The sequence below is a fragment of the Nycticebus coucang genome, chromosome 7 (assembly GCF_027406575.1).
Source record: "Nycticebus coucang isolate mNycCou1 chromosome 7, mNycCou1.pri, whole genome shotgun sequence".
Taxonomy (NCBI): domain Eukaryota; kingdom Metazoa; phylum Chordata; class Mammalia; order Primates; family Lorisidae; genus Nycticebus; species Nycticebus coucang.
The window spans coordinates 53,300,253-54,453,685 of NC_069786.1; the positions used below are offsets into that span (position 1 = coordinate 53,300,253).

At 40.6% G+C, this 1,153,433-nt stretch overlaps 6 protein-coding genes and 6 pseudogenes across 22 annotated transcripts; 6 read left to right on the top strand and 6 right to left on the bottom strand.

Annotated features, from left to right (window-relative positions):
• Positions 1–394: 394 nt before the first annotated feature.
• Positions 395–121,672, bottom strand: ACVR1 (activin A receptor type 1). Its single transcript, XM_053597429.1, has 10 exons — positions 121,505–121,672; positions 58,948–59,021; positions 38,847–39,110; positions 36,329–36,540; positions 32,384–32,483; positions 28,620–28,766; positions 24,178–24,453; positions 19,945–20,142; positions 2,366–2,496; positions 395–1,610 (listed from the first exon to the last, which is right to left on the bottom strand). The coding sequence occupies exons 1-10, from the start codon at positions 121,507–121,509 to the stop codon at positions 1,476–1,478; spliced, it is 1,542 nt and encodes a 513-aa protein (XP_053453404.1). The 5' UTR covers positions 121,510–121,672; the 3' UTR covers positions 395–1,475.
• Positions 121,406–121,538, bottom strand: LOC128590901 (uncharacterized; annotated as a pseudogene).
• A 9,026-nt stretch (positions 121,673–130,698) lies between the features above and the next one.
• Positions 130,699–133,394, bottom strand: LOC128590183 (basic proline-rich protein-like). Its single transcript, XM_053597430.1, has 2 exons — positions 132,443–133,394; positions 130,699–130,790 (listed from the first exon to the last, which is right to left on the bottom strand). The coding sequence occupies exons 1-2, from the start codon at positions 133,076–133,078 to the stop codon at positions 130,764–130,766; spliced, it is 663 nt and encodes a 220-aa protein (XP_053453405.1). The 5' UTR covers positions 133,079–133,394; the 3' UTR covers positions 130,699–130,763.
• Positions 133,395–282,925: 149,531 nt separating this feature from the next.
• LOC128590345 (TAR DNA-binding protein 43-like) lies at positions 282,926–284,855 on the top strand (annotated as a pseudogene).
• A 66,519-nt stretch (positions 284,856–351,374) lies between these two features.
• On the top strand, positions 351,375–385,242 carry UPP2 (uridine phosphorylase 2). 2 transcript variants are annotated; one of them, XM_053596446.1, is made up of 8 exons: positions 351,375–351,695; positions 356,781–356,898; positions 364,692–364,850; positions 367,381–367,495; positions 370,547–370,756; positions 372,778–372,924; positions 381,405–381,467; positions 383,912–384,048. In XM_053596446.1, exons 1-7 carry the CDS (start codon positions 351,634–351,636, stop codon positions 381,431–381,433), a joined length of 840 nt encoding a protein of 279 aa, XP_053452421.1. In that variant the 5' UTR covers positions 351,375–351,633; the 3' UTR covers positions 381,434–381,467; positions 383,912–384,048. The 2 variants fall into 2 exon arrangements, with proteins under 2 accessions (XP_053452421.1, XP_053452420.1); XM_053596445.1 differs by lacking the exon at positions 381,405–381,467 and having other exon boundaries at positions 351,380–351,695; positions 383,912–385,242.
• Positions 385,243–426,823: 41,581 nt separating this feature from the next.
• Positions 426,824–708,033, bottom strand: CCDC148 (coiled-coil domain containing 148). 2 transcript variants are annotated; one of them, XM_053596443.1, is made up of 14 exons: positions 707,756–708,033; positions 613,735–613,856; positions 605,054–605,157; positions 599,415–599,497; positions 599,055–599,206; positions 597,742–597,837; positions 597,192–597,373; positions 562,304–562,442; positions 561,103–561,309; positions 504,516–504,656; positions 484,522–484,640; positions 434,946–435,063; positions 432,093–432,233; positions 426,824–427,118 (listed from the first exon to the last, which is right to left on the bottom strand). In XM_053596443.1, the coding sequence occupies exons 1-14, from the start codon at positions 707,790–707,792 to the stop codon at positions 426,972–426,974; spliced, it is 1,788 nt and encodes a 595-aa protein (XP_053452418.1). In that variant the 5' UTR covers positions 707,793–708,033; the 3' UTR covers positions 426,824–426,971. The 2 variants fall into 2 exon arrangements, with proteins under 2 accessions (XP_053452418.1, XP_053452419.1); XM_053596444.1 differs by lacking the exon at positions 613,735–613,856.
• On the top strand, positions 570,892–577,195 carry LOC128590391 (60S acidic ribosomal protein P0-like; annotated as a pseudogene).
• On the bottom strand, positions 693,232–695,628 carry LOC128590393 (mitogen-activated protein kinase kinase kinase 3-like; annotated as a pseudogene). Its single transcript, XR_008381268.1, has one exon. The product of XR_008381268.1 is annotated as a mitogen-activated protein kinase kinase kinase 3-like (transcript).
• Positions 708,034–708,220: 187 nt separating the features above from the next.
• PKP4 (plakophilin 4) lies at positions 708,221–967,860 on the top strand. 13 transcript variants are annotated; one of them, XM_053596431.1, is made up of 23 exons: positions 708,221–708,553; positions 758,834–758,919; positions 788,312–788,448; positions 857,143–857,255; positions 887,750–887,784; positions 906,237–906,368; positions 906,478–906,668; positions 909,504–910,053; positions 917,962–918,150; positions 920,479–920,702; positions 927,782–927,910; positions 929,044–929,257; positions 943,820–944,003; positions 947,014–947,131; positions 948,453–948,644; positions 948,814–948,987; positions 951,157–951,307; positions 954,773–954,968; positions 960,107–960,191; positions 960,312–960,429; positions 963,166–963,294; positions 965,036–965,109; positions 966,851–967,860. In XM_053596431.1, exons 3-23 carry the CDS (start codon positions 788,317–788,319, stop codon positions 967,097–967,099), a joined length of 3,579 nt encoding a protein of 1,192 aa, XP_053452406.1. In that variant the 5' UTR covers positions 708,221–708,553; positions 758,834–758,919; positions 788,312–788,316; the 3' UTR covers positions 967,100–967,860. The 13 variants fall into 13 exon arrangements, with proteins under 13 accessions (XP_053452406.1, XP_053452404.1, XP_053452409.1 ...); XM_053596432.1 differs by lacking the exon at positions 708,221–708,553 and adding an exon at positions 709,489–709,659; XM_053596429.1 differs by lacking the exon at positions 758,834–758,919.
• LOC128590394 (Golgi-associated PDZ and coiled-coil motif-containing protein-like) lies at positions 873,321–876,582 on the bottom strand (annotated as a pseudogene).
• A 111,226-nt stretch (positions 967,861–1,079,086) lies between the features above and the next one.
• Positions 1,079,087–1,104,587, top strand: DAPL1 (death associated protein like 1). Its single transcript, XM_053597455.1, has 4 exons — positions 1,079,087–1,079,200; positions 1,093,205–1,093,292; positions 1,095,641–1,095,701; positions 1,104,322–1,104,587. Exons 1-4 carry the CDS (start codon positions 1,079,143–1,079,145, stop codon positions 1,104,436–1,104,438), a joined length of 324 nt encoding a protein of 107 aa, XP_053453430.1. The 5' UTR covers positions 1,079,087–1,079,142; the 3' UTR covers positions 1,104,439–1,104,587.
• Positions 1,104,588–1,139,701: 35,114 nt separating this feature from the next.
• Positions 1,139,702–1,142,706, top strand: LOC128589709 (elongation factor 2-like; annotated as a pseudogene). Its single transcript, XR_008381121.1, has one exon. The product of XR_008381121.1 is annotated as an elongation factor 2-like (transcript).
• The last annotated feature ends 10,727 nt before the right edge of the window (positions 1,142,707–1,153,433 follow it).

Below are 1,153,433 nucleotides of genomic sequence, written 5' to 3' on the forward strand. Positions count from 1 at the left end.
AACATTAGGAAAAACTATTAAGAATGGACTCTCCCAAGCAGCGATGTGGGATGCTTTACAGTCACATAAGTCATTATACCAAACAATGCCACGATAGACTTTGTCCCACTTATACTTAACCTCCTCCCCTCAGTGAGAAAAGTGGGTCAGAGAGATCTGTCACTTTAAAGTTGAGGAAACTGAGAAAAAAAATCACAACCAAAAGAAGAAACAAAGCTCAAGTTTCCTGATATCAAATTTAAGCTGTAAGACATCCTCATAGTACCCTCAAGTTCATTACTAGACTTTAAAAGTGAATTCAATTTACAAATTTGTTTTGTGCTTTTATTGCTCCCATAAGAAAATGCTTAATATTGCATAGATCTTTTTTAGACACTGAAAAACAATTTCATTGTTTGACTTGAAAACAGTTTATTTAATTTATACAAATAACTACTAAATACAAAAAGTAGATTAAAACAAAATAGTTATTTTTTTTCTGGCAGAGTTTAAATGCACATAATGGATAATTCTGAAGAAAATGCATTTTCCCCACAGCGTTCAGGACTAAAATTCTACTGAAATCTTTGCTTCTAAATCAGTAATATATTCGGTGGTGTCACATGGGTAATGGCTAAATATGTTCTGCATATGAACTGAAAAAAAGTTACAGTCTACACACATACAAATGTGAAGCACTTAAAATGTGAATTTAACTGATAATAAAAGAAAATGTCCATTTCAGAGTATAGTGTTAAAAACATTTCGGTAATAAAATCATAAGACCACATAAAAATAAGCTTTAACACATGCACGAAGCAGTTTTGTAAAAACTGCTAAGTGCACAAGTAATAAATAATTTGCAAAGTTGTGTATAAACAATTCCTAATGTTCGGCATCATTGTAAACATCAGCACATGTGTAAAATGCAGCAAAGTCTGACATTATGTTTTGTTTTGCCAAATTGAATTCCTATTATTCAAAGACAGACCAGTGGAGTAAGCAACCAACATTTTGGCAAGTTGGGTTTTTAAAATTAAGAGTAACAGTGCAAGTAAGGAATGCAAAGAATTCCTAGTGCAATAAAGAAGAGAAGCACAGGCAATATTGCTGATTAAAAATTCGCCACCTCCTTGAGTTTCCCGTGGGGAGTGTCTAGGAGACTTGTGAAAGATATGCAAAGCCATTGTCTTAATGCCCAGATCTCTTTTAGGATTCTCTGTGTTCCTCCAGTTCCCTACCTTTGCAACAGTGTCTGTCCAACATTAGTCTCTGCAGTGTGAACAGTTCGTGAAATGCCCAGTTCACAGTCATTGAGAGAGGTTAGGGTGGTTTTCGTGTCTCCCCAACACATGGCTGGGTAAGATGTCTGCCGTATTGATGCAGCCACTGGGGGAAGGAGACAGATGGATTCTGTTCTGACAAACAGGCCAGCATTAGGTCCCAGCTGGACAACAACAACAACGTCAATCTTCCTTCCTGACACCATGAAAATGTCAACAGTCAGTTTTCAATTTGTCTAGGGAATTATCAATTTTGGTCAAAGTCTTTTTGATGCGCAGAGCTGTGAGTCTTGCTGATGGGTTCTGATACCAGCATTCTTTCATGAGCTTGGCCAGAGAGGTTAATGTCTGAAGAGAGAAAGAAGGAAGGACACAATGACATAGTGACTTTTCAGGAGCCCCGCAAGCTAGGCTGATGTCTCGTGACTGTTTTGAAGAGCTCTGCAGGTCTTTTGAAGTTAAAGTGATGTTACTGTCATCTCCTCTGAACAAATAATCAAGGCCTTAACTACTGATGAAGAAGCCACTCTCATAGAGTTTTATGAACACTGTCCTTTGGACTTCAGATCCAAATAAATTACATAGGCCAGATTGAACCCCTTGATGATTTTATAGGTGTTAAAAGCAGTAATACTAACCTAGAGATAACACTAACATTTCCAAACAGGGTCATTTCTCAATGTCTCAGACCTCACTTGTGAGTAGCAACACAGGATTTTCAGCAGTCGGGAGCTGTGTTTGAGATTTCAGACATGCAGAGGTGGAAAGGAGATTAAAAGCATCAAAGTCTCTCAGTTTAAACATGACACTGCAGTTCTAGAGCTAGGAGCAGCAGTAACAAGTCACCCATTCCTGGAGCCGGTCAGTCATAGACATTTTTGTGAATGCTGTCACTTACTATCAAGATCTATCAGATATGGCTGCTGCAAGAACTTTTCTGAACCTACTCAAGTATGTCTAAGACCCTTCTATGTAAAACAGGGAAGGAAAAACAACAGATACGCAGGGCAGATCACTCGCATACTATGCCAGTTAAAACAGAAGGGCGAACAAGGAGGGAACAAACAGGGATTGCTCTAAAATGGAGAAACCAGCTCTCTTACCGGGTCTGAGAACCATCTGTTGGGTATGTTTGGCCTCTGCTGATCCACACAGACCACTTTCCTCATGTCTTCAAAACTTGGGTCGTTGGGAACCACATCGTAGAATGGCGGCTTGTAATCCTCCACTATCCCTGCACATAGGACAAGAATGGGGTTGGGTCAGCAAGGGAACAGAGATGCCTCCCAGATTTTACTGGTGAGGGTCACAGGTTTACAATGTGACAGAAAAAGGACTCATCAACTTCCTCATGCCTCCTGGCAGCTCTGGGAGCCACAGGTAGGTTCTAAAATACGTGGAGAACAAGGCAATAAGAATATACTCAGTTGGTAATCAGAGGAAGAATAATTATTAGAAGAAAATGTGAAAACTTCTCAGGTAACCACATAATAGTTATATTAGTAGCTCTGTCATGCACAATTGGGGTACTGGAGACCCAGGATAAAAATTCCCTTGGTGATTAAAAAAGATACAAGACACCTAAAGAAAGTTCATGAATTTGGTGGTTTCAAACCACAAATACAAACAAAAAGTCATCCACAAATTAGTGTTAGAGGCAAATTAATGAATCAGGACTATCATCAAAATTCCAGATTTTGTTATGAAATTGTATTGTCAAAAACATCATTGTTACAAAAGAATCCCTCCCATTAAGAGGAATACAAATAATGTAATACGATTTCCTCATTCACTCATTGTATGTGATATATACTCAGTAGCCTCTGTCAGACACAGCTTTCTGTTTGAGAACTCTACTATTTACTCTCAGATTGTTGGCACAAAATAAAATGTAGAGAGGGTGGCCACTTGGGAGGGCAAAGGAATAGTAACGATGGAAAAATTGTTCCCTTACCCCAGGGCAAATATAAAAGTGGCTAATTTCAGCTTCTGTCCCTGCATAATTTCTAAAAGCTTAGAAACCTTTCCCCCACCCCAGAAAATGTATATCAATTCCTTATTTTAAGTCAAAAACATTAAAACTTCATCATTTGGGATTAGATAATTGATACTTTCCCTTGTAGAGACAAAACCAAAATAGCTATGATTTCCTTTCCCTCTTCAAAGGCTTTAACAATGAGGACAGTAGATAACTTGCTTTATCATCCTCCTTCTTTCCTCCATGCAATGTTTTTCTATTCCTAAATACCTACGAGGTTGTTGGGGAAGACAGAAGGATGTGAAAAAAATTATCATTTAGGTTTTTCTAGTGCCCACAAGCCACCTGAAAAGCTTCAATCCCTTTTTCTTTTGTCATAAAAATTACTTGCCAGTGAGAAACCATTCCCGCAAATCCTATATAAATACAAACCATTTATGCAAAGATTAGATATGATAAGGAGCATCTGTTCAAGAAATACTACAGATTTTTTTAAAACTTCATAAATTTAACTAAATAAGAGTTTATTTTAAAAATGGAAAGTGGTCTATATTTTAAAAAATTCTAGTTAACATTCTTTCTTAATTCTAAATAACTTATCCACATTGTGTAACTGTATTTGTAATGTGTAGCAGGCAGTGGATTAAAACCTTTCCTGCAAATCATGAACCCCTCATATTTATTGGGTATCAACAGCTGCTTTCAGAAGACTTAGAATACCTTATCACAGAGGCCTTGCCTACTTCTCCTGAAAGGATCCCAGAAACCATTCAAACAAAAATGTTTTAGTTCTTTTCAGTACTAAGAAACAACACCTAGGCCCAGCTCAGTGGCTCACGCCTGTAATCCTAGCACTCTCAGAGGCAGAGGTGGTAGATTGCCTGAGCTCACAAGTTCGAGACCAGCCTGAGGCAGAGCAAGACTCCTGTTTCTAAATGCAGCCGGGGGTTGTAGCAGGTGCCTATAGTCCCAGCTACTTGGAAGGTGAGGCAGGAGGACTGCTTGAGCCCAAGTGGTTGAGGTTGCTATGAGCTGCGATACCAAGGCACTCTACCAAAGGCAACAAAGTAAGACTCTGTCTCTAAAAAAAAAATAAAGAAAAGAAAGGAAAGAAAGAAAGAAAAGAAACAACACCTAAAACATAACCGAACATGGACCCAGAGAGGTAACTTATATCCTTTCGAAACCCAAATAAATTTATAGAAAACAGTAAGGGGAGAGCCCTTCACTATCTCCCAATTTTTCTGAGAGAAAACACATTTAATAGAGTAGCTTAAATGTTAAAAAAAAAAAAACAAAATCAAGCATATTAGCTAAATATTTGGGGTTAAGATGCCTGTTGAGAAGGGTCATATGAATTTGAACAGTAATACAAAGTTGGAGTTTTCTATACATGCAAAAGAAAATAAAGCATGGCTGCATTACTAAAATGTGGGATCTAGCGATATCCAACAATGAATTTCACTATATGAACTGAAGTTTTCTCTTGTTTCTATTTCCTGTATTTTAATCTTGTTTTAACAAAAGGACTTAAGTTTTAAAAGACCATTGAACTGATTATGCCTGGAGTTTGGTCAAACCTTTATTCAACTATTGGCCAGTTATTGACTGTTTCCATCTTACACTGGCCCTCCTTCTCCAAAATAACTAAAGCTGGGATTAAACTCTAGCAGGCACCTGAACTCCCTCTGATCAAGGGAAGCATGATTTCAATCAGTTGAAAGTACATCATGTATCTACTATGTACAAAATGCATATTGAATGTCAAGGGTGATGGAAGCATAAGACATGCTCTTGTTTTTCAAAGAAATCAAAAGCTAGTGGAAGAGCAAAAGAAGTCCTTCTCTTTTTTCCCTGGACAATGGAAATCTTGTCAACAAGAACCTCACATTTATATTAGAAGGACAAATGTAGATTAGAAATTCCCATTCTGTTTTCACTTGTTAGCTCTCAAGTTGACTCCATAACCATTTTGATTCCTTCACCTGTGTGTGCCTGAGATCGTGTTGGGCAGGAAAGATACAAAAGTAAAAAAGATGTGGTGCCGGTGACTTGAAGCAGAATAATGGGAAGCATGGTTGGAAAAAATAAAAAATAACAGACGAGCATGAGAAGTAGCAGAAGAGGATGGGTGGGACTGTGGTACTTAGCAGGACTCAGAAGGAGCAGCTGTGTAGCTTACTAAGCACCTTGGATGAACACTGAGTGCCGTGGAAGCACAAACAAGCTTTCAGACAGAAAGGGAAGAATTTACAAGGCAGAAACAGGACAGAGGAGAGTAAGTACCAAGGAGACAGTGCAGTCCAGGCAGAGGGAAGGTATGAGGCCAAGACAAGAACTTAGAAAGAATCCTCAGGTGGTGCAGAGACAGAAGTTCCTCGCGACCCACGTGGGGCACACACGGTGGTGGGAGAGAGGGAGGAGAAGCCAGGGTGGGTGGGAGATGAGGCCAGCCTGTCTGGTGACAAGTGTGTCAAGGTAGGAAGTGACTGACTTACAACTGTGCCTTATTTATGCCAGAAATTGACAAACAAACAGGGCAGCCAGGCAAAAAAAGTGAACTTCAAGTCCTTTAAAAGCAGTACCCAACCAGCAGCTAGCTGCCAAATCGTGAGCCAGCAAAGAGGACAGCATGAATTCAGGAAAGTCACTAAAAATACACGGTACTTCAAGTGCCAAATGAGTGGTATGAACAACAAATGATACAGGAATGCAGGGGAAGAGGAACTCTTAAATAGTGGTCAAGGAAGGAACAGACTGAGCCAGGCCTTGCCTTCATGTAAGGCGGCTGGTGTGACTCAAAGGGGCCACGAGAAAGGAATCATTATTCATAACCTACTCCCCCACAACCTTTAGGCATGTGTATCTGATTTATACGATTGTTTTTTCCTGGGCATATGTCTAAATGAACGTTTTTTTCTTCTGCAGGGCAAGCCTAGCTTCACCAACCAATATCCCTACCATTAATCTGTAAACCCCTCAGCTGCCAGGCCTTGGTTTTCCACCACCTTTGAAGTGCACACAAAGGTGCTGACATGCAGAGCAACAAGAATGCCCTAGAAAGTGCTTCGAATAGCAAGTCTCTATAAAATTCAGGGGTCCAGAATCAGTCCTTCCTACAGAGCTTGCCCACCAACCACTTGGACCAGATAATCCTCTTTTCCCCTTTGACGGCTGCATGTGGGACCCGCAGGTCCCCCTGCTCAGTCCTCCCCTGCCAGCCCTCCACCATATCCCTCTGTGTCCAGCAAGATCTTTAGGAAAACTGAGGCAAGAGCTCCTGTGCCCCAGCTCTGCATGCACCCATCAGTGCTGTCCATGGAGCGAGCTCCTTCTCCACTGAAGTCCATGCCCACCACTGTCCTTATGTACGTGGGCATCACTGCACCTCAATTACTTGCAGTCCAATCAGCAGGCTATCTTTATGAATTCCTTCAGCTCTCCTTTCTGGCTGGCATAGCACTCTTCATCCATTACCTGATTTTATTTCTCATTCCTAAATGCACCTCACATCCCCCATCTTGTCCAACTGAGCTCCTTATGCTTCCTGTCCACTGAGAACACCCCCTCCATCCCTAGTTCCACAGCGTGGGGACCTTGACAAAGCTCAGTGCCCACCCTACACTCAGCCACCTCACAGTGTACCTCAACCACAGTGGCTTGATCTAGTGATTTATAATTTGACCGTTCAGTGAAAATGTGAACATCTTTAAATTGGATTATTTGGGGTTTTGTTTCTTTTTTTTTGGTCAACTTCTTCCCCAGAGCCTAACACAATACCTAGAATATTATAGACACTAAATACACATTGACTAATATTAGTCAAGTGAGTGCTGTTTATATATAAATGTCTACAATCCTTTAACCAAAATTGCTGCGGTTAGATGTGTTTGCAGAATTTCACAAAGGTAACAGGAGGCGTACCCTATGTTACCGGAGTTTGAGGAGCAGCCTGTGAGCAAATACAATTCTTCAGCAAAATACATAAATAGTCACACTAAATGGAATAAATAATGGGCTATAAATAGATTGAGGTCCACTTGATTATCACACGAGTTCTGGTCAGATGTTCTGACAAGTTAAGTTATGAAAAAGCTTTAGAGTTTCAAAGCTTTGGGGACTTCTCAGCTGCAGATAAGTAATTGTGGACCCAGCTACATGTTGAATAATCCAAAGGTGAGGTGAAGGGGCATTGATGGGATGTGTCCAGCATCAGTATAGATCGCAACTTTCTTTTTCTTAAGAAGAAAGTGAGGACCACACTGGGGAAAGTACCTGTTCAAGTTCACAGCTAATTAATGACAAAGTTAAACTAGAATCCAATTCTGTTTCTATTCTAGTATTCTCCCCAACAAGCCAACCGTGGGATAATGACAAGCACCACTCTTCACACAACTCTCCTGCCACAGCCTCCTGGCTTCCTGTTTCGTTGTCTCTCCTCACTCTCCCTTTGGGGTAGTGACATCTGACATCCAGGGTAAGGGCAGAGTCCCTGGCATCTGTTTGCATACAGAGAGCTAATGTTAACAGTTAACTCCTATGCAAATACTGAAATCCAAAAAAAAAAAAAACAAATACTGAAATCCTTCACAGACTAGGACATTAGAAGTAAAACCATTTTAGAGAGAAAAAAATAGAATAGTGCATATTTAGCTTCTGAGAGGATTGTAAGTTAATACAGTGTTTCCTTCAGGGGTGGCACAGTGAGAAAATCGGATGTGGTTCATGGACAAAGATTTTCATCTTAATTTCACATTTATTTTCATAGTTACCTCCCATTTTATCCCATGTGATACCGGATTTCCATTTCCAGCAGTAGTATTAATTCCCTTTCAAAACAAAATTAAGTTTGAAAAGAATTAGCCAGTTTGAAGGAAAAGAGTGTATGGATAATGGTATAGGTAGCATTTGGATGGGGGGGGGGACCATGAAGGTAGTATGCGCATGAATGAGACAGGCATTCTTCCTGGTGAGATGAGACTCAGAAAGGTATTTGCAGTATTTGTTGTGTTAATTCACCTCATAAGGGGACTTAAAAAATATTTCTCACGCCACGACACACATAGAAAATGACTTGCAGAGAGGCAGAGAGGATGGCAGACCAGAGGTCTGGCTCCCTGGCCCTGCCTCCTTGCCAGAGGGAGTTAAGAGAATCAATACCTCAGGCATTCCCGATAGCTGTGGCAGGCTCTCCTTTCTGAAAGCAGGAGTTGGAAGGATAGCCCTGCCCCCTGCTAGGTCAAGTATATGCTGTGACAGCTGTGTCTGCCCCCGAAGCCCCCCTGCCATTTACTGGCATATGGAACCATATACATTACCCAAAGTGAAAACTAACTGTATTCTTGAGAATCTATGCTAACATTATAAAATTATTTTCTATTACTAAAATTCTCATCGATGTAACCTAGCAAAAGTAAACAGTTCATACATGACTGTGTAGTCGGGTCCTACTAGAAGTGTTTTGTTGATAGGTATATTACCATTAAGTTTTCAGAGGAGAGAGCAAAAAGCCTAGGAGAGAGGCACGGCCATTCTCTGAGTTAAACTATGAACTAGATGCCTGACAGCCTGCACACAACCAAATCCCAGAAAGAGAGAAGCAATGCAAACGTGGTGGCTGTGAGGGAAGACCCTGGAGAAGGTGATTCCATTCCCTGAGGGACGGGGCTGTGATAAGGTGTAAGACATTTATAGACCTGGTGGAGGACAGCTCTTAGAGGTATGTCGAGGCAGAGAGATGACTCATCAGTAAGCAGCCGCCAGGGAAGTCCTGTGAGCTTCTGGTTTTGTCATGAGGTCAGTTGACTACCCTCCTTCTATTCTGGATCTCTAAATCAGGGACACAAAATTCTAGGAAATCACGGTGGAAAAATTCTTCCCTCTAACCCAACCTCTGTATTCCTGCCCAGGCCCGTAAGTCAACTTACCTAAAGGCTAAAACAAACAAACTAGTGAAATTGCTTTAGTGAATATGAAAAATTTTCCCTAATATGACTCATCTTTTTATTCAAACCATAATGTACTCTAAAGTAATGAATTGAAATCATGAGACAGGTTGGGTATTAAGTTGCAGAAGAAAATAAAAGTTATAGAAGTTGTCATGGTTGCTGTACACAAGCTCACTGTGCTCAGAAAGAGGAGTACATGGCGTTCCCTGGCTGGTTCAAGGATTAATTATAAGAGTTTTGTTCCAAAGTATGAGAGCCAAACATAAGCTTCTTCCAACATGTATTTCCTAGTCCTTACCTCATAAGAAGTACAGGTTGGCCAGCAAGAATTTTTCTACAAGGTAGTGTTTGACACATTTTTACACTAGATGCCATTACGAAATGATCAGAGCCAATAATAGTAAATAAGAAGGTGTCCACAGAGCCTTCCTGCGGTCAGTGAAGAGGGGAAATAATGCGGTATCAGGGCCAAGTGGTGGCATTACAAGAGGCAGGACACAGCAGCTAAGATCGGCAAGCCCACAGGTGGCCGTCACCACCTGTTCCCAATGAAAAGGCAATACCAAAGCACTTACCACATGCCAGATACCTGCTAATAAATAAATGTAAAATTCCAATACAAATATAAAATGTAACACAGTTTTATGTTTGTGGATCACTTGAGGATCATATTGCTAGATGCTTTATATGCACGATTTCATTAAATTACCCTAACTTTTTAAATGAAATTATTATTATCAGTGACATAAGCGTCATCATGTTCTGATGATGTCAGAGCATGATGTCAGAGCCTGGAATGTTACCAGTTCCATCTTGCTACCTCCATGGGCCCAGGACAGGCACCGCACAGCTCCAGGGTTGGTATTCACACAGGCTTCTTCTGTGTGCAGTGCTATGGCCTTGAGAGAACCATAGCAAGGGAAGACAGAAGCACATCATGGTAGGGTGTCTAACAAACAGGTATTTGGTCTTCTACCAGTGTCTGTCTACACAACCTACACTGCCTTTTCAAAAGTCCTAATGTATGTTTGGATGGGAACCCTGGTGTCAAACGTTCTAACCACAGAACTACCATATCAGAAATTCGGGGGTTGAGGCCTAGCCTGTGTGATGTCTTAACCAAGCGCTCTTGGTCAACCTGACGAATACTCCAGTTTAACTATTGATCCACACAACCCCCTGCCTTAAGTTCATATAGAAAATTCACACAAGAAAGCTGAGAAAACCATTTTCTTTCCTACCAATTCCAAGTTCCGTGTCAAATTAAACACCGAATGTAAATTCTAAAAGATACTACTAAGAAATTTTCGGGTATGAAAATGGACTTAACTCTCATTTCCTGTACAGAAACAGCATGAAGTGTATTATTAGTGGCAAATAAATGTAAAATTCCAATAAAAATATAAAATGTAACATATTTTTATGCTTATAGATCACTTGAGGATTATACTGCTTCAAGAGAACTATCTGGTCATCAATTTTCATAATAGACTCAGAAACCCAAAGGATACATAATTATAATGACTTTCTTAATATAAGATATTCATATATTTAAATGAGGAGCATCTTATATGCAATAATTTCAAAAATATATGTTCTTTTAATGACAGTTCCTAAAGCTGGTAAGAAAGTGAAACAAGTACATCACACCTTGGGGTAAGGGGGATGTTGTAAATTAGCACAGCTCTTATGGAAAGCAACTTGGCAGTATGTGTCAAGCCATAAAAACATCCACACTTTTGGGCGGCACCTGTGGCTCAAGGAATAGGGTGCCGGCCCCATATATCAGAGGTGGTGGGTTCAAACCCAGCCGCGGCCAAAAACCGCAAGAACAACAACAACAACAACAACAAAATCCATACTCTTTGACCTATTAAATCTACTTCTTTTCAGATTAAGAATCAATTCTCCAAATGAAAGTCAAAGGAACAAAAAAGCTTACTACAAACCCCAAATGGAGAATACAGATGTCTGATAACATGGAAATGGTAAAATTACTAAAACATCATGTGACCATTTAAAATAAAATCAAAGACTATTAAATGACATAGAAAAAAACACACAAAAATGAAACAGATGATACAGAATTGAACCTATTTTATAAATACTACAAAGTTTTAAAAATGGATGTATAGAGGAATAGAAGGAAAAAAACATGAAAATTTGATGGCAAAAATTCTCTTATTTTCTACTCATTTTTTTCTGTTTGGGGGTACTAATAATTAAATATTAGTGTTAGTAAAATAGGTTTGCAGGCACCATTAAACACTTTCAAGTTTAAGTTTAAAGTGATTTGTGGGTGGGTGTGTGTACATGTGTTCATAGGACAAGAGGGACTAAAGAAAAGGGGAAAATATCAAATTAGTCATTGTCAAAGGATAGTAGTGGATTTAAAATGAGACATGAGTACCCTTATCTCCCTGCTAAAAATCAACACAGAACAGAAGTTCAACCCACAAAATTTTAGGAACGAGCTAACATTCTGAATGATGATGTAAGAGAGGGAGCAATAAATCAAAAAAAAAACCCAAACATTCTCCCTTCCTCTGCCCTCTGTGATTTTTTTTTTTCTAAAATAAAGCTAAATACAGGAACCAGCAAACAAGCTACCATTTGTTGAGCTAAATTTTAAACTGATGACTCTTAACTTCAAACTGACTACTATTAATCACAGCTTAGCTTTAAAAGCCATTTGGGTATATGCCTACGACACAGAGAGTAGGTTTGCAACATGAGTTCTTACAAAGCTTGAATCCCAAGTTCAGCGGGCCTGCTTGGCTGTGGTCGGCCCACCCACAGCTGGAAATGCTGTGTCCTGGCTCTGGAATGCCAACTTCCTCTTCATCTGGGGCAATGCTTCTCTAACTTGCCTGTCAAGATAAACTAATCAGGTTTGATTAGCTTTGTATATTCAAAGGTGCTAAAGTATGGTTGGGGAGGGGCTGAGGAAATGAACTCAATGTGCAATTGCAGGCAAAGTTCAGAACTTTATAAATCAGCAAAACAATCTCTCTGTTGCAAACAATTCTCGAGGGGCTTCAAGGGCACAAACTGCAAGCCAGTAGCTCCCAACGATTGAGAAACAATTACCAAGAAAATGTTTATGACTCCATTAAAAAAAAAAAACTTTAAAAGAACTGTCAAGTTACAATCGATACAGGTTTAATCTGAAATACTTGCTTTCATACCCTCAAAGAATTTACTCAAACCAGACATGCTCTGCTGTTAGAAAAGAGGCTACCATAAAAGCATACCAGTTTTAATTACTGTACACCAAACTTTATTAAATTACCCTAATTCCACTTCCCTCACAAAACTTCCTAATGCCTGGCTATATTATTCACAAAAATTATGACTGTCCCACAAATCTTAATCCTTTGGATAAGGAAGGTGGGATCGTGCACAGATGTTAGAAACTTCTTCACACGTTATCTCTTCAAATACTTCAAATCCAAGATTCCAATGGGTCATAGGAGGGTAAAATGAAAAGTATCTTTTGGAAATGAACAATGATCTAAATATATGGCACTTTCTTCTGTTTTCCTGGAACAATTTCAGACACATGCTCTGTGAAATAAGATTTTTAGTTGTGAAGATATGAAGAGGTTCATCCAGTTGAGTCAAAGGATTTTGCTAAAAAAACTACTTTGTGGGTAGTTGGGGCATACCCAATTTGAAAGAGTATACTTAGTACTTTCAGAATACAATGTACTTAAAGTAAAGTTCAACAATATATTTGTGGCTGACTTGAGAACACAAAAGACAAGAGTGAGAGTGCATGGTAGGGGGCACAGGTTAAAAGTGATTGATAAATGCTTCCATCACTGATAAGGCAACACCTTTTCATAAAACTACTTAAAAATGATCAACATAAGCCACCTATACAGGGTTTCCTAGATTTAAATTTGACTCGTTCAGAAGGTATAGCCTGCTTATTATAAAGAAGTGACTTCTGAGTATACAAACTGAGGCTTTCCTCAATAATCCAAATTTAAGAAGTAAAAATAACTAAAATTGTAGAAATCACCCTTACATTTACTTGATCACTTTCCTCAAGTTAAACCTACCTTTTGAGACGAGTAAAGAAGGAGGGAGGGTGGGAAGACTGGCAAAATACAAAGATGGAGGAAGAATGGAACGAAATATGGACCAGTCAGTCTTCTATTGCTGGCACCTGCAGGCATCAAGGGAGAGCCTGACAATAGGCCTGCCCTACCCATTGCTGGTGCCTGCATGTGCCACTGGGAGCCTGAAGACAAGGTCTGCCCTGCCCTGCCCAGTACCACCCCTATCAGTAGCCATGTGCATCATCTGGGGACCTGAGGACTGACCTGCCCAGCCTGCTGTAACTGGTACCCATGCACATGTTCTAGGAGCCTGTGAATGGGTCTGCTCTAGTTGGTAGCCACATACATGATCCAGCAGCCTAGGGACTGACCTGCTCCATGTGCCAGTGTCAGGGCCTAACAGAAACCTGAAGATGGTCCTTCCCAGCCTGATGCCACAATCAGGCACCCATCAGCACATATCACCTAGGAGCCTATGGACCAGCCCACTCATGCATGCCACCTGGGAGCACAAGGGTAGGCCTACCAACACTACTGCCATCATTGAAGTCATGCCTGCTACCCAAGGATCTGCCTGTCCAGACCCACAACCACCAGTGCCCATATATAATACCCAGAGGCCCAAGAACTAGCAGGACTACCTGCTGCTGACACCACTGGGTGCCTGAGGACCAGCATAACCAGCATCCCTCTCCCCAGCAAAGCCTCCCCACAGCCTTCACCAACAATTGTGGCCTAAGCCATACACACCGCTGACACTGACTACAGCTGAAGAAATCATACAGAGACTATGCTACTGAACCCATCTGGAATCTAAGACAAAGCACTCTACTTACCCAGCACTATAAAGACACCTATAGAAAAAAAGTCTTCACTACAAAAGCCAATCCATAAACTTGAAAGAAGTGATATTATACAGAATATGGAGATATCAATGTAAAGACAGAAGAAACACACAAAGGAAACATGACACTTCCAAAGGAACACAGTGATTCTCCAGCAACAGATTCCAACAAAAGAGAAATCTATGAAATAGCAGAAAAAGAATTCAAGATAATGATACTAAAGAAGTTCAGTGAGATACAAGAGAACACAGAGTAAAAAATACAAAGAAACCAGAAAAACAATTCAAGAGCTAAATGAGAAATTCAGCAAAAGACAGACATCACAAAAAAGAACCAAACAGAAATCCTGGAATGGAAGAATTCAATGAATGAAATAAAAAACACAATTGAGAGGTTCAACAATAGACTAGATCAAGCAGAAGAAAGAATTTCTGAACTTAAAAACAGGTCTTTTAAAATAACCCAGTCAGATAAAAATAAGCAAAAAGAACAAAAAAGAATGAAGAAAGCCTGTGTGACATATGGGACACCATAAACCAACCAAATATTCAAATTTTGGGTTTTCCAGAAGGAGAAAAAATGGGCAAAGGCATAGAAAACTTATTTAACAAGATAAAAGCTGAAAACTTTCCAAGTCCTGCAAAAGATATAGACATTCAGATACAGGACGCTTAACAATCCCCAAATAGATTCAACCCAAACTAGCCTTCTCCAAAGCACACTGTAGTGAAACTGTTAAAAGTCAAAGAGAAAGAGAGAACTCTAAAAACAGCAAGGGAAAATCATAAAGTCACCTCCATTCAACAGTGGATTTCAGAAGAAATCTCATAAACCAAGAGACAATGGGATGATATATTCACAATGCTGGAGGGAGGGGAAAAAAAAATCCTGCCAGTCAAAAAAACTATATCCAGGGAAGCTATTCTTCATGAATAAAGGAGAAATAAAGTCTTTCCCAGACAAGCAAAAACTGAGGGATTCATCACTATTAGAATGCCCCTATAAAAAAACGCTTAAGGGAATCCTGTATCTGGAAGTAAAAGGATGATATCTACCATCACGGAAACATATGTCAGGATAAAATTCACTGTTAAAGCACACATAAATGAGAAAGAGAAAGGATTCAATGTTACCACTACAGAAAACCTCTATGCTGCAAATGTAAGCGATAAGAGAAGAAGAAAGGAGCAAAGGAACAAAACAACCAGAAAATAATGAACAAAAACACAGGAATAGGTCTTCCCTTACCAATAACAACTTTGAAAATAAATGAATTACATTTCCACTTAAAAGACATAGAGTGGCTAAATGAATAAAAAACAAGGCACAACTATACACCACTTATAAGAAACTCACTTCTCCTATAAAGACCCACATAGACTGAAAGTGAAAAGTTGGAAAAACATGTTCCATGCAAATGGGGGGGAAAAAGTGAGCAGGAGCAGCTATACTACCAGCAGATAAAACAGACTTTAAGTCAAACACTGTAAGAGACAAAGAAAGTGATTATACAGTAGTTCTTCAGTATATGCAGGAGTTGATTTCAGAACCCACTATGTATACCAAAATATGTGCATACTCAAGTCCCATAGTCAGCCCTGCAGGGCCCGTGTGTATGAAAAGTTGGTGTTCCACATACACAGGTTTCACCTCCCATGAATGCTGTCTTTTCAGTTTGTGTTTGGTTGAAAAATATCCATACATAAATAGACCCACATAGATCAAATCCATGTTGCTCAAGGATCAACTTGTATAGTGATAAAGGCATCATGTCAGCAAATGGGAATGGGTATAGCAATTCTAAATGTACATATATGTGACCAGTACCAGAACACCTTAGATATATAAAGCAAATATTATTGATGTGGAGGGAGAAATAGAGTCCATACAACAACTGTTGGGGATTTCGGCACATCATCTAGAAAGAAAATCCACAAATACTAGATTTAAACCACACTTTAGATCAAATGGACCAAACAAAACATTTACAGAACATTTTGTCCAACAGCTGCAGAACACACATTTTTCTCATCAGCACATGGAATATTCTTGAGGACACACCATATGTTAAGCAACAAAAACAAGTCTCAACAAATTTTTAAAAAATCAAAATCTAATCAAGTGTCTTCTCAGATCACAATGGAATAAAACTAGGTATCAATCACAAGGTGAATTCTGGAAACTTAAACAAGGAATTTAAAGAAGATGCTTCTAAACAACCATTGGGTCAACCAAGAAATTGAGAAGGAAATAAAAAACATTTGAAACAAATGAAAATGGAAACACAACATGCCAAAATCTATGGGATTTGCAAAAGCAATGATAACATGGAAGTTTATAGCAATAAATACATACATCAAAAAAGAAGAAAGATTTCAAATAAACACTATACTAATGCATCTCAAGGACTAGAATAGCAAGAAAAAACCAAACCCAAAATTGGTAGAAGGAAAGAAATAAGAAAGATCAGAGGATAACCAAATGAAATAGAAACAAAACCATTATCATCATCATCAATGAAACAAAGAGTTGGTTTTGAAAAGATAAACAAAAATCTAAGTATTAAGTATGCAAAGCAATACAAAAAGAGAAAGACACAAGTAAATAAAATCAGAAACAAAGAAGACAACATTACAACTGATACCACAGAAATATAAAGGACCCTCAGAAACTATTATAAACAATTATATGCTGACAAATTAGAAAATCTAGATGAAATAAATAAATTCCTGGCCACACGTAACCTATCAAGCTTGGACCAGAAAGAAACAAAAAACATCTTGAAAAGAAAAATAATGAGAAATAAGGTTGAATCACAAATAAAAAGTCTTCCAACAAAGAAAAGCCCAGAACAGGATAGCTTTACTGCTGAATTATACCAAACTAATAAAGAATAACTAGTATCAGTTCTTCCTAACTCATTCTACAGGGCCAGCATTACCCAATACCAAACTAGACAAGGATATAGCAAAAAAAGAAAACTATAAGTCAATAACTGCGATGAACACAGATGCAAAAATCCTTACCAAAATACTAGCAAATCAAATCCAACAATACATCAAAAAGATAATATACCATCCATAATCAGGTGAGATTTATCCCAGGAAAGGAAAGACATATGCAGATTAATACATATGATTCACCCATCAACAGAATGAAAGACAAAAAAACATGATCATCTCAATACATACTACAAATTAGGTACCTAAGGAATATATGTCAACATAATAAAAGCCACATATGACAAACTCACAGTAAACATTAACCTGAATGGAGAAAAGCCAAAAACCTTTCCTCCAAGAATTGCAACAAGACAAGGACACCTACTTTCACCACTCTTATTCAACATGCTATTGCAAGTCCTAGCCAGAGCAATCTGGTAAGGGAAAGAAATAAAAGGCATCTAAAATAAAAAACAGGAAGTCGAATTGTCCCTTTTTTGCAGATGACAAAATCTTACATCTTGAAAACCCCAAACACTCTACTAAAAAACTCCTAGAACTGATAAAAAAACATTCAGTAGAGTTGTAGGATACAAAATCAACATTAAAAAAATCAGTAGTATTTCCATGCACCAATAAAAAACTAGCTGGAAAAGAAATCAAGAAAGCAATCACATTTACAACAGCTACAAAAAATAATAATGATGATGGGCAGCGTCTGTGGCTCAAGGAGTGGGGCGCCGGTCCCATATACCAGGGGTGGCAGATTCAAGCCCAGCCTCAGCAGAAACTGCAAAAATAATAATAATAATGATATAACTAGGAATAAATTTAACCAAGGAGGTAAAAGACCCTGTACAAGTAAAACTAAAAAACATTGATGAAAGAAACTGAAGAACATAAAAACAAAGATAACCTATACGTAGATTAGAATAATTACTTTTTTTAATGACCACACTACCCAAAGCAATCTACAGATTCAAAGCAATCCCTATCAAAATACCAGTAACATTCTTCATAGAAATAGAGAAAACAATCCTAAAATTTGTTTGAAACCATGAAAGACCCCAAACAGTCAAAACAATACTGAGTAAAAAGAATAAAGTTACAGGCATTACAATTTCATTGGTATATGTTTTGTTTTTATACCAACACCATACTTCTCTGGTTACTACAGTATAGCTTTATAAATGGTTTGAATTCATATATTGTAATGCCTGTAACAGAGAACAACCCAAGAAATAAATTCGTATAATTACCGCCAAATGATTTTTAATAAAGGGATATCCTCTACAATAACTGAGAAATGCTGGGAAAACTGGATATCCATATGCAGAAGAAAGAAACAACCCCTACTTCTTATCACATATAAAAATCAATTCAAAATGTATTAAAGACTTAAACATAGGAGCTGAAACAATCAAACGGTAAAAGAAAACAGAGGGTAAATACTCCATGACGTTGGTGTAGACAAAGATCTATGGCTAAGACCTCTAAAGGACAAACAACAAAAACAAAAATAGACAAATGGGACTATATTAAACTAAAAAACTTCTACATAGCAAAGGAGACAATAAACAGTGAAGAGAAAACCTTTAGGATGGAGAAAAGATCTGCAAATTATTCATCTGACAAGTGACTAACATCCAGAACATACAAGAAACTCAAACCACTCAAGACTCATTAAAAAGTAGGCAAATGATCTGAACAAATACTTCTCAAAGACACGCAAGTGGTTAACGAGTATATATGAAAAAAGTTCTAAACATCACTAAACAGCAGGGAAATGCAAACCAGAACCACAATAAGTTATCATCCCAATTAGAATGACCACTATCAAAAAGACAAAAAATGGTAAATGCTGTCAAGGGTATGAAGAAAAGAGAACTCTTATACACTGCTGGTGGGAATATAAATTAATATAGCCACACTGGAAAACAGTACGGAAATCTCAAAAAACTAAAACTAGAGCTACCATGTAATCCACCAAGCCCACTGCTAGATATTTATCCAAAGGAAAGGAAATCCATACATCAAAGGAAATCCATACATCATACATACACCCCCATGGTTACTGCAGCCCTACTCACAATAACCAAGATACAGAACCAACCTGATTGCCAACAGATGAATGGATAAAGAAAATGTGGCATGTAAACACAATGGAATATTATTCAGCCGTAAAAAAGAACAGAAATCCTCAGGTGTAGCAATGTGGATAAAACTGGATCACTGTGTTAAATAAAACAAGCCAGGCGCGGAAAGACAAATATCAATTGTTCTCACTCATATGTGAGAGCTAAAGTAATTGATCTCATGGAGGTAGAGAGCCAAATAACACTTACCAGAGGTTGGGAAGGGTGAGGGGGGATGAAGAGAAGTGAGTTAATGGATACAAACATATAGTTAGAAGGAATAAGCTCTAGTGCTTGATGGCACAGAAGGGTGAATATATTAATAGTTAACAATAGATTGTATATTTCAAAATAGCCAAAAGATTCGAAATGTTCCCTACACAAAGAAATGATAAATGTTTGAGGTGATGGATATCCTAAATACCCTGACTTGATCACTACACATTGCATACATGTATCAAAACACAACATGTACCCCCTAAATATGTGCAATATAATAGTGACATAAATAAAAAATTTAGATCAATCTTCCGAAAAAACAAGGAATGGCTAGTCTCTTCCAAAAACATCATTTTTAGCCATCATTTGCAATAGTGTATTTCAAACTCAAAAGCCACTATATTCCATGTACCATTATTTCAAATATAAATGTCTATAACTTGATTCAAGGAACAATGTAGGCTTTAATACCCTCCTTTGCCCTTTTAAAGGTATCAGGATTAAGAGAACTTGGACAAAGACAATATTATGTTAGATCAGATACCTACCATTGCTCACCATCCGTCGGGCCACTTCCCACAATACAAGTCCAAAGGCCCAAATATCGACCCTCTTGTAAGAATCAAAACAATCCACCTGGATAGTTTCATCTAGAACTTCCGGGGCCATGTAGCGCTTGGTGCCCACACGGGGGTTGTTCCCCACGTCAAGTTGATTGGTGCTCTGGGAGTGCATGACCGCCAGGCCTAAAAGGAAGAAGATGACAATGGAAATCAGCTCCTTTCCTTTCTCATAAGGGGCCGCTGAAGGACTTTAAAACAGCCCCAATCAAACGCGCCCTCTTGTGGTGTCCATGGTCACTGTTGCACTACACCCATAATAATCCATGGAATGTCCTTTGTGGTGACTTCCAGAGTGAGAGCAGAGAAAGGGACTAATGCCAGAAACATTCTGAAGCTATTAAGCTAATATATGAATCTCGAAAAGATAAAAAGTTTTAGGTAAATGGTAGACCAATGTACTAAAAACAGTCTGAGGCCAGTGTCTGAAGACCACAGGAAAACAGGCCACATGATACATGTGAGCTTCAAAGTAGCTTAACAAGAAGCAAATTAAGCTCTCAAGCTCCACCACTGCTCCCACCAGTCTCCAAACACAAAGTATTTGAAATAATTTATCACTACATAAAGGGCAGCTGCTGTAAGGACTGCTCCATCCCAAAAGGAAGAGCTACTTATCTGCACAATAACACCAATTAGACCCGCAGGCCTTTCTCTAAAATCATGAGCACAACTCCCAGCTTAAATGGCTTTGAAACACTTCCTTAAACCATGACTCACTTTAGAATTCCTCAATTAGGGAGATCTGGCCTTACACACTGGTCAGTGGGGACAGACAAATACAGGCAAGATTTACTTGAAAATGAAATTATTGATGCATATGCAAACCGGCTGAAAATGATGACTGTAACACTCAACATAAGGAAGAGTAAGCAGGGCCTGTAAAGCTTCGCAATCCTGAGATCCCTCAGGGATCTCGTAAGCCATCTATAGAGAATGCTTCTCCTTTCACTCCATGGCTTTGACTGTGTGGGACAATGACTCCACATAATGTCAGGAAGCTAGCACATATTACCTCATTCTTAACGATCAATGAAATAATGGCAACTGCATTCAGCTAAAGCAGCCAGGTTCTTCCCCCTATTTTTATCATCAACCTCAAGATTTCAATTCTGTGGACACTATGAGTATTTCCCAATCACATACATCAGCCCCCCCTCCTTATCCACAGTTTCAGTTACCCATGGTCAACCGCAGCCAAAGACAGGTGAGTACAGAATAAGATATTTTGAGGGAGAGAGACAGGAGAGAACGTGCATGCACAAGCACACTCACGTAACTTCTATTGCAGCATGTTACTGTTATAATGGTTCTATCTTATTGTTAGTTATTGTTGTTAATCTCTTACTGTGCCTACTTTAGAAATTAAATTTTATCATAAGTATGTATGTACAGGAAAAAATATATATGTATTTTTTCAATATATATGCATATAATATATAAGTATATATATTTAGAATCCAATACTATCTACACTTTCAAGCATCTGCTTGAGTATGGGAACAGTTTACTCTCCTGGTTCTCTCATGGTTTACTCGCCACGTTATGAAGACACTCAAGTGGCCCTATGGCGAGGTCCACATGGCAAGGAACTGAGGCCTGCTGTCATAGCCACTTGAGTGTACATCATGGCAATGGATCCTCCAGCCCCAATCAGGCCTTCAGATAACTGCACTGACCAACAGCTGGGTTGTATGTATCCGTGAGATCAGTCCAAGACTCCTGACCCTCGGGGACTATATGAGATAATATATCTGAGTTGTCTCAGACTGCTAAATGTGACAAATAATTTGTTTTCTAGTAATAGATAATGATAACACTAAAGAGACAAAAACAACCAAATGCGTCATGTGAACCTGACTGAATTCTTGTTTGAAAAAACTGGAAATACTTGGAAGTGTATATTAAATGATACTAGAGAACTATCAATAATCTTTAGGTGTTACAGACTTAATTACACAGGAGATGCATTTTGAAGTATTTTTAGGGAATAAATTTTTAAGTGTCGAAGAATAAAATCTGATGTCTGTAACAACTTTTATCTAGCAAAAATATACATACAAACATACAGATAAAGAGAATATGGCAAAGTTTTAACTGTTTTTGAATCCAGGTGTTGAGGATTTAAGTGATCATTATAATGGTCTTTCAACTCCCTATATGTTTGAATTTTTAAATAAAAAGTAGAAAAATGAATGGAATATTGGTCTTTTTGCAGTATTAATAATAAAATACTATTTCTAATGAGTGTTACTTAATTACTGGGTATAACATAAAAAACTGTTTACAAATTATGGTCTTACAGGAGCTACTTTCTATACTGTGGTAATAATCATACTCTGAATAATGAGTCTTTAACATAGATTTTTACACCTTCCTATGTATCTAACTGTAAGGCTGCAAGCCACAAGAAATGTAGTTTAAGAATTAATTAGCTGGACTTACTCCAGAACTCTCCCTAGTCCCTCCCCACCAAGTCCCATAAACCAAAGCCAAGAGCTTCCTCAATTTGTCCACTCTTCCCAGACCTCTGGATTACCACAGCAGGATTACCATTTGAATCCTCATTATTTTCCAGGGGTTTAGAAAAATTTCTGAATCTTATCAGAGTCCTGAGAAGTGGCCTTAATTGTTTTTTCGCTACACAAGTAATAACTACTGTGAAGGTTTTTTAGTTACACGAGTAATAACTACTGTGAAGGTTTTTTAGTTACACAAGTAATAACTATTGTGAAGGTTTTAAACAATGCAGAAGCCAGTGCTTGGCGTTGGCGTTAAACACACAGGCGTCTCTCTTGGCTAAGGCCCTCCCCATACCTCTCACTTAGTGTAATCAGCACTTGGGCCAGGTAAACAGATGTGTGCATAGACCTGCACAAAAATACAGTGAGTAACTCGGAAAAGCAGAATTCAAACCCAAATCACCCAGGCTCGAAGAACTGTGGAATAAGCCAAAAAAGGCTTCTACACCCAAACTAAAAAAAACTGCCTGTAAAAAACTGTAGGGCCAGGTTCTTTCAATGCTTACCCTAAATATTTTTCTTCTTGCACTTAGGAAACATTTAAAATAATTTCTCAGCCTAAAAACAAGACTTTAAAGGGATTCAAAGGAAGTTAATTTTCCTAACATGTCAAATCCCTTGTGTTTAAAAACAAACAAAAATTAACTTTATTATTTATACAATTAAAGCTATTTTTGTCTACATCATTATCAGTCTGACAATAATAGTTATGATATGAATATAATATAAACCATTTTTTAGCGAAGTAGTGTAAAGTCTCTCTATAGCACACTGGAATGAATATGGTATTACAATTCAGTTCTCATTAGCACAATTATTCAGCCAATATTCCAGGAGTCTGGGATGAATATAATTTTATATAAAATGCTAGGATAAATAAAAATAATCTTATTTATAATGCAATTATAGCTACACTGAGCGTTACCCTAACACCATAAAAATGAGATACGCCAGGAAGGCAAAGGGTGAATTGGTTTGGGAATTATTTTCCCCCTTCTCAACTTAAGAATTGTACCTGGGTTGCAGAAGAATGATTTTAGAAACTACTTTTCAGATAAACTCATCCCATAATCTAATTGTGCCCCTCCTTCCTATGAAGGTTTGTGAAATCCGAATGCATGACATTGGTTACCTCTGAGGTTACTGAAAGGGCCCTAGGTGACTTTCTAAAGTAATGGGAACGTCTGTACCTTGATAGGGATTTGGGTTCTATGGCATTTGTCAAAACTCTGAAAAGGTACTCAAGACTTGGGTTTTTCACAGTAAATTTATCTAAAAAGAAAAATAAAAACAAATAAATAAAGCCCTCTAGTTAATGATTTAGTCGTGTACATGCTGAAATTGTCAGAGGGAAGGATTCTTCTGCCTGCAATTTACTTTGCAATGTATCAAAGGTTAAGAAAGGATGGAGGATGAAGAGATGGATAAATAATAAATATAAAATGCTATATTAGGAAAATGTTAATTTAATGGGAGAATTGAGATGGTGGGGATATAGTTTTATTCACTATAAACTTCTTTCAACTTGTCTGCATGTTTGAAATTTTTCCTAATAATAGGGAAAAAGAGATGCTTATCAGCTAAACATTGGGTAGCACAGAAGTAAAATGGTAATGAAAAAGTATTTTTAAAACTTTACCCAAATCTGCTATGCAGCACTGTCCATTCTTCTTAACCAGGATATTTTTGCTCTTTAAATCTCGATGGGCAATGGCTGGTTTCCCTTGGGTCCCAAATATCTCTATGTGCAAATGTGCAAGACCACTAGCTATGGACAGCACTATTCGAAGACAGCTAACTGTATCCAGAGTAGTAAGCTGAAGATAGTCATACAACGATCCCATTTCATGGTAATGAGTAATTAACCATAACTGGGTACTGGAGTGCCTTGATGTCATGTCTGAAGCAATAAAACCTGGAGAGAGCAAGAACAAAATTAATACACAAGTGAAAAGTCTATATAGTACTTATAGTATTTAGAAATAGTGACCTACACATTAAACATGATCTATAATAAAAATAGTTGAACTAACCAACTGTCATAAGAGGTTTACAAAAGTATCAACAGAAAAAAATAGTAATATTCATTTCTTAAAAGGGCACTGCTAATAAATAGGAAAGTCTCACATCCATTTCCATTGTTAAGTAATCCTTTAAAAATTTTTTCACATCGCATTAAGATTCAAATAGCAGTATCTTTGTGCTCACTAAAAATCAAAGTGCCAGATTCTTCATCATGTTGATATTTTAAGCACAAATCATTCACCCATCACCCCAAAAGAACACCAACCCTAAAACCTGGATATCCATATTCTAGTCTTGACTCCTGTGATTTGCTGTTTAATACTGGTCCACTCAATTAGGCTCTCTGTTCTACGTCTGTTGAGATGTGAAATAAAGTGGGTGAGTTAATATTATTTAATATTGACTAATTCATCAAATAAGAAAAGCAACTAATCAAATATAGTAAGCATTCATGATGTTTGTGTCATTCGCTGAGAAATACCAAAATGATGATGTTTGCTGGCTAGAAAAGAAGACAGGGGAAAAAAGACAAGAATTCCAATAAAACATGAAAAGTACTATAACATCTGTCTGCAAAGAGCAACATGAGCTCAGAGTAGGGAATCACAGTAATTCAGACTAGATGTTGTAATAGGCATCAATCAGGAAGATACAACTAAACTGGTCCTGAAGAGAAGTGAAAATATTGATACATGTGGATAAAGAGGGAGGAAGAAGGAAGGAACTCCAGAAGACAGAGGCTCTCCCTCACCTATGAGATAAATGTGCGCTTATCTTTTCAGCTCTAGAGGTACCTGCCCAGCATTAGTCTTACACACGTGAAACACAGTCATGGACAGTGAAGTTTGGGACTTATAAAAAGGAGAAAACTTTTTTTTTTAAAACAAAGGACAGATATAGCTTGAGGAATAGTTAAATGACTTGTAAAAATGTAAAAAAAAATACATAAAAAATGCTTTGCACTTGCATAGTGCTTTATAGAAAATTTATGTCAGTTTCACATTTTCTCCTAAGATTTTTCTCAACAGGCCAGTGAGACAGATGTCATGATACTCATTTTACAGATGATAAAGTTGATCCTTAGAGACGTCAAGGATCACACAGCTATTAAGTTGCTAGCAACTCCAAATCTAGTGCCGGCTGTTCCGAAACCATGTACAGGAATGCCCTGTAAGCCGAGAAAGGTCCTCAACAACCTTTATCATTATCATCAACAACCACAACAACAGAAGCAGCTAATAATTACTGAGTGCCAACCATGTACCTGGTACTTATATGCAATCCTCCAACAACCACATGAAGTCGGTAGAGCACACCACTGGTATTAGTTCAGTAATGGTCCCTGCAGGTCTGGCTCCAGAACCCAGACTCTCATAGTCTACCACAGAACTCCAAACAAGCTGAATTCTACTCATAGAAAACTAATTTGACATTCGCAACTATGGGACATCTAAAAAGAGAACTATGTAACATTTCGGCACCTATACCCCTGAGCCAGTTCCCATGGCCAGCTCTGAGTCCCCTATGCTTTCCCTGACTACAGTCTGTCTGTGTCTCCCACAACTGCTTCTCCTGGGCCCTTGGCTGGCCATAATAAGAATCAAAATGTGTTCTTGAATATTACTTATTCTTAATAAGGAAACAGCCCAGCTTTAATGATTTTAATGATTTAACCAAATGATATTAATCTTTAATGATTCTTCTCGAAAACAAATACCCTAAACTATAAAGCACCACTCAAAAGAAATTACATCACTGTGGCGTATTTGTATAGTTTCCCCCAAAGGAAGAGAAGCTTCCAATTAAATAAAGCAATCAACACATAAATTTTTACTCTCTCACCTTCCCTAACCCCCCTTGGTCTTGGAGAAAGATTTTGTCTGCTCCATTAATTATGCTCTAGACCTGTGGTCCCCAACCCCTAGGCCACAGACCAGTACTGGTCAGTGACCTGTTAGGACCTGAGCCACAGAGCATCGCCACCTGAACTCTGCATCTTGTCACATCCCTACCCCTCCCTAGCCCTGTCTTTGGAAAAATTGTCTTCCATGAAACCCAGCCCTGGTGCCAAAAAGGTTCCAGTTCATGGCCTGTTAGGACCCGGGCTGCACAGCAGGAGGTGAGCAATGGGCAAGCCAGCAAAGACGTGAAGCTTTATCTGCATTCACAGACGCTCCGCACTGCTCATATCATGGTCTGAGCACTGCCTCCTGTCTCATTCTCCTCCCCCACCACTGTCCATGGAAAAACTATCTTCCATGAAACCAGTCCTGATATCCAAAAAGTTGTAGACTGCTGTTCTAGACCTTTACTAAAAATGACCTTTAAATAAGCTGGATCTGTTTTAACTATTCCTCTCTCAAGTGTGAATTAGTCTGTTTCACAAGCCAAGAGCGCTGTTACTGGATGTTTGTGTTTTGAATACAGAACAGTGACTCCAGGTCAGCCTGTCCAGTGGAATTCCCACCTCCACTATTTAACCTCTCTGTACATCAACTTCCTCATCCGTTAAAACCAGGACAATAAGGGCACCTACCCTCTGGTAGTCATAGCAGAGATTAAAGAAGAAAAGGCACAGAAAGCACTTAGAGCAGCGGTTCCTGCCTCGTACCGCCATTACCCTGCCTGCCACCGTAACTGCTGTCGTTACTGTTGTCACACACAGACAGCAAGCTACAACACAAGGTGGTGTGTGATGTGAGTTAAGGCCGTGGTGCAAAGTGAGGGCGTGCAGAGACGCACAGTCAACCCCACTGGAGGAAACAGAAAGCGGCTGAGAAGTGGTGATGGAAGAAGGGGCAGTGGGACAGGGGGAAGAGAATAGCAACAGCTCAAGAGCTAGAGGCCTAAAGGTTTGTGGCAATCCCAGGAAACGGCAAATACTGGGAGTAGCTGAATGTGGGCATATTTGTAGGTGAAGGTGAAGAGACCCCTGGGAGCCCTCAAACAGGGAGTCTGAAATGCCACTCACAAATGTTGCCGGCAATGTGGGAGCCATCAAAGACACTTTGAGCAGAATTATCTCTGGTCCCCAGCAGAAGATAACTGGGTGTAGACGGATGGACTGAAAAGGGGGAGCCGACAATTGAGGTGAGGAGGATTAAACAATGGTCAAGGCCCAAGAGGCAAAGGAAAGTGAGAAATTAAGAGCAGGAACAAACAATTCTGAGATGGAACATCACCACCATACTGTTAAAGAAAAGCCTTGGACAAGTGTCAAACCATTATTCGCAGACGTTTTGAGTCAGATTTAAATATTAAATTGGCAGCAATAGAATAGAAATAAATTCTGGCAATGGCCTTTCTACAAGCCAGACCTATCCAACTGCCATAAAGTGGCCAACTCTACCTTACACAGAGTTAAATTCTGTCTAAATGTCATATCCACTAAAGAAGCACTCCAGGCCCCATTCACCAAACAAGTACTAATACAAACACATTTAGAAACTTGTCAAAAATACATAAGTCAATAGGCCCAGGGAGTATGCTCACCCTTTATACTGCCATAGCAGCACTGCAACGGGCACTTTACATATTTCACAAGTGTTGCTAAGCTTTCGCTTCCAAATTAAAATGTATGCTGAATCCCTCTGTAAATCTGAGCTTTAAAAATGATGCCTAGTTTGAGGGAATGTGCATTTAATTATGATATCCCTGGGAGCTGTGAATCTCTAGGAAATAGTCCAAAGATCTTTCTTAGTTTGATTTAAGTAATAAATATTCAAAAAGGGTGGGGTAAGTACAACAATCAATGAAGCCTTGAAGTGAACAATGTGGGGCAAATTTTTGTTGTTTAAAATAACTATCTGCAGATGTAGGGAGAAGAATTAGCAATACCGAATTTCATTTTCATCATCCAGAGAATCTTAAAACTTATTTGCAAATTTAAACAAGAAACTGGTGTTAAAAGAAAATTAAACCATATATAAATGCTCCGGATCCCTGTATTGCTTTCCAGGAGCGTCTCAAATTCACAATCACTGGAACAGAAAGGGCAAAGGCAGGCAATAATTTCTGTCTAGATACAATTAAGGAGGGGATCATCCTTGTGCTTACCTAAAATGTTTTCATGCCTCAGCATCACAGTGTTGTACAGTTCTGTTTCCCTGAACCACGACTTCTCATCCCGGGAGGAGAAGATCTTCACGGCAACGTTCTCTCCTTGCCAGCTGCCTCTCCACACTTCACCATACCTGCCTTTACCTGGGGAAAGCAAAGGACAGGTGACACTGAACGGGAAGCACACAGAAACGTACCGCCAGCAACTCTCAGTCCCTCCCGCTGCTCAGTAGAGAAACTCCGTTGGGAGATACAAATATCACAACTTTTGCCCCTAAAGATATAAAAAAATAAGGTAGAAACTGCCCTTCCCATCCCTCCTATTGTGATAACAAATTAAACTGCTAAGCATTCCATTTACATTGAAGTTCCTTGATTGAAAGGAGTAAAATGTGTATAACTTTCATTTATTTTTATTTGAGACAGTCTTACTATGTCGCCCTCGGTAGACTGCTGTGACGTCACAGCTCACAGCAACCTCAAACTCTTGGGCTAAAGCGGTTCTCTCACCTCAGCCTCCCAAGTAGCTGGGACTACAGGGGCTTGCCACAATGCCCGGCTATTTTTTTGTTGTAGTTGTCACTGTTGTTTAGCAGGCCCGAGCCCAGTTTGAACCGCCAACCACAGTGTATGTGGTCGGCACCGTACCCACTGAGCTACGTATGTCACTAGGCTGAGTGGCCTGTTTCCATGCCATGGACCCATGTGGGCACTTCCGAAGTTGTCTACATTTCTGAATTTACATTTACATTGTTTTCACAAAGGAGACAATTAAGTTTAAGCTATGTGTTCTAAGGATTAAAAAACAAACAAACAGAAAAAAACCCACAAGGCTGTGGAAAGGCAGCCACTGCCAACCCTAAAGGATTTCTTGGCAGAAGACATAATTCAAAAGAGGCTTTGCAAAGTCTTTAAACCCGCAATCCCAGAACAGTTCTGATTTCTGACATTGGTCATGGGTATTAGTTAGACAGCGTGTGATGCCACAGGTGGGCCACGCTGAAGAGTCCACTGCGATTTGAGAAACATGGTGACTTTAACTGTGATCCGATCTGTTGGGGGCTTGGCCTCCTCATGCAGCATCAACACACTCCTCAGCCTATCAACTCCACCCTCCCTCTTCATTCTTCTCTTTAATTATAGGTAGGGATGATCAGGGAGGCTGGGAGGAGGAGGCAATCACCGTGAGACTCAGGGCATCCAGAAGGGATATAATCAGTGCAGATAACAGCGCAGCAGGAGATGCAACTCAAGGGCAGTCAGTTTCTGCCCAGGTGAGTGGCTGCAGGGACCACACAGCTCCCAACAAGCACCTGTGCACCACCTGCACACACAGGAGTACAGCTCCTTGTGGGAACACTAAAGCCACTGAAAACCCAAACGGGGGGGGGGAGAAGCGGGTCCGTCCCAGCAACACACGGGAAACATAATCAAAACCACTAAATCTAGATTCCCTGGCAAGAAACCACGTCTTTATTAAATACCACTGACTAATCCACAAGGCTGTTAAATGTGGTCAGTGAGTGCGCATGTGGGCCACTGATGTGTCACACGAGTACTACTTAGTACGGGAGTCTTTCTACTCGTCACAGCAACTGCCTGGCCTCTGTAGCTCAAGATGAGGGCTAGTGCTTACTTACCACAAAACTGGTTACTAGAAAATGATATGCTAACCTTTCCCTGCCTTTGGTTCCATTTTGTGTCATTCTTCCCTTTGTCCTCTTTTTCTCATTATGAAAGAGAGAAAAATAGCCCAAGGAACTGTGGACATAAAGTTACCTCAAATCGCCACCCCCCTTTTCTTTTAAAGAAAACGATAGATGGATGGCAAGGTAGATACATAGAATTACAATAGAAATCTCTTCCTTCAAATGCTTTTAGGTTGTCAAATGCTTTTTGCGAATGCAATGCTACACGGAAGTCCCCAAGACAAGAGCCGCCCAAAGCCTCAGCCGTGGAACTCCACAAATTGTGGTTTTCAATAATCATTATCTGGATATGACTCACCTAGTCCAACTTCCCATGATTTTGAACCAAAATGATAATGTACTACTATCCATACAACTTATCACATATATTTTTATTCAGAGCTGTACCACATAAGCATACTAACCACAAGCTCCTGAAAAGGCAGTGATTTTATTAAAGTGTTTAGTGCTAACTCCACAAAATGTAATAATTATAATTACATTATATAAAATAATACTGAAGGGCAGCTACAGAACAAGAAATAGTAAATATGTTAAAGGTGTACTATCAGTTTGTCCTTTGGACTTTAGAGCCCATCTCTGGGGACTGGTGTTGCAGAAGCACACTGCTCTGGGAATGGTGAGTGGTTACGGGAGGCGAGGGGTGGAGTGAAGAGAGGAGGGGCAAGGAGGGGAGAGAAGGGGCAAGGAGGGGAGAGAAGGGGAGAGAAGAGGAGAGGAGGGGAGAGTAGGGGAGGAGAAGGGAGGTAGGAGGGAGAAATGTGCCCCTCTTGGCCCTCCTGCCACTACCCAGATAACCTTGTTCATAATCAGACAGGATACTAGTTGGTACAAGAGGGCAATTCTGGTTGTGCATAATGAGCACATTTGAGGCTTTTTAATCTTTGTTTTCTCTATTCACGATCTGCTGTGGAGACGCAGGAAGGAGGGTCTGTCACAGTCACAGCCGCTGCAGACCAAGAAAAAGGCAAAGCCCTTCCTGGTTGCCTGGCATCCCCCTTTCTACTACTGAATTTGGGGGTATCCCTCTTTCCATGAAAACAAGAAAAAAATTCAGATGGTAATAGCCAAGAGGTAGAAGCAGCTTATGATGGCTTGTTACCTCCCCAAAGCAAAAGACTGTACATAAAGAGAGTCCCCCAAATCCACGAGCACCAGAGGGTAGAAGTACCATCCACCCATCCCTGCCTGGCATCTGAAGGAGAAATTCACAAAAACTATCATAGGACTTGCAAAAATACTTGCTACACGAAAGTAAAACTAATAAAGGTAAGGACTCTTAAAAATGCATTTTACACTGTCTTTCTGGAGAGCAATTAAGCAGTGAATCAAATAAGCCATAAAAAATTCACAAATTAGGAACTCCCAATTCTGGGAATTTATTCTGAGAACTCGAAAGACGCAATGTCTGCAATACCTATAAGTGAAACTACCATCCAATAAACTCTTACATAATCTTTTAAAAGACTTGTAATGCGTACATGAGAGGCACGTAAGCTTAAAGCTGAAGGAAAGGTACCAACTTTATATAGAGATGATGATTACAACTACATATAAATATGTTCATCTATGGGGAAAATATGAGAGGACTCAAAAACATATACAGCTCTTGTTTAAATAAAGGAGTTATAAAGATACCTTTACATTAATTACTTTTAAAGGAAAGGGAATAGTGAAAGGGATTCAAGAATTGCAATAAACAACTTCATTGTCCCAAAGCCTACTTACCTCAAGTCATAAAAACCTATAGTAAGGAGCAGCCATATCATTCACTTCTCAAGTACTCTCATTACCCCAAAGAGTTCACTCGCAAGTGAAAGCTTTTGTCTACTCATTCTCTAATCAGTCACAGGCTCCTTTGACAAGAGCTTCTATAAGTTCAGGTGCTCAAATATGAGTCATAGAGAATAGAGACCACATGGCTAACTCTCATCTTAAAGTGTTTTTGAAAAAGCAATAGGCAAGAAGAAGGAGATTTCCCCCATTCCATCCTCCTTCTGAAACCACAGCTAACATTGCATATCACCCACAAAGAAGGGGAAAAAGAATTACCGACACACTCCAAGAGTGTAATCTGGCGAGCCACTGTTCTCTGTACCAGAAAGGGAAGACCAGAGCCACTTCCTGACGTACACGAATGATCCAGTAAATCCTGAGGTTTAAGAAAAGGAGAAAGAAACCATTAGCTTCCAGTGTGGAGTGTTAGCGTGCGTGTCATCATAACAGTCCTGGACATGTGGCCCATTAGCCGGCATGGACAGCTCCATTAGAAAAAGGATTGGTTTTATTCTTGGGAAAACTAGAAGCTAGCCCTTCCTCTCATCTATAACACGTCTTCCTGAGGGATAAGTATCTTTTCCTGTACCCAGACTTCTGGAATAAAATACATAATGAAAGAAGATGAGCAGACGGAGCAGGCAAAGTTTAAGCTGCAAATTAGGAAGTCCAAGAAGCAGGACTGAGCACAAGAGAAGCAGGAGAAAGAATGGCAGGGGGAACTTACAGAGGAGTAGGGGAGGCTTTCTTTTTTTTTTGTAGAGACAGGGTCTCACTTTATGGCCCTCTGTAGAGTGCCGTGGCCTCACACAGCTCACAGCAACCTCCAACTCCTGGGCTTAAGCGATTCTCCTGCCTCAGCCTCCCGAGTAGCTGGGACTACAGGCGCCCGCCACAACACCCGGCTATTTTTTGGTTGCAGTTTGGCCGGGGCTGGGTTTGAACCCGCCACCCTCGGTATATGGGGCCGGCGCCTTACTGACTGAGCCACGGGGAGGCTTTCAATTCACCATATTCTGCTATGAAATCATTAAATATCTATCAAATGATTCACGCTATTTGCCATACCAACTAAGGCACTCTAATTAGGAACAAACAAATCAGGATTAAGGAGCAAACAATTCTAACGTTGTTTGTAATGAAAAGACTCTTAATAACCAGTTGGATCATTAAATTGGTCCCTCGGACAGAGAAGGGCTCCCTGGACAAAGACTTCCTTTTAGGTGGGTGAAAAACAAAAGAGGCGTCACTAAATTATTAGTAATACCTCCACGTTATTTCTTGATATAAATCACTCACAAATCAGAGAAAAAAACAAAGTGTTCATTAAAAAATATCAAACCAGGGGCGGCGCCTTTGGCTCAAAGGGGTAGGGTGCCGGCCCCATATGCCGGAGGTGGCGGGTTCAAACCCAGCCCAGACCAAAAACCACACACACAAAAAAAAATATATAGCAAACCAGTGTCCTAATCAACTTCTACAAATGCATGCATTGGCAAAAAGATTCCCATTAGTTCATTCATAAAGTTTTCCTTCTTACTTTCAGCATAAGCCAGAAGCAGAAGTCTTCTGGTATCAGGTATGGATTACCTGTTATAACCAACATTGGACCCATAGTGATAGAGGTGGGGCTGCAGTAATGCTGAATTAGTATTCCCCAAATCTCATCCTTTCCCAAACATTTTAACTGGTCTATTAAAGCAATAAATTGACTTATGTGAACTGCATCTTCTTACACTTAATCTGAGCACTAGTGTGAAGTACTGTTGATCAGCAAAATTAACAAAAGCTGAACATCCAACAGAAGAAATTTAAAACCCTTAAAAACCACAAAAGAGATAATCAACAAGAAAATGAGTAGAGTTTCACATCTCCTAACCATTTTCTCTTGTCTCTTTTTCTCTTTATTTGTTTGATTTCTTTTTTTGGTAGAATAATTCTAAAAATTAAACTATTGTGTAGTTTTTTTCATAGTGCATGATCCTGCTTCTAAACCCAGCTCATGGATTTAAGGGGGTAAAAATATATATATATTCAACCTAAGACTAATAAACATGTTCCTTACCTCCCAGATCCCAAGGATTCTTTTTCAATACAGGCAAGTGGTTTAGTAAGGGTATGTTTTTGTTGAAACATACTAATGTGTGTACCACTTAAATAAGCAATTGTGTAGACCCATAATGACAACTTGTTTTAAATAGCATTCTTTGCTGTGTTATGATATCGTGATACGTGTATACCGTCATCTGACATAACTGAGTTTAGAAGACTATTTTGGCATATACTCTAGTCCTCTTTCAACATTCTCAAAGCTATTTAAATGGTAATTTACACCAGATATTCCTATTATTGCCCTTGGTAATTAGTTAGCAGCTCTAAGGAATGAAGTTCTAACTAGTCTATTTTAGAATCTTGCTTTGCTGAAGCTTTGTCAGGATTCATCCTCACATCTTCTTGCTACTAACTCGATAAACTAATTTAATTTTCCTTAAAGCTTGAAATAGACATCTAAGTATATTTCTAACAAAAAAAAAATTATATTTCTCTTCTTTTCAAAATGGAATGTCCTTATCCGTGTACCGTACTGAATGTATTTTCTTTCCCTAGAGCTCCTGCCCCTCAGTTTAAGAAGTAGATCAAAGGAAGCTACACAAACCACAAGTATCCTTGACTTCCAGACCCGTGATGGGGTAGGCTAACAGGATGGGATATTTCCCAGGCTGTATCAGCCAGCACTCAGTGTTTTGATGACTTGCCATGGGTGGGTGCTGCAGCTGTCCAGGAGTAGTGCCTGCATGCTACTAAAATGCCCAATGATGAGGGGAAGTCTTCTCCAGCAAAACCAAAACTGCAGGGCAAGCTTAGCTACAAAACTACCAAGAACTTTTAAGCTTAGCATCCAACAGAACACAATTTATTCCAAGATGAGTTTGGACAATATATAGGAATGGTATTAAATGATACTGAGTCACATTAGAAAGTTATTACCTTGATCGTTTTCAATTCATTAGATTGTGACAAGGAGAGAATCTCAATTTGGTACTGGCATGTCTCTCACACCTCTCTAACACCCACAAGTGTCAAAAAGTTTTTAGAGTAGGTATTACACCCAGCTAGAGTATCCATGTGGACTTTTATTCCTTTTGTGTTTTATGTTAACTTCTATTGATAGCAAGTAATATCCTTTTCCCACTTAAAGCTTACAGGTTCTTTACAATCAAAGTTTGACAAACAACTTTAAAAAGTAAGTAAGACGGTCACTTTGTAATGTGATTTTATCATTTCAAAATATGCAAAAGAGCAATTTTAAAACGTATGAATATAATGGTTTCTAACCCTATGCGGTTTGATAGGATGGTCACTAGGCAAATGTTGCCTCTTAGCAAGTTAACTGTTGGTGGTCTGAAGTGAAGTATGTGGTAGGTATAAAACACATAAAGATTTTGAAAACTTAGTTTAGAAAAGAATATAAAACATCTCATTAACAACTTTGTATTAATTATATAATGATAAAAATTGTACATATTGGGTTAAATGTATTGTTAAAATTAATTTCACCTGTTTGGTATTTTTTTTCTTTTTTCTTTTCCTTGTTTTTGTTTTTACTTTTACTTTCTTGAAGGTGGACACTTGAAATTTAAAATTACAAACATAGCACACCTATTTCTATTGGACAGCACCAGTTTAACCAGGTGACTGCACTCCACAAGGGGGCAGCACAGGAGCACAAAAAATGGAATAGTTACTTTTTTGGATGGTCACGTTTTAAAGTCTTAATTACAAGGCGTTGAAATAATCAACAAGGGAAATTGATCTTTAATATTAAAAGGTTCTTTTTTTTTTTTTAAAAAAAAAGCACTTTTATGGCTAAGAATAGAGGAATAAAGCAGATGAAGACCACAAACATCAAGTACTCCAAAATTGTATTTTCCTCCGTCCTCCCAGGGTCTCTTTTCCCTTACTCTGAAAAGAAAAGTAACTATGTAGAACCTACTAAAATAAATCGCCTCCCTTATTTAAATGTCTGCCTAGAGAAGTTGTTCTAATGTAAGGTGGACTAACTAGGTGCCAGCAAACATCTGCTTAGGATACAGGTGACCAAGAGCATGTTGTGTAAACCATCCAGTCACCCCTTACTGGTTAGGGTTTCACACTTGAAATTAGAAAGTATCTTCACCAGCTTTCTTATACTTGGGATTGCCTGCAGGGCTGCAAACTCACAGCTAAAGTGCTGTCTCCAACATTGGTGGTGATGAGCCCTTCGATGGTGCCATACTCAACATCTCGGGGATTGAGGCGTTCTTGGTTGCGCCTTTTAAATTTTCGGAGAGCCACTCCCAGAAGGCAGGCTAGAAGGCATACTGCAAACACTACAGAGAGAATGATGAGGCCGACCTCCAAGTGGAAATTCTGTGTTCCAGGAAAGGACTTCCCTAGAGATGGGTGAGAGAGGAGAAATTGGCTGTAAGCATCACTGTTCACTTATTATTCAGCATAACCAATAATATCCTAACACACCACTCCTAAGTCCTCACCACACAATCTTACATGTCACAAAGAATTAAAACTAAAATACTTCCTAATACCTGGCCAATGGCCCGGCAATGCTAACCATCATTCTATTAGACACAACTGGAAGTTGAGAAACATTCCACTGAGGATCAACTGTATTAATGCAAGTATATGAAAGTACTTTTAAAATACAAAGTACAGTATAGATCTTTCATATTACTCTTACTAATTTGGGTTTGTTATACTTTAGCATTAAGCCCTTACAGCAGACACTATACTGTAATATTCCTATGTGGAAGTGCTGAATTAAAACCAAGTTATATAATCCATGGTCTCTCTCTTCCACATATCATGGAAGTCTACTGCTGAATTCTCACTGATCTTTTGACCTCATGACTTCTGCCCAGGAAACTATTCATTCCTCTATTTATTTACTCATTTGCTCCAACATTCATTCCGGGATTCACTCCCTTGTTCAGGCATTATTATATGACCTATGCAAATGCTGGTACATTCACTCAAAATACTTCACATTATCACTTGAGCAAATATTCACAAAGGCTTTCTACTTGGCGAGTGGGTTAGATCCAGACTTCTTAGTTGGACACTGAAGGTCCATAATTAAAGAGTCCCAAAACAATAACCATGTCTGGATTCCAGACCCCTGCGTGACATCATGTCACTAGGCCTTGTTCTTCCTTACACATGCCTTGTTTCCACGTTCCTGGTCCCTTTAGCAATCCAATCTCAAGCCTAATTTCCTTTCTATTTTCCTTAACTTTCCGCGCCCAAATAGTTAACGACTCAGCACACATGATACTCCCTAGTGCACATCATTTGTATGATAAAGTGTAAAACTAATGAAATACAATATTAAATTGCAAATATTGTGACCTCCCTAATTAAATTAGAAATTCCTTAAATAGAGAAAATCATTTTCTTTTTTTTCATTTTATTTTATTTTTTTTTAATTGTTAGGGATTCATTGAGGGTACAATAAGCCAGGTTACACTGATTGCAATTGTTAGGTAAAGTCCCTCTTGCAATCATGTCTTGCCCCCATAAAGAAAATCATTTTCTATGAAAACTCAGGGTCCAAGAGAGTGTTGCACAGATTAGGAACTTCATACTGTTGATACTGTTGATACTATTGTGTGAGTGCAGACATTTCTTGAATGTCCATCCACTCGATTCATAAGAATTTAACTTCCACAACATGTAAAAGTAAAGCTCACACCATTAAAGAATCGTTTAGTTCTAACAATTTAAATAGTTGATCTCTCTTTCTAAAGCCTTCTTTTATTATTCAACCTATTTTCTGGTCAGAATTTAACCTTTTCAACGTGGCTTTAAAGTCATTTCTTTACCCTCAAAATTGCTACAATATGATCTTTGTTCCTCTGTCTCTTCCTTTGCTGGCTGACATCTCTGGTAGGGTATACTCCCAGTAGTACTTCTAGCTCCACATTTTGGGGTTGTTTCTTCTTGGGTAAGTACAAAATTAAATGATTATACCTATTAAAATACAGGATCAATATATATTAAGAAAATTAATTTGGCTTGGGGTGAGTCTATATTAACATTTGCAGGGACGATTGCATTTTATAAGGAAACAGGTTCAGAGGAGTGTTGATTTCCGCAGGATATGAAATCCACATTAAATATAATACGAAGAAGATTCCACATAAACTATGGGGTTCATGAGAAAGCTCAATCTGCTTCAAGTTTCAGGGATGGGTCACTGGGCATCAGTTATGAGAGAAAAGAGCCTTCCTGTGTCTCCTTCCTCATACAGGAAAGGCATTCCACCCAGGTACCAGGCTTATATTCCATTTCCCTCCTTACATATTTGACATGAAGAGGAGTATTTATTAAGCAGAAACACTTCAGAAATTATGACTAACATCACAGCTCCTTCACAGAAAAGGGTATCAAGAGCTGTTTACCTATTTGCAGCAACCAAAAGAGAAATGATCAGCCAATCAACCTGTCCTCAAGGTAGACATCACCTTGCCCACATTCCCCAAAATGCCTATGCTCCTTTTAGATGCCCAAAGGCCATGCCTTTCTCTTCCTCACCTAGAGCTACATTTCTGGTCACCCAATCACTTCTGGTTCAGAGAGTAAGAAGAAAGCCTATGTATAGCTCCTTAGATCTGTAACTGATGCAGACTTAGGAAAATATGATGAAACTCTTTGATCTAGAAACAGAAAAGTCCATGGTAACCTTTAGTGGGCAGCTGGGCTGTGATGTTCCTGTTACACCAGTCCCCTTGGCAGCACTCCACAGCTTGGCCAGGGGAGGGTGGGGTCTTACAAGTCATCTTCCCCTGCTCATAGACCTGGAAGCAGCCTTTCTGGTAGACATGGAAGCCATCATTGATGCTTAGTGAGGAAAAGCACTGCTGGCCTTCACAGTGGTCCTCACTACCGCAGGAGAGGCCTTCACACACACACATGTAAAGTTTGGGGGCGACCTTGGGCTTCTCATCTGCAAGGGAGAAAGGAAGGGAAAAAAAAATCACTGTGTAAGTTTTAACCCCACTGGGCAATGACCATTCCAAACACCTTCACCAAACAGAAAGTCAATGTAGGCATTACCACTGGCCGTGATGAGCATATTCTGTGATCTTGTCACTTGACCAATCACCAAATAACAATCACCTCTCAACATAAGAATGCATTTATATAAGCTTTACACTCTTTCAGAACACACAAAGTCAAAGACTGGTTATCTTCTGTCCATAGACTTCTGAAAATCATCTTCTTACGCTACAATTTTCCTGTTACCTTTAGTTAAATGGATTCGTACTCATATTCCAATTCTTTTTAAAATTTCTTTTATTTATTTATTTATAGATAGGATGTCACTCTGTCATTCAGACTTGAGTGCAGGGACATGATCATTGCTCACCGGAACCTCAAACTTCTGGGCCAAGTGATCCTCTCACCTCAGCCTCCCAAGTACCTGGAACTAACTATAAGTACATGCTACCATGTCCAGCAAATTTATTTTCTGTAGAGATGATATCCTGCTATTTTTCCCAGGCTGCTGGCAAACTCCTGGGCTCAAGCAATCCTCCTGTGTCAGCCTCCCAAAGTGCTGGGATTATAAACGTGAGCCACCACACCCACTTATATCTCAATTATTATAACAAAATAAAAGTTTTACTGGAATATAATATTCAACACCTTTATGTTATACATAAAATGGCTCCTAAATATATAGTGGCTATCAATACCAGTTCCTGTTTACTCTGTTCAAACCTCCATCAACTCATAAAACAAGGAATGCTAACATTTCTTTTTTTTCTTTTTTTATTGTTGGGATTCATTGAGGGTACAATAAGCCAGGTTACACTGATTGCAATTGTTAGATAAAGTCCCTCTTGCAATCATGACTTGCCCAAGGAATGCTAACATTTCTATAGTTAACTGACTCCTGAGGAAATATACTACAAGTTGAGTAGCCATTATCTGAAATACTTGGGAGAAGTGTTTTGGATTTGGATTTGGGGAGCATGGATTTGGAATATCATCTATACCAGTTGAACATCACAAATCTGAAAATCCAAACTCCAAAATATTTCAGTGAGCATCTCCTTTGAGTATAATGTCGGCTCTCAAAAGACTTCACATTTTGAAACACTGATTTCAGATGCTCAACTTGTAATATTTAATAAGAATTTGTAGGGATGCACATTCTATAATTAAAAAATCCATATTATCAAGGGGTATTTGCGAAACTTGGTAAATGTAGAATGTAAATGTTTTGGCACAGTAACTGAGATAACGCCGGAAAGGCTATGTTAACCACTGTGATAAAAATGTGTCAAATGGTATATGAAGCGAGTGTATGATGCCCCATAATCATATCATTGTATACAGTTATGATTTAATAAAAAAATTAAAAAAAAAATAAAAAAAAATAAAAAATCCATATTATCAATATTTCCAGCTAGATACCTAGACTAACTTTTCAATAGTAGCAATACTGAAGTTTTTACATTGGTTATAATGAGAATTAATAGCTACTTAAAATCTTCAACCAGCAGAAAAAAATTTGGCACTAACTATTAAGGAAGAAGGCATCACAGGGAGACAAAGGGACAGAACAATGTCTGAAGAGTAAGGTGACAGATAGGACCAAAGGAAGAACCCACACCTGGCAGTCCAGGGTGTGATGGAAAGAGAGACAGGATGTATCAGGAAAGCAAACACAACCACACCTCTTAACTATCCCTCTCAGAGAAATAACTTATTCACAGTCTAATTTTCACATCACTCTTTTCTTCTCCCTTGTTGGAATGAGTAGTCTAGACTTGCTGGTCCTGACAGTTTCCACTAGTAGGGAAAGAAAGTGAAGATAGAATGTAAACAGGAAGGTCCGGGAGGCCTCTTATTAGCCTAAGCCACGTTCACCAAAGCACTATTCACATGCAGAAACTCAGCTTTCAGAGCTCCCACTGCAGAGGTCTGCGGCACAGGGAGGGTGCTTTCTAATCCTTGAACCCGCAGTAGTGGGTCTGTGAGATAACTGCTTCTTTCTTAAAATAACAGGTCGGGTGGCTGTGCTTTCCAGAGGAGACCTTAAGGTAAGATCTTTGAAAATGTCAAGCTCATTTACACAGATTTGTGTGGGTGTGTGTAGAGATGTGGGTTATCGCAAAAAAAGAGAAACGCGTTCTTAATCTTTCTTCTTCCCTCTTCAAAGAAGTGGAAAAATAGTTCACTGCCCACTGTAATGTGGGTGCCTCGTCCCACAGAGTAAGTGCATGCAGACACACAGACACAAGCCTGCTATTTATAATTGACTTGCTAGTTCTTTTGAAAACCACAAGGGGCTCATCCGAAAGCAAAGACATGCCTGAAAGCAGCAAATCCAAAATAGCCGCTGACAGCCTATGTATGTCACCAGCCTCACCCCGGAGAATCAAGAGCCCTCAGACGTTTTTAATGAGTGAAAATTGTAATGAGCAAAGAGATGGCCTTTATTTTCCCTGCCTAGAGAAATCCAAAAGAAATCCCAGCACTAGGCTATTTCTATGAGGATGAGGAACATACATATCTGTTGACATAATCCAGCAAAAAGTTTACACTTGCCAAAAGAGAGCTGAAAGATAATATTTCCAGGGAGTCTAGACATGCTCGCCACTCTTGAATGGCACAAAGCTGGGCTGAGGGCTGCCAACTATGCTGCCAACAGGTGACGACTCCCCACAGGGAAGCGGATGGGTGGGGCAGGCGCAGAGTTAATGGTGTCAGACTTATTTGTGGTAGACAGCAGAAAACTGAAGACTATATACTCCAAACCGTGAAATAACGCAGTTTATGTAAATTTGAAACATAAACCTGTATTTTAAAGCTCTAAATACGCTTAAAAGATGGTAGATATCCAAGGATATATACCTAACACAATGAAGAGTATGGGCCCACTTGGCCTTACATTGGGGATGAGGGGTCAGTGTGGGATAAAGGGGAAGAACGAAAATGAAGTGACCAAATCAACTCACTGCACGTAGGGTCTCACTCATTCCTACAGAAACGGATCAATATTGGTCCCAGGGAACCAAAGAGTGAATGATGCTTTGGGGTTCTAATAAAAATGTCTAGATTAACACAATAATAATTTCTCTAACACTCTCTCAGAATGAACTGTTTTTAAATGTCCAGCCCATCCTAGCACTCTGGGAGGCTGAGGCGGGTGGACTGCCTGAGCTCACAGGTTTGAGACCAGCCTGAGCCAGATCGAGACCTCGTCTCTAAAAATAGCTGGGCATTGTGACGAGTGCCTGGAGTCCCAGCTACCTGGGAGGCTGAGGCAAGAGAATGGCTTGAGCCCAAGAGTCTGAGGTTGCTGTGAGCTGTGACACACTCTACCGAGGGTGACAAAGTGAAACTCTGTCTCAAAAAAATAAAAAATAAATAAATTTCTAGCCCGAACTAAATACTAAGTCCGCTTATCAAAAAACAAAAAAAACACTGCTTTTCTAAGTTCTCTAGGGTTTTTTTGTTTTTGCTGTTATTTGTTTTGTTTTTTGTTAGTGACAATTTCTTCTATTGAAATGGAAACTATACTATTTATACTCAATGATCTAGATTAACAAGCCAGGCTTCATGAAGTTATAGCCTTGGGTACAATCAGGATAATTGGTGGTCTGCATAGTATAGTCCTATCTGGAGGAAAAAGCTACGATCAGATAGATCTCTTAGCCCTTCTTCCTTATTTCTTCTGTAAGAAATACCTGCAGGAATCAGAGTATAGATTTCCCCAACATTCTTCTCAGACTAAACTCTTTGTCTCAATATAAGTAAAAATATCATAGCGTTCAGGAAATGTAGCTGAGGTGTCCACGGTGTGATGTGGACAATCCCAACCTTATCATAAGTGTCTGACTTTGTCATGGCTTGAGTCTGTATTTCATCTGAATTAATCAACCAAGGACATAACATTTGGGAAAGTATTCTGTCAACTATGAAGTTATCTGCAAATGATGGTAATAGGGATTTTTAAAAACCTAATATTAGTATGTACAACAAACTACTGTATACACTGAGAGCAGATGTTAAGATGTACGAGTAATAACCCCTTGCTCCAAGTGTTAACAATCTCACATAAAAACCCAATTGTTCATGAAAATAAATTACGTGTATCGCAAGCTCTCTAGGTTTTGACAGGATATGCAGACAGTCCTATGCAGACATTGACAGGGTATGGATGTCCAGACTAAAACCTAAAGAACTTTGCCAGAACTGAGCAGCCTCAAGTAAATAACATCTTTAGTAAAATTCAATTCACTATATCTAGCTCTACAGCGAACAGTCATAATTGGGTATTGACCCTGATCAGATTTTAATCCTGCAGGGTCATGAGCTAAGTCTAAGGAATTCATTTGTTTATTAGATACAGTCCTTAAATCCTTCATATCTTTTCAGTAGTTGCATATAAACAACCAGGGGTGAACTCCCTTAAGTTGTTGCTTCTTTTTAGTAAGATGTCAAAAACCAGGGTTCTCATATCCTACCGTCCACAATCAGGAAAATGGAAAAACACAGAGAAAAACAGTTGTTAATGACAACATAATCATTAATTCAATTTCTGATATGCAGGAACCATGAGCTGAGTCCAACAGTTAGCTAATGGTAAAGCAATGATTTTCAATCCGTATGCTGCGAAAACGTTTAAAGATCATTAATTAAATTATTTTCAAAAGAAGTTCAAAGCACAGGAAGTGTATTCTTTTCTTTACTCTTTTTTTTGATCGACCTAATTTAAGTGTGCCGTAGAAGTCTAATAGGTTCAAGCGAGTCGTAAGGTAAAAAAAAGTTGAAAAACACTGTGGGAACGTATGAAACCTTCACCAACTTCTCTTTCCTATTACTTCTCACCTAACTTTTAATCATATTAACTTATATAATCCCATATAACTGATTAGCAGAGCCCCTCATGCACTCATTTTTCACATATACTCAAATATAAACTTGACCGCAAGTTCGTAAGAATGACTGCACAGCCGTGTGTGTGCACATACATCCCTGTTGGTTTAGTGCCATTTCGCCTGACAGAATAGAGAAATTTGAAGAGATAAGCAGAAGGATTTTCTGAGCTAGGATTACTAAATTAACAAAGGAGGTTAAAAGCAAGGTAGTAGCATTCTCAGAACTTAATATCCACAATTCTAAAAAACACAAGCAGGCCTCAAAACGCCTGTGACTCACTTTTTCAGTCTTGCCAAATTTAGGAATAACCATAACCTGTGTAGGCCTGCGATATTTAATTTGGGATAGGTCTGGAGTGGGAGCAAGGGTTTGAGAATGATTACGAAACCCCTTTCAGGGTCACAGGTAAGGGTGTGTGGACCCCTAATTTCTCAGGCTGTGATATAAATACAGTGCACATCCAAGAACACCAAGAAGCAAATAATCATGTTCTGTGGCTGGTTTTCAACAGCGCAGACAGGAAGTGCCACATCTGATGTGAAGTATTGTATACTTGCCTGTACAAATAACCAGGAAGTACCCTGGCAGAAGGCAGCAAGTCTACTCCACCTAATTGACATTCATTTGAATAATTCAGTAATTTAAATGTCAAGCCAGAGGTATTCCCTCTCTGCGAAGCTCACCCACATTGTTTGTTCTAGAAGGCACCTCCTGGCATTACTCAGTGTTATGGCTGGCACTGTGTGCCCTTTGTATCACCAGCACCAGGGCCGTGTGAAAACACTTACAGCCTGGGCTGGCTGGGAACAGCAGGGAGTTCTGACCACAAATGGAGACAGCCTGGAAGAGACCGACGCTGCCGGGGGAGGATCCAGGCTGGCTCTGCACACCAGAGGCGCAGGCTGAGAATCCCAGGAGTTCACCACGGCCAAATCTTTAAAAAGATTTTTCTTGTTCTGGGCAATACTCAGCTCACCATCTGGACACACCTACTCTAACGCTAAGCTGGCAGAGAAAAAGGCAGAGCAAAGAGCATCGTGGACTTTTTAAAACTGTCCACAGTTTGGAATAATCTTGTACTTCATAGTACAAGTATTCACATTCATGTTTAAGTGGGAATTTAGTAATCTAGCTAGGCACAACACTAGCTATCCCCACCTGCCCAGTCAAGCGCTCTATAATGCTTTAAGACGTTTAAACTTATTACCATTCTAAACAGCGCACAAAACTCCACGTTTCCCACTAAGATCTTTGACACAAAAGACAAATGAGGAAATGCTCCAGGAAAGCCGGTCTAGAGCTGTGATCCATCCTGAGGGTCAGCAAAAGGAACAGGCTCACCTCTGAGTAGCACAAATGATAATATGGCAATTAGACTATAATTATAAAAGACCAATAGCTCAGAATTTGTATAAGCTAAAAAAGGAATTCAAATATCCCTGGACTCCTTCCAAGAGTCTGAACGATTCATTCATTTGAAATGGCAGCTTATATTAGGTTTATAGATTATGGGAGTCCTTCCATCGTCTTCTAATCTGAGAGCAGTTTGGCACCTCTCCAGAATCTGAAAGCACTTGAGATCTCTGGCATTAAACAAAGGCTTAAGGAAGGATTTTGCAATGCTAGGTATCACTGCCAGCAAGCCTGCTCCTCAGACAGAAGCACAAAGGTCCACCCGGAATGCCTCGTGAAGGGCATTTGATCCTCTGGCAAGAAGGCAGGTTCACGGATAAAATAAATCAAGTGCCCAAATGCTCTCTCTTTATAAAACACTCATTTAAGGAGCTCATGTCATTTTTTTTTAATCAAAGAGATTGGTAAGTTTGCAAATTCAGGCAGAAATTGTACTCTAGGAGTTATCAGAGGGAACAGAGGAAAATAAATGAGATCACATATATATGAACATCAGATTAACACCAGTAACCAAAATCTCCAAGAGTTTGAACTCCAGCTATGCTCTTCCTTGGGTGTTCCCTAACTCAGCAAATGGCATCACCATTCATTCTGGTGTGTTAAGTCCAATTCTCTCAGGCTTCCATGACTCTCAAAAATAGAGATCACAGTCATTGACCTGGCCCACAAATCCTGGTTGACCTGATCCCTGTAGACTTTGCAGCCTCGTCCTTGGTTCTTGGACAGTCTCCTCTTCTTGCTTTGGGATTTCAGATGCTTTATCAGGCGTCCTCAAACTTTTTAAACAGGGGGCCAGTTCACTGTCCCTCAGACCGTTGGAGGGCCGGACTATAGTTTAAAAAAAAAAAAAACTATGAACAAATTCCTATGCACACTGCACATATCTTATTTTGAAGTAAAAAAACAAAACAGGAACAAATACAATCACACCGCCTCATGTGACCCACGGGCCGCAGTTTGAGGACCCCTGCTTTCGGTATACAGTTCTCTCCAGTCTGAATACTCAGCTCCCTCCTTACCAACACCACATTCACCTACCCTGTTTTCCCGAAAATAAGACAGTGTCTTATTTTAAGGTGTACTCCCAAAGATGTGCTAGGTCTTATTTTCAGGGGATGTCTTATCTTTCCTGTAAGTAGGTCTTATTTTCAGAGGATGTCTTATTTTCGGGGAAACAGGGTAGTGAGTACCTGTCTCCCATGTAAATCTTACCTTATACGCTATTTCCTCAGAGAAGCCTTTGTTCATGCACCCAAATTTAAAGTAGGAACTCCCTTTAGATACTCTGTATGGCTGCCGAATGTCCACCAAGCCTCTCCTCAAAGGCTGTAAGCACAGTGAGGGTGAGAACTGTGTCTACTTTTATGCACCATTACATATCCCACAGCAGCCTCAATACTTGGCAGGAGTAGACGCCTGATAAATATTTGCTGCGGAATGAATTTTCCCTTCACAGAAAGGATTTAGAGGTGGAAAGAGACCTGATGCTGGTTTTCAGAGGAGACTGAGCCCATAAAGTCTTTAAATGTCAGCACAGATCTTAGGCAGGGCTTAGTCACAGAGCCGGCATGTCCGTGCAAACCACTTCTTCCTAAAGGAGCTTGCTGTATGGTCACATCTGTTCACCTACTCAGGTTCACAAATGTAGAAAATTAGTACATTCTGTGGTGTGGTAGATTTTCTGTTTGTTTAGAAGAAATAGGTAAAATACAAGACTTCTAAAAGAAGGAACTATTTAATACATTAATAGAACAGCTGGGCTTCCGTGGGGGGTCCCTGTTTGGATGGCTGATTTGAGGACTTGGGGCTACTATGATGATGCTCTGGTGATCAAGATCATCAAAACACGGTAAGTGGCTTCAACTCCGCTTCAACTCCAGTCGGCTTAGAGGGGTCAACGCAGCACTTTGCTACTTAGCAGGGTAAAAGCTGCCTCTGGTCTTTGCTGCCATTTTCCCCCTCATCAGTGAAATAATGGCACTTTCAGCAGGGAGTGGGGAAGAGTGAATTACATCATTTTCCCCTGCTTGCTTTGCTGAAGGTGATAAGGATTCCTAAGTCATCCTGCATTTGAACTGCTGAAGCTGAGAAAAAAAATAGTGCCATCTGTTTATTTTGTGTCTGGGCTGACTCGTTGTCTCTGAAATAATCCCTGTAAATTAAGCCTATTGCAGCAGCCACACCTTCCATTTCAAAGCCAAAAACTCAGCCTGTGTTCAAGTGACTAACAAATTAAAGAACGCTGTGGGGTAATGACCTAAGACAATATTGGTCTGTCTTTTCCATGCTTTTTATGATTCTCTGAATGTAATGAAGACTTGGCTTTAACAAATGTGCCAATATCATAAGCAGCTCCTTAATATGGGAGAAAATAATGACCCTTTTCTTCATTTTTGTCTTCAAACTTCTTGAATCTCTATTTCAAAGAAACCGTTACAAGGGAATTATCTATTGTTAATTAGATACTTTTAGAAACCAGAAAATACTCTGTCCATATCTACCAATTCCCTGCAAGGCTGCTCCTAAGACAGAAACACAAAAGTTCACCTGAAATGAAGGGCACGTGAGCCTCTGGCAAAGCTCCAGTGACAGGGAGAGTAACAGAGAGTACCATAGGCTGAAGGAAAAGGGGAAAAGTTCATCCTCGTGGACTGTAAACATTTCAGAAGTCATTCCTTGTTTAGCCTCAGTAGACAGCCAGGGACATGGTTCTGTCTATTGTGAGTCTCTGGCTAGAAGCTCTGCTCACAGTACAGGAAGACGTGCTAGTCTGGGTTGTTTTCTCCACCTCCTTGGGCTAACCAGGGAGGGTATGGCATTCCAGTGGGGGTTTCTACCTGGGCTCTATTTGACAATTCTGGTTTTACAATCTTACGAGAATCCCTTATCTCTTGATGGGATAGAAAATGGAGAAGAAATCAGCAGGCAGCCTCAGCACCTGGCCTTCCTCTGCATCCTACTCCCCCTTCCCTCGGGGATTCTGGGACCAGGTCTCCTCCACAGGGGCTGGGTCTTGGCTCCAGCTACCTTCTGCAAGCTTCCACCACACCCCACACCCTTTCTGGAAGCTTTCAAACCACACAGACAAACACTTCAAAAACTGGGCAGGGCTCCAATTTGTTTAACAACAGTCTTGGAATGCAGCCTCCAGGCATTGTGGCACCCAAAGCTAAAGGTGAAAATGGCCTGCATTAGTTCTATTCCCCTTCCCTAGCTCCCTACCCTATCCTACCCTACAGAAAAAGCACAGGGGGAAAGTCTAGACTACAGCAGCCACTTCCCACCTCCATCCCTGGTTTCACTTTCCACAGTTTCATTCACTTTCCACACTTTCATCAACCATAATCCAAAAATACTAAATGAAAAATTATAGAAATAAACAATTCCAAAGTTTTAAATTTTGTGTTGTTCTGAGTAATGTGATGAAATCTCACATTGTCCAGCTCCGTCCAGCCTGGGACATGAATCATCCCTTTGTCCTGTGTTTCCACACTGCAGACACTACCTGCCCATTAAGTCACCAAGTAGCTGTCTCGGTCACGGGCTGACTACATCATAGTGCTTGTGTTCAAGTCACTTCTTATTTTCCTAAATAATGGCCCCGATGCACAGGAGTAGTAATGCTGGCATTTTGTTATAATTGTTCTGTTTTATTATTAACCATTGTTATCTCTTACTGTGCCTAATTCATAAATCAAGTTTTATCATAGGTATGGCTATAGAGGGAAAAACATAGTACACAGAGGGTTCTGTACTATGTGAGGTTTCAGGTATCCACTGTAGGTGTTGAACAAGTGCCCTGCAGATAAGGGGAGGACTACTGTACTTTCTTGCCATCCAAGATGAAGCCAGAGATTTAAAAATAATAAGCGTAAAAAATTGAGGCGGAGTTGCTACTTTCCTGTTCCCCAATTTCCCAGTTCATTTCCCGAGGCCCTACGAGGCCCAACGAGGTCCATAATGTCACAACAGGTTCCGTACTATGTCTTCAACCCCATGTCTCCAGGCCTTGTGCATCTATATGCCAGCCTTTATAACTGGATCTTTGCTTTGCATATCTTCTCCCATCAGTCTAATTAACACAGCCCAAAAGAACTCATTAACTCCCAAATTCAGCACACCTGAAGCAGAATAAAGATCCTACAGTCACCTTGAGAAGGCTGTGCTTGGGTCCTTTTGAGCATATTCTTTTCTCACCTGAGCTCACAGAAAAGCTCCAGGTGCCTACACTCCACGTAGAAACAGAAAGCATCTCTTTTGAGTGCTGTGAACCAGAACTGCCTTTTCAAACCAGAACAATCCCTTCCCTTCAAACTCTGTGCCATGGCAAACCATTCCCAATGTCCACAATAATCTCGGACCTTGGCAGGAGAGAGCCAGATAAATCTGAGATGTGTCACGAGGCCACTGGCTAGGGAGCAAGAGTATCTAAACACAAACCCAGGCGTGCACAACAAGCAAGAGTTTCTGCAGATTCCCTCTGGCTCCTGGAGCTACAGCTTGCTGCCGGCCTAAAGATAACCCAAGGCTGGATGAAGGGTCACTTTTAAATAGTAGCTTTAATACCACCAGTCATTTCAGAAGTATTTCCTTCCAGAGCCTGCTTCCATCCCTGCTGGCGTGCCAAGCCTGTCCAACAATGGCAAGCCCACTAAAGAGATGAAAGCCCAGAGGAGATGGAAGGAGTCCCAGAGGGGAACAGACAGCTCCTAACATGCTAGAATTCTCTTCTGTGATTCTACATGTGCTCACGTTCAGACTACTAAGAAATAACCCAGCAAAGAGACAGCTTGGAGATCTACTGACAATCACTGTGGATGAAAGGGCACACATAAAAATGAAACAAAATCATGTAATTCAATGTCTCCCCTTTCCAAAGCTGAGGCAGCATAAACTGTGGGTGGCTACCATCCAGGAGTTTTTTAAGAAAGGCTTTCTCTCCAAAAGAAAACTCATGCCTCTCCATCTATGAACAAGGAGAACTATAAGGAGTCTTCAGCACATACTGTACATACATAGCCACCGTGGCCACCCACTAACCACACAAGTGCCAAGTGGAACACCTCAGAAGCCTGCTGCTTTTCTCTCCCTTTTAAGTAGGGCCAAAGTTCCCAAGATCTTCCTAAGAACCATTTAGATCTGCTCAGCACCTCACCTGTCCACCACCGAAAGAATCCTCCTTGTCCTAACATGGCAGTTGGCTGGGGGCTGGTGCATAAGGGACAGGTGCTCAGTGGGCTATTTTCAGTTGCTATCAGCTCCATCAGGAGCTGCACATGCTCCGAAGGCAGGCAAGTTTTGGTTCTGTTTCAAACTCCAGGCAGCCAAGAGACATACACCTTTCACAGCTGCCAGAGCAACCAGCTGCCCAGTGCTCCTCCCAAGACAAGAGCCATAAGAAAACAGTGTAACCTGGCCAGCCAGCATGCCAGCGAGCAAGCTGTACCTCTCATGTCACTGCCTGGGTTATTCTGAGCTGGGCTTATTGACACTCCATGGCAACACAGGAACAAAGGGCCAGCTAGAGGGATTTAAGTGTCTTGCAAAAGTTGTTAGAAAAGTCACCAGCTCCGGGCTTCTGTTTTCATAATAAAACCAGCAGTGGAATTATTATTAGATTATTTTTGTTTGCCACTGCTGTTATTATGTGTGAGCTACCTGTAATAAAGTTCCACTCTTTCAACTAAGGTTTTGCTTGGCTTTGTTTTTTTTTTCTTTTTTGCCACCATTTGGGTAGTATAGTTGGGGTGCCTTTAAAAACGCAGCACATGGGTCTGCCTACTCCCAAACTGCAGGAGGATGAGTGTTGTTCATCCATTCATCTGCCACACTCTCTGGTGCACTTCACCACTCTTTGAACATGCACGTATTGCCTTTGGGAGAGACATAAGACAAATGCCCTAGTCCAGGTGTGTCCACGCTGCAGGCCACACATGGATTACTTGAGGACTGTTCGGCTTACCTGTGGTGTCCGGTATCTTGAAAAGTAAGTTTGGACGTTTTCTTTTGCTCATCAGCTTTCATTAGCATTTGTATATTTAATGTACGGCCCGAGACAACTCTTATTCTTCCATATGGCAGAAAAGGAAAAAGGTTGGGCACCCCTGCCCTCATCGCTAGCCTGTGCTTCCTGTGTGAAGGCCTCAGCTTTCCAGCCTCCTCTCCTCCCATGACTTCGTGTCCCCGTATTGTCACTTCTCCGGGCTCCCTCCTTTTGCTGGCAACATCATTCTTTTTTTCTTCGTTTACTGGTCCAACGCCTGTTCATCCTTCCAAGCTCAGTCGCCCTGAGTGCTGTCTCCCATCCCAGCCGGGTGGAGGCTGAAGCCTGTCCTGTCCATGCTCTTCACACTAGGTGACAAACTTTTGCCTTATTGGGCTGGATGGTGACTCCCAGACAGCAAGAACCCCATCTTACTTGCGTTCGCATCACCAGTGTCCCCCAGTGCTGCCAACTGGTGCACATGCTAATTTATCCATTGAGAGGATGTCAGACTGTTTTTATAACTGATTCTCTTTTCCCAAACTCAGAATAGTTTTTCTGAAAGGGCATGTATGCTATCTTATTGTCACCTCAGCCCAGATCAGTCCCTCTGTCCCTTATCATATCATCTCTTATATATGTACCACAATAATTATTACTGTAGCTGACACTACTTATTCATTTGTCAAATATCTCAAAGATTTATTGAGCACCAACTACGTACCAGGCAGTGTCTCAGACACTAGGGATAGCACAGTGAACACCATCAAGTTCTGGCCTCTCACACGCTAGGGCTTGCTAGGCACCAGAGGCTTTCCATGGAGTCCTGCCGACCCAGGCAAGCCGGGTACTTCCCTATCACCAGCACACTACGTACCAAGAGGCAGAGGGATGAAGTGTCATATGCACAGACCTAGTGGAAAAGAGAACACTGCCTCCTTCCCGAGAAAGGCTTCGTTCCAACGCACGGTCAAAAGCCTTCCCTTCAGAAGACAATTCTTTGACCAACACCAACTGACAGTCAGAAATTATCCTAACCCTTGGCAAAACGGAAATTGTGACACATATGAGCTAGGACATGAAATGAAAAATAAATAGAAGTCATGACTGGAACTCTACAGGGAATTTTGCAGCATTTTATATACACAGTGTGTGTGTCTGTGTGTAGACACGTATAAATAATATACACAGGGCACACAGGGCGGCCATAAAATTCAATGTGATTTTAATTTGCATACTATTTTAAACTGCCCATGAATTTTATGGCCACCGTGTGTGTGTGTGTGTGTGTGTGGAATAGGAGTCAAATCCTGAACTACCAGACTGTGATACTTTTTCCTATCCTTTTAATTTTCCTGAACGAATGTCTGGTTTTCTGGGTACTTTTTTTTTTTTTTCAGTTGAAACTGTCTTGATGTAGGTACCAAACTTTAGAAGGCAAAACAAGTGCCACAAAAAAATAAGAGGAAGAGGCTATCCCCACCCCCTAAAAACCACCAGGTGAGGGCGGCACCTGTGGCTCAGTGGACAGGGCGCCGGACCCATATATCGAGGGTGGTGGGTTCAAACCATCAGCCAAACTGCAACAACAACAACAAAAAACAAACAAACAAGGAAACAAACTCATCCACCTGCAGAGTTCAGCTTAGTTCACTCAACAGTTAACCAATGAGCCAGGCTCACATCTGTAATCCTAACACTCTGGGAGGCCGAGGCGGATGGATCGCTTGAACTCACAAGTTCGAGTCCAGCCTGGGCAAGAGCGAGACCCCCGTCCCTACTAAAAATAGAAAAATTAGCCAGGTGTTGTGGTGGCTGCTTGTAGTCCGAGCTACTTGGGAAGCTGAGGCAAGAGGGTTACTGTGAGCTATGACACCAGGCACTCTACCCCGGGTAACAGAGACTCTGTCTGAAAAAAAAAGAAAATCACCAAGTGAATAGAAAAATACAGGCAGATGATTTTTTAAGGTGAATGTCACCCACACCTCTACAAAAGGAATTTCTCTCCTTCTTCTTTTTCCTTCCCTCCTTCCCACATTCCCCAAATGGACACATCCTCAGGCAGGTCCCTGTTCTGTTCTACCCATAAGAAAGAATTAAGCACAGCGTTATTGAGGCTCTAGCAGAAGCCCTGCTTGCGTGGCTCAGGTTCAGCTGATCAGAGTCTGTCAGCAGCTGTTCAGGTGCTGTCACCAAGGCAGAGAAGGTACAAACGCAAACTTCCCTCCTCCTGCCAGATCACCAGCTTGGAGAGAGGATGGCCAGGCTGTGTGAAGTTGTGAAAAAATAAAAGGTTCTAGGCCAGCTTTGTTGGAGAAGATACCACATGACCTATGGTCAGGTGTCAGAGCTTTCACCTGGGCCAGCAGGAACTTCTAGGCAATGAAGTCTTGGGAGCAGACTGTTGCTGTCTTTTTTTAAACTATGGGTTATGACCCATTAGTGAGTAGTGAAATAAATTCAAAGGTTTTTGTCTGTCCTTTCAAGTGAAATAAAACTGAAAAGAATAAAAAGAAAAGAAAAGAAATAGGAGCACATCAAACATAGTAAGAGTAATTATTGTTTCATGAAATTTTCATTTCAGATGTGTGTGGGCCCCATATAGGCACTGGGTCCCCACTCTAAAATGCTCGCTGTGAGTCACAGTCAACAGTTTAAATGCCACCCCACCTGTGTCTTACACTATCTTCAAATGACATGAGTTCTGAGGCACTATGGCTATTAGGAATAATCATTATCTATGGAAGCTTGCCTGAGGTCATCCTGGGCTGTAGAGGAAAGTTCCAGAAAATAGCTTGCAGTGTTTTAAGAGTTGCAGATTAATTTTTAAGTGTACTTTGTTTTCCCTGGCATTTTCTTTTTCAAGACTGAAAGTTGCATGCATAACATTCCTATAAACCCCTTCATTTACTCAGTTTTCCATACAGAGTTGAAGGCCCCAATCTTCTCATTCTTGAGACTTATCTTTCTAAGAGAAAGCTTAGAAGCTTTTGCGCTGTACAACTGACTGTTGACCACAAATAAATCATTTCATGAGACTGGCTATTGGACTTGTTTTTCCATCTGTTCAATATTTGACTTTATTTGATTGAATTTTTAGAGTCCTCCCACACTCCACTGCTACCCACACCCCTTTTATACCATCCACTTAAAAAAAAAAAAAAAAATGGATGTGGCTCCACTACCCACGACTGAAACAAACATTTCCCAGGAAGGAAAAGCTAATAGGAAGCTTCATCACAGCTCACCTGGCATCAACTAATACAGGCTCATTTTGTTACATAGGAAAATTTGACAATAAAGAAACAATGTCTTAAAAATGTGCAACTTCATCAGATGTTTACATTCTAGGTCCTAGCCCTGGTAAACAGTTCAGTATATCTCGTCTAGCTCTGTCTCTAAAAAGTCTCTTATTTGGGCGGCGCCTGTGGCTCAAAGGAGTAGGGCACCAGCCCCATATACCAGAGGTGGCAGGTTCAAACCCAGCCCCAGCCAAAAACTGAAGAAAAAAAAAAGTCTCTTATTTGATGATATAGCAAAGAAAAAGATAATTATTCTGAACAAAAGGGATTAACTTACAGTAATGAGAAATGACAGCACAAAATAATACTAAGACATTTCTATTACATTCAATCACCCCTTTAAGAACTGCGTGAATCATTAATAATGAGAAATTCAGAGACAGGCTTATTCTATTCCTACCCCCAGTGGCAAAGAGGGGCACCTTTGTGGACCCTAACAAAAAGTCCACTGAAGTTACCCGTTCCTTCCCTCATTGGCTAATTGGGCTGGAAAGTCTGAGTGATGAGGGCTTTGGAAATACTAACATGAAGTCAACTCAGAAAATAATTTAGTACCTACCTATCTTCTCCAGAACAGGCAAAATCTCTTGCAGCAAAACTGCCTAAGTCCGGCCTCCCTTACTATAATAAAATCAAACTGTCACTTGCAAATTTAATAAAATGTGGGTTGTCTTAGCTTTGAAGGCTTTCCAAAGAAGTAATATTCCATTTTAAGTATTGGTGTCATAGTCTTCACCTGCAAATGTGTCCAGAGACGAAAGAAAAGCCAAACGTGGAGATTCTACCTCCACCCTGGTGGAATAATGGTGGTATTAGAGCATGATTAGTCTTATTAATGAGAAGGAAAGGGAAGGCTACACAGGTAATTAGGACTTAAGTGCTCTTCTCTATGAGAGCAAATAAAACTCTTCCTGCAGCTAGAGTTGTATATATAATGAACATGAGAAATTATTACTGGTAGGAGAGACGAGAGAAGCAAGAAACCTAACCCCAGATGAAGGGGCCGCATCATTTGCTGTTACGAGCTCTCTCCTCACTCTCTCTGATAGACTGGGGGGTTGAGATGGATTCTAGCAGGCACCAGACAGTATACGTATGTGGATGTAGCTAATTTAGAGCACACAGACAAAAGAGCAAAATTTGGAAGAGGATTGGTAATCACTGAATTCTTGGACAAGATTCCTCAAAGTCTATCATGCCTTTTGTGGGCTGAGTAACCTTGAGCAAGAGCTTTATCCACTCCCAAAGCACATCCAGAAAAACCTGTCTCATTAGGGTAATTGTGAAGATTATATGAAATAATGCATAAAAGCAGTTACCCCAACACCTGGCACATATTACATACTGTTAAATATTACCTGTAATCATCAAAGAGGCAGTTATGACAGGCAGGATTTTCCTAACTTATTTAGCAAAAAAATCTTTTTTTTTTTTTTTTGTCCAGGGCATTTCAAGGCTCCGCAGAACTTGAGAAGGGTTCTGAAGTACACTCAAACTCTACCTGTTTGAATCACTGTTTTGAACCTATTATTTTAAATGCTAGCACAATTTCTAATAAATCTTTGAGAGACATTTGGGAGACAAAAGCGTAAAAGCTGTTGGCTTTTATGATAGACTAAGAAGAGTACACTACCAAATAAAATATCTTAAAACAAAATCTCTATGACTCTCTTATTTATGCCCCAAGAATGAGATCCACAATTAATAAGATGCCCTAGCTGCTTCGTAAACATAAAATAGGGGTCTCTTTCCTTTTAAATCTGGTGATCCAAAAATCTGCCCCAGACAAGCGATACTGTCATTATCTGACCTGTTATTCACCTGTTTTGTTAAATATTTGTACTTCACATTTACTTTATAACTAACGTTGACTATATTAGAGTGTATAATGTTGAGTGTATTAGAAACAAATACAGTTTCTCGGTGGGTTTCTGAATTCGCAGTAAATATATAAAAACCACATGCCTTCCATAGAATGTTTATACATGTATATATGCATGCAGGTGTGTGTGTGTGTGTGTGTGTGTGCCTTTTTTATTAAATCAGGGAGCTGAGTGACAGAGGGCAGACAGCACTAATGCAACTGCTGTTATGGTCAGAGCACTGTAGGTTGCAGCACTCACTGGATATTCTATTTTTTTAAAAATACCAATTGTAACAAAGGACGCCGTGGTCTCTTCCACACTTACAAACATGCTGTGTGGTGGTATATCAAATAGTAAAATTTTGGTGGCAATTCATTTCCATTTTAGCCCAAACTAACTGGTTTCATGATGTGTTTTCACTGTAGCATTAAGAGGTCATTGCTGGATCCTTGGACGGCTTACGAGCTAAAAGCAGGAGCACACAGCCAATGGCATGGTTGTCAACACTGACCACAGACAACTTTTTATCCTCTCTTCTTCCCATTCTTTCTCCACCTCCTTCTCTCTTCATACTATATTTCTATTTCTAATTCTCTTCCAAGCTCTTTTATTTTCTATCTTGCCTACACCACTGGTCCACTCATGATACCAACAGAAACCCAAAGGAACTACTTAATACCACATAGAACTTATATGGTACCTAGGGGAAAGAGTACAAAATTTGGACTGTAGTCCTCAATGATCTTAATATTTTCAAATACTTACATTGTTTAATAATTTAAAAGAAGGGGACAGTCCTAGAATTTACGTATTATAAATGGCTCCAGAAATTTTCAAGTGTCTCCTGGGAGGTAAAATCAGCCCCAATTGAAAAAACCATCATTAATTCATCAAATCCTTCCAGCTTTAATAAAAACCTATTTCCTCTTATTAATTCCTTCAACACTGCCACACAGGATCCCTCTTCCACACCTTCCTGTCACTAACTGACACAACTGCCGTATTATCGGTGTATCTTTAACAATATTGCTTAGAGCAGAATCTAGAGCCTACCTAGACTCTAGATATAATAAAAATAAAATGGATACCACCAAACGCAATTCTAAAAGAAAGAGGTGAAATTTACATTTGTAAAATTTTCAAAATTGTTTTCAAAATCCAATTTGTACTTTATACTTAGAGAATATTTCAAACTCTTGATTAGCCACATTGCAAATGCTAAATGTGACTAGTGGCTAGGACAATGGAGATGTGTATAATTTATGTAAATAAATATGGAAAGGAAGTAAAAAGAGATCAAATATTATAAACCTTATAGATAATTAGATTCCTAGTAATTTAAGCACTGGTTTTTCCATAGTATTAATGATTCTAACTTGTCAAATCATATGCATCCTTGGAAACTCATTCCTTATACAAGGTAAACCATTTATACCCCAAAGAGCCTGAAACAGGGACATTCGTCTTACTGTTAAATCTGATCATAACAAGGTTGACATTCACACCATAAGCACCACCCTTCATGCAGGAACCCTCGTAAAATAAAGTTGGCATTACTCATTATATAATAGCAATGAGACATATATGTTTTATATGCCTAGAAAAATACATACCAACATGTCAAAAGCACTTCCTACACATAAGTACAGGTAATCATGAGTAACTTTTATTACCTTTCCCCACAAGTTTTGACTGCCCCACTGAGCATCCATTTACACATATAATCTCTGTATAATTAATCGAATCTAGTGTCTAGGGCTATCATACATAAAAACATGAAGTATGCCTCATACTGTCTTTTTTTTTTTAATACTATCTTAATTATATTACATTTTTCAAAAATATAACTAGTATATAAATCAAGGGCCAATAGTTCTCTGTTTTCTTGAGATTAACCAAGAAAATTTGTTCACCAATTCAGAAAATGCACTCACTGAAGGTAAGACTATGGTGACAATTAAGCCACCAATATCTGTTTTTGAAGATGTCAGAGTATTACCTATATAGTGCAAATGTGTACTACTTCATGCCTGAGTGAATGTATCACATTTATTTACATATATTTTTATTGTTAATTATAAAATTTTATCTTTATTTCTCCTTTATATTTTTCAGGTAGGAAATTACACTGAATTTTCTAAAAATATAATGTAAAAATTAAAACAAAGTATGTAGAAGATTTTTACTTTAAAATAGTCAAGGGGATTACCCAATATTTATTATGAAAAGTATGTGTTCAATCTGATATAATTAAGAACTAGTTTACACTAAGCCAAACAATACATACTATAATTATCCTAACCCAAGTAGCTGTGAGTCACTTACCTTCCATACTTGGGGAAGGGAAAGCAATCACCATTAGCATGGGAAGAATCATTACTCCATCTACCATTGTACAACTGTGGAATGAAAAGAAGAGATGTAAGTGAAACAAAAAAATCTAACCGCAGGATGACAAATTAAATTAAGCGTACCATCTTCACACTGCCATTCTAGGCCCTCCTTACAAACGCTCCCCAACCCGTACACTGCCTTCTTTATTATTTACTTCATTTAACACGTATCCTTTTTATGAATCTAAACATATCATCACTGACAGGTAGCCACTTTAAGTCTACTTTTTCAGAATCTACTCTTGTGAAGAACTCAATAAGAAAATGAAAAACTTTTACTTTTAAGTCTAGGCACTCCTAAAAGGTTTGAAGTTTGAATTTATTTTATTCTATTGAATGAACAACTGGCACTGAATTAAAAACCCTGAGAAACATCAATAGACTGTTTAACAGGATGTTGGAGATTAAATGATTGAATGTATTTGAGCCTTACTTCTCCTTTAAAAGGGTTAGACGTGGAGCAACCTATATCCTCATACAGCTCCAAGACAAAAAAAGAACAAGAAATAAATACAAAAAAGAAAAGGTATACCTCATCTATGGCAAAGCAAAACATTTCTACATTAACCTCAAATTTAACAATGGATAGATACAACTAAGACAGGAAGACTTGTAAAATAAGAAATCGTGTAAATCTATAGAATATGAAACTATCACTTAGAGAAAATAAGATATTTGATCTAAATTTTAAGTGGGAATTGGCCTAAAACTACATTGGTAGAAGTTCAATTTTCTGAGTTAAAGTGGAAATAATAAAGAACTTTTCCATTTGAATAATTTCTGCAAAATATAAAGAATATAATGGGAGTTTAGTTTGTTGCAATTTTCTGGATGGTAAAATAAAGTGGTAAAGTGCAGTTTTAAAACAAAGAGCAAAAGCCCAATGCTATCTAACTTGTTTGGAGTATTCATTTTCTAACTTTTCTTCTCAAAATCAATTTTGCGTTGGTGTTCTGTTTACTACTCCCATCCCCATCACGTCTCACTACTCCCATCCCCATCACGTCTCACTACCCATCATTCAACTTATTTCTCCTATTTCCATAGTTACATTTCAGCTTATCCGTCCTGTAATAGCAATATACCTTCTTTTCATATTTTTAAAAGTATATGAAACTTAGCCAGTGGAGGTGGCTCACGCCTGTAATCCTAGGACTCTGGGAAGCCAAGGTGGGTAGATTGCCTGAGCTCAGGGGTTCGAGACCAGCCTGAGCCAGAGAAAGACGCCATCTCTACTAAAAATAGAAAAACTGGCTGGGCATTGAGACAGGTGCCTATAGTCCCAGCTACGTGGCAGGCTGAGGTAAGAGGATCGCTTGAGCCCAAGAGTTGCAGGTTGCTGTGAACTATGACGCCATAACACTCAACCCCGGGGTAACTGAGAATCTATCTCAAAAAAAGAAAAAAAAGTGTATGAAACTTGAGCGATCCCCTTTTACGGGTGTTGTTGTTATTATTGTTACCACATCAACATAGATCTTTTCTACAGTGGACTATTGTGGGGACATACAAATCCCTCATCATGGTGCGTCTCGACCAGAGCCCGCCTCCTCCAACACATCTCTGGGCCTTTCAGCATAGCTGTGCAGTTAGTTCCCCTCTGCTTCAACTGCCCGGGCCTCGACTCCACCCCTCTGCTACCCCATGTCCTACTCCTTTCATGCAGGATCTAGCTGGAAGCCAGCACTTGGTGAAACACATCTCCATGAGCAGTGACTTCAGCCCCCCAGCACTGGTCTACACCACTCTGAATCATAACCATGTGTCTACAGTAGTCTCAAGCACTAGCCCACTCATCTCCAAAACTGATAGGCACTTCCAAGGGTCACGTAAGGGTCATTCATTGAGCTGTGGAATCAAAGTATCAAAATTTCTTTTTCATGAATATGTTTCAATATAATAAAGTAGTAAATAATTTGAGCCTTACTTTTGCCTCTCTGTTCCTTATGATAGTCTATTGACTATCGGTCAGAAAGAGTAGGAAAGGGTAGATGTGATTAGAATATGGACATGTACGTAGTTCTGGGGGCCCATTTGGCTAGTTATAATGAAATAAGCCTTCCCCAAATGACACGTGTTCTAAAACCATTAAAGAAATTAGGGCTCAAATATGTTATTAAGGCAGGCACCAGAGAAGAGTCAGAAATGACAGGCCTGACCCTACCTAGTCTAGTGGTTCTACATTTATCACTTTACTAAAGAAAAGTAATAATACTCAGTTCAATCTGACATGACGCAGTCTCTTCAAATTCAAAATTTAAAAATATCTGAAAAATTTGCATCTACTGTTTATATAATAAACATCATCCTGAGTGCCTAGAGATTTTCACTAATAATACGATGCTATCACCATTAGCAATAGTGCAAAATGAAATATTTTGCCTTTCATTTTTTAATTTTTAATTATTAAAATTAAAATTTTTATTTTTAATCATTTTATGTGTGTCTTATAATATGTACTTTTTATTTTATATAAAACACATAACCAACTTTTATGTTGAGGGTACACCAAAAAACTTAATTGATATGTCAACAAAAGCCATTGAAACTAAACTATTTCTCATCTGAGTCTTTTACCTTTGAACTCCCAGTCTTTCATTCATTAATTTATTCATCCATTCAAAATCCACTGAGAGCCTACTATGTATTATACATTAGAAACCTAAAATGATGAAGACATATAAATGTTGTCTTTGCCATCATGGAGCTTACAAATAATCAAAGAATCATCCAAAAATGTGCATGAATAAAAACTGAATTAAGTATTCGCAAGGAACATAGTGAAAACAACTGTTAACGAAACAACATGAAGTTTTCTGGAGGACGAGGGAGGGTCCGTAGGGAGGTAACATCTGAAAAGGAACCAGGAAACCAAAGGATTTATAGGAGGAACTAGGGAAAGGTGCACGCAGGACACAAGACATGGACATTCAACGGAAAAGGCGTAATTTTTCAGCTTGTTTAGAGGCTCTGTGCCCAGGGCAAGCAGGGTGTGTAATAAGGCCTAACCACATACCGCACAATCAAAAAAACACCAGCATGGCCAGGACACAGAGAGCCTGGAAGAGTTTTAAGAAATTGGGGAATACTCCAGAAGCTTGGGGGGTAGAGGGTGGGGGGACAGGGCACTCTATGCCCACTACTCAGCTATCTCCACTCCCATGAAGCCCCCTTGGTTCTCACCACTATCTCTTAGTTCCTTTAGACGTCACCGTCCATTCTTCCAGTGACTGGAACCAGCCTACTCCCTGTCTACCTCCAGACCTTCCTGCATGAAGTCCCCTGCGATGGGCCTTTCCTTCCAGAAGCTTGACTAAACCCTTAAATCCTCGTTTCTCACTCTCATATCTCACTTTGCTAAGGATTACTCATAGAAATAATCATGATTAATAATCATACATGTATATTCATACCTGTGTATGCTTTTGAACATCTGTCTCTCTCACTAGACTGTAAACTCCATGGTAGCAAAATCTATAGTCTATCTTGTTCATCACTGCCTGAGCCAAGTAGGTGCACATTTAATATCTGTTTAGTTAGATTTCCCCTGAATTAATCAGCTCAATTTATGTATAAATTCTAAAGAATTAGCCGCCCTCCCTCACCTTCCCACCACATACACACCCGCAAAGGAATGGCAAGATGAAAAGATTTTTACCACCTCCATAACTTTAATCTGTAATGTAGTTCACTTAATAGCAAAAGCTATCAGTCAACAAGCTTTAAAATCAAGAATGCTGTAATTATTAATAAAAGAATCTAAAAAACAATCAACACTGACCTATTTGCCACATCTCCAAGCCAGAAAAAGCCCATGCCCCAAATACCAATTAACAATAGTTTATCACTGTGCAAGCAAAATTAAAACACCCATTCAGGCTCATCAATAAAAACAGAAAAAGAATTATAAATTCAGTCCCCTGAGCTAATCTCCTTAAAGATAGCTCAAAAGCTGCCAATAATCTTTGGGAAAAATGTCACTGTCACTTACTGCCTGCCATCTTGTTCAAGGTATGAACAATTAATTGACCAGTAAATTCAGCTATTAAAAATAGCACTCCCAAGGGCGGCGCCTGTGGCTCAAGGAGTAGGGCGCCGGTCCCATATGCCGGAGGTGGCAGGTTCAAACCCAGCCCCGGCCAAAAAAAACACACACACACACACAAAAAAAAAATAGCACTCCCAGGGTGGCGCCTGTGGCTCAGCGAGCAGGGCGCCGGCCCCATATACCGAGGGTGGCGGGTTCAAACCCGGCCTGGCCAAACTGCAAAAAAATAGCCGGGCGTTGTGGCGGGCGCCTGTAGTCCCAGCTGCTCGGGAGGCTGAGGCAGGAGAATCGCCTAAGCCCGGGAGTTGGAGGTTGCTGTGAGCTGTGTGACGCCACGGCACTCTACCGAGGGCGATAAAGTGAAACTCTGTCTCTACAAAAAAAAAAAAAAAACAGCACTCCCAAGGGCGGCGCCTGTGGCTCAAGGAGTAGGGCGCCGGTCCCATATGCCGGAGGTGGCAGGTTCAAACCCAGCCCTGGCCAAAAAAAACACACACACACAAAAAAAAATTAGCACTCCCAGGGTGGCGCCTGTGGTTCAGTGAGTAGGGCACCGGCCCCATATACCAAGGGTGGTGGGTCAAACCTGGCCCTGGACCAACTGCAACAACAACAGCAACAACAAAAAGCCGGGCATTGTGGGGGCGCCTGTAGTCCCAGCTACTGGGAAGGCTGAGGCAAGAGAACCACCTAAGCCCAAGAGCTGGAGGTTGCTGTGAGCTGTGACGCTACAGCACTCTCTTGAGGGTGACAAAGTGAGACTCTGTCTCAAAAAAAAAAAAAAAATAGCACTCTCAAAGGAAAGAAAAAAAATGTAGAAAGGAGAATGTTTTGAAATTTCTTGCTCATATTTTAATGATAAGAAACATCAGTATGCTAAAGAATCAACCTGAAGCCCAGAGGACCTATTTAAAATTTTTAAATATATTAAAAAAAAATTGTTTTCAAAAGTAAATTTTCGGGGCGGCGCCTGTGGCTCAGCGGGTAGGGCGCCGGTCCCATATGCCAGAGGTGGCGGGTTCAAACCCAGCCCCGGCCAAATTAAAAAAAAAAAAAAAAAAAATCAAAAGTAAATTTTCAACTTGCCTGTTCTGAAGTATTATTGGCTAAGGAGTTTTCAGATGTTACTTGGCAGAAAAAAAGACTGGTAGTAAAAAATGGGAGGGGCACTCATTTCAATTATTCAAGGATACCTTACTCCAGCAGTTTTCCAACTTTTTAGTCTCGGGATCTCTTTCTTCTCTTGGAAATTACTAGGGAGCTTACCTACTGATATTTACTGTATTAGAAAATAAAACAGATTTTTTAAATAGTGTATTCTTATTAAATTAATAAAAAATATGACCCTATTATTAAAAATTTTTTAAAGAATTACATCTTAAAAAAACATACTGGGAAAATTACCTTGTTTTGCATTTTTGTAAATCTCTATGTTTGGCTTAGTAGAAGACAGTTGGATTCTCATCTATGATTCTACATTCAATCTGTTACGACATATTGTATTGCTTGAAGTATATATATAGAAAATCGAGCCTTGTACATGTCACTGGAAGATGGAGGACCTTGCAGAAACCCTGAGAAAATACTTGGAACCCCAGGAGTTCTCGGACCACTCCCTTCCTCCTTAAACGCTCAGTCCTTCTATTATACCAGATAACCAAATGATACTAGATACTTTAACCTGATCACTTACCCAATGCCTAACAAAAATGCTGTTGTACAGTTTTAACCTCACTAACATCAAGGAAGTCAACAAGTCTAACAGTCAAGGAAGAACACATTAGATTTTTTTTATTATTAAATCATAGCTGTGTACATTTATGCAATCATGGGACATCATACACTAGTTTTATATACAATTGGACATATTTTCATGAAACTGGTTAACATAGCCTTCCTGGCATTTTCTTAGTTATTGTGTTAAGACATTTATATTCTATATTTAGTAAGTTTCACATGTACCCTTGTAAGATGCACCATAGGAAAAATAATTTGTGTGTTCACTAGTTTTTAAATAAGATGTACACTTGTAAGAAGAGATACTCACAACTGTTTGTCTCATTTAGGTTCAACTAAATCCTATGCAATGTCCTAATGCCAAAATCTCTAACTGAAAAATCATAGGTTACTGAGAATTGCAAAAATATTATCAGAAGCACTCAGAGTATGAATTTTTGCCTCCAGTGTATATACATCTCCTGTCTGTTCTTGGATAAGACACTTTCTCCCTGGTAACTAATATTAACACTTCAGACACAGAAAGATATTCAGAACATGGTTGGAGACGTCCTGCCTTAACTAAGGTAACCTCTTTAAATCAGTACCATCTCTTACAATGTTCTCAGGCCTACCCTCTTGGGAGACAGAGAATTTCCCATGATACTCTACTAAAAATAGACACAATGCCAGGGTAGAAAAGAACCACCTTCCAAATCCCATGGTGCTTTTCAAACTCCATTTATAGGTCAGACTGATACCCAGTTAAGGAGCTAGGGTTTAGCTCAATTTGTAACATGTGTGGGCTTGAGATCAAGTTTGGCACGTCTTTCACTCACCAACAACTTTACAGCTGGATAAAGCCTGAGGTACACTGCAATACACTTACCTTCCCCACCCCCATAAAAATCATCTTGATGTTGGTCACAGAATAACTGAGTATAATGAACTTCCATATTCAACATTTACGTGGTAGAATCCAAATAAAGTAGTCTAGTTGATAATCTACCATATGGCAATAGAGGATATTTCTGAAACCTAGACCTATAAGCAGCATACAATTTGTTATTCAAGATATTAAGGATGAGGGGAAAGTTGTAAAATGAAACCTAAGGTTCTTTCCCATCAGAAAATTCAACAAAATGTCCATTTGTCTGGCCAGGTAGCCTAAACTCATTTAGTCTAGCCATTTGTTCAATACATAATTTGCTGAGTACCCACTTAACTCATTCAATAGGGGCATTTTTAATGCTCTTCTCAACTCAATTTTTAACAATCTCTGATCTAGGAATAATCTTGAAAGACAGGTCATACACCCCAACCTGTCTCTACCTTGAATGATTTTTACATTGTCCATATGAAGGCACTCTGTAGCCCACACCTGCTTGCCATTAGTAAAGGCTTGTTCTACTATCCCACTCAAGTTTGTTTTTTTTTTATATCTGTTTATGCAGTCTGTGCTATGCCTTCTACAAGGAAAAAAAATCATCTTCTTTAATATAACTGGCAGAGGCAAAGCAGAAAAAGAAGTTGAGTAATCCAGCTTTCTCTTAGTCATCTGTCAACATTATGTCATTATCACCGTAACAGTTAGTGGCACTTACTAATAAGCCATGCACTGTGCATGAGGAACAAAATGCATTATGTCATTCAATCTCTCCTCAAGATACTCTAAGATAAATACTCATATTAATTCCATTTTATAGATAAGAAAATGGATGGGTAGAAGTAACTTTCCAAAGACACAAGGTCAAACCCAAGTCCACCCAACCAGGTGGTCTTAATAACTTTCACTTAACTAGCCAGCCATGGTTTAGCAATCTTGTTTTGTTCTCCTTAACATTTTATCCAAACCTCAAATCATTCTGAGCTTCAATAATTGTGATTTTCCTCCTAGAGAATATTCTACACTCCTGGTTATCTGGGCCACCTTTTAATCATGCCCTCTTTATACTTCTCTAGCTGAAAATTAATTGCATATACTCTCTAACCTCCAGTTTCCTCTTCCCTTCTCCTGTCCCCCTGAAAGAAAAAAAAAGTAATCTCAAAGAAAAAATAAGCCTCCTTCAGAGTGTGTCAGTGGTTTCTAGCTCCCACCCCCCTCTGCACTCCACAGTTCTCTGGTAACTCACACCTCAAAATAAAAAGGGAAATTAGTGTAAGGAACATGTGGCGGGCCAAGGTACAGCCAGTAAAATAAATTCTAGACATGAAACGTTGAAGGAAGATAGATCTACATGAACCACCACTGAGTGCAGCAAAAATCTCTGTAACTGTTAGATAATGTGAGCACACAAACGTCTCTTCTCAATAGACAAGGAGCAAACCCATAGATAGCTGCTAGCTCCAAGCCACCTGGGCCTTTGGAAGGGGTGAAAAGAGACTTGGGCTGTCAGTAAAAGCTGCAAAGAAAGGCTAAGCAGAAGCCATCATACCATGTAAGTTAAGTCAGGGTCTTTTCAACAGTTCAAAAATGACCTGTTAAATATTTTTAACACCACACTCCAGCTGAATGGTGATGTGCAAATTGCCAAGGCTTGGTTTTATATAGACTTCACTGCTGCGGGAGGGTCTCTGGTGGGGTGGTGTTACTTACAGAATATTAGCATGTAATTTGATCTTTCATGACAGAGGAATACAAATAGCTTCTTGGACAAATCCTATAGAACTGAAAACCAGGCGCTGGATCAGTTTATCCTGTAGTTAGAGGAAATAATTATAGATTATTTCAGGAAAGAAAGGGTTTTGACTGAGTTGCGCTACAAACATTCCAGCTGTGACAGAGGGACCCAAGATAGGGTTTGGGAAGGAAAGGAAGCAAACAACATGATCTGTGAAATGATAAAGGGAAAAAACGATAAGGCTTATTGAATGGAAAATAAGGGAAAATTTTAGCTTAAACTACTGTGTAAGAATCAAAGAATCTCTGGTAAATTTACTTTAATTGCACATAGAATGAAATGGACTTTGCTACATAACACCCATACCATACGTACAAATAATAACCAAGGTAAGCTTCTGAGAATACAATGTTTTGATCACTCAATACATGCTTTAGCGACACCTAAAAACTGGAGTTATTTTTTTTATTTCAACATGTTTGACTTCCTGGAGACTGTCTCGCATTTTTCACTTCATTCTCTCAAATAGCCACAGTGCTCCTGCTTTGTTTCAACTGATGGGACCTCATCAGCTCCCAGCTACTTTGTTAGATTCCCTGAGATAGCTCACAGCCCACTACCTCTACCTCCGTTTTACAAAATGTGACTGGAATAATTTTTTCACCTATCGGTAGGAAGTCCCTATTCTTCCTCCCCATAAAACTCATTCAGATAACGTAACTTTAGAGAGCATTTAAATCCTGCTTCTTCCCAAAAGTCCTCAGGCAGACCCGTCTCAGCCCTCCTGTCTCATTTCTAACCATACCTAACCTCAAGATTGCTCTTTAACCTAATAAATTAGACCTTTCTATTCCTCCCCTTCCTGGGCAAATGACAGTGGAAGCACCTAGCATCTGACATGGCTGACTGCCCCGATTCTAAGGCTAACATGATAAACCTGTAACTTCAGGGGGGGAGCATGTAAGATGAAAGAGATGTGAGAGCCAGGGAAATATATCCCTTCCGTCCCCCCAGTGGGAGGCACTAGAACATACTTCTGTGGAGGAGGGAAAAACCCACCCTTTATTCCCTGGCCTGACCACAGCCTTCCCTTCACCCTGCACTTCAAGTCCATTCCTGTCTCAGACCTTCTCACCCATCTGATGCTCTATACTACCCTGCCCTATCTTCCTCATATCACTTAACACTGGCTGAAATTTGTCACTTACTTATTAGTTTATTTTTATTATTTCCTCCTCTCCTACCCCACTCCACACACCAAAATGTAATAAGCAATGTGAGAGAAAGAACTCAGGCTCATGGCTACGACCCATACCTGGCACGCAGTGGGCACTCAATATAAAGCAGAACACACCCTTAGTCTAGGCTGTGGTTTGGGTGGGGAGAGGAAGGTGTAATTTAAGTTTTATATGGCCTGACGAAGAAATGATGGGGGTCAGGGGCAGTGAGGGGAGGGGGGATTGTTCCATGTCCTCAATTTAATATAGTAGCAACTGGGCATTTGAGACAAATTAAAAGATAACATTTGTTACTTGGGTTCCAGTTTTCAAGGGTGTCATCCAAGAGAAGTAGCCAAAGAAAAAGACGACTGGCAGGCTCTGGTCCACCAGACAACTCCCTGGTAGACAATATCCCATTTGGAAAGGACTGCTCGGGTCTCCAACTGCAGACACCAGCTGATATGCCAGGAGCCATCCCCAGTGACCTCTGAAACAGCTTCTGCAGCTTGAAAATACATCACCTCCAAGTCAGAAATTGACATATTATCTCCCCTGAAGTCTTCTAATATTTATTGACGCTATTCGGAAAGCCAGCCTTCCATGCCTATTAATAACCTTCAGAAAGAACCCCAAGGAAATATCAAGAGAAAAATAGATCCATCGGATGGAAGCCAAAGACTCCACCAGAAGTTCCAGTTAGCAGTTAGTACATTGGGGGCAGGGGAGCGTTTTCACATCTTATTATACATTAGATATTATTTTTTTTAGGAGGTTTAAACAAAATGCTTAGTCAATGAATTCAAAGAATGTTGAGTCAAGAGCCCTGGTCTTTATAGTTAGCACCAGCACTAACTTTAAATGCACATGAATTATTCCAGGAAATTTTGCCTACAAGGCTAACGTCATAAAATCTCTTACAGTATTTACACCTCTGTAAAGTTTCTCTAAGTGACACATTACATTGCAACCAGATCAACCTACTCTAAATAATGGAATCACTAATTAATTAACATTAATCTTTAAAAAAAAAAACATTTCTTAGTGGTCTTTCTCCTCTCCCCTCCCCCGAATAGAATGTGATTAATGGAATTCTCTCACAATTTAGCTTGAAATATGCTTTTGCCAATCGAGCAGCTAAAGCAGAATCAGATAATTGTGGTATGACTCAACAAACCCACAGCTGTTCATTTAAATATATCCATCAAAAGTATAAATATGATCATGAGAAAGAAAACGAGCCACGTACCAGGGTCAGTGCACAAGTTGAACGGGTTAGCATCCAAGTAACCACAACAGAAAACAAGGAGGAGACGGAGGATGAGGCAGGGAGAGGTTCTGGGTGGATACAGGGTGGACAGAAACGAGAAAACAAATATAACCCAAAAGCCACCCTCCCAACCAAAAACACTCACTGGTCTAAATAGAAAAACAATGTTAAAAGTAAAAAAAAAAAAAAAATACACTGTATGAAGTGGGGTAAAAGAAAGAAAAACTTAAAAACAGATGATGCTCCCAAGTATACAGAGGTAGAAAACCTGTAAGCTAGAAAATGGTAAACCTGCTCTGTTTTTAAAAATAAAACAAAACAAAGACACCCCCCCCCCCCAGTCAGGGGAAAACAGGAGGAAGAAGATTCTCACCTCCCGTCCTCGCCCACAGCTTTCCAATACTATGATTATGAAATCACTGTGGAAATGCAGGAATCCCGCCAATACTCCCAAATAACTGAAAAACACCACTGCGGACCCGGGGATGCCTTTTGGAGGGTATACATGTGTAAGACTGCCATTTAACAAGAGGCAAGGGAAGGACGAGAACCAGGAGAACATGGTGCTTGGGGAGGGTGCATGTATCCAGGACTTCACACCCACTTCCTTCCTCCCTCCTCAGGCATGGGCCATAGGTCCAAAACCAACTTGAGAAGCAGAGCCACCAAAAAGACTTTGACACTTCTCCTCTTTTACATGTAATTCACAATAAACATACAAATGAACACCAAATCCATTTTGACTCCCAAGTTTTCCATCAAAAATCTTTGTTTCCAAACAGATAATCTCTCTGGTGGTCCAATCATCCTGCACTGAGAACCATTCGCACTCTCCCCACTTATAAGCAACCTCTCCAGTATCATCATAAGCATCAATTCCTTCAACAATCACCACCTCCACCAGCCCAAGGCCTCCCATCTACCCTCTTCATCCTTTCACAGAGAACTTTCTAGAAGAGTAACCCACACAGACTCCCTCCATTCAGTCCTCAATCCAGTGTTCTGCACCAGTTGACTCACTGCAACACCCCTTGCTCAGGCTCTACCTCATCCTAGTCCTCCTTTGATCCTTCAGATTCAGAGAGCCTTCTTAAAACATGGACTCCCCACCCTCACCCCTAGTGACATTGATCTGTGATGAAGTCTAATAGTCTGCCCCTCCCCAGGCAATTCGGAAAAGGCTCAGAATGGTAAGAGGGGTTTCACCCATCTACTCTCAGGACGGTGGTGTCAATGGGTTCTTGCCTAGCTGAGGTTAATAGACACCACTCTCTGGTGTCTCTACTTTTATACTTTGGTCTTTCTCAGCTTCCTTAGTGGGAAGATTCTTCTTCTGCTATTCATCCCTTCTGTCTTGGTTTCCCACACCTCAGCTTTCTCTTCTTTTCACTCTAAACATTATCCATTTTCCTAGATCCAGGAACCATTTTAAGTCACCAGGCTAGACCACCAGGTTGAGAATGGAATCACTCATTTTTTAGTTATTTCCCCCGTCCCTGTCTCTTCCTTCCTTATTACTTTCTTCCCCATATGTTCTTGCTGTTTCACTGTTGATGAAATTAATGTTTAAATTTATTATAAATATTTAAAGTTACAAAGAAACTGAAAGTATGCCACACCTTCTTTTGAAACCTTCAAGTTACAAAAATAAGCAACATCCTACCCCCTCTGTCAAAAATAAGCAATCTCATTTCCTCTATTCCCATTTCTTCCTGGGATATTTTAATGAGAATCACAGATGTCACATCATATCACCCACAAATTCTCTAACAGATAAGGACTTTTTCTAAACATAACTACAAATCCAACATTTTACCTAACAAAGTTAAAATTACTCCTGCAAATGTCATCTAAGAGCTAATCAGTGTTTAAATCAGCCCAATTTTCAACTATAAATACCCCCAAGAAATAAAAATAAAAAGGAGAATGGGGATAGCATACAAAAAAGAAATTTTATTCGGTTCTCAGTTATTATAACCAGTGGCACCATGTTAGTATTGTGGCAGTATTGAGAATACTGTGTGTGTAATATCAAAGAAAGCAAATGAAGGCTGCATGCGATTGTTCATGCCTATAATCCTAGCACTCTGGGAGGATGAGGCAGGTGGATTGCTTGAGGTCAGGAGTTCGAGACCAACCTAACAAGAGCAAGACCTAATCTCTACTAAAAAAAATAGAAAAACTGAGGCAAGAGGATCATTTGACCCCAAGAGTCTGAGGTTGCTATGAGCAATGATGATGCCACAGCACTCTATACAAAGTGAGGCTCTGTTTCAAAAAAAAAAAGCTGATCAGTAACTATGTGCTTAATTCCATCTTCCCCTGTTGTTTTTGAGAATCAGAATTATCTGTGTAGAATAAAGGAGATATAGATGTAATATAGAAATGGTTAAGTGAAAAACTTATAAGTTGAATTTGAACTAGAACTATCAGCATAAACTCGTAAAGTATTTTTTATATATTTAATTCCTGGCTCTGTCTACTAAAAAGACCTAGAAATAATGGCTCCCCCTGTAGCAACAGCCATCCCTGGTGCCCAGATTGTGGTGTTAATATAGCATTTGTTACTGCAAGAAAGCGAATTCAATTGAACCATGAGGATCCAATCACCAAAAGCCAGTCAGTAAGAAGCTAGAAGTCCAGTGACTGGGTTCTTCAACTTCGAAACTCAAAGGTAAGTAAAGAACCAGAGGGTGAAATGCAAGAGTTAAGGGGTTCAAAAGACTCTAAATGATGTGCAAGGCTAACTTGTGGTACTCGGTATGAATGCTTGGGTGACAGACCACAAAGAGAGGCAAGGAAACCATTACTACAGTGTATAGACTTCATCCCATACTATTTCTTGTGTCCTGATCACAAAAAATACTGACTTTGTAATAATTAACCAAGCTCTGTACATCATGAGTAAATCTGTTTTATTTTACATTTAAATAGGTGAAAAGGAAAAGACAAAAGCTGAGTAGGCATTGTTAGACACACGTACAACACACAAACACAAAAGAAGTAACAAGGACTGTGCTTCTCACATATATGGAAAGATCAGCCCAGGTTTGTATCTTACAGATAAGTTAATATAATAAACTTACCTGAAATATCAATCCTTCCTTATCTTCAAACTGGGGAAAATGGTTTTTACAAGTTCCAAGTTTATTTTTAGAAGAATAGAGAAATAACGGTTTCCTAGTCATAATCAGAAATCATGTACGAAAATAAAATTATAACAACACTGCGTAAGTTTGTCCTTCCTCTCACTTACTTCCGTTAACTAAGTCTCCTGGCTGAAAGAATATAGAAGGAGACTATCCCTACGAAAAAGAAAGAAAAAAAAAAAAAAAGCACACTAGGCTTCCAAAGTTCAAACAGTGTGATTCTGGATCAAGGAAACGAAAGGGACAGCCCTGAAATAAACCAACATGTATACGGGAATTCATACTAGATAAGAAATCAAAGGAGAAAAGTTGAGACTATTTGGCAAAATTGAGATGACTAGTCAATGTAACAGAGACTGCTAATTTTCTGTCTTCTAAATTTCTTCTAAAATCCCTTCCTCTCTTCTTGGGCACAGACTTCATTTCCCAGCCTAACTGGTGGCTAGATGTGCCTCTATGACCAAGTTCTCACCAATGCACATTGCAGTGAATCTGCTACTGCAAGTGCCCTAGACTTTCTCCTTTGCCCTTCGCACTGAGGGGACCCTGATATGGCAGCAACTGAGCTCTGACCATGCCGATAACCACAGTGACAATTATTGGAGCAACAGGACAGAAGGCACTCGAGCTCCTGAATGATCAGTGGATTTAGGCTGCTCTGACGACCTGTTTTACTCACTCTGGGACTGTTAAATGAGGAAAAAATAATCTTCTGTGTTCTTTGAACCATAGCATATTTCATTCCCTTGGTTACACCTCAGCCTTCTCTAATTAATAAAGAACTTAGAGAAAAATTAAGTTGAATTCATACCTACCATTCCAGATAAATCAAAGATTTTAATCTAAAAACCCCCCTTGACACTAAAAGAAACCAGGAGATAGGTTTTGAAATCTAGAATTCAAAAGGTCTTTTGACTGTAATACAAAACCCCCCAAGCCACAAAAAGATTGTTTATTTATTTCCATAAATCCATTTGATCATCTTTTATTGACTATCTCCTCCAATATAAGAATGAATGTAAGTTCTATAGAATAAGAAGTTGGGTCTATTTTATTCACTACTGTATAGCCTGATATCTAGAACAAGCTCCTAATACGTAAGAGACATTCAATAAATATTTATTGACTAAACAAATTGGTAAGCTTAACTCTATAAAATTGTTAGTAATCTATGCCACAAAATAATTATTTTTATTCAAATGGCCGACTGATGAAAAATATAAATAGCACATATCACAAGGAGAAAAAAGAGCTATGAACTGATAATAACAATATGTTGATAAGAAGTCAATATTTTGATAATAAAAGTCAACAATCCAATAGGAAAACAGACACAAGCACAGAGGAAACAGAACTGGAAATAAAAATGGCTTTTAAACTTGTGCAAAGATGCTCAACGTCAATCAAAATTTTTAAATGCAAATTAAAGTTACATTAAACTGCCACTTTTCACCCGTCGATTTGGCAAAGAGAAAAACCAATCAGTTTGGCAATCCTATGGTGATTGGCAAGGATATGAGCAAGCAGTGTTCTCACCCATTGCTAGGGAAACCTAAAACTTGTCAAGGTCTATGAACAGAGCAACTTGGCAATAAATTTCTACAGAAATTAAAATGTGTATAGCCTTTGACCCAGCAATTCGAGTAGAAATGGATTGTACGGATACATTTATTCACATGTGTGTGAAATGATAGATGTACAAGATTATTCCCCACAGCCTTGTTCATGATAATAAAAACTGGAAATGATCTATACACCCATCAATACAGTACTGTTTAAATAAATCACCGCGCATTGACCACTAAAAACGAATGCAGAGTCAATATGGAAGAACTTCCACGAAATATTATTTTGATGATAAAAAGGCACATAACTGTGTGTATTGCTACCATGTGCATTAAAAACAGGGAAAAATATGTAGTAATCTATAGGTTATATGTCTGTACATTATATGTGCTCTGAAATCTCTGAAAGAATACACAAGAAATTGGTAGCAGTGGTGCTCTCTAGGAAGGTAACTGGACTTGGAGGACAGAGAGAAGAGGGAGCCTTACTTTTTACCCTCCACTCTTTCGTGTCTTTTTAATCTTACATATGTTGATTATGTTGCCTTTCCAAAAATTAATACTTTCTATTTATCTATCCAAAAATTAACTATTTCATAAAAATAATATTTATTTCCAACACCAGATTATCTGAAAACTCCTCTGTTAACCACATTGGGAAACTAGCGAGCTGAACAATTTTAACCCTGTTTCATAATTAAAAATCACAGGGTTAGCAATTAACTTTAGCCATCATGTCCTCCCTTAAATCAATATATACGAAAAATAAAATTATTATATTCATGCTATCCCTGTTATTCATTACTTCCTCTCAAAACTAATTCAACATCACACCACCTTAAAGGGCATGAAGGTATCTCAAAATGCTCAAAGGATATAGTAGCCAGAACAAGTATGCTAATATATTAACACAGCCTCCAGAAAATAAAAATCTGACATAACTGAGGCCGTGGCAAAAGCTTCAAACAGCACATCATCTGCCTTGGAAATTAAAAACTAACATCCTTAAGGACTAAAAATCTAATGTCAACAGTCATGGACTTGGATTTGTCCCTCACATGAATGGTCTCCCCCACTCCCCTTTAAATTATAGACTCACCTGAGGACAGGTTAGTACCATGTTACAGCCACATAAGGAACACTAAGCGGGCATTACTTAGCCTGAGATTAAATTTTGCTCTAATAAAGTCCCCGATAAATCAAGTTGTAAAGTAAGATATGCGGTCATGTTCTACCAATTTTTAAACATAAACAATATGCATATTTTGTTAGCGTACAAAAATGTCTGCATGTGAAAAGGTATGTACATGGGTAAGTCTGTGTTCCAATCTATTAGCCAAAGGTGAAACAGAGAAAAATGGCGAGAACTTTCATCTTTATATATGACTGTATTTTATACTGTTGTACTATTTGAAATTAAATTAACAAAAATAAACTTTTACATAAGGAAAGTTTTTTTTTTTTAAATGAGAAATTAGGCTTTCTTTTTATAAAGAAAGCACCAACAGCTATCAGAGACCTTCTTCAGAAGTGATAAATCTGTGACTCAGGAAGTTGAGGCAGAAGGCATGCTGGAGGCCAGGAGTTCAAGACTAGCCTGGGCAACATAGCCAGATCCTATCCCTAAAAATAATAATAAAAAGTAAATTATTCGGGGGGTGGGGCCTTAGTGTGTGTCACACTTTATGGGGGCAAGACATGATTGCAAGAGGGACTTTACCTAACAATTGCAATCAGTATAACTGGCTTATTGTACCCTCAATGAATCCCCAACAATAAAAAAAAAAAAAAAAAAGTAAATTATTCTTGAAAAGTGTTAAATCCAAGGAGGCTCTACAGACCAACTCTAGGAGGTTTTAATCTTGAGTTCCTTACTTCTGTCTCTAAACACAAGATTCAAACCGTATCTGAGCAATCTAGACATTAAATTCAAACTCATACATCAACATTTTGTACTTCAGGTCTCCCCTTATAAAAATATCTTACTAACTCTATTCCAAATAGATATTCACAATATCCCCACAGCTTGTCACAACCTTAATAGTACTTTGTGCTTCATAGAGATTTCAAAATATTCCAAAGGAAACTTATTACTAAAATGTAGTTCTAAAAGAGGTAAAAGGCTCAGCGCCTGCGGCTCAAGCAGCTAAGGCGCCAGCCACATACACCTGAGCTGGCGGCTAGTGGGTTTGAATTCAGCCCGGGGCCCGCCAAACAACAATGATGGCTGCAACCAAAAAAAAAAAGAGGTAAAAGTATGGACACAGTAAAAGCCCAATGGTTGCCAGGGGCTAGTGAGAAAAGGGAAACAAACAAGCAGAGCACAGAGGACTTTTAGGGCACTGAAACTACTCTGTACAATAGTATAATTGTAGGTGCATGTCCTTACAATTCGTCTACACTTACAGAATATATAACACTAAGAGCTATCCCCAAGGTGAGCTATGGACATTGGGTAGTAATGACATGGCAATGTAGATTCACAGATTGTAATAAGTGTACCACTCTGGTGGGATATTGATAGGAGGGGGCATTTGGGAATTTTCTGTACTTTCTGCCCAATTTGCTCAACCTAAAACTGCTCTAAAAATTAAAATCTATTTAAAAGGAAAAAAATAAATATAATGTCCCTGTAAGGTGAAAAACATGGCAGAAGCACTTGATAGGTAGGGAAATATTGGTAGTATTTAAACAACTTGCCTGAAGTTAATAGCTGTGCAGATGAACCCAACAAAGAGGTAGTATTTAAACAACTTGCCCGAAGTTAATAGCTATGCAGATGAACCCAACAAAGACTAACATCAAGGCAATGCAAAAAGTAAGAACTATTAAGGCTGGTCCTAACTTTCTTTTATTAGATTAATATAAAGCAACAAAACAATCATTTGTGGCAAAGCTCTTACCCCACCAAATAGCATTAAAAGGGAAAATTTGCTGAAATGGCTGCACAGCCAACTCTGGCAACACAACAGAGCTCCTGGGTAAACTTGAGTCAGCTACCTTCAAGCTAGTTCCCAGTCACATCTGCCCTCAGTCCTTTGAGCAATGTGCCTTCATTCAGAGCTTCTCTCTGTTTCCTGGGGAGCCTGCGGCGTAGAAGAGGTGCTTGTGGAATGACAAGTTTTCCAGCAGCTCTCACTATGGCAATGCAATGTTCATAGAGCTCAGGGCTCCACAGGGAAAGAAGAAAAGAAACCAGTAAACAGAAGAAAATTCTGAAGTTGTGGATATGCTGGCTAAAGGAAGTGCACACTTGACCCGCCTTTCAATTGGGCCCATAAAACAAAGCCAATTTATTTATAAATGCAGCAAGTATGGAATACTTTGAAAACATGAATAGGCAATGTGTGGAGATCGGATCTATACTAATATTTAGATTATTTTCTTCAGCAACACAAAACCCGGTTAAGACTTGTAGTTGGTATATTTCAAAATCAAGTTCCTTTAAAGCTCACATAACATGCACTCTAGACCATTCTCCCTCACACACACACACAAAAAAAAACAATGACTTTGCATATATCAATTATTCTCCCTTCCCAGATCTCTAGCCCCTCTGAAAGCCATCTAGAATAACCAATTTCTTATTTATTCACTCAGAAGTACCTGGTTTGTATCCATTTTCAAACAACAGTCTTGGGATTACATAGATCAAGTTCAAAGACTCATAAAACAATGGTGGAGAAAGAGCACCATGTGGAAAGGAAAGGAAGGGGAGTTTGAGATAACAAACAGAAAACAAAAAGCTACCCAAGTTCCCTTTTCCTTTAGGAAGACTTGAAAAACATCAACATTTGCCAGAGGAAAAGGAAATTTTTATTAAAACCAAACTTTCCCATTCAAATCGTTAAGTAACACAAAGCATTGAAGAACTTACATTTTTGGAAAGCAATATCTTTTTTTTTTTTTTAACCCCAAAGAACATTTGGCCAACAAAACTTTCGTGTAAATCAATCTAAGCAGAAAACAAGCCCCAGAGACCACATTCCTAAGTAATTATATGGAAAAGAAAATCTTCCATCCAACTTGCAAATCGAGGGAAATGTCTCACAGATACCATTAAGCCAGTCTTCAGTTCAAACTAAGGTTCACAATTTATGTGAAAAGAAAATCTAGATATGTAAAAGGCACACTAAAAATAAGACACATAAAAATATCCCCCACCCTCACCTCTGTAGAGAGGTCAACTAGAAATGTGCCATTTTCCATAATGGTTTAGCCAAGTTAACAAGTCCATTCCTGAAGTGGGCACCCCTGAAAACAAACTTATCAGCTGAGCAGTACCCACAAACCCTTGAGTTTCGGAACAAACTGTTAAAATACTGGTATTTTCCAAGATGCTGGGGCCAGGGAAATTTGGCAGGTTCACACTGAAGTTTCTTTCCCCTCTGCCAAAGATCAACTGCATTTGAAGAAGAGGTGGGCGCTAAGCTGTCTGGCCTCGGGTCAATACATGTAGGTACTAAGTTATACATGTAGGTACTATGTAGGTGAGACGTTTAGATAAGCAAGAAAATAAAGATTGGTACCTACTTTCCTAATTCTCATTTTAAAAATCAGAGATCATCCTGTTTTGTTTTGTTTTGTTTTTTTTAATTACAAAGGTTCTTCTCACTTCCCTTCCTTCTGATCCTCCAAGACAGTGTTTGGGTTGTCCTGCCTGTATTCAGCCTTTTCTAGAGATTGCTGTTATTTTCCAGACCTTTCCATTCAAATTCTTCTTGTATTTATATTCTTTGTGACTCAACTTGGCACTTAATTCTCTGCAGGAACTGGGTTTGTCTCAAAGCCAGTTTACCACGAGGTAAAGATCACATGTTACTATTCTATTCCAACCCTCCTTTACAGCAGTTAACATGCGGTTAGTACTCAAGAGTTATCAGCTAAAAATCAAATCTCCAAATTAAATATATCTTAACATTTGTTTAAAAATTCATTGGGCTCTCAAATAACCCATAAAAACCTGTGGTATATACCACAAGAAAGAACAGGTTGGAGTTCAAGTGTTGAACAAATTCTGGGTATTTAACTCTACAAATGTGCTACTCAGGATCCATCTCCCCACAAATATCCTTCATGTCAATAAGCAAGCTTCAAAGGTAGTGGAAAGGAGTTGTGTCCAAAACCCCAAGAGTGATTTAAGAAAATAAATAAATAAAATAAAAAACGAATTAAAAAAAAAAATGAGGGGTGGCACCTATGGCCCAAAGGAGTAGGGCACTAGCCCCATATGCTGGAGGTAGTGGGTTCAAACACAGCCCTGGCCAAAAAAAAAACTGGAAAAAAAAAAAAAGTAACATGGCCTACACTAGAAATAAAAAAAAAGTTTAAAAAAAAAATTACATACACAATAATTGAAATCAGCAAAATGAAACAAATATGGATATAACAAACTGTAGCCACTTGCCACAAAACTTTTATTGAGGGCGGTGCCTGTGGCTCAGTGAGTAGGGCACCAGCCCCATAAACCGTGGGTGGCAGGTTCAAACCCAGCCCCAGCCACACTGCAACAAAAAATAGCAGAGTGTCGTGGCAGGCACCTGTAATCCCAGCTACTCGGGAGGCTGAGGCAAGAGAATCACCTAAACCCAAGAGCTGGAGGTTGTTGTGAGCTGTGACACCACACTCTACCGAGAGCAACAAAGTGAAACTCTGTCTCTTAAAAAAAAAAAAAAAAAAAAAACTTTCATCGAGCTGAGTTTTTTCCTACAAATTAATCAACTTATTTAACTATAGAGTTTTAATTATTGGCAGCTCATCAAGCTGTGTAAAACCTGACTGTAAAGGTCCAAGGCATGTTCCTGTGAAGGAATTTGGAGGGCAACCATTAAGAAGGGGTAAAGGGGATATCATGTCAAGTTTTCTAATACTAATTTGGGCGTTAAACAGGGTAGTACATTTTTCTTTAATCTCAATTAAAAGAACATGCATAGTTTCTGAAAAGTCATTGTAATATGATGGGACAGGCGAGCATAAAAACACTTAAAATCAAACGAGTTCTTGGCAGTCAACACAGGATCTAAGCAACAAGGAAGAAAAAACAGGACAAGTTTTCTCAATTTTTTAGTTATACTTGTATCCTTGCCTACTAGAAATTGCGGCTTCCAAATATTACAAATCCCTGCCCTTTGAAGAACCACTCATATCTTCCCTGTGTTCCATCCAGGCCCATAACCCAAAGAAACCACAGGGGATCTTACTGCGGCATTACCATTAATCAAAACCACTTTAGGAAGAAGAATATTGTAACAAGAACATGGGCTTAAGAAGCAGCCAGTTTTCCAACCTAATAAATGTGACCTCCACAAACCATTCGACCTCTGGTGAATATCACTTTCCTTTTCCATAAGATGGGGTAAATATTTCCCATTTGAAGAGTTACTGGCCAGGCGTGGTGACTCATACCTGTAATCCTAGCACTCTGGAAGGCCAAGGCAGGTGGCTTGCTTAAGCTCAGCAGTTCAAGACCAGCCTGAACAAGAGACCCTGTCTCTACTAAAAATAAAGACCCCATCTCTACTAAAAATAGAAAATTTAGATGTGTGTTGTGGCAGACACCTGTAGTCCTAGCTACTTGGGAGGCTGGAGAAGGATTGCTGGAGCCCAGGAGTTTGAGGCTGCTATAAGCTAGACTGATGTCAGGGTACTCTAGCCTGGGGCAACAGAGTGAGACGCTATCTCAAAAAAAAAAAAAAAAAAGAAAGTTACTAATAATACCAGCTATCATTTGGTGAACCCCTAGTTCTAGAACTATGCAAACTACCATACTTGAATTGTCTGACTTAATCCTAATAATAACAAGATAGACAGGAAATGATATTCTCATGTTATACATAAAAGAGTAAGAATGAAAAATGGAAATTTCCAGAAATTTCTCCAGAATTACCAGAAATATATTATTCTTAAAATATTTCTAAATATTCTTCACTCATTATTTTGGATATCTAAAAACACTGTTAAATGGGAAATATCACGTTTAGTACTTACAAAAAAGTGTAGCCTACAGCAAATATTAAAATCCTGGAAAATGCCGAGGAACATTATTGAATGATATTCTAATAGTGGGCAAAATCTAGCCCATAGTCTGTTTTTGTAAATAAAACTTTATTGGAACAGGCACACTTGTTCATTTTATAGTCTATGGCTGCTTTCACACTGAAATAGCAGAGTTGATGGTTGTGACAAAGTTTGTATGGCTTGCAAAGTCTAAAGTATTTCCTATCTGGCTCTTTAAAAAAAAAAAGTTTGTTGACCCTTACAAATAACCTACATTCAGATCTACACACAAGCTAACAGAACTAACAGAATCACATGTTGAAACTACCAATTTAAACTCTTGTTTTACTTCTGAAACTTATTTCTGGGAATACCATGCACAGGATTTGTATATAGTATGCTATGCCTATAAACTTGTTTTATTTGCAAGGATGGTGCACTTGGTAATAGCAGACTGGACCACAAACACACATTTATAACCTAGCAACAGCTACAAGCAGTTATGACCAATTCTCTCCTACATGCTCTTATCCTGATCTGGCTCTAAGAAAAGTCAATCACCACAGGTCAGCTTTTCCTGCTCTTGCTTTCCACCCGACATCAGTAGACTCCTTCTATCTACTCATGTCTCTATCTAGACTCACGAGAGAATTAAAGTGTTTTTCGCATTTATCTCATAACTGATTTTTTTCCCCCAGATGTGGAAAAACACATAAATTTCCCAAGAAATCCTGGGAAGGGATTCTGCCATAGAAAAGACTATTCTCTCTAGATGTATATCTGCATACAAAACTGAGATTAAATTTACCAGACTTTTAAACAATGAAGGAAAAAAAAAGAGTTGTAGAGGGAAGGAAGGGCATAAGGAAGGACAAAATTTCTAGAATGTTTTATGGAAAAGATTAAGGTCTGTCCCATGGCCTAAAGAGAAGATTGGCTGTGAAGATACAATGAAGATGGCCTTTCCTAACATTCTATCCCCAGTGATGGATTTAGGGTCCAAATATCAGAGCACTTTCTCCTCCAGAATTTCAAGTACAATTTAGCTGATTGGAGAGGGACCCACTGTAGATTACTTAATTACTGACTGCAATTAAGTATAGACTGCACTTCTGAAGACAACCCGCTTACACTTTGTAACCTCGTAACTCTCAACTGCAGTGATTTGGTGGTCCACTGAAATCTCTTTCATCTGTCCAGCTAAAGACTCATTTATCTGCACCAGAAATATAAAGTAAGAGGATGGAAGATAAATCTTGAGGGAACAAAGGCACTGGGCTACGCAAAGAGAGTCCAGGCTTGAAACAAGGAATCCCAGCCCTGCCAATCACTCACCATGTAATCTGAGGCCAACTGCCCTAGCCACTGTCTCCCACCAACAAAATGGGCATCATGCCTTCCTTTCAGAGTTACCACATGTGAAGCACATGGCATAGAGTGGGCGCTAAATAAGTGGTAGCTATTATTATAAACTTAATATCTAAGGAGTGGCTGTAACAAGAGAATGACAGTAACTAGGGCTGAATTACTAGGTTGAATCCCATGAAACTGCTGAGACTTGACCATTTTGACTCATCCAAATACAATTTTTAAATAAATATGATAAAGGGTTCCACAAAGATGCCTAAAAAGAGGGAACATGAAAGACTAATAGCCCCATACTCATTCCTCCATTGGTGGTGACTGAGAAGAAATCCAGACACCAAATAGGAAGACTAGTGACTAAAATAGAATACCCCTTAGACAACTCCTCACTAGATAGGAGGTGAGAAGAACAGATTCCACAAAGACACACACACATACACACACCTTACTCATAGGCAACCCATTACTACTTACTCCTTTCTCTCTCTTTCTTCCCCATTCCTGCTCTCTCACTTGCTTGTCCTTATTTTTCTCCCCTATACAAGTCCCACTGGAGTCTTCTGTTAACTAGACTGGGAAAAAATACATAGCATTTCTGGTCAATGACATAGCAGGCCTTTTAGAGCAGCGGGTAGCTCAATAAAGAAATCCAACAGAGCCATCACACGTTCCCCCTTATATTTCCATCTGGACTTCACTATTTTTTTTTTAACCCTACCAGTTCTCATCCAATCCACAGATCAATCATTGATCCTTAGAGTCAGGTCAATTCCTGCACAAGAAGTTGAATTTAGGGACATCCCTCTAGCCTAAACCCAAGTCGCTCTCTTCTATATATATCTACATCTCTAAAAGTTTCTGAGTGAGGAATTAGAGCACCTTGAGTAGATGGGAATTAAGATTTCAGATTGTATATGAAACCAGCGCATTGTACCCCTTGATTGCACTAATGTACACAGCTATGAGTTAATAATAATAAAAAAAAAGAACAGGCAGAAGGAAGAAGGGAAGAACTGGTCACTTCTTCCATTCTCCCAACCCACCACTCCTACACAGAAGCAGACTTCACAGGAAATCGGATGGCCTCCCCCATGTGCATGTCCCATTACGGCAGCACGGCAGCACTCCCCACTGCCATAAGACAGCCATGCTGCAGCTGTCATCTCACAGGAGTGTGGTAATCCTTGATGACTATCCTCACACTAGGACTACACAGGCTCTCATCAGCTCAAGATCTCAAAGCACTTTTACAAGAGTTGGCCAGGGCTACCACCCACTGGGCCAGGACCAGATTTTCTGGTTCTCTAATGGGATGTCTGGTGTTTTGTTTCTCCTAACCTTCACCTGGTGTTCCTGTGTCTACCTTCACTAGACAGATACAATGGAGCCTCTGATTGACCACCCAATCAGGGTGTATGTAACAAATCGGTCAACATACGGAGGTGGTCAACATAAGGACCTAAGCCTACTGTCCTGACATGCACATGGGGTGCACATTTGGTCTATGAAAATTAGGTCAACTTAAGGAGGTGGTCAATGTAAGGAGGTGGTCAACTATGGAGGTTCTACTGTGTGGAGCAAAGCTTCAATGAGGAACCTCTTGAAAGTAGGGACTCTGTGTATTCAAAGTGCTACTGTATCTTTAATGCCTGGTCTATCATTTATACCAAACTGATCTAAATATTTGTGGAGTGAATGAAGTCTACAATTATAGAAAAACCAAAGGCATTAACAATTTCAAGGTAATTAACTTAGTAAGAAAACTTCTCTACATGGCTAACTGTCCATTCTGGGCTTAAATGCAAAGCCAGAGCAGTAAGACCAAATACCCTTATGCCCTCTTGCAAATATTTATGTCAGTTACCAACTTAAACACAATTTTCACCAGATCACACAACCTAATTAAAGTTCAACAGGAATAAGCTGAATAAAAGAAAATCAACATTCTTTTTCTAATTGTTTGGTTTAATTTATTATTTGCCCACAGGCATATAGATACTTCCAAGGCTAGTCAAGAAACTGCTCGCCCCCTGTGCAGAAAGAACAAGATAACAAGTCAAAAAAAAAAGATCAAGTTAAAAGAAAAGAACAATGTTTTGCTGTTTTGAATGGCCTTATTTTCTCCTTGTGTATGTACAAGGGCTGTCTGGAAAGTATCTAGTCTTGTAATACGAAAATAGAGACATACGTGGCTGGATATTTTCCAGACAGCACTCATATATACACACTAGATACCCATAATTATGTCAGACAAGCTGTGTATTTTATAAGTAGTTGCCAGTCCTGTAAATAAGTTATCTGCAAAACTAACCTGCCAGCTCCTTGAAGGAAAAATAGCCTCTTATTTATCTTCGAGTTGTATAATAAATTAGGTAGTATCTATTCCACACTAGATAGTCAACAAATCCTCATTGACCGATGAACAATGAGTTACTTTAAAGTAAGATTAAGGTCAAGAATTTAGGTAACTTTGGGTCCACCACTGATGGAGTACTCTTGAACATTATAGTTCTTCAAACTCTGCTGTATCATCTCTATGGACCTACACAGGAAGTTATCAAGGTCCCACAGAGAAAACACAGACCTGAGAAGCCAGCCGTGTCCTGTACCACTGCAAAAATACAACATACAAACTAACCGTATATGTCCAACCATAGCTTCCTACTGACTTACATTTGCAAATAAAGAGGTATTCCCTACTCCAACATTTACAGGGATATCCAACCTTTTTTCTTCTATGCCACGCCCTGGAAGAATAAGAGTTGTAGAGTAACAATGATTGGGCCACACATTAAATACACAAACACTAATGAAAGCTAATGAGCAAAAAGAAAGGTCTGTGCATAATTTCACACTATCTGATGCCACAGATAAGCAAAGCAGTCTTCATATAATCTGCATGTGGTTCTTGGGACACAGGTTAGACACCTCTGCTAGAACATAATAATCTTTTTACTAAATTTTATATGTTTGCACACATACATTAATAAACACAGAAAAGTAACTTGAGAGCAACACTTAAACACCACACTAGCAATGCAGTATTACTGGAAACTAAGATATTGTGAGTACAATATAAGAAGGGAGATGAAGGGAGATCCTTCATCTTATAAGCAAAATGTCACTTTTCTTCCTGAAAATTATTCCTGAGATGGTCACTTAGAGCCAGGCCCCCATCATACAGTTTGCACAGTTGGGCTCTCACTGGCTGGCCTCCTTCCAGATATTGTCGTCAAGGTGAAGAGAGAGGCTGAGGTAAGAAAAGGATGAGTTCTTCTGCTCACCAAGACAATGCCATCTTCTTAATGGTTTTTCTCCATCCCACCACCCATTTAGACACTTTTCGAGCCCCAACCTGTGCATACATGCAACCCAAAGTGGGAAGAAAAGAACAAACAACATTAATTGCTCCGTAATGTTCCTTAACTATTATAACAAGCGTGAAAAAGGTAACAGAAAGGAAGCTGTGACCAAAGTTGATGGTTAAAGAAAAGAGTAGGAAGATCCAAGGAATAAACTTGCCTGTTATTAGCATTTGCTGGATGGCATCACTTTAAGTTGACACATGAAATCACTCAATGTGTGAGTCATTTCAAATCATAACTCCATTGAATCATTTCATGTATTCAAGCTAACCTGTGATGAAAATGACCTGGAAGTCTTAAGATGAAGACGATTCTCCAAGCAAAATAATGAGGGTGGCAGACAGAGTTTAGAAAAATCAAAAAACATAAATATGGGCCTAGAAAAAAAATTATGTCCTATTGTTTTTATAATACAATGAATAGAGTGAAGTGAGATTGGTGAATTCATCGAAATTGGGAATGAGTTTTTAAAATAAAGTTGAGAATTCACTGCTCTGGAGCTTTCTGTGAAAGCAACCCTAGTGTTTCACTCTGTGCCTATGACGGTTTGGGCCAGGAACTTGGTTTCTACCTTCCCTCAGGTTACAGGATGACTGACAGGCTAATCCTTGGCTTCTATGCCAATGATTGTAGCTTTAAAACCAGTCTCACATGCTAATGGTTGATTTTTCAGGGTGGTGAATACATTCTAACATTAGATTTAGCAGTGTTGGTTGCCCAAATCTGTGGCTATACCCAAACCCACTGAATGGTGCACCAATAAAAAAGCAAACATTTTGGAATATGAACTAATTCAATAAAATCATTATTTTAAAAAAAAAAAAAAGCAGTCTGAAAACTCTTAAAGCCTTTTCTGTGTATCTTAGACATGGAGTGTGTGCTGTGCAGTACTAGTTAACTACTAGACATACTCTGTCTCCCAATAATTTTTGTACAATGAGCTGAACGGCTGGAATCATACAGCTTAGAAACTAAAACTAGGCCTGTTACTTCCTGGGCACCATGATCTTGACCACATTACTCTGAGCCTGTGTCCCCGTCTATAAAAGAGGCAGATACCACCTACCTATCTGATGAGAACCACAGAGAACCTGCAAACCATCCAACTACATACTGATACTCAGTAAATGGCAGAGAATTAAAATGAAACAGGCTTTGACAGATGACATGTGAGGTATTAGAAGAAAATAAAAGGGAAGACAAAAAATAGGAAGGATTATGGCATCTTCTTTGGGGTTCCAATGATACTTTGGAGTAGGGATGACATGGAGTGGGCAGGTGATTAGGTGCTTACTCTTGGAATTATGTGCTATTATCAAGACTACATTATCTATGATACTTAAATCTCTGAATTCCTTAACTCAAGTTACTCATGAGTAACCATAAAACAATTTTCTATACATTAATCTGCTAGAGCATCATTAAACATTTGAACCACTAATGGAATTACAGCCTCTTGATTCTGGTTAGTATTAATTAGAACACAGGATTCATTTTTTTATAAATTAATTCCATAAAATAAAACATGCCTAGGCGGCGCCTGTGGCTTAGTTGGTAAGGCGCCAGCCCCATATACCGAGGGTGGTGGGTTCAAACCCAGCCCCGGCTGAACTGCAACAAAAAAATGGCCGGGCGTTGTGGCGGGCGCCTGTGGTCCCAGCTACTCGGGAGGCTGAGGCAAGAGAATGGCTTAAGCCCAGGAGTTGGAGGTTGCTGTGAGCTGTGTGATGCCACGATACTCTACTGAGGGCCATAAAATGAGACTCTGTCTCTACAAAAAAAAAAAAAAAAATGCCTAAAGTTGATTGTGTTAGCAGTCTTTTCATCGCAAGCCTCGAGATTCCACACCTGTGATTAATTTACATCAGCACAAGTTGAAACATCAGCTTTTTGATCATTTGCGATATGGCAACTTTTAAGAAGCAACTTACCTCACAATTAATATGAACAATCTATATATACCAACAATAACCCAAATTCCCAACTGGGCCAAAATTTCTCATATGAAATTAATTCTTCAGAGTGGCCTTAATTAACACCCTTCTCATTTGAAATGTGCTCTATTTGTCCAAGCACCAATTAAAGGAGGAAAAAAAACTCAAAAAAAAAGTGTATACATATGTGTGTGTATGTGTGTGTGTGTGTGTGTATATATATATATATACCTTATGCTACACATTTCTACCCTTAAAAAGCAATTCAAGAACAGCTAGAGATTAGCAAACTGTCAGCCCCATCCTCCCTCAGAAAGAGGCAACATCACAGCCAGCTGAATTCTCTCACTACAAGTTTCTCCAGAGACCAACAGGTTAATTAACTAGTCTCTGTATGGCAGAGGCTGGCTTCCTGTACCCCTGCATCCCGACCTCCAGCATATGTAAACTCAGTGTGCAGATAAAGGAAGGACAGGCAAGGAAGACCTCAAACACTAGGGCTGAAAGACAGAATGAGCTCAGCTGTTCTCACCCTCAGCTGCACATTAAAAGTGCCTGGAGAATGGCTCGGCACCTATAGCTCAGTGGCTAGGGCGCCAGCCACATATACCGGAGCTGGCGGGTTCGAACCCAGCCTGGGCCTGCCAAACAACAATGACAACTACAACAACAACAACAAAAAATAGCTGGGTGTTGTAGCGGGCTCCTATAGTCCCAGCTACTTGGGAGGCTGAGGCAAGAGAATCGCTTAAGCCCAAAAGTTTGAGGTTGCTGTGAGCTGTGTGACGCCACTGCACACTACCAAGGGCAACGTAGTGAGACTCTGTCTCAAAAAAAAAAAACTGCCTGGCGACTGCACCTCCTAACTCTCCGGGTGACTCAAACGAACAACCAGAGAGTTGGGTATCACTGAGACAGACACAGTAAGGATTGCTACAATGAGAAGACGGGACATAAAAGCACAACATGAATATAAAAAGGAAATAAAAACATTAGCAATGACCTATGTTTGCCATTCACACTGTCAACAATTCTGAGAAAAATTCTACCGAGTTTCAGGTCACTAAACCCTAGTCCATGTCATAAACATCTGTCTTGTTGATTCTGCTGCTTTACTTCATAAATCCAGGAGGGAAATGATAATCTTCTGTAAGTTTTAGAATGGCTTATTTTCTAAAATCGTCAGGATAAGGCTATCCTTATCGAAGGATAAGGCTAGCTTGTGTTAGTTTTAATTTTTAATGCATTAAGTATGGGGGTGGGAAAAGACTCTTAGATAATAGCTCTTTAAAAATTAAAAAAAAAATTTTAGTTGTTTCATCTGAGGCATTTTTGTTGAATCTGCCAGCACCGCTGTTCAGTCAGGCTTATTTTAAGACAACACACACTAGCAGAAATTCAACTGAGTCTCTTAAAACTTTGAACCAAATTTAGTGTGGTTTAACACAACTGTGAGGTGTTCTATTGTTTTTTACTTTGCACATAAAAAGAGCAGGCTGTCTGTCTATATACTCTACTAACGGAAATAAATGGTACTAGGTAGAAATTAGAGCAAGTTTTGATTCTTTAGTTAGAAGAAAACTTGTGTTTTTTCTGAGAAATAAATTGAAATCGGAAAAACAAAGAAAAACCAGGCAAATACAAGATATCTTACTTCAAGCATAATTTCAGAAGAACTTTCCTAGAGCACATATACACACAAAAATGCTTTCACTACTACTTCTGAGTTACAGTCAACTTCTAATGGCAAAGACAAGACCCAATGTGTAAGGTAATGTTTGGTTTTTCTTCTTTTTTTTTGAGTCAGAGTCTCACTAGGTCGCCCTCGGTAGAGTGCCGTGGTATCACAGCTCACGGCAACCTCAAACTCCTGGGCTTAAGCGATTCTCTTGCCTTGGCCTCCCCAACAACTGGGACTACAAGCGCCCGCCACAATGCCCGGCTATTTTTGTTGTTGTTGCAGTTGTCATTGTTGTTTACCTGGCCTGGGCTGGGTTCGAACTCACCAGCCTCAGTGTATGTGACTGACGCCATAACCACCGTCCTATGAGCACCAAGCCAATGTTTGTTTTTTCTTACAGGCAAATAAATATGAATACTCCACAGAAGTAAGGGCATGCCAGGGTTGGGAATAGTTTCTGTGGCTTTCATATGTGAATCTGTTCTCTATCCAGAGGTAGATAAGTGGTTCCCAACTGTGGGGTTTACTGTACACCAAATAGCAAGAATGGTAAGGGAGCCACGTATCTCACATCCACACCTACTGGGATTTTTCAAATACAGTATTAATTCATGGAAACATATATATGTTATATATGTATACATACATAGTAATTTGTATTTACATACATATGTACAAGCGCTAACATAATGTGACTCATTTCCTTCACCTGCAAAATGTATATATATATATATTCTTTTCAGTCTATGCTGTAGTCTGAATGTTTGTGTCCCACCAAAACTTATTTATCTAAATCGAATCTTCAATGTGATGAGGAGGTAGGGCCTTTAGGAAGTTATTAGATTGTGAGAGCAGAGCCATATGGAGTTAGTGCCCTTGTAGAATTAGTCTTCCTATAAAAAGACCCCAGAGAACTACCCTGTCCCTTCCACCACATGAGGTCACAGCAAAAAGACACCACCTATGAACCTACCCTGTTTCCCCGAAAATAAGACAGTGTCTTATTTTAAGGTGTGCTCCCAAAGATGCGCTAGGTCTTATTTTCAGGGGACATCTTATCTTTTCTGTAAGTAGGTCTTATTTTCGGAGGATGTCTTATTTTCGGGGAAACAGGGTAGAAGCCCTTGACAAATCTGCCAGTTCCTTGATCTCGAACTTCCCAGTCTCCAAAACTAAAATAAATTTCTGTTGTTTATAAACTACTCAACCTCTGGGATTTTATTATAGCAGCCCAAATGGATATGACAATTGGTAGACACTAAAAATGCAACTAAAACCTTTAGCAGGTACCCTAATGTTACTTTTTTAGGAAACTGCCAGCGCTCCACACCCCATCCCACCCATGTGTCCTAGTAACTATCCCCCACTTCCTCCAATGCACTGTGGTTAAACCCCAGAACTGAGTCAGAATAGTTGAGTTAGAATCCTGGCCCTGCCATTTCCTACCTTTAAAGCTGTAAGCACTAACAGAATGTGCCTCATTTCCTTCCCCTGCAAAATTTAGGTAAAAAATTGTATCTACTTACAAAATTATTTCAAGAATTTAGGTGAGTTAACGTATATAAAGCACTCAAAACAGAATCTGATATAATCACTACTAAAGGGTAATTACTGCTACTGTTGACGGTCTTACAACCATAATCCTGACTCTTCTGACACTTATTTCCTCCCTTTTCTTAATAGTATTTTTCTTTTACCAACTAAAAGTAACAGTAGTTACTTTGACTTGTCTTTGAATTCCCTTTTCTTACTTTGAAAGAATGCATGGGAGGGAATGATGCTCGGTTAGCTCTAACCTTATGTCAAAAGTCAATAAATGAATAATTCATTACCTAGCAATGCTCACAATGGACAACAGTCCAGCTCTGCCCCATCGCAGGGCTAAAAACCAATGGTAAAACCAGGCATCCCTCAACCTATAGAGTTATGTGACAGCATAAAGGGAATCCTTCAGATTGATAACCAGTATGCAGATTCTACCCTCTAGGTGTCATCTGTTGAACAGAAAATGGAAAGCAAGTCACTGCCAACCAATCAGCCAAAGCCTTTAATATACACACTGCTCTTCATCACTATGGACACAGACATCTGTCAAGAACACTGTGGAGCCATTTAAGCTACTATAAAATGTAAAAATGAAAACCAAAGTGTCACACCTGGAATTCACCAAAGTCCTTTAAACATACATTAAATAAATTTAACACAGTGATAGCTTGACATTTAGAGAAGGATGAGCTGATTTGTTAAAGGCTGTTCTATATCTAATATTAATCACTGAGGAGTCATATTTTCTCAGAATAGTCTCCCTAGTTTGCCATGTAAATTAAAACTATACCAGGAGAGGCCAAATACTGTTTTTAAAAATGTCTAACATAAAGTCTTTACCTAAAAGAATAATTTTCCCATAACCTTATTTTGCCATCTTTAGTCCCAAGAGAGAAGAAACCATGGTTGAGATACTATGGGCCACTGGCCACTTGATGTGGCCTGGGAGTGGCCTGAGAATGAGAGGTCCACAGCCTCATTGAGATGAGTGATTGAGATGGCTCACAATCCACATGTGGTTTCCAAAACGGAAGCCCAGGTTCACCTCAAAGCATTGCTTACTGCTACTCTCCTGCACGTTTTATCCACCGCCTTCACTCTGCCCTCAAAAGTCCATTTCAGGAGGGTCCCATGGACAAGCCTCACTCCCAGCTAAGCTCATCACCAGGGACAGCATCAAAATTCACTTCCCCCATGGCACTTAGATACCCATCCTGTTCTCCTCTTCCATGGCTTTGCCCACCAAAAATGATCACCACCCTCTGATAGGTGAAGGCCTTTGTTCTCTTCAGCTCTGAGTCCTCGGTCCCTGGCTGGGTACCTGACACAGGGTGTACACTCAAGTGAGTGTGCTAAGAAACGCGTAGATGTCTCTACTCCCCTGTGAAGACTTCCATAATTTAAGTCTTCCAGGATTTAAAAGCAACCTATGCCTCTACCCTGGGCTACCAGCATCCTGAAGAGCCTGGAAATCAAGAACACCTTGCTTCCTCCTCTGGATGTCCACTGCAATTATGCGCAATAGATACCAGACTGGTGGTTCATGTTATGACAGCTGCACCCACCAACAGGAGGAACAGACTCTGCAGCTTTGAGTGAGTGAGCTCCTTAAGGATTATATTTCTTTTGCCTGTATAGTGAGGCAACGGATATCAGCTTCCTAATATATATAAAGTCTGCAGCACAGGACGTGCCACAAAAAAAACACTCAAATATCTGTTCCCTCCCCCTTGTCTATTCCAAATAAAAGTCAAAGTAACTTAGATTTTAAAGTCACAGGTAACACAGACAGAGCAAGGTGACTGGATCACCTCTTCTTTGAATTTACAAGGATGCTTTTCTGCATCACTCTAATAGCACTTATTCCCTCCATTCTTTGCTGATCTAAGGGCTTGCCTGACCATGAAACAGTAAACTCCCAAAGTCAGGTCTCCTCCGCATACAGCCTAACTGGGCTCAGAGCCGAAGAAGAGGGCTTCGCTCAGGGCAGGGGCTCAGGAAGTACACGCAGAGTGAACGCTGACCGAGCCGTGGCCATTCTGCTCTCTTTTATTATAAAATGAGACGCTTTTTAAAAAACTAGCCTTTTGCTACTAATTTTGCACAAGTAAATTCAAAGGTACTTGGGAGAGAAAATACAGCCTTCTATCTGTGGTAAGTGACTATTCTATCAAACTTAAAGGACTATGACCTTTGGATATACTTTTATATAAATTAACAATGTCTATCGTCACAAACTCAAACTAACCCAAACAAATAGGCTTGGAAACTACCAGTCAACTTCATTCTGTGAGTAACCATTAAGTTTTAATCAGATGTGGTTCAATTTCTAGAAGAGTGAACATTAAGAGGGGCTCATGAAGGAAAATGGGGGAGGTAGGCTGGGCTGGGGGGGGAGGGAACCACCGTCCCCCAAGCCAGTCATCTCCACGGACTCTTGCCTGGAATACCTCTGCCCTCTGTGCAGCTGTTGTCTCCTGCAGTTGGCACGAACTGCTGCCAGTCTGGGACCGGCTTCCAGTGAGGACAGCATTGTTTTATTGGCTACTTAGGCAGTGCACACAACATTAATGGAGTTTTTATCTCTCCATTTTCCTGTCAGTACAGAACCAGCCAGTCTGACTCTGTTATTATCATTAAGAAAGCTTTTTCCCCCCTCCCCACACATACTCTTTAATCTAAACAACATCTGGTCAGCCTCTATCATGTAAAAGGGAAACAGATTTAGAGGGGAAGGGTGGTAAGTACCATTCCAGCCACCCTGAACCAACACCAAATTCCAACAGGCAAGCTCATCTTGAGCCACCCGTTATCTCTGAAATGTCTTTCACTTCAAAAAGGCAAGGAACTTCCCACAGCAGTGCTTTAAACCTCCACTAGACTCCAGCTATCACGAGAAGAAAAAAAAGATCCCATTTTGATATGCAATTTTTTATTTTTACAAAAAAGAAAAACAAAATTTTTGTGCTGTTTTCCTAGATGGGCAATCCAGTTGAGAAAATAAAAGAGTAATATTTACAAGGTGATTTCTTAAAGAGTGCTTTTATTTTCCAAAAAAGAAAAAAAAAATAAATAAAGACCCTTTATGAGCTATCACTGTTGAGTACAGCTCTAGTACACAAACAAATAGAAAAAAAATGTGGCGCCATGAAACCCAGAAAGTATGTCCTCCTGTAACGGACAGCTGTCTCCCCTGTAGTTAAGTGTGCTTTCTGCTTAGCTCATGCTCCGTGAGTCATGGAATCTATACAGCAAGCACACAGAGCCAGCCCCACTGCAGATTCAGGCAGGAGGTTTAAGCTACAAAGCTCCTCTGTCCTCTCCTCCCACTGGCTGCCTGCATCTTCCCAGTGCCTGCATCTGGGGAAAATGAACAGCCTGGTTTCTAATTCATGCTTGAACATGCCTCATAATGTTGGCCCTTTCTATGTGCTTTTAAGGTAGGAAGAAACTAACAGATTACAGCCCTCCAACACGCAGGTGTCAAGCCAGCCATCCTGCCCCACACCCCCACCTCTTTCTGAGTTTTCTACAATAGGCCGATAACAACTTGACTTAGGTTAGAAGGGGTTTCCTTCCCCAGAAATGCACATCATCCAGTAGAATATGCAATCAGAGCTGAACATGAGTGTCAGCAAAGGTTAATGGTTTATTTTTAATTTATTTATTTTTATTATATTCAGCAAAAAGGTGGGGGTGGGGGGGTCATTAACTATCTGAGCCATGGGCTCCTGCTCACTGGAAGCTGACCAGAGCCCCTAGCAGCCTTTTGTCAATGACAGTCTTGGTAACCTGATTCGCTCACAGTGGGAGGCTGGAGTAAGCGCTGGCCTCTCTGGGGTCGCCTTTCCATTGTCCCACCCTGCAGGGCCAGCTGTTTCTGACAGCCAAATTGCTGCGTGCTAAGCAATGAATGCTGTCAGAGAAGGAATTTTCATTTCTATAATGCATAGGCCTCCATGGACAAATTATACAGCTTATGGTGCTGGCTGCAGGATGCTGCTCCAGGCTTGAAGCACTGCCAAAACTGAAGCCTGTCCTCTCCCCCAAGCCTAAGCTGACAAGACAGTCACCCGAAATGAATCTGAATGGCCAGAGAAAAATGGAACACGTGTTTTCAGGGACAAACAAAACATACATGGAGAACAGCTATCCAGCTACAATCTTTGATGTGATGTAATGCCATACAGAGAAAGCTAATTGATCTAATGACACACCATACTGCTACCTAGCCTGGCATCCATTACCACCTACTGTGATTTGACACTCTGCAGTGAGCACCCCAGGGGCATCAGCAAAATTGCTAGCTCCCTGTCTGGGGATGCCAGACTTACTCAGACACCACACCAAGAACTTACTACTTTTTGAAAACCAAGCAACTGTCTAGGAGCCTCAAGATAATAAAGCCCCCCAATACGTACTTCGTGCAGTCACTCTGCAGCAACTGTTCGCTTCCCCAGCTGTTCCCCACCCCTTTCCAGCCACAAGCCCTGGACTTGGTCTGGTATATACTCAATCCTATTCTGAGACCACACTGAGGTGAGAGAAGAAGGAAGACGGTAATCAGTGCACCACCTTCGATGCTGGGGTGGGACATAATCTAAGATAATCCAATTAGAGTGACTCCATTTAATAGCAACTACCAGAAAGTTTGATTTTCTCATTATACATGAATGTTGGAGAATGTACTGTAGTGATTTTGCTACCATGATGGGAGAACCTGCCTGTGAATGGAGCCTACAAATGCAGAAGGATTAGAGGGAAAATAACTGCATCTCGGGGACACCGCCCTGGCCCACCCCAGATCTGAAACCTGCCTGTACCCTGGACTCCCCAGAATGGCATGCTCATCTTACTCAGCTAGTGTGGACTGTTTCTTGCAAATGCAAACGAACACATAAACCATCACTCTACCTTCAAAGCACCAAAGGATCAACACAAACGCACATATATACTACATGAACACGCACATATATACTACATGAACAAGAAAAAATTGCATTTTTGGTTAGTTCCTGTGAGAATTTATTCTTTTTTTTTTTGCGACAGAGTCTTACTTTGTCACCTTCGGTAGAGTGCTATGGTGTCATAGCTCATAGCAACCTCAAACTCTTGTGCTCAAGTGATTCTCTTGCCTCAGCCTCCCAAGTAGCTGGGACTATGGGAGTCCACCACAGCATCAGCTATTTTTAGAAATGGGGTGTCTCGCTCTTGCTCAGGCTGGTCTCAAATCCATGAGCTCAGGCAATCCATCTGCCATGGCCTCCCAGGATGCTAGCATTACAGGCAAGAGCCACCATGCTCAAGGATTTATTCTTCCACTTTTTCCTTCCAGTCTTTATACCTTAAAAGTGAGCTAAAATGTGCAAAATTGTCACCTAATTTTTGGCTCTTTTTTGCAAGGCTGGTCTAAATGTCTGGCCTGAATTCAAACAGAGATAAAGAAGCTAAATTCATGACCTGCATTTTCCTTCAGTGTCACAAATTTTAACCAGACATTGCGTGTGTGGTAAAAAGAAAATGGACTCTGGTAAACGAGTGGTCCATCAGCTCCATGCCTGTGAAGTCAGATCAGGGAAGGCCAGGAAATCACTGCATTGCAGACCTGAGTGGGGAATGGGGATCCCTGCCTGTGGCTGGGTGTTCAGGTCAGCCAAAGCACAAGCACCTGCAGGCTGTGAGCCACCAAGGCCATCATGCACCACTTCCTGCAGCCAGCCACTTTATCATTAACTACTGTCTGGCCAACAAGGGCAGGGTCCAGTTCAAGAACACCAGGAATTTTTTTTTTTTTTTTATCGTTGGGGATTCATTGAGGGTACAATAAGCCAGGTTACACTGATTGCAATTGTTAGGTAAAGTCCCTCTTGCAATCATGTCTTGCCCCCATAAAGTGTGACACACACCAAGGCCCCAACCCCTCCCTCCGTCCCTCTTTCTGCTCCCCCCCCATAACCTTAATTGTCATTAATTGTCCTCATATCAAAATTGAGTACATAGGATTCATGCTTCTCCATTCTTGTGATGCTTTACTAAGAATAATGTCTTCCACGTCCATCCAGGTTAACACAAAGGATGTAAAGTCTCCATTTTTTTTAATGGCTGAATAGTATTCCATGGTGTACATATACCACAGCTTGTTAATCCATTCCTGGGTTGGTGGGCATTTAGGCTGTTTCCACATTTTGGGGATTGTAAATTGAGCTGCAATAAACAGTCTAGTACAAGTGTCCTTATGATAAAAGGATTTTTTTCCTTCTGGGTAGATGCCCAATAATGGGATTGCAGGATCAAATGGGAGGTCTAGCTTGAGTGCTTTGAGGTTTCTCCAGACTTCCTTCCAGAAAGGTTGTACTAGTTTGCAGTCCCACCAGCAGGAACACCAGGAATTTTGAGGCAGGAGGCATACCCAGAACTGCAGTGGGCTCACAGCCGCCCACTGAGAACTATAAACACCCTCCTGGCTATGGTCCCAACAGCAACTTCAATTCCTGTTCCCATTAGTAATAGAACTTTTCCCTAAGATTCAGCACAACCCACCAGGTATGACAAAAAGTGTGAAATTTACATAGGAGTTTAGTGAATGCCCTGGGGCAAGCCTTGTTTCCCATTTTCCTCTTGTCCATACTTGGCTTCTGATCCTCAAAGATAAAAAAGAGGAGATGGGCCAGACATGGCAGATCATGCTTGTAATCCTAGCCTTCTGGGGACTAAGGCAGGAGGATTGCTTGAGCTTGGAAGTTCAAGAACGGCCTCAGCAAAAGCAAGAACTTGGCTCTAAAAATAATAGTTACAACTATTTAAATTGCACACAAACTTTATGGCTACCTTGTGAATAAATTAATTAATTAAAACAAATAAATATAAAGGAGATGTTAAAGTTGGAAAAGATAAAAATGCGATCTCAATTTGATGCTGAGAACAAAGCTATACAACACACAGGCTTAAAACTGCAATAGGAAGGCAGTGAGGAAAACAGGAAGACCAACTCACTCCAAACCAGTGGTTCTCAACCTGTGGGTTGCGACCCCTTTGGGGGTCAAACTACCCTTTCACAGGGGTCGCCTAAATACATCCTACATATATTTACATTATGATTCATAACAGTAGCAAAATTACAGTTATGGTGTAGCAACAAAAATAATTTTATGGTTGGGGGTCACCACAACACGGGGAACTGTATTAAAGGGTCGTAGCATTAGGAAAGTTGAAAACCACAGCTCTAACCCCTTCTCCTTCAAGACAATCATAGGAATTTCAAACCCTTATTTCATTCTTTTATCCTAAGTTATAAGGGGATGAAATTAGAGGAAGTGGATCTGCCCAGACTCCCAGCTTGGTGCGGAGGGAAAAGAAGCAAAAAAGAGGCCACTAAGGCTGCTTAGACAAGAAAATCATGAATTTAAATGGCCACATTTACTGAGCTGCTTCTCAGGGTCAATAAAATGACCAAAACTGTCAGGACTGACTTAGGTTTAACCCAGAGCCAGGCATGGAACATGGCTGCAGAACCACTAGGGAGGATAAGGCCAGAGGATCACTTTTGAGTCTAGGAACTCAAGGCGGGTGGCTGCAGGGTGCAGTGTGTTATGACCACACCTGTGAACAGCCACTGTAGTCCAGCCTGGGTCACATAGTGAGACCCTGTCCCTTTAAAAAAAAAAAAAAAATCCACCCAATCCCCTGAACCCAGAGATCATTCTGCTATTTAAGAGAGGCTATTCTAGGGAAATATCCCTTATGGCAACCACTGTTTAAAAAAGAAAAGCTGAACCCCCAACAATTCAATACTGTAGGTGACACTGGAGAAGGACTTTGTACCCCCTCATGTCTAGCACCTGGCACAGTGCACACACACAGCTGGTATTCCAACACGTGGAAGGGACCTCTCTTCCAACCAACTTCCTGACCCTTAGCAAAAGCCAAGCCAGAAATAAACTGCACAGAGTACAGAGAATGTTCTGAACCCCAGCAAGTTCACTGCCTTTCCTCTCCAGATTCATTCATGTCCTCAGCCAGGATGTGCTGAGCACCTACACTGAGCCAGGCCCTGACTTAGACACAGGAGGTCTAATAGCAAATGCAACCAAGTTCACACCTTCATAGTTTACATTCAGGCAGAAGACTCCACATGGGAAGTTCTTTCATGCATCTAAGCCTTTATCTTCTGCTGTTAAGATTCCAAATCTGAGAAGATTTCCTCCATGTCAGAACACATGCCCCTATATAAGTAATTCTTCAACTCATGAACCAATGAACTCTGGCAAAGTCTTCAATACCCAGTCACAATATCAATGTTCAAGGGCAGATAATGATGCAATTGTCTCAATTTCTAGCACTTTTTGCCCCAAGTCTTCTACCCGCCACCCCCAGAAAAGCTCAGAAAATACACCGAGAGGCTTAAGCAAAGTAATTTTAATCTAAAATATTAACTCTGGGGCGGGGGAGTGTTCTAAGGCTCATCCACTATGATATTTTTTCTTTGATCCGAAAACCAGAGAAGCAATGTAGAAATTCAAGGCTTCTTAGTACAAAGAACAAAATATTTAATCATATCTCTATTCTAAAAACCACATGATAGAGAATAAACCTCTCAGACTTTAAGAGTCACAAAATTATTCTTTAAAAAAAGAATTAACACTAATTATTAAACCATACTCTAAATTCTATCCTGCCATTGAGTGTAGAAGTAGAAACTTTGAACCAAGGGGAAGTATAACGTTACACAGCTAGCATGATAAATGCTTCAAATCAGTAAGAAAGTCAATAGGCATGCTTTGATTCATGTCATTTGTCTATCTGTCTGCAAACTAACCAAATAAATAACCATAGAGCCAGATTTTAATAACTAACTTATGCAATACTGAATTACTCAACACAATCATGGCCTGTTTTCTAAATCCCACAAGTTAGACTCTTACTGTCGGTGACTTGGAAATATTGCCCAATTACCACCAGTGCCTCGGTTTTCCCTACAAAGTAACAATAGCAATCAGAATTTTTTCAACACTTCCAAGGTACTAGACACTATTATGACAGAGATTTGCCTGCATAGGATCACAACTTAATCCCCTCACCACACATAAGGTTACAATAGCAATTAGCATCTTTATTTTATGGAGGATAAACCGAAGCTCAGAGGGGTGATGTGAGTTCCCTAAAGTCACAATGCTAAAAAAGTGTCCAAGTGAGATTCAAATCCACACTTGTCTAACACCATAAGCCATGCTTACCCACCATGTTATAGTCTCTGTGTTCTTCTCCAGCCTCTCCCTTCTCCCAACAGAGGATTAACACACACCTTACGGATCAACCTTGCTACAGAATGTTGTCACTATTAAGTAATGGTTATATTCATTTCACAGACTTGAGGCGTTACATTAGGATTCATGGATATAATAAAACTCCAAATGAAGGTAATCATTGAATACCTGCTTGAAAACACCAAAAAAGCTGAAAATCAGGCACCTTCAAATGCTTAGTACAAAAAAGATCACAGCACCACTTGAACTTTAATTGGGTTAGACTGCTAGCATCCTTTCAGAGTTAGACTGAGACAAAAGAAAAAGAAGACATTAGCAGATAACTCTGAAGTTAAGCCAAATAAAGAAAAGAGAATAACTGGGAAAAAACGGCCTAAGACTTGTGCCCATTGGTAAGCTTCAAAGACCAGCTGGGCTTTCAGGGCAGGCAAAGGAGATCGTGCCGGACAGATGCAGAGTAAAACCATCTCCTTAGGGAAAGCAAGGCTGGAGGCTGCCCTCACCCTGCCTGCCAGAGTGTCTTCCAGGTTGTAACACCCACTGCAGAGGATTCCAGAGAAGATAAAGAGTTCCGAGAGACCAGGCAGACATATTCCCAAGTAACAGTGACAGGTCTGCCAACAGGTCTCCAAACTTTATCTGGCTGACCTCCAAACCCACTCAGTTCGACTAGTCCAACATCAGCTCTTTCCCCTCCAAACTACTCACCTGTGCTTCTGGGGAAATAAAAAGGACTTAGTTACTTCTCCCAAAAATCCCAAAAAGTGAAGCACGAAAAATTAACAAAAAAACTGGCAGTGAGAAAAATCACCTATATTTCAAAAGACTCTCCTCAAATGAAAGACTTGCTACCTTTCATTTTAGTCATAAAAAATGTTGATCATGTGATAACCATTGAAGGACCACATAGCTAAGGAGCCTGCTAGGAGCTGAAAGTTACAGAGCAAATGAAGCCTTCTTCACCTCAAGTGCTGCTATGGTGGGAATGTTGATGCCCCTCCACCACCACAGTTCATGTTACAACCTAATATTCAATGTAACAGTGTTAAGAAGCAAAGCCTTCAGGAAGTGATTAAGTCAGGAGGGCTCTACCCTCATGAATGGGATTAAAAGGCTTGAAGGCCCAGCACAATAGCTCATGCAGCCTATCATCCTAGCATTCTGGGAGGCTAAGGCAGGAGGATTGTTTGAGCTCAGGAGTCTGAGACCAACCTGAGCAAAAGTGAGATTCCATCTCTACTAAAAATAGAAAAAGTATCTAGGAGACTGGCGTGGGTGGATTGCCTGAGCTCACGTATTCAACACCAGCCTGAGCTGGGGCAAAACTCCGTCTCTAAAAATGGCCAAGTGTGTGATGGGCGCCTGTAGTCCTACCTACTCCAGTGACTGAGCAAGAGGATGGCTTGTGCCCAGGAGTTTGAGATTGCTGTGAGCTATGATGCCACAGCATTCTACCGAGGGTGACAAAATAAAACTTTGTAAAGGAAGTAGAGGGGAGGGGAAGGAAGGGGAGAGGAGAGGAGGGAAGGGAAATTAACCATGGGTGATGGTGGTGGGTGCCTGTAGTCCCTGCTACTCTGGAACCTGAGGCAGGAGGATCTCTTGAGCTCAGGAGTTTGAGGTTGCTGTGAACAGGACTAATGCCAGGGCACTTTAACCTGGGCAACAGAGTGAGACTCTGTCTCAAAAAAAAAAAAAAAAAAAGCAAATCAAAAAGCTCTGTTTCGAAAAAAAAAAAAAATGGAAGAAAAGATTGAGGGAGCCCCCCTCCCCTTTTGCCTTGTGAGGATGCAGCAGAAAGGCATTGTGTTTTAGGCAGAGATGGAGTCCTCACCGGACACCAAATCTTATGGCACCATGATCTTCAACTCAATCTCCAAAACAGTGAATAACAAATAGATTTCAACTGTTTACAGCTGGGTGGAATGGCACTCACCTGTAGTGCCAGCTGCTTGAGAAGCTGAGGCGGGAAGACTGCTTGAGCCCAGGGGTTCAAAGCTGTAAAGTGCTAGAATCTCCTCTGTGAAGAGCCACTGCAAGGGTCCAACACGGTGGCTCACACCTGTATTCCCAGCACTCTGGGAGACCAAGGCGGTGGACTACCTGAACTCACAAGTTTGAGACCAGCCTGAGCAATAGCAAGACCCCCATCTCTAAAAAAAAAAAAAAAAAAATAGCTGGGCATTGTGGCAGGCACCTGTAGTCCCAGCTACTTGGGAGACTGTGGCAAGAGAATCACTTGAGTCCAAGAGTTTGAGGTTGCTGTGAGCTATGACGCCATGGTATTCTACCTAGCATGACATACTGAGACTCTGTCTTTAAAAAAAAAAGGGAGGCACTGCACTCCTCCAGCCTGGGCAATATAATATACCCTGTTTCCCCGAAAATAAGACATCCTCCGAAAATAAGACCTACTTACAGGAAAGATGAGGCATCCCCTGAAAATAAGACCTAGTGCATCTTTGGGAGCACACCTTAAAATAAGACACTGTCTTGGGCGGCGCCTGTGGCTCAAGGAGTAGGGCGCCAGTCCCATATGCCGGAGGTAGCAGGTTCAAACCTAGCCCTGGCCAAAAACCACAAAAAAAAAAGACACTGTCTTATTTTCGGGGAAACAGGGTAGCAAGACTCCATCTCTAAGTGAATTAGTAAATGAATGAAAAGAGATTTTTCTATTGTTTATAAACTACCCAGCCTAAAGTATTTTGTTGTATCAGCCCAAGGGACTAAGCACAGTCTGGCAATGAGGCAAGAATTATTCAAAAACAGTAGGATAGAGATGATGGGGTCCAAGAGATGATGTATAAGCATGCCAGTATGTCAAGAGGTTCAAAGAAATAAACTATGACTGCGGGCTGAAGTGGTGGAGTGTGTTGAATAGTGGCCCCAAAGAAAATATATCTGTGTCCCAACACCAGAACCTATGCAATACTGGAAAAAAGGGTCTTAACAGATTTAAATAAGAATCTCCACATGAGACCATCCCGCGTAAATCCAATGACAAGTATCTTTATAAGAGATGCAGGGAGGGACCCTGAGAGAAGGTCACGTGAAGATAAGAGGTGACAGTTACGCTGCCACAAGCGCAGAAAATACGTGTAGGCACCAGGAGCTGGACAAAGAAAGGAAAGGTTCCCCCGCTAGAGCCGTCAGAGAGAGTGGCCCTATTGGCCCCTTGGTGTCGGACTTTGGGCCCCCACAATCACAAGAGACAACGTTTCTGCTGTTTTAAGCCAAGTTTGTGGCAATTTCTAATGGTAGGCTTAGGAACAAATACAGATGGTAAGGAAAATGCTGCTGGGGCGGAAAGACCTTGAAGGCTGGAGAAGGGCCCCACAGGCACGAGGAAGAGTCAGGGAAGAGAGAGAAGCCGGGCACGGAAGCAACAGAAGGAGATGTGCAGAGACGAAAAGAGGAAAAAAGCCTGGCGGGGAACTGGAGGTTAAACAGCAACCTGAACGTCATTCTAGGCCCTGTTAATTTTATTAGCCAATGAGGACTCACCAAAGGTGTTCGAGCAAGGAAATAAAATATACAACGTGCTGTGTTAGGAAAATTAATCTAGGATTAAAAAGGAGAATGAACTGGAAGCAAACATCTAACAGATCCTTCCTTTGTGAAGAAAGATCCTTGAAAAACAAAAACCACGTGCCCGTGTTCTAATCCCTAGAACCTAAGAATGTTACCTTATATGACAAAGGGACTTTGCAGATGTAATTAAATTAAGGATTTTGAGATGAGTCAATTATCCTGGATTATCTGGGTGGGTTCTAAATACAATGACGAGTGTCCTTAAAGAGGAAGACAGCAGGAGACTTAACTTCAGAGAGCGGGAAAGGGATTCAAATAAGGTGCTTTGATGATGGAGGAGGGGACACAAGCCAAAGGAAGTGGATCCTCAGAGCCTCCAAAACTGTTAAGAAAATAAATTTGTGTTGTTTCGAAATACTAAATTTGTCATGATTTGGTACAGTGGCAATGGCAATCTAAGTTTTCTGTTTTCTCCTCTGAAATTCTGACAAAACTTTTCTTCCCCTGAATTCTTCCTGGAATGATTCTTTCTTGCTTTTCCCCTTGGCTCACCCAAGCTAGTCCTATTTAATTCTTTCACAGCTCACTTTCAACATCCCATCTCTCTCTATTTTAACTCTTCCACAATTGTTTCAGACCTCTGCACCCTTCAAAACTAAACAGCATTACCAGCATATGCCATATAAAGGAGTCAGACAGAATCTGCTAATTTACTCGCACACCCACCTGTTCCAGGATTTAAGAATAAGCTGCTTCCCTCAAGAGTAACGCAAGTATGTTTTATAGCTTCATCTGCACTGATGCTTACATGGATGAATACAGATGCAAAAATTCAATGAGCTGTAGGCTTAGACTTATAACACTTTACTACATGGGTTTGAAACTTCAGTAAAAACAGAAAAGATAATAAGCTGATTCCACTTCCTGAGGGCACGACAGTGGGGTTTAAAGTCTCCAAAGGAGAGGAGAGTGAGCAGCACAGGTCAAACTGGAACACTGACGCTAACTAAAAAAGAGGCTAGATGGGTAAAGATTGAGCACTAAAGGACAGGTGTGTATGGTCCCCAGAAGGCATCCACATGTAAGCCCCTAGAAAGGACACCAAAAGAAATAAGCTGGGCGGCGCCTGTGGCTCAATGAGTAAGGCGCCGGCCCCATATGCCGAGGGTGGCGGGTTCAAACCCAGCCCCGGCCAAACTAACAAAAAAATAGCCGGGCGTTGTGGCGGGCGCCTGTAGTCCCAACTGCTCAGGAGGCTGAGGCAAGAGAATCGCGTAAGCCCAAGAGTAGAGGTTGCTGTGAGCCGTGTAACGCCACGGCACTCTACCCAAGGGCGGTACAGTGAGACTCTGTCTCTACAAAAAAAAAAAAAAGAAATAAGCATAAAAAACAAAAGCAAAAGAAATGAACTAGAATATCAAGAGTATAGATGAGGTTACTTAGGTGAGTACCTTTCAAAATTGTTTGATCCCTAACTATAAAAAAATATAATCAGGACTGGAGACTCACACCTATAATCCCAGCACTCTAGGAAGCCAAGGAAGGTGGACTGAGGTTGCTGTGGGTTGTGACACCATGGCACTCTACCCAGGAAACAGAGTGAGACTCTGTCTCAAATATATATATGTACACATATATATATTTTTTTTCATTTCAACACATTACACACATCCTCATATAAACCTAAAATAAAGATTTCATGAAACAATTCTTACCCTGGCAACTTGTGAGTTTTTATTCAAAACATCAATTGCCATTTATTTCTAATCTCATGTGTGACTAAATTGATCCAGTAATGGATTGAGACCTACAGTCTGCAAAATCACTAAGACATGAGTATCAGGGATTGACCTAGGCAAAAGATGCTGATAACATTAAAATGAAAATAAATAAAAATAAAAAGCTACTCTCTTCTAGCTTTATACGTATGGGGAAAAGGTTTAGAAGTTTTACTTTACAACAGAAAGCCAATTTAAAAAGCTTTAAAATTGAGCATCTGTTTTTAAGGTAAATTTTTAACTTTCTTATTATAATCATCTACTTAACTACTGTTAAGTCCCAACCATCTGGGTCCCAAATCTTAGACTCAGTTTGATATAAAATGTTCAGTTCCAGGAACCTATCTGCTGTTGAGATACGCAATCTATCTGCTATTTGATTTTTGCCTTCAAATAGTTCATAACCTACCAAGGAGGTTAAGTACTGAAAAATAACTACAGAAGAATAAAGACATGCGTGAGAACATAGAAAAGGGAGAAACTGACTTTGGTCAGGTGATAAGATACAACCTGCACAAAAAAGAGATGGCATTTGAACTGGGCAGGGAGACAGGGAATGAAATAAGAAAGCAGTTGACAAGGGACTTACCACAGAAGAGTACAGAGGAAGTCTGGAGAACAGTTGGCTATGGCAGTTTTAAAGCATGGCTTCAGAATTCTTTGGCTGTCTTCTCATGAAGAGGTTAGATCTATATCCCTCTCCCCTTGAATCAGGCACTGTAACAGCTTACCAAGTAGAATATGGTAGAAGTGACACTGTAAGGGTTCCTAGAACCAGGACTTAAGAAACTATTAGCAGAAGAAAAAGTATCCAATGTACTCAGCCCTACTATGAAACTAATATTTGGCTTTCATATGAAAGCTATAACCCATTTATAACCTAAGAATTTGGGGAATGGGGGGAGGGAGGGGAGGGAAGGGGAGAGGATGGGCGGAGGGAGGGTGATTGGTGGGATTACACCTGCGGTGCACCTTACAAGGGTACGTGTGAAACTTAGTAAATGTACAATATAACTGTCTTAACACAATAACTAAGAAAATGCCAGGAAGGTTATATTAACCAGTGTGATGAAAATGTGTCAACTGTTTATAAAACCAATGTGTGGTGCCCCATGATCGCATTAATGTACACAGCTATGATTTAAAATTAATAAAAAAAAAAAAAGAAAGAAAGAAACTGTTAGCTTCCACATCCTGTATCTTGAGACATTTACTCTTGGAACTCCACTGCCATGCTCTGAGGAAGCTCAAAAGCCCACGCAGAGAGACCACATGTAGGTCTTTCAGCTGACGACCCTAGCTGAGCTCCCAGCCAACAGGCAGCATCAACCACCAGACATGTGAGTAAAGGAGCCTTCAGACGACTCCAGGCCCCAATCTTCAATCATTCCCAGCAGAGGCTCCAGATGTTATGGGACAGAGACAAGCTGTCTGGGCTGTTCCAAATCCCTGACTAATGAACTGTGAGCATAATAAAATGGTGGTTGTTTCATGTCATCGTGTTTGGGCTGGTCTGTTATGCAGCATAGTAGGGAATCTTTATATTCTCAAGAATATAAAGGACATGGTAGAAGATAATCATGGAGAAGAATCTGAAAGAAGAGGTACTTGATATTTTAAAAGTCAGAGCCTTAGAAGTTTAAAATCTCTGCCACCTACAATGGTGGGCAGCTAATGGGTTGAAGGGAAACGGAATTCTATGACTGGATGAGGAAGATGCTATTAGCAGTATTGTACATTTACTGCTGAGAGATTTCCGTCATGCTCATAGAAACATTTGACACAGCTACACCAATCTTAGTGTGGCTCTCATAACTATACCCATTTTACAAGTGAAGCACTTGAGAGGGAAATATAATCGCCAATAATCTGACATCTAATCCAGTAGGAAATCCCTTTGGCTCTATTAACAAAGTATATTTCTAGTCATAATTCCATGCCTTGTCCAAGCAATCACTAATTCTCACCTAAACCAGTGCTGATCCAAATAAATTATCATCTGTAATGAACAAATACCTTTATAAAACACTTTGTTCAGTGAGTTCAGTCTGTTGGCCACATGTTCATTCATGGCAATGTAAAATTGCCATAACAGTTTCTGAACTCTAAGTTTCAATTTCCATACCTATCATATTTCTTGGGACAAGAATTGTAACTATAGATTATTGTTGTCAAATTCTCTGTAGATAACAAATCTTCAGGATTTTGAAACAACTAGAATTCCTAGGAATTCCTAAAATCATAAGTTACTTTAAGAATACTTCCAATATTCTTTACTATTATGAATATATTTTTAAAATTGTTTCATAAAAAAGAAATGTTAAGGCTCGGCACCCATAGCACAGTGGTGACGGGCCAGCCACATACACGGAAGTTTGGCGGGTTCGAACCCAGGCCAGCCCAGCTAAAACCAACAATGACAACTGCAACAAAAAATAGCCCAGTGTTGTGGTGGGCACTTGTAGTCCCAGCTACTTGGGAGGCTGAGGCAAGAGAATTGCTTAAAGCCCAAGAGTTGGAGGTTGCTTTGAGCTGTGATGCCACAGTACTCTACCAAGGACGACATAGTAAAACTCCGTCTCAAAAAAAGGAAAAAAAAGAAATATTAAGTTTAGTAGTATTTACAAACACTGCAGCTTAAAGAAAATATTCAAACACTGAAAAATGTCTACAATCATTATTGGATAATACTCGAATAACTTAGCAAGGTTAGGGGCACCACACAGACTCATGTGTCAAAACTACCAATGTAAGGACTTATTTTGCTTCTCAAACTCATTATCTCCTGGCATACTACTGATAGGATTTTTTTCTTTTTTTGAGGCAGAGTTTTACTATGTTGCCCTCAGTAGAGTGCTGTGACATCACAGCTCATAGCAACCTCAAACTCTTGGGCTTAAGAGATTCTCTTGCCTCAGGCTCCCAAGTAGCTGAGACTATAGGCACCTGCCACAACGCCTGGCTATTTTTTTGTTGCAGTTGTTTAGCTGGCCGGGGCCAGGTTTGAACCTGCCATCCTCGGTGTATGTGGCTGGTGCCGTAACCACTGTTATATGGGCACGGAGCCTACTTGTAGGATTTTATAAAAAAAAATACTCTATACATAAATTTAGTAATATTTACTTTATTTGCAAGAATGATTCATTATTAGCAGCAGACGGGCTTGAAAGCAAGTCCAACTGGTTAAATCGTGACCACTTCTCTCTCATACTCCTCTCTTGATTCCCAGAATAGTCGACCTTAACCTTCTACTGCATGTGTCAGCATTTCCTGCTCTGGCTTTCAACTTGAAGGCAATAGATTCCTTAGAGCCAGTAACATCTGTGTTGTTTGTGGCTAGTGGCTACCTTATCAGACAATGCAGGTATAGAGAATCTTAGAAGGCAACGATTGGGAGAGAGGAAAAGCAAAGCCAGAAAATTCAAAGTTCTATGAAAAGGAAGTCAGCAAAGAACCACATCAGAATGGATCAAATGATCAATAGATGCTTCAGAAAATCAAAATGAGGGAAAAAACACCAACAGACTATAAAGACACAGACCAAAGTCCTAGGCAAAATTTGAGAACGGACTTAAAACATCAAGAAAGTGGTAATTCCTAGGAACCTCAATTGTAAGAGCAAGTCAGTTTCCTTTTCCATTAAGATTCCTTGCTAGGTGGAGTGGCTCACCCCTATAATCCCAGCATCTAGGGAGGCTGAGGTGGGAGGAGTTTGAGACCAGCCTGGGCAATATAGCAAGACCCCATCTCTACAAAAACAGTTTTTTTTAATTTAAAAATTTGCCCAGTATGATTGGGCACACCTGTAGTCCCAGATACTCAGGAGGCCAGAAATTCAAAGTTGCAGTGAGCTGTAATCATGCCATTATTTACTTCATCCTTGTTGACAGGCCAATACCCTGACTCTAAAAAAAATTAAATAAAATCAATGTCCTAAGTCAGCAGTCCAAGGGAACATACACCTCTAGATTTTAACAAAGCATTTGAAAAAAAAAATTCTTATGACATATTTGTGGTCAAAATGAATAAAAAGTTAAACAAATGTATCTGTTAAGTTACTACATTCAAGGCCAGTATGGTGGCTCACACCTGTAATCCTAGCATTCAGGGAGGCTGAAGTGGGTGGACGGCTTAAGCTCTGGAGTTTGAGACCAGCCTAAGCAAGCGCGAGACCCCATCTCTACTAAAAATAGAACAACTTGCCAGGCAGGCATGTGTAGTCCCAGGTATTTAGGAAGCTGAGGCAAGAGGATCACCTGAGTCCAGGGGTATGAGGTTGCTGGGAGGTATGACTTTATGGTGCTCCACCCAGGGTGACAGAGTGAGACTCAAAAGAAAAATTGCTACATTCAAAGTGTGCTGTTTAGAAAAAACTCACATCTTCCCTAAAATGATGGAATAAAATTTAATCAAGGTAAATTTAAGGTTCTTCATGTAGCAAAGGGAATAAAAGACAAGGGTACAAGCAGACGCAGAAGGTGAGGGAAACTGGACTCGGCAGCAGCCTCTAGGAAAGCACTGGGGTTTCTGTTGGCGATCAGCTCTGCACGCAGGACCATACGCAGCACTGGCCGCGTATACAAGCATGGAAGTAAAAAACATCTGAGAGAGGAGAAAACCCAGTCAGGAATATTGCAATCAACTCTGGATATTGATTTTTAAAGACTTTCAATCCAACAGAAGGGTGAGCAGGATGGTGATTACCACTTAGGAGCTCTGGAGTTACTCTGCTAAGAAAGAATAAGAGAGGTGAATGTGACAGCTCCAAAGACGTAAAAACCATTACACTCCACTCTGTGCAGCTGAAAAGAGAAGATCTATAACCAAAGGATGAACAGACGCTACATTTACTACAGACCCCCAAAAAAGACCTTCTGGCCAGAGCCAACCAAAGGCAGAGTGGGCTCTTCATAGACGCGGCTTCCCCCAGCTCGGCAGAATTTCAGTGCGGGCTGGGGGTGCGCTCAGAGGGCACAGCAGGGAGTAACTGCAGACACTTGACGGATGATCCAAATACCTTCTCCCGATCTTGTGACCCGAGCAGAGTCCCCTGGGTAACTCATGAACACCACTGAGACAGATGCTCACAGGCACGTCCGTCCAGTCCTCGAATTCCGTAGGCACTTCAGAAACATTTAACATACGGGAGCAACTTCAGAAGAGTATTATTAGGAGATAAAGAATGTTAGGTTCTGAAGAAGACCAGAGGTTGAAGACGCAGCAGTAATGAACGTGGACTCTTTTCTGAAATGCTCCCTAATAAAATGGCTTATGAAAGGTATAAGGGTTAAAGCACTTTTTTTTAATAATAGGGAAGACTTAAGCCTCTTTCTAAGCTCAAGGGAAAAAGCCAAAAGGACGACCAATTGGAGGGAGTTGAGGGAAAATTAAAAGCAGGACCTTGGAAACAGAAAAGGAAGCCTAGACTCAACCTCAAAATATTAAGCACAGAGTAAGTGCTAGATAAGATGCCTAAGTCACGTTTTCACATGTACAAATAAAACTATTTAAAAATATTCCCTTCTAAATCTGCCATAGAACCATGATCCTCTGAAGGATATTAGTTCTCATGGAATTCCTACAACTATACACAGAAGATTCCTTTAAAACAGTATAAACATCACAGTAGCAAAATTAGAAGCAGCAGAGGACTAGATAACAGATTTAACCCTCAGGCATTAGGTATCAGGTACTAATAATTGAGCTGTACTAACCTGCTGCATGAAAGACAATAAAAAGACCCAAGGCTTCTGCAGTACACGGCATTAGTGGATTACTTTAATAAAAGGTAAGATGTTGAGTTGTTTAAAGGAGAAAGTTTTCCAATAAAACTTACACCGTAGCTAGTGATATCCTAACAGTAACACCTCAAAACTAGATTTTTTTGTGCTCACTTTGGCAGCATATATATGTACTAAAACTAGATTTTAAATTAAAATAAATCGTTCCATGCTCAAATATTTTAAAAACAGAATAGAACAGTATAACATCTTTTCTGTTCCTGGTTTCACAATTACCCAAATAATAAACAGACTGCATTGGTCTGCTCAGCTGCCATAACAAAACACATTAAACTGGGAGGCTTAAATAACAGAAATTTATTTTCTCAGTTCTAGAGGCTGGAAGTCTGAGATCAGGAAGCCAGCATGGTCAGGTTCTGGAGAAGGCTCTCTTCCAGCTTTTAGAGGGCAGCCTTCTCCCTGTGTCCCCACGGAGTGGAGAGAAATAAATGAAATTCTCCACTGTCTCTTCCTATAAAGGCACTAATCCCATCAGGAGGGCCCTATGCTCATGACCTCATCTAAACCTAATTACCACCCAAAGGCCCCATCTCTGAATACCCTCACACTGGGGTTAGAACTTCAACACTTGAGAGTCCACAGCATAAATGGATAGATAAAATTTCAAACAATCACCCTTAAAATTGCTGCCAGCTGGGCGCTGTGGCTCACGCCTGTAATCCTAGCAGTCTGGGAGGCAGAGGTGGCAGATGCACTGACTGAGCTCACAGGTCTGAAACCAGTCTGAGCCAGAACAAGACCTTCTCTCCAAAAGTAGCTGGACGTTGTGGCAGGCGCCTGTAGTCCCGGCTGCTTGGGAGGCTGAGGCCAGAGAACTGCTTGAGTCAAAGAGTTGGAGGTTGCTGTGAGCTATGATGTCTACCGAGGGCGACAAAGTGAGACTCTATCTCAACAACAACAACAAAAAAACTGCTGCCAATGCTATTACAAAATCTAAATCTAACCAGATCCCTTTCCTGCATAAAATTCCCCAACAGCTAGTACAGTCTAGGAATAAGACCTGAATCATTCAGCACACAGTACGTAACCTTCACGGCGCAGACTCCACCCACCTCTCCCACCTTCTGTCACATCAGTGCCTACCAGTACCCTAAGCTACAGTTCAACTAAGCAACCTGGGGTTTCCAGCATACACCACACTCTTTTCTATCTCTCTCTTTTTTTTTTTTTTGAGACAGAGTCTCCTTCTGTTCTCCCAGCCTGGAGAGCCCTGGCCTCAGCCTAGCTCACAGCACCCTCAAACTCCTGGGTTCAAGGGCTGCCCCTGCCTCAGTCTCCTGAGCAACTGAGAATTCAAACAATTCTCCTGCCTCAGCCTCCCAAAGGGCTAGGATTACAGGTGTGAGCCACCTCGCCCAGCCGACCATGTTCCTTTTTATGCCTTCTACCTTTACAGGGAATGTTACCTGTCCTAGAATTCTCTTCCCCTAAAGTGCCAGGCTAACTTCCACTTATTCTTAAAGTATGCACTTAATATCTTCTAGGGTCAGAACCTTCCCTATAGTCTTCCCCACCAAAAGAGGACAGGTGGGGAAGACTATCACTGCGACATGTTCTGCACACCTTCTGCATTTGCCAAGCCGTACTGTAACTCCAAGTCACATGTTGCCCTTACTAAGCCATGAGCTCTCCCAAAGCCAGGAGTAGCAACTTTGGTCCCCGTATCATCAGCACAGAAACCAACACATAATCGGTATTTAAAAAAATAAGAAAAATTAATCAAATAGACCCTAAAAGAGTACTTCTTAATTATAGAAGCACTTTTTTTTCCTTACATTTCATACCCATTATCCTATGGACATATTTCTGGTTAATTATCTTCCCCTTGATTTGCACAAATATTTGGTGATTACCTCAATCCCAAGCAAAATGGAACACAATATAAAAATCTCTGAAAACCAAGAGCACAGACGGAGAGAATGATGGTGCTCTGCTGTAGGACTGGCAAATTCAAAATGCACAGAAGAGTGTCTGTCTTTATCCATAAAACAAACTTTACACTCTCCCAATGTTACAGGCTAGTTTACCACCTTTTAGCATTTTCCATAAATGCCAATGATGGGCTCCCTGATGGATTCTCACAAAGGAAAATTCTGTCCCATGCAGACTCACAGATGACACTTTTAGGTTTTAAATCAATCAAGGCACCTTCCTAAAAGAACAAGTCACCTGTGCTCCCCTGCATCAGAAGTGCCAATTTTATATACAACAGTCAGAGCAACTGTGTCTTGAAGGAAAAGCCTTATAAACTACAAATGTCAGTGTTCATTAATGTCTGAATTATACTTGCAAGGTTGCTGGTCCTTCTGTGAGGGTGGATAAATCAAGTATAGGGAAATGACTTTATGTTTTGTCTGACTCGTATTTTGCCTTTTTTTCCTCCCAAGAGAAACATATTCCTCATGCTACACTTTCTGATGACCAAACATTAACTCATCATCCTAAATCTCTTCAATGACTAAAAGTTCCTTGCTTCATCATGAACCGGCAGCTTGAAATTTTAATGTAAATATAAGAAAAGCAGTCGGGTATTTTGTTGTTGTTGTTGTTTGGTGAGACAGGGTCTTGCTCTGTTGCCCAGGCTGGAGTGCGGGAGTATGATCATAGCTCACCGCTCACGGTCTCAAGTGATCCTCCTGCTTCAGCCTCCCAAGTAGCTAGGACTACAGGTGCACCCCACCATGCCTGGCTGTCTTTCTTTCTTTCTTTTTTTTTTTTTAATAGAGATGGGGGTCTCACTATGTTGCCTAAACTACATTTCAAACACATAGGTTCAAGCTGTCTTCCCAAAGTGCTGGGGATTCAGGTATGAGCCACCAAGGCAGGCCAGGAGTCACATGTTTATTTATTTTCCTCAATCTGTGACATCCTAAAAAATAAATTTCAATATAATCTGATGTACAGATTCTTTGACATGAATCTACAAAAGAGATCACATCCTACCAGCCCTTACTAGAGGTAGAATAAAAGTGCAATCATGTGCTTTTGTCCTATGGTTATAATTAAGGTTGAAAAAAAAAAGCCCTATGGGGAAAGGGCCAAGGAAGGGAAAGGGAGGGGGGAGGTTTTGGTGGAGGGAGGGTAATGGGTGGGGCCACATCTATGGTGCATCCTAGAATGGGTACAGGCGATTGCACTAATGTACACAGCTATGATTTAACAATAAAAAAAAAAAAAAGAAAAGGAAAAAATACAGTTAATTAATTAAAAAAAAGCCTTCTGTTTTTCCCTCTAAGATATCACCAGATTTGAATCACTCCCATCCTCAAATCCCTCTGGGGTGCTCTTTTAAATGTACCTCCACATATTTCCACTTTCCCCTGAGTAACTCCTCCCTGCTTTCAACTACTCACCACTCACAACCTCTCATCTCTTGTCCTAAAACTTGCTGATCACGTTTCTGTATTCTCTTTCATCATTCTCCTTCCCCAAATCCTAACTAACACTGTATCTTTACAGTGACTCGGATAATTTCAAAAATTTAAATATTGACAGTGGCCCACTGTGATAAAATGGACTGCGTATAACACAAAATGACACCTCCCTCAATTCAAAATTGCAAGTATTTGCTGAGTGTCCATCATGTGCTGCCTAGTGGTTACAAAACAAGACCAGCTTTACTGGACTTCAGCTTTGCAAGAGGGGCTGTATATTTACATACATCTAATATATAAATATAATACATGTGTGTGTATCTCCACACACATACACAGAAGGAAGGGCCTCTCTGAAGTCCAGAGAGGTTGAGGCCTCTTCCACTATAGTTAATTTCTGTTATAAATTATTTCTTAAAATGCTGAAATAGGGTGGTAAACACTGTACATCTTTAAATATTTACAAAACATGCCAGACAATACTATTAGGCTGGTCTGAACATAATTATATGGTCCAGGAGGAAGACACAGTTGAAAGTTATATGATTTAGACGACTTTCTTTCAATCCTGTTAGTGTGTTTCTGGGATCATTCAAAGGTAGTCAAGATTAATGTGAAGCCCTTTGTGCAAGGGAAGCCAGGGCCAAAGGACCCTCCTACCCACTACCACCCAAAGTTTCAGCATGGTTTCTGCCGTCAAGGAACTTAGAAACTGGAAGAAAAATGAAGACACCCTCCCCCTCAATATAATGGAAGAAATAACTATGCCAGAGGCCAGGAGGCCATCCTGGATCCATTGCTAAACTATTAATTATCCTCAAGTTCTCCTTAATATATTTAAACTTCAAAGGTTTCTCCCCCCACCCCCATAAAATAAAGTGATACTATTCTCTGTCCTGACTCCTGCCTGAAGTTGTTAAGAAGGTCACCTAAGATGTGCTGTTGCTTTAGTAAACAATAAAACCCTCCACAAATGTGAGCTAGAAAGGAACAGAAATCAACCGCCCAAGCACATGCGGTCTTATCATGGCCACTACAAAGTCCTTAATGACACCTATAATTCAGAAACTGAAATTGCGCTGTCCAGGATATAGCAAGGGAAGCTTCAGGAAAGAAGGAGAGAAAAGCTGAGGGAATATGATTTGAAAGTAAAGGTATTCCACAAAGCCCAAAGGTCTCTGGCACTTTTTCTGTGAATATCTGAATATTCCTTTTCAGTTTTTTTTTCCCTTGTTGAAATAACTTCCATGAGTAACCCAGAAGATGACTACTCCCCAAACAAACCCGGATTTATTCCCTAAGATCCCGTTTCTATGCCAGACTTTTTCTTCAGTTAAAAACTCGAGAGAAAGTCACTGCGCTAGCCGTCTCCTCCCTCTCAACCCACCACAATCCAGTTTCCTCCCTCGTGCTAAACTTCCACAGACATTACTAAAGACGATTACCAACACAAGCTGCCCACCTGAGCTCTTCCCCCACTTGCTTTACAGGAGTACCTGGAGGGAGTCCTGCCTTCCTCTGCAGTGACAGCAGCCTCTTTCTGTGTCCTCCTCCCTCCCAAGCTGTCCCCACTCTTCTTTCAAGGTCCTCCCACATGCACTCACCCCTTGGACTAAAGGGGCAGATCCACCCTCTGCCTTCCTCCAGGAGATTCTGATCCTCCCTTAAACTTCCCACCTCCTGAACCAGAAGGGAGAAGCTTTCATCTGTCTCCAGTCCAGCCCTTTCCTCTCAAGCTATTAGTTCTTTTGCTTCTGACTACCACTGGACGATTCTACCTAACCTCCTCTCTGGAAAGTAATGAGACAGTATTTTCCAGCATTTCTGGCATTGCCCACTCTGCTGCTATTCTGTTCAGTGATCACCACCTACCCACCAGGTAGCCTGCAATCACGAGAGTCTCCTTTTCTTACCTGATCACACCCTACAGATCACATCAGTCAACTCACCACAGCTCCTCAGCTCAGCCTCCATGACAGCACTGAAGTCTCCAACGTCCTCTCCAGCCACCCTGGCCAACAGTGAGCTCTAGACTGCTATTCCCCTCCCTGTCCCCCAAAGTGTGGAACATGTACCACAATTGGGTATGTATAATTAAGGTTTCAAGAAAAAAATTCTGGCTCAGCACCCATAGCACAGTGGTTACAGCGCCAGCCACATGCACCAAGGATGGTGGGTTCAAACCCAGCCTGAACCAGCTAAACAACTGCAAAAAAAAAAAAAAAAAAAAATAGCTGGGCATTGTGGCAGTGCCTGTAGTCCCAGCTACTTGGGAGGCAAAGGCAAGAGAATCGCTTTAGCCCTAGAGTTTGAGGTTTGCTGTGAGCTGTGACACCACAGCACTCTACTGAGGGCGACATAGTGAGACTCTATCTCAAAAAAAAAGAAAAGAAAAGAAAGAAAAACAAGCCCTATATGTACTTTCGGACATTTTCAGAAAACACCCATCTGATAATGTTACTTCTCCGTTATCTAACCCTGTTCACAGCTCACCCATTTTTTATTCCTTCCTGTGTAGGAGTCCAATGTTTCTCACACTTTTAGAAAAATCCAAATCACCTGGAGATACTGTTGCAAAGCTGATTCTGATTCAGTTGGCCTGAGACTACATTTCTTTTTTTTTCTTTTTTTTTTTTTTGGCCAGGGCTGGGTTTGAACCCACCACCTCTGGTATATGGGGCTGGCGCCCTCCTCCTTTGAGCCACAGGCGCCACCCTTTTTTGACACACTTTGAATAGCAATGTTCTGGCCATATTCAATTTTAAAGTATGCTGTCATTACTGTAAGCCTCCTGGCCTGGAAGACCTTTTTCCCACCTATAACTGCCTACTCAACCTTCAAGATATTCAAGAACATCATTTCCTTGAGAAGAGGATCTTTCCTGCCTTCCCCAACAGAACTGCTCATCTCTGCTACACGGTCAGAGCTCCAGTCTGGTACTTCCTTTTGTTGTATGTTGGCCATTTATTTTTCTACCTCTGCCAAGCTGAGCTCTCGGACAGCCTTTCTGTCTTTACAGTCAGTGCCCGGCACATAAAAGCTACTCAATAAATCTGTACAGAAGGAAAGCCACAAAAAGGAGATAATACATAAACTTTCAGGGAGATGTTTAGAAAATAAGGCTGTTAGGCAACATCAAGTCTGTCAGTTTGAAGGTACGTGGTTGGAAACCTTCAGCTGGAAAAATAAGGAGAATTTACACTAGCATTGCAGAGTCACACTGCAAAAGAACAGCACCATGCATTTTTTTTTTTTTACACTGTATAAGAAAATAAAATTCCCTGGTTTTTTGACATGAAAACTAAATCTAGAAAATCTTCTGTTTAACATTTAACAGACCCAAACTCAACAAGCACAGTGAGAAACGAACTACCATTTCACCTCTAAATCTGTGTTCATCTATTTTATGAAGAATCCTTCTGACAATTCTAAGTTTAAACAAACCTTTGTGAAGAGAGTACTCCAGCAGGTTTAATGCAGTCACAGCTGTCAAAATCATGGGCAATGCATCACACTTGAGAGCATTTGAAAATGTGTCAATAATTATAATTAGACACTTGTACCAGATCTAATATACTTTCACTACCCTTTAAATTCAACTGATGGGAAATTAAAACCAGTTTCTTAAAAGTGCAACTCTCAGATCATAATTTAATCCTCAAGTAGATATAAAACCTGTCACACTACAGAGATACAGAACATTTTACTCAGGAGAGAAAAGGCCATGGTATTGTAATGCATCATTTTAGGTCAGGTGACCACCTTTAAGACTGGAAGAGTAAAATACATTATTGAGGTGACATAATCTTCTAATATTTACTTCACTCATTTGTATTTCAAGATTGTCTCTTCAAAATTATGCATGACCTACAGCACAGAGGTAACTGTTAATGTTTTGCTTTATTTCCTACCAATCTTCTTTTCTTATACATCCATATGTATATAACAAATATGAAACTGTACTGTTTTATGTTTATATTTATGGAACTGTACTATGCTACTGTACGTAATTTATAAGAATGGAATCCCACTGTGTTTTAAGTGTCCTGATTTTTCTATGTAATGTCACTCTATACTCTCCATGATCTTTCATTCATTCATTGCAAAAATTTCTCCATGTCTACTGTGGATAAGGCAGAATACTAGGCAAAAGGTACAGTCACTCTACCAAACAGACATACACTATCAGTACTGGTAGTATATACACTTAAAGTATATAGGTTAGTGTATGCAAGGTATAGAAAAGAAGGAAGGCAAAACAAAAAAAAAAAAAAAAAAAAGAAAAGAAGGAAGGATGGAAGAGCCAACAAAAGCTTCTTTGAGAAGACAGATTTAAAGTGAAAACTGTCAGGCGCAGTGGCTCACACCTGTAATCCCAGCACTCTGGGAGGCCAAGGCGGGGTGTACTGCCTGAGCTCAGGAGTTCAAGACCAGCCTGAGCAAGAGTGAGGCCCCATCTCTAAAAACAGCTGGTGTGGTGGGGGTGCCTATAGCCCAAGCTACTCAGGAAGCTGAGCCAACAGAATTGCTTGAACCCAGGAGTTTGAGGTTGCTGTGAACCATGACACCATGGCATTCTACCCAGGGTGACATAGTAAGACTCTGCCTCAAAAAAAAAAAAAAAAAAAGTGAGAACTGTCCCTATAAATTTATCTAAAATAGTCTTTTTAGTGATTACATAAGATTCTATTTTGTGAATATATATATAAATCAAACCTGTATTATATAACATTTAAGTTATTTTCATTTTCTTTTGCGGCTCTACAGCTAAATGAATAAATTTGTATATTTACAGAGATCTAATAAGAGGTTCTTTTAAACTAGTAAATAAAGTCTCAAAAATACTCCAGAAAAATTACATTTATATTAAAAAGTCAAAATTTCCAAGTCTTTCAACCTGGAATCGAAATACACTATTTGCTTTGGGGGAGGCAATGATAAAGAAAAAAATGCAGTAAAGGGAATATACACGAATTTTATCTTAAATTTTATTTACTGGGGCTTTAATTTTTAAGTATGTCCAGTTGACTAACCACCAGGAAACCCGATCATCATATGAAACAATACTGATTACCTATCTCAAAATTTCAATAATCCCTATTTTACCTTCTTTATATCACAAACTACTTCAGAAGATCAAAAGCTGTCTCTTCTGGTACGTTCCAAAATCATTAATAAAATTTTGCTGTTTTTTTTTTTGAAGATTGTCATATGCTTATTACCTTTTTTAAAGTATTATAAAAATAAAACTTTTTCCCTAACTCTAAAAGTCCTTTGCTGCTATTCCTGATCAATAATAAAAGGCTGACTATATGAGTTTTTTGGTCCCTAAATGCCTATTTACCATTCACTGTATTTTAAAAAAAGACAAAGAAAAAGATAATCAGGGCGGCGCCTGTGGCTCAGTGGGTAAGACGCTGGCCCATATACCGAGGGTGGCTGGTTCAAACCCCGCCCCCACCAAACTGCAACCAAAAAATAGCCGGGCGTTGTGGCAGGCGCCTGTAGTCCCAGCTGCTCGGGAGGCTGAGGCAAGAGAATCGCTTAAGCCCAGGAGTTGGAGGTTGCTGTGAGCTGTGTGAGGCCACAGCACTCTACCGAGGGCCATAAAGTGAGACTCTGTCTCTACAAAAAAAAAAAAAAAAAAGAAAAAGATAATCAGCCACAGAAGCTCTGTTTTTAACATAAAGCACAAACCAGATGAGGTCCTTTTTTTTTTTTTCTGAGACAGAGTCTCACTTTATCACCCTGGGTAGAGTGCCAGCCGTGGTGTCGCAGCTCACAGCAACCTTCAACTCTTGGACTTAGATGATTCTCTTGCCTCAGCCTCCTGAACAGCTGGGACTACAGATGCCCACCACAACGTTTGGCTATTTTTCTGTTGCAGTTTGGCCGGGGCCAGTTCGAACCTGCCACCTCGGTATAGGGGGCCTGGGGCCGGCACCCTACTCACTGAGCCACAGGCACCACCCTAAACGCAGTGCTTTAAAACAATCGAAGTAAAACTGTGGTTAGCCAGGCTTCCAAAGCCCAGAGTTCTTCACGGATTCAAACTTACAAAGGAAAATAAAAAAGCCAAGCTCCATTTACTAAAAGAAACAAAGAGACTGAAAGAGCATCAGCAAATTATTAAGCTTTAGAAATAACTCAGTCCACGTCCTTTTTTATTGGCTCCATAGAAGCTATCAAAAATTGCTAATGCTGACTTATACTGCAGGACAGGGTATTGGAAAAAGTTTTCAATTAGCAATAATCGCTCCTTGGACAAACCTCATTGGCCAGGAGGCTGCCGCTGTGCAAAGCTGTGCAAAGCTGTCCGTGCCCTTCTTGACAGATGAGAAAAGGAAAACACCTCGAAGACAAAGGTTGGGAAACAGTCACAGAACTGTTTGACACCCGAGACCAGACTAGCAAGTCTTGAGTCTCAGGAGCTGTATCTCCTTCTCACCATGCCACAAATACAAAACCAAAACCAAATTCATGGCACAACCTACACTGAAATTGAAAATGCAAATAGCCTCTGATTCCGCAACTTCAACCTTTGGTATTTATCTCCACGCATACAAGAGATAGGTAGATAGGTACAGAGAGCGAAAGCTGTGTCTGTGGATGTGAGACCCCAGTGGATGCCTGAAATCTTACATAGTACCAAGCCTTATATGTACAGACCGTCCTGGGTGTACATCCTTCCTTTATGTCAACTCGTGTATTGTGTGCACGGATTCCTTTTATAACATAAACAGTATCAAAAATATAAAACATCTTAATAAAATTATTTAATTTCTAAGACAAAGTGTATAAGAACCCATATTCGTGTGCTACCTAGGAACTAAATAAAAATACCAATTTGAATTTAAAAGAAAAGAAAAGTCACCGTTGTCTGACCCCAAAAGGACACGAATCTCTGGGAACAAAAGAAATGCCCTCCAGGAAGAAGTCGAGGCATGGCACCCTCCTCTGAGATGGATTCACCCCATCTTCACCCCAAACAATAGGACTTCTCCGGATCAAAGGGGAACAAAGTAGCAGAAGGGAGAGAGCTGAGGTGAACCCAGCAGATAGGCGGCGCCTGTGGCTCAGTCGGTAAGGCGCCAGCCCCATATACTGAGGGTGACGGGTTCAAACCCAGCCCCGGCCAAACTGCAACCAAAAAATAGCCGGGCGTTGTGGCGGGCGCCTGTAGTCCCAACTACTCGGGAGGCTGAGGCAAGAGAATCGCTTAAGCCCAGGAGTTGGAGGTTGCTGTGAGCTGTGTGAGGCCACGGCACTCTACCGAGGGCCATAAAGTGAAACTCTGTCTCTACAAAAAAAAAAAAAAAGAAACAATGACTTGGAGGGAATCCTAAGCAAACAAACTGAGGGGGAAAAAAAACTCATCTGAATTTGAAAAGGACATTCCATTCTAAACTGGCTAAAAGCAATAGTAATCTCAAGCTGAGTCTTTCTTCCCTAGCATTTATTTCCCAGGTCAGGGCTCCAGCAACCTCCTCTTCACCTTTTGTATCACCTGTGATCCAAAAAAAAGGGCTGTGTCAGAATCACTTTCACCCAAATAAAGTTCAGCAACATAGACAGGAGTTACAGGTGTCACCTACCAACAGCCTATCTGCCTTTTGTTCTACAGACAGAGCTGTTTATCAGTTCCCATGTTCAAAAGTTGAAGACTATGATTCTACTCCTTAATTGGAATAAACATTTGATTTATTTGCAAGATAAGGCACTTGACCCAAAAAGTCAATAAGAGACTCTGAACTGTTTGTAGCTCGCTCTTCCTGATCAATAATAAAAAGCTTTTTCCCATTTCCAAAGGGGAGCTGTCCTCCAAAGCATTGAGATCCTCTCATCAGTCCCCACATAGATCCATGATGAACCAGCACAAAGCCAACGCCCCAGACCCTTATTTCCAGGTCCCAGTACCATTTTCTTAAATTCTCCCAGAACTTTGATCAGCCTTCTTCTATGTTCTTGTTCCAGCACAACCTCCACAACACCACATTCCATCTCAAACCAGCTCCTCTGGCCAACTTTTTATTTTCTTTAAATATCTTTTCCATTCTCCCAGTCATCTAGGTTCCAGAAGTCAAGTATTGTCCACCTCCTATCCTCTTTTCATCACAATGGTAATTTATTTGCCAAGCCCTATGGCTTCTCTAGCCCAAGGGCAAATCAATAGCTCCATCTACTCTCCTTTCTTCCCAACTTCTGGGCATGCCCCCCTCTGCCCTCAAACCAATCATTCTTGGCCAACAGAAAGCTACATATGACGGCAGCTTAAAAGCATACACCTATAGGGCCAATACGGTTAGCACACGGAAAGGATGTAGGCTAGGAGTTAAAAGAAAAAGAAAGAAAGACACCCACCAGCATAAGAATAAACAATAAATAGCAACTAATGCTGGGCCTGAGCGTCTGGGAGAAAACAGGATGAGCAGGGACTGCTGCAAATACAGTGCACATGTCCCCTCAGCCTGACACAATCACAAGAAGCTCCGGCAAGTTCCTGCAGGAATACAGTCCTGACGCTGCCAGTTTTCAATGTTGCAGGAGCAGCGGGAAATCTGACCTTCTTTAATGGGAAATCTCCCCATTTTTAAATGTTGGCAACTATTTCCGAAACAAAAAAAAAATGTTCTCAACATGACATCAAACAGGGCACAAATGTGAAGTGTACTCAGCTCAGGGGCCACTAGTTTTCAACCTCTGCTACAGAGGGGTTAAAGTCCAGATGTGTGACCTCAAACATGCTGTATCACCTCTCTGGGTCTCAGGTTTCTCCTTCTGTAAAACAGGGATAATAGAGTAGGCCCCTGGGGAGGAGTGTAAGCATTAAATGAGACACTGCAAGGACCCTGATCAAGGCCCATCACGCATGTGTCATCTTTTTTTTTTTTTTTTTTATTGTTGGGGATTCATTGAGGGTACAGTAAGCCAGGTTACACTGATTGCAATTGTTAGGCAGAGTCCCTCTTGCAATCATGTCTTGCCCCCATAAAGTGTGACACACACCAAGGTCCCATCTTAACCTTCATCGGACCATTCCAAATAAACCAGACTGGGACTCCCAATCTCCCTTTCTAAGCTTGTATCTATGATACTCACCTTACTGTACTTTATACAGTCAAGTTGTATCACGAAGCACTTTTAACTATGAACTTGATCTTCTTTCCTGTTGTCTCAGGTCTTGCATATCGCCCCAACAAGCTGCATCTTGGGACACTGAGTCTGACTGAATGAGGTGTAACTATGTTTTGAGTTCCTTTTTGGTTTGGTTTTGTTTGTTTTCGAGACTGTCTCACTCTGTTGCCCCAGGCTAGAGTGCCTTGGCTTCTGTGAGCCTAGCTCACAACAACCTCAAACTCTTGGGCTCAAGGGATTCTCTTGCCAAGTAGCTGGGACACAGGCATCCTCCACAACACCCGGCTATATTTAACAGCAAGGTCTCACTCTAGCTCAGGCTGGTATCAAACCTGTGAGCTCAGGCAATCCACCCACATCAGCCTCCCAGAGTGCTGGGATCACAGGCATGAGCCACCACACCCACCTGCAACTATTTTGCACAACAAAAACAACCACCTTGTATTCCTTGACCTAATCCCTCTTTCTGGAATGTTGTCTTTTGCTACATAGATACCACTGAAAATGATAACATCAAACTGGTGCTTCTTTCAAAGGCAGCCCAACAGCCACTTCCTCAAAGGTGTTGGTTGATCCCTCTGTATTTTGTGACCAAGACACTTGGTGTTCTGCCATTTATAGTTGATGTGTAGTCTTCACTCTCCGACTCAAGTCTACGTTAAGATCAGCATGGCTTTACTGAGCTTCCTTTGCCCAGCCCTAGATACAGGAAGACTTGATAAATGCTCAGTAGAAGAAGGGCAACGAAGAGAAAAGACGAAGAAGCAGGAAAACAAAGATTTTAATGATGAGCTCAATGACAACAAGGGTGAGGGCTGCCACCAATTATGCTCCGTCTTTAACTGCAAAGAGCTGTCCCTCCTAACAAGGTACAGGGTCATCTCTGCCACTTCCCTGTCAACCTTTGCTGCATGTGATGACCCCAGTAGGTACCCCTGCTTTCCCCTTAGTACTGGACGTCCTCGTCCTATTCCAATAGAATCTAAATAAACAGGGAACTAAGTGGCTCCCTCCACCAGTTTAGATGAAGCAGCCCCACCTTTGATGCTGACTGGGATCAAGATCAGGATGATGCACTCTTAGAGACGATCCAACCACGTATCACCCACCTTCACCTGAAGCAAGGACCCCTACAAAGAGAAAATAATATGGCGGGGAAGAGAGTATAGAATAGGAGTGTGGACTTTCTATAGAATAATTGAAATCCATATCCAAAAAACTCCAAATTTGCATCCAGACCAGCAAATATTCAGTAAACAAAGTAAGACTAACTTCCACAATACCTAGAACAGTTTTATTCTAACTGCTTATTAGGGCCCATTAGCAAGTAGTGAATTTAATAGAGACCAGAATAGAAACTAAAAAAAAAAAAAAAAATTACAGTATTGTTTTTATAAAACTTGCAATCCAGCTTTATTTTTTAACTGTGTGCATGCGTACTAGGTCATGATGTGAAATGCATTGCTGAGAGTCAAAAATGTTTTTAAAAACACTGAAATAGAACATTTATGTTTATATAAAGTAATCTCTGCTGACTGAGCTTTTCCATTTTTTACTAGGCCATAATTGTAAGATATTTGTTCTTGCCACCTGTTGTTCACAACAGTTCAGGTTCTTCAAGTTCAAAAACAGCATATGAAAAATATCGTTTGGCATACTTGCCTCTTACCATTCTCCTTTCTATTGAAAAGGAAGATAAGGGGCACTCTAGATATCCACCTACACTTTTTGTTCCATGACATCAAGACAAGAGAGATTAGTCCAAACGCTCCAGCTTTCATGGTCATGTTTGGCTCATAAACCCACCACTTAAGGAAAGCAGTAAAGCACATTTTATTTGCACCCCAAGTATAGCACCTCTCATCAACAGCTGCAACAATGGAAGATTCAGAACTTGGTTTAAAATATCACTTCAACCCAGGCCTTTATTCCAGGATATTTTTTCTTAAGTTCTTTTTGTTGCACGTTCTTCTCGGTATTCACTCTCCAAACTCCAAGTATCATCCTACCTCTAATACACATCTTTCTCTGATCTAAAACCCCACCTTCCTTATCCCCTCTGTACATTTCTTATCAAACTCAGGGTTATTTTTTAGAGGTTCACTCAAGAGTTGTTCTATAACTGACTAAAGAAAAACCCACAACACTAAAGAAATCTTACTTCTTAATGGCATCTATGTTGTATAGGGATCCTCAATGGCCAATTTTGCCTTTCACCAATAAGCAAATGTACACAAGCCACAAAGTCCTATGTGGTGTGTCCACTCAAGTCAGCCCTTAAAACCTATCAATAGGGGAGTGTAGTTTGGGTTCCACCCATTTTCCAAAGAGGTCCTACACACTCCTCTGCCTCTCACAGAAGTACTGCCTACAACCCTGTGTCTCCTCCGGTCTACTGTTTGGGATCATATGCAACAGGAAAAAGTCAAAGTGAAGAAGTCAATTCACTGAGCGTTTGGGTCCCTGCCATGTACACATTTATGCAGGATTCCTTGCTCTGTGGAATATAAAATATTAATTGAAATATTCTTCCCCAAAATGGAGACACATCACCTTTAAATACAGAAACAAACAAAAAAGGAAACATACGCTGAAAGTAACATATTTGTTGAACTGAACTACAACAAGTTACAACAGCAAGTATAGAGGAGTTATCAAAAACAGTTCCTTCTACCTAGAGCATCTTTTGTCCCTGCTTCCCAAACTTCATCCTTAAGGACCACAGTTGACTGGCTTTGCCTTCTATGAGATTTCCCTAATTTCTTAGAGGGCTGGGTGCCTTTGCTCCCCTTAATGTGCAACCATCCTTTCATTCTCTCAGCAATTAAAAAAGGAAATCTACTCTGTGGTCTGGACCAGGCATTAGGTTAGGTGCAAAAAATACACAAAAGATGAATAAGTCTCAGTCCTTGCCTTCAAGGAGCCCAGCAAGAGAATTTGAAAGGTTTGACTCTGTGAAGAAGAATGAATAATGTCAAAAAAATAAAGAAAGAAATGGAGAAGGCCTGGTGTGGTGGCCTACCACTGAGGGAGGCCAAGGCAGCTGGATCACTTGAGCTGAGGAGTTAAGAGACCTGCCTGAGCCAGAGCGAGACCCCACCTCTAAAAATAGCCAGGTGTTGTGGCTAATGCCTGTAATCCCAGCTACCTGGGAGGCTGAGGCAAGAGGATCGCATGAACCCAAGAGTCTGAGGTTGCTGTGAGGTATGACTCCATGGCATTCTACCAAGGGCATTAAAGTAAGACTCTGTCTCAAAAAAAAAAATAAAGAAAGAATGATGGAGAAATGTATAACTTTAAGTCCTTGTCCTCAAAGAGATCAATCAAGTCCCAGAATGAGAAGTGAGGATGATAAAATGCTGGGAGACTGTCAAACCAGCAAAATGGTACAATCCAGGAAGCATTCTTATTTGCAATAAGATTACAGCCCTGTAGGATTTGGCTCTCCCCAAAAGAAAGGGGGAAGGGCAATGCAGAATGCCAAAACAGCCAAGGCTTGGCCTTAGAATGAAGGAGAGCTGACCACCTGCAGACCCATCAGAACACCTGTGCTAAATGCCGCCCCTTCACCTCACCCCATTCCTCCCAAACAATCACCACCTACTGCATGAACGTCCACAAAATACGGAAAGGCTGAAACTTAAAGTCACCTTCCCAGTCACAGAAATAAAGGCCAAATACCCAGAATCAACAATGAAGCAACCCTAATGGGCAAAGTGGAATGTTGGTCAGAGAGTGAAACCCAAAAATCAAACAACTGAGTAGTGGCGGGTCTGGAACACAAAGCCCTCGTGGATCACATAAGAGCCTTTGGACACATAAACAAGCTCAGATTTCCAGAATCGCCTAGAAGAGCACTCGAATATCATTCAACTGTGCAGTTGGTTTGAATATGAATATTGGGAGCAGGAGGTCTATTTTGTTTTAACTCTGAAAAGGAAGCTTCTGGATCTCTTATTAGTTGATTTTGGGTGTTAGTTCAGGCAAAACTACCTCCCATCTGAACCAAAGGCTGTGATGTGCCAACCACACCAACTTGCTGTAGTTCTTTCAAAAGGAGTCTTTTCACTTGAATGTCCTTTCCCGCAGACAAATCCTGGTTTGGAATTTCTGATTCTTAAACTAGCATGGCAAGCAGGCGCCAACTATGGCCAACCACTAAAAAATGGGAAAAAAAAAAAAAAAAGAGGTAAACCTTCCGTTTGGTTCTTCTGAGAGCTGGAATTGGCCACAGAAAGAAACACTTTTCACTCCAAAAGATCAAAGAGTGTGTTTTGTACCAGGAAACTCAATTCCAAATCCTCATTTCCAGGAATAAAGCCACAGTGCCCAATACTTGCTTGGGAAAATAAAACAGGAGATTCTGTGGATTCTAATTAAAATCTCCAATGGCTTTATTTCCCAGCCTCACCAATTTAATGCTGTTAACATTTTACCTAGGCATTGCTTTAACTTAAACACCACTCCCAGATCTCAATGGTCACATGTTACCACTGGGTAAAAATGAAAGCATTTTAACACTTCACAACAGCAGTCTCTGCCCCATCCCAAATAACAGATACTGTATAAGACAAGGGGATGTTGAAAAATGCCAGCTTAAGTCCAGCCATTTCTCCCATAACTGCAGTCAGGCAAAAAAACCTCATGGGAGCCCATGCTATTATTTTCATCATAATACTGGAAATCAGAATAAAAGCAGGACAAAATAGCGAGGGTGAGGAGGAGTGGGGGGACATAGGGCAACCTTACTCAATTATAACAATCAGCTTGCTTTAAAATTATGACCAGTGGTCTTGTCAATCAGCCAATAGTTCTTTTGTACCCACTTTACAAGTGTAGTAAAATATTCCCCCAGTAATCACTGTTAATGGTTATATGTTTAATTTTATCATTTTACAAAAAAAAGTATGTATCATTTATGTAGGTTATAAAGTCTAAAACTAAAATCAGCACCTATGAATCCATCATCTAAACCAAAAACCAGAACATCACCAACACTGCACTACGTATCACCTACCTACCTCCTCCGTCCTTATTCCAAGTTCCTAGAACACACACACACACACACACACACACGCACATGTGCAGGAACACACACACACCCCCTAGGTAACCACTATCCTGAACCTGGGGTTTCAGTACAAGTATGAATTCACCTTTATGACGACCTCCTATTCCTAACAGGTAAGTTGGTTTTCCAAATAGGGCAATGATACATTATTTCCTCTTAAAAGATGTTGCCCTTTTTTTTTTTCTACGTGAAGCGCCGCTTTAAAGAAAAATATTAAAGAATAGACTAAATGAGACTTAGCCATGGTAAACTCACAAAGACCCCATGAATGAAGTTTGGCAAATACTGGCAAAAGTGGCTAAGAACATGGGTTTTGAGGTCTTAAAGACCTCTAGTTGAAATCCTCACTCTACCACTCAAATTTTCCAACCCCTACTTTCTTAAGGTAAAAGGATAAAACATATGGTCCCTATATGGTGGTTGTGAAAATGTAATGAAAAAACACATGTAAAGAGCTAAGCACAGTGCCTGGCACGTATCCAGCACCCCCCAAATCACCCCATCATTAAAATCCCCAAACATATCAAAGGGTCTTGTCATCATCAATGGTTTTACTTCTGCAGAATTCCTAACGAGTTGGGCATGAGATCTCTTCACATAAAAATAAATCAAAGTGCAGGGATCCAACAGCCAAACAAGCCACAGCGGACAGCTTCCAGTCCCAGCATTGATTCCATCTTCACCTCATGACCTTGAAGAGCAGGATCATTTTTCAAATCCATTTCTGTCCTGTTCCCCTCCCTCCCCCAGAAGGCTGGAATACTCAATCCAGCCCTGAGAATTACCTAGAAGGCTGCCACAATCATCTCAAGATTAATTCAGTCTGATTTAGGGTATGATAGAAGCATAACCTCTATTTACTGATTCAATCACTGTTATCTCTTCCCTGGATGCATGAAGAAAATTTGGTAAATCACTATTTGAAAAAAGAAAAAAAAATCATTATCATACTATCCTTCAACCTAAGTCCCTCATTTCTGAAATTAATTACTGAATATGGCACCTTCACTCTACATCCTTAGTATTCTTTTAAATTACTTAGAAACAGCAAGAAATCTATTTGGATTCAAATAATCACTCTCTTCCAAGGTATGAAAGTTGTAAGACTACTACCTATATCAAGTATAGGATATACTTGGGTGGCGCCTGTGGCTCAAGCAGTAGAGTGCCAGCCCCATATGCTGGAGGTGGTGGGTTCAAACCCAGCCCCAGCCACAAAAAAAAAAAAAAAAAAACCCTCTCTGTTTCAAGTAAAACTCACCAATATAGCTGGAAAAGGAGAGCATGAATTCAGTCTGTACCCATCTCAATCCTCAATTCATCTCAACACCATTCACCACCTTTGAGTATCTGCATGAGGGGTGAGAATAAAGATGCTATTATCCAAAACACAGTTACATCAACTTAAGGTCTACATTCCAGCTTCACAACTGCTGTTTCTTAACACTAAGACAGAAAATAAAAACAAATAAATCTCAAAGTAAGCGATTTGATCTTAGAAGACAGTGATCCAGGTCCCATCCAGGTCTAGGATAACCTCCTGACCCATGTCCCCACCAGTAAAAGGGATGAGGCCCATTTCATACTTAAGCAGTCTGCACGCTGTAAAGCTGCATGGCAAGGCGGTGTCTGAGGTCAGCACAAGTCTAGTGTCTGCTGGCTGCCCAAGCCCGGGCGCCCGGCCAGCAACCCACCTCCAGAGACAAGTGCCAGGACATACTATAGTGTTTCCATTTAAGGCCCGCCACTTGGATCAGCCCATCTCTGAAATTTCTTAACACCACCTTTCCAGGAAGAATTTTTTTGGGGGAAAAGGGAGGTGGTGTCTATTTTTTGCCACCGCCTTCCCTTGGGCTGTCAGAGCAATCTGCATCTCTGGGACAGGATTCTTTAAAACCACTGGGTTATGTCTCAATTCAAGGGTCTCTTTTCAAAAATATATAAAACATGTAAGATGTTCCTTTTCCCATCATCTAACTCCCATACACGCGTCAAACAAGAAAGAAAAGCCCAATAAAATTAACAAGTCCGTGTATCACCTCGCTACCTCTCTCCAAACGCCAAATTATTGACAACTTTTTAACCAAGACTTTTCTTCTACTACTAAGCGGAATGTTTTCTTCCCTAAGTAGCTTCCCTCCCCTGCGGGGAGCATTCGAACCTCCAGGAGAAAGGGGAGGTGGGGAGGGGGTGGGAGACCTATCTGGCACAAACTGGACAGAGCTGAGCCCGTCTAGAACCCGACGGAAGTTACTGAATCTATCGGTCCCAGAGGACCCTATCTCTTCCCAGCGCGCCCAAGGTTCTAGCCTCACTGTTTTGGTTACAGTGTTGAAGGAAGGGTTTTAAACTTGGCAAAGTACCGTGCAACATCTGTAACCACATTTGCCTTCTGGGGATCGGAAGATGAATCCCACATTCCTGGCTTTGAAGCTTTTTGAAACTGCAGCTAGGAAGAACGGAGGGAGGGCGGGAGTTGAGCAGAGTTTATTGGCTGTCTCTCCAGCAGAAAATTCCTCTTGGAAGAGACGAATATTTTGAGGGTGGGGGTGATTCGCCCATCTCTTTACTCTCCACCAAGCTCGGCTAGGAAGGTGAGCCCCGTGGCCCGGCGGCCAGATCGATTTACAAGTCAGAGGCGCACACCCTGAAGGAGTTGGCTACACACACACACACACACACACACACACACACACATACACACATACACGCGCGCACACACACCAGTGCGCACCGCGACCACCGCTCCACGCCTCTGCCCTCCCCAAATCCCACCAGCAGTTCAGGCCCCGAGCAAGACAGTTTTGTTCCGCGGCTGCTTCCCCCACCGAGAGGAGATCAGGCTTGGGGGAGAAAAGAATGAAAGCGAGGGGGAGGCACGGCAGACGCCCACCCTCCCGCCGCCAAACCCTGCCTCTCCTGCTCAGCTCCCTCTTCTGCTCAGCTCCCTCCTCCCTCTGTCCTCCCGGCTCCTGCAGGCGCGGCCGGCGACCTGCCCTCACCTCTGGTCCCGCCGTGGCCTGGGGCAGAGCCGGGGGAGGCGGAGTGCGAGGCAGCCGGGTGTTGCAGGTCGGCGCGGCGCGGCGCGGCGCGGGGCGGGGCGGGGCGGCGCAGCCGGCTAGGGAGCCCGGAACTCTGCGGGGCCGGGAGCCGGGGGCCGGCCCGGGCGGCGGCGGCAGCTGCAGCGGAGCGGTGCGTGGGGCCGCGGGCTTCCCGGCCCTCGGGTCGGCACGGCTGGCCGAGGAGCAGGCTGGCAGCGGCAGCGGCAGCAGCGGCAGCCACCCGGGGGAAAGAGCCGGGGGAGGGAGGGGAGGCGGGGTGAGGAGGAGGAGGAAGGGGAGGAGGGCGGGCGGAATAAACTTCCCGAGGCGCAGGGGCTCGGGCTGGGAGCGCGGCCGCGGGCGGGGCGGCGGGGCGGCGGGGCAGGCCGGGGGCCGGCCCCCGGGGGCGGCGGGGCGACGGTCACAGAGAGTAGAAAAGTTCCCCCAGCGCCGAGGGGGAGGATGCGGCGGCGGCAGCGGCTGCAAAGAGCAGGAGCCGGAGCGGGAGGAGCGGGAGGAGGAGGAGGAGGAAGTGGCTGCGGCGCGCTCGGCCAATGAGTGTCTGGAGCTGTGATTAACCAGGCAGCAACACATCATTTCCTCCCGGCGCGGATCCAGGGAGCCGGGAGGGAGAGGGAAGGCGGCGGGGCGGGGCCGTCCCCGCGCCCCCTGCAGGCGCCCGGCCGAGGGCGAGCCCGCCGAACCCCGCCGAGCCTGCCCGCGCCGCCCCCGGGCGCCCGGCGCTGTCTGGCCGCTCGGTGGGTGCACCGGCGGCCGGCCGGCCGGGTGGATGCCACGAGCGCGCGGCCCGCGGGGCTCCTCGCAGGCGGGGAGGCGGCGGGGCAGGCCCGAGCCGGGCTCCCGCGGCCGGGGTGGGAGGAGGAGAGGCCGCGCGGCGCGGGTGAGTGCCCAGGTAGGCGAGGGCGGGGCCGTCTGGACAGCTCCCGGGGGCGCGCGGGGCTGGCGGGCGGACGGCGGGTGGGCGGGCTGCCTCCTGGGCCCCGGACTGCGGGCGGGGTGCAGCCCGAATGCTCCTTGTCAGACTTGGGCCGCATTCTCCGAGAGAAGCCTCGGCATTCTCAATCCAGGCCATCTCTGACCTGCCTTCAAATCCCCTTCCACTTTGCTCCTTTCCTCGCAAGGTCTGGGGTTATGCAAGAGCTTGCCATTTTCTCAGTGGTCTTCCTTAGTAATAAAAATAAGCACGGAGGGGACTTGTGCGGTAATCTCGCCCAGTCCTAGGCTCCATGGCAGCCTACAGTGGAAACGAAGGGACATTTTTCGCCGCAGAGAGGCTGACAACCTCGATTCTCAGATGCGCAAAAACACCCCAGTGTGCTAATATTATCCAGAGCATCAAAAAGTCATGCAAGGATCAAATTTTGCATGGTGCTTGCTGAGTGTAAAGGACAGCACTAAGCCATTTTCTCTGCCCTCCAGAAGCTTATAATGTACAGTCCCATTACAAAGCAGAATAAAAGCATGAAACCAATAAAAGGGAATACCATAAAGTGTTTTTATCTCTACAGGTTCATTCAGGCAGAGGGCATTTATTGGGTGGCTGCAGCACTGCAAAAGGTTGCAAAGGAAATAGAAGATCTGATCCCTGCAGGTTGAGAGTTTACAGTTTAATTAGCAACACAAGGCATATGTACATGAAACAACTAGAAAATAAGCCCCAGGTGTTATATAAGCATGAGGATGGAGTAGGTGGGGATATTTTTTCACCAGAAGAGTTTTGTGTACCTGTCTGATTGGTGGGGATCAGGAGAGGAAATTCCAGGACCAGTCGTGGCAAGAGTGACTGTATGTGTCCTTACTCTATGGAGATATAATCGGAACTCAGTGTCACTTACAAACTTTTGACCTTGGACACATTATTAACCTAAAAAGTGAATAAAGACTGCCTGGTGGCTGAGTAGCAATTCAAATGAGATTACACACATGTAAAAAGCTTGTCGAGCTCAACCATGGACATTTACGGAGTCCTTATGGTATAAACTGTCCTCTTGTTGGTCTCCTTCCTTAGAGTCCCCTCTAGGCTGTAAACTCCATGAGGGCAGGGACTAAGTCTGCTTCACCCATGCCTGGCAGAATGGTACATGACCCTGCTCAACAAAGGTATGCTGAATAAGTGACTAAATGAACTAATTAATTCTGTTATGTTTGAACCATTCCTGTTATCTTTTCCTTCAAAAGTTCCTTTGGTAGTGGTCTAAATATGTGGCTGGCTCAATGCAAAACCCTCCAACTCAACCTTCCTGTGACTAGCTTGTCTTCCAGGAGATTATCTGATAGCATTCTCAGTGCTATTATGACCTTGTAACATAAATTTTGTGTGTGTGTAAAGCAAGAGGATACTCTAGCATCTAGCCCTCTACACAAGCATATGCCCTCAAGGGTACAGCATGGACATCTTAGAGTTTCTCAACCTTGGGACCATTGACATTTATGGCTGGATAATTGTTGTGGATGCTATCCTATATATTGTAACATATTTAGGAGCCTCTACCCCCTCCATGCCAGTAGGACACCCTTCCCCCACAGTTGTGACAATCAAAATCGTTCCAGACTTTGCCAACTGGGGGGAGGGGGCAAAATCACCCCCCCTTGAGAACCACCTTACTTTAAGATCTAGTCCTTTCATTTATCTGGTGGACAATCACACCAGTAAAGTTACTTGGAGGAAATACATCTTCTGTTATTCTGAGATTCTCAGATCTCCGAGGAAGGAGCGCGACTCTTGTTAATTAATTGCCTGCTGCATTGTGAATTGGCATCTGCATAGCCTCCTCCTTTATGCCCAGATCAACATGTTCATTTCTAAAAGTCAACAGCTTTCAAAAACTGTTAGGAAACAAGGTCTTGAGCAACCTAAGAGTCCTGTACATTATTTTCCTCTAAAATTTGAAGTATTTATTTCATAAAATTTTGCAGACAGCTTCTCCATTGCAGTTAAGCCCTGAGACTTACAAACAATAACCACATCCTCTCTGCACTCAGGTTGTAAGCGACACAGGATTTAAAACATCTTAAAAATTATTTTACTTAACATATTTAAATAACTACATTGAGTGATTTTCTGTCATATTGAAGCCATTTCTTTTTGGTTTCAGAGAAAGTTTTCATTTCATAATGAATAAGAATATGTTTTATTTATAAAGCAAAACTCAGCAGAGTTATCAACTTCCAAAAGCAAATTCTTCAGACTATTGCTGGGATGTTCAAGAGCTGGAGGTGTGGATGAAAATCCTGATTGACTGATGTGCTGCCATTCTAAAGATTCCTTGAAGAAATAAAGAAAACGGTTGAATTAATGAACAAATTCAGATAAGCCTGTTTGCTAAAGTATGGGTATGTGGAACCAAAAAAGCTCCTGTTAGGAGCAGATAATAGTACCAAGTTTGTGATGTAAGCAGACATTTTTGTTCAGCAAAACAATAGCATCTGTCTTGTTAAATAAGGTTATTTGAAGCATTGGTTTTATAGTTTTGTTCATATTTAGTTTTGGTTTCATAGTTGTGTAATGGTTACAAGCATATGCAAATCAGTTTATATCTAGTTAGTGATTATTCAAATTTAAGTTGAGCATTGAAAACTGGGTAGGCATCCAAACAGCTTAGAGGCTTAGAAAAATGGCAGAGTGCGAGAGTTGAATGCGGTTTACAGTAAAGTGATCCTCCAATTTCTGTTTTGTTAGACTAGAACCAGGATTGGAGGCGGGGGGCGTCTCCACATTCTCTATCAATCTTGAAATTTGTGCTTTTACCTTAATTATAATATTTTTTAAAGAATCAAAGTCATATTAAAGAAATCAAGATCATACATATTCTGAATCACATGAGTCTCTATCATGCAGCCCCGACCCTACTGCCTTTTTTCCATCTACCTATGAGGACATGCAGTTTATTTAAATGATACTTTGATAAAAATAACTTAAGGCATCAGTGAAGGCCCATGGTAATTTTTTTAGAGGTATGTACATTACTCAAGTATGAGAAATACTACCCCAGCTGCATCATAACTATTTTTTGGAGAATGATGAATTAAAAGTCCTATAAAATCTGAAATTGAGTTCTAAACCAGAGGCCCTAAGAAACCAATATTATATTCTAAAACTCTAAGTGACTAGGTCAGATTAGTGGAGAGTAGAAGAGAAAATAAAAAGCTGAAAGTGACACTAAAAATTCTGTCAGGTTTGCCATCTATTTCCCAAAAGGTAAACATTTAAACCAGTCAGGACAGACATTTGTTTATCTTCAAGTTAAATTTTCCCAAGTGTATCAACGACTCATTAGTTGTGCATTTCATATAAGAGTTTATTGGCCATCTACCATCTTCAGGGAAGTGTGGGAGCTAGGCAGGGAATCCTCCAGCTGCCTATGGTTTTTGGTTTTGTTTTTTTTTTTTGAGACCGAGTCTCATTTTGTCACCCTGGGGAGGGTGCCATAGCATCATCATAACTCACAAAAACCTCAATCTCTTGGGCTCAAGAGATTCTCTTGCGAGCAGTGCCTGTGGCTCAAGGAGTAGGGCGCCGGTCCCATATGCCAGAGGTGGTGGGTTCAAACCCAGCCCCGGCCAAAAAAAGAGATTCTCTTGCCTCAGCCTCCCAATAGTTAGGACTACAAGTATGCATTCACCACGCCCAGCTAATTTTTCTATTTTTAGTAGAGACAGGGTCTCCCTCTTGCTCAGGCTGGTCTGGAACTCCTGAGCTCAAGCAATCCACCGGCCTTGCCCTCCCAGAGTGCTAGGATTACAGGGTGAACCACAGCTGCCAATAGTTTAAATAAGAAGTTGGTACAGTTTTTCCTGGCACAGCAGGTTACATGCAAACCAGTGTGTGACTATGGGCCTACCACGTGATAAAAGAGGCATCACAAAGTTGTGCAAATGATTCATTCAACAATATTTTTTTTTTGGTAGAGACATAGTCTCACTGTACCGCCCTCGGGTAGAGTGCCGTGGCGTCACACGGCTCACAGCAACCTCTAACTCTTGGGCCTACGCGATTCTCTTGCCTCAGCCTCCCGAGCAGCTGGGACTACAGGCGCCCGCCACAACGCCTGGCCATTTTTTTGTTGTTGTTGTTGTTGCAGTTTGGCCGGTGCTGGGTTTGAACCCGCCACCCGTCGGCATATGGGGCAGGCGCCCTACTTACTGAGCCACAGGCACCGCCCTCATTCAACAATATTGAGGCACTTGGCAAAAATTATGTTAATGCCTCCCCTCACACCATTTCTGAAAATATTTCCAAAAAGAATAAAGTGTTAAATATATTTTTTAAAAAATCATAATACATATCTTTAGATTGGAAGAGGACGATGGAAGATAGAAAGAGTCATTGGTCTACTATATTAAAAAAATCAAACAGGGGCGGCGCCTGTGGCTCAGTGAGTAGGGCGCCGGCCCCATATGCTGAGGGTGGCGAGTTCAAACCCAGCCCAGGCCAAACCGCAACAAAAAAATAGCCAGGCGTTGTGGCGGGCGCCTGTAGTACCAGGTGCTCGAGAGGCTGAGGCAAGAGAATCGCGTAAGCCCAGGAGTTAGAGGTTGCTGTGAGCTGTGTGAGGCCACAGCACTCTACCCGAGGGCAGTACAGTGAGACTCTGTCTCTACAAAAAAAAAAAATCAAACAAATCAGAGATGAAAGGGGAAATAAATGAAGAAGCAAAACTACTTATATTTTACAACATATGCTCAAAGGGTTAAAATCTTTAATATGTAAAAATGTCTTCAAATCAACAAAAATTCACCCTCTATAGAAACTTAAGCAAATATGAATAGACAAGAAAAATCGATTACACACAAGAATTAGAGAAAAATTTTTATCTGTACAACTGAAGAAGAAAAAGTAATGCAAATAAAACTGAGATAAAAGCTGGGCGAGGTGGCTCACGCCTATAATCTTAGCACTCTGGGAGGCTAGGGCAGATGGATTGCTTGAGCTCAGGAGTTCAAGACCAGCCTGAGCAAGAGTGAAATCCAGTCATGGAGAATAGCCAGGCATTGTGGTGGGTACCTGTAGTCCCAGTTACTAACTAGGGTGACTGAGGCAAGAAGATCTTTTGAGCCCAAGGGTTTGAGGTTGCTATGAGCTATGATACCATGGCACTCTACCCAGGGTGACAGAGTGAGACTATGTCTCAAAAAAAAAAACAAAAAACTGAGATAAAATGTTTCACACAGTTTGTCAGCAATTGGGGATGTTGTCTATTGGTAGCACTGACTTTATAAAGGACACAGTTGCTGTGGAGAATATAAATTAGAAAGGAATGTATAATAGATAATTAGGTGATATGTATCAAACATTATAAAAATATGTATAACCTTTGATACTTTAATCCCATTTATGCTGTGAAAATAATCATCAGTCACCTGTGAGGCCAACACTGGTGGATTTCCTGAGCTCAGGAGTTTGAGACCAGCCCGAGCAAGAGCAAGAGCGCATCTCTAAAAATAGCCAAGGTGTAGGGCAGGGTGCCTGTAGTCTCAGCTACTGGGGAGGCTGAGGCCAGAGGATCGCTTGAGCTCAAGAGTTTGCAGTTACTGTGAGCTATGATGCCACAGCACTCTACCCATGACACAGGGTGAGATTCTTTTTTTTTTTTTTTTTTTTTTTTTTTGTAGAGACAGAGTCTCACTTTATCACCCTCGGTAGAGTGCCGTGGCATCACACAGCTCACAGCAATCTCTAACTCTTGGGCTTAGGCGATTCTCTTGCCTCAGCCTCCTGAGCAGCTGGGACTACAGGCGCCCGCCACAACGCCCGGCTATTTTTTTGTTGCAGTTTGGCCGGGGCTGGGCTTGAACCCACCACCCTCGGCATATGGGGCCAGTGCCTTACTCACTGAGCCACAGGCGCCGCCCCAGAGTGAGATTCTTAAAAAAAAAAATCAGTTACACAAAAACGTATGTAAAAGAATGATCATCATCTAGTAACTTTGGAACTGACAACAATAAAGTATAAGTAGAAAAAATAGAACACAAAGGTAATATTCTAATTATCTACCCCTTATAGGCACACTTACTGTTCAAACTAACATAAAACAAAAGAAAAAGACTAGAAGGAAATATTCCAGAATGTTCAGTTCCGATCACAGATAATGGCTGACTTTCTTTTTACATGCGTCTGTGTTCCAATTTTTCTATAACATGACTTTTTTTTTGTAGAGACAGAGTCTCACTTTCTGGCCCTCGGTAGAGTGCGGTGGCCTCACACAGCTCACGGCAACCTCCAACTCCTGGGCTTAAGCGATTCTCTTGCCTCAGCCTCCTGAGTAGCTGGGACTACAGGCGCCCACCACAATGCCCGGCTATTTTTTGGCTGCAGTTTGGCCAGGGCTGGGTTTGAACCCGCCACCCTCGGTATATGGGGCCGGCGCCTTACCGACTGAGCCACAGGCGCGGCCCTATAACGTGACTTTTATAAGCAGAAATAATAAAGTAGAAGTGCACATATTTTTAAAGGATGTGACAGGCATGGATTATCGTCTCACTAGTGAGACATGCATATCGATGTGTATTTGTAAAGTGGGAGGTGCGCTGTTGGGAATGGAATTCAAATTTGACATTTTTGTGCTCGACTGGTCGGTCCATTTCTTTCAGAAGAAAATCTCCCAGAGGACTAAGCTATGATCTGCACCCTTTGCTTGCATCATGGAGTCTTTGTGACCCACTTCCTTGCAGCCTGGAGGGATAGATGGCCATCAGGACTTTCCACAGTCTTGCTCACTTTCTGTGGTTTCTTGACTGCAGTTTATTACTTACATACGCTTAATTTAGCCACATTGTTTAAATGTGGATTTTATTTTATTTTATTTTTGAGACAAGAGTCTCAGTTGCCCTGGGGTTAAATGTCATGATGTCATAGTTCACAGCAAACTCAAATTCTTGGACTCACGGGATCCTCTTGCCTCAGCCTCCCCAGTAGCTATTCTTAGAGGTGGGGTCTCATGCTTGCTTAGGCTGGTCTGGAACTCCTGAGCTCAGGCAATCTACCCAGAGTGCTGGGATTAGAGGTGTGAGCCACCAGGCCTGGCCTTAAATGTGGATTTTAAAAGGTAGTTCACTGGATAAATGCCCTCAGGAAGATCAGATTAATTTCTTCCTCAAATTAAACAAATATATTTCAAATATAACTGTGTGGTACTTGGTAGAATCCAGCCTCACAGCTTCCTTCCTGTTTTAGAAAGGAAACATTCGGGCGGCGCCTGTGGCTCAAGGAGTAGGGCGCCGGTCCCATATGCCAGAGGTGGCAGGTTCAAACCTAGCCCTGGCCAAAATAAAAAAAAAAAAAAAAAAAAGGAAACATTCTTGGGTGGCACCTGTGGTTCAAGGAGTAGGGTGCCGGTCCCATATGCTGGAGGTGGTGGGTTCAAACCCAGCCCCGGCCAAAAAAAAAAAAAGAAAGGAAACATTCTTCTTCCTGATTGGTCCCTCTGAGCGTTGCCATCATGAAGATGATTTCGAATGTAGCCCCATTCTACGAATATCTAAAATCCAAAGGCTTCCATTTTATTAACCTACTTTTGTTTAATGAAACTCAAGAGAACAGCCACTGAGGTTAATTACATATATGTAGTGGAGAACTAGCTGTGTGACCTTAGGTAAATAACTTCAGATTTCAGTTTTTCCTCAGGTATAGAGTGACTTGTACCCTATTAGAGGTCTTTGAATTTTGAACTTCCTCAACTTGAGCTGGAATTCCTAAGAAGCTAATTATCTGAGGTTGCTAATGTAGCATTTGACATTTCTGGGGACAAAGAACTTGAGATTTTTAGGAACTTACAGAAGGCCAGAAAGGAGTGAAGTGACCACCTGGCCAAGGAGCCATGGAGAAGGACTAAGGTGACCTGGCCAAATTGTGCAGGTCTCACAAGTCACTGAGAAGGAGAAGTGATTAAAGGGATTTAAACAAGGAAGAGACGATGAGTTTGCTTTACATTTGTCACTATACCAGAGACATCCATATTCCGCTGTTAGTTAGGTATTTTCCTAATTTTTATTTTATTATTTTTTAAAAGATACAAAGTACACAAATAGAAAAGGATATATTTTATTGTGAAAAGTAAATTCCAGAACTACCATTGTTTCCCAGCCACCCAGATCCCTCTCATTCACGCCAGCTTCCTTGGATCCTTAAAGAAATGTTCTACACTCAGTAAAGTATCCATGTATTCTCTTTGGCCTTAACACAAGCCAAAAACATGAGGTTGAGTAACATGCTATACTCACCCTTCTATCCTTTGCTTTTTTAATTAACATAATAATTCATCTCACAGATTACCAGTCTCCTATTCATAAACAGTTTTTCATATTACCACGAAGTGTTTGTTTGTTCGTTTTTTGAGACAGAGTCCTACTATGTTGCCCTCAGTAGAGTGCTGTGGAGTCACAGCTCACAGCAACCTCAAACTCTTGGGCTTAAGCGATTCTCTTGCCTCAGCCTCCCAGTAGCTGGGACTACAGGCGTCCACCACAATGCCTGGCTATTTTGTTGTTGTTGTTGCCATTGTTGTTTGGCTGGCCAGGTCCAGGTTCGAAGGAACCAGCCTTAATGTATGTGGCTGGCTCTGTAACCACTCTGCTACAGGCCCCAAACCAAAGGTTTTTTTTTTGTTTTGTTTTGTTTTTTTTAGAGAGCAGTGCAATCAGAATAGTAAAAACTTGGATTAAAAACTTTGGTTTGTTGCAAACCCAGCCCCAGCCAAACTGCAACAAACCAAAGTTTTTAATCCAAGTTTTTATATTCTGATTGCGCTGCCCCTTTGGGGAAGCACAGGACTCTGGACTTGGAAGGGACCAGAGCCCAAGAGTTTGAGGTTGCTGTGAGCTGTGACGCCAGCCTACCCTTTAAACTAGAAAAAGTTTGTCCCTGAAAAGCCCTGGGACTCTTCAAGGTCTCTAGCTAGTTCAAGCAACGCTGGAATGAGAACTTGGTTCTTCTAACCACCCTTCTGTTTAATTTTACTTTTTGATTTTGAAGTTATACCTGTTATAATTAAAAATACTTTTTAAATGGTACGCATGGTATAATCCAATTTTTGCTCTTTAAACAAGCATGTGTGATGCATTGAAATGAGTTTGGAAGGCGACACACCAAGGTCCTGACAGTCCTAATCTCCGGATGGTGGCAGTGCTGGTTATCATTATGCTTTTTTTTAATTTTTGATAGCAACTTTATTGAGATATAATTCACATACCATACAATTCACGCATTTAAAAGTATATGATACAGTGATTTTTTTAGTATGTCACAGTTATGAAACCATTGATGAAGTCAATTTTAAAACTTTTTTTTTTTTTTTTAGGACACATTAAAATTTGCTTTAATACTTCTTGGGGGGGGGGAACCACACTTGTAGTGAATGAACAAGAAACATTTTTGTGCTATTATTTGTATCTACCATGCCATGAATTCATAGGGGAAAAGGTTCCAGCAGCTCAGGGAGGCAGGCACCTTACCATTTAATGTGACAAAGTGTTGATTGACTTTTGAATTCGTGGGAAATAGGTCCCAGCACCTTGTATCACTGTTACATGGGGACTATTGGTTATCCTGTGTGCTGTGCTATACACATATTATGCCATGAGCTCATGGGGAATAAATAGGTTCTTGCTCCTAAAAACATGGGTCCACTGGTACTCCTGTGTGCTATGTTATATGCCTATTATGCCATGAATTCATAGGGAATGGGTTCCAGGAGCTCAGGCTCCTTTCCGTTAGTTCTCACAAAGTGGGCTTCTCTGGGTGGCGCAGGCTGGCGCTTCAGTTGAACCCAGGTACCTTTCTCTTTGGCTTCCTTCTTTTTCTGATCATTTTCCTTCACACGTTTCAGGAAGCTATCTCGGCTCTTAGAGTGCTTAATAAGCTCAATAAGACATGCACATGGCTGGCGCCGTGCCCACTGTGCTACAGGCAAGAAGCCTTCCTCTTTCCTGTCTTTGCTCATGTAATAAAAGTTCATTATTCCAAAAAAAAAAAAAAAAAGAACATTAATCCTCTTCGCGAGGATCTTGCCCTTAACTTCTTTGTTTACAACAATGCCAACAGCATGCTGGGTAACATTGTAGACTCTTCCAGTTTTGCCATGGTAACACCTGTGTGGCATGCCTTTTTGAACAGTACCCATTCCCTTGATGTCTACAATATCACCTTTCTTGTAGATTCGCATATATGTGGCCAAAGGAACAACTCCATGTTTTCTAAAAGGCCTAGAGACCATGTATCAGGTGCCTCTCCTCTTTCCCTTTGTGTTTGTCATTTTGATGAATTACTGGAAGATGGCGTCTCCGGCCGAAAGGGCCAATTTTAAAACATTTTTATTAGCCCAGAAAGAACCATTAGTAATTTCTCACCATACTTAACACTTTTCGTTCTTATGTTTCATTTCCTAAAAATGTTGCCATAATTGTTACTTTTATGATAAAAATGAACAAATTAGTTAGAAATAAAGTTGAAATAATAAGATATATGCTATAAAACATACAGAGAAAATAAAGTATTTCAAAGAAGGTAGAAAAACTATTAATTGTGCTGTTCAATGTAAATAGATTTAATATTTTGGATATTCACATATACAAGGACACATAGTTTCCTCTTTTTTCATATGTTCTATGAGAATATTATTTCTTGACCAATTAAAACCTATGAATGAGGCCGGGCGTGGTGGCTCATGCCTGTAATCCTAGCACTCTGGGAGGCTGAGGCAGGTGGATTGTCTGAGCTCACAGGTTCAAGACCAGCCTGAGCCAGAGCGAGACCCCATTTCTAAAAATAGCCGGGCATTGTGGCTGTGCCTGTGTAGTCCCAGCTACTCGGGACGACACAAGGGAATCGCTTGAGCCCAAGAGTTTGAGGTTGCTGTAAGCTGTGACGTCACAGCACTCTACCAAGGTGACAAGTGAGACTGCTTCAAAAAAATAAATAAATAAAAATACCTATGGCTATATCACAACTTTTGATAGAATCTCATTCTTTTTGGATAAATTTCTAAAAATAAGAATGCAGATCATATATGTCCAATTGCTAAGTAATTTAGACTTTTCATTGTTTTGTCCACCTTACCATACACTTTGTTATCTTTGTCACCCACCCTATTTTATGTTTGCTAATTTGGAAATTTAAAAAGTTATCTGTTTGTATTTAAATAAATTAAATTTGCTTGTATTTTATTGATAAGGAAGTTATACTGTGCTCATAAATATGCTATTTTTGTATATTTCTTTCTTTTCTTTTCAGTTAATGCCCTTTGCCTATTGTTCTTTTGGAACATTAGTGTTATTTTTATTGATAAGAATATAAAGAGGGGGTGGGGTTTTTTGTTTGTTTGTTTTTTTACTTTCCGGCTTAGGACTGACCAAGTAGTAATTATAATCCATAAACAACTTTTAAAGATTAACCTGGTTTTCATTTACTATTTTCTATATCTTTGCAGAGAGATTTGGCCACCTTTCTTTTGGGGATTCTTTTCATTTCTGTTGTACCAAAGTAATCACTAGAGATGAGGGAAAGAATGGTCTGAGCAGAAGTTTTTTATATTTTGATAAAACAGTTGGTTTGGTTATCCTAGTCAGATACACTGTGTCAGACCAAATTCATCCATTTTACTTTTTTTTTTCAACTGTTGCCATGCTATAATTTTACAGTATCTATGATTTTACTGTCACGGGAGTTCTGAAAACATTAGAAACATTTATAACTCTCCTTCCATGTTTATTTATAGTAAGAATTCCTAGTATTTTTCAACCGTTTGTCAGGACTTAAAATTTGCAGCTTGCCCATTGAAGTTACTCTATCAATATTGCTTTCTGAAAATATACCAAAATTGATTGAAAAACTCATTTTCAAAAACCCCAAATAAATAAACCTCTGAGTAAATAAGTGAAAAGTGCCAGTGGTTTCACTCAGAGTTTGAAGCAAAATGACACGAGCAAAGATTATGCAAATACACATATATCAAAAGTTAAGATTAAGCATTAAAAACTTCGAGAACCTCAAAACCAAATGAAAGGTTCCACTGACTCAGGTCATATAGTTACCTGTTGGTGATACAAGTGCGTGAAGTTCGGTCCCCAGGAAGTTATAATGGTAGGGAGGACACAGGGGCATTGGGAACAGAGAAGATATCCTTCCTCAGCCATTTCTTTAAGTCGCCAGAAAAAAATAGAGAGAAACAAAAAAAATTCATTTCAGTGGCTCCAGCTTTGGTCTTTTTAATATTAATAAAGTTAACCAACAACTCATTTTTTTAAAAAAATAGTCTTAGCTAACAAAGCCTTTTATTTGCATATGCTCTATTTATAAAAGAAAGTCTGTGTTTTAGAGTTCTGATTAACAATTGTTGCTTTTGAACATCATAACTTCCCCATGTAAAAATGAAAAATTCTTGGCCTCATTTTCCCCCTCAGTCCTTATATAAGGCTGTTAAACCAGGGATCCTACCACTCCCTGCTGTTTATTTATTTCAATCCTCAGATATATGGTAAGAGATTTAAAAATATTATTTGCTACTAGGGAGTAGTTAAGATATTCTGTATAGTTGCTGCTGAATGCTGAATCTTTTCTTTTTAAGAAGAAAAACCACATTGTTTTGAGAAACATGTTTTTAAAATAATTTTATAGATTGCAGATTTTGTAAATGATCTTGTTAATTGTTGGGAGGGGGTTCCCAACCTCGTTAATGTCCCCTTAGCATTAGGCTTTTGTTCCCCAGCCTTGAATATGTCATTTTCTCCCACAGACTGCATTTCTAGGGGTATAATTGCTGTCTCCATGTAAAAGACAACTCATGTGCATAAATTTCCACTCACTGAAACGAGACTTTGCCTCCTCTCATTTTAATGCAGATGTGATCCAGGGGATAGAGTTACACTTACTTCCCTAAGCAAATGAAACAGATTACACATTAAATATTGTCTTTGGAACCAGGTGCACAGAAACAACCAATTACCTAGACAGCTCATCAAGGCCTGATATGTTTACCACATTGTTTTTGTTTTCTCTTTAAATATTTGGCGTATTATTCTGAGGCTTTCATTTCTCTAGAATGAACAGAATATGCTTATTAATAAAGGACCCTTTTGTGTGATTCACTAACAGTTGACTCACAAAAGCCTTTAAAGCCATGTTTGAAAGTTTCTGAACTGAACTTGAGTTCCTGTGAAGACAAAAGCCTTATTACTACAAAGAGGATACTGCTTCTGGTGCTTCTTGGCTAAATAATTGATATCGAAAATGACTTAAAGGCAGAGGGTCATGAATTTGTGAAGAAGGCAGAGGGGGATGTGTATCTTCCTCCTTTAGACATTTTTTGATTCTTCCTTAAAAGACATTATCCAGATAAATTTATCAGGTTTTGGTCACTGCCTACCTTAACATTTTGAATTTTTATGCATATCATTGTTTCTTTGTGATTTTTAATTGGCTTAAAATGCAGATGAACTAAATAGGTCTTTCAAGACTGTTATTCCAAGAGACTTTTGCCACTTCCTGAGGAGGGGGGGACTATTTTAGATTTTAAAAAAATTGTTAACCTTCCAAAGAATGTGAAGAATAAATAAAGTGGCGGGGCTCCAAACTTGTAACTGGGGCGAACTATCAGGAAGGGTGGAGGCAGGGGGCTTTGTGGTGGGGATGCCTGACAGTCAGTTGATAGGAGAGAAAATGGGGGACAGGGAGCGGGGGCAGTTACTGCAAACGCAGCAGGAAGGCTCTGTGGTAAAAGGCGTGGAGATCAACTACCAGCTGGTCAAGTGGTTAAGGAGGATTGACTTGCTGAGAGTATCCCCAGCCCTAATACTATTTAGCCTTGGAGCTTCCTTTGGAAGATATGGGGAGCTCTAAGCAAAGTAGGTAAAAAGGCATAACAGAAAAAAAAATGTATATGTGTGCATGGAAGGTGGGCAGGAGACAGAAACTGTTTTGTTTTTCTCTCAGTAAAGCAATGTAAAACATTTTAGAGAAGGTGAAACTTTAAAATGTGGAAGGACTTGAAATTATGGATAATGCTGCTTTTACTTTCATACATTATGTGCAAAGCAGAAGTTGATACAGGGTCTGTGGAGGGCAATTTGACATTCTCTTGCAAAAGTATAAATATACATACACTGTCACCTTGCAATTTCATTCTAAGAATATTTCCTACAGGTCACCTCACCCGATTGTGAAAAGATGGATGTAGAAGGGTGTCATTGCAGCGCTCTATATAAAAGCAAAAGACGGAAACAACCTAAATGTCCATCAGTAGGGATTGTAAATCATGATGCATGCTTTCATTGGAGCACTGAAGTTTCCGAATGTATTGATATGAGCTGAGCTGCTCAGTATAGTAAGTGAAAGAAGAGAAAGAACTCTGCATGGTTCACGAAAATGCATCATATACTACCCTACACTACCATTTGAGTAAGAAAGAAAGGAGGGCCATACATCTTTCTTGGCTAGTATAATTGAACACACATTCTCAGAGATGGGATAGGGCCTGGAACACCGGGAGAAGAGAAACAATAGAGCAAGATGTTTCACTAATTTTGAACAGAACAAAAGACCCTATTAATCAATTGCCTATTCAAAAATTGAGAAGGAGAAAAAGTTTCTGGGTCTAGAGTAAGGCAGTCCTGGTTCTATGTACTGCTTCTAGCACTTTCTGACCCTATAATCTTAGTGCCCTTTTCTGTAAAGTGGATTAGATAATACTAACCTGCCTCCTGTGGGAGCTTAGGATGTCAATAAGGGCACACCGATAGCGCTCAGTGGAGGTAGTACAGTGCCTAGGATGTATTCAGTAGACAACATGGTTCTCGCTCTTCTGATTAATATTATCACCATCCTTTTCATACTGACTGGGTGTTTGGACAACAAGGTGGACAATGATGATGGGAGTTATATAAGTGATTACTAAAAGATGTTCAGCTCCAAAGGGCTCTGTTGAAGGAAACAATATCATCATAATGATTCATAGGACCCCTGTCTGCACCTGGCACTCTTCACAGAGTAACAAACAAGGACCCCCCCCCACCCCCCGCCCGGAGTTTCATAGCATGCACTTCTGGTGGCTCTTACACGTAAGACATTGTTGGAATGGGAAGGAGCAGATCCCAAGGGATGAGGAGGTGCGCTAGGCAAACACAAGTTCCAACTGCAGACATTTTTGTAGTATTCCTGTTTTTAAACAATGAGAGCAGGAAGGTAGGCAGTAGAGTGGATATTCTCTGTACTAGATAATACTATGATCACGGGCATCAGACTGGGCAATCCTTGGACTTGCCCAGTGAGAGAAGGTGATGTCCCTTGCAGAAGAAACGGGAGGTGTGGTTTGGTGAGATTTGACAGCTCTTGCCCATAAAACCAGCACTTTGGGAGGCTGCAGCAGGAGGATTGCTTGAGACCAGAAGTTCAAGACCACCTTGGATGACAGCAAGACCCCATCTCCACAAAATTTTTTTTTAAAACATCAGCTGGGCATGGTGGCACATGCTTATAGTCCCAGCTATTTGGGGAGCTAAAGTAGGAAGATCCCTTAAGCCCAGGAGTTCAAGGCTGTGGTGAGTAATGTTCATGTCCCTGTGCTCTCGCCAGGGAAACAGAGGGAAACCCTGTCTCTTAAAAAAAAAAAAAAGAAAGAAAGAAAGAAAAAGGAGGTGTGGCATAAAGTCCAACTGCTGACCTATAAACTCAAGAAAGCAGAGAAGTAAATGGACACAATTTGGCTGTGCCTGTATCTCTAGGAGTCTACAGATACACCCCAAATGGTAAAAACCCAGAAATCCTATGTAAATTCATTTGTATATGGGAATATACTTTTACCAGGGAAGTCTATAAACTTTCATCAGATTTTCAAAGAGCACTATTATGTAAAAAGGATTGTAAGCCCCTGCTGGACCAGTGATGATAGTCTGCCCTGACCCAAGCCTTATGACTAATCCAGCACTGGAACTTGAGGCCCACACAAGAAAGCTTTCCAAAAACATAAAAGGCCTGAAAGAACCACTGCTCTGAGGTAGGTGCTTTTTAAGCAGCCACTCTTTTGCTCTGTTTTTGTTTTACCATATTCACTTTTATTTACTCAATATTCCTCGTTAAATTTGTTTACTTTTTAAACTTTAATGCTAGTTTAGTCTCCGCCTAAGCAAAAAAAAAAGAGGAAGTGGAATCAAGCATATTTTGTGTTATTGCCAGATTTTTTTTTCTAATGTATATTGGAAGAAATTTATTACTATTAAAATTTAAAGACATTTGTATCATTTCCAAAATCACTCAGTATGCGCACAGAGGTGGGTTTATGGCACTTGAGAAAAATTGTCTCTAAGTATCCTAAAATTCACAGCAGGTATCCATTTTATAGAGAAAGAGCCTTAAGCCTGAGACAATTAATGTAACTTATTAGAGATTCTAAGCAAATGTGGAAAAACTTAAAAGTCAGGTATTGGGCAACACCGTCCCTGCTAATGGCTCAGCCCTGCTACCTATCTGATTGCTATGCAGACAGTTTAAAGAGATGTTTAAATGCTCTCACATTTCCCCACTACCTCATAAAGAGAACCTAATAGACCAGAGTAAAAACTTAATTGATTTAATGCTCTGGTAGTGATCCCAGCAACTGAGGAAGGGGTGGGGAAGAAGCCAGTGAGTTTCTTTCTACTCAAATTCCATCTCATTTTTATTTTCTCTTAATGTTTTTTTCAATCCCAAGTTCTAAAACCTGTCCCCTATTATGCAGTGCAAACGAGAACAGATGGGGAAAAGTTATGTTGGAAAGGGCTTTGGAGGGCCACAGAGAAGAGAAATATGACTACTCAATGTGTCACACACCAACTTGCAGCTGCCACCAGCCCTTCCACGGGATGAGCTGCGTGTGGCACCAGCCCGTGGTGCTCAGAAGGAGCAGGCTTACTGCAGGAAGGGAGTGCAATTGGAGAGTGCTGACTGTACTCGTGTTTCCTGGAAAATACGAATAAAGAGCGTGGCAGCAGTACAGCCAACAAAAGAAATAAATCAAAGGCTAGCCTGAAAAGTGGTTAGCTGTTACCTCGAAGTTTCCCAAATGTTAACCGATTTTGGCTTATTCAGCCTTTTTATATCAAAAAAATTGCTTTAGCATGCCTCAAAGCCACCATTCTGGTCCTATGTCTAAGAATGAGTAGTCTCGAAAGGGTGTACAGGCTAACGTGTGCTGTGGACTTCCAGCTAGTATTTTTCAGTGTTCACAGGGTGCTGGTGAGTTCATTAAATATTTCAAGTGTGAGACAGCTGACCTGGTTTCAAATTACAACTCTGCTGGTGACTACTGTGAGGCTTCAGGAAAGTCACCTAACTTCTCTGAGCCTGTGATCTCCTTATCATGGATAAAACAAACTTACGTATGATGGTCTTTGTATTCAAAGTGATATATGTAAATGCCTAACACATGCATTATTCAATATATGGCAACCATTATTACTGTGATTATCAGAAAGCATAGAAAATGTTCTTTTCTTTGAATACAAAAGTACTAAGAATAAATATAATGGCATATATATAAATATAAACACATGCGTGCACACACACACATATGTCTGGCTTAGAATCCCAAAAATCGATGTGGAAGGTAATTATAATGGTTTAAATTATTTGATTCAAGTAGTGGCTCTGGACATACAGACAATAATCTATGAACACATCTTAACATTGTAAACTATTCTGTTGTTGAGTCCTGCAGGGACTTCCTCTGAAACTGGGCCTGTTTTTGTGGAATGAGTACGTAAAGATTTCATGCCATAAAATACTGTTTTTCTTCCCAAGGTAATTGAAAAATTACCTAGATCAAAATCTTTATAGGAGCATGTTAATATGCAGTTTCTTGGACCTACCTCGGACTATATTTTCAGCACCTCTATGATAAAGAGTTCAGGGATCTGCATTTTATTTAAAAATGACCGGTGATTCTTAAGCACACTGAAAGATAAGCACTACTTCATAAGAAGTGGGGATAATGATAATTCTGAGTGATTTTCAACTACCTTCCCTTTTTCGCCACACACACTCAGAACCAGAAACGCGATAATTGCCAGTGAGGCAAAAGCTATTAGAATCTGGTAGATGTAGCTTCTCTTCCCCACAACTTTGCTCTCCTGTTTTACATAATGTTTAGTTAACCGGGGCTAGTCACATCCTCCTAGTCCATAGGAGAAACTAGCTTGGCTATATCTTGTTCTAGGAGGGTGGCCATACATCCCAGTATGCCCAGCATAATTACATGTATTAATAGAACTCAAAAGTGTCCTTAGTTTGGATGATAGAGTATATCATTACCCTAGGCCTTGAGGAAATTTGCTTAGCACACATAGGACACGAATGAGGCCTGGAAAAATTTCTAAGACATGTTATTCACTAGTGTAGGGAAGATATATCTAAATAGCATTGACAACAAGAAGAAGGTGCTTTGGGAAGTGACATAGGAATGATCAAGAAAATTATACTCTTTGATATTACTCCATACATTGTTGCTAAGAAAAGCAGGGCGTGGAAAAACCAGGAAATCTAGACTGGTTTATATCTCCTTTCTCACCAAGTAGGTGAGAAAAAAAAATGGATCTTGGCACCATACAGAGTTAGTTATTTTCCTCTTTTCTGCTTACTGGCTATATTGGGCAAGTTATTCCAATATCTCTAAATCTCACTTTTACTCATGGGCAATAAAGGTAAGAAGGCTTACTTCAGTTGTGGGAGTTAATACCACATGTGTATAAACCACTTGGCACCATGGTTAGATGCTCAATAATGGTGCCCTGCCATTACTTTTCTATCATGGTCACTCTGCACTATAGTTTCACCAAAGTCCCATTCCTTTTGAAATAAAGCATTCTTACCAGAGGAGACATAGACATGAGGATGCTATGAAAATGGGAATAAATTCTGGGGTCTGAAGAGTCTCTCTCTCTCTTCCCCTCCCCCGCAAAGTCATAAACTCTGGTGAATGGAAAAGAAAGTGAACAGCTAACATAGTAAGAAGTGCAAGAAGTAACTGAAGACTGATCAGAAAAGGCAGAATTATATCCTCAATGAGGAAAAAGGAGGGAAAAAAGAAAGAGAAAAGGAAAGGGAAGGAAAACAGTCGATAAGCTGTGATCTCTAGTCAACAAAACCTCACTAGAATGTGACCTGAGAACTTCTGTGAGGGGTCCTGCTGGTATTTTGAGGGCTGTGGGTGGGCTGAGAGTCCATCTTAAGGAAATGATACCACTGTTCATCTAACTATTGCCTCTCAGCCATCTAGACTGCTGTTTGGGTGGGCGGGATGAAGAAATACTATTCTGTTCAAACTAAGAGCTTTGAAGTGGAGGCAAACACAGTCTGGTAGTATTACAGAGGCATTATTCACCCTGATGACTCACACTCTGGCTCTCACACAGGAGAGGCAAGAAGGAACATTAGTGACCTTGAAGATGCTGGCCAAGTACAGACCCAGCCTTAAGACCTGATTTTTCAAATGAACACGTTGGTAGGGGGATAAGGTATGGGCATCATGTTAAAGAGTAAGAATATATGATGAACAACACTAAAAAATTATTAAAAAATTAATATTTAAACAGCTAACTCAAATAACCTAAGGAAATAATCATTGTGTGAACATGTCTTAGTTGAAAGCTAATGTAGTTCAAGGTGGGAACATTTGAAATCATCATTCTTAGGTAGGAGGTAAACATGGAATTCAGTCCCTGATTCTGGGCTCAGATCTCTCTCATCATTTCCATTCATCATGACTCTTTATAAATCCAGTTTGCTGAGAGTAATGTTTTCTGTGTTCTTAACCACACACTGCTCTGTGTTTGGAGTTGAACAGACAAAATTCAAACCGATGCAGTCCCAGGTCTTTGACAACGTGCAATGGGAAGCAGACAACGATACAAGGACCCATCAGAATCTACAGATGTGCAGGCAGCCGCACGAATGGCAAACAGTTGTGGCCGCAAACCAGATGGCCCCTGTGGTCCTGGGAAAATGTACCAACGTGGAACCCAGCCAGTTTCAGGTAGATGGAGGTAATTAGGGCTTGGAATTATATATGGAGAACTCAAAGAAAAATAAAAGCAAAACTCTAAAGTCATTTGAAACTGGTTAGAAAAAGAGAGAACTTCAGGAGTTATGTTCTGAACACCTAGAAGACAAAGGTTTTCCAGTTACCGAGTTTGCCACTAAGCTGGCCAAACCAGGGATAGTATTGAAGCACAGTATTAAAAACCTTCATAAGGCCAGGCATGATGGCTCACGCCTATAATCCTAGCACTCTGGGAGGCCCAGGCGGGTGAATTGCCTGAGCTCACAGGTTTGAGACCAGCCTGAGCCAGAGCAAGACCCCGTCTCTAGAAAATAGCCAGGCATTGTGGTGGGTGCTGTAGTTCTAGCTACTTGGGAGGCTGAGACAAGAGGATCACTTAAGCCCAAGAGTTTGAGGTTGCTGTGAGCTGTGACTCCACGGCACTTACCCAAGGCAACAAAGTAAGACTCTGTCTCAAAAAAAAAATAAATGAAATAAATAAAAGCCTTCAAGAATCTCTGAGGCAATATGTTTGTATGGACAAAGAGGATTGGATTAGGAAAGGCTGACAAGGGTGATTTAAAGGTAGACTTGAGACGACGGGGCTTCTATAGTTTGTTCCTCACGGAAGTTTGCAAAGATTTTACGCTTATGTTTTGGTTTATATTTGTCCCTGAGTGTTTCTACTTTATTTAAAGGGTCTACTTTTCATGGGTGTACATAATAGTTGTAGGAAGTAAGGTGTGGTTTGCTCGGAATTCATAGTTATAATTAAAAACAAAACAAAAACACACTCTTGGGATCTTTTCTCTGCAATTAACAGGAGCCCAACTCAAAATAGCCTAAAGAGAAATGAGACTTTATTATAAGAAAATCCATGTGTTTCCCAGACTCCGAGAACCGGAATGTATTATACGTGGGTCTCAAAACAACTGGAACCACACTCGAAGACCTCAGGCCCTGTGTCTGTTGTCTGCTTTGCCAGCCCGTCTGCTTCACTGTTCCTTGTGGACAGCTTGCCTGCTCTGGTGCACCTGGGAAACGTAACTGCTCATGTTTCTGCTATCCCAATCAGCTGCAAGACTGATGCAAATCTTAGTCCAATTCCAAATTCCTGGGAAAGGATTGAGATCAGTCCAGTTTAGGTCAAGCACCTACCCATGAATGAATGAATAGCAGCTTCATGGTCACAACGTATTAACCTAGCTCTCATCACAACCATGTCTGTCTATGGACAGAGAGAACTGTTCTTGGAAAGAAGAATATTGTCCAGACCAGTCATTTTCAACTGGTGTGCTATAAAAATTTTTAAAAATCATTAATTAAATTATTTTTGAAAGAAATTCAAAGCACGGTAAGTATATATATATATTTTTGCTTTTTTTTTTTTTTTTTGAGACAGAGCCTCAAGCTGTCGCCCTGGGTAGAGGGCTGTGGTGTCACAGCTCACAGCAACCTCCAACTCTTGGGCTTAAGCGATTCTCCTGCCTCTGCCTCCAAAATAGCTGGGACTACAGGTGCCCACCACAACGCCAGGCTATTTTTTGGTCACGGCTGTCCGTCATTGTTGTTTGGCGGGCCCCAGGCTGGATTCGAACCTGCCAGCTCAGGTGTATGTGGCTGGTGCCTTAGCTGTTGGAGCCACACTTGCCAAGCCATTTGCTTTTTTTTTTTTAAGACAGAGTCTCACTCTGTCACCATGGGTAGACTCTTGCGGTGTCATAGCTCACAGCAACCTCAAATTCCTGGATTCTAACAATCCTCTTGCCTCAGCCTCTCAAGTAGCTGGGACTACAGGAGCCTGCCACAACACCCAGCTATTTTTTCCTATTTTTAGTATAGAAAGGTCTCATTCTTTCTTGGGCTGGTCTCAAACTCCTGAGCTTAAGCAATCCACCCACCTCAGCCTCTCAGAAAGCTAAGATCACAGTGGTGAGCCTCCATGTCTGGTCTTTACTTCTTTTTTTTGATCAACATAATTTAAGTGTCCCGTGGAAGTTTAAGTATCGGTTCAAGTGTGCCATGAAATAGAAAAGATTGAAAAACACGGTCTGCACAAATATTTGTGTATCAAAATACTTTGGCTACAAGTAATAGTACATTTATTATCTCACATAACAAAAAGTCTTGCCTGAAATTTGGTGAGTCTGAGATTCACATCATTTCAATGTGGCCAATATCTATTGAGCACCTACTGTGTGCCAGGCACTGTTCTAGGTGCTAGCAATATATGAGTGAATAAAGCAGACAATAATCTCTGCCTTCAGGGACCTTATATTCTATAGTTGGTTAACTCAGTAACTCAATAGCATTAACAAGTTCCCACGTTTTGTTTCTAACTCTACCACCCCTGGCATATTGGCTATAATAATCTCTGACAAGAGGAATCAAACTGAGACACAACAGTCTTAGGAACTTATATAAGGTCACATGAGTACTAAATGCAGATTCGTGAACTCAGACTCTGAATCACTATTTTGTGCTGCTTTTTGCCCCAGGGCTAGACAGGGGCCCAGCTTCAAGAGGCACGGAAACAAAATCAGGGGTCTGTGACTCAGGAATGGTTGGGGATGGCCTCTGGAGAGGGAATTAACGTGACTTGCACACACTGTTGCATGGGGACTTTGGGGGTCAAATCTATCTCCAGATCTGATATTTGACTGAGTTGATAAAATCACTTTCTTTTTTTTTTTAGAGACAGAGTCTCATTTTGTCGCCCTCGGTAGAGTGCTGTGGCATCACAGCTCACAGCAACCTCCAGCTCTTGGGCTTAGGTGATTCTCTTGCCTCAGCCTCCCGAGTAGCTAGAACTATAGGCATCCGCCACAATGCCCAGCTATTTGTTGTTGTTGTTGTTGGCCAGGTTTTGAACCCGCCACCTTTGGTATATGGGGCCAGCGCCCTACTCCTTTGAGCCACAGGCGCTGTCCTCGCCCAGATATTTTTTATGCAGTTTGGCCGGGGCCGGGTTTGAACCTGGCACCCTCAGTGTATGGGGCTGGCACCCTACTCACTGAGCCACAGGTGCCACCTGGTAAAACCACTTTCTTTATAGTCCTGTTAGAAGCTCTCCCAAGATCATGTGTAGATGATCAGGACAGGACCAGGGTTGCACACTGAATCCGGGTGCCTGGAAATCAAGTTTCTGTTTGTAAACGTATTGATCAGCATAGGTGGGATGGGGCTAATGTCCACATCAAGGGGCAGTTTTCTAGACTGCAGAAAAGCCAGTTTGATGTGGCAGAAAAGTATGCAAAAGCTGGAATGTAAAGGTGTTGGGGATCAATCCCTATACATAGTAATGTAACAGCCAGAAAATTCCTAAGGTATGTTGGGGTATCGTCTTTGTAGAGGTTGAGGACAATGATCTTCATTTGACTTCAGCCAAGAAAGGTACTTTGGAATTTCAAGTTGCCATCTGAGGTATATGTGACCACTGTTCATTGGTGAAACCTAGGAACTTCTGGAAAGAAAAAGCATACATTTAAACAGAATTTAGATAAATTTGAATAATATAGAAGGAAAAGGAGAAGAAATCGTAGCTATTACTAATTACTTTCATAAAATACAAACTTTTGTGATGAGATGTAACATCATACGTAAAGAGAACAACCATAAATCTACACATTGAGAGAAAAGAAAGTCATCGAGGCAGTTCATAAACACACAGAGAGGACTTTGCCTGTATTTGCAATGTTTTATTTCATTTACAAGTGGTGGATTCATGAGTATGTCTTTTATTATTCTCTATGTCTTTTTTTCCCCTGAAATATTTCATTAAAAAAAATCTTGGAATCATTTTGCTTTTTTGGAATCTGCTTGTAATTTGATAAATTGTCATTAGTGAGTTGGGGGTGGTGCAGAAAATCTGAGTGCTGAGGTCTTCTTCCTTCCAGAGGGAAGGACCCAATCTCAGGTCCCTGATCTTAGATCACCAGCAATATTCCTCATATCCTCTTTGTGGTCACGGTGCCACCCTCCCCTCCCTTTCTCCCACCCACTTGCGATTTTTTCCCTTTACATTTGGGAACTCAGTTGCATCCTATAATTTGCCACTGCCCCAGTTGCACCAAGGAGTGGGTGTAGGAGAAATTCAATATCCACTGGTATGTGTCATTGTTCCTGAGTCAACTATGCTTTTCAAAAACACAATATGTTATTAAACAAAATCTTTCCTCTGCTCTGAACAACAGACTAGCAGTTGGGTTTTTTAATATATATTTAAGAAAAGAGTATACATGCTTAGTCCACTCAAAGGCTAATCACCTGCCAGGGTTTATTGGGAGTTGCTAGGGTGGGTTCCCCCCACCCTTTCGTACCAATTCTTGAGTCACATAATGGCAACATTTTGCTATAAAAATGCTAACTTCTCTTCTGTTGTACTTCTGCTGTTATTCAAAAAGAGCCAAATGGATGTTATTGAAATCCGGTCCCAAAAAAGGTTGAAATTGCTCCCCAGCTGGGCCTGAGACCCTGTGTGCCAAATTTCAGCCTAAAGAGAATTCTTATATTTGAGTCACTGTGAGCAGCTGAAAATATGAGGTTTGGGGTGGAAATGCTAACAGACTCTTAACTATCATTTTGCAAACCATGTGATTATAGCACAATGCAAACCTCCTCTGGAGCAACTCTTTGGCAAAAGCAGCAGACACAAGACGTCTGGGCCCCAAAGTTCTGCCTTTACAAGCTTCTGCTGGGCTCACAGCAGGCAGGGGAAGCCATCGGCAGATCTCTGCTAAATAACATGAATGTGCGCAGTTCATTCCTTCACAGGGCTCCTTGGAACATGAGTTTATGGTCACCCTTGCTTGTTCTGGAAGTGTTGTCACCAACACAGAGCTTGATTCCAACCAGACACGAATTGTTTGCCACCTCTAGTCCCATTGGCTTAGTCACACTTGCTCCCAATCCAACTTGGCAAAAATGCCTACACCGTTTGGCCACTTCCTTCTATCATCTGGCGCTTAAATGTGGGCTGAATCTCTCCTGAGTAACATCCAGGGCCACAGAGATACTTGGGTTCCGGAATGCAAATACATGCTGCAGATGCGGGTGGAGTTCCCACAGGCCGGTCCATTCCTGGAGCCTTCACACGATGGAGGAGCAACCAGGGCTTCTTGAAGGTTGTCTCCAGAGCACTGTGTTGAGCACCCTTACCACACCTATCATAACACTCAGCTCTCTAGGGCTATGATAGAAAGCAAACTGCTCCTAAGGCTCAGACTGTGGCCAATCTATTTCTGCCACTTACCAGCAGTTTACTTTGGCCAAGATTACCCATGCTGAGTCTCAGTTGCCTTATCTATAAAATAGGGACAGTATATGCCTTCTATCCAGTTGTAAAGATCATAGAATATGACATTATTTTCTAAATTTCAATGTGCTATACATGTTTTGAGTCATGTTACCTCCAGAATCTCATTATAACTTCAACATTGTAATTTGAGTTAAAACTGCAGTTGAAAGTCAATAGAAATGGATTTTTAAAAATCTGTAGGTTACAGGTTGAGAAGCAGTAAGTATTTATTGGATGTCTGATAACTGCTCAGTTCTCTGTTAAGGACTGTGAAAGATACACAGTAAGTGAAGATATGATCCCTACTTTTTTTTTGAGATATGGTCTCACTATGTTGTCCAGGCTGACTTTGATCTTCTGGGCTCCAGTCATCCTCCTGCCTCAGCCTTCTGAGTAGTTGGGATGATCCCTGATTTTAAGATTAAGATTTAGCATAAAACACAATATCTTTGATAATTAAATGAGAGAGGTATAACTACAGTAGCAACTCAGAAGTAAAGAGGCGATTGGGGTTTTGCTATGCCTAGGGGGAAAGGCAGGGTCTTCTCGGCAAGTATAGCTACTTTTAATGAAGGTGTAGGGTTGAGAATGAACCTGGTACATTTGGGGAATCTGAGAAAATCACCCAAATGAAGCAATTCTGAAAGAGATAAGTTGGGAATAAATACAATAGATTGATTATTAAGGGAGAGGACAGTCTGAGAGTTTCTTCAAACTAGATAATAGTCAAGGTTTGATTAGGAGGAAACAAAGAATTTTTTAAAATAAAATAAAGCAGGGCTGGGCGCAGTAGCTCTTGCCTATAATCTTAGCATTCTGGGAGGCCAAGGCAGGAAGATCTCTCAAGCTCAGAAGTTCAAGACCAGCCTGAGCACAAGTGAGATTCTGTCTGTACAAAAAATTAAAAAAAAAATAATAGCTGGGTATGGGTGGCATATGCCTGTAGTCCCAGCTACTCAGGAGGCTGAGGCAGGAGGATCACTGGATCCAGGAGTTTGAGGTTGCAGTGAGCTGTGATGACACCATTGTGCTATAGCCAGACCAACAGAACAAGGTTTTATTTCCAAAAAATAAAAATAGCTCGGTGCCCGTAGCTGAGTGATTAGGGTACCAACCAATACACTGGGGCTGGCGGGTTCAAACCTGGCCCAGGCCTGCTAAACAACAATGACAACAACAACAAAATAATAGCCGGGCATATGGCGGGCACCTGTCATCCCAGCTACTTGGGAGGCTGAGGCAAGAGAATTGCTTAAGCCCAAGAGTTTGAGGTTGCTGTGAGCTGTGATGCCATGACACTCTACCAAGGGCAATATAGTGAGACTCTGTCTCATCTCAAAAACAAAACAAAACAAAAGTAAAATAAACAAAAAATAAAAATAAAAATAAAAAATTTTTAAAGGAAAACCGCATATGTTTAAAGGCAAAATTTAAAAATTCTTTTGTATTAGTCTGCTCAGACTGCCATGAAAAAATGTCATAGACTGAGTGATTTAAACAAGTGACATTTATTTTCTCATTTAGTTCTGGAGGCTAGAAATCCAAGATCATGGTGCTGGCAAATTCAATTTCTGAGGGCTCCCTTGCTGGCTTGCAGATGGCCACCTTCTCACTGTGTCCTCATGTGGCCTTTTCTTTCTGCACATGCTGGGGGCAGCTCTGGTGTTTCTTGCTCTTTTATGTATAAGGACACACCCTTATGACCTCATTTAACTTTAATTACTTCCGTATAGGCCCTGTCACCAAAAATACAGTGACATGGGGAGTTAAGTCTTATCATATAAGTTTGGGGTAGGCGCAATTCAGTTTATAACATCTGCCAAAGCTAAGAACAAGGGAAAATGAACATTAATGGGAACACATGCACAGCTAGAGGGAAGGTAAATCATCATAGATACTTAGGAGAAAAATCTGGCAAGATCTAGTTACGTAGAAAAACATGGAAATCCAAGACTCATCCACTCCTCTCTGTTTTTGGAAAGTCTTTTGCACTTGTGCATCATGAAGTACATTCAAAAATTACTTTTACAGCATTCTTTTTTTTTGAGACAGAGTCTCACTTTGTTGCCCTCAGTAGAGTGCCATGGCATGATAGCTCACAGCAACTTCAAACGCCTGGACTCAAGCCTCCCGAGTAGCTGGGTCTACGGGCACCTGCCACAACACCCGGCTATTTTTAGAGATACGGTCTCGCTTTTGCTCAGGCTGGTCTCAAACTCCTGAGCTCAAGCCATCCACCTACCTCCACCTCCCAGAGTGCTAGGATTATAGGCGTGAGCCACCATGCCCAGGCAGCATTATTTTTAAGAACCAAAAAATTGGAAGCAACCCAAATATCCATCAAAAAAAAAATGTAAAATAAATGTTAGTGCATCATACAATCAACCCTATAAATCAGTAGAAGTGAAAAAACAAAAACCTAGAAACATGTATATCAACATGAATAAATATCACATGTAATAATATTGAGTGAAAAAATCAAGTTATTGAAGAACAGAGAGCATATCAAATCGGTGGCGCGCTGGAGCTGGCTCACAAGTATTGGGCTCTTTTCTTCCCAACTCCTGGTTCACTGGCTTTATGTAGTCACTTGAAACTGGCCATGATGGGAATATTTACACTAAGGAAATTGACAGATGCTTTAAAGTAGATTTTTCCCCCTCCCTGGAGAGCCAGTTGTTAAACATTCACCAGGATATCACTGAATAACATTTTTTATAAATATTAAAACAACACAGCTTATCTGAAGATAAGTATTTGGTATAATAAGCACCACATTCAGGATAGTGATTACTTCTTAAGAGGAAGAGAAGGAATGTAATTAGGGAGTGATTGAGAAGAGCGTCAATTGAATTTGTAATGTTTTATTTCTTAAGCTGAAGATCAGGTACTTATTAGTTATTGTTTACTCTGTACTTTGTGTTTTTATAAAATATTTAGAAAATCAGTGAAACATGGAAGCCGGTTTTCCCATACAGTGCAGAGTTACATGGGCGAAGCAGGCGGTAGGCACAGTCTCCCTCCTGAGCCGTCCTGCCAGCTCAGCCAGAAGAGGCTAGCACTGGGGCTCCCTTTGGCGTCTGGGAGGACCAGACGAATTTCCAGTATCTCCAGGGCTCTGTGAAGATGCCACACTTGGTTCTGAGGTTCGCCAAGTAAAGAAGAACACAATGGAGAGGCAAGAGGATCTAAGGAGAATCTCTCAGGTGATCAGTAGGATTACTTCAGGATGATCCTTCAGCTCTAACTGTCCTTTATGGGCTGCCCAGAAGGTGGTGAAATACTTGGTCACAGGCAGCTATATAACAGAGCATATGTTATATAGATGCCTATTTCTAGTCAACTTGGATCTTAAAAAAAAAAACTCAGGTTCTCCTAGAAAGCAGTGGAAGTAAGAAATGTTAAAGGCAGAGCCATAGCTAATACGCTAGGAGACGATGACCTGGCTCGTAAGGGAAAGATATTTTAGCCATTCTGCTGGGGTTTCTGCCATGTTTCCATTCCTAGGAAAGGTGGCCTAAAGTATCCTATTTTAGTTATATTCCCCTGGCTCTTGAAAGCAAGTTCATAAGGCATTTATAGGCTGGTCTGGATTTCGTTCCTCTCCCTAACCTCCCTCCTCCCCTTCCTGTTAGAGATACTGAACAGTGTGCTGAACTCATCATCCTGTTTGGCACAGGCAGTTCTCTGAGTCTGAATCCTCTGCCCCTCCAAGTCCTTCTCGTTCTTGAAGCTCTTCCTGCGTGACAATTTCCCTCCCACCCTTTCACACAAGGGGAGGGCGTCTCTGTCTCCTCTGGGTCCCCCATCCCAGGACATGGCTTCATCCTTTCTCCTTACACCCAGCATGATGGTTACTGCTCACATGGCCATCTCCCCGCAGCAGTAGTGAGCCCCTTGGAGACGAGGAGCCCATGTCATTTAACTTTGCAGCCGGGGCCTAGCATAACCCCCCGCACAGATGCTGAGTAAGTGGTTAGTAGAGGGAAAAGAGGAGAAGAAAGAGCAGACAAAAAGAACCTGTCCCTCCTCTTCTTTTGACATCACCTCTTTTGCTTTATCTTTCCTCTTTAAAACTATCTAACACCGCTGCAGAATTCAGATGTAGAAAGAGAAGCAAGGCAAGACGTGTGGCGTAACCCAGAGGTGAGGAAACCGACACTAGTGGACACAAAAGGCATGATTCTGCCCCTTTGTGGAAGTTCATCGTACCTAGTGCAGTTTGTGGGAAATAAACCACCCAGGATACAAAGGCTTGAGAGGCCTGGAGGGCAGGGGCAGGGATAATAGCAAAGCTCGGGTACTTCTGTCTCCTGTCACGGTCATCCTCTTCTGCTCCTTTTTGTGTGTCTCCTGGCCTGGTCCAGAATCTCCTGAATTGTTGTCAATAGCTAGCGATTTCATGTGTGTTGTGCCCTGAATTCTATTCCGAACGCAACTACAGTAGGTTCCACTAATTAATTAAATTGTACTTCATAGACTTGGAGTCAGGTCTCTTGAATACAAGATGCAAATTTATGCAACATATGCAAATCACTCATGTTCTCAAATTCCATGAACAAAATCTGGTAGCCTTGAGATAAAAAAGCCCCTGCCAAGCATCATCTCTCCTAATTATTGCTTAATTCCCCCCCACCCCCTCCTTTAACATTGAACTAACACTTTCAGGCTTGGCAGAAACTGGAAGAAATACAATGAGAGCTGGTTAATAAACAGGAAGTTCCTCAGGGGCAAAGACCCTGTAATCTATTTTATGTTCTCCAGTGGCTCTTAATGTACTACTGAGCACACACGGTCTTGGAGAGAGTACACTGCCAGTCCTGACTACTAAATTATGAATATTTCAGACGAACAAATGGCGGGAGCCCTGAAAGCTTTGCAAAATGTGGCATTTAAGGCCAGAAACAGGAACATAATGACCTAAATGTATGTTACGTGTGGCTATTTATTAATTTAACTTAAAAATTAAATTGTTAGACTAGACACATTTCAAGCATCTACTAGCTAGCTATGCCTAGTGACTTTCTCACTGGGTAGCACAGATATAGAACATTTCCATTATCACAGAAAGATCTACCAGGTATCACGGATTTAGACACTTGCTATTCAAAGTCTGGTCCCTGGACTAACAGTATCCCCTCACAGAAGAGTTTACTGGACATGCAGAGTCTCAGGCCCTACTCCAGATTCACAGAATCAGAATCTGCATTTCAACAAAATCCCTGTTTCATTCACATGCATGCAAATGTAAGAGAAACACTGGTGTCTAGATCTAGAATAGAAATCAATGGTTCTCAAATTTTAGGATGCCTTACAATCATCTAGAGTACTTTTTTTTTTTTTGTGAGACTGAGTCTCACTCTGTCACCCTGGGTAGAGTGCCCATCACTCTAGCTCACAGCAACCTCAAACTTCAGGGTTCAAGTGATCCTCTTGCCTCAGCCTCCCAAGTAGCTGGGACTATGGGCATGTGCCACTACGTCCAGTTAGTTTTTTCTATTTTTGGTAGAGACAGAGTCTCATTCTTGCTCAGGCTGGTCTTGAACTCTTAAGCTCAAAGAATCTCCCTGCCTCGGCCTCTCAGAGTGCTACGATTACAGACGTGAGCCACTATCCCCAGCCATCTAGAGAGTATTTATTTATTTATTGTTGGGGATTCATTGAGGGTACAATAAACCAAGTTACACTGATTGCATTTGTTAGGTGAAGTCCCTCTTGCAATCGTGTCTTGCCCCTAAAAGTTGTGGCACACACCAAGGCCCCACCCCACTCCCGCATTCCCTCTCTCTGCTCTTCCTTTCCCCAACCCTCCCTCCTTCTTTCTCTCTCTGCTCTCCCCTTCTCCCACCCCCACCATGACCTTAATTGTCATTAATTGTCCTCATATCAAAATTGAGTACATAGGATTCATGCTTCTCCATTCTTGTGATGCTTTACTAAGAATAATGTCTTCCACGTCCATCCAGGTTAATACAAAGGATGTAAAGTCTCCATTTTTTTTTTTTTTTTATTGTTGGGGATTCATTGAGGGTACAATAAGCCAGGTTACACTGATTGCAATTGTTAGGTAAAGTCCCTCTTGCAATCATGTCTTGCCCCCATAGAATGTGACACACACCAAGGCCCCACCCCCCTCCCTCTGTCCTTCTTTCTGCTTCCCCCCCCAATAACCTTAATTGTCATTAATTGTCCTCATATCAAAATTGAGTACATAGGATTCATGCTTCTCCATTCTTGTGATGCTTTACTAAGAATAATGTCTTCCACTTCCATCCAGGTTAATACAAAGGATGTAAAGTCTCCATTTTTTTTAATGGCTGAATAGTATCCCATGGTGTAAATATACCACAGCTTGTTAATTCATTCCTGGGTTGGTGGGCATTTAGGCTGTTTCCACATTTTGGCGATTGTAAATTGAGCTGCGATAAACAGTCTAGTGCAAGTATCCTTATGATAAAAGAATCTTTTTCCTTCTGGGAAGATGCCCAGTAATGGGATTACAGGATCAAATGGGAGGTCTAGCTTGAGTGCTTTAAGGTTTCTCCACACTTCCTTCCAAAAAGGTTGTACTAGTTTGCAGTCCCACCAGCAGTGTAAAAGTGTTCCCTTCTCTCCACATCCACGCCAGCATCTGCAGTTTTGAGATTTTGTGATGTGGGCCATTCTCACTGGGGTTAGATGGTATCTCAGGGTGGTTTTGATTTGCATGTCTCTAATAGATAGGGATGATGAATATTTTTTCATATGTTTGTTAGCCTGAAGAGGTCCTCAAACTTTTTAAGCAGGGGGCCAATTTATTGTCCCTCAGACCATTGGAGGGCCGGACTATAGTTTAAAAAAAAACAAACTATGAACAAATTCCTATGCACACTGCACATATCTTATTTTGAAGTAAAAAAACAAAATGGGAACAAATACAATCACACCACCTCATGTGGCCCGCAGGCCGTAGTTTGAGGACCCCTGGTAGAGAGTATTTATTAAATACAGATTGCTGGGCCCCCAAATGTGAGCTTCTGATTCAGTAGATGTATTAATTTCCTAGGGCTCCATAAGAAATTATTAAAAGGTACATGGTTTAAAAGAAGAGATATGTATTCTCTCCCATTTCCAGAAGCTAAAAGTTTGAAATTGAAGTATCAGGGGCGGCGCCTGTGGCTCAGTGAGTAGGGCGCCGGCCCCATATGCCGAGGGTGGCGGGTTCAAAACCCAGCCCCGGCCAAACTGCAACAAAAAAATAGCCGGGCGTTGTGGCGGGCGCCTGTAGTCCCATCTGCTCAGGAGGCTGAGGCAAGAGAATCGCGTCTAAGCCCAAGAGTTAGAGGTTGCTGTGAGCCGTGTGACGCCACAGCACTCTACCCGAGGGTGGTACAGTGAAACTCTGTCTCTACAAAAAAAAAAAAAAAAGAAAGAAATTGAAGTATCAACAGGGCCATGCTCCCTCTGAAACTTGTAGGGAAGATCCTTCCTTGCCTCTTCTTAGTTTCCGGTAGTTTGCTGGCAATCTTTTGTGCTCCTCGGTGCACGCTCTCTGCCTCTACCATCTTGCAGAGGTCTCCTCTGATGTATCTCTGTCTCTGTCTCTGTCACCTCTTATAATGACACCAGGGATATAGGATTAAAAGCTCACCCTTCTCCAGTATGACCTTATCTTTTTTTTTTTTTTGGCGAGGGCTGGGTTTGAACCCACCACCTCCGGCATATGGGACTGGCGCCCTATTCCTTGAGCCACAGGCACCGCCCCAGTATGACCTTATCTTAACTAATTGCGTCTGCAATGACCCTATTTCCAAATAAGGTTACATTCTGAGATAGCTGATGTAAGGAGTTCAACATTTCTTTTGCAGGACAAAATTCAACTCATCATAGGAGGGCTAGGGTGGGATTTGATAATCTGCATTTCTGAAACGGTACCAGCTAATGTTGATGCTGCTCCAAGGACCACACTTTGAAAGCCACAGGCCAAACAATCAATAACACAGGAATATGTAGGGACCGAGGCCTTGGTCCCCTAAAGATTTGCTGAAAAATCACTGACATGAAGCAGATTGAAATTAGTAACAGAACAGGCAAAATTTATTCAACATGATACACAAGAAGCTTCAGAATGAAGACACAAAGATATAGGAGAAATTGTGCATTTTTATGCTTAGATTCCACAAAGTATGGACAGCTATGTAGAAATATGTTTGGGGGAAAAGGGTATAAACCAATGATAACAGACTGAGTGGAGAAACCCAGCAAGGCCCCTCTACCTAGAAGCCCCTTGGCGTCTCTGAGTACACACTCCTGCCTTCTAGCATGAGACAGGATTTTCACTGAAAATTTCCCTTAGGACCTACAGTTAAATAAGGTAGGTCAGATAATTTTTTTATGGCTAGTTCTTTTTTTTTTTTTTTTTATTGTTGGGGATTCATTGAGGGTACAATAAGCCAGGTTACACTGATTGCAATTGTTATGGCTAGTTCTTACATAGAATAATTTTAGGTTTTATGGTGGCTTTGGGGAAAAGGGGTTCTGGTTTTTATGACTTGTCTGGGGAAGAGGGAGTCCTGTTTTTAATGCTACCTCAAGGGAGAAGAAGACTGAGAGGCAGGAGGACAGAGGAAAGTCAGAGAAAAACTTTTGCTTCTGAAAATGCTTCTAAGGCCTTATCCTGGGGTAATGTTTTCTGAACTCCAAGAATTACATAGAACCAAAAGTTGAATTATACCATTATACCGTAGAAATAACTATGCCCATCCTCCAAAAAGTGCAGAATTCCATTTTAAAGCATCCTGGAGAGATGGCCATCCAATTGGTGTGTGAATACTTCCAAAGACAAGCTTCTCAATATGGGCAGAGCTGCCTTCTCTACAGCTGTGCCCTGGAAATGTCATGGTCTCTGGACTTTCTGATGTGTCTAGCTTGCTGATGGCAGCAGAAAGTCTCAATACTGAATTCGGCATTTCCTCTGTGTGACAGAGTTCTTAGAATCCTTTAGATTCTGGTTTGTACCTGTAGGCATGCTTGAAGTGATCATCATGTCCTCCACTGGTTATGATTTAATTAGAAACATGCACAAGCATCCTACATCCTACGGATGAAGATGAAATGGTCAAACTTATGTCCAGTAAACATAGATTTGAGAGTAGAATTTGGACCTTGATCACAACCAGCCTTCTTATTAACCCCTAACCTAATTGAATTTACCTGACGCAGTCCCATGCAGAGAAGCAGGACAACCGAGTCTACACCATTGTGCAATGTTTTGAGGGTAGGAGTTACAGCTATTACCACATGCTGGAAAGTAGCAGCCCTGAGAGAGGTCAGGTTCTCCTGGAAGAGAAAAAGGAAAGCCCACCCATCCAAGAAGGCTTTTTGCTTCTCCTGAGATTTCTTACTTATCCCTCATTCCCACGTCCTCCTCCTTTCAGACACAACCTTGATATTATTTACAAAAGCCCTCTTTCTTTCATGCTGCTCAAATATCTAAACTGACCCTGTCCTCAACTCAAGCAAATCATAGTAACTATAACCCCTTTGCAAATGGTTAGTTCCAGAATTTAGGCTTCAGCCAATCAGTGCATGACATTTCAGAGACTGCTGTTAGGCCGGGGTCTAGCCTGTGATACAGACTAGCCTAAGCAGGCTGAAGGTGTCTGTTCAAAGGTGGGAAGAAAGATTTTCTAATGAGGAAGAGTGTTATTCCAGTCACCAAGAAGAACCAGTCTGAAGAAAACCCTCCACTTAGAAGGTGGAAGAGCTCAAGAAAGGGCAGAGAAATACCATATTTTGCCATGAATAATACACACTTTCAGGGGAAAAAAATCTTACTTTATTATTATTATTATTTTTACTTAACACTTTATTTTTTAATTAGCAGCCACATCAGGACTCAACAAGGACAGAGACTCAAAAAATAGATTTTTTGTTTGTTTGTTTTAAGGCATCAGGCTAGCACAGAGTTTAAACCAAACCAGAACCACACCAGCTCAGGCTACAACTGAATCTCTACGTGTTGGCCACAGCCATGTCAGTTGGAAACTGGCTTCATTACGTCCAAGAACAGAGGCGGAGGGCACTCCTGGCTTCCTCAAGTTTAAGAATCTCTCTGCCACAGCTGCTCAGCCAAGCCCTGGGGAATCCACTTGGTGCACACTTTGTACAAGTGGGAGCCGTAAATCACAGTCTCTGTGAGGTCCACAGATTCCAAAGCTTTTGGCTCTAGCATGGCTTTGCCCACCAAATACAGGTTCTAGCAGCCATGTCTGCACCTGGCCTCTGGGCCTTTTCGGTCTTTGGAACTTTCACCCGGCGTGGGGTATCTTTACGTCCCAGGAGTGTTCCCATCTGAGACCCCCGAAGCCAATCTTCCCTCAGAATCTGAGCCCCTCTGTGCCCCAGCAGGCACTGTAAGGTCTCAAAATCTTATGTTTTAATTTTTTTAATTCAAATATTTATTTGTTTATATGTAAGTACTTGTTTTTTGTATGAGAAAGAATGCTTAGCATTTATTTTTTAACATAATATGGTACAAGAAATTGTATATAAAAAGTAATTACAAAACGCATAAACAGATACAAAGTACAAGAAATTTTATGTACCAGTATCAAAAAAGTACTACCCAAGCATAGTATGCCTCCATATTTTTTCCTCAAAAATTTGGGCAAAAAGCGCACATTATATACAGCAAAATAGATAGATCCCTGGCCCCAGTTATAATATGTTTGCTCTACCTTTACATTTTGTTGTTGTTATTATCAAAGATACTAATTTTCCTATTGTTTGAGTTAGTTATGCCAATGTCTCTGTCGTTTCCAGCTAAAATAATTCCTACCAATGAAATATTCAGATACTGTCTCTATAGGTTAATAGCCTTGCCTCATGGAAACCTGAAGAAATAAGACTATGTCTCCACCCACTAATGTTCCAATTTAATTCATTAGTGATGCTCTTAAAGTATATTCCTTTAATTGGGCAGATAACTCCAGACACTCTGGTGTCATGGATTCCCAGGGGCCAGCATAGGACCTGCCTTGGAGAATACATGCTAAGCCCTCATTTATTAAACAAATGCATGGGCGGTGCCTGTGGCTCAGTCAGTAAGACGCCGACCCCATATACCAAGGGTGGTGGGTTCAAACCCAGCCCGGCCGAACTGCAACCAAAAAATAGCTGGGCGTTGTGGCGGGTGCCTGTAGTCCCAGCTACTCGGGAGGCTGAGGCAGGAGAATCGCTTAAGCCCAGGAGTTGGAGGTTGCTGTGAGCTGTGTGAGGCCACGGCACTCTACCGAGGGCCATAAAGTGAGACTCTGTCTCTACAAAAAAAAAAAAAAAACAAATGCAGCTGGGAACTGCACTAACATTTTTAGCAAATGCCTAGTAGTTGTCTTATATTCAGTTCAGGTGAACTAAAACCTTTAGAACATATTTTATACAAGTTGATGCCAAAGCTGCTGTTCTCTACTTTGTATCTGAGCAATCGCATGGTGTACAGTATTCCTTTTTAATTTTTTTAACCTAAAGAAAGGCCTCGACATTTATTCCTGTTTAACTGTGTCTAGGAGATCCCCCCCTAGGTTGTACTCAGTTGAGATAATTTAATTGTGATTCCATCATTTGTTATGTCAGTTATTCTTCCTAGTTTTGTACCAACTTCAAAAAAGATATATTTTCCTTTTACATCTCCACATGCATCAAATAGCAAAACGTTGACTGTAACAGCAGCAAGAAGAGAGGACGCTAGGTCACCGCATTATTTGCCAGAAGGAAGCGCTCTATTCCTGTCCTCCACCATTTCTAGTTCACTCCCGCATCTCCAGCTGTGCTACACCAGGGAATTTTGGAGAAGGAACTGACAACACCTGAACAATCTTCTCTGCGCTCTTTCTTGAAGCACAAACGTTACCTTGCTGCCCCAATCACTGAGCTGCCACCCAGGGGCAGTGGAAGGTGGTCCAGCTGTGTCTATGACTGGAGAGGGAAGTTAAACTGTGTGAGAGTTGGAATATTAGCGAGTATTAGGGGCCAGATTGTGGACACATAACAAGCCGTATTCTCCCATCAGTTTTACCAAAAACAAAGGTGAAGGTTTTTTTCTCCATCTGGTTGACACCTGTGTTTATTTATCCATCACTTCAAACTTAGACAGGAAAGAATAATTTGTTATTAATTAACTGTTCCGAAAGCTCAATCTTTATCAACACCCTAAGTTTAATTGTTCAACAGCTTCAAGTCCGTCAAAACATGTTATTACTGAGGCCTCCAACGTATTCCAGATAGTGTCGTCTATCATATTCCCTCAACCTGACCATTTCATAATCTGATAAAACGGAAAGGAAATGATCTGGACTCATTTTGGCTCAAAAGTGTGACTTGTTTGAAGCAAACTCACACTATGAAGAGATTATTAAGTTTCTTTTTTAAAAAAAATAGTCTATTAATTAGCAAAATCTAGGTGAATATTAAAAAGAGTTGGCCTTAATTTTATACACTTCTAGTTTCTGTCATTCCCACTTTTTCTTCTTTTAAAAATCAGACTACTTCTTCATTTCTTGCCTTTTTTATTTTTTAATTATTTTTTTAGGGTCTTCCTCTGTCTCCCAGGCTGGAGTGCAATGGTGTTATCCTAACTCACAGCAAACTCAAACTCCTGGGCTCAACCAATCCTCCCGCCTCAGTATTTCTCGGCTTGTGACGCCACTCCCATGAGCCACAGCTCCTCTGAGATTGCCCACTGTGCTGGTTAAAAGGTCCTTAAATTTCCTTCAGCCCCATGGAGTGTAATTGCCAAGGTCTAAGCAGGGGTCCTCAAACTTTTTAAACAGGGAGCCAGTTCCCTGTCCCTCAGACCATTGGAGGGCTGGACTACACTTTAAAAAAAAAAAAAAACTATGAACAAATTCCTATCCACACTGCACATATCTTAGTTTGAAGTAAAAAAACAAAAGAGAAACAAATACAATCACACCACCACATGTGGCCCGTGGGCCGTAGTTTGAGGACCCCTGAAAAACCACTGGGTGAATCCTTAACAAATCTTTTGGGTTAAATTAAAACAAATGAGGCAACTATCTCTCAAAGTTTTCAACTCTTTACAAGAGATTCAGAGATATGTTGTGGGTAGAAATTTGTTATTTTGCCAAGGCATTTTATGCATTTGACTCTGGCACACTGTCATAGTTTTCAGCAGCATCACCTTGTCAGCTACTGTCTGAGCCTAGCCAACTGCCTAGGCTGAGCATGCCCATCTCAACTGTGTGCTTTTGTTATTACTCTTTTTTTAGAGATGGGATTTCACTCTGTCTCCCAGGTTGGAGGGTGGTGGTGCAATTGTAGCTCAATGCAGCCTCTAACTCCTTGGGTCAACTGATCCTCCTGCCTAAGCCTTCAGAGTAGCTAGCACTACAGGTTCATCCACCATGCCTAGCTAACTTTTTTTTCGTGATTTTTAGAGACAGGTGTCACTGTGCTGCCCAGGCTGGGCTCAAACTCTTGGGCTCAGGTCATCATCCCATCTCCACTTCCCAAGTAGGTGGGATTATGGGTATAAGCCACTGTAGCCAGCTTGCCTTCTTACTCTTTATCTCATTACAGTGATTATAAATTTTCTGTCTTTATGAAAATGATGCAGAAACGAAATATGTCACCTATTTTGATAAAAGTAAAAAATAGTGCTAAAAAAGACGGCATTCCTGAATTTGGAAGTTTGTGGTGGTCTTGAGTCAAATGCTTCATGAACTTCAGGGAGTTCATGTACTTTGGTAGCACGATGATTTACTGAAGTGTTAATTTGTGTTGTGCTGTCTTTATTTTTCTCCTTCCTTTATTCCAGGAAAGCGATTGGGTCCTTGTTCTGTTGAAGATCAAGTGGTTTTTTGGTAGCCTTGGTGCTCATCTTCTGAGAAAGACTAAACTTGTTTGTTTGAGATTCATTGAGGGTGTAAAGAATTAGGTTACACTGATGACATTTGTTAGGTAAAGTCCCTCTTATAATTGTGTCCCACCCACCCCCAGAGGTGTGCCATACACTGTGACCCCCAACCCTATCCCTCCTTCCCTCTGCCCACTCCCTCATTCCCCTACCCCACCCCTTCTATTAGCTCATCTATTGCCTTCATATTAGAACTGAGTACATTGGATTCTTGCTTCTCCATTCTTGTGATGCTTTACTAAGAAGAATGTGTTCCACCTCCATCCAGGCTAATACAAAAGATGTAAAGTCTCCATCTTTTTTAATGGCTGAATAGTATTCCATGGTATACATACACTATAGCTTATTAATCCATTCCTGGGTTGGTGGTAATTTAAGTTGTTTCCACATTTTGGCAATTATAAATTTTCCTCTGGGTAGATGCCCAGTAATAGGATTGCAGGATCAAATGGGCGGTCTAGTTTGAGTTCTTTGAGGATTGTCCATACTTCCTTCCAAAAAGGTTTATTGGTTTGCAGGCTGAGAAAGACTAAACTTGTTGAAAAGTTATATTAGGAGTCCCAGAGGAAGAGAGAAGGGGGCTTTAGAGGAGACAGAAAGAGATTTTTCCCTGGAAGGTAAGGGTTAGGGTTTGACCGGTCCATGATACCCTCCAAGAGAAGCGGTCCGATCACAGCAGGCATGGTTTCTAGCTTACTGAGAAGCAGAGAGCAGCAGGCTAATATGGACCATGTGGGGCGAACAGAGAGAATTATTAAAAAAGAGAGAAGGAAGAAGGAAAAGAAAGGAAAACAACCACATATAATGTGAAAATTAGATACTTTAAGAGAGACTGTTAAATTTCATCAATAGGCATTTCTCTTTTACTGGGTACACAGTTAAATTCTGTTTCTCTGTCAGGTCCCTTGGGTCTACATGAAGGCAAGTGACTGAATCTAACTGATTAAATGTGGGTAAAGTAATGGATGCATCTTTGGGACTTGACCCTCAAAGATATCCACATATCCTCATGATCTCTCTATCTCTACTTCCCATTCTTTTCCAATCTGAGTAACAGGAATCAAAAGATTCCAAAGCCCAGATGATGACAGAGCCCTGCGATGGAAGGGGCTTGGATCCTGAGTGACTGCTTGGTGGAGAGCTGCCTGGGGTGGCTTTTTGACCATGAATGTGCAACATTGGATTTTGTGTGAACAAGGAATGAAATTTCTATCTTAAGACAATGGGATTTGGAATTTTTAGCATATAACCGGCTTCAGTTACCCTGCTTATGTTTTACCCCTCTTTCCTATGCAACACACATGCCTTCCAGATGTTCCTATTTGGAAGGAGGGGAGGAAACTCAAATAATAGCCGAGATCGAATTTCTCCCTGGCTCACTGGGACTCTGAGAAAATACAAATAAATTCCTTGGAAGCGAGGCTTGACATTAGTCTCACCTTATCTCTCCATCTGAACTCCTTTTTCTTTATGGAAAAGACACAAATTGAGCAATTTCGTTCTCTCTGAAGTATCAGCTTTCTGACCACTGTCCTCCCATCCTCTTCCTCTCAGGCCTGCCCAGTTCTTCCTCAGTGTGGCCACAAATTTAGAGGTCTGGTTAGCAAAGAGTTAAGCCTTTCCTTCAGGTCTTTTGCTCCTTTGGTCAATTAATTAGATTGAAATTTCAACTTCAAGCTGCTCTGCTGGTCTCTAGCTAATGCTGTCACCTGAAATACTGCCCACCACACATGAGCTTTTGACAGCAAGAGCCACTCAAAAGCCTCTCCATGTCTCTATTCCAGGAATAACCCAAGGAAAGGGTTGATATCTATGAAAGCTGAGTGCTGAAGCCCGCTCTGTCCACCGCTTCAAAAGAATAACTACCATCGGTCTGCCTTTATTCTGTATTATAGCTCTTCTTTGTCAATGAAAAGTCCCTGCTCTCTATTCATTATAAAGAATAAAGAGCTTTTCAAGTGTGAGTTGCTAAACCCAGAAGGGAACAGAGCTATTTTTAAGAGGGTTTCAACTCTGAGCTGTTACATTGGCCAGCCTGCCAGCAGCAGAGGTCTTCCAGGGAGGCCGAAGGCAAGCACAGTTTCTCTTCAGGAGGGAATCTCAGGAAGGAAGCTCCTGGGGCTGAAATGTTCTAGCACTTTGGCCCACAGACAACCCTGGTGGCTTCACCTGGCTCCTCTAGACAGAACTTGCAAGGGATCGGGAGAGTGGTTGTTATTCTTACCCATTTGAGGTTTGCCTGCTGCCGTAGGTTTCGCACATCCACTTCTTCCACGTAGGAAACAATCTGCTTGATTCTCATCCGGGGGCACAGGGAGGAGGGGGGTGTCTTTATGTCCTCTCCTATCTTCGTCAAGCCATATGCAACTGGCAGCCACCACGCTTCTCTCTGTGGGAAGAGGATAATCAGAGCTGGATTCCCGAATGAAAGAAGGAACATGCAGAGCTGCCTGCCTCCTGTCCAATAGGAGTGAAATCCTCTCGGCCTGGGCTGTCCAGAGCTCTTCTGAGGCTTTGCTATTTAGCAGCAGGGATGGGCTCCAGACTGAGAGTTAGAGGGTCTAGGTTAGAGTCTCGTCTTTCTGAGTCTCTGTTTCCTTAGGTAGAATGAGGACAAAACACAATACTCATTACAAAATTTTATGAAGAGGTTGCCAACAGGTAGAGTATATATTGTAAATTTATTCTGTAAAATTTTGCAATGAATGTTTTGTAAATTATAGTACATTTAGTTGCAATTTCCATTTTCCCTATGTGTGGTGACTTTGGGGACACCTTGTAGTAGTATCCTCATTCTACCTAAGGCAACAGCGTGTATAAAAAGGCCACAGACACTGAGTGTCATAGAGGTGATGGGTGATCATTGCTCTGAGAGTTGGTGACACGTGTGCTCTAATACCCTTTAAGATAGAAAATGACCCCACTGACTGAACACGGTGGCTCACAGCTCTATCTTAGCACTCTGGGAGGCTGAGACAGGCAGATTGCTTGAGCTCAGGAGTTCAAGACCAGCCTGAGTAAGAGTGAGATCCCATCTCTACTAAAAATAGAAAAATTAGCTGAGCGTTGTGGTGGGCACCTCTAGTTCCAGTTACTTGGGAAGCTGAGGCATGAGGATCACTTGAGCGCAGGAGCATGAAGTTGATGTGAGCGACAATGATGCCAAGGCACTCAATCCCAGGGCGACAGATTGAGATTCTGTCTCTAAAAAGAAAAAGAAAGAAAGAAAACAAAGAAAGAAAAATGGTGCTACTGGATGACAGAGAAGATATTGAAAATTTGATCAAAACTACTAATGATTCAGGAAAACTTAGATTATGTTTCCCATCCTCCCTTTTCATCCAGCTTCTGCACCAGAGAAAAGGGGCAGGGAAAACTATTCCATTGGTCTGGCAGCTTTTGGAAGTAAAAGATGTGCATGCGTACTGACATGGTGAGAGGGAACCAAAATGACCAACTAATTTCAGACAAAGAGTAGGTAAAAGAAATACAGACTTCTTGATAATAATACATCTTGCACTGCAGAGGATTTATGAAAGCTTACAGAGAAGATACAATTTCATAAGTTTTAAATTTTTATTTATTTTTATTTTTGTATTTTACTGATACATTATAAGCAGACTTATTTTAGGTGTGCATGTGATAATTTGATACATTCATATAATCAAATCATCACATTGGAATAACTGAGATATCCATTACCTTAAATATTTATCTTTTCTTTATGCTAGGAACATTTGGATTATCCTCTTCAAGCTATTTTGAAATGCATAATAGATTAATGTTAACTATAGACTATCTACTGATCTATTAAATGTCAGCTTTTTTTCTATCTAACAGTATTTTTGAAATGATTAATCAACTTCCTTTCATCTCCCCACCCTCTACCCTTCCTCGCCTGTAATAACCACCATTCTACTCTCTATCTTTATGAGATCCACCAGCAAAATTTTTAAAAGGAAATATTATAGCCAGGCAAACTGTAGGCAAAAATATGATGATTAGATCCAAGGAAAACAATAATACACATATATGCAGGTGACAGGGTTCTAGTGTTGTGTATAAAAAAATGGAGCCATCAATTAGGCTCTGAGCTCCCAGGAGGCCAAAGCAAAAAGGGAAATATGATCTGTCACCAAATTCACATCTTTCTTGAGGAAACCCCCACCACTACCGATTTCTCATCCTTTTTTGTCATAAGACTCATAAGCGTGGATATTTATCTTTGAGAAGAGAATACTTAGGAAGTTTCATTATGGCCTTCTTCAAGTATTTGATGGGCTTCCAAGTACAAAAAAGAAAGATTGCTTTGGGTAATTCCAGACCACAGAACTAGAATCAATGAGTGTAAGTTAAGGGGAACAGATTTTGGTTAAAAATAAAGAACTTTCTAACAATTAGAGTTGTCCATAAATGGAATGAGCTGTCTGGCAAAGAAGTGAGCTCCCTGTTACTGGAAGTGATCAAACAGAGGCTGGCTAACCATCTGTTAAGGATAAGAAGGATTTGTGCATAATGAGGGAATTATGCAACAACATAATACAAGGCTCTTCATGACAGTTTTATTTATAATAGTAGGGGAAAAAATAGACTTAACCTAAATGTCCAACAGAAAGGGTGTAGGTAGGTTATTTATGGTACTTTCCTATGATTTATTTTTTTATAGATTTTATAAATATTGACCATCAGTAAAACAATGACATGGGAAAAAGCTGTTGATCTATTACTAAGTTAAAAAAGACTACTAAAATAGCATATGTATTGTGATACCATTTTGTAAGGAAAAGATAAATAATATTTTTCATCTTGTAATTTTTTGTTTGTTTTGCAAAGAAAGATGAGTACATACATGAAAGCATTAATAGTGATATCAGTAGTGTTTGAATTATGGGTGATTTTTCTCCTCTGGACTTCTCAGGGACACCAAGATTTCTATTTAGAGTGCTTACCACTTACATATATAATTAAAAGGTGAAAAGAAAAACACCCAAAAGAGACTTCATTAGTCTGTAGTTTTAACTAGATGTTTCCCGTAGGTTTTTTTCCAACATAACATTTTATGATTCTTATTTTAAACTTAGGTTGTATTTTTTCCTCTTATAAAACAATGTGTTTATCAAAAAGATTTCAATCAAATATAAATTCTTCGCCAACAAAGAAGTGGTGGCTTAAATTATGAGATTTAGATATAATCTTACGCATTTCTGATTGTTAGAGCCATTTTCATCTGACATCTCTTTTGGAAATTTGTAGAATATAGATATAAAAGTCTGCAAAATAGAATAGAGAAAGCTTGAGAATTAGAATCAGACACCCTGGGGTCTCAGATTTTGGCTTCACGGCATATCAACTTTAATTTCCTCAAGTTTAATATGGGACAATAATGATAGCTAACATTTGCAGAAGATTTTGTATATGCCAAGCACTGTTGAAGTTCTTTACATGCAATGGAATCCTCAAAACAATCCTCTAAGGTGAATTCTGTTATTCTTATTTTCCAGATGATAAAATTAAGCACAAAGAATTTTAATATTTTGCCAAGTTCATGCAGCTAGAAAATGATGGAGTATAAATTTAACCTCAGGCAGTTTAAAGATCCATGGTGATAACTGTTACACTATAGTGCCTTACAGAGTTGTGGGAGGATTAAGTCAACATACATAAAGACTTGCAGAAATGAGGGCAGTCGGTATGTTAGCCTTCTCCCTAAAGTTTTCCATAGCTATTTAGCCGTAGAAAGATTTTTGATTACCTTCCCCAAGACTGTATTCAATCAACACACTGGGGACACATGGCTCTGTAGTAGGTAGTTTTACAACAAATTCATTATCAATGGTACTCATGTCAAACTCGGGGATATTAGAAATCATATCCCACAAGACTCCCTTCTGGGACTGATCCTTTAATATTTCATCAATGATTTACATGGCTAGAACAGAAAATAAGCTCCTAGAGCTGACAGATGATAGCATGCTGTTAGCAGATGACACCCATCGTCAGTTAGGAAGGCGAGCATCCAGGACAGGATTAGAATTCCAAATGGTCTGGCAAGATGGAGAAGAGGTGGAGGCAAGAAGAATGAACTTCATTAGCAATGATCACAGAGCAATACGTTTATTAAGGGGGAAAACAGATGATACCAGCATAGCAAGTGCAGTGACTAACAGTGAATGATTGCTGGGACCAAGAGCTAGTGGTGGAAGTTGCTGATAACTGGAAATGAGACGGAAAGTCATGTATGATGCTGGAAATGTACTGACAAATAAGAGTATGTTGGGGTAAACCAATTTTCCCATTACATACAGTATTTTTAAAATCCTTGTTTGAGTGCTGTTTTCCCCCCCACTTCAATGTTGTTCTTGAACATCTTGGAAGACACATACAGAAAGCAAAAGAAATCTTTCAGCTGAAAAGTGTAATCTGAGAGCATGGTGAAGGAAATGATATCCTTTAATTGAAGAAGATGGGTTCAAAATGATTTGTTGAACATCTTTGTGGGCTGGGAGACATGTAGACCCAAGACCTCATTCTGTCTTTGAGGAAGTCAGATACAAGAGGATAACCACTTTTAAGCTCATAAAGACTGATGATTTTAAACAGGAGAATGCTGATGTTTGTGCCATTTGTGGCCAACTCCTATGATTTCTTTCTCATCTCTTCCTCCTTTCTTTTGTCTCCTTCCTCTTCTTTTCTCTTTCCTTCCCCTTACCTTGTCTTTAGATCTGTGATTGGAAGCCACTAGCATGGCAGGTTAGCCAGATGTGTTCAATGGAGTCCCATCTGAGACTTTGCCAGGGAGGCTACTGAGCACCTCTCTTCCTGCATTTCAAGGTATTTCTGTAAAATTAGCTTTCACGCTTCACATAATCCAGTAACACTGCAGGCAATGAAGCAAGTCTTGGAGTGAGAAGAGTAGGTTTTCAGGATGCTCAATAGATCAGTCCAGCTGGAGAGAATGCTACAGCATACGTATTATGAATTGTGTAATATGTAGTATTAAGGAATTTGAACTTGATCTTGTAGCTGACAGAAAGTCAATGAAGATTTATAAGAAAGGGAGTGACACGATCAATTTAGGTTGTAGGAAGAGTAACATTCTTGTGGTAGACAGAATATGTTGTTAGGGGACAGACTGAAAGCAAGTCACCGTAAAGAGGTGACTACTAAGCTATCAAAACATAAGGGTCAGAGTTAGGCAGTAGCAGTTAGAAGAGGCAGCAGGTGTGGAAGTGAGAGACACTGTCGAAGAAAAATCAATGAGATTTTCTGTCTACATGAAGAGGAGCATTAAAGGAGGGAAAAGAATTGGAAACCCATGTCTTAGACACAGAGTTTGGAAAATGAAAATACCATTAGCCAAAATGGGTCAGTGGGAAGGTGAAGGTGGTTTGTAGCAAAAGAACCATGATAGGTTCAGGGATAGACAGGTTGTCTCTGTGGTGATGGGATATATAAATAAAAGCCACATATCCAACAGGGAGCTAGGAATAGACTTCCCAGCAGCTCATCCTCACAGAGGTAATGGAGTGTTTGGGGCTTCTCCACCTGTAAATCCCACTGACACATCACATTCGACATGCCTAAGATGGAACTTCACTGTCATTCAGAAGCAGGAAGCTTAATTTGCATTTCTCTTCAGGTTAATCATGCTTTTAAGTACCCAGGCCACCAAACTCAGAGTCATCTCTGGCATCTTTATCTCCCACTTGCCCCCTTCCCACAAGTAACTAGTCCCCAAAACAATGGATTCTAACAGCAGAATAGATTGTGTATCGATTGCTATTGCTGCAATTAATACTTCCGTGATTTCTCCCCTTGGTTATCACAACACTTTTATAACAGGTGCTCTTGCCACCTAAGTATATTTTTTCCACCATTTAGAGAATGGAATGCAGAATCTTCTTGGAATGGACATACCTGTCCAGCTTAATCCCTGACAATCTGTATACATACCCAACAGGAAAACCCACCAGCTCCTTGTCCTCCTTTCATGATGCCAGGCTTTTCCGAGCCTGGGGAGACTCTATTGATGTTGTTCTCTTATTTTAGAATACCTTTTTCTACTTAAGGAGAGTATCTTTCAAGTTCTGGGCCACATGCTAGACACATTGTGAGTGTTTCTCTGACCTCCTATTGCTTGTCTCTCTTCCCCTGTGTTATCCTTTTTCTTTTTTTTTTTTTTTAAAGCAAGAGCCTGAAACAGGGAGGTAGAAGTAAGCATGGGAAGAAGCCAAGATGTAATAATACAAATCTAAGTGAAGGATTGTGGGGCACAGAGAAGGAAGATGTCAAAAGAAAATCATAACAGCCTTGGCTTGCCCTGGTTCACTGTGAAGAACTATAAGGCTTCCCTCCCACAAAGCAGGAACAGAACAAACATGAACTGGGTTCTGAGCATGCGCTGAGATACCAGCAATGACCATAAATTGAGCGAACTGATAATTGAAAAGTTCTACAGAAGTGAAAAGGGTGGTTAAGGACAGAGAAAAGTATTTGAAAATCATATGTAAAGAGGTGATAACAGATGTGTGGGAGCTGTAGGAAGAGAGATTTCCAAAGAGGAGCATCCTGGGTCCAAGGGCAGAGGTGTAGACATGTTCTCAATCTCACAGACAGACGAGAGGGGGAGTCCCACCAGCACAGGAGCCAGGAAGAGACTAGCCACTGCGGTGACAGTACATATTTTTTAGTTTTCCTGAAGGCAATGTGTATGTGTTCCAAAGTTTGAGGGAGTATATTCCAAATTGTATATGGTAGTAGGGCTTCTGTATTGGCTTCTGTATTGGCCTGTGAATTATATAAGTTATTTTTACAATAAATATATTTCTAAGCTTTTATTTCAATAAAGTTTCTATAAAAACAACAAAGAATCCCAGTGCTAAGCAGAAGTTCTTTCGAAAGGTGTGGTTTCATCGAATTGAATCCATTTTTAAAGAGATCATGTGAAAAAAATAGCTCCTGCGAACCAACTCCTCCCTGAACTTTATGACCTAATTTTTGGTGGTGGTTGGTTTGGGTGGTTTTTTTATTGTTATTAAATCATAGCTGTGTACATTCATGCAATTATGAGGTACAATGTGCTGATTTTATATATAATTTGAAATACTTTTATCAAACTGGTTAACATAGTCTTCACCGCACTTTCTTAATTATTGTGTTAAGACATTTATACTCTATTTTTTTTTTTTTTAAGACAGAGTCTCACTATGTTGCCCTTGGTAGAGTACGGTGGTGTTACAGCTCATAGCAACCTCATATTCTTGGGCTTAAGTGATTCTCTTGCCTCAGCCTCCCAAGTAGCTGGCATTACAGGCTCCTGCCACAACGCCTGGCAACTTTTTTGTTGCAGTTGTCATTATTGTTTGGCAGGCCCGGGACAGGTTTGAACCCTCCAGCCCCGGTGTATGTGGCCAGCACCATAACCACTGAGCTACGGCCCCCGAGCCTGGTGTGTTCTTTTTCTTACAAAATTTTAGTAACAAACACTCACATAAGAAGGGGATACTGTTTTAAAAAAAAAAAGCAAAAAAAACTAATTTGCACACCACTAATTATTAAGATTTATAATCAAAATGAACCTGATTTGAGCAGGGACTCTGCAATTTCCTCAAATTAGAAGCACAGCATCTCAGAAACTAGAATTTTCCTACAAAAGGAGAAAGACAAAAATTATATATATACAATTTGGAATATACCCTTTCAGAATTTGGAATACAAACACAATTATATGTGCATGTATTTTTCCAGAAGTGACTTGCCCAAATTCCACCATCCAATTTCATATTTCCCCTAAAAATAATAAGCAATAGCAATTAACAATGACACTAATAAAGGTTACATGATTAACTGGGAGTTGCAGTGGGCACCCATAATCCCAGCTGCTGGGGAGGCTAAGGCAAGGGGATTGCTTAAACCCAGGTTGCTTTGAGCTAGGCTGATGCCACAGTGAGACTCTGTCTCAAAAAAATAAATAAAATAAAAACTAAAGGTTACATGTAGATAGTACATTCAGACACATGGCATTTCACATGCATTACAGGTTGAATACAACTTATTTGAAATGCTTGGGACCAGAAATGTTTCAGATTTTGGATTTTTTTGAGGTTTAGAATATTTATATGTACATAATAATGTATCTTGGGGATGGGACCCACGTCTAAACACAAAATTCATTTGTGTTTTCCATATACCTTGGGTATAGTCCAAAGATAATTTTATACAATATGCTTAATAATTTTGTGCAGGAAACAAAGTTTGTGTATGTAGAACCATCAGAATGCAAAGTTGTCTCCATCTTACACACCCATGTAGACGATCTATGGTTGTTTGTCATCACCATCATTCCTGACTCTGAATTTATGTGCTAGCAGTAAGCAATCATTTTCTTACACATATTCACACTCAAGTACTTCACAGTAAAAAGTATGACATGCCATTAATACAGTGATAAAATACCGTGTTCAGGGTAACTAAGCATCACGGTAGCATCATCAACTCTGATGTTCGGAAGTAGATAAGGATGGGGCGGCGCCTGTGGCTCAAAGAAGTAAGGCGCTGGCCCCATATGCTGGAGGTGGCGGGTGGCGGGTTCAAACCCAGCCCCATCCAAAAAAAAAAAAAAAAAAGAAGTACATAGGGTGGGATTACCGGCTTCATTTTAAAGAGGATATCATTTGCCCAAACGCTCATAGCTGCTTGTGCTGAAGAAGTTGCCACTGGACTCAAGTCCTCCGTACTGAATGCTGAGCTTATATCTTACATGACTGTTTCCCACAGGGGGGTTTCCACAACCAGGTCTCCCAGCCTCTGCTAAGGTATCCTACAGAGTGGGTCAGCCCAACACTTGGAGCGGGAGACAACTGAACCTCGCTGGGCAGCTGCCTTGTGGCTTTCTTTTGTTGAGAAAAAGGTGAGCTTCTCACCTCGATCTGTCAAAGATCTGACCGCATCTTGAAGTGACAAGGGAAGGTACAATACAAACTCTACAGAGCCGCGTGACTGGACACATAGATGTCTCCATATGTACTTCAGTTAACAAATAATGCTGGAAATAGGCTCTTGGAGAAAGTGCTAATGAGGAGAAATTTAGGGGGAAGATATAAGCTATAGTGTGGTGGAAAGAGCACCATTTCTGAGATATACCGTGTTCCCCACATTTTTATACTCAGAAATAGGCATTCACTTTGTAAATTCTTAAGTCTTTGATTTGGTAAAAAGCTGTCTACGAAAACTCATTAAAATCTTTTTTCTTTTTAGAGACAGGGTCTAGCCCTGTCACCCAGGCTGGAGTGCCGGAGTGTAGTCATGCCCCCACCCACCCCACCCCTGCAGCCTCAAATTCCTGCGCTCAGATAACCGGCCTTCCTCTGCTTCCTGAGTAGCTGAGACTACAGGTGTGGGCTACTACGCCTGATGAATTTTCTTTTTTTAAGAGAGAGAGTCTCAGTATGTTGTCCAGACTTGTGTTGAACACGTGGTCTCACATAATCTTCCCAAAGTGCTGGGATTATAGGCATGAGTCACTGTGCCTGGCCAAAACCACCTTCTTGTCTCAAGTCTTACAGGTCGTCATCTTGGGCAGGTCATTTAACCTCCCAGCCCTGTGAACATGAGGACGCATATGTGAAGCTCACTCCAGGCGCCACAGGAGGCGCTCTTAATAATAACTAACATTTATTGAGAGTTTACCCCATCTCAGTGACTGTTCTTAACACAAGAGGATTTTTTCATTTAATCCTCACAGTGAAACTCTTAGGAAAGTTCTATAAATATCTCAGTTTTATAGATGAGCAAAGTTGTTAGGTAGTTAGCTAGAAATCTGGCTCTCCTGGGAAGGAGGACAGAGTGGGAGCCCCAATGCTGCCATCTTGCTGCCGCCCGCCTTATTGTGTCCCAAGTGATTGCCCACGCCTGGGGAGGAGGGACCACCCTGCCACTCCAGCAATCAGAGCCTAGAGTGCCAACTGGAAAGGATGTAGAAGACTCTCCCGTCTAGCAACAGGTACAGTAGAGTCTCGAAGGTGACCCGGAACAGCCTTAAGACTAATTACAATGTCATTAGCTTTAATCTACATTGTGACCACACTCCCCCATGGGCTTTCAGAGAGGCTCCTGGGAGGTCCACATGCTCAGTAAGACTGGCTCCACCATGACCTCTGAACCACGAAGTAGGCCTGACACCGGTAATATAAAAGAGAATCACCTCCCATAACACAGACCTCTTGGCCTCTTTGCTTTTTGTTGTAACAGCAGAGGCACATTCAATGTCTATGGTAAACATATCTTGCTTTGTAAACATGTATCTTGCTCTTACTCTGTAAACCTCTTTGTCTTCCTCAATAAACTTTGTTTCAAGGCCAGATTGCTTGAGCTCAGAAGTTCAAGACCAGCCTGAGCAGAGTAAGACACCATCTCCACTAAAAATAGAAAAACTAGCTGGGCTTTGTGGCAGGCACCTGTAATCCCAGATGCTCAGGAGGCTGAGGCAAGAGGATCACCTGAGCCCATGAGTTTGAGGTTGCTGTGAGCTGTGATGACCCACAGCACCCTAGTCAGGGCGACAGAGTAAGATTCTGTATTAAAAAAAGAAAAAACTTTGTTTCATACTTATCTTGCTTTGGGGGTTCTGGTCATTCTTCTCAGACAGCTGCCCCAAATCCCAGCATTTTAGGAGACAGGCAACTGCCTTGAAACCCAACAAAGTGAGATTCAGAATGTCAAATGAAGACAGCAATAGGTAAAAACAAGGTAGGTGGCAAATCTGGGAGTTGAACCAGGTAGGACAGGCCAGAAGTGCCCATGCTCACTCCAGCACTATTACCCTGCTTGCTGCACACTGCTTCACGTCACAGTGTTCCTTCTTCCCTTCCCACTCCTCTGCGGGTGTACTATTTATAAACTCAGATGCCCTCAGGATCATGATTATAGATGGAGACCTGGTAAGGGGGAGGAAACAGTAGGGTCCTCGTCTGGTACAGAGGAGCACACACTCGCCACCCTCAGACTGACCTTGGAACTGCATTTTGCGCAGTGGCAAAAAATTAAACAACAAATCAAATTAAACATTCCCCCCCCCCCCAAAAAAAAAAAAAAACCCTGGATTGGCTCTCTAAAAAGTAAAGAAAAAATATATGTATTTTCTGCAGGTTTTTTTTTTTTTGGCCAGGGCTGGGCTTGAACTTGCCACCTCCGGCATATGGGGCCAGCGCCCTACCCCTCTGAGCCGCCCCAAGAAAAATATTTAAAAAACTAAAAATATGGGAGGCTGAGACAAGAGGATTGCTTGAGCCCAAGAATTTGAGGTTGCTGTGAGCTACGCTGACGCCAGGGCACTCTACCCAGGGGGACAGAGTGAGATTCCGTCAAAAAAAAAAAAAAATTAAAGCAAATTAAATTTATTAAAAAAATCTTGTGATGTACAAAAAAATGTGTTGACTTCAGCTGTCAGTTGGGGGACTTTCTCGCAGTCTCCAGGTAGTATTACATGTTCCAGATGGATTGCAGCAGTATTTGCAAAAACTTTGGTAAAGATGAAGATGATAAAGGGAAGAAGGTAGCCCAGTGGGATCCATAAATTCACAGGAAGGAGGACATTTATCTTGAGCCCCTCCTATCGAATATCAGTACTTTATCTACCATCGTCTCATGCATCTTTCCATTATCTCTGTGGAAAAGGAATCGAAGGTCCCATTTTACAGGTTTCTCAATAAAGGCTTTAGACAGTGAGTCATTCTCCAAGGGCTGCCAAGGTTCAGCCTTTCCAGGATCCTAGGCGGGTGGGAAGGGATGGAGCGGGAATGTATCTTGAACCTGAGGAAGGCAGTCAGGTACCCCAGATCTTTCAAGCCCTGTACCTGTCTGTATCCGTAATGTTCTTTCTTCATTTAGTGAGTTTTCCAAATTGTACAAATGTCATGGCCCCCAAACCAGGACCTACGCTGCCCGTGCGGGAGTCCAAGGCTGTGATGACAGGTGATCTTGAGCAAGTCAACCTCGGGACCTCTGCTCTCTCCCGGCGGCAGAGAATCGCAGGCACACCACGGCCTCTGGCTGGCTTCAGGACTGTGGGATTTTGTACCACCTGTGTTTCATCTAGATGTCTTTCTCATAAATTTAGCTTTTAACTCCCTTATGTTGCCTCATTTCGAAAGAGATGCTTGGAGGGCCATGTTGACTACATTTCTACAGCTTTGGGTTTTAAATTAATTGCGGTTGCCCCTAGTTCGCAGGAAATGAGATGCCAAAAATGAAGGGGAGTGGATCCCTTCCAGACCGCCACTACTCTCCGATTATACTAAACCAGGAGTAAAAACCCTCTTTAGCATTTGAAAGGGAAGGCAATTGTATTACTCAGGCTCACTCCACCGCCTCCAGACTTTTCTCCTCTGAGAACAAAGGGCAAAAAGCAAACACCACTTCACGCCCCTATTCACTGGAGGTTAACAGAGACCTCCCACTAGACAAACATCCTTCTAAAGGTCAGTTTGGGGATGTATTGAGGAGGAGGGCACTGGCCAGGGGAATGAAATGTTTACCTTCACCCTGGGGAGGGCTGCTTCTGTTTTCCTTCAAGCACGTGCGTGGGACACATCTATCAGAATTGGACATTTTCAGCCCTGATTCGCTTACTGGTGGGCAAATTATACTTCCTTGGCCGTTCTGCACTCTTTCCAATTCTTGATCCCAATTGAACTAAGAAATCAGGACCACCCCGAGGCAGTACAGCTCCTAGGGGACAATTATTCATTCATATTTATTAAGCCCACAGACACGGATTGAGCGCCTAATGTGTATCTAGCACCATGGTAGGCGCTGAAAGGATGGAACAAAGCATGGAGCTGACCCGTTGTCTTACAGCTTCCCTTCTGGGAAGACTGGCACTGAGCAATGAAATGCACACTTCATTATTTAAATACAACCGTGATAAATGTTTAAAGGAGCACGGTGTGCAAAGAGAGCTTAACAAGAGTGGCCCATCTCAGCTGGGCTGTGAGAGAGGGGGCTTTTTTGCAGAAGTGAAAGGATAGGAGCTAGCTATCCTTGTGCAGAAGTGAAAGGATAGGAGCTAGCTATCCTTGTGCCAGGGCAGTTGAGATCCTGCAGGGTCTGGGGGTGGGGATAGAGGCAGCCAGAAAGGCCCAGACTCGGGAAAAACATGGCCTGGCACAGGAGTTGGAAGGAGACTAAAGTGGCTGGAGTCCACGGGGCGGGCAAAATGGGGCTGGAGACAAGGCGGGAGAGGAGCTTCCGCAGGGCTTTTGTACTGGGAGGTTTTTGCAATCTGTCTCTAAAGCACTGGGGAGCTAGTTATGGCCTTTAGCGAGGGAAGTGACTTACAAGGTTTGCAATGTAAAAAGGAAGAGTTTTAGGGGGCAAGAGGCTGATTGATGCAGGGAGACTACTTACTAAGTTGTGTTACAGTCAAGGTGAGAAGTGCTTCAATTTTAACAAATTGCCTGGGGATCTTGTTAAAATGCAGATTCTGACTCAGTAGGTCGGGGTGGGGCCAGAGATCCTTCATTTTTAATGAGCTCCCAGGTGCCCATGCTGCTGTACCAGTCCCTGCTACAAACACTTTAGGAACTTAAGTTTTGGATCAAGGTTGCAATGGAGATGAAGAAAAGCAAATTTGCAAGCTATTATGTGGGAAGTGAGTGAAAGTATCAAGATACACATTTTGCTGGTCTCTAACTTGGGCAACTGGGTGGAAGGGGGTGGTGTTCACTGAGACAGTAGGTACCAGAAAAGAAAGAGTAAGTTTGGGTGGGAGGTGAAAAGCTCAGTTTTGGACACATTGACGTTGATGTGTCTTAGGAATATCTAAGTAGGCAATGGTACATATGGATCTGAAGCTCAAGACAGAGGAGGAAGCTGGAGGTACAAATTTAGGAGGCATCAATATGCAGATGGTAATTAAGGCTATGAAAAAGGATACTATAGCCTAGAGAGTATACAGCAGAGGTTAAAAACTCAAATTTGGTCTGTTGGCCATCTGCTGGCTTTCTTTTAAGTACCTTAGAAAGAGAAGAGGCCCAGGACCAAGCAAGAATTAAACAACTGAGTGGGGAAGAGAAACCAGCAAAGATACCAAGTTGCCTTGGCACCCGCAGCTCAATGGTTAGGGTGCCAGCCACATACACGGAGGCAGGCAGGTTCGAATCTGGCCCAGGACTGCTAAACCACAATGACAACTGCAACAACCACAAAAAATAGCCAGGCGTTATAGTGGGTGCCTGTAGTCCCAGCACTTGGGAGTCTGAGGCAAGAGAATCACCTAAGTCCAGGAGTTGGAGGTTGCTGTGAGCTGTGACACCACAGCACTCTACCGAGGGTGACATAGTGAGACTCTGACACCACCCCCCCAAAAAAAGAGAAGACACCAAGTTGGAAGAAAAATCACTTTGGTATCCAAGAGTCATTCGCTTTCTTTCTTACGGACAGAACAGTTTGGATAGCCTGAGATCCAGGAAAGTAGATCCTTCCTGTAGCCCCACTGGCCAAATCATGGTTGATCTAAACCAGATTGGTCCAGTGGGCTCTGTGCTAATTCTGACTGATGAGACAAAACAAAGGAAGCAAGCTGGGATGAGTGGGGATACTTGAAAGAAATTTTTCTCCCTATAGAAAGGATAAGGTTAACAACAGAACTTCATGGTCCCACTGTCTTCCCCTTTTTTCTGCTTGGAACACAGACAGGATGCTGGAGCAATGTCAGCCATCTGAGAGAAGATAAGGAGGAACATTCAACAGCTAATGGTGGTGAAATGAAAAACTAAAGAGCTGCCGACCTGCTCAGCTGTTCCGGAATAACCTCCCTCTAGTCTTTGTTGGTGAGGTGGTAAATGCCTGAACTACGTAAAGTACTGACAGGTAGTTCTTTCACTTACAGCTGAGTATATTTCTAACTGTTAGTGAATATATATCCATCTCACAGTGACATTGTTTAGTGCCGCTCTGGAGTTACACAGACGTGGTTCAGATGGATAAAGGTGTTTAACCTTGGACATTCTGGAGTTACGCAGACATGGTTCACATGGATAAAGGTGTTTAACCTTGGACATTTTGTGTTTCCTCAGTTTCCTCAACTGCAAAATGGAGATAGTAATAGTATCTATCTTAAGAACTGTGATATACTGTTGGTGGGAGTGCAAACGAGCAAAGCTACTTTGAAAAGTAATTTGGCAGGATTTGCTGCTACTGAAAATGCAGATAGCCTGAGGCAATTATATACTTCTAGGTAAATCTTAAAGAGACTCTTGCACAATGCATTGAGAGATGTATACAAGATCATTCATTGAAACTTTATTTTTGTAATAGGAAAGAATTAGAAACAGTTTAAATATCCATCAGGAGAAAATACATAAGTAAGGTATAGTATATTGATATGATGGTAGACAATGGAGCCGTTTAAACAGATGAACTGGCTTTCTCTCTATATATATCAACGTGGAGGACTTTCGGAAACATAATGCTGAGTAAAAAAAGCAAATTGCAGAGTGAGACATACAGTATGATTCATTTATATACATTTTAGAAGCAGACACTATACTACATATTTTTACGGATCTGTAAGTCTATGGAAAGTAGATCGGAAGGACACAGATTAGATACACTTGGGGATGAAGGATGAAGAGGATAAGAAAAAACCAGGGTCATGTCTAGACGGATGATTATATCACGCTAGTAACAGAAACGAGTGATTGATTGAATCAATTCAGTCTGAGCGTCTGTAGCTCAACCTTAGAAACAAGATAAAACAAAACAAAACATAATAGTATTGCTCTTTTAGGATTAAATGACATAATAGCTCAATGTCTGGCACATAGTAAGGGTCACAGGGTGGTCACATCAGTATGATTATGCTCACCTGCTGTGCACTGCCATTTTGCTTTCCATAGGCTCTTTCTAGTACACTAATTTTGGTAAGAGGGGGAGATTTGGTTGGGTACTTCTCTTTGCTCCTAAATTTCCGGTTCTCATTTACTGGCTTGAGGGCTATAAAAGGCTTGGTTTGGGGCCTGGTATTGATGTGCATTGAAGCTACTCTAATGGGTTAAAAAAAAAAAGTGCTACCAGGCACATATCCAATGTCAACCCACTTCAATCCACCAAGTAACCGTAGGAAAGAAACACCTTGCTAGCATAAGCATAAGTCCTTGCATTTTGCATAAGTAGCCCATGTTAATCAAGACTAGACCAAAAAGGGACATTTATTAGTGAATATAAAACTTGGGAAGTTCAAGAAAAATAGCTCACTTCAACTTTCTCAGCTAAATTAGGGAATTCTCACTGGCTCGCATCTACCTAATTCTGCTGCGTCCACAGCAAAGTGCTGTTGCTTGCAGTGTTCATTTCCAGGTATCAATTTCTGAATCAGAACTGTGCAAGCAATTGAAAGAAGCTCTGACTCACCTAGATGGAAAAGGGCATTTCTTGGAAAGATACTATATAGATCACAGAATTAAAGGAAATGCTGAAGGGCCACGTGTTGGGAAGAAAGGGAAGCAGGAAGCTACAGGATCTTTTTTAGAAGTAAACATATCTCTTCCTCAGGTCACACCATGGGAAGAACCCCTTTCCACCCACGTGGAGTCCCTTTGTCATTCTCCCTAGAGAGTCGGATTGACGTAGTTCGGGTCATGTGGGGGACCTTGTGATTGACAAGCCTATTGAGAATAAATAGAATCGGTTAAATAGTATTCCATGGTATACATATACCACAATATATTAATCCACTCATGTGTTGAAGAAACATGAAGATACTGTATCTTTTGTAACAACCTGGGTGGATTTGAAGAACCTTCTCCTAAGTGAAATGTCACAAGAATGAAGAAGCAAGCATCACACATACTCAGTAATAAATTGGAAGCAGGAGATTAACAACTATAGGCTCACATGAGAGAAAAGCTCAATTAAATTCAAGTGGGGGGAGCAGGAGAGTTTGAGTAAGTTCCCACCCAACAGGTACAATGCATGGGTATATGGTACAACAACCATGACTCAAACTTTAACCTTACAAAAAGCCAGTGACACAAGCTAATGGTATGTACCCTCATATTAATCTGAAATTTAAAAAATATACATATTGGGCCAGGCAAGGTGGCTCATGCCTGTAATCTTAGCATTCTGGGAGGCTGAGGCAGGTAGATTGCTTAAGCCCAGGAGTTGAAGACCAGCCTGAGCAGATTGAGAGCCCATTTCTAAAAAATAGCCCAGGACACTGTGACAGGCACCTGTAGTTCCAGCTACTTGGGAAGCTGAGGCAAGAGAATCACTTGAGTCTAAGAGTTTGCGGTTGCTGTGAGCCATGACATCACTGCACTCAACCCCAGGGTGACTGAGTGAGACTCTGTCTCAAAAAAGAAAAAAAAATTGTTGGTAACCTTTTAAGGTAAAAAAAGGAAGTCCTCACAAAATGAGTCTTCAGGTCATGGGTCACAGATTGGACACTCCTGCCATAAACCTTGAATAACACAAGATTCATACGAAGTGTCACTTAGTGATGTTGGAAGTACTACCAAGAAGCAGAGAAAGTTCATGACATTACAAGAAAACCTTGACTTGCTTGATATGAGGTCTATAGCTGTGGTTGCCACCATTTCAGGAGACTCATCTTGTAAACAAACGATGTAAACTTTCAGTATCAATAAAGACAGCACAGTACTGTAAATGTATTTTCTCTTCTTTGTGATTTTTTAAATTATGTTTTCTTTCCTCTAGCTTATTTTATTATAATAATATGGTATATAATACATACCATGTTTTACCATGTATAGTGCACACTTTTTTGCCAAAAATTTTAGGGGAAAATAAGGATTTGCATTATACATGGGTAGTACTATTTGTTTCCAGTACATAAAATTTCTTGAATTCTATCTGTTCTTGTTTTGTAACTATTCGTTATGTAAAATTTCTTGTATCATAATAGTTAAAAAATAAACGCTGGGGCGGTGCCTGTGGCTCAAAGGTGTAGGACACCGGCCCCATATGCCTGAGGTGGCGGGTTCAAACCCAGCCCTGGCCAAAAAAAACTGCAAAAAAATTAAAAAAAAAATGCTAAAATTCCTTCATAATACAACCCCCCCAAATACCTAAATGTTAAAATTTTGAATTAAAAAACTGAAAAAAGATAAATACGGGCACAATGTGGTTCACCCTGTAATCCTAGCACTCTGGGAGGCCAAGGCAGGTGGAGTACTTGAGCTCATGAATTTGAGACTAATCTGGGCAAGAAAGAGACCCCTGTCTTTAAAAATAGCCCGGCCCTGGGTGGCGTCTGTGGCTCAAAGGGGTAGGGCGCCAGCCAAAAACTGCAAAAAAAAAAAAAAAAAATAGCCAGGCATTGTGGCAGGCGTCTGCAGTCTCAGCTACTCAGGAGGCTGAGGCAAGAGAATCACTTGAGCCCAAGAGTTTGAGTTGTTATGAGTTATGAAGCCATGGCACTCTACCTACGGTGACAAGGTGAGATTTTTGTCTCCAAACTATAAATAAATAAAAATAAAATAAAATAAATAAAATTGAAAAGGGATGACATCCCAAAAGAAAGCTGTTTCCAAAACAAGGGAAAAGGATGCTGGTTATTTAACTTGGCTTGAGCTGCCACAACAAAGTACCATAAGAGGTCAGACAAGATTTTGAACTCATCCTAGAACAAGTGGTACATACCTCTTTGCTGAATATCACTATAGTCACCTTTAAGGTGCTGCCCTTGGGAAGCTATGCACTGATGCCTGCACCTCGTCTACCCTTCAAAGCAATTTTGGAACCCCTTTTCTGGAATGGCCATTACAGCTGTTATCACACAAGATCTGATAATTCAGTTTGTGAACTTGTCATAAAAGAAGTGCTATATACCTCACTGCTGAAGATCACTAGGGTCACCCGATGGCCAAGGGGAAAACCTCAAAGATGACCTCCTGGACTGCGTAATTGAAACCACAGACTTTCCCCTCAATTCTGGAGGTTGGAAATCTAAGATCAGGGTGCCAGTATGGTTGGGTTCTGGTGAGGGCTTTCTCCTTGGCCTGTAGCTAGCCATCATGTCTCTGTGTCCTCACGGAGGGAGGAGAGAAATGGGGAAATCTGGGGAGAAGGAGAGAGAGAACGGACAAGTTCTGGTGTCTCTTCCATTTATAAGGGCACTAATCCCATCAAGAGGGCTCCACCCTGATGACCTCCTCATCCAAACCTTATTATCTCCCAGTGGCCATATCTCCAAATACCATCACATTGGTGCTTAGGTGAATTTGGGGACAGACACAATTTTGTTCATAGCACTGGCCTAGCAAACACATCAGATGTCTACTACACAGCTAAACATAGTGAGTTCCAAAGATTACAGATTGAAAGCTACAGCTTCACTATCAGCTTGTTTAGTGACTTGGGGAATTTAACTTCGCAATTCTTTTTTTGCAAAACAAAACAGGATTTGTGAAACATTAAGTCCTTCTTATGTCACCAAATGTAAGGGTCAATTAATGAACAGTAACTCAGAGCCAGAAAGGATCTCAATCTCTTAAGGGAGTAATTTTTAACCTTGCCCTGGCTACACATTAAAAACCGGAGACAATGTTTACAAATACCGAGACCTCCTGATTTAATTGGTCTGTGAGGGAGAGCTTGGGCATCAGTATTTTTTTTTTGAGACAGAGTCTCATTCTGTTGCCTTGTGGTAGAGTGCCTTGGTGTCATAGCTCATAGCAACCTCAAACTCCTGGGTTCAAGTGATTCTCTTGCCTCAGCCTTCTGAGTAGCTGTGACTATAGGTGCCTCCACAAGACCTGCTTAGTTTTTTTATTTGTAGTAGAGACAGGGTCTCAATCTTGCTCAGGCTTGTCTCAAACTCCAGAGCTCAGGGAATCCACCCGCCTCAGGCTCCCAGAGTGCTGGGATTATAGCCTCCTCCATGTCTGGCCCGGCATCAGTATTTTTACAAAGTTCCTCTGGTGACTGTAACGCACGGGGCATGTTGAAACGTCACGGTTTAGGGGTGGTTTGCTCTCACTCCACTTTCCTCCTGCTGAAAGCCCTTTTGCTGCTATGCAAAATGGCTGTCAGCTCTGTGTTAATGATTCCAGGGAAGGGAGGAGCTCAGTCTGCTCTGGCTACTGTAACAAAATATCATAGACTGAGTAACTTAAATAATAGAAATTTATTTTCTCACAGTTCTGGAAGCTAGAATGTCCAAGAACAAGGTTCCCATGGGGCTGGTTTCTTGGTGAAGGTTCTTTCCTGGCTTGCAGACAGCAGCCTTCTCTCTGGGTCATCATATAGGGCAGAGAGGAGGAAAGAAGAGAGAGACAGTTCTCTGGCACCTCTTCTTAATGGATACAAATCCCCTTAGATCAGCGCTCCACCCCATGACCTCATGTAACCTTAACTGCCTCCATGAAATACTTTCATTCTGGCTGGGCTAGGTGGCTCATGCCTGTAATCCCTGCACTCTGGGAGACACAGGCGGTGGATTACCTGAGCTCACAGGTTCGAGACCAGCCTGAGGAAGAGCAAGACCTCGTCTCTAAAAATAGCTGGGCATTGTGGTGGGCGTCAGCTACGTGGGAGGCTGAGGCAAGAGGATCACTTGAGCCCAAGAGTTTGAGGTTGCTGTGAGCTATGATGCCATGGCATTCTACCAAAGGTACAAAGTGAGATCTGTCTTAAAAAAAAAAAAAACAAATACTTTGATTTTGAGGGTTAGGGTTTCAACTTGTACATTTTAGGGGAACACAAACATTCAGTCTAAAGCAGAGAATTCACAGCTCAATGAATGGTGGAGGGCCTCAAATTGTTACACAGTTCTTCATATTAAGCCCAAACTTCTCTCTTCCTAAATTCTACATGTTTCTCAATCTTACAGAAAGTGTTAAGAGAAATGGGAGGCAACTAACAGCTATTTTGCTAGATTATTTTCATATATTGTCTCTTTCAAGCCTCAGGGGAATACTGTGAAGAAGACATCACCATCCCCATCTACAGATCAGAAGACCAACCCCAGACACCAGGCAGGATGAGCAATCTGCCTAAATTCACAAAGCCAGTAGGCGGCAAAATGCGAATTCAAACCCGGGCCTTTCTGCATCCTAAGGCCCTGCTCTTCCCACAACTGTGCTGCAGAAAACTGTCTTCTACACACAACTCCTCAGATTGCTGAGGATGAAGTTGCCTCACAAGCTTGACAGTTCTCACTCCGAGCAATATGCCTTGTCTGCCCGGTGCTGCTTCCGCTGCTGCTTGTGTTTTCGCTTTTCTTTCTTTCTCTTTCTCTTCTTTATTTCATTCTTTTCTTATCTACTCTTCACCCTAGCTTTGATTTATTTCTGTCACTTCCAAACCTTACTTTGCCCCAGTGTCCTTCCTGAAATCACTTTCACGCTGTAGACTCTAGTGTAGGCCAAACGTTAGCGTGCGTAGGAATCAGACGCACAGATTCTGATTCACTTCGTGAGGTGGGGCCCAGGATTTTGCATTTCAGACAAGCTCTCAGGTGAGGATGCAGCAGGTGGTTGGTCGATCACATCCCGAATGCACTAGCACCCGGAGACAGGCTCCTGAGACTTTCGAACAAGCTGACCTGTGCAAGGCATTTCATGCTTTTCTACCTTCCCCCCTAGAGGGAAGATCAGAGTGCACTTCCTGTACCCGTGGGTATGACTGGACAGACGGAAAAGGTTTTGAGAAGGTGAACTCTCTAGGTCATCAGAGTAGACATCTGTGTTTTATATAATCTGAATTTTTTTTCCCTCTGCTTACTATCTTTTCCTCCTTTTTCTGGATAGTACTGCTTTATTTTGGCGGTGTGTGGTCATAGTCTGTCAGTCGAATTGACTTATTCCCCACTTATTCCATCATAGCATGGGCCCTGGAATCAGGAGAGCCAGTCAGAATGTGTACAACCTTTGGGACTGGTCTGTCTGGTCGGCCCAGCACCAGACTATGAAGTCAGAGTCCTTTTAAAGAATTGCCATGAATGCTGGGAGGAAGCCTTGTCTCATCTTCGCTGTTCCTAGCTGTGGGATGACGCAGGCCTGGTGATGCCAATTACTACCTTTTCCTTCACAGGGAGGGTGCCTTCCTGGAATGAAACTCAAACAGAGAGAAATAGAACCTAGAGAGAGGGAAGGAGGGAGCGAGAGAGAGAGAATTCTGATGACATTGCATTCAGCTTTGCTGAAGCCTGTCTTTCCCTTAGAGTGCCCATTGCCTTGAGTCAATAATAACTCTTTGCTTTAAGCTCTTTGCTGCTTCTCACAACCACACATGAGCAGTGAGATGTGTCCCTCTTGTTCAGCAGGGCATCCCCAGAGCTGGCACTCAATGCCTGTTTGGAATGAACAGAAAGGATTCTCACTGTACAGATACTTTTCTGGGTCTCAAAATCCAACAAAATACCCCAGCTCTTCCCTGCACTTTCAGGGGGAAAATGCTTCACAATTTGTCCTTTTTGCTCATAGCAAATACTGGGAATAGAATACAGGCTCTGCATTGGGCAGAATTGGGTTCAAATTGTGCCTTTGCAACTTGATAACAAGTTATAAATTCTCTGAGACTCAGTTTTTTCCATTTGTAAAATTAAGATAATAACACTGTTTGTGAGGCAATTATCACTTTTGCCGACCCCATTGCTCTTTCTCATTCTTTTTTTTTTTCTTTTATAACTGAACCTGCTGCCCTTCCCCAAGATGGGCCTTTGTCCCAGCCAAGCCAACGACAGCACCTTTGTCCCAACAGGATCAGATTAATTCTGCTTGGGATTCAAACCGAGTGAAAACTCACAGAAGTGGAAGGCTGTGTAGACAGTTATGCAATGACAGTGCCACAGACTGAGAAAAGCACCAACAGCCGTGCCTGGGTTCCCGGAACTGAGCTGCTCTTGTCTCCTCCTTCCTGACCCCGTCTGTGTGGCTCTTCTGATTTGTGAGTCAGCCCAGAGGCCTTCCAATAAATCTTTTTCGTTTGTCTGTGTAGGATACCACCAGAGTATCAAGCCTACTTTGAGAATTAAATAAGATATGTGAGGTAATGAGCTCATCCCGGGAATAAAATCAACGCCCCCAAAATGTTAGTTAGCACAATTTGATTTCCTACTCCATCAATTCCGCATGGTTTAACAAATAAATCCCGGTTGATTACCGAGAAGTCCGCAATACGGAGTTGCCTATGTAAGAAGCAGCTCGACTGTGAATGCAGCCTACACGTCAGTGTGCACCCATGCCTTGGTGAAGGTGAGAGGCAGAGTTAGTAGGCTGGGGTGGGTGGGCAGAGCCCAAGTTGAAGCCATCAGTTTTCTCTAGTTGTGGTGTCTTAATATATGGTGGTTGTCCTCCGATTAGCAGATATGTGGGACTTCTACTGTTCTCACTTTGGGGTTCTCTAGAAGCAGAGTCTGCTTTTTTTGTTTTTATAGTTTTGTTTTTTTTGTTTTGAACCCTCCACCTCCAGCATATGGGGCCGGTGCCCTACTCCTTTGAGCCACAGGCACCACCCCTCTGCTCTTTGTTTTTTTTTTTTTTTTTTTTTTTGTGGTTTTTGGCCGGAGCTGGGTTTGAACCCGCCACCTCCGGCATATGGGACCAGCGCCCTACTCCTTGAGCCACAGGCACCGCCCCCTCTGCTCTTTGAAAAGCTAGAATTCCCAAAGTTGATTTCATGTGTGTTACACATTTTATTTTATTATATTGAACCACCACACCCTGCAATGTTACATATTTTAAATCAGTACATCTGCAGTCATCTGAATAATGACCTCCAAACATGTCAGGTCAAGGCAGGGAACATGTAAATGTTAACTTATAAGGATAAAGAGTTTTTGCTAGTGTGATTAAATTAAAGATCTTGAGACGATCTCTGGCATTATCTGGGTGGGTTCTAAAAGTAATCACAAGGGCTGACCACATTGGCTCACACCTGAAATCCTAGCACTTTGGGAGGCCCTGGTGGGTGGATTGCCTGAGCTCAGGAGTTTGTGCAAGATGGAGACTCCATCTCTAAAAAATAGTTGGGCATTGTGACGGGAGCCTGTAGTCCTAGCTACTCAGGAGGCTGAAACAAGAGGATCTCTTGAGTCCAAGAGTTTGAGGTTTCTGTGAGCTTCAGTGCCATGACACTCTACCAAGGGCAATAAAGTGAGACTCTGTCTCAGAATAAATAAATAAATAAAAGTAATCACAGGGAAAAGTGGCAGGGAAAAGGAAATTTTTCTTTTTTTTTTTTGTAAGACAGAGTCTCACTTCATAGCCCCTGGTAGACTGCTGTGGCGTCACAGCTCACAGAAACATCAAACTCTTGGGCTCAAGCGATTCTCTTGCCTTAGCCTCCTGAGTAGCTGGGACACAAGTGCCCGCCACAATGCCTGGCTATTTTTTAGAGATGAGGTCTTGCTCTGCCTCAGGCTGGTCTTAAACTCATGAGCTCAGGTGATCCACCTACCTTGGCCTCCCACAGTGCTAGGATTATAGGCGTCAACCACCACACATGGTTGGGAAATTTTATTTATGTTTATATGCAGAGAAGATGATGCGAAGACAGGGGTAGAACTGGGATAATATGGTCACAAGTCAAGACAGCCACCAGAAGGAATGAATCAAGGAATAGATTCTGAGAGCCTCCAGAGGAAGCACAGCCCTGCCAAAACCTTGATGTCTGTGTTGGGCAACTGATTCAGGATTTCTGTCCTCCAGAACTGTGAGAGAATAAATAAATGTTGTGTGAAGCCATCAGGTTTATGGTAATTTGTTACTACATTGGCTACAGGAAACGAATACATTATTCTAAATTTCAGATATATTGGAAGTCTGTCTAATCATTTTAACAGACAGAAACTTAATTTTATTTATATAGATTATTTGGTTCTTTCTTACTTTGCTGATGTTCCTAAAACCAACTACCCTTAGTTAAATCACTGTAATGGGCACCCAGGTTCCATTGCCCCTGGATCAGAGCTGCAATCTCAAAATCCATAGGCCTCCTCTGAAGGAGGAATAGAATAAGGCTGACTACAGATAGCAAGCCCCCTTCCCTCCATTCTCGCCTTCTTCAGGGGCAGGGGAACAGCTCTTTGCACAAGCCCTCCCTCTGGCCCTCACCGATTCCTTCTCTCCCCTTGGGATGGGACAAGCGAGATTTAACCTCTTAGGAGAGAATAAAAGACATCGTTAAAGTTTTCTTCCTTCTCTAGTTCTCTGCCTCAAAGCAATTATCTTTTTACTTTTCTTAATATTTTTAAATGTTATACAATTTTTTTTTTTTTGAGACAGAGTCTCACTTTGTTGCCCTTCGTAGAGTTGCTGTGGTGTCATAGCTCACAGCAACTTCAAACTCCTGGGCTCAAGCGATTCTCTTACCTCAGCCTCCTGCATAGCTGGGACTATAGGTGCTCACCACAATGCCCTGCTATTTTTAGAGATGAGGTCTCACTCTTGTTCTGGCTGGTCTTGAACCCATGAGCTCAGGCAATCCACCTGCCTCGGCCTCCCAGAGTGCTAGGATTACAGGCGTGAGCCACTGTGCCTGGCAAAAATGTTATACAAATATTTGTAAGAAATATTTAGACATTGGAAAATGAAGAGTAAATAATGCAAGTTCCTTTTTCTATATCTCTCCATTTTACTCCCTCCCATGTATTTTTTTGAGCCCTTGCATGTATTTAAACAGTGTTAAAAGTTTGATATTTCCTCCTAGAAATTCTTTAAGTTCATGAGGATGTCATTGTATGTATATGCATGTATGTGCACTTTTTTGTCTTAATAACAATAAAGGGAAAAGATTAAATGCTGAACCAAAGCAACTCTGTTTTGCCAAGATTAGGGCCAAGTTTAAGAAATATCCCCTTGAGCTAGGAACATTTGGGTGGATGTAATTTAAGATTTTGAACCCCTAGGCTTCTCCCAATCTTCTGGTCTGCAGAAGTGCCCAGCTCTCTCCAAGAGCCAGCACACCCTCCTTGCTTGAAGACAATGAAGAGGCCTTTCCCTCTAGGGCCTCCTGTGCCTCCCTCATGTTCTTCCATTTCCCTCCTGAACACTAGAACTATTACTAGGGTTAGTTCTAGTGCCACACAACTAAGGACATGCTGGGCCTGGTAAGGAAGGAAAGAAGCTCTACATAAGGAGTGGTAAGGCCCAAACAGAACACATCGGTAGGGGTAGGAGAGCGTTATTGGGGCTTGATCCGGAGGGCGCTGCATTAAGCATGCTAGAACTATATATTAGTTTACTGATTTGGGACACTCTCCTAAAATATAATATTTAACACCCCATCAAGGATCCAGGGAGATGGTATGAACTTACTACTAGTATGAATTCTAGAAGCATGGAAAAAAAATAACAGCTCATACTAAATAAAGTTGAAATGTCAGAATTGCTATGATGGGAAGTAGAGGAAAGGATTAAAAGGCTTAGAGAAATGGGCATGCTGAAGTGGATATCTGCTGAAAACTCACCAGATCATTATGTTGGACACATCATTAGCAAGGACATAAGTAATGCACTGGTAAATTTGAGACTGGCGTAGGTGACAGTGCAAGATTCTATCTCCACAAAACAGATTTTAAAATTAGCCAGGTGTGGTGCTGCACACCTGTAGTCCCAGTTACTAGGGAGGCTGAGGCAGGAGGATTGCTTGAGCACAGGAGTTTGAGGCTACAGTGAGCTACGATTGCATCACTATACTCCAGTCTGAAAAACAGTGAGATCTTGTATCTAAAAAAATATAAAAAACATAATATACTGGTGAGAGGGCTACCAATACCACTAAAAGGTTTAGTGGTGGATCTCCTTTATAAGACAGGGTTAATAATAGGAGAGGCCAGTATGGAATTAAGCTCAATGATGGCAACAGGGAGGTTAGGAATCTAAAACAGTAGAGGGTGGGTAATGGTACGGAATTGCCAGAAGCCAGGCAGACGTAATTATTATTATTATTATTTTTTTTGTTTTTTGAGACAGTCTCACTGCTACCCTTGGTAGAGTGCTATGGCATCACAGCTCACAGCAATCTCAAGCTCTTGGGCTTAAATGATTCTCTTGCCTCAGCCTCCAAGTAGCTGGGATTACAGGTTCCTGCCACAACACACAGCTATTTTTAGAGATGGGGTCTCACTCTGGCTCAGACTAGTCTGGAACTTGTAAGCTCAGGCAATCCACCCACCTTGGCTTCCCGGAGTGCTAGGATTACAGGTGTGAGCCACTGCGCCCAGCCAGATGTGGTTCAATCAAGGGGGCTTGATCTGCAGAGAATAACGGAGATGGATAATGGAACACAGTATCCCTAGAGGCAAAATATGTGGGCAAGAACAAGGATGCAACTCACCTTACACTATCAGAAGAGATTGAAGCAGGTGACAACTAGATTGAGGGCAATTACCCAAATTAAAGGTCATGATTTCTTGCTGAGCTCCTGGATCTAAATTAGTTTTCAAGTACAGAACCCCTTGACTGACGAGGGGGCCAGGTTTCCAGAAAGAAGGCCCGTAATCTCATGACAAAAGGGACCAATGCCCACTTACATATGTATCCCAAACATTTTGGAGACTATGGGACACAAAGGTCTGAGTGAATCGTGGTATCTAGAGACCCAAAGTAACATCATTAGAATGCGGGCTTATGGAGTTACGATCAAAGTCCTGCTTACAGTGCACCCTACTGGATTTGTTTACTCAGCTAGTAGTCATTTCCCTGGTCTCTAAATGTGTAATTAACCTGGTCCTACATTATAGTTGGGAAGACCCTAACTTTGGATTTTTGGCTTATGGGAAATACCAAGTGGAGGCCTCTACAATGCCCCATCATCCCCTCAATCCTGTTTGATATGGTCTAAATTAGTCTCCTCAAATCCACATGTTGAAACCTAATGGTCAATGTGATAGTATTAAGAGGGTTCGGGGGGGACTTGAGTAAATTATGAAAGAGAGCAATCCTAGATGGGATAAGAGCCCTTATAAAAGGGCAAAAGGGTTTAAGGGAGAAGGCTTATTTCCTTTCACTGTGTCTGTCATCTGGGGACACAGTGTTTGTCCCTTTTGCCATTCTGCTTTCTTCCACGTGAGGACACAGCAACAAGGTACCTTCTGAAACCAGAGAATAGGCCCTCACCAGATGCCAGTCCTGCCTGTGCCTTAATCTTGGACTTCCAGCCCCCAGAGCTATTAGAAAATAAATTTCTATTCTTTTTTTTTTTTTTTTTTTTTTTTTGCGGTTTTTGGCCAGGGTTGGGTTTGAACCCACCACCTCCAGTATATGACGCTGGCACCCTACTCCTTCGAGCCACAGGTGCCACCCAATTTCTATTCTTTATAAATTAACCAGCTGGTGTATTTGGTTGGAGCAGCACAAATAAACTAAGACATCATCATCCAAGGACCAAAAACAATATAATGACCCCAGAGTGGGGGATTTGGCAGAAATTAGTGGCACCTTTAAGGATTTAAAGAATACAGGGATGAAGGACTATGTTATATCTCCATTTAATTCACCAGTTTGGTCCCATAAGAAACCAGATCAATGCTGGAAAACAACAGTTTACTACAAACCGAAGTTATCCTCTAATTGCAGCCACAGAACTAGATATGATTAATATCTTTGTTAGAGGAGATTAACATAGTTTTGTGTATATAGTACATGACCACTGACTTAGAAAAAATATTATTTTATACCCTGATCCTTTGTCCCAAAACTGTACCAATTCTTCTGCTTCCTATAATAATATAGTACAAAAAAATCTTTACCATCTGGACATCCCATAGAACTTCACAATGACATACTTTGGCTACATCAATGATATTATGTTAATTGAGGCTAATGAATAAAAAGTGGCTAGCACACTAGAAAACTTAGTAAGATGCACATGGTCCTTAGGACCTGAGATAAACCCTATAAAGAACCAAGGCCTTGACATATAAGCAAATTTTAGAAATCCTATAGTCAAGAGTGCCCAGGGCATGCCTTTCAAAATAAAGGACAAATCATTACATCATGTAACCTCCCACTACGAAGAAGGAATCCTTGTCCTTGATAGGGTGCCCTCAGTTCCGGAGACAGTATATTCCACACTAGGGAATATTTCTCCACTTCATATACCAGGTGGAAAGAAATATCACCAGCTTCAAGAAGTTCTCAGTGTGGAAAAGAGTTCTGTGCTAACTCCAAGCTGCAGCACAAGCAGCCCTACTTCTTGGGCCTTGAGATCCTGCAGACCCCTTGGTATCAGAGATACCAGTGGCAGAAAAAGATGCAATGTGGCAATGGGGCCATGGAAAGCCCCAGTGAGAGAATAACAGTGCAGGCTCTGAGATGCTGGAGCTTGGAGAATCACACATTTAAAAACCAAATAAATCAGCCAGGCATTGCGGTAGGTGTCTGTAGTCCCAGTTACTTGGGAGGCGGAAGCAGAAGAATCTCTTGAACCCAAAAGTATGACGTTGCTGTGCACTAGACTGATGCCACAGCACTCTACCCTGGGCAGCACTGAAACTCTATGCCAAAAACAAACAAAAAGCACAACTCCTCATACATTGCTTGGGCATCAGTAGAGATGGAGTGCCTGACCGTGAGACCCCCAATGACCAGGCCTCCAGCACTGCTGGGCTCACACAGAGGCCCCATGTCACAAGGTTGCTTGAGGCAGTTTATCATAAGAAAAGCACGAGCTGCAGCATAAGAAGGGGCAGAGAGCAGAGCACAGGCGGCACGGTCAGTAGTCCAGACTCCTGACTTTCACCCCTGCACACCAGGGTCTTTCCCAAACCTCACTGTGAACATACGGGGCTCTCTTATGACCAGCTAATGGAAGAATAAAAGTTCCAGGCTTAGTTTACAATGAACACCTTAGAATGTGGGCGCTTGAAAATGGAAGCAACTGAACTGCAGCTTATTTCTGAAATGGCTTTAACAGCTAGCAGTGAGAGAAAACGCTCCTCCTGGGCAGTTGGGGTGATTCATCTGCGCATCCACTTTGTGTAAAAGGTGAAGTGGCCTGATACTACAATACTTCCAGACTCATGTGCAGGACTCCATGAAAGAGCAAGACTGAAAGAATGAGACAAAGAGGCAGTTGAATAAACGGGAGTTGGAATGAAGGGAGACTATCTTTGTGTGATATATTAATCCCACCAGAAAGCATCAATCATAAAGGAAGATTTAAATAGCCAGATAGACAAGATTGGTCCACCAGTCTCTACCAGCAGCTACCCCAGTGCTGGCTCGATGGGCAGATGAATGGAATGGCCATGGCAGATGCCATGGGTCCAGTAGCCTCAGTTGCCACTTACCAAGGCTGATTTAGCTGTTGCTGCCATCAAACACCTGCCTTGACATCAACATACACACATGCTGAGCACCTGATATTGTCCCATTCCTCAAGGAGACAAGTCAATGGCAAGTTAGCTACACTGAGTTCTTTCCCATCTGGAAAGTCCAGAGGCAGCAAAAGTACAATATGGTCAAAAAACATGTTCTAGAAAGCCAGTGTTTTTAAGAATTACGGTTGGTCAGAAAGTTTACTCTATTTGCAAGCCAATAAGTTAGCCCTCCCTGATTTCACTGATGTCCACAGAAGACATGGAACTCCTGGGACAGATGTACAGCACGTTATTACTCACGGCACAGCAAGAAGCAGGAGCTTCCTGCTGGTATCAGCTTCCTCGGGCTCCCTCCACTCCCCTTGATCATGCCACAGAGGGGAAGTTGATAGTGCAATAAGATTGCATCAGAGCCGACGAATCCTGAACAGAGGGAAGCTGAACTTTTATAATGAGCAGTAAGCAACCTGCCTCACCTCTGCTCTGGAGGGAATTACAATCTCTGCCTTGCAAAGCTCTTTGCTATTCAAATATCCTTGAAAATATGACCTAGAACAAAAGAACAGTAGCATTTCTGCTTGCAGGATGTGCAGAAACATAAAAGATCTGTGGAAGAGAATCTCCTAGCGTGCTCAAAGAATGTTAAAGACATGTCAGAAGGACACAGAAGCCAGCGTAGAGCGGTGCTCGCTGGCCAAGGGAGGGAAACTTGGAGCATGAAAATACTAAGTATAAAGAATTATAATCCACTGAATAAAATAGGAAGCTATGAGTCCATCCCTGTATAAATTATTTGTCTCTGTCTTGTAGATACTCTTTTCGTTGTTGTTGTTGTTGCAGTTTTTGGCCGGGGCTGGGCTTGAACCACCACCTCTGGCATATGGGACCGGTGCCCTACTCTTTTGAGCCACAGGCGCTGCCCGATACATTTTTTTTTTTTAATTTTTTAAAATCTCATGCTTTAATTAATTCATTTATTTGCAGTTTTTTGGCCAGGGCCAGGCTTGAACGTGCCACCTCCAGCATATGGGGCCTGCACCCTACTCCTTGAGCCATAGGCACCAACCGATACTCTTTTTTTTTGTTTGTTTGTTTAATTCATTTTACCTCTTTCCTGTCCCATGATTTGAACTCCTTAATAAGGCAATCGCCCAAAATCCTTGGCCTTAGGCTCTACTTCGTAGGAAGCCACACTGTGACGATATTCATTGTCCAATTTTCCACTGAGCTTTTACATTTTATTCATAATCATTCCTTATCTATACTACAGATCTATCCCCTATCAGTTTCAGAGTTCTTTTTTTTTTTTTTGAGACAAAGTTCTTTTTTTTCTTTTCTTATTTTTTTTATTAAATCATAGCTGTGTACATTGATATGATCGTGGGGCATCATTCACAGACCGTTTACCAAGTTTCACATATAACCTTGTAAGATGCACCGCTGGTGTAATCCCACCAATCCCCTTCCCTCTAACACCTCCCCACCCCCTCCCCTCCCTTTCCCCCTTCCCCCTATTCTTAGGCCGTAACTGGGTTATAGCTTTCATGTGAAAACCCTAAATTAGTTTCATAGTAGGGCTGAGTACATTGGGTACTTTTTCTTCCATTCTTGAGATACTTTACTAAGAAGAATATGTTCCAGCTCCATCCATGCAAACATGAAAGAGGTAAAGTCTCCATCTTTCTTTAAGGCTGCATAATCTTCCATGGTGTACGTGTACCACAATTTATTAATCCATTCATGGATCGATGGGCACTTGGGCTTCTTCCATGACTTAGCAATTATGAATTGGGCTGCAATAAACATTCTGGTACAAATATCTTTGTTATGATGTGTTTTTTGGTCTTCTGGGTATACGCCCAGTAGAGGAATTACAGGATTGAATGGCAGATCTATTTTTAGATCTCTAAGTGTTCTCCATATCTCTTTCCAAAAGGAATGTATTAATTTGCATTCCCACCAGCAGTGCAAAAGTGTTCCCTTTTCTCCACATCCGTGCCAACATCTCTGGTCTTGGGATTTTGTGATGTAGGCTACTCTCACTGGAGTTAGATGGTATCTCAAAGTAGTTTTGATTTGCATTTCTCTGATGATTAAAGATGATGAGCATTTTTTCATATGCTGTCTTCTTCAGAGAAGTTTCTCTTCAAATCCCTTGCCCAGCCTGCGATGGGATCCCTTGTTCTATTCTTGCTAATGCGTTTGAGTTCTCTGTGGATTCTGGTTATTAAACCTTTGTAGGAGACATAACCTGCAAATATCTTCTCCCATTCTGAGGGCTGTTGGCTTGCTTTACTTACTGTGTTTTTGGCTGTTTATAAGCATTTTAGTTTGATCAAGTCCCAGTAGTGTATTTTTGAAGCAGCTTCAATTGCCTGGGTGGGGGGTCCTCCTCATAAAATACTCACCCAGCCCAATTTCTTCAAGGGTTTTCCCTGCACTCTCCTCTACTATTTTTATAGTTTCATGTCTTAAGTTTAAATCTTTGATCCAGTGAGAGTCTATCTTAGTTAATGGTGAAAGGTGTGGTCCACTTTCAGTCTTTTACAGGTTGCCAGCCAGTTCACCCAGCACCATTTGTTAAATAGGGAATCTTTTCCCCACTGAATGTTTTTTTTTTTTTTTTTGTAGAGACAGAGTCTCACTTTATGGCCCTCGGTAGAGTGCCGTGGCCTCACACAGCTCACAGCAACCTCCAACTCCTGGGCTTAAACGATTCTCTTGCCTCAGCCTCCCGAGTAGCTGGGACTACAGGTGCCCGCCACAACGCCCGGCTATTTTTTTTTTTTGGTTGCAGTTTGGCCGGGGCCGGGTTTGAACCCGCCACCCTTGGTATATGGGGCCAGCGCCTTACCGACTGAGCCACAGGCGCTGCCCCCCCACTGAATGTTTTTAATTGGCTTGTCAAAGATTGAATAACGGTAAGTAGCTGGATTCATCTCTTGGTTCTTTATTCTGTTCCAGACATCTACTTCTCTATTTTTGTGCCAATACCATGCTTTTTTGATCACTACTGATTTGTAGTATATAGTCTGAGGTCTGGTAGCGTAATTCCTCCTGCTTTGTTTTTATTTCTGAGTAATGTCTTGGTTATTCGAGGATTTTTCTGATTCCATATAAAATGAAGTATTGTTTTTTCCAGATCTTTAAAGTATGACAGTGGAGCTTTAATAGGGATTGCATTGAAATTATATATTGCTTTCAGTAGTATAGACATTTTAACTATGTTGATTCTTCCCAGCCATGAGCATGATATGTTTTTCCATTTGTTAATATTTTCAGCTATTTCTTTTCTTAGAGTTTCATAGTTCTCTTTATAGAGATCTTTCACGTCCTTTGTTAGATAAACTCCCAAATATTTCATCTTCTTTGGCACTACTGTGAATGGGATAGAGTCCTTAACTGTTTTTTCAACTTGACTGTTGTTGGTATATATAAAGGCTACCGATTTATGAATGTTGATTTTGTAACCTGAGACGCTGCTGTATTCCTTGATCACTTCTACGAGTTTTGTAGTAGAGTCCCTAGTGTTTTCCAGATATACAATCATATCATCTGCGAAGAGCGAAAGTTTGATCTCTTCTGACCCTATATGGATACTCTTGATTGCCTTTTCTTCCCTAATTGCTGTGGCTAAAACTTCCATTACAATGTTAAAAAGCAATGGAGACAATGGGCAGCCTTGTCTGGTTCCTGATCTGAGTGGAAATGATTCCATTCAATATGATATTGGCTGTGGGTTTGCTGTAGATGGTCTCTATCAGTTTAAGAAATGTCCCTTCTATACCGATTTTCTTAGTGTTCTGATCATGAAGGGATGCTGGATATTATCAAAAGCTTTTTCTGCATCAATTGAGAGAATCATATGGTCTTTGTTTTTTAATTTGTTTATGTGCTGGATTACATTTATAGATTTACATATATTGAACCAGCCTTGAGATCCTGGGATAAAACCAACTTGGTTATGATGTATAATTTGTTTGATGTGTTGCTGGATTCTGTTTGTTAGGATCTTGTTGAATATTTTTGCATCTATATTCATTAGTGATATCGGTCTATAATTTTCTTTTCTTGTTGGGTCTTTTCCTGGTTTGGGGATCAGGGTGATGTTTGCTTCATACAACGTGTTGGGTAGTCTTCCTTCTTTTTCTACCTTTTGGAACAGGTTGAGTAATATAGGTACTAATTCCTCTTTAAAGGTTTGGTAGAATTCAGACGTGAAACCATCTGGTCCTAGGCTTTTCTTTTTAGGGAGGTTTTGTATGGTTGATGCTATTTCCAAACTTGCTATGGGCCTGTTCAACATTTCCACTTGATTCTGGCTAAGTCTTGGAAGGTGACGTGCTTCTAAGTATTGATCAATTTCCTTCAGATTTTCATATTTCTGAGAATAAAGTTTCTTGTAATATTCATTAAGGATTTTTTTGATTTCTGAGGACTCTGTTGTTATTTCGTTTTTGTTGTTTCTGATTGATGAGATTATAGATTTTACTCTTTTTTTCCTGATTAGGTTGGCCAAAGGTTTATTCATTTTATTGACCTTTTCAAAAAACCAGCTTTTTGATTTATTGATCTGTTGTATTATTCTTTTGTTTTCAATTTCATTTAATTCTGCTCTAATTTTGGTTATTTCTTTTCTTCTACTGGGTTTGGGGTTGAAATATTCTTCCTTTTCCAGTTGCTTGAGATGTCCCATTAAGTTGTCAACTTCCTCTCTTTCCGTTCTCTTGAGGAAGGCTTGCTTATAAATTTCCCTCTTAGAACTGCCTTTGCGGTGTCCCAGAGGTTCTGATAGTTCGTGTCTTCATTGTTGTTTTGTTCCAAAAAATTGGCGATTTCTTTCTTAATCTCATCTCTGACCCAGCTATCATTCAGCATAAGGTTATTTAACTTCCATGTTTTTGTATGAGTATGCAGATTCCTGTTGTTACTCAGCTCAAGTTTTATTCCATGGTGGTCTGAGAAGATGCATGGAATAATTTCTATTCCTTTAAATTTACTGAGGTTAGACTTGTGACCTAAGATGTGATCAATTTTGGAGTAAGTTCCACGGGCTGAGGAGAAGTATGTGTATTCAGTTTTGTTGGGATAAAATGTTCTGTAGATGTCTGCTAAATCCAAATGTTGGATGGTTAGGTTTAAATCTAAGATTTCTTTGCTCAGCTTCTTGTTGGAGGATTGATCCAACACTGCCAAAGGAGTGTTGAAATCTCTGACTATTATGGAGCTGGAAGAAATCAAGTTGCTCATGTCTGTTAGAGTTTCTCTTATAAATTGAGGTGCATTCTGGTTGGGTGCATAGATATAATAATTGAGATCTCATCATATTGAGTATTACCCTTAACAAATGTGAAGTGACCATTCTTGTCCTTCCTTACTTTTGTTGGTTTAAAGCCTATTGTATCTGCAAATAAAATTGCAACACCTGCTTTTTTCTGATTACCATTTGCCTGAAATATGGATGACCATCCTTTCACCCTGAGTCTGTATTTGTCTTTTAGGTTAAGATGTGACTCTTGTATGCAACAGATATCTGGCCTGAGTTTTTGTATCCAGTCAGCTAACCTATGCCTCTTTAGAGGACAGTTTAAGCCGTTCACATTAATGGAGAATATTGATAAGTCTGGTGACGTTTTGGGTATCGAGTTTTTCAAAAGTCCAGTGGGCATTTTTAATCCTTTCGCCAGTGTGGAAATTGGAGTTTGATCCGAAGTTTCTGAGTGAGTTTACTTTTATGGTATAGGATTGGGTTGGTCTATGGAGGATAGGTCTGAGAATATCCTGAAGAGCTGGTTTGGTTATGGCAAATTTCTTCAACATATGAATGTCATTAAAGTGTTTAATTTCTCCATCATAAATGAAACTCAGTTTAGCTGGATAAAAGATCCGGGGTTGAAATTATTTTGCTTTAGGAGATTAAAAGTCAGTGACCACCCTCTTCTGGCTTGAAAAGTTTCAGCAGAGAGATCTGCAGTCATTCTAATATTCTTCCCTTTGAAGGTAATGGTTTTCTTTCTCCTGGCAGCTTTGAGGATTTTCTCCTTCATATTAACTTTAGTGAAGTTAATTATGATATGCCTGGGGGATGTCTTATTGGGGTTGGGTCGTGCTGGGTTTCTGAAGCTGTCCGCTGTCTGAATTTCAGAATCTCTAGGCATGTCTGGAAAATTCTCTTTCATAATTTCATGCAGAAGGCCCTCTGTGCCCAGCGAGGCCACTTCATCTGTTTCTGGAACTCCTATGATTCAGATATTCGCCTGCTTTGAATTATCCCAGAGTTCTCTGAGAGAGTGATCCGTTTTTACTCTCCATTTCTCTTCCTCTTTGAGAGTTTGGGAGCGTTCAAAGGCTTTATCTTTGATGTCAGAAATCCTTTCTTCTGCTTGCTCCATTCTGTTGCTGAGGGATTCTACTGTATTTTTCATATCTTTGATGGCTGCAAATTCTTGCCTCAGTGTGTCTAAGTCTTTGGTGGTTTTGTCTTTAAATTTGTTAAATTCTTGAGAATTGAATTTCTCCTCGAATTCCTAATTCCACTTTGTTAATCTTGTCTGCAATCCAAATTCTGAATTTGATTTCTGACATCTCAGCCAGTTGTTTATGAATGGGATCTTCAATTGCATCTGCCATATCTTTCCTTGGGGGGGTTGATCTATTCTGGTTATTCATGTTACCAGAGTTTTTCCGCTGATTCCGCCCTATGGTTGTTTCACTCCCTCTTATTTTTTCCCCTAGGGCTTTGTCGAGGCCCTGTACAGTGTTGTGGCCTGAGAAACTGGGGCCCTGTCTGGTGTGGTGGGGCTAAGTGGTTCTGTCTTGTTTTCAGCTGGTTTCTGTTCCACCCTAGTAAAACAGATACTTTGGATTGAAGTGTCAGCTGTGGAGAAATATCAGCAATTAAGTCACCCCGCCCCCCACTGGTAAACAATCGGAAAAGAACAATCAAACCTTCCTACCACCATGCACCCAGGGCACCACCTGATTTGTCCTCAGGCAATTGGTTCAGTTCAAAAAGTCCAAATCAGTTGTCTCAGTCTGCACCTGTCTCGGGTGAGAGAGTTTAAGAGGACTCTGGGAACTGGATCACAGAGGTCTGGTGACTACTCTGGTGTGGCTTGCTCCAGTTCTGCGTGGAGTCAGGAGGAGCTACCCAACCAATAGATCAGTCTGGGAAGGTTGCTGCCTCCTTCCCCACCTTGCACCACTGTCACACCCAGTCACTGATAGCCCTGCAGTTGGCTGACTCAGTTGCCTGTAGTGAATCGGTACTCCAGGAGTTTGTACCTGCCTGAATCACAAAGAAGTCTGCCAGGCCGCTGGGCTCTGCCTCTCTCCAGCAGGAGGAGGTGAGGCCTGACAACCTCGGGTGCTTGATGAAGGTTGATGGTTTTCACTCAGGTCCAGTCTCGCCCCTGATTAATGTTACTGACAGAACAGAACAGAACAGAACAACTCTGCAGTTCCCCTGCAGAAGAGAAGCTGAATTGAGTTCCAAATCAGCATGTCTTTGCTCTTGTATTGTCTATAGGCTGATGATCCCCTGAGGGCCGGGTGCATCTTAGGTTTAGTAAAGCAGACCTCTGGGTCAGCCCCGCCCTGGGAGTTTCCCTGGTTTGCAAGTTGGAGTTGCCTCAGGCAAACTCAAAGTCTCTGGTAGCCCCAGGAGACTGGGGGTGTGGCTTCAGAATATTCGGTAGTGAACCGTATTGCCAGTAAAAGAGGGCTGCTGCCTTATGGCTCAGGCAACCATTGCTCCGGTGTAGCTCCGCTCTGGCCAACCGTCCTCTCTCCACTCCCGTACCTCAGAGTCTACACCGACTGGCTGCAGCCCAGCACTGTCTACACCCCTCGAGCAATTGCCCAAGAGTCTGGACCCCTTGGGGACAGGCCTCCAGACCTTGGAGTAAGAGCAGAGGGGAGCGCAGGGAGTGCTTGAAGCCTGGGGTTGCGGGCAGAGAACACACACAGCTTTACACAGTTCTATGCCTGGCCGTATTGTCACCAAAAGACAGCTCTCGCACTGTGCCTCAGGGAAATGCCACTCCGGTGCAGTCCCCTCTCCGCTGACTGACCGGGACTGGCCTCCAGACCCTAGTGTGAGCGAAGGGGAGCGCTGGGAGCTCAGAATTCCAGGTAAAGACTATATACAGTTTATATAGTTTTATGCCTGGCAGGAGGACACCATGGCACCCTAGTAGAGGAGGTAGGTCCAGTTTGTAGGTCCAGTTTTTAGAGGGTCTCTCCCATGGAGTGTAGTGGGGAACTCTACCTGGTTGTTTGTGGGGCACTCTGAGCCGTTCTCATCGGGGAGGGAACTCCTGTCCACTTGGTGATGGATTTTGTACCTTTTGTTTGTATCCTTGTGGTCGCAGCTCGCCTCAGCGGGGTTGACGTGCGTTCTACAACCTTCTGTCTTAGTGCAGCTCAAATCCACCAGGTTACTTGCTGAATTTTTGTCCTTTAACTCTCCTTCTGGATGGGAGCCTCTGTGGAAAGCTGTCTTCGGTCAGCCATCTTGTCTCCTCCTTTTTTTTTTTTTTTTGAGGTTTTTTTTGAAGCTACATGATTAATGTAGCTTCTCGATAGAGTGCTGTGGAGTCACAGCTCACAGTACCCTCAAACTCTTGGGCTCCAGTGATTCTCTTGCCTCAGCCTCCCAAGTAGCTGGGACTACAGGTGACCACCACAACGCCCAGCTATTTTGTTGTTGTTGTTTTTGCAGTTGTCATTGCTGTTTAGGTGGCTCAGGCTGAGTTCAAACCCTCCAGCCTTGGTGCTTGTGGCCGGCGCCATAACCACTGTGCTATGGGTGCCAAGCCGATTTCAAAGTTCTTACTTGGTATTGCTTGTCGGCCTTTTGGCTAAGATCAAGTGTTGTATCAAAGTTCTTACTTGTAAAAAAAAGAAAAAAGTTTGCACTTGGTCATCTTTCTACTGACTTGTCCAAAGTATTCTTTGTTCAACAGAAAACCTCAGTTTAAATATAATCAAATTAATTTACTTTTTTCTTTTTGGTTAAGCTTGTACTTCTGAAGTTTTTTTTTTTTTTAATTTTATTTTTACATACACATGTGTTTATTAGGTTTCCATTTTTTGCCTTCACAAAATTAAAGAGGCTTAAAATTTAACAACAATAACAATGTTTAAGATAAGGACTAGAAACAAAAACCTCGTAAAGAATGAACGAGCATAAATACATTCAGAAAAGAAATCAGAGAGTTGCTGCATTGAAATATTAAACAATAATAATAATGATAATGCAAAGAAAGTAACATTCACATTGTCAAATAAGAGTACGTCTATTATAGAATGCTTTGACTCTGAGATTCAGTATGGAGTCATCAGTGAACTTATTATTTTTTTTAAATCTCAAATAATAGACAAATAATATTCACAAATAAAAGTAAAAGATAATTTCAAAAAACAGATCATGCCAAATCTTAGAGACAATAGAAAAAGAAGAAATACTTCAAAATCATTCTACTTAATCTGAGTACACCTGATATTAAAATTGGAGAGACTATACCCTGTTTTCCCGAAAATAAGACATCCTCTGAAAATAAGACCTACTTACAGGAAAGATAAGACGTCCCCTGAAAATAAGACCTAGCACATCTTTGGGAGCACACCTTAAAATAAGACACTGTTTTAAGGAAACAGGGTATTATTATAAAGGTGAGATTACAAACATATTCCACTTATAAATGAGGATGTAATATCCTAACCAACATATTAACAAGTTGAATTAAAAATTAATGTTTAAGTAATGTACTTTGGTCAAAATTAAATCCAATTCATGTGAGAATTAGTCACTATTTTCTTTTCTTATCTTTTTTTTTTTTCTTCTTTTCCTTTTCCTCACTCACTACCTCCTGCTCTGTCTGGTCTCCCCTTCCCCCATGCCACATCATGTCATTAATTGTCCTCATATCAAAATTGAATACATAGGATTCATACTTCACTCCTGTGATGCTTCACTAAGAATAATGTGTTCCACCTCCATCCAGGTTAGTACAAATGCTGCAAAGTCTCCATTTTTTTATAGCTGAATAATATTTCATGGTATACATATACCACAGCTTACCAATCCATTCCTGGCTTGAAGGCATTTAGATTGTTTCCACATTTTAGCAATTGTAAATTGGGCTGCGATAAACAGTCTAGTACAAGTGTCTTTATAATAAAAGTTCTTTTTTTTCCTGGATAGATGCCCAGTAATGGGATTGCAGGATCAAACAGGAGGTCTAGGTTGAGTTCTTTGAAGTTTCTCCATACTTCCTTGTACTTCTGAAGATTTTTTTGTTGTTGTTTGTTTGTTTTGCAGTTTTTGGCCAGGGCTGGGTTTGAACCTGCCGCCTCTGGTATATGGGGGTGGAGCCCTACTCCTTTGAGCCACAGGCGCCACCCCACTTCTGAAGTTTTGTGTAAGTAATTTTTCCCCACCCTTAAGTGGCAAAGATGTTTTTCCATATTTTATTAATTTATAGTTGTAACTTTCATATTTATTCTAAACTGTAATCTGGAATCCGTCTTCTTTTGTTGTGTTATATAAGGATAGCAAGTCTTCCTTTAGTGTCTATTAAGTTCGCATGTGAACATTCCTTCTGTTCCTTTTCGTCTATGTTTGTTCTTGAACTAAACCAAAGGTATAATACTGTAGTGGCTTTGAACTGTGTTGGATTAGCTATGCTGGAATTGTGTTTTCTATAATTATCCTTTCTTATGGTTCTCAGTTTTGACATTTGGAGTGATATTCGAAAGGTGGTGAGTGAAGGGCCGGCCATTTATGTATTTCTGCATGTATGTAGGTATGTAGGCATGCATTTCTCTAAATGCTCTGAGGATTGGCGGAAAGTGCCAGGTACAGTGACATCTTGCACACATTATCACTGATGTGCCAACTTGTTTTTTTTTTTGGAGACAGAGTCTCACTATTTTGCCCTCAGTAGAGTGCTGTGGTAGCACAACTCATAGCAACCTCTAACTCTGGGGCTTAAGAGATTCTTTTGCCTCAGCCTCCCAGTAGCTGGGAATACAGGCACCCGCCACAATGCCTGGCCATTTTTTTTGTTGCAGTTGTCATTGTTGTTTAAGTGGCCCGGGGGTTGGGGGGGGCTCGAACCTGCCAGCCTCAGGGCATGTGGCTGGCACCGTAACCACTGTGTTACAGGTGCTGAGCCTGATCTGTCAACTTTTATTGGGTCAACTCAGACATTCAGCTCCTGTCAAATCTCCTCCAGTTTCTCCACCTTCTGCCCAAATATGTGGGCAAGTCCACGGTGAGTGTCCCAACTTCTGCTGGTCACCCCTAGCAGTGAGGGCGGAAATGGTGAGAAACATGTATTGGTACTACATTGTCCCATGGGTCCTAGTTTGTCTTCACTGGTCCCAGATCGGCCAACCACTCTCTCAGCCACATTTAGCTTTCTTCCTGTTTGCTGGTCTGTCTGACCTCCAGGTAGAAATACTTTAAGTTCAACACTAGACGCAGATGCAGCCTCTTAAATAGACTCTTCTTCCAGCTCCCATAATGACAAAAGATCTAACACTGTGGTAAGTCCACTATTCTACACCTCTACCAGAGGTTCTGCTTTTCTTTTTTTTTTTTTTTTTTTTGGTTTTTTTTTTTTTTGTAGAGACAGAGTCTCACTTTATGGCCCTCGGTAGAGTGCTGTGGCCTCACACAGCTCACAGCAACCTCCAACTCTTGGGCTTAAGCGATTCTCCTGCCTCAGCCTCCCGAGTAGCTGGGACTACAGGCGCCCACCACAACGCCCGGCTATTTTTTGGTTGTAGTTTGGCCGGGGGCAGGTTTGAACCCGCCACCCTCGGTATATGGGGCCGGCACCTTACCAACTGAGCCACAGGCGCCGCCCGAGGTTCTGCTTTTCAATTCCTCATCCTTATACACACCATCCTGCTCCTTATTACTATTGTTTATGTGTCAATATCCAAGGAATCATTCTATTTTTTTAAACCACATTAGTTATATAAGTTTTACAGCATAAATTTCCTCACAAAATTCAGCTGGGATTTTAACTAATTGCATTCAATCTATTGATCAACTTATGGAAAATTCAATGTTTAAAATATAAAGTTTGAGAGCATAAAATCTTTTTGTGTATTAAAATAATATCAGGGCAGTGCCTGTGGCTCAGTGGGTAGGTGCTAGCATAATATACCGAGGGTGGTGGGTTCGAACCTGGCCCCAGCCAAAGTGCAACAAAAAGATAGCCGGGCATTGTGGCAGGCTCCTATAATCCCAGCTACTCGGGAGGCTGAGGCAAGAGAATCGCCTAAGCCCAGGAGTTGGAGGTTGCTGTGAACTGTGACGCCACGACACTCTACCAAAGTGAGACTCGGTCTCCAATAATGATAATAATAATAATAATATCTATGCCCTCAATTAATATTTAAAAATTTCCCCACAGATGTTTTGTGTGCTCTTGGTCAATTGGTTAATGTTAGCAAAGTATATTAAGAGGTCTTAACTTAAGACCTTTGTTTTTGTTTCAAAAATGAATGACATCATTTAAAAAATGTTTGTGTTTGGTTATTGAGACTAAAGGCAACCAAGTTTCAGTATAGACTTATGTCTGTCACTCTTACCTAAATTCCTCATTAATTCCGATAGTTTGTTGATTCTCTGTGTGCGTTTGTGCGTAGATGATCACATTGTCTACAGAAATGACAGGTTTTTTTCTCCTTTGGAAATCCTACATCTCTTACCTTACATTTGTTGTTCTTTATATACCTGCCCAGTACAATGTTAAACCGTAATGGTGCATATAAAGCATGCTGTCACCCTTACAGTTTAACATTGTACTGGGCAGGTATATTAGGTACATCTGGGTACTTGCGTACTAGAGGTATTGCGAGAGCTCCAGAAGTTGGTGTGACTAAAGTACAGCACATAAGGTGACGGTCACTGCTACCGTGCAGCGTTAACCATGCACTATGCTTTTTCAAGCCTTGCATCTTTGAACACACCATGCTTTCTTTCTGCCTAGAGTTTCTTTCCACTTTTCTTGCTTTGGCTGATATGAATCACCTTCAAGACTCAGCTCAGGGGTCATTTCTTTCAGGAAGTTTGCTGGCACGTTCTTCTTCTGGTGCACGTGCCTCTATCTCGGCTCCTGGTCTTCCCTGTTAGACTGTAAACTGCCTATTACTGATCTTTGTACTCCTGGTGTTAAGTCTACTGCTCAAATCATAGTAGTTACTATTTAATATTTTTTGGACACATTTGAATTGAACTGAACCAATAAAGGAATCGTGATTGCTACAAACCATGGGTAAATTACCCAGTTTATCCAGGAAGCATGATCTGGGAGAGCAGTGCCCACGTTGGGCAATTGCCCACCAGTTAGGAAATGGCTACATAAACAATGGCACGTTCCTACTATAGAATACTCTACAATAGTAAAAAAAAAGAAGAAAGAAGAAAGAAAGGGCTCTGTATGTACAGAAACAACAACAAAAGTCTATAAAATATATTGAGTTTTTTTAAAAAGAACATTACAACAAAGGTAACCCAACATGTAAGAAAACCCTATATTTAGAATGAAAATTTCGTGGAACTCGCCTAAAGTGGAATAAGGGATTGCTGCTTGCCCTCCTCGGGATAAGGGTAGCCCTTTAGAAACAGGCTCACATGAAGCCCGTAGGAAATTGTTTATCAGACACTCTTCCTAACACCCTGAGGCAGGTACTCTGTTGCCCCTTCTCCCACAGATAAGGAAGGGTAAAATTGATGGTGGGGATGTAACAGAGAATCACTTGGGGACAAAAAGGGTAAAAATGTTTTTGTTTCTTCAAAACACACTTACCCTTTTTCTTTTTTAGAACCAAAACCAGCATCCCTGCCTCGGGCCAGTAGTCAGGAGGGGCAGGTGAATGTTCTTTGTGCCACAGGAGGTAGCTCAAGGGAATCATCTGGGTGGAGGTCACAAGATTGTTTTAGCCAAAGATAAGATGAATCCCGGCAGAGGATACAAGGTTGTTTTAGCCCAAAATGGGATTATGGGATTAATCAGTACCTTTAAAACTGGGCTTCTGTTCAGAGAAGGGGACACAGGTTTTTGTTTTTGTTTTTTGCCATGGGACACAGGTATTTTTTTATACAGAAGTCTGCCAGCTTCCCCATTTGCTGGCAAATTAATAAACTTCTCTTTCTATCTCCTCAAAAATAAATAAATAAATAAAAAGAACGTTGAGATTGAGGGTAATATTTATATAAAATGAGTACTATTACATATGTACTTACATGTCTGTGCGTGTGTATCTATGTGTGTGGTGTGTATCTGTGTGTACAGTGTGTATCTGTGTGTGTGTGTGTGTGTGTGTGTGTTTGTGTGGGAGACTCTGATGTTCGCATATTGATTGGCCGTTCTATCTTCTCTCTTATAGTAATAAGTCTGATCCCAGGGCATGAATTAAGGTAAACATGGCGGCAATCCCATTTCTCTTTGACTGGGATAGGTCTAAGGTCTGCCACCAAGTTCTGTTCTGCTGAGTGTTTTAGCAAAACATTGTCCCTTAGATAAGTGAAAGGTCTGCAATGAGAAAGTCCCTTTTTGCCCGTTCTGACTTCCATCCTGCTTAGGTATTGACAGTAGCTGCTGGGTGAGGATTTTGTGCTAGGAGTTCTTCAGCCACATTATGACCACAATGGAAAATTTGGTTGACATGCTGAAGATAGTCTACCAAAAAGGTGGGAAAAGCCTGGGCCGTTGATTACACCACGAGTTTCCAAAGCTGCTAGGGATCATGTACTTCTAGACTGCTGAAAATGAACTTCCCTAATGGGTAAGTCATCACTGATTGAGTTTTCTGTCATTTATAACTAAAATTATCCTATTTGATACAGTGGCAGTGTAGTTCACAGCAATACTACCTGAGCATTCTCCTTGATGTTCTTTTTCCTTTAAAAAAAAAAAAATTACTTATTTTTAATAATGGAGACTAGTGATGTTGCCCAGGCTGACCTCAAATTCCAGGGCTCAAAGGATTCTCCTCCAGCGTAGCTGGAACCACCATCACACTCGACTCCCCTTTACATCCTTAATTATAAAATACATGCTACATATATTATGGTTCTTTTTTCCATTCCCTACCTTTTTGCCTTGCAGTTCACCTCCACACCCTCTACAAGTTTTCTCACTTTAGCTTTGGACTGACTACTCCCACACGCAAAATAAGAAAAAATTCACATCACCGAAGCCTGGTTGGATTCTCAGTAGAATCAGATCTGCCTCTTTGCCTCCACTTGAAACTGCAGGCGGTTTAACTTTTAAACCTCATTTAATATCTGGGATATTATAACCCTGTTGTGCATATTTATGAAGTGACATGAAACTATAATGAACTGGGGGATGGGGAGCATCAGACATTTGCCCAAGTCTTCGATTAGTCCCAGTGCCACATTGCCTTTGAAATCTCTCATCTGATTCTGATAAGTCACTTAAAAGGAATTTGTTTGGTAGAGCCAAATGGAAAGATCTCAGTATGAGAGGACAGAAATTGCCATGTACCCAAGAAGAAAGATGAGGGTGCACAAATGGGGAGCGGTAGCAGAAGCAGAGGAGACCAGGATACTTAGGGTATCCTGGTACTGAGGACATTTAAACCCATGGTAAGAGATAGACATTCACTCCTTTTATAAATACTTTGCTATATTAAAGAAGCTTGGCCAGAACTTCAGGAAGCTGAGCCCCCACCTTGTCAACTAATAATTCTGTGACTTTTGCAATTTTCTTTCCTTCACTCTCCTCATTTATAAAATGGGATAATAGGATTGTTGTGAGGCTCAAAGGCACTTCTGCAAGTAAAATTACATTTAGTCCTCCATATCTTTGCATATTGCATCCAATGAGCCAATCAACCTCAGCCAAAAACATTCGGGGGGAAAAAACCCATTAAAAAATAAAAATATAAAAAGAACAAATAATACAGACAAAAATTACACAATATTACAGCTATTTATGTACCATTTGTCCTTTATTGGATATTATTAATAATCTAGAGAAGATTTAAAGTATAAAGGAGGATATGTATAGGTTATATGCAAATATTGTGCTATTTTATGTAAGGGACTTGAACACCCATGGATTTTGGTATCCTGGAATCAGTTCCTGAGAATACTGAGGGACAAGTGTACTTAGAAAAAAAAGATTCAATGGGAGAAGCAGAAGCCACCTTTTATATCCTTCTCTTGTTTTAATTGACAGAAATTATATATATTTATGTTATGCAATATGATGTTTTGATATATGTATACATTGCAGAATGGCTAAATCAAGCTAATTAACATACACATTACCTCACTTATCTTTTTGTGTGTGCAGTGAGGACATTTAAAATCTATTCTCTTAGCAATTTTCAAGTATACAATATATTGTTATTAACCATAATCACTGCAATGTACCATTAGATCTTGTGAATGTATTCCTCCTGTCTGACTAAAGTTTTGTGTCCTGTGACTAACATCCGTCTTCCCAGTCTGCCATCTCTCCTAGCCCCTGGTAAACACCATTTCACTTTCGGCTTCTAGGAATTCAGCTTTCTTAGATCCCACATATAAGTGCGATCATGTGGATATTTGTCTTTTTGTGCCCGGCTTATTTCATATAATGTGATGTCCTCCAGGATTACCTATGTTGTTACAAATGACAGGATTTCCTTCTTTTTTGTGGCTGAATTGTATTCCATTGTGTAGATTCCACAGTTTCTTTATCAGTTCATCTGTTGACTGGCACTTAGGTTGATGCCATAGCTTGGCTATTTTTTTTTTTTTTTAGTTTGTTTGTCTTTTGGAGACAGACTCTTAGCTCTGTCACCCCAGCTAGAGGGCAGTGGTGTGATCATAGCTTGCTGGGCTCAAGCCATCCTCCTGACTCAATCTCCCAAAGGGCTGGGACTATAGGTGTATGCCACCATACTTGGCTAATTTTTCTATTTTTTTAGTAGAGACAGGATCTTGCTCTTGCTCAGACTGGTCTTGAACTCTAGGATTACAAGAGCACTAGGATTATGGTGGTGAACCTCTGGTGCAATTAACAATGGACTGCAATATATCCTTCATGTCCTGATTTCATATCATTTCGATATATACCCCCAGAAGTGGGATTGATGGACCATGTGATAGTTCTATTTTTAATTTTATTTTTTTGAGACAAGATCTCACTGTCTTCCCCAGGCTAGAGTACAGAGGTGTCAACACAGCTCACTGCAACCTCAGACTCTAGGACTCAAGTGATCCTCCTGCTTCAGCCTCCACAGTAGCTGGGACTACAGGAATGCACTACTACACCCAGTTCATTTTTATAGTTTTTGTAAAGAATAGGGTCTCACTATGTTGTCCAAGCTGGTCACAAACTCTTGTCCTCAAGTGACCCTCCTGCCTCGGCCTCTCATAGTACTGGGATTACAAGCGTGAGCCATTGCACCAAGTCTATTTTTAATTTTTTGAGGAACCTCCATACTGGATCCCACCTGACTGTACTAATTTACATTCCCATTAAAAATTTACAAGCGTTCCCTTTTCCGCATATCCTCATCAAGACAAGTTATCTTTTGTCTTCTTGATAGTAGCCATTCAAACAGGCAGGAGGCGATATTTCACTGTGGTTTTAATTTTCATTTCCCTGATTATTAGTGATATTGGGCATTTTTTCCCCATATACTTCTTGGCCATTTGTATGACCTTTCAGGTAAATATCTATTCATGTTATTTGCCCATTTTAAAATCAGGTTATTTATTTTCTTACTATTGAGTTAAGGAGTTCCTTATATATTTTGGAAACTAACCTCTTCTCAGATATACAATTTGCAAATATTTTCTCCTGTTGTGTAGGTTATCTCTTTTCTCTGTTGATTGTTTCTTTTGCTGTGCGGAAACTTTTTAGTGTGATGTAATCCCGTTTGTCTATTTTTGCTTTTGTTGCCTGTGGTGAGCCATCTTTTTAAAGTCATTAAGCTTTAAGAGGTGAGAAATTTTTCTGACCACACACAGATATTCTCATTTTTTCTTTTTCAAAATAGAAAATATACACTAACTGTGTTAAACCTTATTTAGCCCCAGGATTCAGAAAATTTGGATTTGAATTCTAGCATTTATTTATTTATTTTTTGAGATAGAGTCTTACCATGTCGCCCTCGGTAGAGTGCCATGGCGTCACAGCTCACAGCAACCTCAACTTGGGCTTAGTAATTCTCTTGCCTCAGCCTCTCAAGTAGCTGGGACTCCAGGCTGAATTCTAGCATTTAACACTCACTACTTTCTGCATTATCTCAGATGAGTTGTGCTTTTTCCTGCCATTCCTTCCCCATCTGTAAGTCAGTTGGTCCTCCTCACTCGTGTTCTCTCTTTCAAGGGGAATGATGTCCAAGTTCTTGGAAACCTAAGTTCTTCAAACCTCTCCCCAGAAGAGGAACGTCTGCCCAGTGGAGCTAAATGGGATCTGAGTCAAACAGCCATAAAAGATAAACTCAGATATTTAAAATCCATAGGCAAGGAATTCTTGCTTAGGGTCAATCTTTCCAAACAACGAGGGATTTTTCTTTGCCTTTAGACATTTTCTTGTCATCTTGAATAAAAAATACAAAATACTAGCTAACAATTTCTTAAAGAAACGAGGTTACTATTAAAACCAGTGATTTTTTAACTCTACAAAGCCCAGCTCCCCTTTTTATAAGATATTTTATAAGACCTGCTTTAATTCTGACATTAACAGCTTACAAATGAGCATAATTTTTAGAAAGCAATATAACGCTTAGTTATAATATAAAGAGGTAATTCAAAACAAAGACATTTATAATGAAGTAGCATGTATTTTATTAGGTAGACATCTAGATGTGGCCAATAGACGTAATAGCATAGTTGGCTGCTTGCACTTATCTGCAGAATCAGTGTAAATGATACAGCTGTGAACACCTGATACAGGTGTGTTATATTGCAAACTCCAAAACCATATGCAGTATTGGTACTGGTGATATGATTTTCTTAAATGTTGAACAACTTATGGTAAATTTCTAACAAAGTATTCCCATAAAACTTGGATCTATTAAATATGTGAAGAAAATACTTGGTATTTATTTGCAAAATGGAGTTAAGTTCTAAGTTCGGATCACTAAAAGTACCCTTTCAGCTAAATGTATGTCTTTGGTAGACATTGAAAAGAATTCAGGATATGGGACAATTCCTACTGCATGGGACAGTCCTGTACATTTTAAGAAATAATGTACTTCCACTATCGACCCACCAAATACCAGTAGACCCCAGTTATTGTGTTGTTATAAAAACCTTCCCACAAATATTTACAGTGCAAACTAATAGTAATACCATCCCTGCTGAGAAACTCTGCTGTCAACAGTACCTGGCACTTGGCGTGTGTTTAATACATGCTTACTGATTGGATGGATGAGTGACTGCGAAATAGTAAATCCCTAAAAATAACCTTAACCTTTGTCTATAAATAACAGGAAACTCAACTAACAGTAGCTTTTTGTTTTTTGGGTTTTTTTTTTTTTTTTCTGTAAGAAGTTTGGAGTTAGGCTACCGAGGGTTGGTCTTGCATTTCCAGAAGTGGTCAGTATCTATAGTTCCTATTTCATTTCAATTTTGCCATCCTTGCAAATCTGTTATTTCATCACCTCAAAAATTAGGCATGGCTGCTCCATCTCTGGGTATTACATTTGCATTCAAAGCAAAAAAGAGGAAGGAAGGGGAAAGGATCATTGCCAGCAGATGACTTCCTCTTCCTCTTTTTGGCCAGAACTGTGCCACAAGGTGAGTGCTGGCTACAAGGGAAGCTATAATTCTTCCCCTCAAAGCAATAGAAACCAGAATTTCGTCTTCAGTAGGTTCTTGGTCTCGGTGATTCAAAGAATGAATCCACAGACCACAGATCAGTGGTAAGACAGGATTTATTTTATAGAAAAGAATACAAAAAACACCAAAGCTCCTGGCAGAGAGAAACAACCCAAGTCGGGGGCAGGGGAAGTGATCTTTCTCTCCTCTTCTCTGGGTGCTTTGTCTAGGGGTATATGCAGTGGCCTGGGTCCTGTGTAGTTACATTTGGCCAGGACTCGGTAACAGATGAATAGATAGTCCCTTCTGCTGGGGCAAGGTGAATGAATGCATTAATGAATGGATGCAATCACTTTCTTTCTCAGGCCTAGGAAACTTACATGAAATTGACCAGGCCTCAGAAATGGGGGGGGGGGTCCCTGTTCAGCCACAAGTGCAAGGGGAGGGAGACACCAAGGCACTGGTGTCTCCCCAGCAGTGGTCTGGCCCCTGGCTACTGGAGCCTCCTGCGGACCCCCCTCCCCCATCCTCCAACTTGCTGGTTCTCCTCTACCCCCTGCACCAAGACTGCAGGAGCAGAGGCTGCAGTTCCGTCCTCAGCTCCATGGAGCTCGCTGGGGCAGCACCTGTTCTGTATCACAATAATACTGCCATAGAAAGTGAAAAAAATAGAAGAAGAAGAAAGAGAAAGAAAAGAAACAAAACCCTTCAAACACAGTATTGAGCTACTGAGCTGCCAACAAGAAGCTAAAAGTACAGTGAACAAAGAACTACTAGAAGTTGAGGAAAGTGCTGAGGCCTTTGCCTTGGGAATACATGTGATAACTCTGGTGATCTTGGGGTGTCATTTATAACAGCCTTGTAGGAAGTGAGGAGGCCTGCCAAGGGTGTGAAGTCTAATAGAAGATCTTAACTCAAAGTTGGAAAAAAAAAAATGGCAATCCACAGACTGGAAAATATTCACAAAGACTTGTATTCAGAAAGTATTAAAACACCTACAAATTCATATCAAAAAGAAAAACCAATTTTTAAAAAGAGACAAAATTCTTGAAAAGACTTTTAAAAAAAGATATATAATAGCCAATAAATTCGTGTAAAGATACTCAACATCATTAATCATTAGGAAAGTGCAAATCAAAATCACAATGAGATACTATTATACATCCATTATAAGGGTTAAAATTAAAAAGACTAAGCAAATCAGAGAGGTAGTTGGAGGCAAGAAAAACCTAAACTTTCTTTCTTTTTTTTTTTTTGAGACACAGCCTCAAGCTATTGCCCTGGGTAGAGTACTATGGCGTCACAGCTCACAGCAACCTTTAAATCCTGGGCTTCAGCAATTCTTCTGCCTCAGCCTCCGGAGTAGCTGGGACTACAGGCGCTCACCACAAGGCCCACCTATTTGTTTTTTTGGTTGTAGTTGTTATTGTTGTTTGGCAGGCACGGGCCAGATTCAAACCCACCAGCTCTGGTGTATGTGGCTGGCGCCTTAGCCACTTGAACTACAGGTGCCGAGCCTGAACTTTCATACATTGTTGATAGGAATATAAAATGTACAATCACTTTGGAAATGATTAGCACTTTCTTTCTTTCTTTTTTTTTTTTTTAGAGACAGAGTCTCACTTTGTCACCCATGGTAGGGTGCTGTGGCGTTGTCACAGCTCACAGCAACTTTCAGCTCTTGGGCTTAGGCAATTCTCTTGCCTCAGCCTCTCAAGTAGCTGGGACTACAGGTGCCCACCACAATGCCCAGCTATCTTTGGTTGCAGTTTGGCTGGGGCCAGGTTTGAACCTGCCACCCTCGGTACATGGGGCTGACGCCCTACTCACTGAGCCACAGGTGCTGCCCAGATTCAAGCAATTTCTTACCACATTAAACATATATGTACTATAACCAAGAGAAATGAAAACATGTATACACAAAAGCTTGTACATGAATGTTCATAGCAGCATTAATAACAAAAGCCAAGATGTGGAAACAAGCCAAATGTCAAAATGTGGTATATTCTTATAATGGAATATTATTTAACTATAAAAAGGAATAAAGTGCTGGCACATGCTACAGTGAAATATCACCCTACATGAAACAAGTCAGACACAAAAGCCACGTATCATAATGGTGCCATTTGTATGGTTTGTATCCATAGTAGGCAAATCCACCCGAACAGAAAGTCAGTGGTTGTTAGGAGCTGGAAGAGAGAAGTAGAAAGGGACTTCTAATGGCTAGAGGGTTTCTTTTTGGAGTGATAAAAATATTCTGGAATTAGATAGTGGTGATTCTTACATAACTATACTAAAACCCATTAAGTTATGTACATTACATGGATGACTTATATAGCATATGTGTTATATCTCAATAAAATTGTTGTAAAAAACAAATATAATCTATATATATCACTAGCATTGCCACTACCTCAAGATTGCCACTGCCGGCATCTCGGCACATAGTCCTCCAGACTCATTTCTGTGCAACATATGTACCTGTTTAAAAATTGGGTTTACCATGCATGCCACCTAATTTTTTTTGTTGTTGTTGTTGTGAGACAGAATTTCACTTTCTCCCCCTGGGTAGTGTGCCATGGCATTATCATAGATCACAGCACCCTCAAGCTCTTGGACTTGAGCGATCCTCCTGCCTCAGCCTCCTGAGTAGCTGGGACTACAGATACCTGCCACAACGCCCGGCTAGTTTTTCTATTTTTAGTAGAGACAAGGTCTTGCTCTTGCTCAGGCTGGTCTTGAACTCCTGAGCTCAAGCCATTCACCTGTCTTGGCCTCCCAGGACACTAGGATTAAAGGCATGAGCTACTGCACCAGGCCAAAAAGTATTTTTAATTATAACATATATAGCTTTATGAAGTTATACCAGACTGGAAAGTCATTGTCTTGTTTTTGATCTTAGAAGGAAAACTTTCAGTCTTTTATCATTATGTGATATTATAGGATATTAATTCTGGGGTTTCGTAAATGCCCATTATCAGGATGAGTAAGTTTTCTTCTATTTCTCATTTGCCATCTTTTTTTTCTTTTCTTTTCTTTTTTTTGAGACAGAGTCTCACTTTGTCACCCTCAATGGAGTGCATAGCTCACAGCAAGCTCAAACTCTTAGGCTCAAGTGATTCTCTTGCCTCAGCCTCCCGAGTAGCTGGGACTACAGATGCCCACCATAGCACCTGGCTATTTTCAGAAAGGGGGATTTCATGCTTGCTCAGGCAATCCACTCATGTTGGCCTCCCAGAGTGCTAGGATTACAGGCATGAACAACCATGCCCAGCCTTTTTTTTTTTTTATCATGAAAAGATGTTAGGTATTGCCAAATGCATTTTCAGCATCAATTGACATGATCGTGTGAGTCATGTGAATTCCCCCCCTTATTCTATTAATATACTATATTATATTGATTAATTTTCATAGATTGAGCCAGCCTTGCACTCCTATGATAAATCTTACTTCATCATGGTATAAATCCTTTTATATGTCTTGCCGGATTGAGTTTGCCAGCATTTGGTTGAGGAATGTTGTTTCTATATTCATAAGGATATTGGTCTGTTGTTTTCTCTTCCTGTGATGTCTTTGTCTTGCTTTCATATCAGGGAAGTAATGAGTTAGGAATTGTTCCCTCCTCTTTCCTTATTTGAAAAAGTTTATGAAGAATAAGCATTAATTCTTCCTTAAATGTTTTGTCAAATTGACTAATAAAGCCTTATATTCCTGGGCTTGGCTTTGCTGGTAGTGTTTTGATTACTAATTCAAGGCCTTTACTTGTTTTAGATATTTTCAGATTTTCTATTTCTTCTTCCATTAGCCTTGGTAGTTGTGTGTTCCTGGGAATTTGTCCATTTCACCTAGGCTGTTTACTTTGTTGGCTTATGATTGTTCACTGTATGTCTAATGTCTTAGTATAGCTGCTGTAACAAAATGGCAAAAGATTGAGTGGCTTCAATGGCTGAAATTTGTTTCTTACAGTTCTACAGGTATGAAAGTCCAAGATGAAGGTGTCAGCCAATTTAGTTTCTGGTGAGGGCTCCATTCCTGCCTTGCAGACTGCGCCTTTTTGGTGTCCTCACAAAGCCTTTCCTTGATGCATGCATGTGAAAAGAGAGAAGAAACAGAAATCTTCTCTCTTTCTCTTTTCGTAAGGTCACTAATCCCTTTCATGAAGCTCCCTCCTCATGATCCAGTCTAACCCAATTTACCTTCCAAAGACCCATCTCCAAATGCCATTACTTTGGGAGTTAGGCTTTCAACATGTGAACGTGGTGAAGGCTTTCAACATGTGAATGTTGTGGCGTCATTCAGTCCCTAATACCTTATAATCTTTTTTTCTTTTTTTGCAGTTTTTTTTGGCCAGGGCTGGTTTTGAATCTGCCACCTCCGGCATATGGGGTTGGCACCCTACCCCTTTGAGCCACAGGCACCGCCCCTCCTTATAATCTTTTTTTGAGTTAGACTCTGTTACCCTGGGTAGATTGCCATGGCATCATAGTTCACAGCAACCTCAAACTCCTGAGTTCGAACTATGTTGTCTTGCCTCAGTCTCCTAAGTAACTTGGACCACAGGTGCCTGCCACGCCTGGCTAGTTTTTTTATTTCTTTTCATATTTTTTTTTTCTTATTTTTTTAGTAGAGATGGGATCTCCCTCTTGCTCAGTCTGTTTTTGAACTCCTGAGCTCAGGCAAGCCACCTCTGTTGGGCTCCAAGAGTGTTAGGATTTTAGGCATGAGCCATGGCACTCGGCCCTTACAATCTTTTCTATTTTTTTGTAAACTTGCTACTAATGTCCCCTTTTCATTGCTAATTTTAGCAATTTCAGTCTTTTTTTCTTTGCTTGGTTGGATTAGCTAAAGAGATGTCAATTTTCTTGGTCTTTTTGATGAACGAACTTTTAGTTTTGTTGATTTTCTCTGTGGTTATTCTTTGTTCTACTTTATGTCCACTATAATCTTCATTTTTTTCTTCCTTTGCTTTGGGTTTAGTTGCTCTTTTTTTCTAGACTTCAAGGTAAAGTTTCACTTATTGATTTGAGATCTTTCTTTTTAAAAAATGCAGGCATTTATAACTGTACATTTCCCTTTAGACACTATTTTCACTGCACTCCATATGATTTGGCATACTCTGTTTTTATTTTCATTCATCTCAAAGTATTTTCTAATTTCCTCTATGATTTCCTTTTGACCTCTTTGATTGTTTACAATTATGCTCCATTTCCATGTATTTGTGAATTTTCCAATTTTCCATCTATTTTTAATTTCTAATTTTATTTCCCTATGGTCAGAAAATATAACTTGTATGATTACAATCTTTTAAAATTTATTGAGACTTATTTTATGGCCTAACATATGTTTTATCCTGGTAAATGTTCCATGTGTACTTGAGAAGAATGTGTATTCTGTTGTTGTTGAATATAATGTTGGCTAGGTCTCTGTTAATTTAATTATAGTGTTGTTTAAGTCAACTGTTTCCTTGATGATTTTCTATCTAGTTGTTCTACCCATTATAGAAAATGGGGTAATGAATCTCCAACTATTATTATGGAATTGCCTCTTCTTTAATTCTGTTAGTTTTTGCTTCTTAAATTTGGTTTGTTAAGTGTTTACATATTTATAATTTTTTTTGAGACAGAGTCTCACTTTGTCACCTTCAGTAGAGTGCAGTAGTGTCACAGCTCACAGTAATCTCAAACTCTTGAGCGTTAAGTGATTCTCTTGCCTCAGCCTCCCAAGTAGCTGGGACTACAGGCACCCACCACAATGCTCGGCTATTTTTATTTTTTGGTTGGTATTATGTGTGTATCTGGGTATGTCTGTGAAGGTGTGGCACATTAAAAATAGCTGCAAACTCTTTGCTATTCTCACTATTGGGAAGTAAAATCTATTTTCCTTCCCTTAAATCGGGACTAGATTGGATTTGTATTGACTAATAAAATGTTCTTTAACTTCTGAGACTGGGCAGTTTCTATTTTCACAAGATTGAAACCCAGCTATCATGCTGTGGGAAGCCCAGATGTAGAAAGGCCAGGAGGAGAAGGATTGACTTCCTGAATAAGAGTTAATGTCATCTGCCCAGCACATGAAAGCGCCATAGTGGATGTTACAGCTCGGTCAAGCCTTCAGATGATCACAGCTGTATGCAGAAGAATTGTCCAGCTGAGCCTAGGCAAGCTGCAGAATCACGGCAAATTGTAAACGGTGCCAGCTATTTTAAATGGCGAAGTTTAAATGGGCAGTTTGTTACTTAGCAATCAAAAACCTATTTTATTACTATTTCGTAATGTCTGTAAGAGCAGTAGTCTTGTTCAGGAATTGCAGGTGTAAATTGCCATGAGCTAAAGACTGACTTGAAAGATAGAGATTGGAGGCACCTACTTTAAGAAGTAGACTGTGAAACAGGGAAGGTATTTAGAGTGGTGTTAGAAGTATTTGACAAAGGATGTTTTGTTAGTTTTTATTTTTTTAATTTGTTTGTTTGTTTTTTGTTTTTGAGACAATCTCACTTTGTCACCCTTCGTAAAACACTGTGGCGTCACAGCTTACAGCAACTTCAAACTCCTGGGCTTAATCGATTCTCTTGCTTCAGCCTCCCAAGTAGCTGGGACTTCAGGCACCTGCCACAACACTTGGCTATTTATTTTTTATTTTTTGCAGTTGTCATTGTTGTTTAGCTGGCCTGGGCTGGGTTTGAACCTGCCAGCCTAGGGGTATGTGGCAGGCACCCTACCCACTGAGCTATGAGTGCTGCCAGTTTTGTTAGTTTTTAATGTGAAACGTTTAAAGGTATTCAAGAATGTGCTAGGATAGGCACAAAACATTGAAGATAAAGAAAAGAAATGCGTTAGTTGATGCAGGGAGGTTCCTGAGGAGTTAAGAGAACATGTTACCTTCCTCAGACTCCTCCAGAAAGGGTCTGGCTGATCTCATGAGAAGTGCTCCAACCTGGATCTGTGAGGGGACATGCTCACGTCCTGCCTGTCCGGCGGTCACCCTGTGGACTGCTACCTATGGCTCAGGCACGAATCCTTTTTCTAGCCATTTCTGACTAAGGTATGTAGGCTGTATTTGGGGGTATCTGGGAACTACAGATACAAGAAGACTTATCTCAAAATGCCTAAAACATAACTCTGAAGTTTGAGGGTTGATTAACTTGGCGGCTCAACAGCATCATCAAAGTGCCAGGTTCTTTTTCTCATTCTGCTCTGCCATCCTTAGACTTTTACCTTGTTGTCTTAGGTTGGCTTCTAAGATTGCCTCAAGATGACTGCTATAGTTCCAGGGATCAGATTCAGAAAGTAGCACCGAGGGACAGAAACAAGAAGTTTTTCCCTGAAGTCTTTTTCCTGCAGGGCTTACAGCAGACTTCTCAAATGGCTGGGAATCTTATCGTAAGCGCAGTCAATAGCAAGGGTGAATGTAAGCAGATTATTTAAACTTTCTGAGCTTCTGTTTCCTCATCTGTAAAGAGGGTGTCATGGGACCCATGTCAAGATAATTGTAAGGAATGACAGACAGAGCATTATATTAAATGCACAGCTTAGAGCTTGGCCCACATCTATGCCGTCCTCCATAATGTGTTTACAGTTCATTTCCTATGAAGCCAACTTGAGGTTCTCTCCTCCTATTTAAGCCTCCACAGTTGGCTTAAAATAAAATTATTCATCTTCTTGGTGCTAGAGTTTACTTCCCTGCAAACACTGAGAAGAGAGAAAAAAATAAATGTCTACTAGAAAAGAAAAAAGATGGATGGGCAACTGACAGCGTCTGCTGTATAGGAACACCAGTGTGCAAGGCACGGTTCTGGCTGCCTTGACTCTTGGAGTGTGAGGATTTCTGGGTGCCAGGCAGGAACCGAGATGTCAGAGTTTCCTGTCTGGGGTAAAGGGGGAGATCCAGGGCACAGGGAGGGGATGTGGGGCACAGAAGGAGTACAGGTGCTGATGCGTGTGTTGGGTGACAAAGTAAATGAACATCCAGAGTGATTTATTCTTATTTCAAGTATGTCCCCAACAAGATGGCTCTGGGCTCCCCGGCATCCCCAAGTTTGGGCCAGAATAATAAATCATAAAGTTCCTTGTGCTCCAAAGAGACTATAACATGAATAATGAATAGTATTTGCCTTGTCGTGTAGCTAAGTCAAAAAATACCATGTGTTCTCACATGCAGTGTACTTTCTCTAGAAACAATTATATTTCCCATCTAGATGCTCCCTTTGCTTATCTCAGTAGACACAGTGCCATCTATTGAAAATAAACCACCAATAGCCACGTTACCCTCAGGGATTCCCAGGAGAGCCCCCTCTCTGTGGGCTCCCTATCTCACTCACCCACCTCCCAGATGGACTGGAGGGAGTAGGCGGAATCCACAGGCTGTTCTCCTGTCACAAACTGTAATGCATCTGTTCCCTGGTGCTTTCCGTGAGCAGCAAGAGTAAGACGTTCCTGTAGGGCCCTACGGAGCCTGGCAAGACAGTGTATGGGAAAGCTCTTTCAGGCTACTCTCTTGCTTTCAGCCAGGTAGAAACCTAAGCTGTCCCATTCAGAAGAGGCATATTTCTTATATTAAAACACCACAAGGATGACTGGCATGTCCTTCTTTGAGTACTATGAAATAATCCTTTCCATGCAACAGGGCAGCAATGTATTCAAGTCCATTTATCCTTCTGTGAAAGTTGTACTGGGTACAACAGATAAGAGACTAATAATAGAGTCCTGGACCATTACTAAGGTAGCCATGTCTTTGGGGCACGTGGATAACCCGGGTTGCTGTAAAATTCGCTTGGGCCAAATTCCACATTTTAGTTAATCATGTCCTCTTCAGGTGGCAGTGTCTCTCAGTTTGATGCATGGGAAAATGGAAAAACAAAAGGAAGATTGTTGCTGATCGCCACCATAGTTAATGATAAGACAGAAAATGGAAGCTCTTTAAAATACACAGCCTTCGCACGACATACTCAACTCTTGGCCTAGCCGCTTCTCCTTTACCATTCTTCCTCCCGAGGAATCTTGGCTCAGCCTGTTGAGTAGCCCTTCAGGGACCATTTATAATTTAAAGCTCTGGTTTGAATTGATTCTGATTTGGCTTTTGGTAGTCAGACCTGGCATCCCTTCCATTTGCCCCTTCAAATCTGGCCCCATTTTCTCTATTGCATTTACTGCTCATTCTTTCTGCTTTCTTTTTATTAGATTTTCCAAAGCAAAACTCCCTGCAGTTAAGTCTGTGGTCTGGTAATTTATCACAAATATTCTTGAAATTGCCTCATTAAAAGGGGCATTTGAAGCTGAAACCTAAGCGTCTGTTGCCACGGTAACCACCGACAACTATTTAGCACAGCCTGTTTAAACCAGAGGGGGAAAAGATTGCTATGGGCAGAAGACGGAAAGTAGGCAGCTGAAGATGACTGGGCAGGGGAAAGGCCCATGGATTCTGGTGTGGAATTCTCAACCTCGAGTCAGAGGAAGCACACTCATTCAGACACAGCATTATGTCACCAGGTTGTGAAAATCTCAGCGAGGCAATAAAAGTGAAGCCTTTTTGATAACAAAGTGCTAAAACCCATGTATTGAATCTACAACTGTTTTCTAGAACTTCTTGTGGGATACTATTAGTCAACCTTCTTGTCTCAAAGAAGATAAACAATTTCTCCTATAGAGAATAGTGTCAAATTAACCTTATTCATTGCCCTTTCCAAGCCAGGATTCTTTGTATTTATCGTTATTCACTAGCCTGTAAAGGAACTAACAGTTGCTATTAAGTTTGTCTATGTGCGTCTACACACACATACACACACATATATGTATTTCTTTCTTTTTTCTTTTTTGGATACAGAATCTCACTCTATTGCTACAGGCTAGAGTCCATGGTCTCAGCCTAGCTCACATCAATCTCAAGCTCTTGGTGTTCAAGCAATCCTCCTGTTTCAGCCTCCCAAGTAGCTGGGACTACAGGTCCCCACTCCAATGCCCAGCTAATTATTTTTTTTTCCAGTTTTAATAGAGATGGAGTCTCCTTTTTCCTCAGGTTGGTCTTGAACTCCTGAGCTCAAGTGATCCTCCTGTCTCGGACTCCCAGAGTGCTAGGATTACAGGGCGAGCTACCGTGCTGGCGTTAAGCACGTCTTGAAGTGCTACAAAGATGATTATAAGAAAAGTATATTTGACAAATAATGAAGATTACAAAAAAGTACAAATCACATTCCTTCGTCCTCTGTCTTCTTTGTTTTCCAGTTGCAATTTGGGGTAGAATATTAAAGAGACAATTGATCAGGAGTGCTGAGCATTGTATTAAGATAGAAAAGTCAGGTCAGGCAATACATATGGGAAATGTAGGAAGCTCTACATTTTTAAAGTAGTTATATGCTTGGGAGTATTTTTATGTACTGCTTTTTTTTTGGTAGAAATACAGTGCATTAAATCAACAGGATTAGACAAATATGACAGATGGAGAAACACATCTTGGTGAGCAAAGTATAGAGAGGGATGCAGCTATGATGAAGAAGAAAATCCTGCAGTGTTGACATGCTGTGACCAGAAAAGGGAGGTGCGCACTGGGACGGAGTCTGGGTAGGCATTTTCAGAGAAGGCAGTAATAACAATAGCAAGGATCCCGTGAAAAAGAGGTTGGCTTACGGATATAAGCAGATGCACTAAATCTGCAAGACCAGAGCCTCTTGGGTACTGTGCTCTTTTGTTGTATTTCTAGTAGTACAACTGCCACCAGCGTGAATAATCAACTATCGGGGAATTTTGATGACTCATTCGTGTACCTACATGAGGGAACGGGGTAAGCAGAGCTCATTCTTAGGTGATCATAAATAGGCAGCTTGCTACATAAAATACTCTAAATGTTCTTCTTTTCGCCAAGTGGGTAGAAAGGTCAAAACCTTCCAGAGATAGGTGGGGTGCACGGGCGTTCACAGAATATTGAAATTATCCTGTTCAAATCAGAATGGACTCTCATCAAAGAGATGTCTTGCACATGTTTGGGGGAAAGATGGACAGAATCATTCCACGCAAAACTGCTAGTTTTGTGACCGTTAACCAGAAATCTTCAGAGACATACCTTTGATTGTTTCTGTCTCAGACCCTATAAATCCTGGAATGTGGTTTCAGATTGTCGTGTAAAACCTATAGAGTAACGTGGGTATTGCTGTTAGCTGTAAATACAGTTCATTATTATGGTTGCAGCTTGTTCTCCCTAAAATAAAATTCAGCATGTGCTGAATTTAAGTTTAGCTTGGCTAACTTTTCTGCCAAACAGAATATAAGTATACTGGATATAATACTGTGTTAGCTTTTTTTTCCAAGATCAACCCAAATTTTGAATGTTCTTATCAGTTTATTATTAAACTCTCATGAAAAAAACAAAATGGGAAAACTTAAGGGCATAATCTTTAGCATTAAGTAAACCTATTGAAATATATATTTTTTTATTTTATTTTGTTTTTTTGAAACAGGGTCTTGAAGAAGCTTGCCCAGGCTAGAATGCAGTGGCAACATCATGGTTAACTATGATCTCAAACTCCTGAGCTCAAGCAATCCTCCTGCCCAGTCCTCAGTAGCTGGGGCTATCAGCATGTGCCACCATGGCTAGTTACTTTTAAAATTTATGTAGAAATGGGGTCTCTCTGTTGCCTGAGATGGGCTTGAACTCCTGTCCTCACGTAATCCTCCCACCTTGGCTTCTCAAAGTGCTGAGATTACGGGTGTGAGCCACTGCACCCAGCTCTGTTCAAATCTTAATTATGTCACTTCCTTGATTGCTATTTTTCACTTTTCCTTATCTGTAAAAATTGGAACAATAAAACTGCTTATCTTATATCGTAGCTATGATGTTTAAAGAAAATAATAGACAAAGACTGGTGAGATATCAATACTTGTGTAGCCTCAGTAAATAATATCCACTCTTCCTCCCCAAGTTCTGAACCAATCAAGACATGGATAAGAGTAAGACAGACAGGAGACTATTATCATTGATAAAGCTGACCTTGGAGAGCTCAGACTGCCTGACCCTGAAGAGCAGGAGACTAGCTTAGTACCTGGTAACAGGCAGTCCTGGACCAGAAGTCTTCTCACTGGGCAAAGGTCTTTGCCACACCAAGCTTACAGCATACCTCAGATCAATGATAGCACATGTTCCCTGACATTTTTTACCAAAAGTTAAAGAGGCAAGATTACAAATACCCAGCCCTTGGAGAAAACACCCGGAGTGGAGAATGAGAATTCCTTCCAACAGAAAGGTTAGCACAGTGCCTGATACCAAAAACAAAAACAAAAACCATATATTATATGTCATCTATGCTTACTATAATTACTGACCCTTAAGAAAAAGTACAAATAATCACAAATTACACTTTGGACCTTGGTACATATTGGAGAATGTTAAGTGGTGAATTTTAGAAAGGTGGATAAAATCTGAATACTGAAGTTCCGTATGTGTCATATTATGCAATGAGTAACCAAAAATCATTTTAAATCAGGGAGAGACCATCGAGTTTGCATTTTCAAATATGAACTCTAACTGCAGTGTACAGGATAGAGAAGATGAACAGAGTCCCTATGAGCCAGGTACTATGCTATGCACTTAATATATAATGCTGGCTTTCGATCTTCCAGACAATCTTGAGAATGAGACCATATTCATGTTACTCTCATTTTTTTGAGGACAGAGTTGAAGCTTTGAAAGTTTAAATAACTTCCCTAAGCTTGTAAATGAAAACCTTAGACTTTGATCCTGTGTCTACCTGATTCCAGGACTCAGGCCTAACTGCATGGGCCTGGGACCTGTGCAGTCACACAGAGCCCTACCTGCACTCAGAAGGGCCCTGTTTGGGGGTTAATGTCCTGCTGTTGAAGTCTTGAAATTCTTAATCATTTTAGAACAAGGGGCCTGTGTTCTCATTTTGCACTGCTTCCTTTTTTTAATGATTTACCCAGACCTGCCAAAGCATCTTTTCTTACCATTATACCAGTCACCACTTTTACCAATCTGAAAGATTCTGCACAAATAAAACTCCCCTTTTAACCCAATAGCTATGGAAAATTACTCTAGGGCATATTAATATGTGGATGATTATATATGGATGTTTCTGCATTTATACATACAAATATCAACAATTCAGAGCCCAATCTTCGTCACCAATCTTTTCTCAGATTTTCTTCGGAGTCTAGGGACTTTGTCAGGGCCACTATGCTAGCCCCAGGGTGCAAGTGGGACCCAGGTCAAAAAGTGGTGAGAACAAGGACTGAGGCCTAGTGGGGGAGGAGGGGGAATACTTTTAGGTCTAAGCACATGTGTCTGGTCATATTCCAAGTCCAAGTCCAAATTAATTTAGGATTACCTTGTTGATGTTTTCCATATTACAGCTTCCATAAATTGGCACAAATAATTAAGGGGTGAGGGAACACATCTTGGCACGATTTCCCAACTTGTTTTGCAGCCTGACACACTGAAAGGTGGGCAGCTATGACAGCTGAGGGGGGCGGTATTTTAGAAGGACTTGCTGTGTGAATAGCCCTACACTCAAGCTTCATTTTCAATCACCTTATTTAACCATGAATTCATAACACTATTTGAGGTAGTTAGCTACTTTAAATATCTCTTTAAGAAAAAAACTTAAAAAAAAAACTTAGAAAAAATTTGAAAACACAAAAAGAAAGTTCCTAGAAAAATTATTTTAAGTCTTTCCATATATTTTCCCACGTGCGTGCACACACACACATACACCACAGAGTTACAAAATAGCAAACGATGTGCATGCTGTTCTGTAATCTGGATTTTTTTTTTCCTACTTAGCATACTGAACATTAGTAGTTTTGAAAAAAAACTGATAGTTTTTTGGCCATTTTGATTATTTCCTTTTTTTTCCTATGAAGTCCATAATTATAAAAAAATCTAATCATGGCGGTGCCTGTGGCTCAAGGAGTAGGGCACCGGTCCCATATGCCGGAGGTGGCGGGTTCAAACTCAGCCCCGGCCAAAAAACACACACACAAAAAAAATCTAATCATTTGCTTAAGCTGAAATGAAAAATCCTATTCAAAGGACATATAATGTCTAAGGCCCTTGATCTATCTATCTATCTATCTATCTATCTATCTATCTATCTATCTATCTATCTATCTATCTATATTGCTAAATTGTCCTCCAGGTTGGTTTTATCAATATATAGTCCCAGCTCAGATGGGAATGCTTATTTGCATAAACTTCTTTTTGTAAAACTTTGGGCCTAAATCTACTTGACGTTTCCTTTCTAGCTGCTCATCAAACCAAGGTGCATATTGTGGACCTTAAGGGAGCAGAAAGTGTCCTGCCATCGTGTCACACGCTGTGCCCACATGATTGTAGAGATAACACGGCATCTCTTGTTTGGAGAGAACTGTTCTTGGTTTACCATAGCTTTGGTTGTATCTTTTTACCATACCTTTGATTAGATGTGATTATTGCCTAAACGTACTTTTTTTTTTTTTTGCAGTTTTTGGCTGGGGCTGGGTTTGAACCCACCACCTCCAGCACATGGGGCTGGCGCCCTACTCCTTTGAGCCACAGGTGCTGCCCCTAAACGTACTTTTAAAAACAAACTAGGTTCTGGTTTTTTTCTGAGCTCTTCCTTTTTGATAATTGATATTATTAATTTCTTCTCCCACATATTCTAGAACTTGTTTGCCCCCTATCAAATAAAGGGATGGATTGTTTCCAGTCTGAAGTCAGTATTAGTCACATTGTTACAGGCTGTTGCCTAATTTTGAGTCCCTAAGAATGACTTATGAACAAAAATTAGATCCTGAAGAAAATTCTTCCAACGACTTCTAAAACTTTGATAGTCATTTTTACGCTTTAGTTGTATTTTGTTAGGATTGCCTATGGTGAACAATTTCTTCTGGAACTTTCTAGAACTCAACAGAGAAAAAACACTCTGAAAACCAGCTGTTTGAGTAAGGTCAGATCTTACTCTTAGGAGCTCAGGCATTTTTCCAGCTCTTAGGTTTGCTTTTGGAGAGGGGTGTTGATCAAGCATATTGATTAAGCTTCAATAAGAAGTTTAATAGGGAATTGTGATAAAGAAATCCTCTGTGGCCAGAAATTGAATAAATAATTTTGGAACACTATGACATGCTTGAGTGATAAGCTGGATCCTGCAGACACTTTTTCAGTCATATTAATAAAGTTGCCAATAATTCTTTTCCTTAGTTGCTTCCATCTCAATTAATACTGTTAAGTCAGCTGTAGGAGGACCAACAGAATAACATCAACTTGACCATTAACTCTTAACCTCAACAGCTTGTTCTCACATCATCGCAGTAGCGATGGGCTACACATGTCCAATTTTACAAATTACAACCTCATTGAAGGAAGGGCTGCAGGCACAGACGGATCTTTCCTCGTGTGGTCTCATAACCTTTCTCTGGAATAGAGCCCTAAACTCCAGGGGTAATTCATCTGCCTGTAACATAGGGAACTGCTTGTCTGATGATTAGATCAAATGAGAGGATGAACTAGGGAGCTTAGAAGGAATCCGGAAAGCACATCTAGGGCACCACATAACATTTTGTGTTTGACTCTTCTATTTTTTGTTTTGCTGTCAGCTGCTCTACTGCTCATTTGGGAATCTTTGCTCATTTCTTTTATTATAAGGTTATCATTTTATAACATAATATTGAACATGGTAAAGGTCCCCACATTTGTGGTAGCTAAAATTGGATTTCACGAATTTTTAGAACCATATTGTCTAGAAGTAATAGGGAGAAAGTGGAGCTGGGGAATGGAAATAGTTATTTTTAAATTGTTAGCAAATTTTTCTTTTCTTAGAGGGAAAATTTTGAATTTACTTTTGAGGATGGAATGCTCCTTTACTTCCTCACCTTGATTCCCAGATGCATGTATTTGTGCCACTATATACTGCCACAATAATGAAAGCATGATCTGTGCCCTGTAAGAACTCCAGCCATTCACGCTGTCGTCTCCCAGCTGCTCCATAACTGAGTTCTCAGCCGCCATTCCAGCTTTCTAACAGCCCAGCCATTCCGGAGACATGGGATGTGTGATAAGACATGTAACCCATGGCATTTAAGCCCTTTGCTGGGAAAACCCTCATTTGGGGAAGATGCCTTGAAAGGAAATGTCCATTCTCCTTTCAACCACAATCACCACTATCAGCTCCTCTTACCACTGACCCACAGACAGGGCCAAATCTCAGCGTGTTCCAGGTGGATGTATATACTCTGTGACCTGGGAGGAAATAGTGCTCATGCCGCAAGCATTTTAAAACCTTGCTAATCATAGTGCAGTAACAGAAATGAGAGCCGGTGTGGGAGTGCATTCTAAGAGTGTTTGCCCTAGGAAGATAGAACATCGGATTGGGTTGAATTCACTGATACGCGCGTATTTAGTAGAGATCCTGGATGTAATGTGTTAGCTTGTGCAGCTGGAAGTGACTTTAACATCTTTCTTGGTTGATTGACTAAAACTTGGATTCAGTGGTGGGCTACATTTAATGAGGATGACAAGCCAGAGCTTTGCTGGCATGATGTGGAGAAGGGAATCCATATCTTGGGGAAATAAGAACATAGGGCTGGGGCGGTGCCTGTGGCTCAGTGAGTAGGGCGCCGGCCCCATATGCCGAGGGTGGCGGGTTCGGACCCAGCCCCGGCCAAACTGCAACAGAAAAATAGCCGGGTGTTGTGGCGGGCGCCTGTAGTCCCAGCTACTCGGGAGGCTGAGGCAAGAGAATCGCGTAAGCCCAAGAGTTAGAGGTTGCTGTGAGCCGTGTTCTCCACGGCACTCTACCCGAGGGCGGTACAGTGAGACTCTGTCTCTACAAAAAAAAAAAAAAAAAAAAAGAACATAGGGCTGGATTTATCATGTGCAACCTCATACCTGTTTCCCCACCTGATGTTTCATCAGAAAGCTCAGAAGACATTCCCTTCCCTGAGATAATGAGAAGTATATTAGCAAAGGGCACAGCTGCATCTTTGAAATTCTCTGTGACTGCTTTCCTTTGAAGGGCAGGTTGGCTGTTGGGCATACTGCCCATTAAGATGAGCTCTCTGAATTATGATGAGCCTTAGTGTGGTTTCTTCATCTCTCTCTCTTTCTCTGTCTCTCTCATCCTGTATAGATGGGATCTTGCTATATTGCCCAGGCTGGTCTCAAACTCCTGGCCTCAAGCCTTCCTCCTTCCTCAGTCTTCCAAAGTCCTGAGATATGGCTTTGGGCCACATACGTGTCCACTAATGAACCAAACTATGTATATGGGAGTAGTGTTCTGGCTGTCAAGAACACGGTTACCCCTACTTTGAACCACCGCACCCAGCCCATCCCCCCCTTTTAGGGTTTATTAAGTTTCTTGGATCTATATGTTTATGGTCTTTAACAAATTTGGAAAACTTTCAGCTATTACTTCTTCAAACACTTTGTTTCCTATTCTCCGTCTTCTCCTTGAGGACTGCATTGAAATGAATTGTAAGCCGCTTGATGTCCTACAGCTCACTGATGCCCTGTTGATAATTTTTTTCAGTCATTTTTCTCTCTGGGTTTCCTTTTGAATAGTTTCCATTGATATGCTTTCAAATTCACCTTTTTTTTTTTTTTTTGGCAGTTTTTGGCCGGGGCAGGGTTTGAACCTGCCACTTCTGGCGTATGGGGCTGGCACCCTACTCCTTGAGCCACAGGCGCCGCCCCACTAACGTTTTTATCTGTAATGTTTAATCTGTTTTTAATCACATCCAGTTTATTTCTTACTCACGTATTTTATTTTTCAACTCTAGAAGTTTGATTTGGTTCTTTTTTTATGTCATTATGTATGTCTTTCCCTACCATGCTTATACCTTTCTCTATTTTCTTATTTATTTATTTATTTTTTTATTAAATCATAGCTGTGTACAATAATGTGATCATGGGGCACCATACCCTGGTTTCATAGACCTTTTGACATATTTTCATCACACTGGTTAACATAGACTTCCTGGCATTTTCTTAGTTATTGTGCTAAGACATTTCTATTTTCTTAAACATGGTATGAACCTGTGTTATTTCTTTCTTTTTATTTGAGACAGAATCTCACTTTTCTGCCCTGTGTAGAGTAATGTGGCATCATAGCTCAAAGCATCCTCGAACTCTTGGGCTCAAGCGATCCTTTTGCCTTAGCCTCCCAGGTAGCAGGGACTTCAGGTGCCTGCCACAATGCCTGGCTTTTTTTAGAGATGGAGTCTTGCCCTTGCTCAAGCAATCTACCTGCCTCAGCCTCCCAGAGTGCTAGAATTACAGGCATGAGCCACCATGCCGGGCTCTATAAACCTGTTTTAATGACTATGACTGTAGTTATTGGCCAGATAATGTTTCAGTCAATGACAGACCACCAATATGGTGATGATAGATCTATAGATTATAACGGAGCCGAAAAATTCCTGTTGCCTAGTAACATCTTGATGATCCTGACCCTGTGTAGGCCTAGGCTAATGTGTGTGTTTGTGTCTTAGTTCATAACAAAAAAGTTTAAAAAGTAACTAAAATCCACAATTTAAAAAATCCAAAAATGCTTATGGAATAAGGATACGAAGAAGACTATCTTTGTGCAGCTGTACAACTTGTGTTTTAAGCTAAGTGCTATTACAAAAGAGTCAAAAAAGACAAGGTTTTCCATTTTGATGGAATCAAAAGCTATTTCTGCATCTCTCTGAGCCCTGACGACGATTCCACCTGCTCCTTTGAGTGCTTGTTCTTCCAACCTTGGGTATTGTGCGTGTGCTGCTCGTGGCCCCGCTGATGAATCTCTATAAGTAAGCCCCAATAGATTCCTAGGATTCTTAAAATTATACATGACAGAAACTCAATTTCAATTACGTTAAGTAAAAAACAGCAGTATTTATTAACCCCTAACACTGAAAAACCTAGAAACAGAACTGACCCGAGAGACAGTGGGTACAGGAGCAAATGAGGTGGCCTCTCTCGTGTTCACCCTTGCTCTTTTGTCATCTTTCTGTTGTCTTGGGTTCTCTAGGCCTGATGCTGTAGGATTTCTGGAGATGGCTGGAGATGGCTTCCTCCAAGCAGAGGGACAGGTAGCCTTAAGTAGTGGCAGCTATTATGACCATCCTTCCAGGTCTTTCTGTAGGTCTATATATCAAATCAAATTTTGATATATTGGAGATGGATCAGCTTGTCTGGGCCACATGACACTACTGAACCAAACCATGTGTTCTGGCTGGCAAGAACAGGGTCAGCCCTACTTAAACCAGGCAAAATAAATGAGTTACTTGCAGGAGAGAATGACTTTATTCCTGGAAGAAGATGAAGGAGGGATGTTGGGTAGACAAATAGCAATGATTCGTATACCCAGTTTTCCCATCCATAAAGTGGGTTAAAAAACATAAAATGTCTGAGGCAAGGGGATCACTCGAGCCCAAGAGTTTGAGGTTACTATGAGCTATAACATCACAGCACTCTACTGAGGGTGACAAAGTGAGACTGTCTCAAAAAATAAAAAAAAGGAAAATGTGATAATGTATTTATTAGATGCCTGGCCCAAAAGAGGACAGCAAATGTTATGTTTTATTGAAAAACTGAGCTTAGAACCTCAAGTTATCAATACATTTTGTCCACTTCCTTGAATCATAAATCCTCAGTAAACAAGTTTCTCCTTTGTCATCCTGTGCCAAGAGTTGCTTCAGTTCTTCCTGTGGGCCCCAGTTTCTGGGTAACTAGGTTCCTGACTGCAATTTCTCAAATATACCTGTTTTTCCCTTACCTAAGCAGGGATCTTGTGTAAGCATCAAATTAGCAACAGGAAACAGATGGGCTATTCTAGTTGGGTAATTTGAGTAGAGTTTAATAAAGGGATTATTTATAAAGGTTTTGGCAGGTTATAGGGAGATCACAAGAGGTAGTTTAGTACCTGGGTACTGTCGTTTCACAAGCCCTGATGGGACGAAGGACAGAAAGGAGACTGGAGCTGGAGACAGAGTATCTGCAGAGCTGGGATATTCAGCACATATAGAGTGACCCCACAGGAAGGGAGCCAGTGACTAAATACCCTGACCTCCTGACTTCGCTACCCACCCTCTCTCTGACCTCCAGTGCTCCCCAGGGTCTGAATCCACAGAAAGCTGTAGGGCAAGTGAGCCTGTTATTAGGTCAGCCTCCCACTTGGGAAACAAAGGGAATAGGGTAGACCAGAACAACAAATGGAAAACACGTGGCATGTCCTAGACTTAGGATTTAGTTTGGATGCTTTTTTCCAGGGTGAAACAACTTATTCCTGGTCACAGTCACACAATCTGTGTCTGTTCAGAATTTCCCTGGTCTTGCTGTAAGAAAGCTCAAGTTTCTATAATCCAAAAAGGGGAAGAAGATTGCTAGCCACAGTCTGGTATTTAAGAAAATGCTAGCTATAAGTAGCTGGAAATTTGTGACCTGATTACAGGTTTTGTTCACTCATTCTGTCCCTTGGTTGGATCCTAGATGAAGCCATTCCTTGAAGGAGACAACTTTACTAGTTGACTGGTGACAATTAGCACGGAGAAAGGAGAGTTGTTTCATCTGTGGACTCATGTGGGAGGAGGCAGCTGGGGCTGGCTTTCCAGACTCACCTTTCAGCATCTACTACAGACATAAAATACACCTCATTTTTCAAAGTGCTTAGGGAGGAAGCCAAGGATGTAGGACCCGGGTAATGAAACTTAATAGTAATAATAAATCGGGGATGAGGTAAAAACCAGGTTGCTGGGAAAATAGAAAGTGAAGACAAGGGGACAGGTGAAGTAATGACAAAATGGAAAGTGAGAAGTCCTGAAAATAAACCATCTGCTGGGAGCCACAGGCAGTCCTGCCATTAGAGGGAACAAGCTTTTGCTGTGGCCGATGGACCAGGGGCCAAGCAGGTGGTGATTAACACAGAGGAAAACGCAGACCCGGCCAGCCACCTGCTCTTTATTTTGAATCTACAGTTAGCTCTCTGAAACACCTTGGAAGCCACACTGAGGCAAGTGAGGAGCCAGGAAGCCTGGAGACCTGCGTAACGCAAGTGCTTGGCCAATCATCTGGGATGGGTGGGTGATTTCAGACTGCCCGGCAAGGGATGACCCCAGTGGTGCTTTGAGGATTTTGAGTATGTTACCAAATATCTCCAAAGAAAAATCACAACACAAGGGCCCCTAGCTTAAGTTCATGTTTATTTTCACAGCCTTTGTCTTTCAGAGATCAGCCTTTATTTGCTCTGTTGCTATTGCAAGGACGGAAAAAATAGAACCATTTTAATGTTGTACTGTTTGCATTTCCCGACAGTTCAGAAGCAGCCCATTATTAGCTGGCAACACTATTGTCACATCAGTGGTGACTTAACTGCTTGGGATCTGGCTCATGAAATATCTTCCTCCTTAGTATGATTTTTTTTCTTTTTGCTTTCCTTCCCTGTTTTTTTCCTTTTTCTTTTACCTCTCATGTTTCATTCTAATGCAAGCGACTGGCTAAATAGCCATCCATATTTTTGGTCTAACTGCTGGTGCCTTTAAGAGTGGGGTACCAAGGATGCTACATATTAAGTCTGATGCAGTTTCAAAACTCTGAATCCTCTGAATCCTCTTTCTTATGACTAGCTCTGAATCAGGAGGGGAGCTGTCCCTCCCAGGTTTGGTAGGGAGGTGTAGTGTCAGGGCCTTGGGTGGTCTGGGCAGAGAGGAAGGATGGCCACTGTGGTGGTGAGTCAGAGCCCAAGTAGGGGGTGAGGTTTGGGGGAAGAGGCATGAAAGGGTCTGCTGTAGAGAGCTGGGGACTAGTGGGAGGAGAGACACTGCCAGGGATGAGGACAGTGGAGGCAACAGGAGACTGGTTATATCCAAGAAGATTGATTTACTAAGTAAATACTGAGGACAATTGGAGCTGGTTTCTCATTATCGGAGAGGAGAAACACATATATACAAACAGGAAAAACTGAAACTCCGGTGTAGGAATAGAATTGTAGGTACTGGTGCAATCTCATGGCTTTAAATATATGGAGATATAGAAGTAAGTACGGATGTAAACTACCTTGTGCGTGTGCACACTGCAACAAACTTAGAAGTTCTCTAAGTTCTAGTTTGTTTCAAAATAAAAACTAAAAGATAATTTAATGTGGTGGTGCCAGTACTATTTAAAATGAAGGTCTAACACGGTGTTTTTAAAAGAATTAAATAAGATAATTCATGCATCTGATATAACATAGTGCCCGCCACACGGTAAGCTCTTGGTCACTATTATTCTTATCTCCTGGGAGGAAAGTGTACCATGAATACTGTTCAGTATTTTCCTGTTGTTATTTTCATTAAAAATATATGTCTTAGAAATCTTTGCTTACCAGTATATACTTGCTTTTTTAAATGAATAAATCTTGCTTGTATTCTTTACTATATTACTTTTATGATTTAAAAAACAAAAAACCTCCAATAATCCTGGGGAGATAATCTGCCTCAGTATGTCATCTGCTGATGACTCATAATTTAATTAATTCTCGTTGCTAATGGAAACCTTTGGTTGAATAAGGCATAGTTGTATTTTAATAGCAGTACTTTAGTGGAGAGAATAAGAAAAAAATATCTAATACCCAATCTCTGGACATGTGGATATTCACACTAAATTTTCCTAATTTTGTAAAGCTCTGGATCAAAATCACTGAGTCATGAAAGCAGCTGTCAAACTTGGTTTCTTCAATTTATGAACAAATCCCTCCTTAATATCTTCTGTGACCAGACCATATTCCATGTTCTAGGGGGGCAGCGGTGAACAAGTCAGTCTCTCCCCTCACAGAGCTCTTTTACCCTAGTGGTGGGAAGACAGATAGTAAGCAAACAACCCCCAACTTTATATGCTACATCAGGTGATGACAAATTAAACATTAGATCTGTCCCTTTCCTTCACGAAGAAAGGTAATTTGGTAATTTTTCAAAGTTTGTGCCTTATTAATCATTTGACTTTTAGTAACCTTTTGAGTCTTGGTTTCCATACATCAACAATAGAGATAATAATAATAATTATCTTATAAGGTTGTTGTAATCAACGATGTAAAAAGCCTGGCATGAAGCCAGCCCCTTCACAGGTGCTTGACAAATAGAAGCCATGATTATATGTAAGTTGTACGATTTTTGGTTCCTGTTTTCAAGACTAAGATAAAGATTTGCAGAGAAGCTATTTCCCTCCCTGGGCTGGGTGTGTTACCAATGTATCCCCAGATCTTATCCAGCATGACTCACATTTCCTTCGCTGCCCTATCACAACTCCTGCCAGTAGGAATAGGAAACCCGCTCTTCTACTGGATTCCCTTCCAGAAGGAACCCAAGGCCTCTGTCATGGTCGGTGCCTACCCTACCATAGCCTCTTTGCACTGTCAATACTTGCATTTCCAAGCAGCTCTTCCCAGAGGTCCTCACTGAGCTCTCCTAAGCTCAGAGTCCAGACTCAGCCCTGCAAGCCATGCTGAGTATCTGAATCTTTATTCTGAGAGTACTCAGAAACTGAAAAATTTTAGTCAGGAAAACAACTTGATTTCATTAGTATTTTAAAAGGGATCTTCAAGTTGCGAGAGTTGGGTCAGGAGAGAAATCTGGGAGGGGGGAAGGTACAGGTGGAAAACAGTAGACGCTGAGTCAGGGTAGGAGAGAGGAGGGGCAAACAGGAGCATTGGTTTGAGTTTGCACAAGAGCCCTGGCTTGAGCTTTAGTCTCACTGGAGGCAGAATTGATTGTCCTTGTTGATGGATTCAGTGGACGAATGGGAAGGTACAGGGAGACTTTCAGGCTAAACATTTGGGTGACTTTAGTTGGCTGTGCCACTTACTGAAAATGGGGGGAAACCATGATGTTTCATTAAAACTCTACTAAGACCTAAAGGAATCAAGTCGAGTGCTTGAAATACTAAGGACCGAAGAGTACCCTGGGGCTTACAGGTGGCCCTAAGCAAACTTCAAGCTCTCAGCTCAGCCCCTGAAGGCCTTTGCATGGCCAGCCACAGCTCACATCGCACACGCAGTGAGAGAGGATGCCCAGGAAAAGTCAGATTTGAGAAAACAAAAATCCTCTCACAGAATCACCTATAAAATCCTCTTTGTGGTGACTCAGCACTTAGGAATTTGTAGAAACTTAACTTCTCGGTGGACCTAGAAACTAATGTTTGCTTCCACTTCTGTAAAAGCCAACCCTCGCCTTCTCCAGCTCGATTCAAACTGACCAATGAGAAAGATACCTGTGGACAAAGAACCCTTGACTGTTGATAAAAAGGAAAAGACAGAGCCAGTTGGGAGGGCGGCCATTTTGGACTCCAGTCAGCTGAAATGAAGCCCTTCCTCCACAACTTGGCGTGCAGATGTTCTTTCTCTCCACAGGGCCTCCTCTTCCTGCAACAATAGGACTCCTAGTTCTCTGCAAGCTTTAGTCCATGCCCAACCTAGTAGTCCCCTTTCAGCAAAGAAGTTTCTCTCTTCCTTCCCTATTTTGAGGAATCCTTATCTCTACCTCGGGGTAACTGAGAATGGGAAAAATCATCTCCCTCAACCCACTGGCACCCAGGGAATGGTCCCCTTTACATGGCTCAGCCAACGAGATCTGCAAAATGCCCCAATGTACATTTCCCCAAATCTGGACTCTACAGTTTTAAAGTGTAGTAACTGAGGGAGAGTTTAGTTTAGAAACACCATTTTATGATCCAAAGATTTCTTGAATTCTTGAACAGCATGGTGCAGTTAAAAATGTCTATCAATCTCATTAAGAAGCAGACACTCTGCGTCCGGCTGCCTGCAGCATCTGCACTCAGCTGTGTGGAAGCCTCACCATCCTCCCCAGGAACAAAAGAGAGGTGCTTATTGCACACGTCAACCAATCAAGGGGCCATTCACAAGAGTGAAAAATGCAAAGAACCTTGCAAAAATCAATTATGAATTGTTTTTGCAAACAAGCTAAAATCCTCCAGTGGATGCCTGCTACTACCCAAGGAAGCATTCTCATTCCCACTTTTACACAAATGCACTCCTCAGTTCTGAAGTGACACCAGATTTGCTTTCCAGCGCATTTGCTACAAATGACCCAATTTAGAGCAGACAGGGTAGGGATAGGTGGACATTCCTAGGGGACAGATTGAAACATAGAGGATAAGGTACAGAAAAGCACTCAGCTCTACTCAACGTGTAGTGAGGAGATTCCTCACCATCCCGCCTCCCCCTGCCTTGCTCTCTTGCCTCCCTGACCTTGTCCCCTCTGAGGCTGCTATTTGCTTCCCTCTGCAAGGCAGGTGCTCAGCTTCACTTTGCCAGCCTGTTGGGCAGCAGCGGAAAATAATAATAATGGCTCATAACCTTTGTTAAGCCCTTCCCTTGTACTGATAGGCTAAGAATTTTGCATGCATCACCTTATAACCTTGTAATAATTCTGCAACATGGTAATACCATTATACTTATTTTACACAGGAGAAACATCAAGTCTGAAAGATTAACTTTTTTGCTTGAGGTGACACATTTGCTAAGTGTCAGAGTTAGGTTTCTGTGACTTCAAAGCCAAGCTCTTTCCACTTTGCATTCAGTCTTTTCTTGTGCCCTTTTCTTGTTTCTCCTGGATTGTGCTTCCTGTCACCAGTCTCTCTATTCAGCTAACTTTCCTGCAACTGACTCATCTTGCCCAGTTCTCAGGCGCCCTGAGGGTTCCCTGGCAACCACCTGGTACTGAGTCCTCAGTTCTCCATGTCACTGCAAGGTGCTCTCTGCTGCCCCCACCTGGCAAGCTTTAGCACTGAGTGGTTCCTTAGTATATATTTGCTAAGAGAAGCACTGGGTTTGTCGCTTATTTCTGTTTTAATTAACCAGATGCTTATATGTTAAAATTTAAACTAAAATAAGAGTAATAGGTTTTCAATCTTAGATCTAAGAATTCATTTAAGGCCCTGAAAATTAATTGAAGAAAACTTAAATTTAACTTGTATACACGAGTCCTCAAAGTTAATGGGAAATAAAGTTTTCAAATTAAAAATTTCTTGAAGTTTTTTCTAGAGATGAGAAATTATGATTTTTAAAAATACTTTATCTCTTTAATGTATTTCTTGCTTATATATTTGTTTGTTCATGAAAATTTGCCATTGTGTTTCAGAAATATAAAATGTCTGTAATGTAAATTTACTATTTTGAGGTTATTACTTCTTCACCTAATTAGAAATAAACCAGTGTTATGTTGTAAAAAATAAATAAATAAATATTTAAAATTGAATGTCATAATGTATTATAAAAAATAAAAATAAGAGCGCCGGCCCCATATGCCCAGGGTGGGGGGTTCAAACCCAGCCCCAGCGAAACTGCAACAAAAAAATAGCCGGGTGTTGTGGCGGGCACCTGTGTCCCAGCTGCTTGGGAGGCTGAGTAAGAGAATCGCGTAAGCCCAAGAGTTAGAGGTTGCTGTGAGCCGTGTGACGCCACGGCACTCTACCTGAGGGCGGTACAGTGAGACTCTGTCTCTACAAAAAAAAAAAAAATAAATAAATAAAATAAAAATAAAGAAATAAACCAATGAGAGGCCAGTAATTATCTTGCAGAATGCTACATTATTTACTGTATTTGATTCTCCCTGTGCCGTGGATACAGAAGGTGTTCATTAAATGTTTGATGAATTGTAAAGAGCACCTAAATTGCTTTTTCAAGTTACAGAGCAGAGTGAAAAGGAATGTTATTTGACTTGGGTTAACCCAGGAATTTTTCCTACACACACAGTTGTTTGAAGGCTTTACTCAATAAAATGCTGTATAGCAGAATGAAATGGGAATCCTGTTCCCCCAGAGCTAATGACTTTCTAAAGCACTTGGCTTTCTTACTGTAAGATTAGCACTATTATTTCCAGGCCAATCAATGGGCACAACTCACAGATTAACAGCAATTTGGATCATTATTCTCCTTTCATTACACATTCATTATTTTCTGTTTGAATAAGACCTGTAATCAGTGTTATTTACCAATCTTTAGGTGAAACTTTAAACCACTGATTGTTTCTGTCTTTGCAGGTATTAAATGCCATTTCAAATATCCTTTCAATAATTTTGTAGTTGCTAACAAAGTCCATTTTTCCAGATTTTTCAGACCACTGAAGTAACATTGAACCCCCAAGAGTCTTTAAAAAGTATTTGTTGTTTAATTGGTAGCAGCTGTTCCTTAGAAAGTTACCTAAGTATATAAAAGTGTTTATTCCCTTTTTAATAGCTTTTTATCACAGTTTGAGTTATCCTTGAAATATACACAAAATATATATGAAGGTGCCCTGGAATTCTTTGATACTGAAAGTTTTAAATATTATAACTCTAACACATGCAAAAAATTATAGGATAGTAACCTTTAATTTTGGATTTAATTACTACAACTTAAAAAAATATATTCTCATGGCTCCCTGGATAGATTTCTTCAAGAAAAATTATTAGCTTATTGTAGTTAATTCTAAAGCCAGTACATTCTGTATGACTAGAGTGCAATATCATTTTCTGCTTTATCCTTGAATTCTTTCCAAAAATCATTAAGTATTGGATGCATATAGTGATAGCAGATTTGCTTAAATGTCACTATTAATCCAGTTTATAACCTCTAATGTTTTGTACAAGGAATTTCAGAAAGAAACCCTCACACAGACATCTAATGTCCAGAAAAACCAGAGCCAAACATAATGATTTTACAGTTGAAGGATAGCCAAGAGGCACATTTTCTGAGTGTGGTTTTACTGGGAATCTATGTGCAGATGAAATATGGCTCTTAAGAACATAATCTTCATGGAAAAGGCCTTTCTTGCCACAAAACTGGGCTGACTTTCAAGCCAAGGTCAAAGTACTTTCTGCAGGTCTATTTTTAGGTTTTCCATTTCTCAACAGGACATTCCTAGTTTTGAGTTAGTGCAATTCAGACTGCACCATTCCCTAGAAAAAGCAGAACTGCTGCTCTCTGCGGCCTCCCCGGCATCTCTCTGCAGACTCTGCTTTGTGCAGTAGTACAAGGGTGGATCGGAACGCTCCAGGCTCCAGCTGGCTGCCTCCTGTGGTCACCTTGACCCAGCAAGCAGTGTGGTCTCTAAGAAGGCCAAGACATACTCAGGCTCACTTTCTTCTCACCTCTTTTAGATATTCTGAGTGAGGCCCCCTTATATATCATTATTCATCAAGAATTGTCCAGATCTCTAAACTGTAAAACCAAAGGGAAAAATAGTGAAATGAAAATAATTTAGATTGTGGAGGAAGGCACCAGGAAACAAGAGCACAAATATCACAAATATCAAATGCTATTCATTCATTTTTGAAATATAATACAGAGGAAGTCTGTGAATAAATAAAAATCAATTTCAATTTTATAACATGGCCTCTCATTGAAAGGGATGAAAGAAGATTAAAAAAAAAAACCAGGGAAAAAGATAAATAAACAGTCTTGATGTGGGGAGAACCTCTAAGGGGAAAATAATAATAATAAATAATCGTATATAATTAATATAAACATATAATAACAATTATATATTATTTTGCCCCCAAAGGAGCACTAGATTATTAAAAAGAGTAATCCCTGAACTTGTTATAAGTAGAGCTTTTGTCTTATGAAAAGTTTAGAAGTATATGTGTTCTTAAAAAATTTCTTTCTCTTACTTTTTAGTAAGGAAAGATTTAAATGTTCTACCCTGGGTGCTGGAAAATGTTGCATCTTCTTTCCACCCACAGTTAACTTTTACTTCCCTCACATAACAGCCCCATCTTGTGGTTACTTATAAATATTCCACTAAAGACATGTTGCGTTTTCACAGTTATGGGCACAAGTGGAATTTCCTCAGTAGGCTGAATGAAGTTGGGCAGAAGAGTGGATATGCATCAATCAGTTGAAAGGGTCACAGACTGGTGAGGGGACTCCATGGTAGGTATTTGGTAAATATCGGTTATACCAGTGTTCAGAGATGGCAGGGAAGAGGGCATCCAAGGAGGTGTGCCCAGGGAGAGCTCCCTTAGCTCCCTCATTATTCTTATAAAGCAATGGACCTTGCCCCTCTTTGTGTCACTATGCGTGGGAGGCTTACTACTTAACACAGAGCAGTCACAATACCAAACTCCTGTATTTGGGAGCAGTTTTTATTTTCACATGGCAGAAATACAATAGGAACTAGCTTCAGAAGAATAGAAAGATAATGGTGTATGTAACCAAACAGCCAGAAGGACAGGGGAAGATTGATTCAGGGAGACTTGGCATAGGGATTTGAATGCCAGCAGGACTCTCTCCATTCTGTGTCTCCAAGTATTCTCCCTGTCTATGCAGTTTCAAGGCTCATGTCCAGACTCACGGCTCTGTAACAGGGAGAAGGAGCCCTCCACTCCAACAAAGTTTTGAAAAAGCCAGGAAAGAAGTCTGGTTGGCTTGCTTTGGGCCATGTGGTCACCCTTTTACCAATTGCAATGGCCACGGGAGTAAGCTACGTTGATCTCATCAGCTTGAGTAAGTAATCTCTACACTGTAGAGAACCTGTTACTGTTAATAAGGCTGGGGTGATGTGAAAGAGAAAGTTATCACACAGAACACTTGTCTGAAAAAAGGGAGAGAAGGAATAGTTTCCTTAAAGAAGGCAGAGATGGATAGACACACTTCACCGAAACCAGTGGCCTCCCTCCTTTCTTCTCTGGTCTATGTGTAGCATACCACCCAACAAATGCTTACTTGAGGCCAGCATGGTGGTCACACCTGTAATCCCAGAACTCTAGGAGGCTGAGGCAGGAGGATCTTTTGAGCTCAGGAGTTTGAGACCAGCCTGAGCAAGAGCCAGATCCTGTCTCTACTAAAAATAGAAAAGAAAAAAAAAAACTTGCTGGGCCTTGTGGAGGGTTCCTGTAGTTCCAGCTGCTTGGGAGGCTGAGACAGGAGGATTGCTTGAGCTCAGGAGTTCAAGACCAGCCTGAGCAATAGCCAGACTCTGTCTCTACTAAAAAAGAGAGAAATTAGCCTGGCACTGTGGCGATTGCCTATAAGTTCTAGCTACCTTGGAGGCTGAGGCAGGAAGATCCCTTGAGCGCAACAATTTGAGATTGCTTTGAGCTATGAGGACACCACTGCACTCTACACAGGGCAAAAGAGTGAGATGCTGTCTCAAAAAAAAAAAAAAAAAAGTTTGGTGGGAAAGTGAAAGATTTTCTAGGTCCCATGGTAAGTGTGTTAGTCAGGTGGGAATAGCAATGTATTCTGGAGCTGGAGAAACCACAAGGTTCTTCCCTTCTTAAATTTTTTGTGTTTTTTTCCCCTCCCTGGCTGTGGCCATGTTTTTCGTCTTCCTTAGAGCTTACCTGAAGATGCCAGTTTTTCTCTACTTGACACTGTAAATATCTTCTTGATCTTTTGTCTTCTCAGCTCTACTTTTGAACCCACTCTTGGAGCACCCCTGTACTCTGTGCCTGCATAGACCAGCACATAGAGGCCTTTTAAAAAGGAACTTAATTGCTATTCACTCTGAGGGGGGAACTAAAGAGAATAATTTAAAAATATAATAACAAACGCGAGGTGTAGGGCCCCAGGATGGGATGCAGCCAATGGGATGGACCCAGGATTGGGCCAAGCAGGCACTTGACCCACCCTCACTGCCCCCCAACCCGGTCCCACAGACAAAGGGAGGGAAGGTGTCATCAATTCACACATACAGTTCCTTTTTCTTGACCTGGAGAGACATCTGTATCAGCCTTTAACGAGGCAGATAGGTGCCTCCTTGAGCCAAATTCTCAAGGCCTTTTTATTGGGGTTTTGGAGGCGTGCATATCCAAAGTAAAAAAGAGAAGGTATCTGTCTTGTGTTTCAATTAAACAGGCAGTCTTTTGTTCAAGGAAGAGAGCCATGGGGTGAAGGGTGAAGGACAGTGGAGCGCTAAGCTACAGATCACAGGAAGCCATGGTAGGGTTTTAATGAGGGAAAGATACAGCCCACAGAGTAATTGTCAGTTGCTTTTTGGCTTTATTTATATCCTGTCTTTGCTACTCTGTTGCTCTCGACCCAGACATTTCCCAGACCAGCTTCTCATCTACTCAGTGGGACATTCCCACCACCCCTCACCACCGTAGGTGTGCAGAGCCGCAGTGGCCGAGGCCAGGGGTCTTTTCCCCCTCCAGTCCTCTGGAATGCCAGCCTACACTAGCTTGTCTCCTCAATGAGGAATTTTGAAAGATTCAATAACTTACTGAATTGTTTCCCCTATTAAGATATTTGACAGATACGCACGATCCAAAGAAAGATTTTTCCCCAAAGACCTGGATTTTGTTTAAGTACAGAAGCAACTAAAGGTGCTAAAATAATTTAAATTCACTTTTTGTTTTTCTCTGTAACATTTTGGTTTTGAGTATTTTGTTTTCTTAGGTTTTGAGACTTCTCTTTTGAGCCTTCATAATACTTCATTGTAGTTTTCCCACAACTCATCTATTTGCTGGTGTTGGAATTTGGTTATTTACAATTTTTATTATAAATAAATTTTCCTTTGTAATATTTAGCCACATCTGATTTTTCTTTAAAAGAGATTCCTGGAAATAAGATTATTAGGCATACAAATTCTTTTATTATAAATTTATTTCTTTTCCCTCATTATTATAAGTTTGTTTTTTGAAAATACTAAAAATACCTGTACACAGAAGAGAAGAAATAAAATTTCTTCTATTTTAATATTTCTAATATTACTTTTATTTTATTTCTGAAGTCACTGAACAGAGATATAGAAAGTAACTTATTATTTTATTGGGGTATTTTTCTTTTATTTATACATATACCTTAAAATAGTAATTACAAAGATGCTTCGATCATTATTCACTTTATAAAACTTCTCAAAATAACTTAATATTAATAATATAATTTAAAATGTTAAATGATGCTATCCTACTCTATTATATGAAGGGACATTATGATTAATCAATGCCCCATTGCTGAACACTGATACTGTTTCCAACTTAATGTATTATAATCAACTCTTTTTTTTTTTTTTTTTTGAGATAGAGCCTCAAGCTGTCGCCCTGGGTAGAGAACCGTGGCATCACAGCTCACAACAATCTCCAACTCCTGGGCTCAAGTGATTCTCTTGTCTCAGCCTCCCAAGTAGCTGGGACTACAGGCACCTGCCACAACGCCCGGCTTTTTTTTTTGGTTATAGTTGTCATTGTTGTTTGGCAGGCCCAGGCTGGGTTCAAACCCACCAGCTCTGGTGTATGTGGCTGGTGCCTTAGCTGCTTGAGCTACCGGTGCTGAGCCATTATAATCAACTCTTATCGTAAATCTCAGTACACATATCTAATGCAGACATTAGGTGTCCATGTTTAAAAGGACTTTTTAAAAGGATAAATGTTAGGTATTTAGATGTCTGGGTATCCATTTGTGCTCTTGCTTAGGCTCCCCCTGATGTTAGAGGTTGACCTGGCTGACGAGGCTCAGATACAGTAGAACCTCTCTAATTGGCCACCAAGGGACTTGTCAGCATACAAAACGGTCACCATAGGGAACTTCCATTGAGTACGTGAGGCGCATGTCTGGTTTAGGAAAATCAGGTCAACTAAGGAGGTGGTCAATGTAGGGAGGTGGTCAACTGTGGAGGTTCTACTCTATTTAATTGCAGACCTGGGTAATCCTGGGAAAGGTGACTAGAAACATGAGAAGACAGTACGTCTGTCACTCTTTCTTTCTCTCATTCTGGTAGAAGGTAAACAGAAGCAAAAATCTCAGGTTGGGTACTTTGGCAAATCACTGGAACAGATGTGTTCCACAAAGAAGAGGTGAGATGATAGATACAGGGTCCCTGCATGGCAGCAGGCCCTCAGCAAATAGTTATTCTTCCTGAGAAGGAGAAGGGCCAGGCACCTTTACATATCTGGGTAAAAACACCATTGGCATCAGTGAAAACCTAACGGAAAGACTCCACACCAGCGCATGCGTATGAAGGAAAGCTTTATGCAGCTTCTTTGTGTGAAAGACAAGCCCAAGGGTTTTGTTTTCTGTTGTTTACATAGGAAAATCACAGACAGGGGCTTCCCAAGAGACTGTCTTCTGTTAGCCACTGTCTGCTCCTAACAGCTACAGAGATGCTCTTCCGCCCACAGCTGCGGCAGCGCCTGCTTCCGCAGGGTTTCTGATGGGGAAGAACTGAGCTGTTTAGGCTTGAACTGCCCACCTGCTGTTAAGTAACGTTCTGTCTCTAACACACTCTTTCCACTTAGGAAAATGTGCTGCAGCATTTACTATGCACCTGCTTTACAAGCCTGTACCGCAGCTCCAAGGCCCAACTCCAAACTGGCAAGAGGTCTCTGGAGACTTTGCTGTCGTTAGGAGGGAGACCAGAGTTGGGATGGGTAGAGTTTGCAGCCAGTCTATTAGGGGGTCTCTGGGAATCCATCAGGAAAGTGAAGCAGGGGAGCCCATCAGTGGCTGCTGGCCTCACGTATCTCCCTATGGAGAGGAGGCATCAAGCTGCAGGAGTTCTGTAGCCTGGGCTCTGCTACAGCATTAAGCTGCAAAGTAGTAAGTTTTGGTTATGGGCTTCCTAGAATCCAAGCTCAAGCCACAGTTTCCTTGATGGTTTTCCAACAGCACTTCGACTCTTATTAAAAAGTACAGTTAATCCTGACTCTTTCTTGCCCCAAAATGTCAGAAAAGAAATGTGTTTCTGATAATAAATGCTCCTTTTGCTGCACAGCTATATTTCATCAGGACTGTGGTAAGGAAACTGCTGTTGGACAACATAAAACTAAGCAGCCAGACCAAAGACATGTGTCTTCTATAATTTGCTGCTAATTGACACAGTTATTCTCTATTGCCAAAAAAACACAAAACATCCCCCCTCCAATAGAGATCTCACCAATTTCTACCACATTCAAAAATACAATACAAAATACCAAGTTTCCTAGGGAAATTTGGTTCCAAGTAACTCTTGGATCACAAATTTGTTTTGGAAATGATGCTTGTATCCCCCAAGCATCCTTGGGTTCTATGGTGATGGATTACCTGGAGTGCTCAGTCATGCTGATTTGGAGGAAGCAGAAACTTGGATCCAGCAACAGTGTGGATAATAAAATTACTGGCATTCCTATCCACAAGAGGTCTTCTGAGCATAATCTCATTAATCTTAATTACAGTCATTTAAAAAAGTACCAGATTTTTAAAAATTTATGATTGAGGAAAAACACATAAACTTACTACTGTAACCATTTTAAGTGTACAGTTTAGTAGTGTACATTCATGTATGTATTTTATGTATATATAATATATATGTATACACACATGCAGAGGGTGGAAAATACGTATACACACGTTAGAAAAGGGAAAAAACCTGTGTTAGAATGTAGTATTCAATATATACTGATAACTGTGTTTTAAAAACCTGTTAGCTTTTCAGAAAATAAAACATAGTAACATTTGTTATCAGCATATATTGTTTATCTGGTATGTCTTGTAATGGAAGAAGTCATACCTGACTTGAGTATTACACACACACACACACAGACACACACTGGAGCTACGTGGATCTCCAGAACTTTTTATCTTGCAAAACTCAAACTTTCTACCCATTAAACAACAACGGCCCATTCCCCTGTGTCCCTAACCCTGGTAAGCCACCAGTCTACTTTCTGTTTGTATGAATTTAACTGCTTCAGATTCTGCATATCAGTGGAATCATATAGTATTTGTCCTTTTCATGACTGGCTTGTTTGACTTAACATAAAATCCTCAATGTTGATCCTTGCTGTATCCTGTAATAGGATTTCCTTCCTTTTTAAAGGCCTAATAATAGTCCACTCTAGTATATGCCACCTTTTGCCTACACACTCACCTGTTGGTGGATATTGGGATTGCTGCCATCTCTTGGCTGTTGTGAATGGTGCTTTTAGGAGCATGGGTGGTGTGCCGATATCTGCTGGAGACCTTGCTTTCAACTCTTTTGGATATATACCCGCCAGCAGGATTGCTGGATCATATGACAATTCTATTTTTAATATTTTGAGGAACCACCATACTGTTATTTTACAGCAGTTGAACCATTTTACAGTGCACAAGAGTTCCAATTTCTCCACATCCTCACTAACACTTTTTTATTTTCTGAAAAACTAACAGGTTTTTAAAAAACAGTGAATACCATTTTTTCTAGACGTCAGGTGAGAAAATTACTTAATCAGCCCTTTCCATTAAGACCCTCTTTTAGCGTCCTTGGTATTTATTGATTACTTTGCAGGATTCAAGTTCTTTCTTTTTTTTCTTAATTTCAGAATATTATGGAGGGGATTCAAGTTATTTCATCAAGGGTCCATCTTATGCAGAAGTTTATGGGCGATTTACGTTAGCAGAAATACTCTTGGGAACTAGATAGTGTGGTGAAGTTCTATACGGTTGGTGTGTTTCTGCCATTTTATTTTTTAAAAGGGAGCTCGGAAAACAAATGCTGTGGGTCAGTCTCCATTACTCTAGCCAATCCCTGCTTTCTGTGGAATTTGAACTTGAGACTAGTTCAGGCAACCCTGACGGTTGCTAAGCTTTGTCTCTAATCCTGGAGAGAGATGGAGGATTTCTCAATAATTCTGTGTTGAGATGGTTCCCTTTTTTCCTCACCACAAGCTGAATGAGGTGGCTAATGTTTCAGGCACAGGCCCAATCCTCTTCAGTTTTCCCCTCTGAACAAAAGGGACGGCCAGGGAAGAATGAGTGACTAGACTTTGTAACTGCTCATTACAGGACCATCTATTATGCTTTTTAGTATGCAGTATGTTAATAAGCCAAGATATTATGGCAGAGGGTCCGTGACTAATCTACCGTAATAAATACGAGTGATGGCAGGATACTAGAATTTTCTATGGATGTAATGTGCTGCTTGCAAAGTGTGACATTTTAAATAAACTTTATTCTTCAGGTATTTAAAAAAACATAAAGGCAGTAATGAAATGTAGAGCACAACATTAGTTGACACAGCAATTCCTACCTCCCAAGACCCTGCTAAATAACCAGAGTTTAAATCTTTATCTTAAAATATACAGCTCTTCTATGATTTTAAGTGAGTTGTAAAACTTTTATGGAGTGTGCCCTAACTTTATTTAAAAAATACTCTCCACTTTTACAGCAAAGGTGACCCAGAAGTACCCTGTGGATAATAGAATAACATATTTAGGCTATTAAATTCGCCTCTCTGGACAATACAGAAACCATCCTGGTACTTATATCTCTCTCTAAGATAGAAGTAGGAACAGAGGAGAATCTTGAATTGGCAGTTTACCCAAAACTTACTGATTTTAACTCTGGAAGTAACAGAATTTTAACTCAAATGGGCACACAAAATTTCTGCTACCAAGTTGAAACAAGGATTCAAAAGCTAAAGGTAGCTATTAAGGAAACATAGTCTCACTCTGTTGCTCTGGGCAGAGAGCCTTGGTGTCATCATTGCTCACAGCAACCTCAAACTCTTGGGGTCAAGTGATTCTCTTGCTTCAGCTTCCCAAGTAGCTACAAGCAAAAGCCATGGTATACACCTTGTTTTTCTAATTTTTTTTTTTTTTTTTTTTTTTTTTAAGTAGAAACAGGGTCTTGCTCTTGCTCAGGCTGGTCTCAAACTCCTGAGCTCCAGGGATCTACCTACTTCAGCCTCCTAGAGTGCTAGGTTACAGGTGTGAGCCATCACGCCTGAGCAGAGAAAATCAAATCTTTGTACACTTTAATGTTGAAATCGTGAAAACTCCATACCCTCCAATATCTGGTTTACATAATTCTAAGTTTTGGGGCACCCAACTCCATAAGCTGATTTAGTCCTCTGGGATGAATCCATTCCCATATAAACTAAATTTAAGTCCAAAATGAATTAAGATACTCTAATCCTTTCTACGAGTATTTGTTGCCAAATCCCATCACTGAGTTACAATTCTCTGATCACATCAAACTTCTTCTATACATTTCTCAATGAAGTGTAAAAATTTAGTTTCTACCTTTCTTATTCTTTTTAAGCTTATATATTTTGCATAGTTGTAGTCAATTACATATATATGTTTTAATGTATATTAATATACATGTTTTAAACATATATATAAAAATACACAGTTTGGTCTTTAACTTAAGACAATACATGGAACCTCATTTTAAACCTAATGATAATCAATAATGTTTTTTAAATGAGAAAACAATGGATTAACCTATTTATTTCTTCACTTTCCCCCTGAAGACACTTGGAATTACAAGTTGTATCATGACCAAAGGAAAGCATTCATTAAAGGGCCCCTAATATGAGGTGCCATATTAAGTGCTATTCAAGGACTATTAGTACACTAGTTTTAGTCACTAAATGAAAATTCTACTTCCTGTCAAGTCCTGGGAAATAGCTACACTTCCAAAAATATTTACTAAGAATGCACGTGTTTATAGATTTCAGAGATCTTGTTAAAATTGTTTGGATTCTGCTAATATTCTCGGTTCCAATATTTACAGGGGGTGGTGAAAGTGGCACTGTGTCTTTTTTTTCTCACTAGGAATCCACCAAGCAAGCAATAGCTTTTTTTTTATTTGTACTCAATTATCTTCCTCTCTTCTCTCTCAGGCTCCTACCTCTGTTTCTAAGGGAAGAGGCCCCGGGGAGTAGCCACCAGGTGAGTCTAGAAGAGCCAGTGGAGAGCAGGTGTGCAGCTGCTGCCCTGGGGCCTGTGTGTGGGGGGGAGGGATGGGGTGGGGGGGTTGTGCTGGTCACTGCTCTGCTGGGAAAGCTGGTGTGGAGTGAGGACAGATGCCCTTTGTTTCAGGTGATGTTAGGTGTCTGGTAAGAGTTTGTGCTAGGTAAAATTTTGGAGGGAGAAAGGATATCCTTCTCCCTTTGTCAATAGACTCTTCCATCAGAGGAGACGGAGAAAGATCTGAGAAGAGTGGGAAAGAGAAGGCCAAGGAGGGGTGAGCCAGTGGGATGTGAAGGGGGGCAGGAGAGGGCAAGCTGGAGAGACCCCGGGCTTGGTAGGACAGGTGGTGGAGGGGGAGGAGGCCGGAGGAGGGAGAAGTTCAGATTCCCTGGACCCCTCTCAGTAGGCACCGCCATTATCACACCACCTCCTCTGAGGCCTCCTATCACAATCTGAAAATGGTCATATCACTTAAAAATTTATTGAAAAGGCTCTCCACTGAGAGAGAGAGGGTATTACTTCTTAACTATTTGTATCTTCCAAAAATGGGAAGAAATACAATCCTCTAACATGCACACACAAATTCTATCTTAATAGCATATGAATAAAATGCATAATTTATTTTCCAAATATCCTTGTGGCTTTTAATTTATATGTATGCCACTATAATTTTTTAAAAGCCTATTTCAAGGGGCTAGCATGAAAGAGCTTTTCGGACAAATCTGTATTCCGAAGGTGGCTGCATAAATCTATATAAGTGTTAAAATTTATAGAACTATACACCAAGAGAAAAAGTGTCAATTTCACTGTATTATAATTTTTTAAAAATGAAATAAAACATTCTACTTCTGCAAAAAAAAAGCCCAGTCTCCTTATAGATACAAGGTCTCTTTCACTCTAATTAGCACAAAGGCTTAGGTGAGCGCAGAGTAAAGACTAGATTTACTCAGATGGCCCGGATTTGCCCTACAAAAACATTAATGCGTTAAACAGCGCTTTTTTTTTTTTTTTTAATTGTTGGGGATTCATTGAGGGTACAATAAGCCAGGTTACACTGATTGCATTTGTTAGGTAAGACTTGTTCAAGGCTTGCTGTGAAATTCCCCCAAAGTCACTACCCTCGAGGAGCCAGTGTTTGCAGAGTGTTGGAATGAACTCATATTCAGGCGTGCGTTCCCTTCTGACTTGGCGTTCTCATTTTTTTTGAACATCACTGGTGCTCCTTTGCAAAGCGCGGTTTCGTTCCTCTTCTTTCCTCGGAAGGGCTGGTCTGAGGATCCCTCAGCTGAGATCCGAGCGAGGGTCAGCGTCCTGTGTAAGGGAAAGTCCTGTACGATGCACCCCGCACAACCCACGCGCGCACCGCCCCGGACTGCTCAGCTTAGCTCCGGACACGCTCTCAAGCCCCCTCCAACTAGCCCTCGGCTCCGGGTCCCTGACCCCAGGAAGAAGGATGCACGCGAGTCAGTGCGGCCGGAGCGCCGGAGGAGCTGCTGGAGCCGAAGCGCAGGTGCGGCCGGGCTCGCACGCCCCGCTGGCGCCGCTCCGGGGGGGTGGTCGGGGGGCTCCGCCGCTGGTCAGGGACCGTGAACGCAACCCCTGTGACCAGAGACCGGTGAGAGCGCGGAAATGCTGGGGCAGCCCGCTGTGGGAGTTCCAAGGCCCTATTGGTCCATTTTTCTTTTTCCGATTTTTGGTAGAGACATTACAGGGAAATGTTTCTTGACTCTCGGAAAAGCCCAAGGACAAGGGGAAGTGGACGCAGACCCTCAGAGTCAGAGGCCGTGGGGTAAAGCGGCGGCCGCGACTGGGCTGCAGACCAGGGCTTCCGTGCAGCCTGGTGACTCCCATGGATCCTTTCTTGAGGCAGTGCTTTCAAATAAATGCAATAAAATGCCTAGGAAACTATGCATCGAAGGAAGCTATTGTTACCGAAATACAAGGGTTAAGAGCTATTGTCTCTGTGCAGTACAACGGGTCTTGCACTGCTAAATGTTTTGATTTTCCAAGAAAAGCCAAAAATCCTAACTTTTAAAGAAAGTTATTTTATTTATTTATTATAAATAAATCAATAAATTTATTTATTTATTATAAATAAATAAATTTATTTATTGACTAATGTATTTATCTATTGACTGTGTCACCCTGGCTAGAGTGCAGTGGTATCATCATTAGCTCAGTGCAACCTCAAATTCCTGGGCCCAAGTGAGAAGGCTTAGCCTCCGGAATAGCTGGGACTACAGGCACCCACCTCCGCACTCAGATAATTCTTTTATCTTTTTGTAGAAATGGGTTCTCACTCTTGCCAGGCTGGTCTCAAGTGATCCTGAGCTCAAGCGATCCTCCCACCTTGGCCTTCCCCACTACTAGGATTACAGTCGTGCACTTGGCTTCATTTTCAAGTGTTAGTGTTTTTACTAAGCACATATCTGGGTTGGTGCTGGCAGCTGATCTAATGTTGAAACTCCATATCAAGAGTCCAGGGGAGTCTTAGTACACCAGAAAGTCTGACAATATCATATGGTGGCAACACATAAGACTAGGGACAGTGTCATGCCCTAATCAGGGAAAGCCGATCATATCATTGTCACAGCTATCTACCCAACGCAAGAGGACAAAAACATGCAGAGAAGAAACAAGTATCTTACGTGCTTGAACTCAAGTTCATCACAAAACTACTTATTATTTTCTTTTCTTTAGGATTTTAATTTTAGTATCCCACCTTCTGCTATAATTTCTTATGAAGATATTTAGAGAAAATTATTAAAGTTTTGGCTTTGAAATGTAAAATTTTTAATTTGCTTTCATGACTTCTTAGAAAAGAATTCTTAGAAAATGGCCTTTTCACCTTAGTGGAAAGAGGAGAGAGCTAGTGTTATGCTATCAACCTAGACAGCTAATATGTGGGAAGACATTTAAGAAAAAAAACGAGAGAAAGTCCCCTTTTTGGTGAAATTCTTAATCTCTACAAAGGAGTTTTAACCTGTTCTAAACATAATTGGCATTAGGTAAAATCAGATAATTATTTAAAGTAATTAGAAAAGGGGGAGGGGGTGGGAGGGATAGTAGCGGATAGTAGGGGGACCACAACTATGGAGCACACTGCAAGTACAAGTTGGCTCTATCATGTGTAGACCACAAATGTCCTAATGCTATAATTGGGTAAATGAGGTGAAAGCTATGCTGATTAGTATGATGTAAGCACTCCAATTTGTACAAATAATCAACACATTGAAAAAGCATGAATGTATTTATGACCTATGTACAAAAGACTTAATAAAAAAATAATTAGAAAACATATTGATCTCAAAGTTGTCATAGAATCCACATACATGTATGGGTCCCCACATTCCAGAAAGTAGAACATATGCCATGAGTTCAATCAGTGTAAGCCTTTATTTTTTTTTTTTGAATATTTTTTGGTTCTTTAAAATTTTCAGAATATTATAGGGGTACACAAGTTTTGGTTACCTAATTTAATGATATACATTTCAGGTCAAAATTATAAGTATGCCCTTTCCCCAGAATGTGTGCATTAGATATGAATGAACCCATCACATCCTCCCCTTCCCCCCACTTGAGTTCTTTTGACTTTTGCTTCCATATGTGAACATAAGTGTTGATTGACTAGTTCCGATTAAATACTGAGTACTTGTGGCGTTTGTTTTTCCGTTATTATGGCACTTCACTTAGAAGAATCGTCTCTAGTTTTATCCAGTTACTACAAAAGGTACTAGATCACTGTGTTGTTTATGGCTGAGTAGGACTCGGTGTACCTGCACCACATTTCATTGATCCACCCATGCATTGATGGGCACCTGTTTCCGTATCTTCACAATTGCGAATGTGTGAAGAAGGGTTTAGGGATGACTTTTCCTAGATGAGTAGCTTCTAAATTTTTTGACCACTGTGTACAGTAAAGAAGCATCTTTTAGCACCACAATCCTATATATAACAAAAGTTCCATGAACTATACTTGCTTTTCCTAAGAGCAAGTTTAAAAATGTTAGTCTAAATCCACTAAATTGATTCACAACCCAATAACTGATTTCTGCACTTTGATAAACAATTTCATGAGGAGCCACCATCCTTCCTCTATCCCAGGCACAGGCTTCCTTTTCCAGGTCCTCCCCCAAATGCCCCAGAGTCCAGAGTCTGGCCAGGTCCTTCTTTCCTCATCCAGGCTTGCAGATGTTCTGTACAATAGTCAGCCTACATTCCTTTAATTCCTTGATTTATTCATTTACTCACTTTTTTCATTCTTAGAGTCATTCATTCAAAGAAACATTTACTGAATATTCAATATGTGGCAGCCACAGACATTATATCCAGGGCTACAGGCATAAAAACAGATCATTGCACTTGAGAACTGAGTTGGGTATGCACAGGGGATGATGAGGAGGAGTGGCACTGTGTGGTGGCTGATGGTGACTTTGAAAGGATACCAAGGATGATCTTGGTGATTTCTCCGTCTAGACAACCTCTCGCAGACATCTCAGCACCCTCCCAAAATGAATGCTCCAGCAGGAAGTTTGTCCTGAGGCAAGAGGCCTGGTTGTGGGGAGAGGTTTGTGTGCAGAAATCTTCAGAGGACAGTGGGGCCAGGGTGGGAAGGGTGTGGTGAGGACCTAGAATTGTTGTTAAGGGATATTTGGAGGGCTCTCAGCCCAGTGCTGTTTCACCCCCAACACAGAGAGCTGATGACATTGCCAGATTTGTTGTTTTCGTGTTGACAGAGGATCTCATCTCTCATTGTGGCACTTACTAAGAATTACTCAATACAAACAACAAAGGAGTAAACTTGGAACATGGGACTCTAAAGAATCACTTCTTCCTCTGAAAGCTCAAAATGAGATCACAGTATGTCAGAGTTGAAAAGAAGCTAAGCGATAGTGATCCAGCTGCTGCCCCTGACAGTGAAGACTTCTGTAGCCAATGACCTGCCCAAGTCTCTGTCTAGTTATTCATCCCTTTGTAGACTAAAATGCAGGATTGGTTCTTTTGTTTCTTTGTTTGAGACAGAATCTCTCTCTTTTGCACAGGCTAGAGTGCAATGGTGTTATCATAGCTCACAGCAACCACAAACTCCTGGGCTCAAGAGATCCTCCTGCTTCAGTCTCCCAAGTAGCTGGGACTACAGGTGTGCACAAGCACACCCAAGTTATTTTTTTCTATTTTTCGTAGAGATGGGGTCTAATTCTTCCTCAGGTTGCTCTTGAACTCCTGAGTTTAAGTAATCCTCCAACTTTAGCCTCTCAGAGTTCCAGGATTGCAGGCACAAGTCACCATGCCCAGCCCAAAATACAGCATTGTTAGAACTTTGATGTACATTAAAAAATCACCTGAGACACTGGGCATGGTGGCTCACACCTGCAATCACCTGAGAAACATGTTAAAAGTGTAACTCACAGGATTTATGCCTGTACATTGCAATTCTTAGGTCTTGGTGAGCAAAACCCCAGAAATTTGCATTTAAATATCTTCTTCAGGAATTATTATTTTTTTTTTTTTTGAGACAGAGACTCACTTTGTCACCCTCTATAGAGTGCTGTTGGGTCATAGGTCACAGCAACCTCTAACTCTTGGGCTGAAGAGATTCTCTTGCCTCAGCCTCCCTAGTAGCTGGGACTATAGGCACCTGCCACAACACCTGGCTATTTTTAGAGACAGGGTCTTGCTGTAGCTCAGGCTGGTCTGGAAATCAGGAGCTGAGGTGATCTGCTCACCTTGCCCCCCCGCCCCCAGCCCCCCCGCCGAGTGCTGGGATTACAGGCGTGAGCCTCTGCATTGGCTCTACATTTTTAAAATATAGTAATCAGAACATATTGGGTTTGAATAAGACAAAGACCCGGGCTTCCTGAGAGGTTGTTTCTTCTACTAACTGAAACTTGGCTTAACTAGGGACAATCTTCTGTCAACTAACCGATTGAGGCCATTTAAAATGCCTTCCTTTGCTCCAAGCTTCCAGGAATCACCACAAATTGTCCTGTGGAAGAACAAAACTGGGATGTAAGCTGCTAGAAAAAAGACAATATAGGAAGTTAATTTAATTGGCAGTAGGGCCCCAATCCCTGAGAAAAACTACGTGGCAGTTTCCACAATGACCACAAGGTGGCGGCCTTCCGCGTCAATTTGAAGAAGGCAGAGAGTTCCCGTCAGGTTTAGCTTATTTTCAATATTAACTACGTCATTAGTTTTTAAAGTGAGCATTAATTTTAAAAAGATGCAAGAAGTCGTTTTCACAGAAGAGCCTTCAAATTCTCATTTCAATGAAATATTGATATGCTCTAGACAGAGGAATTTAGGGAGATTTCCACATCAGACCTGTGAAAAAAGATAAAAATCTGAGAAAAAGCCATATGCAGTTTTTGCAAAATGAAAAATGTCACCCGAAAAAGGGTTTTAAAGGTGTTCTGAAAGGTTGACTTTTTGGAGAATGCAAGTATCATCTGGTCATTAAAAAATAGAAAAGGCAACATCTGGTGAAATTTCCTTTTTATTGTTGTATACCAGGATCAGAAAATGAAAGAGAAACAGAGGGAAAATAAAAGCTCCGGATAAACCTAATGACACCAGGGCAGTTGTGGACCAAAAATGATAACAGAGCTGCGGCTTGGCCAGTGCACACCTGAGCCCTTATTCCCAGCAAGTCTCTGTGCTTTGCAGACACAACCCTAATTGCCCTGGAGAGTGGAGGCCACAGGCCTGCAGGGAGGTGAGGGAGGCCAGGCTGGCTGGAGCAGGGTGTGGGAGGCCTTGAGGACTCACCATAACACAATTTCAAGCCAAGCAGTATAGCCTTAGAATTCTGGCAGGCCAAGCCATTGTCAAGGTCACTGCAGGCCTATGACCTCAAGGACAGAGCAGCCAGTGGTTGGGGTTTACGCTGAGGCTGAGGGCACCTTTCCATAGGGATAGTCTGCAGAATATAGCAAAGGGCTCAGACCAGCAGAGAGTGCTAGGGACAGGACTGCTGGTCACTTAGTGGGCCATGTATACATCTGTGTACACTTACTGCAGAAGGCAAGTCCTGCCAGAGCCCTGCACTGTGAGCGCCCCCAATTCATCTGAAGGCAGGAGCAGTGTGCCTAGAGGGTTAGCAGGAAGGGCGTGTAGAGGGGTAAAAATCACATCCTCAGTTTCCAAGGGCACCTGGGGAACTTGGCCTCACATCCCACCCTCTTGTTTCAGCTTCATCTGGGAGGGGAAACACAGGAAGGCGTGCGGACACCATTAAGGGAGGCAGGGGGCCGTCAGGACACGAAAGGTGGGAGGGTGGACGGCAGCGCCCCAGCTGAGATCCGCCTTTCTGCCCTTCCCCGCGGTCGCCCAGCGTGCTCTTTGTCAGGATGGGGAGTGGTAGGAGGGGGCAGGCTCTTGTCAAGAAGAGTGACAAGAGATCTGAGGGGGCCTGGTTTCTTAGTGATGTGGGGAATGTGGGAGAGATTCCTAAGACATTTCTCTTCTTTCTTTTATATTCACAGGACAGCATCTGGGATTGTAAATTCCTGGGGCATTGCCCTTCTTTCTAGAATATGCCTTCCACTGTCAAGGAGAAAATAGGACAGAGTGGGGCTTTAGCAAAGGCTGTTTTAAGGGACAGCTGTCCCTTGGTTGTCCTCTGATCAGGCCAGCTCACTACAGGGATAATAAAACAAGAGCTGGGGCAGAAAGCAGGGCTGACGTTCCCTAGGCAAGAACTGTTCCTCTAGAACCGTATTCCACGGGGACCTTCTCTGTGCTGCTGGGTGGAGGAGACACTTACGTGGGGGAGGAGAAGGGATACTTCAAAGATTTTCCTGTTGGCAAGATCCTTTCTTCATTGCATTACCTGTGAGGCTGCCCGAAGCTGGACCCAAAGAGAGCCCACACTTGCCGACTGTCACATGATTGCTAGATTGTGTTCAACGTAAAATATAGCAGACATGCAGGCAAGCAGCCTAATGTAAAATCATCTTCCCCACCAGATGTGCTAAACACCTTATCTTTAGGATGCATGTCTCACTGACATGGGCTGATTGATTTACGGTTACACAGTATTGTGCGAAGTAGAGGAGGTTAGATTTAAGAAACAATTTTGATGTTTTTGTTTATTTTTACCTTGCATGGTAGATTTCATGTTTGAAGATGAGGTTTCTGATCCAGAGGAGAGAGGTTGGTGGTGAGAGTGGAGTGGGTGTGTGTGGATGTGTCCTGTCTCTGGTTGGGTCCCTGTGTCACCGGCAGCACAGTGATGGCAGTCAGGCCAGTGGGAGGAGTGGGAGGAAGGCAGCAGGCTCATCCAGGGGCCGGTCAGCCCAGCCTCTCAGCTGCCCCACACCCACTGGCCCACCCCCTCCTACTCAGCACAATCACATGCATGAGTATCAATAGGAAAGGAGTTTTACCTTAAGCAAGACATCATTGTAAGTCTAAATGGCTCACCTGTAAAGTAAGTAATAAAGAAAATTTCTCTCTAAATATTTAGGAACATTAAACTCAATATTTAGTTTCAATGAATAATAAACTAAACGTACCATTCTCAGACCAAGCAGCACTTCTTACCTGAGTTACTTGTCATTATATATTTTTTTTAAATAATGATCTCTTAAGAGAATAATGTTTCCTTTGAAACAGATGTTGTGCTGACTGGTGGTCACATTTCCAGAATCTTAGGCTTTTTAGTATCACTGTAGGTAATTAGCTGCATTGCTGTAATTTCCAGCTACTGTGGCTTTGAGTTCATCCAGCTGCCATGGAAATATTGGCCTCATAGGAAACTTGCTGAACAGCCAATGTGTCGGATGCATAGACAAGGCCGCAGAGCTACAGTATGTAGCACACTCCTTGATGGAAGTAGAGGGACCACCTAATTTATTACCTAAATGAGGATACTTTTGTGACTCCAAAGAGGCACTATTAATAATCAATCCAGAAAACATGTAAACTGGGGCAAGATTTTTTCTTCAAAGTTGTTTCACAAAAGGAGGGAGACATGGACATAAAAATAGATACAGATATAAATAGCAATATTATTCCAGTCCTCGTGAAGTTTCTCATATTCTAGGCCATTCCAAGTTCCTTTTTTTTTTAACAACAGCAATAAAATACTCTTTAAAAAAGATACAGTCCCTGAAATGATTCAATCACTGTTAGTTTTACATTATATAGAGGAACCAATGAGAATGAGTTTTTAAAAGGAGACATCAGTACATCCATTTGACAAGATGTACTGATTTGAAACTAGGAGATGAACAACCACAGGCCCACAGAAGAGAAAAACACAATTAAATTCAGGTAGGGGGGAGGAGGGAGAGGTAGAGGGATTGGTAAGTTTCCACCTACAGGGTACAATGTAGGGGTGTGGCACACCTCCTGGTTGAAGGACTCAACTACAACTGGGAGGCTGCCTAACAAGTGTGGGCAATGTAACTCGATCGTTCGTACCCTTATATTAATCTGAAATAAATTTAAGAAAAAGGAAATTTGCAACAGATTTAGCAATTATCCTTAGGGTAGTCTCTCAAACTTTAGGAAAGTGGTTGTGTTGGATCCCGTAGGATGAATGCAACTCTACTGTTATGAAAGTTCATGATTTCTTAAAGTGCTGTGTGTCAACCAACTGAAGAGTGAGGATGCTCCAGACAACTTGATAGAAGATCAAAAACTGGCCACGGTGATGAAAGAGACAATGCAGTTGGGAAATATATTTGGAGAATAAACAGAATAATTCTGAAATATGGGAATGGGAGAACATTTCTAAATTGAGTATTATTTTATGTAGTATGATTTGTAATAGTGACATAATTTAATTGACAAATTAAATATTATGAGCAGACACTTGAATAAATATTTTATTCCTATCTGTAACAGTTTGTATATTCAAAATGTGCCTCAGACCTTTTCCTTTGGATGGTCTCACAGGGAATTACTTTGTAGGTGAGGTCATCTGCTATCCAGGTATGTGTCGTAATCATCATACAGATTTCTGTTCTGTGTGGGTTTGTAGCAGCAAGGTCCCTGTTTTTGGGCTAGGAGAATAAGGGGTCCTCTTAACTTCCTAGATGGGCAGAAAATTAATCAGGACTCCAGGTAACAGAGCAGGGCAGAGCAGTGAGTCTTTGTTAACCTGAGCACAGCTGCTGTCTCTCAAAATATCACCACTTGTGGACTAAGAGCATGAGCAGATCCTAAAGCTTAGGAGGTGACAGACAGGCTCAGTAAATGACCAAGGGGCAGCTCCTTCCATCACGCTTGGTTAAGCAGCCTTTGGTCATAGACCCAAGACCTCGCCTCATTTGATATTCTGTGTACTGAGGTATATTTATTAAAAGAAAGCCACTAGGTGGACCTGGAATGAAGACTCTGTCAGCCTGGTCTCCTTTGACCTCTCAGATGCTCAGCATCTAGTTGGGGTTGTTAACTACACTCCTGTACTAACCAGCACAGCAACTTTACACAAATCCCTTCCACTTTCCAAGGGAGTTGGATGAGTTTCCTTCTAGAGCTGACTATCCTTTTGTCTCCAAAAAGAAAACTAAAAGGAGAGCAAAAGGTGAAAATAAACATTACAGAGAATAAATACCTCAGAATAAAAAGGAAATAAAAGATCAGGGTGGCCTGGAGCGATTAGGGAAATTCTCTATTTCTTTCACTTTCATGACAAAAGGAAACCAGGCATCCCGCCTCCATTAGTTGTGGACTTGCGTTTCATAGATTTTAGGGTGGAAAGCAAACCTCTGGTAAGTGGGGGGATTCATTCACCCCCTAAGGTCAAATGGCTACATAAAAAGACTCCCAGAATCAAAGAATAATCTCCCTAAACCCTAAACCCATGTCGGATCTTACTTGGCATGTTGAGAGGCTTAGTGGTCTTCATCCTAAACTTGGTGACTTCATCCTCTTAATTAGACCCTTTCAAGGCACTACAGAGATTTTGAGGCTTAGGGGTGAGAGGGGAGTACAGAGAGGTATTAGTGCATGCCCAGGACCACTGGGGCCAGTTCTCTCCCAAACCCAGATCTGTGGAGGGGGACAGTGTCAGACTGGGAGGCTTCCAGCTTCAACACCCTTCATTCTCCACCTTGCTGGACTAATCTTTCTGGTCAGGAACATCTGAAAACTGGCTAATTTCTTATGTGGACTTCCTGGCAGAACTCACTCAAACCACTGCTCTACCCTCAGAAGGCTGTGAGATGAAATTGATTCCAGGTCTGCCACAACCCAGGTGGTTCCAATTCTTAAAGTTTTGGTTTTCCTTAAAACTGGAATCCATTGGTTGGGTGAAATACTAACTTTGTTTCCTTGAAAAACAGTTTCCTCTTGTGTTAAGCAATGCTGGTTGTGACCACCACAATTATCACTAAAAGCCCCCCTGGCTGTGGCTGTCTCAGATGCTTGTCTCGGAGTGCGCGCCTTCACACGCGCCTCCACACATGCCTTCACACACGCCTCCACACACTCACCTTCACACGTGCCTCCACATGCGCCTCCACACGTGCACCTTCACACACGCACCTTCACACGCACCTCCACACACGCCTCCACACACACCTCCACACGTGCACTTTCACACGCGCACCTTCACATGCGCCTCCACACGCCCCTCCACACATACCTCCACACGTGCACCTCCACACGCGCACCTCCACACGTGCCTCCACGCGTGCCTTCACACACGCACCTTCACACGCACACCTCCACACACGCCTCCACACACGTACCTTCACACGTGCACCTTCACACGTGTGCCTCCACGCAGCTGAATGTTGTCCTCAGGGTGGTTCATCACCTTCCATGAGAGACTGGAAACCAGAGAGTTCCCAGGAGAGATCTGCCTGGCTGGTACAGGGTCTGGAAACTACAAAACTAGCAAAAGAACCGGGGATCTTTGGTCTAGAGAAGAGAATCCTAACAGAAATTGAGAACTCAAAGCTGAATTGGGGCCAGCTATTGACGATTTTGGCTCGGTAGAAACAAGAACTTGATAAAATGTGGAGTGACTCAATATTGGAGTAGGCGGGGATGTCAGGGACATCCTCTCACCAGATGTGCACACAAAGAGAGCGGGTGGGCATCTCTCAGGGGTGCCGTGCATGGGGCTCCTCTGGAGGCTGACTTGTGAAAGGCTCTGGATGTGAAGTGGGGGTTCAGACAGGTGTGTGACAGCGCGCCTACCCTTGAGGGCCTGCTGTCTTCAGGGAGAAAGGATGTTAGGTAGAAATATATGCAGCAACCTAGAATGGGGGGACACTGAGAGTTGCAGGAGGGGTTGCGGGGAGGTGCTGAGTCATGGCAGGGACTGAGGATGGTGGAGGGGGAGGTGCAAGGGCTGCAGTCAGGGCTACCCTGAACAAAGGATTGTGCTAGAACACTGAGTATGCCTAGCCCAGAGAGGAGGGCGTGTGAGGGGAGGGCTCAGAGGGAGATTACAGGTTACCATAAAGGCCAGATGCTGGAAATCCTTGGTTTTGAGCTGCTGAATAGTACTGCTTTTCATATCTAACAGGCAGCACCGGCTTCTTTGTGCAGGCCCTTGGAGAGGCCAAACGTTAGGTAGAAAGCAAGCAGCACCATGGCACCCCCCAGACCTCATCCATCACTGTGGGCTCTGGGCCTCATGGGCTTTTAGGGACACAGTACATTCCTTTTGGTTTGCCCCGATCAGCCTACCCATCCTGAAAACCTCAAAGGCTGCTGTATAATTTCCTCCAGGAGGCCAGAGGTCATTTAAAACAGCAAGTGTAGGCAACACCCAGCTATTAAAATTCAGACTCCTCCTTAAATCCTGGCCTGAAGCATTTTGGAGATGAGAGGGCCCAAAAGTGGGGGGCCTTCGAGGTCTATATTTCTTGCCTGAAATGAAGGTGTTTGGTTTCTGGGGGTGGCCTGGGCAGGCTGTGTTCCTGCAGAGAGGGGTGTGGCTCACAGGGAGGCTTTCTCTCCATGTGTCACTGGCCACAGGCCACTCTCACCTCTCTGCTTCCACCTCCTGCGAGTGCTTACAGACACATACTTGCTGCCTCTGCCTTGTTCTGCATCTAGCCGGGATCCTCAGGAAGGAACGTGAAATGACCTCAGATGGGGCAGATGGTTCAGACGGGGAGTGCTGAAGATGAGCTGCTCCACAAGAGACCTTCCAGAGAGCCTGAGAGCGGCCAGCCAGAATGTTTCTGGAGGAAAGGAGAGGAGGCTGGGCAGTGAGCAAGCAGGCCAGCACTTGGTCCCCAGCAGGCAGGGCCATTTCTTGAATGAGAAGGCAGCAGTAACCAACTTGCTCTATACAAGATCTGCCTGCAGACAGCTGCCCCCCATGTTATAATGTAAGGGGCCCCCAAAGCTCCTTGTTCCATGTAGCTACCATATCAGCCTATTCTCAGGTTTAAAATGTTAGCATTCGCACAGATTCACTGGATTTTAGCATAGATCTCACCCGAGGTTCTCTTTTAAATGTAACTTCACTGGGATGCAACGGATTAGTTTACCAGCTCATTCTAACCTGCTAAGGGGAACACACTGCCTTGAAAGCATTAAAAATTAGAGAAGGCAGCCATGACAATAAAATGTTTTGAATTGAGAGAGCAAAGAATTCCAGGAGCCACCTTTACTTCTTTTAGGATTTTCCCTGGGCCAACAAAGACCCAGGCAAGCATCATCTCCTGACTCTGGGGATCCAGAGCCCAGGACAGGGTTTCACTCTCTGAAGTGGTTGTTTTTCAAGCCAGTTTTATGTTCAGTCCCTCCAGGAGGTAGAATACAGGACTCTAGGAGTTTGACCATAATCATCAATGCCAACCTTCCAACCTTGAACTGCTTTGCCTGGTGTCCTATATGCATTTTTCCTGGCCTCAGCCTTTGAAGTTGGCTGGTGATTCTCCTATTTTCATTGAGCAGACAGCACCAGAAGGGCAGGAAAACTTCTCTGTTCCTATCCCAGGGCAGAAGCCAATGTCCCGGCTCCCAACTCATGCGTAGAGCAAAGGCTTCTGCTCTGATACTTTCCAGAGAGAGGAAGCCATCCAGCAGGTGTCAGTAGGTTAAGATGTGCAGGGAGCCTACCCTCACTATCCAGGGTGCTCTTTTCTAGTCCAGTTTAGCATTCAAGGGCCACGGAGGGGATGTGACTAACAGGAAAGTTTTGAGTGGTAGACCCTCCAAGAGGAGAGCCAGGAAGGGGAAATTGAAGTCCATTTCCTTCTAGAGAAGGATTGAGATTTGTCATGAGCCTGAAGATTCTAGGAAGTTTGTCCCATACACCCCACCTTAAAATGTATGGTGATTAGATCCACCCAGACTTACGGAAGAGCTGTGCCGGGTCCTGCCTTAGGCACCCACCTGGACCTCCAGAAGAGCTGCCCTGCGACCCACCATCGGCACCCTCCCAGACCTCTGGAAGAGCTGCACCGGGTCCTGCCATCAGCACTCACTTGGACCTCTGGAAGAGCTGCCCCCGGTCCCCCCATCTGCGTCCGCCCAGACCTCTGGAAGACCTGTGCCAGGTCCCACCATTGGCACCCGCCTGGACTTCCATAAGAGCTGCGTCGCCACCCAGGAACAGCACCCTCCCAGACCTCCGGAAGAGCTGCCCTGCGACCTGTGATCGGCACCTGCCCAGACCTCTGGAAGAGCTGCCCCAAAACCTGCAATCGCTGTGCCCGCCAGGACCCTGGCAGGAGCTGCACCGGGATCACTACCCCGCCAGCCGGGCCTCCCCATGCTCTGACCAGGAACTCCGGGAGCCACACAACCCCACGTGCTCCCTCCTGTACAGTTCCTGCATCCACATGGCCCGCTCCTCTGGCCAGGGACTCTAGTAGCCACATGCCCTCTGGAGCCCTCCCTGCCTCTGCGCAGAACCCTTCTCCTGGCCAGAGACTGCTGGAGCCTTGGGCCCTCTGTGCCAAAGTCACTGGGTGCCAGGCACTCCCAGAACTGTGTGCACCACCCCCTGCCCTGTTGCTGGATCCGGGGGTGTCACACTCCAGAGCTGCTCCCACAACCAGAACTCCCTGGCTGGGGAGCCCCAGAAGAGCTACACAGGGTTAGTCCCTACAAAGATCCAGCAACAATAGAGTGATTCCCCCAGGGTCTAATCTCAGAGAGACACCAACCCAACTCTGAGGACTGTCAGAGGCAACAGTGAAAAACAATCACGAGACGAAATCAAAGGGAAAACTATAGCAATATGAATAATCAGAGTAGATCAACTCCCCCAAGGAACAATGGGGCAGACACAACACAAGATCCCATGCACAAACAAATAGCTGAGATGTCAGAAATCGAATTCAGAATCTGGATAGCAAATAAGATCAAACTAGAATTCCAAGCAGTAACCCAAAAGATGTCTCAAGAATTTAACGAATTCAAAGACCAAAGGACCAAAGATTTTGACACATTGAGACAAGAAGTTGCAGCCCTCAAAGATCTGAGAAACAGTAGAATCCCTCAGTAACAGAATGGAGCAAGCAGAAGAAACGATTTCTGACATTGAAGACAAAGCTTTCGAATGCTCCCAAACTCTCAAAGAGGAAGAGAAATGGAGGGCAAAAACAGATCACTCTCTCAGAGAGCTGTGGGATAATTCAAAGAAAACCAATATTCGTCTTATAGGGATCGCCGAAAGCGACAGAGTGGCTTCACAAGGCACAGAGTCTCTTTTCCATGCATTTATGAAAGAGAACTTTCCAGACATGCCAAGACATTCTGAATTTCAGGTAGCTGACAGTTTCAGAACAAAAGCACGACTCAACCCGAATAAGACATACTCCAGACACATCATAATCAATTTCACTAAAGTTAACATGAAGGATAAAATTCTGAAAGCAGCCAGAGGAAAGAAAACCATCACCTACAAGGGCAAGAATATTAGAATAACTGCAGATCTCTCTGCTGAAACCTTCCAAGCTAGAAGAGGATAGTCATCGACTTTTAATTTCCTAAAATAAAATAACTTTCAACCCAGGATCTGTACCCAGCTAAACTGAGTTTCATTTATGATGGAGAAATTAAATACTTTAATGACATTCACATGTTGAAGAAATTTGCCACAACTAAACCAGCTCTCCAGGATATTCGCAGACCCATCCTCCATAAAGACCAGCATAATCCTCCACCAAAAAAGTAAACCCACCCAGAAAATTTTGATCAAATTCCAACTTCCACAGTCGCAAAAGGATTAAAAATGTCCACTGGACTCTCGAAAGACTTATCAATATTCTCAATTAATGTGAATGGTTTAAATTGTCCTCTAAAGAGGCACAGGTTGGCTGACTGGATACAAAAACTCAACCCAGATATCTGCTGCATACAAGAATCTCATCTTACATTAAAAGACAAATATAGACTCAAGGTGAAGGGATGGTCATCTATACTACAGGCAAATGGAAAGCAGAAAAAAGCAGGCATTGCAATCCTATTTGCAGATGCAATAGGCTTTAAATAAACCAAAATAAGGAAGCATAAGGATGGACACATCATATTTGTTAAAGGTAATACTCAATATGATGAGATTTCAATTATCAATATTTATGCACCCAACCAGAACGCACCTCAATTTATAAGAGAGACTCTAACACACATGAGCAACTTGATTTCCTCAAGTTTCATAGTATTTGGAGATTTTAACATCCCTTTAGCAATGCTGGATAGATCCTCCATAAAGAAGCTAAGCAAAGAAATCTTAGATTTAAACTTAACCATTCAACATTGGGACTTAACAGACATCTACAGAACATTTCATCCCAACAAAACAGAATACACATTCATCTCATCAGCCCACGGAACATACTCCAAAATCAACCACAAATCTAACCTCAGCAAATTTTAAAAAATAGAAATTATTCTTTGCATCTTCTCACACCATCATGGAATAAAAGTTTAACTCAATAACAACAGAAATCTGCAAACCCATACAAAAACATGGAAGCTAAATAACCTTGTGGTGAAGGATAGATGGGTTATAGACAAAATTAAGAAGGAAATCACCAAATTTTTGGAATAAAACAACAATGAGGACACGAATTATCAGAACCTCTGGTATACTGCAAAGGCAGTCCTATGAGGGAAATTTATAGCACTGCAAGCCTTCCTCAAGAAAACAGAAAGAGAGGAGGTTAATAACTTAATGGGACATCTCAAGCAACTGGAGAAGGAAGAACATTCCAACCCCAAACCCAGCAGAAGAAAAGAAATAACCAAAATCAGAGCAGAATTAAATGAAATTGAAAACAAAAGAACTATACAACAGATCAATAAATCCAAAAGTCGGTTTTTTGAAAAGGTCAATAAAATAGATAAACCTTTGGCCAACCTAACCAGGAAAAAAAGAGTAAAATCTCTAATTTCATCAATCAGAAATGGTAAAGATGAAATAACAACAGACCCCTCACAAATTAACAAAATCCTTAACGAATATTACAAGAAACTTTACTCTCAGAAATATGAAAATCTGAAAGATATTGACCAATACTTGGAAGTATGCCACCTACCAAGACTTAGCAAGAACAAAGTGGAAATGTTGAACAGGCCTATATCAAGTTCTGAAATAGCATCAACTATACAAAATCTCCCTAAAAAGAAAAGCCCAGGACCAGATAGCTTTACATCAGAATTCTACCAAACCTTTAAAGAAGAACTAGTACCTATATTACTAAACCTCTTCCGAAACATAGAAAAAGAAGGAATACTACCCAACACATTCTACAAAGCAAACATCACCTTGATCCCTAAACCAGGGAAGGACCCAACAAGAAAAGAAAATTATAGACCAATACCACTAATGAATATTGATGCAAAAATACTCAATAAGATCCTAACAAACAGAATCCACAACACATCAAAAAAATTATACACCATGACCAAGTGGGATTTATCCCAGGGTCTCAAGTCTGGTTCAATAAATCTATAAATCTATAAATGTAATTCAGCACATAAACAAACTAAAAAATAAAGACCACATGATTCTCTCAATTGATGCAGAAAAAGCTTTTGATAATATCTAGCATCCCTTCATGATCAGAACACTTAAGAAAACTGGTATAGAAGATACATTTCTTAAACTAACAGAGGCCATCTACAGCAAACTCATAGCCAATATTGTATTGAATGGAGTTAAATTGAAATCATTTCCACTTAGATCAGGAACCAGGCAAGGTTGTCCATTGTCTCCATTGCTCTTTAACATTGTAATGGAAGTTTTAGCCATTGCAATTAGGGAAGAAAAGGCGATCAAGGGTATCCACATAGGGTCAGAAGAGATCAAACTTTCACTCTTTGCAGGTGACATGATCGCATATCTGGAAAACACTAGGGATTCTACTACAAAACTTTTAGAAGTGATCAAGGAATACAGCAATGTCTCAGGCTACAAAATCAACACCCATAAATCTGTAGCCTTTATATATACCAACAATAGCCAAGCCAAAAAAACATTCAAGGACTCTATTCCTTTCACAGTAGTGCCAAAGAAGATGAAATATTTGGGAGTTTATCTAACAAAGGATGTGAAAAATCTCTATAAAGAGAACTATGAAACTTTAAGAAAAGAAATAGCTGAAGAGGTTAACAAATGGAAAAACATACCATGCTCGTGGCTGGAAAGAATCAACATCGTTAAAATGTCTATACTACCCAAAGCAATATATAATTTTAATGCAATTCCTATCAAAGCTCCATTGTCATATTTTAAAGATCTTGAAAAAGTAATACTTCATTTTCTATGAAATCAGAAAAAACCTCGAATAGCCAAAACATTACTCAGAAATAAAAACAAAGCAGGAGGAATCACGGTACCAGACCTGAGACTATACTATAAATCGATAGAGGTCAAAACAGCATGGTACTGGCACAAAAACAGAGAAGTAGATGTCTGGAACAGAATAGAGAACCAAGAGATGAATCCAGATACTTATCGTTATTTGATCTTTGACAAGCCAATTAAAAATATTCAGTGGGGAAAAATTCTATTTAACAAATGGTGCTGGGTGAACTGGCTGGCGATGTGTAAAAGACTGAAACTGGACCCACACCTTTCACCATTAACTAAGATAGACTCTCACAGGATAAAAGATTTAAACTTAAGACATGAAACTATAAAAATACTTGAAGAAAGTGCAGGGAAAACTCTTGAAGGAATTGGCCTTGGTAAATATTTTATGAGGAGGACTCCCCAGGCAATTGAAGCAGTATCAAAAATACATTACTGGGACCTGATCAAACTAAAAAGCTTCTGCACAGACAAGAACATAGTAAGTAAAGCAAGCAGACAGCCCTCAGAATGGGAGAAAATATTTGCAGGTTATACCTCCAATAAAGGTTTAACCAGAATCCACAGAGAACTCAAATGTATTAGCAAAGAAAGAATAAGTGATCCCATCTCAGTGTGGGCAAAGGACTTGAAGAGAAACTTCTTTAAAGAAGACAGACGCATGGCCTACAGACACATGAAAAAAAGCTCATCATCCTCAATCATCAGAGAAATGCAAATCAAAACTACTTTGAGATATCACCTAACCCCAGTAAGAGTAGCCCACATAACAAAATCTCAAAACCAGAGATGTTGGCGTGGATGTGGAGAAAAGGGCACACTTCTACACTGCTGGTGGGAATCCACACTAATACGTTCCTTTTGGAAGGATGTTTGGAGAATACGTAGGGACCTAAAAGTAGACCTGCCATTTGATCCTATAATTCCTTTACTAGGTATATACCCAGAACACCAGAAATCACAATATAACAAAGACATCTGTACCAGAATGTTTATTGCAGCCCAATTCATAATTGCTAAGTCATGGAAGAAGCCCACGTGCCCATCAACCCACAAATGGACTAGCAAATAGTGGTACATGTATACCATGGAATATTATGCAGCCTTAAAGAAAGACGGAGACTTTACCTCTTTCATGTTTACATGGATGGAGCTGGAACATATTCTTCTTAGCAAAGTATCTCAAGAATGGAAGAAAAAGTATTCAATGTACTCAGCCCTCCTATGAAACTAATTCATAGCTTTCACATGAAGGCTATAACCTAAGTATAGCACAAGATTATGGGGAAAGGGCCAAGGAAGGGGAAGGGGGGGGAGGTTAGTGGAGGGAGGGTAATGGGTGGGGCCTCACCTACAGTGCGTCTTAGAATGATTACAGGCGAAACCTACTAAATGCAGAATAGAAATGTCTGCATACAATAACTAAGAAAATGCCATGAAGGCTATGTTGAACAGTTTGATAAGAATATTTCAGATTGTATATGAAACCAGCACATTGTAACCCTTGATTGCACAAATGTACACAGCTATGATTTAACAATAAAAATAAATAAGTAAATAAATAAAAGAAAGATCATTAAAAAAAATGTATGGTGATTAGAGGGACTTTACCTAACAAATGCAATTAGTGTTACCTGGAAAAAAAAAGATGTTGAGATGAAAAGCAATACTTCATGTGAGATCAATACATCATGCTCTCATTACGATGCAAATAACAACAACAAAAAATGTATGGTGATTGACAAGAAAAGATTGTGAGGCTCCATTTTGTGGGAACAAAGCGCTGGCTGGGATGCTTTTGGATTCCTCGCTGCTTCGGTTTCCCTGTTGGGCTTCCTAGCAGCAGCCTAGCGGAAAAATAAGAAAAGATGTCTGAATATATTCAGGTAACTGAAGATGAGAATCACGAGCCCATTGAAATACCATCAGAAGATGATGGGACAGTGCTGCTGTCCACAGTTACAGCCCAATTTCCAGGGGCATGTGGGCTGCACTACAGGAATCCATTATCTCAATGTATGAGAGGTGTGCAGCTGGTGAAGGAATTCTGCATGCCCCTGATGCTAGTTGGGGAAATCTAGTATATGTTGTCAACTATCCCAAAGATAACAAAAGGAAAATGGATGAGACAGATGCTTCCTCAGTAGTGAAAGTGAAAAGAGCAGTCCAGAAAACATCTGATTTAATAGTGCTGGGTCTCCCGTGGAAAACAATAGAACCGGATCTAAAGGAATATTTTTTTTTTTTTTTTTATTGTTGGGGATTCATTGAGGGTACAATAAGCCAGGTTACACTGATTGCAATTGTTAGGTAAAGTCCCTCTTGCAATCATGTCTTGCCCCCATAAAGTGTTCACACACACCAAGGCCCCGCCCCCCTCCCTCCTTCCCTCTTTCTGTTCCCCCCCATAACCATAATTGTCATTAATTGTCCTCATATCAAAATTGAGTACATAGGATTCATGCTTCTCCATTCTTGTGATGCTTTACTAAGAATAATGTTTTCCACGTCCATCCAGGTTAATACGAAGGATGTAAAGTCTCCATTTTTTTTAATGGCTGAATAGTATTCCACGGTATACATATACCACAGCTTGTTAATCCATTCCTGGGTTGCTGGGCATTTAGGCTGTTTCCACATTTTGGCGATTGTAAATTGAGCTGCAATAAACAGTCTAGTACAAGTGTCCTTATGATAAAAGGATTTCTTTCCTTCTGGGTAGATGCCCAGTAATGGGATTGCAGGATCAAATGGGAGGTCTAGCTTGAGCGCTTTGAGGTTTCTCCATACTTCCTTCCAGAAAGGTTGTACTAGTTTGCAGTCCCACCAGCAGTGTAAAAGGAATATTTTAGTACCTTTGGGGAAGTTCTTATGGGGCAGGTCAAGAAAGATATAAAAACTGGTCATTCAAAAGGGTTTGGCTTTGTTCGTTTTATGGAATATGAAACCCAGGTGAAAGTAATGTCGCAGCAACATATGAAAGATGGACGATGGTGTGACTGTACACTTCCTAATTCTAAGCAAAGCCTGGATGAACCTTTGAGAAACAGGAAGGTATTTGTTGGGCGCTGCACAGAGGAAATGACTGATGATGAGTTGCGGCAGTTCTTTTGTCAGTATGGAGAAGTGGTAGATGTCTATTCCCAAACCATTCAGGGCTTTTGCCTTTGTTACGTTTGCAGATGATCAGGTTGCCCAGTCTCTTTTTGCAGAGGACTTGATCATTAAAGGAGTCAGCACACATATATCCAATACCGAACCTAAGCACAATAGCAATAGACAGTTAGAAAGAAGTGGAAGATTTGGTGGTAATCCAGGTGGCTTTGGGAATCAGGGTGGATTTGCTAATAGTAGAGGGGGTGGAGCTGGCTTGAGAAACAATCAAGGTAGTAATATGGGTGGTGGGATGAACTCTGGTGCTTTCAGCATTAATCCAGCAATGATGGCTGCAGCCCAGGCAGCGCTGCAGAGCAGTTGGGGTATGATGGGCATGTTAGCCAGTCAGCAGAACCAGTCAGGTCCATCAGGTAATAACCAAAGCCAACACAACATGCAGAGAGAGCCAAATCAGGCCTTTGGTTGTGGAAATAAGTCTTACAGTGGTTCTAATTCTGGTGCAGCAATTGGTTGGGGGTCAGCATCAAATGCAGCTGTGTTTTTAATGGAGGCTTTAGTTCAAGCATGGATTCTAAGTTTTCTGGCTGGGACATGTAGACTGGGTTATGGCTGGTTGCTGTGGAATGGTGGGAAGTTAAATTTTTCTATGCTCATGGTAAGTACATGGTAAAATACATATGTACTAAGAATTTTCAAAATTGGTTTGTTCAGTGTGGAGTATATTTAGCAGTATTTTTGACATTTTTCTTTAGAAAAAAAGGAAGAGCTAAAGGAATTTTATAAGTTTTGTTACATGAAGGGTTGAAATATTGAGTGGTTGAAAGCGAACTGCTGTTTGCCTGATTGGTAAACCAACACTACAATTGATATCAAACAGTTTCTCCTGTAATAATTTATCCCTGGACACGTCAAGTGAATTCTTTGCATGTTCAAAATGGAAACCATTGATTAGAACTACATTCTTTTTTCCTTGTTTTAATTTGGACCCCACCATATGGATTTTTTTCCTTAAGCAAATCTCCTTTTGGGAGATCATGATGTCACAGTGTTTGGTTCTTTTGTTTTTGTTTTTAACACTTGTCTCCCCTCCTATACAAAAGTACAATATGAAGCCTTCATTTAATCTCTGCAGTTCATCTCATTTCAAATGCTTATGGAAGAAGCACTTCAGTGAAAGTAGTGCTGTAAATATTGTGCCATAGGAATACTTCTGTCTACTTGCTTTCTCATTCAAGAATTCGTCATCACGCATCACAGGCTTCGTCTTTGACGGCGGGTGTCCCATTTTTATCCGCTACTTTATTTCATGGAGTCGTATCAACGCTATGAACGCAAGGCTGTGATATGGAACCAGAAGGCTGTTTGAACTTTTGAAACCTTGTGTGGGATTGATGGTGGTGCCGAGGCATGAAAGGCTAGTATGAGCGAGAAAAGGAGAGCGCGCGCAGAGACTTGGTGGTACATAAGGGATATTTTTTAACTTGGCGAGATGTATCTCTTGATCCTGTGGCTTTGTTGACAGCATGTGCAGAGAGCAATGATAGCAAATAATGTACGAATGTTTTTTGAATTCAAAGGACATCACGTCTGTTGGAAGACTTTGAGTTTTGTTCTTAGATAACCCATCTTAGCTGAATGTGTTAAGTGAAACGATACTTGTATTTCCCCTACCCCTTTTGTCAACTGCTGTCAATGCCGTATGGTGTGTGTTCTCTTCTGTTACTGATCTGTAAGTGTGGTAATGTGAACTGAAGCTGATGGGTTGAGAACATGGACTGAGCTTGTGGAGTGCTTTGCAGGAGAACTTGGAAGCAGAGTTCACCAGTGAGCTCAGGTGTCTCAAAGAAGGGTGGAAGTTCCCATGTCTGTTAGCACCCCATAAGCATGCTGTTTGCTGCAGTTCCATGTCCTGTGCTTGGGTGCTTTTATAAGAGTTGTCGATGTTGGAAATTTTTAAATAAAACTGATTTAAATAAAAAAAAAAAAAAAGATTGTGAGGCTCCAGACAGCCATTCATTATGTTCATTCCCCTGCTGCAGGGTATGATCCAGTCTTTCCCTCATCTTCAGGGCAGCTTGATCAAACCAGCTTTAGGATTCTCTTGCACATTGAATGAGGCCTTCCAGAGGTCCTCACACTTTTTAAATAGGGGGCCAGTTCACTGTCCCTCAGACCACTGGAGGGCTGGACTATAGTTTAAAAAAAACACAACTATGAACAAATTCCTACGCACACTGCACATATCTTATTTTGAAGTAAAAAAACCAAAACAGAACAAATACAATCACACCACCTCATGTGGCCCACAGGCCGCTGTTTGAGGACCCCTGCGAAAGGTAACTGTGGAAAAGTCCAGAGCCACTCCACCTTGGACTGGGAACCCATTCCTGGCATCAGATAGGGTTCTCTAGAAGATGTGAGGCAGCGGAGGGAGATATGCTCTTTACCTTGGTGCCTCCTCTTTGCTTGATCAGAATTTGTTAAAACACTACTATTTTCAGGTGCAGTACTCAAAACTATAGAGAATACATAGGAAAAAAAGGAGATCAGAATCTGGAAATGGGCTCCAATATTTACTCATTGATAAGCAGACCATCCCGACCCTATTGTGCTGGGTCCAATCAGAACTCTGCCCCCATTTGACAGGCCCTTGCCGACTTACCACTTGGCTCCACCTTACTACCATAGGCATGGGTTTAGGACCCAGGCTGGCCAGAGTCTACCCTTGCATTGCTATATGGGTGTTATCAGTTCCTTACAGCCAAAGGAATGAAACTGGTTCATAGATTGGTGATACTTGATCTACCAAACTATTTGACATTGTATAAAAACCAGCATGTAATTTTTTTTTTTTCAGGAAGGGATTGACTGTTTCAAAGATGTTGTTATTTTACATTGGAACTAGTTGTTCAAATACACAAGTGTTCAAAACAGTTTTCCTTGTTAAACAGCTATTATCTTTACCAGCTACTTCAACAGGGATGTTTAGGAAGTCACCTTACACTTACATTAATGAGTTCTAAGGAGCAAGCATTGTGTCAAATTGTTGGCCAAAAGTTACCACACACTTAGAGATGCTGTGCTCTGATTTGTGAGTTTCTTGGGTGGTGGAGGGGTTTTGAATCTAGACCCTAAAAGAAACAAGATTCCCAAGCTTAGAAAGTAGAAGTAGTCATCTAGAAAAGCAAAATGCCAGCTTTACTTTTTTAGTCTATAAAATCAGGTACATTATCATTATAAAAGAGCTAGAAAAAGTGTGTGCTGAGTTTTTTTAAGCCATTCTCCAAGATTCATAGTGTAACACATTCTTTTATTAAAGTCTTTTTTTATGTTTTGCAGTTTTCTTTTTTAAGGTATAAGTTTAAAGCCTTTCCATTTGAGCCTGAAGAGCAAGGTTGGCAAAGACTCAGATCATTCCCTCTATTACTTCCTCGTGTGCGTGGTGGAGATATCATTAATGGATCCCAGCACAGGTGCCTGCTGGGTCCAGGGATGGCCTTGTAATTGACCACAATACAAAGCTGTCAACATCAGCGTCCATCACCCATCCAGTAGTGTTGGTCTGTCATGTGCCAAGAAGGATGAAAGCTATTTTTTGGCATAAACCATAGCTAGTGGTGCCATTTTATGTATAGGCTCCGAGTAGAAATTTTGCTAGCTCTTATCTGTTCATAAACTGGTGTACATCGGGCCCAGAAAAACACACAACTCAAAAATCAATCAACTATAGATTGTGACACCGATGCTGTGAATATAAATGTTTATGGAAAGGCAGATGAAGATAAGACCAGTTACTTTAAGTTCTCAACATGTCAGTTTCCTGTCCCTGTGGGGAGAAGATAAATATTCATTGAATAAATCAAAGAACAGTGAATGGTTGAAATGGGGTGCGGTCAAAACTTCACATTTTCAAATGTGTTTTGCTTCACGCTGACAGGTACCAGACAGACGGTTAAGGAGATCCCAAGGTCTTCGGCACGTTCTTTGAAACAAAGTACTACATCTCTAACAATACACTGGCTCAGTCCGAGGTCTGCACGAGGCTGGGAAAGTTTCCTGTCTTCAAGTTAATTTGTTTCCTGGAATCTCAGATTCATTCTCACCTCAGAGGGCCAACCAGTTTCTAACTCGACATAAAGGATAGGCATGAAACAGTCCTTACAAGCGGAAATATTAGGAGCCTAGGGCTATTGTAATAAAGTAGCATAACTGGGAAGCTCAATTAGAAATGTATTCTTTCATTGTTCTGAAGGCCGGAAGTCCAAAATCAGGGTTGATTCCTTCCGAGGGCTCTAGGGGGAAATCTTTTCCGTGCCTCCCTTTGGTTGCTGGTGGCTGCCAGCTGTCCTTATCTTGGCTGGTAGCCCCTCACTTCAACCTCTGCTGCTATCCTCACATAGTATGCTCTCTGCATGTCTGTCTTTATGTGACCATCTTTTTTAGAAGGACACCAGTCATATTGGATTAAGGACCAATTCTACTCCAGTATGACTTCATCTTCATTTAACTGATCACATCTGTAACAACCCTATTTCCAAACAAGTTTGCATTCGGAGGTACTGAGGGTTAAAACTTGACTTTTTTGTGGGAGGGAGATAGACAAAGGATATGATTTGATCCATAATAGGGGATGAGAAAATATCTTATCTCATCAAATAATGAATGTTGTCAAAGCATATAAAGCAACATTTTATATAGTTTAGATTTATGGTGGCAGGTTCCTGGGGCCTCTGAGAGATACTAAGGCAGGCTGGAAGCGGTGGCTCATGTCTGTAATCCTAGCACTCTGAGAGCCAAGCCAGGAGAATCACCTAAGGCCAAGAGTTCTAGACCAGCCTGAATAAGAGTGAGATCCCCCCACCCCTTATCTCTACAAAAAAATAGAAAAATTACCTGGGTCTAGTGGTGGGCACCTATAGTCCCAGCTACTTGGGAGGCTGAGCCAGGAGGCTCCCGTGAGCCTAGGAGTTTGAGGTTGCTGTGAGCTATGATGATACTACTGCCCTCTAGAGTCAGGTTACAGAGCAGGACCCTGTCTCCAAAAACACAACACAAACAAAACAACATCAAGGCATTCAATAAATGTATCCACAATGGATAGAAGTGTGTCTGCTTTGTTATTTCCATCTCAGCACTGATTAGAATGTCAGCAGTCACCTAAAAGACAAAGGCTCTATATCCCATCATGAATCTCCAGAGCCATTTTGTTTTGAGTTTCCCAAGTTTGAAGATGTGAGGAACACATGATTTAGCTTTTGTCTCAATAACACCAGCTTTCTGTGTTTTATTCAGGTGGCCCCTCTCCTCTCGGCTTTCTATCTACCAGATTTTCAAGATGGCTTCGATACATGCAGAAACAGAAAAAATATTCTACAGAGGTTAAAGTGATGCGAGGTTCTGTCTTTAGAATAAGTGGATACAAAAACAGTTGGTTTCCAAGAGCCAGATTGATAACCCCACTTCAACTGCACCAGTAGGGAGGACAAAGTGAAGATACTTTGCAGTGTGCATTTATTTGCTAGTGTTTTTGTAATTTCTCACTGGGCAGATGCTGAGCAGATGATATATATATTTTTTATTATGCACCAACAGTAGAGAGACAGCTAATATTTTTTTCCAGTTCAGTTATTCATGTCAGCACTGCTGTAGAAAGAAAGTTATTCCATTCTTTTTACTGCAGGGAAAGAAAAGAGTTTGTGTTGCTCTTCATCCTTGAGCTGGAACAGCCTGTGGCTAATGCCCATTTATAAAACCACATTGGGAGAGAATTTTTTACTCTTTCTGCTTTCTGACATCCCAAAAAACATCACTGGTGAATGTGGACATTAAAAACTTTATTGAGGGTTTCTATAAAGGTGGAAAGGAAAAAGGGAGGGCTGTATGTTCCTTGGTTCCATAAACAACCAAGTCCCCAAGACTAGTGTTGTGTATGGACGCAACATACACAACACTAGTGTTGATTATGGATTAAGCATCCATTATCTCCCCCAGGGAGGAAAGGCTTCCCCCCTAAGAGTTCCAGAGATCTGCACACTGCACTGAGGCAATCTAATCCATTTTGGCTGATTCTCTCTGTTCCCAATTAAATCAATTATCTGGGTAATCTTCATAATTAATGGCAGAAGGCTTGAGCTGTCAGGACTGGCTGGAGCAAAAATATTTGGGTGTGTGCTTTAAGCCACAGTTGCTCTGTGGATTTCCAGTGCTGGGGCAGGTGAGGGGGATTAGGTATCCAATGGGGTCAGCTTTCTCAATTAGCAATGGACTCCCAGCTAAGCAGCAGACCCATGGGGTCTAGAAAGGGCTTTCATGTAGAAGTCAGGAGGTTGTGTTTCTGCTCAGCCTCTGGCACTGGCAAGCTGTGTCACACTGAGCAAGATTCTTTGCTTCAGAATGACTTATCTCTTCATCTGTAAAATAAAGCAGTAAAACCAATGGTTTTAGTTAGTATTTATGCAGTGAATGCTGAATACCAGGCACTGTAGCAAGTGCAATTCATTTAATCCCCATAACCAATCTTTTATAAAAATCAAGGCACAGAGAGGTTAAGTAACTTGCCCAAGGTCACACAGCTAGTAATTTTTGAAGACCAGAGGGTCTCTAAGCTCCATCCTGACAATAATTTTAATGGCTACTGCTGAGAATCAAGTGGAAGACTCAGTGTCCCAGCTAAAGTTTAGGTTAATTTAGATTCTTGATACTTCAGATGCATGGATTAACAATGGGGAAATCAACTGCTATCTTTCTGGAAAGGCAGAATCTCAGATCTCACTCTAAATCTGTTAATCAGAATCTGCATTTTTACCCAGATACCCACATGGTTCAAGCGCCTGTAACATTTTGAGAGACGCTGATCTAAGGCCAACCAAAGGCTCGCAGAATTGGACCCACTGCAAAAAAATTGTTTCTTCTCATGTCTGATAAGCTGTGAGGGCCCTAGACTGAGGTGCCAGGGGAAGGGTGCCATGCTTTCCTTCTGGAAGTCAGTTTTATGCCCTTTGACTGGATGAAGGCTCTGCATTGCATCTTTTCATTTCCTGCCCAAGTCATATGTACCTGGTTCTCTGCTCTGCCTCCAAAAGGAAGCCTCCAGTAACCAGAAGTAGAGCGGGAGTTAAAGATGGTCTTGGTGGGCTGACCGCAGGGGCTGGGGGAGGCCATTATGAATGGATTAATGTATATGCAGGATGAAATTCTCCAGTGTCCTGGAGAAATTGCTGTCCTAACTCTCTCCCTGGCTTCCCTCCTTTGTTTAACAATGACTCTACACAAAAGCTTTCTATGGAAAGATAATTGGATTTCTCACTCTATTTGTTGAAAACTCACTTAACATTATAATGGCCCCGGTTATATTGTTTGTATCAACTCAGGAGTAGTAAAGTATCAATTTTGGGATAAATATCTAAATTTTTGTATATACATCTAGCATTACCAAAGCAAGAAGGGGGGGGAAAGCCAGAAATAAAAATCCATTAATAAAAACAGATACCACATATGTATTGCTGCATGAGGCTTAAATGTGCTGGATAAATTTAGGTTTTCAACATCTGAGTGCTATTTTTATCCTACCTATGTATGTATTTGCTTAGTGTTTAATCACTGTGATGCTTTTGGCAAATGGGTCACTGAAGAAGAATATAGCCTGCTGTACTCATGCCTGAAGTGCCAATTTAACTCAGTTGCGAATGAATTAAACAAATGCGTAGTACTTTAATCTAATAGTGATTATGCCTCCCTTTCTCCCAATAGAGGTTGCAATAGAACCCTGCTTCCTGAATCCACTAGAGGTTACTTTGACGTTTTTAGTGCTGAAAACATTGGTTACTTCATGCTTTGCTATTTTTGTCTGGAAAGAAATCTGGTGGATACAGTAGGATAAGCCTTGATTTGAGAACAGAAGGTCTGGGTTGGAATATGACTAATATTACAAGCCATGTGGCTAAAGGTTAGTCATTAAACTTTCTAGAGACATAATTTTCTCACTTAAAAAGTAAGAATAGTTTTCATTGTCTATGTAATTGAAGTTAATTTTTATTGATTTTATAGTGCTGTTCAAATCACCTCCAAGGGCCTCAATTTTCTTACCTGTAAAATGGTGCTAATAGCTGCTTAATCCAACTATTGGGTGGTTGTGAACAGTAGATGAATAATATGTGGGAAATAATAAAGAAACACAGGTGGACCTCATTATTCAAGGGGACTGTATATTTTAAAAAATTAAAACAGAATTGTATAAAACAAAGAAGCAAAAATTCACAATAAATGATATTTTTTAAAGTATCTACTGATTTTTATTATTAAAAATGAAAAGTATAAACCAGGTGCAGTGGCTCACTCCTGTAATTGTAGCATTCTGGGAGGCCAAGGTGGGTGGATTACCTGCGCTCAGGAGTTCCAAACCAGCCTGAGCAGAAGCAACACACTATCTCTAAAAATAAGCTAGGCATTGTGGTGGGCCGGCTACTCGGAGGCTGAAGCAAGAGGATCTCTTAAGCCCAAGAGTTGAGGATACTGTGAGCTATGATGTCATGGCACTTTACCAAGGGTGACAAAGTGAGACTGTCAAGAAAGAAAGAAAGAAAGGAAGGAAGGAAGGAAGAGAAGGGAGGGAGGGAGGGAGGGAGGGAGGAAAAGAAAAGTATAAAAATACGCTAGTATTTAAAGAATCTTACATAATTGCAAAATTGTTTGCTAATTTTAAGGATTAGAAAATGAATCCAGAGAGGCGGAGCAAGATGGCAGCCGAGTAACAGCTTCCTTGCATCTGGGCACCGTGAGTCTGGGGAGATAGGACTTCAGGCATCTCTGGCTGGTGGGATCTGCCTACCATCACTCCTATGAGGATACAGGGAGTCAGCGAGAGACTTCTGGACCCCAAGAGGAGGACTAAAACAGTGGAAAACCGGCAAGTGGTCGCGTGTGTTCAATCCGTCTAAACCCGCCCACAACTGTAAGTTCAGTAGCAGCGAGACTGCAAACCAGAAAGGCCTTACCTGTGAACTGTTTTGATGTCCTTGGACTTGGCACTGAGTTGAACTGCCTTGGGGAAGGCCTGAGCGGGAGGGCGGAGAACTTTGGCCGTTGTCTAGGGCCCCAGTCTGAGCCGCTGAGCCAGATGGAGCTAAAACTGTTTGGCGGTGGGTCACACGGAACCATTGTCAGTGATCTGCCCCGGCAAGCTCCGCCCTCAGAGTCGCAGAGCTAGAAACGGGTGGGAGCTGGTAACCCAGCAACCAAGTAGCCTAAGGGTTGGGTCTGAGCCGCCTTGCAGCCCTAACCCTCAGGGGCAGAGTGAGACCGGTTTTGGCACACTGAGTAAGTGGATAGCCACTTCAGCAGTGATTCCAGCGAGAAAGCTGGGAAAGCTTCTGCTCAGCAAGTTTACAAGTTCAAAGTGCCTTTTAAGTGGGCTGAAGAGAGATTTAGGGTGTCTACCTGCTGAGGTTTGAGAAATCAGCAGCCTCCAGTCGTATCAGAACTGTGACTAACATCTCATACCCCAGAAGACCACGTGTTGCCCAGACAATATTCAATAACATATACAAACTGCTTTGTTTTTGGTTGTGTATTTTTTTCTTTCTTTCTTTCTTTTTTTTTTTTTTTGTTTGGTTGTGTTTTTTTTTGTTTGTTTATTTTGACGTTGTTGATGTTCTTTTGTTTTTTAATTTCAATCTTTTCCATACAGATCCCTTTTTCTTTCTCAATTTTACTGGTTTAATTATAATTTCACATTGCTGCCTTTTTTAATAACTACAACTTCATTTTTGCTAGTGTTTCTACCACTATCACTTGGTTTTTCACCCAATTTTATCCCCGTAAAGTTTTCTGTTTGCTTGTTTTGGTTTGATTTATAGCATTTTTGTCTTTCCTCTCTACTTGGTGGAGGTGGGGTACTGTGTCTGATCAGGTTAGCAAAGAGCTGCTGACCTCAAGGGAACCACCCCACTGGCCACCCCCAGAAGGTGGGGGTTTTTTAAGGTTGTGTCAAAGTACCCTACTATACACCTATATTGCCCTGTCTCCCTCTTTCTGTGCCTCTCTTCTTTTTGTCAATATTCCTTATACCCACCCCCTCTCCTTTCTCTATCTTTCTTTTTTTTTCTTATCACTCGGTTCTCCTTTCTTTCATCCCCTTTTTTGCTCTTCAACCTTCTCACCCTTCTGGTCCTGTAACCCTTAGTCCACAGGCACAAGAACTTAAAGAGCAAGAGGAAGTGAAAGGAAAATTAGGGCAAGGAAACAGATAAAAGAAATCACTCATGAGGAAGAATCAGCAGAAAACTCCAGGCAACATGAAGAACCAGTCCAGAACAACCCCGCCAAGGGACCATGAGGTAGCTACTGCAGAGGATTCCACCTATACAGAAATGTTAGGAATGACAGAAAGGGAATTTAGAATACACATGTTGAAAACAATGAAAGAAATGATGGAAACAATGAAGGAAACTGCTAATAAAGTGGAAAATAACCAAAAGGAAATCCAAAAACAGAATCAAATCAGAGATGAACGATATGAAGAATATAAAAAGGATATAGCAGAGCTGAAGGAAATGAAACAGTCAATCAGGGAACTTAAAGATGCAATGGAAAGTATCAGCAACAGGTTAGACCATGCAGAAGAAAGAATTTCAGAGGTAGAAGACAAAGTTTTTGAGATAACTCAGATAGTAAAAGAGGCAGAAAAGAAGAGAGAGAAAGCAGAACGTTCACTGTCAGAATTATGGGACTTTATGAAGCGTTCCAACATACGAGTTATAGGAATTCCAGAAGGGGAAGAAGAATGCCCCAGAGGAATGGAAGCCATACTAGAGAATATTATAAAAGAAAATTTCCCAAATATCACCAAAGATTCTGACACACTGCTTTCAGAGGGATATCGGACCCCAGGTCGCCTCAACTCTAACCGAGCTTCTCCAAGACACATTGTGATGAACCTGTCCAAAGTCAAGACAAAAGAAAAGATTCTGCAAGCTGCCAGGAGTAAGCGCCAGTTGACCTACAGGGGCAAATCCATCAGAGTGACCGCAGACTTCTCTAATGAAACTTTCCAAGCAAGAAGACAATGGTCATCTACCTTTAATCTACTTAAACAGAACAATTTTCAGCCCAGAATTCTGTACCCTGCCAAGCTAAGCTTAAAAATTGACGGAGAAATCAAATCATTTACGGATATACAAACATTGAGGAAATTCGCCACAACAAGATCAGCTCTACAGGAAATACTTCAACCTGTTCTGCACACTGACCACCACAATGGATCAGCAGCAAAGTAAGAACTCAGAAATCAAAGGACAGAACCTAACCTCCACACTGATGCAAAGGATAAAACTAAGCAATGGAGTCTCACCAAATAAGACGAATAGAATACTACCACACTTATCAATTATCTCCATAAATGTTAATGGCTTGAATTCCCCACTGAAGAGACATAGATTGGCTGACTGGATTAAAAAACACAAGCCATCCATTTGCTGTCTGCAAGAAACACATCTGGCTTCAAAAGACAAATTAAAGCTCCGAGTCAAGGGTTGGAAGACAATTTTTCAGGCAAATGGAATTCAGAAGAAAAGAGGAGTTGCAATCTTATTTTCAGATACATGTGGATTTAAAGCAACTAAAGTCAAAAAAGACAAAGATGGTCACTTTATATTGGTCAAGGGAAAAATACAACAAGAAGACATTTCAATTCTAAATATTTATGCACCCAATTTAAATGCTCCCAGATTCTTGAAGCAGACCTTACTCAGTCTGAGCAATATGATATCTGACAATACCATCATAACAGGGGACTTTAACACACCTCTTACAGAGCTGGACAGATCCTCTAAACAGAAATTAAACAAAGACATAAGAGATTTAAATGAGACCCTAGAACAACTATGCTTGATAGACGCATATAGAACGCTCCACCCCAAAGATAAAGAATATACATTCTTCTCATCACCCCATGGAACATTCTCCAAAATTGATCATATCCTGGGACACAAAACAAATATCAACAGAATCAAAAGAATTGAAATTTTACCTTGTATCTTCTCAGACCATAAGGCACTAAAGGTGGAACTCAACTCTAACAAAAATGCTCGACCCCACCCAAAGGCATGGAAATTAAACAATCTTCTGTTGAATAACAAATGGGTGCAGGAAGAAATAAAACAGGAAATCATTAACTTCCTTGAGCATAACAACAATGAAGACACAAGCTACCAAAACCTGTGGGATACTGCAAAAGCAGTTTTGAGAGGAAAATTCATCGCTTTAGATGCCTACATTCGAAAAACAGAAAGAGAGCACGTCAACAATCTCACAAGAGATCTTATGGAAATGGAAAAAGAAGAACAATCTAAGCCTAAACTCAGTAGAAGAAAAGAAATATCCAAAATCAAATCAGAGATCAATGAAATTGAAAACAAAAGAATCATTCAGAAAATTAATGAAACAAGGAGTTGGTTTTTTGTGAAAAAATAAATAAAATAGATAAACCATTGGCCAGACTAACTAGAAATAGAAAAGTAAAATCTCTAGTAACCTCAATCAGAAACGATAAAGGGGAAATAACAACTGATCCCACAGAGATACAAGAGATCATCTCTGAATACTACCAGAAACTCTATGCCCAGAAATTTGACAATGTGAAGGAAATGGATCAATATTTGGAATCACACCCTCTCCCTAGACTTAGCCAGGAAGAAATAGACCTCCTGAACAGACCAATTTCAAGCACTGAGATCAAAGAAACAATAAAAAAGCTTCCAACCAAAAAATGCCCTGGTCCAGATGGCTTCACTCCAGAATTCTATCAAACCTTCAAGGAAGAGCTTATTCCTGTACTGCAGAAATTATTCCAAAAAACAGAGGAAGAAGGAATCTTCCCCAACACATTCTATGAAGCAAACATCACCCTGATACCAAAACCAGGAAAAGACCCAAACAAAAAGGAGAATTTCAGACCAATCTCACTCATGAATATAGATGGAAAAATTCTCAACAAAATCCTAGCCAATAGATTACAGCTTATCATCAAAAAAGTCATTCATCATGATCAAGTAGGCTTCATCCCAGGGATGCAAGGCTGGTTTAACATACGCAAGTCCATAAACGTTATCCACCATATTAACAGAGGCAAAAATAAAGATCACATGATCCTCTCAATAGATGCAGAAAAAGCATTTGATAAAATCCAGCATCCTTTTCTAATTAGAACACTGAAGAGTATAGGCATAGGTGGCACATTTCTAAAACTGATTGAAGCTATCTATGACAAACCCACAGCCAATATTTTACTGAATGGAGTAAAACTGAAAGCTTTTCCTCTTAGAACTGGAACCAGACAAGGTTGTCCTCTGTCACCTTTACTATTCAACATAGTGCTGGAAGTTCTAGCCAATACAATTAGGCAAGACAAGGAAATAAAGGGAATCCAAATGGGAGCAGAGGAGGTCAAACTCTCCCTCTTTGCTGACGACATGATCTTATACTTAGAGAACCCCAAAGACTCAACCACAAGACTCCTAGAAGTCATCAAAAAATACAGTAATGTTTCAGGATATAAAATCAATGTCCACAAGTCAGTAGCCTTTGTATACACCAATAACAGTCAAGATGAGAAGCTAATTAAGGACACAACTCCCTTCACCATAGTTTCAAAGAAAATGAAATACCTAGGAATATACCTAACGAAGGAGGTAAAGGACCTCTATAAAGAAAACTATGAACTCCTCAGAAAGGAAATAGCAGAGGATTTTAACAAATGGAAGAACATACCATGCTCATGGATGGGAAGAATCAACATTGTTAAAATGTCTATACTTCCCAAAGCAATCTACCTATTCAATGCCATTCCTATCAAAGTACCTACATCGTACTTTCAAGATTTGGAAAAAATGATTCTGCATTTTGTATGGAACCGGAAAAAACCCCGTATAGCAAAGGCAGTTCTTAGTAACAAAAATAAAGCCGGGGGCATCAGCATTCCAGATTTTAGTCTGTACTACAAAGCCATAGTGCTCAAGACAGCATGGTACTGGCACAAAAACAGAGACATAGACACTTGGAATCGAATTGAACACCAAGAACTGAAACTAACATCTTACAACCACCTAATCTTCGATAAACCAAACAAGAACTTACCTTGGGGGAAAGACTCCCTATTCAATAAATGGTGTTGGGAGAATTGGATGTCTACATGTAAAAGACTGAATCTGGACCCACACCTTTCCCCACTCACAAAAATTGATTCAAGATGGATAAAGGACTTAAATTTAAGGCATGAAACAATAAAAATCCTCAAAGAAAGCATAGGAAAAACACTGGAAGATATTGGCCTGGGGGAAGACTTCATGAAGAAGACTGCCATGGCAATTGCAACAACAACAAAAATAAACAAATGGGACTTCATTAAACTGAAAAGCTTCTGTACAGCTAAGGAGACAATAACCAAAGCAAAGAGACAACCCACACAATGGGAAAGGATATTTGCATATTTTCAATCAGACAAAAGCTTGATAACCAGAATCTATAGAGAACTCAAATTAATCCACATGAAAAAAGCCAACAATCCCTTATATCAATGGGCAAGAGACATGAATAGAACTTTCTCTAAAGACGACAGACGAATGGCTAACAAACACATGAAAAAATGTTCATCATCTCTATATATTAGAGAAATGCAAATCAAAACAACCCTGAGATATCATCTAACCCCAGTGAGAATGGCCCACATCACAAAATCTCAAAACTGCAGATGCTGGCGTGGATGTGGAGAGAAGGGAACACTTTTACACTGCTGGTGGGACTGCAAACTCGTACAACCTTTCTGGAAGTAAGTATGGAGAAACCTCAAAGCACTCAAGCTAGACCTCCCATTCAATCCTGCAATCCCATTACTGGGCATCTACCCAGAAGGAAAAAAATCCTTTTATCATAAGGACACTTGTACTAGACTGTTTGTTGCAGCTCAATTTACAATCGCCAAAATGTGGAAACAGCCTAAATGCCCACCAACCCAGGAATGGATTAACAAGCTGTGGTATATGTATACCATGGAATACTATTCAGCTATCAAAAAAAATGGAGACTTTACATCCTTCGTATTAACCTGGATGGAAGTGGAAGACATTATTCTTAGTAAAGCATCACAAGAATGGAGAAGCATGAATCCTATGTACTCAATCTTGATATGAGGACAATTAATGACAATTAAGGTTATGGGGGGGGGAGCAGAAAGAGGGATGGAGGGAGGGGGGTGGGGCCTTAGTGTATGTCACACTTTATGGGGGCAAGACATGATTGCAAGAGGGACTTTACCTAACAATTGCAATCAGTGTAACTGGCTTATTGTACCCTCAATGAATCCCCAACAATAAAAAAAAAAAAAAAGAAAAAAAAAAAGAAAATGAATCCAGTGTTGATTTTTTTAAGACCTCCTTCACTTTACTTTGACTTTTGCTATGGATATTGAGAGGGTTATTTTTGCAAAATACTAAGGGACTTCATTCATTTTCCCAAGAGCCTCTTTTAATTCTCTGATATTCAAATCACTGTCTTTTGAAGCTCACATTATGTCTCCCTTCAAATCAAATGAAAGTCTGTATCTTTTGTAGGGTATGCAATTTCACTTTGTTACAGCCGATTTGCATTTGATTTGCATTGTATTACTGACCTCATGGGAGTGTCCAACAAAGATCTTGATGCCATATGTGAGGGCAGACACCAGCATAAGTGGGAAGTTATGATTACATGGAAACTAATTATATAAGTGGTCAATTAATTAGTGAATCTTTTTCTGTCCTGAGAATTTTTCCTTCCCCACTCAGTCTTAGAACTGCATAAATGTAGTTAATAAGTTCTCTCCCCTCCCCCTATTAAAACTGTATACAGTTCAATTCCCCAGAATTTGATTGGGGACCAAATTCTTAAAAATCAGATGTTATTTCAAATGCTCTTGGATAGGAGATGCTATTTTAAGGCATCCTTTGATGTTTCTCAAGGAAAATGAAAAACCAACCTAATCCCTGACTTAATCTTACTTTTATAAATCTAGATTTCCAGGAACCACATTTCCTTACAGCAGTGAGTCGGGTGTCACGTGACGTTGACTTACCTCTCTCTTTGCACCCAAGGGGCCAGGTCCACAACCATTTTGAAGTAGGCACAGGTGAGCCAGGCAGAGAAATAAGTTCTCTCCCTGCAGGAAAAGACTTAACTCCTACATATGGAGCACCCCTCCCCTTCCTGCTGCTCTGACTGGTTGAGGCCTATGCGATTCTTTCTTCCCAATCTTTTCTGAAGGCAAGAAGTGTTGAGGATTAAAGACAAAAGCAAGCCGAGAAAGAACAATCCCTTTTTCTCCTGAGCACCCCCCATACCCCTAACATTCCCTGACACGTGCAGAAGTGGACGTATCTGATGTTCGGCCTGATCACAACACCACCCTTCCCCCATCTTGAAACAAACTCCACTTTCCCTTCCTGTGGGATTAGCAGTGAACAAGGGCTAAGAACAGACAGTTTCATGGTGTTTTTGTTAGGTTTCCTAAATGGCAGCTGTGGGCAGAAATTTAGACAAACAATAGGGCTTTTAAGGGGATCCTGTCATGTCATCACCAACAGAATTGTTCCCAGTTTCTGTAGCCTCACCCTGGCATGGTAAAACACTTGTGGGCCGAGGACATGGGGAGACCTTTGGGTGTACTTCATTCTCTTTTTCTTCCCAAGGAGAACAGTCAGTGGGAGAGGGAAGCCGGAAGAGAGAGAGATTGGAGACACCATTGTGCTCGCTGGAGAGAAAAGGGAGGCGCCATACTGTTGGTAGCCAGGAGGTCCTGGAAGGAGAGATTTCCACCAGAAGTTCTCTGCAGCAAAGCAGCCCCTGTCAGAGCCGGTCCTGCTGGGCCTGCAACTACAAGGCTCCACGCACCCTCCACAAAGAGCAGAGCCAGACGTGGACAGTCTCACAGCCTCCTTTCACCACATCTTAAGACAGTCCTAATGCCCACAGCTTCTCATTTAGAAAAATCCTCTTGGGAAGATACCCTTTGAAGGCATAAGCTCTAATGTTCAAAATCTCTTCACAAACTATACATTTCTCCGTGTTCTCTGGGGCAGCTGGTTCCTCTCTAGATAAATCACAGGGCTTGGGAGCATTTCAGTGATAGATCTTAGAGTTCTCCTTTCAACATGGTACTAAGAGCCCAGCCCCAGAGGAAATGGCCTGGGAAGATCTCCTGCAGGTTACATTCCTCCTTGTAAACTCCTTTCAGACCGCTGTGTCTGCAAAGTGGATTTAGGAATGTCATAAACCCTGGCATTGCAAAAGGGCATCAAGGCTGGACAGAGCCCCTGGATATCAGTCATCAGGGCTGGCAGGTGGGCAGAGAGAGAAGAGCCTCTGCAAAGGCACCAGGGGCCTCCTACCTCTGGTGGTCAGCACTTGGCCACCAGGAGCTCACAGGCAGTTCACGAGAGGAAAGGGGAGAAATGCAGAACAGAAACTCGAAGGTGTCTGAGCGAACCTTGGATGCAAAGGCCTTGTTGCTCTATCTGAAAACGTGATTCCAGGGAAAGGCCAGTAAGTATCATTCGGGGGTCTATTATGTGCTTTCTTAGGAGGACACAGACAGCACAGAAGTGGTGATCCTGCCCGTATAGGAGCTGACCTTCTAGTCAGGGAAATAAGACAAAGACAGTTAAGTTAGAAGGAGCAATTTCCTAGGGGGAAATATCCTGTATTAACTTCAAGCTGAGCCTCTGGAACTAGATTTCTTGCTGTGGATTCTGGCCCCACCTGCTTCCCAGTTGTATAACCCAGTTGGCAGGAGGCTCAGTTTCCTCATCTCCAGTGGGCATAGACAGCACCGTGCCTACATTGAAGGCTTGGAGTGAGGATCAAATGGGCTACCCTGGTAAAGACTCAGGCCATAAAAAGTGCTCATATGAGCCGCAGACATCACCTTTTTCAAAGGTGGAATATAGTTAAGCTCTAACGTAGCGTGAAATTTCTAAGTCTTCAGAAAAACGGAAAGTAAGTTGGATTGCGGGTGGCTTGGAAAAGTAGGTTGGATTTAGCTTAGCAATGGAGAGGGGCCCAGGCATTTAGGACATCCAGATAATGAGAGATCAGGCGCAGAGGCAGCGTTCCCATCTCCAGGCCAGTCCGTGTGTCAGCCTGCTTAAAGTAGAGGCCTGGCAGGTGTGGCAGGAAATTGGATTCCTTTACGTGGGTGGAATTGTCTAAATGGGAAGAATCTGAAAACTGCCCTGAAGCCTACCCCACTGAATAGGACGGGTGGGAGAGAGAAAAGCAATGAGCAAGGCTCTGGGCAAGAGCGAGAGCTGGGGAGGTGAAGTTCCAGGGAGACAAAAGGGCCAAAGACTGCAGATTCCAGCGAGTAAAGAGAGCCTGATCAGGCCAGACATCTGGGGACCCTGGTGGGGACCTACGGGTGTGGCAACTGGGATGGGGGGGGGGGGAAGGGACGGCTAGAAAGATGTTTAGAGAAATGAAATAGGACTTAGTAGTGACATCCGTATTCACAACACGGGCATCGTGGATGTGAAGATCTTCAGTGAAGTCTTGCCTGTGTTCATTTAGGTGTTCTGGCTTTAAGGAATAGACACACACTCAAGTCAGGTAATGAAAGATTTTTATATAAGCACGAGGACTCAGGAAAAGCTACACAAACTAAATAACAAAGGTGGCTTCGGGGAGACCAGAAGATGTTTGCGTGTTTTATTTTGACGCTCCCCAGTCACAGCCTTAACTAGCTTCACGTGTCTGCGTCACCATTTTTTCACTTCTGTCAAACTCCCTAACCCTTTATAAATATATTTCCTGCTCTCTTTAGTGTACTTGGGAGAATATTTTGTACATATTCAAGTAACATATTTTCTTTTTCCTCTTAAATCATATTCTTTGTAGCTTTCCACCTCAGAGGCTAAGCCATGAAATCCCTTGTCCTGTGAGGAAGTAATAGGTTTGAAAAACCAGGCTCAGATGAGAGAGGGAATTTCTAAATAGTTTTAGAATTTCAAGAAGCAACTTGGAGGAATCAGGGCGTAGGATCCCTCCTGGGGTGCAGAAAGGATACTCTATCAGACATGGCTAAGTCACAAGGGTTAACTCGTGGTGGTGCTGTGATGATAAGGGGCTGCTGAAGTCCCCCCCTTACTCGCTTGAAGACCTGTGTGCAGAAGGAGAGAGATGGAGATGGAAGGAGACATTTTCTCTTCTCTCATCTCCCACTACTGCATCAGGGTCGATTGTAGTGGGCAGCTTTAGGGGTGTCCAGGAGATTGGGGGTGCTTAAGTAGCACGAGAATCCTTCTCAACTCCATACCTGGGGCTCATCACTTCCCATGCTGCTCTCTGCTGCTCTCTGGGACAAGTTCATCGAGGTAAACCTGGTGGTGCCATGTGGTGGAAGGGATAAACTTCCTGGTGTTTCAGGTTTTGGGGCTCTGCTTTTGGTGTTCTAGTAGTGTGGATTCACCGTGGAGGAAACTGTTGGGAGCTCTGTTTCTTAGCAAGGGTGTTTTCATGCCGTGGTGGATGAACGGGAGGCCTGGCCCTCTAGGAAGGGGGATTAGTGTTGGTAGAATGTAGTGAGATCATGTGAACCAGGGAGGACCATCAGCCAATGTCCAAGCCACAAGAGGCCACAACACAAGTGACACCAGCAGTGCAATGCAGCCACAAGTACCAGTGGGGCCAGCTGTGCTGGTGTTCGTGGTCGTGGCCGTGGAGGTGAAGAGACAAAGGATATTGCTTTTCAGCCTCTGTGCCCTCAAAACCACAGGTCACCTAAGCTCCACCTGCCCAGTAGCCACAGACACAATATTAAAACAGAGAATTGAAAGAAATAAGATTTTACAAACTCAGTAATACTTAAAAGAATGTCAAAATTATTATGTCAAATTAAGAATTGGACTAAGGTATTTTGTTTTGTTTTTTATCTTTTGTACTCACCAGTGAGTGTGGGCTTGTGCAAAAGATTTTTTTTTTTTTTTTCTGGAGACAGAGTGTCATGGCCTCAGCCTAGCTCACAGCAACTTCAAACTCCTGGGCTCAAATGATCCTCCTGCCTCAGCTTCCCAAGCAGCTGGGACTACAGATGTCTAGCTAGTTTTTCCCTTTTTATAGAAGTGGGGTCTACCCCTTGCTCAGGCTGGTCTCAAACTCCTGAGCTTAAGGGATCCTTCCTCTTCCCCCACCCCCAGAGTGCTAGGATTACAGGTGTGAGCCACCAATCTCAGCCTGTTTATGCAAGATTAAAGCAGTTACAATAGAGAAATAGAGACGCTGTATTTTTTCTGCACAGTGGAATTCTAATTTAAATAAATTTCTAACTCCACCACCAGAGCTCCTGGTTTCCATGCCCCTGTAACCTCACTTGTATATGGCCCATCATGACTTCCCAGCAAACTTCCCACTTGTTCTCTAAATCATTACCTACAATTTCATTTTTCACTGTTAATTGTCTGACTTTCTCTCTATTTGTCAGTTTAAGGGCTCCCCAGTCAGAGAATCTGCTTACTCGGAATTGTTTTGCTTTTAGTTTTAGTTTTGAGCCTGGTTGTACTGACTGAGATCTGACCTGTGGGTTAGTAAACAGGGAAACAGAGCTATGCGCAGGGGAATTTCCAAGAAAGCTTCTGAGGTGGATAAATTAATAGAATAATCAATTCTTTATTAGTTCACCGATGCTTAAAGTCATGACCAAAGAAGAACCAGGAAAAGAGCCTTGTAGAAATATAAAAATGTTCTATCTTGTTAACACCTTCCTTCCCTATAAGCCTCTCCAATAGACTTATGTTAGAGTGATTGAATTTTTCCACTACCAGAAATAAGCTTCAGGAGTTTTTAAATTTCAGCTCCTTTTCCCATATGGGGAATCAGGAATCAATTAATTCTTCTTATGCAGACTTTCATTTATTTATGTTTTATAAATACCCAGCTATTATAGTTAATAAGATGTAAAATGGAATATGTTTTTTTAAATAATTCAAATATATTAAAACAGAGCAACTGAAACCACACTACATACAATTCTTGTTTGAAGATTGAGAAGATAGTTCAGAATTTTGCAGTCTCTCTGGGCTATAATTATGAAAATCACTATCATTTTTCTTTATATGCACATCCAACAGGGTTTTGGTTAATAGTCTACGTCAGCTTATAATGTGTATCTTATGTTGCATTAATTCCAAGTTTCATTCCATGCAAAAGCAAGGTTGGGGTGTCCTGCAGTGTATTTCCTATCTCATAAACATCTTTGTCAGGAGCTCCACATGTTCACACAGCAGGGATGTTAAGGTTCATTTAAGGGGAATGGATTGTAAAGCCCATTTCAGGTGATCTACATATTAGCACAGGCACAGGCTGGGAGCGCACGGCAGAGCCAAATGGTGTCCTGAGGGATGCTGGGAAACAGAGCTGGCGGCTGGCTCACTCACGTGTCCAACACCAGCGTGCGGTTAAACCTGCCCTTTCCCAAGTCTGCATGGCAGTAGCGGCAGTGGCAGAAGGATATGAGGATTTTGTAGCCGGCTCGGTTTTAAATCTGAGCATTGTGCTCCACTCACAGGCATCACACGGGTTTATCCACAGCCAAAACAAGAGACCAGTGCAAATGGGAAGGCACCAAAGTCTTGTTTTTCTCATTCAATGCCCTCCTTAGTGCAATATGTGAAAAAACTCCCACTTCGATAGGTCAGCTGTAATTGTTGAAAAATGGATCATGATAGAGCCAAATGATAAAGGAATGTGGCTTCAATTATACTTGCAGATAGAAGACAGATTATTATCCTTTATCCTTATTAACAGAGGCTCTTCTATTAATTAATCTTTTTTCCAACAAGTATTTAGTGAACATATACTGTATGCCAGGCTCCTTGTAGATTACTGAGACACAATCTTCCTAACTGGCTTTCCTGAATTCTAGCAGGAGCCTCTCCCACCCCAACCTGACTTATTAGGGCATTTACTTGTCTGTGGGATGGATTCTTGCTCCCAGAACAGCTCAAAATCTAAGGCGAGAAGAGGGATGTAGGGTGACCAGTCTTGAGCAGAGAATTCTGTCAATGGTGGATGAAAGGCTGGGGGCCTCTGAGATGGCCTTGACCAATGTCCAGCCAGAGTAGGATTTAGTGGGGAAGTTTCTGAGCACCTCCCCAGTCGCCTAATCTATAAAGGACACTAAACACAACTGAGCACAGAATAGGTAAGAACACGGGTTTTTGCCAGCACCCTTCTCATGGATTGTGTTCTGTGTGGGTGGAAGAAGCACTTGGACAAGAGGGGTGGACTGGGGTGGGGAGAGCTGGAGACTTCCCATTGGGCAAACTTTGGCGACAGTGAATGTTAAAGCGTGTTCTTCATCTGCCCAGTAGGGCCCACATATGTTGTGGCAAGAGCTGAGCTGCTCAGGAAAGTGACAAGAAACTGAAGGTCCCACACTCATCTTCCTTCCCAGCTCACTCCCCGTGTGGTTCCCGGTCTGTCTTCTCAGTTAAACAAGTAAGTGTTTAAACTGCAGCAGTTCTCAACCTGTGGGTCGCGACCCACGGGAACCTTATTAAAGGCCCGCAGCATTAGGAAGGTTGAGAACCACTGGTTTAAAGACTAGTGGTTTAAAGAGTTGCCAGTTGTTAGCCATCAAAGGGGCTATTCCATGGTTAGCCATCTTCTTGCTTCTCTGGGAATTACCATTTGTATGGCTTAAAAAGGAGAAAGTCAGACATTTCACTCTCACCCAGTCTCTACCCCTCACCTCCCCCAGCTAAGCAGAGCACATATTTGAGAGATGTGACAGAGTTGGTGCACCTTGATGATCTCCCTTTTAAACTAACATCTCCCTCCTTCCAGGCACCGGTGCTACTGGTGTGAGCCCTGACAGTGGAGGGCTCCTCAGTGTGGCTCCAGTCTGCTCGCACACCCTCCACGATCCATTGTCACCTGTTTCATACCCCTAGGGGCTCACTAGGTGATTCTTACTGTGGTCTAAAATAATGGTTGAGTATGGCTCCACATCTCCTTTCTCCAGAGAGACTCGGAGTTTAAAAGCAAAGCCTGAGAGATGGGTAGTCATTTCAAAGGCGTGCATCTGCCATAGTGGGCTCTGAGACAGATGGAGAGAGATCTGTCAGTGGCACTCTCAAAACCACAGCACCTGGGGGGAAACTCCCCATTCCGGCCTCTCTTCCTTTAACCTCATCAGTTAAATGACAAGTTTTTTGGGTGCAGTGTGACCCAGAGGACATCAGGATTTGTTACAGGTTCTTTTTCCATTTGCCTTTTTAAACTTCCTCGTCTGCTTATGGCCCAGCATTTGCTAGCAGCAGAGAATGGTTTTTCAGCATCTTTTCATCTTACGGGGCGATGCATTAGTGAGTCTTTTTCTCTGCTTTGAACAACAGGTGCATAGGCAGGGAGAACAGGCTGTAGCAATCAGACTAATATACTCTGTGGGAAGTAAGAATGCCAAGCACTTTAATTGACTCATGCATTTGGGATGTGGGACCATTTTAAAGATCTTAGTCTGTGGTAGAACAGTCAGCTTTCATTTGGGATTCTAAGATGGACTGGGGAACATTTACCTGGGGAGAAGAATTTTGTAAATGTTTTCTTATGATCACACATTAGAATTCAAACACATTTCTTTAATCCTGTTGACAGTTTTCACTGGGAAAAAACTTGAGCAAAATGACTCTTGTGTGATTTGACTTGAACCAACAGGCCCCATTGCAATTTGAAATAAAAATCCCCTTGGCTCAGAGCTCTTTTCTTCACAGCAGTGATTCATTTTTTATTTCTAATTGTTAATCTCTTTGACTCCTCCAATTTTATTTTACTTTGGTTTTTTTTCTTGAAATACTAAGAATAAAAGGCAATAACAGAGAGCAGGGGGGGTTTATGCTTAATTCTCAACACAAAAATTTAGCAGAGATTATTTGGCTGAAGAGTTTTACAAGAAATCACTAAACATCTTTATGGACTGGGATTTTCCATGAACACATGTCCACAAGAGCGTCTCCTGAGACAGGTAACATACCAGTCTCTTCTGTCTGCATTTTTAAGAAACTGAGAGGCGTTAGTGACTATTTGCTAAAAGCACAGAAGCAAAGACTAAGTGAAGACAGAGAAGTAAACAGCTTGGCTCCAATTTGTTTCTATGGATTATTTGATTTAGTTCCTTTTTTAATGAACTATTTTACCTTGTCCTGATGCTCTAATAATGCAGAAGATGAAAAACTGCATTAAGGCCAACCATAAATTTTCAGTCTGTAATAGAGTCCTTAGACAAAGGAGGATCTGCATTTACCGAGTGGACAAAGAGGAAAAAAATTCTATTATTCAAGGAATTTTAGAAAATGAATTTTCATTTGCTGCTGTCAAATGTGAATATGGAATTTGGAACAGGGTGGAACTTGGAAGCAGATAATCTAACTGATTGTGAAGTATTAAAATTCATCAAGGGGTCCTCTAGGAATATATATGTACATATGTAAAATATCTTTTATTTCATAACAGCCCAATCTGTTGAATTTTGATTTTTTTTCTTATGGAATTTATAAATCAGGGAAAGGATTTTGTATACTTCCAGTTTAAATTAACTTTAATGATCATTTAAATTCCTCAGACAGATCTTGCGGAAGGAAGAGGTTGGAGGGACAAAAGCTGACAGCGTTGTGCTGAGGGCGTATGGAGAAGTAGCTGGCTTTTAGAATCTGAACTACCAGAGGGAAGAACTCGAAGAATGAACAAATTTTACTCGGAGAGAAGATAAACGACTCCTCCCCTTCACCCAACACACTGCTATTCTATTCATACACGATGCTTCACTGAGTCTTCACAAAAGCATGAGAGTAGAATATTCCCGAGCCCATTTCATGGGGTGAAAGCTGGAGGCACGCTGCCCAGCTGCCCAGCTGCCCGGTGCTCATATCCTCTGCAGACTAATCCTTTGCTCTTTTTCTTAACCCAAACAGCCAAGTAAATGCCCTGCTGCTCCACAGTGGATGATTTTTCTAGCTACAAAAATATTGCGGCAGGGGTTAGGTTGCCAGAATCAGCAAATAAAAATACAGGGCACCCTATGTATGCCTCAAATGTTGTATGGGACAGCTTTATATTAAAGAAAATTGTTGTTTATCTGACATTCACATTTAACTGGTCTCCTATATTTTATCTGACAATCCTAGGTTGGGGATAATGGGCACACACTGAAATGGAGGAACTTGAAGGAAACAGTAGATAAGAAATTGAAACCCAACAATGAGTCTAAGTTCTAATGAACAGTGAGTCATCTTCCATAGAAAAAAAAGATGTCCCTTCCCCTACTGTCACATGAAGCTGTAGGAGAAGGTGTGATGGTGGAGATACAAAGATGTGGGTAAATGGGGAAGAAATACTCTTTTTTTTTTGTAGAGACAGAGTCTCACTTTATGGCCCTCAGTAGAGTGCGGTGGCATCACACCGCTCACAGCAACCTCCAACTCCTGGGCTTAAGCGATTCTCCTGCCTCAGCCTCCCGAGTAGCTGTGACTACAGGCACCCGCCACAACACCCGGCTATTTTTTGGTTGCAGTTTGGCCGGGGCCGGGTTTGAACGCGCCACCCTCAGCATATGGGGCCGGCGCCTTACTGACTGAGCCACAGGTGCCGCCCAGGGAAGAAATACTCTTGTTAGTGAACAGGAACAGTATTGAGCTTTTCTTATCTAGAATGGACCCAGTTCTTATTACCTGGAGTGAAGCCTACCATTATATCCCTAATGGCTGTTGCCTTAGACACCAGGAATAGTCACTTGTTATGTATGGGTCAAAGGACTGAATTAAGAGCACGAACTTTGGAGGCATGTTAGTTGCCATTTTTGAGGTCTGTCACTTTGATAAAGTTACTTAACATCTTTGGGCTTCATGGCCTTTATTTGTATGATAGAGTTGATAGTACTGTGTTTTGTTCAATAAATGTCAGAAGTAGTTTATCTTCTTCTTCATTATTATTTATAGTAGGAACTGGTAAGCATTTTCTATAAGTCCCAGAGAGTAAATATTTTAGGTTGGTGGGCCATAATGTCTATGTCCCAGCTATTGAAACGTGCCACTCTAATGCAAGAGCAGACACAAACAACGCATGCAGATGTGGGTGTGGCTGCGTTCCTACAAAATTTTCTTTATAAAAACAATCATTGGGTCAGATTTGGCATGATGGCTGTAGTATGCCAATCCCTGAAAAAGTAGGGCTTTTCAGTCACTTCCCAAATCTCACTGTCCTGGGGAAAGGACAGAGATATGAGGAAGGAAGTACCACTGGAGCTGGTAGCTGAGCGGGAGTGTATTTCTATCAGGATACGGGCAGGAGCCACTTACAGCCAGGGTAGAGAGGAGAAGGTGGTAGGAAAGTAGAGTGTCAACTGGGTGAGGTGAATGACAACTGCCTTTGAGAAGCCCCGAATAAAAATATGCAGTCTCCCTGGCAAAACCCTAAAGGCGATACTGGGTTTTATGTATTGCTATCATAATATCTACCACATATTAGGCGCTTTCTTGTGTGCTAAGCACTTTTAATGCATTATCTCATTTAGTACACTGAAAATTCTCAAAGAAGAGGGGCTATTACCCTCTTCAATTTATAGAAGGGGAAACCGAGATTTGGAAAGGCACACATATTCACTGTTATCCAGAGTTCACTTTCAAACTATGTGACTCCAATATTTGGAGGCTTAACTCCTATACCAGACTGCCAGTTCTTCGATAGGCATGACGCAGGGCATGTGCAGGGCCTGATTCAGGACCACTCTTTAACTCCTTGCAGAATAAGCAAACAAATGAATGAATGAGTAAGGTTTTATTTTTAGGTAAATCCTTATTCATACAGTATATATTTGACTTTTGATAGAATTGTTAGCATGCTCATGAGCGATCTTATGAAGCTACAGATCTGTTTTTCCAGGGTATTTGAAGTATTTTATCTACTGATTTTCCCACTCATTGCCACTACTTAGTTGAAGTGTGAGACATTTATCTTTTACACTTCCCATGTGGAGAGTCGCGTATAGAAAGATTACAGACCTCCCTAATCAGAGGTGGAAATAGATAATGAAAAAATAATGCAGTGTTATTTCAAAAAAGGGGTTTTGTTTATCAGGTTTGATGGGACAATGTAACTATATGGTCACAAGCATTTTCAGTTTCACTGTGACTTACAGCAAAGTATCCTTACCTGTGTTGAGTAAAGGTATGTATTTTGGAAAAGTACAAAAGGGAAATATACAGGTTGATAAATAATTAATAAGAACCTATTTTACTTGTTCATGTTTTTGTTGCTGTTATTTATTTTTCCTTTAAAGAAGAAAACCTTTACAATGTGTAAGGGGGAAGAAGGATGTGAAGAAAACCGAATAATGTATTCCTCTGTGTTCTTTTGGGCAATCATGGGATTAGCATATTGGAAGTCAATTCCCTCTGATGACATGAGATTGTGCTGAATTTGCTGTAGGGGGACATGGGGAAGATGAGACTGTTAAAAAGCATGAAAACTGTCCAAACCCAGTGACTTACGAGAGTCTGGTTGAGTTAGGGGTTCTCTGGGTGATGGGCTTTGCAGCTTTTTCACTGCCTTCTCCAGAAACATCCACTAGTAATTTATTTTATTTATTTATTTATTGCATCTGTTGATTTATTTAATTCTCACATTAACCCCAAATGTAATTACAATTATTATCCCCATTATTTTTTTAATATTTATATCCTTTTCTTTTTTTTATTAAGTCTTTTGCACATAGATCATAAAGACATTTATGCCAATTTCAGTGTGTTGATTATTTGTACAAATTGGAATGTTTCTCAACCCCATATGTGGTCTATGACTTTTATGTTATGTTGGTATAATTAATTTTTTCCAGTAAAACCATTTTGTGGTAAACATACATAAAATGTTTCATGATAAAATACACAAAACATAAAATTTACCATCTCAAGCATTTTTAAGTCTACATACAATTCAGTGGTATTAAGCACATTCCTGTTGTACACTGTCACCACCATCCATCCCCAGAACTTTTCTTACCCTATAAAACCAAAACTCTGTTCCTATTAAAAAATAACTTCCCATTCCTTCCTCTTTCTAACCCCACTCAACCACCACATTACTTGCTGTACTGTCTTACTCCATTTTCTCTTATGACAGAATACCAGAAATCAGGCAATTTATAAATAAGAGGAATTTATTTCTTAATATTCTGGAGGCTGGGAAGTCCAAGGTCAAGGGAGGCACATCTGGTGAGAGCCTCCTTGCTGGTGGGGACTCTCTGCAGAGTCCCAAGGTAGCTCAGGGCATCATATGGTGAGAGACTGAGAGCACTAACATGCTAGCTCTTCCTCTCCTTATAAAACTACCAGTTCCCATCCCAGGATAATCCATTAATCCATGAATGGATTAACCTATTCATGAGGGCAGAGTTCTCATGAACCAGTCACCTCGTGAAGGCCCCACATCTCAATACTGTTATATTGGGGATTAAATTTCAACATGACTTATCCTCTAAATTTTGCAGAAGACATTCCCACCATAGCAGGTGCATCCTCCAAGTGGACTCCCATGACATTTGTCCTTTTATAACTGGCTGGTTCACCTAGCACAATGCACTCAATGATACACTCTCAGAGCTGTCTTCCTTGACTCTCATAACTAAGTGACATCCATCTAAAAGTATTCCCATAGCACTGTAAACTTCTCTTTTATAGAATTTATGGAAATTGAGATTTTATGTTAAAAATGGGTATCTAATAGATCCTATAATTATTATGTCAAAGAAGAGCAGCAATTTCAGGCATAATCTACTGAGGGGTCTCCAACAATGCCCCAGGGCCCCTTTCTCTGCTATCTCCTGTGCTGGCTTCTTTCTCAGCTAAGCTCTCTGCTGCCAGGAAAGCTATGTTAACCATTGTGATGAAAATGTGTCAAATGGTCTATGAAGCGAGTGTATGATGCCCCATGATCATATCAATGTACACAGCTATGATTTAATAAAAAAATTTAAAAAAAAAGATTACATTGTCCTCACAGCCAGCAATCCCAGCTTAAAAGCTCACAGAGTGATTGGATGTTTATTTGTGTGATGTTTCTAATGACTGCCTCCTTCCCTGGATGGCAAGGTCACTTTGTGCCCTATGCAGCTAGCACATTTCCTGGCACAGAATGAGTGAATGAATGGATGACTAGATCTAAAAGATAAATGTACGAGGAGAAAAGAGGTAAGAGGCAAGACTAAATGGAGAGGTATGATGCCATCAATGGCTTTTGGTGGAGAGATTCCCTATCTTTTAAAGTTAAAGACATTTGATATACACTGCATAAAGGCAGACGGTTTCAAAATCAAATCTTAGAGAAATTAAGAGACCCTATTTCAACAATTGATAAAACATTAAAGTTGCTTTTTAAAAATTCTTCTTCTTTATTTGTTTATTTTTAGAGACAGGGTCTCACTCTGTTGCCCAGGCTCAAGTATGGTGATGTGATCATAGCTCACTGTAACTTCCAACTCCTGGCTCAAGCAATCCTCTGGCCTCAGCCTCCTGAGTAGCTGGGACTACAGACACCCACCACCCTGCCTTGCTAATTTTAGTTTTCTATTTTTTTGGAGAAGTGTGGTCTCACTGTGCTATTGCCCAGGCTAGCCTTAAACTTTCGGGCTCAAGCAATCCTCCTGCCTTGGACTCCCAAAGTATGAACCACTGCATCTGGCCAATTCTTAAAGCAGTTTTACTTTGCTCCAAAATAGTTTTGTTTTTTTTTCCTTTATTTTGACAGAGTCTCACTATGTTGCCCTCGGTAAAGTGCCACTGTATCACAGCTCACAGCAACCTCAAACTCTTGGGCTTAAGCGATTCTCTTGCTCCAGCCTCCCAAGTAGCTGGGACTACAGGCACCTGACACAACACCCGGCTATTTTTTGGTTGCAGTTGTCATTGTTGTTTAGCAGTCCTGGGCTAGGCTCAACCCGCCAGCTTCGTGTATGTGGCTGGCACCTACTCACTGAGCTACAGGCACCGAGCCTGCTCCAAAACAGTTGTTAAAAGATTAAGAAGATAGTACAGAGTTCCTAGATATCCCACACCAAGTTTTTCTACTACTGATATGTTACATTACATTATGGTGCATTTGTTATAATTAATGAACTAATATAGGTACTTTATTATTTACTATATTTCACAGTTTAATCTGATTTTTCAATTTTTTACCTAGGTCTTTTTTCTGTTCCAGGATCCTGTATTAGTTTTATATGGCTGCTATTAAAAAAATCCATCAAACTGGGTGGCTTAAAAAAACAGAAATCTATTATCTTACCACTGCATAGACTAAAAGCCTGAAATCAAGGTATCAGTAAGCTCATGCCCCCTCAGAAACATGTAGGGTACGCCCTCCTTTCCCCTTCCTAGCATCTGGTGGTTTGCTGGCAAACCTGGTGCTCGTCAGCTTGCAGCTGCAGAACTCTGAGCCTGGCTTTCATTGTCAAATAGCATTCTCATGTATCTGCACTTGACCATCTTCTCATAAGGGCAGCAGTCACACTGGATTAGGGCCCCACCCTACTCCAGTTTGGCCTCATCTTACCTGAACTAATTATACTGCAAATTACACCTTATTTCCAAATAAGGTCATATTCTCAAGTTCCTGGGGTTAAGATTTCATCTCTTTCTTTTGAAAGGAGACATAATTCAATCCATTACGATCTTATCCAAGAGATTATGTCTAGCTGTCAAGTCTCCTTAGGCTCCTCTTGGCTATGGCAGTTTCTCAGACTTCCCTTGTTTTTTGATGACTTGACAGTTTTGAGGGATACTGGTTAGGTATTTTGTAGGATGCCACACTACTGGAACTTTTCTGATACTTTTCGCATGATAAGACAAGGGTTATGTGTTGTGAGGGAGGCCACAGAGGTAAAATGATATTTTTATCACGTCTTATCAAGAGTACACACTGTCAACAAGATATATCACCGTTGAAGTTGACCTTGACCTTCACCTTGAAGTTGATCCCCTGGCCAAGGTGGTATCTGTCAGTTTCTGCACTGGAAAGTTGCTCTTTTTTCCTCCCTATGCACATTGTACATTTTGGAAGGAAGTTGCTATGCTCAGCCCACATCTAAGGAGTGGGGAGTCATGTACCTGCTCCTTGAGGGTGGAATATATGCATAAATCATTTGGAATCCATCTGCATGAAAGATTTGTCTTTTTTTCCTCACTTTCTAATTTATTCAATCATTTATTTATATCGATGAATTCATGGATGTTTATTTTACACTTTGAGTTATAATCTATTACTACTCTATTTATTTTGTTGCTTAATTTATTCCAGCTTTGCCACTGAAAGTTCCTTCAGCTTACTCCTCTGTCCCTTTCAAATTGCCCCATGTTATGGACTGAATAGTGTCCTCCTGAAATTCTTATGTTGAAGCTCTAAATCCCAATATGATGCATTTGGAGATAGGGCTAAAGGTTAAGTGAGGCCATAAGGGTGGGGCTTTAATCTAGTAGAACTAATGTCTTTATAAGAAGAGAAAAAGGCACAAAGAAAGTGCACGCGTGCCCTGTCTCTTTCTGCTCATGCACAGAGGAAAGGCCAGATGAGGACACAGAAAGAAAGTGGCCTTCCTCAAGCTAGGAAGAGAAGACTCTCCAGAAATCTACCCTGACATTACTTTGATCTTGTACTTCTAAGCTCCTGAACTGTAAGAAAATTCATTTCTGTTACTGTTTTTCTTGCCAGGTGTCCTCACATGAATGACCTGGTCTTTAAATCCTGTGTGGCAATCCCCAATGAACTGCCGTGATGCCCAGGGAAGACGGGGCAACCTGGGAGTCCAACTATGTCCTTAAGATCATCCAATTTGGGGATGATTATCCAAAATGCTTCATTGTGGGAGCAGACAATGTGGGCTCTGAGCAGATGCAGCAGACCCACATGTCCCTTCTAGGCTGTGGTGCTGGTGGGCAAGAGCACCACGATGGGCAGGCCGTCAAGGGCATCTGGAAAACAACCCAGCTCTGGAGAAACTGCCTCATGTTTGGGGGAATGTGGCCTTTGTGTTCACCAAGGAGGACCTCACTACTACAGTTCTCAGGCCAAAGCTCACTTCTGTAAATAAAGCTTTATTGGAACGTGGCCACGCCTGTTCATTTATATACAGCCTATTACTGCTTTCATGCTACAATGATAGTATTGAAAAATTATGATAGAGTGGGTAGAGGGAAGGGGATTGGTGGGATTACACCAGTGGTGCATCCTACAAGGGTATATGTGAAACTTGGTAAACGGTCTGTGAAGCTAGTGAATGATGCCCCATGAATATATCAATGTACACAGCTATGATTTAATAAAAAAAATAAAATAACAAAATAAAAAGAAAAATTATGATAGGGTATTTCTTGTCTATAAAGCCCAAAATATTTATTATCAAGCCCTTTACAGAAAAGGTTTGCTGACCACTGCTGCCCAAAAGAACATTCTGTGACGATGGAAACTCTGTGTCTGTGATGACTACTACAGTAGCCATCAGCTATCTACACATAGTTACTGAGCTCTTGAAATGTGGCTTGGCAACTAAGGAACCAAATTTCAAATTTTGTTTGCTTTGATTACTTTGAATTTTAAGTATCCAGTGTCTCTAGTGAATACCATATTGGGCAGTGTAATTCTAGGGGCCCTGAACAGGCCTTGAGGAGTCTGGAATTCTACCTCGGGCTGTTCCTTCTGGCCACTGTCCTCAACTTCTGCATTATCGCTCTGGGACGTTGTCTGCACATGCAAGCTTTTTAACCAGGAATATGTAGCTTTCCTCAGGCAGAGTAGGGGAAACTTGCTGTTAGTCTTGTGCCCGAGATTCTTCCATTCCTACCAGTACAGTGCACCTTGCTCCAAGATTTGACCTTAGAACAGCATGCCAGAGGAAACGCCACAACAACATTCTTCTCCCAGGGCAGGAGGGTGGATGTTCCCTCCCTTTGCATGTGGCTGGGATTTCTCTTATAAAGTGTTCTGTTCTTTTCCACAGAGATAACATCAGTTCTTCTTTTCCCTTCAGAGGACAATCTGATGGATGGGCACAGAGAAGGGGAGATCCATCACACAGGCATTCCAAATTACACTTCTTGATAGGTTCCCTCCATGAACTCGATTTATGTGAGGTTAAAAGCATGACTGTGATTGGATTTACACACATTTGTTGAGCACCTGTGTTTCAAGCACTCAGTCCATTGCTAGGAAGGTCCCAGTCTGCTCCTCCCCATTTCCCAAACTGACAAATCCACTTTCGCAATCATCCCTTTGGATCTGATTTTAGCAGTTGTAGGGGGACTACTTTACTTGCAATATAAACATAGCCTTTTCTTGAATAATTTACGTATTTTTCTGAAGAGCTATTTCTGGAGAGACGTTCCTGATTTCCTCATTTGGACTCACATCCCTTACACATTCCCTTTCCCTGCCTCATTTTCCCCAGAGAACTCACCACCCTACAAGCTGTATGATTACCCAACGAACTAACTTCCTGTCTCCCCCTTTAGCATATGGCCCCACAACAGCAGGAATCCTCTGTTTGCTTCACTACAGTACAGGCAGTCCCTGAGTTACAAACCCCCAACTTATGTACAACTTGCACTTATGAAGGGGAGGCCATTAGGGTAAGTCCCCAAGTTACAAACATCTGACTGATGTACAACTCACATTTATGAATGGAGGCTGTTTCAGATAATAGGTATATCTACCTGTTCCAGCTTACATACAAATTCAATTCAAGAACAAACCTACAGAACCCATCTTGTTTGTAACCCAGGGACTGCCTGCGTTCGTACTATACAGAGCAGTGACAGAAGGTCAGTACTCAACTGCTTTTGAATGAACAGAAGAATCAGGACAATATCTCACAGTGTAACATCCATGTTCAAAGGCAGATGAAACTTTCTTATGAACATAGAGAAGGACAAATGTGAGAAAGGAAGGAGAGAATCCTTCTTTACTGCTGTTGTGGGAATGGGGAGAGGCAAAAGTTGTAAAGAAATATGGAATCCCACCCACATCACGAATCAAAAAACCCAGACTTTGAGAAACTAAACACCTGTTGCTGGCAGAGGAGATATATAAACCCACATGCCTTGATTCTCAGTTTCCAAGTTTTGGCAATACTCATTTTTTGCTTGATTACAAATATTATGACCCAGAATATTTTCTAAAACCCATTTATTTACCTGAAATTTCAGTAGTTACTAGCTTTCAGAGGTTTATTTGATTTTTAAACAAAATAGTTAGGCTTAAGTTTCCTTTTGGAATGAACCGGAATACTTTCAAATTATTTTTCACTTTTGCAGTCTTAACTTGCAATGTACCTTAAATTAGACTTCTTAGAAAATAAAAGAGGGCTAGCAAATAAAATTTCTGAAGGTTTATTTCAAATGAAATAATATGTACAAAAGCATATCATTAACTATAAATTATTATGCTTAGTAAGGCATTGCTATCATCATAATAAGTAATCCTCCAAAAACTGTGAAATAAAGTTTTCTCTCTCACTTTGCCAAGATGTGAAATTATTTGAGAACTGGAGATGGCCTAATGTCGAGTTACTTAAGGAAAACAGCATAGATTTCCCATTCTGGTGAAGCGATAGAAATCTCTACAACCTCATCAGACAAAAAGTAATGGCTTTGAAAATGCCAGAGAGGGGAGAATAGAGGAATGAATTAAAATGTTTTTGTAATAGTAATTACAGATTGTGAAGTGCTGGTTTTGTTCTAAGGGATTTTAAATGGGATTTTGCATTAAGGCATACTTAATATCAGAGTAGTTAACCCATAGAGAAACCAGCCCTGATAAGCTCCTGGGCAGTGTCCTGCCTAAGAGGATTACCTGAACACATTTCTTCCCACGATCTCCTGATTTTATGTAAATGAGCAAAGTCTATACAATACAAATAGCCCAGATTCAAAGCAAGTATTTGAGAGAAATCAGTGGTAAAGGTAGGTTTATTTATGCCTTCCCCAACACTCCATGCTTTATTTGGCTATGAAAGAAATGGGAATAGGGTCAGAAGTAGCCAGTTGTTTTCGCACAGTGGCAGAGAATGGATAAGAAACAAGACTTTCTGCCTCCAAAGTCAAGGTGTTTCCTCAACTTCTGTAGGGTTCTCTAAACCAGTGATTCTCAGCCCCAACAAAGATTTGAAATCCCCGATTCCATGGCCCTATCCTGGAATGAAATGGATGGATGGTCAAAGGTCACAGACTCAGATGCTTGCAGGGGCCTGGCATGTATTTGTGTGAAGCTTGTCTGCTGGGGGTAAAACAACCAGCATTTATTCAGGGCTGGTGAACTAGAACATGCCACGCCTTTCTTAAAGCAATCATATTCAAAATTTCAAAACTTTTTGCTGCCCACAGAGCCTGGGTCTAGTCAGCAGGCCCCAGGCAGGCTGCCTCTGGAATGAATAATTGCTAAGGTATAATCAGACACAGTCTACGAACTCATATCTTTTCTTTTGAGAAACTGCCTTTTTTTTTTAAGATACAGGTTTCTCTCTGTCATTCATGCTGGAGCGCAGTGGCATGATCATAGCTCACTCCAACTCCTGGACTAAAGTGCTCTTCCAACCTCAGCCTTTCTAACAGCTGGGACTACAGGTATGCACCACGGTGCCCAGCTAATATGTGAATGTGTTTAAGACAAAGGGTCTCACTATGTTGCCCAGGTTAACTGGCAAACTGCTTTTGATGTCCATTTCAGCAAGTTATTGATTTAATACTTCTCGGCACCAAAATTATCCTTATTTGCTCGCTCTGTGAAAATGGAGCAGGGCCCTTTATTTTCTTTTGCCAGTGGATACAAGGCTAAGCTATGCCAGTAGGAGGCGCTGGAGAGAATTTATGAGAGAAAGGAGTTTGCTTCCTGATTCTGGTGAGTTCTCTAGGCAGGCTCCTGCAGCAGGCCAGCTTCTCCAGTGTCACCTCAAGCATTGTGCTCCTGTAGGGCACACAGTTTCCCTAGTGTCCTTCTATTATAGAGTTCGAAACTTCCTCAGCACCCAGCACACAGCCCGGGCGACTTCTTCAGCACCCAGCTCTGTAGCACACACAGCTTCCCCAGTGCCTGGCTCCCTGCAGTGCGCTGTGGCCAGTAGCTTTCCCTGCACTGTGCCGCAGAATATAAACAGCTCTCCCTGACATCCTACACTAGAGGGAGTCTTTTCAGCAGGTTCCACTGGCATGACACCACAGTGACTCCTCGACCATTGCATGTGCCACCACCATGCCTATCAGTGATGGCTTAATCTGTTTGGGCAACTATGACAAAGTGCCATAGACTGGGAGCTTACAAACAGCAGAAGTTGATTTCTCAGAGTCCTGGAGGCTGGACGCCTGAGAGCGGGGTACCCGCCTGGTCGGCTTTTCCACTGCTGACTTCTCGTTGTGTCTTTGAGTGGAGAACTCTCTGGGGTCCCTATGATAAGGGGATTAATCCAAATAATGAGGGCTCCACTTTCATGATTTAATCACTTCCCACACGTCCCATGAAACAAGGTCTGGATCTCAACGTTGAGTGCAGGCAGCTTTTTCCATGGATGGTCTATCTCCATCCTCAGGGTAGTGGCTGATCCTCGTATCCGTGATTTCTGTAGTATTTGGTATTTCTTTTACTTCTTACTAGCCGATCTCTTGTTACTCGAATCTTCTCTCATCATTAGCAACTCTTTATATTCAACTTTACCTTGTTTGAATTATTGTGTGGCTTCTGTCTCATGAATGGACTTTAACTGAACTACCCCGGACCTCTCAGGAGATGCACTGGGTCGTTCAGATAGGACCTCTCTGGCCATCCCAGACAAGCCATGTTTATGTGTCTGTTGCTGAAATTGGACACACCTTACTATATGTTCAAACCACCTGATTTGAGTGAAGTGTTAAATATCCAACCTCATTTAACAGATAACTGAGAATAGGAAAAGTTAAATGGCTTCCTTATGCTCTCACAGCCAGTTAATCACAGGCTGGGACCATAACCCTGGCATCCTGACCCCTAATCTGATGTTCTTTCCTCTCTGCCCTACTGGCATTATTTACCAAAAATGTTAATTAAGCAACTATTTGCATATGGTACCATAAGATACTCAAATTATAAAAAGTTTGAACTTACATATGCTTCTCAGGTAGGAAGAGCAGGCGTTAGGTAGGAGTGTGGAATTCAGGATCAGAGAGATATGGATGGACTATTTGCCTCCTGGGAAATCTGGGGGAAATGGACTAAGATTGTTACAAAACGGAAATATCTACACGATAGGGTTAGAAACAAGATCACAGACACAAAACTCTTATTACCACTAGATGAATTTAGGGGAACTGGACAAATAAAATGGTGACAAAATCATGCCGAACCTATTACCTTTCACTCAACTATTTTCCCTGCTCACATATTTTTCCTACATACATTTTAAGAAAAAAAATTCTAAAAGCCTTTTCCGGTACTTTCTCCCTGACCTGACACTGTTTCTGCTTTCCAACATGAGCAAGTTTCTGGCAGAGTAATGCTGAATGGGTCCGAGTGAGTCAGAGTGGGAAGAGAGGTGAGCCCCCCACTGCCTCAGCCCCTGTGGCTCCACCTAAGCAGTGTGAAGAAATGGTGAGCTAACTGCATTCTGAGACATGCAGCTCGGGAAGCGCTTTGCTGTCTGTCAGGCACTATGTGCACAGAGACAGGCCTGCCATTCAGTGTAATCACCGTTTGTGTTTGAAGTCTGACTGTCTGGGGCAGAGCCTAGCTCAGGTCCAGTCTTAGCCCCTTGGTGCTCCTGGAATCTCCTTTTCAGTGTGCTCTTATTTGATTAAGAGATCCAGCTTCCATGCTCCACAGTTCGTTTCGTGCTTCTTTATTTGCATGTTCCATAATTAAAAAATAAAAAAGATAATAACTGGCATTAAGATAATATTGCCATTCTTTATTAAATACTTATAAACCAGGTATTTAATATATTTTCATTTTATCTCCCCAACACTCCTGCGTGGTAATTCCTACTCTTTCCACTTTACAAGGAAAAAAACAAAACAAACTGAAGTTTGGAAAGATGATGAGCTCACTTGCCCAATGATACATGAGTCCATTTGGTTTTAAGAGGATTATCTTTTCAGCACACCACATTAGTGCTTTAGGTGCAATTTGTTAGTCTACCATTTTGAAACAAAACAGCATCTATATTCTGTGACAGAATTGTGCTTACTGTTTCCTGTTGCTCCCAGAGCCAGGAGAATGGCTTTTCTCCGAATACAATTACTTTCCATTTATCCACATGCTGATTACACTAGAGAACAATGCATCATTTGGTATATTGTTGGCCTATTTTTATAAATCTTGATGCTCTACTCCCTTTATGCTTATTAAAGCCATCGTTATCTTTCCTAGCTAGCTCAGCTCAAATCAACGCTGGCCAAACTTTGGAAATATTTTTTCCATCTTGGAACAGAATGAAGACTTTTGCCAAAAAGCCAGCCTCTGTAATTTGTCCATTGGGCTGTGCCTTCATTAGTGTGGGGATAAAGAAGGGATTAAGGCAGAGCAGGAGAGGATTAGAATTAGTGGGGAACATTTCTGCTCCTCTTCTCCTGACCTTTCTCCCACCCCAACAGGCTCTGGAGAGAGGAGAGGAAAGGTATTCAGAAGCCCAGATTATCCGTTAGAAAGCCACATGTTATAGCATTTTAAAACTATTCATTTAAGGGCATTTATTTAAAAACAAAATTTAATGCTAAAAAAATATAGTGTGTCATGCCTGTGTACTATTCTAAATGTTGATTTGCAGTGTTCTTACACCTCAAATGAGTTACAGACATAAGAATCAGTGTTGCCAGAAAAGTGAAAGAATGGATACATTGCCATAGATGGGATTACAGAATGTAGCAGAATTGTGTGAATCGCTGACTTCAGAAAAACAGGATCATAGGTCCAAATATAGCTTATTTATTGCTTAACAAAGATAGAAGATATTTTTAATGCTCAGCAAAAATCATGGCTATTTTAAAGAAAAGCTTGAGCCCTGGACCATATTCTTTGTACTAAACCATGTTATTCTTTCGCCTGAGGACCAGGTCAGTTCAAATTTTCTCTTTCTAATTTTTTTTTCAGTATTCTTTTTGCTTATTGAATAAAGCACATGCCAGCAACATGGCACCCTGAGTGCCATGGACAACTTTCCTAACGGACACAATAGGAGCATTGTGTAAAGGAGAGCAGGAGTGAGCTATAAGCATGAAAGGCATAACCCCAAGTATCAGGAAGGAAGAATGTCAGCTCACGAGCTGATGCCATTGTGGCCAGAGAGGATCAAAGTTAGAAAAGGCTCTCCTGACAAGGTGCTGGGGGTTTGCGTCTGCAGGAGATGGCAATTGATCCTAAAGCCCCTACATTAAACTAGGACCTTGGAAATTCTGTGAAAAAGCATTAACATCCCAATGAACAGTCTTGAAATGTAAAGGAAGTTTGTGTTAGCAAAAATTGGGTAGAAAAACAGTCTCTGGCGAGACACTGAAGCAAACTGCCACAGTGCTTGTAGAATGACAATTTATGCTACTTACACGGTGCCAACATCCTCAAGATAAGACATTCATGCAAAACTGGTCCTAGACCAGGGACACTCTTGGAGCCTCTGGAAGAAGCGAGCATGAAACTGCTGCTGAGGAACACTTTCCTAAACCTATGTGTGGGTTCCCCTGGCTTCCCAGGGAAAAGCAGGTGCAGGCTCAAAAACAAAAATTGTAGATAAAATGAGAGAAACAATCTCTAATGAGAGAAATCAAATATACAAACAGAAAGATTAGCACCCCCTCCAAGAACTTGGATAATTCAATAATCTGAAAGAAGCTATAACATATCTAGAAATATGTAGAAAGAGTAGGATATTAAAAAAGAACAGGTAAATTTGCAAGAATAACAATTAGCAAGCTTACCAATGGCCAAAACAAAAATCTCAATGGCTGATGTTGCCACATTAATGTGATTACCACAGGTTCTGAGAGGCACACATGAGCTTCCCTAGCTCCTGTGCCTGGGGTCAGCTGGGGCTGGCTAGGTGACCCTGCTGACTGGGCTGGGTTTGCTCACTCCTGGGGGCTCAGCTGGCTGTGGGCTGATCTAGGCTGGCCCCAGCTGGGGTGCCAGGCCTCCCGTTTCTCATCCTCCAGCAGATTAGCCTAGGCGTATTACTATGACGGTGGTAAGGTGTCAGAGCATGAACAACCAGCACCCTGTAATTTCTGCCTCATTTTCTCAACCAAAATAATGGCATGACTGAGCCCGGAGTCAAGGACACCCCATTTATGGTGAAAGGCCATTACATTGCTCTGTGTAGTTATAGGGAATAGGGGATGGATGCAGGGCGCAGTAAAGAACTGAGAACTTTACCACAATTTACGACACATGGCCTACCGAACTGGCTAAGCACATCTGAAGGATGAGTGAAGAGAAATCTGAGAAAATATCTTATTTTGTAGCAGAGATAAAAATAGAATGTATGAAAGGAGTTAAGACATGAAGGGAATGGACTGAGAGGACCTACCATACGTTTAGTAGGCATGCCACAGGAAGATAACATATTCAAGGAAGAAGTAGTAAGAACTTTCTGGAATTGGTAACAGACATGTCTCTCATAATTTGGAAGCACAATAAGCCCTGAGAATAATTTAGTTCACCTAAACATACTTTCATAGAACTTCAGAACATAAAAAGAAAATTTAAAAGCCACTAGAAGAGACAGATTACTTAATAAAATACAAGTACAGAAAACAAACTTTTCATTATCGACAATGGTCCCAGACAACAATGAACTAATACTCATGAGTGCTGAGGGAAAATTGCTATCTATCTAGAACTCTACACCATGCTAAATAGTTACTCAAAGAAGAGGACAAACACACACAGTTTTGAGACAAAGCCCCAGGCTGAAGAACTATTATGGAATGTGCTTTAGAAAGAAAGAAATCAAATCTAGAAGGAAGGAATGATCTCTGATAAGCAATAGTGATCACAAAAATCAGTGGCCAGACATGGTGGCTCATGCCACCTAGCATGTTAGGAGGCTGAAGCAAGTAGATGCTTGAGCTCAGGACTTTGAGACCAACCTGAGCAAAAGCAAGACTCAGTCTCTAAAAAAACAGCCAGGTGTTGTGGTAGATGCCTGTAGTCCCAGATACTTAGGAAGCTGAGGCAAGAGGATCACTTGAGCCCAAGAGTCTCAGGTTGCTGTGAACTGTGACACCATGGTACTATACTCCAGGGTGACAGAGTGAGACTCTGTCTAAAAAAAAAAAAAGAAGAAGAAGACGACGAAAAGAAGAAGAAGAAGAAGAAAAGGCCAGGCCCGGTGGCTCATGCCTGTAATAGTAACACTCTAGGATGCTGAGGCAGGTGGATTGCCTGAGCTCATAGGTTCCAGACCAGCCTGAGCCAGAATGAGATCCGATCTCTAAAAATAACCAGGCATTGCCGTGGGTGCCTGTAGTCCCAGTTACTTGGGAGGCTGAGGCAAGAGAATCACTTGAGCCCAAGAGTCTGAGGTTGCCATGGAACTCTACTGAAGGTGACAAAGTGAGACTCTGACTCCAAAAAAAACAAAACAAATAGAAGAAAAAAAGAAAATCAGCAGACATGGATTCATTAACAGCAAACCGAAATAGTAAGCATAATGGCAAATGGGGCAGCATGAAAACAAGGTAGATTGGGAGAGAGCAAGATGGCGGCCGAGTAACAGCTTCCTTGTATCTGGGCACCATGAGTCCAGGCATCTCTGGCTGGTGGGATCTGCCTATAATCATCCGTTTGAGGATACAGGGAGTCAGCGAGAGACTTCTGGACCCAAGAGGAGGACAAAAATAGTGGAAAACTGGCAAGTAATTGCGTGTGTTCGATCGGTCTAATCCCACCAACAGCTGTAAGTGCAGTAGCAGTGAGACTGCAAACCAGAAAAGCCTTACCTGTGAACGGTTTTGGTGTTTTTGGACTTGGCACTCAGTTGAACTGCCTTGGGGAGAGCTTGACCGTGAGTGCGGAGAACTTGGGCATTGTCTGGGACCCCACACTGAGCCACTGAGCCAGATGGACGGAGCTAATAGTGTTTGGCTGAGGGCTCCAGGGAGCCATTGTGAGAGAACTGCCCCAATAAGGTCCGTGCTAGGGGTTGCAGAGCAAGGATAGGGTGGGACCTAGTAACCTAGTGACTGAGCGGCCTAAAAGGTGGGGTCTGAGCCGCCTTACACCCCTAACCCTCAGGGGTAGAGTGAGACCGGTTTTGGCACACTGGGTAAGTGGATAGCTACTTCAGCAGTGATTCCAGTGACAAACACTTTCCTGGGAAAGCTTCTTCTTAGCAAGTTTAGAAGCTTAAAGTGCTTTTTAAGAGGGCTAAAGAGAGACTTAGGGTGTCTACCCTGTGGGGTTTGAGAAATCAGCAGAGGCCTCCAGACATATCAGCATTGTAATTTACATCTCATACCCCAGAAGACCACCTGTTGCCCAGACAATATTCAACAAGATATATATATTGCTTTGTTTTTGGTTGTTTGTTTGTATGTTTGTTTGTTTGTTGTTTATTTTGATGTTGTTTTATTTTGTTTTTTAATTTCAACCTTTTCCATACAGATTTTCCTTTTCTTTCTCCAGTTTTCTAGTATAAATACAATTTCCCATTGCTGCCTTTTTCAATAACTAGAACTTCATTTTTGCTAGTGTTTCTACCACTATTATTTGGTTTTTCACCCAATTTTATGCCGTAAAGTTTTCTGTTTGCTTGTTTTGGTTTGATTTCTAGCATTTTTGTCTTTCCTCTCTACTTGGTGGAGGTGGGGTACTCTGTCTGATCAGGTTAGCAAAGAGCTGCTGACCTCAAGGGAAGCACCCAACAGGGCACCCTCAGAGGTCGGGGTTTTTTTTAAGGTTGTGTCAAAGTACCCTATATTGCTCTGGCTCCCTCTTTCTGTGCCTCTCTTCTATTTGTCAATATTCCTTTTACCCACCCCCTCTCCTTTCTCTATTTTCTTTTCATTCTTTCCTTCTTTATTTCATCCCTTCTTGCTTTTCAACCTTCTCATCCTTCTGGTCCTATACCAAAATGACTCATCAAAACCTTAGTCCACAGGCACGGGAACTTAAAGACCAAGAGGAAGTGAAAGGAAAATTAGGGCAAGGAAACAGATAAAACAAATCACTCATGAGGAAGAATCAGCAGAAAACTCCAGGCAACATGAAGAACCAGTACAGAACAACCCCTCCCAGGGACCATGAGGTAGCTACTGCAGAGGATTCCACCTACAAAGAAATGTTAGGAATGACAGAAAGGGAATTTAGAATGCACATGTTGAAAACAATGAAGTAAATGATGGAAACAATGAAGGAAACAGCTACTAAAGTGGAAAATAACCAAAAGGAAATCCAAAAACAGAATTAAATAAGAGATGAACAATATGAAGAATATAGAAAGGATATAGCAGAGCTGAAGGAACTGAAGCAGTCAATTACGGAACTTAAAGATGCAATGGAAAGTATCAGCAACAGGTTAGACAATGCAGAAGAAAGAATTTCAGAGGTAGAAGACAAAGTTCTTGAGATAACTCAGGTAGTAAAAGAGGCAGAAAAGAAGAGAGAGAAAGCAGAACGTTCACTGCCAGAATTATGGGACTTTATGAAGCATTCGAACATACGAGTTATAGGAATTCCAGAAGGGGAAGAAGAATGCCCCAGAGGAATGGAAGCCATACTAGAGAATATTAGAAAAGAAAATTTCCCAAATATCACCAAAGATTCTGACACACTGCTTTCAGAGGGATATCGGACCCCAGGTCGCCTCAACTCTAACCGAGCTTCTCCAAGACACATTGTGATGAACCTGTCCAAAGTCAAGACAAAAGAAAAGATTCTGCAAGCTGCCAGGAGTAAGCGCCAGTTGACCTACAGGGGCAAATCCATCAGAGTGACTGCAGACTTCTCTAATGAAACTTTCCAAGCAAGAAGACAATGGTCATCTACCTTTAATCTACTTAAACAGAACAATTTCCAAGCAGAATTCTGTACCCTGCTAAGCTAAGCTTTCAAATTGACGGAGAAATCAAGTCATTTACGGATATACAAACATTGAGGAAATTCGCCACAACAAGACCAGCTCTACAGGAAATACTTCAACCTGTTCTACACACTGACCACCACAATAGATCAGCAGCAAAGTAAGAACTCAGAAATTAAAGGACGGAACCTAACCTCCACACTGAGGCAAAAGATAAAACTAAGCAATGGATTCTCACAAAATAAGATGAATAGAATACTACCACACTTATCAGTTATCTCAATAAATGTTAATGGCTTGAATTCCCCACTGAAGAGACATAGATTGGCTGACTGGATTAAAAAACACAAGCCATCCATTTGCTGTCTGCAAAAAACACACCTGGCTTCAAAAGACAAATTAAAACTCCGAGTCAAGGGTTGGAAGACAATTTTTCAGGCAAATGGAATTCAGAAGAAAAGAGGAGTTGCAATCTTATTTTCAGATACATGTGGATTTAAAGCAACTAAAGTCAAAAAAGACAAAGATGGTCACTTTATATTTGTCAAGGGAAAACTACAACAAGAAGACATTTCAATTCTAAATATTTATGCACACAATTTAAATGCTCCCAGATTCTTGAAGCAGACCTTACTCAGTCTGAGCAAGATGATATCTGATAATACCATCATAACAGGGGACTTTAACACACCTCTTACAGAGCTGGACAGATCCTCTAAACAGAAATTAAACAACAATATAAGAGACTTAAATGAGACCCTAGAACATCTATGCTTGATAGACGCATATAGAAAACTCCACCCCAAAGATAAAGAATATACATTCTTCTCATCACCCCATGGAACATTCTCCAAAATTGATCATATCCTGGGACACAAAACAAATATCAACAGAATCAAAAGAATTGAAATTTTACCTTGTATCTTTTCAGACCATAAGGCACTAAAGGTGGAACTCAACTCTAACAAAAATGCTCGACCCCACCCAAAGGCATGGAAATTAAACAATCTTCTGTTGAATAACAGATGGGTGCAGGAAGAAATAAAACAGGAAATCATTAACTTCCTTGAGCATAACAACAATGAAGACACAAGCTACCAAAACCTGTGGGATACTGCAAAAGCAGTTTTGAGAGGAAAATTCATCGCTTTAGATGCCTACATTCGAAAAACAGAAAGAGAGCACATCAACAATCTCACAAGAGATCTTATGGAATTGGAAAAAGAAGAACAATCTAAGCCTAAACTCAGTAGAAGAAAAGAAATATCCAAAATCAAATCAGAGATCAATGAAATTGAAAACAAAAGAATCATTCAGAAAATTAATGAAACAAGGACTTGGTTTTTTGAAAAAATTAATAAAATAAATAAACCATTGGCCAGACTAACTAGAAATAGAAAAGTAAAATCTCTAGTAACCTCAATCAGAAACGATAAAGGGGAAATAACAACTGATCCCACAGAGGTACAAGAGATCATCTCTGAATACTACCAGAAACTCTATGCCCAGAAATTTGACAATGTGAAGGAAATGGATCAATATTTGGAATCACACCCTCACCTTAGACTTAGCCAGGAAGAAATAGACCTCCTGAACAGACCAATTTCAAGCACTGAGATCAAAGAAACAATAAAAAAGCTTCCAACCAAAAAATGTCCTGGTCCAGATGGCTTCACTCCAGAATTCTATCAAACCTTCAAGGAAGAGCTTATTCCTGTAATGCAGAAATTATTCCAAAAAACTGAGGAAGAAGGAATCTTCCCCAACACATTCTATGAAGAAAACATCACACTGATACCAAAACCAGGAAAAGACCCAACCAAAAAGGAGAATTTCAGACCAATCTCACTCATGAATATAGATGGAAAAATTCTCAACAAAATCCTAGCCAATAGATTACAGCTTATCATCAAAAAAGTCATTCATCATGATCAAGTAGGCTTCATCCCAGGGATGCAAGGCTGGTTTAACATACGCAAGTCCATAAACGATATCCACCATATTAACAGAGGCAAAAATAAAGATCACATGATCCTCTCAATAGATGCAGAAAAAGCATTTGATAAAATCCAGCATCCTTTTCTAATTAGAACACTGAAGAGTATAGGCATAGGTGGCACATTTCTAAAACTGATTGAAGCTATCTATGACAAACCCACAGCCAATATTTTACTGAATGGAGTAAAACTGAAAGCTTTTCCTCTTAGAACTGGAACCAGACAAGGTTGTCCTGTGTCACCTTTACTGTTCAACATAGTGCTGGAAGGTCTGGCCAATACAATTAGGCAAGACAAGGAAATAAAGGGAATCCAAATGGGAGCAGAGGAGGTCAAACTCTCCCTCTTTGCTGATGACATGGTCTTATACTTAGAGAACCCGAAAGACTCAACCACAAGACTCCTAGAAGTCATCAAAAAATACAGTAATGTTTCAGGATAGAAAATCAATGTCCACAAGTCAGTAGCCTTTGTATACACCAATAATAGTGAAGATGAGAAGCTAATTAAGGACGCAACTCCCTTCACCATAGTTTCAAAGAAAATGAAATACCTAGGAATATACCTAACGAAGGAGGTGAAGGACCTCTATAAAGAAAACTATGAAATCCTCAGAAAGGAAATAGCAGAGGATATTAACACATGGAAGAACATACCATGCTCATGGATGGGAAGAATCAACATTGTTAAAATGTCTATACTTCCCAAAGCAATCTACCTATTCAATGCCATTCCAAAGTAACTATATCGTACTTTCAAGATTTGGAAAAAATGATTCTGCGTTTTGTATGGAACTGGAAAAAACCCCGTATAGCTAAGGCAGTTCTTAGTAACAAAAATAAAGCTGGGGGCATCAGCATACCAGATTTTAGTCTGTACTACAAAGCCATAGTGGTCAAGACAGCATGGTACTGGCACAAAAACAGAGACATAGACACTTGGAATCGAATTGAACACCAAGAAATGAAACTAACATCTTACAACCACCTAATCTTCGATAAACCAAACAAGAACTTACCTTGGGGGAAAGACTCCCTATTCAATAAATGGTGTTGGGAGAACTGGATGTCTACATGTAAAAGACTGAAACTGGACCCACACCTTTCCCCACTCTCAAAAATTGATTCAAGATGGATAAAAGACTCAAATTTAAGGCATGAAACAATAAAAATCCTCAAGGAAAGCATAGGAAAAACACTGGAAGATACTGGCCTAGGGGAAGACTTCATGAAGAAGACTGCCATGGCAATTGCAACAACAACAAAAATAAACAAATGGGACTTCATTAAACTGAAAAGCTTCTGTACAGCTAAGGACACAATAACCAAAGCAAAGAGACAACCTACACAATGGGAAAGGATATTTGAATATTTTCAATCAGACAAAAGCTTGATAACTAGGATCTATAGAGAACTCAAATTAATCCACATGAAAAAAGCCAACAATCCCATATATTAATGGGCAAGAGACATGAATAGAACCTTTTGTAAAGAAGACAGACGAATGGCTAACAAACACATGAGAAAATGTTCATCATCTCTATATATTAAGGAAATGCAAATCAAAACAACCCTGAGATATCATCTAACCCCAGTGAGAATGGCCCACATCACAAAATCTCAAAACTGCAGATGCTGGCGTGGATGTGGAGAGAAGGAAACACTTTTACACTGCTGGTGGGACTGCAAACTAGTACAACCTTTCTGGAAGGAAGTATGGAGAAACCTCAAAGCACTCAAGCTAGACCTCCCATTCGATCCTAGAATCCCATTACTGGGCATCTACCCAGAAGGAAAGAAATCCTTTTATCATAAGGACACTTGTACTAGACTGTTTATTGCAGCTCAATTTACAATCGCCAAAATGTGGAAACAGCCTAAATGCCCACCAACCCAGGAATGGATTAACAAGCTGTGGTATATGTATACCATGGAATACTATTCAGCCATTAAAAAAAATGGAGACTGTACATCCTTCGTATTAACCTGGATGGAAGTGGAAGACATTATTCTTAGTAAAGCATCACAAGAATGGAAAAGCACGAATTCTATGTACTCAATCTTGATATGAGGACAATTAATGACAATTAAGGTTATGGGGGGGGAGCAGAAACAGGGATGGAGGGAGGGGGCTCTGGCCTTAGTGTGTGTCACACTTTATGGGGGCAAGACATGATTGCAAGAGGGACTTTACCTAACAATTGCAATCAGTGTAACTGGCTTATTGTACCCTCAATGAATCCCCAACAATAAATAAATAAAAGAAAAAAAATAAGAGATGAACGATATGAAGTATATAGAAAGGATATAGCAGAGCTGAAGGAACTGAAGCAGTCAATTAGGGAACTTAAAGATGCAAGGGAAAGTACCAGCAACAGGTTAGACAATGCAGAAGAAAGAATTTCAGAGGTAGAAGACAAAGTTCTTGAGATAACTCAGATAGTAAAAGAGGCAGAAAAGAAGAGAGAAAGAAAGCAGAACATTCACTGTCAGAGTTATGGGACTTTATGAAGTGTTCCAACATACGAGTTATAGGAATCCCAGAAGGGGAAGAAGAATGCCCCAGGGAAATGGAAGCCATACTAGAGAATATTATAAAGGAAAATTTCCCAAATATCACCAAAGATTCTGACACACTGCTTTCAGAGGGATATCGGACCCCAGGTCGCCTCAACTCTAACCGAGCTTCTCCAAGACACATTGTGATGAACCTGTCCAAAGTCAAGACAAAAGAAAAGATTCTGCAAGCTGCCAGGAGTAAGCGCCAGTTGACCTACAGGGGCAAATCCATCAGAGTGACTGCAACTTCTCTAATGAAACTTTCCAAGCAAGAAGACAATGGTCATCTACCTTTAATCTACTTAAACAGAACAATTTCCAAGCAGAATTCTGTACCCTGCTAAGCTAAGCTTTCAAATTGACGGAGAAATCAAGTCATTTACGGATATACAAACATTGAGGAAATTCGCCACAACAAGACCAGCTCTACAGGAAATACTTCAACCTGTTCTACACACTGACCACCACAATAGATCAGCAGCAAAGTAAGAACTCAGAAATTAAAGGACGGAACCTAACCTCCACACTGAGGCAAAAGATAAAACTAAGCAATGGATTCTCACAAAATAAGATGAATAGAATACTACCACACTTATCAGTTATCTCAATAAATGTTAATGGCTTGAATTCCCCACTGAAGAGACATAGATTGGCTGACTGGATTAAAAAACACAAGCCATCCATTTGCTGTCTGCAAGAAACACACCTGGCTTCAAAAGACAAATTAAAACTCCGAGTCAAGGGTTGGAAGACAATTTTTCAGGCAAATGGAATTCAGAAGAAAAGAGGAGTTGCGATCTTATTTTCAGATACATGTGGATTTAAAGCAACTAAAGTCAAAAAAGACAAAGATGGTCACTTTATATTTGTCAAGGGAAAAATAAAACAAGAAGACATTTCAATTCTAAATATTTATGCACCCAATTTAAATGCTCCCAGATTCTTGAAACAGACCTTACTCAGTCTGAGCAATATGATATCCGATAATACCATAATAACAGGGGACTTTAACAGTCCTCTTACAGAGCTGGACAGATCCTCTAAACAGAAATTAAACAACAATATAAGAGATTTAAATGAGACCCTAGAACAACTGTGCTTGATAGACGCATATAGAACACTCCATCCCAAAGGTAAAGAATATACATTCTTCTTATCACCCCATGGAACATTCTCCAAAATTGATCATATCCTGGGACACAAAACAATTATCAACAGAATAAAAAGAATTGAAATTTTACCTTGTGGGGCGGCGCCTGTGGCTCAGTCGGTGGCGGGTTGAAACCCGGCCCTGGATGAACTGCAACCAAAAAATAGCTGGGCATTGTGGTGGACGCCTGTAATCCCAGGTACTCGGGAGGCTGAGGCAAGAGAATTGCTTAAGCCCGGGAGTTGGAGGTTGCTGTGAGCTGTATGATGCCATGGCACTCTACCGAGGGCCATAAAGTGAGACTCTGTCTCTACCAAAAAAAAAAAAAAAAAAAAATTTTACCTTGTATCATCTCAGACCATAAGGCACTAAAGGTGGAACTCAACTCTAACGAAAACGTTCAACCCCACACAAAGGCATGGAAATTAAACAATCTTCTGTTCAACAACAGATGGGTTCAGGAAGAAATAAAATAGGAGATCTTTAACTTCCTTCAGCATAACAACAATGAAGACACAAGCTACCAAAACCTGTGGGATACTGCAAAAGCAGTTTTGAGAGGAAAATTTATCGCTTTAGATGCCTACATTCGAAAAACAGAAAGACAGCTCATCAACAAACTCACAAGCCATCTTATGGAGTTGGAAAAAGAAGAAAAATCTAAGCCTAATATCAGTAGAAGAAAAGAAATCTCCGAGGAGGAGGAGCAAGATCGCGGCTGAGTAACAGCTTCCTTGCTTCTGGGCACCATGAGTCTGGGGAGATATGACTCCAGGCATCTCTGGCTGGTGGGATCTGCCTATCATCACCCCTGAGAGGATACAGGGAGTCAGCGAGAGACTTCTGGACCCCAAGAGGAGGACTAAAACAGTGGAAAAACAGCAAGTGGTCGCGTGTGTTCAATCCGTCTAAACCCGCCCACAACTGTAAGTTCAGTAGCAGTGAGACTGCAAACCAGAAAGGCCTTACCTGTGAACTGTTTTGGTGTCTTTGGACTTGGCACTCACTTGAACTGCGTTGGGGAGAGCCTGAGCGGGAGTGCGGAGAATTTTGGCCGTTGTCTAGGGCCCCAGTCTGAGCCGCTCAGCCAGACGGAACTAATAGTGTTTGGCTGTGGGTCACAGGGAGCCATTGTGAGCGATCTGCCCCGGCAAGCTCAGCCCTCAGGGTCACAGAGCTAGAATCGGGTGGGAGCTTGTAACCCAGTGACCAAGTAGCCTAAGGGTGGGGTCTGAGCCACCTTGCAGCCCTAACCCTCGGGGACAGAGTTAGACCGGTTTTGGCACACTGGGTAAGTGGATAGCCACTTCAGCAGTGATTCCAGCAACAAGCACTTTCCTGGGAAAGCTTCTGCTCAGCAAGTTTACAAGTTCAAAGTGCCTTTTAAGTGGGCTGAAGAGAGATTTAGGGTGTCTACCTGCTAGGGTTTGAGAAATCAGCAGCCTCCAGTCGTATCAAAACTGTGATTAACATCTCATACCCCAGAAGACTACGTGTTGCCCAGACAATATTCAATAAAATATACATACTGCTTTGTTTTTGGTTGTGTTCTTTTTGTTGTTGTTGTTTTTTTTGGTTGTTTTCTTTTTGTTTATTTTGATGTTGTTTTGTTTTTTAATTTCAACCTTTTCCATACAGATCCCTTTTCTTTCTCAATTTTTCTAGTTTAATTATAATTTCCCATTGCTGCCTTTTTCAACAACTAGAACTTCATTTTTGCTAGTGTTTCTACCACTATTTGGTTTTTCACCCAATTTTATCCCGTAAAGTTTTCTGTTTGCTTGTTTTGGTTTGATTTCTAGCATTTTTGTCTTTTCTCTCTACTTGGTGGAGGTGGGGTACTGTGTCTGATCAGGTTAGCAAAGAGCTGCTGACCTCAAGGGAACCACCCAACAGGGCACCCCCAGAAGGTGGGTTTTTTTTAAGGTTGTGTCAAAGTACCCTACTGTACACCTATATTGCTCTGTCTCCCTCTTTCTGTGCCTCTCTTCTATTTGTCAATATTCCTTTTACCCACCCCATCTCCTTTCTCTATTTTTCTTTGTTTTTCTTATCACTTGGTCCTCCTTTCTTTCATCCCTTTTTTGCTCTTCAACCTTCTCAACCTTCTGTTCCTGTAACCCTTAGTCCACAGGAATGAGAACTTAAAGAGCAAGAGGAAGTGAAAGGAAAATTAGGGCAAGGAAACAGATAAAACAAATCACTCATGAGGAAGAATCAGCAGAAAACTCCAGGCAACATGAAGAACCAGTCCAGAACAACCCCGCCAAGGGATCATGAGGTAGCTACTGCAGAGGATTCCACCTATAAAGAAATGTTAGGAATGACAGAAAGGGAATTTAGAATACACATGTTGAAAACAATGAAAGAAATGATGGAAACAATGAAGGAAACTGCTAATAAAGTGGAAAATAACCAAAAGGAAATCCAAAAACAGAATCAAATAAGAGATGAACGATATGAAGAATATAAAAAGCATATAGCAGAGCTGAAGGAACTGAAACAGTCAATTAGGGAACTTAAAGATGCAATGGAAAGTATCAGCAACAGGTTAGACAATGCAGAAGAAAGAATTTCAGAGGCAGAAGACAAAGTTCTTGAGATAACTCAGATAGTAAAAGAGGCAGAAAAGAAGAGAGAGAAAGCAGAACGTTCACTGCCAGAATTATGGGACTTTATGAAGCATTCGAACATACGAGTTATAGGAATTCCAGAAGGGGAAGAAGAATGCCCCAGAGGAATGGAAGCCATGCTAGAGAATATTAGAAAAGAAAATTTCCCAAATATCACCAAAGATTCTGACACACTGCTTTCAGAGGGATATCGGACCCCAGGTCGCCTCAACTCTAACCGAGCTTCTCCAAGACACATTGTGATGAACCTGTCCAAAGTCAAGACAAAAGAAAAGATTCTGCAAGCTGCCAGGAGTAAGCGCCAGTTGACCTACAGGGGCAAATCCATCAGAGTGACTGCAGACTTCTCTAATGAAACTTTCTAAGCAAGAAGACAATGGTCATCTACCTTTAATCTACTTAAACAGAACAATTTCCAGCCCAGAATTCTGTACCCTGCTAAGCTAAGCTTAAAAATTGACAGAGAAATCAAATCATTTATGGATACACAAACATTGAGGAAATTCGCCACAACAAGACCAGCTCTACAGGAAATACTTCAACCTGTTCTACACACTGACCACCACAATGGATCAGCAGCAAAGTAAGAACTCAGAAATTAAAGGACAGAACCTAACCTCCACACTGATACAAAAGATAAAACTAAGCAATGGACTCTCACAAAATAAGACGAATAGAATACAACCACACTTATCAGTTATCTCAATAAATGTTAATGGCTTGAATTCCCCACTGAAGAGACATAGATTGGCTGACTGGATTAAAAAACACAAGCCATCCATTTGCTGTCTGCAAGAAACACACCTGGCTTCATAAGACAAATTAAAGCTCTGAGTCAAGGGTTGGAAGACAATTTTTCAGGCAAATGGAATTCAGAAGAAAAGAGGAGTTGCAATCTTATTTTCAGATACATGTGGATTTAAAGCAACTAAAGTCAAAAAAGACAAAGATGGTCACTTTATATTGGTCAAGGGAAAAATAAAACAAGAAGACGTTTCAATTCTAAATATTTAAATATTTATTTATTCTAAATATTTAAATGCTCCCAGATTCTTGAAACAGACCTTACTCAGTCTGAGCAATATGATATCCGATAATACCATAATAACAGGGGACTTTAACAGTCCTCTTACAGAGCTGGACAGATCCTCTAAACAGAAATTAAACAAACATATAAGAGATATAAATGAGACCCTAGAACAACTATGCTTGATAGACGCATATAGAATACTCCACCCCAAAGATAAAGAATATATATTCTTCTCATCACCCCATGGAACATTCTCCAAAATTGATCATATCCTGGGACACAAAACAATTATCAACAGAATAAAAAGAATTGAAATTTTACCTTGTATCTTCTCAGACCATAAGGCACTAAAGGTGGAACTCAACTCTAACAAAAATGCTCGACCCCACCCAAAGGCATGGAAATTAAACAATCTTCTGTTGAATAACAGATGGGTGCAAGAAGAAATAAAACAGGAAATCATTAACTTCCTTGACCATAACAACAATGAAGACACAAGCTACCAAAACCTGTGGGATACTGCAAAAGCAGTTTTGAGAGGAAAATTCATCGCTTTAGATGCCTACATTCGAAAAACTGAAAGAGAGCACATCAACAATCTCACAAGAGATCTTATGGAATTGGAAAAAGAAGAACAATCTAAGCCTAAACTCAGTAGAAGAAAAGAAATATCCAAAATCAAATCAGAGATCAATGAAATTGAAAACAAAAGAATCATTCAGAAAATTAATGAAACAAGGACTTGGTTTTTTGAAAAAATTAATAAAATAGATAAACCATTGGCCAGACTAACGAGGAATAGAAAAGTAAAATCTCTAGTAACCTCGATCAGAAATGATAAAGGGGAAATAACAACTGATCCCACAGAGATACAAGAGATCATCTCTGAATACTACCAGAAACTCTATGCCCAGAAATTTGACAATGTGAAGGAAATGGATCAATATTTGGAATCACACCCTCTCCCTAGACTCAGACAGGAAGAAATAGAGCTCCTGAACAGACCAATTTCAAGCACTGAGAACAAAGAAACAATAAAAAAGCTTCCAACCAAAAATGCCCTGGTCCAGATGGCTTCACACCAGAATTGTAACAAACCTTCAAGGAAGAGCTTATTCCTGTACTGCAGAAATTATTCCAAAAAATCGAGGAAGAAGGAATCTTCCCCCAACACATTGTATGAAGCAAACATCACCCTGATACCAAAACCAGGAAAAGACCCAAACAAAAAGGAGAATTTCAGACCAATCTCACTCATGAATATAGATGCAAAAATTCTCAACAAAATCCTAGCCAATAGATTACAGTTTATCACCAAAAAAGTCATACATCATAATCAAGTAGGTTTCATCCCAGGGATGCAAGGCTGGTTTAACATACACAAGTTCATAAAAGTTATCCACCATAATTAACAGAGGCAAAAATAAAGATCATATGATCCTCTCAATAGATGCAGAAAAAGCATTTGATAAAATCCATCATCCTTTACTAATTAGAACGCTGAACAGTATAGGCATAGGTGGCACATTTCTAAAAGTGATTGAAGTTATCTGTGACAAACCCACAGCTAATATTTTACTGAATGGAGTAAAACTGAAAGCTTTTCCTCTTAGAACTGGAACCAGACAAGGTTGTCCTCTGTCACCTTTACTATTCAACATAGTGCTGGAAGGTCTGGCCAATACAATTAGGCAAGACAAGGAAATAAAGGGAATCCAAATGGGAGCAGAGGAGGTCAAACTCTCCCTCTTTGCTGACGACATGATCCTATACTTAGAGAATCCCAAAGACTCAACCACAAGACTCATAGAAGCCATCAAAAAATACAGTAATGTTTCAGGATATAAAATCAATGTCCACAAGTCAGTAGCCTTTGTATACGCCAATAACAGTCAAGATGAGAAGCTAATTAAGGACACAACTCCCTTCACCATAGTCTCAAAGAAAATGAAATACCTAGGAACATACCTAACGAAGGAGGTGAAGGACCTCTATAAAGAAAACTATGAAATCCTCAGAAAGGAAATAGCAGAGGATTTTAACAAATGGAAGAACATACCATGCTCATGGATGGGCAGAAACAACATTGTTAAAATGTCTATACTTCCCAAAGCAATCTACCTATTCAATGCCATTCCTATCAAAATACCAACATCGTACTTTCAAGATTTGGAAAAAATGATTCTACGTTTTGTATGGAACTGGAAAAAACCCTGTATAGCTAAGGCAGTTCTTAGTAATAAAAATAAAGCTGGGGGCATCAGCATACCAGATTTTAGTCTATACTACAAAGCCATAGTGGTCAAGATAGCGTGGTACTGGCACAAAAATAGAGACATAGACACTTGGAATCAAATTGAAAACCAAGAAATGAAACTAACATCTTACAACCACCTAATCTTCAATAAACCAAACAAGAACATACCTTGGGGGAAAGATTCCCTATTCAGTAAATGGTGTTGGGAGAACTGGATATCCACATGTAAAAGACTGAAACTGAACCCACACCTTTCCCCACTCACAAAAATTGATTCAAGATGGATAAAGGACTTAAATTTAAGGCATGAAACAATAAAAATCCTCAAAGAAAGCATAGGAAAAACACTGGAAGATATTGGCCTGGGGAAAGACTTCATGAAGAAGACTGCTATGGCAATTGCAACAACAACAAAAATAAACAAATGGGACTTCATTAAACTGAAAAGCTTCTGTACAGCTAAGGAGACAATAACCAAAGCAAAGAGACAACCTACACAATGGGAAAGGATATTTGCATATTTTCAATCAGACAAAAGCTTGATGACTAGGATCTATAGAGAACTCAAATTAATCCACATGATAAAAACCAACAATCCCATATATCAAGGGGAAGAGACATGAATAGAACCTTTTGTAAAGAAGACAGACGAATGGCTAACAAACACATGAAAAAATGTTCATCGTCCCTATATATTAGAGAAATGCAAATCAAAACCACACTGAGATCTCATCTAACCGCAGTGAGAATGGCCCACATCACAAAATCTCAAAACTGCAGATGCTGACGTGGATGTGGAGAGAAGGGAACACTTTTACACTGCTGGTGGGACTGCAAACTAGTACAACCTTTCTGGAAGGAAGTATGGAGAAACCTCAAAGCACTCAAGCTAGACCTCCCATTTGATCCTGCAATCCCATTACTGGGCATCTACCCAGAAGGAAAAAAATCCTTTCATCATAAGGACACTTGTACTAGACTGTTTATTGCAGCTCAACTTACAATCCCCAAAATGTGGAAACAGCCTAAATGCCCACCAACCCAGGAATGGATTAACAAGCTGTGGTATATGTATACCATGGAATACTATTCAGCTATTTAAAAAAATGGAGACTTTGCATCCTTCATATTAACCTTGGATGAAAGTGGAAGACATTATTCTTAGTAAAGCATCACAAGAATGGAGAAGCATGAATCCTATGTACTCATTTTTGATATGAGGACAATTAATGACAATTAAGGTTATGGGGGGGAAGGAAAAGCAGAGAGAGGGAAGGAGGGAGGGGGGCAGGGCCTTGGTGTGTGCCACACTTTATGGGGGCAAGACATGATTGCAAGAGGGACTTTACCTAACAAACGCAATCAGTGTAACCTGGCTTGTTGTACCCTCAGTGAATCCCTAACAACAACAAAAAAAAAAAAAAAAGAAGAAAAAAATAAGTAAATAAAAAAAAAAAAACAAGGTAGATTGAGTTACTTCCCATGAAAAATGTGAAGCAACAGAGTTGAAGTGTTCAAAGTTCCTCGTGTTATACAGAAGAAGAATATAGGTAATAATTAAACTTAAATTTCATTAAGTCAAATATGCTTATTAAAATGAAAAGGTAACTATTAAAAGAATAGAAATAGAATATGCCTTCCAATGCAAAAGAGGGAAATGGTACCTATAGAGAACCTGACCAGTCTACAGCAGGTAGGAAAGAAGTGAAAAGAAGTGTGTGTGTATAAAAATTATAACCAAAATAAGATAGAAGTATTAAACACAGATAAAAGATTCTTGACAATCCACTTATGTGTTGTTTACCTAATAAAGTTCCCAAACGTAACGGTATGGAAAGTTTGGAAGTAAAGGAGTAGATCCAGGCATAACCAGCAGAGGATTATCATCTATCATGTATAAAAATTCTTTCAAATCAGTAAGATAAAAATGAAAATCTCAAAAGAAAAAGAGGCACAGAATATGAGCAGGCAATTCACAGGAGAAGAACCCGGAATGATCACCAAACATATGCAACTGCCCTCGTCATCAGGGAACCACAAAACAAAGCCAAGAGTCGTTTTATAGATGTCGCATTGGCGGAAAAGTCATATGGCTTATAACACCAGATTTGTTGGTAAGAATATGGGAGAACGGGGTATAAAATACACTGTTGGCACAAGAGTAACTTGGCAAAACATTTTGTAGGGCAGTGTAATAATATCTAGCAAAACTGAATATATACAAACATATTACCACATAGTAGAGCAACTCTCACGTGCGCACATAAGGAGGCACGTATCAGAGTGTTTACAGGGAAAAACTGAAAGCGACATTAAAAAAGCCAGTCGTAAAAGAATATATCATGTAATATATCTTATATAACAATGTTGCATGTAGCTATTTCTGCTCATATAGTTTTAAGTACAGGCTTGTAAGTAAAAGCTTTAAATGTACCCCATTAAGGAAACACTGGAATACCTACCAACTTCCCAACTTCAGGACAGTGGTCACCTTCAGGAAGAAAGTAAAGGTAATCCAGTGCCAGGAAGGTAGGCAGAGTTTAATGTTTCTTGTTAAAAAAAAAAAATTGTCAAATATGGCAAAATGTTAACGATTGTGTGGTAACTAGACAGGCATCGATTATACCCGTACATTTCTTTAATGTTTTAAATGTTTTATAATTAAAGTTTAAAATTGTGTAACTAACACAATGTACTCAGAGACAGAAACGCCAACAATCACCACAAAAACAGCAAATAAAATAGAAAGTCAAGGTAAAGGGTTCAAAAGAGTAACAATTTTGAAGAGTCATGACATTCCTAAGGTGAAGCATTAATAGAAGTGTAAACGTGACCAGGAATATATGCCCAAGGTTTTCTATTTCTTTAGACAAAATTAATGTTTAACTCGTGTGTTGCCCTTGGTAGTGTTGAGTACAGTAAAACAGGTTGTACCCGTCCACGTAGCTAAGCCCAGATTAGAAGCAGTCAGCTTTGAAATTTCATGACTTTCAGAGCCTGGAATTGTCCCCCTCTGCAATATATTAGCATTATTTCCCCATCTGAGCGCTCTTGGGCAGCACCAGTAATACCCAGGGGGTTTTCTTAGAGGTTAGGGCCCAATCCTCCGTGAGTTCCCAGGAACCCCCCCTCTCTCCTTGCAGGGTGGGGTTTGTAAAACTCACAAGGATTCTTGTTCTGTAGAGGCTGATTTCCCGGTGTAGTCACATTCCCGCCGGGCATATCCTGCTCGTGCTGAAAAATAAACACAGGCTTTAATCTCCAAGGCCTGAAGTCACCTAGGAACTGGCCAAGGAGACCAACAGACCAGTGCCTCTGAGCCCTGTGCCTTTTAGCTCCCATGCCCGGACGGCTCAGGCGCAGACAGAACCTGCTGCAGGCAGGGTATTGAACGGGGCCCAGTCCTCTGGTAAAATCATGGTTCTCTGAGGTGAGTCAGATGCGGAGTGAAGTGTATTTGAGGCACATTTTAAAGGTCAGTTTAAAATCTGGCAAAGTGATGATTTTAAAATCTGCTTTAGGACCGGACCATCATTTTGGTACCAGAGCCATTTTGTTCAACAGCATTCCCAGAACACACAGCCACTATGGCTTATCTAAGCCTCCCTTTGCTTTAAATGAGTTAAATCAACAACTCTTGTGACTCACAGGGTGAAATATACAGAGAGATGCTCCTCGTGTCCCAATCCCACTCCACCTTCCAGACCCAGCTCACATTCCCCCTCTTGCTGGCACCCTTCTCCCTGGACTCTGCTCGTCTTCAACAGACTCCAACATTTACCAGCAATGGGGAAGTAGAGAGCTTCCGTGGATTCCTACTAGGCGGCCCTGGACCTGAATGCCAATCTCAGTTTATTCCCTATAGAATCTCAGGCACTTCATTTAACCTCTCGGGGCTTCAGTTTCCTCACCCGAAAATTAGGGAGGTAAAAATATCCAGCTCACAGAGACGTTGTGGGGATTAAAAGAGATTCGCATGGACATCGTGGGCCCTGCTCCATCTGAAGCGTGGCCTGGAGTAATCCTGAATTCATCCCTGTTGTTACTGGCATTCTTCTTGTCATCCTTTCTATTATTATTATTGTTGTTGTTGTTGTTGTTGTTATTGTTATTATTTTGTCCTTCATATCTCTGTTCCAAGTTGAAGGTGGTTATTTTGAACTTAGAGAAAAACTTTAATTTTTCCCCTACTGGTGTTGATTTAAAATGTTTCGCTTTATTTACAATAAAAGAGCTTTCCTTGAGTTACTGTGCCTTACATTTCCGTTTTTCAAACAGCATTAAGAACAAAATAATTCTAAAAATTGAAGTCAGGTATATTCAGGAGTCAAACATTTTCAGTCTTAAGCCCTCTGTTACCCAAGCCACCCAAGCCACTGATGACCTTAGCTGGCTTCCGAGGGCTGTCTGTCGACTCTTTGAGGCACCGGTGTGGAGTTATGGTCAGCTGTTAGGGAGCAGTAGGTGGAAACTTTGGTCACATTGTGGGAGGTGAACTGTTATAGGAAAGGCCACCACAGAAGCCAGGGCAGGGGTAAGTTAAGTTCTTTCCTTTTGGATGTTGCCAGAAGGATGAGCCTGAAGACAAAGAGCATTCTTTTATGTCATTACTCAAATTCAAGCATTAACAAATGTAAGCACATGGTAGGTGCTTAATACTCGCTGAGGGGAAACTGTGACGCCTCTCCTGGGGACTCTCCATTTACCTGGAAACTGACCCATGCTCCAACGATTCACAATAGACAAGTGCTCCCTCCTCTGCCCCTGCCCAAAAGCCTTATAAATAAATGTTCACACACCTTGAAACTTGTTCTTGTATTAATTATTTTAAATTATTATTCAAAGAAAAATGTATTGTTATATATACTTTAAATACGATGCAGCATAATTCTGAAGAAAAATAAATGTAATTTTGTAAATCAAGAAGAATTGTTTTTCTAAGGCACATTTTAGCATATCAAGATTCCAGATGTCAGTACCTCATGGGAAAATGTCATTGTTTGTGTTTCTAAATCTCATACACAATGACTAAAACTTTTATAACGTAACCACAGTGGCTCTGTCATCCCCTGGCACTGAAAACTGGAGGCTGCAAGCCACTGCCAGGATTGGGGGACACTGTCATGGTCCCCAGGATCTCAGCAGGGGTCAGCTGCCACTAACTTAACCCTCAAGAGAATTGTCTCTGGCAAAGGTTTACCTGCTGCCCCACAGCATGGCCCGGCCCATGAGACTCCTGCATTTTGACAGAATGGCAGAGGGCCAATAATTACACAGAACACTGTAGGGCTACGGTGTCCAAGGGATGAAATTCTTGATTGTTTATGATGATTGTTTATAATGGATATAGTGCTATTGAAACATATCACTAATCTCTTTTTTCCTTCTGTGGACATAGCCTTTTTCAAAGTCCACATTCTCATCTACCTGCTGGGGGAGATGCTGGAGGAGACAATGAGGAATCTTTGAAGAGTAATTCTGAGTCTCTAGTGAGGCAACATGAGGAAAAACAAGCATTTTAAATATTCTTATGTGCCCGTTAACATGTTAAACCTAGGTCTGGTGAAATTGAACGTGAAGATTGTTAGAAACCAGAGAGAATTCAGGATGGGATCAAAGGGAAGTTCATATAAGGCAGGGAGAGAAAGCACCAAGCAGATATCACCTTCCAGTTATGAGAGTGAAAGGGAAGAAGAAGTGGGGCATGTAGCAGGCCACGGTCTAGGGTTACCACCTACCCTTCGGGGTGAAATTCAAAGGAGAGGCTTCCAGAGGTCAGCCGGGGGACATGGGAGCCAGAGGCCTGCACAAGAGCTTGCAAGTGTCTAGGGAAGCTCCATGCTCAGCTCAGGCCACAGCCAGCTCGTGTCAGGGGGGGTCAGCATAATGCTCCCCTGGGGCTCAACTGGCTACTGCACCTTTGGGGTGCATTTGGAGATCCATAGACTGTACCTAAGTAGCCACCAATGCCTCACAAAAACATAGTGAACAAAACCTACCCTGCCGCCTCACAGTAGAGCCAAAGGGTGGTACAAGGAACTGAACACATGGGTCTGGGAGCCTTCCTTTTCCTCACTGCACTTCCTTAGCCACCACATTTTGTGTGTATCATCCCAGACGACAGCAGTGGACCCAAGGAGGCAGTTAGATAGACCGAGCCTACACCTGAAAGAAAATGAGTCATTGAAATGAGACTATTGAAACCAAGACACAGAGATGCTGTTAATTGGCAAGTTGAGATTCACTGCACTCTGCCCCAGGACGGTGGGCAGAGTGAGACAGGTTGGCTGGCTAATAGAAAATAAACTACATTTTCTTTACATCTATGTGGAATAATGTTAAACAGCAACACATCTACACCATTACAGAAAGAATTGTGTGTTTCCCCTCCTCCATGAAGGATTTGAGGCAGCTACAATCCATGAATTGGAAAATAAACACTTGAAGAAAGATCAAAAGTCTCAATAAGTCTAAATTATTCAGCATGAAAAGAGAATGCTGAAGATAGACTTACTACGTGCGTTTCAACATACGGAAGTTTAGTTGGAGAGGTGTGGGAACTTGTGTCTTCTCCATTCGTGGAATGTTAGTGGAAGAAATTAAGAGCAGCGAGAACGGTCTTAATAACTCCTTTATTTTTAGCACTCCCTGGACTTCCTGGAGCATAGTGTGTGCTCAGTTAATATTTGTTGAATTAATAAGTGAAGAAATGAACCGCTTGGCATCAGAATAGATAGCTTAAGGCATTTTTGGAGCCCTTTCAAGCTGTTGCTAGTGCTGTGGGTGAAATGAGGGAGGCAGGCGAATCTGGTGAGGCAGGAAGTAGAAAGTAGGGCCCTTTGTTATTGGGTCTCTACCCTACCAGGCCTACCGAAGAAAGAGGCAAAGAAAGGATTAGATGTGAGGAGTTTGCTGTGCACGGTCACCCTGCTCCCCAGGTTCTGAGGCTGGGATATGAGTGAGGGGCCCTGTTTCTGGGGCAAAAATTGGAAAATAAACACTTCAAGAAAGATCAAAAAACTCAATAAGCCTTACTTACTCAGCATGAGAAAGAGAATACTAAAGATACACTTAATACGTGTGTTTCAATATATGGAAGTTGCATATGAGAAGTGTGGGAACGTGTGTCTTCTCCATTCCTGAGAAGTCTCTGGTGATCTGATATAACCTTTGCTGGGCACTCACAGAGGTGAGGGGTCCTAAGAGTCCAGGCTATAGTCCCAGGGCTGGTCCATGAGGAAGAGAAATATCAACTGGGCCAGGCCTCAGGGAAGAAGGCTTTTCCTGGTGGGCCCAGGTGTCCATTTGGCCTAAGATTAAACTTTATATGCATAAAATCACTGATAGAGTTAAAAGAAGAACATTAAAACTTGTGGTCCTATTAAACTTTTTAAATTTGTGATCCCATTAAACTTACAGTGTGTGATGAATTTAGGATTTTTTAAATAAATCCAGCAATATCTTGTGAATAGCACAATTACATTGCATTACAAAAAGGGTTAAAATGCCAATTCTTCAAACATAAACTTTTTTTATTTTTTTTCCCCATGGTCCCCCTTACATTTAAAGTATATTATATTTAGGCTCAGCGCCTATAGCTCAAGCAGCTAAGGCACAAGCCACATATACCAGAGCTGGCGGGTTCAAATCCAGCCTGGGCCTGCCAAACAATAATGACAACTGCAACCAAAAAATAGCCAGGCGTTGTGGTGGACACCTGTAGTCCCAGCTACTTGGGAGGCTGAGGCAAAAGAATCGCTTAAGCCCAGGAGTTGGAGGTTGCTGTGAGCTGTGATGCCATGGCACTCTACCCAGGGCGACAGCTTGAGGCTCTGTCTCAAAAAAAAAAAAAAAAGTATATTATAATTAGCGTACCCTTGTTTTTTTAAATACCAGAAATCTCAAAAACCTGAAAGCCAGCAAGGCCCCATCTGAGATGTTCTGATGCAAATCCCTGGGCATAACACTCACATAGTGCTGCTGATAGTTCCCTAAAGGTGACACTCTTTCCATCATGTCTCTGCATTTTGTACCCTGTTCCCTCTCACATTCACCCCATTCCCAGGCTCAGCAATATTTTTAGGGCTAACTCTTTCCTCCAGACCCCACCCAGGTGTCACGCCCTCCCAGGAAGCTTCTTGTGTCCCTGTCTCATTTGGTGGCTATCCTCTGGGTTTTCATAGTGTCTGTCTTGGCTGGGCACAGTGGCTCATGCCTATAATCCTAGCACTCTAGGAGGCCAAAGAGGGTAGATTGCTTGAGCTCAGGAGGTCAAGACTAACAACCTAAGTAAGAGTGAGACCCTGTCTCTAACAACAACAAAATATATATATAGAAAAAATTAGCCTGGCATTATGGCAGTTGCCGATAGTCCCAGCTCCTCAGGAGGCAGAGGCAAAAGGATCGCTTGAGCCCAGAAGTTTGAAGTTGCTGTGAGCTATGATGCCACCACCACACCCTAGCCTAGGGAACAGAGTGAGACTGTCTTAAAAAAACAGAACAATTGTCACCGTGCCTGTCAGATTCTTTGCCCTTCATCTCTCTTCCCCACTCTAATGTAAATTCTTTTAGAGCCAGTGCCATCCTTCTCATCCTCTGTGCGTTCCCACGGTTTATCATAATGCCTGGTGTGTGGTAGATGTCCTGGCCCTTACAGCAAGGTTCTGTACACCTTACACCACATTTCCAGCTATGCCCCTCCTCAGAGTGAGAGGAGACCTGTTTCACAGGGTGGGTACTGTTCTAAGTCCGGGCTCACTGACTTAGCAGAGAGCACGCCAACAGGAGAGAGATGTTAATACTGTTCATTTGCACGTCAGGACTCCGATTTCTTCCTCCTGTGTTAGAGTTTCAGGGACAAAATTAAGCCAGATAGAAGGTTATCATGGGAGGAAGAATATGGAAATGCTTGCGCTATGGAAAGAGACAGTGAGAAGTGCTTTGTCTCAGGCTGGCTGTGGAGCATGGATTTGCTGGGTCTGATGCCAGCCCTCTGGATCACCAGGCTGTGCTGACTCACCCGGCCCTGCTGGACTCACAGCCTTTGTTTTCATAATGCCCAGTGGCTGGGTCTGAGTTTCCTTGTGCACTTCTGCATGCATGCTTTTCAAAAACAAAACTAAGTGCATGCATGCTTTTTAAAAACAAAACTTTTTTCCCATTCCCATTCAGGTGACTAGCCCCTTTGCAATACAGTAAATTAAAAAAAAAAAAAAATGTTGCATAACAATATACCACAAGAGCAAGACTGAGTCTTGTGAAAAGTGAGAACTGAGGAGGATAATTTGAGACTGCCCAGAAGACATTAATTAGTAGTCTACTTTTGTAGATTCTGCAATAGCATTCTGAACTTCACCCAAATGACAATCACTGGCCTTAATGTCTGAAGGAGTCCTTATGCAGAGTCCATAAATCTCAGCTGGCATTAGCTGGCATTGTGAGGGATTGAGATCATTGGCTGATGGGACCTGCACTGGGAACAGACATGTTAACTAGACCAATTAATTCACTGGGGAAATTAATTATCTAACATTTAGCTAATTAGCTAATGCTTTCACCTGTTAGAGGTAGAGATAAATGTCAGATTGAAATTAAGTGGTCTTCTCCATTTTACCCTAAAAAAAAATTGAGAGATATGGATCAGAATACCAAATAAAGGTCTGCAGGTCCCTGTGGTAGTATGTGGGTATATCCAGTCTCGAAAGTGCCCATGGTTGCTGGGAAAGAGCAGCAGGTACAGCAGCCTGAGGCGGATCATGAGACACCTGTGTAATATTATAAACCAACAACAGGAACAACTGCCCCAACATACAAGGGCAACACGTGTATTCAAGATTATTTTGCCTTGTAGTTGTCATTACCTTTCCCGAGATAAGTGTCCTAGGGGATTTGGGGGTATCTTAGGCAAAGTTATAAATGCATAGTTGGTGGTGGCGATTGCAAGATACAGGCTACACTGACTTCTCAACACACAGTTCCCTATCCTTTCTCCTTCCCATTCTGTAAACTTTGCTGGCTGGCCAAGATGGACCATGGAAGGCCAGCACAAAATTCAAAGAGTTTGCCTAGAGTGACTATCACCAGGAAAAGGAGCGTCTTCTAACTTGTAGACCCCTGTATACCATGGAATACTATTCAGCCATTAAAAAAAATGGAGACTTTACATCCTTCGTATTAACCTGGATGGAAGTGGAAGACATTATTCTTAGTAAAGCATCACAAGAATGGAGAAACATGAATCCTATGTACTCAATTTTGATATGAGGACAATTAATGACAATTAAGGTCATGGGGGGGGGAAGGAAAAGCAGAAAGAGGGACGGAGGGAGAGGGGTGGGGCCCTGGTGTGTGCCACACCTTCTGGGGGCAAGACATGATTGCAAGAGGGACTTTACCTAACAATTGCAATCAGTGTAACCTGGCTTATTGTACCCTCAATGAATCCCCAACAATAAAAAAAAAAAAAGATATGAGTATTTGATTCTCAGCCACTATGTACATTTTTAAAGAGAAATCCAAGTTAAAAAAAAAAAAAAGGTGCCTCATATCTGCTGCAGTTTGGCATTTATAAACATTTTTTCTTCTAATTTGTTTAAAAGCCAGGAGACTAATGTTCTCGAAGCTTTCACCAGCATAGAACTTCATCTAGTTGCCATGGGAGCGGAAGGGAAAAAAAACAGGGTGAAGTTCCTCTAAAAGCCTTCTAGATTTTCCCTCTCAGCCTGGCACAGTGGCACAGTCCCAGCTACTTGGGAGGCTGCAGTAGGAGGATCCCTTGAGCCCAGGAGTTCAAGGCTGCAGTGAGCTATGATAACCTTGTCTCCAAAAATGTCTGTCCCAAAAGTGAAAAGTGAGAAGCATCAGCAGTAGTAGTAAATCCATGGACTTCCCAGCAGAGACTTCTTTTCTGAAAATATCAGGCTATATTTCATTATTCTACGTGGATTGACACCTTGTCCACTGTATTTTGCAGGCAGTCTAGGGTTTTAGTAAAGGAAGCGGCCCCAGTAGACAAATTTTGTTTAATTATCAGTCCTTTGTGTGAACTTGAATGGGCAAAGTTCAGCTAAAGGGGCATTCTGAGGTCCTGACTTTGGGTGTTTTTCTAACTTGTGATCTCAAAGAATGAAAATAAGTTGGTGAGGGGTGGGATGGGGATGGGAAAATGAAATGTTTGAGAACTGAAAGTTCTCCTGTGCACTGGACGTTGGAAGTTCCTGGTGTTGTGGAAACCAAAAGAAGACCTTCCATATACAGTTGTCTCAAAGCAAATAAGTCTGTTTACAACATCAGACCCAAGTTGGGATTAAGGCCAGATATAAGGGGAAGGTGTTCTGGTCAACATTAACAAGCTAACCAACCTGGTTAAAGAGAGAGGACGCCACTCCTTCTGAGGGAGCCTATCTTCTTAGGGAAGGGCTGCTCTGAGAGTTGGGCTGTAGTATAAAAGGCTGTGTCAGGGAGGGGAATTTTGAGTTGACAGTAGTTCAAAATCCTAAAGGAAAAGTTCCATTAGCAATTTAGGAAGAAAACATAAATTTTAAGGGAGGTTTTCATTCTTAGAGCTGAGCTATTATGATAAGATCTATAATTTAAGAGCAAAACACAACATTTCTGTTCCCTGACATAAGCGTAAGAGTGACTGTCCACATAGTGCAAAGTATGGCCTCGGTCCTACCCGCTTCCAAAAGATGCATGAGAGCTGACAGAAAGGCATACGTGGGGTGAGTAATTTTGACTTTATTGTTTTGATCAGACAGATGTTCTTTGGATTTTATATTAAATAATTAGATGATGGGCCTTTTAGACTTCTACAGTTATGCAAACGTATTTAACTTAGATATTATCTAGTTGGAATACAGCTCATAATACAAAACAAAGTAAGAAAAATGCAAATTTTCTTCCTAAGGATATTTTTATTCCTTGGTTTGAGGGTACAGGGAGTTGACTCATCCAACAAAGTGTGGCAAAAGAAGTCACAAAAGGTAACGCAAAAACTAACAGGAGTTACAAATTTGTTTCAGGAGTAAACAAATGCAAAGTTCAGCCTAAGAGTCACTGTGCTTTTCAGTCTTTAATTCCAGAATCATGGGCTCTATTGGAGAAATAATTACAGGGGCTTCTCAGTGCCTAAGGGAAATTTAACTGTGTTGCAGCATATTATGGCATGATTTCATATACTTTGTGATGGACTTTATATGGAATTTACTTCTAAAATATCGGGATGTTATTCATCTCAGAGGTCAACATTAATCTGCCAGAGCTACCTACAAATCTAGCTCCAATTTTTGCCCCAGGTTAATAGTACACAATAGAGCATTAATCTTCATGAGGCATAAGGAATTTTTGTGAGTTCCCTCTGATTTGTTGAGTCTCCATCAAGTCAGCATTTCAGAAACATTCCACTTACCCATCTCAGACAGAGGTAGCCTCCTGGCATGTTCACTTCTGCAGGGAAACCAAGGGGAGAGAGAAAAGAAAAAACTTATGACGAAGATAATGGTAAATGGAAAGACTTCTTCTCAGCCAGCACTTTTCTTTGGTTATCAATATTTAATATTGGCCATGCTAGATAATTGGTCATGATTTGCTAAAAGACTTTATTCCATGTGTTAGGAGAAGGAAAGGAAATGCAAAAAAAAGTTTGAGGAGAAAACAGTACATGCAAGTCTGTTTAGTAAAAATTGTGTATTTTGGAAAGATCAAAGTACTGTAGAACCTCTGTAAGTTGACCACCCAAGGGACTGTAACGAGCTGGTCCACGTACAGAGGTGGTCAACATAAGGAACTAGGCTGCTATACTGAAACGTATATGTGGTGCATATCCGGTCTATGAAAATTCGGTTAACTTAAGGAGGTGATTAATGTAGGGAGGTGGTGAATTGTGGGGGTTCCACTGTATTGCAATAGCCATATTCATACTAGGTGGAAGTTGGCAACAAGCTTACTCTTGGGTCACTGACGGAATGATCACCTTAGAAGTGCTTCTTGAGCTTAATGGGACAGAAATCGTCTATAGACATGCTCATCAATTTTCTATGAAATCATTAGACATGGGAACAGACCATCAAGAAAAACTAAAGAGTATCTCCTAATAAATTAATAGGTGTATTATAACTAATACAAGAGAATATAATTAATGGTTATGCTAGTTTGAGAATTTCTTCTTAAAGATGGAAAAGTTAGAATAGATCAGTGATTTTAAAAACACCAAGGCCCGGGCCTCCCTGACTAACTCAATCAGAATTTCTAGGGCTAGTACTTGTTAAAGTCCTCTGGCAATACAGGCATGTAGCGAGAGTTTAGAATCTCCAGGGTAGATGAATGAGATTCTTTTATGGAGTCATGATTCATAGATTGAGTTGGGAAGAAAGAAAAATCACAGATCATGAAAAGTAGTCTTGGCAGAGTGAAACAAAGTGCAATAGAATTGGGTGGGGGGCGTGGGTGACCGTGTTTCTCAAACTTCAATGTGCATGTGAATCACAGTTAAAACACAGACTTTGATTCAGCAGGATTAAAGTGGAACCTAAGATTTTGCATTTCTTTTTTTTTTTTTCTTTTTTTTTGTAGAGACAGAGTCTCACTTTATGGCCCTCGGTAGAGTGCTGTGGCCTCACACAGCTCGCAGCAACCTCCAACTCCTGGGCTTAAGCGATTCTCTTGCCTCAGCCTCCTGAGTAGCTGGGACTACAGGCGCCCGCCACATCGCCCGGCTATTTTTTGGTTGCAGTTTGGCCGGGGCCGGGTTTGAACTCGCCACCCTCGGTATATGGGGCCGGCGCCTTACCGACTGAGCCACAGGCGCTGCCCGATTTTGCATTTCTAATAAGTTTGCCAGTGTTGCCCACACTTAGTGTCTAACAAGTGACCATGGATAAGTGTCCTCTTGCCTTTCACAGGAGAAGAAAGGAGGTGTCTTGTTGCTTAGAGATTTGGAGGCTTGTTCTGAACTGGTAAAACGTGCTAACACCATGGAATATTTTATTTTTGAAACCGGGTGTAAACTATTAACTAATTAAAAATCTTACTGTAATGGGCAGCGCCTGTGGCTCAAAGGGGTAGGGCACCGGCCCCGGCCAAAAACTACAAAAAAAAAAAAAAAAATCTTACTGTAAATATTTTTGAAGAGGAAATTAAACTGTTCCACTGTATGAACAGTTAAATTTACTTTGATTGTTAAGACTTGGGAATTAAAGAAGAATGTGTAAGGTAGCTTGCATCAGGGAATTCAGAATCTTTCTCAGGAGAAGGAAAATTAATTACATTACAGTGTAAAATGCTATCTGCCAGCATGAAACAAATGCTTTAGGAGTGCAGTGAGGACAAAGGTTAATACTGACCAAGGGGAAAAGATGCTTGAAAAAGTCTTTGTGGGGGAGGGAGGCGATAATCGAAACAGACTCTGAAGAATGAGGAGGATTTTGATAGGTGAGAAATGGAAGGGAAAGGGAATAAAGGAATGTTTTATGTTTGAAACTGGGTGTAAAACAGAGTGAAACAGAAAGGCCCTCAGCAAAGGCCTGAAGCAGGGGTTCTCAAATTTGGCCAGTCATCAGATCATCTGGAAAGATTTACAAAATACTTTCAAAGAGCCTAAATTAGTGGGCACCTGCTCACAGGTGAGTTTTAAGCAAAGTTCTCTGGTGCTTTTAATGAACAAGCCGGCTGTGAGTCCGTGGAGAAAGAAAGATACCAGGCTTGTAAAGATGTTTTGAGGCTTGTGGAGAGAAATGTATATGGAGGAAAATGAAAGGAACAAAGGGCAATGTTCCGGACAGCTCTTGGCAAATGTGTCTTAACTCTCAGTGGTGTGAGGTAGATAATTTGTTATTACTGTGATTAAAGTGATGCGTAATAATGACCACAATAACCAACGGCTGTGGATGATGTGCTTCATAAATATGAATTAAGATCATTCCTACAGCAGCAGGGAACTCACCGTCTTGCCTTTTGTGGTTTTACTGAGAGAGAGGAAGGCTTGGTGGTCTAGCTAGCACTGCTTTGATGAGGCCGGGGCCTGGGCAGCAGCCTCTGGGATGGAAAGGTGGTGGCATACTCAGCATGGCTGGTGGACGCTTGATGGCAGTTCTACTCAAGGTGTGGTCCGCATGCCAGCACATCAGCACCAATGAACTTGTTAGAAGTGCCGATTCTGACACACATGCCCCACCTGCAGTATCAGAATTTCTGGAAAAGGAGCCCATGAAGCGACCAGGGGATTCTTATGTGTGCTGACCTTTGAGAAGCACTGGTCTCGGGAGCTGAAAGACATGGCCAGACTCGGATTACATACACACATACATTCAACACAGACGTACACAGATCCCCATGGAAAGCGGGGAAGGAGGCAAGGAAGTGAGCAGAGACGGTAGAGATAGCAGTGAGGAATGGCCGCTCGGCGGGGCACCCGGGATGGCCTTGGGAGCCCTGGTGCCTGCCCGTGCTGGATGCAGGTCTCCTGCTGTGGAGACATTGCCTGATTGGACGGCGTGGGCCAGGCTGTGGCTGGGACGTCACAACAGGGATAGTGGGAGTGAACGGGCAGCTACTGAACCCCACTGGGTATGGAGTGATGGGCTGACACCGGAGAAGGTTCTGAGGCCTTCTGCAGGGTCCTTTCTCCGTGGCCAGTTCGTCTTTCCCTGGGCTCCTTAGTACTCTCCTACACTCTCTCCCTGCGTCTGGTGGGAGAATGTCGCTGGACAAGCGGAGTTCCTACAGCCAAGTGTCTTAGCATCTGTGTTTAAGTTTTATCTACTTTCATACAATAGTTTTGTAGTCTCTGGTTTCACGTGTTTACTAACCTCAGGTCTTTTGCTTCATCGCTCCCTTTCTTGGCATTCTTTTGCCTCACTTCTTCAATCTTTTCCTTGAGCATCCTCCTCTCCATCATCACTAAATCCTGTTTCTCTAGAACCACGTGCTATTCGTTCTTTCTTCACCCCTAGTGTATCCACCTTCAGTCTCTCTCAGTTCCTGTTCATCTCTCTGCTTCCAGCCATCACCCTGCTGCATCAACTTCTCACGTAAAACAGAGGAAGAAGCTGCCCATCAGGGTCAGCCGGGCGGCACTGAAATGACTGCTTTGTAATCTGAAATGACTGATTGTAAAATCTCCCACCAGTCTCTCAACTTCTGTAAGCCTTGGCTTCTTCATGTGCACAAACAATTATTAATATTACCAGCTAACAAGAGTGTTTTTGGGATTAAGTGAGTTAGTGTATTTATCACATGCAATTTTCATGCCACTCTGCAGTTCTCGTTTTTCTTTTGAGTCTCACTCTGTCATCCCGGCTAGAGAGCAGTGGCGTGGTTGTAATAGCTCCCTGCAATGTCAAACTCCTGGCTGGGCTCAAGCACTCCTCCTGCCTCTGCCTCCCAAGTAGCTTAGACTACATGCCCCTGCCACAACACAAGGTTAATTTTTCGACTTTTAATGGAAACAGGGGTCTCACTCTTTCTCAGGCTGGTCTCCAACTCCTGAGCTCAAGTGATCCTCCTTCCTCGGCCTCCCAGAGTGGCAGGATCGCAGGACTGAGCTACCCTGCCCAACCCATCATGCAGTTTTCATGCTTAGTGCTGTGTGTGACATCTAGGAAGCATACAGCATGTGTTAGCCATCGTTATTGTCATTACGAGACCTCATTGCTTCTCAACTGATCTTTTAACCTTGCAGGAAGGTTTGTGTCCAGTATTTGAGGCAGCAATATTCATAGGTATTGACGGATATCCTTTCTCTTTTGTGGGCTTTCCTCCCAGATTCCTTTATATACTCTTAAGGTGTTTTTGTTTGTTTGTTTTTCCAGAAAAGGTTTTGTTCATGTTAACAATCCTCACCTGGATTCTCTGGATGAAGACATTCTTTATCACCTGGATTTAGGAACTAAAACGCACAACCTACCAGCAATGTTTGGAGATGTAAAGGTAAAAATATGTCTAATTTTAGGAAAAGTGATTGAGTTTTCTCTAATTTTTTTTTCTTACTTTCTCAAAATAAACTTTACAAAGTTTGACTAGAGCAGAGGTTGTCAACCCGTGGGTCACGACCCGTTTGTAACAATGAAAATACATCGTGGCATTAGGAAGGTTGAGAATGCCTGGGCTAGAGAAATGTCAGAGATCCCAGCAGGGACTGAAGCCACACTCGTTCTCTGAAATGATTTAGAGATTTAGAGATTGCCTCATAAACAATCCTTTCTACCCCACAAAGACAGAAAGGTTCCCAAACTCAGTCTAATGCAACCATAATGATTTAGCTATTCTGGTCCAGGTAATAAATACAATTTTATTGACAATACTGCAAGGTATTCAGAATTCATTATATCAGATTTTGTCCACTTAACTACTTTTATAGCTGAGTTGAGTAATTCTTATTTTATTAAATCATAAAATCAACAAAATTAACAATACAATATTATTCCATTTCTTGAAAATAACCATTAGCTGATATTTCATATCAAGATTTTTGTTGCTCAAAGAAATATTTCATGAGACAATTTATGGAATATTGCCAGGAAAATTGTTCATCTGTATCATTTATTTAATCTTATGTATATATTCATTATAAAAACAGTTTGTGTTCATTATTTAAAATTGGGAAAATATAAAAAAAGAACACAATTTTTTAAAAAATACCAGATAGTCCTATCTCCTAAATAGACACCATCAACCAATGTTTTTCTTCCAATGTTTTTAATGAAAGATTTAGAAATAGTTGTAATTCATTCTGTATTTTTTCACTTATCTTTATGTCATTCACATTTTCTTTGAAATCTATAATTTATGGATATTAAGTGGCTGTGCCACACATTACATAGACAATTCTTGACTTTTTTCTTTTTTATGTATTTATTTATTTTTATTAAATCATAGCTGAGTACAATAATGCAATCATGAGATACAATGTGCTGGTTCCATATACAGTCTGAAATATTTTCACCGAACTGGTTAACAGACGATTCTTGACTTTTAAGTGAGTTTTCAATATAAACAAGACTTGGCGAAATATTTTTGTACCTAAAGATTTTTTTGGGTGGCGCCTGTGCCTCAGTCGGTAAGGCGCCGGCCCCATATACTGAGGGTGGCGGGTTCAAACCCAGCCCCAGCCAAACTGCAACCAAAAAAATAGCCGGGCGTTGTGGCGGACGCCTGTAGTCCCAGCTACTCGGGAGGCTGAGGCAAGAGAATCGCTTAAGCCCAGGAGTTGGAGGTTGCTGTGAGCTGTGTGAGGCCACGGCACTCTACCGAGGGCCATAAAGTGAGACTCTGTCTCTACAAAAAAAAAAAAAGATTTTTTTGCATTGAAATCAATTTTTAAGAATGTTTATTTTCTGAAAGGCCTATATCTATAGGCCTATAATGTCTATAGTTCTACCAGTCACATGAAAAAAGTCATGTGACTTTTTTCATTTCTTTAATATTTATAAGAATGAAAAGATTTGCTATCTTGCTAAGTCTTCACATTAGCTCTTTCAGGAGGATTTAGGAGATGTTAACTTCCTGTGCAAAATATAGAAATGGCCTTCAGAGAGGCCAAAAAAGGTTAAAATCACACCATAAAGTGGTAAAACAGAACAAGTTCTTCCAAGTCCAGATTCCAGGGTTCTTGCCCACTGCACTAGTGGGACCTTCTGAGTCCTAGTAACTCAGAACAGTCCATGATCATTTGATCCTAGCTCTTTCACGGACCAGTGGGTGAAGAGAGAGGAGGGGGAGGAGGTTAAAAAGAGGAAGGACAACAGAGTAGGGGAGGAAGAGGGAGGAAAAGGGTGCAAGAAGGGAAGGAAGGAGAGAAGGAAAGAGAAGAAATAAATCCATGTATTCGTTATCAGGAGGTGCTAAGTCACCCCTCTGCCTCCCTTCCCCCTGGGCAGTCAGGCATGAGCCTGTGGAGGGATTTTCTGTCAATGGGAGGATCCCCCTTCCTCACTCACTCCCACCTGCTGCTCCTTGCCTTTGTGTGGCCTTCTCCCAAACTTTAGCTTCATCTTCTTTTTTCCTTTCGAAATCAGAATATTTTTAATTGACATTGTCAACATTGACGAAGTTTGTCTGAAACTATTTCCTTAAAAGCCAGGAGGTACAATAACTTACTTACGCGACCTGTCTTCCTACTGCTGTTTTGGGTAGTCATGTTCCAAGTGTCACAGATCAAGGCCACCTTTAATATTCATTAACCAGATCTGGGCTGAAGCCAACTGTGAGACTGGACATTCACATCTCACGGTGACTTTCCCAGGACCCTTATCTGGGGTCGTCTCTGATTAATTAAAAGACTCATCACAATTAATAAACTAAGGCACACAAACAGTTAATAAGTTAGACAGACTTAGGATATGTATTTGAGACAGAAAGTGGTCTGTTGTCTGGTCTCTCCTCTACCATTTACAGGGTGCTTTCGGTATACCAAACTGCATGGTACATGCAGAAGGTATTCAGACTCAGTCCCCACAGCCACTGAGGGAGTTAGTGATTGTCTCTATTTTATACTTGAGGGAATGAGGCTCAAACGTCCATGCAGTGTTATAACATGAATAAAATATATCTCTGTTTGTCTGTAATAAGCACAACAGAGCTGGTAAGTAGTAGCTGAGTTCAACCTTAGGTTTGTCTGGTGAAAAATGTAATGGCTCTTCCTCAGTTCAAAAAACAAAAGCAAAAAAAAAAAAAACACAACACTACATTTTGATACTCCAAGTGTTAGTTTCTGGGAAATCTCTGGGCTGGACAGCTTCATTTTGGAGATGAAAATGAAAGGACTCACTCATCTCTCCCTCTCCCTCTCTCTCTCTCTCTCACACACACACACACACACACACACGCACGTCTCATCTCTTTTACAATCACAGGCCTTCACCTCTCCATCTGACTGGATTTCCATCAGTGCTTACTCTCACACTCTCTCACAATCCAACCCTATAAACTTATTACCCATCTGGTTGTGGAAACTTCAGTAGATTCTCTTTTGGATAAAAAGACTGCCCTGTTTAGAACCTGTCTTGTCCCACCAGACGGCAACTCTACTGGTAAAGCCATTTTGCTGGAAAGGAAGCAAAAGCATGTGTATGTTGGGTGGGGGGTGGGGGTGGGGGGTGAGGAGGTTTGAGGAGCAGGCACTGTAGTTCTAAATGATCTGAACTGGGCATTTAACCTGAAACAGAATTGTTAAGAGGCAGCAGGTAAAGTCTGATTTATTTTCATATATGCTTTTCTTAGAAACTTGCCTTCCTCCGGCCAAACTCTTATCTTTGAATGAGAATATTCTTTGAATGTTCAGTTTCTTGACTCTTTTAAATCCCAGGGTAGCAATTCTGGCTAAGAAGAGAGGCATAATCCATCAGTACCTGAAAACGCAGTCCTGCTTCCCAAAGATGATAATCATTATCGGTAGCATTATCTTCAAAGGAAATGAGAACTCAGGGTGTGTAAAGTTTAACCCTTTGACTCCAACAATCACTCTTATTTCCTAAATATCCTTACTATGTTTTTGAAGAGTTTCCTAGCTGCTACTGCAAAATCTTAGTGGCTTAACACGATGTAAGTTTACTTCTCACATTAAGTACAAAGTGGATGTTCTTGGTTGATGGATGGCTTTCCTCCAACTGGTTATGCCAGGACCCAGGCTCCTTCCACTTTGTTGCTCTGTCACCTTCAAGGAGTGACTTGCTAAGTTTCTTATCTAGCAGAAGAAAGTAGGTGATATGTAGGATCATCAAAAGATCTTTCTTATAGGATGGGTGATTTCCATGGGCTTGGACTGGAAGTGATACTCAGCACTTCTGCTCACATTCTAAGTAGCTGGAACTCAGGCATATGGCCTCGTCTAATTGGAAAGGAGACTGAGAAGTTAAGTTTAGCTGTATATCCAGAAAGAAAGGAAAACCGTTTAAATAAATGGCTAATCAATCTCTGTCCTACTCACTGAACAGAATCAGATAATTAAAAATATAGTGGAGGATCTTTACAAGTTACCTATTCAAACCCAACACCCAAATATGCCTTCTATTTTGCATTTATTTATTTATTTATTTATTTATTTATTTAGACAGAGTCTCACAGTGTTGCCCTGTATAAAGTGCTATGGCATCATAGCTCACAGCAACTTTAAACTCCTGGGCTCAAGCAACCATCTTGCCTCAGCCTCCTGAGTAGCTGGGACCACAGGTGCCCACCACAACGCCTGGCTAATTTTTCTATACCCTGTAAGGGAGAGGTCTCACTCTTGCTCTGGCTAGTCTCTAATTTCTGAGATCAAGCAATCCACTTGCCTTAGCCTCCCAGAGTGCTAGGATTACAGGTACCCTCCAATCTCTCTCTAGAAATTTCAAGTAACATGAAAAAAATCATTACTTTATAAGATTGTGTGTAATATAGTACATTTTGAAGATGTTTATAGTTTTTGTTAACATAGAAAATACATAAAATGCAATAGTAATAAAATACTATAACATGGCAAATGTAAGTCTTTCAAGATAGTAGGGATATTTGGAATTGCGTTTGATCTGGCAATCATTAAACCAAGTCCCTAACATGTTTTTATAATGTCTCTGACTCCTTCTCAATGGATTTCTAACTTTGCTAAAACCATTTTGCTAAAAGGTCATTTTGTTTGTGACATAAATCACAGTGTCCCTTAAGGTCAATGTTGGTTGGTGGCCTTCAGCCATAATTTATTACTTATTATAGCAGCCGGACTAAAAATTGTGTCTAGAAGTGATGTTTAGTAAGTAAATCTGATTTAAAATAAGTCTTCAAGAATGAAGCTGCTTCTGTTCATGCATATCATCTTTATGTCTCCAGAAATATTCAGAAAGTCCTGTTGATAACAGTAACATCTATAGCTCAAAGAAGAATTCAAACCACATACTATTCTCATGTCTGTTTTGGTTTTATGGTCAATCTGAATAGTTGTAATTTACATTCGCTGGCACCATACAATGAAGTTATTTTCAAACCACTGTATTTTTTTAAAAAAGTTCTTATACTTAGATCTTTAGACAAGTCTTAACTATCCATACTAACAAAGAAGAAAATTCCATAAATAATAATAATAAAACCATGGTGTTACCCTCTTTGCTACCCAACCTTCATGACTGACTTCCATTACAGTTCATTACTAACACAAGTCCCCACTGGAGAAACTCATAAGAAAGCAGAGAAAAGACAATAATGACATCCCATAATTGAGAATGAGTGCAATACAGGAGTTATTGTTAAATGGAAACAGAATGCCCCATGTAATGGACCACCCAACAGTTATGGTGAATCATTTGTGAATGGTAGTGACTACTCTGCTACCTCAACTAGTATTTCCTTAGACAGATGTTCTTTATCCCTGTGGGTACCTCGCCAGTCACCCTGATCCTCTGCCCGATGCTGCCCACATCAACCAGGTACCACCCACTGCCCTTTCCTCACTGGAGGACTTGAACCAGCTTTATTTGTACTACATTCTGCAATAGAGACCCAATTAACCAAGCTCCAAAACAAAGCTCCAAAATAGGGCCAGGAAATTGCTATGTGGCATGAGAAATAATAGTTACTACTTTTGCACTGCAAAAGTGCCTGAATTTGTGTAGAGTCCTTTGCCATATGTGATCCCATTTTCACCTTATGAAACCCTCTAAAAGGTGCTGTGATTTTCCTAATTTGGAGATGGTCTGAAGCACATAGGTTACATCCTTGACAATAAGCAAGTTACTGAATTGTCAATGAGGTTGGGGTTCAAAACCAGGTTTACCTAACCTCAAGGGCAGGCCTCCATTTTGAGGCCTCTTCATGCCGTGTGCGCTCAGAGTCCCGGAGGACTTGGTGCCTTCTGTGGGCTGTGCTTTCTCCTGGGCTTGAGTGTCCATGGCTGCCTCCTGTCCATGCTGACCTCTGGTACCACTCTGCTCCTCTCTCTGGTCCCCACCTCTCCCATCCCTGCTCCCTGTGACTCATGTAGTCCTAACAAGCTGTTGTACATACAACTACCAGACAATTTTATGACCACCTTTTATTAGATTTGACATCCTTAACTGCAATGCCTATCCTAATTTCAAAGATGTTAAAATGTGAATAAAATAAAAACACAAGCACTGGAGTTGATGAAATACTGCAGTGAGATTCCAAATGTAAAGTAAGAAGGTTTCTTCAGGCAGTGCTCATAGCTCAGTGGATAGGGCACCGGCCACATACACCCAGGCTGGTGAGTTTGAGCCCAGCCTGGGCGTGCTAAACAATGACAACTGCAACAAAAAAATAGCCAGGCATTTGTGGAAGGCACCTGTAGTCCCAGCTACTTGGGAGGCTGAGGCAAAAGAATCGCTTAAACCCAAGAGTTTGAAGTTGCTGTGAGCTATGACACTACAGCACTCTACTGAGGGCGACATAATGAAATTTTGTCTCAAAAAAAAAAAGAAGGGTTCTTCCATAAGAATTTTATCTGGATGAGAAATTGGAAAGTTTCGAAATGATCCCTTTAAATCTTTAAGTTAACACGGTGTATTTTACAATAAAAACTTAATGATTGGGTCTGTAGAATCATGGATGTCTAAAGCTGGTAGTTCTCCTTTTCCTTTCATATTACTTAGGTTCCATGGTCTTGATACTTATGAGGTCAGACAATTATGTTTGTGAACTCATCCTAGGAAGAGTAGTGCATACCTCATTGCTGAATACCTGTGAAAATATTAGAGTTCAAAGCTATAATGACCTTGGAAGTGTTACCTTGGGGAAGCTATCTACTGATGCCAGCACTGATTCCATCTTTCAAAGCAATTTTGGGACTGTTTTTGTGGAATGGCCAGCAGAGGTATCATCACCTCAACTTTGTGCCTGGTTACCTTATTTACAGATGAATAATACAAATTAATTCATAAACATAACCCATGACATCTACACACACTCTTAAGTAAATTAACTAAAAAATAAAATGAAAACATTAGCGTTCAAAGTTAGACAATTAAGTTCATGAACTCGTCCTATAAAAAGTGCTTTGAAGGCTGGACAAGGGGCTAGCAGTGTTGTACAGCTTCCCAAAGGGAGGACTTAGAAGGTGACTGCATGATATTCAGCAATGAGGTATGTAGCACATTTTCGAAGATAAGTTTCTAAGTTTAACTGTCTAACTTTGTACATCCTAAGCATAAATCATGTCATGCCCAACACTAGGCTGTCTATATCAATTAAGATGCTGGTTGGTGTTCACCACAAACGAAACGCACCAAGAGCCAAGGCAGGAGGATTGCTTGAGCTCAGGAGTTTGAGATCCACCTGAAGAGGAGCAAGACCCATCTCTACTAAAACTAGAAAAATTAGCAAGACATCATAGTGTTTGCCTGTAGTCCCAGCTACTTGGGAGGCTGAGACAGGAGGGTCGCTTGGATTTGCAGTTTGCAGTGAACTATGATGATGTCATTATACTCTACCTGGGGGTGACAGAGCAAGACTCTGTCTTAACCAAAAAAAAAAAACCAACAGGAAATACGTCCTCAAACAATATCAACACTCACTTTGATTTTGTGCTTTTCTTTACTAATTTGGTACATAAAACTTTGTGCCTGGTTACTTTATTTACAGATGAATGATACAAATTAATTCATAAACATAACCCATGACATCTACACACACTCTTAAGTAAATGAACTAAAAAATAAAATGAAAACATTAGCGTTCATAGCTGACCCTTGATTCTTAGCCCAATTACTATGGCAGGTTCTTATTTTTATTAACAGTTTGTCTGCGTTGGTGGGAGCCCCAACAGAATGAAAGCCTTTGCACTGTTTATGCATAAGGAGCTCGAGTTGGAGGGAAGTGGAGAAGACATAAAAGATGTCTGTGCTGGGACAGACAGATATTGTATGTACAAAACCGGGCCCGTCCTCTCCATCAGTGTAAGTACTCAGCGCTGCATTTCATCTGGTCATCAGGGGCTAGGGAGAAAAGTAAAAGCTTCTGAATAGAGGAGCTCTTTACCCTTCCTGCTTTGCATTCTTACATAATTAAACAAAGTGTCCAGGTACGACATTCATTATTGGGAAAAGTCCTCAGGGCAGAACATAGCAGGCACCAAGGCTTTGGTTTATTAGTTACCACTTAGCTATTCAAGTTAAGGGGAAAATCTTCAAAGCTCACCCCTTTCTCTTTAGTTGGTAATGGATTAACAAACTAAAAACTGCCCCACAGTTTTCTCTCTTCTATCCCTTATCCAGCTTTGGGAACATTGAGCTTTTAGTACACAGAGGCCAATTTTCTTAAGCTTGCTGAAAAGCTGCTAATGTATTTCCATGGAGCTCTTGTGAATTGCTTTCCTGAATTTAAAATATGTTAACAGCTCTGGACACACACAGTGTCCTAAGAGAAAATGAGAGCAGCGTGATTCGTAGTTTTGGGGAATGCGTAGGCCGTTTCCCCTTGGGCTGAGCGTGGGATGCACTTATGAAGGTATATGTCACACATGGCTACCTAGTGAAAATTCCTATGCTCAATCCTCTGCATGGGACTGTATTCTGATGCATTATTAGTTCTGAGTCCAGTCCAGGGCTGGACGCTACAGCCCTCATAAGGGGTGCAGGCAGTCATGCCAGGGGACAGACAGGGTATCCAGGAGCAGAGTTGTAAGTAGCTCCTACACCAGGGAGCAGGCACCATCCATCTATCACCCTGCAGTACCTGGTGATGGAGTGTGAATGATCACGGCTGAAAGCCTGGGGCAAAGAAGGGAAAATCTAAATTGATCTCCTCTCTGGGCCAACAGTGCTTGAAGCCTGCACAAATGGGAGAATTCATTCATTTATTCATGTTTTTATTCAATAAGTAATTAGAGAATAACTGTGTTGGAAGTGAGCTGAATATCTCCCAATCTCAGCAAATCCTTTCCTACTAACATTTGCTGGACGTTCAGATTACAGCTTTTTTCCCTTTTTGCATAGTAAGTGGGTAAGGACAAAAAGATAAGGTTTAGAAAAATGTAAAATTACTATAAATAAGGAGTAAAACGTCAGAATAAGATATGAAAAAGGCCCTAGACTGATCCCACTGTCCTGTTGGGGGAAAGACCCGAAATCTGTATCATGCCAAGGTCAGCCAGGTAGAAATAGGCCTTATTAAGGAGGTGTGGGATTCCCAGTTGTGACCCTTTCTGCGAAAATTGTCCCCCTCCAGTAGTTGCTGAGAGATGTGTGTGTGTGCGTGTGCGTGTGTATATGTGTGTGTGTGTGTGCATGTGAGAGAAAGAGAGAAAGGGTGAGAGCACAAGTCCATTTGTCATTTTATCACCATATCTCATACGAAGTGATAATCATAAACTTATCATATATCTGACTTTTAAGGAATCTAATAGATTAAATAGTAACTCATCCTCTTAATTTGTGCTTGAGGAAAATGATACTTAAACCTCAACCCTGTAAATCTTGAACATACAAATCAACATAGGTTTGATCCTGGCCCCAGGAGGCTTACAAAGCACTTAGTAGCCAGGGCATAGTCAATGGGGAAGCCAGAGGGTCAACGTTTCCGTAGATTAATATTGATGGTGAGAAGCAGCAAGTGAAGGTGAAAATATGGTCACAGCTCCAGCGGTGTTCCAGAGTCTTTGTGTCCAAGAGTAGAGCCCATTGAGGGACACTTAATGGTCTCTGCTGTCACATTAGGAACAAAGTCGCCACTGATTTTGAATTTAGTCTCACGTTCTACAAACTAGTCTGGAGGACCTTTCTGGAGAATTATGAGAGCAGCATAACCAAGTCAATTTTGAATTTAGTCTCACGTTCTACAAACTAGTCTGGAGGACCTTTCTGGAGAATTATGAGAGCAGCATAACCAAGTCACTAAACTCTCCAGCCTGTGTTGACCCCCCATCTGATGAGACTGACTGTACAGTTCTAAATGCTGCAGAAAGCCAGGCTTAAGGTCGATGGGCTTCTAATTGTCAGGAGAATTTCACCCGTGTTTCTCCCCTGGCATCTTTCTGAGTGCTCACAGAATTATCAGTAAACAAAATTAAGGGGAAAGGGGAAAGGACTGGTGACATGGCAGCCAAAATTACATTTCCTGAAATCAAGTCAACCTTGCAAAAAGCCCTTTTACAAAGGTTCATTGTAAAGAGCCTGACGCGGAGGTAAGGGAGGGCACTGCCCTAACAGGCCTGCGCCACTCTGTCCGCGTCTTCTGCTCAGGACCCTGAGGGTGAAGTCAACCATACTGGTGGGGAGATGCCTCCCGCTGATGTGCACAGATGGACACATCCATCAGCCTGTCACGACGGCCTCAGTTGGGGATGACGTACGTCTTCCCCAGCATTGGCGAAGTCTTAATAACTCTGTAAATTTATCTGAGGGCTGTTAACTTGTAATGAAGGAAGAAAATATGTCCCATTCATGTATCAGTTTGCAAGATGGATGTTGACTCTCTCTTTCCCAACAGCACGGTATGGGCATCCCCTCCATTTCTATTATGCTTCACGAACTCATCAAATTACTCCACCACGCACGATGCTGTGATGTCACTATTATCAGAATCGGCACCTCGGGGGGAATAGGTGAGATGGCTTGATAACTTCTTTGTGTTCAGGTAGCTGCCAAAATACAACAGCATGCTCAGAGCTCAGCAGAAACCCAGTCGGCCTAAAAAGAAACCCAGAGGCTGGTCTTGAGGAAATCTATTCATATTACATTTTTCTTATTTTTTTCTTCATGGAAACCTAGAGGGAGAAACCCCACAGCCTACTGCCAGATGGTCTTAGGTGTTTAAAAGAGGAAAAGTAGAAGAATTGCAAGGTAATATGTTTTGAGGGTAAGGGTAAATTTTAATACTTAGGAATTCTGTTAGTGACAGAAATGTGTGTTCAAGTAAAAAAAAAATCATGAAGATTTGCCAGTTTTATCAGCTATGTAAGCAGACTGCATAGGTCTTAGAAAAACATTGCTTTTAACTCACATCAGTTACTACACCCTTTTCTTGGCTGTCTCGTATCAGTACATCAGAAAGAGACCAGGCTAGCCTTTTAGGGAAGGTTAAGGGATACTTCCCAAGATTTTCCCAGAGCCTCCTCACCTCCCTTCTTCCTTGGCTGGACAGGCAGCTGTAAAGAGGCCTTGTTTTTGCTTTCAGAATGTGCTGAAGTGAAGTTTTTAGGAAAACTCTCCTTCTTCAGCCTTTTCTTAAGGAGCAGATCTTGTTAGGGTAACGATTTTACCATATCAAATGCAAATACAGATTGGGCATTGTAAATGGAAAATTTGGTTGACAGTGTGAACTGAATGGACATTATATAAAGAGCTGATATTTTAAGAGAAATGATCTTAGAATTACACATTTTTGGAGCAAGAAGGGACCTCAGAAATCCTGAAAAACTAAAGAAGTAGGCTGTTCAGTATCACAGATCCACAGATGGCTGAGCCAAGCAGCGCCCCTAGAACAGACATGTTCAAAAAGCCTTTCTGCAGTTATGGAGAGGGAATGAAGTCCAACCAAGGTCCTCACACATGGGACAAAGAAGGACATTTATCCAGAGACAGAAGCAATTAGTGTTAGATAAGGCATCGTGTACACTGTAGTTTATACAACATTCAAATAAACAATAGCAGGGACCAATGCATATGGGGATGAATTAGATAACATTGTTTTTTAAGGTTGCTCATGATCCTTGGATTGTGGAATACAAGGATCTAGCTCCATAGACCACATCTATGCTTTGTGCATCTGGCTGATGTGGTTGCCTCTTGACATTGGTAAGTGTCCAGCATGGGCAAGGCACTCTGCTGACCATCAGCTCATGGTCACGGTCTGATGGTTTCATGGCAACCTGATGGTGCAGCGCATGGCTACCACCAATATCACAATGAAGGCCTGTATGAATGGTGGTAAATGAGACCACTGTACTGGTGTGGACACTTTCATCTTGAAGTTTTGTTCTCTTTAAGAACTCTTAGTTTATCCATAACATGTACATGTTTGTGTTGTTTTAAGCAGCATTGCATTTGAGATGAAAGATGTACAACTTAATTACTTTGCTAACATTATCACTTCTTACATGAGCCAGCGCACTTTGACAGTGATAAAGTACTCCGATAAATAGTTATGTTGGTCTTTGAGAGTCTTGAACCATGACATCAGTGCTCTAACAGATCTAAATATTAGGATAGTATGTGAATAACATCATTTTTGATGCATACTTTATTTGGCTTATTTAAAAAGTATTTTGACCCATTAAAGCTCTATCATCAGAAGCCACTTTGGATTGCTAGCTGGATCTTCTACAATGTTTTGTAATTAATTCTACTCTGATCAGTATCAAAATTTATACCACCCAGAAGGATAAACTTAGCTCTATAAAAGAGACTGGCAAATCTTTTCTATAAAGGGCCAGATAGAAAATATTTTAGGCTTTGCAGATCTTGTTTTCCATTGCAACTTCTCAACTCTGCCCCTGTAGCTTGGACACAGCTATTAACAGTATGTAAATGGATGTGTGGGTGGCTGTGTTCCAATAAAACTTTATTTACAAAGGCAAATGGGATTTGGCTTATGGACTATAGTTTGCAGACCTATGTTCCATGGCATCTCTATAGAATCATTCACTTATTCCCCAAATTTTTATTGCGTACCTGTAATGAACGTGGCAGGTGCAGCGCTAGACTAGGGGACTGCAGCAGACAGACGTTGTTCTTGCCTTTATGGAGCTTATGTTCTGTCAGAATGATAGGTAAACAAATGTGGTAATTATAAAAGATGTGACAAATGTTAGGACAGAGAAAGTGTAGGGCCCTATCTTCTCGTATCTTCTTATTCATCCTCCACATAGAAAGCAGACTGAGTTAAAAGCTGGGTCAGAGCTGGGCCTGGGGAAATTTAATGTAACCCATCTGTGTTGCCTTTTCACTTTTGGACTTGTTTGTTTCCCTCCATGGATTTGGACCTTCTGCGGGAGGCGACTTATGCTGACACTTGAAGAATGAGTTGGTGTTAGTCTGATGAAAAGGTGTGGGGGAGGATGAGAGGGCATCCCAGGCAGGGAGGATGACAGCTGGCAGAAAATGGTTTCTTGAGTAAGCCCGAGTCCCTTGAGAAGCCAAACTTCATAGCAATGGAGGGTCAGCCAAGAGGCCTAATTTGCATGGAGTCAGGGAGGGGAGGGAACAAATGTGACAGGAATCAGAAGAAAAAGAGGATAGAGATGCAAAGAAATTATAGTAATCAAGGAGTTGTGGGGAAGATTAAATATTAAGAAGTCACGTCACTTCATGAAAGCTACTTGCTGGCAGTCTCATTTAGTTTATTCCCGACCTAATTTATTCAAATTTGAGCCTGAAGGCTGATACTAATTTGCATGCCCAAGAATCATGTTTGTCTTGAAATTTAAACCCCATCACATTGTAAATGTGAATCTGGAAAGACAACAAATGTAAATGCCTGTTCTGAATGTTACTTAATGGTATTTGGGAAAGAAAATAATTTTAAAGTTGAAGATAGGGGGAATCATTAGCAGCCAGTGTTAATTAATGTTGTCAGAATAGATTGCACACTATGTATCAAAAGTAAACTCTAAATCGTATTCTTCTATAATCGCTTATTTATTCCCACATTGCAGGGATTGTGCCTGGGACTGTAGTAATAACAGATACAGCTGTAGACTCCTTCTTCAAGCCCCGGTTTGAACAGGTGATCTTGGATAACATTGTCACCCGTAGTACGGAACTTGACAAGGATCTGGCTGAAGAACTATTCAGCTGTAGCAAAGAAATCTCCAACTTCCCAACCCTCATTGGACATACAATGTGTACCTATGATTTTTATGAAGGTGAGAATAATTTATAAACTCTGAAGGCAACAGAAAATTGCCAGCAACTCTTTGTTATTCAAACCCATAATTTATATTAAAAACTCCACTTTAGAAAACTAATAATTGTGGATTTAAAAAGGAACTGAAATAGCCTTTTTAACTTACTAAATCATAAGAACATAAGGACATAATAAGCAGCGGAAAGACACCCAGAATGAATTTATACTGAAAGTAGGTTTAACCTCCAGGAACAAATTGAATGCTAAAATGCAATTAGTGATATTTGTGGAATTTTATCTCTGTTTATGCCTCTAAGGGAAATATGCTGATTCTGTTTCCACCACTCACCTGGACCTGACAAGGGACTTGATCCCCAGGAAACAATGGGAACTAAGAAATAAGAAATGTTTGGGGAAACAGATCCCACAGGGATGAGATAGTTTCAGAGTGGCGCATTTATCTCTCAGCCCTGAGTAAAGGGTCCCCAAAAAGTTCAGAGACAAATTGAAGGTGACTTTTAAGTAGGAGCTCTTATACAAATCTTCAAGAACAGACCCTGCTCCTTCCAGAAGAAGAAATCTGCACAGAGTTGGTATCATGCCTTGAGGAGCCTTCTGGAAATCTTGCAGTGTAATTTTGTTCATCTCAAAATCTATATTATTTCATTATAAATTTTATTTTCCCTTTGGATCAAACTTAATTTGTACTATTGAATTTTTAAAAATTATGTACAGAGGTAGGTTACATCATCTGTAAATTATTGTTCAGGATAGTAAACATGGTTTCACTACATATTTGTTATAAAGTAGGAGGGGTATTGGCTCTGACGGGGTTGAGCCCCTCAGTCCCAGGCCGGCCCCCAGGCCCTTCACCTAGAGAGTCGCCCACCCTGTGCTCAAGCGGAGCTTGCAAATGGCAGCCTGTTGGAGTCAGCGTTTTCTTTGGCCTGCACAGTACTTTTTCAAATGCAAATTATTTTGCCCACATTTATAATTTCTGGATATTTCATATGAAAATCCAGATTTCTGACTTTTTGAAATAATGAGGTCTCCATTTGCTGAAGGTACAGTGGGTCTGCTCCTGTCAGACCAGGCAGCCTCCCCTTGACGTGACCTGCTTGGCTTCCGGGACATCTGCGTTCAAAGCAGCTTCAATTTACACTGTTAGCAATATCGGCAGGCAGCTCTAAAGAGCAGAAGGATCAAGGGGAAATAGACTGCCAGGGTGGGAGTAGTGTGAAGGAAATGAAGGAAAAGGAGAAAAAGACAGGAGAGAGCCCCCAAGAGCCTTGTGTGAATAGTGAAGAGTGACAGGGTGTTACCAGCTCACCCGCTCCAACCCCGGCCCTCTCAGGAGTGGCTGGCGGGGGAAGAGGTCGGTTTCTGGGTGCACACAGAGGCCAGGGGAAGTAATGGGGTTAGGGTTTTCTTCCATCCTTCTGTCCCCACTTGTCGATACAAGTGAAGTGATAAATGAACCGGGGGCGGCCAGGAAAGGAGACGTGATCACTAAGGGTGGCCCGCAGCCCGAGGAAAGGCAAGGGGGGAGGTGGACACCACCCTGCTGTCTGTGTGTGGCTGCCACTGTCACCACAGTCATCTGGAGAGCTGCAGTGACCAAACCACCATCCGATCCTCAAGTGGTTCAGGAGCATCACTGAGCCTGGAAGCCTCTCCTGTTCCTCTCTGTACCTGTCCCTGGGCCACCCTGAGTCACTGGAGCAACCCGAGATTCTCCTCAAAGGGCAGTTCTCTCAGCGACCACCAGGTCATGAGGTTCCTGGGCACAGTGCTGGCTGCTGCGGCCTCTCAGTTGGTTACTGGCCCCCGAGCTGGAGCACTCAGCCAGGGACACCCCTTAGCCTTGCTCCACAGCCTCTGACAGAAAGATTCAGACGGGACCGTTTCTCCTGTCCCGGGAGCAGCTCAAGACTTAGAGACAGCCTAGTGTTGGCATTTTAGCTGACCCAGGCCTCCTGGTAATGCCACTGCTCCTGTGGTAGGACATCAACTCACTAAACGTTTTCCATTCTCCTTCAGGTCAAGGTCGTTTAGATGGAGCATTGTGCTCCTTTTCCAGAGAAAAAAAGTTAGATTACTTGAAGAGAGCATATAGAGCTGGCGTCAGGAATATTGAAATGGAGTCGACAGTGTTTGCAGCCATGTGTGGACTTTGTGGTCTAAAAGGTAAGTTTGTCCGGAGTGTGCAGGGTCAAATTCTCCTCTTTCATGAAGGCGTTTTCACTCCTCAGAAGTACAAGTTCAGCTCTGTATTACTTTGAGTTGAATGCATGCTTTATAATTGTTTAAAATATGCGTTATCTTTTGTGAGTTGACAGGACGTTATTCCCATTATGCCAATGAGGAAACCTAGTCTCAAGGGTCAAAAGCAAGTTGCCCAAGGATACCACCTAGTTACTGATGTGGCCAGGACTTAGCAGCAAGCTCAGTTTTCTTTATTCTGGTAGTGGCTGTTATTTTCTATTTACAATTAAATTTATTGAGACAGGATGGAACCAAAATATTCCTAAATGGTCCATCAGCCATAATTTTAATTAGCACGGTCAGGGAAGGTTGGAATGAGGAAGTGCCACGAGGAATGTGGGGGGAAGAGCATTCTGACAAATGCAAACCTGAGGCCACACAGCAAGAGCATGCAGTGTGCTGGTGCAGCTGGAGAGGGTGACAGCAGGGTGGACAATGGTAGGAGAAGATGTGCAGACTGTGGGGTCACTGTGAGACCTGTGACTTTCACAGGTCATGCACTCGATGAAAAGGGGTCTACTCGATGAAAAGTCCTGGCACCCGGAGGAAGCCACTGGAGGCCTTGGGCTAGAGAGGACTGGATCTGCCTGCATTTTAAGAGAATCAGGGAGGCTTCTGAGTTGGGAGGAGCCTAGTGGTGTCCAGGGCAGAAGTGGCGAGGCCCTAGTGGAGGATGCAGCAGCTAGAGATGACACACAGGAGTAGCAGTGCAGATGGTGATAAGTAGTCACACTCTGGGCACACTCTGTAGACAAAGCCTGACCACTGTTGAGAATTTCTGTGAATTTGGGGAGAAAGGCAATGGTTAAATATGACTCCCAGGTTTATGGCCTAAACACAGCTGACAGGATAAGGTTATCATAACTGGGATAGAGAAAATTTAAGCCAAAATTTGGGAGAGTAGGCATCCAAACGGAGGCTAAGAAAGCAGGTAAATTTAGGAATCTGGAGTTTAGGTGAGATGTTTGAATGAGAGAAGTAAAATGATAAATGTTTAGATATAGCTGGTGTTTAAAATCAAGCAGTGGGTGAGATGACAAAGAAAGAGGGTAGACCCAGATGGGGGGACGCCACGGTGAAATGTGGGAAGTGAAGGGAGCTGGGAGGGAGCAAGAAGAGTGGCCAGTGAAGGTGGCAGGGCCCCAGTGTCCTGGCACCCGGAGGAGAAAACTAAGCGGTAGTGAAGAATTACAGGACGATAAAGCTTTGTTTTATCACAGTGGAGTTTTAACTCCAATGTTTGTCTTTATGGTCCATCAATTTTAATCTACACATTATCAACAAAAGTATGTGGCAACATTTGAAGAAAACATTGTAGAAAAAAGTTATAGTTCATAAAAAGCGATAAATTGTAGAACTGCTATTCTTGACGACTCGCGTCTGTCAGAATCCACATCCATGTGAATCCTCGTACAATATGAACGATGAAGAGCAAATGCACCTTGGCATTCTTTACAAGGTCATCATTCTACTCCCTTCCACGGAAACAATAGCAGCTGCTTCTCTCTCTCTACGTTAATGAGAGTGGGCAAGCTTGACCTTGCCTGAGCAGCAGCCAGGTCAGCACACAGCCTGCAGGGACACGTGGACGCAGATATTTCTGCTCCAGGAAATACCTCCTCACATTTCTTTATTATATAACAAGTGATCACCTGAGTCCTGTCTCCACCTAATATGTAAATATGAACCAGAATTTGGCGATCAATTTAGTTAACCATAAAATGCTAAGTGACGGGCACCCTGCCCTGGTGATGACTATCAGTTCTTTCTTAAGAGGCACCATTGGCATCCAGGGAGAGTTCTAGGCTCATGGGCCCTCAGCCCCAGTCTTTCTCTCTTTAGGATGTTACAGAAACCTCTGAGACATTATTCTGCTATGAGCTTTTCTGTCTTTGCTACAGATTTTTGTGACCTTGCTCTCTCTGCCACCTGCAGGTGTCCCTCCTGGACACTTTCCTCTCTACCTTTCTGTAGTTCCCGCCGCCTGCTGCATTTTCTTCTTTCTGCTGCCGGGAACCTGCTGGTAGCTGATTTCAACCTGCAAATAACTCTCTTCCAGACCACTGCTGCAGCCTTTTCATAGGGTAGATCCCTCCTAAGCTTCAATAGTCACACGAAAGGAGGCTTCTGTAACTCTGATTCTGTAATTCTTGGAAGTGTTTCTATCCGGATATATTCCTGGTGACAGGGGTTCTTTATCTCTCCCAGAGACCACTGTTTTAAAAGGTAGATCCCTGGTTTGCTACACCCTAGAAGATCAGCCACCAAGTACATAGACAAAGCCCTCAGGCATGGGATGCTATCACATTCCCTTCTTTCATTACCACTTCATAATGTCCTACCCCTACAGGACTGAAGCTTGGAAGCTGGCACCTGCCACCTTTTGATTTTAAGCCATGTTTATAACCTACTCTGTGTGAGCCAGAAAAGCTTGCTTTGGGGGAAGGGCTGAGAGTGCACTCATAAGCAGCTGTTGAAGCAGAGGAAGTTAGAGTGGATGGAGTGGTGATAAACAACATGGAAAAGAGATTTCACCTGGCAGCAAGAGCTGGGACCCCACAGGCCTATCCCCCACCCCCTGTCACTATTAGTAACACACAACCCATCCTGCCTGACTCTCCAGGCAGCCTTCTGAGATCTTTTCTGTGCCTTCCATACTAGCAGATGATTGGATAACCAACCGAACTCCTACTAAGGGGATGGCCGATGGCTTCATTGTATTAAATAGAAATAACAACTTTTTATATAAACAAAGGTGTTCTAGAGACTCATTGTCCTAGCTCAGAAGAATCACTTATTGAGTTTGGACCACTGCAGAAACAGATCTTTCTGGGTCTACTGGCACAAACAGGTCTTGGGTCCACGTGAATTCCCACTACTCACTGTCTTTGCAATTAGTATCAAATCTCATCATAAATGTCACCTCCGCAGAGAAGGCTTGCAAACGCACTCGTTCAAAACTGTGCCATCCTACTGCACTCGTCTGCATCACATTACCACTGTTGACTATATTTTGACTAACTTATATACTATTTTGTACATTTTTTGAGACCTAGTCTCACTTTGTTGCCCTTGGTAGAGTGCTGTGGCATGATAGCTCACAGCAACTTCAAACCCCTGGGCTAATGTGATCTTCTTGTCTCAGTCTCCTGAGTAGCTGGGACTTACAGGCGCCCACCCCAACACTTGGCTATTTTTAGAGATGGGGGTCTTGCTCTTGCTCAGACTGGTCTCAACCTCCTGAGCTCGGGTAATCCACCCACCTCGGCCTCCCAAAGTGCTAGGATTACACCCAGCTATTTTGTGCCTATTAATGCATGAAGGCATTATTATTTCATCCCATTAGATTATAAGTATCATAAAAATGGGGACCTTATTTGCCATTACTAAATCCATTGGATATAGCAATGTCTTTCCTATGGGCTTTCAGTGAATATCTGCTGAGTGAATGAAGAATGAGAGATTGAGTGAACAGAATGGCTACTACCAACAGATTCTTTCTGGCCATGGCAAACATCCATAGCAAGCTGGATCCTTCACTCCCCAGCTCATTAGTGGCTCAGTATTGCCTAAGAGACGTAAGAGTGCCTCCTAACTGTCCCAACAGAAGGAGGCAGAGCCTTAATGTCAAGACTCCCTGTGCTGTCAGGTCTGTACAAATAATTCTTCTGCTGTGTTTGCAACCCCTTGGTCTCTTGATATATGATAGGTGGATAAACTGCCCAGAATAAAGCCACCAACCCATAAATCACTGTTGCTATGCTGATCCCATCATTCTGGAAGAGAGTATTGGGAACCTAACATTGCTTTAACAAAGATTCAGTCGCAGAGAAATAGTGGAACTCACCACATTATTTCACATCAAAAAGCTGAATCTTTAGAATCACATAAACCTGTACAATGGAAGCCCTCTGTGATGCTGAAAAAAAAATGCATTCATTTATCATTTCATAAGTTGCCCATGTCTGTCCCTCTCTCGAGGCAAAACCTACTTTAATTAAACCCCTAACATTCAGATTAAAGATGATAATCCTTTTGCACTGTGAACTTGCGATAAGTATGTTCAATTTGTATTCGTGTTTTAAAGATGGTGCTGCCTTTTGACACATGTGCGTGGCAGGATATGAAGCCTAGTATTTGTCTAAGTAAGATTAGGTTCTGCTTAAATCCCCTTCTCTTGTCTTTAGCTGTTTGCAGCCCTCACAGTGGCTTTTCTTTAGAGTAAAGGAGGAATTCAGGGTTATTTCCTTAGACAGATACTGGTAACTTCAGGGAAATATTCAGTCTTTATATTACTTTAGTGCAGTTCAGTAAGAGGGAGCAGAATCTTGACTTTAATTCCATTTTATGTTCTTCTGTGCTTCCCAGCCACAAGGGATGTTGAACTGTGGGAACTGCACGGTAATTACTGATAAAGTCAGAAAGGTGTTACAACAAGGATTAAAGATTATATTCAGTTTGGGGCTGGAGTATTTCTTAACCCTAAAATGGAGATAAATCAGGATTTTATGCAAAGCTACAAGGCAACCAGTTGTGGTTCCTTTCACACACACCAGAGAAAACCAAATGGTAGCTCAGAGATTTAGATACATTTCCCACTTCTCATAGTAGCTGAGCAGGAATCTGGACCCAGCTCTGTCTGGCTCAGGCCCCTTTTCAGGCTGTGCTGCTTCTTGCCAGCAGCCTTCTCATGGAGATGTAAGGTTGGTAGTCTCTGCATGGGAGAACCAAAACGTGCACATGGGTAAGAATCAATGCAGGATTTTCTATTTTATTTTATTTTTTCTAATTTTATTCATTTATTTTTAGACAAGTGCTCACTCCGTCACCTAGGCTGGAGTGCAGTGGAGCAATCATAGCTCACTGCAGCCTTGAACTCCTAGGTTCAAAGGATCCTTCTGTCTCAGCTTCCCAAGTAGATGAGACTACAGACACATGCCAACATGCTGGGCTATTGGGTGTACTTTTACAATTTTTTGTAGAGACAGAGTCTGGAGTTATTGCCCAGGCTGGTGTCCAACTCCTGGCCTCAAGCAATGCTCCTGCCTCAGCCTCCCAAAGTGCTGGGGTCACAGATAGGAACCACCATGCCCTGCTGACACGTTATTGATTTATTTTTTATTTCAGATTAACACGAGGGTACAGATAATTAGTTTACATTGTCTGCACTTGTTAGGTAAAGTCCAAGCTGTAGTTGAGCCCTTCACCCAAGAGGTGTACCATAGACCCTTACACTGTGCTATTAGGTGAGAGGTTTTCTATTTTAAATGTTGTGAGCAGGTAGCTGCATGAGCTCAGCAAGCAAACCCTACGGGCCGAGCATATGCCAACTGGGTTAGTGTTGGACTCAACTAAAACATTGAGCAGATACTCATTGAGTAGAATGTGTAACCATTATTTTTCCAAGAAAATCAGTCATTGTATCTGGAAGATTGGATATAAATGGTTAGCATATTAATTCACTTACTATTTTTACAAAGACAAGACCAAAACATAATTTGTTTCCTTTTGCTTTGTAAGCTTTTGCATATTTTTAATCAAGGTCAATGTCTATAGTTTTGGTTGCTGCATGTTAATTCTACTCTCCTGCCCACTATCCCACTCTTCCCTCCCCATTGCTAACACACAGATCAGAGAATCATTTCAGGTCCTTTTGTGTGGCTGGCATCACCTGTGACCCTCCTTTCCCTCACTAGGACCCCAGCACTCAGGCTCTACTCTGCCCACCCTGTGTCTCTCTGACTGGGGGGTGGTAGCCACCAGCAGCTCAAGTCTCTGAGGGTGCAGACAGACCTCCCAGAGACACACCAGGTCCGGGAAATGACAAGTTGATGTGAGGCACACGAGCTGAGGATGTGGACTTGGGAGATGCCTCAAGATCTAACCTGCTCCCTTCTCAGAGAATGAACTGAAGTCTAGAGAGTGTAATTAACCTGCCTGAGGAAATGCAGACAGAAGCAGACAGAGACTAGCTCTGAGATCTCCTGCCCGCCATGGTCTCCACTATTCCCTAAGGTGGAAAAAAGTAATGGTATTTATCCACGCACAGATGACTTGTACTCTCCTCTATTTGAAAAAGCCTTCGGGGCAGCTTTCAATGAAAGAGGAATGCATAATAATGGCATTTAAACAAAGGTAGAAAGAATAAGGGGCATTTATTCAAGGGGGTAAATAGGGCTATAAGGAGCAACAACAGGACCCCTAAATACTCAGGTGTCCTGGAGGCTGAGCTGCAGCCCTCATTACCCAATAATAGGAGGTTTGAGATTTGTCACAAAAACTTTATCCAAATGTTAAACTTCAGTGAAATTATTGCTGCACTATAATGGACGGTGTCTTTAATAACACTTTCATAAAAGGTGCGGGACAATTCTTTCTAGTTACAATGAATTGGTTCTGTCTAATTCAGCATTTCCGTGGGCACCTAAAGAAGTAGGGTCTATGGGTGTACACCACTGTGGTAACTTGACTTGATTCAGAGTTACAGTGTAAAGTCTTCAAAGCAATAGTTTTCAAATATTAACGTACAAACAACTGAACTGGGAGGACTTTTAAAAATCCAGGTTGACTGCCCTCTCCCAACTCCCACCCCCAATTCTGACTTCGTATGTCAAGGGTAGAGCCTAAGAATCCGAATTTTAACCATCTCTGATTCTGATGCAGGTGGCCAGTGGAGCACATTTTGAGAAAAAACAATCTAGAAGAACAAATAGTTTCTATGTCCCTTAGCCTTGACCAGCCCCTTTGAATATAGATTTTTCCATACTTGGTTTTTAATAAGGAGCCAGCAACCTGAGATAAAGGTCTCAGCAAAGATACGGGAAGCGCAAAGGCTCTGAGTCGTTGATTAAAAACAATTCCCAGGCTTGATAGTCCAGGAATATAGGGCATAGAGGTAGCATTTGCTTAATAAACTCGAACACGTGAGGGGCACTGGAGGGCAGAAGAAGAGCAGGAGAAGGTGGAAGAGGAGCAGAGAGAAAGGCCAGGCCGGTCACTCTGCAGCTCACTTTGCAGCTTTGCCATTTCCCCAGGCCGGCCCTGTTTGGCTTCTGCTGTGCCCTTGGGCATTTGTGCGGCCCTGCTGTCTTTTGAGCGCTTTTCATGGGAAAAGTTGCTCTGGAATCAGAGGTGGGGCTAAAGTGGTGCTGCATAGGGGTCCATGGATTCCTAAGGATTACTGAGTGAGTTTGGTGGGCCCCTACCCCTGACATCATGCATGAATATTTTGTGTACAAAAAGGTACCTATTGGGCGGTGCCTGTGGCTCAAGCAGTAGGGCGCTGGTCCCATATGCTGGAGGTGGCGGGTTCAAACCCAGCCCTGGCCAAAAACCACACACACACACAAAAAAAAAGGTACCTATTATGACTTCCAACAGATTCTCAAAGGGGCCATAAATGATCCCAAAGGGTTGAGACTCACTCATGCAGCTCAAGGGACATTAAGCACTGTGTTCAGATCTGTGTGTCCCCACCACGTTCCAGCCTCAGGTCAGTTAGCTGACAACCTCCTTGGTGACAGCCAGGTCACTAAATGTCCCTTTCTCCCCAGGAGTCACCCTCCCTGCCTAATCTGAGGATTATGGCAGCAAAGCTGTCAGGCTTAATTTCAGCAAATTGTTATGGGTAATTAGTCCCTTCTAATTGCTCATGGAAATAGTAATTGTAGGTGACAAGATTATTATATGCTGCTTGTTAGTAGACTCTCCAGGGTCAGGAAAACACCAGTGAGATGGCTACAGCCTGGCATTCCATCTTTGGCATTCTCCTTGATATCCAGAGAACGCGTTTAGTAAAGTCTGCTCCCACTCCTTGAAAAGTACAGAGCACTGATTTCCTTTTATCCTTCTGCCAAGTGAAGGATTAGAGAACTTTCAACTTTTTCTTCCTACTGCCAGCCCATGTCAGGCTTCACAGACCTGCCGATCATTAACTTGAAAAGCTGGGGGAAGTTCCTGGCTCTTCCATTTTCTTGTTTACCTGCTCAGCCAAGTTGCTCTACAGCCAAGTGAGTTTTGAATAAATAGGGTCTTAGGTGAAGAAATATTTGACTCAGCTCACGTTGAATATTTTCACTGCTTTTCACGTCACTGAACAAGGGGGCCGGTTTGACCGATGGGTCAGGGCAGGTTTGCCTCACGGCTCACTGTGTGCCAGCTCAGGGGAGGAGCGGGTAGAGGGTAGAGAACTCACCTCAGTCGTTTCGGAAGCTGGGGCTTGATTGGCTGTCTACTGGCTGCGTCACACTCGGTCCCTTGGTTGACCTCTCTACACCCTCATTTCATCATCTGTCAGAAGGGACAAAAAATAATCCCTTGCTCCTGGCACAGCTGTCGGCATTAAATGATATCATAAATGCTCAGTGTGTAACAATAAATAACCAAACAAAAAATATTTGCAGATTGCAGAAATATTTGGAGAAATACATAGAGACTATATTGGAGAACCATACATCTAATACAAGGTTAGTAACTAAAATACATAAGGAATTTAACTCGATAGTAAGAAAAAAAAAACAATTAAAAAAATGGGCCTGAATAAGCATATTCCAAAAGAAGACACACAGAGGGCCAACAGATATGTGAAAATATACTTGATATCACTAATCATCAGGGAAAGGCGGACTAATCCACGAGGAGACATCACTTCACGCCTCTGAATGTGGCTATTACCAAAAAAGACGAAAGATAACAAGTGGTGTTGAGGATGTGGAGAAAAGGAACCTTTACATGCTGTCGGTAGGAATGTAAATTAGTACATCCACTATGGAAAACAGTAGGGAGGTTACTCAAAAAACTGAAGATAGAAGTACACGTGATTAAAAAAAAAAAAAAAGAAGTACACGTGATTTAGCAATCCTGTCTCTGAGTATGCGGCCTGACAATTAAGTTCATGAACTCACGCTAGAAAAAGTGCTGCATACCTATTGCTGAATATCACTGCAGTCACTTCAAAGTCCTCCCCTTGGCTGTCTGGTGACCATAGTGAAATTCAGCAGTGAGGTGTGTAGCCCTTTTTCTAGGATGAGTTCATGGACTTAATTGTCAGACCTTGTATATATCCAAAGAAACTGAAATCAGTTGTGTTGACACAATATCTGCACTCCCGTGTTCATGCAGCATTATTCACAATAGCCAAGATATAGAATCAACATATAATGGAGTTTTTTAAAAATGTGGTATAGATACATAGAGGAATAATATTCTGCCTTTAAAAAGGAAATCTGATCATTTGAAACAACAGGGATGAACCTACCTAGAGGACATTTTGCTAAGGGAAATAAGCCAGGCACAGATGACAAATAATGCATGATCTCACTGGAATTTATAATCTAAAAAAGTAAAACTCCTAGAATTAGAGAGTGGGATGGTGGTTATCAGAGGGTGGTGGGATGGGAGGGGGGATGGGCAGATGGTACAAAGTTTCAGAGGAATAGGGTTAGAGATCTATTGTATAACATGGTGACTATAGTTAAATATTTTACTATACTATAGTGTAAAATATACGTGTAAAATGACTAGTGTATATGAAAAATACACTATATGATTATAGTGTATATTTTAAAATCTCTAAAAGAGTAGATTTTAATTGTTCTCACCACAAAAAATGACAAGCATGAGATGATAGATAGTTAGCTTGATTTCATCATTTCACAATCTATACATATATTTAAACACTGCAATGTACTCCATAAATGTATACAATTTTCATTTGTCAATTAAAAATAAAATAAAAAGGTAGAATGTGCTATTATAATTACAGTACACTTCTCCTTCCCAAATCTTGATCTTACAAAGAAGTCTGAAGTAGTAGAGAAGTCAAAGAAATAAGTATTATACTCAAGCCCAACCATAACTCTGTGCTCTCAAAGCTCGTTAATATAGACACAGCTACCCCCTATGCACTGAAATCCTTTTTTAAATGATGCACATGAGATGGAGATTATTAAATGCTTAATAATTCAGAGCAGTTGGCACTGATTTCAATGCAGATTACCACATTACCTGAAATCACAGATTTTGTGCAAAACTGACAATAAAGAATTCACGTGAAACTCAGTTTTTCCTCTTTGGCTCTTTCTGATGACACCAAGGACATTCTTTTCATGGGAACTTTTCAAAATGGGAGTTTCATTTTTTAAAACAAGGATTTTTTATTGTTTTTCTCCTGATTTCTTAACTAGCATAAGAATTTATTCAGATTTTTTTGCAGTTTTTGGCCAGGGTTGGGTTTGAACACTCCACCTCTGGCATATGGGGCCGGTGCCCCACTCCTTTGAGCCACAGGTGCTGCCTAGAATTCAGATTCTTTAGAAATTAAATGCTAATACAGTTGCTCTTATACTGAGGTGATACTTAGGTTTAAGCATTTCATTTCATATTTTTCTCTTTGAATTTCATGAGGGTCAGTACTCCCCTTTATTGGCTTCCTGAGGTCAGCGTTCCATATCTCTTCTCTATTTACTTTACTCTTTAGCAAGGGCAGTCAGTAGCAGGCAAAGTTTCAAACATTGCCCTGAGGAATAATGGCTAGTTCTCCAGTTATATCCTCATGTAAGAAAAGCCTTCTCAAAGAACTGGAAATAGGAAAGAAGGCTGGAGGTTGTGCATCTCACATGGCGAAGATCTCTCCTTGTTCAACCTTGAATATAATGCTTTCCTGAGCTCTAATTTAGCTAATTATGGAGGAAAGGGGCAGGAAGAGTATTCATAATAATTTCAAGTAACTTATTTAAATGAAGCAATTGGTGGGGTTCCACAGAAATATGAATCACGTAGAAGAGCAGAGGGTCATCAGGTCATCTGCATTATAGGGAAAGCAAGAGTATTTGTGCTATGGGTTTGGCTAGTGTTTCTACGGAAAAAATAAACCCATTCTTTTCACCAATCGTGTTCTTTGCTCTTCCAGCTGCTGTGGTCTGTGTGACACTTCTTGACAGACTCGACTGTGACCAGATCAACTTGCCCCATGACATTATGTTAGAATACCAGCAACGGCCTCAGCTCCTAATCTCCAAGTTCATCAAACAGCGGCTTGAACTTCATGACCAGACGTCATAAGAAGGTCTCCCAACCCTCCCCTGCAAGTTTATAGCTCAAGTTGTAATGTGAACATCATAACATTTGTGGTATTTACATATAGTTCTCATTCACATGTTAAAATCATAATGGAGAGATTTTATTAAATCCTTTCCTCTTAAAAAAGAAAATTTATTACTCTGGGAGGCCAAGGGGGGCATATTACTTGAGCTCAGGAGTTTGAGACCAGCATGAGTAAGAGTGAGATCCTGTCTCTACTAAAAATAGAAAAACTGAGGCAAGAGGATCTCTTGAGCCCAAGAGTTTGCTATGAGCTATGATGCCATGGCACTCTACCCGGAGTGACAGAGTGAGACAGTCTCAAAAAAAAAAAAAACACTTATTATAAAAGAATTTAATAATCACATTAAATTAAATTCAAATTTCATTTTAGAGTAAGATAACTAAATCAGTCTAATAATTAAAATTTTAAAACTCCTGGATTGTGACATTTGGAGTTTCATATGCAGCATTAATTAAGCTCACATCAAAACAGATCAGCCATTTGTAGATCCAGTTACCACTCTGTTTCTGAAACCAATCCAGAAATTCATGTTAGAAAGTTGTCAGACAGTTCTAGGTATTGGACAAGTGTCAAAAATTGATTATGTACATTCAAAATATTTACAGACATAAGTGTCAGTGTAATGTAGATCTATATGGGAAAGTTGCCCTTAGGGAAATATGAGAATACTTTTTAAAAACTGCACAATTTCAGCACACCACAGAATAGGTCTAGAGGTCTACCTATGCCTATATTTGTGATTTTATCACAGAATATAACAACCCTGGATTACATGTTATTTTTCAGATGAAAACCTTCAGTGATTCAAAGAAAGGTCTTTATTTTTCTTCAGAAGTCACAAGTGACCAAATGGCCTTCTAGCAATTTCTTTCTCTTTTAAAGGAATGTATTTTAAAGGCACTGAAATTTTACTTCATTTCAATGTTAACCAAATGGGCTGAAGAATTAGTAACAATGACATTCAGAGTTGTTAGTCAGAGTTAGTCTTTTTGTGTGACTTTGAGGCAGGTCCTATGCAGACCTGCGGCACCCCCACCTGTCTGCCCCTCTGGGAGGCGCGGGGCACACGCCATCTGTACCATCCTCTCTCTGCATTGATTCTGCCTTGGAGGTTATCAACTTGACATATGTAGGAGTTGGAAAGAGTGGGTGAGGGATAGGGTTATGCCTTACAGACTTGCATAGCATGTAATGTTGTGTACATATATTTATATGGTTGTGGCTCAAATAAAGTTAAATTTCAGCATGATACAGATTATAGACCCTGGAACCATTGTTGCAGACGGCAGAATGGAGGCCTGGGACAGGATCCTCGCTGGCAGTCAACATGCCCGAGGCTGACTCAGTCCGAATCGGCCTGCTCCTGTGTGTGAACAGTTTTCTCTTTTCAGTAGGTGTTTATTATCACAAACAGTTCCCTAAGAGGTATATCATTCTGTGAACTTCCTCTGGCAATAGAGATACCTGCAGTGCAATTTTTAAGGTTTCCTATCAAATATGAAGAAAAATCAGAGCTAAAAGTGAGGTACAATAGCATCACAGTCATTTCTGGTAGAGTTTTTACTTTGTTTCATATTTTTTTAGACCAAGTGGAAATAGCTTCAGAGTACATAAGCCTTCAGTGTCAACTTTTATCTGTGTCCTCATGGAAAATCTTTATTTTCCCTTTTACCAGGAGAAGGGGAGGCCACGAGAGAGAGAGGATGGAGCAGTAACAGCTGGTCGTCCTCGCAGCTCTTCCTGGGACTGTGCTTGTGCTCGTGTGCACACCCCCATATGTGTGTGTTTGTGTCTGTGTTTTCTCACTACTACTTCCTGTCTCAACAAATGGTACCAGAATCCTGGGACTCCCCCGTGAGGATTCTCCTTCATTCCCACATCTGATCAGTCACTAAGTTCTATTAGTTGATTCGCCCGAGAGTGTCCCCAGTACCCTTCCATCTTCTCTGCACCCATCCTCACCTAGGCCACCATCTTCTCTTCTTCAGATCTCTGTGGTAGCGTTAGCCCTGATGGCTTTGACTCCACTCTTGAAGCTTGATTGGGTTATTCTCCTGCTTTAAAGCATTTGCATTGGTCTTAGAAGGAAGAGAACAACCCTCAGCAGAGCCTAGGAGCCCTTGCTTTTCACCACGGGTGAGTCCAGCTCACCTGTGCCCCTTCTTACCCTGGTCTCTGCCTCTCGGCACATCTCCCTGGGTTCCTGGGGCACACATTTACAAAGGTGCCACCCTCTATAAAGGTCTGTCTACAGATCCATCCAATGAGAGCGCTCAGCTGAGGGGACAGCTGGCTGTGTTCTCTGGCTCTGGGCCATACCCACTGAGAGGCTCCTCTTCCTGCTGTACACAGAAGTATCATACAGGACAATGGGCACTCTTACTGCCAATATCCCTTCCCATGTCAGGGCCTTCTGCTGCCCGCCATCCCTAAAGGGGGCCCCCCCATAGCTCATGGCCACAGTTTCAATCGCAATTCAAAGCTCGCTTCCTGATCCTGAACCCAGATTCTTCCAGCCCTGCCTGTGGCTTTCCACAGCGCCTCCCCGACCCCCACCCTGCTCCCACCACCGCCTCTTCAAAGTACTCATCACAGCTCGCAAGTAGGTCTGATTTGGGTCATTATCTAAATAATGCTTAGTGCTTCACCCTTACTCTGCGGGGTTTTGTCCCCGACGTTCCCGACCACTCAGCCGCGTGTGCTCTCTGGCTGGACAGTGGCCGCTCGTCTCCTGCCTGTGCCTCTACTCATTCAATCTGCCTTCCTTGGACACCCTTTAAGAAACAGACAGACGGGCGGCGCCTGTGACTCAAAGGGATAGGGCGCCGGCCCCATATGCCAGAGGTGGTGGGTTTGGACCCCGAACCCGGCCAAAAACTGCAAAAAAAAGAAAGAAAAAAAAGAAACAGGCTCACAAGAACTGTGGTCAGGTTATTTCTCTGTGTGTTTGTTGGTGTGCATTTTTGTGTGTTTTTTCCTTTGTTCATTCATTCATTATAAATACATATCCCCTCTTTCCCCTAAAGAATCAGAGACAGCTTACACAGATAAATAAAAGCACATCAAGATAGTGTAACTTAGAACTAAGTGGGAAAGAAATGAAAAAGGAAGGAGTATCAATTGCATGAAGCCTGAACAAATAGTATTATAAGACTCACCCCATAGAGTCTGTGCCTCAGACAGGGGCTCTCCCTGGCTCTGAGCTGTCATAAAAAGAAAAGAATTTAATGTTTTTAAGATAAAATTGTGCACAGGAGAACAACTAGGCTTGATTCCGAGAGACCACAGCACGTAGAGGTAAGTGTGGGTCCTGAGTGTGGCACGGTGCAGGGGCAGAAGTGAGGATGGCTGGGGGAGGTAGGGAGGTGTAAGGGAACTCACTCCAGGACCCCGCCCGCCCTGGGGTAATCCACACTGGCCCACGCTGAGATCCCCAGGGAAGCCTTTCAAAAACACTGTTTGGGGTTCCACTTCAAACCAGCCAGACTTTCTGGGGGTGGTACTGAGAAGCTCTCTTCTAAAACTGTTCCTTGCTAATGTGTAGGCTGTATTGACAGCCACGGGTTTAGAAGATTAGATGGTCTGTGAATCCCCAGGTGATCTTATGATTGAACTTCTAAATATTTTTAGATGATGTCTCCACTGGAACATATAGAAAGAGCAACTTCTTTTACTTGACTCTCATTCCTTAATTCTAGGAATAGTATCTTAATCATCTAATATTTTAGCAATTTGCACAGTACCTGGCACATAGTAAGACCGAATAGATTTTTATACATATATATACACATATATATCAAATTTATATTGTTTTGTTGTTTTTGGGGGGTTTTTTTGTAGCTTTTGGCCAGGGCTGGGTTTGAATCCGCCACCTCTGGCATATGGGCCCAGCGCCCTACCCCTTTGAGCCACAGGCGCCGCTCCCAAATTTATATTGTTATATCCAATTTATACATATATACATACATCTATATATATCATTATATATTATACATTTTTATAATTTATGTATAATGTATTAATAACTTACATGTAATATGATATATAATTTACATTTAATAATATATAATTCCCTTCAATTTTACTATGTGTGTATATGGATATACACACATACACCTGTACACACATATATTTGTGTGTATAAAATTATATATATGCACAAAACAAGCAAAAAATCAAAGCCTCATAAAAACCCTTCAAACAAAAATGAACAAAACCACAAAAATAAATAAATAAAAGCAGATATGTGACTTACTATCTCTGAGGCTAATTTTATCCAAGTGTTACCACTTGAACAACCTTTGGAGAAATATACAAGGTGAATTAGGAGGTGATTAGTCAGTATAATTTGCCATGCAAGCTCATTAAGACCCATGACTCCCAAATATTAGCACAGTTAACAGTTGAAGTGTAATAATTGCTTAGTAAAACTTAATTTGTGGTCCAAAATACACTAAGTAAATTTTCCTTATTTTTATCCAGTCAAAGGATGTTACTTAATGCTTTGTATCCTGCAGTTGTATCGACTTTAGGAATGTAACAAAGTCAGTTTGAATTTTATTTCCTTCTTTGAAATATACAGCTTTGGACATTTGGGATTCGTTTTGGGAAACTTTAATAAAATCTATGAACTTCTTCAGGAAAAGACACAGTCATCCAGATACTTCCCTAATCTGCATGTAATTTCATGGGTTTGCATACGGTCCTCAGGCTAGGTCGTGGCAGGGCAGCTATGCCCACTACCGGAGGCCACAGTTGCTGCTGGTGGCCCTTGCCATATTGCTGTCCTCCCAAGGCACTGGCAATTGCTCCCCTCTCCAGTCCCCTAGAATCAGGGCTGGTAGCAGCTGTTCCCAGCTGTGCTACCCCTTGTTCCCGAAATCCTGCCCACCCGCTTGAAAGCAGCCCCTTCAGTAAGTTTTGTCAGTTCCCTGTTTAATTTGCCATCTGGTTCCTGCTGGGACCTGGTAATACAGCCTCCAGAATACATCTGGGGACGAAAATCATGTTGAAAAACACTGACTTAAGAAACTGAAGTTAGTATATAAGATCTTTATAATTTTTTTGAAGCAAAACAGAAGTTAGTTCTTTTTTCTTTTTTAACTGGTAGAATACTCTTAAAAAGATAATCTTCTATTCAAGAATGTGTTCTTGTATTTAAAGATTCTCACAAACTCTCCAGGGTGTGAAGCTTGAGAAACCTTGACTCATTTTCCTAGCAGGCTGACTGGCCTCACATGTAGGATAAAATTGAAGAGTTGAGTAAAAGACAGATTAATGGCCTCTATTGCTTGCCTCCCAGCTACAAGTCCTGTCATCCTGCCATGGAAGGAAATTAAAATTGTCTGACACAGACTGAGTTTCATAAAGCCACACTGTTCCACTCCAGGATTCTGGGTGCCTCTAGATGTCTACACCCTAAGGTGGATTTTTTTGAGGATTTGATCTACAATCTTCACCTCAGGGTTGAAACAAAGTAAACCAATATTTAATTGAGAAGGTCTCCCTTTGTCCCTTTTAAAAATAAATGAGCTATGTATTTTTCTCTTTCCTCAGTCCGCTAGGACTTCCTCCATCTTTCAAGACTCTGAAAATAATAGTCAGTGCCTCTGTAGTCCAATATCTCCTAAAATGAATGACTGGAAAAACTTATAGTTTCCAATCTGCTTCACTATTCACTCTTCAATGATTTTCCCCACTTCTGATTTGCTTTTCCGCACCTCCAAAAAACGTGTCATTCAATCTAGAATTGATTTAATATTTGTTTTTCTGAAACTGAGCATTGCAATGTTCATGCAAGAACAACAGCCCACCATAAACCGCGTTTTTTCCTCGGCAACCTTGTATCTGATTTAAATATTTTTTACAAGCATAACCTTGTACTTTGGCAGTTTAGAAGTTCACTAGGCAAACAACCTAAAAACAATATATGTTTTATAGAGGATTGGTCTAGCATTACCATACCAAAAGGTAGGTAATGGGTCTATTGGGATTGGGTCTATTTTTCTAAATTTTTAAAATTTAGGATTGGGTCTATTTTTCTAAATTTTTAAAATTTCTTCTTTTCGTTTCAAGTCACTTTGTTTTTCATTTGAGTTTAAGGTTAAGTTTGCACTTATATTTCCTCCCAATATTACAACCAACAAACAAAAACCAAAGATGAGGCAAAATAAGCCGTCTCTCGGGTCCCACTTGCTCTGGGTGAATGAGCAGCAGGGAGTGCCCACTGCCACCACGGTCTGCTTCGCTCACATCAGGATCCTCTACCCTCAGTGAGAGGATCATGGTCCTCTTCCATCTTCCACAGGGACCTGGGAAGGCTCCAAGTAAACAAATGACAGAACAAATACCTATAAAGAACCTACTTTTCATAACTCACTAGTAGTACTAGGTATTGTGAGAGAGTGACACAGTCCCCCCTTCAGGCAACAAAGAGCCTGATAAGTTTCAGGCAGTATCACACACATGTGAATGACTGTACTTCAAAAGATAATCTCTTAGGCTACAGAAGAGAGGTAAACAAAAGCGTTTTGCAAGGTCATCAAGGGTAAGGATGGCACGGAGCTGAGAGAATTTGAAAGAGTTTCTTGCATTAAGTAGATGCTTGAGATGAGCTTTATTAAGGGCCATAATTTTGATAGAGACTCTAGGGAAGGTGTTATCATCAAAAGGAAAAGCATGACATAAAGGAAAGGAGAAAAACACAGGATATTTGACTAGAATAGTGAAAATCCTAGTTGGCTGAATTTGAAAAAGAATTTGAAGGTCTATTATGTGGGACCCTAGAAGTCAGGCTAAGGAGATTGGACGTTAGTGGCTAGGCAATGGGAAGTTGCTGAAAGCACAAGAGCACTGGTGCTTTTGAGATAGGGACCAGTAACAAGAGGAGCCTGACACTGACGGGCTACCTGCTACAATGTCCAAGGTGGTGAAGGGGCAGAGAGGGAGTCAAGATAAGACAAAGCCTCCGAAGACATGATTTGTTAGATTGGTCAGAGCTCCCTTTTGTGAAGGTCAGTGGTTTCAAAATTTCACCTAAAAAGTCAAGCAGCTTACATATTTCAGAATAAAAATTGCCTTTTCATGTGAAAGATGATGGCCTTCCAAAGTCTTTCTTTCGTTAAAGGGCCCAGGAGAGTTCAAATATGTCAGAGCCACAGCAGTAGCTGTGGGAAAGAGTGACACTGAAAGGGCTGATGAGCAGGAGATGCCAGGAAGGATCTCAGGGTCTGTGCAGATGAAATGGTCTACAGCTTTGTAGCTGGTAACAATGTAGCCTTCCCCCAAAGGAGATCTAAATATATATAAAAAATACAGTTCATTAAAAAGGAGAGTCTCAAGGAAATTCTGATACATGTTACAACATGGATAAAGCTTGAGGATATTATGCTAAGTGGAAAAAAAAAAAAAAAACAGTCACAAAAGACCAATACCAGACGATTGTCCTAAACGCGTGGTATCCTGGGTAGTCCAACTCACGGACAGAGTGGAATAGGGGTTACTCGGGGCTCAGAGAAAGAGGAAGGGGGAGTGATTGTTTAATGAGTACAGAGTTTCCGTTTGGGATGGTGAGAAACTTCTGGAGATGAGTGATGGTGATGATTGTACAATAATATGAATATGCTTAATACTACTGAATTGTACCTGCAAAAAAAGGATTAAAAAGGCAAATGCTATATATATTTTTCTACAATAAAAAATTTAAGGTTCAAAGCGATCTGTTTTGTGGTTTTTCTAATATCAAATTCTAGTTCACTAATGTTTGGAGAGAAAGTTCATGCCATGTGGCCTGATAGATGAGTCACTACAAAAGTTCTCCGGCTGTGGTATGGTCCATATTTCACTCCCAGGAGACACAGCAGACAGCATCCTTTCTGATTCATCTGTGCAATTTGAACTTGCTTGGCTTACCAGTGTTGTAGGGAAGGCTTTATTTATACAAATAAAATCCCTCCATGTGGGATTCTTGGTTTTTGTGTTTCTCAAAACTTTCCCAATGACCTGCGCTCATGCCTATGGGAAGGCATTTCTACATGGGCTTCTCTGATCAACAGGAGGAGGCAAATGACTGTGGAAAGTTTGCTTGGTGAGTGAGGAATTGGAGCCACGGAGTTGGCCTGGTAATGGCCACCAGTGGGGAGAGCGTGCAGCCTGATGGTCTCATGTCCAGTACAGACTCATCTGCACAGGAGTCTGGATCTTTGTACCAGCCATTGCAGGCACTCTCGCACGGGTGGTGAAGCTGGCCAAAGTTATTTTTCAAAGCACATTTCATCAGACTCATGAATGCAGGGAGAAGATATAACTAACACATCAATAGCTATCAGAAAGAATGATTAAATCTAAAATACTGGAAAGAAAATGGAAGACGCCAGGGAATATTTCTACAGGATCAAAGTCTGAGGGCGAAAATGAAATTTTTCTGCTTCAGCATTACCCTTGGTACAAATCCTTTGGTGTCTCTAATAACAGAAGAGCAAGGTAAAGGGGATTTACCTTTCCGATCATCACAGCACCTATGGGACTCTGTAGGGTCAAAATGTGGGCCCAGAGGAGGAAAGAAACTGGCATGAGGTCAAGGAAGATAATTAGAAACAAGTGAAAGGAAATGGTGAGTGTGCAGGGAGGGGAGGAAGGAAGACAGGCACAGACCGATGTTACAAGAAGGAAATGTGCACTGAGGGCTCTGCAAGATGGGGAGCTGTCATACCCCAAAGACTGTAAACATCTATAAAAGCTGCATGAAATATTTTGGGAAGAGCACAAGACTATGGGGAAAGGGCCAAGGAAGGGGAAGGGAGGCGGGAGGTTTTGGTGGAGGGAGGGTAATGGGTGGGGCCACACCTACAGTGCATCTTAGAATGGGTACAGGCGAAACCTACTAAATGCAGAATACAAATGCCTACATACAGTGACTAAGAAAATGCCATGAAGGCTACGTTGAACAGTTTGATGAGAATATTTCAGATTGTATATGAAACCAGCACATTGTACCCCTTGATTGCACTAATGTACACAGCTATGATTTAACAATAAAAAAAAGAAAAAGAAAAAGAAATATTTTGGGAAAAGAATCAAAACATGCTAGAAAAAAAGAGGAAATTTAATGCCAGAGTTTTGACTTGACCTGATCGCTGATATCAAACCTAGATGCTCAGGTTTAAACCTCACGTAGACACAGGCTTCATGTTGGGTGAGGTGGGTGTTGGAACTAAGACCCAATAGAAACACCTGCCCACTCACTAAGAAGAGTTTAGTGAACCTGGTTTTCTCTGCCTGACTATCAGTGGAAAAAAACAAACAATTCCCCCATGAAATCCAAACTCCATGCCCAAGTCAGGCTTGGAGTATGAATTTACAACATAGTTCAGTACAGCCCCCCACATACACCATTTTTAAATATATACAGAACAGGAGGCGGAGCAAGATGGCAGCCGAGTAACAGCTTCCTTGCATCTGGGCACCGTGAGTCTGGGGAGATAGGACTCCAGGCATCTCTGGCTGGTGGGAACTGCCTATCATCACTCCTATGAGGATACAGGGAGTCAGCGAGAGACTTCTGGACCCCAAGAGGAGGACTAAAACAGTGGAAAACCGGCAAGTGGTCGCGTGTGTTCAATCCGTCTAAACCCGCCCACAACTGTAAGTTCAGTAGCAGCGAGACTGCAAACCAGAAAGGCCTTACCTGTGAACTGTTTTGATGTCCTTGGACTTGGCACTGAGTTGAACTGCCCTGGGGAAGGCCTGAGCGGAAGTGCGGAGAACTTTGGCCGTTGTCTAGGGCCCCAGTCTGAGCAGCTGAGCCAGACGGAGCTAATAGTGTTTGGCGGTGGGTCACACGGAACCATTGCCAGTGATCTGCCCCGGCAAGCTCCGCCCTCAGGGTCGCAGAGCTACAAACGGGTGGGAGCTTGTAACCCAGCAACCAAGTAGCCTAAGGGCGGGGTCTGAGCCGCCTTGCAGCCCTAACCCTCAGGGGCAGAGTGAGACCGGTTTTGGCACACTGGGTAAGTGGATAGCCACTTCAGCAGTGATTCCAGCGAGAAAGCTGGGAAAGCTTCTGCTCAGCAAGTTTACAAGTTCAAAGTGCCTTTTAAGTGGGCTGAAGCAAGATTTAGGGTGTCTACCTGCTGGAGTTTGAGAAATCAGCAGCCTCCAGTCATATCAGAACTGTGACTAACATCTCATACCCCAGAAGACCACGTGTTGCCCAGACAATATTCAATAACATATACAAACTGCTTGGTTTTTGGTTGTGTATTTTTTCTTTTTTTTGTTTCTTTGGTTTTTTTTTTGTTTGTTTATTTTGACGTTGTTGATGTTCTTTTGTTTTTTAATTTCAATCTTTTCCATACAGATCCCTTTTTCTTTCTCAATTTTTCTAGTTTAATTATAATTTCCCATTGCTGCCTTTTTTAATAACTACAACTTCATTTTTGCTAGTGTTTCTACCCCTATCATTTGGTTTTTCACCCAATTGTATCACCATAAGGTTTTCTGTTTACTTGTTTTGGTTTGATTTATAGCATTTTTGTCTTTCCTCTCTACTTGGTGGAGGTGGGGTACTATGTCTGATCAGGTTAGCAAAGAGCTGCTGACCTCAAGGGAACCACCCAACTGGGCACCCCCAGAAGGTGGGGTTTTTTAAGGTTGTGTCAAAGTACACTACTGTACACCTATATTGCCCTGTCTCCCTCTTTCTGTACCTCTCTTCTTTTTGTCAATATTCCTTATCCCCACCCCCTCTCCTTTCTCTATCTTTCTTTTTTTTCTTATCACTCGGTCCTCCGTTCTTTCATCCCTTTTTTGCTCCTCAACCTTCTCACCCTTCTGGTCCTGTAACCCTTAGTCCACAGGCACGAGAACTTAAAGAGCAAGAGGAAGTGAAAGGAAAATTAGGGCAAGGAAACAGATAAAAGAAATCATTCAAGAGGAAGAATCAGCAGAAAACTCCAGGCAACATGAAGAACCAGTCCAGAACAACCCCGCCAAGGGACCATGAGGTAGCTACTGCAGAGGATTCCACCTATACAGAAATGTTAGGAATGACAGAAAGGGAATTTAGAATACACATGTTGAAAACAATGAAAGAAATGATGGAAACAATGAAGGAAACTGCTAATAAAGTGGAAAATAACCAAAAGGAAATCCAAAAACAGAATCAAATCAGAGATGAACGATATGAAGAATATAAAAAGGAGCTGAAGGAAATGAAACAGTCAATCAGGGAACTTAAAGATGCAATGGAAAGTATCAGCAACAGGTTAGACCATGCAGAAGAAAGAATTTCAGAGGTAGAAGACAAAGTTCTTGAGATAACTCAGATAGTAAAAGAGGCAGAAAAGAAGAGAGAGAAAGCAGAACGTTCACTGTCAGAATTATGGGACTTTATGAAGCGTTCCAACATACGAGTTATAGGAATTCCAGAAGGGGAAGAAGAATGCCCCAGAGGAATGGAAGCCATACTAGAGAATATTATAAAAGAAAATTTCCCAAACATCACCAAAGATTCGGACACACTGCTTTCAGAGGGATATCGGACCCCAGGTCACCTCAACTCTAACCGAGCTTCTCCAAGACACATTGTGATGAACCTGTCCAAAGTCAAGACAAAAGAAAAGATTCTGCAAGCTGCCAGGAGTAAGCGCCAGTTGACCTACAGGGGCAAATCCATCAGAGTGACCGCAGACTTCTCTAATGAAACTTTCCAAGCAAGAAGACAATGGTCATCTACCTTTAATCTACTTAAACAGAACAATTTCCAGCCCAGAATTCTGTACCCTGCTAAGCTAAGAAGCTTCAAAATTGACGGAGAAATCAAATCATTTACGGATATACAAACATTGAGGAAATTCGCCACAACAAGACCAGCTCTACAGGAAATACTTCAACCTGTTCTGCACACTGACCACCACAATGGATCAGCAGCAAAGTAAGAACTCAGAAATCAAAGGACAGAACCTAACCTCCACACTGATGCAAAAGATAAAACTAAGCAATGGACTCTCACAAAATAAGACGAATAGAATACTACCACACTTATCAATTATCTCCATAAATGTTAATGGCTTGAATTCCCCACTGAAGAGACATAGATTGGCTGACTAAATTAAAAAACACAAGCCATCCATTTGCTGTCTGCAAGAAACACACCTGGCTTCAAAAGACAAATTAAAGCTCCGAGTTAAGGGTTGGAAGACAATTTTTCATGCAAATGGAATTCAGAAGAAAAGAGGAGTTGCAATCTTATTTTCAGATACATGTGGATTTAAAGCAACTAAAGTCAAAAAAGACAAAGATGGTCACTTTATATTGGTCAAGGGAAAACTACAACAAGAAGACATTTCAATTCTAAATATTTATGCACCCAATTTAAATGCTCCCAGATTCTTGAAGCAGACCTTACTCAGTCTGAGCAATATGATATCTGATAATACCATCATAACAGGGGACTTTAACACACCTCTTACAGAGCTGGACAGATCCTCTAAACAGAAATTAAACAAAGATATAAGAGATTTAAATGAGACCCTAGAACAACTATGCTTGATAGACGCATATAGAACACTCCACCCCAAAGACAAAGAATATACATTCTTCTCATCACCCCATGGAACATTCTCCAAAATTGATCATATCCTGGGACACAAAACAAATATCAACAGAATCAAAAGAATTGAAATTTTACCTTGTATCTTCTCAGACCATAAGGCACTAAAGGTGGAACTCAACTCTAACAAAAATGCTCGACCCCACCCAAAGGCATGGAAATTAAACAATCTTCTGTTGAATAACAGATGGGTGAAGGAAGAAATAAAACAGGAAATCATTAACTTCCTTGAGCATAACAACAATGAAGACACAAGCTACCAAAACCTGTGGGATACTGCAAAAGCAGTTTTGAGAGGAAAATTCATCGCTTTAGATGCCTACATTCGAAAAACAGAAAGAGAGCACATCAACAATCTCACAAGAGATCTTATGGAATTGGAAAAAGAAGAACAATCTAAGCCTAAACTCAGTAGAAGAAAAGAAATATCCAGAATCAAATCAGAGATCAATGAAATTGAAAACAAAAGAATCATTCAGAAAATTAATGAAACAAGGAGTTGGTTTTTTGAAAAAATAAATAAAATAGATAAACCATTGGCCAGACTAACTAGAAATAGAAAAGTAAAATCTCTAGTAACCTCAATCAGAAACGATAAAGGGGAAATAACAATTGATCCCACAGAGATATAAGAGATCATCTCTGAATACTACCAGAATCTCTATGCCCAGAAATTTGACAATGTGAAGGAAATGGATCAATATTTGGAATCACACCCTCTCCCTAGACTTAGCCAGGAAGAAATAGAGCTCCTGAACAGACCAATTTCAAGCACTGAGATCAAAGAAACAATAAAAAAGCTTCCAACTAAAAAATGCCCTGGTCCAGATGGCTTCACTCCAGAATTCTATCAAACCTTCAAGGAAGAGCTTATTCCTGTACTGCAGAAATTATTCCAAAAAACTGAGGAAGAAGGAATCTTCCCCAACACATTCTATGAAGCAAACATCACCCTGACACCAAAACCAGGAAAAGACCCAACCAAAAAGGAGAATTTCAGACCAATCTCACTCATGAATATAGATGGAAAAATTCTCAACAAAATCCTAGCCAATAGATTACAGCTTATCATCAAAAAAGTAATTCATCATGATCAAGTAGGCTTCATCCCAGGGATGCAAGGCTGGTTTAACATACGCAAGTCCATAAATGTTATCCACCATATTAACAGAGGCAAAAATAAGGATCACATGATCCTCTCAATAGATGCAGAAAAAGCTTTTGATAAAATCCAGCATCCTTTTCTAATTAGAACACTGAAGAGTATAGGCATAGGTGGCACATTTCTAAAACTGATTGAAGTTATCTATGACAAACCCACAGCCAATATTTTACTGAACGGAGTAAAACTGAAAGCTTTTCCTCTTAGAACTGGAACCAGACAAGGTTGTCCTCTGTCACCTTTATTATTCAACATAGTGCTGGAAGTTCTAGCCAATACAATTAGGCAAGACAAGGAAATAAAGGGAATCCAAGTGGGAGCAGAGGAGGTCAAACTCTCCCTCTTTGCTGACGACATGATCTTATGCTTAGACAACCCCAAAGACTCAACCACAAGACTCCTAGAAGTCATCAAAAAATACAGTAATGTTTCAGGATATAAAATCAATGTCCACAAGTCAGTAGCCTTTGTATACACCAATAACAGTCAAGATGAGAAGCTAATTAAGGACACAACTCCCTTCACCATAGTCTTAAAGAAAATGAAATACCTAGGAATATACCTAACAAAGGAGGTGAAGGACCTCTATAAAGAAATCTATGAAATCCTCAGAAAGGAAATAGCAGAGGATATTAACAAATGGAAGAACATACCATGCTCATGGATGGGAAAAATCAACATTGTTAAAATGTCTATACTTCCCAAAGCAATCTACCTATTCAATGCCATTCCTATCAAAGTACCTACATCGTACTTTCAAGATTTGGAAAAAATGATTCTGCGTTTTGTATGGAACCGGAAAAAACCCCGTATAGCTAAGGCAGTTCTTAGTAACAAAAACAAAGCTGGGGGCATCAGCATACCAGATTTTAGTCTGTACTACAAAGCCATAGTGCTCAAGACAGCATGGTACTGGCACAAAAACAGAGACATAGACACTTGGAATCGAATGGAACACCAAGAAATGAAACTAACATCTTACAACCACCTAATCTTCGATAAACCAAACAAGAACTTACCTTGGGGGAAAGACTCCCTGTTCAATAAATGGTGTTGGGAGAACTGAATGTCTACATGTAAAAGACTGAAACTGGACCCACACCTTTCCCCACTCACAAAAATTAACTCAAGATGGATAAAGGACTTAAATTTAAGGCATGAAACAATGAAAATCCTCAAAGAAAGCATAGGAAAAACACTGGAAGATATTGGCCTGGGGGAAGACTTCATGAAGAAGACTGCCATGGCAATTGCAACAACAACAAAAATAAACAAATGGGACTTCATTAAACTGAAAAGCTTCTGTACAGCTAAGGAGACAATAACCAAAGCAAAGAGACAACCCACACAATGGGAAAGGATATTTGCGTATTTTCAATCAGACAAAAGCTTGATAACCAGGATCTATAGAGAACTCAAATTAATCCACATGAAAAAAGCCAACAATCCCTTATATCAATGGGCAAGAGACATGAATAGAACTTTCTCTAAAGACGACAGACGAATGGCTAACAAACACATGAAAAAATGTTCATCATCTCTATATATTAGAGAAATGCAAATCAAAACATCCCTGAGATATCATCTAACCCCAGTGAGAATGGCCCACATCACAAAATCTCAAAACTGCAGATGCTGGCGTGGATGTGGAGAGAAGGGAACACTTTTACACTGCTGGTGGGACTGCAAACTTGTACAACCCTTCTGGAAGGAAGTATGGAGAAACCTCAAAGCACTCAACCTAGACCTCCCATTCGACCCTGCAATCCCATTACTGGGCATCTACCCAGAAGGAAAAAAATCCTTTTATCATAAGGACACTTGTACTAGACTGTTTATTGCAGCTCAATTTACAATCGCCAAAATGTGGAAAGAGCCTAAATGCCCACCAACCCAGGAATGGATTAACAAGCTGTGGTATATGTATACCATGGAATACTATTCAGCCATTAAAAAAAATGGAGACTTTCCATCCTTCGTATTAACTTGGATGGAAGTGGAAGACATTATTTTTAGTAAAGCATCACAAGAATGGAGAAGCATGAATCCTATGTACTCAATCTTGATATGAGGACAATTAATGACAATTAAGTTTATGGGGGGGGAAGCAGAAAGAGGGACAGAGGGAGGTGGGTAGGGCCTTGGTGTGTGTCACACTTTATGGGGGCAAGACATGATTGCAAGAGGGACTTATACCTAACAATTGTAATCAGTGTAACTGGCTTATTGTACCCTCAATGAATCCCCAACAATAAAAATAAATAAATAAATAAAATAAAAAAAAAAAAGAAATTCCCAATAAATATGGCAGAAGAAAATAATAAAAAAAAAAAAGAAGTGAGGAAAAACAAGGCTGCTGTGAATACTGATGTGGAGGATAATAATAATAGTACAGCGCTGGCCTGTGCTAGGCCCCCTTCTAAATATTTTGCTCATGTTCATTCAACCCTCACAACAACACTACAATATTATTATTGTATGATGAGGTATTATTATTTTTCTATCTTATAGGTGATGAAACTGGAGCATAGAAAGGTCAAGTAACTTGCCTTCAGTCACAGATGTGATAAGTGACAGAGCTGACATTCAGGGCATTCTCTATCCAGAGAACAGAGTCTTAAGCACTATACCAAACCAAGATCCTAATTTTATACCCAAAAGGAAAATTACAAAAATGAAAAAATTATAATTATAAAGAAAACTCAGCAGGTGAATTAAATAGCAGATTTAGGCACAGCTGAAGAAAGAAGTAGTGTCTAATAGTGCCTGGGACTGAAAAATATCTGAGAATGCTTCATGGAAAGAGATGGCAAACATAAAAGCAAATATAAGAAATAAAGAGAACAGAATGAGAAGGTCCACTATATTTCTAAAAGAAGTTCCAGGAGGAAAGAATAGAGAAAACAATAAAGAGGTAATATTCAAAGTGTGATGGCTAAGAAATTTCCAGAACTGGTAAAAGACCAGTTCAAAATATACATATTCAACACAGCACAAATAAAGAGATATCACAAATAGAAACATTGTAATATGTGTAAGGCTATTTAAGAAAACTAAGAGAAATCCTAGCACTCTGGGAAGCTGAGGCAGGCGGGTTGCTTCAGCTCAGGAGTTTGAGACCAGCCTGAGCAGGAGCGAGACTCTGTCTGCCGGGCACACGCCTATAGTCCCAATAACCCAGGAGGCTGAAGCAGGAGGATCACTTAAGTCCAAGCATTAGAGGTTGCTGTTTAGTACGATGATGCCACAGCACCCTACACAGGGTGACTGAGTGAGACTCTATTTCAAAAAAAAAAAGAAAGAAAGAAAGGAAAAAGGAAAAGAAAGACAAGAAAAGAAAACTAAGAGAAAATATTAAAAGGTTAAAATTGAGCAAAAAAGGAAAGAGATATTCCCTACAAAGGGACAGTTAGATAGATAATACACATCTGAACAGTAACCATGGACTCTAGAAGATTCTAGATTATCTAAGAGATAATATATGCAGAATTCTGAGGAAAAATTTGTCAACTTAGAATTCTATGAACAGGTACAATATCGATTGTGAGGACAAAACTTAAAAAATTTTAACAATTAGAGCATTTCCTATACTTAGATTACTGCTGAAAGAAAAACTAACTGAAGGATGTACTTTGGCCAGGAGCGGAGGTGAAGGGGTGTGTGGAAAAGGACTCATGTGAGAATCAATGGTGAGCAAAGGAATTGGTAAACAATGCCTAAGAAATCAATCTGGGGGATTAAAACAAGTATGAGATACTATTATAATGGAGAACAGAAGTGTAACCAGATTCAAAGGTCCTGAGGCCCACCATCACTCAGAAGGGGTATAGAGGTTTAGAATGACGTTAGACTTTATTATTCGTGTGCATTGAAGTCTACCATCAAAAGAATCAAAATGGAATGCTGAATTTCCAAATAGAAGGAGGAGAAAGAAAATACGGGAAATCTTGATTGATGTAATAGAAGGAAGAAAGAGGAAAAAGGAAAAGAACAGACTTGCCCTGGTAAGCAGGAACCAGAACTTAAGTTAACAGAAGTTAAGTTTAAATGTACCGGCAATCACAGTAAATGTAAACTGAGGCCTGTCGTTTAAAAGGCTCTCTACAGCTAGATTCTATTATGGGAGAACTTCTAAAACATAATAACATAGAAAGTTGTTATTAAAGAGATAGAAAAGGTGGCTCAGTGTCTGTGGCTCAGTGGTTAGGGCACCAGCCATATGCACTGGGGCTGGTGAGTTTGAACCCAGCCCGGGCCTGCTAAACAACAATGACAACAATAACAACAACAACAAAATAGCCAGGAGCTGTGGTGGGCACCTGTAGTCCCAGCTACTTGGGAGGCTGAGGCAAGAGAATCACTTAAGCCCAAGAGTTTGAGGATGCTGTGAGCTGTGATGCCACAGCACTCTACTGAGGGTGACATAATGAGACTCTCGAAAAACAGAGATAGAAAAGGGCTCAACTACAATGTGAACTTCACCTTAGAATTGAAAACAATGTAACCTAAACATTTGTATCCTCATATAATCTGCAATAATAAAATAGATAGAAAACGATATACCGTACTTAATTTCTAATAGGATAGTGAGCTAGCTATTACGAAAATCCCTCTACCACCCCCCCCACCCCCAAACACTCAGATCTGACTTAAAAAGTTAGTGGGAAGAATTAAGAAATAGGATACATAACGAAAAGGCCAAAAACACAGAAGCAGACCCCAGAAACGGGTGCTATTCTAGATCAGGGGTCAGCAAGCCATAGCCTGGGAGCCCAGAGGGGAAGATGAATGGGGGCTCCCTCCAAAATGCATAACCTGGGAAATGGCTCATGTTCTGTAAAAGGATGGGTGGCTGGAAAGAGGAATCCAACTTCTTACAAAGGGCACCAAGGAGGAAACCCTGGCCTGTAACCCTGCTGTAGATAAGGAAGTACCCCGAGAAGGCAGCTGTGGCCCGAGCTCACCATAAAAACAGCCCCACTGCCTCAGAGGTCCACTTCAAAGGCATTTTCTCAGCACCCATTCCCGGCTCTCAGCGAGGCCTTACAGCATTTCCTCTCTGTGTCTGTGCATTTTGTATCCACACAGACCAGTGGTCCGGGTTCTCTCCCTAGGTAATAATCACTGTGAACGTCGGTATGCCGATTGCAAAGCTGCCTGTTTACTATGATCTGCCTCTAATCCTAGCGAGCTACCTTTCTTGTTTGCTTGCTTGTTTGATTTCTGTTACTTTCAGAGCACAGTATTACAGAGTGCAGGGGTTCTTCCAGCACCCACATACATCACACCCATTGTTCCTTTTGGTATACCTGAAAGCAGTGGAAACTCCCACATTCAGATGCTTTGGATTAAGATATTCATGTTTCAGTTGGTAATATGTTTGTTTGAGTCTGTTATTTTAGCAAAATGAGAAACGCTAAAAACTTTTTTTTTTCCTAAATCTGTTCGGGTTGCCATACGCCTGAAAATCGCCCTTGTTCCTGGGAGGACCGTATGTCCTTGCCCAGACCTTAGCTTTCAGGAGTCCTGGGGCAGTGACTGAACCACGGCAGGAGTGTACAGAATCAGAAGTTCACTTCCTACTGGGAACCAATTGAAAAATAACGGGTTGGGTTTGGTGCAGCAAAATCTTGGTGTGTCCAACATGGTGTTTTTCAATAAAAAACACAGCTGACCTGTGAACAACATGGGTTTGGACTGTGTGAGTCCTTTATGTGCGGATTTTCTTCTGCCTTTGCCACTCCTGAGACAGCAAAACCAACCCCCTGTCTTTCTCCAATGCAAAGACAAGGATGGAGATCTTTATGATAATCCAATAGTAAATAGTAAATATCTTTTATCTTCTTTATAATTTTCCTAATAGCATTTTCTTTTCTCTAGCTTATTTTATTGTAAGAATACAGTATATACACGTAATACATTTAACATTAAAACTATGTGCTATTTGACTGTTTATGTGATCAGTGAGGTTTCTGGTCAACAGTAGGGTCTTAACAGTTAAGTTGAGGGAGAGACAAATGTTGTATGTGGAGTTTTGACCAACAGGGGGTCAGCAGAGGGTCGGCACCCCTAACCCCCACACTGGTCAAGGGTCAACTGTAATTCTTTAAAGAAATATGTTCTCCTCCTCCTTCTTCAAACTGTGGACAGGCATTTCTATTAAAGGGCATTTCTGTTTTTTATTGACAAAGATGGTATGTATTTATTTCATACAACATGAAGTTTTGATATATGTATACATTGTGGAATAACTAAATCAAACTAATTACCATATCAATTACCTCATATACTTATCATTTTTTGTAGGGTGAGAACATTTAAATACATTGTTATTAACTAAAAAACTATTTCTGATTGCTAGCTTCTAATGGGTACTTGGCAGGTTTAAGATCAACTGTTACCAGAAAGGGATAGATTTTTCATTTTTCCCTGGACCACTCCCCACCACACTCTCTCATAATCCCCTTCTCTAGTCTTTGAGCCTTCAATAAATCTTGTGAATGGTCCTACAGGTTTATCATAGCTATTATTGTGTGGAACTAAGAGAATTTCCTGTTTCCATGCTTGGAGCAAAGCTTGGGGGAGAACAGTGACTGCTTTCGTAAGGCCAAATTATGAGATGCCAGGAAATGACCTGCACGGCCATGCTACTGTGGCTGGAACCAGGACTGTCTAAGGTGACAGGCTCCAACCAGGACACATTTATGTATGCATTGCCAGAAACATGGGAGAAATGGTAAAAATACAGGATGGCACTAAAAAAGGCAGCGAGGCTGTATTTTATAAGCACTAGCAGGAAAAGTATTTAGTGCATAGCTAGGTCTTGGGATCAAAGGTTCTGTAGAATAGAGCTTGGTAACAGTTGCTTAAGGTGACAGCTCTCCTGCAGGACTCACGTGATCATGAGTGATTCACTATTCAAAGGAATTTGACATCTATTCCAGGTAAAGAGAGGTATTTTGGGAGGCCTAGGGGACCTTACCAGGACTTCTTAAATGACACCATTATAATACACGTGATTCCATATCCTCATAAGAGCCCAAAGCAGAGTCACCGCTATACCTGACTGGTGGCTATGTCCCATAAATACCCAATCTTGTTCTAGATATTCGTGATGACAGAAGGTAGCCAGTTTGGCAAACTCAGATCAAGGGCTGTAGGATTCAGAGCTCAGTTACTGAGTTTAAATTCAGGTTCCTACCCTCAGTGTAATCTTGGGCAAGGTGAGTCACCTCCTACACCTTGGCTCCCCAATCCTAAAATGGAGCTGACAATAGTGTACATCTCATAGCATTGCTGTTGACAGTAAAATTACTCCATACTAGCAAAGTGTCTGAAACAGTGTCTGGTATGTATTGGTGCTCTATAACTGTTGGCTTTTACTCTTGGGAATTCAGACAAAGGACTGTGATAGTCAAGAATCTGTTGTCCAAGAGTTTTGATTCAGATATCTGGGTCTGCATACCACACTATCTCAAAATAAAAATTTATGACATTTCTCACCATTCTAGCAGTTGACTGGGATCAGATGGGCTGTTTCTCTGCTGGCCTCACTTGGCATTTCTCCTGTGGCTGCAGTCCCTGAGGTGTGGAGTCACTTGGAAGCCCAGCTGCACGGGACGTCCCAGACGAGCTCTTCCTCCCTCTCTGCCTGGTACTACACTGCTTGGTGCTCCACTGCCTGGCTTCTCTTCACGGAGCACCACCTCCAGGACTGTTTATGTGAACTCCCCTTCAGCCAGGCAGGTGGACTTCTCCATGGTAACTGACTTCTGAGGACACGGAAGCAGAAGCTGCCAGCCCTCTCTCATGCTTAGTAGCAGAACCGGCAGCATCACCTCTGCTCCGGTCTATTGGCCAGTCAGTCACAAGGCCATCCAGGTTCAGGTGGGAGGAGGACACCGCAGAAAAGCATGAGGACGGGAAGAAATGGTTCACTGGGGTGGGGGCAGTACTTGGTGACAGCTACTCTGACTGGCACGTGGAGGGGAGCATGAAGAGTGTGCTACACCCAGAATGAAGAGAGCATAGATAAGGCTTCGTACCCACAACTAATGAACCGAGACCCAGACTGGTGGTGTAGACGGATCCGAGCAAAAGGTGTTGGTGGCAGATGACTGGCAGAACTCCCCTCAAGCAGTGAGTAGCAGAGGTGGGTGGAGGTCGCTACTGCAGGAACTGGAGGCTGTGGTCAGAGAAGGAAATACCTGGGTATTCAAGTACCACAGGCAGAAAACCATCACTAAGGAGCCACCCTGACGTGACCATGGGCAGGACCGGGGCAGCCAACCAGGCAGTGGGCAGCATGGGCATCTCAACCTCTGGAAGCATTCATTGTCTTTGTTTCTGTGCTCAACAGGGATTGAAGTATTTTATGCCATCTAAATGATACAGTTCAAACACCATGGGCTGTCATTCAAGAGTCCATAGCCCTTGTCTGAGAAGGATAAGCAGGGATTAGAGGATAGCAGAAGCGAAACTCGCAGACACCAACAGGAACTGCCCTTTAGCTTTATGAAGCCTCAAAGGACACAAAACAGCATGGACAAAGGAAACACTTCCATGGTGGGAACAGAACCGGAGGTGACAACTGGCCAGCAGCCGGCAGAAGGGAAAAATCTTCCAGCTCTACAGAAAAGTGCTCCCAGAAATCTGTTACCGGCCCTACTGGGGGTGTCTCATCATCACCCAGAGACGATCTCTGGTCGCAGGTAAAGCCACTCAATAAGCCACATCGCTTCCACCACGAGTCGTCCACGGACAGGGTCTGGGTTCTGGGTCCCAGCATTCTTGATGCATCACATTCTACAGCGTTTTCCTCAGTGTCTGCATCAGGGGAAAGGCAGGAAGGTACACCACGTCCTGTATGTATGCCTGTGTAGAGGGTGAGGAGATGACCTGCTTCTCCATGTGGAGATTTGTTGAATTGAATTAAACCATAGATTTGTACTCAAAAAGAGAGGAGAAAAAGAAAATTGTGTAGAAATACAAAATAAACTCTGAGGCTCCCCCGGGCCTCTTAAGCCAATCTTAAGTAACTGTGTTGTTATTGATATAACAGTTGTCAATGGATGAGCAAATGTACTCTTCATATTATCTGGACCTTTTCTTTCCAGATTCCAGGGTCCTGATCCACGTAGACAGAAGCTCATATTGGCTGTACTGGATTTCCTTTAGCAAGTCACTTATTTTCACTTCCAAGTAAAGTTTTATTTCATTTTAGTAGGTTTAAAAATAAATATTCTTTTTAATATTATTCCAAAACTAAATCATCTGTATTTCAATAGTAACAGGGCATTTGTTGTATCATTCTGTTTTAACTATACTGTGACGGTAAACATTTCAGATTAATACGATATTTATAAAATGTCTAAAGAAATGTAAGCAAATTGTTTTTGAAATTGTTTATAAATATTAGGAGTTTTAAGCATATGTGGTGCTAAGTCATATTGACATGTCTGGGAAAATGTGCAAAATAGAAAGAAAACAAGGCAACTCCTCTTTCCCCATACTTATTTCACCATTAGTAAAATAAATCCTCCGAGGAAAAAAGATACTTGATGAAATCAGGGAAGCCTGCAGTGACATGAAAAACATGTATTTAAATACAAACCTAAATAAGGTTAAGCAGTTAAAAAACAAAATGAAACAAAACTAGACCCAAATATTATTGAAGGCATGAAAGAGAAAAAACACGGGCATTTGTTAATGCAAGAAGAGGAATTACTGTAGAGGGTGGGAAATCATCTGTCAGGAGATTTTTAAAAACTATGCTAACAATAGATTTGATACCACAATGGCCCTGAGGATTGAGAGGTACACTGGATTCCATAAAAGGTCATGCAGCTGTGGACTCCGTCCTTATAACGCAGTCACATGCCGAGTCTGAAACATTCACTGCTCCTAAAGGCTCAGTTTCTAACTTCCTCTCCAGGAATCACAGTAATCTATCAAGTGTTCATCCTCAAATGCATCAGCAACCATACCATCATTTTTCCGAACAAATCAATCAGATGTCAGAAATAGTAGAATTCCAGATTTTTTTCTTCTTAGGTCAGACTTTACCATTTCTGAAATTTTAATGAATTGTTAAAAAAAATCAGTGTCTTAAGATTCTCCTCATGACTTCTCCAGACAAATTCCTGGCCTTAACAAGTTTCTATTTTTCCCTAAGTTTCCTTAAACATTTTAGTCATTTTAAGTTTTCAAAATGGCATATTTTACCTCTGTGTCCTGGACTTAAAATCTAGCCATTCCAGATAGATTTTAAGAGATGGGACAGCTACTTTATTGAAGGCAAAATAAAATCCAAGGAAACATAAGTTCACTAAAAAATAACCAAATACATGTCAGATGTAGGAAGCTCCACCCTTTCCATAACTTTTTCAAATACCAAGACCATACAAATAATGGGATTTGGGTATGGAAAAATGGGCTGAGTTTTTTCAAGGGGGAGAAAGTCACTTTGCAATCCAAGCTTTCACAGAGTAGAAATAATTGCCATAAAAAACAGTACTTAGCAATTAATGTGATATTCAAAAGAAATCAAAATGTTTTCTTCTTCCCGTTTTCTGCAGAGAGTGGAAATAATAGTTGAGAGGACAGGTTGAAAAGATAGGGGATTATCTGTACAGAAGAACTGAAAAAAAGCCAGTGCAGGGGTCCTCAAACTGCGGCCAGTGGGCCACATGAGGCGGTGTGATTGTATTTGTTCCTGTTTTGTTTTTTTATTTCAAAATAAGATATATGCAGTGTGCATAGGAATTTGTTCATAGTTTTGTTTTTTTTAACTATAGTCCAGCCCTCCAACAGTCTTAGGGACAGTGAACTGGCCCCCTGTTTATAAAGTTTGAGGACCCCTGAGCCAGTGGATCATTGAAGCCTTAATAGTAAAAAATGAAACCCATTTGAGTTAGTTTAACCAGGAAAGCAATTTTGAAAGGGTGTTAGGTAGTTATTAGAATTTACGGGAGGGTAGAGAGTGAGTGTTGAAGGCTATCCACCCAGGAAAGATTCTTAGCTCTCGCCAGGAGCCTGCTCCACTGCTCTGCGAATCCCACACATCTTTGCTTTTGTCACCTGCTCCGAGAACTAGATACTACAAGTTATGCAACTATTGTCTCCAAAGCTAAAAGTCTCCACTGCCACCCCTGCCGGAAAGTGGATTCTTGCCTCATCATCTACTTCTTTCTATGAACGGAAGTTTCAAATGGGTGCCTCTGAGACTTCAGAGGCAGAGAATAGATTACAAGGGACTGGGGAAATTAAGTCTCTAGCTTCTACTGTGGAAGACAGATCAACGAGGCCTACAGTAGAATGGTTCCAGGGTAGGAGCAAGAAAGTCAATAAGTCTTGGTAGATTAAGTATTGCAGGTGAGAGAAAATAGGCCATCTTGAATGACTCCCAGGTTTCAGGTTTGCACAGTGTGGTGGATGGTGGTAGCATTATTGAGATGGCATGAGCCTGAGGAATGAACATGTTTAGTACAAGAAAGACAATTAGAACCGAGAGTCCAGTTCAGGAGGGTACTGGGAAGAGGAGGGCAGAAGTGGCATAATTTTTTAATCTCCTCAAATCAGCTTATAAAAAGAAACAGAGCAAATAGGACAATAAAGCCAAAACCCAGTGGAGCTCATCTTTAAAAATAGGTGACAGTGTCTTCCCACAGGCAGTCTGTTTGTGTTGCTATTACAAAAATACTGGATCGGCACCCTTCTGGACCTCCAGAAGATCTGCCCAGGGACCTCCGGAAGAGTTGCGCTGGACCCGTGATCGGCACCCTCCCAGACCTCTGGAAGAGCTGCGCCCAGACCTCTGGAAGAGCTGCCCCGGACCTGTGACCGTCACCCTCCTGGACCTCCAGAAGAGCTGCTCCAGGACCTGCGATGGGCACCAGCCCGGACCTCCAGAAGAGCTGAGCTGGGACCAGTGATTGGCACCCTTGGGAATAGCTGCCCCGAGACCTGTGATCAGCACCCTCCCGCCTCTGGAAGAACTGCACTGGTACCCATGATTGGCATGCAATGGGCACTCTCCTGGACCTCCAGAAGAGTGACATCGGGACCATGATCAGCACCCTCTTGGACCTCTGGAAGAGCAGCGCTGGGACCCTTCCAGACCCTGGTAAGAGCTGCGCTGGACCCGCTACCCTGCCCGGCGGGCCTCCCCACGCCCTGACCAGGAACTCTGGGAGCTGTGCAACCCCAGGTCCTCCCTCCACTACCATCCCTGCCTCCACACTGGCCCGTGTGCCCTCTGGAACCCTCCGTGCCTCTGCGTAGAGCCCTTCTCCTGGCCAGAGACTGCTGGAGCTTTGGGCCCTCTGTGCCAAAGGCACTGGATGCCAGCCACTTCCAGAACTGTGTGCACCACTCCCCACCTTGTTGCTGGATCTGGGTGTGTCACATTCCAGAGTTGCTCTCACAATCAGAACTCCCTGGCTGGGGCAGCCCCAGAAGAGCTACACAGGGTCACTCCCTATAAAGATCCACCAACAATAGAGTGATCCCCCTGGGATCTAATCCCGGAGAGACACCAAGCCAACACAGGATGGCCAGAGGCAACGGTGAAAAACAATCATGAGACAAAATCAAAGGAAAAACTCTGGCAATATGAATAATCAGTGTAGATCAACTCCCCCAAGGAAAAATGGGGCAGACACAGCACAAGATCCCATGCACAAACAAATAGCTGACATGTCAGAAATCGAATTCAGAATCTGAATAGCAAATAAGATCAAACTAGAATTCCAAGCAGTAACCCAAAAGATGTCTCAAGAATTCAACAAATTCAAAGACCAAATGGCCAAAGATTTTGACACATTGACACAAGAAGTTGCAGCCTTCAAAGATCTGAGAAACACAGTAGAATCCCTCAGTAACAGAATGGAGCAAGCAGAAGAAAGGATTTTTGACATCAGAGACAAAGCTTTCAAACACTCCCAAACTCTCAAAGAGGAAGAGAAATGGAGAGCAAAAACAGATCACTCTCTCAGAGAGCTCTGGGATAATTTGAAGAAAATCAATATTCACCTTTCAGGGATCCCTGAAAGCGACGAAGTGGCTTCGCAAGGCACAGAGTCTCTTCTCCACAAGATTATGAAAGAGACCTTTCCAGACATGCCAAGAGATTCTTACATTCAGATAGCTGACAGTTTCAGAACTCCAGCATGACTCAACTCGAATAAGACATCCCCCCGACACATCATAATCAATTTCACTAAAGTTAATATGAAGGAGAAAATTCTGAAAGCAGCCAGATGAAAGAAAACCATTACCTACAAGGGCAAGAATATTAGAATAACTGCAGATCTCTCTGCTGAAACCTTTCAAGCTAGAAGAGGATGGTCATCGACTTTTAGTCTCCTAAAACAAAATAACTTTCAACCCAGGATCCTATACCCAGCTAAACTGAGTTTCATTTAGTTTAATTTATGATGGAGAAATTAAATACTTTAATGACATTCACATGTTGAACAAATTTGCCACAACTAAATCAGCTCTCCAGGATATTCTCAGACCCATCCTCCATAAAGACCAGGATAATCCTCCACCACAAAAGTAAACCCACCCAGAAAATTTTGATCAAATTCCAACTTCCACAGTTGCAAAAGGATTAAAAATGTCCACCGGACTCTCAAAAGGCTTATCAATATTCTCAATTAATGTGAATGGTTTAAATTGTCCTCTAAAGAGGCACAGGTTGGCTGACTGGATACAAAAACTCAACCCAGATATCTGCTGCATACAAGAATCTCATCTTACATTACAAGACAAATATAGACTCAAGGTGAAGGGATGGTCATCTATACTACAGGCAAATGGAAAGCAGAAAAAAGCAGGCATTGCAATCCTATTCACAGATGCAATAGGCTTTAAACCAACCAAAATAAGGAAAGATAAAAATGGACACTTCATGTTTGTTAAAGGTAATACTCAATATGATGAGATTTCAATTACTAATATTTATGCACCCAACCAGAACGCATCTCAATTTATAACAGAAACTCTAACAGACATGAGCAACTTGATTTCCTCCAGTTGCATAGTAGTTGGAGATTTTAACACCCCTTTAGCAGTGCTGGATAGAGCCTCTAAAAAGAAGCTAGGCAAAGAAATCTTAGATTTAAACTTAATCATTCAACCTCTGCACTTAACAAACATCTATAGAACATCCCAACAAAACTGAATACACATTCTTCTCATCAGACCACGGAACATACCCCAAAATTGACTACATCCTAGGCCACAAATCTAACCTCAGCAAATTTTAAAAAATAGAAATTATTCCTTGCATCTTCTCAGACCATCATGGAATAAAAGTTTAACTCCAATGAATCCCCAACAATAAAAAAAAAAAAAGAAAAAAAAAAGTTTAACTCAATAACAACAGGAATCTGCATACCCATATAAGAACATGGAAGCTAAATAACCTTATGCTGAAAGACAGATGGGTTATAGACAAGATTAAGAAGGAAATTACCAAATTTTTGGAACAAAACAACAATGAAGACACGAATTATCAGAACCTCTGGGATACTGCAAAGGCAATCCTAAGAGGGAAATTTATAGCACTGCAAGCCTTCCTCAAGAAAATGGAAAGAGAGGAAGTTAATAACTTAATGGGACATCTCAAGAAACTAGAGAAGGAAGAACATTCCAACCCCAAACCCAGCAGAAGAAAAGAAATAACCAAAATCAGAGCAGAATTAAATGAAATTGAAAACAAAAGAACTATACAACAGATCAATAAATCCAAAAGTTGGTTTTTTGAAAAGGTCAATAAAATAGATAAACCTTTGGCCAACCTAACCAGGAAAAAAAGAGTAAAATCTCTAATTTCATCAATCAGAAATGGTAAAGATGAAATAACAACAGACCCCTCACAAATTAACAAAATCCTTAACGAATATTACAAGAAACTTTACTCTCAGAAATATGAAAATCTGAAAGAAATCGACCAATACTTGGAAGTACGCCACCTACCAAGACTTAGCCGGAATGAAGTGGAAATGTTGAACAGGCCTATATCAAGCTCTGAAATAGCATCAACTATGCAAAATCTCCCTAAAAAGAAAAGCCCAGGATCAGAGGGCTTTACATCAGAATTCTACCAAACCTTTAAAGAAGAACTACTAAACCTCTTCCAAAATATAGAAAAAGAAGGAATACTACCCAACACATTCTACAAAGCAAACATCACCTTGATCCCTAAACCAGGGAAAGACCCAACAAGAAAAGAAAATTATAGACCAATACCACTAATGAATATTGATGCAAAAATACTCAATAAAATCCTAACAAACAGAATCCAATAACACATCAAAAAAACTATACACCATGACCAAGTGGGATTTATCCCAGGGTCTCAAGGCTGGTTCAATGTACGTACATCTATAAATGTAATTCAGCACATAAACAAACTAAAAAATAAAGACCATATGATTCTCTCAATTGATGCAGAAAAAGCTTTTGATAATATCCAGCATCCCTTCATGATCAGAACACTTAAGAAAATTGATATAGCAGGGACATTTCTTAAACTAATAGAGGCCATCTACAGCAAACCCACAGCCAATATCGTATTGAATGGAGTTAAATTGAAATCATTTCCACTTAGATCGCCCATTGTCTCCATTGCTCTTTAACATTGTAATGGAAGTTTTAGCCATGGCAATTAGGGAAGAAAAGGCGATCAAGGGTATCCACATAGGGTCAGAAGAGATCAAACTTTCACTCTTTGCAGATGACATGATCGTACATCTGGAAAACACTAGGGATTCTACTACAAAACTTTTAGAAGTGATCAAGGAATACAGCAATGTCTCAGGCTACAAAATCAACACCCATAAATCTGTAGCCTTTATATATACCAACAATAGCCAAGCCGAACAAACAGTCAAGGACTCTATTCCTTTCACAGTAGTGCCAAAGAAGACGAAATATTTGGGAGTTTATCTAACAAAGGATGTGAAAGATCTCTACAAAGAGAACTATGAAACTTTAAGAAAAGAAATAGGTGAAGATGTTAACAAATGGAAAAACATACCATGCTCATGGCTGGGAAGAATCAACATCGTTAAAATATCTATACTACCCAAAGCAATATATAATTTTAATGCAATTTCTATCAAAGCTCCATTGTCATATTTTAAAGATCTTGAAAAAATACTTCCTTGTATATGGAATCAGAAAAAACCTCGAATAGCCAAAACATTACTCAGCAATAAAAACAAAGCAGGAGGAATCACACTACCAGACCTGAGACTGTACTATAAATCCATAGTGATCAAAACAGCATGGTACTGGCACAAAACCAGAGAAGTAGATGTCTGGAACAGAATAGAAAACCAAGAGATGAATCCAGGTACTTACTGTTATTTGATCTTTGACAAGCCAATTAAAAACATTCAGTGGGGAAAAGATTCCCTATTTAACAAATGGTGCTGGGTGAATGGGCTGGCAACCTGTAGAAGATTGAAACTGGACCCACACCTTTCACCATTAACTAAGATAGATTCTCACTGGATAAAAGATTTAAACTTAAGACATGAAACTATAAAAATACTTGAAGAAAGTGCAGGGAAAACTCTTGAAGGGATCAGCCTGGGTGAATATTTTATGAAGAGGACTCCCCAGCAATATCAAAGCAGTATCAAAAATACATTACTGGGACCTGATCAAACTAAAAAGCTTCTGCACAGCCAAGAACATAGTAAGTAAAGCAAGCAGACAGCCCTCAGAACGGGAGAAAATATTTGCAGGTTATACCTCCGATAAACATCTAATAACCAGAATCCACAGAGAACTCAAATGTATTAACAAGAAAAGAACAAGTGATCCCATCTCAGGGTGGGCAAAGGACTTGAAATGAAACTTCTCTAAAAAAGACAGACGCACGATCTACAGACACATGAGAAAAAGTTCATCATCCTCAATCATCAGAGAAATGCAAATCAAAACTACTTTGAGATATCACCTAACCCCAGTAAGAGTAGCCCACATAACAAAATCTCAAAACCAGAGAGTTGGTGTGGATGTGGAGAAAAGGGGCACACTTCTACACTGCTGGTGGGAATGCACACTAATACGTTCCTTTCGGAAGGATGTTTGGAGAATACGTAGGGACCTAAAAATAGACCTGCCATTCGATCCTATAATTCCTTTACCAGGTATATACCCAGAACACCAAAAATCACAATATAACAAAGACATCTGTACCAGAATGTTTATGGCAGCCCAATTCATAATTGCTAAGTCATGGAAGAAGCCCAAGTGCCCATCAACCCACCAATGGACTAGCAAATTGTGGTACATGTATACCATGGAATATTATGCAGCCTTAAAGAAAGACGGAGACTTTACCTCTTTCATGTTTGCATGGATGGAGCTGGAACATATTCTTCTTAGCAAAGTATCTCAAGAATGGAAGAAGAAGTATCCAATGTACTCAGCCCTCCTATGAAACTAATTCATAGCTTTCATATGAAGGCTATAACCCAAGTATAGCACAAGATTATGGGGAAAGGGCCAAGGAAGGGGAAGGGAGGGGGGAGGTTAGTGGAGGGAGGGTAATGGGTGGGGCCACACCTACAGCGCATCTTAGAATGATTACAGGCGGGAAACCTACTAAATGCAGAATAGAAATGTCTGCATACAGTAACTAAGAAAATGCCATGAAGGCTACGTTGAACAGTTTGATAAGAATATTTCAGATTGTATATGAAACCAGCACATTGTACCCCTTGTTGCACAAATGTACACAGCTATGATTTAACAATAAAAATTAATTAATTAACTAATTAGTTAAAAAAATAAAAATTTGAGGGGGTGGATGGTGTGATGTGGGTGACGCCCTGGTCTTTGCTCTTCCAGTGGTTGCCCTTTCCTATGCAAAAGCCATCATTGTCGTCGGCTGGCTGGCTGATCAGTGGGTGACATTGATTAGGGACTGGTATTTGTATAAGAGAAATCTCCCCAACTGACCCAATTCCTGTAATGCATAAAAAAATGACAGAAGTAAAAAAAAAAAAAAAAGAAAGAAAGAAAATACTTAAGTCTAAGTTATTTATAAAGAATAGAGGTTTCTCTGGCTCATGGTTCTGCAGACCGTACAAGAAGTGTGGTGCCATTTTCTGCATCTAGTGAGGCCTTCAGGGGGATTCCAATCAGAGCAGGAGGATGTGTCACATGCAAGAGAAGGAGCAATGAGAGAGAGGCGGAGCCTGCTCCCTTAGACAATCAGCTCTCCTACAAACTAATAAAGCAAGGACTCACCCATTACTGAGGGGAGGGCACCAAGCCATTCATGAGGGACCCACCCTTATGACAAAACACCTTTTACCAGGCCCCACATTCAACACTAGAGATCAAATTTCATCATGAGGTTTGGAGAGGCCAAACATCCAAACCGGATCACCCATACAACACAGAATATGAGCAGGGGAGGAGCAGCCACTGACACCTGTAAGACCTGCCTATGCCAATATCTTTGCAGAAAGAAGGGAAAAAAAGTAAGGGGCATCAGAAGGACTTGAGAACTCTAAAATAGCCTGAAATACTCACCTAACTCCACCAAGATTACCCACATAACAAAGTACCAAAACTGCAGATGCTGGCATGGATATGGAGAGAAGGGAACACTTCTATTCTACACTGCTGGTATGATTGCAAAGTAATACAACATTTACAGAAAGAAGTATGGAGAATTCTCAAAGAACTAAAACTTGGCCTTCCAGTTGATCCCACAATCCTATCACTAGGTATCTACTTAGAAGAATAAAAATCATTTTACCACAAAGACATTTGCACCAAAACGTTTATTGCAACACAATTCATAATTGCCAAGTCATGGAAGCAACCCAAATGCCCACCAACCCTTGAATGGATTACAAACTGTAGCGTATGTATACCATGGAATACTATTCAGCCACAAGAAAAGACGGAGACTTGACCTCTTTTATGTTTACCTGGATGGAGTTGAAACACATTCTTCTTAGTGAAGCATCCCAAGAATGGAGAAAAATTAATCCAATGTACTCAATACTAATATAAAACCAATATATAAACAATTACATGCCCACACCACTGATAAAACACAAATTTAGTCTAGCAAAGGGAAGGTGAGGAGGGAGAGGGGAAGTGGAAGGGGCAGGGGAATTGGCAGGATCTCACCTAACCTGCACAATGTGAGGGTGTTCAGCATGCCCCTGGGTGAAGGGCTCTTCTACAGCTTGAACTTTACCTTGGAAGTGACAACAATGCAACCTAAAAATTTGTACCTTCATAGTAATTTGAAAAAAAAATGGGCAAAGAATTTAAATAAACATTTCTACAAGTAATATATATAACTGACCAAAAAGTGCATGAAAATATTCTTTACATCATTAATCATCAGGGAAATGCAAACCACAAGCACAATAATAACCAATTTATACCTATTGGGATGGCTATTATAAAAAAACATCAAATGGGTTTGGATGGTCATATAATGGACACCGAGATTCTGAAGTGGGGAAGGAAGAAGGAGGATAAGTAATGGAAAATTACCTACTAGGTATAATGTACACTATAATAATGTACATTATTTGAGCGAGTACACTAGAAGCCCAGATTTCACCACTATACATCCAAGTAACAAAAAACCACTTGTACACCCTAAATCTATTGAAATAAAAAATGAATAAATACATTTTTAAAAATTAAAAAAATAAAGAAAGAATACCACACACTAGAAGACAGGTGACAAAATTTTCAGGATAAATACCTGTTATGTTTTCTGTGTTGATATATATACAGGGTGGCCATAGCACGTGCAATCGCACACGAACTTTATGGCCACCCTGTAATTATATATGATATTTATTTCTTTATATATTCAAAATATCCACATTTGTGTGTATGCATGCACATATATATATCTAGATATTTAAAAATTCAAAACAGAAAATAACAAGTGCTGACAAGTAGGTGGAGGAATTGGAACTCTTGTGCATTGCTATTGGAACTGTAAAATGGCAAATCAATTGTGGAAAACTGTTTGGCAGTCCCTCAAAAAATTCAACATAGAATTACTATATTATTCACCAATTTTACTTCTGGTTATATACCCAAAAGAATGGAAATAGAGACTTGATCAGAAATATCAATTTTTTTTTTTTTTCTTTTTGAGACAGAGCCTCAAGCTGTTGCCTTGGGTAGAGTGCTATGGCATCATAGCTCACAGCAACCTCCAAGTCCTGGGCTCAAGTGATTCTCCTGCCTCCGCTTCGCAGGTAGCTGGGACTAAAGGCGCCCACCACAATGCCTGGCTATTTTTTGGTTGCACCTGTCATTGTTGTTTGGCAGGCCCAGGCTGGATTCGAACCCACCAGCTCAGGTGTATGTGGCTGGCGCCTTAGCCACTTGAGCCACAGGGGCCAAGCCAGAAATATCAATCTTAATAGCAGCATTATAATAGCCAAAAGGTGAAAACAACCCAAGTGTCCATCAACAAACAAATGGATAAACAAAACATGGTATATACATACAATGGAATATTTTTAACCTTAAAAAGAAATGAAATTCTGATAGACACTGCAACATAAATAAACCTTGAAAAGATTATGGTAAGTAAAATAAGCCATACACAAAAGGACAAATATTGTATGATTCTACCTCTATGAGCTACCTAGAATAGGCAAATTTTATAGAGAAAGAAACTAAAATAATAATTACCAGGGGCTGAAGGAAGGGAAGACAGGTAGTTTTGTTTAATGAGTACAAAGTTTCAGTATGGGATAATGAAAAAGTTTTAGAGGTGGGTAATAATGATGGTTGCACAATAACATGAATATACTTAATGCCACTTAATTGTAAACTTAGAAATGATTAAAACAGTAAATTTTATGTTATATGTGTCATGATATAAAGTCAATGTCATAAAAGTTTTAAAAAAAGGCTGTAGAAATGAACAAAATTAAAAGAGATTAAAGAGACATGACAACAAAAAGCAATGTCTGATTTTAGATTGGATCTGATAACTAAAAAAGAAAAAATGCTGCTAAGGATTTTTTGTATTTTTTGACTATTACTGGATCAATGAATAAGCTTAGCACATGGAGAGTAGATTGGAGGAAAATATTATCCGTACCTTAAATTTACCGCAGCTTACTCTCCTGTGCTCATGTAAGCTGGTATTCTTACTCTTAACAAACACATACATTGTAGTGACATAAGCAACTTGGTCACAAATGATTCAGAAAAAAAAGTATTTGTGTGTCTGTGTGTAGGGAGAACACACAAAAGATAAGAAAATCAAATAAAATGTTAACAATGAGAGAATCTGGGTGAAAATTATAGAAGTTTTATTCTTACAATTTTTCTGTAGATTTGAAATTATTTCCAAGTAAAATGTCTTAAAATGAGGAAAGTGATCAAAAGTGACAGAATTATAGGCAAAGAAGATCCAAAAAAGCGTAAGGGCATACTAAGAGTCCCCAGTTATACAAATACTAAAAGTTATAATTTACAAAAAAATCCTGGAATAAAATTGAATTTATATAGTGAAAGGAAATACTATTAACCGTGTATGCTGAAGCAGAATGACCAATTCAAAATAAAGTCTGGCAAAATTATGAAGAAAGTAAAAATAAAATAAAATTGGCATAATCAGGCAAATGTCAAGTAGTTATCAGGGAAAGACATCATATTATAATCAGTCTTTTGACATTTTATACTTAGAAAAGAAAAGAAAATATTTTATGTACCGGAAAAACTGACTTTCAAATATAAAGACCACCAATCAATGGTTAACATTCAAAAACTCAGAACATACAGTTTCTGTGAGCAATTCCTAAAGAGTTTTCTAGAAAACAGGCTTCAGACAACATAAATGACAAAAGAACCATTGCTATAAAAGCTGGTGCTATCAATAAATATGTATTTGTTTATAAAATATGATTTACTTAGGGATAAAAGGGAAGGTGCACACTGTTTACGTAATCCCGTACAATACAGATACAGTACAATTGTAACAAAAGGAAAAAGAGCATAACCCCCAACATTTTATTGTTGTTTTTATCATTGATATTTCATTCTAAGATTGTTGTATGTAAAACATGTGGTAATGTACTGTCATATTCTAAGATTCTTGGGTCATTGAGCACCAGAATTCTCAGTGAGGAAAAAAGAAAATACAAATGTAAAATAGATGTCAAGTAAAAATCCTATGGAATTTGAATTAGAAGTAACAAAATAAATTGATTCAGTATTTTATCTTTTATATAATTTATGTATATTGTGGGTTGTTTTGTACACATGTATATATATATGTGTGTGTGTATATATATATAATTTTATATATAAAAAATATATATATATTTCTAGCTATGTTCATTGAAAAGAACTTAGAATAGACGACCAAACTAGTAGCAATGCATATCATCAGCATCCAAATTTTGGTTTTGAAATACCGTTTTCTATTAAAAAGAATCAGAGCTTCTTGGAGAAAAGGCTGGTTCCAGGTCAGAGCAGGAAATGCTCAAAATGAGCGTGAAACATCTTGCCATGCCAGGTAACGACTATGACAGATTTCCAAAGATGCCTTCAAAAATGTCTATCCTTTCACATACTCTTCCACAATGTGACCTTCTCATTGCCACATGCCGTCAATAAGTGGAGCTTTTCCTCAACCCTTTTGAATGTGGGAGGGTCCTCCGATTGATTGCTTTGACAGTAAACTATGGAGGAAGAGCCACGGTGCCAGTTACAGCAGTATATCTTAACTGGCCTGACAGCTCGCACTTTCTGCCTCTTAGAGTGTTTGCTCTTGGAAAATTTCATCTTGGAACCCAGCCAGTGTTCTCTGAAAGGCCCAAGCCATATGGAGAGGTCACGTGTAGGTGGTTCCATTGACAACCTCAGAAGAGCTTTCAGCCAACAACCAGCATCAACTGCCAGGCACATGGGTCCTCTTGGTTATCCAGCCAAGTTGAGCCTTAAGATGGCTATGTACTCAACTAGCAATTGACTACGGGTTTATAATACATCCCACAGTAGACAGAAAAATCCTCTCAAAGATGTCAGAATCTGTGAATATGTTATGTTATATCACAAAGGGTTTTAAGGTTGCTAATCACCTGACCTTAAATAGGGAGACTATGTGCACCGCCCGTGGCTCAAAGGAGTAGGGCGCCGGCCCGTATACCAGAGGTGGCGGGTTCAAACCCAGCCCCGACCAAAAAACTGCAAAGAAAAAAAAATAGGGAGACTATTCTCTTTTTTTTTTTGGCCGGGGCTGGGTTTGAACCCGTCACCTTTAGGCAAATGGGGCTGGCACCCTACCCCTTTGAGCTACAGGCGCCGCCCAAGGGAGACTATTCTCAATTATCAGTGTGGGCTCAGTGTAATCACAAGAATCTCTAACAGTGGAAGAGGAAGGTGGAAGAGGAATTCAGAATGTTAGGATGTGTGCTGTTGCCAGTTTTAAAGACAAAAAAAGGGGCGTTGAGCCAAAAACTAGGACAGCTTCTAGAAGATGGAGAAAGCAAAGAGATTCTTCCCCAGTGCCTTGAGAAACGAATACAGCCCTGTCAACACTTCGATTTTAGCCCAATGAGATTCGATTCTGATTTCTGACCTCTAAAACTATAAGGTAAATATAGTTTATTTAATATTGTCTTAGCCACTGAATTTCTGGTAATTTGTTACAACAGTGATGAGAAATGAATACAGAGCCCAAGCAAGAATTACTCACAGCCCAGTCAACTCATAGAGATATGAGAAATAATAAAAATAAGTTTCATTACACAGCAACAGATAATTGGAATAGCAAGCGACTTGCCAAGTCTATTGGGTTCTTTGAGCTAGAACTCATGAGCCGAACTGAAAAGGCTTCCACTGGGCAAGGAGGGAATAATTTAAGCATCACTAAGGATAATTCTTCAACAGATTAAAAAGATCAAACACATTTAAAATCATGACTTCATAAAGACTCAATAAAAGTGATCACCTTTGAAAGATGTCAAAACAAACTCATTATTTTGAAAACTATTAAGGAAAAAAAAACCCTCAAACACATAGCCTACTTTGCTTACACTATCAAATACCAGAAAAGGAAATCATTTCCTTTATATAAGTTTTCCAGGTAATAAAGGAAGAAGTGATTGAATTAGATGATCTCTATCATGAAATCCATAATTAGTTAATGGTTCTAGGCATAGAGAATTAGTGGCAGCAAACATTTCAAAATCAGGCTCAACCAGACTATGTATGTTTCCTGATGGGAGAACACACCACCACAATGACGTAGTCTCCGGGGGCAAAAACAACCCAACAAACCTGAATCTTACATCTGATGAAGTCTCCGATTCAGCTATAGCAAACACAAAGAAAGAGGATCATACTGAATTACATCAAGAGGAAAAGTCAGAAAAATCCAGCACAGGAAATTCTACATGTAAATTTATTTGTTTTAATAAAACACAAATATAGTCTAGTTGGGGGCAAGGTGGGGGAAGGAGGAGGGAGGACGATTGGCAAAAGGAGGGAGGGCATGTGGCAGAATCTCGCCTAATGTGCACATTGCCAGGGTGTATAACACGTCCCCAGAGTGAGGGGCTCTTTTACAACTGGAACTTTGCCCTGGAAGTGAGAACAATGTAATGTAAATTTTGTACCCTTGTATTAATTTGAAATAAAAAAAAGTATTTGTTTTCTCAATAAATACATTTCAAGGAGGAAAATCAGATGGAGGGGGTGGCCATCGATTAAAATACACTTAAAGGCCGCTGTCTTGGGTGATTCAGCAATAAAGATAGAGCTGAAGGGTCCAGTCTTGGCGCGCTCCAACATCTGAAGATGGATAGAGGTGGGGGAGTCAGCAAAGGAGCTCGAGAGAGAAGCAGGAGACAAGGCCGGAGGCAGAGGAGCCAGGAGCAGCCCAGTGCATGCTCTCAGAGGGGTGCTGTCGGCAGAGTCAAATGTGCCGTGAAGGCAGTGAGACGAAGGCAGAGCAGAGGTCATCAGGTTTCCAATGAGGAGTTCACTGGTGACCTTGCTAAGAGCAGTGTCAGTGAGGGTGAGGACAAAGCTAAATCGGAATGAGTGATGGTGACTGTGAGATGAGAAGGGACATCCGGTATCTATAGGCACTCTCTAAAGAAGTTTGCTTGGGGGCGGTGCCTGTGGCTCAGTCGGTAAGGCACCGGCCCCATATACCGAGGGTGGCAGGTTCAAACCCGGCCCCAGCCAAACTGCAACCAAAAAATAGCCGGGCTTTGTGGTGGGCGCCTGTAGTCCCAGCTACTCGGGAGGCGGAGGCAAGAGAATCGCTTAAGCCCAGGAGTTGGAGGTTGCTGTGAGCTGTGTGAGGCCACGGCACTTTACAGAGGGCCATAAAGTGAGACTCTGTCTCTACAAAAAAAAAAAAAAAAAAAAGTTTGCTTGGGAAGAGGACCAAGGAACAGCCGGGTAAGCTAGAGGACCATAGAGAGTTAAGGGCAATTTCTTCTTACAGTGGAATGTATCCCAGAGTATTTGTATGATGAGGGAGAGCTTTAAGATATAGAGAAGAGATAAAACAAAGAACAGAAATTCTCGTGGAGTTGAGGTGGAACGAAACCCAAAACACATAGGAAGCGCTGGTCTCTGATGGAGGAGAGCTGCTCTCTCTGCCAGAGGACACCAAAGCTAAACGCAGGCTGGGGTGTGTTTGCAGATTTGGTGGTGGAGAAGGAGTACACTCTGTCCTTTCAGTTTGAGACAAGCCCATTATCATCAAGGATGTGGAGCTGAATCAGGATATGCCATTTATTAACCATGGGGGTGAAGGTAGTGGTTTTCAATCATTTTTTGGACCATTACCCACTAAGAAATAACATTTTTCTTATGACCCATGATACACACATGGATAATTGAAATCAAATCTCACAGCGCAGTGCTTCCTTACTCCCATCAGATATGTATTCCTTTCTTTCTTTTTCAGGCCTAGTGGGCAAAAACTAGATTGGCAAGAGTCACCACCTTGTGAAGCAGAGCACAAGGTCAGGAAGGAGAAAAAATAAAGGGATTCTACTCCATGTCAGGGTAAGTATGACTCCTGGGCAGGAACTGAAGGTCTACATACAATAACTAAGAAAAAATACCATGAAGGCTACATTGAACAGTTTGATGAAAATATCTCAGATTGTATATGAAACCAGCACATTGTACCCCTTGATTGCACTAATGTACACAGCTATGATTTAACAATAAATAAATTAATTAATTAAAAAAAGAAATTCAAGTAAGTTAGGGATTCTAAATAGAAACCATCTTAAAAGATTATAAACATTCATATACTAAAACAATTTACGCTTCTCATAATTTATTTTCCTTATTTTTTTTCATTTATTGGGAATTTATAATATTGACATATAATAGTATATAAAACACTTTAAGTATACTTTAAAGAATAATCTGAAACATTATATAACTACTACCCTGGCTTAGCAGTAAAATATTTACGGCAGCATCTGCCTCCCAGTCTCCTGAAGGTAATCATTATCTCAGTTTTGCCTTTAGTCATTTCCTTGTTTTTCTCTGTTATTTTGCCACTTTTGCCTGTACCCCAACATAGGTTAGTTGGCCTGCTTTTGTACTTTAGATTAGGGACACAGTGTGGATGCTTCAGCATCTGGCCCCTTTCACTTGGGAGTCTGTCCACGATGATGTTGTATTCATGTTTATTGCTGCATTCAATTCTGTATATTCACATATTTGAAATTTTTACATTTATTTACTGTTGATGAAGGTTTAGCTTGTTTTTGTTTAGTTTATGTCCCCTCGTGCACACATGCAGGAGCTTCTCATCTAGCAGTAAAACTGTTAGATCAAAGGGTCTGAGCGTGTTCAGTCTCACCAGGTAAGCCCAATTTTCCAGTTTACATGCCCACCACTAGTGCATGCTGCTCATTGGTCTATATCGTCACTACCTCATACTGTTAGATTTATTGATATTATTGCCAATATCATGGGTATGTATTGGGATTTCATTGGGGGCTTTAATTGGTATTTCCATCTTTTCATGTTTTTAGCCATCTAGATTTTGATTTTTGGTTTGTTTTACCGCAGAGTCTTGCCCTGTCATTCAGTCTAGCTTCAAAATCCTAGGCTAAAGAATCTTCTTACCTCAGCCTCCCAAGTAGCTGAAACTACTGTCATACAGGACCATCCCTGGAAAATTTTTATCATTTTTTCTTTTAGAGATGGGGTCTTGCTATGTTGGCCAGGCTGGTCCCGATTTCTTCGTTCTCTTTTATATCATTTGAAAATTGCTGGTCAGAACTTATTAAATTAATAACCCAAGTTTGAAAACAACCAATCTACATCATATTATTGTACCTTTCTGAGGTTATTTCTTCTGTAAAATGTAGATAATGATTTCTCTATCTGTAAAATGTAGATAATGATTTCAAAAAGTTATAGTGGTTAAATGAGATATATGTGAATCACACGTGTGTGTATACTGCTGAGTCCACAGTTTGTCCTCAGTGAATGGTGACTCTTATTAATGCAATTTTTTAAAAGAGAAAATAAACATGGTCTGAGCCTGGGCACAGTCAGCAGCTAGGCTGCTGCCCAAAGCTCAACTAATGGTTTTCATCTATGTATCAATGCTATTGTTCTCAAAATAGTGGTGCTATCTCTGGCTATGCTATAACTAACTCCTAATGTTAACTGTTGGAAAGTGTAAAAGAGATGATAATCAGGTGGAATTGGAACATAGCCCCATGGAGATCACTGTGAGTGATGTTGGGGAGGACCCAAGGACTCTGAGCAGCACCAGCATCTTGCTGCGTAGAGAGGATGGGCTCAGACATGGCAGGGGTTTCATGGGTCTATGGTCTGAGGCTTCACATCAAACAAACTGAGGGCTCATAAAGGAACATTGTGACCCCAGGAGACACCCCCAGGATGACACCAGTGCTCACTACTCTCAGCCTCCTGTTAAAGGCTCCTTTCCTTCTTTTTATAAGATGTTATGATGATGCAGCGGGGAGGTTATTAGAATGAATTTTGGCAAGTAGATAAGAGTTTTGCCCATAGAATCTTTGTAAAAGTTGACTTTGATGGGCTGCATTTCTTGTATTACTTATGCCCATGACACTGGGGACAATCATGAAGCTGAAGAAGATTCCACCAGTTGGACTGGTCATTTTTTGTGTGTTATTCTGATAACTGCATAGACACCGTAACGTCTGGCTGGCGGTGAATGGGAAACGGCAGGGGGCAGCAATAGAGAGAAAAAGGGAGGTGGTTTCTTAACAGTAACAGTGGCAACTTATAACACCACTGACTTACTATTTTGGCTGAATAACTGCTTTTTGGAAGTAGCCAAAAATTTCTGTTGAGTTTTATTTGAAATACTCCTTTTCTATAAAATCATATATTACAAATATTTAATAGATAATTTGGAACTTTTACAGCATTCCAAATACCATAAATTTTTGAAGATACCTTCTAAACAATCACACAAATACATTTTTTCAAACCAAACAGATATTCCCCTGCTTGAAATGCTGTTTCTGATTTATAATTTGTTCTTAAGGGCTAATTTGAGAAATGGAATTGGATGATTGGTTTGCAGTAAACATGGTGTACCAAATTGGTTTCTAAATTTAGAGAAAGGTTGAGTATCCTCTTATAATAATCAAGAAATAATAGAAGTATTCATGATAATGAAGCTTCCGTAATTAAAAAAAGTCAAATTCTGAAATAACAAGCAGAAATGAACGCTAGCAGGGAGCAACCACATAGTTTATAATTCTCACAAACAGTTGTTTTGAGCTCTTCTCGTGTGGTTACACCACCTTCAACATGCAGTTAGCCACGTGATGGTACATGGACCCTATGGACCTTAATGAAGTTCATAAGTGTGGGGGATTTTAGATAAAGACACAGGACATAGTGCATAAAATTCTAAGAATCATAAAAGAAAGGCAAAGTTGTTTTAATAGCTGCTACAATTTCTAGGCCTGATATTTTTTAAAATTTTAGAAAGTAGTAATTATTATCCATATAAATGTTTTCAAAGAAAAAACTTGTTTACATATAGCAAGATTTGAGGATAAGCTCTATAGTTTAAATACAGAAGACTCCATATCCTTTCGTGGAGGTTTTTGAGGACTGATTTTTGGTAACATCTCTCTGGCATAAACTGCTTTATGAAGTCCAGCTTCTCGAAGGGCTAACTCAAAGCGAATTCTAGGGTCAGAAATTATCTGTAGAAATAAAATACAATATAAATAAGCAGCAATTCATTGAATTAAAGGAAACTTTAACATTTAGTTACGCATTTTTCCAAGTTGCCTAATTTGTTTTTGCTGAATAGATAACTAGATGATGATAATAAACTTAGTGAATACAATGACTATGTTCTGATTCCTTTTACTGAAAATGCCCAAACCCGTTTTCATTTTTTTAATTTTTGAGATAGAGTCTTGGGATCTGTTTTCTAGGCTGGAGTGCCGTGGCATCATCACAGCTCACTGCAACTCCAAACTGGCTCAGGTGATCCCTCTGCCCTGCTCAGCCTCCCAGATAACTGGGACTACAGGCACGACCCACCATGCCCAGCTAATTTTTCTATTTTTTGTAAAGACAAGGTCTTGCTATATTGCTCAGACTGATCTCAAACTCCTGGCCCCTCAAGTGATCCTCCCACCTTGGCTTCTCAAAGTTCTAGGATATAGGTGTGAACCTCGGCAGCTGACCACTTAAACTTTTTTGACTTTATGCCTTTCTAGTAGATCAGTGGTTTCCAACATGGGATGTCTATAATATTGTATACTGGATTATTAAAAATAGGATACATTAAAATACATTATTATTTTTTTTTTGTAGAGACAGAGTCTCACTGTACCGCCCTCGGGTAGAGTGCCGTGGCGTCACACGGCTCACAGCAACCTCTAACTCTTGGGCTTACGCGATTCTCTTGCCTCAGCCTCCCGAGCAGCTGGGACTACAGGCTCCCGCCACAACGCCCGGCTATTTTTTTGTTGCAGTTTGGCCGGGGCTAGGTTTGAACCCGCCACCCTTGGCATATGGGGCCGGCGCCCTACTCACTGAGCCACAGGCGCCGCCCTAAAATACATTATTAAAAGATAAGGTAAAAGAAGCTTACTTTGTATACTTATTGCTGGCTTGAATTATAAAATGCAGATAATCATTGATTGAAATAAATCTAAGCCACAACCTTTACATCTGTCTTTAAACAGACATTTAATTTCGCTGTCATTTGGCAATATGTAAATTAAGTTTAAACACATGGCCTCTACTTGAAAAACAAAATCAATACAACCTTTTCTTCCAAGGCTGCTGTTTCAAACAGAACCAGAAAATGCTTCCATCAATCTGATTCTAAATGGGAGTAGACATTTGAGTAGTTCAATTTCTGTTTCAATTTACAGCTGATTGGATCTTATTCCTCTTCCCCTCCTTCTATGAATATTAAATGTCAACAGACAGTATTTGCAATGATAAGAAGGTAGCCACATATGGATTTTACCTAATCAGGCATTTTACACGAACTTGAAGACCCCTTAGAGCAGTGGTTCTCAACCTTCCTAATGCTGCGACCCTTTAATACAGTTCCTCATGTGGTGGTGACCCCAACCATAAGATTATTTTCATTGCTACTTCATAACTGTAATTTTGCAACTGTTATGAATCGTATTGTAAATATTTGATATGCAGGAGACCCCCAGAGGGGTCACGACCCCCAGGTTGAGAACCGCTGCCTTAGAGGATGTGATAATAGGTTAAAGCACTCCCTCCTTCTAAACAAATGGGGGTAATAGAATGTACACAGATAACTAGTTCATGGCGACAGGTGGTCACCCTAAGAGTAATAAAACATGGAGGTACATCTCGTGATGCTGGTAGGATGAGGATAGCCTCGGATAAGGGGGAGCAGTTGAACTAACATTAAATTCCAACTTATTCTTCAAAGCAAAAGGAGGAGGAAGAGAGCTCTAATGAGAAAAGAGAGTCCATAGAAATTACAGGGGAAACAGGTCAATTTGGAATAAGGGTTGTTTGGATGGAGCCCTGGGTACCATTGAGGAACACTGGAAAAGTGTACTTTTCAGTCTGGAACCTGAATTTAAAAGGCTTGCGAGGCCATGCCAAGGAGTCTGAGGAACTCTTGGGGTTCTGTTTCTGTTTTTAGCCTGGAAATATTAATAATGTAATCATTGTGGGGCAGCACTTGTGGCTCAGTGAGTAGGGCACCAGTCCCATATACTGAGGGTGGTGAGTTCAAACCTGGCCCTGGCCAAACTATAACAAAAAAAAGCCCGGTGCCTATAGTCCCAGCTACTCAGGAGGCTGAGGCAAGAGAATCACCTAAGCCCAAGAGCTGGAGGTTGCTGTGAGCTGTGACGCCACAGCACTCTACCGAGGGCGATGAAGTGAAACTCCATCTCTAAAAAAAATAATAATAGTAATATAATCATTGTGTTTGCATAGGAAGATGAACATGATTATAAGTTCAGGATAAATTAAGGTAGCAGGAAAAGAGAGATGGAGGGAAGGAAAGTAGTTAGCAGTTTATTATACTTGTCTAGACATGAAGTAATTAATGCCTGAAGTGACGAAGACGTAACTGTCAGAAACATTATGAAAGGAAGAATCAATAGAACTTGGCAGCTGATCAGATACAGGCCTAGGGGCAATGGTAAGAAAGAAGTCAAGAATAATACAGAGATTTGTGTCCTAGAGGCAATGAGTTTAAGCCTCAGACCTCAGTCTCCACTTCCGCCTCAGTGTATTCCCCCTGGTCACTCTCACCTATTCCCAAGGATTCATGTCCAACCTGCACAGTATTGACTCCCGAGTCATCTCCAGGATTCCACTCTCTCCTTGCTCCAGAGTTGTGAGGTTTAAGATTTTTTTCCATTATTCTGTATGTGACTAGCTAGCAAGTGAAATGGAGACCTCCATCTCCCCAGCTCCCCTCCCTGGATACAGCAAATCAGTTTCTTACAAATGTGCACTAGAGATCTTCACCCTAAACATGACATGAGTAAAATAAATTCTCTCTCTCCCCAAGTCTGTTTTTCCTTCCCTATTCTTATATGGTTAGTGGCAACACCACTGAATGATTATAATTTACTCCTGGGTACCAGGCGATGTTCTAGGCAGTTGACATTTATTATCTCTAATCCTCACAAGGATCTTGCAAATAATTATTTTACAGATGAAGAAAACAGACATAAAGATTTTAATAGCTTACACAAGTGCACCCAGCCAATAAATAGTGGATGTGGATTTGAATCCAAAATGCAGCCTCTCCCCAGTATAACCTGCTATCTGGCTTGAAAATCATCCTCACCTTCTTTGTTCCCTCTCCCTCTCAGCCAGAGCCATTCATGGCCCCAGCGCCACCACTTCTATGAGGAGGGCTCTGCCATCTTAAATGGACCTCACCCCAATCCATGTTTACCTCACCGATTTTCCATTCTGGACACAAGGCTGAAACATAAATCCGATTACAATTATGTGCCACTTAGTGATGGGGATACATTCTGAGAAATGCATCATTAGATGATTCCCACTGCTATGTGAACATCATGGAGTATACCTACCCAAACTTTGATAGTGTAGCTGCACAGGTAGGCTATGTGATACAGCATATGGTTCCCAGGTTACCAACCATATGACGTTTCTGCACTAAATATCAGAGGCAATTGTAACACAGTGATAAGTGTTTGTATCTCTAAACATAGAAAAGGGAATGTCACTAGATGATAGGAATTTTTCAGCTCCATTATAGTCTCCATAAGATATGGGACCACCACTGTATACATGGTCTGTTGCTGACCAAACCTTTATTTGTGCAGGGCATAACCACATGTAATTTGCCTGCTTCAAAGTCTGGCATCCGCTTACAGGATAAATGCCTTAGTAGCAAGACTCGCTATGCTTTCTACAGTCTGACCCTAACTCATGTTTCCAGTCGCATCTCCCAGAACCTGTCACATGCCCTTTGTCATGTACCTCACACTGAAGAAGACACACCAGGAAAGGACTCATCCCACACTCTCCTCGCTCAAACCCTTAATTCCTTTGCCTTGCTACACAAGTCTCTTCCAGCTTCTGACTTCGAATGTCAAGCCCCGGCTTCCCTCCTCACTTTGGCAGCCGGCATCTGGAAGGACCCCCGCATCCTCCTGATTACTCCCTCTCCCTGTTCATGCCTCTAACTCATACCCTTTATCGTAAGTCATCTGGAGGAAATGTTACTACTACTACCAAAAATCCCTGCCTGAGCGAGGGCTCAGAAGTTTCCCCTCTGACACTTCCTGACTTCCCCGGTCAGGGTCAGCCTTTCATTCCCCTCCGCCTGCTGGGGCAGCTCAGACTTGCCCTGTGGGGTTGATCCCACCCCCGTGGCATTATTTCTGTGCATGGAGCTTTTCCCAACAGGCTCCTCTGGTCAGTTCCTCTACACGGGTCAGGCTGTCTTGTTCAGATAGAGCCCAGGTAGCTTGCAGAGAACCAGAATACAGCGTGTGTTCCATAGATACTTAATCAACGAAAAAACAAATAAATTCTTCATCTTTGTATCACCTGGCAAAGTATGCCACACAGAGCAGAGGCACAATGGATTGATTTGGCAGCGGATGAATGAATTCAATCTATTGATTTTTAAATAATTAGACAAGTATTTAGCTTCTCTCCTTAGATTTGTAAAATTAACAACTACTTTTTCCCTTAATTTCAGTGACACTACTTTCCATCTGTCCTCCCTCCCATCCTCCAGCCCTTCAATCCATCCTCTAAAACACCTTTTTAAAAATCCCTTCTCAGTTGCAGGCACAGACTGAAACAAACCCTAAGTTCCGACAAGTGGTTAAAGGGCCCCTTAACACTTTTTCTGCAGAAAATATTTTGTTTTACCATCAGCTCTGATGTAAACTTTATAAAGCTATTTTTTAATTAAAAAGTAATTTTCAATGAGAGATTCATAGCATTTTCAGGCACACTCTTTTGTTCTACAATCACCTATTAACGACTTTATAATATTAAGAACTATGTAGTAATTATGTACTATCACTTAGAAGTAAAAATTATGATAATATGGGTGATTCAAATGTAAATATTGAAAACAGTTTGTAACCCAACACACATTTCTGTACTTCTTCTTATCATCATCTGGTTTTGGCATCAACGGTGCTAATTCTCATAATTACCTGCTGTTCATTGTATGTATTCAAGGTGAAGAGTGGCTTTTGAAGAATAAATTCTTCTTCAGTTTCAATGCCCATCCTAGCTTTCGATGCCTTTGTGTCTGACATCATTCTGACACGATCAAACTGAGCGACGACAGCCACCTGAAAGGAAGACATGGCTACTGGGATGGAGACAAGCTAAAGACTCCTGGACAACATTGCTGGTCTCCCCTGCCCATTAGAGATGAAACCTAAGAGGAATGGACACAAAGAACCATAAAACCAGGCCAGGCCTAGAGATCCGTGAAGGAGCTTTGAAACAAAACAGTAAAAGGCCATGGCATATAATGATTTGCTAATGATTGAATAATTATAATTTTAAATTAATTTCAAGTAATAATCTCTTTCTGATATGAAGTCATAGAAAATCTTATATAGAAGACATACCTACTCAACCACCTTGAAAGTCAGCAGAAGTAAGAAATAAAATAAATGAATAATTTTTAAAAATCATTTTTTAACCACTAGCAATTTATGGTTATGGTAACAATCCCATGAAGTTTTCTAGAAAGTTTAATGTGATTGAGCCAGATCTAAAGCACAATGTCAAAAGGAAAACAGAGTTTTGGGGCCACCCCTCAAGTCCTTTGCAAAAGAGAAGGGAACAGTGTCCTCAGGTACCTGGGAAGAACTGGCTCCAGAGCTCATTCATTAAGGAAGGTCTTTGCTGACTTCCCACAAGCGAGGACACGCAACTTGTACCTGTGTTCAGCACCTAAAACCGAAGCTTATCTGATTCCACCCTATAATGAATCACCAATTGATCTTACAGGTAACAGAACTGGAGACAACACAGAATCAGACATTTTTCCACTTAACAAGGGACATCTACATAATTGATGCTTCCGTCACTCCCTTATTTTGTATAAAATGTAGATTTCTTGGGCCTTTTGAGAATGTAGGCACTTTGTCTCATCAGTGCCCGCCCCCCTCTTCCCCTACCCCGCACACCTACACAAAAACCTTTTTCCTTCTCTTTGGTGTTTTTCTCAGGTACATCCTCAAAATCTTGGCTTTATAAACTTCCATTGATTGAGATCTTTGCCTGGGTCATTGACATGGGTCAACAACATCATTCGTAGGTAAATTGAGTGCGTTGGTGTTACTGAGCAAGATGGGTGGATTTCCATTGCACCAGGCAACTAGATTCCCAGAGACTGCCATAAACTATTGCTCCCCTTCTACTGAAAAACTGCAGTCATTTTAACCCAAATGCCCTTGTCCTTTATAATTGAAACCTGCGTCTTAATGAAAAGAAGCCACTAATTTTGTAAATGATATGCACCATTAATAACACCTGCCTGTTAATTCCCAAAGTCAAGAATTAGCACAAAGAAAATGGCATTTTTAATGCCATTTAGAAACTGTAATAACTGAAGGTTGAACATACTTTAATTATTACAGTTTTCCTAGCTAAAGTATCTCATACTATAGTTCTAAACACTGATTACAGATAACAGGTTCAGCTATTTCCTCTTTCAAAGCATTCACAGGTGGAAAGAATTCTAATTATATAGACCGTAGTTATTAAAGTTATATTTTGAACAAGAATGTGTTTCATAATAGTGACAAGTCTTGTTCCCAGAAGGCCATGGCATATAATCATTTGCTAATGATTGAATCATTTAAATTTTGTAGGCTCTAGGACGACCAAGACTTACCCTTCTATGCTTTGCGTCTATCCCTGTAGCCTACTTTATGAAGGGTGATGGTGCTGTAGGAGTTGCATGCCTTTGCACTGCATCCATTCCACCTCATTTAAACTGGAATTCCTTGTTTTGAATCAGCATGACATTTACTAGCTGTGTGACTTTGGGTAAAACACCTACCCTCGGTGCCTCCTCTGTCTCCTCTTCTGTAAAACTAGGATGTTAATAATACCTACAGCATAGGATTGTAAAGATTAAACAAATGACACCTAGGAGCAGTCCAAAGAGGGCTTTACGCTTAGTAAATACTCAATAAATCTGAACACACGTCACTACAAACCTATAAGCAGGTACCATTATCATTATTCCCATTTCTTCAGACCAGGAAATTAAGGTTAGAGACAAGTAAATGACCTACATTTCCAATGTCAGCGAGTACAGAACTGGTTTGAAGAACAATAGAGGCCAAGTTCTTACCCATGATTCTCAGTGACATAGGAGAGAGACTAGACAGTTGTTTCTTACTAGCTGGGAAATGATGTCAATGAAGATTTTAGAACTTGTTAGCTAAACCAATCACTTCAAGTTCAAAACTCTCAACAATTACCAAGTAAAACAAATTCATCACACTTTCCAACTTCCTAAATTTCTGCTGTTGCCATGTACTGCCTACCTCAAACTACATTTGCCTACTTTCCCTGGGCAAGGCAGTGGGTGAATTTTATTTCTCCACAAAACAGTATTTTTTAAAAAGTGATTTTTTAACATATGTGTTGGCTGTGGAATATTTCCAAACATAGGTTCCTATGCCAGAGAGGATTATCAACTCCACTAGGATCTTTGAAGACAGTAAAACCCTTCAACTAGATGCAGGGTTTGACTGTTGTAACTGGATACTGTTCAACTAATAAACAAGAGGTGATATGGATGCAGTGAAATCTTGGGAGAGCTTTTTAAAAGGTGCTGATAAAGTTCTTTTGATACACTGAGAAACTGGAAATAGTTCAATATAATTGCTCCCAGGAATGAAGATCAGTGTCCCCATTTGGAAAAGTTACATTTTATATAGCAGATGTCATGAACTAAGCCCCAGCAATAATGTTATTAAGTGCACTTAGAATTTTTTTTTTTAAACCACCCATGAAAGTTCCCAAATTAAAAACACCTGTTTCCTAAGGGCTTCCAGCCGCCGCACTCTCTCTTCATCTTCATGCGCTTCTTGAAGGGCTGCTGCGTTTCTCTCCATCAAGCGCTTTTCCAATAATTCTTGTCTATATTTAACCCTTTAAAAATAACACATAGGGAAGTTGGAAACTATCATGGTAATCTTGAAGATGATATGGGTAACAGTATAGGAGTAGAGAGCATTGCAGAGATATCACTATCACAACTTGTTTTTACTTACTTTTGGTTGATTTCTCATGTCTGAACAATAAAAGACTCTATAAAATGCAATTCACAGTAATTCTAATAAAAATCAAACACATGCAGGAAATCATGGGGGTAAAATTCAGTTCCTCTCACTCCTCATTGAAATCACTTTATTAACCCTGAATGACTGTCTGTTGGCTGCCACAGTTGCAGCTAATCTTAAATTGCTTCCTTTAGAACTTCAACTAAACTTTAGATATAGCCACTTATATTGTCACTTTCTTAGTGGGTATGTGTGCATGTTAAGAAACTAAAAATTGCACTTTGACATCTGTAGGTGGCAGCAAAAAACATGACTTTCCCTTAGATTATGTTTCCATCCCCCTTAAAATCATCAGATCTTAAAACAGGGTACGGTTAAGTACCAAGTTCATTTGGCCCCTTCTGCGGCCCTTTTCTGGGAAAGCTATTCTTCTATTATAGAAATGGAAGTCATGTTTTCAGAAGAGAAGGAGCCTGGGTTCTCAGGGGGAGTATTAGCTGGCTGCCTCCCTCTTCCACCGCTGATGGTTCAGATTGAGCTCTTTTCATGACATCAGTCACAATGTCCTTTACCCTGAGGGTGCACACCTGCATTTGCCATGAAGGTACATTCACTAGACCTTTCATATTCTGTATTCTGACATTTACCGAGTGTTCACTGTGTATCAGGTCTTGAGCTGAGTGCTTTATGTTTTAGCTCATTTAGACTTCATAAGAGTCAAACATTTGGGGTACTATTTTTATTCTGTTTTATAGATAAAGGCATAGGCATGCGATGTAACTTGTTCAAAGTTTCGTGCCCAGTAAGTGGGAGAACCAGAATTCAAACCCAGGACAAGTGGCAGCAGAGCCCATACCCACCCCTCCCCCTCCCCACACCACGCAATTAACCATGCCTTCTCCTCCCCTGGATCCCTCTCACTGACTTCGGAATACCTACTGTGTGCTGCACCCAGTGCTAGAGAGTGCGGCACACTGAGCAAAAAACTCTGCCCTCAAGTTTCTAGGTTAACATAGAGGTGACGACATACCTAGGAACTGGAAAAGACATCTTCAGATGCCGTAAGAGAGACACAAATAAGGTCCCTGATATTTGGAGAAAGGAGAGAAGACCACTTGCTGGGCTGTGGGAGGGATGGCTAAAACTCAGTAAAAGCTTCATGAACTAGGTCTCGGGGATAAGTTTTTTGGGGAGCAAGGAGGATGAGGGTGGAGGTGGAGGCTGGTTTTCCAGGCAGAGAGAGCAAGTACAGGGTTGGCTGAGCCTGGCAGTCACAGGGTTTCCTTGGGAAGATAAGGTCCTGGGGAGGAATACACTAATAACAGGTTGGTCATGAGCCGGTGTTAAAGCAGAAGCACAGAGAAAGGGAAGGAGGGAAGTATGCTGTCAACCCGTGTAAAATACAAAATACAAAATGCGATTTAGAAGGAAAATCCTAACTTCCTCCAATGGCCCTGGGTGTCCTGCCCTCCGGTCAGGAGTAAGCACGGTCAGTATGCACAGTTCAGGAGCCCACCGACCAGGATGCTCCCTTTCTCTCACGGAAAGCTCTATTTCTCATTCTCTCCTTTCACAAAGGCATCACACAGCCTCCCTAATGAGGTTCTACTCAATTTAAGCACTGAGTACAAGCTAAGTGAACTACTGTGAAGGTTCAATTAAAAGATACCCTGGGATTTGACAATTACCATATGCTAATTCTCAGAACTTTCGGAAAATTTCCCTTCCTCTGGGATATGTAGGTTGCTTCGTCTGCAACAAAGTTTTTGTCTACTTTGTGGAAAAGTAATAGTAGTTACAGTCAGGGGAGCTTGACTAGTGAGGAAGAAATTGCAAATGAGAGGGAGGTGTTTGTACCTATGTGGTGAGGCAGGCTGACTCACTGTTACTTTGAGGTTCATTCACTCATTTAACAGATAGTTATTGAGCACCTGGATCCATCAAGCACTGTGCTGGGCCCCGGCAGTCCAATATCAACACAGGAGGCATGCTCCTATCCTTGTAGAACCGACAGTCTACTGGGGATACAAAGACCCACACGGCTGTGACACGTGCTCTCGTGGGCCAGTGGTGCTGGGGAGTACCTTTGCCAGACTTGGGGATTTGAGGAAACTACCTGAAAGGAAATGCTGTGAATATCAGATCTGAACAAGGAGAAGAATGCACCAAAAGGAGAGAGAATAGAAAGAATATTCCAGACAGGAAAAAAAAAAGCATATGAAGGCCCAGAGGTGAGAGAGACATTCAGCATGAGCAAAAATGAGTAGTGCAAGGTGGGGAGTGTCCAGAAGTGAGGCTGGAGAAACAGGAGGAGCAGGACTGTGGGGGCTCCGCAAGTCCGAGGGCTTCTGATCAGGACAAATCTCTCCTGTGACCCGGAGATTGTAAGGCGGCTAGCCCAGAGAGGGCACGCCAGATAGGCATGGATGAGCTCCTGACCGGGGGTGCGGGAGAGGCACTGGCAGGAGCGCCCAAGAAGACACAGAGTTAACAATACGTAGAAAGAAAATACATAGAAAGTGAGAGTTTATTTTCTGGGAGAAAGGAAAGAGAGAGATGAAGATTATTTCTGTCTTCAACAGTGAACAAAATATTGTTCCTCCCTAAAACTGGAACTTAAAAGAAAAACAGGGAAGAGAAGGGACTAGGCTCAGTTTGGACACAGACCTGTTTTCACAGAATCTGGGTTGGAGAAATAGACAGGAATCTAATCAATAGAATGGATTTGAAGCCACCAGAGCAATGCTATCTTCCAGGACCACAGTGTAAAGTAAGGTGAGAAGTAGGCCTGGGACAGATTCCCACGGAAACAACAATTAAGAAAGAGACAGAAGAAGAGGGAACTATGTAGGGAATGAGGAGGACAGCTGGTCCTAAGGAGCTAAGGAAGAGGGGATCAACAATGTCAAATGCTACAGAAAGATTAATTATAGTGAAAAATAATTATTGGAATAAACAACAGGGAGTCGTTGGTGATCTTGGCAAGAGCAGTCAGTACATGGTGGCAGAAGAATTAGGGGGAGGTTGGGCAGTGAGCGAGGGACGGAGATGAGCCCGGGAGCAAAGCTGATGCCAGTGAAGCTGGAGGTTGCATGGAACTGACCACAGTTGCTTTGGCTCCAAAGTGATGATCAAGGTCTCTCTGACTGCCTTGAAGATTTGCCATGAGAAAATCCAAGGACATAGGAGACACACTCAAACTCTTCATTTTTCAAGATGCATGGTTTAAACTCAAATAAGTTTTCTCTTGAAGGGGGGAAACTCTCGGCGCTTCTTTCTACAACTCTGGATAGAAAATTTTCTTTGCCTAAAGAGAAATGATGCAGAAAAAACTCTTGGGAGGAAGCCAAATACTCACATATTCATGGGGAAAGAAAATAGCAACACAGTAAAGTCAATCATTTGGAAAATTTTCCACATAAATACTTTTAGCCATTTGAGGTAGCAGATTTTCCCCCAAATTAAACTGTTGCTATGAAAGTCAATGTCAGGAAGTGGCTAAACTCAATAGTTTCTAAGTTGTGCACTGACTTCCCAAACAGGAACGTGGGCTTCATTTCTCAGTCTATTATATGTTCCCTGAGTCTACAAAGGTTGAAACTGCTTCAAAAGAGACATGTTCAACTTCTCCTGGGGAGGAGAAGCATCGTATTGTTCAAAGGCAACAGCTGCTGCAGAATGAGGCACAGCATTAACAATAATCTGAAAGGATTTTATTTAAGCCTCCAGGCCTGAGTGTAGTTGAAGGGACAGTAAGCTTTCATGTAGAAATGGAGAATTTATGTATCATTTATGAGACTTTTTATGTGTGCACTGCACTCTAAGAACTGAGTATACAAATGCAAATGTTTGGAAACACCTTGATCTGTAATAACAACCTCTCGTGACTTCGGTGAGACTTCAGAAGGAACTCGGCAACATAATAAGTACCAAATCTTGACCTCCATCCCATCTGGAGTCATAGGTAACTTCATTCTAAAAAAGCTACAGCAACTGAGGGAGGAAGAAAAGAATTCTGAAGAAGAATGGCCAGTAGTAGCAAGTTCTAGAATTAAACTAAGAACAACGCTGTTGGGAGTCAGGGGTCCCGGTTCCCCAAACCCAGTTGACCTGGTTTGATTACTCAGCTGAGTTAGAAAGTTCAACTAAGGCACAGTGAGAATCAAAAGCAAAAGTGAGTGGAAACTAAAAATAAAAGTGGAGCAGCACAGGCAGTGTGGACAGAAAGCAAAAGTACCCTGCACAAGTTTTAATGTAACCACGAGAAATTTTATTTAGGAAGAACAAAAAGAAAGTTTAGAGCACTTCCAAAGAGAGTTGGAAGTGGGTCCCTCTCATGAAGGAGAAAAAGGTGAGAGAGAGAGACAGCCACGGGCCATGCAGGGATATAAATGTCCTCTCTGTTTGAAATTGGTTGCAAGTCTTTCATTGGCCACTCTGGGCCTCCAGGCTGTATTGCCCTTTCCTATCGGCCATTAATTGTCTCTTTCTATTAGTCATTGATTACCTAGATTACGTCATATACACATTTTTATGGGCCCTCCATTCCTTCTGGTTCAGCAGGCCAGGTTTTCCTCCCCCCTCCAACAAAGTCCCCTTCTTTGTTTCCCTTCTCAACCCCCCAAATCTCCCAAACTCAAACATAAAGATATATCTTAATTGTCTTATATACTCTAACCAGTATTGAACTTCCCCCCTCGATGTTTGAGGGAAGTAATTTGCCCTATTGAATTAAGGTAGCTCATACGCAGACTGGCTGCTTAGTGTCTGAGTCAGGTGGCTTCCTCAACACTGAGCAGGAAGTCTTTAAACAGGCACATGCTGAAGGTGCTATGACTTCCAGGACTGTTTCTGCACCACTGTCAAGGGAACCTGTTTCTGCCTGTTGGGCAAACCATTTTTGGCTCAAATCCCACTCAGAGGTTGCCCTTCCCTGTAAATGGAGGAGACTTCTCCATTAGCCTCAGGGTACCCCAGCAGGGAAGAATGTGCAGATCAAAACAGGTGGGTCAGATGCCAGTACTTCTCAGATAGAGGAGAGAAGCCTGCCCAGAAAAAAATAGAAATCACACCAGCAGACATTCCCTGTCCCCTCTGACTACATGGACAGAGAGACTACTCAGTAGGGATTCTGGCTAAGGGGATAAGCAGAGACCAATTTCTGCAAGTTGTAACATGAATCCTGGCACAAGACAGTGACCTCCTGGTACAGAGCAGCTTGGGGTAAGGACAAAGAGGGCTCTCAGGGAGTCTGCAGGCCAGGAGGGATGAACCCAGGCCAGCACCGACAGAGACTGATTGTTCCAGTTCAGAGAGCTTGCTGATTCCTTTGTGAGGCTATTGGAACCCCTTTCCTTAGTGGATTCAATTAGCAGCATAAGTTATTTAAGTACCTACTATGTGCCAAGCACTGCTGTAGGTGCTCAGGATATAATAGTGGTGGTGGTGGGGGGGAACTTTACTAAACTGTTAAGTTTTACATAATTTGTGGTCTATAATGTTTGCCTAATTAACACTCTAGTAAAATGAACAAAGTTCTCTTTTTTTGCATAAAGTTCTTAATAAATTATTTTTTAATTGATCATAAAATCCTAAATTAGAGTGCCCCTTCCTGGACTCCTATAGAATGATGTTCTCAACTATGGTTGTCATTAAACTCAGAAGAGCATATGAAAAACTTCTGATGCCAGGGCATTTCTCCAGACCAATTTACATGAGAATCTGGTGGTGGGGCCCAAGGACCGGTACTTTGCTGAAAGTTCCACTGACCAATGTAATGAGCTCCCAGGGCTGAGCACCAGTGCTGCAGTGGTTCTCAAGCCAGTTTACATCAGCACATCTGGAGGGCTGGTTAACCCCAGATTGCTCAGCAACCTACAGAGCTTCTAATTCATTCACAGTGAGGTGGTGTTAGGTCCGGCTGGAAATTCCCTGGTGCCCCGACTCCCAGTGTCAGGAATGAGTACTGGGTCAAGCTGATGATGGAGAGTGATTACAGGGACAAAGCAATAACAAACATACACATTATTGCAGCGCAAAAGAAAAGTACAGCAAGAATGCGTCTCAAAGAGTAAGACGGGTCCCCCTCCAGGAGTGGAGAAAAGATCGCCAAGTCTGAGGATACCTGTCTTTGACAAGCTCACCAGTTTGTCCCAGCTACCTTCCCACCCCTTAGCACCCACCCCCACCCCCCACCTGGTAGGATTGGCTGTCGTTTCCTGCCCTTTGGAGTGACTGTAGGGTTATATAACAAACTCCTTATTACACAGACATCTTCTCTAAATCTTGGGGCATCGAGATTTGCAATGTTAATTGTATGGGGCTCCTCACTGTGTGTTCAGAGAAGGGAGCAGTCCCTAGCCACAGTTTTGCTTCCTAGCTACGGTTTGGTTCCTGCTCTCCACCCTTAGCTTTCCCTGCCTCTTGTTTACCTTCTGCCAGACCTAACTGTGGGGCCCCCACAATTTGCAGTTCAAACAAGTTTCCAGGGGAAGTTGATTGTGCTGGTCTGGGGACTACCTTTGAAAACTAAGATATAGGTAAATACACGCATTAGACAGACTCTCCCTGACTATTGTTACCCAGACAAAAGCAGGTACAGATTACTACCTGGATAGGGCTTGTTTCTGTTTTCCCATGCTGCACTATAGTCACATGCCTCGGGACAGATCCACACTGGAACTTCCTGCTTGGTGCTGTTGACTTTCAAGAGCAGGATCTTTCAACCTCATCCTTCCCCATCCCCCTACACAAGTGACAGATTCCCTCACTGAAAGTGACCTTCTCAGGCCGGGATAAGTGCCTGGTGATGGGCACTTGCAACAATGGCTGTTACCGAACCTCTTTCTTTCCCTCTGATGGACAAAACACTGGTGCAACCTGATGACAGTTGAAAACCTCAGGCTACCGGCTGATATTTAAAGGGTCTATTCAGAAAACCAAAGAAGCAGGAAATAACTTAAAGGCATATTGGTATTAAAAAGGAGGCATGAGCCACTTTCTTTGGGAATAATTCTAATAGCTCCAAGGGGGTGTATATTTTATCATAATAGATGTGAAAACCCATAACTGAGAGTGAAGTACATTTCCCTACTGATTGTAATCATCAGTTCTGAGCTAGCTGTCCAAGTTCAGGTGGATTGGAAGTCCAGAAATATAAACAACTATAAACAAGGATTTGAACCTGCGAGTCAAGGTTGAAAGAAAATGGGAAGAGAGAGGCATTGGAAGAATGTTGCAAATATTATATCAGAATTTCTCTAAAATAAGTCTAAAACACCATTTTTGCTGCAACTTGTTTATCTTCTTGTTTTTGAACCATTCCTAATCCTTTTTACCTGTCTAAAATCCTTTAATATCTTCACATGTCCTCAAAATTACTCCTTCCAATGACATTTCAAATAGGGTACATTATCTGCGGAGAATTAAAAGCACTAACAAAACCAACTAAAAGTCTATTTTTTTTTTTAATCACCTTTTAATCACCAAGAAGTCTAACAATGTTAGTTACGAAATACTTCATCCACTGGCCACCCCATTCTTAGTTCCTCCTTTCAGTGGGTTTCCTTAATTGAAAACGGGTGTTCCCAGGTGACACTGCTGTTATTGCAACCAAAATAGAAGGTACCTGCTGAGAGGAGGCTGAATTTTTCTGGCTCCTCAGTGACAATTCCAGTGAAGTTTTACCCACTGACTTTGGAATGTTACCATTCTCACTCTGTGGGAGTTGGAAGTGGGCCATGCATGTTGAGGAAATGAATGCCTAGTGGCCTTCACCTAGTGGCTGCCCAGGTCAGTTCCCAACATGAACTTAGAGTTACCCACACTGATCCTGGGTACTCAGTCAACTCTCACTCTACCTCTGCTCAACACCCTACACCTTATACCAAACTTGGAGGTTGATATCACGTAGGATTGTTCCCCTGCTAAAATCTTAAACTGAGCAGCCCTGTTTTTTGCCCCCTAGGTCCAGGGTCACAGTGTGAACATAGGCTGTCTGTCCCACGGCTCTGGCAGGTGTTACTCACATGGGCTGCCTGCCACCATCCTAAAGCTCTCACTTTTCTTACTCAACCTATGACTGGAGATCAGCAAACTTCCTATTTTTCAACAAGATTTACTAAATGTGACTATGTGCCTAGCACCAGCTCAGCCTTCCCTCCTCAAGTTTACTGTCTTTTTATCTCTGCCTTCTCCTCCAGGCTATGAGAAACAATCAGGGGTTACTCCAGTCTCTCTCCAGCTTTGGATCCCTGGGTCCATTTTCTCCAAGGAATCATCACTGCCATCCTTTAATTATCTTGCTGTCTTTTCTTTGCACATCTGCCCTACCAATTCCCAGTTCTAATTCTTTGTTGAACTTACTACACATGCATGAGGTCAAATCTGAATTGAACATTCAACGCTCCTCCAGAATCATTTTATTTACCTTCATCTGCTTGATGTTCTCCTGGACGTGCTTAATTCATTTCATGCTTAATTCACCCTCTTGACAGAGAACCTCGCCTCCTGCTTCACTGAATGGAGAAGGCCAGTGGGCATTCATTTCCTCAACATGCACAGCCCACTGCCAACCATGAAAGAACTCATCTTCACTCATCTTTGGCTTCATAAACCTGGGCTCATAATCCCATAAACTTAGTTATTGCTAGGATCTTGCTCCAGAAATGAACCTCTTCCTTTCCTGTTCCTTCAGTGTCTCTCTGTCTCTAACCACCCACCCTATACCTTTCCATGGTTCTTTTTCCTTCACACACAAACTTATTCAAGTGGGAGAGATGTATCTCTCAACTCTTACTCCTTTGTCAGACACAATTTTCTTTCTCCCATTCCCTTCACTGCAAAGTGTCTTAATTGAAGAAGCCATACTTTCTCTCTCCAGGTCTTCCTTTCTCATTAAGTCCCACCTCCCTGAAGTCTGGCCTCTGTCCACTCCGCACTCTCCCAGTTATCAGTGACTCTGGATTGTAAACGCAGAGCCTTCTTTCAGAGCTCCCCCAAGGTGGCCTGTCTCAGTGGCTGCTCTGATGACTGCCTCCTTCTGGAAATGTGCTGCCTGTCTCCCTGACTGCTTTCCCTCTGTTATCACCTCCCCCTCATTTGTGCACCCAAGGTTCCAACACAAACCCTCTTCTTTTCTCAAGTCAAAAACTACTGCTGGGAAATCAGACTCCAACTATAATTGATATACAAATATCTGAAAGTCTCCACCTCCCTCAAAGGCTCAGATCATTTTATTTTTCATTTTATGTTTTTTTCTTCTCTTTTCTACTCAAGTGCAGTGGAGAAAACAGGGAAAAGGATAGAACAAGAAGTTTGATCTGTAACTGCCCATGAAAAATCAGTTACCATACTACCTTCCGATCAGCCTATTTTCTTTTTGATTTGTGTAAGTTCAGTGTTATACCCAGACATATCCCTACGTAACTGTGTCACATTGCAGGCTATGACTTTGTTGGTTAAACGCAGAGCTGTTGCTTTAAGGACGTAGAATTGACATCTTCTTATGAAACCTTAGGAACAAACCTAATGAGGACTCTGAACAGAAGGCTGGAAGGCCTCCTCCCATCCTCCTGGAGGTGAGCCACTGTGGTATCACGGCTACCAGACAGGGCCAAGGCTCTGCCTGCCAGGGTGTCCAACTTGCCGCCCACAGGCCGCATGCAGATTATTTGAGGACTATTTATTTTACTTAGCTCTGGTGTCAGATATGGCGAAAATTATGTGTGGACCTTTTCTTTTTTGCTCATCAGCTTTTGCTAGTGTTTGTGTATTTACTGAGTGGCTCAAGACAACTCTTATTCTTCCAATGTGTGACAGAAAAGAGAAAAGGCTGAACACCCCTGCCATCCCCAATATTTTGGGGCTCCCTTCAACCCAAAGGAAGATAATTAAGTTCCCATTGTTTATTACCTCATAAACAGCTCCAACAATTTATTTATTATTACTTTTTTTTATTGTTGGGGATTCATTGACGGTACAAGAAACCAGGTCAGCTGCAACAATTTTAATGTGGATTATTTATAATAGGGTTAGCCATTTTAGCCACTTAAAAACCTAAGGAAAGCACTCAGAATGTACAACATTGAGCAACACAACTTTCTGGGGCCAAGAAAATCTTGTTATATGCTTGAGCAACTGACTGAGGTGATTTGATGTTTAGTATTATTAGCTACATAAACTGCTTTATAAACTGGAATATGTCTTCTAAAAATAATGACTCGATGTTAGAATAGTTGTTTTTATTATATTGCCATTCTAGCAGTAATTGGATGCCAGAGCCAACCTATTACAGCTAAATCAGGATTTTAGTAATTCAACCACCTTGTGGTAGATACCTATTGTTTTTTAAATCCCTGTAGCATCAACCTAGTAACATCAACCACCTATGTCTACAGAACGGCCTCTCCTTGTTCTATGTAGATCTGTTGAAGTCTGTGCTAAAAAAACTCTCCATCCTTCTTGGTATCAGAGATTTATATATGACCAGATATGGTTAATAATAGTACATTGTAGGAGGAGACAAGATGGCTGACTGAAGCCAGCTTTCCACGGAGGCTCCCGTCCAGTAGGAGAGTTAAAGGACAAAAATTCAGCAAGTAACCTGGTAGATTTGAGCTGCACTAAGAGAGAAGGTTGAAGAACGCACGTCAACCCCGCTGAGGCGAGCTGCGACCACAAGGATACAAACAAAAGGTACAAAATCCATCACCAAGTGAACAGGAGTCCCCTCCCCCATGAGGATGGCTCAGAGTGCCCGATAAACAACCGGGCAGAGTTCAAAGGTCCTCCCACTACACACCATGGGAGAGACCCTCTAAAAACTGGACCTACCTCCCCTACTAGGATGCCATGGCGTCCTCCTGCCAGGCATCAAACTGTATAAACTGTATATAGTCTCTACCTGGAATTCTGAGCTCCCAGCACTCCCCTTCACTCACACTGAGGTCTGGAGGCCAGTCCAGGTTGGCAGAGAGGGGACCGCACTGGACTGGCAGTTCCCTGAGGCACAGTGCAACAGCTGTCTTTTGGTGACAATACAGCTGGGCATAAAACTGTGTAAAGCTGTGTGTGTACTCTGCACGCAACCCCAGGCTCCCAGCGCTCCCTGCACTCCCCTCTGCTCTCGCTCCAAGGTCTGGAGGCCTGTCCCCCAAGGGTCCAGACTCTTGGGCGATTGCTTGAGGGGTATAGACAGTGCTGGGCTGCAGCCAGTTGGTGCAGACTCTGGGGTGTGGGAGTGGAGAGAGGACGGTTGGCCAGAAGGGAGCTACACCAGAGCAGCAGTTGCCTGAGCCATAAAACAGCAGCCCTCTTTTGCTAGCAATACGGCTCACTACCGAATATTCTGAAGCCACACCACCTGTCTCCCTGGGCAATCAGAGACTCTCGAGTATAGAATTTGCCTGAGGCAACTCCAACTTGCAAACTGGGGAAACTCCCAGGGCGGAGCTGACCCAGAGGTCCGCTTTACTAAACCTAAGACACACCTGGCCCTCAGGGGATCATCAGCCTATAGACAATACAACAGCAAAGACAAGCTGATTTGGAACTCAATTCAGATTCTCTTCTGCAGGGGAACTGCAGAGTTGTTCTGTTCTGTTCTGTCAGTAACATTAATCAGGGGCGAGATTGGACCTGAGTGAAAACCCCCCCAACCTTCATCAAGCGCCCCAGGTTGTCAGGCCTCACCTCCTCCTGCTAGAGAGAGGCAGAGCGCAGTGGCCTGGCAGACTTCCTTGTGATTCAGGCAGGTGCAAACTCCTGGAGTACCAGTTCACTACAGGCAACTGGGTCAGCCAACTGCACGGCTATCAGTGACTGGGTGTGACAGTTGTGCAAGGTGGGGAAAGAGGAAGCAACCTTCCCAGACTGATCTATTGGTTGGGTGGCTCCTCCTGACTCCATGCAAAACTGGAGCAAGCCACACCAGAGTAGTCACCAGACCCCTGTGATCCAGTTCCCAGAGACCTCTTAAACTCTCTCACCCGAGACAGGTGCAGACTGAGACAACTGATTTGGACTTTTTGAACTGAACCAATCGCCTGAGGACAAATCAGGTGGTGCCCTGGGTGCATGGTGGTAGGAAGGTTTGATTTTTCATTTCCAATTGTTTGCTGGTGGGGGGGTGGGGTGACTTAATTGCTGATATTTCTCCACAGCTGAGACTTCAATCCAGAGTATCTGTTTCACTAGGATGGAACAGAAACCAGCTGAAAACAAGACAGAACCACTTAGCCCCACCACACCAGACAGGGCCCCAGTTTCTCAGGCCACAACACTGTACAGGCCCTCGACAAAGCCCCAGGGGGAAAAATCAAAGGGAGTAAAACAACCATGGGGCAGAATCAGCAGAAAAACTCTGGTAACATGAATAACCAGAATAGATCAACCCCTCCAAGAAAAGATAAGGCAGATGTAATTGAAGATCATGTTCATAAACGACTGGCTGAGATGTCAGAAATCGAATTCAGAATTTGGATTACAGACAAGATTAACAAAGTGGAATTAGGAATTCGAGGAGAAATTCAAAAGTTGTCTCAAGAATTTAACGAATTTAAAGATAAAACCACCAAGACTTAGACACACTGAAGCAAGAATTTGCAGCCCTCAAAGATACGAAAAATACAGTAGAATCCCTCAGCAACAGAATGGAGCAAGCAGAAGAAAGGATTTCTGACATTGAAGATAAAGCCTTTGAACGCTCCCAAATTCTCAAAGAGGAAGAGAAATGGAGAGCAAAAATGGATCATTCTCTCAGAGAGCTCTGGGATAATTCGAAGAAGGTGAATATCCAAATCATTGGAGTTCCAGAAACAGATGAAGTGGCCTCGCTGGGCACAGAGGGCCTTCTGCATGAAATTATGAAAGAGAATTTTCCAGACATGCCTAGAGATTCTGAAATTCAGACAGCGGACAGCTTCAGAACCCCAGCATGACTCAACCCCAATAAGACATCCCCCAGGCATATCATAATTAACTTCACTAAAGTTAATATGAAGGAGAAAATCCTCAAAGCTGCCAGGAGAAAGAAAACCATTACTTTCAAAGCGAAGAATATTAGAATGACTGCAGATCTCTCTGCTGAAACTTTTCAAGCCAGAAGAGGGTGATCACCGACTTTTAATCTCCTAAAGCAAAATAACTTTCAACCCCGGATCTTGTATCCAGCTAAACTGAGTTTCATTTATGATGGAGAAATTAAATACTTTAATGACATTCATATGTTGAAGAAATTTGCCATAACAAAACCAGCTCTTCAGGATATTCTCAGACCTATCCTCCATAATGACCAACCCAATCTTATACGACAAAAGTAAACTCACTCAGAAACTTTGGATCAAACTCCAATTTCCACACTGGCAAAAGGATTAAAAATGCCCACTGGACTTTTGAAAAACTCAATACCCAAAACTTCACCAGACTAATCAATATTCTCCATTAATGTGAACAGCTTAAACTGTCCTCTAAAGAGGCATAGGTTAGCCGACTGGATACAAAAACTCAGGCCAGATATTTGTTGCATCCAAGAGTCACATATTAACTTAAAAGACAAATACAGACTCAGGGCAAAAGGATGGTCATCCATATTTCAGGCAAATGGTAATCAGAAAAAGGCAGGTGTTGCCATTTTATTTGCAGATACAATAGGCTTTAAACCAACAAAAGTAAGGAAGGACAAGAATGGTCGCTTCATATTTGTTAAGGGTAATACTCACTATGATGAGATCTCAGTTATTAATATCTATGCACCCAACCAGAATGCACCTCAATTTATAAGAGAAACTCTAACACACATGAGCAACGTGATTTCCTCCAGCTCCATAATCGTCAGAGATTTCAACACTCCCTTGGCAGTGTTGGATCGAGCCTCTAACAAGAAACTGAGCAAAGAAATCTTAGATTTAAACCTAACCATCCAACATTTGGATTTAGCAGAACATTTCATCCCAACAAAACTGAATACACATACTTCTCATCAGCCCACAGAACATACTCAAAAATTGATCACATCTTAGGTCACAAGTCTAACCTCAGTAAATTTAAAGGAATAGAAATTATTCCATGCATCTTCTCAGACCACCATGGAATAAAACTTGAGCTGAGTAACAACAGGAATCTGCATACTCATACAAAAACATGGAAGTTAAATAACCTTATGCTAAATGATAGCTGGGTCAGAGATGAGATTAAGAAAGAAATTGCCAATTTTTTGGAATAAAACAACAATGAAGACACGAACCATCAGAACCTCTGGGACACTGCAAAGGCAGTTCTAAGAGGGAAATTTATAGCACTGCAAGCCTTCCTCAAGAGAACGGAAAGAGAGGAAGTTAATAACTTAATGGGACATCTCAAGCAACTGGAAAAGGAAGAGCATTCCCACCCCAAACCCAGTAGAAGAAAAGAAATAACCAAAATTAGAGCAGAATTAAATGAAATTGAAAACAAAAGAATAATACAACAGATCAATAAATCAAAAAGCTGGTTTTTCGAAAAGGTCAATAAAATAGATAAACCGTTGGCCAACCTAATCAGGAAAAAATGAGTAAAATCTCTAATCTCATCAATCAGAAACAACAAAGACAAAATAACAACAGACTCCTCAGAAATCCAAAAAAATCCTTAATGAATATTACAAGAAACTGTATTCTCAGAAATATGAAAATCTGAAGGAAATTGACTGATACTTGGAAGTACGTCACCTTCCAAGACTTAGCCAGAATCAAGTGGAAATGTTGAACAGGCCCATATCAAGTTCGGAAATAACATCAACCATACAAAACCTCTCTAAAAAGAAAAGCCCGGGACCAGATGGTTTCATGTCAGAATTCTACCAAACTTTTAAAGAGGAATTAGTACCTATATTACTCAACCTGTTCCAAAAGGTAGAAAAAGAAGGAAGACTACCCAACACGTTCTATGAAGCAAACATCACCCTGAAAACCATCAAACCAGGAAAAGACCCAACAAGAAAAGAAAATTATAGACCGATATCACTAATGAATATAGATGCAAAAATATTCAACAAGATCCTAACAAACAGAATCCAGCAACACATCAAACAAATTATACAACATGACCAAGTTGGTTTTATCCCAGGGTCTGAAGGCTGGTTCAATATATGTAAATATATAAATGTAATCCAGCACATAAACAAATTAAAAAACAAAGACCATATGATTCTCTCAATCGATGCAGAAAAAGCTTTTGATAATATCCAGCATCCCTTCATGATCAGAACACTTAAGAAAATCGGTATAGACGGGACATTTCTTAAACTGATAGAGACCATCTACAGCAAACCCACAGCCAATATCATATTGAATGGAGTTAAATTGGAATCATTTCCACTCAGACCAGGAACCAGACAAGGCTACCCATTGTCTCCATTGCTTTTTAACATTGTAATGGAAGTTTTAGCCACCGTAATTAGGGAAGAAAAGGCAATCAAGGGTATCCATATAGGGTCAGAAGAGTTCAAACTTTTCCTCTTCACAGATATGATAGTATATCTGGAAAACACTAGGGACTCTACTATAAAACTCTTAGAAGTGATCAAGGAATACAGGAGTGTCTCAGGTTATAAAATCAACATTCATAAATCGGTAGCCTTTATATATACCAACAATAGTCAAGCAGAAAAAACAGTTAAGGACTCTATCCCATTCACAGTAGTGCCAAAGAAGATGAAATATTTGGGAATTTATCTAACAAAGGACGTGAAAGATCTCTATAAAGAGAACTATGAAACTCTAAGAAAAGAAATAGCTGAAAATATTAACAAATGGAAAAACATACCATGCTCGTGGCTGGGAAGAATCAACATTGTTAAAATGTCCATACTACCCAAAGCAATATATAATCTCATTGCACTCCCTATTAAAGCTCCACTGTCATACTTTAAAGATCTTGAAAAAACAATGCTACATTTTATATGGAATCAGAAAAAACCTTGAATAGCCAAGACATTGCTCAGAAATAAAAACAAAGGAGGAGGAATTACACTACCAGACCTCAGACTATACTACAAATCGATAGTGATCAAAACAGCATGGTATTGGCACAAAAACGGAGAAGTAGATGTCTGGAACAGAATAGAGAACCAAGAGATGGATCCAGCTACTTACCGTTATTTAATCTTTGACAAGCCAATTAAAAACATTCAGTGGGGAAAAGATTCCCTATTTAACAAATGGTGCTGGGTGAACTGGCTGGCAACCTGTAGAAGACTGAAACTGGACCCACACCTTTCACCATTAACTAAGATAGACTCTCACTGGATCAAAGATTTAAACTTAAGACATGAAACTATAAAAATACTAGAGGAGAGTGCAGGGAAAACCCTTGAGGAAATCAGTCTGGGTGAGTATTTTATGGGGAGGACCCCCCCGGGCAATTGAAGCAGCTTCAAAAATACACTACTGGGACTTGATCAAACTAAAAAACTTCTGCACAGTCAAGAACACACTAAGTAAAGCAAGCAAACAGCCCTCAGAATGGGAGAAGATATTTGCAGGTTATGTCTCCGACAAAGGTTTAATAACCAGAATCTACAGAGAACTCAAACGCATTAGCAAGAATAGAACAAGGGATCCCATTGCAGGCTGGGCAAAGGATTTGAAGAGAAAATTCTCTGAAGTAGACAGGCGTGCAGCCTTCAGACACATGAGAAAATGCTCATCATCTTTAATCATCAGAGAAATGCATATCAAAACTACTTTGAATGGGGCGGCGCCTATGGCTCAGTCGGTAAGGTGCCGGCCCCATATACCGAGGGTGGCGGGTTCAAACCCGGCCCCGGCCAAACTGCAACCAAAAAATAGCCGGGTGTTGTGGCGGGCGCCTGTAGTCCCAGCTGCTCGGGAGGCTGAGGCAAGAGAATCGCTTAAGCCCAGGAGTTGGAGGCTGCTGTGAGCTGTGTGAGGCCAGGGCACTCTACCGAGGGCCATAAAGTGAAACTCTGTCTCTACAAAAAAAAAAAAAAAAAAAACTACTCTGAATGTTTTTTTTTTTGTAAAGACAGAGTCTCACTTTATGGCCCTCGGTAGAGTGCCGTGGCCTCGCACAGCTCACAGCAACCTCCAACTCCTGGGCTTAAGCGATTCTCTTGCCTCAGCCTCCTGAGCAAAACTACTTTGAGATACCATCTAACTCCAGCGAGACTAGCCTATGTCACAAAATCCCAAGACCAGAGATGTTGGCGCGGATGTGGAGAAAAGGGAACACTTTTGCACTGCTGGTGGGAATGCAAAGTAATACATTCCTTTTGGAAAGAGATATGGAGAACACTTAGAGATCTAAAAATAGATCTGCCATTCAATCCTGTAATCCCTCTACTGGGCATATACCCAGAAGACCAAAGATCACATCATAACAAAGATATTTGTACCAGAATGTTTATTGCAGCCAAATTCATAATTGCTAAGTCATGGAAGAAGCCCAGGTGTCCATCGATCCATGAATGGATTAATAGATTGTGGTATATGTACACCATGGAATATTATGCAGCCTTAAAGAAAGATGGAGACTTTACCTCTTTCATGTTTACATGGATGGAGCTGGAACATATTCTTCTTAGTAAAGTATCTCAAGAATGGAAGAAAAAGTACCCAATGTACTCAGCCCTGCTATGAAACTAATTTAGGGTTTTCACATGAAAGCTATAACCCAGTTACAACCTAAGAATAGGGGGAAGGGGGAAAGGGAGGGGAGGGAGGGGGGAGGTGGGTAGAGGGAAGGGGATTGGTGGGATTACACCAGTGGTGCATCTTACAAGGGTATATGTGAAACTTGGTAAATGGTCTGTGAAGCTAGTGAATGATGCCCCACGATCATATCAATGTACACAGCTATGATTTAATAAAAAAAAAATAGTACATTATAAAATATAAATAAATATGACCACTATTTATAATAGTACATTATATAGATAAATACAAATAGTGACTGCCCTGAGTGAACACATGGCTTCACTAAGCCAATCTCTTCCTGGGATTTATATATGGCTACTGAGGAAAAGCTTTCTCTTCTCTCTGAGGTCACTAAAGTATAATGATATAATTAAGCCTGGAGCTGCTTATAGCCATGCCTTCTCTTCTCTCCACCCCCCAGCTCAGACACATAGAGGAAGTTCATATAAACATGCAGACAAGTACTGAGGCAGAAAGAGAGTGAAAGGGAGCTGAAGACACCATTCGAGTCTCCGAGGCAAGGCCTGCTCCTGGATTCCCTTCTCGTAAACAAATCCATTCCCTTTTCCCCTAAGTTAGCTTCAGGTAAGTTTTGTCAATTGCCTCTGAGGAGTCCTGACTAATAGGCTTATCTTCCATGTATAAGGGAAGATATATCTTTTTATCTTCTATAATAGGAGGGTATGTACCTAGCTGCTCCAAATGGTAATCACTTCCTCTCCAAATTGATGGCTCATGGAATGTTGATGTTCCACAGGAGAACATGTGTGCCATGAAAAATGTGTTCAAGTAAGTCTGGGGGAAAACTAAGGCAAACAAAGTGAGACAGATTCCTTTACAGCAAGATCTCTCAGAATATAATAATAAGACAGTGTGCATTATGAATCTCTAAAAGGAGGGCTTAGTGTGCTTACTGCCCAAATTTATCTGACAACAGAGGGTATTTTCAACCAAACCCAGTTTGGGAAATACTACTTGCCTTTCCCTGAGCAAGCAGAAATGTTCAAATAAACAAATTAATGGGCATAACACATACACACTTAACTGGTTTGTATTATAGTTATTTGTTTTCATGTCTTTTTTTTTTTTTTGTAGAGACAGAGTCTCACTGTACGGCCCTCGGGTAGAGTGCCATGACTTCACACGGCTCACAGCAACCTCCAACTCCTGGGCTTATGCGATTCTCTTGCCTCAGCCTCCCAAGCAGCTGGGACTACAGGCACCTGCTACAACACCCGGCTATTTTTTTTTGTTGTTGTTGCAGTTTGGCCGGGGCTGGGTTTGAACCCGCCACCCTCGGCATATGGGGCCAGCACTCTACTCACTGAGCCACAGGCACTGCCCCTGTTTTCATGTCTTGCTTCTCTGCTAACCTAGGGTTTCCTGAGCACAGTGGCCATGATTTAATCTCCTTTGTATCACCAACAACTAGCAAAGAGTCTAAAACTTAGAGGATATGTGCCAATAAACGAAAGAAAAAAATGAATGATGAGAGAAACTAAAAAGTGATTATTGAGTATCCTAAGCTGAAGGTAAATAACAGGATGGAGAAGTTGACAAAATAAAAATTTGAAAATAAATTAATTACACACTCTTTTATTAAGCCTGTTGAACTAGTCAGTGAATATTATTTTGCAAGATATTTAAAGGAAGTTAAAAGGGAAGCTGAATTACTGGAGTAGAAACCTGGCCTCCAGGTCCTTTGGAGAATGAAGGATCATGAATGAATGGCAAAAGCCAAGCTCTGATATGATGTCTTCAGTGATGTACCCTGTTTCCCCGAAAGGTGTGCTCCCAAAGATGCACTAGGTCTTATTTTCAGGGGACATCTTATCTTTCCTGTAAGTAGGCCTTATTTTCGGAGAAATGTCTTATTTTCGGGGAAACAGGGTAGACGTGCTAGGATTACGGTTCTGCAGGTGCAGCACAGGCAGGAATGCCGTGTTAGTTTTCAGGAATTATTTATTATAGACTGAAATAGAAGAGGCCACTCAGTCATGTCAGCATTTATTTGCCTAATTGCCTCTATACATTCATTTATTTAACATATTTATTTGAAGTGCCATATATGTGAATGTTAATCATATTTATGCAAAAGAAACCAAAAATCCAGAGCAATCAGCAACACCTATCAAGTAGGCAAAAGCAGAGCCTAGATCTGGATTTTGAGAGTTCCCTAAGAAAAGACATCTGCTGTTTGATACCAATTGGGTAATTTGCACAGTGACTCTTGAAGTCACAAATGGTTTAAGGTAGGTACAGATTAACTTCACAATTAATATGCACTTCATTCTTAAAATCTTTAAGATGCTATATAATCACTTTATCGGTTACATAAGAAAGGCACTTCCATTGAGGGTTTACCTCACAACATTAAACACTTTCTTTAAATTCTTATCCCCCTTTAGTTTGTAGAGGAGAAAAATGCTTTTAAAGGGTTAGAAAATAGTAAGCATGGGTGATTTGTTTTATTGGACTTTTTTTCTTGAAGAATTTTCATAAGATACATGTGATTTCTTTCTTTCTTTTTTTTTTTTTTTGTAGAGACAGAGTCTCACTGTACAGCCCTCGGGTAGAGTGCCGTGGCCTCACCCAGCTCACAGCAACCTTCAACTCCTGGGCTTAAGCGATTCTCTTGCCTCAGCCTCCCGAGCAGCTGGGACTACAGGCGCCCGCCACAACGCCCGGCTATTTTTTGGTTGCAGTTTGGCCAGGGCTGGGTTTGAACCCGCCACCCTTGGTATATGGGGCCGGCGCCTTACCGACTGAGCCACAGGCGCTGCACGATACATGTGATTTCTAATGCCCAAATTTTAGTAAGTGTGTTTTTAGACTCACAGATACTGAAAGAAGCATTGCTTCAGGATGTGGATTTTGAAACCCATGCTGATAAATACACCATGATACTGTATCAGAATAGTTCAGCCCGATTTGGTGTCTTTTTAACTTCTGCTACTTTTTATGAGAACTGATTCTAACTGCTCCTTGTTTTTTCCAGGGAGAGACATCTGTATTGTTCTGATGGGACTGGCTTCTCTCCTTCCGCAGCAGTGCTGGATGGGACAGCAATGAAGCAACGAAAGCAACAGAAGAAATACCTCAATAAATGGTGGATGTCTTTATCGATCTGATGCATCAACTATAGAGAATTAGAAGACAACTTTCAGGAAGACAGACTACAACTGTAGGATTTAGCAATAGTTAAACAAAGAAGGGAGAGGACAAATGGAGTCCTTAACTGAAATAGGATGGAAGATGACTTGTAGGACCCCAAAAGTAACAGTAGCAAGACATCCTTGGTGATAGTACTGTATAAATGCGTGCATGGATGACAAGATGTATACTCTAATTTTACAAAATGTGTGGAAACTCATTGGGATTGCAGTCATAGTTCACTTGCAGCCCATGAACGAAGATCTTAAATCACTAAAACAAAAGGGCTTCAGAATGAGATTCTGTCTCAAAATAATAATAACAATAAATAAATATTTAAAAGTTTTAAAAAATGCTTCAGAGCAAACGAACCATATTTCTGTGATATAGGAGCTTCTTTATTTATATGCAACCTTATCAAACCAGAGAGAAACATGATGTTTGAGCTCAAACCAGTGTTTGAGCTTAAACAGCTCCCATCCTCCTCAGAATCAATAGGCACAATGTAGGCTGCGTAGCACAGTGAACTACTAATCTTCCCCTTTAAACCACCTCCCCACCAGCAAGGCAGAAGGTTGAGTTCACTTGTTCTGTGACTTACTAGTTGGGTGATCTTACCTCAAGCCTTTGTAGGGCCTTACTCTTCCATAAAATGAAACTAATAATATATTTATTTGAATGCTGGAAGATAACCCCCCAGAGTGCTAGGATTACAGGTGTGAGCCAATGAACCCAGCCTATACCTAATACTTTTTTTTTTGCAGTTTCTGGCCGGGGCTGGGTTTGAACCTGCCACCTCCGGCATATGGGGCCAGCGCCCTACTCCTTTGAGCCACAGGCGCCACCCATATACCTAATATTTCTAATCCATGACATGAACTCTGACTAATTCTGCAACTTCATTTCCCACTGCTCCCTAATTTATCTTATATGTATTTGATCTCAAAAGTTGGCAAACTGTAGCCTTTAGGCAAAGTCTGATCTGTTATCTGATTTTGTGTGGCCTGCAAGCTAAGAATGCTTTTTAAATTTTTTTAAATGGTTGAAAAAATTAAAAGATGATATGTGAAATATATATTAAATTCAACATCCCGTGCACGTAAATAATTTTTTATTTGAACACACACACACACACACACACACAAAAGAAAAGAAATCCCTCTCCTTCCGACAAGGGATTTAAGGAAAAATCCCCCTTACATTCTCTTCCTTCCTTCCCAGGTCTCTCAGAACTTGTGGAGACAGAACACATCAAAAGGACCAAAGATTTTTATAGTGATTCAGATGCCCACAGCAAGGAAGTTACCCTGATTTTCTTTCAGCCTTGGAAATGATCAGCAAAGAGGCTTCACAAACAGCCTATTTAACATTTGAGGTTAAAATAAATCAGTATAGCAGAACAATTACTTTCATAAACACCTCTGCCTGCCCGCCTTCCTTCCTTCCTTCCTCCTCCCCTCCTCCCTCCTTCCCTTTCTTCCTTTCTTTCTTCCTGTAACCACTCTAACCAACCCCCTGAAAACATTATAAATTATATGCTTTTTTTTTTTTTAATTTCAGGTTATTGCAAGGTTACAAACAACCAGGTCACAATATTTGAATTTGCTAGGTAGTGTCCCTCTTGTAGTTGTGTCCTGCACCCAAAAGGTGCACCATACACCCCTACCATAAAGGGGGGTGGGGCCTTGGTGTGTGTCACACTTTATGGGGGCAAGACATGATTGCAAGAGGGACTTTACCTAACAATTGCAATCAGTGTAACCTGGCTTATTGTACCCTCAATGAATCCCCAACAATAAAAAAAAATAAAGTATTTTCTTTAGCAAAAATATTTGGTTAGGCATTTTAAATATGTTTTAAAAAACAAATGATAAAATATATTTATGTGCTGGGTGTGACTTCACCAGTGCTTTATTCCCCTTGGCTCTCTCGAACGCTGCCTTCCTCCTGCTACAACAATTGGAGTTTTGACTAGACACGTCCGTGACTCTGCCAAGTTGCTCCTTCCTTAGCAGGGTCTTCTCTTAGTATCTAAGAATTCAGCCTTTGGGATTGAGCTCAGGAATCATTGTTCCTTTTTTCATTACAGAGAGACATCTCCACAAAGGAATGTACCCTAAAGTCCCATCAAGTGAACCCTGGAGTTTGGATCTCGGGGAAGAGAGTCCATGCCCAGTGCCTGTCCACACTGCAGTTGTTTTCAGGTGAGATACTAAAGCCGACATTCAAGAAAGGCCGAGAGAGAGATGTGTGGCTTTCTTCCACACCTAAGCAGATCAAAAAAGTTAAATGGTATGATTGATTAAATGGATGGGGAACTAACTTTGTTGGAAAAGATAAAACAATAAATTGAACCGAGATAAAGAAAATTTAATGAATAATACATAGGTCACTGTCCATCTGCTCCTCCTTTAAAAGATAAATAGAAATATATGTATAATACTTATGTATAAGAGATATATGTATCTTCTTTCCAACATTATTCAAGTATGAACAGAAATAAGCCTCCAGAAACCCTGGACTTCCCTTTCTCATTGAACTAGAGATATCCACACCCATATTCCATAGGACTTCTCTTTGGATACCTCTCAAAAGAAATGGAGAAATTCCTAGAGGAGGGTCATGATCTAGAGGAGTAGAATAAAACACAATTGTAAACTTCATTAGTATGTTTGAATTACAATTAAATCTCAAACTTGGGGAGCAGCTGGGGGTAGGGTGGACAGGTTGAAAAAGAAGTTGAACAGTTTCCTAAGCAAGTCGATGGTGTAGATGGAACAAATCATTAACTTTTATACAGTTTTATTTTAATAAGTGTAATAATGGCAAAGTGCTGGCCTATCTAGACAGAGCTTGCAAAGAACACCAAGTGGAGGGTTGCATTTCTGTTCACATTCTTCACAGAGGATAAAGCAACAACATGAGAGTCTGCTTAGGAAAAAGGAATTCTCTCCCTTCATGATGACCCCACAGTAATCAAGCTTGGAAAATAAACAGACCTGGCTCTCCCTTGTGACCTACCCATGACCCTTTCCCCCCAGAAAACCAGTAAACCCACAGGAAAATCCATCTAGTTCAAGTTCACCTGATGAAAGGGTTATTAATATTGCCCCTCAAAGGTCGGTTATTTACTCTAACCCCAGCTGCAGGGTAATCTCATGGCCTAGACAGCAAAAAAGGCTATTTTATTTTCTCCAAAAGCTATAAGCTAATGTCCACAAGATTCTAATTTCTTAGCGATATAGCCAACCTTGTCATATATATGAAAGGCAACTCACATTTTCTAAGTGTCTCTAAATTTTAATCTTTATTGGCCTATCCCCAGATGTCACAACTCCTATCTGCCAGATTCACTGTTATTTCCAGAGACAAGAATATTCCTTAAGGCTTCCTTTTGAATCTACATCTTGCTGATATCACGTCTCTGGTTTCCCCGAAGACTGTCACAGCAACAAATCTATCTTCAGCCTGGATCCATGGCTTTGAAAATAATTTTATCACTTTAACCAGGCACAGCCAACATTTTTCTCTTATATGCATTCTTCAATTCAAGCAGAACGTCTTGTCTGGACTATCCCAATTCTATACATAAAAATGCTCAGATGCAGAAATTGGCATAATTGTGGACAGACACAAGCTTTCTGCAAATAGAGAAAGTGCCAAACATGAACCACAGAAAGGCCTTACTCTGACCCTGCTCCAACATAAAATTAGTTTTGGAAGCTCTAGCAAAGTATGGTTTATGGAGCAACCCTCTGATTAGCTTGCACCAAAAGCTCCCAGTATTTTTTTTTTAAACATCAAAAAGCCTTGCACTTTTAGAAAAGTTTAGAGCTTTCAAGCCCACACACACTCAGAAAGTAATGATAATCCCTTTTCTGTTGTGGGATTTGGAAGCGCTACAAAGAATAAAAAGCCACAATATTTTGACAAAGTGATGTATTCTTCTCCAGGTGTATTTGATGGAAATTTTGGACTTCCCCCTTCAATTAATAATATAAAGACTTTATAGGGATATAATAGATGAATGCACGTACTTACTGGGTATCTAGAAAGTACCTTATATTTTTTAAATCATCTACAGTATTTGAATAAAACTTTCAAGTTTAAAGGTACTCTCTCATATATTATCAAGACAGAATCAGTATAAAAATAATTTATTACAGCAGCACTCACTTTCTTCACTTCTGATTAAATGGGAAAGGATATCAACAATTTAAAAAAAAATTTTTTTTATAGTTGGGGATTCATTGAGGGTACAAGAAACCAGGTTACACTGATTGCACTTGTTAGGTAAAGTCCCTCTTACAATTGTGTCTTGCCCCCAAAAGGTGTGTCACACACCAAGACCCCACCCCTCCCTCTCTCTGCTCTTCCTTTCTACCACCCCCTCCCTCTTTCTCTCTCTCTGCTCTCCCCTTCCCCCACCTCCACCATGTCATTAATTGTCATTAATTGTCCTCACATCAAAATTGAATACATAGGATTCATATGTCTCCCTTCTTAAATTGAATTAGAATTTATATCCCACCTGTTTCCAAATACTAGAAATTATATATGGTTTTAAATGCAAGGTAAAACAGCAACATTGAAAATCAAAGATGATACAAACCAGGTAAAAGAAGTAGATGTTTCCAAGCAACTGTAATAATTATCACAGTTGAGCCATGAATTTGCCTCTCCCAGGAGTCAGCATTTGCTCACCAGATGGGACTGCGGGAACTCTGTGCCTATTTAACAGGGCGTTTCCACACTCCTGTCTCACCAGCAGAGGCCCTGGATTAATCATACTGTTGTATTTCTCAGAAAGTGGTTGGTAAACTAACTGCATTGGAATCTTCGATGGTGCCTGTTTTTAAAATGCAGATCCCTGGGCCTTCCTAGGCCCGCCGGTGGTAAGGTTTGGAAATCATACTCTGCAGATAATGGTTTTACTCTCTGAAGTTTAGAAACCACTGCCTTGCTAACACTGGTGCCTGCTGCATGGGAACTATAGAAACTCCAGCATGGAGGAGAAATTGTTTCTGTGACCAGTCCCTTGGATATGCTCCGTGCCTTACTATTTCTGTCCTGTGCTGATAATACTTTCAAATGCCTGGTCGGCAGCCCACTTGATTTTGTGCTTTGGATGGTCCTATGTGTTTGACTCCTCTGACTATAATGTTCTTCTCTTTCCAGCAGTCCATGCCTGGCCTGCTCAACCACTCATTTTTAGTTTCTGCAACAGACCCCTGACAGTTGTGCTGTAAGATGCCATTACCTGCTGGTCACTCCTCAGCTCACTTGACAGGTCCACACATCCTGCAATCTCCCCTTGTCTCGCTTGGTATCAATTTTCTCCACTGCTGGTCATGGCCCCATGTGAGACCCTCTCTTCCCAGCTTCTACTCATCAGTGCCCAGTTACAGACCCTCGTAGGTGATGAATTTACTTGGCTTCCACGACAATGTGTTAGTAAGAAGGCAAGATGGAAATACCACCTCCACACCCAGCTCCTTATCTTCTACTCAAGCCCTCTATGTTACCAGTCACCACCTATTTTTCTTCAAATTGACTATATAAGCCCGGACAAGTGTCTGGTGGGTATAATGAAGCTTAGGATTTTACTTCTGGATCTGGAGAAAGTTTACCATAGGAGGAAGCACAGCTGATATCATATCAGGGCTGCACACAGGCAATTCCATAGCAACACACTGGGAATCAAATTATCTCCTCATGGGACTTAATCACACAATTTCTTCCATCTGCTGAGGTGCCTATAAACTCCAGTCATGTGCCAGACCACCTCACACCAGCTGGAGGGAGCCAATTGTTCAATTTTAGAACTTTTGCAAGGTAGCCATTAAACATCAGATGATATCTACTTAGAATGAAATCAATTATATTAAAAATAAAGGTAAATACTCAAAACTTACCACTTCCTAACTATCTTACTATGTCTTGCTATTATCTATACTTCTGAGCCTGTTTATTGCATCTGCACAGTAGAAATAATATACAATGGTGTGCAACTGCACATCTCTTCCCAACTCTGTGTTCTGTGAAATCAAATTAGTATTTGAAATAGGCTATGATAAGGGTATTTACAACATAAACCAGCACATGCCACAACCCAAGACTTAACCTAGTCCCCTCCTCCCACTCCCACCACTTAGTTATTAAATATTAACCAATGCATTATTGACTAAAAATTCACTTAGCATTAAGATGGAATGCACAAAAGCACACTAAAGGTATGGGTCAGATTTCCCATCTTTTCTTCAAACTTTCTCATTCCCCTCAACTGTTTTCCTTTTAATATGCTAGCCTAACGTGCCTCAAACCAAGGTGAAGTTTAGCCTACACCAAATCCCTGACCTGAAAATGTATGTACTGAGTTGTTCATTTACTGGCCCTCCTCTCTAACACGAGGTCAGAAATTCTCTTACATAAATGTTATATCTAATTTTTCTCTGTTCAGATTCTCTGCTCTCCTACCCACATTGTCTCTTAGACCCTACTCGGAGTGTTTGTGTCTATGAGTTTGTATCTGTGTTTGTGTGTTAATATCTGTTTGCACTATATAATAGCTGTGTGGCTACTGCTGATTGGCTAACTTTAACTTAAAATAACTATAATTTAAGCCCAGTTTTCTGTCTACTAAAACACTAGAAAGGAGGATGATTAAATGTCTTAGAATCAATACTTGAATTCTTAAGAGAGAATTCAAAGGATGGACTGTAAACATTATTAAGAGATCAGACTCAGGAAAATTTAGAAAAAGTAGGACTCCTCATGTAGCAAGGATAAAGCTAATGGGAAACTGAAAGTGATCTTGGAGAATGACTGGGAATTTTATACAGAGGAGTTATTGTTCTCTGTTTCCACTCAAGATAAGTCAAAAGGGATTCAACTTACAGCACTTCATCCAAACAACTTTAGAGGAATTCAATAAGAGAAAATTATCTTCAAGTTTCTTTCTCCTTTTAAGTTATTCTTAATCAACCATTTTAATCAATGATCCTATAGAAGCTTAATTTGAAGGTAGAGAGTCTTATTACTAAAAAGTCCTAAGAAGATGGATGTCTGCATTTTCCTACAAACAGATATGGAATCTGACTTTCTAAAAATTATTCAAGGTTCTAAGCTCAATTGAAGATCACATATACTAAAGCTACCCCAAATAGAGGATATGTGTGATTAAAGGATAAGGATATAACTACCTAAGACACATGATACTGAATCTAGCCAAAAAAAAAAGCCTGTCTAAAATTCTGTTTCTGATAAATGCAGTGAGGTTCTTTTGTTGGAGAGACTATGCCGCCCTCAAATGAACCACTTCCCCTAATAACTCATGTGGTTCATTTGTGCTTCTAATCCCATTTAAAACACATTATATATTAATATGTGCAACCTCCTACAATAATTACTTCTCTACTTTTTCGTACCACTCCAACGATAAATATAGTTTCTATGCAAGGTCCCTCTATCATCCCGGAATGTGTTAAGTCTTCATGCACATATTAAATTTGGGGAGTATAAAGAGTATAAACCACTAAATGCCTTCATTAATTGGTTAATGCAATTAATCAAATAACTAAAGCAGTCAGAGTTAACCCTCTTCAAACCCTACAAGATTTGAGAACTCCAAGGACTTCTGTGATTTGGCCTCTAACTGTTCATCTCTTTTCTTACCACAACCCTTTAGCCAACCCACTCCAAATTTTATGTTTCAACTATGCTCAATTACTTTCAGTTCCTTAAAAGTGCCATGGACTTGACAGGAGGATATTTACCATTCCTAGCAGGCCTTTTCCCTCTACCATGAAGACTTCTGACTCACTCTGCCATACCATACCTGGGGTAAGTGCCTCCCCATGTGCTCTCAGGACACTTTGTGCTTTGCCCTCACCAAGAATATTTGCATATCCCTCTATGCTTTCATCTTTTTGAAAAACAAGGACTGTGTCTTTTTTTCTCTATCACAGTATCCCAAGATAGTCGGCATTCATTATATTAAACTTATAAATTAAATAGGTTGATAGATTTCAAATATCATCACCGTATCCCCATACTAGAGGACATCCTATCAACTGTGCACTTTCACAAAAAAGGGCCCAACTCCATGGCCATTATGCTCGGCATTTTCCTAATCATGAAGTCCCCCAAGTGCAAATTCATGATGATTTTACACGCGTCAGTTCATGCCTTTGATTTCTTTCCTAGGGGTCCCTGGGATTTCATTGGATTTTTCAGCTAATATCTTCAGGTAATACTTGTAATGGCTGCAAGATCTCTTTTTCTAGGTTGGAAATGATCATTTAGTACTATCATCCTGTCAGCATGGTGTGTAGGATAGACAAACCAGAAACAGTGAGCTGAGTTTAAATTTATCTTAAGTTTGATTCTGTATGTTACCAGCAGCACAAATTCCATCCCTTTGTTAAACATAACTAAAAAGGCACTGTGAAGTTCAAGACGTCTCCCCTAAGGAACAAAAGCAGGAGAAAACGTCTCTTGTAATGAATAAAATCAAACAAATCTTGATTCTAAAACAGCCTTTTTTCCTCACAAAGATGACTTCTTAAGGGAGGAGACCAAAAATAAAAGTGAAAAGCCAGAAGCAGGAACCTTGGGGTCAGTAAAGATTAGTTGAGTGTAAAGAGGTCTCCTCTAAAGTTCTGTGTAGGTTCATTGTAAGAACAGAAGACTAGCATGACCGTACAATGTAAATCAAGAAAAATACGTCTTGGTTTACTCTGTAAGATACTTTCTTGGTCTTATTTGTTTCTCCTAAAGCAAATGATACTTTAACTTTAGAAAGTAATTTTCTTGTGAATAGTTTTAATTAAGACATATTTTGATATTAATTTAAAACAAATTTTCAACTAATATGTTATTTGAGATTATTCCTCTATAACAGAACTTAGATGCTTCTAGATGATAGCTTCTGAAATATACTGAAATTTTGACTCAAGTCCTGTTTCATAGGAAATTATACTGAAGATCACTTCATGACAATTATTAGTAAAACTATAGTTATCTGCTTAGATTGTTACAGGGGAAAGCAAGTTCTTTTCCTTTTGGAAAGAAAGGGGTCAAATAATAGAAACTTTCCACTTGTGACTGATGGTAACTAAAGATTGATGATTGACATACAGGCGCCTTGTCTCTGTCCCTCTCTTTTCATAAACGTGCTTTCTTGATGATTTTAATAATAATATAAAGTTCAGAGAAAAATAGCATTGATCTTACATCATGAGGCTTTGGGAAGCAGTTCAAGAGGGTAGAGATGTTCTCAAACCAGTCATCCTGGTAGTGATGGATGGAGAGGATAATGGAAAGATTCTTCACTTTGGTCCAAAAAATTCAGCCACACAGAACGGGTGGGAAAACAGAGTTTAAAGATTCGTATATGAAAAAAGATGATCATTATCTAGGTTCATGCACTATACCAGTTTTTATGTTTATTTTAGACTGAACAATCCCGTTTTTTCCCCATGACATTGAGTTTTTAAACACATTTAAAGAATGCGTTTTAATTTTAAGTCTTGTAGGATGTCCCTTATTTTGGATTTGTCTGATTAATACCTCTTGGTGTCCAATTATTTACTTTGGTTAGTCTTTCTCCAGAATTTTCTGTAAATAGTAAGTAAGGTCTTAAACAGGGTTTGACAAGCTACAGTCTTGGAACCAAATCCAATCCACTGCCATGTTTGTTAAATGACATTTTATTGAAACACAGCCGCACCCATTTGACTACTTACTGCGTATGTCTGCTTGTGTGCTGCAATTGCAGAGTTGAGTTGTTGTGACAGAGAGTATAGGCTACACAAAGCCAAAAATGATTATGATCTATCTCTTTCCAAATAAAATTTGCTAAATTGTAAACTAGAAATTGATGAGATTCTAGTAAAATATTTTGGCACAAGGGCAGTACACTTCACATTGTACCATTTCATGGCACAATATCAGGTTGTCCCACTATTAGTGATGCTAAATTTGTACACTTGGTTAAGGTGGTGATATAACTAGATCTCTCCAGTTGAAAGGTACATTTCCCCCTTTTCATTTAGTAATTCATGGAGTGATACATCATTCTGTATAAATATCCTTTTCCAAAAAAATCCTTTATCTAAAGATCTTACCATCCAATGATGATCTTTATTAATCATTAGGAATGTTAAAATGTAATTTTCTAAATCTATTGTTTCTTCAACATTTACTAGCTGGCACAAGAAAATAGCCTAAGATCACCTTATAATTTCCCTGCTCTAAACCTGGTATCCACCATGTTCTTTTCCAGCTAGCCTTGGTTTCTTTAGCTGGAAAATGATATTTAGTTATCAATATCTAGATACTATATATGCTTATTTTCACTGAGGTGTCATTATTTTTAGTCTTTTATAGTGATGCTCTCTCTAGAGAGAAAAGCTTATTTAAAAAAAGAAAAGAATTTATAAATTCCTATTGATATTTTCATTTTATATTTCATATAACAGTTTAAATTTTTTTAATTTAATATTGGTATCTTTTCTTTTACAGAGTCCTAGTCCTATTAATATCAATATGTTCATTTATGTTTCAGCCTACTACAAATGTAAAATATTTCAAAGTCTCAATATCAGGGTCCCCATTAATAATAACCTAATGAGGAAAGTTTGTATTTTTTCCCAATACTTTTTCCTCTCAGATTTCATCCAAATAAGATTTATAGAGTACTGTTTTCAAAAGTTACTTGAAATGAATTTTTCTCAAGTGATTATATTATCTTAGTTGGGAATGGTTATAAAAACATTCTTATGACAATTAGGGAAATTTAAATGTGGATACATGATATTAGGGAATTACCACTCATTTTCTTAGGTATCATAATGATATGGCTAAGTAGATGATTATCCTTTTTCTTAGATAATTCATGTCAAAGTGGCAATGAAGTGTCATGCTGTCTGCAACTTCTTTCAAATGGTATAACAAAACAAAGTGAGTGTGTGTGTGTGTGTGTGTGTAGATAGGACAAGAGAGTGAGAACACAAATGGTGAAGGAAATGGGGAAAAATATTAGAAAACAGTAAATCTGTTTAGAAATTTTTTGTACCATTTTTAAGAACCCTTCTTTAGGCTTAAAATATTGTCAAAATTAATATTTAGAGAAAAGGGATGGGAGTGGTCCATATACACATGCACAAATACTTTGCCATTTGGGGCAAAATTAATGTATGTATCTTGGAGGACAAAGCTTATAATTTTGCTTTGTTTTGGAAGAATCGGACAATATACATTGAGATCTGGATGCTTTATTTGGAAAGAAATAGACCAAAGGGAATGCAATCAGATGAGAATGGTACATTAAATTTAACAGAATGTCTAGCTTTCCCAGCTTCCTTCATTCTAGTTTGGTTTATTTAAAGCCTAGATAGAACTCAAGTAAGAATATTTTGCTTTTAGTGAGACCCCAACTCATAAAAAAAATAAATAAAATAAAAAGCAGCTGGGCGCTGCAGCCAGCTCCTATAATCCCAGTGGCTTCCAGAGGCTGAGGCAGCAGGATGTCCATAGCCTGAGTCTGAGGTTGCAGTGAGCTATGACACCATTGCACTCTGCTCAGGGCACAGGGTGGGACTCTGTCTCAACAACAACAACAACAACAACAACAACAAAATAATAAAAAGCAGCCAGAGACAAATAAGCATGGCTCTGTTCCAATAAAACTTTACTTACAGACACAGAAATTTTAATTTCATAAAAATTTTAAGTAACCCAAATTCTTCTTATCTTCTTTTGTCAACCATTTGAAAATGTAAAAAAAAAAAACCAACACATCATTAGCTTGCAGGCAATACAAAAATAAAGGCAGAGGGCAGATATGGCCCAACCTAGAGAACAAAAGGGGAAACTTACAACTGAATCTTTGTGGTGCTGCCTTGTAGCTTCTGCACTTGACTTTGGTGAAGGATAGGAGCTCCTTTGGTGGGTGTAACATGTCTGAGCAGCCCTATGCTCTTAAGCCACTGAGCAGGCAGTAGGGATGTTGCCGAAGACCTCTGAGATTAAAGAAGTCTATGATCTGCCCTAAAGAGGGAGCCGTGCTATAAATTTGTAATCAGTGTGATTGGAAGGAGTCATAATGCATAATAACTAGAACCTTAGTTGATTATCCCAGCATCTACTGAGAGTTGGAGAGAGATGTTTCACTTTCTCCTTCTGCAAGTGAAGCCACCTTACCCACTGTCTGTACTTTGGGCATTTGCCTTGACAGATCAATCTCATGTTAATACCTTTGTGCAATAAAATTGGTTTGATTTTAGATATGAATTTGTCTTATTTAAATAAATGTAGGTTAGATGCTGATATAAATAACTTTCTAAGCAATAAGTTTTATTTGCAACAATTTATATCCTTTTTAAAAAATCTCAAAATATCAAGGTGGTACAAATGTTTCTGGTTACATGGATTGCTTTTATAATGCTGAGTCACAGCCATAGGTATGCCCATACCCAAACAGTGTTCATTGTACCCATAAGGTAGGTTTTTGTCTCTCCCTTGCGCTTGATTTCTACAGAGTTTTATGATACTTCTTTCTGTGCACGCATGTGCGCATCAGGTAGTTCCAATTTAATAGTGAGCACATGTGGTGTTTGTTTTTCCATTATTGAGATTCTTCACTTAGAATAATGATCTCCATTTCTACCCAAATTATTGGAAAAGGCATTGACTTATCCTTTTTGTTTTTTAATGCCTGAGTAGTACTCTATAGTGTCCATATACCACATTTTGTTAATCCACTCACAAACTGATGGGCACTTGGGTTTGGCTCCACATCTTTGCAATTGTGAAATGTGCTGCAATAAACATTTGAGTACAGGTGTCTTTTTGATAAAAATGACTTCTTTTCTTTGGGTAGATACCCAATAGTGGGATTGCTGGATCAAATTGTAGCTCTACTTTTAGTTCCCTGAGGGATCTTCAAACTGTTTTCCACAGAGGCTGTACTAATTTGCAGTCTCACCAACAGTGTATAAGCAGTCCCTTCTCTCTGAATCCATGCCAGCATCTATTGCTTTTGGACGTTTCATTAAAAGCCATTCAAATTGTGGTAACGTGATTATCTCGTTGTGGTTTTAATCTGCATTTCCCTGATGATTAGTGACATTGAACTTTTGTCATATGTTTATTGGCCATTTGGGGGTTTATCTTCTTTTGAAAAGTTTCTGTTCATGTCTTTTGCCCACTTTTTAATGGGGCTGTTTGTTTTTTTTTTTTCTTGCTGGTGGGCTTTGCAGATTCTGTTTATTAGCCTTTTATTAGATATATAGCATACAAATATTTTCTCCCATTCTGTAGGTTGTCCATTTTCTTTTCTTCTTCTTCTTTTTTTTTTTTGAGACAGAGCCTCAAGCTGTCACCCTGGTTAAAGTGCCATGGTATTACAGTTCACAGCAACCTCCAACTCCTGGGCTCAGGAGATTCTCTTGCCTCCACCTCCCAAGTAGCTGGGATTACAAGTGCCCGCCACAACGCCCGGCAGCTGTCGTTGTTTGGTGGGCCTGGGCTGGATTCGAACCCGCCAGCTCAGGTGTATCTGGCTGGCACCTTAGCTGCTTGAGCCACAGATTCAAGCAGGTTGAACCAGGTTGTCCATTTTCTCTGGTGATTGTTTCTTTAGCTGTGCAGAAGCTCTTTAGTTTAATGAAATCTGATTTATTTATTTTTGTTGTTGCAACAATACTTCCCCTATTTGATACTACTTCTGAACCATGACATGTATGCATCACCATGATGGGCTCTTTTGGCCAATGAGTATTTTCCTTCTAAATCCTTTTCCACTATAAATGGTAAATGTTAAAAACATACTCCCCCACAAAAGAGATTACAATGGAAAGGCTTATGGTGTGGAGATAGATCTGGTGAAAAAGAAATGTATAACTATCCTCAATATTCAAATTGTTGTCAAGGAAAAGAAGGTTTACATTTATTTCACATGATCTCCGGCAATAAAAGGAGGATCAATATGTGAAAGCTACTGGAGATAGATCTGGGCTTACCATCAAAAAATAAAGAAAAGAACAAAAAATGAAAGGTGAAATGTACTATCCTGGAAGATAGAGAATTCAACATCAGATGATGTATATTCACTTAGGATGTATGAACACTTAGTGGCAAAGTAGAAGAAATTTAAACATTAAAACCATTGAATTAGCTGACTTTTAAGATTTAAGATCTTTAATGATTAGCCTTGACAATTTTGAAATGGCATTGCTTTCTTTGTTGAAAATAAAAAGCTAAACATAAATAACCAAAAGAATGAGGCAATTCTTATTCCTCTAGTTTAACTAGAATTAAGACAAGTGTGGCTCATTCAACTACAACAAATTAAGGCCCTACCATTTTCCTAGTGGCAATTTACCCTAGCTTTATTATCCCTCTTAATGAATATTTATTGAGATTGAGTTGCCTACACTACCAGATCTGAGGGCATGTATGGTAGCAAAGACAGATTCAAATTTCACTTCCACTGAATTTACTGTAGTTTACTGGAAAAGATAAAAATGTAACAAGTTATTGCAATAAAAAAATGAGTGCTCAGATTGCTCAGGTAAAGGGTATTGTGATAATTTTCAAATATAATCATAGATTCTTTGAGTCTCTTACTGAGAGCTGGGTCTAAATTCCCTCCACTTGAATCTAGATGGGGCTTATAACTACTTTGACTAATAGATAAAATGGAAGTAACTGAAAAGTCATAATTTCTTCTGCCTTCTTTGTTGGAAATTGAGCTTCTGGAGCCTGGAGGCATCATTTAGGAAGTACAGCTCCCCTGTGGCCCACCATGCCTTGAAGAAGCCATGGAGAGACTATGGAGCTTTATTTTATCTGTTGATTGTTTCTTTCTCCATGGAGCTTCATGGAGAGACTATGCATAGTCCCAGTTGATAGTTCCCAGCCATGCGTTGCTTTCTAATCATCTCAGCCCAAATGAAAGAAGTCATCAGATTATTCCCATTCAAGTCTTTCTAGCTGAAACTCCAGACATTATGGAGCACAGACCAACTATCTTCTTCATGCCCTATCCAAATTCCTGACCTAGTGAATCCATGAACATAATAATAACACCATTGCTGACTTATGCCAATAAATTATGGAGTGGTTTGTTTGTGACAACAGTTCATTTCAACAGGCACCATGAAAACATAAATTAAGAAGACCTAACGATATTGGGAAAACTGGGTAACTGTATAAAGAATAATAAAACTAGACCCCCTGTCTGTCTCCATACACAAAAATCAAATAAAAATAGTTTAAATATGTGAATAAAATATCTGAAACTATAAAACTACTAGAAGAAAACATTGGAAAAATTCTCCAAAACATTGGTCTGGGCAAACATTTTTTTGTGTAAGAGCTACCTCAAAAGCATGGGAAACCAAAGCAAAAATAGGCAACTGGGATTGAATCAAGCTAACGAGATTCCGCAAGGCAAAGGAAGCGATCAACAAAGTGACGAGACAACCCACAGAATAAAGGAAAACATTTGCAAACTACCCATCTGACAAAGGATTGAAAACCAGAATATATAATATGCTCAAACAACTGAAGAGCCAAACAAAAGAAAAACAAACACAAAAACCACACAAATACTCCAATTTAAAACTGGGCAAAAGATCTGAATAGGCATTTTGCAAAAGAAGACATACAAATGGCCATAAGTATATGAAAAATGGTCAACATCAGGAGTCATCAGAGAAATGCAGATCAAAACTACAATGTGATATCAGCCTGGTTAAATGGCTTTTATCAAAAAGACAGGCGATAATGAATACTGGCAAATAACATGTAGGAAGGGGAACTTTCTCACACTGTCGGTGGGAATGTAAAGTAGTATAACTACTGTGGAGAACAATATGGAGGTTCCTAAAAAAACTAAAAACAGAACCATCATGTGATCCAACAATTCCACTACTGTGTATATATATATCCAAAAGAAAGGAAATCAATATATCAAAGAGATATCTCCACTCCCATTTTTATTACAGCAGTATTCATAGAGGCCAAAAATGTAGAATCAACCTATATGGCCATCAGTGAATACATGGATAAAGAAAATATGGCATATAGTGTACAAAATGGAATATTATTCAGCCATAAAAAATGAAATCCTGTCATTTGCAGCAACATGGATGGAACCGAAGGCAGTCATGTTAAGAGAAATAAGCCAAGCACACAAAGACAAATATGTTCTCACTCGTATGTGGAAATTATAAAAGTGGATCTCATCAAGTTAGAGAGCAGATCAGTAGTTACTAGAGGCTGGGGAATGGGAGAGGGAGGGAAGTACGGGGGTAAAAAATAATGTAAATGTAATTATTACCACTGAGCCCTATACTTAAAAATGATAAAGATGATAAATTATAGATGTATAATTTGCATCAATAAAAAATAAATTTAAAAAAAGAAATAAGACCTAAGTTTGCCAAATGGCCAAGGGATACATGTTTGAGGAAGCCACATGTGAGCAGAGACATGAAGAAGGAGTAGCAGTGGCCACAGGAGAGCTCCCGGGAGAAGAGACACGACGGCCCTGTGGAGGCAGGGAAATCCCGAGGCCCGGGCAGAGCACAGCAGTCTGTGGGGTGGGTGGGCAGGAGTCAGTGAGAAACTAAAGAGCTAAGCAGGGTCTGACCAGGCTTGTCCCGTAAGCAACATGGAGGCAACTGAACTTTACCCAAAGTGTGCGGAAAAACCATCAAAGGGTTTTTGGTTTCAGAATAATGTGACTGGATGTGTTTGCACTGGAGGCAAGGCTGAAGGAGGGAAAAGCTAGCTGTGCTTCAGGCAGGAGAGGAGGGGGGCCCACCAGGGTGCTAGCACAGAGGATCAATATTTCAAAGGTAAAGCTGTAGGATTTAATAAGCCTTTGGCTGTAGGAGCGAGTAGTGAGAAAGGGAGGCATCACCTAGGCTTCTGACAGGGCAGCAAGTTGAGCAAGCGCTGGTGTCATTAGTGGAAAGGACACACTGGCGGAAGAACAGGTTGGGGGAGCACTTAACAGCCCCACCTGTGGCATTGAGAACATGAAGTTCCAGAGAGACAGAGCCTTGGAGGCAGCTGGCTAGACATCACAGATGAGGAGGGTACAGGGAGAAATTACATCACCACGTGTCTTCTACTCTAGGCATTTATGTATGCTGTTTCCTTTAATTCTGATGACAGCCATGTGGGAGTGTTCAGGGAAAATGGGTTAAATTGACCAAGGTCATATGAGGTAGAGGTAGAAAGTGGTAAGGTAGGGATTTCTACCCAGATCTTCCTACTCCATGTCACAACACATTGCCCCCCTTTCATGTTAAAAAAAAATATCACAATGCCACACGACCATCTTTAGATGTGGAAGGTGGCAAAAATCAACATTTGGGAATGCCTCTCCAATCAGGTGGGTGATCGGAACAGCTAATGGTTTTGAATAGAGTAACTAATAGAAAGCTGCCCAGCTAGTCCAAGCTATGGTACAGAGAGCAGTGCCACTTGGCCCTATGACATAGTGGGTTCACTGGTGCCCTGGTATATTATGGACAACTAGACTGTTGTATAGAGCATGTTCTGTATAGTACATTGTAGATTCTTGTATAGCACAGACCCTTTGAGTTCTGCAGCATGTTCATGCCTTCTTGGTAAGATACAATTTTTCTTCTAAGATAGAGCTTTTGCATAACTCTTGGGCCCTGGGAACCACTGTGCTAACTATCATTTGTCAAGGAAGTACAGCATGATAGGCATTGTCGTAAGTGCTCCCATGTTTTTTTTTTTTGTAGAGACAGAGTCTCACTGTACCGCCCGAGGGTAGAGTGCCATGGCATCACACGGCTCACAGCAACCTCCAGCTCTTGGGCTTACGCGATTCTCCTGCCTCAGCCTCCCGAGCAGCTGGGACTACAGGCGCCCGCCACAACGCCCGGCTATTTTTTTGTTGCTGTTTGGCCAGGGCTGGGCTTGAACCCATCACCCTCGGTATATGGGGCCGGCGCCCTACTCACTGAGTCACAGGCGCCACCCCCATGTTTTAATGTATTTATTCTTTACAACAACCATATGAGGTAGGTATTATTTTTTTACCTCCATTTTATAGACAAGGGTTGGACTCCTGACTATAACACACCAGGTGACAATGAGACTCTATCTATTCACAAGGAGTTGGGCGTCAATGAGCTACCTGGCCATAAATCTATCTGGGAGTGCCTAGCAGTACTGACGCATGAAATCAAAGTGGACTGGGCCTGAAAACACAGGTAGTTTGCACAAATAGGGGGCTAACACCCCCAGCATGCCACTTCTGTCACACCAACATCCCTCCGCTACCCTATACTGATGGCCTATAGGGCATCTCGATGACTAGCTGCCTGGGGAAGGGAAGGATGAGCCAGTTTTACAGCTGGGTCTACACATATGCTGGCCCCAGACAGAAGTAGCCTGCTGTGATTGATAGATGTGCTGCTCAGAACTGCCCCTGAAAGCGGGTGGAGAAGGGAAATTTTCCATGTGGGTCTAATTATCTCAATGTTCACTTTACATGAAATGAAGGATTAGTGACTGGAACATATTAGGTACTTGATAAATCTTGTTAAGCAAATGAATAAATGATGGATTAATAACACTTCATGGGAAACAGCTAAAGGAATAACACTGGTGAATTTGTGACAAAAATACTCAGAAAGATTATATGAAGGGGTCTGTTGGAACTGGCCCAGAGTGTACAAATACTATATGGAGGTGGTTTTAAAGAGTCTGGTGGAAGAGATGAGCTTCTTCCCCAGTGTAGAGAGTGGGCTGTGAGACAGCAGAGCCCTCACAGCCTGGGGAACACTCAGAGAACAAACACCCAACTGCTTCTCCTCCGTTCCGAAACAGCCATTTTCCTTTCTTCCTGCTCCCTCTGCCAAAGTCACATAGCCCTTTTTTTCTATAGTTAACTATGCAGAGATCCTTGCCATCTCTCCCTTCTTTCACCTTGTCATATGCTAACAAAGTTGAGTAGTAACCACTAAGTCACACAGTTTTTCCTTTGTTTTGTTAACTAGGCTGAGATCCTCATGAAGTTGAGCAGAAGGCATGGACAAGATGATTTGTCTTTATTAAAGTCATTTACACTTTTATATTGTACTGTAAGACCACAACTATGTCTTTCGTTTATGCTACTTCCCCATTTTGTCTATGTTACTTCCCCCTGAACAACCCTGTAAAGATACTATAAAATAAAGCTGATTTTGTGCTTTGGTGCTGGCTGTAGCTATCAACTCAGTCAGTCCTCCCAATCCTTTGTTTTCTTCTCTTCTCTTATGCTGTATTTTTCTCAGTGCCCGCCAATTCCACTCTGGTTCACTCCCCTTCGCCACACTGGTTCGCGACACCCCAGCAACCAGGCACTTGCTCCCTGAGCTCATGATAAAATGCTGCTACTAGAGGGAAGAGAAGCTGTGCATTGCTCAACTACACAGATTGCCCTTAAGGCTAATCTGGCTATCGACACTGAACCCTTGGCCTGGTATAATACCTCAAGAGAATTAGCCAGCGTTTGCCAGTTACAATCTTATCTTGCATCCTTCCTATATCATGGGAAAGGCAGAAAGAGAATTTAGATTTTCTTTCCTTACACCCCATGTTTGTGCAACTGTGCACTCCTAGAATCTCACAGGACAGGGCTTCTTCCTAAGGAAGTTCCTTTACTGCATAAGAAGTAATGATCTGAAGCACAGGGATTCATGACATCACCCAGAGTCGCTGTCCTCAGAAAGCAGTGGAATGACTTGAACTGAAGACCCAGTCACAGCATGAGTTAGGAGACATTTTATGAGGTTGAGTGCTGCCTTACAGGAGGCGGTTTTGCCCTGATTAGTGAACAATATATGGTCCTGTTCTCATAAAGCCAGAATACACACATAGATGGACAAATAAGTGGGAATGGTGCTTTTCATAATTAAACCTAATGACCCATTTACAAAATCTCTGTTTCTCATCCTTGCAACTCTAGGCTCTGCTGGTTTTTAGCTTCTAATGCTTCCACCAAGAGGAAAACAGTGGTTACACTGAATTAAGATCTGATGCGGGTGTTTGCCTTTTGGGATTTATCATACCACTAAGCAAACAGGCAGAAAAGAGGATTACGGTGTTGGCTGGAGCAATTGATCTATCAAAGAGAAATAGAACTGCTGTTACTTAATAGAGGCAGGGAAAAGCAGACGACACCCAAGGGATTTCTAGGACACCTACAATTGCATGCCCAGTAACAGAAGTCACCCTATACAAGCAAGTCCTTCAGACATTAAGGTAGGAGTCGACCAATTGTGTAAAGAACCTCTCAGCCAAGATATTGACTGACTACAAAGGACATATGACAAAATATTATAAATGTGAATTATGATCTTGACTATTTACCAAAGCACAAACCATTTACAGAAAGGTGTTCATCTTTGATCTGCTGCCACACACACATACACACACACACAAACCCACACAAATTTTCTGTGTACCTCCTTTACCTCTTTTTCTTGCTATTTTATATGAGCTATTGTTATTGGCAGCAAACTTTGAAATGTAGTTCATAGGTCATGGACTATTGAGATGGATCATGAGAAGACCAGAGGACTAAAGGACAAAAAGATATCACCTCGAATCTTGGATTTGGAGCTGGAGGCTGTAACAAATGAGACTTTCAGTTGATTCCCTTTGGGAAAAGGAGTGAACCTTGTTTTGGGTTGTACAAGATAAACTTACACAATATTAGGCGAAAGGGAACTTTCTGGTGGTTGAAGTTTAGAAAGAAGGGTACATGTTGATTTTTTCAACTGAAGTTCTGAACTGTAGGAGGCAGTCCCTTTCTTTTTCTTTCTTTTTTTCTCAGTTTCTTAGTGCCCTTCTTCTTTAAGAAATCCCCACCATTAGGTGGTGCTCAATGCTTGCTCCTAGCCTCCCTTGCAGCTAGAGCATGAGCGTGTGACTTGAGGTCAGCCCAGCAGATGCTTTCCTTGGGAGTCAAGGATGAAAAAAAAATAGGGCCTATGCAGGAACATGAACAAAGACAGCTCTGCCAGCAGAGAAGCCCAGAGTAGCATGATAGCAGAAAGGAGGGAAGCCACGGCACCTAGCTGTCAGTGGTTGGACTTGACCAGATAATTCTGTGGAAGGAGCTACATTCCAGTCCTGACTCATTTCTGTCATCTCAACCTCCCTTACTCTCAATTGTTCTCTAAATTTGGGTCTGCAGCCTTATTGATGATTCTGTAAGCTACTCAAATATTTCAGTGAAATCTTTTCATTGAAAATTTAATTAGAAATTATTTCTTCTGTTTAAAAATGAGGTGCTTTCTAAGATTTCTCCCAACTTAAAATTATAGGACAATATAAAATTCATATTCAAATATATAAAGAAAATAATCTATATTCCAAATAGGTTCCATTCAGTAATTTTTAAATTCTTATTTAATATTAATATCACCAGATAGCTTTGTATGTGTGTGTATGTGTGTATTTTTTCTTTCAGGGGTAGTTCCAGACAAAAGATAAGCATCAAGTGCTTGCAACTCCATTGTTTCTATCATAGCAGTGGATTTTGTAAAAACTACTATTACATTTCGCCCAATGGCTTTATACTGCTTCCTTTATTTAACCACACCCCCTAGGTTTCTCCCTCCCTAGCCCTGCAGCTTTGTAAAATCCTTGTAAAGTTTAAGTCTGAAAGGTCAGTATTTCATTACCTAAAAGTGCTTAGTAAAACTCCCTAGCTAAGAGGTTAGTAATAAAGAATATGATGGCTGCCTCCCCTTCACTCACAAATACTGTATGAGGCGCTGGAGGACACGGCGTCCCTTTGTTGCTTAGGAAGCCCAGTTACCTCTACTACATGTAGGTATAACGTAGAACAAGAGCAAGGGAATGTGGTTTCAAAACAACATACTGCCCAAAGAGAAACTTCCAAATACTGTAGCACTAATTATGGACTCATTTAAAAGTCTGTACCACTGGAGAAGAGAATTTGAGATTATTGATTCTGAAAAAGACCGTAGCATCTAGATGTCGCATTTGGAATTATAGCATCTGTGGTCACTTTACTGGTGCATATGTGTGAAAGAAAAATAATGATAAGCACTAAAGAGATATAATCATTCTCATTTTACGTAAAAGTACATTCGAAAGGGTTTCTGGATGTTCTCCAACCTCTTCCAAGCACATACCTGCTGAATTCCATTTTTTAACCTGAACAAGCAACCGCAACAGGTCAAACATACAGCACAAAATTAGAAGGTTTTTTAATGAGACAAGATTTAACATACAGCACAAAACCAGTAGCTTTTTTAATGAGCAAAGATTTCTAAAATCAAAGTTGTAAACAATAAAGTAAAAGTAGACCAAACTACTAAACAAAAGGCATGCTTCGATTGCCCATGGCTTGAAAGGGCCCATGGATGTGCAGCCAACTTACTACATCAGGAGCTAAATCATCATCCAAGACCTCTGGAATGACCCTCAGCTGTGTCTCGTCTCTACCCAGCTGGTGCTCCGTCTGCCCACTGGCACAAGCTTGTTTGTTCATTTTCACATCAAAAGGGCTATACATTGTTTTGTCCATAAATTTCTTTGCATTGCTCTGTCAATCTGCTTGCTCAGCTAAGCTCCATTCAAGAACTACCACAATCATATCCAAACACAGCCCTCCCCCCACATTTATGTTATAATAATGAGCAGGTTATAAGTGTTATTATTATTATTTTAGACAAAGTTACCTCAATGAGTTGGAAGACAGAATGTTGGCCACGAATGAGATTCCTTTCAGTCTTTTAAATTAATGCTAATTTACAAAGCATTTCTAATATACATATCAAACACAAAACAGACAGTACCTACTTAAACTATATTTGTTTTTATGGCTCACAGTGGTCTACATCATTTGGCATATCCACTTGGAAGGAGATTTAGTCGATAGAGATTTAATGAACAAGAGCATTCCCACAATTTTGAGAAATCTCATGCTGAGAGGCAAAAATATAACAAATGTTTATGAAATTAAGTCACTTTACTAAACATATTCTTTAAAACTCTCAGATGTTAGACTGTGAACCCACTTTAAGATGTCCTTAACATCTTCCAATACAACTGCAGAAATTTGCACATTGTTAAGAAATGACATGGAAAATAGTAACATCTGGTTTTGCTACTTAGAAAATGTAGTAACTGTCAATTCCCCGACATTGGCAAGCACCCCAAAACCCACACTAGACTAGCAAAGCCAATTTAGTGTTAGGAAGACAGCTGGCTTTATTTGTTTTCTTCCCAAATGGTATCAACATCTTAAACTTCAAATGTTTACCATTTTATAGTACAGAAAAATGCTGTTTTGGGGGGGTGGGGGGGTGGGTTAGGGATTACTAAAAACTAGAGTTTTTACTATAAAAAACAATGTTTTCTCCACTAAATTTGCCCAACTGAGTGCTTAAAGAAAAATATGCATAATTTTGCTTGACAAGCATTTTTAGAATTGATAAACTCCTCTGTGAATGTAAAGTTTCAACTACATGACTTCTCTGGACCATTTCAGTAAGGGTGCAACATTGAGAAAAGAGAAATTATGGGCATTTGTACAAAAACTGGGATCTTCTCAAGAACCCAATAGGTTATTTGGGACCCATACTTTAGAAAGTGTAGCAAAAATTCAGTATAATGTTGCTCAAGCTTTGCTGTACTTGAGTATCCCTGAGAATTTTCAGAAAATGCTGGTGTCAGGTTCCCACCCTAGAAACTGATTTAATTGGTCTGGGGTCAAGCCTGAGCATCAGGACTTGCAAAAGCTCCCCAGGTGATTCTAATGTAGCAAAGACTAGAAGAACAACTGCCCTGGTATTACCATTAGCATGGTCTGATAATGTTCTTAGAATCCTTACCATCATTTGTTGCTTGTACCCAGCTTCCTCTTGATACTCTTATAGTTTGATTAGCATATTAACTTTTACAGACATTTTGCATTACTTTCTAATTTGCCCATTGAGTTGAAGCCCACAGCTAGACAGTCAGTGAAACTGAAAACGTAACCTTTAGTAAGTACCCCAGTATCAATCAATTTGTTGTTAGGACATCAAACATGAAATGAAAACTACTAGAAATTAGGTAATAAAAACACGATATTTCAAACCTTGGAGAATGTGGCCAAAGATCAACAGGAAAAATAACTATAGCTAAATGAATTCATTCAAAAATAAAAGAAATTGCAGAAAAGCTAACTAAAGCTTTCAACCCAAGAGGCCAAAGACAGGTCAATAATATTCAAGGCCATGCTTCTTTCTTTGTCTTCCCTCAGTCTTCCTCCCTAATACAGGAGTCACCAAATCTAACTAATTTAAATACTTCATAAACACCTGTCAGCTTTTGTACCACCCCTTCATCCCACTGCCACTTCCTTAGTTCAGATACTTCTCACAGAGCTTACTGAAGGAAACTTAAAACTGGTTTCTTGGTCATCTATTTCTATCCATTCCAAAGTAACTTCACCAGAAAAAAACTATGAAATTTTCTAAAAGACTTAAGAGAAGTCTAGAATTCCCGAAGCATGATCCTAGGTTGGCGTTAACAGCTCTCCTTGACAAAATTTCAATAAAAAAGAAATTAACAGAATTTTTAGGTGAAATTTGACATAAGAATAGCTAAGATATTTTTGAAAAGAACAATTGTTCTACTAGATAGCAAAACAAGATAATTAAAACAGCATGGTATTGATGCAGAAATATAAATATAGATCAGTTTTTGTTTAATCTAATCAAGAGTCCATATGTATATTAAAGCATAATTAGAAATATAACATATAATAAAGGTGACATTTTAAGTCAGTGGGTAAGGATGAATCATTAAATAATTGGTGTTGAGATAGCTGGCTATCAATTTAGAACAATTTAGTTCATATCATTCATGAAAATAAGTTCCAGATGGTTAAAAAACTAAATTTTAGAAGAAACAGGAATAATATATAATGTTTTAAAAGAACTAGGTATTTGTATTTGCAGGGTACCATGTAGCATTTTGAAGTTCATGCTTTACAAAATGATGCCTAATTAGGGATACAACTGGGGTATGACATTCAGCTTTGTCTCTGCTTGTTAAGCTGAGTGCCATGGTTCAGAAGAGGAGCCTTTTTCAAATTTGTCCACTTATTGTAGGAGCTCTATGCACTCTGCCACCAGAAGGGAGCACCTTTTTCTAACTGGCACAAAGACCTTATACCCTAGCAGCATATCAGTAGTAGTTAATAGTAAGCAGGCAATTTATACATACATAAATACCTTTTTTTACATAACAGCTATTATAGACCACATGTTTCCCCCCAAATTCACATGTTAAAGACCATTGAATGCCATGTGATGGCATTTGGAGATGCAGCCTTTGAAAGTGGGGTTCTCATGATGGGACTATTGCCCTAAAAAGAAGAGATCCTAGAGAACTTGTCTCTCTTTCCACCATGTGAAGACAATACGGGAAGGCCAGGAAGAGAGTCTCCACCAGAACCTAACCATGCTGGCACCTTGATCTTGGGTTCTAGCCTCCAAACTGTGAAAAAGTAAATCTCTGTTGTTCAAGTCATACAGTCCATAGGATTTCGTTATGGTAGCTGAAACCAACTGATATGATGACGTCATACTGTTAAATGTACTGGACATTTTGTTGCTGTTGTTCTTAACCCTGGTTTTCACGTACATGCATATGTAGACAATATGTGTGTATATGTGTTAAACATCAGATAACAACGAGGACTTCCAAGAAGGAGATTGCATGAGGGTATTGGGAAAGGGACACTTTTGCTTTAAGTTATTATTCTTTTTTTTTTTTTGTCAGAATTTCCTAATGATTACACATTTTATTTAAAATATTTAAAATGATTGGCTGGGCACGGTGACTCATGCCCGTAATCCTAGCACTCTGGGAGGCCGAGGCAGGTGGATTGCTTTAGGTCAGGAGTTCAAGATAAGCCTGAGTAAGAGCAAGACCCCATCTCTATTAAAAATAGAAAAACTTAGGCAAGAGGATTGCTTAAACTCAAGAGTTGGAGGTTGCTGTGAGATATAAAGACGTCATGACACCGTACCCAGGCTGATAGCATGAGACTATCTCAGGACAAAAATAAATAAATAAAATGATTGAATATTTTGAGAATAAATTATGTTATAGAGTGTCTCATGTTGTGAAAAGTCAATTGATAGGTGTCACTTATATTTGATGGATATTACTATGTTCCAGGCAGTCAGTGTATTACATTCAGTATTTAATTTGGTCCTGAAACAATCCTAAGGAATAGATACTATTTATATGTTTATTGTACAGATGAGAAAACTGAAGCATAGCGAAGTAAAATGACTTATCCTAAAGTTAACTGGCTCTTAAGGACAGAGTCAGGATCTAATGTCAACAACCTGACTCTAGAGGCTACCCTCTTAACTGCAATGGCATGTTGAGAAATGAAAACAGGCAAATAGGAGGTTAGTGAAAACTCTGGCAAAACGATTTCAATAAAATGAAGGAAGCAAAAGACATATTGTAATAGATTGAGAGTGGAAATGTAATCAATAAGTAAAACCAATTGCCATATCTTATTATGTCGAACTGCATGAAATTGCAAATACTCAATTATCTTTGACCTAAAAAGTATAATTTTCATATGGCTCATTCTAATGTATCAGTTTACTGATGAAGGTTGTTTGCAAGAAACATCAACTTAAAAAAGGAAGCAAATGACAGAAGTTTTTAAACCCTCAGGGTTATGTGTGTGTGTGAAGACAAATCTGGAAACTGTTTCAAGCCTTCTTAGTCTGACATGAATAAATACACCTAAAGTTAACATATCAAACACAAGGTTTGTGAGTTGTACTTCAGTAATACAGAAAAATTTTTAACCCATCGACCAAATTTCTTAGCACCATATATAATAGTTAAAAAAGAACCCAATGTCTGGTTACTGTCAAAAGCAAAAGTTAACAGTAATTTTTACATATTGAAGTCCGTCTTCCTAAGTATTTCTATCTACAAATATCACCAAGAGCTTTGTCAAGGTTAAATGACAGATTTTCCCAGGGTCTATTCAAAGAAGAGTTAAGACTACACTTGGTTTCCTGGCTCTCTGTCCTTTTGTACTCTTTTTGCTATCTTGTAATAAGCCTATTTTTTCCCCTGTTATGTAATGCAGATTAATCTGATTTTTCTTTTCTTTTTTCCAATTCAAGTTCTGAGTCAGCTAATCTTGGTAATTACTGAGACAGGAAGCAAAAGACTGAAATGACTCTGTAAGCAAAGAAGCTCCCTGGCTGTGAGGGGTGATTTTATTGGAAGAGTGTCTTCTAATGCAGAGACTACACATCTGTTCTGTTTGTCGCATTCCTTTTAACTCCTATGACTCTCTTTTGTTCTGCTGGGATAGCTATAGACTATCTAATGACCCTTTTGGCCACTGCCTTCACCTCCCCCTTATTTAGTTGTTTGGGAGTTTTGTCTACATCCTTGGTTTAGACCCATGGCCTGTCTTCTCGTGTCCACTTACGTCTTGGTCTGTGCTTGTTCACCGGGGTTCTCATTAGCTGCTTTGCCTCCTAACCACAACCCCTGGCTTTGCTATATTCTTATTTTTCTCAGTGATTATATTCAATTCTCAAATCCTGAGCTACATGAAAAATAATGTGCATTTCACCCAGAAAATTCTTAGGAATGCATAGCATCTATCTGGAACTCCAGATTTACTCAGTGGCCTTGCTGACTGGATTTTGAGATGACTGTCATATGGGTCACAAAGGAAGCTTCATGGGTCCAAGTGACCCTTGTTGTATAAATTGATCATGTCTTCTAAACCATGTTGGTGTTTCCAGGTTAATTCCTAATACAGTAACTTTGGGAAAATAACTTTAATGTCCTTGTGTACTCATACAAAAAACGAGGAGACTGGGCTACTTGATCTCAAATCTTTTCAGTTTTAAAATTATATAATTCTAGGAAATTCTGGGGGTTTTTATGTATGGAGCATACCCTAATTCTGATTTTCTTTTATATTTGGAGCATACCCTAAGTGTATTACAAGGAATAACACACAGCACTGTATTGTGTATTGTCTTCCCCAGCCTTGGTCACAGTAAGTGGATCTCCCTTCTTATTGGAATAATGGTTTCCCCCTTCTGAGTCAAAATATAAAGTCACAGCAGCAGTCAGTGTCATTTCATGTGCACAGTGGGTAATTAAATACCATAAAATCCTCTGAGGGTTTTTAACTAGGAAGCTATCTGAGGAACAAGATGGAAAACTAGAGGTTCATGTATGAATAGGAGAGTTTACAATACATTATAGATATCATTTGACCCATTCATGAATACAAATATTAAAAGAATACATTAGGTGTAGAAAAATGTTCCTCCCAATGTTATTTACCCTGACACACTACAGAAAACTCCATTCAGCACCTCATTATCACACAATTTAAAATTTTCTTTTACCTTTCTCTATCTTTTATCGACTGTTCAGCCATTAATTTCTTCAGTTCTTCTAGACGCCGGAGATCTCGCATTTCCATTTCTTGCCACTTCTGTTCTTTCTTAGCCCAGTATTTTCTTATCTATTGTATAAATGTTACATAAAATTTAAATTAACAACAGATGCGTGAAACTAAGGGTGAAAGCTATCCATTGGTTCATATGACCAAGATGGAATTTAAATGCCACTTCTTCTTTTTTGGTTCTTAGATATGCATATAGCACATTGGCAACAGAAAAATAAATTAAAACACGAAGGTACATGTCCCGAGAAACTGCATGGTTTAACAATTCCTGAATTGGAAATACAACTTGTGCTGAGACCTGAGATTTTAATCTATGGCTAAAATAATTGACTTTCAGAGAGCCACAATAAAAGCATGTTACCATCTCTAAAGTATATGCTCTACCTGTTACTCAAAAATATTTTTATCCTCTTATGGTAATGCAGCTCTTAACAAATATAGCATTAAAACTATTTTTGCTTTAAAAGCATGAGTTTATTTATGCTAATGGACAGCAGGATGTTGAAAGCTTTATGCTTCTGGGGAAGTGGCAGGAGATAGGTGGGAGGAAGGAGGGAAGGAGTCAATTAACAGGGCTATGGTATGCACTAGTGCTGTCTTATGTGGTGAAATAAAGGTCAAGCATTTCAAGAGCAAAGAGGGGAAAGCATTGTTCTTACTAGGCCTGTTTTATTTCCCTTTTCTGGAAATGAAAACAGAATGAGAAAACCGGAAGTACACATGTGCTATGTTCAGGAGGCTGAAACCTTTATGCAGGATTCCCCGATGTCATGAGACAATTGACGTGAATGTTTATTTGACAGAGGCCCATTTGACTACTTTGGCCTGCCATGTTGTGTCTGGGTGAAGACACTGAATTTTGCTGGTGGAAAGCAGAGTACGTCAGTGGCAAGCACCAATGAGTAACGGGTAGCAGAGGGTCTGTTATAGATGCTGGGCTAGTCTCAGCCCCAAATATGGCAGTTACTCTTCTGAGAGAGTGATGGAAATGAAAAGCTAAGTGGTTTTCTGACTTGCCTAGTAACATGTTCTCTGATTTCTAGGAGAACCAAAAGAAGCATCGCAAGAACAACGGCCATGATCATAGCATCTCTAGCCACACCTGCAACATCTACTGAGTGCTCAATGAATAACTGCATGAACTCAACTGACAGTGACATCCACTGCCAGAGTTGACTAAGACCTGAATTTAAGGAGAACAGAGAAGAAGCTAGAAAGTCTCAGCAGCAAAGACGTAGAGTGAGAGAGTGGTTAGGAGCAGGAGAGAGGAAACAGACAGACAAGGAGTATTCTGGAATCCTAAATGATAATTGCTAGGGAATTCTGTTAACACTAGATATGGAAATGTTAGCAATGATTTTATCATCTCCATCTGAGGATTATAAACAATTGTCATTTTATTTTTTTTACTTTTCTGCATCGCCTCATCATTGCAATGGATATGTATTTCTTCCATAATCAGAAAAAGCAAAGCTACTTCAAAAGTAAATTTTGAAAAACACAGATATTGAATTAAAGAGCATTTTTCTCTGAGTTCCAACAGACCAATAATGTTTGCTTACTTCCAGCATTGGCCTTGGTGGCAAGTCAGTGGCTGTTTTGCAGACAATTCCCTGACCAGAAGCAGAGGGACCCCAGCTTGCTGGCATCCCCAGATTAATGATTCCACTTGGTACACTGTCCTGTGCAGGCCTAGAAGTATATAACAGTTGGAGCTTTCTGAAATCTCCAGACCAATCATTTCCATCTTTCACTCTCTGGTACCCTCAACCATTGCTATAGTAAGTTCTCTCTCTCTCTCTCTCTCTCTCTCTCTCTCTCTCTCACCTTCTCATGATTCACTCCTTTACTCCCTCCCAGTGCTTTCTACTGGGCCCTCTATGTTATCAGACATAAAATCACCTACTTTTTCAACATTCACAACAATACTTCCTTTTTTCACTGAAAGTTTCTTGAGTGAAGGATCCTCATATTCTGATGCCCCCATGTGCCATGGGGACTGGGGAATGGTTGGGCATTTTCCTCTGCTACTTTCAGACTACTATGACATCCTCCTAAGGTACAATTCCTTTCCCCTCTGATGATAACACTATTGGGATATATCACCCTCTACCTGTTCTTGTTACTGGCATGTGTGGATTTCCTGGTCATTCCCAAATACACATCAAGAATTCAGATAGACAAATCCTAGCCTTCTCTAGCATACCTGCTTCCACCTTCCTGGGCAATTTCAGCATCTGTCTGATGGCCCTTCCAGCCTGTTCTCTCAATTCCATAACTTTCTCCATTCTAGAAAGCTACCTCCTCCTCCATGATTCTATTATCACTGAAAACAATTCCAATTCCGAAATTCTGAATTATAGCAATAGACTCTGTGACCAGAACCAACCCTGTCCCCTTCCCATTATCCTCTGGGCTCTGGCTCTATAATATTATTCCCCAGGCATAGCCCTCATTCCAATGCTTTGCTAATTAGTATACTTTTCTTCTCTCTCACTAGTCTGCAGAAATTGTGATTTATTGTGTCCAGAGCATAGCATGTACTTAACAACCATTTGATTGATGACACAATTGTACGAACTGATAACCAAGTCTATGATTTCAAAGGACTCTTCAATGATGATTAGCCTTTCTTTTAGGAATTCTTGCTTAATATTCCAAAACCTGTTTCCTATTTCATCTCCACACCTGCTACTACTTCGTCACTTTCATGAGAAGGAACAGAAGCTCAGGCGTCCTCAAACTTTTTAAACAGGGGGCCAATTCACTGTCCCTCAGACCACTGGAGGGCCAGACTATAGTTTAAAAAAAAAACAACTATGAACAAATTCCTATGCACACTGCACATATCTTATTTTGAAGTAAAAAACCAAAACGGGAACAAATACAATCACACCACCTCATGTGACCCCTGTGGCTTTCTTGCTGGCCTGCCCATTAGAGGAGGAGGTGTCCTTCCTTCTGTTTGAGACTAATCCCTCAACTGGGCTGCAGATCCCATTTCCAACTCTACCTTTTCCATAACCTTACTCTGTTTCCACCCCTGTTATACCCTGTTTAACTTCTTGGTGTTTGCAACTTCCTTTTCTTACATGCAAGTAAACACAAATCTCTCTCACAGAATTGTCTTAAAGACTTTCTTTAGACTTTCAAGACTGTAGCACCACACCCTTCACTGTTCCTTTTCAGCCAAGCATCTTAGAATGCTTGATTTTCTCCATCTTTGTATCTCCTCAGGGTATTTCTACCTCTAACTTCCACTTCAGATTCACTGTTCTCACCAGTGACTTCCAAAGAATCAAACTAAATATACTTTCCAATCCTTAGTTTACTTCATGTATGTGTATTTGATTCTATTAACCCTTATTTGTGGTATTAAAACACTATTGACTCTGGCATTCATTTGCTCAACAAATATTTAATGGGTGCATGCCTGAATCCAAAGTCTATGGTAGGGACTTAGGATATGGTGCTTAAAGAGAAATAAGGCCTTTGCTCCATGAAACTGAGACTTGCCAGAATGGAAGAGAGACAACAGAGAATAAATGAGTGAGTGGGATATTATGTGTTGATTAATTTCTAAGAAAAAAACAAGTTGTGTGATGATTTAGAAAACTTTGGGGAGAATTATTAGAAGACGCAGTTTAAATATGTTAAATAGAATATTTGGATGGAATGACATTTCCATAAAAGCAAGCAAGATGAGTGTGAAACACCCATGTGCAGAGAGGGAGGGGACCACTTCAAGAAGAGAGAGTGGTAGGTGCAACAGCATTTGTTGGGAAAGACCTTTCACATTTTGGAGATTGGGAAGAGGGAGGCCAGTGCAGCTGAGGGGGTGATGTGAGTTTAGACTAAAAGTGAGAGTGGAGAGCTGCCTAGGGGCTAGATGGTTAGGGCAGGATTTAGTTCTAGAAACAAAGACCAGCCATTGGAGAGATTAAAGCAAGTGATGACATGATCTGACTTCCATTTTTAAATCAGAGCTCTGGCTATTATGCTGAGCAAGACGGTAGAGGAACTAAGACGAAAGGAAGAGACCAGTTAGAAGGGTGAGGCATAGGTGGTCAGTCAGATTCAGGAAATGCAGACGAGAGTTTCAATCTGAGATGTGCTTTTGAGTGGACTCAGAGTGCTTATTGAGGGATTCAATGTGAAGACTGAAGGAAAGAGGAACCAAGCACATTCCTAGGTTTTTTCTTGAGCAACTGGCTGGACAGTGGTACCAATAAAGGAGATGGGGGGTTGGGACAATAACAAGTTTGGAAAAGGAAGACAAATAAAGAGCTCAATTTTGAGCATGTTCAACATGCTTATAACACCTCTAAGTGGAGAGGCCACACAAACATCCAGAGTACAAATGGCTGGCTCAGGGGGAAATGCAGGGTTGGAGGCCTAAACTAAAGAGAAGTCCACTTAAATGGTATTTGATGCCACAGAAGAGTGTGAGATCTCTAGGAAAATCCTCTAGATTCGCTAGGATGAGAATGTGAACAGAAGAGAGAAGGTGGCCATAGCCTTTCAAGCTTATCTGCTTTTTTCACAGTTTTCTCTACTAGAATGATGTCATTTCCTTTCTCTGCTTGTCAGTCTTACCCAATCTTTAAGAGCAGAACAAATGCCACCTTCTTGAATCTTCTTCTAAACCAGGAAAACCATTAGCTCCACCCTTGACACTCCAATGACCCTCTGCTTAGGGTTTGTTACGCTCCTTTCTTTGTCCTGCCTTGCAATTCCTTAATTCTTTTTCTTGAGGTTCTACCCCTGGATTGTTAACCAATGTATCTGGGTATTTACTACATGCCTAGAATACTCTGCCCCGCCTTGTTGCCTGGCAAATTCCACGTGTTCATCCTTTAATATTCAGTTTTAGCATTGCCTTCTAAGCCTTTCTCCCTTTCTACCTCCCCCAGACATACATAGCCAGGTATATCTTCTAAAGCACTATTTATGTATCCTTAGCATAGCTTTTCCCACATCAATCTGCATCATTTTTCTCTGCATCCCTAGTACCTTCTCTGACACATTATAGGGCTTAATGATCACTGTTAGGTTAGTGGAAGCTTCTTTTGGTCTCTGGTTCAAGAACAACAAAGATGAAAATGGGAGCCAGGCCAGCAGTATTATTTGCAGGATGATAAAGCCTGAACTAAGTACTTCCCTAAGGGCAGTTCCATTTGCTTTTCACCAATTAATAGGAACAAAAACTGTGTATCAAGAGTTATTGGATTTGCAAGCCTCAAATTAAAGTCAAGACTAAGGCTATTTAACTAGCCCTTTGGGACATTCGTTGAGACACAGATTTGAAATGCACTGATTTTTAGATTTTTGAGTGATCATTATAACATTCCAGTGATAGGGGAATCAGAAAGTTAGTGCATATAATGAGATGAATTCAAAGCCTCTTGATTTTCACATGAGGTCTGTAGATAAAGTTTGGTTTTCTAAAAAACAAAACAAGCCCTCATAATCCTTCATCTCCTCTTATGACCTCTTTTGTAATTAGATGCATGATATGTCTTTTCACAGTCCCATATTTTCTTCATTTTTGTAAACTTAAGCCAGTAAAAGTATCAATAAACTGAAGAAACTATTCTCCATATAGCTTTATGAGCCAAAAATAATGCTATGCCATTTTTTCAGTGGATTCAAGATCATTTTTATATTCTCCCTTACTTTTGTAATCTTTCAAATAATTTGCTTCTTATTAAAAGCTAGTAGTAGAGCACCTCAGAGTGTAACTTTAAAAAATACTATACAACCATTAAATTTAGCATGAAATAAAAATGTTTTCCTTCCTTTTTCTTTTTTTTTTGGATGGGTGCCAGGGGAGACAGTTTCATCTGTCACCCTGGGTAGACTGTAGTGGCATCTTCATAGCTCACTGCAACCTCAAACACCTGGGCTCAAGTGATTTTTCTGCCTCAGTTTCCCAGGTAGCTGGGATTACCAGTGCATCACCACCATACCTAGCTAATTTCCTTTTTTTTTTTTTTTTTATAGAGATGGGGTCTTGCTCTCGCTCAGCTGGTCTTGAATTCTTTTTTTTTTTTTTTTTTCAATTGTTGGGGATTCACTGAGGGTACAAAGAACCAGATTACATTGATTGCATTTGTCAGGTAAAGTCCCTCTTATAATTGTGTCCTGCCCCCAAAAGGTGTGTCACACACCAAGATCCCCCACCTTCTCCCTCCTTCCCTGTGTCTGCTCTCCCCTTCCCCCACCCCCCACTGTGTACTAGGTCATTAATTGTCCTCAAATCAGAACTCTTGGCCACAAGTGATCCTCCTACCTCGTCCTCTCAGGGTGCTTGGATTATACTTGGATTACAAGTGTGAGACACCATGCCAGGCCAGAATTCCTTATTTACACATAGAAAGCAGAATTATAATAGGAAAGTAGTTGATCTCACATTTCAACTATCTGGGTGATGTTGAATCTTTGAACAAATAGACTTCAGCACATTGGCGCCAGGTCATTATCTCAAAGGCTTTAATGACTTCTTCAGGAGGAGGCCATAACCCTTAACCAAACTTGAAAAAGATGTGAAATATGAAGTTGAAAATATCCAGTTCCACTCCCCATAAACCATTAAAATAAAGCATATTTATTCCATTTTCTAGATTCTAATTCACTTAGAGAGTTCGCTAGATCATAAAGACTTCCTTTCTAAGGTAGAAAGTAGAATTGTGCTCACCAGAGGCTGGGAAGAGCATAAGAGATGAAGAGAAGTTGGCTCCTGGGTACAAAAATACATCAGATAGAAGGAATAAGTTCTAGTGTTAAATAGACCAACTATAGGTAACAACAATTGTATATTTCAAAACAGCTAGAAAATTTGGAATGTTCTCAACATACACACAAAAATAATAAATGCCTGAAGTGATGGATATCTCAATTACCCTGATACGCACTTTTCAAAATAGCAAATATACCCCAGATTTGCATAATCATTATATCTAATCAATAAAAAAGATCTTCTTCCTACCTTTGACCTAGAGTATGCAACCCCACACTAAAAAAAAATTTAGCATTGTTATATGCAAAAACATAAAAGGACATCTTAATAGGAAAGAATTCATTTTTTACTTTAAAAATTTCCCCACTCATTTCATCTAGATCAGGGGTGGTTATCTGTATCACATAAAATCACCACAAACTGAGTACGACTCCTTTTTCTATATAATCAATTTGACAGTCATCAACATTTTGCTACATAATGTATGAACTTCTGGAAGATAGGAGACATGCTTTATACTATAATATTTATTTATATTTGGTATCACACCTTGCAGAAAAGAGCTCTGCAAGGTATATATTCACCAAACTGATGAAAGGAAAAATAATATAGAAAGGTTGCATTGCCCAAAATACTTTTCTTATTTCAGTTCATATAAATCCAAAATCACCTGGATAGACAATTATGATGCAACTTTTCAATTAGTGAGCCAATTCACTCAGTCCTATAGTGGTATGGAGGCACATTTTATCCCACACAGAAGGGGAACAGGAACTTCTCTCAGCTCATGGATGCCAAATTAAAGGTATTTTATGTCAGAGAAGGGCCCTTATTCACTCCTACCATCAAAACCTTTCAGCCAATTCTTTCTTCTATACTTTTCTTGTATAAAGATCAATATGTGCTTCAAACTAAGACTGGCTTAAGTTTCTGAATAAAAATATGGCCTCAAAAGAATTGCCTTGCATTTGTGGAAAGAGGAAAACTTTCTACATGGAAAGAAACTAGAGCTAAATCTTTGGTTTTCAAAATAGAAAGTCAATGTTGCCATCATCCTACCTGATTATTTGAACTCAGTGGATTTTTTTTTCAGTCCACAATTCAGACTCTTTGCATTTCAGCTACTTATCGGTGTCCTAAACTTGAACATTTTAGCAACCAATCTCCAAGCTGATAAACAAGTTCATCTACCTTTGGCAGGAGGATAAATTGTCATATTCTTTCTGAAGAATAAATAAGAGTAAGAAAACAACCAGCAAGTGACTTATGAATTAAGAAACAAGATTTTAAGGATTCACAGTTAGGGATACATGCAAAGATTTCTATGTAGTTATATCACAGCCTTTAAAGGGTGAAAAGTTAGAAACAATCTGTCACAAATTCTGATAAAACACTACGCAATCACCAAAAATTATGTGGTAGGAAAAAAGGGAAAAATATGTAAGATATATTGAAAAATGGAGAAAAATCAGATTAAAAATAATATATTCAATATGATTTTAGTTAAAAATTATGTGTATCTAGAAATAATGAATGTAAAGATATTATTAATAATTTTGTTTTGGTAATGCTCTTAGGATTTGGGATGATTTTTATTATCTTTTGTACACTTGCTTATAGTTTTCAAATTCTGTACAATGAACATACAAATACTTTATAATTACGAAAGTACATTTAAAAAAATTCTGTACAAGAAAATTTATATTTAGGAGGAGGAGTATCTAAGGGACATGACTACTATTCATTTCTGAAGTTTCCAAACTCTTTCTGAATCAAGTCAAATGACAAGAACTCTGTGCACGTATGAACCTCTGTCCAACACTTTCCCTTTATCACCTTGCATTGGACATCACTTTCACTTTCTGCAGAAAAGTTTCACAGTAGTTTCATAGCAGAAACTATGTTTTATGAACCATCATTTAATGTTACGCTATAGGCCTCGTAGGAGTTGGTGCAATATGTAAGAGGATTGCTTTAGACTTGTAAAACTACTACTGAAAATGCTATCCGTTGAGTAGGTTGCATTCCCTCTCCCGGTACACGCTGCCAGATCCTATAATCTGCTTGTATGTTGTTTATTATTAGCAAATAAGAGCTAAATGTTTCTCTTTAACTTTAACCATGTTCAGATACAACACCCTTCTTTTGTCTCAGTTTGCTGACATAACAATAGTCTCATGCCTTTAGTTTCTTGTCTCTTGTTTTCTTACTGGTTTTCTATTTTAGTGATTCCTAATAGGAAACAGATGGCACATTCAAAATTAGGATCAATCTAGAAGAATGTAATAAAGAGACAACTGACAGAGGAGGGTGGGGGTGCAGAGCACCTACAAGGGACCATTTAGTGCCAGACGGCGATTGACCAGCTACAGACCAGAGGCAGAAGGCGGGTTGGGGACGGCCATCTGATAGAAACTGAGGCCTTTGTGTCAATTGTGAAGGACACAATTGGTCAGCACTACCCTATAGGGCAGGAGCTGGGAAAATAATTCCCTCTCCCTTGCCCTGGCTGACCCAGCCAGAAGCCAGAAGATAAGGGAGCCACATAGGGAAAGCCGTGGATGGAGGGTAATATAATCCGGGGGATGATATCCAACACAATAGTATTAATGCCTTTTCTTATCAATTGTGTGGAAGCAGTGATGCCATATGCATAAGTAAGTAGCATTAATCCCTTTTAGGTGTCCACGTTGGTCACTCATGTAAGCATTTTCTCATAGCAAAGAGGCCTATTAAATTGGCAATAAGCTATTTTCTGCTATGACGTAGTCTTATGTCCTTATAACATGATGAGCCAAGAAAGTCTATCTTGGGGTAAACACATTTATTATCTCCCTCTTAATTGAAATGCCAGGTGGATTAAAAAATAACTGTCATGTCTTCTTTAGGAGGAAGGTCTGTTTTCAGTATGGGCGTTGAAATATTGCATAATGTTCATGTCATTTGTTGGTATTGCTGAAATGAATTTGTCTGCAATCTTCTTTAATTTTTCTCTTTATTCATTAAGAAGGGAGTATCTGTACTGAGGATGCTGTATTTCAAAACCTGAAGTGTCAGAGAGGGTGAAAAGTAATCAAACCTCAGAGTCATTCAATCATGACTTAGAACCGAGGTAATTTCTGCCCTCATTTAATCCAAACTCCTGATTTTACAACTGAGCAGGCAAAAGTCACAGAGCCTACATGAATTGCCAAGGTCACCCATCGTGCTAGGGCCTCCCAGTTTGGCGTGTTTTCCTCTATACCTCAACACCAAAGTAGAGTTATATATAGTTCATTCACTAAGTTCATTTGTTCAACCAATATGTTTTGAGTGCCTTGTGCCAGGCACTGGGGATATTACAATGAAGAAAACAGATGAATTCCCTTTTTTTATGGGGGCTACATTCTCCCTGGGGAAATGAAGATAGCCAATAAGTAAATAAACATATAAATGTCAGGGGGTGATAAATGCTAAGGAAAAATATAAAACAATATAAATAGACAATGACCCATTTTAAGTTGGGTCATTAAGGACATTTTTTCTAAGATGACATTTGTGCAGGACCATTAATAGAGTGTGGGAGTGAGTTCTGCTGACATCTGGAGGGGAGGGTTTCAGGCCGAGGGAGCAGACAGGGCAAAAGACTGAGGTAGGGGTGCTCAAACTACGGCCCACGGGCCAGATGTGGCCCGCCGAGGACATTGATCCAGCCCTCCGGGTGTTTTTGCCACCGCTGCCTGTCCTGCTACAGTGCGCATGTGTGGGATGTGCGCCGCACTCTCCGACTCCCCTCCTCTCAGTCTCGGGACTAACTGATGCACACCTGCATCACTTGTTACGACTAGCAGTGACAAATATGGAACCAGACATTGACCATCTCATTAGCCAAAAGCAGGCCCATAGTTCCCATTGAAATACTGATAAGTTTGTTGATTTAACTTTAGTTGTTCTTCATTTTAAATATTATATTTGTTCCCATTTTGTTTTTTTGAATTCAAAATAAGATATGTGCAATGCGCATAGGAATTTGTCCATAGTTTTGTTTTTTTTTTAAACTATAGTCTGGCCCTCCAACGGTCTGAGGGACAGTGAACTGGCCCCCTGTTTAAAAAGTTTGGGGACCCCTGCACTAAGGGAATGTGTGCTAGAGTGTTCACAGAGCGGGAAGTGGACTACTAGGGGGCAAAGTGGTAGGACAGGAGGTCCACGATGTAGTGATGCTGTGTGAGAAAGTCGATCAAGCAGAGCCTTGCATAGCTGGGTTTTGGTTTTATTCTGAGTGGGATGGACAGTTTTTAGTGTGTTTTCAGCGGAAGAGTGGCATGATCCAAAGTGAGTTTTAGAACCATCAGTCTGGCTCCCGTGTGGGAAACAGATCGGAAAAGAAGGGTTGAATAGAAAGGGAGGAGGCAGCGATATTAATTATGAGGGGAGGAGGCTGATTATAGTCCTGATTGTATTTTAAAGATAGAGCCTTCTGTCTAAACAGGAAAAAACAGGAGTCAAAGATGATGTCAAGAATTTTGCCCTAAGTATTGAGAGAACAGATTTCCATTTATTGAGAAAAGCAAGACTAAGGAAAGAGTAGGTGTAGAGGGAAAAGCAAGCATATATCGTTTGGGCTGTTTATATTTGAAGAATTGGTGATGGAATGGTGAGACTTTCTGAAGGGGGAATGTGGGATTAAGGGAGAGTACTCTTGAGATAGAAGTCATCATGGCATATTTGTAGGTTTAAAGGGAAAGATCTAGATAAAGAGAAATGATGATAAAGGGAGAGAAACAACCCTGGGCAGGAGAGAGGGGATGGACCTCAGTGCACAGACGGCAGGCTGGCCTTGGACAGGTGCACAGACACTTCTCATATGGTAAGAGGAGAGAAGGCCAGGTAACGGGGACAGGTTTTGAGAGGTTTGTGAATTTGATATTATTGGAAGACTATGGAAATTCTCCTCTTGTCAACGGGTAATGAAATCATATCAAAATCATTAAGATTTTCTTCAATATACTTAACAAAAGGAATGGCACCAAGGAGGCAAGGAAGATTTTTTTATCTGTTTACACTTGGTACTTACACTCGATACTCCAACTTTGATCATATTCTAACAGTCTAGTATTTTGGAAAGTGTTTAGCCACAGTGGTGCATTAACCCAGGAAGTGAAACCGTGAAAGAATATTAAGAAGAGCAATAAAACAGACATAGTGAGTGGCATGCACCTTTAGAACATAAAAGAAATTTTACTAGTAAGCAAGCAGGTACTATTAAAGAGTTTTAAAATTATTAATATCCTATTCATAGAATAATTATGAGAAATCCAAGACAGGACTAAAGTATGAAAATGATCCTAAATCAAATAGGTGATCTGAAGGTGGGGTTTCGCAAAATTAGTTAATCACAAAATTAATAGCAAAGAGCAATCACGATGATGCTCAGCGTAGCACAGCATTTAAAGTCATGAACTGCGGAGTTAGACCACTTGGGTTCAAATCCTAACTGTCTCTGTGACTTTGGGGAAATTATGTAACCTCTATGAGTCTCTTCATTTATAAAAGGAGGATTATATTAGGATCTATCCTTTAGGGTTGTTAGGAACATTAAATGAACATAGAATAGTGCTTTGCACATAGCCAGCACTGTTTAGGTGCCTGTTAACCCAACTCCTATGAATAATCAAGACTTATACTGTACAGAAAATGTAGCCAAAAATTGACACCTGGAATTAATTTTTAAGATTCTTCCTCTAAAACTGCCTAATGGGAAATCTTTTCCAGAAAAACAACTACATCTGGCTTTTGATCATCCAGGCTTCTTCTTTTTTTTTTTTTTTTCCCTCCACCTTGCTTTCTTAAAACTATGTACTGACAGACAGTAGAAAGATTCCATCAGTCTTTCCACTTTTTAAAAAAGATTCTCTAGTGGAAGTTTTATAAGACAGTTGAAACCAGAAGCTGAGCTTCTTGGGTCACCATTCTACATTTTTTGGTCACCTCCTGACTAATACACTGCACTGAGAGTCTATTCTACATTTAGTCTCGTGTTAGAAGGTCAGAAGAAGTTAATTTAATAAGAGTACTCGCATGTTCATTCCTAAACTTTAATCACAAAATAAGGAACATTATGACCATTTTAAAATTAGATGACTCTTAATTTATTTCTGTTGCATAATTAAACTTCCCATTCCACATTAGTTTCTTTACTCACACAATAACATTAAAGGAACAATATTAAATCCTCAGAGAATAAAGTCTGAATCTTCAGTTTATTTTGGATTCCTATCTACATTAAATATCCATATACTATTTTCTCCTTTGACCATTATACCATCCTGAGAGTTAATTTACCAATTAGGTTTTCAGCCTCCATGTTTGGAGGATTTCATCAGATTTCCAAATAAAAATACCAAAGAAAAATAAAAAATGCCCCTCTGACTTTTCAAGATCATACATCTAGGAGTTAGTAGTTGACAGAACGATAAAACGGAGGGTAGGAAGTAGTTCAGTAGGTTCGTCCTCAATCTAGTACAGATACTTTAGCTCTAGCAACAGGTGATTTCTTTACAATGAGTTATTTGCAGTGAGAGGTTCGGTTGTCTGTACATTAGAGTAGAGGTCAACTGGTGCTCAGAGGGGTTCAAAGACGATTCCAGGGTCCAGAAAGTCTATTAGAGTTTCTATATTCCATAGTCCTGGGTTTTTGAAAATGTAAAAAGTGCTAGAAGTCAATTTCAGGTCATCTGAATGTCAATGTATTACTGAGTGTTGCTTTAGTATTTTCATTTGTGTTCACATTTCAGGTGACCCTAAGGGCAATGTTACATAAATTGACAACAGTTATGTTTTAAATCATTTTAGTCTCACTGGGATCCAGTTAGCTCTCTCTCTTCTCGCTTCCTCTCACACACCCCTTTAAAGACGTCTCAGTCTCTACATAGCGCAAGTTTGAGAAGGAACATTACGCAGAAAAAGGACCTGGAAGAAACAGATGACTTGGGCCAGTACCAGAGGTGTCATATCAGAGGGGCCTCTCTGCTGTAGGCTGTGTTTCCAGGCAGTAATCTGATTTCCAAAGTTTGTTTTTTTCACTACCTAATGCCCTGAGATCTGTATCACCCTCCTTCTTCAACAGCAGAACATGCAATGCAGATGAAAGGTAACCAGTTACAGGAATTTGAAGGAAATCGCAGAGGACAGTTCTAGACCCTGCAGCTCCTGCGGTACACATGCATGCAGTGGCAATTAAAGGCTGAAACAGAAAGAGAAAAATTCATAGAAAGAAAGTTGGTAAACCCTACTGAAGTCAGTCAGGGCACAAAGTCCATTCTAAGGCCCCAAATTTGATTAACTATGGAAAAACTAACAACTTCTATTAGTGTAAGAGCATTCACACCAGAAAGTATCAGATCAGCAGGACCCTGCGTGGGGACAGATGCTCACAGCACAGTCTGATGATACAGGAACAGGAAATAAGAGACGAAGACACCTAGGCAGGGATGAGGACAAAGACTCTCCCAACTACCAAGCTAAAGGCTTCATCAGTACTCCCCCAAAAGATCAGGGAATTAACCTCAAAGTCACACTGCATTTACACATGTGCAGATATACACACACATACACACAGGTAAGGGCGTATACATATACATGGGCATATGCACACATATATTTAAATTGTTACATACGTGGATAGTCATGCTTAATCTAACCAATTACAAACACCATATGATTTGCTCCATTTTGTATTTTTAGTTTTTCTCTATTACTGCTTTTTGTTGTACTTAGAAAGTTTGCAGCTAAAAGAAATCCTTCTGTATTATTAATAGGAGCTTCTATTGACCTAAGTAAGAATTGCGTGTATCTTTGTGGCACAGCAGGTAAACACACCCCTTTAAAAATATGCAGAAAAGGGGGTAATTTCTATTTGAGGGGGTGATCTTTCACAAATGCCTAAGGTATGAAGAATGGAGGACTGGATATAATACACATCATATTACAGGCATTTGACATTTATTGAATACGTAAATAAGCAAATGCATGAAACATCATTTGGACCTTTAGTGACCCCTCTGAGAATATACACTCTCTTACTGTCATCGTACGTAGCTTAATAGTTGACCCCACTTCCTTTGTATAAGAGTTGGGAAGGAAGCAAATGCCACAAAGTACTACGCGTTAGAAGGTATTGGTGCCAATGCCTGGTGAAAAAGCAAGTACAATAGATTGAGTCATAGTATTTCCTGAAAGGTGACCTTGAGGTTTCAAAATAAAACACATTTTAGGAGGTTTGTGTGTATAGTTTACAAAAAAATCAACAAGTCATGATGCTTATGAAGAGTGTTACATGTTTTGTTTGATCTAGTTAGATGCTAATGGTCCACATTTTGTTGATGATTGCCATCTAGAACCACAGGAGGTACTAAAGTGTCAATGATCCTTTGGGTTACAGTGCTGTGCTGTAATTTGAAGTTTTCATCTCACTACAACTTTCAAAGAATTACCCAGTCACTGCTGTTGACAGAGCTCTGCCACTGCAGAGACAGCTTCCTGCCAAGGGAAGAGTAACCAGGCAAAGATAAAAATAACTGTATTCATGATACTCGTTTCTGAGCCAGCTTTAAAACTACTGTCTTTATCAGTATTATTTTTGGTTTGGTTCCCTGTTTGGTTCTCATGATATATTTCTAACCATCTCAGCTCTACGATTCCACTCAAGCAACTTTGATAATAATATCAGTAATTATAATGACATCATTTATGGGGTTCTTCCTAGGTGCCAGGCTTGTGCTAACTACTTTGAATGTGTTGTTTTATTATGCAAATACATACATTATGCAGATACAAACACTGAAATTTAGAGAGAGAAAGGAATTTCCCTCAAGCCCACACAGTTAGCAAGTGCTGGAACTCCAAGTCAGGTCTGAGTGAACACAAAAAGCCCACATGTTCAATACCACCCTGAGCCATTCCCCATTTGTCACTGGCTCACTGAGTTCTTGGCCCTCCATTTTTGCTACCTAGTTTACAGTTTGTTTCTTTCTTCCTTCTTGATAGCTCTTCTTCATTCTTATCCCTTAGATCAACTCCAAGAGCTCTGTTTCTATAAAGTTCTTAGCTCAGGTCTCAGTGAGGTTAATGTACCACTTAGTATTAAGACCCATGTATGGTGGAATAAAGAAGTCTCTTGGGACTCCTCTCCCTCTTCTGACCCAGGGACATACCGACAGATACCAAATCTAAACTACACTTCTCATAAAGCTGAGAATTTCCTTCCTAAAGAAGGGTCACATTTGTTACCCTTCACCCTGATCAGCAGATTTGGGAGAAGTGACTGAGTATGTTCAACTCAGCCCCATCTCTCTCTCAAAATGCCCTCTATCTTCAGGAAGCAAATTTCCCCTTCCCTGACTTGTAGTAGCAGCCTGTCCGTTTATGGGGAGATCTGGGTAGACTCAGCTCTTCCCAAGCCTAGAGGGTTTGATTTGATAGTAGAAGTATCAGGAATGTCAGGGGCCACACATGACAGTCATAGTTTCTAATACGGGCATTAAATTCTTCCTTCTGGGCTCTTGGTTCACCCCCTGAGTCATTCTTCCTTTTTCATGAATGATAGCACACGCTCGCTGCAAAGTAGTTTTATTAGCCTGCTTCCTACCAGTAGAATTTGGGGGGTCTGCTTTGCACATCAACATCTCGCCCTTTCAGTGCAAGCTAGTAGTGTCTGTGGTAATTTTCTCAAGAACCCAGTGGATTTTAGAGAATTCACTCCATTAGACTAATCTCCTGGAAAGGTTTGTATGGCTAAATAATCTGACCTTTTGAACTTTTTGAGGCTATCGCAAAGGACTGTATATTCACACACTCAGCCTTCCCTCTATGCCAGTGTCTCTTAATCTCTTAACTCCAAGGCCTTTTCCCATCTGGATAGGTTGAGAATGTTCCAAAACATCGGGTCTGAACCCTTTTTGTTTAACAGTTCTTCTCTCCCTTTATCTCTCTTCTTTTTACTATAAGCTGCAAAAAGAAGCCAATTGGCAACTACAACACTTTGCTGGGAAGTCTTAGTTCATCACTTGGGAAGTTCATTACCAACTTTGTAGAAACTTGTTTTCCACCCGACCGTAGGACGTGGTTTCCTTCAGCTTTCTGTCACCATGTAACAGTGATCTTCCTTTCTTCGGTTTCCAGTAATACATTCATCACACTTCCTCCTTTGGCCCTAATCAGTCACATCTGTAATATCCATATTTCTACTGACAGTTTGTTCGAGGTGTTCTAGCCCTTTCCTATCATCCTCAAAACGATATCTTCAAAATTCTTTCAGATTCTTCCAGCTTCTTCCCACTTCTCAATTCCAAAGCCACTTTTGCATTTTTAAGTATTTGTCACAGCAGCATTTTACTTCTAGATAGCAAAATCTGTATTAGTTTTTAAAAAATTATTATTGTGTAAAAATTACCATAAGTGTAGTAGCTTAAAACAGCACAACTTGGTAGTTCAGAGTTCTGTAAGTCAGAAATCTAGCACAGAGTGGGCTGGGCTCTCCGCTCCTGGTGTCACAAGGCTAAAATCAAGGTATTGACAAAACTGAGTTTTCATCTAAAAAAAAATCTGCTTCGAAGCCCATTCTTGTATTTTATTAAAATTCAATTCTTTGTAATTACAGAGTGATAGGTTAAAGATCTCATTTCCTTGCTGGCTATTAGCCAAGGCCACCCTCAGCTTCCAGAGGCCTGTTCCTCTTGCCACATGACCTTCCTCAATCTTTTATCTCTCCTTGCTCCAAATCTCTGACTACCCGCTCTGTGACCAACCTAGGAAAACTCTCTGCTTCTAAAGGGCTCATGTAATCAGGTCAGGCCCTCTCAGATAATCTCCCTATTTTAAGGTCTTCTGTGCCATATAATCAAACATAATCATAAAAGTACAAGTCAAGTATTTATCATCTTGGTATTTGTACAGGGAATATATGGGGTGGTGAGGTAGGGAATCTTGGGGCCCCCGTCATAGAAGCCTGCTTGGTATAGGTGTTATTCATTGGCCCCTTTAAATCTAATAATCCTGAAAAAGCAGAGTTTAAAGCCTAGGGATTAAAAAAAAAAAAAATTGTTCTACCCTTACCTTGGACCTCATTGAACTCTAGGCATTACATAGGCCAAACGTCAACCCTATCTGCAAGCTTAGGAAGCTCTCTCTCCTGTCTTTGAAAATGCCTTTCTCTGACTGCCAAAAATCTTAACAGACTGCAAAGATGATAGTTAGCAACGTCCTTCCATCTTCTCCTGTGTAACCATACCAATTCCCTAGTTCAGATTTAATTTCTACAATTAAATATACCTACTCCTATTCTCAGGACTTGAGTTATTTAATTAGTGTATTTTCACCTGTCTAAACCCACAGTGAATGGAACTGTATCTAAACCTTTTTATATGGAGTATAAGTTGACACTACATGCAAGCAAATGCCTAATAATATAATACTTGCCACAGTCAAAATTCACAGTGAGGAAATGCTATGAAGGTCCGAGGAGATGACAAAACTATAGGTATATGCTTTTCAGAAGCTATATTTTTAAAACAGTAAATAATTGGTAAGTTCTCCCACAGAGATATATAGTTTACTTACATTATTTGAAATATGATCAATATTTATGAGTTTCTGAGGTGTGTGCAATTATTCTCTTTAACCATCAACTCTTTTGACAGCAACTTGATGAAACCATCCAACTTACTTCCTTAGAAAAGGAAATTAGATTCATTCTTAAATTTAAAATATAAAAAGTGTGAATTATATCTTCCTAGCAATTGACTAAGTCAAATGATCACATAACTTCTATGTATGTTGTTTTCTACACATGCTGTTTCGAAACCAATTTGCTGATTTCAAGACACAAAACAAATCAATAATCATGACAACTAAAGTAACATGCAGAAAAACTGATTTACAGCCTATAACACCATAGTTCCTTTACCCCTCACCTATTCTAGTTTGAAGAAAAAACTTTTAGATGAGAGCCTCCTAGATTTACTTGGTCACATAGCCTAAAATGTCAACCATGTTCACAAAAACAAAAAGTTATCCACAAATGAATTATGAATTAATCAGTCATTCTTAGCACGGTAAGCTGCTTTTCAAAAAAGAAACATTTTTTATATCATACAAATCAAGTAAATACAGCTATACAGATTAACAACATTTCCTTTCCTTGTGTTTCATTGTGTTGATCACAAACTAATTGCCTTTTGTGAATTATTTCTATGGAAGTCAGTAACTACATTTAAAAAGTTGATTAATAAATCTGATAAAGATTTTTAACAAAAAATATTTTTATTACAAATTCTATCATTTTTGTTGTGAAAACAAACAGAAATACCTAAATAAACATATCATATTTAAAAAACAAGAAACAAAAACAATCCTCAAGTATATTCTATCTTTCATAAATTAACAGCAGTCATTTGTTTTGGTGAATATTTTTAAGATTGTGAAAATAAATGTTTGCTGAAAAGAGGAATGATAATTTGTGTCAGTAAATGAAAAACAAAACCATCTAATAAATAATCAAAAAAGTAAACTCTTTGAAGGTCATTTTAGCCTTCGGTGAATTCTACTATCACTAGTGTAATACATTCCACCAACAAGGACCTTTTTGGTAATCATTTGTCATTGACAAAATGCTATCTCAGAACCCTCTAGTAATTATCACAAACTTTGTCTTTTTCTTTTCTTTTTTTTTTTTTTGTAGAGACAGAGTCTCACTTTTATGGCCCTCGGTAGAGTGCCGTGGCCTCACACAGCTCACAGCAACCTCCAACTCCTGGGCTTAAGCGATTCTCTTGCCTCAGCCTCCCGAGTAGCTGGGACTACAGGCGCCCACCACAACGTCCAGCTATTTTTTGGTTGCAGTTTGGCCGGGGCTGGGTTTGAACCCACCACCCTCGGTATATGGGGCTGGCGCCTTACCAACTGAGCCACAGGCGCCGCCCGTCTTTTTCTTTTCTTAACCTGCAGGGTCTTTTCCAATCACAGGTCCCTGTGGGTCAACAAAGTAGGTTCTACTCCATGTCAACCAATCTTCGAAGCTCAAATAAACTGAAGCAAGAATCCACTAGATCCTCATGCATTTTCTCAGAACTGCCTGTGAGAATTCTGTGCCTAACACCAACATCAATAAAAGCTCAACTGGGCCATTAAATATTCATTCACAATAGCTTTTATACCTTTTTTTTCTTTTCCTCTCTTTGCAACGATTCTTTCTCTTTCCACAGTTTCTTTTTCTCCTCTTCCTTTTTTCTTCTTCTGGCAGAAATTTCCATTTCTAGTCTTGCTACCTCTTCTTGATGGGCTCGCCATTGAAAAACCTGAAATAAATAGAAAAATTTCATTCCCATAGCTATGCATACATAGGACATAATGTGAATAGGACATAATGTGATTTCATAGGACGTAATGAGAATACGTTTTAAATCAAGCAGATGTCAAACTTGCCCAAATACATATTTAAATTCTGTGTGCATGTAAATGTGTGATATATGTGTGCAAGTTGTGTGTTAGTGTTAAAAACAAAAAGCATCTTTAAAATCACCTCATCCAGAGATTCTTCACCTGGATTTGACAGAGTGAAGTTCTCTAAAGAGTCTGTGATTTGACTTTAAAGAATCTGTGAATTCCTATAAATAATATGAAAAAAATTTCTGTGGTTTTGCACATTTGTGTTTTTCTGGAAAGTAGGTTAAATAACTCTCAAAAATTCTCAAATACCCTGAAGACCCTAAAAAATTTAAGAACCACTGGTATATTTATTCCTTATTTTAAAAGTATGGAAAATGGGCCTGAATTAAAATGAATAATCATTTTAAGACATTTAAAAAAACCTTCTGGTACTGATATGTGTTATTGGTAGAAGTATACTTGAGACAGCTCTTTCAATGAGTATTGCATAATATGTAAATATGTATCACGATATAAAATATGCATAGTTTTGACCCCCAACCTTACTTATGTAAAATTATCCAAAGAAGACAATCAGCTGGACAAGTGTGCAAAAAACGATGTACCCACCGGAATGCGCACTGCAGTGCTGCTTAAAACAGAAAAGCTGGGTGGCACCTGTGGCTCAAAGGAGTAGGGCACCAGCCCCATATGCCGGAGGTGGCAGGTTCAAACCCAGCCCCTGCCAAAAACTGCAAACAAACAAACAAACAAAAAAACAGAAAAGCTGGAAAAAGTCTAAATCTGGCAATAGGAGATAACTTAAATCAACTATGGTGCCCTCATTCAATGACTGCCTTTGAAAAAGAATGTTCTATCTCCATATTCATTGACATAGAAAAAATCCACAACATATTATTAGATATAAAAAAGTAGATGAAAACCCATATTTATAGGGTGATCTTATTAGCACAAAATATCACCTATGTACCTATGCATAGAAAGAGATTTGGATTATAACTGAGTTATAGCTTTCATGTGAAAGCCATAAATTAGTTTCATAGGGGAGGGAGGTGGGCGGAGGGAGGGTGATTTGTGGGATTACACCTGCGGTGCATCTTACAAGGGTATATGTGTAACTTAGTAAATGTAGAATGTAAATGTCTACACAACACAATAACTAAGAAAATGCCAGGAAGGCTATGTTAATCAGTGTGATGAAAATGTGTCAAACAGTCTATAAAACCAGTGTATGGTGTCCCATGATTGCATTAATGTACACAGCTATGATTTAAAAAAAAAAAAAGAGAGAGAGATTTGGAAAGGGGTTTGCCAAAACAACAATATTGTTTATCTCTGAATAGCCTCATTTCACAGGATTTAAAACATGTATTCCTTAAACCTTTCTGTGCTTGTGACATTTTTTTTGATAAACATGCACTATCCTTGTAAGCAGGAAACCCATGAAACTAACAAAATAAAAACAAACACTTCCCTGATCCATGTACACCTTTGGCTAAGGAAGCAGCCAGCAGGAAAATGTAAAATTCTTTTTATCAAAAGGAAAAACTAGCATTCCCAATTAAAGACCTCATTTCTTACATATTTGATGAAAGCATCACTCATTAATGGTAGTATATAAAATGAAAATTAAATTAATAAAATAATGTTTTACAAATATGATTAAAGTAACTAAATAAACTCTTTCTGCAAAAATTTTCATTTTCTAAAAATACATTTTACTCTATTTATCAAAATAACCCAGGAAATTTCTATTCCTGGTTTTCAAATAGAATTCAGTTTAGCCCACAGGCTGCTTATCCCAGCCATCAGGTTTACCTTCTTCTTTAGATCCCCATTCCTAGAATATTTTCTTTAATTTATTTTGTTTATTAATATTAAATCATAGCTGTGTACATCAATGAGATCATGGGGCACCATACACTGGTTTTATAGTGACACATTTTCATCACACTGGTTAACATAGCCTTCCAGGAATTTTCTTAGTTATTGTGTTAAGACAATTATATTCTACATTTACTAAGTTTCACACGTACCCTTGTAAGATGCACCGTAGGTGTAATCCTACCAATCGCCCTCCCTCTGCCCATCTTCCCCACTCCCTCCCCCACTTCCCCACATGCTTAGGTTATAACTGGGTTATAGCTTTCATATGAAAGCCATTAATTAGTTTCATAGTAGGGCTGAGTACACTGGATACTTTTTCTTCCATTTGTGAGATACTTTGCTAAGAAGAACATGTTCCAGCTCCATCCATGTAAACATAAAAAAGGTAAAGTCTCCATCTTTCTTTAAGGCTGCATCATATTCCATGGTGTAATTGCTAAGTCATGGAAAAAGCCCAAGTGCCCATCGATCCACGAATGGATTAATAAATTGTGGTATATGTACACCATTCCTAGCATATTTCATTTGTGCTTCTGTCTTAACCTGCTTCCAAACCATTCCTTTCTGTACTTTATCTTCCCTCTGTAACTTGCTACAGTTAAAGTGCAATGTCCCTTTGAGCGCTGCCAGTGATCTCCCCCTGAATACCCAAAAGATAGTTCTCCATCCCCCACTCCTTGATCTGACAGCGATAGCAGACCCTGGTCACCATCTCTTCTGGCTTAAAACTCCCGCCTTCCAGGCTGGGGCGTTGCTCTCCCTGCTTCTCCCCTGAGGGATACTGCGTGCTTCTTTTCTTCCTGCTTCCTGTATCCACCCAACATCCCCAACACTACCTTATCCTTTCTTTGATCTCCAGCCTCTCTCTTTCTCTCTCTGTTCATTTATTTGATGTGCTCATCTTTTTCTATGAGTTCAACACTTCTATGTATCTGACTGCAACATTTACATTATCAATATACCTTTTTGTCTTCAATACAATCTTATATTAAGACTTGGCTATTTGTATGTGTGCTCAAAATCCAACATTTTCAAAATTAAAACCCACATCTTTAATTTTGCCACAGCCTCACATCATGCCCTGTACATCTGCCTTCTCTTTTCAAATATCCCGGTTTGATTTGTGGAACTACAAGTCTCTTTATAGTTTGAATTTTTTTATTCATCTATTTATACATCAACATGATTGTTTTTTATATTTTGCATCTGACTTGGCACATCATACATTTCTTAGATTCAGACGAGTTTTTATTTTTGCGAATCAATTCCAAATCATTGAACTTGGTTGTAGTTCCCTAGTTCACTCGGAATCTTTTTGCCAAATGTCTTTAGAATAAGACCAGAAAGTTTACAATCATAATGTCAGTTGATCAATATAGAATTTAAATAACTTAGCTTTGTCACTACCAACCTTCGCCCCACTTTAACCTGAATAACACATAATGTCTAGGCAAGTTTGTGCCTGTGCCATTCCTATTCTTAGCTTCCTAGAGTGGTTCAAGCTACTTCACCTGGAATGCTCTCAGATTCCCCTCACATAGGTGCGTGATAATTAACTTTTATTTAATTCATCAAAATAAATATTCTCAATGAAATCTAATAAACAAAAAAGTTGCTATTAGAATACACCCTTTTGCGATAATAATGAATTCTAGTTAATGATCATCAATGGTACTAAAAACTTTACATTAATAATTTATTAAAACTCTATGAAGAATGAATCAATATAGCAACAATGGAACACACTGAATAATCTTAGCAGCACAGAGAAACAAGCAGGCATTTTGCCTCCTGGTAGAAGTACATGATATTCCCATGAACTATTCTTGCCAAAAAATAAAATGGAATCTGATCAAATCTCTAAACCTACCTATGAGGTTACAGGAAAATTAATCAACAGAAAAACGCATTATATAATGATGTGTGGGGATGCAATCACCAAATTAAAATGTGAGCAAGCTTAAAAGACTTTAATAAATTACAAGAGAAAAGAAAGAAGGACAACTGGACAATTATGAATTAAAAGAGGTTTAAGAAACATCAACCAAATGCAGTATTTGGATTGTATTTGAATTCTTATTTGAATACACCAATATCAAAACAAATTAGAGCTATTTCAATACTGATTGTTCAGTTGATGCTATTCAGGAAATATTATTGACGTTTTCAGGATGATAATAGTGTTTTTATGCTCTTTCAAGGGTCCCCTTAATTTTAGAAATACAAACTTAAATACTAACAGATGAAAGGATACAGTGTGTGGGAGTCTCACTATTATCCAAGGGGTAAAGGAGGGTAGAAAAGAGTATTGATGAAACAAATCAACTAATGAGCTGGTAATTGTGGAAGTTAAGGGATGATAGGCTTGTAGAGATGTTTAAATTTTTACACAATAAAAAAGTTATTAAACAACATAAACCATAAACATAATATATACACAAAGAGATTTATACTGTAGTGTTTAATGTTCTGAGGCAGTAGGAAGGAAGATCTGCAATGCATTGAACTAGTAAAAAGAAAAATAACATACATTTGCCCCTTCTGAGTACTAGTTCTATAAATTTCAGTGAAAATAAATTTGGGCCTTGGAACTACTCTTTTAATCTGTTGATTTAAGACTAACTTACGGGCAGTCTCATTGAATGACCTTTGCATATATGATGTCATAAGATTTAAAGAAGCAAAAGCATAAGCAAAGACCTAAACAAGGGAAGATTTCTGTTTCCAGGGCACATATAGAAAGAAAATAACCAGACAGTCAAACTGGGATAACCAATTTACCCACGAATTTACCTAATTTACCCTTGCCTGTCATTTGCAAGTCTCTCTAAATGATGCTTCTTCTGTTCTCCAAAAAGGTGATAAAATTGTATTGTTGTTTTCTTTTAAAGGATGCACACAACAGAGAATCCTGAAACAGCTGCAAATTCAACAATCAAAAGCCAATGGTTTATAGATCTCAATAATAAATGAGAAAAAGAAAAGAAATGCTGAAAAAACTAATTTGCTTCCACTTAGTATTAGAAGCATGGGAATAGTAAAGAATCCAAAGACATTTACCTGAAGTCAGTAATTCACACATCATTTCTAATTATAACCATACCAACCTCCACCCTCCCCCCCAAAAAAAGAGTAAAGGAGATGAGGTTGTTGGAAGCTAGAGTTGTGAGAACGACAATGAGAAACAGGCCCAGCAGCAATTGGTATCTAAGTGGTGGGGGAAAACAGCTTTTCAGGAAGCACAATGAGTGAGGCGAAGAAGAATTCGGTGGGAAAAGGGTGCAATTGAAAAACATCCTTATCCAGGGGGTCCCCATAGAGAGAGCCAAGGGATTTGGATGGCTCCTATGCCCAGAGAATGACAACCAATTAAGGTATTTTCAAGATGCCTAAGAATAAGAATGCTGGCAGCTGGGTAAAGAAATCAATATTAGCGGGATAGACTGAAGCACAAAAGGCTTCCGAGTGAGCAGTGAGCAAAGAATAGCACAGAAGAACATTTTAGCAGTTTTATTTTAAAGGGTTTGCTAATTACATAGCTTTACACGGAGTATGTGAACATAACCACATAACAATAGTAACCACAAAATAACATCACCAACCGTGCAGTCAGGGGCGTGTAATAAGGAAAACATTATTGAGATTTCTAACTACAGGGCATTTTTCCAGGTCTCTATTACATACTTTGTTTAATATTCCTGCCAAGGGTACAATCTTTGAATGAGACCTTAACCTAACAGAGGGCAAATGACATTTAAGATATGCTCATCTACTGCAAATAATAAATGAAAGTGTTTAAAAAGGAAATGGGTAGTAGCATTTCATGTGCTCCTTGCTGTTAATGTAAAGTGAAACAGTGCAAGTGAAATTAACAAACATGTATATTCTCAGAAAGAATTAAGTAGTAAAAAAAAAAAATGAATCCCATAAAAATTTCAACAAAAATATGAAGCCCATGAAAATTTCAAAGGTAATAATTGGAATTAACATCAAGGAAACAATATTAATGCAATTATACACCAGAGTTGAAAACTTTGAAAACAGTTCTAGTCTAGGTATCAGAATGCCATAAAGGAGATGAATGCTGAACATTCTCTGCCACTGACCAACAATATTGTTACTTTGAGCAAATAGCTCACCCAGGTTTCTCACCTAACAAAGGGAGGGATGGAATCAGATGACCTCTATAGTTCATGTAAGCTCTATTATTCTGAATCTATTTTATATTTTCCTAATTTAGATAGATCTCCACATATGACATGCTGGGCAATTTTTTACTGCAAGCAAATAAAATAGCCATGAGAAACATAAGTATTTTGTAGGCCTTTTAAATAATAACAGATAAATACTAATATTATATTCTGTCACCTTATTTATGGAAACGTTGTGTGACGTGGTTGTCTTATAAGGGAAATTAAAGATACCATCTGACCAGTGACTAGAATAATAAAATATTAAAACTGCCATTTGTGAGAGCTTAGTGTGTGCCAGACTTATGCTTTATTAAGTTATTAAACACATGGTATGGTGTAATAATGCTGGAAACAAGCAAGCCTATATCTCCTTCCACCTTTATCTGCCTAACTTGTGCTTACCTCAATCAAGTCTCAGCTTAGATATCATTCACCCCAGGAAGGCTTCCCGACCCCACCATGTCCGGGTCTCTTCTCTAACTCTCTAGCAACTTGTCCCTCTTCTATTAGACTAGGATGCATCAAACCATTTGGAAAGGCCTGTGCTTCCAACGGACAGCAAACTTCTTTTTTTTATTTTTATTTTTATTTTTTTTATTAAATCATAGCTGTGTACATTGATATATTCATGGGGCACCATTCACTAGCTTCACAGACCGTTTACCAAGTTTCACATATACCCTTGTAAGATGTACCGCTGGTGTAATCCCACCAATCCCCTTCCCTCTACCAACCTCACCCCTCCCTCCCCTCACTTTCCCACTTCCCCCTATTCTTAGGTTGCAACTGGGTTATAGCTTTCATGCGAAAACCCTAAATTAGTTTCATAGTAGGGCTGAGTACATTGGGTACTTTTTCTTCCATTCTTGAGATACTTTACTAAGAAGAATATGTTCCAGCTCCATCCATGTAAACATGAAAGAGGTAAAGTCTCCATCTTTCTTTAAGGCTGCATAATATTCCGTGGTGTACATATACCACAATTTATTAATCCATTTGTGGATTGATGGGCACTTGGGCTTCTTCCATGACTTAGCAATTATGAATTTGGCTGCAATAAACATTCTGGTACAAATATCTTTGTTATGATGTGATTTTTGGTCTTCTGGGTATATGGCCAGTAGAGGGATTACAGGATTGAATGGCAGATCTATTTTTAGATCTCTAAGTGTTCTCCATATCTCTTTCCAAAAGGAATGTATTAATTTACATTCCCACCAGCAGTGCAAAAGTGTTCCCTTTTCTCCACATCGGCGCCAACATCTCTGGTCTTGAGATTTTGTGATATAGGCTAGTCTCACTGGAGTTAGATGATATCTCAAAGTAGTTTTGATTTGCATTTCTCTGATGATTAAAGATGATGAGCATTTTTTCATACATCTGAAGGCCACGCGCCTGTCTTCTTCAGAGAATTTTCTCTTCAAATCCCTTGCCAAGCCTGCGATGGGATCCCTTGTTCTATTCTTGCTAATGCGTTTGAGTTCTCTGTGGATTCTGGTTATTAAACCTTTGTTGGAGACATAACCTGCAAATATCTTCTCCCATTCTGAGGGGTGTTTGCTTGATTTACTTACTGTGTTCTTGGCTGTGCAGAAGATTTTTAGTTTGATCAAGTCCCAGTAGTGTATTTTTGAAGCTGCTTCAATTGCCTAGGGAGTCCTCCTCATAAAATACTTGCCCAGACCAATTTCTTCAAGGGTTTTCCCTGCACTCTCCTCTAGTATTTTTATAGTTTCATGTCTTAAGTTTAAATCTTTGATCCAGTGAGAGTCTATCTTAGTTAATGGTGAAAGGTGTGGGTCCAGTTTCAGTCTTCTATAGGTTGCCAGCCAGTTCACCCAGCACCATTTGTTAAATACGGAATCTTTTCCCCACTGAATGTTTTTAACTGGCTTGTCAAAGATTAAATAACAGTAAGTAGCTGGATTCATCTCTTGGGTCTCTATTCTGTTCCAGACATCTACTTCTCCGTTTTTGTGCCAATACCATGCTGTTTTGATCACTATCAATTTGTAGTATAGTCTGAGGTCTAGTAGCGTAATTCCTCCGGCTTTGTTGTTAGTTCTGAGGAATGTCTTGGCTATTTGAGGATTTTTCCTGATTCCATATAAAACGAAGTATTGTTTTTTCAAGATCTTTAAAGTATGACAGTGGAGCTTTTATAGGGATTGCATTGAAATTATATATTGTTTTGGGTAGTATGGACTTTTTTTTTTTTTTTTTTTAGAGACAGAGTTTCACTTTATGGCCCTTGGTAGAGTGCCATGGCATCATATAGCTCACAGCAACCTCCAACTCCTGGGCCCAAGCGATTCTCCTGCCTCAGCCTCCCGAGTAGCTGGGACTACAGGCGCCCGCCACAACGCCCGGCTATTTTTTGGTTGCAGTTCAGCCGGGGCCGGGTTTGAACCCGCCACCCTCGGTATATGGGGCCGGCGCCTTACCGACTGAGCCACAGGCGCCGCCCTAGTATGGACATTTTAACAATGTTGATTCTTCCCAGCCATGTGCATGGTATGTTTTTCCATTTGTTAATATTTTCAGCTATTTCTTTTCTTAGAGTTTCATAGTTCTCTTTACAGAGATCTTTCACATCCTTTGTTAGATAAATTCCCAAATATTTCATCTTCTTTGGCACTACTGTGAATGGGATAGAGTCCTTAACTGTTTTTTCAACTTGACTATTGTTGGTATATATAAAGGCTACCGATTTATGAATGTTGATTTTGTAACCTGAGACGCTGCTGTATTCCTTGATCACTTCTAAGAGTTTTGTAGTAGAGTCCCTAGTGTTTTCCAGATATACAATCATATCATCTGCGAAGAGCGAAAGTTTGATCTCTTCTGACCCTATGTGGATACCCTTGATTGCCTCTTCTTCTCTAATTGTGGTGGCTAAAACTTCCATTACAATGTTAAAAAGCAATGGAGACAATGGGCAACCTTGTCTGGTTCCTGATCTGAGTGGAAATGATTCCAATTTAACTCCATTCAATATGATACTGGCTGGGGGTTTGTTATAGATGGTCTCTATCAGTTTAAGAAATGTCCCGTCTATACCGATTTTCTTAAGTGTTCTGATCAGGAAGGGATGCTGGATATTATCAAAAGCTTTTTCTGCATCGATTGAGAGAATCATATGGTCTTTGTTTTTTAATTTGTTTATGTGCTGGATTACATTTATATATTTACATATATTGAACCAGCCTTGAGATCCTGGGATAAAACCAACTTGGTCATGATGTATAATTTGTTTGATGTGTTGCTGGATTCTGTTTGTTAGGATCTTGTTGAATATTTTTGCATCTATATTCATTAGTGATATCGGTCTATAATTTTCTTTTCTTGTTGGGTCTTTTCCTGGTTTGATGGTTTTCAGGGTGATGTTTTCTTCATAGAACGTGTTGGGTAGTCTTCCTTCTTTTTCTACCTTTTGGAACAGGTTGAGTAATATAGGTACTAATTCCTCTTTAAAAGTTTGGTAGAATTCTGACATGAAACCATCTGGTCCCAGGCTTTTCTTTTTAGGGAGGTTTTGTATGGTTGATGCTATTTCCGAACTTGACATGGGCCTGTTCAACATTTCCACTTGATTCTGGCTAAGTCTTGGAAGGTGATGTGGTTCCAAGTATCAGTCAATTTCCTTCAGATTTTCATATTTCTGAGAATACAGTTTCTTGTAATATTCATTAAGGATTTTTTTGATTTCTGAGGAGTCTGTTGTTATTTCGTCTTTGTTGTTTCTGATTGATGAGATTAGAGATTTTACTCTTTTTTTCCTGATTAGGTTGGCCAGAGGTTTATCTATTTTATTGACCTTTTCGAAAAACCAGCTTTTTGATTTATTGATCTGTCGTATTATTCTTTTGTTTTCAATTTCATTTAATGCTGCTCTAATTTTGGTTATTTCTTTTCTTCTACTGGGTTTGGGGTTGGAATGTTCTTCCTTTTCCAGTTGCTTAAGATGTTCCATTAAGTTGTTAACTTCCTCTCTTTCCATTCTCTTAAGGAAGGCTCACAGTGCTATAAATTTCCTTCTTAGAAATGCCTTTGCGGTGTCCCAGAGGTTCTGTCTTCATTGTTGTTTTGTTCCAAATAATTTTTGTTTGTGTCTTCATTGTTGTTTTGTTCAAAAAAATTGGCGATTTCTTTGTTAATCTCATCTCTGACCCAGCTATCATTCAGCATAAGGTTATTTAACTTCCATGTTTTTGTATGAGTATGCAGATTCCTGTTGTTATTCAGCTCAAGTTTTACTCCATGGTGGTTCGAGAAGATGCATGGAATAATTTCTATTCCTTTAAATTTACTGAGGTTAGACTTGTGACCTAAGATATGATTGATTTTGGAGTAAGTTCCATGGGCTGATGAGAAGTATGTGTAGTCAGTTTTGTTGGGATGAAATGTTCTGTAGATGTCTGCTAAATCCAAATGTTGGATGGTTAGGTTTAAATCTAAGATTTCTTTGCTCAGCTTATTGTTGGAGGATTGATCCAACACTGCCAAAGGAGTATTGAAATCTCCGACTATTATGGAGCTGGAGGAAATCAAGTTGCTCATGTCTGTTAGAGTTTCTCTTATAAATTGAGGTGCATTCTGGTTGGGTGCATAGATATTAATAATTGAGATCTCATCATATTGAGTATTACCCTTAACAAATATGAAGTGACCATTCTTGTCTGTCCTTACTTTTGTTGGTTTAAAGCCTATTGTATCTGCAAATAAAATTGTAACACCTGCTTTTTTCTGATTACCATTTGCCTGAAATATGGATGACCATCCTTTCACCCTGAGTCTGTATTTGTCTTTTAAGTTAAGATGTGACTCTTGTATGCAACAGATATCTGGCCTGAGTTTTTGTATCCAGTCAGCTAACCTATGCCTCTTTAGAGGACAGTTTAAGCCGTTCACATTAATGGAGAATATTGATAAGTCTGGTGAAGTTTTGGGTATCGAGTTTTTCAAAAGTCCAGTGGGCATTTTTAATCCTTTTGCCAGTGTGGAAATTGGAGTTTGATCCGAAGTTTCTGAGTGAGTTTACTTTTGTAGTATAGGATTGGGTTGGTCATTATGGAGGATAGGTCTGAGAATATCCTGAAGAGCTGGTTTGGTTGTTTGGCAAATTTCTTCAACATATGAATGTCATTAAAGTATTTAATTTCTCCATCATAAATGAAACTCAGTTTAGCTGGATACAAGATCTGGGGTTAAAAGTTATTTTGCTTTAGGAGATAAAAAGTCGGTGACCACCCTCTTCTGGCTCGAAAAGTTTCAGCAGAGAGATCTGCAATCATTCTAATATTCTTCCCTTTGAAAGTAATGGTTTTCTTTCTCCTGGCAGCTTTGAGGATTTTCTCCTTCATATTAACTTTAGTGAAGTTAATTATGATATGCCTGGGGGATGTCTTATTGGGGTTGAGTCGGGCTGGGGTTCTGAAGCTGTCCACTATCTGAATTTCAGAATCTCTAGGCATGTCTGGAAAATTCTCTTTCATAATTTCATGCAGAAGGCCCTCTGTGCCCAGCGAGGCCACTTCATCTGTTTCTGGAACTCCAATGATTCGGATATTCACCTTCTTCAAATTATCCCAGAGCTCTCTGAGAGAGTATCCGTTTTTGCTCTCCATTTCTCTTCCTCTTTGAGAGTTTGGGAGCGTTCAAAGGCTTTATCTTCAACGTCAGAAATCCTTTCTTCTGCTTGCTCCATTCTGTTGCTGAGGGATTATACCATATTTTTCATATCTTTGAGGGCTGCAAATTCTTGCTTCAATGTGTCTAAGTCTTTGGTGGTTTTGTCTTTAAATTCGTTAAATTCTTGAGACAACTTTTGAATTTCTCCTCGAATTCCTAATTCCACTTTGTTAATCTTGTCTGCAATCCAAATTCTGAATTCGATTTCTGACATCTCAGTCAGTCGTTTATGAATAGGATCTTCAATTATATCTGCCATTATCTTTCCTTGGCGGGGGTTGATCTATTCTGGTTATTCATGTTACCAGAGTTTTTCTGCTGATTCCGCCCCATGGTTGTTTTACTCCCTTTGATTTTTTCCCCTGGGGCTTTGTCGAGGGCCTGTACAGTGTTGTGGCCTGAGAAACTGGGGCCCTGTCTGGTGTGGTGGGGCTAAGTGGTTCTGTCTTGTTTTCAGCTGGTTTCTGTTCCACCCTAGTGAAACAGATACTCTGGATTGAAGTCTCAGCTGTGGAAAAATATCAGAAATTAAGTCACCCCACCCCACCCCCTGGCAAACAATTGAAAAAGAAAAATCAAACCTTCCTACCACCATGCACCCAGGGCACCACCTGATTTGTCCTCAGGCGATTGGTTCAGTTCAAAAAGTCCAAATCAGTTGTCTCAGTCTGCACCTGTCTCAGGTGAGAGAGTTTAAGAGGTCTCTGGGAACTGGATCACAGAGGTCTGGTGACTACTCTGGTGTGGCTTGCTCCAGTTCTGTGTGGAGTCAGGAGGAGCCACCTAGCCAATAGATCAGTCTGGGAAGATTGCTGCCTCATTCCCCATCTTGCACCACTGTCACACCCAGTCACTGATAGCCCTGCAGTTGGCTGACCCAGTTGCCTGTAGTGAATCGGTATTCCAGGAGTTTGCACCTGCCTGAATCACAAGGAAGTCTGCCAGGCGGCTGCCCTCTGCCTCTCTCTAGCAGGAGGAGGTGAGGCCTGACAACCTGGGGCGCTTGATGAAGGTTGGGGGGTTTTCACTCAGGTCCAATCTCGCCCCTGATTAATGTTACTGACAGAACAGAACAGAACAACTCTGCAGTTCCCCTGCAGAAGAGAAGCTGAATTGAGTTCCAAATCAGCTTGTCTTTGCTGTTGTATTGTCTATAGGCTGACAATCCCCTGAGGGCCAGGTGCGTCTTAGGTTTAGTAAAGGGGACCTCTGGGTCAGCCCTGCCCTGGGAGTTTCCCCGGTTCACAAGTTGGAGTTGCCTCAGGCAAATCCTATACTGAGAGTCTCTGGTTGCCCAGGGAGACAGGGGGTGTGGCTTCAGAATATTCAGTAGTGAGCCGTATTGCTAGCAAAAGAGGGCTGCTGTTTTATGGCTCGGGCAACTGCTGCTCTGGTGTAGCTCCCTTCTGGCCAACCGTCCTCTCTCCACTCCCGTACCCCAGAGTCTGCACAGACCGGCTGCAGCCCAGCATTGTCTACACCCCTCGAGCAATCGCCCAAGAGTCTAGACCCCTGGGGGACAGGCCTCCAGACCTTGGAGCGAGAACAGAGGGAAGCACAGGGAGCGCTGGGAGCCTGCGGTTGCGGGCAGAGAACACACACAGCTTTACACAGTTTTATGCCTGGCCGTATTGTCACCAAAAGATGGCTGTCGCACTGTGCCTCAGGGAACTGCCACTCTGGTGTGGTCCCCTCTCTGCTGACTGGGACTGGCCTCCAGACCTCAGTGTGAGTGAAGGGGAGGGCTGGGAACTCAGAATTCCAGGTAGAGACTATATACAGTTTATACAGTTTTATGCCTGGCAGGAGGATGCCCGTGGCACCCTAGTAGGGGAGGTAGGTCCAGTTTTTAGAGGGTCTCTCCCATGGTGTGTAGTGGGAGGACCTTTGAACTCTGCCCAGTTGTTTGTGGGGCACTCTGAGCCATTCTCATGGGGGAGGGGACTCCTGTCCGCTTGGTGATGGATTTTGTACCTTTTGTTTGTATCCTTGTGGTTGTAGCTTGCCTCAGTGGGGTTGACATGTGTTCTTCAACCTTCTCTCTTAGTGCAGCTCAAATCCACCAAGTTACTTGCTGAATTTTTGTCCTTTAACTCTCCTACTGGACAGGAGCCTCTGAGGAAAGCTGGCTTCAGTCAGCCATCTTGTCTCCTCCCGGAGAGGACGGCAAACTTCTTAAGGGCAGGGACCAAACTTGTTTTACTTCTAGGCTAGCACAGCAGCAGGCACTTTGTATGGGTGGTGGATAAGGCTTCAAGGCTATGCTTAGAGGCTAGATTGACAATGTTTTCTATGGATAATATTTGCCCCTGGATTGGTCTTTGGAAAGAAAAAGCTCCCTACCAGACGTGCTACCATTTTCTGATTCCTCTACTACAGGACTCTAAATCTTTGCTTTCCTCCATCCCAACTGTTCCAGCACTTCCTAAGCTTCACCTGGGTTTGTCTGATGGGGAAAATATCCAGAAATCTTGTGAGGATTTTCAACAACTCATCCGTTCTTCTATCGAGGTTAGAGGACACATGCAAAATGTAGCAAGCAAATCCCTTTCTCTGTCTTCCCCCTAAGTGTTGCTATAAGTTTCTAAATTCAGTTCAGCTGAGTAAACTTCAAATTTTCATTTTATTAAATCTTTAACAGTCTAACAGTTCCATTAAAATGTTTTCCAAATGTCCTACTGTTTTTCAATATTACCTACCTAAGCGTTTTTATCTTACATGTTCATTTATGTTTAAAGTTTGCTCATAAAATACAGTACCTCTGATTCTGCATGTTATTAAAGCTTTCTATTCTCCACTTGGCATTTTTGCTTAGCAAAAAAAATTCTTTTTTCCTTTTGGTTTTGCAATTGTCCCGTAGTTTCTTGGGAAACTTTATAAGTGCATTTTTATCACCCCTCTTTGATAACTGCTTTCCATTCTCTATGGCTTTTTATTAGTTTTTCTCAGAATCTCAAAGATTATGTACTATTATTATCTTGACTGTTCCATGTCCTTTTCAAATAAAATCTTGCAATGTTTTCTTTAATTGGGTCCTGGAGGGTCTAAAACAAAACTTTTAGAGGAAGAAACAAACTAAATGCCAATAAGCAGAAAATTATCAACAACTATTTTCCCTAAAGGACAAAATTTACAAACCTATGGGTCACTTTTATTTATGAAGCTGATGAAGTCAAATCGTATAAGACAATAGAGAGATAGTCAGAAGACTGGACTAAGCATCACGAGCTCACTTGCCTGTTGACTGAGCAATCTGGGGAAATTACTTCCCACTTCTGAGCCTCAAATCCTCTTCTAAAAATTTAGAGAACTAGATCAAGGTCAGTGTTTCACAAATAAATCATTAATGGATCATTAAATCAATTTTGTGGTTATCAACTACTATTTTTTCATCTACAAAAGTAGATCAGAAAATAATAGACATCATATCAACAAGTCCTGTTGTTTCAAGAAAATCTGTTTTTATTTTGCATGTGTATGTGTCTGGGTGTGATACAAAATATATTTCTCACTGTAGATCACAGTCAAGTCAAGTCTGTAGGTCACCAGAAAGTTTTCTATAATCCCTCCCGGTGCTAAGGTTCTATGGCTCTGTGACAAAAACACCAGAGCTTTTTTCTGCCATCGTTGAGCCACAGCCCTTATTACTAATACAATCAACTCAGAAGCACAGTAGAGACGAGAGAAACCAGGTTTTGACATCTTCAGCTAGAGTTTGAGTCCTAACTCTGTGGCTTATTAATGGCGTTCCCTGGTGCATGTTGTTTAACCACTTAGTACCCTCAGATTAATGTAAAATGAGATAACAATGCATGCTTTACAAGGTGGCTGTGCAAACACCATCCATTTGCACAAGCCAGAAATTTAGTAATAATTCTGACACTGCCTGTCCCTGACACTCCCTATATCCCAGGGCTGCTGCCTATGCTCCCAACCATAGCTCCCAATTGTCTCTTGGCCCATTCAATTCTTTCCCCCACCCTCATCCTACAAAAGCCTCCCTGCATCCACTGCTGCCCCCTCCCCCAGTCACTGAAGCCAGAGTGGTTATTTTCAAAACACACATTTGATCATATCTCTTTCCCTGCCCAAACCCTCATCACCCTGTCCAACATCTTTCAGTGGTTTCCCTTGTCTTGGGATGAAGCCTAAGCTCCCAGCTATAGCCTGTAAGCGCCCCCTGGGTTTGGTCCTGCCTCTCTCTGTCTGCAGCCCCAACTCAGAATCTCATGCTGATTACGAATTCACCTTTGTGATCCAGTCACACTGGCCATCTGAACAGGCCATCCTCCCTCCAGCCTCACAGATGTTGTACATGCTGTTTCTTTTGCTTGGAATGTGTTCCCCTCCTTCTTCCTCTCCTACCCCTTTCTCTTATCAATACTTATTCAGTCCCAATTTCAGTTTTCCATCTATCAGGAAAGCCTCATCTACCACTACATGAGATTAAGCCCCTTTAGTTACATGCTTCCATAACACTGTTTACTTTTCCTTCAAGGTCCTTAAATACCTTGAAATTAGACATTCAGTCTTGTAATAACTTGACCAGTGCCTCTTTCTGCACTAGACCATGCTCTCTGGGAGGACAGAGATCATATCTGATTGGCTCACACGTGTGTCTCGAGTACTTTGTACACCACCTGACACCTATAGATACTGAATAGATACGACTGACTGACTGAGAGCATGAATAAATGAGATCAGAAAGCGCACGTGATATGTGAATATTGTTTGTGCCCTGGGTTACTGCAGTTGCTTTCTAGCTGCCTTTGCTGACTTCCTTGCCACGATGGCTCAGTCCATCCTGTACACACATACCTACTGGATTAATTTTCACACATGTTGGGACCCCTACTCAAGACTTTAATAGTAGTGCTTTTTGGTCCCCATTTCAAGTGGCTTTATAGCTATTTATTTATTTGGATAGCACTTTGTTGAAAGGGAAGACTCAATCTCTTGAGGCATATTTGGACATGACCCCACATGCAAAAATTTATTTCCCATGACTCCCCAGACTTTCCTCTCCCTTCTCTTCCTCTTCCTTTCCTCCCCACTCCAGCACACCCATCTTTCTCTGTGCCCCAAGTCTTTGCCTGCAAAGTTCTCACTCCTTCTCTTCACCCCTTCAAGGTCATCCAATGCCCTTCCTAATGACTTTGTATATCTGTCTATCCTGTCTCCAACCTGTGTCCATGAATAGAGTCTAAAATACACCCCTCCAGTCACTCTGGGACCACTTATCTTGCTTTATTTTCATCTCACTTTTCTTTTTTTTTTTTTTTATTGTTGGGGATTCATTGAGGGTACAATAAGCCAGTTACACTGATTGCAATTGTTAGGTAAAGTCCCTCTTGCAATCATGTCTTGCCCCCATAAAGTGTGACACACACTAAGGCCCCACCCTCCTCCCTCCATCCCTCTTTCTGCTTCACCCCCCCATAACCTTAATTGTCATTAATTGTCCTCATATCAAGATTGAGTACATAGGATTCATGCTTCTCCATTTTTGTGATGCTTTACTAAGAATAATGTCTTCCACGTCCATCCAGGTTAATACGAAAGATGTAAAGTCTCCATTTTTTTTAATGGCTGAATAGTATTCCATGGTATACATATACCAGAGCTTGTTAATCCATTCCTGGGTTGCTGGGCATTTAGGCTGTTTCCACATTTTGGCAACGGTAAATTGAGCTGCAATAAACAGTCTAGTACAAGTGTCCTTATGATAAAAGGATTTTTTTCCTTCTGGGTAGATGCCCAGTAATGGGATTGCAGGATCAAATGGGAGGTCTAGCTTGAGTGCTTTGAGGTTTCTCCATACTTCCTTCCAGAAAGGTTGTACTAGTTTGCAGTCCCACCAGCAGTGTAAAAGTGTTCCCTTCTCTCCACATCCACGCCAGCATCTGCAGTTTTCAGATTTTGTGATGTGGGCCATTCTCACTGGGGTTAGATGATATCTCAGGGTTGTTTTGATTTGCATTTCTCTAATATATAGAGATGATGAACATTTTTTCATGTGTTTGTTAGCCATTCGTCTGTCGTCTTTAGAGAAAGTTCTATTCATGTCTCTTGCCCATTGATATAAGGGATTGTTGGCTTTTTTCATGTGGATTAATTTGAGTTCTCTATAGATCCTGGTTATCAAGTTTTTGTCTGATTGAAAATATGCAAATATCCTTTCCCATTGTGTAGGTTGTCTCTTTGCTTTGGTTATTGTCTCCTTAGCTGTACAGAAGCTTTTCAGTTTAATGAAGTCCCATTTGTTTATTTTTGTTGTTGTTGCAATTGCCATGGCAGTCTTCTTCATGAAGTCTTCCCCCAGGCCAATATCTTCCAGTGTTTTTCCTATGCTTTCTTGGAGGATTTTTATTGTTTAATGCCTTAAGTTTAAGTCCTTAATCCATCTTGAATCAATTTTTGTGAGCGGGGAAAGGTGTGGGTCCAGTTTCAGTCTTTTACATGTAGACATCCAGTTCTCCCAACACCATTTATTGAATAGGGAGTCTTTCCACCAAGGTAAGTTCTTGTTTGGTTTATCAAAGATTAGGTGGTTGTAAGATGTTAGTTTCATTTCTTGGTGTTCAATTTGATTCCAAGTGTCTATGTCTCTGTTTTTGTGCCAGTATCATGCTGTCTTGAGCACTATGGCTTTGTAGTACAGACTAAAATCTGGTATGCTGATGCCCCCAGTTTTATTTTTGTTACTAAGAACTGCCTTAGCTATACGGGGTTTTTTCCAGTTCCATACAAAACGCAGAATCATTTTTTCCAAATCTTGAAAGTACGATGTAGGTACTTTGATAGGAATGGCATTGAATAGGTAGATTGCTTTGGGAAGTATAGACATTTTAACAATGTTAATTCTTCCCATCCATGAGCATGGTATGTTCTTCCATTTGTTAATATCCTCTGCTATTTCCTTTCTGAGGATTTCATAGTTTTCTTTATAGAGGTCCTTCACCTCCTTCGTTAGGTATATTCCTAGGTATTTCATTTTCTTTGAAACTATGGTGAAGGGAGTTGTGTCCTTAATTAGCTTCTCATCTTGACTGTTATTGGTGTATACAAAGGCTACTGACTTGTGGACATTGATTTTATATCCTGAAACATTACTGTATTTTTTGATGACTTCTAGGAGTCTTGTGGTTGAGTCTTTGGGGTTCTCTAAGTATAAGATCATGTCGTCAGCAAAGAGGGAGAGTTTGACCTCCTCTGCTCCCATTTGGATTCCCTTTATTTGCTTGTCTTGCCTAATTGTATTGGCTAGAACTTCCAGCACTATGTTGAATAGTAAAGGTGACAGAGGACAACCTTGTCTGGTTCCAGTTCTAAGAGGAAAAGCTTTCAGTTTTACTCCATTCAGTAAAATATTGGCTGTGGGTTTGTCATAGATAGCTTCAATCAGTTTTAGAAATGTGCCACCTATGCCTATACTCTTCAGTGTTCTAATTAGAAAAGGATGCTGGATTTTATCAAATGCTTTTTCTGCATCTATTGAGAGGATCATTTGATCTTTATTTTTGCCTCTGTTAATATGGTGGATAACGTTTATGGACTTGCGTATGTTAAACCAGCCTTGCATCCCTGGGATGAAGCCTATTTGATCATGATGAATGACTTTTTTGATGATAAGCTGTAATCTATTGGCTAGGATTTTGTTGAGAATTTTTCCATCTATATTCATGAGTGAGATTGGTCTGAAATTCTCCTTTTTGCTTGGGTCTTTTCCTGGTTTTGGTATCAGGGTGATGTTTGCTTCATAGAATGTGTTGGGGAAGATTCCTTCTTCCTCAGTTTTTTGGAATAATTTCTGCAGTACAGGAATAAGCTCTTCCTTGAAGGTTTGATAGAATTCTGGAGTGAAGCCATCTGGACCAGGGCATTTTTTAATTGGAAGCTTTTTTATTGTTTCTTTGATCTCAGTGCTTGAAATTGGTCTGTTCAGGAGCTCTATTTCTTCCTGGCTAAGTCTAGGGAGAGGGTGTGATTCCAAATATTGATCCATTTCCTTCACATTGTCAAATTTCTGGGCATAGAGTTTCTGGTAATATTCAGAGATGATCTCTTGTATCTCTGTGGGATCAGTTGTTATTTCCCCTTTATCGTTTCTGATTGAGGTTATTAGAGATTTTACTTTTCTATTTCTAGTTAGTCTGGCCAATGGTTTATCTATTTTATTTATTTTTTCAAAAAACCAACTCCTTGTTTCATTAATTTTCTGAATGATTCTTTTGTTTTCAATTTCATTGATCTCTGATTTGATTTTGGATATTTCTTTTCTTCTACTGAGTTTAGGCTTAGATTGTTCTTCTTTTTCCAATTCCATAAGATCTCTTGTGAGATTGTTGATGTGCTCTCTTTCTGTTTTTCGAATGTAGGCATCTAAAGCGATGAATTTTCCTCTCAAAACTGCTTTTGCAGTATCCCACAGGTTTTGGTAGCTTGTGTCTTCATTGTTGTTATGCTCAAGGAAGTTAATGATTTCCTGTTTTATTTCTTCCTTCACCCATCTGTTATTCAACAGAAGATTGTTTAATTTCCATGCCTTTGGGTAGATTTGAGCATTTTTGTTAGAGTTGAGTTCCACCTTTAGTGCCTTATGGTCTGAAAAGATACAAGATAAAATTTCAATTCTTTTGATTCTGTTGATATTTGTTTTGTGTCCCAGGATATGATCAATTTTGGAGAATGTTCCATGGGGTGATGAGAAGAATGTATATTCTTTATCTTTGGGGTGGAGTGTTCTATATACGTCTATCAAGCATAGTTGTTCTAGGGTCTCATTTAAATCTCTTACATCTTTGTTTAATTTCTGTTTAGAGGATCTGTCCAGCTCTGTAAGAGGTGTGTTAAAGTCCCCTGTTATGATGGTATTATCAGATATCATATTGCTCAGACTGAGTAAGGTCTGCTTCAAGAATCTGGGAGCATTTAAATTGGGTGCATAAATATTTAGAATTGAAATGTCTTCTTGTTGTAGTTTTCCCTTGACCAATATAAAGTGACCATCTTTGTCTTTTTTGACTTTAGTTGCTTTAAATCCACATGTATCTGAAAATAAGATTACAACTCCTCTTTTCTTCTGAATTCCATTTGCCTGAAAAATTGTCTTCCAACCCTTGACTCGGAGCTTTAATTTGTCTTTTGAAGCCAGGTGTGTTTCTTGCAGACAGCAAATGGATGGCTTGTGTTTTTTAATCCAGTCAACCAATCTATGTCTCTTCAGTGGGGAATTCAAGCCATTAACATTTATTGAGATAATTGATAAGTGTGGTAGTATTGTATTCGTCTTATTTGGTGAGAGTCCATTGCTTAGTTTTATCTTTTGCATCAGTGTGGAGGTTAGGTTCTGTCCTTTGATTTCTGAGTTCTTACTTTGCTGCTGATCCATTGTGGTGGTCAGTGTGCAGAACAGGTTGAAGTATTTCCTGTAGAGCTGGTCTTGTTGTGGCAAATTTCCTCAATGTTTGTATATCCGTAAATGATTTGATTTCTCCGTCAATTTTGAAGCTTAGCTTAGCAGGGTACAGAATTCTGGGCTGAAAATTGTTCTGTTTAAGTAGATTAAAGGTAGATGACCATTGTCTTCTTGCTTGGAAAGTTTCATTAGAGAAGTCTGCGGTAACTCTGATGGATTTGCTGCTGTAGGTCAACTGGCGCTTACTCCTGGCAGCTTGCAGAATCTTTTCTTTTGTCTTGACTTTGGACAGGTTCATCACAATGTGTCTTGGAGAAGCTCGGTTAGAGTTGAGGCGACCCGGGGTCCGATATCCCTCTGAAAGCAGTGTGTCAGAATCTTTGGTGATGTTTGGGAAATTTTCTTTTATAATATTCTCTAGTATGGCTTCCATTCCTCTGGGGCATTCTTCTTCCCCTTCTGGAATTCCTATAACTCGTATGTTGGAACGCTTCATAAAGTCCCATAATTCTGACAGTGAACGTTCTGCTTTCTCTCTCTTCTTTTCTGCCTCTTTTACTGTCTGAGTTATCTCAAGAACTTTGTCTTCTACCTCTGAAATTCTTTCTTCTGCATGGTCTAACCTGTTGCTGATACTTTCCATTGCATCTTTAAGTTCCCTAATTGACTGTTTCAGTTCCTTCAGCTCTGCTATATCCTTTTTATATTCTTCATATTGTTCATCTCTTATTTGATTCTGTTTTTGGATTTCCTTTTGGTTATTTTCCACTTTATTAGCAATTTCCTTCATTGTTTCCATCATTTCTTTCATTGTTTTCAACATGTGTATTCTAAATTCCCTTTCTGTCATTCCTAACATTTCTATACTGGTGGAATCATCTGCAGTAGCTACCTCATGGTCCCTTGGTGGGGTTGTTCTAGACTGGTTCTTCATGTTGCCTGGAGTTTTCTGCTGATTCTTCCTCATGAGTGATTTCTTTTATCTGTTTCCTTGCCCTAATTTTCCTTTCACTTCCTCTTGCTCTTTAAGTTCTTGTGCCTGTAGACTAAGGGTTACAGGACCAGAAGGGTGAGAAGGTTGAAGAGCAAAAAAAAGGGGATGAAAGAAAGGAGGACCGAGTGATAAGAAAAAAAGAAGGATAGAGAAAGGAGAGGGGGTGGGTATAAGGAATATTGACAAAAAGAAGAGAGGCACAGAAAGAGGGAGACAGGGCAATATAGGTGTACAGTAGGGTACTTTGACACAACCTTAAAAAACCCCACCTTCTGGGGGTGCCCAGTTGCGTGGTTCCCTTGAGGTCAGCAGCTCTTTGCTAACCTGATCAGACACAGTACCCCACCTCCACCAAGTAGAGAGGAAAGACAAAAATGCTATAAATCAAACCAAAACAAGCAAACAGAAAACTTTACAGGGATAAAATTGGGTGAAAAACCAAATTATATCGGTAGAAACACTAGCAAAAATGAAGTTGAAGTTATTAAAAAAGGCAGCAATGGGAAATTATAATTAAACTAGGAAAATTGAGAAAGAAAAAGGGATCTGTGTGGAAAAGATTGAAATTAAAAAAACAAAAGAACATCAGCAACGTCAAAATAAACAAACAAAAAAAACAACCAAACAAAAAAATAAAAGAAAAAAATACACAACCAAAAACAAAGCAGTTTGTATATGTTATTGAATATTGTCTGGGCAACACGTGGTCTTCGGGGGTATGAGATGTTAGTCACAGTTCTGATACGACTGGAGGCTGCTGATTTCTGAAACCCCAGCAGGTAGACACCCTAAATCTCTCTTCAGCCCACTTAAAAGGCACTTTGAACTTGTAAACTTGCTGAGCAGAAGCTTTCCCAGCTTTCTCGCTGGAATCGCTGCTGAAGTGGCTATCCACTTACCCAGTGTGCCAAAACTGGTCTCACTCTGCCCCTGAGGGTTAGGGCTGCAAGGTGGCTCAGACCCCACCCTTAGGCTACTTGGTTGCTGGGTTACCAGCTCCCACCCGTTTCTAGCTCTGCGACCCTGAGGGCGGAGCTTGCCGGGGCAGATCACTGACAATGGATCCGTGTGACCCACCGCCAAACACTATTAGCTCTGTCTGGCTCAGCGGCCCAGACTGGGGCCCTAGACCACGGCCAAAGTTCTCCGCACTCCCGCTCAGGCCTTCCCCAAGGCAGTTCAACTCAGTGCCAAGTCCAAGGACATCAAAACAGTTCACAGGTAAGGCCTTTCTGGTTTGCAGTCTCGCTGCTACTGAACTTACAGTTGTAGGCGGGTTTAGACGGATTGAACACACGCGACCACTTGCCGGTTTTCCACGGTTTTAGTCCTCCTCTTGGGGTTTAGAAGTCTCTCGCTGACTCCCTGTATCCTCATAGGAGTGATGATAGGCAGTTCCCACCAGCCAGAGATGCCTGGAGTCCTATCTCCCCAGACTCATGGTGCCCAGATGCAAGGAAGCTGTTACTCGGCTGCCATCTTGCTCCCAGTCTTCATCTCACTTTTCACTATGTGAATTATATTGTTAATCAGTTGATTTATTTTCTTGTCTGTATTCCTCACTGGACTAGAAGCTACACGATGGCAGGGACTTTCCTAATTCACTGCTCTAAGCCTATACCTGGAACAGTGCCTCACGCAAAGCTCACTGCATAGTTCTTGGGTGAAAGAATGAGTATCTCAAATTCAATTTGGCGATCATGTATTTATTTATCTCATTTCTATACCTTAGGGCCAAATGACTGCATTCTGGCATGTCACTGCTAGGGTTTGATAATTTCCATAGGAAACTCTAGCCTGACGTTTTCCTTACACAGAAGTTTACTAACTAGTTCACACGCATGTCCCACTTCCCAACTAGAGCATGTGCACCATGTATCCTGAGATCAATGCTTATGCAATTTTTGTAATCTGTAAAATCTGTCACAATGCTGAAGTAAAACTCATTCTTAATGATTATCTGTGATCTTACCACATCCCTTTAAAAAGTTGAGACCACTTTTTGCTAAGCCCTAAATTTGGTTTTAATATAAGGGATTTTCCATAAAGCTACTCAACTCCAGAAATGATACCCCTTTTGAATCTGCAATTCTGAGATTTCTTATCAAGGCATTTTCACAATTAATGCAAGTGAAATGGATTACAGAGAAGAAAAGAAGTTGCCTAAAACCCTTTCCTATAATTAGAGGATTAGGATGTCTAGTGGGAGAAGGTAAGAGATGTATATTATAAGAGGTAAATAAGCATTACCCTGTTTCCCCGAAAATGAGACATCCTCCAAAAATAAGACCTACTTACAGGAAAGATAAGACGTCCTCTGAAAATAAGACCTAGCGCATCTTTGGGAGCACACCTTAAAATAAGACACTGTCTTATTTTCGAGGAAACAGGGTAGTAAACTATTCTTAAACTCACAGGTTTACAATAACATAACCATATACCTCAAAGTGCTGATACTTCCCTTACAGTTATTATTTTAATGAACAGAACCCTCGAGAGAACTACTCAAAGATAAGTAACGACTGTAACACTTTTTTATGAGAATAAGACTATTTTGGAGCTAAGAAATGGAGACCACTGCTGAGAACAAAAATTAAGCAAAGTGTTTATGGAGTGTGATAAAAGTGATTACAGTTTATGGATTTCCAAACTGTAAGATCCAAACACGAAATCTTCAATGAGAATACCTTTTCCCCTTAACTCAGATCAGTTTTTTCTAGATATAGCACAGAACCAACCAAGATAATTTAAAGAATTTAGCAGTATTATTAATCTCTTCACATGAGAATTTATGTTTTACCTACATAAAGGGCCAGGAAGGGAATTCAAATAGAGATCACAAGATTAACTGGAGAAATCAGAAAAGAAATTGACTTCTAGTATCATCTGCAGAGCCCCCTTCACTTGAGATGTTATTCAGCAATAAATATCTCAAACTAAATATAGTGCATGTTGATCTATGTGTTATTGTCTGACTGCCTTCCTCTAGAAAGGTCAGAACATACCAGGGCAAAAAGAAAGGGGAAAGGGAGACAAAGGACGAGATGCAAAATTAAGGGGCCATCACATCCATGCACAGGGGCATACCAAAATTATGCCCCAGAATGCTAAACGGAAGTTATACGTATCAATTCCTCGAGCACTCACAAGATGATAAATTCTGTCTTCTTGAACTTTTTCCAAATAGATACTAAGAAGTTGGACACTATACTAATATTACAATATGTTCATGGAAATGGAAACCTTATTCTTTTCCATAAAGTGTTAGTAAACCTTTGAAATGAATGTTCTGAGTAGATAAACACAAGAACAATGTGCATTATTTTGAATTCATTTGTTTTATGTTCAAGATTTAGCTGGCTTTACTACTTAAATGACAACTCCAGTGAAGCTCATTTTACGTCCCTCCAACTTCCCTAATCTTCTAATTACTTATTCTGCATATGTTTTTCAGAAGAATAGCTATGACCCCACACAAAAAATTCTATACTATTCAGCCAAGGAGACAACTCTATCCTAATCCATAAAAATGTATTAAATAGAACATATAAAGCATGATGGTGTGAATCTAATTGCCACTTACACTAGGAGATTTAGAAATTTGAATTTGGTCTTTCAGGTCTATGTTCTGTCACACATTTCCTGCTTATGGATAATTACTCTCAGCTAGAAAAAAGATGCTATCTGTCATAACAGGGCTAATGCAACCAGCCAATAATTCTATATATCATTATATGCAAATGTCTCAGGTTTTGCTTTTTTCTTTTTACATTTAAAATTACTCTGTGTTTTCACAGGAGTCCAGTGAGAAGGCATTCCAGGTTTTCCATACGTGTGAGCCCTCTATGTCGTATACGTTCCGTGGATCACATGAGGGGAAGTTCTAATCCTCAGATAATAGTGTCATTAATATTTAAATTAAGGCTTATTCTATGAAATTAATAAGAAAATGTCTGACGTATAAGCAACACGTCTGAATTAATGACACTGACTATACATCTCCATTGACTAGCTGGACTCACATCCTCTATGTACTCTCTGGGGTTTCCAGGGGTTTCTTTTTCATTCAACCCAATGGGGTTTCCATACCATGGATGTGCTCTCAGCTCCCAAATCCATGGCTCTATCCCACTGCCTGTTGGGTAGCCGACAAAGCTCTAAAAGCAACAGAATCACTATCCTTCCCTTAGAAATTCCCTGTCTAGATTGATGGCATCACAGAGACCTAGCTGCCCGAGCCAAGAGCCACTCCAGACTCCTTTCTTTCCATTACCCTTTGCATTCTGTCACCAAATCCTTCTTAAAATATCCAGACTCTGTTATCTTCACCTCCAGCCCTGAAGATGCTAAATTCGGCTAAATTTTCACCATCTCTTTCCTAGACTTGACAATTATTTTCTAAATGGCTCCCCATTTTCAGATGTATCCCATGTCAATCTGTCTTCCACATTCATGCCTGACTAATCCTTTTATAATGAAAATCTGATTATATTATTCTCCTGTCTCAAGTTTTTTTTTTTTTTTTTTTGATGGCTCCCTACTGTCTACAGCAGAGGCACAAGCTCAAATATCTGCTAAGGAAAGAGAAGTAACGAAAATAACCAAAGGGGGCTGGGTATAAGACAATGGGTGGTAGATGTGAGTGTCCCCAGATGGAGAGGCACACACTCCACCCAAAAGCACCCAAGGGAGGTAGTAGCTTTTGTCTCCAGCCAGCTATTGCCAATAGTAATGAATGTAGGCCTGGGGTACCAGATGTTCCAATTTTTCAAGCGGAGCTAGAAGTCTGGATTTATATGCATAATTTTCAAAATGTAATGTTGAAAATACACCCACATTCTTTAAAACAAACACATGAAGCCTTAGTTTAATAGTCAGGCTATCAATTTTCAACCTCTCTTCTACTGGATACAACTCCAGCTCTTAGTATGATATACCAGGTTCCCTACTGTCTGTCAATATCCCTTTCTTCTCCTGGCATACAACCCATGTTCCACCCATACCAAACTTCAAGGCCACCACCATGCTGTGTTCAGCCTTCATGGTTTTGGATCTTTTCCCCTTTCAGAGTGCCCTGCCACACCTACACACCTCTTGTTTTAATAACGAATTGTTATCAGCTTTCCAAACTCAGTTCAAGCATCTTTTCCTCTGTAAATCCTTCCCAGATCCAGCTAAGCCAAGATAATCATTTTGGTGTTATCACCACATTTGGTGTTATCACCACATTTAGGCTATATACTTCTTATAGAATTAATCATACCAATTTGAAATTACTCATTTTATGCTGGGTGTGGTGGCTCATGCTTACAATCCTAACACTCTGGGAGGTCAAGGTGGGAGGATCCCTTGAGCTCAGGAGATACTATCTCTACTAAAAACAGGGAATAATTAGTTGGGTGTGGTGGTGGGGGGGGCACCTGTAGTCCAGCTACTCAGGAGGCAGAGGCAGCAGGATCGCTTGAACCCAGGAGTTTGAGGTTTCTGGGAGCGAGGCTGATGGCACAGCACACTCTAGCTTGGGTGACAGGGCGAGACTCTCTCTTAAAAAAATTAATTATTTTAAAGTTGCCTCCCCTATGAGACAATGGAGTTCTTTAAGGGCAAGGACTATGTGTAACTCAGCTTTTTATATCTATCCTCATACAGAGTAGCACTAAATAGGAGATAAATGAGTACGCCATTTTCCCTAGCACATAACAAAATATTAACAAGAGGAAAACAGATTAGAGATCTTCATTGATCTCTGAAATAACTTAATTTTGCTTTTATATAAATATGAAACTTTCAGCTTTAACTGAAAAAATGCCCATAATCTGCCTTTTCTCCCAGACTGGGCAGTGCCTCGTTCACAATGTAATGGCTTTAGCCCTTTCATTCTGCCTTTCCTAGACTGTTATATAAGAGGAATTATGCAATATGTAGTCTTTTGGGTTTGGCTTCTTCCATTTAGCATAATGCATCTGAGATTCATTCACACTGCGGCATGGATCAATAGCTGACTCCTTTGAATACTTTAGGAAGCATTCCATTGTAGGGATGTACAGCAGATTAATCGGTAAACACCTGATTAATTTGTTGCAGGACATTTCAGTTGTTTCTAGGTTTTGGTGATTACCAATTAATATGCTATATGCATTCACATGCAGTTTTTGTGTGTAAACACAAGTTTTATTTCAACTGGTTAAATGTTCAGTAGCATTAGTGGGTCATATGGTAAGTGTATGTTTAACTCTGCATGTCCTTAAGAGTTAAATTGCTTCACTTCTTTACCAGCAATTGATATTGTCAGATTTGGGAGAGTTAGTTTTTTGGAAAGAGGGGGTGTTTAAGCAATTCTTATAGAATACAGTAATATCTTACTGTGGTTTTAATTTGCCTAGACTTTTTAAATCATTTTTTCTTCCCTATTTTTTATTGGCTGATACATCAGACATCTTTCTGTCCCACCTCACATTCGCTTGGTTAACATTTTTAAAATTTTCCAGTTTTATTGAGGTATAATTGACAAATAAAAATTATTTTAATTAAGGTGTACAATGTGGTGAGTTTATATCTATATACTTTGTGAAATGATTACCACAATCTTGTTAGTTAACACATCTATCACCTTACATAGATGCTCTTTCTGTTTTGTGGTGAGAACATTGAAGCAAGTTCCAAATATATAGTTCAGTACCGTTGACTATAGAGCATGCTGTATAACAGATTCCCTAAACTTATACATCTTATATGTATAAGATGAAAGTATGTGCCTTTTTTTTTTTTTTTTTTTTTTTTGAGACAGAGGCTCAAGCTGTCACCCTGGGTAGAGTGCCATGGCATCACAGCTCACAGCAACCTCCAACTCCTGGGCTTAAGTGACTCTACTGCCTCTGCCTCCCAAGTAGCTGGGACTACAGGAGCCCACCACAATGCCTGGCTATTCTTTGGTTGCAGCCGTCATTGTTGTTTGGCAGGCCCAGGCTGGATTCAAACCCGCCAACTCAGGTGTATGTGGCTGGCGCCTTAGCGGCTTGCGCCACAGGCACCGAGCCAAAAGTATGTACCTTTTGTCTAAAATCTCTCCTTTTTCTAATGTCCTCTTGTCCCTGGTACCCATCATTCTACTCACTGATTCTATGAATTCCACTTTTTTACATTCCACATGCAAGTAAGATCATGTAGTATTTGTCTTTCTCTATCTGAATTATTTACTTAGCAGAAGGCCCACAAGCTTTATCCATGTTGTTACATGGCAAAATTTCCTTCTTTTTATGACTGAATAATATTCCATTATATGTATATACACCACAATTTCTTTACCCATTCATCCAAGGATAGGTAGGTTGTCCCCATGTCTTGGCTATTGTGAATAATGGTGCAATAAGCATGGGACTGCAAATAACTGTTGATGGTGCTGATGTCATACCTAAAAGAGGAATTGCTGGGCAATTGCTGGGTAGTTCTATTTTTAATATTTTGAGGAGCCTCCAAACAGACTTCCATAATGGCTGTACCAAATTTCATTCCCATCAAAAAAGTGCATATGTTCTCTTTTCTCCAAATCCTCACCAACACTTGTAATCTCGTCTTTTTGATAACAGCTACCTTCTCAGGTGTGAAGTGATGTCTCAGAGTGGTTTTGATTTGCATTTTCCTGATATTTGAACACCTTTTGATGTACCTGTTGGCTCTTGGCCAACCGCTGAACTACAGCTGTTGTTGTTGCACCCAGGGACTTCTCGTCCTCCATCTCCCCATGTGACACATTTGCAAAGCCCTATTCATTCTGATGCACGTGGGAATGAACACAGAACATCCCATTGCTCACAGTCGTGATCAGCAAAATAATGCATCCTGGGAATGGCTTTCCCTCTTGCCTTCTTTGACTCTTTCAAAGCCCCTACTTTTTTCTTTCTTGAGGTCACTTTCCAAAATAAATTACTTGGCATGCAAACCTTTCTCTTGGGTTCTGCTTTAGTTGCTGTTCTTAACTAGGTTATCTTTTGAAAGTACTTCAGCTTAAAGAGGAAGTAAGGAACAGAATGAACACTAACACTCTCCCTGTAAGGGAAACAAGTATACACGCTTCCCTTCTTTGGTGAGTATTATTGTTAGGCATGCCTTAAGATTACAAAGTTACATGGCTAAACTATTGGATTTTTAATACACAAGTATGTCCCTTTGATTAGAATTGTAAGTTGGTATGTGAATATGGTCTTTTATAGCTATTGAAAAGCAACAAAATATTAATGTCAACTTGCTAATCATTAGCATTTAACTTTTATTCTTCACTAAAGTAATTTGCAAATTTGCATTGTTTTATTTTAATTGCACATTTAGTGACATAACCTATGGAGATTGTTATTGAAAATTGACCGGGCGGCACCTGTGGCTCAAAGCAGTAGAGCCCCGGTCCCATATGCTAGAGGTGGCAGGTTCAAACCCAACCCTGGCCGAAAACCACAAAAAAAATAATAAAAGAAAAGAAAAGAAAAAAAAGAAAGAAAATTGACCAACGTGGCTTTCCTAGACGTAGTCTTGTATGAAAGGGGGCTGGTACTTTGTACAAGGGTTGACACTGGGGCTGGAGAGAGGACATGAGTACAGTGACCCTTATGTCAGTTAAGACAGAAGCAAATAGCAAAAGAGGAGGTCACTATATTTTGTACAAGGCGCAGAGTCCTTGATTCTGATAACTCTAGCCACTAAAACTACATTCAAATAGCTCAGATGAAGACCTAAGAAATTCCCACATAGAGAACAATTATAGGCGAACCTGGGATTTTGTAAAGAATTGGATTGTTATTGCTTTTGACAACAGACGCTACTTTTCCTCGTTGTCCATACAAAAGTAGCTTTTGTTAGCAAGTGCGAGAAAGCAAATCTATTCAGAGGGATATATTTCTCAAGTTTCGTGATGAGGATACAAATATAACATTTTGGCATAGATTCCTGGCACCTGTATGTTATATATCTATATATGTTGATTATATCTACAGGCACTGTTGAAGGGGTACTTTTCCAATTTAGAAAACATTCTTAGTATTTTCAAAAAGGTAAAAATTGGTATAGTGGTAGACAGAAACCACATATGCGTACCCATTTAGAAAATAGCTCCTGAATTTCATTCAAGTTCTCATAGCTTCACAGATAAATCCTGGGAAACAGCTCCCGAGAAAAATTGGGCCATCTAGATTGGATTTGAGTTCAGATAAAAGTGAATAGTAAAAGATTATACAAATAATTACTTAATGTTCGTAAGAATCAAGCATTGTAAACATGTCCAACACCTTGCCTTTGTGATTGATCTATGCACTGTTCCAGCATAATCATCATCACCTCCACTTTCACCAACTAATGGAGTTAACAAAGGAGATTTCTAGGATGATAAGCCACTTTGAGGGTTTTATCTGTACTCTTCTAAATCTCTCAGATACGAATACACCACTATCTGAGTAGATATCAGATATATCTTGCACTGTATCTATTTTTTCTCATACGGTAGTCCCCTCTTATCCACAGATTCACTTTCCACAGTTTCAGTTACCTGCAGTCAACCACCCCTAGAAAATATTAAATGGAAAGTTCCAGAAATGAACTCATATTTTAAACTACATGTCATTCTGAGTGGTGTGATGAAATCCTACCCGGCCCGGGAGGTGAGTCATTCCTTTGTCCACACCGTATATGCGACCTGCCTGCCTGTCAGTCACTTAGTAGTAGTTGTCTTGGTTATTAGACAGATCACAAGAAGAGTGATCATGGGGCAGTGAGGCATTTAGAGAGAGAGAGAGAGAGACCTCATTCATAAAACTTTTATCGTAGTATATAGTATATTGTTGTAATTGTTTTATTTTATTATTATTTATTCTTTGTTCTCTTTTATTGTACTTAATTCACAAATTAAACAATAGGAAAAACCACAGTGTGTACAGAATTTAGCACTAGCTGGGGTTTTAGGGATCCACTAGGGGGTCTTGAAACATACCCCTCCTTTATTGTACTGAAATCAGATAAAATGTGATTGCTAAATACTTTTACTTAAGGATATAAAACTATCATTTAAACGGCATGCATTAAAACCAAACTTACTGACTTTGTCACAAAAGTAAATTATTCTTGTTTCTCTATTCCCCTAACTCATTCAGCTTGGATATTTTAGGTATCTTGCCTCATTTTTGACTCTGTATAATAAATTGAATTACATTAACTCATCCTTCATTTTACTTAGTCTTTCTTTTCCATTCTTCTCCAATCGAAGTCCAAAAGGCAGGGTTAGTGTTTAGCTCGTTGCTATGAAGACCAATTACACGCGAACTCTTAGAAGACATGAAAATTGCTTGACACGCTTAAAGACAGCATTCTAAGAGGTTTTAATAAGACTTATACTGGGAGTTTCTGGGGAAGGAACAGAGAGCTATAGCTCAATTTCAGACTTAAGAATACTCTTGGAACAAACTTCAGAACAAGCAGAGCGTTTGCTAGAGCAAGCTGGTCTCCTTGATGGAGAGGCAGATTTTGGCAATATTTCTCCACACCTCTGGTTGAAGGAAGGTGAAATATAGTGCCTGGATGAATGGAATAAACTATTCCAGAATGAATGCCAAAAGGAAAAACTACACAACTACTGCCAATTCTTTGGTAATTCTTATCTTTGACATAGATAAGAAAAAGAAGAAACCTCTACAACCCACCACTGTACAGTAGGAATGAAACCCTCCCCAGGCAGAGTAGACTCTGACCTTCTGATGAAGCTGCAGAATCCCCTGCCCCAGAGAGCAAGATGTGCAGTGCTGGGCTGGGCTAGACGTACAGTAGCTACCACATACGATGGGGCAGCTGACGGCACAACCGAGTAATCTTCCTGGAGTACCCAGTCAAAATTCGAGGGGAACTGGCCTTGAATCAAGCATTCTAACACCCATGCTTCTGCTCATTCACTTGTACATGTAAAACACGAAGCAATGAAATTCAGAAGTTATCTCCTCAACCTTAAAAACTTTTCTGAGAATGAGAAGCCTTGTGATAAGCAGGTGAGGTGACAGATCTGTTAATTAGCTTGATTTAATCATCCCATAATGTATACCTATTTCAAAACATCACATTGTACCCCATAAATATATACAATCATTTGTTGAGAAAACAATTATACCTTGGCGACTTCAGAGGTGGATTCATTTTTCCTTCTAATGTGAGATTATGACTTCAGAAGAGGCTGGAGGGTGTAAGAAGGGAATAACTGACTATGAACAAAGAGTCAAGAAAAGATTTGCTTTCTGTACCACAAATTGGTAGGAAGAAACTTACAGGAGTCATCTAGACCTTTAGAGCTATCAAACTAAAAGGAGATGAAGATGGGTTAAATGTGTGTGTTATGGTGACAATAGGCATGATGTATAGGGAAAAAAATAATAACATAGATCCAATGTCTCCAGACTCCTTCAACCTGTGACTACAAATGAAGTCACATTCACATTTGTGTACATCTTCTCACTATAAGATGTCCCCAAAGTATTTCTAGGGTTTAATGGAGGATGTGGCAGCAAGTAGGTATCTGTTGGGCATTTGCCTCTGTCTTGATAAATGTCAGGGGAGGATCCACCATCTCTTCTTTGCATCCACGAACTCTGCAGCTGCTCTTACAGAAGCTCTCCTTGAATGCCATCTGCTGATACCCACAACATCCACCACCTCCTAGAGGTGCCAGCCAGCCCTTCATTCCCTCTGATCTTTCTGGGCTATAAAGATTCTGGTTTCCTTAAAGAAATGAGTAATGCTCTTTACTTCCTGGTGTGAAGGGCTCATGAGTGCCATCTCCTCTTCATCATCACTTCTCAGGCTTCTGTCGCAGGCACCTGAATAGTTGCACAACATGGGATTGTAGGCTCAGTTTAGGTTCAGCAGGAGCCATCTTGCTGCACTGTGCTCTCTAAAAGTGATTACAAGTCTGTTGAAGAGGATTCCAATCTCAGCCACTGACTATCCAGAGAAAGAGAGTATTTTCTCTGCAACTACCTGGCCCCTGCTCTGGGCTCAGAGTCCAACCTTGCTGGCCTCCATGACTATGTTCCAGGATAGTAGTTACTCTCCAACATATAGATGACTCCACACTAGAAGCTAGAATTGAAGTTTTGAACAGGACTTCCAGATTTTATTGAACTGTCCCCAGATGTCATTAGCTTCTTAATACAAATGAAGTCCTTCTAGCCAGACTCTGGCTATTCAATTGGTGTGCTCCACGGACCAGCACAGACAGTACCCGGGAGCTTGTTAGAAATGCATGACCTACAACTGCAGTTTAAAGAAATCTGTAGGTGATTCATGTTTACATTAAAGTATAAAAAGACAGCTTTGTGAACTATATCCTGGAATTCTTTCATTTTAGAAAATTACCTCCCTGACAGCAACACTGCTCGTGGATTTGAGTCATGGATACAAGCCCCTGAATCCATCTGCACCTGCAGCTGTCACAGTCACTGTGTTCTACACGTAGCTACAAGCATCTGACCACTGTGTCTTCTGGTGGTGTCGTGCCTAAATACTTACATATTAAAATGAATATTATTTTATACTTGATTATTTTATTTTTACTTCTCTTTTACATTATTTATAGGGCATTATATTGATTTTATTTTTAAGTTACATTTATAGGTTGACTGTATTTCTGATGGGTTTCATTTTAGCAGAACAAATGAAATATTTTAGAGTATTTATTACCAACAGGGGTCCTTGGGTCTAAGGAAATTGACAACCACTGCCAAAAGTTATTGGAAGCCACTTGACAAGTTTTAAGCAGGGAATTGGTGTCGTCAGTCAGGAAGAAATTGTAATAGGATTCCTACAGGAAGATCAGCCCAACCTTGCTGGCCTCCATGGTGGAGGCTGGTTCTGGTGGCTGTTTGGAAGAAAGATTTAGGATTACAACCATGGGTGCTAGGGGAAAACATGTGGACACCATTGCTGTAATCCAAGTGAGTCTGACAAGTGACCAGAGAACTCTCAGAAGCAAGGATGAGGATTTCAAGAAGAAAGGAGCAAGTCAACAGAGTAAAATGGATTTAGATGAGTCTTATAAATTAGTAGCTAGATTGGCCACAAAACGTATGTAAACTAGGAACAAACAAGGCCAACAAACTTCACCGTGGCATGAGTGTTGGAGGGGAAGGAACTTGGAAAAAGAGAAAGAGGGAGAAGAAACACTTCCTCGCTTTTCCCTGAGCAACATTTTCTCTTTTATTTCTACCTCCCCATGGGTGATTCTGTAGTATTTGGTAAACAGCATTGCTAAGAATCTGCATAGTGGATTCTAGTCCCAAATCAAATGCCAATGAGCTACATCACTTTTGGCCAACTTTCTGTAATTCAATGTCCTCATGTATGGCTCAGTGATAATCATTTGTCCTCTCTCATAAGATAGCTCTGATGACAGAAAAACCATATGTCAAAGTGTTTTGAAAATGTAAGGAAGATAACTAAATCGTGATTGTTATATTGTTTCGATTTAGACAATATAGTAAATTTCCTTTCAGAGTATCTGTATGCGTAAGTGGGAGCCATGCCATTTGCTTCTAGGTAGTAATTAGGTTTTTCCTTTCTCAAAAAAGAAAAAAGAACTCTTTGATATTAACACTTTTCTATGGCATCATCCTAGGGAATTTATGTGAACAAAGGGGCCTAACAGTTCTCTGGCTTTTTTGAGCCTCTTTTTCCCTCAAATCCCTGTCAATCGAGTTTTATAATCAAAGTATATTCTTTGGAGACCTCTGGTGACAGCTGGAAGTCAGAGTTGCAGTTGGTTATATTTATCCAAAGTATTTTGTAAAAGATTCTTGATGGGGAAAATTTAAATTGAAAAAAATCTCTGGAGAAATTATTACTGATTTAGAAAAGTGCAAGTGGTCATGAGGACTCTGCAAAAAAGCACGTACGACGGCAGATGCCTCTTTTACGATGGGAGCTCCAGGCAGAATCTCCGACGTGCACCATCAGCAGTACCTGTCAGTACCCAGAGAGCTTTATGGCCTGACTGCCGTTATGTCTACAGACTCCTCACAGGCTGTGCTGAAAGAAAAAAAAGCCTAATTTCTCCAAAAAACAGTAAACTGATTCAAACAAAAGGATTAACATGTAAAATGGTGATATTTAGTTAGAAGCTATGACTGAGCTGAAGGTTGCAAGAACCTTATCAGGTCAGGATGAAGCACTAGCAGTAAACTGCCTCATTATACCGGTGGGCAACCTTTAAGACTGGGCATGAAGAATCGCGTTAGGGGAGCAGAAACTCCATTCAGACACACAAAATGGCATTTCCATTATCACTGATGAGAATTTTTCTTTCAGCCATTTGAAATATTGTGAAGTAAGAAGGCATCCAATAGTCATTTATACACAGATAATTATGGTGCTGAAACAGACTTTGAAAAGGCCTCATAGGTCAGATTAAGTCCGGGTATTTTAAATGTCATACGTTTGTTCTAAAATATGTATGCTTTGTTAATACGACAAATAGAAAAGTATGAAGTTTCATTCTAATTATCAGCCCACAAATATAAATTCCAAACTGTCCAGCCAATACTAGACAATTGCTCAAAGATGCAAATCCACTATAGAAATACTTAAATTGCATTTTACATGCAAATCATAGAATTTTAGAGCAGCAGATAATTTAGTTCAACTTCTTCTTTGACAGATGAAAAAATTGAGGCCTAGGAATATTAAGTGATTAGTTAATGCAAAAATTGTTGGGTCTAATTACCATAGTTACATTAAGTCCAATTATGGCTTGCAAATTAATATTGCAAGTGTATTGAGCATATACCATTACTGAAGAATTTTCCCAGGGCTACAACTTCTAGTTGTACAGGGCAAACTCGAGGGGGTGACACCATTTGCATAGGTTAAAGTTGGCCAGTATAGGGTGGCACCTGTGGCTCAGTGAGTAGGGCGCCGGCCCCATATACCGAGGGTGCTGGGTTCAAACCCGGCCCCGGCCAAACTGCAACAAAAAAATTGTTGCAGGCGTTGTGGCGGGCACCCGTAGTCCCAGCTACTCAGGAGGCTGAGGCAGGAGAATCACCTAAGCCAAGAAGTTGGAGTTTGCTGTGAGCTGTGATGGCACAGCACTCTACCGAGGGTGACAAAATGAGACTCTGTCTCAAAAAAATATAGTTGGCCAGTATATAATCCAAATGACTATTCACTTTTGACTATTTCATGCAAAAAGTCCTTTTGAGGGTTTGGGGAGCTACTCTAAATCACCTTATATTTCTTTGAGGTAATGATGACCATTCCTGATACTCATAGCTACCCAAAACATTCCAAATTGGGCTAATGTTTTGTCATAATCAAGGAGACTTACAATTGATCTAGATAACCATTTTTCTCACTGCTTGAAAAATAGGAAAAGTAACAATTAAATGCTATGAAGTATTTATTGAACACCAGAGAATATGCCATGTGATTTATATACATGGCCTCTTTTAATACTCACAACAGCACCACCAGTTAGGCCTTTTATTTTCTCTAATTTCTATAAGGAAACAGAGGCTTAGAGGGGATAACTTATTCTATGTTAACAAGGTCATAACTGACATAGATAAGACATGAACCAGGACATCTGGCTAGCACACTCCTGGTGCTATGGTTGATAATCTTCAGTTATTAGTATGTCTGCCCCTTCTCTGATCCATAGATTATCTGTACATATCAATATTTTTCTTTAAATTGACCCACTTTTTAAAAATATAATTAAATTTATTTGAAAATAAAACCAGTAATGACAGATTAGGTATTTCAGACCAAACTTTCTACTGAACAACTAAAAGATTAACTAGCCAACATTTAAAAACAGTAAATAACAATAATAACCTTTTAAAGAATTCGCAAGATAATAAAAAGTTAATTTGCCAGTGAAGATTTCCTTTTGGGAATTAGGATAGCTATTCGAAATCACCAATATTTTTCTGAAAAACTGAGGGGTGAGCATTGCCGCATTCAGGAATGGAAGTAGACGGTATTGCTTTGGAAAGATCTGGCAGGAGACATGGGGTCCAAAGGGCCGTACCAGTGGGAGCTTGCTTTTACCCTGGAGGGGACTAGAAGCAGCTATGGATTCTTAGGACTGGAGGAATAGGGGGTGGAGCTTAGATTCACCAAGGGTAGAGATCTAAATTAAATATTCTCTGCCCCAGCCTGGGACCCTGAATAGTTTGTGCAATTTGTATATCTTCCAGCTTTGGTCCTAAACTCTTAGTGGTTTCAAGCATATGGCAGAAGGATACTACAGCATGTTTTCTGGAAGAGAGTAATACATGTATCACTTATGTATCAAATTATTTCTAAGGGCATTTCCAACTCAATATCTATTAAGTAACCAAAGTACAAGGTACATGAGAAACAACATAGACCAGAACCAGCAAAAACAAAAGGCATCTGCAAGAATTATGTATAACAGACTATAAAACGACAATACTTCCATGTCCATGAAGATAAAAACTACACTGATATTTACGCTTTTGAAAAAGAAGCACATAGAAATCCTAGAACTGAAAATTACAATAACTGAAATTAAGAATTCAGTAAATCGATTTAACATCAGATTAGAAATAGCTGAAGAAAGAATCAATAACCTGGAAGATAGGTTAGGACTCTCCAGAATAAAGCATAGAATATAAAATAGAGAGGGATTAGGAAAAAAGAAGTTAAGCACAGTATCAAAAGTATTTAATGATAGCAATATGAACATATACACACACACACACATACTTCAATAAAACTAGAGGTAATAAAGAACTTTCTTAATTTGCAAGCTTTCTCTTTGAGATCAGGAATAAGACACAGATGACCTTATTCACATTTGTTTTTAATCATGTACTGGAAGTCCTAGCGCAATAAGGTAAGAAAAATAAATGTACATTGAGTATCCCTAATCCAAAACTCTGAAATTTAAAATGCTCCCGAAATCCAAAACTTTTTGAGTGCTGACATGATGCTCAAAGACTTCATGCTCAAGAGAGCATTTCAGATTTTGGATTTTCAGATAAGGGATGCTGAACCAGTAAGTAAAATATGTATTTTCTAAAATACCAGAAAAAAAAAAAGAAAAAAGAAAAATCCTGAAGTCTAAAACACTTCTAATTCCAGCCTTTCAGATAAGCATTAGAAAGAAAGAAAGAAGCAAAACTGCCAATCAATTTTGTCATATTTATACATAGACAGCCTAATATAATATACAGGTAAGTTATTAGAATTGATAAAAATTAATATATTCATATTAATCTATTAATATCACTATATTGAGTTTGCTTATAAAATAAACACACATTATATTTTTATGTTCCAGCCCAACAAGTCAGATATAGTTTTTTTGAAGATGGCATTTTTAACAGCATCAAAAACACTAAATACATAGAAATAAATCTTGTGAAAGATATGTAAGTCCTCTGTGAAGAAACAATAAAATTTTATGAGGGAAATTAAAGTAGACCTAAGTAAATTAAAATATTCACTATGTTCCTTATTTTGTGAAGCTCTCCATTCTTGCCAAATTTAACTATATATTCATTACAATATTAACAACCTTCAACAGGATTTCTGTTTTAGAACTTGGCAAACAGTTTTTAAAATATAATTGAATGTCCAAGAGTTAATAAAACACGAAGAAGAACAAGGCAAGAGGACTTGCTCCGTCATAAACCAACACTTACTATACAGTTGTAGTAATCAAGATAGGATGATGTTGGGCCATAAATTTCACATTGACAAACAAAACAGGATGGAGGATACAAAAATAGATGCCCACCTACAGGGACGCTTGGAAGAGACAGAATTGCAAAGCAATGGGAAAGGTCGGTGCAACAAAATGTCCTAGGATAACGGGGTATCCTTGTGATAAAAAATAAAATTGAACTTTTACCCCATGCCATTTAAAAAAACAATTCCAGGTGGATGATAGGCCTAAGTTCCACAGGCAAAATAATAAAGTATTTAGGAGATTAAAAGGAAAATAGATTCATGACTGTGAAGGTAGGAAAAGACTTACACAGAATACAAAAGTCATAACCATAAAAGGAAAAGATTGGTAAATTACATAAAAATTCAAAACTTTTCTTAAGATACTGTAATACTAAGAGTAAAAATGAGAGATATACTTGGAAAATATAACTGAAACACACATAACCCACAAATGTTTAAAGAACAAGTACAAATTGATAAGAAAAAGATAGAAAACCCAACAGAAAAAAAAAATGGGCAAAAGTCTTTTTTAAAAAATCCAAATTTCCATTAAATATCCTAAAAGACCCTCAACTTAATCAGAAATCAGTGAACTGCAAATGGAAACTGCAAGGAAATACCACACACATTTTTTTTAAACCAGATTGCTTTAAAAAAAAATAAAGTTTGAGAATATAAACATTAGCAAGGATGTGGAACAATGGGAACTTTTATATAGAACTGGTGTAACTGTAACTTGGTACAACTTTTGGGGGAATAAATGCATTAGTACCATGCAAAATCGTAGATGTACGTATTCTACAAACTAGAAATCTCATGGCCTTACAGAAATGTATACATCAGGAAACATAGATGAGAATGTTCATTTGCAATGACATGGATAGAAGCAGGGAATGTTACATTAACTGAAATAACCCAAGCACAGAAAGACAAATCTCTCATGCTCTCACCTAGATGTGGGAGTTAAATATTAAAAACAGTTGATCTTAACTGGCTTATTGTACCCTCAATGAATCCCCAACAATAAAAAAAAATAAATAAACAAATAAAAAAAAAAAAAGGGAAAAAAAAAAAAAAAAAAAAACAGTTGATCTTATGGCCAGGTGTGGTGGCTCACGCCTGTAATCCTAGCACTCTGGAAGGCTGAGATGGGAGAATAGCTTGAGCTCATGAGTTCGAGACCAGTCTGAGCAAAAGCAAGACTTCCCTCTCTACTACCCTGTTTCCCCGAAAATAAGACAGTGTCTTATTTTAAGGTGTGCTCCCAAAGATGCGCTAGGTCTTATTTTCAGGGGACGTCTTATCTTTCCTGTAAGTAGGTCTTATTTTCGGAGGATGTCTTATTTTCGGGGAAACAGAGTAAAACTAGAAAAAAAAAAAAACTGAGGCAAGAGGATTGCTTGACCCCAAGAGTTGGAGGTTGCTGTGAGCTATGATGCTACAGCACTCTACTCAGGGCAACAGCTTAAGACTGTCTCAAAAAAAAAAAAATTATCTCATAGAGACGGAGAATAGAGTGATGGTTATTAGAGGCTTAAAAGGGTAACAACAGGGAGAGGAGGATAAAATGGGGGTGGTCGATGGGTAGAAAATATAGTTAGGTAGATAGAATGAACGATATTTGCTAACACAACAAAGCAACTATAGCCCACAATAACTTAGGGTATACTTTAAAATAACTAAAAGAGTAGAATTGAAATGTTGCTAACACAAAGAAATGATAAATACTTGAGACGTAGATGGATGTCTCAATTACCCTGATTTGATTATTACACATCGTATGCTTATATCAAAAACCACACGTGTCCTCTAAATATATACAAGTTACATACCCATAATAATTAAAGATAAAAAAGTTTTAACTCCCATTTTAAAAAAAGAATGTTTATAGCAACACATTTCCTCTAACGCACAAACAGCCCAAATGTCCATCAGCAGCAAAATGAATCAATAAATTATTGATACAGGCACACACAACAAAGTATTGAAGGAAAGATGTTGCACACAATATAGTAATGCACTATCTGATTCCACTCATACGAGTTCAAACACAGGCAGCACTAAATTTTATTATACAGGGATGCATATTCAGTGGTCAAACCAAAGAAATGATTGTCACAATTGGCTGTCGTATCTGAGGACAGGCTGCTGGGTTAGGGTGGAGCAATACAAAGCAGCTGAGCAAAGGTAAAGCATGATAAGGGGTGGGCCTGGGGACACAGACAGATGCAGATATGAAGAGGATGCAGAAAGGAGAGGCAGCTGAGGAGGGCAGCAGGCTGAGGGAGGATCGGGCCACCAAAACAAGCTGGGGGAGAAGCAGGCCAGCAGCTGGGAAGCACAGGGCACAGGGCACGCTGCACTGTGCAGGGAGGTTGCCAGCACGCATTCACAGGTTGTACCATGAGCACCAGCCCAGTTCCCTGCAAAAGATTTCCAATGGGTCTGCCAGCTTCCTTTCTTGCCCCATTAGTGTATTCTCAGACCAATTAGAGGGATCAGTTAGAGGGGTCCTGGCACGCTGTTACGTCAGCTTGGGCCATGCTTCACTCCTGCCAACCACCCTGTCCCGATTGCTGTTCCTCGAATACAACATGCAGGGCCTTTGCACTGCCATTCCCTTTGCCTGGAACGTATTTTCCCCAGATACGCATAGCTTACCCAACTGCCATTTTCTCAATGAGGGCTAAATTATCAACACTTCCCTCTGTCCCTACTTTGTATCCTTTTCTTTTCTTAGTATCTTTCTCCCTAGTACTTTTCACCCTCTTGCGCTGCATATTACTTATTTACCTTGTTAGTCATCTTAACTTCCGTTAGAAACTAAACTCTATGAGGGTTGGGATTTTGGAGTCTTTTTCATATTTAACTCCCTCATCTTTGGAAGAATTCTAGTTTCAGAGGTAGGACAATTAAGTTTGCAAACTCTTCCTAGAAAAAGTGCTACATACCTCCCTCCTGAATATCAATATGGTCACCAAAGGTTCAAGAGAAGTACTTTGAAGCTTACCTTAGTGATATTCAGCAATGAGGTATGTAGCACTTTTTCTTGGATGAGTTCGCCAACTTGTCTGACCTCGTATACTCAGCACTCACAAAATATTTGTTGAATGATGAAATAATGAATGAATCAATCAATCCATCCATCCATCCCATAGTGAAAGCAGAAACCTGGGCACCTTTGGCTCTCTCTTCTCCCTCTCCCTGCTCTCCCACTTAACTCTCTAAACAACCCTTCACTCCTTCCTCTCCATCTCTATTTTCATAACTCTAATTCAGACCATAGTCATCTTCACCCAACTTTCATCTTGCCTGCCTGCCCTCCCCTTCTCAATCGCTCTCTCCATAGAATCCACATCTGCCCCCACCACCCCCGGCTATCAGAGTGATCTTCTCTTTTTTTTTTTTTTTGTAGAGACAGAGTTTTACTTTATGGCCCTCAGTAGAGTGCCACGGCATCACACAGCTCACAGCAACCTCCAACTCCTGGGCTTAAGCAATTCTCTTGCCTCAGCCTCCCGAGCAGCTGGGACCACAGGCGCCCACCACAACGCCCGGCTATTTTTTGGTTGCAGTTTGGCCGGGGCTGGGTTTGAACCCGCCACCCTCGGCATATGGGGCTGGCGCCCTACTCACTGAGCCACAGGCGCCGCCCCAGAGTGATCTTCTCAAAACGTGTCTGCCTACTACAAAAGTTCAGTGGCTGCTCTTCACACACGCAGACCCCAGCTCCCCGACATTGCACCCTGTAAGACTGCCTCTCTAGCCCTCCTCTTACTACTCTCTGACCCACGCTTTTAAAAGAAGAAACTCTTTATTGCTTTTATACCCCCACGTGTCGTTTCTGATCTGTGGAAGGCTGGCTCATTTGTCCTCCATGCCCTACCATTTCACATTTTTCCAAGCTAGCAATAGCATCCTTTAGGATTTCACTCCAATGGTGGCCTCTGCTGATGTTTATGCTGCTCCTGTCCTCCTGCAGGCTGTCTGCTGTCCTCTGTGCTCCCATTATTTTTATACATAGCTCTTCCACAGCATTTACTATGATCCAAAATAACTGCTTATGTGAATGTCTCGTCTACTAGACTCTGAGACCCTTAACAAAGTCTTATTCATCTCTGTATACCCAGTGCCTATCACAGTGCCTGGCACAGGTAGAGAGACAAAAAACTATCTGCTTAATGAGAAATGAATGAATTATGCCAAATAAAAAAGAAAACAATCTTTGTAATAATCATTAAGTATATTAGTAACAACTGTGTCGCTTTCAAATACATAGGCATTCAACATATGCCTTTTATAAATTCCATCTCTTGTGAAAGTAAAGAAATCGGCACGGAGCCCAGAAGAATCGCGTTTAATGTGTCTCTTATGGTCCTTTCATGCCCAGAAATTTGATTCTCTTTATTATAAATGCCTCAGGCACTGATAGATCATTTTTCTCATTTTTTGTTCGACTTCATCCCTTCAGTAGTCTGCCTCTCTTGCTCACATAAAGGAACTTCCAGCAAGCCACTCTAACCAAATGAAACATTTGTTCTAATAAGACAATATAGAAGAAACTCAATTTACATTATTTTAGACATTTACAAAATGGGGATTTTTCTCAAATAGTCTGCAGTAAAAGTACTCTAATGGGAATTCATTTGGTTAGAATCAGCCAGCCTGGTAATGAGCACCAAGCAGTCACTGAGTTTAGAGTACTAAATGCATAACTAGGTAGAAATGTATTTGAATACCATAGATAACAAAACAGAGATTCCTTTCAATAGTTAATATATTTAATTTATCCATTATCACCCAGACAATTCTATGAAAATAAATGGTTCATTAAAAAGATATCCTCATCTATCCATTTGCAAACTTTCAATCCTGACCTTGAAATTCTTTTGATAGATTTCCTAGGCCTTCTGGAGCTAAGAGCAAGGAATCAGGGCCTGAGTCTTTCTATCCAATTATCCCCTCACTCACTGAGTAAAGTCTCCCCAGTCAAACAATGCCAGGGGAAAGGGCAAACTACAAAAAGCAGATAGATCTACCTTCTGACTTTCTAGGTAGAGAAAACTATATATAGAAACCAGAATGAGCTCTGGTGTTATAGAATCTGTGGAGTTTGTCTCAAATAGGCTTAGATGTGTTAATTTCAGGAACAACAGATTTTACAATGCTATTTTTTTAAACCATGACAATCAAAGCCAGATGTGAACAATTTGAAACACAAGTAGATTATCAAAGTACATAAATGGTATACCAAATTCCCCCTATAGCACTTTTTTTATATAGTCAATTTGCTACAAATAGAACATATCCCAGGCTATATTAAGTAAACATTGATGTCTATTGGGTGCCCACTATGGCTTAGGATTGATCTTCAGCATTGGGGATGCAAAGGTGAATAAAACATGATCTCTTCCCTCCATGTGTTTAGAGTCCAGCAAGAGATAGACCTGCAAACGTTTATATCAGATGTAATAAAGGAATATGAGTGATGAGCACAGGGAAGGCAATGGGGAGAAAGGAGCCCATTCCCATGCAAAGAGCAGAGAAAGTTGTTCTGGTAACATGTCACCACATACGATGCAAAAGGAGCAAACACACTTTATGCTTCTCCACCCACTAGGTGTAATGTTTGAAATCGCGCGTATTCCACCATTTCTGACCTATAAAAACAACAATTTGACATTGTTGTCAAATTAAATAAAAGCAAAATTTTATTTAACAAATTCCACAAATATTTGGCAATCACACAGCAAGTAGAGTGGGGAGAGAAGGCAGAAAAGATGGGGACTGAGAGAAGCTAAGGGCTCTGGTCACCATGCAACCAATCTTTTTTTTTTTTTTTTTCTGATTTTGCTCCTGAATAATTCAGCCCTCTGAGAGAACCCTGCAGCTCAAAGGGCCCTGTGGTTGGCCATAGAGAATCTTGGTGAGGATCCCTGAAGCAGAGGTAGAGGTAGAGGCTGGAGGCTGCAAACTCTACGCTCCTAACTCAAAGTCATGGAGTCTTCTAGTTGTCCCCATCAGTTAACTCTCCCCTTCACCCCTGATACTAACCTCTTCATTTCAGCAAGGCATCAACCTCGCTCCATCCCCCAGCTGGCAGCCAGGTGAGGCAAGTACAAGTAAGTTCTGGTTCATGGAGGTGGTAAGAACAGGGTGTGCAATATCTGGAAAAAAACTTGAAGGGCCTTGTTGTGGCGTTGTCCTTCCCTCCTTCCTCTTGGGCTTAGTCATTTATCCCTCAGAGTCCCCTGGCAGCTGCTGATGTGTTTTCTGTTTCTGTAGCTTTCTCTTCACAAAGAGATCATAGAAATGAAATCAGAAGGTATGTGGCCTTTTGTGTCCACTTTTTTCCCTTAGCACAACACACTTGAGATCTGCCCATGTTGTTGTCTGTCTGGGTAGGGTGTTGCTTTTCATTGCTGAGTAAGATCCCACTGCCTGGCTCTATGGTTTGTATATCCATTCCCCAGCTGAAGTCATTTCACTTGGCTCCAGTTTTAGCATTTACAAATAAAGCTGGTCTAAGTGTTTACTTACAAGTTTTAGAGTCAACATAGTTTTCGATCTAAAGGAGTGAACCCCTCTGAGCAGGATTGCTGCACCACGTTAAGCCTATGTTTAACGGTATGAAGAATTGCCACAGCGTTTCACAAAGTGACTGTATTTCTTTGCATTCCCACCGGAAATGTATGAGAATGCCTGTTGTTCTACATCTTGGTTAATATTTGGCATGGTTAGATGTTTTCATTTTAGACTTCCTGAGAGGTAATTCTGATATTCCATTGTGGTTTGAATTTGCTCTAATTGAGCATCTTTACGTATCTTCTTTACCATACATTCAATATCTTCTTTGATGAAATCACTGGGCATTTTGCTCTTTTTTCAATTAGGTTTTTCTTATTAAACTTTAGGAAATCTTCATAAATTCAGACACAACTCCTTCGTTAGGCATGCAATTTGCAAATATTTTTTCCTTATGGGTGGCCTGTCTTTTTATTGTCTTACGATTGTCTTTCAACAATTTTGAGGATGTTCAGCTTATCAATTGTGTCTTTCAGGGATGGTGCACTGGGTTCTTTTCTAAGAAGTCTTTGCCCAGCCCAAGATCATAAAGGTTTTCTCCTGTGTTGTTCTCCCTATACTTTGTAGTTTTGGTTTTACATGTAGGTTTATGACCCACTTTGAGTGAAATTTTTTATAGGACATGAGGTTTATTTATCTTTGCACTCAGTTATTCAATGATTTACATCATTTTTTCATAAGACTACCCTTTTCCCATTCAACTGACTTTGTATCTTTGTTGAAAATCAACTGACTTTAGATATTTAGATCCATATCTGGATTTTTTATTCTGTTCCACTAGACACACTTGGATTTTTTTTTAATAAAAATGTATTTATTTTTAACAGTTATTAAAAAATACTGGCTTTTCAACTCCAAGTTGTAACTTCTCCTGTTAAATTACTCGGTACTTGCGATTATGGTTGCCTGAAGTTTTATTGCATAAAGTAACTATAAAATACAAACATCTATATTCCAGACCAAGTATCCTCATTTGCAAAACATCTTATGTGATGTTGTTATGACTTGCAACAGAAATATAAGGCTCTCATTATAAAGAACATTAAACAGCCTCTTTTAAACTTTATAAAATAAACCACTGCAGACAAATACGCTTTTAAAACTAAGACATTTTAAGAGTAGGGCTACTTGGACTATTTTACTTGGAACTAACCTGTAGATTCATCAACTCCCCAAACCCTGTGGAATTTCAATTAGCTACCTGCCAAGACTCAAAGATAGCATGATATAGCCATATAGAGGAAGTGCCATCTGCTGCTGTGACCAAAAATCACTCTGGCATGATGCTTATGGCTCCTCAGAGCTCTCTCGCTCCTGCCAATGTTATATCCATGGCTAACCACAGGAAACTTCTCTGTCAATGCCCCCAACTGCAGAGGCTATAGGGAAACCAGTAACGCAAGGCTTCATTCATCAACAGTACCGATTATGCTGATGGTGCACGGCACAATTTACCATACCAAGCATGCATAAACAAATGCCTTAAATTGTCAGAAATGATTAAATGCCTGTCAGTTCCTGTAGTAAACTGGACATCCATGCTCTTCCAATTGAATCATTCTATTTTTTTTTTTTCCGCCAAAGAAGTATATTGTATGGGGATCACAAAAGCCCACGAAGAAACACCTTGCTGTATCTCCCAGTACTGAGAAACACCCCTCAGGACGAAGTAAGAGGTAGAAATAATCCCAGAGGGCAGCACTCACACACAGGGCATGGGCCATTGTCGTGTTTCAACCAGAGGACAGAGTGTTCACCACAATTTTTCCACTTTGGCTGGGCTAGAACTTCAATTTCTATAGCTCCCTGGATTTGTGTCCTGTAGCCTCTGAAGTCTCTACTCAGTTCTCAGCCCCTTGGGAGCTATTCTTTGTTGGCTTTTGGGGGTCTCACCTGGTGCATCCAGAGCTTAGAAGCTGACAAAAGACCCAGGGGTATTTTATACACATTTTAGAGGCTCTTTATCTCCCACTCCTTCATCTTTAGTCTCCCAAATCTCACCTGCCTTTGCAGACCAAACCCCAGTCTCTGCTTCCTTCACCTATCAAGACTATCATTCTCTGCTTGAGTTATCTGTATGTCCACCTCACACTGAAAAACGATCTCATAAAGAAATCCAGGGCAAATATGAGGCTCACTCTCAAAGCTGCTCTTATGTCAAGGGTGTTATCCATATGCTGGTTGTCCAATGCCTGCAAATAGTTTCTGAAACATCTTTTTCAGTTTCCATAGTTGTGTGAGGGTGAGTGTGATATTAGTCATTCATCATCTCTGAATAGGAAATCAGAAAATTCTCTATTTGCATTAATGTATCACCCACATCTGATTTGTGAAATCTAAGTCCATTTATGTTCTCGAACACCCAGGAGGTTGAAATCTGTGGAGAAGGGGAATTATGGAAGGAATCTATACTGTAGAGAGCTATCAAATGTGGAGATGGCATTCAAATGATATTCATTCAAAACAGTGTCTTCTGCAACAACATTATCTGATTTCCCTAATTCCTATAGCTTCTTGGCCAGGTGTATGATCAGCTAGAAATGTAAATAAAAGGTGTAAAAACAAGGTGAAGTGGAGAAGAAAACTAAGCGCCTGGTGACTTTGTTCACGCCTAAAATATACCTCACCTTTGTGGGTAGCCAGGTTTTATTTTTAAAACTACATTTGGCATCTCAGAATATTCAATGTTGACAATTAAGTCTTGTATTTCACTTCTTAATGACTTTGCACATCATGTACTTGTTTCTACAGCAAGCCACCTGATAAATAAGTTAGAAAGAAGGTGGTGAGAATAGTACTAAGTCAGGAGGTATTGAGAAGAGGAAGAAAATGCCTGAGGCTTATATTCTTTACTTCAACAAAAGTTACTGAGCACCCATCATGTTTCAAACACAGAAAATCTAAGTGGGGGTAAGGGAGAGTTTTACCCCAAGGTGAATAAGATGGGCTTCTTTCTTGCACTTGTGCTGGGGACAGAGGTTTTCGGGGTTCCTTGATCATAATCACTGGCAAGCCAGAGTTATGAGCAAAAGACCAGGAAGAGCAAAGAGGATATTGAATCTAGTCAGGCACTCGAGAAAATCTCCCTGTAGCAGACATGTGAGCTGAATATTGAAGCTGAGTGAGATGGAGCCAAATGCAGGAAGGCAGAAGAGGCCTTTTAGGCAAAGCCAACAGTAGCTAGAGCAAAGATACAGAGACAGGAAACGCAAGGTGCAGCCTGGCGCAGTGACGGGGGTAGAGAGGGAGTGGCTTATAAAGAGCTTGATATTTCTGAATTGTAAGGTGTGGAGTAGAGTGTGTCAGAAAAGCAGGCTGAAAAGGGAGCTGGGCCCATGTTACTGAGAACCTGAAAGCCATGTCTTGAAGTTGCGCCATCCCTGTGAGCCCCTGAGAAGTTACCATCAGGACGGCATCCCTGAGTTGTATTTTGAAAGGGGCATGCTGGCTGTAATTTAGGGGGGATTTCAGAAGGGCAGGATGCGCAGCATAGCCATCAGAGGGCTGGGGCAATAGTTCGGGAGCAACGTCCAGGGCCTGTGATAAAGAGGGACGGGCAGATAGGAAGAGGCAACGTTTTCCTAAGTTGGTAAGTGGCAATGAGGGTGAGGGAGAAGCAGCAGCTAAGTTTCAAGAAAGAAGTCCAAATTTACCACAGGAAATTAAAGATTTCCATTTTGGACACTGAGTTTGAGGCATCTGTAGATTTCCAAGTTGATATAATTAGCATGTAGCTGGATATATGAGGTTCAAGAGAGAGCTGTTCAGGGATAGGGAAAAAGATTTGACAGTAACTAGCATAAAAGGGCAGATGAAATCACAGGATGCTTGGGGACAAATGAAATCGAGAAAAGGAAAGAAAACTGAAGGATGCCAGGGTTGTAGGACTGGACAGACAGTGAGAACACACAGGTAGTATTAGAAGCACTTTGAGTGTGGCAGACTGAACAGTTTTCTATAAGCTGAGAGAGTAAAGAATGTCAAAGAGTGGGTAGCCAACTGGGAAATGGAGTGGACAGGTCCAGCAGTATCAGGGCGGAAAAGCATTGGTGGAATTAGGTAAATGGGGGTGACCAGTGACCTTGGGGAAAGGAGAGGATTTAAGTGGATTGGAGAGGTTGAAAGTTCTGGGGACAATAATAAGGATTATTATTTCAAAAGGTTGATTTCAAAAGAAGGGATAGAACTACGGACAGCCCAAGAGCTAGAAGGTGAGTTGTTTAGAAAAGATTTCTTTATATGTATAGGAAAGACTTAACCATGTATACAGACTTCAAGAAATACTACAAAGAGTAAGAGAAACGAAAATAAGGGAAGGGGATAATCTCTGGAATCACATTTCCTTTTTTTAATTTTGGATTAATATGAAGGTATACAGTTAGATTACACTGTTTGCATTTGTAAGGTAAAGTCCAACTTTCAGTTAAGTCTTTCAACTAGAAAGTGTGACATTAACCCATTATGTGGGAACTAGGGAACTAGGGAACCTAGAATTGCACTTCCAATATTTTATTTTATTTATTTTATTTTTTGTTTCTTGGTCCAGATTCTAGATTGTTATTTTGGTCCAACATCTCAGAAAGAGCTATAAAACTGTAGCAAATAATAATTTGCCCTGAGATATACAAAGATCTTAAGGATCCTATTTGTAAGTAAGCATTGGTCATCAACCCTAATACCAGTTTACAGCCTTCAGGATTTCCCAATTTTCTCTATAAGATATATTTCAGACTAGAAAAAAATCTTACATTTCATGATTATCTCTTTGAACATTAAGATGCTGACGCACAGGGACCTGTGAATCTCTGACGACTGCTGTCTGGAATCTAGCCCACTTTCAACATATATGGAAGCCCTGTTATGTTTAAAATGCAGATGGTAAACGGCCTCAATCCTGCCACTGTTCCCTTATGAGCCACATGGAACAGTTCAGAATGCATTCTCCCACTCACTGTAAAATTAAAAGTGCAACACAAATGGTCCTTTCAACAGGTTCTTCAATCGTCAGTAAGTATCATTCTCACTCTGGCCTCCGACTGTTGGTCCTGTCTTCACTATGCACTGTGAGGGGAGGCAGCAGGAGCCCAGGCCCTCATACCCTCAACTCTTAGAACCTGTTTATTGGGCTCCCAATATGCAGGCAAGGCAGAGATGACACAAAAGAACCTATACTCAGACCACAAGGGAAAAGCACTTGATGAACCCCTCCTCCATGTGGCTTTAAGCCACCAGGACACTGCTGAAGACTTTGGCCTTCAAAGTAACTGGTTGCTTTGGGAGTTTTCACTGCCCCAGAACTTTGTAGCAGCCCCATCATGCTACATCAGTGATGGGAGCAGCTCCAGTCCTGTTTTTGGCAGCATTTACCTGTGTCTGCTCACTGACCAATGTCCACAATTTATCAAGGTTGACAGTTGGGCAATAGCTCTGGTTCCTCCTTAAGTGGTAATGCCTCATACCAACTCTCCCAAGGTCACCTGGGTGGTATTTGTTGAAGTTGCTCCTGTGGTGATGTATGCCACCAGCATTACCCCAGCCTCCTGGGTGCTTCCATGGCTTGCTGATATGGCTGTGGCCATAGCTCCCATGGCCCCAAAGCCTCCAGGTCTTCCTCAGTCTGGATTGCATGTCAGCGGCTGAGACAAAGCATTTTTTTATTTTATTTTTTTTGTTCTTGTTGAGATGGAGTCTCACTCTGTCATTTCCCAGGCTAGAATGCCATGGTATTAGCCTAACTCACAGCAACCTCAAACTCCTGAGGTCAAGTGATCCTCCTGCCTTAGCCTCCCAAGTACCTGGGACTAGAGGCACCATCTAGAACACCTGGTTAATTTTTCTATTTTTAGTAAAGACAGGGTCTCACTCTTACTCAGGCTGATCTCCAATTTCTGAGTCAAGGGATACTCTTGCCTCAGCCACCTAGAGTGTTAGGATTACAGGTGTGAATCACCATGCCCAGCCTAGAATCACATTTCTAAAGTAGTTGGATGGGTCAGCATTCCAAACATTATGGGGAAGGACTGGACCTTTCCATGTAGAAGTATCCCATCATGTATCTAGAGGAAGGCTGGCAATCACCAAGAGACAGAAAAACACAAGGATGCAATCAGAGGTTATTTTCACTCCTCAGTGACTAAATGTTCTTGATAAAGTGGGAGGTGGCTCATCTATTGGGAGTCTGGGGATGAGGGTCCATGGTGTCAGGTAAGGATCTTGAGGAGTGGAAATCATTTGGAACAGTTTTAGGAGGAATTTGAGAATGGCCAGACTAAGGCCTCAATGTAGCACTGAGAGTCTAGATGAAATTAACTTTTCCCGAGCAGCACTCAGCCACCCAACATGGAAGCAAAGAAAGTCAATGGTGAAACAGCTCTGGGAATGAGGTTCCCCACCCATGCTGTAGAAAGGAATCAAGTGCACAGCTAACAGTAGCCTAGAACTGCATTCTGGGGAAACTTGGGAGAAGGACAGTCAGCACTCTACTTCCTCCCTTTCCTCTCATCCCTCTGGTGAGGCCTAAACCACCCTGCTTGTTATATCAACTGCCGACAAAAAACCAAAGTAAAATAAGAGACACAGAGAGAGGGTGCAAGTATATTATTTCAGAATTCCTTTAACACTTTTCTTAAAAGACACCAATCATGGGTGGTGCCTGTGGCTCAGTTGGTAAGGCGCTGGCCCCATATACCGAGGGTGGCGGGTTCAAACCCGGCCCTGGCTGAACTGCAACCAAAAAAAAAAAAATAGCCGGGCATTGTGGCAGGCACCTGTAGTCCCAGCTACTCGGGAGGCTGAGGCAAGAGAATTGCTTAAGCCCAGGAGTTGGAGGTTGCTGTGAGCTGTGTGAGGCCACGGCACTCTATCAAGGGCCATAAAATGAAACTCTGTCTCTACAAAAAAAAAAGACACCAATCATCTAAATCACCCTCCCCCCAAAAGCCCTTTAAAATTCCAAGGCTGAGAACAAAATTATGGCTAAATGTTTAATTAATGTTTATTACAGCTAGCATATTAGTTTAGAAAGGTCAAATTTATGATACAATGAAGTAATATTTTTCACATTCTGTGGATCCACTTTACAGCTCACCGGGGCCTAGAGTATAATAAATATCTTCTATTATTTTGTGGGATTCTTGTACATAAACCTGTGTGAGGCTTAGAAAATACTAAAATTTCAAGTTGAATGAGCTGGTGTGAACTTAAGACCAGTCACTTCATCTTTTAGGATTCAGCTTTCAGACTTACAAAGTAAAGAATGGGGATAAATCAACTAGTTTCCTTCCAGATGAAAATAAAATCATAGGCATAACTTAAGATCTTAAATTACTATAATGTTCGTACATTTATTCTTTTCCTTTTATGACATATTTTTGGTCCCAGCTATAATTTATTGAGCTTCACTCCCTCACCAGGTACACAAATTCCAACAACAATGCCATCTTACAGGAAAGAGTATCCATTTTATTACCATTCACTTTATGTTCCAATTTCTCTGTTTTCTGCCCACATTTACTCTTTGGAGGTTTCATCCCTGAAAGTTCAGAGGTATTTGTCAACCAACATCATGTTTTCTCCTGGAGCCACACCTCTGATTTCGGTAGGTGGATCATCTGTAGCAAACTCTGCACATCCCAACTTAGATGTGAATGTAGATAATACCAGAAAATGCATATAAGGCAGCCGTCAGAAAGCCTGATGTGCAAAGGACACTCAGCAGAGTGCACCTGACAGACTCAACAGTGCGAAGCCTGGGAAATAATCAAAACACAGCTTTATTTTTGTGCCCCCCACTGTGACGTTTCTCCTGTCACCAGATGAAAACTCAACAAAGCACAAGACTTCCCCTTGGGTTGCAGAGGGGCCCATGGTAACTTTAAGTCACAAAACACAGCATTCATTCAAAATTAAAGTGTCCAGTTGCAAGAGAGTAGTCATCTACTCAGAAGATGGTTTCTCTTTTCATTCCCTAAGGATTAGGCCCTCAGGGCCCACAGGAGGGAGAGGTGACAGAGGAGACACAAAGCAAAGGACAGCAAAGTTCTCATTTGATGGGTGACTGACACTGTCCTTTGCAAACCTGGCAGGTGGTTATGCTGACTCTTATCCTCTAGCAGTTTTGTTGTCTTGGCTGCGAGCTGGGCTGTTCCTAGTAAACGCCCCTGATGTGGGCCATGCACATTTTCCTTTGACTAGTGACCTCTCTTTCACCTATCAGGCTCCTAACAGGCACATACGTCCACCAAAAGACATGTCCAAAAATGGTCTTAGCACCATTATCACAGTAACAAAAACCTGGAAACAACTCAAATTTCCATTCATGGGAAAATGCCTGCACCTATAATGAAATAGTACACAGCAGTAAAAAACAAATGACTTCAACATGCGACACGGATGAAACAGACTTGAGCAGGATGTAGTAGGGAGCACGTACTGTGCATATGATTTGACTTATATGAAGTTCAAGAGTAGACAAAACTAATCCATGCTGAGGAAGTCAGAATAGTGGGTGCAGATGGGATAGTATTTGCTGAGAAGAGGCATGAGGAAGGCTTCTGAGCTGCAGGAAAAGTTCTACATATTGATCTTGGTGGCGTTTGCATGGGGGACATGAAATTCCACATAGAGACATGCAGACCTTCACCCAGCAGGACCTACAAGCACTGTGCTCTTTACTGCATGTAGGTTTACCCCAAAGCACAGAGAACACAATACAGCATGGCTCCAGGGCTAACAATAATGTGTGCAAAATGAGTATAAACCAACTAAGAGTACAAGGATTTGCCTGTGCCCCTGACTCCTGTGCCTGATGATGAGAAGGAAACGTGCGTTAGCTCTGCAGCCCAGAGTGCACCTGACACAGCCTTGATCTGTGGATCAGCCTTGACACAGCTTCTATGCATTTCAGGTATCAAGCTTATGCAATGTGAAAAGAAATCTATTTTTGTTTTGAAAAAATTCAAAGAAGGAAATTTTTTCTTCTAAGATTTTTAAGACAAAGACATTTGTTTTTCATGCAATTAATTGCCATAGCCTAATGGCTGCCAGGTTTTTTTCTATCAAGGGAATAAAATTTCTTGCTGCACTATCAATCTCCTACCATATCATTTATCAATAAATCAAAATTTATGCATTTTATGGATGTTATACCTCAACAAAAGTTGTTTTAATGATTCCTGCCAACACTCCTGGGGAGTCATATCCACACCGGGGCTCCAGGACTCACGCACCTGCAACTGGTCTGGGGAGGCCGTTGCTCCCGACCCAGCAGCTTCCTTCTTTCAGTTCTGCCATGGAGGCAGCTCCCTGTACTTTCCCATGAGCATCAGACACAGCCTTAATCCTCCTAACTACAGGGGTTGCCTACTAAGTCTCTACGCCATCCGCAAGCCCTCAGACAGTCCCGGGTCTGGGGAGGAGGCAAACCTCATCTACCCCCCACACTTTGTTGAGGGCTCACACACAGCCCTGAAAGCTCGCCCCAATGTATCCCCTCATGAATCTTCTTTCCTCTTTATAGGTTGCCCTATCCTTGCTGTGAATGAGAAGTCCACGAGTCTTTGCATCAGCATTAGACAGTTACTTCAGAGTTATACTCTGCATTTTTATCCAGCCCCTCAGGCTATACCATTTATGGTTGGTGTTAGATGTCTCAATCCAAAATTCCTATTAACATCCTGCACACCAGAAACTTATGCTTGAACCATGTGAAATTGTTGACAATTTTTGACCTAAAATAATTACAATTTCATATGATTCAAACTAACAGTTTATTCAAGATAAGCTTTTTAGAGAAAGTGAACTTTAGGTTGGGTTTGAACAAAGGGAAAAGTGGGTTCTTAACTGAATACCCAAACACTGAAACATCTTACCTTAGCTTTCAGCTCAGCACACAGTTCCTGTTGCTTTTTCCTGTCCTTAGCCGATGTGCTTTCCATCTCATGAGTTGCACAAGCCTCGATGAGGGTCAGCATAGCCTTCTGTATAAAGTCTTTCCTATGCTTATTCCAATTCGATAACAGGATCTTCCTCTGCTCTCTAGCAAAGCGATATTGGTCACAGTATTTCTCATGTTCGACCTGAAAAGATAGCAGATGGTGACTATTCATTATTAGGAAAATGAGTCTACATTTATGTCTTGGTTACAAAAATGACTAAAATGAATTATAACCAATGATTTTGAAAAATTGGGGACAAATATCTTACTAGAAAATACGGCAACCAGGAACAAGGTACTACCTTCAGAATTCTGAGCCTGTGGCTAACTGGAGACTGAGGCCAAAGCATTCACGTTTGTAAATCATAAAGTAGCTTCTATACACGTGTGAATGTTATTGTTACTTGCTTAATTTAAAATATTACAGAGTATCTGATAATATTTAATAACATGGCTTATTTAAAAATTAAGAGCCTATATATTCATTTTCATATATGTTATGAGTTATTGTGAAACTAATTGGTGACATGCTAACTTCTATTTTCTTGCCTCTGTGATCTTGCTGACTAAAGAACTAAACAATAATTTCCCAGCTCCTTCTTGGGGAAATTTCAGTCATGTCTTTGAGTTCTGTATTGAGGTATTCATGTTTCAGACTCATCTGGGGAATCAAGCAGAGTTATCGTGGGGGAGGACAGAGGTAAGTGCCAGCCCCTAAGGTGGTGTTGGCTTCCCCAGGACTAGGACTTGGGGGCAGCAGGCTTTGGATAGAGAAGCGGGCACTCCATTTTTAGGCCAGACCTGGAGATGGCAGTATCTCTGGGGGTGGGCAGGTGACTATATGGACATGGGGGGGGGTGTCAAATAGTAGTGGAGCAGACCTGCCAGCCACAGTGAAGATCTCTGTAGCAAGTAGGCACAGAAAGAGTAAATGTTGCCAGAGGGCCCCCCACTTTCTCATGGACCATAAAGTTTTTAAAAATGATCTGTGCAGGCTTTCAACTTATAACCCCATTATTTTCTAGAGTGCAGAAAAAAATAATTGTTAGCACACCATTTAAAATACATGTCTATTGCTTAATCATATTGATCACTAAAACAAATTTACCAGTATGTAGGTACAATCCAGCACTCACCAAATCATGCCTGGATTTGTGAGGATAATATCTTTGTAACATGTCCAGATACAAAGTCCGCCTGCCAAGGACATCTCCAGAGTACTGCTCCAAAATAGTCTGGTAAATCCAGAGGTCTTCTTCACTTAGCTGACAGTTTCTGGAAGCAACAAAAATGTTACAGTATATTGCCGGGCAACCACAAATTTTAGGGACTTTAAACTGTGCAAGTTCTTAGCAAGTGGTGATAATTATGCAAAATGAGGTTTCTGTGGGGTTTTTTATACATTAGCCAAATTTAATGTCTGTTAATTTCTGAATTCAGAAATGTTTCTGAATTCTAATTGCATGGGTTCTTTCCATTCTTTATTTGGTCTTGCCATGAGTTCCAGGCATAACTTGAGGAAGTTTAATGAGGTGTAATAATTTTTAAATATTTATTATCTTTTCCCATAATAACATTTTAAAAAATTATGACCAACGAATGAAATAAACCAATACTAGAAAATAAATGATTATGCATACAGATTTAAAAGGAATTTTACTTATTCAACAGGTTTCTATGTCTAGACTGCAAGGAAGTACAAATGTAAACACTCTGTCAACAATTACATAAAGGAAAATAACGACAAATTCTCAGAAAGGCACTGATTTAAGATCTGACTTCAAAAGAAAAGTCTAAAACTATCTTTTATGTTATCCTCTCAACTTTTTGCTTCGTGGGGGTATTACCAAACATTGGTAGTGGGAAAATAGCCAATGGCTTTAAATTTTAGATTACTGGATAAATCATTTCTGATAGAATTCCTTCAAGTCACCTTCCCAATAACATATCCACCATGCTCCAAAATGCCCCCTTCCTAGGCACTGGCCTGGTTTGTGTTCTTAGCAAAGTCCTATGCAGAGTGGAAAGTTCACAATATCAGCTTGAAGTCTAAACTGAATTAATGCCTCTTTATATTCTGAGTTTATTTGCATATTATTATCCCTTTTTAATCAATTAGAATAATCAAATACAGATGCAATCAGAGGGAGTATTATTAGCAACAAATATTTCTGTGATCCAAGATGACGACTTGCCATTATTTATTTGTACTATGTCAGTGGTCTTACACTTGAAAGTTAATTGCACAATTCAAGGAATTTCTTATGTGTCTTCCATGCCCCTGAAAAAATATTTGACTATTTAAAACAGAATAAAACACCCTTTTAAAAAATTATTGACACTAATGGGAAGTCAACTGTCCTTTGACAAGGCAAAGCATATCATTATTCTGGTAAGCAGGAAGACAGAGAAAAACTTCTTATTCTAACAGGAAAATCCTCTTTGCTTGCTCCCTGTGGGAAAAAAGGGTTAGAGGTGTTCCGCCAGGAAGAGGACTACGCTGCAGTTCTTAAGTATGATATAATTTATCACAGAGAAAAAAATTTAGATGAATTCATTGAACACACAGTTATGTGTGTCTAGACAAAGGCTTCTGCAAATGAATTGTTACAAACAGGAAGATTAAGCCAGAAGAAAGGGTTGCCTGAGTGTACTTGGCATTTAAAACACTCACAGGCTTTCATAGATAATATCTCAGATCCCCTCTCAAAGGAGCCCGTCTTCATTCACAGTAATATGAATGTTCATTACTTTATTATTATACCACAAGTAACAAATAAAAACTAGAACTCAAGTCCATGTCTTCATTAATGTCTTTACACTTTCTGTAATCAAAGGGACTTGAACACCACTTTCTTTTGATTTACAACTGTGGATGTGTGTTCTGAGGAGGAGGAAGCAACAGAATCCAGATTCAACAGTTTTCTGTTCTTTTCAATTGTCATTCATCCACGTAAAGGACACTGCTGGTGCTATGCTCAGCTCCTTTTCCTAGGTGGGGTTCCCATCACCAACGTGCTATGAGTCGTGGCTGATACTCAAGATGCCCCTTCTTTCTCCGGTGAATTGCCCTGGGCCAAATGAGAACCACCTCTCTCAGGAGGCTGCCCTCCACCCTCTTCTGAAGGTCAACGGAAACCAATAACTGAGGACAGGGAGAGGCAGAAGCCAGCCCCCTTGCCTCCAGAGGAGACCAACTACGTGATACCACCTGTGCTCCGGAGTTTCTCAGCGGGGTCAGACTGCAACCCGTCTCCTCGGAGACTCCTCCTGGCTTAGGCATTGTCCCCTCCCTTATTCAGTCTCCTTCACAGCTCTTCTGAGAGCATCTCCCAATAAATCACTTGTTCTAGGAATCCCTGTCTCAGATTGTTGATTGCTTTTATAGAACCCACCCTAAGATAATCTACAAGCAATCTTACCCATAATTTTCAAAAATAGTTTAAGTCTTCAGTAAATGGAAAATAATTCCAAACTAATTGCTTTGATATCTTATACTTAGAGGTGGTGCAAGATTGTGGCTGTCCTCAAAGAGAAAGTGCAAATAGCAAACATTTACAAAAAATGCTTTTCAAATAGAAGCACACATTAAGCAGTGTACACTGCTATAAATAAATACAGCAGCGGGAGGATTTGTGGCACTCAGTGGATTTTTATACATTGCGTGAACATATTAATTAGGTGCCATTTTCGTGACTACATTAAAACCACTTAAACATATGAAATTATTATAAAACATTAAAGCCAAACATTTCAAGCATGCCATGAAGTGTCAGCACATTTGGACCTTCTCGTTGATTTTAGAAGCCTCACATCCTGACAGCTTTTTTGCAGTTACCACAATTAGGCAAATTGGACGTCATTTTTTTTAGTACTTGTAGAACAAAAATTAAAAATATGCTTAAAGGAAATTACATATAAGCACTCACAATATTATTATTTTTAGAGTATGTATTTATAGCAGTTTGCAGAGTTACAGGCTTAAATCTTGAGGCAAATAGTCATATTGGCAATAATAATGGCTCAGCCCTACATGTCCATTAAAATCTGCCTTTGGGGGAGGGAGAAATCTCCCACTGCTATATATACACCCTATGTATAAACTGAGTCTTTGGATAGCAAAAATCTAAGAAGCATATTCAAACATAATAGCCTCCTCACGATAACAAAATAGCCATTTCCTAGAAAATCCATTCTTTTGGTCTCTAAAATAAGATCAAATTCAATACATCTGTATTTCTAACTTCAAATCTGAACATTTATCTTTTTGTAATCAAATCTTCATTTATTTCTTTGTACAGAAAAATTTATATAAAATAGCTGAGACTAAGGTTAGCTTTTATCTTTCAAGGTTCTTATTTCATTTAACTGCTTTGCTGGTGATTTTTGATGACAAAACTAGCTAAATTATATAGAAATGAAGAATATTCTGATTCCTTATCTACTTTCTAAATTTGAAAAATGACTCTCTAGGGCGGCGCCTGTGGCTCAAGGAGTAGGGCGCCGGTCCCATATGCCAGAGGTGGTGGGTTCAAACCCAGCCCTGGCCAAAAAAAAAAAAAAAAAAATGACTCTCTAATTTTAAAGAAAATTTAAAGAAAACTTTAAAATTATCCTAAACTTTTGCAATTAAAAGAAAATCTTTAGGCAAAAAATCTTTAGCTGTTCTCTGCAATTTCTATTTCTTTTTGGCCATCCGAATTTTCTAATTTAAAGTGCTTCAGGGGCGGCGCCTGTAGCTCAAGGAGTAGCGCAGCGGCTCCATATACCAGGGGTGGTGGGTTCAAGCCCAGCCCTGGCCAAAACTGCAAAATAAATTAATTAAAATAAAATAAAATAAAATTGTAAAATTAAAAAATATTTTAAAGTGCTTCAGAATATTCATCTTTATCATAACACACCAAACATTTGCAGTTTTCAGGTTTGGTGAGCACGTCTAGCTCTTCAATAAATTTCAGCCTACAGAAGGGAGAGATATTTACCATTAATCCTCATTCATCAACTCCATCCCCAAATATTGACACCCCCAAATACTGAAAACAATCATTGCGTTATGATTTCTCAGGAAGTGAGATAAAACAAGTCATTCAGAAAACAAGAATAATAGAGCTTGTGAAAATTCAACCTGACCCAGGCTGATTGTCTACTGAAATCTACCTGTTTGAGCTATTTCAAAAATCCTACACTGAATTACAATTAACCTAGCTATTACTTTTCATCATAGTTGTGAATAAGCCACTTTTCTTAGGTTCTGGTTCCAGGACATCAAAACACATTTGTGGGGAAGAGGGCTAGCAACGGTGGTAAACAGAAAACATAAAGGTTAACAGGTACTTCAACAGCTGAAACCAACTTACGAGATGAAACATTCTGTTTACAAAGTGGCTTAAAGCTGTTTTATATTTTCTCAGACTGAAGAGAGCCTTCTATGCAAAAGAGTAATTAGTGCCTCCTAAATCTAGCAGACACCGTGATCAGCATCTGATGACTACCTGAAAGGGCAAATGGCCATGGCGAACTGTCCTAAAGAAAAATTTTCTCTCTTAAAGCCCAACAGCGTGAGGGGACACTTAGTGCCCCTTCACTAAGTAGGAGTGCAGTGAGGCATTGCTAGGCTAATGTGGAGAAGAGATGGTTCTGCCACAGCCCCTTGTCCAGAGCCCTCTGGAAAACATACCTCCACTTCACTTTTCAATGTTGTCTTTCTAAATTAGACCTACCCAATACCCAATCTTTCAGCCTGGTTTCTGAAATTGTCTCTTCAACCATCAACCATGACTCAGGCCCACTGTTCAAATAATAAATCTATTTCTGATTTTCACTCTGATTTACAAGGGTATCCCTGGTCCCAGAGCACTTCTGACCTGTGGAATCTGCTCCCTGAATTTTCTCTGGACATGGCCTTTTCCTCGTATGTGATCCATTCCCATGTAGTAGTTCCCCTCCAGGGGCCCTGCACTTCATTCAGCTTGGCTACTCAGCCGGAAGCTGAACTCTCAGGAACAAGGTCAAAATTCATCAAATTGAAGAATCAAAAAAAAAAGTGACCTGTAGGGTAAAGCCAGAACTCGTACCAGAATCCACAGCCTCGTCCTTCTGAGGGGTGACAGGAAAGTGAAATATGGCAGGGTTCTAAAAGTTCCCTCTCCAAAATTACTTATAAGAGGGATTAGGGATGGGGATATGGTCAGAAGAGGAAGCTAAGTGATTTATTTGGAAGCTGCATTTTCCAAGCAGAAAGCACATATTTTAACTTGGATTTTTTTTTTAGAATACTTCAAATAGAAAGCTCAATTTTTAAAATTAAAATGTATAATTTCTGGAAGTAGAGTAGCAGAGATGATGGCAAGCTTCCTAAACTCACCTTTGTCCTCAGCATCCATCTACCACTAGGTTTAAGAGTGATATAATTTTTAGTGGAAATTTTAAAATAACATGCTCATGATAAAATAGCCTTTCAGAAGTAAAATGTGATGGCTCAACCACCCCATATGCTGTGTTTTAAGTAATTATATTCATCAAAAGAAGTGTGAGAAAAAGAGAATCATGGTTGGCTTAGCCCCTGCCTTCCTCCTGCCCACCAAAACGCTGACTCTACCCCTCATCTGCCCTGTTTCACCTTCACGCTTCCCTGCCTCAGAGGAGGTGAGCCCCCCCTCCAGCCCAGAGAGTGAATTTTGTTCCATTTCCTTGTTCCTCTAGCAGGTGTTTGATAAAAGCATGGACAAAAGTCCCACTTTTGGCCAGTGAAATGTGAGGTAAAAGCCTCTTTCTGCTTCTGGATGTCATTATGTAGAACTGCTGACAGGCGGTCATCTAACTTGCAGGAAGGCAGGGCAAGAGAACGCAGAAAGCCAGCCCTCACTGTACTGAGACGTCTCTACCTCTGGACCTCCTATTAAATAAAAAGCAGTTTTATTATTCACATTTCTTAGAGAAAGGTTGGGAATTCTCTAGCTAAAGATGTCCTAATTGATATCTAACTGAAGAATGAAAAATAACTTTTAAAATAGAGCATGTGACTATTGCTTTGGAAAGAAAGTATAATACCATGAAGGGATAGAGTGGTGGAAGAGATCCAGACTCCGCGTGACCAGAGATCGGCTTCTAATGTGATAAATACTCTGCAAGGGATTGATTGGGGGCAGACCAACGATGTTCAACACCAAGGGCCACTTTTAAGATAAGACAAGACAAAACAAAACAAAACAGAACATACCTCAAACTCAAATGAATAGAATCAGTGACTACAAAATCATCTACAAATACATTATTTGATCTAAATTTTTAAAAATTCTTATATTGAGCCAAATTTGTTTCCGTGTTTCCATTTTTATGCTTTCCTTTTTCAGAGAAAGAACATTTTTAAGTACAGTAAAGTTGAATTCAATAAAGTTACCTTATACAGACATTATGACTCAATTTCTCAAGTCCAAAAGCAAGAATAATGAAACTGGCCTACATCTATGGGATGGTCTGAGAAAAAGTTTAATTAACCATCATGACAGCTTCTGAAATTTTAATTGCCACATAAAAATACTTTAATCTCACCTCAAACCAACCACTAGTGATCATTAAGTTATACGAATGAATTTTAGAAGAACGATGATTCTTTCTCTCAGTTTATTTTTTTAGACATTAACAATGTTCAACTTTATGTTCTCTTATAGGCACTAATGTGGCAAATAAACATTAACCTGTAAGTGTAATAATTATAATTTCTTACATTACTTGTTCTCCATAGTGTCAGTTCTAATAATATGGTTTCTTCAAAGGATTATATTTTAACTACAGTTGAAGTTCAAGGTTTAAAGAATAGGGAAAATTTGTTATGAACAACAGATTTGGTATATAACGTAAGTGTTAGAATTCTTCTCATGTCAAAATTTGACAGTTTTCTTCATAGAAATTTTGATCTTGCTTATAGCTGCACACATTTTATTATTTTCATAACAAATTCTATCTGCATTATCCAGGTTTAAAAATAACAAATGCTGATTGTCCTGGACACGAATCTGTCAAGCTGCTATGATTACATTTTCTCCAGTCATATCTACTCAAGATTAATTTGCTCTCACACCCAGTAAAGAATAGAAATCTCTTGTAAATGACTTTCACTCCTCCACCCTGTAAAACTCAGATTTTTCTGTTTCCTAAAATTGAAAATGTAGCCTCATACACTATTATGCTGTATAATCACTAGCTAAAACAATTACATCAAAATGTAGATATAGACTGCAGTGATATTAACAATAAAAACGGTTGAACTAGATATTCTAGCCATGATTCTTAGATATGCTTTTCACAAATACATAATATGGAAGTAAATATAATTAAGCAAAAAGCAACTCCAAGACTAGTTTTGGTGGTATCCTGCAGAAATTAAGACCTCTTTTTCTCTTGATAAAATGCATTCCACCATAGCCAAGAGAATTTAGAATATATTTTTTTCCCACAATAGACCCAAAGTAAGTTAATCAATTGCCCAATGCATTTTTTAGTCCAAGAAAGAGTATAAAACCATAAAGTAGTTATTTTCCATGATATATTTAAAAGAAAGCTACCAAAGATCCATAACAAAAATAAAATCATTGTCTACAACTATTCCCCACCCCTTCCAGCATCAGGTTGGACAATCGTGTTGAAATATGCCAAGAGAAGATGCGCGTTACAGTGGCCTAGATGTTGATTGAGTAGGTCACCGAAGCAATGTGACTTAGTGAACACTAGAAGAAAAAATAATTATGCTGCTGTTTCTGAGAACGTCTCTCCTTATTAATCACTCTTGGCACACTCCAGCCCAGAATGGAAGCACAGAACCTGAGACTGGACATGCCCAGGCACTGAAACTCCCAACAGTTCTGAAACTACATTCTCAGAGAAAAAAAATACCACCCAGTAATTAAGGCTCCAATGTTTGGCTGTTTGTTTGTTTTTTCTCAGATTAATATAAGGGTATATATGATTAGGTTACTTTGTTTCTGTTTACAAGGTAAAGTCTGAGTTGTAGTTGAGACCTTCACCTAAGAACAATATACCCTTACATTGTACACCCCCTCTCCTCCCTCTTTCCCTTTCTTGAATTTGTGTTTTTCTCTCATATGGACCTGGAGTTGTCCATCTACTAGTTTCAAATTAGTATTGAGCACCTGGGATACTTGCTTTTGCATTCTTGAGATACTTTACTAAGGAGAATGCTCTTCAATTCCAACCAGGTAAATACAAAAGATGTGAAGTCTCCATCTGTTTTTATGCCTGAATAGTAGTCCATGGTATACACAGATTATTAATCTAATCGTGGGTTGATGGGCACTCAGATTGTTTCCTTGGCAATTGTGCATTGAAGGCTCCAATGTTTTAACTTCTTGTGACCTCATCAAATAAGTAAATAATTAAGGAAATGTCAGTTACCTATTATGCTCCTTTCCCTTTCTTTCTTCTGTCTTGTATTCATCCAGCATTTGTCACACATACAATCATTTATTTATTTCAAATGGTTTTTTAAAAAAAATTATGTGAGGCCACACACTGTTTCCTTAGTGTTACCTTCTGATGCTGACTTTTATCCATCTAATTTTTAGTATCAACAGAGTACATGGCTCATTTTGAAACAAGAGAAGAGTCGGGTTTATGATACGAATTATGCATAGGCTTGTTATTGCCAGGTGTCCTTGAGTGAGAGTGTCTTTAAAGCCTGAATGGCAATCCCTGACACCCTGCTGTGATGCCCAGAGAAGACAGAGTGACCTGGTAGTCCAACTACTTCCTCAAGATCATCCAATTTCTGGATGATTATCCAAAATGCTTCATTGTGTGAACAGACAACATGGGCTCCAGGCAGATGCAGCAGATCCGCATGTCCCTTCCAGGGACAGCTGTGGTGCTGGTGGGCAAGAGCACCACAATGGGCAAGGCCTTGGAGGGCTTCTGAAAACAACCAGCTCTGGAGAAACTGCTACCTCATATCTGGGTAATGTGGCCTTTGTGTTCACCAAGGAGGACCTCACTGAGATGAGAGACGTGCTGCTGACCATGCTGCTTTCCCCTGGGAAGTCACTGGGCCACCCCAGAACACTGATCAGGGGCTAAAGAAGACCTCTTTCTTCCAGGCACTAAAATCCCCAGGGGCACCATTGAAATGCTGAGGGATGTGCAGCTGATTACAACTGGAGACAAAGTGGGAGCCAGCGAAGCCACACTGCAGAACATGCTGAACATCTCCTCCTACTCCTTTGGGCTGGCCAGCCAGCAGGTGCTCGACAATGGCAACATCTACAACCCTAAAGTGCTTGACATTACAGAGGAAACAGCATTCTCCCTCCTTGGAGGGTGTCCACAATGTTGCCAGTGTTTGTCTGCAGACTAGTTAGCCACCTGTTGCATCAGTACCCCATTCTATCATCAGTGGGTACAAATGGGTCCTGGCTTTGTCTGTGGAGACTGATTACACCCTCCCACTTGCTGAAAAGCTCAGGCCTTCTTGACTGACCCATTGCCTTTGTGGCTGCTGCCCCTGTGGCCGCCACCATCACTGCTGCTCCTGTTGCCCCCGCATCCCCAACCAAGGTTAAAGCCAAGGAAGAGTCAAAGGATTTGGATGAGGATATGAAATTTGGTCTCTTGGACTCATCACCCAAAAGGAAAAAACTCACCCAGGTTTATTTGCAAAACAAGGAAATAAAGGCTTACTTCTCTTAAAAAAAATTTCTTTTTTTGCAAATCTTTTACTCAAGGACAGTGAAAGAGCTACACTGGATAGATAAATATTGAAAAAGAAATATAAAGAGAATAGGCACAAAATACTGATGATATTCACACATGACAGCAATCTCCAGTGCCCTCATCACCAAGTCCAGAAGATGAACCAAATGGTATAAAGTCTACTGATGAAAATATCAATTATTTTTACTTTTCTGGAGGACAATTTAACAATACTCTTAAAAGCCTTAGGATTTTTCATGCCCTATGACTCAACAATTCTACTTCTAGGAACTCAACTTAAGAGCATAATTATATAATTACTCAAAATATAGCTACAAAGTTGTCTATTTCAACATTTTAGAACAATTATCAAAATATGAAATAAATAAATGTCCAAAATAAGAAATTGGTTAATCTGTAATACAACCACATCTTGTAACAGTATGCATCTACTAAAAAATGTAAGGAATATTTAATATGTGATTTAAAACTTACAAGAATCTCAGTAAACATTTATTGAAGAAATGGATAACACTGGATATGATTCAAAACAGGAAAACAGTAGGTATGCTGATTTTTTCGTTTTTATAAACAAGAGGCATACATCTGAAATAAAATGTTACTCAAGGATATTTCTGGGTACTGGAAATTTAGAATAATATTCAGTTACTTCTCTTTGCTTACCTCTGTTTGAAAAAAAGTTCTTTAATAAATATAATTATTTCTGTATTACAAGAAAAATACATAAAAGGAAAAACCCATAGAGTGCTAAATGGTTATCTTAGTGCTAACAAGCTACTTACAAGCAGGGTAAAGCCACTAACAAGTATGGTAAATTGAAATTAATTGAAAAAATATGAAACTCTGGGCATTGGCACTGTATGTACAGAAGAGCAAAAGTGTTAAGATCACTGTGGATTCTAAAGAGCAGTCAGATTCAGATCTCATAAAATAACAGAATATTAATTATGAACTAACATTATAAAATTTAATATACCTATCAAACAATAAAGTAGAAATTACTTGCTGTCACTCTATACATTTTCTTCACATATTGACTTCATATGTAATAGAGCATCAGACAATTATGTCTCATCTATATGATTAATTCGTCCAAATGTTAGGAAATTAAAGCCACAATCTCATCTGAGTCCAAACAAGCAATTAAACTTGTCTTCATGTTACTAATGAAATATAACCCAAATAGAATCTAAATAGCTTTGCAAACACACTGAATAAAGGAAGAGGTTCAATTGTAATCAAATTGTTTTTAAAATGTAGTTCAGGGCTTGTCACCTGTAGCTCAAAAGTTAGGGTGCTGGTCGCATACACTGGAGCTGGCGGGTTCCAACCCAGCCATGGCCTGGAGAACGACAATGACAACTACAACCAAAAAATGGCTGGGCATTGTGGTGGGTGCCTGTAGTCCCACCACAATGGGTACTTAGGAGGCTGAGGTAAGAGAATTGCTTAAAAGCCCAAGAGTTTGAGGTTGCTGTGAGCTGTGATGCTATGGCACTCTACTGAGGGCGACATAGTGAGGCTACGTCTCAAAAAAATATATATATAATATGAAATAAAATAAATAAATATAGTTCAGTAAAAAGGAGCATCTTTTAATGCTGTGCTGTCCAAGATGTTAGCCACTAGCCACATGTGACTTAAAACGTGGCTAGTCCATATTAAGCTATATTGTAAGTATAAGTGCAGGCCAGACTTTAGAGATTTTGTATTAAAACAAACTAACTCATTAATAATTGTAAAATACTGGTTGTAAGCTGAAATTATAACATTTTGGAACTACTGAGTTAAATAAAATACATTTTAAAATAAATTTCACCTTGTTCTTTTTATTTTTTTAATAGAACTGCCTAAAAATTTGCTGTTTGCTACTTAATTTTTACCCTTATTAATTTTTTCCCTTTAGAAATTCTTTATTTTAGAAAATACATACATATGGTTCAAAATTCAAAAGCTATAATGAAAAGGAACTACAATGAAAATTCTTTCTCACACCTCAGGCATCTGGTTCCCCTCCCCAGAGACAAATGTTATCAACTTTTGTGTATTGTTTCAAAGATACAAAATATATTTCAATATATATGTTTGCACTGTGCCCTGGCATGCACAATGCCTACTGTGTATAACCCTATAACTCCTCCTAACCCTTGGATATTGTTCCATGTCAGTATATGTAAGTTTTTACTTTTTTATCTACAGAATAATATATTGCATGGATGTACAATAATCTACAAAAGTAGCTCCTGTTGATATTTAGATTTTTGCTCAATTTCTTGCTACTATAATGAATGGCTCTACAAATAAGTCAGTGTAAATATATTCAAGTATATTTGTATGGCATATTATCGTGATTTGATAAGTCCTGCTGAAATATCCTACAGAAAAGTTTCACCAGCTTAGATTTCCTTTAGCAGAATATGAAATACATGTTTTCCCACGCCCTTGCTGTATCTGTTAGGGTTAGCTACAGATAATAGAAACCACTCAAACTCTTTAAGCAAAAAGAGGTTTATGACTAGATATTCCGTGACTTACACAATATTGAAAGGGCTAGAGCAGCAACTTCCAGCTCCCAGAAAATCACAATGCTTCTGCCGTGGTTAGGAAAGGCCCCACCTAAACTTCAGGAAGCTGCAAGTTTGGAGCATGATCCACATGAGTAAACAGAAGTCCCTCTTCCTGCCTCTTTTCCTTTTAACTCTGTTCTGAATCCACATTTCATGTGAGTATTTTTGATTATTAGAACCCAAATCATATTGATGACAACATCATTTATAAAATGTTTAATATGATAGCAATAGTCCTCCCTCATTATTGCTTCTTTTCCCCCAGAATTTTTCCAGATATTCATATTTTTTCTCATGTGGATTAAAATACAGATTGTTTAATTTTTTAAACTTGTAAATATTGTATTACAATCACATAAAACTTAAACTTGGATGGAAAAATATCTGTAATTTTTGAATCTTTTATTCTAAGAATAAAAAGCATGAATTGCTCAAGTTTTATGTTCTTCTGTGACATTTTAAAGTTTTCTTCTTATAGTACAGATCTGCATTTCTTCTTAAATAAATACACAAATATTCTATATTTATTATTGCTATTGCAAACTACATTTGTTTGGTTTTTTTTCATTTTATCTTCTGACTGGCTATAATTCGTATATATAAAGAGTTTGAAATCTATTTATACTAATCTTATACTGGGATATCTTACAAATTATCTCACGTTTGTATAGATTTTTTTTTCTGGTGATCACTTGGTTTTCCTAGTAAAAAAACTTACTATCTGCAAATGAGATAATTTTACCTGTATCTATGTGTTATAACTCTAAATATCTTTATCGTCTCTGATTGTGTTGTGGATAATTTCCAGAATAGCATTAAATAATGGTGATGATTATAGACTAGCTTGTGACTAAGACAAATGCTTCTATTGTTTTCCCATTAAAATTTTGAGTTTATGGTGTGTGCCACACCTTCTGGGGACAAGACATGATTGCAAGAGGGACTTTACCTAACAAATCCAATCTGTGTAACCTGGCTTATTGTACCCTCAATGAATCCCCAATAATTAAAAAAAAATTTTTTTTTAAGTTTAGTTTATAACAGTAAAAGATATCATCTCTAATATTACTATTTTAACATTTTTAAAGAGTAAATGTTAAAAATTTTAATGGCCTTGTAGTGTCCATGAAGATAGGCCATAATGGATCTCTTTATATTCACTATTTTAATGTGCTTTAGGATCCTGACAGAAGATATTTTATTAAAGATTTTTGTATCAATAGACATGATATTAGGCTATAGTTTATTATATGTGTACAATATTTGTCCAGTTTTTCTTTCAATATGACACTTCATTAACATAGAAGTTTTCTTCTCTTTTCTATGCTCTTAAACAGGTAAATCACAGTGAAATTATTTATTCTTTTTTCCTATCTCTGTTTAAATTAATAAACTTTATTTCTTAAAGCAGTTTTAGATTCACAGCAAAACTGAGCAGAAAATACAGAGAGTTTCCATTTATCCTCTGTCTCCACACACAAAAAAAAGCCCGTTTCACCAATATTCCTCACTAGAGTGTGGGTTTTTGTTACCATCGATGAACAGACATTGACCATCACTGACCTATAGTTTACATTAGGATTTACTCTTGGTATTTGTTGCACAGACCCCAAGTTTTGACAAGTACATAACGATAGGTATCTCCCATGTAGTAATGCACAGAAGTTTTCCTGCCCTTAAAATCCTCTGTCCTCTGCCTATTCATTTCTCTCTCCTTTCAAGTCCCTGAAAACTCCTAATCTGTTTATACACTCCATAATTTTGCCTTCTCCAGAATGCCATATAGTTGAAATCATACACTATGTAACTTTTTCAGATTGGCTTCTTACACTTAGTAATATGCATTTAAATTTCTGCCATATCTTTTGATGGCTTGCTAGCTCATTTCTTTTTAGTGCTGAATAAAATTTCATTGTCTGTATACACCACAGTTTATTTCTCCATTCACCTACTGAAGAACATGTAGGTCACTTCCAAGTTTGGGAGTTACAAGTAAAGCTGCTGTGAACATCCATTTGCAGGTTTTTGTGTAGACAGACATTTTTTATTCATTTGAGTAAATACCAAGGATCTCAATTGTTGGATTGTAAGGTTAAGAGTGTGTTAAGTTTGGTAAGAAACTCCAAATTGTTCCACGCATTTGTCAGCATTTGGTGTTATCAGTGTTCTGGATTTTGGCCATTCTTATACATAGGTAGAATAGTTCATTGTTTTAATTTCAATTCTCTAGTGACATACAATGAGGGGCATTTTTTCCTGGGCTTATTTGCCAACTGGTTGTCTTTCTTGGTGAGATGTCATCAGGACCTTTGCCCATATTTTAATTAGGTGGGTTTCTTATTGTCAAGTTTTAAGAGTTCTTTGTATATCTTGGATAACAGTCTTTTATCAGATGTGTCTTTTGCAAATATTTTCTCTCATCCTGTGGCTTGTCTTCTGTCTCACTTCCCATTCTCTTTTGCAAGGCAGAAGTTTGCAATTTTAGTTAAGTTCAGCTTATCAATTATTTCATTCATGGATCATATCTTCCATGATGTATCTAAAAAGTCACTGTAATGCCCAAAATCGTCTAGGTTTTCTCTTATGATTTTTTTCTAGGAATTTTATAGTTTTGTGTTCTACACTTAGGTCCATGACACATTTTGAGTTAAATTTTGTGAAAGGAATAGGGTCTATGTCTAGATTATTATTTTTTTTTTTTGCATGCAGGTGTCCAGTTGCTTCAGTAACATTTGTTGAAAAGACTAACTTTACTGCCTTGTATTGCCATTGCTCCCTTGTCAAACATCATTATTTATCTGAGCCTGAATTCGCTACTCTATTTCTCTTTCTGGCCATTTTCTAGCCAATATCATACAATCTTGATTGCTATGGCTCGAGAGTAAGTCTTAAAGTTGGGTAGTGTCAGTCCTCCAAATTTTTCTTCTTTGATATTAAGCTATCCGGGTCTTTCACATTTCTATATAAACTTTGGGATAAGCTTGTCAATATCCAAACAATAATTTGCTGGGACTTTGAACAGTTTGAACTGTTAAATCAAGTTGTTTCCTTTTCTCCTCCCCCTGCCAGAAGCACAAAAAAATTTTTCAGATATTCACTGTGAGGACCTAATATAGCTCCTGGAGGTAAAATTCACAAATGTGTGGAGAACTTGCCATGCCTGGGTCCTCCTTGAGTTTTTAACTGTCAGAGTTGTCCACATTGAGCCTCCCGTAATTCATCAGCTACACCTTAGGTTTTCCTAGCCTATCCCTCATCTCTGCAGAAGTTTCTGCTCCTGGGCTTCTGTTCCATTAAGTTGAGATTCCTTGTATCTGTCTGTCTCCAATTTGGGGGGCAGAAGATTGCCTTGTGACCTCACGTATCTGTTATATCCAAGAAGAGTTGTTGACTTTTCAGCTCGTTCAGCTTTTGATTTGCTGTTAGGATAGGGTAGTGACATGTATGCTCCTTTCTTGCCAGAGTGGAAACCAGAAGTCTCCATTTTTTCCCTAAAGATTTAAAACTTCCTGGAGAAACCATCATTTTTTTTAAACATTTATGTCACTGCATTTATTTAGAATTTTTCTTTTCCTTTCATTGCAAATAACATGAATTGAATGGCTTTCCAAGATTAATATTTATTTTTATCTAGTTCATTTATGATTTTATGTCTTCTTTACATCTTCATGTATCTGAAGTTAATTGAGTCAAATACAACAATAAGAAGACATAACCAATGATGGCGGACAGGACGGACGTGTAGCCCACCTCTCCCAAGTCATCAGGTAAGAGGAAGGGGGGTCTGCACCTTTTCCCCGCGTGGATTATTGGTGTGGACAGACAGCTGGAGATGCGCAGCGAATTGGCGGATTGCTGTATATGAGGTGTATATGAGAGGACTCTGTTGTACAGAGTTTTCCTGCTTGGCCATGCACGCCGGCAGGCCCCTCCCTCACGGAGGACAGCAGCTTACAATTCCTGGCAAAACCCAACTGACGAAAATTTATTCCTGAGCAGAGTTTGGCACCCAAAAGGGGAGCCACTCAGAATCACAAGGAACCAAGCAACCCGATGGAAAATTGAAGGGAAGGGATCCCACCCGGGAAACAGACATTTTGAATCATCTGAAATGGCGGGCACCTTCCCCCAGAACAACAGGAGTGATTAAATAGACGGGACCATTCCTGGTGGGGAATATTGGTGTGGGTTGGCAGTTCAGGCTGTGCGGCGAACTAGCGGGTGGCTGAACTCAAAAGTCCAGATTCAAAAGTGAGACTCTGAGCCACAAAAACTGAGTATAAGGTTTCCATGTGCCAGAGCCACAGCAGCAGCAAGACCCGGTGGCAGCCAGCACCCTCCCCAATAGCTGATTGCAGTTGCCAGTTTGCAGGAGAAAACCGGAGCAGAGTGGAAAGATCTGTGAAGCGTGGACTCCTGCACTGAGTTGGGAGGTCGGATAGGAGTGCTGTCTGGAACAGAGCAGCTGAGGTTGCAAAACAATTAGGTAAAAAAACTTTTACAGAAACTCCAAAATGGCAATCAGCCAGATAGGGTGGTTACCATGGTAACAGCATAAACTGTGAATCAGGTATAAGCCTGGAAACCACTCACAGTGCCACCTGGTGTCCAGAAAGTATATTGCATTATAAATATATACCTACAAAAGTTGATCCCTACGTCATACATATAGATGTATATTTCTACATGTATACAAGAATAATCTTTGTGGTTGGTACCTTTTTCTTCTCATTATTTTCTTGGAGGAACTATCGTTAATTTTTATTTATTTTTATTTTTAACTTTCTCTTTCTTCTTTTTTAACTTTTTTATGAACACCACTTTTTTTTTTTCCCTTCTCTCTTCCTCTTCTTCCCTTCTTATGGTTTCTGAGAGTGCTAACATCAGATTCCTAGAGGGTTTTTTGTTTGTTTGTTCGTTTTGTTTGTATGTTTTTACCATTTTTCTCAATTATTTTATGATTATCATTATTTTATTGTACTTTTTGGTGTTGTTGTCTGTATGTCTATGTGTTTCTGATTGTGCATCTTTGGGATTGTGTGTCTGGTAGCCTTTTTATCTGTTTATTTGTTCATTTGGTCTCAACGAGTTTGGTGTTTCAACCTGCAATTCTGAGCTCCCAGCACTCCCCTCCACTCTCACTCTGAGATCTAGAGGCCTATCCCCCAATAGTCCAGATTCCTGGGTGATATGTCGAGGGGTATGGACAGGGCCTGGACTGCAGCTGGTCAGTGCTGATTCTGTGGCACGGGAGTGCAGAGACAACAGTCGGCTAACAGGGAACCACACTGGAGCAGCAGTGCCCTGAGGCGCGGAGCAGCAGCCATTTTTGGCAACAATAAAGCATACCCCCGGATATTTCGAAGCCACAATCCCTGTCTCCCTGGGCAACCAGAGGAGGCCAGGCATCTTCTCAGATGGCAAACACAGCAGAACAGATCTGGGACTGAAACACAGGCCCAGTGAGTAAAGGGTTTGGCTGTGGCAGTACTGGCCTGGGTGGAGCGCGGGGACTAGAAAACACATGCGCAGAGCTGGGAAATACCCAGGTCGGGGCTGACCCAGAGGACCGCTTTACTGAGCCTAAGATGCACCCTGCCCTCAGGGGATCATCAGCCTATAGACAAAGAAAGGCAGGAGGCTAGAGCTGACCATGCTATGAATACAAACCTGCAGGACTAAAGACAGAGCCTGAGGCACAGGTTCTGGGAAGTCAAAACAACTTCTTTTCTGCAGAGGAATTTAGCAGGGACAGAAACAAATTCCCACAAAGTTGTTCTGTTCTATCAGTAACACCAATCAGGGGCAGGGCTGGAACTGACTGAACACCCCCCAGCCTCCATCAAGCGCCCAAGGTTGTCAGGCCTCACCACCCCCTGCTGGATAGAGGCAGAGAGCAGTGGCCTGGCTGAACAGATACAGATTTCCTTGTGATTCAGGCAGGTGAAAACCCCTGGAGTATCTGCTTGCTGGAGGCAACTGAGTCACAGCCCTATGGGGCTATCAGTGACTGGGTGTGACAGAGGTGCAAGGTGGGGAAGGAGGCATCAACCTTCCCAGACTACTCTGTTTTCTGGGTGGGTCCTCCTGACTTCACGGAGCACTGGAGCAAGTTATATGTGAGTTGTCACCAGACCCCTGCGATCCAGTTCCCAGAGACCTTTGAAACTCTCACACCTGAGACACATGCTGACTGAGACAACTAATTTGGACCTTTTGAACTGAGCCAATCGCTGAGGACTATGGAATTGGTGCCCTGGATGTGTGGTTGTAGGAAGGTTTGATTTTTTCTTTTCCAGTTGTTGCCTGTGGGGGACGGGGAGACTTAATTGCTGGTATTTTTCCACAGCTGAGACTTCAACCCAGAGTAACTGTTTCACTAGGGTCGAACAGAGATCAGCTGAAAACAAGACAAAACCACTTAGCCCCACCATGCCAAATAGGTCCCCAGTTTCTCAGGCCATAGCACATGTATGGGTCCTCAACAAAGCCCCAGGGGAAAAGTCAAATGGTGTAAAATAATCATGGGGCAGAATCAGCGGAAAAACTCTGGTAACATGAATAACCAGAATAGATCAACCCCCTCAAGGAAAGATATGGCAGATGTAACTGAAGATCCCATTCATAAACAGCTGGCTGAGATGTCAGAAATAGAATTCAGAACTTGGATTGCAAACAAGATTAATAGAATGGAGGAAATTCTGGAATTAGAAATTCAAAGAGCAATTCAAAAGTCAGAATTAGAAATTCAAGGAGAAATTCAAAAGTTGTCTCAAGAATTTAATTAACTTAAAGACAAAACCAACAAAGATTTTGATGCACTGAAGCAAGAATTTGCAGCCCTCAAAGATCTGAAAAATACAATAGAATGCCTCAGTAACATGGTGGAGCAAGCAGAAGAAAGGATTTCTGATATTGAAGACAAAGCTTTTGAATGCTCCCAAACTCTCAAAGAGGAAGAGAAATGGAGAGCAAAAACAGATTATTCTCTCAGAGAGCTCTGGGATAATTCAAAAAAGGATAATATCCACTTCATTGGAATCCCTGAAAGTGATGAAGTGGCCTCCCAAGGCACAGAGGCCATTCTCCATGAAATTATGAAAGAGAATATTCCAGACATGCCAAGAGATTCAGAAATTCAGATAGCAGACAGTTTCAGAACCCCAGCATGACTCAAATCGAATAAGAATTCCCCCAGGCATATCATAATTAACTTCACTAGTGTTAATATGAAAGAGAAAATTCTGAAAGTAGCCAGACATAAGAAATCCATTACCTACAAGGGGAAGAATATTAGAATGACTGCAGAGCTCTCTGCTGAAACTTTTCAAGCCAGAAGAGGATGGTCATCGACTTTTAATCTCCTAAAACAAAATAACTTTTAACCCGGGATCCTGTATCCAGCTAAACTGAGTTTCATTTATGATGGAGAAATTAAATACTTTAATGACATTCATATGTTGAAGAAATTTGCCATAACAAAACCAGCTCTTCAGGATATTCTCAGACCTATCCTCCATAATGACCAGCCAAATCCTCTACCACAAAAATAAACTCACTCAGAAACTTTTGATCAAACTCTAACTTCCACAGTGGCAAAAGGATTAAAAATGTACACTGGACTTTCAAAAAACTCGATACCCCAAATTTTACCAGACTTATCAATATTCTCCATTAATGTGAATGGCTTAAACTGTCCTCTAAAGAGGCACAGGTTAGCTGACTGGATACAAAAACTTAGACCAGATATTTGCTGCATACAAGAGTCACATCTTACATTAAAAGATAAATATAGACTCAGGGTGAAAGGATGGTCGTCCATATTTCAGGCAAATGGTAGCCAGAAAAAAGCAGGCATTGCAACTCTATTTGCAGATACAACAGGCTTTAAACCAACAAAAGTAAGGAAGGATAAGAATGATTACTTCATATTTGTTAAGGGTAATACTCAATATGATGAAATTTCAATTATAAATATTTATGCACCCAAACAGAATGCACCTCAATTTATAAGAGAAACTCTAACAGACATGAGCAACTTAATTTCCTCCAGCTCCATAATAGTTGGAGAATTCAACACTCTTTTGGCAGTGTTGGATAGATCCTCCAATAGAAAGCTGAGCAAAGAAATTTTAGATATAAACGTAACCATCCAACATTTGGATTTAGCAGACATCTACAGAACATTTCATCCCAACAAAACTGAATACACATACTTCTCATCAGCCCACGGAACATACTCCAAAATCAATCCATCTTAGGTCACAAGTCTAACCTCAGTAAATTTAACCTCCCAGGCCAACATGGAATAAAAGTTGAACTCAATAACAACAGGAATCTGCATACTCATACAAAAACATGGAAGTTAAATAACCTTATGCTGAATGATAGCTGGGTCAGAGATGAGATAAAGAAGGAAATTGCCAAATTTTGGGAACAAAACGACAACGAAGACACAAATTATCAGAACCTCTGGGATACCGAAGAGAAGACCTAAGAGGCAAATTTATAGCACTGCAAGCCTTCCTCAAGAGAATGGAAAGAGAGGAAGTCAACAACTTCATGGGAGATCTCAAGCAACTGGAGAAGGAAGAACACTCCAACCCCAAACCCAGTAGAAGAAAAGAAATAACCAAAATTAGAGCAGAATTAAACAAAATTGAAAACGAAAGAATTATACAACAGATCAATAAATCCAAAAGTTGGTTTTTTGAAAAGGTCAATAAAATAGATAAACCTTTGGCTAACCTAACCAGGAAAAAAAGAGTAAAATCTCTAATCTCCTCAATCAGAAATGACAAAGATGAAATAACAACAGACTTCTCAGAAATTAAAAAAATCCTTAATGAATATTACAAGAAACTTTATTCTCAGAAATATGAAAATCTCAAGGAAATTGACCAATACTTGGAAGCACGTAACCTTCCAAGACTTAGCCAGAATCAAGTGGAAATGTTGAATAGGCCAATATCAAGTTCTGAAATAGCATCAACCATACAAAATCTCCCTAAAAAGAAAAGCCCGAGACCATATGGCTTCACGTCAGAATTCTATCAAACCTTTAAAGAGGAACTGGTACCTATATTACTCAACCTGTTCCAAAATGTAGAAAAAGAAGGAAGACTACCCAACACGTTCTATGAAGCAAACATCACCCTTATCCCCAAACTAGGAAAAGACCCAACAAGAAAAGAAAATTATAGACCAATATCACTAATGAATATACATGAAAAAATATTCAACAAGATCCTAACAAACAGAATCCAGCAACACATCAAACAAATTATACATCATGACCAAGTTGGTTTTAGCCCAGGGTCTCAAGGCTGGTTTAATATACATAAATCCATAAGTATCATTCAGCACATAAACAAATTAAAAAACAAAGACTATATGATTCTTTCAATTGATGCAGAAAAAGCTTTTGATAATATCCAGCATCCCTTCATGATCAGAACACTTAAGAAAATTGGTATAGAAGGGACATTTCTTAAACTGATAGAGGCCATCTACAGCAAACCCACAGCCAATATCGTATTGAATGGAGTTAAATTGAAATCATTTCCATTCAGATCAGGAACCAGACAAAGCTGCCCATTGTCTCCACTGCTCTTTAACATTGTAATGGAAGTTTTAGCCATTGCAATTAGGGAAGAAAAGGCGATCAAGGGTATCCATATAGGGTCAGAAGAGATCAAACTTTTGCTCTTCGCAGATGGTATGATTGTATATCTCGAAAACACCAGGGATTCTACTACAAAACTCTTAGAAGTGATCAAGGAATACAGCAGTGTCTCAGGTTACAAAATCAACATTCATAAATCGGTTGCCTTTATATATACCAACAATAGTCAAGCAGAAAAAAACAGTTAAGGACTCTATTCTGTTCACAATAGTGCCAAAGAAGATGAAATATTTGGGAGTTTATCTAACAAAGGACGTGAAAGATCTCTATAAAAAGAACTATGAAACTCTAAGAAAAGAAATAGCTGAAAACGTTAACAAATGGAAAAACATACCATGCTCATGGCTGGGAAGAATCAACATTGTCAAAATGTCTATACTACCCAAAGCAATATACAATTTTAATGCAATCCATATTAAAGCTCCACTGTCATACTTTAAAGATCTTGAAAAAATAATACTTCGTTTTATATGGAATCAGGAAAAATCCTCAAATAGCCAAGACATTCCTCAGCAATAAAAACAAAGCAGGAGGAATCACGCTACCAGACCTCTGACTATACTATAAATCGATAGTGATCAAAACAGCATGGTACTGGCACAAAAACAAAGAAGTTGATGTCTGCGACAGAATACAGAACCAAGAGATGAACCCAGCTACTTAACCATTATTTGATCTTTGACAAGCCAATTAAAAACATTCAGTGAGGAAAAGATTCCCTATTTGACAAATGGTGCTGGGTGAACTGGCTGGCAACCTGTAGAAGACTGAAATTGGACCCACACCTTTCACCATTAACTAAGATAGACTCTCACTGGATTAAAGATTTAAACTTAAGACATGAAACTATAAAAATACTAGAAGAGATTTCAGGGAAAACCCTTGAAGAAATCGGTCTGGGCGAGTATTTTATGAGGAGGACGCCCCGGGCAATTGAAGCAGCTTCAAAAGTACACTATTGGGACCTGATCAAACTAAAAAGCTTCTGCACAGCCAAGAACAGAGTTAAGTAAAACAAGCAGACAGCCCTCAGAATGGGAGAAGATATTTGCAGGTTATGTCTCTGACAAAGGTTTAATAATCAGAATCTACAAAGAACTCAAACGTATAAGCAAGAAAAGAACAAGTGATCCCATCGCAGGTTGGGCAAGGGACTTGAAGAGAAACTTCTCTAAAGAAGACAGGCACATGGCCTACAGACATATGAAAAAATGCTCATCATCTTTAATCATCAGAGAAATGCAAATCAAAACTACCTTGAGATACCATCTAACTCCAGTAAGATTAGCCCATCTCACAAAATCCCAAGACCAGAGATGTTGGCGTGGATGTGGAGAAAAGGGAACACTTCTACACTGCTGGTGGGAATGCAAATTAATACATCCCTTTTGGAAAGATGTTTGGAGAACACTTAGAGATCTAAAAGTAGATCTGCCATTCAATCCTATAATTCCTCTACTAGGTATATACCCAGAAGACCAAAAATCACATTATAACAAAGATATTTGTACCAGAATGTTTATTGCAGCCCAATTCATAATTGCTAAGTCATGGAAAAAGCCCAAGTGCCCATCGATCCACGAATGGATTAATAAATTGTGGTATATGTACGCCATGGGATATTATGCAGCCTTAAAGAAAGATGGAGACTTTGCCTCTTTCATGTTTACATGGATGGAGCTGGAACATATTCTTCTAAGTGAAGTATCTCAAGAATGGCAGAAAAAGTATCCAATGTACTCAGCCCTACTATGAAACTAATTTATGGCTTTCATATGAAAGCTATAACCCAGTTATAACCTAAGCATGTGGGGAAGTGGGGGAGGGAGGGGGGAAGATGGGCAGAGGGAGGGCAATCGGTGGGATTACACCTGCGGTGCATCTTACAAGGGTACATGTGAAGCTTAGTAAATGTAGAATATAATTGTCTTAACACAATAACTAAGAAAATGCCAGGAAGGCTATGTTAACCAGTGTGATCAAAATGTGTCAAACTGTTTATATAACCAGTGTATGGTGCCCCATGATCGCGTTAATGTACACAGCTGATTTAATATTAATAAAATAAATAAATAAAGAAGACATAACCTTATTTTCCAGTTGTCTGTTATCTAATGCTAATATAAATAATCCAATCTTTCCCACCACAGTTTTGTAATTTTCCTTTATGATTAATTCCTATTTTTGTATTTTGTTTCACTGATCTGCTACATACTCCACAGTTATACAAAACTTTCAAATTTATTTTGATTTTAAAATATACATTTCTATTTGGCTGTATAGGTTCTATCCTCCCCTTCTAGTTAATATTAATTTTTAAATATTGGCTGATTTTACAAACAATACTCCTAATAAATTGGAATGATTTTAATAATTCTTCATTTGCCATTGTATTAAATTGACGAATTAATTTCATCAGAGATATTTTCAAGCCAATCAACTATTGTGTCAAATCAGGGATATTTTAGCCAAGTGACACTAGTTAAAGACAATAATGTAGACTGACAGTCCATTAAAAATCCAGCAGTGAAGTGTCTGCCCATGACAGGGCTCCTGCTCACTTTCCCCCAGACTCTCTGGGCTCTGCCCTCCTTTGTCCTCCATTCACAAGATGGCTGCCAGCAGCAACCTTAGCCCTGTGCTTTCTCAGTGACATCCATACAGAAGAACAGGCACTACTCCTCTCCAGGATCTAACAAAAGTTCTGAGCTTTGCCTAATGTGGGCCTTCCTGGTCTAGTTACTATTGCCTGGGGAAATGAGTTGACACTGACTGGATTTTTCCCTATCAGGGGCTACTTTTATTGATTTGGAGGCAGACTCATGTCAACCAAACTGGCAAGCTAGTACACAATAGAGAAAAATAAATTCTGGGACTACCCATGATATCCACTGCCTTTAGCCAAATGAAAACATTTTATAATTTAAAAATGTCCCCCAAAACGTCCCCAGTTAAGGACATTTGCACTAGACTATTTATCACAGCTCAATTTACAATTACCAAAATGTGGAAACAGCCTAAATGCCCACCAACCCAGGAATGGATTAACAAGCTGTGTTATATGTATACCATGGAATACTATTCAGCCACTAAAAAAATAGAAACTTTACATCTTTTATACTAACCTGCATGGAGGTGGAACACATTCTTCTTAGAAAAGCATCACAAGAATGGAGAAGCAAGAATCCAATGTACTCAATTCTAATGTGAAGGCAATAGATGGTCTAATTTTACAAAGGGTTGGGTAGGGAAGGGAGGGATCACGGAGGGGGAGCTGGGGAGGTCACAGTGTATGGGGGCAGGACACAATTATAAGAGGAACTTTATCTAACAAATGCAATCAGTATATCCTAAATATTTGTACACTCAATGAATCCCAAACAATAAAATAAGTCCCCAGATATTTCAGTTATCTTATGGCATAGCAGCACACATCTGCTGTATGCACACACACATTCCCATAGGTATGTACAATTTGTGTGAATTGTCACAAGACTTAATAATTAGACCTGAAAGAGGAAATGGCCATGTCAAAATAAATGTAGATAGTGGCAAATTGGAAGTGCATTTGATATTACAATCGCACATGTAATTCATTATCCTAGTTAGAACAGTGTAATTTTATGTCTTTCTGCTCACCAGCCACAGCTTACTGGCACATGTCACCTCTGTATTTATTCAAAATGTCCCTTTACTCTTTCTTCTCAAAGAAACCATTCCTGAAACTTCATTCGGATTTTATTGATGCCTCATTATTCATTGCCAACATACTTATAAAGTGTTTTCTTCACTTGATTTTTATTTGGTCAAGGTACATGTATATATGTTGCTTCCCTCCAATATTTCAATTCTTCTCAGAGGAAAGGCCATATTAAACCCATATGCTCATTGAATCCCCTGACAAGGAGCTTGACAGAGACTACTGTATGTTGAGAATTATTCAATGAATATTCAACAAGTACAACACATCATCAATTACAGAAAATGTACTCTGGATAATTATATGTGGCAAGTAGACTATCATACTACAATTTATGAACCTGATATTCCTCCTGTTCCCATAACATGCCTTGCCAGTCTCTCCGTCATTGTTTTCCCCTTCAATTCAACTCACTTGAACAATCATTTACTGAGACGACACAGTTGTCAGCATGTGCTAGGTGCTAACGACATAAATATGACACTCAATTTCTTTGTCCTCATGAAGTTTACAGTCTAGTAATTTAATCTCCCTTCTTAAGGAGATTAGTCATTTAATCTTCCCTACCCTCTACTCCCTGTTGTAACCCTGACCATTCTTTAAAGTCCATAGTGAATTTTATTCCCTCCTTCAAGCCTTCTTAAGCTCTTTTACATGTATCTTCAATATTTCTACCTGCTGCAGAAATCTTAGCATGTGAAGTATATTCATCTAGTTTTCTGCTTAAGCTTCACTAATTTCAATGTGTAGCTGTGAGTCCCAACTTTTTCTGAGCCACACAGAGCTACACAAAGAAAGCAGAAATTGAAATCAGATTAAAATAAGGAAGGAAAGCAGGCTGTAAAGGATAGGTCTTGGTGAAAGGAAGCCATTTCAGGCTGCTAAGGCAAACTCCTTATTCAGGAGCTGTTAACCTGGAAATGACACAGTCCCAGCTGGATTTCTCATGGGGACAGGGTGCCTGTCATCTGGGAGGAAAGGTTTTGTCATAGCCAAAGTCAATCAGCCTGATTCCAATGCCCCTCCTCAACTAAACAAAAAACTCTCATCCTCTTACTTGATGAGTTCTAAAATCTCTTTAAAGAGGTTAGGATGGGGAATAGGGAGAGGCTGTTTATTTTATAATTAGAAACTTAAGCTAACTCCCTGGTCAAGTTAGTACTTCATGGACCAGCCTCACACCTATAATCCTAGCACTCTGGGAGGCCAAGGCAGGTGGATTGCTTAAACTCAAGAGTTTGAGATCAGCCTGAGAGTGTGATCCCCATCTCTACTAAAAATGGAAAAATTGATCCAGGATTAAAGATGGAGGCCGAGTAACAGCTTCCCTGCAACTGGAAACAGGGAGTCTGGGGAGACAAGACTCCGGGCATCGCTGGCCAGTGGGATCTGCATATAATCATCCCTTTGAGGATACAGGGAAGCAGCAAGGGACTTCTGGACCCCAAGAGAAGGACAAAAACAGTGGAAAACTGGCAAGTGGTTGCATGTGTTCGATCGACCTAATCACACCGGCAACAGTAAGTACAAGCAGCAGTGAGACTGCAAACTGGAAAGGCCTTACCTGTGAACTGTCTCAGTGTTCTTGGACTTGGCCCTCAGTTGAACTGCCTTGGGGAGAGCTTGAGCAGGAGTGTGGAAAACTTTGGGCATTGTTTGGGGCCCCAGACTGAACCACTGAGCTGGGCACAGGAAGCCATTGTGAAAGAACTGCCCCGGCAAGCTCTGCCCTCAGAGTCTCAGACCAAGGATTGGGTGGGTCAAAGTAACCTACTGACTGAGAAGCCTAAAGGCAGGGACTGAGCTGCCTTACACCCTTAATCCTTAGGGGCAGAGTGAGATGGTTTTGGCATACTGGAGCCTTGGGCTGTTGCCCTGGGTACAGTGCTGTGACGTCACAGCTCATAGCAATCTCAAACTCCTGGGCTTGGCCCTGCCCAGACTTCCATAAGAGCTGTGCAGCGACCACCGACCGGTGACCCGCACCCACCAGGCCTCCACATTCCCTGACCAGGAACTGCGGGAGCCACGCAACCCTGCGTCCTCCCTCCTGTGTCCTCCCAGCTTCCACACTAGCCCATTCATCTGGACAGGGACTCTGGTAGCTGCGTGCCCTTTGGAAACCTCCCTGCCTCTGCGCAGAGCTCTTCTCCTGGCCAGAGACTGCTGGAGCCTTGGGCTCTCTGTGCCAAAGTCACAGGGCGCCTGCCACTCCCAGAACCATGCGCACCACCCCCAGCCCTGTTGCTGGATCCGGGTGTGTCACAAACTGGAGCTGCTTCCACAACCAGAACTCCCTAGCTAGAGCAGCCCCAGAGGAACTATACAGGGTCACTCCCTACAAAGATCCAGCAACAATAGAGTGATCCCGCTGGGGTCTAATCTTGGAGAGACACCTCCCCAACTCTGAGGACAGCCAGAGGCAACAGTGAAAAACAATCATGAGGCGAAATCAACAGAAAAACTCTGGCAATATGAATAATCAGAGTAGATCAACTCCCCCAAGGATCAATGGGGCAGAAACAGCACAAGACCCAATGCACAAACAAATAGCTGAGATGTCAGAAATTGAATTCAGGATCTGGATAGCAAATAAGATCGAATTAGAATTCCAAAAGTTATCTCAAGAATTCAATGGATTCAAAGACCAAATGACCAAAGATTTTGACACATTGAGACAAGAAGTTGTATCCCTCAAAGATCTGAGAAACACAGTACAATCCCTCAGTAACAGAATGGAGCAAGCAGAAGAAAGGATTTCTGACATTGAAGACAAAGCTTTCGAACGCTCCCAAACCCTCAAAGAAGAAGAGAAATGGAGAGCAAAAACAGACCACTCTCTCAGAGAGCTCTCGGATAATTTCAAGAAAACCAATATTCGTCTTATAGGGATCCCTGAAAGTGATGAAGTGGCTTCACAAGGCACAGAGTCTCTTCTCCATGAGATTATAAAGGAGAACTTTCCAGACATGCCGAGAGATTCCGAAATTCAGATAGCAGACAGTTTCAGAACTCCAGCATGACTCAACCCAAATAAGACATCCCCCAGACACATCATAATCAATTTCACTAAAGTTAATATGAAGGAGAAAATTCTGAAACCTGCCAGACGAAAGAAAACCATTACCTACAAGGGGAAGAATATCAGAATAACTGCGGATCTCTCTGCTGAAACCTTTCAAGCTAGAAGAAGATGGTCATCGACTTTTAATCTCCTAAAACAAAATAACTTTCAACCCAGGATCCTGTACCCAGCTAAACTAAGCTTCATTTATGATGAAGAAATTAAATACTTCAACAACATTCATGTGTTGAAGAAATTTGCCACAACTAAACCAGCTCTCCAGGACATTCTTAGACCTGTCCTCCATAAAGAGCAGCGTAATTCTCCACCACAAAAGTAAACCCACCCAAAAAATTTTTGATCAAATTCCAACTTCCACAGTTGCAAAAGGATTAAAAATGTCCATCAGTCTCTCAAAAGGCTTATCAATACTCTCAATTAATGTGAATGGTTTAAATTGTCCTCTAAAGAGGCATAGGTTGGCGGACTGGATACAAAAACTCAAGCCACATATCTGCTGCATCCAAGAATCACATCTTACATTAAAAGGCAGATATAGACTCAAGGTGAAGGGATGGTCATCTATATTCCAGGCAAATGGAAAGCAGAAAAAAGCAGGCATTGCAATCCTGTTTGCAGACGCAATAGGCTTTAAACCAACCAGAATAATTAAGGATAAGGATGGACGCTTCATATTTGTTAAAGGTAATACTCAATATGATGAGATCTCAATTATTAATATTTATGCACCCAACCACAACGTACCTCAATTTATAAGAGAAACTCTAACAGACTTGAGCAACTCGATTTCCTCCAGTTCCATAGTAGTTGGAGATTTTAACACCCCTTTAGCAGTCATGGATAGAGCCTCCAAAAAGAAGCTAAGCAAAGAAATTTTAGATTTAAACTCAACTATTCAACATCTGGACTTAACAGACATCTACAGAACATTTCATCCCAAAAAAACTGAATACACATTCTTCTCATCAGCCCACGGAACATACTCCAAAATCGACCACATCCTAGGCCACAAATCTAACCTCAGCAAATTAAAAAAAATAGAAATTATTCCTTGCATCTTCTCAGACCATCATGGAATAAAAGTTGAACTAAATAACAACAGGAACCTGCATACCCATACAAAAACATGGAAGCTAAACAACCTTATGCTGAAGGATACATGGGTTATAGACGAGATTATGCAGGAAATCACCATATTTTTGGAACAAAACAACAATCAAGACATGAATTACCAGAACCTCTGGGATACTGCAAAGGCAGTCCTAAGATGGAAATTTATAGCACTGCAAGCCTTCCTCAAGAAAATAGAAAGAGAGGAAGTCAATAACTTACTGGAACATCTCAAACAACTGGAGAAAGAAGAACACTTCAACCCCAAACGCAGCAGAAGAAAAGAAATAACCAAAATCAGAGCAGAATTAAATGAAATTGAAAACAAAACAATTATACAACAGAACAATAAATCCAAAAACTAGTTTTTTGAAAAGATCAATAAAATAGATAAACCTTTGGCCAACCTAACCAGGAAAAAAAAGAGTAAAATCTCTAATTTCATCAATCAGAAATGGTAATGATGAAATAACAACACACCCCTCAGAAATTCAAAAAATCCTTAAGGAATACTACAAACTCTAGAGAAACTCTACTCTCAGAAATATGAAAATCTGAAAGAAATCGACCAAGACTTAACCAGAACGAAGTGAAAATGTTGAACAGGCCTATATCAAGTTCTGAAATAGCATCAACTATACAAAATCTCCCTAAAAAGAAAAGCCCAGGACCAGATGGCTTTACGTCAGAATTCTACCAAACATTTAAAGAAGAACTAGTACCTATACTACTAAACCTCTTCCAAAATATAGAAAAAGAAGGAATATTACCCAGCACATTCTACGAAGCAAACATCACCTTGATCCCCAAACCAGGGAAAGACCCAACAAGAAAAGAAAATTATAGACCAATATCACTAATGAATATAGATGCTAAAATACTCAATAAGATCCTAACAAACAGAATCCAACAACACATAAAAAAAAATTATACACCATGACCAAGTCGGATTTGTCCCAGGGTCTCAAGGCTGGTACAATATACATAAATCTATAAATGTAATTCAACACATAAACAAACTTAAAAATAAAGACCATATTATTCTTTCAATTGATGCAGAAAAAGCTTTTGATAATATCCAGCATCCCTTCATGATCAGAACACTTAAGAAAATTGGTATAGAAGATACATTTCTTAAACTAATAGAGGCCATCTACAGCAAACCCACAGCCAATATCATATTGAATGGAGTTAAATTGAAATCATTTCCACTTAGATCAGGAACCAGGCAAGGTTGCCCATTGTCTCCATTGCTCTTTAACATTGTAATGGAAGTTTTAGCCCTTGCAATTAGGGAAGAAAAGGCGATCAAGGGTATCCACATAGGGTCAGAAGAGATCAAACTTTCACTCTTCACAGATGATATGATCGTATATCTGGAAAACACTAGGGATTCTACTACAAAACTTTTAGAAGTGATCAAGGAATATAGCAATGTCTCAGGCTACAAAATAAACACCCATAAATCTGTAGCCTTTATATATACCAACAATAACCAAGCCAAAAAAACAGTCAAGGACTCTATTCCTTTCACAGTAGTGCCAAAGAAGATGAAATATTTGGGAGTATACCTAACAAAGGACGTGAAAGATCTCTACAAAGAGAACTATGAAACTCTAAGAAAGAAATAGCCGAAGATGTTAACAGATGGAAAAACATACCATGCTCATGGCTGGGAAGAATCAACATTGTTAAAATGTCCATACTGCCCAAAGCAATATATAACTTTAATGCAATTCCTATTAAAGCTCCATTATCATACTTTAAAGATCTTGAAAAAACAATACTTCGTTTTATATGGAATCAGAAAAAACCTCGAATAGGCAAAACATTACTGAGCAATAAAAACAAAGCAGGAGGAATCACGCTACCAGACTTGAGACTGTACTATAAATCCATAGTGATCAAAACAGCATGGTACTGGCACAAAAGCAGAGAAGTAGATGTCTGGAACAGAATAGAGAACCAAGAGATGGATCCAGCTACTTACCGTTATTTGATCTTTGACAAGCCAATTAAAAACATTCAGTGAGGAAAAGATTCCCTATTTAACAAATGGTGCTGGGTAAACTGGCAACCTGTAGAAGATTGAAACTAGACCCACACCTTTCACCATTAACTAAGATAGACTCTCACTGGATAAAAGATTTAAACTTAAGACATGAAACTAAAAATACTTGAAGAAAGTGCAGGGAAAACTCTTGAAGGAATAGGCCTGGGTGAATATTTTATAAGGAGGACTCCCCAGGCAATTGAAGCAGTATCAAAAATACACTACTGGGACCTGATCAAACTAAAAAGCTTCTGCACAGCCAAGAACATAGTAAGTAAAGCAAGCAGACAGCCCGCAGAATGGGAGAAAATATTTGCAGGTTATACGTCCAATAAAGGTCTAATAACCAGAATCCACAGAGAACTCAAACGTATTAACAAGAAAAGAACACATGACCCCATCTCAGGGTGGGCGAGGGACTTGAAGAGAAACTTCTCTAAAGACTGACGCAAGATCTACAAACACATGAAAAAAGCTCATCATCCTTAATTATCAGAGAAATGCAAATCAAAACTACTTTGAGATATCACCTAACCCCAGTAAGAGTAGCCCACATAACAAAATCCCAAAACCAGAGATGTTGGCGTGGATGTGGAGGAAAGGGCACACTTCTACACTGCTGGTAGGAATGCACACTAATACGTTCCTTCTGGAAGGATGTTTGGAGAATACTTAGAGACCTAAAAATAGACCTGCTATTCAATTCTATAATTCCTTTACTAGGTTTATACCCAGAAGACCAAAAGTCACAATATAACAAAGGCATCTGTACCAGAATGTTTATTGCAGCCCAATTCATAATTGCTAAGTCATGGAAGAAGCCCGAGTGCCCATCAACCCACGAATGGACTAGCAAATTGTGGTACATGTGTACCTTGGAATACTATGCAGCCTTAAAGAAAGATGGAGACTTTACCTCTTTAATGTTTACATGGATGGAGATGGAACATATTCTTCTTAGCAAAGTATCTCAGGAATGGAAGAAAAAGTATCCAATGTACTCAGCCCTACTATGAAGCTAAATTATAGCTTTCACATGAAGACTATAACCCAACTATAGCACAAGACTATGGGGAAAGGGCCAAGGAAGGGGAAGGGAGGGGGGAGGTTTCGGTGGAGGGAGGGTAATGGGTGGGGCCACATCTATGGTGCATCTTAGAATGGGTGCAGGCGATTGCGCTAATGTACACAGCTATGATTTAACAATAACAAATAAATAAATAAAAAATAAAAATAGAAAAATTTAGCTGAATGTAGTGTTACATGCAGGTAGTCTCCTTCCTCAGGAAGCTGAGGAAAGAGGAACTCTTGCGCCCAGGAGTTTGAGTTTGCTGTGAGCTATGACACCACAGCATTCTACCCAGGGTGACAGAGTGAGACTCTGTCTCAAAAAAATAAATAAATAAATAGTACTTCACTATAACTCAGTTTCAATTAAAGTGCAATTAATTAATCAAGCAAGTGTAAATGATTTATTATTAATTTATTTCTCAGCTTTATTGCAATGTAGGAAGGAAGAAAAGAAGGGGGAGAGGGAGCAAAGGGCTCTCAGGAAACCAAAAGCTGTGTGAAGGGGAGGAGAACACAAACATAGAGCTATAAGGACAAAGCTAAGGTTGGGAAAAACTCAGGCTCCACCTAAGATTGGCTCTACGCACCTGCAAGCGTGCTGACACAAGCGGAAGCTGTAACTGGAGAATCGCAACAAGGAGCTGCCGAAGCAAGCACTCTACCTGGGATGGCTTAAAGGTTTTTCCCTGTTTCTTTATTTTTTCTATTCTATTCTATTCATTTTAGAGACAGGGCCTCACTCTGTTGCCCAGGCTGGTCTCAAACTCCTGGCATCAAGCTATCTCTTCACCTCAAAGTAACTGGGATTACAAGTGCATACCACCATGCCAGACTTTCTTATTTAATTTGTAACAGTAGTGGTTTCATATAGAGAGGCTACATTCATAGGAAATTTATAACAAATATAAAAAATACAAATATTTGTCTTATTCACTTTTTTCCATTTCAAAGTTAAGTACTCTTGATTTTTAGTTTGCTATACATGTGTCCCTTCAATGGTTTTTCTTTCTTTTTACATATGCATTTTGGGGAGTATATTTTTAGATTAATACAGAACGAAATTATACTGTCCGGGCACAGTGGGCCATGCCTGTAATCCTAGCACTCTGGGAGGCTGAGGCTTGAAACCAGCCTGAGCAAGAATGACACCATCTCTACTAAAAATAGAAAAATCAGCCAGGCCTTGTGGCTGGTGTGTGTAGTCCCAGCTACTCAAGGAGGCTGAGACAGGAGAATCACTTGAATCCAGGAGTCTGAGGTTACCATGAGCTAGCCTGACACCATGGCACACTAGCCATGGGGCCATAAAACTCAATCTCAAAAAAAAAAAAAGCTGTTTTCCTAAAAAATGGCCCCAAGAAACTTCATATACCCAACACTACATGAGGCAGACCACTGATTTGACTCAAGGTAGTCTAGCTATATATCTGTATTTGTCCTTCAAGTGAGTTTTAGTATAGAAGGCATTAAAATCACCATTGCAAAAACTGAAGTTTGAATCACTGAACTTTCTATTCATCACACAGAAGAGGATGGTCATTTTCGGAGAAGTATATTTTCTGAAACAATTTAGCACATACAAGAAAGTTTTTTAAAAAATCAAAAAACATACTCTGTGTTGCCATAGGATAAAATCACAGTTGATTACAAATGATATAATTCCATGGACACATTTTACATTTGATTCCATTATTAGTACTGATTTGTAAATTTCCACTGCAGCATAGCTTCATATCTTGAAATGAAAATTTGTGGTTACTGAAAATACTGAAAACTGTTTCTTACCTGTATAGCTCAATAAGAGAGGTATTTTGTTCATGTTTTAACCTTACAAAAATTTTAAAAAACATTATAGCAAGAAAATTATGTTGGAAAAAAGATCTTCTCTGCTCAACAAACAATCTAACATTTCTTAATTGTATTCCAATCACATGGTAACTTCAAAACAGTAAATCAGAAGTATAGCGACCAAAAGAAAAAGAAAAATGTAGTATCAAAAATCTACAGGATTAAATTAGTTTATCTTATCACCTGCATATATCTTCTAACTGCAGATCAAAATCTTGGAGTTTTTTTTGATATTTCTCCGTGAAGTTACAGAACTCATTCAGGATTGAAGATTTCAAATCAGGATATGGACATTCAGATGTTTCTAATTCCATGGGGAGTTCACTAAGCAGGCTAGTTTTTTCTTCTGAGGAAGGATCTAGTATCTGGTGAAAAAATATATGATTTGTTTATTTATTTATTTATTTTTTTTTTCAGACAGAGTCTCACTATGTTGCCCTCAGAAGAGTATGGTGGTGTCACAGCTCACAGCAACCTCAAACTCTTGGGCTTCAGGGATTCTCTTGCCTCAGCCTCCCAAGTAGCTGGGATTATAGGCATCCACCACAATGCCCAGCTATTTTTTGGTTGTAGTTGTCATTGTTGTTTGGCAGGCCCGGGCTGGGTTTGAACCCGCCAGCTCCAGTGTATGTGGCTAGCGCCCTAGCCGCTAAGCTACAGGCACCGAGCCTGATTAGTTTATTTAATATAAATGACAATTTGATAAACAAATTACTAGCAGCATCACAATTACCTTCATACTCCAGTTTGAAAGATCATTTTCTATTTTCTGTTGCTCCAGGCCAAGTTTCTCAAAGACAGCTTTCAACTGTTTCTTCACAAATTCAACCTATAGGACATTTGGAACAAGAGTATTTAGAGACTGGGATTATTCTCAAAAACCAATAAGTGATGAAAATCAGATAAGGGAAAGTCCTTTGGAGGACCTGTGGAAGGCAGTTAAAAAGATGCCAGTCGGGGCGGCGCCTTTGGCTCAAAGGAGTAGGGCACTGGAGGTGGTGGGTTCAGACCTGGCCCCGGCCAAAAACTGCAAACAAAAAAACAGATGCCGGCCAGGCAGGGCTCGTCGGACAAATGAGCCTCGGGGAGGCCTCGGGACACACACCCCAAAGATGATCTCAGAAAATAGAGCATGGTCACAGCTACTCTTAACCCACGTTTGGATTCTGTTTGCACTAATGCAGAGAACTTATCAAACTGTCTCTGCTTCAATCACCCCTTCCTTCCCTTGCATCTTTGCCTCTAATTTCCAGCATGGAAATTAGGCATGGATCTATAATTTTTATTATTATTTATGAAAACAATATAACAATGTTAGAGAATAATCGAAAAATAGAGAAACAAAAATCACCTAACTTTTTATTACATTTAGCACGAGTACACTCAAGGACCTTATGCTTTTTGAAGGACAGCCAGTCAAAACCAAACTAATACCCCCCCAAAATAAATAAATAAAGTCTCAGGAGGAAGCAGGTGATGTAGAAACAGGGGTGTCATGAACGGCAGTGCCTGTCACTTCTCAGTAAAGGCCTGCCAGAGAAGAAGACATTTCAGCAAGATCCAGATGACAGAAAGTGCCATCAGTGGGCCACAGGAAACAGCCAGTGTGAGAAGGCCTGGAGGGTGGGAGGAACAGAAAGAAGGCAGCAGAGGTGGCTCCACGCCTTGGTGGGGAAGGAAAAGCCAGTGAAGAAGCAGGAAGGGGGTGGGATGGACCGGAACACATGGCCACCAGTGGAGCCCCCAGGCGTTTCAGCACCAGGATGACCTGATCCCCTAGCACGGTGGGGGTGGTGGTGAAATCCTGGAATGGTCTGGGAGGAGGGCAAGACTGAAATCATGGAGACCGGCTGTGAGGCCACTGTAACCCTCCAGATGAGAAATGAGGGGGCCCAGACAGACTCGGGCAAAATATCAAGTAGATGGAATTTGCTGAGACCTTCTATTTAAATATACAAGACATTCTTGTTTTTTCTTATCTCAAACTGTTCTAGTTGGGACAAAAATGGAACATTACATTATTGAAAATAAAGGCAATATACTAACCTCTTCTAATACTTTCACAGAGTCAAACTCAGCACGTGGGTGTGAATGCTGTAAAGTGTGGTGCTGTCTGTACTTTAGATCTGCTCTCAGCTGCTGGACAGGACTTATCACATTTTTAAGATACGTGCACCATTGTTCTGATAAGTCTTGTTCTATGGTGAAACAAAATTGAACCAAGGAAAACACATTATTTTAAGTTTCTTCAAGAACAGGTCATTAGGATACAGATTTATTTTTGGATTCTTTTAGAAAAAAAAAAACAGCAGTTAAAATATCTTAAGAACATGAAGTGAGTAGTCCATTCTCATTCTTCAAAACAAAACTCCCTTTTAAAAAATAGGATTAAAAAAAATAACTCACCAAAATTTGTAAGGTTACAAAGGCATTCATTTCCAATGTTCTCTTCATTGAGAACGGATTTCATTTCAGATTCCATTTTGTATCTGAAATAGATATGGTCTCAGTCAATTTTTTACAATCACAAACATATATACATATGTTTAAAAAATAACTGGTAGTAGCATTATTTGGTCTAACGTGGTTTTGTCGTCCGTTCACTTGTTCGGAGCATATACTAGATTCCTAACAGAGGCTGGGTACCTGCTAGACACAGAGAGAAAGGGCCCTGAGACTCAGGCACAGCCTGAGTAAGTAACAGCTTGCGCGGAGGCCGGCACACAACAGGGCCTGGCACCACTGCATATGGACAGAGTCCAGAGCATTGATGTTCAGCCATTCAGGGACATCAAGCTGACCTCACCTGCTGAGATCTCTGTTCCAGAAAGATTCCCAAGGTAGCACAATAAAGGATGGGCTGGAAGGAAGGGTGAGCAACAGACATGGAAGAGGAAGAATCAGGCAAACTTGGCCTGACAAGGAGCTTATTCCGAAAGTTCAGAAATGATGAGGGAAATGGGAGTAAAAGTATACATATATTTTTTACATTCATAAAAGTAACAGATTTTATGGCCTTTTGTTATATTGTTCAAATACAGTCATTTTTTAGAGTAAAATCATAATTAACTCTTAATAAGCATCAAAAATATTACAGTCTATCCCTTGTTTATGGAAAATTCAATTAAATCAAAGAGTTTAATTGAATTGATTTAATTCAATTAAATCAAATCAAGATACTAAATAGTAACTGATACTAAGAAAATAGTAACTAGCACAATACTCTAATGATTATTGTCATTTATGTAGATAAAATTTTTAGCCCTCATCTTTTCAGCACCCAACAAGCCATAATACAGCAAACAGCCTTGTCAGAAAACGGAAACTCTGGGTAACAATGATGTTCCGAGGAGGCTGATTTTCTCTAGAACTTTGACACCATCCTGTGGGGACAAGACCCTGTGCCAAAGTGGCACCTGAGGGCTCACTGGACTGGTTTACCTGCAGGGAGGGGCACTGAGTAGATTAATTCATCATCTAGGCAAATGATTACACAAAAATGCAAAGGGTTCTTTGTGGGACCAGAACGGAACAAGAGAATAAGTGCCTCTGGGAAAGAATATCAGAGTCCTAAAGGGGGTAGTTCTACATTTGGAAATTTTGTCTTATTTTCTTAACACAGACATCAAAGAACTAAAGTCTGGCAAAATACCAAGGCTAGACCAATGAGATCTCAAGTGATAGAAATGGAACCCTGTGAAAAAAAGAAAAAGCTGCTCAACTCCGAGATCATGGATCACAGAAGTTAGTGCAAGTGCTCCAACCCCAGTTCACACAGACTAGCTTATTTGTCTTCTACAATAATTTTAATCCTCTGAGACTCAAGATTCTCATCTATAAAACTGAGAGAACAATGCTGCTACTCTGTAGGGTCATTATAAGTATTAAAGGAGAAACAGCATATGCAGGACTTAATGTGTTGCCTGGCACATACCAAAGAACCCAACAAAAGTTAGATGTCACTTAAGCCCTTATCTTCTGCCTGGCTGAGATTCTCAAATGAAGTCTTCTATGCTAAAGCGTAAGAATCTTTCACTTCTTAAAAGGGGGTGTTGATATTTAATGGTTGACAAACACTGATGGAGCTTAACTTACTTCTAATTTGCTGGTGGCACTATCTTCTCCACAAATGCAGCTAAATCTCTAACTGACAGCCTACTGCTATTAGTTTTTAATTTCACTGAACAGAAATTAGCATTAAATTAGCATTGAATTACATTGAAATTAGCCCATATTCTAGAATAACACAGAAATTACCTTGAAATTCTTCTATTTGTCCAATTTCCAACCCTTACAAGTTTCAAGATATTAAGGTTGTTATTATTTAAATGTCCCTCATTTCCATTGTCTTGGTATCATTCCAGGTCAGCCAAAAGAACTATTTTCCATAATGATATGTGTATGACTACTCTGCCTAGCTGAAGAACAACTTCACATATACATTAAGAAGGAAGTGGAACATCCAAGATACGAAAATTTTTTCCAGTATCTTCTTTCACTGTTGAGCTTGCCTCAGTAAGCATCGTGATTAAAGTTTCTTGCCAGGATTGGGAGCTCATGTCTGTAATTCCAGCACTCTGGGAAGCCTAGGTGGGAGGATTACTGGAGGCCAGGAGTTTAGATCAGCCTGGGCAAGAGCAAGACATTATCTCTACAAAAACCAAGAAATTAGCCAGGCATGGTAGTGTGCACCTATGACCCAGCTACTCAGGAGGCTGAGGCAGGAGGATTGTTTGAGCCCAGAGATTTGAGACTGCAGTGAGCTATGAAGACACCACTGCCCCTCTAGACTAGGAGACTCAGTGAGACCCTCTCCCAAAAAGAGGTAAACAAACGAATAAACCAAGCAAGCATCCTAAGAGCTTTCCTTTTTATCATGTTTCACATTAAGCAAATTTTCAAAAACATTTCCCAATAGGCTCCAACACTCTTGCAACAAAAGGTGACTTCTTGAGGGATAAGCTAGATCTAATTTAATTGTATTTATAGTAGAAGTATGGTGATAAAGTCTGAATAATTTCAGTTTTCTATGTTTTACATTATTATATAATTATATTATATAATAATATATATATGTATTATATATTTACATTATATAATAATGTAAAACCATTTCCGACTATTTCATATGTAGGAATCATTGGCCAGAAAATAAAACTCCTATCCACATGGAAAGTACTTAAATCCAAAGTACCGCTAATGGTATTTGGAAACTAGACTAAGAATAAGAGCATAGAAATTGTCTCTCTTGTTACAAAATACATGCTTAAAGTATACATTTAAAAAATACCACCATCTGGGGAAAGGGCCAAGGAAGGGAAAGGGAGGCGGGAGGTTTTGGTGGAGGGAGGGTAATGGGTGGGGTCTCATCTACGGTGCATCTTAGAATGGGTATAGGCGAATCTTACTAAATGCAGAATACAAATGCCTACATACAGTAACTAAGAAAATGCCGTGAAGGCTACATTGAACAGTTTGATGAGAATATTTCAGATTGTATATTAAACCCGCAGATTGTACCCCTCGATTGCACTAATGTACACAGCTATGATTTAACAATAAAAATAAATAAATAAATAAATAAAAGAGAAAAGTAAGCCATATTAGAGGCTTGTATCCACTGTTACTTGCAGAGTCATTGTGTCAACATGAAAAATAAAACTAATAAAAGAAAAACATAGTTTAAGGATAAAAGTTATATCCTGAACATCCAAGAAAAAATATAATATTTCCAGCAAAGGAGAAAGCATAAATAAGGCTCTCTTGAAGTGGAAAAAACTCTCATCTACTTTCTGTAGAAAAACCTACTAAAGAGATCAGTGACTAGATTTTTTTATTTCTAAAATTAATATTCTTAACAGACTTCAATTTTATTCAAAACCATTTGAACCTATTAAGAAAAGGAAAATTACTTTCTATATAGTATTCTAAATGTTAGGTTAAAATTTCTAAGATGTGCTTTTGAACACTTCTAAATTAAACTATTAGTTATATATCTGCATTTCTTCTCATATATTTTTCATCTGCATAAGGTAAAAATGGAAACAAATGACATCACAAAATCAACCTCAGAAATACTTTAGTTACCATGAAACTTTATGGAAGCCACTATGAAGAATGGGAATTTATTTTATGAATTATATGTGATTCCAATAAAAACGTCTTAAGAGTCAAATGCAGTGGCTCACGCCTGTAATCCTAGCACTCTGAGAGGCTGAGGTGGGTGGATTGTCTGGGCTCAGGAGTTCAAGACCTGCCTGAGTCAGAGTGAGACCCCCTGTTCTGAAGGTAAAAAAAAAAAAAGGTCAGGCATTGTGGTAGGTGCCTATAGTCCCAGCTACTTCGGAGGCTGAGGCAAGAGAATCACTTGAGCCCAAGAGTTTGAGCTTGCTGTGAGATATAACACCACAGCACTCCATCTAGGCTGACCCTCAGTAGAGTACTGTGGTGTCATAGCTCACAGCAACCTCAAATTCTTGGTCTCAGGCAATTCTCTTGGCTCAGCCTCCTGAGTAGCTCGGATCACAGGTGCCCACCATAACACCTGGCTATTTTTAGAGACCAGGTCTTACACTTGCGGGCTCAGGCAATCCACCTGTCCTAGCCTCTCAGAATGCTAGGACTACAGGGGTCAGCCACTGCGCCTGGCCTCATTCAAATATTTCTTTAAGAAAGACAATCCACTAATAAACTTTAAAAAAACAAAAAATAACGGGCGGCGCCTGTGGCTCAGTCGGTAAGGCGCCAGCCCCATATACCGAGGGTGGGTGGGTTCAAACCCGGCCCCGGCTGAACTGCAAACCAAAAAATAGCTGGGCGTTGTGGCGGGCGCCTGTAGTCCCAGCTACTCGGGAGGCTGAGGCAAGAGAATCGCTTAAGCCCAGGAGTTGGAGGTTGCTGTGAGCTGTGTGATGCCACGGCACTCTACCGAGGGCGATAAAGTAAGACTCTGTCTCTACAAAAAATAAAAAATTTAAAAAATTAAAAAAAAAAAAATAAGAAGGCTCAACTAGTAAAAACAAAAGAATAAATATATGAATTCAAAAACTCTATTTACATGTTACTTGACAATCATGCATTTTCCCCTTCATCCTAATACATTTTCCATGCCTTATGTACAGGTTTTGAAAATATTTTTGTAATGGTCTGTTGTATTTGTTTACCAAACCTTTGACAATTATAAATATGTAAGAAGTGATTTCATTATGGTTGTGCTTTTTACATATTTGGTAAGGATTATACATAGTTGTGAAAACAACTTTTTAGTAAAATGACAATGCTCTTACATGTATTTCTCAAGTTTCCTTCAGGCCACTTTTGCATTAAAAATAAAACACTGTGCTGATAAACTGAAAAACAAAAAATACCACCATCAATAAGACACATATATATGCCTTAAATGGAGGAGAAACACACCTGCCTTCCTTTTTTGCCTTGACCTTTGAAATTTTTTTAGCCAGATAAAATTAAGATCAAGCATAGAATCATTATTTCATTTTAACTCATCTTTAAGTGACTGCTGGAAATAATAACAAAATTCTAAACCCAAAATAAATTAAGTTAGTCATGATGTAACTATATCTAGAAATCAGGAAACAATTTGCACTCCTCAGTTCCTTTGGTCCTCTGTGGGGTAAAGCATTTACACACCTCCTTTTGTGTATCCTTTGATGTTCAAAAGAATATAATGGATTGTTTGCCCTTGAGGAGTTTACCAATATATAGCAAAGAAAAATATGTAACCAAAACATTATCATCCAACCTAAGTAAATAGAAGTGTGAGGGTGGGAGTGCAGAAGAGTAAGTGATTGGCAGGTATAGAAGATTATCCCCTTCCCATGGAGAGCAAAGCCACATTAGTATATTCACCGGATTTCAGGAGCTGAGGAAATGAAAGCATTTTGATTTAGCTCACATTCAAATTATAACTTTAAGTTTTGATCGTAATGATTTACTTATCATGGAACATTATAGGACACCTAGCTAGATAAGTATTATTTCCAGTAATTCCTACCCCTTTTACTGAGGTTTGCCCCAGTTCTTACCTGACTTCATTTAGCCTCTGGTGTTCCTGCCACCACACTTGCTTGTGCTGTTTTATTACTGTTTGTTCTTTAGATATCTTTGAAGTCTGCAACATTTTTCTGATCTAGATTCAGAGGGACAAAAGAGGAGCAACTTCAATGGTTTTTAAATGTCTGCCAAAACAGATAGGTTTAATCTGCATTTCTGACTTCAATACTTACGCCTTGTTCCATCCTTATTAGTGCAACTTCTAACACAAAATCTACCCAAAATAAACACGATGTTAACACGCAGGGAGTGGCAAGAGAAAATGATTGAGAGCACGGACCAGTTTAAGGACTATTTTGAAAGTATTTATGAAAAGAAAAGTGAAGTCATTCTATTTTCCATATATACAATGAGAAAGCCCTTAATTCATACAGCCCCAGAAAACTTTTCAAGTTTTCCATCTACTTCTCTCCCTTTGGACACATCTTTCCTGCGGGGCATAGAGGATATCTGATAAATGGGAAACTGCATCTTGGTGTAGTTGATTTTTCTTTTTATTTATGCCGAAAGTTCTTTATGGAGGTATACATAACTCCCATACAATAAGGACACTGAATGTAAGAGACTTGGTCAAGACCATAAAACTTGTAAACATCAGAGTCACAAAGAACCTTGGTGTTTGGATTGGTTTTTATCTGTTGCCTCAGAGTAAGATGGGAAACCTTTACAGAGTAAGTTATTGGAGGAGTGGCTTTAGTTCCAGCTTTAGCACTTTTACTAAAAATATGACCTTCAACATACACTTTTAGTCTTTCAACTACATGGCTTTGCAAATAATTTGTTTAAATTTAAGCAAACATTTGAAAGTACTTACAGAAATAATAAAAATATCATGTAGTGGCCCGATGCCCATAGCACAGTGGTTACGGTGCCAGCCACATGCACCAAGGTTAGCAGGTTCAAGCCCGGCCCGGGCCAGCTAAACAACAGTGACAACTCAACAAGAAAATAGCCAGGCATTGTGGTGGGCGCCTGTAGTCCCAGCTACTTGGGAGGCTGAGGCAAGAGAATCACTTAAGCCCAAGAGTTTGATGTTGCTGTGAGCTGTGATGCCACAGCACTCTACCCAGAGGCAACATAGCGAGACTCTGTCTCAAAAATAAATAAATAAATAAATCATGTAGGATTGAAGCCCCAATTTTGACTACTTTCCCCCAATTTTATGACTTTGTAATAATGTCATAGTGTTTCTGGGTTCCTGACAGGTTGTATCAGGCCCAGGTCTGTTTGTCTTCCACCCGTTCCTGGCTGTTCCAGCTCCGTATCACAGAGCAGCTTGTTTCTCAGGAGGTCCCATCAGCTGGCTTCAGTCAAAAGGAGACGCCTGGATGGGAGACTGACAGCAGGAGGAAAGGAGAAGCCAAAGGACCCCCTCCACCCACCTTCCCCGTTCTCACGGCTCTCCAGCAGATCTGCTTCCTGTCCATTGCACCAGATCTTCTAAAGACGATTAATTCCATTGTGGTTCCAACACTGCTGGGAACCTCATCCATGGGATGTGGCACAGCCTTGCTGCATCCCTCTGTCCCTCTGTCCCTCTGGCAATGACCTGTGGCTGATAATCTCCGTGCTGCCTCATAGTCCTCTGTTTGCCTTCTCAGCTTTATTACCTGTATTACCATTTTCCCGTATTAGAGACTCCTGTGCTCCAGCAATGTCTGTTTCCTAGTTAAACGTGGACTTTCAGGAACATTGATGTGTACTCTGAACTTGGTATTCCATATTAACACTTTCAAACTATAAAAGTGTAATCAGAAACTTGATGAAATACATACATTTTGTCATTTCTCTGCTATTAGGAGTGCTCAGGATCCTGAAAGCTTAAAAGATCAATACTGAAGATACAAAAACTTCAGAAGACAAGTTCTCAAAAGGAACCTTAAAAATGCATGCTATTTCTAGCTGTCATTCACTGATTACTTTAACCTTGAGTTTATCTTTCTGCTATTCTGGTTACTGATTCGAAATTAAAGGTGTAAGGAAACAAATTAACCCAAAGATTACTTTAAAAAAATATAGAGTTAAATCTTTTCCTTAGGAGTTCCACCCCCAGGAGGTCTTAATAGTGCTACAATTATGAAATTGAGGAGGAAAGCACATTTTGAAAATATAAGACACTGCAGGAAAACATTCAGCACTGTCTATTTTACTAACAGAAAAAATAAAAGTACATAGTCCATTTCAAAACTACAATACTCTAGGGTTTACTTCAAGAATGCCTAAAATTCATTCCATGTCTCCCAAATACAGTCTCTAAAGTTTGTTGCAATAGATACAACTTTAAAAATTAGATTTCTTTGACATATTTGGTCCACATTGTACAAAAAAAATTAAAATACATTGGTGGACAATGTGGACATTTTTATAGATTAAAAAAAAAATCAATGCCTTTGCCTTTGGGCCTAAGGAAAGGCCAATTAAATAGACTATAAAAGTCAAAGTAGAGCTACTATTTTTCACTAGACACTTTCAATATTTTGCAGTACATACTGTTTTTTTTGTAAATTCACTCATTGATTCTACTTCAGGCCAAAAATGAAGAAAAATAAAGTCTTAAAAAGAATAAAAAGATCTGAAGTTATATCTTTATAAATACAGAGATTTCCAGATGACTCAAATTCATTTTTCTGGGCAATAAGCCATATAAAATCAATATTCAAGGTAGATAATGACTTATGCAGAATGCTGATGATTTAAACAACCTTTGAAAAAGTGACAAAAATAATGAATTCATGAAAGAATAAGAAACCAGAGGTTTCCTATCTGTGGTTTATTGAGGCAACCCAAGATTATGAAACCCTAAATAGATGCCTAAATACTACAAAAGTCCTTTGGGCCAGAGGATCCATCTTCAGATGTGGACAGAAATAAGTAGTGGACAATTTAAGTGGTGTTTACATGTGTGTATTTGTCAAAATTCACTGGAACATACGTATAAAATATATGCATTTTATTATATGTGAGCTATATATATACATCAATAAAGAACTTTTAGCATAAATAAAAAGAAAAAGCTACACTAAGATGCAATTTCTCATTTCTCATCTATCAGATTGGAAAAACTCAAACGTTTAACAAAACACTCTGTGAGGCTATGGAAAGTATGTTCTGTCTTGCATTGCTAGTAGTATACAAAATGATACACACACATCCCTCCATAGAAGGGAATTGGGGATGTATCACAAGATTTCACAGGATTTATCCTGTGATCTAACAATCTCATTTATAGAAATCCATCTGTATAAAAAGATACATGCAACGAGGTATTTACTGCAGTACTATTTGTAATAGAAAAGGACAGGAGCTCAAAAAGTTCATCAGTAAGTGTTCTTGCCAAAATAAATTGAACCTGAATCTGATCAAGTCTCTAGATAAACTACCACTTTACTGAAAATACAAGAAACAGACAAACATGTTAAATGACACCACCAGGAGGCAACCAGAATAATTCCAAGTATAAGAAACTATAAAGGACAAACAATGCAATTTTTTCTGAATATAAACTACAAAATACAAGAGGATGGAGGAGGTGATTGAAAAAAATAAAAATCAAGGGCTGAGCACAGTGGCTCATGCTTGTAATCCTAGCACTCTGGGAGGCTGAGGCAGGTGGATTCCTTGAGCTCACAAGTTCAAGACCAGCCTGAGCCAGAGTGAGACCCCCGTCTCTAAAAATAGCCAGGGTCTGTGGCAGGTACCTGCAGTCCCAGCTAGTTGGGAGGCTGAGGCAGGAGAATACTTGAGCCCAGAAGTATGAGGTTGCTGTGAGCTAGACTGATGCCACGGCACTCTACCAAGGATGACAAAGTGAGACTTTGTCTCAAAAAAAAAAAAAAAGAAAGAAAGAAAAATCAATTGTAATATATAAATCATACCTAGGTGCCAATTTGAAAAAACTTTAAGAAAAAATTTTAAGACAACCAGGGAAATTTAATCCTAACTGCACATTTGAAATTAAGAAATTATCATTTTTAGTCATGATAATTATATGATAGGGCTTTTTTAAAAGCTCTAATATTTTGGAGATACATGTTGAAATACTTATGGGTAAAATATGATGTCTTAAATTTGCTTCAAAACAATCTGGCACAGAGGGAGGTTTGCAGGTTGGAGTATAGAGGAAAAATGGCCAAAAGTTAATCATTGTTCATGGTAGATGAAGTTATATGAAGACTGATTATACCATTCAACCTAATTTTGCATAGGTGTATAATTTTCTATAGTATAATTTATTTTAAAAGGAATCAATAGTTGGATACTTGAACTGGATAAGAAGTATGTAAGCAAAAACTCAAATAAAAATAATTGTGAAACTCTCTTTTACACTTAATAAATTAAAAATGGGGCGGCGCCTGTGGCTCAAGGAGTAGGGTGCCGTCCCATATGCCGGAGGTGGCAGGTTCAAAACTAGCCCCAGCCAAAAACCCCCCAAAAAAGTAAATAAAATAATAATAATAATAAATTAAAAATGAACAGTTAGATACAATGTACCAAAATTGGTTTTAGTTTTCAGCTGAAATATCTATGATTCAGTTTTAGGCTCAATCTCAGCTTTTAAAAGACTAAATCTGAATGTGCACTTTGGTGCCTTACCTAGCACACTAGACATTGTGTATGATCAATAACACAATGATTATATAGATGACTATCACATCTAATCAGTATAATAATATTAGTAATATAATTCAAGAAAATACTAAACATTCCAGAAGTAACGTGAAGCAATAATCTTACACACTTTAAATGTTAACATTTTATCCTTCAATTTAAATGTTTATATTTTATAAGAGCAAAGTGCTACAATAATTAACGATTATTAAAACTGTTAATTTTATGTTTTTCTTAAGAAGCACATGTAAATAGTAAAATAAACAGGAAAATAAATTGATAATTTTTTTTTTTTTTTTATTTTGGCCGGGGCTAGGTTTGAACCCACCACCTCTGGCATATGGGACCGGCACCCTACTCCTTGAGCCACAGGCACCACCCATAAACTGATAATTAATACAAAGATTAAAAGAGAATGTGTTAGCTATGTAACAAGAATAATAACATATTCTTATTCAGGTAATACATATGTTATAAAACTTAAATGATAATATTGTAAAAAAGAGTAACAGGAACAGTATTACATCATAATTCTAGTTAATGTAAACTGTTTGGTATTTTAGCATTCATAACATTTAAAAAAGATTTAAGAGTTATATTTAATTTTCAGTTATTTAATTCCATTTAATCCATGAGTCTTTCAAGAAAAGTCCTATTTGGCAAATGTTCACATCTTATAAGAATAAATTAAAAGCAAAATGTCAACTTGCCACCTCTAAATTAAATGAGAAGGAAAGACTCCAAAAATCATGTACAACAACATTCCCAACACATCATTAATCCATATATAATAAAAGATAAAAACTGTATGAAGAAAAAAGAAGAAAGTGTTAGAAAATGATGAAGTATCAAGGACACATTTTATTCTCACTAACTGAAATTCCAAACAACAGACATTACGAAAATGCTTTAAAAGGGCAATTTCTTATCATCATGAATCTATGGAGACCAAAAATGGAAGCACAAGCTTATCAGAATGATTGCTACAGACTGTAAACTATTTTCATTAGTTAAAAACAAGAAAGTTTTTGAGATTTGCCAAACTATGAATCCCAGGCACAGAGTTATTTCTAAAAACTTCTTTCTGAGTTGTATTCTTCTACATAGTATGAACCAAAAGGTTAGTAAAGCTGTTGAAAATGCCAGTTGGAAGTGAGCCTTTGTTTAACCTCACAAAATGTGTTAAACTATGACCAGGGAAGCAATCTGGCAGCTAACAGTGCTGAGAAACTCTTGTTCCTTTACTTAATATCCAATGTTAAAAGCCACAATAATAACTAAATATCTTAAATATATTTATTCCTTGATGGCAAAACTATCACCGAAGAGATTGGTTTGACCAAATACTAATTTTAACACTCAACCATGCTATAGTCAGCCAAATGACTTTTTTGGTGAATACCAGGACAGATGAATAGATTGATTGATAGATAATATTAGGAATATAAATGTGTTATATGAAAACATATGTACATATTCAAATGTGATATGTAGAGAATATGTTTGTGGTAGTATCTTTATTAAATAATACATTGGGAAAGAAATTCGGTAATAAGTCTCAAAAACACTAAAAATATTTATACTTTTTGGTCCAGCCATCCCAATCATGGGAATTTTTCCTGTGGAGTAGGAATTCTAAAACATGAAAAGTCTCTGTGCATGAAGATGTTTGCAGTAGCATAATTTCCAATATCACAAAATTGAATACAACTCAAATATCTAAAAACTGCATTTGATAATGCATGTTTCTTTTTCTATTTGGCATACTTGTCACCTTTTTTTTTTTTTTTTTTTATTGTTGGGGATTCATGGAGGGTACAATAAGCCAGGTTACACTGATTGCAATTGTTAGGTAAAGTCCCTCTTGCAATCATGTCTTGCCCCCATAAAGTGTGACACACACCAAGACCCCACCCCCCTCCCTCCGTCCCTCTTTCTGCTTCCCCCCCATAACCCTAATTGTCATTAATTGTCCTCATATCAAAATTGAGTACATAGGATTCATGCTTCTCCTTTTTTTTTTTTTGCTTAGTCCTTTTTTAAAATTCCTTTTTTAATTGACATAATTGTGCATGTTTGGGGTACTACGTTTGATATTTGATAGCAAAATATCAAATACATGTATAACATATATATAACAAATACCAAATATACATATAGCATATATTTGCTCTGTATGTTGTGTAATGATCAAATCAGTATATTTAGCATTATCGTCAATTCAGATATTCATCATTTCTGTGAGTAAGAACATTCAAAGGCCACCTCTTTAGTTATTTTATTTTTTTTCTTTTTATGAGACAGAGTCTCACTCTGTCACCTCTGGCATAGTGCCGTGGCATCACAGCTCACAGCAACCTCAAACTCTTGGGCTTAAGCAATTCTCTTGCCTCGGCCTCCCAAGCAGCTGGAACTACAGGCACCTGCCACAATGCCTGGCTATTTTTTGGTTGTAGTTGTCACTGTTGTTTGGCAGGCCTGGGCTGGGGTTGAATCTGCCAGCTCCAACGTATGTGGCTGGTGCCCTAGCCGCTGAGCTACAGGCACCGAGCCCTCGTTAGCTATTTTGCAATGGGCAATGCTGTTAGTCATCATCACTCTACTGTGCAGTGTGCAATAGCAACACCAGAACTGACACTGAGCTAATTGTAACTCTGCACCTTATCAGCCTCAAGATCCCAAGTCCAATATCCCATCCTCAACAAACCCTTCCTTAACCACGCAGTGAGGATCACGCCTACTGTTAGAGACCAGAGAGCATGTTTTTATTGCAGTTTGTACAACATAATTTTACTTTCAAGCTTATTTGATAAACACCAACTCCTGTAACCACTCCCAACCCCAAAGCAAATAGTACCCTTCATATGAGTAGGGGGTATATTTGACTCACCATTCTATCTTCAAGGCAAATATTAAATATTTATTGACTAGAGTAGTTAAATATCATATACAAATTAAATACTATAAACATTATACGGTAAAATGTGAAGGGAGAAAGTACACAGAATTTCATACCTATGTTTATTATAGGAGAAAATAAAATGCATATTATATGTTTACATTTACGTATCTGTGTGTGTACATGTTAATAGGTCAGAAAGGAAGTCAGAGATAAGAGTTTGGTTAGGATAATAGTGATTTAAGTGACTTTTCCCACAAAAGTTCTTTAAATGATCACATAACGTTAACTTATTTTAAAGTTACATCTGAATAAAACAAGTAATACCCTAATTTTTAAGTAGTAGCTTTAGTTTGAAGAGATAGTTCATGGGTATATAGTAACTCTAGAATAGAGCATCAAATGTGCTGTGAAATCCTAAAAGTTGCCTTTTATTAAAGAATTAATAATAAAAAGCTATGCAAAATTAACATAACATGAAAATTTTAAAAACATATGAAAATTTATAAATCACTTAATATGTTGCTTCACTTAACCACTTTTTCAATGTAGCCAAGCAATGAAAATGCTGTTTGTAATGAACTCTACTATTTGTGGAAGAGAGAAACAGGCTGTGTGAGCAGTTCTAAACTATGAATATATGTGGTCCTAAAATACTGTGCACAATAAGCCCCTTTCAAATATAGTCCAGGTTCACCTTTTCTGGGTTGGTGACACATATTTGAGCAAAAAAAAAGAGAGAAAGAAAAAGCCAATTTTAGAAAAGAGAGCATCTGAGGGCATATTTGTAGAGTGTCAGAGAAGGAGCCTTAAATCAGAAAATAATCCATGGCTGGTATTTACTAGCAATATTTATTTTTCAGATTAAGTTGAAAATTACTAAAAACTAATGAAATAACAGTCTTTCCAAAACCACAGTTGAACTCAGACCTCATAAAGTTTTTACAAACATTAAATGAGTAATGCACTTAAACTATAATACTGCGCCTGGGAGCATCCAGTAAATGTTAGTTACCATTCACTGTTAATAGTTGGGAGATTCTAAAAACTACTTAAAATGTCATTTATTTTTACATTTGCAATGTAAATCCTTCCTAGAAATTCAATTTTCCAAAAATAGAAAAAAAAAAACACACAACTTCTAACCTTTAGCTCTGTACAGGCTGAAGCTAGTTTTTGTACTTCAGTCAATGCACGCAGTTTTTGGTAGTCTACTGGTTTATACTTGGTGCTTCTCATGCCAGTTTTCATCCAAAACATCAGATAATCTACATTTCATAAAAACAGAAAAATGACAAAGACATAGCATCATATTATTGGAAGTTAAAATACAGTTAAATTCAGTTATTATTTTTAAACACTTAAGTAAATGCAAAAAATAACATAACATCCCTAATATATTTGAACCTCTATTTCTAGAAATTCTTAGAATTTGACCACCATATTCCTTATATGATATTACTTCTAAAAAGGCCTACAGGGAATTTTTTCATGTAAGTTAATATTGTATATTGAGGATTTCAGAAAATTTTAAAGCCAAGATACAAAGAGTGACCATTGTTAAGCCATTGTTTTTCTTTGAAATGTTTTTAGGCATCAACTATTAATGTTTAAGCATCACATCATTATGAATCAAATTACATAAATAGATTCAAGTCATAGATACTTTTTTTTTTTTTTAAGACAGAGTCTCACTTTATCACCCTTGGTAGAGTGCTGTGGCATCACAGCTCACAGCAACCTCCAACTCCTGGGCTTAGGTGATTCTCCTGCCTCAGCCTCCCAAGTAGCTGGGACTACAGGTGCCTGCCACAACACCTGGCTATTTTTTTGTTGCAATTCAGCCAGGGCCGGGTTTGAACCCACCACCCTGGGTATATGGGGCCAGCACCTTACCCACTGAACCACAGGTTCTGCCCCATAGATACATTTTTAACTTAGAAAACTCCGTTCCACTTTGTAACCCTGTAATCTATTCTCCAATCAGCAGCCCAAGGTAACCTCTTAAAAACTCTAATCTGACCTTGCTTGAATCCCTTCAGTGTTTCCCATTACCCTTTAAAGGGGTATTTAAACTCCTTTAAAGTCCATATGACCTTACCCTTGGTCATTCCTCCACTCTCATCTGATTTACACATCCCAACTACACTGGTCTTTCCATTTCTCAAATATACCATATTTGTTCTGTCTCAATCTCTTCCTGCTTGCTGCTGCCTCTGTCTTAGAGACATTCTCTTCTTCTTTTTACCTGGTTGGTAAAAGTCTGGTCTACTCAGACGCTCTACCCAGCCTTCAGCTCCACCAGTGTGTCCTCCTCACAGAGAGCTAACCAGACCTCTCCACCTAAAGAAGGGAGCATTCTTGTTTCTCCCTCATCCTACTTTTTTCATTTCCAGGATAATTTTTATCAGTCTTCACATGTGCATCTTTACTGGTTTGATGTCTGTCTCCTTCAATGGACACGTAGAACATGTTGGACTTATTTGTGATTGTCTCCCCAGGGCCTACGCAGCATGGTAAGTGCTCAATAAATACTATTTGAAGAAATAAATAAAAGGTGGTTGATGGTAGCTAGATGTCTTCTAGCCACTCAGAAGTCCCGCAATAACAATTCTTAAATCCATACTATAGTCTCCCTCACCCTACCGTGCATAATCTTTCCATTTCTTTTAATCTGCTTTAATAGTACAGCCTACAGACAGGAGTGACAAATGTAAATGCCCTCAGGGGCCACCAGTCAAATGAGATAAATGACAGAGGGCAAGAACACAGGAAATGGCAGAAAATACAGAACGCTGAAGAGCATTCCATGCCCAAAGATGATCAAATACACGATTTTTTTATACCACAAGTACTAGACAAATAAAGCAAGTCTTCAAAAACAAATCTATGATGGTTTGTTAGCTCCAACCTACTGCACTCATCTCCAGTTTTCATCTGATTTTCTCACCCACACACAGTTTAACTGTCCAAGTTTACCATCTCTGTCTAGTAGGAAACTTCATCAGTCCTCTAATTCTGTAGTTCCCAGCCAGGACTTGCATGGGTATGGTCCGTGGCCTGTTAGGAACAGGGCCACACAGCAGGAGGTGAGTGTCAGGAGAACAAGTGAAGTTTGAGCTGTATTTATAACCCCTCTCCATAGGTGTAGCTCCTATCACTGTCTGAACCCCCTCTCCCCACCTCTATGTAAATACTGTCCTCCATGAAACTGGTCCCTGGAGCCAAAATGGTTGACGACTGCTACTCTAATTGATTAGCTTTAGTCTTCATCCCTCTAGATTTAGGACTCTGGTAGGGAAAATTGTACCCTGACCTTGATCATAGGCTTGCTTTCTGCTTGAAAGACCTAAAGAGTCAAGAGAATGGCATGTGAGTTGTGTAGGTGCAAGAGGGCAGAAAATTGACCCCCGAGAGAATGTATATGTGCGATGTGGTAATAAAGATTCTCTGGATTCCAAAGGTCTCTTGATGTTGCAGGCAAAGATGGTGCTCAAGGTCTGTGGTTTTGCAAAAACAAGGATGGAGACACTCTGTCTAATCATCTCCACATCCTCCCTAATCAGTGCTCATGTCTGATAAGCAACTTTTAACTACTTCTTCCTGTTTTATGATAATAAATATGGACCTGGACCCGAGATTTGCTCAAGAGATCTCTTCCCTGAGCTCCTCATTCCCCCAGCACAGACTCTGTGTCAAGCCTCTTCATTCCTGGTGCCAAACCCACTTCAGGATTCAATTTTCTTGGCATTGAAATTCAAAGATAGAGGCTCTGAAACAAAATGATATTTTGTAGTTCTCTTTTGGCTATCTTTGTCTAACCCTGATTAATTTCTTCTTCCTGGTTTTCAAAAGAAAATCACACAACCCACACAATGTTTCCCGACATCTCTATATGGTTCAAATTATAATTATGATTGTAAGAAATCTTACACTAGAGTACATTCTAGAAATCAAAGTTATAGCCAAAAACTAATCTGTTCTTCATGAACTTGAAACCAAGTTTGGTTCCACCTATATAGAAGACCAAGTGGAAACACTTCTTGATCTACATACTTTAATCTTTAAATATAAATGATAAATAATAGCTATAAACTTTCAAGAATACTGAGGACCTCTGAACTAATAAGTTATTAGACTGAGGTATTATAAAACTGATTTAATTATAATGTTTCTTATATCAAAGCAGTAACTAGATATTCAGATTTAGAATCTGAAATGTTCACAAATAATTTACTTAGGTCAGCTTTTCATTTTAGCATTTGAGATACTTGAGACTCAAAAAAATGACCAAAATGATTTAGCCAGTAGCAAAAGAACTTCAGTTTCAAAATCTCATATTACCATATATAATATAAAAATCTCTGAAATGAAGGTTTATTTCATAATCCATTTGGTGGACAAGCCCAATCTGAGCTAAAATCATCTGGTGGCAAAAGTGACCCAAATTAAAGTTTATACTATTAATGTGAACCTCCATACATTTGTGTAATACTAATCTATTTATTCATGGGGTGCTTCCCCAGGCCCTGCCAGGGTTTTAAGTAATATAAGACATGTGCTCTTTATCACATTTCTAAAAATCCAAAAAATTTTAAATACATCTGGCTCTACAGATTTCAGATAAGGGGTTATGAAACTGTACTAGAAGAAAGATTTCCTCATTCCCAAAGAAGTATACATCATTTAGTCCGTTTCAATTTTATGCTTGCTAGTGAGAAATTCAAAGTGGCTCCTTCAGCCTGTAGTTAAAAATGCTTTCAGCCAAGTAACTGCTACTTGAACTGAATTTTTTATATTAAATAATTCAAGAACATTTAGTTTTAGAAATTATTCCATGTTCACATTATGTGACATTTTAGAAATATCTTATGAATGTTATCAAAATGCTAAGGCTTTTAGATCTACTCAATTATTTAAAGTATTTTTAAATAATGTATTTTTATAAGACATTTCTTATAGTATAGGAAGAGCATTGTGATGTATAATGACATGCTGATGTTGCAGTAGCTTAAGGGTTGAAAAAGTAGGTTAATGTAAAGTTAATTTTTACAGATTTGATACAGAATCTAAACTTTTGTAAAATAAATAAATGGCCTCAACTACTCTCTACAGGGCAGAAGAAAAATTGGGACTTCTCTTAGAGATGAGAAAAATAGTAGAGAGATTATTTGTACAGTGAGGCAGTCTTTTTATACTGTTAATATTTGTATTCTTCTCTTTTCTACAAAAGTCTCTTTTAATATACTGAGGCAGAAAAAGTCAGTTATATTTAAGCTTGAAATTGAACAACAGGATAATCTGTTAACTCTAAAGTGACTAGATATAGATGTATGAATTATTTCTTTAATCACCCCCATGAGGGTGAATTTTTTATGATGAGGATCATGCCAGGCAAAATAGTGTTAAGAACAATACAAATACGTAGAAATGTCCTGAATGTGATATCAACTTATAACCTTTTTCCTATAAAAGGTCCCATGACATTTTAAGTGTTCAAATATTATGGCATATATAGCATGAACTATATTTGTCTAACATCAAGAATTCTCTTTAAAATTCTAAGTAGTGTTGCATACTACTTTCATTATGACACATTATACCTGGTAGCTTGCAAAAGATAAAATTTGTGTCCTGGAAAAACTAATGGAATCAAAAGACATGGTATTAGAACTAATAAAAATAGTAAAATAAAGTGTTTGGTTACAACAATAAATATCTCATAATCAATTCAAACATAACGGGAAATAGTCTCAAAAGAAGAACAAAACAAAAAACAAAATATCTAGGAATAAACTGTATAAGAAGTTTATGGAACATACACTTAAAAAATCATAGAAGTTAATTAAGGGAAATAAAGAAAAACTTGATTGAAAACATTATTCTGAGATGGTACGGTCCTCTCCTTGGCTGTTCTACGGTTAACAAAAAATATGTAAAGTCTCCATATCTTTATGGCTGAATAGTACTAAATATATCACTGCGAGTCTACGCAAATATGTCTGTGAATCATACAACCCTATACAGGGAGATTTGACTTGGTGAAAGCAGAGTCTTGCTTTATCAGTCCTGGTAGAGTGCCATGGTGCCACAGCTTGAAGCAATCTCAAACTTCTGGGCTCAAGTGATCCTCTTGCCTTTGCGTCTGAAGTACCTGGGATGACAGGTGCCCAACACAATGCCTGGCAAATAGACAACCTTCAGAATGGGAAAAGATATTTGCATGGGGAGGCGGAGCAAGATGGCAGCCGAGTAACAGCTTCCTTGCATCTGGGCACCATGAGTCTGGGGAGATAGGACTCCAGGCATCTCTGGCTGGTGGGATCTGCCTATCATCACCCCTGAGAGGATACAGGGAGTCAGTGAGAGACTTCTGGACCCCAAGAGGAGGACTAAAACAGTGGAAAACTGGCAAGTGGTCGCATGTGTTCAATCCGTCTAAACCCGCCCGCAACTGTAAGTTCAGTAGCAGCGAGACTGCAAACCAGAAAGGCCTTACCTGTGAACTGTTTTAGTGTCTTTGGACTTGGCACTCAGCTGAACTGCCTTGGGGAGAGCCTGAGCGGGAGTGCGGAGAACTTTGGCCATTGTCTAGGGCCCCAGTCTGAGCCGCTGAGCCAGACGGAGCTAATAGTGTTTGGCTCTGGGTCACAGGCAGCCATTGTGAGCAATCTGCCCTGGCAAGCTCCACCCTCAGGGTCGCAGAGTTGGAATTGTGTGGGAGCTGGTAACCCAGCAACCAAGTAGCCTAAGGGCGGGGTCTGAGCCCCCTTGCAGCCCTAACCCTCGGGGGCAGAGGGAGACCAGTTTTGGCACACAGGGTAAGTGGATAGCCACTTCAGCAGTGATTCCAGCGACAAGCACTTCCCTGGGAAAGCTTCTGCTCAGGAAGTGAACAAGCTCAAAGTGCCTTTTAAGTGGGCTGAAGAGAGATTTAGGGTGTCTACCTGCTGGGGTTTGAGAAACTAGCAGCCTCCAGTCGTATCAGAACTGTGATTAACATCCCATACCCCAGAAGACCACGTGTTGCCCAGACAATATTCAATAACATATACATACTGCTTTGTTTTTGGTTGTGTTTTTTTTTTTTTATTGGTTTGGTTGTTTTTTTTGTTTATTTTGATGTTGTTGATAGTTGTTTTGTTTTTTAAGTTCAACCGTTTCCATACAGATCCTTTTTCTTTCTCAATTTTTCTAGTTTAATTATAATTTCCCATTGCTGCCTATTTCAATAAGTAGAATTTCATTTTTGTTAGTGTTTCTACTGCTATTATTTGGTTTTTCCAGCCAATTTTATCCCATAAAGTTTTCTGTTTGCTTGTTTTGGTTTGATTTATAGCATCTTTGTCTTTCCTCTCTACTTGGTGGAGGTGGGGTACTGTGTCTGATCAGGTTAGCAAAGAGCTGCTGACCTCAAGGGAACCACACAACTGGGCACCCCCAGAAGGTGGGTTTCTTTTTTAAGGTTGTATCAAAGTACCCTACTGTACACCTATATTGCTCTGTCTCCCTCTTTCTGTGCCTCTCTTCTTTTTGTCAATATTCCTTTTACCCACCCCCTCTCCTTTCTCTATTTTTCTTTTTTTTTTTTCTTATCACTTGGTCCTCCTTTCTTTCATCCCTTTTTTGCTCTTCAACCTTCTCACCCTTCTGCTCCTGTACCCCTTAGTCCACAGGCATGAGAACTTAAAGAGCAAGAGGAAGTGAAAGGAAAATTAGGGCAAGGAAACAGATAAAAGAATTCACTCATGAGGAAGAATCAGCAGAAAACTCCAGGCAACATGAAGAACCAGTCCAGAACAACCCCTCCAAGGGACCATGAGGTAGCTACTGCAGAGGATTCCACCTATACAGAAATGTTAGGAATGACAGAAAGGGAATTTAGAATACACATGTTGAAAACAATGAAAGAAATGATGGAAACAATGAAGGAAACTGCTAATAAAGTGGAAAATAACCAAAAGGAAATTCAAAAACAGAATCAAATCAGAGATGAACGATATGAAGAATATAAAAAGGATATAGCAGAGCTGAAGGAAATGAAACAGTCAATCAGGGAACTTAAAGATGCAATGGAAAGTATCAGCAACAGGTTAGACCATGCAGAAGAAAGAATTTCAGAGGTAGAAGACAAAGTTTTTGAGATAATTCAGATAGTAAAAGAGGCAGAAAAGAAGAGAGAGAAAGCAGAACGTTCACTGTCAGAATTATGGGACTTTATGAAGCGTTCCAACATACGAGTTATAGGATTCCAGAAGGGGAAGAAGAATGCCCCAGAGGAATGGAAGCCATACTAGAGAATATTATAAAAGAAAATTTCCCAAATATCACCAAAGATTCTGACACACTGCTTTCAGAGGGCTATCGGACCCCAGGTCGCCTCAACTCTAACCAAACTTCTCCAAGACACATTGTGATGAACCTGTCCAAAGTCAAGACAAAAGAAAAGATTCTGCAAGCTGCCAGGAGTAAGCGCCAGTTGACCTACAGGGGCAAATCCATCAGAGTGACCGCAGACTTCTCTAATGAAACTTTCCAAGCAAGAAGACAATGGTCATCTACCTTTAATCTACATAAACAGAACAATTTCCAGCCCAGAATTCTGTACCCTGCTAAGCTAAGCTTCAAAATTGATGGAGAAATCAAATCATTTACGGATATACAAACATTGAGGAAATTCGCCACAACAAGACCAGCTCTACAGGAAATACTTCAACCTGTTCTGCACACTGACCACCACGATGGATCAGCAGAAAAGTAAGAACTCAGAAATTAAAGGACAGAACCTAACCTCCACACTGATGCAAAAGATAAAACTAAGCAATGGACTCTCACCAAATAAGACGAATAGAATACTACCACACTTATCAATTATCTCAATAAATGTTAATGGCTTGAATTCCCCACTGAAGAGACATAGATTGGTTGACTGGATTAAAAAACACAAGCCATCCATTTGCTGTCTGCAAGAAACACACCTGGCTTCAAAAGACAAATTAAAGCTCCAAGTCAAGGGTTGGAAGACAATTTTTCAGGCAAATGGAATTCAGAAGAAAAGAGGAGTTGCAATCTTATTTTCAGATACATGTGGATTTAAAGCAACTAAAGTCAAAAAAGACAAAGATGGTCACTTTATATTGGTCAAGGGAAAAATACAACAAGAAGACATTTCAATTCTAAATATCTATGCACCCAATTTAAATGCTCCCAGATTCTTGAAACAGACCTTACTCAGTCTGAGCAATATGATATCTGATAATACCATAATAACAGGGGACCTTAACAGTCCTCTTACAGAGCTGGACAGATCCTCTAAACAGAAATTAAACAAGGATATAAGAGATTTAAATGAGACCCTAGAACAACTGTGCTTGATAGACACATATAGAACACTCCACCCCAAAGATAAAGAATATACATTCTTCTCATCACCTCATGGAACATTCTCCAAAATTGATCATATCCTGGGACACAAAACAAATATCAACAGAATCAAAAGAATTGAAATTTTACCTTTTATCTTCTCAGACCATAAGGCACTAAAGGTGGAACTCAACTCTAACAAAAATGCTCGACCCCACTCAAAGGCATGAAAATTAAACAATCTTCTGTTGAATAACAGATGGGTGAAGGAAGACATAAAACAGGAAATCATTAACTTCCTTGAGCATAACAACAATGAAGATACAAGCTACCAAAACCTGTGGGATACTGCAAAAGCAGTTTTGAGAGGAAAATTCATCGCTTTAGATGCCTACATTCGAAAAACAGAAAGAGAGCACATCAACAATCTCACAAGGGATCTTATGGAATTGGAAAAAGAAGAACAATCTAAGCCTAAACTCAGTAGAAGAAAAGAAATATCCAAAATCAAATCAGAGATCAATGAAATTGAAAACAAAAGAATCATTCAGAAAACTAATGAAACAAGGAATTGGTTTTTTGAAAAAATAAATAAAATAGATAAACCATTGGCCAGACTAACGAGGAACAGAAAAGTAAAATCTCCAGTAACCTCAATCAGAAATGATAAAGGGGAAATAACAACTGATCCCACAGAGATACAAGAGATCATCTCTGAATACTACCAGAAATTCTATGCCCAGAAATTTGACAATGTGAAAGAAATGGATCAATATTTGGAATCACACCCTCTCCCTAGACTCAGCCAGGAAGAAATAGAGCTCCTGAACAGACCAATTTCAAGCACTGAGATCAAAGAAACAATAAAAAAGCTTCCAACCAAAAATGCCCTGGTCCAGATGGCTTCACTCCAGAATTCTATCAAACCTTCAAGGAAGAGCTTATTCCTGTACTGCAGAAATTATTCCAAAAAATTGAGGAAGAAGGAATCTTCCCCAACACATTCTATGAAGCAAACATCACCCTGATACCAAAACCAGGAAAAGACCCAAACAAAAAGGAGAATTTCAGACCAATCTCACTCATGAATATAGATGGAAAAATTCTCAACAAAATCCTAGCCAATAGATTACAGCTTATCATCCAAAAATTCATCATGATCAAGTAGGCTTCATCCCAGGGATGCAAGGCTGGTTTAACATACGCAAGTCCATAAACGTTATCCACCATATTAACAGAGGCAAAAATAAAGATCACATGATCCTCTCAATAGATGCAGAAAAAGCATTTGATAAAATCCAGCATCCTTTTCTAATTAGAACACCGAAGAGTATAGGCATAGGTGGCACATTTCTAAAACTGATTGAAGCTATCTATGACAAACCCACAGCCAATATTTTACTGAATGGAGTAAAACTGAAAGCTTTTCCTCTTAGAACTGGAACCAGACAAGGTTGTCCTCTGTCACCTTTACTATTCAACGTAGTGCTGGAAGTTCTAGCCAATATAATTAGGCAAGACAAGGAAATAAAGGGAATCCAAATGGGAGCAGAGGAGGTCAAACTCTCCCTCTTTGCTGACGACATGATCTTATACTTAGAGAACCCCAAAGACTCAACCACAAGACTCCTAGAAGTCATCAAAAAATACAGTAATGTTTCAGGATATAAAATCAATGTCCACAAGTCAGTAGCTTTTGTGTACACCAATAACAGTCAAGATGAGAAGCTAATTAAGGACACAACTCCCTTCACCATAGTTTCAAAGAAAATGAAATACCTAGGAGTATACCTAACGAAGGAGGTGAAGGACCTCTATAAAGAAAACTATGAAATCCTCAGAAAGGAAATAGCAGAGGATATCAACAAATGGAAGAACATACCATGCTCATGGATGGGAAGAATCAACATTGTTAAAATGTCTATACTTCCCAAAGCAATCTACCTATTCAATGCCATTCCTTCAAAATACCAACATTGTACTTTCAAGATTTGGAAAAAATGATTCTGCGTTTTGTATGGAACCGGAAAAAACCCCGTATAGCTAAGGCAGTTCTCTGTAACAAAAATAAAGCTGGGGGCATCAGCATACCAGATTTTAGTCTGTACTACAAAGCCATAGTGCTCAAGACAGCATGGTACTGGCACAAAAACAGAGACATAGACACTTGGAATCGAATTGAAAACCAAGAAAGGAAACTAACATTTTACAACCACCTAATCTTTGATAAACCAAACAAGAACATACCTTGGGGGAAAGACTCCCTATTCAATAAATGGTGTTGGGAGAACTGGATGTCTACATGTAAAAGACTGAAACTGGACCCACACCTTTCCCCACTCACAAAAATTGATTCAAGAGCGATAAAGGACTTAAATTTAAGGCATGAAACAATAAAAATCCTCCAAGAAAGCATAGGAAAAACACTGGAAGATATTGGCCTGGGGAAATACTTCATGAAGAAGACTGCCATGGCAATTGCAACAACAACAAAAATAAACAAATGGGACTTCATTAAACTGAAAAGCTTCTGTACAGCTAAGGAGACAATAACCAAAGCAAAGAGACAACCTACACAATGGGAAAGGATATTTGCATATTTTCAATCAGACAAAAGCTTGATAACTAGGATCTATAGAGAACTCAAATTAATCCACATGAAAAAAGCCAACAATCCCTTATATCAATGGGCAAGAGACATGAATAGAACTTTCTCTAAAGACGACAGACAAATGGCTAACAAACACATGAAAAAATGTTCATCATCTCTATGTATTAGAGAAATGCAAATCAAAACAACCCTGAGATATCATCTAACCCCAGTGAGAATGGCCCATATCACAAAATCTCAAAACTGCAGATGCTGGCGTGGATGTGGAGAGAAGGGAACACTTTGACACTGCTGGTGGGACTGCAAACTAGTACAACGTTTCTGGAAGGAAGTATGGAGAAACCTCAAAGCACTCAAGCTAGACCTCCCATTTGATCCTGCAATCCCATTACTGGGCATCTACCCAGAAGGAAAGAAATCCTTTTATCATAAGGACACTTGTACTAGACTGTTTATTGCAGCTCAATTTACGATCGCCAAAATGTGGAAACAGCCTAAATGCCCACCAACCCAGGAATGGATTAACAAGCTGTGGTATATGTATACCATGGAATACTATTCAGCCATTAAAAAAAATGGAGACTTTACATCCTTCGTATTAACCTGGATGGAAGTGGAAGACATTATTCTTAGTAAAGCATCACAAGAATGGAGAAGCATGAATCCTATGTACTAAATTTTGATATGAGGACAATTAATGACAATTATGGTTATGGGGGGGGACAGAAAGAGGGAAGGAGGGAGGTGGGTGGGGCCTTGGTGTGTGTCACACTTTATGGGGGCAAGACATGATTGCAAGAGGGACTTTACGTAACAATTGCAATCAGTGTAACCTGGCTTATTGTACCCTCAATGAATCCCCAACAATAAAAAAATAAAAAAAAAGAAAACATTATTCTATTCTGCATACCAAATATTTAACTGTGGCAATTCCTGGGAAGATGGACTATACTTAATTTTGATTTCTTCTTTTTGCTTGAGCATAATTTCCAAGTTTTTCTTTTCTTTATAGGAACAATAAAAACGCATTTGTGGAAACACTGCCATGACATCAAGAAAGCTTTAAGATACGAACGTACAAACATATGAGTATGATCCTCCATACACTCAGTTATTTCTTAGTAGTCTTTTTCTACTAAAAGATAGGATTTATTAAAATACATTTGTTGAATTTTATAGGACTCTAAAATATTCAAGGTCATTTTTTAATGCTCTATGGAAAAGAAGTAAATGCATTAAACTATTTTTTCAATTACAAAAGTACTGGGTAAAATAATATCAAATTATATAGAAAGTTATACAGTAAAAATTTAAATGGTCAGTTCTACTTAGCCCTAATATCCAGCTGCATTTAGCCCTGTTAGTTATTTTCTGTTTTGTTCTTTATTCTTTCAAAGATTTTCTATGCATCCAAGTATTTACATATATCCAATTTTTATATAACTATTATAATGATACATGTACAATTCTAAAGAATTGTACTTTTTATCTAATAATATAACTCGATCATCTTTCATATCATTCTATTTATGTGTCCATTTACACATACATATATCTTTAATGGATTCTAAAAAAATTCTGCTTTTTTTTACTGCAAAACAAAATCCATAAGCAAAGGAAATCTATAAAATCTCTGCCCTTTTCATAATTCATATAAATTTGCTTATGAAGAAAATTCTACATATAGTCAACCTTTATGATTTTCTCTATTTTTATGCCTATAACACCCCAAAGAATAGAGTCTAAATCTACCTTGCAATAAAATGATTAAAAAAAAAAAACCTACTTCTCCCATACATTTTTCCAGTATGGGGAACAGAGTCAGGTAGAAAGAAAATAGTGGGCTCGGCGCCTGTGGCTCAAGCGGATAAGACACCAGCCACATACACCTGGGCTGGCAGGTTCGAATCAAGCCTGGGCCCACCAAACAACAATGAAGGCCGCAACCAAAAAATAGTCAGGCGTTGTGGCGGGCGCCTGTAGTCCCAGCTACTTGGGAGGCTGAGGCAGGAGAATCGCTTGAGCCCAGGAATTGGAGGTTGCTGTGAGCTGTGATGCCATAGCTCTCTACCCAGGGCGACAGCTTGAGGCTCTGTCTCAAAAAAAAAAAAAGAAAGGCACAGTAACTGAGATAATGCCAGGAAGGCTATGTTAACCACTGTGATGAAAATGTGTCAAATGGTCTATGAATCGAGTGTATGATGCCCCATGATCATATCAATGTACACAGCTACAATTTAATAAAAAAAAAAAGAAAGAAAATAGTGAACCAAGACAAAGAACCTTAAGGAGCCAGTTTATAGAACTTCGGAGTTCCACGGAGAGTGGAAGTGACTACAACAGACTCCCTCATTCCCTTACCCCTGCTACATCTTCAAAGCTATTTTAATAATTGCAAAAGCCCAAGAGGAAGTGTATATATGCCTAACTTAAACAGTATACAGTATATAAAGTGGGAAATTTCCAGACATTTTAGGGGAGAAGAAAAGATGAATTCCCATGGCTTGCACTGACTGCTCAGTAATTTTGATCAGAAGCTATGACTGGTAGTTTTGAGACTGAGCAAATTAACTTAAGAAAATTAAGTACTTGTTTATGAAGCAATATAACTTTCTCCCTAATTTTCTCCTCAAATGTGGGATCCCTAAAGAAAGGGTAATGAAAAAGATTCTCTGTTTTGGAAAGACTCACCATTGATCTTCCAAAGTGACCTGCCATTTGAGATATGCTTAAATTTAAGGTATGTCAATGTTCTGATACAATTTGGGAATCCATATTCCCATCCTATGTATCTGAACTTGAAATAAGAGGTTCATTTACTTTCCCCTGGCCCCTTTTATTCCTAGCCTCTTTGTCGGTGTGTGAGTTGGGGATTATATAACTCACTCTCCAAATCTTATGTGGAGATTTTTGAAATATCTTCTAATCTGTTCTTCTAGCCCTAGCTACCACCACACAACTTTCTGAATAAGTGACATCTCAAACATTCATACACATCATAGACCTCCCTGATCTATCAAAATTGTTTGTCATTGCTTTCCAGAATGGGGTCCCAACTCTGAATAGCTGTGTTTCTCAAAATAGATTTGAGCTGTGTTTCTGGCTTTGAGGACAGAGGAATAGGCTCAAAATTTGAGTTATAGACTCAAAAATGTAGGTAACCTCTAGATGCTGGAAAAGGCAAGGGAACAGATTTTCCCCAAGGAAACTCCAAAGGAATACAACCCTGCTGGCAACTTGATGTTGGCCCAGTGAGAACTATTTTGGACAGTTGACCTCCAGATTCGTAGCATCGTAAAATTTGTGTTATTTAAGCCACTAAGTTTGTCGTAACTTATTATTTAGCAAGAGGAAACTTGTTACAATGCTCTTCCACACCTCCCTGCATCGGCAGGAACACTGCTGTGACCGGCATGCCTTTCTCTACCCTTGTCACTCTGGCTAATGACAGTCTTATCCTAGGCATCTTTTCGGGCCTGTCCTAATCCAGATAGAGATCATCTTTCCCTTCCCTTTTGCTACTATTCTACTTTGTGTCTATCTCTGTTTCACTTACTTCTTTGTACTCGTCTTCCAATGTTCACTGAACATGTGCCTTACACTAGATTTAAGGACATGGATTTATTCAGACATATGCAGAGAAACCATCCCTGGCAATCTCATCTAAAATAGCTCCCTCTACTTCAAATCATTCTTTATCCTCTTGTTCTAATTGTTTTCCTTCATAGCACTTCTTACTATGTGACATTGTATTTCTATATATTAATTTGTTGTTTGTTCACTTCTACAATTGCAACATATGTTCCATGCAAGCAAGGCCTATAGCTATCTCTATTTCTCCAGAGTGCCTAAAATAGTGCCTGAAATATATTAGATACTCAATACGTATTTGCTGAAAGAGAACTAAGTGATTGCATTTTTTGATCTGGCTCACCTGTGTGGGATGAAAACTATTATCAAGAAGAAACTCTAAATCAAAACAGGCACTAGACTGAGGTATATTTGAAGAAGTGAGGAAGCAAAAACATGCCCACTTTATCTTGGTAAAATTTCAACACTGACTATAAGTTCAAGTTAACTGTAGTTGACAGACGCCCCTGCACCAACTATTCAGATGCCAGTCATGGTACACAAGCCCACATGCTGAAACCTGGACGATGTCTCTAATGGTAATCTTAGGATATCTATGCCATTTTACTTCTCTGAGAGCATAAGGGTAAAGGAATTCTGCACAGAGTAGATACAGATAATCTGGTTTTTATCTCCAACATATTATGGAATGGAAAAAGCAAGGTGTGCACCCTGATACATACCATATGATTCCGTTACATAAACTTGAACAGACATTAAACAACACTACATATTCCCTCCCACCTGGGCAAGGTACACATCTAAAAGTACACATAGAGCCTAAATAAAGAGGATGCTTCAGTTGGAGGTTTGTGTTGAAGAGGACTTTAGCTCTAACTGTAATGAAATCTTCATGTTTTTACAATGAGAATATGTCTGTATATTTATAAAATTAAAAGTAATAAGCATTGCCCTAAACGTTCATATTAATTAATATAGTCATCCCTCAGTATCCACGGGACATTGGTACCAGGACCCCCATGAATACCAAAATCCGTTCAAGTCCCTTATATAAAGAGGCATACTTTAAATAATCTCTAGATTATTTATAATACCTAATACAATATAAATGCTATGTAAATATCTTAGACAATTGTTTCTATTTCTATTGTTTTTTATTGTCGTATTATCATTTGCTACTAATATTTAAATATTTTTGATCTGCAGTTTGTTGAACTCATGGATGCAGAACCCATGGAGATGAAGGGCCAACTGTAATGTAATGACATCGGACTTTATAAATGATTATCTTGCAGCTTCTTCTGGTGAGAACCGAGAAGCTGATAACCTGTGACAGGCATTTATGAATCTGTCAATCTTGGACCACTTCCCAAAGCATCCTGACCCTAATGACTCTATGAAGTCTAGCCTAGTAACAACTCTATGAAGTCCAGCCTAAAATATCCAGTTAACTTTAGCTTTAACTTTGAATATAATTAAATAATTTTGGCACACATTTGCTGTATCTGATAAGAGAAATTCTTTTTTTAAGAATTTTGTTTTCCTTTTTAAAAAATTTATTGGTTCATATTCATTGAGGGCACAAAGAATTAAGTTACACTGTTTACACTTGTCAGGTAAAGTCCCTCCTGTAGTCATGTCCCACCCCCAAGAGGTGTGCCATACACAGGAACCCCCTTTCCCCTCTCGCTCTCCCTCTCCCGGCTCCCCTTGTTGCTCCACCTCCTGCAACCTTGAATTGATTTGAGTTTTTCTCTTACATCTTATATATTAGATCATCTACTGGCTTCATATTAGAATTCGGTACATTGGGTTCTTGCTTCTCCATTGATAAGAGAAATTTCTTATGACTTTTTTTTAACAAAAACAATTCAAAACACTACTTTTTCTTGTGATTAATGGTCACAAATATATCGCTCTTCCCCTTGGTTACAAGTGTGTTCATTAAAGAAAAACTGTTAAAGTCAAAGCCACAAGCAAGGTCACAAAGTTCAACATTTAAATGGAATTTTGATGTGCTTTTCACTGTTACTGCTGAGGAAATTTTATCCTCTGAAGTTTAAAAACCACAACAGACACAGTGAAGTGCTAATATCCATTCTCCTTTATTTTCTTTCTAATAGATTCTAATTTTGTTCAGGGTAAAAATATTGGCCTTCGTTTGACATGCCTGAGACAGTGACTTTAAGTGACCATGTGATACATGTACATCTCCAGCAAATGAGATATAAGCAAAGGTCTGCTGGGAACTTGGGGGCAAGATTTGCTTTCTCATATAGCCACTCCCCTTTCTTCCCTGCTCTCCCTCCTTTCTTCCTGTCTGAAATGTGGATGTGAAACTAGACATGGAGGGGCCATCTATGACTAGGTAAAGATATTAGGATGAAAGATACGTACTAACTACTGCAGAGAAGAAAGCCAAGGGGAGCCTGCTGTGGTTATCAAGAACCTGCTACATCAGCCCAAGACTACTTCCCTCTGGACTTGCTGTAATGAGAAAAATAAATTCCCAGGCTTCTGCAGTCAGGCTCTATAACTCTCAGCCAAACAAAACTCTCAACTGATATAGACTGAGATAATATGAAACACCCAGGAGATTTTGATGCTTCTTCATATAAAACAGTATAAAAATTGTTCTAGAAAAATCATCCATCAATACAGATAAGGAATAAAATACTAGAAAATATTACTGTCATTTCTCTTAATAGTAGCATGAGCAAATTACATCTAGCAAAATTTCCTATTTTAAATCTCCATAGAGTTTTATATGAAGCTTTACCATAGCTTAAAGAAAATAGGTAAAAAGATGTGTAGGTGGTTCTGGAGAGGAAAAAAATCTTCAGAAACTTAATTATACTCTCAAAAAGTAACATAGGAGAATATATCTGCAGGTTCTTAATATTCCAGGATAGATATAAGGAGCAGTTTTCTTTTAAAATGCTACAAAAATGTGGGTTTTAAAATATTTTTAATAAAAAATGTCAATCTATCACTTTTCAATAATAGAGCTATAAAACTCTATTAAATGGCAGTGCCTGGAATACAGTAGGTAGCCATGAATATATTCTGTTTTTTTGTTTGTTTACTAATATATTCTGAATGGATGAAATAATTATGATACATAAGAAAAAGTGATTTTTTTTTTTAATGGAGACAGAGTCTCATTTTGTCTCCCTTGGTAGAGTGCCATGGCATCACAGGTCACAGCAACCTCAAATAATTCTTGGGCCAAGCAATTCTCTTGCCTCAGCCTCTCAAGTAGCTGGGACTACAGGCATCCACCACAAATGCCTGGCTATTTTTAGAAATGAGGTCTCGCTTTAGCTCAGGCTGATCTTGAACTTGTAAGCTCAGGCAATCCACCCACTGCAGCCTCCCAAAGTGCTAGGATTATAGGCATGACCATCATGCCCAGCCTAGAAATAGTGATTCATTTTGAGTTATTGCCAATAAGTTCGAAAAGATCTTCTAGGCTGGGAAGTAAAGAAAAGAAAAGAAAGATTAAAGGAGTTAAGATAAAATTTACAGAAAGAAAGAGAGAGGAAAAAGAAAAACAGAGGGAAGAAAAGAAAAGGAAAAAAAAGCTTTTTCTGTCTTGTGAATTTTTTTATTTCAAAATATTAAAGGGTACAAATGTTTTTGGTTATGTGGTTCACTTCTGTAATGCTTGAGTCATGGCAAAAAGTGTACTCATTACTCAGATAGTGTTCATTGTACCCCTTAGGTAGGTTTTCACCCATCACTGCCTCCCCTCTCCTCCCTGCATGATTTCCACTGAGTTTTACTTCTCTCTGTGCATATATGTGCTCATCAGTTAGTTCCAATTTAATAGCAAGTATAGTATATATAGTGTTTGTTTTTCCATTCTTTAGATACTTCACTTAGGAAAATAGTTCCATTCAGATCATTGCAAAAGGCATTACTCCATTCTTTTTGTGACTGAGTAGTACTCCATGATATACATATAATACATTTTATTAAGCCACTCATGAACTGATGGGCACTTGGGCTGATTCTGCATCTTTACAATTGTGAATTGTGCTGCAATAAACATTTAAGTGCAGGTTCTTTTCAATAAAATGATTTTTTTTCACCGGATGGATACCCAGTAATGGAATTGCTGGATCAAATGATAGGTCTACTTTCAGTTCTTTAAAAAAAAAATCTCCGGGCGGTGCTTGTGGCTCAGTCGATAAGGCACCGGCCCCATATACCGAGGGTGGCGGGTTCAAACCCGGCCCCGGATGAACTGCAACCAAAAAATAGCCGGGCATTGTGGCGGGCGCCTGTAGTCCCAGCTGCTCGGGAGGCTGAGGCAAGAGAATCGCTTAAGCCCAGGAGTTGAAGGTTGCTGTGAGCTGTGTGAGGCCACGGCACTCTACCGAGGGCCATAAAGTGAGACTCTGTCTCTACAAAAATAAAAGAAAAAAAAATCTCCATACTATTTTCCACAGAGGTTGTACTAATTTGCAATCCCACCACTGTATATAAGTATTCCTTTTTCCTTGTATCTAGACTGGTATCTTTTGTTTCTTGACTTTTTAATAAAATCTGCTCCAATATGGCTTCAATTTGCTTTTCCCTGATGATTAGTGATGTTGAGTATTTTTTTTTCAGATGTTTATTAGGCAGTAGTCTATTTGCTTTGAAAAGCTTCTGTTCATATCTTTATCTTTTGCTAATTTTTAATGGGGTTGTTTGCTTTATTCTTACTGGTTTGTTTTAGTTCTTTGTAGATTCTGGATATTAGCCCTTTATCAGATGTGTAGCTTGCAAATATTTTCTCCCATTCTGTAGGTTGTCTATTTGGCCTGTTGATTATTTCCTTTACTGTGTAGTAGATTTTTTAATATAAACAAGTCCCATTTATTTATTTTTGTTGTTGCTGTAATTGCCAATTGGTTCCTAACCATAAAGTCTTTGCCTAGACTGATGTTTAAAAGAGTATTTCTGCATTTTCTACTAGAATTCTTATGGTCTCATGATTTACATTTAAGTCTTTTATCCATCTTGAGTTAAAGCCAGGAAAGGACCCAATAAAAAAAGAAAACTACAGACCAATATCCCTTATATATATGCAAAAATCCTCAATAAAATACTAGCAAACTAAATTCAACAGAACATTAAAAAAATACACAATGGGGCAGCGCCTGTGGCTCAGTCGGTAGGGCACCAGCCCCATATACGGAGGGTGGCGGGTTCAAACCCAGCCCCGGCCAAACTGCAACCAAAAAATAGCCGGGCGTTGTGGCGGGCGCCTGTAGTCCCAGCTACTCGGGAGGCTGAGGCAAGAGAATCGCCTAAGCCCAGGAGTTGGAGGTTGCTGTGAGCTGTGTGAGGCCACGGCACTCTACTGAGGGCCATAGGATGAGACTCTGTCTCTACAAAAAAAAAAAAAATACACAATGATCAAGTGGGCTTCGTCCCAGGAATTCAAGGATTATTTATCATATGTAAATCAATAAATGTGCTCTACCACATAAACAGAAGGAAAAACAAAGATCATATGATCATCTCAATAGATGCAGAAGCATTCAATGAAATCCAGCACCCTTTCATGACAAAAACCATCAACAAACTAGGCATAGAAGAAACATATTTTAAAATTATAAAAGCCATATGTGACAAACCCACAGCCAGCATAATACTTAATGGAGGAAAGTTGAATGCATTTCCCCTAAGAACTGGAACGTGACACAAGTGCCCACTGTTACTACTTCTATTTAACGTAGTGCTGAAAGTCCTAGCCAGAGCAATCAGGCAAGAGACAGAAATAATGGGTATTTAAATCAGGAAAGAGGAGGTCCAACTATAGCTTTTCGCTGATAAAAAGAACTTATATCTAGAAAACCCCAAAGACTCCATCAAAGGACTCCTAGAATTTATAAATAAATTCAGCAAAGTCTCAGGTCATATAAATCAGTAGCATCTCTAAACACCACTAATAGTCAAGCTGAGGGTCAAATCAAAGTCTCAATACCTCTCATAATAGCTACAAAGAAAATGATCAGGCACAGTGACTCACCCTATAATCCTAGCGTTCTGGGAGGCAGAGTGGGTAGATTGCCTGAGCTCTGGAATTCCAGATCAGCCTGAGCAAGACTCAGTCTCTAAAAATAGTCAGGCTGTATTATGGTGGGCACCTGTAGTCCCAAGTACTCAGGAGGCTGGGGCAAGAGGATCACTTGAGCACAAGAGTTTCAGGTTGCTGTGAGCTATAATGCCATAGCCCTCTATGAAGGGTGTGACAAAGTGAGACTTTCTTAGTAATATAATTAACCAAGGAGGTGAAAGACATCTACAAAGAGAACTACGAAACACTGAGGCAAGAGAAAAGAAATCTCAGATGATAGAAATGAAAAAACATACCATGCTCATGGATTGGTAGAATCAACATAGTTAAAATGTCCATATCACCCAAAGCAATTTACAGTTTCAATGTAATCCCCATCAAAATGCCAGTGCCATATTTCACAGATCTAGAAAACAATAATTTTATACTTTCTTTAGAACTAGAAAAGAGTCCGAATAGCCAACGCAATCTTAAGCAAAAAGAACAAATTTGAAGGCATCACATTACCAGACTTCAAACTGTACTACGAGGCTATCACAATCAAAACAGCATGGTATTGGCAAAAAACAGAGAACCCATCTGCATACAGTCAACTGATCTTTGACAAAGCAAACAACAACAAAGACACTAGTGAATAGAAGCCCTATTCAATAAATGGTCTGGGAAAACTGGTTAGCCACATGCAGGAGAATGAAAAAGGATCCATATTTCTCATCACTCCCAAAGTAATTCAAGATGGATATAAGAGAAAAAATAATACTTTCTTTATTCCTCTTTTAAGTTTCTTCATATTTGGGCAAAAAGAGAAAGCCTCTGCCCTTCCCAAAAAGGCAGCTTCTAGTTTAGATCAGCTGTACTGAAGAGGTTAGGGAGGTTTGCAGAGGAGCAGAGTGGGGCCGAGGCAGGCCTGGGTGGGATTTCCAGTGAGAGGAGGCACAGAGAGAGGTCTGATGTGAGAGAAGAACTGAATAGGAGGGTGCAGTGAGAGGATGTCAGTCCTTTCCGGTTTCAGTTTTTGTTTGAACCTAGTTTTTCACACAGGAAAGGAAGGATCTCCACTATCCATTATGTCATGATATCCTGGTGCAAAGATCTATATCCTCTGAACAATGATTTGAAGGTCTTTTTATGGAAAATTTCAATAATGCCTCATAAAAGCTATAGGAAGTGGAAGAAAAATATGCTTTTTTTCCCTCAGAGAAAGAGGAAAAGGAGACCTCTCCTTTCTCCTTGGAAGGTGGGGTGGGGTGGGGTTGAAAAGAGCACATCACGGTGAAACACAAGACAAACAGTAAAAGTCTGGCTGCATACGATTTTTCACTTGGTTTTAAAACTACCACTGAAATACTTTGGCTCAAAATGCAATAGTCAATAACATACTAAATAGTCACTAAGATGTGACTACCATTTGTTACTGGCAATCAAAGACACACAAATTAAAATAACCACAATGTTCACAATCAAATTAGAAAAGATCTAAAAATATTAAGAATTAAGACGATGGTAATAAATTAACTCTCCTCCACTTTGGGAGATGGATAATCATCTTGGAGGCTTTTTTGGCAATGTATAGGCATATCTTGTTTTATTGCACTTTGCTTTATTGCACTTAATAAATACTATATTTTTTATAAACTGAAGATTTGTGGCAACCTTGCATCAAGCAAGTCACTTTTACAACACGTGCTCACTTTGTGTCTATGTCACATTTTAGTAATTCTGATAACATCGCAAACTATCATTATTATTATTATTATATCTGTTATGGTGATTTATGATCAGTGGCCTTTCTTTTCTTTTTTAGAGATAGGGTCTCTTTCTGTCACCCAGAACAGTGGCATGATCTTAGCTCACTATAATCTCAGACTCCTAGGCTCAAGCAATCCTCCTGCCTCAGCGTCTGGAATAGCGAGGACCAAGGGTATGCACTACCACACCAAAACTTTTTTTGGTGGAGACAGGGTCTCACTATGTTGCCCACACTGGTTTTCATCTCCTCCCTCAAGAGATCCTTCCACCTTGACCTCCCAAAGTGCTTGGATTTTAGGCGTGGGCTAAATCTTTGATGTTTTGATGGTAGCATAATTATTTGGGGGTTCCGCAAACCATACCGATATAAAATGGCAAACTTAATGAATAAATGTTATGTGTGTTCTGACTGCTCCATCTGGGGCATTCCCCTCCCTCTTCCTCTCCTCTGGCCTCCCTTTGACACAACATTATTGAAATTAGGTCAGTTAATAACCCTACAAAGGCCTCTAAGTGTTCAACTGAAAGTAAGAGTCACAAGTCTCTCACTGTAGATCAAAAGCTAGAAATGATTAAACTTACTGAGGAAGGCCTCTCCAAAGTGGAGATAGGCCGACAGGCCTTGTGTACCAAATAGCTAACCAAGATGTCAGTGCAAAGGAAAAGGTCTTGAAAGAAATAAAAGTGCTACCCAGCAAACATACAAACAATTAGAAAGCAAAACAGCCTTACTCCTGATATAGAAAAAGTTTAAGTGGTCTGGATAGAAGATCAAATCAGCCACAATAGTCCCTTAAGCAAAAGCCTAATCCAGAGCAAGGCTTTAATCCTCTTCAATTCTATGAAGGCTGAGAGAGCTGAGAAAGTTGTAAAAGACATAAGTTTGAAGTTAGCATAGGCTTAAGGAAAGAAACCATCTCCACAACATAAAAGTGCAAGGTGATGAGGAGAAGCTACAAGTTATGAAGAAGATTAAGTAAGAAGATCATTGATGAAGGTGACTACAATAAACAACAGATTTTCAATGTAGATGAAACAGTGGCCTTTCTTTTTTTTTTTTTCATTAGAAAAACAGTGGCCTTTCTTTTTTTTTTCATTAGAAAAACAGTGGCCTTTCTTCATTAGAAGAAGGTGTCATCCAGGACTTTGATGGCCAGAGAGAAGTCAGTGGCTGGTTTTGAAGCTTCAAAGGAAGGCTGACTCTTTTCTTAGAGGCAAAAGCAGCTGGTGATTTTAAGCTGAAGCCAGTGCTCATTTGCTGTTATGATAACCTTGGGGCCCTTAGGAATTATGCGAAATCCTACTCTGCCTATGCTCTGGAAATGGAACAACAAGCCTAGTTAATAGCACATCTATTTATAGCATGGATTACTGAATATTTTAAGGCCATTGTTAGGACTTACTGCTTAGAATAAAAAATTACTTCCAAAATATGATTGCTCAGTGACAATACACCTAGGTACCCAAGAGCTCTGATGGACAGGTACAAGCAGATTGATATTTTCATGCCTGCTAACACAACATCCATTAGATGTCATTTTGACTTTCAAGTTTTAATAATTAAGAAATATATTTGGTAAGGCTGTAATGGCCATAGATAGTGATGCCTCTGATGGATCTGAGCAAAGTAAGTCAATAACATTCTGGACAAGATTCACCATCCTACATGTCATGAAGAACATGTGTGATTCACAGAAGTAGGTCAAAATACCAACATTAATAGGACTTTGACAGAAGTTGATTCCAGTCCTCATGGATGACTTTGAGGTGTTCAAGACTTCAGTAGAGAAAGAAACTGCAGATGTGGTGGAAGTAGCGAGAGAATTAGAAGTAGAGCCTGAGGACGTGACTGAATTGCTATCAGGTCACGATAAAACTTAAGGGATAAGGAATTGCTTCTTACATATAAGAAAGTGGTTTCTTGAGATAAAATCTACTCCTGGTGAAAATGCTTGTGAACATGGTTGAAATGACAATAAAGTATTTAGAACATTACATAAATTTAGTTGATAAAGCAGTGGCAGAGTTTGAGAGCAACGATTCCATTTTGAAAGAAGTCCTACTGAGGGTAAAACGCTATCAAACAGCATCACAAGTTTCAGGGAAAGCTTTCGTGAAAGGGAACAGCCAGTTGATATGGCACACCTCAGCAGACATCAACACGGAGGCAAAAGCCTCTACCAGCAAAAAGATTACGAGTCTCTGAGGCTCAGATGATCATTAGCAGTTTTTAGCAGTAAGGTAGTTTTCAATTAAGTATGTATATACTTTTTAGATGTAATGCTATTGCATAATTAATAGACTACAGTATTATGTAAATAAGACTTTGACATGCACTGGGAAACCAAAAAATTTGTGTGACTTGCTTTATTGCAATAGTCTGGAACTGAACCTGTACCATCCCCAAGGTATGCCTGTACCAAAATTCTAATCATTTATTATACCATTTAACCTACCTAATGATAATTCTAGGGAGTTAGCTCAAGAAAACACAGCACAAAAAGATGTTTACAGCAAATTATTTAGAGAAAAACAGGAAATGACTTTAAAATGAGTTAAGAATAGAGGACTGGTTAAATTAAATTATGGGATATCAGTACAATGAGAGGTTTTAGAAAGATAAACTTTAGAAGCATTATATTAGACAAATAAAATAGGTTTATTTAAAATATAATTGAAGTTGGGCGGTGCCTGTGGCTCAAAGGAGTAGGGCGCCAGCCCCATATGCCAGAGGTGACAGGTTCAAACCCAGCCCTGGCCAAAACTGCAAAAAAAAAAAAAAAAAAAAAATATATATATATATATATATAATTGAAGTAAAAACAGCACATCTTCAAAACTAAGGTACACCTAAATAATTCTAAGGTAGTGTTGACTTTGGAGTTAGGCCGCAAAGGGACTGAATTCTAGCTCTACCACTTATGAAATATGAGACCCTCGGCACCTTACTTAAATGATAGGGAAGACTCAATATTGTAAAAATGTCAACTTCCTCAAATTGATTTATACAATCAACTGAAATTCTAAAAAGATTGTGTGTGAAAATTGGTGGGCTGACCTTAAACTGTGTATGGAAATGCAACAGGCAAAGGATGGCCAAGTGGACCTTGACAAAGGAGCGAAGCTGGAAGTATCAGGGGCCCTTATGAAGCTGTGATAATCAAGACTGTGTTAACAGAGCAAGGCCAGTGAATCCTATGAGGAGTCACGAAACTGATCCAAATGTACATGGTCACCTGATTTATGAAAGAAGTGAGCCATACTGCTGTGCAATTTGGAAAGAATAGCCTTTAATAAATGGTCCTGAGTCAGCTGGATATTCATTTGGAAAAAATGATTCTTAACTCCCTGCATCTTAACATTCACAGAAATCAATTCCATATGTACTGCAGATCTAAATGTGAAAGGTAGAAAATGAACATTTTGGAAGAAAACAAAGGACAGCATATTCGTGACCTAGAAGCCGGCAAAGATTTCTTTCAAAAAAATGCTAATCCTAAATGGAAAATGTACTAAGTTGGGAAACATTAAAATTGAGAATTTTTACTCCTCCAAAGATACCATTAGGAAGTGAAAAGGCAGTTTTGCAGTTTTTGGCCAGGGCTGAGTTTGAACCCGCCACCTCCGGTATATGGGGCCGGCGCCCTACTCCTTTGAGCCACAGGCACCACTCCAATCTGTCCACTATACTTTTATGTATACTCTATAGAAATTGGCACATCTATTCATCAGAAGATATGTATAAGAATGGTCATAGCAGCACTTTTTCTAGCAGCCCCAAATAGAAACTATGCAGGTGCTATTGTCTGAATATTGGCTAAAACTCATATGTTAAAACTCCATCCCCAATGCAATTTCATTAAGAGTTGAGGCCTTGGCTGGGCACAGTGGCTCACGCCTGCAATCCTAGCACTCTGGGAGGCGGAGGCGGGCGGATTGCCTGAGCTCTCAGGTTCTACCAGCCTGAGCCAGAGCTAGACCCCGTCTCTAAAAATAGCCAGGCGTTATGGTGGGTGCCTGTAGTCCCAGCTACGTGGGAGGCTGAGGCAAGAGAATTACTTGAGCCCAAGAGTTGTAGGTTGCTGTAAGCTATGACATCATGGCACTCTATGGAGGGTGACAAAGTGAGATTCTGTCTCAAAAAAAGAGTTGGGGCCTTTTGGAAAGTTATTAAGTCATGAGATGTCTCTCCTAATTTAGTTGTCCTGTCTCTTTAGTCTCCTTCAGTCTGGAATTGCTATTCAGTCTTTCTTAAGACTGGGATTAGTGCTCTTATAAAAGAGGTTGAAGGGAGTGCAACTGTGCTTTCCTCCATGTTAGGACATAGCAACAGGGGCCATCTTTGAAGCAAAGAACAAGCCCTCATCAAAGCTGCTGGCACCTTGCTCCTAGATTTCCCAGCCTCGAGAACTGTGAACAATAAATTTCTAATGTTTACTAATTAGCCAGTTTAAGATATTTTGTTACAGTAATCCAAATGGACTAAGGTACCAGATTACCATGGCAGAATAAAATGAGATATATTCACACACTCACTCTTAGATTTCTGCAGTTGGGAATGAGGCCGTGAGGTAGAGTGAGGAACGAAATTTTCATCAACACCACTGACTACTTAGGTTTAGAAAATGATGCTCCTGTCCTGGCCAAAGGAGAAAGGGTGTGTAAACCACCAGCATGGTTCGTCCCTGAAGTAGGTATTAACTTCATTGCTCTAAGATATTTTCTGTAACTGCTAGCTGAGGCTAATTGGAAATGACAAAGTGACAGAGTTGACAAACTTAATGAGATGTGCTCAGCTAATTTTAAAACCAAATCAAAACATTTCGATAACAACATATTTTGCATATTAAAAACTTACAATAAAAATTCATATTGTAGAAGGCTAATGACATATAAATGATATACAAATATAAAATTTCTAAAGCAAGACACAAATAAGAATTCTAATTTTATAAAATGTGTATGTGTATATATAGAAAAGTGTACATGTGGCTCCGTGTCTGTGGCTCAAGCGGCTAAGGCGCCAGCCACATACACCTGAGCTGGTGGGCTCGAATCCAGCCCGGGCCTGCCAAACAACAATGACAACTGCAACCAAAAAAATAGCCGGGCGTTGTGGCGGGTGCCTGTAGTCTTAGCTACTTGGGAGGCAGAGGCAGGAGAATCACTTGAGCCCAGGAGTTTGAGGTTGCTGTGAGCTGTGATGCCACGGTACTCTACCCAGGGCAACAGCTTGAAAGAAAAAAAAAAAGGAAAAAAAAGCAACAGCTTGAAAGAAAAAAAAAAGCAAAAAAAAGCAACAGCTTGAAAGAAAAAAAAAAGAAAAGTGTACATGTATGTTTAACAAATTATTGCAAAGCTATATGCCAAAATGCAACAGTAGCAACCATTGTGACCAGAATGATTTTTATTTCTTTTTGCTCTGCGTTTTATAAATTTTCAATGAAAAAAACTTTTCTTCTTCAAATTTTAAAAATAATTTTGTTTATATTATGATATAATCACAGACTTACAGCCAAGTTGCAAGTACAGTATAAAGAAATTTATTCTTCTGAGGGAAGGTTCTATTTCAAAGGACTTTGCTGCCCTGATTCTTCATCACTGCTGAATACTTGAGGGGATCTTTCCTACAAACAAGAACATTCTCATACATAACCAGAAGGCAACTATCAACAAGAGATTTAGTATCGATAATATTGCTATCAACCGATCCTCAGATTCCACACAAGTTTGGCCAATTGTTCCAAAAACTGTCCTTCGTAGCACAAAGCTCCCGTGCAGAATCAAGCACTGCGTTTAGTTGTTGGCTCTCTTTACTTTCCTTCAGTCTGGACTTGCTATTCAGTCTTTCTTGACTTCCATGATCTTGACACTTTGGAGGATTACATGCCAGTTATTTTGCAGAATGCCCTTCGATTTGGGCTTGTCTAATGTTTTGTTCTCGGAGGTTTTTCTCTCCTCGGGATTAGACACAGGTTATGCACCTGCAGCAGGAATAGCGCAGAAGTGATGTTGTGGCTTCTTATTGCATCACCTAATTTCCATTTGTCCATTACTGATGCTCTTTATTCTGAACACTTAATTTAAGAAATGCCTGTCAGGTTTCTCCACTATAAAGTAACCATTTTTTTTCCACTTGCAATTAGTACATATTTTGTGGAGAGGTACTTTGAAATTAATGAGGTTTAATTTCTTATTAAACATTTAATTCATGTATTTTTTATACCTATATAGATTCATTTTATTCAATGAGTTACAATCTGTTACTGTAATTATTTATTTTGATGCTTAAATTATCCCAAATTTGACCAGAAGAAATCCCTTCAGGCTAGTTTCTGTGCTTTGTTTTTAAGAAACAACAGTAATTTGTTAGCTCACAGTTCTATAGAAGTCTGGCAAGGCATGGCTAAGTTCTTTGCTCAAAATATGACAAAGGTATCAACCAGGCTAAGTTCTTTTCCAAAGGCTAAAAGGAAAATCCATTTGCAAGCTCATTCTTGTTGTCAGTCAAATTTAGTTCTTGCAGCTGTTTCAGCCAGAGTCAGCTATCAGCAACCGCAGGTTGCCTGCATTCCTTGCCCCCGTGGCCCCCTCCATCTTCACAGCCAGCTATCAATAACCATCCTCATGCCAATTCCTTCTCAAGCTTCAAATCTGTGATTTTCTCTAGACCCAAATTAAGTGGCTCTTATCACAGATCAGGTCCTCTTGAATAATCTCCCCTTTTCATTTTTCACCCAGACTGGAGTACAGAGGTGTCTGATTATAGCTAACTGCAACCTCGAACTTCTGGGCTTCAGGGATCTTCTTGCCTCAGCCTCCCAAGTATCTAAAACTACAGGCACACCCACCACTCCCAGCTAATTTTTTTTTTGTTTTTTTGATACAGAGTCTCACTACGTTGCCATGGGTAGAGTGCTGTGACGTCACAGCTCACAGCAACCTCAAACTCTTTGGGCTTAAGTGATCCTCTTGCCTCTACCTCCCAAGTAGGTGGGACTATAGGCGCCTGCCACAGCACCCGGCTATTTTTTGGTTGCAGTTGTCATTGTTTTTTGGCAGGCCTGGGCTGTATTCAAACCCACCAGCTCTGGTATATGTGGCTGGCACCCTAGCCTCTGAGCTTTTTTTTTTTTTTCCTTGAGACAGAGTCTCATTTTGTCACCCTTGGCAGAGTGCCGTGGCATAATAGCTCACAGCAATCTCAAATCCTTGGGCTCAAGTGATTCTCTTGCCTCAGCCTCCTGAGTTGCTGGGACTACAGTCGCCCACCACAATGCCTGGCTATTTTTGTTTTTTAAGAGACGAGGTCTTGCTCTTGCTCAGGCTGGTCTCAAACTCCTGAGCTCAATCTACCTACCTCCGCCTCCCAGAGTGCCAGGATTACAGGTGTAAGCCACCAGGCCTGACCTAATTTTTCTATTTTTTTTTTTTTGTAGAGTTGTTGGGGTGGGGGGTTGTCTCACTAAGTTGCCCAGGCTAGTCTCTAACTCCTGGCTTCAAATAGTCCTTCTGTCTCAGCCTCCCAAAGTGCTGGGATTCCAAACGTGAGCCACCATAACTTGGCCCACTCACCCTGTTTTTAAAGTCAGTTACCAGAAACCTTAATTACATCTCCAAATCTCTTTTGCCATATAAAATAACACAGTTACCAGAAAGAGAGCTCCATACATCCACAGTATTGGGAGTTTTACAAAGTATGTACATTAGGGAGTGGGCAATCTTGGGAGCCAGCGATCTTGGGGGCCATCTTAGGATTCTGTCTACTACATTTGTAAAGTGCTAAAACAGTGCCTGGCACACAGTGAGCACTATAAACTACTATCATTTATAATATCACAAATTCATAGAAATTCAAAAAATAGCAATGCCACATTGGGTAAATGGGAAATTTAAAAAATATCCATGACAAGGGTATGGTGAAATAACACTACTATGAACCATTAAGGAAATATACATTGGTAAAACCTTCCAGCAGTCAATTTGACATGGTCTATTGAATTAGGAATTCATCCTAATTAATAATCAGAGGCGCACACAAAGATACATGAATAATTATACTTAAGCTTCTATGGCATGTCTGTTGCAGCCCCTAATGGCCCCTATGGCCCTGGACTCCATCGCTGTAGGAAGGAACCAGGTGTGGCACGGATTAGAAGTACAAGCTTGCAGGAGGCAGGCTAACCTTGCTTGCAGGATAGCCCTGAGCAACCTCCGCAGTAGCCTTTTATTGAGACAGCACAAGACAGGTGAGGGGAGTGTTAGACAATGACTGCATGCCTAAGGATCGCCATGGGCGCGGGCTCTTTCTCCACAAGGATCACCTGTGGACGAATCACTCGAGGGTCCATTCCCCAACTGCAAATCATCTTGCTCAGAGGTCGTCTGGCTCTTGGCATCCTCTACACATGTCAAGAGAGGTTTTAGCCTTCCCACATTGCTATAGGTCAAACAAGGCTTCTGGCAAGTTCTTAGGGAGCCCCAGTATCCTGTCTGAATTGTAAGGTTGCTTTCTGGTAAGACAGGGTCACTTGAAAAGGAAGGGAACATACCCTGTCACCATCTGTCTGGTCAAGCCCATCTGCCAAAATAAGGGCACCCTGAAAAGGAAAGCTTTGTATTATCTCCCTGGTTTTCTGTGCCACTGCCTCAGTCAAGGTCTTAAAGTGCAAATAGTCTGATCCAAATTCCCACTCCTAATGTATTGCCCCTTCTATACTAAATTGGTTAAGTTACACTCTAGGCCAAGACTTTCAGGCATGGCTTTTGTTTGGTTACACTGTGAGGTACCCCAGAGTACAAAATGGAGGGGCAGGGAGATGGTAATGAAAAGTTAATTACAACACTATAAAATAGCAACTACTGGTCTCATTGTACAGGTAAGAAAACGAGGCTCAGAGGGGTTAAATAACGGGTTCAAATCACACTTAGGAAATGGCAAAACTAGAATTTAAAGCAATTGTCCATGCCAGTTTTCACCATGCCAGTGATTTCTGGTGATTTCTGAGACTGTATTGAAAGAACCAGACCAGTGCCATCTTAAGAGTTAAGTTTTGCTTTCCCCGCCATTTCACTCAGTACAAGCCCAGGCAATTCCCCGAAATCATGAGACAACTGCCCACCAATCAGGGACCCCCCCACCTAACCAATCCAGAAACGCCCCCTTTGTTTCAAGCTGTGCACACCCACCTGCTGCACGGGACCATAAGAACCCCCTGCTCCAGAGCTCGGGGCTCCTGGCTCGGATCCGTTGCAATAGAGTCCCCGGGAGCCCAAGTTCGAACTTGCAATAAAAGGCCCTTTTGCTTTTGCATCGGACTCAGCTCCCTGGTCGTCCTTGTGGGGGATTTTGAGATCTGGGCATAACAGTATGTTTTTAGAAGTTCCCCAGAAAATATTTTTAGCCTAGTTTAAGACCTACCACAATAGACACCACTGCTTCTTTATACATGAAGGTAAATTAACAATATGGAATGCAGTTACAGTGCAGATTAATTTTTTATCTTATTTTTAACTTTGGATTAATTTGAAGGTACAAAAGATTAGGGTACAATGTTTGCATTTGGTAGGTAAGGTTTCTGTTGTAGTTGTGCCCCTCCCCCAGAAGGTGTGCCATAGACCTTGTGCCAATTAGGTAAGAAGTACAGATCAATTTTAACTGGGAAATCCTGTTAAAAGTTTAAGTTGAACCACAAATTGAAGTTGAATATTTTTTCACATTGTTCTGTCAATCCAAAGAGCGATGCCCCAAACTCCACAATCTTCAAAACTATCATCTCTCATGGGTTCTACAACCCAGGCTAGTTTCTTGTACCTCATACTATTCTCTGACACAATTCTTAATAAAAATCAATGCCCAGGCTCCTGAAGTCAGCAATTGTCCATTTCTTCTTCATGGATTTCCTCCATCTTTCCTAGAATCCTTCCAACATACTCTATCTTCCCCCATATTCAATGGACTGTTCAATCTGCATTCACCTTGAACTTCCATCAATTTCTAGTTCTAGCAATCGGCCCCTTCTTGCTCTAGTTTTTGTCAATCAATCTGTGGCAATCAACTCAAATTCATAGCTATATCCCAGCTACGTATCAAGTATCCTTGCAGGAGGAAAAATGAATTTTTAAAATACATGTATGGTTGTGGAGTTCTTTGTCCTTTTGAAATATTTTTGTCCTTTTTGAAATCTTTGCTTTCTGGCACAACGTAATTTTCTAGATTCATCTTTTCTTGGGCCAGCTATTTTTCTAAGGAGTTCTGGTTCCTTGGAGAATGGTATTTAGAGACAAGATTGGGTATTAGATGTGCTTGTAGCTATTGGGATATCACTAGTCCTTGGCCAGCCCAGTAGGCAAAGCTAGAACATATACACACAAACATCTGTAGCTATGAACACACACGGGTATCTCTAACTGCACTACAACAATGTGGGGTTCTAGTTTTCTCCTTTTCTATATTGGCAATTTCTTTCTCCAACAGTGAAAAGCCAGTTTTCCATTACCCTTATATCTTTGGTTTGACCAGCTCCCTGTATATAACCAATTTTCTGATTCCACCCCTTCTTCTGCACAGATGCATTCCTTATCTTATCAGCGTTTCAATAATGATAGCTGTGTCTCCCTCACCCCCACTCACATAGGCTCCAGTGTGCTACAGAGACTCCTTCCCCACTCTGACTCCCTGTGCTGTCCCCACCCCACTGCATGGACACGCCTTCCACTCTAATCAAGTTCATGCCAATGCTCTCCTTACCCAGCTTGGGCACTGACACAGTGCACCAGGTCACTCCATCCATGGAGCTCCTCCGCTGCCACCGTGCTGGAGTTGTGATGCCTATATAAGGCTGCCCCTACACACAAATGTGGTCCTTACTCTGGTTGGTCTCTGACACCAGTGTGGTCAGCCTAAACAAACGCCATTCTCATCCTCTTCCTCCTCCTCTTCCCCCTTTTGCAGCCCCAACACCATGCTTTGAGTCACTGAAGTTCCCTTCCCCTTTCAGTGTGGAGACCAGCTTTGTTCTGCCCCTTCTAAAGGGTTTGGAACTGATTATTCAGGAAGGGAGGAGAAAAAGAAAATTGGGTAGAGAAAATATTATTTTCTTCCTAAATAGATAATTTACCTCAATAGAAATTCTCTACTTCATTTCTATTATGATTTAACAGTTTTCATTGACAACTCCGAGAATGTTTGATGTATAAATTAATTAGTTCCTTCTGTAAGTAGTTGTACCTTTAGAATAGGAGCCAGTCAGCATTTTCTAAAGTCTTTTTCTTCTTCTTCTAAGAAATTGAAATCTGCATTCATTAAACTAAAGAAAGAATTACTTTTTTATTTCTTGCCGAGGTCTACAGGATAAGCAATTGCTTTTTAAGTGATCATAATTATGGGTAACCAATGACAGAAGTGCTCATCAGAGAAGAAAAATGTCACAGCACTCAAACGTGAGCTCTGGAGCAGGAGTGTTGAGTAAAAACCCAGCTCTGAAGCCGCGCTTGGCAAGGTCTTTAACTTCTTTTTACCTATGTTTTTCCATCTTCAAAATGAGGAAAATAGTCGTGCTGCCTAGAGTCATTGTGAGGGTTAAAGCAGGTAATGCACAGAAATTTCTTAGAACATGCCTGGCATCGAAAATAACCTCAAAAGTTATACGAGAGTCATAAATGCCTGAAAACACGTCCAGAGAGTCCATGATTCTTAGACCCTGATTTGGGAAACAATACATTAAATTGTACACACTGTCACGTAGGTGATCACACGGCACTAGCACCATCATAAATCCACAGCACAAAAACTGGCATCCAAATACTATGGCTGGATTTAGACTCGATATTATACTCTTCCTTAATGACTATGGCAGAAATAAAAACACAAAACATTGAAATTCTCAGAGAGCACTTACAGAGCTCCTAGCATGTGTCAGTGGCCTCCACTGTCAGAGACTCTTCTTATCATATACAATATTTTTCATTCTCTCCACAACTTGAGGAGATGTAAACCAAGACTGAATTTTATTTTAGCTAGGGATTCTTTTAATTATTGTAAATAATTAAAACAAAACACAAGAACAAAAAAGAAACAAAACAAAAGGAAGAAAATAAAGCTTGTGTGTGATAGAATTCATGCAGTGCATGAAAAGATATGATGAAGTTAATTGAGCTGATCCCAGACCAATTCTCAACCTACATTCTCTTAAAAGAGAGCCAAATAATTGCTCTTTCAAAAGTACTTATTCATGTCTTCATAAAATGAGTACAGCAAAGCTTCATTTTTCATTTTAAAATCATTTCACCCTAAGCTAATAAATAAAGAGTGCTCTGCAGGACCATATCCCTACTTATTTATTCCTGAAGATGTTTTCTTTGATTAGAATTCAGCCTGTTCTCTGACTTCATTTGTGATTATTTTCTCAAGGTTCAAAATGTATTTCCAGGGTACATTTCTTAAATTTTTAAAATTCAGCACAAAAAGTTTAAGTGGAATAGTGAAGATGAATGTTCTGCTCTAAAAATGGGCTTGTCCCTCCTTTGGTCATTGTGAAATGATGCCATTGTCAAAGCTGACTCAGTGCAAGCTTCGTTGTGGCTGGGGGAGGACCAGAAGCCTTAACTGACTGCCATTAAAAAAGAGAAAGACTATATTGACCATTCCCATGCTTCAATATGTATGTACCTTTTTACTGATCAAGTTCATTTCTTAGCACTGGTATCAGAGAAAATTTAAGCTGTCTAATGATTGATGGTGTCCCACTTTACAGAAGTTATTTTAAGAATTTCTACCCTATTTACATGCTGCCTGGGACTACCTTAGATATAAAATAACTGCCTTCTGTCATTAAGTGAAAACCTTTTGAAAAGACAAGGAAGATTTAAAACAGCTATCATTTATATACTCTTGAAACTTACACATTATATGGCTCAGTTCCTCCCAGACAGAAAATTGGAAAGGGAGTCTCTGAGCAGAAAGTCTTTAGTTAAGACACAGGGACAGAAGCACCGAAAGGTACATCAAGACCCAAAGAACAGGAAAGCTAAGGGCCAAACAGGCCAGGAGGAGATTAAGAAGGGGTAAAGATTTGGCATGGAGTCCAAGTTCAAAATTAAGAAAACGATGCTGAGGAAGAACAGATGGGGATGAAACTAGGAGGGTCAAAAAAGAATGGTGAGCCTGCAAAGTAATTGCTTAGAGCTGAAATTTTTCAAAGCTATCTTAATAGCCAAACTCTTTTGTAAACAAAATTCCTTCTCCAAAATTTTAAATGTGGAGCCAAGAAAACTTGAAGTCCGTCTTTATCTAGTGGCTAGAGTTCTAAGATACACTAAAGCTTAACAGCTGTCAAAGCCATGTTTCCCACTAAAAGAAACTGTGTGCAGTCAGCGTGAAGCCAACAGGCTGAGAGACAGGGGTGGTGCTTTTTTCCAGCGACCCAAACTGAATTGTGCCCTTTCTTTGGCTTCTTTTGTTCTTCTTTTTTTTCCTTTGGTAATTTTTTCCTTTGGTAATTTGGAGGCAATAAAGTTTTATTTTGCTTAAGGTAGATTGCATTATAATTAAGAATCCTGACAAGGGCGGTGCCTGTGGCTCAGTCAGTAGGGCGCCGGCCCCATATGCCGAGGGTGGCGGGTTCAAACCCGGCCCCAGCCAAACTGCAACCAAAAAACAGCCAGGCATTGTGGCGGGCGCCTGTAGTCCCAGCTGCTGAGGAGACTGAGGCAAGAGAATCGCGTAAGCCCAGGAGTTGGAGGTTGCCGTGAGCTGTGTGAGGCCATGGCACTCTACTGAGGGCCATAAAGTGAGACTCTGCCTCTACAAAAAAAAAAGAATCCTGACAAATACCCTCAGGCAATGCAAAGGTTTGGCAGAAAGTAATTTGCTGTTGGCAGAGCCCTCAGCATCCCACAGAGCACCAACGTTCCCATATAAGAAATTAAAAACCCTGCACTATGTTATGGCTATTATTTTAGACTTGTCTTTATGGACAGGCAGAGGTGTCACATGTGGCCGGTGTCAGGGGTGAACTTACACATACTTTATTCATTCCTTTGACAAATATTTATTGGATTCTCATTATGTGCCAGGCACTGTGCTAGGCATAAGAGCTACAACAATGATTGAAAAAGACATATTCCCTGCCCTCATGGTGCATACTGTCCAGTGGTCTCTTGTGAATTACAGAAGGACAAGCAATACTTGTCAATGATGGTTGTTACTCTTTCCCAATAATGCAATAAACAATATTTGTGCTTAAAATATATATTCTACGTTTATCATGAACATTTTATTATAGATCATCATTATGTATGAAATGCCTATATTACTAGTCTTAAGACACATTAGGTCAGCTTATAACTACCATAAACACTGTAAAGAACACTTAATCAAGATGACATACATGAATTAAACATTTGCTACCAAGTAGTGAGGCTTTATTTTATTCCACTAGTTACTAAAATGGGTTTACACTACGAAATCACTGGGGAAATGATAGCTTTCTTTACTTCTGAAGACACAAGCATATTGTTAGCTCATCTTGCTTTCCTCAGAACTTAATATTATTTATAAATAAAAATGATCAAAGGATTCCTCTATTAGGAACTCAGAACTTCCAAGGATAACTAGTCTTTAAATAGTAAAGCAATTGAGTCCCATAGTGAAATTTATGGTGTAATATCATGACGTGGATTTGAAAGATTCTTTGTCGCTTATATTAAAAGACAAGGCCTGGGCTCGCGGGACTACGTAAGTAAAGTTGCAATCTTTACCAGAAAGTACCTTTGAGACTCCGAGTACACTCAGAGATAAGTCACTCAGCAATTCAGGTGAGCTTTTCAGGCAACAAAGATTCCACAGGAACAGGGGATGAACCCTGGATGAGGATCAAGAAATGGAGTAAGGTTTTAGGGTTAAATCTAAAGGAGAATAAGCCTAGACTCTTCCCTTTCACTGGAAGTATTTCTTTTTCCATGAGACAGGAAGTGACAGCCTCACCAGCACATTCATGGTGCAGTAGGGTCACGGTCTCACTGCACACTCAGACATAAACCTACTTCCTGCATCTGAGTCGCCAGAGTCTTGCTTTTTAGTTTCTTATCTCTAATTTGAAGTTGCACTCACTAGAATTTCTCTGCAGAGCATTTTCCTTCCTACATTGGTTCTTCCATTTATTTCTACATTCATTTACTATTCACTGAGTATGTGCTATGTTCCAGTCACTGCTAGGTGCAGGAGTTACGAAGACAAAGATGACACAGTCGTTGTCCTATAGCAGTTCCGGGCATTTGGTATCTAAATTCATATCGTGATCTCTAAACTTCATCATATAATCCTATAAATAATTTTTTTTCAAGACAGAGTCTCACTCCGTCACCCTGGATAGAGTGCCATGGCATCATAGCTCACGGCAACCTCAAACTCTTGGGCTCAAGTGATCCTCTTGCCTCAGCCTCCCAAGTAGCTGGGACTATAGGCACCTCCCACAACACCTTGCTATTTTCTAGAAACAGCGTCTCACTCTTGCTCAGGCTGGTCTCAAACTCCTGAGCTCAAGCAATCCACCCACCTCTGCTTTTCAGGGTGGTAGCATTACAGGTGTAAGCCACCGCACATACTTATTAATAACTTTTTAACATGTTCTGTTAATAATGGCTATTTATTACAGGTTGAGGATCTCAAACTCAAAAATCCCCAAATCCCAAAGCCTTCCAAAATCCGAAACTTTTGGAATGCTGACATGAAACTGAAAAAAGAAAAGACCCATTGGAGCATTTTGGATTTTGTATTCTTGGATTTGGAATGTTCAGCCAATAAATATAATGCAAATAAACCAAAATCTAAACAAAATCCAAATTCTGAAACACTTCTGGTCCCAAGCATTTGGATAAAGGATACTCAGCCTGCATTTGTAAATTATTATAAATCATTTCTATTACTATATCACTTTTATCTACTATCTCAGGGCAGAGTAAACCCTTACGATAATATTAGTAGGCCGGGTGTGGTTGCTCATGCCTGTAATCCTAGTGCTCTGGGAGGCTGAGGTGGGTGGATCGCCTGAGCTCACAAGTTCAAGACCAGCCTGAGCCAGAGCAAGACCTCATCTCTAAAAATATCCAGGTGCTCTGGCAGGCACCTGTAGTCCCACTACTCTGGAGGTTGAGGCAAGAGAATTGCTTGAGCCAAAGAGTTTGAGGTTGCTGTGAGCTGTGACACCATGGCACTATACTGAGGGTGACAAAGTGAGACTGCTCAAAAAAAAAAAGACAATATTAGTAGATAGCAATAGTTGAAATAAATATATATTTTAAAAGATCTTAATCATTCAAAATCTTCTATAATATATAAGTAGATTGCTATAGTACTGTTCTATTATCATAAGTTTAATGTCAGGGTCACTTCATATATTACTACACACAACCACACATCACATTGTTGCTGATGAAATTCTCATAGAGGTGTGGAGTTATCATCTCAGGCCTTTTCTTGTCATTTGTTGTACTGGTAAGTATTATCCACAATCCAGGGAGTCTTCATAGGAATATACTTAAGCTACTTGTCTATCCTGTGAAGGTAGTTTCAGTTAAAAAAAATATACATATATATAGTTAACTTAGTCTACACATCCTCTTAAAGCCAGATAAAGGTAAGTATAACATTTCACATGCTAAATATGGGCAAATGTGTGAGAGTGAACCTGGAAAAACAAAGGAACTGAGCGAAAGTGCCAGGAGGAATGCATTCACTAAAATGGGAATGCTTACCATATTGATTTAGATTGCTTTAGACAGAAGTTCTGACCCTGCCTGGACTGTCCTGCACTCCACATTGAGGAACACTGGTCTGAGGGGTGAGACAGAGATCATAAGGTTGTTGATACGTACAATGTGCTACTGCAGCACATTGTACCAATTTTACTTGAAGTAGAAGCCCCAGGTGGAGAAAGGTACAGCGAGCGATGTACAAGGTGAGTCTTGAAAAGTAGGGTGGGAGGAAGATGGGCATTAGAAAGCACAGTCATTTGAGTCAGGGAGGCCCAGGAGGAAGATGTGGTTAGGGTAGCACAAGCAGTTCTGGGTGGCTGCAGATTAAGGGCCAAGTGGGCAGGCTTGGATAGAGACAGAGAAAAATTGGATGAAAAAGACGACTGACAGAAATCCGCTGGCACCAAGAACACTGGCAGCTTCAATTTAGAAAAGGGCAGCCAAAATTAAATAGATGAGCTGACAGGAGAGTAGATCACAGAGGTAGGTAGTTTTTCAAAGAGAAATCATTGAAGAACATGTCATATTAAAAGATACTGCTGTGGACCAGCACCAGCTTTCCTGGGAACTAAATAGCCTTATCTTCCAGAACATCACAAACAGTACAGCAGTTTACCCATAAAAGCCTTTCCTAGTACCAGATATCAGAAGGTTAGACAAATGGAATAATTATATAATAAATTTGATTTTAAGGGATGTGTTTGCCTTTTGCCTTTAAGGGGCAAATTGCCTACTGAACTCCTAGGCCTTAACATTCCTCTTTGTAGGCCTCTTACTCCTCAATATCTAAAGGGACTCAGAGGGCTGGCCAGAGAGACGTGTGTGCGGTTCAAACACATGAGTCGATACCATCAAACCTTATTCTACTTACAGTCATCCACCAGTTTTGAGTTTATTTGCAGAGGGTGAAGCTTAGTTATTATTTGGTAAGGTTCGCAAACATCCAAACATTACTCTTCTCCTGAAAAGTTCAAAATTTGCAGAAAGACATTGTACTAGAGTTAAGGCAAAGCAACAATCTCCATTGACAAATAATAAGGGAAATGACTCGAGGATCTCAAGCTGCATCTGAACTACAATGAAAGAAAAAAAAACTTCTTCACTGATTTCCAAAATGAAAAAAAAGAAAAAGAAAATAGGATTATTTTGTAATTGCCAGAACGTTGGGAGATCGGATTTGTGCTACAAGGAGACATGAGCAAATTCTGTAGGGGCTGGCACAGTAAACATTAAGATGTTTTGGGCAAGGCTGTCTAATAAGTAACAGTATTAAGGCTTAACAGATGTCGGTGAATTCTGAGCATTGAACTGCCCCAATTTCTTCTAACTTCTTACTCTTGCTTGCGGAAGGAAAAAACAAGCCCAGAGAAACTCAACATTACTTGGGCTTCATGAGTAAAGAGAAGGAAAGACAAACCAGGACTTAAGAGAATTGGCCTTTTTTGCTCCCGTTCCTGTGCTTCACACCCTCAGGAGGGCCCCCTTCCTCAAGGTAATTATAGATTTTAACTCACAGGCAATAAAAGTTGCCCACCCTGTTCTTACTGCACCCTGACAACTAAGAATGTTTTCATTCACTCTTCTCCGATAATAAAACTCTGCTTTTTTCCTTTTAAAATGAGTTATCTTATTATAAAAAATTCAAACAATACATAAAAAGTCCATCATAATCCTATCCCTTAGCGACAGTTATTTTGCGATTATTTCTTCAGGTTTGTTTTCTCTTTAATTATTAATTGGGCCTCTTCCTTAATTAGAACCAAAAAAGCCATTAATTTTTTAAAGATTATAGTTTTACTTTAGAAGTATAAAAGATGTTGAAAATCTATTCACAACAAAAAATGCTGCATTCTGGCACCATAAATATAACGGGATTAAAAGTACTAAGCAATAACACGTCTTCATCTACTTGAAGGGACAACTCTAGGAAAAAGATAAAGTAATTAACAAACTTGTGTGCCCACTTCCCCACTTCCAAGGTAGTCAGAAACACACCCATGATACGAGAGGCCTATCTCAAATCCCACCTGAATGGTGACCTTAGTTCAAAATGGACCCTTCCTCCTCCCTGCTGTCCAGGAAAACTCTCATGATCTCAGCCAGTTGTTAAAAGGATGTAATCTGATTAACTTCATGCTAACATGTGAATGGAGGAAAGATTGCAGGGAACTTCCCAAGAGGATGCTTGTTAACACAAGAGAATTTCAAAAGACCAGATTTCAGGCCGGGTGAAAGGGAAGAATTTTTGGTGGGGTGCAGAGATAATTTTGATTAGAGGAATCATCTTCATTGAAACCGGAATGACACTGAACAATATAAAAAAGCTCTCCCCGTCTATGTGAGTTCTAGCATAATGCAGACTTCATTGAGATATCATGCAGAAAAGGCAGTGAGGTTGAGCAGAAAAGGCCAGGGCTTTGGAAGAATGCACGTAAGGATTCAAACCCTGTTCTGCCCCTTGCTAGAGAAATGTCTTTGGCAAGTTGTTCCTGTTGTTTTTTAACCTCTCAGACCTCTTTCCTCATATGTTAAAAAGGGATGCTATGGGGATTAAAATTAATAAAATAGCATATATAAAGTCCATGGCACACAGTAGGTACTTAAGAATAGGATCATGGTATTTATGTTATTTCTTTCAGTATTTATACAACTTTTTCTTTTTTTTTTTTGAGACAGAGTCTCATTTCATCACTCTGGGTAGAATGCCATGGCATCATTGTTCACAGCAACCTCAAACTCCTGGGTTTGAGCAATCCTCTTGCCTCACTGCTCAAGTAGATGGGACTACAGGCACTGGCCACAAGGCCTGGCTAGTTTTTCTATGTTTAGTAGAAATGGGGTCTCATTCTCACTTAGGCTGGTCTCCAACTCCCGAGCTCAAGCAATCCACCCACATGAGCTTCCCAGAGTGCTAGGATTACAGGCGTGAGCCTATACAACATTTAATAAACTGGGATTTCCTTAGAGTTTTGCTAAGGAATAGTTGATGGAGTGGCTAAGCACAGTTCAGCTACTAAGCAATAAGGAGTAATGCATCTCCAATCAAATTTTGTCATCACCCACTGAAACAGTTAAAATGTTGCAAAGATTTTCGCTTGAAAGAGGTAATACACCAGGCCAAACTTGGTCTCCAGACACAGTAACTTTTACCTTCATAGTGTTATAGGGGGGGGGGTTGTTTGTTTGCATTCAGTGTCAATATTTAATGATCAAGAAATACCGCATAAAATTCAAGTTTCCATCACCTTTAAAAAATTGTATTGTAAAAAGCTCATTCCCTTATAAGAACAACCACTCGAGTAGGTAGCAGCTGTTTCAGAAAGAATGTACAATCTCTAACAACGCATAGTCCCCACTGTTCCCTTCAGCACCCCAACACTGAGGAAGAGCGGCAGCTGTCATGTAATATCCAGCTTGCACTGCTATCCTGCTAACCCCAGCCCCTCTCCACTAATTTTCATTTCTGACCTGGATCCAGCAGGCACTTAAATCAGTGATCTCTGCTGCAAGGGCTAATCAATGTATCAAGAATATGTACCAGTATATTTAGGTTCTGATCAGTCAAACCTGGCTTTGAATACTGATTCTCAGACTACTAGTTTTGTGCCCTCAGGCAAGTTACTTCACCTGTAAGGCTCAGTGTCTTCAACTCTGCAAGAGAAATAGTAACATATTCATCTCACAGAGTTATTGTGAGGTTTAAATAATATGTGTACAGAACTTTCCCCATGCTTAAATTTAAAAAGGAACATTGACAATAGCAACTACTACTGTTGTTATTATATCTGCTGCTCCCACAGTTCCTACCAGTAATACTACCACAATTACTACAGGTGATACTGCTGCAATTACTACTGGTGGTACTACCACAATTACTACCAGTTGTACTGCTGCAATTACTACCAGTGGTGCTGCTGCAATTACTACTGGTGGTATTACTATAATTACTGCTAGTGGTACTACCACAATTACTACCACTGGTACTACTTTAATTACTACTGGTGGTACTGCTGCAATTACTACCAGTAGTACTTCCACAATTACTACTATATGCTGAGAAGCATAAAAACACTTATTGGCTTTCTTTAGTCTTGTTTCTGCTTTCTCATGCAGGAAGCTGAAATTCATTTGGAAAGCCTTAAGGAACACAGAGCCTTTCAAAAGTGGGAAAGAGCGATTTCTATCTGCTGACCATATCGACAGGTATGTCAGCGACAGAATGGAGTTGGAGAGAGCTCCTCCTCTTGAAGGCAGTAAGACCACAAGCCAGACCCACACTCCAGCTCAGGTGAAGAAAGTAAGAATTTGTCTCAGAATCCCAATAAGCAGTATGTTTCAGATAAGCCAACCCAGCAGAGAGAACTAAAACAGGACGAAGGTAAGATCTCTAAGGACTTGAAGCTGGAAAAGAGAAGTGAAGGGAAAGAGAAGTATCTGCCACTTGGTACTTAGAGAAAGAGGCCTGGGGCAGGGCAAAGGAGAAGAGGGCAGAAATAGGGCAGAACAGAGTGCCAGGGAAGACCAACCCAGACATCAGCTCAAGAGCTAAAGCAAGGACTAGTAGAGAAGGGTGACTGCGCAGATAGTGAGAAGCCCATCGTGTGTGACTGCACACAATATGGAATTACTTCTCCTTTGGGCTCCCCCAAAGTGAAGACAAACAACTGGGCTGAACATTTAATATACCTAATAGCCCCAAGGAGGGACTTGTATCATCAACACTACAGCTAACATCTGCCTTTTACAAAATACTTTCATAGTTATCATTTGATCCCAGACTAGCCATATCAAGTGTTATTCTTCTATTTTACAGATAAGGAACAAAAATACTAAGTCAACTGCTTAAAGGCATAAAACCAGTTAAATAGTGAAGATAGCTAGAGCTCAATTTTTCTGAAACCAAATACTTTGTGCTGTTCACTGTACCACGTCCAGAAATTGTACTTTGTTAACTGTATAGTTTCCAGGTTTGAGTTTTCTTTATAGTTTTCTTTACTTGCTTAAGGAAGCTTTGTTTTTTGTTTTTAATGTAGGTCTGCCTTGGTTGATACAGAAGGAAAAGAAAACCTGGATTAGCAGAGTTAAAGAGCTTGATTAACACATGGAGTCACCAACAGTTTGAACTACAGATGAAAGTATCCGCAATTCCACCATCACGACTCCACCCCACAGACACTACAGTCGGGGATTATAATGTGGTAGCATTTCTACCAGGGATATTCTACGAGGGATAACTTCATCCCAAATATCTTCATTCTCTCAATGGATATATTAATCTTGTATTATTCTGGTGGAAATGAAGGATTAAAGCCAAGAAGAGACTGAAAAGTTGAAGAAAAATGTAACTCAAAGGAATATTCTCTGCCAGGATTTGAAACTTGCCTATTTAGATAGTGTAACTTTGCCAAGTTCTTTCCAGTTAAACTGTACTTCCAACACTGATTAAAAAGTAAAATGTACTATCTCAAACTAGAGTAATATCTTTTTTTGGTGTGGGGTGGGGGTGTCATGTGATTTTGTTTTACGAGCTTTTCCAGGGCTGAGAATAGAACATGTCTCTTGGGCTCCCAGTCCAGTGAACTAAACAATGTGGCTTCTTCACTTTTTAAATGGTCTGTTTTGAAAGGAACAAATCTTAACACTTCATCAAGCTAAGAAAAGAAACAAAAGGCAAGAAACACTCAGGCCAGGCAAAAAGCTGAGAGGTCTAAAAAATGCAAAAGCTGAAGTCACCTGTGCTGTTGCCAAGTTAAATCGAATCAATTGATTCATTTGTTTTAGTCAAACAAAACCCACCACAAGTCTTTTCTTTCTTTCTGAGCAGAAGCCTGCATTTTGAAGTTACACAGTCAAAATGTCTATCAAATCCAGTGACATACAACAGATGATATCTTATGGAGATGCTGATATTTTCTAAGATAGAGATTTAAGGATCCAGTTTGTAAGTTTGTAAAACTGAGGCTTTCAAACAAGATAAACACACATACACACACACACCCTACATACTGACACCTTCTCTCCAGAAGGGACAAAAGGTGCTCATTGCAAACACTGAGGGAAAGTACCTACAACACATATAAAATATCTGTTATATCACTCATTAAAGCATGCATTTTTAGAATGACTGACCTTTATGTGAACTGAACAATAAAGCTGTTCACAAACCTGACAGAGAGCAGCTTTTCCAAAGTGAAACAGTGAAGCACTGTCCCTAATGTACCCATCAAACTGAACAATTAAAACAGCATTTAGTACAAAATTTAAAAAGCCTTTGTAACATAGCACTGCCAAGATTATTGGTCCTGTCTCAAAAGCACACACATAAAACATTGTTTTGCCTTGGCATTTATTTAAAAAATAAAAGGAATTTATTTATTTAGTTTGTAGATGAATAAGCCGATAAATTGAAAGCAATCAAAAGAAGCTCAGTAGTCCCAGCTCCACAAGCTGTTGCCAACCTGACTTGGGCATCAGTGGCAAAGACTGATCCCCCTAACACAGCAAACACATAGTTACTCTGTGGATTCAACACATCTAAATTCAAGTCCTAGTTCCTCAGCTACTCACTGAATGATTTGGGGAAAATTACTTAACTTCTTTTGGCTTCCATTGCCTTTTGTAATACAGCACTATAAGACCGATTGCCTAAGGAAAGAGTTATGCTATCAGCAGTAATAAAATAAATCACATATATAAAGAGCTTAGAACAGTTAGTATAGAGCAAATGCTCCACAAAGACCTTTATTATCATGTAATCCAGGCCACTTTTGAGGTTGAAAGGAGACTCTGTCAGCAATATGGTGACAGGGTTGGAAGAGTACCAATGTGGCACAATCTGCTCTTACAGTGCTGGGGGCCGGGAGCAAGGGTCCAACACGACACAACATGAAACACAAAACTGTTGGTAAACCCAGATGCTTAGCCACCTCTGAAGGGAAATAGTAGCAATGAGGAGAAAGAAGGAAGGGCTCAAGTGAATTGGAAACTCCTAATTTTGTAATTAGTTCATGATATGATCACACCAGAGACAATTCTTCATATTAGATTTTTTCTTAGCATTCTAAATTTAAACAGTTCAAACTCTTGCACCATCACTTTATACAAGACTTTGAAATTACAAGTTTTTAAAATGTGCATTTATCATAACACTTAACCATTTCTTAGATCTGTATGCTTTCCCACGTGGTATCTTTAGCACAGCTTTTATGCTAGCAATTAAACTAATTTAAAAGTTATGAAAAAATAGCACAGCAGTTACCCGAATCATCAGACCAGGAAGGCAGCGACCTACACAGTGCACCAGCAGTCACTACAGAGGACCAGGCTTCCTCACTGACGTCCTTCACTCAAGCACCGTGTTTCCAGCAAATTAGCCAATCCATTCTGAAAACTTCTAAGGGTGCAATCAATTAGTATTTACTTAAAGTCATCCTGTTAATTTTGACAACCGTATGGAGGTCTTGTGAATGTGTATGTAGATAATTTAATGAATTCTCTTTGCAAAGAAGTTACCAACTGGAAAATGAATCAGCAGCAAGATTAAAAGGGCATTATGGGAAGAATTTTAAAATTTCGCCTGTTTTGAAAAGAAAGGGAGAAAATTCAGACTACCTGAATTTTGCCTTTTCTTTTATTTTCATTAGGAAACACAGAAAGGATTAACAAGAAGCTACGAAAAATGATTCCTTATGGGGCCAGGAGGAACAGGAAAGATGGAGCAGTCACAAGACTTCTACTTACATACATGGAGATATTATTTTCATTCTTCAACCATATCAAGTCTTACGTATTTTTAAAAATTAACAAAATTTATAAACTGCCTATTTTAAGAAAATAAAAAGCCCTACAGAGACTTCCGTGAACCTACAAACAATAATATAGAGTTTAAACATGAAGATAATGTGCTTCTACCTCTTACAACTATAAGTTTATAGCTTGTCATATGAATATATTGAATGTCATATATTGTCACTTACGCTCAATAAGCCTAAATGAAGGAAATGGATTTGCCTTCATTAAGGACATTCCAAACTGATACAAATAAAGACATAGACACAATTCATATTTGATCGTCAATATCTTATTACCCAGATTTTCACTGATTTTGCAAAGAGAGAGACAGAGTAAAAGCTGAAGAAAAATATTGAAAATAAATGCAAAATATTTTCAGCTTAACCATTTACATTAGCATTAAACATTAAAGAATAGTTCAATAAAATTGAATCATGGTTTCAAACTTCCCCATATAAGTTAATGACTTACCTTATTTACATATTTCATATGTTGTTACAGCAGACATAACAGGAATTAATTATTTACATTAATTGCATTTACTGGATAGTACATGCTTTGGATGTTGTAATAATTTAAAGTAAATCATGGAAGAATGGCCAACATTCATGACTGTATGGAACAGGTATATGAATCATGTATGAAGGTGTATGTGTATATACACCTGAATATGGTGACTTCTGCAACGGGTTTTTTTTTTTTGAGACAGAATCTCAAGCTGTCACCCTGGGTAGAGTGCTGCTGCATCACAGCTCACAGCAACCTCCAACTCTGGGTCTCAAGAGATCCTCTCACCTCAGTTTTTCTATTTTTAGTAGATACGGGGTCTTGCTTTTGCTCAGACTGGTCTCAAACTCCTGAGCTCAAGCAGTCCATCCTCCTTGGCATCCCAGAGTGCTAGGATTACAGGCATGAGCCACTGTGCCCAGCCTTAGAACAAATTCTTATGTTTACTTTTGGAAACATAAAAGTGACAGCTAGTATCTGTGTGTAAGAGCAATCTGGCTGAAACTGTCTCCTTATGGACTGCCAGGGTGTTTCTATGCAATGTGGCTGGCGCAACTAGCACCTCCTTCCTCTTTGATCTCTCCGCATGCGTCTCCCCCAAAGCTGACCTTTCTACCCAGATTCAAGTGCTGTGCTTCCTAGGCCACACGTCCTGGTGGGCCTGCACATGTTTTTAATTTGTACAAGTGTCCTGTGAGCTAGTGTGAGCCCTGAACCATAATTTGACATGCAGTGAAAAATTGGTCCTTTTGTCTTCTCTAATACTTGTCCCCTCACGGTAAGGCATAAAATACTGAAATACACACTTTCAACAAGTCATTTTGAAGTACATACTCAGGCGGGTACAGCCAGGTAGGCAGATTACATATCCACAGTGTGATCCATGAGCCCAGTTTTGTCTAGCTTAGTAAGTGTGACTTGTTTCTTGAACTCTCTCTCTGACTCTCTCTCTGTCCAACTTCTTTCTCCTTCCCTTCTACTCTCTTCTCTCAATATCTTTCTACACTCAGATATCACCCCCAAGACCTTGAAGAAAACAAAATTCTTTCTGCCTGGGCTTTTGATACAATCCTCAAATTCAGGTTGAAATAGTTCTTTCTGCAGCCATCTGCCACCCAAGCTGTTATCATCCCTCCCTGAATTCCCTTTTCTAAATGAGGGAGAGATGAAGGGCATACACTGCCAGCTTCTCGAAACTCACCCCTTTGACTCCAGCATGCACTAGTTTTTTTGTTTTTTTGCTGGCTACTGGTCACCCACCTCCTTTCCCCAAGCATCTTCTTTCTTAAATCATGTATCTATCAGAGTAACCCTGTCTCAAGCTATCAGTTCCTCTATAATTCCACCAAGAAACTGTCAACTTCTTGCTCTTTCTATAAACAACATCCCCCCAAATTACAATTGTATCAAAATACAGGAGATGTTTTTAATGGACTTATTAAGCAAAAGAAGTTCAATAGCATCCTATTTAACTGGAAAGAGAGGTACACACAGTCAGAACACTGAACAAGTTATTAAATTTTTGACAACATGGCATCCAATAGGAAAAAAAAACTAAATGTCAAGATAAAGTACTTAAATATAGAGCAAAATTAAAAATAAAATGGACCTCAACTGAAGAATAGGTCTTTAAACTGGTCCATGGCTAGAGTCCATTGTTGTACATCAGGGTAGAAGCCTTGTAATTATATGAAAATTTTGTATGTGTTAATTTTCCTGGGGAGAGATCACACAGATTTCATCAACTTCTCAGAAGGAATCTGTGACCCAAATAAGGTTAAGACATTGAAGGAGAGTCAGTGACTAAAATATTAAAAGAAACTCACTCTAAGTAACTGATAAAAATTATCTAATATTTATCCTAAGTGCAAATGTAAATTCTTTGTGTGATATAAAAATGGTCCTCTCATTGGTAGAAGCCCAAGTAAATTTTTTAAGCCTCATTCAAATCACTTCACACATAAGAAAACATGAAAGTAATTTTTCAGCTTTATTAAAGTATAATTGACAATAAAAATTATAAATATTTAAGATGCACAACTGAATGTTTTAATACGCATACAATGTGAAATAATCACCATACACAAGATAATTAACATATCTATCACTTCACATAACTGTTTTCTTTTTTTTCTTTTTTATGGTGAGAACACTTAAGATACATTCTTTAACAAATTTCAAATATATACTACAGCATTGTTAACTAGAGTGACATTGCTGTACATTAGATTTCCAGAATATTCATCTTGCATCACTGAAACTTTTACTCTTTGACCAATACTTCTTCATTTCCTCCTCCTAGTCCTTGGCAACCACCATTCTATACTCTGCTTCTAAAAGTTTAACTATTTATTTATTTATTTTTGAGATAGAGTCTTACTCTGTCACCCTCGGTAGCATTCTGTCACCATGGGTAGAGTGCAGTGGTGTCATCATAGCTCACAGTAACCTCAACCTCTTGGGCTCAAGAGATCCTCTGCCTCGGCCTCCCAAGTAGCTGGGATTATAGACACCCACCATAATGCCTGGCTAGCTTTTCTATTTTTAGTAGAGACGGGGTCTCACTCTTGCTCAGGCTGGTCTTGAGCTCCTGAACTCAAGTAGTCCTCCTGCCTTGGTCTCCCAAGAGTGGTAGGATTACATGCATGAGCCACTGAGCCTGGCCAACTTTGACTATTTTAGATTTTACATATAAGTGACATGATGTAGCATTTGTCTTTCTGTACCTGGCTTATTTCACTTTGCATAATGTCCTTCAGGTTCATTTACACAGTTGTAAATGACAGGATCTACTTTCTTTTTTAAAAGATATTATTCATATATGTACATAAACATATACAGAGTGGCCATAAAGTTTGTGTGCAATTTAATTTTACTTTTTTTTTTCGATACATTCATCATTAGGTTGTTTCCATATCTTGGCTATTGTAAAAAATGCTGCATAAATTAATTTCATTTTCTTTGAATAATATTCAGAAGAGAGATTGCTGAATCCTAACTTAGTCCTATTTTTAATTTTTTTTTTTTTTGAGACAGAGCCTCAAGCCGTCGCCCTGGGTAGACAACCGTGGCATCACAGCTCACAGCAACCTCCAACTCCTGGGCTTAAGAGATTCTCTTGCCTCAGCCTCCCAAGTAGCTGGGACTACAGGCGTCCGCCACAATGCCCAGCTATTTTTTGGTTGTAGTTGTCATTGTTGTTTGGCAGGCCCTGGGCTAGATTCGAACCCGCCAGCTCTGGTGTATGTGGCTGGCGCCTTAGCCGCTTTAGCTGCACCCGCCGAGTCTCCATTTTTAATTTTTGAAGGGGCTTCCATACTGTTTTCTTTGATGGCTGAATCAATTTGCATTAAAACAAACAGGGGATGAGGAATCCCTTTTCTCCACATACTAACCAACACTCAACTTTTGGCTTTTTGATTAATAGCCATTCTAACAAATGTGAGGTAATACTTCACTGTTCTAATTTGCATTTCCCTGATGATAACTAATGCTGAGCAACTTCTCAATACCTGTCAGTTATTTGTACGTTTTTTTTTAAAATTTCAGATTAATATAAGGATACATACAATTAAGTTACATCATTTGCATTTGTTAGGTAAAGTCCAAGTCGCAGTTGAGCCCTTCACTCAAGAAGTACGCCATGTACCCTTACATTGTGCCCATCAGGTGGGTACACAACAATCATGTTAACATGGTGTATCATGTCTATTGATTTGCACATGTTCAACCACATTCTTGCATGTTGGTTAAAACTTTCATATGATCATAGTATATTTAATATGCTGTTGATTTTCTTCTGCAGTGGCTTATTAAAGATGTCTGCCATTATGTAAATTAGTGATGTTGGCCTGCAATTTTCTTTTCTTGTGGTATCTTTGGCTTTAGTATTAGGGTGATATTGACCTCATAGGTTCATAGAATGAGTTTGGAAGTGTTCCTTCCATTTTTTATTCTTTTTTGAAAGAGTAAGATTGGCATTAATTCTTTTTTTTTTTTTCTTTTTTTTTATTGTTGGGGATTCATTGAGGGTACAATAAGCCAGGTTACACTGATTGCAATTATTAGGTAAAGTCCCTCTTGCAATCATGTCTTGCCCCCATAAAGTGTGACACACACCAAGGCCCCACCCACCTCCCTGGCATTAATTCTTCTTTGAATGTTGAGTTGAATTCACCTGTGAAACCATCTGGTCCCGGTCTTTTCTTTGTTGGGAGGATTTTGATTACTGATTCAATCTCCTCATTTGTTATTTGTCTGCTCAGGATTTCTATTTCTTCTTGATCAGTCTTGATCAATTGTATGTTTCTAGGATTTTACACATTTCATCAAGATTATCCAATATGTTGGCACACAAATGTTCATAATAGTCACTTATGATTCTTTTTATTTCTCAGTTTCATTTCTACTTTGCATTTTTTTAGTTTACCTACGCATTTGTTGATTTTGTTTATCTTTTCAAAAAATGACCCAAAGAGGCCAAAGTGGCTCTTTGACACAATGGTTGTTCAGAATGTTTTCATTTCCATATTTTTGTGAATATTCTCTTTTTTTTTCACTTTTACTGATTTCTAGTTTCATTCCATTTGTTAAGACTTAATTTGTGACCTAACATGTGATCTACCCTTGAGAATGTTCCTTGTGCACTTGAGAAGAATGTCGGCTCTTTGCTGCTAGGTAAAAGATTCTTTTTGTGTTTGTTAGGTCCACTGGGCTATAGATATGTTTAAGTCAGCTGTTACTTTACTGATTTTTGTCTGGATATTTTATCCATTATTAAGGTGGGGTATTGAAGTTTCTTTTACTGTTAGATTGCTGTCGATTTTTCTCTTCAGATTTGCTAACACTTGCTTCATACATTTAGGTGCTCTTGAGTAATGGTATTATTTATAATTTTTTTATTTTCCTATTGAATGGACACTTTTATTATTTGTCTCTAGGTAGATTTTGACATAAAGTCCATTTTGTCTGATACAAGACATAGGCCACCCCAGCTCTCTTTGGTTTACTATTTGTATGAAATGTATTTTTCTAACCTTTCAGTTTAAGCCTACATGTGTACTTACGTCTAAAGTAAATCTCTTCGCCTGTAATCCTAGCACTCTGAGAGGCCGAGGTTGGTGGATTGCCTGAGCTCACAGGTTCAAGACCTGTCTGAGCCAGAGCAAGATCTCATCTCTAAAAATAGCTGCATGTTGTGGTGGGTGCCTGTAGTCCCAGCTACTTGGGAGGCTGAGGCAAGAGAATCACTTAAGCCCAAGAGTTAGAGGTTGCTATAAGCTATGATCACAGGGCACACTCTACTGGGGGCTACAAAGTGAGACTCTATCTCAAAAGAAAAAAAATAAAAGTAAAGAAGTAAATCTCTTATAGACAGTATATTGCTGTATTGTTTTTTTTAATCCATTAGCTAACTCTATGTCTTTTAATTGAAGAGTTTAATCAATTTATATTTAATGTAATTATTGATAGGTGAGGACTTGCTATTGCCATTTTGTTAGTTGTTTTGCAGTTGTTTTGTTTCTCCCTTTCTTTCATGCTCCCTTTGATGTCTTCTTTGTTATTTGACAATTTTTGTAGTAATTCGATTATTTTTTCTTTATATATTATGTTTTTATTATAGTTTTTTATTCTTTATGGTTACCTTGACACTTGCATGAAATATCTTGTAGTTATAACCATTTATTTTACATTGATAATAACTTAACTTCAATCACATGCCAAAACTCAACACTTTCATCACATCCACACACACTTTATGTTCTTGTAGTCAGAGTTTACTTCTTTTTGTATTACGTATCCATTACTAAGTTTTGCCTTTTAACTTTTATATTAGGGTTAAAAGTAATTTACATACCACTATTACAGTGTTACATTACTCTGTATTTGTCTATATGTTTAAATTTACCAATGAGATTTGTGTTTTCATATGCTTTTATGTTACTGTTTAGCATATTTTTGTTTGAACTTGAGGAACTCGCTTAAGCATTTCTTTTACATCTAATCCAAACTAAATCTAGACAAACTCCCTCAGCTTTTGTGTATCGTTCCTTTATTTTTAAAGGATGGTTTTGCAAGGTGCAGTATTTTTTGGTTGCTTATTTTTCTTTCATTGCTTTGAATATGTCATCCCACTTTTCTCTGGGCTGCAAGTTTTATGCTAAGAAATCTACTGATAGCCTTATAGAATTCCCTTATATGTAATGAGATGCCTTTCTCTTTGTTATCAAAATTATTCATCTTTGGCTTTTAACAATTAATTATAATGAGCCTTGGCATAAACCTTTTTATGTTCAACCTATTTAGATCTGTTTAGGCTTTTAAAAAATGAATATCTATTTCCTCAGATTTTGGAAATTTTCAGTCATTATTTCTTTAAATAAGATTTCTGCCCTGTTCTCTATCTCTCTTTTCTTTCTGTGACTCCCATAATTTGTATGTTTGTTCATTGAAAGGTGCCCCATACATTGTGAAGGCTTACTTTACTCTTTTTCGTTGTTTTTTCTCCTATAACTGGATAATTACAAATTACTTGTTTTCAAGTTCCCTGATTTTCTTATGCTGATTAAATCTGCTCTTGAAGCTCTTTATTTCATTTTTCTTTTCATTCATTATGTTCTCTAGCTCCAGAATTTCTGTTTGGTTCTTCTTTATAATTTCTATTTCATTTTTGAAATCACTTTGTTCATGTATTCCTGATTTCACTGAGTTGTCTAACTGTATTCCTTGTAGCACACTGAACTTCTTCAAAACAATTATTTTTAATTCCTTGTTGGGAAGTCATAGATCTCCATTTCTTTGGGATTAAGAAGAAGCATTTCGCATCAGCATACCAGATTTTAGTCTGTACTACAAAGCCATAGTGCTCAAGACAGCATGGTACTGGCACAAAAACAGAGACATAGACACTTGGAATCGAATTGAACACCAAGAAATGAAACTAACATCTTACAACCACCTAATCTTCGATAAACCAAACAAGAACTTACCTTGGGGGAAAGACTCCCTATTCAATAAATGGTGTTGGGAGAACTGGATGTCTGCGTGTAAAAGACTGAAACTGGACCCACACCTTTCCCCACTCACAAAAATTGATTCAAGATGGATAAAGGACTTAAATTTAAGGCACGAAACAATAAAAATCCTCAAAGAAAGCATAGGAAAAACACTGGAAGATATTGGCCTGGGGGAAGACTTCATGAAGAAGACTGCCATGGCAATTGCAACAACAACAAAAATAAACAAATGGGACTTCATTAAACTGAAAAGCTTCTGTACAGCTAAGGTGACGATAACCAAAGCAAAGAGACAACCCACACAATGGGAAAGGATATTTGCATATTTTCAATCAGACAAAAGCTTGATAACCAGGATCTATAGAGAACTCAAATTAATCCACATGAAAAAAGCCAACAATCCCTTATATCAATGGGCAAGAGACATGAATAGAGCTTTCTCTAAAGACGACAGACGAATGGCTAACAAACACATGAAAAAATGTTCATCATCTCTATATATTAGAGAAATGCAAATCAAAACATCCCTGAGATACCATCTAACCCCAGAGAGAATGGCCCACATCACGAAATCTCAAAACTGCAGATGCTGGCGTGGATGTGGAGAGAAGGGAACACTTTGACACTGCTGGTGGGACTGCAAACTAGTACAACCTTTCTGGAAGGAAGTATGGAGAAACCTCAAAGCACTCAACCTAGACCTCCCATTCGATCCTGCAATCCCATTACTGGGCATCTACCCAGAAGGAAAAAAATCCTTTTATCATAAGGACACTTGTACTAGACTGTTTATTGCAGCTCAATTTACAATCGCCAAAATGTGGAAACAGCCTAAATGCCCACCAACCCAGGAATGGATTAACAAGCTGTGGTATATGTATACCATGGAATACTATTCAGCCATTAAAAAAAATGGAGACTTTACATCCTTCGTATTAACCTGGATGGAAGTGGAAGACATTATTCTTAGTAAAGCATCACAAGAATGGAGAAGCATGAATCCTATGTACTCAATCTTGATATGAGGACAATTAATGACAATTAAGGTTATGGGGGGGGGAAGCAGAAAGAGGGATGGAGGGAGGGGGGTGGGGCCTTAGTGTGTGTCACACTTTATGGGGGCAAGACATGATTGCAAGAGGGACTTTGCCTAACAATTGCAATCAGTGTAACTGGCTTATTGTACCCTCAATGAATCCCCAACAATAAAAAAAAAAAAAAAAAAAAAAAAAAAGAAGAAGCATTTCATTTTAAATACTAAAAGCCTATTATCTTTCTTTGGTGATGTTGTGTTTCCCCGATTTTTCATGTTCCTTGTAGTAATGTGTTGTTGTCTGTGCATTTGAAGAAGTTACATATGGTCTGGCTTCCACAGAGAGAGACCTTCATCCGTTAGTGGCTGTGTTAGTGGCTTTATGGGTACTGGTAGGATGGGATATGAAACAGTACTGGGTCCATGGGTGCACAGTGACACTAGGTCTGGGTCACAGGTGTGTGCAGCAGTGCTAAGACAGAAGTGCAGTGGTTCCAGCTCTGGGGAGCACAGAAGGAGTTCTGGGGCAGAGTGGTGCAGTGGTGTGGACTTTCAGCAGCTCTGTGAGCTGGGGTCTCATTGACAAAGACTGTGGTTATCCCTGGCTTCCAAAAGATGCAGGTCTATGATGGGGAAGACTTCTGGAGGCCTCTTGATCTCCTTTTCCCTGGCAAGGGGAAGTGGCAGCAAAGAGGATTTCTTTTGGCACTGAGATGAAGTGGCCTAAAGGATAGAGTAATGCAAGTGAAATGCTTCCAACAATTTTCTCTGTACTAGTTTTTATGCTCCCTGGGTTGCTGTAATATTTTGATTGTACTCTAAAACTCTCCTAGAGCTATTTTTATCTGTGGATAGCAAATCTTCTTTTTTCCTTTAGCAAGACATGAGAGATAGAACCTCTTAGTCTGACATCTTGCAAACATCACTCCCATGAAGGTATTCTTCAAAGTATTGCTTCCTAACTTCTCTCATGAGGTGAAACAAAAGTATTGTTTCCTAAACTTCTCTCATAATGTGAAGCATTTGGAGTGTGTGTATTTTAAAAAGGAATATTTCAAGGTCCCAACCCACAAATATTAAATCATAATTTAGAAGGGAGAGGCCTAGCAATATTTTAAAAGAAATGTCTCAGATTATGGAAAATCTCCAAACTTGTTTTTAATTTTCAACCTTGTTCATCATATAAAAACCAAAGGAAAGAATGAATCCATGCCCTAAGTTAACAAAACAAACATCTCTTTGTAGCATTTCTTTCTTTCTTTTTTTTTTTTTTTTTTGTAGAGACAGAGTCTCACTGTACTGCCCTCGGTAGAGTGCCGTGGCATCATACGGCTCACAGCAACCTCTAACTCTTGGGCTTATGCGATTCTCTTGCCTCAGCCTCCCGCCACAATGCCCGGCTATTTTTTTGTTGCAGTTTGGCCGGGGCTGGGTTTGAACCTGCCACCCTCGGCATATGGGGCCGGCGCCCTACTCACTGAGCCACAGGTGCCGCCCTGTAGCATTTCTTTCTTTGTGAAATTTTGAGTAATAAAAATGATTAATAAATTATAATAGCTTAAAATATTTTAATCTTTATAACAATACGTATATACCAAGTACTGAAGTTAATTTTATAATTCATATGTAGTCATAAACAAAGGTTTTACTACCCAATTTTTCCAAACCAGGTACTAAAATAAAGTTGCTGAAGCTACTTGCAGAAAATGCATTTGAGTCTAGGAATTTGATTAGTTTTCATGCCTACAGTATTAGGAAATTATTAAAGGAATCTTAGCATAAACAGGAAAATGTTAGAAGCAGCAGGGGGTCAAGTAGTTGCTCTCAAACATATTATTTCATTAAACTAATAGTTTTTTTCACAAAATAGTGTTTTTATAATGTATTATAGATCACCCTGGAGAGATTATTTATAATGGTCACTTCAGTGGGCCATCATAGCTGATTTACTCCACAGTGCCATTTTAATATTAAAAAATATACTGAAGGAAAATCTTTTTTTAACTTAAATCATTTAATTTTAAAAATTAATATAAGCCACAATCAATTCAACTGCAAAATTATTTGATTAGTATCTACTCTAAGTCTGGCTCTAGGCTAGCTACTAAAAATAAAGTGATGAGTAAGGAACAATTCTAAACTTTAAGGAGCTATCCTGCTCTAGCTAATTTTTTTGTTCTACTTTTTTTTCTTTTGATTAAATCAAATCAGTTGTTTGCAAACTTTTTATATAAAAGGACAGATCATAAATATTTTATGCTTTTCTGGTTATTCAGTCTCTGTTGCAATATGGTTCCAATAAAAATTAACTTACATAAATATGTTGCTGACTAGATTTGGTCCCTGGGCTGTAGTGTGCTATCAGTAGGTTGAATAACTTGCAAATACTTAGACCAGGGGCAGCGCCTGTGGCTCAATGGGTAGGGCTCCGGCCCCATATGCCGAGGGTGGCGGGTTCAAACCCGGCCCCGGCCAAACTGCAACCAAAAAAATAGCCGGGCTTTGTGGCGGGCGCCTGTAGACCCAGCTGCTCAGAAGGCTGAGGCAAAAGAATCGTGTAAGCCCACGAGTTAGAGGTTGCTGTGAGCCGTGTGACGCCACGGCACTCTACCGAGGGCGGTACAGTGAGACTCTGTCTCTACAAAAAAAAAAAAGAAAAATAGTTACTAAATCAACATTTGCATCATTCTGCTCTTATAGTAATAAACTATGGGCCAGTGATTTAAGAATGATGTATAATCCAAATATAATTAACTATATTTAAATTCTGGCTAAATTACAGTAACTTATTATTTTTAAAAAATCAAATAGAAGCCAGGAGTGGTGGTTCACAACTATAATCCTAGCATTTGGGGAGGCTGAAACAAGAAGATCACTTGAGACCAGGAGCTCGAAACCAGCTTAGTCAACAAAGCAAGACATTGTCTCTACAAAAAAAAAAAAAGAAAATTAAATTTATCTGATATAGTGGTGCATGCCTCAGGAGGCTAAGGCAAAGGCGATGTCTTGAACCCAGAAGTTTGAGGTTGCAGTGAGCTATGATAGCACCACTGCACTCTAGCTCTGGTGACAGAATGTAACCCTCTCTCTCTCTCAAAAAAATAAAAAAAATAAAAAAATCAAATAGAAAACAGATAATCCATGAATTAAAAAATATTTTTTTTAGTGTTTTTCTACAAATTGGTTTTCTGGGAAGAACACTGGACCCTGTAGTACTGAAGCTCAAATATTTTAGCTTACCCAGATATGCTGAGTAACCTCTGACAACTCACTTATCCTAAAAATAAAGGGGTACACTTGATACTTTCTAAGGAATCTTTCAATTCTAAAATATTTTGATAATATATGATTTTCTCTGTGGCATAATTCAGTGTCAGGTGGTTAAAACTAACTCTAAGGCAAATATAATAACCTCAGTAATGTAATTTCAGAAAAAAAAGATTGTAACATTAAGTTTACTTAAAATCCTTAAGATATGGCCCCTGCCTCCTTTTCCAGCCATACAAACTATGTTCTAGTAACACCTTCTCTTTCCTGGTACTCCCAAGGTCATTCCTGCCTCAAAGTATAGGGCATTTGTTTGCAAAGCAGTTTTTCAAATAGCAAGTTCCTTCTCATAGTTCAGGTCTTGTTTCAAATGCCACCCATGTGACAATCCTTTCTAAAATAACACCCCCAATTGTCTTTATCAGAATATCCTGTTATATTTTCTTATCAAAAATTATCACTATTTTGTTGGTTGTTTGTCTTTTTCCACTAAAATAGACGCTCTATGGGGCAAACATTTTGTCTGTCTTATTTTTCATTTTATCAACTAGAATGATGCCTGGTACATAGGAATCACTCAATAAATGTTTGTTAGTGAAAAAATGAATGAGTGAATGAATACATGCATGCTAAGAGAAAACATTTTAAATTTTAGAAGTGTGAAAGGAATTATAAAAATTATCTCTCCTTCCATTTTTTTTTCAGGGTCCTACAATAAAAAAATATAAACTTGGCTTTGTGTGCTGCTTTTCACAATCAAGAGAAGATGGTAACCCACATGTGAGCCAGGAGTAGCATTAGGTTTAGCTTTGGACTGGATTTTTCTGTGGGAGGTCAATAGAATTGTATGGTGATCAATACCAAGTTCATGTTCTATCTAATTGAGCTAACAGGCTTAAATGACTCAGCTTTTAATATTTGGAAACAAGCAAACATCAAAACAATTCTATTGATTTCCTAAGAGTTAAAAATCACAATGTCTAATAAAAAAGTCATCAAATAGCTCTATGAAAATTTAATTACTATGTAAAGGTTATATTAAGAATGAGTCATAGAAGTTTAAAGAAACCATTTTTTAAAAAGGTAATCCTGTAATCAAATTTTATGTCATAAAGTCCAAGGAACAAATATAAAGTAAATTCTTAGTTTTCCATGATAAAAATAGGAAATAGCTAATGAAGAAATAGCGGGAAAGGTATAGGTTTTGAAGTTTGATAGATCCTTGGGCAATTTACTTAATTTCTCTGGGTCTCAATTTTTTAACTTGCAAAATAGAATTACTAATTCTTGTTTTAAAGATTTGGGAAATTCTAAAGCACTAAAAATAGAACTAGGGACATACATGGGTCATTTATGAAAGTTTTGAGATATGCAAAAAATCCACATGGACAGAAACAGGTGCAGCCCTCCCTGCAACACTGATAAGCTGAGCAAGTTGAAACTTGCACAGGTGAATCAGAAAGGATGTTTTCTTGGAAGTGAAATGATGGACCATAACACCGTCTATCTTAAAACTTTCATAGTGACCTACATAAATGACAACGAAACTAAACAGGAAAAATGCCTTGACAGTGTAAGGCTGTGGTGATCAGGAGTATGTGTGTGAGAGAGACTGATGTTAGAACCATATCTGCAAGTCCACTTCCCTCACTAGAAACTGGATTCTGTCCCTCTCTTTGTGAAAATATACAATATGTACAGTTGGAAACTGGAATATTTTCAAACTAGACCTGTTTCCCCTTAGAAAGACAAATGGCAAACAAGAAATAGGAGGTGAATCTTTTAACCATATTTAAATAATAATTTGACCTCACAATGAGAGTTTACCTGAAATTAGTCTATGCTATTATTTTCAATGTAATATGAATCTTTCATTTACCAAAGGTGATAAATTTCTTCAGAATTGAAGAAATGATGATGCACAAGAGATAATTTATAAAGTACTCAACAAGTTTTTGTTTAAGATCTATTATGTTCATGATCTATAAAAATCAAAAGCCAATCATTGAGTAAGACATCCATTCATGTATTCAAAAATATTTACGTATTCAGTGCCTAGTGCTGAGCACATGGATGTCATTTTCTCTGGGGGACAAAGTAAGAGTCACGTAATCAGTTTTATACAATTATACATATATGTAAAGGGAAAGAAACCCTTCTGGGGTGACATACACAGAGATCTACATGTGAATAAGAGTTAAATGGAAAAGGTTGTGATTTGAAGGTGGGAAAGTATATTTCAAATAAACAGAATTGCATAGGCTGAGATCCTATGGTAAGAACAGGGGCTTCATCCAAGAACTGAAAGAAGCCACTGTGGCTGGGGAACAGAGTCAGGGCATTGTGACGAGAGAAGCAGCAGGAGAGGAAGGCAGAGCCAAAACGTGTAGAGGCTTGCAGGCCTTATTTAGGATTAGTGTCTTTATCCTAAAATCAATAAAGATCTATTGAAGAGATTTAAGGAAGGGGGTGAAATGCTCAGATCCGCATTTTGGAAGGTCGTTTTAGCCTCTGGTATCAAGAATAGATTTCGGTGGAGGATTAGAGGGGATATATAGCAGCCGCTTAAGAGGCTACTACAGTAGATGAGATGAAAGATGGTTACTTACCTTGGACTAACTCAGCAGCAATGCGGAGAAATAAATGAGGTCAAAAGATGTTTTTAAGACATAAGATTAAAGGACTTGCTGATAGAGAGAATATACAAGGAGGCAGAGTCAGGGATGGCAAGGGAATCTCAGAAAGGAAGCTGTCCAAGATCTCTCCCTGGTTTCTTACCAGCACAACTAGGTGGAGTGGAGGTAGAATTCACTGAAAAGTGAAACACTTGAAGAGGGCCGGATTTGGGGGCAGTTTCATTCATAATTCTATTAACCTTGAGTTGCCTTAGAGATATCCTTGCAGGCAGGAGGATTTAGGGCATGTAAGAGAGTTCTAGGTTGGAAATAGAGCTTTGAAGGTCCTTGGTGACCTTTAATGTTATAGGGAAAGAATGTGAGATAAAAGAAAAGGACACCTAGAACCAAGTCTTGAACAATTCCAAGATATCATGCCAGGTAAAGGACGATGAGCTTAAAAGGGATCTTAAAAGACATGAGAAAAATACACAACAAACCACACAAGTCCAGGCATATGTCTGGTGGTTTGTCTCTGATTAACAGAATGACTCCTGGTCTATTAGACAAAGCTTAATTCTTTCATCCAATTGTCAACTAAAGAATCTTTACACCCACCTATACCCTGTAAGCCCCCACTTTGAGACGTTCCACCTTTTTTTGTAAACCAATGTGTGCCTTCCCTCTATTGACTTACAACTTTACCAATAATTCCTGCCTCCCCGAAATGTATATAACCAAACTGTAACCCCATCACAGCAACTCCACTTGCTCAAGTCCTTAGGTTTGGCTCTGGACCATGGTTCTCAAATTTGGCTCAGAATAAACCTCTTTAAATTTTAAAAAAAACAATGGCAAGAGAAGAAGGAGAAAAATTGGATTAGTATAGTAGTCTAGAAAATAGTAGAAGAGAATATTTTAAGAAGGGACTACCTACTTCCATTGCATAAGCACATACACACAAAATGTAAACTGTTGATAGGTTTTTCTGAGGGAATAAGGTAGTAGTAATGACATTAAAAAAAAAAACAAAAACCTGTCTTCCACTTCTCATTATGATAGAGTATCAAGGACCAGGCTTACCCTTCCACTATAAATAAAAAAACTAGACAAAATTTATGAGACCCATGTTTTCACTTATTAGAGAACAGGCAGAACATGTCTGTGATCACGAAAGAAAAAGAAACAAGTTGGGCAAGACTCACCATTGCCATGGCTTTCTGACCAGTGATTTTCAACCGGTGTACCATAACAGGGGGGTCTTAGATATGCTGAAAAAATTTTTAAAGATCATTAATTAAATTATTTTCAAAAGAAGTTCAAAGAACAGTAAGTATTTTTTTTTTTTACGATTTTTTTAGATCAACATAATTTAAGTGTGCCAGGGAAGTTTAACTATAGGTTCAAGTATGCCGTGAAACAGAAAAGTTTGAAAAACACTGCTGTAGATCATGTAACAGGTAAAAAGTTCTCAAGCACTAGATGGCTTGCGGAGTCAGAAATCACTGGTCAGGAGAGCTAAGGTATCTGGAAGTTGTGAAGTAGAGTTTCAAAAAAGAGCTATACTGAATGTCCATAAATCTGCATACGGTTCTTCTTGAGACTTTGCTAAATATTAGACAGGTGTGTGCACAGGAGAAAAAATAGTACAAATCCCAATAAAAATTGAACAGAAAGATCAAAGCTGAGCAGTTATGCAAGTTCACACAGAGATGAACTATCTGACTTCTTATTGGTCAGAGTGGAAAATCTGGTTTTTTTTTTTTTGAGACAGAGTCTCACTATGTCGCCCTGGGTAGAGTGCCCTGGCATCACAGCTTACAGCAACCTCAGACTCTTGGGCTTAAGCGATTCTCTTGCCTCAGCCTCCCAAGTAGCTGGGACTACAGGCACCTGCCACAAGGCCCAGCTATTTCTTGTTGCAGTTGTCATTGTTGTTTAGCAGGCCCCAGCTGGTTCAAACCCTCCAGCCTCGGTGTATGTGGCTGGTGCTGTAACCACTGTACTACGGGCGCCAAGCCAAGAGAAAGTCTTTGTTAATCATCCCAAGTACCCTGTTTCCTCGAAAATAAGACATCCTCCGAAAATAAGACCTACTTACAGGAAAGATAAGACGTCCCCTGAAAATGAGACCTAGCGCATCTTTGGGAGCAAACCTTAATATAAGACACTGTCTTATTTTCGGGGAAACAGGGTATCTGGCAGAGACTCTAGAAGCTTATTCCTCAGGAGAAGGGCTAAAATTCATTAGGGCTACTCAGCACTCGTTCTACCAAAGCTTAACAGCAAGCCTCAAGCTGATCTGCCAATCTTAGCTGCCTGCCAAAACAAGTCCCAACATTAATTTAAAAAAAGAAAACCAAATTCAGGTACTCAGCAATATAACATTTATATTTATTTATTTATTTATTTTTATTGAGACAGAGTCTCACTTTGTAGTCCTCAGTAGAGTGCGTGACATCATAGCTCACAGCAATTTCCAACTCTTGGGCTCAAGCAATTCTCTTATCTCAAAGAATACTTGGGATATCCATCACTTCAAATATATTTTTAATGCTAGAAACTGTAGTCCCCCAGTAGCTGGGACAACAGGTGCCCGCCACAACACCCAGCTCTTTTTTGTAGAGAGGAGGTCTTGCTCTGGCTGGTCTCAAACTCCTGAGCTCAGGGCAATCCATCCACCTGCCTCAGCCTCCCAGAGTGCTAGGACTACAGGCGTGAGCCACCACACCTGGCCAGCAATATAACATTTACAATATCCTATATCTACTCAAAAAGCACTAGAAATACCAAGAGTCAGAAAAAAAGGTTGATAAATAAACAGAATAAAAACTAGTAAATAGTAATGGGTACAAATATATGTTAGATAAAAGAAATAAGACCTGATATTCAATAGATCAGTAGGATAACTATAGTTATCTTATAGTTAATCTATTGTACATTCCAAAACAGGTAGGAAAGAATAGTTTAAATATTTCTAGCATTAAAAAAATAAATATTTAAAGTGATGGATATCCCAATTATCCTGATTTCATTATATGAATGTATCAACCCTAAAAGATGGATATCTATTATGTATTAATTTTTAAGAAGGAATAAAAAAAATGTGGGAGTGTTTGGCACACCTTTTGGGTACAAGGGCATAACTACAAGAGGGACTCCACCTAATAAATTCAAATATTTTGACCTGGTTGATGGTACACTCGCATCAACCTGAAATAAAAAAAACAATATAGGGCCACGCTTGTGGCTCAGTGAGTAGGATGCCAGCTCCATATACCAAGGGTGGCAGATTCGAACCCAGCCCCAGCCAAACTGCAACAAAAAAACAGCTGGGCATTGTGGCAGGCGCCTGTAGTCCCAGCTACCTGAGAGGCTGAGGCAAGAGAATCACTTAAGTCCAAGAGCTGGAGGTTGCTGTGAGCTGTGACACCACAGCCTCTACTGAGGGCAACAGAGTAAGACTCTGTCTCTAAAAAAAAAACAGAATATATATATATAATTAATATAATAACAAAGTGATAATTTAAAAAGTTAAAAGAAATAGAACAAATATAGAAATGTCAAACATAATAGAATTATATGTTTATATATACGGTCAAGGACTTAAAAGAAAACATAATGAAAAAAGAAAAAGATAAAGAATCAAATGGAATTTCTAGAGATGAAAGACATAATATGTGAAATAAAAATTTCATTGGGTAGAATTAATAGAAGATTTGATACTGCAGAAGAAAAAAGATTAGTGAACTTGAAGACATAACAATAGAAATTATTCAAAATGAAACACAGAGGAAAAAAAAGACCAAATTAACAGAGTCATACATGGAGTGGAGTACCAGAAAAAATTGTGTGCAGGCAATCAAAACAAAATAGAATGCAGAGACTTTGTAAAGAAGAACTTAACAATAGGGGGAAGTGGGAAAGGGGTGGGTGGGTAGAGGGAGGGGAATCGGTGGGATCACACCTGTGGTGCATATTACAGGGGTATTTGCGAAACTTGGTAAATGTAGAATGTAAATGTTTTGGCACAGTAACTGAGATAACGCCGGAAAGGCTATGTTAACCACTGTGATAAAAATGTGTCAAATGGTTTATGAAGTGAGTGTATGATGCCCCATAATCATATCATTGTATACAGTTATGATTTAATAAAAAAATTAAAAAAAAAAAAAAGAACTAACACTATCTTTAATCATAGAAAGTATTCTTTACCCACAGAAAATATAAGGAGTCAGCCAAAAAAAAGCTACTAAAATTAATGTGTAAGTTTAGCAAGATCACAGGATATAAAGTCAGTTTACAAGCAGCATAAAAATAATTCTATTTTTAATTCTTAAAAATATTTTAATTAGGCTTGGCGCCCATGGCACAGTGGTTACGGTGCCAGCCACATACACCAAGGCTGGCGGGTTCAAACCCAGGGCCAGCTCAGCAACAATGACAACTGCCACAGAAAAATAGCTGGGTATTGTGGCAGGTGCCTGTGGTCCCAGCTACTTGGGAGACTGAGGCAAGAGAATAGCTTAAGCCCAAGAGTTGGAGGTTGCTATGAGCTATGATGCCACAGCACTCTACTGAGGGTGACATAATGAGACTGTGTCTCAAAAAAAATTTTTTTTTAATTAATAAAAGTCAAAATTATTTTCAAATTTGAAAAAAGATAAAATCATACATTCAAGAATTCCAGCAAATCCAAAGAATTACAAGCCTTAATAAAACCAGACGAAAGCATATAATAATCAAATTGTTGAAAAACAGTCATAAAATGAAAATCTTAAAGGTAACCAGTGTGTTTGAGGGGACACATTATACATAAATTACATATTATATATAAAAAGGCAGATAAGAATAATCACAAATTTCTTGTTAGAAACAATACAAGTCATAAGAAAATGATACATCTGTAAAGTGCTGAAAAGAAGTTTTTTAAAAAACCTTTCAATTTATAATTGTACACAGTCAGTGAAAGTATCTTTCAAGAAAGAAAGCAAAACAAAAGAATTCCCAAACAAAGGCTAAAAGATTTTAGTTGAACTACAAGAATTATTAAAGGCTGGCTGGCAAGGTGGCTCATGCTTTATAATCCTTGTACTCTGGGAGACCAGGGTGGGTGGATCACTTGACCTCAGGAGTTCTAGACCAGCCTGAGCAAGAGGAAGAACCCGTCTCTAAAAATAGCAGGGCATTATGGCAAGTACCTGTAGTCCCAGCTACTTGGGAGGCTGAAGCAAGAGGATTATTTGATCCCAAGAATTTGAGGTTGCTGTGAGCTATGAACTATGATACCACGGCACTCTCCCAAGGGTGACTCAGTGAGACTTTGCCTCCAAAAAATAGAATTATTAAAGAAAGACTTACACCATAAGAATTATTAAAGAAAGTTCTTTAAGTGGACAGAAAAATGATGTAAGATGGAAAAATAATATAGCAGTTTTTATAGCATATGTAGATAAAAAAGAAATAATGCAAGTAATAGAAGAAGAAAAATAAAAGCATTGTGCAGTAAGAGTCATATGTATGAATAAACTGATAAAATGTAACTAAGGATAAACTGTGATAAGCTAAACTATGAATTCTAGAAGAAGCACTAGAATTACAATTAATAATCTCACGGTAGAGATAAACTAGAATAAAAGACATTCAATTCAAAGGAGTAGAAAAAGGCAAAGAAAATGAACAAAAAACAGATGGTATGAAGAACAAAATAGTAAGATGGTAAGCTTAAATCCAATCATAGTGCTAAGTGTGTTAAAGGTAGGAGATATAAACACTAACATTAAAAGGCAGAGATTGTTAAAGGATAAAAACAAGACCAATGAGATGCTATCAACAAAAAGCCTACTTTAAATATAAACACAAATATAAGTTAAAAAATATAAGAATAGCAAAAGATATACATTACAAATAATAAATATACTACAAACAACTTTATACCAAAAAAATGTTATGACATAGATGGAATTTACAAATTCTTGAATAATACAAGTTACCAAAAATGACTCGAGAAGAACATAAAATTTGAATAGTTTTATATCAATTATATTAAGTACATTAATTATTAAAACCTTCTCAAAGAGAAAATTCCAGAAATTCCTCTGGTAAATTCTTCAATCTTCTAAGGAATGAATAACATCAACCCTAAACAAACTTTTTTAGAAATTAAAGGAGAAGGGAAAACATCTCAAGTTCTTTTTGAATAGTACACTTTACCCTGTGGTATTTATCCCAGAAACATCAAATGTTGGTTTATTTGTTTTTGTTTTTGGGTTTTTTTGTGGTTTTTGGCCGAGGCTGGGTTTGAACCCACCACCTCCAGCACATGGGACTGGTGCCCTATCCCTTTGAGCCACAGGCGCCACCCCAAATGTTCGTTTAATATTTGAATACTAGTTTAATTAAAGATGTTAACAGAATAAAGTGAAAAAATCATTTGATCATCTAAAAAGATGCATAAATATCATTTGCCAAAATTAATTTAACATCAACTCATGATTAAAACATTTAACAAACTTTGATATAAAGAAATTCAACCTGAATACAGGCATTTATGAGAAATTTACAATTAACATCAGAATAAATAATAAAAGATAGAACGCTTTCCATTCACAATCAGAAAAAAGGCAATGTTGTTGACTTCAATTACCTCTAATCAACAATATTCCAGTATTCTAGCAAGTAAATATTAAGGTTAAAAAAAAGAAATAAAATACCAAGACTTTGTAATACTTTAACGATACTGTCATTATTCATGGTATATTTTACACATAGAAAATACTGTGGAATCTGTCAAAAAAAACCTACTAAAATTAACACGTGAATATGGCAAGATCATAGGTCAATTTACAAAATTCATTTGTAATTTACATGCTAACAATGAATAATTGGTAAAGGAAATTTACTATACCACTTATAACATCATCAAAGCTTTGAAATACTAGACAAATATGTAAAATACATTCAGACTTGTACATTAGAAACTGAAAAATATTTCTAAGAAACATTAAGGAAGATCTCAATAAAGGGAGACATATACCATGTTTGAGGATCAAAAACTTGATGTTGATGTCAATTCTCCTCATACTAATATACGGAATCAATGCCATCTCAATCAACCTCCCAGCTGGCTTTTTATTTTATTTATTTATTTATTTATTTATTTATTTAGAGACAGAGTCTCAAGCTGTTGCCCTGGGTAGAGTACAAATTTTATGTTCTTTTCAATGTCATAGCCCATAGCAACCTCCAACTCTTGGGCTCAAGCGATCCTCTTGCCTCAGTTTTTTTTTTTATTTTTAGTAGAGGAGGGGTCTTGCTCTTGTTCAGGTTGGTCTGGAACCTGTGAACTCAGGCAATCCACCCGCCTTGGCCTCCCAGAGGGCTAGGATTACAGGCATGAGCCATCCCACCTGACCCAGATAGCTCTTTTAAAAAGTAGAAATTGACAAGTCAATTTTAATATTTATACGGAAAGGCAAAAGAATTAGCAGATTTTGAAAGGGACGAACAAAGTTGTAGAAACTTCACTATCTTAAGACTTACTATAAAATACATAATTATTAAGACACTGTGATAATTAGTATAAGGATAGACACAGAGATCAGTGAAACAGAAGATATGCCAGAAATATTACCCACATACGTGATTGACTTTTAAATTATGGAAAAATATACCATAACCTAAAATTTGCCATTTTAACCATTTCTTTTTTTTTTCAATTAAATCATAACTGTGTACATTAATGCAATCATGGAACCATTTCTGAGTGTACAGTTCAGTGGCATTAAATTCACCTTGTGGTGCCACCATCACTACCATCTATCTCCAGGAACTTTTCATCTTACTGAACTGAAATACCTTACCCATTAAAAGCTAACGCCCCATTTTCCCCTCCCCCACCCCAACCCCCTAACCACCCTTTTACTTTCTGTCTCTATGGATTTGACTAGTCATTTAAATGTGATCATACAATATTTGTCCTTTTGTGACTACCACATTTCTCTCAGTATAATGTCTTCAAGGTTCACTATGTTGCATCATGTGTCGTAATTTCCCTTCTTTTTAGGGATGAATACTATTTCTCCTATATACTATCATGGAACATTTATGGATTCATCTGTGAATGGACATTTGGGTTGTTTCCACCTTTTGGCTACTGTGAATAATGCTGCTATAAACATGGGTATATCAACATCTTACCAAGTTTCTGCTTTCAATTATATACCCAGAAGTGGAACTGCTGAATCATATGACAGTTTATGTTTAAATTTTTGAGATACCACATACTGTTCTCTAGAGACTCTGTTCTATTTTATAGCCCTGCTAGCAATGCAGCCTCACTAACACTTATTATTTTCTGGTTTGTTTCTTTTTTCTAATAACAGCCATCCTAGTGAGTGTAAAGTGCTATCTCATTGTGGATTTATATTGAATTGATTTTGACAAACGTACCCAGGTAATTCGATGAGGAAAGGTTTTTTTTGTTTGTTTGTTTTTTAACAAATGGCATTAGATATTTTTTGAAAAAAAGAAAAGAAAAGAAAATCAAGTCTTGGGTGGCGCCTGTGGCTCAGTGAGTAGGGCACCAGCCCCATATACTGAGGGTGGTGGGTTTGAATCTGGCCCCAGCCAAATTGCAATTAAAAAAATAGCTGGGCATTGTGGAAGATGCCTATATCCCAGCTATTCAGGAGGCTGAGGCAAGAGAATCGCCTAATGCCCTAGGCCCAAGAGCTGGAGGTTGTTGTGAGCTGTAACGCCACAGCACTCTACCGAGAGCAACAAAGGAAGACTCTGTCTCTAAAAAAAAAAAAAAGAAAGAAAGAAAGAAAGAAAATCAAGTCTTGCCTCACACCATACACAAATATTAACACAAACAAAACTATAAAATTCCTAGAAGAAATATCTTTATTGCTTTGAAGTAGGAAAAGATTTCTCAGATACTATAGCAAAAGCACAAATCATAAAAGGAAAAAATACACTATGCTTCGGGCGGCGCCTGTGGCTCAGTCGGTAAGGCGCCGGCCCCATATACCAAGAGTGGCGGGTTCAAACCCGGCCCCGGCTGAACTGCAACCAAAAAACAGCTGGGTGTTGTGGCTGGCACCTGTAGTCCCAGCTACTCGGGAGGCTGAGGCAGGAGAATCGCTTAAGCCCAGGAGTTGGAGGTTGCTGTGAGCTGTGTGATGCCACGGCACTCTACCGAGGGCCATAAAGTGAGACTCTGTCTCTACAAAAAAAAAAAAAAAATACACTATGCTTCATCAAAGAAACCACTTTTGTTCTTTGAAAAACATTGTTCAGAAACAAATTACAAACAAAACACTAAAAGATATCTATGGTACACATATCTGACAAAGAACACGTATTCAAAATATATAATCAATTCTTTTATCTCAATAGTAAGACAAATACAACCCAATTTTAGAAAGGGCAAATTATGGCCTAGTGCAGTGACTCACCCCTAGCACTCTAGGTGGCTGAGGCCAGAGGATAACTTTGAGTTTAGGAACTGGAGACCAGCCTAAGCAAGAGTGAGACCTGGTCTCTACTAAAAATAGAAAAACTAGCTGGGCATCGTGACCCCATCTTTACTAAAAAAAAGAAAAACTAGCTGGGTATCATGGCAGGCATCTGTAGGCCCAGCTACTTACTCTGGAGACTGAGGCAGAAGGATCACTTGATCCCAAGAGACTGAGGTTGCTGTGAGCTATGATGATGCCTCTTTCTCAAAAAAAAAAAAAGAAGAAATATCTCATTGAAAGATGACAAAGTAAGTACAGAATGTAGCTGCCTCGCACATTCTGAGAGGTCTATTGATTTCTACAAATTTATTAGGGTAGCCTCCATTCACAAAACAGAATGAAAGCTCCCCATAATTACTTACATGATCATGCAATGTGTGGTTTTTTCTCTTATGTTTGTATTTGAAATAAAAATATGCTGAAGATATTTTATTAAAAGATCAAGTTCTTTGTTATGTGATATCCTATGGCTCAGGAATTTTTTTTTTTTTTTTGAGACAGAGTCTTACTTTGTCACCCTCAGTAGAGTGCCTTGGCATCATAGCTCACAGTAACCTCAAACTCTTGGGCTCAAGTGATTCGCTTGCCTCAGCCTCCCACATAGCTGGTGCCAGCCACAACACCAGCTATTTTTAGAGACAGGGTCTCACTATGGCTCAGATTGGTCTTAAACCTGTGAGCTCAGGCAATCCACCTGCCTTGGCTGTCCAGAGTGCTAGGATTACAGGTATGAGCCACTGCACCTGGCCTGGGCTCAGGAATTTTAATTCCTATTTTTATTGATGTATTTCTTCTGAGTTTCAAACACAACATTTGTGATCAGAAAAAATACATATACTAATTAACCTTTTGTCGATATTGTTCAGTATTAAGTTTTCTTTCCATCCTACAACAGTGCCAGGGAAAGTGAAATACTCATTGATTTACCCAAATTTAATGTCTTCCATGGTCATCAAGAATGTGCAATATTGTAATTTTCTAAATACTATAGAATTTTGGCTTCTTACCAGCATAAATCTTTTCATGTGCTTTGTCATGTGACATATTTGCTGTGCTCACTCTATAAAACATTAGGTGTAATGATACTTCTTAATCAAAATGGGTAAACAGCTCCCCTTCTTAAAAATCTACATACTTAAATATTGAAGTGGAAAATATGATTTGCACTCAAATCAGAATCTTACAATTAGATTTGACTGCCTTTTCCCCATAAAATGATCTGCTATATTTTAAAAATTTGCTTTGATAGAAAATAGAAAAAGAATCTTGTTTTCAGAAACAAAAACTTGTTAAAGGTAGTATTGAAAATAATTGGCTTTTGTTCATTAGTGACTAAATCTACTTTGTGGCTTGAAAGAGCTAAGAACAGATTGCTTCCCTCAGACTGTTAGCAAAGAAATGTTTTCATCAATTAATATTCTTTGCTAGGAACAGTTTTTCCAGTGCTGTTTTTCTTTTTTCTTTTTGGATTTCGTTCAGGACTAGATTTGAACCCGCCACCTCTGGCATATGGGACCGGAGCCCTACTCCTTCAGCCACAGGCGCCACCCTCCAGTGCTATTTTTCAAATGGAATAATATATAAATAGGCCTGTCCAAAGGATGATTCCTGGGCTTTTCATTGTCACTTTAATGTCTTAGATTATAGTACGTCAGGCATTCCAGTTCAGAAGCATGGTAGAAAACAACAACAACAACAAAGTCAGGTTTCAGACAGAAAATGTACTGCAGAAAACGTTGCCATAGGTAGCCATTCCTTCAAATTAAACGAAAGAAACATCACCCACAAATCATGCCAGTCTTCCCGTTCTCATCAGGTTTTTGTCCAACATCCCAAGATAAGAACAGGAAGAGAACAGAGAGTAGGGAAGAGAGTGTTGCTGCAAAAGGCGCATAACTCTAAGGACACGCTCACAGGGCTGCCCTACGTTAGCATTATCCTCTCTTCAGCCTGTGCTGGAGTCATTACCAATTTATGAGGTTCTATAGCAATTACTGTGCGCCAGATACTGTCCTAAGAGCTTTACCTATTTAGATTCATTTAATTTTCACAATTATGTTTGGGTAACCCTCTTGTTCCCATTCTGCTTATGAGGAAACTGAGGTTCAAGATCACACAGCCACTGAGTGACAGAGATTAGATATAAACTCAGGCAGTCTGGCCCCAAAGCCCACACCCCTACCCTTCCCATTATATTCCCTGTCAGTGAAGGAACATAATTCACAGGTAGTGGCTCCTCAGCAGGCAAAGAGGTAGATCTCTTTCATAGAGTGTGTGTTAGTAAACAGCTGCTCCCTTGTTAAGGTAAGGGTAAGGTCATAGAAGTAGGGGAAAGAAGGCAAGGTATAAATAGGGGTAAAGGGGAGAGGCATAGCTGGAACAAAGAAAAAGAGTGAAGACTGATAAAACCAATCAATGATAGCTGGTAGAAAACTGAATACAAAGAGGGTGGTGGAAATAGATAGAAGGCTATACCAAAATGATAAGCAATTTGGTAGATTTCTTTCAAAGGAAAACAAAAGCCAAAATTTAGAGTGAGAATGAATTAACCTAGACCCAGGAAATATTTCAATCTGATTGATCAGTAAACACAGGGCCAGAAAGATCAAATACCTTGTCCAAGACTTCAGGAAGCCTTAGGATAAGCAGGGCTAGGCTCAGTCAGACCTCCTGACTTGGAGGGTAGTGCTCTTCCACCCATTGTATTAATACAATTTGCTACTTTTAAAACATAGAAATGGCAGTCATAGGCTGCAACTCAATTTCAAGAACATAACAAATAATTCTAGGGTACCATATTGAAGATTAAGTATCAACTACCTCAACCTGTAATCTTCTTAACAGTCAGATAATATAATATCATATAGGGATAGTGTAGATAGTCAGAAATGCTGGGAGGAGAACTGGGTTGAGTTTGTTTGCTTGTTTGTTTGTTTGTTTGTTTTGAGACAGTCTCACTTTGTCACCCTGGGTAGAGTGCCACAGTAGCATAGCTCACTGCAACCTAAAACTCTTGGGCTCAAGTGATCCTCTTGCCTCAGCCTCCCAAGTAGTTAGGACTATAGATGTCCACCACAACACCCAGCTCTTATTTTTATTTTTATTTTTTTTGTAGAAACAGAGTCTCACTTTATGGCCCTCTGTAGAGTGCCGTGGCCTCACACAGCTCACAGCAACCTCCAACTCCTGGGCTTAAGCGATTCTCTTGCCTCAGCCTCCCAAGCAGCTGGGACTATAGGCGCCCGCCACAACGCCCGGCTATTTTTTGGTTGCAGTTTGGCCAGGGCCGGGTTTGAACCGCCACCCTGGGTATATGGGACCGGTGCCCTACCGGCCAGCTATTATTTTTTAGAGACAGGGTCTCGCTTTTGCTCAGGCTGGTCTCGAACTCCTGAGCTCAGGCAATCCACCCACCTTTGCCTCTCAGAGTGCTAGGATTACAGGCTTGAGCCGCCACACCCAGCCCATTTTCTTTTCTTTTCTTTTTTCTACTTTTAGTAAAAATGAGGGTCTCACTCTTACTTAGGCTGGTCTAGAACTCCTAAGCTCGAGCAATCCATCCAGCTCAGCCTCCCAGAGTGCTAGGATTACAGGCGTGAGCCACTGCACCCAGCCAAGAATTCTTGGTATAATACATAATTTTTTCCTCCATTGTTCCATGCCTATAAAATTTTCAAAATTTACATTATTTTAGACTTAGAAAATTAGCCACATAGACACACATACATACATACATATATATAGCAAACATGGTGAAATGACTGAATCGTATTAATTTCTTCTTCTTTATAAGGGAGACCAATAAGTTGAATAGAAAGAATTAAGCTGGGAATTATTTGGCCAGTTTTAATGGTGATTTATAATCCCTAAATTATAATCTCTTAAATGTTCTTCTTAGCCCTAAAACTTTATAATTTTAGGAAGCTGATAATTGAAAACAAATTGGATTAAAATATTAAATTTAAGTATATTTGGCCATGAGATTATGATATACCACCCAAGATAAGCTATGAGAAAATTGTTTCCAGGGGCTTTTAAAAAAGGGAGATATACAAGAAACTGACAAAAAGCTGATTATCTATGGGATTTCAATCACATTAGTTAATAAAGAAATGTTTACCTAATGTTAACAACTAGAATGAAGGAAATAAAAGGAAAAAGTTGAAGTGAAGTAGAAACAAGGAGGCCTTTTCTGAGATGAACTATTAGATGCCAACGCCCTCTCTGTGTCTCTGTTCAAATACAGGTATAGTAACACGCACATTCAGAAAGTTCAGAAGCTGACATAGTTTATATTTTTTAAGTTTAAAAGTTAATAATTAATGTTTGTGAGATATGGAGAGGCATATTAAGCTTCATTTTCATAAATGTGGGACAGAGGCAATGGAAAAAATAAGTGACTTTTCCAAGGCCAAATAGTAAATCTGGTTTTCAACGGATCATAAAAATGCCTTAATTCTGTGTGGATTATTTTCTTCTTTAAAATTCTCTTCTTTATAGCCAGTTCCTTGGCCTTCTTCCTATTGGGTTTTGTTATTTATATCCCTCTTTCACATCATTTGGATGTGTCAAAAGAAGACTAATTTTCTCAATACCACTGAAAATTTCATTGACCTTTCTCAGTTAATAAGGATAAGTGTCTCTGAAATTCAAATATGACTTACTGGAGGTAAATGATCTAAGTGATCCTTAAGACAAAAAAAGGCAAAAGAATAAGATGAAAATATAGTGTTACCAAGACTTTCTTCTAGTAACGGGGGTAGACAGAAGAGAAAAAAACTAAAATACTCCAAAAAAACAAACAAAAACTGCAGGGAAAGAATGAATATTTTATGTAAAGATATTCTACTAAAACTGTGAGGTCTTAATCACATACCTTTATCACTAAATATTTTTGAGCACATATTTCTGAAATTAGTTATTTTAATTTTTTAAAATTAATGTAGTGCTACTATTGTGTAAATTATAAAATATAAATATAGAAAAAAGAAATATGCTATTGACATATAGTATTATAATCCTAATAACTTTAAGTGAGAATTATGTGATGAAATATGTTTTATTACCTTGGAATTCTTTTTTTTCTTTTTCTTTTTTTTTTTTTTTGAGACAGAGTCTCACTTGTCACCCTGGGCAGAGTACCATGGTATCATCATAGCTCATAGCAACCTCAAACTCCTGGGTTCAAGTGATCCTCTTGCCTCAGCCTCCCCTGTAGTTAGGACTACTGGTATGCACCACCTAGTTTTTCTATTTTTAGTAGAGATGAGGTCTTGTTGCTTTTCAGGCTGTTTTAAACTTCTGAGCTCAAGCAATCCACCTGCGTTGGCTTCCCAGGATGCTAGTATTATAGGTATGAGTCACCTTGCCCAGCCTTAGAATTCTTGATTTAATACTCAGTCATAGAAAGATTCAAAGATTCCCACACTTGGCTTTAATGAATATAATAGCTAAAATAGATACCAGGAAAGATATGGAAGAAGTACAAAATTGGTTTCATATAATCGATTATGACACAAATCCAATTCAATCCATCAATTATGTAAAGGTTATAGCTTACTCTTTTTCTCTAGTAAATTTCTGGCTACCCTGATGTCAATCAGTTTTCCTCCCAAAGCTTTTTTTAATGTTTAATAAATGTGGTTTAAATCCACTGTAATGCCATTTGGAAGATTTTTACTAATGTTAGAAAATTATTTCCAAATTTATTAAATGTATGTAAGAGTTTTGAGATATGCTTATGTCATTTAAAAAAGGGTTTTTATTTATAATAGCTTTACTAATGTATAATTTACATTCTATAAAAATACATTCATTATTAACTGTATTATTTTTATTTTCTTGGTTTTTTGGGGGGTTTTTTTGGTAGAGACAGTCTCACTTTACCGCCCTCGGTACAGTGCCGTGGCGTCACATGGCTCACAGCAACCTCCAGCTCTTGGGCTTACGTGATTCTCTTGCCTCAGCCTCCCGAGCAGCTGGGACTACAGGCGCCCGCCACAACACCCGGCTATTTTTTTTGTTGCAGTTTGGCCGGGTCTGGGTTTGAACCCGTCACTCTCGGCATATGGAGCTGGTGCCCTACTCATAGAGTTGTGCAACCACCACCATCTAGTTTTAGGACATTTACATCACCAGAAAACATTTAGCAATAACCACTTGCATTAAATCCTCCCATCCCAGTCTAAGGTAATCAACGGTCTATTTTCTATCTCTACATTTTTTCCCTATTTATTTTTATTGAGACAGAGTCTCACTTTGTCATCCCTGGTAGAGTGCTATGGCGTCATGGCTCACAGCAACCTCAAATTCTTGGGCTCAAGAGATTCTTTTTTTTTTTTTTTTTTTTTTAATAAATGATCCCTTTTATTATAAGTAATGCATGACACTGGCCTGGCTTTGCACTGCAAGCCCTCGGTCAAGATATAGTCAAATAACTATGGCTGCAGGTTCTTCTGCACGATCCACAATCCAGACACACAGAGCTGGGGCAGGCAGAGCAGGAGGGGAACAGAGTGTGGACTATCCCCAGCCCTGGCCAAGGCACACGCCCCATAGATGAGAAAATGATGGCATGGCCCCATCCCACAGCAAGCCACGGGCTGCTAGGAAACTGCCCTTCAGAACCTTTGGGCCCATGGTATCCTAGAGCCCCACAATTTTCTTTTTTTTTTTTTTTTTTTGTAGAGACAGAGTTTCACTTTATGGCCCTCGGTAGAGTGCCATGGCCTCACACAGCTCACAGCAACCTCCAACTCCTGGGCTTACGCGATTCTCTTGCCTCAGCCTCCTGAGCAGCTGGGACTACAGGCGCCCGCCACGACGCCCGGCTATTTTTTGGTTGCAGTTTGGCCGGGGCCGGGTTTGAACCCGCCACCCTCGGTATATGGGGCTGGCGCCTTACCGACTGAGCCACAGGCGCCACCTGGGCCCCACAATTTTCATCTGGATTAGTTAATTAAAAAAATACTAAATTAAAATTAAACAATAGCTTGGTCCTGAGGATGCTAAGCTAGCATGTCCACAGTTTTTGGCACAATAAAATCACGGTCTTTTTTGTTTTTTTGGAGTGCAGGATTTGTTGGCTTGTTTTCAAATTCATTTTTAAAACACACTCCCTGTGAGGTAAGACCCCAGAGGGTGGGACTCTGTGAGAGCCTGAACCTGGGACATACACAGCTGCAGAGTCAGCCGGCACCACTCTGCATCCTCTTGGGGGACAGGGTTGGGGGCTGGGACTAAGGGCCAAGAAAAGTGTACAGCCAGCAGGATGGGGGCATGGAGAGGCTGAGCTGCCATAGCAGCTTTGGTCGAGATGAGAGGCTGCGACCCACCCTGGGCTAGGGGCGAGGTGGAGGCAGGAGTGTGTGCTCACTGTCTTCAGAGGGGTAGTGTGGAGTGGACTGGCCCTGACAGGCCTTGGAAAAGGGATGGAAACAGAGGGGCCCAGTCCTAACTGGCACCATGCGATACACATTCTGCAAAACCAGCTGCTTTCATTTTCTCTTCTCTTTTGAGGCGTCTATCACCTGTAACAGTCTAGAATTGATATATATATAAAACCATCAAATATGATCTGAGATATAAATTAACAAGTACAAGGCCTCACATTACATGATGTGAAAAGGCTAAAAACAGCGATAGAAACTACATTCATAAAAATGCATCGTCAACATACAACGAAGGCTTTGGCTTGTTCTGTGCCCATGGGGATGCAGGCACGGCTGGCAGGGCTGCCTGGTGCTCACCCCCAGCTCCCTGGAGATGCCCATCCCTGGGCACTGGCTTTTTCCCCCCCCCTCTTTAATGACAACTCCCAAGGAAACTAGGCGTTGAGGTAGGAGCTTGAGCAATAGGCACATTTTGGGAGGGGAGGGGCCGGAAGAAAGGACCAGCGCCCCGGCTGAGGTAAATATGGCCAACTCTAAGCTGCTCGGAGATGCTGTTTCCCAGACCCCTGCCGCCATTCTTCCCCCCAGGGGAGGAGCAAGAAGGGAAAGAGTTTGAGACCTCCTGGGGGTGCACAAGGCCGGCTAAGGAAGAACAGAGCTAGCGGTTTTGGACACAGTTGGTGGCAGCACATGGGCTTTCCCTTCTGTCAGATGGAGGGGGCTCTGGCCTGGCAGGTCGTGACTCAGGCAGCCTGAGACACCTCCCAGCTTCTGAGCTCAGGATACCAGCCAGGCCAGATGACCTCACTGTGTTGTCCAACTTCCCTTCCATTCCAGTGGGGGGACTGACCAGGGCCAGGAGCACCAAAGCCATTACCCTCAGCTCTTCCCAGGCCAGGCTAGGCCCAAGCCCACAGCAGGGGTACTCAGGGCCCAGAGGGCACAAAGTCTCCAGTTTAGAAACTGGGTATAGCATAAGAGTGACTCCAACTTGTAAAACAGAGACAATTGCATTGACAAAATTGGGTCCCCCCACCACCACCAGTGGGTACAATTCCACATCTCAGGCCCCTTGCTTATGGGGGCAGAGTCATGGGGACAGGCAGGACAGGCTCCTCCTTCCCTGAATAAGGCAGCATGACATTGGCTCCATTCATCTTTGGTAATGGACAGGACTGGCAGAGGTGACCTGGAGCTTGGGGTGGGGGTGGGGGGCCGCCTGGGCCTCTGCCTGTCATTGCTTGGGGGATGCTGGGTTTTATCTCAGGCTTTGAGTGGCTTCATCCAGCCCGAGACACCCTGGTGGTCTCTAGACATTGGGAGGAGAAAACAAGTAACACTCTGAGTGAAAATAACACTATTCATACCCTGGCACAAGTCTTGTGGCCCCAGACCCTCTGGCATCGGTGCAGATTACAGTGTCAGGACACAGCCGCTGAGCGTACTGTTTGTGCCTCCTTCCCTCCACGCGGGGCTCAGAATGTTGGGAGCTCTTGGTCTGGCAGGCTGGGGACCCCCAGTCCTTGAGGCTGCTGCCACCCCAACCTAGCTCTAAGTCCAGTGACAAAAGGTGCGCAGACAAACGCTGGCAGGGCTGCAGCTCCATGGCCCACAGCCTTGACTGGAGAAGCAGCAACTTGCTGAGCCCCACAGCAGCCCCTTGCTTATGTGGTGAAGGGCGGCCAGCAAGAGTGTGGCCTTGAGAGCTCAGTACATGAGCCTCCACAAAAATCCATCTCAGTAAGTCCCGGCCGAGTTCAGAGATGTGGGAAGGCAGCAGAGGATTGGTGGGCTGAGTGGTGATCTTGAAAATGGCGGCCATAGCTTCATATTCTGCCCAAGGTGGTTCCTCTGTCAGCATCTCTACCACAGTACAGCCCAGGCTCCCTTGATGTCTCGGTGAACAATCACGTTGCTGTGCAGGTAGGACAGGCCCTCCAGGATCTGCCTGGTGTACTTCCGGGTCACACTCTCTGTCAGGGCTCCGTAGGCCTTCAACTGGTTCTTCACCGAGCCCCCGGCATGTACTCCATGAAGACGGTCAGCGTCTTCTCAGCACGGTCCCGCAGACAGCCGTAGAACTGCACGACGCGCTCGTGCTGCAAGTTCTTCAGCAGCTGGAGCTCACATTCCAGAGCACTCACCTCCTTGCTTGTCTCAGGACTATCTGGGTCAAACTGGATCTGTGTGGAAGCAAGTTCTCGTCCTGTGTCACATCATAGCATAAACAGACCCTGCCGAAGGCACCCTGGCCCAGAAGCTTTCCCCGGCGCCAATTGATGGGGGCACTAGGAGACTTGGTTGGCACACTCCTCTCCTGCACAGGCAGGGCGTTCTCGCTGTCTGCACTCCGTAGGCGACCACGGGGGTCCAGGTAGTGCACAGCTAGACCCATGTTCTCGCCATTTGTGCTCAGGGAGCGACTAGAAGGCACCAGGGTGAACAGGTTGCCTTGATGACGCCGTATTCGAGGAAATGTTCTTCTGCCATCATTGTAGTCCTTGTGGTGCACAGACACATGGTAGCGCCGGGGGTAAGTTCCGCCTTTGACCCCTTTGTCATATAGCTGAGTTTCCCGATCTGAGTACTCCTGTCTGTTGTCAGGGAAGCTCTGGGCTCCGGACATTCGTGATTTCCGGAAGGAAGGGCTGTCTGCTGACCTGTCCAAGGACTGACAGCTTCCAGACAAGGAATTTTCTGCACTGCTCAGGGGATCCAGCATGCACTGCTCGCTGGTCTCTGGGATGAACTCCCCTTCGCTATTGATGCTGGTGTAAGATCCCTGCCAGGCAATGTGCTGCTGCCGCTCAGGGACATAGCCAGGGGGAGGTGAGCTTCGGCCAGGGTTCTGGGAGCTGACAGAGAGGTGCCTACTTCTGGGCTCAGGGGGCTGGTAGATGGTATTTATACCCCCTGCGGACTGGGAAGCCTTGATTCGCACTTGCCGGGATGCCCCAGAGTGGGGAGAGGAACTGTTATGTTTTCTGTCCTGGGACAGCAGCAATATTGTAAGGCTTTTCATGTTTGAGCTTCTATCCAAAATGTCAATTGCTTTATGAAGGTCATCTTGGTTTTTCAGCAAGATGGAGAGCTCGTTGTTCATATAATGTAGATCAAGAGGTTGCCCAAACACCGTTGTCACCTTGTGCTCCACATCTTAATATCTCACAGGCCAGGTGAATGCTATAATTCGCCCTTCCCCGTTGTGCTCAAACTTGATTCTGACGTCACTCAAAAATTTCTTTTTCTCACTGGCCCCTGCACATGAGCTTGTGGTTACTGTGGGGCTGTTCAGAAGGGCTGAGCTGCTGCTGTTGTTTTTTTTCTCCCTATTTGGGTGATCCGTGTCCTTGTTCTTCATGGTCTCACATCCAGGCACCCGGAGACGTCGGCTCATCTGGAGGGCCACCAGATCCTTCATGATAGAGTTCAATGCCTCCTGCTCGTCCATGGTGGCGATGGCGGCGGCGGCGACTCCAGCCCGGCAGTGTCACCTCCGCAGCCGGAGCTGCATGCCGGGGGCCCGGGCGGCGGAGACAGCAGCGGGCCTGGCTCCGCGCGGGGGGCGAGGGCAGCGCTCAGGGGCCCCGCCGCCTCCCCAGGCTCCGGCCCCAGCTCCGCCTGCGGCCGGGCGCTGTGGCATGGGCAGGGTGGCCCGCTACATCCCCGGCGCTCCTGGGCTTGGCCCAGCCCGGCCTCGGCGGTGCCTCTCGGCCCGCCGGCCCGCCAGCCCCTCAGCCCCGCAGTCGCTCCGTACGGCCACCGTTCTCCGCCTCAGGAACGCTCCCAAGTGATTCTTTTGCCTTAGCTTCCAGAGTAGCTGGTTCTACAGGTACCAGCCACAATGCCAGGCTAGTTTTTAGAGATGGGGTCTTGCTCTGGCTTAGGCTGGTCTCAAACTCCTGAGTTCAGGCAATCCACCTGGCTCAGCCTCTCAGAGTGCTAGAATTACAGGCGAGAGCCATGGCGCATGGCCCCTGTGTTTTTTCCCTTTTTAGAAATTTCATATAAATGGTATCACACAACATGAGGCCGTTTGTTTAAGAATAATGTTTTATAGGTTCATCTACATTGTACTATATATCAGCAGTTCATTATTTTTATAGCTGAACAGTATTTGATTGCCACGTTCTGTTTTTTCATTCATCAGTTGATGGACATTTAGATTATTTGCTGCTGTTTGCTATTAGTCACCTAAAAGTCTTTGTCTGGACATACATTATTATGTCTCTTGAAGTAGAATTGCTGGGTCATATGGTATAAGTGTATGTTTATATATATGACTATTGCTTTTACTCTTTTTGTTTGTTTGTTTGTTTTTAGAGACAGGGTCTCACTGTGCTGCCCACATTGGAAAGTAGGGTAGCTGTGCATAGGTGTGATTCCACTAGTGGTAACACAGGAGTTTTGATCTGTTCCATTTCAGAACTGGGCTGGTTCACTCCTCCTAAGGCAATCTAGTGGTCCCTTCCTCCCTCGAGGTCGCCCCAGTGATGCCAAACTTAGTGTGGACACCTGATTGCCATAGAGCACTATAGACCAGAACTCAAAAGATCCTCCCATTTTAGCCTCTCAAGTAGCTGGAACTACAGGCACATACCACTATACCTGTCTATAGCAACTATAAGCATGTGCCTGTGTGTGTATATAAATATATATATATTTTTTTTTTTTAATTGGCTGAGGACAGTAACTCACTCCTGTAATCCAAGCACTCTGGGAAGCCAAGGAAGGTAGATTGTTTGAGCTCAGGAGTTCAAGACCAGCCTGAGCAAGAGTAAGACCCTGTCCCTACTAAAAATAGAAAAACTAGCCAGGCATCGTAGTCCTAGTTAGTGGGCAGGCTGAGACAAGAGGATCACCTGAGCCCAAGAAATTGAGGTTGCTGTGAGCTATGATGATGCCACAGCACTCTACCCAGGGAAATAGGGTGAGACTCTGTCTCAAATACATATGTATATAAATATATATATAAATAAAATGAAATACATTCACAAATGTTTTTCCAAAGTGGGTATACCACTATACATTCCAATCAAGTGATTTAGGAGGGTTTCAGTTTTTTTCACATCTTTGTCATCCCTTAGTATCATCAATCTTTTAACAGCCACCCATTCTAGTGGCAGTGCAGTGGTATCATATTGTGGCTGTAATTTGCATTTCCCTAATGATTAGTGATGTTGGGCATATTTTCAAGTCCTTGTTAATCATTTGTATACTTTTTTGGTGAAATGTCTATTAAAGCATTTTGCCTGTTTTTTTTTTTTTTTGTTTGTTTGTTTTGTTTTTGAGACAGAGGCTCAAGTTGTCACCCTGGGTAGAGTGCAGTGACCACAGCTCACTGCAACCTCCAACTCTTGGGCTTACGTGATTCTCCTGCCTCCACCTCCCAAGTAGCTGGGACTAAGGCGCCCGCCACAATGCCTGGCTATTTTTTGTTGCAGCTGTCATTGTTGTTTGGTGGGCCCAGGCTGGATTCGAACCTGCCAGCTCAGGTGTATGTGGCTAGCGCCTTAGCTGCTTGAGCCACAGGTGCCAAGCCCATTTTGCCTATTTTTAATTGAGTTGCTTCTTATTTTTGACATTCAGAAGTGCTTTATCAGATAGGACCTAGAAAAATTTTTCCAGTGTGAATTGTTTTTTTATTATCTCACTAGTATTTTTTGAAGGGCAAAACTTATTATTTTGATATAATCTAATTTTTCAATTTCTTGTTTTATGCATCATAATTTTGATGTCGTATCTAAGAAATCTTTGCCAAAAACAAGGTCACAGAGATTTTTCGATTGCTTTCAGAAGTCTTAGAATTTTAGTTCTTATATGTTGGTCTGTGATACATATTGAATTCATTTTCTTCTATATGGTGTGAGGTAAGAGTTTTTACCTCTCCTAAGGCAATCTAGTGGTCCAAATTAAGTTCATTATTTTGCATATGAATATCCAATCATCCCAACAGTATTTCTTGAAAAGACACTCCTTTCACCATTGACTGCATTATCATCTTTGATGAAAGTCAATTGACCATAAAAGTAAGAATTGTAACTTCTATTTCATTAACCTAAGTGGCTATCATTATACCAATACTACATTCTATTACTGTAGCTTTATATTAAGTTTTGAAATTAGTATTGTTATTACTCTTACTTTGTTGCTCACTTTACAAAGTGAAGCAACACTTATGTATTTTGGTAATACACTTTGGTCTTATGTATTTCTGTACCCTCACCCCAACCAAGTGCTAACCAGGCCAGACTCTGCTTTGCTTCTGAGACCAGATGAGATCAGATGCGTTCAGGTGGTATGGCCATAGACTGTCCTGTATATTTTCATTTTAAGATTGGCTTATCAGTTTTTATAAAAATGCTGGGATTTTGATAGGGATCACATTGAATATACAGATAAGAGGTCTTATACTTTCCCCCTAAAATTTATTCCTAAATATTTTATTCTTTTTCACGTTATTATGAGTGGAATTTTTTTAAAGTTAATTTCCAGATTGTCAGTAGCTAACATATAAGAATACAATTGATTTTTATATATTGACATTTTTATTTTACTATGTATTTTCCCATCCAAGTACTAGCCAGGTCTATCCCTGCTTAGCTTCTGAGCTCAGTTAAGATCAGGTGTGTTCCAGGTGGTATAGCCATAGGCTTTATAGTCTTAGAAGGAAAGCATGAAGTCTTTCACCATAAATATGTTCTTTGCTATAGGTTTTTCATAGATTAACTTTATCGCATTGAGGAAGTTCCCTTCTATTGCTAGTTTGTTTTATGAATGGGGGTTGGATCATGTCACTAGCCTTTTCTGCATCTATTGTGATCTTCATTTTTTTTTTTTTTTTGTAGAGGCAGAGTCTCACTTTACAGCCCTCGGTAGAGTGCCGTGGCCTCACACAGCTCACAGCAACCTCCAGCTCCTGGGCTTAAGCGATTCTCTTGCCTCAGCCTCCCGAGTAGCTGGGACTACAGGCGCCCGCCACAACGCCCGGCTATTTTTTGGTTGCAGTTTGGCTGGGGCTGGGTTTGAACCCGCCACCCTCGGTATATGGGGCCGACGCCCTACTGACTGAGCCACAGGCGCCACCCATGATCTTCATTTTTTTAATTTAAAAAATTTACTACACTACAGAAAAATGTGGCAGTTTTTCTGGTTCCTGACAAGATGATGCACTAGTAAGTACTATTAACTTGCTTCACTGATCCAACCCCAGAAATGCACAGAAGCTCTGTGCAACTAGCTGTGTGGCAGTTCTGTGATGACAAAGTTAGAGGACCTGTTGTGTAAAAAAAATAGTGGCCAAGGAATGTAAAGAACCAGACACCATCAGTGGAGGATAGGGTAGAAGAAATGTAATATATGATTTATTTTGTCTCCTCTACTTCTCTAATATATTTATTTCTAGCCCTCAGAAACAGACAAAGAGTTCTGGAGTTAAGAAAATAATGATGTCATATTTTCCAAGGCTTTATTTTTGGAGAACTTCAAATCTAGCGTTTTATAACAACAGCGTAGTATGGCGATCATTTGATGTCCCAGTGTTGGCACTGAGCAAAGAACTGCTTTTCAAACACAGAGCACTCCCTTGCCAGGTGCCCTGCATCTGTCTGACAGCCTGCTTTTGCTGTGGGCTTTACTCAAGGCTGCAGGCTGTGTATGGGCTCTGTTAGTAATTAGCACACTTCAACATAGGTCTATTTATGATCTGTCATCTTCATTTTTGAAAAACAGTTTTGCTAGTTGTAGAATTCTTTATAAATAGTTTTTTCTCCAACATTTGAATATGTCTTCTAGTACCTTGTTGTTTCTACTGAGAAGTCACCTGTTAATTTAACTGTGTTTCCTTTGTGTAAAAGTTATTATCTTGCTGCCTCAAAAATTTCCTTATTGCCTTTGTCTTTTAGCGGTCTAAAAGTTGTATTTAGTTGTGGATCTTTTTTATATTTACTCTACTTGTAGTTTGCTGAGTTTCTTTGATTTGTAAATTTTATCAGATTTGGGAAGTTTTAGGGTATTGTTTCTTCAAATCTTTTTTCTTTTTTTTCAATTTTTATTTTGTTATTATTAGTAAATCGTAGCTGTGTACATTAATGCATTTATGGAGTATAATGTGCTGGTTTTAGATACAATTTGAAATACTTACAACAAACTGGTTAACATAGCCTTCATTGCATTTTCTTAATTATTATGTTAAGACATTTATACTCTACACTTAGTTGATTTGACATGTACCCTTGTAACATCCACCATAGATATGGTCAAACCAATTACCCTCCCTCCACCTATCCTCCCCCCCCAACCCCCCACTTTCCCCTTCATCTTGGGCTGTAGTTGGGTTATAGCTTTCATATGGAAGTGTGTGTGATTATATATTGGTTTCATAGTAGAGCTGAGTACATTAGATACTTTTTCTTCCATTCTTGAAGAATATTTTCCTATACCCTTCTAACCCTCCTTTCCTTCTGAGAGTCCCAGCTCACATAAATAGGTACATTTTGATACTGCCTTAAGTCCCTGCAGCCATTCCTGTTCTGCCGTCACAAATCTGCTGTGGAATCTATGTAGTGAATTCATCACGATTACTATGCTGTACAGGTCTAAAATTTTTCTTTTTTTCCTCATGGTTTATATTTCTCTATTGAGCATCCCTACTGGATGAGTCATTTTTCCTTTAAGATTTTAAACATAGAACCTCTGCAAGTTGACCACCTTGGGTCAGGGGACTACAACAAACTGTTCAACATAAGGAAAAAGGCCTACTTACTGATATGTACATGTCGTACGTGTCCAGTTTATGAAAATTAGGTTAGCTTAAAGAGGTGGACAATGTAGGGAAATGGTCAACTATGGAGGTTATACTGCATATATGCTAGCTATTTTTGAATTAGTTGGTGCCTATTCAGAGTATCTACTGGCTGCTTATTTTCCTGAATTTTAGTCAGTCACACTTTCCTGGTTTCTGTTTTTGGGTTTTTTGTTTGTTTGTTTTTGGCACATCTCCTAATTTTTGGTTCTTGAAAACTTGGTATTTTCTTTTCTTTTTATTTTTTTAAGTAGCTTTTATTTTTTACACATATTATGCCATGAATTCCTAGGCAAAGGTTCTAGCAGCTCAGGGGCCTTTCCATTGAATGTGACAAAGCATGCTTGCCTATTATGCCATGAACTCATAGAGAATAGGTTCTCCCACCTGATGCCCCCATTCGACTGGCTTTCTTGGTTCACTTGTGTGTTGCTCTGTATGCCTATTATGCCATGAATTCACAGGGAATAGGCTCCAGCAGCTTAAGCTCCTTTCAATTTGATTTTTGTAAAGTGCATTTCTCTGGGTAGAGCAGGCTGGTACTTCATTTGAAGCCAGGTAACTTTCTCTTTGGTTTTCTTCTTTTTCTGATCATTTTCCTTCATGCGTTTTAGGAAGCTATCTTGGCTTTTAAAGTGCTTACTATGCTCAATATGAACATTAATCCTCTGGGCAAGAATCTTGCCCCCATTTGTTCATGACCATGCCAACAGCATGCTGGGCAACATTGCAGACTCTTCCCGTTTTGCCATGGTAACACCTGTGAGCATGCCTTTTTGAACAGTACCCATTCCCTTGAAGTCTACAATAACACCTTTCTTGTAGATTTGCATGTATGTGGCCAAAGAAACAACTCCATACGTGTTTTCTAAAAGGCCTAGAGATCGTGTGTCGGGGGCCTCGCCTCTCTCCCTTTGTGTTTGTCATGTTGGTGAATTCCCGGAAGATGGCGTCTTTAGCAAAAATCAAAAATTTGGTATTTTAAATAAAATGTTATAACAATTTTGGATGACATGTGATTTTTCTACTAGGAGGCTTTTTAAATTGCTGAAATGTAAGCTTCAAAGTCTTTTTTCTTCCTGTATTGTGTGGTCAATAATTTCACCGATAAATTTTCTTTTTATTTTTTAGCCTGGCTTCCCCCCAAATTAGTACAAATGTGTACTATAAATATAAGTTCTAGTATCTTTTCCCATACAAATAGTGTAGCAAAATAATTCTACTCTGAAAAAAGCATTATGTTGTTCATTTTCTCAAAGTTCTTATTTCCAACTTCATGAGAAGAATACTGAGCACTGAAGAATATAGGGCTTTGAAATGGAGAGTAGAGGATATAAATACCACACTAAACAATGCTCCTTCACTCAACTGACGTTACCAGTAGTTGGTGCTAGATAGGCAATTTATTTTCTATTCTTTGCTTATTAGAAAAATTTTAGACTGTTGTTAATCTTCATAGTTCAAGTCATAACATACGTTTTCTTTTCTCATAAAATAGTTGCATAATTTTATAATAAAGTCTTTTGATTTCGAGGAACATTGACTAAAGGCAAATCAAGAAAAGAATGGGGTAGGGGCGATTATGGAAAACAGAAATCTCATGGAACAATAAAAAAAGAGAGAGATTTATTTAAGTATGGCTTCATGAGGAAAATAATACGGGGAGGAAAAACACTTTTTCTTTATTTTCCGAAATTCAACCCTACAAATTAAACTGATAAAAGACAAATTGAGGAGGGGAAAAAAACTAGAAGAGGTTCACAAAGAAATCCGACTCAAGGAGGCAGTTAGAATTTGGAACTTATCTCTTAACTTAAGGGATTGAGTGTAGAGAAGAGGCCAAAGGAAAAGGGGTTGGAGCCCCTTTGGGTAGGAGGGGTTAAGTTTTGGGGAGATGACTAACAAATATATGGTAAGTAAGGGTTGTTAAGTAAGGTTATGTGCATTAAGAGTTTTCTCAGGTGCTAAAAGTTGTCTCTGGAGTAGTTCCCTTCCTCTAATCAGAGAGCGAGACACCTTTACAAATGAAAATTTATGGCCTGCAGTTATTTGTTGTTTTTGTCTCACCCAGTCACCCAAGCTGAAGTGCAGTGGCAAGATCATAGCTCACTGCAACCTCAAACTCTGACCCTCCTATCTCACCTTCTCAAGTAGCTGGGACTAGAGGTACATGCCGCCATGCCTGGCTAATTTTTCTTACTTTTTTGTACAGATGAGGTCTTGCTACATTGCCTAGGCTGGTTTCAAACTCCTGGCCTCAAGCAGTCCTCCAGCCTCCTTCCCAAAGTGCTGGGGTTATCGTTATGAACCATTACTCTGGCTCTATGGCCTGCTTTTAGATAAAATTAGGGTGAAAGAAAAAGAGCTTTCCTGCCTCTGCTGTTTCTCAGTTGCAGTCAGAACTAAATAATCCTTATGCCAAAGTAGCATATTTTGGAGTGGCCTATTGTGGTCCCTTCAGTAGAAACCCAGAAAACTCAGGACCAAGGCAGCTGCTCTCTCTGGCTCACTTGTTCTTTCAATTTCAAATTGAGAGGGAAAGAATCTGATTGGCATCATTACAAGTCAGGGTCAATGATTTGCCAGGGGATTGGCTACATGTGAGTCAAGTGCCCACAGGAGCTGATGCCATAGCAGCTGCAGTCATGAGTCATGCAGGGATGCCTTCTTCCAGAGCTGTGGATACAGGTCCCAGGAAGCATGTCTATTACACGTGCCAGATGTTTGATGTTATGAAGTTGTTAAATTGTCATGATCCCACTGTATTCCAAGAGACAGAGCAGCCTCGAAGTTTCATATGGTAAAAAAGATTTAAGTAACCCCTATTTAACTTGCTTGGCAAAGCTGAATTTCAACTGCTTTCCCTCACACATTTTATAGCTTTAGCTCTGAACATGATAACTTCATGCCAAAGCACACATAGCCAGTCCTTCTCAACAGGTCCCTCCCTCCAACCTGGTAGGGAGAAAATCTGAGGCCTTTCTCCCTCTGGAGGCTAAGTGGCAAAACCTCTATTCTGCTAAACATACTTTAACCCCCATCTTTTTCTAATTAGCTCCCAACATTCTGAATCCAATGTTTTATTGTTGGAAGTCAAGTTCTTCCAAGGACTAAAAAAAAACAAAAAGACTAACAGATACTGGCTTTTCTTAGCTTGGGAGGTGTTTCCGGAATCTAAGGCACTGCAAGGGGCATGGGCAGGACCACCGCATGGATCCCATCCTCCTGCAGAGAAGGCTCACACACAAATCACCATACCACACTACAGAGTGCTAAGTGTAACAACAGCATGGTAAGGCAGAAATCACCCCTCCAGAAGAGGGGAGGGCCAAGAAGCTTTCAGAAAAATCTTTATAGGTAAGTATTGGGCTAGGCAGGGAGGGATCTGCATACTCAGAAAATGGGGCTGAGGGTGGGGCACTGCCAATGCTGAAACCACCAGGGAAACTATCATTAAACCCCAGCAACCCTCACCAGGCCTGGTTCATTCCTATTCTCGTTCCCTCATTTGGCACCTACTTGTGTTTTAACAAAACCCAAAGACTATCAATATCAGTGCCCCTTTGGGGGATTTTAATCTTCCACTGATTCCATTATCTTTGTAGACATCCAAGTGTGAGAAGAGAGACGGTGTTCCTGTTTCCCTTACTCATTGCTGCCTCCGCTATTTTTTTTTTTTTTTAAGGAATTTACTACTATTCATCATGGCCTAAAATGAAAAATAACAAACATCGGAAAGCTACCAAGTTTTCATAATCTTAAAATGTTCAGGTTGACTTCTTTATGAGCTGGTGATAGAAAAATTCTTTGGCTTCTGCTGTTTACTTTTGTTCTTGAGGGTGGAGTCAGCAAACCTCTTTCTAACCTTGCCCTAGGCCCTACCAGCAGTCTGAGCAGAAGCCCTTCTTTCCAGCTCTATTTCCTAGCATTTTCCCCAAGATAGTCTAAATTTTCCTATTCTCCAGTACAGCATTTGTATTTCTGTGGGTCCTTAGGCTGGTCGACAATGGTTTCCATCCCTCACTGGAAATCTGGGACTGGGGTACTGAAACATGCAGAGGAAAGCAGAGGATACTTTCATGAGAGAGAACCCAATTGGCAAAATAAGCTAGGATTTTGAGGAGAAAGGGCACAATGTTCAGAATCATTTCAGTTGTATAATTTCAAGCCTCAAGAAATTCTCTTTAGGGCGGTGCCTGTGGCCCAAAGGAGTAGGGCACCAGCCCCATATGCTAGAGGTGGTGGGTTCAAACCCAGCCCTAGCCCCAAAAAACTGCAAAAAAAAAAGAAAGAAAAAGAAAGAAATTCTCTTTAGTCTGTTTTTTGGTGAAAGGAAAGACCAGTAGATGGAAATGGAGATGAAGGTAAGGAGAAAGAAGGTGGTTTTACAAAAGGTCAGATATTTGGAAAGCTTAGGAAAAATCTTTGAAGGTGACATAATCTTTGGGTGTAACACAATCTAAGGGAGAAACCAATAGAGAATAATCCTAATGGAGGGAGGGGCTTGTTTTGAGGACACAGGTGGAGGTCTGTAGACACTTGTCATCAGGATTGAAGATGGTAAAGATGAGTAAAAATTGAGACTGAGGTTTAGGAAAGTTGAGGAAGCTTATGGTGTGAAAGCATGTGTAGTGAGAATAAAATGAAGCCCGTCAGGCAAAGGCAGACATGACAGAGCTGGTCTTCACTCCTGGTCTCCCATTCTTACTGTTTTGTAAATTTAGCTCCCACCCTAAAGATACCCATGTGACTAGTTTAGGAATTAACTTTTGAGTTGAAAATGTTGTAATAGATTGTCACTGAGTTGTGCTGATTATTATGTAAAATAAGGATTATTGTGAACGGCACTGTGAACCATTAAGTATAAAACTGTAATTTGGAAATGGAAGAGCAGAATAGTCTTAGAGAGGCTACTCTTGATGTTCTCCAGAATCCTGGACTTCTGATAAATAAAGTTTGGTGGACCTATTCCTATCTTTGCATATTGGCTGACAGTGACAGGTGGCCAGACCCTCTTTGTCAAGTGTAAGGCAAGATCATTTGCAGAATTGAAGGAAGAACAAGTAAAGTAGGGGGTTGAAGAGAGCAGAAAAAGGATAGGCTTGGAGGAGTGGCCTGTATACCATCCTTACATAAGTGTTTAGGATAATCACTTTCTTGGAGAAGAAAAGAATTTAGAGAATCAGAACCAAGTCTGGATATCGTGAACTTTTAGTGGAATTAAGTCATTTCTTAACCATCCCAGCAATGCTTAGTAGTTCAAGAGCACTACATAAAACAATAAAGAAAAAAATTAATGTTCAATGACAACTTATTTCAGGGGACATTATTTATGATGGATTCAGGTAACATTTTAATTATCATGAACCGAAATACTATCAAAATGCTCAAACGTGACCCAAGAAAATAAAAAATTAATACTAGAGTAAAAAAAATAAAAAGAGCTTTTTATTTTTCTTCTTTTCATGCTAGCCTAAGGCAAGAAAAAACAAAATATCCATTTTCTTTCTTTCCGTTAGACACATCTTCCACTTATTCAATGTTCAAGTTTTTAAAAACCAAATCATTGGCTTCTTGTCAATACATTAAAAAGAGGAACCTTATTTATAAAAATTTGCATTTTACTTTTTCTATTCTTATATAAACAAAAATACAAAAAAGCCAGAGGAGGTCAGAAGCAGCTTACTTCCATGATGGCAAGATATTAGACAGCACTTTCTGTCCCTGGCAATCTTTTCCCAATTCTGAAAATTCATATGTTCACTGGTTTTGCTTCACACTCCAACCCTGGACAAGACTGTCAACCAAGTTCAAATTTTACTTCAAATTGTGGGGAGATATTTTTTCACTCAGGGTACCTTTTTTTTTTTGAGACAGAGTCCCACTATGTCACCCTTGATAGAGTGGCATCACAGCTCACAGCAATCTCTAACTCTTGGACTCAAGTGATTCTTTTGCCTCAGCCATCCAAGTAGCTGGGACTACAGGCGCCTGCCACAATGCCAGACTATTTTTCTGTTGCAGTTGTCATCTCGTTTAGCTGGTCCAGGCCAGGTTTGAACTCAGCAGCCTGGGTGTACATGGCTGGTGCTGTAACCACTGTGCTATAGGCACCAAGCCCTTATTAACATTTTTTATGTTACATTTAGGTGATCTTCAATTTCAGCAAGATAAAAACCAATAGCAAAGCTTATCACCCAACTTAAAATTCAGAACAGTGAGTAGACATATGCAGCTTGCACACACATTAATTTGTTTCTCTTAACAAAATCCTTGTAGTTTCCAAAACCCAATCAGTCTTTTCACACAGTATGGTCTCTCCAATTTGAGGAGCAATGACATAAAATAGTTTTCTTCCTAAAGAGATTGGTATAACAACAGCAAAATAAGAAACATAAGAGAATATCAATGGTATAGGGTAGACTATTAAAAGCCTAATATGTTCATGGAATTCCACTTTAGTAGGTGGCATATGAATACCAAATAATTGGTTTTGACAAACTGGTACAAAGTGACTTTGAATGAAAGTAGAAGACTCATTATTAAAGCTCAAGATTTTTGTTATGTACTAATTCCATGCCTCCGTTCATTTCTTTATTAAATTTAAATATAAACTGGAAAACAGTCAGAAAATCCATGAACAGTCACCTGTTTCCTTTCCACTCTATAAAATCGTTAGAAAGCATGCAGGATTGACTCTGTTACCTGTGTCTTTCTCTAGCCTGTAAACTCTTAGGGGAAAGAGTCTGCATCACCTGCCACGTTCATAGTCCAGAACACTTCGGGATGTTTTGGGAAGCAGGGAACACACTACCTTACAGATAGCTCACATGTTGACCCCACCATATGCACCTATCATACAATCTGTCAGCTTGTTTTCTTACCATCCAGAGGAAATCCTCTATTGAATCTCCTTTGGGAAGGAGTGTTACTGTAAGTTTGAGGACCCCCAAAATTTGAGGCAAGATCCGCTTCAGGGAAAGGGGAGTGGTTGGTAAGAACAAGCATTAAGTAGAACTCAGGTGACTCAGTGACGTCAGGAGGAAGTAGCGATTTAAGGGATAGGGTGCAAACTCACCTGGAGAAACAGAAGCTGCACACTGGTCAAAGGTCATAGCCTCAGGGGGTCCCCAGAAGCAGGAAAAGTGAAACGCCCACTTCTGGGCTCTCACAGTCAAGGATACTTCTAGGTTAGGGGCTCAGCTGTCCCAGCCTTTGACGCCAGGGACAAACCCTACCAAGCAGGGTTGGGACAGGAAGGCAAAGCAAAATCTGGCCGAGATTTCAGAACCAGCGCTCCGCAAACCCCCTGCACTCCTTTTCCTCTCCGGCGCCGGAGACCACAGACACCTTCATCTTCACTCGCCACCTTCTCCAGGCCCTTTCACTCTTAACAGCATCGGTTTCCATGGCGACCTGAAACCGCAGTTCCCATTGGCCCGTTCAATATGAGAGCCTGGCCAATGGGGAGGGCCAGCCTTCTCCTTCCGACCAATGGGGCTAGCAGGGAGCAGGTCCGGAGACGGCGGCGTGCTGACGTTCCCGGGAGCCCAGGGCTGGCCGGGCAGGCGGGCTGGCGGCTGGGCGGGCGGCGGCGGCGGCCTCTGGGCAGTAGAGGGGGCTCCGGGGCTGAGTCCGCGTCGACGCCGGCCGCGGAGGCTGCACCATGGGCAAGGGGTAGAGGGGCAAGTTGGCCACCGCCGCCGCCGGGGGTGGTGGGAGAGCAGTCCGGGGGAGGGGGCGGGTGGGGGAGGGAGGGGCGGGCTGCCGACTGGCCGCGGCACTTTTTTAATTTTTTCGGGTGCCGCAGCGGCGACCCCTCAGCGCTGATGTCCCTGATCCCTGGAGCGAAGACAGCCGCTGCCTAAGCTGGAAAGTAAGTGTGTGGGCTCGCGGGAGGGCGCGGAGACTCCTGCCCACGAGACCCTCAGCCCTCGCCCCCACGCGCCGGAGCCGGGACCTGCCCGCTCGGGGGACGGGCGCCTCCCTCCCTCCCGTTACTCCGTCCCCACCGCCTCGCGGCCGCCTCGGCTTTCCTGCCCCGCCTCGTGTTCCTGCCCGCACTCGCCTGCCTGCTCCCCTCCCCCCGGCAGGCGCACAAGTTTCACCCTCCATTTGCTTTTCCCGGTGATTACTCTCCCCAGGTCTTCCGTTCACGCCTTGCACGATCCTCCCTGCGGTGGGCTTTTCGGATCCAGATCCCCCAGCCCCTAACTTGAGCTGCGTGCCGAATCCTCCTGGACGTCTGCCTTTCTGCTTTCCCACTCCCGCCGGCCTGGCACGCTGCTCCGCGCCCCCAACCCCTGGGGCGCCCGCCCTCCCCAGCCCTCAGGGCTGTCTGTCCGTGCTCCGCGCCCCAGATCTTGCATCCTGCCGGTCTCCTCTTCCTCCGGCTCCCTTGCTGCTCGCACCGTCTGGTGTCTGCTGCCTAGGTCCCGCACTCCTGCCGGTGCAGCCCACCCCCTCTGTCCAGCGCACTCCTGTCTCTTAGCGGCGTATCCTCACGCTCCACCCCTCTCGGTTCCTCAGCCCGGAGCCTCCCGGGTGCCCTCCTGCGCCGCCGTTTCCTCTTCTCCCTGCCAGGAGTTGAAGAGGAGCTGCAGCAGCCCCCTGGCGGATCGGGTGTCCCTGCCTGCCGCTGTGGCTGCGCGACTCTCTACCTTTTACCCCTACCCGGGAAACGAAGGGGTGAGCCGCGGGGCCGGGATTTGGCTGCGTGTTGGCTGAGTGCGACAGACCACGAGCGCGGGCAGTGGAGACACCGCGGCGGCGGTGGCCGCTCAGGGCGCAGCGGTAGTCAGGTGTGTGTGTGTGTCCAAGGGGGGACGGGCGCTGCCAGCTCCTGGGCAGGGGACAGATTGTGCAGGAATGCGAGGAATGCACCAGGGGCAGAGTCCACACAGCCCGCCGCGGCTGCACTAGCGCCTTCCCGGCCCAGCTCTCGCCGTGCAGCCAGAGGTCACTGGAGCATCTTCGGAGCTGGTGAGCCTCTTTCCACTCTTCTCCGATTGCTTCTCGCCTTGCGGCAGAGAGGGTGGCGGAAGGGAAGCGCGTAATTCTTTTGGGCTCCAGCTAGCCTTTCTTCTGTGTTGTTGCTGCATTGGTCGTCAGGATCGTGAATTCGGGGCCGGTGACAGTGGAGCCAAGGTTACTGATCATCGCAGAAGGCTCTTTGCAAGTTTGGTTTGCAAGGTTTGGATAATACCTAGTTTGTGCTAGAATTTTCTGAAAACCTGCAGGAACCGAGTGCCCGAAGGCTCTTGAATAATGAGCTTGCAGCCAACATATTTTAGTTCCATCAAAAAAAAAAAAAAAAAAAAAAAGAGAAGAAAGAAAGAAAGAAAAATGCCTGTTAGTGCTCATGGACGGGAATGTACTGGGAGAGAGAGATCTTGAATGCATCACTTTGCTGTCAAAAGAAGTGTAATTTTTTCCCTCGTCATACTGGGCTGTGTTTAGACCTCTTAAATACATGATGAATAGAAACAGAGCAGCCCTGTTTGGTCAGCGATGGGACAGATAGAACTGTCTGGTACAGTAAATTCGGGGCGTGTCAGTTACCAGTGCGAGTAACACGGAGACGCCACAATCATGTATATTTCAAGATGTAATTTATTGGTGGAGGTCAGCAGTTACTGAGTTTGACTTAAGAAAATATAAATGCAGTCCTGCAACTTTTAAAGAAGGGCAGTTAGGCAGAAGATCAATAATGTCAGTATGTGGTTTTGGTAAAATTTTATTTTCCTTAACAGAGAAAAGCACAATTTTGATAGAAGTGCTTCTGTAGAATTGAGCTTAGATTCTTTTTATTTTTAAAGGGAAAGGAAAATAATGTTTTTCTTTTCGAATGCAGTATATTGCTATGGAAGTATCTTCATTTCTGGTGCCTGTGAATCAGTTATGGAAATGAGAACAGCCAATGTCTGAAATAAGTGTTTCTGGATGATGGAGACCATACTACCTGTGCTTTTATTTGGCACAGTTTCCTTCTGAGGTTGGATTTACAATTAGCCTGTCTGCACCAGGTTATTTTGTATCACATTCAGCAAAATAAGTCAGTTGTCTGGCCAGTCATCAGCTGTATTCCAACACCTACTCTGTGTGCATCAAGGGCATTGGAAAGTATAAGATGAGATCCTTTAGGACCCAAAGGACAGGGAGAAAAATAGAAAAAAATACTCTGTGCCCATAAAGATTATATCTTTTGATTGCCACGATGTTTTTCAGGCGTGTCCACAATCAATGAATTTTCTAATTTAGAGGTTTAATTTATGTCCAGTAGCACAGTGCAAGAGCTTGGGGGAGGTGTTTGTAAATACCAATGGGAAACTTTTATTATGTAACATTATCACATTACAGCAGAGTTTAACCTGTGCTTATTTGGTTTGCTGCCAAAATCAGAAGATAAAACGAAATTTTGTTTCTCTGCTACATTGGAAATTGGCAATCTTATTTAAATATATAAACATTATATGCACGGTTAGCTATGCAAACAGTTTTTGTCTGTACCAAGTAAAGGTAGGCTTTCAATTAGAAATACATTACCTGTGACAGACATTTGAAAAGGAAATTTTTAAACTGGTTATTCTTCCCAATTGAGAATAATGTAAACTGTGTTTTCAACAAAGTACGTTCCTTCCCCACCCCCTGCTATTATGTAAGAAGAGGGCCCTGCATTTGATGTCTTTTATGTTACACTGAAGAGTCTGAGTTGGAGAAACTAAGTATCCAGTTATCTTATACTGTGATTGGGGGGAGATAGGGGAGATGAGTTAGTGATAGAAAGTATAAGAGAAGGAAAGAAGAAAGTAAAGGCAGTTGTTATTTAACTAGAAAAAAAAGATATATATTATTGCTGCATTTACAGGCTGAATAAATCTAATTATGTGAATAGTTCTGACCTAACATAAATTTACTGCTACTAAATTCAGTTTAATAAAAGCTTCAGCAATTGTATGACCTTGAGTATTTAGCTCAGGTCTGTCTTAAATCCAAATTTCAGTTTTCTTTTCTTGTCTGTACAAACAGGCAAAGTAAATTTACATGAAAGTTTGAAGTTCACTTAATATTTAAAAATCCAATTATTGCCAGTTTTTGAACTGAATAATTTTCATGTTGTTAACCAGGGATTGATTTAAATAAAGAATTTTCATGCCTTGAAGGATGGCAACTCTCTGGTAAGTCTAGTCCTTTACCTGATTGTTTTGAAATATTAAGATATTTTAAGAATGTTCTGTAATCTAATTTTTTTCCTATTTCAATTGAGAGGTAATACCCTACCTTGTTTAATTCTAAAATGGACATCATACCTTTATTGTTAATTGGAAGATGAAGTAGAGATTATAATAGGGTGATTCTAGGACATAAATACTATGGAGTTGTTTGTAACTTTGGGGGGTTGCCTTCATGCCTTCAGTGTACTAGGACATGGTTGCTCCTCCAGTGTGTTTAATGGTTCTGTAGCGCTCTTCCTGCACTGAAGGGAGAAGAAGAATCTGAAACATGACACGAGTGGAATAGGTTTATTTGGAGAATTAAATAAATATTTCACATCCAGACTGTAACTACAAAAAGCTGCAAACAGAGAAGGGAAGGAAAACTTTTAAGATACACGGGGCTAAGGCTTCATATACTACTAGGAAGTGGTGGTACCAGTCAGCAGCTCAGGTTGATGCCCAGTAGTAAGTAATAACTGGGTTGTTCCAGGATCACAGAATCAGGCTCTAGGTTGCCAGCAGCAATAATTCATGGTTTCAGTGAAGAGATCGCACAACATGCAGATGTTTCTGAAGTGGTCATGTAAGTAATTCAGTGGAATCGTCTTAGTTTGGTGGTGCCCTGTTACCATTTCTGAATTGGAGATGTTACATGATGATGCTCTTCAATTCAACATGGAAATGTTGCAGACATTGCATTTGTTATGGGCCTAAGTTGTTTTTCCTCTCATATTTTAGATTTATTTGATATACCAATAAATGTTGGCTATATCGCTGATCATTTTATTCATGGTCTTGATAATATTATAATTTCTTACGACTGATTCATAGCAGCTGATAAAATGTCATTAGGGATTGGATTGTGAATTTTTTTTGCTATAAAATGTATAAATCAAAGTATGGTAGAGTCTGAATTATTTTAAGTAATGTGAAGCATTTTTCATGAACTAAATAATGTCTAGTGATTGGGTGGGTGCCAATACCTGTGGGCAAATATTGAATGATAAGGGCCTGGCAAAGTCCAGAACTCACAAAGAGGAGTGGAAATCTAGAAATAACTGGGTTATTCAGGGGAACCAGTAACCCTCTTTCTTTGGCATCTGAGGCAGTTCTATAGTTATCCTCTGTATTCAGTATCAATTTAGCGAGTTGCAAATACCCCATTATCTGGACATCCCCCACCATCCCTCCTTCACCACACCACCAGCACTGCCATCATATCCATCTGCTTGGAGAAGCACAGAAAGCCCCCTTTGAGTGGCCTGAGGCCACTTACATAAAATCTAGATACTAATGACTTGTGTTGCAGGTTGACTTTGGAGTGGGTTTAGATTTTGGCATAAGAATGATATTGATATATATGAAAGTTAGGTCAAACAGGCACTTGAAGTGGAGCTCTCAAGGTATTATGCAGCTTTGTGAGCCTGGCCTGAAACTTCTGAAACAATTAGCGAGGTGGTATGTTTTCTTATGTTTTCAAGGTCCTGCTATCTATCTCTACCCCAGTCCAAGATTAATTATGATAGTTTAGCCCAGGGAAGGTCCTTGAAGTTTCACCTTCAGCTGAGTGAGGCTCATAAGAAGTGTCAGCAGGTTGTGAGGTATCATGATTATCAGCCTTATGGAGATTCAGTTTGGGCACTGCAACTTCCTAGTTGCATAATGTGGCAAATTGTATAATCTTTTTACTCTCATTTTGTTCATCTATAAAATGGAGTGATTAAAAAAAAAAAAAACCCTACCACATATAGATGAGTGAGGATTGAATGAGTTAATACATGTAAAGCACTTACAACAAGACCTGGCTGAGGCCAACACTTAATACTTTTTTTAAGTCATTACTTTTATTCTTACATTGTGGTGCTTTATGATGCTTTCTGCAGCATCTGCTGTATGCCAGACAAATTATTGACTTGCTTTCTGTGGGATTAGTCAAAATGATTATGCATTTAAACAGAATATTTCAGGGAAGAAATAAACTACTGAAGAGAAACAAAAGAGTTCGCAAAACATTGTAAGGAAAATTCAGCAAAATAACTAAGGGCCTTTTTAATAGGGAAGTTGTGGCTTCTTTTGGTAGGAAATTCCTAGACATTAAACATCACTAACCAACAAGTGTAGGAGATTTGGATAAACACACCTTAATATTTAGAAAGTGAAGACTGATGTTACATTGTAGGAGAAAGAAAAGAAACATTTGCAAAATGTAAAACATACCTTTTAAATATGTATACAACTATTGCATTTATGATTCTGTAGTACTCTTTTTTTTTTTTGTAGGGACAGCGTATCACTGTATTGCCCTCGGTAGAGTGCTATGGCGTCACAGCTCACAGCAACCTCCAGCTCTTGGGCTTAGGCTGCCCCAGCCTCCTGAGCAGCTGAGACTACAAGCGCCCACCATAACACCCGGCTATTTTTTCGTTGCAGTTTGGCTGGGGCAGTTTTGAACCCGCTGGCGCCCTACTCACTGAGCCAAAGACACCACCCCCTGTGGTTCTCATTTTTATACAATGTCTTTGTTAGTGAATACACTAAGAAAGTGTTAGAATGTGTTAATCATGTAACATATTTTTGCAAATGCAGCTTGTAAATTAACTCTTTAAGATGGTTTTTCTATCTGAAATTAATTACACTTGAAATGAATATTTGAAACTGACAGGAAACTGCTGAGGTGAGAAAGACTAGAAAAGAGGAAGGAGGTTTGGAAGATGCTTGATGTAAACCAACAGGCAGTGTGGTTGGCAAAGGTATCAAGAGGCTCTAGTTCTACCCCTGGCTTTGCCACAAGGCAGGTGTATGTCCCTTGAGCAAATCATTTAACTCCTCTGGAATTTAGTTTTCTTATCTACAAGGAGTTGGACTAGATGCTGTCTAGAGTCCTTCTAGTACTTACTTTTCACAACTCTCAGAACATCAGGCTGTTACATTTTTTTTCCTCCGCAAAAAAATACTGTCTTCTCAAGGATTTATTACAATTTACCCTCTGGGATAAAGGGAGAAAATTGAAGTTGTGTACCTCTAATTCTTAGCTCCTGAAAATCTAAGTGTTGCAGCCAGGCAAACATGTGACTCCTTCCTGGCTGAGTCAGTGGCTCCATATCTGCTGTGTGATGTGACGTGTGTGCGTATTCAAGGAGTATCTTTGTGGCTCCTCCTCAGGGCAGCAGCTAGCAGGAGCTTTGCTGCCAGTGCTCAGTTTGTCACAGTCCTGCCCTCGGGGGCCCATTTCTTAGCACCCAGTGGAGGCTTCACCTCTGATTGAAACTAAATTTTCTAGAAGTTGGATAGAAACAGAAAGGGGTTCAGGGTGGTAAAAGGAATTGGTCTTGTTAAAATGAGAAAGACTCACTTATCATTTGCTCAAATGATTGGGTTTTTCCTCAAAGAAATTAAACAACCAAGAGTTGTTCCTCTGAAAATGTTTTGTACAAATACTTGATAATTCATTGGAATAAACTGATCCATGTCTCTTTATAGAATATGGGTACTTACCATTCAACTCTAATAAATTTATACATAGAGATAATCTACCAGTGTTCAGAAATTAATGAATTTCTACATGGCGATTTCTCCTTTTTTTAAGAGATAGGTTCTTGCTCTGTTACTCAGGCTTGAATGAAGTTATCCTGGGCTCAAACAATTCTCCTGCTTCAGCCTCCTCATAATCTGGGGTTACAGGTGTGAGCCACCACATAGCACCCACCAGAATGTTTTTCTATTTGGATTTTCACTCTTTAAAAAGAATTCAGTGGCTCGGTGCCTGTGGCTCAAGCGGCTAAGGAGCCAGTCACACACACCTGAGCTGGCAGGTTCAAATCCAGCCTGGGCCTGCCAAACAACAATGACAGCTACAACCAAAAAATAGCCGGGCATTGTGGCGGGTGCCTGTAGTCCCAGCTACTTGGGAAGCACAGGCAAGAGAATCGCTTGAGTCCAGGAATTGGAGGTTGCTGTGAGCCGTGATGTCACAGCACTCTACCCAGGGCTACAGCTTGAGGCTCTAAAAAATAAATAAATAAGAATTCAGTGAAGAGAGTTTCTCTTAGAGCCTGGTCTCCACTACAAAGGGGAGAAAAAATATATAAAACTTTAATTTGTATACATCCACAAAACATAAGTTTAGAAGTATTGAGGTTGGCTGTTTCCCTTTGCTAAAGCATTAAGTACATTATTTTCAAAGGGTAGAATCAATTATACGATTAACGTATGGAATAGTAAATGAATTTTCAGTGTCATGATCAACATGAACACTTGAATAGGCTGTTCAGTTTCCATACCTTCACGAGAACCATAAATGCTCACGTAAATTGGAAACCAGTAATAACCACTTGTTAGTGAAGTGCTTATGTACCCTGGATGAGTAGGAAACAAGGACAGAGTGACCCAGCTGGAGGTAACTTCTTTGCTTTTTTTTTTTTTTTTGCAGTTTTTGGCCGGGGCTGGGTTTGAACCTGCCACCTCTGGCATATGGGGCTGGTATCCTGGAGGTAACTTCTTACTCCTGTGTACCACCAGGGGTGCAAGTGAGGGGGCTATAGGCAATTTTTGCTTTAGATATTTTTTGGAGTTCTACTCTGTGAAGTGTATAGTATATCCAAAATAGAATACTTCTTATTACAAAATACACTAAAATTTCTTATTTGAAATGATTCATTTTAGTTCATTTCAGCCAACATTCATTAGGTCCCTGCTCTACACCAGACTTTTGTGCAAGGCTTCATGGCCAAAAAGATGACTTCCCCCAGGGACTTTAACAATCTGTGCTGAATTCAGTAATGCGCATCTCTGTCTTTAAGAAATACGTGATGAATTTTACAATCTGGTTGGGAAAGATGAGACATACGAAGTGGAAAAGATTGTCCTAAAAATCTTGGTGTATAAATAAACGTGAAATTATTCTATATGTATTAAGGATGAGCTGTAAAATGATTAGGGTTTAGCTCATATTGTTTGTTACTTGATAAATTATCCAAGTCTAGACAGATGCAATCTAGATAGAGGTGTTAACCACTGTTATTGGCTTTCCTTGGAGAAAGCCTCCATCTGAAAAGGTGTTCACTACCAAAGATAAGGTGGTGATTTCAAAACAGATTTTAATCAGGAACTTGATTACATTTGGTTTTATCTTTTGAAACACTTTGCCACGTAACCTATATGAAACAATCATAATGAAAATACATTATTTATGAGGAGCCATAATTTGGGCCTTAGCCCTTTCCATTTTCGTAAGTTCTTATTTTTATTTTCCATCAAGCAGTACTTTGGTTTATTGTGTTGTGTGCTTTTCTTTTATTCCTTATGTAATTTATATGCCTTTATAAGTCAAACTTCTTATTGAAAATATTTCCTCCCATTGTTATGAATAAACAGAAGAATGTTTTGAAAATCTCTGTGGCATCTGCTGGAATAAATGTTCTCATTGAATCTTACCTTGAATCCCAGACTGATGTACTGATGGGAATTTTTCACCTTTTTTTTTTTTTTTTTTTTTGTAGAGACAGAGTCTCACTTTATGGCCCTCGGTAGAGTGCTGTGGCCTCACACAGCTCACAGCAACCTCCAACTCCTGGGCTTAAGCGATTCTCTTGCCTCAGCCTCCCGAGTAGCTGGGACTACAGGCGCCCGCCACAACGCCCGGCTATTTTTTTTGGTTGCAGTTTGGCCGGGGCCCTCGGTACATGGGGCCAGTGCCTTACCCTCGGTACATGGGGCCAGTGCCTTACCGACTGAGCCACAGGCGCCGCCTGAATTTTTCACTTATTGTCAATTTGTCAATGACAGAAAAAGTATCAGTCAGTTAAAAAAAAAACAAAAAAAAACAGCACCACACAATTATAAGAGGGACTTTACCTAACAAATGCAATCAGTGTAACCTAATTCTTCATACCCTCAATGAATCCCAAACAATAGAAAGAAATGTGAAAAAAGCACCAAATAAGAAATCAGAAAATCCAACTGGACTTTTCATAAGAACTGCTGTTTTTCAACTTGTTATGATAAACAACTCAGTTTTAAAATCTTTAAAAGACAGTTTTAAGATTAAGTTTTTAATCTTAATCTAAGATTGTCCACAGATGGAAAGTATGTGTCAGTCTGAAATCCTCAGGTAGTAGATTGTCAACTGTCAATCTTACAAAATATTCAGAAGCCCGAATACAATTTTCCATAGAAGCAGCATAAACCCATTAATCTGCTATCCTCTGGTGTAACACAAGTATATCAGTTTTATAGGAAAATGGTTCTCTTTCTCCTCTCAGCTACTCAGCAGCAGGGATTTTGTGTTTCTACACGACCTAATCTTGACCTCTAGTGTTTCTAGATTTACCTTAAATGAATGGATGAGTTTTGAATTTCTGCTTTGTAGCACCTTACTTATTACTCCTGGATAATCTTCTTCCTGCTTATAGCCATCCTATCTCCATTTGTAAAGTGCCTTTGTAAGCCAGTCTGAGACCCTCAATATCATTTATCATGCATATTTTGATGAAAAAATCTCATGTTGCCTTGAAAAAAATTGCCTTTGTAATACAACTTGCTAGATAAATAATTCATTATATCAAATTACTTAGGAAAGACATTAATTAGAGGATTTAAAAACGATTGATTCATATTCATTTTAACCTTTATTGCTTGGATTGTAACCATAGTGAAATGAGATTCATAATGCTCTTCATCAAAATATTAATAAGCCACCATCAAGCACTAAGACTAACTTGGCCAGGCTTTGAACATGTAACACTGAGCAAACTTTCTGTCTTCTCTCTTCTTGTAAGTTAGCAATGCCCTTTGTATACTCGAGTTTTTGACCCAATAGATATAGTAGACCTTGGTATTTTTATATATTTTTTTACATATTTTTAAATATTTTGGTGGTCTCTCCCCAACCTTAAGTAACCACTGTTATAAAATTTGAATATATCTTTTTTTTTTTGAGACAGTCTCACTTTGTCACCCTCAGGAGAGTGCTATGGCATTATTGCTCACAGCAACCTCAAACTCTAGAGCTCAAGTGATATTCTTGCCTCAACCTTCTGAGTAGCTGGGACTACAGGTGTCCACCACAGTGCCCAGCTATATTTTAGAGATGAGGTCTCGCTCTTGCTTAGGCTGGTCTTAAACTCTTGAGCTGAAGCCATCCTCACGCCTCTGCCTCCCAGAGTGCTAGGATTATAGGCATGAGCTCGCCAGGCCAAATCATAACTTTTTAATTAAATTTTTACATGAAAATTGTGAGTTGACATGCAACTGTGAGAAATAATTTCTATAGATTCTACATGCCCTTTAAGTAGTTTTCCCCAATGGTAACATCTTGGAAAAACTGTAGTACAATGTCACAACCACAATATTGACATTGATACAATCAAGATCCAGAACATTTCCATCATCACAAGGATCTCTGATGTTGCTTTTTTATTGCCATACTCCCACATCTCTCCTAACCTCAGTCCCTCTTAAATCCCTGGCAACCATCAATTGTCCTTCATTTCTATAATTTTTTTTTATTTTAAGAATATTATATAAATAGAATCATACAGAATATAATTTGGGATTTTATTTTGACTTAGCCCTATTCTGTAAAGATTCATTAGGGTTGCTACATGTTACCAATAGTGCATTCTGTTTTATTGCTGAGTAGTATTCCATAATATGAATGTACCACAGTTTGTCTACTATTTTACTGTTATTTCTGACATAGCTATTACAAATAGAGCTGCTATTAATATGTATGTACAGGTTTTTTTGTTAGCATAAGTTTATATGTCTCTGGGTAAAATGCCCAGGAATTCAATTTCTGCATTAAATTATAATTTTTAAAGCTTTCTTTCTAAATTATGTACTGAATTGCATGAGACCTCATTACTTTAGCCATTATTATTGATATGTTGGTGACTTAAAATAACTTTTTTTTTTTTTTTTTTTGTAGAGACAGAGTCTCACTTTACTGCCCTCGGTAGAGTGCCGTGGCGTCACATGGCTCACAGCAACCTCCAGCTCTTGGGCTTACGTGATTCTCTTGCCTCAGCCTCCCGAGCAGCTGGGACTACAGGCGCCCGCCACAACGCCCGGCTATTTTTTTGTTGTTGCAGTTTGGCTGGGGCTGGGTTTGAACCCACCACCCTTGGCATATGGGGCTGGCGCCCTACTCACTGAGCCACAGGGGCTGCCCAAAATAACATTTTTTTAAAGTTGTATTTATAGCTTTGATAAATTATGAAAACATATCTAGAGCATCACATCTTTTATCTTTTGTTACTGTTTTCAAATACTGCTTTCTACAACTTTACCTTATTTTTAGCAAACCTCATCATTGATTTTAAGTAGAATTTATGAAGTTGCTGTATAGCTTAACTTCACGATTTGTTTGGTTTTGTTATATTTTGTTTTGTTTTAGATTACGGGTATTTAATTTCCTATAACAGCACTATGTTTTAAAATATAATCATTAATGTTGACTCTTTTAGAATTTCACCTATATATGATCATAGGTAAATACTCTTGCCAAAAAAAACACAAAGTTTATTGTGCACTTTGCTAATAGGTAAAGTGGGGACAAAACATGAAAACAGTATCCTCCTATGTGATTGGAATGAATCCAGTTGTCAGGTTGAAGCCAACAAACATATCTGATATTTCTTAAGGCTAGAACTTTTTTCCCTAGAAGAAAAGACCTTTCTAAATCAATTTTTGAATGTGGATTTTCTCACCCATCCCCCATTCCACCCCTATTTTGCATGATTATTTGGTGTGCACCTGCTGCCAGAGAAAATTGTCAAAGTTGAATCTGCTCTAAATAAAGTCTTCATGATTGATAATTTTATTAGTTTTTATTAATGTCTTTTCTACCTTGAGTGTCAAACACGTTTATCTTCATGGTTTAAAATACCATCAGATTATTTAACTACTTTTATACTACATTCTATATTATTTATGCTCATGCTAGTATTTTTATTATTGATAACCTCAGTCATCTGAAATCAGAGATAAGAAGATGTTGATTCTACAATCAGTTCTAAATATAACTGTACAATAACATTCTTTTTTAATAGGATGCTTTTAAAGATTTTATTTTTTTTCTACATTTAAAGGATATATAATCTCAGTATCCTTTAATTTCACAAAAATATGATCTTTCCAATAAGTTGTATACTTCCCGCAGGCTTTTCTGTTCCTTTCCTAGCTTGTCTCTCTCGACTTGTTTCGCCCTTTTCTTTCTTCTTCAAGGTCTAACTCAAGGATTGCTCCTTAGTGAAGCCTTCCCAGGCCCTCTCTCCGCCCTCTGGATTTGAACCTTTGCAGTGGTTGTCAGTCCTTTGTACATAACTCTGCTATGAGCTCTCATCACGTTGTGAGTTGTCTCCGTGTCTGTTTCCTAGCTGTGTTGTGAGAGCCCTGCCCAGGTTAGAACTGTGTCTCAGCCACCATTGTACTTCTCTTATCTAGAGATATTCTTGACGTACAGTAAGCACCAGATGCTTGCTTTGAATGAATGGATAATTAAATTCTTTTGTTTCCAACCTTAGGAGTCCCTCTCTCCTCTAACCATCAGTGGCTCCCGTTGTTCTCTGTGGGATCTTGCAGACTCCGTAGACTCCTGCCATTTAAGGCTCTTCACAATCAGACCTTCCTTCCTGAACCTTCCACATCAGCAAGACTCATCTGTACTCACTGTTCCCCTGCCTCCCCATGCTCTGTTCAGATCTTGGTAGTCCCTTCAAGACCTAGTTCAAATCCTTCCTTCTGTGTGTGTCCTTCTCAGACCACTGTGGCCCACAGTGATCTCTCCTGTTCCAAGTGTCTTGTTTTGTGGATTTTAATGATAAACTTGTCATGGTGGTTTTCTGTTGTATTAGACTTTTAAATTTAAAAGTTAACTTCAAAAAAAAAAAAAAAAACAATTGAAGACTTTACATCCTTTGTATTAACCTGGATGGAAGTGGAACACATTATTCTTAGTAAAGCATCACAAGAATGGAGAAGCATGAATCCTATGTACTGAATTTTGATATGAGGACAATTAATGACTCCGTGGGGGGAGAAGGGGAGAGCAGAGAGAGAAAGAAGGAGGGCGGGGTGGGGAAAGGAAGAGCAGAGAGGGAAGGAGGGCAGGGTGGGGTCTTGGTGTGTGCCACACCTTTTGGGGGCGAGACACGATTATAAGAGGGACTTTCCCTAACAAATGCAATCATGGTAACCTGATTTCTTGTACCCTTAATGAATCCCCAACAATAAATTAAAAAAAAAAAAGTTAACTTCTACTTCCTTCCTTCAAGTAGATTATAGTTTCTTGAGGGAAGGGTCCTCATCTTGTGCATTATCTATCTCGATGGACCTGGTTCATGTTCTGGTTACTCAAGAAGTAGAGAGTGTATCTGTTGGTGATGTTAGAGGGCAAGGTCAACACCTATTTCAAGCATACTGAAATGTACTCAGAAAGGTGTTCTCCTCCACTCACTATTTACTGAGGACTTGTTATGTGTTAGCCTTTGATATACGTCATTCAGATTTTTTTGGAGATTACATATGTCAAATAAGCTGTATTAAGTGGGGCATTTCTTTTCTAAGTTGTCTTTTATTGTTATAGAGTATTATCCTGTATTGAAAAGGGTAAAAACTGTGAGTTGAGAAGACACAATTTTATTTCTTGAAATTTTTGTTTTAATAGTGAAAAGACTTATATGGGGTATGTTTTCTGAAGCTGCAGAGTAACGAGTGGCCCTGTGAACTACTTAAATAAATCCAGTTCTTTATTCATACTAGTTAGATTTTAAAAGGTGACTAGCCACATATGACAAGTGGCTATAGTAATAGCCAGATGTAGAGCATTTCATCATTGCAGAAAGTTCTACTGGAACTCATATAGAGGGTAGCTGGGGCTAGTTGTAAAATGATAAAATTGTAGATTTATTATTTCTAAAATAATAAAATTGTAAATGCTTAACTAAGCAAAATAACCTCTTTATGGTTCCAAAACATTCTTTCTAATAACTCTGTTATATAGATGGTATGCTACCTTCATTTCACAAAGAAATCATAATGAAGAGAGTTGCAATTAGAAATAAAAAGAGTTGGTAAATATACTGTAGGTTCCAGCTACTTGGGAGACTGAGGGAAGAGAATCATTTAAGCCCAAGAGTTTGAGGTTGATGTGAGCTGTGATGCCACAGCAAATCTACCAAGGGTGATATACTGAGACTTTGTCTCAAAAAAAAAAAAAATATATATATATATATACTGTAAGTTCAGTTTCTGGTTCAGTCCTCCATACTGAAACAAAATAGTTATTTATCAGTAAAAGAGGGTAAATCTTGTGTTTTAAATACTCACATCACTTATGATAAAAAAAATGTGTGGGGTTGGGCAGCGCCTATGGCTCAAAGGAGTAGGGTGCCAGCCCCATATGCCTGAGGTGGCGGGTTCAAACTCAGCCCTGGCCAAAAACTACAAAAAAAAAAAAAAAAATATGTGGGGTTTTCTCTCACATTAACAGTCTCCAAGTCTCTAAACATCAGCTGGGTATCCTACAGTTCATTTCTTACACTGACTACTTCAAAAAGACTCTTAGGGAGATTCCAAGGGTCCTAGAAGCTTCTCTGTCAGGAAACAAGACAAATGTAACAAAAGATGCAGCTGTCACCTTTGTTACTCAGAAAGTTACAAGGGTTTTCAGAGGCCAACTATATATATTTCTTACTGTTAAGCAAGTTGTCTTGGTTAATGGATTATGGAAACCATACTATGTATATGAATGTACGATATTATTCTTAACCTTTATTAAAAATCTCATCGAGGTTCTAAAAAAAATTTTATTTGACTTATCTTTTGATACTTTTCAGTGGAATCTAGTGATTTCTAAATTTAGTGAATTGATTTCTGAGGCCCAGTCTCCAGTATGCAGAGGGACGTGGAAATGAACACAGCCTAGTCGTTTTGTTTCTACTGCCCTTGTATCACGTCTTAGACGTGATATAAGTGAGTCTAAGAGATCCCAGAAATGTCATTACTGATTACAGAAAGACTTGATTGTCTTCATTTTGTAGCAACATCAAGTGTGCCAGAGACTTTACTTTTCTCCACTTTGTCTAAATGCTCAGACCGTTAGGGGTACAAAGGTATAAAAGGTCCTTGATTCTGGGGATAAAAGAAGGAAAGAATTGTTCTGAACATTGTTCAATTTGTAATTTTGCTTCAGAAATTAAGATGAAAAACTGCCTGGTACACATAGAAATTTTGTTAGGAAGAGTAAGATAATCCACATAGGAAGTAGGATTCATTAAGTATGTAGGCTGTCACTTCGCTTTGTAACCACAGGAAAATCAAAGCAGATGTCTTCGCCTTCCCTAAATTTGTTCCCTTTAATCTTGACCTTATAAGTCACATGAATTTTATCTGATTTTACAGTTCCCATAAACTAAAACACAAAATATGCTAAGATAATATAGAGTTATTTTAACTGGATATATTTTAACATTTCATATTAAAATATAACATTGTAACATTTTGCTATATGACAAATCTATGCTATAGCCTATAGTCTTAATTTTCACTGTTTTTTAAAAATCAGGTGATTGGCCCTCCTCCTAGGAAAAGTGTAGGTAGTAATGAATGTGCAGCTCCTTCCCGTTATTCTAACTCGGCTTAGTTGTAAAGATAATAGAACTGATGCAGTCAGCCTGAAGATAGTTTTTAATTCTACTTTTAAAAATCCTTTTCTTCTTTGAGACAGAATCTTGCTTTGTCACCCTGGGTAGAGTGCTGTATCATCATCATAACTCACAGTTACCTCGATCTCTTGGGCTGAAGTAATCCTCTTGCCTCAGCCTCCTGAGTACTGGGACTACAGATAGCTACTTTTCCTATTTTGAGTAAAGACGGGGTCTCACTGGTGCTCAGGCTGGTCTTGAACTCCTGAGCTCAAGTGATGCATCCTCCTTGGCTTTCTGGAGTTATAGGTGTGAGCCATCCACCACACCCGGCTCATTTTCTTTTTTGCTTTTTAAATTGTTTAAAATTGACAGATAAAATTATATGTACTTATTATATGCAATATGAGTTTTTGAAGTCTGTGTGTATATACAGGAGAACCTCCATAGTTGCCCACCTCCCTACATTAACCACTTTGTGAAGGTGACCTAATTTTCATAGCCCAGACACACACCACATGTACACAGCAGTATGGAGGCCTAGTTCTTTATCTTGACCAGCTTCCTGTGTTGCCCATTTTTACAGTCTCTTGGGTGGTGAACTTAACAGAGGTTCTACTGTGTATAGTGGAATAGTTAAATCTAGCTAATTAACAAATGGATTATTTCACATAGTAATCATTTTTATGGTGAGAGCGCTTGACATCCAATCTCTTTGCATTTTTCAAGAATACAGTATTAACTATAGTTGCCATGCTGTACAATAGATTCCTTGAATCTAACTGTAATTATATGTCCTTTAACCAACATGCTCCCATTGATTCATTTTAATTTCCACTTTTGTAGTGAGCTTCTTAGAGGTTTTTGTAGCAGAGAAAAGAGCTGAGGAAGAATGCATTTTCACTCTGTACCTTTTAGAAACCATCTGATAAGATATATTTTAATTTTTGGCCATATGTAGGATGTAACGGAATAATTTAGGCATGTTTAATATTTTAATAATCCAAAGTGTTTAAATGCCTCTGTTAAGTTTAATGGGAAATCGAAAAAGAAATTATTTTTCAATGACTAGTTCTTATTTTCTTTGAAATAATGCTTAGTTCAATAAATGGCAGTTAATAGAAGAAAGAAATGTCCTGATTTTATAACTGTGAATAAGATGGAAGAAATATTAAAACAGGCATTCCCCGATGTTTAGGTTGGATGCTACTGCTTCTGTCAAATCAACTACCAGAAGAGATGAGTCTTACTTCCAGTATGTCTTCTCTCATATGTGTGATGAGCCTCTGTTACTGCAGTGATGTGCACAATTTGAAATAAAGCACAATCCTTCATGTCAGCACTTGAAGGCTTTTTTGACAATGAGTAAAATGTTAGACATTTCGATGTGAATAGCTCTCATGATCCAGAAAATACTAGCAGACAATTTAATTGTTCTTGACTCTAAAAATTAAATCTGATACTAAATTTAATCCAGGAATCTATTCATGTAGGGTTTTCTCCCCATTTTAAACAAAAATCAAAATTGCATGTCTAAGCATCTACAACATTCAGAAGAAAATTCATGCGAAGTGTTTTATAACTCATCTTCCATGCTCTCTGATGTCTATTAATTCTGTTCTTTGGTTTTCTTACTCTATCCATGACCACGCTCAAGTTTTTTCTATTTTAAAAGTGTTTTTGCCACCAAACCCTGAGCTGAGCCATGATTTTCTCTCTGCCTCTCCCACTATCCCCCCAGGCCTTGAGAGAATTCTCTATCCATGGAATCTGTCCATAGTGCTTGTTGGGGGTGGGGATGGGGGTGTTTACCCTGGTGGCCTGGCTAAAGTGTGAAAGCAGGGTCTTAAAGCTATGTTAGTAACAAGCATGATGTTATGAATACTTACAGTATTCATAAAATACAATGCTTAGTATAACTTGAAGTCTGGGCAAAGTGATGCTTCCCAATTTGTCCTTTTTGTTTAAGGTTGCTTTGGCTATTCAGGCTCTTTTCTGGTTCCACATTAAGCATAGAATTATTTCTTCTACATCTGTGAAAAATGACATTGGCATTTTAATGGAGATTGCATTGCATGTGTAGATCACTTTGGGTAGTATAGACATTTTAACAGTGTTAATTCTGCTTATCCATGAGCATGATATATTTTTCCATTTGTTTACATCCTCTCCCATTTCCTTCTTCAGTGACTCATAGTTCTTCCTGTAGAGGTCTTTTATCTCCTTGGCTAAAGATAATTCCTAGTGTTTTCTTTGTTGCTGTTGTGAAAGGTCCTAAGCAGCATGGGACTGGCCCAAGAATAATGACCAATGGATCAGAACAGAAAACCCAGATATGAAATCACCCTCATATTGCCCTCTGATGTTTGACAAAGGAGACAGCAGTATGCACTGGGGGAAAAGTCCCTATTCAGCTGGGCACAGTGGCTCAGGCCTATAATCCTAGCGCTCTGGGAGGCTGAGGTGGGATCACCTGAGTTTAGGAGTTCAAGACCAGCAAAGAATCAATAAATGGTGCTGGGAAAACTGGATAGCCACATACAGAAGATTGGAGCAGGATCAGCACCTCTCTCCACTCACAAAAATTAATTTACAATGGGCAACAGACTTAAACCTAAGGTGTTAAGCATGAAACTATAAGAATTCTAGAAGAAAACATTGGAAAAATTTTTACAAATGTCAGCCAAGGCCAAGGATTCTGGAAGGTGACCCCAAAGACAATCACAGCAACAACAAAAATTAACAAATGGGACCTGATTAAGTTAAAAATCTGCTTCACAGCCAAGGAAACAATCAACAGAGCAAATACCCAACCTAAAGAATGGAAGGAGATCCCTTGTTCATCTGATAAAGGGCTTATATCCAGAATCCGTGAAGAACTCAAGCAAATCAGCAGGAAAAAAAGTCAAACAACCCCAAGCAAAGGAATGAACAGAAGCTTTTCAAAAGAAGATAGACTAATGGCTAATAAACTCATGAAAAAATGCTGAATGTCTGCAATCATCAGGGAAATGCAAATCACAATGAGTTATCACCTGACTCCCATGAGAATGACTTTTATCAAAAAATGCCCAAACAATAGATGATGGCATGGATGTGGAAAGAAAGGAGCACTTATACACCAGCGATGGGACTACAGACTAGTACAACCTCTATGGAAAGTTGTATGGCGATTTCTCAAAGAACTAAATTCCTACCATTTGATCTAGCAATCCCACCATTGGGTATATACCCAAAGGAGAACAGTCATGTTATCAAAAAGACAGGCAATTGAATGTTTATTGTAGCACAATTCACAGTTGCAAAGATGTGGAACCAACCCAAGTGCACGTCAGTACCTGAGTGGATTAATAAAATGTGGTATATATGTATACCACGGAGGACTAATGAGGCGTAAAAAATGGTGAATTAATACCTTTTCCTACATTCTGGATGGAACTAGAGACCATTCTTCTAAGTGGAGTTTTGTAAGAATACAAACAAAATACCACATGTACTCATTATTAAACGGGAACACACAGATCAACACCAGTGTGCACATTTGTTAGTAAGACTCAATGGAAAGCAGGCGGGTGGGAGGGTAAGGAGGGGAGGCGACAGTGCACACCATCTGGGTGAGGGGGCACACTTACAACTTTAGCTCAAACCATACAAAAGCAATTTATGTAACCAAAACATTTTTTTTTTTATTAAATCATAGCTGTGTACATTGACATGATCATGGGGCATCATTCACTAGCTTCACAGACCATTTACCAAGTTTCACATATACCCTTGTAAGATGCACCGCTGGTGTAATCCCACCAATTACCTTCCCTCTACCCACCTCCCCCCTCCCCCCCTTCCCCCTTCCCCCTATTCTTAGGTTGTAACTGGGTTATAGCTTTCATGTGAAAACCCTGAATTAGTTTCATAGTAGGGCTGAGTACATTGGGTACTTTTTCTTTCATTCTTGAGATACTTTACTAAGAAGAATATGTTCCAGCTCCATCCATGTAAACATGAAAGTGGTAAAGTCTCCATCTTTCTTTAAGGCTGCATAATATTCCATGGTGTACATATACCACAATTTATTAATCCATTCGTGGATCGATGGGCACTTGGGCTTCTTCCATGACTTAGCAATTATGAATTTGGCTGCAATAAACATTCTGGTACAAATATCTTTGTTATGATGTGATTTTTGGTCTTCTGGGTATATGGCCAGTAGAGGGATTACAGGATTGAATGGCAGATCTATTTTTAGATCTCTAAGTGTTCTCCAAACATCTTTCCAAAAGGAATGCATTAATTTGCATTCCCACTAGCAGTGTAAAGTGTTCCCTTTTCTCCACATCCGCGCCAACATCTCTGGTCTTGGGATTTTGTGATATAGGTTATTCTCACTGGAGTTAGATGGTGTCTCAAAGTAGTTTTGATTTGTATTTCTCTGATGGTTAAAGATGATGAGCATTTTTTCATATGTCTGAAGGCCGTGCGCCTGTCTTCTTCAGAGAAGTTTCTCTTCAAGTCCCTTGCCCAGCCTGCCATGGGATCCCTTGTTCTATTCTTGCTAATGCGTTTGAGTTCTCTGTGGATTCTGGTTATTAAACCTTTGTCGGAGACATAACCACATTTGTTTTTTTTTATTGTTAAATCATAGCTGTGTACGTTAGTGCAATCAAGGGGTATAATGTGCTGGTTTCATATACAATCTGAAATATTCTCATCAAACTGTTCAACGTAACCTTCATGGCATTTTCTTAGTTATTGTATGTAGACATTCCTATTCTGCATTTAGTAAGTTTCCCCTGTACCCATTCTAAGATGCACCATAGGTGTGGCCCCACCATTTGCCCTCCACCCTAACCTCCCCCCTCCCTTCTCCTTCCTTGGCCCTTTCCTCATAGTCTTGTGCTATAGTTGGGTTATAGCCTTCATGTGAAAGCTATAATTTAGCTTCATAGTAGAGCTGAGTACATTGGATACTTTTTCTTCCATTCCTGAGATACTTTGTTAAGAAGAATATGTTTCAGCTCCATCCATGTAAAAACATGAAAGAGGTAAAGTCTCCATCTTTCTTTAAGGCTGCATAATATTCCATGGTGTACATGTACCACAATTTGCTAGTCCATTCATGGGTCGATGGGCACATAGGCTTCTTACATGACTTAGCAATTATGAATTGGGCTTCAATAAACATTCTGGTACAGATGTCTTTGTTATATTGTGATTTTTGGTCTTCTGGGTATAAACCTAGTAAGGGAATTATAGGATCAAATGGCAGGTCTATTTTTAGGTCTCTAAGTATTCTCCAAACATCCTTCCAGAAGGAACGTATTAGTGTGCATTCCCACCAGCAGTGTAGAAGTGTGCCCTTTTCTCCACATCCACGCCAACATCTCTGGTTTTGGGATTTTGTTATGTGGGCTACTCTTACTGGGGTTAGGTGATATCTCAAAGTAGTTTTGATTTGCATTTCTCTGATGATTAAGGATGATGAGCTTTTTTTCGTGTGTTTGTAGATCGTGTGTCTGTTTTCTTTAGAGAAGTTTCTCTTCAAGTCCCTTGCCCACCCTGAGATGGGATCACTTGTTCTTTCCTTGCTAATACGTTTGAGTTCTCTGTGGATTCTGGTTATCAGACCTTTATTGGAGGTACAACCTGCAAATATTTTCTCCCATTCTGAGGGCTGTTGGCTTGCTTTACTTACTATGTTCTTGGCTGTGCAGAAGCTTTTTAGTTTGATCAGGTCCCAGTAGTGTATTTTTGATACTGCTTCAATTGCCTGGGGAGTCTTCCTCATAAAATATTCACGCAGGCCTATTCCTTCAAGAGTTTTTCCCTGCACTTTCTTCAAGTATTTTTATAGTTTCATGTCTTAAGTTTAAATCTTTTATCCTGTGAGAGTCTATCTTAGTTAATGGTGAAAGGTGTGGGTCCAGTTTCAGTCTTCTACAGGTTGCCAGCCAGTTTACCCAGCACCATTTGTTAAATAGGGAATCTTTTCCCCACTGAATGTTTTTAATTGGCTTGTCAAAGATCAAATAACGGTAAGTAGCTGGATTCATCTCTTGGCTCTCTATTTTGTTCCAGACATCTACCTCTCTGTTTTTGTGCCAATACCATGCTGTTTTGATCACTGTGGATTTATAGTACAGTCTCAGGTCTGGTATCGTGATTTCTCCTGCTGTGTTTTTATTGCTGAGTAATGTTTTGACTATTCGAGGTTTTTTTCTGATTCCTTGTAAAACGAAGTATTATTTTTATCAAGATCTTTAAAATATGACAATGGACCTTTATAGGAATTGCATTAAAATTATATATTGCTTTGGGTAGTATGGACATTTTAACAATGTTGATTCTTCCCAGCCATGAGCATGGTATGTTTTTCCATCTGTTAACATCTTCAGCTATTTCTTTTCTTAAAGTTTCATAGTTCTCTTTGTAGAGATCTTTCATGTCCTTTGTTAGGTATACTTCCAAATATTTCATCTTCTTTGGCACCACTGTGAAAGGAATAGAGTCCTTGACTGTTTTTTCGGGTTGGTTATTGTTGGTACATATAAAGGCTACAGATTTATGGGTGTTGATTTTGTAGCCTGAGACATTACTGTATTCCTTGATCACTTCTAAAAGTTTTGTAGTAGAATCCCTAGTGTTTTTCAGATAATGTAACCAAAACATTTATGCCTCCATAATATTCTGAAATTATTTTTTAAAAACCCTACAAAAAGAACAGCACACACACAAAATCGCAATGGCTTAGAGATACTAACAGAAATGTCCACTCGCAATCGGTTTTCACCAGTGTCCTAAGAAAGACAGGGATTTTTGTCCTTCTCAGCATTTTAAGGCTTTTGTTCCGTAGTAGAGATGGAAGGATGCAGGCTGAGTTTCTTGCCTTCCCACATTGGCTGCCATTCCCCTTTCCCGGGCCATCACCTGGTGGGAGGCACTGTCAGGACTCTGGCCCGTCTTTTTTATTGTTAACGTCCAGGGAGGTCCATGTACAGGAGCCTTCTAGTGGGGGTGAATTCAGCTCCTGTCTGTGGCACTATGAGGTTCTGTATTCTCTTGCTTGCCCACATTTAGCACTTAATTTTTTTAAAAATTTTAATTCAGTTCTTACCAGCATTCAGCATCATCTATCTCAGGAAAGCAGGTCCAACCTTGGAGGTTCTTCTCCTCCCTTAGACATCAGGATAGGTGGTTATACTGAGGCTTCAACTCTTTGATGGTTAAAGAAAATTATGAATTGGCAAATTGTGTGGTGTTTTTTTGTTCTTTTTGTCATCAGGGTAGGATCTCTGCTCTTTTTTCCTTTTTACCAGAAGAAATGTTACGTACTTTTACAGCTGCATTGAAGAAGCTCGTCTTTCTCTTTGAAATGTCAAGAAGCCCTGATCCCACTTTTAAAATCTTTCATTAAAGCTTTTTAATGTTTTGATAACCTATATGCAGTCTCCTCACTAAATTATGTTTTTAACAGTCATGAAACTAACTTTATTCATTTTTTTCTTATCTTCAGCACCCAGCAGAGTGCCTGGCACTGAGTGGGTGCCCAATGTTTGTGGACACCTCAGTTTACATTTTAATCTCAGAAAGGGCTGTTGAACTTTTTTTATTGTACTTATTGGTTAGAATGACCTGTTAGAATATTCTGGCTGTGCCCTGCTCTACATCCCATGGCACTTGCAATGACCTGACAGTTTCCCAGTGCAAGCCCCTAGGGCTTTTAGCCTAAAGAGTTCACTGCCCCGTGTTGGTGTGAGTCAGGAAGTGCCACGTGTTCATGCCCCTAGGAGCAGCCTGCACCCAGTAGTCCAGTTCTTTACCCTTCCGAGTGGACATTCTCATAGAAGTCCCCAGGAGGGATGAGACCCACTTATTCACAGCAGTAATTTACTCATGAATACACCCTGTATTGACTTCCCTGGCCTGTCTCACTTGTCCACATCCCAGATAAATTACTCGCACTCAAATCCTTGTCTTGGGATCTAAATCTGAGGAAATCACAACCCAGAACAGATAGTTAAAATCCCCATGAAAATTCAGATGTTTGTAATAGTTCTATATATCAGATACAGCCCTTAAAATCAAAGAGACTTGAATGTATACATTGTTTTTGAGAAGGACTTAAAGCTTGCATCAGATTTTCAAATAATTCTTTACTTCTCACCTCCCCTCAAAAAGTTAGAATCCATTGCAATAAGGAAAAAGTAGCATTCTTCTTTCTTTTAAACTTAAGACATAAGAGCAGTTATTTTCCTTTCAGAGAACTGGTACATTGCATCTTTTTAGAGGCACTGAGGTTGTCATCGGGGCATGTACACACGTGATCATATCCAAGTAACTGAATTTTAAAAATATGATTTTGGGTTTATATTTATGTTACTGGTTATCATCCTTGATATGCACAGTGAAAAATATTCTCAGGTGTCACGTAATTCCTTTCCTGCACTTCTGAATTGGGGCCTCCTTTCCTGAAGATTTTAATTGAAATAAAATAGTCTCAGATTAGAGAACTGCTACTTTAAATGTAGGAGCTCTCACTTTTAAAGTACTTATTTTCTGATTACAAATGTAAGCCATGCATAACACTCTTTCGGTGCAGAGAAGCCCAAAAGAAAAAGTAAAACTCACTGTTGTTTACCTGCATTCAAAGATACTCTTGTCATTTTGTATATGCTTCCAGGAGATTTTTATTTTTAAGAGTCTGCATCTACATATTTAAAAGAATTGGGTTCAGTTTTGTATGGAACTGGAAAAAAACCCGTATAGCTAAGGCAGTCCTTAGTAACAAAAATAAAGCTGGGGGCATCAGCATACCGGATTTTAGTCTGTACTACAAAGCCATAGTGGTCAAGACAGCATGGTATTGGCACAAAAACAGAGACATAGACACTTGGAATCGAATTGAACACCAAGAAATGAAACTAACATCTTAACAACCACCTAATCTTTGATAAACCAAACAAGAACTTACCTTGGAGGAAAGAGTCCCTATTCAATAAATGGTGTTGGGAGAACTGGATGTCTACATGTAAAAGACTGAAACTGGACCCACACCTTTCCCCACTCACAAAAATTGATTCAAGATGGATAAAGGACTTAAATTTAAGGCATGAAACAATAAAAATCCTCCAAGAAAGCATAGGAAAAACACTGGAAGATATTGGCCTGGGGGAAGACTTCATGAAGAAGACTGCCATGGCAATTGCAACAACAACAAAAATAAACAAATGGGACTTCATTAAACTGAAAAGCTTCTGTACAGCTAAGGACACAATAACCAAAGCAAAGAGACAACCTACACAATGGGAAAGGATATTTGCATATTTTCAATCAGACAAAAGCTTGATAACCAGGATCTATAGAGAACTCAAATTAATCCACATGAAAAAAGCCAACAATCCCTTATATCAATGGGCAAGAGACATGAATAGAACTTTCTCTAAAGATGACAGACGAATGGCTAACAAACACATGAAAAAATGTTCATCATCTGTATATATTAGAGAAATGCAAATCAAAACAACCCTGAGATATCATCTAACCCCAGTGAGAATGGCCCACATCACAAAATCTCAAAACTGCAGATGCTGGCATGGATGTGGAGAGAAGGGAACACTTTTACACTGCTGGTGGGACTGCAAACTAGTACAACCTTTCTGGAAGGAAGTATGGAGAAACCTCAAAGCACTCAACCTAGACCCCCCATTCGATCCTGCAATCTCATTACTGGGCATCTACCCAGAAGGAAAAAAATCCTTTTATCATAAGGACACCTGTACTAGACTGTTTATTGCAGCTCAATTTACCATTGCCAAAATGTGGAAACAGCCTAAATGCCCACCAACCCAGGAATGGATTAACAAGCTGTGGTATATGTATACCATGGAATACTATTCAGCCATTAAAAAAAATGGAGACTTTACATCCTTCGTATTAACCTGGATGGAAGTGGAAGACATTATTCTTAGTAAAGCATCACAAAAATGGAGAAGCATGAATCCTATGTACTCAATCTTGATATGAGGACAATTAATGACAATTAAGGTTATGGGGGGGGGAGAAGAAAGAGGGATGGAGGGAAGAGGGTGGGGCCTTAGTGTGTGTCACACTTTATGGGGGCAAGACATGATTGCAAGAGGGACTTTGCCTAACAATTGCAATCAGTGTAACTGGCTTATTGTACCCTCAATGAATCCCCAACAATAAAAAAAAAAAAAAAAGAATTGGGTTCAATAATCTTCATATTCTTACTGCATTAAATGTTCATCTAAAGTAGTGGTTCTCAAACTTCCTAATGCAGCCGCCCTTTAATACAGTTCCTATGCGTTACAACCTACAGGTTGAGAACTGCTGATCTAAAGTAAAGATTTGAAACATTTACATAGAATTCTGTTGCGCAGGTATTCTGTGATTTACTTCATCTATCTCTTTTAACCGGACAACCATTGCTTGTGGTTTATAAATAGTGAAATTCATTTTCTAGCTTTTGATTGCCTTAAAATTATGCTACAGATATTGTGACTACACTTACTTGAGACTAACACTGCTGTTGAGTTAGTACTTACAGAATCCAGAACTTTTTAGACGCAGGGAAGATGTTAGAAATCATCATGCGCAGTCTCTTCCTTTTAGAGGTGAAGAACCTGAGGATCTGGGGGCGTGGCCACTCAGGTCCACGGGTGTGTGCCTGTCAGAAGGCCCGGGTGCTCTCCTCAGTTGTAGTATTGGTCGTCTGTGGTCTGGGTCATCCTTTGCAGAGTTGGTCTCCCAGGGTCCTGAATCCTCTTAGTGAATGACAGATTGCTCTCTGCAGCCCACGTCTCTCCTTCTTAAGGTAGTCAGTTTGCTGCTCCTGTGGTCACCGGCCTCAGGTTACCTTGGAGGAACTATTTGGGAGATGTGACTTTAGCTTGAGTGGCAGGAAACAATTACAGATGAACATCATCTTTGGAAACTTACCAGTATCACTTTGGACTTCTGGGCAGTCTCTAAGGCATGTTCTGTGTCTCAAAGCTGAAAAACAAGGGACCTAAGCCTTGGCTTGAATCTAAACCAGAACTGTGTTAATACCCTAAAAATATTATGCAGGTGCTAAAGAGATATTGATCTTACTGAGAATTAACATCTCTTTCTATCATTTTGTTGATTAATTTTTGTACTTGATTTTAGGTTTTAGGTAGTGCGAATTCTTTTTTTTTTTTTTTTTTATTGTTGGGGATTCATTGAGGGTACAATAAGCCAGGTTACACTGATTGCAATTGTTAGGTAAAGTCCCTCTTGCAATCATGTCTTGCCCCCATAATCTATATATGTGTGTGTGTGTTTTAAATGTGAGGGAAGAAGTTTAAAAACTTACATGTAAGTATTATAGAATCAACATGTAGCCCCAGTTTTGACATTCAAATTCCATTCAAAATGGAACCAAAATATTTCGCATATTCAAAATGTACCACTTTTTTTTTTGAGACAGAGTCTCACTATGTCACCTTCGATAGAGTGCTGTCACAGCTCACAGCAACCTCAAACTCTTGGGCTTAAGCAATTCTTTTGCCTCAACCTCCCAAGTAGCTGGGACTACAGGCGCCTGCCACATGTCCAGCTGTGTGTGTATATATATATGTATATATATATATATATATTTTTTTTTTTTTTTTTTGGAGACAGAGCCTCAAGCAGTTGTCCTGAGTAGAGTGCTGTGGCATCACAGCACACAGCAACCTCCAACTCCTGGGCTTAAGTGATTCTCTGCCTCAGCCTCCCAAGTGGCTGAGACTACAGGCACCCGCCACAACGTTTGGCTATTTTTTTTTTTTGGTTGCAGTTGTCATTGTTTGGCAGGCCCGGGCTGGATTCAAACCCGCCAATTCTGGTGTATGTGGTTGGTGCCTTAGCTGCTTGAGCCACAGGTGCTGAGCCCGCCCTGCTATTTTTTGTTGCAATTGTCCTTGTTGGTAAGCTGGCCCGGGCCAGGTTCAAACCCACCAACTTCGGTGTATGTGGTTGGCACTGTACCCACTGTGCTACGGGCACCGAGCCAAAATGTACCAGTTTCTGAAGAATAAATACAATGTACATAGTTTTCCGATATAACTTAAATGTTCAGTAGAAGATCAATCAAGTAGTTGATCCCTAAATCAGTCATTCTTACTGGGTCATCAATATTCAAATGGCCCCCTTTATTTCTGGACTGATTTTGATGAAGTGGTCTAACGCAAGAAAATCTGATTCATGTAAAATAGCTGGCCTTAGTACTTGAAGCATTGGACTAAGGAGGTGGGTGTTGTGATTGCGATGTAGGTAAACATAAGAGATAAACTAAAGAAAAACACTATGGACAAAACCTTAGGCTTTAGAAGTAGCACAGAAGAAATTAGTGAAGTGGCAGTGATTGATGCACTCCAGAAATTTGCATCAGAATTTATCTTCTGTTGATAAAGTGCAAGCAGTTGCTTTAAGTATCATGTCATACATTTATTTTATATAAATCTAAGAATTAAACCTAGAGGAGGAATAACACCTATCTATCCATGTTTACTAGCTGGGCAGTTTGAAAAGAAAATCTCTTATCTGACATAGTCAAACTCTGCCATCATATATTGGCGTATAAAATATTCAGTCCCATGAAATACGGAATTGGATTCATTGTAACATTAATGAAGTCTCTAAAGGAAGGCTGCAAAGCTGTTCAGCCACAAATTCCAGGAATTTGGTTGTAACTACAGAGGACTTCTTTTTTTTTTTTGAGATGGAGTCTCAGCAAGTACGAAGGCTTTGAGGCAAAGGCGTGCTTGGTGTGCTCAAAGCATAGCCAAGACACTGCTGTGGCCAAAGTGCAGAGAGGCAGGGGAGAGTGTGGTAGGAGTCCATGGAAGGGGAGTTCCCATCACATGTGACCTTGTAGGTCATTTTTAAGACTTGACCTTTTGTTTGTGATGAGAAGCCAAGGACTGGCATGGTCCAGTATGTTGCCCAGTCTGTTCTCCAACTCCTGGGCCCCAAGCACCTTCCCGCCTCAGTCTTCCTAAGTAGCTGGGATTATAGGCATGAATCACCACACCCAGTTATATGCATTGTTTATATTTGAATTAATACTGTCCAAATTTGTGTAGTTGTAGAGCACTTACCGCAAGTTTTTGCTGTAATCTGTTCATTATACGTATATAAAGTCTTTTCTTCCTAGATATTAGAGTTGCTCTTACACCAAATTTCCTGGTTGCTAAAAACAAATTCAGGACAGGAACCAGTTGATGTTGTCTAATAGTTACGGTATCAAAGAAAGCAATAACACCGTAACCAATAATTTCACTGCCAGGAATCTTAAGTGTTGGTTTGGTATCCCTGATTTAGAAACACTGACATTGGTCAAATCCTTAGGTCTGAACTCTCAAATTGAGATCTCTGGATTTAGGCAAAACCTGCTCTGAATCCTTGGCTGTCTACAGTAGTGCTATGCCTGGTAGTTAAGACACACATGGGAACAAAATGCATTTTATAAGTTTTTTTTTTGGCCAGGGCCGGGTTTGAACCCACCACCTTCAGCATATGGGGCTGGCACCCTACTCCTTTGAGCCACAGGTGCTGCCCCATTTTATAAGTTTTCAATCTATACTCTGCCTTCCATTATGTGTACTAAGGAGAGGGAAGACAGCAGTAGATGGTGGGCCCAGATGTTTTAAGGTCACAGGAAGCTGGCAAGGTATCACGTTTCCCATCAGTTAATCCAGCCAGGAATACAGGACTTTTCCCCTGCCCCACCCCAACCCCTATTTCAAAAACAAGAAATGATCTAGGCCGACTCAGCTGGAGGTGTGCTTTTTATAAATAAGGGATTGGAAGAAAACCATGCCAATGTGAATGAACTACTTCACTGCAGCAGAGATACCAGCTCTTATACCATTGAAATATTAATTATGGCCTGATTTCTCAAGAAGTCAAGCTGCAAGGTATACACCCTGTAAAGAAAACTAAAGTATTCTCCAGACTTTAAAACTAAAGTCTTAAGGCAAGGTTTCCTGAAATTCTGCTGTTATATTGATCAGCTGGGAGAAGGCCGAGGTCCAATTTCCTGATTTAAAAGTTGGCTAAAGCTAGGAGGGGTGGCATGTGCCTGGGAGGGCTGAAGCAAGATCTTTTGAGCCCAGGAGTTCAAGGCTGTGGTGCTCTATGATTGCACCTGTGGATAGCCGGTGCATTCTAGCAACAGAGTGAAACCCTGACTCTTTAAAAAAGAAAAAAAAAAAGAAAGAAAGAAAGTGGCTAAAGTCTCAGGCTAAGCTGTAGAGACTAGTTTCTGCTGTATGCAAATAAATAGGTTGATTGCCATAATAATACTTTCTGTGTATTAGCTGATAAGACAGGGACAAAGTTTATTCCCTGTAAAGAGAAATTTGTAGTTCAGGCTAAAAACATTTTGAGTCTCTTAAAATACACTGGCAAATGTTAGAGATCTTAAATTTGCAGTTTTGTTTTTGAAAGGGTGTGGTTTGAAATTTAGTATTAACCTCATGTTAGCTATAAGATGTGAAGCTGTTGAATAGAAGATCATAAAGGCATCATAATTTAGATTATTTCTTTTTTATTTAGGGAAGAATTCAGAAGAGTGACCTTCAAAGCTTAAAAGTAACTGCCTTAAGTTGTATGTTTTGTTTCTCCCAGTCCGGAAGGTAGAATTTTGTAAGATGAAGTGCTCACAAGCAGATGGCATGCCATGATTTTGATTTTCAAGGTTTAATAAGCACTGGGGACTATGCCAGCAATAGTATTCTTTAAATTCTCGTGCCAAGAGACATTAGCATGTTTTAAAAGTGCTGTACTAATCAAGATAGATGGGCTCATCAGCAAGCCTGGAGCTGCTGCCTGCCCACTGCTCTGCCCTGGCAATAGCTCACCTTCTGTTAGATGGCTTTCTAAGTACAGTATTTTGATAGAACCATCATTAAGAACATGATGGCTTAAACCTTATCATGGTGAAGCACAAACAATGTGAGTTACTTGCAAATTTTGGTAGTTTATTAAAAAACATAATTTGAACTTTTGTAAATGATGATCACTAATGATAATGAAACGTTTTCGTTGGAGTTTTTATGCTATATTTCAAATACGGAAAAAGTCCACAGAATAATGTGCTGAGAGCCTGTGAAACTATTATTCAAATTAAAGAAAATCTTGTTTGCTAAATTAAGGTTTCTGAAGTCTTTTTTTTATTATGTTTCTATTTTTACTATATACATAATATCTACATTTCTGTAAACATGGGGCTCTAGATGTGGAGAGTCTTAGTTGTGATTATGATTTCTTGTTACTTTTCCCCCAGTGTTAGAGTTAGTAAATCCCACCTTCTAAGTACTTCCCTGGAAGGGACTTTTCCCATTCCTTTTCTGGGCTGGGCTGGGCTGGGCTGGGCTGGGCTGGGCTAGGAAGCCATCATTCTCCAGGAGGTTTCTATTATTTTTATTTTTCCATTAGTAGGAGTTACTTAATCAGCACTATTTTTTTAACCTTTTTTTAGCTCGCCAAAAATTTAGATATTAAACAATAGCTAACTTCTAAATTGTGCATTTATTTTATTTTTAACTTTTACATTTTGAAATTTTATTTTGCCTTGATATATCCTTATGAAGCTTTCATAGGCAGATTATCATTTGTATTTAAAATGAGAATCATGACATCTTCATCAGTTTGGAAAAGAGTTTAATAACAACTGTGTTAAGGGGGGAAAGCTATAGTAGCCTACTACAGGAGGTAATTCTATCCTCTGTCATTGATGGCTGGTGAATAAAAGTATATACTGTTAATTACTTTTGGGGTTATTTTTTAGTATCTAACGTACTATATGACCAGCAATTCTTTTTCTGGGTCATGAAATGGAAATGTATTCCTAAAGCATTTATGATTCCTCTGTTTACTTGACTTACCGAAGGCCAGAACTTGCTCATAACTTGGCTACACAGTTTTGCTTCTGCCCTAGTGTCTACCAGGGCTGCCCATGTGGCTTAAATCTTTGTATCTTTTGTTGGCTGGGCAGGATATCAGAAAGAGGGGAAGGGAGCTCAGTCTTCGCAAACCTTGGCTCAGAACTGCTCCTGCTTCACAGAGAGCCCAATCACAGTCCTATCCCATACCTGTGGGTCAGGAGTATGTGCTAGTCCTTTTCTTCTCAGAAATCAACGCCAGGTTAATGATTTCTGTTGAATAGTTCTATTCTTAATTTTAACATCTAACGACTCTTAAAATTTGCCTCCTATATGGAATGTTTGTTTGTAATATCTCTGCTTATTAAAAAAAAAACCATTTATTAAAATGGCCAGTATATCTTTGAGAGAGAAAAAAATAAATCCTGATAACATTTAAAGAAAAGTTATATAAGTAGGAAATTATTGATAACAAAAAATAAAACCAAGAATCGAAATGCTTTTAAAAATTGAGATATAATTCACATACTCTAAATTCGCCCTTTTAACAAGTACAGTTCAGTGGTTTTAGTACATTTACAAATTGTGCAATCGTCATCCCTAATTCCAGAAACATTTTCATCATCCCCAAAACAAACCGTGTACCAATGAAGCAGTTATTTATTCTTTCCGTCTCCCCCAGCACCTGGCAACTACCACTCTACTTTCTGTCTTTATGGATTTGTGGTCTGTTCCGAACATTTCGTATAAATAGAATCATGTAGTATTTGGCTTTTGTTTAGCATGATGTTTTTGAGATTCATCCATGTAGCATGAATCAATATTTCATTTCTTTGTATGTTTCAAAAATATTCCATTGTATGGATGTACTGCATTTGTTTATCCATTGATTAGCTACGGGCAATACTATGGTTGTTTCCATTCTGGCTATCATGAATAACGATGATACAAACATTTGTGTACGTTTTTGTGTGCACATTTGTTTTCAGTTCTTCTAGTATATGCCTAGGAGTGGAGCTGCTGGGTCATATGGAAACTCTATATTTAACTTTTTGAGAAACTGCTGAACTGTTTCCAAAACAGCTGCACAGTTACTTTTCCACCAGCAATGTATGAGGGTTCCAGCCCGCCACATTCTCACCAGCACTTGTTCTTGTGTTTCTTTAATTACACTTTCCTAGCAAGTATGAAGTGATATCTCATGGTACTTTTGATTCACATTTCCCCAATGACTAGACGCATTTTTCATGTACTTATTGGCCATTTGTGTATCTTCTTTGGAGATGTCTATTCAAATCCTTTGCCCCTTTTTAAATTGGCTTATTTCAAGTGCTATTACAAGCACTATGATTACTTTTGGAGAGAGAATTTTATAGTATTCAAAGATAATGTATAAGTAAAATATGTGAAGAGTTGATTCCATAACACATAAAAAATAGCAAAACTGGTTATACAAATGAGCATTAATTCCACCCATATGTGTTATTGAAATGGTGCCAAATTAGTTTAGAACTTTAGTGTCAGGTTTTAAAATATTGTTGTTAATGTTAGTGATATTTTACTGTATGCTACTTTGAATGATATTTGTAAACTTTTTTTTTTTGGAGGGAGTCTCCCTTTGTCACCGTCAGTAGAATGCTGTGGCATCACAGTTCACAGCAACCTCAAACTCTTGGGCTCATGGGATCCTCTTGTCTCAGACTCCCAAGTAGTTAGGACTTTAGGAGTGTACCACGATGCCCGGTTAGTTTTTTCTATTTTTAGTAGAGGTGGAATCTTGCTCTTGCTTAGACTGGTCTCTAACTCTTGAGTTCAGGCATTCTACTCATCTTGGCCTCCTAGAGGGGTAGAATTACGTGAGCCACCACACCGGCCTGATGTTTGTAAACTTTATAGAGTTGTCATCTGTAATCTGTCATGTCATAGTTATGTGTCTGTGCTATTTACTACATATCCACTAGTCAAATATGGCTATTTAAATCTGTATGAATTAAAATAAAAGTGACACTAGCCACATGTCCAGTGCTGAGTAGCCACACATGGCTAGTGCCTGCTGTATATAGGAAGGTGCAAATATATAGTATTTCCATCATCCCAGGAAGTGCTGATCTGGATTTATTCTATTCTCAAGTTTCTTTAAGGAAAACATCAGCGTCAGTATTAATTTCTTACATCTGAGGTGATTCGGGGTCTTCTAAGTTAAAATAGAAACTTCAGAGAAAGTACAGAGTACCTGATTGGTGGAAATATACCATGCATAGTACCTGATTGGTGGAAATATACCATGCATATTACCTGATTGGTGGAAATTTGCCATGCATATTACCTGATCGGTGGAAATATACCATGCATATTACCTGATCGGTGGAAATATACCATGCATATTATTCCTAGTGGCAAGCTTCATGCCGGTGCATTGCTTTTATCTCTGATCTTTGTGGCAATCTTCTTAACTTCTGGTGTAATTTGTAATGTAAAGTGTTTGTTTTTATTTCTGTTGTTGTTTTCCTCAAAGGGGTCAGATTGACTTCTGCCCCTAATGCTGCCTTCTGAAATTTCTCTCTTTAATAAACCTCCTGAAAATTTTTTGTATTCTACTTGCAGCTAACAGTGCAAAGGGGGAGAGAGTTGAATTCTGAGCTTGTGCTATAGTGATTCTTAGTCTACACGTGAGCCAGCTGGTTATTTTTAAAGTAGCTTTTCCCCATCCAGTGTGGAAATAATTGAATGTTTATGGCTAGTTCCTGAAATTTAGACCTCAAAAACAATCATTTGGCCCATCTCTAAGTCACTAGCAGCTGTCTGTTCTTTAGTGTGTCTTTAGAAAAATCAGTGTTTTGAGCTGGGGAAATTGAGATAAGAGTGAGGAACCTATGATTTTTTTGTCTTCTTTTTGAGACAGAATCTCACTCTGTGGTCCTCTGAGTAGAGTGCTGAGGGGTCACATTTCACAGCAACCTCAAACCCTAAGGCTGCAGCAGTCTTCTTGCTTCAGCCTCCTGAGTAGCTGGGACTATAGTTTGCCACAGTGCCCTGCTAATTTTTCTGTTTTGCTGGAGGTGGAAGTCTCTTGCTCAGGCTAGTCTTGAACTCCTGAGCTCAAGCAAATAATCCTAGCCTCGGCCTCCCAGAGTGCTAGGATTATAGGCACGAGCCACAGCGCCTGGCCTTTTTCCTCCTTCTTTGTCTACTTCTCATACTGGAGTTTTTGTCTTCAATTACTTGTTCTATTCTTTGTTAATACAGTTTTCCCCAAAGGCTCTCTAATTTCTAATGTCATTCTGGGAATTCTTGATTATTTCTCAATTTTTTTCCTTTCTGTGTTAAACAGATTGCTCTTTAATTGTCACTTTTTTTTTTTTTTATCATTTTGTCCTTTTTAAAATTGTGTCCTTTCATTTTGTCCTTTTACTGTTCAGGTTTGAATCTTCAACTTACAGTACGTAAGACCTAATCATCACATACATTTCATGAGCCATTAATTAATGACTGGATATTAACTAACTCTAGCTAGTATTAGTGACAAAATAAGTAATATGGTATTTTAGAGATTGTCAGTATGGCAGGTTGGAAAGCAAGTACATTTTTTTTGTGCATTAAATGGTTGTTTGTGGGACCCATTATCTAAAAAAGTTATTTTTCTTTTTTTTTCTTTTAAATTTTTAAGCCTTGACCTTTAAAAACCACACTAAGCTACCTAATTTTTACTAAAGTTAATTATTGTTTTTTAACTCTTGGATTTTTTAACATCTTATTAAGCCAACTGACCTTGGAATTATGTTCTATCCTAAGGAAATGTGCAGGTAGAATTAGGAGATTAAGAGATAATTAACATATAATTTGAAAGGTATTGTGTTTCATCATGGTTCTGCAGAGTATTTTTTGAACTGCCAGCAAAAACCAGCGTCAGTTGATTTGGGTTTTCTTTTCCATTTATTTCCAGGCTTACTAATGAATATGTACAGCACGCATGTATGGGAACATTAAAAGTAAGCATAACGAGAATCTGAATAGTTGCACATTTTTCAAAGCCTCTTGAATCTAAGCTAACTGATTGTCAATTCTGCTTGTCCTAGAGAACCAAAGCATTGAAGTTCTGCTGTTCATTGCTGTCCTGATTTGGGGTGTGTGTTAGAGGCGTTTATGGTTCAAGGTTAACATTTCTCCTTAATATATGCATTTAGGGGGAGATTTTCTCCTTTACTTGCACACTCCAAACTTTTAATGATTCAAATGCCCGGTTCCTGTTGGATGTATATGTAGGTACCTTTCTCAAAGAGGGACTTATCTAATGAGGCTTCTGGCATATTTCTTATGATAAAGACCGTGACAGTTGACCTTTATGCCAAATGACATTTTAGAAAATTGTAGTAAATGGACTCTTTTCACTTATAAGTAGGATGTTAAGCATGAATCTGCCTTTTCCAGCGTAATTACAGGTAAGTGTGATAAATGGAAGGTGGCCTGGTTCTGTAAATACTGAAAACTGCTAACAAATGGGAGTGTGAACAGAGCCCCATTATCGTCTTGTTAGAAGGGACTACTCACAGTAGGAAAAGTTCTCTAAGTGACAATCATAAACTATACTAGGATTTTATTACTGTAAGCCATCTAACCTAGCGTGCTCATGTCTCACCTTACCCAGTTATTCCCAAGTGCCAAATCTTTGAAAAAAGAAAAAGAAAAGCCATTTGATTAGGTTACCACCCTAATTAAATCATTTATTATTGCTTTGTAATCAAAACTGAAAGCTTGACCATGGTCTTCAAGGCCTTTTGTGACCCACCTTCCTCTATAAGCAGAGGTTCCCAAATGACAGTTTATCGCATACATAGATTTCCAGCTTTTCTTAAAGTAATAGGCATTTATTGCGTGCTTACTGTATGGGCAAGCTGTGTTCTGCATATTTTATGTGAATTAACTAATTTAGTTACAACAACCCTACGAGCCTAGTATTATTGGCCCTATTTTACAGATGAGAACACAAAAACACATAAAGGTTAAGTAAGTCATCCAGAAATGCATAGCTGGGAAGTGACAGCACTGGGATTTCATCCAGCCCACTTCATCCTAGACCCCAGGCTCTTAATTATTCACTATACTGCCTGAGATAGGCTCCACATAGCCCACAACAACACTGTATATAATTTTACACACTTGTTTGTGGGATTATTTGAAGTCTCTCCCCACTGTAAGCTCCATGAACGGTGTCATTGCATTTTACAACCCATTTCAAGCATCTGACTTGTATTAGGCGGTTAGTGTGGACTTACTTGTTGAATGAATAAATGAAAATGATTGGATGTGATTCATTGCTGAGCTTAAATATGAGAACAGAGGCTCTCTTATAAGCAAAACATTTAACCCTTTAGTTCATTATCATCTGTAAAATGAAGGAATGAATGATACTCAAATTTCTATGTGTCTATTGGATTCTAATGCAAAAAATTGCAGACCTTCATAGTAGCTAAAGATTTGTTTTTGTAGTTTTGTTTTGATCACAGGTATGAGAATAGGCATTAATTAGCTTATGTTCAGTAAGACCCATCCCTAATGTCAATAATTAAAATACATTGTGAAAAAGTACCCTGTCAGCTAATTGAGGTTATGTTTCCAGTAAATTGTTTCATTATTTAAAACTCTTAAGCACCAATTATATTTGTTACAAAACAAATACATGTCCTGATTTTTGGCCACACTGAATTTTTTTTATTTCTAATTAAACCTATGTAATTGATAATGGCAATGTTTGAACTAAAAGAATTACAGAAATGGAATTTGATAAGGAGAACTGGATTTTATAACATTGTATAATTTGTAATTGTGACAAAATTATTTTGAAGATAATTGGCAGCTCAATTTCTAAATTCTTTTGTGATAGACTATAATTAAACTAGTTTCTTCCTATTTGAAATTATGTATATAAGAAGAAAATGTTATTGTATTCAATTGTATGAAGTATGGAGACAATATTAATTGTGTCAGGCAAAGTAGAATTTTTTTCCTTTGAGGTTATCATTAGAGTAATAAATCATAGTGAAGTGAAGAAATTTGAACAGAATATGACTAAACATTTTTCACCATATCAAATCTAATGAGTTTTGGGGAAAGCCAGTAGTTTGGTGGCAGTGTGGAACTGAGTTTCAGGTGAAATTGAAGATTTAAAGGACGTCATTTTAAAGGACTATGGCCCAGCAGACTTGCAGATATCCTCTTACTTTCTAAACAGTGCTTCAGTTTTCTGAGAGTTGTGGAAGGTCAAGTAGTATGTGGTGGTAGTTCAGGGTGTTCAGAACAGAGTGACCTATATTCCAGATGCAGCTCTTCCAAACTATAAGTCAGGGAAAGATCTAAGTAAGCATGATAAATTAGTACTTGCTACATGGGAAACTGATTTAGAAAGCAATCTGGAGGGATATTTGAAAAATGTCCTGATGTGTATCACTAGCAACAGGGCCTTGTCAGAAAGTATAGAATAATGGTGACTGAAAGGCACTCTGCTTTGTTTGGGATGGTCCTTCTTGAGCAGGGGCAGCTCCAGGCTGGATTGTAGACAATAAACAGTGAGTCCAGTGACAGTCTTTATACGTTGAGTAAAGCTATTCACATTCTGGCTATACATTCGGAGAATGGTTAGGGTCAGAATGCAATAACAATTTAAACACAAAGGAAACTATCTTTCATGTAACTTCATAGTCTTGTAAGTATATGCAGACCTATTACATATTGCATATGAGATATTACACTAGCATCCTTGTATAAAGTATACTTGTAAGCGAGGGTGGGACAGAGAAGTGGCCAGAGTATGGAGTTTGTGACACTATGATTCAACCTGTAGTAGTGATTTCCACACCGGCCTGTCAGCTTTGTGTGATGGTTAAAAGCAATCTCAAGTGACGTAGTGGAAACTTAAGGCTGTGCATAGGCCATTTTTAACTGACACGAAGGCATTTTTTAAAAGCACATTTGTGTGAACCGTGCAGCAGTCCTCTATATTTACTAGTTATCATCATCATCATCTTTGCAAGTAGATATTATAGCCATGATGTGTGTTTTACATGTGAAAAAAACAGTAAAAAAAAAAAAAAAAAATCTGTGGCTTGCCCTAACAGGGGTGTCCAACCTGCTGCCCGTGGGCTGAATATTGATTTTGCGAGGTTCTTTTTTGTTTATTTGTGGTGTCAGATATTGCAAAAAGTATGCATGGACTTCTTTTTTTCTTGCTAGTCAGCTTTCCTTGGTGTTTGTGTATTTAATGTGTGGCCCAAGACAACTCTTATTCTTTGAACATATGGCAGAGGAAAGAAAAAAAGGGGCTGGATGCCTCTGCCTAGGATCTTGCAAATAGTAATTTAATCAGAATCCAAATCTCAGTTTTCCAATGTAAAAAGAAAAGGCCCCTGTTTGATCAGGATGTTGCTCTGAGTCAATGTGGGAGATGTCATATATATAAAGTACCCATGAGTTTAAAGTTTTAGTTTGTTTGGGTATGATGTTTATATAATTATTCAAGTTAAATTTAGATAGACTTGTGCTGAAAGAACTTGAATGTAAAAATAGTTTCTGCAAATGGTATTCCACACTTTTTCTTTGCACTGTTTTGCATGCTGAGTGGGGACATTGTACTGTACTGCTGCCCAGCACAGTCCCAGTTCACAGGGAATCGATGTTGGATGAAAGCAGAGATTTGGCAGGAGTTTGTAAGATAAATTCTTCTGGGATTAAAATATGGTAATGAAATAAGTAATTAGGAGAAAACTCCTGAGATGTTCCTAATTTGTAAATGAAAATATTGAGTCGTTTCTTCAGTTGTGGAATTATTCATTTCCTCTGAGTTCATTCCATAGAATCAAACCATATTCAACATACACCCTAATCTTTTTATTTGTTCCTTCTACATCCACAAATTTATTACTGTCATCTACTAAATTATTTAGAACCATTGTGTGTTCTGATTTCTATACACGTGTGCTGCAAATTAAGTTTCACATTCTCATAAAACCAAATTATTAAAAATTGGATGGGGGGGTATAAAGATTTTGGCAGGGTGTGAAATGTAACATACCTGTTGGGCCTACTATGTGCTAGGGGCATCCTCTCCTTTTGCACTTCCCAACACACCTTTTCCCTGCTGGTTCCTTCACATTCTCTTAGCACTTTTCTTCATTTGTTTCAGAGATAACTCTTCATTTGTTCTTATTGAAAATGTTTGACTATTGAGTCTTTCCAGAGATGGTGCTTTGCTGTAATCCCATGTGCTTTTTTTTTTCTTTTAATACCACTTATATTGTCCTGCCACCTCTAACTGTGGAGAAGCATCCACAAGGAAGAGGTCATCACCACCCTGGTCTTTCCTCACACCCAGGTATCCATTTACCAGCATTGACGTGGCTGGCTGGCAGCTTTGAGACAGCCTCCTTGGATTCCACCTCCCGAACTCAAGGCTTTGTGCAATCCCTTTCCAGCTGAGCATGACCCGACTTTATTATTCACTTCTTTAATAAATAGAATGTTCCTTAGGGTGATGATCTCACTTCTAAGAATAGCAGTAGTATCAATATATTGACCTTATCAGTGATTGTCCATGTTATCAATGATTCTTGATGGCTTTCTGGTAAAAGAGCGTCTGAATCAGAGACAGGATGAAGCCTATGAGTGTTTAAAAAGAGCCATTCTGTGAGTGCCTGGACGCAGACGGGTGAGCAAGGCAATGTGCCTTGAAAAGAAGATGTGTTTTCATCTGTGTTTTCTATCTTAGAGGCCTCAAGGCTTTACATCTTCCTGAGCCATTATTCTCATCTCCACAATGGATGGAGTTAAACTTGATGATTTTGATAAATCTTTTTAACTCACATTCTCTCCATCCCAGAAATCTGATATTTCACATTTTGATAAGAAGGCTTTATTTAAAACAAACAAAAATCTCAACCAGGTACTTTGCTTTTCTTTTTCCTTCAGAAGCCATATATTGGAGATATGAAATTTATGTAACATCTTAACTCTTTTGACATCATTTCTCAAAGTATTATCTAGGCTTCTCTTTTTTTGAATTGCTGTCTATAGTAAGGTTTTGCTTTTTATAGTAGTAAAGGTGGTTTTAATGTGGTCAAACTACCTGAATTGTTTTGAGTTTGTGTCCCTGACAAAGAGATTTCTGAAGCCAAACCCATCACTCAGCCGGGAGGTGATTGTGCTGCAAGTGTGTTGTTCTTCCTGTGGAGTTGGTGTGACAGGCCCAGAGGCGGCGTCTGCGCCCTACACTGTCCTTCTTCTCTAACGGTGGCACTCTGAGCTGATGGGGGCTTCCCTGACTTCCGCCCCTGCAGCTGGCTCAGCTGGGTATAGGAAGGTAGGTTTTTGCTAAAGAGAAAGTTACTTTTTTGGGGGCGGCGCCTGTGGCTCAGTCGGTAAGGCGCCGGCCCCATGTACCGAGGGTTGCGTGTTCAAACCCGACCCAGGCTGAACTGCAACCAAAAAATAGTTGGGTGTTGTGGCAGGCGCCTGTAGTCCCAGCTACTCGGGAGGCTGAGGCAAGAGAATCGCGTCAGCCCAGGAGTTGGAGGTTGCTGTGAGCTGTGTGATGCCACGGCACTCTACCGAGGGCCATAAAGTGAGACTCTGTCTCTACAAAAAAAAAAAAGAAAGTTACTTTTTTCTGAATGTCTTGCCATTGTGATCCAAAGATTGATTTATTAGCCTTTTCTTTTTTAGGGTCATAGTATCAGAAACTAAATTCTACTTACTTGCTACTTTTAAGCCATATGTCATTTAAGCCATTTGCAAAGTTTTCTTGGTTTTTGGTGTCAGTGCAAATCATTTTTAGAGCTGTGTTTATCAAACAAGTCAAAAAGTATGTATGTCAAAAAACATAATTGCATCCAGTAAAACTTTAACAGTGTGTAGTAGGAGGACCTTAAAGTGAGGGAGTCTGGATTCCTCAGATCTGGCTGTAGAGTGAACTCCAAGACTCAGCACAGCCCTCTCTCACCTCCCTCCACCTGGAGAAAACAGCTTACAATGAGAATAATTTTTCTTCAGCTATTGGTCATTATTTAGAAGCCAATTAGATTAAGTCTTAAGCTCATACTGTCTTTTAAAACAGACATATTAATGATACTACCCTGTTCCCCCGAAAATAAGACATCCTCCAAAAATAAGACCTACTTAACAGGAAAGATAAGATGTACCCTGAAAATAAGACCTAGTGCATCTTTGGGAGCACATTTTAAAATAAGACATTGTCTTATTTTCGGGGGAACGGGGTAGATAAAACAGTAAGATTTACTTAAAATGTTTTTATTCAATGTAAGGGTGTGCAAGTCATTAATACCAAATGACATCTACCTAGAATTTCTTTGGGATATTTCTAACCAAATTGTGTAAATTCTTGTGCCAGCAGATGGATCTGTGCGAACGTGAGCATATTTGATGGAAAGGGGATTTAGGGCTTTAGTTGTGCATCCTTATTTCCTACTAGGCTTCTGGTGCCTCTCTGATAAAAGACCTGGTCGCCACATTGAATTAAAAAAAAACTTCAGGAGGAAAACAAATGTGATACTTACAACCATAAACATATATACTAGAATTTTTTGAGTAAATGAAAAGATGTCTAAGTAAAGTAGATGTGTTTCTCTCTCTCCTATTTTTATTTATTTATTTTTTATTTTTTATTTTTTTGAGACATAGTCTCACATTGTCACCCGTGGTAGAGCACTGTGCCGTCGTAGCTCACAGCAACCTCAAACTCTTGGGCTCAACTGATTCTCTTGTCTCAGCCTCTCAAGTACCTGGGACTACAGGCGCCGGCCATAATGCCCAGCTAGTTTTTCTGTTTTTAGTAAAGACTAAGGGGTCTTGCTCTTGCTCAGACTGGTCTCTAACTCCTGACCTCCGGCAGGACACCTGCTTTGTCCTCCCAGGGTCCTAGGATCACAGGCGTGAGCCACTGCTCCTGACCAGATGTATTTTTCTTAGATTTTCAAAAAGCTTATAATAAATTTCCACTTTTAATACTGTTTCTTAAAATGCTATTTGGTTTCAAATGATGTGAATAGCTAATTTGTAATAGATGATTGAAATTTGGAAATAGGAAATAGAAAGTTGGGATAAGCAGGCATTTTTTTCAGGAGGAGGGATAAATAGAGTTCCTCAGGAATCAGTTGAGAAGGAAAGATTTTCAATAGGGAACATTTCAGAAGACTGACCTGTGGTCTCCCGTTGGTTCTTTTTGTCTCTGGGTTCTCTGTGTTTTTTTTGTTTGTTTGTTTCTTTGTTTTTTTGAGACAGAGTCACTTTGTTGCCCTGGGTAGAGTGCTGTGGTGTCACAGCTCATAGCAACTTCAAACTCTCAGGCGTATGTGATTCTTTTGCCTCAGCCTCCCAAGTAGTTGGGACTACAGGAATCTGCCACAACACCCAGCTATTTTTTTTTTTTTTTTTTTTGAAGAGACAAAGTCTCGTGCTAGCTCAAACTGGTCTCCAACTCATCACCTCAAGTGATTCTCTGGCCTCAACCTTCCAGAGTGCTGGCCTGAGCCACCACACCCAGCCTGGTTCTCTCTATTTTGATCACACTGCTAATCTTTATTTTGTAGACATTTTTTAGTTACCCTTTCAGGAGACTTGAGGAGTTCATATTATTTCAATTGATGGCCATTTGTCAGAGGCAGATAATTCCTTTTATCTCCATCCCCTACCTCTGCCTCTCACTGCCATGGGCACTTACTCTAATGTGTCAAGTGTTTTTCCTCTCATTTGTTATGAGTTTTTTTGGTATGATACATATTTTGTATTATGTGAATTATTATATAAGTGTTGTCCTCATTCAGTTAGTGTTTTTCACCTACCAGTTTATTTTAAAAATCCATCCCTGGTGGTGTTAACATTAGCTTGTTGATTCTAACTGCAGTTGAGTATTCCATGATATGTATTTATCCAATTTTACCTCTCTTATTTTGTGGTGGGTATTCAGACAGTTGCTACCTCCCTGCCATCATATAGAAGGCTCCAGGTCCCCTTGGGACCAGTGTGACAGTTTCTTTGGGAGTATGTGTGCCTAGCACCCGGATGGCTGGGTCATAAACTATGAGTACAGGCAGTCCCTGAGTTACAGACATCTAACTGACATGCAACTCCCAGTTATGAATGGAGCTATTATAGCTAATAGGTAAATGTACCTGTTCCAACTTACATGCAAATTCAATATAAGAACAGACCTACAGAACCTATCTCATTCATAACCCCAGCGACTGCCTGTACTCTTCAGCTGCATATGCTGCGCTGTGCTGATACTCTCAAGAACAGCTGCGTCTGTCTTTATATGCTCACCCACCAGCGCTTGGCTTGGCGTGGCCCAGCTTTCTAGTGCCTGCCAGGCCTCCAGGTATAAATTATCTCATTTTCAGTTTGTATTTCTCTGAGTGCTTATGAACTTGATTATCTCTTCCACCTGCTTGTTATGTTGGGGGGGTGTAAATTTCTGTAAACTTCTCCAGGGCCTTTTTGCCCAGTTTTTGTTGGGGTTCCCATCCTTCTTATGTTGATTTGAGGGACATCTTTGTTTTCTGGATATTTGTCTCTTATTAGGGCTTTTAAAAAATTTTATTGTCTACTCAGCCTATAAACTTTATCTATTAAACAAGAATGCTTAAGTGTGCTATCGGAATCATCTTTTTTTTTTTTTTTTCCTGGCTATATGGCTTGTAGGTTTTGTTCAAGTCCTTCTCTATCCCTAGTTCTCAAAGGTGTTCCTCGACATTTTCTTTTCTTTTTTTTTTTTTAACTTTATAGTTTTACTTTGCACAGTTGGGCTTTCATTCAGCAAGAAGCTACATTGCATCTCTACCCTGATCAAAGGTCTGCAAGTGGCTCCATTGCTGCCCGGCAGCCAGATGCTCACACAGCCCCTGGATCTGCCTCGCACTCCTCCCCTGTTCACTCCACCCCACTGGGATGTGCTCACGCCGCCTCTCATTCCCCTTTTGTCCTCCCAGTACACTGAATTTGACGGTTTCTAGAAACATTCTCTAACAGAAAAATGAGCATTGTGACATGATTCAAAAGATATTTTCCCTCTTAAATCATTTAAAAAGCTGTAAAGTATTGCTTTTGTTAATTTTTTTTTCTTTTTTTTTTTTTTTTATTGTTGGGGATTCATTGAGGGTACAATAAGCCAGGTTACACTGATTGCATTTGTTAGGTAAAGTCCCTCTTACAATCATGTCTTGCCCCCATAAAGTGTGACACACACCAAGGCCCCATCCCCTTCCCTCCGTCCCTCTTTCTGCTTTTCCTCCCCCCCCCATAACCTTAATTGTCATTAATTGTCCTCATATCAAAATTGAGTACATAGGATTCATGCTTCTCCATTCTTGTGATGCTTTACTAAGAATAATGTCTTCCACTTCCATCCAGGTTAATACGAAGGATGTAAAGTCTCCATTTTTTTTTAATGGCTGAATAGTATTCCATGGTATACATATACCACAGCTTGTTAATCCATTCCTGGGTTGGTGGGCATTTAGGCTGTTTCCACATTTTGGCGATTGTAAATTGAGCTGCAATAAACAGTCTAGTACAAGTGTCCTTATGATAAAAGGATTTTTTTCCTTCTGGGTAGATGCCCAGTAATGGGATTGCAGGATCAAATGGGGGGTCTAGCTTGAGTGCTTTGAGGTTTCTCCATACTTCCTTCCAGAAGGTTGTACTAGTTTGCAGTCCCACCAGCAGTGTAAAAGTGTTCCCTTTTCTCCACATCCACACCAGCATCTGCAGTTTTGAGATTTTGTGATGTGGGCCATTCTCACTGGGGTTAGATGGTATCTCAGGGTTGTTTTGATGTGCATTTCTCTAATATATACAGATGATGAACATTTTTTCATATGTTTGTTAGCCATTCGTCTGTCATCTTTAGAGAAAGTTCTATTCATGTCTCTTGCCCATTGATATAAGGGATTGTTGGCTTTTTTCATGTGGATTAATTTGAGTTCTCTATAGATCCTAGTTATCAAGCTTTTGTCTGATTGAAAGTATGCAAATATCCTTTCCCATTGTGTAGGTTGTCTCTTTGCTTTGGTTGTTGTCTCTGGCTGTACAGAAGCTTTTCAGTTTAATGAAGTCCCATTTGTTTATTTTTGTTGTTATTGCAATTGCCATGGCAGTCTTCTTCATGAAGTCTTTCCCCAGGCCAATATCTTCCAGTGTTTTTCTTATGCTTTCTTTGAGGATTTTTATTGTTTCATGCCTTAAATTTAAGTCCTTTATCCATCTTGAATCAATTTTTGTGAGTGGGGAAAGGTGTGGGTCCAGTTTCAGTCTTTTACATGTAGACATCCAGTTCTCCCAACACCATTTATTGATTAGGGAGTCTTTCCCCCAAGGTATGTTCTTGTTTGGTTTATCGAAGATTAGGTGGTTGTAAGATGTTAGTTTCATTTCTTGGTTTTTCTATTCGATTCCAAGTGTCTATGTCTCTATTTTTGTGCCAGAACCATGCTGTCTTGACCACTATGGCTTTGTAGTACAGACTAAAATCTGGTATGCTGATGCCCGTAGCTTTATTTTTATTACTAAGAACTGCCTTGGAGATACTTACCTCTATTCAAATTATAAAAGTAGTATATTACCATTGTTTCAGAACTGAACCAATACAATACAAAAACATGCAAAGTAGGAAAGGAAAACTTCTGACCTCCAACCCTTTTGTACATTTTTTTTTTTCATACAGGCAGGAGTTGGAGGAGGGGATGGTCAAAACTCCCAATGCTCTAGCCTTGTCCCAGACCAAATAAATGAGAATCACTGTGGTAGGCCCTAGGGATTGATATTTTTCAATAATTCTCTAGATCAGTGGTTCTCAACCTGTGGATCGCGAAATACATTGAGGCATTAGAAAGGTTGAGAACCACTGCTCTAGATGATTCTGATATACAGCCAAGGTTAAAAATAACTGGCTCTTGGGGTGGTGCCTGTGGCTCAAAGGAGTAGGGCAGGAGCCCCATATATCGGAGGTGGCAGGTTTAAACCCAGCCCTGGCCAAAAACTGCAAAATAATAATAATGATAATAATAATAAAAAATAACTGGCTCTTGTAAAAATAAAAATGGGTCATACCAAACATTGTTCAGCACCTTGCTTCCTCCCACCCAAGTACTTGCTAAGTGATATTTAAAATCCTACAATTTAAGTGTAATGAAAAATTCCATGTTTTGAAATTGTTATCAAGCGTACATGCCCTGTTACTCAACTTGATTACAGTACAGAGTAATTCTTTTAAAGTGATATAGTATTCTTTTGAATATTTAAGTAATGATGGTAACTTTGGACTTATGTCTTAGTAGTACTATAAAATTCTTCCCTTTTTATATTGAGATTCATGGTTTGTCAAAATTCATAATGATGGCCAGAGCCCTTGTGGGTACTTTGTTTTTAATACCAAAAGTCAGAATATAGTCAAGTACTTAGGAGGCAACAAAGGTTTCTAAAAATTAGAAACCAAAACAATCAGTTTGCTCAAAGTTAAATTGTCTTTTTTGTTGGGAAATCAACTTTGTCCTCAGTTGCTTCCTCTCCACACTGGCCACTCTTTCCTTCCTTCCTTCCTTCCTCCCTCCCTCCCTCCCTCCCTCTTTTTTTTTTTTTTTTTTGACAGAGCCTCACTATGTCACCCTCAGTAGAGTGCTGTGGTATCACAGCTCACAGCAACCTCAGACTCATGGGCTTAACGGATTCTCTTGCCTCAGCCTCCCAAGTAGCTGGGACTACAGGTGCCTGCCACAGTGTCTGGCTATTTTTTTGTTGTAGTTGTCATTGTTGGTTAGCTGGCCTAGGCTGGGCTTGAACCTACCAGCCTTGGTGCATGTGGGTAGCGCCCTACCCACTGCGCTATGAGCACCAAGCCCACTGTTTCTTAAATATCTTGCATCTCCTCAGATTTTAATAAGTGCCAGTAGCTGCCTTCACCTACAGAGACCTGTGGTCTGCCCCTCCACCCACCTTAGCACTGTAGCCCTCCTTCCCTTCAACCACCCTGCCTGGGCTGTTCTCCTGAAGACACTCCTTCCTCATCTGCTAGCAAAAGGTTTCTCAGGCACTGTCTTGCCCAGCAGAATTTGACTATACTCTCGCTGGTAAAATTGCTTTTCTTCCTTGCCTATTAGGATACTATTTTTTCTGTGTCTCCTTATATCTTTCTGATTTTACTTCCTAAGTTCCATTTTTCAGCTGACCAATTTCCTCCTGCTTCTTTTTTTAAATTCTTTTTTTCTCATCAAAGTGCTATATATCTTTACAGTAGAAAACATAGAATAATAAGAAAGATGGACTACCCCATGGTGTTATCACCTAGAGAAAGCATTTTGGTTTTGTTTCTTTATGAAAATGGGATCGTGTTGCATAGGCACAGCCCTTGTACAGAGCCTTTGTTTACTCCCTACATGGTTATACATTTTTTCTTAACTTCTTATTTTTTATGTTGGTACTGTTTCTATTTTATTTTTTAAATTAATAAGCTTATAGTTAAGTAAAATAATACTGGATGGCATATAATAAATTGTAACAGTCCTCTGATCCCTTTGCCTCATTCTTTTTGTCAGAGGTAAACACTTTTTAATTATTTTGTCTATTCTGTTAATTCATCTCCTTATATCTAAGCAATATGGTTCTACTGTTTCTTGAATCATTAATTTTAGACCTTATTTATTATTATTACATAGGTGAGAACTTTCCGATCTTCCCATTTTTCTAATAAGGCTATATCACAAGTTTTTAATTAAATTACTATTTATTGTTTCCATCGTTCTGGCTCTGTACATATCATTCAACAATGAGCCAAATAGTCTTTTGTTTTTAAGTACAACTGTTTTTTTTCTCCAGTGGAAATACCTCATTTTTCTATTTCCTAAATTTCGTTTTGATCTTTGGCCAAATTTTCCTATATTCTCCTTCAGCCCTTTTATATCATTTTCTGTGTGGTCAACCTAACAAACCATCAGTGAGTCCCATTTTTTTCTCTTGACTCTTACTGTTGGCTTTTCTCCTCCCCTTCTCTCACTCTTCCATCTTTCTGTCTTGCGGTTCTTGATTGTACTGCTAACATTTCTTAGTCCTTGGGGGAGAAGGGAAAGGAATCTAGAGGTGCAGAATTCACTTAAAATGAGGCTGACATTTTCAGATGTATCGGGAGGTAGGCAGACTCTTGCCATTCTAAAAGGTGGATCATTTTCTTTATAAAATTTAGGAACTTTAAATGACTCACTGACGAGGAAGGAAAAGCTACTTGCACTTAGCATGTTTCTTATTATGTACTTCAACTAAGATACTCATCCATTACACCACTTTAAGCATTTTGCTCTATTCTCAGCACTCCAAGACAAAACTATATATATTTTCATTATGTACTTTCTGAAAATCATTTCACCTCAGCATTACATTTTTTTTTTTTTTTGTAGAGACAGAGTCTCACTTTATTGCCCTCGGTAGAGTGCCGTGGCCTCACACAGCTCACAGCAACCTCCAACTCCTGGGCCCAGGCGATTCTCCTGCCTCAGCCTCCCGAGTAGCTGGGACTACAGGCGCCCGCCACAACGCCCGGCTATTTTTTGGTTGCAGTTCAGCCGGGGCCGGGTTTGAACCCACCACCCTCGGTATATGGGGCCGGCGCCTTACTGACTGAGCCACAGGCGCTGCCCAGCATTACATTTTTTTAATTGTTGGGGGAAATAGGTTCTATATAAAACAAGGAAGATGTATTAGTAGTAAAAAATGTGACTTTTATACAGCCTTACCTGAAGTTTGGTTGACATATCAATTGTGCCAAAAATATACTGTGAACTAGAAAGTTACTTGCAATGGTATGAATAGATAAGTAAAAGCCTATCTTGTTATTTGAAAGTAGATGAGCAAATTATGAGCTAGATATGTCTGAAGTGATGATTAATACCAGTAGGGGTGATTTGTTTTGGAATGAAATATTTGAACAAGGCAATTACAGTTTGTAGGAACATTTTAAAATGTGGTAGGAGATAAATTATTCAATTTTTTAATTTAGATTTTTTAGTATGAAATTTCCTCGAACAATTCCAAAGACTATTTTAAATACTAAATATTATAGATTAGGTGCATATAATAGTTATTTTAATTTGTAAACCGTTATGATTTATTTTATAACCAAATAGAGATTTTTAGTTTTGCTATTTGCTTGCCCTTAAATTTGGGCAGATATTTTGACATCTTTGAAGCTATGTCCTTTTTTAATGAAGTAAGGATAATTTCTATCTTTAAGATTATTGCAAAACTCAGTGAAATGAAATAAATGGCCATTGCTCTTTTAAAAAAATTTTTTAGTAGTCAGAGGAAACTGTTAAAACAAAGAGGTACTATTTTTTCACAGATCAGACTCAACAAACACTGGAAAGAATGATTGAACTTCACATGGATGAGCAAGTTGGACTCATATTGCCACAACTTTTCTGGAGAGTAAGTTGGCACTGCATGTCAACAGCCCTAAAGAAACCCCAGAAATTTCATTTGGCTCATGCCTTCTAATGTATTGTAAGGAAATGATCACTCAAGTAGACAGACTGCTTTCTGATGAGTTGTTTACAGTATCAAAAACTCTAAATCTAAATGTTAATAGCATCATACAATGGACTTCTACTATAACCAGTGATGATAACTGTATGTTAAAAAAAAAGAAGTATGTCAAATTGTGTATAAAACCAGCACATTGCACCCCATAATTACATTAATGTACACAGCTATGATTCAATGAAAAATAAATAATACAAAAATTAAAAAAGGAGTATGGGTATGTAATTTTTACCTTACTTTATGGTAAATCGCTATCAGTTTAAATCCATGTATTTTTAAAATGACTATAGTGATATGCTACTTTTACTGTTCTGTGTTAGGCTACATTTGCATTTATATAGTTTTGAGTGGCTTTCCTTTTTGCCTTGACTCTTTACCTTAAACTATCCCCCAATTTTTTTTCTACTTCTCTTTGATTGCTTTGCTTCTGCTTGCCCTGTACCAGATATAAGTCACATGGAAAAAGTAAGCTGATTTGGGAGAAGTCATACTCTCTTAATTTTTTTTCTTCCAATTCTTTGATAAACAGTCTGCTAGTTTTTCTGGGAAAAGAGTGGTGGTGAAGAGCCTCGGAGCCCAGGTGAAGATCTGGGCTTAAGTGTAGACTTTGTCACCTGCCTGCTGTGTGACCTTAGGAGAGTTATTTAACTGCTCTGGCCCTGGATTCTCAACTCTGAAGACAGAAAATGTATAAATCACTTTTGCCTTGAAGAGTAAATGATATAATGTTACAATGTGCTCAGCACTGTTTGACTCAAAGTATTGAATAGATAGTTGGTGATGTTGCTATTATGGTATTAACTTCTCAGAGATGAAGGTAGAGGCTGGACATCGTATTTCAAACGCTGTTGTAACTTCTAAAATCCCTATAAACATTTCCTACTCTGTGCACAGTCAGAAGTCCCCCTAAAAAAATAAAAAGTACAGAAGTGTGGGGTTCATCTGTTGTTTCATCTGTATCATGAACTCAGATCTAAGGTATAAGGAGAATGAGGAAAAGAACAAAGGACGGGGCAAAACACCCAAGTCTTACCTGCTGACTGGGCCAGGTGAATTGGAGTGGGGAAACCCTTATCCAGATGGGAAAGGCATTTTTACAGTCCTCCCTACATTCTCAGGATGGACTCTGTACTTCCAGAATTTCTGTTACAAGATACTTTAAAAGTTTTACTATTTTAGCATGTTTTATACTGTTTCCCAGAAAAGTTAACTGTTGTGAACTGTAACTTTGTTTCTTGGGCTTCATTTTTCTTTTCAGCATCCATTTCATGGTAATAATCACTGGGAACCAGTTATATGTTGGCCTTATAGCCATCTTCCCCAGGGTATGATTCTAAATGTCTGGGAAGGCTGCAGTGTTAAAACACGGAGATGGGTCTGTAGGGCAGACGGTCATTGGCTGTTGTAGAACCTTGACTCCTCTCTACTTCACTCTGACGCACGCCTGTTCCAATCGTTCTAATTGTACTGTTGACTCTGTGCCTACAGTGGAGGGATTGTGAGTGTTTTTTTTCCTCCAGGGGTGAGGTATTTTGGGGGATCCTGTCACTTCTGCCTCTGCTTACCAGGCCCAGTTTCTACAGCACAGCTGGTGGTAGAGACCACACAGCCTGTAGCCACCAGAGAGAACAGAGCCCTGGCTCACACCTAGGGATGAAGCCCTTAGGACTATGCATCAGCTCAGTGCTCCTGGATTCAAAACAGTTGTAGACGTGTGCAGGAAGAACAGTAAACCGCCCAGCATGAAAGAGCCTGCTGTAGGGGTACCTTCAGGGGTCTAAAATTGCAATTACTTTAGATTCCTCACAATTTCAGCAGTTTACTACACTGGCCAGGAGAAGGCTTGTGAAACTTTATTTTATTTATTTATTTTTTATTTTATAGACAGAGTCTCACTTTGTCACCCTCAGTAGATGGCATCGGCTCACAGCAACCTCAAACTCTTGGGCTCAAGTGATTCTCTTGCCTCAACCTCCCAAGTAGCTGGAACTACAGGCACCCGCCACAATGCCCAGCTGTTTTTAGAGGAGGGGTCTGGCTCTGCTCAGGCTGGTCTCGAACCTGTGAGGTCAGGCAGTCCACCTGCCTCAGCCTCCCAAGTGCTGGGATTACGGGCGTGAGCCACTGCACCCAGCCCTGAAACTTAATTTTAAATGCAAAAGACTAAATGCACCACTGGCTAATTTTTTTTTAATTAAAAAGTGGACCCCTTTGTAGGTGGGTACATTGCCTGAGAGCGCACATTGGCCAACCAGAGTGGCCAGTGGAGTCCTAACTGCCTGCTCCCTCTCATATTCCCTGTCAATGAAGCACAACCACTGACCCACAAGGTTCTTATCTCGTTCATAAAAGAAGTTAGTTCCTTCTGACCCAGTTGTGTCTCCAGCTATAGAGAAACTATAACACCGCTCAGTTTGGCCAGATAGCATTTAACATGCGTGTCTGCATTTGAGTTAGAATAGCAGAGGTCAGAGTTCTGATAATCCTAGAGGATAATTGGGCCTGTGTCTACTGGCCTGGAGGGACATTTGTATTTGTGTGGGTGGCCAAGCAGAGCACTACTGACCCCTACTACAGTTTGAAAGCTTGGTGGCCTGGTTTAGTGACAGTATGTTGTAAATCTTGCCAGTGTACTTACTCTTCATCCAGTCAGAAATGAGGTCAATTATTCCTGGGAGGTAAACATTGGTAATACTTGGACTAAGTAAAAAAACTGTACCTGCCCAGAGATTTGTCTCAGACTTCTTGAATACAATGAATAAAGTTGGAGCACTTTGAGCACAGACACACGGAGTTGAGACAGGATGCGTGAATGCACAGTCTCACTTCTCCAGACTTGAATTTGCAACTCTGGTTCCATTATCATGTACAACACCGTGTATCAGAAAGCAGGGAGTGGTAATTCCCCAGAAATGTTAGAAAGTTCTAATTAGTGTATTAATGCTAGAGAAAGCAGTCATGGAAGTCATCCTCAATAGTGAGTTGTTGGTACTTTTATGAACAGTATATGAAGCAATTTAGTTTATTTTACATTCACAAGTAATCGGGGCAGGCTAATCTTGCATGTTTGTTTCCTAATTACTCTATTTTTAGCACTCCCATCATTTCTCTTTCTCCTGCAAGAAGGTGGAACGTCCTAACCTCAGTTAGCGCACGTCCCCATCAAGCAGCAGCAAATGTGAAAACCCTAGTCAGTCCACTTGCTTCTGTAGAGAAAGCAATCAGCCTGATAACTGCCGGTAATAACAGCCTTGATGATTATGCCAGCCAAGGCCTATTATTAAACCTGCAGAAATTTTCTTTTTTAACTTAGAAATATGTTTTTGTTCTTTGATAAACATGCATAAAATCAAAAAATAAAGACAAACCATCCTTATTAAAACCTGAGGTCTATAAATAAAAGGCACAAAAGCTGCCCCTTTTACATTTTGTTTCCCTGCGCAACAGAAAATGCACTTCTTATTTAACTTGGCAATGCCATGTAAAAATATAAACTTGCAGGTGGTAATGGTCTCCATTTTTCTTCCACGGAATTCCTTCAAGTCAGAGTCTGTGACTTCCTTCAACCACAGAGTTCCTGACAGCAAGGATGAGATTGAGTCAGTACTCTCACATTACTGGCCCAGGGCCGTGTAGCTGCTGCAGTAGAGTTGGCCACTTTGAGGCTTGAGCTTGGGAAACATTCAGAGAGATGCGGGTGTCTGGGACAGGCATGGACTAGCAGTAGGGTACTCACATTCCAAGCACCTGTGACAGTTATGTCTTTAGGACCGGTATACTTCCTTGGTCAGCAGCTCTCTTCTGCGCAGAATGAAGAGCAGAGGTTAGGGAAGGCCCAGAATGTTGATGCCCACCCTCCCAGACCTGGACACAGATGGGTTTAGATTGAACTTGGCAGGGACAGGAAGCATCTTGGAAATTGCCTGTGGAAGGAAGGGTTCAGTGGAGCAGCTCTGCGAGAGCACCGTATTCCCTTCGGGCAGGCTTCCTATTTTGCTCTACCAGGCTGCGTTGCTCCCTGGGCTTTGGCCTCCTGTGACCTACTTGACTTCTGAGACGTATTAGCAAAAAGACTAACATCACCAATGACAACTTCTCACTTAAGGAAAACAGAACAACAAGGCCCAGCATTTATAGTTGCCTTGCATCTCTGCCTCTTTGTCCTCTCTGGGTATCCACTGACGTCACTTGAAGTGAACCATTTTATTTCTCATTGCTACATGCCAGGTTGGTTTATGTGCTTCTGTTTCTCAGCATTCCACAGATGCCACATTACTCAAAGCTGTGCTTTTGAGCATCCTCACAGATGCCTCCCTCTCTGCCCTGCACGGCCTCCCTGCTTGAAGTTCTCACAGAGCAGCTGCTCACACACCCTGCTGACATCCATCCACAGCACATGCCCAGCCCGTGAGCTTGACTGCGGTGCCAGTGAGCTGGTCGTGCTCCAGGACTGGGGCCACTCCTGTCTTGCCTCCTGCCATTAAGCGTTTTGTTGAAGAGGGCGATTTAAACACACCAGTGAGGGCGATTTAAACACACCAAGTTTCATAGCTCTATGAAAGGGCGTGATTATTATTTCAGTCCCTGGTTTTGTTCATTTTTATACTATCTTTTCTCAGCACATGCACAATATCTATGACAGGTTGCTTAAGGCAGGTTGTGACTTTGCTTTTTCCCACTTATTTTCTAGTCCTTAGCTGCAGGATCATTTGTAATCCCTTGGGTTTCCCCCACATGCCCCTCAGGAGCATGGCTGTTAACATCAGCCAGTGTCTGGACAATATTCATAAAGCCCATTTGATGATGCTTGCAATCTTACTGAAGTTTTCTTAGGGCCATAAGCACTTAGCTAATAAGTAAAATACAGTCAAATCAAAGTCACTTATTTGACTTTGCTTACTGCATTCATGATGAAGAGTGGACCATCTACTTGGATTTTTTTTTTTTTTTTTGAGACAGAGTCTTACTCTGTTGCCCTGGGTAGAGTGGCATGGCATCATAGCTCACAGCAACCTCAAACTCTTGGGCTCAAGCGATCTTCTTGCCTCAGCCTCCCAAGTAGCTGGAACTACAGGAATCTGCCACAATGCCTGGCTAGTTTTTTCTATTCTTAATAGAGATGGGGGTGTCTCACTCTTGCTCAGAGTGGTCTCAAACTCCTCAGATCAGGTGATCCACCCTCCACAGCCTCCCAGAGAGCTAGGATTACAGACATGAGCCACTGCATCCAGCCTATTTACTTGTCTTTAAAAGACTATGATCATGAAATCTTAAGATCTCAGTGAGTACAAAAGAGCAATTGTGTTTTAGGAGCTATTATAACCCAGGCTGGCTGATGAGACAAGCTTAGTAGATACCATGGGAATGTTTCCTGGAAATAAGGTACTGTACACAGCAATGACCTCCAGTTCCATTAGAACCCAGATTTCTCCTTTGCAGCTTATTGTTCATAAGAATTCTGGTTCTGGTTTCTTCTGAGATTGATGTCTTCCTATTCCTTGGGGGAGGCCTAGACCCTTCATTCCCTAGCCAGTGAGTGCTCTGAGCTGGAAACCTGAGTTTGAACTGTCGTCTCACAGGACCCTCTGAGCTTTAAATCGCAAGGACAGAATGTCTCACCTTCAGTTCCCAGACACTTCTCCATCTCCCGAGTGCAGTGTCTTCTCATCACCCCTTCCTTCTCCCCAGTCCCCTTCCATGTGGATCCTTCTAGTTGGACTCCTGCCACCACCTGACTTCTGTCCTACAGCCCAACTAGTCTCCTGTAAGACAAAAGTGTTCCAAGTCTCTGCCACTCTTAGGGAAATGCTCAAGTGCACTTGGCAGGTAAATACAGAAGGTGATTCACAGAGTGCTGTTAACTTGCATGCTCCTGGGAGCTGATGGTGATGAGGAATGTCTATGCTTGATACAACCACTACAGTATGTTAGAGATGGTTTTATAAGAAGAACAGTAGACATTCATAAAAGTAAAGAATAGTAAGCTCTCTTTGTTTTAAAATAGACTTTTGGCATGAGTGCTTGAGACTTTCTGCTCTGTGATCTTCTATTTATATATTTAAGAATGCTAAGAAAAAAAAAGAATGCTGTGGGAATTCTTGCTCAGAAGTGTTAAAGACTTTAGGTCTGTTATATACCTTGCTTAGCTTTGCTAGCCACATCTGTTTTGCATAAATCCAGTTAGAAACCTCCCTTTGTAGGAATTCTTTAGCCTAATTAAAAGTTTGAGCCATAACATGTGGACCACTTTTGGAAGCAGCATTTGTCAGATGATGTAAGCAATATCTAAGTTAATTGTACTTACTGTGCTTCCAGTATTTCATAGATGTATGTCAACTCATGTAGAAGATATGTCAAAAGGACTTTCATAATGCTTTGTCTTTGATTTGATTTATATTTAATTGGTAGCTACTCTAATATTTCAGCAGTACAGATTCTCTTGATTCTCCTTTTGCTTCTAATTTTCTCTCTCATCAAGCTTTCCAGAATATTTTGATAATCTATAAATAAATACTTCAATTTGGTTGACTAAGGGAACTTGCTACTAAAAGTAAATCCCATAGTAATTTCATAGGGCAAAGAATATTTTTGTAAAATGAAATCATGCTCTCGTATAAATTCATATTTATCAAATCACATTTCCTTCCTTCCTTCCCTCCTTCCTTCCTCCTTCTGAATATCACTACAGTCACCTTTGAAGTACTCCTCTCTGGAAGCTGCACACTGACACAAGCACCTAGTCCACTCTTCAAAGCAATCTGAAGCTCTTTTTTCTGGATTGGTCATCAGAACTGCCATCATGTTAGCCTTGTTGTCCTGAATGTCACCAAAATGTCTTCCTTTCAGTATTTCCTTTTATCTTTAGATAAAGAAAAAAGTCATTGGGGGCCAGAGCATGTGAGTAGGGAAGGGTTTTCCAACATAATTATTTGTTTTACTGGATTAAAATCTCTCTTACAGACACTGCTGTGTGAGGTGGTGCATTGTCGTGATGCAAGGGCCGTGAGTTGTTGGCAAAAAGTTCAGGTCATTTTCCTCTAACTTTTTCACACAGGCTTTTCACCACTTCTGAATAGTAAACTTAATAATTATTTGTCCAGTTGGCATAAATTCATAATGAACAATCCCTCTGATGTCAAAAAAGCTAACATTGTTTTGACTCTTGATTTGGGTGGACAGAACTCTTTTGGTCATGGAGAATTGGCTGACTTCCATTGTGCACTTTGATGCTTTGTTTCAGGGTTGTATTAGTACACCTGTGTTTCATCACCAGTGATAACATGGCCCCGACCATTGTCTTGCCTCTCCAGAAGGCCTTGGCAAGCTTCAGCTCACTCTCCTTGGCTTTTGTTCACCAGTGAGCTCCTTTGGGACCATTTTTGCACACATGTTTCTCATGACAGAATTTTCAGTTAAGATTTTTCTGTTTCTCTATTCATGTTTACTTGGTTTCTTAGGCTTCTCACAGTCAGCTGACAATTTTCATGCACAAGTCAATGAATTTTTACTATGTTTTCATCAGTTCTGCTTGTTATTGGCCGCTCTTCTCTCTCTTCATTAGTGCCTGTCCTCTCAGAAAAATGTTTAATTCATTTGTACACTGTCACTTTCTTCATGGCATTATCCCCATAAACTCGAACTAACATGTCCCTGACTTTATTTCCACTTTTGGCAAGTTTAACAAGAAATTTAATGTTTGTTTGCTGTTCTAATTCAAGCTTCAACATTCTCTCAACAGCACACAGAAACATGGTACCACAGTAATGGTTGCCATTCAGCAAGACACTGCCCCATGTTCACGTGGACACATCTGGGAGACACGAACATAACCAATGTTGTGAAATCTTACGCAGTTTGTACAACACTGCCAGCCTAAGCCCACAGTGGCAAGTTCGTGAACTTAATTGTGAGACCTTGTGCATTTGATGCTTTTCTTTAATAATTTGAGAGGTCATGAATGGCGTATTCTAATGACTTTCATATTGTCAACTTTGCATTAGTGTTAGGAAATCTGTACAAGCAGGTTTCTATAAAGTGCATGGCCCAGTGTCTGATACATTGTAGACACTGAGTAAACATTGGAATGAATAAATGAACAAGTGTTTCCTTTCCCTTTATGTATAATTTAGTTACACCTTGAAAACTTGGTTGATCCAGCTTTGACTATCTGGAGTTATCTAGTTTATTGATCTTTACTGTTTCTTGCTTCTTAAGCATGTAGTCTTGAAGGATGATTATCTCACTGGTAACTTAACCCTTCTATTAGCAAGAATAGGAAACAAACACAAAATTAAGCCTTCACTTTCCTCTTACTTGTTAGTCGTACTTAATTATTTACTTGAACAGGTAGTATAAACTTAAAAATTCCTTTGGAAATGATTTGGGTTCATGTATTCAAGCTGGCCTTATGATCTTCTTAATACCTTTTGTTTCAAATAAACAAAACCTTATTACCTAATCTGGAACATAACTGTGTAGCAAATTAGACATTTTTCTGTCCTTCTTACAAATTCACAGAAGTTTCCATTTCTTTGGCATTGCATTCTAACGGACTTTATTATGAGTTCTGAAAATATTGACTGCCTTGAATATCTTTGCCATGCTTCCTTTCCCAGTTATTTCAGTACAGTTTTGGTGTTGTTTTATCTTTCGTTTTTGATGGCTGTCCTGTTGATTATAACAGAGAACAGTTACTGTAGATTGTCAATCTACTTGTTCATATCAAGTCATCACAAAGATGCTTGTTCCATGGGAGAAAATGGACAGAAGAGCTTATCGATGTTTTCAGGTGAAAATTAAGAGAAAGCTCCATTCCTGTTCTTGTTCTGACCAGCATGATTTTATGGACTGTAGCTTTTCAAATAATTCTGTACTGCTCCTACTTACTTTGTGGAGGTCTTATACGAGTGAATTAGGTAACTATTTTGAATGGCTTATGACATGGACAGGAACAGTACTCTGTAAACCATGCAAGTATAACACTGAATTCAGCTATGGCATATTGAATTTTACTATCTGGGAGGAAAACTTATTGGGAGGACAACCTGTTGATGGCTAACAGACATGAAAATCAAAACTGAGCTCAGATCTCCAGATTTTCAGGGGGTAGTCTAGAAATTACCCTCAAAGCATCAAGATTCTATGCACCCCGTTAAGGTAAAGACAACCTTTTAGCAACTCTGGAGCTTAGGAGAAATCAGGAGACTGAGCCCTAGTCAGATGGCCAGGGCTTCAACGAGGCCCAGGTTTTTCCTTCTGCACTGTATTGCCTGCTGACAGCTGTTGGTTTTGGTAATGAACAGAGTCTTTTCTGTACTTTGTAGCTTCTATTCAAGGTGAGACAGACATTATTAGGTGGTGGTGATAAGGATAAGCATTAAGACGAAACGGAAAGCAAGGTGGGTGAGGCAGGGTTTGAGGGTGGCTGGGAAGGGATTGGTCAGTTGAAATGACTCAAGCAGAGTCAGCTAAGGGACAAGGAGCTATGGAGAGAGGATGTGGGGGGCGGGGCTGGATCTGCAAGTGCAGAGGCTCTTAGAAGGGAGTGGGGTGCTACTGGCTCTGGATAACCAAGTGTTGAGAAGGTAGGTCCTGAAATGTGTCTCTTCCCTGGGGAGACTGTGGGGAGGAAGACCTCTCAAACACACACAGTGGTCCTGTTTTGAAACATTAAGTTAAACATTTGGAAAATAATAAGCCTGAAGTTTTTTTTTTTCCAAGCTATACTGTGAAAAGGTTGGTTGCCTAACTTGAGGGAAGTACTTTGAACTAGATGGGAGTAGACTTGAGAATTACATTGCTTTGGTTGCATATTTCAATTAAAAGAACCTGCCCTGAGAACCAGAGGACTGTGAACAAGCAAATGGCGTCCTCACTCCCAGTGTCAAGTTACTTTGCCACGTGGTACTGTTCTTGATGTTATGTGGCTTCCTGGAGGGTTTGGGGAGCCTCAGTGCTGGGTGTGGTTGAAGAGACGAAGAACCCAGGAGGAATAGCTCTGTTTTTATTTATATTTTTATGCATTGGTGTTTTTCCAGTTTATTTAGAAAAGGTTGTTAAGAAAAGGAATTTAGAAAACCTCTCAACTAGATTATCTTCAAGTTTTTTGCATTTCTAATGTTCTTTGAAACTGTTGTTTTCATTAGTCTTTAAGTATATGTTGCTACTGTATAATTTAGCCACAAAAATGTTTAGATATGTGTCAGTGACCTTGGGGCCTTGTGACAGTGCTTCGTGACTAGGGCTTGTATTGGTGCCAGGTTTCTACTGAATTTACATCTCGTTCTCTATTACTTTTGAAATCTGATCGATAGTGTACCATAATTATCGCTTCAAAATTTATACTTATATCTGTTTATTTTTAACCTTGTAGGAAAGTGTTATGAATTGGGATATTCTAGAATTCTGAAGAGACCAGGAAAGGAATGTTAGAACGGAACTCTTTTGCTCATTCCCTTTGACTGGAGTGTTCATGTGAAATTTTGCCGAGAAGTTCCTGTAGATGTAATTTCACCTTGTGCAGTTTTAGGATGGGTGGACCAGCCAACTAGTAGTTAAAATACTTGATTTTTCGCTAGCAAAAATATATCAAAAGTGGATAAGAAAGGAACTGCTAGGTGTTTCCTAAGGTACCGTATTTAGTCGCTGGCCATTCTCGTGGTTGTGCTAACTTCAGAGGACACCTTCTTATGGCTGCCACCAGTTCTGTTTCGCATGAATAGCACTATGGAGTTACAGAAAGAAGGACTTTCCCCTGGTTGGCCATCTAGCCAATGACTCCTTTTTTTTTGCTTTGAAGGCCAAAGCATTTTTACACTGTGCACATTTCTCCTGCTCTATGTATTTTGCAGATACATTGATACGTAAATGATGGTTGTCACATACTGAATCAAGATATACTGATTCGAATCTAGAAAATGAGCTGAGTGTTCTTGATGTTTCTGTGTGACTGAACCCTGTGAAGGGATGATGATGGTGAGGATGCCGTTCATGGGCTGGCTTCTTTGTGATGTAATTTCAGTAGCTGCTCACAGCAACTATTAGTGGAAGATAAGTTGAAAGCCACTTGGATTAGGTAACATGGTAGTGAAGATCAACAGCGGACCATAACACATGAGACTATCCCAGCTAATTCCAGTGTGTTTCATTGGGCACTTAGCAGCTTGATCCCTTGCTTAACTTTTCCCTGTATGAAATACTCTACTTTGTGTGTGGGAGACAAGAGTCTCCCTGTGTCGCCCTCGGTAGAGTGCTGTGGTGTCACAACTCACAGCAACCTCAAACTCTAGGGCTTAAGTGATTCTCTTGCCTCAGCCTCCCAAGTAGCTGGAACTACAGGTGCCCGCCACAACGTCCTATTTTTTTGTTGTAGTTGTCGTCGTTTAGCAGGCCCAGGCTGGGTTTGAACCTGCCAGCCGTGGTGTATGTGGCTTGCCCCCTAACCATTATGCTATGGGCGCCAAGCCAAAAAACTCTACTATCTTGAGGAAATGAATTGCAGATCTTGATGGAGGCTTGGACTTTTGGCTTCTTGGTGAGCTTAGTATTTTTCACTCCTTTTGTTCATCAGATTCCTGAAGTTAACAGTGAAGTCTTTATCAAGTTTGCTTTTTTTTATCTCATAGATATCAAAAGAGCAGAGTATTAAGCAGTCTGATAAGAAAGTCATGTTTGGGGTCTCGGGGTCTGGAGCTTCCTTGAACGTGTGAACTCCTGCATGGCATAAAGCTCTCTACAGCTTCGTTGCTGATTGAACACGGGGTAATGTGAGCTGTTGCTCTCAAACTTTGGGGTCCATCCCCCGTGGAGGACTTCTTTGCCTCTGCTTACTGTGCTCTGCCACGGGTGGCTGCTGGCTTTCCCTTTAACAGCTACCTGCAGTTCTCTCTACACCAGGAACGTGTCTTCCCTTAGACATTCCTTACACGTAGACCTTAGAAATAGAAGGCACTGCATGTCCTAGGCAATTCCTAATTCCCATGGACGATTCTGTCATTGGTTTTGTAATAGTTTATAATTGATACATAGTTAGAAAATTGATATTAAAAGATCCAGCTGCTCTCAGAGCAGTAGTTACTTAAAAAGAGAATTGTGCTATAAGATGATCAGACTGCCTTTTCAGTTTCTCTACCCCAGCAAAGTGCCAGCACACTTCATCTTTACCAGTCATTAAATTAAATGTCTTATTTATCACAATAGCTTTGATGTTCAAAATTATGACTGTTGCTGTAGTTTTTAGGAATCTGAGTGTACATACATAGTGCTGGGCGGACAGATGGTACTTTTGACATAGCCTTCATAATCCTAATAGGCTGATTTGGCATCAAAATTTTATGTTTGTACCATCACCTTCACTGGAGAGAGATTCTAGGGTGGCTGGGGAAAGCCGTCTAACATGTGTTCTCTTTCTTTGCGCTGCCAGAGTTCTAAATATTTATTAATCGTTATTTATTTACACTCTGTAATGCCATACTTTATTGATGAATGTTCCACCTTTCAGAGGGTGTTGGGTAGCTTTTCTTCTGTACCTAAGAGAAATATCTACCTCTCAGTGAATTTCAAGTTATAGTTCATGATCTTAAGATTAAAAAAGCAAGTTCCAGTCCCCACTCCTCTCTAATTTAAATGACACAAAAAGCAGTTAGGGAACTTAACAATATTTTAAACCCAAAGTACTTATTTTTTTGAGACTTAATTATTTCCCATTATTCAGATTCTGATAGGTTATGAATTTGTAATCATTTCAGTTTGTTAGACTGAAGTTATCTTTCCGCTACATATAGAAAATTTTAAGAGATGTAAATATAATTAAATCTTTAAGGTATTTTACCTTACAGTTTTAGAATTACCAAATGCTGCTACTGATCTCTTACTAAATCAGGGGACAGATATCTGCATATTTTTATTGGGCAACAATAATAAAAATATGAAATAATTTAGTATGTATGTTTTTGCTTATTTAATCCAAACAGGTAATATTTCTTTCTTTCTTTTTTTTTTTTTTTTTTGCGACACAGTCTCACTTTGTAGCCCACACTAGAATGTCATGGCATTAGCCTAGCTCACAGCAAACTCAAACTTTTGGGCTCAAACGATCCTCCTGCCTCAGCCTCCTCAGTAGCTGGGACTATAGGAGTAGTCAGGCTAATTTTTCTATTTTTAGTAGAGACAGGGTCTCAATCTTGCTCAGAGTGGTCTCGAACTCCTGAGCTCAAGTAATCCTCCGACTTCAGCCTCCCCGACTGCTAAGGATTACAGCCGTGAGCCACTGGGCCCAGCCAAAGCAGATGGTATTTTAATATTGAGACAGTAAGGCTTTAATAACAACGGCTTTCCAGATTGATTGCTAGACTGATTTGTATGGTCATATTAAAAGTATGCTTTAGTTATACACTAGGTGTGTAGCTGAGGATTTAGAAATACTAGTGTGACCACACTGTGACATAAGTTGTGTTATCTCCTGGTAATGGAATGTAGCTTCCTTGACTTGTGGTTATTTTCCTAAATTCTTCCTTTAAGAAACTCAAGACCCTCACCTAAAAAGAAGCAAGCTAACCAACTAGGATGATTGAAAATGAAATCTGACTCTTTTTGACATTTTTAGTGCCAACTAATGAACAAAGACTTCTTTAAGGAAGCAGGTTGTTCAGTGGTTCTTTGTGTCTGAATGTGACTGATCTAATATATTAAACATTTTTTCATAAGTACAGCAGTGTAGTGCCAGTTTCTATTTTCAACTCCTTGAATAGCAAAACCTGTTCTGTCAGCAGGCATTTTATTAAATGCTTCAGCACATGTGTTAGACACCATAGAAAATACAGACATAGAAGACAGGGATCCTGGTTTCATTAAACTTAAATCTGAATAGATGCAGGTGTATTTTAACGAGCAAATAACAAGTGAGTGAAAATGAGCATTGCTTGTTGTTAAGATTTGAAGTAGAGTGAGACTCTGTCTCAAAAAATAAAAAAAAATTGAAGTAAGTAGATTGGTTGGGTTCCAGAACACGTTGAGGAATGCCTTCTTAGGTATGAGACGCTTGCAAAGTGTGTGTGTGTCGAAGGAAGAAACGGTTTGGTTACATGGGTGGCAGTGAACTTGGTTTTATACTTGATTATGGACTTTGAAATGACAGGAAGAGTAGGTCTGGAGCTCTGGGAAGGGTAGGCCAGGAAGAGCTGGGTCCTCTTGCCCTGCCCAAGCAGCTGGTTGAAGGCATGAGAACAGATCCATATGGAGGGCCAGGTTGAAAGGGAACCACCACCAGCAAGAGCGTTAGTCTTCCAGGACATTCCCTAAGTCCCTTCAGTAGGCACTCTTTATTTGCTGTGCATATTGTATTATGCTGATCAAAAGTGTGCTTTTTAGTTCATTTAAGACGTGCAATTTAATACTTCAAATCAAATAAAACAAATGTTTTAACTTTACCCTTTGGAAGAAGTTCATAAATTGGAGAATTTCCTTTAATTTTGAAAATTTTGACATTTATGTGATGGATTGCATTTGCTTGGTCAATTTGTCACCTGACTATTCTTCTACAAGCAATGATAAATTATATTTATCAGAGACAGATACACTGCCACCAATCAGTCAGACGTTTTCAAAATGGAGCATATTGTTTTGCAACTTTACTTTTGTACAAGCTTTCACACAGAAAACACTTCTTTACCTTTCTTGTGACACTTTGCATGTGAGGTTGGAGCACATACCAACCTACCCTACTGAATGGGTCCATCGGGTCTTTCAGAAAAGAAAATAAGTCCTGAGTAAACCATATTTGGTCATGACAAAGGGTGGTATTTAAAGCCAGTAAACATGGTGTGATATGAACTGTAACTCGACTTTTAAAAATGTTATTATTCACTTTTTCTAGAGAGGTTTTTCTGGTTGCTTAGTGCAAATTTGAAGATAACTCTGGATTATTATATATGCATTTGTATACATCTGTGCCCTTGGGGTGACCATATTAGAAACACACGAAACACTATTATTTCAAGGAAGAAAGGCTTTATTTAAAAATGTACAAAATAGGAATAACTGCCTGGATGCTTTCTTAATATCATATAGATCTCATGAATATCTCTGAATATCATGTTATCTTGGTTCTTTGTTTGGAAATTGCACTTTCGTTCAAACTTAAATGCACAGTTTTGTGAAAGCAAAACTTTTAAATAGATTATTAGACATAGATTATATCCCATAATTAAGTCATTTTGCAAAAGGTGATTTAAGCCAGTGAATATTGAAGGTATAGAGTTTAACTAACGTGCTCATGGTGGTGATCCAAGCCTTGAGCACAGCCGTGGTAGAGATTTGTAGAGCAGTTGGCATGTAGGACATTTTTTATCATTTAGGACAGATTCTGACTGACAAGCTGTGATGTGCCCTATGGCCTGGAGCACTTATACCTTTTTGTGTAAGCTGTAGCTGTTTTCATCATGCCTAAAGAGACTGGATAGACACACGTTACTCATGGTGATCAGTCTTTAAGTTGTATGCCAAGCAGTTTGCATTTTGGAAAAGGAAATTCTGTTTAGGGAGACAAGAGTTGAGCCACGGAAGAAAACAAACTTGGTCTCAGCATAGTTTGGCTAGCACGGATCATGCATGGCCCTTTCTTAAATTTTTGAGTTGGAATGGGTAACTACTCAACTAGGTTTGTTTTTTTGTTTTGGGGGGTTTTTTTGAGACAGAGTCTCACTTTGTTTCCCTGGGTAGAGTGCTATGGCATCACAGCTCACAGCAACTTCAAACTCTTTGGGCTTAAGTGATTCACTTGCCTCAGCCTCCCAAGTAGCTGGGACTACAGATGCCCGCCACAATGCCCAGCTATTTTTTTTGTTGTTGTTGTAGTTGTGGTTGTTTTAGCTAGCCCCGGGCCAGGTTCAAACCCGCCACCCTCGGTGTATATGGCCGGCGCCCCACCCACTGAGCTATGGGCACTACCTCGACTAGGTTATTATCTGGGTGAACAACTAACTAGTAGTAGTGACAAGACCTGCCCCCTCCCCCCCAAAAAAACCCACATTACAAAACTGTGAGGTCATTGTAGTCCTGAGCCTCTTGTCAGTTACGTAGTTCTAATTCACCAGAGTGCTAATTTATTAATTCATAATTAACAAAATAATCCCTATTTGACAAATAGGCTTCTCTCCCTCCCTCCCAGGAACAGGATAACCGTTGCTATGATGAACTTAGAATCCTATCAAAATGAAAAGGAAGTTGCAAGAGAGATTTTATCACAGGGCCATCTCTGTCCCTGAGAGCAAAGATCTTTCTTGTTATCTCACTTTTTGTAACTTCCCTGGGCGGGGCAGGCATCTAGGGTTTCCTTTTCTGTGCATCAGACTGACTGTTTCCCTCTCAGTTAGAATCTTTTCTTTTTTTTCTTTTTGAGACAGTTTCACTATGTCATCCTGGGTAGAGTGCTGTGGCATCATAGCTCACAGCAACCTCAAACTCCTGGGCTCAAGCGATTCATTTCCCTCAGCCCCCTGAGTAGCTGGGACTACAGGTACCCACCACGATGTCTGGCTCGTTTTAGAGACTGGGTCTTGCTATTGGTCAGGCAATTCACCCACCTTGGCCTCCCAGAGTGCTGGGATTATAGACATGAGCCACCACACCCGGCCAGTTAGTATTTTCCTCGATTATGCTTTTTCCAGATTATAGAGCTCTTGAGAACATATTTACTGATTCTTAGCTTATTTCCATGCAGATCTAACCTTAATTGATTTTTCTGATTGTCTTTTCTTAGGCAAACTTGATTTCTTTGTCTCCTGCCTTTGAGGAGCATTTCCGGTCACATCTGCATGTTCCCTGTGAGGACCCTGAAGCAAAGGGGGTGGTAGCACCTGAGCGTCTTTGTAATTTTCTTCAGTGGTCCACTTGGAGAGTGAGAGACAAAGTTCCTGGGATTATATCCATCACTGGATTTCCCCAGGGACTTGGCACAGTAAAGATCAAGTTGGAGATTTATTCTTGAAGTCTTCTTAAAGTTGTGTTTTCCTCGGAGCTGCTTCCTGGTCCCTCATCAGGCCTCACAGACATTTCCTCGGTGCTCTCCCAGGTTGACACCATCTGGCCTTGACTGTCTTCTCCCTGCTCCTCATCGGTGCTCTCTAACCCCAGGTCCCATTACCACAACCCCAGGGCGATGGATTCCCCAGAACCCTTTGCCACAACTTTCACCTTCACCTTAGGGAATGTTAAAGGCTGTCTCCTCTCTTACCTTTATCTTCCCTTCATCTTTTCTCTCCAGAGTTTTCTTCCTCTTTTTTCTCCTCCCCACCTCTCCAGTTTTAGACCATCCGCATCTCTCAACACCACTCACACTGTGATGTTTGCACCTCTGTAGTGACTCTCAGCTCCCTGCTGACCCTCCCCCCAAGCGAAGCTGGCCCTGTCTCCCTTCTGTGGTGGTATGATCTTTACAGTTGTGTTCATCACACTATTTTTACTCCTCTCCCCTGCTAGACTGAGCTCTTTCAGCACGTTAGCGGTCATGAAACCTAACACCATCTGGTCTATGAATGTTCTTTCACTGAAAACACAGATACATTGTCATCCATCCATTGGGTTTGTTTCATGCTCCCATTGAGCAAACATGTATTGAACATCTACCATGTTTCAGGCACTTCGTGGGTGCTACAAATACAGTGGTGATCCAGGTGAAAATAGTCTCTTGCCCTCACTAAACCTAGAATGTGTGATTGGGGTTTACAGAAAAGTAAAGAAGTTACACAATCCAGTTCATTGCATGCTGCATCTGTGATCAACGAAATTCTATAAACTATGTGATGGTGGTGGTTTATTCTTGTACTTTCTTCAAAAAGTTGTTTAGATATATTAAGTGTGTATGAAAATATGTTTGGCTCCTTGACAATCAAATGTGATATTAAGTAAGCACACAGAATCTAAATGGAAGAGGCTGAGAGAGAACCATCATTCCTTCCACTTTAACTGCTGAGGACAGGACAAATTATCACAACTGAGAATATACAGTGCTTTTTTATATACAGTACTATTTTTATGCGTTTTTAAATTAAGGGTCTGTAAAAAGCCAGTTAAAAATTGCAAATCATTAAATACATCATTGCTTAAATCAGCATTATTAAAAAACTTTAAACATGTATAAAGTCAGTATTTTTGATACTATAATTCAAAACTGTCAACTTTACTTTTTTACCTGTGCTTGCAGTAAGGCACCTCAGGGATGAGCATCTGTCCTAAGCTGGACATGTTTTAGGTAAATTGTTACATATCCCAGTTAGAGAATTGATCTGCTCACCCCAACGTACCAAGGTGTGCAGTATGCCTAGTCTGTTTCTATGTGAATATTCATGAGACAAGCATGCTGGGTTCTTTTTCCTGAAAATCATTTAATTCCCTCACTTTCAAACTAAGTTTTCAAGAAATTGTTACCCAGCTTAAATCTCAAACGCAATTTCATGCTTAATTTTGTTGGCATGAACCTTTATTGAAAACCACTTTAATTTTTTGAACCATTTTCTTAAAAGTAGTTAATTAATATTTTTCTTTTAATAGACTGACATCATCGAAAAAGCTGGGGAGAGCCAGATTTTGATTGTGAATGGTGAAACAATACCTCTTTCTTAAAGTTTCCTTTGCCTGTTAGTGATAATGGTTATTATACTGCAGGATTTCCCATAGTATATTCATTGTAGCTGTGGTCCCCAACCCTCCGCTTATGGATTGGCACCAGTTCCACGTGGCAGGAGGTGAGCAGTGGGCAGGTGAAGAAAGCTTAGTCTATTTACAGCTGCTCCCCATTGCTTGCAGCACCACCTCCTGTCAGACCATCCTCAGCATTAGATTCTCACAGGAGCGGGAACCCTGCCGTGAACTGCGCATGTGGGGGATCTAGGTTGCCTGCTCTCTATGAGCATGTGATGCCTGATGATCCAAGGTGGAGCTGAGATGATGCTAGCATTGAGGGGTGGCTACAAATATGGATTATCATTCGTAGAGAAGTTTGACTGCACCAAGACCATAACAAGTAAGTTGCTTGCAGTTCATCTCAAAACCACTTCTCTCTCCCCATACCTGTTCTATGGAAAAATTGTCTCCCATGAAACCACATCCTGATGCCAAAAAGGTTGGGGAATGCTGTCTCAGAATGTGAATAGACAGTCCTCAAAAGAGTGCAGTGTCCATGGTCACTACATAAGATAGCAAGATGTCACTGGATTACATACTTTTATTTATTAATAACCTTTATATTGTTAAATTCCCAAGTCTTTAATTAAACAATTTTACTTTTGTTTTTATTACCTCCAGTAATTCACATATAAATTACCATGTTTTTAAATCCCCATATGTGCTGTGCTAGTGATTTCGTTAGTCTTTCATCTTTGTTAACACTAGCATTGTGTGATATGAAAAAATAATGATGAAAACAAATGTTTTATTTAAACAAATTGAATTTTGAGATGGCTTACCATACTCTAATTGCAAATGATATAAAATAATAGTCTAGGGAGGTTTTTAGAAATCTATCGAACCTAAAGCAAATCGTGAACTTAATAAAGTTAACTTAATAAAATTAACTGATACATCATAGGTGGGCTTTTTTCTGCCTGGATCCTTCTGCTTCTCCTGGAATAGTGTCCTCATTTATGCCTGGTATTGAAAACCTTCTTTGAACCCCTACCTTCAGTATTTGAGCTCTTAATTCTTTATTTCAAGCTGCATTTTATTGTAGTTGTGGATTTGTCTTGCCTTGCCTTCTAGGCAAGTTTTAAGTTGGATTAGAAGTCCGGGCCGTCTTCCTCTTTATGCTCTAAGCACCTAGTTAGTGCATGGTGTCGTTCTTATATAAGTAAATCAGTAACACGTTAAATAAATGATACCACGATGAGATAATCCAGCACATAAAATTAATTTCCTAATTTTATGATACTGACTGTAAGTTAAAAAGTTCTTTTTTTATCCCCATCTTCTGTCTTAACGGTCGTAGTAGGTAGTATTGCTTACTCAGTGCCTAGTAAGCCATCCTGAATCTCAGTGGCTCAAGCAACTAACTCATTTTTATATCTCACTGTTCTAAATTGCCAAGGCAATTCTTTGCCTGGGGTTGCTCAGGTGGCTGCCGTCAGCTGGTAGCTTGGTCAGGGCTAGAATGACTGTCCAAGATGGCTTACATGTTCTGGATCTTGGCTGAAATGAGATTGCTGGACCTCTGTCTCCATGGCATCTTTGAATCCTGAGCTCCTTCACAGCTTAGTGATTTCAGAGTTTCAAAAGAAGCAGCTGTCAGTCCTCTTGAGATTTAGCCTCAGATGTTGTACAAGATCACATCTGCCACATTCTGTGATCAAAGCGAGTCACATATCTGGCCCCAGATTCAAGGGTGCAGAGAAGCAGCAGGGTCACAGTAACCGAGAGTTGCTGTCCTATCTAAGATATTTCTTCTCCCTAAGTTAAATAAGAGCATTATCACCATTTTATTTTTACCAAAACCTCACTCCTCTCATGTTGTGGAATAGGTTTAATCTTCAATTTTCCTAAATTATTTGCTTAGCAGTATTTCTTGTGTCCTTAACCTTCCTCTATCATGTTTGTTATTAGGCTACAGAACTTGCTTTAAAAATTGTTGAGATAGAGTCCCTAAGTCCTGGAATGTCCTAAAATTCCTTTATTTTGCCCTCATATTTTTTCATAATTTAATCATATTTTATTGTGTCAAGGAGAAATTATTTGAATATTTAAATTAAGTAATTATAATTACTAAAAGCATTTAGGGCACAGTTCTTTTTTTTTTTTTTTTTTTTGTGGTTTTTGGCCAGAGCTGGGTATGAACCCTATTTTGCCCTCATATTTGTGTTATAATTTTTACTCAGTACTTGGAGCTATTGCTAAATCTGCTATTACTATAATTGAGAAGAGGTCTGATGCCAAACTGACATCTTTTTCTTTTTTTCTCCATAGTAACATTTATAGTCTTTCTTTTCCTTGGAACCTAGAAATTTCAATAGGTTAGTCTAGATGTAGTTTGTTTCATTCATTTTATTCACTTACTTTTCCATTTTAAATGATTTGTTTTTAGCTTTAGTTTTCATTTCTTATTTCTTGTAGTATTTCTTCTGTAGTCTCTTTTCCAAATTCTCGGAGTAAATAAATGTCACCACTGATCTAATCTCTAATCCTCAAACTCCTCTTTTATCTTTCTTAATTCTCCCTGCACCCCCTCCCCTATCTCTGAGAGAATTATTTAGATAACTTATGAAATGCTACTTTTCAAAAAATTCATTTTGCTTTTCATCTCATTACTTGAGGGTTTTTGTTTTTGTCTTTTTTTTCATCCTATGACATTTTCTTCAGGGTCTTTGGCTGCTTCTCTTTTTCACATACAATTTTCTTTCTTTTTTGTTTTCACATATGATTTTAGATTTAAACTCTGTATTTCACTTTCTTTTGTTTAAGGAGTCTTCTGTTTAGGATGTCCCTTCTGGGCATATGTGACTAGCTGAGGCTTGCTGTACACAGTCTCCAGTCTCACCCGCCCTTTGCCCGTGGCAGGGACTGACCATCTTGCTGCACTGTCTCTCTCTCTCCACCTGCTTGGCCTGAGAGCTGGAGTTCTCTCACCAAAACTCAGTCCTTGATTGATTCTTTGTATTATGGTTCATTTACCAAAGGGCTGTAGCAGTCATCTTTCCCACATTTTGGCACACTGATGGCATTTAAAAATTTTCCAGACCAATTTATTTTCTTATTTTAGAAAATAGAAAATGCCTTTTCTGTTATTTCATGGAATTGTGAGTTGTAGAAAAGTGGAAATTTGTGCTCTTCTTCCTTCTTGATCCAGTCATTCCTCGTGAGAGTTTCAGGTACCTCCTCTGTTGATTATCTCCACCCTACCTGTATTCACCCTTTCACATTCCGGGGCGGGCGCGTGGCTCCCACCTCTTATACTAGGCTGAGGAGGGTAGATTGCCTGAGCTCAGGAGTAAGAGACCAGCCTGAGCAAGAGCAAGGCCTCAGCTCTACTAAAAAATATAACAAAAACTAGCCAGGCATAGTTGGCACATGCCTGTAGTCCCAGCTACTCGGGAGGCTGAGGCAAGAGGATCCGCTTAAGCCCAAGAGTTGGCGGTTCCTGTGAGCTGCACTGACACTACAGCACTCTACCCAGACTACAAGTGAGACTCCCACAAAAAACAAAACTCTGGATTTGTCATGATTTCCATTTCTTCTTCTGCTTTTCCTTCATTGTAGCATCTAGGTACTATAAAGGATCACAAATCCTAAAAAAAGAAAAAGGAAATAAAATAACCTGTAGTACTTTCCAAAAGGATTCCTTTCCCCCACCCTTCTTTATTTTCCATGAGATATTTTGGGGAAAGGCTGAAAATACCCAAGTGCGACTCTTGTTTATCAAGATAGAACTTCTGGTTTTTATTAGCAGCTTTATATTGTTTCCTGTTGTTACAGGAAGGTCAACACTGTATAACACCAGCAAACACTGTTCACACTGGACTCAGTATGAGTAGCTTCATGGGGGCGTGAGCATTCTTGGCCCTGATGTTATGTATTAACTGTGTGTTTTATTTATAGAAGTTTTTAGTGAATAGTATACAGGGCTGACGGCATATTTTGCATCTTAGGCCCCTTATTGAAGTGAATTTCTTCTAGGCATTTGTGTACTGCAAAATTAAATTAAATTTTAAAACCAGAGGTAGTTTGCTTGTCTTAAAAATGGATAATCTTCAGTATTTAGCTACTAAATACTAGTGTATTCTGTTAATATAAACTTATATTCTAAGTTATTCTGTTTATAAATCACATCTTATCTATATTGTAAGTTTATTCTACTATGTTAATCTTGTTCCTTTTTAGTGAAAAATACAAAAATGCATAAGACACAAATACAATTAGAAGAATTAAAAAGCAAGGCATCTCCATGTAACTACTTAACTGCCCATATCAGGCTAGCACCACCGAAGCTCTTCTTGAACCCTCTGAGTTCACAGGCTCCTCACTCCCTACAGAGATAGCCCCTCCTCTGACCTTGGTGATGATCATTTCCTGTGACCTATGCATGTGTCCCTAATAAACATTGTTTTATTTTGCCTGTTTACTAAAATTTACATAAATGGAATGCCACTGTTTATACTACTGTTTTTATTCTTTTGTAACTTGCTGCTTTTATGGTTGAGAGAAAGTCATTTCTTGTTTTACAGAGCTATGTGGTTCATTCATTTATAGGTGAAATACATTCCATGAATATATCACAATGTATTTATCCATTCTACTGTTAATGGTCACTTGGATTGTTTGCAATTTCTGGGTTTCACGAAGAGTGCTTCCATGAACATATTTATAGAACTTTCCAGATGCCCATGTACAAAAGGGTCTCTACTTGAACAGTAATGGAATTACAGGGCTTACGAAATGTGTGTCAGTAGCTCAACTAGATAATGGCAAATGTATTCCAAGGGGGTAGTTCCCATTGAAGTGTTTCACCATTCTGACATGTATTGCTATCTCCCTGCAATATTAATGTGTATTTTTCTAATTACTAATAAGGTTGAGCACCTCATTATTGACCATCTAGATTGCCTCCTTTCTGAGAGGCTTGTTCACACCCTTAGCTTATTTTTATATCAGGTTGTCTTTCCAATGATCTTTTAGATGTAAAAATAAATTCATAAGTCAAAATGCTTTACTACTGTGCATAGATGATTCTCTAGAATTACTATGCATTTTGGCATATAGCTCCCTTCTAAACAAACTCAAGCCAAGAAATTTGAATTTTTTTATGAACCGCCTGATTAGAAGATTAATGTGTAACTAACTACCTCTAATCCTCCTAAAAAGTTGCAGCTTTTAGTAATGCTTCTATTTCCGGGATATTTTAAAAATATAACTGCAGAAAGTTTATCTAATACTCTTTTTAGAATTCTAGACTAGATTCCATATGGTCCTGAAGATATTTAACTTTTTAGACATAGTCTTAATTTCTCAGTACTTCATTCTTCATTCTTTTGTCATTCTTCTAATTCTATTTCTTTCTTCATTCTTCTATTCTGTTCCATTTTCATTGTAAGTAAAGCAAAAGATAATGATAATGATACCCTTAGCAATTTTTCTATTTGTTACTATTTGTCTGTCTAATCTTACTTGGTAAATGTTTTTATCCTACATTATTATCTTACTTTATATTTTGAATCGAATTTAGATACTCATACTTTTTTAACCTTTATTTTCTCTTAATTTGTTCTTAGATATCATTATTTTGTTTATTTTGAAACTGGTCTACATCAATATGTTTTCCTGAGTGTTCAAAGTCAAAAAATGTTGTTAATTTCCAGGCTACTCACTTGAAGGAAGAGAAAAATAAGTGTAGTCCAACTTACCTTACTGGATAAGATGAAATAAATTATATTCAGTGACCTATGACCAAAAATTATCAATAAGGAGAGTAGAAGAGAGTAGAGGAAAACCCAGCATTTGGTTGATCTCGGGAAGATTTAGTGCAGAGGTGATTTGTGGACTAGCGTCACTTGTAGTAAAAGAGATTATATACATTGAGCCATAGGTGTGCCTATGTGTTACATCTGTGACCTCCAAAGAAAGCCCTTCAGTAGTCATATTAGAGTATATGTGGCTTGCAACCTTGAGCAGAAAACTTGTGTGTGAATCAGTGATGGTGCAAGGTAAGATTAAGGTGCATGTGTATGTGCACATGCTATACTCACAGCTTCAGGTAAGAGTTCCTTTGTTTTCAGAAAGGATTATAATGAAAACACACAACTTATCCTAGTCACCTTTCCTCCAGAAAGTGTTTAAGGACATTCAAAAGAATCCAGTCCAATGGTATAGTTAAAATAGAGACCTGGACCAAGAAGTTTATTCAGTAAAGGATGGGATAAAATGAGAACACAGATAATGTGCACCCACATGTAAGAGTTGGTCACTCATCTCCGGGCTTTGTACAGCCAGAGAGCAAAAGCCAGTGCTATGTGTGATTCCTGTTACTGGGACAGTGTGATGCAGGGGCCTTCACTAGTCACATTCTGAAAATGAACATTCACGTCAATCCAGAATGTAGTTGCTTTATCTGAGTGTCAGGCTCAAGATTTAGAGTTTTCTATTTGTAACACACCACATAGCAGTGTCCTCTCTACAACATTCCTACCGCATAATCATCCAGACTGATTAAAGACCTCTCATGATGGGCAGAGCCAGTTTGACTGTTGTCTCCAAAAGGAAAGAGCTGCCTTGTTGCTCCAGCCTTTCATTTTGATTCAGAGTATAAACACAATAATGATATAGGATAATACATATTTGTTTCAAAGCCATTAGTTTTTAGTCTAGCGCTTGGGAGTGTAATCTGAAAAGTCTGACCTTATCGTCTGTGGCGGTCCTTCAGAGGTTTCTAGGCCTCTGTGTCAGCTTTCTCTTCAGGTCACACTTTCTCTTCTTGTTCCATTAACTGTCCCCACTGCATCTCCCACTGAGCCTTGAACTCATAAGGCATAGGAGCTTGTCATTCATTTTATCCCTGTTCCTTTGCCTGGAAATAATAACTGATCCCCTTAACACTCTATACATCCTTCTTGAATGGGTATTCCTGTTAATGTGCCACCCACAACTAAAAGTGGCTCAGTACCAAGTAGCCAGAAGGAAAAATTGTATACTTGTCCCCCTTCATATCATCCTAATGACTTATATCAGCACAGCGTAGAATTACCTTCGCTTTTGGGCAGACTTGCCTTGCTCATGATTCACTCATTTTGCTCGTGAGGTTGAAGTACCCGTCCTTTTCCCAGCGTGCTTATGGAACTAACCTAAATACTGGACCCTGCATTTATCCCTGTTATTTTTATCTCATCAGAGGCTGCTTATTACTGCAGCATAGCAGTATGTTTTTTGTATTTTATCATCTGATAAAGCCAGTACTGAAGAGCTTGAGCACACCAGTGTATTATTATTAATGCCACTGCTAAAGTTTTACGTTGGATTGGGTCAAGGTCAGAACTCTGGCTTTCCATTGGAAACCTCTATAGATTGATGTATTTCTTTCAGCTGTTTACAGATCGTTAGCCTCAGCCCTTGTCCTCATTCCAGCCATTTCTATGTTAATATAAGATCATGAGGGGCTTCTGATATCATACAGGCCTCACTAGGTTTGGACATAACTGCATTTCCATGGTCGCACTGCCACAGACAGGAATTAGACCAGCTCAACTTTTCCTCGGTATGCCGCATTTTGGTTCTCATGAATCCTTGGATAGAATCCTTTTGAGAATCTCACCCGAGATCTGTGTCTGGCCCTGTAGTTTGTAATATAAAGAATCTACCTTCTCTTTTTCCAAAAACAGCCATGGCATTTTCCTCCTTCCAGTTTTTTGGTACATCTTCATTCTCTGAGATTCTCTGGAGAGCCCTTGGAATTGGTTCAGCAACCTATTTGTAAATTTAATCAAGTCTCCAGAATGTGATCATTCAAATCAGGCAAACCAAGGTCTCTGAGTGAAGCATGAGGTGTAATTCCTCAGTCTCTTTGCTACGTAAGTACTTCCTGCTTTGTTCCTTGCCAGTGGGAAGAAGTCATAATCTTATTCTGCGACTCTCATCTTAGCTTTGTTCCTTCCAACTCATTAAATGATCTACAGTAATGGGAACTAAAATGGACAGAAATCCCTAATAGGTTTATAACTCGCCAGAATTGTGGCATCCCTCCCCTGCCCATATTGGTTGTAGCATTTTGAGACTGTCCCAGAAATGAGGGGCGGGGAGTATCTCACTCTTAGTAAGGCATGGGTCTTGTGGTTTTCACTCTTCCTCCACTGAGTATTCATGATCACCTGTTGTGTGTCCTGGTCTTTGAGGAATCTAGAGAATAAAACATCTTGCCTATAGAAATTTCCTCTCCTGTGAACTTCTTAGCATTAATTACAGTAGTTTCCTTTGTAGATTTGTAAGCCCTCTGGTCCTCTTCCTCTTTGGACTTCAGCATTACTACTTTATCATTTACATCTTGCTGTACTTTGCCTTGGTCTGATTCACATGGGCCACAGTGGTCAGTGAAGCCTATTTGTGCTTGTATCTCCTTATCACCATGATTCACACATAGGCAGAGTGATATTCAGAAAAATGCTTATTTGATTTCATTGGCCCTAGGTAGTTAGGATCATCAAAATAAATACTGTGAAATTTAGTGTGAGTGACTCACAGTGATGTAACATAATTAAAATAATGTAATGCTGTACTTTTTAAACAGGAAGGCTCCTTCTATATTAATAAATAACTACTTCTCCAGTGACATTTCTGTTTTTCCTTTTCTCTCATTCTCTTTGTTCACTGAATTTTTGCTTCTCTTTCTTTTTTTCTTCTCACACATTGGTTGTTTCATGATTTTATGCTCTTGACATTTAAAATTTTTGGTTCTTGGCATTATTTGTTTCACTGTTGCATAGTAACATTTTTGTTCTTCGCAACCATCTGCTTATTTTAAGGTGTGTAATTTTTCAATGGCATAGAAGATTTTTATATCTTTACTTGCCTTAAATGCTAGTCTAGGATATTCATGTGTGGCATTTTTTTTTTCTTTGTAGACCTTTTGTCTTATCTTTAATGAGTACTTGATAAATATAGAAAGAGGAAATTTTATCCAGTTGACAATATTTTAAGAATGTTACATGTCAATAAGCAGATCCTATAACGAAGAAATAAAAATTGACATAAATTTATTTCTTTGTATAAAGAATTAGTAAGCCATTTTTATCAGTGGGGAAAGTGGAACTCAGGAAAGTAGAAACATGCCCTGGGGCACTCAAGTTTTGATTATAGGCTGACTTATTTCAAGCCTGAAGATCCTCTTGCTGTTTGTACTGGAGAAGACCTTCCTGGCAGATCAGTGTTCGCTTGAGCTTTATGCACCATGAAAATGGGATACAGAGAATTCCCCTGCTAGAGCAGGCATGAGAACTCATGAAGCTGGCATTAAGGACAGAGTGTACAAATTAACCAGACTAACTGTGCCTTTATGCCTATTGATATGGCAAGAATAAAACAACCACCAGCAGAAACCTGCACCCCGGACCCTCTCCATTAACATGGAAGTCAGGAGAGTAGGGAATGAGACAGAAGCTCAGAGAGTACGTGCAGCTCTCCTTTTACAGGATTTTGGAAATAGATATTGGGCTGATAATAAAATTTGAGTTAATAGGGGTGGGGGGGAAGTCCTGAATCAAATGATAGAATTGAACACTATGTAAGTTAATTGATAAGGAATTAAAATACAATTGCAGAGTAATTTTATGAGAAAACTATGAAAAATATTTATAGTCCTAAATGTCCCTATATCAGTATACAGAATAACACATCTAAGCAGATATGATCCCTGGGCAACCTGGGTGAGATTTGGTGAGAGGTGCCTGAGTCAGATACGGTGAGATTAGCCTGGAACGAGACAGGGAAAAGATGTCATCCTTCATTCATACATCCATTTATTTAGCAAACATTAATTGAGCATCTATTATATATGCCAGGCACTAAGCTAGTTTATGGTATGATACAGACTGTGCTCTCAAAAAGGCAGACATATAAACAAGTTATTAAAAATATTAAAATGGTTTATGTGAGTATCTTTTTTCAAAATTATAGAAAGTCCATATCCAGTCAGTAGGTCTCCTAGTAAATACGCTGCTCTCAGTGTGTATTATCTTAGGAGAAGCACTTTATATCCTGCCGAGAACTTACTCTTTTGTCATAAGCTGTGGGCCTGAAAAATAGGTTCTCTTTTCAACTCCCATCTCTCTAGCCATTGTTATCTTTGGATAACCAGATTCCTCTAAAGAAACCAAGCTAGCTATAAGACTCAGGCAAGGGCATCCTGTTGCTGGTTATTACTATATTAGATTTCCTTTAAATTGCAGAATTTTCATTTATTTTTAAGCCTTCCTTGAATTTTAAACATTTTTTTCTCTATTGTACAAGCCTCTTCCATAACTGGTAAAGCATCTTGTCTTCTTGTCATTTAACATTTATAGATGGCTTTTGTGTGCATATTTCTTTGAAAACTGACTCTGGTAGCAGTCTTGAGTTTATTATTTAGTTACCCGATAAGTTAATCATATTTACTTAATTCCTTGCCTGTTCAGAAAACTTAGCAATTTAAAAAGCTTGAGATCATTGTGTGAAGAAGTCTACTGTAGTTTCTAAGAACCATCTGCAAATCCTCAGCCCCTGCCTGTTCCTTCAAGGGAGCCCAGAAGAGATTGTTAACACTTTGCCTGCTTGGTTGCAGGAGGAATGCCAGCTCCTGAGCAGGCCTCACTGGTGGAGGAGGGGCAACCGCAGACCCGCCAGGACGCTGCCTCCACTGGCCCAGGCATGGAACCCGAGACCACAGCCACCACTATTCTAGCTTCCGTGAAGGAGCAGGTACATCCTCTTACTGAAATGTACAATGCATTATTTCTTCGATGCCTTTAAAAAATTAATCTTTGGATGTGTTTTAAATTTGTCTAACGTCCTTGACGCCTTCACGTTTTCTAATTATAAGGTGTTTACATCCCTGAGTACATTGGGATGACTGGCACGTAGAGCCGCTCCAGGTGCCAGTCAGAATCGGAACATGCAGGATACTTGTGCGTCTGCAAGTAAGGACAATCTTGATGGTGATCGGTGTCTGTCTCCCCCACATTGCAGAGTGTATGCATGCGCGCAAAGCTGTGTAAAGCCTAGTCTCAATGATGGCTTTCCTGTGAGGACGCTGGCAGCCTGAGGCCGAGAACACCTGCAGATAGTTTGAATATTTTAACATAGGTATCATGTAGGGTTGTCTCTGTGAGCTTTGAATAAAGGCTATATTTGTGTGTTTGTCTGAATTTAAGTATATTCATTTTGTAACCTAATGTTCTAAAATTTGTCAAACTGTGCCCGTTTGCTTCCATGTCATGTTTATGTTGACTTTTTTTAAGGCACTAATATTATTTATCCTTCAAACCCAAGTAACCTTCTAAGTTAGGTTGCACTTAGAGAAATTGGAATTCTGGAATTTAATTTCTTAAGATTTAAAGGCTTAATAAGGTGAATGTAAATTTAAAGCTCCAGGGATAGTTTTCTTTTCTGCCCCTTCCTTCAAAAAAATAAAAAGTTACGCACCCTCTGTGAGAGTTAGTCTGTTGGAGTAATCCAATATTAAATTAAAGAAAAATGTTTAAGTCACTAGGTGGTTTTTTTTTTCCAAAGAGAAAGAAGCCAAATGTATATTTGCTGAGTTTTTTTGAAAGTCAGTATCAGCAGCTCAAATAACTAATGATGGCAGAAAGTGAAGAAGTATAAGATTTGATACCTTATTATTTTACTATTTGCTGTAACTTGGAATGTGGCATGAAAAATTGCTCCCTAACTATGACATATGTCTAATATGGCATTACAGCTGTATTTTCTTTTTTTTTTTTTTTTTTTTTTGAGACAGAGCTTTCACCCTGGGTAGAGTGCTGTGGCATCACAGCTCACAGCAACCTCCAGCTCCTGGGTCAAGCGATTCTCTTGCCTCTGCCTCCCAAGTAGCTGGGACTACAGGCGCCCACCACAACACCCGGCTATTTTTTGGTTGCAGCTGACATTGTTTGGTGGGCCGGGGCTGGGTTTGAACCTGCCAGCTCAGGTGTATGTGGCTGGCGCCTTAGCCGCTTGAGCCACAGGCACCAAGCCATAGAGCTGTATTTTCAAGAAAAAATGATTTTACAACTTGTTCTGCTAGGAAGATGCCAAAATATTTTCTGTTCCTCATCGAAATTTGAGGTTTTAAAGCATTCCACCGACAGAATTTGAGAAGACACAAGATGTAGCCGGTACCATTTCCATCTTCCACCAGCTCTAGAATGTCTAAGCTTCTGTCACCTGTGGGGGAGAAAGAAGGACTCTTCCAATAGCACTTCCCAGTGTCAAGATTTGACCCAAGGAGCTGTAAGCTGAGAATGCTCTGATTTATTTGAGGCAGAATATTTAGTGTATTCTGTGTTTGGTGAAACGTGACGGTAAATTTATCAAAATGTCCAGAACTGACTTAAAATCAGAAACTGGGTACAGTAAGCATAGCAATGGAAACTTCATGTTTGTACCTTTAGACTTAGATACCCTGCGTGTTGAAGAGAATATGGAAACTAGAATTCCTTGATGATCTCAGATGACTACAAAATTTTATCTTTTGGCAATAATTAGTGTTCTAAATGAATATTGTGTGGGAGATAGCAAGAAAGGTTTCAGTTCTCCAAGGTAGTCAAAAATAAAAGTATTTCTCTTATGTATTAAAACAATTATGTATCATAAAAGGAAAAAACAATTTTTATGTATCTCCAGATTAGTTAGTGGGAGGATATACTCTGTAACAGTGGTTCTCAACCTTCTTCCTGCCTCCTAATGCCGCGACCCTTTAACACGGTTCATGTTGTGGGGACACCCCCAGCCATAAAATTATTTTTGTTGCTACTTCGTAACTGTAATTTTGCTACTGTTATGAATCATAATGTAACTATCTGATATGCAGGATGTGTTTTCATTGTTACAAAGGGGTTGCGACCCACAGGTTGAGGACCTCTGCTCTATAATCTTTCTTCTATTTCTGTCTTGAGAAATCAGAACCCATTAATTTAATTTGCAGTTTCCATACATGATTTCTTTTAAAAATTGTCAGTGCTCAGTACTTAGTATCTCAGTCAATCAGCCCAGGACACCCTGTCTGTATCTTATTCCAGGATAACTTGGCCTGGCTTTAAATAGCTCCCATAGGATTTTTGTGGCACTAGCAACATAATTGTAGCAAAAATTTCTTAAAACTCTCCTGAGATCATAAGGACACTTGTATTAGACTGTTTATTGCAGCTCAATTTACAATCGCCAAAATGTGGAAACAGTGTAAATGCCCACCAACCCAGGAATAGATTAACAAGCTGTGGTATATGTATACCATGGAATACTATTCAGCCATTAAAAAATGGAGACTTTACATCCTTCATATTAACCTGGATAGAAGTGGAAGACATTATTCTTAGTAAAGCATCACAAGAATGGAGAAGCATGAATCCTATGTACTCAATTTTAATATGAGGACAATTAATGACAATTAAGGTTATGGGCTGGGGGAAAACAGAAAGAGGGAAGGAGGGAGGTGGGTGGGGCCTTGGTGTGTGTCACACTTTATGGGGGCAAGACATGATTGCAAGAGGGACTTTACCTAACAATTGCAATCAGTGTAACCTGGCTTATTGTACCCTCAATGAATCCCCAACAATAAAAAAAAAAAAAACTCTCCTGAGATATGCCACTCCCTATCGTCTGCCCAGTGGAATAGAGCACAGAAAAGTTATATATGAAAACCAATTACTGCTACTCTTAAATGTTTAATTTAAAATACTAGTCAGAGTGTGACAGTCTTAGCCTACATGTTACATTCAAATGTAATAATGAATGTTGGTCATGTTTTGTATCAAAGAGCAGTATTCTTACATAAGATGCATGAAGAAAGCCTCGCTGGCATGCCTGTTATAACCACGGTCTGATGATACCAGCTCTGCTGTTCTCAGAGCACAGACCTTGTTTGGTGGCAGTGATATTGTAGCAATGGTGTTTCATTATAGAAGGAGGGGACCCCCTCTGTGTATGTGGGTAGATGGTCTGGGTTTCCGTCCTGGCTTCTCTGCTCATTAAATGATCCTAGGAAGATTTCTTAACTTCTCTGTGCCTCAGCTTACCCATTTATAAACTGGGGATAATAAGAGTGAGAACATTAAAATATCATGAGTACAAACCTCACATCAGTACCTGGTACCTGCCAAGGACTAATATTACTATTATCAACGTGTCTACATAAACAGAGGCTCCAAGAAGAGCCTTTGAGGAGCTGATGGTTCTACTTTTTAAATGAATCCTGAGATTCAATGAGACATTGGACATTGGCGTAGAAGACCAAAACAACTTTCTGAATGTTGAGTATTGTTTATGCTGTGGTGGTATTTTACTTATGCACAGCAGTGAATTTTCAAAAGCTTACCATACTGGTCTCACAAATAAGAATAGTCTTATGTATCTGCTATAAGAAAAAGAGCATATGAAAATACATTTTAGGAATATGTTGATTTATTTCAACTCCAAACATAAAGTCAAGGCACCTGGCTAAAAATTTGCAAAATAATACCTTTAAACTTTCACCTAAATTTTGAAAGGAAAAGTTTGGGTGGTTCTTCTGTAAAATATATCCAAGTTATTAAAATATCTCACATGTACCCCCCCCCCGGGAAATTCATGGTAGTGGTAGGGAGGGAAATGGCAAACAACCAGTAGTGATCTTACTAAGAAGCCATTAGTGTATTAAATATGTGAAATTTAGATTTAGGGTGTCGTACAAACAATGAAACCTTTCACCACTCAGCCATGCATTCCCAGAATCCTCCAGTGCTGGAAACTGTTCCATGTTCCTCACCATAATGCTAGAATTTACATTCTCATTCTTTAATGAAGTAATAACCTTTCACATTGCCTGTGTAGATGCAGACAAAGCACTTGCTCTTTCACAGGTAGAAAGAAGGAGCCTGTTTCCACCCAAATGCTACCTCTTTCATGAAGCCATATTCACCCTGGCCTGAAGTGAAGTCAGAGCTCTCCCTTGATTTCCTTTAAGTCCTTAAACCACAGCTGTGACTTTTTTGTTTTTTGAGATGGAGTCTTTGTTACCCTCAGTAGAGTGCTGTGGTGTCACAGCTCACAACAACCTCAAACTCTTGGACTTAAGCAATTCTCTTGCCTCAACCTCCCGAGTAACTGAGACTACAGGCGCCCACTACAACACCCGGCTATTTTTTTGTTTTGTCATTGTTTTTAGCAGGCCCAGGCTGGGTTCGAACCTGCCAGCCCAGTTGTATGTGGCTGGAGCCCTAACCACTGAGCTATGGGCTCCAAGCCTGTGACTCTTAATCATATGTGCCTTTGGATCCATAAGGACAGAGCCCTGTTTTATATTATGTATTTATTGTACATATGTTAAAGGTTGTTTCTCTCCTAGCACATTATATATCTCTCTAAATATATTAGACCTGCAATAAACGATTCTTCAAGGAAGAGAGTGTGTGCATAATGTTGACTGTTGGATTACTTTGTCATTAACTTGCAATTTTGTGAAAATAACAGAACCTGTAGCCACATTCACAGAAACATCATAAGCAAACGAGTCTCACAGTACCTAGAAAACTTGTTACTCAGCTGTACATTGTTCTTCTCAGGACAATTTCAATTGCACTATATCCACGTTGATTCAGAAATTAAATGCAATCCCTGCATGGAGCAAAGTAAAATTTTATTTCATATTGATGGTCAAATAATGACATAGGTCTTTCTTTCTGCTCTTATCTGTTCGATTTAGCTGACAGTTAGGTGTGGGGAATAAAAGGATGTGGTTATCTATATCCACCAGGTAATATGGGTAACTGCTAAAGAAATGATAAGGTTTGTACTTTAAGAGAAAGTCAATGCGTGGAAATAACAAAGTAATGTGATTCTCGGACTTGAATATGAAATTACAGGAAGTGTCAGTTGCACTTCAGCCACCAGTTGGCTGTAATTAGGGTCATCATTTGGCAGTTTCTACTGTTCAACTCAACTCCTAATAAGAATCTAGGAGTGCAAGATGAATACAGATGTAGGAAAGGAGGAATTCTTTTGTATCCTGATAGTATCCTAGTATCCAGCAAATGTGTTACTGGTTAGTGCCTAGCTTATTATCTTACATGTAATAATTAGATAAAGAAATACCAATGTGATGCCTGAAAGAGTCCTGCCTCCTCCTATAAAACCTTAGACTAAACTGGCTGGTCAGTTCATAAAGTGCACACAGCACACCTCTGGATGCAGAGGAATTACCATTTCCTAAGACTTTGGCTGCTCATCCAGAGCCGTGCTACTGCCCCCTGCACCTTTGTTGGATGTGATAGAATGATCACTTCACAAACACAAGGAAGAAGCAGTCCAAGGGCCATTTGCAGGGTAGTGTTACCAATTGGTAGAATACGTTGTAGTTTTATAATTGATAGGATGTGATCTCTTAGTTTTATAAACACTCTTTACAAGAGGACCACATGACCAATCACAGATAGGATTAGTTTGTGTATTTCATAGTTCTATATGGGGTGCAAGTTGATTAGTATTCTGCAAAATCGCACATGTAGTATTCATTAGACTCTTTCATCTTCTGTCATAAAGTTGTTTGAATGATTGAGATCTTTATTTGAACTCGGCTGCACTCCTCAGGTGTTCCAACTTCCATTCTATTGTTCTCCCACAGACTATATTCTCTTATTTTTAGTTTATGATTTAAGGAGCTTGGAATCCAGATTTAAGGTTAAGGTCAATCCAGGTAGCATGAAATGGTAAAGCAAAGACCAGATTTGGTACCACATGCTGATTTTATATATACTCCTCTTAATCTGGTGAGATCTCAAGGATACTGCGTATCCTTTTTTGTTACCTTTGATGAGTAAGAATTGCAGTGTTCCTCATTGGTGAAGCTCTCCGAGAGAATACTGCCTTTCAAGACAATATTTTCTGGCTTTTGTGAAAATTACCATTCTACCTTTAGTGTGTCCAAATTAACTTAAAAGATACTTAAATATCAAAGGAGTCAGAGATCCTGAAGTTTTGAAGATAAAATAAGGAAATTTGGAGCCCAACTGTATCCTATTGATATTACTTCATTTTTACATGGATACCTTAGCTTCAGTAATTACACACCCTTTCCTGTATGGCAGAATGCCCAGAACTGAACAAGTTCCAGTACAATTATTTACTTTATTCCTCTGAAACTGAAACAACTCAACTGTTATGCACCTGCCTTTGCAACTTCCTTTTATTTGGCTTCTACGTTTATTTACAATGAAATAGTCCTCTCTGACACACCTCAGCTACATGCAGAAGACTGAATTTTTACTTTAGCTATAAACAGGGGTAGTTTGTGGCTTAACTAAAAGTGCTGTGCTGTTAGTACAATGCCTAAAACTTCTATTTTTTTTTTCCTATTCTTAACTAAATTACCCTGGTGATTGTGGTTATTGTGTAACCTATAGTGAAGTCTTCCATGCCTGAACCACCGCATCAAGCACAAGGTAAGATTGGATCTTTTTTTTGGTTGCAGTTTGGCCGAGGCTGGGTTTGAACCCGCTACCCTCGGTATATGGGGCTGGCACCCTACTCACTGAGCCACAGGTGCCACCCAGATTGGATCTTTTCTTAGTGATTTTCGTGGCATTATTAAATTTTACAGCCTTAATCCTATAGAAATGAGGTTCAAAATGAGGTGAAGTAGTTGAGCTCTTGTGACACTGTTGAGTTTGTATTCAAAACTTCTGAACCCTGCTGCTTTGCCATTCCAGGGTCAAAATTTACCATTTCTCTTGCGTGTGTCAGTGATGCAGGGTACCCCCCACCTCAAGTATCTCTGTTGTTAAAGAGCACTACAAGAGTATGGCTGGCAGATTCATTCAGCTTATTGTCCACCTCCAAAAAGAAATTGTGATCATCAACATAAAAAATTAGACTACCAAGTTAGCAAAACACAAGCTTAGACATTGTACATCTGCCCACGTTTTCTGATAGTCTGGTGAATGATCAACCACACCCAGTAGCAATGTTTTCCAATCTTACATGGCCCCAGTTATATATTCAGAATAATTAAGTACTTATTCTCTTCAATTCAGTTGGAAACATCTTTTTAAATGTATTGACACTAAAGAGTTTGTTTGGAATTGAATTCTAGCTTTGAATTCTAGGAATTTGAACAGACTCTGGTTGTTCACACACAGCTGGATGGTAAATGTGAAACTCATAGTAGCACCCCCAAATACTTATTGGTTAATAAACTAAAAATGTAAACATTTGTTACTACTCCAAAATTAGATGAGGCTTGTGTTTAATTAATAAAAAAATATGTATTCAAAGCCCACCTGAGTAAAATAAAATTTTGTCAAGGAAAGGTTTGTGGGGTTGGGGAAGGGGACACATAAAGGTGATCTATTTCAAATGTAGTTTCTACCCCCAGAAGAATACAGAGGCATAAACCGTATCGTATACTTCAGGCTGGAGTAATGGAAACCTGGTTTATTCATTAATTAAACTGTAAGATCCAAGAACATACGTACTTTTGCCCCCCTTTTGTTTAAACAGGGTATTGTATTACATCAGTTTTACATAAATTTGTTAATTTAGACATTTTTAACTTTAATCTTTACCACTAAATTAGCATTACCTTTAGTTTACATTTAAAAGTAAAAGAATATTTTTTCCCCTTTTTAGCATTTAAAGTCAACTTAGGCTTTGCATTTTAAAATTATAATTTCCTTTTCAGTTGAATAACTCAGTTCCCAAATCCTATTCAGAGTTAAATTATGAATACATGGAATAATCTTTCCCTGTACATGCAAACTTCATGCTGTTAAATTTGAAGTGAGTGACTGCTGAGTTGGTGAGATTAAGTGGATGACAGAATCACTCGGCATTGAATTCTCTGTTCTGCACAATTTTTTTTTCCTTTTTAGAATCACTTCTAGAGAGAATAATATTTCAGAAACAGACTTTTCCCTTCAGGTACAACCCTAAAGTTATTTCATTGCTATTATGAAACACAACCTCACTGGTGCCTATCTTCATGTTTAAATATTCTCAATTTCTAAATTGCCATTTTTGTTACTTTACAGTAATGAGTCCATATGGTCTTAGTTCAACTGTTTATATTTAATGAATGTATTATTTCTAAAGTGATAGGATCTGCTGTACCATACAAACATAATTTAGGTTATGATTATTTCTTTTCAGGCATTCCTAAGTAACATCATTTAAAATGTAAAGGTCTTTTCAAGTAGTTCAAAGACAAATGTATGTCTTAACTTATACAATCTTGAGTTTTTATATAACCAAATCTTGGAAATACAATAGTTAACACTTTAATGTGAAAGAACCCATTATTGAAACTTGAAGACAAATACATATTATACAATTATATCCTATATGGTTATATTTCAAATATGAAAATAGCTATCATAAATTGCAAGATAGTGTACTTAGAATTGAAAGCTCTTTTACTTTTGAATGAAAATTTAATTTTCCTTTAAAAATTGGAGTTCTGCTGGGCCTGGTGGCTCACTCCTGTAATCTTAGCACTTTGGAAGGCCGAGGCTGGTGGATTGCTTAAACTTAGTAGTTCGAGACCAGCCTGAGCAAGAGGGAGACCTTGTCTCTAAAAATAGCTGGGCGTTGTGGTGCCTGTAGTCCCAGCTACTTGGGAGGCTGAGGCCAGACATTGCTTGAGCCCAGGAGTTTGAGATTGCTGTGAGTTATGACACCACGGCACTCTAACCAGGGTGACAAAATGAGACTCCTGTCTCAAAAAAGTAAAATAAAGTTGGAGTTTAAGGCATTTCAATGTATAGACGCTTTAATATTTTAATTTGCAGACTTTTACATATGAAAATTCCTATAAAGCCGCAGAACTTCTGTAAAGTGTTGATAATGTGGTATCATCTACCCTCATAGGCATATCTCATTTGCAGTATTTCCAAAAATCATTCTTAGAGCCTAAATTAACATCAAGGTCCTTAACCACTGCCTAGAGCCTTTTAATAAACTATTCTGGAGGAGTTACTAAATCTTACTATTTCATTCATATTTAGCATTTCTACAATCTATTATTCCTTTAGAAATACCTTTCTATCACAAAGTTGACAAGTGCCACAATTTCTCCCCCTTTAAAAATATTTCCATAAGTTGTCTCATTTTTTTAGAATGCTTTTTTTGTTGTTCCTGGGCATGCTGCCTTAGACCTTAATCCTAGCACTCTGGGGGGTTGAGGCAGGAGGATCACTTGAGCTCAAGAGTTCAAGACTTGCCTGAGCGAGAGTGAGAACCTGTCTCCCCCCAAAATAAAAAAATACATAATTAGTCATGTATCCTGGTACACGCCTGTAGTCCCAGGCTACAGGGAGAAACTGAGGGAGGAGGATGGCTTGAGCCCAGGAGTCTGAGGTTGCCGCAAGCTATGACGATGCCACTGTAGTCATACCCAGGGCGACAAGAGTGAGATTCTGTCTCAACAACAGCAACAGCCCTTTTTTGCCCAAAAAGGAGTAAATTGACTTTTCCCTTTTTTCATTAGTGACCTTAGCTACCTCCTGTGCTTCTTGCTTTAAGGCTATAACTGTTGGGGTGGGGGGCATACATCCTAGAGGTTTTCCATTGTGCCATTTTCTCATTTGTTCCGTAATAAGATGAATACTGTTTTTTTCAATAATATAAGCCCTTAACAGCAGGATCTTGATTTTTCTTTTTTCTCAGTTAGCAAAGAATAATAAAAATGAATTCTGATTATGTGACAAATATATCTTAGTGATTGCTGCTGTTGGCATCATTCTAAACTGATTGATTAGGGAAGATTTGAAGATTGTAGGTAAGACTATGAAACTTGTATTTGTATAGCTATGGGTACTGAACACAATGCTGTTATTCTTAGCTCATTTGATATCTGCACTACAGAACTACAAAACTGAGCAAATGTATTTTATTTTATTTTTTTTATTAAATCATAGTTGTGTACAATAATATAATCATGGGGCACCATACACTTGGTTCATAGACCGTTTGACACATTTTCATCACACTAGTTAACATAGCATCTTACAAGGGGATATGTGAAACTTAGTAAATGTGGAATGTAAATGTCTTAGCAAAATAACTAAGAAAATGCCAGGAAGGCAAATGTATTTTATTGATGTAAAACTATTTGAATAATTTTTTAAAGCAAATTTCTTTACTCTTGGTAAGACTTATTTCCATTTCTCATTTAAAAAACCTGTACAGACACCCTCTTGTTAGACTTTGAGAGAGCCCTCCTTGCTATAAGACCTGTAAAACAGTATTGAGAAGAATGGCCAATCACATGTACCAGGTCTGCCATTGTAAGAACAAAGAGCTGGCCTTGCTTTCTTGGGCCTGCTGTCTCCCCACCCAACCCCACGCCCCCGCCAGCTGTCCCCTCCCCCCTTTTGTTGGCCAAACATTGGAGTTTTATTGCATAACATCTGTATAAGAGAAAATATTGAAAACCAAAAGCATCATGCAGTCGTTGATAAGCTAATTTTAAGTGTACACTTGAGATAGGTGGGACATACAATTTAAAATTTAAAAACTAGTTCCAAAAAAGTACATAAAAAATTAAACATGATGTGCTTTTAAATACGGTTGATATTTATAATTTCATGTTTTTAAAAAGTGCTTCAAATGTATCCTGGAAAGTTGTTCTTTCTAAATGAAACTGGGGTAAAGTCAGATTATAAACTGTAAAAACTAATTGTTTTATGGAATTAGAAAGCTTATATATAGTGTGATATTTTAACTTGAATCAGTTTTCAATTCTCAAATTAAGCTGATGTAATATTAATAATCTAAAAATATATGTTCTCTTTAGGTAGGAATTACATTTAAGACTTAAGAATGAAAAATTTCTAGTATTTACAGTAACTAGTGGATCTTTACTCGTTTGGTTAAGATTCCAATCCAGGGATCAAAGGTTGTTGGGTAATACCTCAGATTTTGCAGTTCTCTGCTTTCCTGTTTAGCATGGTCCTCAGGCTGTATATTCCTTCAAGTAGTTCAGGTTGATATGTTAATCTGGTGACTGTCACTATTGGCCATTGTTCTGATTCACTCTTGATAACAGTGACAACAGTTACACAATTGGGCACCAGATGTGGAGAATTCCCAGTCAATGCAGTTTCATTTAGGCAATGGCATTTTTCATTGTTCCAGCACTTAAATACCTGGTACCTTTAATCCATGAATGATGGTTTGATGGTTTATTGAATTTGCACGATACAAAAGTAAAAGTGCAGTTTAAGCTGAGACAAAATTTCTATACGTTATCATTTTCTTAGACCTAGTAGCATTTTTCAACTGTGCTTGAAATATTAGTATTGGTAATGCAACTTTACTTATTTAAAATATGTGCTAACTGAGAAAAAATCTTGTAAGAAAATTCTCAAAGGTGCTCTTGACTGCAAATGGATAAGAATTCTGTCCAGAGCACAGGACAAGGTAAGCAACAGGAGTTTCTCAGGTACCTGTTAGCGAGTGATTAAATGAATGCAGTCTGTGCAGTCGTTATAAGTCATTAGGGTGAGATAGGGACTACCTGGTGAAAAGAAGGTATTTGACATCAGTGGACAGTTGACAAGAGAAGAAATACAAATGACAAATATACATGTGAAACAACATTTTGCCTCACTAGTAATTATGGAAATAGACATTAAAATACCAAGAATATGTCTGCCTATTATACTGTAAACAGCAAATCAAAAAACAGAGCATAGTGAAATAAACACGTTTATGTGGTATTGGTGAAAATGGCCTGATACAACTACTTTGGAAAGCACTTCAATGATCTGTAGTAAAGACCTTCGAAATGTTTATGTCTGTAATCCAGAAATTCCAATTCCAGGGATTCAGTTTAAGGAAATGTTAAATATTAGCACAAAGATACTAATTATAGTGATATTTATAATAACTAAAAATTAGTATCAACCTGACCAACACAAGTAAAATGATTACATTATAGTACATATATGTGATAAGCTTTTTGCAGCCATTAAAATCACCTTTTTAAGGAATTTTTAATGGGGCATAAATATGGATAAAAAAATAAAACATCTAACCGTAAGTATGGAATGATCCAGTTTTGCTGTAGAATTGCATATTCATATATATGCCCACAAACTTATGATCTCATTAATAAAACAGAAGGAATGACTCCTAAATGTTGAGTAGATATCTATAGGTGTTTTTCTCCTTGTGTTTTCCAAATTTCTTAGCATAAAGTGTTTAATGGTTCTAAAACCACAAAATAAAATGACTGGTTAAAAAAAAGCCTTCATAAAAGTAATAAAAAGTTACCATTGGCTAAAGTCAACAGAGGAAAAAAGAAACATAAGTTAAATCATATTGATTACAAGACATGGAAGACTAGCAGGTGAATCATGATTGTGAAACTGGATTAGCAGTGTTCAAATCCAGAAGTGTGGGTGGGCACAGTGGTTATAAGAGTAGGAGGTTACAGCTGCATCCCTACTAAGCTGTGTCACCTAGAGCAGGTAACCTCGATGGACCTTCCTGTGTTCTCAAACCTACTAACAATAATAAGTGTTCAATAAACGTCTGGTCATTTTATCTAAGATAATATGTGATGGAAACCTATTTTCTAACCCAGGGCCACTAAGGAAGGACCAAGATCCAAATTAAAGATTACCAAAAGGTGGAGGGCCCAGGCTTAAGACTTGGTCCATGGAAGGGTTTCCAACCAAAGACAAGGAGAGGTTTGGTCACATCTCTAACAGCCTGTGTGCTGAGAAATATCAATGTCCATCTAGACCCATGGAGATATAGGTTGTGTCATCTTGAAGCAATTCTGCAAAGCCAGCTCCTTCCAGAAATCTCATTAAGACATTCCTCTGATAAATCTTTACCAGCTGCCTTGGAGGGATTACACAAAGTGTCATTAAGTAAGAGAAGAAAGTTGCAGAAAAATATGTAAAATAACCTATTGTTTGAACAGCCCCCCCTTCCAAGGATGCTTTCCACTATATTCCAGAGATAAGAATATTCCAGAGTTTAGAATAGACTCTGATACTATGTGTTAGCTTTTAGTACTTGTTGAGTACATGTTTGTTGAAAATGTTGGCATTTCATGAAATAAAATACAAATACATTAGTGAACCCAAACTCATATTAATTACCTAGGAGAGGTGAAGAAGGAAGTAAAAAATACCCCCGACCCTCTCCCCCCGCAAAAAAAACAGTTTATCAGGAGGGGGAGCAGATATCCAAAGTAAAATTTAAAAGTTTTCCTCAAGACATGTATACTATACAGTAGCTTATACCTGATACTTTTTTTGTGTGTGAGACTCTCTCACTTTGTCACCCTTGATAGAGTGCTGTGGCGTCATAGCCCAACCTCCAATTCTTGGGCTCAAGTGATCCTCTTGCCTCAGCCTTCCGAGTATCTGGGAATACAGGTGCCCATCACAATGCCTGGCTATTTTTTTTTTTTTTTTTTTAGAGATGGTGTCTCACTTGCTCAGTCTGGCCTCAAACCTGAACTCAAGCATTCCACCCACCTTGGCCTCCCAGAGTACTAGGATTATAGGCACAAGCCACCAAGCCGGACCTTATACCTGATACTTTTTTCTTTCCTATTAAAAAAAACCAATTCTGCACAAAATTAGTAGCTAAAGGGATTCATTCAAATTTGGAACTTTTTTTTAATTCTGAAGTGAAGTAGAGGTCCTTGAATCTTGACTAGGACTGTGCCAAACTTGGGCTGCTTCTACTAGTGTAGACATCGGCCCCTCCCACCCAACAGCTTGGTGCCAGCAGACTGACGGTATTTTGAAGTGATGTCACACATCTTTTGGGGGATGGGAAGAGACATCTGTGCTAACAGAATTATATTTTCAGGCTTTTAAATGCTTCCAGCAATATTTCATTGAAAACGTAGCTTTAGTCACGTCTAAGCCTGCACAAATACTGGTGCTTTTACAAAGAAGTAGAGAGTTTGTCACTGCTATGATGGTGCATACCCCGAATCTATTCTTGCTTTCTGTAACCTGGATTCAATCCAAAGCCAACTGTAATCACTCTGACTGATTTATTTGAACTGGCAGAGCTCACATCGGTATCCTCTAAATGTTCCCTTATGATATATTCCTACACAGAAGAAGGTAAATGTAGTAATTAGGGCTGTCTTATTTTATGACTAGCACTATGTAAAAAATATGGAGCCATTTTCAACTCAATTCTTGTATATGAAAAATATGTCCCAGCTTCAAAGTCCTTTATCCAGGCAGACTAGAAATCCACAATAACATAGAGTAGATGGGCCACAAATACTGCCAAGTACAAGATCTCGTTTGCTATTCTGTGACAGTTTTAGCTAGCATTTTGACTGCTCAAAATAAGCCCAGAATAAGATTTTAAAACATTGTGAGAAAACCATGTCAACCAGTGCAGTGAGTTTTGATTCCACATGGCACATTAGCATTGGCAAGTTGAAGGGCAAGCACTCTGACAGCTCAGAAGTATGTCAGATGGCCACCTGAAAGCCAGTCGGAGGAGGCTCCCAACAAGGACAAACTGAGCCAAGGAACAGGAATAGCTCTTTCCTAATAGCTTTACGGAACACACTGGTGATTGTGGCTGGGTGGGCTCATCAGTCCATCAGCCAGAGCTTCCTGGCCACCAGCTGGCCCCCAGAACCCTGTAGAAGAGGTACATGGACCCCTGGGGGCTTCCGTATGTCTCAGGACATCACTGTGCCATACTGAATATTTTTAAGTGTTCCCTTCATTATTATTTATAGTGCTAATTTGATCATTCTGAGTAAACTTACAGTGTGTCTCTATACTTCTCCGAAGAATTTAGTAAAATTTTAAAGTTTGTCTTAGTATGGTAGGGAGAATGCAGGCATTGATGACTGACAGACGTGGATTTGGATTCAGATTCCTCCAAACAACGTTACCATATGAGGCATGCTCTTTAACCTCTCATGGCCTGTTTCTTCTGTAAAATTTCAATAATAATGCCCAGTTCATAGGTTGTTATGAGGCTTCATTTAGATCAAATATTTAAAATCTGATAAACTGCTTGATGTTTAATAGCTGGTCAAGTACAGACACATAGCTATCTCATTTACCAGGGATCTCATCAATATTGAAGTTTTATCATTCTTTGGGGATTTTAGTGATGAAGCTGGTGTTCAAATCTAATTGCCCCTGAAATTGCTATAGCAAAATGAAGCCGCCCACCCTGTGTGGGAGTTCTGTTTACTCTCTTGCTCTTTGTTTCCTGCAGAGCATTAAGTTTATTTTTCATCTTCATCTACCAGAGATCTTCAATTCCCAGTCTTGCAATTTTGTTTGGTGAGTTGATAGAATCCCCCCTTTTCTTCTGTTGGAACCCACTCTAGGATGACTCCTGACCCGTAGTGCATCTGATCATTCTGCAGTCTAAACTAGTCTAATGCCATTGTTCTGACAAAGCGCTCTGCTGCATTTCAGAAGCAGTCATTGTTTTGAGAAGATGAGCTGTAGCTGGGTGGAAGGTAGGTTTGGGTCACAGTGTAGGCAGATTCACAGCAGCAATCCACTCTGCTCCAGGACTGCAGCCGTCCTAATGAAGTGAGTAATGCTCTACTGTGAACTCTGTAAAGATTCTCAGCTCATCTTGTTGAAAAGAATTTGTTCACTTACTTAAATAGCTTTACAAAGAGGAATTAATATTTTTGGTTTTTAATATTAGCCCCAAGTTCTCTATGTTATGCCCAATAAACAAGTCTAGAATCCCTGTAAGATAAGGCATTATAAATAAAATGAATACCAAACTCTGATGGACATAGCAACCTCTGACTTCTTTTACTTGCTGAATACTGCTATTATACTACAGCATTTCAGTGAATATCTGTAGAGTACCAAAGGGTGTGGTACTGACCACTTTGTATAGGTCACCTCATCTAATCCTTACAATAGTTCTGTAAATTTGTTGCAATCAATATTCCCATTTTACAGATGAGGAAGCTGAGGCTCAGAGAGTTTGTGAAACTTTTAATTTACTAGAATGTATACATTATATATAAATATAGCACAAGTCTTTGTTCCTAGCATGGGACCTGCTGCATAATAGGCACTCAGTTAGTATTTGTTAGATGACCAAACTTGATATCTATAGAGTTCAGCAATTGCCAAGGGATTCAGCTCTACAGGATTTTCTGACCCTAAAGCCTACAGCTTAAAAATTTTTCCCCTATCCTTCCCCTCTGTCAGTTGGCCCTGTATCAGACAGTTTCAGAGAAATAAAAAGATATAGACAACATAGTCCCAGCCTTCCAGATGCTTAATCCAATGAAGATGCTTGCAACCCAGTAAAGGTATTCAGAACATACTTTGTTTAGGCAGTTCTAAGCTTTAGAATAGGAGTTGAGGCAACTAGCTAGACACTTTAACACAGCTCTATTGTAAATCTGTATGTTAATTGGGCCTTGGGTTTTGCAGCTGTAACAGAGACATCAAAATACAGTGGTTTAAACAAGATGAAAATATGATCCTTTCTCACAAAACAGTCCAGGAAGCAGTGGTACATTGCTAGCCACGGCAGCTTTGCTATATGTAACGTTCCTGTCTCTGGGCCTGAGGCAGCTCCAGGTTTTCATTGGATTCCAGCCAGCAGGTAGGAATAAAGGAATAATAAATACATTCCCTTGGGAGAGTGTGTTCTAGAAGAGGCTTATTCCTCATATGCATAAAATTTGGTCCCCTCGCCAGAGCAAGCTGCCCCCAGAGCTGGGAATTATGTGCCGTAGCTGAAATGGCCATAAACAACCAAGAGTTTCTGCCACAGGCTGCTTCGGAAGAGTGCAGGTGCCCTGGCGCGTGGGCCTGGCTGCTCCTCTGGTTGCTTTCCTACCTGCTTTAATGTACTTTCCTTTTGATTAGTGTCAGGCTGGGCCGAGCTGTTCCAGATGTTCCCTGGTGGAGTATAAAGGACCAGAATCAGGATCATTACTCTGATTCTTACATTTTTTTGTAAGATGGCGCTATTTCTCTATCTAATATTTGTAGTAAAGAGATGCTTTGAAGGATAGAATAAAATTTTATTTCCTTGTATTCTCATTAAATTTTAAAATATTTAAGGTGGTTTTTCCTTCAAGACTTAATATACTGAATTTTGAAATCCTGTAAATATTGTTTAAATTAAAAAACAAAATCCTTGTATTGAACTTTGCCTGCTCCTGCCACCTCATAAAATAGTAATGGAAATCATTGAATATACCCACTATGAGTAATTAGTGTTGCTGTGGTATCTTAAAGGTTTTGCTTTTGTTTCTTCTCAGTTCCTGCATTTGGAAAACTCATTGCAATATTCTAGAGTTTTAAATTTAAATTTAATTTTATAATATCAATTTTCTCTCCAGAAAACTTGGAATCCCAATTTATATTGGAAAGAAAATTGAATACAGATTTTTTTCCTCCACTGCCTGAAAACTTTTTCCTTTACCACTTATAATTGGAAACAAGCAAAGTTCAAAGTATAATCTCAACTAAAACACTTCTATTATAGAAACACAAAGATTTTCTAACTCAAACTTTTTTTTTTTTTTCAGTTTTTGGCTGGGGCTGGGTTTGAACCCATCACCTCTGGCATATGGGGCCAGTGCCCTACTCCTTTGAGCCATAGGCACCACCCTCAAACATTTTGATTCTTTAAAATAGCAGCATTAATCTGGCCTGACAAGTTGCCACATACCTGTAATCCTAGCATTCTAGGAGGTTGAGGCGGGAAAATCCCTAGGGGCCAGGTATTCAGGCCTGAGCAAGAGTAAGACCCTGTCTCTGCAAAAATTAGAAAAAGAAATTAACACAACGTGGTGGCAGGTACCTGTAGTCCCAGCTACTTGGGAGGCTGAGGCAAGAAGATCATTCAATCCCAGGAGTTTGAGGTTGCTATGAGCTGTAATGACGCTACTGTACTCTAGCCTGTGAGGTGGAGCAAGACCCTGTCTTAAAAATAAAACAAAGTTTATTAAATATTTAAGTTTTTAAATTAAAAAAGATTGCCCACTTTAATCTGTATATTCAAAACTATTGAATAAAACACTTAAAGTAACTTGGCTGTGATTACTGCCCCCCACACATTCAGCACTCACATTGAAGCACGCCCATGAGCATGTACATGTGGACAGGTGGCATTTTTGTTTGGGTTGGGCTATGACAAATTTAGCTGTTTGAAAGACACTAAAATTATACTTAAATGTCCCCAAATAATTGCAAAGATTTTATATTTTGCTGTTTAGGCCATCATCCCCAACTGTATGCACTCTTATTTGAAATATAGGTTCAGTATCTTTATATGAAATTCTTGGAACCAGAAGTGTTTGGGATTTTTGGATTTTTTTTTTTGAATATTTGCAAAATATACGTACCGGTTGAGCATACCTAATCCAGAAACCTGAATTTTGGAGCATTTTTTATTTTGGGGTCGGAATTGCTCAACTTGTATATAATTTATCTTTGTATTCTGTGGAGCATTGTTTCAGACAGGCATGTTAGGTGGTAGAGGCCAACAAGAAGAGAGGGACCAAAGGATAGGAAAGAGAAAACATGAGGTCACAATCAGAAGAGAAATAGTGACAGCAGCAGCTGATGGTTGTGTGTCAGGGGAAGAGACGAGAACAACTGAAAGGCAAGCCCAGAGACCAGCATGTCTTCATGTGGTTGTGAAGACATAGCAATTCTGAAGTCAACAAGAAAAGCAGGCACATCCTATACGTTCTAGTTAGTAAGTCAGAAAAAAGTCATGAGACTACCGTAGGATTTGAAATTGGAAGATTAGGATAGTGAGTCTGAGGAGCTAAGACTCCAGACATCTCTGGCTGGTGGGAGCTGCCTATAATCATCCCTTTGAGGATACAGGGAGTCAGCAAGGGACTTCTGGACCCCAAGGGGAGGACAAAAACAGTGGAAAACTGGCAAGTCGTTGCGTGTGTTCAATCGACCTAATCCTCCTAGCAGCCGTAAGTACAAGCAGCAGTGAGACGGCAAACCAGAAAGGCCTTACCTGTGAACTGTTTCGGTGTTTTTGGACTTGGCACTCAGTTGAACTGCCTTGCTGAGAGCTTGAGCAGGAGTGCGGAGAACTCTGGGCATTCTCTAGGGCCCCAGACTGAGCCGTTGAGCCGGACAGAGCTAGTAGTGTTCAGCTATGGGCCACACGGAGCCATTGTGAGAGAACTGCCCCAGCAAGCTCCGCCCTCAGGGTCGCAGAGCAAGGATGGGCAGGAGCTAGTAACCTAGTGACTGAGCAGCCTAAAGTCAGGGACTGAGCTGCCTTACAGCCTTAACCCACAGGGGCAGAGTGAGACCGATTTTGGTACACTGGAGCCTCGGGCTGTTGCCCTGGGTAGAGTCCCATGGTGTCACAGCTCATAGCAACCTCAAACTCCTGACCTTGGTGCCACCCGGACCTCCATAAGAGCTGCACCATGACCCCTGACCCACAACCTGTGCCTGCCAGGCGTCCGTATGCCTTGAACAGGAACTGCAGAAGCCGCGCAACCCTGCGTCCTCCCTCCTGTACCCTCCCTGCCTCCACACTAGCCCGCTCGTCTGGCCAGGGACTCTGGTAGTCACCAGCCCTCTGGAGCCCTACTTACCTCTGCGCAGAGCCCTTCTCCTGGCCAGAGACTGCTGGATCCTTGGGCTATCTGTGCCAAAGTCACTGGGCACCAGGCACTCCCATAACCCTGCGCACCACCTCCCACCCTGTTGCTGTATCCGGGTGTGTCACACTCCGGAGCTGCTTCCACAACCAGTACTCCCTGGCTGGGGCAGCCCCAGAGGAACTACACAGGGTCACTTCCTACAAAGATCCAGCAACAATAGAGTGATCTCGCTGGGGTCTAATCTTGGAGAGACACCTCCCCAACTCTGAGGACGGCCAGAGGCATCGGTGAAAAACAATCATGAGGCAAAATCAACACAAAAACTCTGGCAATATGAATAATCAGAGTAGATCAACTCCCCCAAGGATCAATGGGGTAGACACAGCACAAGTTCCCATGCAAAAAAAAATTGCTGAGATGTCACAAATCGAATTGAGAATCTGGATAGAAAATAAGATCGAATTACAATTCCAAGCAGTAACCCAAAAGATATCTCAAGAATTCAATGAATTCAAAGACCAAATGACCAAAGATTTTGACACATTGAGACAAGAAATTGCAGCCCTCAAATATCTGAGAAACACAGTAGAATCCCTCAGTAACAGAATGGAGCAAGCAGAACAAAGGATTTCTGACATCGAAGACAAAGCTTTCAAACACTCCCAAACTTTCAAAGAGGAAGAGAAATGGAGGGCAAAAACAGATCACTCTCTCAGAGAACTCTGGGATAATTCAAAGAAAACCAATATTCACCTTATAGGGATCCCCGAAAGCAATGAAGTGGCTTCACAAGGCACAGAGTCTCTTCTCCATGAGATTATGAAGGAGAACTTTTCAGACATGCCAAGAGATTCTGAAATTCAGATAGCAGACGGTACGACTCAACCTGAATAAGACATCCCCCAGACACATCATAATCAAATTCACTAAAGTTAATATGAAGGAGAAAATTCTGAAAGCCAGATGAAAGAAAACCATCACCTATAAGGGCAAGAATATTAGAATAACTGTAGATATTTCTCTGCTGAAACCTTTCAAGCTAGAAGAGGATGGTCATTGACTTTTAATCTCCTAAAACAAAATAACTTTCAACCCAGGATCCTGTACCCAGCTAAACTGAGTTTCATTTATGACGGAGAAATTAAATACTTCTGTGACATTCACATGTTGAAGAAATTTGCCACAACTAAACCAGCTCTCCAGGATATTCTCAGACCCATCCTCCATAAAGACCAGCATAATCCTCCACCACAAAAATAAACCCACCCAGAAAATTTTGATTAAATTCCAACTTCCACAGTTGCAAAAGAATTAAAAATATCCACCGGACTCTCAAAAGGCTTATCAATATTCTCAATTAACGTGAATGGTTTAAATTATCCTCTAAAGAGACACAGGTTGGCTGACTGGATATAAAAACTCAAGCCAGATGTCTGCTGCATACAAGAGTTGCATCTTACATTAAAAGACAAATATAGACTCAGTGTGAAGGGATGGTCATTTATACTCCAGGCAAATGGAAAGCAGAAAAAAGCAGGCATTGCAATCCTATTCACAGACGCAATAGGCTTTAAACCAACCGAAATAAGGAAGGATAAGGATGGACACTTCATGTTTGTTAAAGGTAATACTCAATATGATGAGATTGCAATTATTAATATTTATGCACCCAACCAGAACGCACCTCAATTTATAAGAGAAACTCTAATAGACACGAGCAACTTGATTTCCTCCAGTTGCATAGTAGTTGGAGATATTAACACCCCTTTAGTAGTGCTGGATAGATCTTCCAAAAAGAAGCTAAGCAAAGAAATCTTAGATTTAAACTTAAACATTCAACATCTGGACTTAACAGACATCTACAGAACATTTCATCCCAACAAAACTGAATACACATTCTTCTCATCAGCCCACGGAACATACTCCAAAATCGACCACATCCCAGGTCACAAATCTAACCTCAGCAAATTTTAAAAAATGGAAATTATTCCTTGCATCTTCTCAGACCATCATGCAATAAAAGTTGAACTCAATAACAATAGGAACCTACATACCCATACAAAAACATGGAAGCTAAGCAACCTTATGCTGAAGGATAGATGAGTTTTAGACGAGATTAAAAAGGAAATCACCAAATTTTTGGAACAAAACAACAATCAAGACACAAATTACCAGAACTTCTGGGCTATTGCAAAGGTAGTCCTAAAAGGGAAATTTATAGCACTGCAAGCCTTCCTCAAGAAAATGGAAAGAGAAGAAGTTAATAACTTAATGGGACATCTCAAGCAACTGGAGAAGGAAGAACACTCCAACCCCAAACCCAGAAGAAGAAAAGAAATCACCAAAATCAGAGCAGAATTAAATAAAATTGAAAACAAAAGAACTATACAATAAATCCAAAAGTTGGTTTTTTGAAAGTATCAATAAAATAGATAAACCTTTGGCCAACCTAACCAGGAAAAAAAAAAAGAGTATAATCTCTAATTTCATCAATCAGAAATGGTAATGATGAAATAACTACAGGCCCCTCAGAAATTCAAAAAATCCTTAACAAATACTACAAGAAACTCTACTCTCAGAAATATGAAAATCTGAAAGAAATCGACCAATACCTGGAAGTACGCCACCTACTAAGACTTAGACAGAATCAAGTGGAACTGTTGAACAGGCCTATATCAAGTTGAGAAATAGCATCAACTATACAAAATCTCCCTAAAAAGAAAAGCCCAGGACCAGATGGTGTTACGTCAGAATTCTACCAAACCTTTAAAGAAGAACTAGTACCTATATTACTAAACCTCTTCCAAAATGTAGAAAAAGAAGGAATGTTACCCAACACATTCTACGACGCAAACATCACCTTGATCCCCAAACCAGGGAAAGACACAACAAGAAAAGAAAATTATAGACCAATATCACTAATGAATATAGATGCTAAAATAATAAGATCCTAACAAACAGAATCCAACAACACATCAAAAAAATTATACACCATGACCAAGTCAGATTTATCCCAGGGTCTCAAGGCTGGTTCAATATACGTAAATCTATAAATGTAATTCAGCACATAAACAAACTAAAAAATAAGGACCATACGATTCTCTCAATTGATGCAGAAAAAGCTTTTGATAATATCCAGCATCCCTTCATGATCAGAACACTTAAGAAAATTGGTATAGAAGGGACATTGCTTAAACTAATAGAGGCCATCTACAGCAAACCCACAGCCGATATCGTATTGAATGGAGTTAAATTGAAACCATTTCCACTTAGATCAGGAACCAGGCAAGGTCACCCATTGTCTCCATTGCTCTTTAACATTGTAATGGAAGTTTTAGCCATTGCAATTAGGGAGGAAAAGGCGATCAAGGGTATCCACATAGGGTCAGAAGAGATCAAACTTTCACTCTTTGCAGATGATATGATCGTATATCTGGAAAACACTAGGGATTCTACCACAAAGCTTTTAGAAGTAATCAAGGAATACAGCAATGTCTCAGGCTACAAAATCAACACCCATAAATCTGTAGCCTTTATATATACCAACAATAACCAAGCCGAAAAAAACAGTCAAGGACTCTATTCTTTTCACAGTAGTGCCAAAGATGATCAGATATTTGGGAGTATACCTAACAAAGGACATGAAAGATCTCTACCAAGAGAACTATGAAACTTTAAGAAAAGAAATAACTAAAGATGTTAACAAATGGAAAAACATACCATGCTCATGGCTGGGAAGAATCAACATTGTTACAATGTCTGCACTACCCAAAGCAATACATAATTTTAATGCAATTCCTATTAAAGCTCCATTGTCATATTTTAAAGATCTTGAAAAAATAATACTTTGTTTTATATGGAATCAGAAAAAACCTTGACTAGCCAAAACATTACCGAGCAATAAAAACACAGCAGGAGGAATCACGCTACCAGACCTGAGACTGTACTATAAATTGATAGTGATCAAAACAGCATGGTATTGGCACAAAAACGGAGAAGTAGATGTCTGGAACAGAATGGAGAACCAAGAGATGAATCCAGCTACTTACCATTATTTGATCTTTGACAAGCCAATTAAAAACATTCAGTGGGGAAAAGATTTCCTATTTAACAAATGGTGCTGGGTAAACTGGCTGGCAACCTGTAGAAGACTGAAACTGGACCCACACCTTTCACCATTAACTAAGATAGACTCTCACTGGATAAAAAGTTTAAACTTAAAACATGAAACTATAGAAATACTTGAAGAAAGTGCAGGGAAAAACTCTTGAAGGAATCGGCCTGGGTGAATATTTTATGAGGAGGACTCCCCAGGCAATTGAAGCAGTATCAAAAATACACTACTGGGACCTGATCAAACTAAAAAGCTTCTGCACAGCCAAGAACATAGTAAGTAAAGCAAGCAGACAGCCCTCAGAATGGGAGAAAATATTTGCAGGTTATACCTCCGATAAAGGTTTAATAACCAGAATCCACAGAGAACTCAAACGTATTAGCAAGAAAAGAACACGTGATCCCATCTCAGGGTGGGCAAGGGACTTGAAGAGAAACTTCTCTAAAGAAGACAGACACACGGTCTACAAACACATGAAAAAAAGCTCATCATCCTTAATCATCAAAGAAATGCAAATCAAAACTACTCTGAGATATCACCTAACCCCAGTAAGAGTAGTCCACATAACAAAATCCCAAAATCAGAGATGTTGTCGTGGATGTGGAGGAAAGGGCACACTTCTACACTGCTGGTGGGAATGCACACTAATACATTCCTTCTGGAAGGATGTTTGGAGAATACTTAGAGACCTAAAAATAGACCTGCCATTTGATCCTATAATTCCTTTACTAGGTTTATACCCAGAAGACCAAAAATCACAATATAACAAAGACATCTGTACCAGAATGTTTATTGCAGCCCAATTCATAATTGCTAAGTCATGGAAGAAGCCTATGTGCCCATCGACCCACGAATGGACTAGCAAATTGTGGTACATGTGTACCATGGAATATTATGCAGCCTTAAAGAAAGATGGAGACTTTACCTCTTTCATGTTTACATGGATGGAGCTGAATCATATTCTTAACAAAGTGTCTCAGGAATGGAAGAAAAAGTATCCAATGTAATCAGCTCTACTATGAAGCTAAATTATAGCTTTCACATGAAGGCTATAACCCAACTATAGCACAAGACCATGAGGAATTGGCCAAGGAAGGGGAAGTGAGTGGGGAGGTTAGAGTGAGGGAGGATAATGGGTGTGACCACACCTAGGGTGCGTCTTAGAATGGGTACAGGTGAAATTTACTCAAGGCAGAATACAAGTATCTACATACAATAACTAAGAAAATGCCATGAAGGTTACGTTGAACAGTTTGACGAGAATATTTCAGATTGTATATGACACCAGCGCATTGTACCTCTTGATTGCACTAAAGTACACAGCTAAGATTTAACAATAAAAAAAAAAGAAAGAAATTAGAAGATTATTGGACATTTGAAGGATAATCTTGGGGTATCCAGAAATTTTAATCCTGTGAAGCAGCTTTAAAGGTGATAGAGAAATGAAAAATTTTTAAATAGCACAAAGGATCAAGGTGGCCAGCTTTTAAAATGCAGTTCCCTAAAAGACCTTAACTAACGTGAGAGAACAGCACCGAGAGACTGGCTAGTTCTACCCATCTAGTTATTCTTACCCAGGAAGGCAAGGCGGAATTCTGTTGTTAGAATAATACTGTTTTCTGGGCACTTACTATGGGTATCACTGCAAAAGATGACAAGTGCACATCCTTTAATTCCTCATCGCCCTGCAGTTTAGGAATTAAAAGGATTATCACATTTTAAATGGTAGAGAACCGAGGTGTAAATGGTGTAGGTAGCAGTTGATGGCCATACAGTTCATAAGCAATTAGCACGAATTCTCCTCTCCCTATCCCGCCTCCAGCCCCACCCCTGTCTCCCACCAGTGACACCCTGTGCCCTTGCCTGGGCTCAACAGAGCCTTGCCCAGTGGAAGCAAACCACTTTCAGGATGTGTGGCTCTAAGGCAGCCATGCAGTGTTTCCTGGCCTCTTTCTGTCAGACAGTGGGGATAAGAGTAATTATTTGTCTATTGCACAGGGGGAGTGTAAGACTCATGAGAATGAAAGTTAGAAGAGAAATCTAAAAATCATTTTGTAAAAATTGTTGTTATACATATAAAGCATTGTTAAAATATTCTTATAGTCAGTAAAATGAGAATAAAGTTCTTTCTATTTAGGGAATATTATTATATAATATTATGCACTAAGAATTAGGAATTAGAGTAATTGAGGCCTCAAATATTTTTAAGTTAAGAATATAAATTTGATTCTCCCCATCACAAATACTCTTATTTTCACCTCCCCCAGCTCAACAAGAAAAGTCCCAGTGACGATCCTTTCACCCTGCTGAGTGAGGTGCAGGCTGCGGGACACAGGAGTAATGCAGCCTGTGCTCTGTGCACTGAGTAGAGAATGTGGGTGGAATGAACAGGCCACCAGAAGGCTTAGTGTTCTCATTCAATTACCCAACTCAGTATTAACGGAGTGTTTCTCTGCCACTGCTCCAACTCAGCTGTTATTCATATCTGTTGGATGAGTTTGTGTTTCTCATCTTTTGCAACTTCAGAAGGGCAGAAACCATGTTTATGGAATCCTCTTTACCTGGACGTGGAAAGAGGCAAAGAGTAGCAGCAAAGTAACATTTAAGGACACTGGAGCTTAATGAACAAAACTCCTCTGTCCCACCTAGAGCTTCGTTCACAGGACAAGGATATGATTCCATCCTCTGCATATGAATGTATAGTGTCATTGGGCCTCCAGGGATCCATCGCTTGTATTTTTGGATCCAAAGTTTAAAAGAAAGTAAGCCTAGCCTAGGTCTTCCACATTTGTTATGGAGCCAGTGGCCCAAGTCATTTAGGCATTCCTTCTGATGAGTGCTTATTAGCTCGGAAGGAAGCCTCTAGTCTCTTCCCCTGTCTGGGCTCAGCTTCCTCACCAGGTATCGGGGCCTCCAGGTCTCCTCTGTATTCACTTACTTTGAATGCTGTGTCCTTTCCCTGCTTTCTCAGCTTTTTCCATTTTCATCTTTCTGTCACCTCAGTAGCAGTCATGTTTCCTATTGTTTGGTCAAAGCAAAGAAGATGGAGAAGAGTTTTAAAATTTTAAGAAAAATCTGTTCTTTTAAGTTATAAACTGCTAGAAAGCTAGAGCCCTTGTTATTGTAGAGCACTAAACCAGGGCACAACTATTAATAGGCTCTAAGGAGTTGCAGAAGTTGGGAGAATAATAGACGTTAAGTATTATTAGTTAGTCCTAATAATACCTACATTCAGCTCATAATCTTCACACTTACTTAAACCTGCTTCTAATAGCTTTTAGTAATATCCATGAATAAATAATAGCTATTCACATATATATGTATGTTTGCATATTCATACCTGGTACCATAGTTTTCCTTAGTATAACTGATGAGATTTCACAAGTCCATTGCATAACTTAATTAGTTGAATGTTGACAGAAATTCTTTGAAAGTAAAATCCTTTCATAAATGGCCTAAAATTATGATTGCTTTGGGCAGCACCTGTGGCTCAAGGAGTAGGGTGCTGGTCCCACATGCCGGAGGTGGTGGGTTCAAACCCAGCCCTGGCCAAAAACCACAAAAAAAAAAAAAATTATGATTGCTTTATTCTTCTAGTTCCCAAGACTCAATTTCTCCTGCATATAGTTTCTGCCATAATCAAAAGTACCTTTGATAGTATTTCAGAATTTGAAGTGTATTTTGATTGTCATAGACACTGAATTATTTTTACTGGCTTACATCTTAAAAGTAAAATGAAGTGTAAATTCTAATTAAATTGATATCTCTTCAATCAGTTATACCTGGAGTATTTTGACATTTGCATACTACCATTAAATTGTCTTTGTTAGACTGTCAGATTATTTTTAAAATGTATACGGAATTTGTGTCACTATTCTGGGGTTTATTTGAACTGAATTTTGTTTAAGCAGAGAATTCTATGCATTATAATACTTTAAATGGTATTAAATAAAATGAATGAGAAAAATGTCAAATATTAATCCAGTTAGATTCCTTTGCCATGTGAAGTCCCAAATTAATTTAGTCATGTATTTATTTCCTTTTGTGCAAACATTATTTTTCTTCAGATTTTTGCTATATTTTTCTCTGCAAGATGATGAAAACTGACTCTTCTATAACTGCATTCAGAGAACCCTGCAAATAGGAAATGCTCAGATAAAAATGGTTAAATGGCAAAAACAAAAGGCACCGTATATTTAATGCTTATGCTTTCGGGATGTTTTCTAACTTGTCACAAGATACTTGGGAGTTTAGTTGTCCTTCTCGATGTACGGGAAAGAAAAATAAGATTTGAGTTTGGAGAAGTAGGGCATCAGCCAAGAAATGTAGTGGTAGAAGTCCAAGTGAGGTGTCAAATTCAAGCTAATTTCCCTTTTTTTAAATCTTTCATTATTATGAGTAAATACTGGTTGTCTTATCTTTTATAGGATACATGGGATGTTTTGATGCAGGCATTAAATGTGAATTAATCAAATCAGGGTGATTGGAATATCCATTACCTCATGCATTTATTATTTATTTGTATTAGGAACAGTCCAGGTCTACTCTTTTTATTATTTTAAAATATACACTAACTTATTGTTGATTATACTTACTTTGTTGCGCTATCAAGTACTGTTAATTCTATATAACTATATTATTGTATACATTAATCATTCCCACTATATCCCCTATTCCCTGCTAGCCTTCCCAGCCTCTCTCAACCATCATTCTACTCTCTATCTCCATGAGATCAATTATTCTTCATATTTAGCTTCTTCATATGAGTGAGAACATGTAAGATTTGCTTGGCTTATTTCACTTAACATAGTGTTCTCCAGGACTATCTGTATTGTTGCAAATGGCAGGATTTCATTCTTGTATTCTGTTGTGTATACACAATTTCTTTATCATTTCTCTGTTGATGGACACTTGCGTGATTCTATATCTTGGCTATCTTGAATAGTGCTGCCATAGATATAAGGGCATAGATTTTTTTGATACACTAAATTCCTCTCCTTTAGGTATATACAGTGGGACTGCTGAGTCATATGGTAATTCTATTTTTAGTTTTTTAAGGAACTTGCTAGTGATTGCACTAATTAACATGCCCACGAACAGTGTAGGAGGGTTCTCTTCTCTCTACACCCTCACCAATATTCATTATTGCCTATCTTTTTTTTTTCTTTTTTTTTATTGTTGGGGATTCATTGAGGGTACAATAAGCCAGGTTACACTGATTGCATTTGTTAGGTAAAGTCCCTATTGCAATCATGTCTTGCCCCCATAAAGTGTGACACACACCAAGGCCCCACCCCCCTCCCTCCGTCCCTCTCTCTGCTTTTCCTTCCCCCCCCCCAATAACCTTAATTGTCATTAATTGTCCTCGTATCAAAATTGAGTACATAGAATTCATGCTTCTCCATTCTTGTGATGCTTTACTAAGAATAATGTCTTCCACTTCCATCCAGGTTAATACGAAGGATGTAAAGTCTCCATTTTTTTTAATAGCTGAATAGTATTCCATGGTGTATATATACCACAGCTTGTTAATCCATTCCTGGGTTGGTGGGCATTTACGCTGTTTCCACATTTTGGCGATTGTAAATTGAGCTGCAATAAACAGTCTAGTACAAGTGTCCTTATGATAAAAGGATTTTTTTCCTTCCGGGTAGATGCCCAGTAATGGGATTGCAGGATCAAATGGGAGGTCTAGCTTGAGTGCTTTGAGGTTTCTCCATACTTCCTTCCAGAAAGGTTGTACTAGTTTGCAGTCCCACCAGCAGTGTGAAAGTGTTCCCTTCTCTCCACATCCATGCCAGCATCTGCAGTTTTGAGATTTTGTGATGTGGGCCATTCTCACTGGGGTTAGATGGTATCTCAGGGTGGTTTTGATTTGCATTTCTCTAATATAGAGAGATGATGAACATTTTTTCATGTGTTTATTAGCCATTCGTCTGTCATCTTTAGACAAGGTTATATTCATGTCTCTTGCCCATTGATACATGGGATTGTTGGCTTTTTTCATGTGGATTAATTTGAGTTCTCTATAGAGCGTAGTTATCAAGCTTTTGTCTGATTGAAAGTATGCAAATATCCTTTCCCATTGTGTAGGTTGTCTCTTTGCTTTGGTTGTTGTCTCCTTGGCTGTACAGAAGCTTTTCAGTTTAATGAAGTCCCATTTGTTTATTTTTGTTGTTGTTGCAGTTGCCATGGCAGTCTTCTTCATGAAGTCTTTCCCCAGGCCAATATCTTCCAGTGTTTTTCTTATGCTTTCTTTGAGGATTTTTATTGTTTCATGCCTTAAATTTAAGTCCTTTATCCATCTTGAATCAATTTTTGTAAGTGGAGAAAAGTGTGGGTACAGATATCCAGTTCTCCCAACACCATTTATTGAATAGGGAGTCTTTCCCCCAAGGTATGTTCTTGTTTGATTTATCGAAGATTAGGTGGTTGTAAGATGTTAGGTTCATTTCTTGGTTTTCTATTCGATTCCAAGTGTCTATGTCTCTATTTTTGTGCCAATACCATGCTATATTGACCACTATGGCTTTGTAGTACAGACTAAAATCTGGTATGCTGATGCCCCCAGCTTTATTTTTATTACTAAGAACTGCCTTAGCTATACGGGTTTTTTTCTGGTTCCATACAAAACGCAGAATCATTTTTTCCAAATCTTGAAAGTATGATGTTGGTATTTTGATAGGAATGGCATTGAATAGGTAGATTGCTTTGGGAAGTATAGACATTTTAACAATGTTAATTCTGCCCATCCATGAGCAAGGTGTGTTCTTCCATTTGTTAAAATCCTGTGCTATTTCCTTTCTGAGGATTTCATAATTTTCTTTATAGAGGTCCTTCACCTCCTTCATTAGGTATATTCCTAGGTATTTCATTTTCTTTGAAACTATGGTGAAGGGAGTTGTGTCCTTAATTAGCTTTTCATCTTGACTGTTTTGGCGTATACAAAGGCTACTGACTTGTGGACATTGATTTTATATCCTGAAACATTATTGTATTTTTTGATGACTTCTAGGAGTCTTGTGGTTGAGTCTTTGGGGTTCTCTAAGTATAAGATCATGTCATCAGCAAAGAGGGAGAATTTGACCTCTTCTGCTCCCATTTGGATTCCCTTTATTTCCTTGTCTTGCCTAATTGTATTGGCTAGAACTTCCAGCACTATGTTGAATAGTAAAGGTGACAGAGGACAACCTTGTCTGGTTCCAGTTCTAAGAGGAAAAGCTTTCAGTTTTATTCCATTCAGTAAAATATTAGCTGTGGGTTTGTCATAGATAGCTTCAATCAGTTTTAGAAATGTGCCACCTATGCCTATACTCTTCAGTGTTCTAATTAGAAAAGGATGCTGGATTTTATCAAATGCTTTTTTCTGCATCTATTGAAAGGATCATATGATCTTTATTTTTGCCTCTGTTAATATAGTGGATAACATTTATGGACTTGCATATGTTAAACCAGACTTGCATCCCTGGGATGAAACCTACTTGATAATGATGTATGACTTTCTTGATGATAAGCTGTAATCTATAGGCTAGAATTTTGTTGAGAATTTTTGCATCTATATTCATGAGTGAGATTGGTCTGAAATTCTCCTTTTTGGTTGGGTCTTTTCCTGGTTTTGGTATCAGGGTGATGTTTGCTTCATAAAATGTGTTGGGGAAGATTCCTTCTTCCTCAATTTTTTGGAATAATTTCTGCAGTACAGGAATAAGCTCTTCTTTGAAGGTTTGATAGAATTCTGGAGTGAAGCCATCTGGACCAGGGCATTTTTTGGTTGGAAGATTTTTTATTGTTTATTTAATTTCAGTGCTTGAAATTGCTCTGTTCAGGAGCTCTATTTCTTCCTGGCTAAGTCTAGGGAGAGGGTGTGATTCCAAATATTGATCCATTTCCTTCATGTTGTCAAATTTCTGGGCATAAGAGTTTCTGGTAGTATTCAGAGATGATCTGTTGTATCTCTGTGGGATCAGTTATTATTTCCCCTTCATCATTTCTGATTGAGGTTACTAGAGATTTTACTTTTCTATTTGTCGTTAGTCTGGCCAATGGTTTATCTATTTTATTAATTTTTTCAAAAAACCAACTCCTTGTTTCATTAATTTTCTGAATGATTCTTTTGTTTTCAATTTCATTGATCTCTGATTTGATTTTGGAGATTTCTTTTCTTCTACTGACATTAGGTTTAGATTGTTCTTCTTTTTCCAAATCCATAACATGGCTTGTGAGTTTGTTGATGTGCTCTCTTTCTGTTTTTCGAATGTAGGCATCTAAAGTGATAAATTGTCCTCTCAAAACTGCTTTTGCAGTATCCCACAGGTTTTGTTAGCTCTTGTCTTCATTGTTGTTATACTCAAGGAAGTTAATGATTTCCTGTTTTATTTCTTCTTGCACCCATCTGTTATTCAACAGAAGATTGTTTAATTTCCATGCCTTTGGGTGGGGTCTAGCGTTTTTGTTAGAGTTGAGTTCCACCTTTAGTGCCTTATGGTCTGAGAAGATACAAGATAAAATTTCAATTCTTTTTATTCTGTTGATAATTGTTTTGTGTCCCAGGATATGATCAATTTTGGAGAATGTTCCATGGGGTGATGAGAAGAATATATATTCTTTATCTTTGGGATGGAGTGTTCTATATGCGTCTATCAAGCACAGTTGTGCTAGGGTCTCATTTAAATCTCTTTTATCTTTGTTTAATTTCTGTTTAGAGGATCTGTCCAGCTCTGTAAGAGGAGTGTTAAAGTCCCCTGTTATTATGGTATTATCAGATATCATATTGCTCAGACTGAGTAAGGCCTGTTTCAAGAATCTGGGAGCATTTAAATTGGGTGCATAGATATTTAGAATTGAAACATCTTCTTGTTGTATTTTTCCCTTGACCAATATAAAGTGACCATCTTTGTCTTTTTTGACTTTAGTTGCTTTAAATCCACATGTATCTGAAAATAAGACTGCAACTCCTCTTTTCTTCTGAATGCCATTTGCCTGAAAAATTGTCTTCCAACCCTTGACTCGGAGTTTTAATTTGTCTTTTGAAGCCAGGTGTGTTTCTTGCAGACAGCAAATGTATGGCTTGTGTTTTTTAATCCAGTCAGCCAATCTATGTCTCTTCAGTGGGGAATTCAAGCTGTTAACATTTATTGAGATAATTGATATGTGTGGTAATGTTCTATTCATCTTATTTTGTGAGATACCATTGCTTAGTTTTATCTTTTGCCTCAGTGTGGTTAGGTTCTGTCCTTTAATTTCTGAGTTCTTACTTTGCTGCTGATCTATTGTGATGGTCAGAGTGTAGAACAGGTTGACGTATTTCCTATAGAGCTGGTCTTGTTGTGGCGAATTTCCTCAGTGTTTGTATATCCGTAAATGTTTTGATTTCTTGGTCAATTTTAAAGCTTAGCTTAGCAGGGTACAGAATTCTGGGCTGGAAATTGTTCTGTTTAAGTAGATTAAAGGTAGATGACCATTGTCTTCTTGCTTGGAAAGTTTCATTAAAGAAGTCTGCAGTCAATCTGATGGATTTGCCCCTGTAGGTCAACTGGCGCTTACTCCTGGCAACTTGCAGAATCTTTTCTTGTGTCTTGACTTTGGACAGGTTCATCAGAATGTGTCTTGGAGTAGCTCAGTTAGAGTTGAGGCGACCTGGGGTGCAATATCCCTCTGAAAGCAGTGTGTCAGAATCTTTGGTGATATTTGGGAAATTTTCATTTATAATATTCTCTAGTATGGCTTCCATTCCTCTGGGGCATTCTTCTTCCCCTTCTGGAATTCCTATAACTCGTATGTTGTAATGCTTCATAAAGTCCCATAATTCTGACAGTGAATGTTCTGCTTTCACTCTCTTCTTTTCTGACTCTTTTACTATCTGAGTTATCTCAAGAACTTTGTCTTCTACCTCTGAAATTCTTTCTTCTGCATGGTCTGACCTGTTGCTGATACTTTCCATTGCATCTTTAAGTTCCCTAATTGACTGTTTCAGTTCCTTCAGCTCTGCTATATCCTTTCTATATTCTTCATATCGTTCATCTCTTATTTGATTCTGTTTTTGGATTTCCTTTTGGTTATTTTCCATTTTATTAGCCATTTCCTTCATTGTTTCCATCATTTCCTTCATTGTTTTCATCATGTGTGTTCTAAATTCCCTTTCTGTCATTCCCAACATTTCTCTGTTGGTGGAATCCTTTGCAGTAGCTGCCTCATGATCCCTTGGAGGGGTTGTTCTGGCCTGGTTCTTCATGTTGCCTGGAGTTTTCTGCTGATTCTTCCTCATGAGTGATTTCTTTATCTGTTCCATTGCCCTAATTTTCCTTTCACTCCTTCTTGCTATTTAAGTTCCCATGCCTGTGGACTAAGGTTTCGATGAGTCCTTTTGGTATAGGACCAGAAGGATGAGAAGGTTGAAGAGCAAGAAGGGATGAAAGAAAGAAGGAAAGAATGAAAAGAAAATAGAGAAAGGAGAGGGGGTGTGTAAAAGGAATATTGACAAAAAGAAGAGAGGTATAGAAAGAGGGAGACAGAGCAATATAGGTGTACAGTAGGGTACTTTGACTCAACCTTAAAGAAAAACCCAATCTCTGTGGGTTCCCGGTTGAGTGGTTCCCTTGAGGTCAGCAGCTCTTTGCTAACCTGATCAGTCACAGTACCCCAACTCCACCAAGTAGAGAGGAAAGACAAAAATGCTATAATTCAAACCATAACAAGCAAACAGAAAACTTTACAGAATAAAATTAGGTGCAAAGGCAAATAATAGGGGTAGAAACATTAGCAAAAATGAAGTTCTAGTTATTGAAAAAGGCAGTAATGGGAAATTGTATTTATACTAGAAAAATTGAGAAAGAAAAAATCTGTACGGAAAAGGTTGAAAATAAAAAATAAAACAACAACATCAAAATAAACAAAAAAACAAAGAAACAAAAAGAAAAAACCAACCAAAAACAAAGCAGGTTATATATCTTGTTGAATATTGTCTGGGCAACAGGTGGTTTTCTGGAGTATGAAATGTTAATTACAATGCCGATATGACTGGAGGCCTCCACTGAATTCTCAGACCCCACAGGGTAGACACCCTAAATCTCTCTGTAGCCCTCTTAAAAGGCACTTTTAACTTCTAAACTTGCTAAGCAGAAGCTTTCCCAGGAAAGTGCTTGTCACTGTAATCACTGCTGAAGTGGCTATCTACTTACCCAGTGTGCCCAAACCAGTCTCACTCTGCCCCTGAGGGTTAGGGCTGTAACGTGGCTTTAGGCTGCTCAGTCACTAGGTTACTAGCTCCCACCCGATCCTTGCTCTACAACCCCGAGGGCAGATCTTGCTGGGACAGTTCTCTCCTAATGGCTCCCTGCAGCCCACAGCCAAACACTATTAGCACTATCTGCCTCAGCTGCTCAGTCTAGGGCCCTAGACAACGCCTAAAGTTTACTGCACTCCTGCTCAAGCTCTCCCCAAGGCAGTTCAACTGAGTGCCAAGTCCAAAAACACCAAAACAATTCACAGGTTTGCAGTCTCGCTGCTATTGTACTGACAGCTGTTGGCGGGATTAGGCCGATTGAACACATGTGACCACTTGCCAGTTTTCCACTGTTTTTGTCCTCCTCTTGGGGTCCAGAAGTCTCTCGCTGACTCCCTGTATCCTCAAAGGGATGATTATAGGCGATCCCACCAGTCAGAGATGCCTGGAGTCTTATCTCCCAGACTCACATTGCCCAGATGCAAGGAAGCTGTTACTCAGCGGCCATCTTGCTCTCAGGAACATACTTCTATTGCCTATCTTTTTGATAAGAGCCACTTTAACTGGGGCGAGATGGTAGCTCATTATAGTTTTGATTTACATTTATCTGATGATGCAGATATACCTGTGGCCCTTCATATGTCTCTTGGAAAATGTTTCTTTAGCTCCTCTGGTCGTTTTTTAATCTGATTGTTTGATTTTTTTCCTGTCCAGTTCTTGGAGCTTCTTATATAGTCTAGTTATTAATCACATGTTGAACAGGTGGTTTGCAAATATTTTCTCACATTCTGTGTGTTGTCTCTTAACTTTGTTTCCTTTGCTGTCCAGAAGGTTCTTAGTGATCCCTTTTGTCCAGTTTTGCTTTGGTTGCCTCTACTTTGGGGTATTACTTAAGAAGTCCTTGGCCAGACCAGTGTCCCCAATGTTATCTTTTAGTAGTTTCATAATTTCAGGTCTCAGATCTTTAATCTTAATCTTTAATCCATTTTGATTTGATTTTTGTATATGGCAAAAATAAGGTTCTAATTTCATTTTTTTTGCCTGTAGATATCCAGTTTTCGCAGCACCATTTATCAAAGGGACTATCCTTTCCCCACTGTATGTTCTTGGCACCTTTGTTAAAGATATGTTTACTATTGCTGTGTGAATTTATTTCTGGGTTCTCTAGTCTGTTCTATTGGCCTTTTGTCTGTTTTTATGCCAGTACCATGCTGGTTTGGGTACTATAGCTCTGGAGTATAATTTGAAGTGGGGTAATGTGATTCCTCCAGTTTTTTGTTCTTTTTGCACAGGATGGCTTTGGCTGTTCTGGGTCTTTTGTGGTCCCTTATACATTTTAAGATTTATTTTTTTCTATTTCTGTGAAGAATGTCATTGGTATTTTGATGGGATTGCATTGAATCTGCAGAGCTTTGGATAGTATGGACATTTTAACAATATTGATTATTCTAATTCACAGACGTGGAATATCTTTCCATAGTTTTGTGTCCTGATCAGTTTCTTTGATCAGTGTTTTACAGTTTTCATTAGAGGTCTTTTACTACTTTGGTTAAGTTTATTCTTAAGTATTTTGTTTTATTTGTACTTATTGAAAATGGGATTACTATCTTGGTTTCTCTTTCAGATTCTTTAATGTTGAAATACAGAAATGCTACTGACTTTTATGTGTTCTTTTTATATCCTGCAACTTTACTGAATTTTGTTTATCTGTCCTAATAGTTTTTGGGAGGAGCTGATTCCACTTTTCAGAAAACAGTTTCCTCTCAGATAGTGTAGCTCAGAAACTAAAAGATAAGCATAGAAAAACAGAATGGAGGTATTGAGGTGAGCACAGATTATAGATAAGAACAAGGGAGTATGATTTACAGACAGAGAGACAGTACAAAACTAGGCCTAGGACATTCCAGAAATGGCTGAAATGTCAAAAATGAAGGAGGAAATGGGAAGAGATGAGTTGAATTCACAAAGAATAAGGCTAGAATGAATTAAAAGCTTCCTTCCTTCCTTCCTTCCTTTCTTCCTTCCTTCCTTCCTCCCTCCCTCCCTCCCTCCTTCCCTCCCTCCCTCCCTCCTTCCCTCCCTCCCTCCCTCCTTCCCTCCTTCCTTCCCTCCTTCCTTCCTTCCTTCCTTCCATATTCATTCAATCACTAGACTCTGAGTGGTGTTAGAAAAGATAATTCTTAGCACACAGCTTCCCTCTAGCCAAGGGATGATATGGCATGGCAGTTCAGAGAATGGCTTTTGGAGTCTGACCAATCTCGTTTGAATGTATCCTTAAGATAAGTATTAAGTCATAGTAGTTACTTATATTGCAAGTATGTTTCCATAACTTTTGAAGAGAAGTTGTAAGAGAATATAAATTTATATTCTGTTGAATATTTTGAAGGAGAAAATCATACTGATAGAGGAAAGAAAAATTCTGAAATATATAAATATGTAGTAAATGTAACATTACTCTTATACTGAAATCAGCAAAGCCATTATAAAAAAAAAACTACATACCAATATCCCTCATAAATATCACTGTAAAAACATCTTACAAAATGTTACTATACCAAATTTAATAATATGTAAAAAGTTAATTCATCATGACCCAGTATGGTTTATCCCAAGAATGCAAAGTTAGGTTAACATTTGAAAAATAAACAATGTAATTCACCAATTAATAGACAGATGGAGAAAACCCACATGATTACCTGAATAGATTTGGTAACTTCAACACCCATTCATGAAGTCTCTCAGCAAACTAAGATGACAAGTGCCTAAAAGTCCTTCCACTTAACGTTATATTTAAGGATGAGAGACCAAATGCATTTCCTCTAAGAATTCGGGTAGTGTAGTGATACAAGGTACACAGATTGGAAAGGAAAAGGAAAACTGTGTTTTTGCATAAAATACATAATTATATGTATAGAAAATTGTTGAGCAGGCATCAGCAAACTATAGCCTATGGTCTAAATTGAGTCTACCACCTATTTTTGTATGGTACATGATGTAAGGTGATTTTTACTTTTGTCTTCTTTTTTTTTTTGCTGGTAGAAGTGTAAAATGAAATAAGCATGTTGGACTGATTGCAATTGTTAGGTAAAGTCCCTCTTGCAATCATGTCTTGCCCCCATAAAGTGTGACACACACTAAGGCCCCACCCTCCTCCCTCCATCCCTCTTTCTGCTTCCCCCCCCATAACCTTAATTGTCATTAATTGTCCTCATATCAAGATTGAGTACATAGGATTCATGCTTCTCCATTCTTGTGATGCTTTACTAAGAATAATGTCTTCCACTTCCATCCAGGTTAATACGAAGGAAGTAAAGTCTCCATTTTTTTTAATGGCTGAATAGTATTCCATGGTATACATATACCACAGCTTGTTAATCCATTCCTGGGTTGGTGGGCATTTAGGCTGTTTCCACATTTTGGCGATTGTAAATTGAGCTGCAATAAACAGTCTAGTACAAGTGTCCTTATGATAAAAGGATTTTTTTCCTTCTGGGTAGATGCCCAGTAATGGGATTGCAGGATCGAATGGGAGGTCTAGGTTGAGTGCTTTGAGGTTTCTCCATACTTCCTTCCAGAAAGGCTTATTGTACCCTCAATGAATCCCCAACAATAAAAAAAAAAGAGAAAAAAAAAAAAAAAGAAACCAATCAAAAAAAAAAAAAAGTGGTTTCCGGCTTAGTGCCCATAGCTCAGTAGTTACAGTGTCAGCCACATGCACCCAGCTAATAGTGACAACTGCAACAACAACAACAAAAATAGCTGGGTGTTGTGGCACTGACTGGTTCAAACCTGGCCTGTGCCTGCCAAACAATAATAACTACAACAAAAAAGAAATAGCCGGGCATTGTGGCCGGCACCTGTAGTCCCAGCTACTTTGGGAGGCTGAGGCAAGAAAATCACTTAGACCCAAGAGTTTGAGGTTGCTGTGAGTTATGATGTCACGGCACTCTACCCAGGTTGACAGCTTAAGACTGTCTCAGAAAAACAAAGAAAAGAAAAAGTGGTTTCTATCTTTTAATTGATATTATCCTTTTCGTGAGAAGTCACTTTTATGCTTTTTATCTTTAGTTATATAGGTATGGTTTCCCTCAGTTCTCTGAAAATATTTACAAGAATTGATACAAAGTCTTTGTCTAGTTAAGTCCAGCATCTAATGTGTTTCCCCATATTAGGACAATTTCTATTGAATGGTTTTCCCTGTGTATTGGCCATACGTGTTTATTCTTTGCGTGTTTGGTAATTGCATTTTTTTTTAATTAAACCTAATCATTTTAAGTAAAAAAAAAAAAAAGAAATAAACATGTTGGAAAACAATTTGGCAATTTCTTATAATGTTAAGCACACCTATCATATGACGAAGCAGTTCTCCTGAGTATAACCTAGCAGTGAAGGGGAAAAAATAGATCCACACAAACATTTGTCTATGGATATTCACAGCACCGTTAGTCACACATACCTGCAAAACTAGAAGCCGCTTAATTGTCTGTCACTAGATGATTCACTAAACAAATTGCATCCATACTGTTCACAAAGAAAAAGGAACCAACCAAACCACTGATACACAACATGAATAAACCTCCAGAACAAGCTGAGCAGAAGAAGTCAGACATAAAAGAGTACATACTGCATTACTCCATATGAAATTTTAGACCAGGGAAAATTAGTCTTTAATGACAGAAAACAAATCTATGGGTGCTGAGACCCAAGAGGGTGGGGCAGTACTGCAAAGGGGCAGGGCCGGGGGTGCGTATGTATGACAGAAATATGCTGAGTTAGATTGGAGTTGTGTTTAATTGTATGTTAGTAAAACCTGTAAAATTTCTACACCTTTAAAATCAGTAAAATCAATGAAACTCACTTAAAGTATTAACATATTTTTTAAAAATCACAGTAAGACTTGGCTTTAACTAGATTGTGAGTTTCTGCAAAGAACAGACTTTCAGGTAGATACTATTCAAAACTCTAGCACAGTGGTTCTCAATCTTCCTAATGCCGCAGCCCTTTAATACAGTTCCAGTGGGTCGCAACCCACACGTTGAGAACCTCTGCTCTAGCATGTAGCTGGATACTAGGCGCTCACAAAATATTTTGGAGCAAATGCCTGAGTGAGGGACAGAAAAAAAAAAAACATCATGAAAAGCCAGGAGCAGAGGAACAAAGCTTCATGAAGTTCAGCCAGCACGGCTCAAGGGCAGAGTGCAAGACTGATCCAAGGTTGGGTGAAGCTGTTGGATGTAAATTTTTTTTTTGTTTTAGATTTGTTCATTTCGCAATCATGTCTTGCCCCCAGAAGGTGTGGCAAGACATGATTGCAAGATGAACAAATCTAAAACAAAAAAAAATTTTGATTGCCAGAGGGACTTTACCTAACAAATGCAATCAGTGTAACCTGGCTTATTGTACCCTCAATGAATCCCCAACAATAAAAAAAAAAAAAAAAAAATTTGTTCATCTGAACATTTATTTTCCTACTTGAGAGGAATGTATGTAAGGTATCCACTATGGCTGGAAGTACAGATAAAGTCTTTTGAATGGCAGAAAGGGATCCAGACAATTAGCTGTAGTGCTTTATGTAGGAAATTATTTTTATTGAAATAATATAAGGAGCCTATGTTGATAGTTTTAATAAAATCAAGCCTGACTCATCTATTTGAGGAGCAAGATTATGAAAATAACATCTTATGGTTGAGAAGTATTTTAAGATTGGAAAAGTTATATACATATTTACTTATGAAGAATTGGTGAATAAGTACAATTTTAACCCTATGGGAAATTTTAATATTTTTATTTGGCTTCCCTATGTTAACTCTGAAGAAATTGCTTCAGATTGCGCAACTTCATAAATGTTAAGTTTCCAGTATTACTAGAAAGGTGCTTACTTTTACAGGGGAGGATCACGTTTTATTTCATGTCTAAAAAAGAAGCGCAAGACAGTGTATTCTGGTTTTTAATCTTTCAAAATTTTATTTGCAATATTTTTTAGAGCTTTTGGGGAATTTTTCAGTGCCATGGGCCTAAGTCCCTGGAAAGATGAGTGCCTTGGTCGTGTTTGCCCCTTCATCTCCCCACTCCTGGGCTTAGACTTCCTCCTGCACCCTTTGCTATTCAACACTCTGGGGACTGCTGGGCCTACAGGCATTAGGTGTCATTACCCCCTCTGAAGTCATTCATATTTCATCCTTACCCCCTTTTTTAACTCTCATTGTAAATTTAAGAGTTCATGCATTTGGTTTTCTGGGCTTATTTGCATCAACAGGATGTGGTTAATCTACGGGATGCGTTATTATATTCTTAATCATAAAACCTCTTGAACCTGGACATGGATGTGTCCTTGAAGAGAGAAGAAAATTAATCCCCATATGCAGTTCATTTAACTGCTTTTTTCTTAGGGCTTTTTAGCTGCCAGTTGGTGATTAATCAATGCGTACCAGATCTGGTGCTTTGGGAGGAAGGATTGCTGCTTCTTTTTGATCTTAATGGGTTTGGTCTAGGGAGCCTTCCTCTGGGAGACTTACTTTCAGGTGATTACAGCCAGATCAGGGTTTTCTTAGAATGTTACTGATAAACTACCTTACTCGGAATTATCCAGCTTGGCCCTTGTGAAGTTAACCCTAAAATGGTGGAATTAGGTGGGAGGCACCATTCCACGGTCACCATAGAATTAACGTTTCAGAGAAAAGTCACAGCTGGCTGTTAAAACTAAGTGTATGACTCCCCGGTGATGTGATTTCTATTCCTACTGTTGGACTACAGTCTTGGCAAGGATGGCAAGTTGGGATAATTTTAATAAATATAAGACCCTTTATAATTGATACATTCTTTTTTTTAATTATTATTTTGATAGATTCTTAAGACCCTTCTCAGATCCAATAAACTGTGTTGGGAATGTGTTCCAGTGAGAAATTGTTAGGTAATTGCCCCAGTCGCAAAACTTACCTCATCTCCTTGTCCCAATTACCCACTGAAAATTTCAAACTTATGGCCTGCCCCTAATGGCTCTTCCCGCCAGAGCAGTAACTCCTTATTGGCTATCCTACCGTCCTGTCACCATTCTAAGACTTCCCCTAACCAAACTCATATAAAGGTACGTGCTCGCTCTCTCTCACTCTCTCTCTTTCCTCTCCTCTCTCTTCTCTCTCTCTCTTCTCTCCTCCTTGGTGCTGCTCTGCAGCATCTCTCCCTCACCAATAAAGACCTTCCGGACAAGCCTTGGTTGTCTGTGAGATCTCTGCCGGTCGAGTGCTGCCCTTTCAGAAATAGTGTTCAAAACTACTCTTATCACTGAAGTTCTATAAATGAGTGGATTTTTAAGTTTGTACAGGATTGGACATATATATTTTAAGTACTATTAGGTAGTAATGTTTGTTACTTGTTAGTTTAGGTTTGCAATGAGTGCTTTGAGAGAAAGCTTATAATCTTTTGGGAAATAAATGGGGTGCCCTTTGGGGAATTCCTAGGCTAGGCAGCCTTTTAAACATACACATAACTGAAAACAGATGAGGGTGCTTTGCTGCTTATTTTTGCTTTTTAAGTTTATTTTTATTTATTTTTTTTGAGAGAAGGCCTTGCTGTGCTATCCGGGCTGGAGCACAGTGACACAATCACAGCTCACTGCAACCTGGGCTCAAGCAATCCTCTTGGCTTAGCCTCCTGAGCAGCTGGGACTACAGGCGCATGCCACCACAGTCAGCAATTATTTTTTATTTTTGTAGTGACAGGGTCTTGCTGTGTTGCACAGGCTGGTCTCAAACTCCTGACCTTAAGCGAGCCTCCTGCCTCGGCCTTCCAAAGTGGATACATTTTTTAATATTAAAAATATGACTATTCAAATTGCACAAATCACTATTTTTTAGAACAAAGCAGCAGTCCCCAACTTTTTTGGCACTAGGGCCTAGTTTTCTGGAAGACAATTTTTCCTCGGACTGGTGGGGGGGTAGTGCTGGGGGACAATGGTTTCAGGAGGATTCAAGCACATTACATTCCTGGTGTACTTTATTTCTGTTATTATTACATTGTAATATATAGTGAAAAGTTATGTAACTCACCCTAATGCAGAATCAGTAGGAGTCTTGAGCTTGTTTTCCTGCAACTAGATGGTCCCATTTCAGGGGACGGGGATGGGACCTGCAAAGTGTGTTGCTTATGTCCTCAGTTCCACCTCTGATCATCAGGTATTATCCACACAACCTGGATCCCTCTTCTGAGGAGCTAATGCCAGGGCTGATCTGACAGGAGGTGTGGAGTGGCCAGGTGGTGAGGGGAGCAATGGGGAGAGGTTATAAATACAGATAAGTTTTGCTTGTTCCGCCCTCCCCTCCTGCTGTGCAGCTGGGTTCCTGACTGGCCACAGACCTTTACTTGTCCTGCCCTGGAGATGGAACTGCTGTTTACAAATGCAATTAAGTTGTCATTACTTACATTCTTTTAACCATTAAATACTATGTATTAATGATTATTCTCTGATGTAACTCTTGTTTGCTTTCTAGGCTTAAATGGAAAACAACAGGTTTTTTTTTTTAGTGGTAAGAGTTCCTATCCAGCCTGTGGTCTTTGGGTCAACTTTTGAAAGCAATGAAAGCTGTCATGCCTATAATCTCAGCATTTTGGGAGACCAAGGCAGGAGAATTGTCTGAGGACAAAAGGTCAAGACCAGCCTGAACAACGTAGTGCGACTTAATCTCTACTAAAAAATGTTAAGTTAGCTGGGGATGGTAACATGCACCTATAGTCTCAGCTCCTTGGGAGGTTGAGGCAGGTTGATTGCTTTAGCCCAGGAATTCAAGGGTATGAGGAGCTATGATTGTGCTGCTGCACTACAGTCTTGTCGATGGAGCAAGACCCTGTCTCTTAAGGCAAAAATAAAAAGAGAATTCACAAGAACTCAGTTTTACTCGGCCATTATAGCTCTAGATAGAAAACTACAAACTTGTTTGTTTTAGGTTGTTAGAGAAAAGGCATTAATTTGGGCGGCGCCTGTGGCTCAGTTGGTAGGGCGCCGGCCCCATATACCGAGGGTGGCGGGTTCAAACCCAGCCCCGGCCAAACTGCAACCAAAAAATAGCCGGGCGTTGTGGCGGGCGCCTGTGGTCCCAGCTACTCGGGAGGCTGAGGCAAGAGAATCGCTTAAGCCCAGGAGTTGGAGGTTGCTGTGAGCTGTGTGAGGCCACGGCACTCTACCGAGGGCCATAAAGTGAGACTCTGTCTCTACAAAAAAAAAAAAAAGAAAAGGCATTAATTTATTTAGCATTACCAGCTCCTTTCTAAATCTTCCCTTCTTCCCTGTAGTGGACAGAACAAGTGGGGAGCCAGTTTCTTGACTGTGAAGCCATTTCCAGGGTAATTGATCATATTGACAGGGACTTAGCTGCCTGCCGTTCTACTAAAACCATCTTAGCCAGCATTCTCCCTTCTGGTCTTTGATCACTCTGCCCTTCCTTACCCCCAAAGACTGAGAGTGTAAGCTGAATATAACCAAGTTTTAAGATATATCAAGAGAGATAGAAGCCCTGTATTTGCTCTACCTTATAAGGGAAAAGAGTATTTTCCTAAAATAAAGGCATATCTGTTCCTAAATAATTTTACTTCCTGTAAAAGAAAACCATTTGCAGCTAGTTATGTGTGCTAATTTACCTGTGCTTGCTCTTCTTTGCTGTCCTGTCAACCTCATTTTGAAATCGTGTTTGCAAAGTTAATGATACTTATTTATAAATGGAAAAATCAGAATATGTATTTTAGTATATTAACTTTAGAAGAGTAATTTGGCAGCTTTTATTGCAATGTTAACTAACAAATGGCCACGTTGGCAGAAGCATATCTGACTTTTTTATGCCCAGGATAGACTTGTTATACATTTATTCGGTGTCTCTATACTGTGATGATAGTAAGCAGAATAATGCCGGAAGCCTATACACATTATCTTGTTTTAAAAAAGGATGGGAGGAAAAAAAAATAATAATAATAAAAAAAAGGATGGGAGGTTGAGGAGGTTATCCTGTGCTATCGCGACTGTCTGCACGTGGGGAGGGGGGATTGACACACATACGGAGGAGAAGGCAGTGTGAAGGTGGAGGCTGAGCTTGGACTGATGTGCTGACAAACCCGGGAATCACACCCACAGAGGATCCATTTACTTAATATGTAGTCTGGTGGCTTGTCTCTGATAAACAGACTCCCTCATCTGATGTGGTGACAAACCAGGGAATTCTAGCAAAACCTGTAAAGGACAAAGGAAAGATTTTTTTCCTACAGCCTATGGAGTAAATATGTTCCAGCTTATACCTTCATCTTGGCCCGGTAAAACTAATTTCAGATTTCTAGTTTCTAGAACTGTGAGAGAGTAAATTTTTGTTGTGATTTGTTACAGCATCCAAAGGACACTAAGGCAGATTTCTGTATCAGAAAGTGGAGTGCTGGTATAACAAATACCTAAAGATGTGGAAGTGGTTTTGGAATTTAATAATGCGTAGAGGCTGGAAGAATTTTTTCCACAAAAGATACTAGTTTGGTTCTAGAACACTGTGATAATGCGAAGGTGCTTATAGTAAAATGATTTTTTTTTCTTCTGGGTAGATAGCTACCTAGTAATGGGATTGCGGGATCAAATGTAAGGTTTACTTTTAGCTCGCAGCCCTTTAATTACAGTTCCTATGGGTTGCGACCCACAGGTTGAGAACCGCTATCTTAGAGGATTCTCCATACATCTTTTCAAAGAGGGTGTATTCGTTTGCAATCCCACCAACAGTGTAAAAGTGTTTCCTTCTCTCCGCATCCACATCAGCATCTGCAGCCTTGGGACTTTGTGATCTGGGCTATCCTCACAGGTGTTAGGTAATATCTCAGGGTGGTTTTGATTTGCATTTCTCTGATGATTAGGGACGATGAGCATTTTTTCATGAGTTTGTTAGCCATTCTTCTATCTTCTACAGAGAAGGTTCTGTTCATGACTCTTGCCTACTTATAAATGGATTGTTTGCTTTTTTCTTGTTGATTAGTTTGCGTTCTCTGCAGATTCTAGTTATCAGCCCTTTGTTAGATTTGTAGCATGCAGGTATCTTCTCCCATTCCCAGTCTGAAGGTTGTGTGTTTGCATTCGTTGTTGTACCCTTAGCTGTGCAGAAGCTTTTTAGTTTGATCACGTCCCATTCATTTATTTTTGGTGTTGCTGAAATTGCCAAGGCTGTCTTCTTCATAAAATCTTTTCCCAGGCCAATATCGTGAGAGTTTTTCCTACTCTCTGTTCTAGAATTTTTATTGTTTTGTGTATTAAATTTAAAACTTTTATCCATCTTGAGTCAATTTTTGTAAGTGGTGAGGTCCAGGTTCATTTTCAGTCTTCTACATCTGGCTAACCAGTTCTTCCAGCACCATTTACTAAATAGGGATTCTGTTCCCCAGTGTATGCTTTTGTTTGGTTTATCAAAGATCAGATGGCGATATGTGGCTGGGTTCATCTCTAGGTTCTTTATTCTATTTCATATGTCTGTATTTCTGTTTTTGTGCTAGTACCATGGTTGATCACTAGAGACTTATAACCTAAAATCTAGTAATGTGATGTCTCCGGAATTCTTTTTATTTCTTAGAATTTCATTCACTATTCAGGTTTTTTTTTCTGGTTCCATTGAAACAAAGTACTATTTTTTCAAGTTCTTCAGAGTATGATGTTGGTACTTTGATGGGGATAATATTAAATCTGTAGATTGCTTTGGGTAGTATGGGCGTGTTAACAATGTTGATTCTTCCCAGCCACAAGCATGGTATATTCTTCTATTTGTTAACATGGAACCAGACAAGGATGTCCACTGTTGCCACTGCTATTCAACATAGTGCTGTAAGTTCTAGCTAATGTATATAGGCAAGACATAATGAACTTTATGTCCGCCCTGTATCTCAGGCTCTGAAGTCTTGCCCTGATGGATTTTGAAATTACTTGGGATAGACGACTCCTTTCTTCTTTCTGTTTTCTTCCTTTTGGAATGAAAGTGTTATCAGTGTTATCCCATGCCTGCCCCACCATTGTATTTTGGAAGCAGATAACTTATGTTTTAGTGTCACATATCGACAGACTGAGAAGAATTTTGCCCCAGGATGTACCATCTCCAGAGTATCTTGCATACCCAATATAACTGTTTAGATGGAAAAATTGGGGGGTTTTGAGCTGATGAGATTTGACACTTCCAGTCAATACTGTTGTAAGGGGTTGAGACTTTGGGGGATGTTGGGGTGAATTGTGTATATTTTGTACAAAGGACAAACATAACTCTTTGGAGGCCCGAGGATATACTGTAGTAAGGGGTATAATGTCCACCTCCCTCTCACTTCCAAAAATGATAGCAAGTTCTTAACCCTGGAATCTGTAAGCGTTACTTTATTTGAAGGAAGAGTCTTCGCAGATGTGATTAAAATCTTGAGATAGAGAGGTTACTCTGGGATATTGAGATGAGCTCTAAATGCCATGGCAACTGTCCTGGTTAGAGAGAGGCAGAGGAATAGTTGACACAATAGGGAAAAGGCAATAAGAAGTGCAGCAGAAACTGGAGTAATGAGGCCACAAACCAAGGACTGTAGGCAGCTACCAGAGGCTGTACTGGGCAGGGAGCCTCCAGAGGGCACAGCCCCACACACCCCCTGATTTGTGTACAGTGAAATTTATTGTAGATCTCTATTTTTCAGTCCTGTGAGATGAAAAAGGTTTGTTGTTTTAAGCTACATTTATAAATAATAATTTTTTAAGTAGACATAATATGGTGATCCTTTTACTTTCAGCCCTTACTAAATTTATTTTCCATTTCAGTTTGATTTCTAAGAACCCCTGCTTATTTCTAAGAATTATCAAACATTTTGGAAAATAGTAGATTTTACTATTAAATGTTTTTCCCCTTTTTCTCAAAAAAGTTTAGTAATTTTACTGCCTTACTGATTTAAAAAATCAGTAGCAAGTTATGGCAAGTTTCTATTCGTATATATAGCCTTATCTTATAATCTTTATAAATTTTTATAGGACTTTACCCTCTATTCTTTTCTTATCTTGGGTCAAAATAATTTTGGGGGGGTCAAAATAATTTTTTAACAAATATTATCTTGACTTGTTCTCTTGGGACTTTATATATATATACACACACACACATATGTGTGTGTGTTATAGGAAACATACACATAAGTGTTCTAGGAAACAATGAAATTATTTTAGCTATCTCAGTCAGATGTAGACTTAACATTTAATTATTGTGGTTAGAAGAGAATATTAGGCAATGATTGCAAGTTAAAAATATATTGAATATATTGATAAATAATTGCATTCATTCTTTCAGCATATTTCTTGAGTACCTGGTGTGCCTAATATAATACTGGAAGAAAACAATGATGCGGAAAAATTTTAACAATCATGGTCTCTTACCCCATGGAGCTTATCAGTGTTTGTAGTTCAGATTCAGGGATTCTAATTATTGGAAACTAGCCCATTATCTGATTTAATAATTCCCTTCTCACCGTTGTTTTCATAGTTCTTGACCATATAGAGCTTATAATCTCATGAGGAAAGGCAGACATTAAACACATAGGCCCTAAGAAATATATATATGAACTGATTTTGAGAACTATGATGAAAGAAAAGACTGGATATTGTGGGAGAACATCACTGAAAGCCTACTTAAAGTGGGTGTTCAAGTGATTTTTGATGCTAATACATGAATATTCTTTTCCACCTTTTCCTAATGCTTCCTCTGTCCTGAGATAGGTAAGAGCTTAGCATGTTCCTTGAAATACAAAAAAGGCCTATAGGATTCTATCATCAAAATACACCTGGAATTCAACTACTCTCCACCCCCATCACCACCACCCTGTCCAGCCTGACATTCCCTTTAACCTAGATTTCCACAGGAGGCTTCTGATTGTTCTTCCTGCGTCTACCCTTTTCCATCTGCAATCTGTTCTCAATGGAGGATTAATGTTAATAGAGAAGTTAAATTGGGGCACTCTTCTCCTCAGGTCTCCTGAGCCCAGGGCCCTCTGAAGGCCTGTCATCAAGCCACGCTTCCTCCATGGTATCTTTCTTCTTTCCACCTCATTCCCTGCTTCCTGGGCCTCCGCGGGGGCTCCTCATTCCCACACGGGGGAATGCACTTCATGGCTTTGTACTTGCTCTTCTTCCTGCCTGGAATGCTCTTCCCACACTTCTGCCGGCCTTGATTGCTCACTTTCTGGGCAGGATGCATTTGGTAAGCTCTACAGGATGTTATCTGAGTACAGAAAGGAGCTTCTGGCTATGCCTGCATGTAGACATGCTAAAAGTACGGTTTTCTTTTGACTGCAAAAGAATTATCATTAGATCACACTCTGAAGCAGGGCCCCTCCTAATACTGTGCCAGGCTGTGACCACCTACATCTACAGCATAAGGTCTGTTCATACCAAGGGCAGGTGACTGTTAACTCACCTCCTGAAGCCAAACATCCTCTGACACCTGGAGCCCCCACCATACCTGCACCTGAAGCTAAACTGGACAGCTGTGCTCAGCATCTGTATCTCCTTCCCCTGACAGCACACAAATTTCTGCCCTACTTCTCAAGACCATAAAGATTAAATCCATGTGAATATAACCCATTATTTTGTCTTTATATCATATATCCCCAGTGCACACTGAACAGGTATTCAGTGTCTAACAAAAGCTATATGTTATTTGCTGCCCACCTCCAATCTCCAACCTTCTCTTTATATATGCGCTCGTCCAGTCTAACTCCCTGTCTCCCTTTCTTTCTCTCAGTCTCTACTCCCATGTCCTCTGGAACTCCTTCTCTCTGGTCAGCCTCTACTCCCAATTCTCATCTCATCTTTTCTTCCCCATTCCTTGCCTGAACAGCAGTCTGGCTGTCCATTGAGGAGATAGCTTACGTCTCTAGCTACCCACTTGCAGGGGCATCTGATTATCCTGCTTAAGTGGGATCAGCATTCTCCCTTCTCCCCAGTCATGACACATGCTCACCTTACACAAGTCCCTGTTCCTCTGAGACTTCCATACCTGGCTGTATGGCTCCTCATCACAGTCCCTCACCAGCCTTCTGGTTACTCATCATCATTCACTGGAGATTCCACTCTCCTCTCATGGCCACCTCTTTCAATTCACCTCCTGCCACGGATCTCTAGGTGACTTTGTTACCCACCTAGACAGCCCCCTTGGCTTTCTCATCTGCAGTGGCCTCTTCCTTCAGATATTATATTCTTAGAGCACACACTCCTGGCCTTCAGTTCACTTCCTTGGTATTCACTTAGAAATCATTCTTTACCTTTATTAAAAGCTCATGTCCATAATCTTGCTACTTTCTCTATACCTTTACCAATTCTACCTGATATATCAAACCCACATGGCCCAGGAATAGGGAGGGTGGGTTCCCCCAGGAAAAAATGAGAAAGTCGTATCTAGAAAGAAGATAAAAATATGATAGGTGGCAGGACCAACAGGTGCCCACTATATACTGCTTATAACATTGCATGTTTCCATCGTATTGTGATTATTTGCTATTTGCCTGCCTAAAATAGTCCTGAATATTTGAATTGTATGAATAGATTATAAGGAGATTATCTTTTCTTAAAAGCAATGTGTAAGTATAATTAAACATAAGTACGTGTTTTATTTGGTGTGACATACTAAATAAATTAAATTGAAATGATACTTACTAATTGTGCTCTGGGTAGTTCAAGAAGCTTCCCAGGCTCCTAAGAAGGGCAAATATACACATCAACAAACAGGATGTTAAGTGTTTATAAAGTAATTAGGTCTGAGGTTGTTCTTTTGGTCCTTTCTTCTCTGGAGCCCATCTGTGGAGTGTTTGTAATTGTGAGCCAGGGCCTCCTAACCCTTGGACTTCCAGGAATACTGCCTTTCCCATGCAGGTTTAGATTAAGGAAATGTAAACTGATTTTAATAATAAAGCAAAATGTAATGAGAAAGGCAAGGCCGTGCGTTACAAATCCAAGTGTCGATACCGTGGAGTGGACCTACACCACTGGGTATCTCTATCATAGCTCATATCTCTAGCGTAGGTAACCGAAAATTGGTTGCCTAAAAATAATTTTACAGAAATGCATCTCTGATTTCAATGTTTCTATGAATGTTTTACTCTGTTCCCAACATAGTTTATAGCCAAGCGTGAGAAATGTTGGTTAGATGTACTATATTGGGGCGTGAAGGTGGATTATTATTCACACTCAGCTGGATTCGCCTTAAATTCGTGTCCTGACCATTGCGATTGATCTTGCCTATGCCATCTGTATTACTGCCTGGGCTCACTTTTGGTCATGATGTCATTTGTAAGGTAGCTGTGGAGTTTGTGTTGTACAGTCCACAGGCAGAGACTTCTTTTTTTTCCCCTCTGTGGCCTATTTTTTTGTTTGTTCTCGAAATACCATCCCAGCTGAGCTAATAGGCCAAGTCCAAGTATAATCTACTCTGAGACTGAGCTTGTTTTTTTTCCATAGCTTATTTTGGCCACTATTGATCTAACTCGATGTAGTTTAAACTCGTGATCAAATTCTAAGGGCACTGTATTTATACTCTGTTATGATCAACAATGGAAGATTAAAGAAATAATTGTGAATTAGAGCTAAGATTTGATATTTACCAATGATAAAAAGTAACGCCTTATTTATCATATTACTACACTGTGACACTGAGAAGTTCTGAATAGTTTAAAAATGTCTTGCTTGTTTTCTAAATAAGAGGGAAGTAGGCTGCAAATAATTAAACATCTCATTGTGAATATATGTGTGAAAAATACCTTCACATAGGGTAGTTTATTTTTTAAAGTTCCGTCAATAGCTAATGGCTTACAATTTAGTTTAACAGCTCGGTGTGTTGTAATCAAGAGTGTGAATAGGCAATCAAATACTTCTGTGAAATTGTGCTCCCCAAAGAATTTGAGGCAAGCCTGTTGCTATGGTGCAGTCTCACCTGGGACTTGTTTAGCTTCTTTCTCAATCAGATAATATTGACAATAATGAGCTTAAAAGCAGAACTCATAGAACATGCAGAATGAAGAAATTCATATAAATAAATGAAGCAATGTGGTTCTTCCTTCTTTTTTTTTACTTGCACTTGAGAGTTCTTGTTTGTGATCCCAGAGATCCAAGACCCAAGATCCACAGAAGGCATTGCCATCTCCCTGTGACGTGTGCTGGACGTCGCAGAAGGCACTGTTTATGAAATGGGAAACTGTAAAGATACTCTGTACAAACCCATCAACTGGGTTCCCTACATCCACCGCCACCTCCCCGGAACTGTGGAAACTGTGTTAAGTTGTTTCAGGTCTCACTGCATTTCATTGCCATCCTATTTAGATAATGTCAGAGAAAGACTTGTGAGTCATAGTTATTAATTGAAGGGAACACTCATGTCAGAATAAAATAACAAGCCAGGTAGTGAGACTTCTGATGGGTTGTATTGTTTTTAAGAGATCATTATCTTCCTTCTGCACCTTGAAATCAACTGTATTGCCATCATCTGGAGGTTGTGGTGTGCGGCTGAAAGATGGTGGTAAAGGGCACCAACTCTAGAGCCACACCTCTTCATATCCCTGCTCTGCCATCCACTGTGTGCGTGATCCTGGACATCCATAATCTACATCTCTAAAATGTGAAGAAGAATATGTTTCTCAAGGGTGGTTGTAGAATTTAAGTTAAGAGGGACTTAGTATATAGAAGGCATTCACTGGATGTTGGTTGTACTCACCCTTTGTGATGTTTCCAGGAAGCATTAGTGTAGTGCATAGCTCCTAGTAAGCACCTAATAAATAATAGCTCATGCTACTGTTATCATTATGACTTAGTTACATAAATGAGGTGAGCTAGCAGAAAACATCCAGGTCATTCTAAAAGTTGTTTTTTGTTTTTTGGGTTTTTTTAAGTCTCAAACTGTCATCACCCTGGGTAGAGTGCTGTAGCATCATAGCTCACAGCAACTTCCAACTGTTGGGCTCATGCAATCCTCTTGCCTCAGTTTTTCTATTTTTATTAGAGATGGTGTCTCACTTTTGCTCAGGCTGGTCATGAACTCGTGAGCTCCATCAGTCCACCTACCTTGGCCTCTCAGAGCTGTAGGATTACAGATGTGAGCCACCGGGCCCAGCCCATGTCATTCTGTGTACTGTCCTGAAGTGTGCACATGCAAGGTTTCTGGGACTAGAGCCATCATCCAAGCAGCCCTTGCAATGGAAACAGTGTCTTTCTTAAATCTAGCTGAAGTATGTGTTATTCTAAAATACTGTGTTGTTCAAACCAATTTAGTGTGTGCTGCTGAGAAACTGCCAAGATTTGTCAAATTGTGTATTTTTACCCAGCGTTTGATATTTGCAGCCTTTATAATAATACTGTTAAAATATTTTGTTTTAGTTATAATATTAGTTTATTTTAAAAGATAAATGCCATAGATATATATTTAAAGTTATAATTTATTTTTAGATTCGAAAAGAGCAAGGGATAGAACTGGGCCTGCTTACCTTCACGTGTAGAAGATAGAGTTCTCTGATATGATACTTGGGTTTGAAGAAGGCACCTGCTTAGAGATTGCTAGAATTTGTGAGCATAAACTTGTAAGTTGTGATCTGGGTGTGTTTACCTGGAGGTGACTGTGGAACGTCCTCAGGAAGAGACCTGTTAGGTAGCTGGACGGGTGAACTAGGACCTAGGTCAGGAAAATCCAGACTGAAGTTGTCAATGTGAGATCCACAGCCATAGAGTTGTTACTTGATGCCATGGGAATAGCAGAAGGCGTGTAGAACACAGACCCGAGGGTGAATCTAGTGCCCGTATGTCCCCTGTGTACCATATGACCGGGAGTAAGTAGTGGCTCTATTATTTACCTAAATAATAAGTGTGATAGTTCCTACCTCATAGGAAAAATTACTGAGAGGTCACTACCTTACTTGTTAAAATGTAAATGCTTAGAATAGCAGCTGGCAGCTGGGTACAGTGGGTCATACCTATTGTCCCACCTTCTTAGGAGACCGAGGTGGTAGATCACTTGAATCCAGGATTTCAAGGTTATGGTGACCTATGATCCCACCAGTCCAGCCTGGGTGACAGAATAAAACCCCTGTCTCTTAAAAAATAATAAAATTAAAAAGCAGGTGTCACATAGCACATGCTTAATAATGTTAGCTGACACTATTACTATTATTATTGGTGAAATCAACTAGAGAAATTTTCTAGAGTAGAATCCTGGAAACTAAGAGGTAGAGAAGGAACAGGATTCTAGGAAGGAGATAGATGGTAGCCAGAGAAAGGGAGAAGACCTCAAAATGCCCAGAACGTCATCGTCAGCAAAACCAAAGGGAGACTGTCAAGAAGGAAGGGATGGGGCTGGGTGCAGTGGCTCACGCCTTAATCCTAGCACTCTGAGAGGCCAAGGCAGGCAGATTGCCTGAGCTCAGGAGAAGTTCAAGACCAGCCTGAGCAAGAGCCAGGCCCCATCTCTAAAAATAGCCAGGTGTTGTGGTGGGTGCCTGTAGTCCCCACTACTTGGGAGGCTGAGGCAAGAGGATCACTTCAGCCCAAGAGTTTGAGGTTGCTGTGAACTATGATGCCATAGCACTCTACTGAGAGGGACAAAATAAGACTCTGTCTCAAAAAAAAAAAAAAAAAAGAAGGGCGGCGCCTGTGGCTCAAAGGAGTAGGGCACTGGCCCCATATGCTGGAGGGGGTGGATTCAAACCTGCCCCCAGCCAAAAACTGCCAAAAAAAAAAAAAAAAAGAAGAAAGGGAGTCATTAGTCACTGTGAAGGATGCAGAAATGTCAAGGTAGATGATGGAGAATGGAAGAGTGCCCATTGGATTTAGCCACCCAAAGATCACTGATGGCCTTGGGCAGAGGTTAGAGTAGCAGCCAGATGGCAGAGTTGACCCAAAGATGAGATCTGACTAAGTGGAGAGCCATTGCAGGAAACAGGAATTGCCTGGAGTAAAAGGACAAGAGAATAGGGGAACTGTCAAAAGGGGGATGTGATGGCTGGGCTGAAATGGAAATACATAAAGAGGAGAATATGAAAGTGTAATGGGTATAGGGAGGTGGATGCTGTGAGCTATAGGAGTTATGAATGGGAGGTGCCCCATCGAATGAATAGGGAGGGGGCCGCAGGGTCACCACTTACAGTAGGAGGAGTTCTGTTTACTACAGGGCCTCCTGAATAAGTGGAAACAACTTTGGAAGGAGCTGGCCAAAGTGACATTAGTGGTGTTTCTGAGAAAATTCTCACCCAGTATGCAGGCAGTTTATTCTCTTCTTTACCTTTTGTGGGAAACAGCAGCAACCCTCACGAACAGAAGAACCTCATCTTGATTTTAGATTTCAGGCTACAGTGTGAGTTGCAGGGATCCTGAGATATTTCTTGCAAGGAGCAAAATCTATCCAGTGAAGGCCTGATCTCATCATGGTTCCCACTCTTCTCCTCTGAAAGCCCAAGAGAATTGCATCACCCCCACAGTGTGCCCTGTGGTAATTCTACGCCCTTCTATTTACTCTGCCCACAGATTCAGACAGTTGTGTGTCTCTGCAGTGGTCTTCCTTCCTTTCCAAGGGAACCCAATCTTCCCAACCTTGCTCACACACCTACAGACAGACAGTTGTGTGAGCCTCAGGCTCTGGGTAGAAACTTTGGCTGGGCCTGATACTCTGGTAGGATTTGCACCAAACATTGATCACATCAGCTTCCTGCTTCTGGGAGGAGGGAAGATCATTGTAGAAGTCACCTTGATGCTTTCCTGTCTATGATCTGGAGATGTGAAATTGTTGGCATGAAGACTACTGGCTAGATAGCTTCAAAAAATAACACCACGGAGTTTTTTGGGTTTTTGTATTTTCATAAAATAGACATAAGGGGGGAATTTTTTTCTTTCTTTCTTCTTATTTTTTATTATTATTATTTATTTTTTTTTTTTTTGGAGACAGATTCTCAAGCTTTTGCCTGGGTAGAGTGCCATGACGTAATAACTCACAACAACCTCCAACTCTGGGGTTCAAGTGATCCTCTTCCCTCAGTTTTTCTATTATTATTTTTTTTTTTTTTAGTCTTGCTTTTGCTCAGGCTGGTCTCAAACTCCTCAGCTCAAACTATCCACCCCCTTCTGCCTCCCAGAGTGCTAGGATTACAGGCATGAGCCACTGTGCCTGACCAGGAAGGAATTTCTTAAAAGGGTTATATTATGGGAAATAGTGAATAAATACTTTGGATTGCCATAATCAGTATCTGGATATTAAAGAACAATTTGTAAATGTATCCACCATCCCTCTGCTGTTCAGTGGGATACTTTATCTTCAGCATGGTTACGTAAAGAAATCATCCATGCTAATTTTGTACGGGTCATGAGAGTCCCTTATTTGTATAATTTATTTGCTTTAAAATTCAATAAAAAATAGGGCCTTATGGTATAGAAAAAGGAAGCACTTTCTTCAAAGTCATTTGTCATAAGTGGTACTTCAGCCACTACCTCCTTCTAGTGATTTTAAGTGTAAAACCAGATCTTCTTTGTATGAGGATCAAGAGGAAAGAAAGAAAAACAACAACATTGAGAAGAAAAAAAGGTCATTAAGAACAGAATGTGATCAGAAGATGAAAAAGGTAAATTACATGGTATAATAACAATATACAATGCTAAGAGCTTAGTAAAAATGGAATCCAAGGCATCTGTGGTATATGGTACAAATTATTTCCTTTTTTTTCTCTAGTTAGGAATTACAAATATATCCTCAAATTTTTATGAACCACTTAGGGGAAAACAGGGTATATTAAAAAGTTAACTCTATAGTTTTTACTTTATAATGGCTAACTCCTTGGAAAATAGCTCAGCATTTAACATTTTGTTAATATAATTCATACCAACTCCACTTTGATGTGTGTGTTATTCTCATTTTACAGATGACTAAACTGGGGGTTACAGATGACTTGTCCAATATTCCACACCTAGTAAGTGGCAGAGCCTAGATACAGCGTTCAGAGCCAAATCCAAGTTGGTACTAAAATCTTATAATCTTTCTTGTTTTTTTCTGATCTTTCTCAAATCATATGGCTTTAAAGAGGCTGAGAAGTTTTTAGCTATAGGACAGAGGTGATCAAACTGTGGCCTGTAGGCTAAATCTGGCCCTCCACCTGTTTTATAGCTTGCAAGCTAAGAATGTTTTGTACAATTTTTAATGGTTAAAAAAATAATCAAAAGAAGAATATTTGGTGACACCTGAAAATTAGGTAAAATCTAATTTCAATATCTATAAATAAAATATTATTGGAACACAGCCGTGCTCGTTCACTTATGTCACTGCCTATGGCTTTCCCACTCCCAGAGTAACGTGAATGGTTGTGATGGAGACTATTTTCATTCAATTTCCTACTATCTCGAGGAGAAACTTCCGCCTTGCTCCAGTGGCTCCCACAGGACCTCCCTGGCTAAGTGCTCATTGCACTTTGCTCTGACTGTGGAGCCCATGCGCTGGTGTTGCCTCCGCCCCTCCCTCTTCTCCTTTGCCCACCACAGTGCCTGGAACCTAGTAGGCATTCAGAGTTTAAACAAATGAATGAATGTCTGATCAGGTCAGCCTTAAATCACAGAAGTAAAAGCCATAATGTCGGCTTCATCCTGGTAGGTAAGACCTTTCATTTCTGAATTTGTGAAAGTGGTGTCTTCGCAAGCAAAGATGCCAGGAGAGAAAAAGATAGAGCTGTGAATTTTAAGGTATGTTTTATTGAAGCATTTGGCATAAATTTTATATAGAGTTTTATAATTTAAGAAAATGTGTAGAGGTACCCCAGGTGTCCATTGACAGATGAATGGATAAACAAAATGTGGTGTAGATGCACAGTGGGAGGAAACTGACAGGCTACCACGAGGATGGACCTGGAAGACATGATGCCAAGGAAATAAGCCAGTCACAAAAAGCGAACACTGCATTCATAGCTTCACTTAGCTGAGGCACCTGGAGTACCTGAATTCATAGAGACAGAAAATAGAGTGGTGGTTGCTAGAGGTTGGGTGGAAGGAGGAATTAGGAGTTACTGTTTAATGAATAGGCAGTTTCCGTTTGGGAAGATGAAGAGTTCTGAAGGTGTATGATTGTGATTGCCCAACCATGCCAGCATACTTAATGCCACATTAAATGTGCACTTAAAAATGGTTAAAATGCTAAATTTTATGTGATTGTGTTTTGCTACAATAAACACACACACGTACACACGTCCACAGGAGCTATTAACTTTAAAAAATCATGTCTACTTTGAATACCTAATCAAAATTATATATTAAAAGAGACTATCCTTTCAAACTATTAATTTTGGCTTATCAAATGAAACATTTACCATTTGGTACATAATATCTAAGTGATTTAGTCCTAACATGGTTTGAAATGTAAAATTAAGTGTCACCTTCCATGTTGTATTTTCAAAGTACTGTATGTTGATATATAGAATTTGTAAGAAAGATTATGTAGATTTATGGTTACACTGAGTATAAATTATTTCTTTTCTGACTTGTTAACAGTTTATGGAAGAAAATTAAAAATACTGAGTAAGCTGAGGAGCATCTTTCCAAAGATACCAATTTTTTTGTTGTTGTTTGTTCATTTGAGACAGAGTCTCACTAGGTTGCCCTCAGTAGAGTACTGTCACATCATAGCTCACAGCAACCTCAAACTCTTGGGCTCAAATGATTCTCCTGCCTCAGCCTCCAAAGTAGCTGGGACCACAGGCGCCCGCTACAATGCCCAGCTATTTTTGTTGTTGTTGCAGTTGTCATTGTGGTTTTTTAGCAGGCCTGGGCTGGGTTTGAACCTGCCAGCCTTGGTGTATGTGGCGGCGCCCTACCCACTGAACTACAGGCGCTGCCCAAGATACCCGTTCTTCATTAAATCATCATATGAAGTCTCAAGAGGAATACATAGAGTGGAATCTATGAAATCAATCAGTTCATTATACAGCATATATTTTTAAGTAGGATATTTATTACTATTACATATTTCATTCCTTTCATGAAGGTCACCAGTCTTGTGATCTGCCATCTCCTAGGACAGTTGTCTCCAAGCTGAAATGAAACCATACACATTTGAGTTTTTATATTTTATTGGGTTTTAGTTAGCTCTTCAACTGGCTTTTTGTCTTAGTCTTAAAACATTCTTTTCTTTAATAGGTCATATTTGCAGGCTTTAACTAACAGTGAAAATTGGGATCATAGTGTTGTTTTACATGAGCAAATGATGCTTATTCTATTTTATTTGCAGAAATTAATGACAGAAATAAATGCCCAAGGCAACACTAATTAAATATTTACTAAGAAGTACAAAATAAAAAATAAACCAGCCTACAGATATCTAGTCCCATTTCCCGAAGGTTAAAACCTTGCCTAGAATTGTTTCATGAGTATACATCAGGAAAAAAAAAATTCTGCATATTCCAGCATATATGCCTTTTTGAAAACAACTGCCTAGCTTTATTTTCATGCGTAATCTTTCTTAAAAATTATTCCACATCAGCACATGTGGATTTACTTCATTTATTTCAATCCTTTCTAGCAATTGCATGGAGTCCTATTATATAGATGTATGTGTATATTTAAACCGTCTTGTTTTTGATGGATCCTGGGCTGTTTTGAGTTTTATTTGACTGGTTGGTTTTGTGTACTTTTCCAAGTATAACGCAGCCTCAGCACTGGAACTGGTGGGCCAATAAGTCGATAGATAGATAGATAGATAGATAGATAGATAGATAGATAGATAGATAGATAGATAGATAGAAAGAAAGAATATTTTTTTTTTAATATTGCTAAATTTGTACCAGTTTACATTCACACTCACCATTGCTTCCTACCTTTACCCAGGGCTGTGTGTTTTCAAATCTGGTAAGTGTTACTAGTTGTTAGAATAGGCCATTAGAGCTTATTGGAATTCTACTGAACCCCATTGGGGTACCTTCCTGATTCCACAAAAGCAAAAATAATCAGTTTTTCTCTCAACAAGAATATTGTTTCCAAGGAATGGACTATTTCGTAAACAGGATCTATCCTGGGAGATGAATAGTTGGAAATAATACTTTGGTTATTAGCCCTTTTCATCTTTTCTTTCTTCTTAATTTTCAGAATTAGATTTGAATTACAGAAATCATATGCTAGTTGTAACAGATGGAGCAATTAAAAGTGATAGTATAAAACTAAATAATATCTTCATCCCTTCCTCAATCCCACCCTCCTGAAGGTCACCAGTCTTGTGATCTGCCATCACAAGGACAGTTGTCTCCAAGCTGAAATGAAGCCATACACATTTGAGTTTTTATATTTTATTGGGTTTTAGTTAGCTCTTCAACTGGCTTTTTGTCTTAGTCATAAATATATAATGGTCTTTCTGAGGCATCAGATTAAGATTCAATTCATTCTGGGCGGCACCTGTGGCTCAAGGAGTAGGGCGCCGGTCCCATATGCCAGAGGTGGCGGGTTTAAACCCAGCCCCAAAAAAACAAACAAACAAAAAAAAAAGATTCAATTCATTCCTTTTAATAACTACATAGTACAGTAGAAGCTCCATAGTTGACCACTTCCCAACATTGAACACCTCCTTAAGTTGACCTAATTTTCATAGACCAGACATGCCCTGTATAGAAGGCCTAGTTCCTTATGTTGACACCTGCCCCCCAATATGTTGACGGTTAGTTACAGCCCCTTGGGTGGTCACCTTACAGAGATTCTACTGTATGCTATAGCATGATAACACCATAGTTTGTTAGAATATTGGTGTGTGGATTGATACTCAAATTGTTTCTAATAATGCTGTGATTAATATTTCATATATATTGCTTTTATTTCCATATACTAGTTGTCTAAAAATGGAGTTGCAGGGTCATGGGGCATATGCCTTTTTAATTTTAATAGAGATTACCAGATTGCTTTCAGAAAGGGAATAGTAAATTATGCTTCTTGACAGCATGTGCAAGTACCCATTTCCGGGGCACCTCACCAGCCCTGACTATTTAACCTCTTCTTAAAATGTTTGTTAACATGATGAAAAACGACATCTCATTACTCTTTGATTTTTTTCTCCTTACTAAATGAAATCGAGTGATTTTCCCAATTTTAATTAGCATTTGTGTTTTATTATAGGAGCTTGCTGATATCCTTTGCCTATTTTTATCATGTTTTTTGAAAAAATTTGTGTAAGGTTTTTCTTGGTTCATTATTTGTTATATGTTACAAATATTTCTGTCTTTTTTGTCATTTAACTTTCTTTATATGATCTTCTGGATACAAAGTTTTATTTTTATATAGTTAAGTATGCCTGTCTTTTCACTTAATATTTTGGGGTTTCTTGTCTTATTTGAAGGTCTTTATCATCCTAAAGTCATACATAGATTCTTCTAGAATCAGCAATATTTTTCTCATTGAATGAAATGTCTTCTTTGTCCTTAGTAAATTCCCACATATACTTGCATCTGCCTCTTTAATTCTTATTAAATTCCAGGGCTTTATTTGATTTGGGAAGAAAGTTTTGAAGTAATAAAGTCAATTACAGTTTCTAACTATAACCCTCAGCAACAGAAAATAAGATAGCCTTAATTTTTCAGTTTCTTGTAATGGAAAAAGCAAAAGTTTAGAATTCTAGTTCAGTTCTTCCCTTACTAATTATGTGACCTTGAGCAAGTCATTTATTTTGCGTGTCCCAGTCCAGGATTGCTGAATGCAAAGTTGTCCTGTGCTTTTTAAGGAAGGGACAAATGTATGTAGAATGCCCGGCCCACAATTGTCCTTCATTCAGTGGTACCCAGTGTTATTATTTGTGCTGTGATTTAACAAATAATATTTGATAATAAACATGTTCCAAACTTAAGCAAAAGATTTCTACGTAAGTAAGCATGTATTGTATGCAAAAAAAAAAAAATTCTCAATAAATATGTCAATTTAAAGATTCTTTCGGTCAAGTAAATTAGTCTAAACAGTAAAAATAACTTATATTTACACCTGGCAGTCCTTTTCCTAAAACTTTTCCTCTTTTTCTTTTCTTTTCTCCTGATAGTCATATAAACCTAACACAAGTAAAAGGCAACATTGCTTAATTTGTCTGCTTTTTTAAATAAATAGGGAATGTGCACGTATTTGATAAAGGTTACAAAGAATAAATTAAAATTACTTTTGTATGAGGCTAACCAAGAAAAGGAGCCAAATGTTAGGAGGAAGGGCAGGAGAGACAGGAAAACCGGGAGACATTAAACGTGGAACACCAGGATCAGAGCGCTCGTACGCCTGAGGACAGAGATGGGTGTTACTCGGGATGTGCACGTACTGAGGTTTCCCACCCCACACCTAGATACGCCCCAGCTCTCTCCTCAGCTCAGTGTTCCTTGTAGGGTAGATACAGCTGGTGGTTATCAATAAAATATTGCTCTTTCAACCTTATTTCCCAAGAATCCCAGCTTAATTTCTGGAAGTTTAGAAAGGAACAGTGATGTTAGAGAAGCCATACAGATAAAACGAAAACTTAAAAAGTTAAGACCAAAAAATTGGACATTTCTTATACCTCTTGCACCAAGTAATAAGTCTTTGCAAGGAATCACTTAATTGGTGAGGGCACAACTAATAAATGTGCATTCTGATTCTATTAACGCTGACACACCCACGGATACCCTATACATTCATCCATAAAATATGTGGAAAACAAGAAGAACAAATGTAAAAGTAAACCTAGTAGAGTTGTAAGAGAAAAATGTACCTGTACTAAAGAAATGAGTATAATTATGATGGATGTGTTACTTAGTTCAATGTAAGCATTTTACATTGTATATCGAAGCAGTACCCTGAACCCCATAAAGGCATCAATGTACAAAGTTATGATTTAATACAAAATAATTTTAAAAAAAACAAAAACAAAACAAAATCTACCTGAACTAGATGGTATTTGTTTATTTTTTCCTGTTACATTTCGTTAAGTCACTAACCAAACCTTAAAGTAATCATTTTTAAAATTAGCCTACAATTCCCTAGGGCTATTTATTATACCAATTGAAGAAAGTAAAATTAAATTTAGCCTTATTGTTGTTCCTCTTATCATTTTTATATTTTTTGCTGTGTTCGCAATAACTAGTCCAAATAAAGGAAGTGGGAAATTAGTCATTTTTTAAAAGTTTTTCATTTCTGCAAATAATGATTTATGTACATTATTATCATGTATTGTATAGTCAGTTAACTCTAAAATAAGCATCTAACATTAGGTAATACACATTATTGGTCCTAATATTTTTATAGTGTATGTGTAGCAGAAAGCGAGACAAGTTGTTAATGTTGTCATTATTTTTCATAATTCCTTTTTAAAAAAATAATTTCAGATTAATATGAGGGTACAAAACTCACATTGTCCCAGGAGGTGTGCCATATAGCCTTACATTGTGCCTACTAGGTGGGAGCACTCCGATCTCCCATCCTACTTTAATCCCCAACTTGAATTGAAGTGAGTTTTTCTTTTTTTTCATAACTTCTTAATAAGTTTTAAAGTAATAGCTCATCAAATATTCAAAGCATTACATTTTAAAGAAAATCTCATTGTGTTTTTGACATTGAAAACTGCAACGGACACTGACCCCAAGTGTCCGTATCTTTGCATCAATATTTATTTGACTCCTAGGGCTTCCCCAAGTATAAGGAATCTTATTTTAGTCTATTTATTTAGGAGATGGGGTCTCACTCTGTCACCCAGGCTAGAATGCAATGGTGCCATCATAGTTCACTGCAACCTCAAATTACTAGGCTCAAGCAATCCTCTGCTTCAGCCTCCCAAGGATTTAGAATCATGCCCTGCTAGTTTTTTCCCCACCCTTTTTTTTTTTTTAGAGACAGGGTCTTGCTGTATTGCTCTGACTGGTCTTAAACTGGCCTCAAGCAATCCTCCTGCCCCTCGGTCTTAACACAGTGCTAGGATTACAGGCATGCGCTACTGTGCCCAGTGGGAATTTTAAATGTCAGTTAGTAAAACCTTAACTACTAGAATTATTTATATTTACATATTACATACACATGCCTGTATTAGCACAGATATCTACATATTTTACTTTTTAGGAGAAAAAAGTAAATGAAAATAAAGAGCATTAGTTCAACGATGGAAAACATCAGACTGTTGGACAGATTTTCAAAAATAGCATTCTGAGGCTGGCAAACTCCTGATTATCTGATAGGCAGGGCATGATTCCTGAGGGATCAAGAGATTAGACATGCAAAAAATACCTTACTTGCCCATGCCACCATGAATAAAGCGAAATTCCTGATAAAGCCGACTTTTTAAAAAAGCAGTCAACAAAATGTTGGGAATCCCAGGTTCTAGTCAGCTCAGCCTCCACATCTGTGACTTTTAATAAGTAGAACATTGTTTTATACCATAGATTTTTTTAATTTTCCTTTCCTACATTTAAAGATATTATTACATTTAAAATGCTTTAAGAACCTCAAAAAGGATCATTCATAATATATTATGCTTATCTTTGTGTAAAAAAAGCTATACAATCGATTTGATGTACTATTAATAAATAAAATGCAGTATATAAAATCATCCTGAATGAATCAGCAGGGTTTTTGTGTTTTAGTTTTTGCAGAAAGCTGGTGAAATACATAAATGAATGAAATGCAAATTTCACTTTTCTTTCAGAAGAACTCAGCCTAATAAATGCAATAGATGTCTAAGGCTGAGCACCATATCCAAGAGTAGGATAAAGCGCCAGAGGTGTTTATAAGAGGGTGACGTTTCAGGTGGACGGGAAAAATGAGGAAGAGCCTCAAGTGCTGTGTGTAGGAAACCACAAATACTCCAACATAGACGCGTCAAGAGGAGTGACAGAAGACCAAAAGGGGACCTTTGGGGGCCAGACTGTGGCTGAATATGAGATGGGGTGGGAAGGGCATGGTCCACAGGGCATAGCATCATAGGGTTAGGAGTCAGACTAAGGTGGTTTCAAATGACCTTAAGTAGGCAAGTCAGTTCTCTATGAAATGTGAGCTATTGGGACTGCCCTGAAGTCATACATATAAGACACTCAACACAAAGCCTGGAGCCCAGTAAACCTTCAGAAAGGCTTACAGATTGTTGGGGAGCTTCGCAAATTATCTGAAAGAAATGTGAAAAGCATATGCAAGGCCCCTCACCATGGTAGGGAGAAGACTTACTGAGGGGTCATCACAGGAGACTGAAGTTAATGTGAGCCTTGAACTAGGGCAGTGACAATTGGAGTGGCGAGGAAGGAGGTGGATTCAACCCAGGTTAGAGGGGTGGAGTGGCAGGACTTGAGAAATCATTAGATGTGTTTTTATATGGCTGCATAATGCCGTCTTCTTCATTAGTCAGTCAAGAAGCCCCTGGATATAGAATTGTCAGATATCTATACCCTTCTCCCCCATGTTGGTGCCAGTCGTGCTTGGGTGTTCAACTTCTACTCTGTCGGGGTAATAGTAATGATTTTACAATAAAGAACACATACATTTTGCTTGTAAATATTCACAGGAATTAGATAACATTTACAGCTTCCATGCTTTATAGCTTCATGATAGATAACTCTGCTTTTGCTGCTTAAATGAAGTCCTACTTGTGAGAAGGGTGGGTACGTAATAGGTAGAATGATTTTGATAAAAGTGGTCGGTGGTATTTAATACCACAAGCTCTTTGACCAGTAGGGGTATAATGTGGACTTTACGTAGTCCATAATAATGTTAGAGGAAGTACCCAGCTTTTAAATAAAACGTGTGGCTATATCATGGGTACGTAGGTTTTTCTAGCAACTTGGGCTTTCCTAGGAGCTCAGCAACTGTAAATGGTTTCTATAGATGTGTCGATCGAGGTTCCTAATTACAAGAAATAGAGACTGACATGGCTAATTAAGCAGAAAAGAAGTTAATTAAGTGGTTACAAGTGAATTCTCACATTTTCAAGGACTGGAGAACAAAGCTTGAGACTAAGCTCACAGAAACAGTGTCCAAATCTGTGGAAGAAAAACACTCAGATAAAGACATAGACACCAAGCACAGACACTTAGGTCATTTGCCTGTCAGGAACTTGATCTTGAGCCCTAACGTAGGAAGTTCAGCCAGAAGGTAGGGGGCAAAAAAGAAATATCAAGCTTTTTGTTTTCTTCAGTAAACAGAGCTTTCTGTTTTCTTGGTGTCAGCACCCAAGTCCCAGTCCAGCGTGAGCACTACTTTGTGGCAGAGCCTAAGTCACCCATCTCAGATTCTTTGGGAAGGAATTATAGGAAGTTAGATTCCAGCTTCTGCCATCAAGCAGGGATTTTCCCAGCCATTTTCTTGAAATTTTGTTTAAAACGTAGCATAGCCAGTCACAAAAATGATAAAGAGATACTACTATACAATGGAATTGTTTTCTGGGAGTGGAAGTTTTTTCATATGTTCCTGTTGGAAACATATCTTAATCCTACCCTGTTATGTTAACTTTTGGCAATCCCAAAATGAGGAAAGCACTCTTGCCTGCAATCCCTAGTAGCCACTGAACTCAAAGGACAAAGATAATATGATAGCACAGGAAATATTTTGGGATTCACAAATGGTCCTTTCCTGGTCCAACTTGGCATAGGCAGCCAGTCTTGTGGGACAAGGTGTGTATAGTAAACAATTGACTAAAATAAAGGAAACCATGGAAGTCTATCATAATAACAGTGATGCTGGTGAAGAACAAAGAAAGATTAACTGTGAGGTTACCCTAATAGCATTTTAAAATAAGTAGAACTTCCATAGTTGACTACCTCCTTAAGTTGACCTAATTTTCACAGACCAGACATACACCACATGTACGTATCAGCGCAGTAGGCCTCTGTATGTTGACGAGTCAGTTACAGTCCCTTAGGGACCGGTCAGCTTACAGAGCTTGTACTATACAAGATGTCCCAAAGGTTTCTATATATAGGAAAATGGGAAATTGTAGCTAATGGTACCTTTATTTACAAAATATTCACTACAAAACTTTACAAAGAGGTAGCCAACACATAGAGAATGTTCTATAAATATTTTGTACACTTTTGCAATGAATATTTTGTAAATAAAGGTATATTTAGCTACAGTTTCCCACCACCCCTCATATATGACGGCTTTGGGGACACACTATAGATTATGTTGATCTGGTACCGAATGTTGCACAGTTTGTATCTGTTCATCTTTTGTTGCTGAACATTTACTAAGAGCCTGGGAACTGTCAGACAGAGGCAGGCATTGCCTCACTCAGCCATTGGGATTGTCTTGGCATTATCGAGCCAGCTGCTATTCTTTTAGGCCCTGTCCAATATGCTCACATCAATTGGGTTCATTAGAAAAAGATTTCCAATATCAGAAAGTGATAAGGAATTCAGAGACTGGTTCTTATAAATACCCGAAGAATAGTTTGTGGAATTTGTAAAATCTGTACTGTCAAGTAATTGTACATTTGCCTGATTCTATAGGGAATCAATATACTTTTCAATTGAATTTTTACATGTAAACATATAGTCATAAATAACCTTTTAGGTAATAGTTTAGGTTCAGATGTCTAGTATTTTGAAGTAGCAGTCATTGTCAAAGTTAACTACTTACAGTATAGCGTTTGCTTTGAGTAAACTTGTAAGGAGATACTATGGCACAGGGAAGCCCTGGTGTTCTTGGAGATGTTATTTGTGGCTTATAGCCCTTGTAATATACTCGATTTGATCTTCAGAGGTTTTGTAGCATGACCTGAATTCAATTTATTGAAAACCCATCAAGCTAACAATGAGAGAAATACAAATAAAGTTAAAGCATCTCTTACAATAGAACTTGTTTGCCTTCATGTGGCAACATAGGTTGAGGAATATAACTTCTTCGGGCAGTCCTTCCAGCTTTTTAAGATACGTTTCAATTCCATGTTGTGGCTTAGCCTTTCTCATTTGTTTCCCTTCTTTCACATAGCGGCACATATATAGTATTTGGACGATAGCGAATTTTGTTAGTTGTATCATAGATAAATACAGCCAGAATTCTTCTGTAGGGTTGGAATCATTTTTTTTCTTAAATTAAAAGATTTTGTATCAAACATGGTAAAGTGATTCTCATCACAGGGAGTAACATTTGTTTTTAATGCTGTGCTGACTTATAATATGAGAGAGATAAAAATTAGGCATTGACGATGGAGAGCCTATTGTTGTGCCTCTGATGTAGATACGTCAAGTTAAGTCTCTGCAAACCTGAAATTTACTATGGCACAGCATCAGAAGTACTGTTTAAAAAACCCCAGTTGAATCACAAACAAAAAATCCCCCAAAGATGTACATGTTTACAATTCCAAACAAAGGCTGTTAGACTAGTGCCTTTAGACATGAAAAACCTATGAACCAGTAGGTTATCTATTCCATCCAAAATCTGAATTTCACAAAGCCACACTACAGCTTTCTGTTACGGGTGCGTTCCTATGTTTCCTGTGACATCCATTAATCTATATATCTGTCTGAGCAGCAAGCCTCAGTGCCTTATACACCTTTTGTTTCCTTGAATCACAGGAGCTTCAGTTTCAACGACTCACCCGAGAACTGGAAGTGGAAAGGCAGATTGTTGCCAGTCAGCTAGAAAGATGTAGGCTTGGAGCAGAATCACCAAGCATCGCCAGCACCAGGTACCGGGCCAGTGGCTCTACCTTTACTCACTGTCAACTTAAACACTTCATTAGGCTGTCCTGATTCTGTATACCGTTGTTACTGTTAACTTGCTTTCCTGAATTTGACACCAAAAATGTCAATTTATTCTGATTTGCACAGGCCTCTTGCAATATTGATTACCTTTCAGTCCTGTGCTTAAAGTGTTTTACGTAGCATTGGCAAACTTCTGTAGCAAAAGCTGCCTTCAGCAATTTGGTTTTTTGTTTGTAGACACAGTTGATGGATATTGTCAGGATTAATTGCTAATTATTTATAAAACTAATTGTCTGGTGCTTTGAAGACCTAGTATTGATTTGTTTTATAACTAAGAAATATTTCCAAATGATAGTACGTAACCAGCTTTTAAAAATGCCTTCAGTTTACTTTGGGTTTTTCGGAGCTCTCTTCAACTATCACATGAACTAATTACTACATGAAATAATTTGGTGTATTCAAATATAGTAAGTACCAAAATGGGTGCATTACAGAAAAATACATTTAATCCCAATTTGTATTTTTTTATTTAAATAGCTTCTGATGCTATTTAAAAACATCATTGCTATAAAAATTATGACCACACATTCCAAATGGTTAAATCACTGCTTATCCTATCTGTAGATTTCTTTCTTAGTGATTACATATTCGTATAAAGGCTGTCATAAAATACTGTCGTAGCTCGCCTTTTTAGTGTAGTGTATTTACTCTGTAGTAGGTATGCCTTCAGTAATTTTTCTCTCAATTATTTCTAACCTTGTGATGGTTCTACTTTTCAGTATCTTCTGTTATTCCTAGGCAAAATCTTCTTAGCGGATAAAATGCTGTTTGTAGTTTCTCTTTTCTAACTGATTGTTGGTTGGATTTTAAACTATTAGGATGGTAAGTTATATTTACATGAATTTTTCATCTCTGTTGACAGTTGCATATATTGTGATATGTTTAGTAAGGTACACAGTATACGAGGAAGGTCAATAAAACCTTTATTAAAAAATACAAAATTCTGTGATCATTTTAAATATCCAGGCAGGTTTTCATAATAGAAATTATAAGCAAGCTATAAGATTATACATTGGAAGTTTCTAAGCCTGGTTTTATAATACCCAATGAAAGAGTTTATCAAAGAAGTTAAAATTATGAAAACAAAAATTAGTTTTAATTCTGTTTGGTATTTTAAAAAGATGTCTGTATCTTTAGCACCAAAAAGAGCATTCCACAAACTCAATAATGTGCTATTATGTTTTTCCAAAAAGTTTGAACCAGCTGGTTTAGAAAAACAGAATTTTATATTAATAGAAAACTCCACACTTAAAGAATTCAGTTAAGACTTTTATTCTAGCAATATAACTAAGTTAACATAAAAATCCTGTAGACAAACTCCTAGAAAACTTGATATGTCAGTAATAAAAGCCAATACCTAGAGGAAATGGCAAAAGAGAAAGGAAAATGCCCAGATACTTAAAAAAATAGAAAAGGAACGGAAAGCCAGAGCCAGAAGTAGTGGAGCTGTTTTTTCAGGGAGCCTGAGGCCAGTTGTCAAACTTCAAAATGAGCTCTAGAGTTCAGTTTAATACTCATGCAGGAACCAAAGACGGGGGTCTAGAGTGTGCTCAAGATGTAACTTTGAACTTAAGATCTTTGCATTAAGCCATGACTTTCAAAGGACTCCACCCTTGGCAAACTCCAAGCTTGTACCATACGTGGGTTTAGAACCCAAATCTAACTATCCACATTGCTCAAGATTCCCTAGCTTAGAAAAGAATACTACCAAAAATTAGCTCAATATTAGTTATTATAAAACACAAATCAGAAAAACCTGAATGACATCAGCAAGAATAGTATTTCCCAGTGCTCATCCTCTATTGAAACGTCAATTTGAAAAACCACATCTGCATGACAACACCTTCACTGCAGCTGAGGAATCCAGGTGAAACGTTATAGCACTGAGTATAACATGTAAATAAGAACGGACATGTTAAAGAGGGTAGGAAGGACAGTGTCACAGTGTGCTGTGTTCATCAAGTATTTTTGCATTCATTCTGATTTTATTTCAAGAAGCCATTTAAAATGCTTACCTTAAAAAACACTTGACAACAAGTGAATCAGTAAGTAGAAGAGCTGGATTAAAATCTAGTCCAAAAACTAGATTCTATTGGAGAGAGTCTGACAGGTGTGCACAGTAAAACAAGTACAAAGGATGCAGCTTTATTTGCAAAAGTAAAAAAATTACAAAGAATGTAATTATCCATCAGGATGGAAATGGGGAATAAATTGTGCACAAGCAAACTCTAGAGCAGTTAAAATAATTAGTTTTACATGTATCAACATGGACATGTTTGCCAAACAGACTTTTTATAGGAAACCCCAAGTTGCAGAAGAATAGATACAGAAGACTATTATCTGTGAACAATTTTTTTTTTTTTAATTTTTGGAGATAGCATCTTGCTCCTATTACCCAGGCTAGAGTGCAGTTGCTGTAATCATAACTCACTGTAACCTTGAACTCCTGGGCTCAAGCAATCCTCCTGCCTCAGCCTCCCAAGTAGGTGAGACTACAAGAGCACACCACCACACCTGGCTAATTTTTATTTTTATTATTTGTAAAGACAGAGTCTCACTTTGTTGCCTCAGCTGGTCTCAGACGCCTAGCCTCAAGTGATCCTCCTGCCTTGGCCTCCTAATCTGATTACAGGCGTCAGTCACTGTACCTAGCACAATTTTTAACACATTGACTGCCACACTAGGGGAAAAAAGTTGTTCTTTGGGGCCACAGTGTTTTTTGGGTCAAGATAGATCAAGAGACGGATGAATTATATATGCTTTAAGGCATCAGACTCAAAAGTAGCACAAGTTAAGTATACGTATTTATATGTATATTTAACTGGCAGTTACTGTGTTAAATATACATAATAATATAAAGCAGTGCTTGCTATTAGGTATCAATTATGCAAGCAGAGTAAACATATCTTTTAAAAAATTGGAATGAGACCAGTTTAAGATAGTAGTACCTCTAGAAAGCAAGAGAGAAGGAAGATTCCAGGTTGGCTTTGGCCAAATCTGCAACATTTTATTTAAGAGAGCCATCTGGAACAAACACAACAAAATGTTACACAAAGAAGTGGTTGATACGTGCATGGATATTATTTTATGCACTTTTAAGTTCTAAAATGTTAAATAATTTTAAGGTTATATAGTTCAATTAGCTAATTTAATAGTTTTTTTTTAATCATAAGTAAAACATATTCAGGTGGCCATAAAGTTCGTGTGCATTTTTAAAATTGCACACTCTATTTTGCGTGTGAACTTTATAGCCACCCTGTATTGTGAGTAATTGTTCCTATCAGTGGTATTTTTGTGTGTTTCTTCACTAGTTCTCAGTGCCTTTGCTTCCTGCCTGGTGTGTCACTGGGGCTGAGTCGACGAACGCTGGGTGAATGACTGGGCCCTACAGATAGGGGAGCAGGGCTGGTCAAAGAACGGAGGAGAATATGCACAGCACTGTGGTGGTCCTGGAGGCTCAGTGGTATCTCGGATATGTTCTAGGAACACCTAATGGCTTATGAGGTTACAAAGTAAAGCGGGCATTTGTTTTTTGGAGTCTTTTTTTTTTAATTTCAGGTTAATGTGAAAGTACAACCAGGTCACAAATTTGAATGTGTTAGGTAGAGTTCCCCTTGTAGTTGTGTCCCCCGGGGCATTTGGTTGTGAACAACTCCATTAGGTCTGCAGAGGACACCTCCTGAAAGTTGTCGTTGGGGACAGTTTTCCTGTTCCAAGAGTGCAACGTGTGAAACAGAAGGGAGGCCAGGCAGCTGGGCAGGATCTGTTATGGATTCTTAAGAGCTGTGAGTAAGGGAGGTGGTTTCTTCCTTCAGTGAGCTCTGGTTGGAATGGTAACGGATCCACGTGGATTACCCTCCTTCCGTCTCCCATTGAATTGCCATGTGTTCCTGCTGCCCAGTGCTAACCATCCTTTACAGCAGTTCCCAGGTTTCTCAGGGAAAGTCCTCTCCTTCATCTGAACTCCATGCCTGTGCTAGCTCTCCTGGGTAGTGGTGGGCCCACTGCACCCCTGCGTCCATGGCTCTCAGAGGCAGGCACCCAGCCAAACGGTCCTTGAACAGATAATAAACCTTGATGGATTCCAGGATGTTTCGAGCTCATCAAGTAAAGGTGCTTAGCCGTTGGGTTAGCCACTGTTGTCTTAGGGGTTCCATCTACCCTTTCTCCTCTCTGCCCTCTTCACAGCTTCCAGGGTGCTTTTCAGTGGACCTGAAGAAGATGATTGACACCTTACTTTGCTCTGTGACCTCCAGGCTTGCACCCTGGCCAGGCACCTATGAGAAAAGGGTGTGTTAGTAAAGGGGGCAGAGAGTTTTTTATTGTGTCACTTGAGAGAACGCCTTTGTGTCTTCCCGTTCCCGCAGCTGTCAGTCTTAGAACTAGAACCTCAGGACACAGAAGAACAGAAATGAGGTCTCCAATGCTGATTTGCTTGAATAAAATTGAAAGTGGAATTACTCCTTTTGACCATGAAGCTTTTGATTCGTTCCCAGATGAAGTGAGTCAGGTCAGCAAAATGGGGAATTTGATACCTAATTATCTTCCTTGCTGCTTATTTGGATCCTGTGTCAGAGCTAGTAAGGTTGTCTGTGACATGATCTTTCTTTTCTTGGTTCAAGATGATATTAGTGAGCCAAAGGAAAATAAAAATGTTTATTTTTATTTATTTTTCACTTGTCCAAAGTTTTTGGCATTATTGGCCTCACCCAGGAATAAGGAGGTGGCAGTGGCATAAGGTTATTTATTTAATAAATAACCTCTCTGTTGTGATAAATAATATACTGTGAAGCCCTCTCCCTCAAATGAGTGGCTCTAATAGTGAGCAGGTCAGTTCCCTCACACTTGGAGTAACAAAGATGCATTTTTAACCCAGGCCATGAGGTGTTCCTATTTTACAGATAGAAAACCAGGCAAGTAAATTGCCAATGATAACTGTGCAGTTCACTTTCGGGACATTATGCATATTTTTGCATTTAGCAGAAAATGTCCCCAAAAGTGAACTGCACAGTTATCATTGGCAATTTACTTGCCTTGTTGAGAACTTTAAAAATCTTAAAATGAAATTAGTTTTTTGATTTATAACCCTTTGGACATAGTTGTCTTCCAAAGAAGGTAGTAAAGACTTAATTTCTGATCTGATTTTCCATTTCTTTTATTTAGTAAGATTGGCAATATAAATATAATGATCCTTAATCTGGAATTGATGGTGTCTGTATCCAAAGATGACTTATCTGACCAAGTATAATCACTGTAGCCTTACCAAGCCCTGGAGGTGGGCTATGCCATCACTTAGTAGAGAAGTTACCGTCTTTTCGCCTGTGTACCAAGTACACTAGAGTTATCTGTGCATAAAATATTATTTCTGTATTTAATATCTCCTCTCATTGAAGCTTGGTTAGGTAGTGAGTTAGTAATGAAGTTATAACTTAACCTGTGTTTATATTGAGAACAGTGTAGTTATATTTTACCTCATTGAAAGGGGGCTGTGACATCAGTAAAATTGAGAAGTTACAGCCTTTCTGTGTTTGTACTGAGTATTCTATACTTAACCTATGTAGTTAATGTTTTCCTTGATCCAAAAGTATTTGAAACATCTTTCAAAATACAAAAGCTAAAAATAGCATGAAGAAATTAGAGCAAAGAGAACATAAAGTTTAGAAAAATAAGATCTAATCAAGGTTAAAATAGCTGTAACATTCCATGCATTTGCTCAAGTTAAGAGCCACTTTTGCTCTAGTCACCTAGTAGCCATCCTAAAGACAGAACCGCTAACGCATCCATTGAATCTGGAATAAGATAAAACAAACCAGGTTCCTCAGAAGGATGCTTAGTTCCTGGGGCTGAGGCTTGGAGTGGTTTCTCCTTAGTGTCCCTTTACAAGCCACCCTAGGATGAGGGAAGCAGCATCCTCAGTGGTCTCTCTCCAGTAAATTACAGAAGCACGCTCATGGGGCTCCTTCTTCCACCACTAAATGGAATTAAATGGAGGGAATAATACCTTAACTAAAAGTAATTCTCCAGGGGCCAGTTCTCTAGCAGGCTGCTGGATGATACTTAGCATACGTAGATGGATGGATCAATTTCAGGTCTGCTAAGCAGGCAGCCTCCCATGACTGTTTCTGTCTACAGAACCTTTTAGAGTCCTAGATGCTGAGATGTGAGGTATCCTCTGTTGCAGGTCACTGTGCAGGTACACAGTAGACATCTCTTAGCAACAGAAATGACTCTCAGGGATGCTGTGGCATGTGCAGTTCATCTCAGAAAAATTTCACGGCACAGGAACTTCAGAAGGAAATACAGTGGAGCCTCCATCGTTGGCCACCTACTTACCTTGACCGCCTCCTTAAGTCAACCTAATTTTCATAGACCAGACATGCACAACGTATATGGGTCAGTAGAGTAGGCCTAGTTCCCTATGTTGACTACCTCCCTAGGTTGATCAGTTTGTTACAGTCCCTTCGGTGGTCAACTTACACAGGTTCTGCTGTATATCCTTTTAACCTCATGTCTCCCATGAAGTAGGCAACACCCTTCATATCAAAATTTTGGTGAACATGGAGTTTATTCTTTTCCCCCTGCAATATCATCAATGAGGTATTATTCTAGCATTAGTTGAGTTTAGATTTCACTGGGTGAGAATAAAAGAGCCCAGTAGCCCACGTTGAGGGCACACTTGGATTCTGTGCCCATCTGCTCACCCTGGGACTTCCCTGTCCACTTCCACTCCCAAGGGGCACAGAAAGGGCACAGTGGCCAAAACCATGTTCTTTTATTTCAAGTTTATTAAAATGTAATTTACTTACAGTAACATTCATCCCTTTGTAACATATTTATGATCCTTTACTAACACTTTTTGTTATACATTTGTGTGACCACTACCATAATCATCTAAAACATTTTCATAAAAACCCCTAAAACAGCCAGCCACTTTTAAAGGTTTACTATATTTCTTTCTTTTAGAATTATTTTTAAGTTTAAGGTAAAATCCTCACGGGTAACTTTTATCTTGTTCCTAATATTCTGCTTTGATATGCCAGGCCTATTCCTTGAACAACTTTCAATGGCTCCCACTTGTCAGAGGAATTCCTAAGGGGTAAATATCTTGGGGCCTGGAGGTGCCAGTGTAGCAGCAGTTACCAGATCAGCACAGCCCTCTAATCTAATGGCAGGTGCTCACTAGGTGGAAGACTAGGCTGGGGGAAATATTGCAGGTTATGTAACACACGATAGCCTGTGTTCATGTTTCATGCTAGTGGAGAAGGTACACCTGTGGTTCAGCTTGTTGTATAACAAAACTGTGGAAGGATAGGAGAATATAGTTAGCATTAAAGATTCAGTGAACGAAAATGTGATCATCTTAGAATTCTAGAAACTACCTGTGAAATTTTATAGTGCAGAGTTGTAAAACTGTTCTTGATACCAGACTTAGAATCTTACTATTGCCCCAAAACTCATCTTCATTATATATTCTTTGTTTCTCACTTACTTCTGAATAAGATGTAGATTTATGGACAATAAATTGGTTCCAAGTATTTTACTTTGCAAATCATAGTTTATCCAGTAATAAAGGTGAAGCACTAAATTTTCATTTATATTGAAGTAAAAAAGAGATATTTAAAAAGTGAATCTTTTAATAATTATTGAAAATTTAATGGTATCTTTTGAAAGTAAAGAACAAGTTTAAATTTTCTCCTCCCTCCCCCCACTCCCATATGAGGTATTACTCTGTCTCCCGTGCTAGAATACAGGGGCATCATCATAGCTCACTGCAACCTCCAGACCCTGGGCTGGAGTACCCCCCCGCCTCAGCCTCCCAAGTAGCTGGGACTTCCGGTGTGCATCACTACATCTAGCTAATATTTCTATTTTTTTGTAGAAACTGGAGGTCTTTCTCTTGCTTAAGCTGGTCTCAAAATCCTGGCTTAAGGGATCCTCCCAGGTCAGTCTCACAAAGAGCTAGGATTTCAGGTGTGAGCCACCACACCTATCCCTAAGTTTTCACTTTAACTTTTTGCATATGATTTTAAAATCTGATTATCCCTTTTGGTAGTAGTTGATCCCTTCACATTGTTCATTCTTTGCCTAGCTACTAGAGACAGAGAAAAATCCTGTCCATAACAGATAAATGGGGTGGGGGGGATGAGTGACAATGTTGAAATTAAATAGCTTCCCCCATTCTCCCGGAGCTTATATTTCCCCTTTCAGTTAGTTTAAAGCCCTGCTAACAGGATTCTTTATGGCTTGGGTAAAGGTCAGATAATCTTGACAAATAGTCTTCTTATCGCCACTTAAGAAAAATACTGTTTTGTTTTGTTTTTTTAATGAAAAGATTTGATTCCCTTCTGCCATTTAGATTTATTCACCCCCCCACCCCCCACCTGCTTCATAGTGTCATCTACTGTGGCCTATCAGACTGTCATTGATACTACTAAAAATTCTAAGAGTGCTTTCAGGCCATCAGCACAAAAGCCTTTTTCCTAGTTACATCTTTTCTTCAGTGAATGTTTTTAAGTAATTATGAAATAAGCCTTCTCAAATGATGTGTACTTTAAAAATGAGTCCTTGAGAAGACTGATTTACTGTCAAGGTTTGTGCCTTGACAGTAAATTACTTACTTAGTTTACCACTTCAGGAAGATGTGGGATAGTTTTATTTCTTTGACCTTCTAACCAGCTAAAACCTGGGAGCTTTAAAAATTAAATAATGATCTTATTGAGAGATATTTCACATACCATAAAGTTCGTACTTTTTAAGTCTACGGCTCGGTGTCTTTTAGTGTATTCACAGAGTTGTGCAGCCATCACCGCTGTCCAAGTTTAGCGGGCTTTCATTATCCCAGAAGGAAGCCCTCTACCCTAGCATTCCAGTTCTCATTTTTCCCTTTTCCTGGCCCTCTCTCTCTGCATCCTCCTGTTCTGGACGCTTCGTATGTCTGGCACTTTACAACATGTGGCCCTCTGTGTCTGGCGTCTTTTGCTCAGCATCATATTTTCAAGGCCTGTCCATGTTGTACAAAGTATCAGTACTTCATCTTTTTTGTGTTTCCAAATTACATTGTATCATATGGATATGCCATTTTTTGGCAGTTATGAATACTGCTGCTTTGTCCTGGATTTTAAGAGGGGAAGATCCAAAGGGTTTTGTTCGAAATGTTCTCAAATGGGTGGGGAGCGAGGGAGATTGCCCTTGGCCTGTGCACCCATCACCCTGCTCTGTCCTGGGGACTTGCCTACTTTCCGTTCCCCTTGCTGTCGGTTTCGGTAAATCCTTTCTTGTTGCTTAATTAGTTGTGTATGTTGATTTACTTTCAGGCGCACGGTAGGTAGAGCGATTTGGAGGTGCTGTGATGTTCATCACAGTGTATTTCACCAGATTTCTTAGTGTCATATGTGGTCACTAGGGACTCCTTTTATGATCAAACAAATACAATAAAAGCTTCCTGACTTCATTCCTACCTCAGACTAAAGGAGAAATAAATTGTTTAATATTTGAATATGAACCCTCTTTGGGATTCTACAGTGAATATTTATTAAACAGATGCTCTCATGAATAACTTTAGTAACACTGGATTTTTGAGATACAACTCCTATTGTAAATATAGCAAAGAGTTCCACGTATGCAAAGCACAAAATGACCCCAGCTCTACAGAAGTCGTTAGTCTCGAGCAGTCTGCATAAGCACAGTTCTTCCAAAAGGCCTTTTTAATAACTGCTTCTCATGGCCAGTCCAGTCACAAGCCGGTTTCAACTGGTACATACAAATTCAAGTGGCAACTATTTCTGTACATTTGAATTAAGGTTGTATGACTGAGTCTTCAATAGGACATGTGAGCCCAAGGTAATTCAACTAGTATTCCATTAAACTAACCTACTTTAATAAGAGTATGACTGTGTGGAATTTTGATGTTAAACCAGATACTTTTCTTAAGTAATAGAATTTTTTTATGAATCCTAAACATTTAATCATAATGAATAAAGTACTCCAAAATGAATTACCTGTCTCTTAGACTGATCATTTTAATGTTAAATGGGTAATATGGTTAGGAGCCACAAACAAAATAAAGTTTATGATTAGCATCAAAGTTTAAGGTTTTTTTTTTTTTTTTTTTTTTTTCAGAGACAGAGTTTCACTTTGTTGCCTTCGGTAGAGTGATTAGAGTACTGTGACATCACAGCTCACAGCAACCTCCAGCTTTTGGGCTTAGGCGATTCTCTTGCCTCAGCCTCCTGAGTAGCTGGGACTACAGGCACCCACCACAACGCCCGGCTGTTTTTTGTTGCATTTTGGGCAAAGCTAGGTTTAAACCCACCACCCTCAGTATATGGGGCTGGCACCCTACTCACTGAGCCACAGGCACCGCCTTCAGTTTAAGACTTTTATTTTTTAATTTTCTCTATACATATACATGTGTTTATTTGGTTTCCACTTTTTGCCTTCACAGAATTAAAAAGGCTTAAAATTTAATAACAATAACAGTGTTTAAGATAAAGACTAGAAACAAAAACCTCGTAAAGAATGAATGAAGGTAAATACATTCAGAAAAGAAATCAGACGATTGCTACAATGTATTTTAAGACTTTTAATATATTTTATTAAATATGGAGATAGCCCAATTGTCTGAATTTTTCTAATTAATGCAAAGGAAAATACATTTTGAAATTCAAAGGCCTGTGCATCTAAAATACATGTACCATGTCATTAATTATGTCTTAATGAACCATTTTAATTATAATAACATTATTTCATTTTCATAGTTCTCATTTGATAATTACTATTTTTAAATTTTTTAACACTGAATTGCTGAATTATAACAAGAATTGTATTACTAGATGCCACTCTTAATTAGGTTTTATAAATCATGTGTATATATTGACAAAGTACTTGAGGTAGGCTGTATGTGTTATCTCAAAATGCTTCTTGGAAAGAATTTACTGTTCATAGGAATTAGTGATTAACTTTTAGCATATTAAAAAGCAACAATGTTCTTAAATCCTGTCTTACCATTTTGGGGATGTCTGTATTTTTTAATCTTCTTATCTTGAGAAACGTTAAGAGTTATAAGTACAGGGAACAATATAACAAAAATTCAGATATGTCCTAGAATTGAAAATTCACCATTGGTTTTATTTTTATAAAACAACTATCAAGCATGAAATTCAAATTTCCTTTGCCCCACTTTCTCTCCTCCCTTCAGCCCCCGTGGCTAACCACTAGTGGGTAGTCTTCCAATTTACTTTGTATATTTTTTATATCAAATACATATATAATTCATCTGTATCGTGTACATATATAGATCTGTGAATAATATTTTATGTTGCTTTTCTAACATACACAGATGATATAGTCTATAGGGCACCTTGATTTTTCTATTGAGATCTATCCACGTTGATAAGTGTAAATCTGGTTTCCTTTTAACTGCATTTATGTATTTATATCATAGACTATTAAACTATCATTTCTCTATTGATGTTTTACAATATTATGAATAATGCAATGATGAACATTCTCAAACATGCCTCCTGGTTCACATGTATAAAATTCTGAAAAATACATAATTAGAAGGATCGTGGATATACATTTTTAATTTTTCTCTATCTTACTGAATTGCTTTCGGAAGTAACTCAATAATTCCACCCCTTTGAGCGGTATATAAAAATGCTCTAGGTTTCCATTTCTTTTCACACATGTCTTTTCTCTTTCTCTTTTTGCCAACATTTAATATTGGGCAGGCTATTAATTTTTTTTTTTTTTAATTTTCGTATTTGATGTTATCCAGTCTTACTCTGTATTTTCTTAACTACTAGCAGGGTTGGATATGGTCCATTTCAGTTTCCTGTTGGTCATTTTTCTAATGACTTACTCTTTTTGGTTTTGTCACTAGTTTTTTAAAGCTAAAATAACTCTGGGATGTATGTCTTAAAATAGTACAGATCCTAGTACCTCACAGCACAAAGTATCCATACTGATCTATTTTTAGAATATGAATCTTTTCGTATTCATATTCTAAAGTATATAGGAGGAAAAAAAAATACTTCTCTATGTAATAACAGACCCCAAATGATTGAAATCTGCAATTTAGGGTAGGTGAAACCCAAACAGATGATATTTTCTGTTTCTGTTTTCACATGTTTTTATTGGCTCTACATTTATATTTTTGTGCAGATATTTATGATGTCATTATTAAATTCATTGAACTTTTTTTTCTAGAGATAAAATGATACAAAAGCCTAGGAATTTCCATTCTAGCAGGACAGGACATTGTACAGAACTAACCATTTGACAAAGTGCCTTAGCAAGAGCATAAAATACGAGTCTGTAGTTTATTATGTTTAATGTTGTGAATAGTGCTGTGCTGATCTGATTGTATTGACTGTCCTGGTTCTGTCCCAGAAGGCCTTCTTTTGCTACCTTTGATTATCTATCCTTAGATAAAGTAATTGAAGAGAAGGACGGCTGTGAGTGTCGTGATTGGTCTTGGTGGTGGTGTGTGGTTTGATTTGGTTTTGATTATTGATGGCATTTTCTCCTAAAGGTAGTGTTTTTCTATTGGTTTTCCACAGGGGTGTCAAGAAGTGATTTGGGAAGACTTGAGTTCCCCACATACCTCCATCTTGCCACTCTACCCCTCCAAATGTAAATCTGTGCTTGCTGAGCAGAGACAACCGTAAACCCCTCGCCAGCTCCACCTCCACTACTATTTTCTCTCTCCTATCTGGTAACTCTGAATTGGCTGCTATTTCTATGACTGGTTATTCACAAACATAAGAAGTCATGTAAATATTAATTCAGAAGGTATAGAAAACAGCCTTGAATTAGCCAGGCATTGTGGCAGGTGCTTGTAATCCCAGCTGCTCGGGAGGCTGAGGCAAGAGCATCGCCTAATTCCAGGAGTTGGATGTTTCTGTGAGCTGTGTGATGCCATGGCACTCTACCAAAGGCAATAAAGTGAGACTCTGTCTCTAAAAAAACAAAAAGAAAACAGCCTTGAAAAGCATATTGCCCTGAATGTACTTTCTGCAGTCAATTATTTCAGGAAGAAAATATTATTCCTTCATCTAATAACGTTAATCTTCATGATAAATAAAGGAAGGTCAGTGTTAAACTCTCATTCTCTTTACCATTAAACAGCGTGTGCAGTGAGAGGTTTCCTTAATCCTTCAGAGAACCACCCTGTACAGCTCGAATCCAATGATATGCATGTTAGAGGTGCCTAAAATGGCCTTACACTAACTCCCCCCAACAAAGACCACAAAGAGCCTACCTGGCCCCACCCCAAAAATTCATGCCCAAGGCCTCTAGCACACCCAAATCCTCCAGAAAGCTGTAAAATTGTTCTACCCCTTACAACCCCTTGTAAAAAGGGTCTCCAACTACCCCTGGAGTAGATACCATCCTTGCCGTGCCCAGGTGGGTCCCTATCCCTTTCAAGAAAGCTGGCATGAAGTTCTCCACTCCTGATTTTGTCTCTGGGCACCACTAAACAATCTTTCAATATGGAAAAGGAAACTGAAATTATGATTATCTAGGTAAAAGTGAGGGCCATCCATTAGTGTGTTTTCAGCAGCTGATCAGCTTGCTGTAAGAATTTATATGGCATGTCTGCCTGGGGTGTGGGTGGGAGACGTGACCAGTTTGCCAGACTTCGTAGTGTCTGAACTGTTGTTATAGCCGTCTTCCCTGAGGCTTCATAATGTGTTTAATAACAAATCAATCTAATCTGTTTATGCATGATTTTTCTTGCCGCGGACCACCCTGTGGGTGCGGCATTTTCTATTCTGCTATTGTGTTACTCTACAATTAAATAGGTAGGAAAAAACACTCTGTAACTGAAGAAGAAAAAAGTGTGGAGACGACAGGTTTTCGCAGCTTAAAAACTTTCTTATTAAACACTTATACATGGGCGGCGCCTGTGGCTCAAGGAGTAGGGCGCCAGTCCCATATGCCGGAGGTGGTGGGTTCAAACCTAGCCCCGGCCAAAAACCAAAAAAAAATAAACACTTACACATTTTAGCTACTCTCAAATGTTTCTCTTCATGGACTGCTTATAATCCAAGGAAGAATGTCCTTAGAGTGTGGATGCATGTTTAATTCTTCTAGCCTTATTTTTTTTTAATTGGAGAAGAACAAATGATAGCCAATTATTTTAGGATCCTATGATGTGTAGTTTTGGCTTTAGTCCGAGAAAATTACAGGTTGATCTACCACCACTTTTACTTACATTGTTCATAATGGGGCTGACAGAAAAAATTCAAGTAAAATTATCAACCACAATACAAGAAACAGTGCTTAAGGAGTACAAAGTATAGATTTTTTTTTTCTGAGCAGCATTAGCAAAGTAGAGACTTTTCAGTAGAGACTTATTTGTAAATATTAAATGAAACATTATTGTATCGTATTTCTTATGAGCATAAAACAAAGGCAGCAATTATTTTTTTTATGTTATAATGTATTTTAATATCAGTACCAATAGACACTAAGAAGTGTGCTTCTATTACACATTAACATGGTGATATAGAGATGAACAAAACCACCCAAAACATACCATAAATGAGCAACAGTTAAGACATTACATTTATAAATAGCAACATCACAAAATAAAGTATATACATATTATAGATTTTACCTTTGAACAAATATACAGTGCATCTGGGAAAGACAAGAAAATGTGTTTTATCATAGAACATCTGTACACTACAAATGAAGATACTGGTAATATTCTAAAAGCCTGGTAGGCTTTCTCCCACTTAATAGTCCCTTCAATATATATCCTTTAAGACGGTGATATTAGCAAAACTATCACTTCTTGAAATGCAAGGTTTTGACTTTGCCCAGCAGGAGATGAGGGCCTGCAGAACAGTAAAAAAAGAGAGGAGGCACTCTACGCTTACTCCTGGAGTAAGAGAACTAGCAAATTCATAGTTTGCATATGAAAAGTGCTGTAGTCAAACATGCACTGACATGAAAACCCAACCGAACAAGTACCACGTCAAAACGCCTTCACCTCATGTTGCCCACCTTTGCCCCCAGCTTTTTAGATGGGTGAGTCAGCTACTAAGAGAGAAAACCACTGTTCGAATGCAATGTATTTTATGACACACTAATAAATTTGAGCTTTTATTTTCAGCAAAATTTATCTTTAAGTGCCAGTACTATCATAAGACAAACTTTGTGAACAACTCACAATGTGTAAGACCTTCATGGATCCCAGAAAATAAGCACTTGAGACTGAACATTAATGGGTAAAGGCTCCAACACCATGCACGGGATCAACATAATTGAGAGCAGATATTTTACCCCTTCTCTCTTTCTTTCAAAAACCAAAAAGTTAAATGTACAGTAACTTTTCAGAAACTATTTCTAGCAGAGCACTGATTGATAAAAGATTGCTTAAAGAAAACTATTTGGACTGCATTGAATAAAGTGGAAAGGCAAACTCATTACAACAAATGATCATCAAGAATTGATTTAGGTATCAGGATGCACAATAAAGTTTTTTTAAAACATTCTTCCAGTTAAAAAAAAAATTAAGCCTACACTTCTGCAATTCACTGAGTAAAGTTCTGTCCTCTGAAACACCACAGTTAACATTCAGAAATACATAACAGGAATTCACTTACTGTCTGTATTTAAAGGTTATTTCTTATAAAATTCCAGTTAGCACTGTCCTACAATGGAAAACGTGCCAAATAAAAAGTAGTGTTTCCATTTGGTGCTTAGTAGCCTAGTAGTACTCTTTGGGAAACACATGCTTTGGTGCTTACAATTTCAAGAAAATCAAAATTGCTTTACATGCAATAGCTAATTATGGTGTATCACAGAAAACAGGGGGGTTTAGGCATTAAGAATTGTTCACATGAAGCCCTGCGGTACCCTCCTTTCATTTAGGCAAAAACCAGCCTCCCTTGATCTTGTATCATCTTTGTCACCATCTGCCTTCGTGCCCCAAATTCAGTATAGTCTGATTACCAATCTCATCTGGAGATAGTTTAATAGGATTTTTTATGATACAGACTGTGCAGATCATCTAATTTCGAAGCACTATCATCTAGAGGACTTTCACTCGAAGTTCCCAGGTCTCCATTTTCATATGCATCACTTACTGCCTTCTTATTAAATCCTTGTAACACTTTGATTTCCCCACTTGTATCTTTGCAACTAGCACCAGGATTACTACCTCCTTCTAAGTATAAACGGTAACGATGTCCACTCTCATCTTCATGCTCTACGTTTTCATCGTCAGAATCCACTTCAGGAGCCACATAAACTACTTCAAATTCCATCTCTCCTCTCTGCTGGGAAAGAATAGTTATAGCTTCTTTATGCTTTGTGTCCCTTAGGTTAACTCCATTGACTGCCAAAATAGCATCCCCAACATGCAGCCCTCTGCATCTATCAAGCAGGTTGCCCGGGACGAATCTCAGAGATGAGGATTGGAACACCATGTTCTTTCCCACCTGTAATTGAAATGCCAAGGCCTTCGTGATCTTCCTTAAGGAAGAGAAGTTTCCTAATTGGACCAACCCCTTGGCTTTTCTTTAAGGAATTTTGATTGTGGCCTGGTGGTGCTTGCCTTGGTCGTTTCAAGTCATTGCGTCCTCTACAGGCTCTGATCAGTCTTGTGGCGATGCAAGTGTATTTCAGCTTCTAGCTGGTTCCAAAGCTTATCAGGTCCCTTCGTATCTCGTCCTAGTAATTGTATTTGCTGGACTCTTCCTGCCAGTTCCTTGTCCAGGTACTTGGCAGCCAGCCTTGCCCCATAAACTCCAGCCTGGAGAACAGCTATATGTCTGCCAAGGGCCTCATTCTCTTTTCTCAACGATGTCTGTTCGGCTTCAAGTTGAACTTCTTTCATTTTTTCTTTTTTGTTTGCTTCCAGCTCTCTTTCCAATTTTGCCTTACTGGTGCCAGAGTCGACCCTTTGGCCAGTTTTGGCAGGAAGCTGAAGCTGAATAGAGTGCAACTGTAAAAGCTGACCATGCTCTTCTTTCTCCAGTACAACCTTCTCAGCTGGGGTCTCTGTCAGTTCAGATTTCAGATCCACCAACTGTGCCTCTAGCTTGTGGTTGATTTGGGACACAGTCTGGGCCTTATGGCAAAGCCGTGCCAAGCAGGAGCTAAGGCTGGTCATCTTCTGTCGTCCCTCGTAAGTGATGTCCGCCTGGTCCGGATCCATCTCGCCCAGGAGCAGATCTACATCCACGAAGGCCTTGTCGAACTCCTTCTCCAGCCCCTCCAGCCCCCGGAACATGGACACTCCGCTGGGGGAGACCCCCACGGCACAGGAGGCTGCCCCTGGGCCCCCTCTGGCTCCTGCCGACATGGCACCGTCTAGGGCCTCCGCCGACTGCAGCTGGCCCTTGCCGCCCACCTGGCCGGAGGGGGACTGCGGGGACCCCCGCGCGCCACGCTCAGTCTGTCCCTCCTCTCCCCTGGCGCAGCCAACGCGGGCAGTGCGGCCCCACTGTGCAGCATCGGCCCTACTGTGCAGCAGCGGCGAGGTGCAAGCGGTGGACCAGGCGGCACCCGGAAGGCTCGGCCCGTCCCACTGCCGCAATTATACTACTGTTGAGTACTACATCAGCAGGAAGTCTGAAAGTTAAAATCTTGGAGGAATGTTGCACCCACTAACAAAACAATGAATCTAAGCTAATAATCATTAATGGCTGACAGAATCATTCACTGGAAAGGTAGAGGAAAATGTCACAGTCAGTGATCAAGCTGACAGCAACTAAACCCACTGATCTTTAATATCCTAAAAAAGGAGACAGCTAGGAATTAGTCACCTGATATGAGACTGTGGGAAGTACATACCATCACCCATGACATATTTTTGCCCCAAATTGCTTCAGCATCTAGATATTAATGGAAGTTTATGGGAAATACAGAAGACAAAGGAACACGTCAAATGATACTGTGCTAATGCTTTAATTAGATCCAGGCTGGAATTCTGCAGGGCAAATGAAATGGTTTCAAGTGAGGGTGGGGGGAAGAAGAGGAAGGGGAAACTATATATCACTATGTATTAAAAGTTATTTTAAGAGACATAGCAACCAAATGCAACATGGAGACCTACTTTTTGCCCTGATTCAAACCAACCATTTTTAATTTGAAGCAGGGAAAGTAAATACTGATTAGATGTCTGTTGATACTTAGAATTTTACTATTAATTTTTTGATATAATATTCTAGTTATGTCCTTTTTTAGTTATTTATTATTGGAGTGATATCTGAGTTTGTTTCAGAATAATCCAGTAATGTAGAGAAAATAGTGGATGAAGATATAGAAGAAATGTTTGACTACATGTTCGCTTTTTTATTGAACTGGGTAATAAATACACAGGTTTGCTACTTAGTTTTATCGTATATGTTTTAAATGTTGAGTAATAAAAAATTTCAAATGTTAGATGATTTAATGATTGAAATTGTGTTGTAAAAATTTGCCATTATTTGTTTCATTTTTATAAAACTAATATGGTTCTATTTCTTAAAATGTGCGTGAATATATTTTTTAAAAATTTAAATGAAGACCACTTATTAGCCCTAATTTTTAAATTGTGTAGATTACGAATTTATACAATATGGTTCATATTTCCATAAATCTTTCCCGTCAATAATATCGACTCATTGTGGCAATGAATGGGGAAGAGAGAAAAATAAGAGAATGAAAGATTAAATGGGTCCCCCACCTCCTGTCATGCTGGACACTAGCGTTCCTCTTGGCATTTATATTTCTCAAAAGAAGAATGTTGGGCGTTAAAGCTAGAAATTTTAGACAGTCTTGACCAGTCACTCACCTTGCCTGTTTGTTCTGAAGTGTGTCTGTTCAACCACTGAACAGAGTTTATGAATCACCCACTACACCATGGGACGTTACCCCGACTGCTCATTATCCTTATCCTCATTCCTTCCTACTCTTTCTAATAGGCTTTTTTCTGCTTCATTTCTTTATTCAGTAGTTGGGAAATCACACACATTTGTGTATGAGGGGTAAATAGAGAAGAGAAGAAAATAAGGATGGTAGGTTAGGACATATGGGACAAATTAGGGATCCATGCGAGGTTTTAGGAAGGATGTAAAGTGTTCTAGAACCACTTTTCTAGGTTCCAGCTGTCTGCATAGAAACATAGTATATGTTCCATGGTATGTGTATCCTTATGGGCAGGACAGTTACCGATGATCCCAGGTCTGTGATCTGTCCCACATGTGAATTCTTCATCCTTAAGCCCTGAAACAGTGATTTGTGGTGCATGTCCAGCATTCAAGTGCTAAAAACGCTGTTGCAGTGAAAAAGTTTTCTAAAAAGCAAAGCAGAAATTGAAGAAATCTATTATGATCCTTCTTTTTACATTTATACTGAGACTAAAATCTTTCTGAGAATTAAAGAAACTTTCTTTATAAAAATTAAAAATAAATATTCTGAGTAATCATTGGAGAAAATGATACCATTCTTTAGACACATACCAAATTTGGTAGTACCTTTGTATGGGTAGCAAAGAATTATATATGAATAAACCATTTGCTTTTGTGTATCTAAAGAGGGCGAATGATTGGGGGAATAAATTCTTAATCAAAAATTTAGGCTTATAGTATCTTAAAATTCCTCATAAGTAAATTTTTATGTAGACTTTTCAAGGTATTTTAAATCCTTTGAACACAATCAAATTGTATATGTCATTTTAAAAGCTATTTATACTTACGAATTTTTAAGGATTTTAGATGCTGGTGTATTTCCACCTCCAGATCTTTATAGCTCAGTCCTGTGTCAGTGCTGCACTCAGTCCCACGAAGAGCAAATAGAAAAACAGGACCCTTTTCTTACCCTTACATCTGTTTTATTTAAAAGTATAAGCTTTAGATTACTTTATGCAAGTCTGGAAAAAAAGGATATATTTATATGCTCTTTTCTATTTTAAATTTTTCTTTTAAAAATTATTTCTGTTTCTATTCTTTTGAAGGGTTTTGGAAGAATAGAAGTGAAGGAGACAATAGCATTTCATAGACCACATGGACACAAATAATGCCCAGTACCTCATCTAGTTCAAGGCTGACCGTTGCCTAAATAGGGTCCTAGGTGAAGGCAGAATATTTAGGAAGAAAAGCTGGTGTTGTACTCAGCCATGAAACTCTTTTCATCTTAGTTGCTTTCAAATATCAACTGAAATGTTAGAAAACCCTTCTATTTGGATTTCTCCTTTGACTAGCTGGAACACCTGTTGTGGAATAGGCTTAAGCAGAAGATGTTTCCTGTATAATTTATGGAGATACCAGAGGGAACTGTTTGTCTCACTTTTGTCTAGTACTACTACATCCTTTTGATCTTCCCCCTCCCATATGGTCTTTTGAATCTTTTATTCATAGATTCAAAGTACTAAAACAATGCTTTTGTCAAAGAATATTTAACATCATCTGCTGTGTGTTCACCTCTAGTCCGCGTGAAGGTTACTTGAACCATATTTCTTGTTCCTTTAATGTTTTTGCTGCGCATCATAAAAGTAATTTTCTCTTTAGGGGATTGGTCACAATATTTTATGTATATTATACCTTCTCCTGAAATGCATTTTAGATAGCTCTTATAATATGGTAGAGTAGCATGAGTGATAAGTAGAATAAAGAATCGAGAAAACAGAGTGAAAACAAAATAGGGTTACAATTGAAACCAAAACCGGGCCCACATTTTACACAAACTTGCTAGCAGCCGCTGGAAACCAAGACTGTACTTTTGTGCCACACTTTGCTGTCCCTGCTGCTCATGATTTTTTTAGGACTAAAATCATAAAAGCACATTCTAAGAGCATGGCCAAGTTTTTCAGATAAATTCTTAGAGGGAAATAAATAGGAGAGTCAGTAGCCTTTGACCTTTCTCACATTCCATGAAGTATCAGGCCGGCCTTCCTATCGCCATTGCGTTTGCATATTCTGTAGTTCACACCAATGATTGGGCCTAGAGTTGAGGTGAGTGGAAACAGATCCCTGTCAGAAGGACAATTCACGTTCTGTTGCTAATATGTCAGGAACAGCCAGATCCCACATGAAGGGCATCATTTTTTATTCAAGTGCTCTTTCTTTTCTGTAATTTCACTATCACCCTCACCTTATATAATCATGAAAAGGGGCCCTTTGCCCTGTCTAATTTGTATGGCTTATTTAGTTCAAATTATGGACATGTACCATTTTCAGGGGCAAAGTCATAACACACATAAATAACTAAACTGTAATTATGGGCCTCTTGTCACATTTTCTCTTTTCCTGGCTGCTGAGATCTTGGGACTAGCCTTAGGAAGAGAAGTGACTAATGGCTATCCAGATGAAAAGCCAAGAAAAATTCATACATGTTTCATTCTGAGGAAGGAAGAAATCAGTCTCGATCCAATAGAGAATTGCCCAGAGTCTGATAGCATAGCAAAGGGAGACTCATTCCATGAAAAACCATAAATTTAGAGGAAGAGATTTTGTATTTGTTTTTGTTGAGATTGATTGTAAATGGACCCTTAGTAAATTTGAAAAAGGTTTCCAAGAAATTTAGTTAAATAACCAAGAAGGATTGCTTTCAGAAGAAATCCTTACTGCCCAGGCTAGGGATTTTTTCAAACCTAGGTCCTTAGAGCCCCTTAAGGAAAATGATGAATGTAATGGGTAAAGATAACTATTTGCCTTCCAACCCCCTCTTCTTTGTCAGCCAGGAAAAGCAGTTCACCTTCCTTGTTTGTTTTACACATTGGCCTTCCTGTCTTTGATAAGGTAGCTTAGTGGAAGGATGAAAAGCTTCCACATCTGTTTAGGAAAAAGTAATCATGATATATTGTTTAGTTTAGGCCAACCATTCACGTTATCTGACAGTAAGACAGAGAGCAAATCTCTAGTGTAAAGGATTTACTTCTTGGTCAACCCTTATCTGAGTAAAAGTAACAGATGAGATACCTGTTTCCCAAACAGGAAAAATAAAACTAGTTGTATGTAACATAGCAGTTCCCTACGGGTAGGCGGTATGAGTTGTCAGAAGATTTATAGCATTAGGAAGATGTCTACTCCATCTCAGTCTTCTAGATTCCACTTCTCATCATGTTATAAGATGAGCTAAAGGACATTCTTTGTGGAGGGTCAAAGTAAGGAGAAATTCGAACTGCCCACTAGGTGAGTGCTTATAAGACCTGGGACTTCCAGAGGCGTTACATTAAAAAAAGCTGCCTTCTCTGCATAAATTCAAGAGCACTCAAGAAAACTAAAGCACAGAATGATGAGCTTTACCTAGATAAGAACTCACAAGAAACTAAGGGATATTTTACATATTTTACAAATCCATTAAAAAAGACTCCAAGCAAAATTTAAAATGTACTAATTAAAAGGAAAACCAAAGTAATATTAGATAGAAATTTAAAAAAAAAAAAAACTATAGAAGAGTATGAAAACTTAAAGTGTGTTGTGTTTAGGAAAGTATGCATCTCCTTATTATAATTAAGGATTTGATTTAATTCTAATTATTGAAGATACAGAAATTTAAGTGTTCAGGAGACTGTGTTACACAGTTAAGGTTGTTCATTTTAAATTTATCCTGTTACACTCAAGTAAGGCTAAACCTTTAAAATCATTAGTAGTTATTTTGCCAGATTCAGGGGGAAAATCCCAGATGCATAATTGGAAATATGGAGTAACTAAGGAAATATGGAGCCCAGCTTGTATGTCTAAGAGCATTCTAGAACAGTTCATTAGAATTTGCAGTACCTTGGGACTAACAAAGTGCTAAGTAATTGCAAGGTGAGTTCATTACAAAAAATTAAAAAATGCAAACAAACCCAGTTCCCCCCTTCTTTTGAGAAATAGACCTTGGAATCAATTTAAAAATAGACATAAATATTACATGTGTTCAGGCACCTGATTACAAAGACAATTGTAAAGAACCGATTGAGTTGCCAGTACTTTTCAAAATGTATTTAGAATCCAGAAAAGGTACACATTTGCTAATTGAGTAACTCTGGGTAGTAGAATGATAAAGCCCACTAACGGCACATGAAAAAGTTGAAAGATAGGTTTTTTAATGAGCAAGCAAATAATAAATTGAGTTAAATCAGCAATTAATTAATAGAGAAATGCAGTTTGGAATTTATCTACTCAAGCTTTCATTTGTAGACATATGGCAGGTTTTGTTTTGTTTTTTCTCTAATTCAAGAGTTAATATGTGCAGAGGCTAGGTGGGAAGATCTTTTGAGGCCAGGAGTTTAAGACTAGCCTGAACAAAGACAAGATCCCCGTCTGAACCAAAAATAGGAAAAGTTAGGTGGGCTTGGTGGTGTGCACCTGTAGTCCCAGCTGCAGGAGGCTGAGGCAGGAGGATCACTTGAGCCCAGGAGTTTGAGCTTGTTGTGAGCTATGATGATGCCCCAGAATTAAACCCAGTCTCCAAAGGGGTGGGGGAAGAGTTAATATGTTATGTGCACAAAAAATATAGACTTGAGTGTAGAACCTAGAACTAAGGATTAGAGCTCAAAATAGTAAAACTGATAGGAAACTTAGGGGTAAAAGGTAAGAAAAATCAGACCAACAATGTACAAATGAATTTTTAAACATTTTCATAGTAAAGATTAATATACATATGATCACTGAGTGCTTATCTATTAATTACCTCTATTTAATAAAAGAAAACCTAAGAATTATATGACAAATATTATGAAGGACTATGGTATGATAGTGAAATAAGTAGATCATATAGAGCTATTTATTTGGGGTGATTTGAACATCATCTGAGGAGATCGTCGTGACACAGAAGGAATGTCCAATGTACTCACACACGTAGCAGATTATGTTGATGGTTGTTGTGGCTTATTTCCAGCCCCTTATAATCTTTGAGCTGTGAGGACTGAGGTGAACTCTAGCACACAACAATAAATGTCATTTAGCTCCATACCTCTCCCACCAGAGACTCCATGTTCAAGTTACTAAATGGGTCCTCCCAATACCAATTTACCTTCTTTTAGTAGATGAGTAGAAGCAGAATGGGCTTGGTGGTGTGCACCTGTAGTCCCAGCTGCAGGAGGCTGAGGCAGGAGGATCATTTGAGCCCAGGAGTTTGAGGTTGTTGTGAGCTATGATGATGCCTCAGAATTAAACCCAGTTTGTTCCTGTTGTTTGTTCAAAAAAAGTGTTTCATACCTTTATTTTTAATAGATATGTGAATGCTTCTACACTCAACTCACGACTAGGCCCTGCAATGTTTATATCAAGGGCCTCCCTTGTAGGTTTCGTTTCTCACTATTATATTTCCAGTCTGTAGCAATGTCTGGCACTCAGTGGATGATCTGTAAATATTTGTCGAATGCATATATTTGGTAGATGTGTGATACATACATAAACATTTGTTCTGTAAGGTACAGAAAGAGTCCAAATCAAAAAAAGGAATCTGACTCCTCTGCAGAATGATTGAAAGAATTTCTGAGATTACAGAGCATCAACCTTAAGACAGAAACATTCAGAAGAGTTGAGTCCGCTGTTATTTATTTAAGCATCCTTCTCAGTGCTAGTCTCTGCTTGGATCCAGGTAGAACGAATAATACACTGGCTTCACTCCTCAAAAGGCTGTGGTCTGCTAGTAGGAATGGATGAGTAAAGAAATACTGTCATTTGGCTCGGGGAAGGTGGCTCAAGCGGCTAAGGCGCCAGCCACATACATCTGAGCTGGCGGGTTCGAATCCAGCCTGGGCCCGCCAAACAACAATGATGGCTGCAACCAAAAGAAATACTGCCATGATAATCATATGAAAAGGGCAAATGGGAAATAAATTACTGGGCACATTCTTGACGTGAAGGAAGAAGTGACCAACTCTCCTCAACCCCATTCTGAAAGTAAGATTGGTGGTCACCAGGGAGAAGGCTGCCAAGAGTGAAACACACCTACATTCTGTTCATAAATAAAACAACTTTTAGAATAATTTACCCAAGGGATTCCTCCCAGTCAATACAGTAAAATTCATTTTATTATTGGCTGTGGTTAATTTTTGGAGCTATTTATTTGGATTCTACATGTATATATAAAATTTCTTAACAAAAGGATTTTTTTAATGAAATAAAGCAGCAAATTTTATAGCTTGACCATATTCTAATCTCAGGCTGAGCCCTGGTTCTTTTTCAACAGAGAAGTAATTTTTGGATACTGCCCCAATTCACTGCCTCTTGTAGGAGACCAATGATAGTCTGTATGCACTAGTGATGGAAGGAGCCCCAGGTAGACAGGAGAGGAGTGAGGGAACTGGCGTGGCAGAGCTACCATGGCGCTCCGTCTGGCTCTGTGCTGTCCCCTCTCCCAGTGTTCACTCATTGGTGTCCACTGGAGCAGCATGTCTCATGTCAGACAGAAAAATGAGGAGGAAATTGGGTATTAACTTAAGTAAAATATTTTCTGAAATATTCCTTTTTTTATAGGAAGTAATATAAAGTGAAGGTATAAACTTCAGAGTGTTCCGTGCATGGGTATTATACATATGTATGTGTGTGTATACAACATGGTACCTGCATATGCCATTCTAGAATTTGTATAAGTCTGAAAGAATTTTCACACTCTGTTCCTGCATATTCTACTACCCCCAGAATAGCACCGAAAGTGTGAAAACAGCATGGCCTGTGAGGCAACTGCAAGTAATTACAAGTGCCTAGAATGTAGGTTTGTATGGGAAAGGGCAAACTAGAAAGAACCAGGTGGTGGAGGGCCTTCTGTGCCATGCTAAGATGTTTGCGTTTTATCCTCTATGGATCTGTTAGGCATTAGCAGCAGGAGAGTGACATCAGATTTGAGACTTTAAAAAAAAAAATCACTGTAGCAGCAGCACGGAAGAGAGCCCAAAAGGATGGAAATAAAAGCCAGGAGGACCAGTTAGGAGAGAGACGGAAGAATGATCCATCCAAAGAAGATGAGAAGGTGCAGGCCCAAGCTGTGTCACGGGTAGTAAAGACAGATTCAAAACATGTGGTTTTGAACAACATTTGAGTGGTAGCCACATGCCAGATACTACCATGGGTCCTGACAGTACGTCTGTGAACAGGGTGGACTTTGATGCCCTCCTGGAGCTTACACACTTCATGGGGAGAACAAACAATAAAATGACTCCCTGCTCTTCAACTTGAATGACTAGTTATTTTAGGTGGGGGCAACTAAGCAGGAGTCAGTCTGGGGGGGAAGAATTTCAACGTGTTGAATATGAAGTACGTTCTATATTCAGTATGCTTTTGGAAATAAACTCTATGGTTAAGAAGTGAGGCTTGGCTGCTTCTCAGAGGACCCATTTGTATTTGTTAGTTTTATGGTAACATCAGTCAGGATTTTTGTTTGTAAGCAATAGAATCCTCGCTGGCTTGTGTAAGCAGACAGGAAGGTCTTTATTAAAAGTTACTGAGAGTCAACTCACAGAAACACTAGGAAAGCCAGAGAACCAGATTCTGAATCTGGGTAGGTGTCCAGGAATGGTGCCTACTGCCACCCCTGTGCCTGCTGTAAATGTTCACGGCACAACAGCTATCTACAGACGTGGCCTCCTGTGGACCTTCCCTCCCTGGCCTGCCCTCTGGCTTCAGGGGAGTTGGAGCAAGTCATTTTCTAACCCATAATATGGGTAAATACCAAGATACACAGATTTTTCAAAGATATTGCACAGCCATAAATATCCTTCAAAGATATTTTCCCATCTACTTGTATCTGGATGAAAAAAATTAATTTTACAAGTGGATAGAATTTTACAATGATTTACTACACATTTTCACATACTATTACAATGAAAGCATAGCGTCTTTCTGAAAACAAAACTGATATTTTTTCCATTAAAATGAATTGTTTTGATTTGTTAATTTGCTTATTGAGCTTGCTTTTGATTGTGCTGTCAGACTGTCTGATCAGATAGTACCAAGCTCATGAATGGATTTTGTTCTAAAAGATTGTTGGTAGTTAAGTTATTAAAAATCATGAATGCATCTTCCCATTGAAACAAAGTTATCACAGATGAGTCAGTTCCTGTATGTATTTTAAAATCCCTTTCACATTCCAGTGGAAGCTCCTAGAACACAAGCTGCTTGGCATCTTCAGAAGAGAAGTGAAAAGGAACTGGGATGGAGTCATCTGTGGGCATGGTGCCTGTAGACACATTGTAGACATTCAATAAAAGTTGGGAAAGTGTTTCTAGGAATAGCTGGTGGAGAGAGAGAAGGAGGTAGGAGGGAGTAAGTCTGTGTGTCTAACATGAAGCTGCCTCTAACCATTGTGATAAAAGTGGGTTGTGTTCAGGGACCAGAAGCATTTCAACATTGTTTTTGTCCAATCTCTGAATCCTAAAGTAGTGAACCATTTGAGAGTCATTTAAAGTGAGTAGTTCAAAGGGAGATAGACTGTTCTGAATAACATATAATGGCCAGGTATTATGTGGAATTGTAGAATTTAGTGTGAAGGTCATTGGGCTGAATATGTGATCTTCAAAATACACCATAGAATGTTCTGCTTATTTTTGATCCTCATTTTTAGCTTGTTTTTCTAATGATTTATATCTTGTTTCTAATGATTATATCTTGAGGAGGGAAAAGTAATTTTAACTGAGGCTTCACATTGCCTTCACCTAGGAATACTTTATTGTATTTTGGTGACCAAAAGCTTTTTCAGCAGCAAAAACACTGTTTGCCCAATTGTTACCCAAAAGGCTGCTAGAACTTCCTACCAAGTCTGGAGAAGAATAATTTGGCCTGCTTTGAACTAAGCAATAACTGATGATATATATACACACACACCTGATCTTTCAGAACAATGGAAAACCCTTTATATTTCACAATTTGTGTCACAGCAATGATAAACTACTCTGCCCAGCAGTAAGCTAGGCACTTAATAATAAAAAGATGAGCAGAACAGCCACAACCCTTGCCCAATTTGGGCAATGAGCCAGACTTATATTCTATGATTTAGTTTTGAGGATAAAAAATCTTGTAAAGGTATTTCTTTAAAATTTATGTAAGTTTTAAACTCGGAAGATAATAAACTTTCATGACAGGCCCAAGAAACTTGAGATGGCAGTTCGCTTTAGCATATATTCTAATATTGACATAAAATACCATTTTGAGGAAACACTTCAGTGATATCAATCTCAGTGCTTAGAAAACTAATTTAAATAATAGGGCAAAATAACAAAACAGATTCCAGAGAAACTGAAATTCATTGTAGAAAACCAGTTTTAGAGCCACAAGACGGTGATGACCTCCCCTTACCGCAAGACGGTAAGTGTCAGGAACAAGACACTATTACTGACGTTGGACTAAATGTTCATTTTTTTTCCTGTCAGTCCCTTTTGAAATCAGATAAAGCAATATAACCAGAGCACTGGAAAAGATTAGCTTTGACTGATTGGCTCCATTCATTGGGAAAGAACATGTCCCTCCTGCTTCCAGCTAGCTCGAGGTCCTGGAGTGTGAACTGATGTGCCTGTGATGAGGAAAAGGAAAGTCACACACGCAAGTGAATTTCGGAGAGTTCGTACTAAATCTCGGATTTTCAGCCCGCAAGAGTTTCTTTAACCACTTAATAACTTGGTGAAAATACCAAGGGATCAACAACTTAAAATCTTAGAACTACAGTACTAAGTAAAGTACTAAAGAACTGTAGTTCTTCCCTTCATGTGCTCCAAGTCCATGGCCACTGTTGGCTTTTTGATAAAAGCCATTTAGACAGGTGAGATGATAGCTCATTGTAGTTTTGATTACGTTTCTCTGGTGACTAATAATGTATATATACCCAGTGACCACTTTTATGTCTTTTTTTAAGAGATGTTTATTCAGTTCCTTTCTGCATTTTTTAATCAGATTATTTGATTTTTTTCTTATTGTTCTTTTCTTTTTGGGGGGGACGGAGTTTCGCTTTGTTGCCCAGGCTGGAGTGTTTGCCTAGCTCACAGCAACCTCAATTCCTGGATTCAGACAATCCTCCTGCCCCAGCCTTCTGAGTACCTGGGACTACAGGTGCTCATCATAATGTCTAGCTGGTTTTACTACTTTTAGTGAAGATGAGGTCTCACTCTCACTCAAGTCATGGACTCCTGAGCTCAAGTGATCCTCCGACCTTGGCCTCCTGGAGTGCTAAGATTTACAGCCATCCTGTTGAGTTCTTGAAGCACCTTTTGTAGTCCAGTCATTAATCCCTTGTCAGAGAGGTAGTTTGACACATTTTCTTCCATTCTGTGAGTTGTCTCTTCACGTTGTTGTTTCCTTTCCTGTGCAGAAGCTGCTTAGCTCGATGTGATTCCTTTTGTCCGGTTTTGCTTTGGCTGCATGTGCTTTGGGTATACTGCTCAAGAAGTCTTTGCCCAGACCAATGTCCTGAAGTGTTCCCCAATGTTATCTTCGAGAAGTTTCATAGTTTTGGCTCTTAGATTTAAGTCTTTAATCCATTTTGATTTGATTCTTATGTATGGCAAGAGATAAGAGTCTAATTTCATTCTTCAGCATGTGGATATCTGGGTTTTTCAGCACCTTTTATTTAAGAGACAACCCTTTTCCCACAGTGGGAACACCTTTGCTGAAGATAGTTCACTATAGATGTGTGGATTTATTTGGGGTTCTCTAGTCGGTTCCCTTGGTCTGTGTGCCTGTTTTTATGCCCATATTGTTTGTTTTGGTTACTACAGCTTTGGAATGTAATTTGAAGTGAGGATTCATTTGTGCAGGATGACTTTGGCTATTTTGGGTCTTTTGTGGTTCCATATACATTTTAGGATTATTTTTATCTATTTCTGTGAAGAATATCATTGGTATTTTGATGGGGATTGCACTGAATCTGCAGATTGCTATGGGTAGTATACACAGTTTAACAATATTAATTATTACAATCCACAAGCTTGTAAGACCTTACATTAATGTAAAATTCTGTGATGGAAATTTTATAAAGCAACATTCAATTCAAAACTGACTCAATATGTATGTCTACTGTAGGACCTAATAGCTTCTTTTAAAAATAAGAAGAACTTAACAGCCTTCTTGGTTCTTTTTCATTGTATATGTTATACAGATAGTTTTCATATTATCACAGAAAACATCATATAACAGCCTTCCTGGTTCTTTTTCATGTGTATGTTGTATAGATACTTTTCATATTATCACAAAAAACATCACATATAAATAACATGAATCTCATACCTAGTTATGATGTTTTATTTCTCTTATTGAAGATGAATTTTATGTCACTTCATAATTTGCCTCAATTTCTAAGTAGAAATATAGTTATGTCAAAAATTTATGTGCAAAGTTAAATACTGTCTAAAAATTAACTTAGAAAATTCCTTTTAAATTGGAGTTTTTATGCTTTATATAATTTAACATAGAAGTTAAATGTTTATATGCAAAACAGGTCCACAGTTAAATTTTATGACAAAAGAAATAAATGTTCCCTTTTCCTTCTTTTTGTCTAGCTCAACTGAGAAGTCATTTCCTTGGAGATCAACAGGTACGATTTTTTTTATTACATAAAAAAGTAGTCTCTTTATAAAGATAAATTTATCCTAAATTCATCACATATGAAAGATGAATTACATTAGGGAGAGTGACTGCCACTTTCACAAATATTTGATGTCTTCAGACTCAGTCTGTATCCCATAAATGTTTACTGGGCCCTCACACCATGTGCCAGACACTGTACACAGTGCACAGTGACAGCACAGCACACACATCCCCTGTCCCCCCCTTGCCCCATGGAGCGCACATTGTAAAGGTTTGTGCCAACAGTGTTATAATGCTAGACCAGGCCTTGGTATCTAAATACTTTGGCATTTTTCGAACAAGGCTGGAGTTGAGGAAATGCTCGCCAATGCTCAGTATCTGAATTTACCTGGTTCCAGGGTTCGTATGGTGTTTATAGTACATATAGGGAACTCTGCTGTTTTACAAAGAAGCTATTTCCAAGAATAGTTTGTTTACTCAAACTGTGATTAGGCGGAGATAGCTGCAGTGCTACCTAACAATAAGACTTAGAAACAGCAGTTTAATTCCAAGAATGTGCTTAACAAGTAAGTATTATGTGAGAAACATTATATGTGGACAGCCCACTTCCAAGATAGCTCTGCAGAGAAGGTGAACCTGCAACATCAGGCTTGAAGAGTGCCAAGGCTGTGTGGAGGGCATTTCATTGGAGAGAAGAGACAGCAAAGATATGCCTGGGAAACATTAAAAACTGGTTTGACAGATCGTAAAATGTGCAAAGGCCAATGTGCTGGATTGGGTCAAAGTATAGATTCCTAAGTACCAGGGACTTTGAACCCCTCATTGTGAGTTATAAGCAGACTCTGAAAATTCTTTTTAAAAAAAGGTCACAATTTAAACATTCTTCAGGAGAAACACCACAGCTATGAACTGGTGGGAGGGAGAGTTAGTGGCAAGAGAGAACAATTCAAAGCTAATTGCAAAATTTGGTGTCTGAGATTATCCAACTAGGTGATTCCCAAGGATTCAGAGGACGGTTTGGGGGGTGGGAGATAAGACACTGATAACTGAGGTTTTGAGCCTGGGAAGAAAGTGGTACCATTAAAACAATCTGGAAAATCAGAACAGAGAGCCAATGTCAGAGTGGTGCTCTGGACTGCAATGCTGCATGTGTTGGATTTGAAGTGATTAAAGGATAGCAAATGATGCCAGCAAGAAGCATGTAGAAATGGGGTTACTAAAGAAAGTCCTTCAGATGTGAAGCAAAACACTTCTGTTAAACTGATAGATCCATGCATACTAATAATTTATTATGTGATTCAGACATGGGCCATTGTGACAAAGGATAAAGGACAACTGAGTTAGAGAAAGCAAGGCTGAGACTCAGGAGAGTAGCAGATGCCAGAAGAAAGCTGCAGCTGTTTACTCTTGGGAGGTAATGAGTGAGGGAGCTGAAATCTGACCAGGGCTCACAAGAGGAGTCAGTTGAGAGGCAGTGTTCTTTCCTCGCAGCATTCAAGGGCATTGCTGGGGCCAGGAGCCACGTCTGCCCTCTTCACCAAAGTATTCCAAGGACCTTGTGGTTGGTAGACCGTAGGTGATTGACCACCGGAGGGAATGAATACATGCATACATGAGTGAATAATGCAAGCTGACTTGCACCGTCACGGGAATATTTGTGTGTGTGTGTGTAATATATTAGCTTCACAACTAAATTCTAAGCCCTTAGAAAGTATATTTCATTCCACCTCAGTGCCCAACTTTTAGCAGGTATTAAAAATATACTTAATAATAAAGTGTATATATCTGTACTTAATGAGTAAATGGGGCAATCATTTTTATTTAGTAACAAAATATGTATTTTGGAAAAAAATATATACTAAGAATTCGTAAGTTTTTAAGCCTAATAGTACATTTACTACAGAGTTGTAAATCTTTCTGCTATATTGCAAATTTGGTACAGAAGCTTATGAACTTCATTTTTTGTTTCCTCTATAGCTTTTTCTTTCCTTATATTTAACATATAATTTAAATTTCTTCATAATAATTGCCTTAATGAGAGATGATTCACACCTACCCTATAGAATACCCATTTAAAGAATACACTTTAATGATTTTTCGTATATTTAGAGTTGTGCGTATATCACCACAATCAATTTTATAACATCTTCATCCCTCCTAAAAGAAGCCACATACCAATTAGCAGCCATATCTATTCTTTCCCCAAACCTACCCGTCTTAGGCAGCTACTGATCGTTCTTTCTTTACGGATTTGCCTGTTCTGGACTTTTCAGTTAAATATTCATACAACATGTGGTCCTTCCTGACTGGCTGCTTACATCAGTGTTTCCCGGATTTATCTCTGTGGCAACATGTAACAGTAATACATTCCTTTTTACATCTGAATAACATTCCGTTGTATGGACGTGACACATTTATCCATTCCTCGGTGGACATTGAGGATGTTTCTACTTCGGGGTGATATGAATACTACATCTGTGAACACTCACGTACAAGTTCAGTTGCATGATTTCATGCCTCTGAAGTGTCTATCTAATAGTGGAATCGCTAGGTCATGTGGTAACTTTGGGTTTAACTGTTAACTCCAGCGACTAAATTAGTTTCCAGAGTGACTGCAAAATTTCTACCAGTAGAAAATAAGTATACTGATTTTTCTACATCCTCTCCAATACTTGCTATAGCTGTTCCCATGGCTGTGAAGTAGTGTCTCATTGTGGTTTGGATTTACATTTCCCTGACAGCCAATATGCCTTTTTCCTTTGGTTAATTTTTAATTTTAGTTCTTGTTTTATTTTAACTTTACCAGCTGTCTATATATTGACTTTTAAAAAACTTTTTAAAACTAATTTTCCTCCTGATTATATACCCATGAGAAGATATTTGGAAAATAAAGGAAAGAGGAGTGACACCTGTGGCTCAGTGAGTAGGGTACTGGCCCCATACACTGAGGGTGGCGGATTCAAACCTGGCCCTGCCAAACTGCAACAACAAAAGTAGTTGGGTGTTGTGGCGGGCACCTGTAGTCCCAGCTACTTGGGAGACGGAGGCAAGAGAATTGCCTAAGCCCAAGAGCTCCAGGTTGCTGTGAGCTGTGATGTCACGGTACTCTACGGAGGGTGACAAAGTGAGACTCTTTAAAAAAAAAGAAAGAAAAAGAAAAAATACATATAGGAAAGTATAAAAAGAAATTAAAATTACCTATAATCATTCTCTTCACTTATTCTTTCTATGCATTTATGTGTGTTACTTTTTTTTCCTTTTAAGCAAAATGGGGAACATACTATATAGGCAGTTATATTGGTTTGCCCTGTTTTCATGTTATACTATGTCATAAACATGCCACTTACTATAAAATTCTTTAAGTTCATCTATAATACTGAATGATTAAGTCATTCCCGAAATAAGAGCCTCAAACACTTGTCTAGCACATAGTTGTCAATGTTTAAAGCAAACATCCTTGCCCTAAACCTCTGAAGAGCTTTAGGTTTAAATGAGGTGAATTTATGTATCACTAGTGGAGATATGTAACTATGAACACTTAAACCTGGGAGAGGGGATGCTGTAAGAGGAAATTACAAGTGGATACCATATTTACCCATTCTCTGTTATTGAACATTCCAATTGTTCTACTAATTTTTTACTACTATAAATGATAGTGCAGTGGACTACCTGATATATAAAATTATATCAGTACCTTAGATTTACCTTAGGCAAGATTTGGGGGAAGAAAATTATTTAATGAAACATTTTTAATGTTTTTGCTATATGTAACCGAGTTGCTTTCCTGAAAGATTGTGTTAATTTTTCTTCTTTCCAGGTAATGAGACAGAGCTGCTCATTAGTGTCATTTGTATTTATAATTAACTAGAGAATATAAAAGTACCCTATAGGTTGCCCTTTTCTTTTCTTTTAGTGTTTGATAGGTAAGAGTTCTTTGTAATGCAAAAATAATACCTATATTTAGTTGTGTTCAATTGAGAAAACAGAACCCAGGCCAGGTAGTTCGACATAAGGAATTTGATACAGAAAATTTGAAGTTCAGAAAGTATGGGTTGGAGAATTTGATTGATTAAATAGGATGGTGAAGTACCCAAGAGACTGATGATGTCAGGAGGCGGTCACCATCTCTAGGACTATGCAGTGGTGGAGGTTGTGAGCCTCCAGGTTTTGTCAGGCCTGGAGCTGGAGCAGTGGTGGAGGCTGTGAGACAGCAGGCATTTTCCAGCATTAGCTGGAGCCAGGAGGGAGATGCAGGCAGCTTCTGTCAGAAATGCTGTGTAAGGTACAGCCAGAAAAACATCCTGACTTCCCTGTGCAACTCTCCTCCTAACTACACCAGTCTGTGAACTGACTGAACTGAGCTGGAGAGGATAGTTGTGGATTTTCAGCTACCAATTGCCAGGCAGACACTGTATAATTGTGTATTGATTTACAGCAGTGAGGAGAGGTTTCAAGGAAGACAGCTTTTCCACAGATAGAGGTCAGGAGGTGGTTTTGCCATGAGGCTGCAAGGTCTTGATTTATTATGCAGTCAGACCTCTCTGCTAATGATTATCTATATTTGCAGCCGCTCCCTGCACCAGCACCACCACCTCAGCTCCACCACAGATCACCTGGCATTAGATTCTCATAAGGAGCGTGTAACTGAGATCCCTCACCTGCACAGTTTACAGCAGGGTTCAGCTCTATGAGAATCTATTGCTGCAGCTGATCTGACAGGAGGTGGAGCTCAGGCAGTGATGTGGGTAAGGGGGAGTGGCGACAGATGAAGCTTTGCAGGCTCCCCCCCTACAGATGACATTTACGTCTAACTGGCCACGGCGGTTGGGGATCACAGATATACAGAGTAGGGAAAATGAGCTTAGAACATGAAGACGTGAGAGGAGATGAAATATCTGGGGCCCAGGTGCCCTTTCTACTCCCCCTGCCATATACTTACAAAGCTTAAGTCATCTGACCACCATCTTTAGGGTTTGTATAGTAGCGAAAGAACAAATACGCTGTTATGTGCTTAGTGTTTCCCTTTAAATTTTTCAAATCCTTTGTCTTTTTACTTTTCATCAGTCTAGTAGTCTGTGCAATCAGCTGATATGTTACATATATATAAATATGTAAAATGCGCATGATGCACAAGCATTAAATGTTTTAAATACATAATTAAATGTTACCCAAATAGATCCCCAAATCCTTGAGCATTAGGTAAACACAAGTCCAATAGTTCATGTCTCCTCACCACAGCTGAGTCTAATTCCAACCTAATCGCTTCATAGTCTCTCATTTTCCTCAGAGCACACTCCTGCCCAAACTCCTGTTCACACCTAGGAGGTGCATTTACTTACCTCTTCTTCTTTTGGGGGTGTAAACTTTCACACACAGCATTCACAACTGGTATTTCTTCTACTTTATAACTCTATTAATGTTATGTTTTTTTCTTAAATTTGCCCAATTTTTTGGTCATATTTATGACATTTAAATTGTAACAATGACAATACGCTATAATTATAAAGTTAGAAAGCTGAATGTTTATTTTATAAAATAAAGAGTCAAATCTGTTTGCTTTTTTTCCGTATTTCTTTTTCTGATAAATATAGGTGCCTTTTGGAAGTTTAAGTGTAAGTTAATAAAATGGAATAAGATGGGGCGGTGCCTGTGGCTCAGTGGGTAGGGAGCTGGCTCCATATACCACAGGTGGTGAGTTCAAACCCAGACCCTGCCAAAACTGCAAAAAAAAAAAAAAAAATGGGATAAGATGACAGTTTCGTTGCTGCTTTTATTGTAATGTTTAACTTTTGTTTTTTCCTCACTGCTTTGCACAGAGATACTGGATGAAGTATGAAAACCATCCTGGTTTTAGAATTAGGCCATCCTACTCAAATGAGCCAGGAGTGGCTTAAATGTGCAAAATATTTAAAAGTTCTTTAGTCTACTTTGTCTTTAGCTACGTTTTGACAAAAGTAACGGCTATATTCATTTTCTTTCTTCTTATACAAGAAAGATTTACACAAAAGAATTTAGGATCGAAGGACTGTTGTTCCTCATATTTTGAACATTTTCTTGCAGACAGTCTCTGTACTTTTAAGTTTTACAAATGTGACTTGAAAAGCTTCGTTTTTTGAAAAAGCTGTTCAGCAAGAAGGCGAATTGTTAGTGAAGCTCTGGTTTGAGCGCTGCCTCAGCAAGGTCCCTGCCTACTCAGGTGTTTTCAGGATGTTACATTCTGTTGAAATGTTGAAAACTGAGGCCAACTGCTGAATTATGTTTTTAAATAGCTAAGTTTCTGTAGCCCTCAATTTCTAAATAAGAGCTTACGAAGCCCTGGACAGAGAAGATTTCCATTTCTCTGTGATTCCGTTCAGCTTGCTTGTTTTTTGCTGGTTTGTTAGTTGGCTTTTAATCTGTACTAGGGATAGTAGGCTGTTTGAGAATAGAAAGCCAAAGGTTTTGAGTATGGAGCTGAAAGGTTACTTCCTTCTCAGGGCGTGAGGAACTGCCCATTCTCTCAAACATTTTTGCTTTCTCGGGTTTTTATAACTTCCCTAGAAGCCTTAGGCTTCATCATTACCTTGCCTTTTGCCCTTTCTCTTCATTATTCCGTATTTTCTAGCTTACCAACACTACCTGGCAAAGCAAACATTTTCATCTGTAACGAGGAGGACTTGTCATGCTGTGTCTCAGCTTCGTCTCTTGGATTTCTTACAACCTGTGCGTTCTGTGCCGCAGCTCAGAGGCAGAGCCGTTGAGGGCTCTCTTCTGTGTCTGCCTCCCCATTGATCACTCCTCCATACCTTAACATGGAATACCGTCTCTCATACACCTTCCAAATTCCATGGAGCCTTTAAGAACACATAAAATAGAAAGTAAACATCAGAATTACAGATACTAGAACAAGAGGTAAAGGCCTGAGGAAAGTGAGAATGTACATGTACGTACATGTGATCATAAGGGAAAATACTATACAGAATATCTTTTTAAAAAGTCTTTCGGATTTTCCTCTCTTAATAAAAGTACCAATTCGGTCATAAAAATAGCCATTCAGCAAATGTTACCCATCAGATAGAAGCTATATGTTGAAGGTTGTTATTTAGATCCTCCAGCCACACCCTGGGAGGTGGATTTTACTCCAAGTCACAATTTTACAGTTTTTCTGTTCCAGGGGGAAACAAAACTGCTAACATCTAGGCAGTTGCCAACTTAATGGTTTTGTATAAAAGCCGGGGAGGGGAGCGAGCCTCAGAATCTGTCCTCCCTCCTTCTGTCCCTCCTCGGCCCAGCAGGTCCTCTGGAGACCCATCTACAGAGATGGGATGTGCCGCTCTGTTCCCACTACTACCATGGTTTCTAGAATAGGAAAAAGGCTTAAGAAATTGATGAATGATACATACATGATAGGGAATTGGTACCACTTCTGGGTAAAAAAACCAAAGCAACAAGTTAGTGAGTAGCAATGAACACAGGAGTTTGACAGTGGGGGAAATTTTCTTCTCTTTGACCTAGAAGGCATTAAAGAGTTAATACAATGGATAAGTAGGAGAGAAAAAATAATTCCATGCACTTAGGAGTTTTAATGTTTTAAAATAAATATGAAAGGGAAGGAAAAGATTAAAGTAAAATAGATATTTTAAACTGATTATTTAACTTTATAGTGCTACATTCATTTATTATATAACAGATATATAATACATTTATTATGTATTAAAGTGCCATTGGTTTAACATACTGTCCATTTAAACCATTGCTGTCTGGAATACACCGACCGTAGTAGTTAAAATACACTACTAAATTTAAGAGTAGAGAGGCTAGTGTTTGCATTTTGTTTATATATTTAACTTTTGTTTCTAAAGTATATGGATATACATTTTGTAGAGCGGTGCCTATGGCTCAGTGAGTAGGGCGCCAGCCCCATATGCCGAGGGTGGCGGGTTCAAACCCAGCCCTGGCCAAACTGCAACAAAAAAAATAGCCAGGCGTCGTGGCGGGCGCCTGTAGTTCCAGCTGCTCGGGAGGCTGAGGCAGGAGAATCGCTTAAGCCCAGGAGTTGGAGGTTGCTGTGAGCCGTGTGACGCCATGGCACTCTACCGAGGGCAATAAAGTGAAACTCTGTCTCTACAAAAAAAAAAAAAAAACGACCGTAAATACTAAGATAAACTATCAATGAGAAACTAGCCAATTTATCTTTCTTTTTTCTTCCATCTAGAGCAAGTAATTTATAACACAAGAAATCGTCAGCATATCACGAGTTAAGACGTGAACTTAAATGGAAACGCTTTATGCCTCCATAGAAATGTACTGGATTTATAAAGGAGACACATTAGGAAGTGGATGTTACATTGTACGTGTTCATAAATAGAATGTTAGATTAGCAATCGTGTATAAAGGATTATTTTATTGAGGATTTGGGGTGTTATCATTTATTACAGCTATAAGCTGTACAAATGACAAAACTTTATCACATATTTCTTTCTGTTTATCTTCTAAATACCATGAGGATTAAAATCTCTTTTAAAACCTGTCTTGGAATCCAAGTTTTTTCTCCCTTATTTTTCTAGGTTCGTTTTAGCCACATAGTCATGACAGTCTCTCTACCACAAACCTCCTTCATTCTCACATCTTCTCATACCATGACCAACGCGCACACACACAATGCATTGGAGAAAATCTGGAATAAAACACACTAAACTATTAAGTTGTTAATAGAGGGAATAAAACAAACTCTGTAAAATAATTTAAGGAGGCTTATTCTGAGCCAATATGAGTATCTGTGGTCCCGAGATCCACAAACTCAAGAATCCTTGAGTAAAGGATCCAGAGGCAGTTGAGTTACACTTTGGTTTTATACCTTTTAGGGAGACAAGAATTGCAGGTAAAATCATAAATTAGTAAATATATGGAAGGTGTACATTGGTTTGGCCTGAAAAGATGGGACATGTCCAAGTGGGGGGCTTTCCAGCGGTAGGTAGTTCAGAAATCCTTTGATTTGTAGACAAAGCCTTAAAGAAATAAGGCTTTGTCTAAAACCAGGGAGTCAATAGACAAAATGTTTTAGTTAAGGGAAGAAAGTCTGCTAATCTTAGAGCAAGCCATAGTATACCCAAAGTGATCTGTTAAGACAAGCGGTAGCCTGTAGGTATCACTTAATCTTTGCCTTACCTGGCCTTACATCCTATTTGTAATTTAGAATCTTATTGCCACAAAGAGTTTATTTCATCAGCCTCATAATATCTTTTTAAATGTTAATGTTGGTCAATTTTAGGCTCTAAACTCCCAAAAGAACGGGGTATAAAGAGGAGTTTCTGACCTCCCTTCCCTTCGTGGACAAAAATTAATTTAGTTTCAAGGTTTTTCTGGGGTCCCTTTGGCCAAGCATTCAGTCAGGGGTAGGAAGCTTATGATTTTACTTTTAGTTTACAAACTCTGGGTGTATATGTGTGTAAAATATTCACACACTTTGGGTTGGGTTGGGTTGGGTTTAACACAAATGAGGATACACTGTACATTGTTCTGTGACTGAAGTTTTTTCTTTAAAAGCCTTATAATGTAATACATGTGTTTCTATGTCAGTATATAAAGATTTCCTTCTTTTTAATGACTGAATTGTCTCCGTTCTTTGGAAAATTTATATTACCAGTCCTTTATTAATGAGCATTTTGTTTTTTCTAGTTTTTCACTTTGACAAATAATGGTAAAGTTTTTCTCTGCACATCTGAGTGTCACTATTGATAAGATTTCTATAACTGCAACTTCCTGGACCAGAACATATATACATTTTTATTTTGGTAAATATTGTCAGTCTGCCTACCAGAAAAGCTTAAATATTTATACTTTTACGGATGATCAACTATTATTCCTATCTATTTTTGCTAAATTACCACAGTATAGGAATGTGATTCTTGGTGAAAGTTCAAAATTTTAATAAGTTATTGGAGTTTTTATGGGCAGCGCCTGTGGCTCAGTGAGTAGGGCGCCGGCCCCATATGCCGAGGGTGGCGGGTTCAAACCCAGCCCCGGCCAAACTGCAACAAAAAAATAGCCGGGCGTTGTGGCGGGCGCCTGTAGTCCCAGCTGCTCGGGAGGCTGAGGCAAGAGAATCGCGTAAGCCCAAGAGTTAGAGGTTGCTGTGAGCCATGTGACGCCACGGCACTCTACCCGAGGGCGGTACAGTGACACTGTGTCTCTACAAAAAAATATATATATATTAGAGTTTTTTAAAACATTTGTTTCAAATTTTTTTATATCATAAAGTTCATGGGCAGATTGAACAGAGTAAAATAACTTTTTAAAATCGTTGTTAAATATCAATTAATCATAACATTCCATGGAAACTTTAGCATACCCGAACCATTGCATTATTTGAGTAGTTCTTATGGAGGTTCAAGAATCAACCTGATCTTGGCATCCAATAAAATTGTGGTAATGTTTTCTGTTAGTTTTGTTTCTTCTGTTTCCGGGTCTGGCTGAAAGTGATCAGGTGCAACAGCCAATACCAAATCAAGCAAAAAACAAACTTTTTAAAAATTGCCATCAGAAGTAAACAGAGTACCCAACCTCTCACAGGTTCTCTCCTAATTTTGCTGTTCTTTAGAAAACTTGTGGAATTTTTAAAATCTTTGATGCCTAGACCTCACCCCACACAATTAAATTTGAAGATCTGGGGAAAGAACCAGGCATCAGTAGGCTTTAAGTAGTGCCTAGGTGATTCCAATGTACAAAGTTTAAGAACCACAGCCTTACTCTGTAAAAACCAGCCATTAAGGAGAAGAATTTAGAAAGTGTATCCTTCCTGTCCTGACCTACCTATATTTCAGGATAACCAAATAACTCTAGCTGTTATGTCAAACGTGCCAAAAGAATTCCTGCTGATAAATTAGAAAGAATGATAACATTAGAAAAATCACTAATTTGCATATCCTAATACATGAGTCAAGCAGAGATCGGCAGTGGATTATAAAACCTCTAGGTCCTGGGTATCCAACATTTTTTCCCCCTCTGCCACACGTTGGAAGAGTAAGAGTTGTCTTAGGCCGCACATTAAATACACAAACACTGAGGAAAGCTGATAGCAAAAAGAAGTCCATGCATAGTTTTTGTGATATCCCACACCACAGATAAGCAAAGAAGAGTCCTCGCATAGTCAGGGTATCACCCGCAGGTTGCGTGTTGGACAACTCCACTAGGATTCTCATTCTTCGCTTTAGGAGTTTGTGAAAATCCCAGTGGTCAGGCTACAGCTTAGACTGATTGAATAGGAATCTCTGGTGTGGGAGTTAGGTGGTAGTAGTTTCTAAATTCCACCCAATCCTCAACCCAAAAGATTGCAGTGTGCAAACAAGGTTGAGAACTATTGCACTAAGAGAAAGGCTAATGGTAAACCTGACAACGGAGGGATCAGGCTCCATTCGAGTGCGTTGAGTGATCTAAGGAAACCTGAAGTTATGATGTGATACGGTGTGAAATACACAGCACCATCTATAAAGTGTTCTAAACGCAAATGTTTGACCAGAAGTCTTTTAGCTCTAACCTGCTGTTTACAAGAAATGTTCAATCTAGGGGAATATGTAAATGACACCATGAGAAAACCGTCAGACAAATAGAAAATGCAGACCAGCCTGCAAATTTATTGCTGTGGTTCCCTCAGCAAGTCAAGAACCGAAAATAGGGGATTGGGAGCCCCTTTCTAGCTGGAAGGACTTCAATGGCAATTGCCCCAAATGCAAACAGTGAACCTTATTTCAGCCTGTCTACTACAAGCCAACTGAAAAAAGACATTTCTGAGATATCAGGAAAATTTGAATATGAACTCATTATATGGCATTATGGAATAATTATGGTTTTGCAAAGTCTTTATTTTTTAGAGATACAGATGGAAGTATTTAGCATTGAAATGATCTGATATGAAGGATTTGTTTTAAAATTCTAAAGGAAAAAAAGAAAAAGATACATGGAGCATTAAAAGTGTGCATAAAGCTGATAATTATTAAGCCCGAGGGATAGTTTATTATACTTTTCTTTCTATTTTTGCATATGTTTAGAAAATTTAGTTCTAAAAAAACTAAGTGCAAATACTTTGAACAAAGATTTTGCAATACAGGGTAAAAATGGTACATCAGAACAACATGTGTGTGAGCCAGCAAAACATTGACCATACTCTGAAAGTTAGTCCTGACATAAATTTTAGAAAGAAACCAACTGTGAAATGGATACATGAGTTTCCCAGCCAGTTGATGTCATTTAATTTGTATTTTCCACATACTTGGGACTTTGTTAAATGAATTTTTAATAAGCAAAGTTACCTGTATCGTGCTGGGGACCAGCCTGTCTTGTTTAGAACTCTGAATTTACCATGATGTTTGTGCATGGGTCACCACCAAGTAAGGATATTAGCATTTTGCCTTAACAAACATGTGTCTGAATGCTCTTAAGCCACTTAATGCATAACCTGTGAACACATCCCAAAAAGCTTAAATGTAGTAAATTAGTACTTTGTATGAAAACCAGATATTCAGTTTTAGCCTTTAACATTTCTATTTGATATAAACATATCAGATAAATATTTTCATTTTCTCACGCATTTAGTTATCTATGAAGAAATGTTCTATTAACAATCTGAACTAAATAGACATTGTCAAGTCTGAAAACTTTCTATTACTGCCTCCTCAAAACACAGCACCTTAGTTCTCAGATCATAACTGCTGCTTTGAGAAACATTTACTATCTATAGTTCAATTCCACATTTCATTCTCATACCAAAGGTAATCTGCATTTAGCTTTATCTTGATGTTTTACCAAAACAAGATGGCTAACAGAAAAATTTAGAAAAATTTTGTCTCAGAAGAATTCTTTATTTCTTTTGATATCATCCTTTATATAGGCTTGTAATGGGTTGAAAGAAGGTGTTTTGGTTTTTGTTTTTTATTTTTTACCTGTGTATGTTTATGGAATACAAGTGCAATTTTGTACATTGACGTTTTTCACTGTGGTGAAGTCGGGGACTTCAGTGTGTCTGTCCCTGAAGTCACACACATTGTCTGCACCAAGCAACCTCCCTTCACCCCCTCTCTCAACCACCCACCTTCCATTGTCCCTTGTCCCACGCTGGGCTTCCATATTTTTGCTTTTTTTAGCAGAAGGAATCTATCTTATGTCTCCCATTGACAAATATTCCCATTTCTCTATTTGGTAAAAAAAAAATTTTCACCAAAGGAATAAAATATATCTTTAAAAAATGTTAGAGTGATTTTTGAGCAGTTAGTTGCATTTTCCTTAGGTTAATAACTTTTTTATACCATGAACCCCTTACTCCTTTTTTAGCTTTCTTTACAGGAAGTGAGGGCCCCTTAGCTGTTTAAGAGCATCTCCCTGTTAAATGTGATATTGGACAATTTACATGTCTAGTTCATTTTATTTCATATTTATATTTCTTACTTATTTTCTCTAATTTTCCTTCTACAAGTATGGAGTATAAATTTTAAGGTAGGTGTGACACCTGTATGTATTTAGTATCCAGACTAAAAATACATAATAGATGCTCATTTTCATAAGACTACTTATGGAAATTGCTATTCAGTTTATTTTCCCTAAAATAATGGTTTTGTATTTTTGGACAAAATGTAGGAATTTAGAAATATTTATGAGCAGGATAGCCTTTGGTTATATACAAAACTGAAATACTTTTAAAATTTGTCATAGGAAAAATCAAAACACTATATGATACCAGTTTATGCAAATTTTACTTAAACTACAAAATTGAATCCAGGCAGACAAGTTTCACAGTGAATTTCAAGGCAGACTAGATGATGTTTAGGACAAAGTTTAAAGTGAACTAAAAGATGCTTCATTAGTGGCTTCTGTTTTCCAAGGTTTTTCACACAGTATTTCCTAGATAAGTAAAATTTGTAGAACCATTGTCTTTCTAATCCTTGAAAGATAATATAAATTTGCCCAAGAGCCAAGAACCTAGAAATATTTCAAGGAACCACACTAGAGTTAGTTTCAAGAAATGTGCTCTTCAGCCTTTTCTCACTTATCTTTGTTTCATTAAAACCCAACTTTTGAAGGATATCTTATGTATATTTAATCAATAAACTCCAAATATCTATAATATTCTTACAGTATCAGTCAACATCCATTTCTCCTGTAGACCAGAAGATGTTATTGTTATTGTGCTTCATGTTTCTATCACCTTTTTTGTTTTTCACTCTGAAATGACATTTCCGGAAGACCACATTCCCTCTGATGATTATCCTTTATGCTGTAGAAACAAATCTTGTATGTCAAGAAAGGTGCTGAAGACGAGAAAACTTCTTGGTGCTGTCTCCCAGGTCCTCCTCCAGAATTTGTTCTATCACTTTACTTCTTAGCCATAGAATATTCTGGTACCTCTGTGGAAAGCAGATCTTCCTAAGCTTGATCCTACAAGAAGTGAGAGCCCCATAGTCAAAGTAGAAGTTGAGTCTTTGTAAGACAAAAGTTTCTCACAAGTGTTTGTTATTCCTCAGAGTATATTACTAACCTCAGCTCACAAGCTGAGGTTTTGGAAGAAACTGTCAGAGAGAGTATCATCTGCCTTAAAGATGTGTGTTACCATCATCCCGAGTCCTGCCAAAGCTCACACCACCCCATCTTTTATGTAAAGGCAAACCCCTAAACACCATAGCAACTCAGAACAAGCACCAACAAGAAGAAGCTAGCATGAAGTTACAGCCTGCTGGACTGTGAAAGACTAGTTACAAGGTTGTTCATACTGAAAATCTCCTTAATAAGCTCATCTTTTACTATGAGCTTAATGAGGTGGATAATACACCAGATTTTCATAGCCCTGCAGAATTATTGTTCCTTACTCACTATTATTGTTTTAGATGTAACCTACTTTTCCTAACTCTTTTTTTTTTTTTTTACTATTAGTCATTCAATTATAACAGGCAAGATCGTCTATGATTCCATTAATTTTCTAGTCTTACACACAGAAGGAGCGTTCATTCTACCTTAAAGCTTATTCATTTCAATATTTTTAGACTTATATTTTCTTGGAAGATGCTAATTTAATGTTTCAAAAGTTCTCCATGTGTATTTCTGGTGTCCCAGAAAACATGTTTGTGATTTTATTTTTTTTAAGTAACACATGTTCTTTAGCACATTGATTAAAGAAGTAGCATTCACATGTTGTTTGCCATTTTTACTTACAAAAATATATCTTGGTTTCTGGTTTTGATCATGCTAAATCATAATATACGAACTATTTAATTATAGGTTACAGCAATGGTCTAAAAATGGTTAACCCCACATTCTCTGCATCTGTGCTTTCTCTAGTGAATTTGACTAGCATCTTCTTCCATGTCACATAGCAGATGTTTTTAAAAGACACTCTTCTTAAAGTTAGATTGCATAGATAATAACATAATTGATAAATGTGAACCTTACAACACTACAGTGAAGAATACTTTGTCCATTAACTAGGAGATAAGTCTTCTGTTTATCTGAGGTATGGTTGCTGTGTGTACCCACATTTATACAGGTGTATATATGATTTGTGAATTATAAGTTTTCATAGAAACTAAGTAATAGTGAAACTATTAAGTCATTTAACATTCTTTTAATGATTCAGAAGAGATATCAGTCCCTGCAGATATTTGTTATCTTTGGGCTCCACTATGAAAACAGAAGAAGACATTATTTATGGGACAGAAGTTGGTCGCTTTTGTGTTCATATTAAATAAATCTCTCACCAACTCTTATTTACTTAAAGACAGGGCACAAAACCTAGGTTCTATATTCTAAATCCTGTTACATAGATTTTCAAATTGGAGTTTAGATACATGGGAATTTGGTATTTTAGTGTTCCAGTTACCATCTCAGTATCCTTTTCTATATTCTGTTTTCTGGGGCACTGCTTTTAAAATGTAAGAAACAGGGCTCAGTACCCAAAGCTTCGTGGTTAGGGCGCCGGCCACATACACTGGGGCTGTGGCGAGTTCAAACCCAGCCCGGACCTGCTAAACAACAATGACAACCACAACAAAAAAATAGCCAGGCATTGTGGCAGGCACCTGTAGTCCCAGCTGAAGCAAGAGAATCACTTAAAAGCCTAAGAGTTTGAGGTTGCTGTGAGCTGTGATGCCATGGCACTCTACCAGGGGTGACATAGTGAGACTCTTTCTCTGTCTCAAAAAAAGAAAGAAAGAAAGAAACAGAATCAGGTAATATTTTAATAACAGTGAGGAAGTCCATGGTTGTACTATACTGGTATGTTTTATTATTAGAGTGACCAGTATAGAATCATGTATACTTTGATTTGTGCTTTCTTTGTCTAATGTTATTCATTTTTAATAGCTTCTCATAAAGAAGAGTTTAAATGTTCACAATTATTTGTCATCTGGCTTGCAAGAAAATGTTCCATTGGGTAAAAAGATGCCAATGTTGAGCTACAGTTTTTTAGGGCATATCTTTCTCTTTTCTTATTTAAATAATACTCTGAATTGTGACTTTTTATTTTTTTAAGGAGGGGGCAGCATACGCAGAACTCTAATGGTTTTGGGTTTTCCTGGTAAAATTTGTTATATCCTGACTCTGCATGCCATCCGGTGTTTCCAAGCCGAAAGCTTTGATGTATTGCTATCCCAGGTTTTACCTTGTATTAAAACTAAAACTTGTCAATATCTGAACATCTTGTTTTAAGACAGCAGACTTTTCCATGTATGTGCAGCCTGGAGGCCACCACTGTACTTCTGTATCTACAGTTCATTGCTAGTTCATATTCGGTTTTCCAAACCTCGGTAAACTGCTGCATTGCTCTGCTATCAGCCAGTTCTGACGCAGCCATTCCCAACCATCCCAACTTTCTATAACTCTTGTAGCCTAGCACACTCTATGTACTTAGTCCTTAAAAAAACTGCTTCAAAAGTTCTGTATATGAATGTTTGGAACTCTAGAAACTCGTAATAGAAGACATACAAGTGAAGCAGATCAGTTTCCAGTATTATCAGCCTGACAGTGACTTTGATCATGTTCAACATGGACCCAGGAAACCATATACAATCAGTAATCTTTATTGAAATTCCGTACTTAGGAAATCAGAACTGTCACAGAACTCTGCCACCTAGAAGTATGCTGTCAAATGGTATATCAGGAGGCAGGTCGGTAAAAACCCTTTCTAAGAATGTCAGCAAATCTTTTTAGAGGCTAGGAGACAAAAATCTTGAATTAAATTTGACATCAAGTTAAAGGTTTAAAATGCAGTGGGATTTCCCAGTTCTCTCTTAAACCTCGTATTCACCTTCTAAACCAGCTTTATCAGCAATGACTAAAAGTTTTACGAAAAGTTGGCCTCCTGTGGTAAATGTTCCCTAAGCTGCTTTTCTCCCACCCAACACCCCACCACCACCACCAACAGCTTTTTTCATAGCTGCATTCCTAGGCCCTGGCATATAATAAGGCCTCGAAGGAGGGAGGAAGACGGAAATCCTGACGATTGTATTTTGAACTGGGCATGTGATGGACTTCATGGAAATCTTTGATGTGAGAGTGAAGCAGCATTCCTGAAAAATAGTTTATTAGCTGCACGAGGCTTAAATTTGAGGAAGAAATGCCCTACAGCAAAGATAATCAGAACACGGGAAATACAAAGAGACTAGAGGAAGAAGGACATATCTGAATAGAATTGAGAAAAGGCAGTTTGATCTATACCACTTAAGTTCACAGCATAAAAACACAGTTGAATGGGAAAGAGATTTTTTTTGTTTTCAAGTTCAAGATAGCATATGGTACAGTTGAAAAGAAAACAAGATAATGGAAGAGACAGGTTTGGCAAGAGTAAACAATGGTCTGGTTAGACTAAAGGAATATAATAAGCAGAAAACTCTGTTTATGATTCTGCAAGCTCTGTGCAGAGTTTGACTGTAGGTGACATGAAATAGAACATGAAAGGCTGGCCCTACCTTGAGGGCTTCCATCGCCAGGCTCAATAATATGAACAGCATGTAATTTTCATTTTTAATATGTTAGGATACAGAGGACCCTTTTAAAAATGAACCATTTCCACTCAGTCTCTTTTTTTTAAATCATTTTATTGAGGTATGAATGACACACAAAAAAGCTGTGTGTGTTTTCATATAAACAACTTGATGAATCTGGAGATAAATTTACCCCCATGAAACTGTCACCTCTTAATCCTCATAGAGGTGTCTGAGAGGTGAATTTTCCAAGGGGGATAAGATGGGCTTTCTGATTTTGATGTAATATTAGGGCTTGTAATCACAACATTTATGAAATTCAGCAAAGCATAATAATGAACTATGAATATCTAGAACACATTCACATAGATAAAAGTCAAAATTATTGTGCTATTTAAGGTGAAAAATAACCCTTTATTAACATACAGATTATAAGGTGCTATTGACAAATATCTGAATTTATCAAGTTTTTATGTAATGTCATTAGAAATAACTGATTAAACTTATCTTCTTACAGACGTGCCAAATACTGGTGTAAGCAAACCTAGAGCTTCTGACGCTGCCCATCCTAACAACTATCTCATCAGGACAGAGCCGGAACAAGGGACCCTCTATTCACCAGAACAGACATCTCTCCATGAAAGTGAGGGTCTGTTGTATTATATTTTCAGTATCATATTAGCTTTTAATATTTTTTCTTGAAATTGAGCATCAGAAGTATATAATAAATGTATCTCCTGCTGGTTTTGTTCCTATAGGATCATTGGGTAACTCAAGAAGTTCAACACAAATGAATTCTTATTCCGACAGTGGATACCAGGAAGCAGGGAGTTTTCACAATAGCCAGAATGTGGGCAAGGCAGATAATAGACAGCAGCATTCATTCATAGGATCAACTAATAACCATTTGGTGAGGAATTCAAGAGCTGAAGGACAAACATTGGTTCAGGTAAGCCAAACATGATCAAGGTCTTTGTAAAGCAATATGCTTCTAGTTGAATATGTATTGTAGGTATTTCTGAATAAAAATAAAACCAATACATGTAATTTTTAATTTATTGAATGGATAAAGTTAGAAAAATCATTTTATACTACTTGAATTATGATGTTAAGGAATTTTTAGGCATGAAACCTAAAACTATGTTTCTATTAATTAGCTTCTATTAATGAGTTCTGATAAATTTTTAGACATAATAGAGTAACTCTTCTAAAAACAACAGGTTTAGTGCAAGGAGAGAGGTCCAGGGGCAGTGTAAAAGAACTGAATGGAATACTTTATTTCTGAGAGATTTTAAAGTTTTAAAAATATTGAAGCTAAAGCATACTATAAAACAGGCCTGGAGGACAGAGCACTATTCTCACACCTACATACAAAGGGACGAGCCCATTCTAATCAAAAGATTTTACTTTCATCACTGGAATTGTTCCCTAAAAGCACCTTTCTTTTACTAGGATAAAGATATTCCTACTTGAAGAAAGTTATTTTATAGAAAGGTATCTGGTCTATTAAGGGTTCTCTAACTTGATAACCAAAAATGCAATATTGCGTATGTATTTATAAAAACTCTTTAGCCTCTTCTTAGTTGCTCCTTTATTTACATATTCTAGCAGCGTATGCCAGGAGTGGGAGAGGCAGTAGGAGGCCTGGGTGGCAGTAAGCAGTGAGGATAACTATGTATCCAGTCATTTCCTTGAAGCTGAAAAATAACAAGATGATCAATGAAGTTGGACAGACCCTTTCCTGCTCGTAACAGAGCAGGAAATCCTGCTGGCACACACAGCACTGAGCCAGGGTGCCCAGGGCCAAAGGAGAAGCACAGTGTGACTTTGGCACTTTTGTTCAACAATTTAGGAGAAAATTAAAAGTAATTTGAAATATTTTTCTGTATTAAAACAAACAAAAATTGAGTACATGAATTTTTAAGCTAACATGGGAAATCTTGTGCTTCATGCCACACCCCCAACCCTCAGATTATACATTTATTCCTTTGCTGTCTGAGATGCTTTAGTTTGAGAGATTTGGACTGAATGCCTACGGGAGTTCATCTGCTTAGGTGAATTTCTAGTCTGAAGTCACACTTCTGAATAACAATTACCTTAACTATATAAATTATTTTTTCTCCATTAATGATCATGTTACCTCTTTGTATTTTTTAACTCACAGTAAGTTAATTTTGTTCTTAGAATTATGTTGCAAGGGGGTCTCTGAGACTTAATTTACATGTAGCCTAGGCAGCACGTTCTCTAGCAATGTGAAATAAGTGTCCTTTCATTTTGGTAGTTGGAAGGATATGTGGGATTTTCTTATTGTTAGCACTGTTACCTTCCAACCAACATTTTAACTTTCCAACTATCTACAAACCTAATATCCCATCTTTCTTGTATTATTTATTTACCATCCTCTTCTTTCCCCCATCTTCTCCAGCTATTACCTTCCCAATATTGTTGAACTTGGGTGCCCTTGGGGTCTTGGAGCAGGTGTTTCCCCCAGCCCAGTTGCTTGTAACACTTGGAGGCAAAGCACACATCCTCTTATGACATGTAAGGATGTACAAAGTCCTTACCTGCTCCCTGCTTTTTCTCGTACTAACTAAAAGTAGATGGGTATTGATGACGGCTGAACTCTAGCAATTGCTAAGGAGATAACAGAGCAGCAGCCTGGTCCTGGTCTTGAGCTTGAAACCCAGAGCCCTAATGTGGTTTTTCGTTTTGTTCTGAGGTGAAGTCTCACTATGTTGCCCAGGCTGGACTTGGCCTCAGCCACCTGAGTAGCTGGGACTATGGGTGTTTGCCGCTGCACCCAACTCTACTGTCTGTTTTTATTTCTCAGCCTGCTTTCCTTTTCCCCATGCCTGTTCCCTCAGGCCATTTCTCTGATTCAACCCTCATTCTTTTTTATTGTTGGACCACATCAAGGTATCTTACCCTTTACTGTGTTAGCAGGAATCTAGAGATTAGTAGGATCAGCCATGCCAATAATATTCATTTTACATTCTGGTCTTTTCCAGCTGGGTAGGCCAGGAACCCAACAGAGACTTTGAGTACTCTTCCTGCTGGAACAGATTTGGGGGTGCCTTTATTTGCATCTCTTTAAATCCAAAAACTCATAGATCAGAGGAGGTAAAAAGAAATGGCTGAAATCTGTAGGAGCTGCATTTGATCTAAAGGAACAAACAAATTTGGCAAGAGCACCTATACAGCCAAGCCGTCCTTGAAGTAAACTTACCAGGAGAGCGCTGGACCCAGGCTCAGCCCAAGCGTTCATCTGTTCCACTTGTATAGACAAAACATTTGTAAATACTCCTTCAGCTACATTTAGACTGATGTATCCAAATTTTTTTTGTTCTGTTTTACATAAATGCATTACCTTGGCCAAAGTTTGACTCACAGGGAATGAAGTAAGTACATTGTTCTAGTGACCCTTCACACTCATGACTTATTAGCAGCACTTGGAATAGCACAGTTGATGTCTTTGGAAAAATGCACAGGCAAAGGGTGAAACAAGCAAAGGCAAAAAAAAGGGAATAGTAAACGTCTTTCGTCTCTTTTTACTGGTCGATTTAAGTGTTCAGATTAAGCCACAAAAAATGTAAAACAAGAAAAGCACCATGAGGAAAAATTGCAATCTACCTCTAAAGCATAAAAAGAGAAAGAAACTAGATGCCTAAAGGAAATAGTGAATTCACATTCGTAGTGTGCTATGTGTTTTTTGGTTTTTTTGTTTTGTAATGACTGATTGCAAAACCCTGGATAAACCGTTCTCTTCTTTCCTCCCTTTTATCAGCCATCAGTAGCCAGTCGGGCCATGAGAAGAGTTAGTTCAGTTCCATCTAGAGCACAGTCTCCTTCTTATGTTATCAGCACAGGCGTGTCTCCTTCACGGGGGTCACTGAGAACTTCTCTGGGTAGTGGATTTGGCTCTCCGTCAGTGACTGACCCCCGACCTCTGAACCCCACTGCATACTCCTCCACCACATTACCTGCTCAGCGGGCAACCTCTCCGTACTCACAGAGACCCGCCTCCCCAACAGCGATACGGCGGATTGGGTCAGTCACCTCCCGGCAGACCTCCAACCCCAACGGACCAACCCCTCAGTACCCAACCACCGCCAGAGTAGGGTCCCCGCTGACCCTGATGGATGCACAGACTCGGGTAACTTCCCCATCCCAAGGCCAGGTAGGGCCGTCATCCCCCAAACGCTCAGGGATGACTGCCGTACCACAGCATCTGGGACCCTCACTGCAAAGGACTGTTCATGACATGGAGCAATTTGGACAGCAGCAGTATGACATTTATGAGAGGATGGTTCCACCTCGGCCAGACAGCCTGACAGGTGAGTGCAAGGTGATCGCACTACATACAGCCCAGTGAGGAAATCTCTCCTGCAACTGTAGCTGAAACAGAATGCTAATGTGGAAAAAGCTCATGTTTTTAATCTCAAAATTCACGTCATCAACTTCAGGTTAATGGGTCTTTCAGGTTCTGTAATTCTTAACTCCATGAAATTGTATAAATTCATACCAACAGAACTCTTTTTGCGATGGATACGTTTTTCCCCTTCAAAATATTAGGGTTTAAAAATATATATACTTTGCATTTTAGATGAATTTGTTGGCATTCTAAACTGTTCATTGATTTTTTTTTAATGAAAGATTTTCCAAGTCTACCTCTATACATATATGTAAGTTATGTTAAAAGGTAGTATCAGAATATCTGTTTAAATATTTGAATTTTTTTCTTTAGAAATATTTTGGTAGTGTACACCAGAAGATGAATTTCGTGCCCTGCTGCCTTGATTTGGGCATCCCAATAGGAAGTGCACAAAGCTTTTATGAGTTACCCGTAAGTGCCACTCTGATTAAACCAGAAACACACCAGATCCCTGATGTCATAGCTGTTCCCGTCATGGTTTTGCACGGAGAGTTTCCCCTAGAATGTAAAGACTTTGTACTTTGAAGTAAAATGACATTTATTTTTAGTGTTTTTATTTTAAAAGTAACATACAGAGTAGTAAAAGTTAAGATTATATAGGAAAATATGAAATCAAAAGTGCAAGTCCCAAGGTTGTCTTCTATCCTCAGCCACAACCACCATCTGTTTATACAGTATTTTCAGGAACATTCGTTTGCATATATGAGTAGATTCATTACATACAAACATGCATACACTGTGCTTTCTTTTGTACTGATGAGATTTTGTCATATGTATCTTCCTTTACCTTGTTCTTTTCACTTAATATGTCTAAGACCTGGGTGGAGCCGGTGGCTCAGTAAGCAGGGCGCCGGCCCCATAACGTGGCTCAGTAAGCAGGGCGCCGGCCCTGTACCAAGAGTGGCAGGTTCGAACTCAATCCCGGCCAAACTGCAACAACAACAAAAAAAATTAGCCAGGCATTGTGGCGGGTGCCTATAGTCCTAGCTACTCAAGAAGCTAAGGCAAGAGAATCTCCTAAACCCAAGAGGTTGCTGTGAGCTATGACGCCACGGCACTCTACCGAGGGCAACAAAGAGAAACTTTGTCTAAGACCTCTGCCTCATTTTTTTCTTAATAAATGCATAGGACTCCCATTTTTATAGGTATAGTTAATCACTTTCCTGTTAATGAACATTTGGGTTATTGGACATTTTTAGCTATTAGATATGAAGCACTGCACATTCTTTTTGTGTATTTCACTTAGGTACTAACTATGGGATCTATTTTTTAAAGTAAAATTGCTGCATCAAAACGCTTATTTTTGCTTTGTGAGATATTCCTGAATTGTAACCTCCCAAGAAGGTTACATATGTTTCTGCCAGTAATTTAAGGATTTGCCTGTTTCCCTATACTTTTCACCAGTGCTGTGTATTGCAAGTTTTTCATCTTTGCCAGTCTGGTAGATAAAAGCTTTACCTTAGTGTTTTAAATGGCCATTATTGAGTTACAACTGAGATTGAAGATTTCATGTAAATGTATATTAGGCATTTTCTTATTAAGCTCTGGTTCAGGTCATTTGTGTATTTTGTAATTTGTAAAAGCTCTTTGTACTTGAGATAAATTAGCCATTGGTAATATACTTCTCCAGTATTTTTTTTCCATTTTATCATTTGTCTTTTTACTTTGTTTTAGGTTTTATTTACAAAACTTGTTAATATGTAAATTAACATCTTCTTTATGGCTTCTTTTGAGATTTTTCTAATTAAATAATTTTGCACATAGAATTTATATTGAACTTGATTTTGAGTTCAAAGAAACTCCCAGTGGAGAAACCATCTTTTTTTTATTCACCCATCAGAGGAGTGTGCTTGGCTTAGGTATTTTCTGAAATACCTCTGGAAAGTAAGCATCAAAGTGATGGAGGAATCATGTATGAAATTCTGCGTCCCAAGGAAACCCTAAAAGATTAATAGTTCTAAGGACTTCTGTATTCCCCCATGTATGGGTAGAACAGCTGTGCAGAAATCTTGGCTTGCCGGAGAACGAGGTAGAGACCCAGGGAAGGAAGCCAAGACATAAATTACTGTCTCCATGTTCAATATGTTTAGCCCTGAGAGGGTTTGTCTTCTTTAGTTGAGAAAGCTTGTTTCTCTGACAGTGGAGGTGAGATCAGACTTCATGTTTTGCCAGTGGGCATCACTTTACAGGATAAATATATAATAATATATATATATATATAAACCTAGCCTCTCACTGAAATATGTCCGTCCCCCTCACCCCCCGTCCCCCGGAAACACTGCAGTCTAATAAAGAAGCAAAGTGTTTCTTGAAAAGGTTTGAAAAAACCTAGGGAAGCTTTGTTGTCATCTGCCTGTTCATTTATTGTGAAAGGTGGATCCTAATTTGTGAATTCCTTTCTTTTATTCTGACTTCAGAAGACGCTGTACCTACCTGTCATTATGTTTGTTACACATTCTGGGGCTCATATATTTGGTGATCATAATTTAGACGAAGATATAATGTATGTACAAATATATTTTCTACCACAGGAAAAATATATGTACTCTCATTTCAGTGTAATTATAGCATGTTGAGAAGTTTTGAAGAGATAAAGAATCAATGATTGAATGATAAATTTATTTCTAATGTCTTAAATATAAAGGTTTTTGAATCACGTGAAATGTATCACTGTAATAGGTAAACTAACATATTTGTGGAATTGCAAATAGAAATTATTGGTTGGGTAAATAATACTGTGGAGTGCCAGTGTTTTCTGTTCTCTAGAGGAGAAGGTAAAGTTATTAAAAATTAATCTGTAGAAATGCTTCTGGAAAAATTACTTCTAATACTAATTATAGAACATTATTATTCGTGTTCCAGTTTTAATGGTGCTAAGTTATAGTGGGCTTTCTACCCATATTTGTTTTACTTAATCTAAAGAGTCTGTGTGCTGTAATTTTTTAAATGCTAATCTGCAAGACTGTGTATTTTTTTTTTTAAGGCATGAGCAGGTAAACAAAAATAGTAACAGTCGTTGTTACATTATTCAGAATGCTTTTACTGTCAAGAAAGTGCTACATCTCATTACAATTTTAAGCCTTTTTTCCCATTGTGTTTCATCCTACAAATAATCCCGTAACAAGTGAGTATCTGCTGGCTATTTTTTATAGTTTTAAGTGTTCAAGAGCTCATTTTGTTACCTTGAAATCATAGTGTTTACAAAAGTTTTCATATTACATGAATTCTAGTGAATTCATGGTAAAGGACCTGCCGGATCCTTAGAGAATGAGAACAAAACATCCTGAGAGTGCTGAGGATGCTCTGTCTTGTCCACGTCACTGTGGGGTTGAGAACAGGGGTGTGGCTGACGTCAGGAGCAGCCAGCCCGCAGCTGGCCTTTGCCCAACTATAAATGACCTTCAGAGTCTCATACTGACTGGAGAGTGTTTTTTTGCTCTACTGAGTGTTACGGTAGCACCTTGTATTGATAAAGCTGTGGAGAACTCGGTACTTTCACCTGCCTGCTTTTATGCCACCATTAACAAAAACAGTGCTTGTACTTTTGTTCAAGATACTCATGAACTATAGAGATAGAGCCTAGACTCTGCTAAAAAAAGAATAATAATAATAATGAGAAATCTACCAGAGAATTTTACAAAGCAATCATAATGCATCTGTAGAGATAAGTTGATTTCCATAGAACCCTACCTGGTGGGCCTGCCTTCCTCTTTAACCTCATGTTTGTGGAGCACCTTGAGTGCTCAATTTGTCATGTCTTGTGTCCCTGATCCTTGAGGTATAGCCGTGCCCGTTACTTGATGTATAAGCACAGAGCCCTATCAGGAAGTAGCTCTCAGATGGTGGTGAATCACATTTCCTTTGGGGCTCTCAGATTCCGTTTTGAAATGAAAACGTTTGTCTGGATAATCTCTCAGTTATAAGACGGTATAAACCTGAACTCTTTATTTTAGCAAGTGGGGAGCCAGTAGCTAAAACCCACCTTGGTTCATTTAGTTTCTTTCCATGTCACATTGCTGTCCAAGGTAGGTGGTAATCATTCACTTTAGAGTCTTCATGTATTTACTAACTTTCTTGTCACTCCTCACCAAGCAACATGTTTATCACTCATATTCAGGCCTATTTGCTTTCAGTTTTGATTTGATTGAGCTAACAGGATGGGAACGATCCTATCTTTTTATAATTAGTTACTATGTTAATTATCAGCAATTTTTCATAGCAAATATTACGTTGACTGACTCCAGATAAATTTGTGCTTTCTCTTGCTTATGTTTGGAATGTAATTTTAGTTGATATTCTTACCAAGTGATAAATTTTACTTACTAATGATGAAAAATCACAAACTTGTGACCATCCTAATAGAGGCAATACTAATTCAGTCTTTTTAAGAAAACATTTGGATTTGAAATCTACTTATCATGGAATTTCCATGTATGTAATTTGAGTAAAAATATTTTAAACGATTTAATGTGTGTGTACTACTAATTTTGTACTTTTCCTTTATACTAGAAGGAAGGTGAACAAGAATATGGTATGTGAGTTCCTATAAAAACAACAGTTTTTGTTTGTGACTTTTTTTTTTTTTTTTTTTTATTGTTGGGGATTCATTGAGGGTACAATAAGCCAGTTACACTGATTGCAATTGTTAGGTAAAGTCCCTCTTGCAATCATGTCTTGCCCCCATAAAGTGTGACACGCACCAAGGCCCCACCCACCTCCCTCCTTCCCTCTTTCTGTTTCCCCCCCATAACCTTAATTGTCATTAATTGTCCTCATATCAAAATTGAGTACCTAGGATTCGTGCTTCTCCATTCTTGTGATGCTTTACTAAGAATAATGTCTTCCACATCCATCCAGGTTAATACGAAGGATGTAAAGTCTCCATTTTTTTTAATGGCTGAATAGTATTCCATGGTATACATATACCACATTAACAGCTTGTTAATCCATTCCTGGGTTGGTGGGCATTTACGCTGTTTCCACATTTTGGCAATGGTAAATTGAGCTGCAATAAACAGTCTAGTACAAGTGTCCTTATGATAAAAGGATTTCTTTCCTTCTGGGTAGATGCCCAGTAATGGGATTGCAGGATCAAATGGGAGGTCTAGCTTGAGTGCTTTGAGGTTTCTCCATACTTCCTTCCAGAAAGGTTGTACTAGTTTGCAGTCCTACCAGCAGTGTCAAAGTGTTCCCTTCTCTCCACATCCACGCCAGCATCTGCAGTTTTGAGATTTTGTGATGTGGGCCATTCTCACTGGGGTTAGATGATATCTCAGGGTTGTTTTGATTTGCATTTCTCTAATATATAGAGATGATGAACATTTTTTCATGTGTTTGTTAGCCATTCGTCTGTCGTCTTTAGAGAAAGTTCTATTCATGTCTCTTGCCCATTGATATAAGGGATTGTTGGCTTTTTTCATGTGGATTAATTTGAGTTCTCTATAGATCCTAGTTATCAAGCTTTTGTCTGATTGAAAATATGCAAAGATCCTTTCCCATTGTGTAGGTTGTCTCTTTGCTTTGGTTATTGTCTCCTTAGCTGTACAGAAGCTTTTCAGTTTAATGAAGTCCCATTTGTTTATTTTTGTTGTTGTTGCAATTGCCATGGCAGTCTTCTTCATGAAGTCTTTCCCCAGGCCAATATCTTCCAGTGTTTTTCCTATGCTTTCTTGGAGGATTTTTATTGTTTCATGCCTTAAGTTTAAGTCCTTTATCCATCTTGAATCAATTTTTATGAGTGGGGAAAGGTGTGGGTCCAGTTTCAGTCTTTTACATGTAGACACCCAGTTCTCCCAACACCATTTATTGAATAGGGAGTCTTTCTCCCAAGGTATGTTCTTGTTTGGTTTATCAAAGATTAGGTGGTTGTAAAATGTTACTTTCATTTCTTGGTTTTCAATTCGATTCCAAGTGTCTATGTCTCTGTTTTTGTGCCAGTACCATGCTGTCTTGACCACTATGGCTTTGTAGTACAGACTAAAATCTGGTATGCTGAATGCCCCCAGCTTTATTTTTGTTACAGAGAACTGCCTTAGCTATACGGGGTTTTTTCCGGTTCCATACAAAACACAGAATCATTTTTTCCAAATCTTGAAAGTACGATGTTGGTATTTTGATAGGAATGGCATTGAATAGGTAGATTGCTTTGGGAAGTATAGACATTTTAACAATGTTGATTCTTCCCATCCATGAGCATGGTATGTTCTTCCATTTGTTAATATCCTCTGCTATTTCCTTTCTGAGGATTTCATAGTTTTCTTTATAGATGTCCTTCACCTCCTTCGTTAGGTATATTCCTAGGTATTTCATTTTCTTTGAGACTATGGTGAAGGGAGTTGTGTCCTTAATTAGCTTCTCATCTTGACTGTTATTGGTGTACACAAAGGCTACTGACTTGTGGACATTGATTTTATATTCTGAAACATTACTGTATTTTTTGATGACTTCTAGGAGTCTTGTGGTTGAGTCTTTGGGGTTCTCTAAGTATAAGATCATGTCGTCAGCAAAGAGGGAGAGTTTGATCTCCTCTGCTCCCATTTGGATTCCCTTTATTTCCTTGTCTTGCCTAATTGTATTGGCTAGAACTTCCAGCACTATGTTGAATAGTAAAGGTGACAGAGGACAACCTTGTCTGGTTCCAGTTCTAAGAGGAAAAGCTTTGAGTTTTACTCCATTCAGTAAAATATTGGCTGTGGGTTTGTCATAGATAGCTTCAATCAGTTTTAGAAATGTGCCACCTATGCCTATACTCTTCAGTGTTCTAATTAGAAAAGGATGCTGGATTTTATCAAATGCTTTTTCTGCATCTATTGAGAGGATCATGTGATCTTTATTTTTGCCTCTGTTAATATGGTGGATAACGTTTATAGACTTGCGTATGTTAAACCAGCCTTGCATCCCTGGGATGAAGCCTACTTGATCATGATGAATGACTTTTTTGATGATAAGCTGTAATCTATTGGCTAGGATTTTGTTGAGAATTTTTGCGTCTATGTTTGTGACTTTTTTTTAAGAAAAGAAAAATACAATGATAAATAGTCAAATTGTATTTCATAATATTTAATAAATGTTATTAGTTTGCTGTTTATATCCCAAATTTTGTGGTATAAAATTTCCAGTGTTTTTCTGTAAGAATTATATGTGAACTAATAGACGTTTTTCCAAACCACTCTGAACGTTAGCTTCTAGCAGGGACAATATGTAGGTGTCATCTTAGGTACTGACATTTAAAGACGTACGAGACAGTGTTCCCCACCCCAGTGCTCCACTTAGTGAGACTGGAAGGTCTGGAGGGCAAGGAGAGAGTAACTTGAGCCATGTAATGATAGAAATGAGCATTCTCGATTTGCTATCACCACCAGAAAATAGCTAACAGTTGAGGAATGAATTTCAGTGTTTCAAACCATTTAATAATTTGTTATTATTTTTTTCAGAAAATTTATTTTGCTGTCAAGGGAAAGTTTTATTTTGAAAATACATATGGATTGTGGTGGGCGCCTGTAGTCTCAGCTACTCGGGAGGCTGAGGCAAGAGAATAGCTTAAGCCCAAGAGTTTGAGGTTGCTGTGAGCTGTGACTTCACGGCACTCTATTGAGGACGACATAGTGAGACTCTGTCTCAAAAAAAAAAAATACACATGGAGTCCTTTTCACACCTGCACACCTGGCATCCCTCTTTTGTAAACTTATTCATTTGGCGTTTAGACTTAGCAGTTGATCCTGTTGGTTAGGATTTTAATCAGGGCTTATGTTTTTTGCCTCACCGTGACTTTCTCAATTCCTACTGACATGTTTTTCCTGCCCTTACTTAGGCTTACGGAGTTCCTATGCTAGCCAGCACAGTCAGCTTGGGCAAGACCTTCGTTCAACTGTGTCTCCAGACTTACACATCACTCCTATATACGAGGGGAGGACCTATTACAGCCCAGTGTATCGTAGCCCAAACCACGGAACTGTGGAGCTCCAAGGGTCGCAGACAGCATTGTATCGCACCGGCTCAGGTGGGCGTCAGCTCTGTCCAGCTGATCTCTCTATTTCACAGCCCTGACAGTGCAAACATTTTATCAAGATTGGGTTCCCTGTCAGAAAGAAATGATCTTGCCCATTTGGTTGTCAGATAAGCAGCTTGACAGCAAATCAATAAGCAGTAAAACAGAAGCTCATTTAGTACCTATTTTTAGGTAATGTATTTTCACCTTAGTATTTTCACCTTAGTACAATCTAATCAATGAACATAGTGATTGTACTGTTAATTCAGGAATAAATTTGTTAAACTATAAATCGAACTGTCCTCCGATTGGAAGTGTATTCAGTGTAGAAAGGAAAGCATTTGTTGGGAAATTTCTTTGTAATTTTTGTTTCTGAACAAGTTTTTGGACAAAATCCATATGGAATTAATTGGCTGTCTGATTCGCTTCTATGGAGCCCAAGTGCATTTGGCATTACACTTTAAGTGTTGGGCTCCCTCTGAATCCGTAAGTGTGGAATGTGAAGTAGATATCCTTGGTGATGGACTCAAACTGGGACAGGATGCAGTAGTATCATCTATAAGAACAGTGAGCTGGGGCTTCACCCCTTGTACTCACAGCCCTCACATTTATGCCACAGCATAGCCGCTGAGAGCAGAGGCTGCAGTCCATGTTGGTGTGAGCTACCAGGTTATGCTGTAGAGCTGGCTCGTGGAGTCCCAAGAGGCTTCTTTTTTTAAAAAAAAAAGAAGTAGTACAGATTTGCTAACTGCCCACAGATGAACTCCAGGTTGCACAGGTAACCCCTCAAAGGCACAGCTGTAGGAGACACTTCCCAGAACACAAGGAGGGAGAAGGGTATGTTTGAATGGGTTCTTTGCCAGAAACTGACAGCTTGGTTCATTGAGGGATTTTTCTTCTAATAGGATGTGCCAGTTTTTACATTAGTGATGAAGTATTTCACTTGTTTTTATGTCTATAAATTGAGGAATTTGCTATATAGGATTAAGAAATAGAGAAGGTTAAGATCTTTATAAATACATGAAGAATATGAATATAGCATTAGACAGATAATTGCCGCTATAATTAAAGAAATGCCAAATACAATGTATAGTACCTTTATACGTATTTATTATGCAGTAATTTTGAGAGTAGCCATAGAGTATGTTAATCCTCTTTCTTTCTTGTGAAATAGATTGTCCAATGTTACCAAGATCCACAAGTCTAGAAATAAAATGCATAGTAGTCCTCCTTATCCATGGGGCATATGTTCTAAGACGCCCATTAGATAAATGAAACCACAGATACCAAGCCCTTATGTACAGACAGTGCCAAAAATATATATACACATTTTAAGAGATGTTATCTATGTATTACTTTTCACAGTTGAATTGAAGGTACTGTTATTGGTCAAATGTACCTAGACATTCTATACACACCCCTTTAACCTGCAATTTGTATACCTTGAGAATGATTTTACTTCTGATTTCGCTTAAAACATGTATACATGCTTTTTCCTATGTTCCTAAATTAAACTTTCCTAATATAAAGTTTAATTTATACGTTAGACACAGTAAGAGATTAATAACAATGATTAAATGAAAGAATTAAGTAAAATAAAGTTATTTGACCATAAGCACTGCAATACCACAACAGTTAGTCTGGTAGCCAGCATGGCTACTAAGTGACTAACAGGTGAGTAGATGCTGGACAGGATACGCCAGACAGAGGGATGATTCACATCCCAGGGGAAGGGAGCTCGGTGCAGCGGATTGCCTTGTGCCGTTCAGAGCAGTGGGCAGTTTAAAACTTGCACATATTTCTGAAATTTTCTATTTGATATTTTTGGAACATGGTTGACCCCAGGCAACTGAAACCATGGAGAGCAAAACCTCAGATAAGAGAGGACTACTGTATACACATAGCAAAATATGTAACCTGTATATACCCTGTTAAAAATTTGGCAGTTTCAGTTATTTACAAATTTGACTATTTTGTTTTTTACCACTAAAATGAAATTATGAAATTTTTCTATTTTATTATTTATCTCTGAGATTGATTTCATGCTTATATTTCTCATAGAGTTATAAGATATAAATTTTAATGAGCGTATTAAGACCTATTTTAAACAGATTTATAATTTTATTTTTGTTCCTTCTTCCTAATAAAATTGACAAAAATATTATTGAAAATTTAGGTACCCTTTTTTAGTGCTAATGAGCTAGATGTATAAAATCTAAAAGCAAGCAATTTATGTAATTGCCAAAAACTATAGTCCTTAAAATTAAAAACATTTTACCTATTAAAAGATAGTTATCTCTGGAGAGCTTACTAATCTTTTTCAAAATGTTGACTTTCTAGTAGGTATTGGAAATCTACAAAGGACGTCCAGCCAACGAAGTACCCTTACATACCAAAGAAATAATTATGCTCTGAACACAACTGCTACCTACGCAGAGCCCTACAGGCCAATACAATACCGAGTTCAAGAGTGCAATTATAACAGGCTCCAGCATGCAGCGCCGGCTGATGATGGCACCACGAGATCTCCATCAATAGACAGCATTCAGAAAGACCCCAGGCACGTACCAGTTAGGAGTCTCCAGAAGGCTGTAGTGTTACAGGAAACACCTAGTTCCTCCAGTCTCACTTTTTAAAGATTGCCAAGCCTATTATAATATCAGTAATTCCTTATCTCTTAACACTTCTAGGTATATTCTAGTTCTGTAGGTCACTGAGGTTAATTTCATTTTAAAGATAGATTCCTTCTTATTTTAATAATAATTTAGAGAATGAATAGATCTATGGGAATATCGCATTCATCACTGAAATACTTCACTAAGCCAATTACCTGGGTGACTTCTTAGTCAGAATTGAACAAAAGAGTTTGACAGATCATTTTAGGCTTTTTCTCTTATCCTGACCAACTTCTTGGAGGAAAGCTTTTTAAAATATTTGTCAAATAATGGATATTTCCTTTTTCTAATTTTGTTTGACCCTGTATACAATATTTTTTATTAAGATAAGTGTGAGTCATTTAGTACTTGATTGATGGAAAAACTGGCTTTGTCTTTAATGAAAGCCATTTAGAATATTCAGGAAATAATATTTTGAAGTTAAAAGAATTTTTCTTTTAGTTTTATTTTGAAAGAGTGAAATGGATGCTACATTTTAAGCAGCTGTAGTGTTATTTTAAGGCGTGTATGCAAGATTTCATTCACTCTTTGCCCACAAATAGTTGCTTCACTGGAAAGTTGTTATAATTATTAATTCATTTCTGGCAGTCTACCATTTTATTTAAATGAATATGAATTAAAATGATGAGTGAGGTTTGGTCCGTAAAACAAAATAACTAAAGGTACTTTAGAGTGGAATGGGAAGTCCATTACTTCACTAAAAGCATTTCACCTACTTACTTTTATGCCTAAAATTCTGTAAGTCTTATACATATATTTGGTTCTGCTATTTCTGGCTTGTCATCTTTTTGTTATTTTAAAGATTTTTTTTAAAAAAATTTATCTAAGACACCCCAAGTTATCAAAAAAATATTCTCACTGATTTTGTTTTTTAAAATCCTCAAAATGACAAAAGATTAAGGTACCCAAATAGAGGCAGAAATTCCCAAAAGAGTTTGAATTGTAGGTAATTTAGACTATACTACTTGGCTGGACCTGTAGAGAAAATAATAGCTGCGTAGAAAAGCAGAGAAGTGTGATTAGAGTTTTGAGTTTTCATATGAAGACTTCAGTTTTGACCTCTAATATGAGTTGATTCCCTATAAACAAGGATTTCATGTATGATAATATACTTTAGCATAATTTCATAGTCTAATGCATAAAACTGTTATGGCTAGCTTTGATTATATGAAACTTTACTGATAATGCATCTCATAAGAGGAATAAATGATTATCTCATCATGGTAGCTACATTTATTCTACCTGAAACTAGAATTCAGGTGAATTTGGAATTTGAATATTTAAACCAAATATTATAAAAGCTCATGACAGCTGTTAATTTTCAGTTTTGAAAATAACAATTTCAATATTTTTATTCAGTTATAAATCTTTCTTTATCATTAATGCTATATCATAGTTAGCCTGAAAAATTCTTTATAAAACTGAAGAAGTTACTGATCTTGGATATATATTTTAAAAACTGAGTTTTCTTTTTATAGTTGTCTACTTGGAAGCCAAATCTATTTGTTAGTAATACAAATGATACTTCTAAAAGGAGTAACATAGAAGACTTCCTATAATTTAAGTTTCCATCTCAACTCCTGTCCCTTAGTCCCTTTCTTGTGTTGAATATTACTTGCAACAAATTCGCTCCACTTCAGTTTCTCTGAAAATATTTTTATTTCATGCCTTTTTAAAGGATACTTTCACTAGGGGCGGCGCCTGTGGCTCAGTCAGTAAGGCGCCGGCCCCATATACCGAGGGTGGCGGGTTCAAACTGCAACAAAAAAATAGCCGGGCGTTGTGGCGGGCGCCTGTAGTCCCAGCTACTCGGGAGGCTGAGGCAAGAGAATCGCTTAAGCCCAGGAGTTGGAGGTTGCTGTGAGCTTGTGTGACGCCACGGCACTCTACCGAGGGCCATAAAGTGAGACTCTGTCTCTACAATAAAAAAAAAAAAAAAAGGATACTTTTACTAGGTAATAAAGTTCAGAATTTACAATTGTGGATTTTTTTTCTTTTAGAACTTTAAAAGATGTCATTAATTTTCTTCAGTCCTCTAATGAAAAATCAGTCATTTGTATCGTTCTTCTTTTTATGTAATATATGTTCTTTCTGGCTGCTTTTCTAGTTTTCTTTCCATTTAATGAGCTTGCAGTCGATTCTCGGTATGTAGGTTGATGTCAGAATTGGAGATTTTTCAGTCATTAATTTCTTTAAATTTTTTTCTGTCACAAATATATTCCTTTCCTTCTGGGACTCTCCCCAACATAGTAGATCACTTTATTATTTTAAAGATTAGTGAAGCTCTGTTCATTTTTTTCAAAATCTTTTTTTCCTCTATGTTCTTCTGTTTGGATTTTTTTTTTTGTCAGTATTTTCAAAGTAAGTGTCCTTTGTCCCTACACCCATCAATCTATTGTTAAGTTCATCAAAAAATACTTTTTATTAAAAATATTTAAATTGGGGTTTTTTTTATAGTTCCAATGTCTCATGAGATTTCCCCATCCGTTCACTCCTTATATAAATTATTTTCTTTAAGTCTTTGAACACATTTATAATAACCATTTTAAATTACTGATGATAATTCCAACATCTTGGTTATCTCTGGGTCTGTTTTTATTGGCTAGGTTTTTACATCTTTATGAATCATATGTTTCTGTTTCTTCTCATGTCTAGTAATTTTTAATTATATGGTGACTATTGTAGATGATACATTACAGGGAATCTGAATTATGTTGTATCTTGCTAGGGTGCTGAGTTTTGTTATAATAGGTAACTAAATTACTAGCACAGCCTTTTGATTCTGTCAAGATTTTTTCTTTATTAGGTCTATTTCCGATTGGTTTTATACCTAGAACATAGTCCTTACTCCTAAGAGAAGGCCTTTATGGAGTCTTGACTAAATTCCCAAGGTGCTCAGAGCATCTGCACTCTGAGTAGGCTGGGAATCCAGTAACCTGGTACATGTTACCACTCAGTCATGCAACAGCCACTCTCTGCCAGCCTGCAGATGTGCAGCTGCTCCTATATGGGCCTGCAGATGCACAGCCCAGTTTTCAGCTGAGAACTATGTGCAGTTCACATATAAACCTATAGAATCACCTCTGCACAGCTCCTTTGTATCCCAGCCCTGCACATTCTAGCCATGTTAGCACCCCCAAATTCCAGTGACTCTTCGTCGACTCACTAAGTCCATCATTTAGTACTTGGGTCCAGCTTCCAAATCATGGTCCAGAAGGTGCCCCCCGGGCAGAACACCAATATGGGACTCCTCTCAAGGATTACATTCTTGTGTTATCTGTTTCCTGGGACCTAAAAAAAAGTTTCTTATCTATTTATCTCAGTTTTACACTTGCTGATGTGGAAAGGCAAAATCCAGTACCAGTTATTCTATCATGGCTAGAAACAGAAATCTGGGCTGAGGTTTTAATGAAGCAACTCCTGGCAAACATTGATGCCATCCAGCAAGTACACAAATTGATAGCAGTTTTTCCAGGGTAAATTTCTGCTGAGCTTAAATCAAGGTTGGAGCTGAAGCCAAGCAAGCCTAATTGCTCAGCTCAGCTGGAGCCTACTCTTTCTGCTGCGTGGCTGTCATGGCCCCCAGGGATGTCAGGAAATCTTGACCATCACTGTGCCATTTAAAGAGGACAAAAATACATATTTGTAATGATTGTGAATCATCAAAGAAATTAAATTCCATTCCTTGCACTCTATCATTTACTACATAGATTTGCATAACAGGCTTTAGACAGATTTTCATCAGAAATGGTTAACATAGTTTCAGTGCATGAAAGGGAAACTGTTACAGATAACGCCTCTATTTAGAAGAGCTCGTTTCTGAGGGATGATGAATATTAACAAAATATCTGTATCCTAATTTAAAGTATATAAAATATTTTAATATTAATTATCACAGCCAACCTATGGAGAAGATAGAAATGATAGTTTTATTGTTACTATTTTACAGATGGGTAAACTGAGCTCCAAATAATAAACTATTTTTCAAAATTACATTGTAATCAAAGGGCCTGAGTCTTAACCCCAAGGAAACTAACTCTAAATTCTGTGCATCATGTGCTGTGTTATCTCACCTCTCGTGGCATTGGCCGTATTATTTATGTCTGACATTCTCAAGCCACAGTCTCCGTCTCAACCCTGACTTCAGTTTTTAGATCCTCTGGCTGTTATGCAAAAATGGATTAGGAGGAGGAGGTGACATTTGAAGCAGAGAGAACATATAGGAGATTATTAGAATAGTCCAGGCAAGATGGAGAAAATGGATGGATTTGATTTATATTAAATATTTTAGAGATAGTCAACAGGACTACTGATGGATTGGATGAGGAAGATAAGGAAAAGAGAGAAATCAAAAACAGGTGTACTTTGTTTTGAGTAACTGTGTGGATTCTTGTGTAAATAGTGGTTAGTCTCCTTGCCATCATTCTGTTCTGATTCTGATACGCTGTCTGCACGTCCATCAGAGTTACCTTTGTGTAAATGTGACCACGTTGCATGCTGTCTCTCTCCTGCTTCAAAACCTTCATCAGCTTTCTGTTTCATTTGTGTGGAGACAGATATAGACCAGCTGGGTTTCACTGACTTCCACCACTCAATTACTAATCCTAAGTTCCTTCTCTGAATCTAATGTCATTTAATAGCACTTACCTAATGGGCAATAGTAAAGGAAGGTGAGACAATGAATGTAAAGCTCTTCACACAATGTCTGAGACAGGTAAACTCAATAAATGATAACTCCTGGGCGGCGCCTGTGGCTCAGTCGGTAAGGCGCCAGCCCCATATGCCGAGGGTGGGGTGGCAGGTACAAACCCAGCCCCGGCCAAACTACAACCAAAAAATAGCCGGGCGTTGTGGCGGGCGCCTGTAGTCCCAGCTGCTCAGGAGGCTGAGGCAAGAGAATCGCTTAAGCCCAGGAGTTGGAGGTTGCTGTGAGCTGTGTGAGGCCACGGCACTGTACCGGGGCAATAAAGTGAGACTCTGTCTCTACAAAAAAATAAAATAAAATAAATGATAACTCCTGTTCTGGGGATTAAGACTAAATTTTTTAGTTTGGCATATAAGCCCCTGTATGTAAATCCATGTCTTTATATCTCCAGCACCTGCTTTGACCCCTGTTCAGTAAAGAATGGTTAACTATTTGTTCAACTGGGTCCATATATGTATTGTGTAATACACTGTGGTCCCAAACCAGGAGACATTCTGGGCCTTAAAAAATTGAGCAATAGGCTCGGCACCTGTGGCTCAAGCAGCTAAGGTACCAGCCACATACACCTGAGCTGGAGGGTTTGAATCCAGCCCTGGCCCACCAGACAACAATGATGACTGCAACAAAAAATAGCCGGGTGTTGTGGCAGGCGCCTGTTGTCCCAGCTAATTGGGAGGCGGAGGCAGAAGAATCGCTTGAGCCCAGAAATTGGAGGTTTCTGTGAGCTGTGATGCCATGGCACTCAACCCAGGGGAACAGCTTGAGGCTCTATCTCAAAAAAAAAAAAAAAAAAAAAAAAAAAAATTAAGCAGTTGAAGTTCCCCTTGATTGTTAATGTTAAAGATAATTCTTTAAAGGTGTATTCAGTTTTCGTTTATTGTTTGATTAAACAGATAATTTCATCCTGTAATCATAGTGCATATTTTTTGTTCCATTAATCAGTTACTAAGAAACTGATCTTCACATAATATAAGCATAAATTCACATTTAACAAGGATTCCAAACAGTAAGTCAATCAAATGACATCAGAAAATTCTGACAACGTGCAGCCTGGGCAATGTAGTCAGACTCTGTCACTATAAAAAAGAAAAATAAGAAAATTAGCAGGGCATGGCGGTTAGCTACTCAGGAGGCCAAGGCTGGAGGGTCACTTGGGCTGAGGAGTTTGAGATTTCAATGAGCAATGATCATGCTACTACACTCCAGCCCGGGTGACAGAGTGAGACCCTGTCCCAAAAGAAAAAATAAACCTCACAATTTGATGTTACTTTGAAAAAAGCAAAGTATAGAAGTATATATAAATACTATGATTATGTACTCATTATACAAAAAATGCTATAGCGTAGTGGTTGAAGGTACAGACTGTGAGGGCAGACTGCCCGGGTCCCGATGCTGCTGTTCCCAGATGTTGCTCTGCTGTTTCCTACAGTGTACCCAGTTATTATTCCTTTCTGCCTCGACTTCCAAATCCACAGAGTTGCTGTAAGAATAAATGAATTTTAGGCCCTCTTCTGTGGAGATATATAGAGATGTGTGTGTATATGTATATACATATATATGTATAGCTCTCTACCGATGTTTGAATTATCAAGTGCCATTTGATAAAAATCCAGTTTTATGGACAAAAATACTATGTGCCTACACATATGTATACATGTTTGCACACATGTATATTAAAACCAGGAAATGTCAACAGTCGTTTTCTTTGAATATAAGAGTATTGGTGAAACATTTTTTCTTTTTTATCATTCTGTGTGTTTCAGCATTATAATCAAGAACAATCCTAAATACTGTTCCTTAAGAATCCTCAGGCCCACAGTATTTGTGCTTTCTAGGCTGACACCAGCTCCGTCCACTCCACCATCCCTTCCTCTCTCCTCAGGCATGACCTCTCTCTCACTTAGCTGAAGTGCACCTGTTTGCCTTTGCCTTGCACCTGCAGATTCCTGACATAGGTAGGAAGATACAAAATTAGAATCAGGGGGAGGAATGTTAGCTTGGAAAGTTACTTATATTAAGAATTCCTTTGTTCACTGAGACTTTTTCCATGCATCTGTGCATCTTGATTTCTTTGACAATCATAAGCATCTGGGCCTCTGCATATGTTCACGGGGGGAGATTATATGTCTATATTTTAGGATTTTTATAACTTTCGATTTTTGTCTCAGCTGAGCTTATTTTTTCTTAGAACAAGTGTTTTGTTCAGTGTATGAGCACAACATGGGCCTTCCTTTCTAAAGCAGTGGTTTTCTTGTGTAGGGAGTTTGCCTGGCGTGATCCTGAGTTACCCGAAGTCATCCACATGCTGCAGCACCAGTTCCCATCCGTGCAGGCCAACGCGGCCGCCTACCTGCAGCACCTATGCTTCGGGGACAACAAAGTGAAGATGGAGGTACAGGACACGGTGCCTGGGACGGTCTGGGCAAGGCAGGACCTTGGCCTTTAGCACTGACGTGTTTGTGTATTTGAGAAATGACCACATGTCTTTCAGAGGCCTTTTGTAAAGAAGCATTTTGACACCAAATACTTTTTACTTCTCAACTATCCATTTCAGTATCTCTCAGGAGAAATGGGGATGAATATATTTCTTGGAGTGTTTTTAGCATTTTCAAATCTCGAGTCGACTTCAATAATTTATTTATAAAACATGAAGCAAAATCCATTTAACCTGAATTTTTAAAACATTCTCAAAAAAATGTATTAGGTAGTAATTGTAATAGTATTCATTGAACTAGTGAGCTAATGTACTTTCTGAGATTCTGGTCAAGATTGATGCCAGTTACAATTAAGTAAAGTTACAAATGATTTATAACCATCACTAATACTGAACAGATATGAATATTTTATTTCAGATTCTAAAGAACTTGGGTATTTATAGAAACAGCAAGTTATTTGTTATTGGCAGGGGTTCTATAATATACAGATTGTTTCTTTTAATGTTTCAGGCATTTTTCCTCCCTGCAATGTCGTATAGACTGAAATGCTTTTCATCAGTTTAATGTGCAAAACAACACACCAGCTATAGACCTAAAAGTGGATGTAATAAATAAAGCTCAAAAATATTCAAATAATATACTAATGAATTCACAAATGGAAGAAAATTTAAGGAGTTGCCTAGAGAATGAGTTCTAGACTACATGACTTCTGTCACAAGGTCTTTCCCGTACTGTCTCTAACCCACACATAGCTTTGTTGTGTTCGGCATTTGCACTTTCCGCTCCTGTGTGAAAGCACAATTCCCTGAGTGTGTTCCAAGGTTAAAGGAGAACTACGCTGCCTGCACACAGCTATTAACCCCTCCAGGTCTCCCATCTCTTTTGTAAGCCATAAATCCAGAAAAAGAGTATCATCTTAGAAAATGATCTTAAAATTTATACAAAAGATGTGTTATTTAGGATGAAAAGTAATCTTTGAAATGATCCGGGAGTACCCACATCCCATGATCTCTCCATAAGAAACATTGTTTGATCGCTGATCAATCATCACATGTCACTTAGGCCTGGTACCTAATATTTTTCATTTTAGGTGTGTAGGTTAGGGGGAATCAAGCATCTGGTTGACCTTTTGGACCACAGAGTTTTGGAAGTTCAGAAGAATGCTTGTGGCGCCCTTCGAAACCTTGTTTTTGGCAAGTCTACAGATGAAAATAAAATAGCAATGAAGAATGTTGGTGGGATACCTGCCTTGTTGCGACTTTTGAGAAAATCCATCGATGCAGAAGTAAGGGAGCTTGTTACAGGTGGGTATAGCATGTGGTTGTGTCCTCGAGGAAGTGTTGAAAACCATCTGTCTGGTGGCATTGTGGAAGAGTTGGAGGTTCTAGGTGGTAGATGATGATATACAGATAGTGCTCGCAACCGTGAAGGCTGAATATAATTTAATGTAATGATTCAGAAACCATTTGCGGTGCTGGAGGGTCAACTCCATTAGTATCAGTTATTGTACTTATTAATGCTTAAGGATCAGCTCACAGATGTCTTATTCATGGAGGACTGAATGTGTCATTTTTTATTATGTATTCCATACTAATTCTACTTGTTTTAAATACACAGACTGTCTTTATGAAAATAAAATAATAGATTGGCTGTCTTCCACTTCAGTTCAACCAGTGTCTGGGTGCTTGTTTCTGTTGCCAGGCACTTTGATAGTTTTCAGGGTTATAAAGACGAATAAAAGCTGGTCCCTACCCATAAGTAACACTCAGGGAAGGAGCCCGGTGGTTCTGTGAACACGACAAGTGCCGTTAACTCAGTAGCTGTTGTACTGGAGCACAGAGAAAGGGTAGGGAGGTTCTCCAGATAATAATGAAACCAAAGTTGACCTAAAAGCTGAGGAGTTACTGTCTGGGGAAATGGACGTCCTTTCAGTCACAAGCTGAGTGCCAGCGTGGGATATGGCTGCAGAGCTATGAGCACAGAGCTATGGGGCTGCTGTGTCATAAAACTCACTGAAGGGGAGCAAGGCTAGAGAGAGATCCAGGCTTGGTTTAAAGAACTTTTACAAGCAACTTAATAGTGGCCTGTATGCAATGGGAACACTAGATCATGGCATGACCAGTTTGGGATTTTAAATGCATTCTTCCAGCCAGCAGCAGGGTAGAGGATTGATTTAACAAGCATGGGAGGCTTAGGAAGAGGTCAATAGTTCAGTGATAACAGCTTAAACTGTTGCAGTGATGGAAAGGAGGAGTGGGTGGATAAAAAACAGTTAGTGGCATATTCCATGGTCTGGGCATGATGGTCAGATGTGGGGATGAAGAGGTAGGGAGGAGCCAGTAATACCTGGATGGTGCAGTCAGTTCAAGTTACACAAGTCCCACTCCAAGTTCCACCTTGAAGTTAAGGTGAAAGAATAATTCTGCAGGAAGACAAATTAATGACAGCATTTCCTATAACAGAGAATTTGGGGAAAATCCAAATCATTCATTGGTAGAGGAATGGTTAAATAAGTTCCATTACTCACACAGTGAAACCACACACAAGTGTTTAAATTAGCCCATTTCCCCTTTACCTGTGGGTCCAGATACTCAGAGGCCCAGGCAGGAGGACCAGCCTAGGCAACCCATTCCCCCCACACCGATTTTTTTAATTAATAAATAAGCATATTAGAGCTATATACAGTAAAATTAGATAAATCTTGAAAAATGTTTGCTAAATGATAACTACAGCGTTATACTATTTGTATAAAATTTTTTAATACATATGTAGATTGAGACTAAATTATTTTTAGATATATGCACGTGGAATAAAGTTAAAATTTCTAATTGGAATGATAAAAATAGATCTAGGATAATGGGTACCTCTGAGGAAGAGGGAAGAAGATGGGACAGGGGAATGTATTCTAGCTCCATTTCTTTAGAGAAATCTGAAATCAATAAGATAAAATGTTAATATATGACAAAGCTAGATGATGGATACCTGGATTTTTGTTTTATGTTTTCTGTGCTGTTTTCATGCTTGAAATATTTAATTTAAAATTTTTTAACATTTCTTCGAAATTAATCCCATTCCCTCCTGACTTCCATTATGAAATCAGAGTTGTAGGTTCTCAGTAGCACTTGAGAACATAGCATGTTCCTTAACATTAACATGAATATTATCATGCAGGTAATATTTAAAAGGAGTCAACTTCCTCCTAAGGTATTAATGTTCAAAGCACAACATTAATATTCCCCTGTACTCCAAATAAAGCATGAAATTTACATACTAAAATTAGAATGTACTTTACGTGTAATCTGAAACTCTGAGATGAACTGCCTGCCATGTGTTTTGAATTTGTATTAACATTTCTAAATTACATATTGATTTATTAGTATACACTCTCACTTTCTTTTTTTTTTTTTTTTTATTGTTGGGGATTCATTGAGGGTACAATAAGCCAGTTACACACTCTCACTTTCTAAAATGCTTTTGAGGCATCTCACACTCTGACACCAAATAATAAATTATTTACACCTCCACGTATGTAGTGTATAAAATGAAAAATAAACTTTCTTTGAAAATTCCATCCTAGAAGTGAACACAACTACTGTGAACACGCCCCCAAATTTACCGTGACCTGCCTGTTAGGGAGGCCAGGAGAGTCAGAGCTATTTGCAGGACGCCTGTGCTTTCCTTCCTTCTTTGCTGTTATTCCGCCCGTCACTTTGTTGTTGTTTGTTTGTTTTATTAAATCATAAAGAGGTAGATCATGTATACATTAATGCATTTATGGAGTACAGTGTGCTGATTTCATATTCAATTTGGAATGCTTACATCATACTGGTTAATATATCCCTCGCCTCATTTACTTAATTATTGTGTTAAGACATTTATACTCTATGTTTAATAGATCCGACATGTGCCTTTGCAATATGCACCATCACTCACACTTTCATATGAAGAATAGATCACAACTGTGGCCCAGGAGGGAGGCGGGAGGGGGGAGGACAGATGGAGGGCGGAGGAATGGTGGGGTCACACATATGCCACCATCACTTTGAACTGACCGCATCATGTCCAGCTGTCTACTCACAGTGACACACCTGTGCCGCACACAAGGCTGCAGAATGATGTGCAGACTGCTCCCTGAGGGGTCGGTGGCGATCCAGGGACAGCTGCCGTTAGGAACACAGCTTCTGTGCAAATTTGGCTGTCTTTTGACTAACTAGCCACTAGGATTTATTGTGACATGATCCTTCCGCCCTTAATGTACAACTTTGTTCTATTCTTCTGTCCTTATTTCTCACAGGAGGAGAAAGTCTTTTTCTGAACTTTGTTTCTTGAGTTCTTTTCTTTGGAGAGACTGTCGCAATGCCATTCCCGAGCCAAGGTCAGGGAATTTGTAAGGTTTAATGATAAACAAGAAGAAAAGGACATGAAAGTTGGTGACTTTTTTTAAAAACACTTAAAAATAAGCCAAATTTATTTGAAGTAGAGCCAGACATTACTACTAAGAGCTTTTATGTAGTAATTTACCAGGGGCACACTCTGGAATTGAGTGCTAATTTAGATGTTTCCCTCCATGCTTTATTTCTGTGTGGGTACAGTGCTAGTTTTTGAGAACACAAGATGTTTTAAGGCCAGACCCTGGCCTGGAAGAAAGGATATGAGTGTTTTCTAATTCAAAAAGAGCTTTTTTCCTAATAGATGGTATCACTTTCAACATAAAGCTAGGAAGAACTTCTCATATTTCTCTTTTAGAAAAATCTACCAGCAGCTTTTAGCCTTTAAGAAGCTTTTTCTTTGGTCTTGTAGAGTAGGGGAAATTATGAATTGCTCTACTGTACATTTTTACCACTAATATTTTCTTTTGATATTTGGATGGATTGCTTATGAGGTTTTTCTTTCAAACAGTGGAATGAGAGTGGTCAGTGTGTAAACACTTCACTCGATTGCCATATGTAAAGGAGTTGGACCAGAGGACTTCAGAAGTGAGTTTCCAATTCCAAAAGGCTAAATCTCAGCCTGGGTTTGATTTATATGTCAACATTGTCTAGCTAATAGGAAACTACCAAGTCATGATATAAATATAGCATAGTTGCTTCTCTGTGTATGTGTGCATACATATTATTTATAGTCTAAGATTTATGGAGACAACAAAATTATTCACATTGCTCAGTTATACAATTTAGTGTTACTAACCTTAACTGATGTTCAGTAATATTTTAAGAATGACTGACCCTTGATACGTTTTAAGGCATAAAAAAATCAAGATATGCATGGATTCTTTCTTTATTAAATTTTAGAATCACATAGGATTGGTGGGGGGAGGGGACCTCAAAATTCGTTTTGTCTAGTCAGCCATCCAACACTTGAATCCCCTGTACAGCGTCCACACAAAGTAGCCACCTAGCACGTGCTTGAACCCACTGGGACAGGGAGCTCATTGCTTTATAGGGTCAAGTTTGTCTAAAAAGCAGCAAGATCATATTTTGCTGTGCCTTGAGAAAACAAGGAAGACAAACAGGAAGACTTGTTCAACCCTAGAACCAGCCTCCAAGAGCCTTCCTAACCAGGAAAGTGGCTCCCCTACACAGAAATAATCCTTGTGAAGGCACGTCTGCTACAGACACAGGTGGCCTTGTCACCCAGTGTCCCCATCAGCAGTCTATCTCTTATAGATCCTCTGGGAAAACATTATCCTTAGAGCATTATCCTTCCAAATCTGTGTTCTGCCCGTGTTACCCACAAATACAAGGGCCCTGGCTAGCCTTGCACAACACTTGGCCTTTGTAACTATGGTCTAAGAGTTCTTAAGTGAAAATTATAGTCAACTTAAGAATGTTAAAGCACAATGAACAATAGTGTTCAAAATATTATATAATTTGAAGAAATTACTGTCCCCTTGAAACTAGGTATTCTTTTATTCTTAATATTAAGTAACTCAACCTAGTTATTAATGCAAAGTCTTTTTTCCTAGTCCTCTTTGTTTCGGTTTGGCAACTTTTACTGTACCTAAGTACAGACATTTTATCTATTTTGTTTTATAAAAGATGCCTTGCCTCTGCATTAAACATAATAACTTCTCAGGGCCTGTATTTTTGGCCACATCTTTATTTTCAGAGGGGAAAAAAAGTACTTTTTGCCAAGTGTATTTTCCCATTACAGTATGGCTGTCCTCGTTAATTAAAATGGTTCTCTAATATGTTACATGATTCTTATTTTTTTTCATTGTGTTGAACATTTTCCAAGTTGAAACCTAATGAAGTTTTCTTTAAGTAATTGCTGATAACGTACGGGTGCTTCATTGTTTTTTGTTTGTTTGTTTGTTTTTAATTCCAAAGGTATACTTTTTGTCATTACTGTCTTTAAATTTGAAAGCTAGGTGAAGTGTAGTTGTTCCCCAGTTAAGTTATAAAATGAATGTCTGCTAGGCCACAAGCTATGGATGGAAATTGGGAACATCTTGTCACTAAAAAAGATGTGTTGCACTTGTTTCTAAGCTAGGACATATGAGATTCAAGTTATTGAATATCCTGAAAGCATCATTTTTTTAAAACTATAGACATTAAAGATACTGCACTGAATCTGGAGGTCTGCCCTTTAAAGTACCAGCTGTCCCAAAACTCTCACACTTCTGTTACCCTCTATTAACACTTGTGTTAAATACCAAAGAGTAACCTTTGTTCTTCAATTATAATAGACTTTGTTCATATGTCTGTTAAATTCACATTCCTTCCAATTTAGCAAGTGATTATTCATCCATATGGCTAAGTAAAATATTTCCACACTGTTTATTTTGAAATTTCTGAATGCCAGCAATGGATTGAAGACACTGTGCAGAACCTGAAATTAGGCAAATTCTCTTTTTGATCATTAGATTCATAGTTCTAATTAGATGATAACACAATAAGAAAATGACAGTTGAAGACTAAGGAAGGGTAGGTGGGCCAGGGTAAGGTTTAGCAAATAGCAGGACTTTGTGGCAAGAATTGGTCTTACTAGTAGAAAGACCAGGAGCTTAGCAGACATGTCTGCTGGATGTAATAGTTACTTGCTATTACAGATGAAACCATTTACTAAACTTGTCCCCTTCACCTAATTAATCTACCTTCAAAACAGTTGTTTATTCTCTGGTCCAGAGAGAAATCAGTTTATTATTTTCTGTCCTGCCTTTGTGGGCCGCTAGAGCTGTTAGGAGCTGCATGGGTCATTTGCAGAAACCTAGCTGTATCCTCCTCCACTTCCCAGCCCAAAGCAGTAAGGATCCTTTATCAGCTTGGTGCACTTTATAAAGTGACAAGAACAGAAACAGTCTCTTATTTACTGAGCATTTCAATTATAAAAATTGATAATAAGAAATGAAATGACAAATTTTTAAAAGTTTAATTGGGAACAAAACAAAAACAGTTTATTATAAATGGACCAATTATTAATTCATAGTCAGGAAACTTTTTTTTTTTTTTTTTAAAGACAGCATCTCAAGCTGTTGCCCTGGGTAGAGTGCCATGGCATCACAGCTCATAACAACCTCAAACTCGGGCTTAAGCGATTCTCTTGCGTCAGCCTCCCAAGTACCTGGGACCACAGATACCCACCATAACGCCCAGCTATTTTTGTTATTGTTGTTGCAGTTGTCATTGTTGTTTTAGCTGGCCTGGGCCAGGTTTGAACCCACCAGCCTCGATGTATGTGACTAGCGCCCTACCCACTGAGCTATGGGCACCGCCCATAGTTAGGAAACTTTAAACTGGAAAGGGTCCCCCACACCCTGTCCTATTACAGATTAGAAACCAAAGTCCAAGAAAGCTGAGCAGGTGAGTCTGCCATCAGCTCCTGATGCACAGGCTGGAGGTGTTTCTCCCCTGCCCTCGCCCATCCCCAGGCCACTGAGAAGGATAGAAGAAGAGCAGAATCCAGGGTACAGATGTCATTTCCCTTATTCTTTCAGATTACCACCAAAAAGGGAAAAAGGAAAAAAAAAACATCCTTTGCACTCTGAGTTTTACACAGGAGTATAAGGAAATGTCCTTGAACTTCACAACCAGACCACTCCCATCAATCTAGTGATTGGGTATAATCATGAAGCTTCAGTTTGCTTGGAAAACCTTTAAAATGTGATTTTAGTCTTATGAATATTTTAAGATTTATAGTCTGAGTATAAAAAGATTCAACCTTGCAAGGGAAATATGACCTTATATTTTGAGTACAGGCTTCCACGTTCCAGGAAAATGAGGCAGTCAAGTGAGGAAACTGTGAGAAGGCCACAGATAGAACTTGGGTAGTCAACCCTCAATCAGTGGAATTTCCCAGCAAAATGACACACTCTCTTAGTAGACTAGATAGCCTACAAATGTGAAGAAGGTAGAGGCATATGGAGGGGAGATCTAAAATGAGTATGTCCAGGAGACCCCAGACCAGGTCCCTCACTGAAATGCTTTACAATCTCTGAGTCTGCCTGATGTCTGGGACTTATGACGGGCGGCACCTTTGCCTCTAAGCTTCTGCTGCCACCAGACAACTAGGTTGAAGATTTAGTGCAGTTACAGATGAACAGGAGTGTTCTGGAATGCGTGTGTGTTCCTGGAATATATTATGCCTTCCATGACTTTCTTAGATAAATCAGATGCTGAAGGAAGCTGCAGAACAAGGGTGGCCAGGGCCACTGCCCTCTCTGCCACTTTCTTCTGCATAACCTGTTCCGCTCTTTGTATCCCATATGGACCATTCCCAGCATTCTTTAATCTTTACCTAGAATAAAGAATAACTTGAAATGCAAATGTGATGGGATCTTTTCAAAAGCGCTATGATCCATACCTTTGTGCCTTCACAGAAAATCACAGAAACTCAGGCTAACCTTCATGTCTCTCAGCTGGGAGAGATTTCAACGACAGGAGCACTTCTCTTCTAATGGAATCCACAGGCGGGGCCCACATGTATGGCCTCTGCAGCCAGCCCCAATCTTCACTTGTACACAGCTCCTTCCTAGGAAGCTTCCTTCCCTCAGACTACCTAAGCCACTCAACACTGCCCCCAAAACTCAAGACAGTAACCTCCAGAATGCAGCTGGGCCTGAGGGACAGTTATTATGCATCTGCTGTATGCAGGCAACCCCAGGGAGCACTGAGGTGGGCAAGGCAGGCCCGCGTTCTGGCTAGGCCAGCAGGACTGCCCACCACTTGGACAATTGGCTGTGCCAGCCAGTGGGGAAGGTAGCAGTGGCCTCGCGTGGCCTGAGGGCAGAAGGAAGAAGCCAGGAGCAGCACTGCAGGGCACTAACATGCTTCAGGAACCTCTCAGATGGTGGCATCTCAGGAACCCTGGGAATGGCTGCACACCACGTGACTTGTGTGCCTCAGAATTCATCCAGATAAGGCATTTTATATGACCGAGGACACAGCTTTGGTTCCTCTCTCATAATGATACTTCTTCGTTGTCTGATTCCACTCCACTTTCACAGCTTGTTCCCAGCATTTAGTTCTGGTGGAGAGCTTGGGTGATTTAGCCTAGATCCACGAGTGGAAGAGGTGTTTGTGACACTGCTCTCTCCCCACCACCCCACCTTCCTCTTTTCTGTTACCAGTACCAGATTTTCACACAGATGCAAACTGTTGGCTCCTCTCTGACACCACCCTCAGATTGCATCAGGCTTCAGATTCTCACCCCAAGCACCCCCTCAGCCTCCCCACTACTTCCTCACCCCTTTGGGTCCTTATCATCTCCCTTCTGGCCCATCAGCCTCCCTGTCATCCCTGGGCAAATACCTGAGCCTGCATTTCAGGCTTCCCCATCTGCCCTCCAGATCTGCAGTCCCTGCACCCACCTGCCAGACCAATCCCAGCCGCTACAGTCTGCCTGAAGAGCTCCCTGTCCCAGCCTGCTTCTCCCTGGCCTCTGCCCCTCACATCCCAGCTCACACGTAGGGGCTCCAATTCTCCCAAACAGAATTCCCCACACTTTGAAAAACCTCCAGGGAGAAGCAGCATGGTATAGGGTGGGCGCGCCCTTTCCAGCCAGATGGACTTGTTTCCTTCCTGATCTGTGGCTCCAGGCAAACACCACTGCCAAATCCCCATTTCCCCATGATGATCACAGTACCTGCCCTGGTGTTTTGTGATAATGGAGTGCGGCCACACAGGCTATTCAAGTCGTGCTTGTTGCTACACTTTGCCACAACTGCTCGGTGTCGCGACATTTTGTGGGAAGGCCTGAGAGCCGACGACCCACCTGTGCATCGCCCTTAGAGTCTGGCATGACCCGAGCAGGTGTCTCTCCCAACCCAGGAGATGTATCATGTGAGCTGCATGTGTACTTCCACATTTTCTAGTAGCTACTTTAAGAAAGGAAAGAAGAAAGCAGCGAAGTTTGTTTTAATTATATGCCAAAATGTTATTTCAACTTCTAAGGAAAAGAAAAATTGAGCTTTTATGTTCATTTTTTTTCCATTCCAAGTCTTTATAATGTAGTACGTGCTGCATTTGTTTTTCTTCTTGTTTGTTTTTTGTTTTTTTATTGTTGGGGATTCATTGAGGGTACAATAAGCCAGGTTACACTGATTGCAATTGTTAGGTGTTGCATTTGTTTTAACGGTACGTCTCCGTCTGGACTAGCCACGTTTCGGGTGCAGCAGCCACATGTGGCTGATGGCCTCCACACTGGCCGCGCAGGTCCCCACTGTGCGTGGGTGGGGGTGACTGGAATCTAAAGCATGTGTGGGGTGCAGCCTTCAGGCTGGCGGCCGTCCTGTGACAGGATGTGGTTGCCATAGCATCCTGACTTTACTCTCTTAATAAAAAGCCGGAGAAGTTTCTAAAAACCCCTCTGCGGGGCTTAGGGAAGAACTTCAGGGGCAGCTGCAGAGAAGAAATGGACATATGTTTCTGCTAGATCCTCAGTGTTTCAGCAGAGACCGTCTAGGGCAGCGGTTCTCAACCCGGGGGGTCGCGACCCACAGGAACTGTCTTAAAGGGCCGCGGCATTAGGAAGGTTGAGAACCACTGGTCTAGGGAATGATAAGGGAGGCATGTGCTAGGTCAGGTCCCCACTGTCCTACCTTGTCAGCAGGTCGTGGGTAGGGTAGACGAGATACACACATGCCCTGACCTTTGTGTGTAAGCTGGAGCCCTGATGTTACTGTGTTTGGGCTATTAATATAATATTTATACCCCCATTTTATTCAAAAATGCTGACAGTGGCTCAAGCGGCTAAGGCGCCAGCCACATACACCTGAGCTGGAGGGTTCAAATCCAGCCCAGGCCGCCAAACAACAATGACAGCTGCAACCAAAAAATGACCGGGCGTTGTGGCAGGCGCCTGTGGTTCCAGCTACTTGGGAGGCAGAGACAGGACAATCGCTTAAGCCCAGGAGTTGGAGGTTGCTGTGAGCTGTGATGCCACAGCACTCTACCCAGGGCGACAGCTTGAGGCTCTGTCTCAAAAAATAAAAAATAAAAAAATGCTGACAGTGTGGGTATACACGACACCAGCGTGTTCCAGAGAACCCATAGATACAGACTTGTCAGGAAGACACAGACACACCACGCAGTGTCCCAGCCTCCAGAGAGCTGCAGCAAAGCCCTGAGCCCACTGTCAGGACACTCTCCGTACCTGGACAGGGTGAGGGTGAGGGAGTGGGGTGGGCACAAGGCCTCTGTTATCTCTTTATCTTCCTGAATGTTCTTTACACCCCGAGGCCGAGGGTTGTGGCTGCGAAGGAGCAGGACTGAAGTGGGCGCACTAAGAGCCAGGCCAACTCGCGATGGAAAATGCAGAGCCTGTCTGGTGGCGAAATCTGAAGTGTGCTGGGACGTTTTGGGCTATTTTTGCTTTTGGCAAGATCCACAAGCGCTTCTTTCTTATAATTAGGAAACAGGGCATAAATTGAATCTTCTGTAAAAACAAATGGCTTAAGATCATCTTTCATATCAGAAGGGGGAAAAATGTGTAGGCTGTTGGGTATTTATGCTACCAGAGAAATCACATTTTCCATATGTTGTTTGGTTGGTTTTTAATGTCCTTTAAGAAAACATTTTTCAAACACTTGTTATTATTTTAATTAATCAGTGAAATCGGCTAATTGAACTATAAAATTATTAGTTGGCCATTAGGCTAGCTATAAAGGTAGCTTTAAATGTGAACTCTTCCAAAATTGTGCAGTGTAGGATTTATGTGAAATGATATTTTAATTACTTTGTTCATTCTTTGTGGGGAAAAGGAACTTTGATCTCTCGTGGCAGTTTTCATTGCAATTACTGGTTATTCATAATGATGTGTACTTTTTCCTGTGGTAAAGATTAAGCAAAAAAATAAATAAAAAGAATAAGCAGAATTTTCTACAATACTACACATGAGACTCCTTAATATTTTCCAAATTAGTTTGTATATTTATATTCTTAGTCCTCACAACCAGTAGCTAATGGGTCTAAATTAAATAATACCTCAGGTTCCCTAAACCCAATTCGAGTGTATTTTTAACTTTCTCTTTAGGAACCAGGAGGTAATGGAGAGTGCTGCTAAATCTTTCTGAAGCAAATATCACATTAGGATGTCCGTGCTAGAGCTTTGTCACGTTGATGGAGAATGCTAATCCTCCCGCTCCTCATTTTCTCATCTGTCTTGCTACATCTGGGAGTTGGTGTATTTTTTGTTCATTACTTCCTGCCCTACCAAGATTCTTCCTGACCCACTAAATGAAACACCAGACAAAGTGGAAAGAACAGTGTTTTATTACCACATTAGTGAGGCGAGGCGGAGCGGACACAGGTGTGACTAGCTAGTCTTAAGAATGGTGCTTTTTGCTTTGAGTGAAAAACCCAAATGAATCATTTCATATCTAAGGCTTTTAAGTTTAATTGAATCTTTTTCATTCAGTATGTATTAATCAGAGCTGGTTGCTTTGGCTGTACATAATCTTATGTTTACAACAGAAAGTGGGGAAGAAAAACCAATGTTTTGAGACTTGCTTTGATGTTCAAAATGGCTAGTTAAACCCACACCAAATGTCCTGGCTCTTTGTGTTACGTGGTGAAGCGCAGGGTTGGAGGGATAATGTAATGCATAGTGTGAGATAATAAAGCTCCCTTTGTGTGGGGGCCTTTGAATGCCACATACTCAGCAAAAATAGAATCTTTCATTTTTTCTGGTCCGGAATAACTTTGAACAAGTTTTTGAAGTTACCGAAATGAAAGCCTGAATTTCTATGATAGACCGGTATCGTGATTAGTAAGACATCTCACTTGACCAGAAGATATACCACAGTCAGCCTGTCTACCGAAGTATTATATATTTTTAAACAATTTTACATCTCATAATTTGGCAGCAGTGCTGCTTTCTATTTTTTATTCAAAGGAATGGGGATCCTGGCATGTCCTCTCTCTCCATAGAAAACATGGTGGTTTCAGTGTGAAAGGTGGGCAAAACTGGGCTGGAAAACTGCCTTAAAGATCCAGAACGTTGTTCTCTGACCTTCCCCCCATAGTTACTGACCTTAACAAGACACCCTGAATACTCAGTCTTTAAAAAAGGCACAGATGGGGGAGGTATTCACTTATAAACTAAGTCTGACAGGGAGGAAATGAAAGGGAGATCTAAAAACAAACGTGGTATATAAAACGTGTCCATCAACAAATATTTCTGCGTGCGCATCATGTGCCCTGCATATGCCTCACAGACATAGGAAAGAGCAGATGATGGCTTGGCATTTTACAAATACAAATGCTTTTCATCCTTTAAAAAATCAACTTGTAGAACCTCAAACCTATAAAACAATTAAGTAGGAAAGCTAATTCATTTGGGGCAGCTTGACTCTTTAAGGTCTTATGTCAGGTACACAACACCTGGCGCAGAGCCATGTGACTGTTATTTACATTGGTTTATGAACGTGTGTTTATTGTGTCCAGTCCCAAGCAAATGCCATGGCTAAGAGTAAACTGGAGAATGACCTGCAACTCCCCTGGTCATTCAAAATGTCCAGGAAGGAGGAAGAGTAGCATGAAACTCTAGTAACAGCACAGACATCAGGGGAATCCTCAAATCAGGGAAGTGGCTTCTTGCCAGAAGTAGATCTTATACGTAGATCTTACACGTAGCCACGAGTGGAAGCAGAAACAACAAAAACAGCTTTTTCTACCAGCAGCCAGAGAATTTCTAGGCATCACCTCCAGGATCTCACATGCTGAAGAACCACCCTTCTTAGTCATGTTTGCACCTGAAGTTTGTGACATGTTTGTATAATTTTCCTTAGGTATATCTGCTTTTTTACTTATAACCTATAATACAATAGACTTTACTTTCCATAAACCTTGGCTTGCAGTTAACTTTACTGGAATGCATTTATGCTGTGAAGAGAAAGTAGCTTATTGGGGCCTGGGGAGGTGGTGCACACCTGTAATCCTAGCAGTTTGGGAAGCCAAGGCCAGAGAATCACTTGAGCTCAGGCGTTTGAGGTTCCACTGAGCTATGGTGACACCACCGTACTCTAACCCAAGTGACAGAGCAAGACCCTATCTTTTAAAAAAAATCATTTTTTGGAAAATGCAGCTCTGCCTCTCAGTGTTGTGTGCCAATGGCATTAGGAATCAAATGTTATAAAACTGTCAGCAGAGGAGGTTAGGAAATGACCCTTTCTCCATCCATGGCCCCTGGGGTTGGCTCATGCCACTGTAGGCCCCACTGGTGAGCATGGAAGCCCCAGGTTGGCCTCATTAGCAGAAAATGCTAAAGCTGCGTTTGTGGAAGTGCTTATCACCCCCTCTGCTGTGCTGCTACCCACTCTTCTCACCGCCTTCTTACCTAGTCAGGAGAGGCTGCCAGAAAATTCTCATGCTTAGCTCCAGGGTCCCTTCTGTGGTCATCAGTCCTCCGACACCTTTCCCTACAACAGTGCTATCAAATGTCTTTGAGGTTCAAAACAGAAGCAGTGAGGCCCAATACTGAGTGCACATAAGTCATGGAGCTTCTCGGGGTCGCTGGGCATGGAGTCTGCATGCTACTGCTGGTTCTCCCCAACTCCCCACGTGGCCACCCCATGGGAATCCAGCAAAGCTTTCCAGAATCCAGAGAGCACAATTTAAAAGCCTTGCTGTGCAAAATTTTATAGAGAAAATAGCCAGTTTTATAAGAATGCCTGGAGAAAAACTCGGACTGTAGAATTTAAGTTCTTTTCAGAAGCACCTGCATGCAGGGGTGTCCAACCTTTGGTTTCTCTGCACTGTTGTGGAAGAAGAGGAATTATCTTGGGCCACACATTAAATACAGAAACACTAACAAAAGCTGATGAGCAAAAAAAGAGATCTGTGCATAATTTTTATGGTATCCACAGCAGATAAGCAAAAAAGTCCTCTCATATTCCACCGTAGACTGCAGGCTGGACACCCGATACAGTGTGTGCCGCCTTCATATCAGGACCCTACCTGGTGTGTACCACAAGGTAGGTGTATAAGTGAAGGCCTGTCTTGGTGGACAGAAGGACAGAATGAGCTTTCAGAGATAAAACAAAATCTCTACTTTTCCTGATTCTGAACTGTGCCCTCCCATCCTGTGCAAACCCCTCTTTAAGGGAGAATCAGTCCAGACCTAACTCAATAGAGCACTGCTGAGGCCGAGGGCCTGAAAGTCTGTAGTTATGGTAGGAACAGAGAACAAGTGGCAGGCCCTGGAGAACATGGGAAACCAAATCAGCGAGGGACAGGGGCGTCAAAGCCGAGTAGAGGAGGAGAGTGGGGGGTGCAAGTGCAGAGCAGAACCCTGGACCCAGGAAAGGCCATAGTTTAGGCTTGGAGCAGACGGAGTCCTGTCAATTAGGGCTAACATATATTGGTTTCAATTCTAAAGCTTCAGGATCTCTAAATGTTGATGTGATTTTTGAAATCTGTCTTTTTTAGGAGTTCTTTGGAATTTATCCTCATGTGATGCTGTAAAGATGACAATCATTCGAGATGCTCTCTCAACCTTAACAAACACTGTGATTGTTCCACATTCTGGATGGAATAACTCTTCTTTTGATGATGATCATAAAATTAAATTTCAGACTTCACTAGTTCTGCGTAACACGACAGGTTGCCTAAGGTAAATTCTTTATTCTTTTTAATTCTGTGATTAAATAATATGTGTCATAGGTAAATTGATTTTAGGAGGACTGACTTTATTTTGTTAGTAACTGTCTGGGTTTCCGGTTTTGTTTCAAAATTCAGGCCACTGGACTTTGTTATTCTATGAGAAAAATATTGTGAACATAGCTTGGTGCCCTTAAAAGAGTTATCTTATAAATGACTCTTCTGTGAATTATTCAGAAAGGCCTTCTCAGGCTAAGATGACTGCCAAAATTCCAGTGTTTTCCACTTTAACAGCATTTTTCTGGTTATCACATTCTGATTGCTAATGTGTCCTCAGGCTAGTTTTTGTTTAAATTCAATATGTGATGGTTAAAACCTTTTTGCTTTTAAAGGGGAGTAAAGAGGCATGTGATTTAGACAATCATTGGTTTTTAGTTTTATTTTTAAAAAAATGAAAAGGAACCCAAATTCTACTTTTTAGTCATTACTTTTAGCATTTAAAATCTATAAAGCTTCTCTTACACGTACACAGTACAGCTCATTATTTGCCATTAACACTAACCAACTCAATTTTGATCCCATTGCCAGCCTCATCATGCCCTGGGAATTGGAAAGTGAAGGCTTGGGGCGTGGTGACAGGGAGGCAGCCTCAGGCAGTCCCTCAGGTCACCCTTGGAGCTTCAGTTTCCTTGTCTTCAGGATAAGGCCCGTAGTACCACCTCAGAGCCATGAGGAGTCAACAGGTGCACGCGTCATGGAGGGGGCACTCACTGAGCGCCATTTAGCCATTCTGGATGGCTAACCATCTCTGGGACAGAGAGCTTGAGGGAGAGGAAGATGCCATGCAGCTGCTATGGAGCCTTCCAACACTGAGACATGTGGCTCTTGGCCCCTGTTAGGGGGAAGATGATAGGGTGCGGGGGAGATGAGAGTCAGGATCCTAGAAAATAGGCCAACCCCTTTCTACTCAGGTGCCTCACACAGGGTGGGCCATGTGCCCTACTAATCATCTGAGGAAGCAGCAGTATCTCATCCTTCCCCACCAGGATCCACAGAGGTGTGATCGCTCCTCAGGCTGGCTGGGCTTCAGGGAAAACCCTGGGGCAGGACACGCCCTGTAAACATTTGGTTTATAAACATTTGGCCTTATATTTGAAACCCATGATGGGCAAGGCAGACAAGGTCCCTGATCTAATGAGACCACATTCTCTTGGGAAAATAGACAAATAGGAAAACAAAATAACAGTATGTGCCATAAAAATAAACAGGGCAAGGTAAAGGTTAATGGTCTCTCAAGGAGGTAAAACTTGAATCTACACTTGAACTACCACTGGAGCCACTCAATTGAGGGTTGGGCTCAGGACAAGTGTTCAAGGCCAGGGGAACCTTTCGTGTAAAGGCTCTGGGGCAGGAATGAGCTTACGGCTATATCTTAGGGAACAAAGGGAAGAGTGGACCCCGATGACGTAGGATCTTGTAAGTCAGGTGAAGGAGCTGGCATTTTATTCCAAGTGCCATGGGAAGCCATCAGGTGTTTCTGAGCAGGGAATCTCAGGACTAGTTTCTGGCTGGAAGACTGGGTGTGAGCAGAACTCGAGACAGGAATATCAAGCTGTCACAGTGATCCAGGCAAACTGAAAGTGGCCTAGACCAGAGCCCTACCTAGACGTAGGCAGATTTGGTTATTTTGTGGAGAAGGAGCTGACAAGATTTGCTGATGGATTGAACATTGAACATAGGGATGAAATCGGATAAGAGCCAGATCTTTAGCTGGATCAAGTGGAAACATGAAACTGATGTTGATGAGATGAGGGGGAGGACAGGGGAACAGCTGGAGGGGTGAACAGCAGAGAGTATTGACCATGCCCTTTTTGAGAAGTCTGATTAGCGAAGGCAGCGCCTGTGGCTCAAAGGAGTAGGGCACCAGCCTCATATGCCGGAGGTGGTGGGTTCAAACCCAGCCCCAGTCAAAAAAGGAAAAAAAAAGAGAAGTCTGATTAGCGAAACATGGGTAATGTCAAGAAGAGTACTGGATAAATGTGTCTGGGCAAGGTCAGGGCTTCAGGTAGACATCTGATTGCCCCAAGTCCTTAGGTCAAGCCAAGGAGCAGGAGGCACCTGCGAGAGGACAGGGATAGAGAGTGCTGGGCACTCCCAGAGGCTCCTCAGGGCAGGGGGAGCCAGACGCCTGCAGAGGAAAAGTGAGCTGTTGAGTGCTGCTCAGAGACCACACAGGTTAAGACAGAGACGGACCACAGGTGACAGTGCCTTTCCTCAGAAAAACAAAGATGAAAAGTTAAATCATTCTAAATCCCCCTTATCTCGTCTAACAGAGCTAGCCAAAACCCTCGTTGCTGGGACATAAAGTAGATCCTAACTTGGTATCAATTTATAAAAGCAAATTGATATCAAAAGTTACAGTGCCGATGAGACCCAAAACTATTTTCAGTATTTTTCTATAATTAAAAAGATGAGAAAAATTTTAACATCAGCAAATGTCCCTTTCATGTTTACCATGAAACTTTTATACAACAAATGACGTTTCCTTTTTTCATTCAAGAAACATCTAATTGCCTACTGTGTGTAAAACATTGTAATAGGCGCAGGGAACTACAAGGACATTATGGTCTGACAAGGTTGGCAAACCATGTCTAACCCTAACTCCCACCGTGGCTAACTCTCCTGTGCCTTGTAAGTGGCGGGATTTCCGCCTCACAACAAGCCTACGTAGGAGTTGCTGTTATTTTCCCCTTTTTACACACGAGGAAGCTGGGGAGGTTGAGCCCCTGAATACTTACATCAGGGGTTAGACAGTAGCACATCATGAGTGAGGTGCAGTTACAGCACAGTTAACTTGCCATTTCTGTGGGTGAGAGGGGGCTGGCCATTACTGTTAGCCCCACAATGCCTCCGCAACCCGTGTGGCAGTGGCTCCATCCGCTGTCTATTCTCTTCACACCATTAAGGGAAGAGTACGCAGCCCATGAGTAAGCCCATCTCAGCGGCTCGCGTTGTCTCCTTAGGAACCTCAGCTCCGCGGGGGAGGAAGCGCGCAAGCAGATGCGGTCCTGCGAGGGGCTGGTGGACTCGCTGTTGTACGTGATCCACACGTGTGTGAACACCTCCGATTACGACAGCAAGGTCAGTGCCCGCCTACCGCCGGAGGGTGCGGGGCAGATGATGACAGCTGCCTAATGCAGCAATTCTCTGACCTTCTGGAGCCTCTCCTCCACGTGAAGCTACACTCTACATCATAAGGCGGGTCTCTAAAAATTACAGGTTGACAGGGTCATGGTGACTTAAGAAAATAGCCTTAGAACCAAGCAAACAGGATGACTCAGTGTGGTAAAGAACTGGTGCCAGCCTGGCTTTCTTTGTGGTTCTCCTGGCTCCCTCTCAAGGAGATTGCCCTGCCGCTATGTCCTCCACTTCTGTATCTCCCGGTCCAGGAATCAGCTGCATCTGTTGTATTTGAGTGTCTGCTCAGTAAAAGTTCCTGGTGGAGGCAGTGGAAACCCCCAGCCTCTGTGCCCTTGTTGCCCCAGGGCAATCTGTAGCCCCCACCCCAGTACTGTGGCCGCACCTCTCTGTACTCCTCCTGCTGTGCCCTCCCCTCCTGTTCTCCATCCCTGCCCAAGCAGAGCATTCTGTACATCATTTGTCAGATGTGATGATCATTCAGGGTCTTCTCTGAGGGGCTGAGAGGTGGGAGAAACAGAATGGAAGGACTAAAAGTCAGGAGTTCAGGGCAGGCCAAGCACAAGGCGTTGGGATGGGCTAGGGCATCAGAATGGGATGGGATGGGGTTGGTAAGTCTTGCATTGTAAAGATGAGTCTGAGAGAGCAAAGAGTGATGAATGGTGGGCCCAGGGAGAATGTGGGCAGAAGTTCAAGGTAGAAGCCAAGTTTTTACTAAAGCCTCATTGAACGAAAAGATCTGCAGATAAAATAGAGAAGCATAAGCAGATTGGAAAAGGGAGGCAAGTGCTGAACTTGGTTTTAGACACTCAATTGAAGTGACAGCTGGCTTCCTAATTAGAGATATAGTACAGACTTTAAGGATCAAAAGACCATGTACAGAAGTCAACAGAGAAAGAAATCCCTGAATATTCCTTCAGGGGTAGACTCGGGAGATGGAAAAGAAGCCAGAAGCCTGGGAGTAGGACTGCCCCCCGGGAGAAAGTTGATGAATCTGTTGTGCTAAGGTTCTGGCATCTAGAGCCTTGCCATAGTCAGCATAGCATCCAGATCCCAGCAGTACTGAGGTTGGCTCTGCACCCTGTCATTTGGGTATTCCCAAAACTCTACAATCATAATTCATTCTTTGGGTAGTGTTAGGTTTGCATAAATAAAAAGCAATTTTCATATTCTCCATTGGTTTCCTCTCAGTAGTGTTCAATACAGAAGCACTCTGCTCTAATGTGCAGAGATGAGTTTAATTATGCCCCATGTTGGGTTTCAGACCGTGGAGAACTGTGTGTGCACCCTGAGAAACCTGTCCTATCGGCTGGAACTGGAGGTCCCTCAGGCCCGGCTGCTGGGACTGAACGAGCTGGATGACTTGCTGGGGAAAGAGTCTCCCAGCAAGGACTCTGAGCCAAGCTGCTGGGGGAAGAAGAAGAAAAAGAAAAAGAAGACTCCGCAAGAAGATCAAGTTAGCATTTTATTTGATATGTTTGATAATTTTATTTTTCTGGGAGTGATAAATCACATACTTCACAAGAACAAAAATGTTCTGCATAGATAGAGCTGAGTCCAGCAAAGCTGAATGTTTTTGTGTGGGGGAAATCATATTCATTTTGCTTCCATTTAATGTCTTTCAGTGGGATGGAGTTGGTCCTATCCCAGGACTGTCGAAGTCCCCCAAAGGGGTGGAGATGCTGTGGCACCCATCGGTGGTAAAACCATATCTGACTCTTCTAGCAGAAAGTTCCAACCCAGCCACCTTGGAAGGCTCTGCCGGATCTCTCCAGAACCTCTCTGCCGGCAACTGGAAGGTAGGATGTCTCCCACTCACCCACCTGCTTTCTGTCTTTACATTCAGAGCAGCTGTGATGGAGTAAGGGGCACAGTTGTTTAGAGCTTACCCGTGAAAGGGATGGAGAAGAGGAAGGGAGACAAGCTGCTTCTGTGCTGTCCAAGGACGAATGCGACATCTTCCCTCCCCATGAGGAACTGACGACTGGTGGGAGAACAGGGCCTGTCTGCACAGGGCATAACCCAGGATGGGTGTGCTGCAGGATCTTGAAGAGGCCGTCTGACCCCACTAATCAGGGCAAGGGGAAGCTGAGAAAGGGAAGGCAAAGAGGTGGGCAGGTTTCCTGAAGACGTATGCTGCCTGAATTTAGTCTTTGAGGAAACTTAACGCCAGCAGAATCTGAGGTTGAGGGTACAACCCAGATAAGAGGACAGCAGGAGAAAATCCCTGAGGCAAAGAGAGGACAGGAGGGGTTGAGCCTAGCATCTCTCTGTCCTTAATATCATCCGGAGAGTGAAGTTAATTTAATACCTGTGTTATGAGATGGTTGGTTGTAGGATTAAATGAAATGATAGCTTGATGGAACCAAAGGCAGTTCGCAGCACATAAATATTTGTAAATATTTCTGTTGTAGACCAGTGTTCACCTTCAGCTTCTGTGACCAAAGGATTACTTGACAATCATAGAAAAGACAATAATTCAAATACACGTGATTTGAGTTGTTTAGAATTTCGTGTCTGGGATCATTTAGTGAATGAAATTTAATATGCCAAGCTAGCTGAAAATATAAACATTATATTTAAGTGATTTCAAAAATGTCTAAAATAGGGAGTCAAAATATTGGACCCTCATTAAGAAAATGAGATAATCATAGCCACAGATGTTATCAAATCAGAAGCCATTGGGGGAGCAGTGATGACGATGGTGTGCCGGAAGGGAGGTGCTCAGGGCTGGGCTCTGCGGGTTGGTCTCCAAGTGAAACGGGAGTTGGTTCTTTTGTTACAGATTTCAGAGAGAGAAATTGGTAAAACTGCCCCAGGACTGTACCTTACAGCAAGCTGTCTACTCCCCCCCTCCGTAGATTTCATTTGATTTGAAAAATAGAAATATCCATTTCATATGAGGAATGTTCATAGGATCTTTGAAATACATCTTTTCCTCTTATTCATATTATGAAAATAATCTATTCTCTCGGTATTCAAGAAACTAGATGGTCAATCACGTATTCTAATGTTCAAAATAATATTAATACAAAGGGCTGGTAGATCTATATCTTCATGTCTTGGCCACAGCAAGCAAGTATTAGACATTTTATGAACAACATCTTTCAATTATCCTAAATATTGAAAGATGATTTGCATTGGTAAAAATGTCGATTCTTCAAACAATATTAAAGATCCATTTTCTAATGTTACTTTTTTTTTTTTTGGTTGTTTCACTGATGACTTAGCCCTCATTTCCAATTCATGTGATGCACTAACTGACTCACTATACAGAGTTGCCTCACAGTCACAAAAGAATTACTTGACTGCAGATTTTTAAAAAAAACAACCGCAGCTAACTAATCTTAAATGAGAATGCATTTTGCACACAAATGTACTTACTTTTTTGCCGGTCTGTATGAATTATGATGCTTGGAGTTTCTGGAGATTTCCCTTTCTTCTGAGGCAAGGGATTTTTCCAGGCCATCTCTTTGGTAGGTTACTGAACGTTAAATGTTTCAGGGATTATAGGGGGGAAATGACTGGATGGAGACAGATTCTCCCTAGTGTTGGCTAATGGTTACTGTCTCTGCCACCTATTTATAGCCTCTAGGCCTGGCATGGGGCCAACTGCAGAGAAAAAACACAATCCTTCCTTAATCATGTTTATGTAGCTGAGATAAAAGGTAATCACTGCCTTCTCTTTTTCGCACAAAAATATCTGGCAGATGTGGTTTGAGATTTTCAGGCTTTGGGATTTCTTTTTAAATCAGTCATCATTTCTTTTTAAATCAGTCATCCCAGCCTATCTTTCTCCCAAACTACAGTTTTCTCTTTACTGACACCACAGATTTAATCTTCAATTGGAAAGAAAACATTTAATCTATTAGTTCGTCTTTTGGAAACGTTTTTTTTTTTTAGACAACAGTAACCTATGACAGTGGAACTTTGATTTATATTATTTATTGTCTTATTTTGCTCACTAGTTTGCAGCATACATCCGGGCAGCTGTCCGAAAAGAAAAAGGGCTACCCATCCTCGTAGAACTTCTGAGAATGGATAACGATCGAGTCGTCTCTTCTGTGGCAACTGCCTTGAGGAATATGGCACTAGATGTCCGCAACAAGGAGCTTATAGGTATGTTCTGGGGACAAGGGGAACTAATGCTAGAGTGTTTACAAAATGCTTCTTTGGATTAATAAATATGACATTTAAAATCATTAACAACTGAGCCCTAGTCCTGCGTCTCTTGGCATATTTCGGTGCCCCTGCTTTGCAACCATGCTTTTTCTGCAGGAGGCAGGCTTCACTAATTAAACATTGATTGGGGAAGGTACCTTTTCAGAAAAGCCAGCAATTTCAATTGTACATTATAATACTAAATGATAGATTTGGTGTCTCTTTTTCCCAAGACAGGTTTATTTCCTGAGCAACAAAAAAAGTTTTCATATGCCCTTTCCAGTTTTTAGACTGATACCTGCTAATTCACCAACAGGACCAGGTTCTAAATTAAAAAAGAATCATGTGAGTGTTTTGTAGCTTTTACCTCTCAGATCCCTGTAAATGCTTACCCTAGGGCAGAACCATGATCCCAAGGCCATCTCTTCCCTCCCAGGATTCCAGGGAGGGAAGATTCTTAGGAGGATCTCATTTTTTGTACCAGGGAGGCCGGGCACACGTATGCCTGAAGGAATGGGTGCCTGAACGGCGTTTGCACCCTCAGTACCTTGCTTGCCTACAGGACCTTGCCACCTCCCGGGCAGGACCCTACATAGACGAGCTTCAATTCTGGACCTGCTGCACATTGGCCTTGCAACCCAGGGTGCCCTGTATACCCTGACCCAGCCTCAGTCTGTTCATCTAGATTGAAAATGAAAGGGAGCTGGTGATGCCTACTGTCCTAACATTGGGTTTGCTGTGGAGAGCAAATGAGAGAGAGCATGAGACAGCTCCCTATGCCCCACCAAGTTCCATGCCAGTGCCACGGCTGGTGACAGGTTGGGAGAGGGAGTGGAACTGGGACAAGATTTTATGTGGACTCATGTGATTCTGTATTTAACTGAGGTTAAAATATGTCTGCCATGAGAGAGGGAAGGGAGAGAGAACAAGGGCGGTGATATTTATCATAAAGAGTTGTGGTGAGAATGAAGTGGGAAAGCCCTTCACACAGTGCCTGGCAGAATTGCTATTTTAAATTGTTGCCATATTAACCTCTTAACACACTGTTCCTTTGAGCCAAATCTTCCCCCACACAGAGGAAGGGGGGAGTTCCTCCCGCCCTGTTCCTAGTCAGCTCATGCCTGATTCTAGTAGATGTGCTTTAATTCTCAGTTTCCTACACTTCTTAACAGAAATCCTTAAGGTGCCTAAAAGGAATTTTTGTAAGGTTTTTTTTTTATTTGTTTGTTTGTTTTTACATTTATATTGTTTGAATTTCTTATGAGAAGCACATGTCATTTCAGCATTCTTTTTTTTTTTTTGACCGGGTTTGGGTTTGAACCCGCCACCTCTGGTATATGGGGCCGGAGCCTTACTCCTTTGAGCCACAAGCACCACCCCAATTTCAGCATTCTTAATGGTAAAAAATAAATGGTTTGCCCATCTTATGTCTTATCTTATTCTATAACTTGGAGAAGACATAGGTAGTACAGGAGGCCGGAGATGAGAATGTTTGCCAGCTGATCTGACATTAGTAACAACAAAATGTTGGCTTCCGTAAAAGATGACCTAAGGCCAGTCCCAGTATTTTGGGAGGCTGAGGCAGGAGGATCACTTAAGGCCAGGAGTTCAAGGTTACAGTGAGCTATGATCGTTACATTGCACTCCAGTCTGGGTGACAGAGTGAGACCCCATCTCTTTTTTTTTTTGGTGGGTTTTGGCTGGGGCTGGGTTTGAACCCACCACCTCCAGCATATGGGACCAGTGCCCTATCCCTTTGAGCCACAGGTGCCACCCGAGACCCCATCTCTTAATAAAAAAAAAAATAAAAAAGATGACACAAATAAAATTTTGCTATTAAAGTTATAGGCATACTATCTCCCAGGACAGTTCTTTCCAAGACAAGGCTAGGGAAGTCTTAAAGCTATTGAAGCATTTCTTTATAGATACCAAACTTCTCTTTCTCCTCTCCAAAAAGACATTATCGCTAGCATTTTCAATTTCAATTACCAGCTGACAAACTAGAATAAATGCACTACAAACAAAAGAAATTAACTAAAGCTCAAGTAAATATTTTCTTAGTTTTATTCCCCCTCTGCTAATAATTGAGTGGATGCTAAATGGGGCTCTGATTAAAGACCTGTATGTGTACAGAGCTGAGTAGAAGACAGCCCCTAACTGCACACTGCATAATTTGCAGCATGTCACTGGGCAGCTCCGGCTTCCTCACAGCAAACACTATTATGAAGAGTGGAAAACCAGTGATGACATTGTCAGGCCACCAGATAAAGGTGGTATTTGAGAATAGCTGACAAGTTAGCGCTGGTGATTTTGAATACTCGTGAATGACCAAAAGGTCTGTGACATGTAATTTTTCATTTTGCTAAGGCACAACCTTAAATTGCATTCCTGGGGCTTGGGATAAGGCAGCTCCCTCTGCCTGTGTGTGACTGAGCCTGGCGGTCCCCTCAGAACCTGCAGAGTGGGGCCAACTCAGTTCAGGATGCAGTAAGTTCTATGAAGTGACAAAAGTGTTTCTTTGTTAAAAATGGCTATGAAAAGAAAGTCCATTGCTAGTGCTGGCGATGTACGTGAAAAAGAGTGGGTGGGGATCAGAGGAGGGCATAGGAGTGCTGGGTCAATTAGAGCCAGGTCCTGGGAGGAGTGCAGATCTCATAGAAAGGAAGGAACCTTCATAGGGAAACAAGAAAAAGTGGTTCATGGAACAGTTCAAGAGTGCTCCAGCTGGTTAAAAAATGCTCACACTAGAGAGGGAAAATGCTAGTGGAAGTTAAAAAGGGTTATTCCAGAACACACAGGGATGGCTGAGAGGAGGCCAGGACCCTGAGTACACATTCCTCCTCCCTGCGGGTCTTTTAAAGAAACCCACTGTTGTTCCTACTGATGTCAGATCGGCTGACCCTTAGCTTGATGAAAATAAGGTAACTGGGCCCAGGTCACATGTTAAGATCCAGAAAGATTTAATGAAAAGTATTGTTTGGCAGCCTTACTCGGTCCAGATTCAAAGATATGTTTTATAAGGATTTAAGAGAACAGTGAGATAATTTTGATGCGTAGGAATTTAATTGAGAATAAAATTTACCGTCATAATTCCTTTATCACTTGCTGTTGTTGGAAAGAGTTGAACCAAAGGAGCTCTGTTAGTCACCTCGATTCTATGCACCGATTTACACTTTTCTCGCAGCAGTTGATAGTAGCATTTTACAGACCAGTCATTTCTTCAGTGACGCTGCGGTCAAGGCTGGCCTTCTCCTTACAGTCACATGTGTCCTTCTCTTCTTTGGCAGGGGTTTTGATTTCTTTTTCCTGTTATTGTCTCTATTAAGGTTTTATTTTTAAGAGCCTGCACACTATCAGAATCTTTCAACAACAAAAAAGACCTAGTACCTTCTGGAAGTAGAATTTCATCTTTTGATTTGGCAGGTAAATATGCCATGCGAGACCTGGTCAACCGGCTTCCCGGTGGCAATGGCCCCACCATACTGTCTGACGAGACCATGGCAGCCATCTGCTGTGCTCTGCATGAGGTCACCAGCAAAAACATGGAGAATGCCAAAGCCCTGGCCGACTCGGGAGGCATCGAGAAGCTGGTGAACATCACCAAAGGCCGGGGAGACAGGCAAGTCTGCAGCGGGAGAGGGTGGGGGGAGAGGCTCAGGCCTCTTGCTTCTGGGGCTTCTGGGATCGTCCTGTGATAAGGGTCTTTGTCAAGGATTCCTTTCCTTTTGTGAAGGTTTTATTTTTGCATTTCTTACATGCTGACAAGCTAAGCAATCTGTAGCAGCTAAAGCCTGTTAGGCTGGGAGGGGCATTTTCTGTCACGCAGCCTGTTCTAGTTTTTGCTTTATTGTAACACCCTCACTCCTACCCTGGTTTCTGTCTGTCTTTGTGGATGCTGCTATAACAAAACATCATGAAGTTGGTCACTCACGAACAACAGGGAGGCTGAGAAATCCAAGATGGAGGCAATGAAAGATTCAGTGTCTGGGGAGGGCTGTCTTTCTGCTTCACAGAAGCAACTTCTAGCTGTATCCTCACAAGGTGAAAGCTGGGAGAGGTCTCTCTCAGGCCTCTGTTTTTTGTTTGTTTGTTTTTTATTTTGAGACAGTCTCACTTTGTTGCCCTTGGTAGAGTGCTATGGCGTCAGAGCTCACAGCAACCCCAGACTTTTGGGCTCAAATGTTTCTCTTGCCTCAGCCCCCCACCTACCCACCCCACCCCCAGTAGCTGGGACTACAGGCACCTGCCACAATGCCTGGCTTTTTTTTTTTTTAAGAGACAGGGTCTCACTCTAGCTCAAGCTGGTCTCAAACTCCTGAGCTCAGGTCATCTGCCCACCCTGGCCTCCCAGAGTGCTGGGATTACAGGCGTGAGCCACCATGCCCAGGCCTCAGGCCCCACCTTCGTGACTTACTGACCTCCCCAAAGACCCCGCCTCCTCATGCCATCACCTTGAAGATTAGAATTGCAAGGTGAATGGGGGGGAGCACCAACATTCAGACCATAGTAGCCGTCTCTAAAGCAACAATTGGTTATGCCATCATCCCCTGGAAGAATCAGAAATGCCAGGATGAGGAAATGTGGGGGCCACCCCCTCATGCCTTTGTCTCTGTTGTTCCAAGACCAAGGACCTGTTCTACAAGAACATCTTAAATTCTCAATTCTGGGATTGGAGAGCACTAAAACCACTGCCCTGCAGCAGCTCCTGCTGTGTGCCCTAGGGGCACGCCCTGGGCTTGGATCACTCCTTCCCTTTGTTTCCTGAAGACACCTAAGGGAGGAAGCAGCAGACAGAGGGATTAGGCAATTAGTGGCAAAAATAGAAGGTATTTTTGTCATGACCCTATGGCAGTGACTATGAATTAGTCTTGGTGTCTGATCAGAGAAATTCTAAGTGGGGATGCTCAGTGCCTTCTCAGAACAACAGGCCAGCAGCCCATCCCACCCCCCAGCCAAACGGCACCTACCCCACTCCTTCCCCTTCCCCACCCCTCCATAGCACTCATTTCTCTGACAGGTAATTCATGCCTTCAGCTCTAGTGTCTCACTCCCCCAGCACCAGGGACTTTGATTTTGTTCGCTGTGGTATCCTTACCATCTAGAACAAAGCCTGCCCGCCCATGCTGGGTGCACGGTGAATACTGGCTGGCCAAATGACAGTGCTGGAACTTTCCTTATCTAACCTCGTAGGTTATACTATTGAAGGAATTTCTAAAATGTAAAAATAATCTAGCAAACCATATTCTCTCAACCTAGAAACCATGCCTATCAATATTAACAACATTTCCTTGCAGTCCTTTTTTCTTTTTTAAATTTAATTTGTAAGAAGTGTATACAACCAACTATTTTAAAGGAAATGAAAGATTATAGAAGAGGCTAAGGTCCCATTCTTCTGACCTCCCCTTTCCTCCAACCCCACATAACTATAATCACCTTCAGGCGGCACCTGTGGCTCAAAGGAGTAGGGCGCCGACCCCATATGCCAGAGGTGGTAGGTTCAAAACCAGCCCCGGCCAAAAACTGCAAAAAAACAAAAACAAACAAACTATAATCACCTTCTATACTCTTCAGTGTCATTAGACAGCCTTCTCTTGTGAACAGCCTAAGAACTGGAGAAATGCTGAGCCAGCACCAAAACCTTTGCATATTAAAGAAAAAATTATTACCTAGTCTAATCTTCTTTTCAAAATAAGAGGTTCAGAACCAAATCAGGTTGTCTCCTGACTTCTCTGCACACTTCACTTGCCTCTTGACTTTCTTCACAAATATTTATTGCTTGCCTGCTGTGTGTGTGCCAGGCACTGTTTTCAGTGCTGAGCTTAGAGCAGTAAGCAGATCACGCAACAGCCCCCCACCTCAGGTACCTTACATCCCAGGCAGGATAGATGAGGGGCCAGATGAGTGACACAGCGCAGAGAGTGTGGCAGCTGGTGCTGAGGGGCAGGTGATGGGCTGTGCCAGGGAGGGGACAGCCTCCCAGAGACGTGCCTACAGCAGAGCGGAGGGAGCAATGCAGCTCCCCGGGGAGAGCACTTCAGGTAGGGGCATCATGTGAGAGGGTCCCGAGAAGGGAGAGAACTGCGTGCGTTTGAGGAACAGCAGGGAAGTCACAGGGCTGGTGTGGAACAAGTGAGGGGAGAGGAGGAAGAGGAGCAGTCAGATAAAGGGGGAGCAGAGGTCGAAGACCCTGTGGGCCAGCGTGCACACTGTCCTTCCTCACCCTAAGTAGAACGGGAAGCCACTGGAGAGTGCTCAGCAGAGGTGATTTCCCTTCTTAAGGGTCAGTGATGTGACCCTCCCACCACCAGGGAGGACTCATGGTGGCAGCAGTTGAGGTGGGGAAGAAGTGGTCAGCTCAGGCATTGGTTAAAGGTGGATTCAGCAGTTTGCTGATGAGTGGTTAGGTGAGTGGCATAAGAGGACAGTGTCATGGATGACTCCACAGTCTTCAGCAAAAGAGAGCAGAGCATGGAATTGCTGCTCAGCAAGATAGGGAAGCCGTTGGAGGAGCAGGTGTTTAGGGAAGACCAGGGGTTTGCTTTGATGTTATATTTTTGACATGTCTGACATCTAGGTGGAGACCTGGTCAGTAGTAGCATATACCACTTTAGGGTTGAGGTTCAGGAAGTAAAACTTTGTAGTCATCAGTGTATACTGATTACTTAGAGGACTAAGTCAGTAAGATCCCCAGGGATATAAACAGAAAGAGAGAAGAGAAGAGATTTCAGGGCTGGTGTCCCTCTTATTTAAGTTCAAGGAGCTGATCCAGCAAATGAGCCTGAGAGAGAGTAGCAGAGCATTCAGAAGGAAGCCCAGAAGCATGTGGTGCCCCAGAAGCTGAGTTAAGGAAGCATTTCAAAGGTGAGCGAGTATCAGATGCTTGTGCTCAATCAGGTGGGGTGAAGACAGAGACTTGACCATCGGATGCAACAATATGGAGGTCATAGGTTTCAGAGAAGATGGGTAAGAGAAATTTGGAGATGCAAATACATAACCCTTTAAGGCAGCGGTTCTCAACCTGTGAGTCGCGACCCTTTTGGACTGTATTAAAGGTTCGCAGCATTAGGAAGCTTGAGAACTACTGCTTTAAGGAGTTGTGTTGCAAAAGAGCACAGAAGCTTCCTTGCTTTTCTTTGAGTTGGGTTTCTGCTCATAGAATATGTGTCAGAAAATAATCCAGCTACCTGTGTCAAGGTGTATACTGGGCACAGTCCAGCTTGGTTGAGTGTCACAGCTGTCATCCTCAAAGGCAAGTATAACATCTCTTTTCCATGCCCATCTCTGCTGCTTCATACTTAAAGACGGGGAGGTAGACAAAGGAGAAAGACCCTGCTCTCCAAAATCTGTCTTCTGGAGGCCATCTTGGGTGCTAAATTTTCATGTCTGTTTCTTTGATTTAGGCCTTGCCTTGTTTTGTGGTCCATTTTGGGAATACAGTAGAACTTTTGTAAGTTGACCACCCAAGGGACTATCACAGACTGGTCAACAGACAGAGGTGATCAATATAAGGGACAAGGCCTACTGTACTGATATGTACACATGGTGCATGTCTAGTCTATGAAAATTAGGTCAGCATAAACAGGTGGTCAATGTAGGGAGATGGTCAAATACGGAAGTTCTACTGTATAAAGCTTAGCTAGGCTTTAAGTGAGTTGGTTTTACCTGGCTTTGCTCTTAACCGTACAAGAACACTCAGAAAAATGAGTCTTGGGTAGGGCATATGGGTTCAGAAAGCCCACCCCTAACCAGGAAGAGAGCCTGTGGTACCATAAATCTGCCTGTGCCAGTCCTCACCTAAACCCTCAGAATCATTCCCCACATTCTATAGTTAAGAATTCCCTTAACCCACATTCTATAGTTAAGGGCTGAGGAAGTGGCTTACCACTTCCCTGCTCACCTCACTCCCTTTACTCCATGAGATGTTTAATTTAGAAGATCAGAAATGGAAGAGAAAATCAGATTTTAGATCTTGTATATACATTTGAAGTCAAATTCTCTATGTTACAATGAGTTCTGAAGACAGAGGGGTTCAGTTGTCCTTAGGACTGACTCCCAAGCACTAGTCCATGAGAACCCCCACCTAATGTGGGGATCTGAAGGCCTTAGCTGAAGCAGGAGCTGCATTCCCCTCTTCACTTTCCAGTGAAGCCCCTGATTTAGAGCAGCATCTTCCAAGGTGAAGTGCCAAGACTCGTGGTAAGCCATGCTTACACAGAGCACCAGCATCTGCAAAATGTCTTCAGAGAGGGGAATCCCTGTGGCCAGGTTTTCCAAATCACATGTTAGAACACATACATTTATTGATATAGAAGCTGTAAATGGTGAGAAGGTAATGAAGGTATTAAGATGAAGAGGGGAAAGCAAATTAACCTGGGAGGCTCCCTAGACACTCAGGATGTGTGGTCATGGTTGCACGAATCTCAAAGCATCAGTGGAGTCAGCAGCCCTCCATGGAACATATGGAGGAAAGTCGAGGCTGACAGCTAAGGAGCCCCTCCACTCAGGTTCATCAGTGACAGCTTCTCACCACAGAGCTAACTGCCTGATGGCCTCACTTTAGTTCTTGCTGCCTCTGGCCAGTCCTGAACTTGATCGCCTCCCAGGCACACCTGATCCCTTGGCGGTGTTTCCTGGCAGCAGCCTCCATTCCTGTGGTCCTGAGTCGGCCACCAGGACACTGGTTTGCAGCCTGAATCCCTCAAAGTGGAGCCAGGGTAGCGCCACCCACACTTATTAACATCCACACTGTCTCCCTAGATCATCTCTGAAAGTGGTGAAGGCAGCGGCCCAGGTCTTGAATACGTTATGGCAGTATCGGGACCTCCGGAGCATTTACAAAAAGGTAATCTATAGAATAGCTCTGACTTAATTAGCATTCATCAGAGCACACACTGGTAATCATTTATTGTAATGAAATGTCATTATTCATTTTGAGAGGTTTCTTTTTCTCTTTTAACTGCAGGATGGATGGAACCAGAACCATTTTATTACCCCTGTGTCGACATTGGAGCGAGACCGATTCAAATCGCATCCTTCCTTGTCTACCACCAACCAACAGATGTCACCCATCATTCAGTCAGGTCAGTGGGTAAACCCCACATCTTTCCCCAACCAGAGAAGAGTGAACATAAGTTGGTTCAGCCTGTCACCTCTAACCCTGCTCCTCTAGCTGAGAGCCTTCTTTGGGAATGATACGCTACTATAAACAAGTCCACTTTTTCCCTTTCACTTTAAGTTCATACAAGTTTACATCAGCAAGAGAGCATAAAAGTATCCCTGGGTGCTCCTTCAGGGTCCTCCTCCATAGGTGGATTCTACCTTGTCACTGGAATCTGCAGTGGACAAGCTGGATGGGCGATCAGGAGGCAGGGGAGTAGGAGTGAAGGGTGACACGTAGAGACACAGGGTTATGCCTGAAACGGCTACCCTGTCTGCCCGTTGGCCATAACTTTGGAATCTCCACCAAAGTGATTTTTTTATTTTTCTTGGTGAAATCTTACAAGCTGGGTCCTTTAGCAAGATCTTTAGACCTGCAGCCTGGGAGGGCCTCATTCTTTCCAGGTAAACCTCTTTTTGCAGAACCCCTAGCATCCACAACTAAAGAGAACAGGCTTTATAGGGTAGGTTTGTGGGAATTGCTCTTTGATTTTCAAGTTGGGAATGCTGGCAGCCGTACCACCTACCTATTTGTAGTGTTTAACTTGGTAGAAAGAATGGTTTGAGATTCGGTCTAATTTTTGTACATGTATGGGCAGATCATTACTACCAAAGTAGACAATCGTTTTGTTTGTTTGTTTTTGTTTTGAGGCAGAGTCTTGCTCTTTTGCCCTAGCTAAAGTGCAGGGACAGCATCACAGCTCCCTGCAACCTCAAACTCCTAGGCTCAAGCAAACCTCCTGCCCAGGCCTCTGGGGTAGCTGGGACTATAGATGTACAACACCATGTCCAGCTAATTTTTTGTTTTTTTTCTATTTTTAGTAGAGACAGTGTCTCCCTCTTGCTCTGGCTGGTCTCCGTAAGGGCTGTCACTTTGAAGAAATCCTCTAGCCTTGGCCTCCCAGAGTGCTAGGATTACAGGCGTAAGCCACCACATCTGGCCTAGATCTTAAACAAAACAGGAAAAGTAATAAATGTCTAAATTTTATTTGGCTTTCAGTCACCCATTCTGACATATAAATACTACCTGTTTCATTCAGCGGTGCTCCGGCTGCCAGTCTTATTTCTCATGTGGACAAAGTGGACAAAAAAACTGAATACATGATGAGTGGTGCTTGCCACATAGTTGGATGTCCCCTCTTGTACTAGAAATTGTTAAAAACTGATCTGCCTACGTGCATGGTGTATATCTTACTTTTTAAATTATGTTCTTTTCTTCAAGGAGACTTATATGTGTGTGTTTTAACATCCTTGCCGAGCTCCCAGGTGTCACCTGAGACAGCCTTCCTTAAGGAAAACGTTCAGAATTCTTTAAGGAGTTAAGAATAGGGATGCCAAGGAAATCAAGAGAGATGGCTTGATCAACAAAAGGCGTATGTGCAGGCAAAGGCTAATTTTAGATAGAGTAGCACATGGTTACTAAGCAATGAACTTCCTTGGAGGGCCTCTTAAATATGCGCGCGGACAGCGTTGCTTGGCCCCTGTCCAACTTGCTTTATACTTTTCTGGCTTCTGTTCAGAGATAGGCCGTGTTGCTCTCCTGTTCCCCAGTCACCCTGAGGGCTGACGTCCATCCTTAGCATTAGCGTGAGATGTGCTTACAGACACATCCGATGCCTGTGGGAGGCAAGCAGGTGTGTTTACTGTCCTCCCACCTTCTAGGAAGTGAGCCAGGTGAGCCAGGTGAGCAGACACTGCCCCACGTGCTCACCAGTGTTCAACACAGGGAAGGGACATTTTAGGAAAAGTATTTCCATTTCAATCTTCCTCTGAAAGCATCAGTGTATGTAAAACCACCAAGGCCAAGGTCTAAGGGCTGTTGCTTTCAAGTGTATCAAGTGAGAATGTGTGGCCGCCAGAGCAAGATGATTTTTTTCATAAGAAAAATGTGAAGTGTTTCTGTCTTCCTTCTGTGCGAAATGTTGAAAAGGAGGCCCAAGGATAGCTATGTTATTATTAAATGTTTGGCTGAAATTGGGATTAAAAAAAAAAAACCTTCTGAGGCTTTGGGAGGCCAGAGCTTAGCACCGTGAACTTCTTGGTTGAGCTAGGCTTACTGGGTTTACATAATTAATTACCTTGACAGCGGATCATCATAAAAAGAATTATAAATTTTATAGACTGGGCACTCTTATTCAAACACCTTTAGAGATGCAGATATTTCTGAAATAATTAGAAATCAAAACATGCTGTAAAACTTGTGTTTTCCAAAGTGCTCTACATAAAGGGTAATGGACGGGTGTTTTACAGCAACTGAGCTGAGATCATAAAATAAGAAATACAACCCTGGCATGCCTAGTAAGGGATTATCACTCAGTTGCAAAGGCCTCATCAGGTCTGAGACGCGCTGGTGGGGAATCCTGCACGACTTCTGCCCTGTGCCTCTTTAACTGGGCGCTGGCATTTCAGCTTCAAACTCGCCCAGGTCTTGACTTTGCCAATTGGCGCAGTGGGGAGCCTGCGGGTCGCATAGCTGGTACTCGGGTCTGGCTGCTGTTTCACTGCCAGCACCTTTAAGAGCTGACTTTTAGCACCAGCTGTGTGGCATTTCTAATTACTGACCTTTGTTTTTCTGGGGAGGATTTTCCAGCAGCACTGACAGTCTGATTTCTCTCTCTTCCCCTCTTTCCCTCTCCTCCTCCTCCTGCCTCCCCCTTCAGTCGGCAGCACCTCTTCCTCACCAGCACTGTTAGGAATCAGAGACCCTCGCTCTGAATACGATAGGACCCAGCCACCTATGCAGTATTACAATAGCCAAGGGGATGCCACACACAAAGGCCTGTACCCTGGTAAGACACCAGTTGGGTGGTGTGTGATACAGTCTCTCGGAAAGCCGCGTTCCTAGGCTCTCGGCCAGTGGCCCAGGAAGTAACCTGTTCTCGTATTGAGACAGTCCCCCAGCAGCAAACCTGGTTCCAGTCAGTCTCTCCCTGTCCTGCTTGGAGATCTTTGCCTTCTCCACATGCTTTAAGTAAAACCAGCCAGTACTTGTATGTATGTATGTGTATGTACGTACATAGGTATGGAGTTGTCTGGTGGCCACAAATAAAAACAGGGCGGTATCCAAATGAGAAAGCATTCCTGGCTGCTCAGTGGTGCCGTCCCTTTGCTCTGTCCCCTCCCTGCTCCAGCACTGTCCCTCCTGTCTGCCCCGTGCATCAGAACCCTGAGCTCACGGTGGCTTGGCAGAGGCTCTGCCTTCCCAACTGGCTCACCTCTCAAATTCAAACCAGAGAATGGAGATCAATTTCATTTACATTACATGGGGGAAAGCTTGAATGAAAAGAAAAATGTATAATGCGATTCTCCTCAGAGTGACTATTTTTTAAGAACAACAAAAATAATGTTACATAGTTTTAATATTTTTATATCCTATTCAGAAAGCTGTGCATATAATTTACTTAAAGACTACTAGCCCAGAGGTTTACCAAGATTTCATGTTGTTCCCATTCCCAACTGTCTGTCAAATTATAACTACTCCAAAGGTTTCAAATTAGTCGGTGTGAGCTACCCCAAAAATGTAGTCTTTGCTCAAAAAGCCTATTTATTAAAAGGAAATAAATAAAAGCTGGTGGCAGCTTAACTCCTGCTGGGGGAGCAGTCTCAGTTGTGCAGTTGTCTTTGAAATTGTGATTTCATGGAACTATTTACTAATCAACTGTTGTTACTATGGCAATTAATAGCCCAGAAAATTGCAGATGCTACATTTCAAATACCACTCTCTGCAAAAGGAGACGCACGTAGAAACTGAAGCGCATGGTTGCTTCAGATTTGCAGCAGCCTGCTTTATTTTAAAGATCACCTCTTCAAGCATGCACATCCTTCTGTAACTTCCTTGCTTGCTTCAATAAACTAATTTGCCTCAAGTACGTTTCATTTTCCTCATTAAAAAATAAAAATCTCTGCTAGCCTTAACAATAATACAAGGGTAACTAATACCATCATCAGGAGTCTATTATGGACTCATGAAGACTTCTGATTACTAAGTTCCTTTTGTTTTAAAACATACTTAATATGGCAGACACAAGACCATGCCTCCATATGGCCTGACTGCTTAGAACACACCTGTTCTTGCTCTTTCCAGGAGGTGGGATTTTGAATCACAGCTGTTTAGAAGGCACCAGGCTTGTTCTGATACTATGTTCCCCTTCTCCTCTCTGACTCACTGCTCTAGCTCAGAGCCCTGGAAAAGTGTTATTCCTCAGCTCACAGAGCTGTGCTGAGGTTCAAAGCCAGCTGGAGAAATCCTCCCAGGTATGAGCAGAGTTTGAGAAGGAACGCTCTTTGGATGGGCTCTCCAAGAGCCCATTGCTTTGGTATAACACACACAGCCTGTTTTTGTCATATTTTTGCTCAGCAGAGGCAGGCTAGCCTCAGGCAACCCAGGCTGCCGCCTCTCCCAGTCTGCACTGGCACTGGGGAAGGCAGCGCCCGTCGGGGTGCCCCAGCCCAAGTGCAGGGCAGACCACACACCCTAATGGACCAGGGTAATGAGCACTGGTTTTAATTTCATAAAATATTTTCTTACAGGCTCCAGCAAACCTTCACCAATTTACATCAGTTCCTATTCCTCACCAGCAAGAGAGCAAAATAGACGGCTACAGGTGAATTTACAATGTCATTTTTACAGAGGGCTGCTTAGCAGGGACACAGTAAGGGTCCACATTGTTTGACACCCCAGTGCTGGGCCAATACCGCAGGGACCAGGAGCTTTCCCTGGGAATTGTCACTCAGAAATCCATCCGTCGTTTACACAAAGCAATTCCACGGTAGCCTCGTGTCCTTGAAGGTCCACAGCGGTGCTGCTGAGACCACTGTGCCACTGCCAGGAGAAGCTGAGAAATACTTAGCTCAGGGTCTTTGCCCACCACTTTCCTTTTCCCCTCTTCTTATCTGTTAAGCTCTGAAATTTCTTCCATCCTCTGGGTGGGGAAGGGTTGGTAAGCACACTTCGCTCTCTGTTTCGTGTGCCTCATCCTCGGTCTTCAGGACTCCTTCCCCGTCCAAGCTCTGTGATTTACAGAGTCCACAGCCAGGTCTGTCCCATCTCAGAGGTCAGACTGGCATCGACCCCTGCTGGGGGGGACACCACTCAAATAGGGTGGTACCTGTTGATTGTCACACACCCAGACTCTGCTTTCATGAGTTCAGTTCTGGGTTCTTCCAGATGCCATGGCCAACTGAGGTCATCTGCTCTCTTCACTTACCTTTAAAACATAAGCCTTTTGGAGTTTCCCAAAACAAGATTGTGTCCTGTCTTTCCCATAAGGGGGTTCTAAGGCCCCTCTCCACTTCACCTTTTCGCTGTCGATGGAAGAAAAAGAACTTCCCAAATTACTCATAAGTTATGCTATCATTTTTAGTTAGGAAAGAATAACCTCAAAGTCACAACTTTAACTTAAAAAGAAAATTTAGCTCTGAAATCTTTATAATGTTTAGAATGCATTTAGTTTCAGACATGACATTGATTCCTGTGTGGGTAACTTGTTACATCTTACTTGGTGAAAAGACGTGGGCAGAATTGGAAAGAAAAACAATTGTAACAACCATGACAATTTGAAGAAATTATTGTGAGGTCAGAGCTAAGAGCACAAAAGGAAAAGGGAAGCAGGTGCCCTGTGCGGACACCACAGTGCTGGCCCTGCTGGCCCTGCTGGCCCTGCTTTCCTGTTAGCCCTCGCTTGAGGAAGACTGTTCCTCTAGAATTGTACATGCTCATTAAGTCTCTTCCACTTTCACTACTCTCTGGTCTTGAGATTGCTTATCCCTTTAATAGTACAATTTACAGCAGAGTTCCCAAAAGACCCTTATTCACCAAACCACCTTATGCCTTTTAAAATTGAGGAATGTATTCAGTCTTCATCTATGAAGTAAATACTTTAAGAGATGGTTCTGTCGTTATGCAATTATCCAAGGCCCCCAAATCCCGTCCCTAACTAAATTCATGATGTGGTAATAATTCCCCTGGGTCAAAGCAAAAATTGAGACCATCCTCCTTTGACCCACACAAGTAGCAGGCACAGATCTGGGCCTCTGGTCAGGAGTGCAGACAGCTGGGGCGACCTGCCACCACCATGATCTCAGACTCTTCTGAGACACCGACTCTTCTAGAGGTCTTAGGACAGAACTTGAGCAAACTCAGCAGCCCACCCGTACATGCAGTTTAAGATCCTCACAATCCATTAGTAAACACAGAGCATGCGCCAGAAACAGCTTTTAACCCTGAGTCTGCAAATATTGAATATTGCTTTAAAAACATGAATTCAGGAAGCCTGCATTAATTTCCCTCAAACATATATTTGTTAAAATTGCTTTTATTTATTTGCCTTTTCATTTTGTCAACAGCATCAACAGCTGTATTATAGTCAAGATGACTCCAACAGAAAGAACTTTGATGCATACAGATTGTATTTGCAGTCTCCTCATAGCTATGAAGACCCTTATTTTGATGACCGAGTTCACTTTCCAGCTTCTGCTGATTACTCAACACAGTATGGACTGAAATCGACCACAAATTATGTAGACTTTTATTCCACTAAACGACCTTCTTATAGAGCAGAACAGTACCCAGGGTCCCCAGACTCTTGGGTGTAGCATTGAGACGCTCGGCAGAGGAACTTTCTTTCTAACCTTGTTTGGATTGAAGTGAAAAGTCCGTCTTGCTGATTTGATGATTGAAATGTGAAAGTGAAATGGAAGGAGTGAGTGAAGTGCATATATATATTTTTTTCTTTTTTGAGGAATTATCAGGGAAGTGAGGAAACCTTTGGGAGAGGACTTTCTAAACTCTATTTAGGTGTTAGATCTAATTACTTACAGATTCTGTAGTCTGGTGAGGGTGTGGGTGACGTGATGAGAGGTTTGAGAAATGGATGAAATGAGATGGGGGATGTTTAGGTGAAATCAAATTAAAGATGATTTTTTTAATGTGAATAAAGTTATGTTCTGATAGTTTGTACAGAAAAAAATGAAATGGATGCCCTTCATGTTTTATTGCTATTACTAAATGTCAAGATTGTATGCTATTACGTCTTGTAAATTTCATTTGTTGGTGTAAATATGGAAATGCCACATTGGTTAAGTGCCATCATTTGTAATGCAGTGTGTCATGTGAAAAGAGATTCGAAGAAAACTGACAGCTTAAAAAAAAAAAAATGAGAAACCCAAGGAACTGTTAGCAATTAAAAACAGCCTACGACCTCCTTTGTTTTCACAACGAATAGTGTGCCTTGGAAGCACAAAGTCAGTCTGGTATTGCAGCGCCATGCCCATCCCTGCCTCTTTCATAGGACACTTCACTGCCATTTTCTATGCACATGAAAGAAAAATAAATGTGGAAATTTCATCCTTGGAAATGTGTTCCCTCTTCTTTTTTAATTTTCTGTAGGTAATATTAGAAAGGTAGACTTCATAAACAAAAATACAACTGCATGTCAGAAAAAGCTTCAACATACCTATTTTAGACTCTAGTTTTTTTTTTTTTTTTTTTTTTTTTATTGTTGGGGATTCATTGAGGATACAATAAGCCAGTTACACTGTAGACTCTAGTTTTATACCGTATATACACTTTGTGAGATGGACCACACCAAAGAATGAAGCTATCAACTCTGATCCTCTTCATCTAAGTATTTATATTTCTTGGGGTCTTTTTTGAATTTAATGCACATTACAGTTGTATCAGGTTTCTTGAGACTGATGCATGTATTTAACATTCCTTTTTACCTAAGAGATGTTACATCTTGCAGCCCGGACGTAACTAAATTGACAAAGTCTCCTTTTGGCACCATCTTTAATAACTCGGTAACTACATAAGAACAATGGTTGATTATTTGGTTAGCACCAGTGTAACAGACCAAAACAGATTCTAAATAATTTTCTTGCTGAGTAATTCCATGAGGCACAGTAACTCCTGGATTAGGATGGGAAGTGGGAGCCCCCACAGACATGGTAGACAGGAGTCTCGATGGAGCCGCCTCAGCATTGCTTCTGAGTTTTTCTCTGTCTGCGTAGACAATGAGGCACCAGGTTCCAGAGGCCCCAAGTCTGAAGCCTTAACCTGGTCTCGTGTGTTCCACCCATGAGCCCTAGTTCTTAGATTTTACCTGGAAAGCTAGGGAAGAGCCCACATGGCAAATCAAACCCAGAGGTGTTGACTTAGCTCAGTATATCCTGCAAGCGTGATAGAAATCACACATTAAAACATTTGTACTTATATTTGTGAGTATATGAAAAGAGACCTAAGAGAAGTGCCTTCACTTGCTGCATAGTCGGGTCAAAGAGTAGGATACAAAGTGAAAGGGAAACATCAGTGAAGCAGGAGCATCTGCAAATGGGGAATGACCCCTGAGCCCACCTGGAGAGTCAGACTGCCCAGCTACCAAACACCTCGCTACTTCACGCCCAAGAGAGCTGAGGATCCAGCTCTGCTCAGATGGCAAGAGTTCACTGATTTTCCCAAGGAACTGGCATCAGGACTTTTGAGATGTGTACACACTTGACCTTTGAGTCCCTGACTTCCCCCCGAACCTGATACTTTCCTGTCTGGGTTAAAACTGAAGGCCCTTGCTCAGAGAGTCAGGAACACGGGAAGCTGGACCCAGCAGAGCCGATTGACAGTAACTGTTTCCTTTAGTGACCCCATTATTCTTTGGGAAAACTTAGGTCTCCCGCTGTACCAGACAGCATTTCAAAAACTGATCCAGATTTGGATTATGAGAACTCGCTTTGGCCTCCATTCAGACCCCCCAAAGGATCTAGGAAGAGGCCTGTGGGTGAGGACTGAGCAAAAGGTCTGATGCCCTTTAACGTCGTCCCTTGTGACCGGAGAAACTGCAAACAGAGCCTGCATGATACAAAACTGCATCATTGATCAAAAAGGTGAGCTCAGTCCCCCCCAAGGAGTGGGAAGAAACAAGCTCTGCCAAACAAAGTTGACTTTTTATTACTGCCCTAATGTCACTAAAGTAGCAGACAGAATTCAGCGCACTTCCCTCCCATCCTGGATGGTCAGGGCTGAACAGAGCCAGTGCCTGTGCACTGCACATGGTGCCCACTCTGGCCACTGAGAACCTCAGAGGTGGAGTCCAGGCACCAGTGTCTTGAAAAGCTCCCTGGATGCCTGCAATGTGCAGTCAGATGAGAGCTACCTGTGCTCACCAGTCTCCTCCCTCCCTGTGTGTGATCTGAATATTTAGCATCTGGGGCTTGGGATGTGGAGTTTGCCTGGAAGAGAAGGATGTATTTGGAGTATACATATGTGAGGTTTTTCATTTTGCTGGAGTTTTTGTTTGCATATGCACACTGGTCTAGTGTTATGGAAGCTCCTGGACCTTTCAAGTGCATCAGAAACAACCACACAGCCCCATAACTCTTCCATTGTTAACCCCTGGCAGTGTTTGGATGTCCACCTGATTGCTAGGTCTTGCACTAAAATACCAACAGTTCCCTTTACCAAGTACTCTCCATGTACTGAGAGTATCACAGCAAATGTGTAAAGTCTGTGCTAACATCCCATTTTACGGGTTCTGGAGCAAACTTGGACAGTAACAACTGGCTAACGATCACAGGACCAGTAAATAGCCACAGCAGAGTTAGAGCTACAGTCTATCTTAACCACAGGGCTGTTTTTCAAATTTAATAATTGAGTTCTGACTGAACTTTTACCAACATTTTTCATCATTGTCTTAAATTTTCAAAAGGAAACATCATCACTACTCTAAATGAGAAAACCATCATTACTTGCTGTAAATAAAAAGTAACCATATAAAAATGAACTTTTTTTTTTTTACTTTTTTTTTTTTTTTTTTTGCAGTTTCTGGCCAGGGCTGGGTTTGAACCCACCACCTCCAGCATATGGGGCTGGCGCCCTACTCCTTTGAGCTACAGGCAGTGCCCTAAAAATGAACATTAACTATTAAACATAGAAGGGTCCTTGTAACACCAAAATTCATCTTGTCTACCACAGCTGGCGTGACATGAACCACATTTTGGGAAACTTGAGTCCTGACCATTCTGATGAGTGTGACGATTTAGGTTAAGCAGAGAACTCTCCCTGAAAAAGCCCGTGAGTTAAGTCTGTTAATACAGGCCTGCTACAAAGTCTGTCACTAGGTAATCTCCTTTAGGGGTCTTAGCAATACCTTTGAAGGAATGCTGATCTAAATCTATCAGGTAGTGGTTTGATTTTTTTCATGATTAAAACAGATTACAAGGAAAACTTGGCTATTACTGTTCACTTCCTAGCAGTTTTAAGTAGTGCTGATTATAATAGCATCATTCATAACAGCCAAAAACTAGAACCAGCCCAAATCTCCAGTAGAAGGCTGGATAAACAAAAATTGTATCCAAGTGTGTAAAACATCGCTGTATGTTTGTGGAATGGAAAACTAGTCAGCAATAAAAAGAACAAGTCACAGATGCAGTGACAAGGATGGATCTCAAAAACATGTTGCTCAAAAGAAGGAAGAAGAAGCCAAAAAAGACTGTATGCTGAAGGATTCTTTTTTTTTTGTTTGAGACAAAAATCTCACTTTGTCGCCCTGGGTAGATAATGCCATGGCATCATTGCTCACAGCAACCTCAAACTCTTGCGCTCAAGTGATTCTCTTGCCTCAGCCTCCCAAGTAGCTGGAATCACAGGCACCTCTACAACGCCCGGCTAATTAGAGATGAGCTCTGACTCTGGCTCTGGCTCAGTCTGGTCTCGAACCTGTGAGCAATCCATCCACGTCAGCCTCCCAAGTGCTGGGATTACAGGCATGACCGAGCCTCATGCTGAAGGTTTGTGATTCCAAAACAAGCAAAACTCATCTCTGTTGATAGAAATAAGAATCATGGTTGCCTATAGGGCTAGGTATTGACTAGAGGTGGTATAAGTGTCCCATTTCTTGATTGGGGGGCAGTTACATGGGTATGTATAGATTTATCAAAATTCATAAGATCCACCTTTCAGTGTATTTAAATTTTACCTCAAAAAATTAAACTTCCAATGAGCAAAGAAATATATAATGACATTGTCTGAGACTTAGAGACTAGAATCCAAGTTCCAATTAATAGATTCCCCTGAATTGAAAAAGTCCAATTCATGTATTTCCAACCTAAGCAAAACATCCACTTAGTTTCTCACACAAAAGATTTTATCACAAAATTCCTTTGTATACATGAACCCCTTTAAAAGCTGACGGCTTGCCTGGTTAAGTTTACACAGAATTCTGGAAAATATCTCGTACTTGAAAAGCACTACATGGGAGTGTCCTTTTGGAGGAGATCTGCGTGTGTGCGGACCAGGTAAGTTAAGTAAAACTCAGGCTCACATCTGAACACGTTGCCAAGTGACAGAAGCATGTCGCCCCTTTTACCTAATCATCCAAAGAGATGTGTAAATAAATGCTTCACCCCCTCAGCGCCACCCAAGCCACAGGGAAGGAGTGCGGGAGCAGAGCCCTTTCAGCAAAGTACCAGGAAGGTATAAATGAAAACCAGGTCGATGAAATCAGAGACAGAGCGGCTAATGGAATGTTACTCTAACTCCACAAAGGCAGGGCAGGCTGAATTCAAAGGAGAACTTTACTGCAGGTCAAGGAATCCTGGCTGGAGAGGAAGCAAACAGTCCTCTAATTAATTAGCAAGCAACTGGAAAGGAAGCTGGGAGCAAAGGAACAAACAATGCTTGGAATTCCACAGGGTGGCTTCCAGCCACGGCTGCCCCCTTCCAACCTGTGCCAGGGGCCGCACTGGGCGTCAGACCACATGCAGCCAGGGTCTGCCACCCACACAGAGGAACACTTCTCAGCTGGGACGTGTCTGTTGTGTCTCCCTTTAGAAGGTCTTGGTTTTTGTCTCCAGCCATGTTCACCCCGTGACAGCCCTTTGCTGCCCACCTGTGTGGTGGCCAACTTGACTCTCTGTCTTTGTGAATGACCTTATTCAATCTCTAAAGGCTGCAGACACAGAAAGGAAATTATTAGCAAGCAAATTATGACTTGAATTGTGTCACTTTTTAGTGCCTTTCCCTGTTTTCATGTCAGCAACTTCACTGGAAGCAGCTGGCATGTCCCCTAAGTGGCTGTTTATGCCTATTGCTGTCGCCTAATTCTAACTTGAAATCACTGAAAAGCATTTTGTGCTGTCATAATCGTTTGCATGAGCCATAACTATCTCTTTCATTATTAAAGCCTCATCCAATGGTTGGGGGAATTTTGATAAAGACTTAATGATATGATAGCCGATTTCCCCCTCCATTCATGTCCCACTGATTCCAGAGCTGACCAATGCACTGTCTTGGAAAATAAAATAAAACACAGCTGAAGCTGGGTCAAAGGTGTAATTCTGAGATCATTGAAAAAATATCCAATTCTTCTGTTGCAAATCCCTTTTATAACAGTTCATTTATTCCCCAAAAGGCAGCCCCCTGAAGTGTGCCTTCATTTGTTGGCAATGAAATGTAATATGTCTGCCTTCTAGTGCCTTGAGGAGCCTCCATCCACAGGGTAATAATTTAATAAAATGAGTTCAGGGAGGATGAAACCCCTCCAGGGTCTCTCTTTAGGATCCCTTGGAGTCAGTGGCCATGCCAGCCCAGCCCTGGGGAGCTCTGTTCCTTTCCAGGCAGGAGAATGAGTACAGTGAGGTGTGCCCAGCTTCCCGGGGACTGGAAGAAAGGATCCAACCCAGACAGGCTCCAAGTTGGAAATGACCATGGTCGTCAGAGGGGTTCCGGCTGTGACAGAAATGGCCGTGCTACAGGAGTACATCTCAGGCCTTCACAAAAATGGAGACAAACCAAGGGGTTCTGTAGATTTACGATTTAAGTACATAGATAGGCGCCTACCAACATCACTGCAGTCATGGCTGGCCACAGGGACCACACATTTCCTTCTTGTCTCTGATTGTGGTTGGAAGATAACGGTGTGTTTCCTGAGTTTGCAAATGATGAGGTTTTTTTTTTTTTTTTCATTTTCCTCTCATCTCTGTGAGTCCTTGTTAACCACTTCTTTGTTAACACTTCTGTGGCTAAAAGCTATCAGAGGAAAGGTGGGGTGTTATTAAAACCAAGGTCTGTCACTATGTAACATCTTAATCGGGATTGGGGGGGAGCTGGTGCTAAACCACCTGCAGCTACAAATATTGTCCTCCAAGGCCACATCACTGAGTTGTGGCAACGATGTGTCATCTGAGAAGTAGTGTTTCTCTGACAGTAGAAAAATTCCCCAAACTGTGACTTCAACAAGACAAGGTGTCAAGGGGTTTTGTTGTGTTCTTTTACCTCTACCACATAAAGGGATGACCAGAGAAAGACAAATTAATGCTAGCACAGCGGTTCCACAGATATCCTCATGGACCCAAGCTCCGTCCTGCTCTCCAGATGAGGCCCTCAGCCTAGTGGCTCCTCGCTGACTCCTCCAACTATCACATCTTCATTCCTCAACAAGGAGACAGGAGTTGGGAGAGTAAAACTTGACAACTGAGTCAAACCTTTAAAAAGAGCTTTCCTAGAATCCCCAATCGTCCATCTTATTGGTCACTTTTATCTATAATTGGGGGGGACTAGAAAAAGTTACTTTTAGCTGAGCTTATTGCTCTGTTAGTAAGAAAAATGAAGGGCTGGATAAGAGCAAGGCTCTCTCTCTCCTCCCAGGATGATAGTGATGCTATGAGGTGATCTCTGCATTTCCATTATTTGGTTCCTATGGATATAAGTTCTAAGCCAAAGATCTGTGTTGTATTAATATTAATTCCACGCTTGGAAAGAAGCTACAGTGTCTCTCTCTCCCACACGGGGCAGATGACTAAAGTTGGATGAAATTTTTCATCTCAAGTTGTCCTAGAGGCAAGAGCCCTGAGCAGGTCAGGCTCAATTTAATGCTCCATCTCATAGTTTGAAAGTTAATCCCTGAAAGCCATTTACTATCAGCAATCCATGGGCAGAAACTCCAGCCTCCTGGTGTCTCCAGTCTCCAAGGGGCAAAGCCATGGGAAGTTCACACTGCTGTGGGAGTCCAGGAAGGGCCTCTGAGTCCTCTCCACGGCATTAAAAGCAGCCACCATGTGCCGCTTTCTATGTTACACGTCCACTAAAATCACTTTGGCAAAGTTTCTACAGCTAAAGACAAACAAAAATAACAATAAACCACGTGGGCCACTGACTGACCTTGAAAGCAGCTCCCTGGAGACCTGGGGCTCTATGTGCTCCAGACTGGCGAGTCAGCAGCTGCCTCCATCAGCCACACGGGCAGGGTCACCTGGACTCAACACTGTCTGCAGAACACTCACTGCCATGTTCTAGGCACTGGGGAAACAAGGAGGCTGATGGTGTGCCATGCCCCCCAGGAACCTGCCCCAACCCTGAGACCATCTGAGCAGACAGCAGCTGTCCGTCTCAGTTGAGCTGTCAAAGAAAGGCTCAGAAAGTAAGGACTTGAACTAACTTGGGCTACCTTTAAGCAAAGGCACCACAAGATACCAGAGGCTGGCAGAGCTCAAACTAAGGAGAAAACCAGGAAACCTGAGGACAGGAAGAAAGTCAAGTGGGAGAGGCCGAAAGAAGCAACAGTGGGTTTCTCTCACTGGTTTTCGGTGAGAAAGAGACACCAACCCCTTGTTCACTACTACTAATAAGAACATTTGCTGAGTGTTTGCTAGAATATTAGGTGTCAAGGACTGTGCTATATGCCTTAATCACATTATCCGATTTAATCTTCACAACAATCCTGAAGTGATGTACAAGAGAAGAAAAAACTGTCCTAAGAAATAGAGAGTAAGTGGCCCAACCTCACCTCAGGTGGGGACTGACAGGTGGATTCCTGAGCCCCAAAGCCCTTCCTGCCTCCCTAAAGCAGCACATTAGCCAATCTATGTTTACCTAGTAAAGTAAACCTGAGTGACAAACCATCTCATGGCCAGGAATCCCCGTCCAGCTTCCTACCAGCTTCTCAGCCAACTAGGCTCTCAGAACACAAATTAGTTTTAATGCTTGCTTTAGCAAAGATGACCAGAAAAAGAACATATTGGCTCGAGTCAAAGTTGATAGTTTTTATAATAAAAACTATCAAGCAGCCTGTCACAAATTACGCACTTAGTCTGGACAGATCTGCGGCAAAAGATTTCAAAAGGAACCTGGAATAGAGTCCTTCCTTCCCTGCCCAGGCCAGTCCCACTGCCCCCAGCTCAGCCTCGGAACCCAGAATAGAGGTCCTCCCTCCCTGCCCTGGCCAATCCCCCTGCCCCCAGCTCAGCCTCGAGGAGCAACTTGGCTGGTAGTTTGAGCCCCTGGCAGGAAGCGGGGACAGGACTGGACACGAGGCCGTGCAGCTGGGAAGGGCTCTCTGTACTCAGTGGGAGGGCAGGACCCCCACCTCTGCCCCAGTTTTTGCAAAGAAAGACCATTCTCCAACAGTGATTCACACGCAGCCCTGCAAGCCTATAAAAAGGCAACTACAGACGTCCTGGAAGATGTGGAAAGAAACCTTTTATCTCTCTCTTCCCTCATTCTTTAGTCCTCACTCCTCTTCAAGGACAAAAGAAGGGTCATCTGATGAGACCAGGAAAATCAAAAGAAGCTCAGGGAGCTCAGCTGCCCTGAGAAAGGCCAGAGGATCTGGACTCCCCTGCCAGGTTGGGGTCTCTAGGTCATCTGTGAGTCCGGTTCACCAATGTATCTATGAAAGACCTATTTTTGCTTTGGTTCAAGCTATCGATCCCAAATGTACCTCAGGAGTGAGAAAGTTGTCCTATAATTCTTAGGGCATTTTAACCCACACGAGCCCTGAGCGTGCTCTTTCAAGGTCAGGTTCCCAGGCAGAAGAGGAGCCTGGCAGAGTGGCCCATTGGAAACCACCACGTGGAACCTGATGGACTCTATTTCAGAGACAAAACTGAATCTCAAGATGTAAAACCAGGGCCTGTCTCAGCACAAGCACCCCCACCCCAATGAGCTTCTGGTGAACCTGTTTTGGAGAATGTGGCTGAACCTGAGGTTACACTTGAATTCCCCACTTCTCCCCTCCCATCCCCAGATGGAACCTCAGAGCTAGATCCACAGCACAGATCTGTCTGAGCCTGGAGGGAGTTAGAGAAAGCTTGCCTGGAAGGCGTCCCCTCACAGGGGGACCAAAACACAAGTGGCAGCCACCTTCACCCCAGGTACCCAGCCAGGGGTGAAACCAGGCACAAGAAATAGTAATAACACCTCAGGCGCTCCATTTCAGAGTCCAGGAAGCCCAGGAAGGGGAGATTAAGACACTCGCCCCAAGTGACAGAGACAGGCTGTCGTCTCTCAGAGCATCTATCTGCCCCTCTTCTGGGGAGCACAGAGAGGGAGGGGAAGGAGCTCTACCCACAGCCCAGGAGAGTGAGCATGGACACCCCACTCTGAGGACCAGTTCCATCCCATTCCAGCTTCCTCTGCTGTGCCGGGGTGGGTGAGGCAGGCGGACATCTCCTGGGCCTCCTGTCTCCAACAGCGCCATCCATCCACCTCTCTGGTCTCCTCAGCCCTATCCTCCATATCCCCACCAGGCCTGTCCTGGCCTCCAGAATCAGCTCCCACCCATCCCTCAGGAGGAAAAGCTTCCCAGTCTTCTCCTCCCCAGGCCCATACCTGCACTCCCCTCCCTCCCTTCCCTCCCCTCCCCAGGCCCACACCTGCACTCCCCTCCCTCCCCTCCCCAGGTCCACCCCTGCACACCCTTCCCTCCCCACCCTCCCTCCCCAGGCACACACTTTCACTCCCCCACCCGGGGTGCCCCCAGCCCTCACTGCACTGCTGGGGCATGTAGGTGACACCCCCCAGCACTCAGGAGATCAGTTCGTCCTTCTGCTGAGTAAAGCAGTTTCCCAAAGTATATTCCTTAGAGTAGTAGGTCTACCAGTTGTCCCTAAGAAAAATTTTATGGTCAAATAGGTCTGGAAAATAAGTACAATGTATTTCTCTTAGAGATTCCCAATACCTGTAATGCTCATATTCAAAGCTATAAGAAGGCTGGCTAGATTCAGAAATCCTGTATTTCTGAAATATAAGAGTAGATAAAATTTTACCCCACTCAAGGCTGAAGGACCTATCTTCCTGACATAGTCAATACATTCACAATTAAAATATATCTTCTTAGAGTATAATTCAAAATAGCTGAATAAAATCTGGACCCATTTATTTCTTCTGTAGAGGTCCAGGTTGGGTGTATAATGTGGCCCAGATGTTAAAGATGTGGGGTGCTCTATTCACTAAATCCAGTAGCTCTCTAACTTTTGGGTCACAGAACCCCTTTACACTTTTAAAAATTTCTGAAAACTCCAAAGAACCTTTGTTTTGTTTATAGGAGTTGCTGCTCTATGGTAGCCATTAAAACTCAGAAATTTAAAAATATTTCATAACTCATTTAAAAAATAATCCTATTACATACTGACGTAAGTTATGCATTTTATGAAAAATAACTATTTTCCAAAATAGTAAGAAGAATGGCATTTATTGTTTTACATTGTCGCAAGTCTTGTTCAAGTCTGGCTTAGCAGATGACAGCTGGATTCTCATGCTTGCTTCTGTATTCAATCTGTTGCAACATCACACATCATGTCATCTCCAGAAAGCACTACTAGACAGGAGATTAAGAGTACAAAGAGAAAATGACATTAGTATTGTGACAATAATGCTATTATCGTCATGTATATTGTAGATGTCCCAAAAGGGTCTATAAGATACAGAGGGTCCCTGTGCCATATTTTAGAACCACCACTAGGGATGATACCCAGCATCCACTTACTCTGCATACATCTAAGGGGGTGGAGCGATGGATGTATCTCCTTGTCCAGAGATTCAGGGCCATGACCCCGGAGGCTTCACCTCTCAGGAAGCCCAGCCTGGCTGATCCTGCTTCCTCTCCCCTCTCTGCCACTTCTCACCAGGGCTCCTGGGGCCCAGTAGAATAGGGTCAGTTTACAGGTTCTTAACTCAAAGGATGTTAAAGAGCTTTGAAGTATAGAATTTCATTAAAGCCAGAGGGCCCCAAGGTAGTCGTTGTCCAAACACAGATATTACCTTCATTTGTAAGCCGCCTAATTCCTGCAAAAATGGATTTAAGCTTTATCTATAATCCATGCTCTGTTCTCCTGCAGGGTTTCAATGGGTCTATGTACGAGTGAGCCGAGAAGATCTATCTTTTGTTCTTCTTCACACATAGGAGGAAATGAAACAGTGTTTTATCTTTGCCCTGGGAAGGTTTGAAGCCTCCACACAAAAGGGACAGGAGAGAAAGGAAGACACTAGCCGCTGCAGATCTGAGCATAAAGGCCACATGCTATCTGTCGCCCCCTTCCAGACAGGACCTCCCCCCTCCCCTTGAGCCAACTTCCTAAGAACGAGAGATGGGTCTGCAGGAGTGGGACCTGGGTGAGTTCTTGTTCTCTTGTTCTATGGAGACCCCAGATGAACAGTCAGAGATAGGTAACAAAGTCTCCAAGTCTCCGTCTTGGCCAAATGAGGGAAAGGGAAACCCTGGGAGGTCATTCTCGCAGCGTGGCAGTAGCTACATGCCTGGTCTCACAGGCAAGAACCGTGTGTATGAGGTCCAGCTAGAAGCTGAATGCATAGGACATAAATCCAGTTACCAATCGACTGACTGGGTGATCTTGGGCAAAGCCCATGGCCCATCTGAGTCTCGGTTTCAACAATTATAAAATGAGTTATTGTCATTTGCCAAGATCATGCATGTAAAACACTTCCCATAGCACCTACAATAAGTGCGCTACAAATGCTCCCCAGTATTCTGCACCCCAGCTCACCTTTTAACATGATAAGAGAAGCAAAACCACAGGCCCACCCTTAATGTTTGCAGAGCTCAGGGCAATACAAATGGAAGTCTGAATGCCATGGAGAGAAATTTAAAATATACATCTGCTAACAAACTGCTATGCAAAAATGTTTTTTGTGTTTGTCTTGACAATTATTTTTTTGTAACAATAAAAATTTTTAAGTTTATATAAAGGTTTGGTTGTTATGTGACTGAAAGTGTGTGAAATACCAGCTGTGACTCAACTTTGCACATATCTCAGGATGAGTACTAAATACAAACATAATTCATTATTATAAATATTTCTTTCATAAAATCCTTTCCTGCCCTTTTGGGGGGTAAAATCACTAATGATGAGTTCTGGGCAAGATTCTTACATAATTTGTGTTCTGTTTATATTAAAAATTAAAAAGTAAAATGTAGTTATGTTTTAAGTGTAGTATATGCAAAGAGTAGGAATAAGGCCAGGGTGGAAAGATCTCTTGAGGCCAGCAGTTTAAAACTAGTCTGTACAACACAGCAAGACTCGATCTCTACAAAAAAGAAAAAGCAAAAGAATTAGCCAGGTGTGGTGGTGGGCTCCCATCTGTCACCCTAACTAATTGCTGTTGTCCTAGCAATTGATTGCTCTGGTGCACTCTAGTTCAGGCAACAGAGGTAAACCCCATCTTTGAAAAAGGGGGAATGGGGGAGTAGGAATATGTCTCTACTAAGCTATAAACTAAAGTATATATAAAAATTAAAAACAGGATTACTTCTCACATATTTCAAAAAAATCATTTTGCTTTTTATATATTTAAAATGGCAAAAGACAAGCAAAATTCTAATGTAACTTTTGAGACTTTGATTAAATCTCATCTAATTTGATAAATATGGAACTTTTCACAATTCTAGTATGCATGACTACCTAGTACCAGAATAATCATTTTTATGCTTTGTGCATGCTACTTCCAGACTATCATATGCACAAATTTAAAGTAACTTGAATTAATACTGCAAATGCACCTCAATCACCAGGTGCATCTGTTGTTTATAGACTGCTTATTTACTGCTGTGGAAACCACACAACAGAACTTAAAGAGACAACAAAAAAAATCAACCCAACTAAAATATGGGCAAAGTACTTGAATGGACATTTCTCCAAAGAGTTTATATAGGGCAGCGCCTGTGGCTCAGTGAGTAGGGCGCCAGCCCCATATGCCGAGGGTGGCGGGTTCAAACCCAGCCCCAGCCAAGCTGCAACAAGAAAATAGCCGGGTGTCGTGGTGGGCGCCTGTAGTCCCAGCTGCTCGGGAGGCTGAGGCAAGAGAATCGCGTAAGCCCAGGAGTTGGAGGTTGCTGTGAGCCGTGTGACACCACGGCACTCTACCGAGGGCAGTAAAGTGAGACTCTGTCTCTACAAAAAAAAAAAAAGAGTTTATATAAATGGATAAAAAAAAGATATTAAATGGATATTAAAAAGATGCTCAACATCAATATTCATTAGAGAAATGCAAATCAAAACCACAGTGAAATATCACCCCATGCCTGTTAGGATGGCTACTGTAAAACAAACAAACAAAGCCAACACAAAACATAAGTGTTGGCGAGGATGAAAAGAAATTGGAACCATTGTGGAGTGTTAGTGGAATTGTAAAATGGTGCAACACTATGAAAAACAGCATGAAATTTCCTAAAATAATTAGAAATAGAACTACCAGGCGGCGCCTGTGGCTCAGTGAGTAGGGCGCTGGCCCCATATACCGAGGGTGGCGGTTTCAAACCCCACCCCGGCCAAATTGCAACAACAACAACAAAAAAAAATAGCCGGGCGTTGTGGCGGGCGCCTGTAGTCCCAGCTACTTGGGAGGCTGAGGCAAGAGAATCGCCTAAGCCTAGGAGGTGGAGGTTGCTGTGAGCTATGTGACGCATGGCACTCTACCGAGGGCAATAAAGTGAGACTCTGTTTCTACAAAAAAAAAAAAAAAGAAAAGAAAGAAATAGAACTACCATATGATCCAGAAAACTCACTCTTAAATATATATCCAAAAGAATTTAAAGCAGGGTCTTGAAAAGATATTTGCACGCTCATGTTGATAGCAGCATTAGTCACAATGGCCAAGAGGTGAAGGTACCCAAATATTTAATTAATGGATAAATGGATAAAGAAAATGGGGTATACATATATAATGGAATACTATTCAGCCTTACAAAGGTAAGAAATTCTGTCACATGCTACCACATGGACAAACTTTGAGGACATTATGCTAAGTAAAATAAGCCAGTCACAAAAAAACAAATGCTGTATAATTAGTCAAATTTATCAAAACAGAAAATAGAATGGTGGTTACCAGAAGCTTAGGAGGGAGGGAGAAAAGGGACGTTTTTATGAAATGTATAGAGTTTCAGGTTTGTAAAATAAAAAGTTCTAGAGCTATTTCACAGCAATGTGAATATACTTAACATTATTAAACTGTACACGTAAAAATGATAAATATATGTGTAGTAAATTTTATGTTATGTGTTCTTTACCATAATAAAAAAAGTGGTGTATATCAAAATGTTTTCCTCTAAATCAGCGGTTCTCAACCTGTGGGTCGTGAACCCTTTTTTTCCATTTGTAACAACACGGCAATTAGGAAGGTTGAGAACCACTGCTCTAAATATTCATAGTCACTGAGTATTCAGCCCTTTGGGGTTTGGGAAGAACAATATTTGTATGCTCAAAAAGATGCACATTGAGAAACACAAAAATAAAGTGATCTCAGTGAAATAGAAGTAAGTGAGAATTTTCTCGACTTGATAAAGAACAACTACAAAAAAAATCCCTACAAATAAAATCATACCCAATAGTGATAAATTCAAAGCTTTTCCACTAAGATGAGAAACAAAGCAAGGATATCCCCCTCACTCCTGCTTTTCAACATTGTATTAGAAGTCCTAGCTAAAGCAATAAGATAAGACAAGAAAAGAAATAATATACAGATTAGTAGGAATAAATAAGGCTGTTTTGATTACAGATGACATAATCGTCTATGTAGAAAATCCAAAGAATTCACACACACACACACACACCAAAAAACTCTCCTAGAAAAAAAAACCCTCCTGGAACTAACAAGTGATTATAGCATAATTGCAGGATATAAAATTAAGTAAACAAAAGTTGCTTTCCCTTATACCAGCAATGAGCAAAGGTAATTTAAAATTATAAATACATTACTCCAAAAAATAAAATTCTTAGGAATTAATCTAGTAAAATATGTGCAAGATCTACATGAGGAAATTATAAAGCTCTGATGAAAGAGATCAAAGAAGAAATAAACAGATGTTCCATGTTTGTGAACAGAAAGACTTGATTTTGTCCAAATGTCAATTCTTCCAAATGTGATCATAGATTCAGTGCAAGCTCAGTCAAACTCCAGCAGGCTATATTGTAGATATGAACAAACTGATTCCTGCTGGGAGTCAGGGGTCCAGGTTCTCCAAACCCAGTTGACCTGTCTGAATTACTTGGCTGAACTACAAAGTTCAAGTGAGGCTTGGCTACAATCAAAAGCAAAAGTGACTGGAAACTAAGAATAAAACTGACGTGGCACAGGCAGGGTGGACAGGGAGCATAAGTAATAATCTACGTGAGTTCCAGGGTAACAAGGAGAGATTCTATTTAGGAACAACAAAGAGAAAGTTTAGAGCACTTCCGAAGAGATTTGGAAGTGGGTCCCTCTCATGAAGGAGAGACGGTGTGAGAGAAAAGAGATGCAAAGGCCATGCAGGGGTATAAATACTCTCTCTCTCTTTGAAATTGCTTGTACGTCTTTATTGGCCTCTGCACCTCAGGTGTAACGCCCTTTTCTGTTAGTCATTGATGTGTCCTTCTGTTGGTCATTGGTTACTTAGGTTACTTTGAAAGACTTGGGACAAGACCCCCACTCTGTCCTGGACTACGACGACCCCAATCAACCGCAAGAGATGGCACTTGATGCAATCAGCAAGAGGGTTTTATTCCAGCATGCTGGGGCTTAGCTCGTAACTCTCTCAGGAGCAGAGGAGTCAAGCCCCGAACAGCAGGTTTTACAAGCTTATAAAGGCAAAAACCACAAAGTAGGGAAGGGTAGCAGACATAGCAGGGGCTTTAACCACAAAGTAGGGAGGGGTAGCAGACATAGCAGGGGCTTTCTAGATAAGAAGAACTCTGGTTCATTACTCAACTGTCTTAAGACAAGATTAACAGTTAAACATTTGCTTAGCCCTTTTATCTGCTTCAGCTCGGGGCTATCTCCTGGAACAGTTACAAAAGGTCACATTCTCATGGTAGGGGGCGAGAGGTGCTGTTACATGGCTGGTTCCCCCCCCTTTTGGATTTGGTAGTGCTTTCCTTCAACTTCATACCCACATTTGTATGGGCCCTCCAGACTTCCTGGTTCAGCAGACCAGGTTTTCCTCCCCGCTGCTTTAAAGCCCCTTTCTCAGGGTCCCTTCTTTTTTTTTTTTTTTTAATAAATTATTATTTTTTATTGTTAAATCATAGCTGTGTACATTAGTGCAATCAAGGGGTACAATGTGCTGGTTTCATATACTAAGGGACCCCTATCTCAGGGTCCCTTCTTAATTCAAAAGTTTATACAGAGTTTTGTGACAGCAAAAAGAAAAAAAAAGGAAACCTAATTAAGACATGTATATGTAAAAATAAAAATTAAAAAAAAAAAAGTGTATACAGAGAGGCAAAGTACCCAGTATAACCAATTCAATGTTGAAAGAGAAGAACAAAACTGGAGGACTGACACTACCCAACTTGGAGAGGCACTATAAAACTGCAGTAATTAAGACAATGTGGTATTGTTTACAAAAACAGACAAATCAATGGAACAGAATAGAAAGCCCCAAAACAGGCCCCAAAATAAATTTAGTCAACTGATGGTTAACAAGGGGTAAAGGCAATACAATGGATCAAAGATAGTCTTTCCAACAGATGGTGCTGGAACTACTACTGGCCACACACATGCAAAAAAAAAAAAAAGAAAAAGAAATGAACTTGAAACAAGCTAAAACTCTTTACAAGAATTAATTCAAAATGGATCGTAGATCTAAAAGTAAAATGCAAAACTGTAAAGTTCTAGAAAATAGCATAGGAGAAAATGTGAGATATGACAATAACTTTTTAGATACTTTACCAAAGGCACAATCTCTGAAAGAAATAATTGAGGAACTAGAAGTCATTAAACTTGAAACAGCTACTCTGCAAAAGACAAGAGTAAGAGAATGAGAAGACAAGCCACAGACTGGGAAGAACATTTGTGAAAGACACAACTCATCAAAAAGTGTTATCCAAAATAAACAGGGAATTTTTAAATCTCAACAGCAAGAAAGCAAACAACCTAATTAAAAACAGGCAAAAACCCTGAACAGACACCTCATCAAAAATACAGAGAGAGATGACAAGTAAGCATATGAAAAGATAGCAATATCATAGGTCACTAGGGAATTGCAAATTAACACAAAAGGTAGACCCCACTATATCCCTATCTGAATGGGCCCAAAACACTGGCACCAAGTGCAGACGAGGACGTGAAAATCTTGCTGCCCAACACACTTATTTCTGGCTGGCGGGACTGCAAAATAGTACAGTCACTCTGGAAGATAGCTTGGCAGTTTTTGTACATAACTAAACAATCTTGCCATATAATTCAGCAATTGCACTTTTGGTATTTACTCAAATTAAAAACTTATGTTCACCCGAAAAACCTGCCCATGGATATTTACAGCACCTTTATTCGTAACTGCCCCAAACTGGAATCAGCCAAGATATCCTTCAAAAGGTAAGTAGGTAAACTATGGTACACACAGACAACAGAATATAGCTCTGTGTGCAGCACAGAGAATAAAAAGTAGACAACTACACATGAATAGTTCAGGAGACTGACCCTAAACGAAGTTGAGCCCAGGGTATATCTACACTTTAGGCCACCTCTCCTATAAAATGTGGAAAACCAGATTTACTGCCTGAGTCCGGCCCCTGAGAAGGTCTCCCTTCACTGCTACCTTTCAGCATCATCCTTGTATTAGACTGTAGTGATCATTCCAGAATTAAGGGTAGATGCATCCAAAAAAGAAAGAAAGAAAAAAAGAATTTGAAGCTTGAAGCAAGAAATGAATGCCTGTCACAACTGACATCTGATACTTGGAGATGCAAGGACCTATCACATCCAAGCCATGGGTGGGGACAGGTTTGACAGGTTCTTAATTCTTTTCTCTGTCCTGAGCATTCTCACTACTGAAATTAGGCCACAGTTCTACCCACTTTCAAGCCCTTCACCCTCAGTAGCCTGAGGTTTCAAACTCATGTGGCAAGAGCTATGGAGAAGCTTCTGCTGGGGCCTGAACAGTGTTTGCGCAGCAATTGTGGAGGGTTTTGAGTCCTGAGTAACTGAGGCTTTCATGTGCTCTTTACTAAATGCTGTGTGTGTGTGTGTGTGTGTGTGTCTAACCTGGAACCGTCCTCTATGATTTCAGGCATCCACTAGGGGTCTTGGGACGCGTCCCTCACAGATAAGGGGAGACTACTCTGCTGTCAGTCTTGGGGTGGGAAGTGGGGAATTGGGGATGTCGTATTTTCATACTCTGCCCTCTCACTTTGACTCATGGCTCCACCACCCAGAGAACCAAGGCAGGAAAATCAAGACATTTCGCTATCCACGCTCCAATTATTTTTATGGATCTCCCAGGTTCTTGCTTCCCTCTTGCTGTGGGCTTTGGGCATCTCTCCTCCCTCAGGCTCCCACTGAAATCTTAAAGCTGTGCTGAGGGACTCCAGTGAGGTCAGGATTGTCTGTGCTTCCCATTAGCTACACATCAGTGACTCCTGTCACTACAAATAAGAAAAAGTCAGCTGCACCTACACAATTAATAAGCCGACTCTTTAGGAAAGAAGACAAATGATGTCAAGATTAAATGGGGAAAATCAATAGATGCATAAATCCTGCTTTAACCAGGCTGTCTTCCTGTGAAGCACAGTAGAGGCTCAGAGGAATCGGCTGGATCTGAACTCAGCGCTCTTCTCCCCTGTCTCCCGAAGACATTCCCTAGGAGCTAATCAGGCCCAGGCTATGTGACTCCCTGTGCCAGCCACAGAACCTGTGACCCCAAGGAACTGATTCTAAGGTCCCTGCGGAGACCAGGGAAGGGCCCGTGCTGGGTTGTGAAGCCACCTGCCCTCTCTCACTCTTGGGCTCTCTGACCAGGTGGCCTTTCAGGATGATGAGCTGCAGCAGGTGTCCAGGTCAGGGGCAGAAATCAGCAGAGAGGGGCCAACTGATAGCATCAGCAAATCAATCATTACCTGTCTCCTGCTAGCCTGTAGGGCCACCCAAAAGGCAAAAACCTAGGTTGTTTATCTGTATCTGATTCTTCAGAGCAGTCGTATCCGTGAGTCACAAGCTAGTCTGTCTCATGCAGTGGTTTTCAAGCAGGGGCTACTTTGCCCCACAGTGGACATGTGGCAATGCTAGAGAAGTTTTTAGTGTGACTGCTGAGGTGGGGAAGTCCTGGCATCTAGAGGTAGATGCACAGGATGGTCTTCTGCCCTGCAAAAAAAAAAAATGAAAACAGTAGTGCCCAAGTTACAAACCTTGCTTTAACGTTTCAATGGATCCCACCATCCTGTCAGTGGGTTTTCCTCATGAATCTTACCTAAATCCGTTTCCTAGTGCTGCCATAGCAAACTGAGTGAAACTTATCCTCCCACAGTTCTGACAGCTGGAAGTCCGCAATCAAGGTGTCAGGAGGTCCACACTCCCTCGGAAGCCTGGAAGGAAGGAGCTCTTTTTGCCTCCTACAGTCTCTGGTGGCCCCAGGCATTCCTTACTGTGGCAGCAAAATTCTAGTCTCTACCTCTGTCTTGGCATGGCCTTTTTTCCTGGGGGGGTCTCTGTATCTTCTCCTCTTATAAAAACCATAGTCACTGGATTTAGGACAGCCATCAATCTGGGATGATTTAATCTCAAGACCCTTAAATAATCACATCTGCAAAAATCCCGTTTCCAAATAAAGTCACATTCTGAGGTTCCAGGTGGACATGACTTTTACGAGGATACTATTCAGCTCACCACATCCTAGAAAGAAGTGACCTTTTAGCTGGCAATATTGAAACTTAATTTTTTAAAAAAAGCCAGTACCCACCCTCAGCTCCTAAATACCCAGGTTGCAGCTACAGAGAAGTGAAAATAAAGGAAAGGCGAAGTGTGCATTCATAGCCCTCCACTACCGATATGAGATGCCAGAAGGTTAGGGCCACTTCCTTCTGTGTATTCCTCCTACACATTTTTTCTTTCCATAAAATAGCACAGAAAAATAAAGCCCATGGGAACCCCAGGGCCTGCCTGGAGTCTGCAGTGACAGTGGCAGTTTTCCAGCATGGCCTTTCTTCACACTCCTCTCAGTGAAAGATGGAGCCCAGGTCCTCTTCCCTTGTGTCTAGGTCAGCCTATATCTGCTTCAACCAATAGAGTAAGATGGAAATGACGTGGTGACCTTGTAGACTATGTCATAAATGGCTATGAGACTTCAGCATTGTTTGAGGGAACAGCCACCCACATAAGGAGTCCAGCCATTTTGAAGCCACCATAGTGGAAAGGCCAAAGGGAGGGAGCCAAAGAGAGAGAGAAAAGACCCTTGAGCCACCGGACCCCAACATTCAAATAATCTCAGCCCGCCCAGGTGCCTGATGTGTGAGTGTCGAAACCTCCAGATGATTCCAGCCTCCAGCCTTCAAGTCTTTCATTTGGTGCCCCAAACATCACAGACCACGAGCACCTTAGTCTGCCTTCATTGTATAAAGGAACACCCAAGCTGGCTAATTTTGGAAGGTAAGAGGTTTATTCAGCTCACGGTTCTGCTGTCTGTACAAGATGCATTATGTCATTTATACCCACAATTGCCCAAAGAAGTGTGTCTTATCCTTCCTGATTTAGGATAAGGGAACCTTGGCTCAGAAAGTTAAACTGCACAGGTAGGAGAGCCTTCCTGAAAGCCAGTGTGGTCTGACGCTAGGGCCCTTACTCCCAGCCTCTATGCTGTCTTGCCGTAGGCACAGCCTGTCTAGAGTGGCCACTTAGATAGTCTTCATACAAATTAAATTTTCCAGATGTTTGTGTTCTTGAGAAAACTAAATTTGGGCACAGAATCTCAGGAAGGATTAATCATACCAAAACACCTCCAGGCACATTTGTCCCAAGATGGCACAACCAATGTTCATTTGGTTCTCTTATGTGATGTTTTCTCTTATGTGGATGTTTTCTTTGAAGCTCATGACAAGTATTATTCTAGACAGTGAATAACTTTGGTAAAAGTCTTATTTTCCAATCCTTTGCTCTGTGGGAATGCCAGGTGGCAGCAGACAACTCAGTTTATGGGCAAGAAATAAACACAGTGGTTGCTGATGCTACAAAGCTCTCTCACCCTCCAAGGGGCCCATGCCTCCTAGGCTTTCTCCTCACATCTCCTGACATCAGTTTTTCCAGAAAGAAAATAAATGTAGCTATTTCCAGCTGGGCACAGTGTCGCACTCCTGTAATCCTATCACTCTGGGAGGCCGAGGCAGGTGGATGGCTTGAGCTCAGGCGCTGGAGGCCAGCCTGACCAAGAGCAAGACCTGACCTCTACTAAAAATAGAAAAACTAGCCAGTTGAGGTGGGTACCGGTAGTCCCAGCTACTCAGGAGGCTGAGGCAAACTCTTGAGCCCAAGAGTTTGAGGTTGCCGTGAGCTATGACACCAGGCACTCTATCCAGGGTGACAGAGTAAAACTCTGTCTCAAGAATAAAAATAAAAATAATCCACCTCAAAAGAGCATCTGCCTATTATCTGCTACTTATGAAGGAGAAATATTAAGTTTCTGATACATCTGCCTGAACTTTTGTTATTTCCTGGGCCCACATAGCTAAAAATTGAGGCAATTACCAGAGTCATTTAGAGAGTGTATAATACTTCTTCTCCCTTATGGAATAAAACCTCAACACTGAATTATATTAATTGCTTTAACTTCATAAAGCAGTGATTTCCGGATAAATCTCAATCAACGTCAGAGTTTGGAGGGAGTCCCAGTCCAGATCCACGATTTCCAGACCAACTGCTGGAAGACGTTTTGTGCAAGATGCTTTCAGTCACAAGCGTCGTCCACTCATCACACCATCCCTATGGTAACATCATCTCCATCTGACCAGCGTTGACACCGAGATTCACAATGTTCCACAAGCTGGCAGATTCACAATGTGGTCACATGCTGACAGTTTAGGGAACTGAGACCTACACCCAGTTCGTCCACTCTTCTGTTACACCAGGGCCCTTCTCAGACATCTCAACGTGTTGCTTCACCCTATAGGCTGACATCGAGACCGTCCTCTGGCCCAGGCGAGCCTCAGTCCTGCCAAGCATACAAAGGAGAATTTTAATTTCATCTGCTCTTCTGCCCATGTAGAATTTTTCCAATTAAACTTTTTATTTTAAAACAATTGTAGATTTACATGTTGTAAGAAATAATACAGAGAGATCTCATGTATCCTTAACTCAGTTTTCCCCAATGGTAAAATCTTAAAAAACCATATTAACAGTATCACAACCAGGATACTGACAGTGATACAGTCAAAATACAGAACATTTTTATCAGCCAAAGTTCCCTCAAATTACCCTTTATATTCACATCTATGTCTGTCTTCCTCTCACTCACTTTTAAACTCCTGATATCATCGGTCTGTTCTCTATTTACATAATTTTACTGTTTCAAGGATGTTATATAAATGGGATTATACAATGTGTAACTTTATGGTATTGCCTTTTTATATTTGTCATAATTGCTTAGAGATTCACCCAGGTTGTTACTTGCATTACTAGTTCATTCTATTCTGTCTTGCTGAGCAGTTAAATGTACCACAGGTGAGTTAGCCATTCACTAACATCTATGTTGTTTCTAGTTTGGGAATATTATAAATAAAGCTGCTATAAATTATCCTATACAAGCTTTTGTATGAAGATAAGTTTTTATTCCTTTGTGATAAATGCCCAAGAGTACAATTGCTGAGTTGTATGGTAGTTGCATGTTTAGTTTTTTAAGAAAATGCCAAACTGCTTTTCGGAGTTATTGTACCATTTGACATTCCCACCAGCGATCTGGAAATGATTCAGTTTGTCTGTGTTTCTGGTTTTTCATGCTGTCACTATTTTTTAGTGTAGTCATTCTGATAGGTGCGTATCTTGTTATGGTTTGGTATCAGGGTAACATAGCTTTGAAAAATGAATTGGTAATTTTTTCCTCCTGTCTTTTTATGGAAGAGATTGTGAAGAACATGTGTTAATTATTCTTTAAGCATTTGGAATTCTCCAGTGAAGCCATCTAGGCCTGGAGAGTTCTTGTTTAAGAGTTTTTAAATTAGAAATTCTATTTCCTAATTATTACCAGGGCTATTCGTATTATATATTTTATGTTGGGGAAGCTGTGATAGTTAGTGTTTTTTGGAGAAGTGGTCCATTTAGTCTAAGTTGTTAAACGTGGTGTATAGAATTGTTTACAGCAGCCCATTATTCTCCTTTTGATACCTCAGGATCTACAGTCATAGTCCCTTTTTCATTTCTGATACTGGTAGTACGTGTCTTCTCTCTGTTTTTCTTTGTCAATTTTAGTAAAACTTTGCCAGTTTTATTGATCTTTTAGGAAAATCAGCTCTTCATTTTGTTAATTTTCTCTATTGTTTTTCTGTTTGCAATTTTGTAGATTTCAGGTATTACCTTTATTGTTTGCTTTGGGTTTATTTTGCTTTTCTTCTTCTGGATTGTTGAGGTGTGAGTTTAAATTCTTGATTTGAGACTTTTCTTCTTTTCTAATGTGAGAATATAGGGCTATAAATTTCCTTCTTGGCACTGCTTTAGCTGTGCCCCACAAATGTTGATAATGTTGTATGTTCATTTTCTTTTACTTCCAGTTGTATTTTATTTCCCTTGAGCCCTTCTTTTTGACTTGTGGATTATTGTGAAGTGTGTTGTTCAGTTTCCAAGTGTTTGGAGGTTCTCCAGTTACCTTTCTATTATTGATTTCTAGTTTGGTTCCACAGTGGTCAGAGAATATATTCTGAATGTTTTCAATTATTTTATTTTATTTGTTATTTATTTTTTAATGATATATATAGAATTTTTATTAAGTAAAAAAAAAAACAGGATGAAATCATGTCTTTTGCAGCAACATGGATGGAATTGGAGGCTGGTATCTATTTTTTTTTTATTAAATTCCATTATTTTAAATTTGTTGAGTTTTTTTGTTTTTTTTTTCTTTATAGCCCAGGGTATAGTCTATCTTGGTGTGTTCTGTGGGCACTTGAGAACAAAGTATATTCCGCTGTTGCTGAGTATTCTTTTTTTTTGAGTAGAGTTTCCTATAAATGTTGATTAGATCCTGTTAGTTGACATTGCTGGGGTTTTTCTTATCTTTGCTGATGTTCTGTTCAGTTGTTCATATCAATTGTTGAGATAGAGGTGTTAATATCCCCAACTGTATTTGTGAACTTTCTATTTCTCCTATATATTCTATCAGTTTTTGCTTTACGTATTTTGCAGCTTTGTTACTTGGTGCATATACAGTTAGAATTGCCATGCTTTCTTGGCAGTTAACTTTTACACACATCATGACACACGTATAATGTCCCTCTCTGCCTCCTATAATTTTTTTGCTCTGACATCTACTTTATCTAATACTAATATAGCCACTCCTGTTCTCCTTTAATGTTTGCATAATACAACCTTTTCTACCTACTTACTTTTTTTTAAACACTTTAACCATTTTTAAGCATAAAGTTCAGTGGCATTAAATACATTCACATTGTCATAGAATATCACCATCATCCTTTTACAGAACTTTTTCATCATCCAAAACTGAAACTCTGTACTTATTAAACACTAATTCCCCATTTCACTCTCTCCCCAGCCCCTAGAAATCATCATTCTAATTTCTTTCTCTATGAATTTGACTATTGTACATACCAGTGAAATTATACAGTATCTGTTCTTCTATGATTGGCTTATTTCACTTAACGCACTGTCTTCACAATTCATCCATGCTGTAGCATGTGTCAGTTTTCTTTCTTTTTTAAGACTGAACACTATTCCACTGTATGTATTATAACATTTTGTTTTTCCATTCATTCAATGATAGAAATGTGGGTTGCTTCTGCCATTTGGCTATTATAAATAATGCTGCGATGAATATGGGTAGACAAATATCTTTTTAACCCTCCACTTTCATTTCTTTTGAGTATATACACAGAAGTAGAATTGCTAGATAACATAATAATTTTCTATTTTATATTTTTAACTAGCATACTGTTTTCTATAGTGGCTGCATCATTTTACATTACTGCCAGCAATGCACAAGGCCTCCAATTTCTCCACAATCTTGCAACAGTTATTTTTCTCTGTGGGGAGGCAGGTGTGTGTGTGTGTGTGTCTTTACTAATAGCCATTCTAATGAGTGTGGAGTGCTTTTCTTCTTTTACTTTTAACCTGTTTTTATCATTGTATTTGCAGTGAGTTTTTTGTAGAGAACATATAGTAAAATCACGTTTTTTCATCCACTCAGACAATCTTGGTCTTTTTTTCTTTTTTTCTTTTTTATTAAATCATAGCTGTGTACATCAATATGATCATGGGGCACCATACACTTGGTTCATAGACCATTTGACACATTTTCATCACATTAGTTGACATAGACCTCCTGGCATTTTCTTAGTTACTTTGCTAAGACATTTACATTCCACATTTACCAAGCCTCACATATACCCTTGTAAGATGCACCACAAGTGTGATCCTTTCAATGCCCCTCCCTCTACCCACTTCCCACCTCCCTCCCCACCCTTTCCCCTTTCCCCCTATTCTCAGTTGTAACTGGGTTATAGCTTTCATGTGAAGGCCCTAAATTAGTTTCATAGTAGGGGTGAGTACATTGGATACTTTTTCTTCCATTCTCGAGACACTTTACTGAGAAGAATATATTCCAGCTCCATCCATGTAAATATGAAAGAGGTAAAGTCTCCATCTTTCTTCAAGGCTGCATAGTATTCCATGGTGTACATATACCACAATTTATTAATCCATTCATGGATCGATGGGCACTTGGGTTTTTTCCATGACTTAGCAATTATGAATAGGGCTGCAATAAACATTCTGGTACAAATAACTTTGTCACGATGTGATTTTTGGTCTTCTGGGTATATGCCCAGCAGAGGAATTACAGGATTGAATGGCAGATCTATTTTTAGATCTCTAAGTGTTCTCCATATGTCTTTCCAAAAGGAATGTATTAATTTGCATTCCCACCAGCAGTGCAAAAGTGTTCCCCTTTCTCCACATCCACGCCAACATCTCTGGTCTTGAGATTTTGTGATATAGGCTAGTCTCACTGGAGTTAGATGATATCTCAAAGTAGTTTCGATTTGCATTTCTCTGATGATTAAAGATGATGAGCGTTTTTTCATATGTCTGTAGGCCGTGCACCTGTCTTCTTCAGAGAAGTTTCTCTTCAAATCCCTTGCCCAGAGTGCGATGGGATCACTTGTTCTTTTCTTGCTTACACGTTTGAGTTCTCTGTGGATTCTGGTTATTAGACCTTTGTCAGAGACATACCCTGCAAATAACTTCTCCCATTGTGAGGGCTGTTTGCTTGTATTACTGACTGTGTGCTTGGCTGTGCAGAAGCTTTTTAGTTTGATCAGGTCCCAGTAGTGTATTTTTGAAGCTGCTTCAATTGCCCGGGGGGTCCTCCTCATAAAGTACTTGCCTAGACCAATTTCTTCAAGGGTTTTCCCTGCACTCTCTTCTAGTATTTTTATAGTTTCATGTCTTAAGTTTAAATCTTTAATCCAGTAAGAGTCTATCTTGGTTAATGGTGAAAGGTGTGGGTCCAGTTTCAGTCTTCTACAGGTTGCCAGCCAGTTCACCCAGCACCATTTGTTAAATAGGGAATTTTTTTCCCCACTGAATATTTTTAATTGGCTTGTCAAAGATTAAATAACGGTAAGTAGCTGGATTCATCTCTTGGTTCTCTATTCTGTTCCAGACATCTACTTCTCTGTTTTTGTGCCAATACCATGCTGTTTTGATCACTATCGATTTGTAGTATAGTCTGAAGTCTGGTAGCATAATTCCTCCTGCTTTGTTTTTATTTTTGAGTAATGTCTTGGCTATTCGAGGTTTTTTCTGATTCCATATAAAACGAAGTATTGTTTTCTCAAGGTCTTTAAAGTATGACAGTGGAACTTTAATAGGGATTGCGTTGAAGTTATATATTGCTTTGGGTAGTATGGACATTTTAACAATGTTGATTCTTCCCAGCCATGAGCGTGGTATGTTTTTCCATTTATTAACATTCTCAGCTATCTCTTTTCTTAGAGTTTCATAATTCTCTTTATCTAGATCTTTCACGTCCTTTGTTAGATAAACTCCCAAATATTTCATCTTCTTTGGCGTTACTGTGAATGGGATAGAGTCCTTAATTGTTTTTTCAGCTTGACTATTGTTGGTATATTTAAAGGCTACTGATTTATGAATGTTGATTTTGTAACCTGAGATGTTGCTGTATTCCTTGATCACTTCTAAGAGTTTTGTAGTAGAGTCCCTAGTGTTTTCCAGATATACAATCATATCATCTGCGAAGAGCGGAAGTTTGATCTCTTCTGACCCTATGTGGATACCCTTGATCGCCTTTTCTTCCCTAATTGCGGTGACTAAAACTTCCATTACAATGTTAAAAAGCAATGGAGGGCGGCGCCTGTGACTCAAGCAGTAGGGCGCCGGTCCCATATGCGGAGGTGGCAGGTTCAAACCCTGCCATGGCCAAAAAAAAAAAGCAATGGAGACAATGGGCAGCCTTGTCTGATTCCTGATCTCAGTGGAAATGATTCCAATTTAACTCCGTTCAATATGATATTGGCTGTCGGTTTGCTGTAGATGGCCTCTATCAGTTTAAGAAATGTCCCTTCTATACCAATTTTCTTAAGTGTTCTGATCATGAAGGGATGTTGGATGTTATCAAAAGCTTTTTCTGCATCGATTGAGAGAATCATATGGTCTTTGTTTTTTACTTTGTTTATGTGTTGAATTACATTTATAGATTTACGTATATTGAACCAGCCTTGAGACCCTGGGATAAAGCCAACTTGATCATGATGTACAATTTGTTTGATGTGTTGCTGGATTATGTTTGTTAGAATCTTGTTGAATATTTTTGCATCTATATTCATTAGTGATATCGGTCTATAATTTTCTTTTCTTGTTGGGTCTTTTCCTGGTTTGGGAATCAGGGAGATGTTTGCTTCATAGTACGTGTTGGGTAATATTCCTCCTTTTTCTACCTTTTGGAACAGGTTGAGTAGTATAGGTACTAATTCCTCTTTAAAGGTTTGGTAGAGTTCTGATGTGAAACCATCTGGTCCCAGGCTTTTCTTTTTGGGGAGGTTTTGTATGGTTGATGTTATTTCCAAACTTGATATGGGCCTGTTCAACATTTCCACTTGATCCTTGGAAGGTGATGAGCTTCCAAGTATCGGTCCATTTCCTTCAGATTTTTGTATTTCTGATAGTAAAGTTTCTTGTAATATTCATTAAGGATTTTTTGGATTTCTGAGGAGTCTGTTGTTATTTCGTCTTTGTCATTTCTGATTGATGAGATTAGAGATTTTACTCTTTTTTTCCTGATTAGGTTGGCCAACGGTTTATCTATTTTGTTGACCTTCTCAAAAAACCAGCTTTTTGATTTATTGATCTGAAGTATTATTCTTTTGTTTTCAATTTCATTTAGTTCTGCTCTGATTTTGGTTATTTATTTTCTTCTACTGGGTTTGGGGTTGGAGTGTTCTTCCTTTTCCAGTTGATTGAGATGTCCCATTAAGTTGCTAACTTCCTCTCTTTCTGTTCTCCTGAGGAAGGCTTGCAGTGCTATAAATTTCCCTCTTAACTGCCTTTGTGGTGTCCCAGAGGTTCTGATAGTTCGTGTCTTCATTATCGTTTTGTTCCAAAAATTTGGCAATTTCCTTCTTGATCTCATCTCTGACCCAGCTATCATTCAGCATGAGGTTATTTAACTTCCATGTTTTTGTATGAGTATGCAGATTCCTGTTGTTACTCAGCTCAAGTTTTATTCCATGATGGTCCGAGAAGATGCATGGAATAACTTCTATTCCTTTAAATTTACTGAGGTTAGACTTGTGACCTAAGATGTGATCGATTTTGGAGTAAGTTCCGTGGGCTGATGAGAAGTATGTGTATTCAGTTTTGTTAGGATGAAATGTTCTATAGTTGTCTGCTAAATCTAAATGCTGGATGGTTAGATTTAAATCTAAAATTTCTTTACTCAGCTTTTTGTTGGAGGATCGATCCATCACTGCCAAAGGAGTGCTAAAATCTCTGACTATTACAGAGCTGAAGGAAATCAAGTTGCTCATGTCTGTTAGAGTTTCTCTTATAAATTGAGGTGCATTCTGGTTGGGTGCATAGATATTAATAATTGACATCTCATCATATTGAGTATTACCCTTAACAAATATGAAGTGACCATTCTTGTCCTTCCTTACTTTTGTTGGTTTAAAGCCTATTGTGTCTGCAAATAAAATTGCAACACCTGCTTTTTTCTGATTACCATTTGCCTGAAATATGGATGACCATCTTTTCACCCTGAGTCTGTATTTGTCTTTTAAGTTAAGATGTGACTCTTGTAAGCAACAGATATCTGGTCTGAGTTTTTGTATCCAGTCAGCTAACCTATGTCTCTTTAGAGGACAGTTTAAGCCATTCACATTAATGGAGACTATTGATAAGTTTGGTGAAATTTTGGGTATCGAGTTTTTCAAAAGTCCAGTGGACATTTTTAATCTTTTCGCCATTGTAGAAATTGGAGTTTGATCAGAAGTTTCTGAGTGAGTTTACGTTTGTAGTAGAGGATTGGGGATTATGGAAGATAGGTCTGAGAATATACTGAAGAGCTGGTTTGGTTGTGGCAAATTTCTTCAACATATGAATGTCGTTAAGGTATTTAATTACTCCATCATAGATGAAACTCAGTTTAGCTGGGTACAAGATCTGGGGTTGAAAGTTATTTTGCTTTAGAAGATTAAAAGTCGATGACCACCCTCTTCTGGCTTGAAAAGTTTCAGCAGAGAGATCTGCAGTCATTCTAATGTTCTTACCTTTGTAGGTAATGGCTTTCTTTCACCTGATAACCTTGAGAATTTTCTCCTTCATGTTAACTTTAGTGAAGCTAATTATGATATGTCTGGGGGATGACTTATTGGGGTTGAATCGTGCTGGAGTTCTGAAACTGTCTACTATCTGAATTTCAGAATCTCTAGGCATGTCTGGAAAATTCTCTTTCATAATTTCATGCAGAAGGGCCTCTGTGCCCATCGATGCCACTTCGTTTTCTGGAACTCCTATTATTCATATATTAGCCTTCTTCGAATTATCCCAGAGCTCTCTAAGAGAATGATCTGTTTTTGTTCTCCATTTCTCTTCCTCTTTGAGAGTTTGGGAGCGTTCAGAGGCTTTTTCTTCGATGTCAGAAATCCTTTCTTCTGCTTGGTCCATTCTGTTGCTGAGGGATTCTACTGTATTTTTCATATCTTTAAGGGCTGCAAATTCTTGCTTCAGTGTGTCTAAGTCTTTGGTGGTTTTGTCTTTAAATTCATTAAATTCTTGAGACAACTTTTGAATTTCTCCTCGAATTCCTAATTCCACTTTGTTAATCTTTTCTGCAATCCAAATTCTGAATTCGATTTCTGACGGCCAGTTGTTTATGAATGGGATCGTCAATTGCATCTGCCATATCTTTCCTTGGGGGGGTTGATCTATTCTGGTTATTCATGTTACCAGAGTTTTTCCACTGATTCCACCCCATGGTTGTTTTACTCCCTTTGATTTTTCCCCTGGGGTTTAGTTGAGGGCCCGTTCAGTGTTGTGGGCTGAGAGACTGGGGCTCTGTCTGGTGTGGTGGGGCTAAGTGGTTCTGGCTTATTTTCAGCTGGCTTCTGTTTGACCCCAGTGAAGCACTTGCTCTGGGTTGAAGTCTCAGTTCTCAGAGTCGGCCCTGCCCTGTAAGTTTCCCAGGTCTGTGAGTCACCTCAGGCAAATCCTATACTCAGGGGTGGCCTCCTCTGGTTGCCCAGGGAGGCAGGGGAGGTGGCTTCAGCCGCCTCAGGGAACTGCTGCTCTGATGTGGGTCTCCCCCAGCCTCACTCCTGTGTCCCAGAGTCAGGACCAACCAGCTGCAGTTCGGGCACTGTCCACGCCCTGACAAATCCCCCAAGAATCTGGAATCCCGGGGGACGGGCCTCCAGATCCCAGAGTGAGGGTGGGGTGGGGCGCTGGGAGCCCAGAGCTGCCGGTAGTGAGCACACTCAGTTCCTCCCAATTGTTAGCTCTGCCGCACCACGGCAGCCCAAGCCTCCAGGTTTCAGAGTGAGGGCAGGGTGGGGGGAGCCGTGGGAGCCCAGGCTCGTCAGCAGTGAACACACTCAGTTCCACTTAGTTCCTTGCCCAGCCGCCCGGCAGGTGCTCAGTTCTCCAGATCACAGAGTGAGGGCGGGGGGAGCGCCGGGAGCCAAGAGCCACCAGGAGTCCAGAGCCGCAGGAAGCCCAGAGCCGCCAGGCAGGGAGCCCAGAGCCGCCAGGTAGCGAGCACACTCAGCTCCCTCCAGTCTCTCACCTGGCCACACCACCGCAGCTCAAGCCTTCAGGCTTCAGAGTGAGGGTGGGGTGGGGGGAGCGGTGGGAGCCCAGAGCCACCGGCAGTGAACACACTCAGTTCCACCCAGTTCCTTGCCCGGGCACACAGCAGGCGCTCTGGTCTCCAGACCACAGAGCGAGGGCGGGGGGAGCGCCGGGAGCCCAGAGCCGCAGGGAGCCCAGAGTCGCCAGTAGTGAGGTCACACAGTTCCACTCAGTTTTATGCCTGGTTGTATTGTTGCCCAAGGAGGGCTGCTGCACCACACCTCAGGGAAGCGCCACCCTGGTGAGGGTCACCCTCCACTGACTGTCCTCACCTCTCTCCCATGCCCCAGAATCAGCGCTGACCAGCCACAGCTCGGGGATTGTCCTCTCCCCTCTAGAAGTCACCCAAGAATCCGAACTCCTGGGGGACAGGCTTTCAGACCTCAGAGAGAGTGGAGGGAAGTGCTCGGAGCTCAGAGTTGCCGGCAAAGGATATTTACAGTTTTATACAGTTTTATGCCTGGCAGGAGAATGCCTAGGCACCCTAGTAAGGGAGGTATGTCCAGATTTTAGTAGGTCTCTCCCGTGAAGTGTAGTGGGAGGGCCTTTGATTTCTGCCCGTTTGTTTGTGGGGCTCTTAAGCCGATCAGATGGGGGAGGTGGGACTCCCGTCTGCTTGGTGGTGGGTTTTGTACCTTTTGTTTGCATCCTTGTGGTCTCAGCTCTCCTCAGTGGGGTTGATGTGCATTCTTCGACTTTCTTGCTTGGTGCTGCTCGAATCCATCAGGTTACTTGCTAAATTTTCGTCCCTTAACTCTCCTTCAGGACGGGAGCCTCTGTGGAAAGCCGGCTTCAGTCCACCATCTTGTCCGGGTCAACAATTTTGGTCTTTTAATGGATATTTTTAAACCATTTATAGTTAAAGTAATTATTAATATGTTAGGGCTTAAGTTTGACATTTTATTTTTGTTTTCTGTTTGTATTCTTTCTTTTTATTTTCTTTTTCTTTTTCTTACCTTCTAGTGCGTTGCTCAAATATTTTGTAGAATTCCACTTGTATTTATAGTTTTTGAGTTCATATCTGTTTTTCAGTTGTTGCTCTAAGTATTACATTATATATGCATAATTTATCATAGTTTACCAGTGTTATCATTTTACCAGTAGCCTACTGTAATTAGTCTTATTTTTGCTTAGGCTTTTTCTTCCTTTCCATATTCCAAAGTACTTTCTTTTTTCATTTTCCTTTCTATATTGAGAACTTCCTTTAGCATTCTCCCCCTTTTTTTAGTATAGGTCAGCCTATGATCAATTCTATTAGTTTTTCTTAATCTCAGAACTCTTTAATTTTCTCTTATTTTAGCTAGCTATAGGATTCTGACTATTCTTTTCTTTCCGTCTTCAAAATCTTTATGCTAATTCATCCTGTCCTCTGTGTTTTCTGATGAAAAATTCACTATCTTTTAAATTGATTTTTCCTTTTAAATAAGGTTTAATTTTTCTTCAGCTGCTTTCAAGATTTTCTATTTATATTTAGCTTTCAGAAATTAAATTATGATGTGTCTTGGTGTGGATTTCTTTGAGTTTATCCTATTTGGTATTTGCTCGGCTTCAGGGATCTGTAGTTTCATATCTTTTGCTAAATTCCTTCCCTCTTCTTCCTCTCCTTCTGGGACTCCAGCAATACAAATGTTGTATCTTTTGTTATAGTCCCACAGGCACCTGAAGCTCTCTGTTTGTTTCAAATTTTCCCCCAGTCTATTTTCTCTATGTTGTTCAGACTGAATAATTTCTATTTTTCTATCTTCCAGCTCTCTAATTCTTTCCTTTACCTCCTTCACTCTTTTGTTGGGCCCCAACCATTAAGGTTTTAAATGTTGCTCATTATATTTTCAATTCTAAAATTCCATTCAGTTCTTCTCTATATTTGTCAATTTCACTGTTGAGATTTTATATTTGTTTACTGAAGCTTTCTAGTTTTCTAATTGTTTGCTTTTAGTGTGTTCATAATTGCTTATTAAAGGGTTTTTATCATGGCTGCATTAAAACCATCATCAGACACTTCCATAACCTCAGTCGTTTCGGTACTGTGTCTATCAATTGTCTTTTTTCATTCAGTTTGAGATCTTCCTGGTTTGTGGTATGATGAGTGATTTCCATATGAAACCTAGACACTTATATATTATATTAGTTGGCTTTCCTTGACATGCTCCAGTAGTACATGAGAGGGTTGAGCTGCCCCAGTATTGCCACATGGAGGAAGAATTCCAGCTCCGCCGCTCAGCCTCCACTGACACGGGGTGGGGGGTGGGGGGGAGTGTGCCTTCTTGTTACTGCTGTCTGGGAGTCATGGCTCCTAACATGGTCTCCACTGATACCACTGTGCACATGGCGAAAGTCCTGACTCTCCGTTAGGTCTCTTCTTACACCACCCCAGCCAGGGACAAGGGGAAACATCCATGAGGAGAGATATTTTTACTCTTAGGCGAGGGTAGAAGTCCAAGTTCCCTGTGTAGTTTGCACTGAAACTGGTGGAGAGGGGTGCATAAGTACCAGCCAGTGGGCATGAAAGTCTGCTTCTGACTCGGCCTTCTCTGATACCACTCTGATGGGGCTGCTGTGTCAGTGTGACACCCAAAGGCTACCTATTTGGCCTTTGCTAGTGAGTGTTAAAGTTGGGCCACAGTTTTATCTGTGGTGTCGGGCTGGAATAGAGCTGTTCTTGTCTAAAAGGTCTCAGTCTCGCTAGTTACCCTTTCTCTGGTTCTTTGGCCAGAGAGAGTATGTGGTTTGTGGGGCTTTTGTATCTGTGCTTGTTGCTGTTCCCGATGGCTGGCTTCTTCAGCTGCAAGCCTGGGATATGTAAGGCAAAAAGAAAACCCAGCAATCTCACCACTGTTTCATTCCTCAGGTCCCAAGGTCCCTAACCAGCCTGGCTTCTCTCTACCTTTCATTTGTTTTATAGTTAATGCCACGGTTTTATGTTGTATTGAACTAGAGAATAGGGAAACTATGTCTGCTTCATCCTCCCAGAAGTAGTAGTCTGAGAAAATGGTTTTTATTAGTGGAATTTTGTTTAATGAGGCTGATATCAAGAAGAACATAATCTTGTTTATTCAAAATCAATAAAGACTATAGATATTTTGTATAGCCGAAGGCATAAAAATGAACATCAGCATTTATCGGCCTGTTCTGAGACACATTAATAGTTGTACCATAAGAGAAATACTCTTTTGTGATCAAAAACACTTGGGAAAGGCTGCATTTTATGTCCCCCCTCCTTTCTGGGACTCTCAATAAAATTAGCATATTAAATTCTCTGAGAAGACCTGCAGAAAAGAATGCGCTTCGTTTTTAAATCCTGTGTCTCTCAAATCAAAGCAAACATGAAACGTGTTTTCCCAGCGTATCTAATGATGCCCTGCAATAATGTCCATTTTGGAAATATTGATGCTCATAATCCAGGGAGTTCTCTCAGGACCCAGCCTGTATGAGGGAGGAGACGGGCATTGAACTGTGAGGATATCTTGTCTTGATAGAATGTGTACAGCAGAGTGGCTGGGGGAGCAGAGTAAATTCTTTGCATTTTCCCATCTCTGGTAACCTCTGTACCTTTACCTTCTTTTTAAAAATCTGTACCCACCTCTACAAGGTGAGAGGGAAAAGTACTGCTATCTCCATTTCACAGGCAACAAACAGAAACCCAAAGAAATATAAGTGTATTCGTAGAAGAACCAGATCTGGAATGGCAGCCTTTGGACTACAAATGCTTCCATGATTACCAGGTCCCTGCCACTCCAGACTGGAGCCCATCCCACCAAAAGCAGGTGCACTCTGACCTCATGGATCCCGCCTGAACCCTCCCTGGACCTCCCTGGCAGAAAAACCCCCAAGGGACTTTAAGACCTTGCTCCCTGCTCACCACCCCTACAGGGATCTGCCAGGATGCCCTTCCTGCTTTCCAGAAGCCTTTGTTTCACGGAAAACAAGTGCTATTTTCCAGAACAAGGTCTCTGGCGAAATGAGGGGAAGCTAGAATCCTAAATACAGGATGAGGATCAAACTTGCTCCTTGACCCTCATTTCCTCTTCAACCACCAGAACTCACTGTGCAACTCAAGAGAGGAAGTGTGCTGACTTCAGAAAGCAGATTTAACAAGAAGAAACGACCTCAGTAAACGTAACCTCCAAACAGCCACACAATAGTAAGTTGTCTGCCGTGTCGCCTTCAGGGAATCAGGAGGAGAAAATGACCACTCTTACTTTGAGGAAGGTTCAGCAAGAGGGCAAGGTCACCACAGAACATGAGACACAGGGTGATGTTGTGAGAACAAAACATTTGTCCCAGAAAAGAGCTCCCATCTGAAGGATTCCACTTATCTGCCTCCATGATTATATCACAGCCTCCCTTTTTGTGGCAAATGGTCAGAGGAGAGCAATTCTTTGGAAAAGGAAGAGACGGCAAGGCAAACAAGGGGCTTTATGGTTGGCACCCTGGTCTGATGGCCTTGCCAAAACATGGAATTTACGGTGGCTCTGCAATACATTAACCGAGGCATTAGTTTCAAAGTATTATCCCCCACTAGCCAGGCCTGGCCTCTGCAATGCTATAGGAGTCCTTTGCTTTAAGGTGTTGGTGGCTGCTGTTAACATCTAGCTATCACCAGTAAGAGGTGACAGCATGTCTGTTTTTCACTCTTCAGCTTGGATTAGTTTCTCCAGCTTGACCAGATAGGCTTTAGAAATCAGATGTGGACACAAGGCAGATATGATTGGAAAGGAGATCAGAAAGGCATGCCCCAAACAGAAGACCCAATAGGGACCCCCGAAAAGTCACTGTGGTCAGTGAGAGAGTCCCTGGCACTTGAGGCAGTCCTGGGAGACACAGTGAGAGGGAAGGAGTGATGTGAAAAGCCATTCACATCACAGCAGGTGAAGGGGCACAGCAAAGCAGCCTGGGACGGTATTGCTACCTGCAGCAGCAGCCCTGGCACAGCACTGTCCTCCGGGTGGAGCTGAGAGGAAGGAACAAGGAGAGCCAGCTTCTTGTCCAGGCTGTCATCACCACGTGACCTGGAGCAATTGCTTCCCCTTCAAGATGACTTCCTCCTTGGGCTAGATCTGCTGCTCCAAGGCCACTTTCAGCTCTAACATCCCACAATGTTTAAAAAATATTTTCAAGTTTTTCCCCCCATCATCCCCAATTTCCATTTTTACTGCGTAGTAACCTCCACCAATTACAGAAGAATATCAAGTAAAAAGTGAAAGAGCCCACACAACTCCTCAGCCCTCACACCCCCTGGGTCATTTATCCCCAACCCCACTCCCTGGGTTTCATTTCTAGACAATTAGAACAGAGAGTTTAAGATCATGGGCTCCAGAACCAAAAAGCCTGCTCTGCTCTGCTCCTTCCCAGCTGGGAGACCTGAAAAATAGCTGCCCCTCCTGTCTGCTTCCTCATCTGCAAAACTAGGACAAGGATAGTATCTGTGTTTCTGTGTATTAACCCATAGAAACGTGACAATGCCTAGGCAGGGTGTTCCACATATGCTAGCTGTTTTTATTGCATCTCACCTCCACTTACAGGAAGGGAACAATAAATGTAACAGCCCTGGCTGCTACCTTCAAGGAGCTCACAGTTTCAAATCAGCCCCTGCAAAAGTTAAGCATCACTTTTTGTCTGTTGCCTGCTCTCCTGTGTGGACATTTTACAGAGAGGCCAGTGAGAGTAGAGAGTAGATAAAGAGCCACCCAGGACTGACAGATCACACACCTCAACACAAAGGTGAGTAGTCCTTTCAGCTAGATGAGTCCTCAGAAGAAAGCTGGACAATCCATTTAAAAACAAGCATCTTGGGCGTGCCTGTGGCTCAGTGGATAGGGTGCCAGCCCCATATACTGAGGGTGACAGGTTCGAACCCGGCCCCGGCCAGCTAAAACAGCAGTAGCAACTACAACAAATAACAGCCAGGCGTTGTGGCGGGCGCCTGTAGTCCCAGCTACTCAGGAGGCTGAGGCAAAAGAATTGCTTGAGCCCAAGAATTTGAGGTTGCTGTGAGCTACGCCACAGCACTCTACCTAGGGCGACAAAATGAGACTCCATCTAAAAAAAAAATTTATTTTTAAATCCATTCCAGGGTGGCACCTGTGGCTCAAGGAGTAGGGTACCAGTCCCCTATATGGGAGGTGGCAGGTTCAAACCCGCCCCTGGCCAAAAACTGCAAAAAAAAAAAAATCCATTCCATGCAGAAATTTCCATTTTTAGTGTAGACTATTTTGCAGCAGAGACATGCTTCTTGTTATAGCAAAAATTCCTTCTGTCCCCCTGTACCCCTGCTTCCTTTGTCTTCTTCAGCCTACAACCCAAAATAAGCTAATGATATTTCCAGGATCCCCATCATCTATCCAGCTCCTCCAGCTCATGATCACAATAGCTCACCCCAATTCTAACTTAGAGACCTGTGACCTCAAGCTCCCAGTCTTACCCATTAGCCAGGCCCCAGGGAGGCTTTCCCTCCTACCCACTGAACCCCAGCTGCCCCTTCCTCTGATTCCTTAAAGCTTTGTACATGTTACAGAGAAGCAGCAGGGGCTAGCAGAAACCAGAAACTTCCATTGGTCTCAGTATCCGCGTCTATAAAATTGGTCAAAATTTTATATATTGACCAATATATAAAAAGAATTATATTGTTGCCAAACCACAATATAATTTTACATATTGGCCAATAACTGTCTGCCTCATAGGCTTACAGCAGAGATTAAGTGAAATGATAATGTAGATTAAATGCCTAGTCTATTTTTCTATCCCTTAAATCTGGGCTGGCTTTGCAACTTGCTTTCGCAAATAGAACGTAGTGGAAGTAACAAGTTTCCAAAGGCCTCAAAAGGCCATTTCAGACAGGTACAACGTACCGTGTCTGGTATGTCATAGATGAGTCTCTATAAAAATTGTTCTTCTTGTCATTTTCCATTGGAATTACAGTTTATCAGCCTGCCTGCCTCAATACACTGTGAACAACTCAAGGGCCAGAACTATGCCTTTTCCATCTCTTTATCTCTGATTCTCTGTGGCTCCAAACTCTAGAAAGGTAGTAGTATATAGTAGGAACCCAAGGTATGGGTGATCTATTGCCACAATAATGCGCACAGCAGATCAGACTGAAAACAACAATTAATTTAGTGTGTGATTCAGCAATTAGGCAATTTAAGCTGAGCTCTGCTGGGTGGTTCTTCTGGTCTCAGCTGGACTCAGCTCCAAATGGTATAGGCTCTGCTTCTGAGGATGGAGGAGGGAGAGGGAGGCCTGGGATATGTATCTGTCATCAACCAGCATCCAAGGCTAGGCTTGTCCACCAGAACTCAAGCCTGGCAGGGTTCTTAGAGAGAATAGAAGAGCAAATGGCCTTTTGAGGCCTTTGGAAACTCGTTACTTCCACTATGTTCTATTTGCCAAAGCAAGTTGTAAAGCCAGCCCAGATTTAAGGAATAGAAAAATAAACTCCCTTTCTTTTTTTTTTTTTAATTTGGCTGGGGCTGGGTTTGAACCCGCCACCTCCGGCATATGGGACCAGCGCCCTACCCGCTGAGCCACAGGCGCCGCCCAAAACTCCCTTTCTTAATGGGAGGACAAAGTCATATTTTAAAGGGTGTAGATTTAGAGAAGGATGAGGAATTGTTTCCATTTTTATGATTTACCATATCCAGTTTTTTGTTTTGTTTTTTTTTCCCCAAGAATGAGGTTAGTTACGGAGAGAAAGATGAATGAAAAGCACAATAAAAGATCCAAATCAGGGGCAAGGACACTTAAATTCTAGATTGCGCAATACAAGCAAGATGAAAATTGACCTCTCAAATAATTGAGTAGTCAAGAGTTCTCTAAGGTACAGTAAAGAGAATATGTGTCAATTGGGGCATAAATCAAGACACTCCTCTCCTGGTGTCTTGGGAAGGCAGATGAGCCTGGATTTATCGAGGACACTCAGCCTCCTGACAGCAGTATAATTACAGACTCCAGCATCATTAATCAGCAATCCACTGACGAGCCAGGGAGTCTATAAACTTCTCACTCTCTCTGTTCCAAAATTGATTTGACTTAAAAACAATTACTTAAATTTCACACGCTTGAGCATTTGGTTTAGGAGAAAAGTAGAAAAAATATCAAAAAGAAAAGTTAGTGTTTTTTTGTTAATCTCACCTCCAGAACATCTTTTATTGGCCTTTAAATAATTTGAAGGCCAATTTGATGAACCCTCTATTTATATGTACACACACATGAACCTTCTATGACAGACATTCTCACCAAGGATTCTCCTGCTGTAATTCCAGAAAACTCAATTCAGTGTGATAAGTGAAAGGTCTCACTAGCCTAAAAATGTGTTGCCAAGCCACAGGCATGGAGTTAGGGGAGTTCCCAGGAGCCAGCTCCCCACATTGCTAAGTAAGTCTCCACCTACATGTAAGCATCCTTTCCGCAGATCCTTCTGGATCATTCTATTCCTCCATACCATATTGGTTTTGGAAAAAGTCCCCATTCCACCTACTGCAAGAAATCCAGCATCCCCCAAAGTATCTGTGCATTCACATTGGGAGAGTGACACATTGTGGAGTGTGCAACCACATTTGGGAGGACCCTATTTGCAGCAAACCATTTGTGTGTTCAGAACAATCTGAAGGCAGAGGGGTGACCTGCTGCCTACGGAGCCCAATATGACAAGCCCAACCTTTTTGAGGATTTGCACTTTCACTTGGTGTTAATAGATATCTTTTCAGGCTGGGTAGAGGCTTGTCCTACCTGAACGGATACAGTATCTCAAGTTCAAACATGGGCTTCTACCAGGAGCTGCTGGCCTGGAGCAGAGCATTTGCCAAGTTCCCACACATGAAGTAGGAACAAGCCTTGGAGGGCAACAGGATGACAGGCATCAGAAGTCCAGGAAAAGCGGCCTGGGAGATGGAGAACAGCACTGTGGTGATGGACACTGTGGGGCAGATGCAGCTCAGCAGCTCCTCAGCAAAGTGTCCCTGTGTTTGGCTACCCCATGGCGGTGTCAATGGAGAAAACTTGCTTCCTTCCACCTGCACTTGGATATGCTGCACAATGTCCTGTGGTCACCCATGAGATAACAGACCCTCCTTTAAAGCAGAGGTAGCCCAGTAAGTGAGATAAAATGGAGCCCACCTTCCATGGGATAAGGTACTGCGGCTTGCTCTCCTCTGGATAAGGGCAGCCCCTTTAGTAGCCGACACCAGTTCCCCTAAGAAGTAATTTACGAGAGACCCTGCCTAGCACCCCAAAGTAGGTACTATGTCACCCCTCTTCCCATAGTTATGGAAGGGTATGGAAGTTATGGAAGGGTACAGAAGGGTAATATGGAAATATGTTGTGGGGGAGTGGCCTAAAAATGGGAAAAATACGTTCTGTCTTCCCAACTCTTTGGGGAAATTGAAACCTGTATCTCTGCCAGAGACCAGTGATCAGGAGGGGCATGAGAATGTCTTTTGTTCTTTTTGACACAGAGGATAGCTCAAGGGAATCGTCTGGATGAGGGTCACAAGATCATCTCAGTTGAAGACAGGATTAATCTGGGAAGAGGCTGCAAGATTGTCTTAGTCCAAATTGGGATTACAAGACTAATGAGAAGCTTTAAAAGCTCTGTGTTTCTTCTCAGAAGCAGGAATTTGGATTTTGAGATGACAGGATGCTGTTTTCCTCCTTTGACAGCAAAGTAATAAATTTCTCTTTTGTTCTCCTCAAAAATGAAAAAAATAATTGTGCATTGCTAGAAGCAGGGGCTCACATTCTTCTGATCATACACTGCACCCCGGTTCCTGCAGGGGCTGCCTCTCCCCCTCTTGAGACATAGCTATGGCACAAGACCTCTTTTCCTTTTTTTCTGCAAAGGTTCTTGTACACATATTTCTTGTACACAAAGGTGCTTGTGTAACATATTTCACTGAGGATTTTGTGGCCAAAGAAGGTAATTGCAACACAGGGCCGGGGATAAGTTCACAGCCAGGCCGACACCACTGTCTTGGCTTTGCTGCCTCTGCTTCTCGGTGGACTTCCTCTCTGGTCCTGTCCCCACATGTGCCAGCTTTGTCCCTTATCACTGAGCCCCACGCCCTTCTCAGAGCTCCCCCTAGACCACTGTGCCACCTCCTGCTGGTCTGGTCTTCTAGCTTCTCACCCCTTCCCCATCCTGGACACCAACAAAACTTCAACATGTCTTGATTTCCAAGGGCAATTTAGCCTTCCTTTGTTTCATCCTTACCCATCCAGCTCAGGCCTAGTGATTTCACCTCTCAGCAGTAGGGGGAGGGAGGCTCCTGTCATTTCACTTCCCAAAAGAGTCGTACTGTCTCTAGCAGAGCAACTCTTCTTCCTCCCAGACCAATGGAAACAATTGCACTCAACTTCTAAAGTAACAGGTCTTTTCTATCATCTGTCCACCTGTCCTCCACGTGATTTGAAAGCTTAAAGAGACCTGTCTCACCCCCAGGCCTGATACACTTACCAGGAAAGTCATTTCTTCAGGTTAAGGGAGTATGTCTATAGGACACACATAATTACACATTTTATTTGGGAGAAGTAACCCACTAGTTCTCAAACTACAAGTTCTTGAACTTTAGCGTCTATAAACATCTTCCACTGCACATGTTAAAAAATACAGCATCTCTGGGCCTATCCTGACACAGCAGAAGTAGAATCTAGAAATCCGCATTTTGAACAATGTCCCACTTCCCCCCTATGATTTTGATGCAAGGAATCACACACGCTGAGAAACTGCATTTCTGCTTGACCTGTGGTGAGGAACGCAGGGATGCCAACGGCCAGATCGGCATCTCTATTAGGGTTCCAGGGCTGAGGGAACAAATTACCACAAACTTGGTGGCTTAACGCAACACAAATTTGCAGCATTATTCACAATGGCCAAAAGATAGAAGAAATCCAAATGTCAATCAACAGAATAAATGAACAAAATGTGATCTATTCATGGATAGATCCATGGATAATTATGGATGGATAATCATCTTTTTCTGGATGATTATGGATAATTATGCAGCCTCAAAGAGGGAGAGAATTCTGATATATGCAATGACATGGATGAACCTTGATGACATTATGCTGGGTGTAGTAAGCCAGACACAGAAGGACACTGATTGAATCATTTCATTTATACGAAGTACAGAGAGTAGTCAAATTCACAGAGACAGAAAGTAGATTCATGTTTTATAGGGGTCTGCAGGAAGGGGAGAATATAAATTATTCTTTAACAAATAACAAATTATTCTTTAACCAGGGGGTTAAATCTGGGATGATCAAAAAAAGCCTAGAGGTAGATGATGATGATGTTTGCACAATAATGTAAATGTATTTAAATGCAACCAAACTGTACTCTAAAATGTTTAAAATAGTAAATTCTATAGTGTATATATTTTAACACAGGTTAAAAAAAAAAAAAAAAGAAACTCAGAAACATATTTCCTCGCAGTTCTGGAGGTTAGAAGTTGAACATCAGTATCCCTGGGTCCAGGTGTCGGCAGGGCTGTGCTCTCTGCAGGGCTCTGGAGGAAGATTCTCCCTCACCCCTGCCAGCTCTGAGGCTGCCCACATTCTTAGCTTGTGGCCACATCACTCCAGTCTCTGCCTCCATCTTCACATCACCTTCTTTCTCTGTGTGATATCTGCTCTGCCATCCCATAAGGACACATATGATGGCATAATCTCCCCCATAAGGTTATTAATTTAGTCACACCTGCAAAGTCCTTTTTTGTCATACAAGGTAACATCCACAGGTTCCAAGCATTGGGGTGTAAATCTCTTTGGGGGGGCATCTTTTGACCTATCATTCTAGCTGCCAGGGCTCTCAGGGAATAGGCCCAGGTGGGGAGAGGAGAACATGAGAGGGTCAAATCTGGGATTTTGGCCACAAGGAGAGCAGGTTCAGGGAAAGAATGGGCATGCTGGACAGGTGAGGACACCACTCTGCAGCTTCCTGATGTCGGGGGTGCTCTCTCAGTAAGTGCAGGGACAGCATGTGAAAGGGGTGGGGGTGGCTGGTAAGCAGCGGTTGTGTCAAGGCCACTGCCCAGCCTCAGAGCTCATGGTGGGTACTCAGGCACATCCAGCATCATGTGCTCTGGGGCAGAAGAGGACACAAGAAGTGACTACACCACCACCACCACCCCCATGCCTGTCTTGGGCCCCAGAGAGAGCCCTCCAGGTCTGAAGAAGGACAAAGGGCCAAGTTCAGCTCCTACTGTGTGGCAAACACAGGGTACCAGGTGCAGGGGAGTACAGGAGTCCCTCTTTATAGATGAGGCAGCTGCAGTTCAGAGATTTCTATGTTCAGAGTTATATGGTGTGACCTCTTGAATCCTGTGAATCCTGTCACAGTGTAGGGCTCCAAGTCAAGCTGGACAGACCGGGGATGGCGTGCGGGGCCTGCACTTACTGGCTGTGTGACTTTGGATACCACCTCGCTATACTGGTAGCATCTACCTCTTAGGGTTAATGTCGTAACAGTAAGCATAGTGGTGGCACAGTGTCTGGCCTAAAAACACCCAGATAATTAACATTAATATTGCCAGCCCCTCCCGGTGAAGAGGGCCCAAGACAGGAGGGGGGAGAGCTGCTGTCATGTGTGACCGCTGATATGTGTGGCCGCTGAGCTGGCCTGGGTAGGGAGGGGGTTACTGCACAGAAGAACTTGTGGGTTTGCAACAATAGCCCTCTCCTAGCCCCTGCCCTACCTTCCCAGCAAGCCCACGGTTAACCCTCCACAGAGCAGGGGTTGGGAAGCCTCAGGACAATTCCCAGTTTGTCCTCCACCATCCCAGCCTACTTGAATCTCCATGGGCTTTCAAGGACGGTGTTGTTCAACTTGCTCAGAGCCTCTCTTAGGCCTGGCCTCACACCCAGTGCCAGCTGCCACTGTGGGGCTGGCAGTGAAACTGAAAAAAGCCAGGGGTGATCCCATCCCTGCCCCCAACCTTCTGGTGGGGTGCCAGGACAAGAACCCCTTTCAGAGTTGTGAATCCGTTTGTGGGACAGGCCTGTGATTGTACTAGTTGTTTTAAAGAGCTTGAGAAAACACAACGGGCCCAACAAATTTCTGACTAACATTGACTTTAGAGGTCACAAAGCTCAGGGCAACGCGCGGAAGCCATTGTGGCCTCTCTTGAGCAGTCCCAGGTACCCAAGGCCTGGCAGCACCTCCCCTGATCTATGCCCTGGGCACACCTGATGCCCACTCAGAAAAGAGGGAATCTTCCCTTCACTGAGCTCCACTGTGTGCCAGCCTCTGCCCTCCCATCAGAGGTGAGGGGCTGGTGCCCTATGAAAATGTCCTAACACTCGGCCCAGTGGTCTCCGGGAACACGAACCAAGCGAACCTCCCACCCTCAGTACTAACCCTTCTGGCTCTGACCTGACGTTGCTCTGAATCCTCACAACTGGCTTTGGCTTCTGTCCCCAGCCCCTCAGTGGAAGCAGTGTGACAAGATCCGAGCTCCCCCCAAGCACTTTCCTGTCCTCACAGCCTGGCCCTGATGTAAACGGCCTGAGGTGGCTGCCCCCAGGGCTCACGTTGGATCACAGGAGCGCACTCTCTCTTCTCATTGAAATTTGACAAGTGTCAGAGTTCATCCTTTAACACAGGGAGCCCTGCCAGCACAGTGATATGCGTCATGTGGACTGTACCTGCTTGCCCACGGCACCAGCAACACAGCAAAAAAGCGGGACTGATAAGTGTGCCAATTTCTTTCACTTTCATTAATACTTAGCATCTGCAGAGTGTGGGGCTGCAAAGGCCCCTCCAGAATAGGAAGACCAGCCACCCCCAACCCCCTACCCCCATTTTCTAAGCTAGGAAACTGGAGCAAGAATACCCTCCAAGGCACGCAGCCAGGACTGGAGTTTGAAACTGTGGGAAGACTTCCTCCACCCCATGTTATCATTCCTGCTTGCAGGATGACAACCTCCATGACTGGAGTCTTATCAGGAGAGCGCTCATTAATGAGCAGCTCAGCCTCCCTCCTGGGCAAGCGGGGACCTGCAGAACTGACTCTGGTATTCGTGGGTGATTCACAAGAGAGGGTTAGGCAGCAAAAAAAAAAGTCAGAAATGGGCACTGACCAATTGAGATGTCTTTGAAGATGTTTTGGAAAAGGTAAGGCAGAGAGGGGAATCCAGGATGCCTCGGGATGGTGTCGGATTTGGCCTCAAGGTTGGCGTCAGGGGTTCTGAGAGGCCACTGTATGCTCCTGCCAGGGTGCAGCATTGGTGGTAAAGTGTCAGGATAGCTCTTACTTATAACCAGGGAAGTCTGGTAACTGTCTAAATTCTCAACTCTGAGTTCACAATCTGCCTTTCTTCCTATTAATGTGCATTAGAAACTTATCCAGCTCAAGATGAATCAATTTCAACATCAGCACAAACAGGTCTATTTTTGTTTTTTGTTTTTTGGGTTTTTTTACCGGTTTTTTTTTTATTTTTTAAATTAAATCATAGCTGTGTACATTAATGTGATCATGGGGCACCATACACTGGTTTCATAGACTGTTTGTGCTTCCTAGTATGAATGGAACTGCCCTTCCCAACTCCCGCCCAGGGACCATCCCCCAAACCAGCTTATTGCCCATGCACAGGCTGAATTTGTTAAAAAATATCTTTTTTTACCTCTCTGTGTTTTTACCCTTCTGGCTTGGACTATGTGAATGAAATCTGGGACTAAGGATTTAGCTAAATTTTTTTGATCCCTAATATTTCACATAGAATAGAACCTCCGTAGTTGACTTCCTCCCTATACTGACCATCTCAAGTTGACCTAATTTTCATAGACCAAACATGTACCACATGTGGATATCAGTACAGTAGGCCTAGATCCTTATGTTGACCACCTCTGCATGTTGACCAGTTTGTTACAGTCCTGGGGGCCAACTTACAGAGGTTCGACTGTATTTGTGGGTTACTGGTGCTATTTGTTATGTGCATAGCTAACTTTTAAAGTCCATGTAGCTCCGTAATAATTCAGGCCCTGCAATGGGAAGGGACAGGTCAGCCAGCGGTCCTTAAGCTTAAGCTGAGTCCCACTCAGACGTACTATGGTAGGCCTCAGTTTCCCTAATTATAAACATTATGACAGAAGTTGGAGAGCACATTTATCTAATGAAAGTTGATTTTCACGAGCCCCTACTTGCATAAACACTTGTTGAGGCCTGTAAGTAGTATTTTGATAGTTTCATACCCTTCTTCTTAAAGAAGGCCCCCAAATTATATATGCCTGAGACTCTATAAAGCCTGATGCACCCCTAAATTGTATCACCCTGCTAATTCAGAGGCACTAAAGAATCACAGCATCTTGAAGAGGAAAGCATATCCTTGAGAGAGAGGCTAGAAACCATGTCCCCTTATCTTTGCTTTTGCCAACTCTTTTTTATCTTTTCTTTTCTTTCTTTCTTTCTTTTTTTTTTTTTCACCAGTATGAATATTGCCAGTACTAAATATTGGTATCAACAGCAGGCTAACACCAGATATTTATGAACATGATTCTATTTGAAAAGCTACAGAGTTTTCGGGTTGCAGTGATGTCTATTATTAATGAAGAGATAAGGAGCTTCCACTGTGAAAAATAAAACTAAGCTCATACAAAATTCAACTTGGCTGATTTGACTTGAAGGTTGCAAAGCCAAGAAAGGAGGAAGGAGGAAGCCAGGAAAAAGAGAAAAAAAAAAGAGTGGGAAAGGCTATGAAGCAGAGACAGTTTGGGAGACTGGACTAGAGGCAGGAAGAAGGCTTCCCCTCACCATGGGCCCCTTTGCTCTGGGGAGACACCACCCCACCTCTGCTAATGGTCTGTGGAGCAACTGAGAGCACAATACAGAGAGGTCCCTTCCTTTGCTGAAAGACCACAAGATGTGGTGGGAGGGGATTCCATTATTGGCTATTCACTTATGTTTTACTTATTTGTTGCTAGATGCTGGGGACATTATGTTGAGCAAAACAGACATGGCCCCTGAGTCCCTGACTGGAAGCAACATAGCCAAGCAAAGAGGCCATTGCAATTCAGTGTGGCATGTGCTTTGATAGGGGAGATAGAGGATATTAGGGGTGCACAAAGGGGCATCTAATTCAGCTTTGGGGAATCAAAGAGGATTTCTTCAGGGAAGTAAGGGACCACTGGAGGGAGACCTGCAAGATGAGTAGGCATACACCAGAAGAAGGAATGAGAAACTTGCTTTAGGCAGAATGGAGAGGGAAGTGGTCAGTGGACCAGATGTGTGCTGAGGTCACGGGAGAAGGGTAGGAGGGGCACAGGTGCTGGATCATGCGGCCTTTGAAAGCCTTAGTAAGGATTATGGACGTTACCTAAAAGGTAATGGGAGTGACTTTATAATATAACCCAAATGATATGGGGAGCAGTCTGGGGGAGTAAGGTTGGGGATAAGAACACAGGTTAGGAGGCCAAGGCAATGGAGGCACAGAGAGTGGTGGCCTAAATGGAGAGATGGGTACAGATTCAAAAACATTTCAGAAGCAACATGGACTTGCTTTGATAGTTGGTTAAAAATGCAGTGTAAGGTGTCCCAGGAATCTAGGATGACCTCAGATAGATCTGACTTCAGCAGTTGGGTAGCCAGATGGTAGAGCCATTTGGAAAGACAGTGACTCCAGAAGGAGCAGGTTTAGTGCTTTTGAACTGAATCCACCATTAGGATAAAAGGAGGCTTCTGAATTCACAGCAGGTCAAGTTGAAGGGCCCGAGAAAGATTAACTTATTAAAGTTACAGAGGTCAAGACAGAGGAGGAAAAGAAAAGAGGTTGAAAAGTCCAATTGAAGAAATGCTCAGATGAGAAAAGCAGGCTACAAAAGCATGTATACAATAAGATGCACGTACACAAAATAGAGACAAGGAAAAGACGCAGGAGGTGCCCACGGGAGCAGATCCGCAGTAGTTATTGCTTCCTGGTGAGGCCACTGAGGATTTGTAGTTCCTTCTCTTTGTTTGGCTATATTTGCAAAACTAAAAATTGTATAATAAATGTGTGTTACCTTTTGTAATAAAAAAGTTACTTTTGAAAAGGGGTTATGTAGTTGAGGGTAGATTATTATTGAAGAGCTTTTAAAGTGAAGAACTTAATTGGAAGGGATAATGACAGTAGAGCTCATGGACAGCTAAATGTGTCCATGTGGGGAGAAATGTGATTACTGCCTCACAGTCTTGGTTGCGTATTGAAATCACATGCAAAGTGATTCATCCCTCGATCCCACAGACTCTGGTTTACTTAGCAGGAGGTGTGGCCTAAGCCCTGGAGACATTTGGTAATGATCCCCAGGTGATTCTAAGTTGGCAAAAATGGAAAATCACTAATGTACTTAATGAGACCTAAGAGGGACAATTCTTAAACTAGCATTTTGAGTTAATTAGAAAGGAGTGAAGATCTTAGAAGATTATCATGGTAAGGCCATGAAGCAGGGTCAAAGGTTAGTAAGGAGATGGCACCACCAGGGTGAGGCATAGCTAAGTCCCACAGTATGGTGAAGTGAAGCTGGTGAAGTGAGCTGAGCTCAACGTAAAAAAAAAAAAGAAGAAGAAGAAGAAGCGCCAAGAAAACTCTACAAGAAATGGGACATTTTACAGGGCAAGAAAATCTGAGGTCCTGCAGGCTCCATCAGTCAAGAGCAGGGGGCAGGTGGTTGTATATTCAAAGGCAAGGGCCTCTCAGCAAAGGACAGTATTAGCTGAAGATCTCTGACTCCATGGCAGACAGTGTATGGATTGTTCACGAGCACTGAGGAATGATTTTCAAATAATCTGTCGCTGGAGGGTTGGAAGTGGCTGTCCAATCCAGGCTGCAGGCCCCAGTGCGCATGGCAGGGGCACTGGCTTAGTGGGTCGGAGTGATGTCTCCTTTGAATTCTGGTCCCGCCACTGACTGTCCTTTTCTTCTTGAGTGAGTTATTTCATTTCTCTGATCTCTCATTTGTAAAAAAGATACCTATTTCACAGGCTTCTCAGGTAGCATCATGAAAGCGGTTAATAGGTTTTCAAAATGTGATTGCCATTGTTCGAAATAGGAAAAGAGGATATGTAACTATAAAAGTCAGTCTGGACCAAAGTCTCCCTAATTTCCACCTCTCACCTGCTATGTTCTCCTTTCTTATTTAACCTTCTGAATTCTGAAGTCAGGTGGCTGAAGCACACAACCTGTTCTTTTCTTAGTAGATTAATGGCATTAATAAATAGGTGGACCCCCCAAAAATGAAAGTTCAAAACTAGAATCAATAAAGTCAATATTTTATTTTTTATGTAAAATATCTTGATGTTAGTCATCAGAGAGCAGGCAAAAGGCGATTGTGGTTGGATATAGAAACTTGCACTTATATTTCATTGAATCTGAGATGCCTTTAATTGTAAGATACATTCATTTTATATGTTGTTAAGGAAAAAAGAATGTTCCTAATTAAACTATGACACAACACTTTATTTCCCATATAATTTTTTCCTTTTCGATAAAGTTCTTCTAGATTTATTTAAACCTCTATTGTTAGCATGGATCACTCTTGTACGTGTCTATAAAGGGAAACACAAGTGAAATGAATTGGTTAAGACGTCACGTTCTCACTCTTCTGAATCACTTTCAGTTGTTGATGCCCAGGTTTTTCTACATAGAAATGTCCTCTGGGCTTTCAGGTAGATTGGTGATACACTTATTTTCTTCTGAGCCACTGACATCTCTTTTTGCAAGCCTTTTTGCCTAGTGTGTGATAAATGATCCTTTTGTGCATATCTTGGGAATAAAACATAACTCAGCTTTATCTATATCTGTACATCTTTCCCTTCTTAAGTCTTATAAAGCTATGCTTCTCAGCATTCATGTTCATACAAATCACCTGGGGATCTTGTTAAACAGTAGATATAAGATAGGGGTGGGCCAGAGTCTGCGATTCTGCAGTTCTCATATGCTCCCAGATGAGGCCAACATTGCTGGTCCCAGTACCACAGTTTGAGTAGCAAAGCTATAAGGCAATCGATCCCAAGGGTTTCTTCTTTGCAAGAAAATATGGAAATGTGATTATTCCTCCAACAAATGTTTATTTCACTAATATCAAATTTATGCCCTGCTCCAATGTTTTCATGTTCTTCTGGGTATGCTGTAAGTTTTCATTTCAGCGCCAGTCATCACTTAAATAGCAATGGAACGTAATGTGGGTACCACCAGTAATGCACACAGTTCATTGAAGTCTGACAGCAGAATAGGGAGCTAGGACCAAGTTAGCCACGTACATTCCACGCTTACCTGGGGCTGATGGTAACACACCACCAATTACAAGCTGCACTCCGATATCAGAGACGCTGAACAATGGGGAAGTGTTCAGCTTTGGGTCAAGGAAATATGGAGACTCTATTTTAGCCTCTATTCTTTGCAGTTTTCTTCTATTTAATGAAATGTTGAAATTGGCATTAGGAAGAATAAAGAGATAACAATAATAACCCCAGTATGTTTCACAGGTTCTCTGTTTTTGACCTTTTGGCTTCACCTTTTTTTTTTTTTTTTTTTTTTGAGACAGTGACACTCTTTCAGCCTGGGTAGAGTGCTGTGGCATCATCATAGCTCACAGCAACCTCAAACTCTTAGGCTCAGGTGATCCTCTTGCCTCAACCTTTCAAGTAGCTGGGACTATATGGATCTGCCACAATGCCCTGTTTTTTTAATGTGTTTAGTAGAAATGGGATCTCACTGTTCCTTAGGCTGGTCTTGAACTTGTGAGCTCAAGCACTCCAGCCTTCTCGGCCTCCCAGAGTGTTAGGATTACAAGCATGAGCCACTATGCCCAGCCTTGGCTTTACCTTTGTGAACGGAACACAAGGATGGAAGTTCTTCCTTGTGTGAGTGTTGGTGGCGTGTGTGTTTACAACTGACTTCTCAGTGAGGCATTACCTGCATGTGCACTTGTTGAAAATGTCCATCTCAGAGCTCCACCAGCCTACTGAAATAGCATCTCTGGGGGCCAATCCCAAGAAACTCTTTCACCAAGGCCCCCAGGCAAGTCATACACCACCTAAGCTTGAGAGCCAGTGGCTTAGCGTCTCCACAGCTTCCTGCAGGACTCAGCCCGTCAGTCTTCTGGCAGGTGCACCTGCCATGTTGCCACGTACCCAACTCTGTACTGAGCGTTAAAGGAACACCAGGAATCTGACACAGCACCTCTTCTCGCCTCCACACAGGCCGAGAGAGTCCTGCGCTAAGGGTATCTCAGGCGGAGGCCTGGCACAAGCCAAGGCAAGGAGGCAGGTGGGAACTTGTCACCTGCCATGGACAGAGTAGACCAAGTGTTTTGAAGAGAGGGTTCTGAAAAGATGATTCCTGTAATGCAGTAAGAAAATGTATGCTCGAAAGCTTGGTAAGAGGAAGGCAATGCACCAGGAGAATTGTCCTCTTGTATCAGGTACCCACATTTGAGTTTTTAATTTGCTGGTTTACTTTCTTTTCTTCTTCTCCTTCCTTCTCTCTTTTCAAGTTAAAGGAGAGGAGACCCAGAGCCTTGGGCTTCCGTCAGTACTTTCAGGCCGTCCTTGTCCGCCACTCTGTCTGGCCCCCTCTGCTGGCAACTGGCGCATGAGGAGAAATGCAAGCTCATTGCAATATTCATCTGAGCAAAACACAGCTCGAGAGGAAATTTTGCTGCTCTGTTGCAAATAGCATATGGTACCTCCCCAAAGCCAAAAGCAATGATTTTTTAATCATCTGCTGTTCAGGATTATCCACGCTCCCTTTCCTCACTGTGGATAATTGAAGGTTGGCTGTCTTTGGATTTCAAAGCAGTTTGGACTTTATTGAAATCCAAGGCTCCCAGTTTGCTCCCCAGCCCCAGTGGGCATCCGTGCTGTAATTGAATTGATCTGCAGGGGGCGGGAGGGCCAAGGAGGGATCTCTGATGTGAAAGGTTACCAGAGAAAGACAACTGCTGCTTTTTTGCTGCCGGGCAGGACCGGAATGACTTTGCGCTGCGGCTCTGGGGTCCTGCTACCTCTGGACATTTCAAATTTGCTCTCTAAACAAAGCCTGCAGTGAATTCAACCCTTCTTAGGGTGAGCCCTCACTATGGCACCTGTGGGTCTCTCAGTGGTGCCAGTAGAGAGATATCACAGGTCGTTTGCTCTTAAAGTAGTCAAAAGTTGGCCAATACTGTACATCAACACATACACATACATTCTGGGAGGCTAAATTTTGAGTAAAGAAAAACTCTGAGTACAGCATGGTTAGAAAAACACATCTGTCCCCTGCAGGTGTGTGCAGCGTGTGTGTGAGAAGGGGGGAGGCTTGGGAGCAGGAGGTGTGTGGCTTCAAACAGAGCTCTCCCCTGGTGCAGGGACAGATGGGAAGAAGGAGAAGATGGAGCCAGCCTTCACCTGGATGTGTTTTCCACCTAGACAAGAAGGGAGGAAAGTTTAAAAATAAAAACCTTAGGAACACAGACAAAAGAAGCATTTGAGGATGCCCTCAGTGGCTGTAAAGGCACCACACAGTGCTGGGGTGAGGGCCAGGTGGTCACTGGCTGGGCAGGGGAGCGGGCAGCTGGCTGAGCCGACTTGGAGGAGCAGAATGCCTGGGGGAAGGGCAGAGCAGGACTGGACCCCTTCCAGCTGGCCGCCTGTGGAGGACACATTAGCTGAAGCCTCCTGGGCACGCTCAGTGACTTACCCACGCATGTTCCTCCTTGTTGGCAAGGGGGCTTTTCTTGTTGCCAGCAGCCATGGGCAGTGTTATCCCAAAGTCTGCAGCCCCTGCTGAAGGTCAGAAGCAGGAAGTGGGCATTTCTGTAAGGGGCCTCAGCACGACCTGGCTGGAGCCGGAGCCAGGCAGTCAGCAAGGCAGGACCCCAGCAGCCTCCCTGTGTCCCTGTCCCCTCCCGGCCCATCTGTGCTTGCTCCTGAGCCATGGCCGCCTGTTGTGCTGTCAGGCCTCAGCTGGCCCTCCAGAAAGAATGTCCCCAAACAGCCCAGGAAGGCACAGCGTGTCTCCCGGAGCTGCTCCCCGCCTTCCCCTCTCCCCTTGGCCGCCTCTACTTCTCTCCCCCACACCAGAGATACTGCTCTTCTTGTCTTTATCATCTGAAGAGCTTCTGTCAAGACTCCCTGTGCTCGCGTGGAGCTTACTACTGAATATTTATGCCTCTCTGGCCGTCCCCTCAGCTCTGTACAGACACTGAGAGGCAGCAGCCCCGCACAGCCAGCTGGCTCACCCCGACAGGAGAACATGCTCTGGGCAAGGAGAGAAAGCCACATAAGGTGCCATCTCGTGCCCTCCTCAGAGAGCACAGTCCAGCCATTTTCATGATTAAACCCACTAGCCACTCCCATCAGCCTCTGCGATGGCGCCTCCTGACCGCAGCAGCTACTGATTAGAAAGAAGCCAGATTATTTTTCTTAGAAGAAAATTAAAACCACACACACAGAGATAGAGTTCCACTGTAATGCTCTTGATGAGAACTACAGACTGCTCAACCCATCTCACTCTCGTGCCACCCGGTGCTCCTGTCACCCTGAAGGTGGCCCAGAGGACATGTGCCATTGTCAGCAAGTGTGCATGTCACAGAGATACTCTGGCACCACTGTCCATAAAGTGATTGTATTGACTCCTCCTGAGTGTCAGGCACCAGGTTGGGCCCAAGCACAAGCAAGCTGACCCTAGGCTCCACCACCACAGCAGACTGACCAGTACACCCTGAGCGTCTGCAGGAGGGTTTCAGGTGGTCCCTCCTGGGCAGTGCCATGCTGGCTGGTCCTGCTCCTGAGAAACTGCCCATCCATCCTGCGTCATGACCACAGAACTGCAGCCCAGCCTCAGAGGCAGATGCATGTCCCTCCAAGGCAGCAGCCATGAACTGTCCACTGGCAGCTCTCCCAGTAGGAATAGAAAGGCTGTGCTTCAAATGAAGTTTCCTCTAAAAAATAATAATAATAAAATTAATGCACTACCTGGTGCTTCCCCTACGTGAACCTGCCTTTTATGGCCTGGACATTTAACTTTCATCAGCATCACTGAAGAACAGCTGTTGTCTGTGCATAGGGGCAGCTCCAGTGCTTCTGTGTGGAAGGACTCAGAGTGGCACCATGATCAGGGGAGCAGGGCCTCTGCTTTTGGACACACTGATTATTCAGGAGATGCTGATGGAGGCTGCGGAAGGGTTAGACCCAAGGTCACCCCTGCCACACCTTGGCGGCATCCCAAGTCTAGCCTTTGTTCCATGGAGAGTCAGGAGTTAGGAGAGCTGCATCTAGGTTTCAGCTCTACTTAGCTAAGGGACTTGCACCATTCCAGAACTTTTCTAAGCTGCAGCCTTCTCCCCTGTAAAGAGGTTGTATTTGGACCATATCATCTCTAAAATCCCTCAGAGTGATTCTAGGCCTTAGAAGAAGAAAAAGAAACTAGAGATGTAGTCCCCCACCCCACCCCCCAAAAGCTAATGATGGTGAAAAGATAGCACCACAAGGAAAAACTGCATGAAGCTACAAATGATGAAAGTAGTGGAAAGTTCTTTTTGTCTACCAGCATCTCTCCCACTACATCTGGCAACAGCCCCTAATTTCCATTTGGGAAGATCATGAGGTTCTGCTTCCAGGGATGGAGCCCATGCCCTCCGGCCAGACACCCCTCACCAGCTCTGCCCCTCCACATGGCAGCAAGGAGACCTTTGCCAACATAGCTCGTGTGGGGTCTCTTCCCTCCTGAAAAGCCAAAGACTCTCCAGCACAGTCAGAATAAGTTCTGTCTCTTTCTGGTGGCCTGCAGGGCACAGAATCATGTGCCCTCTGCCACCCCCCACCTCCTCTCCCTTCTGCCCCCACTGGCTTCCAGGGCTCCTTCTTAGGAAGCCGGGCTTGTGCTGCTTCAGAGGCTTCACATCTGCTACCTCTGCCTGGGGTTCTGTGCCCAGGTCTTCCTGCCCTCAGGTCTTCCTGTCACCTCCTGAGACGCTGTCTCATCTAAACAGCACTCCACCCCATACCCCACATCATTCTGCCCTCTTCATTCACTTTGTTTATTTTTTTAAATAGCTCTTTTCATTTCCTACTTTAATATGGTTTTGTATGACATACTTGTTTTCTGTCTCCTACTGGCAGGTAAGTTCCAATAGGCTGGGGGTCTGACCTGTCTTGTCAATACTATGTCCTCAGAGTCTACCATGGTGCCTGGCACATAATAGCTGCCCAATAAATACTTGGCAAGTGTGCGAGGCCTCTCTGGGCACTCAGGGTTCCAGTTACAGTGTTTGGTTCAGGGTCGGCACATGACTTAACCTGGTCCAGGCAGAGCAAGTCTCAGGACTTGGCCAGCTCAATGTGCTAGAGGCGCACGCCTTGCTGTGCTGGCCTAAGTGTTGTCATGTGTGAGGCTGAGGCTGTCAGGGCTGCCAGGCACCCAGGAGGAGGGCCAGCCTGCACAGAGCAAGACCAAGGGTCAACATCTGCCGGCACACTTAGAACCCGGAATGAAGCCACACCCAACCAGAACTCCTCCTGGGCTTCTCAACTAGCATGAGCCACACTGTCTGATCCTCACCCACTGCCAAAAGGGGCTCTGCTTCCTCACGCTCCAAAATAAGGCCAAGAAATAAAAGGTGAGTGCCTTAGCCAAGGTCACACAGTCAGAGGCAGTCAGATTAGGGCTCTGCTGAAGGTCTTCCAGGCCCCGCACTAGCGGGGGTGGGAGGGGGTCAGTGTTCTCACTCGGCCCTTCTCTGGGGAAGGCAACAGCCTTGCTGACAGGACTGAGCCTGGGCAGGGTGGGGGCAGATTAGCCTCAAGGCAGAGCAACCTAGAGCTTGTATTCTTTCTGTTGATACAGGTCTTTGCTTCAAAGCATCCCACCTGTTTTTTCAAATGACTGTTACAAGCTTTTTCTGCAGCAAGTCAAGAACAGACACAGCAAACAACAGCAGCACATGTTGTCCAGCCTTCAACACTGATAAGCGTCCGGGCTTGTCAGCTACAGGGCGGAGGAACCTGGGATTCACAGCTCAGGCCTCTGTGATCTGTCTGGAGGAGCGACAAGGCACCCCGCAGATGTTCCTTCCTCATTGTCACTGGCCTCACCCAAGTAGCCAATGTCTGGCCCTCGTCCCTCCCGGTTCCTCTCCCATGAGGTCCACTGAGGAGGGCTTTGCCAGGGAGGAAGAGAAGTCTCAGCCACCTTGGCCAGCCCTGCCCTGGGAACAGGACGACCTTTGCTGCAGTGAGATGAGCTCATACTGTGTGAGTCCTGAGTCCAGCTCCTGAGCCTCAGGTCCTTGCAGCAGCCACCTGCTGACTGCCTGGGGGACTCTTCTCCAGCAGAAACAAGCCTGCAGGGCAATGTCCTGCCTACATGTTCTCACTTACGCAGGAGGACTCAGGGGAAGACAGGGAGGCACCGCAAGGCTCCCAGTGAGGGACGGGGGCCGGGGTGTGGTCCCATTCACCCAGGGCTGCACACTCAGCAGCCCCACAGGAGCCTTTCTCTGGCCTGGGTGAGGACCGGTGACTGGCAGTGCTTCCCATGTGCCTCCCAGCCAGGCCAGTGGACTCTCCCCTAGGGTCATCTGGCTGTGCACTCAGGCCTGGGCACATCTCCACCTAGACATTCAGAGACCCCTCACCTGGGGGTGGCATCCATATTGGCTTGTGGCCCTGCAGAACGGAGGTTGAATTCAGCTGGTGAAGATCAGATGATCAGATGACAGTTTTCATCTGGATTCAAGTATTAACTTCCTCAGGCAGTTCTCAGGAAACTAGCTGTGCCGGTTTTTGTCTGCCTTTGCATAGGACACTAGCTGGTACTAAATGACCACGTGGCTCCTAACACGGAAGAGTCAGATACTTCTCATAAATCAGGGAGAGGGAGCTGGGCTCCCCTGCAGAGGTTTGGGTTCAGTGAGTCTGGAATAGAGTCACTATGTACTTCCTTACTCTGTGCCCAGACGACTTTGATTCCATACATATAAAGGAAAGTTCAGCAGATACAAGGAAATAAGAGGTGATCTCAGTTGACAGGGAAGACATCGGACCACTAGCTAGTGGGTTTCAGCTGAATATCAGCAGACAGCATGGGCTGCCGAGACAAATGGAACACGTGACCAGCGTTTCTCCCTGCCTTCTTCCCTCCCTCACCAGAATGGATGAGAATCCCTCCATAAGTTGTCTCTAGGATGGCCAAGTTCCACCACCTGAGGAACAAAGGCACCCCCCTCCTGATTCTATCGGGTACAACTCACAGCCAGGTGAGCCCATTGCTGTGCACACCCCGGCTCTGTGTTCGGCCACCACCCCCCCCACAGACTGCAGTGACAACAAGTGAATGGCCCCCACCCAAAGCCAGCGGGACTCTACCCTACAAAAAGGACTCCACTCTCAGTCCTGATGGGGACGGGTCAGGGTGGATGTCTCTGGGAACAACCTCGCTATAGCAGGAAGAAAATTGGGCATTTATTCATCACTTTTCACCTGGGAATAGCTGGCTCAAAGATGGCAGTGTATCCCTGCTCTAGAAAGTTGTTCATAGTAGGCTTTCTTTGCAACTGTGCTGGGACATGTGTGGCTATAACGCCAACGGTGACAGGGGGCCCTCTCCAAGTACTCTTCTGAAAACATCAGGTTATTAACCTACTAATCCCCATTACAATTTTATCAGGTAGATACTAAAATTATCCCCACTTCATAGATAATTGAGGTTAAAGCCACAAACCAAGGGGAGAAGAGGGGGTTATGGAAGGAGGGAGGGTATTTGGGGGGACTTCACCTAATGTGCATGATGCAATGGTACATTTCAAAACTATTAAGAGAAGGGTATAATTATGATGGATGTGTTACTTAGTTCAATGTAAGCATTTCACATTGTATATTGAAGCAGTACCCTGAACCCCATAAATGCATCAATGTACAAAGTTATGATTTAATAAAAAATAATTAAAAAGCCACAAACCAATGTGGGGGTGGGGTGTCAGGGACATTCGAAAACAAACCATCCCTGACCCCCCTCATTAGTATGCAACTGTTATTAAGTGGTAACTTGTCTGAGAACATGTGGCCAGTGAATAGAGAAAAGTGGGGGCAGGTGGCCTCCAGAGTTCCCCATAGCTCAGTTATGAGGACAGGCACCAGGCAGACATGCTCTTCTGTCACTCAACATTCAGGACCCCATCTGAGTGGATGGAAGTGGCAACGTGGGCACCACCTGCCTCATAGGATGGCAGGACAGTGTAGTCTGGGCACTAAAGGTCAGGATTTTTGTTACTAGTGTCACAAAAAAATGAAAGCACCATCAGCATATTCCAGACGGGAGTGGCTAGTGACACAGAGAGAGAAGGCAAACACCAGCCAAAAAAAGCCTGGGGGACTCCAGCTTCTGCTTTCCACTGATGCAAGTTCCAGGGACAGTAAAGAAAAGCTGGAATCAAGCTCCAGGGAGCATGCCCTGTCAGCTCCAGATCCTGTCCATGGGGCTGTAGAGGTCCCAGAGGATCGTGGCTCCCTCCTGCCTCCCCTCAGCCAGGGGTCTGCACATTTAAGAAGCAGTCCAACTCCAGGGTTTCTTTTCTGTGCCAGGTATTGGAGACACAGAGGAGACCAAAACACAGCTGGCCTGATGCTAGCTCTGTCTCTGTGTGTAAATTATAAGCAAGGAGCCACCCACCCTCTCCCTGTGTGTGCCCAGGAGAGCCCTCCCTGCAGAGACCTGCAGGAGGGAATTAACTGAATGCATTGTTAGCAGTCACCTCCTGCTGGGCCAGGGGGAGGGGAAGATGTCAGATGGCTTTGCTATAGGAAATGAGGCTTGTGGGCAGAGACAGAGGACAACTGGAGGAGGACAGAGGAGACCAGTGGGGTGAGACGGTGCTCAGAGTGGGGCAGAGGCTGGAGTGGGGCATGGCTGCTCCCCAATGGAGCAGTTGGTAAAAGGCCATCTGCCTGCAGGGATGATGTGGAGTAGAAGTAGGGGAACAGGAACTCTTCTGGAAATGAGGGCAGGAAGGGCCTGAGATGGAAGCAGGTAGACTTGGCCAACTGAGCCAGGAATCCAGAAGTAGGGGAAAGATTCCCAGGAGGAACTCTGTCCTTGGCTGGACAAAGCTATGTCCATATCACCCTGTGGTTTTAGCTGCTAATCTGCACGGGGACTGGCCCTGATGAGGGCAGACACACCTGAGTTGGCACTTACTGATGAGAGAGGAGACGCTGAGAAAACAAAAGTCTTCTCACAGAAGCCTCAAGAACATACCTACAAAGTCCTCCCCGTGGTGACTCAGCTCTTAGGAATTTGTAGAAACTTAACTTCCTGGAACCTGGAAACTAACACTTGCTTCTGCTTCTGTAAAAGCCCACACTTCTATAAAATCCCGAGCCTGCCTTCTCCAGCTCATTTCAAACTGACCAGTGAGAAGGGTCCCTGTGGACAAAGAGATAGATAAAAGGGAAAAGACACAGCCAGTTGGGGAGTGCAGTCATTTTTAGATTGTAGTCAGCTGTGGCTCCACTGGCTGAAACGAAGCCCTTCCTCCATAGCTTGGTGTTCAGGTGATTCTCTCTCTCCACTAGGCCCTCACTTCCTGCAACAGTGAGGAAGAAGTGAGAGAAAAATAGAAGGTGGCATTTCTGAGGCCCCATCCCAGATGGAGGCTGCAAAAGGGGGCCGTGGTCTCAATATGTCACCCACACAGAGGGTCCACATGTAACCAGCTGAGCACCTTCCTTCTCTCTTCACATATATTCACACAGACACAATTACGTCTGCAAATGCACACCCTTAAACAGACAACACAAATGCAAACATACACACCTTCCACAAACACACTAGTATGCAGACGTAAGCACATACGTGTGTGTGTGAACCATGTGCACATGGTGTCTGGCTGTGACCCCATCTGTAAGGCCAAGTCATGGAACTGTGCCATGGTCTTATCATAAAAATTTTAGACCCAAAGTAATTACATCTCCTTGGATAAAGTCCTACAAGACCGTCTTGTTCCAAAGTTTGATCTCCAGTGAATGCTGTTGCAGTCATCTGGCTAATGGACAGACCCACAAAGCCAGATGGTTCTCAAATGATCCTGTAACACCTACAGGAGCAGGTGGGACACCGCCCAAGTCTCTCCCAGTAGTTATGGTCACTGCATGTTAATTCTTCCTGGGAGGGAGACATATCCCAACCTCAACACCTAAAGATTTAATAAGGCCTCCTCATGTTGAAACAGTGCATAAATATTGTAGTTTAGAACCAGACTCACAATCTGCCCCTCATAGTTTATCTGTTATTTATCATTACTTAAAGTGTCACTTTTTGTTGGAATCTATCATATTAGATGAGACACAAATCCTTTTTCAGATTCTATCCCCCGTGCACATCAGAGTTGCTTTCTAGTGAGAGCATGTGAGACTGCCTGGGCTGTTTGCATAGTGGACACTTTACGGGAAGAAAGGGCAGGCACTTAAGGGAAATGAAAATCACAACAATTCAGTAGCATTACCCAGAAGTGTTAGGAAGGCACCCAAACCTGAAGGTGCCTGCGGTTGGGAAAGCACATGTCCCACTTGGCTAATCTTTCACCTGTGGTTGGGGCAAACCCAATGCTTGGGTTGCCCAAAGCTTGGAAGTGCACCTACTTCCTACCTGGAGGTCTAGTTTCTCCTGTTCAGAACTATCCCAGTGGCTGTCACCACTTAGGACATGGGTTAGTAAGACTTGGTCTTTCATTTGGAGAAAAATCAAACCCACATGGTTCTTCAATAATCAGTAAATACATCTAGGATAGCAAACAAAGCAAGTGTTGCAAGTGAATGGCTCCTTCTGCCTGGGCAAAGCTAAAAGCTCTCAAAGGCAGAAGGCAGCGCTGTGTAAGCCAGTGCTCCAAGGTAGTGCACAGCAGGAGTGCTGCCGATGCTGATCCCAGACCCTCCAGGGGGCTTTCCCTGTGGGCAACTTCCACCTCCCCTAAGGCCCATCATATATATATTGATATATTGCCAAGAGGAGCAGGGAAAGGTGGCGCCTTTCAGCTGTGACCTTTCTGCTAGGAAATATCTCAGTCAATCAGTGCCTGATATATTTAATGTGATATTTGTGGGGAGGATGACCTTCCTTAAATGGTAAGGTCAAGGGCACCATTAGGTGAGAGAGAGGGGAGACAACACAAGAGTGACAGAGACACAAAGAGGATGGAATCACAGCCCTCCTGAGGGGTGTTGACTGAATTCTGAAAGATTGAAAAGTCTCTAAGACAACAACCAGCTTCTCAACACCAGAGGGAGTTGAGTCACCTGCTGGCTCACCAGCCAGCTCCGTATACTCGGTAAATAGAAGCAAAGTGTGAAGGTGAGGCCTGGCTGACTCGGAGCTCAGTGCGTTCAGCCCTTGGAAGGAATCCAGGTACTTAATTTAATTCACCTGGTGAAAGGCCACACTCTCAGCCGTTCTGTCTAGAAGTTTCCCATCCACTCTAAAAAATGTCAAAAGCCCCAAAGAGTTTCCTAAGGACCCTGTGAAAAAAGCAGGAATTAGAAAGGGCCATCAAATGTGGCTGAATTTTTAAAGTCTGCAGGTGGTTTACAAGTGCCCACAAACACCAGGCTATCTGAGCATTTTCAGGTAAAAGCCAAAGTCAAAATACACGTTATTCCTATGGCCTCACAGGTGTTACTCCCTGGGTTTTGTCCTGACGGTTTTCCCTCCAGATCTTTTGATACAAAGACAAGGTTCACATAAGGAAGAAACAGCGTGATGAGAACACTGGAACAGGTGGGGGTGGAGGCACACTTCTATTTACATCTTGGCTCCTCCCTTTTCTCGGTAGGTGGCTCTGGACAAGCTACCAAGGCTCTCCCAGCCTGAGCTTCATTAACTTTCTGCTGCAAGTCACAGGAAGCCCAAGGCTAACTGCTGAAGAGATCAAGGGCTTGGCTGGCTGGGGCCTGAGCTGGGTGCTGCCATGGCTCAACCAGGTCCTCCTGCGCCTTTTCTCTGAGCGTGTCCTGGGTCTCAGCTCTGCTGCATGTTGAACAGCATAGAAATGGCTGCGGCCAGTCCAGGCCTTATACCCACGTGCTAGGAGGTGGATGGAAAGAGACACTATCTCTCTCTTACAAGAAAGCAAACTTCTGCCCAGAAGCCTTAACTAGCTTCCACTTGTTTCCCGCTGGCCCAAAGAGCCACATTCCTACTCGAATGCTGTGGTGAGGAGACAGGGAGCTGGCCTCCTTAGTTCCTTGTCTGCAACTGATTCCTCTTGGACAGACTGGGCCAGCCCTGGGGCTGGGAGTGGATGCCCTGCCTGGGAGGCCCAGGCTGCAGGAGAGAAGCAGTAATTGGGAGAGGAAATGAATCTGCCGCTTAGATAGCCCTCAATTCCAACTCCAATCCACAGAAGGTGGTGGGAACTGAGCTGTGTGAAAGGTATGTGCCCAGCCTCTCCCACCCCCAGTCAATCTCAGAAGAGAGATTCTCAGGGTGGAAGGTGGGGGGAATACCACAGATGAGGGGAACTAGAAATGAGTCACTCACACACCTGCAGCTACAGTTCAGACCTTCTAAGTTGCCTGGAATTCTGTCCCAATAGCTAACCCACTGTCACCACCACTGGCATTTACCCCATTCACTTCTACCCCCAATCACAATTAATGGATTAGAGTGGAGACCAGCCTCAGGGTAAGTCTAAACTCTGGAGTAGGAATCAGAAGAGCATTTACTGGTGGAGAGGTACAACTGGTTGGAGCCTGCATCTTCTGTTAACTCACTCTTAATCAGTCGCCACCTTTGTAAGTGGCCTTATGTCAGTCCCACTCCTCTCCAAATGCCACATTACTGTCCAGTGGAACTTTCTGCGATGACAGAAATGATTTCTGTGCTGTCCAATATGGTAGCCATTGGCCACATGTGGCTATTGAGCCCTTGAAAAGTGGTTAACACAACTTAGGAGTTGATTTTTTAATTTTAGCTAATTTTAATCTTAATTTAAATAGCCACCTGTGGCCAGTGGCTACTCCGTGGCTATCACAGCCCTGGACTTTCTCTTCCTGAAGGTTACGCTGGCAATGCCTGTTTCTTCCTCAACTTGCCACGGCCTCCTGTCAAGTGCAGGCCCTTGGAGGCCCTCCCTAAACGCGTCTGACCAACTGACTACGTGGTCCCTGTTTGCACGGAATCATGACTGATCCTCCTCAGTGAGGGTCAGTGAAGGTGAAATGACTGAGCCCTCACAGCTGGGTGACATGATGGAAAAAAGAGGAACTAAGTGAGCACCAGGAGGAGTGCCACTTGCTCCATTTCCTGTGGCCATGGGTTGCCTCATTATCCTGGTCACTGTCCTTGCATGGGTTTGCATGTGTGTAGGACAATTGTGCATGTGAATGAGAACAGTTCTGGAAGGGGGAGAGGAGCTGCCCCTCCTCCAGCCTTGCCTTCCAAGTGGGTGGCCTCTGTCCTGTCTCCAGTTCCTTTGAGGCACTTGCTGAGATGATACAGGTTTGAAAAGAGGATGGAAAAACCCACTCCAGTAGCTGAGGGCTTGAATGCCTGGCAGCTGAGAGAAGCACCCCTTCCACCATCATGTTCAGCAAATGCCACCGCTGACACTGTCCCAGGAGTAACAATAGACCCTTCCTTCTCAGAGTGCTGAATGTTTCTGTGGGCGGACTTTGCCTCTCTCTTGGCAGGAAAGGCCACCACTGATGGCTCCCTGGATTCCTCAGGTGACTTTGATGAGTCCCCACCACTGTCATCAAGATGATCAAAGCTCTGTCGTCTTTATGAGTCTAGGAGGTTTCGATTTGGGGGCTGTCTTTCAGCTTGGTGGTGAGCAGCATATTTATAAAATCCCCTGCTTGTGAACTGAGCCACAAAGCTCAATCCGCTGATAGAATCTCTTCCTCTTGTCAGGAATTTATCACAGTCTGTGCACCACCTAGAGGCCACTGCCTTAAATTTCCGCTCAGTTCCAACAATCAACCTGTCTCTCTCCCTCATCAACCTAAATACCCCAGAAACCCGTATTCGCTGAAGAGACTCCATTTTGCTTCAGCTCCTCAAAACTGGCTTCCTGTGAGCCCAGACAGTCCTCCCATCAGGTCCTTGGCCTAAGTCTCCCCAATCCTTTCCAGCCTCTGTCAAAGGGAAAGAACTTCTCAGGTTGTTCTCAGACTACAGAAAGAGATGAGACTTGCAGCTGACGTGCCAGGAGCCGCCTGCAGCAATCTGACCGGCCTCCTGGCTGGGCTTCCCAGGGCAGGGCCCATTGGCCCAGGACTGAAGATCCAGGGTACCTTATCCTCCCACCCATAACCCTGTCTCTGCCATACAACAAGGATTGGGAGCTGTGCCTAGGACATCAGGCCATACCAAATATTTAATTGTTGTCATTATTTGTTTCATTATATTTGTCCTTTTAACTATCTTGCGTACAGTTCAATGGCGTTAAGTACACTCACCACTCTGCATTTCCAGAACTTTCTCATCATTCCAAACAAAAACTTCAGACCCATAAACCATAACTTCCTGATCTTTCTTTCCCCATCCCCTGGAAACTTCTGTTCTACTTTCTGTTTCTGTGACTTTGCCTGGGATCGGTACCTCTCATAAGTGGCATCATGCAATTTTTGTCTCTTTATGTCTGACTTAGCCAGATATTTTTAGGCGAGGCCAATTTTCCTGGTGAATAGAGGCCTGGCTTTCTTTTCTGCTGTCTCCAAAGGAGAAATAGGAAAGAAGTCAGCAAAACGGGACTTCCGGCTTGCCCGTACCTCATTGCCAGCCCTGGCCTCCCTCTCTGGCCGGGTGTGCTTCTGAAAACTGCTGTGGTTTTGTGGAAGGGAGGAGCCAGCCTCCAGTCTCTCAAAACAAACAAGAAGAGTCCATTGTTTGGGGGCTTAGGTGGATCAGGCCTTGGCTGGTGTTTGCTGGCATGATTTTAATGTGACCCAGAGGAGGCCGTCCCTATGAAATGTGACAAGAGGGGCTGACCCTGCAGAGCTGTGGGTAACTGGAGGAGCTGACCCTGCGGGTCTGAGTCCAGACAAGGAGGCAGCTCTGAGTGCCTGGCAAGTGAGCGCAAAGGTTTCTGGGTTTGTGTGTCTGAGTATTCCCTAAGGATTCAGGGAGGCAATGTCTACACTTCTTTCCTCCTGCATTTTACAGAAAAATGATTGTGTGTTTTAGCCCTTTTCTTATTATACTAACAGAATGGACCCTAGTATAAATGGCTATTATTACTGTGTAGGACTCAGTTGTTTTATATTACAAAACTGTAATTCTGAAAATGTCACTTCCTGGGGAGAAAGGGATTGGTGCACTGGAGTGAGTCTTTGTAATAGTAACAACTTTAATAGTAACGACTAACATTTATATAGCATTTAATGGTTTGTAAAGCACTTTTCATAAACACAGTCTCATTTCTCATCTCAGAGAACAAAAAGAAGTTGGAAGTGGTACCAGGAAAGGATGCATCATTTATTGGTTTCAAAAACACTGTAATCATCTCAGATCTGCAAATGGAATTCAATCCCAAGATGTCTCCTTGCCAGAAAAGAGGGACTTAGTAGGAACTCCCCAGGAACAACAAAACGACTCATCAGAGAAATGATTCCTTACTGGGAATGATAGAAAATTTGAGATGTTCTGGACACAGGCTCCTAAAGCTGACCTCTGAGCCAACATTTTATTTATTTTGAGACAGAGTCTCACTTCATTGCCTTCAGCAGAGTGCTACGGCATCATAGCTCACAGCAACCTCAAACTCTTGGGCACAAGTGATCCCCTTGCCTCAGCCTCCTGAGTAGCTGGGATTATAGGCGCCCACCACAATGCCTGGCTATTTTTTTCAGAGATGGGGTCTTACTCTTGCTCAGGCTGGTCTCAAACTCCTAAGCACAGGCAAACCACCCACCTCAGCCTCCCAAAGTGCTAGGATTGCTGGCGTGAGCCACCACATCTGGCACAGCCAACATTTTTTAGTCCAGAAGTGGGAAACACTGTGTTGACTAATATTATAACTCATTTCTTTGCAGGACTTCTCAGAACCTTTAATACTCTCATGAGCATCTTGACTTCCCCAAGTGGGGCTCGAGTACACAGTGTTTCTCACACATATTTGACAATGGAACAGTATTTGAGACTAATACTCCTTAGGACGACCTCTGGGAAGTTCAGATGAGAAGGGTGGGTCCCTGAACTGACAGGAGAATGTGTTCACCAAAAGTGGAAACCAAGGCTTCCCAGAGCGGTAAAGGAGGCTGATTATCTACGCACAGGGGTCTAAAGCCCAGAAGAGGAGATGAGGACAGTGGGCGCTCATTCCTGGAGTGAGCAGGGATAAGCTGAAAAGTGGAGCATCCACTTACAACAGCTTCCAATGGTGGTCAAGCCCACCTGAGTGTGGTGAGTGCAGCCTCTGCCCTTCCATCTCCACCAGGTCGGCAGCAATGGGGTCAGGGAGTCTCTCAAACTGGTCTAACCCCATCATGCTGGAACACAAGGACACCTTCAAGTTCTTTAGTCCCATGGGTATTGCTTTTAAAAGGAGCCATCGGCATAGACTTGGAAACCCTTCAGACATACTTTGGTCATGTTTACTTGAATGGGATTTAATTTTTATCATGAGTAAATATAAAGATTGTTGACATTTTGCTTTCCCAGCCCCTTAACTCAGAATCCTAGTAATAGCTGCCACCTTGAAGTGTTTTCAGGGGGCCAGACCTTGTACTAAACTCTCTACCTCTATGTTTTTGTTAGACTCTCACAACAAGCCTTCAGGTGAGTTTGGATTACTTTATTTTACAGCCAAGGAAATTGAGTCTGAGAAATGTAGGTGCCTTGTCGATCACATAGGCAGCAGGCGAGAGAGCCCAGACGCTAAACCAAGTAATCTGCTCCTGGCTTAACTGTGAGACTTTACTGCCTCACCATATGGGGAAAAGTTTGCTAGTTTTTTGTACTTTCTAATTCATTCTCCCTAGTTACCCTTCCAGGAGAATCTTGGTTTTATTCCAGGAAGCCAAGTCTGTATTTCCCAACCTCCTTCTCAGCCAGGTGTGCTCAATAAAGCAGAAATTGCTAGGTGTGGCTTCTGGGATGGCTACTTAAAAGTCTATCCTGCTGCAAGGCGCATCTTGTTGGCCTTTTCCTGCTTCCTCCTGCCTAAAACTTGGAGGTGATGGCTCATGTTTCAGCAGCCATTCTGGACCTTGCGGTGCTCTTACAAATTCTACCTAACTTGCTAAGGAGAACAGAAGTCTCAATTCCCAACAGCCATGGAACCAACATGCAGACCTACTGAGGACTGCACACCTCCAGAGAGAAATTAGACTTTATTGTATTTAAATCACTGTTATGGGCTTTTCCAATCTATGAGAAGGAAGCTAACGCTAACAGACACAGCATGCCATATTTCAAATTGTGTTCCTGGTCTTAATCTCTAACTGCCTGCCCCATCAGTGAATAATTTCTTCCATTCAGCCCTGTTTCCTTTCCCCACCCCATTCCCCGAGAGGCCTGTTCCCTGCCTGTGTGACTCAAGTCTGAAGTCCCAGTTTTCCACACCCACTGAGCCTCTCCCTTTCTGGACCTAACAATTAATAACCACTCAGCCCTGTATTTTTTTCAGCATTAGTCAAAATTGTATTAGGAATGTTTTATACTAACAGTGATTTGGGGAGAAGCATGGTTTGGTGTTAAAAGGGCTGACCTAGTAGAAAAACGAGGGGCTGATTTACACTTTGCAAGATGCAAAGATATAAAGGAAAAACTAGTAGGTGATATCTTACTCCATGTGGGCCTGAGATCCCCCGACTTGGCAGTAATGACTTTCTCATCCTATAGAAAGCAGATGGGATTGTAATGGTCTGTGACTATTGTCTGTTTCCTTTAAGCAACATACAATGAGACCCATGCACCCCTTCCAGGCGATAGTATGCATAGCTACACAAAGGAAGGTAACAATTACAAATCCCTACTTAAACCCTTTCCTTTATAATTGATGCTTCTGCTGGGTGGTGGCGCAAGCCTATAGTCCCAGCTACTTGGGAGGCTGAGACAGGAGGATCGCTTGAGTCCAGGAATTCTGAGCTATAGTGCGCTATGCCAACTGGGTGTCCACACTAAGTTTGGCATCAATATGGTGACCTCCCAGGAGTGGGGGCCACCAGGTTGCCTAAGGAAGGGTGAACTGGCTCAGGTTGGAAACGGAGCAGGTCAAAATTCCCATGCTGATCAGTAGTGGGATCGCACCTGTGAATAACCACTGCACTCCAGCCTGGGCAATGTAGCGAGACCCCGTCTCTTTCAGAAAAAAAAGAAACAATCTCCTACCTAACGGGCACAATGTAAGGGTATATGGCACACCGTCTGCATGGGGGACACAACTAGAAGAGGAACTCGATTTAACAAACGCAAATATTGAAATCTAGTTGTCTGTACCCTCACATGAACCTGAAATTAAAAAGAAAGAAATGATATTTCTTTGCTCCTCCTCCATCCCCCCCCAATAAAATAAAATAAGAAAAGGGGACATGGGCCTTTCTGTTTCCTAGATGAAGTAAGAGTTATGACTGAATAGCACCACAATGTCACCTTCTTTTGCCTTGAAGAAGACAATAAAATGGAGCATTTCTAGATACAGCAACTATTGGGGTACTCCTGGGGAAGGAACTGGATAGAGTTTGGCCTGGACAGTGGAGGATTCTTGGATGGCTGGCCAAGGTCTATCTTCCAGCAGAGATATTCGTTACAAGAGTTGTGTTGCCTCACTTCGCAATTCATGAAACTATATACTGTATTTCTAGATTTGTGTTATCTTTAACATAAAAGGATTAAAGGGGGAGGTGACATCATCCCACTGGAAACATCTCCTGTCGTGTTCATCTGTAGAAAGCAGAAGGATTATTTCTGCCATCCACCCTCAATGCCAAGGAAGCAATGTGGGCTCCAGAAATGGAAGGATCCCATTTCTGCAGATGGAGATGTGACAATAACAAATGCTCACATTTACCCGAGTACCCTACTCTAGCTAGTAAGAGCTGGAAAGGTAGTGTGTGTGTGTGTGTGTGTGTGTGTGTGTGTGTGTATCTCATCTTTTAAGACAGGTACTTTCATTATCCCCCTTTTACAGATGGAGAAACTGAGGCACAGAGACGTAGAGTAACTCGCAGTTAGTAAGTACCCGGGTCATGATTCAAATGCAGGCAGTTTGGATTCCCGGGATGGGCAGGGGAGAGAGTGTGGGGGCAAACTTGCTTAAGTGCCCAGCTGTCTTGGTGTGCCCAGGACTTTGGAGTTTCCTGGGACATGAAACTCTCAGTGTGAAAACTTGGAAAGACTCAGGCAAACTGAGACAGTTAATCACCTAGATAAGCCTCTCTCGGCATCTCTCAGAGACAGGGACAATCTCTTCCAAAACAAAACTCAGGCGACAGCTAGATTGTTACAATTTGCCTGTGAGCCACAACCCCCCATTGAGTGCCCATGAAGAAGGGATGAGGTCTGGGGGCTCAGAGCCTGGCTAGGCCAGGGCCTGCCTGGATTGAGTCAGCTTCCTACTACAGAAGGCTGAATTAATCCTGACAGATAGAACAGGAAATCAATGGGAGCACAGGAATGGTTTGAATGAAAACAAAATTTACATTTCTGTATATTGGGCTGTGCGTTCCTCTTGGACTTCCCGTCAGTCGGGACCACATTAATTCTGTCAGTCACTCAGAGAGTATTGTGGTTTTAGTAGACAAGGATTTGTGCACACTGTTATAATCCCTTGCTGGGGAACAGGGCTCAGGGCATCCACAAATGTCACACACGCCTCTGCAGCGGACTCGGAGCTGTTAATAGTGTTCAGCTTGTTGTTGGAGGGGATATGATTCGGCAGAGGCCACACAACTTGCCACCAGTGTCCTTTCCCTCCGGTGTGTAATGAATAGGGGAAGCAGACAGAGAACTGTAGAGTCACAGACATGGCAGGGACACTGGGGAGCCGTGCAGCCAGGCGCCTGCGGGAGGGGTCTGGAGCTGCGGTGGTGAGGGGCAGGGTGGGTGGGAGAGTGAGAGCATTAACAATGGCCACGGTCTGACTGCAGTTCATTCATATCCCTCACTGTACTTCCTTCAATAGCCATTTGACAAATACTCATTAAGTCCCTGCTGAGCGTTTATTCTAGGCAACCCTAGACCCGGTGTGCAGATGCAGCCCTCCAGTCTCTGCCTGCACCTTCACGCGGCCATCTTCTCGGGAGAAGTCATACTGGACTAGCTCCCCCAACTCCAGTGTGACCTCATCTTCACTAATTACACCTGCAAAGTCCCTACTTCCAAATAAGACTGCATTCTGAGGTACAGAGGGCTAGGATTTCAACATACCTGTTTGTTTGCTTGTTTGTTCTGAGACTGTCACTCTGTTGCCCTGGGTAGAGTAGAGTGCTCTGGCATCATAGCTCACAGCAACCTCAAACTCTCAGGCTCAAGCGACCCTCTTGCCTCAGCCTTCCAGGTAGCTGGGACTACAGGGGCCTGCCACTTTGCCTGCCTAGTTTTTCTATTCCTAGTAGAGATGGATCTCACTCTTGCTTAGGGTGGTCTAAAACTCCTCAGCTCAAGACATCTACCTGCCTCCACCTCTCAGGGTGCTAGCATAACAGGGGTGAGTCCCTTGCCCAGCCACATATCTGTTTTGTGAGGACACAATCTAACTCATAACAGTGCCCTTGGGCAAGTGCTTTAGTTTCTCTGCAAAATGGGGATAGCAATAGTAACCAAGCTCGAAGGCTCATGGGTTGATAATGGACACTGAACACTCTCAAAGCAGTGCCTTGAATGCAGTAACTACCACCTAAGAATTCACCATTATTATTTCTATAGGCTTGTTATGAACCCTATATTGATTTCACACCCCACACTTTAAAGACATTGCTCTAAATGTACCTGAGCCATTGCCAACCCAGCAGAATTCCAGGGCAGCTTCCGAGGCCTGCATGACAGCCAGGTTCCCCTATCCCAGTCTCCCTTCCGCAGTGAGCCTTTTGCAGTTACTGGAGCAGGTCTTAATTGCTTTTGTTCCCAGGGTTTCATTCGGGCTCTCATTCTACTCCTATCCCCATGGTGTATCCCTCAGGCCTCAGTCAAACAACACTCACCCCAGGAAATGTTCCCTGACTGCCAACTACAAGGTCCCCCTGCATAGCACTCACACAGACACCGTTGCCTGTCTGTGACCTCCCATACTACAACCTCCTGAGGGATGGCATCCATATTAACCACAATGTGCCCAACACTGACTACAGTACCTGGAAAAGAGTCTTGGCTGCCTACCCAACCTTTATCTAATAGAACACGATGTTTTGTTCTAGTCTCAACAACTCCAGTAGACGAAGGGAGGCCTAAGAGTAAATCATGACTGATCTAGTCCAATGATGGAAACCCGTTTACCTTCCCAGGCACTGATTTAGAGATGGGTAATGTGACCCACTTTTGGTCAATGAGACATAAGGAAAGGTCTGCTGGGCTGATTTCTGGGAAATAGTTTCAGGAAATTTCTAAAGACCTTCAGGAGAGAAAAGAACCCTTGCCTTTCTCTAGGTGAGTGGGACGGCAGCCATCCTACATCCAAGGACAAGTGTCAACCTGCTGAGGATGGCATGGCCAAAGTATGGAAAGAACCTGATTCTGCTTAATGATTCTGCCTCATAAACCAGCCCTAGAACTGCCCCCACTGTTTGACTTCTTGTGATAAGGGCAGATCCTGTCACTGAATCACCTGGATAATGATAATATCTCCACGGTGATTATCTCCCTATAAAGATAATACTGTTACCTGCACAGTGAGTATATCTCATTATAAAGATAATACTGTTTTTCTTATTTAGGTAAAGTTTTCTGTCACTTCAGGTGGAACATAATCTAATTGACACAAGCACTCAGGAAATATTTTGAAATGAATAAGTGTTTAGATACTAAACATGCTGAAGAAAGAAAAGATAGACAAGAAGCAGAAAGAAGGTCTAGCATCAACCAGGAGCCAGGCACAGGAGGAATCTTCCATGTACCTTAAAGCATTTAATCTTTACAGCAATCTTGTGACTGTAGAAATATTACCCATTTTAGAGATAAGGAAACTGAGGCTCAGAAAATTTTTTGTATTCTACCCATGATCACAAAGTTAGTAAGCACCGGAGCTGAGCAATGTTTATTTTGTGGACTTACTTCAACATCTTAGTTCAGACTTTTCATTCGCATAGTACAGGATTTAAGCAGCCTTTCTTTTCCATTTCCACTTCCCATCAAGATTTTACCCACTAGCCTAAAAAGTACTCTAATTTTGATCTCACCCTGGTCACTCCTAACATTTGACCCCTACTCGCGTTTATTTACACTTACTAATTTCTTGAGGCCGTCACCATCTCTTGTCTTTTTCTCCAGAGCATCGGAACCCAAAGGGCTTTCCAAGCAACCGTACCCCAGAAACCGGCCATCACTTGACCTCCCTCACTTCCCTTCCACTTCTCTGCAAGTTAACACTGGAGCTTGTCCAGGGCTGACTTGGGAGAGGGAGCCAACAGCCCAGCTAGCTCACCAGCTCAGCGGGAAGCCCAGGTCTGGGAAATAAATCCTAGGCACATCTAATTCCAAAACACATTATTTTCACTATGCTATGAGGCCAGAAAACGCACATGTAACCTACAAGCATATTCTCCTTAGTAATCTTAGAAAGAGAGAAACTGACTCGTGCAGCTTTCTGCGGCCTTTTCTCCTCCTCGCGGCGGGAATGAGTGATGGGAACAGAGACCACCGTCCTCCCCCGACCTGCCAGAATGTCTGCTTCTTGCAGCCAGCATTTCACAGATGAATGCTGTAGAAAATGTCTTAGCTACATCCAGGGAATTTCAAGTGCTTTCCTCCTGTTTCCGAGGGAAAACAAACAAACAAGCAAACAAAAACTGTCTTCTTAGGCAGCAAAGCCCCTAGAATTGGCAGTAGGAAGGGCCTTGTGAGCCGGGAGTCATGTGCCCTCTAGTGGTCATCTGTGAGAAGGCCCAGCAGGTCGTTCCCGCAGAAAACAGGAGGAACCGCACGGAGTTGGGAGCTGAAAAGGGAATGCCTGAGACCGCTTGAATAATAAACGGTGATGGTGGAAAGTCACCTGCTTTAGCATTTTATTGAAAATACCAAATACAGGTCGTGGATATTAAAATGGACATCTGAGCTGTTCACATATCCTGGCAGATTTTTATTAAGCTTCCCTGGAATTACCTCCCCAGCCCTGAGCCCCTAAGGCTTAAAGATACTGAGCTGGGGAAAATCCACACATCAGAATTCCTCCTGGAAGGGAAGCCTGTTTTTGATGGGAAGATATTTAATAAAAAGCTGAGACTTGTGCGGACAGAATGGCCTGGGTTGGTCTGTTCATCGCTGCCCAAGAAAGGGAAGATGAGGAGGGTAAAAGAGGCAGTCAGAAAGCCAGGGGAGGGAAGCATGCCCCACCACAACCCCGCCATGACCTCACCTAGCCTCCACACTCATCTCCACTGCCCACTGACGTGTGAGGGGAGCTGAGCTCTGCACTAGAGCTGATGCGAGGTGACAATAGCACATGAGCTTGGGAGTGGGGTGGCCTTGAGAAACACACAGCCCCAGGGAGCTACAGGTGTCAGGGAAGGGATTAGACCACCACAGGCCTGAACCAAGTTCAGCCAGACCTCTTCTGGGGAGGAAAATCCCAGCTGCCCGAGGGGCACAGATATAAATGTTAAAATAGATGCTTAGGCATGGGCTTCCAGAGACAACACCCAAACTTAAGAGCAACTCCAGCCAGACTGGCAACATTCACATGATATTAACACAAATATGAGACCTTGATAAGGGTCCATACCCACTCTGAAATGAAGAATGAGACTTTTTAGTTCTGGGACGGAGCCTGTGATCTGAAAACAACGCAGTAAGCTGCTGAAATTCCTTTGGGCTTAGTTGTTTAGATTTCCCAAGGGTGGGGAGGGAGGGCAGAGAAGACCGGCCCAAATAAGCAACGGGAGGCTCCAGAACTTGTCTGCTGGAACATGACAAATGAGCAGCAGGTAGAAAGCTCAAACCTGGGTCTTTGACTGCAGACCCCACATTCTTCTCATATCCTCTGAAGCCTCTCCCATATGGAAAGCCCATTTTTTCTTTCCTTTTTTTTAAATGATGAAATACAGTAGTCCCTATTTATCTGAGGTTTTGCTTTTTCATGGTTTCAGTTACTAGTGGTCATCTGAGGTCTGAAAATATCACACTAAATGAGATGTTCCCGAAATAAACACTTCATCAGTTTTAAATTGTGTGGCATCCTGAATATCATATGAAATCTTTCCCTGTCCTATACCATCCCCCTCTGTCCTGCCTGGGATGTGAATCATCCCTTTGTCCAGGGGATTCACGCTGTCTATTGCCTCACCCACCTGTCACTTAGTAGCTGTCTTGTTACCAGATTGACTGTCACTGTAACATAGAGTGTGGGTTTAAGTTACCCTTATTGAACTTAAGAATGATCTCACAGTGCGAAATTAGCAGTGCTGGCATATTGTTTTAAGTTTTATGTTATCAGTTATTGTTGTTATCCCTTACTGTGCCACATTTATGAATTAAACTTCACCATAGGTATGTATGTGCGGGAAGACATAGTGTATTTAGGACTATCCAAGGTTTCGAGCATTCACTGGAGGCCTTGGAACACGTCCCCCACAGATAAGGAGGACAACTGTAACTTCATCTGAGTAAGGGTCATAGTCAAATGCTTCTCTCTGACTTAACCTACTGCTTTTCTATTGGCACTAGAAAAATCAATGTTATAAGAGCCCTAACACTGCCAACACAGCTGAAAACTTCATCTGAGGATGGGACCCATCTGACCAAATAAAACCCAAATAAAGAGTATAGAACTTCTCTTACATGTATTTCTCTTGTGTGCCATGGGCAACTTTTGTATTCCTTCCCAATCGAGACATCTTTCTTCTAAAATACACCAGCTATGTGGCTTTATAACATCCACTGTCGCATTTAAGAGCAGGATGAGGTTTTATTTACCTTTGCCTTGCTGGGTGCCTTTTGGTACATAGAAGTAAGCAAGTGTCCTTACATGGGCAGAAGGAGGAAGAATTCATATGCTCCCTCAATTTTACAGCAAGAAACAACTAATGAAAAAAAAGGGCTTAGTCACTCAGGCATGCATTCACCTCCTCACTAGCTGGGCCACGGCACACCAGAGTTACAGTTTGCTCAGAGCTTTACATTTATGGCATGATAATTCATTCAGACGCCACCAAATGCCATTTCTGTGATCTGGACTGACTTTTCTTTCTTGCAGGCAGACTAAAGTGAAGATGATTTGGAGTCATCTGCCTTGTTTCTTCAAAAAAAGAAAGACATGGATTTACACAGTCTCTTTTCTCCAAAGAGCTCACGTGCCTGCCCATCTGGTGTCTCATTTGTCTTTGTTTCATCCCTGGTGAAGTCAACAAAGCGTGTTGTGGAAACGTCAGGACCAGGGAAGGTGAGAGTGGGTAGATTCTTCCTCTCACCACAAGGGGGAGCCCACGTGCCCTCCGACTCCCACGTCCCTGCACACTTTTTGCCCACGGACGAAAGAGGGGTGTAGTAGTCATTCTGCAGGTACCCAGGCTCTCTGCCCGCGAGCAACCCGAGCCTAGGGCCAAGAGGTCTAACAAGGAGAGAGTAAAGCGACCCAAGAATCACAATACAGTGTGATAAGAGCAATGCTGCAGGCCTACAGGCACAGATTAGGTACGGGTGTGGAGAGAGTCAGAGGCGGGCACCAAAGAAAACGTGGAGGGGTTTAAAAAGTTAAGCTTCAGCATAAATTGCAGTAACTGAAATAATTGGGAAAACGTTATTAAACCCTTTTTAATTAGTTAAAATAATTAAATCAGACTTTCTGCTCACCAAAATGTAACTTATATGATTTCTATGCATAATTGACAAGTTTGACTAAAAGGACTTAAACTACTTTTTTGCCTAATAACTACAAAATAAATAGAAAAAAATGACCCTCTTCTTAAAAAGTAAAGCTTCAGGGGCAGCACCAGTGGCTCAAAGGAGTAGGGTGCCGGCCTCATATGCCAGAGGTGGAGGGTTCAAACCCAGCCCCGGCCAAAAACTGCAAAAAAAAAAAAAAAAAAAGTAAAGCTTCAGATAACAACTCTTAAACAAGGATGTAGTGAAGTCGTTAACCATCATGCATTGCTGGTGGAAATATACAATGATTGTACTGCTGTGGAGAGCAGTTTGAGAGTTTCCTAAAAAGTAAAACCTAGAGTTACTATTTGGCTCACCTACCAAGACCCTGCAGATAGCCCTAAAAGAACTAAAATCAGGTGTTCAAACAAATCCTCGTACACAAATGTTCATAGCAGCACTGTTCCCAAGAGCCAAAAAGTGGAAACAGCTCCATGCCCATCAACAGAAGAAGGGCTAAGCATCACGTGTGCAGATTCAATGGAATATGATTTAGCCATGGAAAGAGCTGAAGTCTCACTGCATGCTGCAACGTGGGTGAACCCGGAAAACACTGTGCTAGATGAGAGAGAGGTAAACAAAAAGGACATATATCACATAAACCCATTTATATGAAATAACCAGAATAAGCAAATGTACAGAGACAGAATGCAGGTTGCTGGTTGCCAGGGTCTGGGCAGAGTGTTAAATGGACAGTAACTGCCTGGTGAATGTGAGGGTTTTATTTTGGCATAATGGAAATGTTTTTGAACTAGGCAGAGATGGTGGTGGCATAACATCATGAATGTACTAAATGCCACGGAATTGTTCAATTTATTTATTTATTTACTTAGTGACACAGAGTCTCTCTCTGTTGCCCAAGGTAGAGTGCCCTGGCATCATAGCTCACAGCAAACTCAAATTCTTGGGTTCAAGTGATTCTTCTGCCTCAGCCTCCCCAGTAGCTGGGACTACAGGCACTCGCCAGAACACCTGGCTAATTTTTCTATTTTTAGCAGGGACAGGGTCTCATTCCTGCTCAGGCTGGTCTTGAACTCTTGTGCTCAAGCAATCCACCTGCCTCAGCCTCCCAGAGTGCTATGATGGCCGGGAGAGCCACCATGCCCAGCAAGTTGTTCACTTGAGAATGGTTAATTTTATGTTACATGAATTTCACCTCAACAAATTTTTAAAAACAAACAAAGCTTCAGCCAACAGGTGCCTGGGAGTGAGAGGACAGCAGGACAATAACAGATGGCCCAGGGAAGGCACTTGAGTCTGAGAGAGCCTCGTCTGTAAGAGGACAGCAGCCCAAATTGGACAACATGGGCAGGGTGGCTAGGGCAGCAATGAAAGGTTATGTGCTGGTGGGCGGCTCAGGGCAGCTTTAGGTCAGATGGGCTCTATCAAGGGGTGGAGAATTAGGTGGCAAATAGTTACCAGACATGTTTTCATTAAGTCCACGTGTTCTGTGAAAGTCAATTCCAGATGCTGAGGTAACCAACTGAGTGAGGACAGTAGGTGCCCAGCCCAGGGGCCACCCTCGCACTGCCCAGAGCAGATCAGCCTCAGCTGGGGCCAGGGCCAAGACTTTCACAGCAACTGTCCAGTCTAGTTCTGTCACCACTCAAGCAAATGAATAATCAAAGTCCCAGCCTTCTACTCCAGAGGGCAGTCACCTCTGCTGGGGAACTCCTCAGACCTTGAAGTCACACACTGGGACAGGTTCTTAACCTTTATTGTGCCATGGGCCCCTTCATACTTCTTCATTAACAGAAATTGTGAAACAACATAATCCAGTGACCAATCTAATAATTACTCCATGGTAGTCACTATAAATGATGTCTTGAGACATCTTTAATATCTATAACGTGATGCAAAAATATCCATGATTTCTCCCACTGGAAAAGGCCTGGCATTGTTACCACAATGGTAGTTGTCTACATTTGGGATTGAAGGAAATGCCAAATTTTAGTTAGAGGATAAAAAAAATAACAATGGATTTTACAGATCTCAGCTTCAGAATCCCCACATTACAACCAGGAAGGGAAGTGTGGGGTGATGGCTAAACTCTCATCTCGTAAACTGATTGGCTGTCAAAGAGAACTGAAAAGGGCCGAGCAGAGGAAATGGCTTCAGTCTGCTCTCGACAAGGTCAGAGCCTAAGCCAGCTAGGGGCACTGCGACGGGCTTCGGGGCAGTGACAGAAGGACTGGTGGGCAAGGTGGAGGGTTGCATTAAGGGCAGGGGGTGCAGGAGGGAGCCATGTAGGTGGCACTTAGATGTCCTATTTGTGGCCTTGCAGAACTAGTCTAGCAAGTTCTTCTCAATAAGGTTCCTGAACCAACTTAAGTAACTCTGTGGGGTGGGGGTTGGGGGATAGGCACTCCCAGGCCAGGTGTGGTGGCTTTGCCTGTAATCCCAGCACTTTGGGAAGGCAACATAGGAGGATAGCTTGACCAAGCATGGGCAACATAGGGAGCCTTTGTCTCCACAAAAAATTAGTTTTTAATTATCTAGATGTGGTGGTGCACACCTGTAGTCCTAACTACTCAGGAGGTTGAGACAGGAGGATCACTCAAGTTTCCAGTGGTCTATGGTCATGCTATTGGGCTAACTCCCCCAGAAACTTCTCTTACCAGACAGATGGTGGGAGAAAACTCAACCCAGGCCAGGCACGGTGGCTCATGCTTCTAATCCTAACACTCTGGGAGACCAAGGAGGGTGAAATGCCTGAGTTCACAGGTTTAAGACCAGCCTGAGCAAGAGTGAGACCCCCATCTCTAAAAATAGCCAGAAGTTGTGGCAGGTACCTGTAGTCCCAGCTGCTCAGAGAGTTGAGGCAAGAGAATCACTTGAGCCCAAGAGTTGAAGATTGCTGTGAGCTATGACACCACACCATCTACAGAGGGTACAAAGTGAGATTCTGTCTCAAGAAAAGAAAAAAAAGAAAGAAAGAAAGCTCAACTGAGCATCCCGGGCCTCCACATGCTACCCCAACAACCCTAATGCAGGCTCCCCCTGTTCTGAAGAGCCTTGTTCCCTCGGACGGACTACGAGGGGCCCCTGGGAGGGATGGATATTAAATGTGCGCTTTGCTCTCCACCCACGGCCCATCCCCTGCCTGGTTCTCTCTCTCGCTACCTCCTTAGTGGCCCGATGCCAGCACCACAATCTTGGACTTCCCAGCCTCTACATAGAACCACGAGCCAAATAACCCCCCCAGTCTGTGGTATTCAGTTGTAGCAACAAAAAATGGACTAAGACAAACACCTACTGTCTTAAAACTCTTTTTCTGCTTCTGATCCAATAAAATGGGCGCTCATTAACTCAGCTATCCCAAGAGGTAACAAATGAATTTTTTTGTTAATGACAAGTATAAGGAAATACTGTTCTAATATAACATGCGACCGGAGTGGACAGATGATGCTTCTGTCTGTCCAGTACTTCTCTTTCTGTTGGAGAAGTGCCCCATCCTGTGTCATTCCCACAGGTGATTCACAATGCTCCATTGAGGATGGACATCTACCTGCCTCCAGGGCTGGACATGTGACCCACCTGGCCAATCATGGCACTTCATCTGCCTGTCCACTATGCTTTGTCAAAGTATATGACCAAGCAGGCCAAGCAGACCTCCCTTGAGATTTCATGCATCTATGCTCCAAGAGCACTCTTTTGTTTTTGGATCATAAACTGCAAGGCCATGGGTTTAGAGCCAGCAGGCTTCAACAGGAGAAATAAATGAGACCAATCTGCAAAGAAAACCAGCGTTGAGAGATGGTGAGAGGAGCTCTGACTGCACTGTCTGGGCCCCCAAATCCAGCTCTCCCCTTTGATTTACCAGTTGTATAACCCAATCTAGGCTTAAGCTGGTTAGATACAGGTTTTTGTTACTTGCAACTAATACGTTCAGGTGTTGGTACAGTTTTTCTCAGAAATCCTGTATGTTATAAAGCAATATTCAATCTAGAAGTTGACTGGTCTGGTACCCACTGACTTTAGTATTATGTGCCCGGTATCGAGCTGAACGCCAGGAATATCGATGCAAGGAAGACGCGGCCATTACCTTCATCTTATGGTCTGGAAGCCTTGGCTGGCGGGGAGGCCAAGGTGTGAGCAGTCTATGCAATTGGAGGGATAAGTGTGCAATGCAGCTCTGAGCAGAGTGCGTGAGGACACAGAGGAGGACAGGAGAAACCTGGGGACAGCTGAGGACGCCACAAAGGAGTTAGTGTTTACAGAGTCTTGGGGGGGGGGGGAGTTTATGTGGACAATGGTCTTCTGTGTTAAGGAAGCAGCAGGAGCAAAAAAAGGATGTGGGAAACACCTGAGAACTTGTTACCTGGTGGGGACACTGGGACACCACCACCCAGGGTGAGGATGAGGAGAATGGTGAGGGGGGGACTGCAGAGATGGAGTGAATGTTGTGAAAAGACCTTGTCCAGCCAAAAAAGTCAGATTGAATCCTAGCAAGGAGCAAATGTGGGTTTCTGAGCAGAGAAGAGTAACAAGCAGATTTGTAATTTATTAAGATTCCTCTGGAGGTTAAATGGGGTTGCTGAACGATGAACCTCACAGCTAGTATGAGGTAGTATTTAATAAATATTCGGTGAATCGGGAGATAACAGTCTCAACAGAGGCAGTGGTAGAGGGGATAGAAAAAGGCGGAGAGGCCAGGTATGGTGGTCCACTCCTGTAAGCCCACCAGCATTGGGGGAGGCTAAGCAGGCGGCAGGAGGATCACTTGAGGCCAGGAGCTTGAAACTAGCCTGGGCGACATAGTGAGACTCCCACCTCTACTAAAAATTGTTGAAAGCTAGCCAAACTTCAGGAGGTGCGTGGTTGTAGTCCCAGCAAGTCAGGAGGCTGAGTGGGGAGGATCACTCAAAGCCAGGAGCTTGAGGTTGCACTGAACTACGATGACCCCACGGCACTGCAGCCTGCGCAACAAAGAGAGAATCAGTCTCAAAGAAAAAAAGAGGAGCAATTGAGAGAGGTGCTTGGGAGCTGGAATTTGTAAGTCTTGTCGAACAATTAGAAAGGAAAGAAAGGAAAGAATTAAGAATGATTTAGCAGGGCGGCACCTGTGGCTCAGTCGGTAAGGTGCCAGCCCTGTATACCGAGGGTGGCGGGTTCAAACCCGGCCCTGGCCGAACTGCAACCAAAAAATAGCTGGGTGTTGTGGCGGGTACCTGTAGTCCCAGCTACTTGGGAGGCTGAGGCAAGAGAATCGCTTAAGCCCAGGAGTTGGAGGTTGCTGTGAGCTGCGTGATGCCACGGCACTCTACCGAGGGCCATAAAGTGAAACTCTGTCTCTAAAAAAAAAAAAAAAAAAAAAAAGGATGATTTAGCAGTTTCTCTCTTAAGTGACCAGATGTATGGAATTAAGAAATAGGTAAAGATAATGGCCTCACTTTTGAACATATTAGATTTGAGAGACCTGGAAATCCAGAGAAGGAAGTTGGTCTAACAGATCAGTGGTTTTCAAGAGAGGTCAGGGCAAAAGATAGGAAGGTCTAGAAGTTACCATCATAGGCAGTTTGGAAGAGAGGGTGTTACATAAGGGAATTAACCTCTGCAATTGTTCCAATTATGACTTTCCAGAGGAACAGACTCGCGTTCCTTTTACAAACAAGAACAAAGCTCCCCTATCCCTCCCCAGGGCTCCTCCTCCCCCACGGTAAAGTGCCAAGATGCCCCCACATTACCAATGGGGTTAAAACAACCAGGAGTCCAGCAGTTTGACCCCCCCCCCCCCAGCCTGTCTGGACCACGAACAAATCCGAAGCTGTTGGAGATTCTGCCTGGCAGCTGATGTTGGACCACTCCTAAAGAGAAATGACATCAGCACCCGCTAAACCAGACAACTTGCTTGAAGTGCTGCTGCCAAACCAGGGTCACTACTGAGCCAGGAGGCCTTTCCATGTTTTCATTTTCCTGTCAAAACTGGCCACCGCTGACTGTCCCCTCCAGGAGTCCACGCCTGCATCTCCATGGGCACCCAGTAAGATGCCACAGTCTTCGCTGTGAGCGTCCCCTGGGAGGGTAGTGCAGGTGGCAGCCCACGGTGAATTGCACCAGTGATTCTCAACTAATTCCTCTGGTTCAAATGAGTTTCAGAACGTGTCTAAATAAGTACCTATAAGAAAGCTCATGACTTTTCTTGTTATTTAAAGAAACAAAACAAAATTGAATTAAGAAATTTTAGAAAAAAATAGAAAAAATATCTCTCGTGAGGTAAGTGATAAAAGCCATGTGGCTTAGCTGTATGCATAACACAACCCATTTATTTTTTTCGAGTATGTGTGTATACGGAATATAGCTAAAAAAGTACACACAGCACTGGGAAGCTGGAATAAAGAAGGGGAAGGTTTACTTTTCACCCTTCCATATAGTTTGCTTTTGTTTAAAATAAGAAACTTATTGATTTTTAAAAAGCATTGGAACTTTTAATCAATCACAGAAGGACAGCCCAATGCTTAGATGTCCCCGGTCTATGTGTGAACATGCACTGCTGAACGCTGTGGTTTCAGGTAGGTGCCTGTTAACCAAGTCAGTACAAGTTCCTAAGACTGGCGGAGCAGGAGGGCGGCCTCTGACTCCCCTCCCTTCATCCACCCCAGGTCATGTAAGAACTTGTCTGGAGAATGTGTGTGGGAAAAGGGAGGGATCACAATGGTAAATATGAGAGTTACTGGCTGCAAAGACACTTCTGAAACTAGGCCAAGACCTGGATTCCTTACTTCAAGTTCATGGGGAAATTGACACTCTTTGCCCAGACTAACCCAAGTTCATCATACCCAATCTAAGCTCATATGGAACTGAAAACCAGGTCAATGGTCACATCTAAAGCTGGCTCATGCTTGTGCTGGGGCAGGCGGATGCATGCTTTAGGCTGAATACTTTCCATAGGAGAGGTGATTCCCAGCTGATCAAGTGCTTTCTCTGACAGCCCAGGGAAAGGCCAGGGGTGTAAGTCCTGTGTGCCTCCTTAGGAAAATCAGAAGAAACCAGGAAGGGTCAGGAATAGATTCAGAAAATACTTCATGGGCTCGGCGCCCATAGCACAGTGGTTACGGTGCCAGCCACATACACCGAAGCTGGTGGGTTGGAATCTAGAAAACACTTCATAAAGGCAGAGGTAAAGGATTCCCATTTAGAAATGTAATCAACTAAGATTAAAGAAACTTAAAAATCAATTTGGAAAATGACATACCCCAAGTTATATTTTTGAACCTCTTTAAATCTCAGGAAATTGAAAATGCAGGTGCCACTGATACGCAACCCAACCTGAACAGTATTTCCCATATATCCTATGTCATCTCCACATTCCGTGTGGTCTCCAACAGCTATGCTGCTAGAGGCCCGCCTGCCCTGGGCAGCAGGCAGCTGGTAAGGAGGGAGCTGGAGAAGCTTCCTCTCTGCTCACCTCACCCCCACTCACCAGCGGGCAGGTGTGCTGCTCCCACCACTGCCACGCTACCTGTCATTTTGCTTTGCTTTTTTAAAAAATTATTTTATTTTTATGTTCATATTTGCTTAAAATCAGTGAATTTCTGGCATTCAGATCACAGAGTTCATGAGTGGTTTATATTGTCTAGACCCAAGGTATGCGGCAATCCTAAGCAAAGCAAAACAATAGTATCTTTCAAAAGAGAAATTAGAAATTCTAATCAGTAAGTTTGAATGTTCTCTCTCTGAGAGCACAGCTGAGTTATATCTGGGCACTAAGCCACTATTCATATGTATCACCAAGAAAACAGGGAGCAGACCACCAAAAACTAGAACAATCACGCCACCCACATCATAGTCGGGATAGTATAATTCAAATCACCTGCACTCAAAGGTAAATTCACACCATCTTTGCAATTCAAATCACCTGCTCTCAAAGGTAAATTCACAAAATACATGCACCACCAAAAATGCCAGGAAAGCAGGTCAGCTAAACTAACCCATGTTGCATTAAAGATGCACCTACAAAGACTGTTACTGAGGATGTGGAGAAATCGGATCCCTTGTACATTGCTGGTGGGGATGTATAATGGTGCAACCACTGTGAAAAGTGGCATGGCAGTTCCTCAAAAAATTAAACATAGGATTGCCAGATGATCCAGCAGATCCGCTTCTGGATATATCCCCCAAAGAAGTGAAAGCAGGACTGGGGCAGATACTTGCACATGCACAACCATCATAATAGCCAGAAGGCAGAAACAACCCACTTCCAGCAATAGATGAATAGCTAAAACGTGGTCTATTCATGCAATGGAATATTATTCAGCCTTGAAAGGCAGAGAATTCTGACACATGCTGCAAGTTGGATGGACCCTGTGGACATTCGCTACGCTACGTGAAATAAGCCAGTCACAAAGGGACAAATCTTGCGTGTTTCCACTTACACGAGGCATCTACAGCAGTCAGATCCATAGAAACAGAGCAGAAGGGTGGTTTCCAGGGGCTGGAGGGAGGGAAGAATGGGCAGTGAATGTTTAATGGTACAATTTTATTCTAGAGCTGGGTATTGGTGACAGTTGCACAACAACGTGAACATATTTACAGTCACAGAACTGTATACTTAAAAATGGCTAAGATGGTCAATTTTATGTTATATATATTTTACTACAATAATTTTAAAAGACTTACTGAGCCATGGGCCACAGAGAGCAGGATTAAGTCCAATAGGTGTTGACCTGTGTTCAAGTAGATTCTGTTCTACTCCAGGAAGTTGGTTAATTTTTCTGGTTATGATACAGAAAGCTGTTACATTGTCCTTGATGGTGTCATCTGGTTCATGATTTTCCGCCCTGAGCCTTCCCCAGCCTTCCTCTCCAAGCTGCTTCCTCCTCATCTCCTTCTCACTCCCCACAGCCTCTGCGTGGCTAGTGCAGCGTGGCTAGCGCAGCGTGGCCAGCTCTGACCCTATCCCACCATGTGTGAGCCCTGCAGGCCTATCCTGACTTCTGGTTGTACCAACTCTCACGGTCCCTCAGCACACCGCCATGCTCCGTGCAAAACAAATAAAAGGCCCATTTCTGGTGTCCTTGTCTCACCTTCTTCCCTAAGTAAGCTTTTCAGAATATTCTTTTTGCACAAGTACTCCAAAGATATTTTAGCAAATAAAAAAATTTAGCCATCTGGTTATAAGTAGGCATATGCAAGTCTTGCATTTGTAGAGCATTTTAGAGTTGACCAAGCACTTTTATAAGCATGACCTCATTTGACTTTCTCAAGAACCCTGGGAGGGGCCCGGGCATGGTTGCTCACACTTGTAGTCCAGTTACTTGGGAGGCCAAGGCAAGAGAATCACTTGAGCCCAAGAGTTTGAGGTTGATGTGAGCTGTGATGCCATGGCACTCAACCCCCGGGCAATTGAGTGAGACTCTGTCTCGGGGGGGGAAGATCAGCAAGATTCTCAGGCCTCTACATTATAAACAAAGAAACTCAGGCCCAGAGAGGCTATTTGTAACCCATAGTTGGAGACGACCCATCAACAAAACCAAGGTTCATTTTTTGTTTGAAACAGAGTCTCAAGTTATCACCCTCCGTAGGGTACCGTGGCATTACGGCTCACAGAAACCTCAAACTCATGGGCTTAAGCGATTCTCTTGCCTCAGCCTCCCGAGTAGCTGGGACTACAGGCACCCGCCACAACGCTTGGCTATTTCTTTTTGTTTTTGTTGCAGTTGTTTTAGCTGGCCCAGGCTGGGTTCGAACCCACCACCCTTGGTGTATGTGGCTGACTCTGTAAGCACTGTGCTATGGGCATCAAGCCCCAAGTCTACTTCTTGCTCTACTGAACTGTGAGGTCAAAGCAAATATCCAAACACCATCAGTAACCACTCTTTTTAAATTCCTACGGTGCACACAATCCTGACCTGACCCTAGGGTACCAAAACTTAGTCCCTGGTCTCATGGATAGTTTAGTGAAAAAGGCAGAATGTATCTTTAGAATGTGGTCTGTCGATCACCAAGTACACCCTACAGACAGCTTCAGGCAAAGTGTCCTAGAGCTCCTGGACCTGAGCAGAGGATCCAGACCTCGCACGGTCTGAGAGGGGACTTTGAGGGCAGACCCCAGCAAGGACCTGAGAGAGGACTTCAAGGGATCCACAACTCGCTAGGTAAGATGTGCTCCTTTGAATGCTCTGAACCCTTCCAGGCACAGCTGAGTTAGTCTCAGTCACTTGTTTTGTTCGACACAACTGCACTCCGGCCTTTTCCATCCTTCTGTGATAGACCCTGACAAGGATTCACCTCCTTTTCCAAATCTTACCACAAGCTCAGGTAAACTGAGAAACCTGGCCTTGAGCCTCAGGTGTCTTCACGGTGGATCCCGGTCACACACCCAGCCTTGCCATCCACAACTGTGCCTCTTCCTCTCAAGCTTCTCCTCATGCCTTCCTGAAATACTTGGTGTCCCCTGTGATTCTGTAATTTAGAGGGTAACATCCTTGGACAATGACTGTTCAAAGACTACTTCACCCAACAAGCACTGATTTAAGCACCTAATAGGTGCAAACATTTATGACATTTGAGTTTCAGCAATCAGTAGCCATCAATCACATTAATAATTAACCAAACAGGCATTTCCGTCTGTGATTTATGCTACATGTAGATGGAGTAGGAGGCCAGTGGAAACTGCCAGAGGCTTGCCCCAATTACTAGTATCTTTCTATCAGACGGCTGCTTCAGAACCTGCAGGGAAACCTGGGAACCCAGACACACCCAGTTGCCACCATCAAAGAGGCGCTTATTGACTCTTTGGACCCATTAGCAGTGTTGTGATATTAGCTGAGGAAAGGTCTCAAAGGGACACTATAATGGAGTATTTGTATGGGGACAGAGAACTTGGAAAGTCTGGGGCATAAAGCAATGGCCAATCAAAGCTGGCCTAAGGAGTAAACAGCATTGAGTGACCTTGGGCAAGCAAAGGCTTCCTGAGGGCACCTGGCCCCAGGGAAATGAGTGTCTGAAGAGCAAGAGAGGGCGAAAGGGGAGGCAGCAGAGAAGAAGGGGTCCTCCTCCATAGCTCGCCCCTGGGCCGGCTCTGAGCAAAGCTGATAGGAAACTCATGGAAGAAGAGACACCAACTCTGGGTGCCTCCCTACCTGGTCCGAGCCTGGGAGGAAACTGTTGAGGCTGAAACTATCCCACATACTTTCCAAAATTATGTGAATTCCCTACAAAACAAGACTACAGAGGCCTCTTCTCCGGAGGGTCTCAACCTAAAGCTTCCCTGAGGCCTCTACTCTGGAAAGGAGTCCAGGCTGTTCACACGGGAGACTCCACAGCCCCCTGGCATCTTCTGAGTAGAACAAGCTCCTACTCCAGTCTTCTACTTCACCGGCCAAATTACTTTCCGCTTAACATTAAGTCTGTGACCAGCCTTCCTTTGGTGGTCTGCCATATTGCTAATGTGCCAGGAAACAGTTGAAATTAAAGTGTAATGGAGCTAAGGGAAATAATCTGTAATGAGCATTAATAAGCACCAAGTGTGAAACAATTAGCAAAATTGTTACTGGGATAAATTGGTTTTTTGCAAATGGCATGGGATTCTTTGTAATCCACAGAGTGTAGCCCTCTATCCTTGATACTCTGTCAAACTCAGGAAAACATTCAGGGTTTCAGCTAATTCTCCTGGACATTTTCCCTCCTGTAGCTACTAGAAACCAAAACCATATCTATAATGGGAATTCTTAAGGCATTTTTTTTTAGCTATTTCATACTTAAATAATATAAACATCATCTGATAGTTGGTAACTAGTTAATTTTCTAATTTTTGTTCTTGTGAATATATGAGCCCAGTGAACTGGGACTCGTTAACATTAGAATTTTCTTAAAGTGTACAAATTATAATTTCCCCTTACTTGGCTATTTTACTGTGCAAATGTGTACTGTGTCAACTTGGTGTAGCTGGAACTGTGTTTCCCAGAACTCCACTATGCTTCTGAAATAGAGTTGGCCAGAGGAAGAATTTGTACAAGATTTGCGAGGCAGGAATAAAGCAGTAGCCGCTATTCTCTGAAGGTGACAGACAACAGGTGCTGGCAGCTTCCAGCACCTTGTTCTCTCCTGCTCTGCGTGCAGCTTTTCCCAACTGCCAGCACCACTGCCCAACAGCATCCCATAGCCCATCCCCAGATTCTTGGCATTGACCTGTAGAAGCAATAGTTATGAGAGATAACACCCTTTGATCAGCTTTTCTTCATGGTCCTACTCTGGCAACTGGATGTATCTGGCTATCCAGAATCCCCTTTAAGTTCCAAATTGCCCACCATGAGGGCAGAGGAGCAACTTTTCTCTGAGCTTCCAAAGCCCCTTCCTTTCCCACCTTCTCCCACACTTGTGTAATGACACCTTTCCTCCATAACACTCCTAGTAATTTCATATCCCTGATTAAATCCTGATTCCTTTTCTTCACCATGTTGGGATCAGTCAACCAGCCAAAGAGATTGCATGCCAGAGTCAAGAGTTTGCCCCACACTTCCCATTCCTGAAGAAAAGCATCTAAACCTAACATAAATATCTATTAATAATTTTCAGCATAAATAAAGATGAATCATATCCATATATATGCTCTTTCTGTGCCCAAAAAGGAAAGCCTCGCCTTGTGAAAGAGCTAAAATGTTATTAGTTTTAAATTGTCCTTTTTAGATTTCAAAGGCAGTGTTAAGTAGGGAGAGTGCCAATTTTCTGAAAATGTTGATGCCCCAATTTTGCCTTCTGGTTCACAATAGTGCTCAAAGGAAAAGGAAATTGGAAGCCATGGTTATTATGCCCTGTTCAGACAATAGGGCGCCCATCTTTAATCTTGGGCTGTGTACAGCAACAACATAGTCAAAAATCATAAATATTTTTCACCTTCTGAAAGTATATTACACAAGAGATCACCCGAGCACTGAGACTTCCTTTATTGTTCACATATTTCACCATCTTCTGTACCCCAAGGGTCTCATCTCAGTTTCTGCCAAATGCAGCATCTCCTGATTATCTTGTGAATTACTCCGGGAGCTAGAGCCAACTCCTGTTTGCCTCCTCACTTTCTTTGCACATTCTTAGGTGCCCAAGGGACCATCCTAAAGCCCCAATCTTTCATCTGCTATGACTCGAGAATATTCTGCTTTGAGGTATTAAACATGGCAAGAGGACTTACACACAGCATCACATATATTACTAACATGACGCGCCCACACAAAGGAAAAGGGCAATTGCAGAAAACTTGGTAATTCACCAAGAAGGTGTCTACCCATGGTAGAGGAGTGTGTGCTCTACATACAGACAAGACAGGAGCTAGAATAAAAAGGACACCAGCTACTCGGGAGGCTGAGGCAAGAGAATCACGTAAGCCCAAGAGTTAGAGGTTGCTGTGAGCCATGTGACGCCACGGCGCTCTACCAAGGGCGGTACAGTGAGACTCTGTCTCTACAAAAAAAAAAAAAAAAAGGACACCAGACAACAGACAGCAGGAAACCTATCTAGTCCTGAATCTGCCCTAAATTGCTACAAACAAGTGTCCTTCTGAATTGTCCACATGGCAGTCAGGAAGAAAGACTCCATTTCCTGGCCTCCTTTGCAGCTACATGTAGACATGTGACTAAGTTCTAGCCAATGGATGTAAGCAGAAGAGCATATAGAAGTTTCCAGAAATTTGCTTAAGAAACAACCGAGATGTGTACCCATCACATCTTCTCTTGCTGCTTTTTTCCCTCTATTTCTTGAGATGTAGAAATTCTAGTTAGATTTATATCTTTTTTTTTATTTAAAAATTTATTATTTTTTTTATATTTCTTGAGTTGCTTTTCTTTCTTTCTTTCTTTCTTTCTTTCTTTCTTTCTTTCTTTCTTTCTTTCTTTCTTTCTTTTTTTTTTATTGTTGGGGATTCATTGAGGGTACAATAAGCCATAGATTTATATCTTGAAATGTGATAACCAAAGCACATGCTAGGGACTAGGAAGTCAAATGCTTAAAAGAGCCTGGGCTGACAATAACAGTGGAGCCCCATATGGCACTTTCAAGTGATAGAGAAATAAATTTCTACCTTGTTTGAGCCACTGTTTTTCAGATCACTGTTACAGTTAGATCTGATCCTAAAAAATACATGTATATCTTCAACTTCATTTAGATGCTGTTAAAATTAATAAGACAAATTGAAATGTTACCACATTAGCAATTATTTTATCACAAGACATATTTTTTTAATCAGTAGGAACAAACGCTCTTATAATTTCCTGGAGAACTTCGACACTAAAAAAACCAAAACAAAATAAATCTTTATTCTCAAAAATGTTGGGGCTTTCTGCTTTGGAAGTTGACCATAAATTGGAAGTGAACGGAGGAAAAAGTAGAAGAAAGTCACAAGCTTGCTGTTTTCAACCTTGTACATCAACCTGGTTAATCTACATGGCATAATTGGGGAAAGAAAAATAAAAGCAGATGGAGGAAATATAAAGCTCAGAGGAGTAATCTTCAACAACATTGCTGAAACTCGTCCCCAGTGTTTGCTTGGCTGGGCTTCTTAATGGTTTCTCTAGGACTCATGGTGTGAGCTATCCAGGTCTCAGAGACACCTCACCCTGCTTAGCCACTCCATGTCTGTACTTGAGCTGGAATCCAGACAGAGCTCCCTGCTCACATTCTCTCTGGAATTTTAACCCTTTTGCTCCTCCTCTGTGTTCCTCGTTTCACCAATGCCTGTTCTCCCTGAGTTACGGTCTCCTTAGCCCACTGATGATACTTCGTTCCTTGCCTCTCCCTGCACATAATTTATCAGAGACGATGCCCTCTGGTCAGCCGTCCCTTTACTCAAGGGCATTAACTACACCTTGGTTTTAGGTCAACTTGAAGGCAGAACTCAGCCTTTGCTGACTATCACAAGAACCCCTTACTCCTAGGATTTTGACTTCATTTCCCTGGTCTTTACTGAAGCTTTTTGGGTCCCTGAGAGGGCTCAAATCAAGAAGCACATTAGATACTTCTCTTCTCAGCAAGGTCCCCTCTGGCCTTGCCCCCAACAGAATTGTTATAGGAAGGGTTTTCTCCCCAAGGCTTCCCCATATGATTCCCAGACGCTTTGGCTCCTCCCTCTTTCCTTCTCCCCCCACCCCGTACTCCCTACCTCTGTTCTATGCAGAGCATTTGAGCTCCACTCCAGCTTCAAACCCATTTTTGCACAACCCATGGCTACAGAGCCAAACCTCCATAGTGCCTAACCAAACGCCTGCCAAGTGACAGAAATCCTCCTTGGACAGCATTTTACCCATTTTGTCTTATGTCTGACTTTGTCCCTTAGATCCTCACTCTGTTCCTCGCAGCTTATCATATGTATTTCTTTCAAACAAATGTAATATCTGCCTTAAGGGAAAAAGCTAAGAGAATAAAATGTCCATGTGCTTCCAGCCTGTGGATTCCCAAGGAACCACTGCTTTATCTCAGGTATATCCTCAATTTCATGGTTTGTTAATTTTGTGGACTCTTGACAAGAATACAGTTCTTTCCTTTTGGCTTTATTTTTTTCTTAAAATTACTGTTCCTAGTGAGCATAATCTAAAACAGCTTTGCATATGCACTTACAGGCAAGTAGGCATTACCCTTGTAGGAAAGTCCACTTTTAAAATAAAGTTTTAATGTTTGCTGGTGAAGGCCAGGTGCGGTAGCTCACGCCTATAAACCCAGCACTCTGAGAGGCAAGGCAGGTGGATTGCGTTAGCTCAGGAGTTCGAGACCAGCCTGAGCAAGAGCAAAACCCCATCCCTTAAAAAAAAATAGCTGGTGGCAGCACCTGTGGCTCAACGGAGTAGGGCACCGGCCCCATATGCTGGAAGTGGCAGGTTCAAACCCAGCCCTGGCCAAAAACTGCAAAAAAAAAAAAAAAAATAGCTGGGCATTGTGGTGAGCACCTATAGTCCAAGCCACTTGGGAGGATGAGGCGAAAGAATGGCTTGAGCCCAAGAATTGGAGGTTGCTATGAGCTATGATGCCAGGACACTCAATCCAAGGGTAACTGAGTAAGACTCTGTCTCAAAAAAAGAAAAACAATTGCTGGTAAAGAAATCAAATGGACATTTTGCTGAATAGACAATGCTGGCTTTATCTTGATGTATCAGTTCAGGTTGTACAGAGAAACTGAACCAACAGCATAGACATACAGAGATATATGAGTTTATTATGGAAACTGGCTCACAAGGTTATGGAAGCCAAGAAGTCTCAAGATGTTCCATCTGGAAGTGAAGAGGGAAGAAAGCCAGTGGTGTGACTCAGTCCAAGTCTGAAGGCCTGAGAACCAGAACTGGTGTAATTCCCCCCAAAAGGTATAAGTCCTAACCCCAGTACCTACAGTATTTCACCTACACCCACCCCATCGCCAACTGTCATGGGCCCTAGACCGTGGTCTCTGTCTCTGAGACGAGCCCTGGGGACCTGACCCTGCTGCCGCCAACCCTGGCCCTGGGAGGGTCTCCATGGCTCCCCTGCCTTATGTTGCAGGATAGCTACAAAGTGAAGCAGGGCTAACAGGTCACTCCCTCCCAAGACTATGGGTCATTTTCATACATCACTGGATGATCACTTTAATTTCCTGTCTACACTCACATGGGAGCTCCTGGGTCTCTGATGTAATCATCTGGGAATACTCTGTTCTATTATGATATGTGCATATTTATAGGGACATAAGAGTTTATGGGCAAAAAAAAAAACAGTTTATGGGCAAAAAACAGGCTCTTCTGTGAGGCTATAAACCATCACTGTGGACGAAAAAGGTAATGTAAAAATCCTGTATTTAAACTAAAAATATTCGTTAGACATGCTCAGACTTTATTTAGAAAAGCACTATATACCAATAAAATCCTTAATCTACACCTAAATCTATCCCCACCATAGACTCTAGTATACCATGACTTTTTGATGAGTCTTATTAAGCAATTTTTACAGACATCGTCCAATCCTCAGGACAATGTACAACCTGGGATTTACCCATTCGCCTCTGTTTGTGCTAAATCAGCAGGTCATCGTCTCTGAGTGCAGTACCTGGGAGCTCTCTGGAAAGGTTGTGGGCAGGGACACATGGTCTCCGACCCCACTCAGATGGACGGGGCTGGCTTGGCAAAGATGCCCAGCAGATACATGTACAGGGAGACCGAGCAGAGTCAGCGTGAGCTGAGAGGCAGGTGCTGCCCAGGCTGGTCTCCCCAAAGCCAGCGTTCCCCGTGAACTGCCGAGATACTGCCCATGTTTGCCAAACTCCAGAATTAGAAAGCTGAGCCTGGGCAACTGTTGTCCAATGAATTTAATGGACAATGACTAGACTTAAAAGTGATCCCAGTGTTTCAGCACTCAATCATGCTGCTGGCAGCTGAGGCTCTCCCTGTGACGGATGGAATTTCCTGTTTTCATGACAAACTACTAGTAAAAGATGTTTGAAATTTTGCAAATAAAAGCAAGTCCAGATCTCAAATTTTCATGCCACAGTTGGATGCTGTGAGAAAATCGTAATAGTTCTTCTTCGAGATTTTCATATGCTGAGGTGGTGAGGTGCTTGTAAAGCCAGAATGGAAGGGGAGGCAGGAAACCAGGCTCCCCCCCGCCTGGACCTTAATTCATCTGACACATGATACAGGTTTGTTGTGCTTCCTTCCCCTGAACCTTGAAATTTAACAGAAAATAAATTTTGGACTCGTCACCAAAGTGATAACAGTAATGCTATTTCTACTAAAGAAAAGCTAAACCTATTTTTAAAACAAAATAAACTACATAGTTTACATGTGATTATAAATACAAAGTGACTGAATTAGAAAAAAAATCTATATTTAGAATAGCAGATTTTCATAATAATCCAGATATTAACCTCATGAGCCATCAAACCAATTTAGAGAGCACATTGGTACAAACTAGAAAAACAACCCTGGCTCAGCGCCTATGGCTCAAGCAGCTAAGGCGCCAGCCACATACACCTGAGCTGGCGGGTTTGAATCCAGCCGGGCCCGCCAAACAACAATGACGGTTGCAACAAAAAAATAGCTGAGTGTTGTAGCAGGCGCCTGTGGTCCCAGCTATTTGGGAGGCTGAGGCAGGAGAATCGCTTGAGCCCAGGAGTTTGAGGTTGCTGTGAGCTGTGATGCCACAGCACTCTACCCAGGGTGACAGCTTGAGGCTCTGTCTCAAAAAAAAAAAAAAAAGAAAGAAAGAAAGAAAAGAAAAACAACCCCCTTAAGTGGCTGAAGCCTTGGGGAACACAGCCATGCATCGGGGCAGCAGAAGGCCCAGGGGACAAGATGTGGTGTGGGTCCTGGTTTCATTTTAGCCCTCACTGCCCCCTATCCATGTGCCCAGGTTCATAGCATTGCCTGAGCCTCAGATAAGCTTCTTGATGGACAGTTCTAGTCTGTCACTGAAAGCAGAATAAAGGCAATCAGACTTTTATGGGTTGGATTGTGTTTCCCCAAAAGATGTTGAAGTCCTAACCTCCAGTACCTGTAAGCAGGACCTTCTTTGGAAATAGGGTTTGCTGGTGATCAAATTAAGATAAAACCATTACACTGGGCCCTAACCCAATATGACTGTGTCCTTATAAAAAGGGGACATGTGGACACAAAGGTAGACACACAAAAGGGAAAACAACATGAAGAAACACAGGAGAAGACAGGCATCCACTAGCCCCCCAGTGCCCCAGGCTACCAGCGGACAGGAGAGGGACTGAGAACACACCATTCCCTGGTGCCTTCAAAAAGAGCATGGCTCTGTTGGCATCGTGTCTTTGAACTTCTGGCCTCCAGAACTGTGAGGAAACAAATTGCTATTGTAAAAACCGCTTAGTTTGTAGTACTTTGTCATAATCACCCTAGAAAACAAATACAGGGGCTAACAGTAGGGTTGCAACAGAAGACAAAGCCTCCAAGCATGACTAGGATCAACAGAGGTCACCACTCTCTGAAGTGATCTTCCAAGGCAGTGGAGACCACTCACCTCCCTGAGGCCAACAATGAGCTTAGAGCAGAGTTTCAGAACTGCAGCCCTAAGGGGGAGGGATGCCTGCTGCAGAGGAAGCTGGGGGGCTGCACCCAGGCCTGGTCCAAGCTCCAGGCCCAGGGAGAGCACTGCCAACAGATATATGGTTAACAACACAGCAGTCAGACAAAACCGCAGAATACAGGAGCCTGCACTGCAGAATAAAGGGGCCAATGTCCAAAGACAAGACCCTGGGCTTAAGAAAGGCATGTTCAGAGCCAAGAGGGTTCAAACCATTAGCAGATGAAGAAAGGAGTCTCAACTGAGGCCAGAGCAACTGGGTTGAAGGAAAATAGGAACAAACAGTTCTTCAAAAATAAACCTGTGTTTGTAGTATGCCCATTTTACCACCATAAAAATAAATGAGGTAGGGCGGTGCCTGTGGCTCAAGGAGTAGGGCGCCGGTCCCATATGCCGGAGGTGGCAGGTTCAAACCCAGCCCCGGCCAAAAAAAAAAAAAACCCACAAAAAAAAATAAAAAATAAATGAGGTAAAAGATTTTTAAATGTGCATTAGTAGTAACTATTGGTGCATCTAGTTTCCTTACTGTGTACAGAAGCCAGTAGGATATTTGAGGCTGGTAAGAGGATTTTCAACTCTGGCCAGAGAGGGATGCCCCCATGTACCCATGATTATATCACATCAAGAATTTAATTGGCTCCTTTAGGCAACACTTCTGAGTATTTTCTGTTTCCTACAAATAAACATCAACACATGCATCTCATGTTTGATCCAAAGAAACTACCAAGGCAGTTGCCAGTTCAGAAAAGATAGAGTCAGATGGGCTAGGAGCGAATTTCCTGAGCCTCATGTCAAGTTTGCAAAACAACCAGAACTGAAGTGAGCCTGCAAGTGAAATGGAAATTTGGATTTCAGAACAGAAATGGAATAATGCATGAACTCTACCCACTCTTTATTACATCTGAGTAAGGCAGAGGCCTTGGGTTTTTGTTTCTGTTTGTCAAGATTCTTGTCTTTCCCGTAAATGAATTGGCAAACTGAGGTATAATCATAGTGTCCCAAATAGATCCATTTTCCTAGACAGCTTCAAATCATCTCATAACCACATTTACTTTGAATGTGCTTTCCTTGTAACCCATGAAAGGAATGTTACATTCCTCTGTCACACAAAATATGAGCATTACCCCAATCTCCCAATGAGCAAAAGACTATCCAAATGTCTGTTATTCTGAATTCTCCAAATCGGGAAATCCTGAGGCTCTTTATTCTTTCTCTGACTGGTAGAAAAAAGAACCATAAACATATCACATACTAACAACAAAACCTATAAAATTTTCAAAAATACCAATAATAGAAATAAATGGAAACTTTGTTTTCCATAGCAGCAGAGATTAACAGGTGCACATGTGGCATTTAACTTATATGGTACAAGTGCAATGCTTCCATATTATTCCATGTAAATAATCTCTGAATAGTATTACCTGGAACTTTAATTTTATTGTTTTCCTAGAGATCTTTAAGGGAAGTCAAAGATCACTCATTGAATGTCATTAGATGTAGAAAGCTTTCCAAGATTAAAGAAAGCTTTACAAAAGTGGAATAAAGTATCATTGAATCATCCAATTGTGGGACATTTTAATCAGGAACTAGACTCAATTGTAAATCAATCTGAGGCTGATAATAAAAATTATCAAGAATACTTCATTGGGCATTTTTAATCCAACATAGTCTACTACGTAAAGACCCTTCGTGGATACACACAAACCACGCTTAACCTAACCAATTAGATGGTTGAATTAGAACAATTCTATCTGATAAGAATTATAGTAAAGTGGCAACTGTCACTATCTGTGGGAAACTTATGACCTGGGCACAATGTTCAGGCCTTTTGAGTACCCACTCCTTTATCCTCAAACCAAGACAGATGTTGTTATCTCCACTTTATAGTAAAAAAAATGGAGGTTTAGGGAAGTACTATAAAATAACCCACTCTGTGAACAACTTTCAATGACCCCTATGTTGTTTTTCATAATCCTCTCCCTTAACTAACTACTTGACCTTTTGAGTTACAGCCCAGAAATGGTGGATTTTCAGCAAAACAAAGGAAGTAAGACTCTAAAGTTCCAAGGGCAGACTTCCTGACACCAAGATTCACCATCCCCTAAAAACTGTCCCCACTACACTGTAGACCCTTGTTACTTACAGAGGCACAGGCCTCTCCTTTAAAGCCCATGATCGCTGCTAGAAGGACAGATTTGAGGCAGCTTCTTACATTCTCTTGACAAGAAGGCTATCACATTAAAATCCCTTTCTTCCTTGCAGTCCTCATTGTCTCAATAATTGGATCTTCATGCTATGAGCAACTAGACCTAGGCCGAAACTCTCTTGCAGTTTCAACAACAGAACTTGCCAAACAACTCAATGTCAGGAACTGTGAAGAGTCTGAGACATTATTCTAGTTGCAAGCTAATAAGTTAGCCTGCTACAGCTTCATGCATGCTGGCAGAAGACACAAGACTCCTGGGTCTGAGACAAAGGACTTTATTTTCAAGGCACTGCAGACAGTGTGAGTATCACGTACACATCAGTTTGCTAACTGAGGCGACCAGTCATCCCAGTTGTCCCAGGATTTTTTCGATTTTAGCATTGAAAGTCCTGGGCAAACCAGGTTAGTTGGTCACACTAGTTCTCCATTTCCTCCACGTACCATGAAAGAAATAGGACACAGCCCAGGTGGATGACACACACACCATGGTTTTGAGAGCTGAGGAACTCTGAGTTTAGGAAATTCACAATCTTATAAGGGGGCTGCTAGTACACTCACCCAACATTTGCCCCCAAAGGAGACATTATTTTTATTATCAAGGATAGCAAACAAATCTTCCCATTGCCCTATAAGGAGACAGTGTATCTTTGGAAATTGCTCACTGTATAAAAATCCTTAAAAAGATTACCTGATACAAAAGCTGTCACAAGAAGCAAAGAAATATGAGAAACTCATTGAGAATTATGTCCCAACATTTGCAGCTAGCTAATGAGTGGTAAAGACAATGCTCAAATGCAGATCCTTCAGACATCAAAATCCACGTGCTATCCTGTCTCTTAAATTATTACATTCAGATTTATAGCATTAAGGCCAAATGATGGAAGGCTTTTCTTTTAGTTGAAGCTTTGAACACTTACTCATATTTTTAAAAACATATAATACAGTAGTCCCCCCTTATCCAGGTTTTGCTTTCCATGGCTTTAGTTACCCTCAGTCAACCAAGGTCTACAAATATTGAATAAAAATTTCTGAAATAAACAATTACAAATTTTATTTTATTTTTTATTTATTTTTTTTGTAGAGACAGAGTCTCACTCTATGGCCCTCGGTGGAGTGCTGTGGCGTCACACGGCTCACAGCAACCTCCAACTCCTGGGCTTAAGCAATTCTCTTGCCTCAGCCTCCCAAGTAGCTGGGACTACAGGTGCCCGCCACAACACCCAGCTATTTTTTTGATTGCAGTTCAGCCGCGGCTGGGTTTGAACCCACCACCCTCCGTATATGGGGCCGGCGCCCTACCGACTGAGCCACAGGCGCCGCCCAACAATTACAAATTTTAAATTGTGTGCCATTCCGAGTAGCACAATGAAATCTCAAGCCATCCTACTCCAACCTCCCCAGGACGTGATTCTTCCTTTTGTTCAGCATTTCTGCACTATACACAAATACATACATGCCCATCAGTCACTTGGTAGCCTTCCTGGTTAGGATAGACTGTCACACTATCACAGAGCTTGTGCTCAAGTCACCCTTATTTTACTTAACAAGTGATTCTGGCATATCATTATAATTGCCCTATTTCATTATTAGTTATTGTTAATCCCTTATTGTGCCTGTTTTATAAATTGAACTTCATCATCAGTATGTATACACCAGGAAAGAAAGCATAGCATATATAAGGTTCTGTACTACCCAAGGTTTCAGGCATCCACTCAGGGTCTTGGAATGTATAGCCTGAGGATAAGGGGGACCTCTGAATTGTCCATGCTGTATGCACATGGACAGAAATGTGGAGGTCCTCTATTGCAGAATGATACTGCAGTCCAAAATAAAGTTAAATGAGTCAGATGGGCTGACTGCCTTCCAAGGGCTCTTCCTGCCCTGAGGGCCTATTACCCTCCTTCCACACTGTCCCAGCTTGCTGGCTCCTGTCCTCTGGATGCACATCTTATACAAAATGGTATTCTTCTGCCTCATTTTTGAATCTAGGCAGAATTTTAGCCACAAAGCTGGGGTACGTGTTTTAATGCTGCAGTAATTTTAAAACATATTCCACTATAAAAAGAAAAGCAGCTAGGATTATTACCTAGGAACCCACTTTCATAAATTTTCATTATTTTTCACAGTGTTGACCACAGCATCAAATAGGTGTGACAGTTTTTAGGCAGACAAAAATTAAAGTCTGTTTTTTCCCTACTATTCAGATCAAATCTCCTTTTCCTTTTTTATTTAACCCAAGGTGACAGCCAGACCGGATATTGCAGAATGTTTTTAAAAGCTTAGTTTGATTTCCTTTCTGGGTAGAGCTGGTTCTTCTCTCTATTGCTCTCTAAAGATCAAAAGAAGACGAACAGAAAAAACAAACAAGCAAACAAATAATAGGTGTGTGATAAGAGAGTTTCTGTGTTGCCTGTGTTGTAGCTTGCCAGAAGGGCAGCTTGATCTTCCTTTCAGCCTTATCCTCGTAGCTATTGTAAGGATAAGGCTGAAAGGAAGGTCAAGAGAGCCTGAATGCAGCCATTTTGGCCAAGATCAGCCATGAACAAGAATGTAGCTGGCCGTTGACCACCACAGATGGATGAATTACTACGTGGCATGCCTTATAGACTGTTTACATTTACTTCTCTGCCAGCAGCCTGTGATTATCCTTTATGACCTGACCACAGGACAATGCTGGTCAAGTGTGGATGTTTCCCAACAGGGTTTCTGAGTAGTTAAAAATGTTAGCGTTACCCCATAAAGGGTGTCCTCCTGCTCAGGAGAGGACCCCCACTCTTTCTTTGGTGTGGGATCTATTGCCTGTCCCTGTCTCTAAAACTTTCTGTCATTGATTGGCTTGTGCTTGGATTCTTTCCTGTGTGAAGCTAAGACCCCACTTGGCAAGCCAGAGGCTTTCCTCCCTTCGTTGGGGCACCATCTGGATCACAGTCAAACGGGTGCACAAAACTTTATATCATAAATAAAGTATGAAAAAGTTGTTACAAATAGCTCATCTTTTGAAGAGATAGTTAGTGATTAAGATGTCCTTGCTCACCCCAGATAGAAACCACATAGATTACCTGTTGGATCCAATTATGCTCCCTGTTCTAGGGTCCCCAGGCCACTCAAAGACTGTTAGAAATCACAGTCCAGGTGGCACCCATAATTCAGTGGGTAGGGCACCGGCCACATGCACCAAGGGTGGCGGTTCGAGCCCGGCCAGGGCCAGCTGCCACAACAACAACAAATAGCCGGGCATTGTGGTCGGTGCCTGTAGTCCCAGCTACTTGGGAGGCTGCAGCAAGAGAATTGCTTAAGCCCAAGAGTTGGAGGTGTCTGTGAGCTGTGACACCACAGCAATCTACCCAGGGCGATAGCTTGAGACTCTGTCTCGGAAAAAAAAAAAAGAAGAAGAAGAAGAAAAGAAAAGAAATCACAGTCCAGTTATTTTCTATTCATTCAAAAGTTTATCCTCTCCTGGCCAGGGGCCCTCAGGAGCCAGACAATCCATCTCAATACACCAAGCGAAAGTCACACTATAGGGAGGCACCTGTGGCTCAGTCGGTAGGGCACCAGCCCCATATACCGAGGGCGACGGGTTCAAACCCGGCCCTGGCCAAACTGCAACCAAAAAATAGCCGGGCGCTGTGGCAGGCCCCTGTAGTCCCAGCTACTTGGGAGGCTGAGGCAAGAGAATCGCTGAAGCCCAGGAGTTGGAGGTAGCTGTGAGCTGTGTGAGGCCACGGCACTCTACCGAGGGCAATAAAGTGAGACTCTGTCTCTACAAAAAAAAAAGAAAGTCACACTATAGGAAAACTAAAGCGTGTTTGTCCCACCTAAAGATGGGATTCAATGTTAGCAAAACTGCCCAAGTAAACTCAGCTATGTTGGCAGTCAGAAGGTGGGATTGCAACTTCTGCCTCCCAGACTATCTCAGATACCACAGTGTTGGCTGGGGTTTTATCAGCAGTAAGGAAATACCATCCAAACAAAGCTTTAGTCTACACATTTGATTAGGAAAAGCAGAAATACAAATCGCTTATCAAATGCAATTTGGCTGACAAAGTCTTCCAAAGCATAGGGTCCACGGCATAGTAAACGACGAAAAGAGTGCTTAAAATGGAGGTATTTTTCTCTCTAATGAGCCAAGATCTGAATGTTAGGAAGAAAACCAGAATGCATTTGGGCATGCAAGAAAATTTAATAAAAGTTGATTATCTGCAGGCTTATTTTTAGAAGAAACACTCTCGAGACCTAAGAGCTCTGTTTTCTACTGCCGTTACCCCTGGCTGGGGAGGCCAAGGCACACAGGCCTTACTGACATTTCCACTTTTAAAATGAATGGACTTTAGCAAAGGATATTGCTGCTTTTCTGAAGCATTTCCTGCTGGCTTGGAAACACAGAATGCTGTCATTTTAAAAGGGACCATTATCTATGTGAGTTTGCTCTTGAAATCGTCTCCCCTCCCCTCCTTTCCCTGCCCTCCCTGCACTTGGCACCCAATTTCCATTTTATACAAGGTACTCTTTACATCTTCCTTTTTACTTTCTTCCTTTTTCTTCTGCCCAATTCTTGACGCTTCCATTTTTGCCTGCTACCCTAGCTGTCTTCTGCTCTTTCCATAGTTCGTAGGATTAAGGTTCCTATTCTTGGCATTTCTATTTTCACAGAATACACACTGGTAGCAGAGTAGAACCCTTAAAATGGCTGTTGAGCAAAACCATTTGTCATTTTGTCTTCTAAGTGCATCAGTAAGCTCCTTTGGTGACCTGATTTGGTGGCCCTTCCCTTCTGAAGTGGAATTCTAGATGTTAGAGCAGCCAACTTCCCCGCTGACTGCTATGTGTACCACACAACTAAGATTGAAACACCTCCCACAACTGTCCGTTCTGGTGTTCCCAGCATCATCAATAACATGCCCTTATTTTGTGCCAACCACATGCCACGTGATCTGAATAACAAACAGAGCCTACTCACAAAGAGGTCCTAATCCTGCCCGGAAGGTAGAGAAGTGCACAGATTAAAATGCTGATGCTGCAAGTTATCCTGGGCTAAAATCCACGAAGGGGCTGAAAAAAACAGAGGGCAGAGTCAAGTCCTTGTCCTAATTGTCTGCTTTGTAAAATCTATGACTTTCTGTGGCCCCCTAAACACAGACACGAGATTTCAAATAGTACCTAACCTAACCTTCCAAAGAAAAGTGAGTGAATCAAGAGCCGACTTTTAAAGATCTCTCCCTTATTCCTTTGTTCCTTCTCCACTCCCACTGCTTCACTTGACTAACCTTAAAAAATAAATAAATAAATAAAAATCTCTACCTGAAGTTGTGGTCATGTAGGAAAGCATTGTCTTACCATTATCTACCTTAGAAAGGTTTTTTTATTCAGACATCGGATTCTTAGGTATGATGATTCACTAAATCTATTAATGATATACACCAAAAATTTAAATATGTGTGTGTGCCATTTTTTGTATCTCTAACCAGTGCTATGAAAGAGCAGATTATTTTTAGAAAATGGGTATTTTTCTCCATCTTCTCTTCAGCAGCACTTGAAATCAAACTCTACAAGATGTGTCAGTGTCTTCAGATTTTCATTTATTTTTCAATTTCTAAAGCACATCAAGCATTCGTGCAACACGCATCCCCAGCACAACATCCCAGGGAGAAGGGAGCACGTGTGTCTCCTTGGTAAGCCTGTCTGCTCCCCAACCCACTCCAGCCCACATCTTTCACTTCAAGACAAATTATTGCAGTTTCTTTTCTACCCACAGGGAAGGGAGTCATTTGTGTGGTTCAAATTGAATTAACTAATAGAGTTGACAGAATTTTAAAGCAATTGCAGATATTGTAGAATGGCTTTGGGAAAATAACTTTCCCTTGAGAAACCACTTGGGCTACTTGTCTGAAGAAATGCAGTTTGTGAAATAGCACGAAACAAAGAAATGTGATTCCCTCTAAACAAGTGCATACTGAGGACCAACAGGTTGGCTCAAAACCAGGATACAATGAGATTTCATTCATCAACCCCTCAGAGCATGAGGAATGGGAAGATGGGATGATTGCAGGAGCATCTCACAGATTGATGGGGTCGTGGAAAGCTCGGTGGTAGTCCAGGAGCTGGAGAGTAGAAAGAAAAGGAAAATAAAAACTCAGAGGCAAGGAAAGCAGAATGAATAACGGTCATTTAGGAACTGAAAGTCCAGTATGATCTCAGCTGAGACCGCAGCCATTAAAACCTCCTAGAAAGACATTTTCCAAGCCCCGCTAAACTTTGAGGCAGCTAGGAGAAACATTTTAAAAAGTGAAATGTGATAAGCAAGATGAAAAAATTCTTATTCCTAGTCCAGTGAAAGGAAAGGATGGTAGAAAAATGCCCGAGATCCAAACACATTTTGTTACAATAAGGCAGCAAATAAGTCACACAAATCCCTGACAGCAAAATCTTGAGACTAAAGGGAACCTGAACCAAAAAGCACGATTTTGTGCTGTGAGTCTTCCCCTGTGTTAGATATAAAAATCAGCTCCCACATGTAGTTCCCTCCTTCCAAAAACGAAGTTGTGGGTCTCTCCTTTGGAACTTCATTGTCTTTAGAGAGGCAAATTTTGTTTTCTGTAACTAACAGTCTGCTTTAAAAACATAATGTCTGCTAAAATGACACATCCACCTCTACATCACACAAAGAGACAATCAGACTTCACATGCCTTGATGTGATTCAACAGGACGACACGCCAAAACAAACAAATCAAACACCAGCTGATCAAGTCCAAACACCAGTTTCTAGGAAATACAGAGGACAGGAAAACATGTTCATGCAACATGGCAAATCTACAAAATACAGAAGGTGGCAGATTCCACAGGACTAGAGGCTCGGCATCTTTTTTTTTTTTTTTTTTTGTAGAGACAGAGTCTCACTTTACTGCCCTCGGTAGAGTGCCGTGGCGTCACATGGCTCACAGCAACCTCCAGCTCTTGGGCTTACGTGATTCTCTTGACTCAGCCTCCCGAGTAGCTGGGACTACAGGCGCCCACCACAACGCCCGGCTATTTTTTTGTTGCAGTTTGGCCGGGGCTGGGTTTGAACCCGCCACCCTCGGCATATGGGGCCGGCGCCCTACTCACTGAGCCACAGGCGCCTCCCCAGAGGCTCGGCATCTTTAACAAATAATATCGCACAAATAAGTTAAGAAAGGGGCCCCCTGTGGGTTTCAAAAACATTTAAAAGGCATATGAACTAAATACAATCTGTATATTTGTTTGGAATGTACACATGCTTTTAGCTGATATGTCTATTAAAGCCAACAATTCTGGTGTGACAAACCATCTGTAACAACAAAGTTCTGAGACAATCAGGCAAATTGGCATACTGATGAAATAGTTAGTGGTATTAAAGAACGGCTATTAATTGTGCTTAGAAGATATAGCACATATTTTAAGACAATACCAATCATTACGGTGAAATTATATAACTTTTACATCTAAATAGTCCAAGGAGCAAGGGCAAGTTTTAGAGGGTTTAGGGAGGTCACAGAGGATAAGATGGCCATGGGTTGGTAATTGCAGACGATGGATAATGAGTGCATGGGAGTTTGCTAGGCTATATGTTTGAAAGTACCAACAATAAAAAGTTTTTGTTTAATGAATACGTAAGTCAAAAGAAGACTTTTAACATATGCATCAATAATGTATATCTATTTTCAGATTTACACAAGAAAATTATCAAAAGTATTGCTTGTTGTACTGATGATAGTATATAAAGAACTTCTAAAATGTAAAGACAAAAGTAACCAAATATCAACAAACTAAAAGAATCAACATGATTAATGAATAAAAAATTCATAACAAAGAAAATACAAACCTCGCTCATACTCAGAGAAATGTAGATACAAATAAAATGAAGTACTATGTTTTCTCTATCAGCTTGATGAAGAGCAGAAGCTGACATGTTGGCAAGACCTGGGGGAAAATGACCCTCATTTATTTCTGGCGGGAATTGCCCTCTAACGTCTATGGGAGAGAAATTGGGTAGTATCAGAATTACAATTGCACATGCCTCTTGACACAGCAATCTGTTCCTAGGAATGTATCTTATAGATAACCTGACCCACACAGACAAAGATACATTTTGTACAAGATTACTCACTGCAGCATTATTTGGAATAGAAATACCTTGCATCTTCGTCAAAATAAATTCTTATCCATCCATAAAATGAAAGCATACAGAGTCCTCAATGAATCCCCAACAATAAAAAAAAAAAAAAAAAAAAAGAAAGCATACAGAGTCACTGAATAATTATACGGCTTTCTGTCTAATGACAGAACGATCTTCAAGACATTCTATAAGTGAGGAAAGCTAAGTATACAATAACATATGTGTATTACCATGTGTGCTATAAAAAGGAAAAAGCTATGTATGTGTGAATTTCTCCTAAATGTATGAAATATCTTAGGAAAACTGATCAACTCGGTTGTCCCCTGAGAGACAACCTGGAGATTGGAAAGGGGCAATCAGGGCAGGAAGCATGTATATTTTCACTATATTCCCTTTTGTATCTTATGAGTTTTGAATCACACGAATGTATTGCCTGGTCAATAAATTAAAATGTAAAAATCTTTGGAGACACAGAATTAGATGACTAGTCTGTAGGACACTTAACACAGGGCTTTGCACTTAGAGAGATACAAAGTATTTGAATAAATGAATGAATGGCAGGGTTTTCAGAGGAAAGGGGGGGCATCACATCATAATTGCAGGGGCCTAGATTTGTGAAAAGGGGTCATAGGCTCAGAAATTTATCCCTGAACCCTTGACATCCAGAGAAGGTACCCACAGGCAAGTGTGATGTAGTCCCTCAAGCCCAAGGAGCAGCAGAATGTTTCCCCCAAAACATCTCCCCTCATTCCATCCCACCCCATCTACATAGTGGAGAGACAACAGAGAAAATACTGAACAAAATCTACAGAGAAAACAAAGCACTTAAACAAACTGATACAGACTAAAAGGAAAAATTAGAGAGAAAACATTCTTTTCTATGTATTTCCAGCTTTAATTTTTCCTTTAACAGGAAAGGCAGGGAGGAGTGGGAAGGCATTGGCGGAGCCAACACTGTCCCTCAAAGGCTGGGGGCTGATGACATTTCAAGGCACTGTTTCCATGCCCAGCCTGGCTACAGCTGGAACGCCTGTCAGAACCCTAAGTGCCTGAAACGTGGTAACACAGGGAAGGGGCACACCGTCCCATAGCACAGAACTTAATTTTTTCTTTTTTTTTTTTTGCAGTTTTTGGCTGGGGCTGGGTTTGAACCCACCACCTCCAGCATATGGGGCCGGTGCCCTACTCCTTTAAACCACAGGCGCTGCCCAGCACAGAACTTATTATTAACTTTCACACCTCAGAGAAACATGCTTTTCTTTGGCTATTTTGTTCATAGAGATTTTCAGCATTTTCAGAGGCCTGACGTGGGTTCTAAGCTCCTGGACGATAACAGAGACAGGGCCAAGAAAGGCTCAGTAGCAGTTCTTGACCATTCCTCTGTCATCGCGTTATGTTTAACAACTAATTTGCCTCTCTTTGTCTCCTTCTATGGATTTTTCCCACCTACAAAATGGAGTAAGTAAATTTTGGCTTTAGAGGAGGTGGAAAAGGCAAGGGGTTGAAAAAATTAGCATTTTCACTGATCTTCTCAAGTGTTTACAAAAGCAAAGTGAGCTTTTATCTTCTAGTTAAGATTATTTGCCTCTTGACTCTAACACTCACCACCAAAACTACAAGACCCCAAGGCAAGAAAAAATATCGTCTTCATAGTTGACCTTGTTATCAAGATCGGCTGACCTCACAGCTATATTATATGCCATTCCCGCACACAGAATCATGATTGTTCTGTTGCTGAGGAAATTTCTCAATGCAAAGGTATCTGTCTGAAGAGTAACTCAGAAGAAAGATGCTTCCCTACATCATCAAATTATTCGTGGATGCTTTGTTTCAAATTCAGCAAGTGGAGGGAGAGGATGACAGTTTTCTGCTACGGAAATCTAGGAATTAAAAATACCCGTAGGGCCAGGCACAGTGGTTCACACCTCTAATCCTAGCACTCTGGGAGGCCAAGGCAGGAGGATCAATTGAGATCAGGAGTTCAAGACCAGCTGAGCAAGATCAAGACCCTGTCTTTATAAATAATAGAATTACACCTGTAGTCCCAAGTACTTGGGAGGCTGGGGCAGGAGGATCACTTAAGCCCAAGAGTTTGAGGTTGCTATAAGCCAGGCTGAGGCCATGGCACTCTAGGTCAGGTGACAGAATGAGACTCTGACTCAAAAAAAAAAAAAAAAGGCCTTGGAAGAAAGGATAATCTCAGTGTTTTGGAGAGAGGAAAAAGGCCTGCTACAGCTTAAAAATAGACAGCAGAAGCTGGTTAGTACAGTCTGGTTGGTACAACCACTGGAAGGACGGAGGCATCTTACAGAACAGGAGGCAGGGTCCCGTGAAGGGGGCTTCCCTCTAAACCTCCTGCTATGGTGTCAATGTCCCCTCTAAAACTCATGTTGAGATATCACCCTCACTGTGGCAGTTTGGGGAGGAAAGGCTTTTAGAGGTGATGGGGTCGTGAGGGCTCTGCTCTTACATGGTTCAACCCACTCATGGATTCACAGGTTAATGGTCATCATGGGAGGGAATGGGTGGCTTTAGAAGGGGAGGAAGAGAGGCCTGAGTCATGCCACACACACATCGGCCCCTTCGCTGGTGAGGCCTGTGCCCCTCGGGGTGTAGGGTGAGTCTCCACCAGCAATAAGGCTCTTGGCAGATGCGCCTTGGACTTCCCAGCCTCCATAATTGCAAAAAATAAATTCCTGTGCTTAATAAATTACCAAATTTCAGGTATTCTGTCACATGGGCCATTATGAAAGTCTTAAGACACATAAAAATCAAGAGACGTAAAAGCTGCACGGATGGAAAAAAAAAGCGCCCTCCCGGCAGCACCCATAAGCCCAGCAAGTTGAAACGTGGCGTGCATGAGTGTGAAAGCACGCTGCCGACTGGGTTTCTTGGAAGTGAAATAACGGACCATTACAGTCTGTCTCAAAACGTTCGTAATGACCTACAGATAAGGCACTTCCTCGCTACATGAGAGTTGCCACCCTCCTGGTTAGCCTCCTTCTTGCCCCTGATTCCTGACGTGGGTTTCTCACACTTGCAGAATTTGGCCTTAGATACAGCATGTAAGTAATATTAAGAGAAAGAGCAAAACACGAGAATGAAATGCATGCTGCCAAAATACATGCGCGTGCGTGGCGGGGTGACATGTCTCCCCACGTGCAAATCAGAAGGAGAAAGGACAGTGCTTCCACGAAAGTGCTGTCTGGTTTTTGAAATAGGATTAATGTCTTTCATGTTACATTATCCTTTCATTTAAAAGGCAAAAAGCTCTCTGGCAACCTCAACATCGTGAGAATCCAGTTTACTAGGCTTTTAGCATTACGCAGCGCAATTCCGAAGACTTCGGTGTTAGCATGAACCACTCTCCCACCGCAGTTAACTAGACTAACGCCCTTTTAAAAGTAAGCTTTATAAGCCCATTGAAAGGCTAATAACATGTTGTCTTTCTTCGAGGAGACTTTCATGTTGATGGAAGCTCTAAGTGAAGAATCCAGGCTCTACTTACCTCACAGGGTGCACGACAGGCCTGGGATTTTAATGACTAATATAAAGACAGGTCAAGGGAAGACCCCACCACTCGGAGGCCTAAACATGCCCAAGGGAGTGAGAGTGGGGACTCTGGACCACTTACCCTTGTGGAAGCAGAGATGGCAGCAGAGTGGGGAGCGGTGTGCTGGATGAAGCCATCCAGAAAGCAAAGCAGTTGGCCTCATTTCCCCTGTCTCCAACTTTCTGCTTTTGTTTCTACAGTTAAACAGGTTGTCTGTCTCTTTGTAGGTTATGCCACTCTTATGTAAATTCCCTTTTGCAGTCTCGTTATAAACTTTCAGATATTTTCCACTTGGGAGTAAGGGAAAAATACATTGGCATCTGACCTGTTGGTCTATAATGTTCACATTAACCGTTTATGGCTGTGAGAGTAGAACAGAGAGGGGATGTCCTAGGATCCTAATTACTTTATTTATGTCCTTCATATGTCCTTGGTTACTTCTCTTCTACCATCACTTGCTAGAACACCATCGCTCCCATTACCTCAGATCAGAATTTTCCAATTTGGATTTCAAGAGCACAAATTCTAACAGTTTTTATTTAGAGCTGTGAGAACAAAGGTTTTTATAATGAAAAAGCTCTGAAAATATTGCCTACTGAATCCCCCTGTAGAGGTTCACAACATAGATCTACATATGGAAAGCTTTGCATGAGAATGAGGTTAAGAGGAAGGGCGTTTAACATTACTTCATGGGTACATCAACAAGCATTTGCCCCAAGGAAACCTGGGCATCCATTATATTCTGGTCCAAGCACTCATTCCTCTATACCAGCTGGGCTCTCCTGGGTGCAGACTCTACTAAGATGTAGTTGATTTGATTTCTCTTGCCTTCTGCAGCTTGCAGATATAGAAGATAATCAGTGAGATCTGCTCTAAAAACCAATCATGCTAGGTTTTATGCTAGAGACCTGTGCTGTCCAATATGGTAGCCACAAGCCACATATAGCTATTTGTGAGACAGAGTCTCACGATGTCACCCTCGGCAGAGTGCCATGGCACCACAGCTCACAGCAACCTCAAATTCCCAGACCCAAGCAATTCTCCTGCCTCAGCCTCCCAAGCAGCTGGGACCATAGGTGCCTGCCACAATGCCCAGCCATTTTTTGTTGCAGTTGTCATTATTGTTAAGTCGGCCCGGGCCTAGCTCAAACCCACCAGCCTCAGTGCATGTGGCTGGCGTTGTAACCATTGTGCCACGGGGGCTGAGCCAATATTTGTGTTTTATTAATTAAAAATATTTAGTTTTAAGTAAAATTCAAAATTTAGGGAAGGGAGCACCTTTGGTAAATGCTGAGCACTCTCCTTGGTTTGCAAAACAAAAAGAAAAATTGTTTAAATTCAGTTTATTAGTTGCACCAGCCACCTTTCAAGTACTGAAATGAATCTGTGACTTGTAACTACTATATTGGTCAGAGTAGATACAGAACATTTCCATCATCACAGGTACATACTAAACTTTGATAGGCACTGGAGAGACAATAATATCTAAGCTCCAATTAGTACTTTTTAACAAAATTATCACCTACTGGTTTCTAGCCTACTTTTTCACTATCTTATTAATATTTTCATATCATTAAATATTACTTGAAACATGATTTCTAAGGTATACTCAGTGCTCCCATGGCTATGTTTTGATTCATTTAACTATCTCTCTGTATTTGGGAATGTTAATGTTGATTCCCATCAATACTAAAAAAGAAAAGGAAAAGAAATACATGATTACCAATCTTTGCACAGAAATCTCCGTACATGCCTCCAATTATTTTCTTTGTCAAAATGCTTATAATTGCAAAAACTGGGGCAAAGGCTTTGTTTTAGACTTGTCTCTTCAGAAAGACTGCTGATGTCTTGAAGCTAAGAGCTTGTCTTGCCTCCTCATCATATGAGAAAAGCCTGTTACTCTGCAAGTGCACTTTACACACCTGAGGGATGGAGAGTTGGAGAGAAAAAGAATTCCACAGAGCTACATCCTCTCCCTTTCCGCCTGTGGAAGAAAATAAGAGTGTCCTCTTTCGATGTCTACCTTGCCTTCCACGATGAAGGGAGGAAGAAGAACGTTTTCTTCTAAGAGGAAACTTGCCAAGGAGCTGCAGGTTCCCAGACAGCTGAGGGACGAGCCTGTTGCTGCTCAGCAATGCCCTTAAGGGGCCCCGCCCCCTGCCCGTATAAAGCCGGGTGTGGTGGGGCGGCCACAGCTGGCACTTGGCCTCCAGAGCACCGGCACTGGCACTGGCACTGGCACGCGCTATGGCAAATGAAGTGCAAGACCTGCTCTCCCCGCTGAAAGGGGGGCATCCTCCCGCAGGTAGGCTGCCCACCTGCCCTTTGTCCCACCAGGGGCTGCTGCCTCCTCTCTGCCATCAAAGCCTTTAGCAGGGGCGCCCCGGCAGAGACGAGGCCCTCAACCTGCCCAGACTTACTTTGACATCACACAGTCTGACTTCCCCCATGTCTTGATCCTTCTTGTGTATGAAGCCACCTGGGGGTTTCTCAGGCCCCAGTTGAATTAAAACCTAACTATAGATGGGAAGATAAGGAAATAGGTGCTCGTGGACAGGGGCTGCACCTTCCCTTCCCGGCTGTTGGTCAGCAGAGACACATCCACATCTGGAAGGTGATTCGCTACCATGGAAACCTTCCTCCCCGAAGGTTCCTCTCTGAGACTCATTCTCCCCAAGATGTCTATACATCATCTGACTCTGCACCCAGGCAAAGCAGCTTCCACACAGAGGACGGTAACCACATTTCTCTCTCTCCTCAGGCTTTGGGGTTAGGCCCTGTGATCAGGGATGTGGTTTGCCTGTCAACAAGCTGAGAGGCACTTTTTAATAAGGACACAAGGACTGGAGGGGGCTGTCAAGATGCTTTGCAAAACATCCACAGTTGTCTTTTTTAAAAACGTATACTATTAATATTGACTCTCTGTAATATGGAAATTAATTTTATTGTGCTTAACCATATGTTCATATAGATTGGTTGAGCTATGCTGGCCTATTTTTAGTCAGTTTTACATTCTTTCAACTGCCTTCTTTTTCTGTAAGAGAGACCTCAGAAGCTTGACCTCTTTGTTCTTGCCTTTCTCCATTTACAAAGTACATTTATTGGTATAATTCTCTGGCACCTCTCAGCCAAGGTTCTTTCAATCATCTTTGCTGCAGAAGGGGATGGCAAGTATAATCTCCACAAAGCATCAGCATCAACATCCATCGCAGTGTTGGAGGCTTTCTGTGGGCAGCCCAGCTCAAGAGTCAGAATTTCCACTCCTAATCCCAAGTTTGCAGTTCGAGACACAGCGTTCCCTGATCTCCTTTGACAGGCTACTGACCTTTTGTATTTGTAATTGGATTTAGTAATCTTTAACATCCTTTCTATATAAAGGTAATGATGCTAACAAATGGCCAGGAAGTATATATGCAAATTATTAGCAGAGAAATTCATTACGAAGATAAAGATAAAAGCAAAAAGAACACCATTCTCTTCCCTTCACTTCCACTCCAATCCTTCATAAAACAGTTAAGCTAAAACCTGATTTATTAAGCTACATTTATGCACAAAGAACACAGAGATAAACGTAACCAAATGAAAGTTTGAATGAAACCACCAGGAACTTTCCGTCCCCACCACTAATGATTGCTAATTACTCTGTGTACATAGCACACCATGACTCCATCAAGCATGTCACACTGCCTCTGGCATGACAATTAATTATTATGAACTGTGACACTACAGATAAGAGGTTTTGGATAATTAGAATGGAGATGAAGGCAGACTTTTGCTTCCCCACTGAGCACAAGGGAACAAAGAAGCTTCATCCTTCAGCTTGTCTTGCTACATATTTTAAGTCTAAACCAGTTTGCAGGGATTCAAAATTTTATTTATGGAACAAAAAATAATTGGATGCCAAAATTCTATTAAATTTTCACCTGATTTTTTTTAAGCATACTTCAGATCCCTAAAAGCAGAAAGTAGATGTGATGTGACGGAGAAGGTCACATGGCGGTTGGGATCAGACAAACCTGGGTTTAAACCTTACTTTCTTTCCACATCTCTGAGCCTCAGTTTTCTCATCTCTGAAACAGGGTACAATAAATAATACCAATGTCATAATGTTGCTGTGATGGCTAAAAGAGATAGCCTATGGAAAGTACCTGGCACATGAATGTTAACACCCTTAAAATGCAGGCCTAGTAAAACATATCGCTGTCAGGAGCAGAAGTTATCCTTCCCATTCGAGACATCCTAATATTCCAGCTGGATTAGACACTACTGGAATAGTCAGAACAGAAGGAGAATGCGATGGAAAAGATGTTCACCTATCCCATCCAAGTTAAAAAAGAAACCACTCAGAAGATAGCCAGTTGTATCTTTTTCCAACCTACATGCAGAGTGCTTGGTGGTTTTGCTTTCATGTATATTAATATAATATATTGCACTTCAGTTAGCCCTGGTTGTACATTTATGCCATGAAACAAGACTGCATTAAACATGAGGTGGGCTGGGCTCTGGTGAGCATAGCTTTGCATTTTCTGGTTTCTTGATTTGCCTTGTTCTCAGTCTTATAAGAACCCCATTGGGGTTGGGCACAGTGGCTCATGCCTGTCATTCTAGCACTATGGGAGGCGGAGGCAGACGGATTGCTTGAGGTCAGTTTGAGACCAGCCTGAGCAAGAGTGAGACACCATTTCTAACAAAAAATAGCCAGGTATTGTGGCAGGCACCTATAGTCCCAGCTACTTTGGAGGCTGAGGCAAGAGGATCTCTTGAACTCAGGAGTTTGAATTTGAGGTTGCTGTGAGCCATGACGCCACAGCACTCCCAGGGCAACAGAGTGAGACTCTTGTCTCAAAAAAAAGAAAGAAAGACCCAATTACATGAACAGCAACATCAAAAATGGGCGAGTACAAGGTAATTCTTGGAAGACAAATATATAATGAACAGAATGCAGAGCAGTAGTTCATGAGTTTTTCTCTATTTCCTGCTCTTTTTAATTTGCTTTAAGCCAAATGAATCAGAGCCATGAAAGGAGTCACCACCGAATCCTGAGAATATAAGTTTTCTGGCTCATTAAAGAGAGAGGCAAGTTTGGAGGGGGATATGCCCAAGTGTAAAACCAATGCAAAAAATGGGGAGTGACCATAACTGTGTAAGGACCATGGTCTTTTAAACACACACACCTGAAAGGCTTCAGTTTTCAATTCCATCTGCTCAAATCAACACAAGTGGAGGTTGGAAAGAGACAGACCTATGAGACTGGGAGAGGGAGGAGAGAGGCTCCAAGACCCACTGCCCCGTTTCCCAGGAGCAAGGGTTTGATGACTGCAAGAACAACTGCCATTCCCCTATGCAGACTGTGCCTGGTACAGCTCAGAGACCTCTAGACAGCAGCCCTGCAGATGGATGATGCTTCACAGAGAAACAAACGGAAGTTCAGGGAGGCAGAGTGACTTGCCCAAAGCTGCACAGCTAGTGGACGGTGGATCTGGGGTAGGAAATAAAGGAGGCCTCATGCCAAAGCCATCTTGCTCTAAAGTCTTCTCTCTTTGCCCACAACATTCTCTTGAGCATCGTAGAAAGTCTTGACTGGCAGCCTAAACTTTTCTGATAAGTCATCTGTGAATGCAAACTAAGCATTATGCAAACTTGTGAACTTTTAATTAAAATCTTCAAACAGAAGTTCTCGCTCACGAGGCAGAGTTTGTACAAACTTTTTTGCCTTTCAGCACACTCTAGGGATTACTGAAGGCAAAGGCTAATTTTTTTTGCATGCTTGTCTTTATCTTGACTACCCTCTACCAAAAACTGTGCAAAATGTCTGGAAAATCTTAAATGGAAAATTATTGCATAGAATTCTAAACTAAAAAGCCTATTTTTGAAAAGCTGTAAATCATAAAAGCAGCCACAAGAGTAAAACTCTTATGCAAAGGTAGTAAAAAAAAAAAATCTTAATTTTCCCCACATAAATTTAGATTTTCTAATGAAACTACCTAAAAGATAGTTTCTCTCCTTTTTACATTTTCTGTCTCTAATTCGTTTTACTTATTGAAAGAACCTAAAGTCTTACCTTAAATGTTTGTCCTCAAAGGCCTGTTAAAATGTTAAATCAGATGATTTATTATTTTGCCCAATTCCAGTTGATCTTCCTACGCTTCCTTCTTTGAAGGTTCAAAATACAATGTAGTCTCAAACATGGAGCTGTGTAAAGGATTATGAATTTAAATGGATACAATGAACCTTGAAAAGGTGTCTTGAGTTGGACTCATCTGGCATAAGTAAAACTGGGCCAGACCCCAATTGTATTGAGTTCTAAATGATGACGCACCTAGATCCAGGAGACCAGTGTGACCAGCATTCCCAGCACAGCTTTGAAGATGACCTTCCCTCAAGAAGGTTCCATCTGGTTCAGTCACCCCAAAGTAGTCAGAGCTTTAGCTCCTCAGTGCACCCAACTATAGTGTGGGGATATCATCTTCTGCTTCTCTCCATTGTCCCTGGGTGACCAAGTGAGATGACCCACCAGAACAAGTTTGCTACTCAGTTTGGTACAAGCCCTTTGTCCCTCAAAGTGTTCTGGAAATCCAAGATGTGGTTTTCTTACGCTTCCAAAATCACTGAGTTAGAACCCCAACAGAAAGGATTTGGAGACTACTAGATGGAAGTAGAAATCTTTTGGGGAGATGTTTAATGATTCTCCCCAATGTCTCTGTTTTATTGCTTTTCATAATGAAGAACTGCTATGTTTACAGGTGGCGGTGGGGGGGAGGACAGTTATTTCTTTTGACATTTATGTGTCTATTAAGTGCCCTATGCTCTTTCGAAAGAGAGAAATGGGTTTCCTTCTGGAGGTAGATGAAAAGAACTGGAGTCACAATAAGGACTTTATAATTGAGATTACCTAGTTCAACATTACTAAATTTCCCCAAATTTTCCTAGGTATTTGCGACAGGTCAACTTCTTTCCTTCACTTTAATATTTTGAAGGGTGAAGAACTCAGGCAATCTATTTCACTTTGAATAACCCAATTGTTCAGTACAGCCAGACTCTGTTTTTCTGGAACTTCCGTTCTTCGGTCTTAATTTTCTCTCTGGAAAAGCATAAAATAAATATAAATAATAATAATCACCACTAATTAGTGATTGCCTACCATGCGCAAGGTTCTTACATTACCTCTATTCTCTAGATTGAGAACAACTCTGACAATAAGAAGTCAGTATTTCCTTTCGAAGGATATGGAAATAGGTATTCAGACCTGAGAGGAGTTAAAGTATCTTCCCCAAGGTCGCCGATGTCTGACAATCCCTTATGGTTCCTCACCAGGAAACTGCTCCTCCTCCCACAGGCAGCCCTTCCCTTCTTTGAAGGTGGCACCTGAGCTTCCCTGGGTTTCTGCTGCTTCAGGAGGGATCTGACCAGGTTTCCTGTACTCTGATCACTCCCCTCTGGAGAGTCTCAAATTGTCCATGTCCTTCCAAATGAGTGACACAGAACTCAGCATTCCACACGTCTTCTCATTTGTAACTACAATTTTGCTTCTAGAGTTAGTGATAATAATTAGTCCAGGTGGAAGAAAATGTGTATAAACAATAGCATCAGGGTAAAAGGAGCACTAACAAAATAATTACAGCACATCATGTTTGAAAAGCACTTGTCATAAGGAAAATGAAAAATACTGTTGGGGGAGGTATTGAAGGGCCATTCCCCATAAGCCGTAGATCTCCCATTTGGTTCCTCTTAGTAGGGTAGATAACAGCACTGTGAGCAGACACCCCCCCACACACACAGAGGCACATGCATCTCAAACATTCTTTCTGAAAAAGCCCACCCCTTGATTTATTTCACCTGTATTCTATGGCTATTCAGAAGATGTTTAAAGCAGTTTACGTATAAAGACAGCATTTTCTTTCCTACACATCTAACATTACACAATACTACTAAAAGATTTTATAGATAAATCAATAAAAGAAAAACTTGGTTTTTCTTTTTTTTTTATTGTTGGGGATTCATTGAGGGTACAGTAAGCCAGGTTACATTGATTGCAATTGTTAGGCAAAGTCCCTCTTGCAATCATGTCTTGCCCCCACAAAGTGTGACACACACCAAGGCCCCACCTCCCTCCCTCCTTCCCTCTTTCTGTCCCCCCCCATAACCATAATTGTCATTAATTGTCCTCATATCAAAATTGAGTACATAGGATTCATGCTTCTCCATTCTTGTGATGCTTTACTAAGAATAATGTCTTCCACGTCCATCCAGGTTAATACGAAGGATGTAAAGTCTCCATTTTTTTTAATGGCTGAATAGTATTCCATGGTATACATATACCACAGCTTGTTAATCCATTCCTGGGTTGGTGGGCATTTAGGCTGTTTCCACATTTTGGCGATTATAAATTGAGCTGCAATAAACAGTCTAGTACAAGTGTCCTTATGATAAAAGGATTTCTTTCCTTCTGGGTAGATGCCCAGTAATGGGATTGCAGGATCAAATGGGAGGTCTAGCTTGAGTGCTTTGAGGTTTCTCCATACTTCCTTCCAGAAAGGTTGTACTAGTTTGCAGTCCCACCAGCAGTGTAAAAGTGTTCCCTTCTCTCCACATCCACGCCAGCATCTGCAGTTTTGAGATTTTGTGACGTGGGCCATTCTCACTGGGGTTAGATGATATCTCAGGGTTGTTTTGATTTGCATTTCTCTAATATATAGAGATGATGAACATTTTTTCATGTGTTTGTTAGCCATTCGTCTGTCATCTTTAGAGAAGGTTCTATTCATGTCTCTTGCCCATTGATATAAGGGATTGTTGGCTTTTATCATGTGGATTAATTTGAGTTCTCTATAGATCCTAGTTATCAAGCTTTTGTCTGATTCAAAATATGCAAATATCCTTTCCCATTGTGTAGGTTGTCTCTTTGCTTTGGTTATTGTCTCCTTAGCTGTACAGAAGCTTTTCAGTTTAATGAAGTCCCATTTGTTTATTTTTGTTGTTATTGCAATTGCCATGGCAGTCTTCTTCATGAAGTGTTTCCCCAGGCCGATATCTTCCAGTGTTTTTCCTATGCTTTCTTTGAGGATTTTTATTGTTTCATGCCTTAAATTTAAGTCCTTTATCCATTTTGAATCAATTTTTGTGAGTGGGGAAATGTGTGGGTCCAGTTTCAGTCTTTTACATGTAGACATCCAGTTCTCCCAACACCATTTATTGAATAGGGAGTCTTTCCCCCAAGGCATGTTCTTGTTTGGTTTATCGAAGATGAGGTGGTTGTAAGATGTTAGTTTCATTTCTTGGTTTTCAATTCGATTCCAAGAGTCTATGTCTCTGTTTTTGTGCCAGAACCATGCTGTCTTGACCACTATGGCTTTGTAGTACAGACTAAAATCTGGTATGCTGATGCCCCCAGTTTTATTTTTATTACTAAGAACTGCCTTATCTATATGGGGGTTTTTCCGGTTCCATACAAAACGCAGAATCATTTTCTCCAAATCTTGAAAGTACGATGTTGGTATTTTGATAGGAATGGCATTGAATAGGTAGATTGCTTTGGGAAGTATAGACATTTTAACAATGTTGATTCTTCCCATCCATGAGCATGGTATGTTCTTCCATTTGTTAATATCCTCTGCTATTTCCTTTCTGAGGATTTCATAGTTTTCTTTATAGAGGTCCTTCACCTCCTTCGTTAGGTATATTCCTAGGTATTTCATTTTCTTTGAGACTATGGTGAAGGGAGTTGTGTCCTTAATTAGCTTCTCATCTTGACTGTTATTGGTGTATACAAAGGCTACTGACTTGTGGACATTGATTTTATATCCTGAAACATTACTGTATTTTTTGATGACTTCTAGGAGTCTTGTGGTTGAGTCTTTGGGGTTCTCTAAGTATAAGATCATGTCGTCAGCAAAGAGGGAGAGGTTGACCTCCTCTGCTCCCATTTGGATTCCCTTTATTTCCTTGTCCTGCCTAATTGTATTGGCAAGAACTTCCAGCACTATGTTGAATAGTAAAGGTGACAGAGGACAACCTTGTCTGGTTCCAGTTCTAAGAGGAAAAGCTTTCAGTTTAACTCCATTCAGTAAAATACTAGCTGTGGGTTTGTCATAGATAGCTTCAATCAGTTTTAGAAATGTGCCACCTATGCCTATACTCTTCAGTGTTCTAATTAGAAAAGGATGCTGGATTTTATCAAATGCTTTTTCTGCATCTATTGAGAGGATCATGTGATCTTTATTTTTGCCTCTGTTAATATGGTGGATAACATTTATGGACCTGCATATGTTAAACCAGCCTTGCATCCCTGGGATGAAGCCTATTTGATCATGATGAATGATTTTTTTGATGATAAGCTGTAATCTATTGGCTAGGATTTTGTTGAGAATTTTTGCATCTATATTCATGAGTGAGATTGGTCTGAAATTCTCCTTTTTGCTTGGGTCTTTTCCTGCTTTTGGTATCAGGGTGATGTTTGCTTCATAGAATGTGTTGGGAAGGATTCCTTCTTCCTCAATTTTTTGGAATAATTTCTGCAGTACAGGAATAAGCTCTTCCTTGAAGGTTCGATAGAATTCTGGTGTGAAGCCATCTGGACCAGGGCATTTTTTGGTTGGAAGATTTTTTATTGTTTCTTTGATCTCAGTGCTTGTAATTGGTCTGTTTGGGAGCTCTATTTCTTCCTGGCTAAGTCTAGGGAGAGCGTGTGATTCCAAATATTGATCCATTTCCTTCACATTGTCAAATTTCTGGGCATACAGTTTCTGGTAAAACTTGGTTTTTCAAACAATCAAATGGAGTTTATGCCATGCATGAAAGACTGATTCAATAGTAAGATATCTATGAATATAATTAAGCACGTTAATGAGAAAAACTATATGATTATATCTATGAATGCTGAAAAGGCTTTTGATAATATTAAACATCTATGATCATTTTTAAGCCCAATGAAATAACAGCAGGATATTTCCTTAACATAATGAAAACTATATATGTGAGTATATGAATATACAGAGTGTGTGTGAGAGTGAGAGAGAACTCCACCAAAGTACAGGTGGTTCATTATTCTTCATGGGGAAACACTAAAAGCAAGCCCTTAAAAATTAGGAAGGCAAAGATGCCACCATCACCCTAATTCACATTATTCTAGAGGAGGCAATATTATTTTTTTGAAGGTTATATAATTTTTCCCTGAAAAAGCTCAGAAAATCTATTTTTTTAAAAAAAGCTGTTATCAACAATACAAGGCCAGCTGCAGTGACTCACCCCTGCAACCCTAGCACTCTGGTAGACTGAGGTGAGAAGGAGTTCAAGACCAGCCAGAGCAAGATTAAGATCCTATAAAAAAAAAAATGGAAAAATTAGCCAGGAATGGTGGCGGGTGTCTGTAGTCTTAACTGCTCAGGAGGCTAAGGCAGGAGGATTGCTTGAGCCCAGGAGTTTGAGGTTGCAGTGAGCTATGATCATGTCACTCTAGCCAAGATGACTAAGTGAGATTGTCTCAAAACAAAACAAAACAAAATATGTATAAAGAGAACACAGAGGCTCAGCGCCTGTGGCTCAAGCGGCTAAGGCGCCAGCCACATACACCTGAGCTGGCGTGTTTGAATCCAGCCCAGGCCCGCCAAACAACAATGACAGCTGCAAATAGCCAGGCATTGTGGCAGGCGCCTGTAGTCCCAGCTACTTGGGAGGCAGAGGCAAGAGAATTGCTTGAGCCCAGGATTTTGAGGTTGCTGTGAGCTGTGATGCCACAGCACTCTACCTAGGGCAACAGCTTGAGGCTCTGTCTCAAAAAAAAAAGAGAACACAGATAGGCCTGGGTATAAAATCAATAACATTAAAATAATAAGAACAATCTGTTAAGAGTGGTAATGTAGACCCCATGTACAGCAGCAGCAACAACAAAGATAAATGTTAGGAAATAAACATAATAATAAACAAGTTACTGAGGAACCCAAAGGAAGCCATGAACAATGGAAAAGTACACTGTGTTCTTGAAGAGAGAGGAGCATAATGATGAATTTTCCCCTTTAAAAAAACTATAAATTTAATGGCAAGACCATTAAAAAATGTACCAACAAGAGGCTGGGCTAAGCTATGATGTTTGGTGGGTTGGGTGTATTAAATACATTTTTGACTTACAAAAAAAAAATGTACCAACAAGATTTTAAAGAGGAAATGGACAAACTGAGTCTGAAGTTCATGTGGGAAGGGAGAAGAGGGGTAAAAACCCACCTAACAGGTACCATGAGCACTATTTGGGTGATGGGCACACTTATCCTGCAATCCCTGACTACAGCATTATAAAGCTATCCATGCAACAAAAACTTTGTACCCCCTTAATATTTTGAAATACAAATTAAAGTTTATGTGGAAAGCTAAAAATAATTTTACTAGTATAAAATTCTGCAAAGGAAATATAATAAAGGCGATATTAAACTATATTATCAGGCTGCAATAATTAAAATAATCTTGTACTGGCATAAGAACTATCAGAATGATGGAATAGTAGTCCAGAAGTGTTACCAAATATATACGTATATGTATACATAGACATATACACATACATTTGTATGTACAACAGAGGGGGGCATTTCAAGTTAATAAAGAAAAGATGGATGTTTTTTTCTTAGAGATAGGGTCTCGTTCTCTCGCCCAGGCTGGAGGGCAGTGGTGTGACATAGCTCACTGCAACCCTGAGCTCCTAGGCTCAAATATTGCTTCTGTCTCAGCCTCCCAAGTAACTGGGACTACAGCACATGCCACAGTATCCAGCTAATTTTTTTTAATTGTGTTGAAACAGTATTTCTCTATGTTGCCCAGGCTGCTCTCAAACTCCTGACCCCAAGCAATCCTCCTCCCCTGGCCTTCCAAAGCACCAGAATTAATGGGCATGAACTATGCCACTTAGCTGAAAAGATGGATTTTTCAATTTTATTGAGATCATTTGAAAAAAATCTTGTCTCTCCACATGACTCCACAAAATGCATTCAAGAAGGATTTAGGATCTAAATATGTCATCAAAGACTGACTACAAAATTAAGTCATTAAAGTTCTACAAGAGGGCGGCACCTGTGGCTCAGTCGGTAAGGCGCCGGCCCCATATACTGAGGGTGGCAGGTTCAAACCCGGCCCCGACCAAACTGCAACCAAAAAATAGCCGGGCGTTGTGGCGGGCGCCTGTAGTCCCAGCTACTCGGGAGGCTGAGGCAAGAGAATGGCTTAAGCCCAGGAGTTGGAGGTTGCTGTGAGCTATGTGAGGCCACGGCACTCTACCAAGGGCCATAAAGTGAGACTCTGTCTTTACAAAAAAAAAAAAAAGTTCTACAAGAAAACATGAGGAGTGTCCATAAAACATGAGATTTCCTTAGTGATACAAAACCTGTAAGAGATTGATAATGTCACATGAAAGTAGCACATTTCTGCATAGCAAAAGCATTATCCATAAAGTCCAAAAGCAGTAACTGGTACAATAAAATATATTTGCAATGTATCTCATGGACAAAGAGCTCCTATAAATCAATAAGAAAAAGATAGGAAAGGCTAGCAATCAACAGAAACAAAATGGACAAAGGATTTGAACAGCTAATGGACAAGAAATACAAATAGCTGCTAAAGCACAGAAATAAGCTCAAGCTTAAATACAAAAAGGAGAAATACAAATTAAAACAATGAGATTCCTGAGAAACCTCCAAGAACTCAAACTGGACCTCCCATTTGATCCTGCAATCCCATTATTGGGCATCTATCCAGAAGGAAAAAAATTCTTTTATCGGGGCAGCACCTGTGGCTCATTCGGTAAGGTGCCAGCCCCATATACCGAGGGTGGCGGGTTCAAACCCAGCCCAGGCTGAACTGCAACAAAAAAATAGCCAGGTGTTGTGGCGGGCGCCTGTAAGTCCCAGCTACTCGGGAGGCTGAGGCAAGAGAATTGCTTAAGCCCAGGAGTTGGAAGTTGCTGTGAGCTGTGTGAGGCCACGGCACTCTACCGAGGGTGATAAAGTGAGACTCTGTCTCTACAAAAAAAAAAAAAATTATTTTATCATAAGGACACTTGTACTAGACTGTTTATCACAGCTCAATTTACAATCGCCAAAATGTGGAAACAGCCTAAATGCCCCCCAAGCCAGGAAGGGATTAACAAGCTGTGGTGCTTGTATACCATGGAATGCTATTCAGCCATTAAAAAAATGGAGACTTTACAGCATTTGTATTAACCTGCATGGAAGTGGAACACATTATTCCACATTATAAAGCATCACAACAATGAAGAAGTATGAATCCTGGGTATTCAATCTTGATGTGATGACAATTAATGATAATTAATGACACAGTGGGGGGGAGAGCAGAGAGAGAGAGAGAAGGAGGGGGGGTCTCAGTGTGTGACACATCTTGTACCCTCAATGAATTCCCAACAATAAAGTTTTCAGAAAAAAAAATGAGATGCCTTCTTTTATTTTTATTTTTTTCATTTATTGGTGGCAAAACCAAATGATCCTAGCTCACATTTTGCCAGCGTATCAGGAAATGGTTGCTGTCATCCTCGCTGGTGAGAGTGTAAACTTGCTCAGCCTGTCTGAAGAGCAATGTGGCAAGATTTAACAAAATTCCAAATGTATACAGTCTTAAGAACCAACGAGATCAGGGTTAGGAATTTATCCCACAGATGTAGTTTTACTTGTACACATTTATATATATATATATATATAAACAGATATTCACTACAACATGTTTGTGATAGCAATGGATTAGAAACATCTGAAACCTCTAACATTAAGGGACGGGTTAAGTGTGAACATGGGATGTTCATAAGACCCAAATTTAAAATAGATGTTAAAAAGAAAGACATAGATATAGATACAGACATGGAACTTCTCCAAAATATATGCCTAAGTGAAGAAAAGATACAAACAGTGTAGAGTAATGTGTATTCTATGCTACCCTTAAAATAATAATGCGTAAGGGCAGCGCCCGTGGCTCAGTCGGTAAGGCGCCGGCCCCACATACCGAGGGTGGCGGGTTCAAACCAGGTCCCGGCCAAACTGCAACCAAAAAATAGCCGGGCGCTGTGGCGGGCGCCTGTAGTCCCAGCTACTCGGGAGGCTGAGGCAAGAGAATCGCTTAAGCCCAGGAGTTGGAAGTTGCTGTGAGCTGTGTGATGCCACGGCACTCTACCGAGGGCCATAAAGTGAGACTCTGTCTCTACCAAAAAAAAGTTGAAAAAAATAATAATGCGTAAGTGTATGTATGGAATAACTGGATGGCGACATAGGAAACGTAACATTAGCCATATCTGGGGAGATAACCTGGGAGGTGCCTTTTGAATGTTGTGCCTTATGTAGGCATTATATAACCAAAAAATACCAAGTGATAACTTTTAAATAACAATAAAAAGGCAATTCACAAGAACATTGAGAAATACAACAGGATCTCTTTATTTTTCTCTTTATTGGAACACGGTTTTAGAAAATTGCCAATCTGGCATTTTTATAAAAAGAATTAACAGGTTCAAACAAATCAATGTCCATTTAGCTTGTTCTCATTGGAGCTTGTCAGATTTTAGATGTGCAAATTTCCTGGGAACAGAAAAAAGTATTTGCTTTGACTTGCTATCTAAAATGTGTTGTTCCTTTTCAAAAGTTGATTTCATCTGACATTGTTAAACACTTGAATTGCTGTTAGGTCATCTGTAGCCTAATTAACACTAATTGATCTCTCGGATGACAGGATTATTAATGCAGTTTAATTACTCATTAGAACATCCGAGTTTGCTCAGCACTAGAGGGTTGGGGTCTGGGATGGAGGGTGTCTCACCAGTGCAATCAGAACCACCTCTGTTGAATTAAATGCCTACTATCACTGCGTGGTCTGACTTTTGGCTCATCTCTCAGAATCTGGCTTTTAAAAGCTTTGGTTTTTAAAAAAAAAAAACAAGCCACACATAAGCTTTAATCTTGTGGGAAAACAGAGGGTCACATTGTAATTGTTGGTTGCTATCATGAAGAACGTAATTGGTTTGATAACAAGAAAAAATGCTCTGCAGTGAAATGCCTAAGGGAGTATGCTGCTATTCTCCCCAAATCTAAGGTGTAACCTTCTGCTGCTGTTTCAGCCCCGGTTCTACCTCTCTGAGCGTAAACGAGTAGATCTCAGCCCTTCTACCTTGTATGCCCCCCAAAAGCTTCTTTTTGTGTTATTTTAGAGAAAAGTTTAGATCCTTAAAAAATATGTTCAAAAATTCTTTTCAAATCTATATTCATACCTTGAATTACAAAGCAAGGCTTCTCTCACTGTTCTCACTTCCATATTGATGCTTATTTGTTTACAGTAAAAGCTGGAGGAATGAGAATTTCCAAAAAACAAGAAATTGGCGTCTTGGAGAGACATACCAAAAAACCAGCATTAGAGAAAACAAGGTAGGGACTGCTTAATTTTTTCTTCATCACCTTGAGATGTTTGGAATGACTACACTTTCAGAAGTTATGTTAGGACAAAGCTTCCTATGCATTTGGAGGCAGCCAACCAGGGTAGGGTAGGGGCATGATGTGTGGTGACTTGGGTGGCGGGGAGGGGTAGGTGGCTGCCATCTGGAGGGCCGTTTCTGGGCCCCCATCTGACCTCCACCCATTCTTCTCCTGTTTCCAGCCCAGCAGCTTCGTACTTAAAAGGCATGGTCCTAAAAGCATCCACCTGACGCACATCCTATTTTCAGATCAGCCTTTAAGATGCTGTCCTTAGGCCGGTCTTGTTCTCATAATATGCTTTCTGCTGAAGCAAATCTCCTGAATTAAAAATAAATGCCTTCTTTTGTTTTAAGTTCATCACTCAATTATTTAGAAACTAATGGCCCCTATATTTGGCATAGCCGGAAGGCACGTAGAGACTGAGGCAGGCTCTTCCCAGCTCCTTCAGCCATAACCTTGACGCACTGCACTATTCCCAGCTCAGCAGAGAGCTGTGGGCTGCATCAGACGCCCAAATGGCCCAATAGTTCTAAATCTTGGTTAAGGAAAACAAGTGCGGTTTAAAAAGAAAGAAACATGCATAACTGGTTCCTGTAAGTAGCGCAATTGAAGAGCACTTTAGAGACTATTAATTTTCAGATGGTTTCCATAAATCATCTGATGAGTGAATCAAAAGGAGTTGATCAGAAGGTGCTCCAGGCACCTCCTTCAGGTTAAATGACACCAGTCTCAGAAAGAGAATGTGGAGGGAAACAGACTGTGCAATTTCTTTTACTCTTTTATGTAAACTTATTTTTAAATCATTTTGAAAATTTTCTTTGCAATTTCTGGGGAGGAAATTTTTTTAAGGATTTCCCTCCTCCACTTTTGAATGACATACTGATTTGCCTCATTAGCAGCAAGCCATTTGTTTTTTCTGATATCAGAAAATAACCATCACATGATGAAAGCAGAGCTGCAAGTCCTCAGGAATGGAGGTCACACATTATTTATCTTCTTACCCAGCATCTAGGACAGTTCCTTGAATAGTGAATGCACTCTGTAAATGATATCAGACTGTTGATGAATTGCAAGCTGATTAATTTTTGAGAGCTTATTCTGTTGCTAAAACCCGACTCAAATATGAGCCCTATTTATGGTGTACTGGCTAATACGCCTGAGCCAGGGGCTCAGGAACTAAAAAATCTTGCCTTGGAAATGACTTCTAATGGGTGGCCAGATCATTCATTTCTCTGCTTGTAAGAAAAATGGGGACTTACTATTAATTCTAATACCATCTGAACAATGGGGGCAGAGGAGTTGGCCAGAGAGTAATAAAGATGTGACTGGAACCCTCTTTAAAAACTCAATTGCTTTCTAATAGTCATTAAAAGACGGGAACTGGATCACTGAAGAATTTAAACAGCAAGAGAGTGTTTCCTCTCTTGCATTGATTACCAGGGACAAATACAGTTTATGTGGGGCTTGAAGCTTATAGAATTTGGGAGACATTTTAAAGAAAAATGAGCAAAAATTACCACTAGGAAATGACTAGAGCTCCTCCCAGGGCCTTGTGAGATCTGACACGGTAAGAGACGCCCAGGTTTCAGCTCCATTATCTCTGCCTACCTTCCCCTCTGCTGTTTTCATCTCCTAGGAGGGTATATCCATAGGCTAGGAGGGCATGTCCATGGGCTAGGATGGCCTCATTTTCCTGGACAATCTTCTGGGAAAACAGCACTTTAAAAATATGTCATCCGAAATAAATTTCTAAACATCATCCATCTCTGTCCACCTCCTAATAATTTCTACTAACCTATAGGAAAAAATATGCCAAGTGCAGAAATTCCTTCAAGACGTTGTACTGCAGACTTGGCCCTGATTGAAACTCTCCTGCAAAATAACTTGGCCTGAGATAAAGAAGCCAGACACAAAAGAGTACACGCTGTAGATGCTTCAATTTATGAAGGACAAGAGCAGTAAAAACTAATTTATGGGGCTGTAAGTTAGAGTAGTGGTTATCCTGAGGGGCAGCTGGTTTGACTAGTAGCTTCATTTATTTCACGAAGCTATACACTTATAATATGTGCATTATATACATATAAAAAATAGTCAGTGAAAAGTTAAAGTAATAAAACTTGGCCTACAGAGCTTGTTGTATGTAGCCTGTGGATACACGGTGGCAGAATTTTTATCTTCTAGATATTGCCAAGCAGAGGGAAAGCTTAAGGGTCAAGGAGACAGACTTCTGTATAAATCATTTAGCCCCTTCAGTGGGAAAGTTTTCAAGCTCTGTTTGAAGTTTCTTTTCATCTTCGCAGTGCCATTGCAAATGTTGCCAAAATACAGATGCTGGATGCCCTGAATGACCCGGTGGAGAAGGTAAGCTGTGGGTGACGCCATCACATGATGCTCCAAGTCAGGATTTTTTGGGGGGGGGGAGGGGCAGAGAATCTCACTTTGTTGCCCTCTGCAGAGTACCATGGTGTCATAGCTCACAGCAACCTCAAACTCTTGGGCTTAAGCAATTATCTTGCCTCAGCCTCCCAGGTAGCTGGGACTACAGGCACCCACCACAATGCCTGGATTTTTTTTTTTTTTTTTTTTTACAGATGAGGTCTCACTCTGTCTCAGGCTGGTTTTGATCCTGTGAGCTCATGCAATCTACCTGCCTCGGCCTTCCAGAGTGCTAGGATTACAGGTGTGAGCTACCCCGCCCAGCTCCAAGTCCATATTTACCCAGCACACCAGGTTGCCCAGGCAAATAAACAGATGACCCCTGAGGTTTCTTCCAACCCAGAGGTTTGATGTCCTTGTGAAAGAATCTGTGGTTTAGGTGAGAAAAGCTTTCTCCCAAAGTCCTAAAGTGTCCATTTAATAAGCCATTCCAAAAATAAGATAGGAAATAAAGTGAAAATCATAATGCTGAATTTGCAGAACTTTGCTTAGCCATCCCGAAGATTTCCTGGACACACTGGTGTGTTTTCAGGAAAGGCAGCCTGTGCAGTGGGAATTCAACAGTTTCCGACCTTCCTCCTGCTTCAGTGTTCCCATAAGGAGATATTTGATTTGAGGTGAAGGTAGTGTGGAGAAGTGCACTGTTTAGGGCTGTAGGAAGACTGGGCACCCGCTGGGTTAATCCAGTGAAGTCTGTTTCTAAAGATAGTTGGTCATTGCTATTTTTTACTTCTATATCCTGAATTTCTTCAAAGTAACTCAAGAAACTCAGAAAACTCTTACCAAGGCTGAGCATGGTGGTTCACACGTGATTCACCTGTAATCCCAGCACTTTGGGAGGCCAAGGTAGGAGCGTCCCTTGAGGCAAGGAGTTCAAAACAAGCTTGGGCAACATAGTGAGACCCCATCTCTTTTGTTGTTGTTGTTGTTGTTTTTGTTGTTGTTGCTGTTTTTGGCCGGGGCTGGGTTTGAACCCACCACCTCTGGTATATGGAGCTGGTGCTCTACTCCTTGAGCCACAGAGCACCACTCCATGAGACCCCCATCTCTACAAAAAAAGAACTGAAAATTAGCTGGATATGGTGGTATAGTCCCAGCTACTTGGGACTTGGGAGGCTAAGGCAAGAGAATTGATTGAGCCTAGGAGTTCATGGCTGCAGTTAGCTATGATGGTACCACCACATTCTAACCTGGGCAACAGTGCAAGATCCCTTCTATAAAAAAAAAAAAAAGAAGAAGAAATTGACAAGTAGACAGTGGTTTGGTTTTTTGGATTCAATAGTTTGTGTTTAAATTTTGCAGGTAAGCGGAGTGAGGGCCCTTTTTCTACATTATACTCAGGGTAATAAAGCACCACTCTTTCTGCTATTCCCACATTTATTGAAGAGACAGGACTAAGCATCCTCTGTGAAAGGAAGACCTACTATTACTTGCAAAATAACGGCCTGAGGACCATTAGGCCCTTTGAAAAAGATTCAAGGAGAAACTGTGCAGCTGGCCTCTGGGTCCCTGGGTACCCAGGGACACTGGCTCCATCACCCACTATCTGTATGACCTTAGGCAAGTGACTTTTCCTGTGCCTCGGCTTCCTCATCCAAGGAAGAGGAATGCACTGTGAGGGTTAGTAGCATGGGTTTTGTGGCAGTGACGTAAAGGTGTGTCTAAAGCCCCTGATGTCACAGGACAGACTGCACTGAGGCATCATCACTGGTGATGAGCTGCCCCCACAGAGCCTGCTACCGTGGGGGACTTGGTTCTCCCACTCATCTAGATCTGGGATGAGGTCATAAATGACTCTCTGCCCTCCTGGCTTCAGAGACGGGACTGGGGGTAACACAAGCTGCCCACTCCTGCATCTCATGCTCCGGTGCTTCTGCCACTAAACCTCTGTTCCTCAGGCAAGAGAATACCCACAGTTTTCAGCGGAACTGGATAGAATAGATGGGTACCCATAGGATATATGTTAACTCCAAACAAAACGCTGAAAAGGAATCATCAATAAAGATTGACCGTGCTGTACAGCTGCGGATCAGGTATGCTGCCGGGGTCCACACTCTGTTTTGTAGACACACATACAGAAAGTTCTTTCTCTTTTTATTTTAAAAATACCTCTTCTTGGCAGCACCTGTGGCTCAAAGGAGTAGGGTGCCGGCCCCATATGCCAGAGGTGGTGGGTTCAAACCCAGCCCTGGCCAAAAAACTATACAAAATAATAAAAATGAAAATAAAATACCTCTTCTTTATTTCAGATATAAAGCATTAATAATAAACAAATAGTAATAATAAGTTGTGGTGAAAGCGCTGAATCCTAGCCACTAGACCACCAGGGAGCTAGTAATAATAAGTTGTATTTGAAAACCATAAGAGAACATTAAGATGGTGTGCTGTTAGAAATATTTTTAGCAGTAATTGTACCTATTTTTTGAAAAACTACTTTTATATTCTGTTTTTTCTCTTCAGATCCTATAAATCTTTTGCCTTTAGAAAAAAAAAATACTTTTAGGGCCAGGTGCAGTGGCTCACGCCTGTATTCCTAGCACTCTGGGAGGCTGAGGCAGGTGGATTGCTTGAGCTCAGGAATTCAAGACCAGCCTGCGCAAGAGCGAGACTCTGCCTCTACTAAAAATAGAAAAATTAGCCAGGCATTGTGGTACCTGTAGTCCCAGCTATTCAGGAGGCTGAGGAGGGAGAATCACCTGAACCCAGGAATTTGAGGTTGCTGCAACAGAGTGAGACTCTGTCTCAAAAAAATAAATGAATGAATGAATAAATAAATGGAATACTTTTAACACTCTACTTCTACTGGAGTAGGGCTTTGGCTCAGGCTGCACAGATACTGGTTAGGAGAGCAGGTCCTGGTCTCAGCATCAACTGCCTGGTTCCTGGGCTGGCTCTGTCATTCACTAGTGGTGTCTCCTTGGGCAGGTTTCTTCACTTAAGTCATCTGCAAAGGAGGATGTGATTACTAGCTCTATTTCACAGGGATACAATGAGAATTAAATGAAGTTATATATTAATAATATTAGCAAAATTCTTAATACTGTTTTCCCCCAGTAATTTTAGCTTCTAATCCCAGGCATGGATAAGGAACAAGCAATAAAAATACATCCCAAAATTAAGTAACTATCTCAAATATGAATGTTGTTGGATCTGTGTGTTTCCCTAAGGCTAAGAAAAATCTCCCCTGAATCCATAATTCAACCTGAAGCGTAGTAGGATTTCATAATAAAAGTCAATCTGCACCTGCAGTCCCAGCTACTTGGGAGGCTGAGGCAAGAGAATCACTTCAGAGTGATTCTCCAAGATTTTGAGGTTGCGTAATCTGTGACGCCACGGTACTCTACCAAGAGTGAAATACTGAAACTCTATCTCAAAAAATAAAATAAAATAAGTCACCCTGGGTTTGAGCTCTATTGACCACTTAAATGTGTGCTGAGATCAGTGGTTATCAGGAGTAGGGAGTGTGAGGAGAGGGTGATCACAAAATGATGGGAGGGAATTTGAGGGAATGATGGGGCAGTTCTATTTATAGTGGATACATTATACTTTGATTTTTAAAAATGAAAAACAATGTTGCATAAACTATATAGACTGATGCAAAAAATGCAAGATATATAAGAGATTTAGAGAAACAGATATAAATATCTTTTGGTGTATTCTTCCTGCATTACAATGATTCTCCCCACACTATACACTGTCACAGAAACCTAACACTACACAGTTAGAGAAGAAGTGCAATAGCAGAACTAGGGCCGTATCCTCCACGTCTAATGACATTTGTTCACACCCTTAGCTACAGTTATATCTACCCCCCAAGAACCCATGTTATTTCTCATACCTGTTTTAAGAACTTAAGCATCTAAACTCTTATCCACCTAGTCTCCTCAACCTCTCAATCATGGCAGAAATTTCTCTCTATATGTTGTTCCTCTATGGATACCTTACTTTATTTTTTTTATTTATTTTATTTATTTTTTTATTTTTTTTCGTGGTTTTTGGCCAGGGCTGGGTTTGAACCCACCACCTCTGGCATATGGGACCGGCGCCCTACTCCTTGAGCCACAGGCGCCACCCTGGATACCTTACTTTAAAACCAACAGAGGGTTTATGATTTGGGAGACTGAAGACAACCCTCAAAGACTTGGAATCATACAAATCTAAGTAAGAAGCAGCCTAAAATTTCCATTCCCACTATTTCCTCACCTCTCCCCTCCAGGTAGACTTCTTTCTCTCACCACCCCCATTCCTCCTCCCCTGCCTACCTCTTCAGCCAGCCTTCTCCACCTCTTGAAGCTCTAAATTAATAACAGAACTTTGCTTCCCTGGGGCCAACATGACATGGCATTCCAACAGAAAACAGCTTATGTAACCTGAAAGCTCTCTAGGCTAAAAATCTGGGCGACCTAGTCTTACAGCAAGGTCCACCCACTACTTACAGGTGATTTGACCTTCAAGATGTCATGCAGCTACTCTGGGATTTATGGTTGTTCATTCACTTACGTCTAAAAAAAAAAAAGAAAAGAACTAAGGCAGAGAGGGAAAGAGAATGATACAGGCAAATATATCAATTCTCTGGACATTTGTGGAAGTTAAATTTGGTGATAGTTGTGAAGCTTCTCAGAACATAAAAGTATCCAATTAAAACATTATATAATGGGGCTGGGTTATGGGGCAGAGGGTGGCGGTGGGGTGTCGAAGCCTGGTTAAAGTTAGGGCTCCTTTCTTCAAGCTACCAGACTTGGGGTCACCACTGGCAAAATCAGTGAGATGTAAGTGAAAGGTGAGCCTGAGGGAAAGAAAACTATCAAAGGCATCTGCAAATTTTAAAAGGTTTCTCTTGTTCTGTAGATTAACATCACTGTAGAAGTATCCTTGAATTTCATTGACAGAAGCTGAATGTTCTGTTTTAAGCACTTTGCTTAACAGGGTGTGGAAATTTAAGTGCCAACATTGGAGTTGAAAGTGAACACCCTGGAAAGATGAATGAAAGAGCTGCCGGTCTGCGAATACTACCCAACTCCAGGCTCTGAAACAAACCTGCAGCTGATTTTCTTGCATCTAGAATTTCTTTCACAGCTGCAGTCATAAAGACCTTTGCCACAATTCTTTTGCTTTTTTTCTGAAACTAAAAATATATGTTCTGAGGTCATGTCTACATAAGATGAAGGTAAATTCTCAATGTGGGAGTTTCTATTAATCTAGTTTCCAGGTTCAATATCTTGCCCCAACGCATAATCCTTATGCACATACTGCTCTTGAATTCTTTTTTCCCATGAGGTTACCCTAGATTCTCTGACCCTAATGAATCAGACAAGAAACACCTTTCATTCTGCAAACACTATCATTTTGCAAAGACTAATGATGAACATTCCACAGCTTCCCCAAAGTTAAAACGTCAGGCTAAAATACAGCTGGTTGTAGATTATACTCTGGAAAGCTATTTCTAGGTATTTCTAGTTTGGACGTGGAAATATAATCTCCCTATCTTCATCAATATAAAAATCTACAGCAAAGAATTAATGCATCTAAGGGTTGACCATTTTATTTACAGTTTCATCATTTCTGGTGACAGACTCTTTGCAGATTCTCCACCCACAACCCCAAGCCCTTTTACGGCAGGATGCTCCTGACTGAAAAGCAGGAATATGAGAAAGAGAACTCAATTCTCCTGTCATCGTATTTCAAGAGTCGCTATAAAATCCTGCTATGGGTGCCCTCAGACCATTCGCTTACAGCTTAACAGTTAGGGACGTCTATCTAAGGCTGTTACCTTTACCAGGATAATTTCCACTTCCTTCTTAATCCTGTTGATTTTATTTTCTTCCCTTGAAATTTCCCAACCAACTCACAGATGGCCAACAGGCCTCAGGGGCTGACCCAGTGTCCCAGTCATTCTAACCTGTGGCATTCCTCTCCCCAGAAATAGCTGAGCTGCACTTTCAGAACATAGTCTAAATGCCTTCGTTAAAATGTAACCCCTCACCCTTGTGCACTGCTGAGGGGAGTCCAAAACGGGGCAGCTGCTGTGGAAGACAATATGGCGCTTCCTCAGGAAGTTGAACAGACTTGCCAAAGGGTCCAGCATTTCCACTTCTGGGTACAGAAACTCGAATAGATACTTGTACACCAATGTTCATAGCAGCATTAGTCATAATAGCCAAAAGGTGGAAACAGCCCCATGGGTGTTCACTGATGGATGAACAGATAAAGAAAACATGGTATAGACATACAACAAAATATGTTTTAGCCTTAGAAAGGGAGGAAATTCTGATACATCTGTAACATTAATAAACCTTGAAGATTTTTTGCTAAGTGAAATAAGCCCAACACAAAGGGCCAAGTGTTGTGTAATTCCACTGATACCAGGTATAGTCAGATCCATAGAGACAGAAGGAGGAATGGAGGTGGCCAAGGACTGGGAGCAGGAGGGAATAGAGAGTTCTTATTCAATGGTTACCAAGTTTCAGATTGGGAGGATGAAAAAGTTCTGGAGATGGACGGTGGTGATTGCTGTACAACAATGTGGGTCAACTTAGCACCACTGAACTGGGCATACACTTAAAAATGGTTCAAATGGCAAATGTTATGTTTTGCATATTTTACCATAATTTTTTAAAAGGACCAAAACAAGGTACCCCCTAACCCATAGAGACCACCCTGGAGCTGAGCAGTAAGTGTGCTCTAACACCCTGTTCTCCTTGCCCCCCCCCACCTCCGCCCATCATCTCCCTCACAGTTTCAGAACCCCGAGCCACATGTGGCTTTCTCCCTTCCAGTTCCAACTTGTCATCCTGCCCTCCCTTGCCTTGGCTAATTGCCTAGATTTCTATCATATCTGAGTTATTTATTTATTTCCTTTCTCACCCTCTTCTACCTTGCATTTGACCTTAAGTAACTTGCCAAATAAATCTCCCTACCTGCAGTCTCTTCAATGTGATTTAATGCTAACCCGAAATAATCCATCTGTTTTAGTTGTGACTAAAGACACCCAGGCTGGAGGCAAACTACTAAAGTCAGTGACCTCTTACATTTTTTTCTGGTTCTAACATTAAAAGAGAAACAAAACAAAGCACCCTGCCCTTTCCTGTAAAATGCATGTCATGTGGTCTGATGATAATGGATCTGAAAAAAAAAAAGTCATTAGCTCTTTTTTAGATCCTGAAGCAACATTTATGATAAATACCGGTTATGTTTTTTCCATTCTGCTAGAATGGCAGCAGAATTCATCCTTGACCTTAATTGTACAATAACTTGTACCTGCTCATTGTAAAAGGAAAAAAAAAATTAGAAAAATACCGATAAGTAAGGCAAAGACAAAGAGAAGGAACCGCCCATAATTCTATCCCCCAGAGACAGCCATTGCTAACACTTCAGTGCATATTCTTCCAGTGTGTTTAATTTTTTAGGACCAATTAAAAGGACTTTTTGGAGTCCAGTTTCACATGAAAGGGACTGTTGTGTGCCTAGGGCTTGGGCAGGGATATTTGAGAAGAGATGTAAGCCACATATGTTTTCCCTGGCTTAGAAGAGCCCAAACAAACCATAAACAATGTGACACTGGGGGTCATGAACAGTTTATCTCCCCTTTTGTTTAATTTGAGCGTCAAGGCAAAGACGTCTGAGTTCCATGGTGGTTAAGTTAAAATTCCTCGTAAGCTGAGGCCTGGCTTCTGGTGGTTAAAGGAAATGTCCTTTGCTATCTTTACACCATAGCAGTGAGCTTGGAAATCAAGAACTAGAATGGACTCAAGAGGTCACTGGGTCCAAATTCTCATGGAAAAACTATATTATCTGAAGTGTTCAGCAGCACTGAACATGTTCTGAGTCTTGACCTACCCTTCATGTAAATTCCATAAGGTCTCGTAGTCCCATATGAAATTTCTCTTTTTGTCATGAAGTCTCAGTTTGTGTTAGTTTAAATCTATGTAAGCTTGTTTCCTCATAGATGGCTTCTGTGGAGATGAGAACTTTTGTTACCTAAAGCCAGTAAGTCATTCCTCAATCTTCCCTTCACCATGCCATTTAGATTGAACTGTATGGAACAGCCCATATCACACCATTTTTGACCTAAAAAAATGATAATTTCACCTACTCAGACCTATTAACCCTAACTCTTTCTAACTTCTTTCAAAGGTTCTTTTTGTTGTTGTTGTTGCTGTTTTGACAGTTGAGGGTTTGCTCCTCTCTGGACCTTCTCCGAATATCCCCCTCGCCTTCTTAGAACACAGTGATCCCATATGCATACTAATGCCAGAATAATTGCAAATATTACAGAGGGCAGATGCAGATAAATTAACCATTTCTACTTTTTAAAATGTCACTTCAAAATTTGAAAAATTAAAGACAAGTTAACAATAGAAACCCAGGTTAACATATACTTTCATGGATCAGGGCCAGAAGTGGCATGGGAAAAAAGAGGCTATTATCAAAGAAATAAACAAAAATGTGACATTCCCCTGACCGACTGTATTCCTTTCTATTACTTTAATATTTTATGAGCCAAAAGATCCAATATGCTTATTTTTTCTTCCTTTCTCACCTTTAGCTCAATCATAAATTTCCAGCAACAGTGCACATGGCACATCAAAAACCCACACCTGCCCTGGAGAAGGCCGCTCCGCTGAGGAGGATCTACATTATTCAGCAGCCTCGGAAATGTTAAGCCAGGACGTAAAACACAGCCGGCTGGCCTATTGCCTGGAACATCTGACAGCTTAGCACAAAGGGCAAGAGCTTTCCATAGGCCTAGTGAAAACAGCTTTCGTAACCTCCCTTTGACTTTAGATAATAAACCATCCAAAACTGAAAATCCATTGTGTTCCTTTGCCTCTGTTTGGTCCAGGTTGGATCCCATTGACATTTACATATGTAATTCTGTAGAATGAGCAGAGACTCCGGAATACAAGAGTATTCCACTCCGGCTCCCTAAGTTGCTTCACCCACACTGAGTTCTCCTTGAAGGCAGGGGTTGGAAAGGACTAGCCTGGGTTTGGCAAAGACCAATATCCTATGCAAAGGTAAGGAGTGATTCTTTCCATTTATTTGCCTTAGGAAATTCAAGTTTTCAACTGAGGAGAAGTCTTTTCCAGTTTCCCACATAAATATGTAGTTTGCTTTGAAGGTATAGTGAGGGGAATAAAAATAAGTAAATAAATAACCTGATAACAAATATATTCTCTTTGGTCAAGTGATCAAGGATGGTAGGTAGAATTATAGTTTCAGGAGGAAATCTGCTCAACTCCTCCCAAAATTTAAGGCTCTAGAGCTCAGGAGATGGTGATCCAACAGGCACTGTAGCTGGATTATAGAAGTTAATTTTTGCTGGAGGCGTGTGGGAGGGACAGTGTTGCCATAACTAAATCTGCTATAGCTCTCGTCCCCTTCTGTTACAGACACACACAATTGATACACTCACATGTGAACAGCCAAGGGCATCCTTAGATGACAGTCAGGACAGAGGTCTGCTGTCACTCACTGTGGCACCACTCTGCACCTCTAGCTGATCATGCTATTTGACAATCAGCACTTTTCTTTAACCAAAGAAGAGGCAGCACTTGAGGCCTTCATTCTACAGATTGACAACTCTTGAACTACCACCTGCTGCTGAGCCTGCCTCTGATTCCTGGAAATTCAGAGACACTTGGCTAAGCCCACTGGATGTGAGGGTGTATGCCATCTCCTCCCCTGCTTTTCTGGGCTCTTTTTCAGGAATAAGAGAATTATGTGAGAGAATCTCAGGCCTTGAGGAAATGCCAGCGTGAATCAATAACACAGTTAGTCCTAACCACCCCACTTTGGCTTAGCTCAGTTCCCAGTCCTCAGAGGCTATTGTCAGAAATATCCAGGAAGATCAGTGTTGCAAGGCAATGCACAGAAGTCCAAGGTCAGCCACCATTTCCTCAGAGGACAGTAGCCCATTATAAGCCAGAGGGTGGGTATAAGTTGAAACACTGGACCAAGATTTAGGAGATAGAAGCTTTACTTCTGGTCCTTCCTAGTTCTGAAACCTCAACCAAGCTACTCAGCCTTTCCAATTCCCGTCAAATGGGCACATCTGACTCCCAATTCTCCTGGTGTTGCCTACTGTGAAGAAGACAAAATGACCTCTGATATCTGTGAAAACTATTTGAAGAGGGTTAGGAAGGGCAAGGTAAGACAGGGGTGCCTACCCTAGGAACTTCCAGAACTAGAGTTGTAGTAGGAGAACCACGAGAGATGGCATTCACTAAAACTAGAACAGAAAATTCAGAGGAAAGCTGAAGATTTGGGGCTGGGAAGAAACATGGGAATGATGACAAAAGGAATGAGAAATACAGATGACAGTACAGTAAGATGTGCCTTTCACGAGGTGACGGAGGAAGTGGCAGAGTTCTCTCTCTCTAGAGATCAGGGACATCCCCTTCCAAAGAACAGAGGCTGCTAAAGGGAGACTATGCAGGGGGGTCCTGAGCACTCAGAGTCTGCAATTAGGGCATCTAAACCACTGAAGCACAGGAATAAAGAAGCTTGGTGTGAGCTCTGCAGATCTGAAAGGAAATTGGAACGATGTATCAGAAGAAAGAGGACCAGGTCTATGAGAGTATCTGGTGGTGATGTGGCCCCATGTGCAGAAACCCCAAGGGGCTCTTCCCTCTACCTCCCAAGGAAGAAAGCCCTGGCATCCTTCTGGTGTGTCTCAGGCCCAGCAAAAGGCCCAGCCTGGGGACAGGTATCCACAGGCTAGGGACTCACCAGTAGCTACTTTTCTTTAGCTCACTTCATTTCAGCTCAACGGACTCTACACTAGTGGGACATAAAGAAGAGGAAGATACAGCCCTGGCCCACCGGGGCCTCTCCGAGCAAAGCATTTAGGTATAGCCGGGAAGTGGGGGGCATGCTGTGGACCTGGCTGAGAAGTCACCTGAGGGTCATGTGCAATCAGAAAAAGGTGCTGGCTGTGGGGATCAATAAGCTATGTGCAGATCACTCGCAAACAGACTTTAGCTAAGCTTGTTATTATGAGATTTCCAAACACACACAAAGGTTGAGTGAATATGATGACATTGAACTCTCAAGTACCCATCACAGAACGTCAACAGCCTGGCACCAGCCCCTACTTCTTTTCCCTCTTCCCTTTCTCCTTCTGGATTTGTTAGGGTAAATTCCAGATACCATATAATTTGATATAGAAATAAAATGTTGTGGGCGGCACCTGTGGCTCAAAGGGGTAGGGCGCCAGCCTCATATGCTAGAGGTGGCGGGTTCAAACCCAGCCCTGGCCAAAAACTGCAAAAAAAAAGAAAAAAGAAATTAAATGTTGTGTAAGCCCTGTGTGCATGTTCTCCGTCTCTCTCTCTCATTCCCACTCTCACTATGTCTCTCTGTAAACTGAATTTTCACAAATTGGGAACAAAAGGAAGTATTTATGTAAGCCATCCAAGAATCTTTCACCATAAAGGGAGACTGGCATTGCTACGCTAGCCACAAGAGCCCAAACAAACAAACCAACAGACAACCCACAGGCGACTGTAACCCTCGCTGGGAAGCTGAGAACACAGTGGGCGGTGGGACTCGGGAGACGAGAATACGAAGATGACTCTCAGGCTGAAGGAGAGAACAGAGTGAACACGAGGCCGCCGGGGGGCCACAAACAGCATGGGAAGAAAATATGCGGGAAAATTGGTTCTTGCTGAGAAAACTATAGAGAACACTTAGAAATAGCTATTTCTGGGGTCATTCAAAATATGGGGTTAGAGATGAACAAAGGATGACAAATTCCTGGCAGGAAAAACGAAAATCAATTTATTCAACAAATACGTATCAGATTCCTCCTGTGTGATAGGCTTTCTTTAGATAGAACCCAAGTTCAAAAAATATATAACTGGCATGTGACATATATTATGTTTTAAAATGAATATCTAGGCCAGGCCTGGTGGTTCAGGCCTGTAATCCTAGAACTCTGGGAGGCTGAGGCAGGTGGATTGCTTGAACTCAGGTTTAAGACCAGCCAGAGCACGAGCGAGACTCCATCTCTACTAAAAATAAAGGAACTATCCGGGCATTGTGGTGGGCACCTGTAATCCCAGTTACTTGGGAGGCTGAGGCAGGAGGATCATTTGAGCCCAGGAGTTTGAGGTTACTGTGAGCTAGGCTGATACCAGAGCAGTCTAGCCTGGACAATCAAATTGAGACAGTCCCTAAATAAATACATACATACGTAAGTAAACAAAATAAAATGGATGTCCTGATGTCAGCAGGAGTCACCACCCATTTCAAAACTGGTAAGATTGGCTCAAATCCCCGCCCTATCTCCAGTGGGCATCCAGAGCCCTCACCAAGATGTCAGCAGATTCCCAGGGGCACTACATTGTCATGGTCATCTCTGGTTTCCAATGAATTTGTTCATTACTTATGGTCCCTGTGCCCTCCACAAACATCATGATCTGGACTCAGTCAGCACTTTTCTGTGATTTCCCCAAAACCCTGCTCCTGTGGGTGGTAAGCTTTACCCAAGATGTGGTAGAATTTATGTGGCAGTAACCAGACAACACCCAGTAGAATATCAGACACCCCTGACTCCATGTGCACCTGCCTCCCGCCACCCCAGCCCCACTCAGGGATGGTGTCCACTGCTCATCTCACCCCTGCAGGCCCCTGTCTTGCTGGCTGCTTTTCTCTCTCCCACACTCTCTTTCCTCACTTTGCTCCCCTGTTCCGTTCCAATTCAGCAACTTGGCTGCTTCTCTGGTTGCTTTGACTCCTGGGGACACCAAAATAGTCTCCCTACCTCCAACAAGTCTGACATCAACTGTAAGGATGCCAACATTTTTATTCAAATATGATAGAAGGGATGAAAAATGAATGAGTTAATTAGAAAAGCAAAGTGACAGAGAACCGGAGACAAGAAAAATGAGAAGCCAAGGGAAAAGATGAGAACTTTCAGAGGGAATGTTGAAGACCTGAAAAGAAAACACATATAGAGTTAGAGCAAGTAGAGCTTCAGTTAAAAATATATAACACAGGTAGAATTTTAATTGTGGTTTTGGATACAGTATTTCATGGAGTCTTCCCCCAGAATCCTGAAACGTGGTATCTATTATTATCCCATTATACAGGTGGGAAAAATGAGCTTCTGAGAAGTTAAGTAATTGCCCAATGTCTTAGAGCTGTTAAGTGGAGGAATTTCTTAATTCCCTTAATTCCAAATCTAGAACCGCCTCTGCTAACCCATAAGGAAATATATAGAGCTGAAGTGTGTAAGTCTCCAAACAAAGATTTATAATTTTGACTTAAGAAACTGAGCTGAGGGCAGCACCTGTAGCTCAGTAGGTAGGGTGCCGGCCACATATACTGAGGTTGGCAGGTTCAAACCTGGCCTGGGCCAGCTAAAATAACAATGACAGCTTCAACAACAACAAAAAAAATAGCCACGGCGTGTGGTAGGCGCCTGTAGTCCCAGCTATTGGGGAGGCTGAGGCAAGAGAATCACTTAAGCCTAAAAGTTTGAGGTTGCTGTGAGCTGGGACACCATGGCACTCTACCCAGGGTGACAGCTTGAGACTCTGTCTCAAAAAAATAAAAAAGTAAAAATAAATAAAGAAATAGAGCCAAATTGGAAGACCGAAATCTGTGTGTGATATCATTGGTTTGGGACTAGCCAAATAACTCAACAGGGCAACAGCTATGTGAGTTCAGATTGTCAGATTTTTGCTTAAAAGATACTGCTATTGGGGCCATCCATGATGGCTCAAGCCTGAAATCCTAGCACTCTGGGAGGCCATGTCAGGTGGATTGTTTGAGCTCAGGAGTTAGAGACTAGCCTGAGCAAGACCAAGACTCTGTCTCTACTAAAAATAGAAAAATTGGGCGTGAGTGATAGCGAGCAACTTGGGAAGCTGAGGTAAGAGGATCCCTTTGGCCCAAGAGTTTGAGGTTGCTATGAGCTATGATACCATGGCACCCTAGCCTGGGTGACAGAGTAAGATTTGTCAAAAAAGAAAGGAAAGAAGGGAAGGAGGAAGGGAGAGAGGAAGAGAGGTAGAGTGGGGAGAAGGAGGAAATTTCTACTATTTATAAATTACCCAGTTTCAGATATTCTATTATAAGCAACAGAAAACAGGTTAAGACAGACACAATATAAAAGTTTGAAAGATCATGGGAGTGAACTGGTGAAAAGAAAATATCAAATGTATAGGCAAGAGTCCTCAAAAGACAAATGAAAGAAAAAAGGGAATTTTGCACAGGATGCCTCTGCTATGTACAGCAAGAGGCATAAGGGTGGATGTGAAGTCAAATGAGGCTTGGGAAAGGAAGTTAGGCAAGGGGATAAACAAAAGGTGCCTCTGCACTGAAATATTTATTATCACACTATCCATCACAGTAACAGAGGTTTGATCGTTTTCTGCTTGGGCTTTCCAAATCAATTTAAATAATTACAGAAGCATATTTTGAATGACCTGGATGTTTACCTTATAAGCAAGTAGGTTACAGGACCTCAAGCCCCAGTTTGCACTGGCATTTTCAACCCCGTTGGGGTCAACAGTGTCACGACTCCATCTCAGAGATCTATGAGAAAAGAAAAGAGGAAGACTTAGAACATAAACGTTCTTCATGAGCAGGACTTTCAGAGTAATTTGAAAAGAGTAAGATGAGAGAGAATTCAGTCCTAATCAGCTTCCTAACAACAAAAAAACTACCCATGTTAGCCAGAACTATATTTATATTAAAACAGCAATTTATGATAAATAAAATAATTTAGGTCAACACTATGGATCTAGAGGAATTCTTTTTTCTTTTCTTAAAGAGGGTCCATCAATTATTTAAATTTAAGAATCACTTGAATAGAGAAAAGGATAAAAAATAAGCAGCCCATGCTAGCCATTGAAATGCAGGAGAATTGAGGGGATCACAAGCAAAAATGCTAGAGGTCATTTCTATGCACACCATCTAAGGATTGATTCTGATTTCTTAAAACATAGGAAATTGGCTAAAGAAGTCCTGCTCTCCGTTAAAGAATTCAGAATGATGAAACTTTTTTAGAAAATGACACAAGGAAAGCTTTCCAAAGGGGTATAGCTAGAGGCCTTCGAGAGTAAAATAGATATTGCTACAGAAGCTGCAATGGGGGAGAACTCAGACAAAACAAAGGTGAAGATGCTGGAGCAGAAACAAGGGGATCAGAGACCAGATGAGAACAGGAGGGAGGAGACAGGAAAAGGTCCTCCAAGAACAAAACACTCCCTTCAGAAACCCAAGATCTGGGAGAAAATAGCAGATTACTGCAAGATTAAAGTGGGCAGAGGAAGACACGGAAAGAGAGCCTGGGGATGATGGAAGGGTTCAACCAAATGAATCAAGTGCAAGGAAGGATTAAGCAATGGGTTCTGCGGGCTGAGAATTAATAGGCAGGCAGACAGTAGACATGGTGGGTCAAGTGAGCCGTATTTTAAAGCAAGGAAGGGAAGCACTTGAAGCACAAAGTAAAATATAAAATTTTTTTAGAAAAATTTCTTTTTTAGAAAAGAAATGTCCAAAAGGGTGTAAAATGACAAAAATAGCAGGGGCTTAGCATAGCAGGAATAGTCAACAATGGGACAACTGGAGTAGAGGTGGGAAAGAAGGGATAATGGTGTGTGTGTGTTTTAAGAGGCAAGGCCTCACTCTGTCACCCAAGCTGGAGTGCAGTGGCACAGCCATAGCTCACTGCAACCTCAAACTCCTGGCTTCACTCAATCCTCCTGCTTCAGCCTCTTGAGTAGCTGGGACTATGGGCATATGTCATCATGCCTAGCTAATTTTTTTTTTTTTTTTTTTTTTAATAGAGATGGTCTCTCACTATGTTGCCTAGCCTGATCTGGAACGCCTGGCCTCAAGCAAGCATCCCATCTTGGCCCCCTACAGTGTGAGCCCAAGTCAGTCTATTTTTATTATGTTGGAGTGAAGGCCCAATTTTCCCATATCTTTTTATTTTTTTCAAAAGCAATCTGAAATACAGAGTTTTCGGCAAAATCCCCTAACTTTTATATAGTGGCTCAACATTTTTTTTAAATCGTATATTGTGTAGACCAAACAATTCCAGCTTGCATGTTAGATCGGGCCCATGGACCATCGTTTTATACAAGCCGAGATTTTTCTCCTTGAATCTGCACAATGATCCCAAATTCCTGATGACCTAAGGGATGTAACAGTAGGACTTGCCTTCTTTGCATGTCGGTTTCAGAAGAAGTTAATAACGTGAGTTAGGCAAGAAGTAGGATGCAAACATAAAAAGGAAATGGCCTACTTTAGGCAGAGCTCAGTTTCAGTTTCAATTACCATCATGGCATTTACTGAAGGCTCACACCAGGACTGACAAATAAAACACAAAGCTGTAAAAATAGAAAACCAGAGAAATCTGATAATACTGATGGCATGGATGAATGGAAAGGCTAGATACATAAGGATTTCTGCTTCAAGGTGGAGAATAATAGCTATCATTTGTTGAGAATTTACTGTGTGCCAAAGGCTGTCATTACATTCAATCTCTGATCTTTACAACAACACATTTTACAAATGATGAAGGAGTATTCAAAAGATTTAAGACCCACAACACCAGACCAGAGATGTTGGCATGGATGTGGAGAAAAGGGAACACTTTTACACTGCTGGTGGGAATACAAATTAATACATTCCTTTTGGAAAGATGTTTGGAGAACACTTAGAGATCTAAAAATAGATCTGCCATTCAATTCTATAATTCCTCTACTAGGCATATACCCAGAAGACCAAAAATCACATCATAACAAAGATATTTGTACCAGAGTGTTTATTGCAGCCCAATTCATAATTGCTAAGTCATGGGAAAAGCCCAAGTGCCCATCGATCCACGAATGGATTAATAAATTGTGGTATATGTACACCATGGAATATTATGCAGCCTTAAAGAAAGATGGAGTCTTTACCTCTTACATGTTTACATGGATGGAGCTGGAACATATTCTTCTTCGTAAAGTATTTCAAGAATGTAAGAAAAAGTATCCAATGTACTCAGCCCCACTATGAAACTAATTTATGGCTTTCACATGAAAGCTATAACCCAGTTATAATCTAAGCATATGGGGAAGGAGGAGAAGGAGGGGAGGGAGGAGGGCATAGGGAGGGTGATTGGTGGGATTACACCCGCGGTGCATCTTACAAGGGTATATGTGAAACTTAGTAAATGTGGAATGTAAATGTCTTAACACATAACTAAGAAAATGCCAGGAAGGCTATGTTAACCAGTGTGGTGAAGGTGTGTCAAACAGTCTATAAAGCCAATGTATGGTGCCCCATGATCACATTAATGTACACAGCTATGATTTAATTAAATAAATAAATAAATACTCACAACACCCATGCCCCTGAGCTTTTATTTACGCTTTTTTCCACCTTAACTGGAAATCTTCCCACTACTCTTTTTTGCCAAGATATTCATTGCAGGCTCAGTGCCTGTGGCTCAAGTGGCTAAGGCACCAGCCACATACACCTGAGCTGGCGGGTTCGAATCCAGCCCAGGCCCGCCAACCAAATAATTCCATACCTAGGAAATAAAAACACACGTACACACAAAAACTTGTACACAGATGTTCACAGCAGCATTATCCATAATACCAATAATTGGAAATAATTCAAATATTCATCCCCTGATGAATGAGTAAACAAGATACAGTATCTCCATATGCTAGAATATTACTTGACAATAAAAAGGAATGAAGACCGATAGATGACAATACGGAAGAATCTTTTTTTTTTTTTGTAGAGACAGAGTGTCACTGTACCGTCCTCGGGTAGAGTGCCGCGGCGTCACACGGCTCACAGCAACCTCTAACTCTTGGGCTTATGCAATTCTCTTGCCTCAGCCTCCTGAGCAGCTGGGACTACAGGCGCCTGCCACAACTCCCGGCTATTTTTTTTTTGTTGCAGTTTGGCCGGGGCTGGGTTTGAACCCGCCACCCTCGCCATATGGGGCCGGCGCCCTACTCACTGAGCCACAGGTGCCGCCCCGGAAGAATCTTGACAATATTGAGCTAGGCGAAAGAAACCCGTCACAAAGGATCACATGTTACTCCATTTATATGAAATGCCATAAAAGCAAATCTATACAGAGGTTGCATAGGTTGGGAGGGGTGGGGAGAGTTGCAGGTAGCTTTTTTTTTTATTTTTTATTTTTAGAAATGGGTCTCGCTCTGTCACGCAGACTGGAGTGCAGTGCCTTGATCATGGCCCATTGCAGCCTCGGATTCCCGGGCTCAAGGTATTCTCCTGCCTCAGCCTCCTGAGTATCTGGGATTATACAGATACTGCCACCTCAGCTGGCTAATTTTTTTATTTCTTATGGAGACCATGTCTCATGATGTTGTAAAGGCTCAGGCGATCCTCCTGCCTTACAGGCATGAGACACTATGCCCAGCTAGAGGTAGCATTTTTAACCCTAAATATTATCGTTTCTTTGGGGGTGATAAAGATGTCCTCGAATCGACTATATTAATGATTACCCAGCTCTGTGAAAATACTAAAAAAGTATTGAATTGTGTAATTGAAGAGGTGAAATTGTACATTCTATCAATTACCTCAATAGAGCTATTACCAGAAAAAGACATAAAGAAAAAATTGCTTTTGATACACTAATCACATGCCATGAAATACACAAAGATGGTAATGAAGATTGGCACCAATTTAGTGTTCCAGCTTCCTCACCAACCCAAACTGAGATGCTCAATTGGGGTGTGGCTATGCCGTGGCCTTTAGACTAGCCAGAGCTCCTGAAAAGATATTCTGGGGGAGACTAAGCTAAATGCAGTAACGGGAGTAATAAGTGGCAGGCATCACACAAGCATTTCCCATCCAGTGCCTCATTTACTTTCGTGACAGCCCTGTGAGAAGGGTATTATTACCATTCCCACTGGAAGGATGAGGCAATACTTAATGAGATTGCATCATTCACTAAGAAGCCAAGCTGGTACGTGGCAGAGCCATGGTGCAAACCCAGACATCACTGCCGGGACTTTCCACACAAGCCTCCAGAGGTCACGTGAGTCCTGACAATAGGAGCCGGTATTATCACACACTATTAGTGGGACTGTAAACTGGTGTGTGCTTTCTGGGGAGCAGTCTGATCAAAAGTCATTTTTAAAAAGGCTCTGTTTCTTTTTCAATCCAGCAGCTCCACTCCTAAACATTTATCCTACAAAAGTTGTTGCACAAATAAACAAAGATATATATAAACAAGGATTTTCATGAAGGCACTGTATGTACAGCAATAGAAGACAATTTTAAAAAAACTTTTTAAAAGAAAAATACATATTTCTGTCTATAAAGGAATGGCTAAATTATAGTACAGTACATCCCTCTGCCATTGTGGCCAAGCTCAGGAAAGATACATTCTGTGGATAGCAGCTGGGCTGAGCAGGTGGGTGAGAAGCAATGGGGGAGCAGGAGAGAAGAGCCCTCCCCCAAACCAGGTCGCAAGTAGCAGCCGAAGCCAGCGTGTGTCATCTCCTCATCACCATCCAAGTCTTCAAGAAGATTATAGGGGGCGGCGCCTGTGGCTCAAGGAGTAGGGCACCGGTCCCATATGCCGGAGGTGGTGGGTTCAAACCTAGCCTCGGCCAAAAACCAAAAAAAAAAAAAGAAGATTATAGGGCAGTATCTATTAATGACAGGATTAATAGATACACACATCTAGCATACATGTATTTGTAATGTTCTGAAATATTAAAAAAATAAAGAATTAATAGATACACACATCTAACATTCATGTATTTGTGGAATGTTCTGAAATATTAAAAAAAAACAAAGAATTAATAGATACACACATCTAGCATACATGTATTTGTGGAATGTTCTGAAATATTTAAAAAAAAAAAACTACACTCTGGGCTTCAAAAAACCACCTCTAGTGAACACCGCTGTGTTAGACCGGGTCTTTGACACCGCCGTGAAGGAGCCAGGCCAGGTTTTTTTCCTTTCCTAGACCTTCTGTGATTTCCCTCCACATCTTTCTTCCTCCAACAGGAGCAAGTTCAGCTGGGAGTGAAGAACAAAAGGCTGGTCCAGACCTAACCACATTTACCACGGTTGCCAGTGGAAGCAAACAAATGGATCTGACACAACATGCTATTTATGGTTTTTAAATTACTTTCAGGTAAGATCGGTCTTAAGCTTATTTATTTCCCCCAAAAGACTCTCCTGTTCATAATGTATCACCATAAATTCATGAGGTTGATAACTATACAATGGTTATATTCCTAGGAAATATATACTGAAAAATTCAGGAGTAGAAGATCACACACGTCAGATGGTTCAGATACAAAATTTATGATGACAGGAAGGAAGATAGATAGATAAATAGATAATCAAATCAAATGAGTTTACATGGGATAAAATGCTTTTTTTTTTCTTTTTCTTAATCAGGCCCAGGTGAGGTTCAAATTCACCACCCCAGGTTTGTAGGCTGAGCTATGGCACCCAACTTGGGACAAAAGTTGGCAATAGGTGACTTTGATAATGGGCATACAGATGTTCTTTGTGCTATGCTTATTTTTGTAATTATTTTAATTTGAAATCATTTCTCATTCATGTGTTAAAAATTGTTTTTAAACTCTCTTGGTCAGAAACTAAGAATACACTGATGCTTCCATCTGAAATGGTAACTAGGCAGTTTGGGAGTATTACCAGCCTACATCTGATATTACTTAATTTTGTATAAGTATTTTAAACAGATAATACATTCATATGATTCAAAACTCTGAACACTATAAAAACGTAGATATTAGAAACTCACACCTTCCCCCTTCCTGCCATTCAGGTACTTCTCACACCCTACAGGTAAGCATATTTATTCATTTCTGATTTACCTTTCCAGTAATTATTTAAGCAAATATAAACAAATGTGAATATATATTACATAGTAATCTTCCCCTTCCTTACACAGAATAGGGTGTGCTGTACATACCCGTCTGTGCTTTGTTTTGATTTCACGGCAGTAGCTCCTGTAATTTCTTCATTCTGATTTCCCTGTAGGATGTCACTCCTGCCTATAGAGAGATGGGCATAATCGCTGCTTCTCTTTACTCCCACAGAAGGTATGACCAACCCTAAGACCTGGCTATGGATTAAATTAACTGTGTTTTGCATTTGCATTTCACAGCTGAGTTGAAAAGTTAACCTCTAGGGCTGTCAAAGGCGAAATTCAAAATGTCTAGACGCTTTCTTAAATATTCTCACTAGTTTTGAACATCAAGGAAAAATAAAACTTCAAATATTTTTCTTAAAAGAACACTGAGAAGATGGGTTGACCGCAGAGTTAACTTACATTTTCATTCTTCCTTTTTCAAATGCCTCACTCTGGGAATTTCCAGACAATATTTGTTTTGTGTTCCTGCTCTTTGTCACACATGGCTTCAGCCCAGAACTGTCAGAGGAGATTAAGTTTATGAAAGAGAAGTTTCTACATTTTAAAATATTATGACCGATGAAATCTTTTTTCTATTTACAATGCCATTTAGCTCAATTCAACAGACATTTACTGTGCCTTGTGCAAAACACTGAGCTTTAAAAGATAAATGAGACATGGTCCTGGCCTCAAGATGATACAAATGATGTCCCTTGAATGTGGACAGGGCTACGGCGTGCAGACAGCACCACATGCTGCAGGAGGACAAAGGAAGGAAGCTGAGCCCTACCTCATTAGGGAAAATGCACGAAGCCAGAAAGGCCAGTGAACGCTTCCCAGTAAAGAGACAGGAGCAGCAGCAGGAAAGGGCATGAAGATGAACTTTCCGGAAGACACGAAATACTCTGTGGCCAGGGAAGTGACAAACAGGGAACAACACAAGATATGACCACAGGGAGAGAGCCGTGAGTGCCAAGCCTGAACTTGACTCTGAGCAGTGCATTAAGGAAAGGACCTCTGTTGGGCTGGCCTCTGAGAAGGTTCACCTTTGCTTTGATGTGGAGGATGGATCTGAGGAAGGGATACGTCCATAGGCAGAGAACCACAGGGACAGGAAGCAGGAGACGCACTTGGGAAAGGTTGGAGCAGTTGACATTTCAGGGCTTGAGGATTGCTGGCTGTGGACAGGAGGGGCTGGGACGATCTCTGGCCCTAACTAGCATGGTTCAGGGAATGATGGTTCCATTAAATGAACCAGTGGAGCCTGGAAGGAGGATGGAGAGAAGGAGGAGTTTTGTTTGGGTCGTGTTGAATTTGAGGATAGCAGGCAGATGCAGCTGTAATTGTGATGACCAGAGGAGAGTTCTGGTATGAGAGAGAGATATTTAAGCATTATGTAACTTTCTATGAATTCAGTGGCTTAAGACAACCTACGTTTATTCTCTTATGATCCTAGAGGAGACAAGTCTACAATTATTCTCACTGAGCTAAAGTCAAGGAGTTAGCAGGGCTGGCTCCTTCTGGAGGCTCCAGGGAGAAGCCTTTCCCTGCCTTTGTCTGCTTCTGGAGGCCACCTGCACCCTCTGCTCCCAGCCCTCCGCCCACCTTCCAAGCCAGCAACACAGCAGCTTGCTTCTGTAGTCACACACTCCCTTCTAGTGCAGTTGTATCCCGCTGACACCCCTTTAGCAGGGCACTTGTGATTACACTGCATCCACGCAGGTAATCCAGGATAATTGCCCCTTCTCATGATCACTTCTGCACATTTTTACCATATAAGGTAATATCCGTGGGTTCTAGAGATCAAGACCCGAACATCTTTGTGGGGGGCATTATTTATTTAGTTAGTTAGTTAGTTTGGAGACAGAGCCTCAAGCTGTCGCCCTGGGTCGAGTGCTGCGGCATTACAGCTCACAGCAACCTCCAACTCCTGGGTTCAAGCAATTCTCTTGCCTCAGCCTCCCAAGTAGCTGGGACTACAGGCGCCCGCCATAACGCCCGGCTATTTTTTTTTTTTTTTGGTTGCAGCCATCATTGTTGTTTGGCGGGCCCGGGCTGGATTCGAACCCGCCACCTCAGGTATATGTGGCTGGCGCCTTAGTCGCTTGAGCCACAGGCGCCGAGCCTCTGGGGGGGCATTATTGAGCCAGTATACTACATGCTGATGACGTAAGGTCAGTGAGAGGAGACGATCAAGGAAGTAAATGAGTATGGTGAGAAGAGTATTGGGAGACCAGAGCACTGGGAACACCAAAGTTAAAGGAGAGAGAGAAGGAAGTCTGATCAGGGAAAAGCAGACAAGGGAGAGTTCCGGGGAGGAAGCAGCAGCTGCAGATGGAGTGGGGTAAACCTCCTGGAGAGCGTCTCCCCAGGGCTGCGTCAGTGAAGTACAAGGGGTAGAAATCAGATGGCAGCACATAGCAGTGGCGGGCAGTGAGGACAGGTGGACAGCCCTTTACAAGTTGGCTGAGAAGAGAAGAGTCATCACGGCAACTAGATGGATGTGCAGAGTCAACAAAGGAAACTATTTTCTTTTATTCTGCTTCGTTTCTAAGAAACTGTGAGTCTGGAGCATGTTTGTAGGCTGAAAAAGAAAAAAAAAGCCTGTGATTGGGAGAGGATAAGATTTATGCAGAAGAGGGAGTTCCTGGTAGAACAAGGCTCTAAAAGACCCTGGTGGATAAGAATGCAGGAGCACAGATAAACAAAATTTAAAATAGGCTTATTTGTAAAACAGTTTCTAGCAATTTATCTTACAAGAAAAAAATCTCACAAAAAAAGCTTATTAAAATGCTCACATAGGAGGAAAAAAATGGGCAGGATTGTTCAAAGTCAAAAAAATAAATGTACAAGGGTGTTCAAGGAAGTATTCTTTGTAATAGGGAAAATTTGAAACATGTTTATCAATGAAGGATTAATTAAACTACGGATTACAGGATAGTTTTAAAATCTTGCACAGTGGAAAGTCCTCCCTCCATAGTACATGATTTTCAACATTGTAAAGGAAAGTGCTACAGAACTGATAACAAAAATATAGCCGCAGCTCTAAAGGAGCCATAAACAATTAAAGGTTGAAAAAACCATTTCTAGTCTACCTAATATATAAAGAATTCCTTCAAATTGATTTTTATTTTGTTTCTGTTCGATTTGGTTTTACTTACTTCTTTTTTTTAGTGATGAATTTTTATTTTATTTTATTTTTTTTTGGCCAGGGCTGGGTTTGAACCCACCACCTCCGGCATATGGGACCGGCGCCCTACTCCTTGAGCCACAGGTGCCACCCGAATTTTTATTTTTTATTCTTTTTTTTATTGTTTGGGATTCATTGAGAGTACAAAGAATTAGGTTACACTAATTGCATTTGTTAGGTAAATTCCCTCTTATAATCGTGTCCTGCTCCCAAGAGATGTGTCATACACTTTGACCCCCAATTCCTTCCCTCCTCCTCCCCACTCCCTCATCCCAACCTAATAGAAAAATGGATAAACACTACAAACTGGCATTTCCTAGAAGGCAAAAATCAAATACTAATAAATATATATTTGTTAATGATCAACCTCATTAGAGATGAGAGATATGTCGATTTTTTTTTCACTTTGTCACCCTCGGTAGAGTGCCGTGGTATCACAGCTACAGGCTCCCACCACAATGCCCAGCTATCTTTTGTTGCAGTTTGGCCAGGACCAGGTTCAAACCCACCACCCTCTGTATATGGGGCCGGCGCCCTACTCACTGAATCACAGGTGCCACCCCGATATGTCAATTAGATACCATCATTTTGCCAATAAGATCAAAAAGAAAGATTGATACCCTTTTTTTTAAATTTAGAGATAGGGTCTTTCTCTGTCACCTAGGCTGGAGTGCAATCATATGATCATAGCCAACTGCAGCCTTAAGTTCCTGGGCTCAAGTGATCTGATCTTTCTGCCTAAGCCTCCCAAAGAGCTAACTATAGGCACACACTGCCATGACTGACTAATTTTTCTTATTCTTCATAGAGATAGGGTTTTGCTTTATTGTTGAGGCTGGTCCCAAACTCCTGATCTGAAGTGATCCTCCCACCTCAGCCTCCCAAAACACTTACAGGCATGAGACACCAAGCCAGAAAGCTTAATATCTGTTATGGGTAAGACTATGAAGAAAAAGATACTCTGTTACAGGCTGATGAGTTTAAATATATATAACATCTGTACAGAGCAATTTGGAAGTATTTATCAAAATTTTCAACGTGCCTTTTGGCTCAACAGTTCTTCTTTTAAGAATCTATTTACATATATTTAAGAATTATGAATAAATATGTTTTACTTGTTCATACTTGTTTGTGTGCCTGGAATGGTGAAAACACGGACATGACCTAAATGTCCATTAAAAACAGAACACTTGGCTGGGCATGGTGGCTCACACCTGTACTGCCAGGCCAAGGCAAGAGTATCCCTTGAGCTCAAAAGTTCAAGACCAGCCTGAACAAGAGTGAGACCCCATCTCTACTAAAAGCAGAAAAAAATTAGCAGGGCATTCTGGCAGGCGCCTATAGTCCCAGCTACTCAGGAGTCTGAGCCAGGAGGATCACTTGAGCCCAGGAGTTTGAGGTTTCTGTGAGCTAGGCTGACACCATGGCACTCTAGCCTAGGCAACCGAGTGAGATTACCTCAGAAAAAAAGAAAGAAAGAAGGAAGGAGGGAAGGAAAGAGAGAACAACAGTTAAATACATTATGTAGCAAGGATACATTGGAATACTGGGCAGCTATTTAAAAAAGAAAGAATTAAGGGATGCAAGGCTGGTTTAACATACGCAAGTCCATAAACGTTATCCACCATATTAACAGAGGCAAAAATAAAGATCACATGATCCTCTCAATAGATGCAGAAAAAGCATTTGATAAAATCCAGCATCCTTTTCTAATTAGAACACTGAAGAGTATAGGCATAGGGGGCACATTTCTAAAACTGATTGAAGCTATCTATGACAAACCCACAGCCAATATTTTACTGAATGGAGTAAAACTGAAAGCTTTTCCTTTTAGAACTGGAACCACACAAGGTTGTCCTCTGTCACCTTTACTATTCAACGTAGTGCTGGAATTTCTAGCCAATACAATTAGGCAGGACAAGGAAATAAAGGGAATCCAAATGGGAGCAGAGGAGGTCAAACTCTCCCTCTTTGCTGACGACATGATCTTATACTTAGAGAACCCCAAAGACTCAACCACAAGACTCCTAGAAGTCATCAAAAAATACAGTAATGTTTCAGGATATAAAATCAATGTCCACAAGTCAGTAGCCTTTGTATGCACCAATAACAGTCAAGATGAGAAGCTAATTAAGGACACAACTCCCTTCACCATAGTTTCAAAGAAAATGAAATACCTAGGAGTATACCTAACGAAGGAGGTGAAGGACTTCTATAAAGAAAACTATGAAATCCTCAGAAAGGAAATAGCAGAGGATATTAACAAATGGAAGAACATACCGTGCTCATGGATGGGAAGAATCAACATTGTTAAAATGTCTATACTCCCCAAAGCAATCTACCTATTCAATGCCATTCCTATCAAAGTACCTACATCATACTTTCAAGATTTGGAAAAAATGATTCTGCGTTTTGTATGGAACCGGAAAAAAACCCGTATACCTAAGGCAGTTCTTAGTAATAAAAATAAAACTGGGGGCATCAGCATACCAGATTTTAGTCTGTACTACAAAGCCATAGTGGTCAAGACAGCATGGTACTGGCACAAAAACAGAGACATAGACACTTGGAATCGAATGGAAAACCAAGAAATGAAACTAACATCTTACAACCACCTCATCTTTGATAAACCAAACAAGAACTTACCTTGGGGGAAAGACTCCCTATTCAATAAATGGTGTTGGGAGAACTGGATGTCCACATGTAAAAGACTGAAACTGGACCCACACCTTTCCCCACTCACAAAAATTGATTCAAAATGGATAAAGGACTTAAATTTAAGGCATGAAACAATAAAAATCCTCAAAGAAAGCATAGGAAAAACACTGGAAGATATTGGCCTGGGGAAAGACTTCATGAAGAAGACTGCCATGGCAATTGCAACAACAACAAAAATAAACAAATGGGACTTCATTAAACTGAAAAGCTTCTGTACAGCTAAGGAGACAATAACCAAAGCAAAGAGACAACCTACACAATGGGAAAGGATATTTGCATATTTTCAATCAGACAAAAGCTTGATAACTAGGATCTATAGAGAACTCAAATTAATCCACATGAAAAAGGCCAACAATCCCATATATCAATGGGCAAGAGACATGAAGAGAACTTTCTCTAAAGATGACAGACGAATGGCTAATAAACACATGAAAAAATGTTCATCATCTCTATATATTAGAGAAATGCAAATCAAAACAACCCTGAGATATCATCTAACCCCAGTGAGAATGGCCCACATCACAAAATCTCAAAACTGCAGATGCTGGCGTGGATGTGGAGAGAAGGGAACACTTTTACACTGCTGGTGGGACTGCAAACTAGTACAACCTTTCTGGAAGGAAATATGGAGAAACCTCAAAGCACTCAAGCTAGACCTCCCATTTGATCCTGCAATCCCATTACTGGGCATCTACCCAGAAGGAAAAAAATCCTTTTATCATAAGGACACTTGTACTAGACTGTTTATTGCAGCTCAATTTACAATCGCCAAAATGTGGAAACAGCCTAAATGCCCACCAACCCAGGAATGGATTAACAAGCTGTGGTATATGTATACCGTGGAATACTATTCAGCCATTAAAAAAAATGGAGACTTTACATCCTTCGTATTAACCTGGATGGAAGTGGAAGACATTATTCTTAGTAAAGCATCACAAGAATGGAGAAGCATGAATCCTATGTACTCAATTTTGATATGAGGACAATTAATGACAATTAAGGTTATGGCGGGGGGAAGCAGAAAGAGGGGTGGAGGGAGGGGGGTGGGGCCTTAGTGTGTGTCACACTTCATGGGGGCAAGACATGATTGCAAGAGGGACTTTACCTAACAATTGCAATCAGTGTAACTGGCTTATTGTACCCTCAATGAATCCCCAACAATAAAAAAAAAAAGAAAGAATTAGATCCAGATATTAAATTATATAAGAGTGGATTTATAATGTTTAAGTAAACAGAAAGAGAAATAGCTAAATTCTAAGTATAGCATAATCCCATTTGAATCAACAAAAATTATTTCTGTATTTTAGACAAAATAAGGAGTTGGTAACACATTAACCAACATGGATGAATCTCCGCCTGCATTCTGCTGCGTGAAAGAAGCCACACTCAGAATGCTGAATACTGTGTAATTCCATTTATATTACCTTCTATAGAGATAGAAAACAGATCAATGGTTGCTAGGGCCTGGAGTCAGGGCAGGGTTGACTACAAAAAGACACAAGAAAAGTTTTCTGTGGTTATGAAAATGTTCCAGATCTCAGTTGTGGTGATAGTTGCACAACTATATGTATTTTTTCAAATTCACAGAACTGTACCCTATAAAGGGTGAGTTTTACTACATGGGAATTCTACTTCAAAAAACTTGACTTTTTGGAAAGTTTGTAAAGATTCCCAGTAAGTTGTAAATTATAGTTACACCTTGGAGAATGGAAGGAGAAGCATAAAAAATGAAGAATCTTTCACGTTTTATAATTCTGTGTAGTTTGGATTACTTATAATATACTTATAATATAGTTTGGAGTACTTATAATACTTACGATATAGTAATATATTGTAATTTTGTAATTTTTTAAAAGGCTCTAATAACATTCAAATCATCCAACATTGAATAGCCACTTGAAGACAGTGGGTTTACACCTACTAATACATGTACATAAATGCATTCATTATCTCTGTTACAGAGAAAAAGACCAATGGCACAAAAATATACAACCACTATTTTGGAAAAATAGAAAATTGTGTGTATACATAGACGGTATGTTTAGAGGGGTGTGTGTATGTGTGTGCGTGTGTAAACCAGGAGGATATCTACTAAATTTTTAACAGTGTATTAATGGCATTTACTTTGGGGAAGAGATATCATTGTGAGTTTGTGGAGGGAACAACTTTTATTTTTAACTTTGGTTGAATGGTTATGAGACTGTATCATTTCCATAATTATAAAAAACAATATGTTCTTAAAATACCATAACTGAAGAAGTTGACTAAAAAGAGGACCATCCCATCCTGTGGAGAATTAGGCAGCATTTATACAGATACAGAAAAGGTTATAGGTTGGACAGTAGGCAGAGACAAGTTACTTGTGGCCTCGATTTTCTCGATAAAACCGGTCACCTGATAGGAGTGTAGGGAATGGGTGTTAGGGAAGGGAGGGGGTTTCAGGAAGGGACAAAGTTCTGAAATAGCTTGTAGAGGAATGGCAGAGAGGGCAGCATGAGGGGCACTGCCGAGGGCCGGGGTGTGAATATTCTCAGGGGTCAGGCCACAGGCCCCTCTGTGAGGCGGCCAGGCCAGGGCTCCCGCAAACTGGGAGGGCAGCATCATCCAAATGGGTCTTGGTGCCTGTGCCACAGCCTGGTGTTGCCGTGCTGCAGGAGAGGCAGAAGTACAGCTTTCTGGATGATATCACCCCAAACTCTGGCAACTAGTCATATACTATTGCAAATACTGTCCAGGCCAAACAGCCTGCAGCCTAGGAGCCTGGGAGGGCAGGTGGGGTGCAGCATAAATGGTTTTTTTCTAATTTAACCCTATTTTTATTGCTCCATGTTTTACAGCCCAACACATTTTAACCCACAAAAGCTTGTTCCAGAAGGGAAAGGGTGAGCTCCAGTGAAGAAGAAGAAAAGTCATTGATGGGTTGCGATGTTCAAATAGATCTTTTCAAAATAACGTGGCAGAGGGCGGTGCCTATGGCTCAAGGAGTAGGGCACCGGTCCCATATGCCAGAGGTGGCAGGTTCAAACCCAGCCCCGGCCAAAAACCACAAAAAAAAAAAAAAAAAAAGAACGTGGCAGAAACAATAGGTTTGGAATTCAATTTTTAAGCAGCAACAACCAGGTTCTTAAGCTAGAGTTTACTCCTTGTAAAAATTTCTTCTTAAATATCTACAACAAGAGCTTGGGTATTTTCTACAACAAGAAGCCCACAGGAGAAGGAATTTTCCCAGATGTAGATGCAATTTTCCCTCAAGAAAAGAGAGTTTGGCCAGCCAGTTGGAAGGAGCAATCAGAGGAAAAGGAGGATCAGATCAGAGGGTGGCTCCTCGGTCCCCCAGATAGGTCTGATGGGGGTGCAATGATCTGCTTCCCTCCTGGGTCCCTGGGAGGAAATTCCTGCTCTGTGTTTCTTGCCAGCACTAGGTGGCTGCATTTGAATAACAATCACAGTAGGACAGCCCAGGGAGAAAGGTGGCCTGAGCTAGCCTCTCTTCACAAGCCTCTCTGATCTGACACTCCAGATGCCTGGATGGTAGCAGAATTGTATTAGTGGGGCCAAGAGGGCTGGCCTGCGACCCAGAGGATGCCTGAGGTGAGGGATGAAATGACCCTGTGGCTGAGGGTCACAGCAGACCTCAGGGAAGTCTGCACGGCCTGTGGGGACAGGGTGCAGGGCCGCTCCACCTCATTTGGAGCAAGCAATCCGAACAAGCATTTTAGGTAATTCTGGGACGTGCCGAGGTGGAAGCGCGACTGCACTAGTGCTGGGTTTTGCCTGCCTGGGGCTGCGGGGGGTGAGGGGCAAGTATGCAGTGGAGATGAGGATATTTATAAAGAATGATTCCAATTACCTAGCAAATAAATAAACCCACACTTGGAGTGCTGACAATATACAGAAAAATGAAAAAAAATTAAAGAATATCATATTCTCAAGCAGAGTACAGTGGCATGCACCTGCAGTCCCAGCTACCTGGGAGGCTGAGGCAGAAGAATCGCTTGACCCCAGGAGTTCAAGTCTCACCTGTCCCACAGTGCAAGATCCTGTCTCTTAAAAATATTATATTCTCCCATTTTACCCTCTTTCTAAAAAACGCTAAAGTAGTCACCATGAGAACCAAATCAGAAATTATACTTGCTTATACTTTTTGAATCTCCTCTAGGGCTGAGGGCACCCTAATTTTTTCAGCCCTGATATTCAAGTAAGTACCTATGTGATCTGAGCCAAGGCCCTGGCAGATGGGAAGAAAGAGCCCTCCATGGGGTCCAAGGCTGTCCTGGCGGTGGGGAGGAAGTACGTGAGGGTGTGTGCAGACCTCCTAAGGACAGGCTCTGGCTATGCCGTTAGAAGTAGGTGGCCATATGGAGTGAGATAAGGAGCAAGGTGGTTGAAAAGGTCGTCCAGGATAAAACAGGTCATGGGATGGAAAGAAAGGAGGTGAGTCAGATACCACAGTCTGTGGGGAAACGCAGAGAACCTTCCAGCGCTGAACAGATGCTGGGTGCATTGTTCACCAAACCTAACCTGTTGGTCCCGCTCTCCACCACTGGATCTGTTCTGAACCATTTCCTGTTAAACACACAAAGAAATTTCTCCTTCCCAATGTTCCAGCTAACAAAAGGCAACATGTTATCGTTTGAAGATTTTGTTTTTAGGCAGCTGAAGGGAGACACAAGCTGCCAAGGGAGCCCGTTCTGTGCACTTGCACGTGACATTCAAAGTAAGGTTGCAGAGAAAGCTTTATAAAAACATCAATGTTGCGGTTTTTTGAGTTTATAGAGAAAATGACTACCAGGACTGATTTTTTTTTAAAAGCTTGTTTTCATTTTCCCTGTGCCAAACGAAGTATTCCTGAGAGAAAACAGACCTTCTGGGAGAATCCAGACTCAGAGTGCTGAGTGAATTAACGTTTTTCGTACTGAGGGGAGTGGAAAGCAGACTAGAAGAGAATTCCCGTTGACTCCTACTTAATCTCTAGCTTTACGGTGAGTTAGTCTGTCTATTCTCCTTAATGATTTAAGTATCCAACCCAAAGCTTTCCTGTCAAATAAAACAAAAGTCTGGCTTTTTTCTGTTTGGAAGTTCATGGCTAAATATTTATCTATGGTCTGAAGAAAGAGGGAGAATCCAGTTGGCTGTGGTAGAATGCAATTCTGCACACATCATCAGAAGTGTTAAAAATGGTGATACAGTTACTGTGCATTAAATGCTCAAATCTGCCAAGGGAAGGAGGGCTTGCTTGTTTTCTCAGTCATGTCTACTTAATTTTGCTAACTTTTATTTTCATTTGCTAATCAAGACTTCCGCAAGATCTGAGGCCCCATTGGATTCAGTCTAGGAATTCATAGGCTCAGAGAAGCCTTTGAAAGCAAGCAGCAGATAGCCTCAACACAACAGAGTAAGTACGCAAGTACCCATGTAGATGGAAAGGGGAAGTTCAGTGAAGAAAACCACAGATAATTTAGAAATTCTTTGTATTTAATTTGGGTTCTTGTCCTGAGTGCACATAAATTTATACCACGTAGCAATGCTCTGTAGTTGCAAACTAGTGACGGGGTCTGGAGGGAGACTGTGCCAGGACTCTATCCCTATCTCCTTGGAATCTTCAGGAAGGGTGGGGAGGGGTGTGTTGCAGCTTGGAGACTCTTCAGGTAAAGTTCTGAGAACTATTAGAGTCTCTTGAGTAGGAAGGCTTCTAATACACTTTATTTATTTGTTAGAGTTGGGGTCTCCCTATATCTCCCAAGCTGATCTCAAACTTCTGGGCTCAAGGGATCCTCCTGCCGCAGCCTCCCTAGTAGCTGGGACTACAGGTGCTCACCATGCCCAGCCACTTCTATCATACTTTAGACCAGAAATATTATTTTCCTATTGTTGCTGTACTAAATTATCACAAACTTCATTACCACACACATATATATTGAGTCTGGAGATCAGACACCCCAAATGGTCTTACAGACTACTATCAAAGTACTAGCAGGTGTGTTTTCCTTTCTGGAGGCTCTAGAGCAGTGGTTCTCAACCTTCCTAATGCCACGGCCATTTAATACAGTTCCTGTGGGTAGCAAGCCACAGGTTGAGAACCGCTACTCTAGAGGAAAATCCATTTTCTTCCCCTTCCCACTTTACAGAGGCCATGTGCATCCCCTCATCTTTGAAGGCATCACTCCAAGTCCTGGTTCTGCCCTCACATGTCCTTTTTCTGATTTTGACCTCCTTGCCTCGTTCTTATAAGGACACTTGTGAATACATCTGACCCATCGGAGAATCTTCCCATCTCAACATGTTCAATTCACTGTATCAGCAAAGTCCCTTTTGTCATGGAAGCTGCCAAGTTCACTGGTGTCAGACCAGGACGTAGACATTGCTCAGCCTGCCATACCAGCACTGGCCCTGCTTTCTCGAGCCTGAAGACAATCTCCAGCCTTAGTCATCACAGCAAGTGTAACCTGGGCCAGGGCCCCCAGGGGCCAGGTGTCCACCGCACTCCACAGTCAGGGCACCTTCGGCACCTTCGCACTCTTCACGGCCTGCTTCCTGCTCCGACTCCGAGCAGCCAGGACGTAGTTGACCAGCTATGGGGACGAGCTCTCAAGTCGCTACAAAACAATGTCAAGCCAGTGTAACAAATGTGACAAATAGCATGAAGGGTGACGTAGCCAAAGATATTTCTATTTTTGTCTTCCACTATCTTTTTACGTTTTTTTTCAGGAAACAGATAATCCTGCCCCTGCCTCTGCCAGTGGATATCTCAATGAGGCACCATTCCTATTCCAAGCAGTACAGTTCTTGGCTTACAAGGACATTGGGCATCTCAGGCCCTTGTCCTCTACATGCTAGTAGCATCCTCCCCACCAGTCACTGTGACAGTCAAAACACACTCCCACACATTTCCTCATGACTCCTATGGACGTTGCCCAAAGACTCAAGCAGGGTCTGTTCACTCTCAAGTCCTTGGGGAGTAATGGCCTTATGGTCCCTGTAGGTCACACACAGTCTCTATTCAGCCATTAGAATGCCTGGTCCAGGGTGAAAACCACAATCACAAGGGACTTAGGGACACTGCAGGACATGAGGACTGTCAATTCCTTCCCTATGCCCACTTACTAATGAGTGAGCAAGAGCTGGGGAAAGGATCCAAGAATTTCCCAAGTTTCTTGCTGAAATACAAGAAACTGATCACAACTGATTGATCACAGTTGATTTTTCCTTGATCGCAACTGATTTTTCCTTTTGGGGGTGGGGGCTTTGTGAGTTTTTTGGTGATTCCCATCACTGGGAATCTCTGCCACAACTCTCAGGAAGAACAAGAGGCATTGCACCCCCAGGTCCAGATCCACCTCAATTTCTGATGTCCCTCTCCCCAACTCACATACACACACATGCTCACACACACAGAGCTCAAAATTCAGGGAACTGCTTCTTCATTCAGCATGTGGTGCTCCAGAGCCTCACTTTGGAATGTCACATCTATTGTAATTTGGTACCTAGTGGAAACTTCCACTTAACCTCCTATTGTGGCCAAGAATTAAGAGAATGATTTCCATACAAATGATTTACAGCCGATTCTCCAATGGCAGAGGATCTCCAGGTCTTTGAGTTTACACAGTACCGTCAAATACATACATTTTTATAATTCAATACCTTTCCACACTGAATGTTGAAGATAGCATTTGAAATGTCCTTTTGACTGGAAGAGTATTTAGGACATTGTTTTCTCCTTCCCAGAGAAAGTCCTGCCCTTCTCTTTTCTACTAATTCGGAAAACTCTTTTAACCCTGCTGCTTTATTTTCTAGTTCCCTCAAAATGGAGGTTTGGGGACCCACAGCTAACTTGTCATCCAGGTTGCATTTTGACTTTGAAAAAGCATTAAGAAGTGTCTGGAAGATAGAAGAGGAATGACTGACTCAAATCCAGTGAAAATACTATAACGTCCTGCTTCATAATAACAGCTATTACAAAGCTCGTAAAGCATCTATACGTTTCTCCTCTGATCCTTCAGAGGCAGCAAAGAGGCAAGTCCTGTTTTACAGATGAAGTGTTCACAGTGAGTATACAAGGGAGGAAACTGAGGCTGAGGAAGGTTAAGTCATTTATCCGAAATCACACAATTGGCAAGTACGTCTTCAAGGTATATGCTCTTATTCCTGTGCCATACATTTAGCCTTCTTGAACTAGAACTTAATCAGTTATCTATAGAATGCTTTGATTTTTCACCCTCCCCCAGAAAAAGGGGTTGGAGGCTGTTTTTCTCTGTCTGAATTGAATTTTAATGCCAGAAGAAGCCCAGATGGCCAAAAAGAGTAGATTTTTATGGTTCCAAACTTTGGCATTTAAGGGTGAATAAAAAGGGACATGAATCTGAGGAAATAGTGGTGCAGAGCATCGCATGGGGCACCACACATCTTTGTAAAATGAGCACTTTGGGACCAATCAAGCCAAGAAAAACACAGACTCATTTCAAGTGAGACCAACTCAAACTTCTCGTCTCCACATAGCTCATTAGGAGCCCAGAGCACAAAGCTCACAGGGCTGGTGGGTGTCAGGTTGAATTCTGGAGCAGGTCTGTAAACATTTCCAGAGACCTCCCTTTGCCTTTGTCATCTGCACATTAAACAACTTTCTCAGCCCAGGGGCTCCTTCTTTTTCAGACCTCCTGCTGGGCAGGGTTGGCTGCCCATGATTGCTCTCTTTACTTTTAATTTTAGGGAAGCCCTGTTAGCTCCCTTTGCTGCAAAGTTATGTTCCTGCTAGTACTCAAGCTTCCCCTAATCCTTTGTACGTGAAATTTTATAGTTCTACCTGCCCCTTCTACGCAGGACGGCTCTTCCTGATGCTCAGTATTCTCTGTGGCCTGCATGCACGGCCAAGTGTTGCCACTATCTAGGCTTTATAAATCACTGAGTTACAATACAAGTTCATATGATAATGTTTTACAAGACTCAGGAAATTCTTAAAAGCTCCAAGAGCATAAATATTCAGCAGTGATGATGTGGCTTCCCGGATAGCACCAGCCAAAGTGGCGGACACTAGTTAGCAACTAGTCAAAGGACCCTACTTAAGAGAATGAGGTGGTAATTGTGTATAATAATGGGGAATTAAGAAAAGGATAAGGCAGGCCTCAAATCTGAATGACATCCCCACCCCCAAGAAAACCTCTCTTCTCTGAATTCTATAACCTCACTTCAAAGAAATTTTATAGCACCAATAATTCTTTAGCTGGTCACTGTGTTCATAATGAATTGATGATGGAGTAAAGCACCGTGGGATGGTGGTAAAAAATCATCCCAGCAGCTGTTTACCATCAAAGTTGGTAAAGCATAGATTTCAGGTCACATTATCCAGGTTAGGGTTCATCAGTGCCTGAGTGAGGCTCTCGGGTTGTCAGGAAAAAGGGCCTAGATGTCCTGATTTCAGTGATGAGGGTTTATGATCAACACAGAAAACCCCAGGCTACAACCTCAGGCTCTGAAGTCAAGCTCCAAAAGACTGCTCCAAACACTGGCACTCTTCTCCCTGAGAGTATGCAGATGGTTTAATCTTCTGCAGCCTTCATTTTCTCATCCACAAAACAGGAAGATTAATACCTGACTTATAAAATTGTGATTAAATGAAATAATACTGGTAAAGCATTAATACAGTGGCTGGTACTCAAAAGAATGTTCGCTCTTTCATCAAAAGATACCTTCAAGAAAATAAACAGACACCCCACGGACTTGAAAAAATATTTATAGGATATTTATATGAACAAGGACCTATGTCCAGAATGTATAAAGAATTGTTACAAATGAATAATAAAAAGATGAGCCACTCAATTTAAAAAATGAGCCCAAAACTTGAACAAAAGAAGACACACAAAGGAACAAGGGCCTGTGAGAAGGAGCTCAACATCATTATTCATCAGGGAAAGGCATAGAAAGTAACAGTGAGATGCTGTTTCACACTCAACACAATGACTCAAATCTACAAAGCACTCGCTGCTGGTGGTGAGCGGAATAGCTAGAACTCTCCTCCATGGCTGGGGGAGTAGGAAGTGGTGCTATCGCTTTGAAAAACAGCCTGGCAGTTTCATAAATTTAAATATGCATTAACCCTATGACCCCCAAATTACATTTTTTGGTATTTATCCAAGAAAATAAAAACATATATCCTCAGAAACACTTTTATATGAATGTCTGTAGCAGCCTTAAATAGCACCTAAGTAGAAACATGAGAAAAGAAAAAAAAAATCATAACAGATCCCTAGAATGGAATTCTAATTAACCATAAAAAGCACTAACTATTGATACATGCAACAACATGAGTTACTCTCCAAACTATTAAGGTGAGCGAAAGAAGCCAGACACAAAATAGGGAACTATATGAAACACAAAAACAGCCTCATTGATTTATGGTGCAAGACCCATTGGGAAGAAACACGAGAACTTTCTGAGGTCATGAAAATGTTCTACCATGTTTTGGGTGGTGGTTACATGGTGTACACAATTTTCAAAATCCATACAACTGAACGCTTAAGCTGTGTGCATATTGGCCTAGCACGGTGGCTCACACTTGTAACCCTAGCACTCTAGGAGGCCAAAGTAGGAGGACTGTTGGAGCTCAGGAGCTTAAGACCAGCTTGAGCAAAAGCTAGACCCCATCTCTACTAAAAACAGAAAAACTAGCCAGGCGTGGTGGAAGGCTAAAGCAGGAGGATCACTTGAGCCTAAGAGTTTGTGGTTGCTATGGGCTATGATGACACCACAGAACTCTACCAAGGGCGATAGAGTGAGACTCTGTCTCAAAAAACAAACAAAAAAAGATCTGTGCATAATAGGTTAAATTACACCTCAACATAAAATAACTTATGTTGTTTATTATGTTATCATTACGACAAATCTTTAGCAACACCTCAGCCTCATGCAGAACTGGAACAGGACTTGCAGCTCTCAGGATACCCAGTAGCTCTGTGGCTCTAACGTCTGTGGTCCTGTCAGAACGGAGCATCTGTTGTTCCCTGGTGTGGTGACTCAGATTCCCTCTCCACTCTCTAATTATTTCTACTGCTGCCTCTCTCTACTTCACTGGGTTTCTATCACAATGTTTCCTACTTCCCACTCTCACTCACAGAGGGAGTTAGATTGGGTGAGTTAATTGGCATTCTTGAGCTAATAACATGCTCTTGTTGCGACGGTTCACATCCGTCCGTCTAAAACCTCTGCTCCCCTGCTTGTGACACCTGAGCTGCCCTTGTCAGAGCCCTCTTTCTGTAGTCCAGTCTTTATGGCCAAATTGGCAGGATCTCACGGCAGTTCACGGCAATGTGGCGGAAGGCAGGAAGTCAAGAGGTGGTGTGGGTGGTGGGAGGCCTTTCAGATTCCTGAGTAGTCACTGTAAAGACCATGTTCTACCATGTGAAACCAGTGCCCCTTACCCCCTTAGCTTACAGATCTCTGGCCCTGGCTTGGGGCCAACGTCACTGCAACAGAAAGGATCCAAATGCATGTGTTTCGCCCTCATAATACTGCTCTAATCTTGGTCGTATTACCAGTGAGATGGCAATGTTGCCAGAACTGTACGGTTAAATACAGTACAACCTCCAAAGTTGTCCACCTCCCTACACTGACCTCCTCTTTAAGCTGATCTAATTTTCATAGACCAGAGATGCACCACATGTACACATCAATACAGAAGGCCCTATTCCTTACGTTGACTACCTCCACATGTTGACTGGTTTGTTATAGTCCCTTGGATGGTCAACTTACAGAGATTCCACTGTATATGCTTCGTGTCAACTATTGCCCCCAAACCACTAGAGAACCCCATTGATGGAGCAAAGCTAAGGGCGAATATCACCTTGACCAAGTGTTAACAGTCCCTCAACATGGGAAGTAGGGCAGAGTGTTGTTAGGGTTTTAGGATCCAGGTCAAGTGATCTTCAGGCAGGTATTGCAAGGTAAGAAATGGGTTAGAATGAGGCCCAGTTTACAAAGTAATAGTTTGCAGCAGGCTCAGTGCCTGTGAGTCTTGAGGGGCCTCTTGATGAGCAAGGCTTATTGGCAAGCTGCTAGTAGCTTCTCTTCCAGGAGGAAGAATTTCCTGGAGCAAGCAACTTATTTTTGCTGGATCCCAGCATTGGTTAATACAGTGACAGAACTCTACTTTCAGTTCTCATTGATTTACTTGTAAAATTTGAAGCAGTTTCTCACATCTTCTGCTTTAATCTCCCACCTTCGAATCCATCAATTATGAACACACGATTTTAGTATAAGTCACAACTAGTGCAGACCTTGGGTAATAAAGCTGGTCCTAACAGGGTGGCTATTATTTTTTAAATTCCTGTAAGACAATAGGATCCTTTTTAGAATTTACCTATTGTTTTCCTTCTAGTAACTTTGAGATCCAGGGAACACTTACATTTTCCTCATTTGTAAAATAGGGATAATAAGTGTATCTACCTCTTGGAATTATGGTGAGGATTAAATGACTTACATAAGTGCAAAGAGCTTAGAAGCTATGTTATTATTATTGTATTATTATTATTATTATTATTAATTTCCTCTTTTCTCCAGCCCAGACACCAGAGCAATCTATTAAGCCATGAACATGTCTTGGTAAGTTCTACTGTGGTGCTTTCCCCAGGTCTTTTTCTGCCCCTTCAGCTTTTGCCCTCAGTAACCAGATGCGACAGTATGGCCATAGTAGTTATTTAAAATATCCAAGTGGGCACACCTCTCAAGTGTCCTCCCCTGCCCCGCACCTCTCCCCAGGACACTCAGTTTTCTGTGTCAGACAACTGAAGGTTGTGCACCTTCACTGTGTTTATACAAGGAGCTGAGGAGCCCCTGCTCAGCGCAGTCTCCCCTGTTCCCCGCAGTCTTCACCCCGTCTCCTCTCCCCGCTTCCTGCAGTCTCCCCCTGCTCCCCACAGTCTCCCCCAAGTCTCCTCTCCCCCCTCCCCACAGTCTCCCCCTGCTCCCCCAGTCTCCCCACTCCCCGCAGTCTCCCCCTACTCCCCGAAGTCTCCCCCATCTCCTCTCCCCTCCTGCCTGCAGTCTCCCCCCACTCCCCGAGTCTCCCCACTCCCCACAGTCTCCCCCTACTCCCTGAAGTCTCCCCCATCTCCTCTCCCCTCCTGCCTGCAGTCTCCCCCCACTCCCCGAGTCTCCCCACTCCCCGCAGTCTCCCCCTACTCCCTGAAGTCTCCCCCATCTCCTCTCCCCTCCTGCCTGCAGTCTCCCCCCACTCCCCGAGTCTCCTCACTCCCCGCAGTCTCCCCCTACTCCCCGAAGTCTCCCCCATCTCCTCTCCCCTCCTGCCTGCAGTCTCCCCCCACTCCCCGAGTCTCCCCACTCCCCGCAGTCTCCCCCTACTCCCCGAAGTCTCCCCCATCTCCTCTCCCCTCCTGCCTGCAGTCTCCCCCCACTCCCTGAGTCTCCCCACTCCCCGCAGTCTCCCCCTACTCCCCGAAGTCTCCCCCATCTCCTCTCCCCTCCTGCCTGCAGTCTCCCCCCACTCCCCGAGTCTCCTCACTCCCCGCAGTCTCCCCCTACTCCCCGAAGTCTCCCCCATCTCCTCTCCCCTCCTGCCTGCAGTCTCCCCCCACTCCCCGCAGTCTCCCCCTACTCCCCGAAGTCTCCCCCATCTCCTCTCCCCTCCTGCCTGCAGTCTCCCCCCACTCCCCGAATCTCCCCACTCCCCGCAGTCTCCCCCTACTCCCTGAAGTCTCCCCCATCTCCTCTCCCCCACTCCCCGAGTCTCCCCACTCCCCGCAGTCTCCCCTGCTCCCTGCCTCTGGCCTTGTCTTTTCTCGTGCCCAGCGAGTCACTGCGCTCACCTGAGCAGATGCTGACTCCCAGGGCCACCATCCTGCTGTTCTGCCTCTACTTACCATTCCAGCCCACACCTTTTTGCTCCTCACTTTCCCAGAATTAACCTGTCCTGACAATAATATGCACCTTTAAAAAAAAACATGTTGCTATAAGCCACAGGGCTTTATATAGGTGTACACACTTACTAGTGGAGACGCTCTGGAGCTTCCTCACCTGAGTTTGATTCTACCTATGAATCACTTACCAAGCCCAGCACTGTGCTGAGCTGGGGGCTACCAAACATGGAACACTCCCCAAATCCTCAGCTAGAAAATGTCCTCAGCTGGTTAAGGCCAAGGCTACCGTAGCCCAAAGCTGAGGATCCAGTGAGTCAGCTCAGCCTGGCCTACGGCCGTTGGTGACACCCTTAGGCTCACCTTGCTGGCACCAGCCACCACCAGCAGTGTCCTGGGCTCTACACCCAAATGTCACCTTCTGCTTTCCTCGGAATTAGAGGCTGTTCCTTTGGAAGGGATAAAGGACAGTCTTGTTGAACTCCTTACCACTACACATGGGAGCCATACATGTCACACCCCACATTCAGACTAATCCCAAGGTAGGCTTGGGGGTTAGCTCTTGCCACAAGCCTCCCTTTCTCTGAGCATTTGCCACTGTTCCAAATGTCAGCGGCAGACGTTCTGTTGGCTCAGGAGTGGAAGCGCAGTGGGTGAGTGAGGGAGCAGATGACTGCAGGGAGTTGAGGCTGAGCCCCTGGCTCTCCCACCCCCCCACCCCCGGCCTGGCTTGTCCTGACAAATTCGTTCCCTGCTGGAGCATAGCCTGGGTATTGCAACAACCCCTCCCTGGTCTCCCCACCTCCGCTCTCTCCCTCTGCTACTCATCCTCCCTGGGAGCCAGAGCTCCCTCCTTCAACAAGGAGTCCTATCACAGTCTACTTAACAGCCTGTCTTGGCTACAGGATTAAATGCCAACTCCTTAGCCTGGCCCGGGTCACCTCCTCTACTCTACCAAACACAGTGTGCTCCCCTCTTTCTTAAGGTTACCATAATCCCTAGACGCTGGCCTGGGGCACGGGCTATTACTTCCACCCAGGATTCCTCAGCCCTTCCCTCGCACCCTTCCTACCTGCCAAACTCCAATTCACCTTTCAAAACCACTCTAATCTCCTTTCTGGAAAGTATTCTCCAAGGCCTCTGGGGGCTGTGCCATCATAGCTCACAGCAACCTCAAACCCCTGGGCTCAGCGCTTGCCTGGAGACAGTGCTCCCCACCATCTGCTCTCATCTGCTCCCTCCGGGCCTGTGGCGGTTCTCCAGGGTGCTCGGGGAGAGTCCCCCCAACGATGTTCCCCATCAGACAGCAACGCCTTGGTCTCTCCCGATGTGAGCATCTGCTCCTACATCTTTCTTTCCTGCAGCAGTTTTGTAAAAATAAAAAGAAGGAAAAAAGAAACCCGAACAAGTGATAGTAATATATAATTCTCTCATTTTTTGTAGGTCTATAATAAAGAATTTTACGTGATACCTTCCAAAAAAAAAAAAAATGTACTTACAGTGTTACACAACCAATATCTGGAACTCTTTTCGTCTTCCCAAACCTAAACTCTATACCCATTAAATAACAACTCCCGTTTCCCCCCAGCCCCAGGGACCACCATTCTACTTTCTGTCTCCATAAACTTGACTGCTGTAGGTTATACAAGTGGAATCATAGCACCTGCCTTTTTGTGACTGGCTTATTTCACTTAGCATGAGGCCCTCAAGGTTCATCCCCTGTATTAATATATACCCCATATTTTTCATCTATTCTTCTGTTGATGGACACTTGGGTTGCTTCCACCTTTTAGCTACCATGAATAATGATGTATGAACAAAGTTGTACAAACTAATATTCCTAACACACCAGAAAAAGTCCATGATGAATAACTCCTTATGGACTTTCAGAGTATCTCTAGAATTACTCATACAACTTCATTTTCTTTCTTTTTTTTTTTTTTTTGTAGAGACAGAGTCTCACTGTACCGCCCTCAGGTAGAGTGCCGTGGCGTCACACGGCTCACAGCAACCTCTAACTCTTGGGCTTACGCGATTCTCTTGCCTCAGCCTCCAGAGCAGCTGGGACTACAGGCGCCCGCCACAACGCCCGGCTATTTTTCTGTTGCAGTTTGGCCGGGGCTGGGTTTGAACCTGCCACCCTCTGCATATGGGGCCTGCACCCTACTCACTGAGCCACAGGTGCCGCCCACAACTTCATTTTCTTTTGTGGGTACACGGCCAGGTCCAGATGGCCCTAGTGTTCTAGCTCCACACTGCTGAAAACTCTTTTTTATATGATTCTTCTAGCAGGCCTCCCTAGCATAATTGGCAACCAGAAAAGATCATTTTAACAACCCTCCTCTATGTAACCAAACTATTTTCAGAAATAATTATGAAATGAAATGAATAATAATGATTGCCTAAAAAGAAATGCAAAAAGTGATAATTTCATTTTACTGAACGTTGCATATATTGAGAACTGTCTATAGTCAAACAGCTCAGTGTCTGCACTAACATGACTTTACTCTTCCAGAATATTCTTGATCAGGAAGATAAAGTTGAATTTCTGGAAATATAGATTTATCCAAACAATGGACTATTAATTTGCCCTCGGCAGGGTGTCTTAGCTCTTTCCAAATGCTGTAAGAAATACCATAAAATGGGTGGTTTTGAGTGACGGGCCTTCATTTTCCTCACAGTTTTGAAGTACAAGATCAAGGTGGGAACAGAGGGGGTTCTCGGAGAGGGCCTTCTTCCTGGCTGGCGGACAGCTACCTTCTCACTGTGTTCTCACTGGCCTCTCTGTGGTGCGAGCACACGGAGAGAGAGAAAGCTCTGGTATCTGGTCTTCTTCTTATAACGAATCCCATCACGGATGCCCCACCCACATGACCTCATGGAAACCTAATTACCTCCTAACAACCACACCTCCAAATGCAATTGACCCTTGAACAACACAGGCTTGAACTGACTGTGTCCACTTACACACGGATTTTCTCTGGCTTCTACCTGGAACAAAAGACCAATTCCTCTTCTTTCTCTTCCTCTTCAGCCCATGCAATGTGAACACAAGCAAGATGAAACCCTTTATTCTGATCCACTTTTGCTTAATGAACAGGAAATATGTTTTCTCTTCTTAATAACTTTTTCATACATTTTTCTTTCCTCAGCTTACTTTTTTGTATAAGAATACATTATACAGGAGTCGGGGTGGCACCTTATGTAACCCGCAGGCCGTGAGTTTGAGTTCCATTTTCTGCCAGGGGCCTTGGGCAGCGGGGAAATGGCCAAACGGGAAGTGATACAAGTGAACTTCACGGTAGACCAGATCCGGGCCATCATGGACAAGAAGGCCAACATCCATAACATGTCTGTCATTGCCCACGTGGATCATGATAAGTCCACGCTGACAGACTCCCTGGTATGCAAGGCAGGCATCATTGCATCGGCCCGGGCTGGGGAAACATGATTCACTGACACCCGGAAGGATGAGCAGGAGCGTTGTATCACCATCAAGTCAACTGCCATCTCCCTTTTCTATGAGCTTTCTGAAAATGACTTGAACTTCATTAAGTAGAGCAAGGATGGCTCTGGTTTCCTCATCAACCTCATTGACTCTCCTGGGCATGTAGACTTTTCCTCAGAGGTGACAGCTGCCCTCCGAGTCACTGATGGCGCCTTGGTGGTGGTGGACTGTGTGTCAGGCGTGTGTGTACAGACAGAGACGGTGCTGAGGCAAGCCATTGCTGAGTGCATCAAGCCTGTACTGATGATGAACAAAATGGACCATGCTCTGCTTGAGCTGTAGCTGGAGCCTGAGGAACTCTACCAGACCTTCCAGCGTATCATGGAGAACGTGAATGTCATCATCTCCACCTACGGGGAGGGCGAGAGTGGTCCCATGGGCAACATCATGATTGACCCTGTCCTTGGCACTGTGGGTTTTGGGTCTGGCCTCCATGGTTGGGCCTTCACCCTGAAGCAGTTCGCAGAGATGTACGTGGCCCAGTTTGCAGCCAAGGGCGAGGGCCAGCTTGTGCTAGCTGAGCGGGCCAGGAAAGTGGAGGACATGATGAAGAAGCTGTGGGGTGACCGGTACTTTGACCCAGCCAATGGCAAATTCAGCAAGTCAGCCACCAGCCCTGATGGAAAGAAGCTTCCCCAGACGTTCTGTCAGCTCATCTTAGATCCCATCTTCAAGGTATTTCACGCAATCATGAATTTCAAGAAAGAGGAGACAGCAAAACTGATTGAAAAATTGGACATCAAGTTGGACAGTGAAGATAAGGACAAAGAAGGCAAACCTCTGCTGAAGGCTGTGATGCGCCCCTGACTGCCTGCCGGGGATGCCCTGTTGCAGATGATCACCATCCACCTGCCTTCCCCCATGACAGCCCAGAAGTACCCTGTGAACTTCTGTACAAGGGGCCCCCAGATGATGAGGCTGCCATGGGCATTAAAAACTGTGACCCCAAAGGCCCCCTTATGATGTACATTTCCAAAATGGTGCCAACCTCTGACAGAGGTCGATTTTATGCCTTCGGACGTGTCTTCTGGGGCTGGTGTCTACTGGCCTGAAGGTCAGGATCATGGGGCCCAACTATACCCCCAGGAAGAAGGAGGACCTCTACCTGAAGCCCATCCAGAGAACAATTCTGATGATGGGCCGCTACGTGGAGCCCATAGAGGACGTGCCTTGCAGGAACATTGTGGGCCTGGTGGGTGTTGACCAGTTCCTGGTGAAGACGGGCACCATCACCACCTTTGAGCATGCCCACAACATGAGGGTGATGAAGTTCAGTGTCAGTCCTGTTGTCAGGGTTGCCATGGAAGCCAAGAACCCAGCTGACCTGCCTAAGCTGGTAGAGGGGCTGAAGCGCCTGGCCAAGTCTGACCCCATGGTGCAGTGCATCATTAAGGAGTCTGGGGAGCATATTATTGCGGGCACCAGTGAGCTGCACCTGGAAATCTGCCTGAAGGACCTGGAGGAGGACCACGCCTGCATCCCCATCAAGAAATCTGACCCAGTTGTCTCATATCGTGAGACAGTTAGCGAGGAGTCCAGAGTGCTCTGCCTCTCTAAGTCCCCCAACAAGCACAACCGGCTCTACATGAAGGCTGGGCCCTTCCCTGATGGTCTGGCTGAGGACATCGACAAGGTAGAGGTGTCTGCCCAAACATTCTCAGTGACATCACCAAGGGCGTGCAGTACCTCAATAAAATCAAGGACAGCGTGGTGGCTGGCTTCCAGGGGGCCACCAAGGAGGGAGCACTGTGTGAAGAGAACATGCGGGGTGTGCGCTTTGATGTTCATGATGTGACATTGCATGCAGATGCCATCCACCGTGGGGGTGGACAGATCATCCCCACAGCCCGGCACTGCCTATATGCCAGTGTGCTGACTGCCCAGCCCCGGCTCATGGAGCCCATCTACCTTGTGGAAATACAATGTCCAGAACTAGTGGTTGGTGGCATATACGGTGTACTGAACAGGAAGTGGAGCCATGTCTTCGAGGAGTCCCAGGTGGCTGGCACCCCCATGTTTATTGTTAAAGCCTACCTGCCCGTCAATGAGTCCTTTGGTTTCACTGCCAACTTGAGGTCCAACACGGGTGGCCAGGCCTTCCCCCGGTGCGTGTTTGACAACTGGCAGATCCTGCCCGGAGACCCCTTTGACCACACCAGTCACCCCAGCCAGGTTGTGGCAGAGACCCATAAGTGCAAAGGCCTGAAGGAAGGCATCCCAGCCCTGGACAACTTCCTGGACAAATTGTAGGCTGCCCCTGCTGCAGTGCCCCCCCACTTGGGTGGGATGGGCTCAGCACCCACACTCAGTTTGACCACAGCAACACGTCCTCATTCTCAGACAACACCTCGAGACTATCCCGACACAACACAGTGATGCTCCACCTGAGAGGCTCTGGGCCATCGCTCAACATTAACACTTGATGCTGTTTCTTTTGATATTTATTTCCAGATTGCAAGGGCAGCAGAAATGCCCTCTTATAAAGGACTGATTTGGCCGGTGGGGCAGAGGGAGGAGGGAATGGGACACTCAACTTTTTTTTTCCATTTTTTCAGAGGGAAACTCAGATGTCCAAAAATTTGTAAATGAACGCATTAAGAGGTATATTTGGGCAAATGGCCCATAGTGGTTTTTTCCCCCAGAAAGGAGAAAGGAACAGCGGGTAGGTAATTTCTAGAAGGCAGGGAGTCCTGTGTGGTGTGACCATGAGCAACTCCAGCTGTGTTAGTGCCATTGGAATAATACATTTGATACGGTGGTGACTTCAAAAAAAAAAAGAACACATTATACAGGGTGTCCACAAAGTTCATGTGCAATTTTAAATACTTGTCTGTTTTAAATTGCACATGAACTTTGTGGACACCCTGTATAATACATCTGGCATACCAAATACATGTTAATCAACTGTGTGATCAATAAGATCAATAGTAGGCCATTAGCAGTTAAGTTTTTTATTTTATTTTATTAATTTTTTTTTTTTGAGACAGAGTCTTACTTTGCCATCTTTGGTAAAGTACTGTGGCATCATAGCTCACAGCAACCTCAAACTCTTGGGTTCAAGAGAGCCTCTTGCTTCAGCCTCCAAAGTAGCTGGGACTACAGGTGTCCTCCACAACACCCAGTTATTTTTTAGAGCCAGGGTCTCATTTTTGCTGGTCTAGAACTCCTAAACTCAGGCAATCCACCCACCTCAGCCTCCCAGAGTGCTGGGATTACAGGCATGAGCCACCACTCCCAGCTACTACTAAGATTTCATTAAGATAGTGATCTGCAACCAGACACCAGCAGTCACTAAGTTAATCAAGCCAGTTAAAAACATTTAAAAAACAAAAAAACTCTAAAAGGAAAAAAAAAATTTTTTTTAAAGAGTAATTGATAATTTTAAAATACCTTAGGCCAGGTGTGGTAGCTCATACCAAGCACTTTTAATTATTTTAATTTTGAAAAACTTCTTTCAAATGAAGTAATACATATACAAATAGTTAAGAAAAATCTTAGGCAACAAGATGAGGCTGATAGAGATTCATAAAAATCCCATGTCACAGTCAATCCAAGATTGTAATTCTGTCCCTGTTGTTTCTTCAGGATAAATTGGAGAGGTTTTCAAACATCTCCGCAGTCAAAAATATTTCCCTCAAGTATCATCACCAGGAATTTCATCATAAATTTCTTTTGTATTTAGTTAAAACTTCCCAAAGTTTTCTTTTGCAAAAATCATAGAAAGTAGCCAAATGATAGTAAGCATTGATTGTATTTGATCCTTTACTGTTTAGAATAAGTGTCTAGTTCTTAGTGAAAACAATTCAAGCATTCAAACATTCTTCTGATTTCTCCTGGCTCCACAGACCAGCATCTTTTGTTATTTCTCCTGACATCTTTCTTCAAAATGTCCATTTCCTTAGGTTTTGTCTTTGCAGAGTTAACGATGTCCTCCACGATTTCTATGTGCCAATCTTCAATAAATAATTTTAAAGCTTAACGTTTCACTGTACATTTGTTCTAGGTTGATTCTGGCTATTTGTAAACGAATTTGTGTGGTCATATAGAATGAAACAATTAAAGTTACTCAAGCCCTGTTTCTCTGTCTTTGCAACAGTGGTTCTCAACCTTCCTAATGCTGCGGCCCTTTAATACGGTTCCTGTGGTTTGCGCCCCGCAGGTTAAGAATTGCTGCTTTACAATGTCTATATTATCATTGATCACTGATCCTTTCAAATCCACAGTTTAGACTCAGGAATGTGGGACACAACTGTGCCCACACTGAGGCCTAATAATTCCTATTTACCATGAACTTTTTCCTGAAATAAATCCTTATAGCTGAGCCTGCATGTGTCACAGGCCAGCTACATAACTGGAAGTTCTCCACCTTAATTACCATGATGTAGAACACCAGATTACGAAAGAATAAGTAATTTACATATACAGATTGGAAACATATATATAATTAAAACTGGAAAGAAAGCATAGTCATCATTTAGAACTTAGCCAAAAAAATTTTTTCAAGGAGAATTATTTTATCACCATTACTGTTTAGAATTGCTGGCTAATGATGACAATAAATAACAGGCCACATTTTAATTAATTTTATTTTTGTTTTAAGTTCCTTTAGGTAAAGCACCCCTTATGGCCTTCACAAAGAGGATGCTCCCAGTGACCTTTGTCCCCTAGATGCCACCTCCTGAGGTCAGCCAGGCAGGGAGACTGAGGAACAAGTAAGACTCTGGTAAGACTGTGACCCCTCTCAAAGCAGGTCTTAATCCTCATTTTCTTCACAACTCTACCTCTCAGGAAAGTGGACCCTATGCCCAATTCTGGAGAATGAACTAATTAGTCTAAGATTTGGGGTTAATTCCTTTCTCCTTGCCTATAATTGGTTTAAGCATGGGTGTTTGTTGAAATTCTGGCCAAAGGAACTTGAAAGGAAGTCTAATGTGGAGGCTTCCAAATCCATCAGTGCCCAAGACAATTTAGATAAACAAATAAGAACATACACACATCAGTGACTGTGTGTGTGTGTGTACTTGTTTCCTTTGTACGCATATACTGAGATTAATAAAGACAAAAATACACGTTCACGTAAAAGTACTAAATTCAAAGTAGTTTTTAGTATTTATATTATCTTTCTCAAAATTATTAAAAGTACAAACATTATCACATACAGGTAATGACTTATTTTTATGTTTGAAAGGAATCCTCTCGGGCGGCGCCTGTGGCTCAGTCGGTAAGGCGCCGGCCCCATATGCCGAGGGTGGTGGGTTTGAACCCGGCCCCGGCCAAACTGCAACCAAAAAATAGCCGGGCGTTGTGGCGGGCACCTGTAGTCCCAGCTACTCGGGAAGCTGAGGCAAGAGAATCGCTTAAGCCCAGGAGTTGGAGGTTGCTGTGAGCTGTGTGAGGCCACGGCACTCTACCGAGGGCCATAAAGTGAGACTCTGTCTCTACAAAAAAAAAAAAAGAAAGAAAGGAATCCTCTTTAATGAATGACGTTCTGTTTGTCCTTGAATAGCTATACTGTCCAAATTTTCTATCAGCCACTAGAGGGAAGTATAGACCAGCAAAAGCCCAGCCATGCAGTTGGCCATGGTACATTTCTTAGACTAAGTGCTGTAATAATAAACAATCATTTCGTTCAAATGACCAATTAGGTAAGACAGTTCAGGCCTCTCTTTTAAAAAATTCAAAATGCAAATATTTTTACTAAGTGTCATGAAAATGTGTATATTAGGCATTAAGTGCTCAGGGTCTAGGGCTGAAACAACTGGATTTAAATCTCATCTCCACCATTAATAGTACTGTGACCTTGGAAGAGTGTTTTAATCTCTCTGTTTCCTTCTCTGTAAAATGATGATAAGAACAGCATCTATGACCCTCAATTAGAGCAGTGACTGCCTAGTACATAGTACGCTCTATAAGGGTTAGTTCTTACTAAAACTTGAATACTGTGGCTCTAGAGTTACACTGCTTGGATTCAAATACTGGCTTCATTTAGCTAAATAGCTTGGTGACTTTGGACAAGTTACTTTTCTTAGGCTCAGTTTCCTCATCTATAAAATGGGCTAATAATATCAACACCACCACCACCACCACCACCATAGTAATCACTTAAAGATTAAGTGTACGTTTACGTGCCTGGCATTTGGTGTTAGTAAAATGTAATATATGCTTATTGTTAGCATCTATTAGCCATTTATTGTTCACCTTAAGGCATATTTGAGAAATAGTAACATGGAGTGCATTTTCTATTTCTTCCCAGAGCTACACAGTCTTCTGGCTACAGACCATTCACCACTCTTCTATAGCGTTGTCTCTATATGAAGACCAAAATGAAAGGTTGTGCAGCAGAAAACTCATTCTTTGTCAACAGACAAAATGTGCAATTTGTGCCCTTTAAAACTTGCTTTATGAGGCTGGGTACAGTGCCCCATGCTTTTAATCCTAGCACTCTGGGAGGCCAAACCAGGTTGATTGCTTGGGAGTTCAAGACCAGCCTGAGCAAGAGACCCCAGTCAGGTGTTGCAGACTACAGTCCCAAGTGCTTGGGAGTCTGAGGCAAGAAGATTGCTTGAATCTAGGAGTCTGAGTTTGCTGTGAATTAGGCCAATACCATGACACTCTAGCCTGGGCAACAGAGTAAGACTCTGTCTCAAAAAAACAAAACAAACAAACAAAAAATTATATATATATATATAAATCTTTTTCTTTCTTTCTTTTTTAAATTTTTGGGGTTTTTTTAAGAGATGAAGGAGTGTCTCGCTATGTTGCCCAAGCTGGCCTCAAACTCAAGCAATCTTCTCACCTTACCCTTCTAAATAACTGGGACTACAGATATTCATCACTATCCCCACCCTCAACTTTCTTTCTTTTTGTCAGTAGATCTTTGATGGGGATCATTCAAAATTTTTGAATTTCCACTATAAGATTGTGCCCCAGGTATCATCCCTTCTTTATTTCCATATAGACTTTCACAGATCGAAACTAGCTTATGCTCACACCTATAATCCCAGCAGCACTGCACTCCACTTGGACTCCAGCCTGGGTGACAGGTGACCCTGTCTCTTTGGAAAAAAAAACCTAGCATCTGCTTTTTCCCTAAACTTGTCATGAGACAAGAATATTTCATCACTGACAGCCCAATTTTATCCTCCTGTCTCCATAAAGATTGTCTTTTAAAAAATGATACCTACTTCAAAATGATATAAAAACATCACCAGACATTTAAATATCTGCCAGAAGAGTTTGATGGTGCTCTAAACTATTGCTTAGCATGTAGTTTCTTTTGGTGATAAAAGAAAATTTAATATTGGCAACAAAACAAATTGATTTCATAAGCTTACTAACAGTCTTGGGGGATTTAGCATTTGCCATAATGAACAAGAGGGCCAAGCTGCCTTTGCCTGGCCTACAGATCACGCACTTGCTAGCCCATCTGGTCTATCCTTGGCAATGGATTGATTTTCCCATCAGTTTTCCTCGGTCTCCCTTCAGTGTCCTATTCCTCCCTGGACATTATTGTTGCTCACACCAATCCCATTACAGACAGAGTCCTAGTGGGTACTATCCCAGAAGACAGAGAAAATGGCTGGTTGGGCTACTATAAATCCTGATCATTTCCAGAAGACAGTTCCCCCATGCGAGCCAACAAATCTCTTTTCCCAGTGGTCTGTTTTCACTGAGTGAAGAGTTCAAAAGACTGCCTAATAAGTCAGAACTTGTGTAGCTGGGCGGCTGGTGTTCCAGTGGGATCGTGTCTGCCCTTTAAATATAAAAACTGAAGCATTTTGTAAAACCTGAAAACAGTGCAAGACATTAAAAAGACTCCGTCTCTCCCCCCCCCAAAAAAAAAAAAAAGAATTTTCACGCACTGTAGAAACCATTCAGAAGCAAAACATCACATCCTACTGAATATAATAGAGTCTTGCATCCCCTCCTATTTGAACACAACTCTCATTGACTTAAAAGTGACATTTCCAAACTGGCTGCAAGAATGATTTGCCCCCCAAACAAAGCAGGCTGCATTTGTTCTGCGAGAATGGCTTCTCTTCTTTGTCTCTGGATAATTTGATACAGCATGCATTCATTCATTCAAGGGTGACTCTCATCTGAAAAATTTCTCAATGAGACCATTTACGAACAGTTTCTAGTCCAGAGCTTTCATGATTTATTCTAAGGCTTCTTTCAGTCTTCAGCCTTGTCCCTGTTAGAGGAATAGAATTGGCAAAAATTGATTGTTTGAAATAAAATTTTTCACAATAAACTTTAACCTAAAAATGATCATTTTTTCCTAAAACTTTGTTTGGAGTATGAATATATAGCTTGTATCTATAATTTTAAATGAGGGATTTTCTAATTACATCAAGATTTTTTTTTTTCCAGTTAAAATGATAGGTTATCAGCCTTAAGACTTGGAAGGGAAGTCGCTTAAGTGAAGTCTGGTGCCTTCCACATGCCTGAGCCCCTTTCGAGAGGAGTAACAAATCTTGGAGTGTTTAAAAACAGTGCAGTGGAAAGCAGAGCTGCATGTAATATTTTCTCTTCTGGGAACAGCTCCCCCCAGGGACCAGTCTCCTTGCTAGCCACCTCTCCAGTCCCGTGCACTTCCTGGCCCTTTAGGTCAGAATTCCTATAAATCTCAGAGTCTGCCATTTTCCCAGGGCAGAGGTGAGACCTGGGGGAAGAGATGACTCTGAAATCACATCTTCATTAACTCAAACAAAGCAGACAGGAGGGTTTACATTTGGGGCCTATGAATCTTCCTCGTGATGGCTCCCATGTCTCTTTAAATAAACAATGTGGAAAGAAAATACTATGATGCTTATTTGCAGCAATTCTGAAAATAACTTGTGCCAGAGAGCTGAAGGAGTAGTATGTGCCTGAGCAGAGCCCTCTGGCTTCACTTTCACAATTGCCTCTTCCAACTCACAGGTTATGGCAATACCTGTGTGTCTGTTTAAAAAGCCAAAATTAAAAGGTCTCTCTAATACTAAAGGTCAGCTGCGAGTTAGATTTAGAACTGACCAGAAAGCGGTCTGATGAGGGGCTGGTTTTACCTTCAACTTCTGTTTTTAGCGTATGAATAGGGTTTAAAAGAATAATCAATATTTAAAGCCAGTTAAATATCAAAGAGGTGAGACTACCACATCCTAAATTTCCCCTGGAGTGAGAAGTGAACGATCAAATTCAGAAACACTTCATTAGGCAGAGCTAAACGCTACCCTTCTCTTTGCTAATCTCCTCCTGAGATTTTGCTCTTCACTTGAGAGAATTAACTGAGGGTGAACGATGATCAAAAGAAAAACTTACGAAGAGCAAACTCCGTAAATTGCAGGTGAGACTGAAGCACAGATCAGGAAAAAAGCTTGCTTTAGTTAGATAAAGATCAGAAGCAAAAGGCCCAGAAATAAGCATGTGACAGCCGCTATAAAATAAATAGAAGGAAAACAGAAACAGGAAGATTTGGAGCCGGGGGTTAAGAATGTCGCAAGCAGAAAAGAACTTTGCAATGCTCAGTAGTTTCTCACAGCCCGCCCTGTGCACGGGGGCAGGTCGAGCCTGAATATGAAGAGCTCTTGATTTGGAGACCCCACTGTCCCCTGCTCCCTCTCCCCTACACACACACCCTTTTTTTGTGCATATAAATAAGTTTTATGCAAGCCCCTTGAGCAGAGTTAAAGTGAACATGCTTTATGAAAACTCTGAAAACTCACTTGGGGGACTATATCCTACATATACAGCAGGACATAAACCAAAAGGTTATATTCACCGTAGTGTCACGTGTGAAGTGATTGGAAAAAAACTCAAATGTCCACTAACAAGGGACTGGTTAAGTATACTATGCTTCATCCCTTTAATAGAATAATACATAACTGTAAAAACATAATAAATCTGAAGATGCTCTCCAAGATAGATTAGTACTTAACAGTGTATACAGTATGTTATCTTGGGTATAAGAATGAAGAGGAGTTAACCAGTGTGATAAAAATATGTCAAATGGTCTATAAAACCAGTGTGTTCTGCCCCATGATTACATTAATGTACACAGCTATGATTTAATAATAAAAAAAAGAATGAAGAGGAAATAAGAATATCTATTTTTATTTATGTAAAAATCTCTAGAAGGAAACATAAAAGAAATGAATGCTGTCTTGCTGGGGCAGAACAGACAGGTAAATGGGACAAAAAAGGGCACTCTTCTACGAATGACTTTTTAAACCAGTTTGTTTTTACAACAGTGTGTATGTATTATGTATTCAGATTTTCGTTTACTTTTCTTTACAGACAGGGTCTCACTTTGTTGCCCAGGCAGAGTGCAGTGGCATGTTCATAGCTCACTGTAAACTCCAATTCCTGGGAGCAGTGCCTGTGGCTCAGTCGGTAAGGCGCCAGCCCCATATACCGAGCATGGTGGGTTCAAACCCGGCCCCGGCTGAACTGCAACCAAAAAATAGCAGGGCGTTGTGGCGGACGCCTGTAGTCCCATCTATTCGGGAGGCTGAGGCAAGAGAAAACCTTAAGCCCAGGAGTTGGAGGTTGCTGTGAGTTGCGTGATGCCATGGCACTCTACCGAGGGCCATAACGTGAGACTCTGTCTCTACAAAAAAAAAAAACTCCAATGCCTGGGCTTGAGCAATCCTGCTCCAGCCTCCCACCACAGCTCAGACTATAGGAATGTGCCACCATGCTCATCTAATTTTTAAATTTTTTTTTATAGAGACATCTCACTTTGTTGCCCAGGCTGGTCTGGAACTCCTGGCCTCAAGCAATCCTCCTGCTAGGGTTACAGGAATGAGCCACTATACCCAGCCCAGAATTTTTATTTAACATAATAGTACTCAGAACTCAATAATAAAAAAAGAAAAACAAAACAGAACAGATTTTAAAAACAGGTTAAAAAATTGCACACTTCGGGCGGCGCCTGTGGCTCAGTCGGTAAGGTGCCGGCCCCATATACCGAGGGTGGCAGGTTCAAACCCGGCCCCAGCCAAACTGCAACCAAAAAATAGCTGGGCGTTGTGGCGGGCGCCTGTAGTCCCAGCTACTCGGGAGGCTGAGGCAAGAGAATCGCTTAAGCCCAGGAGTTGGAGGTTGCTGTGAGCTGTGTGAGGCCACGGCACTCTACCGAGGGCCATAAAGTGAGACTCTGTCTCTACAAAAAAAAAAAAAAAAATTGCACACTTCACCAAAAAAAGATGTGAATAGCAAATAAATTCATAAAAAGATTCTCAACACCATTAGTCACTGGGAAATGCAAATTAAAATGAGAATGGTTCAAATAAAAAATTGACGGTACCAAGTGCTCAGAGGGACACAGAGCAACTGGGATTCATTCCTGCACTGCAAATGGGATGCAAAATGATGCAGCCACTTTGGAAAACAGCATCCGTTTCTTGTAAAGTTTGACATGCATTTATCATATTACCCAGCAATACCAAGCCTTATATATTTAACCAAGAGAAATGAAGACATATGTTCTCCCATGCAAACCTGTACAGCAGATGTAATCATCCCTGCCAAAAACTGAAAAAGTCAACCAATCTGTGTTAATGATTTGGGTAAACAGTTTTACTGTTAGAATACTACTTAGCAATAAAAAGGAATAAACTATTATGTATGCAGTGACATGAATAAATTTCAAATTTATTCAAATCTGCTAAGTGAAAGAAACCAGCTGACACAAGTTTGATTCTCCTCGTGACATTGTAGAAAGTGTAATACTATAAGGACAGGACCAGATCAGTGTCCAGAGGCTGTGGGAGGAGAAAAGTTTGCCAACAGAGGGACTCACCCACAACAGTGTGCGTTTGTTAAAATGCATAGAATTGCATTCCTGCAATGGATGAATTTTACTGTAAATTATACCTCAATGAATCTGACTTTTAAAAAATTATGATAAACCTGGCACAATCTTCTGTGCCTATAGTCCCAGCTACTCAGGAGCCTGAGGTAGAAGGATAGCTTGAGCTCAGACAGGAGTTTAAGTATAGCCTGGGCAACATAGCAAGACTCCCGTTTTTTTTTGTTTTTTTTTTTCTTTTTTTTTGACCCATTTCTTTTTTTTTTTTTTTTTTATTGTTGGGGATTCATTGAGGGTACAATAAGCCAGGTTACGCTGATTGCAATTGTTAGGTAAAGTCCCTCTTGCAATCATGTCTTGCCCCCACAAAGTGTGACACACACCAAGGCCCCACCCACCTCCCTCCTTCCCTCTTTCTGTTCCCCGCCCATAACCATAATTGTCATTAATTGTCCTCATCAAAATTGAATACATAGGATTCATGCTTCTCCATTCTTGTGATGCTTTACTAAGAATAATGTCTTCCACGTCCATCCAGGTTAATACGAAGGATGTAAAGTCTCCATTTTTTTTAATGGCTGAATAGTATTCCATGGTATACATATACCACAGCTTGTTAATCCATTCCTGGGTTGGTGCGCATTTAGGCTGTTTCCACATTTTGGCGATTGTAAATTGAGCTGCAATAAACAGTCTAGTACAAGTGTCCTTATGATAAAAGGATTTTTTTCCTTCTGGGTAGATGCCCAGTAATGGGATTGCAGGATCAAATGGGAGATCTAGCTTGAGTGCTTTGAGGTTTCTCCATACTTCCTTCCAGAAAGGTTGTACTAGTTTGCAGTCCCACCAGCAGTGTAAAAGTGTTCCCTTCTCTCCACATCCACGCCAGCATCTGCAGTTTTGAGATTTTGTGATGTGGGCCATTCTCACTGGGGTTAGATGATATCTCAGGGTTGTTTTGATTTGCATTTCTCTAATATATAGAGATGATGAACATTTTTTCATGTGTTTGTTAGCCATTCGTCTGTCGTCTTTAGAGAAAGTTCTATTCATGTCTCTTGCCCATTGATATAAGGGATTGTTGGCTTTTTTCATGTGGATTAATTTGAGTTCTCTATAGATCCTAGTTATCAAGCTTTTGTCTGATTGAAAATATGCAAATATCCTTTCCCATTGTGTAGGTTGTCTCTTTGCTTTGGTTATTGTCTCCTTAGCTGTACAGAAGCTTTTCAGTTTAATAAAGTCCCATTTGTTTATTTTTGTTGTTGTTGCAATTGCCATGGCAGTCTTCTTCATGAAGTCTTTCCCCAGGCCAATATCTTCCAGTGTTTCTCCTATGCTTTCTTGGAGGATTTTTATTGTTTCATGCCTTAAGTTTAAGTCCTTTATCCATCTTAAATCAATTTTTGTGAGTGGGGAAAGGTGTGGTTTTTTTTTTTTTTTTCTTTTTTTGAGACAGAGTCTCACTCTGTCGCCTTGGGTAGAGTGCCCTGGTGTTGTGATAGCTTACAACTTCAAACTCTTGGGCTCAAGTCATCCTCCTGCCTTAGCCTCCTGTGTAGCTAGGACTATAGGCACCCCCCACAACATCCAGCTAATTTTTTTTCTATTTTTAGCAGAGATGGAGTCTTGCTCTTGCTCAGGCTAGTCTTGAACTCTTGAGCTCAAGCAATCTACCTGCCTTGACCTCCCAGAGTG

What these genes read in the sequence shown, in the direction of transcription:
- ACVR1 (XM_053597429.1), bottom strand. An exon ending in TACACTCTTGGAGTGTGTCG is followed by an intron (nt 28,767 to 32,383) that starts GTAATTCTTTTT and finishes TGCTTTCCCCAG; the next exon opens with GTAAAGGCAGGTATGGTGAA. An exon ending in CCGACGGATGGTGAGCAATG is followed by an intron (nt 2,497 to 19,944) that starts GTAGGTATCTGA and finishes TCCTATGTGCAG; the next exon opens with GGATAGTGGAGGATTACAAG.
- LOC128590183 (XM_053597430.1), bottom strand. Translation starts at nt 133,078, where the DNA reads ATGATGTGTTGCTGCCTGGTTAATCACAGCTCCAGACACTCATTGGCC. An exon ending in AGGCCACGGCGGGACCAGAG is followed by an intron (nt 130,791 to 132,442) that starts GTGAGGGCAGGT and finishes CCCCTCATGCAG; the next exon opens with ATACTCAAAGGTGGTGAATG.
- UPP2 (XM_053596445.1), top strand. Translation starts at nt 351,634, where the DNA reads ATGGCCTCGGTCCTACCCGCTTCCAAAAGATGCATGAGAGCTGACAGA. An exon ending in CAATGTTTGGAGATGTAAAG is followed by an intron (nt 356,899 to 364,691) that starts GTAAAAATATGT and finishes TTTTATTAACAG; the next exon opens with TTTGTCTGCGTTGGTGGGAG. An exon ending in CGGCACCTCGGGGGGAATAG is followed by an intron (nt 367,496 to 370,546) that starts GTGAGATGGCTT and finishes CCCACATTGCAG; the next exon opens with GGATTGTGCCTGGGACTGTA.
- CCDC148 (XM_053596443.1), bottom strand. Translation starts at nt 707,792, where the DNA reads ATGACCTTTGACCAGTGTGCAGCTTCTGTTTCTCCAG. An exon ending in TGCAGCTTCTGTTTCTCCAG is followed by an intron (nt 613,857 to 707,755) that starts GTGAGTTTGCAC and finishes TATGAAATGTAG; the next exon opens with ATTATCTGATGTTTTGGATG. An exon ending in TTTCAAACTGGAGTATGAAG is followed by an intron (nt 597,374 to 597,741) that starts GTAATTGTGATG and finishes TTTTTTCACCAG; the next exon opens with ATACTAGATCCTTCCTCAGA.
- PKP4 (XM_053596431.1), top strand. Translation starts at nt 788,317, where the DNA reads ATGCCAGCTCCTGAGCAGGCCTCACTGGTGGAGGAGGGGCAACCGCAG. An exon ending in AAGGACAAACATTGGTTCAG is followed by an intron (nt 906,669 to 909,503) that starts GTAAGCCAAACA and finishes CCCTTTTATCAG; the next exon opens with CCATCAGTAGCCAGTCGGGC. An exon ending in TTCAGAAAGACCCCAGGCAC is followed by an intron (nt 920,703 to 927,781) that starts GTACCAGTTAGG and finishes TTGTGTAGGGAG; the next exon opens with TTTGCCTGGCGTGATCCTGA.
- DAPL1 (XM_053597455.1), top strand. Translation starts at nt 1,079,143, where the DNA reads ATGGCAAATGAAGTGCAAGACCTGCTCTCCCCGCTGAAAGGGGGGCAT. An exon ending in CCAGCATTAGAGAAAACAAG is followed by an intron (nt 1,093,293 to 1,095,640) that starts GTAGGGACTGCT and finishes TCATCTTCGCAG; the next exon opens with TGCCATTGCAAATGTTGCCA. An exon ending in TGAATGACCCGGTGGAGAAG is followed by an intron (nt 1,095,702 to 1,104,321) that starts GTAAGCTGTGGG and finishes TCTCACCTTTAG; the next exon opens with CTCAATCATAAATTTCCAGC.